The sequence below is a fragment of the Mastigoproctus giganteus genome, chromosome 9 (genome assembly GCF_048544385.1).
Source record: "Mastigoproctus giganteus isolate SK-2022 chromosome 9, ASM4854438v1, whole genome shotgun sequence".
Classification (NCBI taxonomy): Eukaryota; Metazoa; Arthropoda; class Arachnida; order Uropygi; family Thelyphonidae; genus Mastigoproctus; species Mastigoproctus giganteus.
The window spans coordinates 83,625,909-84,640,801 of NC_143583.1; the positions used below are offsets into that span (position 1 = coordinate 83,625,909).

General features: G+C 37.4%; 4 protein-coding genes and 1 long non-coding RNA gene across 7 annotated transcripts; 2 read left to right on the top strand and 3 right to left on the bottom strand.

Moving 5' to 3' along the window:
* Positions 1-911: 911 nt before the first annotated feature.
* LOC150080505 (ataxin-7-like protein 3) lies at positions 912-126,914 on the bottom strand. Its single transcript, XM_090380716.1, has 11 exons — positions 126,808-126,914; positions 103,279-103,292; positions 88,287-88,455; positions 79,304-79,386; positions 58,106-58,168; positions 48,770-48,841; positions 33,841-33,866; positions 24,802-24,917; positions 16,793-16,929; positions 7,193-7,343; positions 912-1,059 (listed from the first exon to the last, which is right to left on the bottom strand). Exons 1-11 carry the CDS (start codon positions 126,912-126,914, stop codon positions 912-914), a joined length of 1,086 nt encoding a protein of 361 aa, XP_090236842.1.
* A 57,558-nt stretch (positions 126,915-184,472) lies between these two features.
* LOC150080506 (uncharacterized) lies at positions 184,473-240,066 on the bottom strand. The gene is made up of 3 exons (XR_016547425.1): positions 239,852-240,066; positions 197,660-197,744; positions 184,473-184,700 (listed from the first exon to the last, which is right to left on the bottom strand). It is a non-coding gene; the product is annotated as an uncharacterized LOC150080506 (long non-coding RNA).
* Positions 240,067-240,504: 438 nt separating this feature from the next.
* zfh1 (Zn finger homeodomain 1) lies at positions 240,505-757,233 on the top strand. The gene is made up of 9 exons (XM_090381889.1): positions 240,505-240,537; positions 379,597-379,659; positions 563,522-563,558; positions 636,534-637,025; positions 727,579-727,808; positions 738,151-738,417; positions 743,059-745,242; positions 750,306-750,492; positions 756,871-757,233. The coding sequence occupies exons 4-9, from the start codon at positions 636,548-636,550 to the stop codon at positions 757,062-757,064; spliced, it is 3,540 nt and encodes a 1,179-aa protein (XP_090238015.1). The 5' UTR covers positions 240,505-240,537; positions 379,597-379,659; positions 563,522-563,558; positions 636,534-636,547; the 3' UTR covers positions 757,065-757,233.
* An 83,207-nt stretch (positions 757,234-840,440) lies between these two features.
* Positions 840,441-918,539, bottom strand: LOC150080508 (acyl-CoA-binding domain-containing protein 5-like). Of its 3 annotated transcripts, none has more exons than XM_090381530.1 (8): positions 918,516-918,539; positions 898,762-898,882; positions 885,347-885,419; positions 884,956-885,121; positions 880,150-880,253; positions 860,393-860,810; positions 851,166-851,383; positions 840,441-840,606 (listed from the first exon to the last, which is right to left on the bottom strand). In XM_090381530.1, the coding sequence occupies exons 2-8, from the start codon at positions 898,854-898,856 to the stop codon at positions 840,478-840,480; spliced, it is 1,203 nt and encodes a 400-aa protein (XP_090237656.1). In that variant the 5' UTR covers positions 898,857-898,882; positions 918,516-918,539; the 3' UTR covers positions 840,441-840,477. The 3 variants fall into 3 exon arrangements, with proteins under 3 accessions (XP_090237656.1, XP_090237655.1, XP_090237654.1); XM_090381529.1 differs by lacking the exon at positions 918,516-918,539 and adding an exon at positions 918,031-918,146 and having other exon boundaries at positions 880,150-880,232; XM_090381528.1 differs by lacking the exon at positions 918,516-918,539 and adding an exon at positions 918,031-918,146.
* Positions 918,540-979,990: 61,451 nt separating this feature from the next.
* Noc3 (Nucleolar complex protein 3) lies at positions 979,991-982,363 on the top strand. Its single transcript, XM_090380718.1, has one exon. The coding sequence runs from the start codon at positions 979,991-979,993 to the stop codon at positions 982,361-982,363; it is 2,373 nt and encodes a 790-aa protein (XP_090236844.1).
* Positions 982,364-1,014,893: the final 32,530 nt, after the last annotated feature.

A 1,014,893-nucleotide genomic window follows, 5' to 3' on the forward strand; every position in this document is an offset into this window, starting at 1 on the left:
AAATTCTAGCACCTCAGCAAAATTCGGCGAAGGTAAAGAAAGTCCACACGAAAAGCATGCAAAAGTTCGATAAATTTACCAGTAAAAGTACTTTGCCGTAATGGCATTTGTATTGTTGCTTGCTCAGTAAACATACAGTGGGTGTTATCGGTCAGGAGTAGAAATTGAATCCCATGGGAGATTGAAACCCTTCTGAAATGGAGGGGGTAACCTGACCTTTTTTCTTTAGCATCACTGGTAGATTTGTGGATAAATTGTTTATTAAGAAAAAAAAAAAGGAAATAAAGGAAGCCCACATGAGAAGCACGGCAAACTTTGAAAAAGTTTACCGGTGAAACTACATTACGAACATTTTTTACAACACCAGAACTTCCAATATGACTCTGTTCGTGATTCAATTAGTTAATTCAATTAGTGATTCTAAAGAAAAAAGGTCAGGTTACCCCCTCCACTTTGGGAAGGTTTCAAACTCCAGTGGGATTCAACTTCTACTACAGGCTGATAACACCCACCGTCTGTTTACCGAGTGAGCAACAATGCAAATGCCATTACAGCAGAGTACTTTTACTGGTAAATTTCATTGAACTTTTGCATTGCATGCTTCTTGTGTGGGCTTTCTTTACCTTAGCCCAAACATCTTTCAGTTGGCATCCAAACATGGACAAGTCTTAATTTCAACAAGAGCTATTATATCCTAATATTTAAATATTGAAAGATTCAAAATAAAAACCTCTAATTTTTTTCTAACATTTGTATATTAAAATAATTTTTTTGAAGTTAAATAATGATTAATAGCAGATATCTATACAGGAGGCCCTTTCTTAACAGTTTTAATATTAATAAGGCTAAATGATACAAGGAAACAAATTTATTTTGCCTCAGCCAAAAAACAAAAAGAAAAGTCCCTTGATTCACAATTTGCCCACAGCTAAAAAATAACTATCCATATCCACCATGAACTTTGTCAAACTCCGTTCCTCAACTACATTGGAAAGCAACTTATTCCAATGATCAATAATCCAATGATCAATACTGAATGAAGGTAAAACTTCATGAGATCTATAGCAATACAAAAAAGATTTTATAATGTATCATATAGTACATAACATAACTTAAAATTGTGTAGTATGTACTGCCATTGCATAACTTGGAAATAGTGTAGTGTTATTATACTCATATCTCATAGTTTTGTGTGGTACGTTTAAATTAGGCCAAAATCATGCCTCAGACTAGTGCAGTGAATCAAATATCTCAAAGTACCAAGAATGCTTTAGTTCAGGGAAGAACTGCCAAAGCCAGTTTTCTTATGAATTGGCACTTTATGTGCACTACTTGTTGCCTCTTTGCAAACCACTTGTAGTGAAACATGATACAGCCAAAGGGGATGCTTTTGGCTGTATCATGTTTCACTACACAGGGATGCCAAAGGGTGTGTGTTTGTTGCAAAGAATGTGAGGAGATTAAGTGAAAATTCAGCATTCTAGTGGACGAATATGAGAGCTTAAAGATCTCAATGACAGAGAGTGCCGGTCCCACTAGAGGTAGCTATTTTCAGAGGTAACTACTGCTGGTGTCAGCTATTTTCAGAGGTAACTACTGCTGGTGTCAGAAATATATTGTGTAAAAAGGATAGTTGGAATAGAACCAGAATATGTCTGATAAGGGAAAAATTTAATGATGTAAAACAGCTATCTTTTAAAGGTATAAAAGGTGATATTATTATATAAGTTGGTACTAATGATATTAAGAATAAGAGATCTGAGGATTTACTTAAAAGGTATAAGCTAATTCTGAGAAAAAAAAAGTCAAGAGTTAGGATTACATTTTAAAATTTGTCTTCAATTCAGCCTAGACACGATAGGAGGGAATACATGATGACAGTCTTGTCAATTAATTTGACCCTGGAGAGACTGTACAAGGCTCATAGGGTAGATTTTTTCACAGCATGGTTTGTGCTTGTTAACGAGAGAGTTTTTATAAGGAATGGTATATGCCTAAATAGATGGATGCAAGAATATTGGCTGATGCTATCAAAAGGTGTGTTGGAAAACTGATAGGTTGGAGGGGTGAGGGTGAAAAGACTAACTAATAGGTTAAAAGCATGCTGCAAGCAGGAATGAAAGTGATTCTTGAATCACTTCTATCTGGATATGCAGCAACCTGGAATGCAAGGTGTTGGAGATTACAAGGCCTGCCTGAAGTCCTCATGGGAAAAGCAAATACACAGGCTGTGTTAGGTTTACAAAGGGAACAAACAGGCACATTTACATTTGCTTGTACATTAATGTTAGTAGCATAGTGAACAAATTTCATGAATTTGAAGTACTGATTGTCATCAAATGCAGACACTTCAGGGATTTAAGAAACATGGTACCACTCAGAGATACTGGGTACAATGAATACAGAAAGGACAGGAGGAGGAGGGGAAAAAGTTATGCTTTTGGTTAAGAAGCCCACAGAATCTAAGGTTGAACACCCAGTCCAAATTGACTCATCATTGTGGCCAGTTTGATGTGACATAAGCACTGGGAAAATAAAAATGAGAACAAAAGTTAGAATATAATGAACAAATATACAGACAAAGAGAGTGGGCCAGCAAAGGGCCAACAGGAATAGGCTGCCTTATAATGGAGGATTTAAACTTTTCAGATATCGACTGGAATTTCTAAGTTGGTCACTCCCACAGTAGTAGAAATTGTCTGGATTTACCAGATACTGTTTTCTATAGGAGTATGTTAGAGAGGCAACAAGACAAAGTAATACTTTTGATCTGACATCAGCAATAACTCTTCATGCATTAAGAATCTTCGCTTAAAGGAACTATGAAGTGGCAGTGACCATAGTGTATAGAGGTGAAGTGAAGATTCACATAAGGACATAATTACTGCCAAGGGTAAAGGGAAGGGATTTTGCTTGTATAAATGCAACTAAAATGGTCTTAAACAATTCTTAAATTCTTTTTAGTGTGATCAACTGATGATGTTATCAAGTGCAAATTCTAAATAGGAAGCATTTAGGGAAGTAATTGTTCAAGCTCCTAAGAGACACTGTTCAAGGTTTAGACCTAAATGGATGTCAGATGACCCGATATGACTAGGGCTGAGAAGAAAAAATGTATGGGATAATTATAAATTATCAGGAAACAGAGAAATGTACAGTAAGTACAAATTAGTCTGCAATTAAATTGTTAAGGAGGTCAGGCAGGCTAAGACAGATTACGAGAAGTGTTTGGTTAAGAATACAAAGAAAAGTAGCAAAGAATTCTTTGCTTATATTAACAGTAGAAGGTAAGGGATGAACTGCATTGGCTCACTGAATATGAATGGCATAATTATTGTTAATACTGCTCAGATTGCTAACAAAGTGAATAAATACTTGCATCTGCATTCGTGCATGAAGAAGTTTTGCATTTTAGAACACCAAAAGCATACCAAGTTATAACTGGGAGCTAAATGGGTCTTTGATAATTGAAAAGAAAGAAGAGAAATTGTTCAAACTAAAAGTAAACAAGGCACCTGGGGCTAATGGAATCTATCCAATCATATTAAACGAAGCAACAAAAAGGTACACAAATCTTTGGTCATAATTATGCGAACAACCATGGATTCAGGGAAGGCCCCTACAGCTCCAATCTATAGGGCTCTTCTGTGATTTTGAGGAAGATACTTAAAGATCAGAGATGCACAAATGTATTTCCTATTCACAAAGGGAGATAGATGGGTAAAATGAATAATTACAGAACTGTAAGCCTACCTTCTGTTCTAGGGAAAATAATGGAGTCAGTGTTTAAAGAGATAAACAGGATCATCTTGACAGGAATGCAGCTATAGGGCAAACAACATGGATTTTTAAAATGGAGGTCATGCTATGGAGGTGAGCAATCTGATTGACCACTGTGAGAGAGTGACAAAGGAACTGGATGCAAAAAAATTATTTTGATATCATGTACTTAGATTTCAGCAAAACTTTTGACACTATTTCACATGAGAGACTGCTGTACAAACTAGAGATTAGTGGCAAGTTAATGCTATGGATAAAAGGATGGATGGGTGGCAGAAGACAGAGGGTGGCTATACATGGACACTGCTCTTCTTGGGTTAATGTTATTACTAAAGTCCTTCAGGGTTCAATGCCACACCCCTTACTTTTTTCAATATTTATTAACGATATTGATGAACGTATATCAGGCTTAACGTCTAAGTTTGCAAATGATGCAAAGGTTATCTGGGTGGTTAATGACAGAAATAAAGGCACACTGCTGCAAAAAAACCTAGAAAAATTAGGCATATGGATTGAGAAATGGAAATTGAAGTTTAACTTCGATAAATACAAGGTATTGGCATATGGATAGTAGTAATCCCAGAATAACATTTGGGTGGTATCACACTGAAGATGATGGGAATGAAAGAGACCTTGGGGTAATTGTACAGTCCAACATTGAAGTTCTCTGAGAAGTATAGACAGGCTGCTAGACAGCTTGTGAGGTTCTGTCATTGATATACAGAAATTTTGCTGACAGGCACAAGGTGGTGATTATCCCCTTTTATAAGGTTAGGCTAGGCCACATCCTTTGTACTGCATAAAAATCTAGAAGGCTCATTTTAAGAAGCATATGGATCACTTTGAACAGACTTAGAGAAAATCAACCAGATTATTCAAGGGCAGTAGAGGATACTCTTTCTATTAACAACTTCAGTTGTGCAAACTGCAGTGCTTAGAAACTAGGAACTTGAGAATTGACCTCCTCGATGTATTTAAGGCTTTAAATGGAATGAGTAAATTAAATGTTGATGGCATCCTTACCCTTTCTCAGACAACACACATAAGAGGGGGGAGGGCATAAATTAAAATTGAAAAAGAATGGCTACACAGGATAGATGTGCAGAAATTTGCCTTCAGCCAGAGAGCAATTGATTGCTGGAACAAACTTCCATCTAGTGTTGTTGAAGTGGATGGTTTGAACAAATTTAAGGAAACATTAGACAAATTATTAGATGGAATGGACAGATGAGGTGGGTAATTTTTCCCTTTTTTTGGCTGATGCTCTATAAGCTTGCTTTCTTGCATCATTTGTCACTACTACTGATGCTTTGCAAAATTTTATATTTATGCCCTCTTGTTATAGTTTTACCTGTCAACAGGAATATACCTCACTCATTCATTTGTAATGCTGAAGTTTCATTTCTAAAAGTTGCAACAGGTTAACTGAAACATTACCTAAAGTTAAACTTGGGGAAAAATAGGACAAAATTCCAATACATCTGAGGATACTTCCCCCTTATCGAAGATCATCTATTTTCACTTACATTTCTTTTTTTTTTCTTTTTCTTTTTTTTTTTATGAAAACCCCAAGCACAAGAGGTATTAGACCCTATAGTACTTAGTAGCGCGCATGGGCTGGAGGTTAGAGATCTTGCTAATGAACTTCTATAAATACAAAAGTAATATTTAGCACTTGATTATTCATTTTTTTTTTTTTTTTTGGTATAGTATAATAATTTAAAATGCTTTTATTATACCAAAACAGCATGCCTACATTAACTGTTAGCAACACTTATACATCATTAGGTGAGAACCATCTATAGCAGTTATTGTCAAGTGGTCAGTATTGCCATTATAATAGGGACATCCCTATTTAAATATGGCCAAGAGCACTGTTACCTGCCCATAGCACGTCTTGCTAATGTTTCTCATATTTACAAGTAGAAAGGTGTTTTATACATAAATAACCTTTAATTTAATAAAGGTATGCTCAGCAATACTTCAGCTGACAAATATTTCACACTTCCTGTTTTTTTTTTTATATATTTGGATTTATTTTTTTTTAGTTAAAACCACACAATCTGATATTTTTTGGTCAACAACTTCAAAATGAAACGCTGTTGAATGAGACAAAATTAAGTGAGAACCATCTATAAAAGATATGTGCATAACAATGTCATTTATCCTGTGGCTAATACATAACCTTATCTCACTACAGTTACTTAAATAAAAATTACGTGTATATAGCCATTTATATTATAGTTCAGCTAATGAAAAAAAAAAGAGAAACAAAAATTTTTAAATTTATGGTGATCATAAATTGTGAATTACAATGGTTATAATCTTATTACAACAAACTTAAAATTTACATAGCTTTTATTAACCATAATAAAAAAGCTTTAACAATTAGTTTAACAAGAATCTGAAATGTAGTCTATTAAATAAATTTTTAAGTGAAATATCTTTGTACTGCACAAACAATATATCACTTGAAACAACTGTATACAACTGTATATAGTTCTACTATATAACTTAACAATGAAATTTGATATTAAAACTAATTATTTAACAAAGCCACAGAAAAAGTTCTGATTTGATAACTGAAAATATTTTCAAAGACATAAATCATTAAAAAGCATACTTAATTAAAAATTATTTTATACTCATATTCCTAAATATTGCATAAAAAAATGAAAAAAAAAAAAAAACACCTATAAATGGCTGCCAAAAACTAACCACTGTACAAACATTACTTATTTCAAATTAGAAACTTTTATATACTAATGTATTGAAGGCCAGCCATTTGTAAATTATTCGTTTTAAAAACATAATGCACTCATAACTAAGACTGAATATACTTGAAATATATTTAAATTTCCAAACCTAAAATTCTCATTAAAATTTTAATTTTTGATTTCAAAATTCAAGAACAGTGATGCTTAATCAATAAGATAAGCTATATATTTGCATGTGCATCATATAAACATTTTTATATGCTACAAACTATATATATATATTTCACAAGAATATATATATATTTCACAAGAATAACAAACAACCACAGAAATATAGCCCACCTGATATACATTAATAAAATACTTGGTAAAAGATACGTAAAAAAAGTAATAGCAAGTATATACATAAAACCATGCATTTCCATGAGATCATCTTTTGCTTATTCTATGCATGTCTGAAATTTTCAACAAAAAATTATATACAAATAATGACAAAATAAGTTGCTAATATTAGCAAAGAGTAATGAAAATGCTATGTTATTGCTTTTAAAAGTATTTCTGTATGCTTTAATTTATAATCTTTAAAAGTTTAAATACCAGTATTTTTTTTAGTCTTAAATGCTTGCAGTTGCACTAACAATATATATAAAACAACAACAACAAAAAAAAAAAAAAATTAATCCCAATTAATTTACACAATTTCTAGGCTTGCCTGACCAGCTGAACTCTGGCTTGAACTGCTGCCTGTACTACCTTGAGAAATACGTGATTTGTTTTTTTTTTGGCCTCCACTGTGAGTAGGACGAACAGAATGGGTTTTTTTTTCTTTTTTCTTTGAAGGAGCACCTACAAAAATGATTTTCATAATTTATTGAATCATAAATTACATCAATTGGGGCTAGCATATGTCTGTCATAAAAAAAGTTTAATTAAAGTTATTGCATTCAAGTGTTAGTTCCTTTTATTATGAGATATGCCTAAAAAATAATAAAATTAATTTTTTACAAGTTAGTGCAAATGCATCAGATCTGCTCACAGCTAACTACTAAATAGTTATAAGATTGGCATCATTATGTACATCTCATATTGTGAATAGCTTCACAATGAGTTGCCATGATATTGCACTACCTTGAATAAGTAACTCTTCACCATAGGAGAAGATTATTGTTACTTATTCTCAGCAGATGCCACGACCCAGACAGCACCATTTGGAGCTGATTGGCTCCTCTTCAGTGGGTGGGCAGGCACCCTGGTGTTGCAATGATGGCAAGGCAATTGCAAAGTATAACTCCACGATATGAGAGATTCCTGATGGTGTGTAGTAATTTGAAAATAAGTAACAATAGTCTTCTCCTATGGTGAAGAGTCACTTATTCGATTCGAGGTAGTGCAATATCATGGCAACACGTTGTGAAGGTATTCACAATATGAGATATAATGATGCCAATCTTATAACTTAATGATGCCAATCTTATAACTATTTAGTAGTTAGCTGTGAGCAGATCTGATGCATTTGAACTAACTTGTAAGTATGTTAACTCACTATGTAAATTGAGGCTTTTTCCCTAAAATGAGATGTAACTGAAATTAATTTTATAATAAACATAAGAGGTGACACCAAAATGTTACAAAAATGGTCATGTAACACTAATGATAATAGTATAACTTTTTTCCAGCTAGGTAGTGATAGAGTATACTTTAGGGATAGCTTTTCTTGATATATGCCATTCTATGTCATCTAAATTATATATATACAGGGTCCAGTCACATTATTATAACCACCTAACTAGTATCCAGAATATGCGCCTTTCACAGCATGCACACCAATAAGTCCATGGAAGGTTGCTACGGGTATCTGTGACCGTGCAGACTGCAGTGCACCCCGGAGTTCCTGTAGGTTCCTTGGTGGAGGATCCATCCATCTGATGTGTCGATCGAGGTGGTCCCATAGATTTTCAATTGGATTAAGATTTGAGGAATTCGGTGGCCAAGGGAGTAGCTTAAAGTTGTCGTGCTCCTCAAACTACTCACGGACAATTCTGATGACATGGCATGGTGTATTGTCTTGTTGATAGATACCATCATCCCCAGGGAACATGGTCAACATGTACGAGTGTACCCGATCGGCAACAATCGATAGGTAACCATTTGCGTTCAGGGTGCCCTCCAGAGGTATCAGCGGACCCAAGCCATTACATTAAAAACATTCCCCAGACCATAACGCCACCCCCACCAGCCTGCATTCTGCCAACAATCGTGTCTGGGTGACTGTTCTTGGAGGTTTCATGCCTAATATGCCATCGTCCATCCACTCGGTGGAGCAGAAACCGTGACTCATTGGAGGAGGCTACCCGTTGCCACTTGGCCAGGGTCCAGTGTTGGTATTGCTATGCAAACTGATGCTGCTGTTTGCAATGAATGGCCGTCAGCATGGGTGCTGTCACCAAACGTCTGTTCCAGAGCCCAATGCACAACAAGGTTCGCTGCACTGTTGTGTTGGAGACCTTTCTGGTGGCCATACGGTTCATTTGGATGGCCAGTTGAGCAACAGTAGCACGCCGATCAGTCCTGACCAACCACTTCAGCCAACGTTTGACGGATCAATGGCGCATGGGCCACAATTGGCAAATAGGGTTGTCAAAACTATCCCATTCATCCAGTCTTGGTACACTTTCACCACATGAGCAAATGTCAGAGCCCAATTGGAAATACTAGCTAATCAGGCCCTGCAGATACTCCAATAGTGGGCCAAGAAGAATTTCTTAACAATGTCACCGACAAAGACATCGTCGGCACTGCTTAAAAGAACCCTGCAACTGAGATGACCACCCCAGATTAAGATTGATGGGACAACTATCAAGTTGGCCAGTCAACTAAAATACCTGGGTGTCATACTAGACAATAACTTATCCTTCCAACCACATCTCAAATTCCTAAGACAAAAGATCAGAAACTACTCTACCATAGTAGCTAGGATCATAAGGTGAGACTGGGGTCTCAAAAAGCATACCCTAGCCTTATACTACAAGACAACCACAATAATTACATATGCTTCAGCAATCTGGTACGACAAAACTGCCTTGGTCGTAAATAAGAGAACCCTGGATGCAATTCAACACACCATCCAGCTCACTACCACCTGTGCCTGCAGAACGGTGAGTAACCCAGCGCTGCAGTACTTCCACTTGATCTTGAAATCGCAAGAACAGGACTCCTCTACTACTTGTCTAAGGGAATAACCACCACTTTCCTGGAATTTACAATAGCCCCAACAAACAACCATAAGGTAGAAAATATCCGGCTTCGGTCTCACCTGCTGCAGGTGTGGCAGGACAGGTGGGGAGAAACAACCAAAGGAGCAATCACCCACAAGTCTTTGCCACTTGAAAAAATCTATCCAAAATCGCCTACTTGGTTCTTTCTGGGGTTGCAAGCAACATACTTGCTAACTGCACATGGCCCCTTTAATGCAAAGTTAATGGGCTTCGCCCTTGTGGAGGATCCATGCTGTACATGTGGAGAGAGTGCGAAACCTGGGAACACCTCATGTACGACTGTCCGCAATACGAGGATCTCAGGTGCATTCTAATCACGAGTATACGATACCTCCCCAGAGGGCAAGAGTTTCACCTACTGGATTCAGAGGAGGAATACAGAGCCCTGACCAACTTCGCTCAAGAACTCTTCTCAAGAAGGAGAATACTAAATGCAATACACCAGGAGTGAAAGACGACCAGCCAGATAACAAATCAAAACATCCTTTCAGACACACCTCGGAATGATAATTATATGGAAGATACTAGCTGTCTTGCCTAGGAATAGTGACGGTGCACTTCCTACAATGATACGAACAAACACTGGAACCAAGAAACCCTGCCTATGTACCAACAAATATGAGACCTAAGTGAAACTGACAAATGTACTAACTGAAGATAGAGAACCAAAAACAAAGACATTCAACTTGGACGGGACACTGTCCCACGAGTGACTCTACTACTGGACCTGATCTTATGACTAAACTACGACTGCTGCAGCCTCACTGCCATGTAGCCAAATGGCGATCTGTACTAGTTCCCTTGCCTGGTACCTTTTTCCTCTCCCTGGCAGGGGGAGGAGGAGATGGTCTTCCTGTCTCCTCCCTCCCCTGCCACCCCATATACTTTGCCTGGTGAGGCATGGGCATGCCTTACTGACCACCTGGGGTTGCCTTCATACTTCATTGACCCCATACTTCTGTCTTTCCCCCCAGTCTTCATTCTCTTCCCCCTACTCTCACTAATACACCAGCGTAAACCCCACATAACTAATCAAAATTAACGATTTCTAAATTGATACCTGAACCACATTAACCCCTCCTGGCTTTTCCTAAACTTAAGTGTCTCCGGTTTTTTTTTTTTTTTTTTTTTAGGTCCTAGCCACTGAAATCTCTGAAAATTAGGTGGCAGGATCTGCCAGAGTATATATAAGCTACTGGATTCCTGGTCTGCCTCCACGGGGCATAAGTGGGGCAACTTTGGGTCCCAACTGGGGTTCAGCGGCTAAACGACCAGAAGAACAACAGTACACAACACTAAATGATCCAAGACCCATACACTTTTAAATCTCTGGCATTTACAGCATACTGTAACACACCACAATGTAAAATATGCAGAGATGGGGGAAACCCCTGGTGCCGCTTGACCCTAAACACACTTACACTTACCCGTGTGCATTTCACAAAATCCACTGTTTCAGAAATGCTGGCACCCCTGGCCAGATAGCTGATGATCATGTCTTTTTCCAGGTCTGATAGGTCGCGTGCCTTGCCCATGACAGAGGCTGTTACTGTGTTCACGGATGCCTAACATCAAACCTTATATGCTTGCAGTATGTGAACTTGACACATGCACTGTATGATTCACTAGGTGTGTGTGATGTCTGCATTGGGGGGTGGTCATAATATTGTGACTGGACTCTGTGTATGTATATATATAAAGCTGTTTAAAAATATATATAATGTTCTCTATGATTTTTTTTTTTGAAATACTCATAAAAACAAAATAAAACAGTTTTTATTAAGTTTTGTTTCAAATTTGGTGAAAAACACGTATTCCAGTAGTCTTAGGAGAAAATACTTTATCAAAAGTCCAAACATTCAGATACTTTTAAAGATTTCTTCTACTTTGCTTTGAACCAAATACCTGTGGTTGGTTCAATTACAATGGGCAGAATGCCCAGGGCCTACAAAAATGTTTCAGGCTGAGTATAAAAAAAAAAAAAAAAATCAGATGACTCAAAAATAAGGGGGGAAAAAAAATGCTAAATTAAACTTCATTTGTTTTTACTTCAATGAAAATTATTAATGGGGGAGGGCATAATACAAAATTAGGTAACTGAAATATAATTTTGGTAGTTCTTCACACAGATACTGGTATATATTAATTAACTTTGCCATCTGAAAAGTATTTCCCTTTAGAACTATTACATCACAGTAACTATTTTCCAATTCACTAATTTCCAATTCACTTAGGAAACAGAAAAGAAGCATCAAGGAGTCCAAACCTGGTATTCATAGGCATGTGCACAGGAAAGCTGGGGGGGGGAGCATGGTCCCACCCCCTGAAATCTTGAAGGGGGCCCTCGTAGCCTCATGTGTCAAACATTTTAAAAAATTTTGTTAAATCATAAAAAAAAACTGTTAAATTTTAAAAATAAAGAATTAAAATAAATAAATATTTAAATAATAAAATAGATATTTTTTATTTTATTCATGTTCTTTAAGTGTAAAACATATTCCGATATTTGAATTTCCACGCTCATTTCACTTGACACAGCCGTCCGCGTTGCTGTGCGACGGTAGCCTCCCCTCGCTAAATGGATAAACAACGCTTTTCACATATATCCCTCATCATCATCAGCCATTTTCAATCCACTGCAGGATGAAGGCCTCTCCAGCAACTTTCCAGTTCCTTCTATTTTGTGCAATGGCCATCTATTTACTACCCACAAACTCAGAACACATATATCCCTACTTTACGCTTAATCTCCTATTGTTTTTGGTGATTCACGGAATTTGCAAAAGGTCTTCTTGGTGATCTTGAAACATAGGGGTTCAACAAATGAGTTTATAATAATGAATAAGCCAAAAAGTGGAGCTCAGAAAAGAATGAAAATGAATATCAAGGCATACTTCAGTAAAAAAAAAGTCGAATGTAGTGAATCTGAAAATGAAACGTAAGTAAAATAAATTCATTTTTTATATAAATCCTGTCCAATCAAAGCAGTTAAATCCTATTCCACTGGAACACGATTTACCAATTGCAGTCACTGCAGAAGAAGTAATTGATGAACTCATCGCCTTTGTTCCTTTTGAACGTAGAATATTATTATAATAAATAAATGAATAGACCTAAAAAAATTGTAAACCTAAAAAGGTTGAATATTTATCAGTTATGAACTATTATAATGTATTTTAATGTGTATGTTTTTTAAATAAATTATTTTTTTAAATAAATAAAAGTTTTAATATATAAATAAAATTGTATTTATAAAAATATATTTATTTAAAAATAAAAGATTTTATTTTTTCTAGGGGGCCCAAATTGTGGTTGGCCCACCTTTTTGTTTTTAGCATTAGCAAGGCACATGATACAAGAAAGCAAGCTTATATAGCATCAGCCAAAAAAACACAGGCCCTTCTCATTTCACCCATCCACTCGCTCTAAATGTTTGTCTAGTTCTGCCTTGAATCTGTTTAAGCTATCAATTTCTACAATCAATTTCTACAACGACAGATGGAAGTTTGTACCAGAAATCAACCACCCGCTGGCTAAAGGCAAACTTCTGCACATCTATCCTGCAACTGCCTTTCCTCAATTTGAATTTATGCCATCTCAGGCGATTATTCTGAGCAAGAGGAAGAATCCCATCAGCATTGAGCATGCTAAAACCATTCAAAGCTTTATACACCTCAATCAGATCACCTTGCAGGTGCCTAGTCTCCAGACACTGTAATTTGCAAAACTTAAGCCTTTCTTCGTAAGAGCAACCCTTTGTTCCATTCACTAATCTTGTTGCCCTTCTCTGTACTCGTTCCAACAGCTCTACATACTTCTTAAAATGAGACCTACAGACCTGTATACAGTACTCAAGGTGTGGTCTGATCATTGCCTTATACAAGGAGATAATCACCTCCTTATCCCTGCTAGAAAAATTCCTGAATATTATTGACAACACAACATGAGATACTCTTGCAGAACATCTGCACTGCTCCGAAAACTTCAAATCTGCCTGCACAATTACCCCCAAGTCCTTTTCACTCTCTACCACTGTCAGTGTAGTGACAGTGGTAGAGAGTGAAACTCTGGGGTTACTGCTTCCCATATGCAGTATTTTACATTTGTCAATATTAAACTTCAGTTGCCACCTCTGAGCTCATCTGCTCAACTTTTCTAGATCCTGTTGCAGCAGATTACTGTCATTAGTGTCATTAACAACCCTGCTGACCTTTATATTATCTGCAAACTTGGACATTAAGCCTGATATACCATCATCAATATCATTGATGAATACAGAAGACAACAATGGACCCAACACTGAATTCTGAGGGACTCCACTAATAACATTAGTCCATGAAGAGCAGTGTCCATTGATTACCATCCTCTGTCTTCTCCCACTCAACCATCCCTTTATCCATATCAGCAATTTGCCTCCAATGCCACACTGCTCTAATTTGTGCAGCAGTCTTCCATGTGGAACAGTATCAAAAGCCTTTCCAAGATCCAAATATATGATATCAAAATTATTCTTTGCTTCCAGTTTCTTTGTGACTACATTATAGTATCCAATCAAATTGGTCAGACAAGACTTCCCCATAACAAACCCATGCTGGGTCTGAGCTATAACTGAAGTCTTGTCTAGATGATCCTGCAATGCATCTTTAACCAGTGCCTCCATTAATTTCCATGGAACAGAAGTTAAACTAACAGGTCTGTAATTACTACAGATCTGTAATTTGTCTCCCCTCGATCCTCCTTTGTGGATTATGGTCACATTTGCACATCTCCAGTCCATGGGTACCTCCCCTGAGTCCAAGGAAGCTCTCATAATTATGGCTAAGGGTTTGCTTTCTTCCTTTGCTGCCTCCTTTAATATAACTGGATAGATTCCATCCACCCCCCAGGTGCCTTTCTTATGTTTATCTTCAACAATTTCTCCTCCACTTTACTCTTAGTTATTTCAAGATTATCTAGCTTACTGCAGAGTTTAATACACCTCTGGCATTCCCATCCTTGAATAACTCCTCATGTGTGAATGTAGATGCAAAATATTCATTCAGTTTGTTAGCTATATGAGTAGGATCATCAACAGTTGAACTATCGATATCAAGTGGACCAATCTAATTCATCTCCTTTCTTCTAGAGTTTACATAAGTAAAGAACTCTTTGCATCCTTTACCAAAGATTTCTCGTAATCTGCCTTTGCCTGCCTAACCTCCTTTAGGCTGCACATGCCTATGCTGGTGTTAATATGGAGGGTGACGAAACCATGTGATCTATGCAAAAAAAAAACCTTCTTACAGAATGTCCAACATCACAGTGAAGAATCCATTCAAGTGAAAGGTCTTTCCTTTTGCCTGAACAGAATCACACTTTTACTCACTGATATAAATAATTTATTAAACACACTCAAACCTCTGCTAGTATCAGTTACTTGAGTAACTGTACTTATATTGTCATATTCATAACCCATCGAACTCTTAGGGCATTAAAAAAGATTAGAAAGTTGGTGAAAAACGTGCACATGTTGTGTTAACTCTAAACATAAACTGGATATTTGTAAGACTAGAAAAATGGTCAAAATCACATTGTACTTATGAAGGAATATGATCTTCGCCTGCGTAGCTGAGTGGTCAGAAGAAGGGTAAGTTTGTTATTTGGTTTTTAGGAGCATTAGCAACTAAGGCCATATGACTTATGCAAAAAAATGCTCAGTAATTTGCTTGAGTACTTGGAGAAAAGGTCAGAGTGATTTAAACTTTTTATTTACATTATGTATATCCATAAGCAAATTCTGAATAGTAAAAAGAATGCTCTTGCATTATATTATGTAATCATATTCTACCACACACAACTGTCAACTATATATATAAAGGGTCTGCCTAAAGAAACGTAATTTTTATAATTCAAGTATTAAAAAAAAAACTTTTTCCTAATTAAAGACTCAGAGGGTAGAATTTTCATTATGTAAAGGTGGACAGTTCAAAAGGCATTTATTGTTGAACTTTTCTTCAACAACAAGAACTCCACAATTGTAAATCAAACAGCATTAATATAAAATAAACCATAATCTGGAAGAACACAAGGAAATATGGAGCACACGTAGAAGTTTATAAAAATTGACCATGAGACATTCAATGGAACTTGAAATTGCTGAATCCTCTTTAAGAAGCATTTTGAAAAAAAGGGTTGGGATACTATCCATACAGAATACACCTGTGTAAGAAACCGTTCCAAATAATTGTGAACTTGCATGTTGTTTTCAAGAAACTGTTGTACTTTGTCACCGAGGATGAAGGTCCAATTTTTTGCTTAAGTAATAAGTGACGAAGTTCACTGTCATTTGAATGGCTTTATTAATGAGCATATCTGAGCACACACTAAACTGCAGGAATAAATCAAAAGGAATAGCAGCTTCAACAAGATGCAAAATGAAGCTAACTGTCATATAGCAAGAGTAACAATGGCAATGTTGCATGAATGTTCTCAAACCTGATTAATTTCTCATAACTGAGGCTCAAAATCACCTCCACAATCCTCAAATTTCTTAGCAGCAGGTTTTTTTTTTTTTTAATTAGAGAACATTACAGGATTTTAACATCCTGTATTGTTAATTTAATCTCTTTTTAATGTTCTCCTTTATAACAGAAAGCGATATTCTTAGAATGCGGCAGTGTATAACATTACGTGGTTCATACTTTCCAGAAATTATCTTCCGTACCTAATTGACCACAATATATATTTTTAAACGTACATATTTACTATGTTTTCATAGTAAATGGAATAATTTTTTCATTAATACTTGAGTAAACATAACAATATGAAATCCTTATGCTTTTTACAGTGGATCTTGAATTTGCAATGTCTGCATTGTATCCTTCACTTGTTGGCAAGAAAGAAAATTAGCCTCACTGACTGAACTTGGTGAAACCGGGCTAGTTAAAAACATTTACTTTCCAAGTAATATGCGAGTAAACTTCTGTTAAATCTAGTTGATATTTAATAAATAAAAAAAATAAAAAATAAAAATAAACTAACCATTAGTAGTGGAAGAAGAATCAGCAGGAGAAGGATTAGCTGAATTTCCAGATTCCCATAAGCGAAGAACATGGCTATCCTCTTCAAAGGAATCAACATCAACATGAACTTCATCTGATGTTTCTGGAAGAATGCTTCTATAATTAAAAAAATTAAAAATATTTAAGTTATCCCCAGAAACATTTAATTTATTCTACATGTCAAAGTTACAATTAAACTACTTAAAGCATTATTACTAAATCCCTAGACAAGATCTCTATGACTGGATTTACACTGAGTGGACAGAAATCATGGGATACCTACCTAGTAATTGGTAAGTAGGCCCACCTTTTGCCTGGATAAGGGGTCAAATGGTGAGGCATTGAGTCCACGAAAGCGTTCCACAGGTATTTCCATCCATGCTTGCTGTACCACTGTCCATAATTCTGCTTTACCACTGTCCACGGTGGTAAAATCTGTGGAATGCTCTTCATCAAACCACACCGTAGTCACCACAGCTCTATGAGGAAGCACATTGTCCTGCCAAAAGAGTCCATTTCCCTGTGGGTGCACTATGACCATGAAGGGATACAGATGGTCTACAAGGATAGACATGTAACCTGGACCGTTCAGAGATGCGTCTAGATGTACCAGAAGTCCCAACATGTGCCAGTTGAACATCCTGCAGACCATTACCGACCATCCACCTGCCTGAACAGTTCCTTATTGACATAAAGGGTGCATAGCTTCATGCAGTTTCCACCAGATACACACCCTCCCATCTGCTCGAAATAACCGGAAATGGGACTCATTGGGCCAGGAGACCCATCTCCAATCATCCAAGGTCCAGCGCCAATGTTCTTTGGCCCAGTTGAGGCGTAGAGTTCTCTGTCGTGGTGTTAGCAATGGGACTCTGGTGGGTTGGTGGCTCCCATAACTTACTGCGGCTAATAATCGCCTGATGGTCTTGGTGGAGACTTTTCTGGCACTTCCCTCATTGAAGTCAGCAGTGATTTGTGCCACTGTTGCTCTCCAGTTGGCTGAAACAATGTGAGACAGATGTTGATGGCCATGTTCATCCATTACCTTTCTCCGCCCACAGCGCTGTCCACGATGACATGTTATTCCGGAAATAGCATATTCCCGATACACTCTTGATACTATCAAATGGGGATGGTGCAATTTCTGTACCACCTCCGCGATGGAGTGATCCATGCATTGGGCACCCACTATCATCCCTCTTTCAAAGTCGGTTAACTCATGACATTTATCCACACTGACATCAAATTACTGCCTATGTGAATGCAGTGATGCAGCGTACCTATATACCTGGCAAGCGGTGGGTTTGTCCACTAACGAGAGGGGTGACAGCATTGTGTTGCCCAGGAACCCCACGAATTCTGTCCTTTCAGTGTAATATACTACACACGTAGTAGTTGCAGTTATTTGGTTTTTTAGGAGCATTAGCAACTAAGGCCATATTGCTCCATGGATATGCGGTGGTCATTCCCTGACCTTTCCGTATTTGGTGGTCACGGGCTCGAACCCCGGTCTAATCAAGAAGCGTGTGCTACGCACTGCTGCTCCTGCCTACCTGGCTACGGAGGCACCTTATACTACACACCGAGTCAAATTTCACTGTAGTAGACTCAATTATCCAGGGACAGACAAATCAAGGGTATCTACAGTCCATAGAAGTCTAAGTCAGACAACAAAGAGAAATACAGGAAATCCATTAAAGTTTTGTTTACATTTTGTGATATTCCTGTAAACAAGACCAGTAAATTTCTCAAAAATCTCATCCCCACCTTTGTTTTTGTCTACTAGCTCACTCTAGTCATATTTCAGTGATACTTCAGTTTTATTACTGTAAAGCTAATTTTAACATTCTTTTTGAGTTTTTATTTTTATTATTTTTTTTAAAATTTGCATCTATGTGCATCCGTCAAGTGAAAACTGAAAATAGTTGTATTTTTCTCAGCTGTTCATTGTAATTTGATAGTATAAACTAGAGCTATGTGTTTAATACATTCTACGTTGATATCAATATTTGTAGAAGAATAAGAGAAATTTACCTCTATATGATAAATAGAACACTTCCGTATGCTACTCTCCAGAATTAAAATGAATATAACATTAATGCAAAATTAGTACAGTAAAAAAAAAAAAAAAAAAAAATTGAAAACAATAAAAAATCAATTGAACACAATTAAAAGTTAATTAAAAAAAATTATGTAAATTTTTAAAAACGATTTTTTGGCGAAGGTAAAAGCACGAGAAGCACGCAAAATTTCGATGAAATTTACTGGTAAAAGTACTTTGCCGTAACGGCATTTGTATTGTTGCTCGCTCAGTAAACATACAGTGGGTGTTATCGGTCAGGAGTAGAAATTGAATCCCACGGAAGATTGAAACCCTCCCGAAATGGACGGGGTAACCTGACCTTTTTTCTTTGGAATCACTGGTGGACTAGTGGATAAATTGTTTATTAAGAAAAAAAAGGCAAAGGTAAAGGAAGCCCACACGAGAAGCATGGCAAACTTTGAAAAAGTTTACCAGTGAAACTATGTTACGAACATTTTTTAAGACACCAGAACTTCCAATATGACTGTTCTGTTCATGATTCAATTAGTTAATTCAATTAGTGATTCTAAAGAAAAAAGGTCAGGTTACCCCCTCCACTTCAGGAGGGTTTCAAGCTCCCGTGGGATTCAACTTCTACTCCAGATCGATAACATCCACTGTCTGGTTACCGAGCGAGCAACAATACAAATGTTGTGGCAAAGTTACGGCAAAGTACTTTTACAGGTAAATTTCATCGAACTTTTGCATGCTTCTTGTGCAGGCTTTCTTTACCTTAGCCAATTTTTTTAAATAATAAAAATGATTATAGTAAAAAAATCGTTTTTTAAAAACGATTTTTTTTACTGTAATCATTTTTGCATTAACGTTATATTCGTTTTAATTTCTGGAGATTAGCATATGGAAGTGTTCTATGTATCATATTGAGGTAAATTTCTCTTATTCTTCTACAAATATTGTTCATTGTAAGTATTAAACAAATACTTGGACATATCAACAAACAAGAAAAGGTTCTAAAGTGTCAACTTTGATAAGATTCTACTTGACTAGAGGGAACAGCAGCAGACAATGCTTTTTCTGTCAATATGCTTCAAAATTTATTAATACCCTTTGCAGGAAGGCCAATAAAAGGAAAAAGCAAACTTCAAGCAGGAAGGCCAATAAAAGGAAAAAGCAAACTTTAGTGTTTTCCTTTTTCAAAAAATATGTGGATATAAACTGAAATTTATCATGACTATGGCCAGTGTTTCTTCAGAGAAGCACTCCACAGCAGCAGTGATTTCACCTTTCAATTCTTCAATGGCATGTGGAGTATACCTGTAAATACTGTCCTTTAAGAATCCTCAAAGGAAATAATCATAGGGATTCAGATCTGTTGAGCATAGTGGCCAAGACTACCAGTCCCACATCATCCATAATACTGATTAAATATGATCCTGTCATTAAAATGTTGACTCAGAAACTACAGTAGATGTGCAGACCTTCTCCATAAGTGCGGTAAAATTCCTTCCCCGATGTGCGACTGCAGAGCCGATAGACAGACCATCTAACACATAATAAGGGATTGTGCCTTGCAAGCCTACGAAGGAAACCCTGGAGACTTCCTGATGCCGACCAATGCGGCAATTGACTATTTAAATTAGTTAAATATTCATCTGTGATTTCTGTTTTATTCAATTTTATATCTATCACTCTTGAGTTGTGATTTGATTCCATGTGTACTGTACAAGCCATACAGTAAATAAATAAATAAATAATTGCCTCAGAAAATGAAGAACCATACTCAATGTATGTGGCCTTGTCACAACTTGGTAAAATACTTCTCTGCTCCATTCCCATTATCTTGAAGAGCTAGAACAGAGTAGTGATTTCGTGGATGATATAGACAATGTGGTAACTTTCCACATCATCTATGTCATCCACGAAGATTGGTCACAATTGATTAGAGCTGCTGAAATTGAGCTACTGTTCATTTTTCAGGATGAAAAGACATCTTCAAGAGTGCATAGGAGTTCTCATTGCCTCATATACACACATTCTGCTTAATGACAGAGCCACTAAGGTGGAAGTGCACTTCGTCAGTGAACCACATATGAACAACTTTTGCACTATTTGCAAAATATTTAAAATCATAAACAGTGAACTGCCTTTTCTTACAATGTCAGCCAGGGATTGTTGCATCTGCATTTTGTAATAAATAAAAAGTTTTAAGTCTTCTCAAACAATGCTTAAAGTGGATGCTCATTTTAAAATAAGCTGTTGCAATCATCATTTCCTGTACATATGCAATACTTCCAAGCACCTTATGCACTTCTTTCTGCCAATAACATGCTTTTAATTACAGAATTAGACTATTCAGACTTCTTTACTAATCTCAAAACTATTGATCTGTGGTGTATGAGGCAGTATGCCTAAATGTTTTCTACAACTAAATCTCATGTAACAAAAGTTCCAATTTGATTAAAAAAAAAACTTTTCACATAAAAAATAGTGTACTCCATTTTGCTTACAGAATTTTTCTCCTAGAGTTCTAACTAACTATAAAAAAATTCCATGTCTTATGTGTTTAATGACACCAAACTCATCAGTTCCAGCCAATACATCAAAAAATAAAGGAATTGAAACTGTTCTTCATGACTATGTATAAGGTAGAAAAAAAGGTCCGGCACTGAATTTATTAAAAATAAATAACAATTTAATTTTAAATTTTTTTAAATTTTACAATCTAGAATGTTCAAATGTTTCTTACAAGTTTGTGGTATTTTGCATGTACTTTTGCAAAAGTTTATTTTTGTCTGTTGTTATGGTAAGTAATTCTGAATCATTTTTAGAATAAACTATAGATAGGTAGAGATTGTGTGTGTGTGTGTGTGTGTGTGTGTGTGTGTGTGTGTGTGTGTGTGTGTGTGTGTGTGTGTGTGTGTGTGTGTGTGTGTGTGTGTGTGTGTGTGTGTGTGTGTGTGGGTGTGTGTGGGTGTGTGTGGGTGTGTGTGTGCGCGAGTGAGTGAGTGAGTGAGTGAGTGAGTGGGTGACATACCACCTTGTTTGACTTTTTCAAGCTTTAATATGTCTATTTTTAGAACAACAGAGATCTACAAAATTTTGCTTTTTTTGAAAAAATTAGCCTCAGAGACTGTACAAATGATTGATGAACAAACAGTGAAAAAGCTGTATCACGAAGTAGGGGGGGGCTCACATCTGGTGAGTATGGGCTTGGCACACCCAGGGTCCTGAGCTGGATATCATCATTCTTCTCTTTCTTGGTGATTCCCTTCTACTTTTGACTCTCTCTCTCTGTCTCTCTCTCTCAGGGTAACTCGGGAACTTTTTTTTTTCCTGGTGCAGCATAAGCCTCAGGCTTCCTTGCATCATATGGCTATTAATAATAATAATAATAATAATAATAATAATAATATAGGAATGGTACAAATACATCAAAGATGGATGCAATATCATTGAGGCTGATTTAAGGTATAGAAGACCTTGTACATCAACAAACAATGAACATTAGAAGCATTATTCAGGTTGATCATCAAATAAGAACTGAAGGCATAGCCTCTGAAGTTATCACATGGTAGTTACCAAGCCATCGTATTTGATATTTTAAACACAAAAAGATGATACAATTTATTTTGTTTCCCTAAAATCTTCAGAAGATTTGAGGGAAACAAGACTCAAGCTTACAGAATTAGTTGAAACTCATGATCATGATCCAGGATTTCTAAAATCAGAAGTAACAGAAGATGTCACTCCTCTAAATTGTTTTGGCTATAAAGGCATTATTTATTATGAATTTATACCAGAAAGTCATACTGTTAATAAGAATACATATTTAGAAATTATTATATACTTGAAAGATGCAATTAAAAGGAATAGATCTGATCCATAGGCAAGAAAAAACTGGAAATTACGCCATGGTAGTACCTCGCTCATCATGTGACAATAATTTCTGAATCCCTTTCCAAACACTCTTTAACTTACAATATCTTCATTATTCACCTAATGTTGCACAACGGGATTTTTATTTTTTTTCCAGAACAAAATAATTCATTAAAGAATCGATGGATTTTCAGTAAAGCAGAAGTTAGGGCAGCTATGACAAAATAATCAAGGAACTTTCAAAAAGAAGATTCTGAAGAAGCAATAATATAACTAATGGGGAAAAAAATGTGAAAATAGCCAAGATCTCTGTTTTGAAAAATCTGATGGATAATTATCTATAAATTTTATATTTGTTAAATAAAAATGAAGTCTCAAAACTTTCTAATCCTATCTTATATGACTATGAAATTTGAATGGCAAACTTCTATACATAAAATAAATAAAAAACTGATTAAAATTAGTTTATTTTGTTAGCTACTGTTAAGAATTTTATTTTTATATTTTTCAGCATTGTTCAGGAAAATTAAAACTGTTTTAATAGTCAAATAAAAATAAACACACCCATAAAAATATGAAGTGAAAGCAATGAAAGTATACATATGAATATGTTGCCCATGAATGCTCCAAAAAGTATAAACACCAGAAAAGGAGGGGGGGGTAGCGAGAGAGAGAGAGAGAGAGAGGAGTAAAAACAAGGGGTGTCAGTTGTGCTCTGAGGAAAAAGCACAAAAGGACAGAGCACAATTAGTCTCACAGATGTTCTGTGCCAATGTCAATGAGCTATGGGCAGCCACAAGCCACAAACAAATGTAGTAATTATGGATACTTTTGACTATTTCAACTTTACCAGGATTGGGTTGACCAGGCTGCTCATACCAATAGTGCTCTGTGAGTGCAGAGGAAAGCTAATTGGTCAAATAGCTCCCTCAAAGGAAGGATAGATTCGAGAGGAAGGAAGGGCTATGTTTTGTGTATATTTATTGATTTTATATGCATTGATTTATGTGCAATTTTATTTATTTCTATACATTTTTAATTTATATGTGTATTGTTACTACTTTAATTTTTTATTTTTATGGATTATTTATTTTTATGTTATTTTACTATTAAAATCAGTTTTTATGTATATCTTAGTGCACTTGCATCATTTATACACAGCCAATTATAGATTAGCAAATTTGCAATAGCAGCATCACTTAAGTTACATCTCATATTGTGAATACCTTCACGATGAGTTGCCATTACATTGCACTACTTCGAATAAGTAACGCTTCACCCGAAGGAGAAGACTGTTGTTACTTATTCTCAGTGGATACCACCACCCAGACGGCACCGTTTCAGGGCTATTTGGCCCTTCTTTGTAACTTAAACGATGCCGCTATTGCAAATTTGCTAATCTATAATTGGCTGTGTATAAATGATGCAAGTGCACTAAGATATACATAGTCTAATTCTTTCGCAGCTTGAGGCACAAGCCCGTAATGCATTAGAATCAGTTTTTATTTATTCTGATTACATGGTAACAAGAATTTCATTACTATATTATGATTCCTGATGTTAAAAGTCTTTTTGACAATACTGAAAAAATTTTGATTAACTGTTATTATAACAGAGGTTGCTTACCTCTGTTATAATAATCATAAAAAAGTGACGCCTTGGTAGACACCAAGGCATCACATTTTTATAGACATGGATGAACAACAATTATTTATTAGTTATACACTACCACCATGTGAAACTGTAGAAAAAATTTATATTGATACCAAGTTAAAAGATTTGCTGAGAACAATATTGCTTTCTTGCAACATTATTTACATCTAATGTGAAAATAAACAAGTGGAATAAAGGGTTTTGACAAAAATCGAATTAACTCTTTCTATGGAAGTTTAATTAAAGTCTCAGTAACTACATTTAAAGCTTAAAAATTTTTAAAGGTATAAAATAATTACAAGCCTCATTAATTACAAGAAGGTATAATTTATTTTATATAGTTTAATATATATATAGAGAGAGAGAGTTGTAAATTGTTTGCTATAAAATAAAACAAAGACTGCTACATGGATTACCCATGTCTTCCTAATAGAGAAATACGAACAGCTCGACGCTGGTCATCTGTATGTTGGGGACATCTGTGTGATCTTGTGCACATTTTCTTGGTGTGTTCTGAAATTACTCCACACATCTAAATGGCATTAAGAAATCAAATAAATTACAATAATAGAGATCACCTCACAATATTCAATTTAGAATCAATTAATTTAACATTTGCGATTTACAACTAAAAATCAATTAAATGATTTGGTAAGGCTTCTTTCTCTTTAACTTACTTCTATATTATCTGCTACGTTTAAGCAAAATTACATGGGAAAGGAATGAAATAAAAAAATAATAAAGATGAAACATTATCTATTACGAAGTGCACCCTGTTCAAGGATCGTCAAATAAAAACACAGGAATTTGGATAAGGTCAGGCGTGAGAAATTAAGTAAAAAGAGAATGCCCATTCTGAGACACTAGCATATGCTAATAACATTTCAAATTAAGCTGCCTTCAATAAATTTGGTCCTTGAGGTTGTCACAGACATTCTCTCAGATATGTCAGACAAGTTATACTTGCTACCTGGGAATCTAAAACGCTGATGGAACTGATATTCCGGTGACACTCAAGTCAAGTGGACCCAATTTCATCAAAGTCCAGATGGTCTGCGACAGCCAAATCCTCTGCTTGCACCTTCACGATGGTGGGACTGTTAGTAATTCTGGGTATAACCTCCATGCACAAGCACACGGTGGGTGACCACCCAGGTGTAAACCAACGTAAGCAGGGGTCAAGGTGTGGCGCCCACACCACATGGAGGAATGCTGCCCCTCTGTTACCAGGCAATACTAGATGGTACATGACTCTCATCAATCGGTGCAATACCACCACTTTGCTTATTGGAAACTTGAAGTAGCGGAACCCACGTTTAATCTCCAGAGCAAAGTCCCAGTCAACTCTTCCCCATCTCTTCCATCATGCAGTATGACTGATGACTTTTGAGGTTATGATGAACATCATGGCGTGATCCAATCTTCCTTACATTTCAAGGGTACAGCTCTAAAACAGTGTTCGCAGGCCGGCCGCTAGTTAGTACACCGGACCAAACCTGTTGGTAACTCTTTAGGAGGTTTCTGGATCAGCTAGTGTATAATCTTGCTACCTCGACTCTGCCAGATAGTGACTGGAGGAAGACTGAGTAGTGTGTGTATGCGGGGGGCATTGTTGAGGCCACGTTATGTCAAGGATCTGGATATATTCTTACCATGTGTAAGCCATATCCAAAAATTTCATTACTTTATACAGCATGGCCCCCCACTTTTTCTTACTATTGAATACACCATGAATTGTCAAATAATAGAGTAAGCTTAGCTGGGAAAAGATTTAAACCTCCCAAACACTTCCTAGTTAATTTCACAAATATACGTGGTCTCAATTCTAATCTCAATGATGTCCATTTCCACTTGCAGTCTGCCAAATCCCATGTACTTTTTCTGACAGAATCTCAGTTATCAGTTGATTCAACTATTGCTCATCTCAGTTGCTCAAATTATTCGCTGTATGATTCCTTTCGCCTCAAAGGTGGTACTTGTGCATATGTCCATTCCAATATTCCCCGTCAAAGACTTGGTAATTTGGAATCTCCTCTTTTTGATCTTCTCTGGGTTAAAATCTCTCTACCTCATTGTGTCAAATTCATCTGTTGTCTCTACCGTTCTCCCAACTCCACTAATCACTTGGAGCTCTTTGACTTCCTCTATTTGCAACTTGACTTTCTTCGGTCCAACTTTCCTAACAGTGAGATAATTTTCCTTGGTGATTTTAATGTTCACAACTCCAGCTGGTAGAGATGCTGAGGCTTTTTCAATTACTAATGATTTCACACAGATTGTTCATTTACTTACCAGAATACCAGACAATCCTAACCATATAGCCAATACGCTTGATCTTTTTCTCACAAACAAGTTGTTGTTTGTGAGAAAAAGATCAAGTGTACACGGTGAAAGTGAGTGGTCCTTTAGGCACCTCAGATCACAACTTGTTGATTGTTCTTCTCCAATGGAACCTTTATCTCATGGCTATTCCCAATCTCATGTTGTTTGGCATTACAAGAATGCAAAACGGAATGACCTGCAAGATTTCTTTTCTTGTTTTCCTTGGTTGGATTACTGTTTCAAAACTTCTGATTTCAACGTTTTCTCAGATCGTGTCAGTGAAATCATTCTTGTAGGAATGGAATCCTTTAATCCACACTCCACTTTAAAATCTTGTCCTTTATCTAAACCTTGGTTTTCAAATAAATGTGCTAAGGCTGTTCAAGAGAAGAATGTTGCATATCATAATCAGCTTGTTTCAAATTCTTCAGTTTCATTTTCTGCCTACACCAAAGCTCGCAACAATTGTAAAGCTGTTATTAATCAGTCCAAACTAGAATTTGAACAGCTAAGAGTAGAAAACTTGCTTCATGCCCTAATGGTAACCGAGCATTCTGGTCTCTTGCCAAAGTTATTGGCTGCAACTTTTGCCTATCTCTGCTCCAACCTCTGTCAAAACCAGATGGTTCTCTTGCCACTTCAGCCAACGATAAAGCTGATCTGCTAGCATCCCATTTTTCTTCCAACTAATGTATTAATGATCTTGGTAAAACAAAGAAAACCTACCATGCCCAGCAAACCCCATTCAATGCCTCCTGTGATCTTCTGTCAAAAGGATGTCAGAAGGGTTTTGACGAATCTTGATGCTAAGAAAGCTCCAGGTCCTGATGGTATTTCTCGACTTGTTCTCAAAACCTGTGCTCCTGAACTTACTCCTGTTCTTTGCCTCTTTTTTCACTTTCTTATTCCAAAGGTGTTTTTCCTTCTGTGTGGAAATTTGCTCATATCCAGCCAGTTCTTGAAATGGGCGACAGTCCCTCCCATCCAATTATTGTCCCATTGCAATTACTTCTACCTTTTCTAAAGTAATGGAGAAATCAATTAACCGCCAACTCTTAAACTACCTAGAAACCTTCCGTCTGATCAACGATCGCCAGTATTAGTTCTGTCAGTGTCGATCCATTGGTGATATTCTGGCTTATGTTACTCATTTATAGAAAAATTTAATGGAAAAGTTCGGTGAAACACAAGCAGTTGCTCTTGACATCTCAAAGGCTTCGATCGTGTTTGGCATAAAGGTCTTCTAAACAAGCTTACATCTTATGGTTTGGCAACTGTTTTTTGTAATTGGTTATCCAGTTTTCTCTCTGACCGCGCACTGAGGGTGATGGTAGACAGCTCTCTGGTAGATGGCACAAGCACATTACAAATATTGCTTCCTCTGCATTTAAAAAATTTGGTTTTCTCTTTTCATCTAGGCTTTACTTTTCTTCCGAACAGCTGTTCACTCTGTACAAATCGCAAATCCACCCTACAATGGAATATTGTTCCCACATCTGGGGCGGTGCTCCCAAAATCTCTCTCTCAGGCTTCTAGATTCCATTCAGAAGAGGGCAGTTAGGTTAATTAATTACTCATCTCTAACAGAGTCTCTCCACTCTCTGTCTCATAGACATACTGTTTCTGCTGCATGCCTTTTCTACAGATACTTCCATGAGCACTGTTCTTCTGAATTGGATTCTATAATTCAAGCTCTCTCTTTCAAAACAGTCTGAATATGTGCTGCCACCAGCCAATACCCATTTACTGTCCAACTTCAAACTCACAGAACCAACTTTTCATCTTCCTCATTTATTAATTCAACTACTGTTTTCTGGAACAACCTTCCTTCATTCATATTTCCTGAAATTTACAGTCTACAGAAGTTCAAGTCTAATGACAACAAATATATTCTTTTGTCTTCTCAACCTCCAACCCAAGAATGGTACTAGGTACTGTAGTAGGCTCTAATACCTCTCATGTTTGGGGTTTTCATAAAAAAAAAAAGTACTGCTCTGGTTGAAGGTGATGTGGCTTTATTGGAAGGCACTATTATCAGGGAAATGGGTAACATTTTTTGAAATAAAGATAAGTGGACAAGAACCAGGGTGTGTTTGCCAGGAGAAATAATTGATAATGTTACCAACACATTTTAATGTCACATTTTAAGGAGGGGGGGTAAAGAGAGAATTATTATTCATGTGGGGACTAATGATATTAAAAAAACATGTCCCAACCATTTGTTGGGTAAATATAGGACCAGGTTGAAAAACTGCCGAGAGTTAGGTCAGAATGTGTTTGTGTCTGCAATTCTGCTGAGACATAATAGGAGGAATCACATGCTGAAAGCCTTGTGGATTAAATCGAGACTTGAGGAAATTTACATGACATAACATAGGGAAATGTTTATCAGAGTGGCCTGCTGTAGGTAGAAGGAATCTGTTCTGTAGATATGGTATTCATTTGAACAAAGGTGGTGCAAAGATTTTGCCAGTTCAAGGAACCTGCTAGTTGGGGGGGGGGAAGGATAATATAGATGTGCTTTATCTGATGATTTGGGTCAAAATAATGCTTGCACTGATCACCAGAATTCTTGTTTGTTGCCACAACAGCTGATATTCATAAGATGTTCTGAGGTAACAACATTTCAAATGAGGAGGAAAACAAAGCTTATGATACAAACCTAAATAACTTCAAGAAATCTGCCTGCACAATTACCTACAGGTCCTTTTCATTCTCTACCACTGTCAGTGTGGTACCACAGAGTTGATACGTTACTCTGGGATTACTGCTTCCCATATGCAGCACTTTATATTTGTCAATGTTAAACTTCATTTGCCACCTCTCAGCCCATCTACTCAACTTTTCTAGATCCTGTTGTAGCAGTGTACTATCATTAATGTCATTAACAACACTGCCAACCTTCGTATCATCTGTAAACTTGGACATTGAGCCTGATATACCATCATCAATATCATTTATAAACACAGAAAACAACAATGGACCCAACACTGAAACCTGAGGCACTCCACTAATAACATTAGCCCACGAAGAGCAGTGTCCATTGATTACCACTCTCTGTCTTCTCCCACTCAACCATCCCTTTATCCATAGCAGCAATTTGCCTCCAATGCCACACTGCTCCAATTTATGCAGCAGTCTTCCATGTGGAGCAGTATCAAAGGCCTTTCTAAGATCCAAATATATGATATCAAAGTTATTCTTTGCATCCAGTTCCTTTGTTACATCGTAGTATCCAATCAAATTAGACGGACGAGACTTCCCCTTTACAAACCCATGCTGTGTCCAAGCTATAACTGAAGTCTTGTCTAGATCGTGCAATGCTTCTTTAACCAGTGCCTCCATTAATTTCCCTGGAACAGAAGTTAAACTAACAGGTCTATAATTACCTGTGTCTCCCTTTGATCCTCCTTTCTGGATTGGGGTCACATTTGCACATCTCCAGTCCATGGGTACCTCTCCCGAGACCAGTGAAGCTCTCATAATTATGGCTAAGGGTTTGCTTACTTCCTTTGCTGCCTCCTTTAATATAACTGGAGAGATTCCATCTACCCTAGGTGCCTTTCTTATGTTTATCTTCAACAATTTCTCCTCCACTTTACTCTCAGTTATTACAAGATTATCTAGCTTACTGCCAGAGTTGAATACACCTCTGGCATTCCCCTCCCTGAATAACTCCTCATGTGTGAATGTAGATGCAAAATATTCATTTTGTTTGTTAGCTACCTGACCAGGATCATCAACAGTTGAACCATCGATATCAAGTGGACCAATCTGATTCATCCCCTTCCTTCTAGAGTTTACATAAGTAAAGAACTCTTTGCATCCTTTGCCAAAGATTTCTCGTAATCTGCCTTCGCCTGCCTAACTTCCTTTGTAACTTGGTTACAGACCGGTTTATATCTATCATAGGCTTCTGTGTCACATGTTAATTTGTATGTATCCCATGCATTTTTCTTCTCTGTCTCATGTCTAATTAGTTCATCTGACATCCATTTAGGCGTAAATCTTGAACAATATTTCTTAGTTGGTATGAAAAGCCTAGTAGCTTCCAAGATTAATTCTTTGAATGCTTCCCATTTTTAATTTGCTGTTCGGAACATTATCAGTTGGTCCCACCATATAAAATTTAAATACTGTCTCAGACCACCGTAGTCACCTTTATGAAAGCAAAAACCCTTCCCTTTACCCATGATGGTAATTACCTCTTTGAGTAAATCCCATTCATGACACTGTGATCACTGCCACCTAGTGGTTCCCTTATCTGCAGATTCTTGATGCATGAAGAATCACTACTGATAATCAGATCAAGAGTATTACTCCCTCTAGTTGCCTCCCAAACATGCTGCTGAAGAAAACAATCATTCAATAAATCCACAAAAGCCTTGCTAGTGTGTGAGTGACCAACCCACAAATTCCAATCAATCTCTGGGAAATTAAAATCCCCCATTATAAGACATTCTGATTTACTGGCCCACTCTATTTCTCTGCACAATTTTTCATTATACTCATCAGATTCATTTGGCCTATAACACACACCTAATCTCATTTTTCCTTTCCCAGTTGTCCACCAACATCAATTAGATGCACTTCCTTAGATTTTAAAAGTTTCTTAACTAACAGCATAACCCCTCCTCCCTTTCTGTCCTGTCTGTACACATTGTACTCCCCAAATTCCAGTTCTGCACTGCTTATGTCATCAATCATGTCAAGTGCTGAAAAGAAAGTGACAGTATCTGGATGAATATCTAGCTTATGATTTTTTTGAAAACCAATTTGACTCAAGACAGCCTATGTGTCTTATGTGTAATAGTTCTTTTTCAAATGAGCCTATGAAACCATCAAGACTTTTAGATCACTTAAAAAGGAAACATCCTGATAAACATCGAATATTTTAAAAATTTAAAACAGAATTTTGAACAACGTTACAGTGTTACTTATTTTTTTAAGAACATGCAAACAAATGCCAATGGAATGACTGCATATTATAAAATTGCACAAATAATTGCAAAAACTGATAGTGCTCATATAGTTGCTGAGACTGTTATACGACCCGCATTAGAAACTGTAATTTCAACACGCATCAAAATCCTTCCAGTATTTTAAAAGCATTGCCACTGGGCAACGATTCAATGAGATGTCAGTTAACATTGAAGAGCAGCTAATTGACAAATTGAAAATGAGAAATTTTCTATTCAGATTGATCAATCCACACTAACTGACAATAAGGCCCTTCTAATGGCATACGTTCATTATTTTGATGATGATTATAAATTGCAAGAAGAGATGTTGTTTGTAAATCTAGAGAAACTAACTGTATTGGAGTATCCATTTTTACTGCTCTAAAAACATGGTTTGATGGAAAAACAAGTACCAATGAAAATTTGGTATCCTGTGCCACTGATGGTACTACCTCCATGGTTGGAAGACAAAGGTTTTATAGCCCACCTAAAGGAAGTGTCTCGAAGTTCTTGCAATACACTGCATTGTGCAGTGACATAATATGGTTGCAAAAAATATTAGTCCAGCTCTTTATCAATCTCTCAGTATAGTTATTAAAACCATCAATAAAATAAAATCGCAAAGCAAATATGATCACCTTTTCAGAAAATTTTGTGTTGACAACGAAGAACAGTATGTGATGCTTCTTTTATATACAGAAGTCAGATGGCTTTCTAAAGGAAACTGTAACAACATTTGTAAAACTTTTTGATACAATAATTAGTTTTTTAGAAAGCAAAGGAGAGACAGATTTAGCAAAGGAGATCAGCAAACACAAAAACAACTTATACTATATGGCTTGGATTTTTCAAAAACTTAATGAAGTATCACTTCAACTTCAAGGGAAATTAATTACGGTGACAGACTGCAATGCATATTAAAAGCCTTCACTGAAAAACTGGAAATATCTGAAAGCAATTTAATGAGAAAACAATTTCATAGTATGCAAGAGTTAGCTGAAATCAATGAATCTCTCACCAAGAATGATCTTAAGAATCATTCAGATCATTTATGTTCTTTAAAAGGTGAAATGAAAAATGTGGTCTGAAATAGCCAAAGTACTTCTTTGTTTTCCAATGTCTTATATGGTTGAAAGTGGTTTTAGTTCAGTAAATAAAATATTAACAAAGGAAAGAAACAGAATTGATATATATTCAAGAGGAGACATTAGAATTAAACTTACTAACATCACACCAAACATTGAACTTTTAACTAAGAAGCATCAGGCTCAGGGATCCCACTGAATAAAAAGGGCAAGTATGAAGTATTTTCTTTTTTAAAATTTCATGGGCAGTGATTAGGAAAAAAAATTGTCTAAAATAGCCCTTTAGGGGGCAATAATTAAAAAAAGGTTGAGAAACACCTTGGGGAAGAAAAGTCAGATTTGAAGCCAAACAGAGGATCAAAGTTCAAAACTCACATTAAGACAAATTATAAAAAAAAAATGGGAATCTGTATTTAGAATTTGTTGACCTTGAAAAAAATTGTACAATAAAGTACCTAGAAATCTGCTTTTACAAAATTGAGAAAAATAAGCCATTAAAGATAATTCTTTCAAAGAGAATGAAAAGCTTTCAAATAAAAAAAAATGGGAAATTTCAGTGAGTGAAGTACAATACAATACATTGCAACACATTTATGATTAAACATGGAGTGAAGCACGACTGCACCTCATCAATTTACAATTTACTTCTTTTTACAATTTTCATGGAACATTTCACAAAAGCATATGTTATTGACAGAGTATAGTGTTTCTATGTTTGTTTTACAGATGGCTACAGTGATTAAGGATTAAACATGCAGTTCTACACAGCAGTTCTAAAAAATATAATTCTAAATATATTTATGCAGGTCTAAAATGTTTTTATTTGAGATACATATGTATATATTATTCTAGTGCAGGTGCAGATCAATTACAGATTTCTGTTAAGTTTAAAGTCTTTAAATATTTCAAAAACTGTTCAAGACTCACTTTGAATATATGGAAAACATGCATCTCAAGAGATATCTGTACATTTAATTATACAAATAAACTATAACATTCCACATTGAATCTTGTTGTTAAACAAAAAAAATTAATTTCATCCTAACTAACACACTATCGTTTATTGTAAAATGAAACTTCAACTTACCTGTGTAAGTAAAGCTTTCCTTTCTTCTGAAATAATTAAAAATAAATATACATTAGAATATCAAACCAACCTTCCAACTTTCCTCAATTTTAAAAAACTACTATTGTAATTTTAATATGCATGTCATATAAAAACCTGTTATACAGAAATGTGATAGGATGGATGCACGCGCACGTGCGCACGCACACACACAACCAAAAATATTCAGATCTATCTGGAAAAGCAGAAGTTTAATGAACAAATTAATAAGATCCTTGGCCAAAATTTGGCCTGAATGACAGCAATAACACATTCACTGCTTCCTCACACAAATATGCAGCTTCAGGTTTTTAATCCACTTGGAGGGAAAACTACCCTACTTTTAGAACTTTTTCTTTTAATTTGACAAAAGAAATTATCTTTTCAAGCAGCCTTCACCAAAAGCTGATTAACTGAGAAATAGTGAGAAGAAAGCCTCAAAATGTCTTTACAATCCAGAATGACTCAATCCTGGGTCAAAAAGGTCATTGGAAAGGTTAGCAGTGAAAGTGTTAATCCGATGGAACACTTTTGATCACTTCTTTGTTGCAGGCAGCAGGAATCTGTATCCATTACTCCAGTGCAATCACAAGTTCAGCTGTCGAAGAAGGACACAGCAGCCATACCATGATCAAGCATTACAGTTCATCTTAAAAGTGCCTGATCATATTCTGGTCTGGACTCCAGGTTCAACCTTAATCTGATTAAGATTCAGATCTGCACTGGCCTAGAGTCAAGATCTGAATCTGATCAAAATTCAGATCTACAGTGAATCTTGTGAGGCAACTTGTTGGACACCATTTTCTTCAAATCACATTTTTACACCACTCACCGTAGGGGATGGAGCATTATTACAGTAGAACATGGAGGAGACCATTTTGATGGAGCTTGCTAAAATGTAGGCCCCATGGAATTGTCCAAGAATTCAATGTACAACTCAACAGTGATATTTGTCACTAAAACCAGCAGTTTGAGTCCAAACCATGAGAAGTGATCCCATACTGTGATCTCACTTGGATTACAAAGGAAATTATAGAAATTTTAACCTCCATAAAAAAAAAAAAAAAAAATACCTCTCTGTTATAGAGCTTCTTACAATCTTTTCTTATTACAAGACAATAAATCTTTTTATTTATGTATGCTAAGTGGAGCTAAATCTAGATAACATTGCCCCTAATTTTTTATAGGTCTGCACAAACTGAAACTGGCAATCAGTTCAGCAAAGATTAGAAAAGAGATTACAAAAAATATTAGCAACCTACCTCCCATTATAGGCTAGCATTTTTCAACCTTGAGTAACAGAACACTTTCAAATAGATAAGAAATTGGTGAAACATCAATATATAAACTGTTTCATTGTTCAGTAAAAAAAAAAAAAACCCCTTTGTTTTCATGACTAGAAACAAAATAATTCAAATTAATTACAATCACAAGAATTTGTTTTTAGTACAGATATACAGAGCATATTTTCTTTTTATTTTAAAGTGCATCAAAATAAAGAAACCTAGATAATGTTGCCATAACCTTGAAATTGCTATTCTGATACACTTAATTTTAAAGTTGCCCAAAATTTTAAAATTAAATGTATCAGAATAGTAATTTCAAGGTAATAGCAACCTCAGCTTCCCATCATCTGCCAACAACCATCCGCTCAAGGCCAGCATTGGGTATGTGCAACTGGTATAGGTGTTCCAGACTTCCCAGAATGAAATTTACACTTTGTATGAATTTATATTTTGCATATATTATATTTATATGTGAGATAGTTGAATGCAAAGGTGTAATGAGAGTGGGAGTAATCTACAGGCTAGGTGATTGTGAAGATTATGATGAGAGCTTCTACATGCAAATGGAATGGCAAGTAAGCATCAATGTCTTATTATGGGTGATTTTAATTTGCCTCTAATTGACTGGAGCAAATGTGAAACAAACTCGACATGGGGGCAAAATTTTTAAATCAACTGGATGATTGCTGTTTGCATCAACATGTCAGGGAAATACTAGGGAAAAGAATATGCTAGACCTCATCATCACCCATGAACCAGATGACATAATAGGGCTGACAGTACAGGAACTAATAGCAGAAGTGATCACAGAGTTCTATGTTGGACGATGATGAGAGAGGTATCAGTAGTTAAAGGCAAAGGAATGGGTTAGAATTTCAGGAAAGAAAATTACAATGGCTTAAGGTGTTACATAGCCTCTATTAACTGGGTAGATATCACACAGAGAGCAAATACAATTGAATTATGGTGTACCTTTAAAACATTAAGCAGAAGCCTTGAATGCTTATATACCATTAAAAAAATACTCCAAGAAGAAGATTCCAAGTTGGATGAAAAAGGAAGTTGGCAGATGCAGAAAAAGATTTTTTGGTTTTGGTTTTTTTTTTAGGAGCATTAGCAACTAAGGCCATATTGCTCCTGGATATGCGGTGGTCATTCCCTGACCTTTCCGCATCCTCCGTATTTGGTGGTGACGGGCTCGAACCCCGGTCTAATCAAGAAGCGTATGCTACGCACTGCTGCTCCTTCCCACCTGGCTACGGAGGCGCCTGCAGAAAAAGACAGCATGGAAAAGTTACAGAGCAATAAAAAGTACTGAAGCCTATAACAGCTACAAATGGATCTGTAACAGTGCCACAGAAAAGGTTAGGCTGGCAAAGGCAGATTATGAGAAATTGCTGGCAAAGAGTGGGGATAAGGAATTCTTCACATATATAAATGCAAAGAAGAGAAGGATTGTTATTGTTATTGTTTGTTATTTTTGGTTTTTAGGAGCATTAGCAACTAAGGCCATATTGCTCTGGGGTATGCGGTGGTCATTCCCTGACCTTTCTGCATCCTCCGTATTTGGTGGTCACGGGCTCGAACCCCGGTCTAATCAAGAAGCGTGTGCTGCTCCTGCCCACCTGGCTACGGAGGTGCCGAAGAGAAGGACAAACCAGATCGGACCCTTATGTAATGGACGTGGAATAGTATTAAATACCCCCAGCTGAAGTTGCAGATGAACTCAACAGTTACTTTGCTTCGACATTTACAGAAGAAAAACCCTTTGTGTCAATGAGAAATAATGGAAGTGAAGTTGAAAAAAAATCTAATTAATGACATTGAAATTTCACATGTTTATTTAATGAAAAAACTTTCAAGTCTACAGGCCAGTAAGGCCCCTGATATATATCCTATATGTCTGGATAATCATAAAGGAGGCAGCAAGTGAGTGCATTGAACCACTTGGGCTAATTATAAGAGCATCACTGGACTTGGGAGTGATTCCGTTCGATTGGGAAAGTGCCAATGTATCTCCAATACATAAGGGCAGTTTCTAAGAGTGAAGTGGGAAATTACTGGCCGATCAGTCTAACTTCAGTAGCAGGGAAAATCATGGAGACTACAATCAAGGATGGAATTCAGGATCATTTAGATAGAAATGGAATTCTGAAGGATACTCAGCATGGTTTTGTAAAGGGAAAATCAGGTTTAACTAATCTGGTTAGCTATTCTGACAGGGTCACCCAAGAGCTGTACTTAGGGAATAATTTTGACACCGTTTACTTGGATTTCAGCAAAGCATTTGACTCAGTCACACATGAGCAGTTACTTTATAAGCTTAAATAATCACAGGGAAAATCCTTAGATGGATAGCTGGATGGCTTCAGTGCAGATGGCAGAGTATTGTGATAAATGGTTATTCCTCAGATTGGTTTGATGTAAGAAGTGGGGTCCAGCAAGGATGAGTATTAGAACCACTGTTGTTTTTGATTTTCATAAATAACATTGATGAAGGGATAGAGGATGTGATGTCTAAATTTGCAGATGATGTAAAGATTGGTAGAGTAGTTAATGATCACTGCCAAGCAGAGCTTCTTCAGAGTGACCTAGATAGACTTCAGGGATGGGCAGAAAAATGGCAGCTATGCTTTAATCCAGCAAAGTGTAAGGTATTACACCTGGGGAACAGTAACCAAAATAACTTATACACTTGGTGGACGTGAACTAAAGCCGGTAGTGGAGGAAAGGGACTTGAGTTTTATGATACGGTCAGACACAAAGTTCTCTGAGCATTGTAGACAGGGTGCAAGCAAGGCCCACGGTGTCCTTTGACGATTTATCGAACAATTTCTAGTAGACATAAGGATGTCATAATCCCGTTATATAAGGTTATTGTTAGACCACACTTGGAATACTGTGTTCAAGTATGGAGACCACACCTAAAGAAAGACATGCTTCTTGAAAGGGTTCAAAGATGGATAACTCACCTGGTGAGATCGGCAAAAGGGCATCCATATGAGAAAAGATTTTGAATATGTGGGTTGCACAGTTTGGAAACTAGACACCTTAAAGGAGGATTGATTGAGGTGTTTAAAGCTCTGAGAGGCATAAGTAAAATCAATGAGGATGAAATTTTCACGCTTATAAATGATTCTAGAACTAGGACCACATAACTTCAAGTTACAGGGGAAGATGTTTAGACTGGATTGCAGGAAGGCCTCTGTAGCCGAGTGGTCAGGAGCGGGAGTGCAGTAGCACATGCTCTTTGAGTAGACAGGGGTTCAAGCCCCTGACTGCTGAATACGATTGATCTACCAACCCGCACTGGAACCAGCGTGGCAGTTTATGGTCCATTTTTCCTCAGCATGAATTGTTGAGGAGGCTTCCATCCTGCAGTGGGTTGATAATGGCTGCCCTTTACCTTTTTTGCAGGAAGTTTATTTTAGCCAACGAGTTATAAATTACTGGAATAAGTTACCTACATGGGTGGTAGAGGCTGACAGTTTATGGAAATTCAAAGGCCAGTTTGATAATTACCTACAGGAGAAGGGAAACGCATAAGTTGTTTATTTCCTTTTCTCTTATTAATTATTTATTTATTTAAAATTTTCTTCTTATTATTATTATTTTATTTTTATTATTTTTATTTTTTATTTATTTTTTATTTTTATTTTTTTGGCTGGTGCAGCATAAGCCATAGGCTTCCTTGCACCATGTGGCTATTGTTAATACTAAAACTAATATTTTTTTAGTTCTTGTCTTTAGACATCATGTTACAGCAAAAGTTCAAAATATTTCATTCATTAATTGGTCAGAAAATGAGATCAAATGAGTGAGAACTTCTTTTGATCTCGTTTTCTCTTAAAAATATCTACACTGGCCCTTGAAGGGCATCATGCCAGCATGGTGTCATTCTAAATCTTTCAAATACCTATGCTAAATTCTACAGAAAGAGAAACCTTAATCATAAGAGTTCAGTATCATTAATTAAAAATAAATGGTGCTTTTACAGCTACCCCCCACCCCTCCCAATTTCCACATTCCAGAACCTAAAATCATATTCACAAGTCATATGCAGATTCAGCTTGTTAAATTACATTGGAATTCAGGACACCACATTTCATTTTGTAAACAAATGTTCCTGCAAATGTTTATTCTGAAAAAAGAGTTGGCTATCTTGAATCACTGTTTTGTCTTCAATAAATAAAATAACTAAAATTTTATGTCACTAAATCGTATAATCTATCAATAAAAAAGAATTTTATTACTTACTACAGCATATAATTTGTAACTGATGGCAATAATGCAGGAAAATTCCATTTAATTGGATATTGACATATTAAATTCACAGCCAAACCTGGCTATGTAAACATGTCAAGCTTTCTGAGATGTAGTCATTTGAGATGAATTACCTAGACTGCCCATATAACAGACTACAATATTCTGTTGGTTTGGCAGCACATTACTAATAAGCTCAGAGAGTTACCACTATAAATATGTCCTCAAAATCACCAATTTCATCTTTCCTATGACAGTACCCCAGACAGGATTATATACATTTATCAGAATCATCTTTCTGAATTGCACAAAACAAAAACATATGCAGAACTGCCACTTTACATAGGCACCTCCGTAGCCAGGTGGGCAGGAGCAGTAGTGCTTAGCACATGCTTCTTGATTAGACCGGGGTTCGAGCCTGTGACCTCCAAATATGGAGGATGCAGAAAGGTCAGGGAATGACCACCGCATATCCCCAGAGCAATATGACTTTAGTTGCTAATGCTCCTAAAAACCAAATAACAACATAACAAACAACCACTTTACAATTTTAATTTTAAGAATGCTCAACTGATGTGCAGTCCTTGAGATTTCAGATTCAATCTTGCTTACTTCTCAGTACACTATTTATTGACATCTTTAATTTATTGTTTTAGGAAATTCTTGACATACTTTTAAACTCACATCTGTCTTTATTAATGCCAACAGTTCTGTGCTCTATGATAGGTGAATTATTGTCAGATGCATTGGCATCTAATTCATTTCTCATTTATTTTTTTCTAAAAGAATCTCAACTACTGGTTTCCTTTACCATAATCCATTTCATCTGCCCTGATATTCCTTACAGACTTCACAATCTGGAATCTCTTCTTTTTTGTCTCTATTAACTCCAAATCTCATTACCTCATTCAATAAAATCCATTTGCTGTCTCTCTCTCAACTTGACAAATCACTAAGACCTTTCGGACGTTCTTCAGTCTAACTTTCCTAACGGTGAAATAATTTTCTAAGGTGATTTTACTCTTCATAATTCTAGCTGATTTAAATTTTTGTATGGACCCTGATTGTAGAGCTTCTGAAGTTCTTGCCTTTAATAACTAATGAAGTTATACAGAAAGAGAAACTTGTTCATTTAGTTACTAGAACAGCAGACAACCATAATGATACACTTAACACTCAATTTATATCTTTTTTAAATTAAATCAGAATATTAAGTTCAGACCCTTGGTTTAATATCAGTATAATGTGTGGTTAATATTTTGATGGATGCTAATTACATATCTTTTTGTAGTAAAGTTGTTAGGAAAATATATGGATTACCAATGGGATTAAACATAAATGCCTTAACAGCAGAGTTACATCTTGCTGAAATGGAAAGATTTATTTATTTCTAATCATGAGAAATGTTATTTTTTGGCCATTATATTTACAATATTTTTCCTGTCACTACAGAAGGAACTATCCACGGGGTTCTTTATTCATTTAATAACATCCATCCTGATCTTAAATATGTGTTAGAAGTTGAAATGCAAGGAACCTTAAACTTCCTTAATCTTGCTATCAAAGTGAACTGAACATTAAAATATTTCACAAGAAGACAAATGTAGAGTTACACTTACAATTTGAGTTTTCATCTCATTACAAATAAGAAGTCTGTATTGTATAAACAATTTGTAAAACCAGTAGAATTTAACACATCACCAGAAGATTAGGAATAAGGAAATAAATAACCTTATACAAAAATTTTTAATTCATGGTTAATCCTTCCTTTAATAAACTATATTAAAAATAATTTTATAAAAAAATATCTAGAAGCTCCTATTGAAGGTAGACCACCTATACAAAAGAAATATTTTATTTTCTTACCACATATACTGTTATGGTTTAATAAGCCCTTACTTTATAATGCTGAAATAGCTGTCAACAGCAATGATTTAAAGAACAAACTTACTGATGTAATTCAAGTTTGCAGATGATACAAAGGTTGGCAGGGTCCTTAACAACAGTAAAGACAGTATGGTACTGCAACTGAATCTGGATAAGTTGGGAAAATGGGCTGAGAAGTGGCAACTGAAGTTTAACATTGACAAATGCAAAGTACTGCATATGGGTAGCAATAATCGAAGAGAAACGTACCAACTGTGTGGTACTACACTCAGGGAAGTGGAAAATTAAAAAGACCTGGGGGTAATTGTGCAGTCAAATATGAAGTTCGCCGAGCAGTACAGATGGGCTGCCAGAGCAGGTCATGGAGTCTTGTCAATGATATATAGGAATTTTGCTAGCAGGGACAGGGATGTGATTATCTCATTATACAAGGCAATGGTCAGGCCACACCTAGAGTACTGTGTACATGTCTGGAGGCCTCATTTTAGGAAGGATGTAGAGTTGCTAGAACAAGTACAAAGAGGGGCAACAAGATTGGTGAGGGGAACAAAGGGGTGCTCTTATGAAGAAAGGCTTAAGTTTTGCAAATTACAGCGCCCGGAGAGTAGGCACCTGCGAGGTGATCTGATTGAGGTGTATAAGGCCTTGAATGGGTTGAGCAAGCTGAATGCTGATGGGATTCTTCATTTGCTCAGATTAAGAATCTGAGGGGGTACAGATTCAAGTTGAGGAAAGACAGTTGCAGAATAGATGTGTGGAAATTTGCCTTTACCCAGCGGATAGTTGATTGGTGTAAAAGACTTCCATTTTTTGTTGTGGAAGTTGATAGCTTAAATAAATTTAAGGCTGAGCTGGGACAGGCATTTGGAACAAAAGGGGGGGTGAAATGGGAGGTTTTTTTTTTTTTTTTTTTTGGCTGATGCTGCATAAGCTTGCTTTCTTGCATCATATGCCTCTATTAATGCTAATGCTAAGTTATTCATGTTAACTTTTCAAATATCTGATCTGATTTCAATATTATTTTTTAAATGTTGAAATCAAAGTTTCTTATAGATAGTTCAATAAACATGATGTTATGATGAAATATACTTCATTACAATTAGAAATAACTTTTAAAACTGACTTTAGGATCTTTCTAACTAATAACCTCCAAGTACAAGCACACTGTGGGTGACTTCCCAGGTGTGAACCAATGTAAGCAGGGTCGATTCCACCACATGGAGGAATGCTGCCCCTCTGTGTTATCAGGCAATACTGTGGTAGATGACTCTCATCGACCAGTACAATACCACCACTTTGCTTATTGGAGGCTTGAAGTGGTGGAACCCATGTTTAGTCTCCAGAGCTAAGTTCCGGTCATCCCTTCCCCACCGCTTCCATCATGCAGTATGATTGATAACTTTTGAGGTTATGATAAACATCATGGCAAGATCCAATCTTCCTTACATTTCGAGAGTACAGCTCTAAAACAGTGTTTGCAGGCCGGCCGCTAGTTATTACACCAGACCAAACCTATTGGTAACTCTTTAGGAGGCTTCCGGATCAGCTAGTGTATAATCTTGCTACCTCTACTCTGCCAGATAGTGACCGGAGGGAGTCCAATTAGTGTGTATGCAGGGGGGGGGCATTGTCGAGGCCATATTAAGTCAAGGATCTCAGTATATTCTTACCATGTGTACACCATATCCAAAAATTTCATTACTTCATATAGCACTTTTACCCTAACTTTTTCTTACTATTTGGGAGGTTTAGATCTTATCTGCCAAAAGATCTAAACACTTGCTAGTTAATTTCACAAATATACATGGTCTCAATTCTAATCTCAACGACGTCCATTTCCACTTGCTGTCTGCCAAACCCCATGTACTTTTTCTGACAGAATCTCAGGTATCGGTTGATTCAATTACTGCTCATCTCAGTTGCCAAAATTATTCACAATATGATTCCTTTCGCCCCAAAAGTGGTACTTGTGCATATGTCCATTCCGATATTCCCTGTCAGAGACTTGGTAATTTGGAATCTCCTCTTTTCGATCTTCTCTGGCTTAAAATCTCTCTACCTCATTGTGTAAAATTCATCTGTTGTCTCTACCGTTCTCCCAACTCCACTAATCACTTGGAGCTCTTTGACTTCCTCTGTTTGCAACTTGACTTGATCCAGTCCAACTCTCCTAACAGCGAGGTAATTTTCCTTGGTGATTTTAATGTTCACAACTCCAGCTGGCTTCCGTTTTCTAGTCACACTGACCCAGCTGGTGGTAGCAGTAGTAGTAGTAGTAGTAGCAGTGGCATTTGATGCAAGAAAGCAAGTGTATGAGCTTATACAGCATCAGCCAAAAAAAAAAAAAAAAATCACACCATTCCCTCCAAATGCCTGTCCAGTTCCTCCTTAAATTTATTCAACCTATCAACTTCCACAATGACAGATGGAAGTTTGTTCCAGCAATTAACCACCTGCTGGCTAAAGGCAAATTTCCGCACATCTAATCTACATCTGTCTTTTCTTAATTTGAATTTATGCCCCCTTAGGTTCGTAATCTGAACAAGTGGAAGGATCCCATCAGAATTCAGCGTGCTGAACCCATTCAAGGTGGTCGAGATGCTGAGGCTTTTGCAATTACTAATGACCTTGCACAGACTGTTCACATTTACCTAAAAGGATACCAGACTATCCTAACCATACAGCCAACACACTTGATCTTTTTCTCACAAATAAACCTTCTAAGTACATGGTCGAAGTGAGTGGTCCTTTAGGCACCTCAGATCACAACTTGGTGATTGTCTCTTCTCCAATGGAGCCTTTATCTCATGGCTATTCCCAACCTCATACTGTTTGTCATTACAAGAATGCAAAATGGGATGACCCGTGAGATTTATTTTCTTCTTTTCCTTGGTTGGATTACTGTTTCAAAACTTCTGATGTCAACGTTTGCTCAGATCGTGTCAGTGAAATTATTCTTCTAGGAATGAAATTTTTTTTATTCCACACTCCACTTTAAAATCTCGTCATTCATCTAAACCTTGATTTTCCAATAAATGTGCTAAAGCTGTTGTTCAAGAGAAGAACGTTGCATATTGTAATTGGCTCATTTCCAATTTTTCAGTTTCATTTTCTGCCTACACCAAAGCTCGCAACAACTGTAAAGCAGTTATTAATCAGTCCCAACTAGATTTTGAACAGACTAAGAGTAGAAAACTGCTTCTTGCCCGAATAGTAGCCGAGTATTCTGGTCTCTTGCCAAAGCTATTGGCCGCAACTTTTGCCCATCTCTGCTCCCAACACTGTCAAAACCAGATGGTTCTGTTGTCACTTCAGCCAAGGATAAACCTGGCCTGCTAGCATCCCATTTTTCTTCCAACTCATGTATTAATGATCTTGGTGAAACACCTCCCACCATTCCCAACACACTTCATTCAATGCCTCTTGTGGTCTTCCATCAAAAGGATGTCAGAAGGATTTTGACGAATCCTGATGCTAAGAAAGCCTTTTGAGCTAAGAAAGGATTTTGATGAATCTTGATGCTGAGAACAAGTGAAGAAATACCTGACGGTATTTTTCCACTTGTTCTCAAAACCTGTGCTCCTAAATTTACTCCTGTTCTTTGCTGCCTTTTTTCACTTTCTTATTCCAAAGGTGTTTTTCCTTTTGCATGGAAATTTGCTCATATCCAGCCAGTTCCTAAAAAGGATGACAAATCCTTCCCATCCAATTATCGTCCTGTTGCAATTACTTCTACTCTTTCTAAAGTGATGGAGAAATCAATTAACCGCCAACTCTTAAACTACCTAGAAACGTTCCCTCTGATCAACGATCACCAGTATGGATTCCATCAGTGTCGATCCAATGGTGATATTCTGGCTTATGTTACTCATTTATGGACAAATTCAACAGAAAAGTTTGTTGAAACACAAGCAGTTGCTCTTGACATCTCAAAGGCTTTTGATTGTGTTTGGCATAAAGATCTTCTAAACAAGCTTCCATCTTATGGCTTGCCAACTATTTTTGTAATTGGTTATCCAGTTTTATCTCTGATCGCTCACTGAGGGTGATGGTAGATGGCTCTCTGTCTTCTAACTTCTCCACTAATGCCAGTGTCCCCCAAAGTTCAGTTTTTCCCCCACTCTTTTCCTCTTGTATATTAATGACCTTATTCCATTGACTGGAAATCTTATCCATAGTTTTGACGATGATAGCACATTGCATTCCACTTTCCAGTTTGAGAACCTTGCCCTGCTCAATCAGCTTCAACTTCTCGGATATCTGCTACCAATTCCTTAAATGCCAATCTCCAGGTAATTCTCCAGTGGGGCAAAGACAACTTAGTTGATTTCAATCTTACTAAAACTCAGTCTTGTCTTATATCTCCCAGAAAGGATTCTTCTGCTCCTATGCTTATCTTTGGTGACACTCCAATTTCTAGGAAAAATGATATATCTCTTTTGGGGATTACCCTGACTTCTAATCTCTCTTGGCACAAGCACATTACAAATATTGCTTCCTCTGCATCTAAAAAACTTGGTTTTCTCTTTAATTCTTTTCTTCCAAACATCTGTTCACTCTGTACAAATTTAAAATCTGCCCTTCCATGGAATATTGTTTCCACATCTGGGGCAGTGCACCCAAAACCTCTTTCAGGCTTCTAGATTCCATTCAGAAGAGGGAGTTAGGTTAATTAATGCCTCCTCTCTAACAGAGTCTCTCCACTCGCTGTCTAATAGACGTACTGTTTATGCTGCATGCCTTTTCTACAGATACTTCCATGGGCACTGTTCTTCTGAATTGGCTTCTGTAATTCCCACTCTCTCTTTCAAAACAGTTCGAATATGTGCCACCTCCAGTCAACATCCATTTACTGTCCAACTTCAAACTCATAGAACCAACTTTTCATCTTTCTCGTTTATTCATTCAACTGCCTGCCGTTTTCTGGAACAACCTTCCTTCATACGTATTTCCTGAAAATTACAGTCTACATAAGTTCAAGTCTAATGTCAACAAATATCTTCTTTCATCTTCTCAACCTCCAACCCAAGCACGGTACTAAGTACTATAGGTTCTAATACCTCTCGTGTTTGGGGTTTTCATTTAAAAAAAAAAAAAAAAAAAAAATCATTCGTCCAAGAGATATACAAGAAGACAAACGTTGGACCTGTCTTTAACAAACTTCCATATACCGAATTTTTTTATTTAGTGAATTTTTTTTTTTATTTCCCCATGGTCATTACATTCAAAATAGTTTCCGTATAACATATAGTTTCCACATAATGAACTGATATCAAAATAGTTTCCATATAACAAACTGATTTCAAGACACATGGCTACTCATTTTTCACACCTCTGGTCTTTAGTCAACAGAGCTGATGCTGTAGAAAGCATGGATTAAGAGCAAAAAGGATTAAGAATTAATCCCTTTAGATTTTTAGAGCTAAAACATTCCACAATTTAGTGATGCTCATAAAATCTATTGACAAAGATTAAGGCATATTCCCAAAGCAGACATTGGCTCTGGTCAATCTGTTTTCTACTGTAAGCACACTAATAGAGAATTAGAAGAAATTGATTTTCCTTTATCCCAGAAATACAGCTGTTGTTTGGCAGAAAAGAGTAATCCACACTTTCACTAAATTTCACCTGTCTCTGTTTACATGGCAGGTACAAATGGTCCCTAAATCAGTTTTGTTTTAGCTGCTGTGCAAGTGATCTTACAAAGTCTAAGAGGAAATCTTTGAATGTAGTGGGAAAAAGTGAAGTGTTTAATAGTGTAGATCGGAGTGTTAAAAAAAAATAATAAAAGAAAAAGAAATTGCTTTAAAATTTGGCATCCCTGCCAGTAGTGTGTCAACCATTCTGAAAAACCATGTTTCAATTCTCAAATTGTTTGTGGAAACGGGACCCAGTTGGAAGAGTGCGAAATTATGCCTGTATGAAAATGCATATGAAGACGATTTTAAGTGGGTGAAGTTGATTCGAGACCAAAGCATGCTAATATCAGGGCCATTAATAAAAGAAAAGGCTATGGAGTATACATCTTTTCTGGTCATAAAACATTCCAAGCCAATTCTGGTTGGCTGGACAAATTTAAAAAGTGCCATGGCTTACTCGAAAAAGTTATTTCTGATGAAAGTGGAGTTGTAATCGAAGAAGACTATACCCATTGAAAAAAACAGTTTTGAAAAAAATTATCGAAGACTGCGAGACCAAAGGTATAATCAAAATTGATGAAACAGATCTATTTTTTTTAATGTTTGCCGAACAAGACACTGACTTTTAAAAGTAATATATGTTTAGGTGGTAAAAATAGTAAGAAGAGAATTACAGTCTTGGTTTGTGTAAATATGGCTAGTAATGAAAAACTGAAGCCTTTGGTAATAGGCAAAAGTAAACAACCCAATGTTTCAAAGGAGTAAAGTCGTTAGAGTTGAACTACAACAAAAAATCTTGGACGATAAATGAAATTTTTGAACAGTGGATGTTAAATTTTGATAGAAAGCTTATTTTCTTCCCATCGAATACCTTGTCTAAACTGCAGCCAATGGACCATTATCAAGAATTTGAAAATGCACTACCGAAGGCTTTGGTCTCGAATACTGAGAATAGAAACAAACCAACCTATAGATTCTGTTATAGATTTGCTGATGTGCATATCATAGTTTGCAAAGGTGTGGAGTCAAGATGCGACAGAAACAATGGTTAAGAATTGTTTTGCAAAAGCAGGTTTGCTAAAACGCCAATAAACAGTGATGAGAGGAACTATTACAAGACATTGAGCAATCTTGGGAAGAACTCCAAGCAAGAGGTTTGATCAGTGGATAAATCCACTTGACGAATTTTTAGGAGTTGATAATGATGTCACAGTAGCTGAATATCTGAGTGACTCTGAATTTTGGAGGTATTCAAAGAACCAGTGAAAATGTCAACAATGAATTGGATGAAATTAAGGGAAATATTAAACCTTCCAAACATGAAATGTTAGCAACATTTGAAACTTTTCATCGAGGCCTTCAGTGTGAAGAAAATGTGCCAGAAAATATATTTGAGTGTATAAACAAATGCGAATATATGAATGATATACAATAAAATCCAGTTACAACAAAAAATTTCACAAAATAATTCTTAAAAGTGTGCTAATATATTGTGCACACCATGTAAGTAGTCATTTCTTAATATGTATGTATTAATAAATTAACTGTTTTAAAATGTTAAAAAATTTATTCCTTCCCACTTATTTCTGATTTATTTCCCATCTTTTACTATATTTCTGAATGTATAATTACAGTATTTTTCATTGTTGAAAAGGTCATATTTCCGTATAACGAAATTTCTGTTTAATGAATTTTTTCAAGCGAACAATCAATTTTGTTATATAGAAGTCTGACTGTATTTTAAGAGGTTGGTTACATTTTTGCTTTCCCAAACATATCTTTACATTTTACTATTTGTAAAAAAAAAGCAGCTGAAAATATAAAATATTCATTTACCGATTGACACTGTCTCATAGTTTGCTAGTATACTACTTCCTTCTGTAGAAGATCCTCCAACTGTAGAGTCTCCTAAAAAAATGGTGACCAGACATCAATCACTATGGATTTATTGGTGTTATGAACATTAAAATCAACAAGAAAATTACATTAATACATCTTAAAATGTACATAAATTTTATGTTTAATTTTGTATTTCTATTCTGATATCTCTTTTTTACTCTTAACTGACATTGGGTAATTTGAACCTGGAAATGACAGTAATAAAAATCTTTAAAAATCTGCTGTCATTTTTATGTTACTAGCAGTACTGAACTGAGAAATTTGGTACTCTTCTCCTCCTTCCCAGTAACCTATTATATGAAGGCAGGTTCGTTAGAACTTTGGGTGTGAGCAGCTGTATCGCGTGACAACAGGTCTCATGAACGCAATAGTATACAGAATGTAACTTTATTTACCAAATTGTCCATTTTTTTTTTATTATTATTTTAACTGCTAAATAAGGCATTAAACAATACAACATTGTATATATTTTAAATTAAAACTTGAGGCATTTCTGATGCAAAAAACATTTCTGAAATTAGGGATTTTAGTTAATATATTAACATTAACTTGCCGTTTTTAGGTACATTAGCATATATGTATAATGCCTATTGTCTTCACCATGTCTGTCCATCCATCTGCATTGACTTCACTCAGAAAATTTTATATTTGGGCCTTTTAGAAAGATTTGTTAAGCCATCCCAAATTTCATTAAAACTGGACCAACAGAAATCTGGTAATTATTTTTTTTTCCCATACATATCACATAGGCCATCCATATACTGTAGCTGAACCACTGGATATGCTTGTTGCTATGTATTAGTCAGAACAACGAATGGGAAATGTGGCAATGCACAGGAATGAAATTATTTCGATTTTGACATAAAAGTTGTTGCTTTTTGCACTTTTTTTTTTTTTTTTTTGCTATAAATCATGAATTATCACTAATGCACCTGAAATGTAATGCAATGTATACGTTAAGTAACTTGTGAAATCGAATTTCTTGGGAGAAAGACATGTGGGAATTGACTAATTCTAATAAGAGATTAAACTGCACTTCATGCAAATTTTAAAGGACAGAACTTATTGAAACAAGTTGGAAAGAAAACTTTATAGAAAACGTTCCAATAATCCCAATGGATATCATTTTCAAAAATAAGGTGATTGCAAGAACTGGTTATATAAAATGTGTTTTTTTAAACTTGAAGAAATTGTGTGAATTATGAAGAAAAATTAAAATTAAAATTTATGAATTAAAGAAATTAAATGAATCATGAAAGAACACCATGTGCATTTAAATGCTGATTACAGATGCCATCAACAGCATTTAGTTCACTCAATCCATTTAAAGCACTAAACACTTCAATCAGGTCCCATAAAGGTGGAGACCTGATTGAAGTGTTTAGGACATAGTTTCCAGATGCTGCAATTTGCAGAGTGGAAGTTCTTCTTGGTAAGAGTACCGACCGCTTCTCTGCACCCGTTCCAAAAGATCTCATTCTTCCTAAAACAAGGCCACCAAAGCCATATACAATATTTAAGATGTAGCCCTTCCATTGCCTTATACAATGAGATAGCCATTTCCTCATTCCTGTTGGCAAAATTCCAATATATCATTGACAGAACCCCATAGCTGTCTTAGCAGCCTGTCTGCACTGCTCAGAGAACTTCATGTTGGAATGTACAATTACTCCAAGGTCTTTTTCAATTCCAACCACTTCAGTGTGATATTGCTCAAATAGTATGTTATTCTGGGATTACAGCTACCCATATGGGTATTTATCACCTTGCATTTATCAATGTTAATACACCTTGCATTTATCAACGTTAAACCTCAATTTCTGTTTCTCAGCCAATCTACCTAATTTTTCTAGATCTTGTTGCAGTAGTGGTACACCTTGACTCCTGTCATTAACTGCCCTGCTAACCTCTCTATCAACTGAAAACTTAGACAAAAACTTTGTATGCCTTCATCAATAACATTAATAAGTACTAAAAACAATAAGGGCCTTACACCAAACCCTGAGAAACTTCAACAATAACATTAATCTAAGAAGAGTGGTGCCTATTTATAACCACCCTCTGTCTTCTCCTGCTCAATCAGTCCTTTATTCACAGCAGTAAATTGCCCCTAATACCACATTGCTCTAATTTTTACAGCAGTCTTTTGTGTAGAACAGTATCAAAACTTTACTGAAATCTAACTACAGTAAAACCTTGATATAATGTGCCTCTTCTTACCATGGTTTTGGATATACCATGGCTATAATCATGGCTCCCAAAAACAAATTATGAAAAAATGTAGTGTGTTCAAAGAATTTGAAATTTTATACTACTGGAAACTGGAAAAAATGAATACTGTATATACTCATATCTACAGTACATCCTGCTACCATATTTCCATGAGGGTAAATTAGCTAAAAATTGGCTGTATATTTGCTTTGATATAGTCAGTATTCGGTAGCAGAGTAATTTTTGTAAATAACAGACTCATCAGAGACTAATTACTATAGACAGCCAGTTTCTCCTCTTCTCACCTAGAAATGCAATAAAATAGTACATCAGTGAAATGCTAATTACAAACAGCTGCCTGCCTCTGGAGGAAAATACAGCTACCATTCATAAAGTGCATTACATTAGTTACAAAGTAAATTTTTGCAAACAACAGTATACATCCTTTCTTTGACTAGAAGTCACACTTATGATAGCAAAAACTGCAAAGGGCTAAACTAGACAAAAATATACATTAACTGACAAGTGATTTATGGAGAAATCATGTGATTTCACTTTGGCACTATGATAGACCAGACAGACAGTTTGGTTTGATTTAGTTTTCCCAAAACATGGTAAATTCTGGGGTTTTCTCAAAACACAGTAAATTCATCAGAAATAAATACATGGCAAAATTAGTAAATCAGTAGGACTGAAATAATGGCCAACAAAATAAAAAAAAAATTACAGCTGAAGAAAAGTTCAAGATTATCAAAAAAGTGAAGAGTGACAACACAAAATGCAGTATATTTTGTGAGTATACGCAGTATATTTTGCCTCAACTACCTATGATGGCAACCTTTTCCAGTGATCAATGACTTGCTGGCTAAAAGAAACCTTCTTACAATCTAGTCTAACCCTCTTCCTCTGTAATTGGAATTTATGCCCGTGAGTTCTGGAATTCTCTAACAACAATGAAAATTTTGTCTTAATTTATTTTGCTTATCTCTCTCAGCTTATAAACCTCAATCAGGTCACCTCTGATGTGCCTGGTTGTCAAGCTCTATAGCCCACATATTCGGAGTCTTTCCTCATATGGGCATCCATTTGCAGATCTCATCGTGTGAGAGATCCTGTGTCATTTTCTGCCGTGAAGGGAATTTGTCATGTACCAGTGTATCATTATATTTACATTTGGTAGGACAAATAAAGATTTATAAAGAGTTGCCCATTTTTGGACCCTTTCAAGAAACTCAATGTATTTTTTCAGATAAGGTCTCAATACCTGAACACAGTATTTAAAATATGGTTTTATAATTGCCTTATACAGTGGGACTATGACCTCCATATCTATACAGGATAATGTTCAATAAATCATCAATAGAAAACCATGCATTTTCCTGGCAGCCTGTTTACACTGGTCAGAAAACTTCATATCTATCCTTATTATAACTCCCAGATCCCTTTCTTTCTTTACAGTTTTAAATTCAACCCCATCAATGTGTAATTTATTTTGAGGTTGCTATTCCCTGAGTGTAAGACCTTGATTTTGCTGCATTAAAACATAGCTGTCACTTTTTTGACCATTCTTGTAGCCTGTTCAAGTCATCCTGAAGGAGTGCTGCTTGGTATTAATCATTAACTACTCTACCAATCTTTACATCGTCTGCAAATTTTGACATCAAGCCTTCTATTAGTATCCTATCATAGTGCACATTATGTATCAACACCAGAAAACAAACTATTGCTTATGAACACTAGCTGGATGATAAAAAAAAAAAAATTAAAAAAAATACCTTTTATGTTAGGGCCACCCAAGAATTACTTCATCTATCCATGTGTATTATGTGTAAAAATTGCATGTGTTCGCTGGTCAATTTGTTTGTTCTTCTGAACAAAAAACCTTATCCTTCCCTGAGATTGACTAACTCAGTAAAAAGCCTACAAGTTCCTCGCACATCACTGATGGAAGTCATTCAAACTTTGGCCTTTTCCACCCAGTATGGAGAGGATGGATAATGATTGTAACCCTATACTACCGACAAAGACTTAGCACTGATGTACTTTGCAAATTTATATAATCTTATGTATATATTCCTTACTTCATTATTCATGATGACTCCTTCAGGCTGGCTTCCTTCTTGTTTATTCATTATAACTTCATTGGGTAGGCACCCAAAAAAGCCTTGACAGGCCCATGGTGCATGAAGGTACTGTGTTGGGAACCAGTCACATACCAGGCTACCAGGCTTAGAAACTTCATTTTAAGAAGGACACAGATCTGTTGGAAATGGTGTGGATAAGAATTAGTTGTCACTCTTATCAACACCATTTTCAAAGGTACATTCTTACTGAGCAAGATGGGTTCTGTAAACTGCAGTATCTGGAAACTAGGCATCTGTGTGGTGACCTAATTGAAATGTATAAGGCTTTTACAAGATTAAGTAAACTAAATGTTGATGGCACCTTTACTCTTTCTCAGATGACACAAATGAGAGGGCATAATTTAAACTGAAAAAGAATTGTTTCGAATAAATGTATGAACATTTGCATTTAGTAGGAAAGTAACTGATTGTTGGAGCAGCATCCCACCTAGTGTTGAAAAAGTGAGCAGTTAGAATAAATTTAAAGGTGTGAACAAATTATTAATACAATAGCCATTCAATCAGTTACAAACACTATCGGCGCCTCCATAGCCAGATGGGCAGGAGCAGCAGTGCATAGCACACGCTTCTTGATTAGACCGGGGTTCGAGCCTCTGCTCACCAAATATTGAGGATGCGGTAAGGTCAGAGAATGACCACCGCATATCCCCGGTTATTCCCTGCATCCAGTTCTTTTGTGACTGCATAATAGTATCCAATAAAATTGGGAAGTCTTGCCTGACCAATTTGATTGGATACTTTGATGCAGGGAATAACGTTGATATTATATACTTGGATCTTAGAAAGTCTTTTGATACTGTTGCACATGGAAGACTACTGCACAAATTGGAGCAGTGTAGCATTGGAGGCAAATTGCTGCTATGGATAAAGGGGTGGTTGAGGGGGAGAAGACAGAGAGTAGTAATCAATGGACACTGCTCATCGTGGACTAATGTTATTAGTGGAGTCCCTCAGGGTTCAGTGTTGGGTCCATTATTGTTTTCTGTATTTATAAATGATATTGATGATGGTATATCAAGCTTAATGTCCAAGTTTGCAGATGATACAAAGGTTGGCAGGGTTGTCAAGGACACTACTGACACTATGCTGCTGCTGCAACAAGATCTGGTCTGGAAAGGTTGAGCAGATGGGCTGAGAGGTGGCAAATGAAGTTTAACACTGACAAATGTAAAGTACTACATATGGGAAACAACAACCCCAGAGCAACGTATCAACTCTGTGGTACTACACTGACAGTGGTAGAGAATGAAAGGGACCTGGGGGTGGTTGTGTAGGCAGATACTCTTGCAGCCTGTCTGCACTGCTCAGAGAGCAGTGCAGATGGGCTGCAAGAGTAGCTCATGGTGTATTGTCAATGATATATAGGAATTTTTCTAGCAGGGATAAGGAGGTGATTATTCCCTTATATAAGGCAATGGTCAGGACACACCTAGAGTACTGTATACAGGTCTGGAGGCCTCATTTCAAGAAGGATGTAGAGCTGCTGGAACGAGTACAGAGAAGGGCAACAAGATTAGTGAATGGAACAAAGGGGTGCTCTTATGAAGAAAGGCTTAAGTTTTGCAAATTACAGTGTCTGGAGATTAGGAACCTGCGCCGTGATCTGACAGAGGTGTATAAAGCCTTGAATGGTTTGAGCATGCTCAATGCTGATGAGATTCTTCCTCTTGCTCAGAATAATCACCTGAGAGGGCATAAATTCAAATTGAGGAAAGACAGATGTAGAATAGATGTGCGGAAATTTGCCTTTAGCCAGCGGGTGGTTGGTTGGTGAAACAGACTTCCATCCCTTGTCGTGGAAGTTGACAGCCTAAATAAGTTTAAGGCTCAGCTGGACAGGTATTTCGAACGAACAGAGGGGTGAAGTGGAAGTGGTTTTTTTTTTTTTTTGGCTGATGCTGCATACTGTTGTTGGGTTTTTAGGAGCATTAGCAACTAAGGCCATATTGCTCCGTGGATATGTGGTGGTCATTCTCTGACCTTTCCGCATTCTCCGTATTTGGTGGTCACGGGCTCGAACCCTGGTCTAATCAAGAAGCGTGTGCTACGCACTGCTGCTTCTGCCCACCTGGCTACGGAGGCGTCAATGATGCTGCATAAGCTTGCTTTCTTGCATCAAATGCCTCTACTAATGCTAATGCTCCTAAAAACCAAATAACAAAGAAACAAACACTATCTGGTAACTAAATTTTTCATATTTACAGATCACTGAACCTTTGCTGATAGAATTATTTGAATTCTCTGTAGAAGTTTTAAGAAGTAAGTCTTTTTTTTTTTTTTTTTTTTTTCTTATGTGAACCCCAAACACGTCTAAAGTTGATGTTGCTAATTTAAATTAATGAGAATATTTTCTACTGGAATTTCTGTATTAAAGACATGCAAATTGTCATTTAAGAATGGAAAGCTGATCAGTAAGAATGTTTTCTTGACTAATATAGGGAAAGACTATTGGTATGCATGGGTTATAAATGGGTTGATTCAGAAAGTGTTTTGTCAGTATAAAAACTAATGTGTTGTTATTTATTCTTTATTTAGGTATAACTGGTTTATTCGTTTCAGGAGACTTTATAAGTCAAAGTTCAGAAAACAGTCTGTTCTAGTTTTCACAATCCTAGACAAGAGAGACTATGTGCATAGTCAAAGGTTCAATCCAAGACTCTATTCAGTGTTTCTCAGAGAAGTGCCCTGAGAAGAACCCTGTCTTGAAGATTACCTAGATGATGTTGACTGATTTGAATTGTTCTAATTATTGTCATTTTCTTAAGCTTGTTATCTCAGTCTTGTTTCAGAACAATAAAGTTCTGAATTCATAAAAAAATTATTTATCTTTGCAGTGAACTTAAAATGCATCTATTTGGTGGTCAGATGGATTCTTTCCAACAGAAACACTTTCTGTCTTACATGTATGTCTTTGAATATTTCAGTGTAGTTCTTTGATCCTATAATTTAATAATGCAATATCCGTGAATTTGGTAATTCATGGATATTGTATTATTATTTGTAGCCAGTGCACTGTAAGAATCATGTGGTTCATTTAAAGATATGCCCACTGTAGAGGATCGCCAAGGTCTGGTAAAAATATATGGGAGTAAATCCGTTTTTAATGCAATGTCTGCATCTTATAGCATTCAATTAACACCTATCAGACAAAATCTATAACAAAAATAAAATAAAATGAATTTGCCTTAAATGGATAATAAGTTTTGAACAGATTTTTAATTTTGAGAGGAAAGAGTCATATATATCTTTTTTTGTTGGCTAAAAGGCAAAGAATATATAATATAACCTGCGAAAATCATTTTTGTTGAGCAATAATCAAGTTCTACGGTAATTTCTGCTCAACAAGTAGTAACTGAATTCACTTTTTAACATGATTGAATATATGTGAAGTCATTTTGTGCAACTTATGTAGCACACCAAGAAAATTGATATGTAGCTCAAATTTAAAAAAAATAAAAATAAATAGAGATTTGAAACTTTATGATATACAGAATTTATTAGTGACTCTCAACCGGATTTACATACTTTATGCAAAGTGTGGCAGTAAAGTTCCTGGACTGGTACTGTTGTGGTCATATTCAATTAGGTGATAATAAAGAGAAGTGGTATGTTGTAATTCAAACTTCCTCCAACAGATGATGGTACAGAGATTGTCAAGTAGGCTGAGGGTTGCAAATAACAACCAGTTTCATTAGAAACATTTATGTTCCATGTCATGATTTTACAATGGAGCAATAAACAAATATCAAATTTTGCTTTAAACTGGAAAAATGTGCAACAGAAATGTATGAAACATTAAGTGGTACCAGTGTGTTTGAATGGTATAAGCAAATTCAGTTCATGATGACCCAAGAAGTGGGTATCTGTCAACCTCTCGAAATGAGGACAGAGTTGCAAAAGTTCAGGAAACTGTGCCAAGAAATTGTCGTTTGACCCTCAGAATGGCTGACAAGCTGGATTCATCAAATTCTGCATGAAGATTTAGGTAAAAAGGAAAGTCTGTGCAAAATTTCTGCCACACAGCCTCACTGATGAGCAGAAGCAAGAAAGAGTGTCATCATACAAAGGCTTCATCCGAACTTGTGAAGACAGTCCTAATTTCCTTGACTCTATTGTCACTAGAGATGAGGGTTGGGTTTTTCAGTATGATCCACAGATGAAGCATCAGAGCACATGGTGGACTTCAAAATCATCACCAAGGCCCAAACATTTCATTCACAGAAGTCCAGGATCAAGAAGCTGATCATGTTTTTTGACAAACAATGTGATTCACAAGGAATTTGTATCAAAAGGAGGTGGGGGGAGAGAGAGAGAGAGAGAGAGAGAGAGAGAGAGAGAGCTAACGTTGTGTTCTATGTACAGGTGCTTCAAAGCACTTGTGAAGACTACTGAAGTGCATTTCCTGGTTAAGCCACAATTTCAAGAGAAAGGCAGCTGGTTCTTGTTTCACAACGATGCCACCACCCATTTTGCCCTTGTTGTGAAGACGTTTCTAACAGAACATGACATTGTACAGATCAGTCATCCACTCTACTCTCCTGATCTAGCACTAGCAGAATTCTTCCTCTTTCCCAAGGTGAAACTGCCTTCAAAGGAAATATATTTTAGGATGTTGAAAACAAAAAGAAAAACATAACCACTGAAATGAACATAACTTCTTTGAGCACCTTTGTTGACCCTTCAAAAACTTTTAGAACGGTGTAATAAGTGCATTCAATCAAGTGGTGATTACTTTGAATAAAAATAAACATTTTTTAAACAAGAAATAAACACTTTTGAAAAAAGAATAAGCATTTTTGAACTCCTTCACTTTGTGTTCTTTTTATTTTTCCTGTCTGAGAACTTCATTACCACACCTAATATTTGATTTTTTTTTTTTATCTGCAATACTATTGCTTAATATTTTTTTAATAATTACCATTTTTCCCTCTTGCTTTTGTAATTCTTCTTGGTGAATTTTTCTCTCTCTTCTTCTTAGAAGCTATCAAAATATCAATTTTAAAAAAGTCATAATAAAACCATCACCTATAAGTATAGAAGAAAAAATATTCATTCTGAAAGCTATTTAAATTATATAAAGTTTGTCAATTCACATATTTCATTTTTTAAAGGATAAATTTGCAGAGTTGCCGAACCTTACCTTCATCATGTACAGCTTTTTTATGTAGAAAAAAAAAGTGATGTAACTGAGCTTATAAGATCTTTCATTTTGTTTGCTCAATCCATTCAAGTCTTTATACACCTCAATCAGATCACCTCACATGTATGTAGCCTCCAGCTGCTGAAATTTGCAGTACTTAAGTCTCTCTTGGTGAGAGGATCCCTTCATTCCCCTCACCAATCCTATTGCTCTTTTCTGTACACGCTCAAGCAAATCTACATCCTTCCTAAAATGAGGCCTCCAGACCTGTATGCAGTACTTAAGAGGTGGCCTGACCATTGCCTTATACAGATGGACAATCACTTCCTTTTCCCTGCTAGCAAAATTCCTGTATATCATTGACAAAACCCCATGACCTGCTCTCGCAGCCTGTCTGCATTGCTCAGAAAACTTCATATCTGACTGCACATGTCATCTTCATTTTCTACCACCCTAAGTGTAATACCACACAATTGGTACATTCCTCTGGGGTTACTTCTACCCATATGCAGTACTTTGCATTTGTCAATGTTAAACTTCAGTTGCCACTTCTCAGCCTATCTTCCCAACTTTTCTAGATCCTGTTGCAGTAGCACACTGCCATTACTGTCATTAACAACCTGCCACCCTTTGTATCATCTGCAAACTTCGACACTAAGCCTGATATACCTTCATCAATATCATTGATAAATATACAAAACAACTGTGGACCCAACACCGAACCTTGTGGGACTCCACTAATAACATTAGTACACGAATAGCAGCACCCATTGATTACCACCCTCTCTCTCTTCTTCCACTCAACCATCCTTTTATCCATTGTAGCAACTTATTCTTAATACCATTCTGCTCCAATTTGTACAGTAGTCCTCCATGCGCAACAGAATCAAAAGCTTTCCTGAAATCAAAGTATATGACAGTGGTCTCTGACAGTTTTTAAATTCTGTACAATGGGATCAACTAACGATGTTACCAACAGTAAATTCTAAGTGGGAAGCATTCAAGGAATTAATCTTGGATGCTACTAAAAGTTTCATACCTATTAAGAAATATTGTTCAACGTTTAGGCCTAAATGGTTATCTAATGAACTAATGAGACTCGTAAGAGGGAAGAAATCCTCTCCTCCTAATGGATAAACATTAGGAGGAGGCTGACTCGCTTTAGAAAATACAGTTGCGAGTTACAGGCTCTGAAAAACACGATAAGTTTTTGCTTATTATTTACATAATTGTTATTTTATATTGTACTTAATACGTTGTCTTATAGTTCTAATTACGCTGGTTATTTTTATTTTAATTTGTATAAACAGTTTTTGTAGATATACGTAATACTTTATAAAACCGTTATTTCATTCGAATATTGCAGGCATTGTTTTTGTATATAGTGATAGGGAATTCAAATTTTTAATTGAGGTAGTTAGGTACCTCTAACGTATAATTATAGAAACAGTAATACGCTTCACTGTTTCTATTAGATAGCGTAGTATTGACATTTAATTTAATTTAATTTATTGATCTTATTAATTTAAAATATCATGCCTCAAACTAGAGCAGCAAAGCAACAGGCTCAAAGTGGCAGGAGTGCTGTGACTCGGGGGAGAACTGAGGGGAGCGATTCTCCAACGCATCACAGCCTTAAAAAATGTGCAACTTGTGAAATGTTTGCCGAACTATCTGGAACGGAACATGATATTGCCATGGGGAATGTCTTTGTGTGTGCGGGATGTAAGGAGTGTAAGGAAATCAGGCGACAACTCAGCTTTGTTATGGGCCTATATGAGAGTTTGAAGGACAGGGTGGATGCCCTCAAAAGATCTAAATTGAGGGGCCCATCAGGCTCTCAGCTGCCCACATCAACACCAGAGCTTGCACTTGGTCATCACGCAACACAGCAGCAACCCCCAAGGCAGATTGCGCTGGTCCCAAAGGAACTAGTAGTTGTTGGTGACTCTATTGTCAGGGAAACGGGAAACATCCTTTGTAGAAAGGATAGATGGAACAGGACCAGGGTATGTCTGCCAGGGGCAAAGGTTGATGATGTTGTAGAGCAGATATCATCTTTTAAGGGCACAAAAGGTGATATAGTTGTACACGTTGGCACTAATGATATTAAGAGTAGGAGACCGGCAGAATTACTTAACAAGTACAGGTCACTGATGAAAAAAAGCCGTGAATTAGGGTTAAATTTGAAAGTGTCTGCAATTCTGCCCAGACACGATAGGAGGGAGTATATGATGAGAGCCTTGTCGATCAATTCGGCCCAGGAAAGATTGTGCAAGGCTCAAGGGGTAGAATTTTTTTCAGCCTGGACTGTACTTGTTAACAGGAGAGATTGCTTCTACAGGGATGAGATACACTTAAATAGAAAGGGTGCAAGAATATTTGCTGATGCTATCGAGGCAGTGTTAGGTGGGTCGGAAAACTGATAGCTTGGGGGGGATACAAGGACTAATAGTTTAACAGTAGCTGTAGGCAGAGGTGAAGGTGATTCTTGCACAACTTCTATTAGAATAAGTAGCGACCTGGAGTGAGGGGTGTTGGGGGTTTCAGGGACGGATGTCAGTCATCGTGAAACAGGTGGGTATATGGGATGTGTTAGAGTGGCTGGGAATAGGAATAGGTGCATGTATACCAATGCTAGAAGTATAGTAAATAAATTTGATGAATTTGAAGTGTTGGTCAAGACATCAAAGGCGGATATTGTTGGGATATCAGAGACGTGGTGTCACACAGATATAAGGAATGCCGAACTGGAATTTGGGGAGTACAATGTGTACAGAAAGGATAGACAGGATAAGAAGGGAGGAGGTGTTATGCTGTTAATAAAGAAAAACATAAAATCAAAAGAAGTGCATCCAGTTGATATAGATGAACAGTGCACTGTTGAGTCAGTTTGGTGTGACATAAGCACTGCGAAAGCAAAAATTAGAGTAGGAGTGTGTTATAGGCCTAATGACTCGAATGAGTACAATGAACAATTGTACAGAGAAATAGAGTGGGCTAGTAAATCAGAATGTCTTATAATGGGGGATTTTAACTTCCCAGATATTGACTGGAACTTATGGGTTGGGCACTCACACACTAGTCAGACTTTTGTGGATTTATTGGATGATTGTTTTCTGCAGCAGCATGTTCGAGAGGCAACCAGAGAAAGTAATACTCTTGATCTGGTTATCAGCAGTGATCATTCATGTATTAGGAATTTGCAGATAAAAGAACCACTAGGTGGCAGTGATCACAATGTACTGACGTGGGATTTACTTAAAGATTTAATTACCATCAGGGGTAAAGGAAAGGGTTTTTGCTTCCGTAAAGGCGAGTACACTGGTCTTCGACAGTTTTTAAATTCTGTACAGTGGGATCAACTGATGATGTTACCAACAGTAAATTCTAAGTGGGAAGCATTCAAGGAATTAATCGTGGAAGCTACTAAAAGTTTCATACCTATTAAGAAATATTGTTCAAGGTTTAGGCCTAAATGGTTGTCAAATGAACTAATGAGACTCGTAACAGAGAAGAAAAATGCATGGGATGCATATAAATTATCAAGCGACTCAGAAGCCTATGGCAGATATAAGTTAATCTGTAATCAGGTCACAAAGGAGGTTCGGCAGGCGAAGGCAGATTACGAGAAATCCTTGGCAAAAGATGCTAAGAAAAACAGCAAAGATTTCTTTACTTATATAAACTCTAAAAGGAAGGGGATGAATCTGATTGGTCCACTTGACATCGATGGTTCGACTATTGATGATCCTTCTCAGATAGCAAACAAACTGAATGACTATTTTGCATCTACATTCACGCATGAGGAGTTATTAAGGTTTGAAAATGGCAGAAGGTTATCAAATTGTAGCAGGGTGCTTAATGATCTTGTAATAACTGAGAGCAAAGTAGAAGAGAAATTGTTGAAGTTAAACGTAAGAAAAGCACCTGGGGTGGATGGGATCTATCCAGTTATATTAAAGGGGGCGGCAAAGCAACTAAGCAAACCCTTAGCCATAATTATGAGAGCATCCTTGGACTCAGGGGAGGTTCCCACGGACTGGAGATGTGCAAATGTATCCCCAATTCACAAAGGGGGATCGAAGGGTGACACGAGTAATTACAGACCAGTTAGTTTAACTTCTGTTCCGGGTAAAATAATGGAGTCGCTGGTTAAAGATGCATTGCAGGATCATCTAGACAAGACTGCAGCAATAATTCAGACACAGCATGGGTTTGTTAAGGGAAAGTCTTGTCTGACAAATTTTATAAGATATTATGATGTGGTTACAAAGGAACTGGATGCAAAAAATAATTTTGATATCATATATTTGGATTTCAGGAAAGCTTTTGACACTGTTGCACATGGAAGACTATTGTACAAATTTGAGCAGAATGGTATTAAGGGTAAGTTGCTACAATGGATAAAAGGATGGTTAAGTGGGAGAAGACAGAGGGTGGTAATCAATGGGTGCTGCTCTTCTTGGACTAATGTTATTAGTGGAGTCCCACAGGGTTCGGTGTTAGGTCCACTGTTGTTTTCTATATTTATCAATGATATTGATGAAGGTATATCAGGCTTAATGTCAAAGTTTGCAAATGATACAAAGGTTGGCAGGGTTGTTAGTGACAGTAATGGCAGTGTGCTACTGCAACAGGATCTAGATAATTTAGGCAGATGGGCTAAGAAGTGGCAACTGAAGTTAGCATTAGCATTAGTAGAGGCATATGATGCAAGAAAGCAAGCTTATTCAGCATCAGCCAAAAAAAAAAAAAAAAAAACAACCACTACTCCCATTTCACCCCTCAATTCGTTCGAAATACCTGTCCAGCTGAGCCTTAAATTTGTTTAGGCTATCAACTTCAACAACAAGCGATGGAAGTCTATTCCACAAACCAACTGCCCGCTGGCTAAAGGCGAATTTCCGCACATCTATCCGACATCCGTCCTTCCTCAATTTGAATTTATGCCCTCTCAGGTGATTATTCTGAGCAAGAGGAAGAATCCCATCGGCATTGAGCATGCTCAAGCCATTCAAAGCCTTATACACCTCTATCAGATCACCTCGCCGATGCCTAGTCTCCAGGCTCTGTAATTTGCAAAACCTTAAGCCTTTCTTTGGAAGAGCAACCCTTTGTTCCATTCACTAATCTTGTTGCCCTTCTCTGTACTCGTTCCAGCAGCTCTACATCCTTCTTGAAATGAGGCCTCCAGACCTGTATACAGTACTCAAGGTGTGGCCTGACCAATGCCTTATACAAGGGAATAATCACATCCCTGTCCCTGCTAGAAAAATTCCTGTATATCATTGACAAGACACCATGAGCTACCCTTGCAGCTCGTCTGCACTGCTCAGAGAACTTCATATCTGCCTGCACAATTACCCCCAGGTCCTTTTCATTCTCTACCACTGTCAGCGTAGTACCACAGAGTTGATACGTTGATCTGGGGTTACTGTTTCCCATATGTAGTACTTTACATTTGTCAATGTTAAACTTCATTTGCCACCTCTCAGCCCATCTGCTCAACCTTTCCAGATCCTGTTGCAGCAGCATAGTATCAGTAGTGTCCTTAACAACCCTGCCAACCTTTGTATCGTCTGCAAACTTGGACATTAAGCCTGATACACCATCATCAATATCATTTATAAATACAGAAAACAACAATGGACCCAACACTGAACCCTGAGGAACTCCACTAATAACATTAGTCCACGTTGAGCAGTGTCCATTGATTACCACTCTCTGTCTTCTGCCACTCAACCATCCCTTTATCCATAGCAGCAATTTGCCTCGAATGCCACACTTCTCCAATTTGTGCAGCAGTCTTCCATGCGCAACAGTATAAAAAGCCTTTCTAAGATCCAAATATATAATATCAAAGTTATTCCCTGCATCCAGTTCTTTTGTGACTACATCATAGTATCCAATCAAATTGGTCAGACAAGACCTGCCCTTAACAAACCCATGCTGTGTCTGAGCTATAACTGAATTCTTGTCCAGATGATCCTGCAGTGCTTCTTAAACCAGTGCCTCCATTAATTTTCCTGGAACCGAAGTTAAACTAACAGGTCTATAATTACTTGTGTTAGCCTTTGATCCTCCTTTGTGAATTGGGGTTACATTTGCACATCTCCAGTCCATGGGTACCTCCCCTGAGTCCAAAGAAGCTCTCATAATTATGGCTAGGGGTTTGCTTACTTCCTTTGCTGCCTCCTTTAATATAACTGGATAGATCCCATCCACCCCGGGTGCCTTTTTTATGTTTATCCTCAACAATTTCTCCTCCACTTTCCTCTCAGTTATTAGAAAATCATCTAGCTCACTGCCAATGTTTATTTCACCTATGACATTCCCCTTCCTGAATAACTCCTCATGTGTGAATGTAGATGCAAAATACTCGTTTAGATTGTTAGCCACCTGAGCTGGATCCTCAACTGTTGAACCATCAACATCCAGTGGACCAATCTGATTCATCCCTTTCCTTCTTGAGTTTAAATAGGTAAAGAACTCTTTTCTGTTTTTCTTTGCATCCTTTGCCAAGGATTTCTCATAATCTGCCTTTGCCTGCCTAATCTCCTTTGTGACTTGGTTACAGACCAACTTATATCTATCATAGGCTTCCACGTCACCCATTAATTTGTATGTATCCCATGCATTTTTCTTCTTTGCCATATGTCTCATTAGTTCATCTGACAACCATTTAGGCCTGAACCTTGAACAATATTTCTTGGTTGGTATGTAAAGCCTGGTAGCTTCCAAGATTAGTTCGTTGAATGCTTCACATTTTGATTTTGCTGTTGGTAACATCATCAGTTGGTCCCACTGTATAGAATTTAAATACTGTCTCAGACCATCATAGTTGCCTTTACGAAAGCAAAAACCCTTCCCTTTACCTCTGATGGTAGTTACCTCCTTGAGTAAATCCCACTTCAGCACACTGTGATCACTGCCACCCAGTGGTTCATTTATCTGCAGATTCCTAATGCATGAAGAATCACTACTGATAATCAGATCAAGAGTATTGCTCCCTCTTGTTGCCTCACGAACATGCTGGTGTAGAAAACAATCATCCAATAAATCCACAAAAGCCTTGCTAGTGTGTGAGTGACCAACCCACAAATTCCAGTCAATATCTGGGAAATTAATATCCCCCATTATAAGACTCTCTGATTTACTGGCCCATTCTATTTCCCTGTACAGTGTCTTATTATACTCATCAGAGTCATTAGGCCTATAGCACACTCCTACTCTCAATTTTGATTTACCTATGCTTATGTCACACCAAACTGACTCAACACTGCACTGTCCAGCGATGTCAACTGGCTTCACTTCCTTGGATTTTATGTGTTTTTTAACTAATAGCATAACCCCTCCTCCCTTCCTATCCTGTCTATCCTTTCTGTAGACGTTGTACTCCCCAAATTCCAGTTCTGCATTCCTTATATCTGTGTGACACCACGTCTCTGATATCCCAACAATATCTGTCTTTGATGTTTTGAGTAATACCTCAAATTCATCAAATTTATTTACTAAACTCCTAGCATTAGTGTACACGCAAGTATACATGCACCTGTTTCTATTCTTAGCTACCCTAACACAACCCATGTGTTTACTTGTACCGCAATGACTTCCAGCAGTCTCTGAAATATCCTGCATCTTGTTTTTCAGGCTTCTGCTCATTCCAATAGAAGCAGTGCAAGAATCTCTTTCACCTCTGCCAGTGGCTACTGTTAATCCATTAGTCTTTGTCTCCCCCCAAGCTAGCAGTTTTCCGACCCACCTAACACTGCCTCGATAGCATCAGCAAATATTCTTGCACCCTTTCTATTTAAGTGTATCCCATCCCTGTAGAAGCAATCTCTCCTGTTAACAAGTACAGTCCAGGCTGAAAAAAATTCTACCCCTAACGCTTTTGACACTGATGCGCATGGAAGACTATTGTACAAATTGGAGCAGAATGGTATTAAGGGTAAGTTGCTACAATGGATAAAACGATGGTTAAGTGGGAGAAGACAGAGGGTGGTAATCAATGGGTGCTGCTCTTCGTGGACTAATGTTATTAGTGGAGTCCCACAGGGTTCGGTGTTAGGTCCACTGTTGTTTTTTATATTTATCAATGATATTGATGAAGGTATATCAGGCTTAATGTCGAAGTTTGCAGATGATACAAAGGTTGGCAGGGTTGTTAATGACAGTAATGGCAGTATTCTACTGCAACAGGATCTAGATAATTTGGGCAGATGGGCTAAGAAGTGGCAACTGAAGTTTAACCTTGACAAATGCAAAGTACTGCATATGGGTAGAAATAACCTCAGAGAAACGTACAAACTGTGTGGTACTACACTTAAGGTGGTAGAAAATGAAAAAGACCTGGGGGTAATTGTGCAGTCAGATATGAAGTTTTCTGAGCAATGCAGACAGGCTGCCAGGGCAGGTCATGGGGTTTTGTCAATGATATATAGGAATTTTGCTAGCAGGGAAAAGGAGGTGATTATCCCTTTGTATAAGGCAATGGTCAGGCCACGCCTTGAGTACTGCGTACAGGTCTGGAGGCCTCATTTTAGGAAGGATGTAGATTTACTTGAGCGTGTACAGAGAAGAGCAACAAGAATTGTGAGGGGAATGAAGGGATCCTCTTACCAAGAGAGGCTTAAGTTCTGCAAATTGCAGTGGCTGGAGACTAGGCACCTGCGCGGTGATCTGATTGAGGTATATAAGGCCTTGAATGGGTTGAGCATGCTGAATTTTGATGGGATCCTTCCACTTGTTCAGATTATGAACCTAAGGGGACATAAATTCAAATTAAAAAAGAGAGATGTAGAATAGATGTGCGGAAATTTGCCTTTAGCCAGTGGGTGGTTAATGGCTGGAACAAACTTCCATCTGTCTTTGTGGAAGTTGATAGGTTGAATAAATTTAAGGAGGAACTGGGCAGGCATTTGGAGGAAATGGTGTGATTTTTTTTTTTTTTTTTGGCTGATGCTGCATAAGCTCATACACTTGCTTTCTTGCATCACATGCCACTACTACTACATCCGATTTTACTAAAAATGGTTGCATATGAGTGCATCATCCGATTGAAGATGTTAATGAGATCATCACTAACATCCTGAATGGGATGTAAATGACAATATCATTAGACTCCAGGGTGATCCAAATGGATTAGAGTAGTGCTAATAGCTCCCAATTCACAAAGGAGATGCAAACAATGTGATGGGCAACTATATGCCCGAGAGTTTGACTTCAGTGCTAGGTAAGTGATGAAGTCTCAGATTAAGAATACAATACTTGATCATTTTGATATGAATGGTATCTTTAATGGATCACAGCATAAGTTTGTGTGAAGGGAAAATCTTGCTTGACAGTTGCGTACAAGAAACAACCTTGACTTCAGCAAAGCTTTTCATATGGTTTTTTAATGAAAAGCTTTTATATACATAGGCAAATACATGGCCTGTACCAGGGTTACTAAGAGTGAAAACAGGTGCATATATACTCGCTTGTACACTAATGCTAGGAGCATAGTAAATAAATTTGAAGTACTGGCTAAGTCAACAAATGTGGATATTTTAGAGATATCGGAGACATGAGGACTCCTCAGACATAAGGGATGCAGAATTTGAATATGGGGAATATGGAATTATTGGAGATTAGAAATATTTGATAGCCTATCACTGGCTATCAAATATTTCTAAAACGTTCACTCTAATATTATTCTTTCTCAGTGTCTAAAAATTGCTTACTATATGTAGCGATTTTAATATTGCGATTAATAACATTAAAAAATTCTATCTTAAACTGATTTAACTTATTTCCCTTATCTTACCTACAATATCATTTTCATAAGGCACTCAATATTATCAATCTCAAAAAACTATTTCATGATCAGATTTGTCTTAATTAAATTCTCAATTAGCTTGCATCTTATTATTTCCAGTTACTGTATATTTGGCCTCTACACATTCTTGAATAAAATAATTTTTATATTCCTTAATTGGCTATTTTTTTTTCCAGTTAATTCCTTTCCCCTATCTCCTTTTTTTGAGTGTGTATATTTTGTACATAACACACCTAGTTTCTACTGTATTTTACGGTGGAAAACACATACTTATGAATGCAATTTGCAGAACATTTGTACGTAAATACTGAACACTGTAACTTTATCCACTGGATTTCTTCTTATTAATTTTCATTTTTTATTCTTTTTTTTTTTTGTGGTAGGATTACAGCATCATATTGGTGATATTTCATATATTTTGGCCATGGTGTTTGGCTCAGGCACTGGTCTAAATTATCTCTCCTTTTGGCATTACTTTTATTTTATTCAAATATTATTTAGATATGTTTTCCTCCCATGCACATTTTTGATTGCTTGAGATCACTACTATATCAACATAGCTGTGACGATTATCATTATATGTGCTCTTGTTAAATGCATTTATAAATATGGTTTTAAGCTGTTTATTTTAAATTCTTTTGTGAAACTCGGATATAGTGCGATAAAGTTCATCAGGTTTGTCTATCTATAATCAAGGAAAGGTAATATTTATGCTAAATTTACGATAAGTGTGTTTTGGCAGTTAGAGCATTCTTTGTTCTAACTGTCAATTCCAGTTGCCTATGCTTTAGCATAGCGCTGGTATTTGAAAGTTTTAAGAGCTTCTATTTAAATTCTGCAAGTTATGGTTGCAGGGGACTTTAATTACGTGGAGGGGTTTGTTACACTGATTAGTTATATCCAATTTTGGGACAAAATATCACCTTAAAGGAGTTTATTATCCCTTTGTATAAGGCAATGGCCAGATCACACCTTGAGTACTGCGTACAGATCTGGAGGCCTCATTTTAGGAAGGATGTAGATTTGCATGAGAGTGTACAGAGAAGGGCAAGATTGGTGAGGGGAATGAAGGGATCCTCTTACCAAGAGAGGCTTAAGTTCTGTAAATTGCAGCGGCTGGAGACTAGGCACCTGCCAGGTGATCTGACTGAGGTGTATAAGGCCTTGAATGGGTTTCTGATGGGATTCTTCCACTTGCTCAGATTACGAACCTAAGGGGGCATAAATTCAGTGAGGAGAGACAGTTGCAGAATAGATGTATGGAAATTTGCCTTTAGCCAGTGGGTGGTTAATTGCTGGAACAAAGTTCCATCTGTTGTTGTGGAAGTTGATAGCTTAAATAAATTCAAGGAGGGACTGGACAAACTTTTAAAGGGCATGGATGTGTGAAATTGGTTTATTATTTTTATTTTTTGGCTGATGCTACAAAAAGTTCATAAACAAAAACTAAGTTCATACACTTGCTTTCTTGCATCACATGCCTCCATTACTATTACTACTATTATCGAAAAAGATGTAGATTTTTAAAGACTTTGAGATTAATTAGTAAAGGCATATACAACCATTGTTATATATTTAAAAAAAAAAAAAAACTGTCAAATGGAATCAGATTCACACAGGGGTGGTCTCACATATGATGAAATTTGTGGTGTGGAACTGGAGGATATTGCTGATTTTATGGATTTAAAAAAAAAGGAGTCTAATGTCAGTAGAGAGACCACTAAGTCGGCAAATTTCACATGTAAATTGAGGAAGAATTGGAATTCTACGTGTAAGCTAGAATTTCAGGATCAAATTATATTACAAGGAAAATTGTCAAAGGGTGTAAGCAGAGAATCTTCTGAGGCTTCAGTCTCTGGAGGTATGGGTGAGAAAATTATGGAATGGGAGGAGGTTCTCTAGGGTAACACTGTCATGTTGACAGAATTGGATAGCAAGAATGATAGGGATGATGATGGTACTACACTTTTGACATCATGCAGATCGTCTGAAGATGATCCCATCAAAACATGCCATCAAAGGTGGAAATTCTATAGTGGGAAAGAAAGTTCAGTTGGATCAGTGTGTTCATTGTGCAGTAGGTCTTCTGCTTTAAAAAGAAGCAATAGGAGAAAAGTTAAGATCAATACTCCTGAGAATGATTCAGATGAGGAATTAAGTAAAGTTAAGAAAATTGTTCGGAGTGATATGGAGTTGGCTGAGGGAAATAAAATTACTTCAGTAAAAATTAAGATAGGAAATGACACTGAAGTGAGCATTTTGTTGTGTGCACAGGGAAAACACTATGCAGGAGCGAAAACACTATGCAGCATAGTAGAAGGCAGCACTTCAGTGACAGCCATGTGTATTTCAGCCAGCTGGATAGACGAAGCCATGCTGAAGCTGTTAACAACCAAGGAGAGGGTACCAAGTTGGAAAGAGAAACATGGTTGCAAAGCAAACCAAAAGATACCCAAAGCAACCCAGACCTTCAAGTAGAGGCAAGTTATGAAATAAAGAAGACAACAGAGCCAATGGGAAATACTGACCCAACCCTCCTGGATGGCCCAGTGCTTCAACAAGTCATGACCCTTCGGATCCAACTAGAAAACATAAGTCCAGCAGCCAAATCACCACTGCGCTGTGTGGAGAGATAGTAGGCCTCTGGACTAAACTGGAGACAGTCTTATTGAATGTACACCTTGAGGCAGAGAAAAATGCAGCAAGATTAGAAGCATATCTTGATGGTAAGGGAAGCCAAATGCTACAGGTAACCCCTACCTATGCTGATGCACTGAGGAATCCAGCAGAAAACTCCACATCCACCTCAAAACAACCACTGCAGAAGACAAAGGTGCTCCTTCCAAAATCCAACCTTGTGGTCCTGAAGCCTGCCACAGAGGATGCTACAAAGATGAGTGAAGAAATTAAGACTGCAGTTAAAATCAACTTCAGTGGAGACCATAAAACAACCAAAATCAAATCAATTAGGAAAACCAGAAATACTGTTGTAATAATCGAAACAGATCCCAAGGAGGACGCAGCCCACACACTGACTAATACAAGAATCAAATCACTAGGAATAGTAGCTGAGACACCCAGAAAGAGAGGACCCTCAATCTTCATTTATGATGTCGATAGAAAACTCACACCAGACAAATTCAAGGAAGAGCTTTTCTACAGGAATTTGCAGAACCATTTCCCAAACCGTGAAGCAGAAACACTAGTCTTTCCAAAACATAAGACGAAAACTACAAGTGGAAATGCCATAAATTGGATTGTAGAGCTTGGCCCCTCAGCATGCCTCATAATTAGCAATGAAAATAGGATATACAAACAGTGGGGAAGCCACCGCTTCAGAGAGAATGTGGCAGTCACCAAATGTTTTAAGTGTTGCCATTTTGGCCACACTATGCACACATGCGCTCAGGCCATTTCTACTTGTGGCCATTGTGCCGAACAAGGGCACAACTTCAACTCCTGCCTGAATAAGTCTGCAGTGCCTATCTGCACCAACTGAAATTTAAGAGTATACACCAAACCAGAACTGATTATGGGGACACTGCCTAAAAAGTTCGACAACAAAGAGTTAAAATTTTTCCAAGTAAATGCGCAGAGGGCTCAAGCTGTCATGGAACAGTTAAGAATAAAAGTGGACGAGGAGAATTGTGACGTGATAATATTGCAAGAACCCTATACCCATAACAATAAGGTAAGGGGATACCCCCTTGCATATAAAATAATACAAAAAGGTGACCCCCCCCAGGCTGCCATTGTAGTGTGAAACTCGAACGTCACTGTTATGAGGAAGATCACCTCTGAGCTCTATGCCATTTCACTTTACTGCAGACCAGGAGACGACATTACGCCAGCGACTAGATACCGCCAAACAGCCCAGCTGGAACTCCTAAACCAGAAGATTGTAATTTGTGCTGACCTAAACTGCTGCTCACAGTTATGGCACAGCGACACAGATGATCGTTGTGGGACTCATAACGGCCGATATACGGAGAAATTTTTGGCCAACTCAAACCATACCGTCATCAATTTGCCAAATAACCCTGCAACTTTCTCAAGGTGGGAGGCCACCACTGATGTTACAATTGACACTAGATTCCTAGTGGCCGACCGGGCTAGCCGAGTGGGTAAAGTACCTGCCCGGCAACCCAAAGGTCGCGGGTTCGATTCCCGCTTCGGGCTTGGATCAAAGTACTGCAAAAACCTTGGGAGGTGCAATATGGCTACAGAAGCCGATGCGCCAACAACTACCAAATCAAAAAAAAAAAAAAAAAAAAAAAAGATTCCTAGCTGGCTACCTATTTGATTGGAAAGTTTGAGAGGTGTCCACAATCTCTGACCACAGTGCGATTACCTTTAAGACGAGACTTTCCATTTTGCACACTCCAATTCAAAGATAGCTCGTGCATGGATATGCTATTAATAAAGTAGACTGGATGCTATTCCATGAAGCACTGGTGGCCCATGCAAGCAGACTTCAACTGGAAGACCCAAGTCAGATAGGACATGATCAGCATCAATGCGAAATCTCAAACCTGATTAAAGCTGAATGTAATGCAGCAATTAGGAAGAAGAACCCTATGCCGGGCGCTGTCCCTTGGTGGTGCCCGAAGTTGCAGACGCTTAGATGTGACTCTATTTTCAAGCAGATGGCCACCCCAACCACCCAGCTCCAAGTTCAGATCTGCCATGAAGCATACTCAACTCAACAGACCGAATCTCCCTTCACTCCGGAAGAACTGGTTCTTGTAGCTGCCGAGATTACGAACTGCAAGACGCTTGGGCTGGACTTATTAGAGCCGGAAATAATAAAGAAAGTGGTTGAATACATCCCAGATCACATACTCGTCATCATCATCATCATCAGCCATTTTCAATCCACTGCAGGATGAAGGCCTCTCCAGCAACTTTACAGTTCCTTCTGTTTTGTGCAATGGCCATCCATTTACTACCCACAAGCTCATGAATTTCATCTGTCCATCTCCATTGTTGTCTTCCAGGTTTTCTTCTAGCACCACTTGGGTATAATTCTGTTATTCTCTTAGTCCATCTGTCATCATGTCTTCGAGCTATGTGTCCTGCCCAAAACCATTTTAGTTCTTTAGTTTTGATAAGAATGTCCTTTACTTGAGTTTTCTGCCTAATCCATGTGTTTCTCTTCTTCTTATCTAACAGTCTGATTCCTAATATAATTCGTTCCATTCTTCACTGTGTAGTTGTCAGCTTTTTTTCCATTCTTTTGGTGAGTGCCCAGGTTTCACTTCCATAAGTCATGGTGGGGAGCATACATTGGTTCATTATTTTATGTTTCAGACAAATTGGGATATTTCTCCTCAGTATGTGACTATATTTCCTGAATGCTATCCATCCAAAATTTATTCTTCTCTTGACTTCCAGCCATTTATCATTATTACAGCTAATGACTTGTCCCAGATAGGTATATGACTCCACCTTTTCAATTACTGCTCCTTCAATCATTATATCTTTTTCTGTGGCATACTTGTTCATCATTACTTTTGTTTTAGCCATATTCATCTTTAGTCCAAAATCCTTACTAACTCTGCATAACTGATTAAGATTAATGGCCACTAGTTCTGGAATTCTTTAAAGCAATGAAAATACCCCTTCATTCATTTTTACTAATCCCTCTCAGAGCTTTATAAACCTCAATCATATCCCTTCTACAGTGCCTGGTTGCCAAGCTCTGCAGCCCACATAATCGAAATATTTCCTCATACTGTCATTGTTTTGCCAAATTCACCATGTGGGTTGCCCATCTATGGACTCTTTTGGGAAGCTCAATGTTTTTTTTTAGATGAGGTCTCCATACCTGGACACAGTATTCCAAGGCAAGTCTTGCCTTATATTATGACCTCCTTATCTCAACAGGCTATTGTTTGATAAATTGACAGCACACCATGGGCTTTTGTGGCCACCTGTTTACCTTGCTCAGAGAACTTTATATTCATCTATATCATAACTTCCAGATTCTTTTCTTCCTCTACTATTCTTTTTAAATTCCACTCCACCAACTGTATAAGTTATTTTGGGGTTGCTATTCCTCAAGTGTCAGACCTTGCATTTTGCAGCATTAAAACATAGCATCCACTTTTCTGACCATTCTTGACACCTGTTCAAGTCATCCTGAAGGAATGCTGCTTGGCACTGATCATTAATGACTCTCCTAATCTTTACATCATCTTCAAATTTTGACATTATGTCCTCTATACCTTCATAAATTGTGTTTATGAAAATTAGAAACAGTGGTCCAAGAATTGATCCTTAGGGGACCACACTGATGCAATTTAATGGAACAGATCCTTCTGTTTTTCAACTGGCCAATATTCTTGATCATAAAATTAAATGTGATTGCTTAGTTTGTAGAAAAAAATGTGACACAGATGTGCCAGCTCACTAAAAGTTCTGATCCAGTGCTAATAAAACCACTGGTTTATTGGCACTGGATTAGGACAAAATTGCTTCCTACATCAAACTCACAAGTAATTGTGTTAAAATAGCTTATTGATTAGTTAAACATGATGTTCCCTTAACAAAACCATGTTGTGCATCCTTCAGAATAGCATTTCTATCTAAACGTCCCTAGACTGCACTCTTCACCACGAAGACTCTTTCATCAGTAAAGATCAATGCAAAGTACTTATTCAATTCATCAGCAACATTATCTGTGTTATATAAGACTTTCCCACACTCTGTACACAAATATCCAATCTGATTCATTTTCTTCTTCTTCTTCTTCGTACTCACATCATCATCATCAGCCATTTTCAATCCACTGCAGGATGAAGGCCTCTCCAGCAACTTTACAGTTCCTTCTGTTTTGTGCAATGGCCATCCATTTACTACCCACAAACTCATGAATTTCATCTGTCAATCTCCATTGTTGTCTTCCAGGTTTTCTTCTAGCTCCTCTTGGGTATCATTCTGTTATTCTCTTAGTCCATCTGTCATCATGTCTTCGAGCTATGTGTCCTGCCCAAAACCATTTTAGTTCTTTAGTTTTGATAAGAATGTCCTTTACTTGAGTTTGCTGCCTAATCCATGTGTTTCTCTTTTCTCATCTAACAGTTTGATTCCTAATATAATTCGTTCCGTTCTTCGCTGTGTAGTTCTCAGCTTTTTTTCCATTCTTTTGGTGAGTGTCCAAGTTTCACTTTCATAAGTCATGGTGGGGAGTATACATTGGTTCATTATTTTACGTTTCAGACAAATTGGGATATTCAAAATTTATTCTTCTCTTGACCTCCAGCCATTTATCATTACCACAGCTAATGACTTGTCCCAGATAAGTAAAGTGTAAAGTGTCTTAGTTGTCTGGTGGCACCAGGGGTTCCCTATCTCCACATTGTATACTTTGTACGCGTGACACAGAACTCTGCAGAGACCAAAGATTTAAAAAGTGTGTGGAGAGTGGTTTGTTGTGTAGTAGTATTATGTTCTGTTGTTTCTCTGACCATTTAGCCATTGGGCCCCTATTGGGACCCACTGTTGCCCACACGAGGAGGCAGATCAGGCACCCAGTAGATTATTTAAGTACTCTGGCTGGCCTGGCCACCTAATTTCCGAGGATTTCAGTGTTTTTTATATATATATATATATATATATATATATATATATATAAAAAAAGCGGGGCTGAACACTAGAATTTGGAAAGGAAGAAAGAGATTCACGAGAAAGTGGTAGAATTTAGATGTTGATTAGAATTTGGCAGCGTTGTTAGGGGATCTCGGTCGGTTTAGTTAGAGTTGAGAGGGGAGAGAGAATGAAGACGGGGGGGGAAACAGGTAGAAGGATGGGGATGATAGAGTAGGCATCCCCAAAGAGGTCAGTGGGGACAAGCCCCACCAGGCAAAGTATGGGGGACGTAGGGATGGCAGGAGACAGAAACCCATCTCCTCCGTTCTCTGCCCAGGGTTGGGGTTTTAAAGGGAACCGGGTTTGAGCATCCAGTTCAGATTGCAAATGCCGTGTTGAGTCGATCCCAGTAGGATGGTCAAACTGACTATCCTGTTCCTGGGGTAGGATATGTTAACTGACAGTGGGGGGAGGTGGGAGAGACACATTTACTTCATTCATAATCAGCATTCTCACTCTGCTTGCATTCTATTTTAATACTTTTTTTTTTTATATTTTATAATATATATATATTTTTCCTGTTGGGATATTTATATGTATATTATTATTTTTTCCCCCCACTCATTCATCTTTTTTGCACAAACTGGGGGGATACAATGGTGTGTAATGTAAATTTAAACACTAATGCATAATAGTTAAGCTAAATAAGCAAGAAGATAAGTCCCAGATAAGTATATGAATTCACCTTTTCAATTACTGCTCCTTCAATGATTATATCCCTTTCTGTGGCATACTTGCTCATCATTACTTTTGTTTTAGCCATATTCATCTTTAGGTCGAAATCCTTACTAACTTTGCATAACTGATTAAGATTTTCCTCTAACTCTTTGGATCGTTGCTTATGATCACAATGTCATCTGCAAATCGTAAATGGTTTAGGTACTCTCCATTCACATTGACTCCTTTCTGCAACCAGTCTAATCTTCTGAAAGCTTCCTCAAGGGCAGCAGTAAATAACTTCAGTGAGATATTCTTCTTCACCATTCACTACATACAAACATGTCTAGTTCCAATTCCCATGTATGCCTCGATGATCTGGTCCTCTGCTTCGCTCACTAACATCAAAAAATTCATGGGTATCGAGTACTGGATTTTAAGGTCGCTGAACCGTGTTAATGGCCACCCTTTCACCATCTCAAGATCGATCATGTATGTTAACCTTAGTTGCACCCCTTGGAATCAGTTGCTCATTGCAGGAAATCTACACAACCTCTGCCAACTCCTCACTGATCGTCTTGAAGCCCAAAATGTCCACAATCTTGTTGTAGGCTTTCCTGCATCCTTTGATGCATGGATTCCCCTAAGAAGCTTATTACAGAATTTAACTGCGCTTAGAAGATTTTTTCCGTCTAACATCCTTCAAATGTACAACATCCTGAAGATTGATCCCCAAAAAGTCTGTGATGATAAAGTGTACAGATCTGAGAAGATACAGGACATGTACCACCACATACAACTGTAGAAGTTTCCTGATTATTTCCTTCAGGATGGAATCTCCATTGAACTCTACTTTTCTGAAGAATTAATTTGTTTTAAATTATTATTTTTTGTATGTATGTGTTAGTGGTATATATTACAATATGTATGCATTTATATGTCTCTACCTTTATCTTGTGTCACTGTATATATATGTATGTGCTTTATTTGTTTGTATTGGATGTTATTTGTAATATTATTGTATAGAAACTAATGTTTATATATGTGTAATTTGTGTACAACTTCTGTGTCTGCTATCGAAGTTATAATGTACAAATGTATATAGGCACCCTCTTAGCTGAAGGCTGTTCAGGGGTGAATCATATGCAATAAATTGAATAATAATAATAATATTGTGTCTCCTTGTCGAACTCCTTTCTCAATTTTAAATTTGCTACTCTCTTTGTGTAGTCTAATAAAGAAGGTAGCGTTCTCATATATTTTCTTCAAAATCATAATATATGGGATATCTATGCCTTGTCTTTCCAGTTGTTGTTTGTTATTTGGTTTTTAGGAGCATTAGCAACTAAGGCCATATTGCTCCAGGATATGCAGTGGTCATTCCCTGACCTTTCCGCATCCTTCGTATTTGGTGGTGACTTTCCAGTGCTCGAAATATTGCCTTATGCTGTATGGAGTCAAATGCCTTTTTATAATCCACAAATGCCAGGCATAATGGTGTTTTATATTTATTTGCTTTCTCCATTAGCTGTGATATTACGTGAAGGTGATCCGTACTTGAGAATCCTGTCCTAAAGCCAGCTTGCTCTTTTGGTTGATTCTCATCAAGTATTCTTTCTACTCTGTTAGTAATGACTCTTGTGAACAACTTGTAGATGTGGGATAACAAGCTAATTGGTCTATAATTTCCAATTTCTGATTTATCTCCTTTCTTATGCAGCAAAACTATCATTGCATTATTCCACTCCTTAGGCGTCAACCTTTTCTAATGCATTTTGTGAAGAGTCTTGCCAGTTTCTGTGTCATGTCTCTTCCTCCCAATTTTAACAACTCTACAGTAACTTCATCTTCCCCGGGGCTTTCTGATTCTTCATTTTCTTCAATGCATGTTCTACCTCATCAGGAAGGATATCGAGTATGTTGTAGTGTTACTAATTTGTGATCCATCTTCCCCACTGCTGGCATCATTCCCTCGCTCCTTGTATAATTCTCTATAGTAGTTTTCTGCTATTTGAATTATGCCTTCTCTGCTATTTATAAATACACCATCACTATTCTTCAGTTTCAGTATCATTTGTCTTTCTGTATTACTGCTCATGACTGCTGATTTAAGTCCTTTGTTTTCCCTTAATGCTTGTTCTACTTTTCTTGTGTTAAATCTTTTTATGTCCTCTCTGAGTCTCTTTCTAATGGCTGTTTAATATTCACATACATGAAAAATGACTTTGTTCTCTCTTAGCCAGAGCTTTTTCATACTCAGAATTGGCCTCTCTAACCTTTTTTGATAAAGTACGTTTCACAAAAAAGAGCACAATTCAAAAAAGATTGTGCTCTTTTTTGTGCGAAAAATACTTTATTCTCTAGTGAAGTTAAAATTAAGCTACCAAAGTTACTTAATGTAACTTTTAGAATGTAACTTGGCAGAAATACTTTATAAATGTTAAGAATTAAATTTACTAATATTGTAGAAATTTAATTCACAAAATTACCGAAATAAAATTTACAAAATTACAAAGATAAGATTTAAAAATTTAAAAAAATAAATTTAGACAAATTTTTGTCTGGCAGACAAAACTAATATAAATACTAACAGACTGGTAAACAAGTATTTTAATTCCATTATTTAAAATAAAGGAGATAAAAGGAAGTAGAAAATTACTGAAGGAATAAATTTGTTGAATACCAAACTTGTAACTAGAATAATCAATGAAGTAACAGTGAGAAACATAATCCCATAATAATCAAAATATATAACAAGAATTTGCTACAACTAATAGATAAAGTAAAAACATTTAATAATAATTCAAAATAAACTGAATCCAATATCTGTAGTAGGAAAAACTTACACTTTCTGTCAGAGTTGTAATTCCAATCACTGTCATTATCATAATCATCAACATCACTGTCTGCTTTACCACTGTTAGCTATCCTGAACAGTAAAGAAAAAATATATAATAAATAAATAATTCATTGCTAATGACCACTTTTAATGTTTCCTACTATAAGTGGTAAACATACAAGGCCAAAAAAATTATATGTATTTTGCTTAGCTCATCTGATCTTGCAAATAGTTAAACAAAGAATCATGCAATTAAGACGAGTGCTTCAGAGAAAGGCAATGCTGTGTTTTGCATGCTTCTCTCTTTCTGTCTTACTGATGAGTAAATATATATAGTAGTGATGTAATGATCACAGTAGTGAAGAATCACAGTAGTGATTCTTCATGCATTAAGAATCTGCAGGTAAATGAACCACTAGGTGGCAGTGATGCCAGAAGTTTATCAAACTCTAACAGGGAGCTAAGTGATTCTGTAATAACAAAGAGCAAAGTAGAGGAGAAATTGTTGAAGTTAAAGATAAAAAAGGCACCTGGGGCAGATGGAATCTATCCAGTTATATTGAAGGAAGCAGCAAGGGAAGTAAGCAAACCCTTAGCCATAATTATATCCTTAGAGTCAGGGGAGGTTCCCATGGAATGGAGATGTGCAAATGTATCCCCAATTCACAAAGGGAGTGCAAAGGGGGACACAAATAATTATAGACCTTAGTTTAAATTCTGTTCTGGGGAAAATAATGCAATCACTGGTTAAAGAATTTATACAGGATCACCTAGACAAGATTGCAGTAATAGTTCAGACAGCTTGTTTGTTCATTTGGAGCATTAGCAACTAAGGCCATATTGCTCCTGGATATGCGGTGGTCATTCCCTGACCTTTCTGCATCCTCGTATTTGGTGGTGATAGGCTCGAACCCCGGTCTAATCAAGAAGCATGTGCTACGCACTGCTGCTCCTTCCCACCTGGCTACGGAGGTGCCCATTCAGACAGCATGGGTTTGTTAAGGGGGAGTTTTGACTGACCAATTTCATTGGATACTACAATGTGGTCAGAATGGAACTGAATGCAAAAAATAATTTTGATATCATATACTTGAATTTCAGGAAAGCTTTTGATACTGTTGGAGACGGAAGACTGCTGTACAAATTGGAGCGGTATAGCATTAAGGGCAAGTTGCTGTTGGATAAAGGGATAATTGAGTGGGAGATGGCAGAGTGGTAATAAATTGACACTGCTCTACGTCGACTAATATTATTAGTGGAGTCGCCCAGGGTTCAGTGCTGGGCCCATTGTTGTTTTGTGTATTTATCAATATTGATGAAGGTATATCAGGCATAATGTGTAAGTTTGCAGATGATACAAAGGATGGCAGAGTTGTTAATGACAGTAAAGACAATATGCTACAGCAACAGGATCTAGAAAAGTTAGGCAGATGAGCTGAGAAGTGGCAACTGAAGTTTAACATTGACAAATGCAAAGTACTGCATATGGGTAGCAGCAACCTAAGAGAAACGTACCAACTGTGTGGTACTACACTCAGGGAAGTGGAGAATGAAAAAGACCTGGGGATAACTGTGCAGTCAGATATGAAGTTTCCTGAGCAGTGCAGGTGGGCTGCCAGAGCAGGCTATGCAGTTTTGTCAATGATATATAGGAATTTTGCTAGCAGAGACAAGGAAGTGATTATCCCTTTGTATAAGGCAATGGTCAGGCCACACCTTGAGTACTGCGTAAAGGTCTGGAGGCTTCATTTTAGGAAAGATGTAGAGTTGCTAGAACATTGCAGAGAGAAGGGCAACAAGATTGGTTGGCGAGAGGAACAAAGGGGTGCACTTACAAAGAAAAGCTTAAGTTCTGTAGGTTGCAGCATCTGGAGACTAGGTACCTGTGAGGTGATCGGATTGAGGTGTATAAGGCCTTGAATGGTTTGAGCAGGTTCAAGGCTGACAGGATACTTCCGCTTGCTCAGATTAAGAACCTGAGGGAGCATAGGTTCAAATTGAGGATTTTTTTTTTTTTTTTTTTTGCTAGTTGTTGGCGCATTGGGTTCTGTGGCCATAATGCACCTCCCAAAGTTTGTGCACTACTCTGATCCAAGCCTGAGGCGGGATTCGAAACCGCGATCTTTGGGTTGCCAGGCAGGTACTTTACCCACCCATCTAGCCCATTCGGCTCAAATTGAGGAAAGACAATTGTAGAACAGATGTGCGGAAGTTTGCCTTTAGCCAGCAGGTAGTTGATTGCTGGAACAGACTGCCATCTGTTGTAACAACAGATGCTATGCCTAATGTACGAGAATGAAGAATTTGTGATAACTATTTCACTTTTGTATTGTGTAGTGCTTCCATAATTGATGCTGCCAACTCTGACCAATTATAACTTTAAACATAGATAAAATTAAATTACAAATAAAATAAAATACATAAAATCGTCTGTAAAATATAATATAATATAAAATACAATAAATCATATGAATATATTAAAATAATAAAAATATTATACATTAAAAGCGTTAAACCCGTACTACAGGGAAATAGAGTGGGCCAGTAAATCAGAGTCTTATAATGGGGAATTTTAATTTCCCAGATATTGAGTGGAATTTAGGGGCTGGTCACTCGCACACTAGAAAGGCTTTTGTGGATTTATTGGACGATTGTTTTCTACATCAGCATGTTCATGAGGAAACTAGAGGGAGTAATACTCTTGATTTGATTATCAGTAGTGATTCTTCATGCATTAGGAATCTGCAAATAAATGAACCACTAAGTGGCAGTGATCACAGTGTGCTGAAGTGGGATTTACTCAAAGAGTAACTACCATTAGGGGAAAAAGGGAAGGGTTATTGCTTTCGTAAAGGCGACTACGATGGACTGAGACAGTATTTAAATTCTATACAGTGGGACCAACTGATGATGTTACCAACAGCAAATTCAAAATGGGAAGCATTCAAAGAACGTATCTTGGAAGCTACTAGGCTTTTCATACCAACTAAGAAATATTGTTCAAGGTTTGGGCCTAAATGGATGTCAGATGAACTAATGAGACATATGGCAGAGAAGAAAAATGCATGGGATACATACAAATTAACATGTGACAGAAGCCTATGATAGATACAAGTTGATCTGTAACCAAGTTACAAAGGAGGTTAGGCAGGCGAAGGCAGATCACGTGAAATCTTTGGCAAGGGATGCAAAGAAAAACAGCAAAGAGTTCTTTATTTATGTAAACTCTAGAAGGAAGAGGATGAATCAGATTGGTCCACTTGATATCGATGGGTCAAGTGTTGATGATCCTGCTCAGGTAGCTAACAAACTAAATGAATATTTTGCATCGACATTCACACATGAGGAGTTATTCAGCGAGGGGAATGCCAGAGGTGTATTCAACTCTGGCAGTAAGCTAGAGAATCTTGTAATAACTGAGAGTAAAGTGGAGAAGAAATTGTTGAAGATAAACACAAGAAAGGCACTTGGGGTGGATGGGATCTATCCAGTTATATTAAAGGAGGCAGCAAAGGAAGTAAGCAAACCCTTAGCCATAATTATGAGAGCTTCCTTGGACTCAGGGGAGGTACCCATGGACTGGAGATGTGCAAATGTGACCTCAATTCACAAAGGAGAATCAAAGGCTGACACAAGTAATTATAGACCTGTGAGTTTAACTTCTATTCCAGGAAAATTAATGGAGGCACTGGTTAAAGAAGCACTGCAGGATCATCTAGACAAGCCTTCAGTTATAGCACGGACACAGCATGGTTTTGTTAAGGGGAAGTCTTGCTTGACCAATTTGATTGGATACTATGATGCAGTCACAAAAGAACTGGATGCAGGGAATAACTTTGATATTATATACTTGGATCTTAGAAAGGCTTTTGATACTGTTGCACATGGAAGCCTGCTGCACAAATTGAAGCAGTGTGGCATTGGAGGCAAATTGCTGCTATGGATAAAGGGGTGGTTGAGGGGGAGAAGACAGAGAGTGGTAATCAATGGACACTACTCATCGTGGACTAATGTTATTAGTGGAGTCCCTCAGGGTTCAGTATTGGGTCCATTATTGTTTTCTGTATTTATACATGATATTGATTATGGTATATCAAGCTTAATGTCCAAGTTTGCAGACGATAAGAAGGTTGGCAGGGTTGTCAAGGACACTACTGACACTATGCTACTGCAACAGGATCTGGAAAGGTTGAGCAGATGGGCTGAGAGGTGGCAAATGAAGTTTAACATTGACAAATGTAAAGTACTACATATGGGAAACAGCAATCCCAGCGCAACGTATGAACTCTGTGGTACTACACTGACAGTGGTAGAGAATGAAAGGGACCTGGGGGTGGTTGTGCAGGCAGATATGAAGTTCTCTGAGCAGTGCAGATGGGCTGCAAGAGTAGCTCATGGTGTATTGTCAATGATATATAGGAATTTTTCTAGCAGGGATAACGAGGTGATTATTCCCTTGTATAAGGCAATGGTCAGGCCACACCTAGAGTACTGTATATAGGCCTGAAGGCCTCATTTCAAGAAGGATGTAGAGCTGCAGGAACGAGTACAGAGAAGGGCAACAAGATTAGTGAATGGAACAAAGGGGTGCTCTTACGAAGAAAGGCTTAATTTTTGCAAATTACAGTATCTGGAGACTAGGCACCAGCGAAGTGATCTGATAGAGGTGTATAAAGCCTTGAATGGTTTGAGATTGCTCAATGCTGAAGGGATTCTTCCTCTTGCTCAGAATAATCACCTGAGAGGGCATAAATTCAAATTGAGGAAAGACAGATGTAGGATAGACGTGCGGAAATTTGTCTTTAGCCAGCGGGTGGTTGGTTGGTGGAACAGACTTCCATCCCTTGTCGTGGAAGTTGATAGCCTAAATAAGTTTAAGGCTCAGCTGGACAGGTATTTTGAACGAACAGAGGGGTGAAGTGGAAGTGGTTATTTTTTATTTATTTATTTAATAATTTTTTTTTGGTTGATGCTGCATAAGCTTGCTTTCTTGCATAAAATGCCTCTATTAATGCTAAATGCTAATGCTAATACTCTAAAACTGAATCTTTCAGCAGCATCTTGCCTTTCTCAACATAAGTAGTGCTGCATCAACAATTCATTATAAAGTAGTAAGCCTTCCCAGCAGACCCAGGGTGTACTATGGTACTTGCGCATGCTCCGTTTCCTGTATGTCAGCACCAGAAGTGGCTCGGGACTGTACGACCTTAAAACGCCCTATCCAGGATAACGTTCTCAAACATTACATTAATCCTACAACTCTTATCCCTATTCAGGCTATGATCACCCAAGAAAAAAATCCTTAGGCGTTCCAGCCACTTCTGGTTCCAGAAACCCTCTACCTTATCTGTAATTACAGCTCCTTCGGCTGTTATCCCATGCCCGGTTTCCCAGGCATGTTCCATCATGGCCGATCCCAAGACATTAGCCAATCTAAGCGTATAGCAGGGCGCTTAGATTGGCTTGTGTTGTGCTTGTCACTATTTTTTATTTGATATTAAAAGTTAATTTGCTTAAGAAAGCTAAATATCAGTTATATTATTTCCATTATCTAGAATTGTCAGTAATGTAAGGATAACACAAGTACTAACAATGCAGAAAGGGCAGTTTGATGCTCTGTTGCAAATTCATGCAAAAAGTCTAGCATGATATGCTGAACATTTTGCATGGTATAACATTATGGATGATATGGAGGTTCCCCTGCTTTAAGTAAGAATGACTAATGTTAGCATGACTAATCCTTAATTTAGCTAAAATTATTTCTTCTTGGCTATTCGAATGTAGCTGGTTTTCACTGGAAAACTAGCGACAGTTGAAGAGGCATATTCAGTTGAATAGTTCCTGTTTAATTTTCAGTTGTCTGTTACTGGTCTGATCTGCTAACATTGTTTCATACTGCTGGTTATGATAACTGTTCTGAAGCTTGTGTGTGGGACTCAGAAGGATGTGCTGCTTGAATCAGTGGTTGTTTTGGCTATTTGATGTGCCTGTTCATTACCAGTTATCCATGCACATCCCAGGACCTAGCAAAGTGGTAGTTTTAGTTTTGTCCATGTAGTCTATTAGTAGATCTTGAATTTTCCATGGGATCAGATAGGTAATGTTCATGGTATTATGTAAAACTCATAAGAGGCTGAGAAGGTCTATGATATGTATTAAATATGATTTAGTGTAATACTGCTATCTTAGTTCTTCTGTAAAAACACTGCATTCTACTCAAAGTTGTTAGGATAACATAGTGTCAGGAAACAGTGCTGCTGCTGCTGCTACTTTGGTGTGATCTTTAAGCCACCAAAGTCAGAGCAACAACAATTACATGCAGTCAACAAAGTAGGCTGCACGTATTTGTTGCTAATTCTGTCTGGACAACATCAACAGATTTCTCCAATTCTGACTGGCTAGATTGCAGCAATATGAGTTCTGGAACATTTGTAATTTTGTCAAGACTTGTGCCTGAACTTGAAACATTTGCTGTCATTAAAAGTTCTGAATGAACAATGGAAGATGCTTATTTTAACCCACAGTCATGCAAATTTCAGAGTATTCCATACTGCCATACTATATCACAAGCCTTCTCTATAATAAAAAAAATTATTCCTTAGTGTTCTTCTGTGATTAGCATTCAACAAAGAGGAATATATACAGGCAGCTCCTGCTTTACGAGTTTTTGCTTTATGAGTTCCCGGGTTTAGGAGGTTTTTTTTTCAAGTATCAAGTATCAACAAAATCGAATATATGAACATTAATTGCAAAAAATGAATGCTAAAATTCATAAATACAACATTTCAAATTACGTGCATAGCTATACAACACAGTGTACCCCGCTTTATGATATTAATATGTTCCAGAGACACCATCGCATCGTGAAAATATTGTAATGTGAACCCAATAACACATTGTTTTTGGTAATTCATTCTATGACCTCGGAAGTTGAAAATTTCACTATATAACTCTCTAAAAGGTCATTTTTATAGTGTAAATTGTATTAGTTATCAATTCAAAATCATTAAAATGCACTACACTTTCATTGTTATCATATGTTCTGTTATAAGAACTTATTTTGAATGGCTTTGTGATATTTTTCTAAAGCACGTTTCTGGAGATTACTACCATAAAACAATAAAAACAATTTGCACTTTCTGGTTTATTGGACTTTTCTGTTACTGCAAGCAATTATAAATGGATAGTAAACTCAATGTTATTGCATTTGCAATAATACCGATAACTGAAATTCTGTGGGTTCTTACGTTATTAGGGTGAAATGTGTTTCCCCTTTACTGAAATCTTCAATTGTATGAAAAACAAATAAATTTTCAGAATCTTCTCTTCATTCCTTTTTTATTTAAAGCTTCATAAACTTGTTACTCCTTGCAAATCGTGTTAGTTGCAATTTGTGCGGTCCGTTAAAAAATGCTTATGCATGCTATTGAAATTTATGAAGAAAAGAGAAGATTATCTTGGAAATAAACGCCTCTTGAAGCATTTCTGAAGAAGACGACTCCTTGTGCAACGAACCAATGAGTGCTGAGCCAATAATGAGCAATCAACGAGTGTGCATTTAGTCAATGATGATGAAGAATAAACATTCTTTAACATTTATAAGTCATAAATAATAAATAAAATAAATAAATTTCTTTATTATTGTAATTTGCTTGATTTTACAGGCTACATTTTTATTTCTTTGGATAAATTAATCATTGTTTAAACATAAACTAATTTCATTGTTGAGAATGTAACCCCTATTTTTAACATTATGTCTATGAATAAATTCCCACTTTACGAGTTTTCGCGTTACGAGCGCACTCTAGAAACGAATTAACTCGTAAAGTCAGTAACTACCTGTACTATTTTCCTTCCTTAGTGGTAAGTCTAAGGTTGACTATTTCTTTTAAATCCACAGTTGTGTTAGAAATAGCAAACTGTTTCTTTCCAGGTACCATAATTAGCCTTGCATAACCATTTTTCATATGAACTTTTATAAGTAACTTGTTAGTGCTATGGAATAATAATAGCTTGACGGTTTGTGAGATCCTTGTTTGATTTTGAGAAAGTGAGTATTATGGCATGGTGCCATTTATCTGAAAACTCTTCTAAATATATTCTACTGTACAAGGCAAGTAAACATGCTAGTAAAATCTCTTCCAGTTGCTTTATCACCATGTAATGAATTCCATCCCAACCAACTGCATTATGCCTGTGCTGGAACAAGGTTCTTGGCAGTTTAAGTACTGTAATTCAAAGGGTGAATTATATTGTTCAAAGTATTTTTTTATTTTTTATTATTAATATATATTGTTTTGAGAAGTTCAGGTTATACTTCTATACTATTGCTTTATATTTTATAAAGGATAGATCATAAGGTGATGCTGCCAATATTCTGGTGAAGGTCTCACCCAGTTTATTCACTATTTCCCCATATGGATCTGCAATGGTCTACCCTTTAGGTTACGGACTGGTGATGGGTTATTCTGATATCTGCCATTCATCTTCTTTATTTTCTAGACATTCTAACTTGTCATTGTTGTGTTTATACTTGGCATAAACTGGATACTCTTCTGCTTGCTCATCTAATGTACTTAACTTTAACTTGTGCTTTCTTATACTGGATAAAGTTAACTGTCATGAGAATGCCACAGAAAATATTCCATGCTCTGTTTCATTCTTCTTTAGCTGAAGAACAGTCTGCACTCCACTATATTTTCAGATGCATTAAATAATATGGTAAAATCATTTTGTACGGCAACAATAATCTTTTCAGAACCTAAGATGCATCCAAACAAGACAGCAATACTTGGCTATTACAGGTATAATAGGTCAATATTCCCTGCAATTTTTTTTTTTTTTAATTTAACAGAAAATTTAAATATTTTTGCCTAAAATTAACAAGTACTAAAAACATTCACATAATGTAAATCATTCTAAATGATGTATAAAAGTTTTCCCACTTTGTCATTGCCTTAATTTACTTTACTTTCGAAAAGGAAACTTACCTTTTGCTGGCAAGTCGTGAACTGTTTCTTCCCATTCCCATACACTTCTCTAAGTGTGGAGCAAAGCGGGATGCAGCTAAATTTCTCTGGCAGTTAGGACAAATGCACTCAAATTGTTTTTTGAGAGGTACTTGGCCAAAGACATCTAAACCAACTTCGTCTACAATTTCTGTAATATTAATTAATAATGATGTAAAAACATATCATATAAAGTTACATTTTTATTATACATAAATGGAAAGAGGTGGTATATAAAGCAACAAATAAAAATACACAATACTCAAATTTTTATAAATTACAATGCGTTAACAATTTTTTAAAATATTTTGTTTTTAATTTCTTGTTTCTTTGATTCTAAAAGTACTGATTATGAACGCAATTTATGTTTTTCATTACATTCCTAGTTTTTTTCCAGAAATTAATAAAATCAAATTTGCATACAGATATACTACATTCATGTTCAATATATCAAGCTTTAGTATTAGTATTAATAAAGTTAAATCGATACCAGGAAGTCAGGCTAATTCAGCAACAGCCTTAAAAAAAGGAAAATAAAAATAAATAATAGTAATAAAATAAAGTCACCTGATTCCATCCAGGCATGTGTCCAACACTTTCTTATACAGTAAATGGCTTAATGTGGCAACCTCAGAGACTGAAAGGTGCCGGATTTTAAAAATTTCCAGATTTTGGAGAGGTATACCTAGTGGTTGAGTAGTTTCAGAGGAGCACATTTCAATAAATATTAAGCATAAACAACCGAACTTATTTATCTGTAAACACTGATAATGAATATCGTCTTTCATTTGTTTTGGTGGGCAATAGAATTTATACTGCATCAGTCTTAATTCCCACAGCCCTGGTAACAATTTGCCCTGGTATTGCACTACTGCAATTCTGCCCAGACACGACAGGAGGGAGTATATGATGTCAATCAATTCGGCCCTGAACAGATTGCGCAAGGCTCATGGGGTAGAATTTTTTTCAATGTGGTCTGTGCTTGTTGACAGGAGAAACTACTTCTACAGGGATGAGGTACACTTAAATAGAAACGGTGTAAGAATATTTGTTGATGCTATCGAGGCAGCATCAGCAAATATTCTTAGGTGCATTGGAAAACTTGGAGGGATACACAGACTAAAAGGTTAACAGTAGCTGCAGGCAGAGGCAAAAGTGATTCTTGCACTGCTTCTATTAGAATGAGCAGCAGCCTAGAAAGCAAGGTGCTGGAGATTTCCAGGATTGCTGGGAGTCATAGTGGAACAAGTAAATACATGGGCTGTGTTAGATTAACTAAGAGTAAAAACAGGTACATGTATACTTGCATGTAGATCAATGCTAGGAGTACAGTTAATAAATTTGATGAGTTTGAAGTGCTGGTCAAGACATCAAAGGCGGATACTGTTGGGTTATCAGAGACGTGGTGTCACACAGACATAAGCAGTGCAGAATTGGAATTTGGGGAGTACAATGTGTACAGAAAGGATAGACAGGACAGGAAGGGAAGAGGGGTTATGCTGTTAGTTAAGAAACATAAAATCTAAGGAAGTGGATCCAATTGACATTGGTGGACTATGCAATGTTGAGTCAGTTTGGTGTGACATAAGCACTGAGAAAGGGAATAGTTATTTGTTATTTGGTTTTTTAGGAGCATTAGCAACTAAGGGCATATTGCTCCGGGATATGCAGTGGTCATTCCCTGACCTTTCCGCATCCTCCGTATTTGGTGGTGAGGGGCTCGAACCCTGGTCTAATCAAGAAGCGTGTGCTATGCACTGCTCCTCCTTCCCACCTGGCTACGGAGGCGGCCGGGGAAAGGGAATATGAGAGGAGTGTGTTATAGGTGTTATAGGTCTGTTATAGGTCTGTTATAGGTCTAATGACTCTGATGAGTAAATCATCAGAGTCATTAGACCTATAACAGTTGTGCAGAGAAATACAGTGGGCCAGTAAATCAGAATGTCTTATAATGGGGGATTTTAACCTTCCAGATATTGACTGGAACTTGTGGGTTGGTCACTCGCAGACTAGCAAGACTTTTTTGGATTTATTGGATGACTGTGTTCTACAGCAACATGTTCGAGAGACAACCAGAGAGAGTAATTCTCTTTATCTGATAATCAGTAGTGATTATTCATGCATTAAGAATTTGCAGATAAAGGAACCACTGGGTGACAGTGATCACAATGTACTGATGTGGGATTTACTTAAAGATGTCACTACTATAAATGGTAAAGGGAAGGGCTTTTGCTTTCATTAAGGTGAATAAAGGGGTCTCAGACAGATTTTAAATTCTATACAGTGGGATCAACTGATAATGTTACCAACGATGAATTCTAAATGGGAAGCCTTCAGGGACTTAATCTTGGAGGCTACTAGGCTTTTCGTACCAACTAAGAAATGCTGTTCAAGGTTCAGGCCTAAATGGATGTCAGTATGAATTATGAGGCTCATGGCAGAGAAGAAAAATGTATGTGATGCATATAAATTATCAGTCATCACAGAAGCCTATGGCACATATAAAGTAGTTTGCAATCAAGTCACAAAGGAGGTTAGGCAGGCGAAGGCAGATTACAAGAAATCTTGGGCAAAGGATGGAAAGAAAAACAGCAAAGAGTTCTTTAGTTATGTGAACTCTAGAAGGAAAGGGATGAATCAGATTGGACCACCTAACATAGATGGGATGACTATTGATGATCATGCTCAATTAGCTGATAAACTATTCAGTTTATGAGTATTTTGCATCTACATTCACACATGAGGAGTTATTCACAGAGTGGAATGCCAGAAGTTTATCAAACTCTAACAGGGAGCTAGGTGATTTTGTAATAACTGAGACCAAAGTGGAGGAGAAATTGCTGAAGTTAAACATAAGGAAGGCACCTGGGGTGGATGGGATCTATCCAGTTATAGTAAAGGAGGCAGCAAAGGAAGTAAGCAAACCCTTAGCCGTAATTATGAGAGCTTCCTTGCACTCAGGGGAGGACCCCATGGAGTGGAGGTGTACAAATGTATCACCAATTCACAAAGGGGGTTCAAAAGGTGACACAACTAACTATAGACCTGTTAGTTTAACTTGTGTTCTGGGAAAAATAATGGAGTCACTGGTTGAAGAAGCATTGCAGGATCACCTAGAAAAGACTGCAGTAATAGTTAAGACACAGCATGGGTTTGTTAAAGGGAGGTCTTGTCTGACCAATTTGATTGGATACTATGATGTGGTCACAAAGGAACTGGATGCAAAAAATAATTTTGATATCATATACTTGGATTTCAGAAAAACTTTTGATACTGTTGCACACGGAAGACTGCTGTACAAATTTGAGCAGTATGGCATTAAGGGTAAGTTGCTACAATGGATAAAGGGATGGTTGAGTGGGAGATGACAGAGAGTGGTAATCAATGGACACTGCTCTTCGTGGATAAATGTTATTAGTGGAGTTCCCCAGAGTTTGGTGCTGGGCCCATTGATGAAGGTATATCAGGCGTAATGTCAAAGTTTGCAGATGATACTAAGGTTGGCAGGGTTGTTAAGGACAGTACACTGCTGCAACAGGATCTAGAAAGGTTGAGCAGATGGGCTGAGAGGTGGAAACTGAATTTTAACATTTACAAATGCAAAGTACTGCATATGGGTAGCAATAACCCAAGAGAATCATACCAACTGTGTGGTACTTCACTCAGGGAAGTGGAAAGTGAAAAAGACCTAGGGGTAATTGTGTAGTCAGATATGAAGTTCACTCAGCAGTGCAGACAAAGCTCCATGACATGTCATGGTAGGTCATGAAGCCTTGTCTATGATATATAGGAATTTTGCTAGCAGGGACAGCGAGGTGATTATCCCATTGTACAAGGCAATGGTCAGGCCACACCTTGAGTACTGTGTACAGATCTGGAGGCCTCATTTTAGGAAGGATATAGAGTTGCTAGAAAGAGTACAAAGAAGGGCAACAAGATTGGTGAGGGGAACAAATTGGCCCTCTTACCAAGAAAGGCTTAAGTTCTGCAAATTACAGCATCTGGAGAGTATGCACATGCAATGTGATCTTATTGAGGTGTATAAGGCATTGAATGGGTTGAGCAAGCTGAATGCTGATGGGATTCTTCCTCTTGCTCAGATTAAGAACCTGAGGTGGCATAGGTTCAAATTGAAGAAAGACAGTTGTAGAATAGATGTGCGGAAATTTGCGTCTAGCCAGCGAGTAGGTGATTGGTGGAATAGATTTCCATCTCTTGTTGTGGAAGTTGATAGCCTAAATCAATTTAAGGTTGAGCTGGAGAAGCATTTAGAATGAATGGATTGGCAAAATGAGAGGTCTTTTTATTTTTTAATTTTTTTTTGGCAGATGCTGCATAAGCTTGCTTTCTTGCATCGTATGCCTCTACTAATGTTAATGCTAATACTCTCAACAGATAGTTTTAGCTGTGTTACAACTTTAAAAACTGATTTCACATACAGGTGAAACATGGAACAATTTTATAACTACTTTTTCTGCATGTTGTCACTAGAAACCAGAGAGAGAGACCAGTTAGTCCTGAAACAGGCTGTGACACCAGCATCTCATCTTTTAAACAAATGGCCAGTTAACCTTTTGGTAATGCCACTGTTTGGAAGTAGTGAAATACCAAGGCAATTGCTGCAAAGGAAAGTTTGTTCTGCTGAGAGAATTATGATCATTGCACTATCGGTTTAAAATTCTGATAGTCAAAAAAACAGATTAGAGAACAAAATAATTCTACAACCATCTTATAAAGAAAGAAATGTCACTCTTTTTTTTCATGGATTCTTAAAGAAAAAGAAATCACTGATACAAGTGTCAAATTGTATTCTTAATACTTCCATTTTGTAAAATATATATATATTTTTTGGAAAATAATTTTTTTTTTTTTTTTGTAATGTGCCAGATTTTACTGAGTTTATTGTATTTATAAAAGCTCTTTAGTTCTACAAGGTTATGTGATAATTTATTCCAACAATTAACAAACCTCTGGCTAAATGAGAAGTTTCTTATATCCCGTCCACTTTCTGCAGACTGGATATAAGAATGTGCAAATCCTCTGGTTTGTGCTACTTACATAAGGAAAAAGGCCTCTTCAATCTGGATAGCAGTTAGGCAATCTTAAGGGAGAGTAAGAGCCCCAACAAGTTATGCCACATTTCTCATCCCACATAACGTAAAATCTTATTTAAATACAAAATGTTATTTTGTGCTTATTAAATGCTACCAAGAAAAATAAACTAGGACAATTTAGTCAGAAAAAAATAACATTTTAATACCCTTTTTTCTTTTGTGAATACCTTAAATCAACTTCCAGATGTAGCTGCTCATTACGGCTATACTTCATCTTAACTGACTGCAATTGACCTAAGTAGCTATCACACTAAAAACATTTATAACAACAATAACAAAAACTGATACCACTTTTCCACTGCTTGAATGTCCCTGATGGAAATGTTTCTTATAATGGTCAATCGTATCACCCAAATTTTGTATGAAAAATTCAAGTGTGAGTTTCGTGCAGCTTTAGGGACATCAATGGACTCAGGAGAGATTGACTTGGATAAGTGTCAAGGTATCACTAATACATAAAGGCGGTTCCAGAAGTTAAGAGGATGATTACCAACTGATCAGTGTGACTCCAGTCATAGAGAAAATCATGAAAGCAATGATCAAGAGTGCAATACAGGATCATTCAGACAGAAATGGAATTCTGAGAGAAACACAGCATGGTTTTTAAAGGACCTGGTTAGCTACTGGGACAAAGTCACTCATGAGCTAGATGAAGAAATAATTTTGACATTGTTTATTTGGATTTCTGCAAACCATTTGACTCAGTCCTTCATGAAAAGTTAGTCTATAAGCTGGAAAATGTTAGAATCATAGAGAAAACTGTTAGACTGATCACAAGATGGCTGAAGAGCAGGAAGCAGAGGGCTGTGATTGATGGTTATTCTCCAGACTTGGTTAATGTAAGAAGTGGGGTTCCCAAGGATCAGTGTTGTTTTTGGGACCCCTGTTGTTTTTGACTTTCTTAAATGACATCAGTAAAGGGATAGAAGGCATGATGTAAAGTTTGGTAGAATAGTTAATGATCAGCACCAAGCAGAACTTCTTCAGAATGACTTAGATAACTTCAGAGGTGGCAAGAAAAGTAGCCGCTATGTTTTAATGCAGAAAAATGCAAGGACTTGTACTTGGGGAAGAACAACCCCAAAACTAACTTATACACTTTGTGGGGTTGAATTAATAACAGTAAAGAGAATGCATCTATTCACTGCACAGAGAAATTAATAGACTGGGGAAACAAGAATATTATTGTAACCACTGATGCTAATGCCAAATCTCTACTCTGGAATAGTCAGATGCAAGATCACACAGGCATTTTACTCAAGGAATAAACTCAAGGCTCATAAATTTATATTTCTCAACCTGCCAAATAAGTGCTTCACTTTTATCAACAAATGGAGTGAGTCAAACATTGACATTACATTCTGCTCTGAAAATATAGCAATTCAAAGACTGGGACATTATAAACCATGAATAAACAAAATTTCCACCAAGAACATCAAATGGAGTAAATCCGCTACATGCACCTCCATAGCCAGGTGGGAAGGAGCAGCAGTGGGTAGCACACGCTTCTTGATTAGACCAGGGTTCGAGCCTGTCACCACCAAATACGGAGGATGTGGAAAGGTCAGGGAATGACCACCGCATATCCCGGAGCAATATGGCCTTAGTTGCTAATGCTCAAAAAAAACAAAAAAAAAAACAAATCCGCTACATTCATTAAAGACTACCCCCCCCCATACACCCCAAATGTCCCACTAACCTGGAATCTCAGCCTCTGACTTTTCCAATGTAATACAAGATAGCCTTATAAATGCAACATATAGATCAACCAGAAGCAAACTTACCTTCAGAAACAACCTCTGGTGGATGCACAAGTTAACTGTTGCAAGGCAAGAGGTACATCACACCAGGCGCCTCCGTAGCCAGGTGGGAAGGAGCAGCAGTGCATAGCACACACTTCTTGATTAGATCGGGGGTTCGAGCCCGTCACCACCAAATACGGAGGATGCAGAAAGGTCAAGGAATGACCACCGCATATCCCAGAGCAATATGGCCTTAGTTGCTAATGCTCCTAAAAACCAAATAACAAACAAACGTCACACGAGGAGGATCTTTTAAAGAAAAAGAACATAGCTACTGCCATGAAGTAGAGTTTCTCAAGAAAAGATACAAAGTACTCTAAAGCAATAATTAAGCAAAAAATTAGAGCATGGCAGAACACAACTGGAAACAGCAGCAGAAACAGCATAATATTATACAAATTTGTGAGACACAAAACACATCTGCTAAAATCTATAAGACTGTCTATGACAATAACTTGGAAACAGATACAGGGGCTGAAACTGTTAACTTTGCACTAAACAGACTGATTCATACTAATGATTCTGCCCTGGATCTTCTCATTTAAGGTAATATCAGGAACCAATATTAACCAATGAAATCCCCACCCTTCACTATGGAAGAGCTTTCCACCACTATCAATAAAACCAACTCTGAGAAATTCCCAGAACTTGATTTAATAGAAAACATCTTTATTAAGAAATTGTTCAAAATATAACCCAACATTCTATTTCCTTTATTCAATAAATGCCTTGATGATAAAATTTTCCCAAACTGCTGGAAAACAGATCTGATAAAAATCATCCTAAATCCAGATAAGAAGTCCGCAGACACAAAGGCCTACTGTCCCACTGCCTTACTTGCCAACCTAGGCAAGATTCTGGAATCTCATTGCAGGCAGAATTAAAATGTTCCTTTCCACCAGTGTCTCTCTCTCTCTCTCATAGAATTTAGCTTTTGTCCTAGCTGACACTGCGAGGATGCTATCGTCAACAATTAAATTTGTCAACTCCTCCAATTCCAAGTATGTGCTTACCATTTTCATTGATTTTGAGGGTGCTTTCGACCCTCTTTCTGGTGGGAAGGCATCCTCAACAGCTTGCACACTCCAAACAGCTCTACTTAACATGCAGCCACATCTCTAACAATCATTAAGGCCAAGCATCACTACAGAATCGCCACTAGAGGCCACCCTACAGGATCCATTCTGGGTCCTGTAGGGATAATCCTCTCTTCTGGATTATCATCCTGGATGGATTGCTGCAGAAACAATTCAACAATACATACAAAATAACATAGGCAGACACTATCAACCTTTTTCAAGGCAATGCAAGGGCCCACTTGGAAATCATGTCTAATTCTATCTTGAATGAACTATCCTCTTGGTCCATGGAAAACAAACTCATCACCACTCTCTCCCCATGTTTTAAGATGGTTCTCTCAAAGTGCAGGCTTCACTCTGGCAGACCTACCATTAAAATGAATGGAAAATCTCTTCCAATAGTCCCCAAAGCCAAGTACCAAGGTGTCACCCTTGCCAAAAAAAAACCATCCTCCCCACAGATAGCCAGGGAAATCAAGGTCTAAAAGCAAAAACAGTAGAGGAAGAAAGAGATCTGGGAATTATGATATGGTCAGACATGAAGTTCTCCAAACAGTGTAAACAGGTGACAAAGAGGGCCCAAGTGTCCTATTGATGATTTATCAAAATTTCATTTGTAGAGACAGGAGGTCATAATCTCTCTGTATAAGGCAATTTTAAGACTGCACTTGGAATGTTGTGTTGAAGTATGGAGAATGCACCTAAAAAATAAGTACAGGCAATTCCTGCTTTACGAGTTCCCGGGTTTACGAGATTTTTTTTTTTTTCAAGTATCAAATATCAACAAAATCAAAAAAATGAACATTAACTGCAAAAAATGTGTTAAATATTCGTAAATATTGAATTTCAAACCACGCTCGTAGCTATACAATACAGTGTACCCCACTTGACAATATTAATCCGTTCCAGAGACACCATCGTATCGTGAAAATATCATAATGTGAACCCAATAACACATTGTTTTTGGTAATTCGTTCCACAACCTCTGAAGTTGAAATTTTCACTATATAACTCTCTAAAAGGTCGTTTTTACAGTGTAAATTGTATTAGTTACCAATTCAAATCATTAAAATGCACTATACTTTCATCGTTATCATATGTTCTGTTATAAGAACCAATTTTGAACGGCTTTGTGATATTTTTCTAAAGCACATTTCTGGAGGTCACGACCATAAAACAATAAAAACAATTTGCACTTTCCGGTTTATTGGGCTTTTCTGTTAGTGCAATCAATTATAAATGGGTTGTAAACTCGATGTTATTGCATTTGTGAAAATACCAATAGCCAGAATTGTGTGGTTTTTTACGTTATTAGGGTGAAATGTGTTTCCCCTTTACTGAAATCTTCAATCGTATAAAAAACATAAATAAATTTTCAGAATCTTCTCTTCATTCCTTATTTTTTTTAAGCTTTGTAAACTTGTTACTCTGAGCAAATCGGAGTAGCAATTGTTAGTTCCAATTGGTGCGTTCTGTTAAAAAATGCTTATGCATGAAATTGAAATTTATAAAGGCCTTGGAAACAAACGCCTCTTAAAGCATTTCCAAAGAAGATGACTGCTTGTGCAACAAACTGAGTGCCGAGCCAATAATGAGTGATCAACGAGTGTGCATTTAGTCGATGATGATGATGATGATGAAAAATAAACATTCTTTAACATTTGTAAGTCCTAAATAATTTCTTTATTATTATAATTTGCTTAATTTTATAGGCTACATTTTCATTTCTTTGGATAAATCAATCAATGTTTAAACATAAACTAATCAGATAACTAATTTCATTGTTGAGAATGTGACCCCTATTTTTAACATTAAGTCTATGGGAAATAAATTCCCGATTTACGAGCGTATGCTAGGAACGAATTAACTCGTAAAGTTGGGAACTATCTGTATTCTGCTGCATGAAAGGGTCCAAAGAAGGGCAATGAGTCTTATGAGATCAACAAAAGGGCACCTACATGAAGAAAGACTTCAAATATATGGGCTATACAGCTTGGTAACTAGGTAACCTTAGAGGAGATCTAACTGAGGTGTATAAGGTTCTGAGAAAAAAAAATAAAATGAATGAGGGTAAAATTTTCACTGTTATAAACTGTTCCAGAACTACAGGCCATAAATTCCAAATTAGAGGCAGAAGGTTTAGACTACATTTCAGGAATTTTTCTTTTGGCCAGAGTACTTACTGGAATAAGATACCTTCATGGGTGGTTGAGGCTGACAGCTTGAGAAAATTCAAAGGTCAGCTGGTTAGGTATCTACATGAGAAGGGAGTGAGTGAAATATGTAGTTTATTTTATTTTATTATTTATTTAATCTTTTTATTATTAATTAATTAATTTTTTGACTTTGAAGCCTTGTCATAAGGCTAATACTAATACATACTGCAACCCAGCCTTCCATACTATTCAATAAATTTTTAACCAGTTTTTTGTAATTTCAACTCATTGTTATCCAGAAAATTCATGCTATAACCATAAATGCCTACCAGCCAGTCTTTTCAATGGCAGTCATTATGTAATTTAAAATCTTCAGAGTCAGTACCTGTTTATCTGTAATCTAATAAATATGCCACCTTTCACTTTTATTTGGACAATTTTGGGAACATTAAGACATATGCTGGATGGTACCCCTTTAAGTTTCCAAAGCTTAGAGAAGTTGCTTCAGCAGCCCTGACTGAATGTAAACCATTGATGTCAAAACACTGTCAAAGCACTATTAACTACACTGTTTATCAGGCTTTAATTCCTGTCTGACAGGCTATTCTCTTCTAATATAGTTGTTACCTATTGTTCTACTATCCTAGGGACAAAGGCAGCAAGTATCCTTGCTGCCTTTGTCCCTAGGATAAAATAAGATTTTAATTTTAATAAAATAAGAAAATACTTCTAGTTCCCAACTGACTTAAATTCCTTATTATTAGTGATTTGTCAGTCTCATTTGGATAAAACAGTTTTAATGAAAAATTCAGCATAACAAACAAATTATTTGCAAGTCTACATCTAAAATGTATTGGTTTAGAACAAAGGAAATGTACAAATGTACTTAACGAATAGTACACTGTTCATATTGTAAATACAGCTATGTGAGCATTCAAAGAAAGAACTTGGACATCACACCCCTACTATATTTTACACATTTTTAAATGATCATGCTCTCTCTCTCTCTCTCTCTCTCTCTCTCAAGCAATGGTAGGGTAAAAAAAAAAAAAAAAAGATGATGTGTGACGATGATTTTGGGTATTGGCAGGTAGTTTTTTCTTTTCTTTTTTTTTTTTTTTTGTAAAAAATTTTTTTTCAAAATTTCAGATCAAAGAAAATATTCAAAAGGCAGATAAGGGACTGCAACAAAAAGGGGCTTGAGTTTCCGTGATTTCAAAGTCTTTTCCCTCTAGAAATATTACTGTAGGGGCTCATTCCCTTCACAGAAAGAGTGTCAGAATTAGAACTGAATTCTACTTAATGCAATTTGTACCACACACATTTTTCCATTGCACTAAAGTTGAATTTTTGTATTAATGCAAGGAAAACGTTTAAACATTAAAAACAAAATTTACAAACAATAAATAAAATAACTGAATAAATATATTTAGTCATTTTTATTATTTGTGTCAATACAGAGTGCCAATGGTTGGCATGATGTTAGTACCTTTGTGAAGACGAATATAATGTTTCTGTTTTTTGTCTCTTGTATGTAATATCAGTGTATGTGATCAAGGAATCAACAACAGTTCCACAGCAAAACGTTAAAAATAAACCAGTTTTATCACTTTGATGTAATTGTGTGGATAATTCACTTTCTCTTGATTGAAACACTCTTTGAATTTTGACAAAAAAATATTAAAATTTAAACCCTTTGCAATAAATTACTATTTTTCACATGAGGATTCCCTCCTCTGGTAAGTATATAAAGTTACATTTTTAAGTTTGTGTAAAAATGTACACAAACTTAAATACAATTTGCTAAACCAAATTAAAAAAAATAAAATGAAAATAAATGAGAGAAACTAATAACAATAATAATAATAATAATAAAGAAAGATTATCGTATTGTATTTTTTGAAATTTTCAGGTTGCTGATCACCAAATTGAAACCTAAATGCATCTGTTATTTAGGTTTCAATTGGCATCTGACCAACACAAAATCAAAGCTCTACAGCAAGATTAGACAGTGATTACTGGCATCTCAGACAGTTTTTAAATTCTGTACAGTGGGATCAACTGACAATGTTACTAACAGTAAATTCTAAGTGGGAAGCATTCAAGGAATTAATCGTGGATGCTACTAAAAGTTTCATACCTATTAAGAAATGTTGTTCAAGGTTTAGGCCTAAATGGTTATCTAATGAACTAATGAGACCCATAATAGAGAAGAAAAATGCATGGGATGCATATAAATTATCAAGCGACACAGAAGCCTATGGCAGATATAAGAGCTAGTCTGTAATCAGGTCACAAAGGAGGTTAGGCAGGCGAAGGCAGATTACTAGAAATCCTTGGCAAAAGATGCTAAGAAAAACAGCAAGGATTTTTTTACTTATATAAACTCTAAAAGGAAGGGGATGAATCTGATTGGTCCACTTGACATCGATGGTTCGACTGTTGATGATCCTGCTCAGATAGCAAACAAACTGAATGAGTATTTTGCATCCACATTCACACATGAGGAATTATTAAGGTTCGAAAATGGCAGAAGGTTATCAAATTGTAGTAGGATACTTAATGATTTTGTAATAACTGAAAGCAAAGTGGAGGAGAAATTGTTGAAGTTAAACATAAGAAAAGCACCCAGGGTGGATGGGATCTATCCAGTTATATTAAAGGAGGTGGCAAAACAACTAAGCAAACCCTTAGCCATAATTATGAGAGCATCTTTGGACTCAGGGGAGGTTCCCACGGACTGGAGATGTGCAAATGTATCCCCAATTCACAAAGGGGGATCGAAGGGTGACACGAGTAATTACAGACCAGTTAATCTTCTGTTCCGGGTAAAATAATGGAGTCAGTGGTTAAAGATGCATTGCAGGATCATCTAGACAAGACTGCAGCAATAATTCGGACACAGCATGGGTTTGTTAAGGGAAACTCTTGTCTGACAAATTTGATAGGATATTATGATGTGGTTACAAAGGAACTGGATGCAAAAAATAATTTTGATATCATATATTTGGATTTCAGGAAAGCTTTTGACACTGTTGCACATGGAAGACTATTGTACAAATTGGAGCAGAATGGTATTAAGGGTAAATTGCTACAATGGATAAAAGGATGGAGAAGACAGAGGGTGGTAATCAATGGGTGCTGCTCTTCGTGGACTAATGTTATTAGTGGAGTCCCACAGGGTTCGGTGTTAGGTCCACTGTTGTTTTGTATATTTATCAATGATATTGATGAAGGTATATCAGGCTTAATGTCGAAGTTTGCAGATAATACAAAGGTTGGCAGGGTTGTTAATGACAGTAATGGCAGTGTGCTACTGCAACAGGATCTAGATAATTTGGGCAGATGGGCTAAGAAGTGGCAACTGAAGTTTAACCTTGACAAATGCAAAGTACTGTATATGGGTAGAAATAACTCCAGAGAAACGTACCAACTGTGTGGTACTACACTTAAGGTGGTAGAAAATGAAAAAGGCCTGGGAGTAATTGTGCAGTCAGATATGAAGTTTTCTGAGCAATGCAGACAGGCTGCCAGGGCAGGTCATGGGGTTTTGTCAATGATATATAGGAATTTTGCTAGCAGGGAGAAGGAGGTGATTGTCCCTCTGTATAAGGCAATGGTCAGGCCACGCCTTGAGTACTGCGTACAGGTCTGGAGGCCTCATTTTAGGAAGGATGTAGATTTACTTGAGCGTGTACAGAGAAGGGCAACAAGATTGGTGAGGGGAATGAAGGGATCCTCTTACCAAGAGAGAGGCTTAAGTTCTGAAAATTGCAGTGGCTGGAGACTAGACACTTGCGCGGTGATCTGATTGAGGTGTATAAGGCCTTGAATGGATTGAGCACGTTGAATTCTGATGGGATCCTTCCATTTGTTCAGATTAGAAACCTAAGGGGGCATAAATTCAAATTAAGAAAAGACAGATGTAGAATAGATGTGCGGAAATTTGCCTTTAGCCAGCGGGTGGTTAATTGCTGGAACAAATTTCCATCTGTCGTTGTGGAAGTTGGCAGGTTAAATAAATTTAAGGAAGAACTGGACAGGCATTTGGAGGGAATGGTGTGATTTTTTTTTTTTTTTTTTTGGCTGATGCTGCATAAGCTCATACACTTGCTTTCTTGCATCACATGCCACTACTACTACTACTACTATCTCACAGACCACATGGGAAAGGGAGTTGGTTAAAGGCAGATGTTTTTGTTCACTTGGCATCTGTTAAATGCCAAACAAAAAGTAATGTCTTGTAATTCATAGCATATTGGAAGGAAAACAGAAAATACTGTATAAACAGAGAATATTGGTAGGCAAAGGTACATGGGAGGATTTGATTTCATTTGTAAAAAAAAAAAAAAAAAAAGCAGAAAAATTTTTAAAAAGTAGCACCTGTCATACACCATGTTAGCAATGGCAGGTTAAAGAGAAGGGAAGAAGACAAACCAAAACTAAAAGGTTATGAAAATTAAAGCAGAGTAGTAAATTTTTGCTGAAAAGACATTATTTAAAAGCTGAGAAACTATACAGAAAGTTATACAGAACATTAGAGTTAAAAAGAAAATATGAGGGACATGTATAAGTATAAAAAAACAGTGGACTTGGAAATAGCTATTGAAAAGGCAAGTGGCAGAAACTGAATAAGAGGGATAATCCTTCCCCTCTTTACCCACTGAAAAAGAATGTGAAAATATGCAGTCTTTTTCAAGAGAACTGAAAACATTTCTTTTCATAAAATAAGAAGTAAGAATTTATAATTAAATATTTTTATAAAAACAATACAAATCCACTTTCAATATAAAACATTAAGTATAAGAAAAATTAATACTTACCATATTTCTTTTCACTAAAAAAGGTAAATAAATATCACAATATTAGTGTACTGTTTCATGTACAATAAACTTTTTAACTCACTACACAAGAATGAATTCAAAGAAAAAAAGTCTGAACTTAATATAATTACTGTAATATGGAAAGACATACAATGAAATGCAGATATCTATACTAAAAAGAATAATGACAATTTCAAAAGCAAAAAAGCAATGTGTAAAAAATAGTAATAAACCATTCTAACTGAAATTATAGTCATATACATTGTGTAGATAGTAGTATATTAGGTAAGCATGTCATTTTTGATAAATTTATAGTTGGCTAAGCACAGAATGAATTCTAATTTTATTTAATCCTGTAATATTCTTCAAATAATAATACAAGGTTTATCTCTACAAAATTTTGAAAGAATGGGGAAAATCAGTTTCCTGGAGGTAAAAAATAAAAAAAAGTTAGCAAAAGCATCATAAAAAAATTACATTTTGCATGGCTTTTGCTAACTTTTTTTTTTTCATTTTTTAAAATTACTATCACCCCTTCTAATAATTTGTTTAGCCCTTCCTCAAAGTTATTCAAACTAGATGAAAGAATGTTCCAACAAGCAAATGGCCACTGGCAGTTGATTGCTGGAACAACCCCATTGGAAGAAACATCACAATCAGATCTCCTCGCAGGTTCTTAGTCTCCAGGCACTACAATTTGGCAGAACTGAAGCCTTTCTTGTTAAGCGCATTAACAGCATCCTTTTATTCCTCTCATTAATCTTGTTGCTCTTCTCTGCACCCATTCCAACAGATCCATATCCTTCCACAAACGAGGTTTCCTGACCTGCATCAAGATGTGGCCCAACCATTGCCTTATACAACAGGATAACCACTTCCTTATCCCCTATATACAGGCCTCCAGACCTGTATACAGTACAAAATTCCTGTATATAATTGACAAAACCCAATGAGCTGTCTTGGCAGCCTGTCTACACTGCTCAAAAAACTTCATATCTAACAGCACAATTATCCCCTGTTCTTTTTCATACTCCATTATCCTGAGTGTAGTACCACACAGTTGGTATGTTAATCTGGGATTACTGCTCCAAATATGAAGTAACTTGCACTTCAAACTTTAGTTGCCACTTCTCAGCCCATCTGCCTAATTTTTTTAGATCTCACTGCAGTAGCATATCTTCATTACTGTCATTAACTACCTTGCCAACCTTCATATCACCTGAAAACTTAGATATTAAGGACATGTGTGTTTAGCATTAGCAGAGGAAAAAGATGCAAGAAAGCAAACTTATGCGGCATCAGCCAAAAAAAAAAAAAAAAAAAAACACTTCCACTTCACCCCTCTGTTCATTCGAAATACCTGTCCAGCTGAGCCTTAAACTTATTTAGGCTATCAACTTCCACGACAAGGGATGGAAGTCTGTTCCACCAACCAACCACCCATTGGCTAAAGGCAAATTTCCACACATCTATTCTACAACTGTCTTTCCTCAATTTGAATCTATACCCTCTCAGGTTTTTAATCTGAGCAAGAAGAAGAATCTCATCACCATTCAGCTTGCTCAACCCATTCAAGGCCTTATACACCTCAATCAGATCACCTTGCAGGTGCCTACTCTCCAGGCACTGCAATTTGCAGAACTTAAGCCTTTCTTTGTAAGAGCACCCCTTTGTTCACCTTGCCAATCTTGTTTCCTTTCTTTTTACTCGTTCTAGCAACTCTACATCCTTTTTAAAATGAGGCCTCCAGATCTGTATGCAGTACTTCAGGTATAGCCTGACCATCCCTTGTAGTAGTGGGGTCACTTTGAACCAAACTGACTGGGGGGGTCCTACCCCCTGCTCCCGGCCGCTAGAGGGCACACCAAACTGACCTGGGGCCTACCCCCACCCGCTAGAGGGTGTGCCAAACTGACCTGGGGTCTACCCCCGCCCACTAGAGGATGCACCAAACTGACCTGGGGACCTACCCCCACCCACTGAGGGCGTGTCAAACTGACCTGGGGGGGCGGGCTACCCCCGCCCACTAGAGGGCGCAACAAACTGACCGGGGGTCTGTCAAGCCTCCCTCTCCCCACCCCACCAACCCTCCCCACCTCGCCGCCAGGTGGCGCTGCCATCGAAAAACTTTGAACAAAACTGACCAGGGGTTGTATTCCACCCCTCCCTCTTCTTTTTTTTTTTTTTTTTTTTTTGATTTGGTAGTTGTTGGCGCATCGGCTTCTGTGGCCATATTGCACCTCCCAAGGTTTTTGCAATACTTTGATCCAAGCCCGAGACGGGAATCGAACCCGCGACCTTTGGGTTGCCGGGCAGGTACTTTACCCACTCGGCTAGCCCAGTCGGCCCCTCCCTCTTCTAACCCCCCGCCGCACAATGTTAAAACATTCATGGTGTAACATGTCTTATGACGTCATAATCCTTTGTAGTAATTCTTGGAATTCAAAGAGAGGGTTTTGTTCCCCCATGAATATGAAGGTATTTTTTTTATTTTACTGCTGGTTGGTATATTTTTAAAAGAATTTTAAATGAGAAGACTATTTTAAACATGTTATTTTTAGGCAATAAATTAATTAGTGCTATTCGTGAACAAATCAGTGGTATCATTTGAACGTAATTAAAGTATTCATGTACAAATCAATGGTATTATTTGAACGTAATTAAAGTATTCATGATCAATATTTTTAACCAATGGTATTTTTTAAAGTACAATGGGATAAGCCTTGTACAACGGGATAATCACCTCCCTGTCCCTGCTAGCAAAATTCCTAAATATCATTGACCTCCATGGCCTGCCCTGGCAGCCCGTCTGCACTGATAAGCAAACTTCATATTTGACTGCACAATTACCCCCAGGTCTTTTTCACTTTCCACTTCCCTGAGTGAAGTACACACAGTTGGTACATTTCTCTTGGGTTATTGCTGCCTATATGCAATACTTTGCATTTGTCAATGTTAAACTTCAGTTGTCACTTCTCAGTCCATTTGCCCAACTTATTTAGATCCAGTTGGAGTAGCATACTATCTTTACAACTCTGCCAACCTCGGTAATCGCAAGTATCAGTAAGGGTATCCAATCCACATGTTTTACAATTTTGTAGCTCCGGCAAACACAAAGTTTTTAGCTATATTTAGCTGCTTTATTGACTTAATTGTTATATTAAATTATTTTCTATAAGTAGCTTATAGACCTAGTCAAGATCCTTGTTTATTCTGAATTTAGATAGTGAGATTTTGGAAGTTAATTAATACTTAGTGTCCATAGATTTACCGCTCGTAACTTGCCGCCATTGTTATACGATACGTTATATCCCGTACTAGATAGCAATTAGCTTAGTACAGTATAGTATATAATATTATCAATTAATCAGTAAAATTTATTAATCTTGTTAAACTACATTGTCAATTTAATTGTACTTTTTTAATTGAATACATATAACGACTTAGATTTTACAAACGTAACATTATTAATTAATACATAACTTGATAAGGAAGTTATATAATGAAACTTGGTGATAATACTTGATACTGGAAAAAAAATATATAGAAATATAGTGTTATAACTGCATTGGGATATAAGTTTAGGGTTTTAATTTTGTACTGAAACTGAGTCGAAATTATGACTCAGACCAGAGCAGCAAAGCAAAAGGCTCAAGCTAATGGGAGTGCTGTGGCTCAGGGGAAAACTGAGGGGGGGGGGAGCAGTTGCCCTATGAATCCAGCCTTTTAAAATGCACTGCTTGTTTGATGTTTGTGGAGCAATCAGGTATGGGACATGATACTGCCAAGGGGAATGTCTTTGTTTGTTTGTTTGTTTGTTATTTTTGTTTTTAGGAGCATTAACAACTAAGGCCATATTGCTCTGGGGATATGCGGTGGTCATTCATTGACCTTTCCGCATCCTCTGTATTTGGTGGTCACGGGCTCAAATCCCGGTCTAATCAAGAAGAGTGTGCTATGCAATTCTGCTCCTGCTCACCTAGCTACAGAGGAGCCAATTTCTTTGTGTGTGCGTGATGTAAGGAGTGAGAGGAAATCAGGCGACAACTCAGCATCGTTATGGGTCTATATGAGAGCTTGAAGAACAGGGTGGATGCCCTCGAAGGATCTAAATTGAGGGGCACATCAAGCTCTCAGCTGACCACATCAATGCCAGAGCTTGCACTTGATCATCATGCAACACAGCGGCAACCCCCAAGGCAGAATGCCCTGGTCCACAGAAACTAGTAGTTCTCGGTGACTCTATTGTCAGGGAAACGGAGAACCTAGTGTATAAAAACGATAGGTGGAACGGGACCAGGGTATGTCTGCCAGGGGCTAAGGATGATGACATTGTAGAGCAGATATCATCTTTTAAGAGCACAAAAGGTGATATTGTTGTACACGTTGGAACTAATGACATTAAGAGTAAGAGATTTGCAGGTTTGCTCAACAAGTATAGGTCAATGTTGAAAAAAAGTCGCAAGTTAGGGTTGAACGTGAAAGTGTCTGCAATTCTGCTCAGACACGACAGGAGGGAGTATATGATGAGAGCCTTGTTGATCAATTCGGCCCTGGAAAGATTGTGCAGGGCTCAAGGGATAGAATTTTTTTCAGCCTGGTCTGTGCTTGTTAACAGGAGAGACTGCTTCTACAGGGATGGGATACACTTAAATAGAAAGGGTGCAAGAATATTAGCTGATGCTATCGTGGCAGTGTTAGATGGGTCGGAAAACTGCTAGCTTGAGGGGATACATAGACTAATAGATTAACAGCAGCCACTGCCAGAAGTGAAAGTGATTCTTGCACTACTTCTATTGGAATGAGCAGCAGCCTGCAAAACAAGATGCAGGATATTTCAGAGACTGCTGGTAGTCATTGCGGTACAAGTAAACACATGTGTTGTGTTAGGGTTGTTGTTGTTATTTGATTTTTAGGAGCATTAGCAACTAAGGCCATATTGCTCCAGGGATATGTAGTGATCATTCCCTGACCTTTCCGCATCCTCCGTATTTGGTGGTCACGGGCTCGAACCCCGGTCTAATCAAGAAGCGTGTGCTACGCACTGCTGCAACTGGCTACAGAGGTGCCTTTGTGTTAGGGTAGCTAAGAATAGGAACAAGAGCATGTATACTTGCTTACACCAATGCTAGGAGTTTGGTAAATAAATTTGATGAATTTGAGGTGTTGGTCAAAACATCAAAGGCAGATCTTGTTGGGATATCAGAGATGTGGTGTCACACAGATATAAGGAATGCAGAACTGGAATTTGGGGAGTACAATGTGTACAGGAAGGATAGACAGGATAGGAAGGGAGGAGGGGTTATGCTATTAGTTAAGAAACAAATAAAATCCAAGGAAGTGCAGCCAGTCGACATTGATACTGTGGGAGAGTAGGTGTGTGTTATAGGCCTAGCGACTTTGATGAGTATAATAAAAAACTGTACAGGGAAATAGAGTGGGCCAGTAAATCAGAGAGTCTTATAATGAGGAATTTTAATTTCCCAGATACTGACTGGAATTTGTAGGTTCGTCACTCACACACTAGCAAGGTTTTTGTGGATTTACTGGATGATTGTTTTCTAAATCAGCATGTTCGGGAGGCAACTAGAGTGATTAATACTCTTGATCTGATTATCAGTAGTGATGCTTCATGCATTAAGAATCTGCAGATAAAGGAACCACTAGGTGACAGTGATCACACTGTGCTGAAGTGGGATTTACTCAAAGAGGTAACTACCATCAGGGATAAATGGAAGGGTTTTTGCTTTCATAAAGGTGACTACGGTGGTCTGAGACAGTATTTAAATTCTATACGGTGGGACCAACTGATGATGTGACCAACAGCAAATTCAAAATGAGAGGCATTCAAAGAATTAATCTTAGAAGCTACTAGGCTTTACATACCAACTAAGGAATATTGTTCAAAGTTTAGACCTAAATGGATGTCAGATGAACTACTATAATGAGATATGTGGCAGAGAAGAAAATGCAAGGGATACATATAAATTAATGGGTGACATGAAAGCCTATGATAGATATAAGCTGGTCTGTATCCAAGTCACAAAGGAGATTAGGCAGACAAAGGCAGATTATGAGAAATCTTTGGCAAAGGATGCAAAGAAAAACAGCAAAGAGTTCTTTACCTATGTAAACACTAGAAGGAAAGGGATGAATCAGATTGGTCCACTGGATATTGATGGTTCAACTCTTGATGATCCTGCTCAGGTGGCTAACAAACTAAATGAGTATTTTGCTATTACGTTCACACATGAGCGGTTATTCAGGGAGGGGAATGCCAGAAGTGAATTAAACTCTGGCAGTGAGCTAGATGAGTTTGTAATAACTGAGAGGAAAGTGGATGAGAAACTGTTGAAGATAAAAATAAAAAAAGGCAACTGGGGTGGATGGGACCTATCCAGTTATATTAAAGGAGGCAGCAAAGGAAGTAGCAAACCCTTAGCCATAATTATGAGAGCTTTCTTGGACTCAGGGGAGGTACCCATGGACAGGAGATGTAAATTTTACCCCAATTCACAAAGGAGGATCACAGGGCGACACAAGTAATTACACACCTGTTAGTTTAACTTCTGTTCCAGGGAAATTGATGGAGACTCTGGTTAAAAATAGCACTGCAGGATCATCTAGACAAGACTTCAGTTACAGCTCGGACACAGCATGGTTCTGTTAAGGGGAAGTTTGTCTGACCAATTTGATTGGATACTGTGATGTGGTCACTAAGGAACTGGGTGCAGGGAATAACTTTGATATCATATATTTCGACCTTAGAAAGGCTTTTGATACCGTTGCACATGGAAGACTGCTGCACAAATTGGAGCAGTGTGGCATTGGAGGTAAATTGCCGCTATGGATAAAGGACTGGTTGAGGGGAAGAAGACAGAGAGTGGTAATCAATGGTCACTGCTCTTCGTGGACTAATGTTATTAGTGGAGTGCCTCAGGGTTCAGTGTTGGGTGCATTGTTATTTTCTGTATTTATAAATGATATTGATGATGGTATATCAGGCTTAATGTCCAAGTTTGCAGATGACACTAAGGTTGGCAGGGTTGTTAAGGACACTAATGACAGTACGCTGCTGCAACAGGATCTAGTAAGGTTGAGCAGATGGGTTTAGAGGTGGCAAATAAAGTTTAACATTGACAAATGCAAACTACTACATATGGCAAGCAGTAACCCCAGAGTAATGTATTAACTCTGTGGTACTACACTGACAGTGGTAAAGAATGAAAAGACCTGGGGGTAATTGTGCAGGCAGATGTGAAGTTTTCTGAGCAGTGCGAGTGGTCTGCAAGGGTGGCTCATGGTGTCTTTTCAATGATATACAGGAATTTTTCTAGCAGGGATAAGAAGGTGATTATCCCCTTGTATAAGGCAATGATCAGGCCACACTTTGAGTACTGTATACAGGTCTGGAGGCCTCATCTTAAGACGTATGTAGAGCTGTTGGAACAAGTACAGAGAAGGGCAACAAGACTAGTGAATGAAATGAATGGTTGCTCTTATGAAGAAAGGCTTAAGTTTTGCAGATTACAGTGTCTGGAGACTAGGCACCTGTGAGGTGATCTGATTAAGGTGTATAAAGTCTTGAATGGTTTGAGCATTTTCAATGCTGATGGGATTCTTTCTCTTGCTCAGAATAATCACCTGAGAGGGCATAAATTCAAATTGAGTAAAGACAGTTGTAGGATAGATGTGTGGAAGTTTGTCTTTAGCCAGCGGGTAAAGACAACCATGGAAACAGACTTCCATCTTTTGTTGTGGAAGTTGAAGTTGGTGGAACAGACTTCCATCCTTTGTTGTGGAAGTTGATAGCCTAAGTAAATTTAAGGCTGAGCTGGACAGGTATTTGGAACGAACGAAAGGGTGAAATGGGGGCATTTTTTTTTTTTTTTTTTGGCTCATGTTGCATAAGCTTGCTTTCTTGCATCATATGCCTCTACTAATGTTAATGTTAAACCTTTCTATGATCTGCAAACTTGGTCATTAATCCTGATATATCTTGATCAATATCATTGATGAATACTCAAAACAACAATGGACCCAGCACCAAACCCTGGAGAACTCCACTAATAACATTTGTCCACGAAGAGCAGTGTCCACTGATTACCACTCTCTGTCATCTCCCACTCAACCATCCCTTAATTAATTGTAGCACTTACCCTTAATGCCATACCTCTCCAATTTGTACAGCAGTCTTCCATGTGCAAAAGTATCAAACTTTCCTGAAATCCAAGTATATGATATCAAATTTATTTTTGGCATTCAGTTAGTTTGTGACCACATGATAGTATCCAATCAAATTGGTCAGACAAGAAAACCTCCCTTTAACAAACCCGTACTGTCTTAACTATTACTGCAGTCTTGACTAGATGATCCGGCAATGCTTCTTTACCCAGTGACTCCATTATTTTCTCCAGAACACAAGTTAAACTAACAGGTCTATAGTTACTTGTGACACCTTTTGAACCCCCTTTGTGAATTGGCGATACATTTCCACACCTCTGGTCCATGGGGCCCTCCCCTGAGTCCAAGGAAGCTCTCATAATTATGGCTAAGGTTTTGCTTACTTCCTTTGCTGCCTCCTTTAATATAACTGGATAGATCCTGTCCACCCTGGGTGCCTTCCTTATGTTTAACTTCAACAATTTCTCCTCTACTTTGCTCTCAGCTATTACAAAATCTCTTAGCTCCCTGTTAGAGTTTGATAAACTTCTGGCATTCCCCTGACTGAATAACTGACTGAAAATGTGTGAATGTAGATGCAAAATACTCATTCATTTTATCAGCTACCTGAGCATGATCATCAATAGTCAACCCATCTATGTTGTGGTCCAATCTGATTCATCCCTTTCCTTATAGAATTTACATAAGTAAAGAACTCTTTGCTGTTTTTCTTTGCATCCTTTGCCAAAGATTTCTCGTAATCTGCTTTCGCCTGCCTAACCTCTTTTGTGACTTGATTACAGACAAGCTTATATCTGCCATAGGCTTCTGTGTCACCTGTTAATCTATATGCATCCCATAAATTTTTCTTCTATGCCATGAGCTTCATTAATTCATCTGACATCCATTTAGGCCTGAACCTTGAACAGTATTTCTTAGATAGAATAAAAAGCCTAGTAGCCTGCAAGATTAAGTCCATGAAGGCTTCCCATTTAGAATTCAATATTTGTAACAGCATCAGTTGATCCCACTGTACAGAATTTAAAAACTCTGAGACCCCTGTAGTCACCTTTCCGAAAGCAAAAGCCCTTCCCTTTACCATTTATGGTAGTTACATCTTTAAGTAATTCTCATATCAGTACATTGTGGTCACTGTCACCCAATCCTTTATCTGTAAATTCTTAATGCATGAATAATCACTGCTGATAATAAGGTCAAGAGTATTACTCTCTCTGGTTGCCTCTTGAGCATGCTGCAATAGAAAACAGTCATCTAATAAATCCATAAAAGTCTTACTAGTATGTGAGTGACTAACCAAAAAGTTCCAGTCTATATCTGGGAAATTAAAATCTCCCATTATAAGATACTGATTTACTGGCCCACTCTATTTCCCTGCACAATTTCTCATTATACTCATTAGATTCATTAGGCCTATAACACACACCTATTCTCATTTTTCCTTTCTCAGTGCATATGTCATCACACCAAAGGACTCAACACTGCATTGTCCATCAACATCAATTGGATGCGCTTCCTTAGATTTTATGTATTTCTTAACTAACAGCATAACCCCTCCTCCCTTCCTGTCCTGTCCTGTCTATCCTTTCTGTAAACATTGTACTCCCCAAATTCCAATTCTGCACTGCTTATATCTGTGTGACACCACATCTCTTATATCCCAACAATATCTGCCTTACTGCAATAATTACACTCAAACACCAGCCAATTGGCTGGTGTTTGAGTGTAATTATTGCAGTATGGAATTTCCCAGTCCCATAGGCCTGTTTGAAGATAATATCTGCCTTTGATGTCTTGACTAGCACTTCAAGTTCATCAAATTTATTAACTATACTCCTAGCATTGGTGTACATGCAAGTATACATGCACCTGTTTCTATTCTTAGTTACCCTAACACGGCCCATGTATTTATTTGTTCCACTATGACTTACAACAGTCCTGAAAATCTCCATTATTTTGCTTTCCATGTTGTTGCTCATTCTAATAGAAGCAGTGCAAGAATCACTTTTGCCTCTGCCTATGGCCACTATTAACCTTTTAGTTTGTGTATCCCCACCCAAATCCCCCTGGTACTACACTCAGAGAAGTGGAAAGTGAAAAAGACCTGGGGGTAACTATGCAGCCCAATATGAAGGTCTCTGAGCAGTGCAGACAGGCTGCCAGGGCAGGTCATGGAGTCTTGTCAATGATATATAGAAATTTTGCTAGCAGGGCCAGGGAGGTGATAATCCCGTTATACAAAGCAATGGTCAGGTCACACTAGAGTACTGTGTACAGGTCTGGAGGCCACATTTTAGGAAGGATGTAGAGTTGCTAGAACGAGTACAAAGACGGGCAACAAAACTGATGAGGGGAACAGAGGGGGTGCTCTTACCAAAAAATGCTTAAGTTCTGCAAATTGCAGCACCTGGAGAGTAGGCACATTCAAGGTGATCTGATTGAGGTGTATAAGGCCTTGAATGGGTTGAGCAATCTAAATGCTAATGGGATTCTTCGTCTTGCTCAGACTAAGAACCTGAGGGATCACAGTTTCAAATTTATCAAAGATAGTTGTAGAATAGATGTGCAGAAATTTGCCTTTAGCCAGCGGCTAGTTGATTGGTGGAACAGGCTTCCATCTTTTGTTGTGGAAGCTAATAGCCTAAATAAATTTAAGGCTGAGCTGGACAGGCATTTGGAATGAATGGAGGAATGAAATGGGAGGGTTTTTTCATTTTTATTTTTGGCTGATGCTGCATAAGCTTGCTTTCTTGCATCGTATGCCTCTATTAATGCTAATGCTAACTAGCAGTTTTCCGACCCATCTAACACTGCCTCAATTACATCAGCAAATATTCTTTTGCTCCCTTTCTATTTAAGTGTACCCCATCCCTGTAGAAGCAGTCTCTCCTGTCAACAAGCACAGACCAGGCTGAAAACAATTCTACCCCTTGAGCTTTGCATAATCTTTCCATGGCCGAATTGATTGACAAGGCTCTCATCATATACTCCCTACTATAGTGTCTGGGCAAAATTGCAGACACTTTCACATTCAACCCTAACTTGCGACTTTTTTTCAACATTGACCTATACTTGTTGAGCAAATCTCTTACTCTTAATGTCATTAGTTCCAACGTGTACAACAATATCACCTTTTGTTCCCTTACAAGATGAAAATTGATTGACATTGTCTTCATCAATATCATTTAATAAATATTGAAAACAACAATAACAGTCCCAACACTGAACCCTGAATAACGTTTGTCTAAAAGGATCAGTGCCCAATGAAAACCACTCTCTGTGTTCTCCCACTCAACCACACCTTTATACAAATCAGTAACTTGCCCTTAATGCCACAGTGATCCAATTTATATAGCAGTCTTTTATATGCAACAGGATAACATATGTTTTGTTTGTCTTCTAAAAAATTCATCTGAGTAAAAATGAATGAATCCCAGCATATAACACTGAACTGAAAGTGCTGTGTGTGTGTGTGTGTGTGTGTGTGTGTGTGTGTGTGTGTGTGTGTGTGTGTGTGTGTGTGTGTGTGTGTGTGTGTGTGTGTGTGTGTGCACGAGAGAGGGAGGCTGCAGTTGTTAAAGGCAAAGGCCGCGGGGCTCCCATCTGGTGAGTATGGGCTTGGCAAACCCAGGGTCCTGAGCTGGATATCATCATTCTTCTCTTTCTTGGTGATGCCTTTCTACTTCTCTCTCTCACACACACACACACACACAGAGGGGGGGGGGGTAACTCGGGAATTTTTTCTTTTTGGCTGGTGCAGCATAAGCCTCAGACTTCCTTGTACAATATGGCTAATAATAATAATAATAATAAGACCTATTTTAATTTCAGGAAAGTAAATTATGAGAGTTTAACATGTTTCCCTGTGATGACCACTTATACATCTTAAAGTGATATGCAGTCATTCTTAAGTAGTCAATAAATGAGACAAGTAAAAGTAGATGCATGGAATTAACAAATGCTTGATACTGGCACAGTGAATGAACTCCAACCTATTTGCAACAATGCTGCTTCTTCTTTTATCCTCAACCATGGCTGTAAAAGTGTACACAGTTTTATTTGTTTTTTGCTTATGTTGAGGTTAGGTCAGGTCGGGTCAAGGGTCGACAACCTTTTTGAGTGAAGAGCCATTTTTGATCAATTAAAAAAAAAAAAAAAAAAATCCGAAGAGCCGCACTTCAGATCAAGCTGGGGGGGGGAGTTTTTTAAGAAATGGAATAGAGTGGGAAGTTGTTTTATTAAAAAAATATATATTTTGAAATATTATTTATTAATAATGCTTCTTATTAATGTGACTTTTGCGGCTGAACTTCTTGAGCGAGTCTCTCAACATCACGAAAGTATGCCATAATTTTGATCTTTAACATGCTGAGAGCCTCACATTGTTCAGACGGTTTCTTGATATATTTTTAATATAGTTCAGGTTTGAAAATATTTGCCCGCAGAAATTCTTCGAACCAAAAACTGAGAAGTCCAAACGCAAATATTTTCAAATTTATATACGTGTCCAGTACACCATGCACTGAACACAATTTGGTCTTGCTTTTTCAACTCATCTATTGGCATCCATTTATGTAGAATTGCAAGGGCAGCCTTTTGCCTCTCCAAATCCTCACTCCACATGTCCTTGATTTTTAAGTCCTCTAACTCCATTTCAAACTTTTCTTCATGTGGGCTAAAAGTTAAAGGGTCACAGTTACATGCTGAAAGAGCTGCATGCAGCTCGCGAGCCCCAAGTTGCCGACCCCTGGGTTAGGTTATGTACATGGAATAAACATTTAATAAAAATTTGATAAAAATCTAGGAAGTGTCGGTGAAGAACAGGGTGAGAAGTTTCTCTAGGACATTAAAGACATGGAGATCAGGTACCGTGGGAGATGGAATGTCAACATGATGGCTGACTATTGCTGGATGCTGAAGAGGGATTGTAAAGTAGAAGGATCTGCAAGAATATCAAAGAAACAAAAATCTGACCCATCATAGATCAGTTTTTAAAATGAGAGGTGAGTGTTTTGTGGACTTTTTACCATATTGCCCTTTTTAATAGTGTTTCACCATGTAGTAAATACAAAAGTCTGGTAAAAGTAGCATTTTGTTATCATTTCAGTGCACAAATTCTGTTAAAATTAATAAAAATTTGTGAAAATCAAATTTTCTTTTGTGATTTTTGAAGAAACCTAATGTGATAGAAACAAATGGAAATCATTTTTGAAATCAACATTAAAAATGATTCAAAAACACCCCTTTCAGAGAAACCATCAGTGAATTTTTTTTCAAAATGCAGAGTAGTGTAATCTGTTAATATCAAACCCTCAGAATTCCAGAAGATTGATGCCATTACCTTGCTAATTGGATTAATAGACTTGATTTTATTTGCAGCTGAGATGAAGTGTTTCCATTGCTCTTTCCCTTTCTGGTGGAAAGAGTTGACATAAGTCTCATCCATCACCAGAAATGAAATTTAACATTGAAAGCCTTTGTACCTGCCTTAAAATGCTGAAGTGCTCAATGAAGAGTCCGTGTTGCAAATGTTTTGATCAGGCATCAAAGGTTTTAGAACAACCCAAACATAAAGAAACATTCTTCATTCCTGAGACACAATTCAGACACCTGTAAAACCTTAAAGGTATTGGTTACATTACAGTGCTAAATCTTTCAACTTTCATTATTGTGTCAGGATTGCATTATAGGTGGTAGATGAATTTCATCAACCGATGAAATACCACCACTTTGCTTATTGGAGGCTTGAAGTGGTGAAACCCATGTTTAGTCTCAAGAACAAAGTTTCCGGCATCCCCCTCCCCCCATACTTCTCCTTCAACCCATGCACGGTACTAAGTACTATAGGTTTCGATACCTTTCATGTTGGGGGTTTTCATAAAAAAAAAAAATTGACAATTTTGGTTGTGGTGACAGGTCTTGAGGACCTTGCATCACCTTACCATTAGCAAGGCACATGATGCAAGAAAGCAAGCTTATATAGTATCAGTCTAAAAACATTCCACAACGACAGATGGAAGTTTGTTCCAAGAATCAACCACCCGCTGGCAAAAGGCAAACTTCCGCACATCTATCCTACAATCTTCTTTCCTCAATTTGAATTTATGCCCTCTCAGGCAATTATTCTGAGCAAGAGGAAGAATCCAATCAGCATTGAGCATGCTCCAACCATTCAAGGCTTTATACACCTCAATCAGATCACCTCGCAGGTGTCTAGGACACTGCAATTTGCAAAACTTAAGCCTTTCTTCGTAAGAGCACCCCTTTGTTCCATTCACTAATCTTGTTGCCCTTCTCTGTACTCATTCCAACAGCTCTACATCCTTCTTAAAATGATGCCTCCAGACCTGTATACAGTACTCAAGGTGTGGCCTGACCATTGCCTTATACAAGGGGATAATCATCTCCTTATCCCTGCTAGAAAAATTCCTGTATTTCATTGACAAGACAACATGAGCTACTCTTGCAGACCATCTGCACTGCTCAGAAAACTTCATATCTGCCTACACAATTATCCCCAGGTCCTTTCACTCTCTACCACTGTCAGTGTAGTACCACACAGTTGATACGTTACTCTGGGGTTGCTGCTTCCCATATGCAGTACCTTACATTTGTCAATGTTAAACTTCAGTTGCCACCTCTCAGCCCATCTGCTCAACTTTTCTAGATCCTGTTGCAGCAGCGTACTGTCATTAGTGCCATTAACAACCCTGCCGACCTTTGTATCATCTGCAAACTTGGACATTAAGCATGATATACCATCATCAATATCATTGATGAATACAGAAAACAACAATGGACCCAACACTGAACCCTGGGGGACTCCACTAATAACATTAGTCCACGAAGAGCAGTGTCCCATTGATTACCACTCTCTGTCTTCTCCCACTCAACCATCCCTTTATCCATAGCAGCAATTTGCCTCCAATGCCACACTGCTCCAATTTGTGCAGCAGTCTTCCATGTGCAACAGTATCAAAAGCCTTTCTAAGATACAAGTATATAATATCAAAGTTATTCCCTGCATTCAGTTCTTTTGTGACTGCATCATAGTATTCAATCAAATTGATCAGGCAAGACTTACCCTTAACAAAACCATGCTGTGTCCGAGCTATAACTGAAGTCTTGTCTAGATGATCCTGCAGCGCTTCTTTAATCAGTGCCTCCATTAATTTCCCTGGAACAGAAGTTAAACTAACAGGTCTGTAATTACCTTCAAGAATATCCATGGCATAATATTATTTCGAGACCTATCTTTATTGTTGAATAATAGGAGCATCTTCACCTAATGTATTCACTCTATACTAATACATGTACCTGAGTGTCAGCCCTCTTATGAAGATACTCAATGACTGCACAGTCCTGAATTTTAAAAAAAATTTTAACATTTTCCACTGACTTTCACCACTTTCAGCATTTGTAAAAAAAAAAAAAAAAAAAAATATACATATATTACTGTACAACCACCATATGTTTAACACTTTTGCTACCACCCAAATGTAAGAGAACTCATTCAACGTGCTGTAATTTTTGGAGTGCTGAAAAAAATCAACATTCCAATATCTCCAGCATTCTGGAAATTCATACATAATGGTTGAAAATTAAAAGTTTGGAATTCATTGCTAAAAGCAAGCACTTACTTTTGTGTTGAGCTGTCAATCTGAACAAATCTTTTATAAAATTTTATAAAATGCTTAATTCATGTACATAAACTAACATCAACACAAGCAAAAATCAAATAAAACTGTGTGCCAAGTCGATAAACAAACACCAAGCATTACTGCAAAGTATTCAATCAGTGTGACAGTGTGACAATACTGAGTACTTATTCCATATCTCCAGCACTCTGGAAATTTATACACAATGGTTGAAAATTAAAAGTAAGGAATTCATTGCTAAAAGCGAACACTTACTTTTGTGTTGAGCTGTCCATCAGAACAAATCTTTTAAAAAATTTTATAAAATGCTTAATTCATGTACATAAACTAACATCAACACAAGGTCCTTGAGGTTGTCACAGACATTCTCTCAGATATGCTAGACAAGCTGTACTTAACTACCTAGGAGTCTAAAATGCTGATGGAACTGATATTCGGGTGACATTCAAGTCAAGTGGACCCAATTTCGGTGAAGTCTGGATGGTCTGTGGCAGCCAAATCCTCTGCTCGCACCTTCACGATGGTGGGACTGTTAGTAATCCTAGGTATAACCTCCATGCACAAACACACTGTGGGTGAACACCCAGGTGTGAACCAACATAAGTAGGGGTCTAGGTGTGGCACCCACACCTTGACCCTACTTATGTTGGAATACACGGAGTCACATGGAGGAATGCCGCCCCTCTGTGTTACCAGGCAATATTAGATGGTAGATGACTCTCATCAATCGGTGCAATACCACTTTGCTTATGTACTTTGCTTCTAATCTCAACGATGTCCATTTCCACTTGCAGTATGCCAAACCCCATGGAGGCTTGAAGTGGTGCAACCCATGTTTAGTCTCCACAGCTATGTTCCAGTCAACGCTTCCCCATCTCTTCCATCATGCAGTATGACTGATAACTTTTGTGGTTATGATGAACATCAGGTGAGATCCAATCTTCCTTACATTTTAAGGGTACAGCTCTAAAATGGTGTTCGCAGGCCGGCCACTAGTTAGTACACCTGACCGAACCTATTGGTAACTCTTTAGGAGACTTCCTGAATCAGCTAGTGTATAATCTTGCTAACTTTACTCTGCCAGATAGTGCGGGGGGACATTGTCGAGGCCACGTTATGTCAAGCATCTGGGTATATTCTTACCATGTGTACGCCATATCCAAAAATTTCATTACTTCATACAGCATGCCCCCCCCCCCCCACTTTTTCTTACTATTGAATACACCATGAATTGTCAAATAACAGAGTATGTTTATCTGCGAAAAGATCTAAACCTCCCAAACACTTCCCAGTTAATTTCACAAATATACGTGGTCTCAATTCTAATCTCAACGATGTCCATTTCCACTTGCAGTCTGCCAAACCCCATGTACTTTTTCTGACAGAATCTCAGTTATCAGTTGATTCAACTATTGCTCATCTCAGTTGCCAAAATTATTCGCTGTATGATTCCTTTTGCCTCAAAGGTGGTACTTTGCATATGTCCATTCCAATATTCCCTGTCAGAGACTTGGTAATTTGGAATCTCCTCTGGCTTAAAATCTCTCTACCTCATTGTGTCAAATTCATCTGTTGTCTCTACCGTTCTCCCAACTCCACTAATCACGTGGAGCTCTTTGACTTCCTCTCTTTGCAACTTGACTTTCTTCAGTCCAACTTTACTAACAGTGAGGTAATTTTCCTTGGTGATTTTAATGTTCACAACTCCAGCTGGCTTCCGTTTTCTAGTCACACTGACCCAGCTGGTCGAGATGCTGAGGCTTTTGCAACTACTAATGACCTTGCACAGATTGTTCATTTACCTACAAGAATACCGGACAATTCTAACCATACAGTCAACACGCTTGATCTTTTTCTCACAAACAACCGTTCTAAGTACACCGTCGTAGTGAGTGGCCCTTTAGGCACCTCAGATCACAATTTGGTGATTGTCTCTTCTCCAATGGAGCCTTTATCTCATGGCTATTCCCAACCTCATATTGTTTGGCATTACAAGAATGCAAAATGGGATGACTTGCGAGATTTCTTTTCTTCTTTTCCAGGTTTTTAATGACAGTAATGATGGTACGCTACTGAAACAGAATCTAGAAAAGTTAAGCAGGTGGGCTGAGAGGTGGCAACTGAAGTTTAGCATTGACAAATGTAAAGTACTGCATATGGGTAGCAGTAACTTCAGAGTAATGTACCAACTGTGTGGTACTACACTCGGGGCAGTGGAGAATGAAAAGGACCTAGGGGTAATTGTGCAGTCAGATTTGAAATTTTCTGATCAGGGCTGCAAGAGTAGCTTATGGTGTCTTGTCAATGATATACAAGAATTTTGCTAGCAGGGATAAGGAGGTGATTGTTCCCTTGTATAAGGCAATGGTCAGGCCACACATTGAGTACTGCTTTCAGGTCTGGAGGCCTCATTTTAGGAGGGATGTAGAGTTGCTAGAACAAGTATGGAGAAGGGGCAACAAGCTCAGTGGTAATGGGATTCTTCCTCTTGCTCAGATTACTCACATATGGGAGGACATAAATTCAAATTGAGGAAAGACAATTGTAGAATAGATGTCTGGAAATTTGTCTTTAGCCAGCAGGTGGTTGATAGTTGGAAGAAATTTCCATCTGTCATAGTGGAGGTCGACAACTTAAATAAGTTCAAGCAGAACTAGACAAGCATTTGGTGTGAATGGATGGGTGAAATGGGAAGGTTTTTTTTTTTTTTTTTGGCTGATGCTATATAAGCTTGCTTTCTTGTATCATATGTCTCTTCTAATGCTAATGCTAAACATACCTGACCCAACCTTAGGTTGGAACATGGAACAGTGAGGAAGATAATGATGGTTAAACATATAAAATATCAATGTATACAACATTCAGGTATTTTAGCCTCCCCTGATTTGTTTATGTAGCGCAAAATTTTTCAGTAACTTCTCATAAGATATTCATAATAATTTAAATTATGATAAATACTTAAAAAGATCTGTATATAGTTGAACCTCAATATTTCTCAAAGGGTAGTCAACTGTGCAAAGGCTGAGGAAAAACAGGCTGGCTGGACTTAAAAAAAAAAAAAAAAAAAGCACTGATGATACTAAATTTATGCATTATGTTCCATTAATAATTTCCAAACACCAATTTTTTCTGTTTTACATATTTCTTAGACTGTAGGAAATATGTAATACAGAAAGAAACTGGTGCTGCCTGTACACAACTTGACGATCATTTCCTTCTATGAAGGGGTCACTGTCACATTGCCATTCTCAGCCTCATGACATCGTTATTATGTATTTGCAATGTATAAAATTATTAATTTTGCAAGACATTCAATATTAGTTTACTGTACAGTACTTAATAATAAAGAAGTATGTATTTAATTTTTAAGGAACTCAATTGTTGAAATCATATTGCACTATTTACTGGTTGTCCAATTGAGAAATTTTAAATTTGAGAAAAATGAGAAATTTTGCTCCTTATATGGGTAATTTGGAAGTGTTTTCTCCCACCCCACAAGGCGCCTCCGTAGCCAGGTGGGAAGGAGCAGCAGTGCATAGCACACGCTTCTTGATTAGACCAGGGTTCGAGCCGGTCACCACCAAATACGGAGGATGCGGAAAGGTCTGGGAATGACCACCGCATATTCCCGGAGCAATATGGCCTTAGTTGCTAATGCTCCTAAAAACCAAATAACAACAACAACCCACCCCACAGAAACACAATATGATGATGGTCACAACAATGGATTTAACAGATTTACAGCCATAATTCATGAAAGGAAACTGATTTTCACAATCAAAATGATCACCACATAAATCTTAATACCCAACATTTGGGAGGCTCTCCATGCTGGAGGATTCTTCAATCAGCTTTCTTCTCCAATCTGAAGAGTGTTTACTTTACTTACATGGCTGCATTTATCAGATCATTTCTTTCTCTACCAAAAGTTCCAACCCTTGAATGCAGACCTGTGCAAATTCATAGAAACCAAAAAGTGTAGATATCACATCCTTGTCCGCAAATACACCTACCTCCACAACTCTTAACTGATTAGATGTCTTACCAGTTTGGGGGTGAATACATATAAGAATTTGTTATAGGAAATCCTAATTTAAGAAAGCTGTGATACTTTATTTTATATTATAACAATCTTTATCTGTTATACTGGTGTAATTCTTCTAGGAAGTGCTACCTCTACCACTTCTTTAATCTTGGTTTAATTTTGCTGTGAAGGGATTTGTATAACCATGCAGCATGTACCTTTGTACTTTACAATAAAAATCCCCTTTAATTCAGAAGTAACACACATTACGAGACTCTTTACAGTCCAAACCTTGATTAACGAATATCATTTTTATTTACTTTTTTATGGTAATCTCAAACAAGTAAGGTATTAAAAATCTACAGTTCTTTAGTAACATGTATAGGTGGAGAAGACAGTGCACTTGTTGTACCTGGACTTTAATTTCTGTAGATTACAATTTTAAGGAAATATATATAAAGGAACACTGTTCCAAAGAATAGTAGTAGAAGAGATAAATGAGGATATAAGAAAAAGTAAGGTCTTCAGGCCTGACATTAAACAGTGAAAGGATGTTGACTACTTGAGGCATGTGTTTGGAATTGCTTGGGAAGGATTGTTTGTTTGTTTGTTATTTGGAGCATTAGCAACTAAGGCCATGTTGCTCCGGGGATAGGCGGTGGTCATTCCCTGACCTTTCCGCATCCTCTGTATTTGGTAGTCACGGGCTCGAACCCGTCTAATCAAGAAGCGTGCGCTACGCACTGCTGCTCCTGCCCACCTGGCTACGGAGGCGCCGCTTGGGAAGGATCGAGTGGGGTGTAAAATTATAGATGTCAATTCAGAAAAGCAATACCCATGGAAATAACTGTAGAAAAGCCATGCAGCTGAAACTAAATGTCTATGTGATAGAGCGGAGAGGGTTTGTAAGAGACAGATCATTAATAAGCCTGACTGCTCTCTTCTCTATGGCATATTGAAAGGGGTCTGTCTACCTTCTTTTGCTCTAAAGAGGCATGAAGCACCAGCACAAAATGCATGAGTTTATGAAATGGCGTAAGGCTGAGTGCAAGCTTCTTTTTTTTTTTTTTCAGCAACTAGCTGCATAGCATACTGCCGGTGAGATGGAAAGGAAATCAAATTCAACAAAATGGCCTCTACATATTCTAAGTATAAAATAATATCCATAATATCCGTCATTTTTTTTGTTTTTTTTTTTTTTTGGGAGCAAAATAAATCTGTAGGGAAAAAACTGGTTAAAGAACAGTGAAAACAAGTGCTCCTTGTTTTTACTGCGCACCTCCTCTCACCTCTTGTAGGAAATACCACACACACCGTCAAAAATAGCAGCGAATTCATCCACCTCATTAAAGACTTTTCAATTCCTGACAGCTCCGTCATGGCATCATTTGATGTGGTCTCATTATTCACTTAAATTCCCATCCAACAGGCCGTACTCTGTGCCAGGAGGCTCCTCGAGAAAGACTTAAGCCTTCCAACCAGAACATCACTATCCACTGATGACATCTGCACCGCCCTCAACTATATGCTTATCAAGCAGCATCTTCACCTTTGAGGATTCAGTCTACCAACAAGTGCATGGCACTGCCATGAGTGCACCTGTGAGCTCCGTAGTAGCCAACATCGCCATGGAAGATTTAGAAGAGCAGATGCACCTGAACCCACCTGTACCTATTACAACATGGTGCAGATACGTTGAAGATATTTTCACTGTAATACCACGTGGCTCTGAAACAGCATTACTAGAATACCTAGAATTACTAGAATTCCCTGTCTAATTTCATACAGTTTACTCTAGAGTTAGAAATCAACGAGGCGCTTCCGTTCCTGGATGTCTTAGTGCAATGCATAGTCCCACGTCTAGAGACTTCGGTATACCGTAAACCTATGTGGTGCAGACAATTTACAAACTACAGATACGGCCATGCACCCAGTCATCTCAACAGCACTGGCCACACCCTATTCTCCAGGGCTTGGAGCCACTCCAGCACTGATGCAATCAGATGCAACGAGATTTCCCGTGTGAGGATAGACCTGACCAAATGTGGATATCCATCCCATGTGCTAGACAGATGCCTATTACAAGCACAAGAACTCGCATCCCACCCAAGACCCCCGAACCAAGACAGTATACAATCCGCCTACATTCCCTACTATCCAGGCGTGTCAGGTTGGATCTCAAAAATCCTCAGAAATTACAACGTCAAATGCATACAGTTACCCTGCAGAAACCTACGTTCGCTTGTCTCCAGTGTGAAGACCCCTGTCACACCTCTTTCACGCAGCAATGTAATATACCGCATCACCTGCAGAGACTGTGACAGCTGCTACATAGGTGAGACATCAAGACGTCTTCAAGATCGCCTTACAGAGCATGACAGAGCAATCCGGCTTGCCAAAACTGATCAGTCTGCAGTCGCGGAACATTTTTGGGCCATCAACCACAATCTCGATCCTAAACATGACTTCGAAATAGTGGACCACTCATGACACTTTCGCCACCGTGCATGGCTAGAGTCACTTAATATATTGAACAATCCAAAGGCCATAAACCGCTGCAAAGGCATGAGAATGCACCCCATCCCAGAGACAACCAATCTACACCTCGACAAACGCTGGAGTAAAACAGCGCATGTCTGTGCGGCAACAATAGGAAACCAGCTTGAATAACGTGACTTCACTCTCAGCACGCATAACTATATCAGTTGTATTCAAATTTCAATCTATTAGTTGATAAAGAGACTCATCAGCCTCAAAATCTTCTGCTGTATACTTGTGTTATTAAATACATTCACTGGGTTATACTGTATTTCTTTCTTAACTATGGACCCCAGTAAACAAGGCCCTTTCGTGATAAAAACAAGTGCACAAACTTTAGTATAGAACTATTAAAATATTTGGGGAAGGGGGCTTCAATAAATGTGAGGAATACAGATAAATAATGAAATCTATCTCAGAATCCAAATGACACAACATGTATGCCTTCTTTATTTTGTTGCCATGCACCCTGCAAATGCTCATGAACAAAATTATAAATAAACAATCAGAAGCTTCAGAAGCTAATTCTATTAATTTAATGTTAATGAAATGCTAATCAAATAGAAATAAAAATTCATTAAACAAAATGAATAAATAAAGCATATTGGATACACATTCTTGTGCAATTTCGAATTTATAATTACTTGTTCTCTTTATAATCTGATTTAAAAAAGAGAAAATTGAGCATCTGCCATTGTAAATAAACTTTATTACTGTTTTTAAGTGCTAAAAGAGAATAAAAATCTTCCATTATAATGACCTACTGATAACAGTTAGCAATATTTAAAATATTCACTTGAAACAGTCTGTTTCTTTTTTTATATTCACAAGCTAATTGCTATTAAATATCCAAAAGTATATTTTGATGATTCATGAAAGGAATCTTACATGCAAAAAATATTTCCTGATAACAATTAAGAAAAGAACATTTTGGTGATACAGGAGATATTAAGTCAAATATCATAATGTAATAATAATAAAATATATAAACAGTTTAACTCTACAAAAATAAACTTTAAAATTTTTAAAATTTTTCTTTTTTATAATTTTAATTTACTTTCAGATTAAATGATTCAAATGTTAAAAAAAAAAGAGAAGTGATGAATAATCAAAACCCAGGATACTTACTCTTCTTTAGGCTCATCCAGAAAGAAGATGCCTATTTTTACAGCTCGATGAACTTCAAAACAGAGACCAAGAATCACTTCTTCTGTAATTTCTTCAAGGACTTTCATACTCAAAGGCTATATATAGACACATACAAATATATACATGTGTACACACACACACCACACACATACATACATACATACAAGGGCATTCTACTGAACTCGGCAATTTAAGACTTAGTTGTAGAGATAATATAACAGTAGAAAGTTTTATGATCTCACTTTGGACATGATCATATAAACTGCAAAAAAAGTATAAGTTTTTTTACAATAAATTTTGACAATTCTGGTAAAAAATTTAACATGAAGGTGCTAATAAATAAATACAAATAATTAAGTTTTAATAAAAACAACAAAAAATTTTTTACCAAAACAAATTACAAATGTTCCCCTATCATGACTAATGAAAGTGCTTTAGAGAGAGCACAACTCACATTACTTGAGGCAGAGAGCATGCCATATGCCTGTGAAAAATAGGAACACATGCTGGATGTTTTATGTTTATTTTAATCTTATTATACCCTGAGAGAGAGAGAGAGAGAGAGAGTAGAAGGGAATCACCAAGAAAGAGAATGATGATATCCAGCTCGGGACCCTGGGTGTGCCAAGCCTCTACTCACCAGATGTGAGCCCCTGGGGTTAAGGCAGTGGTTTTCAACGAGGGTGCCACATAATTTGGGTTTAAGTTACTTAAACTTATTATTTTTTAAAATTTATATGTTTAATTCATTATAAAACAGTGTACAGTATGGTAGGGGTGGCACAAAATAAAATAAATTACTTAGGGGTGCCATTATTAAAAAAAGGTTGAAAACCACTGGGTTAAGGAATGCAATGTTTAAAAGAAATAAAATGGAACTCCAAAAAAGATTACGGTTAGGTTTAGTACTTTCAAGTACACAGACTTTCATTTTTTTTATATGGCTGTGTGCAAGAAATGCAGCAAGATGGAGAATACTGGAATGCTAATCAAATAGAAATAATTTCCAATTCAAAGGCATCTATGCTGATTTGTGCTTACCAACGTATGGAGAAATATTAGAAAATATGGGACATTCCTACAACACAGTATTACTGGTGACTATAACTACAGTGCCTTTGAAGAAGAATATGAAGGCTGAACTAATAAGAGTTCTAGGGTTTTATTTATTACAAAAGAAGTGATTGAGGTAGAGGGTCAATATGATAAATAAGTTGAGGAGAGGGCTATATTACTGATTCAAGAAACTTCCCACTCCACCAAACCAGTAATGAGCAGTGTGTGCATGTGTGTATATATTTGCGCATTGAAGTTCAGATTTATCTTAGGCTTCTGTCACAGTTGTAATGGATACAAAAATGGCACAAAGCATGAGCATCACATTTTGTGTGAAGAATGGAAAAAACTGTGGAAATCATCCAAATGTGAAGAACTGCATTTGGTGGTAATAGTTTAAGTAAGGCTGTCACTTATCAGTGGATGAAAGGGCAACCTTCAACTTCAAATAGAGACAAAATGGTTTCTAAAGCATGTGAAAAAATATATCTGAGCATAAATTAACCATCTGAGAGAAACTGCTGATGAGCTGAAATCTCCTTTAGGTCATGCCAAGCAATTTTGACATAAAATACTCTATACTATTTTTAATTTTTGCTAAAATGTTAGTAAAATTTGTTAAAAGACTACTGCTGTATAACTGGAATAAACTTTGTGTTTTCACTCAGAGGAAGAACAGAACATTTAGTGGTTTAAGTAACTTCCCATTCCACTAAACCAGTAATGAGCAGCATATGCATGTATGTGCTAAAGTTCAGATGTGTCTTAGGCTTCAGTCTCAATGTTGCTTGTTTGGATAAGGACCAAAATGGTTCACTATGAGCAAATGTGTGAGGACCTAAAAAGAACAGTGGAAATAGATCCTAATATAGTCAGTCCTCGTATAACATGGTAGTTGTGTTCCTAGAAACCCTCATGCAATGCAAAATTGTGAAATATAAATAACAGGTCTTATGCAAAAAATAGGGTTAGGTGCCGACCACCCAAGGTTGAACACATTTGTAACCAAAACATTATGAAACGCAAAAAGAGATCAGGAATAAGTTTGCTTATGTATGTTATTACAATTTTTACATAATAAAATATTGCTAATAATTTTGCTTTTATCGTAAGCAAACTTGTTCCTGATCTCTTCTTTGTTTGATCTTCTAACTAAACAGATAACTGACATTAGCATTAGTAAAGACATGTGATGCAAGAAAGCAAGCTTATGCAGCATCAGGCAAAAAAAAAAAAAAAAAAAAAAACCACTCTCATTTCTGCCCCTCCGTTTGTTCGAAATACCTGTCCAGCTGAGCCTTAAATTTATTTAGGCTATCAACTTCCACAACAAGGGATGGAAGTCTGTTCCACCAACCAACTGCCAGTGGCTAAGGGCAAATTTCCACACATCTATCCTACATCTGTCTTTCCTCAATTTGAATTTATGCCATCTCAGGAAATTATTCTGAGCAAGAGGAAGAATCCCATCGGCATTGAGCATACTTAAACATTCAAGGCTTTATACACCTCTATCAGATCACCTTGGTGGTGCCTAATCTCCAGACACTGTAATTTGCAAAACTTAAGCCTTTCTTCATAAGAGCAACCCTTTGTCCCATTCATTAATCTTGTTGCCCTTCTCTGTACTCGTTCCAGCAGCTCTACATCCTTCTTGAAATGAGGCCTCCAGACCTGTATACAATACTCAAGGTGTGGCCTGACCATTGCCTTATACAAATGAATAATCATCTCCTTATGCCAACTAGAAAAATTCTTGTATATCATTGATAAGACACCATGAGCTACTCTTGCAGTCTGTCTGCACTGCTCAGAGAACTTCATATCTGCCTGCACAATTACCCCCAGGTCCTTTTCATTCTCTCCACTGTCAGTGTAGTACTACAGAGTTGATACATTGCTCTGGGGGTTGCTGTTTCCCATATGTAGTACTTTATATTTGTCAATGTTAAACTTCATTTGCCACCTCTCAGCCCATCTGCTCAACCTTTCCAAATCCTGTTGCAGCAGCATAGTGTCAGTAGTGTCCTTAACAACCCTGCCAACCTTTGTATCGTCTGCAAACTTGGACATTAAGCCCGATATACCATCATCAATATCATTTATAAATACAGAAAACAATAATGGACCCAACACTGAGCCCTGAGGGACTCCACTAATAACATCAGTCCACGATGAGCAGTGTCCATTGATTACCACTCTCTGTCTTCTCCCCCTCAACCACCCCTTTATCCATAGCAGCAATTTGCCTCCAATGTCACACTGCTCCAATTTGTGTAGCAGTCTTCCATGTGCAACAGTATCAAAAGCCTTTCTAAGATCCAAGTATATAATATCAAAGTTATTCCCTGCATCCAGTTCTTTTGTGACTGCATCATAGTATCCAATCAAGTTGGTCAGGAAAGACTTCCCCTTAACAAAACCATGCTGTGTCTGAGCTATAACTGAAGTCTTGTCTAGATGATCCTGAAGTGCTTCTTTAACCAGTGCCTCCATTAATTTTCCTGGAACAGAAGTTAAACTCACAGGTCTATAATTACTTGTGTCAGCCTTTGATCCTCCTTTGTGAATTGGGGTCACATTTGCACATCTCCAGTCTATGGATACCTCCCCTGAGTCCAAGGAAGCTCTCATAATTATGGCTAAGGGTTTGCTTACTTCCTTTGCTGCCTCCTTTAATATAACTGGATAGATCCCATCCACCCCAGGTGCGTTTCTTGTGTTTATCTTCAACAATTTCTCCTCCACTTTACTCTCAGTTATTACAAGATTATCTAGCTTACTGCCAGAGTTTAATACACCTCTGGCATTCCCCTCACTGAATAACTCCTCGTGTGTGAATGTCGATGCAAAATATTCATTTTGTTTGTTAGCTACCTGAGCAGGATCATCAACAGTTGAACCATCAATATCAAGTGGACCAATATGATTATTCCCCTTCCTTCTAGAGTTTACATAAGTAAAGAACTCTTTGCTGTTTTTCTTTGCATCCTTTGCCAAATATTTCTCGTAATCTGCCTTCGCCTGCCTAACCTCCTTTGTAACTTGGTTACAAATCAACTTATATCTATCATAGGCTTCTGTGTCACGTGTTAATTTATATGTATCCCATGCATTTTTCTTCTCTGCCATATTCCATCTCTTTCCAATTGTTTGTGTCTTGATCTAATTGTCTTCTGTTACAATTTGAGTTGTTCCTGCTATAAAAGTTGTTTTTATTTTCTCTGCATTCTTTCTAATTGTTCTCAGCAGTTAGGTTATGTTATTTCTAACTTAACCTTTAAGGTTAGGTTATAAAAGAACATAACCTAACCACTAAGAACAATTAGAATGTTATATGTTATTTCCTAACTTAACCTTAAAGGTTAAGTTAAGAACTTCATCCGTCATGCCAACATGTCAATCAATATTTGTATCATCAATCAATCAATTCTTGACTTCTACTGCCACTATTAATAACATGCACTATCTGTTTACCGAGAATGCAGGGAGAAACTGCAGTAGCTGCAATCCAGTTTGTCTGGCAAGTTACCCGTAGTTTGCCGTGGTTCTCGTGTTGGCTTTCTTTACCTTAGCCACTTTCCTTTTTCTCTCTGAACCTTCAGTATCTTCGCCAGCATGTTTCCTTTTCACATTGTTTTCGAGTATTTCACTCATTTTTAGGGAATAAAACACAATTACAGTATAAAAAGAACAAAAGTGAGGAGGCATGTTTGATACACACAAACAAAGCTGCGCACATGTAGCAACTGAGTAAACAACGCAGTAAGTGTTGCGTTCAGCTGTTGTAATTCCACTGCATTCGACTGCCATTTCTTGTAAACGCAAAGTCAAATCGTGCATAAGTGAATTCGGTTTGTGTTATACATGAAACCATTCCCCTATTTATAAATTCTGAATGATCAAATTTGTGTAGTGTAAATGCGTGTTATACGAGGACTGACTGTATCATCAATAACATTGCTATGGGTGATGAAATGTGGGTATGTGGCTGACTCCGAAACAAAATTCTAGTCATCCCTTTAGAAGTTCCCAAACTTCTAATGGGATGACTACAGAGGATACTGAGTACAGAAAAGGGTGAGATTGGTGAGGGGAACAAAGGGTTGCTCTTACCAAGAAAGGCTTAAGTTCTGCAAATTGTAGCATCTGGAGAGTAAGCACATGCGAGGTGATCTGAATGAGGTGTATAATGGGTTGAACAAGCTGAATGCTGATGGGATTCTTCCTCTTGTTCAGATTAAGAACCTGAGGGGGCATAGATTCAAATTGAGGTAAGACAGTTGTAGAATAGATATGAGGAAATTTGCCTTTAGCCAGCGGGTGGTTGATCGATGCAACAAACTTCCATCTGTCATGGAAGGTGACAGCTTAAATAAATTCAAGGCAGAACTAGACAAACTTTTGGAGTGAATGGCAGGGTGAAATGGAAAGACTTTTTTTTTTTTTTTTTTCATATGCCTCTACTAATGCTAAATGTTCCCATACAAAAAAGAAAAAAGAAAGAAAGAATAATGGGTTTGATCAAAAAAAAAAAAAAAAATTCTACTTTTTTTCTTTTTTTTTTTTGATATTTAAAATCATTTAATATTAATTTGTTCAAAACAGTCAGATTCAAACACTTCCTAATTCATTTCACAAATATACGAGGTCTCAATTCTAATCTCAATGATGTCCATTTCCACTTACAGTCTGCCAAACCCCATGTACTTTTTCTGACAGAATCTCAGTTATCAGTTGATTCAACTACTGCTCATCTCAGTTGCCAAAATTATTCGCTCTATGATTCCTTTCGCCTTAAAGGTGGTACTTGTGCATATCCTTTACGATATACCCTGTCAGAGACTTGGTAATTTGAAATCTCCTCTTTTCGATCTCCTCTGGCTTAAAATCTCTCTACCTCATTGTGTCAAATTCATCTGTTGTCTCTACCGTTCTCCCAATTCCACTAATCACTTGGAGTGCTTTGACTTCCTCTCTTTGCAACTTGACTTTCTCCAGTCCAACTTTCCTAACAGTGAGGTAATTTTCCTTGGTGATTTTAATGTTCACAACTCCAGCTGGCTTTCGTTTTCTAGTCACACTGACCCAGCTGGTCGAGATGCTGAGGCTTTTGCAATTACTAATGACCTTGCACAGATTGTTCATTTACCTACAAGAATACCGGACAATCCTAACCATACAGCCAACACGCTTGATCATTTTCTCACAAACAACCCTTCTAATTACGTGGTTGAAGTGAGAGGTCCTTTAGGCACCTCAGATCACAACTTGGTGGTTGTCTCTTCTCCAATGGAGCCTTTATCTCATGGCTATTCCCAACCTCGTATTGTTTGGCATTACAAGAATTCAAAATGGGATGACCTGCGAGATTTCTTTTCTTCTTTTCCTTGGTTGGATTACTGTTTCAAAACTTCTGATATCAATGTTTTCTCAAATCGTGTCAGTGAAATTATTCTTGCAGGAATGGATTCCTTTATCCCACACTCCACTTTAAAATCTCGTCCTTTAACTAAACCTTGGTTTTCCAATAAATGTGCTAAGGCTGTTCAAGAGAAGAACGTTGCATACCATAATTTGCTTGTTTCTAATTTTCCAGTTTCATTTTCTGCCTACACCAAAGCTCGCAACAATTGTAAAGCAGTTATTAATCAGTCCAAACTAGAGTTTGAACAGGCTAAGAGTAGAAAACTTGCTTCTTGCCCTAATGGCAGCTGAGCATTCTAGTCTCTTGCCAAAGCTATTGGCCGCAACTTTTGCCCATCTCTGCTCCCACATCTGTCCAAACCAGATGGTTCTGTTGTCACTTCGGCCAAGGATAAAGCTGACCTGCTAGAATCCCAATTTTCTTCCAACTCACGTATTAATGAGCTTGGTAAAACACCTCCCAGCATTCCCAACACTCTCCATTCAATGATTCCTGTGGTCTTCCGCAAATGGATGTCAGAAGGATTTTGACGAATCTTGATGCTAAGAAAGCTCCAGGTCCTTATGGTATTTCTCCAATTGTTCTCAAAACCTGTGCTCTGGAAGTTACTCCTGTTCTTTGCCGGCTTTTTTCACTTTCTTATTCCAAAGGTGTTTTTCCTTCTGCTTGGAAATTTGCTCATATCCAGCCAGTTCCTAAAAAGGGTGACAAATCCCTCCCATCCAATTATCGTCCCATTGCAATTATTTCTACTCTTTCTAAAGTAATGGAGAAATCAATTAACCACCAACTCTTAAACTACCTAGAAACCTTCCGTCTGATCAACGATCAGCAGTATGGATTCCATAAGTGTCGATCCACTGGTGATATTCTGGCTTATGTTACCCATTTAGGGACTAATTCAATGGAAAAGTTCGGTGAAACACAAGCAGTTGCTCTTGACATTTCAAAGGCTTTCGATCGTGCTTGGCACATAAAGGTCTTCTAAACAAGCTTCCATCTTATGGTTTGCCAACTGTTTTTTGCAATTGGTTATCCAGTTTTCTCTCTGATCGCCCACTGAGAGTGATGGTACATGGCTCTTGGTCTTCTAACTTCTCCACTAATGCAGGTGTCCCCAAAGGTTCAGTTCTTTCCCCCACTCTTTTCCTCTTCTATATTAATGACCTTTTTCCACTGACTGGAAATCCTATCCATAGTTTTGCCGATGATAGCACATTGCATTTTAAGAAACCTTGTTCTGCTCAATCAGCTTCAACTTCTCGAAAATCTGCTACCAATTCCTTAAATGCCAATCTCCAGATAATTCTCCAGTGGGGCAAAGACAACTTAGTTGATTTCAACACTTCTAAAACTCAGTCTTGTCTTATATCTCGCAAAAAGAATTCTTCTGCTCCTATGCTTATCTTTGGTGACACTCCGATTTCTAGGCAAAATGATATATCTCTTTTGGGGATTATCCTGACTTCTAATCTCTCTTGGCACAAGCACATTACAAATATTGCTTCCTCTGCATCTAAAAAACTTGGTTTTCTCTTTCGCTCTCAGCATTACTTTTCTTCCAAACAGCTGTTCACTCTGTACAAATCGCAAATCCGCCCTACCATGGAATATTGTTCCCACATCTGGGGTGGTACCCCCAAAACCTCTCTCAGGCTTCTTGATTCTGTTCAGAAGAGGGCAGTTAGGTTAATTAATGATTCATCTCTAACAGAGTCTCTCCACTCACTGTCTCATAAACGTAGTGTTTCTGCTACATGCCTCTTCTTCAGATACTTCCATAGGCACTGTTCTTCTGAATTGGCTTCTATAATTCCCGCTCTCTCTTTCAATACAGTCCAAAGACGTGTCACCACCAGCGAACATCCATTTACTGTCCAACTTCAAACTCACAGGACCAACTTTCCATCTTCCTCATTTATTCATTCAACTGCTGTTTTCTGGAACAACCTTCCTTCGTACGTATTTCCTGAAAATTACAATCTACAGAAGTTCAAGTCTAATGTCAACAAATATCTCCTTTCGTCTTCTCAACCTCCAACTCAAGCAAGGTACTAAGTACCATAGGTTTCAATACCTCTCGTGTTTGGGGTTTACATAAAAAAAAAAAAGATAAAAAAAAGATAATAAACCAAGTATATTATAACAAGGTTCTGATTCAACTGCGGGAAAAAAGTTAGTAAAAAAGGTCAAAGCTGTTTGAAAATGGTGGATGGTTTCTCCATAATCACGATGCTCCTACACACACTGCATTCTCTAATCAAGAGTTTTTTCAAAAACATTCCTGTAGTAACTCAGCTTCTGTATTTACCTTGTCTCATATGCTTTTTCTTCTTCCACAAATTCAAAGTGAAGCAGAAAGGATAAAAATCTTTCGAGAGCATGAATGTTACTTTCTCAATTATATTGTTACATTATGCAGTATAATTTTCCTACTTTTAACATACCTTTCTTTTAATGTTTGGTGTGATGTCCTTGGGAAAAATATTATTGATTCTCATTTTTGATTCTTGTCAAAGCTTTCAGTAATGGCATACCAACATTTCTGTGGAAACTGTTGGAAGACATATCCCTTGAAAATCAGCAGAGGATGTGGTTTATAACATGATGTTACAACAGCCCACTTTTCCCATGATGTTTCTGAATTTTTAAATATAATATGAGCACAATAACTAATGGATTAGTTTGAAAAGTTTATTTCAGCTTTATGTTTTGTAATTTATGATTAAAATTTAATATATCAGAATTAGAGATTTTTGAGACATATTTGTAGGAACTTTTCTTCTTTGTTTTATTTTTAGCTATTGAATACACACAGATGCAAATACGGAGGATGCAGAAAGGTCAGGGAATGACCACCGCATATCCCCGGAGCAATATGGCCTTAGTTGCTAATGCTCCTAAAAACCAAATAACAAACCTCTCAGTTATCACAAAATCGGTTAGCGCCGTTAAGTTTGATAAACTTCTGGCATCCACCTCCCTAAAGAATTCCTCATGTATGAATGTAGATGCAAAATATCTATTGAGCCTGTCTGCAAGCTGAGCAGGATCATCAACTGTTAAACAACTGACATAAAGTGGACCATAGTATACAGTGTAATTTGACTAGCGGCACTGGGGATTTCTCCCAACTCCTCAATTGGTACTCTATGATGTGTACTATCTGGCCTCTGTAGAGGCCAGATGGTGTGAGTTAGTGAGCGTTTGTGAAGTGTTAGTGTAGGGCCCAGCCACTTAGCCTAGGGATTTTTGGAAGCCACAAACCTCTAGTAACTGTCCTACACCACGGGAAGGCAGGCCAGGTCAGTGGAAAGAAATACTGGCCTGCCTCCTATATTTGTTCTGTACAATTTTTAAACATCTTGTACAAGCAGGGTGGTCTGTTGATCTGTTACATAACTGGAGGAGGTGAGTTGGAAAGTAGTTTTGAAGTGGATTTTTTTCCCCCTTCCCCTTAAAGCTTATTTTTGAAAAAAATAGCACTTAAGTTTTTTGTGAGTCACTTTCTGTTCATTTCGAGATACATAATTTGTAAAAAAGTATAAGAATTTTTGAAAAATTCTGGTAACAAATTTAACATGACAATGATAATGGAAATAAATAAAAAAATTTAAAAAATGCTGTATTAAATTTTTTACTCAATGCTTTGATACTATAGGTATTAAAATTAGCATTAATTTTTCTTTTAACAAAGTTGGGATCTTTTTATGTTTGTAATAAATAAAATACATATATCATATTGTTTGTTATTTGGTTTTTAGGAGCATTAGCAACTAAGGCCATATTGCTCCGGGAATATGCGGTGGTCATTCCCTGACCTTTCCGCATCCTCCGTATTTGGTGGTGATGGGCTCGAACCCCGGTCTAATCAAGAAGCGTGTGCTATGCACTGCTGCTCCTTCCCACCTGGCTACGGAGGCGCCATATATCATATCTTATGCTAATGTGTTTGTGAAAAAAAATAATAAATTACTCGCCAATTATCATTTATTGAATTAATTGTATAGTTTTTATTTTGATCTTATGCTTTTTATGGTATGCAGTGTTTAGATGAAGCTTGGATATTGATCCATGTTGTGAAAAATAGATATGTCAATATGATAGAAAAACTAAATTCTGGTTTGAACCTGTTTAATTAGCAAACCAGCACAGAAGAGAGCACAGAGACAAAACAGCACAGAAAGGGGAACTATAGTAAATTTTGGAATTGGTGAAAGAAATTAGAGGTGAAAGACTTGTGGAATTTGCAGAATCTAGAGGAATGTCAGTAATGAACACTTTAATGAAAAGGGTGAATAGAAAGTGGACATGGAAGAACCCAAATGGATTAACAACTAATGAAATTGACTTCATCCTCACTAACAGAAGATATATCGTGAACGATGTTACTGTCCTGAACAAGGTAAATGTTGAAAGTGATCACAGAATGATAAGATGCACACTTGATATAGATGTAAGAAAAGAAAGAAAAAAACTGACTCAAGTAAATAATACAAAGGTCTTTGAGATAACAGAAGAGGAGAAAAAGCAGTACGTACTGGAACTTAAGAACAAGTTTGAGCTTCTGCAGACTGTTCAGGACAAAGATATTGACGAGGAATATTACAACTTTCTGAAAGTGATAAAGCCCAAGGAACCTATAGGTAAAAAGAAATCCAAAGAAGAAAAAATCAGTCAAGAAACACTTGTCATGATGAACTGAAGACGACAAATGAAGAACAAGAAAAACACTGACAGGGAGAAAATTGAGTATACTGAGTTATGCAAAGCCATTAGAAAGAGACTCAGAGAGGACATAAGAAAATTGAACACAAGAAAAGTAGAACAAGCATTAAGGGAAAACAAAGGATTTGAATCAGCAGTCATGAGCAGTAATACAAAAACACAAATGATACTGAAACTGAAGAACAGCAATGGTGTACTTATGAATAGCAGAGAAGGCATAATTCAAATAGCAGAAGACTACTATAAAGAATTATACAAAGAGCAGGGGAATGATGCCAGCAGTGGGGAAGATGGATTGCAAATTAGTAACACATACAACATACCTGATATCCTTCCTGATGAGGTAGAACATGCATTGAAGAAAATGAAGATTCAGAAAGTTCCGGAGGAAGATGAAGTTCCTGTAGAGTTGTTAAAACTGGGAGGAAGAGACATGACACAAAAGCTGGCAAGACCCTTCACAAAATGCATTAGAAAAGGTGTGGTGCCTAAGGAGTGGAATAATGCAATGATAGTTTTACTGCATAAGAAAAGAGATAAATCAGAAATTAAACTACAATTAGCTTGTTATCCCACATCTACAAGTTGTTCACAAGGGTCATTACTAACAGATTAGAAAGAATACTTGATGAGAATCAAACGAAAGAGCAAGCTGGCTTTAGGACAAGATTCTCAACTATGGATCACCTTCACGTAATGTCACGGCTAATGGAGAAAGAAAATGAATATAAAACACCATTATGCCTGGAATTCGTGGATTATGAAAAGGCATTTGACTCCATACAGCATAAAGCAATGTTTCGGGCACTGGAAAGACAAGGCATAGATACCCCATATATTATGATTTTGAAGAAAATATATGAGAATGCTAGCTCCTTTATTAGACTAGACAAAGACAGTAATAAATTTAAAATTCAGAAAGGAATTCGACAAGGAGATACAATATCTCCGAAGTTGTTTACTGCTGCCATTGAGGAAGCTTTCAGAAGATTAGACTGGTCGCAGAAAAGATTCGTTCTTCGTTGTTTGGTTTTTAGGAGCATTAGCAACTAAGGCCATATTGCTCCGGGAATATGCAGTGGTCATTCCCTGACCTTTCCGCATCCTCCGTATTTGGTGGTGATGGGCTCGAACCCCGGTCTAATCAAGAAGCATGTGCTATGCACTGCTGCTCCTTCCCATCTGGCTATGGAGGCGCCTCGCAGAAAAGAGTCAATGTGAATAGAGAGTACCTAAACCATTCACGATATGCATTAGCATAGGCATTTGATGCAAGAAAGCAAGCTTATGCAGCATCAGCCGAAAAAAAAAATAAAATAAATAAATAAAAAATTACCACTTCCACTTCACCCCTCTGTTCGTTCGAAATACCTGTCCAGCTGAGCCTTAAACTTATTTAGGCTATCAACTTCCACGACAAGGGATGGAAGTCTGTTCCACCAACCAACCAACCACCTGCTGGCTAAAGGCAAATTTCCGCACGTCTATCCTACATCTGTCTTTCCTCAATTTGAATTTATGCCCTCTCAGGTGATTATTCTGAGCAAGAGGAAGAATCCCATCAGCATTGAGCATGCTCAAACCATTCAAGGCTTTATACACCTTAATCAGATCACCTCGCAGGTGCCTAGTCTCCAGACACTGCAATTTGCAAAACTTAAGCCTTTCTTCATAAGAGCACCCCTTTGTTCCATTCACTAATCTTGTTGCCCTTGTCTTTCCAGCAGCTCTACATTCTTCTTGAAATGAGGCCTCCAGGCCTGTATACAGTACTCTAGGTGTGGCCTGACCATTGCCTTATACAAGGAAATAATCACCTCTTTATCCCTGCTAGAAAAATTCCTATATATCATTGACAATACACCATGAGCTACTCTTGCAGCCCTTCTGCATTGCTCAGGGAACTTCATATCTGCCTGCACAACCACCCCCAGGTCCCTTTCATTCTCTACCACTGTCAGTGTAGTACTACAGAGTTGATACGTTGCTTTGGGATTGCTGTTTCCCATATGTAGTACTTTACATTTGTCAATGTTAAACTTCATTTGCCACCTCTCAGCCCATCTGCTCAACCTTTCCAGATCCTGTTGCACAGCATAGTGTCAGTAGTGTCCTTGACAACCCTGCCAACCTTCGTATCATCTGCAAACTTGGACATTAAGCTTGATATACCATCATCAATATCATTTATAAATACAGAAAACAATAATGGACCCAACACTGAACCCTGAGGAACTCCACTAATAACATTAGTCCACGATGAACAGTTTCCATTGATTACCACTGTGTCTTCTCCCCCTCAACCACCCCTTTATCCATAGCAGCAATTTGCCTGCAATGCCACACTGCTCCAATTTGTGCAGCAGTCTTCCATGTGCAACAGTATCAAAAGCCTTTCTAAGATCCAAGTATATAATATCAAAGTTATTCCCTGCATCCAGTTCTTTTGTGACTGCATCATAGTATCCAATCAAATTGGTCAGGCAAGACTTCCCCTTAACAAAACCGTGCTGTGTCCGAGCTATAACTGAAGTCTTGTCTAGATGATCCTGCAGTGCTTCTTTAACCAGTGCCTCCATTAATTTTCTGGGAACAGAAGTTAAACTCACAGGTCTATAATTACTTGTGTCAGCCTTTGATCTTCCTTTGTGAATTGGGGTCACATTTGCACATCTCCAGTCCATGGGTACCACCCCTTAGTCCAAGGAAGCTCACATAATTATGGCCTAGGGTTTGCTTGCTTCCTTTGCTGCCTCCTTTAATATAACTGGATAGATCCCATCCACCCGAGGTGCCTTTCTTGTGTTTATCTTCAACAATTTCTCCTCCACTTTACTCTCAGTTATTACAAGATTCTCTAGCTTACTGCCAGAGTTGAATACACCTCTGACATTCCCCTCGCTGAATAACTCCTCATGTGTGAATGTCGATGCAAAATATTCATTTAGTTTGTTAGCTACCTGAGCAGGATCATCAACAGTTGACCCATCGATATCAAGTGGACCAATCTGATTCATCCCCTTCCTTCTAGAGTTTACATAAGTAAAGAACTCTTTGCTGTTTTTCTTTGCATCCCTTGCCAAAGATTGCTCGTAATCTTCCTTCGCCTGCCTAACCTCCTTTGTAACTTGGTTACAGATCAACTTGTATCTATCATAGGCTTCTGTGTCACGTGTTAATTTGTATGTATCCCATGCATTTTTCTTCTCTGCCATATGTCTCATTAGTTCATCTGACATCCATTTAGGCCTAAACCTTGAACAATATTTCTTAGTTGGTATGTAAAGCCTAGTAGCTTCCAAGATAAGTTCTTTGAATGCTTCCCATTTTGAATTTGCTGTTGGTAACATCATCAGTTGGTCCCACTGTATAGAATTTAAATACTGCCTCAGTCCATCGTAGTCGCCTTTACGAAAGCAATAACCCATCCCTTTACCCCTAATAGTAGTTACCTCTTTGAGTAAATCCCACTTCAGCACACTGTGATCACTGCCACCTAGTGATTCATTTATCTGCAGATTCTTAATGCATGAAGAATCACTACTGTTAATCCAATCAAGAGTATTACTCCCTCTAGTTGCCTCCAGAACATGCTGATGTAGAAAACAATCATCCAATAAATCCACAAAAGCCTTGCTAGTGTGTGAGTGACCAGCTCCCAAATTCCAGTCAATATCTGGGAAATTAAAATCCCCCATTATAAGACTCTCTGATTTACTGGCCCACTCTATTTCCCTGTACAGTTTCTTATTATACTCATCAGAGTCATTAGGCCAATAGCACACTCCTACTCTCGATTGTGATCTCCCAATGCTTATGTCACACCAAACTGACTCGACACTGCACTGTCCAGCGATGTCGACTGGCTTCACTTCCTTGGATTTTATGTATTTCTTAACTAATAGCATAACCCCTCCTCCCTTCCTATCCTGTCTATCCTTTCTGTAGACATTGTACTCCCCAAATTCCAGTTCTGCATTCCTTATATCTGTGTGACACCACGTCTCTGAAATCAAACAATATCTGCCTTTGATGTTTTGAGCAATACCTCAAATTCATCAAATTTATTTACTAAACTCCTAACATTGGTGTACACGCAAGTATACATGCACCTGTTCTTTTTCTTAGCTACCCTAACACAACCCATGTGTTTACTTGTACCCCAATGATTCCCAGCAGTCTCTGAAATATCCTGCATCTTATTTTCCAGGCTGCTGTTCATTCCAATAGAAGCAGTGCAAGAATCACTTTCATCTCTGCCAGTGGCTACTGTTAATCTATTAGTCCTTGTATCCCCCCAATCTAGCAGTTTTCCGACCCACCTAACACTGCCTCGATAGCATCAGCAAACATTCTTGCACCCTATCTACTTAAGTGTATCCCATCCCTGTAGAAGCAGTCTCTCCTGCTAACAAGTACAGACCAGGCTGAAAAAAATTCTACCCCTTGAGCCTTGCACAATCTTTCCAGGGCCGAATTGATCGACAGGGCCCTCATCATATACTCCCTCCTATCGTGTCTGGGCAGAATTGCAGACACTTTCAAATTCAACCCTAATTCACGGCTTTTTTTCAAGTGACCTGTACTTGTTAAGTAATTCTGCCGGTCTCCTACTTTTAATATCATTAGTGCCAGTGTGTACAACTATATCACCTTTTGTGCCCTTAAAAGATGATATCCGCTCTACAACGTCATCAACCTTTGCCCCTGGCAGACATACCCTGGTCCTGTTCCACCTATCCTTTTTACAAAGCATGTTTCCCGTTTCCCTGACAATAGAGTCACCAACAACTACTAGTTCCTTTGGGACCAGCGCATTCTGCTTTGGGGGCTGCCGCTGTGTTGCATGATGACCAAGTGCAAGCTCATGCAGATGACATTGTGGTCATAAGCCACGATCCCAAAGAATTAGAGGAAAATCTTAATCAGTTATGCAGAGTTAGTAAGGATTTTGGACTAAAGATGAATATGGCTAAAACAAAAGTAATGATGAACAAGTATGCCACAGAAAGGGATATAATGATTGAAGGAGCAGTAATTGAAAAGGTGGAGTCATATACTTATCTGGGACAAGACATTAGCTGTAATAATGATAAATGGACGGAAGTCAAGGGAAGAATAAATTTTGGATGGATAGCATTCAGGAAATATAGTCACATACTGAGGAGAAATATCCCAATTTGTCTGAAACATAAAATAATGGACCAATGTATACTCCCCACCATGACTTATGGAAGTGAAACTTGGGCACTCACCAAAAGAATGGAAGAGAAGCTGAGAACTACACAGCGAAGAATGGAACAAATTATATTGGGAATCAGACTGTTAGATAAGAAGAGAAACACGTGGATTAGGCAGAAAACTCAAGTAAAGGACATTCTTATCAAAACTAAAGAACTAAAATGGTCTTGGGCAGGACACATAGCTTGAAGACATGATGACAGATGGACTAAGAAAGTAATAGAATGGTACCCAAGAGGAGCTAAGAGAAAACCTGGAAGACAACAACGGAGATGGACAGATGAAATTCATGAGTTTTTTGATAGTAAATGGATGGCCATTGCACAAAACAGAAGGAACTGGAAAGTTGCTGGAGAGGCCTTCATCCTCCAATGGATTGAAAATGGCTGATGATGATGAATTAGCAAACCAGTTGTTTTCAATTTATTTACCCTTGTACTTGTGTGTATACAGGGTGTTTCAAAATTTCACAGCTAAAAATTAGGCAAAAAAGTCTCTATGAATATATGTCTCAAAAGTAATTATTTCCAGGATATTAAAGATTAATGATAAATTACAAGCCCTGTAAAATGAAAAAACAATTTTATGTTCAAATTTGTCATAAAAATATGACTGTAGAAAATGGGCTTTAATCAGTAAAAAACATATATATCAACACAGATATGAATGGTGTTGTTCTACAACATGAATCATACCATTTACTTAGTTGTGAATAACCAGTGTCACATTGTCTGTGTTACTTGAGATTCAGATTCCACAATGACTGGATTTACAAAATGGCATTTGTTAAACTGATATTACGGGAGACACTACAAATCTGTTTATTTTTTGAGTTAACTGGTATGATTTTAATTTATGGGTCATAAGAATTCCATAGCTGCTGTTTGCCGATATTCCAAAAAATTTTAAACTGGATAAGTACCAAATCATAGAACATTTTCTGCTGTGAAAATATGACTTAAAGAAACAAATACAATGAAAGCACTATGGATAAATGATGGTAGAGGAAGATTTACTTGAGTGCTACAAAAACATGGGCTGTCGAATGTCATTAAAAATTCATTTTCTTCATTCCCATCTCGAATTTTTCCCTGAAAATCTGGGAGATGTGAGCGATGAACAAGGGGTGCAGTTTCATCAAGATATTTCCACGATGGAAAAACAGTACCAAGGTCACTGGGATCCTGTAATGATGGGAAATTACTGATGGTTCCTTGTGAGGGATAGCAAGCAGGAATACAAGAGAAAATCTCTTAGTAGCAAACATTTTTAAGGAAAATTACAGGGATGCTGATTATATATTATTGAAATTTAACTATTTCACTGTGATTTATGATATTGTTTCAGAAGGTTACATGAGTTATAGAGAACGTATAATATTTTTTTACACATGTATTACAAACTTGAATTATATGTATATATCCCTCTATTTTAATATTAAATGTTGGTACATCTTTGATGTAGATGTGATAGAGACTTTTTATGGTAATTTTTGGAATAAGCACATTTATTTCCTCCAGAATCACACATTCAACATATTCAAAACCTATTCAACAAAAGTGCTTTCTTTGATTTCTCCACTGAAAATTCTAAAAACCTCCGTTAGTTATTGTGAACAGGATAAATTCAGGATCAAGTTATGCTTATTCTTGATAATTACATGCACATGCTAAAAAACAAGAATTTAAAATTAGCAAAATCTCTTTGTAATTATTGAAATGTGCTGACTTTACATTTTACGGCAGCACATTCAATTGTTACACTCTCCTGTGTCATGGAAGTCTGGTTGGTACCCAACTGATGAGGCATGTGGGTTTTTGGATTGACATTTTACTCACTGTCAGTCAAGATAACCCCAAGGGCTCACATCTGATGAGTATGGGCTTGGCACACCCAGGGTCTTGAGCTGGATATCATCATTCTTCTCTTTCTTGGTGATTCCCTTCTACTTCTCTCTCAGGATAATTCAGAATTTTTTTTTTTTTTGGCTGGTGCAGCATAAGCCTCAGGCTTCCTTGCACCATATAGCTAATAATAATAATAATAATAATAATATGGGAAATGATAAAAAAACACATTTAAAATACTACATATTTATAATTATTATTAAAAAATAACTGAAAATTGCAGATTCTTTGTAGATTATTATTGATTTGAATTATTATTAAAAATACATTTTAATATAAAAATGGAATTTTCAGTTGTGTTCATAACAGATTGAAAATGAAGGTTGCAATAAAAAGTTAAAAATTTTGAATTATTTCTTGCTGAATTTTAAGGTTATAAATGGGCTACTTTTTTTGTCATGTGTGATCCTCAAAAAACACTAGTACCCAGTTAAGAGTTCTAAAACCCAGAATCAGTCATGCAGGGTTAATTCAACCCTTTATAACTAACAGCAGTTTGTGCTCCATCTATTCTGTCCACACAGCTGAAACTCATAATACTTGTTGAAAATGATTTCTTTGAATTGTTCACAGAAAATTCTAAAAATTGCTATTAATTAACGCAAAATTAGTAAAAATTCATGATTAAATTAAGCCTAATTATATGCACGTGATGGCTGATACATGTCATGAATAAATACTGATAGTAATTTCACTTTACTGCTGAGAGCTATCCTCCAATTGGTAATGCTCTGTGGCTTTGTGACACTGATGCATCATCTGGAATCAAACTGTTTACATGTGCACTTACAGTTCATTCACAGAGCACTGCTGTTAGTAAAGCATTCTCCTTGAACCAAAGCATAAGATGAAGGGGCAGGGTTTTAAATTTGTATTCACTTTCCGACAGGTCTGAAGTGAGTTTTTAATTTTCAAATAATTAATTAAAAATATGTTTTTAAAAAAGAACATGGATTTTTCAGAGTTGTGTTTATAAAAGGTTGAAATTATAGATGGCATCAATAAATGAACAATCTTGTATTATTTTTTGCTTATTTTTCAAATTTTCATGGGTATAGAGGAATTTTACATTTTCCTACAACTAATACAGGTTTAAATTGTATCCAAAAGGTAAATTAACACTAACCTTAAATTTTGAAATAAATGGCCACATCATGTCACCCAGTTTAATAATGAAACTCCAAAAATGGTCATACTCTAGTAAGCGTGATACATACATATTCACAAAGATGAAATTAAGGAAATTATTAACTTACTATCAAAGGATACTATAACAGGAATAGACACCATTCCATTCGTCTTTTGAGCAAAAACTACTTTTACAAAGATTTCTTAAATCATTTCATTAATAGTGTTCAACTTTCCATACAAATGAATGGCTGAATTATAAATTTTTTCCAACACACAAATACAAGAATCAAAAAATCTTAGGAGACACCAGAACGATTCCTATTTCTCCTGCATTCCTAAGTCTTGGAATTCTGTTGCATGGCAATGCTGATTTACCAGTTATTCTGCAACCAAAATCCATACCATTACAGAACACAACACAGAACAACCATCACCAATCTGCTACAAAACCAGCTTCTGTAACAACAACACTGAAGAATACTGTCAAATCAACATTATTTATACCAATATAAATATATATATAAATATAAGCAGTGGTCTCCATTGCCTCTTCATTTTCACTAATCAAGTCTTTTTTTCATGATTTCAAGTGGCAATTTGAACTATCTGAAAAATTTACTTAGTACATCATTATAAAATACCCTACCAAAATATGAAACAATGTATCTAATAGCAAGTAGATCCACCTTTAGCAGCAATGGCAGTGACAATCTCGTGTGACATTAGATTCAACTAGATTACACAAGTGTCCCCTGGAGATGCTATTTCATACCTATTCAAGAATTGCCTGTAGATTTGTAATTGTATTGTTGATGGCAAATTTTGATCATCAATTTCATCTTCAACAATACTGAAGAAACTTTATAGATTACACTACACAGATTGTATAACCATTGTATTTAAGTGTTCTTTTCTACAGCTTTTTGTAGAAAACTTTATACAAACTAATCTATTTAATTCAAACTGTATATACCATCGGTTTGCTAGTATATGTTTTGGTTAATTGTCATCCACTTTCCTGCATGCATGTATATACACTGTGCTGCCACTTTATTAGGTACACCCCTGCCATGCTCATGAATGGTTTGTCCCACAACGTTGCAAGTCACATAACCACAGTTGTGAATATAAAATACAGCAGATCAACCTTTCTAGTATCAGTTAAGCGTACAAACCGTAACAAGAATGGGGAAAAGGAGTGATCTAACGGACTTCGAACGTGGCATGGTAGTAGGTGCAAGACATGCTGGACAAAGCATCTCCGAAACGGCAATTCTCCTGAACTCTTCACACAGCACAGTTTTAAGGGTGTATCAAGAATGGTGCAATGAACAGAAAACATTCTCTCAATGGCACTCCTGTGGAAGAAAATCGCTTGTTGATGAGAGAGGTCAGAGGAGGAGGGCTAGAATTGTGCAAGCAAACTGACAGGCCACAATGTTGCACATCACATCAGAATACAACCTTGGTATGCAGAACAAAATATCGCAACAGACCACTAGTCGCACTTTGTCGCAAATGGGCTACAACAGCTGATGGCCACATCGCATACCTTTGTTATCAATGAAGAACAAGAGAGTATGCCTCCTGTGGGCACAGCAACACCAGCACTGGACTATCGAGGATTAGAAAACAGTTGCTTGGTCTGACAAGTCAAAGTTCCTGGTGCATCATGTTGATGGAAGGCTCAGAATTTGGCGAATAACATGAATCCATGGACCCGTCATGTCTGATGACTACTGTGCAAGGTGGTGGGGGCAGTGTTATGGTGTGGGGAATGTTTTCTTGGCACACGTTAGGTACATTGATACTCACAGATTTACATCTGAGTGCCACATCGTACCTAAACATCGTTTCTGACCAAGTGCATCCGTTTATGTTGACGGTTTATCCTCAGTCAGATGGTTACTTCCAGCAGGATAATGCGCCAGTGCACAGAGCCTGAATCACTATGGAATGGTTCAGGAACATGACAAGGACTTTTCGTTGCTGCAGTGGCCCGCTCAGTCCGCAGATCTCAATCTTATTGAAAACCCACCCCAGGGGCTCACATCTGGTGAGTATGGGCTTGGCACACCCAGGGTTCTCAGCTGGAACATGAATCCATGGACCCGTCATGTCTGATGACTACTGTGCAAGGTGGTGGGGGCAGTGTTATGGTGTGGGGAATGTTTTCTTGGCACAAGTTAGGTTCATTGATACCCATAGATTTACATCTGAAGGCCACATCGTTCCTGACCAAGTGCATCCGTTCATGTTGACAGTTTATCCTCAGTCAGATAGTTACTTCCAGCAGGATAATGCGCCGGTGCACAAAGCCCGAATCACTATGGAATGGTTCAGGAACACGACAAGGACTTTTCTTTGCTGCAGTGGCCTGCTCAGTCCGCAGATCTCAATCCTATTGAACATCCACCCCAGGGGCTCACATCTGGTGAGTATGGGCTTGGCACACCCAGGGTCCTCAGCTGGATATCATCATTCTTCTCTTTCTTGGTGATACCCCTCTGCTTCTCTCTGTCTCTCTCGGGGTAATTCACAAATTTTTTTTTTTTTTTTTTTTTGGCTGGTGCAGCATAAGCCACAGGCTTCCTTGCACCATATGGCTAATAATAATAATAATAAAAATAATAATAATCTTTGGGATGAGCTGGAAAGGGCTCTTCGCTGCAGGCCTACACCTCCGTCGAATCTCGAGGAACTGCGTGACATACTCATGTCTGCATGGTACTCCATTCCTGCACAACGTTTTCAGCATCTTGTTCAATCCGTGCCTAGACGAATTCAGGCTGTTTTGAAGGCTAAAGGCAGCTCAACACACTACTAGGTAGGTGTACCTAATAAAGTGGCAGCACAGTGTATGTCTTATATACTTGGGTGCTTTTTTTGTGGGTACCCTTGGTTCGTGCCATGAGGGTACAGAATTTGCTGGCACCCACTGGCTTTGCACTCCTTCCAGTGGGTATGAGATTTTTTTTTCTTTTTTAAATGATCCCAAAAACTTACTTGGGTCCACTCAGTAAGAGATATTGAGGTTTGCCACAGTTCTTGCTTAGTTATGGCCCACCTCTTCGTGGTGTAGACTAGCACTGGGCAGGCTTTCCAGGTGATCACCTTCCTGGTGGCAAAGTGGCCAGAAACAATGCACACTGCACAAACATAACGTTACACATATTTCTGATCTTTCACAGAGTTCTGTATTCATCACAGTGTACCAAGGCAGAGACTTTTTGATTAAGAACTTTTTTTGCAAAAAATTCTTAATCGAACTTTTAAGAATCGTTCGCTGTCAGGATCTGTCTTCTCAAACCTCGCCATTGCCGATGCAATTTCATGAAATGCCATTGCCATCTCTCTGGTGATGAAGCGTCTCAGCTCCTCATTTGGTTCATCTTGAGCTTCGTCAGCATTTTCTTCTTTCACTATCACTGCCTGAAAGTCAATAAGTTCTTTGTTAGATAATTCCTTCTCTTCTTCCTCTGTTAATTCATCCACGTATTTAGCATCACTCTCCAACTGAAGTAACTCTGCAACCTTTACAATCTTATCTGTAAACTCTTCCTATGATTCGAAGCATTTTACGTGCCATGGGCATATTTTCTTTCATGCAACATTTAAACAACTTTTAGCAATTTCCACTCAGGCCTTATTAATGTTTAAGATGGCGTGGTAAGTATTGTAAGATTTCCAAGTCTCTTAACGTAAACTTTTTTTCATCGTCTACTGCAGACAATGCCTGAGCAAATATTGCACGTAAATAGTATGCTTTTAAATTCGAAATAACACCCTGATCCATAAGTTGGATGAGTGAAGTCGTGCTGTGGCTGTAGAAATATGACTGTCACGTTCAAATTGAAACCATCTAGTTGTGTAGGATGTCCAGGAGCATTATCTATTAGAAGCAAAATCTTGAAAGGAACGTCGTTGTCTTTACAATATTTTTCAAGCTCGGGAATGAAGCAGCATTTAAACCAATTCTCAAAGAGAGATACAGCAATACCCCGACTTACGCGGTTCTTGATTTTTTCGTTTGGCAACACTGCCGCCCACTATTTTCAAGGTTGTTTTTCATATGCTATCGATATATGGTGCGACGTGGAGAGTGAGAGCGAAAGAAGAACAAAATTCAACTTTGCTGCCGCATGAGCTGCACACATATACAAGAATTTGCATTCCAACTGTCATATTTATATGTGTGTGTTCGAATTCGTGCTCAACTTTTGTCAGAAATTACACTGTTTTCATGAATAAAAAAAACTTTCCAGGCTTTAAGGTTTCCAAAGACCGATTGACAATGATGGTCGGCGGGAATGCAGCTGGTGACTGCAAGTTAAAACCTCTCTTAATTTATCGCTCCGAAAACCCAAGAGTTTTAAAAAATATATCTAAAATTTGCTTACCAGTGATTTGGAAGTCAAATCATAAAGCTTGGGTGACAGCTTCCATTTTTTGAGGACTGGTTTGGTCACCACTTCATACCCGAAGTCGAACGCTATTGCAAGTCTAAACAGATTCCATTTAAATTGATCCTTCTTATTAACAATGCACTCGGTCACCCTCCTGCCACCCTAATTAATTTCGACCGACGTGTGAAAGTTGTGTTTTTGCTTCCAAACACAACCAGCTTGCTTCAACCGATGGACCAGGGAGTCATCAAAACATTCAAGGCCTACTACACGAGGCGTTCGTTTGCACGTCTGAATGAAGCTATGAGACAAAATAGTGAATTGTTTCCAAAAGACTTTTGGAAACAATTCAATGTTTTAGATGCCGTAAGAATCACTGAAGAATCTTGGGATGAAATTCACAAAAAAAAACATTGAATGGTGTCTGGAACTTTGTCCATTTTTTTTCAAAAACAAGACGAAAACAACGCCAGAAACTGATCATGTCGCTCATATGATAGAAGTTGTTAATCTTGCCAAGCAATTAGATTTGGAAGTCAATGGTGATGATGTCAATGAGCTGTTCGATTCACATAGTGAGGAGCTGACAATGAATGAGCTCATAGAGATGCGTGAGCAAAACGTCACTGAATTATCCGACACTTCAGACCCAGTTCCACCAGAAAAGCACATGACAATTGCAAGCTTGACAGAAGGTCTCAGCTCAATTGAAAAGGGCTTAAAAATTTTAGAAAACATAGACTCCAACGAAGAATGTGTTATAGCTACAAAGCAAGGAATAAAAAATTATTAGCTTGCTACGAAGAAATTCTGCGTGAAAAAAAGAAGGCAGTGTGTCGTCAAACGAATTTCTTAGATTTTATGAAGCCATCGACATAACTTTTTTACGTAACTCATTTATTTTTTTATTCTTTACTGCCATTCAGCTTTGATTTTAGCAGACTCCTCAGTTTCAAATAGTATTTCCCAATCAGGTGGGCCTTGATCTTCTTGTGTTCTAACTGGTGAGCCTGCACCACCGCAGATATTTGTAGGTGTCTCCACCAGTCTTCAGCTGGTAGTTACAGCCAACTGGATTTCCCTAATGCACTCCATGAGTCTTGCATTTGTCCAGGACAAATTGCATCCTGATATCAGTGCTGAACTCTTCAATGATCTGGAGTAGCTTGTTATTGTTATTTGGTTTTTAGAAGCATTAGCAACTAAGGCCATATTGCTCCGGGGATATGCGGTGGTCATTCCCTGACCTTTCTGCATCCTCCATATTTGGTGGTCATGGGCTCGAACCCCAATCTAATCAAGAAGCGTGTGCTACGCACTGCTACTCCTGCCCACCTGGCTACGGAGGCGCCTCTGGAGTAGCTGTTGGAGTTGATTCTCAGTTGCAGCATAGAGTCTGATGTTATCTATGTGCATCAGGTGAGAGAGGCGGTACAAGTTCTTCCTCTTTTATTTTAGAGTATATCCATACTTGCTGTTATTGGGCAGGGTAGACAATGGGCTGAGCACGATACAGAACCATAATGGGCTCAGGGCATCTCCCTGGAATTCCTCTTCTGATGAGGACTGGTCTGGTCATGATGTTCTCAACCTTGATGGTGGTTCTCTATTTCACCATGGTTGCTTCTAGGAAGTGTATCAGTGTCAAGTTGACTTTGTAGAGCTTTCATTTTTATTTTGTAGATTTTTATTATTATTATTATTATTCATTTTCAGACTGTTTATTCTTATAGTATTTCAGCCAGTTTTACTGCTCTGCAGGCCTTCTCTCGATGGTAGTTATCTAGGTGAAACTCTAGGATAAGTTCTATGGTATTTCCAGGGCACATTTTAAACAACTGAGGTTGTCTAGTCTATACTGCAGTAGTAACCTAGGGTCTGACTGATTTCTTCCAGCAGTCTGGGTTTCTAAATGACTTCAATTATGCTGGGTGATGAGCCTGGAAAAAGTATGTTGCCAACTACTATCTGCTATGCTCTCATGAAGTTATTTCTCAATTTGTGCCAATTATTGCTCTTGAAATAAAGAATTCATTATATTGAGCTATTTCAGGAGCCAATATTTCTAGGCTCAGTAATTTGTTAAAATCTGTTTTTGGGGCAGATCACCGTATGGTGGATACATAAAACAGTTTTGGGGATACAGACACAGAAGAACATATTTTATGATTAGATGTATGACCTGCATAACAATCATCTCTTGCCATATAGACCACATTACAGAGAGGGTTTTTATTCTGATATTGATGAGATGCTGACTAAAGGCTAAACCTTCATTTTACATCAGGCCTAAATCTATCTGAATGAGATGTAACCTTTCTAATAGTTGGGCCATTTATGTTCAAATTGATGCAGATCAAGTGTAAATTATCTAACCTCAACTGGATGTTATATAGTAGTAGTAGTAGTGGCACATGATGCAAGAAAGCAAGTGTAGGAGCTTATGCAGCATCAGGCAAAAAAAAAAAAAAAAATCACACCATTCCCTCCAAATGCCTGTCCAGTTCCTCCTTAAATTTATTTAACCTATCAACTTCCACAACGACAGATGGAAGTTTGTTCCAGCAATTAACCACCCGCTGGCTAAAGGCAAATTTCCACACATCTATTCTACATCTGTCCTTTCTTAATTTGAACTTATGTCCCCGTAGGTTGGTAATCTGAACAAGTGGAAGGATCCCATCAGAATTCAGCGTGCTCAACCCATTCAAGGCCTTATAGACCTCAATCAGATCACTGCGCAGGTGCCTAGTCTCCAGCCACTGCAATTTGCAGAACTTAAGCCTCTCTTGGTAAGAGAATCCCTTCATTCCCCTCACCAATCGTGTTGCTCTTCTCTGTACACGCTCAAGCAAATCTACATCCTTCCTAAAATGAGGCCTCCAGACCTGTACGCAGTACTCAAGGCGTGGCCTGACCATTGCCTTATACAGAGGGACAATCACCTCCTTTTCCCTGATAGCAAAATTCCTATATATCATTGACAAAACCCCATGACCCGCCCTAGCAGCCTGTCTGCACTGCTCAGAAAACTTCATATCTGACTGCACAATTACTCCCAGGTCTTTTTCATTTTCTACCACCTTAAGTGTAGTACCACACAGTTGGTACGTTTCTCTGGGGTTACTTCTACCCATATGCAGTACTTTGCATTTGTCAAGGTTGAACTTCAGTTGCCACTTCTTAGCCCATCTGCCCAAATTATCTAGATCCTGTTGCAGTAGCACACTGCCATTACTGTCATTAACAACCCTGCCAACCTTTGTGTCATCTGCAAACTTCGACATTAAGCCTGATATAACTTCATCAATATCATTGATAAATACACAAAACAACAGTGGACCCAACACCGAACCCTGTGGGACTCCACTAATAACATTAGTCCAAGAAGAGCAGCACCCATTGATTACCACCCTCTGTCTTCTCCCACTTAACCATCCTTTTATCCATTGTAGCAACTTACCCTTAATACCATTCTGCTCCAATTTGTACAGTAGTCTTCAATGCGCAACAGTGTCAAAAGCTTTCCTGAAATCCAAGTATATGATATCAAAATTATTTTTTGCATCCAGTTCCTTTGGGACCACATCATAATAACCAATCATATTTGTCAGACAAGACTTTCCCTTAACAAACCCATGCTGCGTTTGAATTATTGCTGCAGTCTTGTCTAGATGATCCTGCAATGCATCTTTAACCAGCGACTCCATTATTTTACCCGGAACAGAAGTTAAAGTAACTGGTCTGTAATTACTCGTGTCACCCTTCGATCCACCTTTGTAAATTGGGGATACATTTGCACATCTCCAGTCCATGGGAACCTCCCCTGAGTCCAAGGATGCTCTCATAATTATGGCTAAGGATTTGCTTAGTTGCTTTGCCGCCTCCTTAAAAATAACTGGATAGATCCCATCCACCCCAGGTGCCTTTCTTATGTTTAACTTCAACAATTTCTCCTCCACTTTGCTCTCAGTTATTACAAAATCATTAAGCACACTTTTACAATTTGATAACCTTCTTCCATTTTCAAATTGTAATAATTCCTCACGTGTGAATGTAGATGCAAAATACTCATTCAGTTTGTTTGCTATCTGAGCAGGATCATCAACAGTCGAACCATCGATGTCAAGTGGACCAATCATATTCATCCCCTTCCTTTTAGAGTTTATATAAGTAAAGAAATCCTTGCTGTTTTTCTTAGCATCTTTTGCCAAAGATTTCTCGTAATCCGCCTTCGCCTGCCGAACCTCCTTTGTGACCTGATTACAGATAGGTAATAGGTCAATCATTGTTGGGTTATCTGTATATAGCCAGTTGCATAACATATGCAACTGGAGCAGTGTGGCATTGGAGGCAAATTGCTGCTATGGATAAAGGGATGGTTAAGTCGGAGAAGACAGGGAGTGGTAATTAATGGACATTGCACTTCATAGACTAATGTTATTAGTGGAGTCCCTCAGGGTTCAGTGTTGGGTCCATTGTTGTTTTCTGTATTTATTAATGATATTGATGATGGTATACCAGGCTTAATATTAGTAGTAGTAATAGTGGCATGTGATGCAAGAAAGCAAGCGTATGAGCTTATGCAGCATCAGCCAAATAAAAAAAAAATTCACACAACATTCCCTCTAAATGTTTGACCAGTTTCTTTTTAAATTTATTTAACCTATCAACTTCCACAACAACAGATGTAAGTTTGTTCCAGCAATTAACCACCCACTGGCTAAAGGAAAATTTCTGCACATTTATTCTACATCTGTCTTTCCTCGATTTGAATTTATGCCCCCTTAGGTTCGTAATCTGAACAAGTGGAAGAATCCCATCAGAATTCAGCGTGCTCAACCCATTCAAGGCCTTATACACCTCAATCAGATCACCTTGCAGGTGCCTAGTCTCCAGCCACTGCAATTTGCAGAACTTAAGCCTCTCTTGGTAAGAGGATCACTTCATTTCCCTCACCAATCTTGTTGCCCTTCTCTGTACACGCTCAAGCAAATCTACATCCTTCCTAAAATGAGGCCTCCAGACCTGTATGCAGTACTCAAGGCTTGGCCTGACTACTGCCTTATACAGAGGAACAATCACCTCCTTTTCCCTGCTAGCAAAATTCCTGTATATCATTGACAAAACCCCATGACCTGCCCTGGCAGCCTGTCTGCACTGCTCAGAAAATTTCATATGTGACTGCACAATTACTCCCAGGTCTTTTTCATTTTCTACCACCTTAAGTGTAGTACCACACTTAATGTCCAAGTTTGCAGATGATACGAAGGTTGGCAGGGTTGTTAAGGACACTAATGACAGTACACTGCTGCAACAGGATCTAGAAAAGTTGAACAGATAGGCTGAGAGGTGGTAAATGAAGTTTAACATTGACAAATGTAAAGTACTATATATGGGAAGCAGTAACCCCAGAGTAATGTATCAACTCTGTGGTACTTCACTGACAGTGGTAGAGAACGAAAAGGACCTGGGGGTAATTTCAGGCAGATATGAAGTTTTCTGAGCAGTGCAGACGGTCTGCAAGAGTAGCTCATGGTGTCTTGTCAATGATATACAGGAATTTTTCTGGCAGGGATAAGAAGGTGATTATCCCCTTGTATAAGGAAATGGTCAGGCCACACCTTAAGTACTATACAGGTCTGGAGGTATAATTTTAAGAACAATGTAGAGCTGTTGGAACAAGTACAGATAAGGGCAACAAGATTAGTGAATGGAACAAAGGGTTGCTCTTACGAAGAAAGGCTTAAGTTTTGCAAATTACAGTGTCTGGAGACTAGGCACCTGCGAGGTGATCTGATTAAGGTGTATAAAGACTTGAATGGTTTGAGCATGCTCAATGCTGATGGGATTCTTCCTCTTGCTCAGAATAATCACCTGAGAGGGCATAAATTTAAATTGAGGAAAGACAGATGTAGGATAGATGTGTGGAAGTTTGCCTTTAGCCAGTGTGTGGTTGATTGCTGGAACACACTTCCATCTGTCATTGTAGGAGTTCATAGCTTAAACAGATTCAAGGCAGAACTAGAAAAACATTTGGAGCAAGTGGATGGGTGAAATTAACAGATTTTTTTTTTTTTTTTTTTTTTTTTTGGCTGATGCTATATAAGCTTGCTTTCTTGCATCATGTGCCTTTAGTAATGCTAATTAACAAATCCATGCTGTCACTATAGTATAATTGTATTCCTGTTCAGACAGTCGATAGCTTATATAGATTCAAGGCAGAGCTAGACAAACATTTGGAGCAAGTGGATGGATGAAATTAGCAGATTTGTTTTTTTTGGCTGATGCTATATAAGCTTGCTTTCTTGCATCATGGGCCATTCTAATTAACAAATCCATGCTGTCACTACAGTATAATTGCATTCCTGTTCAGACAGTTCTGAATTACTCTTTTAACCACAAAGTACATTATTTTCTGCAGAACAGAAGTTAAGCTAACAGGTCTGTAATTACATGTCACCTTTTGATCCTGCTCTGTGAATTGGGATACATTTCCATATCACCAGTCCATCAGGATTTCCCATGAATCCAAAGATGCTCTCATAATTATGGTTAAGGGTTTGCTTACCTCCTTTGCTGCCTTCACTAATATAATTGGATAGTTCTTATCCACCCCAGGGGTCCTTTTTTTATGTTAAGCTTCAACAATTTCTCTTTCATTTTCTCTCAGTTATCACAAAATCATTTAGCTCACTGTTAGATTTTAATGAACTTCTGGCATTCACCTCCTTAAAGATCTCCTCACATGTGAACATAGATGCAAAATACCTGTTGAGTTTGCCAGCAACCTGAGCAGGATCATGAACAGTTAAACCATCAATGTAAAGTGGACAAATGTGATTAAAATCCTCCTTTCAACTGTTAATATAAGTGAAAAGTCTTTGCTGCTTTTCTTTGCCAGAGACTTCTCATGATCTGCCTGAACTTGCCTGACTTCCTTTGTGGCTTGATTACAGACTAGTTCATATCTTTCATGGACTTCAGTATCACCCGATAATTTATACGCATCTCATATATTTTTCTTCTCTGCCACAAGACTCATCAGTTCATCTGACATACATTTAGGTCTAAGACTGGAACAATCTTAGACCTATTTCTTAGCTGGTACGAAAAGTCTAGTAGCTTCTACAATTACTACTGTGATTGATTCTCATTTAGAATTTGCTGTTAGTAAAATCATCAATGGCCCCATTATATAGAGTTTAAAAACTATCTAAGACCACTGTAGTCACCCTTATGAAAGCAAAAGTCCTTCCCTTTACCCTTGACAGTCTTGAATAAATCCCACTTCAGCACTCTATGATCACTGCCACCCAGAGCATCTTTTACCTACAGATTCTTAAAGCATGAGAATCCGTGCTGATAATCAGAGCAGGACTACTGCTTCAGCTTCTTGTTTCCTCTCTAACATGCTGCTGTAGAAAATGGTCATCTGATAAATCCACAAAATCTTGCTAGTGTGCATGTGACCAACCCATAAGTTCCAGTCACTATCTGGAAAGTTAAAATCCCCCATTACAAGACATTCGTAGTTACTGGCCCACTCCATTTCTCTATCTAAATGTTTGTTATACTCGTCACAGTCATTAGGCCTATAACACATTCCCACTCTCATTCTTGTTTTCCCAGTGCTTATGCCACACAAAACTGACTTAACATTGCACTGGCCACCCATTTAAATTCGATACACTGCTTTACATTTAATATGCTTCTTAACTAAGAACATGATCCCCCCCCCCAATCCTGTTCTGTAAGTTCACATTGTATTCATATTCAAATTCTGCATCCTTTAGTCTGAGTGACATTGTGTCTCCAATATCCAATGTCTGCATCTGTTAACTTAATCAGTACTTCAAATTCATCAAATTTATTTATTATGCTCTTAGCTTTGGTGTACATGTAAGTGTATTTGCATGTACACCACTGTTCTTACTCTTAGTTACTAACACAGCCCACGTATTTATTTGATTCCATGATAACCCACAGCAGGGATTGAAATCCCTGACACCTTGGTTTCAAAGCTGCTGCATGTTGCAATGGAAGCAGTGCAAGAATCACTTTCACCTCTGCCTGTGACTCTAGTTAATCTATTAGTCTGTGTATACCCCAAGTTATCAGTTTTACGACCCATGTAACACTGCCTCAATAGCATCAGCAAATATTCTTGCACCCCTTTTATTTAAGTGTATCCAATCCCTGTAATCTTTGAGGATTAAGTGTGTCAGCTTCAGGATTGACTGGATTATTTATAGGGCACTCCTCATAATGCTAAAATAATTCTGGGGTATGTGAAATAGAGCTAAAATATCAATTCTAACATATTGCAGCCTTTATATATTAAAAAAAGAGAAAAAAAAACACCGTGTGGAGTTTAGATCTATATATATAGTCTTCTGGATCCGCATGAGAGTGTCCATTAGGTTAGTGTGTGGATTTTCCTTTATTGACAGTGTAAAGATACAGTGGCCTATGACTGAAAGAGTGTTCTGTTAATGCAGGTTGAATCACCTTTTAAAAAATCTTAAGAAAACCACAGCTGATAGTAAATGGTGTGAAATCACTTGGCTCTCTGAGATTCTTGCATTTGGGTACTGGATGCACAGAGTAGGTGCTCCAGATTTCTGGCAGCTTTCCACCTATTAGAATTTGGTTGAAAATGTATATCAAGATGTCTATGATGTATTTACTGCAGAGCTTGACTGTAAACAGGAGAAATTTGTCTAATGCAAAATGTAAGACATGGATGAGGGAAGAGAAGTGCATACTTGAGAGGAGGGGGGGAGTGAGGGAAGGGTATTAAACTACTAGTACCACCCCAAAACATAATTCTATTTCACTTTTCTTATGAAATTAACTGCAGACATCGCATCCACAAATCAAATACAGAAAGGATGTATACGTGTGTGCGTGTGCAGAAGGGGTGATGATAGAATACTGGCTTGACATTTTGAGCAGTAGTGGCTAATGGCCAGGTTGCAGTCAATCGACATTGTTGTTGCTATTATTCATATAGGGCATCAGCATCTACCATCACATTATACTGTGCCAGCAACTAACATGGAGACATATGTTCAATGGTATTTGCATGTGTGTGTGTGATCCCAGGTAACATCACAAAGATATAGTTTGGTGTGGTTATATAAACATTTTCAATGCAATTCAATGGCTTGGAGAATGCTTTGTTAGATATGTTGCATTTTTTTGGTATCTTTGCATAGATAAGAGAAGTGCAGAATATGAATATAATTGTTTTAAATTTAAAAAATTACATATAATAGCAATTATAGGTAATGATTTCTGAAACTAGTGTTTCAATAATCAAAATGCACATTACTACCACTGATTTTGAGCACTATAAAAGATTCCCATTGTGCATCGTGGGCTTTTATGTTGCAAAAACAGAAAATATGGCCTCTTTTTGTTTCTTCACTGTTACTAAATTTGAATAATTATTTGTGGACACCTCTTATACCTGTGGCTGTTTAAATGGCTTCAACTCATTTATAATAGTTCAGGCACTTAGGCATTAAAAAGAGCTAAATAATGCTGACCTGCTTACTTAAATGTGATGTATCAAACTGCTATATAATTGAGATCTTTTCTAAATTTATTTAATATTGTAACACACATATTTAGCATTATGCATAAAATGAACTTATATTTCTATACAGATACTTTGGTAAACCAAATCATACCCCTAATTCGTCTTCATTCATTAACTGGAAAACAGTGGATGGTGATCCATCAACAGCTGGCTGCTGCATTTTTTTTTAACTTATGATGCCTTTTCTCAACTGCAAATTAAAAGGAAAGAGCTTCATTAATGGCTAAATTCAATCAAATTATTTTAAATTGATTATGTCTATTTCATTGACGTAAATATGGTGCTTCATTGCGGTTAATAAAAAACACACTATCAAAAAGTATAAAAGCAAAAAGCGCGAATATATGCATATCCTCATTCTTGCAAACGCTTTGCGTTTCTGCCTCTAAGCGGAAAACACGTGTGATGTTTTTTTGTTGTTGCTTTCATGTTGGCAGAGATTTTACTGTTTCCTCCTCCTCCCTATCTCACTCAGCGTTAAATAAAAATACTGTCTGGAAAAAAATAAATAAAATAACAAAAAGGCAAGTAAAAGTTTAGTTGCTTCTAGCTTACCTGTTAAAATAATATTTTTACTCTTTCCTTAATTACAACAACGTATTGCATCGTGAGAATGTGTTAATGTATTCTAACTAACAAACTTAAACGAAACCTTTCCAAATGTGGCTACAGTTTTTGTCACGTTGTATTTTCATACTAGGAATAATGTACTGTACTATTATCACATCCGAATGAAAACGTCTCCTAACTAATGTTGTCATGTGCGGCATGATGCTGCATGAGTCTGCATAAGTCTAACCCCAATTTTATTTCAGTGGAAATGACAGCACTATATTTCAATGCTACAATCTTCATGCATTATAGTGTTGGAGAAAAAAAATCACCCTCTTTTAAGATCATTGCATTTAAACGCGAAATAACCGCAAAATCCTAATCATAACTTTTATTTCTTCTCCACTACATGGACGTAACTGATTACAGCGACATCTGTCATTGACATGATGAACAGTGCCAAGTTCATCGTCTGCACTAAGATTTTCGTTTGATGAACGGAACGAATTAGTTTCTTTTTCTTTCATCTTACGGTACTAAATTACCATATTAAATAATAGAAAAATTTAATACACGAATACAGTGAGAGTATATAAGTGTATGCAGCCTTCTTATAGCTTAGTTCACATTTTCATCAGTCACATATTGTATAAACACGCAGGCAGCGACTTCTGATTTTAGCGGAGGGCGGGAAATATTGGGTGGAAACAAAATCGTTCCTCAATTAGTAAACCATGCGTCGCTTTCCCTCCTGCACGTAGTTGTCGCCAATGTTCTTATAGAACCGTTTTTGTTTCAGATTGAAGAGAATAAAGTAAAGGTAATACAGTTAATCTATATTTGGGACTCGAAATGGAAATAAGTGCAGAAGCCAGTTACATTACATTACCATATTGGCGAAACTACCATACTCACAATTGTCCATCACGGAGGGTGAGAGTGATGGACTGTTAGTTTGGTATGGTAGTTAAATAGCACAGGGAAGCCTGTTCGTGAATCTAGTGGAGAGCGAGACAGAATTTGAGAGTTCCATTACTGAATAACCGATTCTTTTTACTACCCGGAATGGGGCTATGGCATCTATTCAGAGCTCTACCTATATTACATACAACTAAGCGCATATCCAATCATGAACTTGACTCGGCCTTGTAATTGCATAAAAGTATCGGTAAGGGTATCAAATCCATGTGTTACAAGTTACAACTCCGCTGAACGAGAAGTTTTTTTAGCCAAATTTAGCCGCTTATTGAATATCTTTTACATCAAATTATTTTTTGGAAGTAGCTTATAGACCTAGTAAGGATCGTTGGTTTATTCTGAATTGGGACAGCGAGATTTGAAAGTAAATTAATACTTAAGTGTCCATAGATTACCGTTCGTAACTTCCGCCTTTGTCTTTGTCATACGATCGTGATATATCGAATCTAGATAGCGTTAGTATAGTATACGTTATAATATTTTCAGCGATCGGTAAAATCTATTAAACTTGTTCAACTTCGTTGGCATTTAAATTGCACTTTTAACTAAATACATATACCGACTTAGATTACAAACGTAATCTAATAAATACGTATAATTAATTAATACATAACTGATACGGAAGTTATATAAAGGGAACTCGGAGATAATTAATACTTGACTGATTGATTAATACTTGACGCTAAAAATATATATCCCGTTATAGCTGTGTTGGGAGATAAGTTAGGGTTATAAACTGAAATTGAAATTTTATTTAAATTAAAAGTAATCATGACTCAGACCAGAGCAGCAAAACAAAAGGCTCAAGCTAATGGAAGTGCTGTGGCTCAGAGGAGAACTGAGGAAGGCAGTTGCCTTCTGAGTCACGGCCTTCTAAAATGCACAGCTTGCATGATGTTTGTGGAGCATTCAGGTACGGGACATGATATTGCCATGGGGGATGTCTTTGTGTGTGCACGATGCAAGGAGTGTATCGAAATCAGGCAACAACTCAGCGTTCTTATGGGCCTATATGAGAGCTTGAAGGACAGGGTGGATACCCTCGAAGGAACTAAATTGAGGGGCCCATCAAGCTCTCAGCTGCCCACATCAACGCCAGAGCTTGCACTTGGTCATCGTGAAACACAGCGGCAACCCCCAAGGCAGAATGCGCTGGTCCCAAAGGAACTAGTAGTTGTTGGTGACCCTATTGTCAGGGAAACGGGGAACATGCTTTGTAAAAAGGATAGGTGGAACAGGACCAGGGTATATCTGCCAGGGGAAAAGGTTGATGACGTTGTAGAGCAGATATCATCTTTTAAGGGCACAAAAGGTGATATAGTTGTACACGTGGGCACTAACGATATCAAGAGTAGGAGACCGGCAGAATTGCTTAACAAGTACAGGTCACTGTTGAAAAAAAGCCGTGAAATAGGGTTGAATTTGAAAGGGTCTGCAATTCTGGCCAGACACGATAGGAGGGAGTATATGATGAGAGCCTTGTCGATCAATTCGGCCCTGGAAAGATTGTGCAAGGCTCAAGGGGTAGAATTTTTTTCAGCCTGGACTATACTTGTTAACAGGAGGGATTGCTTCTACAGGGAGGGAATACACTTAAATAGAAAGGGTGCAAGAATATTTGCTGATGCTATCGAGGCAGTGTTAGGTGTGTCGGAAAACTGCTAGCTTGGGGGGATACAAAGACAAATAGATTAACAGTAGCCACTGGCAGAGGTGAAAGAGATTCTTGCACTGCTTCTATTGGAATGAGCAGCAGCCTGAAAAACAAGATTCAGGATATTTCAGAGACTGCTGGGAGTCATTGCGGTACAAGTAAACACATGGGGTGTGTTAGGGTAGCTAAGAATAGAAATAGGTGCATGTATACTTGCGTGTACACCAATGCTAGGAGTTTAGTAAATAAATTTGATGAATTTGAGGTATTGCTCAAAACATCAAAGACAGATATTGTTGGGATATCAGAGACGTGGTGTCACACAGAAATAAGGGATGCAGAACTGGAATTTGGGGAGTACAACGTCTACAGAAAAGATAGACTGGATAGGAAGGGAGGAGGGGTTATGCTATTAGTTAAGAAATACATAAAATCCAAGGAAGTGAAGCCAGTGGACATCGCTGGACAGTGCAGTGTCGAGTCAGTTTGGTGTGACATAAGCATTGGGAGATCAAAATTGAGAGTAGGAGTGTGCTATAGGCCTAATGACTCTGATGAGTATAATAAGAAACTGTACAGGGAAATAGAGTGGGCCAGTAAATCAGAGAGTCTTATAATGGGAGATTTTAATTTCCCAGATATTGACTGGAATTTGTGGGCTGGTCACTCACACACTAGCAAGGCTTTTGTGGATTTATTGGATGATTGTTTTCTACATCAGCATGTTCGGGAGGCAACTAGAGGGAGGAATACTCTTGATTTGATTATCAGCAGTGATCCTTCATGCATTAAGAATCTGCAGATAAATGAACCACTAGGTGGCAGTGATCACAGTGTGCTGAAGTGGGATTTACTCAAAGAGGTAACTACCATTAGGGGTAAAGGGAACGGTTATTGCTTTCGTAAAGGCGCCTACGATGGACTGAGACAGTATTTAAATTCTATACAGTGGGACCAACTGATGATGTTACCAACAGTAAATGCAAAATGGGAAGCATTCAAAGAACTTATCTTGGAAGCTACTAGACTTTACATACCAACTAAGAAATATTGTTCAAGGTTTAGGCCTAAATGGATGTCAGATGAACTGATGAGGCATATGGCAGAGAAGAAACATGCATGGGATACATACAAATTAACACATGACACAGAAGCCTATGATAGATACAAGTTGATCTGTAACCAAGTTACAAAGGAGGTTAGGCAGGCGAAGGCAGATTACGAGAAATCTTTGGCAAGGGATGCAAAGAAAAACAGCAAAGAGTTCTTTACTTATGTAAACTCTAGAAGGAAGGGGATGAATCAGATTGGTCCACTTGATATCGATGGGTCAACTGTTGATGATCCTGCTCAGGTAGCTAACAAACTAAATGAATATTTTGCATCGACATTCACACATGAGGAGTTATTTAGCGAGGGGAAAGCCAGAGGTGTATTCAACTCTAGCAGTAAGCTAGAGAATCTTGTAATAACTGAGAGTGAAGTGGAGGAGAAATTGTTGAAGATAAACACAAGAAAGGCACCTGGGGTGGATGGGATCTATCCAGTTATATTAAAGGAGGCAGGAAAGGAAGTAAGCAAACCCTTAGCCATAATTATGAGAGCTTCCTTGTACTCAGGGGAGGTACCCATAGACTGGAGATGTGCAAATGTGACCCCAATTCACAAAGGAGGATCAAAAGCTGACACAAGCAATTATAGACCTGTGAGTTTAACTTCTGTTCCAGGAAAATTAATGGAGGCACCGGTTAAAGAAGCACTGCAGGATCATTTAGACAAGACTTCAGTTATAGCTCGGACACAGCATGGTTTTGTTAAGGGGAAGTCTTGCCTGACCAATTTGATTGGATACTATGATGCAGTCACAAAGGAACTGGATGCAGGGAATAACTTTGATATTATATACTTGGATCTTAGAAAGGCTTTTGATATTGTTGCACATGGAAGACTGCTGCACAAATTGGAGCAGTGTAACATTGGAGGCAAATTGCTGCTGTGGGTAAGGGGGTGGCTGAGGGGGAGAAGACAGAGAGTGGTAATCAATGGACACTGCTCGTCGTGGACTAATGTTATTAGTGGAGTCCCTCAGGGCTCAGTGTTGGGTCCATTATTGTTTTCTGTATTCATAAATGATATTGATGATGGTATATCAAGCTTAATGTCGAAGTTTGCAGACGATACAGAGGTATGCAGGGTTGTCAAGGACACTACTGACACAATGCTGCTGCAACAGGATCTGGAAAGGTTGAGCCGATGGGCTGAGAGGTGGCAAATGAAGTTTAACATTGACAAATGTAAAGTACTACACATGGGAAACAGCAACCCCAGAGCAATGTATCAACTCTGTGGTATTACACTGACAGTGGTAGAGAATGAAAGGGACCTGGGGGTGGTTGTGCAGGCAGATATGAAGTTCTCTGAGCAGTGCAGACGGGCTGCAAGAGTAGCTCATGGTGTATTGTCAATGATATATAGGAATTTTTCTAGCAGGGATAAGGAGGTGATTATTCCCTTGTATAAGGCAATGGTCAGGCCACACCTAGAGTACTGTATACAGGCCTGGAGGCCTCATTTCAAGAAGAATGTAGAGCTGCTGGAACGAGTACAGAGAAGGGCAACAATATTAGTGAATGGAACAAAGGGGTACTCTTACGAAGAAAGGCTTAAGATTTGCAAATTACAGTGTCTGGAGACTAGGCACCAGCGAGGTGATCTGATAGAGGTGTACAAAGCCTTGAATGGTTTGAGCATGCTCAATGCTGGTGGGAGTCTTCCTCTTGCTCAGAATAATCACCTGAGAGGGCATAAATTCAAATTGAGGAAAGACAGATGTAGGATAGACGTGCGGAAATTTGCCTTTAGCCAGCGAGTGGTTGGTTGGTGGAACAGACTTCCATCCCTTGTCGTGGAAGTTGATAGCCTAAATAAGTTTAAGGCTCAGCTGGACAGGTATTTTGAACGAACAGAGGGGTGAAGTGGGAGTGGTTTTTTTTTTTTTTTTTTTTGGCTGATGCTGCATAAGCTTGCTTTCTTGCATCAAATGCCTCTACTAATGCTAATGCTAATGAATTGTAGGCGAAAATATTGTAAATGATAAAAAGAAAAAAATAATAATAAATTACCATGAGTCAAATTGCAGTTGAATTCGGTTAAAAAATTAAAATAAGATCGAATTAAATACATCTCTCTCTCTCATAACACAGAAAGTTCTCTACTATGAACGGGTTGCATTTTTCTAAGCAATGCAGACAAGCTGCCCGTACAGCTCATAAGGTTTTGTTAGTGATATACTTTGACATGAATTTTTCTAGCAGAAATGTACAGGAATGGAATTTTGCTAGCAGGAATTTGTCAATGATATAAAGGAATTTTGCTAAATGAGATGACTGTCCTTGTTGAAATCCTTGCTGTTTTTCTTAGCATCTTTTGCCAAGGATATCTCGTAATCTGCCATCGCCTGCCTAACCTCCTTTGTGATTTGATTACAGACTAGCTTATATCTGCCATAGGCTTCTGAGTCGCGTGATAATTTATATGCATCCCACGCATTTTTCTTTCCTGTTACGAGTCTCATTACTTCATTAGATAACCATTAAGGCTTAAATCTTGAACAATATTTCTTAATAGGTATGAAACTTTTAGTAGCATCCACGATTAATTCCTTGAATGCTTCCCACTTAGAATTTACTGTTCGTAACATCATCAGTTGATCCCACTGTACAGAATTTAAGAACTTTCTGAGACCACTGCTCACCTTTACGGAAGCAAAAACCCTTTCCTTTACCAATTGTAATTAAATCTTTAAGTAAATCCCACATCCGTACACTGTGATCACTGCCACCTAGTGGTTCCTTTATCTGCAAATTCATAATACACGAATGATCACTGCTGATAACCAGATCAAGAGTATTGCTCTCTCTGGTTGCCTCTCGAACATGCTACTGCACAAACGTCTGACTAGTTTGTGAGTGACCAACCCACAAGTTCCAGTCAATATCTGGGAAGTTAAAATCCCCCATTATAAGACAATTTGATTTACTAGCCCACTATTTCTCTGTACAATTGTTCATTGTACTCATTCAAGTCATTAGGCCTATAACACACTCCTACTCTAATTTTTGCTTTCGCAGTGCTTATGTCACACCAAACTGACTCAACAGTGCACTGTTCATCTATATCAACTGGATGCACTTCTTTTGATTTTATGTTTTTCTTAATTAACAGCATAACACCTCCTCCCTTTCTAGCCTGTCTATCCTTTCTGTACACATTGTACTCCCAAAATTCCAGTTCAGCATTCCTTATATCTGTGTGACACCACGTCTCTGCTATCCCAACAATATCTGCCTTTGATGTCTTGACCAACACTTCAAATTCATCAAATTTCTTTACTATACTTCTAGCATTGGTATACATGCTCCTATTCCTAGTTACCCTAACACTTCCCATATACCCACCTATTTCAGGATGACTGCCATCCGTACCTGAAACTCCAACACCCCTCGCTCCAGGTCGCTACTTATTCTAATAGAAGTTGCGCAAGAATCACCTTCACCTCTGTCTGCGGCTACTGTTAAACTATTAGTCCTTGTATTCCCCAAGCTATCAGTTTTCCGACCCACCTAACACTGCCTCGATAATATCAGCAAATATTCTTGCACCATTTCTATTTAAGTGTATCCCATCCCTGTAGAAGCAGTCTCTCCTTTTAACAAGTACAGACCAGGCTGAAAAAAATTCTATCCCTTGAGCCTTGCACAATCTTTCCAGGGCCGAATTGATCGACAAGGCTCGCATCATATACTCCCTCCTATCGTGTCTGGGCAGATTTGCAGACACTTTCATATTCAACCCTATTTCACGGCTTTTTTTCAACAGTGACCTGTACTTGTTAAGCAATTCTGCCGGTCTCCCACTCTTGATATCATTAGTGCCAACGGGTACAACTATATCACCTTTTGTGCCCTTAAAAGATGATATCTGCTCTACAAAGTCATCAACCTTTGCCCCTGGCAGACATACCCTGGTCCTGTTCTACCTATCCTTTTTACACAGCATGTTCCCCGTTTCCCTCACAATAGAGTCACCAACAGCTACTAGTTCGTGTGGGACAGCGCATTCTGCCTTGGGGGTTGCCGCTGTGTTGCGTGATGCTCTGGCGTTGATGTGGGCAGCTGAGAGCTTGATGGGCCCCTCAATTTAGATCCTTCGAGGGCATCTACCCTGTCCTTTAAACCCTCATATAGGCCAATAACAACGCTGAGTTGTCGCCTGATTTCCTTACACGCCTTACATCGCGCACACACAAAGACATTCCCCAGTAAGTAGTTAAGGTCAAAGGTAAGCTGATGCATTATTAAAACATTATTTGTAACTTGTCGTTCTTTGGATTCTTTTAGCCATATAGTGTATATACACCTCCAATCCAAAAATTCAGAAGATTCCTAAAAATATTTGAAATCCATGTTTCAACAGCATATCCTTACGTAAAAGACTGGAAAGATTTAAATATTCAAATATTCTTCACGAGTTTCTCAAACAAGATGCAAATCATGATAAATAAATGGCGGTTGATTCTCAAGATGAGAGGGGAAGCTGAGTTTTCAAAATCACTGTGACTATTCCTATTGAATTTTAAGGCCAGGCGGTTTTCATTTTCTCAGTTTACAACTAGCAGTGCATTTTTGTTAGCATGAGGGAGAACCTCTTTGCGACGTGCACGCTAACTAGAATTTAAGAAAAAGCTGTTCTATAAATTGAGACGTTCAAAATCTTTCAGAAATTTACAATTTCTGAAATTTCTACAATTTCTAATTTTTATTGAATTTGTTTGTTAAATACTATTTATATACTATTACTATTTATATACTATTTACATACTATGTTAAATACTATTTAACAAACTACTGAATTTGTTTGTTAAATAATGTATCAATATTAAAATAAAAATGACTCTTACAGTTTGGTAAGAAAAGCAAAAAAAACCCATCTTTATTAGGGTCACCCGGAAAGTTACTTCATCTACCCCTGTGTATTGTCTGTAAATTGGGTGTTCTCTGGTTGATTTGCCTAATTTACTGGAAAAAAAAAAAAAAACTTGCTATCTACGCCTTATATAGACTACTTCAGATACGGAGTGAAAAAAGCCCATAAAAGTTCCTCGCGTCATCGACAGGATTCGAACCTGGTCTCTTTGAACCCATGTGGGGAGGACAGTGACTTTTCCCATTTACTGTCCTACCATTTACTATCTGGTAGGATAGTAAATGGGAAAAGTGAAGGTGGTCTCGAAATTGCCAAGAACAAGTATTTGCAGGTTCAGTATAAAGAAACAATTACCCAGCCTCATCAAGTTGTTGAAATCAGAAAGAAATAGAAGATAGCTGCTATGCAATGATTTCAGCTGCGAAGAAAGTTTTCTCTTGGAACTCCAGGAATGCATGCAGCTCTGCAATAACATCATTGTTGGTGGGGAAATGGATGCCAGCCAGGTACTTTTTAATAAAAAATAGGTGAAAGTCTGATAGCGTTAGAACTGGCGAATATGTGGGACAATCCAAGGTTTCAAATTTGCACTCATGCAGTGCAGCCACGGGGATGACAGACTAGAAAGCAGCTACGTTTTCCTGGTTGAACAAGACTTCTTTGCTGAGTTTTCCTTAGCGTTTTTTACAGATGTTTTCACGCAAACGCTTCACAAGGCCAGTGTAATATGCCATTGTGACTGTCTGGCCTTTCTGAAAGTAATCCAATAGAAACACTCCACCAGCATTGCCCCCTCCCCCCCCCGAAAAAAAAGAAAAAAACGTATGCCATCACCTTTCCAGCCGAAGGAATCGTCATGGCTTTCTTTATATGGGGTTGTTGTTGTTTTTGTAGCAGGATTTTAGGAGCATAAGCGACTAATGCCGTATTGCTCCGTGTGTAATGTCTGTAAATCACGTGTATTCTGTGGTCGATTTTCTGTTATGCTGGATGAAAAATCCGAGTTTCAGGGAGCAAAACCATTCTACCCTCGCCTGAAACCTACGAACTCGTTGTGAAAAAAGCCCATAAAAACTCCTCCCGTCATTGAGGAGCCTCGAACTCAGGTCTTTTCCACCCGATGTGGGGAGGACTGCTTTTACGGGGAAAAGAGCTGCTGTTGTTGTTATTTGGTTTTTAGGAGCATTAGCAACTAAGGCCATATTGCTCTGGGATATGCGGTGGTCATTCCACGACCTTTCCGCATCCTCCGTATTTGGTGGTGACGGGCTCGAACCCCGGTCTAATCAAGAAGCGTGTGCTACGCACTGCTGCTCCTTCCCACCTGGCTACCGAGGCGTGCGAAAAGAGCTGCGTTTACACTGTACGGACTACACCTTTGTCTCTGGTTGAAAGTAATGGAATCACGTCTCATACAAGGCCACAAACCTGCAAGGAAATTAGCTGGATCTGCTTGAAAACGATGCTAATATTTATTTGACTTGAAAACTCTGTGCGGTTTTCATCTACTGTTAACAACATTTGGACCATCGTGCCAACATCTTTTTCATAGCGAGAATATCTGTTATCCTGTAGTAGACACGTTGGCACTATGCAAACTATCACTATTTGTTCGCTCATCATCAGATCATGCACATTATCAACAACTTGTGGAGTGATGGACGTTTCAAGTATTCCACAGAGTGGGTTATCAAAGAGGCTGTCCCTCGGATAACTTTTGTTTTTCACTTCTTAACCATGAATTGCGAAGGGAACACCCTCTTGCACTGTTGTAACTATATCCACATGAAGTGCCTTTGGTATAGTCCCTTTTTTCCCAAATAATGGCTGGCTTCACAGTGACTGATATTGTCCATCTTTAATCATTCACAAAACTTTGTTTTAATTACAAATGCAAACCTCTAATTAAAAAGAGACTTTAATATAACTGCATGACTTGGTGTGACAGTTTTGAAGTGTTATACATTAAGTACAGAAATTTCTAGCACTGTCCCCTTTCATGCTAAGGCCAAGAATTTTTAAACTTTCCTTGGTAAAATTCTGATTCTCTTCTCAAATATTCCTGTAGTAGCAAAGTTTTACAGACTATTGGCGAGATTCCAGAAGCAATTTGGCAAAAAGAGCCTGTTTGATGTGAAAACAACTATAGCGGCACCTAACAATGGAATATAACGGAAATGCAAATGTTGTGGTCAAATATTTTTATTGTTGCAATCATACTAAGGAAGTATGATTTTGACGTCACAAACATACTTCCTTAGTTCTTCCATACTTTCACAATTATGACATCGGTGTGCCAATGTAGTCTCGATGTCACAATCATACTTCCTGCAGTTACTACTGCAGAATTATGATTGTAAAGTCATATTATTCTACAAATGGATTTCGCAAACCTCTTTTCAAGCCAAGGATGTTGTCACATAAAACATATTTCGTGCGTTCAGAGTACGCACGCTTTATTTTTATTTATTTATTTTTTTTTAACTTTTTTTTTTTTTTTTTTTTTTTGGTAGTTGGCGGCGCATCGGCTTCTGTGGCCATAATGCACCTCCCAAGGTTTTTGCAGTACTTTAATCCAAGCCTGAGGCGGGATTACAACTCGCGACCTTTGGGTTGCCAGGCAGGCACTTTACTCACCCGGCTAGCCCGGTCCGCTTTTTAACTTTCAAGAAAGTTCCTCAAGAGCACTGAGATAAACACAGAGTTTCAGTTTTTATGAACAGCATATTTCAAAAAATAAATAATAGTTTGTAGATCACCCAAGAATATTATGGATAACTTTTTTGTTATTAATCTCTTTATTAAACTGTTATTAGTAATGGTAAAGGTAATAGTAATGGCAAATGATGCAAGAAATCAAGCTTATAATAGCATTAACCAAAAAAAAAAAAAAAAAAAAAAAAAAAAAATTCCAGTTCACCCAAAGGTACCCTGCAAGAATTTGTCTAGTTCTCCATTGAATTTATTCAATCCATCCATTTTCATAACAACAGATGGAAGCGTATTCCAACAATCAACTACCCGCTGGCTGAAGTCAAATTTGCGCACATTAATCCTGCAACCAAACTTGAATTTATGCAGTGTTGTAGTCGTAAAATTAGCAGCAGGTATACTCTATGAATGTTACGAAGAGCAGAGAGTATACTGTGCATATCAGGCTTATTAATCGAATTCCAGAGGATATACGGCTTATACCCTCTGTCAGTGGCGGACTGGGTATAAAAATATTGGTTGCCTGGAGACAAAGGGGGGGGGGGGCTCGCCCACAACTATTATATTTTCAAGTTACTAAAAGGTCATTAACATTTTTAATAATACTGTCTAAGGTTATAGCAAAGGGCCCACTTACCATCGGGCAAACCGACACCCTGACCAGTCTGCCACTGCCCTCTGTAAATATTTACTGAACATTTAATTTTCAGTAAATATTTTAATCATATTTGTTTTTCCAAGTCTTTCATAAACGAGAAGGTATACGGTTATTCACCAAAAAAATCGAGAGGGTATACAACGTATACCCTCCACTACAGCTCTGCTCATGTGGGCAGTCTCAGCAAAAGGCAAGAATACCATTAACATTCAGCTTACTTAGTCCAATCAAGGCTTTAAACACCTCAATCAGATCTCCCCGCAGGTGCCTGGTCTCAAGACGCTGTGATTTTCAGAACTATTATTATGAATTATTAAATAATACAATTAACATTAAATGATATATCACATATTTTTATTAAAGATTTTTATTAATATTAATGACTTCCTTCCGCTTGCCCTAGAGGTAGCAAAGTTGGAAAAATCGGCGTCCCCCACACTGGGTGGAAAAAATTTATGTTCCAATTTTGAAGAATGATGCAAGGGATTTTTAAGGGCCTTTTTTACAACTTGGCTGAGTTAGTCAGTCTAAGACTAGGGTAGCATGTTTTTATTTTAATCCTGGAACCTCCAGTTTTTAATCCGCATATAGCAAATCGACCACAAAATACAAGCAATTTACACACATTATGTATATGGCGCAATATGGTAATGACTCTTTAATGCACCTGAAACCCTACAACCACCATCAAATCCGCTTGGGTATAAAACCACATCTCCCCCACTTTTAGAACTTGTGATAACACCAAAGTTCCACATAGAGGCGAGAGGAGGCTTTCTGGAGTGTGGAACTAATCCCGTAGGCGTGACAAGTCCTAAAAGACCGGACAAGGGTCTACACAGAATGAGGAAGCTATCGTTTTCGAGAGCGGGTGGCAGTACCGAAATGCTTTAGATGCTGTAAGTTCGGCCACTCCAGCCACGTCTGTTCCCAGACGGTCCCAACATGCGGACATTGCACTGAAAAGGGCCACGAATAAAAAGAATGCCCACACAAAGACAAGGAAGCCACATGCGCAAATTGTAAAACAATGAAACTCGAATATACACACTCAATCAGGGATCCTAACTGCCCAATCTATATAAAAGCCAAGAACACCTACCAAAACAGTATCGATTAGGGGTACAAAAATTAAGAAATATAACACAACCATGATCAAAATAATACAAACAAATGCCCAGCGAGCAAAAGCGGTGGCTGACCAGATTCCGGTCAAGGCTAATGAAGAGAACATAGACGTTATTATATTACAGGAGCCGTATGTCCATGCAAGGCGGGCGGCGGGCTACTCACTACAATATCTGGGGAGATTCCCTTGGATTGGAAAAGTGCAAATGTATCTCCCATACATAAGGGTGGCTCTAAAAGTGAAGTGGGAAATTATCGACCTGTCAGTCTGACTTCAGTAGTAGGGAAAATCATGGAGGCATTGATCAAGGGTGGAATTCAGGATCATTTGGATAGAATTGAAATTCTCAAGGATACTCAGCATGGTTTTGTAAAGGGAAAATCATGTTTAACAAATCTGGTTCGCTATTTCGAAAGGGTCACTCACGAGCTGGATTTAGGGAATAATTTCGACATTGTTTATTTAGATTTCAGCAAAGCTTTTGACTCAGTCCCACATGAGCGGTTGCTTTATAAGCTGGAACAGGTTGGAATCACTGGGAAAATCCTTAGATGGATAGAAGGATGGCTTCAGGGCAGGAGGCAGAGGGTTGTGATAAATGGCTATTCCTCAGATTGGGTTGATGTAAGAAGTGGGGTTCCCCAAGGATCAGTATTAGGACCACTGTTGTTTTTAATTTTCATAAACGACGTTGATGAAGGGATAGAGGGCGTGATGTCTAAATTTGCAGATGATGTTAAAATTGGTAGAGTAGTTAATGATCACTGTCAAGCTGAGCTTCTTCAGAGAGACCTAGATAGACGTCAAGAATGGTCAGAAAAATGGCAGCTGTGCTTTAATCCAACAAAGTGTAAGGTATTACACCTGGGAAACAGTAATCCCAAAATAACTTATTCACTTGGTGGAGTTCAACTAAACCCAGTACTGGAGGAAAGGGACTTGGGTGTTACGATACGGTCAGACATGAAATTCTCTGAGCATTGTAAACAGGTTGCAAGGAAGGCCCATGGTGTCCTATCGATGATCTATCGAACTTTTGCAAGTAGAGATAGGGACGTGATAATCCCATTATATAAGGCCTATGTTAGACCACACTTGGAATACTGTGTTCAAGTATGGAGACCGCACCTAAAGAAAGACATCGAGCTTCTTGAAAGGGTGCAAAGAAGGGTAACTCGCCTGGTGAGATCGGCAAAAGGGCGTCCTTATGAAGAAAGACTTCGAATATGTGGGTTGCAGAGTTTGGAAACTAGACACCTTAGAGGAGATTTGATTGAGGTGTTTAAGGCTCTGAGAGGCATCAGTAAGCTGAATGAGGACAAAATTTTCAAGATTATAAATGATGCTAGAACTAGGGGACATAAATTCAAGTTACGCGGGGAAATGTTTAGATTGGACTGCAGGAAGTTTTATTTTAGCCAGCGAGTTATAAATTACTGGAATAAGTTGCCTTCATGGGTGGTAGAGGCCGACAGTTTGGGGAAATTCAAAGGTCATCTGGATAGTACTTTCGGGTAAGGGAAGCGCATAGGATGATAGGATTAATTTCCTTTTTATTTAATTTTTAATTTCATTTTATTATTTTTATTTCTTTATTAATTATTATTATTTATTTATTTAATTTTTGTTTTTATCATTGTTTTGTTCGGATTTTTATTTTTTTTTTATTTTTTTTATTTTATTTTTTTTTTTTGGCTGGTGCAGCATAAGCCATAGGCTTTCTTGCACCATACGGCCGTTACTAATACTAATACTATATAAAGCGATCCACACAGAGGAAGACACCCCGTGGGCGGCGGTATTGGTCAGAAAAAAGAATATTACCGCAACAAGAATAACGCAACTATGCATGGCTTGGGCAGCCTGGGCCCAACTCATCACAGCACTGGGTTCCCTCTACGTGGTGGCTCTATACACTAGACCGGGACAAGAAATAGAGATCGCCATCAACTACCTACGCTACCTACACTACCTACAGAACACCCTGCCAAACGAAAGAATCATAATAGGCGCGGATGTAAACTGCCGCTCCCCGCTATGGTATAGTGCTACAGATGATATCAAAGGGACAGCAAACGGACAGCAGCTTGAGAATTACCTGACAGGATCACAGTTAGCGGTCCTAAACCATCCACACCAGTTACCGACATTCTGTAACACCCTCTGGGAGGCCACAATCGACATATCCTTAGCCACTAGGAACCTAGCTAACCACATGGCCGACTGGAGGAAGCCTGGACCACCGAGTTATAACTTGCACAATAACAAGGACAATGACATGAGTGACAACAATCAACCAACGATGCCATAGATATGCAGTTGCCAAAGCGAACTGGCCGCTATTCAAAGAACTACTGACCACAGCGATCAACAGTAACCCACTAACCCTGAACCCATTGAACAACCCGGACGACTTGCAGAAAGGTACTACGAAACTGATGAAAACTATCAGTAACCAAGCAATAAGGAAAAAACACCCCCAACTGGGGGCAGTACCCTGGTGGACTCGAGAAATTTCCACGCTCCGGTGGCAAACGATAAAAGCAAGGACTTTCAGAGGGCCCGCAGATCATGGCCTGCAAACGAAGTCGAAGCCCTGAGACGGCAATATAGGGAGACAAGAAACCGCTATATTGATGCCATTAAGAAGAGCAAAAGACGCTCTTGGGAGCTCTTAGTATCCACAGAAGGAAACACTCACCCCTGGGGCTTAGTCTACAAGGTAACCACCAACAAAATGCCTAGAGGGGAGGTGAACGCCACCACCAGGACCCGGCAGGAAACCTTACCACGGCCTGGGAGCAGTCGATGGACAACATACTGGACACAATCTACCAGAAACCAGCGATGCCGATACTACCAGCACAGAGCGAAATATGCGAGAGCAATGCCAGTTACATCAATCAAGCAATGGAGCCCCCCTTTACCAATGACGAGCTCAGCGTGGCAGATAGTCGAGTAAGAAGCAACAAATGTCCAGGTCTCGACATGATTGAGCCTGAAATTTTAAAGAAAACTGTTGAATACGCACCATACCTATTGTCACCCTATACAACAGATGCCTGGAAGCCGGCCACTTTCCAAAGGCATGGAAAACGGCCAACTTAAAACTAATTCCAAAAAACCCAACAAAAAACCCAGATGCATATCGACCCATCGCACTGCTCTCGGTGGTAAGTAAAGTATTTGAAAGACTACTTCACAGAAGAATAATTGCCCACTACGGAAAAGCTGGACTCCATGCCGCAAATCAGTATGGCTTCAAGCCAGGGACCTCGACAGTGGACGCACTGGGAAACCTATTCAAGACTGTGCAAGAATGTAGAAAAAAGTACCTGCTTCTTATCTCGGTTGACTTTTCTGGGGCGTTTGACTCACTTTGGTGGCCAAGTGTCCTGGCGAGGTTGAGGGAGGCAGGGGTGCTAACAAACCTATTCAAGGCCATGAAAAACTATTTATCACATAGAAGAGTGGAGATCAATGGAGAATACAAAAAGGTCACAAGAGAATTGCACAGAGGCCATCTGCAGGGGTCGGTGCTGTGACCACTCCTGTAGAATATGGTGTTAGATGAGTTCTTGGTGATGGATCTGGGACCCGTCAGGACACAAGCATTCACTGATGACCTGATATTGATCGTGGGAGCGAATTCCCGGGCCCAGTTGAAAATCCAAGCAAACCAGGCGCTGCAGAAACTACAGCAATAGGCCGCAAAACACCAGCTCAAAATTTCACCCATAAAGCCCTCTTCAATCCTGCTTAAAGGAACCCTGCAATTGGACGATCGCTGCAAATAAAAATTGACAATGCCACTATTAAGTTCGTAAACCGACTTAATGGTGACATTGAGTACATAGGTACTCAATGTCACTATTGAGTATCTGACAATTAAGTACCTAGGCATGGTCCTGGACAACAACCTCTTGTTCCAGCCGCACCTAAATTACATAAGAAAAAAAAATCAGGAGCTATTCTGCACTGGTAGCCAGAGTTACTACGAAAGATTGGGGACTCAAAAAAGAGAACCCTGACGCTATATTACAAGACGTTTCTCCCAGCAATTACTTATGCCTCAGCAATTTGGTTCCAAAAACTGCATTGGCAGTGAATACAATTCTGGACATGATCCAAAGGACCATACTCTTAACTACGACGCGTGCGTGTAGTACAGTGAGTACCCCAGCACTGCAGGTACTCGCTGGAGTGCTTCCTTTGGACCTGAAGGTCATTCGCACAGGTCTGCTATACTTGCTATCCAGGGGAGTGGCGGCCACACATCTGGACTACACAACTGACCCAGCAAACAACCTAAAAACAGAAAAAACTAGACTACAGACCCACCTGCTAAAATTATGGCAGAGAAGATGGATGGAGACTACCAAGGGCGAGATATCTTCTGGTTATCTACCAGACCTCCAGAAAATCGACCCAAAACAGCCGACCTGGTACTTCCCAGGGTACATTTGACCTCTCTAATAACAGGACACGGACCCTACAATGAGAAGCTGCATGGATTCGGACTCACTGAGGACCCCAACCGTACATGCGGGGAGACAGAAAGCTGGGATCACATAGTGTACAAGTGCCCACAATATGAAGACCTCAGAGGGGTACTTATAACAAAAATAAGATACCTACCAAAAGGATTGGAATCCCATTTCATAGATACTGAGGATGAATATAGAGCATTATCCCAGTTTGCACAAGACCTCTTCATCAGGCAAAGGACATTAATCACCATCTACAATGACTGACATCAAGTACCACTATTGAGACACCGGCCAGGACAATGTAAGGGCTGAAACTAAAGATGAGGGACACAAGCACAAGGACTTCATATGGTGATCTGAAGAGGGTACTCTAGTCCCCTCCTCTCCACCCTATATCTTCTACTCTGGTGGGGCAGGGGCATTCCCCACCGAAAACTGGGGCTACCTACTCTAGCGAAAGCCCTACACACCAAAAACTTAACATGTCTAAATTACCTTACGCCCATAACTTGGCCTAGCAAAACTGAGCAATTCTACCCCTACGTTGACACGTTTCTTTCTTCTCTTTCTTTTTTTTTTTTTAAAGTCCTAGCCGCCGAAATCTCAGGAAATTAAGCAGCAGGACCTGCCAGAGTGAAACTGGGTTCTTGGTGTCTCCATGGGGCGTAAGTTATTGTTATTGTTATTTTGGTTTTTAGGAGCATTAGCAACTAAGGCTATATTGCTCTGGGATATGTGGTGGTCATTCCCTGACCTTTCCGCATCCTCCATATTTGGTGGTGATGGGCTCGAACCCCGGTCTAATCAAGAAGCGTGTGCTACGCACTGCTGTTCCTTCCCACCTGGCTGCGGAGGCGCCGGGGCGTAAGTGGGGCAACGTTGGGCCTCAGTAGGGGCCCAGCGGCTAAATGACCAGATGAACGATGGTACCAGGCATCACACATATACAGAGTCCATACACGTTTAAATCTCTGGCTTTTCCAGTCAACTGGTTCACCCACAATGTAAACTACGCAGAGATGGGGGGAACCCCTGGTGCCGTTTGAACACACTTTACACTTTTAGAACTTGTTCTTCCAAATTGATGGAAGAAAAACAGGAAATGTTTGTAAAGCAGTACTCACCAGAGGCTGATTAATTCAGTCATAGTGAGAAGAAAGCCAAAAAAAGTTCTTTGCCCGTTTCAATCTATATCGAGCCAATCCCGTCCTTTTCAATCTTGGGAATCGGAAAACTCAGTAGCCAATTAATTGTTTAAGAAAATTGTAATTGTTTTGATCTTAACTACCTCTTACTACACTAGATTAAAAATTAAAGAACCAGAATAAGTTAAAAAAACTGTTTTGTTAATTTATGAAACAGTATTAATGACACATTTAATGTCTATAAATATGTAAATTAACAATACAAGTATTATCTACGACTAGGACTGTGTTAATCCATTTTAGCACCTGAGGCAAGAATGAAAAATTGCGCTCTACTGTTAACAATGGCAACATTGGCAATTATTTAATCTTTGTTTTGGCGCCCCTTTCAGCTTTGAGTGAGGCAAGAGCCTCGTTCGCCTCACCCTTGGCACGGCTCTGTCTCTGACTCCAACTTCCAAGTGATTGTTAAATTAGTGACACAGAATGAATTATCATTCTTGGATAACGGCTGATGTAAGGCCAGAGGTTCCTAATGGGGCCTGCTATTTGCAATCCCACCTGGAGCATGTCAGCGGTGTTCTGTTGACCTGGATCTTGCTGGCTGGCTGCACTCTCCAACCGTTTGCATTAGTACAGTAGTTATATTCACTGGCTCCCACACAAGGTGGAAAAGACCCAGGTTCGAATCCCATCAATGATGAGACGAACTTTTATGGGCTTTTTTTCACTCTGTAGCTAAGTTATTCTGTTTTAGGCATGAACAGCAAGGTTTCTTTTTCTGGAAACTCGGGCATATCGATTGACCCAAGATCACACGCAATTTTTTTTTAACATATTACACGAGATGAGTTTCTGGGTGGCCTTATATGATGGTCTTTGCACTTTCAAACAGAAGATAGTGGTTCAATAAGCAAGCTCTGTGAGGACATGAATGATCATCCATTAAAAGAACATTTGATGAATTTCTCTCGAAGAGCAATTCATCAAATGTTCGAATGCATATGAAAAAAGAATCTCATCTCATTACATTGCAGACATGAGAAGTACTCCTGGGATTGAATGTCTTCAGCAGTGACTCTGCCCCATTCTATCAAACCAAAACCATCACATGAATAAAATGTTTTTTTTTTTTTTTCCCACGTTGAAAATTAGTTCTCCATTTCTCTAAGATGAGCACGTAGAGGAGCCTACTGAAGTGACAAAAACCTATCGCTCCCGAGTCCAGCCGACTTGATGTTAGCACAAATGGCCTTTTGTGCAGGAGTAAAGGAAAACCACACAGCTGGTTGACGTGAATAAACACCCTTCTAAGGACGCACTTGTTGTTGGGTTTTTTGGAGCATTCACAACTAAAGCCATGTTGCTCCGTGTATATTTTCTGGAAATTGTGTGTGTTCTGAGGTCGATTTTCTGTTTGCTGGACGAAAAACTTGAGTTTCCGGAAGAAAAACCCATGCTATCCTCGCCTGAGATTGACTAACTCAGCCAAGTTGTGAAAAGGCCCATAAAAATTCCTTCCGTCATCGATGGTATCCGAACTCAGGTCTTTTCCACCTGGTGTGGGGAGGATGGCGATCCTACCAACTATGCTACCCACGAGGGCTCGGGAAGCACTCTGTTGTCTCTATGATGCTTAGTGGTAATGCTAGACAAGCTGTCTTGCTTGGACTTGACATATACTGATAATGACTCTCTCGAAATTCTGTTGACATTATCAACAGAATTTCGAGAGAGACAGAGTTGTATATATTGTAACAGATTTCGGTCAACTTATAACAATAGAAATCATGTACAGCCACTTCAACTTGACTTCTTCCTGCCTCCATTTTCTGGTATCTCTTAAATTTTAAAGATGATGGCACACTTATATATGGAAAATTTCCTATTGTTTTGTAAACTTATTCATGCAAATTCAAACAAAACTTCCATTTCAAGACCTGATACTTTGTATACGAACGAACACATTCAACAACGAACCTAAATTCATACAGATAAAAGATTGGTTGCTTGTTAAAGACTTTTAGTTGCTTCAGTAACTTAGGCCATATTGCTCCGTATAAATATCTGTCAATTGGGTGTATTTTGTAATAGAACCAATATCCAATTGGGGGTGGGGTGGGGGGGATCAATTGGATAGAACTGGACGAAAAGCTGAAGTTTCCGGAAAAAAAATCATGTTACCATCGCCTGAGACCAACTCAGCCATGTAGTGAACAAAAAAAATAAAATAAAATAAATAAAAAAAATAAAAAATACTCACTTCACTGACAAATTCGAAGTCGGGTCTTTTACATCTGGTGTAGGTTAAGGAGGTGATTATTCTTTTGTACAATGCAATAGTTAAGTCGCATCTCGAGTACTGCACACAGTTCTGCAGGTTTCAATTTGGGATGTAGACCTACTGGAACAGTTGCAGAGAAGGGCAACAAGATTGGTGGTGAAACAAAAGGGTGATTTTACCAAGAAAGGCTTCATTTCTGTAAATTGCAGCATTTGAAGACTAGGCACCTGCAAGGTGATCTGATTGACATGTTTAATGGATTGAGCAAGCTCAATGCTGAGCTTGTTCAATTAGGGTTACCATCTTCTGCACTCATAAAAAGAGGACATTTACATGTTTTGGGGCAAATAAAAGAGGACAAAAAGTTCATCTTGGATTAAAAAAAGAGGACAGAAAAGAGGGGACAAATATATTATGCAAATAATAAAATAAAGACAATGTAAACCACATTTACTGATGTTTAGGATTAGTACATTCATATGTCTTGAGAAATTATTTCTTTCAATAGCTCTGAATTGCCTCTCAAATGTGTAAAAATCAACGCATGACATATGATTGAAATTGTACTGCAAAAACAAAATACCTTTTACAGAATTGACATTTAACCTATTCCTTTCTTTCGTCCATTGACTTTGCATTAGAGAGAATACTCTCTCTACATTTGCATTGTCAGGAGGAATTGCAAATAAAAACTGGGCATTTTCAACAATTCTGAATGGAATTCAATATTTTTTGAATAACTACAATATTTGGCCCACTTTTCATGTATAAGCATGTTTTTAAAGTCTTTATTATTCATTTGACCCTCAAAAACTTTCTTCAAATTGTTAAATTGATCAAAACACTTAACATCATCAATTGTTACCCCTTTGTCAATCAAGTAGGAAATAGAACATTCTACATCGTTCCAGCTTGGTACTGCATCCATTTTCATCCAAATAAAACAGGAAATGGATTACATATGGTGAAGCCACTTATCTAAATATTCTATGCAATTTCTATACAGATTTTTTGTATCACTAGAAAATTTTCCACATCCAAGTACAAGTCCTTCATCATGTTTTTTGTATAGCATTCCTTTACTCTTAATGGCATGAAGTTGTGATCCATCCGTTCCGAGATAATTTCTTTCACTGAGACTAAGACATCTCGCACTTCTGCAGCTGAGTTACTTTCCCTTTCAATTCGCTGTATGTGCGTATGGAATACACTCATAAGTGATTGCATGAACCAGAGATGAATCTCACTAAATCCATTTTCAAAGAACCTTTTAATCACAATGGGAGGTTTTTCTTGGCACAGAAAATAAGCCTGTAAAGCTGGAAACATATCTATGAGCCTTGTGATGGTTGGAAATAATGAAAGCCATCTCGTCTTGCTGTGAGAAAGGAGCTGTCTATATTCAATCTCAACAAACTCACAGTATTCCTTAAGCTCTTCAGTCCGGACTGTATAATTATGAAAATACTGGTAAATTTTAAAAACAATGTTCTCTACATCAACTTCCCAAAGTTCTGCGGCATTCTGAAGACAATTGTTCAAAATATGTGCAGGGCAGCCCACTCCAATCAAAGTCTTGTTATGCAACAATTTCTTTAATTTTGCAAAGACATTCCCTTCTTCATTTCGTCTCAGTCCTCGAAACACTGTATTGCAATTGTCCCCAGTGAATGCAATACATTTTTCACACAAACCATTTTTTTTTTCAAGAGTTTCTTTAACATACGTAGAAATGGTATCTGCAGTCTCGTTAGGCATCTTCTGTAATTGAATTAATTTTGTTTGTAATCCTCCTTTACTTACGTCAAAATACTAAATAATTAATGGGAAAATTTTTTCAGAACCATAATTACTTCCATCAGTTGAAACCCCACAGTATGCAATTTTATTTTCTTTTAAAGTTTTTACAGTAACATTAAGAGAATGATCTGCAACTACAAAGTTTACAATGGCTTCTGTCTTGGTTCTAGTACAGGAAAATCTTTTTGCTATCTCAGAATCAAAAAATACATTTTATAACATGACAGTTGTGCAATCCATTGATTTGTAACTACTATGATGTTTAACAGTGTGAAAAGCAAAGGTACCCTGTGCAGCAGCCAGATCATATTCTATTTTACCGATAACTGACAAAACAATCTGTAAACTTTCCCAAAGAGGCCTCACACTGAACTGCTTTCTTGTGCTTCTCAGTTTCAATGATGCTTCAAATCACCAACCCCTTTATTGGCTACTGAAACATATGTCCCCATTCTGCAAACTTTACATTCAGCTTCCCGATCCTCTCGGCCAGATACAAAACATGGAAATTTGTTTTTCATCTCTTCTGTAAACATGAACTTCCTTTTAGGCATTTTAGGGGAAGTATAATATTAATTTTTATAATTGAAATAATAATAAATATTTTTTATTGTAAGTAGTGAAGCATAAATTTTATTAAGGTTAGGTTATGTTTTACATTCACAACTAAACTAATCTGATTGCAGAAAGTACCTACAGGTAGTGAAAAACAGTATTTTAAAAAAAGGTAAACTTTGATATTAAATAAACTAGTGTCTGCCTCTTGATTGGATCGTTGATAAGTATACCAAATTTAGTGGACAGTACGCAACTTTCGATCAATTTGGTGTGCACACAGCTCAAATCCACATTTTCATATGCTGCAATCAATTTCTAGAGAAAACAGTCCCTCTAACTGTCAATATTTATTTGACATGCTGGAATTACTGATTTAGAAAACGTCTTTTTTTTTGTTGTCTGCAATTTCTTTTGAGACCAAGCCTACAAAACAGAAGATGAAATAAAAGAATTAATAATATAAATTTAGAGAACTGAAAGCTTGACAGCCTAAATATGAGTGCAAGAATTTAATTATTTAAATTAAATTATGTCTGCTTTTCTTTTTCTATATGTACTAAAGCCACTTCATACCAACAAATGCAAAAAAAAAAAAAAAAAAAATAATAAAAAAATATATATAAGTATGACATAATGTAGTAGCTTCAAAAAACAAATTAAGTAGCTATTATAGCTATTATTGCAAATTAGCACTTACTGGGGGGGGAAAAAATCACAGCATCTGTTGCATAAATTATGCAGAGAAAAATGAAAAGAAATTAAAATTACACTAAATTGAAAAGAATCTTTGAATAAAACCAAGAGTTTTATAGGTTTTTTTATCTTTAAAATACATACTATCAAAAGTACTTACTTTAAAGATTATATTTCTGAACAATACCTTTAAATTTTTTTTTTTAATGGGCAAAAAACACGTGAAGAAACTGGACTGTGTATAGGGCATTTGAGTCTACCAGTATATTTTTTGAAGTAAGGCTTAAATTAGCATGACAATGCATGTCATCTTGAAGCAGGACGATTCCTTTCACCAGTTCTCCTAGTCACTCACATTTGATGCTGAGACACTGTTGTTATTTGATTTTTAGGAGCATTAGCAACTAAGGCCATATTGCTCAGGGAATATGAGGTGGTTGTTCCCTGACCTTTACGCATCCTCTGTATTTGGTGGTCATGGGCTCGAACCCCGGTCCAATCAAGAAGCGAGTGCTATGCACTGCTGCTCCTGCCCACCTGGCTATGGAGGTGCCGCTGAGACACTGGTGGTTCACAGGGTACCATACTGCTCTCTGTAATATTGGTATCAGATTCTTTAACATGGTGCCCATGGATGCCATAGCACCCTAAGTAAGTTCAGACCCATAAACTGGCAAGCACCTTTTCTGAGAAAGGATGTTTGGAGGAAATTCTAGGAATCAAGCATCAGCAATTTCAAGCTACTTAAAAAAAAAAAAAAAACACTATCTAAATAGAGCCAAATGGGTTCATTTCTTCACAGTGTAATATTTTCATGGAAAATTGCACATATTTTGCTTGGCTAATTACTATATATCAGATTACATGCACTAAAAAGCAGGTCAAATATGCACTGCAAATTTTACATTTATTACTTCTTTATAACAATTAATTAAACCACAATTTATTTGTATTCAACATGTTAAAGTAATAAAACTGTTTATGAAAAACTTTCCTTTCAAACTCACACCTGGAATAATATTTGTTACAATACACAATAATATATTTCTCAAAGTGGTCCATTGCAAATTTATGGCATTTATTGTCCAAGAACATTTTTTATATGCAGACAATAACCTTTCTACTTCTACATAAATGACTGGGTTATATTTAAAAATGTGAGCTGTTGAAGCTTCTACTTGAAATAGAAGTTCATTTACTTTCCCATTTATAAATTCATCTATTTTTTCTTAAAGTGTGAATCCCAAGTTCTTTTCTAAAACATTGTATTTTCCTATTTTTTCTCCTATGCTTCCAGGAACAATTGAAATTTTCAATTCAACTTTTTCCATCCCTCCAATTGTGCTGCTCAAAGAAAGTCCCCACATTTCATGTTCGATTATACAGCTAAGAAACCAGTTGAAATGGATCTCGATGAACAATAAATGTTTTCTACCCAAAGAATCAGAAAGCACTGTCTCAGCAATACTAATAGCTGCTGAATGCATATTATTCAAGGAATCAACAAATTCTTTTACAGAATAAATTTTTAGCATAAAATGATGCCCCTTGTAACCATGTTCCCCATCTTGTGAGAACATGTTTAGATGGGAGAGGAAGAGTAACTGGCATAGTTCTGTAAATTGATAATCTCGAAGGCACTTTTGACAAAATCTTTTTTATACTAGAAATAAGTTTGTTAATTTCACCAAAATTCTCCTGAATTGCCTTTGTCAACCTATGTAAGCCATGGGCTGAGTAAGTAACATGGATTAGATTAGGACAGAAAACTAGTAAAGCAGTAGTGGCTTTTACCATATACAAAACAGTCACTAACAAAAATGCACTCTTTTGCTATGGGCCGATTCTGGCCATATCTGCAGAGAAAAATCTTGCCATTGTAGAGTAATTGACTTTTTTGAGGGCTTTACAAGTAAGTAATTATGGACACAATGTATGAGTGTCTAATTTTCCACTTATAAAATGGGCAATATAGAGGCCACAAATGTCTGTAATTTTCGTCAACAGACATCCCAAATGTAGTTTTCTCTAATACCTTGATGAATTTCATGAATAATGTCATCATAAATAGTATTAAGGTAATTCTTTAAGGTAGATTCATCTGGACAATTTTAACTTATACAATATTTTTCAACAATTGCTTGACTAGATTGTTTAACTTATCGAAAGGGATATTGCTGCTTACCAGGGCCTTTGAAAAATCACTTTTCTCTTCTTTTGAATACATGGGTTCGTTTAACATGACTGATTTGGAAATTTTTCCTTTCTTTTCCTTTGCTTGGCCATAATATGAAATGCTATTTTTCACATGTTGATCGATCTCAAATTTTTTCCTTGCATGAAACGTTCTTTTTGCAAACAACACAGAACACAATAATGACATATATAGTAAAATATTTTCCTGATTGGCAATCACAATTCCATACAGTTTTTTGACAGATTTAATTTTTGGCATTTCATCCAATGTAGCCAATAGCATGAGAATGAATACTAAAATGAAGTTAATTATTTTGCAATATTGCTTGTAATATTTGTGTTATATGCACTAATGACTACAATGGTCACAATATACATTTGCATATAATCCAAAGTCCACCAATTACAAATGATTATACAAGAGAGAGGAGTTTTTTTTTTTTTTTTTGCCTAATTAGAGCACTTTGTGGCAGAACTAGGAAAAAAAATTAATACATATATAAATAAAATACAGCCACTCCCCAGCTTACTTAATACTTGATTCACGGAAATTCTACTTTACGTAAGTTTTGGCTGGCCAGTGTAAACTTAAAAAAAAATCGTGGAAACGTATTTTGCATCCCGTAGGAATAAATGGAGGTATCATGAACATATCATAATGTGAACCCAATAACACATTGTTTTTTTTTTTTTTTTTTGGTAATTTGTTCCAGACCTTGGAAGTTGAAATTTTCGTTATATAACTAAGCTTTTTATCTCTCTAAAAGGTTATTTTTATAATGGAAATCGCACTACACTTTCATCGTTATTATATGTTCTGTTATAAGAATCAATTTTGAATGCCTCTGTGATATTTTACTAAAACACAAAAGGTGACACAAGTAACTACAGACCTGTTAGTTTTACTTGTGTTCTGGGCAAAATAATGGAATCACTGGTTAAAGAAGCATTGCGGGATCATCTAGACAAGACTGCAGTAATAGTTAAGACACAGCATGGGTTTGTTAAAGGGAGGTCTTGTCTGGCCAATTTGATTGGATACTATGATGTGGTCACAAAGGAACTGAATGCCAAAAATAATTTTGATATCATATACTTGGATTTCAGGAAAGCTTTTGATACTGTTGCATATGGAAGACTGGAATACAAATTGGAGAGGTATGGCATTAAGGGTAAGTTGCTATAATGGATAAAGGGATGGTTGAGTGGGAGATGACAGAGAGTGGTATTCAATGGACACTGCTCTTCGTGGACAAATGTTATTAGTGGAGTTCCCCAGGGTTCAGTGTTGGGCCGATTGTTGTTTCCAGTATTTATCAATGATATCGATGAAGGTATATCAGGTTTAGTGTCCAAGTTTGCAGATGATACAAAGGTTGGCAGGGTTGTTAACGACAGTATGCTACTCCAACTGGATATAGATAAGTTGGGAAAATGGGCTGAGAAGTGGCAACTGAAGTTTAACATTGACAAATGCAAAGTACTGCATACGGGTAGCAATAACCAAAGAGAAACATACCAACTGTGTGGTACTACACTCAGGGAAGCGAAAAAGACCTGGGGGTAATTGTGCAGTCAAATATGAAGTTCACTGAGCAGTGCAGACAGGCTGCCAGGGCAGGTCATGGAGTGTTGTCAATGATATATAGGAATTTTGCTAGCAGGGATAGTGAGGTGATTATCCAGTTATACTAGGCAATGGTCAGGCCACACCTAGAGTACTGTGTACAGGTCTGGAGGCCTCATTTTAGGAAGGATGTAGGGTTGCTAGAATGTGTACAAAGAAGGGTAACAAGATTGGTGAGGGGAACAAAGGGGTGCCCTTACCAAGAAAGGCTTAAGTTCTGCAAATTGCAGCGCCTGGAGAGTAGGTATCTGCGAGGTGATCTGACTGAGGTGTATAAGGCCTTCAATGGGTTTAGCAAGCTGAACGCTGATGGGATTCTTCCTCTTGCTCACACTAAGAACCTAAGGGGGCACAGTTTCAAATTGAGGAAACATAGTTGTAGAACAGATGTGCAGAAATTTCCCTTTAGCCAGCAGGTAGTTGATTGGTGGAATAAACTTCCATCTTTTGTTGTGGAAGATGATAGCCTAAATAAATTTAAGGCTGAGCTGGACAGGCATTTGGAATGGATGGAGGGGTGAAATGGGAGGGGTATTTTTTGGCTGATGCTGCATCAGCTTCATTTCTTGCATCGTATGCCTCTACTAATGCTAATTTCTGGAGGTCACGACCATAAAACAATAAAAACAATTTGCATTTCTGGTTTATTGGAATTTTTTTGTTAGTGCGATCTATTATAAATGGGTAGTAAATTCAATCTTATTGCATTTGTGATAATACTGATAACTGGAATTCTGTGGGTTTTTACGTTACAGTATTATAGTGAAATGAGTTCCCCTTCACTGAAATCTTCAATTATATCAAAGACAAATAAACTTTCAGAACCTTCTCTTCATTCCTATATACTTATTACAATGGTGAAAGGAAAAGGACCAAAGGAAAGTGCTAGTGCTGGCAGTGCTAGGAAACGAAACAAAACTGATTTAGAAATGAAGATGATTAATTAAGAAGTACGAAGCAGGACAAAGTTTGTCATCTATTGCACAGAATTAGGTCTCGCTTCTTCAACAGTGAATACTATTTTAAGGGACAGTGCATGTATAAAAGAACATGTTAAAGGATCAAAGCATTTAAGATCAACAGTGATCACAAAACAGCGTTCAGATGCTATATCAAAGATGGAAAAGCTATTAATAATATGGATCGAAAATCAGATTCAGAAGCAAGTGCCCGAGTATAATGGCCATTCAAGCAAAAGCAACAAGTATTTATGAAGATATTAAAGATAAGTACGGCAAACCCCAACCCAAGTTCATGGCAAGCAACAGGTGGTTTAATAGGTTCAAGCAGGTTTGGTTTCCAAAACATTAAAATATGCAGTGAAGTTGCCAGTGCCGATTCTGCAGCTGCAGAGAAATTTTGTGATGAGTTGGAAAAAACCCCTTCTAAGCTCCACAGCCCTTAGCTTCCGCAGCGGCGTGCTTATCAGCTGGAGAGTTAATTCTGGCAATGATGCTCGAAAGGTAAAACTTGCTCACATTATGCCAGTCTCCTCTTTCTTTTTGTAATTTTTCCTGTGCATGAGATAAAAAAAATTGAATAAATAATTCTATTTACATGTTCATTGAACATTTCTTTTTTTGCTTCAATCAAATTTGTGAGTGCTGCATAAGCATTTAGGGAAATTCCAACTTATGCAAAGTTCCACGGAACGCAACCCTTACTTAAGTCGGGGAGTGGCTGTATATATATAAAAATATATAAAGAGGATAGACTATAACAGCAAACATCTTCAGCAGAATACAATCATGAAAGTTTATCCAGGACATAGTGTTTTGTATATATCAACTAATGGAATGTACAGTATTTAACAGGTAAGGAATGTAAAGCATTTAATAAGAAAAATAAAACTTCTTGGCACAATTTATTATTTTTTACTGTAATCATTTTGCGTTAATATTATATTCATTTTAATTTCTGGAGAGTAGCATACGGAAGTGTTCTGTGTATCATACTGAGGTAAATTTCTCTTATTCTTCTACAAATATTGAAATCAACGTAGAACATGTTGTGCATCATAGCTCTGGTTCATATTATCAAAGTGTTTTGGTATATATTTGTGATCTTGCCTTGGAGCAGGAGCACTCCTCAGGATATGAACTGTGTAAATAATGTGCTTTAACTTCTAGTTTGAAGACTGAAGGTACCTGCTGGAGATGAAATCTTTACTCTCCTACTTTTTCTCTGCTATTTTCTTGCTGTTGACTGTTTTTAATGCTTCCCTTTCCTGTTGGATCCCCCCTTCCGTATGCTACTCTCCAGAAATTAAAATATTCATTTTAATTTCTGGAGAGTAGCATACGGAAGTGTTCTGTGTATCATACTGAGGTAAATTTCTCTTATTCTTCTACAAATATTGAAATCAACGTAGAACATGTTGTGCATCATAGCTCTGGTTCATACTATCAAAGTGTTTTGGTATATATTTGTGATCTTGCCTTGGAGCAGGAGCACTCCTCAGGATATGAACTGTGTAAATAATGTGCTTTAACTTCTAGTTTGAAGACTGAAGGTACCTGCTGGAGATGAAATCTTTACTCTCCTACTACTATTCCAATCCTACCCAGTTCCCATACTTCTCCTATCTCATGTATTTCTTCCGTTCCTTCTCTTTTGGCATCTGTCTACAACTTGTCCTAGGTAGATGTAAAAAGATGATAGTAGATCTTGGCTGCCCCCACGTAGCGGGGATGGGATGCGGTGACCAGGTATTGCTGCTTCTCACCTGCTAAGAGCCAGGTGCTGGCAGACAACACAACAGAGCATGTCATTACACTTACACTACAAATGGCTGGCTTTGGCACAAGCTTCTTCACAAGATGTACAACAGCAACTAATGGGGGGGTCTGCCACAATAACACATTATCATTATTATTAGTTATATGGTGCAAGGAAGCCTGAGGCTTTTGCTGCACCAGACAAAAAAAAAAAAAAAAAAATTCTGAGTTACCCTGAGAGAGAGAGAGAGAGAGAGAGAGAGAGAGAGAGAGAGAGAGAGAGAGAGAGAGAGAGAGAAGGAAATCATCAAGAAAGAGAAGAATGATGATATCCAGCTCAGGACCCTGGGGTTGACATGAATATCCCTATTCCATGTCCCCTTTTCATTTAAATCATTTTCGGAATTAAATATACATGCTTAAAATTTTGTTAATTTAACACAGCTATTAACATCATAATAAATAGCACATGTACATTTTATGTCAATATTGTAGAAGTTCAAGGGAAACTGTAACAAAGCATTAGTACTAACTGTATGAACTACATGTTAAACTTAATGTACTTGTTACTTGTTAATATTAACATTAACTCTGTGTTGTATTGTTTCATACCAAGAATAATTAATGATGGTAAGCAGGAGTAAAAATAATTACCAAAAAAAAACTAAATATTCTCTTTTCTCTCCATTTAGTTAAAATGCTATGCATGAATACTTTTATAAGATAAAATATTCAAACGAATGGAGATTTATAAAAAAAACCCGATTGCCTTAATGATAAAGATGAACGTCTAGTATGCATGACATCTTTAAGTACTGGACATGGTTGTGTTGACACAAAAGCTCGCTTAAAATAATAAAAAAAATGCCAACTAAATGGAATAATCCCAGTAAAACTACAGTTGTGTTGCTCCTGGCAGCCACTAGATGTGGTGGCTTTCAGGTTTCCAGGTTAACATTGATTTGTCTGAGATTTTTCAAAATCGATAGATTATTTTTTATTGAACTGTATTCCAATGAAAAATTAAAGGACTGCCAAGTTAAGTCTATATTATAATATGATAAAACTTCACCATTATTTTCGATGTGCATGCTCTATTAATAATTAGTAAATGTTTGGTATGCTGGCTCAAAAATCATCCCACGTAATTCCAGCCCAAATAATTGAAATCATTTCTGCTGTCTCATTTGGAAAAACACCTACTCTTAACAGTTTAGATTATATTCCCTTGCTTATAGGAAAATATTAAACAAGAAGTAAACACATGTAATTAATACTATTATTGCACCATATTGTTGATAAAGTTATAAGAAAAACTGAAAGGAAAAAAAAAAAAATTTTTTTTTTTTTCTGTGGGGGAATGGAAATTACAACAGATGCAACAATCACAAATAAAAAAAAAAATATATGTTCACTTCTTGTTTAATATTTTCCTATAAGCAAAGGAATATAATCTAAACTGTTAAGAGTAGGTGTTTTTCCAAATGAGACAGCAGATATGATTTCAAGTGAATATAAACAGTGAATGAATTTTAATTAAAAATATATATATATTTGTGCTGCACAGCTTCATGTGGTGATAACATGAATTCTGGTAGAATAGGGAAAAAAGGAAAAGCATAATGTTTATTATAAGATAAATAATATAGTACATGAAAATATGGAAGGCATTGGATTTCCAGCACATAGGTTGTCTTGTAATATGGCATAAAAAGCCATTTTAGTAAAAATTTTCACATATTTTTCTATTAAAAAAAGTCCACTTTACATTCCATCACAATCACAATGGTCAGAGGAATTTATAACTAATCATTAACTGTATTAACCAGTCACATGGGCTGAAACATTGTGGCTTTTGCATTCCTGCATTGACCACTCTGCTGTGTTACCACTATTTATGTACCATCAGAGCAGAAAGACAAATTTTTCATTAAGACTAAAATAGTTTTGCAAATTTATAGGAGTTCAATATTCAAACTATATTGTTTCATTCAAAAACGTTTTTTAATGCAACAATATAGTTTGCATATTGGCTTTCACTGTTTTGGCAATTTTAAGAAAAATTATAAATTATTTGTGCAGTGGTCTTTGAAACTGGTAGCAGAATAAGGTACCAACTCAGCAGTACAGGAACTCTGAGACATGGAAATTCGACTTTATGTAAGTTTTTCCCGGCCCATGCAAACTTAAAAAATTGTGGAAACGTATTTTGCATCCCGTAGGAATAAAATAAATACTGTGAAAATATCGTAATGTGAACCCAATAACACATTTTTTTTTTTTTTTTTTGTAATTCGTTCCAAGTCCTTGAAAGTTTCGCTTATTACTAAGCTATTTATCTCTTTAAAAGGTCATATTTATAATGGAAATTGCACTACCCTTTCATCATTATCATATGTTTCCATTATAAGAGTCCATTTTGAACGCCTTTGTGATATTTTTCTGAAGCACATTTCAGGAGTTCATGACCAAAAAACAAAAACAATTTGCACTTTCCGGTTTATTGGGATTTTCTGTTAGTGAATCTAATTATAAATGGGTAGTAAACTCTATCTTATTACATTTGCAATAATACCAATAACTGCAATTGTGTGGGTTCTTATACTATTATGGTGAAATGTGTTCCCCTTCACTGAAATCTTCAATCATATAAAATACAAATTTTCAGAAACTTCTCTTCATTCCTATTTACATATTATAATGATGAAGGGAAAACAACCAATGAGAAGTGCAAGTGCTGGCAGTGCCAGGAAATGAAATAAAATTGATTTAGAAATGAAGATGAAAATGATTAAGAAGTATAAAGCAGGACAAAGTTTGTCATCTATTGCAAGGGAATTAGGTCTCACTGCTTCGACAGTGAATACTATTTTAAAGGATAGTGCACATATAAAGGAAATGTCAAAGGATCAATGCACTTAAGACTGACAGTGATCACAAAACAGCGTTCACATGCCATATCAAAGATGGAACAGCTGTTAATAATATGGATCGAAAATCAGATTCAGAAGCGAGTGCCCCTGAGTCTAATAACCATTCAAGCAAAAGCAACAAGTATTTATAAAGATATCAAGGATAAATAGCGAACCCCAACCAAAGTTCTTGGCAAGCAACGGGTGGTTTAATTGGTTCAAGCATTGCGCTGGTTTCCACATTAAAGTATGTGGTGAAGTTGCCAGTGCCGATTCTGCAGCTGCAGAGAAATTTTGCGATGTATTGGAAAAAATTATTGATGAAGGCTGCTATTCAACGCAGCAAATTTTTAACATCGACGAGACTGCTCTGTATTATAAAAAAATGCCGGATCGAACATACATTGCCAAAGAGGAAAATACAATGCCAGGTTTCAAGGTGTCAAAAGATAGGGCCACGCTCTTGCTTGGGGCTAATGCACGGGATATTACAGATTAAAACCCCTGCTTGTTTACCATTCTGGAAATCCTCGTGCATTTAATGGCATCGATAAAGCCACCCTACCCATGAATTTCCGATCAAAATAGAGAGCATGGATAATAATATCTCTCTTTGAGGATTGGTTTAAATGCTGCTTCATTCCCAATCTTGAAAAATATTGTAAAGACAACAACGTTCCTTTTGAGATTTTGCTTCTAATAAACAATGCTCCTTCTAATAAACAAACATCCTATCCATCTAAATGATTTCAATTCGAACGTGAGAGTCATATTTCTACTGCCAAACATGACTTTGGGTGTTATTTTGAATTTAAAAGCATACTATTTACACACAATATTTGCTCAGGCATTGTCTGCAGTAGATGGTGAGAAAAATTTTACGTTAAGAGACTTTTGGAAATCTTACAATATTTACCATGCCATCTTAAACATTAATAAGGCCTGGGCAGAAATTACTAAAAGTTGTTTAAATGTCACATGGAAGAAAAAAATATGCCTACAGCACGTAAAAGGCTTCAAAGGATTTGAAAAGATGAATCATATGAAGAGGTTACGGATAAGATTGTAAAGGTTGCAGAGCTACTTTCAGTTGGAGGTTGATGCTAAAGACATGGAAGAGTTAGAGGAAGAAGAGAAGGAATTATCTAACGAAGAACTTATTGACTTTCAGGCAACGATAGTGAAAGAAGAAAATGCTGACAAAGCTCAAGATGAACCAAATGAGGAGCCGATGTAAGTTGGTATGATCACAGTAGAGAGAAGAGTAGAATAGCAATCAGGAATCAAGGAATTCAGCTAAATTAATAAGTTGTGTGTATAAGAATACTGTTTGTGATTGATGTTCTTATATATGCTTTATTCTTGTGTATACCGGGTGTCTCAAAAATATTGGTACAAACATTTAGGGGAGATAGATAACATCTATAGGAATGCGAATCACATAGGAACCCATAACTGGAAACATCACCGTAAGTCAGTAGACGGTGCTGTTCATCAGTTTGCGAGAGGGAAAATTTCTGGTTTACTCATTCAAGCAGTAGTTGCTGCACGAAGAGCATGCATCAATATATGAACTGTGAGCTGGCAGACATGCACCTAGTGTATGGATAAAGCAGAGGGCAATGGATGAGCCGCTCAACCCATTTATGGAGAACGCTTCCCAGAAGATGTACCGGACCACCGTTTGTGTGCACCAAAATATGTGCGATTATGGATCATTTAGAGGTAACAGGAATAGTGCAGGCAGACCACGTTCGACGCGAATTCCCGGCATGGAAGAAAGTGTGTTGAATGCCATCCAGAATAATCCTACTACCAGCACAGTGCCATTGCCTCTGCCTTAGGAGTGTCTCGTTGCAGTGTACAGCGTATCTGGCACGATTCCTTACACCCCTTTCATCTCCAAAAGGTTCAGTTACTGCTCCCCCAAGATCATCCTGCACGTGTGGCTTTTGCGCAGTGGTTTCTCCAAGAAAGTGTTCAAGTCTTGAATTTTCCAGCCTATGTTTTGGTCACGGATGAAGCTTATTTCACTCGGGAAGGCTTATTCAATCAGCACAATGCTCATGTGTGGGCTCACGACAACCCACACGGCGTGCGTCCCCATGTGGCACAACATCGCTTCGCAATAAATGTGTGGGCAGGTATGGTCGGTGACTGCTTAGTCGGCCCATACCTGTTACCATCCCACATGAACTCCGCTAAATATTGGATCTTTCTTGGACAAGTTCTACCAGGGTTACTTGACGATGTTCCAGCAAATGTGAGATGCAACATTTGGTTTCAACATGATGGGGCGCCTGCCCATTATGAAAGGTGTGATCGTGACCATTTGAACAGGCGTTTTTTGGGCGTCGATGGATTGGCCGTGGTGGACCCATTGCCTGGCCCCCACGCTCACCTGATTTATCGAGGCTTGATTTCTTTCTGTGGGGGGGAGGCACTCAAATCTATCGTGTATGAATCACCTCTGGAGACGGAAATGGATCTCGTGGTGAGACTCGTCTGCGCTGTTGCTACTGTCAAAGAAACTCCAGGTGTGTTCGACCGTGTCCACCAATCCATGCTGCATCGGTGTCACGCATGCATCGCGTCTCATGGTGGAACCTTCGAGCATCTGTTGTAACATCATGAAATGCATCCATCTCGTACTCCATTGTTAATATTATGTCAAATAAATGTTTGCCACTAATTACTGTCTTGTGTCATTTTTGCTTCTTGTGCCTCTGCTACTACTTTCCCATGGCATTTCCTGTTATGGGTTCCTATGCGATTCACATTCCTTTAGATGTTACCTACCTCCCCTAAACATTTGTACCAGTATTTTTGAGACACCCTGTATATGTGTGAAAAATAGAACCTGTTAATTGAGAAAAGAACTGTGGGTCTGCTGGAGGTTTACATGAAGGAAATAAATTAGTGTTTTTTATACAGTGCATCAGCATCTTAGGCTATATTGTACCAGTGTACTGTGTGTGTACACAAGCTGATGTGCATTGTGTGGTCTGAAAAAAAAAAAATATATATATATCACAGAATAACTTGAGAAATATTATTCAGGATTTCAACCCAGTTATCTCTGAATGAGTGAAAAGTGGCAAAACGATGACTATATTGTAATGGCATACTGTAACAGAATGTGGGCTTAGTGAAGAAATTTCTGAGTGAGAAGGGCAACGGTATGAGATATTATGGTGAAATAGATAACATGAATAAATTTGCCAAATATAATTTTACCTGCAGAATGTGGGAAGATAAAAAGACCATAGCTCAAGACACCATCTTCTAGAAACACCACTGACCAGAAAACATCCTAAGGAAGCTGCAAGAAAAAACTGATTATTGGGTGAAAGAACATGGGGTATAACTGATTAACACTAATCAATTCATAAAATATTTTATACAGTAAGATGTAAACCAAATGTAATACATATAATAAATAAATAATTAATGCCAACTACAAAAATAAGGTTGCAAAATCATGCTCATCAAATTAGTATAAAATGATTCTTATATGAAGAATTTAAAAACAACAGGAGTTTTCTGCACCCATTCAAAAACTTCAATTATTTTGCGCATTTATATGTATCTGGATATATTTCTATGTGGGCACATCTAGAATAGCATCTGTGGCTAGAAGATATTATTTATAAATAGTGACCAGATTTTATGCAATAGTGCAAGGAAGCCACAAGCTTTTGCTGCACTGACTGAAAAAAAAAAAAAAAGAGCAAATTATTTGCTCTTTCCTCCTCCCACATAGGTAACTATCCAGTTGACCTTTGAATCTATTCAAACTGTCAGCCTCAACTACCTGTGACGGCAACCTGTTCCAGCAATCAATGACTTGTTGGCTAAAAGAAAACTTCGTTTATACCCCCCTCCACCAAGTTCTGGAATTCTCTATAACAATAAAAATTCCACCTTCATTAATTTTACTAATCTCTCTCAGGCCCTTATAAATCTAAATCAAGTTCCCTCTAAGATAACTAGTTACCAAGCTCTGTAGTCAATCAGTCTTTCCTTGTACAGTCATCCTTTTGCCATTCTCACTATGGGATTTGTCCATCTTTGGATCCTTTCAAGAAGCTCAGTCTTTTTTTAGATGAGGTCTCCACACTTGGACACACCATTCTGAATGCAGTCTTACAATTTCTTTATAGAGTGGGATTATGACATCCCTATTTGAATAGGATATTGTTTGATAAATCATCGAAAGGACACCATGGACTTTCCTGCCCACCTGTTCACACTGCTCAGAGAACTTCACGTCTGCCCATACCAAAACTCCCAGATCTCATTCTTCTCCTTTGTCCTTTCTTTCCAGTAATCCCAACTTCACTGTGTTTTTTTAATTCAAACTTAGCAAGTTGGAAAGTTATTTTGAGATGCTATTCCCCAAGTGTAAGACCATGCATCTTGCAGTATTAAAATATAGCAGCCAATTCTTTGACAATTCTTGAAACCTGTTCAAGTCATCCTGAAGAAGTGCTGCTTGGCAGTGATCATTAACAACTCTCCCAATCTTTACATCATTTGCAAATTTTATATCATGCCAGCTATCCCTTCATCAATATCGTTTATGTATATTAGAAACAAGTGGTCTAAGAACTGATCTTTTGGGAACTCCACTCCTGCATTACACCAATCTAAAGAATATCCATTAATCACAAACCAACCCTCTGCCTCTCTGCAATTCATCTTAGAAAACTTTCTAGTAATCCCAACATGTTCCAGCTTACAAAGTACACTATCTCATGAGGGGCTGTGCCAAATGCCTTTCTAAAATCCAAATAAACTGTCAAAATTGCTTCCACATCCAACTAATGAGTAACTATGTCAAAAAAAAAAAAAAGCTCAGCAGGTTAGTTAAACATGATTTTTAACATGAATTTAACCATTAAAACCAGTCTGTAGTTACCAACTTCGATCTCAGAATTGTATTTATTAGCAATACATTAACACTTCTCCAATCCAAAGGAATCTCTCCCTTGTCCAGTCATGCCCTCATAATTAGCCTCAATGGTTCAATATTCTCTCTGGCCACCTCCTTCAAAATTATTGTGTATATGTCATCAACTCCAGAGGAGCCTTACTTATCTTCAGGCTTGAAAGTTTTTCTAATACACAGTCATAAGTAATTCTGATATCACTAATTTCATGTCTCAGCCTAACTCATACAGCCTCAAGCATGAAGAGTCTTTTGTCAGTAAAGATTGATGCGAAGAATCTATTCAATTCATCAGCAACATCAGCTGGGTTATCTAAGACTTTCCCCCACACCTAATGCACAAGGGTCTGATCTGATTTGCTTCTTCCTCTTTGTACTGGCATACACAAAAAACTCCTTTCCATTCTTTACTCTCTTAGCCAATGCTTTCTCATACTTAGCCTTGGACTCCATAACCTTTTCTCTGATAAAAGGTAAAGTGCAGCCATTATCAACCCACTGCAGGATGGAAGCCTCCTCAACAATTCATGCTGAGGGAAATGGACCATAATCTGCCACGCTGGTCCAGTACGGGTTGGCAGATCGACCGTATTCAGCAGTCAGGGGCTTGAACCCCAGTCTACTCAAAGAGCGTGTGCTACCGCACTCCCGCTCCTGACCACTCAGCTACGGCTACTGAGGGAAATGGACCATAATCTGCCACGCTGGTCCAGTATGGGTTGGCAGATCGACCGTATTCAGCAGTCAGGGGCTTGAACCCCAGTCTACTCAGAGAGCGTGTGCTACCGCACTCCCGCTCCTGACCACTCAGCTACGGAGGCCTTTTACAAATCAATTTGGAGCTGTTGCAAGCTTCAGTACTTTTCATTGTTCAGTAAATGCTACCCTTTTAGATTGGCCAGCTCCAAATTCATGCATCACGGCATCCACTCGTACATTATTTTCTTAATGATATATAGGGCGGCCATAATTTAAGTATCCCTATTCAGAGCTCTCCGTAGCTCTAAGTAATAAGTGGAATGCCACCAAAATTAGTAAGTAAACTATTCAAGGCATGGGGAGAAGTATCCACCGAAAAAAAAAAAAAAAAGTTCAAAAATCTGCCAATAGGGGGATAAATGGCGCTGTACAAGAGGAAAGGTGACAAAGCATTAGCATTAGTAGAGACATATGATGCAAGAAAGCAAGCTTATGCAGCATCAGCCAAAAAAAAAAAAAAAAAAAAAAACCCACTTCCATTTCACCATGTCCAGCTGAACTTTAAATTTATTTAGGCTATCAACTTCCACAACGGATGGAAGTCTGTTCCACCAGCCAACTACCCGCTGGCCAAAGGCAAATTTATGCACATCTATCCTACATGTGTCTTTCCTCAATCTGAATTTATGCCCTCTCAGGTGATTATTCTGAGCAAGAGGAAGAATCCCATCGGCATTGAGCATGCTCAAACCATTCAAGGCTTTATACACCTCTATCAGATCACCTCGCTGGTGCGCCTCCGTAGCCAGGTGGGAAGGAGCAGCAGTGCGTAGCACACGCTTCTTGATTAGACCGGGGTTCGAGCCCGTCACCACCAAATACAGAAGATGCGGAAAAGTCAGGGAATGACCACCGCATTCCCGGAGCAATATGGCCTTAGTTGCTAATGCTCCTAAAAACCAAATAACAAATAACAATAACCTCGCTGGTGCCTAATCTCCAGACACTGTAATTTGCAAAACTTAAGCCTTTCTTCGTAAGAGCAACCCTTTGTTCCATTCACTAATCTTGCCCTTCTCTGTACTCATTCCAGCAGCTCTACATCCTTCTTGAAATGAGGCCTCCAGACCTGTATACAGTACTCAAGGTGTGGCCTGACCATTGCCTTATACAAGAGAATAATCACCTCCTTATCCCTGCTAGAAAAATTCCTGTATATCATTGACAAGACACCGTGAGCTACTCTTGCAGCCGGTCTGCACTGCTCAGAGAACTTCATATCTGCCTGCAATTGTGCAGGCAATTACCCTCAGATCCTTTTCATTCTCTACCACTGTCAAGTACCAATAAATAACTAAGAGAAACCTTAATGAAATTACAAATTTTTATTTGTGCTCTTTGCAAAAAAACAGAAAGAAACTGAATTGAAACTAAATCCAAACTAAAAAATAAGACACCTAAGAGAGCAGAAAATTTACATAAATCTGTAATTTAATTTTCCCAGCAGCAGCAGAGAGCTATAAAGGCACAATGCGAACATCACAAGCATATTTTGTAAGTTTATTGTTAACATTATTCCTCAACTTCAGCAAAGAGGATGCCTGGACGAGAATTTTATGCAGGATGGGGCTCTTCCTCATATCACATGACCAGTACAGAAGCTTCTTCGGCATCACTTTACTGCAGAAAGAGTCATTTGTTTCCCACTGCATGGCCACCACGTTCTCCTGACCGTACACCATGTTATTTTTGACTGTGGGGGTCACATCAAGGCTAACGACTATCAAGGAAGTGTCTCTAACCTGGCTGTCTTAAAGTTAAAAGGACAACATAAAGCAACATGTGCAGAATATTACTCCAGAGATGTTGCATTCAGCAGTGGAGCACACTGTGCATCGAATGCAATTTCTGGTCCAGAACAATGGTAATCACATCAAAAACCAACTCCACCATCAGTGACATCATCAATCATTGGGAGTAAACTGTGAGTGAGTTTGGAGCGGTGAAACCATTTTCTCTGGAAGTTCAGCTGTTTCTTTGCTTTTTTGGCAAAGAGCACAAATAAAAATTTGTAATTTCATTAAGTCTTAGTTATTTATTTGTTGGTACTTTGTCATGTCTTTCCTCTTGTACAGTGCCATATTATTCCTATTAGCAGATTTTGGAACTATATATATATATTTTTTCAGGGGCTCCTTCTTCTCATGCCTTGAATAGTTTACTTACTAATTTTGGTGGCATTCCACTTATTACTTAGAGCTACAGAGAGCTCTGAATAGGGATACTTAAATTATGGCCACCCTGTATATGCATACCTTTATGGCTTCTCTGCTTATAGCTTTAAGGGTATTCCATAATTCTAATATATTCACCTCTCTCTCTTGCTCTGCAATTAGCCCTATTAATAAATGCCATGTAGCATCTGAAACTGTCATAATTCGCTTTTCTGAAATTAAAACCCATGCCTTTACTTAACTACTGCAACATCTTTCTTCATCTTCCAACTAATGACTGCATGATCATTACCTGCCAATAGTTCCTATACTGAAAGCCCTGTGATGCCATCTGATTTGCAAGTAATAATGAGGTTTATAATATTCTTATCCCTAGTATTTTCTCTAACATGTTACAAATGATAATCATCTAGTTTATTTAAATTTTTTTCCCTGTGGTGAGTTTCCCTTCCACTTATTCCAATCAATTACGGGCAGATTAAAGTCACCCATAATAAAACATTCACATTAGCTTGCTCATTCCATCTGCATGTAGAGACTCTTGTGCATATACAACTCCCACTCTCGTTATACCTTTGTTTCCAATTAAATCACACCACACAAATTCTATGGTGGTAGGCATAACTTCTGCCTTTGCAAAAGCTCTTTTTTCTTTTCACTCGGGCTGCTTTTGATAAGAAGCATGACTCCACCACCCCTTCTATCTTCCCTAAATACATTATACATACTATAAGGGATCTCTTTGTCCCCAATTTTTAGGTGGCAACAACATTTCTGTTATTCCTATTATGCCAGCATTAGTTGTTCTGACTAGGAGTTTGAATTCATCCATTTCATTGACAACACTCCTAACATTACCATACACACCATTCAGATTAAGTATTCTTCTATAGTTTACTACCTTGACACACCATTTTAAGTTATTTCGGCTTGTTTCCCTAAATTAATCTTCCTTCTCATTTGAAATACTGCCCCCCCCCAGAGCCGGAAAAGGTACGTGAGGACCCGGATGCAAAAGGGGCCTCAATTATTTATATCAAGACTTTGATGGCTATCTTCATCGGGCACCTAGATCTGCACCAGGACCCAGTGCATCCAATGCACCCCCCCCCCTCAGAACATCAGCTGTTGCAGCAACAAAGGAGAATAACTAAAAAGGTTTTAGGGCTGAAAGCCCCAGATTACAGAAAATTCACTAACTAAACAAGTCAGTGCATAGCATCATTTTAATTTGCAGTAAATCACCGAAATGGGTGAAATGGCATCGTTTTTGCTATATCTCATTGTGAATGCCTTCCCAATGAGTTGTCCTGATATTGTACTACTGTACAAACAAGAATTATTGAGATGTGTGCAAGTATTACTTTAACCCAGATCATCAAAAAAAAGTATTCATATTACACTTCTTCCACTGGTTTCCCTGAAACCTTATGGTATCCTCAATATAGTGGCATAAACCCTTGCACCACCTTTGTTCAAATGAAGTGTCACTACAAAATAGATTCCTTCTTCCTACAAGTGCAGGCCATGCTGATACAAATCTGTCCCCCCCCCTTCCAAGCCTTGCAGATTCCTTCAAATCAAGAGTTAATCCACAAGGCTTTCAGCATATAATCTCTCCTATCAAGTCTGGGCAGAATTGTAGATACATACACATTATAACTTAACTTGTGGCATTTTTCAGCATGGTCCCATAATTTATCCAACAAATCATCAGGTCATGTTTGTTTAATATCGTTACTTTCCACATGAATAATAATGTTCGCTTTACCATTAAAATCTGACAATAGATTACATCATCAATTACTGCTCCCAGCAAACATACCTTGATTGGTGTCCACCTATCTTTATCACAAAAAATAGTTACCCATTTTCTAGATAAGAGTCTTCCAATAAAACTAAATGTCCTTCAACCAGAGCAGTATGCATTTAACTATTCTGTTCTATTTACTTATGCCTTTGTTGATTCTGTTGTCAAAGTCTGCAAGGGAATAATTCTTATATTAGTATTAGCAATGACAATATGATGGAAGGAAGCAAAGCAAAGCAGCACCACCCAAAAAAAACCACACACACACTTCATTTCCCCATTCCTTATAATAATTTGTCCAAGCTTTCCTTAAATTTATTCAAACTGTCAACCACCACAATATTACATAGAAGTTTATTCTAACAAGTGATTACTCTTTGGCTGAATGCAAATTTCCACACATCTAAGGCAACTGTAGCCAAGTGCAAGAGTACAGAAGTACACGTTTTTGAGCAAACATGGTTCAAGTCTGCATGACTACTAAATACAGCAGTTTTCATATATCTCTCTATCTTGTGAACTTCCTTTCACCTTATATGGTCATCCCAGAGTATAAACAGAAAATTTATTTTATTATTTTTTTTAACTCTGCAACTATCCTTTTCTAATCTAAATTTATGCCCCCTTGTTTGTTTCATATCAGAAATTTAAAGATGACATCAACATTTAGTTTATTTAACCCACTTAAAGCTTTACACACTGTAGTCAGGACATCACACATGTGCCTAATTTCTAAAGGCTGCAATATCTTCAGCACTCTGACATTTCTACAATTTCAGTCTGCTACCCTCTGGCTGATACATACATGAATAAACTAATATGAATGTAGAAGCTCATACCATGCTTACAAAGGTCGTCTTTTATCATACATTCTTTGAAGTTATCCAAAATGCGAGTTTGTTGGGTAGCTAAAATGCATTCTGTTGATGTAGAGGGATTCTGTATCCTTACTAATTTCTGGCTTGTTATTGTTGCTATTTGGTTTTTAGGAGCATTAGCAACTAAGGCCATATTGCTCTGGGGATATGCGGTGGTCAATCCCTGACCTTTCCGCATCTTCCGTATTTGGTGGTCATGGGCTCGAACCCCAAATTTCTGGCTTGTCTTGTAATTGAGCCATGTTAGATTATCAATGAGTGCTCCTTTATGGTTGATTTCTCTAGTGAGGATTTTTTTTTTTTTTTTTTAATTTAGACAGCTTGGAAATCTCAACAGTTGATTATGCAAATTACATGCAGAGAATATAATCAACTGATATATAATCAATCATCAACTGGTGAAATACCACCACTTTGCTTATTGGAGGCTTGAAATGGTGGAACAAATGTTCAGTCTCCAGAGCAAAGCTAGGATTCTTATGCTCCTATGCTTATCTTCGATGATGCTCCGATTTCAAGGCAAGATCTTGGGGATTACCCTGACTTCTAATCTCTCTTGGCATAAAGCACATTACAAATATTGCTTCCTCTGTATCTAAAAAACTGGGTTTTCTCTTTTGCTCTAGACGTTACTTTTCTTCCAAACAGTTGTTCACTCTGTACAAATCACAAATTTGCTCTACCATGGAATATTGTTCCCACATCTGGGAGAGTGCCCCCAAAACCTCTCTCAAGGCTTCAAGATTCCATTGAAAAGAGCACAGTTAGGTTAATTAATGATTCATCTCTAACAGTCTCTCCACTCTGTCTCACAGATGTTCTGTTTCTGCTGCATTTCTTTACTATAGATACTTCCGTGGGCACTGATCCTCTGAATTGGCCTTTATAATTCCCCCTCCCTCTTTTAAAGCAGTCCGAACAGATGTCACAACCAGTCAACATTCTTTTACTGTCCAACTTCAAACTCACAGAACCAATTTTCTTCTTCCTCATTTATTCATTCAACTTCCATTTTCTGTAACAGTCTTCCTTCATATGTATTTCCTGAAAATTAAAATCTACAAAAATTGAAGTCTAAAGTAAACAAGTATCTTCTTTCATCTTCTCAACCTTCAACTCATGCATGGTACTAAGTACTATGTATTCTAATATCTTTCGTGTTTGATGTTTCAAAAAATATATATATATATTTATAAGCAGACTCCTGGTGAACAGATGTGTCACTAAAAATGAGAGATGAACTGGAATCAGTTAAGATAATCCCTTTTTTAATGCCCCATTCTACTGATGCTTCATGATAATTAAGGCTATGAGACATCAGTGTTATGCCTATAAACTGAGTGATATTAATTTTTTTCTTCTAGGAATACCAGATTATCCAGTTATTGTGAAATCATTATTAACAGTGTATACTGAGGTAATCATGGCAACTAAGAGCACACAATGTTATTGGATATGGAGTATTCTTAGAAAGCTGGCAGAAGGCAGCTTCATTGTGATAACAGCAGTATTCCAAAAATAATACAGCATTTGTTAATGCGATACATAATATGGGCTTTTCCCAAGAAGAACTTGTATTCATTTTAGAATATCCCTGACCTTTCCGCATCTTCTGTATTTGGTGGTCACGGGCTCGAACCCCTAGCATCCAAGTTACTTTTGCAATACCAAGAGACATTCAGTGATAAATATCCAAACATATATATACCAAACAAGGCAGAAAAAAACTGAGAAATGCATTTGTGCCATTGATGAACATATTCTTCACAAATTTTTCTGTTACTCTTAGTGTATTCTGTCAAATACACTAAGAGTGAACGTGTGTCTCTAGAAACATGGTAGACTTCCAGCACATTCCATAAAATTTTTAATTAAAATTCTGTAATGTGCATCATCATGAGCTTGGACCCTAGTGCAACGTAATTTATTTTTAATCCAACTTTCTCATTTTTCAAGTGGTTACATAAAAGCTTCAAAAATCTCACACTATGTAGCAAATCAAAATGAATTTTCTCACTCTTAACACATTTGAGTAAGTAGCACTATCCCATAAAGAGCAATGTATTGATATTTATTCTTACCAAGTACCATTACACAAATGGTCTGTTTCACGGATTATTTTTACAGAAATCCTCAGTGTAAAAGCTGACAACCCAGGTGTGACAATTTTGCACAATACAGGAGTTGCCAAAGAGTGTAAATGATTTTAATCCATATGTTTAAAGCTATAAAGAATTATTATATACTTTCCTTGCCTTGAAGCTTTATAAATGTAAACTTATATGGATTAAAATTCTGAACTAGTTTTTAATAAAACTTTGTATTGTAAACTGGATGAATTTTAATTGGATTATTACAAAATGGGTTGTGTTTAACTAGATAACTCTAATTCCAATTAAAATGATTTTTACAGTAAAGAAAGACATATGGTAAAGAAAGAGTTATATCTCCACACAGTGCAGTATTGTCAATGTCAATACATTGACAAAACTGTATACACTATGTGGAGATATAGTTTTGTAAGTGTCAATTCACCATCAATGATAAACTTGCCAAGTTCATTACTGACAATGAATTTGGATAGCAAGTAATTTTATAATAATGTTATAAAATGACTTTCAAAACTGCTAAAAAATCACAAAAAAATTGTATATCATATCATCCTCAAGTTGTGATTCAGATCATTTGGTAGGCCAAAAAGGTAGTAATAATGGTTCATCTCCTGGCTGTGCTAACAGATTATTATCAGTAAAGCCATGTTATCACGAAGGAGAAGCATTGCATTCACATTTCAGTAAGGATAAAATCTTTCAATGCAGCATTAATGTCTCTAGTTGAGTTAACTACAGTACATTTTTCTATAAAATTCACAAGGAAGACTGTCCAAAATAAAGACTTTATCTGCAAGTAAAGTAATGAGCTTCTTTGCTGGAAAAGTATCATGGTACCACTAGGCAAACTGTTGCTTAGTTACATAGCCATAACAGATAGCCAATGTCTCATCACCTGCAATAAATGCATGGCAGAAAATTATCGTCAGTTCAGTAATACTCAAAGCATTCCATTCAGTGAACTTCCAGGATACTCTGTGATTTTCCATCAGAACACCTGGTATCTGAGGTGCAAAAATCTTTGAGTATCTAAGATTATAACTACTGTTTTCAATACCCATTGCCTTGTAAAACTGTGTTGTAATGCTGAAATCACATTTAACAAGCAGATCAATCTAGATCCTGTTTTCTGGCATCACTACCACTGTCACTTTGAAACTGGTCATTGGTTTTAGCTTCTCCACTTCTTAAATATCTGGTCCGACATCTAACAATACTCATCAACCATATTATTAATCCAACCATCATATCAGTTGCTATATATATACAGGGTGTCTCAAAAATATTGGTACAAACGTTTAGGGGAGGTAGGTAACATCTAAAGGAATGTGAATCGCATAGGAACCCATAACCAGAAACGTCACCGTAAGTCGGTACACGGAGCTGTTCATCAGTTCGCGAGAGGGAAAATTTCTGGTTTACTCATTCAAGCAGTAGTTGCCGCACAAAGAGCATGCATCAATATACAAACTGTGAGCTGGCAGACATGCACCTAGTGTATGGATTAGCAGAGGGCAATGGATAAGTCGCTCAATGAATTTATGAAGAACGCTTCCCAGACAGACATGTACCAGACCACCATTTGTTTGCGCGTGTGCATTAAAATTTGTGCAATTATGGGTCATTTATAGGTTACAGGAGCAGTGTGGGCAGACCACGTTCGACGCGAACTCCCGCCATGGAAGAAAGTGTGTTGAATGCCGTCCAGAATAATCCTACTACCAACACACGTGCCATTGCCTCTACCTTAGGAGTGTTTCGTTGTAGTGTACCGCATGTCTGGCACCACGATTCCTTACACCCCCTTTCATCTCCAAAGGGTTTAGTTACTGCTCCCCAAGATCATCCTGCACGTGTGACTTTTGCGCAGTGGTTTCTCCAAGAAAGTGTTCAAGACTTGAATTTTCCAGCCTATGTTTTGGTCATGGATGAGGCTTATTTCACTTGGGAAGGCTTATTCAATCAGCACAATGCTCATGTGTGGGCAGGTATGGTCGGTGACTGCTTAGTTGGCCCATACCTGTTACCATCCCGCATGAACTTCGCTAAACATCATATCTTTCTTGAACAAGTTCTACCAGGGTTACTTGACGATGTTCCAGCAAATGTGAGACGCAACAATTGGTTTCAACAATGGGGTGCCTACCCATTACGGAAGGTATGTTCGTGACCATTTGAACAGGCGTTTTGGGCGTCGATGTACCCGTTTCCTGGCCACCCACGCTTATCTGATTTATCGAGCCTTGATTTCTTTCTGTGGGGGGGACCTCAAATCTATTGTGTATGAATCGCCTGTGGAGACAGAAATGGATCTCGTGGTGAAACTCATCTGCGTTGTTGCTACTCTCAAAGAAACTCCAGGTGTGTTAGACTGTGTCCACCAATCCATGCTGCATCGGTGTCACACATGCATCGTGTCTCACGGTGGAACTTTCAAGCATCTGTTGTAACATCATGAAATGCATCCATCTCGTACTCCATTGTTAATATTACGTCAAATAAATGTTTGCCACTAATTATTGTCTTGTCATTTCTGCTTCTTTTGGCTCTGCAACTACTTTCTCGTGAAGTTTCTGGTTATGGGTTCCTATGCGATTCACATTCCTTTAGATGTTATCTACCTCCTCTAAACGTTTGTACCAATATTTTTGAGGCACCCTGTATATTTTTAAAAGTATACTGATATACATTTAGAAAATCTATTGCTTTCTAGTGCTACATACCTGTGTTGGGTGGGGGACTATACTTATTACCAATGCCAAATTTAGGTAGTCTGGAGTCTTGGTGCACATATTTTTTTGACAACCTGAAACAGGTCATGGGGGATTCTGGACCAACTGCAACCACACCGATGCTGAGTCCCTCACACTGCCATTGGGCAGAACAACTGTATCATGGTGGCACCTCCATAGCCTAGTGGGCAGGAACAGCAGTGCGTAGCACACACTTCTTGATTAGACCATGGTTCGAGCCTGTGACCACCAAATACGGAGGATGCGGAAAGGTCAGGGAATGACCACCACACATCCCCGGAGCAACATGGCCTTAGTTGCTAATGCTCCTAAAAACCAAATAACATCGTGGTAAATCCAGCTTTGCTTATTACAAATATAATGTAACTAACAGAATGTTCCTAGATACTTTTTTCATTGGTGTCTTTTAATCTTTAAGAATTTGGTGGGAGGTGGAGGTGGTTCTGGGTCTAAATCCTGTCGAAGACTGGGGAATTCTTAAAGGGCTCTTCAACTGAAGATGTAATTTGTCAATCTAATTTGTCAATTCCAGGTTTTTTCAGCATGCACAACATGAAACTCAACCTATAAACACGCATTTGTACAAATATAATACAAGATTAAAAAAAAAAAAAATCATATCTAGTAATATATGAAGCATAAATTGACTAAAGCAGTTAATGCACAAAAGAATGTCCAAAACAGTCAACCAATCAATCCCAAGTTAGCATTTTTCATTTTTTTAAAAGCTATACCTATTATTCAAATGTATCACTAAAATATAAACGAAGGCATAATTACTTACCCCAATGTCTAACACAATCTCTAGTTTATGGCTAAGTATAACTTGAAGTATGTTGCATCAATGCCAATTAAAAGTCAAGAAAAATTGGTGTTAAGCCTTTATTTCTCATTCTACAATAAAATTTTGACTGTCCATAGCTCACATGGTCTGAGAGTTCATAATATTTTCTAAGACTGTCCACATTTAGAGAGAGTCCTGCACTGTTTCTAAATGTGGGAACAGGACGGACCATATCTTTCCACAATGTTCCTCATAAATGATCTTTGATGTCCCTAAGCATTAATACCTATAAATGTGAGCAGCTGTTTCCCAAAATGAAATGTGAAAAATCAAGACTGACAGACCATAGCTTCCAAAATACAGTAGAACTCAGATAAGAAATTTTCCAAGGGATTGGAGGTTTAGAACTTCTTACGCAGGAAAACGTCTTAGAAGGGAAAGTGACCTAAGGGTATGAAATATTAACTACCCAAATAAAAATGAAAAGATACATATACATAAGTTAAAGATCATTTTTAAGTACTATTTTAGAATTTATAAATATTTTACTCTGCTTATGGGAAACATTTTTAAACTGGATTTCTAATTGCTTAACATTCTGCTATTGGTAAACTCATTGCCAAATTGGAAGAATGAGCTCCTTTGGAGTTTCAATATACCTTAAAAGATCACAATTATAGTAAGACAGAGCAACAATCCATTAAGTAATTCAAAACTCTTCACAACTATCAAACTTAATGCTTAATGTGGTCTACGTATCCAATTATGGATATGGATGAAAACAATTGCAATATTAACATTAATGTTCTTGTTTATACTCCGGCATGACAACCGGGTCAGTGGAGTTTATAATAAATCAATCAATACAAGCGTTAATCACATTTGGCAGTCATGGGCTCGAAGTTCGAGCCCATGACTCGAAGCTCCTGACCACTCAGTTACTGCACTTCCATTACATCAAAAATGTTTATACTAAAAAGGTTTTAGAGCTGAAAGCCTCAGACTATGGAAAATTCACTAATTGAACAAGTTAGTGCTTAGCATCATTTTAGTTTGTAGTAAACCACCGAAGTAGATGAAATGGCATCGTTTCTGTTATATCTCATATTGTGAATGCCTTCGCAACGAGTTGCCCTGATATCGAATTACCTCGAATAAGCAACACTTCGCCAATGGATTCTCGGCAGATACTACCACCCCACCAACCCTGGGTAGTGGTATCAGCCAAGAATAAGTAGCATTAGTCTTCTCCATTGGAGAAGAATTGCTTATTGAATGAACAGCAATACCTCGCTTAGCACGGCTTCAAAAAACATGGGTTTCGCTATAACACGGTTTTCAATTAAGTTTAAGCTGAAAATTAACTGTACATATTAAAACTCATTCAATAGCTTAGACACGTATTCTACATATATGCTGCGGTGCCAACTCTATTATCTACCATGCACATGTGACAACAGTTCCCTTCAGGCAGTCAGCTGCAATGTGCAACAGTGTTCAGTATTCTTAATACCATCCTGATGAGACAAAATTATAGTTTTTAAAATTTTTCATTTCAAAATTTATTTGTTACCCCTTTAAAAACGATTAAAAATATATCTGCATCTTGGCTAGAAATCACTGCTAACAACATGCGTTCTGTTTGGCCCCATTTGGTAAATGATTTCACTGGTTTTGAATTGTAAGTTCAGATAATTTCCGAAGATACTGTGAAGGTCAGAAAAGACTTGGGATTCGAAACTTTGGATACTGCCAATGTCCGTAACTGCATTGACTCACGTGCGACTTAGATGACGATGCAACTCTCCTGAAACTGACGAGCAAACTGCATATGCAGAAGAGGAAAACAATTCTGATGTGGATAACACTGAAGTGCCACCAAAATAATTTTCAACAGAAGAACTGGAGAGAGTTTTTTGGTGGGGTTGAAATGGCCTGCGATGCGATTACGAATGGAGATCCGAATGTTGAGCGCAGCATCAAGATACGGCAAATTTTACAAGATGGGATTCGATGCTACAAAGACTTTTACACGCCAAGAAAAAGAAGAGACGGCTTCACCAGACTTCATTATTGAAATATCTAAATAAACAACCACTTTTTTAAAGATTTTTTCTCATCTCTCATGATGTTACCTTTTCATTAATAAAATTTTTGCAATATTTTTTTTAAAATTTCAAATCCTTTTAATTGGTTACCAAGTACAAATTGTTTAGAGATTTATTATAATTTGTTTATAGACTGTTTCTCTGGTATGCATTCAATTAAAATCCATTATAATTATACCTAAATCAGCACGGTTTCACATAACACGGAATAGTTTTGGTACCAATTATCAGTGCTATGCGGGGTATTGCTGTAGTGCAATATCAGGGCAACTCGTTGTGAAGGCATTCGCAATACGAGATACAGTAATACCCCAAAGTTACGCGATAGGTGGGTCTGACGAAAATCGCTTAAGTCGAATTCGCGTAAGTCGGGGTACAACTTTGCATATAAATACATAAATTTTGTTTAATTGGGACCAAGGACTAACAAAAACACTAGTTTAGAAGAAAAATATTAATAAAATTGCAGTTCTTTATACATATTAATACAAAATATGTATTAAAAAAATAAATGACTTACGTAAAAAAGTTATTTCGATGTCGATGGCTTCATAAAATCTAACAAATTCGTCTGACGACACAGACTTCTTTTTTTCCACGCAGAATTTCTTCGTAGCAAGCTAATAATTTTTTTATTCCTTGCTTTGTAGCTATAACGCGTTCTTCGTCGTAGTCTATGTTTTCTAAAATTTTTAAGCCCCTTTCAATTGAGCTGAGACCTTCAGTCAAGTTTGCAATTGTTATGTGCTTTTCGCCGTTGCCTCATTTAGGCCTGTAGCACGTGCAATATCACATGGTCTTTCATTTCGCTCAAAGCGTTTCACAATTTCATATTTTTTCTCTGTTGACAGAGGCCGACTGGTCATAAGCCTTACCAGGGAAACCCAGGTGGGCCTGTGTGATTTTGGCCATAAACCATAGTATGAGGCCACTATAAATTTTTGACCCAGTCCGCCTCTGTTTATCGATAATTGCTTTTCTTTTTCTCTCTGAATCGGCAGTGTCTTCACCAGTATGCTTCCTTTTCACACCTTTTAAGTATTTTACTCATTTTTAGGGAATAAAGCACAATTACAAAATGAGGAGGCACGTTTGATACGCATAAACAAAGCTGCATGCATGTAGCAACTGAATAAACAACACCATAAAGGCAGAGATACACTATTAACACCTCACATTTCTAGGGGTTACTACCATAAAACAATAAAAATCTAGTTGCGTTTCTGCTAGTGGAATCTGTTATAAACTGGTAGTAAACTCGATCTAATTGCATACCAATAGCTGGAATTGTGTTGGTTTTTACATTATTATGGTGAAATGTGTTTCCCCTAAAACAAATACATTTTCAGAATCTTCTCTTCATTCCTATGGTGTTGCGTTCGGTTGGGGCGATTCTGCGTTTGACTGCCATTTCTTGTAAACACAAAGGCGAATCATGCATAAGCCAATTCGGTTCGTGTTATATTATAAGATATCATTACCGTATTTATAAATAGTGTATGATCGAATTTGTGTAGTGTAAACACGTGTTATACGAGGACTGACTGTATACGGCTCGACCGACGCGATCCATTTCTCTCGTGAAAACGATGTAATTTCCGACAAATGTTGAGCACGAATTCGAATGTACACATATAAATATGACAGTTGGAATACAAATTCTTGTATATGTGTGCAGCTCATGCGCAGTAAAGTTGAATTTTGTTCATCTTTCGCTCTCACTCTCCGCCATCGCACCGTATATCGATAACATATGAAAAACGATCTTGAAGATAGTGGGCGGCAGTGTTGCCAAACGAAAAAAATCAAGAACCACGTAACTCCGAGTTCACGTAAGTCGGGGTATTACTGTATAACAAAAATGATGTCATTTCACCTACTTCGGTGGTTTACTGTGAACTAAAATGATGCTTGGCACTAACTTGTTCAATTAGCAAATGTTTATATTTGGTTTAATATTAAAAATAAATAATTTCTATATTTAAAAAACATTAAGTTGGAAAACATCATTATAATAATACACTGTGTATTCTTTATCACAAAATGTTTTATGCGGAAAACCTTTTACCCTGGAAAATCTTCTTACGTGGGACCATCATGTCATCATTGCATCACTAGAGTGCCTACCCACCCACCCACCCACCGAAGAAGGGCCAAATAGCCCTGAAATGGTGCCGTCTGGGTGGTGGTATCCGCTGAGAATAAGTAACAACAGTCTTCTCCTTTGGTAAAGCATTACTTATTCAAAGTAGTGCAATATCATGTATGCAATATTATGTCTGAGTACCTAATATGATATAAAGGCAACTCGTTGTGAAGGTATTCACAATATGAGATATAACTTAAACGATGCCACCTTTGCATATTTTTGCTAATTTAGAGTTTAGCTGCGTACTAATATGATGCGTTTGAACTAACTTGTACGTTGTCCAAATCTCTCGCAGCCTAAGGCTAAAGCCCTTAATGTATTTCAGTATTAATATGGTATTTAATTTTTTTCATTTTTTGTGTGTTATGTAATAATTTCACATCATGATTTGTTACACATCTTTCATTTGTGCAACATACAAGGATGAATCAAATGAAAATTGTTGGCTAAACAGAAATTTTCAGTTTAAATAATTATACTTTGAATTTAAGTTATACACTGCTACAAGTGCAAATTTATGGACTGGTATTAATGCTTCTGCTGAATAATAGAGCATATTGGCTGTCCTGCATCTTGGAAAGTGATGCACATCAGCAGGTTAGCACACTAGTGCAATGCATTGTTACTGAGTTTCTTATAGTGGAGGGAGTCTTGCCAGAAGAGTCACTGATATATGGAAAGGTGGTATATTCACAATAGTACATCACACCCACAAATGTGTGAATTTGCAAAAATATTGTTACTGTGAAGGAATGAAAAACCCTGACAACAACCCTTACTTCACATAGTCACAGAAGAAAGTGTTGCCCTGGCAGACAACATCATTAAGACAGATCGGTATGATTCAGTTCTATATGGCCCAAGAAACAACATGTTACAATCTGCCTACATCATAATTTGGCAGACTGCAGTATAAGAACATTTATGCAAAGTGGATTTTTGAGTGTTTCAATGACGAACAGAAGCATTAATAAATGGAATTACGTCTGAGTACCTAATATGATATAAAGGCAATGAAATGACTTTTTGGATCACATAGTGACTATGAAGATGATTTCTGGCAATTAAGAGAACTAAAGAGCAAGTGACACAGCATTTAAAGGAAATATCAGTCAACACTACAGTCAAAGAAATTAAAGACCTTTGAATGCACTGGTAAAGTTTTTATTTGACTCACAAGGGCTGCTGCTGCACCATATGTGTAAAGGCAAAACAATCAACTCACAAAATTTCCCATAAAAACAAGAGACCCAAACATTTGATTGACAATGTTATTTTGTTACATAACAGTGTATGACCACTCAACTCAACAATGGCAACCAACCAGAAACTGCACAGGAAAGTGTCTGGGCATTGTCCACACAGCCTGGATATGTCACCTTGCAATTGTTTTGTTTTTCGAAGACTAAAAAATGATATGGCAGAATGCCAATTTTTCAAGGTACATATCTTAGTAAGAAGCCATAATATGACTATGGTTTATGGAAGCATGAAGTATTTCGATTAGCCAGTTTCATGCAAGTTTGGCAAAATTTCTTACAAAATTATTTTAATTTAAATTTGGTAACATTTTCTATTTTAAATTTTGTATGTCTAAACTGAATGGTAGTGACTTTGATGCTTTGTAAATGATGTGGAAGAAAGAAACTGTTATTATAACTGCATTGAAATACTAAAATGTACTTATGGTATTCAAATGATCCATGTGCAGGCAGGGAAGGAGACAGTACTGTACTGAAACTAACTTTTCATCCTCCTGAACCCATAAATTCTAAAAATTCTTACACTACTACAACAGTAATGTCTGTATACACACACCTCTCTTGATTGAAGTGAGTGTAGTAAAAATTACTCCAATTAACAGAATCTTATTCCACATGTCCTAGATAAATAAAAATACATATATAAAAAAAAAATATATATATATAAAAAAAGAATAGTCAAAATAACAGAGGGTCAAATTAGTGAGGTTTTCCTGTCTTTTGTATGCTTAAAAAGCTTTTACTATATTGGCAAAAAATAAATAAAAAAATTCTTCCAATGGGATATTACAGCATTGCCACTCATTCAGAATTTATCTGGAATTCTTCAAAATATCCAGCTTTCAAAAATACTCATTTGTAATTCTTCTCAATTTCTGCAATACTGAACATAAAAAGTGCAAGCATTATTCTCATATTTTGTTACTTTAATACTAGAATCTAATTTATCATTATTAAGTACAATATTTATCAAAAGCCATTAAAATATGGCTTTTTGCCTTAAAATAGTTATTTATTCAAAAATCTTATAGTAAGTGAAGGTAACATTAATATTTTCATTGTGTGATGTTCAAGTGAGGTCTCACTTGATAGGAATTTTGAGCAAAGAAAACCAAAATTTTGAGCAAAGAAAACCACCCTATAACAAATATAATTCGTTATAAAACATGACCTATGTATGTTTAATACAAACTATAATACATTTTCACATTCTAAAAAACTAAACTAAACTTTGTCTAATCACAATATTGATATCAATAGCAGATATCACAATATTAATAGTGATATCTATTCAATTCAGGATTTAAGGTTCCTGGCTCACATAAATATGGAAAGCTAAAAGCCTTTACTCTCTACAATAATTGCTTTAGTTGGGGGAGGGTGGGTGGGTGCCTTCACCCAGGTAAATCTGACCTTCTATTTGTTTCAAAGAAGGATAAAGTGATATGGAACACATATATTCCTTAATATCTGCTAATAAAATGAAATTGGTCAGTTATCAAGGAAATGCTAATCATGTCTAGGGTTTTCTCATCAGAGGAGGACCACAGCAGATTCCCCAAAAATCCCCAAGCAATCAATTTCTTTGGTAGTGGTGGGGCATTGGCAACGAGCATTGCAGAAGTCCTATTTGTGGGTTTGTCTAAGTATGAACTAGGATCACTTCTTCATGGTGTATGAAATTACCAATACTGCATCCAATGGTGACATTCTGAACAATTCCGCCTGTGCTACTTGTTTTAATTTTAAGGAAGCAGGCCTTAAACATTCTAATACAGTGCCTCATTCCACGAGGTCTGTGAACACTTGATTTGAACAGAATAATATCAGAACACTGTAGTATCTAACACAACACAGTTCCCCATCCAAGTGAACACCTTCAGGATGAATCCAAACAGAATTATTGCACGATATCCCACTTCATTACTGGAACTCACAAATGCTTTAAAAGGTGAAGTGGTCAACAGTACTACTAAGTTTCTACCAGATATTAACAGAAAAGCCTTCTACAACCTACTGAAGCAGTAATTATGGCCAAAGGTGAGCCAATGTTAAAATTAACTTTTTTGAATAACTGCAAGTGGTCTGAAACTTTTGTAGGACAGTGCAAATAATAATCACAGCACCTGGTATGTTTTTTTTTTCTTTACCTAAAAGATGTGATTGAGTTAAGAACAACAAGCCATTAGATACACATGCAGCCCCCATATCCTTATGAAAGTGGAAGGTGTTATTTTGTAGCATTAAATCTAGAGAACACAAAATGCAAATAAATTATTACATTATAGCAAGACATTCATTTTAGCATGTCTTAATCATAAACAAATTTGATCTAATATTAGTTATGCAAACAGAATTCCTAAGCAGTCAAAAATCTGGAAACATACTCTAAGGTGCTGTTTGTTGTTATTTGGTTTTTAGGAGCATTAGCAACTAAGGCCATATTGCTCCGGGATATGTGGTGGTCATTCCCTGACCTTTCCACATCCTCTGTATTTGGTGGTGATGGGCTCTGGTCTAATCGAGAAGCGTGTGCTACGCACTGCCGCTCCTTCCCACCTGGCTACGGAGGTGCCACTCTAAGGTGCACCCACTATGGATTGTAATACAGGAGAAACACTTGACTCCTTGTGCCATGAATAATCAACCTTAAAATAGTGGTAGAGGTATCAATTCCCAATCTTGCATAAAGCCTGACAGCAAATCAATGAGATTCAGGGAAGGAGGGGTAATGCCTGTGGCTGGCAACTATTCTGCTTAGAGCATCCCAGCCATGCTCTGGCTATCCATTCCACATGGGCTATATGAATGTGTATCTTCAGAGGAACCTCTGAAGATACTGGCTTGCTGCTAGAGTTCTGTGAGAACATTCAATATCATCCATTAAAAGAAATCCTGAATAATAAAAGGGCGATCATAAGGATCTCGTTATTTGTTAGTTATTTGGTTTTTAGGAGCATTAGCAACTAAGGCCATATTGCTCCGGGAATATGCGGTGGTCATTCCCTGGCCTTTCCGCATCTTCCGTATTTGGTAGTGATGGGCTCGAACCCCAGTCTAATCAAGAAGCGTGTGCTAAGCACTGCTTCTCCTTCCCACCTGGCTACGGAGGCGCCCTCATAAGGATCTCATCTCATCTTGGTATCTGAGAGGTAACTTGATTTTCCAAAGTTGTTAAAGGTCTAAGTAAGCTAAATTGTACTGAAATTTTTTCTCAAAACACTCCCAAGGGATAGCAGAAAGCACAATAAAGACTGTTACCCTAGCTACTACATCTATTATATGATTTTAAATTGTCATTTTTTTTTTAATCACCCATAAATCCTTAATTATAAATATTCTTAATTAATGAATAGCAAAGTTCAGGAGATGGCAAACTTCCAAAAATTGAGGGTCACTGCTAGTTATAAATATTTTAAACCAAAGATTTTATATATATAATTTGTATTAATATTAAATTAAATAAGTATAAACTGGGGACTACCTTGTCCATACTGTATTAGAAAGTGCTAATTTCATTTCATTCGTTTTTGGCTTTACACTTTTCTATGCTACTATGGACAAGTATAGAAATGCAGTTCCTGATACATGGTCAGGTGTAGTCCCCTATGAAATACCTGATCATGTATCAATATTTATTTTTGCTGACATCAGATCAAGCATTTTTTGCATTACCTATATTAGACCTTTTACTAAAACTATTTCCCCACCATATCTGATGACAGCTATACCATTCTATAATACATTTTCATTTTATTTTGTTGTACTAATTTTACTTTACAGTTCCCCCACTTTATATTGGCATGGCAATTCAGCCCATAATTTACTTAATTCATCATATGTCATATGAACTATTAAGACAAGTGGCAGAGAAGAAAAGTGCATGGGAGAAATTATTATTTATTATTATTAGCTATATGGTGCAAGGAAGCCTGAGACTTATGCTGCACCAGCCAAAAAAAAAAAATTCTGAATTACCCTGAGAGAGAGAGAGTCAGAAGTAGAAGGGAATCACCAAGAAAGAGAAGAATGATGATATACAGCTGAGGACCCTGGGTGTGCCAGGTGATACAGAAGCCTATGGAAGACAAATTAGTTTATAATCAAGTTACAAAGGAAGTTAGGCAAGCTAAGGCAAATTATAAGAAGTCTCTGGCAAAAAAAAAAGCAATGAAGACTTCTATGCTTATATTAACAATAGATGAAAGAGACTGAATCACATTGGGCCACTTGATGTCAATGGGTTAACTGTTGATGACCCTGCTCAGGCAGCTGATATATTGATTAGGTACTTTGCATCTAAATTTACACATTCTCAAGGGAGGGGATGCCAGAAGTTTATCAAACTTTAATGCGGAGCTAAATAATTTTGTGATAACTGAAAGGAAAGTGAAGTTGAACATAAAAAAAAGGTGCCCAGGGTAGATGGAATCTATACAATTATATTAAGAGAGGCAACAAAGGAGGTAAGCAAACCCTTAGTCATACTTATGTGAGCATCCTTGGATTCAGAGGAGGTCCCTGTGGACTGAAGATGTGCAAATGTATCCCTAATTCATAATGTTGGATCAAAGGTTACGTGAGTAATTACAGACCTGTTAGATTAACATTTGCTCCAGGGAAAATAATGGAGTCACTGGTTAAAGAAGTAATACGGTACCATCTGGACAGGAATACAATTATACTAGTCACAGCATGGATTTGTTAAGGAGCGGTCTTGTCTAACCAATCTGATAGTTACTATGATGCAGTGACCAAGTAATAGAATGCAAGAAATAATTTTGATATCATATACTTGGATTTAAGCAAGGCTTTTGGTGCGGGGAATATTGCTGTTTTCAATATTTATTAATGATACTAATGAAGGTATATCAGGTTTAATGTCAAAGTTTGCAGAGGATACAAAGTTTGGCAGGGTGACTAACAACAGTATGCTACTGCAATAAGATCTAGAAAAATTAGGTCAATGGGCTGAGAAATGGCAGTTAAAGTTTAACGTTGACAAATGCAAGGTAATGCATATGGGTAGCAGTAATTCCATAGTAACTTAACTCTGTGGTACTACACTCAGAGTAGTTGTTGTTTGATTTTTAGGAGCATTAGCAACTAAGGCCGTATTGTTCCGGGGATATTAGGTGGTCATTCCCTGACCTTTCCGCATCCTCCGTATTTGGTGGTCACAAGCTCGAACCCCGGTCTAATCAAGAAGCATGTGCTATGCACTGCTGCCCACCTGGCTACAGAGGCACCACTCAGAGTAGTGGAGAATGAAAGACCTGGGGGTAACTGTGCAGTCAGACATGAAATTCTCTAAGCAGTGCAGAAATACTGCCAGAACAGCTCACAGAGTTTTGTCAATGACGTATAGAAACTTTGCTAGCAGGGATAAGGAGGTGATTATCCCTTTGCATAAGGCTATGGTTAGGCCCAATCTTAGGTACTAGGTCTGGAGCCCCCCACCCTTTAGGAAGGTGTAGATCTGCTGCATCTCTGCACCCATTGTGCATCTCTAGGTAAGAGCAACAAAACTGTGCTCTTACCTAGAAAGGGCTTCAGTTCTGCTAATTACAGTCTCGAAACTAGGCACCTGCGGGGAGATCTAATTGAGGTGGTTAAAGCTTTGAATGGATTCAGTAAACTGAATGTTAATAGCAGTCTTCCACTTGCTCAGACTACACACATGAAGAGGCATAAGTTCAAGTTGAGGAAGGATGGTTGTAGGACACGTGCGAAAGTTTGCCTTCATTCAACGAGTATTTGATTGTTGGAAAGGGATTCCATGTGCTGTTGTGGAAGTTGGTAGATTGAATAAATTCAAGGAAGAGCTAGACAAATTCTTGGAGGGTATGGAAGGGTGAAATGTGTGGATTTTTTTTTTTTTTTGTGCTATGTAAGCTTGCTTTCTTGCATAATTTTCACTACTACTACATATTCAGAAATCCTGAAGATACACGTGCACTTTGGTGAAGCAAGCATTCTGAAACAGAATTATCTTTGCGACAATTTAATATAATTCATGTTTCTAAATGGAAGACTAATGAATATACTGACTGCTATTGCTGGTGACTGATGTAGAGAATGCTATAATTTTAAGTGTTTTTCACCAATCGTATGTTGAAATACCAAAATAAAACAAAACGCTTTCGTTTTATTTTGGTATTTCAACATATGGTTGGTGAAAAACACTTAAAATTATAGCATGAATATACCCAACCCCACAGGCCTATTTGAAGAGATGTAGAGAATATTCTCCAGAAATATTATCCTTCATATTTCTTGCACTAAGCAATTTCTCTCAGTTTACTAAACTAGGCAAAAAATTTTGGATGTTCCCTCTTACAGAAATTCTGATTCATACTACTTCCTAAAATGTTTATATAGCAAATAACCTAAACCTTCGGTATTTCAATGTTTAGTGCATATTATAAAGTACTAAACCCAGTGTCCTATTTTTGATTATCTCGACACAGCAAACAGGTGTGGAAAACTGATATGAAATTTACTTTGTTACAGGGGCAAAGTAAAGCCTTATATGGGACTATCTACAAGTGGTCTTGCAATTAGCACTTGCATTAGTAGTGGCATATGATGCAATAAAGCAGGCTTATGCAGCATCAGCCAAAAAAAACCCACTTCTCATTTCACCTATCTCTTCCTGCCAAAAGTTTTTCTAGTTCTTTGAACTTATTTAAAGTATCAACTTTCACAATGACAGATGGAAGTCTGTTCTGGCAATCAACTACTTGCAAGCTAAAGGCAAATTTCTGCATATCTATTCCGCAACTGTCTTTCCTCGATTTGAATTTATGCTCCCTCAAGGGCATAATCAGAGCAAGAGGAAGAATCCCATCAGCACTGAACCTGCTCAACCCATTCAAAACCTTATACACCTCAATCAGATCACCTTGTAGGTGCCTAGTCTTCAGATGCTGCAATTTGCAGAACTTAAGCCTTTCTTGGTAAGAGTAGCTTTTGTTCCCCTCGCCAATCTTGTTGACCTTCTCTGTACTCGTTTCGGCACCTCTACATTCTTAAAATGAGGATTCCAGACATGTATATAGTACTCAAGGTATGGCCTGACTATTTCCTTATACAGAGATAATCACCTCCTTATCACTGCTAGCAAAAATCCTGTACATCATTGAAAAAACCCCATGAGAAGCTGTCTGCACTGCTTAGAAAACTTCATATCTGACTGCATAATTAACCCCACAGCTTTTTCATTCTCCACTACCCTGAGTTTAGTATTACATAGTTGATATGTTACTTTGGGGTTAATGCTACCTATATGCAGTAATTTTCATTTCTCAATGATAAACTTCAGTTGCCACTTCTCAGCCCATCTGCCTAACTTTTCTAGATCCTGTTGCTGTAGCATACTGTCATTAACAACCCTACTAACCTTTGTATCATCTGCAAACTTGGACATTAAGCCTGATATACATTCATCAATACCATTGATAAATATACAAAACAGCAATGGACCCAACACTGAACTCTGGGGGACTCCACTAATAACAGTCCATGAAGGGCACTGTCCATTGATTACTACTGTCTTCTACAACTCAACCATCCCTTTAGTTATAGCAGCAGCCAATTTGTAAAGCAGTTTTCCATGTGCAACAGTATCAAAAGCTTTCCTGAAATCCAAGTATATGATATCAAAATTATTTTTTGCATCCAGTTTCTTTGTGACCACATCATAATATCCAATCATATTGGATATTATGATGTGAACTGTAACTGCAGTCTTATCTAGATGATCCTGCATTAACCAGTGACCATTATTTTCTCTGAAGAAGTTAAACTAACAGGTCTGTAATAAATTGTGGGGGATACATTCACACATTTCCAATCTGTGGGGACCTTCCCTGAATCTAAGGATGCTCTCATAATTATGGCTAAGGGTTTGCTTACTTCTTTTGCAGATTTCCTTAATATAAATATCATCATTCTTCTCTTCCTTGGTGATTCCTTTCTACTTCTCTCTCTCAGGGTAACTCAGGAATGTTTTTTTTGGCTGGTGCAGCATAAGTTTCAGGCTTCCTTTTACCACATGGCTGATAGTAATAATAATAATTAGATAAATCCCAACCACTCCAGATGCCTTTATGTTTAACTTCAAAAAGTTCTCTTCCACTTTTCTCTAAGTTATGTGACTTGATAACAGACTAGCTTATATCTACCATAGGCTTCTGTGTCACCTGATAATTTATAAGCATCCCATGTATGCATTTTTATGCTCTGCCACGTGTCTCATTAGTTCATCTGACATCCATATAGGCCTAAACCCTGAACAGTATTTCTTAGTTGGTATGAAAAGCCTAGTAGCTTCCAAGATGCATTCCTTGAATGCTTCCCATTTAAAGTTTGCTGTTGGTAGCATCACCAGTTGGTCCAAATTTACAGAATTTAGAAATTGTCTGAGACTACTGTAGTCACCTTTACAAAAGCAAAAACCTTCTCTTTACCATTGATGGTAGTTACATCTTTAAGTAAATCCCACATCAATACAGCATGATCACTGCCACCTAGTGGTTCCTTTATCTGCAGATTCTGAATGCATGAATAATCACTGCTGACAATTAGATCAAGGGTATTACTCCCTCTGGTTGTTTCTCGAACATGCTGCTGTAGAAAACAGTCATTCAATAAATCCACAAAAGTCATGCTAGTGACCAATCCATAAGTTCCAGTAAATACCTGGAAAGTTGAAATCCTCCATTATAAGACATTCTGACTTACTGGCCCACTATTTCTTTGTACATTTTCGTTGTGTAATTCTGCTCCTGCCCAGATTTCAACATAACCACGATAGCCTTCGCGATTTGATTGTTTCCTGACTTGAATTATTTTTCATATCTTTTAGGATGCTTCAAATTAATCCCACAAAGAAAGTCTTTATATCTTGAATACACTCTCTCCATGGCAGCTTAGTTATTTGACAGGAAACACTGCCAGCTGTCACTCACTTGGAGAGCTCTGCTTTTGATTCTTGTTGTCCGTCAGATGACCTGAAATATTCAATTGTTGCACTGATTGGCTGACAACCCTCCCCCATGATTTTTTTAAACCCACACAACAATGCAAATCAACACATACATCTACAGACAAAATATACAATGTAGATGCAAGTGATAAGCTCTGGTGTCATAAAGATAATATCCTGAATAAACTAGATGTTAAATGAATGGCAACTTTTCTATCCATCTTTAAAAAAAACTCTCCAATCTGTGTTGTTTGTCACTGGTCATTACTTTCAATCTAGGAAAATTTCAGATGATTTATTTTTATTATTAACATTAGCCATAATAGTGCAAGGAAGCCACAGGCTTTTGCTGCATCAGCAAAAAAAAAAGTAACTAGGAAAATACAAATAATATACTTCCCTCCTCACATAGGTAACCATCCAGTTGACCTCTGAATTCCTTAAAACATCAAACCTCAAATGCTTGCAGAGATAACTTTTTCTAGTAACCAACAACTTGCTGGTTAAAACAAAACTTCCTACAATATAGTCTAAAACCACTTGTCCTGTAATTTGAATTTATGGCCCCTAGGTCTGGAATGATTTATATCAGGAAAAATTCTGTTTTCATTCATTTTACTAAAACCTCTCAGAAACTTATAAACCATAATCATGTCCCCTCTGAGGTTCTTGGTTTACCAAGCTTTAGAGACCACATAATCAATGTCTTTCCTTATACAGTTTCCCTTTTGCCAACGTAACCATGCTAGTTGCTTGTCTTTGGACTCTTTCAAGAAGTCCAATGTCTTTTTCAGATGAGGTCTCCATATTTGGACACACTATTACTAATGTAGTCTTAACTATGTATAAATACAGTGCAAGCACATCAGAAATACATAGCTATATCTGAATAAATCAGAATATTAGTAAAAAGGCATCGTTTTAAGTTATATCTCATATTGTGAATACCTTCACAACGTTTGCCATGATATTGCACTATTTCGAATAAGTAATGCTTCACCTAAGGAGAAGACTAATGTTACTTATTATAAATACAGCTGTATTTATACATAGTCCAGACTCCTCCATAGCTTGAGGCTTATGCCCGAAACGATTTAGAGTCTAAATACATGATACACCATCAGGCATCTCTCATATTGTGGAGTTATACTTCATAACTGTTTTGCCATTGTTGCATCACTCGGGTACCTACCCATCCACCGAAGAAGGGCCAAATAGTCCTGAAACGGTGCCGTCTGGGTAGTGGGTATCCATCTGAGAATAAGTAACATTAGTCTTCTCCTTAGGTGAAGCGTTACTTATTCAGAGTAGTGCAATATCATGGCAACTCGTTGTGAAGGTATTCACAATATGAGATATAACTTAAAACGATGCTGTTTTACTAATATTCTGATTTATTCAGATATAGCTATGTATTTCTGATGCACTTGCACTGTATTTATACATAGTCCAGACTCCTCCACAGCTTGAGGCTTATGCCCTAAACACTTTAGTCTAATGTAGTCTTACTATTGCCTTATACAGTGGGATAATGACCTCCCTACCTGAACAGGATATTGTTTGATAATTATCGATAGGACACTATGGGCTTTCCTGGCTACCTCAGAGAACTTCACATCTGCCACACTGTAACTCCCAGATCCCTTTATTCCTCTACTGTTTGTGATTCAACCCCATGAAGTGCAAGACCACGCATTATGCTACATTAAAACATAGCTGCCACTTTCCTGAAGCCTGTTGAAGTTGTTCTGAAGGGGCACTGATCATTAATGATTCTCCCCATCTTTGCATTGTCTGCAAATTTTGACACCACATCCTCTATCCATTCGTTGATGTTGTTTATGAAAATGAGAAACAGTGGTCCAAGAACTGATCCTTGGAGAACCCCATTCCCAACATTTCACCAATCTGAAAAATATCCATTAATCATAACTCTCTACCTCCAGCTCTGCAATCCATCTTGGAATCTTTCTAGTATTCAACCTGTTTCAACTTATATGGTAACTTCTTATGAGGGTCTGAGTCAAATGCCTTGCTAAAATCCAAGTAAACAATGTCAAAATTGCTCCCTACATCCAGTTCCAGGGGCAGACCCCCCCCCTAGCTACGCCACTATAACAGATCAACCTGTAGCTATTCCACACTTTGGCACTTTTCATTGCACTGTAACTTCCCCTACCTAATATGATGTTGGTCCTCCATGTGTAGCCAAAACAGCTCGTACCCAGCAAGGCATGGATGCTACAAGATTTCTAAATGTGTCTTGTGGTATCTGGTATCAACATGTAGCCAGCAGATCCTTTAACTCCTGTAAGGTCCGTGGTTGAGATGCTGCAGATTGGAGTTGCTGTTCCAACACAAACCACAGATGCTTGATGTCTGAGAAATTTGGATGCCAGGACAATACCTGGAAGTCTTCCTCAGGTTCTGCGAACCAGTCTCGAACAATCTGGGCAGTGTGCCATGGCGCATTATCCTGCTGAAAGACTGCATCACCAGAGGGGAAGATTGTTGTCATGGAAGGGTGTACCTAGTCAGCAATGACGTTTAGGTAGGCGTCAGAGTGCCCAGCACATGGATGACTGGACCCAGGGTATCCCAGCAGAACATTGCCCAAAGCACGACACCACCAGCTTGTTTTCGTCCCACAGTGCATCCAGGTGCCATCACTTCCCAGGTAAACAACATACACATACCTGGCTATCCACATGGTGTAACAGGAAATGTGATTCATCAGACTAGACGACCTTCTTCCAATCACTCAAGGTCCTGTTTTGATGCTCGCGTGCCCATTGTAGATGCTGTCGCCGGTGAACCATGGTCATCATGGGCACTCTGAGTGGCCTGCAGTTACGCAGCCCCATTTTCAGCAGGGTTCGATGTACTGTGCATTGTGACACATTATTCCAGTCACCAGCATTCCAATTACCAGCGAGTTGTGCCACAGTTGCCCTTCTTTTCCATGTACCATCCAGGAGAGCCTTCGCTCACCTCGGACATCGATGAGCAATGGTCATCCAACACCTCACGGGGGGGGGGTTTCCTTCCTCTGACCACTTTTGGTAGGTACTAACCACGGCTGGCCGTGAGCACCCCACGAGGCGTGCCGTTTCGGATATGCTCTGACCCAGTTGTTTGGCCATTACAATTTGGCCTTTGTCAACCTCTCTTAAGTTTGCTGCCTTTCCCATCTGAAGAACAAGAGTAACACTGATTAACGGAGCTCACTATCAGGTGTTTTTATACCGTGTCCCCACCCTTGCCGTAGTTCACCTGCAGTTGCTTTGATTTGCATAACGACTCGCTGGTCATAATGTTTTTGCTCATTGGTGTATAACTCCCACAATTATGATACCTTTGCTCCCAACTAAATCACAGCACACAGATTCTATGCTGGTAGGTGTAATATTTGACTCTGCAAAAGTTACCTTTTTATGTTCAAGCTGCTTTTGATAAGAAGAATGACCCCTCCCTTTTATCTTCCCTAAATACATTATATATACCATTTGGAACCTGTCATCCCCAATTTCCAGGTTGCACCACGTTTCTGTAAGCTCTATTACGTCAGCATTAGTTGTTATAAGCAGGAGTTTGAATTCACCCATTTTATTGGGAACTCTTGACATTAAGACACAGTTAAGACTAATTTTATTCTATAGTTTACATCCTTTGAAGTTATTTAGGCTTGTTTCTCTACCTTTACTTCCTGCTCATTTAAAATGTTGTTCCCCCCCTCAGAACTTCTTGACAACATTAGCTGTTGCAGTAACAATCAAGAATTCTTGAGATGCAAGCAAACATTAATTTGACCCACATATCAATTTGACCACACATAAAAAAAAACAAAACATGTTTATATTACCCTTCTCCTCCCTTATAGGCAGTTTTCCTGAACTTTTCAGACATCCTCAATGATACAGGCAAAATTCTTGCACCACCTTTGTTCAAATGAATACCGTCCCTATGCACTTGTGGGTAGATTTCTTCTACCTACAAGTGTGGGCCACAATGATAAAAATTTGAGACTCCTTGAAGAGTCCCTCAAGTTTTTAGTTATTCCACAAGGCTTTCAGCATATAATCCTCCCCTATTGTGTCTAGAAAGACACATACACATTCTGACCTAACTTGCAGCATTTTTTTCTGCATGGCCATATTTGTTTAATATTGCTAGTTCTCATACGAATAATAAGGCTCTCTTTAATCCACCTTAAAATCTGAATATTGGTAATATCAACAACTGTTCCTCCCAGCAAACACATCCTGGTTCTGGTCCAACTATCTTTATTACAAAAGAAAAGTTACTGATTTCCTTGACAACAGAATCTCAATAATACTAAATCTTCTTCAACCAGAGCAGTATGCACTTGACCATTCTGTTCTGAGACCCAAACCAGGGGTGCATCACTTGGCAGGTTAAGAGATACTTGAATCCCTGGAAAGCTGCCAGTTACATTTGTTTCTAGGGCAAGTACCCATTTCTTTAGTGATTCAAATTCTTCTCGTAATACACGAAGTTTTAATCTAAGATCAATTCATTCCTTACATCAAGTGCAGAGAAAAGAATTGCCAGTTGAGCTTGGTTTGTCTGCTATACCAACCTCAGACTGCCACAGGCTATACAAGTGATGAACTCCTCACTCACAACTGAAATGTGTCTGCAGGAATTTGTCTCAGTCTTGATGTCCTTTGATGACATACTGAAAGTGGATGATCTCATAACCATTATTTAGGTAAAATTTGAACTTAAGAAAGATTAAAAAATTTAAATTTACAATATATTACAGAAATTAAACTGTTACCAAAACTTTATAGTAATAGTATTCCTCATATGGTGCAAGAAGTCACTGGCTTTTGCTGCAATGGCAAAAAAACAGAGTAGTTTAGAAAATACATATTATACACTACCATCCTCATAGAGGTAACTATCCAGTTGACCTTTGAAGTTATTCAAATTGTCAGCCTCAACTACCTGCAAAGACAACTTGTTCCAGCAATCAACGACTCATTGGCTAAAAGAAAGCTTTCTACAATCTAATCTAAATCCATGTAATTTGAATTTATGACCCTTAGTTCTGGAATTCTTTATAACAGTGAGAATTCCACCTTCATTAATCGCTCTCAGAGCCTTATAAACCTCAATCAGGTTGCTTCTGAGGTGCCTGGTTGCCAATCTCTGTAGCCCATCAGTCTTTCCTCATACGGCCATCCTTCTGCTAATCTCACCATTTGAGTTGCCCATCTTTGGATCCTTTCAAGATGCATCGCTGAAAAAGATGATCTTTTTCAGATGAGGTTTCTATACTTAAACACAATATTCTAAATTTAGTCTTACAATTGCTTTATACAGTGGGATTATAACTTCCCTATCTCAATAGGATAACATTTCATAAATCATTGATAAGACACCACGCTTTCCTGGCTGCCTGTTTACACTGTTCAGAAAACTTCACGTTTGCTTGTATAATTCATTTCAGAGTCGCTATTCCCCAAGTGCAAGACCCTGCATTTAGCAGCATTAAAACCCAACTCGAAGGCGTCCAGATCGAGCAAGTGCAGGACTTTAAATACCTTGGGTCGCTGGTCCAGGAGAAGAAAGTTGCATCCACCATGGAAATCCACAGCAGAATTGAACAGGCGGCCACTGCGTTCGCCTCGCTCAAATGGTGTCTGTGGAAGAGGACCAACATTTCCACAAAGACTAAAATCCGACTCTTCCGGACTTTGATCCTGCCCATTCTTCTTTACGGATCGGAAACATGGATTTGTCTCAAGTTAGATTTGAACAAACTTGAGGTATTCCAAATGCGATGCCTGCGGCAGATCTTGGGCATCTCTCTTCGCGACCGCATCACTAATGATACCATCCGTGCCAGATGCCAACAGCAACCAACCATTGCCGACCAAATCCAGAAGCGAAGGCTCAGATGGTTTGGCCACGTATGTAGAATGGGCACGAACAGAATACCATCCACACTCCTTTGGAGACAACGACCCACCCAATGGAGCATCCAACGGACCGCGCCTAGGAAAACGTGGGCCAAGCAAGTGGAAGATGACTTGAAGAGCTGACGTCTCGACCTTAACCAGGCCAGGACTGAAGCCATGGATCGTAAGGTATGGAAGAACATCACAGAGCAAGTCCGAAACCCTGCGGCACCTACAGCAGCATACTGGTTGCGTGGCCAACCGCCTCCCCCAGCTGCCCGCTAAGGACCAAAGAAGAAGAAGAAAAAAACCCAACTGCCACTTCTCTTAAGTCTGTTCGAGTCATCCTGAAGGAGTGCTGCTTACCACTGATCATTAACAATTCTACCAATCTTTACGTTATCTGCAAATTTTGACATCCCGCCTTCTATCCCTTCGTCAATGTCATTTATGAAAATGAGAAACAAGGGGTTCAAGCAGCGATCCTTGAGGGACCCCACTCGTGACGTTACACCAATCTGAAGAATGTCATAATCACAACCCTCTGCCTTCTGCTCTTCAGCCACCCAGCTTAGAATCTTACCAGTAATGACAACCTGTTCAAGCTTAACCACTTTGCTAAAATCCAAATAAACTAAATCGAAAAAAGTAAACTGCAGCCATTATCAACGCCATATCTATCTAAATGTTCCTGAATTGCTCTCAATCATTGCCTCTAAAATTTTTCCTACAACTGAAATCAGACTAATCAGCCTGCAGTTGCAAACTTTGCTCTTATGTATTTGCAATATGTTTGCACTTCTCCAATCCAAAGAAATCTCTCCTGAGTTCAAAGATGCACTCATAATTAATCTCAATGGTTCAATATATTCCCTGGAACTCTCCCTCAAAACTACAAGATATATGCCATCAACTCTAGGAGCCTTAATTGCCTTTATTATTATTATTAACTGTATGGTGCAAGGAAGCCTGAGGCTTATGCTGTACCAGCCAAAAAAAATTCCAGAGTTAACCTGAGAGAGAGAGAGAGAGAGAGAGAGAGTCAAAAGTAGAAGGGAATCACCAAGAAAGAGAAGAATGATGATATCCAGCTCAGGACCCTGAGTGTGCCAAGTCCATACTCACCAGATGTGAGCCCCTGGGTGAATATGCTCCAAAGTTTTTCTAATAAACAATCATTTGTAAATATGACATCACTAATTTCATATGGCTCAACTGCACTCGCACAGCCACATAAAGGGTCATTCATAAGTAAAGACCGATGTGCAAAGTACCTATTCAATTCATCCACAACATCAGCTGGGTTATCTAAGACTTTTCCACACACAGTGCACAAGGGTCCAATCTGATTAGCATTCTTCTTCGCTGTATTCATATAAAAGAAAAATTCCTGTATGTGAATATGTGCCCATTCTTTGTTCTCTTAGCCAATGCTTTCTCATATGCATCCTTGGCCACTCTAACCTTATTTGTGGTACTATTACAAATCAACTTTTATCTGTTGTAGGCTTTAGTACTTATCATCGCTATGTAACTATCCCATGCTGCTCAATTTGACTGGCCAGCACCACAGTCATCCATTTCGGGATCCTCCTCCTGCAATATATTCTTAAAGGTATGTATGCATTTGTGGCTTCTGTGATTCTTGCTTTAAAAGTAATCCATAATTGAAATGTATTTGCTGTCCCTTGGCAATTTGCAGATTCATAAAGTGCAAACTGTCAAAGTCCCTCTTCTGAAGTTAAAACCCATACCTTTATCTTTAATTACTGCAACGTCTTTCTTCATCTTCCAGCTGACGATTGCATGATCACTTCCCGACAATGGTTCCTGTAATTTAGGTCCTGTGATGTCATTGATTCATTAGAAATGATGAGGGTAAGAATATTCTCACCTCTGGTACTTTCTCCAACATTCTGATACAAATAATAATCATCTAGTTTACTTTAAAAAAAATTTTTCCCCATGGCGAGTTTCTCTCCTCTTATTCCAATCTATCTGGGGTAGATTTAAAATTTGCACACAATAAGACATTCATGCTTGCTTGCGTGCCCATTCTATCTGCACGTAGAGACTCTCATACTCTTTGCAATCTTCTTGTCTATAGATTACTCCCACTCGTTATTCCTTTGCTTCCAACTAACTCACACTACACAGATTCTCTGCTGTCAGATGTAACTTCAGACTCAGCAAAATCCCTTTTTGCACTGAGGCTGCTTTTGATAAGCAGCATGACCCCTCCACCCTTTCTATTTTCTCTATCTTTCCTAAATTCATAATACAGACTGTAATAGAACTCATCTCCAATTTCCAGGTGGCACCACATTTCTGTTAGCTCTATTATATCAACATCAGTTGTCCTAACCAGGAGTTCAAATTCAGCCATTTTATTGACAACAATCCTAACACTGGTGTAGGCACAGTTGAGATTAAGCAATCTTCTATAGTTTACTACACTGACACATCCCTTGAAGTTATTTAGGTTTGTATCACAAGCTTTGTTTTCCTCCTTATTTGAAAAGTTGCTACCTCAGAACACCTTATGAATATCGGTTGTTGTTGCAACAAACAAGAATTCATGAGTGAAGTTAAAATTAAGCTACTGAAGTTACTAGAAAGAATTTAACTTAGTAGAAATACTTTAGAAAGTTAAGAATAACTTTTAAAATATTATAGAAATTAATTTCACTGAATTACAGAAATAAAATTTGAATATTGCAGAAATTAAATTTAAACAAAAATTTGTCTACTACACACCTGATCTTAATTCCCTTCAGTCAATCTGCCAAAGCCAACTAAAAACACACTTTGATGTGACATACAACATCATATTTTAGGTATCATTCGTATACAAAAGTATAGATGTATAAACAGTACAAGCATCTTTCTGAGTGAGGAAAAAAAAATTTTTTTTCGGCTGAACTCCAGATTTTGGGTACAATTTGTCACTGCATTGTGGGCATGGCCAAATTCAGGATGGATTCAAGCAAAATAAGTGTGGATTTTTTTTTAATAGACTTTCATTTTTGGCTAGTGAAAAAAAGGTTAGGTTAGTTTAAGTAGTAATTCGGTACGTATTCAAACAAAAGAAGCCACTTCCTTCAGAGGTGTACTCAATCTGTAGTACAACCAAAACTTCATATGTTATTCATGAATCTAAATAAAATTTATTTTTTTTTATTTTTATGAGAACCCCAAACACGAGAGGTATTATAACCTATAGTACTTAGTACCGTGCTTGGGTTGGAGGTTGAGAAGACGAAAGAAGATATTTGTTGATATTGGACTTGAACTTCTGTAGATTGTAATTTTCAGGAAATACGTATGAAGGAAGGTTGTTCCAGAAAACGGCAGTTGAATGAATAAACGAGGAAGATGAAAAGTTGGTTCTGTGGGTTTGAAGTTGGACAGTAAATGGATGTTGGCTGGTGGCAGCACGTGTTCAGACTGTTTTGAAAGAGAGAGCGGGAATTATAGAAGCCAATTCAGAAGAACAGTGCCCATGGAAGTATCTGTAGAAGAGGCATGCAGCAGAAACAGTGCGTCTATGAGAAAGCGAGTGGAGAGACTCTGTTAGAGATGAATCATTAATTAACCTAACTGCCCTCTTCTGAATGGAATCAAGAAGCCTGAGAGAGGTTTTGGGGGCACCACCCCAGATGTGGGAACAATATTCCATGGCAGGACAGATTTGCGATTTATACAGAGTGAGCAGCTGTTTGGGAGAAAAGTAACGCCGAGAGCGAAAGAGAAAACCAAGTTTTTTAGATGCAGAGGAAGCAATATTTGTAATGTGCTCGTGCCAAGAGAGATTAGAAGTCAGGGTAATCCCCAAAAGAGATATATCATTTTGCCTAGAAATCGGAGTGTCACTAAAGATAAGCATAGGAGCAGAAGAATCCTTTTTGCGAGATATAAGACAAGATTGAGTTTTAGAAGGGTTGAAATCAACTAAGTTGTCTTTGCTCCACTGGAGAATTACCTGAAGATCGGCATTTAAGGAATTGGCAGCAGATTTTCGAGAACTTGAAGCTGATTGAGCTGGACAAGGTTTCTCAAAATGGAAAGTGGAATGCAATGTGCTATCATCGGCAAAACTATGGATAGGATTTCCAGTCAATGGAAGAAGGTCATTGATATACAAGAGGAAAAGAGTGGGGGAAAGAACTGAACCTTGGGGGACACCGGCATTAGTGGAGAAGTTAGAAGACAGAGAGCCATCTACCATCACCCTCAGTGAGCGATCAGAGAGAAAACTGGATAACCAATTACTAAAAACAGTTGGCAAACCATAAGATGGAAGCTTGTTTAGAAGACCTTTATGCCAAACACGATCAAAAGCCTTTGAGATGTCAAGAGCAACTACTTGTGTTTCACCGAACCTTTCCATTGAATTAGTCCATAAATGGGTAACATAAGCCAGAATATCACCAGTGGATCGACACTGACGGAATCCATACTGGCGATCGTTGATCAGACGGAAGGTTTCTAGGTAGTTTAAGAGTTGGCGGTTAATTGATTTCTCCATTACTTTAGAAAGAGTAGAAGTAATTGCAATGGGACGATAATTGGATGGGAGGGATTTGTCACCCTTTTTTAGGAACTGGCTGGATATGAGCAAATTTCCAAGCAGAAGGAAAAACACCTTTGGAATAAGAAAGTGAAAAAAGGCGGCAAAGAATAGGAGTAAGTTCAGGAGCACAGGTTTTGAGAACAAGTGGAGAAATACCATCAGGACCTGGAGCTTTCTTAGCATCAAGATTCATCAAAATCCTTCTGATATCCTTTTGACAGAAGACCACAGGAGGCATTGAATGGAGCGTGTTAGGAATGGTGGGAGGTGTTTTACCAAGATCATTAATACATGAGCTGGAAGAAAAATGGGATGCTAGCAGGTCAGCTTTATCCTTGGCTGAAGTGACAACAGAACCATCTGGTTTGGACAGAGGTGGGAGCAGAGATGGGCAAAAGTTGCGGCCAATAGCTTTGGCAAGAGACCAGAATGCTCGGCTACCATTAGGGCAAGAAGCAAGTTTTCTACTCTTAGCCTGTTCAAACTCTAGTTTGGACTGATTAATAACTGCTTTACAATTGTTGTGAGCTTTGGTGTAGGCAGAAAATGAAACTGAAGAATTAGAAACAAGCCAATTACGATATGCAACGTTCTTTTCTTGGACAGCCTTAGCACATTTATTGGAAAACCAAGGTTTAGATAAAGGACGAGATTTTAAAGTAGAGTGTGGGATAAAGGATTCCATTCCTGCAAGAATAATTTCACTGACACGATCTGAGCAAAAGTTGACATCAGAAGTTTTGAAACAGTAATCAGACCAAGGAAAAGAAGAAAAGAAGTCTCGCAGGTCATCCCATTTTGCATTCTTGTAATGCCAAACAATACGAGGTTGGGAATAGCCATGAGATAAAGGTTCCATTGGAGAAGAGACAATCACCAAGTTGTGATCTGAAGTGCCTAAAGGACCTCTCACTTCAACCTTGTACTTAGAAGGGTTGTTTGTGAGAAAAAGATCAAGCGTATTGGCTGTATGATTAGGATTGTCCGGTATTCTTGTAGGTAAATGAACAATCTGTGCTAGGTCATTAGTAATTGCAAAAGCCTCAGCATCTCGACCTGCTGGGTCGGTGTGACTAGAAAACGGAAGCCAGCTGGAGTTGTGAACGTTAAAATCACCAAGGAAAATTACCTCACTGTTAGGAAAGTTGGACTGGAGAAAGTCAAGTTGCAAAGAGAGGAAGTCAAAGAGCTCCAATTGATTAGTGGAGTTGGGAGAACGGTAGAGACAACAGATGAATTTTACACAATGAGGTAGAGAGATTTTAAGCCAGAGAAGATCAAAGAGAGGAGATTCCAAATTGCCAAGTCTCTGACAGGGAATATCAGAACGGACATATGCACAAGTACCACCTTTGAGGCGAAAGGAATCATACAGCAAATAATTTGGACATCTGAGATGAGCAGTAGTTGAATCAACTGATAACTGAGATTCAGTCAGAAAAAGTACATGGGGTTTGGAAGACTGCAAGTGGAAATGGACATCGTTGAGATTAGAATTGAGACCACGTATATTTGTGAAATGAATTAGGAAGTCCTTGGGAGGTTTAGATCTTTTCGCAGATAAGCTTGCTCTATTATTTTGACAATTCATGGTGTATTCAATAGTAAGATATACTAGAGGGCTTTGCCCCCTGCTCACTTCTTTTGATAAAATAAAGTACATACAGAAGCCTTCGACTCTGTGTGTGTGTGTCTCTTCCTCAGCTATGAATACATAAATACATTGCTATATCTATATAATATTGGTGTAGATACCATAGACAACTCTTAAAGAAAAACTACGATCGTAGTGTGAAAGGCATCATTTCATCTGTATCATATTGTGCTCATTCTTCCCAACGAGTTACCATGTATTTCATTATGTCGAATAAGTAACGCTTCACTAACAGAGAAGGCTATTGTCACTTATTCTGGGTGGGCACCATCACCCAGACGGCACAGTTTCAAAGCTAGTTGGCTTTTTATCGGTGGGTGCCTTTCACACTACGATTGTAGTTTTTCTTTAAGAGTTGTCTATGGTGTATCTACACCGATATTATATAGATATAGAATCAAACTCTTAATGTTATGCCTTGTTGCATTTAGTTTATTTAAATACATACGTTACATATGGAAATCAAGAATTGTACAGTGTGATTGTGTTAGATAAACATAGCACATGACCATGCTTAAAGAGAAGCTTGTTACCACAGAAAAACAAGCTTCTGTTATGTATTGTTGTATTTGTTACATATTACACGTAACCCGCATCCCTCTTCTCCCATTGGCTGAATAAATATCATTTGGAGGAAAATTAATTTTAATTATATAGAAAGGTATATACAGTACATATACGGGTGTATATAAAATAATCTAATATAATTGTATAAATTCCAAGGCCAATTTTATTTGAGAATTACAAATAAATAAATGCCTATATCTGATGAAAGTATAAAACATACTTCAAATTCTTTCACTGTTATCTATTTTGATAATTACAGAATATTTATGCACACTTTATGGAACATTATGCACTACTTATATTACTTGTTTTTACGGTTAAAATTTGCATTTTTTAATACATAATTAGCGACTGACCCAAGCTTTAATGTTATCATAATGGTCTTGCAAACACTGAAACTTGGGATGTCTTTATAACACAAATATACACAGATATGAAGTAGAATATCATATGAGCTTGGGCAGAGTCAGCACAATAATCATTGTTTGCCACTCCTTTGAAGAGCCACGTTCAATTCCTATAGAAAACTGGAAGAATAGTCCTCTTCAATCAGGGCTTTAGTTAACCAATTGCAGATGGAGAAAGACAGTCCCCCCCCCATTCTGGTTTTTTCAGCCTGTACAACATGCAAAGCACTCTGTGAACACACTTGTATACACAAACATTTTACAGATACACATTTACACAGCTACAGTGCCATTAAAATAGTAATATATGAATTCAGGGACCTAGTATAAAAGTCTCCTAATATAATTTTTTTTTCTGTGGTAGGGGAAACTCAGAAAATAACAGGTTACTCTTTGGTGAAACAGATTTTTAATGCTAGAACATTTTATTTGTGTATTTTAATGTGTACTTCTGATTATTTACTATCAGTTCAATAAAGCAGCTTTATATTAATTATCTTCCACCGTTAACTACTTTCTTGTTGCTGTAAAAGTATGCTTATTTTGAAAATCAGCTGAATAATCCCTATTTAAAGGAGGCAATTTCTTTTTTTCCCAAAGAGCCTTTCCATTGTAAGTTTATTGTATGCCATATAAAAATTAATAATGCAAACGCAGAGTAACACTATCACCAGGGCTGCTACAGTGGAGGTGTGTGTGATTGATACACTATAAATGTTAAACCATCTGGGGGAAAGGGATTCTAAAATTGGAGGGGTTAATATTTGAAGTTATGCTACTGTACAAACAAGTGTCCGAAAGCTTATCCAGAAATTTCGGGAAAATGTTCAGCCCAGCAAACAGACAAACGAAATTTTGCAATGCAAAAATAACCTCTTAATGATGTATAACCTATTATAATAGGCTGCTACCATGTAATTATTACTGAAGTTCTTAATGGCATTTTGTAAATAACTATTAATAATTTTAAAGCACCTAATCATAATTTGACATTTTTTTTTCAAGTGATCAAAAGCATTGGCTAGCAACTGGGATACTCAACTCCTTTAACTCTAATTTTTAAAAAGGAAATACGCTATATGCTAAGGTATTACACCAATGTCACCTGACTCCGAAATTGGCACTAGGTACTATAATATTATATTCCCGATAGGTGGCGCCAGCATGCACATCACTATATTCTGAACCAGATAACGTTGTCCATCTCGGTGTAATTTTGACACTGTAAAACTAACTTGTCAACAAGTAAATACGTATAAACACAGACATGAGTATATTTAAATATACATTTTAAAACGTTTGTAACTATATAAGTACAACTATAATATATTTAAGTATATGTAGTATAAATAATTATTCATGTATATGAAATTCGAGTAGACGCCAAGTAACTGATACTCAAGTACAAACTAAGATATAAATGAATTTTCTAAAAGGCAATCTGCATATTATAGCACACCTAACATACGCCACATATAATTATACAAAAATGCCACTAAATGACATGTTTGGTTGTCGATATACTGTTATCACAATTCCTTAAAAAATGGATTGCCTGCTTGTTTCTTCTTACCGTTGCTCTTGTTCAATGAAAGGTAGGCCTAACAGAAGAAGGGTTTCTAAACAATCACCTTAGTATTCCAGGTATCAAATTGATCGTCCTGACGTTTTAGAAAACTTTTGATAATATCTCTTCTTCTGTTAACCGAACTAAGTACTTGCAAGCAGAGGGATGCGGTTTTACCTTTAAAGCATTACTCTCGGCGCTTTCAAGAATCGAGTTGTTATGCTGTGTGGCTTACGGATTGTTTCGTGACTCACAAGGCGGAGCAACCTGATAGGTGCAAAGTCATCCACCAATCAGAGAACACTGGTACCCAACCAATGGCAATGTTTCGCCTGCAGAAATCATTGATTAGATCACTTCCCTGTCACTTTAGTCCTATGGGTGTGGGGCATCGTCGACGCATCAGCTTTCAGGTTTCACCTTCATAAGAGGATCACTCTGGCACACCTTTAAACGAACTTTTTATGAGCAACACGGAGACTGAAAGGCGGTCCACCGAAGAATACTCATATAGTTATCGTATTCATTTTATAAAGTTGTCAACGCGTGAGGAAACGCAATTGAGGTACGCATGTGTACATCAACGAGTATGTTTTGGACTGGTGCCGGGAGTCATTGAAAGAATGAAATCATGGCAGAGCAGGGTCTCAGGTGTACAAGAAGGAAACAAGCCAACCCCCGGAGAAAAAACGGTAGGGTGTCGCTTTGTTACCATGGAAATAAGTGTATACAATCGTATGAAGTGAAAGAATATCATCCTTTAATATTAGTGAGTCATTGTATGGTTTGATTGATTAGCACGTGTAGTAAGCTGAACATTTGTATAACTAGATTGTGCATGTATTATTTGTAGAATGTAAGGTAAGAAAGCAGTAGACTGGTGGTGACAGATATATTTCTACGTGTCAGGTTAAATTATGTGTAACATATAGACTTCTCTATTAAATATCTTGACACCTATAACTTTTATAAATATTTTCAAAGAAGAAGATGCATGTCAGTTTGTTGTTGCTCTGCGGCTTTACTATAGTCTGCTTCTGAAAAAAATCTTTAAATATGCCTATTAATTCATCAGAATATTTAAGATAAGAATGTAGCATTGTTAGAACTGACATTCACTAAAAGAAAAAGTGTTAGGTTTTTAGGCTCGATTATTAATATTTATATAAACAAGTTATTGATGCTAGAGGAATACCCACCTTTGTTTATAACGCCTAGGCGAAAAAAGCTGACAGACAGGTTGTATAGACTTCATAATAAATGAATGGAGAGAACGTAATCCTTTAAATTTTCTGTTGATGGAATTGCATTTCTATTTATCGAAATATTCCGATTTTTATTCGGAATTGAATTTATATTTTGACAACGTTGAATGATACAGAATTCGAAGTATAAGTTTATATTACTTCTTGCGTATCCAGCGAGAAGTGGGTGTCGTAGAAAATAACACGTGAGACAACTCTGCACCATGTGCATTAGCGCAGGCGCATTGCTCAAATGGTGATTATTTGTTACGTTAACTCCTCCAACGTTTTTTTTTCTTCTTTTTTTTTTGTTTTATTTTATTTGGTGGTTGGTTGGTTGCTAATCTAACTATATATATTTCAGCATTGATAATATACTGACAGGCAGTCACGTTTTATACAGGTGGAAATTTAGAATGCAATATTATCAATCTGTAGTTACAAGGAAGGATGAAAAGGTATACTATGTAAAGAATGAAAGTGTTGTACAGTATGAGCACAATTATTGAACATATATGTTTTTATTTACTTACATTTTCTTTATATTCGAAAACTGATGTTAATTCTCTCCCCATTAACCGATTCTTAAGAATCTTCTCAGTAATTAAAAATACAGGATACGTATTATCTCCACAAATAACTTCATAAACACCTGAGTTCTGGCGCTTTATTTAGTGTATAATCATATGGAAATATTCAGGCTGTTATTCTATATCTTTTTGAAGAATCGCTCTTAGAGTGCACGTGGGTTGCCATGGAGATCCACCATAGCTGTAGCCCCAAATTTCATATCCACACACATAATCCCGAAATATATTTCGCATAATTGAAGTTGACTGTGACAAAGTCATCACAATATGAAATAAGTGAGAATGTTAGCTAAATTCAGGTTAATATGCTTGAGACATATTATGTAGTTAACAATTCTGTATGATTTTCATTTGTTTTACGAAAACTTTACGCTTTTTTTTTTTTTTTTTTGCAACATATCTACCATATTTAGGAAGACAAGAATGACAGTAAATATCATTATTTAATGATCCTGAAATGTTTTTCATCCTGCTCTCCTCGCTAGTAATATTCATGAATCTTGAGGTATAATATGCAGGTCAGGTGGGATTGTCCGAAACCCTTACTAACAAATTGGCAGCACACCCCTGAATATGTAGCATCAACAAAAATATTTCAACTTTATAATAATAAAGTTGAAATAAATCAAAATATTATATAATGTATTCAATGTAATATATTTTATAAAAACCAGGATATTTTTAAAAATCTGAGCATCAGATAATCTTAGCCGAGTTAACAACCCATGCCCATCACACGAATTTTTATTTCCTGCCATTGGGTTATTAATTTGCTTGTGTCCCTCTGTCCTTGACTCTCTTTGAACTTGAATTACTCAAAGGCTAACCAAGTTTTTAACCTGATTCCTTTTTCAGTCGGTTTTATTTAGCAGTAAAATTGCAATAATAATAATAATAAATTTTCAAATTCCGAGAATTGATTTAGTTCCAAGTGAAACTAACTTGAGATTTTCTTTGAAGAGAAGACAATTTCTTAGCTTTTGTCATCACAATCAAAAAATCTCGGGGTCAGACTTTCAAACGAAGTTGGCATTTTGCTCATGGTAATATTCATACGTAGCAGTTTCCTGATAATTTTTGTGCAATGATTGTAATTTTTTTTAAGGATAGTTGTAAAAGATTATCAAATTGCATTTTTAGACATTTTATTAACCGAGTTCGCCCCACTGGCAGCGAAGGGAGAGGTTACTTTGATATTAATCTTTACTTCTTCTCAGAAACAGTTTTGGCGAAATATTCTCTATGGGTATTCTAGTATTTTAATAATTTGTAAGCATATGAAGAAGATTCAAATGATTCACAACTTCTTGTACTGGATATGTCGGAAATTAGATTTCGCCTGTAGTATTTCCCAGTTAAGTGATGGGAATTGTCAACATAACCTTGGATGACAAGTGTAGAGTCCGCATAACTACATCTTAAAAAAATAAACATATGCTATTTTTATAATAAAACTTGATAATTAAAATTTTCGTTTGCGTTTCTGTTTTTGCAAAGGGATATCTGTATTTTCAAACCTTGTTATCGTCATTGACTATAATTATATTAAATTTGATATAGTGCTTGCAGAAAAGTTCATTGTCGTACCGAATACAAGAAATCAAAGATAATCAGAGTTACATATAGAGTGAAGCAAATTTGTATCTTACTGATGTGAAAACTCAAGAAGCAAGAATTTATACTGAAATTTAATATCAGCAGGGACGAATTTATCTTAGAGAAGTTAGATAATTGTCTAGCGGGCTCCATAGCAAGTCCTGGCCCTGGTACTATTGCATTTTGTTTTGATATTAGGCATGTGCTTTAAAGCACCATAATTCTATAGCTATTATTTTGTTGTTGTTTTAATCAACAATAGCATTAAATTAGTGTTTCCAGCATCATTACCTGACGATTTTTCCTGTAGGTGCCCATAAGTGGATATTTTGTCTCTATAAACATGCCCCTAAATACAAGGATGGATCTAGGATAGATATTTGGAATAATCTCTCAGAGATTATGCCAAAAACATATTCTTGAACATTGTATGTTTACATTATCTGTAAAAAGAACATTTTTTTTTATTCTTTTACCAAATAATGCAGAAGTTTTAATGTTCAAGAATGTCTTACTTGTAAAAAGAACAACTCTGCAAAAAAGTATGAAGGTTAGACCGCCCTGTTCGAATATCGGTGATCTTAGTGTCACTATATACAATTTTACCACCCCCACAACTTTTTATTGTTTATATGCCACAGTATACAGGGCTGAGACAAGTTATTTTTAGTGTTTGACTATACCCTGCAGGCCTGGGCAACCTGCTGCCCATTTCGAAATTTTCAACTACAGTAGTTTAGTTTTCCAAACAGCAGTGACTCTTTTTTCTTTCAAATACAGTACTTTCGTTTTGTTTGTACTCTCTTCATATATGCCTTTGAATGGACAAGTTTAAAATAGTCGACCAAACAACTAGTTTTTGGGTGAGGCTATCCCGAAAAAGATGGAAAGAGTTACATTTTTTTTAAAACAGTACCATTTTATTTAGAAGTCACATGAAATTTTTATGCTTACATGTATTTCTTAAGTGGTAAACTGCAGCCATTATCAACTCACTGCAGGATGGAAGCCTCCTAAACAATTCATGTTGAGGGAAATGGACCATAATCTGCCACTCTGGTCCAGTGTGGGCTGGCAGACCGACCGTATTTACAGTCAGGAGCTTGAACCGCGGTGTACTCAAAGAGCGTGTGCTACTGCACTCACGCTCCTGACCACTCGGCTACAGAGGCCTCTTCTTAAGTGGTACTATTTTCAGTTTAATTAAATGTTTGTCAAGTTGACTGTACAGAGGGAATAATCATTAACACTGTTGGGACTAAAGTACTTATAATCTCTTAAATCTGGGACATTCAGTTTTAAAAATATGATGTATTATACGATAACATTCCAGGTTAAGTAATAGTATTCGCCATATAGTACAGTACAAGGAAGCCACAGGCTTTTGCTGCACTGGCAAAAAAAAAAAAAAAAAACAATTTCACACATCCATTCCCTCTAAAATTTTGTTGTCCAGTTCCTCCTTGAATTTATTTAAGTTATCAACTTCCACAACAACAGATGGAAGTTTGTTCCAGCAATCAACTACTCGCTGGCTAAATGCACATTTCCGCACATCTATTCTACAACCGTCTTTCCTCAATCTGAATTTATGCCCACTCAGGTTCGTAATCTGGCAAGCAGAAGAATCGCGTCAGAATTCACCGCGCTCAACCCAATCAAGGCCTTATACACTTCGATCAGATCACCTCGCAGGTGCCTCGTCTCCAGTTTGCAATTTGCAGAACTTAAGTCTTTCTTGGTAAGAGAACACTTCATTCCTCTCACCAATCTTGTTGCCCTTCTCTGTACATGCTCAAGCACTCTGCATCCTTCCTAAAATGAGGCCTCCATACCTGTACGCAGTACTCAAGGCGTGGTCTGACCATTGCCTTATACAAAGGGATAATCACCTCCTTTTCTCTACTAGCAAAATTCCTGTATATCATTGACAATACCCCATGACCATCTCTGGTAGCCTGTCGGCACTGCCCAGAAAACTGAGCAATGAGAATCTTTTTCATATTCACGTGGTAGTAGTAGTAGTAGTAGTAGTAGTGTGGCACGTGATGCAAGAAAGCAAGTGTATGAGCTTATGCAGCATCAGCCAAAAAAAAAATCACACCATTCCCTCCAAATGCCTGTCCAGTTCCTCCTTAAATTTATTTAACCTATCAACTTCCACAACGACAGATGGAAGTTTGTTCCAGCAATTAACCACCCGCTGGCTAAAGGCAAATTTCCGCACATCTATTCTACATCTATCCTTTCTTAATTTGAACTTATGTCCCCGTAGGTTCGTAATCTGAACAAGTGGAAGGATCCCATCAGAATTCAGCGTGCTCAACCCATTCAAGGCCTTATAGACCTCAATCAGATCACCGCGCAGGTGCCTAGTCTCCAGCCACTGCAATTTGCAGTGGCTGGAGACTAGGCTCTACATCCTTCCTAAAATGAGGCCTCCAGACCTGTACGCAGTACTCAAGGCGTGGCCTGACCATTGCCTTATACAGAGGGACAATCACCTCCTTTTCCCTGCTAGCAAAATATCTATATATCATTGACAAAACCCCATGACCTGCCCTAGCAGCCTGTCTGCATTGCTCAGAAAACTTCATATCTGACTGCACAATTACTCCCAGATCTTTTTCATTTTGTACCACCTTAAGTGTAGTACCACACAGTTGGTACGTTTCTCTGGGGTTACTTCTACCCATATGCAGTACTTTGCATTTGTCAAGGTTAAACTTCAGTTGCCACTTCTTAGCCCATCTGCCCAAATTATCTAGATCCTGTTGCAGTAGCACACTGTCATTAACAACCCTGCCAACCTTTGTGTCATCTGCAAACTTCGACATTAAGCCTGATATACCTTCATCAATATCATTGATAAATACACAAAACAACAGTGGACCCAACACCGAACCCTGTGGGACTCCACTAATAACATTAGTCCACGAAGAGCAGCACCCATTGATTACCACCCTCTGTCTTCTCCCACTTAACCATCCTTTTATCCATTGTAGCAACTTACCCTTAATACCATTCTGCTCCAATTTGTACAGTAGTCTTCCATGCGCAACAGTGTCAAAAGCTTTCCTGAAATCCAAGTATATGATATCAAAATTATTTTTTGCATCCAGTTCCTTTGTGACCACATCATAATAACCAATCAAATTTGTCAGACAAGACTTTCCCTTAACAAACCCATGCTGTGTCTGAATTATTGCTGCAGTCTTGTCTAGATGATCCTGCAATGCATCTTTAACCAGTGACTCCATTATTTTACCCGGAACAGAAGTTAAACTAACTGGTCTGTAATTACTCGTGTCACCCTTCGATCCACCTTTGTGAATTGGGGATACATTTGCACATCTCCAGTCCGTGGGAACCTCCCCTGAGTCCAAGGATGCTCTCATAATTATGGCTAAGGGTTTGCTTAGTTGCTTTGGTAGAGAGATAGAAATGAACAGCGAGACCTTTTCATGTTTGGAGAGGTCTCTGAGCAGCGTAGAAATGACAGAACCCCCATGAGCGGCTAGGACAACTCAACGATATACAGGAATTTTTGCCAGTAGGGGTAAGAAGGTGTTAAGGCAACGGTTAGGCGACATCTTGAGTACTGCATACAGGTGTGGAAGCCTCATATGCGAAAGGATGTAGATCTGTGGGAACGAGTTCTTTTACCAGGAAAGAAGGTTTCAGTTCTGAAAATTGCAGCGCCTGGAGACAAGACAAGACAACGCGAGATCTGATTGAGGTGTTTAAGGATTTGAATGGATTGAGTAGGCTTAGTGCCGATGAAAACCTTCCTCTTCCTCAGACTACACATGAAAAGGAAGGTTTTCATTGGTCTTCCTCACACATGAAGAGCCATAAATTCTAATTAAAAAAGGATGGATGCAAGATGTGCGAAAATTTTCTTTCAACCAGAGAGTGATTGATTGTTGGAACAAACATCCACTTGGTGTTTTGGAAGTAGGTATGAATAGTTTAAATAAATTTAAGGAAGAATCGACAAATTGTTAGAGGGTATGGATAGGTGAGGTGGGTTATTATTTTTTTATGGCTGTTGCTGCATAAGTTTGTTTCCTTGCATCATTTTCCTCTACTAATACTAATTAATATATTTTTTAATTAAGTAATTATTATTTTTTTTATCTTGTTTTATTTATTTTTATTTTTGGTTGGTTGTTTACGGTAGAGCCGTCTGTTCTGTCGAAGGCTCTACCTTTACATCCGAAACGTTACGGCATGTACTAGTTTTTTTTTTTTTTTTGTATAGCACATTACTTATTTTATGAGTTAAAACCTTTTAAATATTGTAATTACGCAGATAAATTAAAATAGTTCATTTAATACTGACTAACATAGTGGTCGGTATTTCTTCTTGAATTCGTACCTGCGTGATTGATGTCTTCCAATTCCAAGAAATAATACAGTTAAATTATAATAAATTGATGGATATTATTAAACTTTAAGATGGAATCCCATTAAATTATAACAAATTGCTTTATGAGACGCGTATTAAACGACCCATTTGTTTTTGACATGATATCATTTTTGTTCTGCTGTCGTTGATGTAATGTATTACAGAGAATGAATGAATTCAGTATTTTTATAATTTACAGGTCGTCGTTTTCCTCAGTATATATATTGAACGATTCTTCGGAGTTCTGAAGTCTTTCTAATTAGATGACATCAAATTTTGTTCTTTAATGTCTACCAGTAATTATTCACCGGAACCATTTTCTCGAAAGTTCTGTCTTCAACAACTAACTATATTATTCAAACTTACCCCATGAAATCCCTATTGGCCTTGTTCCGGGGTAGATGCTTCAATCGCATCTCTCTTGTCCCCGATCTGCATCACTTCGAAATCTGGTCAATAAATGCATTCTCCTCTCTTCTATGACTTTCCAATTGCATAGAAGAAACCTCAGCTCTATGCTTTCTTATTAAATGTCAACATCTTCGGAGCCTGCCTTGCACTCACTTTTTAGAAGGTTAAGTTCTCGGTCTCTACACTGCCGAAATTGACGTCCGCTTCTTGTAAGACTTCACGCAAAAAATGCGACGGATGTTTAGAATAAGATTTTCGGCCTTGCTAATGTTCACGAGATTGACCACTATTTGCAGAGGTGTAGCATAGGAGAGATTGCTCACAGCTGTCGTTGAAAACAATGCACCATAATACACTCATTTTCGACAGTGCATCATGAAGAAAACACATTATGCGAATATCGGCCTGTTTTAAGCCCTCTTTCACAAAAACATTAATTAAATATCACTGCACTTCCTGCGGTATGTTAAAGAGATGTGTGAAATGACTCTCGAAAAATGGAACCGATCCCCATCTTTGTTTACGAGAAATAATGAAAAATTATGAACCCCTCTCCCTTTTGTATAATGTGTATGAAAAACTTACAGCCAGAGACGGACTCTCTGAAAACATAATGAAATTTTAAAACGTTTTCTGCCGCTTCATTGGTCTGCACACCTGGCTGAATCTGGAGCAGTGCCTGGACGAGAATATAGTGAACGAAGGATTTCCTTGGCTGTAAAGTTGGAAGGGGCACAGGAGTTAAGCAATTTAATGGTGTAAAATCATGTGGTATACACTGATTGTCCAAGCGAAAGTTATGGAACATCCCTGTGATGCAAAAAATTGTGTGCAACTACGAAATGTGCAAATATTTTTCCCTATAAAAGTAATTAGCGATTAGGTTGGAACTATTTCAAAGTATAAGCTGAACGATGAGCATATGAAAACAAACAGCTAACAGAATTTCAGAGAGGTATGATGTCATATTGGGGGGGGGGGGGTTCTATTGCCTAGGAATTAAACATTTCCAAGACGACAATTGGTAACCTGAAAAAATCGAACCATGTGGCACCGAATTCAAGAAATATCCACGTAGGGGTAAAATACCGACTGACATGGACCAAAGTCCTGAGACTGATATTTAAATCTACCCATCAATCCCTAGAAAATCTGAGTTTGGAGAGCGACCTGCCAAAGGAAATCTGTAAATATTTCCAATGCCTTTGGTAATGTTCACTAGGTTGACCGCTATTTGCAGCGGTGTAGCATAAACAAAAACAAATTCTTACTGTCATCTGGTATAAGGCACGTGAACCTGGACTGTAGATCAAAGGAATCGGTTCTGTGAAGCGACGAGTCAAACTACATGCTCTTTCAGTCTAACGGAGATGCTGGATATGAAGGCTGCTCGGAAAACGCTTACCACTGAATATGTTGTCCGAACTGTGAAGTTGGATGGAGGTATTATGGGTTGGGGATTTCTCGTGGTAGTCTACGTCCACTGGTCACAATGCATATGGTACCACGAATACTGTGTCATACATTGATCTTCTGGACAATTCTCTGTAGCCTACTTTGCGACTATTTTTTTATGGAAGCGACCACCTTCCAACACGACAGTGCTCGATGCAACAAAGCAATGACTGTACGCGTGGTTTGAGGATAATAATAAAGCGGAACATTGCCAACACAGATTTAAACTCAGTTAAACATTTTTAGGATGAATTGAAATGCAGAATTAGGGCAAGACAGAATTAGTGGAACTCACAAATGCTTCAAAGGAATATTCCACCAGCCTTATACTAGAAATGAATAGAAAGTCTTCCACAGCATACTTAATAGTGTTGGTCCAGCCAAAAGCGGACCAAAACTATCAATTTCTTTTGACTAAATACATGTTTCGTTCATAATTACAACTGTCCAACAGTTGATATTTAAATTTAATGACCTAAAATCTGAAATAAAAAAACAGTAAGCCAACTAATTATATAACACTTTCATTAAATATATAGATCACTAAATACCGATATAGTACTGGTATTATAAAGGCTAAATGATGTAGGAAAACGAACTTATTTTTCTGCCTGTGAAAAATTTTTATCTGCCCACTGTGGCAGGCATATATTCCAATGATCTTACAACACACTGTCCGAAAGTAAACTTTAGCATTAGCATTAGTAGAGGCACATGATGCAAGCTTTTGCAGCATCAGCCAAAATAAAAAAAACAAAAACTCTCCCATTTCACCCCTCCGCTCATTCCAAATACCTGTCCAGCCCAGCCTTAAATTTATTTAGGCTAGGCTATCAACTTCCACAACAAAGGATGGAAGTCTGTTCCACCAACCAACTACCCGCTGGCTAAAGGCAAACTTCCGCACATCTATCCTACATCTGTCTTTCCTCAATTTGAATTTATGCCCTCTCAGGTGATTATTCTGAGCAAGAGGAAGAATCCCATCAGCATTGAGCATGCTCAAACCCAAAGCTTTATACACCTCGCAGGTGCCTAGTCTCCAGACACTGTAATTTGCAAAACTTAAGCCTTTCTTCGTAAGAGCAACCCTTTGTTCCATTCTCTAATCTTGTTGCCTTCTCTGTACTCGTTCCAACAGCTCCACATCCTTCTTAAAATGAGTTCTCCAGACCTGTATACAGTACTCAAGGTGTGGCCTGACCATTGCCTTATACAAGGGGATAATCACCTCCTTATCCCTGCTAGAAAAATTCCTGTATATCAAGTATACAAAATTCCTGTATATTGACAAGATACCATGAGCTACTCTTGCAGACCGTCTGCACTGCTCAGAAACTTTATATCTACCTGCACAATTACCCCCAGGTCCTTTTCGTTCTCTGCCACTGTCAGTGTAGTACCACAGAGTTTATAGGTTACTCTGGGGTTACTGCTTCCCATATGTAGTACTTTACATGAGATCTCATACTGTATCAGATCTAGCCTTCTGTTGCACCCCAAAATTTTATGTTTTTGTCCCCTGGTTCTTGTTTTACTATATAGTTGAATACAGAAAGAGAAAGGATTGGAAAAAGAATAAATCATTTATAATGGAAGAAATCATCACAACAATATGTTGTTCAATGGATCTAATTGATACTCGGGACCCTACAGGATATTTCACGAATCCTTACTCAGAGAAATTTGTTTATATATTGACATGACTTACTGAAGATAACTGAATTTCTCCTTTAACACAGATGACCATTCGGGACTGAATTCAGACATCCGTCCATACTTCTCCCAACTAACTATATTATATTAACCAACACCATTAAACCCGTTAGCTCTTGTTGTTCCAACCCTGACGTCTAAGGCAGATGCTTTGGTCGCTTTACCCTCGTCCTGATAATGCTAATGTAACTGGTAGAATTCAGCGTAGGATGCACTGAAGTTACTCCGGACACCTCTGCAATGTTCAGCAATCTCCAAAATAGAATTCTCATGTGCAAACACGGATATTTATTACATGTAAAGGCAATAACACAATTTCCCTAAGAGTTTGAACTTTTGAAACGCCATGCATAGTGCGAATTGAAAGCCGGACAACTTAAAAAATATAATAATTAAAACATTTGAAAAATTTATGTTATGTGATGTACAGATATATAAGGAACAAAAACCGAACTGGTTATTATGGCAGAGGTTTTCAAATCGTGGGTCGCAACCCCAGCACTTCCGGATCGGAAATTTCTTTTAAATGTTAAGAGGTTTTAAATTTGATTGGTGGATCAACTTCATAAAATTTTATTGTATGAAGTTACAACATTGGTTTATTTGATATTATTATTGTATTAGGGTCATTCATTACATAAACCCGTATTTGTGTCTGTGAATAGCGTGTGTTCTCTGGTCGATTTGCCTGTTTTGATAGACGAAAAAACCGAATTTTCTATTTTCTTGAGGAGAGGGGGGACCTTGCTATCTACGCCTGAGACCAACTAACCCAGCCACGGAGTGGAAAAAGCCCATTAAAGTTCCTCGCGTTAATGACGGGATTCGAACCCGGGCCTTTTCCACCAGGTGTGGGTAAGAAGGTGACGGTGACACTGTGCTACACGCGCAGACTAGGTTTATTTGATATATAGATTAAAATTTAATTATTAAAAGTAAGTAATATATTTATTTCTTGCTCAGCTTCAACCCAAATGAAATCATTAGTTTTATTTGCGGGGAGGTCTCACCAATTCAAAAAAATCGTTTGAACATGACCTTGACCAACATTGGTTGGTCAAGGTTTGTCTTTGCTTGTCTTTACTTTTGGATCGTATTGTACATTAATACTATGTTAATGTAATTAATTGCATTCTGCATCTCAAGAGCATTAAGTGCCTCAGAACTGTTATATATTGTTCACTAAAAACAATAGTTAATTGCAATTAAGGAGAAGGATCCCAATAGGCCACTCTGTAAGTGGGCCGTTGTACTTCTCGCGAACGTCTTGAGCATGCGAATTTCAAGTATTCTCGAGTGAGTTTGAAAAATGAAAAATAAAGGTTACCCGACAAAGCATTTATGAATAGAGGAATTTGATAAAGCTTCTACATACGTGAAACTTATCTCCAAGCATGAGGATCAATATGTCGAAAAGATGAAAATAAAATGAAACTAAAATCATGAAAATTAAAAGGAACTTAGAAAACACTTAAAACTCCGAATACTCTGAAAAAAAAGTTCACTTTTCTATGAAAAATTCCCCATTATTAAAAATTAAAGATCGTAAGACGTGAAGGAACTCAGAGTCCTAACACTCGGCTTTCGTGAGCGTCATCAGTTGGTCCAAATGTTAAATGTGAAGATGGCTCCATTTAAGAGAGGTTTTAAGTCTCGCGATTCACTTGTATAATGCGCAGACGTGAAGAATTAATACAGTTCTGTTGCCATGTCTGCAGGCAACTTGACATTAATGTCAGGTTGCCTGCAGATTTTTATTTATGAATTTCGCAAAATCATTCAATGGGAAAAGTTTCATATGTTAGTAAACTTGTAACCAGGTTTTAATTTTACTAGCATTTGGGCTGTATACTAAAGACGAATTTACATTTTGCACTTTAGATGTACATTCCGGATGATTCGTCTAAAGTGAAAAAGTATAAATTGAATTTCATCTAAATGTCCAAAAGTAAACAGTGAATGAAGTAAATTGAATTCCTATTTTTGATGAATCGAGTGATTGATTCATCCACAGTGAAAAGAGAGTGACACGTATAAACATGTATTTTTCTTGCAATCACAGTTTGTTTTCAAACTGTGATTGCAGCTGTCAGATATTTGCATAATAATCTATAATAATGGCATTTAATTGGAAGGATGAGCTTATGCATATATTTTTGGAAGTCTCCAAAAATTGTGAGTGCCTGAACTATAAGTATCGGGATCATCCATGGCAAAATTCTGTTAATAGTTTTGTTGATGCTCCGCCGTTTGATCCACGGCCTTATCCACCAACGACGTGTTTTTTTTTTTTTTTTTTTTTTTGAATTTAGTACATTCTTCTGCAAGGGCTACATATTAAACAACGTTTTGGAAACTTCTGAAATGAAACTGCATTGTTAAAAATATTGAATTGTATAAATTGTGTCAGCTTTCAACTCTGTTTCACTGTGGATGAATCATCTGGGATGTAGATCCATAATACAAAATGTAAATTCGCCTTAAGGGGAGGCGAATGTACATTTCGACTGAGCTCTGTCCTGGAGTAATGAATAAACTTTTTTGATTGGTAGTAGTAGCAGGCTCTAACGTTATATATCGTTGTAGAATATTTCACAGTAGCACTACTTGAATATTATAACTGAAAGTAGAATCCTTGTAATTGTTAAACTCCGAACCTAGTTTATTGTAAGAAGAAAACATTAGGTCAAGTTGGCGTTTGCGCTATAGAAAATATGTTTAAGATGACGGCTAATTGTCTATGGTGTGGCAGAATAATATATTTATTTATTTATTGAGATTTAAACCCTGTACAGAGTTTGCCCTAGGAGGGTTACGGATTTCATACCAGTTTTGACTAGTTAATAGGGCTACATTAATATAATGTATGGGATTATGAATATAAGTAGTACAACACTTTATATTAGATAAAATTGCACTATAGTTAACCATCAGAAATAATATAATATAGAATTATACTTAGTTGCAGAGACTTTACGTTTATTTTAAGGTTAATAACTGGAAGTTGTTTTCAGTTAGGACACCTGGTGAAATAATCAGCAGACTAGAAGAACACTTGTAAATGGCAGGCCTTCATTAGAACTGGATAAGTAGAAATGTTTATAACAAGGCTTGAGCTCTGCGTTTCTTACTGTTGTTGTTGTCATCTAGGCAGAGAGGAACTATATTACCTGGAAAGAAGTGTTCGAGACAGTCAAGGTTATTAAGCTTAGAGCGTCATTGGGTGTTACAGGCACAATATTTCCCTCCTTGAGGGTCTGGCACAGCTCTGGAGATATCAGGGGTGTTAATTTTCTTCATTATGAGTTGAGACAAGGTAGTAAGGTTCCTAGCAGCAACAAGAAGTTTCCAACGGATGACTTACAGGTTGGCAAGCATCACCGACTTCGAGATGGTTGGTGGGTTCCGAGTAATTTTATTTGGTCATCGGAGGATCCAGTATTCAATGTTGAGGAATTCGACAGATCACTAGATGAGACAGAAAACCAAATTACAGATGCATACATTAAAACTGGAGTAAAGCGTCGTTCAGTATATTTGATAATCACTTTGTTTTGATTTTTATTTCTTTAAAGTGTTGGAGAAATGTAAAGTTCTCAGATGAGATGAGAACTTTACATTTCTCCAACATTTCTTCAGTGCCATTGATATAGATTGTTATGTAATTCTTCAGTTTTTTTTTTCGTAAATATCATTTAGGCTGATTTTCTGTGGTTCATGTCAAGGCCAATTGAGTTTAAGTAGATTTGACGTTCGATTAACGGTTGAGTAGCCTGCCCAGTTTTTGTGGAAACTTGTTTTGGGTCATCAATAGTGATAAAGAGCTTCAGTTCATCCACATATGATAGAATAACGGGACTATTTCAGAGGAATGGCTTAAGTGTGAGAGCAAACAATAGGTTGGAGAGAACTCCATCATATCAGAATCCTCTTGAAATAGTCTATTCATGAAGAAACTTTTGTAGGTGATTGAAAGGTGCCTCTCCTGAAGAATAGCTGCCAAGGTTAGAAGAATATTTCCACGAATGTTGAAATTTTGTAAAATATTAAGAATAGCTGAAACAGTGATCTGTCAAAGGCAGACTTGATGTCAAAGAAGATAAACTTCAATTTGAGATTTGTTGTTGAGAACTTCCTGAATTATTGACTAGCGTCAATCATTTTCACAAGAGTGCTTCGGTGATTGCAATTAAGCCAGTTTGTAGTGACGGCTTCAAACTCCAAAAAAAATTTCTCAGTACTTAAAGCCTTCACTACAAACTAGCTTAATTGCAATCAGGTTTTTTTGTTTTAAATCAAATGAAGTTAGTATATAATTATGTTATTTTATTATTGTGGTACATTACTATAAAGCAGTATATTTGCTTCTACATCACCGTTGTTGGTGTTGGTGATTGTAGTCAGCTGTTCATCAATCATGGAGGTACTTGTTCAATGATATACCCATGCACGCGGGGTAATCCAAGAGTACGACATCATCAGAACCACATAGCGCATTTGGATTCAAGAACATCTGGAACTCAATAGCTCAGTGAATGCATTGTGAGACATATTGTGTTTCCTTGTGTCTTCGCATATTCGAAACAAGTGTAGATTTATATGATTGTAGCAGCTTTATGAATAAAGCTCAGTTTTAAATTTGAAAACGATATAATTGCAATTATAACACGAGCTGCCACCGATGAAAAGTATCTTTCAACTTCAGCAAGCTACGGGAATTGAAGCTAACCGTTTTTACTCCTTGGGGAAGACCAGAGGGCGGTAACTATTGTACTAGCCAAGACGGCATTTTATAATAACGTACACATCAATACAAGTTTCATTAATCGTGCATCATGTCATCCATTTTCTAACTGTTGTGAAGTCGAAAAATTTTATTTGTAATAAGAAACAATATACTTGTGTACTCTCTTTCCCGCTGTCTTATTCACTGCATTTTTTTACTCACCTCTAACTTTCATTATGATAAATTTTCCCTGTAGTTAAATAGTTCTAGATTTTCTCTGTATAAAGGACATATTGTTACAGAACTAGTCGTCACCATCAATCACTACAGATGAAGAGAGAGAGAGAGAGAGCCTGTGTGTGTGTATGTATTTTGAAGAAAAACGCTCTTTTTGATTGTCGAACATACGGCGATTCATTTTTCATCATGCACCACACTACTGTAATCTTACAGCATGCAAAGTTCAGATTGACTAGTGATACCTTATTCACTCTGAGCTATAGATTAGTCTGCGTGGTTAGCACAGTGGTATCGTCACCGTCCTCCCCACACCGGGTGGAAAAGGCCCGGGTTCGAATACCGTCGATGACGCGAGGAACTTTAGTGGGCGTTTTTTACTCTGTGGCTGAGTTAGTCGGTCTCAAGCGTAGATAGCAAGGTTTTTTCGTCCAGCAAACAGGCAAATCGACCAGAGAACACACGCAATTTACAGACAAAATAAATATGGGTAGATGTAATCATTTACAGGGGACTCTAATATCATAATTTTTTTGAGCTATAGATTAGTCTGCGTGTGTAGCACAGTGGTATAGTCACCATTTTTCCCACACCGAATGGAAAAGGCCCTGGTTTGAATCCCTTTGATGACGCGAAGAATTTTAATAGACTTTTTTCACATTGTGGCTAAGTTAGTCGGTTTCAGGCGTAGATAGCAAGGTTTCCCCCGCAGAAACTGTGGTTTTTCGTCCAGCAAAACAGACAAATCGACTATAGAACACGCAATTAACACACATAAGACACACAACACGGCATATGAATTTAATTATTCGGGTGGTCTAATATAATAGTTTTTGAGCTACTGTAATACAGATTATATATTCTTTAACTCTTTTGGTACTGATATCGGAACTGTGCGATTCTAAGCACGCAATATTTTCTCGAACTATCTATAAGTTAATATCACATTGTGCCTTCGTATTATTGATGTGTTGGTATTAGTATGATTTACTAACACTTCTTATACTACAGCCGAGTGGGTAAAGTACCTGCCCGGCAACCCAAAGGTCGCGGGTTCGATTCCCGCCTCGGGCTTGGATCAAAGTACTGCAAAAACCTTGGGAGGTGCAATATGGCCACAGAAGCCAATGCGCCAACTACCAAATCAAAAAAATCAGCTTATACTACTACTACTGATCTACTTTAAGATTTGTTCATTGGCCTCTGAAACACTGCTATCTTATTAATAGGCGAAAATAGTTTTGGAATGTTTTGTTTTATAGCTTAAGTGCTAAACCATTTTCTGTGGAAATTTTCAGTACAATAGCTGAATAATTAATAAATAAATAAATCTTTACTGCACAATAATTATAAATACCCTTCAGACCAAAGGTCAAGAATTTTCAACTTCAAGATACTAACGTTTCTTCTTACAATATTAAATTAAATATTAAATACTTATTAATAGGCGAAAATAGTTTTGGAATGTTTTGTTTTATAGCTTAAGTGCTAAACCATTTTCTGTGGAAATTTTCAGTACAATAGCTGAATAATTAATAAATAAATAAATCTTTACTGCACAATAATTATAAATACCCTTCAGCCCAAAGGTCAAGAATTTTCAACTTCAAGATACTAACATTCTTCTTACAATATTAAAATTTAATTAAAAATCATTCGAAAATTACTTAACATTTAAAAAATTAAATAGAATACGTTGTATCCGAGTGATCAAGTAGAAGTACAAAGTTACGCTTGCTACGTTTAATTTAATTTGAATTTTAATTAAAGCTAATTAATAATAACTAGAAAACAACTTAACAATTAAAATGTAATACGACTATAACATATAAACAGAAAAATTATTTATTTAATAGAAGTTGTTGTAGTAGGGTTTTAGGAGCATCAACGACGAAGGTCATATTACTCCTTATATACTGTCTGTAAATTGCGTATGTTCTGTGGTCGATTTTATGTTTTCTGGACGAAAAACCCGAGTTTCCTGCAGAAAAAAACCACCACGCTACCTACTCTTGAGACCGACTAACTCAACCACCTTGCTAAAATGGCCCATAAAAATTCCTCACATCATCGCTGGGACTTCAACTCAGCTCTTTCCACCTTGTGTGGGAGAACGGCGATTCTACCAACTGTACTACCCACGAAGGCGTTAATAGAAGTATTTTAGTGTTAGAATGGCCAAGTAACACAACGAAATCTTTTATGCATCTGCAGGAAAACAAAATTCTGAATCACTTATACTTTTCCTAATATCAAAAAGTGACCATCCAATTCCACTTTGAACTGTACCTCATGCGCCTTGCAATGTAGATTGTAACTTATTCCAGTGATCTGTAATTCTGCTCAAATAGTGTTTGGCGTAAAATCTTCTAAACAAGCTATCATCTTATGGCCTGCCGACTATTTTTTGCAATTGGACATCCAGTTTTCTCTCTGGGTGCACTGCAGATGATGACAGCTCTTTTTCTTCTAATGCTAATGTTCCTCAAGGTTCGTTTTTTTTCACCTACTCTTTTCCTCTTGTACATTAATGATCTTCCACTGACTGTAAATCCTATCTATAGTTTTTCTGATAATGGCATACACTACATTCCATCCTCCAGTTTGAGAAACCTTTTAAAACTTATTGCAGTCCTGTCTTATTTCTCGCAAAAAAAAGTCTTCTTCTTGTATGCTCATCTTTGATGACGGATTTCTTAGATTTCTGGACAAGGTCACATATCTTTATTAGAAATTACCCAGACTTCTAATCTTTTTTAGCATAAGCATATCACAAATACACATACACATATTCATAATTTTTTTTTTTATATATTTTCCTTCACCCGCTCTCGGAGGTACTTTTCTTCTAAACAACTATGCACTGCACAATTCTCAAATCCATCCTACCGTGGAATATTGTTCTAACATCTGGGGTGGCCTAAAACTTCTATCAAGCTTCTTGATTTCATCCAAAAGAGGGCTGTCAGGTTAATTAAATACCCATATTTTACAAAGTCTCTCTCTCTCTCTCTCTCTCTCTCTCTCTCTCTCTCTCTCTCTCTCTCTCTCTCTCTCTCTCTCTCTCTCATCATCATCATAATTGTCAATTTCCGCTGCATGCTTTTCTATAAATACTTCCATGGGCATTGTTCTTCTGAATTGGAATCTGTAATTTTCCCACTCTCTTCCAAAACAATTCGAACACGTACGTACCTCAACCAGTCAGCACCCATTCACTGTCCAGCTCAAAACTCACAGAACCAACTTTTCGCCTTTCTCATTTATCTCTTCTAATTCTGTTCTCTTTAACAACCTTCTTTCACATGTACAAGTATTTTCCCAAAAATTGCAATAAATTAGAAATTCAGTTATAATGTCAATAGGTATCTTTTGTCTTCTTAGCCCTTACCCGTGCACGGTACTAAGTACTGTAGTTTCTAAAAAAAATTGCCTTAACAATGACGGTGTGAGCTAGCACGTTGTTGTGATGCAACAACACTTGTCCAGCCAGAACCTCTGCCATCTCTGTGAAAAATGCTTTAGACATCAGTCAGTTGTTCTTGGAAACGTATTCTGAGTGGATAATAAAAGAAAATGATGAGCATGATCTTGAATTTTGAGTTTTTTTGTTTTTTTTTTAGACCTTGGAGAACTTAGTGTTTTATACATTTCGCTTTGTTTTCTTCTTCGAATCATAAATCACACAAAATATCATATTTCGTCTCTTATGATGATGTTATCCAGAAAGTTTGGTTCTGTTTGAATTTTGTCCAAAATGTTGATGCAAATCTATCCTCAACACATTGGTACTGAGGTCGACATGTAGACATGTATAGTATCTTATATATAGCGGCTCCGGAACGCTAGTTTGACTCCGCCTTGGTACACTGTGATGATATAGTACTCCTTAAAACGGTCAGAAATGTGTGTAATGCTAAGTTTGTGGAATGGCACTGAGGTTGATCAAATTTTTATCATCTTAGTACAAACCATCTTCATTTCGAGACTGACGGTTGCAATTTGACAAACACTCTCTATATCCAGTCTTCATTTGAAAATTTTGCATTTGGTAGTGGATGACTATCAGAATGTTTATCATTTTGATAGTCATCTTTTGACTGGCTGAACAATTTTCCACACGTTTTCAAATTTTAATCGGTTTTCGCTGTTGTTGAACGATAGGATCGAACATCATGGATGTTTGTTCTTCCATCAGGAAATTCCACTGGAAAATTCTCTCCTTCGACATTTCTAATCCCCCCCCCCCATAACTTCTTATAACAATTTGTAACTTTCAGTGGGGATTTTCATTTAGTTTAACCAGAAATTTCAGCTTCACACTTCGTTCCATAAAATTTTCAAATATTTAAATATTTTTCTGAAGTAAAAAAAGAGCTTTTTTTTTTTTATAAAGAAGTCTTTCAGTATTGTATTGCTCCAACTTTTCAACTGTGTATGTATGTACCTCATTCAAAATAATCGTGTCGTAATTGAATTATCTCTATATAATTGTAATTTATTTTGGGTTTACTGTAATTACGGTTTTGTAGATCCTCAGTAGTTCTGAAAATACGGTCCGCCGTGGACTGTACCAAAATGCAAAAAACAGATGCGCAGCTGGATTACTTTTTTTTTTTTTTTTTCCCCTTTTCTTTTCTTTTCTTTTCCGGTGGCGTGCGAATGAGGATATATATGGTCTGTTGTTCACATGTCGAAAATGTTTTGAAAATATTGTTTTATACCTCTTCCTTGATTTGTTGGAGCATGCGCAAAAAAAAAAAAAATAAATAAATAAAATAAAAATTAAGGATACTAACATTATAAAACGTTTGTTAATATCCAAATTTCGCTATTTCCAAATTTCCCGAAATTTTTCTATTAGTATTTCATCACTGATAGTCATCATCCAGTAACTCCCATGCATTTTATTTTTTGTCCTGGAGTAAAGATGATAATTCTACCTCATATATTCCAGAACAAACAGAAATGCAATGGACTGGTTAAATGATGAATGTTAGCGATGACGGTTCTCTGTTTCCTATTATTCTTAATTTCTGTAGTGCACTCGTGTGATCTTTAATTGAAAAGTAGTTCGCTATGTCATTTAAATTGCGAACTTGTATAAGTGCTTGATTGAGCATTCTTATTCTACTTACAGTTTTGCAGTTTATCTGACGTTTATACTGTATACTAGCTACCCGTGTGCCTTTGCATCATATCTGTTGTGTTTATTAGACATTTAACTCCATATTTCATGCTCGAATAGTAGTCTGTTTTGTATAACAGAATCATCATCATTTCTGTGCATTTGTCCAGGCTTTGAAAAGAATTGAACCCTCAAACTTTATTGTATGAAACACTGTTGTCCCAGAAACCAAGATAATTAATTACACAATGAACGTATCATCATAATTACAATAAGGACAAATTCTCAAAATTCCAGTAGGCAACAAATTAACAGTCAGTTAATTAATCAAGTTAGAATCAAAGGATAAACCACTAGCTCGTTTCAATGGATAACGATTTGTCAAGGGCAGATCCATTGTCGGGGTAACGGGGACAGTTACATCCCCCTCCAAAAATAATTCCAGAATTGTACAGTTCTTACATGTTTTTTTCTGCGTTATCTGTAACCTATTCTGTTATCCCATGTTCTCTCCATAAAAAATTCATGAAGGCTGGATTCGCCCTTGCGATTCGATTACACGTGTGACATTTTATCAGGCTCGGAATGGATTCCGCAACTTAGTACTGGTTTGTCATATGCATTAGTAATGTCATGTATACGCTTTAACTGCTTTATAACGTATTATCCTGATGTTTCATAAAATTTTCCATTTTCAGCCCAGTAAGTTTTTACCATAGAAAATATTAAATTCAATTTTTTTTTTTTTTTTTTGCATTTGCTATGTATCTGACTGTATACACAGTAGTTTTGAAGACCAAATTAATAATTCTACTCCCAGGACTCTCATATACTTTAAATTTCATTAGTATCTGCATCTAATCACTAGCTGTCATCTACAATTTGAGTTGCCATCATCTATTTATAAATGGCAGATTGAATAAAATTATACCTGCTATAATACCTTAGTGTCCCATCACGTGTTCTGCAAGCATGGTTTGAATTGAGCTCTAAACACAGATGTTACTACGGAAAAGAGATCTTGCCAAAACAGTGATCACATAAGTCCTCTTTCTTCTAAGAAAGAAGACTAAAATTGCTTTACCGCATTGCAATCAGACCGTAATGCCTGCACACATGCTTCAGATTTCAAAGAGAAACTAAATTTCTGAATTCAGCTAAATGGGAAATTTTTGAGTAGCGTGGATTCCCAGTTATAGCACGTTTCGACTATAATTGAGCCTAATCACAGAGTATGTAAATGATCTCTACCATCCGAAGTTTTGTAAAATTGAAATTCTTGTTTACATTATGGGGTATTTTATTCGTATTTATTTATTATTTATTTTATCTGCTGAAATTATCTACCCATGGCATGCTGCAAGTCTTATGAGGCGGATGAGAAAGGTCCCCTGCGCGTCTCTGACGAGCAGAAACCGTCATAAGATAACCCATGTTACGTAAAAATTGAAAGTTTCCCCTTTTTTGAAGAGGGATTTTGGATTGTTTAAAATTTGCACCGGGACAACTAAGGCCACGAGGCGCAAGAAATTTAAGGACTAAAAACTATTGGGCTGTCATCCGAATAACTGGTACACGATGAGAAAAAAAAAAAGCCCATAAAAGCTTCTACTGCCCGACGAGAAGCATTTCTCAAGTTTGAGCAAGACAAGTATCAAACGGAGGCCTTTTCCACATGGTGTAAGATCCCAGCGACTCCAGCCACCTCGCTACCTAAAGGGGTCTTTAAAAAAAAAAAAAGTGAGCTATTAGCATCTATCTCTGTACTGTGTTGACTTTTCTGTATGGTGGAAAATAATAGTTCAAGTCAAACATTTGTATATTCTATTATCGCTAAAATAAAACGTAGGGATTTTTGTCCAACTTTAATATTAACAATGTTGATATTTTAATAAAAAAATTTCTGACTGATAAACTTAATATTCTCTAATGTATGCTAATAGTTTAAATTGAATTCGAAGTATTTTAAAATTTTAAATAAATAAAAAATAACTATAATATAAATATATCTTATTAAGAATGAAATTTAGAAACTAAAAATACTTTATTTAAATTTCCGTTTTATGGGTAATATGCGTATAAATATATATTGAATGAAAACTTATAACTTGATTATATCAACTATCTTAAATTAAGATCGGTTACAACGATGATCAAATTATATCTCAAGTCACCTCTATTATTGCTTTACAGATTTCACATAGTGGACATCTTATTATGCGGCCAAGGTACTAAATTTTTTTTAATAGCACTGAATGACTTTCTAGTTGTCATTTATATGACTGTGCATAATATACAGTAGTTAATTATTTCGTATTTTTCTTTCATTTACTTCATTAGTCACCATCCTTCGATTTCAGAATTTTTGAAACTGTTCAGTAGAACATTTATATAATTGCGATTTATCCATCTGGTTATAAAAATGAATTCCATTCATGTACTCTTATGAGACAATTGTACAGGATTCTACGAGGAGAAATATTCCGAAGTTAAATAATTTCTTTTGAGGAACTGAAGAGTGACCAAATTAACTTCTTAAGAACCTGAAGCGGTAGTCATCATATGACGTTGACAGGGAAATTAAAACTAATTGAAAGTGTAATAATTGGAAAGTACAAAGGACTGAGATTTTAAGAAGGACAAAATGGCGAAAGAGTTAACTGATATTAGCTCAGGGATGACAGCAGCCCCAATACAAAATATGAATTATGCCACATAATGATCATATTTAAATATTACTGACCAGATTCATACAATCCTTAGCGAAGCATAATAAAGGTTCTTTTTGGCTAAATATTTCAATAATTAAAAGCTAAATTAGCATTACAATTAATTAAAGAAGATTTAGATAGAGTCTAGGTAAATGTGTTTCAAAAAACAGCTGAAAAAAATATAATTACATCTGTAGGAAGGGACGGGCGACAGAAATTAACAGGGATCAGCATTCTGTAACAATAAAGCTTGTTTTGGAAGAAAGGGGGAAGTCTGCGGTTGTGGTAGAGTTTCAGGCGCATCAGTGACATCAGCTATATTGCGCGGTACATATGTTATGTCTGTAAATTGCGTGTATTCTGGATGAAAAATCTGAGTTTCCCGGGGAGAAAAAACCATCCGACTAATTCAGCCACAAAAATTTCTTGGGTCATTGATGGAATTCGAACTCGAGTCTTTTCCACCCGGTATTGGGGTCGGGGGAGAGACACTCTCTGATAAGTTCTTTGATGTGACCAAAGAACTTATCACGCATACATTGTGAGAAAATGAATGGACCTATAAGATCCATTAAACGTCGAGTGTATAAAAACGCATAGATAAACGAAAATATACACCCATTCTATTTAATAGATGTCAGAGCTGTTTCAGGGAAGTAACAAAATTCTTTTAATTTCTTAATGTCTCAGAGGATTCTTAAAATGTTTTTTATGTTTTAACATTTGTTTTTAAAGTGTTTAAAGAATGGGCTCATTGTTTAAATTGGTTTCAAAGCATTTAAATTGTTTTTAAAGTATGGACTTATTGTCTTCTCTCACTCAAAGATTTGGGTTGGTGATTTGATGTATTTTGGGGTCCGCAGGTCTCCGATTCCGTGGTGCACTGGATCATTGATTTTGTCTGTCAGTGTGAGGAATTCATGTAAATTAATTGCATAGCTAATTTAACAACGGAGAGTATCAGCACAGAAGTGTTCTACAAGACATCATAGAGGTAATTCCTCCTTTTTTTTAAAAATTAAATAATCATTCTATATGCATTGGAGTACAATTTATTAAGTGTACATTGGGTGACACTCCTGTGACCAAAAACAGTTTGTTCATGTGAGAAACCGAAAAAGGGTCAATAGAATCGTGTAGTCTAATAGTCTACTGTCGCTCTGCTTAGATGATCACATACAATAGTATCTAGAGTGTACTGAGATTGGCCCAACAACCAGAAAACATCTAGCCAACGGCACTTCTGTGGCCTTTTTTTTAAAAATTAAATAATCATTCTATATGCATTGGAGTACAATTTATTAAGTGTACATTGGGTGACACTCCTGTGACCAAAAACAGTTTGTTCATGTGAGAAACCGAAAAAGGGTCAATAGAATCGTGTAGTCTAATAGTCTACTGTCACTCTGCTTAGATGATCACATACAATAGTATCTAGAGTGTACTGAGATTGGCCCAACAACCAGAAAACATCTAGCCAACGGCACTTCTGTGGTCAGAAACAATTTGTTCATGTGAAAGATCGAAAGATGGTGAACAGAATCGTATAGTCTAACAAATGCGCTACAATCAGTCAAATGGCAACACACTGATGTGCAAAGGGGTATTCGGAACGCACAATTCATCGATCCCTATTACGGATGGTGTATGGCAACAAAAGATCTTACTGAGCCCTACTGTTGTCAGCTAAAAAGAAGCAATCACAGGTATAACGGGCACTGGGAACACCAATACTGGACATTTGAGGTCTGCAAAAAGGTCATGTGGTCCGACGAATCCTAGTTCTGGTTGCTCCAGGCTGACGGGAGGATCAGGGTGTATGGTGACAGCAGCATCAATCAGTGAGCTCATCATGGAGGGTGTCAGCACTACAGATTGATGGTGGAATTATTAGCGTGGGAAATGTTTTCGTTGTATACATTAAGTCCCCTGATGCCGGTAGATCAAATTTGAATGTCATAACCAGGTGCACTCTTGCTTACTCACAGTTTATCCGTATGGTAACAGTTACGTCTATCAGGATAATATGCCATGTCACAAGGCACGGATCGTTGGGGAGTGGTTCCAGGAGCATAGGGATGGCTTTACCATGCTTCACTGGCCTCTCTGTCACTGTATCTTAACCAGATTAAGCATTGTGGGATGAGATGGAACAAACGGTTCGTAATGTGGTTCGCCACCATCCAATCCGAAGTAGCTACGGGATGCGATCGAGCCATCAACAGTGAAAATTTCTATAGAATTATTTTGATACTTTGGAGTCCATGCTTCGACTACTTGAGTCTGCTTTGAGAGCTTAAGTAGATTATACTGGCTTTATCGTCGGTGTATCTAATAAACTGGCCACTGATAAACATATCAAAATTAAAAAAAAGTCGATCTGCTTATATCATATGAAAGTGAAATAATTATAACCATATACATCGTGGTAAGGAGAGTGGACTTCAAAGACAAGGCACTAAACCGAAAATCAAATAAAGAGTACAAAAAAAAAAAAAATAAATAATAATTAATTAAGAAGTAGCCGAGTGGTCAAACGAAGGTACGAAGTTACTCTGGCCAAGTATTCTAATCCACGTGATACCACAAATATTAGTATTTAAAACACTAATATTAAAATAATTGTAGTAGTAGTATCTGTCTCATGAGCTCCTCTAACCATGTACGGCAGTCCCAGAGTAAAAACAGAATATGTAACTTGAAAGAGTCAATTGTAGAGTTAATCGAAAAGCGTTATATCTCTATGTTAAAGTCAAAGAAAGAACCAAGTCTCTAGTTTGGAACTTATTTCTCAGTTTGGAGCTGCTATCTTTTTTTTTTTTTTTTAAATCATTCTCAGGGCTGCCATTTTTTTAAACATCATAAAGTAATATGAATATAAGCACGACATCAATTTTTTTTAATCGTCTTTGCATGAAAAAAGGGAACACAATGTATCTTTTAGGACAGAAATAATAGTAGGCTAATATGGGATTATAATATAAAAATAATAGCATCACTATTGGAAGTCTACAACTGATACAGTTCTTTATCCCGCCCTGCACAAATAACAGCGCAGCTCTGAACAATCGTTGGAGATCCTTAATGAAAGTTATCTGCCAGAATCAGTTTTGGTCTACTATTGGATTATTTGGACTACTACTGCTTTTAGTTTACAATTCGATTCTTGTGTCTCTTATATTAAATACAGGCTTATGCTAGTCTACGTTGGACGTTGTTGCTTAAATTCGACAATGAACATATGATTTATTGGGCTACGCTCAAGTTCAAAGTTGAGAGTCTGTATGTTCGACACCTCTGTGAGCACATCTTGCCATTTTTGCAAAATCATAAAAGTCATAACTATACAATTGTTATCAATATTTGCATTTTGTCTGCGTTATCTAAATCTTCATTGGCGTTATGAATTTATTGTCCTTTATTATCATAAATGTTGTCAGAGCAGACTGAAATGTTTTATATAAATAAATAAATTTGTATAACTTACCAGTGCAGTTTGAAGCTGTTGTTTTAGCATGCGTATATGAAAAGCACACCTTTAGTGATACGTAGTGTACTTTTACATTTTTGTTTTTTTCGAGGTTTCCATTTTTCTAGATAGCATATTTCTCTTGGAATTTTTTTCAGTAAGATCAAGACATGTGGTGTATATTACACTAACCTTTTAAAATATTTAGACACGGGTAATGTTGAAAAAAAAAAAAAAGAAGAAAAAAAAGAGTTTTCATTAAAGAAAGAATAAGGTATCAAGTCCATCTTTGATTTTAATAACATTATTCTTTCGTGGAAGACTTTTGACCAGTTCTCTATAGTAGGTATTCGGAATTTGGCTCCATTGTTCTTTCCATAAAATGCCCATCGCAACAGCAAATTTCAGATATACTGGTCTTGTCCTGATCGGACAGTTGAAAAGTTTTGTTCTCTTCAAATCAGATGCACACAGGTTTGGCTTTAGGGCTATGCTGAAACATAAAGGTTCATCCCATAAAATTGGCCGTACTGAAGTCTACCACGAAGTTGTTCAAAATGCCAGTATCCAACATTTCATTGAGAACTTTTTACACTACGCATTAATGATCCTTGTCCGAACCACAAGAAGAACTCAACCTCAACCTTGAGACCATCAGGTCTGAAGGTTGAGGTGAACATTGTTACACAATGTTCACATTGTGACATTGTGTAGCACGATTCCTCCATGTATAGGATACTTTTACATATCCAGGGCGGAAAGATATCCTACACCACTCCAAATGTTTGTTGGTGTTATGTGTGGCTTGTGAGCTGCAGTTCTCTGATGAAACTACTCCCATGTAACTGCCTGTTGACAATGCACGCACTTATGGGTATTCCTGTTGTTTGTGCATTTGGAGTCCGATATCAGATTTTATAGGTACGTCTTTAGAAACGATGTAGCCTTATCCTGTCTTACCGCATTTAGATTGGAAACGAGGCTAGTGCTATCTTAGTTCGCACTTTTATAGCCGCCCGATTTGCGACCTTCAGAGTTTAAAATCATATGTCACATTTGCAAAGTGCAGATGCAGTGTAATATAGATGCTGGTTACGTATTGACAGGACGATTGGCACGTTACACATGCGGAAAAATTTAGAATAACTCACGGGAAAATTTTCTACTTTATCTTCTTCCTTGGCTACAGTCGCGATTGAAGATGCTTTTAGAAATTCCTGCATCCTATGACGATACTCGGATCCAGGAAGATTCAAACGAGTGGCAAGTGGCGAAAATTCCTATACCGTCAGGGAGGCAACTGTTTTTAAAGATATTGTGATTCTGCGAAAAGTTTGAATTTGGAAATTTTGCTTTGGCTGATTGAAACAAGTTAGTTAATGTATGCAGTGCGTTACATTTTGCGCGCATCAGCAAATAGTAATAATTCTTGATTTATTAAAAAAAAAACAAACTGAACAAAAAGCAGCGGCTTATGTACGAACCGAGAAAATTTCGTTTCTGCGCGTCCGCCATATTGCCTATTCATCCCTGCAAGCAGCGCATGGCAACAAACATAATATCCAGTGCTTCATCTGCAAAATATGGTATATGGCCTATGTGATATTCATATATGATATAAAATATATGAATATCACATAGGCCTATGTGATATAAAATATGGCCTATGTGATATTCACGAAAAAAATAAAAAAAAGGAATAATAGCTGCCAGAATTCTAGTATTCCAAGTTAAATTAAATTTGGGAAAGCTTGGATAAAATAGCCAAATGTAAAATTTTATAAAAATCCGTTCACTGGGAGTTGAGTTATTACGTGCAAACGGACGGACAATGATATGATAATTGTTGGATTTCTATTGGTCAAATTTATTTGAAATGGCTCTGCAAATCCATCTAAAAGAGCCAAATATAAAATTTTATGAAAATCCATCCACTAGGAGCCGAGTTAGTACATGCGAACGGAAGGACTGACAGACGGACATAGTGAAGACAATAGGTGCGTTAGCGCCTATTGTCTTCAATACTCTAGTGCCGAGGGTTGTGTTTTCCCTAAGTGGTTCCTAAATGTCGCCCATACACGTCTGCGCCCATGGGGTTCGTCGCCTCCTAATGCGGGTCCTGGGCTGCGTTAGCGTCCAAACACAAGGGTACGAGAGCTCCTTTTTATATCCTTGCATCCCCATCACTTCACTGCAAACGTTTCAGTACGGGAAGTCGGCACATATTGCAGTTGCTGAACTGACAATTTCCAACTCTTTCTCTTTCTGTGTGCATGAACTGTGAATCTTACAGCAGTATTCAGCGTTACAATGAACATATTTCAGTCCTTTAAGCATGTAAATATAGCGAAAGCATTTAAATAATAAAATAATAGTTATTTTTGTTGTCGTATAAATGTCATTTTGTTATTACAATGATATCAGGATTTGTAGAACGACTTTCATTAAATTTTTTTGAATTTATACAAATTCATAAATTACTGAAGTTAAATAAGTTTATAGGATGACCAATTCCAAACTTGAATTTAGTCCAAAGTGTCAGAGGATGTGAAGATAACTTGTAGAGACAAAAAATCAGTACGGAAACATAGTCCAACAATTTGTGGATCTGTAGCTGCAAACTGAGAAATTTTATTTTTTTAATTCTTTCCCTGCTATTCAGTTTTGATTAATGTTTGGTTCAGTTTGGAGAAAACGATTCTGAACATTTCAGTGAATACAAAAGAAAGTAAATATTTGAAGATAAGAACTCTTTATTGTATACAGAATGCACATCGTTGTACACAATACCCTTCACGGCTACAAGCCAGGGGTTTACATCTAAAGCAAAAAGGAAGTGTTTTAATATAACAAGACACTTAAGCCGCGTAATATCAGTAGTCTGTACAAAATGACCAGCATGTCGAAAAACAACTAATACACTGTATAAAATTTTGCTTGACAGTTGAATTGATTTTATGATACTGAGACATTTGGAACTTCCGGAACATTCTTAAGTATCATGTACTTCTTAAGCGATGCAAAAATGTTGCAAAAGGATGTATTGAAAGAAAAACAATATTTAAGGATATTCCGAAAACAATTCAATACGAATTATTGGATTACATAGTTGAATCTAACTTGTTTATAACTGATGCCTGGCGAAACAACAGATATTTTAGAGGAACTGCATGTTGCTTTTCTACAATTAAAGAAGACAGAATCTGGCGAAAGGTCTGATGATTTTTCAGTCCCGTCTGATAGAATGCATAAGAGATTTCACGGTGCATCTTGAGGAGTAGAAAAGGGTTTTTCAACGATCAGTCAAGTGAAATGATGTTCAGTTGCTTGATGGAGCCGTCGTGATGAGTGGATCAATAGGCAGAGTCGAAGAAAGAATTAAAAGGACATTTTCTATTGGTTCGATACGTCCATTGTTTTGCTCACCAACTAACTGTATTGAACGAGCTACTTCTCAGAACCAATCCTATAGTGTTTTTATGTAATCTACAACGTTTCCATTCCCCTTCCCAACCTCAACATCACCTCAGCGACTGTCACTTTTGTAAGAGTGAACGACAGGCACTTTAAAGGGAGACACTGAGCTCAAGAATTCTTTCCGGAGTTGCAGTCCTGTAGAACTATTCAGAGCACACAGTTTCATCATAATTTAGAAGACAATGAATTTATGTAGTGGCTGTCGATTTTCCATAAAATAATGGCATATTTGATTCATTTCAGTCATTTTCAAACCAGATAAACGAAGTTGGAGATTTTATGAAACCATAGAAAGGGTTGACATTGAAATCATGCCAACAGAAGTGGAGGAAAGCAAGTTATTGATATATCACTTGTGTTTGTCCCGGTTAGTTTTTTGGAAGTCTTCTAGTCTAGGGGGGCCTGACTCGCAGATTATCTTTAAACAGTTGTATGATCTAGACATTGTAACTTTTACAAGTTCATATAGCGTTATCTTTGCAAAAAATGGTGTATGAAGTACTTAAAGAGGATACAATATATCTCATAAAAGTTTAGAAATTATGCGATTCCTCATAAGTATTGCTAGAGATACAATCATACGTTCTTGTCCAGTGGTCAGTATACACTAAAATATTTGGTATATTTGTTCAAGTAATGCCACATTTGCAATGCACACCGATGCTGTCGCAAACTCGTCTGAGTTTGCTATCTCCAATCCGGTCGATGTGGCCACAACTACGTTGTACTGCTTCGTGCGTAATGTTTGTCGTGCTGACCTTGAAACGATAGTTCCATTGCTTCCGACGCCTCCAGGAGAAGACGGGAGAGGTGAGGAAGGGAGGGAGGGATTTTTTCGCTTACTGGTCGCCGAGATGAAGAACGAATGGTTAGAGTCCAGGCATGCAGTTTAATATAATCATTATGATTAATTCATGACTTTAAAGGAAATACCGGTAACCGTTACAGAACAGGAGATCATTAAATCAACTCGAGTTACCGCTATTCCAGTCACAGCGTCACCTACTGCTAATATTATTATAATAATGATATATATATTTTTTATCATTGTGCAGTTTTTCTATTGAAAATAATTACACAGTATTTTGGAGTATATCATTATTTTTCCTTACCCTTATAACTGAAATTCAAGTAAATCATCTGGACAGTAATGTAACTATAAGATGACACATAAGAGCCATAATGTGGCTCTTATGTGTCCTTTAATTACGAGATCATGTCAAAATAATTTAATAGCTACTATGAAGTTGTCACTAAAGAATAGAATGCAAAAAATAATTTTGTCACCATTTACTTAGATTTCACTGAAGCTTTTGAACATCTCATGTTAAGGATTATTGTATAAATTGGAGCAATATGGCATTAGGAACAAGTTGCTACTATGAATAAATGGATGATTGAGTGGCAAGACAGAGTGTAGTTATAAATAGACTGTTCACTAATATTATGAGTGGGAACCCACACGGTTCGGTGTTGGGTCCCCTTATTCTTTTTTTTAATGTTGGGACGCTTACCTTTTTTTTTAATATTTATTGTTAAGTTCATTTTAAGTTGGCTGATGATGCAAATGTAGAGAGGGTAGTTATTGAAAGTACAGAGTTACTCACTTCACGTATTCAAATTTTCTGATAACACGAAATATGGTAATATTTTTGTCTCTGACTTGTAAACGCTTGACTCTGACTTGACCTTATTTGACCCTGTCCTACTATAAATAGAAATTTTATTTGTCTATTTATCAGGGTTTGCTATTTCAATAAAACTTGCTGCTTAAACAGGACGATAAATTATTTGAATAGGCTAAGAAGTAGCAACTGAGGTTTAACGCTAAAATACAAGCTGTTTAATCTGGTTTGCAACAATCTGGTTAACGTACTACTTTGGTAACGCCCAACTCATGACATGATAATGGAAAGGACTTGAGAATAACTGTACAAAAAAAAAAAAAAAAAAAACCTGTCGTTTTAGGAGAATTGCCTCATCTACCCATATGTATTATATCTGTAAATTTCGTGTCCTCTGGTTGGTTTTCTGGTTTGCTGAACAAAAAACCCGAGTTTCCGTGGAGTGGAGGGGGAGCGTTACTGTCCTCGCTTGAGACCGACTAACTGAGCCACGGAGTGAAAGAGTCCATAATAGTTCCTCACGTCATTGATGGGATTCGAACCCGAGCCTTTTCCACCTGGTGTGGGGAAAGCGGTGATTATAACCACTGTGCTATCGCGCAGACCGAGAAAATAATTATACAGTCTGATATGATGAGTTCTCTGAACAATGTAGACAGGATGTTAGGACAGATCATGGGGGGTTTACTGATGATACATAGGAACTTTGCTAGTAGAGACAAAGAGGTGATCATTCCATTGTATTCCACATCTTGAATATTGCGTACGGGATTGATCCATTTCAGAAAAGATGTGGACCTGCTGGCGAGAATGTTCTCTTTGGTAGAACAATTGCTATAATCACCGTGCTATCATACCGGGTGGAAAAGATTTGAGGTCGAATCCTATCAATGACAAGAGGAATTTTTATGGATGTTTTTCACAACGTGACTGAGTTAATCGGTCTTAGGCTGCTTGCTGGACGGTTTTCCGTCTAGCAAGCAGCTCTGGCTGGAGACTACTTCGAATAAGATTCATCGAATAGTTGGTAAGCTTCATCATTTCCCAAATTACTAGCCAAAGAAATATAACCGTCCGGAACGACTCAAATTGTATTTGAAAGAAAAGTGGGAATTTCTCTAATCTGCAATAAAAATAAATGGTGCGTTATACACGGGGTTTGATATCTACGTACGCTTTTTTTGCACTGATTGAATCGCTACGTTCTATTTTTCACTAGGAAATACTCAATGTCGAGCAATAAAATAATTGTTCCTCCACTCATGTCATCAATGACCATGCTTCATAAGAGATGGAATTCTGAACCTTCATAATTCTCACATCTGTCAAGAAAACTTGTTACATTTATAACTTATAATTACAACAAACATCACAAAGAAAACCTGTCATAGTGGATGAGAGAAACCGGGATACAAATTCTGAATTGATTCTCATTCGACTCAAGCTTTGCTGACTACTTTAATCTGCGATCAATGCACTATCAATTAATAATTATTAATATTCGTTCATCATGTTCTTTACAAAGTTATCTTAATCCCAATTACTGAGATATTTTTACTAATACATGTTTTTTTCTATCAGATTAACATATCAAAAATCATAACCCAAGTCATAGACCTCTTTAATAGAGATTGTAAAGCGTTTCCATAATCAATAGACCAGTTTCACTCAGTGAATCGTCACTGAGCGTGTAGCATTGGTTTCGATTTTTGCATGGTACTGTCGACCAACTTGAACGGTTCGATCACACAGCTTCCATGCTCTCTATCTTTCCTTTTTCGCGGAATTTTTAAATTGCATCAAAACAACAATTGCATCATCATTCCGGTGCACTTCATAGAACGGTTACCTCCAGCTACCTGCAAGGCACTTAAGATTTTGGCATGCCAAAATCTTAAGTGCCTTTCCCACCATTTATTTGTTTATTTATATGTTTTTTGTCTTTATTACCTTTGCACAAATACTAAACACCACACACATACTTTGTCACAAGGAAGGGCACCGAAGGTCAAACCAGCCTCACAGGCATATTGCAAAAATTTGTTTCGTTGTATTTGATAATGGTTATAAGGTTTTAAATATCTGGCAATAATTTTTCTGTTTTCGTTGTATTTTTTGCATTTGTATAAGTTGCTAAAATTAAATTAGCGTGAATGTTTAAAGTGCCCGGTATAACGGAGTACTAAAAACGGGGTCCAGAAAAGTTTTCCTGGAGTATCATTAGAATGTTTCAGTGTTTTCGGCGTCAATATACATCGGGCTAGCATTGCTTTGAGTATGTCCTTCATAGCCCTTTCATCCTTTCAATTTTATTCCACTGCTAAAGGAAACCTCTCATATAATTCAGCTTAAAGCTATTTTCGGTTGCTTCTGCAGTCGAAAAGTCTTATGTGAATTAGTTAACAACTAATTCACATAAGAATTTCAGTAACAACAGCAACAAAAAAGTTTTTCTGGAGTACCATTAGTTATAATTATTTTAAAAAAGGTAAAAAAGAGAGGGAAGGATGGAGTCAGTGCCTCCTTAACCATTGTACTATTTGTTCTATAGTTCGAGGAACCTTGATTCTTTGGAGAACCCAAATAATAAATGAGCTTTAAGTTAGTTTATTATGAACAGAATTATGAAACTTAAGTACGATCGAAATTATTTATGTCACGCATTTTAACACATGTGTTTTGGATGAACTGGGTTAACTGTAATTTGAGTACTTGTAAAGTTCGTAAAAATTAAGAAAGAAAGTCTAAGAAAGTCGGCTCTTGTATTATCTGCAGGGCGATAAAAAAACAGTTACCGCAAAAAAAAAAAAAAAAATCAGAAAAAAGAAAAACATACTATAGGCGATAAAAAATGTCGAAATGTTGTGAATCCGTATAGCCTGAAGAGACGATACCATAAAAAAAGCTTCCTGCAACAATCCTAACAAGAGCACAGTAGAGCAAAGTACCTGACCTCTAACACCCATCCCCCCCTACCTCCCCTCTTCCCTTACGGGGAATTATTTATGACCAGGTTGAGAGATGGGGTTGTCTTTCGTCAGGAGTAAGAGACCACAAATGGAAACAGCAGAGGACGAAGTTTAGGTTCAAACTCTCTCACGTGTTACTTACGGGGCTAGCTCAAGGTAAAGGATGACGCAGTTATTTATTCGAAAGCGATAAAAACGGATATGACACGATAGGTGAACGGCTTTTTACCTTACACACATATCGCATGTGGCAATACGTCTGCTCCTCTGAACTGCATCCTGTGTATTTTACATGGAAAAAAGGCATTCAGCAAAGTAATACCACGTTCGATAATGTTCTTATGTAAACATCGTATCATATTCAATTTGGACACTCTAATTTAGAAAGTAAACCAGTTGAAATATATATATTAAAAGCATTATCCAGTATATACACACTGCGGAGTGTTTGTGAGATAAACATGGAAATTGCGCAATAATAGGCTCAAAGGGATTCCTCTTATATTTTCAAAGCAGTACTCTGACTGAAGGTTGTCGATATCTGTAGATAACTGAAGAGTAAACTTTAAACGAAATTTTAAATGCTTTTATGATAACAGAAAGATAGTGTTTCAGGTAAAAGGATGATAATTCCAATTACAACTTTGCTGCTCTTTTAATCCATTATCGGAAACGTAGTTCCCAGTAAGCGATCTTTTATCAGTTCACATTGCCTAAGGAAGTGGCATTCGCATCACTGAAATGTTTTCCCGTGTTTTAGTACAGTCCTTATTGAAATCAGAGCCCATACCGAAATTTAGATTATTTTAAATAAGTATTTTGGTCAGATTATACTTAACAATCGTACAGATGAAGGAATCTATATATAATCATACGTATGATAAAGGAATGACTTACCGTATATTTCAACGAATAAGTTGACTTCCTTCAAAATTGTTGCTTAATCATATATTCGCCGTATAAGTCGATCTTTTTTTATAATCATCTTTCGCATCTGATGTAGTAGCGTATTATACAAAAGTCTGTATTAAGAACACTTGTATCCTTATTAATTCAACTATTTCTACTGTTTCTTTTTAAAGTTTACCTTGCGATATTTTATTACACAGCACAGTAAACTGCAAAGTAAGCAGTAAGGTATACCGTACTCCCTTAGTAGAAGTTCAGGAAACCAAAACTTACTGGCCCAGGTGACAACCTGACATTGCTCTTATTGATGCTATATGTGCACATAGTACTAAACAGACTTTAGCCATTTTTTTGCCTGCTTAGTTTCTATATAAAGATGCCTCAATATGGCAGAGCCTTTGCCATAAGAAATTTTCATTCCAACCTTACTACGTTTTGCTCGTAAAACTGTTTTTATTCTATTGTATCCTTCCTACCTCTTATCATACTATTGCTATTAACTTCTACCTCCATAAATGTCCATCTTTTACGGTTATCCACTTGGCCCAGCGACCAACAGTGCTGCGTTTGTCAGCATCGTTCTCATAAGCCTTCGATAGCCTCTTATGGATGTTTCCATAGTATCGTTTGAACACATCACGATTTCAATAATAGCACGATGATTCTGATAGACCTACCATAGAGGCAGGCATGTTAGACAGCTGCTGGTGCAACACCATCTGTGGGAAGACGATATGATTAGCATAATAAGGAGCAGGAAGGATTTACATACACAATGTTCAAGTAACGATACTGCACAATAAATATAGCGTTGTAAAAAAATATGGAGCATTACTTTTGGAATAATCCTCGTATTTAAATGTCTACTGCTAGGATTTTATCCATAGTAAAATTGGATCATGAGGATAGAGAGAAATATTTCTGGGGGGGGGGTTCTTAGCCTCCTGTGGAACCTTGTTGAAACTCTTTGTCCACTTAGCGAAGTCTTATTATTTCATTTCCTCAGGAACAGGAAATGAAATAATATTTTTGTTTGCAGTCAGACTGATTTTGTCATTTTCGTACTTAATTTCACATGTGGTTTGCCATTCGTCTGTGGACTGGTATGGTTTGCCATGGCCATCTTAATTGATGACATTGAAATTGGCTAAAAATTATTTATAACCTGGACTGTTTTTGCTATGTATCTACTTTTGTGCTGCCTTAATGTATCTGTTGTTGTGTCGTCTTAGAGTCTTTCCCACTCTGTAATTGGACAAAAACAGGGGAGGGATTATATTACAATTATGTAAATTACCTGTATATTACACAGCGGTGTTATCAAACTCCTGACCGCCTTAATACAATAAATAATACTGTCACGCAGGAAATTATAACACAATAATATTGTAAGTACTTTCTCAGACCTGTTTGAAGATAGTTTTTTATCTCCATTTTCCATGTTATTACTTGGTTTCAGACCACTTGAGATTGAAATTTACCCATAGCTTCAGTGTAGTTTCTTTCTTTTTCTTTTTCTTTTTCTTTTTCCTATAGAACATTGACAGTTTTTAATTCTTACACATTCGCTAATATATAAAAAAACTATTTTTCCCCTTCCATATCAGTAATTAGCTAAATTTATTCTGAAGTGAAAAATTAAGTTTATTGCACTTCATTTAACTAAAAAAAAACATTGTCTTGGATAGCAGATAATGTTCTTTAAGTTACATGAACATTATGTTAGCATTTGATCTTGCCTTCCCTTAAATATAATCTTTCTTCGCCATCGTATAGTTTAAGACTAATTAATATTTCTGATATTAATCTAGAAAGCATGCTGCTAATGGTCGCATCCAATCCAATGAAACTTTTATTAGCCATTTTTGTAAACAATCATTAAAAGTACTTTGGAGAAGACTTTTTATTTCTATACAAAATTTACTCAAATTGTAATAAAAGTTTTGGCACGCAGCTGCATATCACATATTACCTGTGAAGTTATTCCCACGTTATAACTGCTGTTTTCTGTTTTTTTGTTAAAGTTTTATTATTTTTTTTAATGCATATTGTCCCAGTTGTCTACCTGGTGTCCAAATACCTGGATACCAGGTAGCCAATGCTGTAGTTTGTTCTGTTGTGAGATAGGTTTAGCTATTTTATAACTTTGATGCACTGTTTTCGTGTACTGCCTAGTAGCTCATCTTTACAACTTTCCCTGAATATTGTCACTAGAAACCACTAGTATTTCATCAAGGACCTGTTAATCTGAAACAGCTGTCAAAACTGTTTCAAATTTTAAACAAATGGCCAATTAACCTATTTGCTGTGTTATCTGTACAGTTTAAATCATTCTGGCTTCAAAAACACGAAAGGATAGCATAGTCCTGTACACATCTTATAAAGAGAGAAATGTCACCTTTTTGCATGGATCCTTAAATAAATGTGATTGTTTGTACGAGTGTTGGATTGTTTCTTAAAAGTTATCCCAACTTTAAAATGTTGATGTTTTTTTTGTAAAATGTGAGAGATTTTAAACAATTCCGTTTAGGTTTTGATGGGTTATATCTCTTGCAGTTTCTTTCAATCAAAAGAAAAAAAAAGTTCACAGGCATCGGACAGATACATTACGGATTTAATATGAATAGGGAATAGGCGTACGTGTGTGCGCGCGAGCCTTCGCGGTTGCTGGCTACTTCATTTAAATAATTGATTTTAGATCCAAATACTAGATTTGCTTGGCTTTCGAACTACGATGGTGTGTGTGTGTGTGTTCACTGAAAGTTTAAGTAACACTGCAAAATGACATTTTTCCTTACAACCTTGCTTATCTCATTTACAGAATCGTATCGGTACATTAAATACCAATGTATGTATGTACTATCGCGCCCTCTACTGTCCCCTTTCACTCGAACCCAGCTGGGTTGGTATACATAGCATTTGGTAGTAGACTCATTTCCCACCATGACGGAGGACCGAAATGTTGGTGTCGATGGTTCCTTACCGTTATAACCGTAGTGTGCAACGGCGGGAAATGGCCTGTGGCGACAGCCTGGCTGTTGCCTGATCTCACCCAAACTTCTGATGGCCTCTCCGATAAGGAGGCCTTACGCAAGCCGTGGCAATTGACTGGGCTTTCTTTTCACGCACCATGAACCCTTGGAAGTAGTGGCTTTAGTAAATAAGATGGAATTTTATGAAGCTATTTATGAAGACACAGCTGCAGTAAAAGATCGATTGTGCGGATCCCATTTATAGACATTTATTCGATACTAGCCGGACGGTAAACCTTATGCAGTAATTCTATGTTCAGACTTAAGGAAAATCTAGAGGGGTCCGTGTTTTCTGGTTCACTATAGTAAGAATGCCTTCATGACATTAATGATATTTACTGTATTTTTTTTTTTTTTAATGAATGAATACAAATTAAGAGGGATTTCGTTTATGGCATTTATTATAAAGTGAAGTACCTATTTTCTATATTTAAGTACGATTCATTGCAGTCTTTTTATTATTATTATTAATTACGAGAATACTCTAATAAAGCATTGCTGATCAACATAGATATAATAAATTGATTTTATTTTGTAATAAAATATGATTTTAGATCTTATTAGTTTTATTTTAACTGTTAAAATGATTGGATTCCAAATCATTTTAATATTTCAATAATAATTATTTTAATTTAAAATTTTAATATGTGAATGCTATAATGTTATTAGTAGTCACAAAAAGTAAAATTGAAAAAATTTTCTTAAAACTAATACTTGTAAAGAATATTGTATTATTATAAAACTCAAACACAACAATAATAATGAAATTATATACAAAACAAAGAAAATAAAATCTTGATGAATGGATGCCCCATTGAACAAATCAAGAAATTCGATTATTTAAGCGCAATTTTCACTGAAAATCACGCATAAAATTCCTAAATTTTAAAGCAGCGTACAGTTAAACTATACACTGAGTAGCCAGTTTATTAGGTACACTGTCATCGTCCAATGAATCGACGGCTCCGTTATCTGTCCCTATTACAGAGAGAGAGAGAGAGAGAGAGAGAGAGAGAGAGAGAGAGAGAGTGTGTGTTTTGGCGCCACTGTTCCGTGAACATACTTTGCTGGAGTGTTCACAGAATAGTGTCCAAAGCAGGAATGTCCAACTAGCGGCCCTCAAACGTTTGATGTGCGCGCCCCCTTCCAAGAGTTATTAACATTTGCAGGTTAATAGTGTTAAATCTATATGAAAATAATGATAAATGGAAATACTTAATGGAAATACACTAACATGATATATATGAACTTTCACAAATGTTGCTGATGATGAGATCGCATATTTTTGTCCAAGGGGAAAACGTGAAAATATTTAATAGTTTTTTTCAGTAATGCTGCAGCGATGTACTGTTTGCTCACGAGTCCCTGAAAAACCATTGGTGGAGACCGCAAGCACTTCAGAATTTGACACCCTGGTCTAGATTGCACTGAGAATGGTCCACAACCAGAAAACATCCAGTCAACTACAGTCCTGTGACCAGAGATTGCTTGTTGATGTGAAAGACCGGAGAGTGAGAGGAATAATGCAAGTCTAACATACGAGTCACAATCGGTCAAATAACAGCTCAGTAAACAGTGGTGTGTGCAAAGGAATACATATATCGGAATGTACAATGCGTCGGACCTTGTCACGTAGGGTATAGCAGCAGATGACCTTACTGGGTTCCACTCTTGTCGGCTAAAAACACGCAACTATGGGTACAATAGGCACTGCAGCAATACCTTTGTTAGGCGCAATATGGCCAAAGCAGCCCTTGCGCCTGAAACTCCCATAACAACAACAACAACAACAGCACTACAGCACACCTACACCGGATAGTTGAAGAGCGGAAAAATATCACCCAGTCGGAGAAATCCCAGTCGCAGTTATTCCGTGCCTACGGCGGGACCAGAGCATGGCAGTAGCAGCATGACTCAATGGATCCATCTTGCTTTGTGTTAATGATGGGCTGCTGGTAGAAACGTGGTGGAGTGAGAAGTGGTTTCGTGGCACATATCAGGTCCCTGTGATATCAGAGGATGAATATCTGAATATCATAGCCTGCATGAATATTACTACCCGTTAATTGCATCTTTTCATTTTCGCATTTTATATTATTTTTCATAGATATAATAATAGAGAGCTATTAAGTGCTCGATAATTCCTATATTCTATTATATTATGAAACAACAGGGATTACCTTTATTTTAGATATAGGAAGCTTCTTTTCCAACCAACTCTCCTAGTCCAACGCGCTAATAATTCTTTGGGAAGGCGATATCAATTTTATAAAACATGTGGGACATCTTCCCCACTGTCAGAACCGTAGTGTTCAGACCCCTCGGTCTCAACATTGAGCGCTCAAGACTTCTGTCTTCAAACACCATACCTCTGGCAGCAAGGAAACCATTACGTGGATTGACGTTAAAATTAAATTTTGAAGGTCAAAACCGCTTAATAAATATGGACCGTTTATTTTCTTCGGTCCTGTAGCTTGACATTAGAGTTAAATTTAGAGGTCTAAAAAATTTAATGGATATGGGAGGATTATTCTCTACATTCCTTAAGTCGGACAAGAACTTTTCGGGGCGTCATGTTCACAGGAATAGAGCAACTCACAATTGTGAGTAATTGAATTCACAATAAAAATGAACTCTGGAAAATTGAATAAAAATGAACTCTGGAAGAAACTATCATTTCTTTCTTTCTGAGAAGTTGACCTTATTGAATTAGACGTCTGAATCGAATTACAATTAGACGTACATGAAATTCAGGGAGTATAGTGAGGGTACTGATGAGTTTAGTTTAATTTACTGACAGTGTGTGTGTGTGTTATGGAGGTTTAATGGCGCATAAGCTGCTGAGGCTATAGTGCTCCTCACTGACAATGAAAATACCGAAAATCACAATGCAGACTATTAAAAACACAGCCAGATTTAACATGCCGACAGAATCAAAACGTCAATGTGGTTAAAGCACTGACGATTCAAAACGCTGACTGTTCAAAACGTCATCTAATGGAAACGCCAAATGATGAGAACGCCGACAGATTATATACATTGAGTAGACAGAAATTATGGAATACCTACCTAGTCCACCTTTCGCCCGGATAAGGGCAGTCACACAGCGAGGCATTGAGTCCACTAGTTTACGAAAGCGCTCCACAGGTATTTCCGTTCATGCTTGTTGCACCGCTGTCCATAATTCCATCGCATTCCTGGGTAGAGGATCCAAAGCTCGAACAGACCTTTCCACAACATCCCAAAGATGCTCCACAGGGTTCATGTCCGCTGAACGGGAAGGCCATTCCATGGTGGTAAAATCTGCGGAATGCGCTTCGAACCATGTTCTAGTCACCACGGCTCTGTGGGGATGTGCATTTTCTTGCTGGAAGAGTCCATTGCCCTGTGGGTGCACGATGACCATGAAGGGATGCAGCGGAGCAATATGGCCTTAGTTGCTAATGCTCCTAAAAACCAAATAACAAACAAAACAAACAAACAAACAACGAAGGGATGCAGATGGTCTGCAAGGATGGTCACGTAACCTGGACCATTCAGAGATGCGTCTAGACGTACCAGAGGTCCCAACGCGTGCAAGTTGAACACGTCCCAGCCCATTACCGACCGTCCACCTGCTTGAACAGTTTCTTGTTGACATGACGGGTGCATACCTTTGTGCGGTTTCTGCCAGACACGCACCCTCCAGTACCGCTCGAAATAACTGGAAACGGGACTCATCTGACCAGGAAACCCGTCTCCAGTCATTCAAGGTCCAGTCGCGATGTTCTTTGGCCCAGTTAACTCGTAGAGTTCTGTGTCGTGGCGCTAGCAATGGGACTCTGGTGGGTAGGAAGCTCCCATAACCTATTGTAACTAATGGTTGCCTGATGGTTTTGGTGGAGACGTTTCTGGCACCTCTGTCTTTGAAGTCGGCGGTGATTTGCACTACTGTCGCTCTCCGATTGGCTGAAACAATGCGAGACAGACGTCGAAGTCTACGTTCATCCACCACCTTTCTACGCCCACAGCGCTGTCAACGATGAGATGTTATTCCGGAAATGGCGTATTCCCGATACACTTTTGATACTGTCGAATGGGGATAGTGAAATTTCTGTACCACCTTCGGGATAGAGTGACCCATGCATCGGACACCCGCTATCATCCCTCTTTCAAACTCACGACGTTTATTCATACTGACATCGAATTACTGTCTACGTGAATGCAGTGATGCAGTGTACCCATATATCTGCCAAGCGGTGAGTTCATCCACTAGCGAGAGGGGTGACAGCGTCGCGTTGCCCGGGGACCAGATATCCTATAAATTCTGTCCTTTCAGCGTGTATATATATATAGTTTTCACTTTGACTTTTGAAAATATCTCTTTTTAGAAATACAGTATTCGATTTTGCTTCATTGCTTTCTTACGATATTTTATGTACCTTTCTCAATATTGAAAAATATTACAATCATGTAATGGAAATGTTATTAATGTCATGTAATAACAGTGTTGGATTTTTATATTTATTTCTTAAATGTAAAAAATTTAACTGCAAATATAGTTGTCAACAGAAATTAAATCCTGTTTTGAAAACTGCATAATTAGTAGTAAAGAACTGTTATTGTGGCGCGCATAACCCGCAGTCCGCACGATCATTACGGCCCTCGAACTTCAGCATTTACCTAGTTTGGCTCCTACCAAACTAGGTAGGAGGGACTACATCAGGGACTTATTTTGTCCCTGATATAGACGACAGCTCTTTTTTATTTCTTTATTTATGTAAAATTAAGGTCGCTTGTGGTCAGATGAAGTTATGTTTTTTATATACATTCTTTTATATAGTAGAGAGAATTTCCGTAGGCGAGTTGAGGTCATTCACTAGCTATTTCGCGAAGAATTCACGTTAGAATTCAAACTTTTCTGATCAATAAGCTGTTGATCTGAAAAATGCACGACTGACGTAAGCAGTCGGTACCACATATTACGTGGGTTAAAAGGTATATGGAATGAGAGAGAGAGAGAGAGTGGAAGGACGCTAGTGAGTGAGTTTGAACCGCCTGTAGAATTTCTCCACACTGTAGTAGAGCTGCAACATTATCAGGAGGATTTGTGGTACCGGCTACTTACGGGCCGAATATTTTTGTGGCATCGTGCAAATTCGAACGTGCAACGCGCATGACTACGAACACGCATGCCACCACACTACCGCTACATAGCCATGGGAGGCCTATAATGGACTGGAACTACTACTAACTGAGGATAAGATGTAAGAGAAATAAACATCAGGTATACGGAATTCATCAATCTTCAGGAGTTGGCTAGCTAAACAAATCCGCAGTTTCGATTATCCAGGAATGGTTTTCTTATTTTGCAGAGAAATATTTTGATTAAAATATTGTCAAGATTGCACCTGCATGCTCCTTTCATGCTTCCACCGGACAAAGGAAGAAATGCTATTCTGGTGAAAGGTTTTGTTCTGTTGTATTGCTTGCTTCTAAACTGGTAGAAAAAAAGGGTTTTGTTGGCGACAATAAACTTACCATTCTTTAGTTAAATTATAGCCTTGGCCTGTGTATTGAGTGATATTTATCCACTGTTACCATCGTACATGGAAATAAAAAAATTGTAGTGATAACAGTTGTTCGAAAAGAACCAACAGAAGCATATTCGAGCAATAGTTTCGTTTGAAAGGGGGAAAAAATAAGCAACTTTTATGTTGAGAACTTGGCTACAAAATTTTCAGTATTTGTTGTAGAAAGTTAGAAGCATGGTTTTTTTTAAAAAAAAATCTTCCTCGTCTTCTTTTTTTTTTAAATTGATTATAGTCCTCTTTGAAATAAATTAAATCTGACGTTGTAAGAATTCAAGGGAAAAAAGAGAGAGAAAGAAAGAGACTGTTGTATTGTTAAACTTCTTCGTGCTTCCAGTTTTGTTTTTTATCCTCTCCAGTTAGAACCGAAAAATACTCTAAACTTTGCTTTTATCATCAGTTAGGGAAAATTACGCTTTTGCCGTTTGAAGTATCGTTTTTGTAAAGTGTGTGGGGGTTAAATTTATTTAAAGTTCTCAGTGAAATTAGTTATTGAAATTTAATGTCATTGGTTATCCTGTTTCTCTTAAGAAGTCTTTCTTTAACTGTAGATTGAATGTGAATCCATCATTTCTACAAGTGTTAACGTTAAATATAGATATGATGAAAAATACACTAAGAATCATTTTAAAAGTAATTGTTTTCAAAGATTAAAATTATTGGAATTATTAAATTAATCCTAAATTGCAAAATGTCTGATATTCGTAGGCAGTGCTAGTTAATCAATGCCATTATTCCATGATGTACTGGAAGTCTTTCTTGGATATTTCTAAAGTCGTCTCACTGTTCTTTGATATCTACTTCTCTGGTCTCGAAGCAGTGCCCACGGAACTTCCTCTTCATTGTTGAAAGTAGGGAGAAGTCATATGGGGCAAGGTCAGGGCTGTATGGCGGATGCGGCACACATCAGTGCCATAGTAAGGGCTGCTTTTGGTGCCCAGGCTAAGACAAAATGGGTAAAAGGCCATTGAGTTTGTTAGGAGCAAGGCGGTAGGAGGGGAATATTCGATCTTCAGAAAATCTACTAGTTCGGCTCTGAAACCCGTGATTTTATTCTGTTTTCTATATACATATATGGCACTGTCATTATAAAAAAATCTAGCTGCCTCGAAGTTCACTTACGGTTACTTTCAGTACATTACTCAGTTGTTTAACAGCCTTTACACAATAGTGGCTGCTGTGGTTATCATTTACTCCATTAGGAGTAAATGATAACTACATAATATAATTGATTTTTACAATTCATATCTCCATTTTTCCTAAAAGAGACTGTGTGAACTTTCATCCCAATTTGTTCTTATTTATTCTGCGGCACGTCCACCAGAGGAGTTTACAATAAATCATGAATACAATCATTAATCGTATTTAGTAGTCACGCTGGCTTGAACCACGGTCCACTCAAAGAGCGTGTGCTCCTACACTTACACTCCTGACCATTCAGCTACTTCAGGCCTTCAGTTACATGCGAAACTTCGGAATTAAACGTCATTCTGTTTCCAAGTCGCCTTCATTCGCTATTCTATACCGGAAGAGAGCTTGAAATGAAAAGTGATTCACATTTGTGCAGCTCATGCTCAATCGCAGAAGAGACTGATGATTTGGTTCAGTGAATCATGGCCAACGTCGTAAACAAATAATAATAAGAGCTTTTAAATGTAACTACTGTTTCATTAAAAAAAATTCTAAGTGTTTTTTTTTTGAAAATCCCAGCTGAATCAGTTAATTAGCACCTGCTCATTTACAGGTGTATCTGTATAGCTAATGCAGATATTTGGCCTGTTATTTACAATAATGACAGTTTCAGTACGAAACGAGAATTTCAAAACGGATGGATATTTGGGAATTGCCTAACTAATTTTGTAGCAGCTCTATTAACTAGAAATGGCAAAAGATTAAGCAATGAAAACAAAAGAGCAGTAACAACAAAACTGGGGGAAATGAAACACTGATATCGATTCAGAAGTTCCAGCAAGAAACAAATCACATCTCGAGTTCCTCCCTTCTTGTGCATTCTCAAGGACGAAAACAATTTTTCAACATCTTCACCCAGACATCAGTAGTCACCAATGTGGTTTCTTACCCAAGAGAGCTATGGCCACAACCGGTTAGTATTTATTCACTTTAACCTAAATGATGAACTCTAAATAAGGATTATTAAATTGACTCTAGATATAGTCAAAGCGTTCCGTAAGCCGTACGGTACTGTACTTTCACAAAAACAATACTCATTCCGTGTTTACCACCTCCATCGTGGCTCATCAATCAAATTAATCGCCTACAGTTGTAGATGGAGTCATCTTTCTCATTCATCGGTGTCCCACAAGTTTCACCTCTCGGCTTATTATTATTCATAGTGTGCCTAAATATCTTGCTCATATTAAAATGATTACTTAGTATCGAGTAGTAATCATACTCAGAGTCCTCATGGGTAGCACAGTTTGTAGGATCGCCGTCCTCTCTACACCGAGTAGAAAAGACCCGAGTTCGAATGACGTGAGGAATTTTTATGGGCCTTTTTCACAACTTGGCCGAGTTAGTCGGTCTCAGGCGAGGGTAGCATGATTTTTCTCCCTGAAATTCAGTTTTTCTTGCAGCAAACAGAAAATTGACTTCAGAACACACTCAATTTACGGACAGTATACATGAGCAATATGGCCTTAGTCGCTGATGCTCCTAAAAACCTTACCACAACAACATACGCAGATGACTTTAAGATCCAGGAGTCATCTGTACCACCATCTGACTACGCACTCTTTCAGTCGAGTTTATATTTTATCACTACGAAGATGCATATCAACGACATATTCGTATAAATGAATTAATTGCTCTTTCTGTCATTTTTTCTCTTTAATCATCCTAATATTGCCTCAACACATTCCCCCCGTCCTTCATTGAAGTCACTAATCATATCAATGGGTATTTCTTTATAACACTGTTTTACATGCATGCAAGAGTTTGGGTTTCATCAAGACCACAGTATCTACGTTAAAGAGTAATTCGGCGATTGTATCTTGATACACCGATGTAATTTTGCCATTCTTAAATTATTGTTAAATTAAGCGACCCATAAAAAGCGGTAAGCAAAAAAAAAAAAAATATATATATATATATATATGTGTGTGTAGTTAAAAAAGGAAACCTGAAAACTGCATATTAACTGAAAACGAACTTAACATATCTGGAGGCCTGACGCAACTGCAAACTCTCTTGATGATAGATAGGATTATATTAAGTTTAGGTTGCTTGATTCATTAATATCAGACAAAACCGCCAAAATTGGAAACATATCGTATAAATAAACATTACAATCGAAGTCTTTCCTGCTAAGCTTTTATTTCCCTCACTAATCTTGTTACTGTTCTCTGCGCCTGTTCCAACAGATCCACATCCTTCTTAAAATGAGGCCTCCAGACCTGTATGCAGTTTTCAAGATGTGGCCTAACCATTGCCTTATACAACGGGATAGTCACCTCCTTATCCCTGCTGTCAATATTCCTGTATATCATTGACAAAACCCTCATGAGTTGTCCCTAGCAGCATGAAGTTCTCTGAGCAGTGCAGAAGGCTGCACTGCTCAGAGAACTGAGCAGTGCAGAATTCTTTATTACCCTGAGTGTAATGTATTTTACTAGAGTTTGGGATACTGGAACAAGCTGCGCTCTGACACTGGTATTGCCCAATGAAAACGGTACACATGGTCATTTTGTTTTGACGTCGAAATGTCTCTAGTTGCTTGGTTCTCCGTGCAAGTTTGTAATAGAATAAATACAGTAGAGAATTATTTACAAAAAACTAATAAACATATTTTTTTATCAGAGTGCCACCTTAGTAAACGCAATTCTCTCCATTATGAAAATGATCTGATGCTTAAAATGTAAGCAAAAGACTTTTTAAGACATCGGTATAAACTTCGGTAATGAATCATTTGTTCCATTAATCTTGGACCTATTTAAGTTTTTTTTTTTATGGTAGGGGGAGTGAAATTCTGTTTACACGAATCTTATAATATTATCGTTATGCTAAATGAACTAATGAATAAACTGATATTTGCTGTTATTATTATACAGTGTCTTGGAACAACAAATATTGAGTAATTGAAAAGCTTTTGTTGTTGCTTCAGGAAAGAATGTACTTCTGTAATAATTTCTATTTAAGATGGTGGTTTGTGTACTTGCTTTTCAGTGGATTAGTGTCTTTAATTCCTTACTTTCTTTGGATTGGTATCTTTAATTCCTTAGTTTCTTTGGATTAGTGTCTGTAAGTGTGTTCGAGGCTGATCTCGGGATAAAAAAATTGTAAAGAAAATACTCGCTGAAACCTATAGGAGTTTATTGAGGCCTGAAAAGATTCCATTAAATTTCTCACTTCATCAATGAATATTCGAATCCATACCTTTCAAGATCACTAGCAAATCACTATAATTTTCTATATACTGTTATTCATCACTTGTTACTAAGGCTGTATTTACAGAAGTGAGGTGGCGCCAGTTGCTCCAGGGTCCCAAGGTCTGGCAAACCCAGGAACAATTCTTGGTCCATGTTATTTATTACCCTTATTTTTATTTTTTTCTAAAATACGATACTCGTATATGGGGTTCCCGGATTACCCAAATTCAGTACTGCCTTTTCTCAAAATTTCTTAAACGAACCAGAAAATTTTGCAGGAACTTGCTTAATCTCATCATTTAACGTATCCATTCTTCTTCAAGATTTTCTCTACTGTATTTCTTGGATAACGGAAGTAAATAAAAAGGAAGAAGACACTGCGATTTAGTTGAGTGATTTTTAGCTACTGGAAGAATACTACTGCTTGCTGCGGAGAAATACAGAAAGGTGAAGAAAGAAAAGGAGGGATGCGCGATACTTTCATAATATTGTTAAAATGCAGGTCTGCCTTTCCTTTCCTCTCCTGTGTATATAACTTCTCAAATCCCGTTAACGACGCGAGGAACTTTTGTGGTATTTTTACACCGTGGCTGAGTTAGTCGGTCTCAGGCAAGGACAGCAAGGTCCTCCCCCCTCGGAAACTCGGGTTTTGCATTCAGCAAAGCAGGCAAACCGACCAGAGAACACATGCATTTACGGATATAATACACACGAATAGATGAGATAATTCTCGGGTGGTCATTTTCTTCCTTTCTTTTTTTTTTTTTTTTTTTTTATTTGTACTTAACTTCTCTGTATCTACTTCTTTCTATTCTTGAGTGCCTTCATTGCTGTGTTTGTGTGTGTGCATTTTTTCGGGGGAGGAGAGAAAGGACACAAAATACGTTTCTTAAATTATTTTAGGGGACAGGTGCCAAGACAGATATTGAATTTTTCGGTTATTCATTATTGCTGTTATGGTTATTCAATTCTTTTATTATTTTTTATTATTTTTCTTGGGTTTCATATACACGATATCCAAGTCTGAATGGCTTCACACTGTTGTTGATTATCACATTACGAAGGAGTGCTTTTCTTGGATAATACGTAGCTCAACATCACCAAGGGGATTTGAGCTTAATACCTCTACGACCTTCCCCTACGATATCAACCGTGACACATCGCAGAACTTTTGCACCAAGGTTAGAGTCAAGTCACCTGCGAGTGGACTACCGTCGTTCGAGTTTCTCATTTAGTGCCCAGTCGGCGATGTACTTGATCTCTAGCACTGTATTATGACTCTGTGTATTGCTTGCTTTGATGACTTTGCTGTTCGGTAACTTTTCTTGGAAATTTGTCAGAGATTGTTAAGCGAACTAGTAAGATCTGTTTCTCCTAATCTAGAGTCATGCATTGTCTTTTACTGAGGTCGCATTCGGTCCTAAATTTTCATTTGAGATATTGTGTATTTAATTACTTTGGCCATGCTATTACTATGAAAAATTTTGATTCTATTTAGATAATATATATTTCTTAAATGGCAAAAATGCTGACCAGCTGTAATGTTTTATGTTAATAATGACGGTCCACGTGCTTTCAAAAATTCAAAGGTTTATTGGAATATCATATTATTAAATTATTGTAGAAGTTCTGATGGGATGGAAGTTCTGCAGCGTTAAATAGAAAGTCTGACTAAACAAGGTCTTCTTGAATTCACTTTTTTTTTTCTTCTTTTTTTTTTTTTTTCGGGTGGGGAAGCTCTTTTGCACGTCAGTTACTTTGGTCTTAATGCTCCAGTTCATGAGGTGTGCTCGTTCATCTGCTCTGGTGGGTAGCACAGTCAGTATAATCGCCGTCCTCCCCACACCGGGTGGAAAAGACCTGAGTTCGAATCCCGTCAATGACGCGATGAATTCTTATGGGCTTTTTTTACAACGTGGCTGAGTTAGTTTGTCTCAGTCGAGGACAGGATGGTGTTTTCCTCCCGGAAGTCAAGTTTTTCCCAAGAAAACGGAAAATCGACCGCAGATCACACGCAGTTTACAGGCATAATATATAGGGTGCAATATGGCCTAAGTCACTGACGCGTCTGAAACCCTACAACAACTCGTTCATCTGAACGTATCGCATGAACGTTTTTTGTTGTGTCTTACTGTCCTGTGAACACACACTTGTGATTTCATGGGCCAATCTTAATGATGTGCTGAAAAATTCTGAGCACCTCATTCAGAAAATCCTATTCGCTCCTTCTGAGATTGCCTCATTACGGTGTCAGCCGAAGAGACCTTTAAGAATTCCTCCAGTTTCTGCAGGGGATTCAAACCAGTCCCTCTCCAACGGAGTGACTAGTGACAAGCATGCTGTATTTCCATGGAGGATTTTTACCATACGCAGACTGTTGTTGTTCTGTACGCGTACAGAGAAAGTGCATCTCTGTACGCGTACAATTTCACTATTGAAGTCATTAACCGCACTATATAGCACGTGGAATGTGGAAATTTTAGCGTGTATCAACCTATTAACCACAGTCATTCTCTTTATCTCAACGTTTTTAAACGTTGTTAAACGAGCGTCCTCTGTGACTACTGTAACAGTAAAGTTGATACCATTTCTCTTGTCGTATGACTCTCTCGGGATATAAACAGAAACTTTTTTTAATTAAAAAAATTCTTTTACTTGCTTACATATTTGTCTTCTTGTCTGTTTAATTGTTTGTATACACAAGAAATAGTTCATCTTATTTGGGTAGCAAAGTACAAATACGTGACGAAGGTCTGTATTTATTCCCGATATTGGGTGATGTATTCATTCTCGATAACCTGGCAGAACACTGGATGTACAAGTCAAACATTTTGTACAATTTTTACAAAAATCATTATTTTATTGTTTCAAAAATACTTTTGCACACTTTCTTGTCGATTTATACAACATATTGCCAAAAAGTAACCGAACACCTACATGTTTCACAGAATATTTTATTGATACAATATTTAATAACATATTGACCCACCTTTGGCCTTAATAACACACTATCCTCGTCTGTAGACTCCGAACTAATTTTTGATAGCAAGGAAGGCATTTTGGTCCATTCCTCCTTCAATACAAAGGTCCATTTTATTGAGAGAGTTTTGATCTTGTGCAAAGCCCACGTTCAGTTCATCCCAAAGGTGTTCAGTGGGATTAAAGTCAGAGCGCTGGACAGACCAGTGAAGCTTTTTGCACGTCCATCTTCAAACAAAGACATTTCAGGTTGTGCAGTATGACATGGCGCATTGTCCTGCTGAAACAGAAAAGGACTTTCCCCATACTGCTACCACAGTGTAAGAAACACAAAATTGTCCAGAATGTGAATGTACCGCATGGAATTCATTGTTCTAGAAACGATAACTAATGGTCTAAATTTAGACCACAGAAAATAATCCCAGACAGTGGCAGTACCTTCGCCAAACTTCAGAGCTGGGACGACCCACTCTGGTAGATCACATTTTCTAACATCTACTCATGCAACCACAGCACCAGGTCAGAAAATCGTGTATCAGATTTTTCACTCCATAACAGCTTTCCAACGTTCTAGCGATCAATTACGATGGGTAGTTCACCATCGACGCTGTGCATTGCTTGATTTGATTACTGGTTTATGTGCTGCAGCTCGTCCGTAAAATCTGATACTATTCAACTCCCTACGTATTGTCCTTGTACCATTCTGTGGCCTCCCTGAACTCGTGGCTGACAGTATCGATGAGGATTAATGTGATCAACATGCCACTCTTCAGATCGCCCTCTGATCTCTTTCAATCAATTTCTGCAATCTACCTGAATGTTTCCCGGCTGCAATAGCATCATGAAGTTTCCATTTGGTGACCACGTGAGACACGTTGATCAGACACATTCTCACTCTAACGTAACATAATTAAGATTACGTTAGCTAAATGTGTTGCAGTTTTGCTGCAATGACAAGGACTGGTTAATTGCTAATATGGCATTCTTTGAAGATTCCTTGTTGGAAATCACTAAGCTCGTCGTGTTGATCCGTCTATTGTATTATGATCTGCTTACTTCTAGCGTGAACGCAGGATGCATTTTTCCGCAAATCCCAGGGGTGTCCGAATACTTTGGAAATGTAATGTATATAGGAATATAAGTACTTAATAGTTCTCAGAGTGAACACTGCATATATTTAAAGAAAAATGAAGTGTTGTTGTGAGAAATGATTGTATAATTAGAGCTTATTTCTTATAGCAGTGGCGTAAAGTTAAGGAACAATAACAAATAGAATAAAAGTAAATTATTTAAAATATCTATAATAATTATTATCGTCTACATTAAAATTCTTATTAATAAACTTAAATTAGATAACCATTTTACAAAGAGTAAAGTATATCTGCTATGCAAACGCCACACAGAAAACTTAATAAAGCGAAAACCTGACCCAATTCTCAAAGAATAGCCCGACATTCTTGCAGGTGTCTGAATCCTCTTAAACAAGAGCTGGTACAGGAAGGAACAAATTAATCTTAAAGAACGAAAGGGAGCTTAAGACCGCATTTACTGAAGAGAAAGCGCGCAAAGCTCGTAATCGTGTAACTTGATAGCTGAGGTTAATTTTAAAAGGCTTTTAACCTCTTATACTTCTGTTCCTGCTGCATGTGTAGATCTACCAATTGCGATGGGTGAAGTGAATCGTCCAATATTAAAGTGTTGAATAAATCTCGAATCTGGCGCAGTTTCTTTCCTTCCCTCCCCTTTCTTTACTGTATTAACAAGCTAAATTTGATATTAAAACAAAGTAAAAAGACTACAAAAAATTTTAAGTTGTTCATTTATTATTTCCGTTAAGGTCTTTGAAATTTTCTCAGTAAATTAATTTAAGGATTATATCATTCTCAGTGTACTTTTAAACTTTTGCTGTCTCGGTTTCCTTCTTGTACTTGAAAATGCTTTACAACGCTATTCATACAAAAAAATATAATACACAAATCCTTCTGTCTGTCTTGATATTGTTTATAATATATTTTTAATTTCACAAAATAATGTAACTTTATAACTACTTTAAGACTTTAGCTTGTGACGTCTCTGTTAAGAACTTATTGAAGTCTTTTCAAGCGATGCTTAATTATTCGGTCTGAAGCGGGGGTGCGGGGTTTTGTTTGCCCTTTCCAGTTATTATTACAATTTTCATCCCGTAAATAGAAAGATCAATCAAAAACATCTGCAGTTTACAGACATGACATAATTAACTTTTCATATCTGCAGCCTTAGACTGTAATTCAAATTTATCTCCAAAATCTCCTGTTTGGAAGATTAGTCAAAATACGGAACTTTTTCAAATATCCGCTCCAAATTCGGAAGTCACCATTGACTTTTGACAATATAACTAGTTATTTTCTTCCTTGTTTTTTTTTTTTTTTTTTAATGGGAGTATAGCTTTTAATGGCTGTTGTTCAAAGGACGTTGCCTTAGTTCAAACTTTATGGGATTTTCATTTCGTAAAGTTTGAACTAAGGCAACGTCCTTTGAAAAAATCCTAATTTAATTTACCGAATTAGTAGCAATGATATCTTACAAACGCCTCTGTGTACTTAAATATTTGTAGGCTTAGAATGTTAATTTTAGAAGAATGTGTCTTTTCTTTTCTTTTTTTGCGCTTTTTCACTATCGATTCAAAAGTACTAGATGCCTGTGCACTTTAAATACAAGGGAAAGTATTATCTACATTAGAGGTTTTCAATCTATGGGGAATTTTCAATCTTCGGGGGAACCCCACGGTTGAAAACCCTGGGGTTCCCCCGAAGAGGTCTCAGGTGTTCAGCAAATGTTTTGTTGTTTGTTTTTTATTTAATTCATAAACATATATATTACTGTTCTTAAATATATTGGAATTTCACAAAAAAATTGCACTTGCAAAACATTCCACGGTCCAAAAATGGCTCAAAAGCACTAATCTTTACATCTGGATGATACTGTCTTATAATTTATTATCCCTGCAAAAGTATTGAGATGATAAACTTATGTATGCTGCTACGCTAATTTACAAATGATGTTTCTTGTTATTGTTTTCTGGTATACCTCTAAGGTTTTAAAGAAATGTGTTGTTATAATTTAAAACTTTAGATGTGTGTATGCTAAACGCTAAAGCAACTAAGTCTATGGAGTGACGGCATATTATGTTTGTAAATTGAGTGTATTCTGTGGTCGATTTGCTTGTTTGCTGGACAAAAAAAAAAACAAAAAAAAAAAACCCAGAATTTCTAGGAGTAAAACACCGTGCAACCTTCGTCTCTGGGACCGACTAACTTAGCCCTGTTCTAAAAAAGCCCATAAAAATTCCTTGAGTCATTATCGAGATTTGAACCTGGTCATTTTCCTCTCGGTGTGGGGAGAAGGGTGATTATATCCACTGTGCTACCTGGAAGAACAAATAGAAATACAGTAATCACTTAATTACCATACTGCTCAATCTGATCATACGAAATAAATGAACTCTAAGCAAAACATTAACATTTTGCTAATGAGACTTTCCTTTTTTTCCTCTCTCTTTCTCTTTCTCTGTAAACACTCCGCAGGTGTTTCAGCGAATTGTTCGTATGAGCAAATTCTGCTTGTGACATTTTTCTCCACTTAATGCAGTTTTGCTGGACGAGAATCCTTTGCCTTTTACCGAACCGAAGGCAAATACGAAGAAGAAAAGGGGGGGGGGGGGGAAAGTTAAACTGGGAAGTTTGAAGTTAAAAGATAAATGGATGCTGACTGGTTTCTGCACTTGTTCTAACTGGTTTAGAAAAGAAAAGTGGCTGAATTAAAGAACAGTGTCCATATAAATAACTGTAGAAAAAGCAAGCAGAAAGTACGTCTCTGTGTGATAGGGGGTGAAGTGAGTCTGGGAAAGCGGAATCATTGATTAACCTGATTGCTCTGTTTTTGATGGAACGGAGGATGTTTAGAGATGCTCAGAGATAGTTTTCCAGATACGAGAAGAGTATTTTGTGATAAAACACATTTGGGATTTGCAAAGGATTAATATTTGTTCCAAAGCTAGATGACGGGTGTGAAAATATAGTTTGTTTTTTGGAGGCAGAAAAAGTGATATGTTTGAGCCTTGAAAATTTAGAGGTTAAAGTTCTTTCATGCAGAGAAATATATTTTGTTATGTATAAATCTTGGCATTATGGAATATGAGTGGAGGTAAAGCAGATTCATTTTTGTAAGAGATAGGGGTAGAAATGAGTTTGAAAAGGATAGAATCTAATGAAATCTAGAGAATAAATTTTGGGTCGTTTGTACATTGAGTCGCCATTTTATTAGGTACACCTCCCGGATAGTGAGTAGGTGATCATTTTTAGCCCTCAGAACAGTCTAGATTCTGGTGTGGACTCAATGAGGTGTGGGAATTATGTCACAGGAATGCTGATCCAGGTCGACTCAATTGCTTCCCATATTTGTTGCAAATTGGATGGTTGCAAATTTCTACTCAGAAGAGCTCACTCCACTTGATTTTACCAGTGTTAAATTGAATTGACATGCATGACAATTCCCGTCACAATTCCAGATTTCCCTAATAAGTGAATTGCAATTGCTTACCATCTTTTAAATAAATAAGCTACTCATCAAAGAGAAATTATACTGTCGAGGAAGACTAGCCCACCCTGGACAGCATATGGCCGAAAGGCTTACATAGAAATTAATATTACAAAAATAAAAAACACACTAAAAAACAAGTATTCCATTACTATAATTTCAAAATTTTACAATTTGCAGATTACATATAAGTACGAATAATTGATGGATCTTAATTTAAGTTTATGTGCCATACAGAGAGTAGGCAACCAACAAAAACAGAAAAATTATTTACAGTTGAGCCTGTACAGCTTATTGTTGAAGAATCTTGGCAACAGCTCTAAATTAGAATAATTTAGTTCGTCACTATTAAAAAATTAAAATTCTTTAATTTTAACTCTCTTATAGCGACGAACCTTCAGCAAAAGTGAACACTCTTCTAAACGATTCAAAAGTTTATTTTAATTTTTTCAACTTTATTTTAAATTTCATTTTTCAAAAACTGTACATCAAACTTTGCTATTAAAGGAGATAAGTATCTTTAAATGATGTAAAAAAAGCAATTGCAAATTCTCTTATTAGACTTAAAGCCTTAGCTCTCAACATGCATAATTGTATTCGAAATTTCATAAGGAATTTGATTCTTTAAATTTGGAATTAAGATATGCAGTGTTTAATTTGGTATGGAGAATTTTATTTCTGTGAGAATAAGTTTGATGATGAGATGGAGACATTTGTTAGATTCGGAAATCTAGCACTTGTTGCGAGATTTAACCAAGTTCAGCCAATAAAAGGTAAAATAGAAATCGTACACATCCAATTTGTGCTTGCGATATTATAATGAAAAGTTTCAACGGAAGAAGAGATCAACACTACGTTATAGGCCTGACGTAGCCGAGTGGTCAGGGGCGAAAGTGCAGTAGTAGACGTTCCTTGACCTGGTGGTCGTGCCGGAGTATAAACAAGAACATTTTTGTCGTTTTTTTATAGTCTGAGGAACTCAGAGGGAAAATGAAAAATTTCAATGGAAGAAGAGAGATCTACGTTATAGTCCGAAGATTCAGAGGACAACTGTTAATTTTGAAGGCTCGTTGATGGGGAAAAGACCAACAGTGTTAAATAAGAGTAGTCAGAATTATGTAATGTTCTTGTAGCTAAGTGAGCAGTTTTTGTTTTGTGTGTGTATGCGAGAGAGGTCATTAGTGATAGCAAAGCGTTAGCATCTGTATTATCTGGGTCAGTACAACTGACGTTAAAAAAGGAGGCCAGTTGGAGGTATGCTAATTGAGATCACCAAAGAAAATGACCTTACTGTTAGGAGAGTTAGATTATCGACAGCTAATGGTTAAATCGCTTCTCGGCCTTATGACTTAGATTGTAGTGTGGCTAATGGTTAAAGATAGAAAATTTTAAGGTGTTCAGAATGATTTTCAGAATTAGAAGAGATCAAGGCAGAAAATGTATTGAAGATAGTATAGAGATTAGGAGCGTAAATAAACAAAAAATTAAATGATTTTAGATTAGAAAGTTGTTGAGGTGAAGTATCTTAAAAAAATTTTCTGAACAAATTTTCTGTTAAAAATAATTCTAACAAGGAATATCGGAAGGACGCATGCAAAGATTCTACCTTTAAAACAGAAGAAATTGTAGGGTGAGTGATCGGAGCAAATGAGTTGGATGGCTGAGTTTCACTGAATAAGAAGAGATTATGAAGAATAAGAAGAATCACAAAGAATTGTAAATAATATGAAGAGATTTTTGCGTAAAAGGAGATCAAAGAGGAGATTCTAAGGTAGGAAGTTTCTAAGATGGAATGTCAAAATTAACATTGTTAAAACGTAATAGTTATAAAATACTTATTTGGCAATGGAATGTGTACACACACACACACACACACGGCGCGTGCGCGCATGTGCTTATTACGTTTACAAGGTGGGACGGAGACAGACCGACTGGGTTCTACTGCATTGGTGAAATGTGATACTTTATGCAATGACCAGTGAAGGACTCGACTCGGATTCTCATAGAAATTAAACAGAATAAGTGCTTTTATGGTATTTCTCATTCATTAGGGTCATATTTAGTTTCCAGTGACCATCACTATGAAAAATTAAAGACATTACCATTCCTTCTTAAACTTTAGTGGCATCGTTTTCTATAGATCTGTTACACACGTTCTCTTATACTACGTGAAATCACAAGAGAATAGAGAATTCAGAAGTCAGTGTAGCGATTTATAAGAAAATCGCCTGTAGAATATATTAACGGATTAATAGGCACCTTTAATACTCCTGGAAACATCTTCCAAAGAAATAATATATTGCGGTAGTGATTAAACTGCGTTAAGGTTTTCTGGATTCATCTCTCTGGCTGAGTTTAAACAAGAAGGATAGCAATGCAGTAAATGGGCGTAGTTCAGATTAACAGGATGTTAAATTGGTACATATTTCACCTGTCCATTGTGGGTTAGGTGGTAGCATTAATTTAGGCCACTGATTACTGAGAAAGCTAACGAAAGGTAATCTAAAAGTTTCCGTGCCTAGAGGAACAATAGTTCAAGGTGTATAATGGGAGTTTTATTTACCATCTTAAATTAACTTGTTAATTCTGTATCATGTCTGTAATAAGTCTTTCCTTCCCGCTTGCGATTTGTTCATTTACCTTTTTTTTTTTATTCACCCTTTTTTTTTTTTTTTCTTTCCCTTCCTCTCCCATTTCATTTCGTTCATTGGCTTTCAGGCTTATGTTGTTCGTATTACTATTTTATTTTTACTTTACACCTTCTCGAGGTCTCCCGGATTCTTCCGAACAAGTCGCTTGCTAATTTTTTTTTCTTCTTCATTTGTCTCTTTTTTGCTTTATTTTCCCTACTGTGACAGAATCCACTTATTTCCCTTCTGCTTTGTCCATTTTTGACTCCTTCGATCGTGCACTGCCTGGAAAACATAATGAATTGATAGGCGACGAAAGTTAATTAGGAGAATGTGTCAGATTTGCGATGCATGAATACTCTTAATTGTTTCTGAAAGCAAGATTTGATTTTAAAAATTCTTAGTGATTTATTATGAACTAGAACACAGAAGACCTTAATTATCGGTTATTCAGATATATGCAAGGTGGATATATGCACATTCATAACCAGTGAACAGTTTATTTGCAACGCTACTCTAACGTTGTATAGAACTTCAATTCGCCTCGACACAGACTTTTATGGTATCTTAACGTTCTTTCCATACATTTATTCGTGTAGAATGGATAGTCCTTCAGTTACTGGATGATGGATTGAAGCGAGTCCATATGCTTGACGTTCCGTTTGACCTCATCCCAAATGCTTTATTGTATTGGACCCACGACTTGGACAACCAGTAAAGTAGGAAGATAACACGTCACTACCATGTTTCTGAAAATACAGTATCTCTGCTTAGTGCGGTTCGATGACATAGCGCGCTATCCTGTTGAAAGTGGTCATCATTGTGGGTTGTAGAGGGGGGGGGCTTGTTTTCTCGCAGTAAAATGTACCTCACATCATAACGCTACCTCCGTAAGCTAGCAGTATCTTTACCAAGTATAATGGATTGGTTGATTGCATGGGCGCCCGAAGAATATTTTGCAAAGTGGTGCATGTGGGAATAAATTTTTTGTTCACCAAATTTTGGAATACATGCAATATCGTAATTAATTCAAGTTTGACTGATTTACGTGTACAGCCGAGCCAACGTTTCGCGATTGGTATAATGTTTCAATAAATTAATGAAAATATTAAAAATTGTGTAGTACTTCGAAATCCAAAGGCAGCATGGCGCCGGCAGCATGGTTTATTGGTTTGGAGGGTTTCTGGCACGTGCAACCATGGTCAAATTATGCATATTGATGCATAATTTGACCATGAAATTATGTGGATTTAATCTTTAGCTCTGTACAAGAAATATTAGAAAATATATATTAGAAATGATCATAGAACGGAACCTATTTCAGTCATTGAAAAAGTCACTATGGTTAGTTGTGTTCCCTAGAAGATGACTCAGTTCCAATGAGTTTTACCGAGCTGAAAGGAGGCATAATTAGCTCTCCAATGACCTTTGAACAACTGCGGGTTAGTGTAGCCTATTTGTGCAGCCTCATAACTTTCACCAATCGCCGGTTCTCTTTAGCTTCCACTCCTTGTTTCTATCAAAAAGTTTTATTTCGACTGCTAATTTTCCCGAGAGTAAGCAATTTTTGATATATACTTCGTACTTCTGTATTCGAAAACTTCACTCTGTCCACTGTTGCTATCATATTAACGCCTTACACCGTCCTACTATCATTGTATGTGAAAAAATCTGCTTCGGTCACATCATCTTTCCCGTTTTACCGTCGCTTATTTAGTGGTACATTCGATTTATCTGTGGGAAAGTGCTGTTCCTAATAAAGTTTCCCAAGTGTGAGTGTACATATAATATAATATGTACATAAGTGTAGCCAAACCGTGACTGCACATTTATATTGAGCCTCTCTGAGATGCGACGAGTGTACATATGTTAGTTTAATGGACGTCCCAAATAAAATTATAATGAAACACCGCAGTTTACTTCATTAGTGATGATGTATTCTCTCTGAACTAAAATAGACACAGCCTGCTTATATCTTAAATATGTATTCACTAATCGAAATGATTTCGAAGAGAAAATTTTTATAAAGGATGAGGAGGGGCGATGTACTAAAACTCTTTAGTATAATCTCTTATATTCTATATATATATATATATATATATATATATAGAATATAAGAGATTATACTAAAGAGTAAAACCAGATAAAACAGCGGAAAGTTAAATAAACTGCATCTATGCAGTTAAATAAATAAATATATATATATATATATAAAGCCAAACAGCTTCGTACCCTAGCGCAGTGGTAATTTGCACCTGACAGTGAAAGTCAAAGTGATAAAGTAGCAGTCATAGGAAGTATTAAAGATATCTCGGAGTTTCAAAAGGGCATGATTGTGGGAGCATGTGCTTCCATATCGGAAATGGCACGCCGTGTCGGTTGCTCACGGCTCACTGTGGTTAAGGTGTACAAAGAATGGTGTCGAACCCGTCAAACCACCTCCCGCAGAACTGTAAATAATTACGCCAGGTGGATCGCAATCCTAGTTCGTGGTGAGCGAAGGGTGCAGCCTGTTGTAGGGGACTCAAAGGCAGAGATGACATCGCAACACAATATGGGGAATGCAAGAACAATATCCCAAATGACAATGCACTGCACACTCAGACTTATGGAAGTCCACAGCCGACGACCCAAGAGACACCGTCTCCTAATTGCTGATCATCGTCGATGGCGAATGCTGTGGTGTCAACAACACGCTGGTTGAACATTGGAGGACTGAAAACGAGAGTGCTAGTCGGTTGAGTCTAAATACCTAGTGCAACACGCCGACGGACGCCTTCGTGTGTGACGCAAGCAACGCGAATCCATTGATCCATCGTGCATGGTGCTCATTATCCGGGCAGTTGATGGATGCTTAATATGGAGGATGTTTTGCTGGCAAGAACTAGGATCCCTGGTGCGTATAGACAAACATGTCACTGACGAAGTCTACGGGCTACTCATAGGAGACCATGTGCGCCTTTCCACGTTGCATTTTTTCCCGAACAACAGAAACGGGATCTTTCAAGACAATAATACGCAGTATAATCGAACCCTCACTCACTGTGGAAAGCATCTCAGGTAACATGGTTGCAGATCCCTACGGACGTCTTCAGACATCTAGTGGAGTCAATTCCTAGGCAAATAATGGCTGTTATCTGTATGAACGGTGGCCCAACACGGTATTAGGTAGGTAGTCATAATTCACTGATCATTCAGTGCGTATGTATATGAGTTAAGCGACAAAGCAACTAAAGCTATGAGGCGTCAGTATATTGTGTGGTCGATTTGCCTGTTTGCTGTACGAAAACCCGCGTTTTCGCGAGGAAAAAACTACGCAACCTCGCCTGAGAACAACTCATCAAAGTTATGAAAAAAACCAAAAATTACGTAAAAATTCCTAGCATCATTGACGTACTTTTTCCACCGGGTGTGGAGAGGGCGGTGATAATGCCAACCGTGATACTCGCGAGGGCACAGAATATAAACAGAAAGTTTATTTATTAAGTTGTTTGTAATAAATAAAAATAAATAAATTTGCTGTTTATACCTTGGGACGGTAATGTGGGGATTAGAGGAGCTTACAAGAAAGAGAATACAAGGAAAATTACCTTATTTAGCGGTCACGCGAACTAGAACCACGGTTAACTCAAACGCATGTAATAATACAGTTTGTTTTTAGATGCAAGTATGTAGTAAAATCTTGTTTTAACGGACTATATGGGTTGAAGCCTGGTTCAGTGGACTCTATCAGCGAGGATTTGCTGTGGTGCGATAAAAGAAATATACTTCACTAATTTATTTTATGCCCACTAACAAAAAAGTCAAGCTATTTGCTTACTCAAATATAATTTAATTTTTAATTTTTATTTTTCTGTAACTTTCATAATAACAAGATAGAGATTCAGATGACTCTCTATCTTCGTACTAATTTATATTTCATCATTCTTTGTATCTGTGCCCCTCTCTCTCTGTTCTCCACGAATAAGACAAAAATCTGAATGGAAAATAAGTGTTCTGTTGTGAAATTTGCGATGCTCATTTCAAAAGTATCTAACACTTTGCTAAGTGTGCGATGAATGTCTCATCAAAGTATCCTTACGTTTGAAACAACTTTACTATTCTTTCTATAATATTCTTAATATGCGAACTTAATACGAAGCGAATCTTATCCCAGTTTCTAAACCCGCAGTTTCTTAGTCTTAATTTATAATAACTTCTTCTCTCTTTTCTCTGTTTAATACGAAATGAATTCCGCTCTCTTCCATTGATGAGACCCCGGTAATGAGATTTCTATTCACAACCCAAACGCTGCAAGTGTGTGGCTGCTGCTGAAGATTAGAAGGGTGCTTATTGAACAAGTAAGACAGTAATTGTTTACAAGTAACATAGTAACATTAAAGAATCACTATATTCATGTGTCAGTGTGTAATTGAATGTCTTCTTGGCCCAAATCTACTTCCCTTTTGACGTAAAGTAATTTGTTGCTCACAAACCGGGAGTGGCTACATTCTTAAATTAATTCTCCATCCGGTTGTCGTGACTAAAATATTCCCCAAGAAGGCTTAGAAGCAAGTTAATAATGTCTACTAGATTATCCTCATAACTTTATTTTCTCTCTTGTTTACTGACTACCATTGTGCTATTGACATAACTGGTCGTTAAGTGACAGAGACAAACGTAGAAGTGCCGAGTGCTATAGCATGATAGAGTTCGATCCCCCTTTCCTCCTCCTCTTTCTTCTTCTTCTTCTCCTTTGCGAAGCAGGTCTCACTTTTTTTGTGTGCTTTCATTTCTCTTGCCCTTATCTTCAGCGGCCAATCTGCGCACCCCCCGGTCCCATTAGCTGTACACAGGATATCCTGTTTCGTGGGCACCGAGTTCGGAGGTGGGCGCCGGTGAATGTTCGTCCACCACTCGTGCATTCCATGACTTCTACTATATATATATATATTTTTTTCGCGTTCTCATATATGTATTTTCATATTAGGAAATTTATTTTTCGTTTTTGGATTTCTTTTGCATTCCATGCTCAGCAATTAAACGATTAGAAGCATTTAACACAATCGTTTAAGTTGGCAGTGGCACCTTACAGTTAGAATAGAATAATGTACTGCCATATTTTACATGGACATTTGAGGCATGTGGACAGGAAAACGGGTATCGATTTAAGTGAGATATGACCTGAACCCTAGCTTTGAAAATGTCGAATGTAAGAAGTGTTTCTTGTGAAGTTAATTTGCAAAGTTCGTGATATTTGGGTCCAACTTTTGATCCAACTTTTGTGTTCCAGGGGGTAATGATCCAACTTTTGTGTTCCAGAGGGAAATGGATATTTAATTCTTTAACGACCAATATGCAAAACTCGTTAAAATCTTGAAACCTGTAGCGTACTCACAAAGTGTGTTAGAGGTGTCAAATAATAATTTAATACAGGAAGTAATGACTATATGGTGATAATTGTTCTAAAAACTGTCATCTTTTTTTATAATATTATAGAACTATTAATTTTAATCTCTATATTTTTATTCACTACAAAAATATATTTAATTAAAATAGATGCGATTATGGTTGATTATTACTGATTGTACTGTCGATCGTTAAACACATCAAAGGATAAATTAAGCACACACATGTTAATCTATTTACAACTAACTACAATTTAAGGAGGGTAAAAAAACATGCTAGAAATAATAAAACATTTCTGGTATACTCAAGAAAGGCGAAGTTAAGATCATTTTTCATTGGACTAATTTCGGTAGTATCTAGATCAGAATTTCTCAACCTGTTAGTCGCTCTAAATTTTATATTAAGTAAAAAAAAAAAGTAATGATTTAAAACATTATATAATAAAAAAATAAATTTTGATGTACTATGTTTAAAAAATTCCCGAGAACAGGTTACGTGTGTCTGTGGTCTGCTTGATCCAACTTTTGTGTGCGCGAAGGAAAACTGATCATGACTGCGCATGCTTGTAATTACTTCATTTATAAATAAGTGAAGTTTAATGGGTTCCCTATATTAATTAGTTAATTCTAGATGTTGGCATTTTTGTAATTTTATAGGAATCATATTGGGTGGTAAAACTTAATAGATTATGAACGGATCCCAACCCGGAATGGATTGGAGCTGCTGATTTGACTGTAGTGTTATTTATTTGATTTTGTTTCTTTAATAATAGTAAAAATGCCAATGCAAAATCCTGTGACATTCAAAATGTTGTAACATTTTAAATTCATGTTGAATTACATCCTTTTATAGAATTTTGTACCGAAGATTGTCACGCTTGTCCGCACAAAATGTGCCATTCAGCAGAATGATATCTGTTGCTGTGGTTCATGAACGATGTCACAGAAAGTTTTCCAGTTATTGAGCTGAGATAAGATTGGATCTCAATCCAATTTCTTGATTGCGCTGAAATCTGAAGGAATGTACCAAATAGATCAATAATCTCTTCTGCAGTTGTTAGTTTTCTGAATAGAAATGGTACTGCGATTCAGTCTGATTTGTAACGGATAGGCTGACATATCTTGCGAACTCAGACGAGACTGTGATGAAGAGGAATGGTCAGGCGATAAAGGATGGTCCGGAATAAACAACTGAACGACGAAGATATTAAGCTAGCCATTCCTAATCTGCGAGTCGCAACTCCGTGTGAGGTTTGAAAAACAGAAAACGAGATCCGAAAGTTGCTCGACGAGGCGATTTTTTATTATTGTGCTGTGGAAAAAAATAGTTACGAAAAGAAAGTCGTTTTAATTTCAGTTTCATCGAAGTGTTGCTGGTTATTTCTAGCGTTCTCGCTAAATATTTTTTGCGCTCAGTACGAAGATTCGTACATTACACTCCCAATAGGCATATGAAAATGTGCGAGGGCTGTTCAATAAAGAATGATCATAATTTTTCATGAACAATCGTACTGCTTGCTCTTTCTAGCCGAACTGCAGAATTTAAGACCAAACCAAGCTGCAATACATAGCAATTGCGCATGTTATGACTTTGGCTATGTCAGATTTATGACTGTTCAGTTTCGCCTACGTAACAATGAACGTGATACGCTAGGAACAGTATGCTGCTCTCAAATTTTGTTTCTGCCTCAAGATAACGTCAGCTGAAGCTTATGAAATGTTAAAAGAGGCTTATCGTGAATCTACGCTTCCATATAGCACAGCTCGCAAGTGGTTTAGAATGTTTAAAGATGGGTGATTCAATGACAAAATTCGGCGGTCCTGGAGCTCCAGCCACAGCTGTCACCACAGAAACCATAAATACTGCTTATGTAATCGTTAGAGAAGATCGTCGTATAACAGTAAGGCAACTGACAGAAATATTGAGAATATCAGTAGGAAGCACGCACGGTATTATGGTCATATCCATGACATTTGGGTGGTCCGATGCCTACAGGTGGTACATAAATAGAAATATTTGCATGTGACACGTGTTTGTGCACACTGGGTTCCAAAACTACTCACATCTAATCAACAGCAAGTTCGCACGGAGGTTTATCATAAGCTGCAACGGATGGTTACTGAAGACGGTGAGGTTCTGCCCAAGGATAACGGGGGATCAGACATGGCTTCATTATTTCGACCCAGAGAGTAAGCAACAAAGTTCTTTTTGGAAGTCTACATTACCAACACCGAAATGGTTTACCAGCACGTTGTGCCACGTTATACGACTGTTACCGGACCGTACTACGGAACTGTACTGCAAACTTTGCGAGACTTCAAAAGGCTCATACTGTCATCGAGTACTTAGCCAGCATTAATGTCAAATATGTTCCTCATCCGCCCTACAGCCCTGACCTTGCACCCTGCGAATTTTTTTTATTTTTAAATGAAAGAAGGAGCTGCGAGAAAACGTTTCCAGTCGTCAGAAGAAGTTGTAAAGACATCGGAGGCGATTCTCAAACCCATGTCAAAAAATGGTTTTCACCATGTTTTTGAAGAATGGCAGAAACAGTTCATTTCATCAAATGGAGACTATGTACTTTGAAAAGGACCATCAAAATATGGATGATTAATAAAGGTATACTGCGAAAAAAATTATGACCATTCTTTACTAACAACCCTCGTAGTTCATATTCTCTTTCTCTCTCTCTCTCTCTGAATCCAATGCTTAGGTATCAGTCGTACCGGCTTTGGTACCATTCTGTCCATCTGGATTACTGAAGAAAAGTTTAAGGACCACTGCATTAAGCATTCCTTTCGCCTTCCCTCGTTCCACACAGTTTTTTTGTACTCATATAGATTTAGGGAAGTAATCCTGTGTGATATAAAACACTCTCAAACCGTTACGCTGTCCTATATTTGGTAATATAACTTTTAAGCATTTTCCATAATCCATCTTAAAAAGAAGTATGACATAAAACAGAACTTGCACAACCTTTATAAAAGCTCACTTCGTCATTAAATAATTCATGGGGGTTTGTGTCCTTAAAAATTAAGTTGCATTATGAGCAATGGTGTGTAAATTAATTAACTTTGCTACCGGTAGTTTCTGTTTCAATCTCGTGGTACGCGTCATTCATTCTGAGGAGCAAATTCCACTTTCCGTCCACCACAGTTTGACCTCTTATTACCTCCAAGCTATATACTGAAAGAACCAGCGTTTGCATCCATTACTTAACCCCCCCCACCTTACCATTCTCTTATAAAAGCAGTGCAGTCAAGTGCTGCTGTCGCTTTTATTGATGCGAGAATTTTACCTTTACGACACATAAACTTTCATATGATTATTTATATCGCTTTATATATGTTAATATGGCGTTTGGAGGTATCCAAACTGCCAAAAATCGTAAAGGCGCAATTTTTGCTTTGTTTATCCCCACCATGAAAAAAAAAAAAGTTTTGAAGGATTTCAAATAAATTTTTATAGCGCGGAGTAATCCCTCCTTCCCATTAAGTCTTTTGTTGAGATAGTCAGAAGTTTGCTGATGAAGAAAGCTTTCTGATCTGTAACCCCACACGTTTATCAGCCAGCATTCACAAGCAACATGTGTGTGTGTGTGTGTGTGTGTGTGTGTGTGTAACGAAATGAAGAAGCATAACCTGAGGACTGATTAGATAAGAGGTATTGCTTGAATTCTGGCACGATGTACTGGCTAATATCTGTTTATTATTCCAACGCAACAGCAGACTGCTGGTATCTTATAAACTGACAGCACTTCAAGTTAATACTATACATGTATACAAATAAGGAACTTTATCAAACGAGGTACTCAAGTTATAAACTATCCGCGAGTAACTTTTTGTTACCTAACATGTTTTGTTAATATGATAAGTAATAATTAATAATTAAAGGAAGGTACCATTGATGCAGACAGGGAAGTCAGTTCAAGTTCCTGTCTCTGAAATTCCTTGAACCTTTCTTTAAACAACCTCCTAAACACTTAGTGTGGAGGGGGGAACAGTGCTCTCTTCCGACCGGACCTCTTCACTTCCCTGACGTAATTCGTCGCTGCGTTACTGGTAATATCACAGTGGTTATCAACAGTATTCATCGCAATATAGGATGGTCAAGTTAAAGTCTATAGTTACTAATTTAACGGTAGGCGTTTTAATACGTCTTCGCGATAGCACGGTGGTTATAATCACCGTCTTCCCCATGTCAGGCGGAAGAGGCCTGGGTTTGAATCCTCTCAATAACGCGAGGAACTTTTGTGGGTTTTTTTTTTTTTTTTTTTCACTGCGTGGAAATAAGTGGATAATCGGAGGACAGCAAGATTTTTTTTTCTTCTGGAAACTCGTACCCCCTTTTTTTTTTATCGTTATCCTTCTATTATTTTGGAATCTAATGCGAGTATAATGAGAGAGAGAGAGAGAGAGAGAGAGAGAGAGAGCGCTTGATTCTTGATTTAAAATATGTGTAGAAACTTTCATCTGGTGTTTAATAATATATATATATATATATATATATATATATATATATATCACTCTCCCCCTCCACGTGGGCATTTGTACAAGTGATTCTGCTGGCCTTTCAGATTAGCATCAATATCCCACTTTTGGCTCCAGCTTTGACTAGACGAGCGATCCTGGACCGTTCCGACAGGAATCAGTCGATGGGTAGCTCTTACTGGTAGGGTCAACTGTATTTCAACAAGTCTCCTTCTCTTTAGGCCTGGGTCAAGTCATGGAAAATACGGGTATGAAGCTCCAATTAAACTTCCCGTTCACTTGCGCAGTACCTGGTAGCCCGCGCGTGAGTGAGGTACCTGAGACATACCCACCCGCCACTCTTAAGTTATATCGATATTTTATCTATATAAAATACAGACATAAATTAAGAGTTCAATCTATTCAAAAGCTATTTTTAATCCTTAGTGAAACCTAGAGGAAGCATAAGTTTAATCTGGGCTCCTATTCCTTTGCCTCTTCTCGTCCTTTCCAGAGTCTTTATGGACTCGGTAAGTGAAGTGGCATACTCGATGAGTGATAATGAGCAGTCCTAATAATTTGTGAGATGCCAAGATTTTATAAGACGTGCGTATATCAAGAAATAAAAACTTTTTTCAATTGTTCGGATCAAGAAATAAAAACTTTTTTCAATTGTTCGGATACATCTGTTGTTTTAAGAGTATTAAGAGTGACACTAAGAACTCCATTTATTTTTCTTCTTATTATTATTTATTTTTTATTTATCTTTTTTGTAGTGTGCTTCATACTCTAAGGGCAAATTAAGCACGAACTTTTCTACGAATTGTATACAGATTCTAGCTGAGATTAACCTAGTCGGAGCTTTAGTTGACTAAACTGTTAGCACCTTTGCATTTTTAGTGAGTTCCAGGGGCGTATTCAAGGGTGGGCAGAGGGGGAATATGCCCCCTTAACCAAAATTTTGAAATTAAAGAAAAAGAACGCAAAGGCGTTCTAAAAAATAAAAAAAACCTCAAAAGTCTGGTCTTACGATGATATCTGGATACCCCACTGGTGAGTTCTGAGTTAGTTGATTGCAAGTCTGTTGTCTTTGTCTTTAGTTTTCTTTCGAGCTACTTCTTTTCCCTCTCACTGAAAACTAACCAATTCTTATGACCAACTTATATTCAGTAAATTGTACATTAGCACGTGTCTGGTCTTTGCCATAGACATTGATAATCTATTCTCTGTGAAATTTTATTTAATGATTTAAAAGATTTTGTTAAAAAATTGTCAAATGTGATTTAAAAAAAAAAAAAAAACATAATCACACGTGTTTTATTGTAAGAAAATTGGTGGAAATATTTTGCATTTGTTTGGTGCTCAAAATAGTTTCCTAAAGGGAAAATGAGGGTTAGCGTTAGCTTGCTTTTCAAGTACGGGAACTGTCTGCTTTGATTAATGGAATTCTTAAAAGCTGATGATTACTTAATATCGACTGGTGTCACTTCATATAATCAGTGCATTTTCTATGAAGACTTCATTTTGTACCCTGTCATCATAGAGTCAAGTTGGTGTGTTTATATACGCATTTTGTATTGTTCCATTAATTTTAGTTCACATTATACGGTGATTTCATATTAAGTGAGAAATGGTTCGTATTCTATGTAAATATTGAAAAAAAATTTCAAAAAGTTGTAGCTGAAGAAGACTGTCGTCCTTATTTAGGCAGGCAAACAAAATACTTTTAAATCAAAATAATTATTAATGTATTTCTGTGGGATAATCGATCTTAGTTCACGCGAATCTTCGCTTACACCACCTTCCAGGAATGCAACCAACGTGTAAATCACGGCCTCCCTGTATTAAGAATTTCTTTATGCTTTATCATATTTTGATTGATAAAAATCTTTACACATTAAATTTATGTTAAATTTGTATAACTTAATTGCATTAACGGCTTTACATCCAGACAGTTTCTTCCACCTGGCCAATTAACATTAAAAGAACGAGATGGCATACTATATTCCAGGAAAATAAGTAGTTTTTAATGTGATTGAAGGTAGATTGTAAAATGTAAAATATTTTAAATGAGTTATAGATTTTAAAATTTGAGAAGTAATTAACTATTAACTGACTATAATCTGAGAACTCGATGCTAATATGGCGGAGTTGAGGTGGGACAAATTATAATAGTTTTGAATAATGATTCATGAATCTCGGAAAATATTCTTTCATGGCAAATGGCAAAAAAAAAAAAAAAAAAAGGCCAATAATTTTTCAAATTCCGAGGTCTGCTCTTGAAATACAAACTTCGGAAACAAACGATAACCACTGACCGTAACAATATATCTTAATCCATCAACATTCCTCTCTTTCAACTCTTATAAAATGGAATTTTTAAGCAAAGAAAATAAGTTTGCATCAGATTCCATTTTAAAATTCCGTATCAAGATTTTTACACATATTTGTACTTCGTCCCAGATTTGGTGTACTTTTTACAAGCATCCATTCAATTAATTTGAATTTATTGAATTTTAATTTGAGTTTATCCACCTTTAGCCCACAGGAGAAATCATTAATTTGAAAATTTCAGAACATTTCGGGATATTTATGCATTCCAAAAAGAAGCTTTGACTTGCAAAAAACATAGAAAACTGAGATGTCAAGATATTAGAATTATTGCTTTGTCAATTGTTATGCTAGAGATAGCTGATATACATACTCTTTTGTGATATTATTTATATATATATATATATATATATATATATATATATACACGTTTCTCACACACAGGGCACACAGACCCAAAATAAAGGTGAGAACGCTAGGAGTTACAGAAAATACAAAACAGTAATAATCAATACAAAACTAGAATTAAATTATATACAAAATTTACATTAAGAAAACAGAGTAAAATATATACAAAATTTACATTAAGAAAACAGAGTAAGGAGCAAATTCTTATAGATAGATGGATTAAGAGTAAAATCAGTATTGTAGTTATTTATTACCTGAAGGAAACGAAACAGAGGACTACCAAGTAAGTGATGAGTACGAGGCAGTGAGAAATTAATTTTATAATAAGAATTCAAACGGGGTTGTCTACAATATTATAAACGGTTTGTAATATTATGGACAAAAAGAGACCCATGGAGTTGTCGTCTAGAGTGAAGAGGAACGATTCTAAAGCGACCACAAAGAGCTCCATAATTTCGACGTGAAAGGCAATGTGATTTCGAAAGCATAAGAATTTAATGAATTTAATTTGAATTCTCTCAAGTCTGTGAGAAAGATATTCCTGTTGTGGGGACCAGATAATATCACAATAATCAAAATGGGAAGTATAAGCTGCATGTAGAAAAGAATTATAACTTTGTCACTCTTGAAAACAGAGGAAGAACGCTTGATTAATCCAAGAAGTTTAGAAGTGTGAGATATTACGTGATCGACGTGGGAAGAGGGATGAAGGTCAGATCGAAATAGGACACCTAAATCTTTGAACGTATCAGTACTTGCAATTAAAGAGTTTCCAATATAATAATCAGTAAGGACGGAGGGTCTAACTACAGGATTCGAGCGAAAGCGACATAATTTGCATTTTAACAGGTTTAGAAACAAGTTATTGAGCCAGAGTGAGAAGGAATCAAGACTGGATTGGAGTTCATCACTGTCAGTTGGAGAACAAATAACTTTGTGAAGTTTAATATCATATGCATAGAGTTGCCACTCAACATTAACGGACTGAAATAAGGTTGACAGATCATTAGTATAAACAATAAAGAAGAGCGGACCCTATGGTGAGCTTTGAGAACACCTTGCGAAACAGTAAACGGAGTTGATGCAGTACCATCAATTATTACAGATAGTTTACGATTTCTAAGCAGTGAATCAAGCAAATCTAGTAAAGGGGATCGTAGACCATAAGATGACAGCTTGAACAGCAGAAGATCGATGTGGACAGAGTCAAATGCATGTGAAATATCAAGGAAAAGCGAATCGATTTGATTTCCTTTGTCCAAATTACTTTGTAATTTGGACAAAAAGAAGCAAATCACAAATACTTGCGAAGCATTTAGTAGTAATAGCATGTATCAGTTCCCATCTTTTGAAGATCAGTACTTTAAATTGACTGAAGAACTTTCGCTGTAATAAACCTTTCACTAATATTAATTAATATCATTATTAATTAATAATTGACTGTCACACAAACATGTTCGTTATTTTCAAAGCAGTAATTATCAGGTTTTGACATTTCTTTTCCAAAACTTTAATTTATTGATTAGAGACTGATGTTGGGACTTTCGGCGCAACAGTGACTTAAACCATTTTGTGCCATTGTGTATTATATCTGTATAAGTGTGTGATCACAGGTCGAATTGCATGTTGTGCGAGATGAAAATCCCGAAATAATACACTGGGAAAACCTGTGCCCTCCGCCTGAGATAGGCTGTAGGTCGAAATTAGTCCAGTCTACCACGAGACTCGAGCCCGGACCTCTATATTTCATGAGATATTTCATTTTTTAAAATGCCCTGAGCAAAACAGAAATCATCATACCTATTGATAATTTTTCATGTACGTAATAGGAATATATTATATTGCTCCGGAATTCAAATATAGTTTCCATTCAAAATAATTTTCTCTATAAATTTGTATCTCAGTTCCCCACTTTAATTTCTTCAAATTTAATTAACCAGGACAAGCATATCGTTAGCGTTTTATTTGATTTTCTACGAACATTTCAGCCCATTGATTTACTATACTAGTAAATTTTCTTCTTCTATATCTTAACAGATATACACCTAGTTTCTTTTGTTTGTTAAACACACCTAATCCCACATCTTTGCATCTCAGAACAAATAAAGTTCATCCATTAACGAACTCTGTTTGTTCTACTACAGACTTAATCAACAGTCTTATGTCTTTTTGTTATTTTTGTTAAATAACGCTTGTCCATTGAATCGAGTTCTTAAACGTTATGTTGAATTACAAAAGAAATCTATTCTTTCTGTGGATTTTTTGTAATAGCAACTTTCTGGTATAGCTATTTTGTTGGTATTCCCTTTCAAGTAGTTATAGAGAAGTAGTTCAAACATGGGTGTTGCAATTTCCATTTATTGGTTTTTATATAGAGAACCAAGGTGTGGGAAGTGAGTCTATTGAGAAAGCCGAATTTGCATGTCACGCTCGTCTCATTCTTAGTTATAAAGGATGCTTGCCCCTAGTTTTAGGGAAACTGAGAACGGGTATTTAACCCCCTCCTATTTCCATCCTCTTAGAGAGATCCTGGTTGTTATCTTTTTTATTCACATGGCAACATAATGGCATGGCATAATTTTTACGTGAACACCACGGTATAATGATAGCAGCGATGTTGATAGTGGTTGCAAACATTTCACTCCTTCCTTCTGCTCCAGCTGGTTTCGATTTAACGGAAAGCGTCCTTGGCTTCGCGTCTATTCAGACTGCAATTAGAAAAGGGGTCGGTCTACTCTACCGTCTTGTCACCTAGAAAAATAAAGAGACATACGAGGGGAAATGCGAACTATAATACTGTGTTTTGACGCATGTTACTTTTGAAGGTTAGACGCGCGGAACTGACTAGGAATAATTATTTAAATTAGATGAGATAGTAAGGAAAAGGAATTTGAGTGTGTCCATTTATTTAACTGTTTGTAAATCATAACTAGGCTAGTGACTTCCAAAGTTTTGTCTCTGGACAGTGTACGGATGCTGGAGGGGGGAAAGGGAAGCTATTCAAAAGTCAAAAGGCTCGATTTGGTGAGCATTCTAACGGTGTAATTGGGTATATACTTTTATTGGTATTTAAATGAGTTCATCGATCCATTCTTCCTTTCTCTTCTCGATGACTCACGATTATAACTTTAATTTGTTGCTTTTTTAAGAGACGTGACTGCAGTTGATATTTAAATAATTTAATTCGTGAGAGGAATGAAGGAAGGACTCACTGAAAAGTGTCCGTGAGAACTTCAGTGATTAACGTATTGTAGATTCGAATAAATATAACCTCAGCGTTTGTTTTATGACGTTGATGACGTTGACGGTAATGGAGTAATTGTAAAAGTGCATTCATTAATCGCATATTCTTAAACCCATTAACTGCATTTTCTCACTTTTCAAAGATTGGAGGAATCCGCAGTGTCACATGACTAATGATCTTTTACATATCTCTGCAATTAAGAGAATATGCTTAAAGTGATTTGGGAGGTCAAATGGGGAGAACAAATGTCCAACGTCATTGGTGCCTGCGTATGTACAGAAATCTGTGCAGTTGGATTAAGGATTGCGTTATCGTTACTACTGAAGAAGGCTGAATTATGTGATGGAAAAGAGTGAGTTCTCAGTCGCTATCTCTCTCTTCATGCCTGAGCTGTCTCCGTCTCAAACTTATATCCGTTCACAGTGTGTCCTTTTTATTATCACTGTACTGCGGCATGGCTTTTCTACATAAAGTAATTGTGGAAATTTCTGTAGTTTATTTATTTTTTTCTTTTCTGCTCGAATGAATCAAAGTAGACAACGAGAAATAAAAATGTATTTGCTTTAACTGAGTACCAGCGAAACCTTTTTAACTTGATTGGACCTTCATGTATGTAAATAACAGAGGATATTAAAAGTGCTAACATTAGTCATATACTGTATATATTTGCTTGCTTTTTTAGTTATTTATTTATATTCTCATATATATATGTTTTAAAAAAATTTCTTTTAAACTTTTTCCTTTTAACGTTGGTGTTCAACTAGTTTTGGAGAAAAACGTTTTCAGAGAACATTTTTCTGCGAAAATTTTTTCTTATTTGTTTTTTATGGAATTTGATTGCAGCTTCTCGATAATTTTTATAACCAAAACAAAAGAACTGTGGAAACCAACGGAGATTACGAAGAGGTCATGTCATATCCTCACTGTAATCTCTTTCCTTTTCCTTTCTGTTCTTGTAAACTTATGCCATTACAAATGTTTGAGGTTCTGTCGGTTCTAATTCTACTATACCTGAACTTTACCGATAATCGCTAGCCGTTCCTGTAAAAGTTTCTTAATATACGAATTGGTTACGATTCTTTTCATTACCAAGAAAGTAGCTGAAGGGAAATATTTTCTTTTATACTGCACAACTGGATTCGTTTCTAAGTTCAATGCGTTTTATTGCGTCTTACTTCTGTCTGTATATATTAAATGATATATCTATACTTGTTTATTATTATTTATTGACTTTCTTGTTATTTTTAATGTCCTTCCACCACAACTTGCTATTTGGCCCATGAACCATGGCAAGAGATAGTGGTATTCTGTTGAGTCCTTTATGCTCTTTTTTTTTTTTTTTTTGATACAAGCCATCCATCAAAAGAATGCAGTCTTATCGATAATGTAAACTAAAGAACTTTGACCGGTTCACCTATAGGTCGAATTTACTTGGGCAATGGGTTACAGTGTAGAAATACATTCCATACTTTTAAACTTGTAGAGGTGCCCCAAACCTTGGATAGTAAAAAACACCGTTTCAGAATAATAGTGGGTTTTACTCTGTACTCTGAAGTAATTTCGTTTAAATGCTATTTTTAATCGATATTTATCTTGTTTTATCTTTTTTGTGGTACAAATAATTATCAAATTGTGAAAAATCATTTGGAGATGTAAGCTATGGGTTTGGGAGAGAGGGCCACAGTCCTATACTCTTCGCTTTTTTATTTGTATAATTTATTCCTTTCATAAAAATATCTTTCCGTTGGTTTGTGGTGGATTAAAAAAACTCATTTTGTTTAGTATCATCTAGAAATGAAATAGAAACCCATTTTCTTATGACTGTCAAAGAACAAAACCGTTTCATCCCACCTCTTAATTGTGCCAATACCCAAACTGCAGGTTACTAATGAGCTGTGCTCCCACGCAGGATGCAGTGGGACGCCATTGAATTAAATTTGATGAAGGGAGAGGCGACGAAAGAAGAAAGAAAATGTTTAAATTACAGGTAACCGTAGAAATTCGTGCTCATTAAACTTACAACGCCACTCTTACACCATTCCAATCAATGAAATATAATCCAGTCCGCAGTTCGGATTATATTTCGTTTCTTTTAGAAATGTAATATAATCCGATACACCCCACCCACTTCTCAAGCGAATATTCAACGCATTTCAACGAAAATAATCGCTTGACGTGGGAGGCCTAGCTGCGAAGCTTAAACAGGTGGCTCTTCACAGCTATTTATGAGTCTCCTCGTATACTGCAATACATACATTCTTGACGAAACACTTCGCTTAATATTTTCCTCTCTTAAGCAACAGGTACGGTTCTTTAACTATAACCATACCGACCTACTCATCGTAAACTTCATTTTATGTGGTAACATTACCTTGGTACCATTACGCTTTATAGCAATTTATCTTACAATATTTTCCTTACTGCAGCTAAACGCATGGAGGCCAAATGTAAAAGATAAAAAGACTTGACGTGGGAGGTTATGCCTCTTTTGTTTGTTTTCGTAGGGGCAGTCTGGAATGAAGACTCGACAATTAGACTTTTAACCAAAAAGCATTATTAATTGCTGTGTTGTTGCCTTACAAAGACTACTGGTGGCCAACAATGTCATATATTATTATAAGCGAATCCATGTTGAGTTCATTGTAAAGTAGTCCTTGGAGATGGTTCGCTGTATTTAAATAATCTGGAATAAATAACAAGCTGAACGTAACAGTTGTGTGCGCTCTCTCTCTCTCTCTCTCTCTCTCTCTCTCTGGTATATGAACATTCTGGAGCAAACAGGAATGAAGACTCAACAATTAGACTTTAACCAAAAAGCATTATTAGTTGCTGCGTGGTTGTCTTACAAAGATTACTGGTGGCCGACAATATCATAATATATTATTATAAGCGAATCCATGTTGAGTTCATTGAAAAGTAGTCCTTGGAGATAGTTCGCTGTATTTAAATAATCTCGAATAAATAATAAGCTGAACGTAACAGTTGTGTACGCTCTCTCTCTCTCTCTGGTATATGAACATCTTGTTCACTTAACCGAACAAAGGCGTATATTAAGTGTGTGTGTTTTAAAGGCGTCACGACCTGACTCTAGGTCATTCCACCGCCACTACTTTTCTCAGCCGCCAGTGTGAACCGGCTGTAGCGTCTCTACTGTAGCACAGCATCGCCGACAACAGTGAAAGTAATGGGAGCCATGTGTGACCCGGTGTGACAGCTGCCCGCTGCCGTACCTACCATTACCGGGATCCGGGCACGTGGAGTCGCACGGTTATCATCTTCACGAATCTCCCTCCCTCCCTCCCATTCTAGAAGCGAATGAGGTATGCTGCAATGGGCCACAATGGCAGCATTTCTGCCAGTGCTCCAGATAACGGAGCCGTTCAATCAAAGGCCGGAAGGGGTGATCGACGGACGAGCTAGTCGCCAGAGACAGGTAAATTGGCGGATTGAACAGTCGAGTCACCGGCAGGGTTCTTGATCTTCCACAGCTTCTAGCGCAAATGTATTGTGCGTGAACTATTAGAGCGAAGTAGCAGTTTTAGTTCGTATCGCCATCATTGGAATGTGCAGGCGCGAATTTGGAGAACCGCGCGCAGAGATAAATCCCAAGACTGACCTAGAGGTTTTATAGCATGCAGTTTCGTACCAACCCTTTTCCTCCATTTGATTGCCTTCTTTTCGTTCGTTGAGGTGTAAGATAGGCTATAAAATCTGTAGTGGTGTGTAACGAAAATTTGCCACATAAGTGTCAGATGTCGGTATTTTTTTAGAAAATTACAAAAACACCGGAACACGTACAAAAGTCTTTTGTTATTGAAAAGCAGGCACTTTTCAGAGAGAATGTTTTACAACAACCTTGTCTTTAGTTAAACAAAGCTAAAATCAAAGTGCTTCCAAATCCTCAGTCAAATTATATTGGCCTCTTCGCGATGTTGTTTCGCTCTTATGCAGCTTATCAGCGATGATTTAGAAATAACTTAAAAAGCTCAGTCATATTCGATTCGATTATAATACTTTATTGTTCCCATCTACTTTGCTGCATAATTTAATTACATTGTCATTTCCGAAGCCCATTAGTCCTGACAGACTAGATTATTCTCAACCTACAACTAGTAACCTTAGATCACTGATTAGTCAAGTGAGCATAGATCAGGAAGTAGTTAACTAATATCTGCGACTTAATTCTGTCATTATGAATAGTGCACTATGAACAAATATAATGATGGCGTTACCATAAGAATTTTTATGGTTGCTCCAAACAAGAAAGATTGTTGGAACCTTGAGTACTGTGGAAGGTTGGACAAACCAGAGGAAACTTGGTGACGTTGCATTTGGATTATGAAATTTTAGGAACTGCTTGCTATTTGGCTTGCTCTATATTTAATTTAATTAATTGGTTTTTAATAGTTTCGTAGTTGTATAAGTCTGTAACAGTCTTTCGAGATCTGTTTCTTTTTTTTTTTTTTTAGCTCGTATCGCCATCATAGGAATGGAAGGACGAATTCGGAGAATCACGCATGGAAATAAATTGTCATCGACCTAGAGGTTTATAGTATGATGGCGATACAAACAAAAAAATAGAAGAAAAAAAGAAACAGATTTTGGTGAGATGTAAGATAGATAAATAAATACAATGACAGCATTAGAGTAACATTTTTTTTTTACGATACCATTGGATTTGTTTTTGGGTCCACAGATAAGGAAATTGACTTCAAATTAACAATTCGAAAGAACAGTTGACGATTGTTGAAAAAAAGGTACGCCAATGCCTTTAAGGACGTTATTAATACATTTTTAGTAAATATCGTGGAGCCAAATTACCACCATATTGTCAACAACATGCTCCATGAATAAATTCCATGTTCTCGCATGTTGAGCATATAATCACCGTCCTCCCCTCACCGGGTAGAAAAGACCTGCGTTCGAATTCTGTCAATGATGCGAGGAACTTTTATGGGCTTTTTTTTTTTCTTTTCTTTTTTTTTACAGTGGATGAGTAAGATTTTTCTCCCAGAAACCCGGGTTTTTGGCTAGTAAAACTGTTAAACCGACCAGACACACAGTTTATGAATATTATACACATAGGTTGAATCTTGGACAACCCTAATATAACAATATTATTATTATTATTTATTCAAGTAAAGGAAAAGAAAAGGTTACATCCATCCCTAGACAGCAAAAAATTGCTAGGAGGTAGACATAACTATAATAGATTAACAATATATATATATATATATATATATATATATATATTAATATAACGGATACAGATCAAATAAATTACGCCAGCTAAGACAATATTCGAGATAAATGTTCTAAATAAATTTCGCATCCCTCGAAGCAATGTGCGGGAGAGCCGGAAAGTTGTAGAAAGCTGTCCGGAACTGAAGGGTGAGCGTAGTTTGTCCTCACAGAAGCCTACAGAGAGCGAAGGAGACCTGAAACATCTAAAATTCTAACATTGAGTAGGTGTCCGCAAGTACTTTGGATCTGTAGACCTTGTCCACGCAAATCGCCTCGGAGTTAATATTTAGGTCGTTAAGGAGACCAATCGTGTTTGCTGGAAATATATGACTGAGCGAGCTGATTTGGTTGAGGGCTGGTCGGATCATAAACGTTTGGTGATTATTTGTTCTGTTATCTTTGGGTAGAATGATGAGCCTATCGATGATGGGGGCATCTAGTCTACCCGAAATAAGCTTGGAGAGAGTAATTATATTGCGAGTAGCGATTATTTGTTTCCAAGTGGTCATTACATGCAGCGAATGCAGTATAGCCCTAGAGATAGAAAGGGGATGTCTGAAGACCTATTCAGGGATCGCAGCAGCCAATACTCAAGCCCCAAGAACTGCTGCAGGTAGGTTGGAGGAGTGGAGCGCTAGATTTCCGACGGGTACAACCCAAGTTTGGACAAATCTAGATATTAGTTTCTTATTGCTGCAACCAACCAGCTCCTGTCGAGCAGACCAAAGGGCTGCGTAGAATTTGTTCCTTGCTTCCTTGAGGTGCTTCAGAAAAGACAGGTTCGAATCCCACACCAAACCGAGGTACGCGGAGATGGGAGAAATCCCAGGTGCCGTCTGACACGAACATACCAAACCCAGGTCCCTGTGGGAGTTGACATGCTTTATTTGATGTCCATTTGCTTTATTTGATGTCCATTTATAGAGACGTGCATTGGGATTATTCTTTTCCTCTTTATGAAGGTCATCCGGGCAGATTTTTCGGCATTTAGCTCGAGTCCAATGTAATGCAGAAAGGTGTTTATCTCATTTATTTGTTTTATTGCAGCTCTTTGGACTGAAAGTGCTTGTTCTGGCTGATCCGAATGAATGAAGAGCTTCAAATCATCGGCGTAAGAGATCATGTTTTTGAAATTTGCCAGAAGAGGTTCCAAAGCAGCTGCAAATAGTGCTGCTAACAAAACGCCACCTTGTGGAACCCCTCTGCAGGTAAAATATAGCCTTATAATATAATGCCAAAGTTTTGTGCTATATTATAAGGCTATATTTTTGCCAATTGTAGTATATGTGGCTGCCATATGGTTTCCTAGGGTTATTCACGTCAGCGTGAAGGCCAAACTTTTAGCATTGCAGAGAAAGATGATATTGGCAACACACAGATGCTGAAGAACAACATCAACCAATGCATTACAAGTGATCTCAGGTTGCATTCCGATTGACCTTTATGTGGCATACCAAGGCATGATTTCTAATTTAAAGAAACGTTTGGCAACTCAAATCCTCGACATTGCAAGTAATCCGGCCACGGACATTCGGCAGGAGAAAATTAATCTTTGGACAAAATTCACTGAGAAGTGGAAATACAGATGGCAATCCAGTGAAACAGGACTCACTACCAGGGAGTTCATTTGGACTTGAACCTGACCCTTTGTGTTTTTGTGGAGCAGTAGAAGATTGGAGGCATGTTCTACTTTATTGCCCGGCTTATGACGACTTCAGACAAGAACTATTTAACAGCACTCAACCTATTAGGACTGATAACCTCGATATTTTGATTCAAGATGCCAAGAACTTTGCAGCATTCCAATCTTTTTCTCATAAGGTGTTTAAAAGAAGACGCACCTTGTTTACTAATTCTAGAAGTGGACAGTAGACTGATGTATTCATGAACTTATATTTCTACCTTACTAGGTCAAACAGCTGTTAACTTAGAAAATAAATGTTGTGTTCTTAAATTAGTAATAATATAGAATGTATATAATGGTATTAACTATACTTAGAATTTTTTTTTTCTTTTATTCATTATTATTTTTCCCCCCTCGGGTTGGGCAGCCTGAGGGCTCCTGTGCAATACCAAATTCCTTTGGTATTGCACTCCTTCCACTGGACGACAAATTGGTGCAGTAGCACTAGATAATAGAACCAGGCACAACTCCTCATGCTTAGAAATGGGCAGTGATTGAGCGGGTGTTGATCGCTGTAGAGTGTAGACACAGTTACTCTCTCTCAACATAGATTTTCCGAGCTGAAGTTCGACTAAATTTCTAGGTGCCACCCAAAACAAGTACACGTGCATACGCATACCCCTCTGCAGACAGTAAAGGAACGGGAGAGACGACCATTGTGCTCTACAAGGAGCCATCTTTCCGGCAAAATTTTATTGAGTACGGTGAGGAGGTTATCTGAGATCCTGAAGTAGTTCTTCAGGATGTGATAGAAATCCTGTCATATGCAGATTTAACGTCCAGAAAAATTATGTCGAGCTGAGTTTGAGAATTCAAAGCTTCCTGTATGTGAAAGAGAGTTTGAAGGAGATTGGTGGTAGTAGATCTTCCAGGGACAACAGTGTGCAGGTGGTGAGGTCTGTGATGGAAACAGTGCTCCATAAGTTGAGTAAGGATTGCCTTCTCAAAAACTTTAAGGAGCGAAGAGCCCACTGAGATAGGACGAAAATCCTTTGCAGTTTTTAGCCTCGAATTCTTCGGAATGGGTTTGATGCAGTAGTGTATCCAAATCTGGGGCACTGTCAAGGTTCGTAAAATTTCATAAAATTTCATATCATAATTTCGAACAGGATATCACACAATGAAAACACAGGATATTTTAACGATAAACAAGGGAAATCCATCAGGTCCGACAGTAGCTTTGTTCGGTAACTCGTTTATTACTTTCATCAGATTCTCCTTCGTGATGTTAAGTGTAGACAGGGAGTCAAATCACGTAATGGGATGGAGATGGAAGGATTCGATTCTTTCTTTACATGGCTCTCACCAAACGTATTATCGGCCCACTCAACGAAAAGGCTTTCATCCATCTTAATATCTTTGCAATACTTTGGAAATGGCCGCTTTGAGCAACTGATGCGCTATAATCTTAGTTGCTTTGGTGTTTAACTCCCACCATCACTACTACCTACACTGTGCTGCCACTTTATTAGGTACATCCCTGCTGGGCACACAAATGGTTTGCCCCACAACGTTGCAAGTCACATGACGACAGTTGTGGATATAAATGCAGCAGAACAACCTTTCTAGTATCAGTTAAGCGTACAAACCGTAGCAAGAATGGGGAAAAGGAATGATCGAACGGACTTCGAACGTAGCATGTTAGCAAGTGCAAGACATGCTGGACAAAACATCTCTGAAACGGCAGTTCTCCTGAACTTTTCACCACAGTTTCAAGGGTGTATCGAGAATGGTGCAACGAACAGAAAACATCCTCTCAACGGCACTCCTGTGAAAGAAAATCGCTTGTTGATAAGAGAGGTCAGAGGAGGATGGTTAGAATTGTGCAAGTAAACAGACGGGCCACAATGTCGCACATCACGTCAGAATACAACCTTGGTGCGCAGAACAAAATATAGCAACGGACCATAGTCGCACTTTGTCGCGAATGGGCTACAACAGCCGACGGCCACATCGCGTACCTTTGTTATCAATGAAGGACAAGAGAGCACGCCTCCTGTGGACACAGCAATACCAGCACTGGACTATCGAGGATTGGAAAACAGTTGCTTGGTCTGAGGAGTCGAAGTTCTTGGTGCATCATGTTGATGGAAGGCTCAGAATTTGGCGAAAACAACATGAAACCATGGACCCGTCATGTCTGACGACTAGGTGCAAGGTGGTGTGGGGGAATGTTTTCTTAGCACACGTTGAGTCCATTGATACCCATAGATTCATGTTTGAATGCCACATCGTACCTAAACATCGTTGCTGACCAAGTGCATCCGTTCATGTTGACAGTTTATTCTCAGTCAGATGGTTACTTCCAGCAGGATAATGCGCAAGCGCACAAAGTCCGATCACTGTGGAATGGTTCCGGGAACATGACAATGACTTTTCTTTGCTGCAGTGGCCCGCTCAGTTCGCAGATCTCAATTCTTTTGATCATTTTTGGGATGAGCTGGAAAGGGGTGTTCGCTGCAGGTCTACACCCCGTCGAATCTCAAAGAACTGCGTGACACACTCATGTTTGCATGGTACAGCATTCCTGCACAACGTTTTCAGCATCTTGTTCAATCCATGCCTAGACGAATTCAGGCTGTTTTGAAGGCTAAAGGAGGCTCAACACGCTACTAGGTAGGTGTACCTAATAAAGTGGCAGCACAGTGTATGTTCATTTAGTCTATATAACATCACCTATTAAAAGATTTACAATGGACGGCCACGACCCAAGAATTGACTTGTAAATATTGTATTTTAAATAATTTGTTATATTTTAGAAATATTTTAAATAATTTGTTATGTATTGAAACATTTAAACTTATCAACAAGCCATATTGCAAATATGGCTTGTTGATAAGTTTTTAAATGTTTCATTTAATCAGCTTGTATAATTAATTTAGTAACCCCACGACTCGTATATCTTGATGTGAGTTTCTTCGTGGAAAGTTTTTCTCCCTTTTGCGTAAAACCCTTTGCTGTCATAACTGTGAAGGGTGCACTACACATACAATTTTGTTTGTATAATAAAAATCTTATATTTCAACCTAATTTTATGAACCACGATCATTTTAGTGTAAATGACGTAATCTAGATTTCTGTAGATGTTCGATGTAATTTACTTCAGTTGTTGTTGTTATGGGTAGGGGGGGTTTAAGAGCATCAGAGACTCAGCTCATATGCTCCGTGTATATTTTCTGTAAATTGTGTGTGTTCTGAAGTCGATTTTCTGGACGAAAAACTGAGTTTTCGGGAGCAAAAACTGAGTTAGTCGGTCTCAAGTGAGGATACAGTCCTCGCCTGAGATCCACTAACTCAGTCACATTGTGAAAACGTTCCATGAAAAGTTGTCCTGTCATCGATGGGACTCGAACTCAGATCTTTTCCACCCGGTGCGGGGGAGGATGGCGATCCCCCCAATTGTGCAACCGCGAGAGCTTTAATTCAGTCTTCCTAACTTGCCTCAGAACAACCATCTGGTGTTCTACTGAAAGATGATCCTGTAAATAAATAAATACATTCATTTATTGTAATTAAAGAAAGGTATTTTTTCTGATTAGGAATATCAACGGAAATATTTAAACTAATAATGGTAGGACTTTTTTGTCTCCCACATATTACCTTAAGTTCATGCTCTCGGTATGCAAGTGAGGAACATGTTTAAAGTACTTAATGCTGAATTGCATAATTGCCGAACAAGGGGGGTTGTATAAACGACAGTTGTACTTTTTGTTCACCTTTTCAGCATCAGCTAGTTCCTTTGATAGTGGCAGTGGTTGTCATTAAGCAATAATGAGGAAGTGCAACAACCAGTTAGGGCTAATGGCATAGTCCTACTTGTCCACACTGCATCTGTTGAAGTGCAGACGGTGAGAAGTTACATGTATACAGCCTTCTTAAACGGAAAGAATAATTATACGATGGTTTTAGAGTTAATTGGTGGCTCAACACTTGACCTCTGCAGAAAACAACAAACAGATCCAAAGAAAGACACTCAAATACATGTGATGGAAGGGCTACTTATTTTTTATACATAAAAAGAACAAATTCAGCATGCTGTTTTATTTGCCACTATTTATTCACACGTGGCTTTCTACTTTTATCAGAAGGATCTGTCAGTACTCTAAAAAATTTTTGATGTATGCTTGTGTTAAAAATGACTATGTATGTTGATAAGAAAACTTACAGAAACTCACATTAACCGAGAAAGACGAGCAAAAAGTTAATGTTTGAGGAAGTTTAGCCAAGTCCTGGACTTATTTTTGTATTTACTCACTTCTCGATTGCATGTACAGCAAAATCAAGACTGAAAATTTCTGAATTATAGGAACACTTGAACTAAAAGTCATCTCGAGACCCTGTAAATAATAATTTATGTGAAAATAATTTGATATTAAATTCGAAAATCTGTGACTTTATTTATCAGTTCATGAAGATTCATTTGCATTTCTTCGAGGTCAGCGCATTGATTACTGTTTACCTCTGTTATATTACGCTAAAAAGCTTGGATTTGATTCCAGATTAGCTAGCATTTTTCAGATTCGACTAAAAAGTTGGATACGGGAACTAGATATTGTCTAGAATATACGAATTGCTATTATTATTTAGTAATTTAAAAATACGGTTTTTTTTTTCAACTTTTTTTTTCCGTAATCTGATTTTTAGGCCAAGGCAACTAAGGCTGTGAGGTGATAGTATATTGTATCTGTAAATTGCACACATTCTGTGGTGGAATTGCCTGTTTGCTGGACGAAAGATCCAACTTTCCAGAATCAAAAAAATCATGTAACCCTCGCCCGAGACGGACTAACGCAGTCACATTATGAAAAAACACCTATAAAAGAATCTTTTCATTGCCCAAACAGTGTCTGGGAGGGGAGGGAGGAACGATAATTATGCCCACCTGCTACCCCCAAGGGCTGATTTTTAGTGATTTATTCATTGTTTCCATTTATATGATATATTACTGGCGATGTATTGTCATTGGAACACTCCACTACATGTCTGCCTTCGACAAAATAAAGTAAATCGAGCTAATCGTTGGTTGGTGACGGTTGCAAGTTTTTATCCTTGAGAAAACTTGGGCTTTTCACCGCCCAGTTACAGAGCACACGTAGTTTTCAGAAAAAACATAATAATATTCACAAGCAGTACAACAGACCTAGTTATAGAAAGTGGTCTGATTACAGTGTCCGCCCCTTAAGTCTAAACAGTGGGCAAGAATCGCCAGAACAGGACACTGGTGGACTATGTGGTATCCGCATTACCTGAGTGGTGTTGTTTGGTGTAGTTTACAATGAATCATTGTTCCATTTATATCATCTGAATTTCAAGAACGAGATATGGGGAGAAAAAGTTAGAACCATATTCGGCTGGTCTGTCTCTGGCTGTGTATTAACCAATCTCATAATCAACGTCTTTTGTAAAGAACCGACACCCGCACCTTTCAGAACATGCGCATTCCACCATGGTAACTTTCTATCTCCCAACTCCCAGTGATGGCCGCTTCCAGTAGATTATGTGACATGCTATCGGGTTGCATTGCTCTGAAGCAATTTTAAGAGCATTGAGATTCTCTCTCTCTCTCTCTCTCTCTCTCCATGCTTTCCTCATAAACACAGTTGCTGAATCTCAATCAATATGATATTTTTATGGTGATTTAAACATGAAAAGTGGTTGAAACCCAATTCCCTACTATCGTGAATATTTTGAGGATTGTGAGGCCAAAAGTATTGTTAATATTAGTCTTGAATTTTATAGGTTTTAATTCTCATGAAATGCCTATTAAAGAATGTTTAACTCTCCTAGAGAACGAAATAGTAAGGAATTAGATTCAAGTTTAAAAAAAAAAAAAAAAGCAGTCCATGGAACTGTTTGTATCATTTATAACAGAATAGTGGTTTCGCTACTTGTCATTCAGAAGGTCTGAGTAAAGACCTTTTTAATTTAGATGTAGTTAGCCTATTTGAAGCAGAAGGAGCAAAGTTCACTAGGAGATTTTTTTTTTTTTTTTTTCAGTTCGCACAATATTTAAATCGGCTGCCCTTGAACACACATTTATGCAGACGTAAAACGATAAAACTGTGAACTAAAGTACAATGAGAACTAACACGCTATGTCCTGAGTAACCGATGCACCAAAAAAAAAAAAAAAAAAATAATAATAATAATAAATAAATAAATATAAAAATAATAATCCAAAAGACGAGGACAAAGGACACTAGCTTTAGAAATGGTTTTAAACAGCAACTGAATTTCTCAATGACAGGGAGTGGAATAACTTTTTTAGGGGTGGAGGTGGTGTGATGCATGGCTGGATTATACCTGAATTCAATAAATAAACTTTCATCTCGTGCTGTCCACATCGAGAAGAATTGTTGCTGTTCATGAGGCGAATAACAATACTAAGCAAGTATATTTTTGTTTTTCATAAACTGCCCACTTAGTACTGTATATAAACATTTCGAAAGGGCATAAGAATAATTTGTTGCACGGTCATGGATATGCAAGATTACTACTATATTTCTTTTATACTCTTTGTATGTGTTAAGAGAGAGAGAGTGTGGTGTACTCAGTGTGAAGATAATCGTTTGATGCACTGAGATCTGATGACTGATAACGAAAACTGAGATGATGGAAGGCTCCATCGTCTCTTTAAACTGGTCATCAACGAAAGTGTTGACCGTTGTATATTTTGATAAACGCAGTTAAAATGTTGATGGCTTGTGCCCACACGTTAATTGTAGAGTACTTATATTATACAGAACATCTTAATTGGACGTCCATCAAAATTGCCGATAAAGAAAATTCTCTCTTTTGTTAGTCTCTATCAGTCTTATATTCTTTGATGTTTTTATAACCTGTTCCTGAAGCCGTGTTTTTAAAATATACCCCGTTTCTAATTATGCAGCGGGGCAATATTATTGCATGTTCAGGGTCACAAGAACTGTCTTACTTTAAAGATTTCTTTCCAGCATTACCCATCAGCTGTGCTTGTACAATGTAGAGAAGATATATTTTTTCATGCAGATGTCTCTGATCGGAGCATTTATTATTGTAGTGCTATCCACACGCATGTAGGTTGGATAATATTTCTCCATCTGAAGAGAGAGAGAGAGAAAGAGAGAGAGAGAGAAGGATATGTTTAACCAGAAAAGTAATTTCAAAAGAATATACAGTACTTAATAAAATCAATTATCCATTGATTTTATTGATCCAAAAAATGAGCTAGACTGATGAGGCGAATAACTGTATTTTTAAATGCAAATGATTTATACGAGGTAGCACTCTTTTGTAAATATCCAGTAAAAATGTTCGAAAAGTCCCTAAATGTGTTGATTAGTTTCATGGTTTGTATTCATATTTATAAAATGTAATTTTTTTAAAGAACTGAAATTATTTTCTACAACTGAAACTTTCTGCTTTCAGTTTAGAGCAACATGGGTTGTCGATGGCCGGAAATATAGGCTTGCATTTTTTGTTGTTGTTGATTTTCTTAGGAACGAGAAAACTTATCCTTCAACATCATTGTGCGTTCAAAAAAAAAATGTTTGCCTACTTATTACACGAAAGCCCAATTGACCATTTCTAATATTGTGTTGGCGCATCCATTTACAACACAACTACAATTTTCAGTTGTGTGAGATAGATTTTTGGTGGACTTTGCGTGTATTTGAACATTAGTCGTGTCTCTTTGTAGCAGGATAGCAGATGGGCATTGGATCGACTGGCGAGGAGAAGAAGTTCCTTCTTGTGCACACAAATCACTTTTGTCAGGGAGGATGTAGGAGAGATTATGCTCTCAATTCTGCCGCTTGTACGCTTCTAGTACGGGCTGCCCTGATTTATGTACAAAGCGCCGCACAGACGTACCAGAATGGCCTGGGCTTAGGTAGCGCTTTGTTGTTCCTCGGCCTATCTTGAATAAACAGCCGTAAAAGACTTGGCGCAATAGAGAGATGGCGGCGGTTCGCTACCGAGGGGAGCTATACCTCTTGAAGTGAGCACGTGGAACACCTTTGACGGCCGGCACGTGCCAGGTGGTAAGACACAATAGCCCTGGGACCGTACACGGGACCGCCCGGTAGCGTCGATAGTACAGTAACGAACCACCCCCGGGCTTCAGACCTGTTTCATTCGTAGTCACGTCTGGCTACCTCGCTACAATACCGGTTGAAAGAGGCTCTTTGGCCGTGATGAGTTGCAAAGGTTGAGCTGTCGGAGCATTTATTCAATCTTCCAGTGGACCAGACGCGAACACGGTACGCCAGAATATAGCTCGTGCTTACACGCTGAGAACTGTGGCAGTTGATTTCGAACAGATGTATCACCTCAGTGCTCTTAACCAGGTGTCGTTGTCCTCGCTGTGTGTATGAGCTAAGAAGATCTACCATTGTGGATGTGACCGGTTTAATATGTAATGTATTCGTGTATTAATGATAAAGGCACCCCTTTATCCCTCAATATCATCGGTACGATCAGAATCGGTAAATGAGACACGTTGCCGCCATGACAGCGTACTGATCAATAATGTAATGAGCTAGAAAAAATTGTAGATAATAAATGTCCTGTTCCCTCGCCTAGAACCCCATTCCCTGGGCCATAGTTCTTTCTATAGTTCATTTGAAATATTATAATGTGCAATGAGGTAGCTAATGTGGATAGAGAAATTGATATAATATTTGCAATACAACACAATTATAATGTAATAATAATAAAACGAATAGTTCATATTGATCTTGTCTTGTGCTTATTTTAGCTAGAGGAACATATAGCATCACACCCACACATTCTACATTTTTCCTCTTTGAAATGTTAGTGAAGATTACTAGAACTTTTTTTTTTTTAATTCTTGCCTTATTTTATTTCCCTATAAGGAATTTAAATATATTCACACTAAAGCAGTTGATCCAGATTTCGTTCTTTTTGTAGAGCACAAATATCGATAATTTCTTTTACTTCCTTCCCGGTTCGCGAATGACTTAATCCTGGTTAGAGTGGCAGAAAAATCATTGCATTAAAACTGAACAGTGATTAATAGGGAAACGTTTCACGTTTCCCTATTAACAGTGATTGATAACAGTGATTAATAGGGAAACGTTCCCCTAAAACCTTATCTTTGGGTTCAAATACCACTATTGCAATCTCGATAACTATTTTTTGGGGACTGTGATTTCTTTGTTGAAACGAAAACAAAATTACAGTCAGTCCTCGTATAACACGTGTTTACACTACACGAATTCGATCATACACGATTTATAAATAGGGAAACGATATCTTATATAACACGAACCGAATTCGCTTATGCACGATTCGCCTTTGTGTTTACAAGAAATGGCAGTCAAACGCGGAATCGCCCCAACCGAACGCAACACGATAGGAATGAAGAGAAGATCCTGAAAATTTATTTATGTGTTTTATATCAGTGAAGGGGAAACACATTTCACCATAATAACGTAAAAACCAATACAATTCCAGCTATCAGTATAATCGCAAATGCAATTAGATCGAGTTTACTCATCATCATCATCATCATCAGCCATTTTCAATCCACTGCAGGATGAAGACCTCTCCAGCAACTGGTAGTAAACATCGAGTTTATAACAGATTCCACTAGCAGAAACGCAACTGGAAATTGTTTTTATTGTTTTATGGTAGTAAAATTTGAAGTGTTAATAGTGTATTTCTGCCTTTACGGTGTTGTTTATTCAGTTGCTACCCGCGTGCAGCTTTGTTTATGTGTGTCAAGCGTGCCTCCTCGTTTTGTAATTATGCTTTGTTCCCTAAAAATGGGTATAATACTTAAAAGGTGTGAAAAGGAAGCGTCCTGGTGAAGACACTGCAGATTCAGAGAGAAAAAGAAAAGCAATATCAATAAACAGAGGCGGACTGGGTCAAAAATTCTTACCCGGGAAAATTTTGTAGTGGCCTCATACTAGCGTTTATGGCCAAAATCACACCAGCCTCCGGCCCACCGGGGTTTCCCCGGTAATGCTTATGGCCAGTCCGCCTCTGTCGATAGAGAAAAAATATGAAATTGTGAAACGCTTTGAGCGAAATGAAAGACCATGTGATATTGCACGTGCTACAGACCTAAATGAGGCAACCCCGAGAATTACAAAGAATGCAGAGAAAATAAAAACAACTTTTATAGCAGGAACAACCCAAAGTGTAATTTAATTCATTAGATTAAGACACAAAGGATTGGAAGAGATGGAACGGCTGTCATCTGTTTGGATAGAAAATCAAACAAAAAACAAGTTTGCTTACGATAGAAGCAAAAGCATTAGCAATATTTTATTACGTAATAGTGGTAATAAAATACGTATTTTATTACGATTATTTATTGTGTTTTGTTATGTTTTGGTTACAAATGGGTGTTCAATCTTGGGTAGCCGGCACCTAACCCTATTTTTCCCTTAGGGCCTGTTGTTTATATTGCACGATTTTGCATTGCACGAGGGTTTCTAGGAACACAACTATCGTGCTATACAAGGACTGACTGTATTTGTCTTATTAATTTGTCAAATTATGTATAAAACTGGCTTTTGTGTGAACAGTGGATAAACATAGCATCAATATCATAATAATATGCAGCACTAATACTAACATGTAAACACTGAATGTAGTTTTGTAGTGTTTTATTAGTATATATGTAGTGTATGCAAAATACATAGCAAACATAGTGGAAATATCTCTGTGCAGATGGTTTTACCAACCCCTAACACTCCAGCAAGGACTTTTCCCCTGAAATGCTGGTTTTTGGTTCAGCAAAGGAGGAAAATCGACCAGAGAACACACGGTATATAGCTGGGTGACCAAGTGCTCTGTAATGGCTCATCATAATTCTTACCACAATATTGCATTGAGAGCATATAGAACATTGCCCATACAAGTTTATGCTTAGAGCATCAGAATGAATCTCGTTACCTCCGTAGACAAAGATTACTAATAAACTAAGCTGCAAAAATCCAAAACAGCCATCAAAATCATCCAGTCTGGTAATATCTTTTCTGTCCGCAGTAAGATTGTCTGTACAAAAACAAACTCAGGATAAACAAAACCACTCAAGCTCTTCTCCCCTGAAAGTGGGTGCTATACTGCTGAACTCTCTGCCATGTTGATTACGTTAAAACATATAGGTCAGTGGTTTTCAATCTTTTTTTAATAAAGACACCCCTAAGTAATTTATTTTATTTTGCGGCACCCCTACTCAATTTTCTGCCTGTTAGATCCGATTCTCTCTCTGTATATATATATATATGTTATATGATATTTATTATAATAATATAATTATAAAAAGTACATTTCATAATACAAATTATATATATATATACAGTATATAATTTTTTCTTTATATAGAGGTACTAAGTAAACATCAATTATAAATCACCACAAAATTAAAAAGATACTGTATACCTTTTTATAATGAAATAAATATATAAATTAAAAAATAATAATAAGTTTAAGTAACTTAAACCCAAATTACGTGGCACCCCTGGAATGTTGTTGCGGCACCCCGGTTAAAAACCATTGATATAAGTAAACTCGTTCTCTCTCCCAAAATTCCTCACATACACAGATTTATTAAGCGAAATACAAACTGTACAGCATAAATGCAGTGTTATTCATCTATTCCTAGATGAATTCAAACCTGATTGATACACTACGGAGAGAGAGAGAGAGAGATAATGGTTTGTTCGATTCCTGGGTGTACATGCAACGAAAGTATTTGATCGGGCGGCGAGAAACTCAATAAATATGAATACCTCATCCTATCAAGTCCCATATATTGACTACTATAAATTTGTCATAAAACGGCCATGTAAACTGCTCTGGTTACACACTTGGTAAACACAGCTGAATAACAAATTGTTCCAAATAAAACCCGATCTACAGCTATGGAAGTCTAGTAACAATGAACAGATATGAAGAAGCTGTCCTTACCAGAATACGCATTGGGCACACTGTTAGCTCATCTGCATACACTCATAAATGTTTGGCTGTTTGATAAAAGGAACATTCTTCCTTTTATCAAACGGCCTCGGGCGAACGGTCTTTAATCTCAACAGGAATACGCAGGACTCCTTGAACTTTGGTTGTTTTGATGTAGGGTTTTAGGTTCACTAGGGACTTAAGCCATATTACTCAGTATGGAAAGTTGCTGGAGAGGCCTTCATCCTGCAGTGGATTTAAAATGGCTGATGATGATGACTCAGTATGCATTATGTCTGTAAATTGCACGTGGTCTGTGGTCGATTTTGTGTTTGCTGAGCAAAATTCCATGCTAACCTCGCTGTTTTTGTTGTAGGGGTTTAGGAGCATCAGCGACTAAGGCGATATTGCTTCATGTATATTGTCTGTAAATTGCGTGTGTTCTGTGGTCAATTTTCTGTTTGCTTGACGAAAAACCCGAATTTTCTGGAGAAAACCACCCTCACATGAGACCGACTAACTCAACTACATTATGAAAAAGGCCCATAAAAGTTCCTCTCGTCATCGAGGGGCTAAGATCTTTTCCAGTCGTTGTTTTCGTACAACAACAACAACATTTCCAGTCGGTGTCGAGAGGACGGCGTCCTACCAACTGTGACTACCCTCGCCTGAAACCGACTAACCCAGACACGTTATTAAAAAAATCTATAAAAATTCTTCGCGTCATTAGGGGGATTAAATTCTAGTCTTTTCCGCCCGATGTTGTGGGGGGGGCAGTGATTACACCAACTGTGCTGCCCAAAGGGTCCCTTGACACGTCTAATAGAAGATGCAACTCATATCATTCATGTTTCTAAAAATAATAGGTCTGTTCAATAGAATATAGTCATTTTTAACACTTAATGAAATTATGGTATCTTCGATGTCATTTGTCGTCCCAGTGGGTGCACCCAGTTGGTATAATCGCTATCCTTCCCATACAGGGTGGAAAAGACCTGAGTTTGAATCCCATCGATGACGCGAGGAATTTTTAAAAGTCTTTTTCACAACATGGCCGAGTTAGGCGGTCTCAGGTGAGGGTAACGTGGTTTATTCTCCTCGAAACTTGAGTTTTTCGTCCAGTAAACAAAAAATCGGCAACAGAACACCCAATTTTTGGTGAAAATTTGCACACCAAAGTTGCTGATGTGCCGAAAATCGTACAACAACAACAACATATCATTTGTCAGGCGCAATAGTGCCTAAAGTTTTCGCTGCTCCAAGAAGTCTAAACAACAACAATTTCAATATACAAAATTTTGCGAATTTTGTTAAAAATTTTAAAATTAAGATTTTTAACATTAGTTAAAATAGTTCATAGCTAAAATAGTTAAAAAATTAAAAATAATAAATACGTAAATAGTTAAAATAAAAAAAAATTTAATAGTTAAAATTTTGTTACCTGGAATGCAAGAAATACTTCGCGTTTAACAACGCCCTGGTATTTACGATCAATCAGTGCATAAAAAAAATAATAAAAATAAAAAGGTACCGGTATATTTTTGCAAACACATCAAAAACTGGAACGGTATATTTTACGGGCGCATGCACATGATTCTTAAAAAAATAGAAAAAAAAAAGCGCGCATTCGAACATGATGATATTTTCTAGCAACACAAAGAAAAACAAATCCAGAAAAACTAGACATTAAGGATTATTTACGCAGGTAGAACAAAAACATTAATTGCATCAGTAGAGAAAAAGAAGAGTAAAAACGCTCTCGGTGGCTGTTAATGCTTAAGAAAATAGGACTGGAGTTGCGATGATAATGATAGAGAATTTTCGAAGTACCTTCCTATTGGAATACTAAACAGGTAGATTACTTTGCAGGCCGATTTATATGCGAATTGGTGAGGAAAAGTCTTATCCAAAGAAGCTAATCACCTAGTAATTGATCACGTGTTTTGCTTCTCTAAAAAACCTTGGGTATAATATCTACTTTAGGATTTTTCCTTGGTTGTAACTATCCATTAGCTTAATAATTATGGTAGTATCCCTGTCCTTAAGAAATTTAGAGCGTTTTGCTTTAATTTTATATTTTCTTAATGAAAAGAAATATAGTATCTTAATTTCAAAGAACATAATCTTCAATGCTACTGTTTTTATTATATGATGATTTTTATCAAAAAACTTAAGGATCCTTTTAGTTAATTGTAAGTAATAAAATTGAAGTTTATTTTCGCCATTTTAATAACTACTTTTTTTTTATCTTAGTTGGTGTTTCTAGATGACAATTTTAAGATTCATCAGTATGTGGTAGGAATTGTACAGTAGCATTTTATTTTTTTTCTGGGGGAGGGAAATATCCCTGAGAACTAGCTAGATCTTGAAATTTTGAAATAGTGGTTCAGAACTACCGCTCAAAATTTATCACAACCTGGGGGGATTGGGAGATTCTTCGAGGGGGATAATGGAGTCGGAAGTGGATCTTAACTCTCCCCAGGGGTCCAACAGATATGTGCTGAAAATTTGGTGTTGGCCTAGATTTTCCTTCTCTGGGGAGTAGAAGAAAGAACGGGGAAATGGAATCACAATTGGTTCCTGGGGACCAACGTAACATGCTAAATCTTTGGTCTGATCCGTATTTTCCTTCTCGAATAATGCTCGAACTTCGGAAACTAATATACATTTCTGTGTCGGGGGGGGAGACTGAAGGGGGATATTGAATTGATCATAAAATCTTTTGGGCAACTAAAAGAACAATTTGCTAAAAGTTTGGTATTTTTAGTTATTTTATTTTTATCCCAAATATTTTTAGAGTTCATTTTATATAGTAACGCCCAAACATCTGAAACATGATTCCATTTATGTATGTAGGTATAACTCGAAATTTTATCAAAAAAACAAAAGGAGGTTAATTTATATTATTCCGACTTTAGCGACATATAGGTTGGCTCGATAAATATAAGAGACCCAAATATAAAATTTCTTGAAAATTTGTCTACTGAGAGTCCAGTTGTTACATGCGGATGGACGACCGGACGTGATGAAGACAATAGCCGCTTTACGTTTATGCAAACTCACGCGAAATTGAAAATTAGAACGAAATTAAATTAATATTCAAAATTAGTGCATCTTTCACACACACACCCCATTCTCCACCATTCTGTTTCGTTTTTCTCCTTCGTGTAACCAGTATTAAAAAAAAAAAAGCTATGGGCTTATTATTATTATTATTATTTTTTTTTTTTTTTTTTTTTTAGTTTGCCCTTATTTTATGCAACTGGAAGTAAATCAGGACAATCAAGAACACTTCAATTTCATTAGATAAGTAATACGTGCCTTCTCAATAACTGCCAAAGTGAGGCGCCCAACGCATCACTGACTTCACATTTTCTCACAACGTGATGATTATGTCATTAAACTTGGTATATTGAAAATTAATAAATGTTTGCCCTTCTGCTACTATTATTCTGACTTTAGCGACATTTAGGATGTCTAGATAAATACAAGAGACCCAATATAAAATTTCTTGAAAATTCGTCCACTGAGAGTCCAGTTGTTACATGCGGATGGACGGACGGACGAACGTGATGAAGACAATAGTCGCAAAAGACAATATACATCACAGTCATTACAACTGATGTGTTTTCATTGACTACACCATTTGCATGTTTTTGCACTTGTTTATTATCTATTACTATATACGGCACGGTATGTCATATTTTAATTACACTGTTTCGTGTCTTTCATGGTTGTTAAAGTTTTAACTAAATAAGTGAATTAAAATTGAATCGGGAGTAATACTATAAATTATAAAAATAAATATTATAAAAGAAATACAGTAATAAATAAAATTGTCACAGAAATAAAATAAATTAATAATTTTTATTTAAATAATTAAATGTACTTTTAGATAATTAACTACCTAATTTAAATATTGTATTACTTTAAATTCGGTTATAAAATTTTAGAATTTGAGATACGTATTCAGCTTTGTCATTACTGTCGTAATAAAATAATGGTGATGAAACTCTATAGATAATTAATACAGAAAAGAAGAAAACAGAAGAATAGATTTCTAAAAATAAAATGTTTTAGAAATCGAATGCATATTCTGTGATTTCCTAACAGTTCCTTGCCTACTAATCTTCAGGTCATTTTCTAGTGGGGTGAAGGAGCAAGATTTGTTGGTGTTGGGAGTTCCGAATCTGATCATAATATGCCATATTCTTGTTCTTGATTTTTTTTTTTTTTTTTTTTAGGACTAAGGCAGTATTACTCCATGTATATTGTCTGTAAATTGCGTGTGTTCTGATTTTCGATTTTCTGTTTGCCGGATGAAAAACCATGCTGTCTTCACGTGAGACCGACTAATTCAGCCCCGTTGTGAAAAAGGCCCATAAAAATTCCTCCTATTATCGATGGGATTCGAACTGAGGTTTTTTCCACCCGTGTGAGGAGGATGGTGATCCTACCAACTGTGCTACCATGAGAGCATGCTATTCATATGGTACTACATGTTTTTTATATATATGGAAGTCTGTTCTGTTCTATTGTTAGTACTGTATTTAGTCGTATCAGTGACAGACCATATTGCGCCATTGTGTGTTATGTCTGTACAAGTGTGTGTTCACTGGCCGATTTGCATGTCGTGCGCGCTGAAAAATACGGTAAAATCTTACCGGAATATATTCTACTACCTTCGCCTGAGATCGGCTAAACTACAGCCCTGATTTAAGAGACTTTTAAGAATCCTCCCTTTGATGAGATTAGAATTAGTGACGTACCGCTACTGCGAAGGGGAATGGAGCAGTCTGAGTGGCTTGCAGGTCCATATGGTTGTTAACAAGCAGTTGACCAGTGTGTGAAAATAATAAAAAAAAATGATAATAATGAGAAAATTTGAGAAAGTCGCTTCATCGGACTTGCCTCACCAAGGTCGAAGTGACGGTTGAGGCAGATAGTGGAGCCATCTGATGTCGCTCCCAAGAACTAGCGCCCACCACTGGATGCAAGCCAAAGCTAAAGAGGGCCCCCTCCATAGATGGATGGAGATGTCGAAGAGAAGTAATGAACATATTGTATCGAGTGTGGCGCAGGATGAAGTTACTCACTTTCAGGCTTTAGGCAGAGTAGTCAGTTAGAAAATTCGGTTCCGCTATTCTGGGGGAGACAGTGGAGCAAGCGGCGCTGTCCCCGTATGGCTATCACAAGGAAAGAGCAAACCATACAGCCCAACTAAATGGAAGTGCTTCCAGCATAACTGCACTAGTGACTAGCCAGGAAGGGAAAAAACAATCTCCCACGAAATGGAGCATCGAAATAAATACGTTCATCATGCAAACATACTATGAACTAACCAAGCTAGGGACCAATATTACGATATACGGAACGAAACTAGATACGAAGTGATTGGAACGAATCCAGATTGTTCAGGTCATAGAACAGTAAATAGCAGACCAAAGAAGAACCATCGTCACGAACGACCAACCTGATAGTCGCGCAACCTTGAAAAAAAAAAAAAAAAATCAAACAGGATATGAGCAACCAACTACAAAGAACACGGAATATGGACGACATCAAACCAGAGGAGCAAGAAGAATTGCACCACAGAGCAGCTGAAGTGTAAATAGACGAGGTAATGATAGTTATAACCAGAATACAAAACGAGTGGAAGAAAGCTCTCACAGAATTCGAAGGATTGGACCCACAAAGACCCATGCCGTATCAAAGCAGAGACCGAATAGAATCCCGTGGCAAGTCACAGAGTTAATACTAAATTACCTCAAAAAAAAAAAAAAAAATGAAGCGATGCTGGAGGACATAAATACAACCAACCACGTAAAGTACTGCTGTAGTAACCACTACAATCAATGGAAGAGAAGCAAGAAACCAACAGCAGAAGAAACGAAAAAGCATGGAATCATCAGCATGGGAAAGAAGGTAGAAGGTTGAAGAACTGAGTCATGATTGGCCAATTGACCTAGTATCAATGGGATAACAGGAGCAAGAACTTCACATTGGAAAAGTGAAGAGCATCCTCAAGAAAGACATCATCTAGAGCAAACACCAGATCAGAGGATGGTTAGACACTGTCAAGCAGAGGCTTCTCGCACTCAGCAAGAGACTACGCCTTCGACAGAAGTATCGGACAAAAGGAGAAATAAGATAATGGACCACCTGAACAGCAGACAGTCGAGGAGTTCTGGAGCAAAATATGCAACAGTGAAGTAAGACTAACAGCCAGGCCCCTAGAATGAAAGAAAACCAAGGACATACAAGAGATGACAGAATGGGAGATACAGGAGGAAGAAGTACAATAGGCGATTAAATAATAAGTCACCCAGAGATAGTCCCAGAGTTTCTTACTTAAGGAATCACCTACACGAAGGCTAAGGACCAAGATACAAGAAACCCGGCAAAATACAGGCTGATCATCTGTCTCCCAACAATGTGGAAGATTCTGACCACTGCATGATCAAGAGGATATCAGACCACTTGGAGAGCCAGAGCATTATGACCGAGCAGTAGAAGGGATGTAATCAGATGAACAAAGGATGCAAGGAGCAATTGGCTGTTGACGCGGCAGGTAAGGAGCAAGTCTACAAGAAGCACCGCATCTAGGCGTACACGGCCTACATCGACTGCCGCAAGTTCTTCGACCGCGTGCCTCGTAGCTGGCTAACAGAGACGCTGAGGATCGACAAGGTTAATCCGACAGTAACAAACTTTTTAGAAGCAACCATGGCGAAATGGAGTACCACCATTAAGATCGAAAATGTCATAACAAACCGTTACTCATCAGGAGAGGAATCTTTTAAGGAGATGCCCTGAACTCACTATGGTTCTATCTAACACTCAACCCATTCTCCACCGTGCTCATCCACTGGAAGGACGTATATACACTCAATGAAGGAACATCCTGTACACCCTCTCCCACCAAATGTATATGAATGACACCAAGCTCTATGCGGCAACCTAGAAGCAATTCACCTGCTACTCTGGATCGTGGAAGAATTCAGCATTGATATCAGGCTGGAAATTGGACTAGATAAATGCAAGACCCATGGATTGCATCACGGAACCAGTGCCGAAACGAACAGCTGCAGGCTGGTAAAGAGACTGAAGCCATGAATACAAATATTATTCTCTGATTCTACCAACTGTGCCAGCCACTTACCTACCTCTTTGATTGCAAAGTTGGTGGAATTGCCATCCTCTACACACCGGCTGTAAACCATCTGAGTTCGAGTCCCGTCTTGAGGCTTGATGACTTGAGGAGTTTTTATGGGCATTTTCCACAACGTGGCTGAGTTAGTCAGTCTCAGGCGAGAGTAGCATGGTTTTTCTCCCGGAAACTCGAGTTTTTCTTCCAGAAAACAGAAATATGGCCTTAGTTGCTGATTCTCCTAAACCCAAAACAACAACAACCTACAAATACCTGGGATGATGCAGGCTAAGCAGTTAGAACACAAGGAGATCATGACCTGCCTATCCGAAAAATACCATCAGAGACTCAGTAGCCTGCTCAAAGCACAGCTGAACGGAGGGAACACAGTTAAAGTCATAAACACCTATATAGTTCCAGCAGTAACATACTCTCTCAGGATCATAGAATGGACTAAAACCGAGCTAGATGAGCTCATGATAAAGAAAAGAACAATGATGACCAAGAGCCACCAACACCACCCAAACTGTACCTGCAGAGATTGATCATAGCCCAGAAAGAAGGAGAGGCTTGACAGATTTCACGGAACAAGAGAAGGTGAAGATTGAGAACATGAAGGATTACTTCCAAAAAAACAGTGCCAGACTGCCAGCCATAAGGAGGACAAACAAGCGGCATACCTAACTCAACCTATGCGCAGAGACCCCTCCTACCCAGAGAAAGAAATGAAAGAAAGATGGGCAAAGAAGGCAAGGCACTCCATGGCAGAGACTATAATGACATCCATCAAGACCACAGAGGTTCAATTGCTGCCAGCGCATGGCTTACGGGCCGGACACTCTTCCCTAAGACCGAAGGATTCATGCTTGCCCATCCAAGACCAGGTAATGAACACCAAGAACTACAGAAAATTCATCGCCAAGTAATGCAGAGTGACAGATGTCACACGTCGACAATGCCACCTTTCCTCAGAAACTATCCTTCAGCATATCACCTCGCACTGCAGGGTAATTACCCAGACGGAGTACACGCATACACAGGACCAAGTCGCAGGATAAAAGCGAACAAGGAAATACCAGAGTGACATAGCGCCACCGGGGTTCTCCCACCCAAACTCCGCGTAGTATCTGTGTGTTGCATACAGTTCACTGTAAAGGCCAGTTTATGTAAGTGTTGGGTGTGTTTTGTTATGTTTATCTGATCTCTTAGCCACAGGGTGTTTGGAAACCAAGTTAACCCCTCACCATTGCTCGTCACTACCTCGGGGAGGTGGGCCAGAGCAGTAAGTATGTAGACGTGCGAGTGCTCTGGCGGGGGCGAACCCGAGACGTGTGAGCTTGCCCAGAAGGAAATGGAAGAGAGGGAGGGGTAAAAGCGGAAGAGAACAAAAAAAAAAAAAAAAATCTGAAAGGGAACACAGGGGTGATAGTTTGAGTTTGAGAAAAGGGGAAGTCACAGGAGGTGGATGATAAGAACACTTCCACCTGGAAACAGGAAGAACGAGAAGATAGAGGGGCACCCCTTAAGAGACAACTCATCTTCTGCTAAAGGGGGGAACTGTTAAAAGGCAGACACAGAACTAGGGTGGTACGTACCATGCGACTAAATACCAGTTGATCAAAGAAAGCGTACCATATTACAAGCACGAACACCAGGCTGTAGTAGAGACTCCAACCCACAAGCTGTAATGGGACCGCGCCATAATAACGGACAAGACGATTCTACACAACAGACCGGACAGAACCCTCGTCGACAAGAAAGAAATGGCTACCTACCAGTGCCCAACACTAGGAACTTCCAGAAAACCTGCGAGTTAAATATCAGAAAGGATACAGACCTAAAAGAGGAAGTCAAAGAGATGTGGCAATAGAACAAGTGACAACCATCCCCATCACCCTGTCAACCACAGGCAAAATCCCACACAAGAACCTAGCAGCAATAGGCTTCCCAGAGAACACCTACAAGGAATCCCGAAAGGTCGCAATCCTGAATATTTATAGGATAGTCAGAGATTTCATCGACCAATAACGATAGTAGTCGGATATAACAACCACTCCGTGCACTTGGTACCAGTACCAATCACGGTAAGGAGAGGAAAAAAAAGCATCAGGAGAAATAATAATAACTTAGTGTTCACTTTATTTGTGTGCAGAAATAATAACAATTCCAATAGGTAAATTAAAAATTAAAAATGTAAATTTGTAATTAAAAAGGCAAGCAAATGAGTAAAAAAAGGAATTTCGTTGGAAAAAAAAATTATAAACATGGAATTTTAGGTTCCCTTCTTGAACGGCCTCCCCTTCATTGCGAGGGTCGTGAAGGGGTAATTATACCACCGACTTCTGCTTTAGTTTTTCACCGACCCTTTTCGCTTTTTTTTTCCTTTCTTTCTTTTTTTATAGTTCTAATCAATAGCATTCCCATTGATGAGATTCAGATCGATCTTGTGGTAACTAACTACCCGTAGCTGTTTTGAATATCAGAGTAGTCTTATATTAGAGTACTCTCTCTCTCTCTCTCTGGTTCATATGGTTTTTTCCCCCATTTAATGAACGCACGCACGCGCACACGGACGTTTCTTATTTCTTAGGGGTCGCTTTTCGAGAAACTGGTTTAATTTTACTTGTATTCCAGCAGGTATCGTGGGTAGAGGTCACTTGTGTTTTCTTCTTGTCTTTTACAGGCCTTTGTCTCTCTATCTCCGCCCTCGCTTGCCGTTATTCGCATCAACCTTTCCCCAGGGGAGGGCAGGGCGACGGAGTTAACGGGGGGAGGGGGAAGAATGACCTCCTCTGTGACCTTTAGTCACAGCTGGTCCTCATTAGGCTGTTGCCGATTCATGGTGGGGAGGTAAGAAGGGTGGGAGAGATGGAGGTGGAGCAGAACGACAGTCAGAGCGATGTCGGGATTGGTTAGTTTCGGCGAAGTTGTGTAGGCGACACGGGACCTCACAAAACGTTGACCCTATTTTCAACTGTGCTCTCTTCACGTGACTTATGTGGGTAAATGAACCGGAGATGCGTTCTCATTACTTAGTCCGAATTATGACCTCATTTGACCTAAACGTGAAAAACGGTGTCGACACTTTATGTAATTACAATCACAGAGTGTCAAGTGCTAACTTTCTAGATGACGAGGAACCCATATCGAATTGTTTCTTCTCAAAAGTTCTACATTAAGGGGTTATTGTAGTGATCGGGACACCTGCTAGCAAGTCGTTATAATAAGAGTGTAATAACGCACACCAAACATATTTGGGTGGTTTTTTTTTATTTTTATTTTATTTTATTCATTTCACTTTACCTGTGTCTTAGTTACACGTCTACGTTATTTGATTTAGCGGGTTGTTCAAATAATAAATAAGCTGCCAATTGGAAGTTTCAGTGGTCTGAATGGAGCCCCCTTTCCTGGTTTAGAGGAAAGGGGACTCATCGTACAATAAAACGAACATTTATCTCTCAAATGTTGAATCACTGCAATAACTTAGACTTTTAGTGAAATGCTATCTCACACTTATACATACAGTACTTTTTTTCTTTCTTTTTTTTTTTTTTTTTGGAGTTTCTTGACATTGACCGAATCTTCTTTGGCGCAGACCTTCCCGTTGATATGTGATATTAAGTTTCTTTTGGGCTCGGTAACATCTGTTTTGTTGGAGTTTAATGGCTGAAGGTATATTGGCTTTAAAATATCCATTTATTAAATGCCATCTCTTTAAAAACATTTTGCAATCCCTGTTACGGTTCAATGGAAGATTCTGATGGCAGATAAACAAATTGTAAATCGCACTCATCGTAGTTACCAATTCATTTGATATGTCCGTTTGTCCAGCCAGAAAAATCCATTTCGATTTATCTTTACCGTCTTAGTCTGAAAACCGCAAAATGAGGGGGAACAACTTTCATTTAGTGAAATGTTTTGTAGAGTGAAAGAGAGAGCGAGAACTTCATGAAAATTGCTTAAACCCAAAAGAACACTTCTTGACAATTTATGAACAGCAGGACTACGTCATTAATAATTGTACGTGGTAAATGACCTTCTAACACGTGTTTCAGTTACAGGGGCGAACACCGTACAAATGTATGGTTGTTGTAATAGGGTTTTAGGAGCATCGGCAACTAAGGCCATATTGTTCCTTGTATAGTGTCGTTAAATTGTGTGTGTTCTGTGGTCGATTTTCTGTTTGCTGGATGAAAAACAAAACTCGAGTTTATGGGAGAAAAAACCATGCTACCCTCGCCTGCGACTGACTAACTCAGCCACGTTGTGAAAAAGGCCCATGAAAATTCCTCACGTCATTGACGGGACTCGAACTTAGGTCTTTTCCACGCGGTGTGGGGAGGAGGGCGATTCTACCAACTGTGCTACCCCAGTAGCGTACTTAGGGGGGGGTGTATGGGAGCATTCGCTCCCCTGCAACATTTTTGCCTTAAATGGCTGCTATGGAAGGGTGCACAATTTCTTGACAGGGAAATAACTATCTAACAAACTTAGAAGCAATTCAACCGCTACTCCGGATCATGGAAGAATTCAGCATTGTTATCAGGCTGGAAATTGGACTAGATAAATGCAAGACCTATGGACTACATCACGGAACCAGTGCCGAAACGACCGGCTGCTTTTTTTTTTTTTTTTTGTAGTTGTTGGCGCATCGGCTTCTGTGGCCATAATGCACCTCCCAAGGTTTTTGCAGTACTTTGATCCAAGCCCGAGGCGGGATTCGAACCCGCGACCTTTGGGTTGCCAGGCAAGCACTTTACCCACCTGGCTAGCCCGGTCGGCGCCGAAACGACCAGCTGCAGACTGGTAAAGAGATTGAAGCCATGAATACAAATATTCTTCTCTAATTCTACCAAGTGTGCCACCCTCCTTCCTACGTCTTTGATTGCACAGTTGGTGGAATTGCCATCCTCTACACACCGGCTGGAAAACATCTGAGTTCAAGTCCCGTCTTGAGGCTTGATCACTTGAGGAGTTTTTATGGACCTTTTCCACAACGTGACTGAGTTAGTCGGTCTCAGCCAAGGAAAAACTGGGCTACCCACGAGGGCAAAAATATATGGAGATATATTTTCTATTTTCAAAAACGCAGTTTACAGATAAACGTGTTACATTCAAGTTAAGATGATTTTGATTTATTTTTTTATATAAAAAAAATACTGATGAACATTACTGATAAATTTTATTTATTATCTGAAGCTGAGTTTTCTCCACGACCCACTATTTCTAGGAATCAGGACAATTTTAGAAAAATCCATTTATAGTAGATTCTGTTCTCAGATCCATTGGCGCAACTATCGTGTATCAGCAGGGCTGGATTTACACATAAGCTAACAAGCTACAGCTTAGGGCCTCGCATTACAAGGGGCCACGCTCCATTAATGATACCTAAAAGGGATGCAGGTAATCAGAAATTTGAAAAGCTTACTTCAAAACAAACAGACGCCTTTAATGATATCACTCATGGAGAGTCATCTGAACGTTCGTAAAACTGCTTAGTTCAACCTTCAATAATCTTTATGGCCTCACTTTCTGAATCCCTCTTTAACGATGCTTCCAGAATTGCGTTTTCAATTAAAGATGTCATTATTTGTGACATCACAGTACATCCTCAATTAGCCATGAAATCCAGCTATGAAGTGCATTTTATTTCAAATTTTGAGATTAAATTATCGACAGTTGTTAATGTATTGAAGTATCTATTAATTTATAAAAGAATAAATTATTTTATGCCAAATCTCTTTATTTGCACCACTTTTCTGGAAGATGGAGGGGCATAAATTTTATAATTTTAAAGGGGGCGTAAGGTATAAGAGTTTGGGAACCTTTGGTTTAACTGAATTTATTGGGGGTTGATTTATTGGTGCAGAGCCGACAGTTGTTATCGGCATGTTTTCAAAATACTAAAAGGTACAGCATGGTCGAATGCGTGAATATTTTGTTGTTTGAGGATGGGAATTCTAGGATGAATTTCAATGGATAGTTGAGGGTGGCAGTGGTGAATAAGCATTTTTTGTAAATTTAAAAATAAATAAGTTTTAGGCTTCAGTAAAGAGAGACCTAAGTCGTTAATATTAATAAAGTTGTTGTCTTACTTATGGCGCCTTAATATTTTCTTTTCATGAATTTTGAAACTTACCAATTCAGCACATTCACAACTCCGATAAATGAGATAAATTCTTAAATAAGTGAATATTCAGTATATTAAAAATGTTCTTTTATACACTGAGTGGTCGTTTTATTTGGTATACCAACTCTTTTCAATGAACTAGATCACTTCTTCAGTAATAGTCATGTGTTCATACCATGGATGTAAAGCTAGTAGCGTAACTAGGGTTGTGGCGCCCAGGGCAAATAAAAAAAAACGGCGGCCCTTGAAAACTTATTTTGGAAATTTTTGCATTTTTTAACCATAAAAAGGCGTCCCCACAAATTGGACGCCCAGGGCACGTTCCCTCCCCCCTCCTCACCCTTTTTACGCCACTATGTAAAGCCGATGGGCAGTTACGTAGCGGAGCTGTATGTGCGAATGAGAAAGGCGAAAGATTTAAGTGACTTTGAACGTGGCATGGTAGTCGGCGCAGGATGCTAGAATGGTTTTTGCATTCGTCTATATACAGCGGTATATGTATATATATATGGAGTGTATCGAGATTGGTCCAATAATCAAATAACACCCACCCAATGGCTATCTTGTGGTCTGAAGTGGTAATCAATGAGGAATTTCAGAACGCAAATCTCATTGCACCTTGTCACGGATGGAGTATCGCAGTCGACGACCGAACTGGGCTCGACTCGTGAGAGCAAAAAACAAAAAAGTTGCAGTTATAATGAATTTACGAATACCATTATTAGACGATGGAGGATTGCAAAATCGTTGACTAGTCTAACGAACCCCGGTTCCTGCTATATTCACGCTGTTGGGAGGACCAGAATATAGTGCAGATAGCATGAGTCGATGAATCCATTATGGCAGGTGTCAACACTTCAGACTTCTGGCAGTGGCGGTGTAACGGTTGGAGGGAGAAAAGTGTTTTCGTGATACACATTGAACCAATCTTTATACTAATGTAACAATATTTGGCTGCTAAAATTTCCAGGATATCTAGAAATTGTTTTCGACCCGGTGCATTACACTGAGCGGACAGAAATAAATTTTCTGTTTATACTCCGGGAAGGACACAAGGACACACGTCAGAGGAGTTCACAAGATAGACAGAATACAAGAAACAGCACCGTATTTAGTAGTCACGGGCTTGAACCCCGGTCACTCAAGGCACATGTACTTATGCACCCGCGCGCTTGACCACTCGGCTTCGGCGGCCTTATGGGATACCTACCTAGTAACGGGTAGGCCCACCTTTCGTCCGGATAAGGGCAGTCACACGGTGAGGCATTGAGTCCACGAAAGCATTCCACAAATATTTCCATCCATGCTTGCTGCACTGCTGTCCATAATTCTCTCGCATTCCCGGGTGGAGGATCCAAAGCTCGAACGGACCTTTCCACAACATTCCAAAGATGCTCGACAGGGTTCATGTCTAGTGAACGGGGAGGCCATTCCATGGTAGTAAAATGTGCGGAATGCTCTTCGAACCATGTTCTAGTCACCACGGATCTGTGGGGAGGAGCATTGTCTTTCAAGAAGGGTCCATTGCCCTGTGGGTGCATGATGACCATGAAGGGATGTAGATGGTTTGCAAGGATGGACACGTAACCTGGTCCGTTCAGAGATACGTCTAGACCTACCAGAGGTCCCAACGTGTGCCAGTTGAACACGCCCCAGAACATTCCCGACCGTCCACCTGCCTGAACAGTTCCTTGTTGACATGACGGGTGCATAGCTTCGTGCAGTTTCCGCCAGATATGCACTCTCCCTTTCGTTTGAAATAACTGGAAACGGAGCTCATCAGACCAGGATACCCGTTGACACGACCATCATCCAAGGTTTAGTGCCGACGTTCTTTCGCCCAATTGAGGTGTAGAGTCCTGTATCGTGGTGCTAGCAATGGGACTCTGGTGGGTCGGGAGCTACCATAACCTATTGTGGCTAATGGTCGCCTGATGGTTTTGGTGGAGACGTTTCTGGCACCTCTGTCTTTGAAGTCGGCGGTGATTTGCACCACTGTCGCTCTCCGGTTGGCTGAAACAATGCGAGACAGACGTCGAAGGCCACGTTCATCCACCACCTTTCTCCGCCCACAGCGCTGTCCACGATGAGATGTTATTCCGGAAATGGCGTATTCCCAATAACTCTTGATACTGTTGAACGGGACAGTGCAATTTTTGTACCACCTCCGCGATGAGTGACTAATGCATTGGGCACCCATTATCATCCCTCTTTCAAAGTTGGTTAACTCACGACGTTTATCCATACTGACATCGAATTACTGTCTACGTGAATGTATTGTACCTATATACCTGCCAAGCGGTGGGTTCGTCCACTAGCGAAAGGGGTGACAACGTCGCGTTGCCCAGGAATCCGATACCCATGAATTCTGTCATTTCAGTGCACGTTCCTTGATGAATGCAGTGTGAATGGTTTCGTTCATACTACAATGAATCCAGGCTGTTCTGGAAGCTAAAGGGGGGGGGGGGATCTACTTGCTATTAGATAGCTGTACTTAATAAAGTACAGCTATCTACATGAAATATTAGTTATATATATTTGGATACAAAAATAAAAATAATTAAATAAATATATATATATATATTAAAAATAAGTACGTTTAACAACAAAAATAATGAAGATTTCATTACGAAATGCATTATTTATTTCGCTTATAGAATATAGTTTACGTTCGCTTTTATCCCTAAAATATTAATGGTGATTTATTTTTTTTTATTGATTGTGATTTTTGTTTGAAAAAGTTGGATCTTTATCATATTTTTTATTTAAATATGGCCATCATAAATAGTTTTTGTCTAGGGGCACATATATCAGTGATCCTAAATGCCAGGATTTACAAAAAAAAGGAAAAGAAAAAAAAAATCGAAGGAATACCTTGTTACGGCCGCGTTATAAATTACTAAATGTTGTTGCCATCAATCCTATACAGCCAAGTAACTCAACAAAGAAGAGTTATGTTGGGTTACACTGAAAGCGATTTTGTATTTATTTTGTTTAATTCATTTTCAATCAAATTCACACTTACAAAAAAATATAAAGAATTGTTTTGTGTCATATTTCTTCTGAAAAAGAATAATCCTACAAATTTAAATTTTAAAGCCATATTGAGAAGGTGGATGACTACAAAATAAAAGATATGTTGGTGAAAGTTTTCATTTTCACTTTGACACTTTAAATTGTTAAATGGCTCGATGTTCTTATTTTCTCTTTCTAAATGTAGAAAAATTTTACAGAGATAGTAAAAGTTCGCACAGATACATTCTAAAACTTTCTCTCCATTCTGTCTTAGTTGTTAAGATGGGGGCGGGTGTGTGGTGAATAGTGTGGAGTTGGGTTCATTGGCGCGCGCGCTACTTTGGTCACAGTGTACCGGTTCATATGGCACTAGATAAGATCTCTTTAGTCGTGTATTAAGTTACAAGCATTGACCAAGTGTTCATGGGCCGATTTGCATGTTCGCTGGCTCAAAAACCTGGAATATTGACAAGAATTAGCCAGTTCAGAAAACTCAATCAAAGAAATAAAAAAATAATAATAAAAATCAAGGCAGAAAAAAAAAAAACAATAGCCAACTAGTTAACCTCCTCCAATAACCTTTCTGGAGGAGGTTAACTAGTTGGCTACACTGTTGTCTACTCAAGGTGTTGATGCTAGCAGTAGATCCGATTTGTAACAGGGAAAGGTAGTTATGGTTAGGATAAAGATCTGAAAAATCCCATATATAGAAATTTTCTGGGGGTAAATTCAGACCGATACCAGCTGATCATATCATCCGACCCCCGCTTCCTCGTGGTAGTTGTTGCTATTCTCCCAAAGAAATGGTTGCCCATCAAAGGTGCATTTCCCTACCGAAAGTAGGGTTTCTCTTTCAAGAGTCTGAAAAGTGTGATAGACATTTAAAAACAATTCTCTTCTATAGTCTGTTGATCTCCAGGGTTTTGTTATGGAAGTTCCCACTTCTAATTACCATTAATTACCCTCAGCAATGTCGCTCGTCATGCTCACTGCGATATGTTGGGTATGAACTAGTCTGAGATGTTTAAGGAATGTGACTCAGAAGTTTCCATGTATTTGAACTGGGACATGAATTCAATTCATCTGGGGGAAGGGGTGATTCTAATATTTGGTTAAATAGTGTATGTTTTTTAAGAGACAGCCATGTATACAATATAGTTTATTTTCTTTCACTTTTATGTTCCACTTATGCTTATATTGTATTTTAATTATATAGGACAAAAAAAAATTCCTTATTTTTAACTAGCTGATATCAAATGACGTTATGCATTGAAAATAATCAGTCAACCTGGATTCTCCATCCACCATGCCAGTTTCAATCTTTATTGGTGCCTCTTCAGGGTGCGCTTAAGTGTTGGGGGTGACAGAAAAACTCAGGTGGCCAAAAGCTTTCTTTTGAGAGGAAGGAAACATAATTACTCGCAATGTGGAAGTTAAAACTCTTCTTTCAAAAACATCTTTTGATGTTTAGCTGATGCTAAAAACAGCTTTTTGTCTTACATAATATTGTAGTCATCCATTGTGTGGGTTTAGTTAGACGCGACACTTCAATAAGTGTTGTACATGTGTAGTTACTTGGGAAACTGAAGGCTGCAGATAAATGGACAGTTTTCTGTTTTTACGTGAACACGCAAAATCGGCTAGACAAAACTTCAGGACACAAGTTCTGTGTTTTGTTTTTATGCGATATCACAAATAGTACTCGATATTTCACCCATGTCGTTCTATATTTCGTTACCTGTTTCACAACATATTCTTTAAATGTATAAAAATCTTCCTAGAAGTGTCGTACTATAAACAAACAGCGTTTGCATGGAGAGAGATTTTCAAGATTCTTATGGTATGTGATAGCTTGAACTATAATCTCGTTGTTGTTCGAACGTCATCATTCTTCCTTCTTACCATTCCAACCACGGTGCTTCTTTAACTGTCTCCTAGTCGTCAGTACTCAGGTTGGTGGGATTTGAACCATCTGGAGAAGTCGGCAGACTCTGTAGCTAGCACAAGTCGTGGCAGTTATAATTAACAGGAAATGAAAGGAAACCAAATCCGCACAGGGCAGGAAATTGCTGGCTCCTGTTCAGGTGATGTGGTAATGAGGCTTTCCTTCCCTCCCTCCCTCTTTAAGGGAACAGAAAGGGGCAGGCAGAGGTGGATAGGAAACACGTGACTCCAGAAAGGCGTACATGCTTCACTTATCGCTTTAGCAAATAATTTCTATATCACTGCGCCGTGTTCGATGTAGACAAAGTACTACGTCTTTTCCTGTGCAACCGTTGAGAGCCGCCCTCAGATCGTAGTTCAATATCCTGACTGACATGAATACTCATTCTGTGTATTCTTAAAAGTCAGGTGGATGTTTTGGGGGAGGGGAGGGAAGAGAACGGTATTTAAGATGTAAGGACAGTAGAAATGACCTCGTCGTTTAGACTGTTGGAATACCGATAGATTCCATATCTCTTGAGCTATATAAGCAGAGGCAAAGCTACAGGTAAAGCACACCTGTAGATAAAACGAATTAGAAAACGAAAAGAAATAGAATTTCGAATTTATTTTTTACTGGTAATATCACCGCATTTCGATGGAAAGTGAACATTGCACTGAACTAATTTGAATCATATAATTCCTTGTGTATGAGGTAAAAATTTAAGATAAAAGAGAGATCGAGAGATTTCTATTTACTGTCGTTCTATGAAAATGGATAAATTTTATTTGTTTAAATTAGTCTTATAATTTTTGTTTTCAAACTGTAACCTATGCGATCTATGAATTCCATTGTGTGAGATTCACGGTCATATCAAATGGTAGTAGTTAATGCTATAGAGAAATCCAACTTAGGTGGCGTTACTGTCGTAAGTACAGTATACATCTGTGCAAAATCTTATTTTGTAGTGTCAATTCTTTGAAAAGTTCCTTGGGAAGTGGGACGAGGGTCATTTGTATTTATCGTAAGATGTTTCTTGTCTAGGAGATGGTCAATTTATCTTTTCAAGGTTGTTAAAAGTTTTCAGATGTTCAAGTTTGGTCATTTATCCTTTGCATACGATCAAAGAGAGTCATGTACCATGCAAAAAGACATAGATTTTATTTATTTCATATTCAGCCCCGTGATCTTATCCCCGAACGATGCTATAGGATGCACAGTAAAGTTTATAAATACACTCTTGTATACATGTATACATACATACAAACACTTGTGAAAACTTTCCTTGTGTTTGTTAAAGTTCGTAACAATGGTCACTGGAAGATTAACTGCAAGCCATCTTGTAGTTAATGATCTTATGAACGCCTCTGAGATTTGGAAGTCTTGTAGAAAAAGGCTTTCCTAATAATGCATCATTAAAATCATAAAAAAAATATATAATGGTTGAAAGTTTCATTTTTCTACTATTGGCTTCATTTATTTCTAGTAGTCCTGTTCAGCTAGAGATCACCTCCAAAGGATATCTCGTCGATTTTCTAGGTTTGTTGTCCAAAGTAGTGTAAAAACTATATTAGTAAATGTGGTTTTTCAAGGATATTAGTCCTCTAACTTTTACCATGTTAGAAATTAAAAATTTATGGTTCCTTGGTTCTCCAATTCGAATTTAAATATCTCGGGTTTAGAATTATGTGTTTTTCTTCTCTCGGGATTAAATGAAATAATGGAGCACACTTTTGGGACACCATGCTTGTTTGTCAACACCCTATTTAATGTAATTATATTCCCACAGATTTCAAGAGTTGTTGAAGATTTAGAAAAGGTGGAAGATAAAGGGGAAGGGGAAAGAATTTCAGCATTATTCAGGAGAAAATCGCGCCAGAATAAAGTCATATTCGATGTGAAGAGTTTCACCCTTGAAAACCGAAAAGCATTTCATTCTATTCTTGCCTTTCTTTCACTCTAATAAAACTATTTCGAATTATTAGTAAATAAACAGTGGCAGAACATATTTAACGATACCATGTGAAAGACTGGAATATTTTTTGATTGGAATAAGTTAATCACGTACATTTTGCGTGGACCACAGTGGCGCCATCTATACTTCCGCCCACTATTTCTGTTATTATTTGTATTAAAAATGCCTCAAGTGATCAGAAACTACAGTCATTAGTCTGCCCAGTCATCTGCAGTAGAGTGCTACTGCCATAATTGGCTTCGTGCTGCTAGTACCTAGTTTTCCTGTTTTTTCTTTTTTTTCTTTTTTATTTGAAAGCGCTTTAAGAAAAAAAAAATACAGAAAACAAGCTCTACGAACAAAACCGTGTATCGTACGGTGCTATCGGTCCCTTTTCTTTAAAGGTAGAGGTGCACGTAAAGGTCGATAAAGACCTATCACAAGCGACTGTCTGTAGTGTCACATCAACCGACACTTATCCTGCTTTCTCAGCAAAACCAGCGACGAAGTGGTCGGCTAGAACTCCGCCGTTGTCTCTGACAGCGTAATGCCGTCCCCGTCTCCCGTGGCGGCTATTGGTGTCATTACCTGAACCGAGCCCGCGGCCCCCAGCGACGACCAGAAATCAAATACATGTCTCCGACATGCGTTTCTGCTGGAACTGAAAAATTAATGTGGATGTTTTAGTGCAACCACAAAACGATCCCAGCAGAGAACCATCATCAGGATGATCTCGCAGTTGTCTGTAAAACATCGTGTTTCCCTAAAAGCTTCTCATTTATCTTTTACTTTCTTCGTCTATCACTCACCCTATAGGCTGTGTGGGCGAACTCTACCACAGAGAGTAGAACACAGTCTCTGCTGTGGGCAGGTACTTACTGTTACGCTTTTCTCCAACTTGGATCTTCAGAATAACGAATAAAGAAAGATTCTCTTACTGACCGATGTTTCCAGTTTAGCTTGTTGGACATGGAAGTACATCGCAGCTTGAACAACAATGGCTGGTGTCTTCTTCACGCAGTAAACTTTGATTTTGTTTTATTTATTTATAAACGGTCTTTCTTACCTTAGAACAGTACAATAGTTTTTTTTTTTAATAAATAGTGGTAAAAAGAAAAAATAATAAAATACGATGGTTATGCTCAGCTATTATGCTATTTTTATTAAAATATTATTAACAAAATCATAAACGTATTATTATTTTATTTTATTTTTATTATTATTATAAAAATAATAAACATAAACAAAATAAAGTAATAATAAATAACACAAATTAATAAACATTATTAACAAAATTTACTAAAAATTATTATCAATTATAGCACACAAATATAATTTATTACATAAATCATATTTATGTAATATTATTACACGAATATAAATAATAACTGCTTGATGTATTTTTTCCAATTTTCACGTAGAATTTACATTAAAATTCATTATGTTTTACTGGGTGTATATTTTATAAATAATTTATTAATAATTAGCTAATATTAATAACTATTAATAGATTTACGTATATCATTTTTAATTATGCAAATTATATGTTTATCTATTTTTTAAGACTAAGAATTCGGGAAACGTTTAACCATTATATTATTTCTTACTACTATTTTAAACGTCTTATTAACAGCCTGCTTTCATCTCTAGTTCGGTGATCTATGAAGATTGCATAATTCTATTTCGCAGCCTCTAGTCTGCCACTAGAATCAACCCTCTGACCTTTTCCAACCTGATGAAAAGTGACGAGATAAATAACCGTCACGAAGGATACTATTCAAGTCATATGATGGAGCATGGGTTTGAGAAATGCCAGGAGAACGCTACTTATTGTAGGGTTTCTAACTTACCAGCTTGCATTAGTTGTCCCGACAATGAGGTTGGAAGGTCGTAGTGTCTACGACCTTCCAAAGGTTCTCTAACGGAACCATTTTGAAATATTCGCTGCAATGATTTTAGAAGAATCAAAGGATCTCTTGGTCCTGCTCCTGATGTGGCGTTCCCATTGCACTTTCAAATTTGCTTCTAATTTACATATGGCTCGTAGGACGTACTTCACTGGTGTTGAAAGAGTTTGTGAATCCACTGAGGCAACTCGTTGCTATAACCATATGAGAGATCAGTTCCGTTTGAAATGACCTTTGTCTCTTTGTTCTTAAATTTTAGCCTATTTTATATTTTAAAAAAATAATGATTAATTTCACAGACGAATAGGGAATCATATTTTTCTGTTAAATTAGTTATTTTGACTATGTATATAAAGTGCTTAGCATCATAATACACAGCCATTTCTGAATAAACAGAAAATTTTTAAGGTGGCATCGTTTCTGTTTATTCAGAAATGGCTGTGTATTATGATGCTAAGCACTTTATATACATAGTCTAAATTTGTTCGCAGCTTGAGGCTCTAGCCCTAAATGCGCCTTAGTCTAAATACATCATACACCATCAGGCATCTCTCATATTGTGGAGTTATACTTCATAACTGTTTTTGCCATCATTGCATCACTTGGGTACCTACCCACTCACTGACGAAGGGCCAAATAGCCCTGAAACAGTGCTGTCTGGGTGGTGGTACCTATCTGAGAATAAGTAACACTAGTCTTCTCCTTAGGTGAAGCGTTACTTATTCGAAGTAGTGCAATATCATGGCAACTCGTTGTGAAGGCATTCACAATATGAGATATAACCTAAAACGATGCCACCTTAAAAATTTTCTGTTTATTCAGAAATGGCTGTGTATTATGATGCTAAGCACTTTATATACATAGTCTAAATTTGTTCGCAGCTTGAGGCTCTAGCCCTAAATGCGCCTTAGTCCATTAGTTATTTTGTTAACCTACACTAATTTTTGTCATGTCTCTCTCTCTCTTGTAGTCAGTTAATTTGTCGTTGAGTTGCTATATTGATGAGATGTTTGGTCTTCCATCGATAAGAAGGCGGTTACTACCTAAACGTCTGTGTACCATATGTTGGTAGCAGGAAAGCATACAAAATCAGGAAAGCTGAATGAACCGTTTATGCAGAACTGTGAAGATAAAAGAATGAAAAAAAAAAGAAAAAAAGAACGAAATCGTTCATACAATGACATTGTATTATCGACTACGAAAAAATCTATTTAATTGTAGTGTAACGCTGAGGCAACTCAGAATAATCTGTCATTGTTCGTTACAATAGCTTCCAACGCATTTAGTGACATGCAGTATTAACATAATTAAGTGAAACTTCTAAAATAAGTAAAAAGTAATATTTCCTACAGAAAAAGGCCGCTTCCCTGAATAATTTAGCCATTTTAATACTAATATTAAATACTGTATAATTTTATTTTACATTTCTTAAGTTTACACTTTAATTTTAAATTAACTAAACTGGATTAATTTAATTTCAATACATTTAAAAATGTTCTGTTTACGTGATCGGTAATTTTAATTATTATTTTTATTAAATATACTTAAAACTTTATTTATTTAATTTTTAACAAATTAAAAGATTTTTAAAAATAAAAAATATCAAAATTTATTTAAAAATTATTAATTTTTAATCATTAATTTTACCACGATCATTAATTTGAATATTTATTTTATAAAATATAAAATAAAGACGTATTATCGATTTATATTAAATTCAGTTAAAACAGATGAAAATTCCTTAATGATTATAATTGTGATTAGATTGTAATTAAAATTATTAATAATGGGTACTTTTTAAATCCCACTGTTTAATTGTAGACTAAACAGGCTGGCTTATATAATATAAAACTCTGAGGCTCCTAAAGCGACAAAACGTCAGTATTTGTGTTGCTGATTTGATTTTGATTTTGTGCCAAGGCAGCTAAGGCCATGAGAAGGCAGTTTATTGTATCTATAAATTGCACGTATTTGTGCTTTATTTATCAGATTTTTTTTTTTTAATCATAATTTGAAAATTGTTTGATGAAAATTCCTTGTGTCGAGTCAGGTTTCGAATCTGTGCTTTTCCAAAACATGTAGATCGCCATACGTCGATCATAACCACTGTCTAGCAAAAGGGCCAGTGTTAACTGGCACTCGATAGTGCGAAACGCCCACGTATTTGGGCGCCATTTAGAACCAAATAAGGGCACCACTGAGCGTTATTCAAAGACCTTCTCTCCTGGGGTATGATTGTGCTAGCTCCCACCCTGGCTAAATAATTCGTGTCCGTAAGTGGCGTTCAGTTTTAGCCTCAAGTGTAAATAATTTTTACTAAGAATTCCTGTGTTCTGCGATGGGGATCGAATCTGAAACCCATTTCAAGTGGATGATAGATAACATGTCATTGCAATGGCAAGAATTAGGGCCATCTTTTGGCATTCGTAGGCCCTATCCTTCTCTCCGAAGTCTCATACCATTATATCAAACATATTAAAATGCCCTTGCGTTAAATCTCATTTTTTTTAAAGATAAATAATATTCATCAAATTATCATTTATCAGTTTATTTTTAGTGGGTGTCAGCATTAAGCTGAACTGTAATAAGTTAATAATAATTATTATTATTATTGAAAATTTTCTCTTTATAGCCTGGGACGACCACAGTAGAGTCAGAGGAATTTAAAAGATAGCAAATACACGATTACCGTATTTAGTGATCACATGAGTTCGAACCGTGGTCAACTCAAACATGTGTACTACTACTACTATCTCTCTGCCTGACCACGTCTCTGTTATTATTAATTCAGTTTACTCATCCCTGATACTCAGAACAACCAGCAGGCTAGCAGAGTTTCTATCGTATTATATGGCACTCCATTCATTACATTATAGTTATAAATATTTTTATCGCAAAGTTTTGTTCCATGAATGTCATTAAACAGTTATATCAAATTAGATTGTTATTGCTTATAAGTATTATTAGCCACTTACATCTTAGTCGCTAAATTTCATATATAGAGCTCTAATTTGCTCAATTCTGTACTTCAGAGGGTTCTTTGTCAGCATTGTCCTAGAAACACCAGCACTAGTGTACAGTACTGTTGTTTCTAACGAATTGCAAGTTGTTCTGCAGTAATTTTCTTGTTAAAAGAGTTGAGGATGCGTGCATTTTCAGTTGAGTAAAAAGGCTTTTTTTTTTATCACATTTTTGCAGAAATTGTACATTTATGCTTCCGTTTCCGTTTTATATACATCCTGTCTTCGCACAACTACTAAGGTCAATTTTCAGCCTTTTGTAAATATCTACTTTATTCAATGGGAAAAAACATGCATTAGTTTGACCCTAACATGACGTTTGCTTATCGCTTCCAGTTTTGCTTAATGCTAACACCCTAAAAAATGAACTATCGACCAAATTCGCACGCGATTTCGGATCTGCGTTGGTCATCATTTAAGTTGACGATCTATATATCATTGGTGCTCAGAATTTTTTTCTGTGACCCCAAATTAACAGCATATTTGTAGCGACCTTCAAATCAGCTGGCACAGTTATCGAAACCTGCTACTTCACATGTTACACCTGTTACATGTCACTTATTCAGTTACTTCGCGAAACAGATTTTTCACCTTTCTTCACAGTAAGGTTTAGCCATCATGCTGTTCTTTTGATAGCTCTTCGGTGGTGGATATTTTCCTTCGGTGAGTTTAAACTGAGTCTTTTTTTTTTTTACCTTTAATTTGAAAACAGGGCAAACTATCATATACCATACTATACTTTTTTTCCACGAAGATCGACATTGTTTCCAATCTTGTTAAGAAGTACACATCAAATTATTGTTTTAATAGCCCTGGAGCTGTTTGGTGGATTTAAATGATTTGCTGGCTGAAAAACCCGGAATAACTCGGAGGAGGAGGGGAATCCTACACCCTCTGCCCAAGATCTGCCGACTGCTACCTCAATTGAAGAGCACTTCAGAAATTGGTAGCAAGGGGTAAAGTTTATGCCACGAAGATTAGATGTATGGTATATTTAGCACCAATGGATTTCCGGCTTTGTATAGCAAACAGGAAGCTCACTGGATTCAGCATTTCTAAAAGAAGTACATAAAACAGCATCAGTTATGATAAATTGTTGTATGTGAATTGTGAGCGTGCCTGTGTACAAATCTTACATTAATGAATGAAAGTGACAGAAATGCTGAGCTTCAGCGATGCTTGTCAATGAATATATTATTTCCGTTCGATGCATCCCGTATACACTTGTCACTATTTCCTTTAGCTGTCTAGGTCATCGACTTCTCTGGGCCTCTAATACAGTTGTGTTCGGATTGCTTAAGGGTTTCTAAATGGCCTATAATAATCCAAATGAATTCTACGGATTAAAATAGTTTGTGTGATGTTTCAAGAGGAACTAAATTTTGTCTACCTCTTACCTATAAAAAACTGTGAATCTTATATCTAAAGGTGTTATTAAGTTGCAATAATAACAACATATTACTACGCAATATAATGAAGCGTCTAAAGTTTATTTTAAGTTGGTTATGCTTGATAATGGACTTTAAGTGAAGCATTCTAAAAACTAATAATAATAATAATAATAATAATAAAACTATAATCCACGTTAAATAAATTTTTAGTTCATTAATAACTACTTGCAAGGTACGTGAACCCCTGCCTAGTATTCTCACCACTAAAATGTTTAGCCTATGTTTTGAGTCCTTTGTAAGACTCTTTTTCAGGTCAGGTTTAAATTAAGAGAAATAAACGTAGTTCTATAAATTATACGCTATAACAAACTCAAATAATTGTAATGCAGTATACACTGTATATATCTGTCATCCGTTTTAAGATAAAAAAAAAAAAAAAACGGCGTGTGACTAAGTCACAGTCAAATTGTAGTCATTTGTAAAGAAGTTCACAGGTAATAACTACTCCTCATACTGCAACTGGGAGTCGTGAAAATTTATAGGAGAATAAGCACGTGTTATACTAATATTCCATTTAATTGATTAAGTCAATGTTTTTACTACGAATTAGATAAACAACTTTAATGGACAGGTATAATTATATTTTCGTTTGCCCATCTCAGAGCTTCTTTTTATTTTCCTTTTATATTCCGAGACAGCCATATAAGGCTAGAGGAATATGGATTTTGGTATTTGCAGCAGAAGTTGATTACACTTTCTTGCGCTGCGTATTTATTACAGCCGATAGGTTCGAATACAGGACTTGTGGAATCCTCTCCCTGCACGCTAACCACTGATACACGGCTGGTGTTTTGATAATACCTTTCATATGAATTTAAATTTATAGAGAGCTATTTAATTATTTAAATATAACTAAATAAATAAATAACGATTTATTTCGCTTTTTAAATAAATAAAGCAATGTCGTAGAACTTTACAACTTACAATTGGTTAGGCTGAAATGAGATTTATAATCTGCTTGCTTATTTAACCAATTTTCTCATACACATTAAGGAAATAAGTGTGATATCGATATTACAGTTTCCTGTTGCACATCTTCCAGTTTCAGCTTTCACGTGTGTTAAGAGCAGTTATTCGGTAACCGAAGAGAAACCATTGTGGTCTAAAATGGCGTTATCGGTGCTCGTTTTATGATACATTTGCGTTCTGCTCCAGTTCTAATATACGCAATATTAAATAAAGCAATATAGTTTGAAAATAGAAACTCTCTTATCTGTAGGCATATAAAGCTCGATGAGTCTTTAAGAATGACAGCTTTTAAAAGCGCAACGAATTTTTAGGAAATTAAGATCTCTCTAAGTTAAACAGAATGCTTCACCAATGTTATAAATTTTTGTTTTTGCGCAGTTGCTCCATTCTGCCAGTACTTGTTTATTTTATAACTGTTAATTAGGCAGATGGGATGTCTTGTAGCCCGCCTTTGTCAAAAGCGAAAAGGAAACGTTAAAACACATGGGCCTTGTCACTTGCTGCGTCTGCAGGTGAGTGCTGAGAAGTGTCAGATACCTTGCAGGACCTGATGGCACCACAACTATATTTAGAGCTGACAAGAACTGCTTGCTGACCCAGCACCAGCGCGCACCATTCCCACATCCGCAGGTCGTTGAAACAACCTCTTGTTGCAATGACGGCCTGGGCAGAGTGGTGTGGGTGGGAGACTAGCTGGCTCCAGCGTCTTGTCACTTGTCACAGACGCTGCGGCCGGCCTCTATAGGGAGGCATTTCCTTCCCTGGAGACAGACGTGAATTTAGGAGTCCGTTTTGGCACTTTAAGAGATAACCTATAATACAAGCGCGGCTGAGTTTTATAATAGAAATTGTTCGTGTTTGTATTTATCTATTTACTTTACAAAAAAGGAATGTGTTTTAAAGTAATGCACATAAAAAAAAAAAACTTATTTTGATGAAAAACACGCATTTTATAGATTTATTTATATTTAGTATCTGTTGGGTTCAAATATGATTACTTATTACTAGTAGGTAATCTGTTAATAATAATTGGAGAATAAAATAAAAATATCCCCTAGTAAGAAAAATTATTCGAAATAGAAGATATATTTCTTCTACTTTGAATAAGTGCGTGCGTGCGTGCGTGTGTTATAGTTGATCAATTTACGTGGATGAAGTTTGATAACTTTTTCTGTTACATTATGTGTTCATAAAATAATTTTATTCTATTTAATTTTCGTTATCCAAAATAAATCTTTCTACAGCGGATAAAAGTGCAAACTTCATTAATATATATGAATTAAATAAATTTCGAAAATTGCTGCATCTTATCTTTGGTTTTATCCATTAAGAGAGAGGTAGCTGACAACCTCATCAAAGTATTTAGACTCCAAAAAATGTTAAATTTAAAGTAATATGTAATTAATTAATTAATTAATTAATTATTCATATTGAGCGCATTTTGTGATCACGTTACTTCTTTACAAGAAGAAAAACTTAGTACCCGGAGAACAGCCTAAATTGATTTCAAGAGATCTGATTTGAAATGTTGCAGAATGTTTTTACGCTACTCGCAACCAAATTGATTTTTAGTTTCAGAATTTTATGTCTTGAAATAGTCGTATATCTCGAAATAATCAAGTAAGTACTAGAGAATAAAAGGGGAGGAATAAACTCTGGATTTACCAATTTATTTTTCGCTGATATATATTTAAAGTCAGTCTACAGGGTGTTTCAAAAGTCTGAAATCATAAGGTATATAGTTTGTTTACATAGTTGGTTTTTTTTTTTTTTTTTGCAGTTGTTAGGTTACATATGTGTTAAGCGCCAAGGCAACTAAAGCTATGAAGCGTCAGTGAATGTGTTTAAAGACGAACTTTTGGATACGTGTGCAACTTTCGCATATTTTGTATGTGTAAGTTGCTGGTGATATTCAAGGAGAAGGGATCAGTGTTGCATAAAGATTGTGGTGTACCCTCACAAAGAGTTTCTGATGAAACAACAATGACAGCAGTAGCGATACTTGATAGGTTTGCACTCAATTCGAATAAATGTCTGCACTGCACGTCTACTGAAATTGATGCTCCAAGTGTTCACAGCAATTTGAAGAATTGGCATTTTTATAAACTGTGAATTGTTCTGTGAATGGAAGTTGCATTTGAAGCAGAAAATCGTGGATTTAAAATAACTGTTTTTCAGTGATGAGACTAATTCTTATGTGGAGTGAGATTAATTGGAAAAACACTTTTCGACCAATTATTGGTCAAAAGGTAACCCTGCTGGATTAGCTCCTCTACAGAGAAAGTGGTAGCCATATTATGGCATGACGCGATGTAGTCTTTGGAAAGACCAATATAATTGGTATTAGTAAAATAATAGTAATAGCCATATAGTGCAAGGAAGCCAGAGACTTTTGCTGCACTGGCCGAAAAAAAAAAAAAAAAAAAATAGATAAGAAAATACAAATTATTTACTTCCCTCCTCACATAGGTAACTATCCTGTTGACCTTTGAATTTCTTCAAACCTCAACTTCTTCAAGCCTTCAAGCCTCAACTACCTGCTAGGGCAACTTGTTCCAGCAATCAGCGACTCCCTGGCTAAAAGAAAACTTCCTACAATCTGGTCTAAACCTCTTCCCCTGTAATTTGAATTTATGCTCACGAGCCATGGAATTCTCTGTAACAATGAAAATTCCGCCTTCCTTCATTCTTCATTTTACTAACCTCTCTCAGACCCTTATAAACTTCAATCAGGTCACCACTTAGGTGCCTGGTTGCCAAGCTCGCAGAGCCTACATAATCGGAGTCTTTCCTGATATAGTCGCCCATTTTCCGATCTCACCTTGCGATTTGCCCGTCTTTGGACCCTTTCAAGAAACTCAATGTCTTTTTTCAGATGAGATTTCCATATTTGAACGCAGTATTCTAAATGCGGTCTTACAAGTGCCTTATACAGTGGGACTGTGACTTCCATATCTCTACAGGATAACGTTCGATAAATCATCGATAGAACACCATGGGCTTTCCTGGCTCCCTGTTTACACTGTTCAGAAAACTTCATAACCGTCCGTATTATAACTCCCAGATTCCTTTCTTCTTCTACTGTTTTTAATTCACCAAGTGTATAATTTATTTTGAGGGTTGCTGTTGCCCATTTTGCTGCATTAAAACATAGCTGCCACTTTTCTGACCATTCTTGCAGTCTGTTCAAGTCATCCTGAAGGAGCGCTACTTGGCCTGTTCTTCTTCCTGAACAGGAGCAGATGGATGTTTTGATGTTTATGACACAGCGACATCCAAGCTCTTATTGCGCCAAGTCCAAACAGGAGCGGTATATCGTGATATGTTGCAGACAAGCTTTTCCAAGAATTGTCAATGAGCAGGGCGAATATATGATGCCCTGTATATCCATCATAACTGTTTCCTCCTTTGAAGTATTCTCTTTTAACGTTTCGAAAATATAAATAAAATTTTTAAAACTTTTATTTACATCTGAGTAATATAAGTACATATTTACAATTGCGAAAAGTACAAGTAACTGGTATTATTGAATTTACAACTATTCATATATGTACAGTATGTGCATATTAGACCTTATAAAGAAGAAAGCTCAAAACACGAAATTTTTATAAATTGATTTAACTTTGGATGTCGTTTCGAATTAACACTAATGGTCCACTCTATTTATATGCATCTTTAAGTGTAATTTTTTTATTCGCTCGCTCTCTGCACTATGTAACAAAAGTCCCTATCTCTCGTAAAGAAATATCACAGGCGTCCAACGTTAAAGTAGCACTAATTGTAAAACGGACAGGTTTAACGTTTCTGAGAATAAGCAGAGATAGGCGTAATGCGCTAAGGTAAGAATGAAGATTTATGACTTTATCTGATTCCATTCCTTTGTGTTCTATGCTAAAGAAAATTGTAAATTTACACTCTTTTAAGGAAACTTAATTAATTAATTCCTAATTATGAATAATATAATTATGTAATTAATTTTTTTCCCACTTCGTTCCTTGCAGTTTAAGTGAGCAACAGAAATGCAGTGAGCATCTTCGTAATGACTCATTTCGAAATTGTATCTTATTGCGGTGGAAAAAAAACGGCGTCTAATTGCTCCAAATTAAATATTAAATATCATTATTAATTTCTATTAAATAATGTTGCATTTAGATAACACTTGGAGGGAAATATACCTGTACTGGCTCATCTCTTTCTCCCTCTCTCTTTCTCTTCTTTTCCATAATTATACCAGGCCACTTCCTACTGCATTATTTGTTAATTTGCTCGCTAATAAGAGAGGTGTAGAGGAAGGCAGTGGTGTATATACGTTTATCGCTCACTCTATCCTGTTGCCATAATCAGGATATATGGGTTAACTTCCCTTCCCCGCGTGCCAGATCTCATCTTTCTGCAATTAGCACTGTGCATTTTATCTACGGTTTCTGTTTCGGATTTTTTGTGTAATTCCTTTCGGATTAATGACATAAATCATTCATCCCTAGATTAGATTAGCTGTACAAAAACGGAAGTTAATGATGCTGATGGGTGAGGAGATTTCTGACCTCCTCGATATGTTTATGAGTTTTTTTTTTTTTTTTTTTTTCACTTGCCTCTCCAAAGTGGCTCAGTTCAGGTTTCCATATTTTGCCATATATCCCAGCTGTAGTGAAAGAAAATGAAGGAAAGAGCGCATTACTGCTTTGTTTCATTAATGAATGATGAAGTGTGCTACCCGTAGCGGTGCGTCATTATGTACAACACAAAACACTGCGTCGGCCAAGAAGAAGAAAAAAAAAATGTATCGTTAAGGGAAAAAAAATCTACAAAATGCAAAATAATTTTGTTAATTTTTGTTAAAATCGTATATTTTATTTGCCGTTTATTTTGTTGGCTATCTCTAAGTGATTAAAAAGTTAATCGCTCTCTTGACGATTGCAAGGATGGAAGAGAAGGGGGGGGGGATTGGAGAGACAGGGCGGTAATGTTCTTTGAAACATTGTTTGTACCCGGAACAGTTGAGTTTTCCTTTTTCGTTGATGCTGTTTCTCCATATGCTTTTTTTAAAGTAAAAAAAATTATCCTATAACTGTGAGATTAATAAATAATCGTACGAAACTCAAGAGTTTTAATAACTAAGTGGCTTTAATGACTAGGTAGAGCTGAAACCTGTACTGCTGTCATTCATTATTTATTATTTAACTGCGGCTCTCTCTTTCTCTCTCTCTCTCTTTCTAAAAGTAAGTGAGGTAATTACATTTGCATTCTTCATATAAGTAATCTAAGAATGGAAAAGAAATTAGAAATGCCGTATAAACTGCATTTACCATTATGAAACTTGGGCAAATCGACTCAGTTTAGTGGATTCCTAAAAAGAAGTGTCACCATAATTTGAATTCTAGACAATAATAACTGTTTCGACTTTCGTTTTGTCCATATTTGACTCCATGTTGATAAATGGAGTCGAATATATACCTGAGAGACCATTAGATGGGATGTTGTAGTTATTTTTGGATTATTGTCATTGCAATTCAGGCCAAAAGGCGTTATCGGGTTACGTTTGTAAAATGTGTGTATTCCAAAGCCAGTTTGTCCGTTTGTGTGATGAAAAAAAAAAAAAAAAAAAAAAAAAGAAAAAGAAAATAAAAACAGGGGAAAATCATATTTCTTCTTTCATGCTTGGTATATGAAGGTATTTTTCTGTCTGGTGAATACTGAACTGATAAATGAAAATTAATGTTCGGTGAATAAATAACTGACTCAACAGCAGCACTGGTGGGTGAAGGAACTCAATGGAGACAATAGCATGCCATATCTATAAACTGTGTGTATTTCGTAGTCAATTTTCTGTTTGCAAAATGAAAAGCCCTTCTGAGATCGACTAACTTGGCCATCGTATGAAAAGAACTATATTAAAGATTCCTACCATCCAGACTGGAAGTAGTCTAATATTCTTCTATTTGGCGACAGGTTGAATCCATATCTTTCCATATGATTGATATTTGACGTAGCTTTTCAGTCGTCTGTGGATAAAACATAGGAAAAGACAAAGATGATGTTGATAGAAGTCGCAACGGACTTAGTTTAAAAGTTGAAGAATAATGTTAATTGCTTTGTTATGTTTATGTTTTTAAAATGCTTGTATATCTCTTTACTACGATGGTTACAGAGATAGATAGCCATATTACTGCGATCTTGTTCCTTATTGGTGATCAGTACAATTTGTACTGTGTGGTTTGTTCCTGCAATTTAGTAAAGAAAAGCCATTGTTGACTCTTAAATAAAAAAAAAAATAATAAAAAAAAAAATGAGTGCAGGTTCCACCTTAATGGCTATAACTTATGGACAGATAGAATATGCAAGCATAGGGTGTTCAGATGGTATGTAATTCAAAATGATATTAGCAAATTAGCCGTGAAAAACAGCCAAGTCTTGTGCCCGGAACTCGACCTCAGTCTTCAGAAGGAGTAGAATTATCCCATGATCGAAAACCGAAAGCAGTAAAGTATGACGTAGCCGAGTGGTCAGGAGCGAGGGTGCTGTAGCACAGCTCTTTGAAAGAATGGACCGTGGTTTAAGCCCATGACCGCTAAATTAACGATTGTATCCATGATTTTTTGAAAATTCCTCCGACCTGGTGGTCGTTCCCAGTATAAAGAAGAACATTACTGCTCTCTAATGGCCCTCTCAGGTAGCACAGTGGATACAACCACCGTCCTCCCACACAGGGTGAAAAGGTCTGAATTCGAATCCGTCAGTGACACGAGGAACTTTTATGGACTTTTTTCACGCCCTGGCTGAGTTTGTCAGTCCCAAAGGGTTGCATGATATTTTCTCCCACAAACTCGGATTTTTCATTCACTAAGGCTTTAGTTGCTTTAGCTTAATTGCTTTAATACACACCTGGCGTAACCTAATTGCTTTCTAATATCATTATACAGTCCCATAGCATTATCTAAATAAAATGAAATAAAAAAAATTAACAAAATTTCTTTTAAATCTCAAGTGGTTGGTATTAGTATAAAAAAACAAAAATAATAATAATTTTTGTCACAGAGAGATAAAAAAAATAATGGGACGAAGTGAATGGGGTTAAATCTGGCGAATGAACCAGCCAAAACAATGGACCCCTCTACGCAAGCATGAGGCAATTCCCCATTTAGGAATAACTTCATTTGGAAAATGTGAACGCATACTATTGGGCTGAAACAACGCATCTAGTTTTTCTTGTAGCAGTCGGAAAATCAGCTACAGCTCTAGTAAATTGCTACATAATAGCCCTAACATTAAGGGCTATCCCGAAGTGCTCGATGTAGGTATGTGGATTTTCATTTATCTGTATTACAAATGTCAAGCGTGTTAAATTTCCCATTTAGACGAAACATTGCCTTATCACTGAAACGATATTTTGACAGATAGATAGATATCATCAACGTCGTTCTGACAGCAAAATTCATACTGTTTCACTTTGTCGTTCCATATTATATGCAACACTAGTGGTTCGTGAAAGTGAAAGGCAAGATGCTTTCGCTGGCGCATCATGGCATTAGTCCCTTGCGCCATAAAAGCTAAAATCAAATCAAGATGCTTTTGCAGAACTTCCTTGGAAAAAAATTTAAAGAAATTGCGAAATCGTTGTTCTCCACTAGTAGCAGGCCGTCCTGCTAGTTACCAGTGCAGTTTTGTCCTTCAGAGATGAATCCGGCATCAGTAAATTCTCAATACCACTGACGATTGGAGTGATCACTTCGCGATATTTTTCGTACTGCTTAAATCAGTGGTTTTCAACCGGGGTGCCGCGGCATCTTAGGGTGCCGCAACAACATTCCAGGTGTGCCACGTAATTTGGGTTTAAGTTACTTAAACTTATTATTTTTTAAAATTTATATGTTTATTTCATTATAAAAAGGTGTACAGTATCTTTTTAATTTTGTGGTGATCTATAATTGATGTTTACTTAGTACCTCTATATAAAGAATAAAATTATTATATACTGTATATATATAATTTGTATTACGAAATGTAATTTTTATAATTATATTATTGTAATAACTCATATAACATATATATTTTTAATAATTTATATATATAAAATATATTAAAAAAAGGTTGAAAACCACTGGCTTAAATGGTTGTTGCTTGGTGTAGGATTTTAGTAGGAGCATCAGCAACTTTGGCCGTATTGCGCAGTATAATATGTCTGTAAATTTCGTGTGTTCTGTGGTCGATTTGCTGTTTGTTGAAAGAAAAAAACCCGAGTTTCCTGGATAAAAACCATGCTACCCTCACCTGAGATCGATTCGTTGTGAAAAAAAAAAAAAAAAAGGGAAACACATAACGAATTGTTTGCCTTATTAAAGGATTCGAACTCGGGTCTTTTCTATCTCAAAGTGGGAGGATGGTGATTACATCAACTATGCTACACCAAGACAGTATTTCTGAAATAATTCTTTTATAAGTAATCACGATTTGATACGAATTTTTTCAGCTCCATTTGTATTCTGACTTAGAAGTAATAGTAGGAGGATTTTTTTTTTAGGAGCATCAGCGACTACGGCCATATTGCTCCGTGTTTATTGGCTGTAAAGTGCGTGTGTTCTGAGGTCGATTTTGTGTTTTTCTGGATGAAAATTCAGAGTTTCCGGGAGAAAACCATGCAACCCTCCCCAGAGAGAGAGAGAGAGAGAGTAACTCAGCCACGTTGTGAAAACGGACCATGAAAATTTCTCATGTCATCGACTTCTAACTCAGACCGCTGCCTAAATTTTTTCCACAAAATTTCTTCGCCTTCCACAAGGTAACGTAAATTTGCAAACACCTTTATGCAACAAGGATGTAGCTCACAGTTAATGCAATGCGAATCCACTGTGATGATTCTGTGATCGCAGTCTGAAAACATTAAGAATACAAGGATATTTACGGTGATGTATGGACTGTACAAATCACCAGAAAAGGATTAGATTTGAAGAGCCTCTCTAATGGGACCTTCGAGTTGGAGATAGGTATAGATACATGCCTAAGTGGTTTCATTTTTAAAATAAAAAGAAGTTTCTTGAAGAAAACGATACATTATAAAACTTTGTGAAAAAAAAACTATTTTCTTGAATATCCTTTAAATATAATGAAGAGTTTTTATCCTGGAAAGCCCTTAATCATCATACAAGTTAATGCTATGGAGATGGACAGGAAACGCTTTTAAGTAATAAGCTATTGCACATGCCCTTATTTAGAATTATTATTTCTTTTTAAAATCAAAGTTTTCAATGTATTCTTAATTTCAGCGCATAATAAAAAAAAAATAAAAAGCAATCGGTTGTTTGGGTTCATGCCTATCTAATCGAAATTTTTCTCTTCAAATAAAATTAATTTTGTTAATTACAAAATTCATTATTTCTTTGGCTTCAAAATTTCATGAGGTGGTTATCTATAAGCACACAACGAAAGGGGTTTTCGTGTCCCCTATCTCTTTGTATTTTGCTTCTCTCAACAAGTCGGCTAATGGGACCTGCTAACATTCTGCGAAGGGGTTCAAAATAAGGGACGAGTGTCAGTGGTTCGCACTGATGACGTACTTAAAAGGACGTTGCACTCATTCTGTTATCTTTCGTGGTTCGCCAGGCTAAGCTTTTATTATTGTAGTACCGTATGCTACTCTTCCTTAGTAAATCATCACACTACAGAGCACTTTAGTTACCTGATGTGTTGATCATTTTTCATCCCTTGCACTTGGATAATCTTTTGTTTCACAATATATGTTTTCTTGTTATTTACTAGTCTCTTTTTGGAAAGTACGGGATATCTGAAAGCAAACTGAAAAATACCTGCTATCGCAGCTATTATATACTCACATCTCATGGCCTTAATTGCTTTGGTGTAACTAATGTTCTTCAACACAAAATTTTCAAGCATTCCAAGTGCTGCCCAATATTAATTGTCTTGTAGCAAGTATAGATCAAGAAACTGCATTGCTGTCAATCGTAATTTGTGTTAAAATTGTATTTCTGTCTTCAGCTGCCATATCGGTGACCTGGTTTGCTAAGCAATGAGAATTGTGGGATTAACACATCTGAACAAGGAAACCCCCTCATCCGACTCGCATGGAGGGGCAGCGGTAATTTTCGGCAATAACAAATCGCTGTCTTCCCCACACCGGGTGAAAAAGACCTGAGTTCGAGGTCACGTCAATGAGAGGAGGAATTTTTATGTGCCTTTTCCACAACGTGGTTGAGTTAGTCGGTCTCGGGCGAGGGTAGCGTGGTTTTTTCTCCCGGAAACTCGGATTTTTCGTCCAGCAAACAGAAAATTGACTAGAGAACACAGCAATTTACAGACAGTATATACGGAGCAATATCGCCTTAGTCGCTGATGCTCCTAAAACCCCACTGCTACAAAAACATACATGCACTCCTTTGACCAATACCATGCATTGGGATCAGGAAGCAACAGTAACCTCTTCCATCTATTGACTAGAAATCGAAATTCCTTCCACAACTTTAGTCTTTAATAGTATATCGTTCTTTATCATTTGTACATTGTAATGATTATTATTTTTCATTAGTCCAGCGTCATTTTACCATCAACTTGAGAAGCTGTAGTCAAATACAATGAATTTCATGGGTTACCTCGATATGCTCCATTTAGGAACTGTTGCTGAAATTTTGAAAATCAGTGCAGTATTAGTACTTATTGGTTAATTAATAAGTACTAATTAACCAATTAATTAATACGTACTAATTTTAGCGTTCCGACGAACGTATTCACATCGGTGTACTACAGGTCTTTTCCATATGATGTGGAAGAGTTGTGGCAAGAATAATTTGTAGTTGCCAGATGGTTAACTAATATATGAATAATTATCATTGCTAGTTCATGAAAGTATACCAAAAGTTGTTGTTTTGTGTTTATCCTTTTTAAAACTGAACTTCTTTTTCTTTGCCGTTATATTTAACTCATAATACAATTATTACATATGTTCTACAAAATTTAAATGAGATGAGAATTAAGTTTAGTACTTTAAATTTAATGCTTAAGCACGTAGTGTTGTCGTCTTGCTGTCGGCAACATGAGACATTTAGTGTTTTACCTTATTTCTCTCCACATCTTCACAAAAGAGTGCTTCAAATCGGTTCTTCTTAGCGGTGGGCTAACTTCAGTGATTGTCAAGAGGCAGCACATGAAGTGACTCCTACCATTAGTAGTCGATACTGAGAGAACAAGTTACAGACACTCAAGTGAATTATTATTATTATTTTTTTTTACTTTCTATTGAAGACACCCTAAAATTATAAATTCGATTGCCTCGGTAGAATTTCACAGTGTGTCATCATAATGAAATGATCTGTACTGGAATCGGTTACTTACTTTAAATTGTTATTGAATTTTTCAGGAGCATTGGCGACTAGGGCCATATTGCCCAGTGTATATTATCTGTTGATGGCGTGTGTTCTGAGGTCGATTTTCTGTTTTCTGGACGAAAAACCGTTTCAGGGAGAAAAAACCATGATACCCTCGGCTGAGACTGACTAACTCAGCCACGTTGTGAAAAAGGCCTATAAAAATTCCTTCTACCATTGACGGGCCTCGAACTCAGGTATTTTCCACCCAGTGTGAGAGGACTGGGATCCTACCAACTATGCTACCCACGAGGGCCGCTCTTTAATGGATGTATTTCAAACACTACCTTCTTTAGCAAATCCATACCACACCACAAAATTTATGACAACTTGGTGTACGTGTAACTCAACGTGACAAAATACAAAACACTCATTTATGACAAAAGGCCATTCGTGACAGAATCATTCATGACAAAATTCTTGGTGTTCATCTTAACTAATTCATTGTTGATGACACATACAAGAAATTCAAATGCACACCCTAAGAAATGTCTCAACAGTTTTCTTAGCCAATATGAAACTGCCATCAGCCCTAACCTTCTGCTCTGTAGTAAACCTTTCAGAAATATTGTGCAGCATAGGCTATAGGGGTACGAATACTAAGACTTTTGATGGGCGCTAAACCCGCTCACCAGCATCACTGGTAAATTAAGTTCAAGTTTGGGGGCTACTTTAACGCGGATGTTTTATACCATGCTCAAACTTGTTGCTAACCAGGGATTAGAAACCTTGCAGATGCGAAGTGCCGAGTAGCCTCCAGTGGGATGCCAAGAGTTCCTTCAGGTTCGTGTTGTATTTCGTTAATCTTAATACTTAATGTATACCTACAAGAGTATAACGTAGGTGTGCTCCTTGATTTTTTTCATTTATATATGAATGGGACAGATTTGTTCAAAATAACATTTATTGATTTTCAATGTAATTCTGCCTAAATGTTTTCTGAATTTTATTTTTCAATTTACATGACTTGCAGACCAGGATATGCTTGAGGAAAAGTGTTGTGAGTCAGATTACTTGAATTAGCGTCAATGCAGCTCAGCCATTGAGGAGTCTGTGTACCATGTTTGTAACTTATCCTTTTGTCGGCTTGCTGGAGGAGGAAACCAAGGGGAAATACCTTGGTTCCTTTCTTTCGTCATAGGCAGGATTCGAACTCGGACCTTTCGAAACCGGTGGCGAGTGACAAATCCACTTAGCCCACAGTGTTTGAGAACCCTCCATTATCAGTTTACATCAACGTTTTCCTTTGATATACTGATGTATAATGTTTATAAACCATCGTGATGATGGTTTTGTGAGCCATAAATTCCACAAGACTTCCTTCTTTGTCTTCAAATATATTTTTTATGGCGGATGTTTGAACTTTGAGTTTTTTGAAAAAAAAATCACGCCTCCACCTGTTCTCTTCCAAAAACGTTTTTCATCAAAAAGTTTTTTTCATTACGTAGTAGAAGTTAGAAGTGTGACTCTCATTACATTAGCATGTCCCACGTTTTATCCTAAAAAGCTGTGAGCAAAATTTGTTCTGCTGTGTATTAATTCTTTCTTTTTTTTTTTTTCTCTCGGATTTCTTATTGTCCAAATTCGGAACGCCCTAGGTGAACTAGACTACGTCATAACAAGTTTTTCGCTTAAAATAAGCGGGACACTTAAGTTCTGTTTTCCATGTGAATGAATATTTTTTTCTGGCTGGTGTGGACAATTTCTTTCTTTTGTCATGTGACCAACTGCTTCGTTTTGTTAAAAATATCGGCAGTTATTGATGCGCAAGTCATCCAGATCAAGGGTCATTCCTGGTTAATATTCTTCCTTATTTGAATTGATAACTCAAAAGATTAACCGTAAATATGAAAGAGAAAAATCACCATGCTGTATAAAAAAAGAACTTAAAGTGGATAAAAGAATGGAATTTAATTAAATTTATTAGAACTGAATTTAATCTAATAAACTTTTTAATTAATAATCTAAATTATTATTAAAACAAAATTTTAATAAAGAGTGAAACTCCTCATTTTCTGCATACGTAATAAATAAATTTTCTGCTTATACTCTGGGATGAACACTAGCCAGAGGAATTCATATACTGAGAATAGAGGGCAGCATCGTATTTGGTAGTCACGTGAGCTTGAACCATGGACGTGCACGAAAGTACCCTGCCTGTTGACCACTCGGCTACGGAGGCCTTTTTGCTTGTAATAAACTTTTTGTTTATACTCCTTGGCAGCAATATAAGAGGAATTTATAATATTTTATGACGCCATATGAATTCTGTCGTGCCCTGTGCGAAACTCTTTACTGGCAAACAGATCCCTTGACAACGGTCGCTGTGTACGTTTAAATCGAAAATACTGTAGATGAAAGAAGACGGATCTAAATTGTAAAAAGCCGAAAGGAGCCTTAGCCACACTAGACACCAGTTGCATTAGTTTTTGCATTCATAAGCGGTGTCCTATCCACCTGCCTCTAGTTTAGGATGAACTGATATGTCTTAATCCTAACTATGGCGCTTATAATTATCTATAGATTCTGGAATTACTCAGATGAAACTTCCGTATGTGATTGGCAAAAATATCTCCACAACTTAAGCGGTTCCAACTTATTAAAAGCCTTAACATCATACTTTTAAAATATTAAAAAATCTCTCTGTATTCAGCTCAGTACAGCGTAAAGAGAAAATTTCAAGAAAATTGCGAGGGTCTGTAAACAGTTTCTTAAAATACATTGGACGCACAGTGTACCGCACATTTCACTTGGAATCTGAAAGTTCCTCCTAACTTTCTGCCAAATGCTTCATTTAAAAAGTATCTGAAACGTTTTCAGAGTGTTATAGCTACTAATAGTACATCTTTGGATATCAAGAGAGGTCTGGAAAATATAGGTACTTCACTAATGGGTCATTAGCTGTCACTTCTCGGTAACGAGGTCATCAAGGCTTTTCGATTTCATTTCTTGGAAGTGCTTCCTGCTAAGTTGTAGCTAAAAGGTCGAGTACCTAGTCGATAAGCAATGCTCTGGTTATTGGAACACCACTGTACAACACTGCGCAATATTATCAAAACCCCCTTTTTTCCTCTTCATTCTATATTACAGTTCACTCGCCTTTGTTCAATAGAAAAAAAAAGCTCAATTTTTAACACATACCGAGAGAGCTTTACAACTCTCCATCCGACTGTATTACAGTTAGCATACTTGTTCTTAATTTCTCTAATCCGTTCGTTTCCTCTATTGTGGCAGGAGATATTCCGATTAAACTTTTAAGACTGCATTAATTTTTTAAAGGAATGACTTCAATTTTGAAAATAAAAACAAATGTGTAAATAGCATGATTGACTAAAAACACTTTTTTTTTTTCTTGCAGAGTAATAGGTTTAGATTGAACATGTAGTGCATTGGTACACAATTCTAGGGGCCCAAATGGGAGCCATTTTCTTTTCAGGGAACCTAAAACTAACGTGCAGTAGTTATATTCTTTCCTCCACACCGTTAGTTGAAAAAGGTGTGTCTTATCTCTGCATCTGCCCGTATACTTCCGACGGGTGGGGTGCGACTTTTAATAGAAAGCATGCTTGCGTGTGTCTGCATCTTTCGAAAAAAAGAAAGAGAAAAAGAGTATAGCTTTTTTGGGGGATTTAGTCACAGCAGCTATTGACTCGACAGAACGTGTACTTTCTTAAAATTAGCGATATCACTGTCAGTAATAACTTCTTCCAGTTATATAAGTATAGATTTATATAAGGCTGGTAAAGAACAAATTACATAATTAAAGGTCATGTAATTCTTAATTAATTTTGACATCTTTTCAGTATTCTGGGAACTATGTGTGTGTTTCACCATCTGAATAAGTTCAAAACCACTTTAATCCACTTTGATCTGGTGGACCAATCAATGTACTGTAGATCAAAATGGTTTTAAACTCATTCAGATGGTGACACACGCATAGTTCCCAGAATACTCCATTTGGGTTTAAATACTAGAGGTTGTAGATTAATACAATAATAAAAATTGAACAACTGAGACCAATGTTGTTTTTGATTTTCTTAAAGCGACTAAGAGATAGAGGGCATGATGCAAAAATTTGCAGATGATATCAAGACTGGTAAAGTATTTAATGATCAGCACCAAGCAGAGCTCTTTCAGGACGACTTTGACTTCAGGGATGGTCAGAAAACTGGTAGCTATGTTTTAATGTAGCAAAATTCAAGGTCTTACACGTGGAGAATAGCAATCCCAAAATAAATTACGCACTTGGTGGATTTAACTGAAAACAGTGGAGGAAGAAAGAGATTTGGGAGTTATGACACTGTTGGGCATGAAGTTCTCTGAGCACATCCATATGAGTTAAGACTTCAAAATGTGGGCTACAGAGCTTCAAAACTAGACACTTTGCAGGAGATTGTATTGAAGTGTGTAACGTTCTGAGAAGCGAAAATAAAATGAACGAAAGTGAAATTTTCACTCTTATAAATGATTACAGAGCTAGGGGCAATAAATTCAAATTACGAGGGGGAGAGGTTTAGCCAGCTAGTTGTTAATCATTGGAATAAGTTGCCTCCATGGGCGGTTGAAGCTGCCAACTTGGGGAAATGAAATTCAGAGAGCAGCTGGATAGATACCTTTTCTTGAGGAGAGGATCAAATAGGTAGTTTATTTTATTTTAATTAATTTTTAATTAATTAATTACTTCCTTTAGTTGGTGGGGCAAAAGCCTAGGGCTTTCTGATGTCCAGTCGGAAATTTCTTATAAATATTTAAAAACGGAAAGAATTTACAACATAGAAACAATTTTGCTACTTGCTTCAAAACTTCACAGTAAACTACCAAAAAGAGTCTCTACTACTTTAGATACATATAAATGGGATGCATTACGGACGTTATGCCAGATGTTCAATATGTCAGCCACCAAGACGCATACTTGAACATTTCTCAACAGCCCAACATAAGGCGGAGCACATGTCAGCTGTAATTCTGCCTGCTTCCTGTTGTATCATCGCCCTCAAATCCTGCAATGTTTGTGGCTTATGAGTGTACACTTTATCTTTTAGATATCCCTATGCAAAAAAGTCTAGGGAAATGATGTTTTGAGACCTTAGGGTGGGATATTCAAAATCATTCCCCTGCGACCTATCCATCGTTAGGGAATTTCATTATTCAGGTGCGCATGGGACATCCATGTGAAAAGGTGGAGTACACCATTCTGTTGAAAATACACCAAGGCATCCGGAAATACGTTTCTTATCGAACTCCGTCACATAACAACAGTCCAAGTAACTGAATCTGTAAGATCCGATTAGCCGACGAGAGGAGAGTCCCATCCACACATCGATCCCTAGCAGGTTAACATCTTTCCGTAGAAAGCGTTAATGATCATTTATTTTTTAAATTATTAAATTAATTTAATAATTAGAGTAAAAATTAAATTTAAATTACATTCATTTTAATCTTCAACATAATGAAAACATTTAGTTTTTATTTAAAATTCCTATTTGTTTATTTCAGGTATAAAATAAACAACTATTTCTATTCAAATTGTAAAAATGTAGCTCTTTTAAAGATTTATACATAATTCTGACTCACTCTGTATATATAAATCGAATTCGGCCATTTCATTATGGAATCTTTTAAAAAATTTATAGCTCTGTTTCCAATAGATAGTTCTGATCTTTCCCTTTTTTGACTTTCATCTATTCGGACCAAAAAAAAAATCTGGCAGGGAACCGATTCGGTGATAACGATGAAGTTAAACAGTGTGTTGAAACCTGATTGAATGGAAACGACCTTGAATTTTAGGACAGCAGTGTCGACTACACTTGGCGGGATGTGCTTGAGATGAGGTGACTATTTCGAAGAGTGGACTAATTTGCCTTCATTTCAATGTCGTTTCATTCCTTCGTGATTATCTCTCTTTTCACAAAAACATCTGCCACCTTACTTTTCAAACAGCCCTTTGTGTTCATATATAACTGTTACTATATCAAATAGAACCCTTCATGATTCCGAATTAAAATAAGAAAAACAGAACTGATTTTAATTTTTATTAATGAAATGGCCATGCTTTTATTTAATTTCACTGAAATGAAGTTTATTTATCGATTGTTCATTTGCACTTGGAGTCGAGATTAAAAAAAGAAAAACTAGCTTATATAATTCTCAGTTCCCTACTATTTATCTCTATTCTCACTTTGTTTCCTGTTTGTTCCTTTATCATTCATTTTCTATTGGGATAAATTTCTGAGATTGATAAAAACACTAAAATAATGAATCGGCTTTATATATTGCTTGTGTGCGAAAGAGTTTTTTTTTAACTACTTTTTTTTTCTTTTCCTCTTTCTTGTAGGTGCTCAGACGATTGATCCTCGAGCTCCTTGTGAGAAGCAAGATCACAATAGTTCCTGTTCAGGTAAATAAGTACTAAGATTTATTATTTCACGATCAACGCCGACAACGTACGGGATTATTAAAGGCGCACTTTCTTTTAGCCGTAGCGATCACAAGAATCGATTTATGGTAATTTAATTAAGTAAAAAACAAACAGAGATTTCCAAATGTAGTAGTTAGTGAGTGGGAAGGCAAGCAAGCCGCGTGGAATGCTACAGTTTCCATAGGCAACGATAGTCAAATTCCATCTGGGCAGAAACAGCTTTACCTTCGACGAGTCTTGTTTTTTAATCCATTGAAGAGCTGTCATTCACTGCGCGAATCATTTGAATTGGGAAGTGAACTAGTCGAATTAACGGTTTATATAGCTAGGAGGAAAAGTGGGGGACAGGAAGAGTTTGCAGGGCTTGTGGGAACCAAGCAGGTGGGAGTCGGGTTCACGACTTCCTGTTAAAACGGAAAGTGACACCTCTGTTCTCCACTTCCTTATTATCGATTGTTCTCGAGTGTTTGATTAATGTGCCAAATAGAAAGGCCGCCAGAGACAGCAAGCCAATGCACTTAACTCCCCGAGAGGGCTAGGTGTGTGATTGATTGCCGCACTCCGTGTACCTGGAGCGCTGTCATATCAGCCGAGAGCTCCCTCTCACCTCCACAAGCAGGAAGGAATCCGTTTTCAGTTCCATACCGAAGCATTAATCCTCTTCACAGGAGATAGTTGATTTATCTGGGACAGTAGTCTGTTCCACCTGACGGCCATCCATAAGGGATGAATATGGGGAGCACCGAGAGGAACGCTCTTTTGTACCTCGTGACGCTAATAGACGGTTCCTGTGCAGCTACCTTGGTTGAGGCCGCACAACTGCGAGAGCTGATCGACCGTACTCAGAGCACGATAATTCCGATAATTTATGTGCTCGCAATTTTCTCCTTTATTTTGTCAAAACTGGATTTTTTTTTCCTAGTGTTTCGTTTTATCAGCAGAACAGATGACTAAAACTCTTCTTAAGTGCGTGCTGGAGAAAGGTTATATAACGGCGTAGCGATAAGAATGACGGGAAGAGGAAAAAAAATTGCTTGTGCGCACATTCATGTCTACGTTGTATGCTTATGTCTAGAATTGTGTTAATGCGTGTGGGTTCAGTTTTTTCTTTTTTTTTTCGCCCTTTGCCTTTTTTGTAGCACAATGCGCTTTTCTGTAAGCATTTGATTAGGTTATGATCGAGTTGATTTTCCACTACACGGCTTTCGCACTAAAGTGGCTTCTCTTCGGTTTACTAAATCGAACCCGGTTTATCGTGTGACAATGCGAAGAACATATAAGAACTGCAAAAAAAATAAAAAAAAAAAGAAAGAAAAGAAAAAAATCGAGCTTTGAGAAAGCATCCAATTCGACATCTCTTTTGGATACGTTTTAGTCCATTTGGATAACACGAATAATTAGTAACAGCTGCCTTCACCCAATTCGGATACCGATTAAATCGCATCACATGCTTGTTATGGTACCTTTAATGGTCTCCGTGTGTAATAATATAAGAGGTGCTATGATAGACTTCGTGAGCTCATTACGAACGACGATATAGAGCGATACTCGTGCGATTAATGTTGTCAGCACAGTCGGAATTGTTAAAGCAATGCAAAAGTCACCAAGATGGCTGAGCCTTTATTGAGCGAGAGATGTCACGAAAATTAATATTCAGCATATTGAGCGGTGTTAAAGAGTGGAATATTAAAGAACACGACCGGAGGCATACTTCCATTCCATTACCGTAATGTAAATATTCATCTTCTGTAATATCATCTCCGAGCTTAGGCTGATGTTCCAACATGAAAGAAAACAGATCCTTTCTAATTTCCAATACTAGTCATTGTGTGTTTGTGTGCTGCATCTTGTTGTTTACAATCGAAATAAACAGCAAGTTTTAGTGGTCAAACTCTACTCGAAAAAGGAAATTGTAGTATTGCCATTTAAGGAACGAGAAATTAACATTTACATAGTGCTATTGTAAAACGAACCAATATTTTGAGTTGAACTTTGCTAATTGCAGATATGTTAAGCAAGTTGTAAGGCGTTTTGACGAGAAGCAGTAAGACGTAATGCATGTGTGTTTAAAGATCAGAATTTAATCCCGATGTCTGTGATATAGTTTCATCCTTGAAATGACTTGAATAAACCAGAATCAATTGCAAAATTCCAAGTAGACTAGCCATCTTATGAATAAAGAGATCGCATTGTTTGCCAAAATCACGTTTGTGTGGGGAAAATTCTCTGTTACAAGGAGATAGAGAGGTCATAGTCTCACTGTTTAAGGCAATTGTAAGACCGCATTTGGAGTACTGTATATAGGTGCAGAGACCTCATCTGAAAGAAGACATCAAGCTTCTTGAAAGGGGTCAAAGACGGGCAATTCGCATGGTGAGATCGGCAAAAGGGCAACCGTATGAGGAAAGACTTCGATTATGTGGGCTACAGAGCTTGGCAATCAGGCACCTCAGAGGGGACCTGATCGAGGTTTATACTCTTGCCACCTCGGAGGGGGGGATTAGCAAAATGAAGCCAGCGAGTGCAGCAGAGGTTGCTTCCTTACACTATATGGCTAATACTAATAATTAGTTTTTTTACCAGATCTGACAAATTAGAGATTTTCTGTTCTAGAATGGAGCGACAAGTACATATCAGTTGAGTAGAACGAACGTTAAATAAAATCAAACCGAATATTAAATACCATGGACCCAGAGCCCATGGCAGTTTTCCACCAATACTACCCATCATTATGCCACTATATTATACCGAATCACAAAATGATTCTCTCGTATGCCCTACAATGTTGGAACGGACATTAAGAATGGCAAATGATTTCTCTCATGTAATAATAAATGTCATAAATTCAAAGAACCAAACTGATCAGATCTAGATTTAGTCTCTGGAGACAGGTGATCGAATTTTATCCTGTCAGAATTATCCCAAGGATTTTAAAAACTCATTTATAAATTCTTATCTGTCTAGACTAGAGGCCGCTAATCAGTTGATCGCGATCAACTATTCGATCCCAAAGTATAGTTTGGTCGGTCGCTGTGCACAGACATAAAAATACACCAAGAACACAGCCCAAACAATTTCACCAAATAGTAACATTAAATTTCATGTAAGTATTACTAAAATTGTTTGAAAATTACTATTAAATATTATACACAATGTTGACGGTGTTGATAGTGGCGCTGGGTTGTCACCATTTGATATGACTGGACAGAAAGTGAAGTAGTAGAATGTTAAATACTTTCTACTACTTTTTCTCTTAAAAGGTTTACAACTAAATATTTCACTGCCAGAAATTATTAATGACTTGCCTGATTTAGTTTTTAAGTTTATTTCAAATTTTATGAACTTGTCTAATGTATTTTTATAATAAAAATTATTATAATTCTATAATCAGAGTATTTTATTTCAGATAGAGATACCTCGCAAAACTTTGCGACCACGGGTTCCTGTTTAATTTTTAAAGTATCTGATATGGTGGAAAAGGTTACTGCTGTAGACTATTTAAAATATGATTTCTATTATCCAAACATATATAATCTTTATTGTAGTAAGAGAATTTGTATGAACGAAAATCAGTAATGAGATGATCAATGAGAATCATTGCGTTGATGTCACTTAATAAATATAAAAGGACCATCTAGAACATCTTTAAAATTGCCTCAGCGTTTTTGACTGTTTTCTCTCTGGTTTCGAATTGGTGTCAAAGGCGCGCCATTTTTGTTGTTAGAGATAGGAAGAAGTCACATGGGGAAAGAACGGGGCTCTCTGTCTATGATTTTTTAAGATTTCATCTTGTGAGCAACTATAGATCCAACTTTTAATTAAATTAAAATTAGTTTTTGTAACATGGTTAAAATAAAAGTACTGGTGCATACAGGAAACTTCTGAAGTACTCTTTGCCTTTCTCCACGTTTCGTCATTACCACTGACTAATCGCCAGTTTACGATTAGTCAGTAGTAATGAATAGATCTGTCCGTTAACATTTCTTTAAATTGGGTTGATTATTCAGCTTCTGTTTTAGAGGGAAATAATCATGATTACAAGATTCATGGATAAGTTCACTAGCATTTTTCCTACAGTTTTTAAAATTATTATTATCTTCTTTTTTCTTCTTGGTTTATTTTTATTTATTTTTTTATTTTTTCCATCCCGTGACGGGTACTGGTACTAGGCGCATAGGGTGGTTGTTATTTCCGGCTATTTATTGGTCAAGGAACTCTCGGACTACCCTACAGGTGTTCTGGATCGCGGTTTTCTGGAGTTCCTTGTAGGTGTTCTCTGGGAGGCCTATTGCTACTGGGTTCTTATATAGGCTCTTTGGCACAATGCCTGCGGTTGACATGGTGATCGGGATGGTCGTTACTTGTGCCGTATGTGGCATCTCTTTGACTTCCTGTGTACTTCCTGATCTTTTTCTCATAGGGTTTCTGGCGGTTGCTGGTGTTGGGCACGGCTATGTCGATCAGGTAGATAGTTCTTTTCCTTCTTGTCAATGAGGGTTATGTCCAGTCTGTTGTGCTAGATCATCTTGTCCATTCTTATGGCGTGAGTCAATAAAGCTTGTAGATAGGGGTATATAGTACGTCCTGAGGTTCGTACTTGTAATACGGTATACTTTCTCTGATCAATTGGTTTTTGTTTGCTAGCTTCTGATGTGTTATCCTGGCAATCTGGTTGTGCCTGTGAATGTACTCCGTCTGGGTGATCACCCTGCATCCTGCGATGATGTGCTAGCTTGTTTCTGGGCCAAGGTATCATCGTTGACATGTGTTGTCTGTCACTTTAGAGTTCTTGGTGATGTATTTATTATTATTATTATTATTATTATTATTATTATTATTAGTAGTAGTAGTAGTAGTAGTAGTACTAATAGTAATTTAATTAATATTAAATTAAAATTAAAAACGATTATTTTTTTATAATATTCTGGCTAGCTGAATTTTCATTTTAGAAATAAGAAAAATTTGAAGCAATCTGAAACGAAAGAATTCAAAGATTATACTGCTGACGTTTTATTAGCTATTCCACTGATTCTCTCTAAATGTACGTCAGTGCTCCCCTTGCATAAACTTATCCAGAATTCTGTCTTTTGAATCACTGAAGATAGTTTATTCAGTTCCACTGGCCTATTAAAACTGGTCTATTAGTTGCTTTCAGTTAATGAATTTTTTTGATTATAAGAGTTTAATCATAACCTGAAGTTAGTAGATGAAATTAGTGATACCCACAGATGAAATAATATCCATATATTATTTCCATTTTATGGTAATAATATCCAATAGATGAAATCCGTATTACCTTAATGAGCAATTCTGTGTGATTTTTGTTTTACGTTATGCATAACATATAACAGTTTGTTTGAAATGATAATAATCATACCTAGGAATGAAACAATTTCTTTCCTCTCCTCTACCAGATGTTCTTCTTCACATCTGCCATAACTCATATTTACGTACTGAATGTAGAGATACAATATTCACCTTGTTTGCAGTATTCACTTGGCATGAAGGCGTTATTAAGTCTACCTCTGGTAATTACAAGCTGTGGGTAGAAGAATCCCAGTGGCATTCTTCTGAGTGATACAGATGTGACTTCACCCTCTCTCACTGCACGAATATGTTTATGTTCTTCAAGGCGTATGAGATCTCGGAACAGATAGTTTATTAAGCTAACACCGAAAAGTCTTCAACACCTGACCTTATTTAAATAATATCCATCTTCATAAATAGGGGCTACAAATATAACGTCTTTCGGAAAGCGGAGAGAAGGAAAAAAGCAGGAAAAATAAAACCAGAAAAGGAATAGAGCAACAAGAAAAATGACGTTGCATTTAAATCTTTAAAATAAATTCGAAAGGCAAGCCTATACTTACTGCAATTTTTTATCGTAAAAAGTTCGACAAAGGCGAGAAAAAAATTTGTTAAGACGCAAATAAGTTTTGCTATTCATTTTTTAGTCAGGCGCAAATAAGACAATGAAAAATTTGTAAACTACCCTGTGCACCACCTTATGGGAGAAAATCAACAACAAAAAAAGTTTCTTGTACGTCTTAAATTTCGATGTTATACTCATCATCTTATAATGGGCAGTATAGTACCTCTGAAGATATTAGAATGCGACTTGGGATTGGGTTTTTTGGAGGTATTTTTGCCTTAAAACGTATGCTCGTAGTGTAGTTTATTTACGAGTTATTTATCTCTACGTACTATATCTCAGAAGTTATTCTTATTATCATCTGAAAAGTTATCTCTCAGGAGATACGAGTAATCCTCAAACTTTTGTGACAGTGACCAATGTCCAATTTCTGATACCAAAATATCAGGCATCACTGATATTTTGGTATCATGTAGATGTCCTCTTAGATGCCAAATAATAATAATAAGCCTGTTAGACAGCTTTAAAACAGTTTTTCTCTGTGTATATTATGACGTGTATTTTATGTTGGTACACCAGCTATTATGACAAAAGTTTCTTTAATACGTTAATAATACGTTAAAAAATTACAAAAAATGCTACATGATCAAGCTGCTGTTGTAGTTGTAGTAGAGTTTTAGGAGCATCAGCGACTAAGGCCATATTGCTCAGTGTATACTGTTTGTAAATTGCGTGTGTCCTGTGGTCGATTTTCCGTTTGATGGACGAAAAACCGAGTTTCCGGTAGAAAAAAACCATGCTACCCTCACCTGAGACCAACTAACTCAACCAGGTTGTGAAAAAGGCTCATAAAAATTCCCCTGATAAAGCAAGATACCTTTATTTGCGATACTTGACAATTAATGCCTTATTGTAGAATTTACATCTAACGCTAGGGTAAAAATAGGGATTAAGAGAAATAGAGTTTAAGATAAATGAAATGCAGATTCTCATTAATTTGAAAATAATACTGAGCCGAATTGAAAAGATAAAGATACCATAAAAGTTTAACACCGGTACTGCCATAAATGGCAATGAAGAAACAACATTAATCGTTTAGAATAAATATTGATAAGAGTCACCTTAATAGTCGTGTTGGAAAGTGGAGAACCAATCGCATATTTGAATGTATTTATCGCAAGAGCTAGACCTCATTATCGTATTCTCTAACCCACTGAAACATCTCTGGATGTGTTTGCTCCTTTTCACTCTGATGATAACCGTTAGACGTATTTTTGGGACCTTTCCAACAAATGGAGCTGGTGCCGTGAGAACGTTAACTCGTATACAACGAGTAACAAGTATTACTTTTATTTATCTATTTTATTATTTTTATTTACTTTTTTTTCCCTATTTTTTTTTTATTTTGACCGCAAGTACAAAATAAACTGTACAAATAAAAATCGGAATTTCTGCATGCAGTACTACTTTCGCTACTGGCAAGTATCCAAAAAAAAAAAAAAAAAAAAAAAAAGAGGTAAGTAAAATAGATAAATTTTTTTTTAGGTCCATAATTGACAAGACAAAAAAAAAAATCGATTTGAAGTACAGAAATCGCCAATCCAGGTATAATCTATAAATCTAGGTTTTAGACCTGGTTTTCATACTTTCTCATAAGGGTTCTTTCATGAAAGTCGAGTTCTGTACCTCGTAGAACTTTTCTGCTCTGTCATATCCGTGTTCTTTAAGGCTGACGTAAATAAAGGGTTGAAAGGAGAATGGAGATGAATGTAGCAATACGTAACATATTATAAAGTTGCTGTAGAGTGTTATGGTTGAAACAGGAAAAGTATTAGGTAAGTCACTATAGTGCGATGTAAGTAATGCTAAAATACAACCCAGACTTGTACTGAAATGTTGAGTTAGGCTGTTTAAGATGATGCCTTCTGACCTGAGCTGCCTTGGCAGCTCAGGTCAGAAGGCATCAGTATATCGTGGCTCTAAATTGCATGTATTCTAGACTGATGTATTTCGTGGTAGGAAAATCTGAAGTTTCTGAAAGAAGAAAAAAGTAATAAAATAAATAATCTTTGTTGCACACACAAAAATCTACACTCCTGCCTAAGATTACCTAACTACAACCCAAAATTGCTTTATAAAGAATTCTTCTGATCTGCTGCAGAACTAAACTTAAATCCTTTTCCGAACAGGTCACAAGATGACTATCCACTATGAAACAACTCAAGTTATGATAGTAAATCGCAGTAAACTACATTAAGTAATGTAGTAATGTAGTGTTGATTCTTCTTTAGGGGAACTGGCCCTGCTTATTCAAAGAGTTCGTTCAGAATTCTTAAGGGCTGAGGAGAGAGAGAGTTCTTTACTTGCTGTTTAAAAAAAAATCATCGAGTTTGGTATTTCTTTCTCTCCAAGAAGAATGTAAACTTTAGTATTTACAGGAATTGATACGAATGAAGCTACACCAGGGATGAGCTTACATGCTTGAAAAGTAGCCAGATAAAATGAGCTGTCGAATGCGAAAACCTATTTATAAGTCCCTTAAAGCAAAAATATCAGTTGTAAACGAGTTCTTGGAAGCGTAAAAATTAGAATAACAACAAATAAACGATCAGTTTACCCACTTAGAAATGTAGTGAGAGTATCAAGTTCGTACAACAACAGACCCAATGGAGAGTTTTCCACCTTGTTTTATGTCGAAATCAGAACAAATATACTTTTGGGTGTTTTCACAGGATAGCTGTTCCAGATGCATGGTTATAGGCGTTGTTCTTCCTTCCAACACTGAAATTTAATTACTGAGCAGTTTCTTAAGTAAACTTCTGGTTAAGTTATGGGTTAAAATTAGAATTTTAGAGATGCCACCTAACACCGGTGGAAATGAAACAGAGAAAATAACCCAGCGCTAATATTTCTAAAGTTTTACAGTTAATATTTTTGAAGTAATATTTCTGTCACATCTGCTCTCATAAATATAACTGATTTTCGTTTTTTTTTATTTAAAAATTTTGAAATTATTCTGCAATATTTTTAATATTACCTATCCAAGGTTTCAAAGTTACAGATAGGGTCCGATTGAAAAAAGAAAAAAAATATATTAGAAACTTTAGGTATTCCTCTTACAACTGGGTGTTTAATAAACTTTTCTTCATGGAGGAGTTTACTAGAAGTCCCCAAAGTGTAGAACCACTAGCTTACATTTATCTTTTCTATTTGTGTTTAGATTAAAATTCTCATTTGATTTAAATTAGATTAAAAAGGAAATGGTTTTATCTCATTCAGTACTATTTTATGTTACTGCTTAAAATAAAATACCGTTTTATAAGATGTCAGTTACAGATTGTAGTTATATTAATGAAGAAGGTGCAAGGTGTATTAAGGTCCCTCAGTAGAGCCCCCTGACATCCCCTTAACATCTCTAGAGCAATCCTACACTCGCTGCATGGAATGACCCCCTGGAAACAAATTATCACCACCCGAGATGTAATTACTAAACTTATATCGGGTAAAGCAGATGCTCCAGCTGCCCTCCATCAATAACCTGAATGAAATCAGGCAGGAAAAGAAAAAATTGCCATCCTACTACTTCAGACCTGGCAGGACAGATGGACTGCTACCGAAAAGGGCTACCGAATGAAATCAGGCAGGAAAAGAAAAAAATTGCCATCCTACTACTTCAGACCTGGCAGGACAGATGGACTGCTACCGAAAAGGGCCCAATCACCAATAAATTTATACCGTATGTGAATGCCGTATTTCCTAAATCTCCAACTTGGTTTTCTCCTGGTCTTTATACCACCTACCTCATTACTGGATACGGATTAATAAACCATAAATTAACATCCATGGGAATCATTGACAACCCCTACTGTGCATGTGGTGAAATAGAAGACTGGAACCATCTAGTATATACCTGTCAACACTATGAGGACCTCCGCAGCACCCTGTTTACTCGTATACAAGATAACCCTCAAGGAAATGAACACTTATTCATCACAGAAGAAAACTACTACTATGAGTTTACCAAGTTTGCACAAGCCCTCTTCACAAGACGGAGCACCCTATTGCCAACATAAAATAGGAACAACCCAAACATCTGATCCTAACCTAACTGGCCAACCGATCTTAACCTGGATAGGATCAACTGGCGTATGGACCACCTCATTCCTCAGTGGCAACTTGCACACGGCTCTCTTGCTGTCTTATTTATCGTCCTTCCCGGGTTCCCCTTTCAACTGATGGCGCTTATTGCTCCATTGATAACCTGGAGGATACCTTCGCCTACATCCTCCATATTTCTAGCTATACCCTCCTTTCTTGCATACACTCTGTACTTCCCCGACTCTACCTTTTTTTTTTTTTTTTTTGTCTCCGTCCAGGAAGCTCTGGCGACCCTGGCGGAGACAAGCCAGAGAATAATGGGCAGACTGGCTACCTCCTAGTGGTGTGTGCGGGCAACGTGGAGTCCCACCAGGGGCCCTGCGGCCAAATGCCAGGATACACAACAGAACCTAACGCAATATGTCATATACAACACACAACACTTTTCTGGCATTTACAGTAGTACTGTATTCCTTCACAGCGAACATATGGCGCAGATGTGGGAAACCACAGGTGGCGCCTGACCCTAATACTATGCACACTATGAAATGCCCATGGATTCATCATCTTATCCAAGAATAGAAGGATTACTAACTAACAAATATCAATGGTTCGACCTGCTCCTATCCAAATTACCTGCCTCGGTTATTTCCAGTAAACACTTGAATTTTTCGATGAGCTAAACATCGACCCTTAGATGATTTGTTGAGGGCAGTCTACATATCAAAAGATTTTTGCCAACACTTATGCCATATTACAATTTTAAACTTTCCAACTCGCCTTCACCTCCCATGAGACCTCTGTACCAGGGAAACCTAGTTGGCGCCTTTCTATGTTTTGGACAGGATTGATTACCTCTCTGGTACCTTATTACACTCTTTAAAAAATGGTATCTCTATTTAAAACACTTATATTGTAAAATATCGATCATGGCCTATTGTAATTATTTTTTTCCTGTACATTTTATATTATCTGATGTACATGTAATGTGTGATGAATATTGATAGCCTGCTTCCTCTTCCCACCCCCTCAGCTTTTATCCCATATGGTGCTGGAATTAGCTGTTTTTTTTTTTTTTTTTTTTATTTATCTTCCAGTTTTTCTGACTACTATCTTTTCTTCTTTCACAACATCTATCCATTTCTTCTTTGGTTTTCCTCTCTCTTTCCTTTCTCACTAATTTCCATTTCTAGAATTGGGTTTCCAATGTCAGCTTTGTCTCATCTTTGTATGTTTCCATTCCACCTAATTTATTCAGAACGAGTATTGTTATTTTAGAGTTTTAGGAGCATCAGTGACTTAGACTATATCTCTCTTTGTGTGTTATGTCTATACAAGTGTGTGTGTGTGTGTGTGGTCATGTACAGTTTTTGCATGTTGTGAGGGCTGAAAAACTCGGAATAATTCACGGGGGTAACCCCACTCCCTCCGCCTAAGATCGACTAACTATAGCCTCAGTTGAAGAGGACTCCAGAAATTTCTCCAGTGATAGCCGGGAATGGAACCCAGACCTCTCCAAACGTGTGAAAAAGAGTGGCAAAACCACTATACCGTCATTGAGGATAGAATGGGCATGGGCGCCGGTAGCATGGTGCAAGTGGACCAGCTTTAGATTTCGAATAATACACAAATTTTAATATTTTCCTTAATTTATTGAAACATTAAAACAATAAAAATTCTACAAAAAAATTCTACACGAAACGTTGGCTCGGCTCTATATATAAATCAGTCAAACTTGACTTAATTAAGATATTGCATGTATTCGAAAATTTTGGTCGCAAAAAATTATTCCCACATGCACCACCTTGCAAAATATCCTGCCAGCGCCCATGAGAACGGGTACTATTTTCAAGCTTCCCCTCACATGTTCATATCTAATCCTATCTTTGCTGGTTGCCCCACACATCTATCTCAGCATTCTTGTTTCTTGTAGTATGAGTTTTCTGAATACGGTGCTTTAACAAATGCCAGTCCTCATTTCCATACATCATCTCGCTAGCATCTTATCACATAACACGTCGTTCTCTGTTTCTCCTTCGCTCTCTCTGAATCTAAGTATTTAACCTGTTTTACTTTTTTGATTTCCCCCCGCCTACCTACATTAATTCACTTTGTCCCTCCTGCTTGTTCAGTTTTCCTTCGTCCTTCTGCACTCCCCCTCTCTGAAACATTCCATGTACTCTGCCCCGGCCACATCTACCTTAAGGCTCCTCTTTTCTATGCTCTTTCTCCATTCGTTTATTTTTTCACCCTATTTCAGATGCTTACTATACACTATAAATGTATTTGCGAGATTTTAAACAAATTAGACTACAAATGTATTTTAATATTATTTTATTATGAAATATCTGCTATGTTTTGGGCAACAGAGCGATTCAAGAAAGATTAATTACAATATTCAGTGCCGGTCCTAGATTTTAGGGGTCCAGGCTCAAGAATTAATATTGGGCTACTAGGTCCAATCGAGGGGCTCGAGTGCATTGCACCCACTAATCCCCCTCCCACAACATTATTTCCATGAAGGTCGAAAGCAAAATATTCCAAATAAAATCACGCTAACTAATTTTATTTGTTGTCGCATATCCTTCTATAATATCCTTCAGTAGACCACCCAACGACTTTTTCCAAGGAGGAAAAATATAAATGCGTCGCGTTTCTTTCATTGATTGTCTCGTTGAGAGCTGCAGGAAAAATCAGTTGGAGTAGGGGGCCGCATCAGGGATGCTTGGTGAATACCACAGCCTTAGAACTACGTTAACTAAAGATGGAAGACAACATATTTGTTGACTGACAGAAAGTTTACTTAATTCTGCTTTCCTTATTTCTTTAGGAATGTCTGAAGAGCATTTAGGAGGGGAGGGGGAATGCATTTCCAATTTGGCGTTTGTGTAATCAGTACTTTGTTCCCTCGGTAAAGTTTCCAGAGATATTTTGGACTTAAGAGAATACGAATATACAAAACTCTATTTGGAACAACGCAGAAGTAATGTGCTAAAGTAGTCTCACGAGGAATATTTATTATAGAGACAGGTAGACAAGTCCGCTTAACTGTATTATTACGGTTTTCGCTCTACAACTTGCACATAAACGAATTACATGTGGCTGCAAGTAGGAGGAACTAAGACATTCGGTTAAGCTAATTCCGTCACCGTCATTACCTCACCAATTAAATAATGCAGGAATGCCTGGAATGTCAAATATCCCATTTCTCTATTAGCATATCAAAGAAGCACACTTCAAGGTACAAGGGAGATGCTTTACATGCCACGAGACAATCTAGGCTCCGAGTACGTTCAAGTAAGACGGGGACAATAACTGAATTCCGTGCATGATTTTCCTCAATCTTGCAAAACAAGTAAGTCATTAAAAAGGACACAATTTCATTTTCCTACCTGCACTGTAAAGGCGAGCTATTTTCTTTTTAGCAGCATTGCAGAGATACTGTTCAGTCGCTGTAAGCACTAATCTGAATAACTCTTACAAACAAACAGTATTAAAACTACTTACAAGTAGGAAATGGATGATAATAAACGGAATAGGAGAGGTGAGAGGAATTGCTGAGGGAAGTTTTACTCGCGTTGGAAAGTTTGTAACAGAGAAAATGCGGACCAAATACCGAGTGTATTCGAAATGGAGTGTTCTGTGGTTTTTTGTTGAAATCAGCGATGGAATTATTCATTGGTATGACAAAGGGTGGACTTCACTGATTATCGAAGTGACATTGTCAAAATAGATTAAGTAATTATATTTATATTTTTTGCAACTGCCCACTTCTTGGTTGTGGTGGAAGATTTTTTGTGTCATTTTTTTAATCTACCAATCTGGGAAAAGTTTGATATCTTCCATGACCATCTTTTAGTTCTTTCTCTGTGTTTTGTACATTACGTAAAATTTTTAAAATTCAATATCGTGATGTGGCTAGCTAAACACCAGTCTACACATAATCGGGAAATGTATGGGACTGTGCTTAGTGCTGTGTGTAAACGGATTCTTGGATTTTGAACGATTTTTAGATCATCTTACATCCAGACAAACTGCGATTTTTTTTTTTTTTTGTGTGCTTTGGACACACTGCAGTAAACATTATTAATACTGTTTACTGTAGCCCTCTTTCTTATAAAGAAATAAGTAAAATGATTGATATCAATGCAGTGTTGCTTGAACTTTGTTTTTGTTGTTGTTTTGATGATCAGGCGACCCTGCTCACGTCCAGATTTTTTGTTGGAGGATTTTTCTTTGACGATGTATAACTTATCTCTTTTCCTTCTTCCTTCATGGATAAAAAAAATCGTGTGATTACCAAAAAGAGTAATTATTTGCATAAAATTTTAATACTAAAATATGAATATTAAAGACTTTTAATATGAATATTAAAAAAATGATCGTTTTTATTTTAAAAAAATTAAACGTTTTAAAGGTTAAAAAATGAAACCTTTTTAAACTTAAAAATGAAAAAAAATTAAATATGTATTTTTTTAAATTTTTATTTGTGGGTACATAGCAGATAACGCCTCCTCAGTATCACTTGCAGTTTTCAGCATATAATTAGTTGTCACATGTGCTAGAACTATGATCTTCAAACGCGTGAACTACTACACCACTTATCTACAGCGACTTACACTAGCGCGTTACTGATCGATTGAAAAAAAAAATGTACTTTTTTTTTTGGGTAGGAACCAAAGGGAATAAGGATTTTTAACTGTTTTAATTCTTCATTACTTCATCCCATTCGGTCCTTATCTCCTCTTTTTTTGATTTATTGCGGACAATAGTTTTTTCTTTTCACATTTCTTAAGACATCAGTAGAAAGCATCGCTCACTTACCACATGAATTAGTTTGCTGTATGATCATCTCTGAAGTACTGTCACAATGAGTATGAAGTCCAGCATTTTACTTCCAGTAATCAACACTCCTCTGCGTCCTTCAACACAATGAGCACTGTGTATTCGCCATTAACAGAGAGTCTCTAATTGCACCTAGATCACTAGCGACGCTTTTTTTTTCCTGCCCTTTTTCTCTTTCATTGCAGTTCAATTTTAATGCACCAAAACTTATTGAATTTAAACTTAATGCAGAGTGATAACTTTTATTTCACTGTCACTTGATCTGTACAATAGGATTTTCGCAAAGGTTGTTAAGATGGTATTCACATCCAGTAATGACGGTGATAAGGGAAATTACCTTCTGTTTTTCATTGTTCTTTAGTTTTTCCACAACCTCAGACGTTGCTCTTGTCAGTTATTCTAGTGGATAAATGTCTGTCACTAGTGTCTTTTGCATCGTGATAAGAAATGAAAAATTACTGTTCCACCAGGGCACAGTCTGTCGCTCTGGTTTCCTAGTGTGATAACGGTATTCGCTGCTCAGATGATTCTTCTTTCAGAAGAGAGAGAGAGAGAGAGAGAGAGAGAGAAAGAGAGGATATGGGTTAAATGGGCTACGTAAGGTGGATATATATTTCCTTAACATATTTTAGAGATATTGTACGTTTTCTTCCACACATTAAGAGGGGGAAAAACTTTCGGGTTATTTAATTATATAAACTAGCCAAGTAATTTGGAGTAAAGTGTATTCGTAAAAAGAATTGAACATTACTGTATATCTAAATATCCTTATTAAAGAATTAAAAGCTATTGTAGCTTGCATTCGATCGATAGAAAAATCGGTAAACGGTCGGAGGGAAGATTTTACTTTTCCTTTGTGATATTTCATTAAATTGCTGTGATTTTTATATCAACAAAATAAAGACTGGTTTTTTTTGCGATTAGAAGTTTATGTATTTATGTAGTGTTTCGTGTAATAAAAAGCTGTATAATTTTAATATCGTTATCTTGTAAACATGTATAATAATGATTTGACTTTCACAGCTAAAATTTCTAGACTAGGATGAGATATGAACCCATGCAGAGAAACCCCAATGGGTTAGCAGAGCCTTAACCACCACGTCGCTTTCTAGAATTTCCTGTAGACTATTATATTTTCTTACTTTTTAATAATTCGATTGATTTTCTGTGTTGTTGGGCTTCGAAAAGTTCGTGGTCTGTGTATAAAGGGTTTATTTGAGGAGTCTGGGAACACGTTACTTTTTAATGTAGTCTCCTTTGGGGTTAATACACTTTTACCACTCATGCTGCAATGCATTTATTCTAGTTGCAAAAAAAAATTTTTCTCTTGGGCCTCCAGGAATGTCTTCACTGGAGCAAATGACGTCTCTGTCGGTGGGAAGATGGATTCCAGCCATGTATTTTTTCAAATTAAGAAATAGGTAAATGTCCAATGGTGCTATATCTGGTAATATGGAGGACGATCCAAGATTTCAAAGCCGCACTCATGCAGTGCAGCCACGACAATGATAGACTTGTGAGCAGATGCATTGCCCTGGTGGAACATTCTCCTTTGCTGAGTATTCCTCGGCATTTGTATTTGATGTTTTCACGCAAACGCCTCAAAAGGTCTGCGTAATATGCTCCTGTGACTGTCCGGCCTTTGTGAAGGTAATCCCCTAACAACACCTCATCATCATTCCAAAAAACCGATGCCATCATCTTGCCAGCAGAAGGAATCGACTTAGCTTTCTTTGGAGAGGAGAGCTGTGTTTCCGTTGTTTGGACTGCTCCTTTGTCTCTGGCTGAAAAGGATGGACCACGTCTCATCCATGATAACAAACCTTACAAGAAAATCTGCTGGGCCTACTTGAAAATTATGCAAATGTTCACTTGACAACTCTTGTACGTTTTTGATTTACTGTTAACAACTTTCGAACCCATCGTGCTGACATATTTTTAATTGCGAGATTCACGTTCAGATGAATATTGGATGACTGCACAGTGACAGATTTTATGCATTCATTCACACAACCTTTTTGACTTCAGGACCCGTACTTAAAAAAGACGTTATTGAAACTGCATTAAACTTGGTGGATTACATTTCCGGTGTATGTTTCGTTGGTCCTTGTAAAGTTTTAAGTTCAATCATGGTCTCCCCTGCACCCACTCCCGACCACAGAAATCTATTCATATAAATAAAATGTATACTTCGCGTATTACTCTAGAACGAAAAGTCGGATCGAGGCCAAATTTTCAACCTGTATTCTGTTGGGTCATTCGGGACCAGTTACAATTTCACAGCCGTCGTCCTCTCCCCCTCTAAAACAGTCAACATAAGTGAAAGTATGTTTTCGCATTAATCGACAAGAAAATGCGGATTTCTACCAAATTTTTGACATATATTTTGTTGGCCCCTGGGCTGATTCTAAGTTCAGTTCCGATTTCATAAAATTCCCTCCCCAGTTTCTTCTATAAAAATATTACTCTAAATTTGGAACAGGAGCTCTGATCCATTTGAAAATTTCAATGCTTGCTTAAGATATTTTAGGAATCTTTGTAACAAATTTTCATGTCGATGGACTGTATTATATTGTCATAAATCATGAAATATTACTCTCTGCTAACGCTCTGCAATGTAACGCACTGTGTACATTAACTAAGTTTATTCCCGAAAACAAACTAGCCTTAGAACAAATGCAATTTACAGATACGACAACCTACGTCTAATGACCAGAATTACATTGAATTTAAGATATATTCAAGTTCAGGTTGCACTTTATACTTAAAACGTGGTAAATTATTTGTACACTGCTTTAAATAAAGAAATAGGTGAAATAGAAATATGAACATAGGTCAAACAGAAATTGTTAAAAGGAATTAAATAATTTCTTTTGTTTATCATGGAAATGCATTTTTAATATTCATACCAGTTGTTAATACGAGAACGTATTAACAATTGTCTACATTGCTAGAATGTATTTTACGTTTCAGCACCATTCAGCCTTGCTAAAATAACATCCATTTTCTGCTAAATTACTTGTTAAAAATAGCACTTTGAAGGGGAGATACAGCAGTGAAGAAAAATGATTAAAATCCAAATAGGTGTACGAATACGTTTCTGATAATAGTGCCCCTCGTAGGTAACTTAGCGAGAGGTGGGCTAAAGCAGTAGGCTAAGTCTGCTCACACCTAAGTTATTATAACCAGTGCCACAGATGGATAGAGTGTCCTTCAAGCAAGGAGGGCAGTTATTCCTGGAGGAGTTCGCAAAAGAGATCACTGGCGCGGACCTCATCTGTTCGGTAATATTTTATAGCGGTAGACATTCTCTGAGAAGATATTACCGGGCGTCCCAGAGTGAGTTCCTGTTTGAAACGAGGTGCAAAGTTCAGTGTGGATAGCCATCTCTGTTTGGAGCTGCGACAATCCTTTGGGTTATTCATATAGTAAAAGAATAGACGTGAATAATGGGATTTATGTACGTATGTATTGTATTTGTTTGGGTCTGGTGTCTTTATTTAATACTTTATGCAACTCTTCGTTCGGCATGCTTTTAAAGCATGAAACATTTTGAAGATAATTAAGCAATGCTCATTTCAAGTGAAAACCTGAGGAGGAAATAAGTAACTGGTTTACAGATAACTGGCTTCTTCGCGAAAAATTTCAATTCCCTGTTGATATAGCGAGATCTGAATAATTAAGTTTGAAACTGCTAATTGGTTAATTAGATTAATTTGCACAAACGCAGATTTTTATATTGTAACGTACATTTGTATATTTTTTTGTGTGTCCAAATAACATTTCTTAGCCGCATAAATCGATTTTGCATCTGCAATTCATTTGGTATTTACGTGTAGCTCATAAAGTTTCTTTTCTTTTCTTTATTGTGAGGTCTTGAATTTGGTAAAAGATGCACAACGTTGTATCATTGGAAAAGCAATTTTATATATAATTTGCGATTACATTTTTGTTCGTAATAAGTTTGTACAGTTTTATGTTAAAATTTAAAAATTTACTCTTCCGTTTATCTTAGCTCGGTACAGGTAAAAGGTACACATCCAGCTAATATCCACGTCAACTTGAGTGGTGATAAGCCATGGTTTATCACTGACTTCTTACCGCTAACAATAACAGAGTAGTTTGTTTGGCCAGCTTGTCTCATAACAGTCTAATTACAGCTCAAACAATCTTTTATCTCTACTGTTTATTTTAATATCGTTGATAGAAGAATTTCGAGTCAGCCCACTCCGAGTTGTCCCACAATATAAGAATTCATTTTAATTTTACTTCGGAGGAGGGAGAGAAATAGAATAATATCGCAAACAAATTAATTTCGCAGAAAATTTTTATTATAATAAAAAAGAAGTCGGTTAAAGAACAGCTATAGTTCCTGTCTTTTGAATTACATTTCAAAAGTGCTATAGATAAAGGTTTAGGTTAGTTAGAATAAGCGCCGAGGCAGCTAAGGCCATGAGATGTCAGTGTATCATGATTGTAAATTGGTTATATTCTATGGCTGGTTTGTTTGTTTAGCTGGATAAATAACTTTATTTTTCCTGTGGTTTCAATGCAACACTCACTTTAGTTGTAGTAGGGTTTTAGGAGCATCGGCAACTAAGGCCATATTGCTCCGTGTATACCGTCTGTAAATTGCGCGTGTTTTATGGTCGATTTTCTGTTTGCTGGACGAAAAACCCGAGTTTCCCGGAGGAAAAACCATGCTACTCTCGCCTGAGACCGACTAACTCAACCACGTTGTGAAAAAAGGCCCATAAAATTTCCTCACATCATCCACGGGACTCGAATTCAGGTCCTTTCTAGCCAATGTGGGGGAAGACGGTGAGTCTACCAACCGTGCTACCCACGAGGGTCCCTCACTTAAGATCGACTAACCAGGCCATGCTTAGTCAATCTAACTTGATTTTTCTTCACCACCTACTTATCTAAAAATTATGGTATTGACAACTCTACACCTAAGTAACTCAAGAATTTTCTTGTTAATGGGTTCTGTGTTTATTTTTGGAACGGTGGGTTCTCGTCGTCATCATCATCATTTTTCCCGCTGAGAGTTACCACAGCGTTTCTCATCAGGATCCTTGTTTTTTTTTTAGCTGCTCAGTTCATTGAATTTTGAGTATCACTCCTGATTTATGCTAACACTATCAAGGTCTTTAAGACCAGCATTCCTCAAACGCTGGTCTGAACTTAATACAGAAATGAAAAAAAAAAAAAAAAAAAAGTTATTGACGCCCCTCAAGCTTGCGCTCATAACCATAACTATGTTCACTGGCTGACTTGCATGTTATTAGGACCGAAAAACCCAAAATAACTCACGTGGGAAAATCCTACACCCTGAGATCGGCTAGCAACGGCATCAAATGAAGAGGACTTCAGAAATTCAAACCAAACACAGATCTGTCTGAACGAATGGTAGATGCAGATGTAAAAAGGAATCTTAATGTGGCCCTTGAAGGTGGACATCCTTACGAAAAGTCCTCGTGTGTAATTCGACAATTGCCAAAAAAGCAAAAAAAGAAAAGCTTGCTCTATCCTTATAAAGCATAAAAGGGGCCATTAATCTACCATAGGGGAGATTGCTGTTTGTATTCGACAATACTTAATTCTAACTCTTCTCTCCCATCGATGGCAGCATATTTTAATAATCTTTGGCAGATATAATAATTAATATTATTAATAATATTTTAATAATCTCTTCCTCCTCCCACCATACGCAGACAGCGTTCTAATTGGCTCTTTTGATTTTTCACCATTCTGCTTCTGATGGCATTAAATCTACTTTGTTTGTTCAACTCTTTTGTGTGATCTTTTTACATTCTTATTCCATTAACATTTTTTTCAGTATCACGGAAATTTGTCCATGTCCGGTCCAAAAAAGGACGAAAAATCTTTGTTCTTTCGTTTCTTACTAATGATATCGAGTACCTAGCTCTCTCGTGCTTTTTATCAACAGTTAATCTTAATAAATGCAAACTCACCTATAACAGAAAAGGTGCAGTGTGAAGATAGAGAGATAACGAAGTTTAAATAGAACGCTAGTGAGTCTGCGTAATAGAACTCGGCCACAAACAGAGATTATGTGAATTTAGCAAACGTGGAGTTTCGCTATTTCTTGCTGGAGATTATAAACAATACAAGCTCACCTCTATGATAAAGTTAGTTTGTACGCAGTAAGTCACATTTCAGGAGCGTTCCATTTTTTTCGTTTAAATTTATTTATTTTTAAAAATTTTCTTTAATTAAGTTAAGTTAAAAGTAAATATAGTCATCTTCTTATCAAATAATTACTTCACAGACAATATCATGTTCACGAGCCCTCTGTTTTATATATGACTTTATTATTCAAAACGATTGGTGAAAGACTAACTTAATTAGCATCTCTCTCTCTCTCTCTCTCTCTCTCTCTCTCTCTCTCTCTCTCTCTCAATCAAACTGCAAATAGCTTCGGGAAAACAAAGATAAAGCACGGATAGAAGCGACATAGGTGGATGGCTAGACACTGACGGGTTTTAACGCAAAACATATATAAAATGCATGCAGCACACTAATAAATTAATACTTGCACGTTTCGGATCGCTGTGAAAATTAAACCTTAAATAAATAAATTTTCCGTTTGAAATATTGATTGATAATGACATCTAATGTGTGGGCCTTCCTTACTCCCTGTAACTCTATCAAAGAAAGAACGTGCACGCCTTTAAGTTCAACAAGCTTTTTGCTCCTTAACCCTCATCCCACCCACGATGCTAAAATACTGTAGGTCGTTTTAGTATCGTGGGCTGTAGGTTGTTTTAGTTTTAGTATAGTATAGTATTTTAAAAAAAATTGTAGTTGCTCTTATGCACAACTTTTTATCACAGAGAGAGAGAGAGAGAGAGAGAGAGAGATTTTAAATGAGACTCTATCGTCCACTAAAAGCTAAGTGTGGTGAGTAATATTCTTCAAACACTACGCTAATAGCATAAGGAAATATTCTCTGGTAATAATACTGACCATCTCTGATGAAGTATAAAGTGCAAGAGAAACAAATGGCCATTTTAATGATTGTTTTATAGGATAATTGGAAAATAATGACGATTTTTTCCCCTTTGTAAACAATATTGTTTTATTCGTTATGACGAGTATCTGCTTGAGCATCACAGAGGTAGTCAGAAAATATGCATTTTGTGTAAACAACATCTCAGCAAGTAGATAATAGTTCAAGGATCTACAGTCGATGTAAACATAACCCTTCGGATGGCACTTTTTGTATCACATCAATGCGCGCATCAGCAGCTACTTGATTTGTATCTCTTCTCAAAAAATAAAAACGTTTAAATTCATTTGCTTCCTTTTAATAAATGAGAATGTCTGTTCAGAAGCAAGCATAGAGTAATTGTGAAAGTGTCTTTCTTCTTTTCGGGAGTAAAAGGAACGATATAAGAAAGGCGCTATTGGGATAAGTCTCATAACTTGTAAGTTAATAGTTTGGAAATGCAAGAGGCGCAGTGGCTGTATTGAAATAAACACAGCGATAAATTTTAAGCACCGAAGGATGCTCATGGGAAGTAAGGACATCGTTAAAAAAGAAAGGGTAAAACATGAACCAAAATATGAACGTCAGTGTACTTTTATTGTCGAAGCTGATTTCAGCTTTGAGTATTTTTACGACAGGGAAGACTGTCTTGTTAATCATAATCGCAGCTCCCTAGTTGCAAGCCATTATTAATTGCTGACAATTCAAATATGGACGAAACAAATGAAATTTCTCTGTACATATAGCAATAAAAAGAATTAAAGAAAACAAAATCGAATTAATGATGCTTATTGAAGTTATATGAAGAATTTCCCAAAGCATTATCTGGAACCATAAATAAAGACCATATATACCAACTTATCTTAGGCTGGAGCTGCTCGGGGTGAGCTCCAAGGCGACTTAGGCCACAAAACACCGGTTCCTGATGTTTATCAACCTTGCCACCTGGTAATTCAGGACATGAAAAAGGAAGAATAGACTTGATGGAGAAGATGACTGTTCTTGAATACATGTTTGTTCACGATATTGGCCTCGAGTTTTGAACCCACGAAGATAAATCATATACCATTCGAAAAGTCTCAACCAGGAATCCAGTTTATGATATTAATCAGAATTTAATGAGCTAATTTCTAAATATGAAATTAAGTAATCAATGCGTCTGCGCAAATGAATAATTGACATTGTAATTTAGGGATATTTATCAGCTGAAACTATCAGTGTAGTGGATAAAAGAGTTATGTTTTTATTACTTCGGGTATACGTGATCAAATCCAGATGGCTTTTTTTCTTTAACCACGTATTCTTTGATTCTTTTGACAGAAGAATTGAACTAAATGATATAAATAAAAAGGCGTGTCACTGGGAAGGGAATTTACTGATTAAATAAATTAACCACTGAATGTTAAACTGGAGCCTTATTTTTGACCATTATGACCAACTTCTATCATATTATGGTAGAAGTTGGTTAAAAATTAATAATTTAATTTTTAGATTTACGTCAATAAATCTAAGATCGAATTAAGAATACAGTCTAATTCATAATAATCTAGATTTAATTCTATAGAGAATTCCTTGAGGGGAGGACAATAACTGAAGAAGTGATATTCATAAGTATCTCCCTCTCAGAGTAAAAAGAGAAATATAGAATGTATTAACTTTTGTACAGTATACAAGGAATGTTAAAATCAAATCAGGAGAATTTAATTTCGTAAGTACCAAGAAAGTGCAACACAATAATTTTTATAAAAGGTGAAGCAAAAAAAAAAAAAAAATAATTGTTCATCTCATCGCTTGCACCTAGTTTATACGAAACACGCCTTCTTGGATTTTGCCAGTTTATATTGCTTGTTTAGATCATATTTTGCTTTTTACTCCACAAGTTGTTCCAAAATCATAGTGATATTATTACTGCTAATAGCGCTGCTACAATTATTTCTCATTTGCTTGACCCGGAGTTCAAAAAAAAAAAAAAACAAAAAAAGCAGGAAGATGAAAGAGTTATAGCAAGAAGATGGAAGATGAGAGATACAGCAGAAAGATGAGAGATACAGCAAGAAGATGGAAGATGAGAGAGATATAGCAAGAAGATGGAAGATGAGAGAGATATAGCACAAAGATGGAAGATAGAGCAGGGAGCTGAAAGATCATGGAAAGAGTAGAAAGAAGCAAAATGAGAGACAGAGCAGGAAGTTTAGAGGTAGAACAGGAAGATAGATATATGGCCGGAAGATGGAAGATCAGGGATAGAGCAAGAAGCTGGAAGACGAGAGATCAGGGATATGAAAGACGAGGGATCAGGGAGATGAAAGGTTAGGGAAATGGAAGACGAGGGATCAGGGAGATGGAAGGTAAGAAATGGAGTAGAAAGATGAAAAATTAGAGATAGGGCAGGAAGATGGAAGATGAGAGAGTAGGAAGATGGAAGATGAAAGATGAGAGCTAGAAGAAGATGGAAAATGAGAGCTAAAAGAAGATGAGAGATAGGGCAGGAAGATGGAAGATAAAGGGTCAGGGAAATGGAAGATGAGAGAAAGAACAGGAAAACTGATTTAGTTGGAAACATTAAAATGAAATCCTGTTGGTCACTACACAGAACTAATATATAAAACGAATTTCATATTTCTTTGAAATATTTTAATCATTTAAGTTAAATCTTCAAATTCCTTTTTGTTTATTTATATCCTTTTTTTTTTTTTTTTTTTTCTATGCATATCCGTCTGACTACATTCAGAGAAGGCAGATGTCGCTTATTCTGTGTACTCTTTCTCCTGCTCTCTCCTCATACCACATCATTAATTAAATCATCTTACCTGATATTCAGCGGTTATTTTCTTCAGCTGTGGCTGTCTCTAGAAATCACTAACTCCAAACGTGTAAAGAACACGAAATTTCCCTCCATCAGCCTTTACTTTAGCATCACTCTTTGTTTAATAATACAAGAACATTTAGAGAATTAGATCTTCTAAACCTCTAGTTGCTAACTTAATTTGTCGACCGCGCTAAGCATTTTAGTGCTCAGCTTAACCCAAAGTAATAAGATATACTACATTCCACCACAAAGCTTCTTTAAGCATCTTTTAAGGCCACTGACTAGCTGGGATATAGAACTGCCTTAATGCTCCAATGTTCGAGAGAAAGAGAGAGCCGCCAAAGAAGACTGACAGACAGATATATAGATCGAGAGAGAGAAAGAGAGAGAGAGGAGTCAGAATTAAATGAAGTGATTATGATGATAAGTATAAGGCAATATATCTCTCAAGCGTCGATGATAAAAAAAGAAGAAAACTTTCTCGGCATTCCTCAAACTTGTAGCTTGGCTAAACCAAACATGTCAGAAAAATACCGACTGCTGTTAATCTCCCTTTCTGTCGGTTTGGAATTATATGCATAAACGACTATGACATGCTCCAAAGCAGTCTCTCTGGCTGCTAAAATAATCTCTTTTCTCCCTAAGCAATAGTACTACTTGGCGTGTGTTTCTAAACTTTATATGAAAAGGAGTGCATAACAATAACTGCGTTTTAATCTTTAATCGTGTTATTGCAAACTCAATGGATTCGTAAGGGTGCATAACAGAAACATTAATTAATATAAACGGCTGGTTAATATTTCTGTAATAAACTTCTCTTTCGATGTTTTTCATTTTTTAGTTTTTTTTTCACTTTAGTTTTCTTTCAGTCCGAGAAAATTAATTATCCTTTTATTTTGGATACGATAGTACATACATAAAAAAATCATTAATGGGATACTTTTCAGAAATGCAAAGTGAACTTATGAGATTAGAATGTCTGTATCCCTCTCTCTTCCCTTTCCAATAACTTTTCTATTTATGGTGCAATCTAAATCACATTTATAGGACATAGAGGAATACTAGAGTACCTTGAAAGGGGTGATCCTCCAACCTTCTTCCGTTTATCGTCCATATTGAAGCAAAATAAAAGGGGACACAATTAGACGTGGGTCATTTTATTTTAACATTATTTTAATTGTCTCTATATTCCTTTTGGTACTCATTTGGAGGGATCTGAGATCAATTCCCTTAGGCGACCAGAGGAATTTCTAAAGTTCTCTTCAAATGAGGCTATAGTTAGTTGATATCAGGTGGAGGGTAATTGTTGTTTTTAGGTGAGTTTGTAGGTGGATCAGCGACTCGGACCATATTGCGCCGTGTAGATTGTGTGTGTTCTGTGGTTGATTTGTCTGTTTGCTCATCGAAAAACCCGAATTCTCGGGAGGGAAACTATGCAACCCTTGCCTAATACCGACTAACTCGGCCACTTTGCAAAAAAAACCCATAAAAGTTCCTGGTCCTTTTCCACTCGGTATGGATGCCCAACTGTGCTATACAATGCTTACGTTTAATTAAAATTTAATTTAATTAGTGTGTTAATTTTCTTAATTATTATCGTATATTCCGGCGTATAAGCCAACCTTTGATACATAAAAATCGTCTGAAATTTTAAGATCGACTTCTACGCCGGATCCACACCCAAAGTTTAGGTTAAAAGCACGTGTTGACGTTAGAGCTGTGAATTAATACCAATTTACAATTTATTACGAATATATTTATATATATTTTTTTCTTTTTAAAAAATTTATTAACATAATTTTATTCTTTACAGTTTGAAATTTTATTATAGAAAATTAGAGGCCGACTTATACGAAGGAATATCCTAAATCACTTTCTTGCATAATTCAGTTCCTTTTGAGGACCGGACGGTGTGGTAGTTTTGCCATTGAGTTTTATACTCTTCACTCGTTTACAATTTATACTGTGGCTACGCTACTGGTAAGATGCGAACACCAGGTTTTGAGTTATTTAGAGCCTAAAGGGCTTACACTTAACGCGTCACCTCTAACCAGAATGATTTAGTGTGCACTGACGGAAGAAACACCCCCCCTCCCTTCCTCCACGTCCTCTGATGAGCTGATACATATACACGAAACAGCTGTACGGACGATGGTAACAGCTTTTAGGAAGAAAGGTAAAAACTTTCTATTTTTGGGAGGTGGCTGATTTTCATAGTGACAAAATAGCCCAACTTGGAAAAGAAGGAAGTCACAGTTTGGGTAAATTTACGCTTTTCTATGATAAAGATGTTTTTATCTTGTTTTCCGGCCCTGGTATTGTTTTGGATCAAGTTACAGATGCATCATCATTGTGAGTTATGAAAATACTGGATTTGATTATTTAAAAAGAACATAGAACTTCTCTGATGGTGTAGTCGTCCCGGAGTACAAACAGAAAATAATTTTTTTAGGTAGCAGCTGTTCATTCCGGCGTTCTTTAAAACTATCAAATGAAAAACTGCCCTGAAGGATGTTTCAAGGATTCGTGTGAGTACAGTTTTAATGTAATTTACGGTGGTAAAGTCACAATGGTATTTGCATATCATTCAGTTAGAGTAATTTTTAAGTGGTAACTCCTTGAATTTGCACTATCCAGCACTACCAGCACGCTATCATGTTGCCCGGGTCAAGGATTTTGCCCGGCTCTAATCTCCTCTACTATCTTAAAATATATTTTTCTTTCACCTTTTTAAGAAGTACCTTGTGTACATTATGAGGCGACTGCATTATTTGTTCTTTTCTTCTTGCAGTTCAACTCACAACTGTGTGACAAATCCCCTGCACCCGTGAGCCATTAGCGGCATATGCCCCCAGTGGATGGTGAAAAACGATGGGTTCTGCCTAAGTTCCCACACGTGTTATATGTCCGTCTGCCGTCAGAGGTATTTTTTAGCCATTCTCTTGCGTTCGACAAGGACAGCCCACAGTTGCGCATAACTAATGGCGCCATTAAGGTGTGCAGGTTGGCAGCCCGTGCCGACAACACATGAAGTGAACGTCATCGTGTCACGGCTGCGGCGAATGCCTATTGGCCAACCCACTTTCGAGCTAACTGACCTGGAGGTCTCACAATCCCACCATAGCCTCTCAGGTTTCGGGCGTGATGTTCCCCATGATGTTGACCTCGGCCTCGCCGCTCGTGGTCCTCCTGTAGAGAACTTCCTTTCTCTGTTTATGCCATTGCTGCCTGCCAGATATATATATATATATATATATATATATATATATATATACGTATATGTTGTGTGCGTATATATATATATATATTTCTTTTGCCCGTCCATTCTTCCTTCCTCTCCACGTGTCTAGCAATGGGAAGGTGGTGTTGAAAACGGGTTGTTTATTCTTGGCAACTTTCCAGGTGCAAAGGAAATCGAAGTTGTTTTCATTTATAGAATTAGAAGATCCGACCTTCTGGGGAAAAGAGTACTTTGTGTTTTCTGTGTTGCCCTGCTGAAGGGCATAATTAATAATTCGCTTCGAGGACACGTGTTTTTTTTTTGTTTTTTTGTGTACTTTGATTTATTGCTAAAGATAGGCAATTTGTAAAGATAACAGGGGAATAAAACTTCTAGCTAGTTTTAGTACGAAATATTCTTAAAATTAAGTGCGGTTTAATTTCGCCATATAAAAAGAGATAAATTGTAGGACATAAAGGATCTCAATTTGACTTCTTTTCTCTCTCTCTCTCTCTCTCTCTTTCTTTCCCCAACGCAATCATAATATTCTTTTAGTTAAAATGCCAATGTTGCACACTTTTTTTTTTGTCTCCAGTTACATCGGTTAATGGAGAATTTATGGCGCACTGTTGCTTTTAGATTAATTAATTAATTTTAAATAATTAATAGATGTCCAGATACACTAACTTTCCAAATATTTATAAACATTTTAATATACTTTGGAATATAGGATTACTTTGTCAACCTTAATCAGGCGCGAGGGTACATAAATACACGTGCTTTGAGTGGCTGGGGTTGAAGCTAATGACTGCTAAATACGGTGCTGTTTCTTGTATACTTTCGATCTTCTGAACTCCTCTGATTGTGTGGTCGTTCTGGAGTATAGACAAAAAATTTATTATTCAAAAGAGCAAAAAAAAAAAAAACGCATCCTTTATTAGTTAAATAGCAGAACTCACTAAAGAAAGAATTGTTATGAAAATCGCCTTTATACAAGTTCTTGTATTCACCATGTCGGTCCGTTCGTCCGTCCGCACGTAATAATTCGACTCCCAGTGGATGGATTTTTGTGAAATTCTATATTAAATTCTTTTACAAAGAGGTGTTGAGCCTTCCCAAATTTCATTAAAATCATACCAGTACAAATTCGGCAATCATTATTATTATTTTTTTTTCACTCATGCATGTAGGCTATCCATATACCGTATATTGTAGCAGAAGCACTGGATATTGTTTGTTGTGTGTGCACTGATTAGAGGAATGAACGGGCAATATATGACAGATGCCCAGAAACGAAATGATCTTGGTTTGCGCATAAAGTTAATGTTTTTTTTTTTAGGATCTCTTTTTTTTGTTATCAGTTTACTAAATATATAAACCATAAATTACTCTTTACTTAATTTATTAATTACAGCAAAAACGTGAATCGAGCGTTATATTTCAATTGCTATCAAAATCCAGGAAGAAATAAGTAAAGCGTATTACGAAGATGTTGTTATTATACCACTTTCTGAGGTACGTGTTGCATTTCAGTTTTTATTAAATTCCAGAAGGAAATAAGTACATTGCAAAAAGTTGAGTGAATATTCAATTCAGGTACATGCAATGAAGTGAGAACAATTACTTATATTTATTATTAGTTAATTAATTAGTAGTTAACTAGCAACAAGTTAATCAATTATTTACTTTTCACTTCTGTTACTCAAAGAAAATGAAAAGTGAATTTTAAAAAAATCGGCCTCCACAGCTTCCCAGACTAAGCGTACCAGGAAAAAAAAAAAAAAAAATAATTATAATATATAATACAGCAATAATATAATAATAATAATGGATCAAAAATTCAAAAACTAATAATACATTATTTTTTATAAAGTATACATTACCTGCGCATGCGCACTATCTGCAGTAGTCTCGCTATACGTATTTAGCATAGCTCAAAGATGCTTATAGTCATTTTCTCCTACGTCATAATGATTAACATATGTGTACGGTGCCCTTATTTCCAAGTTGTTTTTTTTTTTATGACACCAATTCTGAATGAAAAAGTGACCACATGTTTGTCACTGATTGGATCTAGAGATCTAGTTTTTGATTTGTGAAATAATAATAACAAAAAAGAACATAAATTAGAGTATAAATACGACGCTATTATACGCATAACATTTCAGGTCAAAAGTATTTAAAGAAAACAATCATAATAAAATAATTTTACCGATTATCACCAATTCCCAACAGCCACAAGTTTTTAATAGAGTCATCTGTGATAGATACTATACGTTTCTAAAATAACTTACTCGAAGTCACGTATCCACAATTCGCATGCGCACTGCGCAGTATCGCATCCCTCCATTGCCTAGTTCTGTAGGCGTGTCCCTTTAATTTTTAAAATCTGTTACCCTATATAACAGGATATGTGCTCTTTCCCTTCCCTCAAAAATAAAATAAATAAAAATAATTTTTCTATATTTTCTATAATAATAATCATAATCATTCCATTATACGCGTGGAAGATTTAAAAAAAAAATCACGTTGTCGTTCCTCTCAGAGTGATGTTAATTCAACTGTATAAGAACGTTAGAAATACGCACGTTGAGCTCGGTGACCTATTTACTATTTGCTCCTTCACTTGGACCCCGAGTTACACCTTTGTCTATCACTATATGGAAGCGCGTATTTTTGCTGGCACCACTGTTGCTATTTCTGTTTCACCTGCGCAAACGGTTTTCCTAGCAAGAGGAAGTCTAAACTGTGTTTTCATGTTTATTCACAGTATCGCTTTGTAGCCAACTGCCATGCTTGTTACTATAATGAGTAAGCTCAGCTCTGGACTTTGCTTCCATGGAAAAAGATCCGTATCTAGAATCCCTGTCGGCAGGTTTTAATCTTGAAGAGAAACATTTGTTCGCTGGAGTTGTAAGCCCGCAGTTACATTTGGCAATGTGACACCTAGTGTTATATGCGTCTGACGTCATGCCTTAATAAACATCATAACTCCGACCACGTGATGAAACGCAGAAACAACAAAGATCCGGATGCTTTCCTCACACTTTCCAAACACCAGGTAGACATTAAATTAACGAACGCACATATATATACACTAATTAGAAAGAATATTAGGTGCCATTAGAAGAAACAATTAAGTTTAGATTATTGAAATATAATAACACTCTTCTAAATAGTTTGAGTACAATCCAATTTATTCCTAGTATGTATTATTGTAGTATAATACATACTATCCGAGAATGTAGGTGTATACCATCGAATGAAATTACTTATCGTGAAGTAAAAGGATACCGAACGGCTTGTGTGAAAGCCAACACTCCATCATTTGGCGTGTTAATAGTTTTTTTTTTTTTTTTTTTTGCTGCCAGGATAGCAGGCATCGCAAAGAACCTCAAGCCGACTGAGTGGTGCCTGCTGCTAAGAGGAAGACGATGGCTCTGTGATAATGAAAAACACGTTCTATTGACATGGTCTGGTACTCGGATCCTTACAGAGGTAGATGGCGATGCGTATTTAAACATCTTGGATTACCTGTTATTTCTCTCTTTATTTAAGTAATACGGAAAGGAGTTTATTTGTCTGGGTGATCTCGGAGATATATGAGGTGTATAATTGCACACCTTATAGAAGGAAAGGACAGTTTTCCAAGGAGAGACAGACAAGTTGTTATGATTATATTTGAAAATTAATTAATTAAGAAAGAAAATATCGGCATAATAGACTTCAGGTAGAATGGATGTGATTATCTTCTAGAAATATGTGTGGTTTTTATTGTCCTTTATTCACGTAAAGTGAAATAGAAAGGAAACTTACTTTGCTGAAAAATCTCTTTCATTTTACTATTTTAAATTGCAGGTTTTAGACAGATTTTGGCATTCCTTCAGGTCCTGCTGGTGTTAAATTTCATTTAAAGTGTCGTATTTTGCTTATTCCAATCTCATTATACCATTCAGGACCAGATGCAGCGGGGGCAATGCACCCAGGCTCCGGAAACTAGCCAAAAATCATTAATTCAGCGGTTCCCAATTTTTTTCTTTTGCCACTCTTCACTCCCTTAAAAATCTCTATTAATTTCATACTAAAGTATAACTGTGTTCTTTATTTCAATAAATAATTTCTCTTATAAGAAAACGTGAGAAAAAATATAATAAATATTACACGTACCTTAGTGAGAGGGTTGCATTTGCTTGTCTTCACACAGCTGCTTGCTGTTTGGCTGAAACAGACACAATCGCAAATCCTTGCCAAATACAAAGCGATTCCTCTCTTTTTCTTTTCATTGCTGGCATTGTAGAAAAGCCGGCTTCTTAAAGGTATGCAGATACAAATGGGATGATTAATCTCACTGCTTCGCTGCGTATTTTAGAATGCCCATTCCATCAGAACTGAGGGACCATATGCTATGGTTTGTTGGTGGGAGTAGGGGAAAGATATCACTTATAAATGACGGAAGATTTAAAATATAAGCAGAAAAGCTTAATAATGCATTTGATGTACAGAACTTGAATCTCTGGTCTTAATTAGCAGTCCAGGACTGTAAATGAAAGATAGCGCTTAGGATAGCCTACAAAATACTACTTGGTACCTTCGGACTAATGAGGAAAGCTTCGTGAAAACGTACTATACCAGAATGGGCAAGCTTAAAGCTGATGAAATGTTAGATTTTATTTGGGCTTGTTCTTCTAAGATCGTTAACCAGCTAATAATTATCTCCTTCGATGGGAATGTATAATAATGTACACTTTATAGTTAGGCCAGGAGCATTTCCCAACTACCCCGCTTTCGCTTTAGTGACTATTCGGTGCACTTGCAGTAATGTGTACTCTAGAATCCAATTGGCTCATCTTAGAATGCTGGAGGTTCATTCCAATATTATGCTTTCAACGTAAACTGTTTGGTCCACAGTTAGCAGAGCTGATAGCGTCACACATATCTGTACATTAGGAACAGGGTCACTTTAGTTATACAAGTATATAAGGGCATCTGTAAATATTTGATAGTCCATTTTCCATGTTCATTTTAGAGCAAGTTCTAAGTTGGTTGAACTAAGAAGTAACTATAAAATATCCCTAAAAAAGCTGGGTTCATATCGTTATTAACATAGGAAGGTTAGGAATCGAAACGAAAAGAAGGCTTTCAATTAAGTACCTGACTGGTAAGTTTTTTATCTTTATTTAAGAGCGGTCTCTGCTTTGTTTTCATGGAAATGGGAAATTGATAAAGCGGATAAGAAAATAACAGAATTTTCAGAAGACATGATGGCAAGAAATTAGGTCTCGGATTGATTTGTATACATATTCCTTGAGATCTGAGAAAGCGCTAAGAATAGAGACCCAGTTTCTCTTTAGTTATGCCATATATCCTGTTTGTGTCACAACAAGCGGATGCCAGGGTCACTTCGTGTCATACTACCTCCCGGGTGGGTGCAGATTCTGTGTTATTATTATTATACTCTATTAAGCATGGCCTCGTTTGCTTTAGGTGCATTGCATCCATTGCACCTTGGAACGAAACTGCCCTTGCATTAAGTCCGTTGTTTCTATTTTAACTTCCACTATTTTAATGCGTAAGATCATCTACTCTTTATATGGTTATCAGGCCACGATGGGCTATTTGTTTAAAAAACATTTTTTAACACGTTTAATTAGCCTGTAAGACTTTAAATATAAGGCTCAAGTAGATAGTATTGAAACTGCAAAACCATGCGGGGCAATTTATAAATAGAATATTATTCATTTTAAGGGAATTATTAATTTTTCGATTACCATTGGCCCAAACATGATTTAGAGATCAACCTTATCTACGCTCCTTCCCCTTTCTTTATTACAAGTGGAGAAGATTTTTTTTTTTTTTTGTGCTTTTTTGTCTGCGTGTGTGTGTTTCGAATATGTATTACTCAAGAAAATGCTTCATTTGTGAATATTAATGATTTATTTGGACATCAACCAAAATCTAGTATTTTGCGGAAATTCACGATTTTCATGAATTCATAATTATGAAAGTCTCTTTATATTTTTTTAATTTAAAAAAAGCGTGTTTTCAGATAATCGCTTTTATTTTTTTCATCGTTGCCATAAATTGTGAGCGATAACAGGTGTAATGGGATGGATTCTTTGAAGGAAATAAATTATGAGGTTTTTATTTACCTGTTGGAAGAAAATGTTGGAAAATTCGAAATTTCAACTACATAAAACTTGGCTATTTCGGTTTTTTTTTTCCAAAATGCTGTAGATTTTATATTTTATAAACTTTTAATGGTGTTCTTGTTTGCCTTACAAATATGGCGTTAGATATAAACAAAAAACCGAAATCAAAATCAATTTGAAAATTTTGTTTCTTCATTGTTAAGGCTTGTTCAATTTTGTTTGTTCAGTTTTGTTTGTTTATTGTTCAGGTTTGTTCAATTTTGTTTGTTCAGTGTCTGTTTGTTCAACGTTTGTTCTGTTTTGGCATTACTAGTGCCAAAAGGTCAACGACCTTTTGGCACTAGTAATCCGCTAGAAGGCAAAAATCAAATTCGGCCCGCATTCGATTTCTACATTTAAAAACAATTTCTCCATATATTCAACATATTTCAAAATAAACACATTAATGACATCATATCTTAAAACGAAATGTTTATGTGAGATATAACCTATGCATGGTATAATGGTTTCGTTATTTTCGATTAGTACAAGCAGTCAGAAAAATTGTGATTAAATATAAGCCAGAAAATAAACACATTAAGAAATTCGAATGCATTGTTTTAAATTATTTAATTGTGAATTCTATGATCACCTCGTTGGTCACTTCAAATAATAAAAGAGCGAATAAATGTGTTCTCTCTCTCTGTGTTCTGTTGTCTGTAAAGATCTAAAAATGGCGTTAAAACTTCGAACGAAGTGACACTTCACAGACACCTACACGGCAATTAGCCTCAATGAAGACACAAACACACTACAGCTATTAGAGGTGGCATCCTTATTTGAAGGTTGGGTATTACTCACTTCCTGTTAGAGCTTGTAGAAAGGGCAAAGCCCAAGCGTACAAGGAGAAAATTGCTCTGCCTTCTCGCTGACTAGGTACTTAACTGCTCTCATATATTACTGACTTAGTTTAGAAATGACCTTCGTATTACCCTGGAATTATAATCTCTCAAGTTAACATTAAGAAATTACGGTTGGAAATGCAAAACACTGGAACACTCTGCTAACCAGTAAGAAATATATACGCCATGATGTACACTAAATAAACTAATCGACTGTCTACTGTAAAAACTGGAAATTTTCATTTGTTATTTTCCATCTATCGACGCTGCTCCTTCTAAATTTCTAGATTGGGACTCTTATTAAGGCAAGGTAATAATAAAAATTTTAATAGCAGCACGCTGGAAGAAGAATATGAAAGCTGGTGGTCGTCGTTGCAGGCAGGCAAATGATCTCCCAAGAACAAAAATGTATTTTCTTCATTAACTAAAGGAGGAAGAGTGTGGAATTTAAGTAATGCCGAGCCAACTACTTGAGAGGTGTAAAACTCCAGGGAGTTTTAGTGTAATTTAACCTCCGTACTTCATTTGCGGAGCATCTGAAAGGTAGCAAGCGTGTGTTGTGCAGCTATGTTCTGAACGCTACAACCCACTGATGCACGTGGCTATTTATTGCGCGTCACCTTTTGTCGTTTTGTCTGTGCACCATACATGTAATAGACCGAGGATTCTTCCAAAATTAAACTGCTCGTGTTAGCTGACCAAAAAATGCATTTTAAACTGAAGTTCCGTTATTGTTTTGGGATATATCTGACACTACAGGCGTGTTAAGTATTAACTACTATCAAATTTTTATCGCACACATCTCCTTACTTGTATTTTTAGGGAAACCCTTAATTTGCCTGCAACTCGAGCTTCGGGTTGGTGTTGCAAAGTCACGAAGACTGACTGCACCACCCAGAAAGGTTGTAATAACCCTCCGAACAAAAAATTCGGTACGCCCTCTACTAATGACTTTCTCTCCTAAGCAATTATTATTTGTTTGTGATGACAAATGTCGACTGCCATAAAGGGGACATGGTATCATTACTTGTTGACAAGTTTCTCCATTCTCCAGGCTCTCACATTCCATCGGATCATTGCCTGACTCATCAGCGAGAAATAGTGTTTAGTATAAACAGATGGAGAAGGCACTTGTTGCATAAAAAGATTTGCGCATTTGTTTGTGGACTATCTAAAACATTTGTTTGTGATTTACTAAATATAACACAAGTTTCCTTTGACTTGATCATGACACAGTATTCAAAGCACGCACTTACCCCGTTTGGAAAATTTGGTGTTTGATTTCGTCACACGCCGGATACTTTTCTAACGGCTGTTTTCACCTATTCAGTTAGTCCATCTTTCTCCTGGGTTTTGTTATCGTGGACTCAAGCAATAAAACCCTTGAAGCACTTTACAGACACTTACATATGTAATGAAGACAGTAGGAAACCACTCTACGATTCTTCTTCTCTGAATCCATTGGATGCATTGGTTTTCTGGTCCACAAATCCTCTGTACAAATAAATCGACTAGATGGATGATTAATAGCCAATCTGAAGCAGTTCGTTTTGATTTCTTTCGTGATTCGGGATGAAACTAATGAAAGAAGAGGATTTTTTTTTTTTTTCAGCGCTGCAACCTACCTAACCTTTAAATGTTTAAGACATATCGATCTTTTAAGTTTTTTGAGCAAATATTATTAACAGAGGTGAGTGGTTATTATTGACCTTTGCACATGTTAGTGTATTCCGCAAGCAGTGGACAAGTGTAGATGAATTTAAATCTTACTGTGGCTCTTCAGTATTGGTATTCGCTGTCCTCAACGAAGGATCCTGTTTAAGACAACTCTTTTGAGAGGTCTGTCTTTCCGAATGTTGTTACGAGTGCTTCTGTTCTGAGTGTTGGATTATGGCCCAGCTTTTTTCCACCAGAAACATATAAATCGACTTTCAGCACGGTTAATAGAGTTAAAAAAAATTCAATATCCCTATAACAGTTGAGTTAGGTTGCTTGGATTAGGGCAGATATGACCATGATTTTGTCTGTTTTTCTCGGTGAAAAAAATAAAATAAACGGAATTTTTGAAAAAAAAAAAAACGCTATCCCCGCATAATCCTGTAGACCCGGATTCCTTCTGCAAAGAGCAGCTCGGAAAGTGTTACTGGCTAGCTGCCCTTCTTTTGTCAGTAGTTCCAAAAAAACAGCAAAACTGACCCTCTGAGATTTACTACCTGATATTTTAGCGGATTGAGCAACTTAAAGCTCTTCAAGTGTCGCAATCGAACAAAGGCTCTTGTATCTTAATTTTTGCGATGTTCCCCACCCCTATCTCATGGCTAGCCGAAGGATGTGTGTTAATAGATTTGAATAAAGGGCGTTTGTTTGATATATATGTATTATGGAAATTCTTAGTCAACCTAAGAATAGATTTTAATAACTAAAATATATGTATTATAGTGTATTTTTTCTGCTGTTTGTGTTAGTTAAAAATAGTTTAACACGCGGTTGATAGTTTCATGATCGATTTTTTTAAAAAATCGTATACATTACTAACAAAATGTATTTCACAATTGGTGGCGTATCCAGATTATTTTAATCATGATTTTAACAATAAAAATTCTCACTAAAGGTTTCTGAGCTAATTCTTTGTTTAAAATACCGTCTACGGTAGCTTATTTACATTTTTAGTATCTTGAACGAGCCAATCACGAAGAAGAGTCAATATATACCCGAAGGTTTATTTGTTAGTTCGGAAGTGGACTTTATGCCAATCACTGTGATATCGCCTTTTGAATCAAGCGGTTACGCTGGAAAGTCATAAACCATGCTAAGAAACGATGATGATGTACTGCTGTTGGAGAAAGAGGTTTAATGCTATAGGAGTCCCCATTCGCTCGGTCCATGTCACCTTGACCAAGCTGCGAACGTGCACAAACACTCTGATAAGGCTGAGTAGCTTGCTCTGATACCGTTACAACCCTAGTGGGTAAGCTGAGGGCCTCTGGGAGGCGCTATTACTCCACAGCCCTTGTTGGCCGGCCAAGTTTAATGAACCTGTTGTTTACTTAGCGGAGGTAGAACAGTTCTTCCCACCCTGCGGCGGCGATAGAAAGGGGGAGGAAAAACTGAAGCATGGAGACCCATGTCAGTGGCCAACTATGGAATCTTGTGTTTACTTCCATACTGACAGATGCGGTGCTCTTCCCTTTCACGTGTGCAAGCGCACGAGCTGCAAAGGCTGGGGGGAGAGAGGGGAGGTGACTACAGGGGTTGAATTTACCCTAAACACCACCCCTTGCTACGAACGACAAAGATGTTTGTTGCATCCTAGTATTTCAGCATTCTGGAAATACAATGTGGTACTCTATTGCTGGGCATCACAAACCAGGTTTTGCCATATCTGTAGTAGGTTAAATTTATTTGCATATATTTAATCAAAATTTAATTTGCAATGTTGTACTACAATATTTAATCTACACAATTGTGGCCTTTAGGTGCAATGTCATAATCTTTCCTCTTCTCGTGTGTACGAGAGTATAATAAACTTTAGATGCGTTCATAACTTTGTTCAAGGTTACCAAGGATTTTATACGGTCTTATTATGGGTGCTTGACTCATCACCTGTGCATTAAAAAAGTACAAAAATATCTTTGAGGACCGAAAGGGTTAAAAGCTTTGGCACAAAGAAAAAAGCATATATGAATCTGAAACCAGATGTCACTTCATATCTTGTCAGTCAATGAAAAAAAAAAGTTCTCGAGTATAATCCATCAACATACTTCTGAACTAGTGTTTCAAGAAGAGTGTGTCAGAAGCAATCTAGAAGTGCGTCTTCAAAAAAGTGGCAATTTTCTCTCTTTAATGCATAAAGCATAAAGAAAACAATTATTTAAAAAAGAGTCATTAAACAATTTTGGTCTTATCACGTACTGCCTGTTTTCTTTTGGAATATCTAGGGAGGACAAAATAAATTCGAAGATATTCATGTATCCACCGCATGAATGGTAAAAATGCATCGTGTTTTTGTATTAGGAGATTTATAGGGAAGTTTTCCAATAAATCGAAATTTTGCTGACTGCATGCTAATTAAAAAAAATTCCGTTATGTTGTTAGCGCAGTAAAATTAATTTATGAAAAACAAATTGCAATCACAATGTATATTTGTAATGATTGCAGTGAATTTATTACCTATAATTAGTGTTTCATAATTTTAATATTGTTATATTACAAACGAAAATAAACGCCCTGATTGTTTTATTTATAATGATTTATTTACGACAGGATGGATTACTATTTTCTTCACCTTTTTAAATCGTGCACTCCCATATTGAAGCTACTATCATTAGTTATTCTCATCCCTCTATCAGAGTTAACATTCACTGCCTCTTCTGAATTTCTCTAAATCGCTAAATTTGAGATTTATTCTAACTACTACTACAGTAATAATGTATTTATCTTTAAGGCGATAAAAATATAGACACATAACAGCCACCATCAGAATAACAGAACAGTAGTTCTTGTTCTTAGTGTTTGAAATATTGACTGAACTGAGGTGCTAAAAGTTCGTCAAAATAAATCTTCCGCAATAAGTAGTGCAGGCAGTGCCCCGACTGACGGGATCGGTTCGCTCGAGTGTTACTGAACACCTGGGAATGCAGAAGATCTGTGTTTGGAGCATGCTGGCTCACCACCCCTCGACAACGCCCCAAGCACAGGTCTCAGGTTGCCTGAAGCTGCTTTGCAAGGATGTAAGGTCCAAAAGGCACAGATCTTTTTACGAGCTCCCCTTTACATTGCATTATATATGTTCAAACAGCTGAGAGAGAGAGAGAGAGAGAGAGAGAGAGAGAGAGAGAGAGAGAGTTTTTTTAGTACACATACCTTTATGGGTTGGCACGAGAGTAGTTGTCCAGAAACAATTTATATTCAACGTAATTCTACTGAACTCATGCACCTCCGGTTAAGGTATTATTAATAAATCTGAAAGAACGCTACTGCTAAAATGCTAATTCACATAATTTTAGATGACTGATTGCAAGTCTGTATGACAAACGAGTTGTATTCCTGGAAGAGATTAACTTGGAGGTTTGTACTTTGTAATACGATTAAATAAACATTACTGTTGAACTCGTATTTCATTGTATCATCATCTTCTCACGTTTTATAGAAATAAGTAGTTTTACGAGCAAACACGACAATTTTTCTTTGATTTTAATTATAGTCTATCATGGACATGTTTAAGAATAAACCCACGTTTATCCTATAAGGTTTTATACATAACCTTTTGTACTCAAAAGGTTATGTATAAAAATATCAGACATACCTGTAAATTATTAGTGTTCATTATATCTAGGTTTACGTAGCATTTAGTGTAAATTCACAGAGGATTCATAACCCCGAGTAAGGTCAATGAGGATGCATCCTGCTGAGAAGTTTACCGCTGATTTGGGAGTCCACCGGAAGAAATTAGTTTCCCGCAGTGGTGGCCACATATTCTATTCAAACTCGCCGCAACGAAGATATTCACAATTTGGTGACATCCGAATTGTGAATATCTGAGAAACAGTGTATCCATCACGTTGCCAACAAATAGACTAATAAAATTCAGCGATTTGAGGTCTTGTAACAATACATATCGGGGTTAAATGATGTTAGAAATTGCTAACTTGTCCACGGAGAATTTCATGATGTATTTTGAAAGCATTGCTTGATGATCTGCCGAAAATCTTTCATAGACGAAACAGTTTTTGCCAAGTCTCTTTGGCAAAAACTGTTTCGTCCTAGGATAATGCAATTCCAGCAGTGTAATTGCGTTATAGGTAAAATTAAGAATAAAGGAACCGTGAAAAATGTGTTCACGGTTCCTTAATTGCAAAGTTACCTTTTTGAGTCGACTTCACTCTTTAGCTGTTAGATTGGAGAAAAAGAAGTTTAAAGGCAAGAAAGCGAAAAAGGTTTGAAGTGATTTGTAAAGTTATTAAGGCGATTTTTTTTAGATTAATTAAATTTTATCGGCAGAAAGAGTGTACATAGATTTACGAATGTATTGAGTTTGATATTTGTTTCTTTCGAATTAATGGCATGGGTGTATAAGATTTGAATAACGGTGAAAGAAAAAAATTGCATTGTAGTGAATATCTCTCAAAGGACTGGACCACCTTCCTACGTGCTGCTTTTTATGCATATTATAGTACAATAAATCGCTAAACAATTTATGAATAGTATTGAGGCAAGGGTATTCGATGTTTTAGGCAAGCTCTTAGATGTGTCATCCTAGAAGTTTTGATAAGCTCACGTAGAAGCGAAATTTTGTTATTCCTCAGCATTTGTCACTCTTCCTCAGCATTTTAACTGTCACCAATCCTAGCCATTCTTTCCTTCATTAAGTTATATTTTCGTATTCATTTAGATTAATAATTTTATCTAAGTGTCTTCAGAAATGTGGTGCTCTGGGCAATCGCCTAGTTTATCTAGTGGATAGAGTAGGTCCTCTGTATCAATATTCTTCATATAGGCAGAAAGTGTTATCTACGTTGTCTTTCATTAGCATAATTACCAACAAATTCTATTCATCAACTGATCGAGAAACTCGCATTTTCATCCCATACGTAATATGCGGTATTTCACTAGCTTTATATGGTTGTTGAATTACTCACAGAGACATAATGTTGAACTTATGCCACAAGTTGAAAAATATAATTACTTTGGTAAACTAATTACAGTACATTGTTGATGAGAGGAAATTGCGGGATTAAAATTTATTCATACTTCATTTCTTAATCTGTATACTTAGTACTATATAATCAGCTTCGTTTTTTAATTAGTATTTCTGATGAAATTTCTTTTAGCTCTTCAGTTTCATTAAATTTAAAAATGCCTCTAGTTGCACTGCAGGCGAATGTGCCCATTTCCCTCCCTTTATTCTTAGCTTCGTGTGTTATCCCTTCTTTCTTAAACAATATTTTATTTATTATATTTTCACATTTTTATCAGAACAGTAATGATCCACCTCGTTGTGACGTAACAGCAGCATTCATCAGTTATATTCGTGTCTTTCTCGATTAATAGATAACGGATAGACGAGATTCATATGTTTAATGGTTCCCGATCTTGTACCAACTTTGGAGACGCTGTACCAACTTTGGAGAGAGGTCACTGTCGTGACCTTAAGGAATCGGAGTGGAGAGGGAGGCACATTAATGGATTAATAATTGGAAAGTATTTTCTTCCTTCATTAAAGAATTTCGCGACACTTTCAAAACCTCATGGGGAACATCGGTATTCTGTGTCGGGTCATCAGGGTGCCTGTCAACGATCCGTTATTTAGCAACATTGAGTCGCAGCATTTCTACCAACTGGATGAGTACATAGTTTAATATTGTTATTTTCATACTCTGGTCCTGTGATCTGCTTCTGGAACCGGGATCCGTCAGACCAGATAACCTATTTGTAGTCTTCTAGCCTTGAGTCCGGTGGACCGTGTGCCACTTCATATATATCTTTCAGTTAGGTGCAGATAATAGAACTCAGATAATCGTCTACTAATGTAACCTAGACTGGTCAATGTCCAACACATCGAGCGGTGAGCTAGCCGTCGTCTTCGGGGTTAATATTAGGGTAAAGCGACTCAGGTGACTGCCTGGGGCACTGAAGTTGAAACAAAATAAGATTAACGATTGTATTCATGATTTATTGTAAACTCTTCTGACCTGGTGGTCATTCCGGACTATAAACAGGAAACTTTTTTTTTCTTTTTTTTTTTTTACTGGTGATGATATGCTATTTGAGCTAGCTAATCCATTTTTACATCACCCGAACAAATCTCACAAGTCTGTGATTTCTGCTGCCTTCCACCACTCTTTTTTCGGCCACACGGTACTTTCTTGATGCTCGTGTGTGAACACCATACAATGGCCACTGATACAATAATATTCGCATTTATCCTCCGTATTCCTATTATCAGTCGATGCGCAGAATTTCCAGCTCTTTGGAACTAACAGCAACCTTTGTGCTTAGTTTGCATCTGAAATGAAATTTAAACGTAATTTATATCCTGTATTGACGCATCACACCACAATCAAAAAACCATATGAATGTCACCGAATTCTTATATATTTTTTTTCAAATATGAAATTCCTATCTTCTATTTTTTATTAAACCACACTAATTTACAATTGCGTTATATCCTATACAAACTTCGAAGTTTAAAAAAAGTTCCCAGTTTATGCTAGTGTATCCTATTGTGATGGGGCGTTTAACTGCACTTTAAAGAAGTTACTTTCCACTCTCATAGGATTTCCCAAAGATCTGCAGTATCCTGAGACTTCCATCATTACCCTCTTGTAGTAAATTCCACGTTCCCTGGATACTTGAACAAGTGTCCCTTCAGAGTTGTTTCATTTGGGGAAACAAAAAAGTAAATCGTCATGGACTATTAAAAACAAGGGCTGTTAAAACAACTCACTTCTATTTACACAAACTGACCGAGCGCGCCTTAAAACCAATTATTGGAGATGTGCATATCCATACATGTCCTCCGCGCATATGCATACATAAATATGCATCCTGAAGACCTTCAGGGGGTTTTCCAAAAATTCTGAAAAAAATTTTGACCTTATTCTCCCACTTTCCTGTTGCCATGCTGACGGGAACTTCTTCCTCATAATGATAGCACTTTTTAATTTTCTTTGCATAATAAACAAAATTCATTTGACTGTCACATCTTATAGGAACTGAAATGGATCGAACACGCTGACCAATAAGTGTATATATCCGCAGAATCGCATTGCTTCTATTAAGCAACTAAGTGTACACATATATATACATATAAACACACCACTTCCATTAGGAGTTGCGTTACAGCAACTTCTGCACTGAAGGCTGGGTGGGTAATTAGGACAGTGACCACAGGAATACCATTAAAGTCCTTGCAGTTAACAATTGCTATAACAATAGACGCTATTGTTACGCTACCGAACGCCGCAAGTTTAGCAATTCAAGCAATGATTACAACCAATGAGTCACGTCCATCAAAAACAGTTGAACGTTTCAGTTGGAAGCGGTTACAGCAACGAGGAGAAGCAGTAAGAAGTTGATCATAAACCCTCCTAAACAGCTAGGAAAAGAAGAGCAAATGTATTGTTATGTCCATGATAGAGATTGACGATCGAATTCACTCGCAAGATTAATAAAATGATAAAAAAAATTTAAATATATAATTTCTATATATAGTTGCTTAATGTCCTTTCTTCTGTTACTCTCTTACATCCCATTTTTCATGATGATGATGATGTCGATTGTTGGTCTAGTTTTTACTGTTTCACCCAATAAGTTCTTGTTGGTTCCGTGTTTATCTTGTACTCGCAATGGTTGTTTACTTATGTAAATCGTGCGATGCATGATGGGACCATAACTGTAAATCAGTCGGTGTTTCAAATTTAAAAGACTTTCTAGAATTATGCCTAAATTGTAAATTTATATATTTCGTAGTGGGAAATTAACTTTTACACATCTTTTATACATAAGCGGTAAGTTGAATGTGATTTCTAGAAACCGTTACACGTTACCAATACACCAAAGGGATTAAATGAAAAGCCCTGAAAGAGCAGACAATTAAAAAACAAAAATGCCAGGTCTGACACCTCCACTTCTCTGCTAGCTGAACAACAGTCGGTGTTTGACTACAGCTGTTGATAATGGGTAGAAAGAGGACCTCTCCCGTTGTAAGCTGAAATGGCTTTCCTCTGCATGAAGGTTTATTTTAGCTTACATTCCCAGAAGAGAAACCGATTCAGAGGCCTTGTTTTATGGCCCACATCCGCTTTGGATTTTTTTGCTTTGATCGCCTGCTTGCTACGGTTTGAGGGTTGTCGGGAGCTGTATTCATGGATCTCCCGTACACCTTATCTTGCCGCCGAGTGTCTTAGCTGATGGGGTGTAACCACAGATTATATACTAACAGATAGATTAAAAAAAAAAAAAAGAATCTCTTTAACTTCGCTATATGTCCGATAGAGGCGTATTTTTCAGTTCAACTTACAACTGAAAATTTCCGAGACTGCAATCTTCTTTGATCTTTTCATCTGTTTTATCGGGATTATCTCAAGATCAGCGTTTTAAAACTTTGTTGAACAATAACAGTGTTTTACGTTTTGTTACTACAAAACGAGTTGTTTTACTTTTATTTCATTAACTTTTAATCGATTGGAAACCGTTTGGAACTAAAGGATAATCAATCCATAACAAAAATATATTTCCCATAAACAAAAACAAAAAAAAAAAAACTACTAGTTCCCAAAAGTTAAATTACATCTATATTTAAAAAAAAAAATTTTTTTAAATGCGAGTGCTTTTATTTTAAAATGAAATTGCTTTCTTGGTTTTGTTTAATACAACATCAAGATGTCAAAAGTTCTAACAGATAACACAGACGCAAAACATGCAAAAGCATGCTTTTAGAATAATCTTATAGAGGTAATTCAGTAAAAAAATCAGTTTCAGTCTTGAAAAACTGAAACTGAAACCATTATACTCTTCCGCATAAGTTCAACTGAGCAACGAAATTTTTCAGCGTGAGGATATTCTTCGAATGGAGTAACTAGCCAGACCTATGAACTTGAATTGGACTGAGTTTGTTTGGAATGCTTTAGGGTGGCGAATTGGGGAATATCGAATCCTTCCATGTGCTGAAAACCTCTCTTTTAGAGGAGTGGGATTTATTATCACAAGGCCTTATCACCAACCTTGAAAACAAGAACTCGTGAGATTGTATGGCTATGAGGGAGTGAATGATTGGCTCTTCAATTTTGGATAGGTACGATCTCATAATTATGATTCGTGAAAATACAGGCGCATTTCTTTTTACTCAAATATAACGGAGTTTTATAATAATGATACCCTTGTGCACAAGATTTGATAGAATTTAATCAAGTAAAAAGTAAAGTGCAGCCATTATCAACCCGCTGCAGGATGGAAGCCTCCTCGACAATTCATGCTGAGGGAAATGGACCATAATCTGCCACGCTGGTCCAGTGCGGGTTTTCAGATCGACCATATTCAGCAGTCAGGGCCTTGAACCCCGGTCTACTCAAAGAACGTGTGCTACTGCACTCCCGCTCCTGACCACTCGGCTACGGAGGCCTCAAGTATGTGGTTGTAATTTAGTAGCGAAACTATAATTTGTGGGCCTCCACGAATGGAGCCCTACTCTCTGGTTATTAAAAAAAAACAACATATGATACTATTCTTGGGTCCCCCTTAGCTTTTCGGGCTCCCGTGGACTTGGCGATGTGGTATTTTCGCCACTCGTGGACATGCTCGTGTATGCACAGAAATGTTACATGATTAGACCTAGACTCCTTACATATCTGGACTTGAAAATATTTAAGAATGGTTATTAGTTTTAATTTGCGTTTGCTATCCATCTTTTGTGTACACGTTAAAGTCCATGCCCGGCACACCATATATTAAATTTCGTTTTTCTCAAAATAGTTTTTGGTTTTCTTAGTGTTTCAGTATGTGTTAGAGGGTAAGGTATGTTATATTATGTTATGTCAGGGGCGTATTCAGGGGTGGGCAGAAGGGGAATATGTCCCCCCTCTAACAAAAATTTTGAAATTAAAGGAAAAGAACGCAGGAGGCGTTCTAAAAAAAACAAACTCAAAAGCATGGTCGCCATACCCCCTTACGATATTACCTGGGCTTGATCGCCCTTACGATGATACCTGGATACGCCACTGTGTGGTGTATCCAGGTATCATCGTAAGGGTGAGATCGAAATAAATAACATTTATTTCGATCTCACCCTTTTTATGTATATATTCCGCATCACTCAGAAGGTCCCGTTTTGATTATCGTAGAACATTTATTCTGAAAAGATCATCAAATGCGATACTTAACCTGCAGTCTCTACCACTGTAAAAATACGAATGTTCGATTTTTCATGACGTCATGAATTGTTGGGAACAGTTATCGTGAGTTTTTTTCCCCTTCACTGTATGCATTATTTCCTTGTGCTGTAATGGGAAAATGGTAGATGGAATATGAAACTGACTTCTTCAAATGTAACATGAAACGCAGTAAGTATTGAAAACATGTTTCATTTTAATTAGATGGACAACATGGCTTGATTGAATTCAAAAGATGTGGTTAATGCTCTTGTTGTTTCGCATATGTTTCAGGTTGTTGACTTAACATCAGGATAAATAAACTGAGTAAGTTTTTTTCGATGATCTCTTGGGAAATGGAAAAGGCTATCTTAGTGGCTGTTTCAACTACAACTGTTGTTCGGAAATTGCTTGTTTCCTTTTAATTACTTCTTCCAAACCAGCTGCTCATTTAGAAATAACATCCTCCACTCAGATGCCTACTAAATAAAAAAATAATAAAAAGAGAGGAAAAAAGTATCATTAGTTGAATTCATAGCTTTTTGTATCTAATAGCATGCCACGATTCTTAAAAATTCTAAGAATCTTCAATCGGTAATAAAACATACTGGTGTGTTCAGAATATGCGCATTATTTTCTGTTCGAATATCCATAAGACTTTTCTCCAGGGATCGCCCGAATTTGTGGTCCTTCAAACGGCTCGAAAATATGTGGTTAAAATATGCGACATCACACTGAACTCTATTGCCAATATGAGGTTATTTGATCTCACATTGAACAGGTGTTTTAACCAGCCAGCTGGCCACTAGATTAAACAATCATTTCTAATTAACTACTGCAGAATGATGTGGTGGCAAGTGCTTTGCGAGTATCACCTGAGAAGCATTTCATTCTTACTACATTATTAAATTAAGATATCACAGTTGAGCCACCACTTCGACGTAATTTTACACGATATACATAGTGCTATTGTACTCTGTACAGACTGCGTGCTTTCAGTAAGTCTGCGTTTAATTTTGATGTAATAAACAGACCTGCGGCTAGTATTCATTCAGCTTTGGCCTAAAGAAGGTATATTTATGAGAGTTATAATATTAAAACATAAATATATGGATTTTAATGAGCGAAATACTTAAAGTTTTTCGTGCCTGTAAATTGTGTTTATTCTATGGTTCCCTTGTATGTTTTGCTGGATGAAATATCTGATTTTTTGGGACAAAAAACATAACCTAAATCACCACTGAGAAAAATTCCTCCCGGTGGAAGGGAAATTTTTTCACTTTGACTGGAATCGAACCCACACTTTTTTTCGTAAGAGAGCAGCCACACTGTCTACTTCCAACAAGGGCATTGAGTGGGAGTACGTCATCACAGCGAAAAGCTAATTTTGATCAATCATCGAAGTGAATGTTGCATGTCAAGATGGATTTAACGAAATTGTAATATCGATCAATGCCCACATTTTTGGTGAAAGAAGGAACTATATACTATATCCCAAGGAGAAATATTTTGGATGCGTTTGCATTATAGTTTCAACTAAACGTTTTGGTAATGCAACTCAAAAAAGGAGGAGAGGATTTGGACTGACATTGGATGAGGACCGCCTTTATCACGTTGGAGTGCCGTTATCTCCCTCTGTGTTTATAATTAATATTTGTAACGTCATTTGTAAAGGGTTTTGTATTATGTTAACATCCATCTGTTTTTTAAATTTCCAAATAAATCATTATTAATATTATTTGGAAATTTAAAACAAAACTTATTTATGAGACAGAAAAAAAAAATGTAGTAAACTCCAGTTTACTACATTAAGGGTTGCGTAACCCTTTATTTTCAAGGGTTTAAATTTCCATTTTACTAAATAAATACGGTGCTAAGCATCCCCACGTGATTATTAAAGAGGTGTTATCGAAGTTAGATTTCTGTTACAAAACTAGTTTGTTGACCTCTGAACTTAAATTCTGGCTAACAAAGTATTTCTTTAAAATAAATGTTCTGTTTATACGCCGGGATGACCACACGGTCATTTAGCAGTCAGGGGCTTGAACCCCGGTCACTCAAGGCACATGTACTTATGCACCGTCGCACCTGACCACTCGGATATGATATTTTGATTCTTAATAATGTTTAACATTCCTCTTTATTTTAGGGAAATGTTTAATACGTTTGTTTCTTTTACTCACCCCTCCCTCTGCCAATTTTTCTGGTTGGGAAAGTTATTTGATGGTCACTAATAGATTTGTATTACTTTGTTTTTCTAATTAATAACATACAAAAAGTAGCGGTCCCAGGTAGGGGCCAAAGAGGCTACAGGTTCACTTATGATCAAAATAATGTGGACTTTATTGCTACAAAGCAATTAAATCTTAATGATTTTCCGAACGTTGTTTTAGTTCCCCCCCTTAGGAAATCCTGGGCCTCTATTGTGTATATTGAGTGTTCATAAATTATCTGAGCGATTTCATTCAGGGAGAGAACCAAGGGATTCACTCTCCCAAAACCATTTAGAGTATTACTTTTCTATGGTAATAGTAGTGCCATCTATTTCCTCAGAAAATAAAACTTCTATTTACCTTCCGACACGACCGCATGAGTCAGAGAAGTTTTTAACTAGTCATTTTAAGAAGGATATTATCATTAACTTTTTTGGGCGCGAACCACGATCATTTATTATCGTATTCTCGCTTGACCACTCAGCTACGTGTTGGTCATCTCCCCTTTCATTCCGAAAACAAATTCTTGGGGTTACTATTGATTTGTACAATTACAAATTTTTGGATGCACTATGCACCTTCAAAATGTTCAACTAGATGTGATATAAAGAAACGGTTTTAAAGGATAAATTATGAATCATGATTTTTTCCTCCAAAATTTTATTTAAATCGACCCACAAAACAACTACCACCTGCGGACGGTGTCCCTAGACTAGGTAGTCTGCTTAGCTGTCAATTACACTATTTGCAATATCTTTAGGCATCCTACAATGAGTAGGGTCGTGAGCACGTGCGGAAAGACGGCGACCCTATGGATCGAACTCTATAGGCCCATGCGGAAAGACGATAACCCTGTGGATTCAACAATTATATTACATTTTTGCGAAATGTGAATGGATAGTTGATGATGAATAAGGGAATGATAAAGGTTACACACGTCTGGAATAAGGCTGGTTTGTCTTGGGTTCTTTATATATTGGCATCATCTCAAATTAAAGGGACACTTGAAATTTCGCTGGAAAATATAAACATATTTGAAGCAATTTGTAATCCTAGACCATAGTCCTTCTTCACATCCCCAAGAAATATCCAGAAATAATCTGCTAGAAAGTTCTGTATAGACCAATCCAGTAGCCCTAAATATTTATTAATAATAGTTACTGGATGGATTCCTTTGTCATATGACAAGATGGGTTTCCCTCCTACGACAAAATTATAAACGGGAATCCTCTTCCCATCATAATGTCTGATTTATTGGCAACTAGCAATGTTTCCGCTTAAAGTGAACATTTTTTCTCTTTATTTCTTTCATGCACGCTCTTAGCAACACTTCACTGCCTTTTCAGTTCACCCCTCTTCTAATTGACATATTATGCGACTTACATATTACTGGAATAATTATAAAATGATAACAGTAATCTAAATCTACTAATTGGATTGCTATTTTTTTTTTTTTTTAATAATTGCTACTCTCTTATAGGTAATGAATATGAAAAAGTTCCATTAGAAGTGCCCGGAGGGCGATACAGATTACTGCATATTTCGTCAACGTCCTTACTGCTATTATTTACCCCATTAAATAGTGTGCTCAGGATCACAAAAACCATAACCATTAGCTCCTATGGTGTGAGCAGTCATGTAGGTCACTGTTGTTTCTTTAATGATCTCCGCAAAGATGCTTTATCTGTAAAACCACTTGGCCTGGCGAAGTGATTAAGAACCAGAAGAGAACATATTCTACATGTAGCCACCGGTTAGGTGGTGGGAGGTCGTGTGTATGAAATGAATTTCTGATAGAATCGATATGCCTGTTACTAGGTTGCGCTGCCGCAAGAGGAGACACCATTCACTCTAATAGCAAAAAACCCTGTTATCAGACCGGAAGCCATTGTTATTATGAACCACAAAGAAGGACAACTTTAATACTCTGTTATCTTTAAAATTAGTGAACCAGCCTTTAAATAGCTAGTGCGGTAAACAATTTTTATTTTCCGATGGTGGTATTATTGGGAAATGTAAGGGCGGGGAAGTGCCTCGCTTATTGTATTCCGGCTAATAAATGATGAATAAGGAAGAACACATTAATATAATCTTTCACCATCGGTGTAAGGCAATGAATACCTGAGTAGAACAATGATGGGTGCTTGTACGTTTGTAATTGGAATTTCATGGTCTTTTGGATGTTCTTTGTTTCTTTATTTTCGTAGCTTGGTGTACGTGCTTATCCAGCTTGAATTCGCCAAAGGTTTTTTAAAGACGTTTTCATTAAGACTGAACCTGCAGAAACTAAATGCAGAGCCCTAGCAAAATACAGGTTTTTACAGAAAATGGTCATTGATTACTGACCCTTTACATATGCATTTTTTGTCCATTAGCAGTGTTTCTCATCCCTTTATCCCTTTTGAGAGAACCAAAATCCATAGACCGTAACCAGCAATCATACCTCTCGTGAACTCATTGATGTTACCTACTTTTCCCTTAGGATATACAAAACACCAAGGCCATTCAACTCATACAACAGCCTTTCAAGATAGCTCATATTTTGCCAACTAACAGTCTGTGGTATTTAGATTCGACAGGAATGATACATTTTGTAATATTTTGGCAGGTCAGTGTAATTAAAACTAAAATTTGTTAATTGTAACTCGCTGTAATTAGCTTTGTAATTGAAATTAATCTGATAAGGTAGATGCAGTCCAGCTTTGCTTTAATTGATATATTCAAAGACGCAACCCCAATCCTGTATTATAATTAGATCTCGGTGTAATCCATAACAAAATAAAAAGAATTCAGTGTTCATATTACAGATTAGTAGTCACCTGAACGGTTCACAGCGCTTGCCATAACAGAGAAAGAGCAGAAAAGAGAGAACCATTACCATCCAGCATCTAATATATCTAAACATATCGATCGTCGATGGCAGAACGGTCTGTAGTTAAAACGTTTGAGAGTTTTATGACGCTAAATAAAACCTTTGGAATCTGGTTCACCTTAGGCGCTGAACGTTTTTCTGGACAATAATTATCCCTCATGTCATAGCCAAAGTTAGATCCGCCCATTTGAGGCAACCTATTGGTATTTGAAATAGATTCACTATATCTTGTGTTTGATACCGATCGTGACTGTGTTGGAACTAAATAACTGTTAATATCTGTTATCTGTAGGAATGGTAAATACCATTCATACTGGAAAAATAGAATAATTGAGCAATTCGGATTGCGTAATTGCCCTAAAGAGCTGCGCGTTGCGAGTTGTAGGTTTTTACCATCTGCGTAATTACTCATGTTAACAATGTTTAAAAAAATTCTTACACGATGTGACTCGGTGTACTCGGGGACTTGATCATTAATATATATAATCAAGCGAAAAATGCTAATGAATGCCAAAGTTTTGTAAATAAAAATTCTCCGGTTTTTCCCCCCTTTCATTTTCTAATAAGAATAACAGAAAAGAAAGATTTAAGAAATTAATAGGTGTCTCAAACAGATATTAATCACCAAATTAACTTTATGACTTATTCTAATTTTCTGCTCTGTCCAATTTAACATAGGCAAAGTTTGTTCTTTCAACACCGATCCTCTTGAGTCGAGGTTATAGCCGATCTCGGGTGGAAGGAGTAGGTTTCTTCCCCCCCCCCACTAACGAGTTATCTTTGATTTTTCATCCTGCAAAATGTGCAAATCTGCCCGTGAATATACAGACAAAACATGCACGCAGATCCAAGCACACAGTTAAGTCGTTAAAATGAAAGTCTTTAAAGTCGTTTAAAATAATAATTTATTTATTCATTTAAATAATAAATAATTTATTTATATATGAATAATGCCCATTGCTGACTGTGACGCTAGTGACTGCCAAAACTCAGATTACAATGAATATAAAAACTCCTCTAGCCTCCTTGGAGTTGTACTGTAGTAAAAATAACTTTTTATTATGCTTATCAATAGTTAATTTTAACTTTTGTTTTATTTGTACTTATTGAATGAATCAGTTAATTAGGAAGACAACTTTCTGTAGGTTGTGTAGTTTAAAAATATATTAAATAGATTAAAATATTAATTATGTATATTATAGTGTAAAATAAAACAATTTCTAGTATACAAAAAAAAAAAAAGCATATTTTTTTCAAAGCGCATTTATATTGGATTGTAATAAAACTCTTCTCAGCGAGGACGGTGAGGTAGAAGTCCAGTTGCCAGCTCAACCACGAATTATCAAATGTCTGGCCCCAAGAGGTGAAGTAATGGAACATTTTTTTCGCGAAAAATCAAAATTACCTCTTCAGGATCATCTTCTAAATGATCCTGAAACAGGACATGATGATTTCATACTGTATTAGGATCATTTAAAATATTTAGGATCCTAAGGATCGTGTACACGATACTTAGGGTCTTGAGGATTCTAAATCATGACCCTAAATCTTTTAAATAGTGTACCTCCTAAGGATCGTGTACATGATCCTTAGGAGGTACACGATCGTCGGCTAAATGGAAATAATGATCTGAAATAAAGAAGAATAAAAAAGGCTCGCCACTCTAAAGACAGTAGGCAAAGTTATAGCGACTTATCTTTACGCTCTGCGGTTATCAAATATTCCATCTTGATGTTTCTTTAAGTATCAAAAGTTCTTCACCTAACTTACTGGTACCCGATGCTTGTACGCAAAACCGAGCCACATGAAGTGTTCTATCAGTAGAAAATTAAATATCGCTGTTCGCGCTCTTACTCTTTCGTTTCTTCTTTGTTTTCTTCGTCTTCTTTTTTTTTTTCTTTTATTCTTCTTTTTTTTTTTTTTGTTAAAGTAGAAGGAAATTCGTATTGATTTACCTTCGTTTACTTACCCACGTTGCTCGGTAAAGCACTGTGCGATTCTCTCTCACACGCTTGAATGGAACTTTCTGGGCATTCGTTCCACGACAGCAGGTTTTACGGCTTAGTGTTTACCGTATATGTTCGGAAAGTGAATTAAAACAGTGCCATTCAGAGGTTTCATTTAAAATAAATCGATGGTGAGCGAAAACACTTTAGTCAGAAGCACAGATGGTGGAGTACTCAGCCGTGTAGAGACTCTTTGTTTTCAATATAGAAAATGCTCGCAAACTTTTCTAACGAAACTTTTAGCAGAAATATTTAAAATACCTCGGATCTGTAGTGTGTGTGTCGGTATATATTTATTAATTTAGAAAGTGTTCATTTCTTCTGCTGATTCCGGATTAATGAGCATGCCGCATCTTGTAGCAGCTTGTGCAAGATCCCAACTTTTATGATATTCTCATTTCTAATTCGGCAGGTACTCTTTGGCGAAGCGGATTTCTCAACTTCTTTCTCTGTTACACAAAATTGGACTTTTTTGTCTATCCTTTAAAGCACAGATTTATTTATATGTGAAGTAACCTTTTTAATTCAGATGGAACCAGAGAGGTGGAACCAGCGGCGTATTAATCATAAATACAGTGGACGGGCTGTAACCTCATCATTACTTTGTCCACTCTGTCCACTGGATTTTTCCTCGATGTATACAGAGGGCACTTGCTTTTGTTTAATGAGTGCATAGCAATCAGACAGTCTTAGAAACCACTATCTGATTACTGAAATGAATCCATTGCAGTGGATGGCTAGAAATCTCCAGATTTTTCCCTTTACATCCCATAAATGAGCCGTGACAAGAGAGAGACGCCAAGATATTTTTTGTTGCGTGTAATTTAGTTTACCAAATTTCAGCGATTATGTAAATAGAAAAGTAACCGAAGCTGTTTTTATGCTAAGTTGGCGAATTAGGAGAAATGAATTATTTCTCTACCCAAACTATGATTTAAGATGACGTCTGGAAGAACTTCCGAAAGATATTCTGATTTCATGAGCGCTGCTCTATTAACATAATGAAAGTATTCGGTTTTAATGTTAAATGAAAACCCCGCATTCGGCACGTTTTACTCCCAACTCGTATTACTCACGAACAACCCACTTTCGTATATTTGTGTTACAATTTGCCCGCTTTGTTCTGGGCAAAGCTAATTTTACGTTAACTCTGTAATCAAGAACAGTAGTCAGTTAAATCTCCTCATTTCCGCACAGAGATGCAATCATTTTGTGCCATCCTTTATCAGTTAGTGTAGTGCGGTCCTCTCCACCGAAATATCAATCTCCCGTTGTTTAACTTACCCCCAAAACTGCTTATAATTCGGCGCTGTAACGCCTAACTTAAGCATAAAAGTGATCTGTAGCAAATCGAATTGGACACAGAAGCTTTATCTTGGATATTACAACGGTACCGCTGGTCTCTGTGCGTGCGTGTGTGTCTTGCTCGCTCGCTATGGGTGCGTGCATGTGTACGTACATGCTACTTCACCTTAACATTAAATCAGCCTAAGTTATGCACGTTCGGTAAAGACGATATCTAGGAAAATGGCCGTGTTCGTCATTTATGAGACGATGCGACTAAGATAAAAATTGTGCGTCATCCTTTGTCTACCATCGTATATAAATGCAAATGAAGAGCTCTGTATTATCAGAGATGTTCTGTAATATGCCGCATCCATATGCATGAGCTGCCGATTCCAGTTTTTGTCCCTGCTACTGCCACATCGTATTTTCCGTAACGAACGAGGGGGGGATCCCTCGTGTTCTGGAAGTTGTCCAAGAAGTAACACCTCTTGCGGACATCTCAGCTGCTGTTACTTGACAGATTGGTTTAAAGCTCTCTCGCGAGACGCTTGTGTGCACGGACCGGCGACAGAAGTCGACAGCACTTTCCCGCTGTGCCAAAACCGTCTCGGCTGAAATCTGCCCTAATTGTTATACCCAGCGGCAAACAGGTAGAGTGGCGCCACCACCTGACTACTCCGGAGATATATTGTTTTTGGGGGGGTATTACCTACATTGTTTCTTTAAAGCATTCCTTCCCCGCGGAGAGACACTGAACACCGCACCGTTCATCAGTTTTTGGTGCGTTGTAACCAGAATTCACCGTAAAAATAGTTTTTCTGTACGGGCATTACCAGAGGAAGAGGGTGGCCTAATTCCTCTCTAGGAATAAATAACAGCAGTAGATGGATAATCCGGGATAGAAAAATTCTTGGCAAAGGAACCGAGTATGTTTAGACAAAAGTAACAGAAAAGTTACAAGAAAACTGTCAAACATGAAAGATTTACAGGTTTACAAATTAGTCCGTTGTGTGTATGTATGTCCAGTTGTTCCAGAACATTGGCCATCAGTAAAAAGCAGTGGAGGTGTTGTTTGTGTGTCTCTGTTTTTTTTTTTTTTTTTTTTTTTTCAGTTAACCATTCTTAATGGTCTCTTCTTTCCGTAAGAGAACACCGACTCTTTAACAATGATCTTTAAGCCTTTTTTTTTCTGTTGGGATCAGTTCCATTTGGAATTCTTTTTCGTTTTCAGATCCCCAAATGTTTGCCGCGGTTTCAATTTGAATTGTTTATATGTTTGAAAAGGACCAGGCCTTACCTGAGAAGAATGGAATGAAATTGTATATTCATTTACATTATTCAGTCGGGCCTCAGCAGGGGTCTGGCGGCTAAATGGCCAGAAGAACAACGGTACACGACATCACACACCTCAAGATCCATATACTTCTAAATCTCTGGCCTTTACAGTGAACTGTATCACACCACAATGTAAACTACGCGGAGATGGGGGAACCTCCTGGTGCCGTTTGATCCTAAACACACTTTATTCAGTTGCACAATTACTCTGAAAGATCATCATACAAAGGTAATCATAATGATCTTTAAAACCAAGTAGAAATTATGGTAAAGAATCTTTACGATGAAATATATATAAATAAAGGCTTAAATGAGGACTGCGGGATTCATTCGAAAACTTTTTAATTTCATTAAATGGTCGAATACGCAAAGAGGAAACCCAAAGATCAATCTTGAACAGTGGGCCTGCTAGCGCATATATACTATGGAACTTAATGCCCATTAAAATTTATTTTCTGATTTTTTTGTCGATAACCAAATCTATTGGAGAATCTGATGCATCTATTTATGTCTCATTTCCAAATTCGTTCACGAAGAGATTTTGGCACTAAATATGAGAAAAAGAATATTGAATGGTTGGAATGTTCGGATTAGCCAAGGCAACTCAGGTCATGAATTGCTAGTATATCGTGTTGGTTACTTGTTTGCATTCTTCAACTAGTTTGTTTGCTTTTGAAGAAGCAATTTGTTTCCTGTGGCAGGAAATCACAGGGCCGGTGTCTACGAACTGACATCGGCTCATTAAAAGTTAAGCGATATATTTTACTTATTTTACTAAATGTAGCGTAATTTAATCTCCATTTAAAGAAAATTTGTTGATATTTAATATTTTTTTCAATAAAAAATGAATAAAAAAACCGCAACAGTACACGGTCTGGCAGTCATTGCAAACAAAGCGATTTTCCGCTATCCACTTCCCCTCTGTGTGGCACGTGTACATCACCTGTCTGTTGAATTTCCTCCCCACTCGCCTGAGGCCTTGGGTGGCACAGGTAACATATAATCACGCGGTGTGACCACAAGTGGGTGTGAAATGAGCAGGTAAAGGATGTTAATCGCATGTCACTAACTGCTTAAAGTGATAGTCATTTTACGGTTGGCTACCTTGGAACAGGTAGCAATATACTCTTCTCCCACCCTCCCGAGGGGAGAGTTTAGTTCCCACACGTCACTTACCTGTCTATTGTACTCGCCAGTGCAGTGGAAAGCATCACTGCCGGCGTACCAGGAAGCGAAAGCTAGTTATTTGATTACAGGTTTTAATTTTGTCTCCATATGATATAAATTATTAAGGGAGGAAACCAAATAAAAAAAAAAGGAAGTCAATTGTGGCTGTGTTAAAGGTAATTTTAATGAAAATATTACTTTGCCACGTATTTTCCCCATGGCTTAATAATCTTTACTGTGATTTAATGAAAGTGGATGAGAAAAAAAGGGTAATTATCTAACCCGAGTTGTTTGGGCAAGGCTGGGATATTCAATTTAAGAACCCTAGATTTATTATATATATATGTATACGTCGCAGTATTTATGGAGAGATTTTATGCGTAATTATCCCCCACCCTTCCCAATGCGAATTTCTATTTTTATTCAAATGAATTAAAAGTTGCATCCAAAGTATTACGTGGGTATTAACTAAACCACGAATGCATCAATTTTCTACTTCTGTATCCCTATGTGGTCGCCTCGAAGTATAAACAAAAAATTTAGTTCACTGGAGTTGTTAAACGAAACAAGAACTCTACTATAGTTTCAGTTATTGAAGTTAGTTTTGTTTTGACCTTCACTTTGAACTGTACGGATCTAATGGAAGAAATAATTGGGAAACAGAGCGATTGAATTAGTGCCAGTACTAAACTGACTTCCTCTATGATTTAGGAACGTTTCGTTTCCATTTGGAACAGCTGATAAATTGTTATGCTCATTTTTATTTGAATTTCGCAAGATTTGCATATAAATTTGTGGTCATCCACAAATAAATATTAAGTTTGCAAATACTGTAGTCTTCTTGTAGGATTCAATGCACACTGTAATGAAATAAAAGTTTATAACATTCATTTGGTAACCTTGAATATTTTGTATTTATTTATTTTTCTTCAGAACGAAGCCTTGATTTTGTAGGTAACATTAAATTATCAGAACCCTGCTTTGCATACCCTTTTTTTTGGATGACTGTATTGCATCATCATGATTCATAAAAGTGACTGGATGGTCCCGCATGTACTTGGTGGGTGCCCATTAATTTTAATAGACTGGTTGTGCTGTCATATAGGTATAATTAGTACGCAGAGTTTGGTGTGTATAGAGACTATATTGTAATTGTAAATTTACTATATTGTAGATTGTTCAAATTTACAGAGCAATAGTCGAGTAATATATATAACGGGGGGATATAATGATGTTATTGAAATAATAACTACCGTTGAAATCTTGTTTTGTTCAACAACAGTGCTTTCACATTGTAAGGCTATCAGACCTTTCATAATAGTATCGAAACACCTCTTGGCAATGACTCCATAACGCTTCCCTTTTTTTGGAAAGTGGGTAGTGTTAGAGTTCTGAATCTGTGAAGAACTTAGAATAATAAGTTCCGTGTTTTGTGATTCTCAAATTCTATTTAAATCTAGAGGATTTCACAGTAGATGTCTGGCTATACTTTTCTAGGTAGGTGGATATGTTTGAAGTCATAAATACTCTTATAATATACTACTATTGACGCAATAGCGCTACGCTGTACTGAGTGAAGTGTGCGGGGTTCGAGACCCGCTGTCGGTAGTCGTGGATTTCCTCCTCAGTATCTTCAGTTAATCAGTCTCAAGGTCGGGTGCTATTAGCAAGCCAAATCCAAGGATATGTAGAAACTCAAACATAATACGTACTACTACTGAGAACTTCAGGAGAAATCCTTCTATCTGTTTTTTATGTCCTCACAACAGAATGGGTCACTTTCTCGACAGTGGCCACTCTCCATAATTGTGCAACCTGTTGCAATATTATGCAGAGCTTATTGGCTGATTTCATTAAAGCTCTCAAGGTTAATCAAATACATTTTGTGGAGTGAGGGATCTAATTCGAAAATGGCATTACGAGGTAATTATCCATTGATTAACTTTTTAAATTATAGACACTCTTATACCACGTGAATAATACAAAGTTAGTTTATTAATTACGTGCTTTGACCTAACTCCTAAACTATTACAACAGTGACGTTTCAGAATCCTTGCCAGGTTGTTAACAGCTCCTCATTCTGACATATGAAGAGCTGTCTTACTTTCGATATACTGTATTAAAAATTATTATTATTACTATCAGTTTATTAGTTTATTAATCTCATAGGATTCACCTCTGGACAGCAACAACTAGGTGGGTAAAAATATGTAGAAACAGTGCTTATACTCACAAATCATGGATTTATGAGTATAAGCACTGTTTCTACATATTTTTACCCACTTAGTGATCATTTCAATACATACGATACAGTATTAATAACAAGCTCCATTTTAAATGTTATTTGAATTCAGATAAGTTATCTGACGATTTTTTTTGAATATGGCATCACGCCAGCGAATACTGCGCAGGTATAGCCAAATTTCGAATTATGTGGCCACCTTTAATATATAGTACGTCATTTTAATTTATTTCAGTGTACTGTATTCTACGATTATTATTTTTTTAATGTTAATTGTCGATAACTATAAATACATACATTGGTTGATGTATTTTAACTTTTTGTGATTTGGTTTGATAAATACAGTACTGCACTGGGCTGTACTTATAATCAGTTTAGTAAAAACTGATTATAAGTACAGCGGATATAATCAGTTTAGTAAAAATTTCTGGGTTATTTAGGTGAAAATGACCAGGATATTGGACTATAGGGTAGTCCAATATTGGACAATAACATATGGAGAAATGGGTACCGTTGCCTGATTATTTGCTGTACGGTTTATGCAGGAAGGTACTGCGTCGGATAATCAAGGACCGCTTGTCTTAGCAACCAAAACTCAATTTCCAAAAATAATGCGTGCATGCACTGTGTTTTTAAATTCAGTCCTTCATATTATAACCTTTACGAGAATGCCATACTAATAGTCGTGTTGTGCCTGCCTGGCAACCCAAAGGTCGCGGGTTCGAATCCCTCGGGCTTGGATCAGAGTACTGCAAAAACCTTGGGAGGTGCATTATGGCCATAGGAGCCGATACGCCAACAACTAACAAACACAAAAAAAAAAAAAAAAAAAATAGTCGTGTTATATGGCATCTTAATGAAAGGGGACTCCCGTCCCTTTCTTCCACACTTCCCCAGAAGCAGACGTGGCATTCTTGTGCAGTACTAGGACGGTAGTGTACCCTTAGAATTACCTTTTTGCAGGATGGTGTAAAATAACAAGCTCCATACCACCCCGCATTTTTATGGTACCCCATGCAATGCACCACACCTGTTTCTCATGCTGTCACCTCTTTTGAGCACATCTGGCATATACACCGAATCGACGAATACAGTCCGCGCCCACTACTGCAAAGCTAGGAAGAATGGCGCCACGAAACACTGAGGAACATTGAGCCGCTTGTACTCCTGCTCGCGATGTCAAGCAATCATCCGTGCCGCCCAAGTACCGTTAGTGGCCATTTCTCAGAGTGTTACATCTATTTCACTAACAGTGGGAGCGGGTTCGTTTAATAGGCTGGTAGAATGTTGTATTCTGTTGGGATTATCATATGAGGGCGATGCCTATGCACGAGAGTGTAAATTTAGAAAAAATAGATTTTGATTTGCATTTATTTGAATGCAGTTGCGTAAGTTGGAAAAAATTTGTTTTTGGAAAGTAATGTCACCACATTTCGTTCCTCAAACTTTATTTGCAATTACTCCTAACCCCTCATTGACGAAGGAATGAAGGGATTTAATATATCCGTTTTTTTTTTTTTTTTTTTTCTGTGTGTGTGATGTTATCTATCTCTGGGAACATTTTTCACCTGCAGGAATTGATCACTTTTTTCCCTCCTTATATCTCCCATATGGAATTACTTATCTTCCTGCAAACTCGGGAATAAAAGTAAGGTGTAAAAATAAAATTTAAGCAGTAAGTGCAGTTTATCGGTTACAGTACTTAGTATAATTTATTTCTTTTAAAATTAGACTTAGTTAGGAATCTTATACTTGTAATACTATGTAATTTTTAGTCTTGAATTATATTATTTTTTGATAATAATAATTACAATTATGCACTCTAAAAATACTCTCGGATTATGTTATATATACGTATATATATCTCACACTGACACAAAATTTGTTCGAGTTGTTGTCGGTTTTATGAGCATCAGCGACTTAGACAGTATTGCTCTGTTGTGTATTATGCTGTACAAGTGTGTGTATTCTTTTGATATGCTTTTTCATGTGGTCTTTATTGCATATTATGTCTGTACGTGTGTGTCTTTCACACACAGGCCGTTTTCATGTTTTTCGGACTGAAAATCGGTGGAACTGGGATAACTTCCTCCATATGACGTTCAGTCCTCATATTTTCATTATTATAATTTCATTTTTACATGTTTAATTTGTGTAACTAATAATTTCCATGTAATGGTAAAAAATGTTTTGCCAATTAATCTCAATATTATAATGTAAAACTCCTGGCCATGTCGCCGTGATGAGTATTATTGTCTCTAGTACATGTTCTGTACTTATCAGCAATAAAGAATTTATTTATTTATTTATTTATTTAACCCCACGAGATCGGCTAACTGCAGTCCCAATCTAAGAGGATTTTAAAAACTCCTCAAGTTTCATTAAAAAAATTGAACCTAGAGCTCTCCAAACGAGGGACAAGTGGCGAACCACTGCGCTGTTATGGAGGATTAATTTTAAAAGAAAGCTTGTGTTTCTGGCTTTGACCCAATAATTCTGTGCAGATCAAGGCCATCCGTATTTCATTTTCTATAGACAGCATTGCTAAACCTGATAATCTATTCCGAGACATTTTTGATCGAAAATGATTTTTTACTAATATTAATTTGGAAAAAAAATGTTGTCCAGCCAGAGGATGAGTTAAAATAAATCGTTGTTAAAATAAATTGTCGCGTTAAAATTAACGTTAATTAATAATTAGTTGAATTAAATAAGGTGTAATTATTGAAGTAACTCAGTTTATTTCTTCTTTTTCTGTAATTGCCGATTTTGAAAGCTTGGTGGATTCCTTTTAATGATCCAGTTGATATCTCTAAATGTTGATATCGCTAATTAATAAGATTTTTTGATAGATAATAGACATGAGCAAATAATTAAAACAGCTTTTGTAATTTAAAAATTAGACAATACTTAACGAAGCTTGGATGGCCATCTCAGTAAAGAAGATCCATTCATCATAGAATTATTTTATTCTCGCCAAATAGTCTCATGTTCGGCCTTGCTGTGGCTTCTAGCAAATTTGCAAATGCTCCAATAGCAATTGTCGACATTGCACCAATAAAACAGCATCCCAGTAAACTCATTACAAGGAACCACGTAAGAGACACTGACTTTTCTCACACATTGAAAAATAACAAAACTGTTAGTTTTGGTTCTTATCTCTTTTCATTTGTGTAAACAATACTGTGATTGTCAATGAATCTTTGCTTCAAATTGCAATTCCACAGTACATATAATCGGCCACGCGGTCCTGTCCTGTCCAATCAAAGAGCATCCTGTCCATAGTATGTCTGACCTGTCCTTGTGTATGATTGTGCGGTTGGGACAGACAAGATCTTACAGTTGTCTATTCATTCTCTGACTTTACTAATGGGATTACCAGTAATAATACATTAAATGTAATTATTTTAATAGTTAATGAGAAAATTAATAATAATGTTGTAAAAATGAAAGAATAATACATTATAATCTTATAAATAACTTCATTTGCGCCCTCTTGTCATTCAGGCCCTGTGTCATGGAAGCGGGATATGAAGGTCACGGTATTGGTTCGCCGCCCTGCCACTTGAACTAACAATAGAATGAATAGGAGAATTAGAAAGTGATAAATTCAATGCATTTGATCTGCAAGGTAGTTTCAGCTCAAAGGTGTTCCTAACTGCATCCTATGCCTGCGGCTATTACAAATAAAAATAAATAAATAAAATAAACAAAAATATTAATCCTACAATCAGATTTAAAATTCATCGAGAATTATTCCGTTAATTAAAATTTCATGATACAGTGTACGTGAATGATTAAAACATTACCGAAAAGGGCATATGACTGATGTAGAATGAAGAAACTCTGAATGAACGAAGTAGACAATTAGCAGAAATAATCATGAATGAAAATGAACCAGGAAAAAATGCAGACAGAACTATGCACGATTCATTAAACCTGGTTTAAATAAAGAGGTTCTGGAGAAGAAGAAAAAATGTAGGACTTTAACAGACTTAGGACAACGTTAGTGAAAAGGGTAATTCAAGGAAAGAAAAATATATAAAATTAAAAACCTTATATTCCATTAAGTCAGACTCGTATGTTATATTTCCCTATTTTCTTTTCTGAAATTACTGAAAAAAAAAAAAAAAAAAAAAAACAATACTAAATAGGCGTACATTCACCTCCGTGATTTTTGTCCTGTCAGGAAGAGAAGCAGAATATTCCATCCTACTGGATACTATTAAAATATTTTATCTTCCTTTTCTTCCCCTTTCCAGGAAGTTGGGTGAAAAGCACCTACTGCTTCCTCCGCATGTTGACGGGTATCGACCTGTATTGGGGTGGATTGCCGCTGTCCTTTGCTATCATGCGTGTGACTTAATGTGTTATGTTTGAATGTTGATGACGACTGGAGTATCTAGTGGAAAAGATCTGTTGACAATAGAACTGAAACTCGACGAAATACGGAGAAATGGTAGAAAGGCAAGTACCGTGTCGTATCTGAAATGATGACACTTTCCGTTTTGCTAAGTCCGATATAATAACGTCGTGGTTATCACTTAAATGATAGCCACATTCCATAAGTGATCAGAAGGCTCCAACTATGGCATTACTCTTGATCAACGTGCATAGCCGCAAATCGTAATCAGCTATTCCCCTTAATTTCAACTTCTGAGACAGTTCAATTGAATTTACTGCGTTTACATGTGTTCATTGCACACTTGATTCCCATGGAATTAATTCCCCTTTAATTCCAACACCTGGTCTTCACTTCGTCCAGTTCGATTGGGCAATAAGAATAAAGACGTAAACCTGCTATCCTTCGGTGCTTCCAGAAATACCCTTTTAACGCACCTGCGATGATCGAATTTAGGACTGATAGAAATTGGAGCAGTTTTGTTTGTAACCTTGTGGTAACGTGCATGTTCCAATCCTCAAGACGTGAAGTGTTAATTGAGTGCTGCATGTGGCTGCCATAATGTCGAAGTTCGTACTTCTCTTTCTGTATCTCTCTCCCGGAGTATAGTAAACTCTTCTTTTGTTGTTTTTTTGCATTGCAACGAAATGATGTTTCTTCTGTTCGTAAGAAGCTCTTTTAAGCAATGGAATACTGCAGAATTCTCGAATTTCTTTTTCTAGAATATACATTCGTTCGATGATTTTGTTTTCGTCAACGTTAAAATAGCTAATGTTGAGTCACAGGTCCTGAAATTCCTCTTATAACAACACATCAGCAAAGTTTTTAAGTAAAATGACAATTGGAATACAAAATACGGAATTATAACATTTAGAAGTCCCTTGAAATAAATATTTTTTATATTGTATTAAGCCTTTGGAAGATCATTTGCATATTCATACAGATTTTGCGTCGTGTGGTAAATCCAAAATTCTACGTAATACTCATCCCCCAAAAAAAGGAGTCATAATTTTAGTTGTTTGCAAATATTGCTAATATTACGAATTGTCTTAAATTCCAAATTCAAACCAGAACTAACACCTTTTAACGTGCAATTTTTAATATTTCAAATGAAGTCATCAGTACCTATTAATATTCCATTAAAAAAAAGAAGTTAAAATTCTTTTAAAGAATTAACGTAGACATTCCTAACGGTTGCATTTCGACTACATTTTCCAGAATCAAAAAAGAAAGAAAAAAAATGCAATAATGAAATAGCAGAGAAGAGGAAGATATATAAAAGTTAAATCCATGACAGTCTAATATCCGTCAGGTCGTTAAAAGGTCAGTGCTACTCCGCAGTCTGGCTAAAGTTAAATTTTTAGAAACAAACCTTTTCGCTCATTTGAATTGTAAATAGAAACCTGTTTGTTTCGGAGGTTATTGATGAGAATATCTTCTCTGTACATTTATACATGGTTCAAGGAGAACCTTACAAGCAGTTAGTTAACCATTCGCTCTTTTCCGTCACGTGCCGTATCGACTCTCCACTTCCCCCCACGGTTTTGGCGCGCGGACGTATGACGTTTTCAGTCTTAACTGCCCAACAGCTGCGGGTTACGAGCTGTTTGTGTACGCTGGGAAGTTGCCTATCAATTCGCCAGAAACAATAAAAGAAGTCAGATCGGTGGCTGTTAGTTCCCGAACGCTGCCTGCTAGGCGGCTTGGCGCAGTTAGGAACCCACAACGCGCCCGGCCCAAGCCGAAGCCTGTTTGGAATGCCGATGCCATTGATTGCGCCTGTTGTCATCAGCTCACAAGAGCGGAGCATGTGGCCGCACATGTTTCTTCCTCGGCCTCACTCGCTGATGCTGCTGCTGCTAGTGGTGCTGGCCCGATAAACAGGACTCGGTAGCGTGGGTTTTTACTCTGGCGCCAGCTCTCTTTTAGGACTACTTGACACTGTGGTTTTGTGGCATTCTGCCCCTTTGCCCAGCGCAATGGACATAGGCTTTCAACTCGCTAGAAAAAAAGAGAAAAAGAGACAAAAAACCAAAACGAAGATAGATCGGGCTTAAAATATCAAATGGCATCTGCTCCAGATTTGAGCAGATTCTGTTGCTAGTGATCATCTTTCGGCTACTACATCGCGTATTTAAAGACAGCTAAAGGATTATCAAGGCGCCATTCACCACTTTTCAGTAAGTACATTGGAAGAAGAAAAGTGCCACGAATATCTCGAAGTTAGAGGTATGTGAAAAACAGATTGTGCGCTGCGTGAAAGACCACCGAGGACACTGCCGAGAATTCAGACAGCTTTCCCCAATCTCGTCCCCTCTTCCTCCGCACTAGCCCACCACCTAGTGTCACGTGTACCGAAAGTCTCCAGACTGGGTTCTTTGTTTATCAGCTCCGTATTTACGTTCGAGTGGGAGTGGACACCTGGAAAGGAAGTGTTATTGGCGCAGAATAGTGAGGGTAGCGGATGTTCCAGGCCCTGGGAAACCAATGACTAGGCAGGTTAGCTCCTGGAGATGAAATTACAGGAGATGGCGTGTTGCTGTGAGAAGTAGAGAAGGTGGGAGGTCTAATTAGTTGCCCTTATAGTGACCTTCTTTTGACGGCATTTACAAAGAAACAGCTGTTTGGAACAATGTGGCCTTCCTTATGTTCCATGGGATCATTAGCCTGGAGTTCAGCTTGGGGTATGTAGACCTTGCGTCTCTTTCTGTCTTTCTAAGGTACTACTTTAGCTGTTAAAAATAAACACGTGTGCTAGTTATAGGGGCTGTGTGCTTGTATCACCTAACCGGAGATTAAAACAGTCTCTTTACTAGATCAGATATCCCCATTATTTCGTAGCCAGGTTAAGGCAAAGTGAGTCGGTTTGTCGATTCACCGTAAGCCCATCTTTACCTGGTGGATTTTTAAATGGCAGGTAAGACAAGATTATTAAAAGTATAAGTTAAAAGCGTGGGGTGTAACCTTGATGTATATTCTGTAACATACAATTAAGTATTATTCAATATTTACATATACCGAATGAAACAGTGTATCGCATGGAAAAAAAAAAAAAAAAAAAACATGCATTTTCTTTAGATGTGGTCATAGTTCATATGTTTATTAGAAACATTAGTTCAGTAAGGTACTCTATTTTAATTAACGTTGTCTAAACTTTTGGTATGTAATATAATGAAATACATTCCGTATTAGTTCATAGATTTATCAGAAATATTAGTTCAGTGAGAATCTAATCTTTTGGTATTATTTAATATACAGTAATGGAATAGAATCTATCTTTAGATAAATAAATAAATAAAATAAATTTTCTGTTTATACTCCGGGGCGACCAAACGGTCAGAGGAGTTAACAAGATAGACAGAATACAAGAAACAGCACCGTATTCAGTAGTCACGGGCTTGAACCCCGGTCACTCAAGGCACGTGTACTTATGCACCCGCGCGCCTGACCACTAGGCCGTAGCCTAGTGGTCCGTATTAGTTCATAAGATTCCGTATTAGTTCATATATTTATTAGAAATATTAGTTCAGTGAGAATCTAATCTTTTGGTTCCGTATTAGTTCATAAATATATGAACTAATACGGAATCTATCTTTATATTCTGTATTAGTTCATATTTTTATTAGAAATATTAGTTCAGTGAGGATCTAATCTTTTGGTATTACGTATAATTATGTCCAATGTCTAATCCTTTGGCGTTATTCAATATAAAATCAATTTGTTTTTGTTATTTGTGTTGTATATATCTTGCAAATGCATGTTGAGGCTTCGATAAATGTATCTTTGCTTTTTCATATTTGCAATTTCCGTCAATTTTAATGATTCCATTACAAGCAGAACTGTTAAAACTCTTAACTGGCTTAGAAATAAAACGATAATTAGCCATAGGAATCGTTGAATTCAAGTTTGTTAAGATAATTTGCTTCATTAAAGGACAGGAAGCTCTTGAATGACGAAGGTTATAATTAAACCCTTAATAAATTACGTTGAAGTAAATATTGATGCTACGTTCTTTCAATTTTGCGAAACCAAATATCAAGTTCCTTCCCTTTCATTTTTTTTTTTTGGTCTCTCAAATATGCGTTTAGTTTATTCTTGGGATAGTATTTAGCGTTAGTATTTTTTTTTTTTCTTCTTTTTTCTTGTTAATCGTTTTTTAAATATCAATCATGCTGCAAACTTAGCGACAAATTGATGATATATTTTTGTACATAAGACAAACAGGTGCTCATGGAAGAACCATTTAAGCAACAGAACACACTTTAAAGTTAATAATCAAGACGAAGTTTTCTTGATCGAATTAGCTTCGCATTAGATGCAGCACGAATTGTATATTTTTTATTTGCCAATATAATTCATAATTTTAATTATTTGGTATTTGAAAAAAAAAAAAATGCGCGAAAGTTCTATTTCGGTAATATTGCGCAATGAAAAAAGAAATGCTTCTAATAAAATTTACTTCAAAAGAAAAATAATATTTAATTACATCTTTCATCGCTCATAGGAAAGAATTGTCTTAATAAAAAATACACACATTGAACATCCAAGAAAATAAATAAGGAATTTGACTATTTTATTGATTGGTTATTTTGCATTTTTTTTTTTTTTTTTTTTTTTTAGATTTTCGATTGCGAAGCTACTCAACTTCGGTACTCACCGTCATGTTTCCTCGCCCAAAGGCTGCAAATATAAAAGCAATTTTAATTATAATTCAGCTCACGATGTTCATTGTATGAAGCCCACCACAACCAGCTCCCTTTTTTCTTTTCTTTTTTTTTTAATGATTCGAGGTACTTGGATTATTTTAATCATTATTCGTAAACATAAATTCATTAATGATCCATGACCAGTAAGTAAAGCGAATATATTTATGCGATAACAACCAAACATAAATGAAAAATATGGCGACCATCAGAACAAATTAATTTAATATTTGGATGATCAATGAGACCAACCTTTTCGTGCAGCATTTTTTGTCTGGAATAATTATTGCATGCTGTGAATTCTCATGCAAGAAATCGTTTACAAATAATAAGAAAACCATTGCTGAAAAAAAGAGAAAGATCAGGGATGAAACCCTTATCTTTTAGATGAAGTGTAGGCGCCGAAAAATAGATTTTAATTCGTACAAATATAGGCTTAAATAAACTCAAGTAGAAATGGTTAAATAAACCCACTTATAGTGCATATACTGAGCAAACATAAATCCAACATGTAATAAACAGTCTGTTGGTAATGAGTAGTTAATATCGCTATAGGCTTGAATTGCTTTTTCAAAATTATAAAAATTACACGGTCTTCCTCGCCTTTTCTTGTTTTTGTGTCCGGCAAGGTTTAAACTGCTTAGTAAATGCAATGACCTTTGCATTTTAATAACAAGCTCCGTGTCACTACGAGTTGCCGTGGTACTGCACTACTTTTCTTCTTTATTATTCTACATCATTCTTCTTTTAACAACGGTAGAGCCAGCCTTCATCTCTGGAGATAAATAACAGCAAAGAAAGTCTGTATCCTATCCCCATTACCCCTTTCTGAACCGCCATTGGTTTTTAGTACTATTTGGGTAAGAAAACAATAACTCTCATAGTTGGTAGCGGTTTTTAATCAACTTTAACAAAAAAATTACCCACCGTTAATATTTGATAACGTCTTCACTGACAATTACCTTCGTGTATTCTGTGTCTTGTGAACTCCTCTTGTGTCTGTGTGGCCGTCCAGGAGTATAAACAATTTATTTAGTTATTAATTTTCACTGAGAAGATATCGAGATATGTGACTTATCATTACTTCTAGTTATTCTTTTGTTATTCTGCCAGCATGTTTGGTGTTTTACACCCTACAGGCGTGTTAATACTGTTTATAACTATAACATCTTCTGGCGTGGTTTTAAAATATTTGAATTCGTTTTATGCGAGATTTGCCAGTACTCACCGAAGCGTCATCGTTCTTATTGTTTTCTTGGCTTGCGTGGCAAACGGATGGGATGCCCTAAAGAACGGAAGCTTTGGCAACCTGTTCTTCTTAGATAATAACTGTATCAAGGAAGGCAGTAGTTTCCTCGAAGGAAAGAGAGAGGGGAAGTTTTTTTATATAAAATATCACGGTGACCCTAGTTACACTATTTCATTTTCGGTGAAAAGTAGCTGTTGCCACCTACGGGTTTGATTGCATCTACGCCTTGGCTAAGAAGACTTTGCTCTGCTATTATTATAATATGAATAAGACCTTAATTTCTTACTATGCTGAGTCATAAATTTGATCCTGCATGCGCTAGCCTTAAACCAAAACCACCTTCGAGTTCCGCTTTTCAAGGTGTCCTCTTTTCCCCAGCGGATGCTTTCAATTACTGATAATAAAAGTGGAGGAAATGACCCTTTCTCCTACCTTTTAAGGGCACACCGCCCTCTTACTGCATTTGGACTAATAGCCTTTTCTTTCTTTTTTTTTCTTTTTTTTTTTTTTTTTTTTTTTGCTCTTAATAAAAAAAAAAAAAAGAGAGAGAAAGAGAATTTGACTTGTTTTGAAGGTATCGAAGATTGCAAATCGGATTTATATATAGCAAGAGTTAATATTTTATTTATTTAATAAAATTGTGAACTTTAAGGTTGTGATAAATGTTCTTTTTATTTTTAACTGCTGACATACCTCTTTCAGTCAAATGGTCGGTAAAGTTCGTGAGTCTTGAAAGTCTCATTCTTTCTGATCGCTGGTTAGCACTTTTGGCTTTTTTTAATCTGTCATTGGCCGTTTTATTAAGATTATGCCAGAGGTTTATATAAGATCTCTTATTTTCCTGTTCGTGAAGTTTAAAAATAAACCCGATGGATAAAATTAATTTCGTGGTAGTAAAAAAATAAGAGAAAGGCAACAGGATTTATCTATGGTATTTTTACAAGAAAACGTAAAACTGTAGTGATAGTTTCGATCGGATCTCTGCTGAAGATATATCCATAGTGTATAGAATATCCACTTTACACTTTATTATATTCCGCTTAGATAAGATTACATCTGTTTAGGTCAAAACCACTCTTTTTACAAAAATATATTTAAAAAAAGAAGAAAATTGTTCTTACATTTAGGCAGTGTCTGTTGGTATTGAAGTTGAATATCTTAGAAAGTATCGAAAAGTACTTAGTGGTTGCTGACATCTTTGAATAGACTGCAAAATTTTGGTTATTCGGTTAAAATCGGCGTTCTTTTCTGTTTAAACTGCCCCATCCCGGGGTCTTTGGGAGAGCTTTCTGACTATGTCGCTTTTTTTTATTTATCTTTCTCTTATATACGCTCCTTTTCAGGAAAGATATCCATCTTAACCATTAGCATCCAGCGAAGTCTTAAGCCTTCCGGATTTTAAAGATCTGCAAAGAATTTTATCTCATACATTTTAACATGATGCATAACTGTATTCATTTATATTTTCTAAACTACACTTACAAACTTAGTAAATCCAGAAAACTTTACGACCACAACTATAATCAGTATTTTGAATGTTCAGCAGAACGCCGATTTCCAGCATTAATATATAATATGAATACGTAAAATAGTTTTAATATGATAAACATTTCACTTGAAGAAAACCAACGCAGTGTTTTCCTTTCAGTTGAAAGAAGAGGTCCCTCTCGATCAGATCAGATCATTCATCTAAAAATCGTAGCAAAGAAGAACATGACTGCAATTTCTTTAGGTTGAAGGAGAAAGTAATGTGGTCATTTTCAAGGTCGGTGTAGTTAATGTCCATTAACAAACTGTTCCTTGGGATTGTAGAGCCGCACTAGACGATTTGTCCACAAAGTGTAATTGGTCAGTGAAATTCTATTATCATCGAACGAAATCGCTGTTGCTTTGAGAAAGAATGTTTCTTTGTGAAAGCATTCTTATCTTTTTGAAAGGGATAAAACCTTTAATGGTGATAGGATTATATACTTTGATGAATTTCAGAATGCGATTGGCGAAGACGAACTAATCGGATCTTATGATATGTAATTAGGTTTGCAAATCAAATCATCATACGTGACTTGAACAGCTAATTCAATGAGCGGATTTTATCAATATTTACACATTTTGCTGATGAATATGGCCAAACTTTGGTAAATATGATTAAAACTGCTGTCGTTATGCATGAGTTGTTAAACGATAAAGCACAAAAAACTTAGTCTATATCCATTTATACAATGAAATCAATTTTATTTTATTTTGATTTAGTTTTTGGGAATATTAAATTGAAGATGCCGGTTTATAATATTTATAATAATTTCGAATATTTTTGTGGCTATTTCTTTTCCAGACGCCCGTTTATTACGAAATCAGTTGTTTTAACAGAGCTTTATTAAATTTTGATCAGGTTTGATTTACTTTCACAAAAGAGTCAAAATGGCCTTGCAACACGGTATGCTTAATAGAAATTTTATGCTATTAGAAGTAAGATTCTTACCTGAGTTAAAAGTTAATGGAAGTGTAAATCAGTCCTCTTAAATGACTGCTGCGGATGATGGAATGTTGTGCAATGCCAGCTTTAACGTTGATTTTTATATCTCGGGTGGCCAGTGGATTTTGCAACTTGATTTGTAACTGTTTTAAGTAGCTTATATACACTATTTGCGTCATGATTGACGGTGGGCCATGCTTTTTTTGCTTTTTCTTTATTGTAGCGTGCGGAATCTATTGTACCAATATGCATGCCACTGTTCACATATTAAATTAAAATTAAATTTTCTGTTTATTCTCCGGGACGTATTCAGCAGTCACGGGCTTGAACCCCGGTCACTCAAGGCACGTGTACTTATGCACTCGCGCGTCTGACCACTAGGTTACGGCGACCTTTATATGCTGTCCCAAGACCACAGCTAGCCCTTAGAAATCTGCTTCTATATTCATGTCATGCAAATACGTTATATCAGAGTACATTAAGCGATGTTTATAAATTTAAATGTGGCGTAAATTTGTTTCTTATGGCTTTTATTTCTTGAAATATTATTTTACAGCCAGTTCTTGCATCTTTCATTATAGGATACGATGTTACCACTTTTACAAATATTAATGTGCATTTGTAAAAGTTCTAAAAACAATACTGCTCCTCATTTAGATCGTGGGGCTGCTTTCCATTTGTTTTCTCTCTGTAATTGACATATGTAATCAGAGGCATCACAACTCTGCATCAAGGCTATTGGGGTATTTTGATTTTTACCAAGGCATAAATTGAAAATACTTTCTTGCACATATGTAGTTGAAAAGACGATGAGATATTTAACTGTTTTTTCACAAAGCAGGTGGATATTCTTGAATTAGTCTTGAATAATTTCATCCCACAATCAGCTGAAATATCAGTCTGTTTTTCTTTTAAAATATTTTAATAAATTAAAGGGGCAACTAAAATAATGGTAAGAGCTATAGAAACATAAGAGAGTAAAAGACGCCATTAGTAAAGTTTTCTCGTGAAACCCTTGAAGAATCCCTAAAGATTTTCAAACTACCAATTAGAAATTCTGCTCTTGACGTATTTCTTTCAGAAAATTTCTGCATCCTAATGTGTTCCAATACTCCAGTATTCCGGACTCAATGAATTTTTTAAGTAGATATTACTTAAAAAAAGTAATTCGGTTGTAAAATAACAATAAAATATATTTAATATGCATATTGCTTGACCATTACATTTATCACACATGCATTAAATTAATTATTTTATATCAATAAGAAAAAGTATTAAATTTCTCTAAGTACTCTGCAGCCTTTCGAAAAGTTAGATACCAGATATTTTTGGAGGAGAAATCGTGCCTTCCTCAATAGGGAAACGCCGCATGAATAGAGGCGCCTATTCGTATGTGACGCATTTTTCCTTCTTGTTACAGGACGCTGCTCACCTTTGTTGACATTAGGCGACCGAATCAAAATGGCTGCCCTACTTGAAAGTGTTGGGTTGCACCAGCCAGTTTTGTAGTTTAAACAGATTTATGGGTAGATCCACACATTATTTTTTATGTGTTTTCGAATGATTTACAAGTTACAGATTTCTAAGCGCGATGGTTATATGTAGGTTGTTGATGTAAAAAAGAAAAAGCCCAACTACAACAAAAGCGAAAGTAGATAAAATACACTTTGCAACATCGCAATATTATCGTGCGGCCATTCGTGCTTTAGCTCTCCAGAAATGAATCGAGTATCGAAATTGTTATGAATCAAAGATTTTTGTTCTCAGTTCAGTCCGGTTAATAATCCGCTGTATCCAGTGCCCTCTATATCGAAAACTGAGATGTCTTAATGTTCAAAATATATCACAACCTGCATCCTACTGATTTCAGGAGTCATAATAAGAAAAATAACTTAGTATATATAATTTTAATATACCAAGAAGTAATAATAACGTTTTATAATGTTTAGTTTTTAAACCAGGCTTAAAGATTCCAATGGGTGATTGTTGATGATCAGATCACTAATAAGTCACAAATAGATTAAATCATCAATAGGCCACAAAAGGTCACAAATAAGTCACCTGTTTTCATCCAAGTATCTGTCCAATTTTTAACTTGAATTTAAATCTTATTTACATCTATTTTTCTTCAAGATTAGGCTTGTTCCAACAATTGGTGGATCTTTTCGATAAGATTCTCGTTTTCTTAAAACTTTTTCATTCAAAACAGTAATAGAGTAAATTTGATTTTCCGAAAACTTGAGGTCAAAAAATTTGTTATACCAACTAGATTCTGATGAACGCTAAGCAGCAAGATAATCGATTCTGTGCTATTGTGTCCATTTTCTACTGATTTTTAAGGACGATTCTACAGGTATTTTAAGATAATTATATTCTAAAGTGCATCTGTTTTCACTGTTCCATGGTTCAAGAAAGATGAGGAAGGCACCACTGCAAATGACGTCTGGCGTTCGTTGATATGTGTGTGTGGTTTGTGAGCAGCAACTGCCTACGGATAGACACATTACGGACACTCCAGTGGACATCTGGAACTCCAACATAATGTTTTCCAAGGACGTCCTCTGCTCGATATCATCACTTTCTTTAGGGATCGGTCATTCATATCCGTCAGATTTTTTTGATCTACCTTACCATTTGTGCAAGACGTACATCACCCTCTTTCGTCCATCTTTTCTCTACATCGGTAACGGTCGACTTCTTAGGTTCAAGCATGTGGTTATCACACACAGTGTTAAACTACTGATATGGTTAACTTTCCTTATTCGGTTGGCTTGTCGTGGAGTACGTCACTCTCAGTACACATGTGTGTGAGATTGTACTCGTACGATCCGGTTGGTACAACAAAATATACAATTAACTTATGGAGCTGATATATGTTTCCATGAAGTTGTAAACTCTTCTGGTAGTACCGAATATAAATGGACATTTATGTTATTTATCAGCTAAAAAATAATAATAAACTCCTATCTTCACAATCAATGAGGTCGGGACACAAAAAGAGACTGGGCACTTACACCAGGGATTTCAAACTCAGAAGAACTCACAACTTGCGTCAGCACCTCTTGGGGATGTTAATGTGAGGTGACTTGTGATAAATCGTATTGGTTATGAAATTTATTTAAATGTTATAAAATTAGGTATCCATATTTAAATTCCACCACGGCCATTTTTGTATACACCGTCCTCCGACGTGTATTGTAACATCTCGCCCATGGGAAATATTGGTTAATTCCAGAGGTTGCATGACAGGTAGATGGTAGTATCAGTTAAACGTAGGACAGAAAAATTCATCGACACTCTATGGTAGAAAGACGAAACAGAATGGGACGAGAAAACGACCTAAATTTCTTCACATGAGGTGCAATAGTAGATTGTCTTAAAGTGGGAATTTCTCCAGATAGCAAAAGAGTCCAAAATCAACAATTCGTACATCATTGCAAAAGAGAAGGTAACGATAGCATTCATTCCAAGTCAGGTAGACCACCATTAATGACCATCAGAGCATATCGACAGTTTGAAACGGAGAGTGAAATGAAATCGCAAAGACACCTTAATGAGATGACCTGACAGATCTCGGATACGTGTAAGATCAACAACCATCATACAAACACATCATACAATGCTGCTATGGTCACACAGCTGCTGGTAAGCTGAAGCTGTCTTCCAGCCTTTCGCGTCATATCCTGATGCAGAAAACAAACATTGGATAGCTCAGCAAGGGCAAAATGTGATGTGGATGCTAATGGCATATGCTTAAGGAGCTAGATTAGGTGTGCGTTAAGTGCCAAAACAATTAAGACTATGAGGCGTCAGTGTATTGCGTCTGCAACCGCGTGTATTCTTTGGTGGGTTTGCTGTTTACTAGAAGAAGAAACGAATTTTCGGGAGTAAAAAACCATGCACATTACTCCTGAGATCGACTAACTCATCCATGTTGTGAAAAAAGCCCATAAAAATTGAGGGCTAATCAAGATTTCTAATTGATGTGTATAAGGCACTAAAGGGGTTGGTTAAAATGAGTGAGGAAGGTCTGTTCCCTCTCGTGGGTGAGACATGAACCAGAGGACACAAATATAAAATATCTGGGAGTAACACAATCTATAAAAATAATATAAAATCTCAGGGAATAACAGCAAATGGATCTCATGAAGTTCACATATGGGCACCAAGATTCTCGAATACTGGAATAAGTTGCTCCAACGTTGCAGAGGCAGTGAATCTCGCTGGGTTCAAAGTAGCCATCCAATTCTGGGTTCAGAATTGGATGGCTACTTTCTAGGAATTGGACAAATATGAGTATACTGTTTTATTTATTTATTACTTTTTTTTACGAAACCCCTAAGCACGAAAGGTATTAGAACCTATAGTACTTAGTACCGTGTAAGGGTTGAAGGTTAGAAGATGAAAGAAGATATTTGTTGACGTTAGACTTGAATTTCTATAGTTGTAATTTTCAGGAAATAGATACAGAAAACGGAAGTTAAAGGAATAAATGAGGAATAAAAAAAAATTGTTTCTGTGTGCGTGAAGTTTGACGGTAAAAGGGGGCTGGCTGGTTGTGGCACGTATTCGGACTGGTTTGGAAGAGGAGGGGAGAATTATAGAAGCCGTTTCAGAAGTACGCTGCCATGGAGGTATCTATAGAAAAGGCATGCAGCAGAAACAGGTCTATGAGACAGTGGAGAGGCTTTGTAAGAGATGGGTCATTAATTAATATGACTGCCCCCTTTTGATTGTTGGAAAATTTGAATATTTTATTATTTTATTTTATTTTTTGGCGGATGCTAAAGAACTGTGTTTCCTTGAATCATTTGGCCTTGCTAGTACTGTATATTTAGGTAGTTTTTTTTTCACCAGGTGGGTAGAGCCACCTGGTGAAAATGAAAATTCCGCGTTGAAGACGAAGGTCATACTTGGAAAAGAGTAGTATCTCTTCTCCTCTGGTGATAGAACATACTTTTGTCTCTATGTATGCCACTTTCATTGGCTCATTGGAGTTATCAAGCAACTCAACTGAGCAATTGCCAAAAATAATGAAGAGTCCAATGGAATATGCAAATTACCTTTTTGCTTTCCCTGGTTAAACAAATTAAGATTCGGAATATATCACTATAATTAATGTTTAGAAATCCAGAGCCTTTCGGCTATTCAATATATTTATTGATTCTTCCATGTGTTTTTATTAATATGAGCACTGAAAGTCGTGAAGTTAACACTTCCATTAATGCATAATTGTGTCGGTACGTATACATCATGCGCTCATAAATCTCATTGGTGAAACTCGCTTTATAGTTCGGAATTTATCAATTTCATTCTAACACAGGTAACAACAACCGCCATTTTGAAAACGTGGTACGGTACTTCCTTTCGAACTTCCTTTTTAATAAGAAGTTGAACTTCCTCAGAAGTTGAAGGTTATGTAAAGGTAGCGTCTGAAGAGATTTTATTTAAATCAATTCCAAGCTATAATGGTCCTCTCTGAAATGGCAGAATGAGGACGTTCATGTGCTGATTATGAAGAGTAAATACGCAGGTATCAGATTCCTGAAACACGTGTGTTGCTTTCAGAACTGTGCGCGGTATAGGTAATGAGATGTGTTCTACATAAACCACGAAAAAATTCCACAATGTGAAGTATGCGAGAAAACATCCCCCGGATACCATCAGACATCAGTTCATATGGAAGTGACCTATCCAGGAAGTGACCGTTAAGCAGGGTCATTGAATGGAGACTGCATTAAGTTTTATAGGGGTGTTCCTTATTATGTTTGCTTTTTAAAATTTAGACTAATTTTTTATTATTACCATTGTATACACACGCGCTCACTTTTATAGCTTGGGACCATTATAGCTTGGGGGAAATATATACTTCTGTAAAATTAGATCTGAAACTGTATATATTTCTTAAATCTGTTAAATAATTAAAAATGATTAAAGAAGTATCTTCTCAGGCTGTTTGGAAAGTATTCACGATTCAGCAACTGGATCGTGAAAACTAAAAATCTATTTTTAGTTTTACGACTGGATACAGAGGCGCAGTTACCGGGGAGTCAGAAGGTGTGGCCGTACCCTGGTTAAAGCACAGCAAGAGCCCAACAGAGTTTTTACCCCATAATTCACCTCAAGAGGTTTCATTGTTCCCAACGCACCGGGGTTTCATTCGTTTCTGGTTACGCTGCTGATTAGATGTTCTTGTCACTAGAATCGGCTTCATTTTTTGAGTTTTTTCTAGCTCTGATGTTGTTCTTACCATCGTTGTTGTTACATGGGGTGTTGTATAGCAGAGAGAAAAAACAAGCGGCTTGAGGTCGCCCACTTTGGCTTCCCACTCCGTACTAAAGCCATAGAAAAGAAGGCCTATAGAGTGACCTTGAACCGGCCACTTTTCCCCTACTATGATAGACACCTTCGATATTAATTAATTTTAATTAGATAAGTGATGAGTAAGTGAGCATAATTTCCATAATGGTGAATGATGAACCTATTTCAGTCTTAATTTAAGGCCGTCGACCGAAATTAAAGCGCATTATAAATAGGGGCGGTCCCAGGATTTGTCGAGTGGGGTTGGGGGATGAAGCACTGTTTCTAGAACACCATTAAGCTTTAATCATCATGTAGCAGTAAACAAATCCACATTATTTTGCTTCATTTTGAAGTTAAATCGGAACACAGGTGCAATAGCGTTTTGGGCACATTTTCGTGGCAATGCCTTTTCAAACGAAATAACCTTCTTGCGTTATTCGGAGAAGCCTCTGGAACTAGTGCTGTAGATTGCCGACCCTTGTTAAAATATGATTAAAGGAAATATGCGAAGACTACACATCGTAAATCGACTGGAAAAATCAGTCTACGAGAAGAATTTTCGTTTCAGTAATGCAAGCGTTACGAGTTATTAGGCACGTTATCTGATATCTGTAAAGCTTCTATTTGTCTTCGCCATGTCCATCCGTATGTCTGTCTGCCCGTCCGCATGTAATAACTCGACTCCTACTACACGGATTTTCACGCGATTGTACTTTTTGCTCATTTAAGAACAATTTATGGAGCCTTCCGAAATTTCATTAAAATTGGACCGATAGAAACCCAAACAAATAGAAATTGGATCAATAATCAACGCGCGCTATTGATTATGAAGTATTACAGAACGTGGAGTGAGTGTTACGTTGGTAGCTATGCGCAGAAATTGAAAACAAGTACTTTTATACACATCACTTAATGAATTGGTAACAAGATAATCAAAGTCCATCTAACTTCAGACTTTCTGGAAGTTGCTAATAACCGTATTATCGCGTCAGCGTGGCATTGTATCCATCCGCCTAGTGTTTCCCATATTCAAAAACTGTAAGCTATTACAAAAATTTTGCGGTACTTTCCTGTGTATTTAAAATTACATAAAGATAATTTAATAACAATTTTTTGGTTCCTTTCTCTTTATTTAAAATGAAAATATTTTTATTAAAATGACATGTTTAATATATCATTTTAATTAATTTTTTACTGTTTGAGGACGAGGCTTACTCAATCGCACTTTTGATATTATTATGTATATTTTTCACTCTTTCGTTTGATCTGCCAATTTTAAAAAAAAATTCTACGTATTTTCTTTCCCTTCCCACCCTTATTTTAGGGTCTGCTTGCCCTGTACATAAGAAATAAAAGTATTATTATGGTCGTATTGAACAATTTTTTGTGTATCTATAAGAGTGGTGGATCTTAATAGAGAAATGGTTACTTTCAAGAAGTATTGGGATATGAATCCCGATGAAACTGTCGAATGATCCTCTGCGAATTAATAATCTTCTTTTTTTTCGTATTTGTGGACACGAAAGTAAGGGAGGGGAGAGAGAGAGTGTGTTATTAAGAAATCAGGAACATTATGATGGTGACAGTTCCAAAATAGGCTTTTATCTAAGACGCGAAAATGTAAAAGTTTGGAAAACACTAATGGAGTCGCGAGTGAGCACTTAAGCAAGACGTTAAGACAAGAGTTTAATAATCTGTAAGAAATTGTACATTCCGTCGACATTGTTGAGCAAATTAAGGAAGGCAAAGCAGTTCACGCTTGCTTTGTCTTCAAACTGATACTTATTACAACTTTTCCCTTTCTTAGCGTGTGCAAGTGGCAGTGAGTGTGTGTGTGCGTGTGTATTGGATGGTGTGGTTTCTTGCTCGGTAGCTGGAAGTTGCTTGCCCTGAATGTCAATGAGTGTGTCTAGCGCCGAAGTAACTCCACCCATGTGAGATGGTTGTCGGTAAAATCTTCGATGACTTTTAGAGTATTGCTTACCACATTGCACAACAATTTTTAATTCTCTTTAAGAAATTCACGAAGAAGAAAATTGAAATTAGTTTTGAAAAGTAGTTTGATTTTTCTTTAATTTCTTTCATTTTCATAAAACAATGGCGGAATTCTGCATCTTGCAAATTAATCGTTTTTATTCCTGTATGGTTTCCGAACCTGAAAGCTATTGCTCCGAAATGGGTTGCCACTTTCAAATTTATTTGAAAACTTGGTTGCAGTGATCTTATGCATCTCGTCGGTTCTACAATTAACCTGTTTTAATTTGCTTTTAACGAGCTGAGGCAGGAAATTTGCTCGCTAAGTTCCACGTAATAACATGGACGCCCACCCACGTTGTGATTAAGGTTGTGTTTAGACTTGCGCGTCCACAGGGGAAAGTAAAAACCAGGGCTTCTTCTATAGCCTATTACAACGATGGCTAAACTTTAGTAACCTAAGGACCCATTTTTCATTTAAATTTTTGTCGTTGACCCCTCCACCTCAAATTATACACTACCTTACCAAAAATTATTTGGACATCATAAATCAATAACAACATCGATTCGTTTGTGGAACATTTTCGAGCATTTCCATATATCACTTAGAAGGAATATGTGATCATTCTTCTTCCAATACATTTGCCAATTCAGCTGTTAGACGAGGGGAGTATTGGCCGCGTCCTCATCTGGCATTCTAGTTCATCACAAAGGTGCTCAATTGAATTCAGATTAGAACTCTGGGTCCTGCTAGGAGATTTAGTATTAGTATTGTTTCAAGAAGTATGTCCAATCTGACTTAAGAGATTTTCATCAATTATTTAGATCCACAGAATGAATTCAAGCACGTTGAATTAGTTGCTATTTTTATTTTACATTTTTTATTATTTGTACACTGATATTATAATAAAGAAGTATGTATCCTCTAATTATCTAATACAACACTCACTTATTGGATTTATGATGTTAATAGAACCATTAATTAAAAAGTAACCATTGTATATAAACAGTTTTCAAACAATAGAAACAGTGGATTGAAGCCGCTTCATTGGTATTTCTATAATTGGAGTGGATAAGGGTACCCAAGCATAAAAAGATAATTTAAATCCGTTATAGAGGGGGGTTCAAAACCATTGGAAGTTGAACTAATCTGCAGGGAAACCAATCTTCAGGGAGGTTCAAAACCAATGGAAATTGGTATACGTGATATTTGTAATTGCTCTATGAACTAAGTTTCCTTTTTTCCAATGATTGCATGCAGCAGATTTAAGCAAACATAATTTATTTTCAAAGAACGCGCAGTCATTTTTTAAACTTATAATTTGCTTGAAAATAACTGGGAGAAATTCATTGATCGAATATACTTTTTAAATAAAATTCTCTTCTTGGAAAAAAAGAAGAATCAAATGAACGAGTGCCAAATTCTTGAATGCAAAGGTTTTCGGAAAATCGCATGCTCTGCTAAATGTACTTCACTCTGAACCGTTTACTTTTTGTACTGTGGCTATTTACTCTTGTAACATCACTATTGATGCTCCATTTCTTTTGAGAAAGACTATCCCCTTGGATATATGACTATCTCTGCTTGGTTTTACCCAAATGCAGTACAAATGGGTCGTATAACTGTCACTAAGTTAATCATATAAAGTGAAGGGGTTTAGTTATAAATATATCGGTGTTTCTGCTAAGTATGGCGATATTTTATCAAACGCAATATATACGAAACGGGTGCATTATCATGGATGACAAATGGAAGTGGTATTTCTGCCTTTTGTAGATGAAGTAAGACAAAGTATATTTAGCTGTAGCCTACCCTAGTAATTCCTTTACCACAATTGGTTTAACCGTACAGCGGTTAATAAAGTGGAACTTACGTTGGGTGAATCATCGTGTTTTTCCCTCTGGGAGAGGACTATCTCGTCTGCTAAACCAGGACAGGAGTTATTGGGACATTGAAATCCCATTTCTAATAATGTGAATAATGATAAGTGTATGCATGCTAAATCTTCAAGGTTATACGCATTATTTGACACAATTTTTGCTTATCATAGTTTTAGGTCTTTCAGTGTAGCAGTTTACACTTGTTTCAAACTTATTTTGGTCGCAGAACCCCTTTTGGAAAACTGAATCTTCTCCGGAAACCTGATATCTTTTAAAACAGAATAATTAATAATAAATTAAAAACGGGTGTACAAATCAAAGAAGTTGGTTATGCATGCAGTGCGTTGCATTTCAGGTGCTTTAGAAAATAGTAATAATTCATAATTTATAACAAAAAAAATGCAAAAAATCAATGACGTTTCTGCGCGAACAGAGAAAATTTAGTTTCTGCGCATCTGTCATATTGCACATTCCTTCAATCAGTGCATGGCAGCAAACATAATATCCAGTACTTCAGCTACAATATACAATACAGTACATGGATAACCTATGTGATATGTATGAAAAAAATTAATAATAATCAACAGATTTTTGTTGGTCCTATTTTAGTGAAATTTGAGACCCGTCGACCAACCGTTCTAACTGAGCGAAATATAAATTTTCATGAAAATCTACTCACTGTAAGTGGAGTTATTACATGCGGACGGATGGACAACGAAATGATAACTGTTGCATTTCTATTAGTCCGATTTTAATTAAATTTGCAGAGAAATGAAATTTTTCATAGAAATCTGTCCATCGGGAGTCTAGTGAAGACGGAAAATATAAATAATAATTGCCAGATACCTATTAGTCCACTTTCAATGAAAGTTGGAATGCTTTGGCAAATCTTTTTAAAGGGCACAAATATAATTTTGTACGAAAATCCGCCCACTGTGAGTCGAATTGTTACATGCGGACGGACATACAGAAAAACGAATGGACATGGTGAAGACAATAAGTGCACTATGCATATATGATAACTTGCCTAATAAAAATCAATGATAAAAAACTAACGGAAGTTTTCAATTTGGGTTTCTGCTGTGTTTGGACAATGTGCTTGGTTACACCTGTCCATGACAGTATAGTTCTTTGCAATTTGTCATTCGCTTGGAGATGTACGGGTGTTTGGAATCACACTCTTCGTAGATAAAGGTATTCTTAAAGCGCTCTCCAATCGGGCTGTTGTTAGCCGATCTCAAGGTGAAGGCTTTCCTAGTGATTTATTTCGGGTTTTTTCGGCCCGCACAACATGCAAATCGAATGCCAATGCATTATATAAATAATAATAACAATAAAACATTTGGCGACACTCTTGCGTCCAGGTAATTACAACCCAAGGCCCAATTAACAAAATTCGACACTGCTATTTGCCCACAAATAAATACGAAAATGTGAATTGGTATATTTAATAAATTAGTAGCATTTTCGTGGAAGTTCGATGGTGCCATTTCTAAAATTTCATGGCAGGTTATTTTGCTTTTTATGCTGATCCGCGATGGGCGAAGTAAAAAAAAAAAAACGAAGGAAACCTTTCTTGAAATAATGAAATCAGCGAACGACAAACCCATTATCGACGAGATCCAAATGCATGTGCATGTGGGGAGGAGAGAGAGAGAGAGAGAGAGAGAGAGAGAGAGTACATCTTAACGCCTGTCGAGTTAGTTAAAACTCCCTTCTTTTTATCATCATTTTGTTTATGTCTTTGTAGCTGATCAAGAAAAATCCGCTTAGCTCATATTTCCGTGGCCAACAGAAGATATTTTGTGCAGTCATTTCAAGTGGTAGCTTCAAATACACTAGTTTTATGTTCTTTACGCTCTGTATCAGAGGTGGGGAAACGAAATGGAGAGGCAGCACACCGAAACACATCCGTGCATATTGGAAACTATAAAGTTCTCAGAGCACTGGGTTTGACAGCGGCCTGTGGCATCAATGATTCATTCAGGTTGAAGCTGTATTAAATGAGATTACTCCGATGCATTCATCGCTGTAGCCCCCCTCTTGTAATATTCATTGCCAGATATATGAATTGTCAACAAAACAGGATTTCTCCATGCACCGTCGCTTGCGGTATTGACGGAGATATGACACGTTGATGAAGATAGATTGGGGCTGTTCGAAGAGCGAAGAATATAAAACATACTTGATACATTGACTTCGATATCTGGGGTGAATTACCAGCTTCAGTTGAGCCACCGCCAGGGCTGCCGTTTGGTGAGTGCGCTGCCCAATGGACGGTGCAAAATGCTGACCTTAGTGAAGTTGTTCCGACAGTCGTTGATCCAGTTTTTTTTTTCTTATGTCTGACGCATTTCATTTCGTATGTTTATCGAACTGTCGGTCACCCTTTCCCCCTGTTATACATGGCACGAAGCCAGCAAAAGAAGACTTATCTCTGATTTATTGCTATTAATTTGCATACACTCGCCATTATAATATTGTAATAGCGACGAATGAAGCATTATCTGCTTTAGCGAAATGTATTTATTCTACTTTTTTTTGCATCATAGATGTACAGTGGAAATCCTTCGTACACGCTTTTTTTTTTTTTTTTAACTGCTAAGACCAGTTTGTATATTTAAAAATTATGATCCCATACATTGATTTACACTTCTCCAGGTGAGTTTGTCTGAATATTACTATAATTTTTTGCTCCCTCGTTGGGTATTTGTAATCATTTGAGATTAGGACTTTGAATTTTAGCAGTAGAAACGTACCACATTGAGAGAATAAAACTTCAAAATTTTACCTTCACTTAATGGTACAGGTACCTCTCCAGTTCCTGGTCAATTTCGCTTATAGCCAAGATGCATATCCCAAAATTTTTCCAATAAATAGAGAAATATCTGTAATGATATCAGTGTGTGGAATTGAATGCATTAGTATGATATACTGTGAGATGTTTAAAGATATTTGTTACTCATTAAATAAATGAGAATGGCAGCAGCTTTATCTGTTATAATTCAACGAACTTCCCCTTTCGGTGTTTATAATATGGATCATGTGCGTCTGTTCCAAGGAAGTTATGTGCTTTGTATGACGGATATAAATACAGGAACTGGAGATTGTGAAGCTCATAACATCCGTTTTTACTGATATTTCGAAAAGCAACGATATTGAACGTCAAGAGGTCTTCAATTTCCCCCCACCTTTGGAAATCATTGCGACCAGGGGCTTGGCAGCGCTTTCAGAAGTTTTTAACAAAACTTCCTTGGAACAGAATATCAGGAACCTTAATAAAGAGGCAATACGATTGTACTTTTCTTCATTTCCTTTCTTTTCTTTTAAGGGTAAAAATATATCTGAATGAATATGCACCAGTTATCTTAACTATGCCATTGAATATTTAAAAAAAATGAGAGAGAGTTTAAAAAAAAAAATACTTTTGGCACATAACCATCATGGGCTGGATACCAACCAAATTGAATTTTTCAAACTTTGCTGTTATTCATTTACTGTATTAAAAAAAAAAAAAAATACCTATTAAAGGCATTACGATGCCCTATTCAAAACTCTGCTATGTTGTAAAGAAAGTAAGAAAAGTACAAGTTTTTTTTTTTTATTTAAGTAACTGCGCGTACCGTTTTCCAGATCCCTTTATTTCAAGTATCCTATGTGTCACTGAATACTGGAGATATTTTTAAAGGTGATATTTGAATACAGTAAACTCTTTAAATTAGGCATTCTCGGGTATTCAGAGGTGTCGGATTTTAGAGAGTTATACTTAGTAGTCGAGCAGTTTTAGAGGAGAACATTTCAGAAAATATTAAGCACAAACAACTAACTTATTCACATCTGTAAACATTTTAATGATTATTTTGTCCATTCATCTGTTTTTGCAAGCAGCAGGATTTAATCTGCACGGATAATGCATCTTATGATCTTAATTTTCACAGCAAAACAAACTCCTTTCTAACGTGTTGCCCTGGTATTGCACTAATTTAAAAGAGAGCTTTTAGCTGTATTGCAACTTTTAAAGCTGATTTCGTGTACAGCATAGCAGCTTACATCGAACGATGCCTTTACATCTGTTTTGTCTACGTGTTGTCACCAGAGACCACCTGCTATCTAATGAGAGACCAGTTAGTTCTGAAACAGGCTGTTATAGAAGTCTCATCTTATAAACAAAGGTCTTTTGGAGAGGCAGCTGTTTGAAAGTATTGCAATACCTGAGTAACTCGTTGCAAAGGCAAGTTTGTTCTGCTGTGATAATTAAGACCACTGCATTATATATACAATTTAAATCCTGCTGGCTGCAAAAAACAGATGAAAGGAGAAGATATGTTAAATAGCAGATAAATTTGCATATACTGTACAATATGCAACTTAATTTTTCTGTGTCTGCCGCGAAAAGAAAAGAAAATCATTAATTTGGCTAATGGATAGGCATTGGAAAAACCTTTTGCTGATAGACCTCTGGGGAACTATTTAGTTACATATAACCGGCAATTTTGCATTTATAATTGCACATGCAATGTTAGCTGTTAAACTTAAAGTACAATGGCACAAATAAAACAATTAATTTTAAAATACGTACAGTTTATTATGAACCTGGCTACAAAACCAGGGTCGGATTGGAAAATCACCTGGTAACCACCAGGTGATTTTCCAATGACCGCTTCTGCTGGTTCTCAAGCCGCAAGACCTATCGATTGAACAAACTTTATCTTACATTATTCTTAAATTTATGAAAAAATTATAGTAAAAAGATAAATTTACTACGGCTGTGATTGTTTTGGGATTTTTACGTCATCTGACTGTTTTCTTATAGGCTAGTTGACACCGGTTATCGTGTAATATGTCTGGAAAATTGCGTGTTCAGAAACCGATTTGCATGTTTTGCACATTGAAAAACCCGAAGCTGTTGTATTGCCTTAAAAAGAACTCTAAAAAATATTATATATAAAAAGAATATAAATATGAAATTATATATTTCTTTTTTTATATAAAAAGAAAGATAACCAACTATCGATCTCACAATTCGTTAGCCGAGTTCTACTCCTACTGTGCTTTTTTTCCCCCTGTACTTTTATCAATAAATCCCTCATATATGATATTTTTTATATTACCAGTAAAGTTATATATGTATTTATGAGTATGTATATATACATTCATAAGCCAAAACATTATGGCCATCTACCTAATAGGTGTTAGGCCGTCTTTTGCCGGGAGACCGTGGCTGCTAAATACGGTACTGTTTCTCGTATTTTCTGTATCTTGTGAAAACTTTTCTGACCCTGTGGTCGTTCCGGAGTATAAACAGAAAATTTATTTTATTTATAATCGCCCCTTGCCCGGCGTGGCATCGACTTCGCGACACCGCGGAGGTGTCCTGAGTTATCTTACACCAGTTGGACAGAAGGACTTCCCGAGTTCGTGAGGCATTTGCTTGAACTGGCAAGTGCTGCTTTCCATCGTATCCCACAAATGTTCAATGGGACTTTAATGTCGAGGGGAATTTAGTAGCCACAGAAGCACACGAAATGCTTGGACATGATCGCTGAACTATTTCTGCACAATGTAGACCTAGTAGCCGCCGTAGCCTAGTGGTCAGGCGCGCGGGTGCATAAGTACATGTGCCTTGAGTGACCGGGGTTCAAGCCCGTGACCACTGAATACGGTGCTGTTTCTTGTATTCTATCTATCTTGTGAACTCCTCTGACCGTTTGGTCGTCCCGGAGTATAAACAGAAATTTATTTATTATAGTAACTCGGGGCGTTGTCTTGTTGAAAGAGCCAGTGCCATCTGGATACACGGTCACCATCTAGGACAAAACTTGTCCGAAACAATTGCGAGGTTTTTTTATTTTTTATTTTTCATTTTTTATTTTATTTTATTTTTTTAAATTAGGGCAGTCTCAAGCCAGACTATGGCAAACCCGACACGTGTTTATATACATTACTGTACCCATCAAGGCCGTTTCATGTTATGTTACACATCTATATTTCTATTTTTGCATCTATCATTCTGATCAATAACAGAGTAGTATAATATATAAAGTCATCACACATAAGTTGATTCCAGTCCATACTCAGTATAGGACTCAGTAATCAATGAATACAACTCAATTAATTAGGATTGTAGCATTTTATCCACAATGGTGCAGCACTAGGAGCTGCATCATAAACTAGTATTATATCCTCCAAATTGCAGTGCAAGGAACTGTGTAAACCGATTATCACACCTTCTGTTTTTTTTTTTTTTTTTTTTGATTTGGTAGTTGTTGGCGCATCGGCTTCTGTGGCCATATTGCACCTCCCAAGGTTTTTGCAGTACTTTGATCCAAGCCCGAGGCGGGAATCGAACCCGCGACCTTTGGGTTGCCGGGCAGGTACTTTACCCACTCGGCTAGCCCGGTCGGCAACCCCTTCTGTATTGAAGCACAAGGAACTGCAGAGCACAGCATAAGAAACTGCATCGTAACACCGATTACCACATGTTATCAATATGCATAGCATAAAGAACTGTTCATCCTATGACAACTGTTCATTCCACAGACACAGGACCATGAGCTGCATCCATATCTAGCGGTGAGAGTGGATTCAATAGGGATGAGAAGACCCATCAATGTCTACGAAAACATCCCCTAAACCATGATACCTCTGCCGTCGGCCTGTTTTCGTCCAACCATGCAGTCTGGTTGCAGCTGTCACCTGCTCGCGGTCGAACACACACCCGTCCATCGGCATGTTGGAGCTGGAACATTGATCCTTCAGACCATACGATGCTTTTCCAATCATCCAATGTCCACGAATGGTGTTCCTGTGCACACTGCAGGCGAAGGTGTCGATGACAGTCGGTTAACATTTGCACATAAGCAGGTCGCCTGCTCTGTAGGCATATCTGCAAGAGCATTTGCTGGATAGTTTGTTCTGAATGCCCTGGTTTTAGTCTGCCTGAGGTCTGAGGAATACCTGTCTATTGCCCTGGACAGTTCATGCCAATCCCCATTCACCTCGACTGTCGGTTAGTGATGGTCTCTCCCCCTCTTCGGACCATTCCCACCGGCGGCTTCACTACAGCGGCCCTCGAACAGTCGACAATGCCTGATGTTGCTGAAATGCTGGCACCTGAGCATCTCAGCAACCGTAGGCATTTTACAGGTATTGGTTTTGTACTGACGAACTGTCAGGCACTACCGTCTCGTCATTATATATGTTCTGTTGGTTACTGACGTCCTTCCTAGTTGCTGTGGGATGCGTCCGCTCGTGGAGACAGAGATGATTATAGCGTTTTGGCTCACGAGTGTAATTTACGTTTCTATTTTTTTCTTCTATTTCTAGTGCTTAAATATTGCGTTCTGTATTTTCCAAATCGCCTGGAAAGGTAAACCCCCTTCTCTATTCCAATTCATGCTTCCATAAAAGTAACCCCTTCCTTACCCTTCGGTAAAACTGACAAAACAAATATTTTACACAATATGGCTGAGTTAGTCAGTCTCAGGCGAGGGTAGCGTGGTTTTTTCTCTCGGAAACTCGGGTTTTTCGTCGGCAAATGGAAAATCGATATTATAAAATCGATATATGTAATTTACAAACAATATACCCGAGCAATATGGCCTTAGTCGCTGATGCTCCTTAAACCCTACTATACCAACTACTAATGTTAGCAGTTGCAGATTCATGCCCAGTTGAAAGAAAACTCTGTTCTCGTGAAGGGGTTCTGCCTTCTTCGCCACCCCTCCCTTTATGTCCAACTGTATTTGAGGAATGAGGAAGATGCAGAAGGAGTGACGGCGGGGTTCGAACCCGATTTTAACGGTATTCCTTTAACAAGTGTGGCTTGTAAACTCCACTTACAATAAAAGGGTTTTCGGTGATTATGGTTCTTTAACCAGGGCTTGCATTTTCCTCTCTGTTGTTTCACAAAATAAATACTTGAGAACGATTTATATTTTATGCAGTATGAAATAATATGTAGTAGCTTACAAATGTTTTTATTGAATTCATTGATTATTCACTTTTATTACCGTATACGTGCCATTTTTCTTGAAGTAATTTAAAATTTTTAAATTTTTATTCCTGTGAAATATTGGCGATGGATTAAAATGGATTATAACCATTTAAATGGTTATAATCCATTATATCCATTTTATCTTGACTCCCAAGAGTATCTGTAAATATGCAGACATTATTTAATTATTCTCCCTGGCTTCCTGGAAGTTGAGGTTGGATGGCGGAATTCAATACCGTGAGATGTAATTTCTTTGTTTAAAATATGTAGTTGTAAAAGATTGCGTAGTGTGGTTTGGTTTGTCTATTTTGTGTGGGGAAAATGGGAGTAAAAAAATTAATTTTCTATTTGTTTACCGGAGCAACCATACATAGATTCAAAGTATACACGATGGAGAGTAAAAGAATATTATCATATTTTGTGTTATTACTACTTTCTACTTTTTTTGACCACTCGTAGTAGTACCAAGAGACAGACTTCGACCTCACCTTTTGTTTAATCTACTGTGTACATATCTAAAATATCAAGGTAACCTTTTTTCTTGAACTATGCTTACTGTATTTTTTAATGAATCTTCGTTCCCTCGACAGGCGGCATCAGAGATTCAGGCAATACTACGAAAAACTCCTTTCCTGCTGGAAACTGGTTTAACTTTGGCAATTATCCATGAAAACTTGGAATAATCCATTCTTAGTGTCTGAAACCAGCAGATCCTGCAGTAATATGCTCGATACAAAAACCAAATATCCCTTGGAGATGTCATTGAAACTGTTCTGTTCTTTTTTCTTCTTACCTTTTTAGCAGTCGGTGGAGTATCTAGAAGTTACTACTATTAATGGTTTATAAGATAAGAAAGCGGTTATCTCCAAGTAGAAAGGACTCCCTTTAAAGTGGAACCGCCCTCCCCCACTTTCTGCTTGAATGTCACATTTCTTTTAAAGTTCGTTGACCAATCCTTAAGGTAATGATAGTAAAAACATTACGAGGCGCACAATCGGTGTGTTTGTTTAGAACTATACATAATGCAAGAAAGTTGACATTGTACTTATTGAGATCAAGGAATTGGCAGGTGTATTGTTTCAGTGCTGTCATTTAAATTACTAATTTTCCCACACCTTGCGTAGATAATCGTACTTGTAATTTTCTTGTATTAGAATCATTCATTGATGAAAATCAACCAAGTACTTCGAGACATAGCTGTTGAAACTGTGCCAGGATTCTATAAACATAGACGTTAGGGCTAGTTGTAATGCGTCCGGCATATTACCTCTGCAATCACATGATCATCATCTCGTAGGTATGGCGCGCTTTTGCCTCCGCATTTACTTCTTAGACCCCATCTAGTAAAGCGGTCTGACCGAGCATTGCATGTCATTCGCTTTCTCGGAATGGGAAGAGTATAAGGAGTCGTCGGAAAATAATTGGTTTGATAAGAGGACCAAAACAAGTAAAGTTGTTGGAACTTACAGTATTCTAGTACCAATCAGCAAAATTCTGAAAAAAAAATCCTGTTTTATAAAAATGTGGAATTGAAGACGCGATCAGTTTTATAAGCAAATGACAACAAATTCAAAAAATGCTCAGGCGCTGATCAATACAAAATTTTTATTTTGGAAACCATCCTACTTCGAAAAGAATTGGTTCATCTAGAACCAATATTTTCTTGTATTACAAATTATAGTGGTAGTATTGTGGCTATCATTTTTAAAATATTATTCGTACATTTATGTACTGCATCCAAGCTTATTTCAATATTACAAGAATTTGTATATATATATTTTTTCTTTCAAACATTCTTTAATCATTCTCGGGTGAGGACAGTTATTTGAATGTTTAAAAATCCGTGACATTTCCGTTATAGCGCAGGTGTTTACAGAGAGGACTGTTAAAGCTTTTACCGCTGACTCCTTTAGAATGCCTCTTTTCTAAATCGTGCAGTGGAACGGTGAATGTGACTCTGTTCAACCAAAGATTTTTGTGGTTCGCAGAAAGGGTCACTGACGCAATAGAGTGTGATGTAAGGCTGTCAACGAAGCCATTTCCAAATTCTTGACGTTCTTGTCCTGCGGTCAGTCAATGCAGCATTTTCCATGACTCAGAAACCACGCTTATTTTATCACAACAGGGTCGAAACAGCCCTTCAATCTCTTTGACCCCCCTCTTCACTAGAGCAGGGGGAAGAAGGGGGAAAGGAAGAGAGTACACCTTTTTTGTCCTGCCGTGACATACGAGTTGCTGAATCTTAAAGCTTCCGTAACTCTGTGATGGGGGGGGGGGTGCCGTCTGGCATACAAGCTCCCACGGTAGTTCCCATTTTCTCCCTTCCTGGTGTCGGTCCCTTCTGTTCAGTTTCACCTTGGGCTTACCTTTCGTCAATGGCTTGCCCTATGTACAGCACGCGCAGGCAGCAGGAGTGCATTGTTTCCTGTGAGTCACAGGGAGACAGACGACGGTTATCCGGCCCATTGAAAATCAGCACGAGCCTGGCACGTGTCGCTTTCACCTTTGCTTTTTCTGTCACCTTCCTCCTGTTTAGCGACAGACAGCTGGAATGGATGATAGAGAATCAAGCCTATTCAGAATTTCAGGTCCGACCAGGAGATGTCGGTCGATGCTCAGGGCGTGTCCAACCGTTCAAAGTTCTTCATAAACAACACGGTTCTCAGGGGGAAAATCTCTCTCTCCCCCCACCCTTTTTTTTTTGTACCGTAACTCTTTCGTTGGCTTATTTTATGCATATTTATGGACATGCAATGGAATAATATTTACGAAATTCAAAGCATTTCAGGACATTCTGTTATAAATATTCACTGTTGAAATTGAGGAATGGAAGCAATTGTACTGACTCGGTTTTATAGATTTTAAACTTGTGTTTCTGAATTAGTATTTCAATTTTAAATTTACTGACGTATTGGCTCATTACATCAGCAATCATAGAACGATTTTTGTTTCCAGTTAAACTCTTAAATTTCACGTAGTAAGACTAAATTACAGATCTGTATTCGGATTGTTTCATCACAATCGAAAGTGTATTATTTTTAATTTTCATTCAGGTTTTGCCAATATATTAAAAGGTTCCATATCTTGATACCTTCTCTTCTCTCACTGACGTTGAAATACCTGCAAAATTTCAACAGAAACCCACCAACGACACTCGCGTCATCTTAACTATAATAGTCAAACGTCACCTGAGCGATTACATGTGGCAACTGCGAAATTGCGTCTTAGTTGGCAATGCAGATCCTGATTCTTTGTAGAGCTGTTCTGTAACGGTACATAGAAGTATAGTGGTTATACTAACTGGAAGTTATATGATTAGATGATGCTGCCATCTAGCGGTCGTTCTTTTTCAGTCTGTGTAAAAGTTCTGCTAAATATTACACCATTTCAGTTAAACAGTGATTCTAGGAGCACCCAGCGAGAGGTTACTTTATTTTTCGTAGGTAGGGAAAAATCTGTGATAGCGCCTAATTTCTACGAGTAAATGCTTTTGTTAAGGAACGGTGTTTCTTTTAAAAAGAATACCTTGTTTGACAGAAGACTAAAATCCAAAGGTGAGTGGATTATTGTTTCCTGATAACAGAAAGTATACCACTTCAACATCCATCCAAAAAGTGAATATGGATATCATATCTTCCGACTGAAATTAAAAGCAACATTAGATCCACTCTGTAGTTATTTAACTTTAAAACAGCATCATAACTATTTAGACATTTGGAAGCGAAATTCAAAGATATATCCATTATGTTGTCAACATAATGACCATTATGTTGTCACAGTGGACAACATAATGGACAATATAAGGCCTGCGCTATAATTAGTGAAATAGTTTTATACCTTATAACTTAGTTATTTTAAAATTAAATGTTATTCAAACATGGTATTTTCAATGAACGAACAGACGACCTACATTTAGGAATTATTTATGGAATTTCAAATGGTACTTTCGTTTCTTTCTTCCAATACATCTTCGCACATGTGAAAAAATGATTTCCCTCCCTTTATTCATACCATAGTCAAGTTAATTTCAGACGAGGACTACACGGTTACTCCCCCTACTCCTGAAACTGGAGTTTTCCATCCAGGGAAGAAGGTAAACCAACCAAAGGAAACCCACAGTTTATAGACAAAATACACAGACGCCTCGTAGCCTTAGTAGCTTTGGCGCAAAAACAACACAGCAGGTGATTAGTTAAAATAACTTTAACAGTACTTTAGATGTGGAGAGTTCCTTCAATGTCGTATTTTCCAATAAATTTTTTAATAAGGAATTCGGATGTAAAATACACATTTTATACAATTAAAATAATTAAAATATTTATTTTAATTATTTAAAATCGCAAATTCATAACTGTATATTTACCGTACAAGTACAATAAGTATAAAAAGTCTACTTGACTTTCCGAAACATAATTCCTTCTTCAGCACAGTACTACGCTAAATTTTAATAGCGGGATTTGGATGTTGGACACGTACATCATTAATTTACGATGAACAACTAATAAAACATTCGTATCTGATGTCCTTCTTTTCGCAGAGGTACGGTTCCTTGTGCGCTCCACATAAACCAATAATTCGTTACTTGAAGTCTCTGAGGCATTTTGTTGTTCGACGGCCAGATGATACAATCAGAAATGGTCACAGTGGACGAAACCCATGGTCAGAAATAATTCGGTGAGTTCCTTTACCATATCACGTATCGGATGACAGTTTTCATTTGCCTGTGACAGATTGAGTCTCTGGACTACTGCCATCATTCATGTATGCAGTGAAGTCCCTGTGCCCTACTAGACCGAACTGCAATTTTTGTCTTCTTGATAAAAGCATTCTTCTATGTGGCAGATGCTGCTTGTTTATAGGCTTTTTTCCTTCCCTTATATTACCATTTAAAGAAGATCTTAGAATGAAAAGGAAAGAGCAGACATGTATAGATATGATATCCATTTAATTTATTATAATTGTATTGAGTTTTTTGGAGAGAAGCATACACACAAAATTTGCATATAAATGATTTGTTGTAAACTAATTGCCTTACGTATCCAGTTCTTCGTGAAGGTATAATGGCTACGCCGCTTTTACCATACTGTTTAATTTCTCGGTTCAATTTCCGTCATTAATCAGAGGAACTTCTAATGGCATTTTCGCATGGAGTTGATTTGGGCAGGGTTCAGGTCGGAATTCATTTATCACACTGTTCCTTCTATATGTTGAAATACGTGGTCAGCTTGATCTGCTGCGTATTTTTTCGGTGTATAATACAAAGATCACATTTTACAATAGCACCTAGTTTGTCCTTATGGAAAACAATATTAGTGTTTCAGTTTTAGAAAGATTTTATTGCTCGCATAGGAAGTTCATGGCATATACCCAGTATTTTTTTAGGGAGGCTGCAAGAGCATGCATTGAACCATTCAGATTAATTACGAGGGCAACATGTGAGGAAGGGATTCTTTTGGACTAGAGAGGTGGTAATGTACTGCCAGTACATAAAGGCGGTTCTAAGAGGGAAGTGGATAACTATTGACCTGGTAGTTTGATTTCAGTGGTAGGGAAAATCATGGAAGCAGTGATCAAGGGTACAGTACAGGGTCATCTAAATAGAAATGGAATTCTGAAGGAAATACAGCATGGTTGTGTAAAAACGTGAATAGGAAATAATTTCGATATTGGTTATTTGATGGAGTTGAATTGCAAAAAAAAAAAAAAAAAAAAGAAGAAGAAAATTTGGAGTATGGGGAAGGAATATGGGCGGTCATAAAGTTCTCCGTGCAGTACAAACAGATGGCAAGGATAGCTTTTCCTATCGATGATTTATCGAGCATGTGTTTGTTTGTAGAGCCACTGTAGATAAGTCATAATCCCACTGGCTAATGCAATTGTAAGGTTCGTAGGTAGTTTATTTATTTATTATTATTATTATTTTAATTTTTGGCTGGTGCAACAGTAGCCTTGGTCTTCCTTGTACAAAGTGGCCACTGATAATATTTAGTACTGATAAATGTCATGCTCTTTAAGGGAGGCATCCCAAAAGAATATTTCCGACAGTTAAAATTCATTCCACATTATCCTACTGTGAAACATATCGAAGGGTGGAACCCGATAGCAAGGGGCAACACGTGTGAATAAGCAATCCGGTTTGCAGCCGATGACAACTTTTCAACTAAAGATTTTAAATTGGTTTGACGTAGCCGAGTGGTGTACGTATGGTAATGCGCTTTTGAGTTCACCGTGTTTCAAGCCCACGTGATCGCTAAATATGATAATTCTCTGGTATTTCTTTGTCTTGTAAACTCTTCTGATCCTGTCTGGTCAATTTAAACAAAATTACTTTTCTGTTTATACTCCGGACAGTCACACAAGATCGGAGAAATTTACAAGATATAGAAGTACAAGAACATTACTATATTTAGCAATCACTAGGGCTTGAACTACGTGTATCCTCCTACTCATTATTCCTCTTCAAAACGGAATAAAAAGAATAAAGAAGTAAAAATCCAAATAAAGCAAGAGGTTTCTCTCTATTCACTCTGCCAGAGTGTATCTTGTTATATCCATTACCTTCAGTTTCGATTCAAGATGTCTCACAGCGGTAATGAAATAAAACATCGGGTACTGTGTTGACAACAGATTTAAGTGCCAGTTTTGGTATTTGTCTGCTTCTGAAAGCGAAAACATCATGTTTATTCACTACACTAATTTCAGATTTCCCATTGGATACTTCTGCCCTATCGGCACATAAAATAAATAAGAAAAACAAAATATAAATGTAATTCAAGATTAAATATGACGAATTCCTTCAAAAATTTAAAATTTCAAATTTCAAAGAATTTCTTCAGCAAAAAAAATCAAATTTAAAATTTTTATTTATTTATTTTTATTGGGAGGTTAGAAAAACATTAGGTGTTCCCATTTGTAATCAAATAACTATAAGTTCTTATTTGTAGCTAAATAATTATAAGTTCCTATTTATAACTAAATAAATAACTATATAAAAATAGAGCTGTTAATCCAGACTCTATGAAGCTGTCACACCGAATATTATTTTCCTCAGTTATATTCATTTCCTTCTTAGTATAAATAAGAACATATAAATGATACAACATGGGTAGGTGATTTCGGTCTCTGTATTGCTTTGAGTTTGACCTCCCCCATTTCCACGACGCCAATATAGTTGCACAAAATTTCCAGAGAAAAAGTATTGGCAATATTCCACTTCACCCCTTCGAACCTCTCTTTCCCTCCCAGAAATCTTTCTTTAAGCATTCTTTGCCAACTGCAAGTGCGAAATATATAGTCCTACGGAGCTTCCACTATTCGCATATCTTAGTGAACTACAGCATCATCCCCAGTCAATATCAACTTATACAAAACACTGAATACGCTAAATGTGACCTTAAAATTTATAAAAGTAAGTGGTTTCTAAGAAGATCCAGATGAATATCTTCTATGGTCAGCGCTCCAGAATATTCGTTACTCAGTGCAACTTTGATAATATCTTAAAACCCTCGCTGAGAAAGGAAACTTTACAGATATCTTTCGAATTAAGAAACTTTTCTAAATTAAAACATGAATGCGAAACTGAAGCCGCAAATGCCACTGCTACCTTTGTCAAATGAACTGAATCTATGCTACCTGATTACATTATACTGTATGGACAATATGTATTTTCTATCCCAGGGGATTATCTTTAAAATCATTCATCGCTAGTGAAATGTATTCGGGAGTTCTCTAAACTTTTGCCGTAAAACAATCTTATTTAAACGAAAAAAAAGTTTGAGAAACTACAGCGTTTGTGGATTTGGAGTTGATAGTCTCTGCTCTACTGTCTCTACGCTCAAGAGCCATTACTCACAGAGATAAATGGCACCTAAAATGTGAGGATACTGAACAGACAAACTGATCAGTGACATGCCTGTGTACCGGTAGGTCACTGGGAGGTAAGTGGTGGATCCCAGTGGCGTAATAGATAGTGCTTACGTTTCCAGAATTTACTGTAGCGACCTGTGGTTCTATCCGACCTCAGCTTTAGGATGCTTTATTGCTTTTCGAACCAGTTAACCGGTATCCAAAAGCTGCCATAAAATTTTCTGCGAGTGCTCTAGAAGAGTTTATTAGCCATGCTATAAATGAAGGAATAAGATAAAAGTATCAGTAACATCAAAGTTTCACGTAGCCGAAATCAGGAAAACTGCTTTTATGGAACTGCTGCATTCAATGCCCAAGCCACAAATCACCACAGGCCACAATAGCAATCGTGGGACATGTACCGATAATAATAGTATGCGCTACGCTTCACATTAGGTCCAAGCCAATTCACGCGATACCGGAGGGCGCAGAAGTTCGAATAAAACTTGCTGTTAGAACGGAGTTTAATATTAATTTGTTTAGTTCATGCGCAGTTGTAAAAAAAAAATTCTGTTTATACTTCGTGGATTCGAGCCACGGTTAATTCAAGCGCCCTAACCAGATGGTTATATTAGGCCTAACAGTAGTTGGAACTATCAAAATGAAATTCTGATCTCTCCGTTGATTGAGTTTTATTTAGATGGGATAGGCAATATCTTATAGCACACACCATTCCATTCGTCATTAAATACTTTCATTATTATTACTACCAGCAAATACCTTTGAAATCAAGTGGAAAATTGAAATATCAGTAATACTATTAACATAAATCAGGAACACCTCAATTTCTTTTATCTCAATTGCCCAATCTACAGAATCCTTCCACCCAGTTTGTCTCTCCTCGTTAAAAGAACTCGCTGACCAGTTCAGACTTGTTCATTTATACATGCGGATTACTGCGCATGGAAATTTTGATGTGAAGATTACCACAGAACTTAATTGTAAATTTCTAAAGAAATAAATATCAACCCATTTTGTTATTTTCTGCTCCTAGTCACAAGGTCACTGAGCAGTTAGTAGACCATATTCATTATGATAGCATTTACTTCTTAAATGGAGCTTATAATTAATTGGATATTTTCTGAGTTTACTGTACACTTTCTTTTTAACTTATTTTTTTAATTACGATGAAATTTGCCATTTCTGTTTCCACTTACTCTATGCTTCAGGCTAATCGCGGACAAACAATCAACTTGGAAAGATATTTCAAACTTTCTATCCCAAAATGATTCTAGTTATGTTGATCCTAGAAAAATTATGATTCTAGTTATCTTGTAAAAAAATAAAAGTTTATTCACAGTTTTTCCCCCTTATAATGACATCGCGTAGCCCTCATTTGGAGCTGTTAACAAATTAATTCCTGTGAATTTCATATTCCCTGCTATCATCAGTTAACTTCAAATTTTTCAGATGCGTTCGAAGACGGGATTAAAGAATACGCGACGATTTTATTCTTTCTTGATTAGACATTAGCTATTAACCATCCTAGACAGCGTAATGAGTCGGCCAGCCAACTTATCGTGCAGTAAATACGATCGCAATCTGAAATATTTGCTGCCTTACGCTATAAAAATACCACAGCAAACAAAGGAAAATGGCCAGCTATGTAGTGAAATTGAGTCTCCCTGCCGGTTGTCTCTGTTACTAAGCAACGATACACCACCTTTCTCATATGCGTACCATCATAATGAGGTTTTCTTATCCACATCTTTGTTTTACCTGTCTGACAACGGACAGAAATGTCATTTCCTTCCGCATTCGCCCCTAGCTACTAGACGAAAGCCGAACATTTTCCATGCCTTATCCCTTCACTTTGGTGATACCTTAGTAACTGGAGGCTGTTTGTACAGGAGCACTGCGTCCACTCTTGTACGTCACAATAGACCGCCAATAGCTTGCCTTAAGCCACATACATATGCAGCGACATTTTATGTAAATATTTGCAGAAGGTTACGAGGCCTTATATTATAAAAGCTCAGCATCTGAAATTCACGGAACTCACCACACTTCTCCCGTACCTGTGTGTGTTTATCTTATTCGACTGGAAAAATCACTCGAACTGGATTTGGTAAGCAGTATGGTATATTAATACCAACTGATGGATGAAAGTATTCCTCGCTGCGATCGTCTAAAGATGATTGGAGTGTCCAATACTTTCTTCTGACGGTCCATAAACAGAAATTATTATTAAGGGAATTTTACCTTTTGATTAAATTCTTCCTCGGAGAAGAAGCATTCGCTGTTGAGAGTTGAAGATTTAAAAATTCATATCTCTTGCGCTTATTAATGTTTCCTCTTGGATTCAATAACAAATACTGCGACGAATATTATTTCTCCTGTGTTTATTTGTTTGTTACAAAATACATACACACAGAAGAAGAAGAAACCATTTGAATTTGTTTCTTAAATAAGAATCAAAAATAAAGAAAAATATTAAATTTAAAAAACTACTAGAAAAGCCCTGTGTACCAAGTTCGGTTATCTTAGTAATAATACGATGAACTACTTGTTTTACCAACACAACTTAAATTGTGAATAAATCTGCAATAGTCCTTATCCCACATGAAAACTGGAAATATAGATATTTTTACAGATCCAGAAGATAAAATAAAAATGTATTCAATACCACACGTATTGTATTCATGTATTCAATACAATATCACACATTGTATTCATGTATGAATGTATTTAATAAAAACAGAGGGCGCAGGGATGTTATATAGAGATATATATTAAATTAAAAATTGGATTAATAGTAAATAGCTCTTCATATTTGTAGTAGTTAGGTGGGGTTTAAAGATTTTTTTTTTCTTTCGCAATCGAAAAAAAAACCCATTCTGAAGAACAACTTGTAGGCCTATTCTTCGCGATTCCTATAAAATCGGGATCAAGAGTGACTGTCAGAATGTGCTGCGGTTAGATGAATTTTGATTTGCCTTGTTTAAATGATGAACGAGTTTTATGTCTGGAGAGTTGCCAGAAGCCTTCATTCCTATGTACTGTGCCGTATCTACTGTAAAGACAATGGGGGTTTTGTAGATGTCATGGACAAGCACTCTTTCACCAGAAGCGGACGCTGAACTTTAAGCGACTCTCTCGTTGTCCGAATCCACATGATGCTAAAAAGTTCTTAGCAAAGTGACTTAATGGAAAGCTTTTGAAAAAATATATATTTTTTATTGGTAAAATTAGATTTTTACAGTTCCCTTCAGTTTTATAAGATCAGATTGAAGATTTTGAGAGGTATCTCTCATGACTAGTGCCACACCCCTATTTGAGTTACATTTCATTTGTTCCCATCGTGATAATGAAGATTATAGTTCATGACAACTCTTGGATAATTTATCTATTCGCTGTTCTCCAAACTGTTTTAAGGTATGTTAACTTCTATAAATAACTGATCACTTCATACACACACATACTGTCAAAAAAAAAAAAAAAAAAAATGCGAACCTTTGTATTAAGACAACCACAGACAGAAAAAATGCAAATATATGCAAAGAAAACTTTGGCATGGGGTGATGACGTGTTGCCTCGTTGAGTATAAAGACTGCACAGGCTGTTTGACTGCAGTAATCTGAAGCCAGAATAGAGAAAACACATTATGTATCAGACTTTGAAAAAGATCTAATCGTGGGCGCACGTTAAGCAGGATCCACTATTCAAGAAACAAAAGACAACTGGTTTCCCAAAAGCATCCGTCTCAAAAGTTTTTAATGACTGGAAAGCAAGCGCTTCTTCTACATCTCAAAAGCGTATTTTTTTATTTATTTCGTATGATGTGATCAATACACGAAGGAACCAGTTTTTTCTTGCTTCCTTCGTGTATCGTGGCCGGGATATCCAACCAACCGGTTGGTTTGGCACCATCGTGATATCCAGCCAGAGGCGGGAATCGAACCCGCGACCTTAGGGTTGCCAGGCAGGCACTTTACCTACCCGGCTGGCCCGGTCGGCCTCAAAAGCGTAAATGTGGCAGTAAAACAATACCTAAAGAGAGAAGCCGCCGTACTCTAAGGAGGACTGTGCGGAAAAACAGGACATCCAGTGTGGAATTCACACTTGGAATTCAACCAAGCCCAGAACTGCCATATTTCAACCTGTACCCTGTGCAAGAAATTGAAGAAATTGGATACTGGCAGTCGTCTGCCTATTCGGAAGCCACTTGTTTCAGAGAAAAACAGAAAAATCCGCTAGCTGAGAACGTCGTGATTGGACAGTGGAATAATGGAAGTAAGTCAGACAAATCACGATACACTTTGTTTTAACATTGATGGTAGCTTGACCTTGACCTTGTTTGCCTTGTTAAGACAACCCAAGCATTTAAAAATGGTATCATGGTAGGGGAAGCTCTTGTTTGCACGGACTGGGTCCGTTGATACCGGTGGAAGGTCAAATGTCATCCATGGAGTATCTGAATTTTGTATCAGATCTATTGCACCCTGCAATGTTATACTGTTATCCCGAAGGTGATGGCCACTTTACCGATGACACTGCAACAGCGCATCGTGCCAGAATCGTGGAAGAATGGTTCAGAGAACATGACACGGATTTCCAACGTCTTTCCTGGCCCCCACATTCACCTTTCAGTCTTATTGAGATAAGTGTAGGATATGCTGAAGTGCTAGCTATCCGACAACGAAGTCCTCTTCGTTCAACTTTGTCGCAGCTACACGATATTTTTCTGGAAGAATGGTTACAATTAAACCAAAACACACTAAAACACATTATAGAATCCTTTGATGAAATAGTTTGTGAAAGCTTTACCTCAGGAAGATCCTTGATTCAACTGCCTTTGTATTAAATTTCCATCGATCACTCAAGAGAAGCTAAAATATGGTATTTTTGTTGGACTTCAAATTCGCAAAGTGATGAGGGGACCGAGATTTTTAGGCAACTATGAATAAAAGAGAAAAACAGGCATGGATTAAATTCAGGTCTGTTGTTGAGAACTTCTTAGGGAACAACAAGGATCCAGACTACAAGAAAGAATATAGTTGAAAATACGTTGGCAAACTTCAAGAAGCTGGGCTGCAACGTGTGCCAAGGTTCATTTTTTATGACTTGTTAGTGAAGTGTTAATGAAGAACAGGGTATCTTTAATGGTACCTCATCTCCATGTCCATTTACCAGGGAAGGAGGAATATTAATATGATGGTTAACTATTGCTGGATGCTGAAGAGGCACTGTAGAGTAGAAGGATTTGCAAGAAAATGAAAGGAACGAAAATTTGACCCATCGTAGAGCATTTTTTGAAATGAGAAGTGAGTATTTAGTGGACTTTTTACCACACTGCCTTTTCAACGCGTATTTCAACATAAAAGTCTAGTAAAAGTAGTATTTTGTTATAATTTCAGTGCACAAATTCTTCCAAAATTAATAAAAATCAAATTTTCTTTCTTGATTTTTAAAGAAACCTGACGCGATGGAAACAAACAGAAGTCATTTTTGAATTCAGAATTAGAAAATGAGTCAAAAACACCCTTTTCTGAGAAAACAGTGAATTTTTTGCAAAATCATAGTAATATAATTGATAGTAAGTCCCTATATCACATCTTAGTATTTTAATATTTGCTATTTACTGTATCCGGTTTCACCAAGTAGCTATCATTATTAAACGATAGTCTAGTGAACATATTTTCAATTGAATGTATATCAGCAACAAAATGTGAAATTTGCCATCAGGGAGTCTGGATGCTTCTGTATTGTACTCTCACAGTCACATGTTTCGGATAAGCCTTAAATAACTTTCTTCACTCTTATTTTCGGCTTATTTCTATTTAGTGTTTCATTAATGCATATGTCATTAATGAAACACTAAATAGAAATAAGCCGAAATAAACCATATGTCATACTAATATTAATTGTGAGATAAATGAGTCTTTCAGTAAATTTGGGATAGTCTTTCTGAGTCCATGGTCTATTGCGCCATTGTGTACTATGTCTGTAGAGATGTGTGGCCGATTTGCACAATTATCCGGATGAAAAACCAGGAATAACATAGAGAGAAACTTCTACTTCTTCCTCCTAAGATCGGCTAACTGTGGTCCTAATTGAAGTAGTTTTTAGAAATTCCTCCAGTCTCCCACCGGACTCGAACCCACACCTTTTCAAATGAGTAACAAGTGGCGAAATCACTATACTATCTCGGAGGGCTTTCTGTTACCTTCAGATCCACTGTTCAGGTGATCTTGTTTGTAAATCTCTCCATAAACCTGAATGCATTCTCAGCAAAAGGTTTAAATGTATTTTAATGTGAGTGCAAAATAAAAACTGCAGTAGAACGTGCTGGAAGTTTTTTTTTTTTAATGAAAACCATAAACACGAAAGGTATTAGAACCTATGGTACTCTAGATTGTTGACATTAGACTTGGAAGTATCTACTTTGCTCTGTAGTCGTGCATTAACTGTTAGTTCCTATCTGAAATGCATATTTATGCAACACGTCGGGTTATAAAATATAATTGCTCTAGACAAATCAGCGAAATTAATGTGACATGTCTGTAGCCACTTACGATATTAATGATTTTTTTCTTTCTTATTACCAAGAAAATTACGTACCAAGTTGGTAATTCACAAGTTTAGTACCACTATAACTCTCGAAATGCCTGATGGCATTCTCTATTGAAATATTACATTGCTCTAAACATATGATGTAAATTTGTTGCCTTTTCAATGTGTCAGCAGGCTAATTGCATATGTAATCATTTAACGAAAGTGGGGCAAATCCATTAAAAACAAACAAATAAACTATGAAAAGAAAGAAGGAAGGACACTGATAGATGTATTTCGCTTTAATTATAAATAAGGAATTAGAATTTTAAAAATAAACCTTGGAGATCGTTGCTTTCATTGACGTTGAAAAATGTTGCTAGTGTGAAAGGGAAAAATTCAAAAGAGTTCTCAAAGTTGGAGTATTCATTCTGAGTAATGTTGTGCCCTATTTTTCAATTTTAGAATACCCAAAAATGGTTATATTGTTAGAGTAATACAAAAAAATTATCATATTAGGACTATCCGAGAACAACGTCATCCATCCGTGCGTATTATTTCCACAAATTGCGTGTTTTTTTGGTCGGTTTGACTATTTTTAAAAAATCTTGCTGTTCTTGCCTCATTGATGGGATTCAAACCAAAGTTTTTTACACCCGGTGTGGGAAAGACAGTGATTATATCCACTCTGCTAGCTACGAGGACTGTTAGAGTATTACAGATAGCCCCCCCCCACCTTTCGTTTTCATTACACGATAATGAATATTGTAATGAATTTTTAAAAAAAATCAGGATCCACGATGGACGTAGTTTGTTTAAACTTTATTTTATTGTAGTAATACTGAAATGAGGTAGAAAACATTGAACTTTTCATCATTTCTATTCTATAAAATTTGGAAGTAAAAATGCTAGTGTATCTCAGACGTACCTCGGTGACGTATAATAGTTTCATCACTTGTCACTCATTTGGACAGATCAGGATTTGAATCTTGTCATAGAGCGGAGGAATTTCTGAAGGTCCACTTCAATAGAGGGCTGAGTTACTTCAGGGCTGTGTTGTTGTTGTTGTTTTCACCCTACAAACAAACCGGTATGTGAACTTACAGGAATACAGAAAATAAACGCCGACCCAGAAGGCATAGGGAAATCAACGCATCAAGCCTTTATTAGGCTTGATGCGTTGGCAGTCTCTTAGGCAATCTGGACGTTTTGTATTCTGATGAAAATTTAATTTCATGTTAATGAACCTCAACTGGGGTGTTCCAAAAATTAAAAAAAATAATAATGATGAATAAATAAAAAATCAGCCATCAACCAATGAGGATATCAACAAAAATTTTACTCTTTTTTTAGTGCGATTTGAATGTGCATCATCAACTCTTTACAGGTCCGAAAATTGTATAGCTTAACTCTCTCTCTCTCTCTCTCTCTCTCTCTCTCTCTCTCTCTCTTAGTGTGTGTCTTGTCGACACGGTTATTTGTTGCAGGACTGATTTTATTGGTTGCTGTGGAAACCGCCGAGCAGGTTGGCAGGTGTGGCTATGAATAATCTGGAAACACCTGCTCTTCACATAACCAACCACCTTACGTGCACTGTAGTCACCGAATCGGGAGTCGACAGATAGACCAACTATAGTGTCCTAGTAGGAATAGTCCTTCTGTGCTAAATTTTATTGGCCGCTGATATATCATCTGTAAACCGCAGGTGTCTTGGAGTTATGGCTGTTTTTTTGTATACTGTTGAGAGTTTACTTTGTATGCGGTGTGGTGACTGTTGGTCTTACCCTTAAATCCGTGTATTCCTTTTTTTCGTTTGAACAAACTCGCAAGTTGTAAACTTATTTTGCTTATGAAGTTCAGTTTTTTATACCATTTCTGTTAACATATTGTATTTGTATGAATATATTTTGTGGCTTAATCTTGTATATGATAATGATGGCAAAGACTTTTGGCAAAGATTTGTAATATTTCTTACAAATTTAAGAGTAATTTATTTCGTTGATTAAAAACAATTAATTAATAAATAAATATTGATTATTTTAAAATTTACTCTACCCGTAGCTTCCCACAAGAGTTCAAAGATGACAGAGATTATCTCTCTCTCTGACTGTTCCCTTATAACCATCCCCTTTATTGAAACTATATATTGGATGATGACTTAGTGATTTCTTCCTTGTTTTGTAATTCATCAAGAGATGAATGCAAATTTTCTTATGAAATTTATCTTCGGGAATGATGTTGTGAAATGTTGGAACAAGCTGTCTTCAAGGACGACGTGGCAGAAAGTTTGGAAAAATTCAAGATGGAGTTGGACATGCATTGTAGAGTTCTTTTTAGACGCGTTATCATATATACGTAAAGTGCTTATTATCGTTATCCTATATGATCATTTTATGAAAATCCATCCAATAGATTTTCATAAAATTTATCTCTTTTAGAAATATTTGTCGAACCATCCCAAATTTCATTAAAATCGGATCAGTATAAATCTGGCAGTTATGATTTCTTTATCTGTCCGTCCGTCCATCCGCATGTAATAACGAAACGCTCTCGATTCACTCATAAAAGTTGTCGATTTGTTTTTTTTTTTTTGTTATAAATAAAAAAAATATATAAGTTAATAAGATCTAGGGCTATTGAAAGCCTGAAACTTTCAGTAGTTCATCAATTTCTCCTTCCTCCATAAATTTTTGTTATATAGCAATTTAACTTAAAACAGAAAAATAATTTTGTGTTGAGGTAAAAACTGAAACTTTTATTTTATTTTATTTACTTATTTTTTTGGGAATGGTAGATAGCGAAATAACGTTGTCTCTGGATAACGTAAAGATTCCATGGTTTTCTCTAGCAATAAACTTAAAACAGAAAAAGGGGAAAAAAATACGTTTCGAAATAATTCATGATCGCGCTGCACTTGAAAAATGTCTAATTTTAAAATTACACATTAATACAAACTTTTATTTGAAATATTTTAATTTAATCTGTGGGCAGAATAGAGACTTCAGCTATCAGAGAACGTTTATTCGTCTCAGACCAACATTATTGGATGAAGCGACTACATTTTCGGAGTCTAGAATTAGTGGAACTACATGGTGTAACAATAGTGTTTAATATTTGCTCTCTCTCCTTCCCTTTCTCTTCCTCCCTTTTCCCCTCTCCATATCCGTTGTATAATCATCACCATTTGTTCTCCCCACTTCCTTGGTGATTTTTATCCTATCCTCATTTTGACCTAGGAAGCTACTCTCCAGTTCCTCCTATTGTCATGTCATTTGTTTCTTGTTGCCAGGCGTTTACACTTCGCCTATAGAACAAAGGGCATCCATTCAAGTCTGATCCATGCAGCGATGGGGGTTCATGATAAAACACAAAGATTTCATAATAGATCCTTGTATATGTTTCCTCTTGGTTATTAGAATCATCCCAGGTAGGCTGTAAACCAACTGTTATAAAGATTACTGTTCCTTCGCAGTAAACAGGTCAAATGAAAGTTTACGGGGGTCATTCAAGTTGCTTTATTAGCAAGGTGGGTGGGAAAAGTTTAGCTAGAATTCTCTTCTGTTAGCATTATCAGCTACTATTTCCTATTTATAAACTCAGTGGTTGTAGGATATTAGGAGCATCGGTGACTAAGGCCATACTGCTCTATGTATATTGTCTATAAATTGCGGGTGTTCTGTGGTCGATTTTGTGTTTGCTGGACGAAAAACTCGAGTTTCAAGAGGAAAAAACCATGCTACCCTCGCCTGAGACCGACTAACTCAGCCACCTGGTGAAAAAGGCCAGCAAATATTCCTCACGTCATCGACGGGACTCGAACTCGGGTCTTCCACCCGGTGTGGGAAGGACAGTGATTCTACCAATTGGGCTACCCACGAAGGCGTTTAAAAAGGCCTATACTTCCCTAAAATAATGAATTGTTTTAATTCTTTAAATCGTTCTTCAACTACAAAAACTTCTAGGCAATACACCATTTATTATTTTCTAGCCGATCGCAGATGAATGACTTACTTGCATAAAAATAAAAGTTAGAAATTTTATTATTTCCAAAATTATTGCTGAAAAAGCTTGATAAGTAGGAAATGAATTGCTGGCTTGTAGAATGATGGGTCAGTCGGTTGGGTTTTCTATTTTGCGGTCAAATTAACGCCCCCACTTCTTGATATATAGTGCAGTTAATTTTATTACTGCTAAATGGGACTTTCTACAGGCGTTTATGGATATTTACTAGCAGTGAATCGAAAATCAATGGACAACTGGATCTTTGGAATGGAAATTTTATGTGAACTTGAACAAAGTAGATAGACACTAAATATTCTCAGAGAAACTGAAGAAAACATGATTTTTTCTTGGAAAATATTAATCGAGTTAATATGTGGGATATTAACATAGTTCTTAGTACTTAAGAGTGATACGTCATCACTTTAGGAATTGGCAGTTGTGGAATAGCACAGCCTCCACCAAATTTCATTGAATTTTTCCTATTGAGGTAAATTTCTCTTATTCTTCTACAAATATTGAATTTTTCCGTTCATCCACCGAGGTATTTTACTAAGAATAAAAAAGGCAATAATTTAAAAATTGTGTTAGAATACATTTGATTAAATCCTCCACGCAGCTACTGTTTTTAAAGATTACCTACTAAGAAGCCGATGTACCCGGATGTTCTTCGAGACCATGTTTTCATCCCACCCATCTCTTTCCCCTTCACAGAAGAAATATTATCGACTTCAAGTGACAGAAAATCTTGCTTTAACAAGTACTAATGCACTAGATAAATTGATGTATAAGAATTGCTTGTAGCTCAGCTAACGGTATCGTGTTTCAGGCGCAGGCACTTTATTTATTGCACACCTGCTACTAACAGTACATCGTCTAGTATGGGGGGGGGGAGGAGGAGGCTTAAGTGAGTACCTGGGTGATCGTTTTAAGGCTGCCACTTACACTTAACTACGAGATCTACTTGACGTTAACGTTGTATCTATCAATTACTAAGGATAATCATGTTTATAATTTATCCCCATTTTCTTCCATTCTCTATGACTTACGACACTGAGCAGCAATTATGATGGCAACGGATGCAGCGATGACATGGCCTGACTGGCTAGACCATGACACGTGGGGTAGGAGGTGCCGCACTGAGTACCTTGTTAGACGTCTGCCCATTTGGTCAAGGATGGGAAGGTTTAGCTACACCGGCAACTGCGAGGAGAGCGAAAGAGAGAGAGAGAGAGGCCGCCACAGTTGGAGGATGTATGATAATTGCATGATGTGATGAAATGATGGAGCAATTGTTCGGTCAGAATAGCCCCAATTACGCCGGAAATTGGCGCAGATAATGGGCTTCATTTGTTCTCCCCTTGCTGGCAGATACGATCGTATTCACCCCCTAAAATTATAGGTTGATGAAAGCATCCTGAGCTGTGAATAGCAACTGCTACCTGGGCTGTGACTGCCACGTGCAAGAGCGCGGGGGACCGCTGACATCAGCTACTAGCTGGTGGTCCCGCGCGAAGAACCATGGGTAGGTGGGTGAATGTCTCCTAAATGAACCATTCATTTGATGCCACTTTATGGTTGATTCATAAGTGTGTGCTTGCGCTTGCTACACTTTTTTTTTTCTTTTTTCTTTTTTTTTATCCTTGATTTTTAATAATAGGTTGAATATGTTACTACCAGCGCCGCTGAACTGGACGGCAGGCTCTGAACACCCGTGATTAAAGGCTGAATAGTCTATCTATTGTAGTGTAATTATAATAACAAGGTTACGGTATTGTCATACGTCCCCTAAGACCATCAATTACTCCACTGATTATATTAATCATCCATGTCGATACGCGCGATAAACTATGTTAATCGACTGAAGTTCTCTCGAGTTGTTCATGCTAAAGTTTTCGCAAACGGTATTTTCAAGATTTAGAAAAATACTGGACACTTTGCTAACAGATGCATATAACCGGAAGGAAGGAATACAAACAACGAGTTAGTGATTGATTTACTCTCTCTCTCTCTTCCTTGTACCAGTAATATGTTGTAGCAAAACTCATTACTCGCTTCGACTGCTCACATTTCTGAAGATGATTCAAGATGGTAACGCAGTTAAGCGGTTGTTTGTTTACTCTGTACATATTTATAGATAAATATTAATTTATCGCTACGCATCCATACTTTAATATACCTTCGTAGACAAATTCTAAAGCAATGTGTTTGACTAAGGAAAAGAATTTCTTTTCTCGCAGGTGTCCATTGGGCATCTCTCCAATCACACTTCCGACGAGTGTAGCTTTTTCCTGTTTATTCACATCTGATAACACGGCGTCCGGATATTGCAAGAATTGTCGCAATGATTGGATATTGGGAAAGTATCTTTGTACTGTCTTGTGAAAGGTTAGCTCGTGTAAAGGGATTTTTAGATTTGAAAGATGAATTTGAATCCCTTTATGTCTAGTGAATCTTTTAATCTTGTGAACCAACTTATATACAGATTTTCATTGTAGATGAATCTTTAAGCATCTCTTCTCGATTGCTCACTACTTTTAACATGTTCTAATTGCAGACACCATTACTGCCTCTAATAATCACCGCTTTTTACCAAGTTAATTTCGATTTTCAGTTACCAGTATTCTCTGAAAATCGCGAAGCTAAAAACCTGTAAACTATGACAGCTTCTGCTCTCTGTCTGTAGTCAGAAATCCTCATTATGGCCGACTGTTTATTTCGGTAACGTGTTAAGTCACTCACCGCCAGACTGGCTCCCGCGTTTCTCCTCCAGAGGCAGAAAAACACTCTCCCCCCCTTCTCCTTTCTGCTGAATACGATCAACCACATTCTGTGGATCAACCACTTTGTGATATGACTTCTTTTTTCCCCCCACTTTCTCTTTTTGCTTCTTCTGATCTCTTCCTTTCACTTGCTGTTGGTAGTGGTTTTGGTATTATAGCTGCTTGAGGTTGTAGATGATATACTAAATTATATTCACTACTCCCAGAAGAATAACAAACACGAATTGCTTCGTGTTAGAGTTATGGTACGACGACATCTCAAGATTTCAATCGCTAGGGTTGGAAAATAAGTTGTAAATTTCTTTAAACCTTGTTTTGAGGAAATAAAACAGGATCATGAACGAAATCCTTGCGATTTAGAGATTAAAATTAACAATTATTTTACCTTTTTTCTAAATCACTTTCCGATGTTAAATTTCTATAGACACTTGGCTATTTGCAGTGACTAAGAGCACTGTTTTTCAATGTAGTTTAGGAACACTGGATTTTTCTTCGTTGATATTTAATATTAATAGTCTTCGACAGGTTCGATGTCCCATTTCATCTAGAAGTAGAATGAAAATTATATAGGTCTACAAGATTACGACGTGTTTATCCAGTGGATTAGTTGAAAAGAAATACTTTTGTTATTTATGTTTTAAGCACAAACATATTAAGTTTATTGATAGGTATAACTTGAGTTTGGAGTACTATCAGAAACTTTTTGTATAATTTTTATTTTATGGACATTTTGGAGAGGGACAGTCGAATGGTTCCCCCTTGTTGCTCTTTCTGGATGCCTATGATTTTTATTCACAGTAATATCCAAATTTATAAATCAGTCTATCAATTTCTAATATCTTTCTCTATCAATTTCTAAATTTATTTATGTATAAATGTTTATTTAATTATAAATGTTTAAATAATAATATACTGGCCTTGACAAATTTGTATAAGATCTAGTCGCTGCTGTCAAAAGCTAGTGGCCAGCTGCGGAGGAGTTGGCATACAACAACAGCAACAGCGAAAGTCTTCTGGAACAACCATTACGCAGTAAACTCGAGTCACATGATGAAGTGAAAAGATTGGTATTTACTTTGCTTGTTAGCGTTAAATTCATATAATATGAACTTCCCAAAACAATCAATAAAAATCAACCTCACGCTATGATATTTGGTCCGTTTATAATTAAACTCTATGAAAATTAAAAGCTTTTAAATTCTTTATGTGATTAACTTTTGTATATGTGTTAAAATTCATTAAAAATGATATAGTAACTATTGCCAACAAAGTTACTACAGAAGCAACACAAATCGAAAAAGTGCAAGAGATGTTAAATTACTGGTTCACTCTTCGAGTTACAAACATCCCACTTACAATAATTTATAATTTCTCGCGGTTTCCTTTTTGGTGTCCCATGTCCTTTTCCACGACTTTGCCTATGATCTCTTAGGCCGTCCTTTCTCTGGCTTACCCTCCATCAACTATATACTGTTTCATCCTGAGCCTTTTTCTTTACATGTCCGAACTGTCTTCCCTCTTTCGTTTTATCCACAGTTGGTGGAACTCCTAGGTTCTTCTAACATATTCATTCCCCACTTTTTCCCTTCTGTAGTTCCACTCATCCATCATAACATTCGCATTTCTGCCACATGCAACTTTTGTTCTTGTCTCTTTTTAATGCCCAGCACTTTGAACCATATAATATAGCTGGCCTCACCACTGATATATAAAACTTATCTTTCAGCGTAATTAGAATTCGTTAGTCACAAGTCACACCATACCCTGTTTGCCTTTCTACACTTCAACCATCTGCTCCAAATTCAGTTGGTCACATCCTCATCAATATACCCAACCTGTTACATTACTGAACCCAGATATTTAAATGAATTCTCCTATTTACCGCTTTACTTCCTATCCCGTTATCCTTACTATTATATTTTCCTCTCTATTTCCGTCTCCAAAATTGAATTTCAGGTATTCTGTTATTTGCCTTGTTAATCTTCAATCCATTTCTTTCCTATATTTCCTTTATCCTCTATTCTTCCCCCTCTTGATTAATCAATCAGTACCACTCCATCACTAAACATCATACACCATGACGTATTCCCTGAATGTTTCCTATAAACTCTATCTAAAATCACTGCAAAGAGAAAAGGACTCAGAGCAGAACCCTATAAACCTGCCTTCACTAGAAACTCATCATTCTCTCCACATACACTCCTTACTCTAATAACTGTGTCCTCATACATATCTTAAATAATTTTTGTAGCCACAAGATGCTAACTTCTTTTGTAATACAGTACTTCCTATACAAATTTGTAACATTTCTCTTCGAACTCTATTGTAAGCCTTTTCCAGGTCGATGAAAATCAAGTGCTAGTGCTTTCTGTTCTATCTTTGCTTTTCCATCACTTGTCTCACACGCTACATTGGTTCCATGGTTGATCTACCCAGCTTAAAGCCACACGAGTTCCTCCAGATATTTATCTCATCCCTTAACCTAGGTTCAACGATCCCCATCCTATGGCAAATCAATTTAATTACTTAACCGGTAATTTGCACAGTTTTGTTTATTGCCCTTAAATGTGAGCTCTTTTGGGATTTTCTCATTTAATAAATCGTCCAAATACCTTCTCCATCGCTCTCTAATATCCTCCTCCCTTGTCAGAACGTGGTATTTCATCCTCAATACACCTTATAGATCCTACACCTCTTGTTTTACGCTCTCTTGTCTTTTCCCGTCTCGGTAGATATCTTTTCTCCTTCTCAGGTATCCAACCTACCTTACTCACAGTCCTTTTGGCCTTCTTCCTAACACTCTAAACACTTCCCGATCTGCCTCTTCTCTAGTTCATTGCCATCTCTTAACAGTCACCTTCTCCAAAATTACTTCCCGCTTTTTTTTTTTTTTGTTCCTTTCTCCACCATACCTCCTTTGGGTGATAAAAATTCTGCTCCGTTTCTCCTACCACTTTTTTAGCATATTGCCTTGTTACGCCAATCATCCGTTTTCGTACCGAATTTAAGATTACCAGTTTACCATCCTACTTAATTTTTTATATTTAAAATATCATCTGAAAAATAAATACTGTACTGACTTTATCGTATTTGGTTCTGTAATTAAAAATTCAATATTTTTACAAGTCCTAGAATTTTTCTTCTCAAAGTGATTTGAGTAAACACTTTAATTATTATCCTCATTAATTAACAGAAATATAAGCGAAGATAAATCTAAATTTCGTAATAAAATGTTTTAAATGATTTTATCGGAGGTTGTGCACACCTTTAGCTTGGCTTTAGCTTAATTCCTTTATGTTCATGCAAGGTAGCCTTGTGCGTATGAAGATTATTATGTACGAATTGGGGATAGTGAGCAACTGAATGGGTTTCGTTGCAGTCATTGGACTCGGCAGTCGAAAACAAATTTATCTTGTAGCAACTTACGTACAGATCAAAGATCCCGACGGACTTTATACCCAACGGGGTTGGGTTTCATTTGGAGTTTGTTCCATGTTACGTGTCGATGAATGAAACGAGGAAAACCTTACTGAAAGGCAAGCAGAGATATGTGAATCTGCTAATGAAATTATACACTTGCATAATGTAATTAAAATAGTTAAATTTTAATTCGAGGATTATGGCAAATTATCATTCCATTCGTTTCAGTATTCTGAAGACGTGAGCAGCCGTTACCATTTTATTAAGGGCAATTGAGATTGTGGATTTTAACACACGCAGAGAGAGAGAGAGAGAGAGAGAGAGAGAGAGAGAGAGAGAGAAACGTGTGTTTAAACGTATTGCGTTTAGCGAACTACCGAAAATGACGTTCAGCTAAGCTAAGCTATAGCGAAGAAGCTTTGAGCAACTTTGAATGTTAGCCATTTTTTATAAGAAAGAATCATCTTTTACAACATACAATATTTAAAAAAAATACCAATTCCTTTTGCACACTGCACTGGATTATCATACGAACAGTGTGAACATTTTTTGTACAGTGCTGTATGCATATATCGGAACTGTGAGCTAAAAAGGAAGAAAGTAAAACCAAAAGCGAAAGCTGGTTGAATTAGAGAAGCATAATCACAAAAAAACAGCGTGTTTTTCTGTATTGTAATCTGGGCAATGTAATTCTTGCAATTTTCTTAGTGGCAAGTTCGAAAAGCTCATGTGGCAAATAAAGAGAGCTATCAAATCAAAGATGCTGCAAAGAGTAAGAAGATTCTTCCTATTATGGAACCTGATGTTGAAGCCTTGAAGGCAGTGGTTCTATGGAGTTAAAAGTCAAAACGTAAGAATTGGTCCACTTACCAACCAATTCTTTAAACAAAATCTTGTGATCTTTGGTTAGCCTTAAGATATGAAACCTCCGAACCAAGAACTAGCTGGTTGGAGTGATTCAAAGCTCGATTCATTATGCACTGTACAGGTGCAATCAGGTGGAAACTGATGCAACCGCTCCTAACTGAACGAATTTCAAACATAAATGATTAATTTATTAATTTTTTTATATAATTTTCGCTATATCTCTTCTGTTTTGTTGAAGTTTCTTTTATAATGAAGTAACGAATAGAAAGTAGTTTCCATCAACCCTATTTGAGTTCTTATAAACGAGTTCGATTATATATGCATACATATATAATATAGTACAGTAATACGTACAGTAATACGGCACACGCAGTGTATGGTATGTGTATTGATATGCAGTACACTGAACAATACACAATTGTTAATCTAACCTAAAGATTGAGAAAGATTTCACTGTCTTTTAATTAAACTTGTTTCATAATGAACTTTATATATTTAATTTTTAATTATTTAGCCATCCCTTTAGCTAACCATCCGATAAATTGATTTTCATTTGAGGCTAGTTGATATATGACAGTTAATTTTAAAGAGTTTGTTTTCCGTTTATCGATGAAACTGAAGAAATATTCAGAGATAAGAACCGTATCAGTCTTTGCCAGGTGAAAACTTAACTTCTGATGGCCAAAGGACTTCAGCTTTCTTTCTGTTTACTGGCTGAGCAGTAACTTCCAGACCACCCCGGAAGACATGATTACTACTGTACGGCTATCAGCTTAACCAATGCCATTCTAGAATGCTTATCAAGGTTTACTTCTTATCAATCGCCACTTCACTTTTCTGTTTATCATTAGGTGATTGTTCTAATAACTCCTTGCGTTGGCAATTCAGTCTTTGCAAAATAATGTAGGAATATTGAACAGCATCTTGTTTCATGTTTATTTTAATGATGGGCTTCCTCACGCATTTTGTACTAAGTTGTAATAAAATATAAGAGATTAATAGTGTTATTTAAAATGCAACGAATATTGAACAACATTCCTCATTCCCGAACAAATATGAAAGTTCGAAGTGCTTTTTTTTTTTTGCTTTTTTTAAATAGCCATTTTATGTCAGCAGAAAATTAAAAAGAAATGAATGCAATAAAACGAAAACCTAATTTATGAAAATCAAAAATAAATGTATTAATATGGGGCCTCACATGAGCCAGAGGAGTTTCATCGTCATGTTTCTATTTATTATTATTATTATTATTTTATTTTATTTTATTATTTATTTATTTATTATTTTTTTTTTTTTGCATCAGGTATGTCCACAAGACTTACGTTCAGTCTTTTATTACCTTATTTCCCAAACATAGTGTTGTAAATTCAAACCGAAATTTGGCAATTCAGTTCCCCACAAAACATTACTTGAATTGATATTAGTAATGGTAAATGATGCAAGAAAGTAAGCTTATAAAGCATCAGCCAAAAAAAAAAAAAAAAACATCATCATCTCCCACATCACCTGCTCATCCCTTCCAATAATTTTCCTAGTTCTTCCTCTCTGAATTTATTCAACCTACCCACTTCCACAACAATAGATGGACGTTTGTTCCAACAATCAACCACAAGCTGGTTGAAGGCAGACTTCCGCACATCTATCCTGCAACCATCCTTCCTCGATTTGAATCTATGCCGCCTCATGTATGTAATCTGAGCAAGAGGAAGAATGTCATAAGCATTGACCAATCTATTCAAAGATTGGTCATATACTCAATCTATTCAAAGCCTTAAATATCTCAGTCAGATCTCCTTGCAGGTGCCAAATCTCGAGACGTTTCAATTTGAAGAACTGAAGGCTTTCTAGGTAAGAGCACCCTTTTGTTCTCTTCATTAATCTCGTCGGCCTTCTCAGCACCCGTTTCAGCAGATTTATATCCTTCCTAAACTGAGGCTTCCAAAACTGTATGCAATACTCAAGAGGTAGCCTAACCGCTGCCTTTTACAATAGGATAATCACCACCCCGCTAGCAAAGTTCGTGTATATCATTGACAAAATCCGATGAGCTCTCCTGGCAGCCTGTCTCCACTTCTCAGAGAACTTCATATCTGACTGCACAATTACTCCCAGGTATTTTTCATTTTTCACTACCCTGAGTGCAGTACCACGCAGCTGGTAAAGTTAATCTTGGATCACTGCTACCCATATGCAGTACCTTGCATTTGTCTATGTTAAACTTCAACTGCCAGTTCTCAACCCTTCTGCCTAATATTTCTAGACCTTGTTGCAGTAGCTTACCTTGATTACTGTCATTAACCACCCTGCCCACATTTGTATCATCTGCAAAGTTAGACATTAAGCCTGATGTACCTTCATCAATATTATTAATAAATATAGAAAACAACAGTGGGCCCAGCACTAAATCCTGGGAGACTGCACTAATAACATTAGTCTCCGAAGAGCAGTGTCCATTAATAACCGCTATCTGTCTTCTCTCACTCAACCATCCCTTTATCCATAGCAGTAACTTTCCCTTAATGCCACCTCCTCCAATTTGCAGACCTGGTGGCATTCATTTATGTGCAACAGTATCAAAATCTTTCCTGAAATGCATGTGGTGAGAATCAGAAAATATCAACCGTAGTTAGGTTGCTAAACTCTTTAAATGTTAATCTTAATTTTTTATTCTAATTTTTAAGTGTGACTTGAGTTGTCCACAATTTAGATTTACATCCGTTACAGATTATTTTAAGCCCTCTTGGGCAGCACAGTTCGTATAATTGCCACAAGCCTTTTCCTCCCTACACCGGGTGGAAAAGACCTGAGTTCGAATCCCCTCAATGATGTGAGGAAATTTTATGGATAAATCGACCACAGAACACATGCAATTTAAGTATGCACGGAGCAATATGGCTTAAGTCGCTGATGCGTCTAAAACCCTACAACAACCATCTAGATTATTTTAACCAGGATGGCAGCAACGTTTTGCTAATGATGAGCACAGTTGTCATAGAGCGAACATATGGTAGGCGAAGCAATAACTGATAGCTGATTCAAAGGCAATGCATCTCGCAGTGAAAATCAACTGTCATCGAACAGTTGACTTTGCAGACCAGGTGGCCTTCCTATTAGTATTTCTAATTGCCAAAAGTGAAACCTATTTTGAGTTTCACCCATTTGAACTGGTTAAATTGTTTTCTTCATCAGTCATTAAATAAAAATAAAATAAAACAGAATATTCATACTATTCTCACTCCCACAAGGTAACCATTCAATTCTACTTTGAACTTCAGCCTCTGCTACGTCAGGAGTCAACTTATTCAGTGTTCAACAACCTGCTGCCCATAGCTGAACCTCGTGAGATCTGTTATTCCCCGAATTTTATATTTGTAAGCCCTGGTTCGTTTCTCACCCAGGAGAGAGAAAAGACCTTCCTCATTAATTTTTCTCAATCCCTTCAGTACCATATACACGTTAATTAGATCTCCCTTTAAATGTGTAGTTGTCAAACTTTGTCCACACTTTCTAAGTCGTTCGTTATATATGCATCGCTTTGCCTCATTACTAATCTGGTTGCCTTTCTTTGAAACCGTTTCCGAAAGTTCTACTAGAGGTCTTTTTTTAGGTGTGGTATCCAGACTGAACACAATTTCTAAATGGAGTCTAACTACTCTCTTGTACGCAGGGAAAATGACGTTGTTCTTCTTGCTAACAAAGTACTATAAAAACTATACGGCTAGGAAAGCTGCTAACAAAGTACTTTGTTAGCAGCTTTCCTAGCCGCTGTTTACACTGCACAGAAAATTTCATGTCACATTGAATCATAACACCATGTCTTTATCTGGAATCCATTTTAAGAAACAAAAAAAAAATTAAAATTATTATGTTAGGGTCACCTGTAATTTATAAACCCGTATTTTGTGTCTGTAGATGGCGTGTGTCCTCTGGTCGATTTGCCTGTTTTGCTGGACGAAAAAACCTTGCTATCTATGCATGAGACCGACTAATTCAGCCATGGAGTTAAAAAAAGTCCATTAAAGTTCCTCGTGTCATCGACGGGATTCGAACTCTGGCCTTTTCCACCCGGTGTGGGAAGGACGGTGACGATACCACTATGCTACCGCTCAGATCATTTTAAGAAACAGTAAATTCGTCTCGGATTTCTGGTTTCATGTAAGAAATCAAGCTGCCAGAGTCAGATCTTTACCAATAGGAAGAATTTCGTTTCGCGTCTGGCTTGTATGGAGTCACAGTTTGCCAATTCGTGGTATACAGCGATTTTCATTTATAGAGGAAGCAATATCGCAATATAAAACTACTTCACATTGGATATCGCACTCACGCACGCCCTCTTGGATAGCACAGTTGGTAGGATCGCCGTCCTTCCCACACCGGGTGGAAAAGACCTGAGTTCGAACCTTGTCCATGACGCAAGGAATTTTTTATGGGCCTGTTCTGGCTGAGTTAGACGGTCTCAGGCGAGGGTAGCATGGTTTTTCTCCCGGAAACTCGGGTTTTTCGTCCAGCAAAAAGAAAATAGACCACAGAACACGCGATTTACAATGTACACCGACCAATATGACATTAGTCGCTGCTGATGCTTCTCAAACCCAACAACAATCAAATATATTTTCCTATCTTTCGATTCTATTGTAACTCTATTTAAAGTTAAATACCCATACACTAGGCGGCGCTTAGGCAGACATTCGCTTTTGGAGCATAATTTTGAAGTTAATCCTTGCGCAACTTTACTATTCTCTCTAATTTCCGTTTTGTTTGTGCCACGATTTTCATCAGCGTGACCGATTGCAAGTGAAATAGAAATATTTACATCATCGTCGGGTAAAACCAATGATTTTAGTAATCAAAATACAGCAAGAAAAATCAATCCCACGCCGAACCACATAGGCAAAACTCGAAGCGAAAATTGTTTTAAACGAACCTTATTTTAAAGAAATCCAATCCAATCCTCGCGATCTAATCTTTTTAAATATAAGATTGCAAGTGTTACTTCTTCACTTATCCAGAACAATTCTGTAAAAAGGAGTGTAAACCGAAAGTAGGATCGTGAGCTGCACTGTCGGTAAGGTTGACGAGACATTTGCTTGCTTGGTTAGCTGAGTAGCGAACAGGAAACCTTGGTTAATCAGATATAATAATCATCTTAGTCACCAGCGAAGAATTTCTCTAACACAGGATGTGTGGACGGCAGAAAATAACGTTAATGATAAGCCTACTTATTACGCCTTCCGCACAACTAGTAATAAGAAGCATTTGGCACGCTCTATGGCATCAGAGCAGGTTAACGTGCATTTGTTGAATGGTGGATGGGAGTGTGTGGGTCTCCATTTACGCGTTTCTTTTTTTTTTTTTTGTCTGTGTGTATGTGTGTGCTGTGTACTGCTGTTGTTATAAAATACACTACTTGGTGTTATGTTTCAGTCGGATGCTGGAAAACGTGCAAGGGCTCCAAAGACTGAATTTCTATCAGTTGCTTGTAATGAACTCCATCAGTCTCTTGGTTACATTTAGTTCTTGCTGTAAGAGTTCGTGTCGCTGCGTTGGACTTTGGCTGGACTTTGTTCCGCGAGCACTCGAGTATCAGCTGGAGAGGGTGTCGTTTCAGGTGTAGATTTACATAACTTATTTAGTGGACTTACAAAGTATCAATGGTGGAGAGAAGAACATAAAGAGAGATATTTGAGAATTGCCGGTTATGAAGGGATGTTTTCGAAATTAGGCTGAATTCGTTTCATTAAATAAAGAAAGAAATGCGAAAGTGGTTCAAAACGTTTGTAGATGTATCATTTGGAAAATCCTGGAAGAACATGGAGGAACTAATCAGAATGGAGAAATCGAGACTTCTGAGTTAGAAGAGCATGTCTGCAACAGAGGGCCATGCTGATATATTAGTAATAATAATACATGGCTCCAACGACACCACTTCAGTGTTCCACGGTTGTTAAATGGTATGCAAATTTTACCGGTGAAAGAGAGAGTCTTGTAAAGGTTTGGATGGCCTGGTGAAAAAAAAAAACGATAAAAGATCCTCGAATGAATACTAAACATGTTACTGAGAACAGTGCAATTGTTCGATTATTTTAAGCTAAGAAAGGTGTCATGAATGTTAACCAATGAGCAGAAAGTCTGCCTCCTGAAGACATCACAAAGTTCGAAATTCTAGATCGCCATCTAATTCATCAGATCTGACTCCTATTGACTTCTCTTTCCAAAACTGAAGAAGCACCTTCGTGTACAAAGATTTCACTCGAGTGAGGCGATGTATGTGTGAGAGACTTATTACAGAGAAAAGAGATTTTTTTTTGTTTTGTTTTGTTTTGTTCTGTGTATGAGAATTTGGGAACCACTGGAAAAATACATTGTGGCTAAGGACTATGTCGAATGTGGATATGAGAACCTTTACAAAGGATGAATTTTTCATAGTTATTCTTCTTTTTTTGTTTTTTTATAGCTAGGCGAAAATTCTGTAGAGAAGACTAGGGGTAGAGAAGTTTAATTGTAACATTTCAGATTTCCCACCTGTCTTAGTTGCTATAGCGACTAAGACAGGCGACTAGGGCTAGGTCTTATGTATCGATACATAAATTTTTCTTAAAAAGGTCTGGCCCAAAAGCAGTAGAATCTTTTAGTGAGATATGAGTAAATTTATGCTGACATGATTCAACTTCAACAGTTGCAAACTCCTTTGAAGAAGAAAATACTTCTGCTTGCCCAACCTCTATGGTACATTAACTTTCTCATCAATTTATATCTGTTACAATCGATCCTCGTGAGCTTTGCAATTACCCACATGTGTGGAAGATGGTAACAATTGGTTTTTGTAAAAATACAACTGTGAGTTAACAGTCAGTTTTTGTTAAGTTTTTTTTTTTTTTTTTTTCATTCATTGACGAGGGAGGGAGCAGAGACCTGGAGGAAGGGGAAAAAGAGGCAAATGGGATAATCACTATAGATCTATTTCAATATAATACTCACTTTTGAATAGTGAGGCAGCAATAATCATAGGAATCCAGCTCAGGGAAAGACCGATAGAAGACTTGCTTATCATAAAAAAACAGTCACCATAAGTTACCGACAGATGGCAGTAGCAAGCGACATGAAACGTGTAACTTATCAAGTTACTGTTTGGAAAGTAATGAATAACAAATTTAATTATGGATTAAAATTTAAACCGCGTTAGCTTAAATGCTGTAGAAGAATCAGCAAAGGGTTCAGAGAAGCAGGGAAGCACCATCAACATCTCAAGTGAATCATTTTACTTGAAATATTCACTTCAGCTGTGACTATTACCGAAATTGGTTTCGTACAATTCACTTTTTCCACTTTTCGTTTTGTTTTTCTGAAGTTTTTTTTTTTAAGGAAATTCCGAGAAGGCGAGAAACAAATCATGTATTTGAACAGACAATAGCTTTGTAGACATTTGTGTGTTGAGGTTACAAACCTTGGATAAAGGAACCATTTTGACTGGTGTAAATAATGCAAAAAGCATTCCGATCATGAGAGAACAGTGTTTGATATGTAAAGTGTCACGCTCAAGGATGTGACACGGTATCACACGGTGTTAACACAGTGCACTCTCCCATCAACATGATACACAGACGGGTGGACATTCCATTTCCCCTCCTCTTGCGTAGCGTACAGACAAAAACGTGGCGCCAGCGAGCTGAGTTCTTCCTCTGTTACACGTGTCAACGAAGTTGGAGGAAAGACTTTTTTTTTTCTCCTTTCTTTCTTTTTGTACGTAAGACAACCTACGACCACTTGGACTTACAACAGGCTTCGAGCTCTATAAACTAGGTACTTGTTTTTGACCCACCTTTTTTAATTATGTTGAGCAGACGACCTTTACTCATGTTGCGATCCACGGTCTTGATAACAGAAACCTTGAAGAAACTGTATACGGTGCTTGGAATTTTCCCGTCAAGGCAAATTATTAGAACTGTTAGAAGCAAAAACTATAAAAGCAGCAGTCAACAGTACACCGAAACAACCCTTCGCTTTATCTTCTGTCACTGTACCTCGAGATTACAACGAAAGTCACCGGCCCTCGTGGGTAGCACATTGGTATAATTCGCCGTCCTCCCCACACCGGGTGGAAACGACCTGAGTTCGATTCCTATCAATGACGTGAGGTATTTTTATATGCCTTTTTCAAAACGTGGCCGAGTTAGTCGGTCTTAGACGAGGGTAGCATGGTTTTTTCTCCTGGAAACTGAGCACAGACAATTTAGAAATAAATACAAGTCATATTTTGTTTTGAAAAGTTTTCGTACCATATTTAACTCATTCATACTGGGTAGCATGAAGAGGACTAATTTAAAATACTAAAAAAATATATATTGCATATCTTGAAAGCACGTGAAGAATTAGAAACAAACCTATAAATGAACTGGTCCAGTTTTTTTAACCTACTTTCAAGAATGCATGCACAGAAGGGCATTAGAAGAATCGGGCCATGTTCTCTATAATATTTGTATTTTTGCTATTAGTTCTTGTAGACATATATATTTTTCCCCCTTTTTTTATGAGAATAATGGAATTAACGTAATGGCGATTTTTGGACGTTTTCCTCAGGTGATTAAAATGTCACAATTGGTCCTGATCCATAAAATGATTAATACAAAAAAAAAAAAAAAAACCATAACAGTAGATTAGGTTACAGTGTATTTCACAAATCTTGTTTGATATTTCTGATTCCACACAACGTAATGCAGTTGATGTAGCTTGGAAACTTTGTTACCGAGCGGTCGTCCACCTTGATGAAGCTGACTGGGTGTCGTATAATGGCTGACAGAATCTGTTGTTGACGAAGACAAGAAAACTCAATTTCCACTGCTCAAGAACTATCCGTTGCGTTTGATGCCTCCATGAAATATCTGAAATTGCTCAACTGACCGTGAGGAGAATGTTTCGGCAGTTTCATAACCAGAAGAAAGGCCATCATTTTTCCACCATAGGGTCTTGAAATGAATTATATACATAAATATATATACTGGGTATTGTTTCTCTATTGATTTAACAAATAGTGGCGGTCTCGTATCTGAGAAGAACCACATCGTATTTATTATCTCTTAATTATTAAAAGTTCAAAACTTTTTTGTGGACAGTATACCATACAAATTATTATATGATAGACATAATTAGAGCCATTTATAATGGCAGATTTAAGTGTAGGACTCGGCATTTATGGGTTTTTAATTGATATGAATTATTATATTTGGGGCATTGTAAATGTATCAAGGATGTTTGTTGATTAAAAAAAAAACGTTTTAAAAAGTTTTTTTTTTTCTTTCGTAAAATTAAAAATATTTTATTTATTTAATACAAATTAGGGCAACTTCCTACAATAGTTCCCCAAATATGAACGCAATACGAAACTTACCTTTATAACTTTCAAAATTTTCTTTAATGCAACTCAGTACATTCTTCCTCACTTTCGAACATTGAATCCACTCTTCAAACATTTGAGTTGAAGGCAGTTTTGAAGATCCTTTCGAGAATACCAATCACTATGATTATAACGGGACCTTTGGATTTTCTAAATTTAAATAACGCGCAACCATATGTGTAAATTAAGGGATTGTCACTAATGTTTATTCCGAACAATAGGTCATGTTTACTGTCCTGTGTGCTCTGGGAGCGATGGGTGGTAGCAGAGACAATATGGTGCTCACAATGACGAGCGCGTCCAAGCTAACGCAACCCAGTGCTGTTCAGTATCTTATGATGAAAGGCGTCTCTCCAGTAGAAATTCACTGGTGTATAGAAAAGGGGTACGTTGAAAACTGCACATCACGTCTGTGAGTGTGAAGGAAGAAAAATTCTGGATGATGACCCTCGCGCAGGACAAGCTCAGGACAGTTGTCACAGAATAAAATATTCTGGCAGACAACATCATCTGGTGGAATGATGTACAACATGTCGTTGATGATATGGCTAGATTGCTGGATGTTAGTCGGTTGGTTGTTGTAGGTTTGAGGCGCATCAGCAACTTGGACTATATTTCGCCGTATTTTGTGTGTGTGTTCTGTATTTTTCGTTCTGGATTAAAAAAAAAAAAACAAAAAAACTTGAGTTTCAGGGAGAAGAGACCATGTTCCCCTCATCTGATATTGACTAACTCAGCCACATTGTGAAAAAGCCCTTAAAAATTCCTCGCTTCATTGAAGGAATTCGAACTCAGTTTTTTTCTACCCGGTGTGGGGAAAACGGTGATTCTACCAACAGTACTACCTACAATGGCGGATGTTAGTCATGGGTCTGCCTAAACCATCATAACATACAGTAATGCTTACCCGAAGTGGGTTCCAGAATGACTCAGCGATGAACGGAAATGTTTGTGAATGGGGTATGAAGAGAGAGGAAATACTTCTTGGATCGCATAAGGATTATTGATGAGACATGATGCAGGCACATTGAACTAGAGAGCAAGCGACACAGCATGCAATGATCACGTCTGTTATCACCACTCTCGAAGAAATCCAAGTTCTTTGGAAAGAAAGGAGAAGAGGTCATGTTCACGCTGTTCTCCTACTCACTCGGACAACTACTGTGCCAATTCATGTCTAAAGATGAAACAAGTTGTTCTGTGAGTGGAAACAGTGAAAGCGTGAAGCTGACGGTGTAATAAGAACAGCAATTCAGTCACTGAAGAAGTGGTATAGGAAGTATTACTTCCATAGTCGTTTGAGAAATTAGAAACAGATTACACTCTACAAAGGTTGAAGAACTTAACTTTGGACATTGAGATTGATTCGGACTTGTCGCCTAACAAGTTTCATGTTTGTGGAAGGCCGAAAAATGATCTAGCAGGGCGTTGAAGTAAAACTCCGCCAGCTATAACAAAAAGACATTTTTGAGCAAGACAAAAAAATCCGCTGAACAGATGAGATGTGCTTAAACTGTGGTGGAGAATTTTCGACAAAAAAAAAAAAAAAAAAAAAAACATCAATTGTTAGTTAAAATGAAAAGAAACTTCATTTTCATTTGGTTCATCCTCGTATATCAAGGTCAGCAACTTATGCAAATTGCATTCAAACAGTGAATACAAATTTTTGATATCAAGAAACAGAAATAACTCGGATATGGTGAATAGGATGGGTTCTTTCTCTATTACACCTGTCAACGAATTTGGAGGAATGGCTTTTTTCCCTTCTTCTTTCGTTCTTTTTGTATGGACAACCTACGACCACTTGGACACTTTTACTTACAAGTAAAAGACTGATATCATTTCAGTGCTCATTCCTTCAAAACAGCCTGGACATTCTGCGAAAAAAGATTATGACTCAGTAACTCAGTCTGAGTTAATAATCTGCTAAGCTATTCCAGCCCATAATAAAAATCTTTTTTTCTATGGGCTGAGTTCCCCTCAACCCGTGAAAAAAAAAAAAAAAAAGATGAAGAAGCCCCATAGAAAAGCTTTTTATTTATTTATTTTTTTTTATGGGGCTTGTTCTCCTTATTCAAGCACGATTAGGTGCCAATAGTGGCCTCAGTCAAGTACTTTTAGAACATAGAACTGGGGTTCTGGGGCTGTCATTCAGGCTTATACTAGTCAGAGTCAAACTGGTTTTGGATGATGGCATAATCTCGAAATGGAATTCCGTATGGAATTCAGACGCTTGGCCTCATCTTTAATTTGGACGTTGGGATTGATTAGGACAGTGTTTATGAATAATATAAACATTTTCTTACCATAACGCCAATTGAAACAATTTTCTTGCTAACATATCCACATAATATCCTCCTAACTCAATCAAGATCGGATTGTTCTGATTATAGCAATGAAAGTTGAATTAATTTATCGTTTTTCATAAATGACCGCAGCATTAGTGAATCAAAATTAAGCAATTAGAAGTCACTTGAATGAACCAAGCTGCATGTTTTAAAGGAATGTCAGGTTGTACTTCCTCAAACGGAAGCTCAACCTGTCCGTGTACTACTAGTGTATGTGACTGCCACCTTGGGATATTTGATTGATTAAGGACTTTAACCACTTTGTTAGTGAAGATAATACCGTGGCAACACCAGGCCTTTTGTTCTGTTTCTGTTAAGTGAAGCGAACACACAAGAGAAAAAGTAAATGAGTTTTACAGAAATAAATCTATCTTTGACGTAATTGGAAGTTGCCGATGAGAGAGAGTATTGTCACAGTTGGGTGAGGCTTAGAAATTACCGGTTTTCTAGACTATGGCAACATCATCACGAATATTTTTTATGGCGATGATCCAGTTTGCAGATGATTTCATCTGAATGTTGCATATGAAGTACGGGAAATATGTTGTTTTACATGGGAATAGCTTGAAAAATTTCCAGCTTTACGTAATTAAAAAAAAAAAAAAAAAATCAGAAGAGGAAATGGTGGGCAAATGGAAAATATTGCATAAGATAATAAAAATGGTAAACAATGAATAAAATAAAGAGATAAACAAAAAGGGTTAAAGGGAAAATCTGAAAATCACTTGCTGAGAAAGTAATACGAGTTAAAAAGGATGAAAAGACAAAATAAAATTAGGCTTAAATATTAACACAGTTAATGATATCATATTAAATCCCCGCCCCCCCACAAGGTGGTTTGTGGCTGAGTTAGTGGGGGTCAGGCAATGATCATGTGGTTTTCTCTCCCGGCAACTCGGGTTTTTCATCCGGCAAGCAGCAAACCGACCGAAGAATACATGCAGTTATAGGCAGATATATTGACGCCTCATAACCTTAACTGCTTTAGTGCTTAACACACCCGATTAATATCGTAGACATTTTCAGTCTATAAATCAAGTTCTCACTTCAAGAGCTCCTTCCAAGATTTGTTTGAGATTCTATCACAACTGCTTAAATATGTAGACAACGAAAACCATCTGGTATATATCCGTCTTCATCCTAACCCTGTGGTATTAGTCCCCAAAGAAAACCAGCAAATTCTTAAAAGTAGAAATTAGTTAATAAAGAATCTCTATACACATAGTACACGTCCTCCTTAGATTCGATTCCTTATTGGAATCTAACTGAAAAAGGTGATTTTACTGATGAAAACTAGCTTTCTCTGTGAAAGAATACAATCAAAAACTCCAAAACACAAATGATAATAGCAATAACCTTTGTAACTTCGACCAGTTAACATAATTCGTTGAGTTTCTATCTATCGCGTGAACTTCACGAGCCACGTGCTACCGGCCTGAAGAAAACATTTCAATAATCGCCATTATACAAGTTTGTCCATTTTCATGTGAGCTGTGCAATGTAGTAGTCGTGCTTTTTGTTTCTGAGTTCTCTTAATTTCTAATCAGTGTTAATCAGAAGCTAGTTATTTTAAAAGTGTAGTCCTCAAGTGGGGTTAAGTAAGGGCCCAAGACGGGGACCGCCATATTTTCGAACGTTATGAATTTCTAGTGATTAAAAGTATGTATAATAATTACTTTCTTTTTCTGACATTAAACAGAATAATTTTTTTTATTAATAAGTTGTTCCTAAATACCTATTGGATTTAAAGTGCTTAGAAAATATATACCCTTTTTCACTTTCTATTCCTAATTATTAAAACAAACAAACAAAAAAATCATGTCTAATTAACACCATAATTAATATTAATCAATTAATTTCCACCACTTAATTAATGGAAATCGTGTCTAATTAATAAATTTGATTAGTGAGTATAAAGATTATCATAAAAGAACTGATGAAAAGAATAATTTAGGAAAAGTTTATTTATTTAAGCAATGTTTAAATCTCTGAACTGATCTTTTATTGCTTCTGGTATTCGTTAATGTCGGCTGATGTTAATATTAAAAGTTTGGTATCATAGTTTTTTTACTATGCAGAGGTTGGTACCTTATCTAAGATCTTATACCCTGGTTATCGATGTTAATCGATAACCAGGGTATGTTAATCGATAACCACGGTATAAGATCTTAGATAAGGCGTTCTTACGTAGCTGGAAATATGACAAGCTGATGAAGGATTAGTAAATTGTGTTTTGCATTGGGGTGTCAAGTTAGCGTATTACCCAGGAAGCAAAAGCAGCAATCTTACGTAGTGTTCTAATTAAGGGGAGTTTGTTCTGCAGATTGACATCCATGGCCTGTTGTTTACCCGATCTTCCACAAGCATTCCACAGGATAGAATCATCTTTCGGCTGCTGTTTTCAGCAATTTACTTTTCCATGTCCGAAGCAGCAATCAATTGATATGTTATGCTGATGATTTAAAAATAATGGCCCACATAGAATCTACAGATTGTAAGCAAACCTTTACTGCTCGTCTCAATGACATCCTGGACTTTGCTGAATATTTCGGACAGTTTGGCCTCAAGATAAATCCGGACAAATCAGCACAGATAATCTTCTCTTTGAAGTAGACACCACAACAGATTGTTCCAATGGAGGAAAACGGATTCCAGTAGTAAACAAGCATATAGATTTGGGAATAATCTTTGACAACAAACCTCATTTTCAACATCACATTGAAGCAATGTGACCGTAAGTGCTTATAATGCGTTGGATAATGAAGCAACACCTTCCACATGTCCGAGACCAGACAATCACCAGGAAGTATATTCACTGGATGTTCCGCTCAGCTATTCTTCTGTACGGTGCAGAAATTTGGACCTCAGCAGTTTGTATGATATATAGCAGGGGGTGGCCAACGAGTCGATCGCGGATTTAATTTCGGTCGATCACGACGAATTTTAAATATACAGTCATCCCTCGATTTGTGCACCTTGTGCAATGAAATTTTTGAGATGGTAGATCGCGGCACATTTTGAAGGGAAAAAGTAGATCGCATCACAAATTAAGTTGGCCACTCCTGATATATTACGTTTAATATTTTATAATTAACAATAATTAAATTGAACAATACTTTAGAAAAGAAATATGGTAACCTTGGGCCTAGTATCTTAGTGTTAATCTAATGTAATTTTGCACCAAGGTATTCAAACAATCCCCCATATTTGTGTGTGTGTATCGATAGGTTACACCTGGAGAGAAAGGAAGTTAAGGAAGTCCAGGATCATCTGTAATTGTAGCTGGCCATTACAAGTGGTAGAAATTAAGATGTAAACACATGTTCTGCACCTATACTTTAAGCAGTATTGATTCCGTTATGGATTTTTGTATAATAATAATAATAATAATAATAATAATAATAAACCGACAAATGGGTTGGGACTGGGAACACTTGTACTTCATTTACATATAGCAGTCATAAATCTTTTTTCTTCATTTTTTGTAATAGCAGTGCGTGGGCGCACAGACCTAACTGGTATGCAAGAAGAAATCAAAGCAGAAGGAACGTGTAAGTGTGGGCGAAAGTGAAAATGAAGAAGACAAGTGGCATTCTGTAGGAAAATGAAGCATTGTGAAGGACTTAGAAGAGAAGGTGATGATGTTGAATGCAGCACACTTATTTGGCTTCCATAAGAATGTCCAGAGCCTTTTGTTACCTGAGTCAGAAGGCGAATTTCATACGGAAGTAACGAAAGCCCGAACTTTCATATTCACCGCGTTCTCTGGGGGATAGTCTGGTCACGTCGCACTGTGAAATAGAGAGTATGAAAGGTTACAGCAACGTCATTTCTTGTTTACACGATTACGCCAAGGAAACGTGTTCTTCTGAATGCTAAAGCACTAGTGACAAGTGGGCAACTCGAGCAACAGCTATATATGGACGTTTCTAACACTCCACAGCAATAATCCGAATACAAGAATAGGTTCTCTTGCATTTCTGAAATCTTCTTAACATATTCGTAGGTGCGACAATTCAGCTTTAGTCGTGCAGCGAATTTTAAAAATATGTAAAGTAATAATCTGGGCATTTATAAACGTGTGTTTATATGAGGGATTCATTGTGTAGTGTCTGCCATTTTAATACTCTCATTACTCGTTGCTTGTGTAAATGTGGCCCTGAACCCTTTGCTAAGTTACTGTGAAGGATATTATTCTGTTCTTGTATCTCGAGTTCAAACAGTCTTTGCCTAATAAATCAGTGAACCCTGATTCAATAAAAGTTCTGTGTTTTCTCCAAATGAATAGCATATTGCCGTTTTATCAATCCCAGTAAATTATTCATTTGGTAAATTTTATATTCTAATAGCTGTTTTGAACCACAATATTAAACGAAAATCAGATTGGATAAATATCACTTTGATCCACTATAATTTTAAAGTCGAAAGCTGGTATTAAACCTTATGTAACAGAATGGTCAGCAGCTTTTCTTATCACTGGCTAGTTAGTTGGTTGTTGTAAGATTTTACGGACATCAGCGACTTAACCCATATTGCACCGTATATATTATGTTTGTAAATTGCGCTTTCTGTGGTCATTTGATGTTCTCTGGACGAAAAACCCAAGTTTCCAGGGGGGGGAGGAAAAACCTTGTTGTCCTCGCCTGAGACCAACCAACTGAGCCACATTGTGAAAAAGACTCGTAAAATTCCTCGCGTTATTAACGTGATTCAAACTTAGATCTTTTCCACCCAGTGTGGGAGGATAGTGATTATACCAACTGTGATACACACGAGGGCATCATAGTCTGGTATGATCTCTGAAAGTTGTGATGACCCAATAAAAAAACGGAGCTATTTATAAAAAAAATATATTTTTTCTATAACAATATCTGTATTAGGCTTTTATTTTCTGAACGTAAAGTGTTCTAGATATTGCAAAGATTTTAATGGCTTCTTGGTGCTTATATTGGCAAGAATATTTCATGAAGATTTTCAGTGGAACACATGGGTGTTGTGAGTTTGTTGCTGTAAACTATTTTTTGTGGTAGACTGAATATAATATAAATTTGATTGCAAAACTGTTTACTGATATGAAAATCTGGAAGTAAATACAATTTTAATACAGGCAAAGTTTAGTGAAATGCGATCTAATAAGAAGAGATAAACATCTGTAGTTTCAGATAATGTGATAACGATAGTAATCTCTGAATTGTAAACCGTTCAATTGTACACTATTATTGCTTGACTTTGAAACATATTTTTATTGTTATGTACAAAGTGATTCAAAATAGCCCTCACGGGTAACACAGTGGATACAATCACCGTCCATCCCATCCCATCCCAAGCGGAAAATGCCTAGATTACAAGTACTATTTGAAAACATATCAATTCTTACTGTAGAAAAAAGCGAAACCACAGTATTTTTATCAATTGCATGTTGTCTGCCCGTTTTCATGTCAATTATGCTTGTGTTAAAAAACTCTATTATGCATATATGATCTCTTGGGATAACTCTTAGTTCCAATCTTCTGATCTTGTTTAATTATTCGTGATTTGTTTCTCTAATGTGCCGATAAGGAACATCACTCCAAACCCTTTATATAACTTGCACGTATATTGGTTTAAAGCACACACACAACAGAGATTCTATTTATACCAATACTTTCCTTTAGACTTCCTGTCACTATCTGGTCAGCTTACAGCCCGAAGAAGCAGTCTCTGGAAAAACAAAACAAGTGTTTTCGTTTGAGCTGGCTGTTCAGCCGTTGACGAAGATAAAGTGAGGTATTGTGAGATAATTAATTGACACACCTGAAGACGAAAAACAGTGAGTTCCCGAAACGTAGCCATAATTGTTAAAGTGTTTGGCATTGAGATGTGTTTCGATGGTTCAAACTGTAGCATTTCAATAATAAATCATTAAATCTACCACTTGATATAAGTAGTGCAGTTTCAATTCATTAATTATCTCGCAATGATGAACAATCACTTAGATTCCCTCTTCCAATTAATTAAAAGTGAGGTATTTTCCAGTAGTCGATCTTTCATCGATATGGAAAATTCTCCCGGTTTCGAGGAAGTAAATTCACTTCGACTTTCCCGACAAGACGATGCGATGGCGATTCAACACTCTTAATTCCTAATCCCCAAGAGGCAGGAACCACGATCGTAATCCACGAAATCGTAGCTCACTACCCTTGTAAATAAGCAATTCGTGGAATATGATACGTGAAGGTGGCTTCAACGAAACCCCTCACAGCTGGCTCGTGCTGTATCAAAATATTTTCAGTTGTGGAGTGTCTTTCTAGGCGTAAGCCTATAGTTTGAAATTTAAATTTCCGGGAGAGCAGCAGTCCTGTTATTAGCGTTATATACGCCTTCGTGTAAATTTAATAATGTTCCTTTTTGAAATAATAAATGAAAAACAAAACTTGAAATTTTTATAATTTCAAAATTACTTGAAATATCGAAAGTTTTTAATGATTTGAACTCTTCAAAATGTTCTTTGCGTTTATATCACTTTCACTGGAAGTTAATTTTGTATGCGGATACTACAGTCTGATTAATACCTGAAATAAGCTGACACTGTCATCTTATTTCAAACACAGGATATATGCCTTCGCGTAGCACAGTGGATATAATCACCATTCCCCCAACCCCTGGTGGCAAATGGTTCGCATCCAGTCAGTAACGCGAGGAATTTTTATGGGTTTTTTACTCCGTGGCTGAGTTAGTCGGTCTCATGTGAGGAAAACAGGCAAACCGACTAGAGAAAACACGCAATTTATGGACATAAGACACGGGTAGATGAGATCTCGTTTTGCCCTAATATCGCAGTTTTTTTTTTTTTTTTTTTCATGTAAATGCAATCTAGTTTATCGATGAAAGATCTCAAAAACCAAAATTGGTCATGAAAAAAAAATTGTCCCGCTGTGGTACAGTAGCGATAGTATAAGTGATATGAACTTCTCCGTATTACTTTTGATAAAAAGTGGAATAATTAGCATCCGCATGAATTAATATTCGCATTTTATATTTATGATATTGCGAATTTAATAATCAGAGTAGTTATTAATAATACGATGCATTCATTTTTCTGTAGTTTATAACAAGCACACTTGTAACAGTAATTGTGAACAATGCTGTTCACAATTACTGTTACAAGTGTGCTTGTAACAGTAATTGTGAACAATGCTGATTTGTGCTTAGGATTATCAACTGTTCCTAGAAGCAAGTATTAGATTTTTAAAGTGTGTAACAATTCCAAAGTTATATTTTGCTATCTCAACATGCTCTATTTGTCTGCTTTCATTCCCTCTCTGTCTCTCCCTGTCTCTCTCGAGCTAACGAAAGTCCTTGCTTTACTTTGCATCTTCCATTTTTGATCCTTCAAATTGAGTACTTGACATTCTGGAAATTCATAACGACGAATGTTTTACTTTCACGTGATCGCTCGGCTAAGTGTCATCGGCTGTGTCATTTTACGCTAGGCACTCAATCTTATTTATTTGTATTTTCATCATTATTTCCATCCACAAGAACTCGGAGATGTTTCGTAACTTAAGAGAATTCTTGAGTCCTCTAGAGGTCATGCCTGTTTATTGTAATTCTTTGGGGAGAGCCGGAAAGTCTCTGGCTGCAAGCACGGGTTCGCTGCACACCGCTACGGTAACAGATGACCACTGTTTACCAGCAGTCCCCGAGGATGGCCTTCCCGGAACATCGGGTTCCGGTAGGAAAAGGAGTGGGGACTGGCAAATATCTAAGTTGTTGTTGGGCTAGGAAAGGAAGTACTTGTGTGTGTAGACAGAGTTTGTAGTCTTCTGGGAAGTGATCTGCTAGATGATGTTACTGCTTTCGACAGGCTGTACTATTGTCTGCTGCATCACATCGATTTTTATAAAACATTTCCTTACTATCTCTCTCTCTTTTAAACTATATGCGTCCCATATAGTTACTTCGCAGTGGTTTTGCAATGGAGATAACGCACAGTGATAGGCTAAGAAACAATTATGGTACCTTGGAATTATGATTTCTCCCCGTATTGGCCGATCACTTATAGAATAATGCTTATATTTTGATTTTTCTTAAAAAATGCCTCACTCGGTTCAAAATAACGTTTTAACAAAATAAGTTGGTTTTTATTTCTTCTACTATTCGTGACACAGTTTGTATCGACCAGTATAACTCTTTGACAAAGCAAATTTCGATAGTGCTTAAATCATTATTCTAAGTGCACAGATATAACAGCCGTTGATTGTTTCCTTTTTCCTTTTGAAAAACCGACCATGATAATTTTTCCCGTGTTTTGGAACAAAAAACCAAAAGAATCCAGTTTGCATGATGTAAAAGAAAGACCCATGAAAGTTGCTGCTTGTTTCAATGAGAGGCATTTGTAAACTTTGACCAATGATAGAATCAAATGCGCAAAAGGGACGTGTGGGAAAGAGAGCAGCGACGCTCGCTAGCGCAGCAATCGAGATGGGAACAGGTATGGAATTCGACTACATTTTAATGTCTGAATGAAACCATCTTCTTGGAGAATGAATCCAGTGTTATTGCCTTTCAGCAAAGAATATTTCGCGAAGTTCTAGAAACGTCTTGCAATGACCTTTCCTGTCCTGTCTTTGGAAATCTCTAGTTTTACCATGCATGACCCATATGCCTAAATAGAGAGAGAGAGAGAGAGAGAGAGAGAGAGAGAGAGACTGTGCATAAGATAGTGATTCTTTAGGTTCTCTTGATGCGTTTTCGGTCCTGACAGCAATCATCCTGTTCCCTTCAAGTTTCTTCAATACGCAATATTGATTTTTTACTCCGTGTACGGTCAGGAGGACATGTATACCTGAATACGCTCCTCCTCCTCCTCCCGATGACTGCTAACACAAAAGATGAGATGAATCCTTACTTTTTTTTTAACAAGGTTCTTGCTCGGTCTGATTAATAACACAGGTGTATCTTCTGCCATTGAGAAGTTTGGCGGTATTTCCAGTGGATCCTCCACTTCTCTGAGATTAGGCGAGTGAAAGGAAGGGTGGGAAACGAAGTTATCATTTATCTATTTCAACTTAGATCCATAATTTGATTGATATGGGAAATTTTCTTTCTTTCTACTTCTTCATACCGCTTAATTTTTCCATCTTTTGAATAAACCCCTCCTTGTCTTATACTCAAAAACAACAGACGCATACATTTGTCTTTTGTTTTAAATATTCTTAGAGATCTTCGTACCAGATTTAAATTCGATAGATTATCCCATTTTCTCTATGCACTCACTCCCTCCCACCCCTCTTAAAAAAACTTATGTGTGTTAACAAATAAACAAATATATACACTGGTGCGTGTTAATTGGCAAAGCAACTAAGGCTGTTAGGCGTCACTGTGTTTTGCTTACAATAACGTGTATTCACATTCAGAATTCTGCAGTATCTCTTATATGACTTAATAATACTATACATGATTACATATTTAAATACTGTATACCCATTTCTTAAGTTATAGTGTTAATGTCAAAGAGTGCGTATGTGTGTGGAAATTCTCCCTATTTCTACATTACTGCTATCTTTCCATCTCTTCCATCTACAATTTATGCATGTGTTGTACTTCCCATGATTTTGAATCTTCAACATGACTCCCTCATGGTAGCACAGTTGGTTTAATCACCGTCCTCCTCCCACCGGGTGGAAAAGACCCTAGTTCGAATCCCATCGATGACGCGAAGAATTTTTATGGTCCTTTGTGGCTGAGTTAGTCGGCCTCAGTCGAGGGGTAACATGGTTTTTTCTCCTGGAAACTCGGGTTTTCGTCTAGCAGACAGCAAATGGACCACACACAACACACGCAATTTATAGACAATCATATGCGGCTCAGTATGACCTAAGTTGCTGATGCGCCTACAACAACCAAACAACCAGCAAGATTACAGTTGAATTTTCCAACATGTGATTATGCTTGGCTGACATTTGTAATAATCGGTTGTCAGATGATCCACTAGATACATCGCGTTCTCAGCGTAACCGTGAAACTCATACTCGAGAAACAAATATGCAAAAATTCTAGGAGAAAATATATTTTGGAAAAGTTCGGCAGTGTGTCTAATTATAACAAATTTGGTAAATAGTTGCACAATGTGCTTATACAGCGATAATATTTCAGGTTCTGTAATGATAATTATTGTTATTAGCACCGGAGAACTCAAAGAATGGGTATAATTATGAACATCTTCGGTAGATGACAGTTTGCCTTACATTTTGATAATATTCCGTAATCAGTAATATAATTATTGTTATTAGCAAAATAGAGTAGGGACACTGAAGTAATATATATCTACGTAAGCGTAGGGTGTCACAGCAGGTGATGATTGTTATTATGGCTCTTGCTGGTTGTGAGTGTGTTTTTAATAAAGTTGAATTGCAACGTTATGCTACCTGCTACCAATTACATCCAAAGAAACTCCTGTTTTAACCGGTTTATTCCATTTTTATGATATACTTGGACATACAAAAAATAGTTTAGTAGTATCAATAGCATTTAACGTTATATCAGTTTGGATCTATATTGTTCTGTGATCATAATGTTTACTATACCACTCTTTCCATCTTTAAGAAGTATGAAGAACTGGCAAAAACATTAGATATCTTGAATATTAATTGACACCACTCTCTTGATTGATGTTTTTCACTTTGCACTTGGAATAGAGTGTAGTACGTTTAAACATGGACAACAGTTCATGTCACATCCACCGCCAACATCCCGGTCTGAAAAAGAAAAGCCGTTGAAGCCAGTTTCACTCGAAATGTCCTGATGAGGACTCAGCTTTTTGAAATTAACCAGAATTAAATAAATTAATTTGTTTACGGGAATTACGTAATTTTATAATCGCATTTTTTCGTGAAGGTGTGCAAATCGGTCCTTTCACTATTGTAGCGTGGCAATAGATCTCAATAATGGTAAGGTAAGTAGTTTAGCAACGAGTAGACATCGTTGCTCATTCGCCATATGTGGTCTTGTCCCATCTTTGTTTTAAAACCAGCTCTTGTGACAATTGTTTCACAGATTTCCTTGGGCTACGAATAATCCTTCCTGTATACGCATAATATTTTTAGGAGGATTTATTTATTTATGTCAACAACACACTTCTTATTGTGTGTCCTAGAACCACAACCGTTCAGACTTCTTTACCAGCCGTTTCACTTTAAACTCACCCTGCACTGTAACAAAATTACCAGTCTTACGAAACATTTTCACACAAAAAACATGTTTCCCAATGTGAGTTTAATTCTTTGCTTACAGAATGTTCCTGCTCGGGTACGTCACTAACCGGTAATTATAATAAAAACCTACCTTTGTCAGTGCTAGTGCAGTACACCAAGAGGTTCATATCTGTTGCATCTTGATGATTCTGCAAATGAGAAGGTTGATTACCGAGAATAGAGGTTTAAGAATTAAATAAAGTATTAAAATATAACCTTTATTTTTGACCTTTATAATCAAGGAGCACTTAGAGAAGTATTTTCAATGAAGTGACATCACACATAACGCATTTATCGTCATATGCTATATACGTCACACGTGACGTACGTATAGAATGCTGTGAGATATGTTGGAATGATATATCACAACGGTACTTCAACAGGTTATGTCGAAGTAGGGCTACGATATACAATATTGAAATATGATAGGTTGTGATGATGAAAACCCGAATTTAACGTAATTTTTAGTCATTTGGTTCCAGATTTTTGTGTAATTTAAATATAATTTCATATGAACAGATCGTTCATCGCCATGTTGCACGTGTTTTTAAGCGAAGAACCAGGACATGTTTAAAAATATAGAAAAGCTTTATTTGTAGAGGTAATTATTTTTATTTTTTGATTCGATCACCGAATGTGGGACTTTTATTGTAATTTTTACCAACTATCTGGGACAGCCTATCGAATCTAAGGCTGTCCGGCCAAACCGAGACGTAAAATGACCTTCTTATAACCAACTTTCACTACAAAATGCGGAAAATGCTGCGATCTACTGATAACATATAACAGGATAACTGAATCCTCCATTTGATCTTTGTTTTCTGAATGCTCATTCACTCAATTGAATATTGCTGTGCTACGTCAAGCCATTTAGGCTTGTGTATACCAGTTGTCGCGGTTTTGAAACATCAAACACATTTCATTTTTAGAGAAGAGAAAAGGAATCTTTACTCAGAATCTGCTCTCGATAATTACGAAGCCCGTGTCACGCTCTGCCAAGAGGGAGTTCCAAAAATTACTTCTCTGTAGGAGAGATTCATCCTTCTGTCTTGAGTTAAAAGTTCCTCCTTTTACGTACCCTACATTAACCCAGTACGCAGTGGGTGGTTTATTAAACTCCCTGTACTTCTCGTCTAAAAGTCATCAGTTTCAGAGACGTTGGCCTACCGCTAAGTATCCCAGTAACGACCAATAGAGTTATACATACACACTCACTCACAGAGCACGCACACACCTTTTCAACGTAGATAAAAAAATTAAATGTTAATGCTTTCTGTAGTCCGCTAACTTCCAGTGTCAGTGCAATAGAGTCAGAAACCTGACGAAAGGTTTTGACTCTATTGCAAATGGAACTTTCTTCTTATATCTACTGCACGTTTATTTATCACTTTACCCACCCCAAAGGATATTTTGCCTTACTTTGAATTATCCGAATACAGTAGATCCTCTATACGTTAGAGTAATAGAATATGATTGAATCGCCTGTTAGAATTTGATTCGCCCACTGAAAAGCTTATAGATTAGGTGGTAAGGCGATTGCTTCTCTTTTTGGAGTGGTGAAAAAGTTCTTCAATTTTTAAGTTGATAGGTTTATTGTACAATTCTTGAAAAGGAATTACTTTAGTGTGAGTTAATTGTGTTTTAATTTCTACATTTATTAATGTAATACAATTATCTGGGTAAAACATTAAAGGATTTTATCTCAATTTGATATAACTTCGTAATAGTAATTGGGAGGGTAGTTTCTATAGAAAAGAATATCATTGTTTGAGGTGAGAAAGAACATCTGACATTAAAAAGTTAGATTCCACTGATAACAGAAGGCATCAAGCAGCCTGAAAAAAATGGTTAAAAAAGTGTAATTTTCAAGTTTGGATTAATTTTCAGTGGTATGATCCCTAGAAAATGTCCCTTTAAAAGAATAAAAGATTTTTATAGATTATCTTATCGATTTATAAATGTATTTAAATAAATAATTAAATTAATAGATTTATTTATCTAGCAGTTAAGGTTTTCCTTCATAAACAGATTCATTAATCACTTACGCTAAAGTGAGAGAGATATATAATATTAAACCTGTTTTTCGGATTACAAAAAAAGTACAGGATAGTGATTGCAGTATCAAGTGTACAGGAAATCTTTCGGCATTCTAATTGAGCATCGACATCGGTTTGAAGGTCATACAGATGGGAGTTAGAATTCTAGCATCTTGTCTCCAGGGCCTATAACCATATTTTCCACTTAGAGGAGTATCTGCAAAAGCTACATTCATATTTCGCAATTAAACATAATTAATAATCATACAGCATGGTGATAATTCAAAGATATTAATTAAAAGCTAAAGGACAGTGTGTCAGACTTCTTGCATATGTTTGTAGGGAGCAGGATATCAGCATGTGAGAATGCCTTCAGAGTTCAAGGACATCTTCATGTGGTTCGTCTTCCGGGATTTCTTGGTGTCTCCTTTTCATAGCCCCTGTTATATGATGCTACTAGGATCGCTCGTTAGTCTAGGGCAAGTTCTGACATTCATAAGTTCCTTCAAATCACTCCGCCTAGTTAGTGTAACTTCTTGATCCTTGGAGCAGATGCTGTTTTTTGTACAGCTTCAATTGGGAATGACGTATACTCTCGAGTAATTGTGCGCTTATATCTTCACCTGTTTGTGAAAGTCCTGTTTCATGGGTTATCTAGTATTAACAGCCATCAGGCGTCGCAAGCACTTAACAGACTTGTTATTTTGATTTCGATGTTGTTTATAGTGAAATCGGATTAAATAGCGCCTAGGGAGCATCCTGTCCGTAAGTAAGAGAAGTACTTGAATATAAATTACGTATTTACTCAATATATAGGGTATTTTTCTTATATTTCAAAAAGGTAGTATATAATCTACAGTTTTATTACAATAACCTTCTTACCTGTTCATTAGAAAAGATGCCAATAACAAAGATGTTTGCTCTAATAATATCCCAAATTTAAACCCCAATCCATAAACTTATTTATTACATTAAACTTGGTCAGAAGTCTAAACAGCTGTCTTGCGTCAAAAGATGAATACAAAAATGCCATGCTTAATTAAAACTTAAGTTTTAATTAAGCTCCTTCTACACTGTAGTATTTTTCGTATCGTATCTTAGCGGGTTAAGCTGTCGACGATATTTTGACTGCCTTACGAAAAAGATAGCGAATAGAAAAGCTTGCGCTATTATTATTTCCTCGCGACTATTTTATTTCTTGCAGTTTAGATACCTTTGAGAGTGGTGCACGTCTTTCAGTATTGCTATCCATTATTCAAAACAATCTTGCTGCGACACTGTGAGGAATCAATAGAGGAGGTCTCTTTTGTATAAAATTATTCCGAGTAAGAATCGGAACAAAGTGTGCGAGTTGAAAACATCTGTAGTGAACAACGCTTGGAGACTATATGTGTACCGCACGATAATCCCTGTCTTCTTTTGATATCTGTCCGGAAGGCGGTAGCAGGTGCAAACCACAATATTTCCCGAGCCAAAGCCAACAAATACAGTCGATGTTTTGCCTGCCTATCGTCAGCAACTCACTTTAGGAACTGAGTCGACTTCACGGGAGGCTAAACCTGCGAGTAGATCAAGTCGTTTCATTCTCTGTATCCGTGGTCAAAGTACATTTAGCCTCTGTGTTGTATCAATAACTTCTTGTTGTTGGTTCGGCTGTAAACCGTCACGAGATGTTCCTTAACAGAGTCTGAACGAGGCCGTGGAATTTAAAAAGATCAAAAAAATTGTTGAATGGGTCTAGAGTACAAATAGAAGTTTAAACTCGCTGGATTTGGTATTAAAAAAAAAAAAAGGATCCAATTGATAGCAATATCCGAGTAGTTTCAGAAGAAATTTCACTTTCTTCACTAGCAATAAAAGTTAGGCCGTAGTTAAATTTTTGCTTGTATAAATTTCGCTGAGAAAATTTACTATAAATTATTCGTTCTGACCAGAAGTATTATAAGAAGTATTTCTTACAATACTTCTGGTCAGAAAGAATCTTTCTGTGCAGGTTAGCCAACCCACAGTGACTAACGAGTCATTTCGTAGATGCATTGTATTCTCTATTATCATATTTATTATACTCAAATACACCTAAAAAACATTAAGTTACCTATTAAACTATTATTACTTTCTGTTTTTCACACATATTTGCACAAAACATAATGGCAGTATTTTTTGATGAATTTGTTGGGTTCAGCAGCAAAGAAATATGGGACAGCTATCACTCTTTGCAAAATACATTGCAGTATATAATACTCGTAAATTTGTAGTTCAAGACTGAGACCGCTCGTGGCGATTTGCTTTCATATTATGCAGCAGTACTATGTGTATGTGAATTTATCGACTTTAAAATATGTTGCCAGCAAATATTAGTATCAAGACAATATAATTGCTAAAATATGCTTATTTATTATTATTATTATTATTATTATTATTATTATTATTATTATTATTTTTTGGTAAATAGATTTCCCAGAATATACAAATATAAGTCTACATACTAAGGTATAGACGCTAAGATATTTCTAAGGCCCTTGCGTAGCATATGCATCTTAGTATGTATAACTATATCCTAACTTGATGGCCACTTTCTTCGTTCTATGAAATTTTTCTGAAAAATATTTATATTAATTAATATAAGAATCGCAAATGTTATAAACATTAAAATTTATTAATTAGTTTAAGCCAGAAGCAGAAATGTAGATCTTAGTAATTCAACCAGCAGTGTGCTCTACTTTGGAGATGACACAAAGTATTTTGCCCTTTCACCCAATCATTGTACGCATGCGTGCTGCTGCTGTGTGTGTTGGTGAGAGAGAGAGATTGTAAATATGATAACTAATTAACTTTTATTATTAAATCCTAATCATTAGCCCTGTTTAGTGGATTTGATAATTGCTGTATCAGTTCTGTATGTTAACTCATTCCACCTGTTTACATGGATATGAAGGTGGAGGGGGGAAGGGAAATAATTCACTTCTTCCATGACAGAGATAATTATCACTGGATGGCCAGCCTTGACACACTTCTCGGGCCATCGACTAACCAATGAGCACTAGTGGGAATAGCCAACAGCCTGTGCAAAGGAATATTTGCCTTTTATTGAGAAGGAAAAGTTATTTACTTGAGAGAAAGAAGAAAGAAACACCAGACCGACGAGTATCAGATGAAAGATAATCAATTTCTTTCTTGTATCAGTAAATTTGCCATTGGGTCTTCAATGTTTTAGCAACACTTTTATGGCATAAACCCATCGAAAGTGTGGTATTTTGGTGTAATTCATAGTAATAATCCATATCGACTGATCGGCTGAACTGTGTTTAATTAGAGAGCGTCACTTCCGTAATAAATGACACGTAGTGACGCTCGTGAACTATTTTTTAAACTTCGGCCCGAGAAAGGTATAGTTGAACGCGTTTCGTACAGCGTGAGTGACGACAGGAACTCGCTCGTGCGAAGATTTATGTTGTTTTAAAGTGACATGTGATGGAGATTTTTCCGTTTCTTTTGCAGTGTGGGCCCTGTATGTTAGAAGAGCTGTGCATCTTAAGATGAAGGATCTTGCCAGCTGACTCCCGGATGTTTGTGGGATTGGAGGCTGTTGCTACTGGGGTGGATAAATAACGAGGATGTAAAGAGGCACAGTAAATGGGTAGGAACAGGTGTTAGTTCTGGGTGGGACGGACTAAAGATGGACAGCCTTCCTTAACTCCAACATGCGTTGCCTCTCAAGATGGGTGACGGTACCTTCCTGCACTTTCACGTTTTCTTGACACTGGTATTAGCTTATCATAATAAGGCTATGTCAGATGTTATTTACTTTTAAAATAATACGCTTCAAATACTTCACAAAATGATCGTTTCAGTTTTTCTCATTTTTCTGTTTAACATGCGCCTGAATGTTTATGTTTTGCTCATTGCGTTTTTCTAGCATTTTATCAAAGTTGATAAAATTGGTTCCAGTTCCAGTGTATGCAGTTTAAACGAAATCCTTGGAAATAATTTGGAGGATTTTCTTTTATTTTTTTAGACTTGTTAAGTCTAATTAATCACTATAGTATAATTACAAGAATTATCACGTTGATAAAATCAAAACTAAAAAAAAAAAGCCTATCTTAATGCTACCATTACATCTGGACACAGGTATCAGAACTTGTACTGGAACTTGTATCAGCACCTGTTTCAGCAACCAAGCAAACTTAGATGATATTAGGACACAAATATAATGAGAATAAAATTTTATGAAAATGTTCATATTCAAAACAAAATTTAATTCAGAATTGAAATAGTTCAAATCAAATAGAAGTCACGAATAATGTGATGTTTTAAACAATAAACTTTAAAATTAATAAACAGTTAATTATAGCTAAACTTTCTTTAATATGTGAAAATTTCCGATTTACTTTTTGAAAAAAATCGAAAATTTTCGATTAAGTAAAGGTTCTGTATTATAATGTATTGCCATTTCGTTTTTCATGTCTTAATTTTCATTTGAATTTAATATTTCCCTTTGACTTTGGAATCGTAATCGTTCGGAATTGTACAATAATATTTTCGTTAGGGAAAAATCTTCATTTTGCATAAATAAAATAGAGTTCGAATTATAGGGAATCTGAATTGGGAAAGTAGGATTTTATAACGGGTTTATTTTAATAGTAATTAACAGGTTTTAATAATGATTCATTCATTGGTGTTACGTGGTCATATAATTGTAACTTTAATTGCTTAAATGGAAAATGTAGAAGGATGAAAACTATGCAGGGTGGCTAGAATTTAAAGTTTCATGAATTACTGAGCAGTCTAACAGTATTTTAAGAATGATATTCAGGATGGGATGTTAGTAGGAAAGAGGATTGGCTATGAAAAAAAAAATCAGAATGAGTCCTTACCACACCATAAAAAAAAATCTTCATCGGAGACATTTAAAAATTACCACCATTTAATTGTATTGTAGTGCTATAATTCTTTTGCTAAATGACGCTGCTACCAAAACGTTCAAGGGACAACCAAAATGCCCAATGCTTAGATTTAAGTAAGCGTTAAACCGCTTTTACCAGAGTAACGATACATCGTGTTATGTGACTATCGATGAATAGTCTGAGATCTCCTTTGACCATTAACCGTAGTTCCTTAGCGAAGTGGTGTGGAGACAAGAAAATTAAAGAAAACGTTGTATTCAGCAATCTATATAGAAATTACATCCAGATTTATTGACGATGGAACTATTGTTCCGTTCAATCCCTAACACACAACTGGGCAGCACGTGCTATGGCAAAACAAACAAAATAATAGCCATGAGGCATAATCATCACATTATGAAGATTATGCCTCATGGCTATTGTTTTATTTGTCAGATGGTAGATGACGATAATTGAGAAGGAACATCTTATGGTCTAATTAGATCCTTTCACCTAAGTGGTACAGTCACCTTGCATGACTAACTGATATAAGTAAATAAAATCCTCACTAGTTCTTGGAGCTGCCTCATCAAGGCTGGCCGTTTAATACAGCTGCACGGCAAACTTTATTTCCCCCTCCTCCCCTCATACTCTTTTCTTTATGAAGAGCGTGGACCGAATGAGCTCAAACTATGTTCTGCAAGCACTAAACTTGTAATCTGATCACACATTACGTTATCTTGAATCTGGAAATAAAGGGATAATTTTGAATGCATCATTTTATGTCTAAAGTTTGTTAGAAGATCTGTTAAGGTGGTCCTCCGAGAGATTTAACAGAAGAGAGAAAGGTAAGGCAATGATTTACACTAAAGGATTTTGATCATTTGGTATCACACCATAGGATTTTTGGCTCCCGAGGGTGAGGATTCTGAAAGTTCTAGCCCTAGTTAGCCAACATTGTGAACTCATTAACTGTATTAAAGACCATGCCACCTGTCGGTGGAATGTAGAACCATACTGTATATGATCTGGAGTAACTTTAATTCAGGTTGCCCTCTATTTCGAATTAAAAAAAAAAAAAACTTACTTGTGCCCATCGGACTAATTCCCAATGAGCCTAAACAAATTTATCAACTTCTGTCTTCGTACCATATTTTACTATCAGGTAATCTTCCAACAGAACTCTTTAATGAATCAAATAATTAATAACGAAGGCGAATAGCGAGCTTCTTGCGGTTGAGCAATAAGGTGAAATAAAACTACGGAGGTGAATTTTATTCCTGCGCATCCTAAAAGAAACACAAAAAGAAAGCCATACGTTGAAGTACTAATCTAGACTTAGTGTTGCTCTTATCGGCAGGTTGTCCGCCTGAATGGAAAGCAGATTTCGAGTTTCGGAAATAATATGCGAACCTCTGATCTCGAAGCGGACACGATTGCCGTTTTCTCTCTGGCGCCTCTAAATGAAGAGTAAAATATCTCATTTATTATCCGTATCGTGTGCCTGTCTCGTGTGTCTAGCGTACGTATTAATGCCGCTTTTGCACGGTTTAGAGTAAAGTGCAACGACAACGGTTATAGAGAGGCAAAAAAAAAACCTCAAGGTCTTACATCAGGTATTCCTCCTTCCCTCCGTTTTCTCCCTAGGAGAGGAGAAGAAAAGGATAGCCTCATTATTTAGCCACGGCCAGTATAGGCAGATTTAGAAGGCTCGTGTCCTGCAGTTTTTAAGCTATTATCCCATTAAGGTGGCACCGAGACGGCGGATATGACTCTATAAGGGTCCGTATCCTAGGCGACATGATCCGTCAACGCATCTGCGGCTAAGATGATGAAAAATGCAGAGACATTAGCCTCTTAATTTCGCCTTCGCCGCGACCAGCTCGCGTGCAAGTCTACGGTAGGGAAGTGTTATTTAAATGCTGAGGTATTACAGAAAATCCCCTAATCATTGTTCCCCAGAGCGGCGGCCGCGTTGCCATGACAGACCATGATTTTTAATTACCTGCCTTGTTATTGGCTGCCGCAATGTCCTGCAGGAATGCAACCTACCCACCGTAGCCACATGCAGCCAAGGAGTAATTAAGTCTAAGCCCTTTTCCCTTGTTAAATAGCGTTCGTTGATGCGCAGGGCTGCAGGGAATGAATGCTGGGAAATGACATCAAATTTTCGTGGCTGCATGATGCCCGGCCTATTGTTGAAGGACCCAGCAAATTACGCGTAGCTATCAATCACCACTCTACTTGGTCCACACATCTCGTGGCTACTCCCCGCTTCAACCTGAAGTCGAGAAAGCGTTCTCTAATACCCATGGCCGCCGCTATTCTAGTTTTTAACTCCCCCACATCCATATTCATGGGGACACCTCTGACGAACAGGGTGGTACAAGGCAGATTTGCATTCCGAGTGTTCATTCTCTGGGCTTCCTATTGATTACTGTAGCCACAGGGGAAGAGAAGACGTTTAGTAGGTCTGCAGACCTTGTTCAGGCATTACTGCGTCTTTCTTCTTCCACTCGGTATTTACCTTGGTTGTGAGGCTGGCTGCCGTTTTGTTTAGCCGAGACAAGTGTCGCATTAGGAGTGGAGGTAAAGTAACAGCCGAGCCTTCACATCAACTTCAGCTGCGGAAAATCGCCGGATTTTATTTGAGCGTTATTTAGATTAGTTTAAGGTAGTTAGTCACGAATTTAGAATGTTGTTAACGTCGTGCTAGCCTTAAAGAGAAACTCCTCGCTATTTATGCATATCCTTGTTATCTCTTCTATTTTGTATACATTTTCAACTCTCCTATTAATACATTGATCTTTCTTTCGATTTTTTCCTTACTATTTGAAATGGTGTTTTTTCTAATGAAACTTTTATGCTAAATCGTCCCCCTTTAAAATTACATTATAGACATTTGTCAATAATTTTTTATTTATTGCTTATTTTCTTCAATACCATCACCGATGGTATTGAAGAACAATCATTTTTTCTAAAAAAGAAATTATTGTGGTTTACTAAATTTGATTTGTTTCTGTTTCCTTCCCTAAATTTTCCAATACGAATATTATTTTTGAATAATAATAGATAATTTTTCTACTTTTAATTATAGCTAAGTCTACCATTTACAGTTTATTTATTATATAATAAATCATTAAATTTTATTAATCAATAGTAATAACAATCAGAATGTAATTTTTAATTTTATTTTTACCAACGTAAAATCATATGATAAAAATTGTTTTACTGCGATTACTATAATTTTGTATTGTATGATATATAGTTATTGTTTTGTTGAATTTTCTCTCCTGTGTTTTCTCTAAATAAATTGTAGTAATACTAATTTGAAACGTATGATAAAAAGGCAAACATGCTAATTTATTTAAATGTTAAGTGGCTCTATATTTGCTCAACAAATTCAAGTTAAAAAGTTTGAGTATGGGAGGTGAAGCAAGAAAACTGAAAGCAAAGTACACTCAGTGTCGGTAAAAATGCTGAAAGAGGCGTACGTCGGTAGGAGCTTCTTTCTTTTCTCCTCTTTTCGAGATTCAAACCTTTATATTACTTGGCATTCAGTCAAAGAAAAAATTATCTTTATTCCCTTGAGGAATATCCTTCCATTCCTGAGTTAACTGTCCCCTTAAAACCACTCTAGTTCGGGCCATTTCAGACATGGTTGTTAACTTACTGTCCCATCATATCTCAGACATGTTCGAACTACAAATCAGGGGATCTAGCTGGCCTGGAGAACAGATTGGCATTGCAGAGAAACTCACTGCATCAGGAATACTAGGCCAAGCATTGTCCTCCTGGAATACTGGAGAAGTACAGGTCTGAGTACAGTTTCAACGTACCGTCGACCTTAAACAAAACCAAGTGATGAACTTCTAAGAGATGGCACCCTATAGAATGATTCCTGCTCTTCGATTTGTATGCTCTTATTAAAGAGAGACAGGAACATCTCTTTCGGGGTGTTGCCATATATGAATTATGTCATCACTCCCTGCACAGAACCTTGATTCACCATTAAAGACATTCCAGGCCATTCTTCGTTTCCGCTGCTTCTGTTTCTATACTGCAGAAGTTGAGGTGGGTTATACGATGAGATATGGCGAGTGAGAGTCTATGTAGTGCATAACAAAAGGCAATCCTGCCCCTATCGGTGATCGACTGGTGGTGTTTCTTGATAGTGGATGTTCCTAATATGAATTAAGATCATCTCTAATTCTACTCAGAAAGGCAAATTTCTTAGTCGAATCCTATCGGAGAATTATCTGCTCTGCACACTCTGATGTCTGTCTGGGTTCTCCAGAAGATGGACAACTGCTGTGAGGTCTGTTGTACACTGGTTCAACTTTGCACTAATCTTTTCCAACATGAACACTAATTTTCTGAGCGGACCATCCAGCCTCACGCAGCCTAACTGTGTGATCTCTTTCAATTGGGTTACCGTAAACGCTGCTCGTAGAGGATTCAGGAATCTTAAAAGGCTTTCCGGCAGTTTACAAACTGAAACCAATTTTTTGAAACCAATAATGTTGTGGCATGTGTCATACTGACCACTCCAATTACTGTAATCAAGCTTATAGACTATAGCCTTTTCAATCAGTTTCATATATTATCGCAATGTATTTCAAGAAGTTCCGTCAACTCTTTTGCTGTGTGGAAATTTTTTTGACACTGACTTTATAACAACCTTAACTGCCCTTGTCTGTTGAAGCTAGTAATAGGGCAAGTAAGACACCTGAAGTCGATGCCATATATCCAGTAATTTTTAAGGAAGCTGAAAGAGTATGCATTGAATAATTAGGATTAATTATGAGGACATCATTGGACTCGGGAGAGATTCCTCTGGATTGGAGAAGTGCCAAAGTATCATAAAGGCGGTTCTAAAAGTGAGGTGGGTAACTAAAGACTGGTCAGTCTGTTCTCATTGGTAGGAAAAATCATGGAGTCAGTGATAAAGAGACATTTAGATAGAAATGGACTTATAAAGGAATACACAACATTTTTTAAGGGGAAACCATGTTTAACTGATTTGGTTAGCTATTTTGACACAGTTACTCATCAGCTGGATGTATAAAATAAGTTCAAAATCGTTTATTTGTATTTTAGTTAAGCATTTGACTCAATCCTTCACTAGAGGGGGACTGAGTCAAATTCTGTATAAGCTGGAACGCGCGTTGAGATTACGGGAAAGATTATAAGATGTATCATAGGGTGGCTATAGGGCAGAAGGCAGAGCGTTTTGATTAATGGTTACTCCTCAGATTGGCCTAACCTTAATAGTGGGGACCTCCTAAGGATTGGTTCTAGTACCACCGTTTGTGATTTTCGTAAATGACTAACGAAGGGACAGAGGGGGGTGGCGCCAAAATTTCCAGATGATGTGAAACTGGGAGAGTTAATGATCAGCGCCAAACAGTGCCCCAGGGTTTATCAGGAAGTGGCAGCTTTGTTTTAATGCAGAAAAATGCAAGGTCTTACACTTGGGGAATAACAACCCCAAAATAACTTATACATTTGGTGGGTTTGAATTAGATAACACCACTGTACAAGACAACTGTAAGAGACTATACTTCGAATACTGCGTTCAAGTATGGAGTCCGCACTTAATAATTGACATCGAGTTTTTTGAATGGTTCCAAAGACGAGCAATCCGTTTGGTGAGATCTACAAAAGGGCATCGTATAAGGAAAGGCTTCGAATATGTGGACTATAAAGCTTGGTAACCACACATCTTAGGGGAAACTTGATCGAGATCAATAAGGCTCTGAAAGGGGGATAGTAAAATGAATGGAGGCGAAATTTTCACTGTTAAAAATGATTCCGGAACTAGAGACCTTAAATTCAAATTAAAGGTAAAAACATTTTAGACTTGTTGTGGGAAATTTTCTTTTGAAAACTCTTTCCCTGTAATTTAACCTGCGAGTTGATAATTGCTAAATAAGTTACGTCCTTGGGTAGTTGAGGGTGACAACTTGGGGAAATTCGAAAGTTAAATGGATAGTTGCCTACTTGAAGAGGGAAGCGTATAGGTTTTTTAATCTTCTTTTTTTATTTCTATTTTTATTATTTATTTTTGTATATATATTTTTTTATTTTTATTTAGTTATTTTTTTTGGCTGGCACCGCGAAAGCCAGTGGCTTCCTTGCATTATGTCTAATACTAAGTCTAATATCGTTAAATACTAATGGTTAGTTGATAATACCACTTAAGTACGTTATAATCTACCATTGCTCGGATGTAGTACATCAACGGTTGTAAAAAATTGAATTCCGAGATTGTTATGTTACATCCTGATAACTTCTGAAATCCTTTTTCAGAATTTTTGTTTTTTCCCCTCCTCCTCTTCTAGTTCACAGCTCTCCCCCAAAGAACATATTCACATCAAGATGCGTTTCTTTAAACTATGCGCTATAGAATGACTCATGGGATCTTTCTGCAAGGAAAAAAAAAATGAGCTCCAAGGGAAGAAATAAATGCCACCTCTAAAAGACCAACTGATTTATGCACCCCTCGAAGAGAAGGGATGCTAATAAAAAAATCAGACGTTATAATGGAATTTTAGTTAACGCACTTAGAGCTTTTAAGGGTAGGCGCAAACATATTAACCAGGGTCATGCGTCACAACGCTATCGAAGTATTTTTATTAATAGTTATAAATTTTGAGCAGTAAAAAGTTATTTAACTTTTTTAAGAATTAAATATCGCATTTTCAAGCTTGAATATAATGGATCGACTTAAAAATGACAATTTTTATCATATTCTTTGCTATTTGAACTGATCTTTCCAACGGTTATCTGATATCTCCTCAGAATATAGACATAAATAAAATTTAAAAAAACATCTAACTAAACTAATCTCTTATATTAGATGAAATAAGTGTAAAAAAAGTAAAGAAATTATTTTTTATCGTGTGTTACTCTTCTCAAATAAATATGTAATGCAGAGATCGTTATGTATTACCATTGTAAACTAAAGCCCTTAAAAGTTAAATAAAAAAATGCAAGATGGCAGTTCTTTATAACTTTTTAATAGTAGCAGTGCAAGTCATTAATGGAGGTGTTACGATACTTTGCCTTAAATTCTTTGGCCTCTCTCTCTCTCTGATAAATATGTCACTATTCCATAAAGAAGCTTTTACTTTACGGTATCTTAAATTGCTCTTGAAAAGTATTTTACATCAGAACTCCTTTCAAAACCGTGTGAAAGATATTAACACTGGCTGTGCTTCTGTTTATCTGATTCAGGTTTTGTGCGTTAGAGCGAAGCGGCTCTTTGCATTAAGGTGGAAAAAAAAATTAACAAATCCCTCAGTTCGAATTAAGAAAGACTTAAGCTCTTAATTGTCATAGTGCCAAGAGAGGAGAGAGAGAGGTAGCGTTTTCCAGGTCGTTGCTCATCTTTACCGCCTGTCTCTGACTGCTGTTGTAAGCAGAGGATACAGAAGATTCCTTTCACTGATAGATGTTTGCACCGCTGTTACGACGTAAAAATCGAAAAATGCTCGCAGAGAAAACCACACGAGCTTGGAGGTGAGGGAGATGGTTAAGTTTCTTCAACTACCATGTGACATACGGCTATTGAACAAAAAATAAGGACATCAGCCTGACACCCGACCGAGGTTTATAAAGTGAGGAGAAACGGGTCAGTCGGTCCTCTGGCATTTGGCCAAGCTTCCGCATGTTGCCTGCGAAAGATTCTGCGAAGATAATAGGAGAGATAGAATAGGATAATTACGTATATACTATTCGCACTCACACACAAAAAACTCCGTTCCTATTTCGGACATACAGGTAGATATAAATCAACATTTCTCCTTCATCACTCTTTTTTGAAGGCTAGAATTACTTGTCTTTATTTAGATGCCTGCAATAAGTGTTTTCACAGCTTAAGTGGCGTTGAAGGATTGGAGAGAGAGAGAGAGAGAGAGAGAGAGAGAGTTCTAGACGTTACGTGCTAGTTTTGTGGGCCCTGTTATTGGAGTTACAACTCTCGGTAGTGGTAGATTGGCCTAAAATCTTGGGAGTTGCTAACTGCTAACCTGTGCTGATCCACTGATGCTCACGATAACACACTTAACAAATTCCGTCTAATTCTTGTCTAATTTATCATTTAAATTCACCACATACTTGTACATTATCCACTAGGCTGACACCATTAAAGAGTGCTGTGGGTAGCCAACGCTTAAATAGAATAAAAGGAGATCGGTATCGGTAATCTAATAGCAGCAATTTTGTTTATTGATTCGCTTTTGGGATGAAATGCTGATATTTGAGAAAGGGAGAAATTGGAATACCCGTTGAAATCTCGTTGGCTAAGGCTTGAACCTGATAAACTTGGTATCTACTCGAATGAAAAATAGGTCATCTAGCTGGTTGGAATTTTTCATCCTGTTTTGGCTATTGCGAAGTCTAGATACGTATGTATATACTGCTTTTTTTTTTTTTGTGGTGACTCCAAATATGAAAGGTGTTAGAACCTATAGTACTTTAGTACCGTTGTATGGGTTGAAGGTTTTGAAGACAGATGATATTTGTTGACATTGGACTTCCTATCATTTTAATTTTCAGGAAATAGTTGTAAAGGAAGGTTGTTCCAAAGAATATAAGTTGAAGGGGATAAATGAGGAAGAGAAAAAGTTGGTTCTGTCAGCTTGGAGTTGGACAATTAGAATAACAGTAGTAAATCGTGTTTATTGGTATAAAATTCTAAACTCTGTGGACCATCAGTTGGTAACGGATACGTATTTGCGTTCTGATACATGCACAATAGGGAAAAAAAAAATTGAAAATAAGACATGCAATGAGAAATTACAATGAAATTTACGATCCCCAAGTTGGCTTTGATGGAGATGATAGTGAGCACTGTGAGGCAGATGGATCTGTGGACTTTTGCAGGGTTAGAGTTAGCTTCATTATTGAATATGGGACCTATGTCGGTAGGTCTCTCGTGTCTTGCTTCCATCGGCCTTATCGTTGAAAACGTTGTGTCGGTAGATCTGAAGGTCATTCTGTATTGGAGTGCGTTGATGGGAAGAAGCCTAATTAGACTATTCTTGTTTAGTGCACTTAGTGATATGATATGATTGGTTCATTGTCCATTAAACTTTTAATAAACAAGGGATATTTTAGGGCAGTAACGAGCAACCTGTTTTGCTGATCTTTAGAGAACTGGGGGGGGGTAGATATTTTTACGTATTGTGAAAAAAAAAAAGAATAATAATAATAAGACCAAATTTTCTATTTTCACTTCCACTTCCCCTTCCCAAAAAAAAACAACAAAAAACAGGCCAAATTTTCCGTTTCGGATTAGATTGTTTCATATGTTTAAACAATTTATTTAAATTGTTTTTAACAACAGTTAAAAATTCTTTATTTTAAATGTAATATTAATTTTCACTGTTTTGTATTTACAGCCAAGTCTTAGTGAATTTCATTTAAATTATAAATACTTTTAGTTTCCTTTTGAATTGAATTATATTTTAATACCCTACTACTGTAGCTATTTTTATATCTGATTCGCATACGAGTACACCGGGTGAGAAAGACCTGAGTTCGAATCCCTCAGTGATGCGAGGAATTTTTATGGGCCTTTTTCTTGAAGTGGTGGAGTTAGTCGGTCTCAGGGGGAGGGTAGCACGGTTTTTTCTCCTCAAAACTCGGGTTTTTCGTCCAGAAAACGGCAATTCGACCACAGAACACAAAACCCCTATAACAGTACAGTATATCTGATTAATTACTATTTATTTAGTTATATTTTTCATTTAATAGGACAGTAATTGCAGTTTTATTTTTCGAAAATTCGTTCTTATACAGGTATAACAAGCTTATATCATTTATTTCATTCACTACTTCTCACTGACCCAATTTGGTTGGCCCACTTTTTATTATTATTATTTTTTTTTATAAATGGCATTTATGTAATAAACACTGTACAGGGTCTCTCCCAGAAGTGCGGACTGATAAAAATAGATCTTTAGCCTTTTTTTTTTTTTTTTTTGATGATTTTTTCTTTAGATTTAGTTACGAGATTTATATTCTTATGAAACCACACTTATGGATATTCAATATGCAGGGTTATTCATTTATCGCAAACCGTTATGTGTCCCTAAGTAACTGTGGCAACAGAGCACATTGGATATGAAGTAAATATTTTTAGACAGGTTGTTGTTGTTGTTGGGTTTCAGGAGCATCAGCGACTAAGGCCGTATTGTCCCATAAATACTGTCTCTAAATTGCGTATGTTCTGAAGTTGATTTTCTGTTTGCTGGACGAAAAACCCGAGTTTCCAGGAAAAAAACCATGCTACCCTCTCCTGAGACCAACTAACTCATCCACATTGTGAAAGAGGCCCATAAAAATTCCTCCCGTCATCGACGGCACTCGAACTCAGGTCTTTTCCACCCAGTATGGGGAGGACAGCGATCCTACCAAGTGTGATACCCAAGAGGGCTTTTTCCCAAGTTGAAATGAAACAATTTATTCTAACGCAAACCTACAGAAAATCGTGAAGGTTTCGGCTTGGATATTGCACAAAACTTTCTTCGGCGTTAAAAAATTTAAATGAAATACATGACATCTGAATTGACGATTAATATTTGATAATCTTTCTAGAAAGTGTTAGATATGACTCTAGATTACCCTAATCAGGAAGTTTTTGAATGTTCTGAAAGAAGGACACTGCTTTTAGACTATAATTTATCAGAGCATCATAGTCTGTGAACAGAATGCACTGAGTAAAACTTGGAGATAATTCTTCCAGATGAAATTCGTTATTGAAAATCGACTGGGTGACAGGTGTGTTAGGGCTTCATTACTAAAAACAGCTTGAAAAGACCAATTCAGCCATCCTTCAGAAAGTTTGGAAGGAACGTATGAAGCTTCTAAGTAGCAGAAACCCTGAATATTAAATAGCGTTTGGCTATTTGAATATGGCCGCATTCTCTTTGTTGTCTTGTCTAAAACACCACTTTAAAAATTATCTATTTTTATAATTTTCACGATGAAGGCTGTTGGCTACCGGCCAGAGGGTAGTGAGCTGGAATGTCATGTCCTATTTTTAGAACAAATGGTCTATCCCAGCTTTAATGGGTATCTCGCCCATGCACTGGGAGCTAAAGGTGTCAGCACTACCAGGTCGTAGTGGCTCCGCATGTGCGTTTTAAGGACCCAGTTCCATGCACTGTCACGAACGACTTCCTGTTAGAAAGTTTAATAAATGGCAAATTGTTAAAAATGTTATAAGGTGGTTTCATTCGTAATAGTTTCATTTTGGATTTGTTCAATGTCTTAACAAAGTCAGTGGAATAATCTTTGTTTCGTTTCTTTCAATAAGACCGTGTTTTAATCTTGAAAACATCAGCGAGGCTTAACTTCTGTAACTCACCGCCTCCTGTTTTGACCACCGTAATTAGAGGAATGCGGTGCGCGTGCTGTGTCAAGAGGATACATACAAACGTGCGCACATAAACAAGGACAAGTTTAGCAGCTCCTTCACTAAAGAAGTACTTAAAAGAGTTTTTAAATCCGCAGCCTTCCAGTTGGCAAAGTAAACTGTTTGGTACTACAAAAGGTGGTACTACGCGAAGATCGGATGTGGGCTTAATCACTAGAAGTTGCTGACTGTGACTGTACAGAGCGTCAAAGCGACATGCACTCGTACTTTGTTGTTAGGACATTAGTTTTGTGTATAATTCTTTATCTGGATCCCTTCCAGATTCTGTTTCGAGTTATTTTAAGTCCAAGCGTGTCTTTTTTCTTTTTTCGGGCGAAGAGTTATAGCTAACAATATTCGCAGTTAATTACATGCAATGTGAAATTACATAACTTGCAATGTGAAATTGCATAACACAAATTGCTACACAGGATTATTTTCTGTCTTAAAGTGAGTTATTTACTTCTTGTTTCGAAAAATGCGTAGACTGCTATGAATGTAATTTTTAAAAATTGGATGCTCCAATATCAGTCATACCTTTTGCCACTCTTATGGTATACTTTCCAATATGATTGTTCGAAGTCTGTAAAACTTTCCACTTGCCTGGAGGTAATAATGGGTGAGTAAGTTGCAATATTGTGTGGTGGTTTTTATATTATTATTATTATTATTATCAATTTATTTCTCCATTGAGGAGACACCCCTGGGACAGCCATTGGCTTGAAGGGTGTGGGTTACATTCTAAGGTGTGAAGCGGATCCCATGAGAGCAAAAGGTTACAAAGTCCATGGGACTTCACCCTGAAAGGGTGAATACCTTTTCTGTTTTCCTCTTTTGTTCCCTTTTTTTCTGTTTTCTTTTATATTTCCTCTTTTATTCTCTCTTTATTGTTTTCTTTTATATTTCCTCTTTTATTCTCTCTTTATTGTTTTCTTCTCGCTCCTTCTCTTCTCTTTTCTTTTCTTTCTTTCTTTCTCAATTCTCTTTTATTTCTCTCTCTTTTTTTTTTTTTTTTTTTTTCTGTTTTCCTCTCTCTCTCTCTAAATCTAAATCTAAACATTTACCATTTCTGGTTTTAGTGCGTTTAGCGCAATATATTGGATTGTTAAAATTTTATGTTGTTGTAAGTTGTAGCATTTGATTTATTTGTAGCCTTGCTCCTCGAAGGGAAGTGGGAATGTCACCACGAATATTATAACTTCACAATTTGGAATTGTGCCCATCGATAGGGAATATTTCTCCCCATAAAATAATGTACCTCTTATCTGTACATTATCTTGTGATACATTATATATAATTTAGTACATAAGGTACTAATTTATAGATAATGAATCATATGCAACCACATTGAAACTTAAAATGCGCAATCCGAATCTCTTTTACTATTTCTAAAGAAGCTCCTGCCATCTGTCGGTGTCAAGTAGAGTGGCACAAATTTGCGCATCTTTTCACCCCCTTCCTCCCCTCCCCTCAACTCTTCTATTCATTTCTTTTTCCCTTTTTTTGCATTTGAATTCCGATGTTGGAAAGCTGCATGCTTACAGAGAGGTAAACCACGTGACCTAAAACAGGAGATGATCCTTTCAAGATGATTGTGTAACTTTGCTGTTCCCCTTGTTTCCGCATGTGGATGAACGTAATAGCGTTGGCAGCGCTCCAAAGTTGTCAGTGCTGGAAGAACATCCTCTACTCGTTCCAGCAGATGTTGGCTTGGGATTCCACCGACATGCCACACAAGTCTAACAGCAAGTCGAAACCTGTTAAAGCTCTGCCACTTCATTAAAAAGCTACGGAATATTTAAGAACGGACGTTTATACAAACAGAAACCGGTCTTTAATGGAAAGAAAGTTATGCCGTAAACATTGCTTATTTAAAATACACCGTATCGCTCATAAAACAAAAATGTGAAGTAGTTTAGCCAGAAGGCATTCTTCTTATGCCACAATCTGAATTAAGATGTTGGGAATGTAGCCGCTGATTAAGCCCCAACACGTTGCAGTATAACTGACTGTCTTGAATGCAGAGGGTAAGGAGGTGAAATTTTCGGCCATTCTTCGGATTCCATCGAGAAATGTCGCGCTTTGTTTGTGGTTGAAAAACCACACATATGCGGATCAGTGAAGGCACTTAGTGCGAAGACTCATTAAGGGTAATCGCCAAGACTCTGCCACAGTTGTTAACAAAGTAACGGACTGGTACACCCTTCTTTATTTGCGATAGTAAGCCAAGAAATCTGCCCGGATGTAGAAATGTCATTCATATTAAAGATACAGTGAGAGTACAAAGAGAAATCTTCTATTTGGAAGTTGCAGAGAAAAATCTGCCCCGTCTAAGATCGAAGGATAAAACTGACAGAAAAATTTGTGTGATTGGTAGCAAAACACGACTGGAAATGTTTTTAACAGAATTATTTTCGGAGAATATATTTACAAAACCGCCCACCGAGTAAAATCCATTCATATTATTAAGTTTGATCGCCCAGTAAATCCTAAATGACTTTGTATTTATATTGAGCTCCCAGTTGGATAAATTCCATTGCGAACTGCATGAAAAGCCCAACTGCTGCTTAAATGCCATAAACTAACAATATAATAGATTTCCCCGAAGGAATATGAAACGTTTGTTCCTACAACAACGATGGAAAGAAAGAAGAGAGAAGTATGTGCTTGCAACGCTGATAGTTTTAGCAGTTGTATCTTTACCATATCCCCCATTCTCCATTAAACGGGTGATTTAGCTGGCTTTTAAGTGCGGTGTCAAGTAACATGGGGGAGCCGTAATGTGGTCTCTCGGAAGTACATGACTTCACCTTTGACAGCCGTTGTTATTAATAGTGTTTCGCTTCAGTCAGTCACGCTTCCATGATTGAGTGTCGCCTCAATGCGCGTGCACCACCCATGAACTGTTTCAGGTAACGGGGGGGGGGGGCGCTAGAGGGAAGCGCTCTCTGGTTTAACCTGGTCGGCGTGCCATAGTAAGCCACATGACTCGCACCTTCTGTTCTAACATCGGAATTTGCAATTATCGCTCTGCACTGCTGACTATGCTTGGCAATGGGCAGCGGTTACCGTAGTAACGCCAGGTCTGGAACCCATCACTCACGCTTTGGAATAATGGAGGATGGATGTTGTTCATCCTGTTTGGATGTCAGTACTGCATGCCAACACTCTCGGTATGATATCGTCCCCTGGCAGCTTGTTGCCAAGGCAACCAGGGGCAGGTGCGCCTGTTAGAAAGTGATGTCATCAGTCCCTTTCAGTAGAATGCCCTTTGGCTTTGTACACTTAATACGCACTACTTTACTCCAATAATGGCCAGCATGTGACTGGCACGCCTCCACCTAGAACGGCGCTAGTTCGTGACCAAGAAAGGTAGATATCTGCTGCTGCTGCTGCTGTTGCTGCTAGTGTGTGTGTGTGTGTGTGTGTGTGCGTGTGTGCCCGCTCCACGGAAATGGCAACCTCGTTACAAGGTGCGTTACTGGCTCGGCCACATGTAAACCTCAGATGTGCTCCGCGTATCGCTGGCGGCAGGTAGGCGAACCTCCCTGCTGCTGCTGCGGATATGTGGATGAAATTCTTCGTCGCTTGTACGTTAAGATGTTTGCTCGGAGAAAAAGAGAAACTCCAGACGTACCTCGGCAGTTTATTTGAGGATAATGAATAATCGATCGAAGGTGAGTTGTTTGAAAACTGGCATTCTACTGTTGGACAGTCGGCAGCAACACACACGAAGCCGTCCGGGGGGTTCCGAATAGCCGGGGATGAAAGCAGGTAAATATCAGCAAACAAAAGCAAGCGAACGCTTCCGATAAAGTAACTTTGGTTGATGATAAAATATTGCTTTGTTTATTTAATAGACTTTATTGTGTACTTTGTAAACAGGTATTTTATTATTCCAAACTTTAACCAGTAGAAACGAGTGAAATCCTTTGTTCCCCCTGTAAAGGCGTTTCTACCACAGACCTTCCATTGGACATATGCTCAAGCAACTATGCAATCTTGCCACAAATGAATTCTTCTTGTAACGGATTTGAGTTTATTTATGTATATTTGTGATAAGTGATTGTTTCCAGTAATTTTCAATATTGTTCTTCAAACTTCTGCAAAGCTTTGAATCTCAAGTTATGACTGTTCTTAATTGTAATTTACAATTGGATTCTTTAGTGGAAATACCTGAAATGCTTCATCAGTAGCGTTGTAATACTGTTTATATATTTTTTTACTCATTTTAAAATTGCTAATCTTCACCCTTCCAAATTGCGTCCTTTGCTTGCTGGTGGTTCCTTGCGTGCTTGTTGATAATTCGCCAGGTTCTCATCCATCATTTCTCCATTCGTTCATTTACTCAATTACGGAATTCCTTATTTAAACGTCTATTAATGAACTTTTTTAAATTTTAAAACACGCGCAAAAGAATAAAACATCTTTGGACTTGAAATAATCTAACGAGCCGATAGAGTAATGTCACACTTTGTTGAGAAGTCTTCATCCATAATGGAGTTGTGTAGAAGTCGCGGTCCAAGCCGAACCTCTTGAATCTTACGTTAAGATCTTTACATCGACTGATAAGATGTATGGTATGCGAAGTGTTAATTAGAAAATACCGTACGTCCGTTATCGCAATTTCAATATTTGTACTACGAATTTAATTATTTCACGAGGAACTTAATGCATGGCTTTTGGTGTGAAAAGAGATTGTGTTTTCTTAACGTGAAAACAGAGAGAAGTATGTACTTTCCTTTCTTCAGATGCTCCATCAAATAAATATAGAAAATTAGTAATTTTAGAATAATAAATAGAAAATAGCCTTTCAGTTCATTTGTGTCACCAGAACCGTAACCAATTTTAAACTTTTATTTAGAGGGAGGGTTGCAGTTATACAAGGGATATTAGTTTTGCGAAGGCTAAATTTTAAGATCGGGTTCTGGTCTTTCTACAATGATAAAATTTGCTATTTTATGTCTGTTGGCTGCACTGGTGGTTTTTCTTTGTTTATAGAGAAGATCATTCGCCTTTAAAGACGATTCAGTTCCTTCTCTGGAGTAGTGGCCTTTCTCAACACCCATACTTCTGTAGAGTCTTCCCACAGACCACGAGCGGTAATCTGGCCAGCCTGCGATCTGTGACTTAATTTTTGCAAAAGTTTGGATAAATATTAGCACTGATCGATTTCAAAACAGAGTTTAGTCACTCTTCGCATACTTATCTCAGAAACTTTCATTCGAATTTTACCTATCTCTGAAAGATTAAGAGCCGAAAGTCCTAGAGATCTGAATGTTCTTCGGAAAAACAGAAATATTAGAGAAATTATCCCCCATAGCATCATGACAATTAGATCGATAGTATTGATTTTATTATATAATATATTAGTAATAATCTAAAACTGTTCTTGTATATATGTTTGTTCTCGATATTGGCCTCGAGGTTTGCATCTATGAAGGTAAATTATGTATCATTCGAAAAGCTTCAACCAGGAATCAAGTTTATGATGTTAACCAGATTTTAATTAGTTCATTTTTAAATACGAAACTAAACAATTGGTGTTTGCGCAAATGACTGATATTATCATCATAAATTAGGATGTTTGATAAGCACTACTCTGACAGATGAACAGTGTAACCAATAAAAGAGTTGATTATGGTTTGAACGACTTCATTTTTGGAAGATGGAAAATACTATTGTTAGATAACTTAGAGGACATGTGCTAGATTTTCTGATTATCACCGGAGTATCCAAAGAAAACATTGAACATTTAAGACCGTTCATTGATACCTCAGTATTAATACGAAGTCGTAATTGAATTTGTTTCCAGTCGAGATCAACCTCCTCAACATCACTTGAACAACATCACTTGCTATTAATGTAAGATTGCAACTTTTTATTTGATAATTTTTCCACCCAAGACATGCATTCGACATTCCCTCGCATGTATTTAACAATGCATGTCTTCGATATTGGGGTTCGTTTTTTTTTTTAATTCGGAAATCCAGCTTCTCAAAATGAACAACTAAAAGTGGTAACAGCTATTGCCAAAAGAATTATTTTTATATGTTTCGTTCTTATCTTTTGATGTCACATTATCAGTAGAAATAAGTGAACGAATCGCATAATGTATTAAAGAAGCTCAATTGTCATTGTAGTTGGTTCGGCAACAAGAATAAAAGCTGGAGGAGGAGGAAGAAGACACAAATCACTGAAAATAACATCTGATGACATAAAGTACCATTACAGATATACGACAAATCTGTAGAAATATATGTCGGAAAGATTTACAGGAAGCGCAGTACGGATCTACAAGAGCATCAAAAGTAGAGTTATCTTCCGTATTTTTGTGGCATAAAGAGAAAAAGAGAGATAGATAGAAAGAGAGAGGGAGCGAGAGAGAAAGACAGAGAGAGGTGAGCCAGCACATTATCAAGGTAGATGTGTGCGCGCGTGTGTACCTACTCCTTGATAGCATAGCCCGCTGAGAATACTTTCCCTCTGCGGTTCCACAGAGTCACGGTGAAACATTGGCTGTCATTTCGGATGGGAGGGTGGTATTTGTTCTCCGACACTTGTTTCCGAGCGGCGGTCTCAGGTGTGCTGTAATTGCCGTCAACGTGATGAACCTGCCAGGAAACCCACCGAGAGCTAGGAGCAGTGGAACTGAGAGGATGGAAGTTAAGACCGCCATGATCTAAAGAGAGGGGGGAAAAGGGGAATAGTTAAGGGGTGAACGGGAAAGGTGTTCAATATTTTTGACTCAATCGGCGTGCACCTTGTGAAAGATGATAGCGCGGCGTGCGAATTCGACCTTTCTTTTTAAGAAACGATGCGTCTAACTACACGAGCAGTGTTACGATCCCGTCTAACATTTTCTTTTTTGTTTTCACAGAAAGGCGACCTCCAGGAATATTATTGTTGCTTTCTTCAATGTAGGACCGGCGTAGAGATTCTGACGAAGCTGTTTTTAATTCTTTAGTGGAGCAAAAATGACCATTTTATGGAAAAACAGCTTTTAATAAAAAAATATTCTATTTGTATTTGATGGAGCTTCCTGAGAAGTAGGTTTGACTCTTATTCTGTGGAATTATGGCTCTAAAGATCTAGAGTATATCTGTAATTATACAGTATGTTTGTGATTGCTTAACTAGATGATTTTATTTATACAGTAAGTTATAAAAACACTCTTCCAGGGATGTCATTCGAGGAATTTCTTGCCTTCTCATCCGGTTCACACCTCGATCGGTTATATTTAATATTACCAACTCTAACCCCCAGCCCCCTAGCAGTGACGTGAGGAAGTTAAACTTATTGAATCCTTTTTTAAGATGGGCTGTGTGGTAGAAGTTAAAAACACTCCCTTTCCGCTTGTCTTCTTAAAAAAAAAAGGGAAAAAAAATTTGATCTTGTTAAATAGTGGGACGTAGGATGCGTGTTCTTCCTTAATATCACCCATCTTAATTAGCATTTTATCAGCTCATTGCGTTGTCTCTAATTCTGGCCAATTAGCGCAGTGAGCAGAAGTTGGTGTATGATCAAAAATGATCTCTTGACTGTTTTAACACAAAATTGTGATTTTACCTTTCTTCAGAGTAGGTCAATAATCTCGTAGGATTTCATCAGGTTATTTCTTTTATAGTGATCTCAAGCAAAAAAAAAAAAAAAAAAAAGTAACCATGAAATTCGTGTTGCTTCCGTAACAGGATTGGATTGAGAGTTGGGAAGTCAAAAGAAATTTGACGTTTCGTACTTGGCAGTTTTCAGAATGAACACGAAGATACATTAAGAAGAGGATGGTTGTTCTAAAGATCGAAGTAAAATAGAAATAAGCAAAGAATTTGCCTATGAGTTAGTAGCTGAATGTGTCTGATTGCTTTCAGAAGAGCATAGAAGTAGCTGTGTAGAAAAAAATGTGCATAGAAAGTGGAGTGAAGAGTGAAGATTTGATTTCTCCGTTGTGATAGAATTGAGAGTTTTTAGAGAGATTTTTTGTGTCATCCGGGTATTGGATGGATATTTTATGGTGTGGTGTATTTGGGATTTGTTCAAGATTAATAACTGCTTAGAAGGCTAACTGGGAGCTAAATAAAACCCAAATTTTATTATTTTTTATTTATTATTATTATTTGCTATGTTTATGCCAAGAAAGATTGGAAATTAAAATGAATCTAAGTGGAAGAATATGATCCCGCCAGAAGTATGAGTACTATTGATGATAAGCATAGATAAAGCAAATTATTTATAGCTGGAGATAAGGTAGGATTAGTTTTTGGTAGTTAATCAAGTTAACCTTCATATATTAGGAAATCGTCTAAAGAATGCCCTTTAATTTGTGGATATTCGGGTAGTTGTGCAGTGCAGCGTTTGTCAAATAGAAAAAGGAAAGTGTGGTGTACAAACATTTGCGAAACTACAGATAGAAATTCCAGTCCATAGAAAACAACCATTGATATATACGAAAAGAAAAGAGTTGGTGTGGGGAACAAAACTTTGTGGTACCCCAGCATCGGTTGAGGAATTATAAGACATAAAACCACTGATCATCACAAGAAATGGCGCCTCCGTAGCCAGGTGGGCAGGAGCAGCAGTGCATAGCATACGCTTCTTGATTAGACCGGGGTTCGAGCCCGTGCCCACCAAATATGGAGGATGCGGAAAGGTCAGGCAATGACCACCGCATATCTCCCGAGCAATATGGCCTTAGTTGCTAATGCTCCAAACAACAACATAACAAGAATGACAATCAGAGAGCAAAATGACCACTTATTTTAAATTGCAGAAGATAGACACATGATGAAAAGTTTGATAGATATAGTGAAAATATATTTTTCCAGTATTTTGCAAAGGGACGGATCAAAAGAAATAGGATGATAATTGGAAGACAAATTTCTCTTCCTTCTTAAGAATTGGTTGAATGTGTGCAAATTCCATGCAGAAAAATATTAGTGAAAAACATCACAAAACTTAAATTAAATCTTGAGTACAGGTTTTGAGAAATCCTTGAGAACAAAGGGAGAAGATGTAGAGACTTGCTGATATAGAAACTATTCAAAATGTTTATGATTTTTTTCTGATGAAAATCCAAAAGAGGCATTGGATGGTTAATATGGTAAAAGAGGATTTATCTAAATTCCCAGTGCAAGGGTTAGAGGGAAAGTAAAAGTAGAATGTTGGTAGATCATGTTTAGGTTGGATGTTATCTTGGCTGAAATCACAAACTTTATCATTTCAGATAATAAATTCAGTTAATTTGCATGCTATGCTGGATTACATTTATTGTTGTGGCTGTTTGCTGATTTAAGAATTATCCGGGTACTCCGATATATTTATAGGATAAGTGGAATAGTTAAAATGAAAGGGGTAGGAAATGTTTATAAAGGAATTTACTCGAAAAAAAAATTAACTTTGCTGCTATAAAGCACGATATACTTTTAATTCCAGTGCATACCTTATTAACTATTTTATTTATTATTATTTTTTTTTTATTATTTCTGCTAAAATACGCCCATGGGGAACCTGAGCTTTTTCGCTGAACTCCAATAGACAATATTCGATAAATTTACAGTTTTCGAAGCTCTATATTTTTAATACCAGATATTTAAATGATTACGCAATAAAAATTGCGGTTGTGGGATCTGTTTCAAGAATAGACTTGTTTTGTGAAGCCATCCTCCCATCTTTCGCCACCTCTTTCTTAATTATACGCTCTGTAAAATAGAGTACTTTTAACTAGAATGTCAGGTAATTTTGCGTGCGACACTCTGCATGCATCATGATCTCTTAGGTGAACGGCGGCCAGTGTTTTTCGTCAGGGAGTGTGTGAAGCAGGAGGATTTACGCTATGACTCACCAACAGATCTCGCGCCTTGGTAGATGGGATGGGAGACTGCCCGGGGTGGTGTGATGCAGGCTGAATAAGAGTAGCCACGTGTTCGCGCACACAATAGTCATGATGTCATCATCGATTGTCGTATACCTGTGCCGTGACCCTATATGGCAAACCTTTCCGACATTCATGACTTGTGTCACCCGTAGAATTTCGAAACGTATTTATGCCGGCAAGAAGAACAAGAGCGCCATCTCGTGGCCCTCTCGTTCTTCCCTCCGACCGGAAGGCAAATTATAGTTAGTAATAAGGGGTATATAAATGTGATTACAGCAGAGGAATTTATATGGGCCGGAGCCACTGACTCTGTGATGTGGCATTCATTATGTTGCCAAAGTATATTTCTACTACTGGTGTCTGATTATTATTTGGTTTTGTGCAGATTCAACAACTGAACAAAATTTAATTTAATTTATCTTTACACGAGTAGATGATTATTTTCATCAATGAAACATTTTCTTGTTAAATATGTAAAATACTGAATAGTTTACTGTGTCAGTTGGTTTTAAATAGCGATTATTTTAAATGTAACATCACGTAATAGGAAAGGAGCAATTTCCTGTATATATCTAGACACGTATTTCAAATAATCATCTTAAAAAGAATTTGGGAAAAAATAAAATAAAAAGATTGACTACGAGAAACTGTAATCCGAGCAAAGGTCATTCACACCGATATCCTTATTCTGTTCTAAGAAACTTTTTTCAAATAGTATTCTGGAAGTTTCTTGTTTTCTTTGTTAACAATGGTTTCTTGGAGTGAGATTTAGACGGTAGGTGGTAACTTACTTTCTAAAACAAAACCCACAATAAGTTATCTTTTTAAGTTGGAGTTATGCAGTGCATGTTGTTCTTTTCTGACATACAGCAAGTAAATTTTCTGTTTATGCTTCAGAATGACCCAAACAGAATGAGAGGGGTTATAAGAACATTGTTATATTTTTGGGATGAGGTGGATTCAAATATCTGCGTGTGTAACTCTGTACTTTTTATTGACAGTTCAGCTACGGTCGTGCCTGTGCTCATTTCTTTCTTCCTAACTTGTGGGATAAAAACAAGTATATTTTTTCAGTAAGATATACTTTGAGCGGGCACTTTATTAGGCATACCTAGCTAATAGCGAATGGGTCCCCTTTTTGCCTTCAGAACAGCCTGGATTCGTCTTAGTGTGGAATCAACGAGATGAAAGTGTGCCATAAGAATGCTTGTACAGTTGGCCCAATTGCTTCCCACAGTTGCTCACCTGGACTGAGATGGGGACTCTACCTCAATTACCTGGATGTTCTCATGCTCCTGGAACCAGTTCTATATATTTATGAATCGGATAATATGTCATGTCTTGTGACATGGCGCATTATTCCGTAGAAAGACCCACTCACAGTTGGTTATACAATGGCCATGAAGGGATGTGCCTAGTTTGAAACAATTTACTGATAACCTGTGACCACCCATCCTGTAGTGACACCTGGCAGAATGGGTTCATTGACTTATGTTGTTTTCGTCATGTTCTCTCCTCCCATCAGTGTGAAACAAGAAAAATCAGGATTCGTCAGCCAGGCAACGTTTTTCCAGTCCTCCAGCGTTAGTGTTCCTGGGTCCATTGTGAATGCACCTTCATGGCTTCCGCTGTGAGGAGTGGAGTCCGGTGTAGCTCGGCAGAGATATCCTATCCGTGACAAGATTCGACGAGGTGTACATTTTGAAATGCGTCTTTGGTTACCACTGTTGTGCGTGTTTTTTTTTTTTTTTTTTTTTTTGACTGACTGTAACCTTTCTGTTACCCTGCATGCGTCTTATCAGCCTCTGTTGTCCTCTCGCATTAATGAACTGTTTCCAACCACATGATCGCCGTTGGTTGGATGTTACTTGGTTATGGGACCAACCTCGACACATCCGAGTTATAGTCTTACGTGAAAGCCTCATCAGGGTTGCAGTTTTCGAGATACCCATGTCGGCTCACCTAGCGCCGACTGTCATTCCGTGTTCAAAGTCACTTAACTCTTCCGTCTTGCCCTGGAATGCATACATACAGCATCCCTACATATCTACTCACTTGTTTTATATCGCATAGTACAAACACGTGATGTGCTATTACTGAAGGAGTGCTCCGTTTCATGAAAAGGATAGGTGTACCTAATAGTGTCCATTTGCAAATTCCAAAAAAAAAAAAAATCGTGATTCTCTGTGGGTTGCGTTTTTAATTTTATTTCCTCTACTTTATTTAGACCGTTTCTTTGTCACATATTTATATTTTATCGAATGAATTTGTCTTAAAAACTATTGAAAATAAAACTTAAAACCGTGAAAAGATCTATAACTCTGCAAATAAAACAAGTGGAACCTTTCCGTTATAATGTCAGCCAGAAACACATTCATCATGATGTGTGCATACCATCTGTTCTTGCTTACGGATTCAAATAAGACGTTTGCACTTTAATTTTTTGCTAAAATATTCTAAAATTTAAATATTCACAAATATTATCGGTGGTCAGTAGATTCAAAAAAAAAAAAAAGAAGTTTCCCTTTAGCTCACACTATTTACCAGACACTTATATTTCAAATAATCAATACCTCAAGTCACTCCGATTTTTATTTTACCTCGAGGGATCACTTCTCAGTTTTCAGTCTAAAGAAAAAGACCAGTTTCCGAATTAACATCGAATGCCCTTTTCATTTTTCCATCGCTCCCCGACATCCTATCAAAATGCGACAGGAACTAGTAATATTTACAGGACCTGAGGTCTGGCTCCTTGTATTCCTTCCCCCATGGCTGAGTGGCCTCTATTCCCACAGTGACAAGACCTGCTTCACATCAACCTACTGGCTCCGACGATGAGGTGTGACAGGCTGGACGGTCCACTCCCTGGGGACCTGGCCACCGATTATGTTACGAAGAGAAACCGCTACGTGTGCTGAGAGAACTTACTTAGTGGAAGGTTGGACTGCTGTCCTCTATTCTAGGTTCGTTATCTACAGCAGTGATGAGGTCCGAAGTGATTATGGCGTCGACGTTGTAAGAATAGGTTCAATATATATAGACCTATAGGCGGGCATCCGCACTTCTGCTCTTAATAACGATATGATTTGTTTTATCTATCATTCTATTTAAGTTTATTTATAATATGATTTTGGTGTAAAAGTATAAGTTGCTTAGTGGTAAGGATTTTGTTAATTCTGTGTGATTTTTATTCTGGAACTTAGTTTGTTATTGGAACTTCATTTGATGAAAATATCTCATATAAAATGACACCATTTGCAAATCAGATAGAGTGGTTTTGGGAAATTATCAGTTTCATTTTTACAGAATTTTTCTAAGAAAAAATAAATAATGCTTCAACAGCTGGAGGGAAAATCGTTGTTCTTGCGTTTTTAGGTACATTACGACTTACACCATATTGCGCCTTATATGTCTATAAATTGCATATGTTCTGGCTATTTGCTGGACTTAAAATCCGCAATTCCGGGAAGAAAAACCATGCTACCCTCGCCTGAGACCGACTAACTCAGCCACGTTGTGAAAAATGTCCATAAAAGTTCCTCGCATCATTGACGGGATTCGAACTGAAGTCTTTTCTACCCTGTTGGTGGAGGAGAGTGATTATATCAACTGTGATGACCAGGAAGGCAGAGGGAAGATCATATTTACTTTTGAAGTGGCGTTAAATATTAAAGTTAAATGAAAAATAAATGAAGAACCAGTAAGTAGGTAATTTTTTTTTTTTTTTTTTTGTTTTTCAGTACAGTCCCTCCCATCTCAATCATGTGCAAGTTATGGTATTCTGTTTTAGGGGCGATATCATACTGTTTGATCATAATGCATGCAATGCAAGAATTACTCTTTAACAAATAGTTATTTAAATTATCTCTCTTTCTCGTTCATGTTTGCTTTTTTAGAACTTTGAAAGGAAAAGTACATAATACTGTAGAGAGAGAGAGAGAGAGAGAGAGAGAGAGAGAGAAACCTTACGACCAAGACCAACTAATTCTGAGAGAGAGAGGCTGAGCCCTCCAAAGAGAATCGGATTCCTTCGTTCAGTAAGCAAACAAAAAGATGCACTACCTATGGCATCCTCACCACTATTTTGGTCAGTCTTTCTGGCACTCATCAAATCAGAATACTGACAGTGCAAATATGAAGAGAATGTTCTTTGTGTGTATTATAATGAATTAATGCACAGATTTTCTGTGTATATATATATTATTTATTTGTTTAACCTTCAAGCTCTTAAAGTGTTAGTCATTTGCGCTTTTATTGAGCCATATATTACAGGACGATTCATTCTCAGAACTCACAGAATCTTTATTATTCTCTGAATGTTCCAAGTACAAACATATCCTTTGTTGGCTGCTATACAAACCGTATTGGAGCACATATACAAAGCCATCTCTGTTCTGCCTTTCTTTCTTTCAACAGACGCAGTCCCCATGACTGATCGAGTCTAACGATTCTATTTACTCCTGTTCCCCTGTAGGTGTGGTACCTTAGCCAGCCTAATTCTGATCCTCCCCGTCCTCAGTCAGTGGTCCCAACTCCGTACAGAACACCCTGTTCTGTAGAAGCCGTTATCCCTTACTCACCTTTGGCCTCTTCGACTGTCTCCTAGCCCACACATGGTCACCACATGGACTTGCCCGTCATTGTCACACCTCCTCGTGCCATCTGGCACATTCTCACGTGCGACGCTGTCCTCATGAGGCAGCCGTTATTACAGGCCGCATCTGATCTTGCCATTCATCTTGTCCGGTCACTCCTCTTTGTCTTAGCTCCCGTGAGCGTGTCGGTTGCCACACTGTGATACTGTCATATCGATCCCTTTGATGCTGTCTACGATGGCCACTGGTGATTCACGTTGACTTTAAATGTCGCACCTTTCTTTACGCTATTTATAAAGTTTAAGCTGTCCTGAAAGATAGTGACATGTAGGAGACACTGAAATCCTACTAAATGATAGTGATAGGAGATACCGGACGATAGGAGAACTTTTTTTTTTTTTGATAAGACCACTGTTTTTTCAACTGAACAACAAAATAAATGTTCACAGAGTTTTAAGAACACAAAAACAGCATTATCACTGTATCTACAAAAACGTGCAGAAAATAACTGTGCGCGTGATAATTGTGAGTACTATTCAGGGATATACACCATTTAAACCACCTTTGCAAAGAAGTTTAGTAGAATTTAGTAGTCATCTTTAGTTTGTATCTTCAGATTCATCTTTGACTATTTTTGAAATCCAAATTTTAGTTTCAGTCCAGAACAAAAGTTGTTGTTTACACCAAGTCAAAATCAATATAGGACTTGTTTGGATCTAGGTTGCTGAGATTTTGGGCCAAAAAAAAAAAAAAAAAAAAAAAGAACAGTGCTAGTGTCACAGTGAGAAGTATATTCTACCCGACCAAAAGTATATGGACACCCCTCTCAAAGTAGGGAATAGTACGAAAAGGTATTCAAAGTGGAATAGGTTTAGAAGTATGCAGACAGTAGCAGCGACATCACAGACAAACTGAATGAGTTGTGGCAAGGAACTTATGGATTTTCAAAGTGGTTTAATTATCAGATACCATATTAATAATGCATGGGATAGCCACACGTTTGAAACTCGCAAAGTCAGCCGTAACCGATGTAGTGAAATGATGAAAGAATTGGAGCGGTACAGATATGCAATAACGATCAGGTACAATAGAACTTGGACAGATAGGATCGCCCATCTTCGTAGAAAGTAGTGAAATTGAACTGAGCGACATCTTTCCGAAACGTAACGTTACTTTAGAGCTCCAGTTGTCCACAGAAGTGTCCATAAGTGCATTCATAGTCCTCAAGGAGTTGCACAGTATGAGTTTTGGATCTGAACAGCCGGTTGTAGCGCCAAAACCATCAATACCGAGTTCGTTCACTGACATCTTGGACGATTGCGTGATTCTTAAACTCTGGAAGTTCTACGGAAATGTTCCCCTCCTTGTTCGAGTACGATAATGCTCCATCTCATACAGTGAGCAGTGTGAAAATGTGGTTTGAAAAAAATGAAATCCATCAGTTCGCCTGGGCGAATTAGCATCCGGACTTAAATACAATTGAACATCTTGTTGTAGAGTTTTAGCCGCATCAGCGACTTTAGCCATATTTGCAATGTGTATGGTGTATAAATTGCATGCGTTCTGTGGTCGATTTGCTGTTTTCTGAACGAAAAATCCGAGTTTTTGGGAGGAAAAACCATATTGTACTGTCCTGAGACTGACTAACTGAGCCACATTGTGAAAAAGGACCATAAAAATTCCTCGCGTCATTGACTGGATTCGAACTCAGGTCTTTTCCACCCCACATGGGAAGGACAGTGATTATATCAACTATGTTACACATGAGGGCAATTGAACATCTCTGACATAAATTAGAACGCCGAATCACAGTGTGGCCAGTAGTGTTACTCTGCTATAGCTAAACTGGTGGTTGCACTGAAGGAGTAGATACAGATTCCTGCTGCAAGGAACTTGTCGAAAATGTATGGTGTTTTATCAAATGAGATGGTGACTGAATACGTTTGATAGCAAGTCCACACTTTACCTCGACGTTCTGTACTAAGTATCGGCAGCCTTTCAGGGATTGTGAGTTAGGTTCCCTTTTGTGGTATTTTCTGATCTGTAGTAAAAGTAAAGTGCAGCCATTATCAACCCACTGCAGGGTGGAAGCCTCCTCAACAATTCATGCTGAGGGAAATGGACCATAATCTGCCACGCTGGTCCAGTGCGTGTTGGCAGATCGACCGTATTCAGCAGTCAGGGGCTTGAACCCCGGTCTACTCAAAGAGCGTGTACTACTGCACTCCCGCTCCTGCCCACTCGGCTACGGTATCCGTTGCTAAAAACGAATATTTGAAATCCGTGGTGTATGTGTAAATTACTTGCTGTTATTTTACAAAAAAGGGATGCACACACATAGGGTGAGTGGGGGATTTTTGAAATATATTTGGGAAGCTTTACTTTAAATTGGAATGTCGTCTGCTTGTCTGTATTTGTTTCGACTTCCGTAGCAATATCTTTCTTAGGATGATTAAATGAAAAAGTCTTGTGGTGCCATTTAAAGAAATCTCTGATCTCGATTTTGGAACTAGTGCTGTACTAGTAGATTGCTGAGCACTACTCTACACAAAACTGAACTTGCTCTCTGCAAAGTGCAAAAATAGAAAACTGATTTCATGAACTGTGGATCCGATTGGGTATAATGAAAGTATAGTACCCTGTTCGAATCCACTCGATAGTACAAAATACGGTAATATTCTTGTATTTTATATCCTGTAAACTCGTTTAAGACATTCTTCCAGTGATGATGAAAGGTTTTAGGTGCATCAGCAACTTAGGCCATATTTCGCTGTATATAATACTACGTCTGTAAATTATGTGTGTTCTGTGGTCGATTTGCTGGACAAAAATCGAAGTTTACAGGAGAAAATTAACGCTACTCTCTCCTGAGATCGACTAACTCAGCCACTTGAGGAAACGGGCCTATAAAAATTCCTCGCATCATTGATGCGATTCGAACTCAAGTCGTTTATCACTCCGTGTGGAGAGGATGGTGACTATACCAACTGTGCTACCCACGATGGCACCTGCTAGGCGCCAAAGAAACAGACTGTAATAAATTTTCTGTTTATACTCCTGGGTGGTCACGTAGGGTCAGAAGAGTTTACAAAATAGAGTGAATACGAGAACATCACCGCATTTAGCTGTTAGGCGGGCCAGAACCACGGTTAATTGAAATGCATGTAGAAATTTCCACTCGCGTTTGATCAGTAGGCTACCTGCTATATGCATTATTAGACTCTGTGGAGGAATTCACAGCGTAAAAATGCTAATCAATTGGTGAACAACCCACTCTACCCGCTTAAACTGCAACGCCTTAAAAACAGATCATGATAAACCATGCAACCTTTTGGTCGTTGTTGTTGTTGTTATTTGGTTTTTTAGGAGCATTAGCAACTAAGGCCATATTGCTCCGGTGCGGTGGTCATTCCCTGACCTTTCCGCATGTTCCGTATTTGGTGGTGACGGGCTCGAACCCCGGTCTAATCAAGAAGGGTGTGCTACGCACTGCTGCTCCTTCCCACCTGGCTACGGAGGCGCCTTACCTTTTGGTCAAAGGCAAGGCTGTATTAGTACAGCCGAGTTCACCATGGTTATACTCTAAAAAAAGGAGTATGACAATCTCAGGACCTTGAAGGCGTAATAATTTGAATAAGTAATAATTAATTTCTAAAATTGCTTTATCATTTTAGAAAGTATTTTTGACGAGCACTTTGGATGGAAACGTAACTTCATTCTTCCCTTGGGTGAAAGGTGGAAGCGTACCACTGTTTGGTTGCACAGTCCCATGTAATGGTCCGATTTCATAAAAGAAAAATACTGCAATTGTGGTATACGATTATCGCTTAGAACGACTTTGCGATACCAACAAAATCATGTTTATGACAAGATAACACGCAATATTTCAAAGGTAGTTATTTCTTAATATGCTTATTATTTTACTACGTGAAACACAAATTGTGTGGTAACAGTTTCGATTATTATTCTTCTTCTAACATAAAATTAGAGAATTTCTCTGTTCCTACAAACAGAGGATTAAAACAAAACCCATTGGTCGACCCGTTAAGTAGACTGTAATGTCACTCGACCCACATTGCAGTCAACTCACCTGCCCTGATAACTCCTGCCACTCTAATTGGTTTCTTTGTGTTTGGAGGGGTTGCAACCATCCCGAATCTACCTGCTGGTTGTTACAACCCACCTGTAGTTAGCTTGTCTGTCGTTGGTTGCTTCACCTTCCAGTTAATTACGTGGCCATCCGCGCAGAAAAAAATCATTTCTTTTATGCTGTCAAGGGACTTATATAATCATCGTGCTGTTTGGGTGAAAACCAGAACAAGTCATAGTACAGTTTTGAAAGAAAATGAGCTAACTAGTATTTGGTCTTTCAACCTGATGCGTAGCCTGCGGCAGTCCGGACCCGTTCTTCAAGTCTCGGTTCACAAATGGCTAATCAGTTACGCCCTTGTAGTACGTCTCTATCATTTTCTGATCAACGCTCGCTGATTGGTCCACATGAATAGAGTGTATTAATGATATTCCTTTTAGACCAATATTAGCTTATAACCAATCGGAGAGCTTCAAACACAGCATGACTTTTGTTACTGATTTTATTTGTATTTTCCAGGTGATTTTCCAATAATATCTACAGAAAAAATAATGTGTTTATAGAAGATATACCCGTTCATCTGTAATAATCTACATTAGCTAACTTTTATTTGAAGAGCTTTATCTTGATCTTAAATTTAAAGAACTTTATCTTAATCATAAATTTAATCTTTCCTAATTTTGACAATACTAAACGTAAATTTATTATGAAACATTTTTGTTTAATTTTTTGTGTCGACGTTTCTAACGTATAACGGCAAGCAGTGCGATAGTTAACTTAGGTTCGTCAGTTTTGCTACAGGATAGCCGTATGTGATGTTAATTAAGTACATGGCAATTATACGGAAATTACACAATTCCATGTTTTACATTGAATTTCGCTAATCTAATATTTTGCCTTAATTTTTGGCCTATCCAGGAGTTCTATCACATAAATTTAGGTACGGATTATTACTATCATTATTCATGCTGCAACAGTGATATCTCTTTCCCGTTTCAATGCTTTTTAATTAAATTTTGGCCGCTGAATGTAAATCATATATCCAAGATAATTTATAATTAATTATATAATGCAACTTTTATGTTTCATTAGCCAGTAAATAAGCCTTTATCTCGGCAGTGTTTCATTCTCGAAAAGTATTTGTATTTGCGGCTTGTTACCAATTGTAATAAGCAGAAATGAGAAACAGTAACTTACAGCCATTTGCTAAAGTATTATTAAAATGGCATTAAATTTGGATCTTTGTGTAAGATTTTCATCCCAAATTTATTAAAAATTCGGTGAATGTGTTAGAGCATGTTTTGTTGGTTCAAATTCCGGCGTCAATGATTTTTTTTTCATTTATACAAATGGAAAAAAATCATTGATGTACACATTTCAGATTTTTGTACGTTTCGTTAGAAGGTGGGTTCCAATTCCACCTAGGATTTTCTTTTTTTAACGACTTTTATTTTTAGTTAATAGGACATTCATTGAATCAGTCATCAATTGTGGTCTACTTTCGAAGTTTTGTATTTCTCCAACAGTCAGTAAGCATTTTTTCCCCTTACAGTACTACTTCAGCAAGTTTGTAATGAAAATCATTGCGATTGGCTGCCATCTTACATCCAAATTCACATTATCTGTTTTATTTGAAAGAAAAATAAAACAATAAGATAAAAATAAAAGCATTGCCGGAATCCTGGCGAGAACATAAGAATGATTGAAAAAAAAAATCGTTCATTGCTTAAATGAACATTGTGTAATTTTTTCAAACAAAAGAGTGAAAAACTTTTACATATTTTCTACAAGACCAACAAACAAACACCATCATACGACAAATCGAGAGAGAGACATGTCTTAAGTGCTTTAGATTTTCCAATCACATGGTCGTTATTGTCATTATGTGATGACAGAAAAAAAAAGCTACTGCCATATAAAACAAAGCTGAACTTTTACCATTTTCTAGTAACGCGTCAACTGTGGCAGTGGCAAAGGGGATAGTTTTAAGGGAGATTTTTAAGTTTTTATGCGATGTCGTTGACGCAGACCTTAATTTGAATGCTCGTATGAGAGCGTCTTCCAGTCGCCGAGACAGAATGTCTCATGACTAGAGGGCTTGGCACAAATCTTAATCTTTCAAATGTAAGGTATCCGTTGGGGGTAATGGATATTTGATAACTCGGGTACCGTTGAGCTGTGCGATTTTGGATAGCTGTCTGTCATCAGTTCTGAGACATGCTCTCTCTTGCGGCAGGCTGTTAACAGAATTGGTCTGATGCATGGGATCGGTGTCGAACAAAGACATCAGTGGGTTTGTCATTTTCATCTAGCGTCTGATCGGTCGGATGAAATCGTGCAATTTAGGCGCACTTAACTGCGTTATATATTTTGCATTTTTTCCTTTTTTTTTTTATTATTTTACAAGTTTTGCGCAGAAAAGGTGCGAAATTTTCGCGTTCTCTGCTTTAAAGAAGCCACTGATTCGATAAAATTTAATTAAATAGGAAAAAAAGAGAGAAAAGGGTGAAGATTTTTGATCGAATGTCATTCTTGAACAAAGATTTTTTATATTTGTTTTATAATATTTAATATCCAAAGTCGTTTTGACAGAATACCTTTCTTGTATGGATTTTTATAAAATATATTAAATGATGTAAGATTGTAATATATTGATACTAGGGCACTGTTTTTTCTCACGTATTCTTGCACAACTTTTGTTTACCAGTTCTTAGAATAAAGCGGAGAATACTAATGCGCCAGAATTAAAAACGCCTGCAGCTTTTGGAAACTAAAAGCTTCTTGACTTGTTTTTAATTCAAAATTAATTCAGAACTTATCAAACACGCAATACAATTGTAGTAGTAGTAGTGGAGGCATGTGATGCAAGAAAGCAAACTTATGTAGCATCAGCCAAAAAATAATAAAAACATTTCACACATCCATTCCTTCTAAACGTTTGTACAGTTCCTCCTTGAATTTATTTAAGCTATCAACTTCCAAAACGACAGATGAAAGTTTGTTCCAGCAATCAACTACTCGCTGGCTAAAGGCAAATTTCCGCACAATCTATCCTATAACTGTCTTTCCTCAATTTGAATTTATGCCCCTTCAGGTTCGTAATCTGAGCAAGAGGAAGAATCCCATCAGAATTGAGCCTGCTCAACCCATTCAAGACCTTATACACCTCAATCAGATCACCTCGCAGGTGCCTAGTCTCCAGACGCTGCCTTCATCCCCTCACCACTTCAATAATCCACTTCAGTTGCACATATGCTTCCACTCATGGAACAGGGGGAATATAGATGACAGTAGGATTGCATGTTTGATCTATTTTGAAGTATGAAATTGCATATTGTGTACACATCGGCAGAAGCTGTATGTCTGATTGAAGCTAATCTAACTCACACTATGACTTTTATTCGCCCTTGGTTTTAGGAATTAGAAAGAATATTGTACATTTTTGATTGACCACAATGAAAATGCACTAATTGATAAAAATGCACTAATTGTTAAGAAGGTAACTATATTTACTTTTGACTTCAGTTAATCAGAGAAAAAGAAGAAAAATTTCATTTAATTGAAGAAAAAATGAGCACACATTTGAAAAGAAATGCGTTTCTGAGCTGTCCACCGGAGAAAGATAGCTTTTAAGGACCATTTAAGATAACATTGACTTGGAATTAACTAGAGCTTCATCTTTTAAGAAAAAGACCAAATAATTTTCAGAGTAACTACGTTGTGCATCTCATAATATCTACTCTAATACCGTTTCTTTTTTTTTTTTTTTTTTTGTTTAATCATTATATAATAAAAATATATTCCGGCATTTGTTATGTATAATAATTATCGATAGAAAAAAAAAAAAAAAAACCCCCACATTTTGAATGCCTTTTAAAATAGTCTGTGCGATTACATGAGTATGTAAAGGATTTAACAAAATAGCTCGACTTTTATGTGATGGGAAGTATTTCTTGTAAACAAGAATGTTCCGAGGAGAATTTACTTCGTTTATCGTCATTATTTTACAGCCTACTCCCTGACACTTGCCATTGGCAAGACGCAGGCAATGTTGAAATGCAGATGTGATTACAGAGAGTGTTACATTGAAATATGATTCATTTTAAAACCCACGTTTGTTGGTTACACTCACATATAAATATATATATACATTATCTTTTTCTGGCTCCCACTGCCAAAAAATGCCATGACCCATTTTTATGGTATATAAAAAGTATAATAAATTTGGCTCTTCTTCTCGTGACATTTTTGACACGATGAGTTAGCAGGGGCACAAAAGAAAAAAAAAAAGAAATTGCCTCCAACGTGGGTTAAAAATCGACAAATTGCAGTCCACTGCTGATTGTGACCCGCTTCATATTGCATAATTCTTTTCTCCTTTCTCTTTGCGTGCGCGCGCACACGGTTCGGATGGTTTTATTGAAAGGTGATCTCATCTAGTACGTTTATAAGGTTGCTAATTTATTGCTTGTATTAATGCCAACCCGATCAGCTGCGACCTATTAAGATAAACTGCAGATCATAAAAGACTTACTTTTCCCAAGATGCTGTTGTGCAGTGAAGCAGAACTAAGCGTAATACTCAGATCTACCGGCTTAAACTGGGATCGGTGTTGGCGAAGAAGCGGCGCGATAGTGACAATGAAAGCACCCCCCACCTTCCCCGGCAACGGTGGACCGACAGCTCAACACCTCGAGCATCTGAATCACCTCTCCCTAGCTCTCTCAATCTAATGAGATCCAGCACCGTCCCTATCATAAACAGCCTGTCTCCCTAGATACTGCCTGTCTGGTACAGCAAGGGGGGACTGGTTCGCCTCCCCCCTGTGGCTCACCTTGCCCAAAGTTAATTAATCCTGGCCTTCCTCATCAACCCGCCCTTGATGATTGCCGCACTAATTACCTCTCAGAGGCCAGCCCTAGAATGATAAAGAGGAGGTAGCTGCCGGTATACGTGAGGTGATGCCCAATGGGCACTACCCTGCAGCCGTACTCTTGCCCGTAACGAGCCAGATTTGTGCGAACGTGAACTTTTATGACGACGGCCAAGTGCCGTTTAGAAATGATAGCTGGAAAGAGGGATGAACACAATGATAATACTCAGATAATGCACCGTTTCTAAGCCTCGTGTGATCCATGAGGAGTTCGCATTGTTTGAAATGCTAAAATATATATGTATGGACAAAGGGAGTTTGCCGGTGAGACCAATATTCAAAATTCGGGCTGCTTCAGCTGTATTGCTTATAATTGTTACTTTATACATTCGTACGTTTTCTTAAATTGTGAGTCAGGCGTAGGAACAGTTTCATTGTATTGTTCTGTCGTGTTTCTCGATCAGTTCTGTCTTGAAAGCATATGTGGCAAGCATTATATCTTACTCTGATCCTAATCTAAAATTCGGCTCAGTGCTTTTAGCTGTTAATTGAAAACTATTAATTTTAGCTATTAATTCATTACGGTTAACAGAATTTCAATACTATACCTTCTGTTTGGAGAAAATACGTTACATGTACACGTTATGTACCCAACGTATACATCGTGTTTTCAGGCTTTAAGCAAACATTAAGAAAATTGCACTTTTACTGCAAACAGCCTTTTCATTCCCGTGGTCATTCTTGTATTCTTGACCCCCATTAAAATTAAATGGTCTGTTAACTCAACTATTGAACTCAACTATTGAACTCCACTGTTGAACTCAACTATTAACTCCACTATTGAACTCATCTACTGAACTCAACTATAAACTTCACTATTTCTCAAAAATAAAGAATTAATCAGACACTGTTTAATCCGTTGTGAAATAAAATTCTTAAATATTAATGATATTAATAAGAAAATGCAAAATAGTTAAAATTATAGCTTTAAGTGGGGGAGCTAAATATTCTTTTTTAAATCATTGTAAAATTTCTGATGTACTTAATTTGCAATTTTAAACGTCCGAATCGCTGAGATTAAGAGCTTTTAGCAGGTATTGTTTGTAAATGTCCAGCTCTCTAAAAACATGAGCTATACTTGTAACTCAGAGAAGTCCAACAAACTTTAGAATCAAAATAAAATAAAAAAAAAATCATTTCAATTATGATTACAATAAATCAGTCCCAGAGAAATGTTCATGATCAGTACCTATTTCTCTGAGTACTGAAGGTAGACCTGTATCGTAGGTTTATAAATAGTTTGTATATATTTGGCTTCACCTAAAACAAAATTTTCATCTGGGGAACATATCTAAAATTTAAAATTTTTACAAATTTCAATAAAGTGCCTCAATATGGAAGTGGGTCTGCTATAAGCAATTGATAATCTCGACAGTTGAGAAGTCGACAATCTCTTTTGAGAAGTCGAAAAGTAAACCGGAAAACAACCCCCAGACGAATATTCCATGAATAGTTTTCATCCATTGAATAAGATAAACAAATTCTTGAGTTTTAAAAGGTGAGCAACAGTATATATTTGCCTGAAAACATATATACAATAAATTTTAAATATATTGATATTAATTCACGCCCTTCTTACTCAAAGAATGTGTCTTTAATTCAAGTTTAGAATTTTATGTTCAGCGTATAAGTTGAACTTAAAATTTTAGTCAGTTTTTGAGTGCCTAAGAGGTCGACTTATACGTGGAATGTACGCTACAATTTATTTTTGTACTTATAAATCAAACCCCCAGCTCCTCCCCCAGAACAACCTTCGAATGTTCCCCGCTCCTGTCAGGAGTTCTTGACCCTTCGGTTAAGAACTACTGATCGAAAACTGCTGTCATTTAAATTTAACCCAATTTCAATATAACTAACCCACTGGAATGCGCACTGTTTCTTTCTTTCTATTTTTCCCCAGCTGGAAAGTCTTATTTTTTTATAGCGATCTTATGTTCTAACAATATCCCTATATTCTATATACACCCTCGTGGTAGCGAAGTGGATATAATCACTGTCCTTCGCACATCAGATGGAAAATGCCCGTGTTCGAATCTCGCCAACGACGCGAGGAATTTTTATGCTTTTTTCATATGGTGACTGAGTTAGTCAGTCTCAGATGAGGGTTGCACAACAGGGTTGTCCAGCAAACAGGCAAACTAACCACAGAATACACGCAGTTTACAGACACAATACACCGCTGCCTCATAGCCCTTAGTTGCCACTTACACACAAACAAAGTTATTAGTATGTTATATATAATACACGTTATACTGTGGTTATCATTCATGTTAGTTCTTTGTGATAAACTTGAGGAACGATCCCGACAAAATTGAAGCAATAATTTGCAATACAAGAATTCTTTTTAATACAAGAATTTACAATAAATTCTTTTCAATACAAGAGTTCTTTACAATGCAATAATTTGTAACTGTCAGCTAAAACCGATAAAAAATTGCTGAATGAATATGAATAGTAATTGCGATGACTTTGTTCAAAAATACACTGGCTTGTATACTTTCACAACCGAGGTGTAGCAGATGTAATGCCTTTTTGATGACTTATCGTTAGATCGCTCTCCCTCGCTGCAGCTGAAACGGTTGAGCCTGCTTTCAGGCTGAACCGTTATCTAAAATCCTATAATAAATTAATATTTGATACACTGAAACATTTCTAATTTGTACTGAACTGCGAATACTTTTCGCTAATTTATTTTGTTTTTCTCTTTCAGGTAAGTCACTTTTGCCCTTCCATAGTTTCATTTGTTGGTGAGTACGAGCCCGTTTTCGTTCTTCGAGAAAACCTTTTGACTTGTTCGTTGTTGGAATGAGTAAGGAATTCAGCAAGCAAATCATAGCCCATTGTCACATACCGCTGTCACATTCTTCATCGTGATTGTTTCTCCTGTGTGGTCTCTGGCCAACTTCCTCAATCATGCCGGGATAACTCTCCCTGATTACTTGCTGGGTATTCCTTCGGCAAACGTCATCTCTTGCCATCGTCCACACATATTGATGTTGTTCCTGTCACTTATTGCACGAGGTGAGCCTTAGAGCACGACATAGGCGGTATTGCCTCTGACATCGGTAACCCCTTTGACCTCCACAACGTCAATAGCCAGATAGATGCAGTGATATACTGGCTTTGATTTTGCTCCATGTCTCCTGCAAGCTTTCTCTCTTTTGGGTAGAAAGTGTAAAGGGGTTGGAGGTGGGGAGGAGCTGAGGGTTGATATTTCAGTACCCTTCAGCTGACCCCCTATATGACCAATATTTAATTTTATAGTTTACCTGGGAAGTCGATGTCTGAATTCCCACTTAAAAGCCGGACAACTGAATATTTATTAATGTTGATTGTTGTTTCCTTGCTCATGAAACGAAATTATCAGAGAATTATTGATTTTCAATATAATTTTGGATTTTTTTGTCTGTTGCTAAATGTATTCATTTATTTATGTATGGCAGCGTAGGAAATTGTGTGTAGTGTACACACAATTATAGTATATATATATATACAATTAGTACACAAAAGTTTATTGTAGCATGTACAAATTACATACTTGTAGTAATGTACACATAAGCAGAATACGCGCACGAGTATAATACCTGTAATACATATATATTTAATAATTTGCATATATTATAACAGCATTGAGCACTTTTCTATACGTTGATTGAAAAAACTACCATGTTTTAATCATTGTCACAGTTATATTTTATAAATGTTTTTGTTTCCACTTCTTGAGTCAGTTGTAACAACCGTGAATAAAATGCACGTATATAAAAATACGCGAAAAGCGACAGGTTTCGTTATGTGTATCAATAAGCAATACATGTAAGAAGATTTTGGAAGAATGTGCTCCTTTATCAACTTAATAAGAGTGGTACCGTATTCAGTCATAATGTAACACGAGATACCCAATCTAAGAACACGTGACAGAGATACGTATCAAGGACAAGGACAATTGTTGAGACCTTCGGCCGTATATTGCAATGTTGACATCTTACATCTCACACAATTTTCACCATCGGTCTTGGTTAGAGGCACTCTATGTATGTGTGGTGTGTCCCGATATTAATCGTAATAGAGGGATCGCATACACCCTATTATAGAAGTAGTTATTTTACAATATTATGAACGGTTGCCGTAACCGAGTGGTCAGGCACTAGGGTACACGTGCTTTGAGTGACCGGGATTCAAGCCCGCGACTGCTAAATATGGTGCTGGTTCTTGTATTCTTTCGATCTTGTGAATTCCTATGACCGTGTGGTTGTCCCGCAGTATAAACAGAAAATTTATTTATTTATTTTATTAAAGTGGTGAATCCCTTATAATTAGCTAATATGTGTCGCCTTCTTTCTCCCGAGTCTGTTGGTTGTTTTTGTTTTCTGCTTCTTTTTTTTTTTTTTTTTTTTAATTCTGCCTTCCCCAGCCCCCGTTTTTTCCACAGACTTTGTGTTCAATTATCACTTTTTGCATACCCCATTGCTTTTCGTTTCTTATTCACCGTTGATTATCCGTTATGGTTGATCTTTGTCACCTGTCTTAAGTTGGTAAAGGAGCACATCGCTCCAAAAGTGATTATAATGTGTACGCTTTTATCGCCGTCTATAAAAGTTTTATTCCACCGTATCATTGGTTTTTGCAATAATTTTATGTTTTGATTGTTATGTTGTTATTTATGTTATGTTTATCATTAGTAATAGCAGTGAAAAAAGATGCAAGGACGCAAGTTTATACAGCATCAGCTCAAAAAAATAATAATAATAAATAAATAAACATCTTCGTACATCGCCTGTCCATCCCTCTCATAATCTAAAATTATTCAAACTGCTCACTTCCACAACGACAGATGGAATTTTTCCAACAATCAACCACCTACTGGCTGAAGGTAAGCCTCCGCACATCTATCCTACAACCATCCTCCCTCAATTTAAATTTAGCTTCCTCGTGTGTTGTCTGATCAAGAAGAAGGATTCCAATTAGCATTACACTTAACTCAATCCATTCAAACCCTTAAACACCTACATCAGATCTCCTTGAAGGTGCCTAGTCTCCAGACGCTGCAATTTGTAGAACTGTAGCTCTTTCCTGGTAAGAGAAACCCCTTTTATCCCCTCACCAATCTCGAGATTCTCTTCTCTTCTCTGTACACGTTCCAGCAACTCTACGTCCTTTATGCTACGACCTGTATGCAGTACTCACAATGTGGCCTGATCTTGCCTTATGCAATGGAATAATCACCTCCTTATCCCTGCAGCAAAATTCCTGTGTATCATTGAAAAAAACCCCATGAACTGTCTTGACAGCTTTTCTGCACTGTTTAGAGAACCTCATATCTGACTGCACAATTACCCCCAGGTCTTTCATTCTCCGGTTCCCCTTAATGTCCTAACACACAACTGGCCCGTTAATCTGAGATTACTGCTACCCATGCACAGTACCTTGCATTTTTGTCAACGTTAAATTTCAATTGCCATTTCACAGCTCGTCTGCCTAATTTGTGTAGCCCTTGTTGCAGTAGCACACCGTGATTACTGTGATTAACCACCTTGCCAACCTTTTAATCATCTGGAAACTTAGACCTTAAGCCCGATATGCCTTCATCAAAATTAGTAATAAATATCTAAAAGAACAATGAATATTGTTGAAATATTGAAAACAATCATGCACTGTGGTAAAAATGATCTTTGGCTCTATAAAAGCTCATCCAATTTTCTCCATATATGAAAACTATAATGCTGACATTAACGGAACACCCTTAGATAGTACTGCGTATAACTCCAAAAAGGGAGGAAAAAGAAATGAATGAGTAGTACATGTCTAAACTGTTCATTTAAAGCAGATCGATACCAATACCAGTTACAATAATGATAAAATAATCTAATCACAACAGAATATTTAAAATATCACATCATTTCATATTCTGTACTCTTTTAAGGCATCAGATTTGCCTTCTAAAGCACCATTGTTCTATAAACAAAGACAATATAGAAACCAATAACTTTCGCAATACAACTGCGCTAAAAATTTCATTTGGACATTCAATTATTTCAAATTAATTCTCTTTTAATTAATTTTCAAGTAAAAATTTTTCAGTGAAGAATATTAGAAGATAATTAAAGAACAGGAAGCCCCTCGAGATACAAAAAAAAAAAAAACGTTTCCTTGGATTGTTTCCATATCTCATTAATTTGATAAAAGAGATTTAGCCGATCTAATGAATAGGTTTGTCTCCCATAGCTGCGCACAGTGCATCCATCACCATCTGTCCGCCCTCCTTCAGTAGTGTTAACTATTTAATCTGCAAACTTATAGACGAAAGTCTAAAATTCCTATAAAATGCCGAAACTGTTTGTGTATTAAAATTTCTGGCAGAAACACATACATTATTACGCTTCAAAGCGTGTTAATTTATATTTTCCAACCAGCAGTCGAGACTGCGTTTATTAACTTCCTGCCACGTCATATACACATGAAACTCATAACCAACCTGTTATTAAATTCTCTTTCTTCCCTGGCCATCGGATACAACGTTGGTGTTGATTTTTTTTTCTCTCCACCAAATTTTACACGTGCTTTCCAAGCCACCTGTACTTAACGGCAGCCATAAATCACATACTGTCAAGTGCACTCATCTTACTGCCTAGTTAATGCTCATATTTTAGTCCATTTTTATAACCAAACTGATTGATGACTTGAGCGGTACGGGAACATCACAACTGTGTCCCTTCCTTGGTTTGTACACAGGAAAAAAATCAGGGGGGGTGTCAGAAATGCAGTTGGGGGACAGAGAGAGAGAGAGAGAGATGCAATTTATGTCATAAATATATTAGGCATCTTGGAATTTCTCTCTAAGTAAGATGTGTCCTCTTGCAGATGGGGATATATCCGCTAAGTTTTGAAATCGATTCTCCTGGCAACCGTAGATTTGGTAGACATAAAAATTCCGCTTCCGGCAAATTAACACATGCTCATCAAGATGAATGACACATTAAGATATATTATGTTCAACGATGTTCTTGTTTTTTTTTTTGTTTTCTTACTATCAGACTATAAAACATAGTCCATTCTTTAGATGAATGCAGCGATTTATGATATGAAGGCTTCAATAATCATTATTAAAATTGAAGAAATATTTTTATTAACAGTCCGTAATTATCATTAACATATAAAGTTAAATACCCTTTTGGTGTCTTACAACGTTTCGAGGTAACTGAATGGATATCGGAGTATCTAAGTGACTTGCGACATTTACTTTGGGATGATTTTTTTTCTCCTTGAATTTTATTGGCTTTCGCGGTTGGGTGATTTTTTTTTTCACTTGTTAATCGCCTGGAAAATTCTGAGTTCGAATCCTTCGATGATGTGCTGAAATTATTAAGGTGTTGAAGTAGTTTTGAATTAGTGGGCTCAGACCAAGGCGTAGAGTTTCCTTGAGAATTTGTTTTATCCCACAAACAGAAAGCACTTGGTACTGTTTGTAGACAAGGTATACCGATGTCGTCTGGTTGGAATTACCTTAATTCCAAAGAACCCAATGGAATCCTATTTTGATTAAGATTGGAAGTTACTGAAAAAGATAAGTTTAATGGCGACCTATGATGAATTGTCTTAACTCTAGACTTTGAGCTATTTTTAATTTCGTTTAAATGTATTTTTCTTAAAATAGATGACAGATTTTTTAACACTTTATTGGACTATGCTGAGTACTTTACTGGACATCCACAAGTTGTGAATAATGTCTCATTTTAAGCCAGTGAAATGCGTCTATGAGGCCAACTTATCTTTTCTAACTTGTTAAATACAGGAAGGAACACATGTGAGTTGGTTTTTTTGGTGCGTCAGCTTTTTACGCTATACTGTCCCTATACTTTACACATTGCGCAGAAAAACCCGGAACAACTTGGAGGAGGGGGAGGCCCTTCTCCCTCCGCTTGAGATCGTCTAACCACATCCCATTTAGGAGGACTTTACAAATTTCTCCAAGTTGTTCGTAGATCTGAAATTAACTGCAAGATTTAAATTTTACGATTTATTTCAAGTTAAACGGACACATGGCCCACTCAGTATTGAGACATTCACTCACAACTGTACAGATATTTGTTATAGGACAAATCTGCATTAGATACATGTGCAAGTCACACTTAGTCCAATCAAGTACCTTTCGTGAAATATTTATACTGGTAAACTGCCAAATTATTTCCGGTTAAATACAGGAAAGACCACATATTACGTCACAAAGCACTTGTTCCTTTTTCAGTTGATGATTTGGATTTCCTAAGTGGTTGGTCAGTTTGGATGCAAATGAATGGCCATTCTAAACACTTAAGTTCGTGTTCTGTCAGCAATTTTTGGAGAATTTAACAATAGTTTATATACAAAACATGTTTGCCGGCCAGGTACTCTCCTATTAAAGAAAAGTCCTACTCGATAAGTTGCACAGATATATTTAAAAGAATTACCCGTCACAGCAGGCGAAACTCTAAATACCTCGTATAAGTGGTGAGGTTATATATGCACTAAGAGAGAAGATCAAACGGTTGCCTGTTATGTATAGTACAGTGCGCGTCATAATTACATCACCACTTCCAGCCCTGATGTGTCTCACAAAGCCGTTGATTTACTGCATCCGCTTGTTTCATTGTGTCCATTTATTACGTAGAGGGTGATGTGGTCTTTGTTCGGACTGGCGTAGCTTTTGTTTGTCGCCCTTTGTCAAGTTAAGCCAGCTGACAGGCTTTTGTCATTTTCCGTGTGGGTTCACTTTCTGACTACATTTATCTGGGTGTAGTTTACGTCTTTAAACACATTACACTGTGCTCCTTGAAGTTTACGTACACAAATAAATTGTGCAAATAAATTTAAGGCCAGATATTTTATCACTTAATGTACTAGGGGCAAAATGTCCGCCTCAGAATGTTTACGGCAGTTTTACCTTTACTTCCTTGGCCTTCCGGCCTTAAGTAAGACATGTCGTCCGTGTATATTAAGAGTGATAACATTCGCTTGTATCATTCGCTTTGCCGAAGACGAAGAACGGACAGTTCTTCCTTGGTTTACGGTTTCCGTTAGTGTTGCGTTGTGGGAAATCAAGACTGATTTTGTCAAGTGGCTGACTATTGCGCGGGCAATATAAGATCTCTAAACTTTAGAAGCGTAGTGTTAGCACGTTGTCAGAACACCCATAAATGAGCTAATTTTCCTTTAAATCGATGAAGATAAAGACTGCTGATTTGATCAAGACTGTCAATTTTAAGTTGTTGTGTTTAAGTGCATATATTATGTCTGTGTAAATTGTCTGTGGTCGATTTGCCTGTTTGCTGGATGAAAAACCTCAGTTTCTGGGAGAAAAATCGCGCTACCCTTACCTTAGACCGACTAACTTAACCACATTGTGGAAAAAATATTTTTATTTAATATTTTCCCTGAAGTAGCATCACATTGATTAATTCAATTAGGCTCGTTTCGACAGAAAATTTATATTTTAGTATTCTGCAATCATCTATGGTAGTCATCCAGTGCATCGCATTCTTCTCTGAAAAAGCTCTATGGCAGAAGCGATCTATGTGACTCATGTATTACAATTAACGGAAATCTCTCCTTCGACGGGAAAGCATCCTTTACAGGAAAAGATTTTTGGCACCACAAGCTGCTGTACATCTTAAGATTACCACAAAGGTCAGCAAGTCAGAATTCAAAGATAGTAACCATCCTGCTAAATGGTTGGTTAAGTTAATTCCGCTGTTACTGATCAGTAACTTTGTGCATCAGAACCAATGGTTCTTCAGTACGCAAATATAAAGCTGTTTAGGAAACTAAACTTCTTGGATTGATTAATAACTTTATTTCTAACCTGCAACTATTGATAATTGAGTTCGATCTTTGTTCCAGATATTAATAGTTTTGCTTTAGCTCACCAGGTTTAAGTGCAGGATAAGTTTGTACGTAAACCTGGCTTTTTAAGCCAGTGAAATGCATCTATGAGGCCAACTTACCTTTCCTAACTTATTAAATACAGGAAGGACCACATGTGAGTTGGTAGACCTGTAAAGGGGGTAATGCAAAATTTCTTTGGAGGCTGAGTTGACGCATGTTTCTAAATACTTTGTTCTCTGGATAAAAGTGATAACTCTGATGACCAGAGCTTTTCTGGATCGAATTGTAAACTGGATATGCCATTCATTGTTTTCAGTGTCCATTTTCTGGGTTTCTCTTGACACTTTAAACAAATGCCTATAAAAAATAAATATAATAAGAAATTCATGAAACTTTCTACAAAATTCTAAAATCTTAGGATTCATTTTAATTGCATGGTGGTCAAAATGCGAAGTCATAAAATTGCTTATTACAATAAATGTTGTATTTTTTGGTAGTGATACTAAAGTTATGCGCAAAAGGTTTGGAAATCCTGGAATATAATATAGCATATTAATTATATTACCAGTGAGTGGTTGCTCAGCTGCGCTAAAGATTCTTCCACTGAATGAGTCCTCAAATAACAGATGCATTTTATTTTCCCCTTCGACTTCTTGAAATTTAATTTTAACCAAACACTCTTGCATTTCCAATATCCAAATTAGTTTTCACACACTAATTCTTCGCTATCCGACTTTTATGTGGTTTATAAAAAATAAATAAATAAAAACTGCCGTCGTCTAGTCCGTTAGGAACACAGACTCCCGTACAATTAAGGCGGTTGGAGCCATGTAACAATCCCATTTGTAGTAGCCATTTTGCTGATTGACCACCCGAACTTCTCAAATCACTTAACCTACTCTTTTGCGTGGATCGCTTGTCCAACTATTCTTTGAGAATAAATCCGTTTAAGTTTATTAATTGAATGAGAAACGATGCATGCAACCATCCAGACTCTTCATTTCATTATTGACAATTCCGTGTTTTTGAAATCACTATATCCCTAAGCGATGTGTTCTCTTTTTTTATTTCTACAGTTGTTTGGTTCTTTAAAAAGAAACGGATTTTGATATTCACTTTAAGATAATGAAGGAATAGTAAAAGCACGATCGGAAATCATAAAATAAAAATAGGGAGCCGCCATGAAAATATATGTGGTCATCCTGTTAATAAACAACTATAATTCATTTCGATTCTACTGCTGATCACATGGTCTTGTTGTCTAATACGTTGAACAGTCGACTCTTGATATGATGATTGCATCCAGATCTTGAACTAAGTGTGCGTAAGATGGATTTTAAATTAGAAATTTATGGTGATCTTACTCTTACAATCAATTCACATGAACGAGAATCGATTTAATTTTGACCATGACCTTGGTTAGCCGTGCAGTTGGTCATGAATATTATAATGAAAGTGCTAACAGCAGTCAGGGAATACGAAATATCTGAGCCCAATGCCAGTTTCAGGTGCAAAGCCAGTTCACATTGGGTACCCTGAATGCAAACACCATCTCACAAGAAAAACATACTCAACATTTCTATCAGGTGTTAGCGTGTGTACAGAAAACGTGAGAATTTTCGCCCGTAAAAAATTTAAACTTCAACAACCGTTCTTGGAAAAATAATACGCATCCGATTTTTAGAATATCAAGGCGTACAGTTACATTCGATCTTTCCCTGAAGCCACCATGAAACGGTCAAGGGAAAACAGATGGACGCAGTTCTTCTCTATCTCCATGGCAACGCTCCTGTGCACAAGTACTACAAAGTTCAACTGCAGTTTCGAAATATAACTTAAAATGAATTTATCCATCTGCCTTCTAGTCCTAACATAATCACTAATTTTTGATATTTGCAATATTTTTTTCTACGTGGTGAAATTAATTCGGAATTTTAATTGATAGAGTTAATAATCATAAATTCAAAGTAAAATAATTAAATCAAGTGATAGAATTCCATCCCAGTCATATTCATGTAAACCAGGATCCTCTGATCCCTATTCCCGGCAGGAAAACATAAAATGTATTTACAGTAAACTCTGTAAAATCCGGTACTTTAAAATCTATAATCCTTTAAAATCCGGCACAATTTACAATCCTAAAATATTAAGAAAGCAATCCGGCACTCGTATCCATGCAAAAAGTGACATTTCTTTCTTTATAAGATGCTTGTAAAATTATCTTTCCTTTAATCTCTTTCTGCTGCCAGCAGGATTTAAGCAGCGTAGATAAAGCAATGGTCTTAATTCTCACAGCAGAACAAACTTGCCTTTGCAACGAGTTGTCCTGATGTTGCACTACTCTCAAACAGATGGCATCTCCAATATAGCTAAAGCTATCTGTTGAAAGTGGTGCGATACTCTTTCCAAAACAGGTCCAAATGAGTTTGTGCTTAATAGTATAATGAATAATCTTGACTATATAAATAGTTGCAGGTTAATTTACAAAGGTACCATTCCTCAAAGAAAGTCTTGAACCAATCAGTGGATATTATGTATAAGTCCTTTTATTTCTATAAGGCTTAGCATATATGCAACTCGATGTGTATATACAGAGCTGCGTATATATGCGCGTCACCTCTTTGCTAAGCCAGGATGTCCACCATCCTTGTTGTGCTTATTCTGCACAAATCCTTGACGTATAGGTAGGAGAAAAAAGAGAAAAAAAAAAAAAAAAAAATGAACACCATCGTTGATCTGAACAATGGCTTTAAAAATGTAGCCAACGTTTCTTCGCGAGTCACGCCGAAAGAAGAATGGGAAGGGGAGGAAGTGGGGGTTAAAGAGTAGAACTGAAGGAGCGGAACACACTCGCTGGAGCATACCTGACCGCGTTACCAAGTGTTGGCTGTGAGAAGTCATGCATGCACCACGATAGACCACACACCAACGGCACCTAGTGTATTGCCATCCGACCTCAAGCCAATCAGACCTAGAAATCCCTCAGTGAGCCGTGCCTGGCACGCGCCTGTCAAAAGTCTTCACGTGCCCACTCTGCGCAGGGCATTCTCAGGTGAGGAATGGATGATGAATTGACCAGGTGCGTGACCTCCGTACAACCAAACCGCTGCGCAGCAGGTTTATTTTACGGCTGAGTGTGTTTTGTCGTATTGATAGATATTGCTGCCGACTAGCTTGGTTTTGGGAGCGTGAGCTGCGTTGGATAGCTGGTAATTTGGAATCTGTCAGTCCCCTATGTGCGGTTCACGAACACAGGTAAAGTGCACCAAGTCGACTGGAGAAAGCCTTAGTGTGTGTGGCGATTTCTAAATGGGGAGGGAACAGAGATGATAGATAGATGATGAGAGAGAGGGGGGAGAACAGAAGAAAGATGGAAAAAATGGAGAAAGACGCAAGAAATAAAAAACCAGCCGAAACAGCCATCGAAAAAAGAAAATAAGAGAGAGAGAGAGAGACTGGTGTTTAAAGCGAAATACTTTTCATAATTATTCTGAGATCATCCAGCCTTATGTGATTTACAACCGTTCATAAAAATAGTTATTTGTCTCATAGTTATTTGGGGAATGATTAAACAAAAAGAAAAAAAAAATAAGTACATTCCAATGGCTGCGTCCGCCCCTAAAGAACTAGTAGGATAACCATTAAAAACGTACTCTAAGATAACCTGTTTTATTGATGAAACTACTTCTCTGTTGTCAAAATACTCTAAAGTATGTAATTTGGCAGACTTGGGTAAATCGACATAGATTTCTGTTGCATAAATTTTGTGGAGGTGGGATAGACTTCGACTACTTATGACTACTTTTGGTCATTTATGGTAAAAAAATAAAAAGATTGTTTAAGCATAAGTAGCAATTGCTCTATACTTTAATGATGTATGCATTATGATCATATCGAGCATGTATATAATGCTTACATTTTGTGAATCTCATCAATCATTGCAACTAGATATGTTCTTGTTGAAAATCGAACCACAAAGGTTCAATTTGATTTTGACTTACATTAAACGTCTCATTAATGTGTGCCGTTATTTATATCGATAGTGGTTAATATGGAACTCTTTTGCGTATTCTTCATTCTTCAATATGTGCAATTGATTGTCCAATCGGATTCATATCAGGGTTTTGTATTATCTACGAAAGAAACTGAAGATGGGTATTAATTTTTTAATTCGTTTCTGATTATAAAGCATCCTCATGGGTGCAACAGGACAGAAATATTCCACGGAAAAACCAAGCAAATGGTCCAGCAGTTGAACTTCTTTCCGTCATACCATGCTTCCGTTATGTACTGCTTAATGTAGGGGAAAGACGCTCGCGATGATATTCATGACGTTTGACAAATCCACACATCTGCTGCAAGCGAACTACAGAAAACCATGTCGATAACTGTCCTCCACAATCTTCAGACCTACATGGATATATAGGCTAATACCTTCCTGCTTTTCCATTGGTCGTCGACTAATGCTGGTTTTCTGTTCTGCCTCCCACTGTTTTCCCTCTTGTGTATTAACTACCTTTTCCACTGATTGGAAAACTTATCCACAGTTCTGCTGATGACAGCACTGCATTCCACCTTCCAGTTTGAGAAACCTTTCTGTGCACAAAGGGCCTCGATTTCTCGAATATCCATCACCATTTCCTCAAATGCCGCTCTTCGGTAATTCTCCAATGGGTTATGACGTCACAAAATGAGTTTATGTTAGTCTTAATAGAGCCCTTTAGAAATCTCTTATATGGTATATTGGGACCAAGAGAACTTTTTTTTTTTTTTTTAAGTAAAAATTATACGTTTGATTAGAGTGAGAAAAGAAATGGCAAAATCAAAGGTCTGTAATGTTGATGCCTTTTGCCTTCAAAACCGAAAATTCTGTTGCAGTACGGCGTACTGTTAAACTGAGAGAAAGAAAAGAACATACGAATATGAATAAAATGAGACAGTCACAAGATAGGGCAAATGGAACCGAAGGTAAGTAATACAGGATTTCCTGTAAGACCAGTAGACCACTGTCTGTCTGTGTGTAAAAACAAATATGAACGAGAAGAAAGATCGCTGCGAGTAAGACCAGTCTTGTGATCAATCAAGATGCTGGAACGAAGATACTGCTTATACGAAGATACCAAAACACGAGATGCGGAAAGAGACAAGCTCTCTTCGCCAATTGAAATGACAGCTAGTAACTTTCACAAGAAAGAAGATAATTTGGCTAAGATATTAACCGATCTCTGTACACCAGGATAACAGATATTGAGGTTCAAAGATTGAAATCGGAAGAACAGCAACCACTAATTTTTTTATATTCCTTAAAGGTCATTTTGATGTAAATAATTAAACTTAGGAGGACATTTTCATTACGCAAAATAAATAAATAGCAAGAAGTAATATTTTGCTACTGAAGTTTCTGAATTGCATGCTGCATCCTTTAGAGTGGAGCTTGGTATTAACATTGTAGATGATAATGAAATGAAACTACTACTTGTCTTTCTTCTCCGAAATAGTCTTGCTAGTAGTCTGTATTTCTTTCATTCATTCATTTTACAAAATGCAAACACCCAGCTCCCCTCTGAAAAAGGATTAATAGTGTTATCCGAAACGTTAATGGTAAAATATTACCTATTACTCCTTTAGATAAGTAATGACTCTATTTTGACATAGGAAAAGTGTTCGTTTTTTACGTCAGAAAGTTATTTTCCTTTGCCTGTAAAGGAAAATAACTAATACCATAACTGCTGTCTCCAATCTATACTATACTATGAGGCAGTGGAATAATCATACCATTGAAAGAGTTTCTACTGTTCCTTTTTTTATTCCTTTTCTTTTCTAAACTGGCTGATATCGTGAAAAACTGTTTAAAGAGGATCGATGAGAGGATAAACACAAGGGCACATCTGCCGATGGAAACTATACCCCAGTGTCTGTCCGCCCTTAACTGTACGCATCACCATAACAAAGCTCTTGGTGATCACTGAATAGTCCCTTAGGACAAATTGTCCCCGACCTTTTACTCCGAAGTCACGCTCTATGTTACTGTACTTATGCCCGCTCGTGCGCGCGAATTAAGTTACAAGGAGTTTCTGATCCGTTAATTTTGAAATAGTTTTTGAAATACATGAATGGGTTCGTTAAATCCTGAAATCTTAAGTCAGCTAATTGTTTGGATTCGTATGATATGTGCAATTAATATAGCATCCTAACTGAGTAGTCCATTGTGTCCAATTTACACAAGATAACTTTATAGAAAAAAATAAACAAATAAATACATTTAGAACAGTGTTGAATATTTTCGTTTTTTCAATTCTTATTGGATTTAGTAAGTATAACCTCATCTAAAGATGAGGTGCTGAGATAAGAGAGTCAGAACGAATCCTAATTTATTTCTGTACTATTAGATGAATACATTTAGACTTGTCGGGAATTTGTCTCTGGATTTCTGGGTGTAATAACGCACACACGAATGCGCGCGCACACAAAACGAAGCTTGTTTATTTTTTTAAAGGGGTAACAGGTTAACGTTGGCATGCCCGCATCCCTTCCTTGCTGGCGTCTTTCTTGTTGCATTAATCTTAGATTTTATAAAATCGGGACGCACGTTGTTTAAATTTACTGTTTTCTTCTCGTGTTTCGTGACATTTTAAAGAAATATTATCCACACCAGGATATCACCCTTCTCCGCACCTTACATTCCACGTAGGCACACAGCAGCCCTGAGACAGCTATTGAGGCATTATTTATAAAAGAAACATTCCAGACAATATTAGCTGCGAACGTTCGTTGTTTCTGCAACACCAAGAGTTGGTGGCCAAGAAGAATAGCCCCACGTGCCGGGCGTCTGCCCCATGACAGCCAGCTATTTAATGTTCGTCAATGGCCGAGACACGGACGATATTAAAGACTAGGGTTGTCAAGTGCGCGAGGCGAGCGATGACAAGTAGGCTGTGTCCGAGTGGACTCGATCAGTCGGCTCTTTGTTCTTCTGTTTGGTGTAGCGAGATTGCTGCGATGAGACCGTAATATATCGGAAGATCGAAATCTGTCGAGAAACGCATGCATGTTATGCAGGGCGACGGTAAGTTTGTTTGACAGACTAGGTTTCCAGCGTGCCTGACAAGGTTGGCTCTTGTTATGATGTCTTTTGTTGGGAGGGTTTCTTCTTACCGTACGATGTAATTGGCCGATGTTATGTGTGGAATGCTGTTGTTGACGGGTGATTGCCGTAATTACAATTGCCTTCGAAACTGCTGCAATAAGGTTTGTACTAAAAGATCAAAACATGAGCAAACAGTGGGCGGGTATTAGTTGGGTGGGTAGGGGGATCAATGTCTCCTAAGTCACGAATCAAAAGACGTCATAGCAGTAACAGAACTCAAAACCCTCGCACACCATCCACATATTTCTTCATATAGGTGCATATATCCAAAGAAACCTGTTTGAAGTAGAGGATGGCTCTCTCTAGAACCTCACTGGACATCCACTAATAATTCGAGTGTGTCAGGATCTACTGAAAATTCATCAGCTTTCCGTAAATAGTTTTTGTATCTTATGGAGTCTTTACATATCAACTATTTTTTTTACCAGTCACACAAATATCCAATGTCGTTAGAAGTATAAATTAAAATGTGTATAATAATAAGTCAAACTTTGTATGAGGCTCCAAGGTGTGGCTACAAAAAATCGTGAACAGAGAGCTATAATCATGAAGCTTTTGGGAAAATTTTTGCTACTCCTGCTTCAGACGCACGTTGAAGAAGAAATACCAAAGCTTCGTGATTTGTAGGGTTTTTTTTTTTTTTTTTTTATTTGTATAATTATAGATTGTAGCTACCTCTGAGTTGCCAATCTTATACACCGTGGCTTCCTACCGTAGGTGGTCTCCTTCCGAATTAAGAGTTCAATTCGTAATATCTTAGTTCTACAGATTGTTAAACCAAGACTTAAATTTATAAAACGTTAATTCCATGATTCAGTCTGCGTGCTTTTGAAATAACAAACAGTGCAGATTGCAAAACATTCCGATAAGCTATCCAACTTGGCTGTTGTAAAATGTGTTCCGATCCCTTTTCTCTTTTATTATATTATTTTCTCTTATTTTGACCCTCATTCCCAGTTTGGTGGGTTTCTTACAACTCAGCGACAGGGCACTTTGTAAGTCTTGGCTATAGCCGAGTGGTAAAGTACAAGTATGGATCCCAGGTTCTGTTTCAAATTTCAAGAATAACGGTATCTTGTCTCTTATCTTGTAAACTCTTCTGACACTCTGTGGTCATCCCGGAGTATGAATGGAAAATTTATTTATTTATAAAGCAACACTGGCGTAAGTAGATGGTCTCGTCTATCTAATTCATATAAATAAATCCCTTTGAACGTTTTGAAAACTTTCTAAATGAATTTGGAATTAAATTCAATTATTTGTCATACACAAGATTGTTCAAAATTAAGTAAACAAACGTTCGAAATAACATAAAGCATTTAATAAAGAAAATAATTTTATTAACGTATCAAATGTTGACTGTTCCATGTGTTTTTCTTCATACATCTTCAGTTATAATCTTCAGGGAAATAGAATGATTAACATTAGCTCCATAACGTTCTAAAATTTCTTCAGCTCAGAACGTTTTTTTAGGGATGTTTGCATACGCCTTGACCTTAATCGTTTCTTATAAAATATGCTGATTCCGAAGGCCATTCATTGAGGCCATGTCAACCAATTCAATGTTGGAAATGGCAATCCTAAAACTTTCTCAAGAAAATATTCGGAACATTATGAGGAAAGCACTCATACTGCATAAAGAAGTTGAACTTATCTTGGGGACATCACAGCTGAAATTATATTGTTTTTAACATCATTAGATAACATTTAGCAGTAACTCTTACCAAAAAAAATGTTTCAGTGATGCTGCAGGATAAAAGATAATTTTCACAATTTACGCGTTAATTCAAAGCTATCAGTAGCTTTCATTTGACGACTTTCTTACAAAAATTGCGATTATGATCTGAAGCAGCTTAGGACGATAATCTACCATTCCGACTTTCATATTCTTTTATCAAGGATCAACATGCTTTTCTTGTTGGAACGTTTCGTCCATAATTCCGCTTATGTTGATGAACCACCTCCTATGCCTTTTCAAGTTTTGCATGCCATTTGGCAATCCTGATTCTTTAAATTCCACAAAAATGTGTAAATATATTTACACATTTTAATTGCAAACAAAAGATATAACCAATCTGTTGTATAAACATTTGCTATGCAAATGTTTATACAACAGATTGGTTATATCTTTTGTCTGGATAAACCTCCAAGAGGTTTATTCAGTTAAGGGTTCTCTGAGTAGAATCACCTTCCTTCTCACACCAGGCGGGAAAGACCTGAATTCGAATTCTGTCAAAGACGCTAGGAATTTTTTGTGGGTCTTTTTCATAACGTGGCTGAGTTAGCTGGTCTCAGGCTAGGGCAGCATGGTTTTTCTCCCAGAAACTCTGTTTTTTGTCCAGTAAACAGAAAATGGACCACAGTACACACACAATTTATGGGCATAATACGTACCGCGCAATATCGTCTAAGTCGCTGATGCGCTTAAAGCCCTACAACAACATAATTCAGATAAAAATAACAAGGATTCAAGTAGCAGTGAAATGACATTTGTGATGTTAAAAACGCAAGGCAATAAAGAAACTGTGTAAAAAAAATTCTGCGGGAAGTGTTGCGAAATCATACAAGTTACGATGAAAAACACCAAAGATGGCAGAGAGGATTATTAATGATTCTCATTACACAGAGAGAAAGCTAACTAAGCAGATAATGGCGGCATACAAAAGGAAAAAAAGGCTAAGTTGATGAGGTTAGTAAGCCATTGGATGATGGGATTTGCGAATTTTTAAGTCGCTCGCTACGCGAGTCAAACAACCTAAAATTACTCGAAAGGAACTGTTAATATAAGGACTGTAGAGATGTTCTTCAGACTTAAAAGTTATTTTTCTTCTTTCTTTTTCGTAGATTTTGTAGATTTCGACATAAGTCAGACGTCTTATTAATATTGTCTTACGTTTCAACAAGCCTTCATTTGATTCAACCTCTTATAAAGTTTATAGGCGTTCCACGATGCTCAATTATCTCCAGACAATCTGAATTTCTCCTTTTACTATAAGGAAAGATGCTATTTGCAATTTATGAAATATCTGAAACTGAGAACAATATTTTGCACCCAGAATATATTCCCATATATTTCATTATTTGATATTTCAATGTAGTTTTAAATTATAATCTGAAAAAATTGTATTTATTACCGTCTTTGCAAACAATATCGTGGCTTGTTTTGATTCCATGATTTTGCTATTACAAAACTCAAAACCTGTGACGATATGCTGAAGCGGTTGATAGTGTGGTACTTTATTCTCTCTAGCGATGGCTATCTCCTTACTGAAAATAAACAGTGTTTATATTCGCATAAAATGATTGAGAAAAGCAGATTGAGGATACTAGGACATGAGGGCAGATGAAATAGCCGCTTGTGACTTATTGAAAGACAGCTCACTTATATTTTTTCTTTCGAAATGGCGTAAGGTAAGCAGAGAATTAATGAATAATTCAACTATTGTACGTAATGTAATAAAGTAGCGTGTTTTTAAATATCTGGGAGCAGCAAAACTTGGTTAGGAAAGTTAAAGCTAAGAATTACGTCTTATTTTCGCGATGGTTTTTGCCGTGGGAAGGCAGTAGCAGAAGGAAAGACTGGCAGACATTATCGCAGTGTTGTTCCTCCGTTTCTTACGAAGTTCAATATTTAGAAGTCAAAGATAAGGCGCATCGCCCCAGTAGGAGAGACCTGTGATCTGAGCGTGCGACTGATGGTACCCTACTTTCCCTGCTCGCGAAGTCAGAGGTCAGCCCATTTCGGTAGCTGGTAATTGATTTGGCTCCAGTTGTCTGTAAGTTTTTTTCTCGTCTTTGCCTTGCGTTTTCGTGAACGGTAAGCGATACCTCGCAATGGTCACGTGACCTGCCCTTCGCTCCGGTGGAACTTCAAAAGGTTTATTGTCAGAAGGAAGGATTAAATATCTTTCTTTTCCCCAGTGTCGTTACAGATCTGTCTCCTTACTACTTTCGTAGACCGCCTTTTTATATTTTTTTCTTTTGTAATAGGAGGTAAGAAGCAACGTAAATTAGCAGTGTTTTTTAAAACTTCCAGTTAAAAAATGCTGGGCACAATAGAACTCTGAGTTTCATCCAACTTTCTTCTTGCTTTGTCAGTCTAACTGGCTGCAGATATATATTTCAGATTGGGTCACAATGAATGGCTTGTTTGATACCAATTTCATAGAGAGCAACTTGATACACTACAGTAGGGATTGCCTTCACCCTTTTATTAGTTTTTTTCCCCTCTTCTCTCTAAGATTTTCAACTTTAATTCTGAAAAAAATATATAAAAAGGAAAAGCTTATAAACAGTTTTAATATTTTACAGTTATGAATTTAAAAGGAAAAAATTGCATAATGTATTTAAAAATAACAGTATATCATTAATACTATTATTATTAACAACCCAATTTATGACAATTATGAACAATCAAAATATTTATTTTGATTGAACCATCATGTAAGCAAATTATAAAAATAAAATTAATCTAAAAATTGTTAATAATTTTTCTTTAAGTTATAAATATTTTTCCTCCCAACAACGTAACTTGGAGGATGTGTTCCAAATCCTTCCCTCCTGGCTTTTCTTGTATTCAACACGGACACCATATTACTGAAATACATTCGGTTTTATAATAATTTACAAACCAGTATTACATCATTGTGTAAGTCATCTTTATAAGTTAAGAATCAGAGTCCCTCTTACGAAGTTCAATACTTAGAAGTCAAAAAATATAAGGCACATCACCTCAGGGAGTTAGCGATAAATAACAAATGTTGTGCAAACGTTAACTACCTGTTAACCAACTTACTCAAATATATAAAGTCACATCTGCAAAATCTTTGAGCATATTCTTCAATTATATATCCTAATATTTCCAGCGTTGGCACAGATATATTTCGTATTCCATATGTTTATTAAATGGAAATAAATTTTTAAATTTACGAGTTATCAAATAAAAAAAATCCTATGTCTGTCAGCAGAATGTTAACTGGTTATTGATTATTTAAGGCAGTAATCTGTTAACTCGTTGAATATTTAGGGCAATAGACTTTTAAGTTATTGTTGAATATTTAAGGCAGTAATCTGTTAACTCGTTGTGAATATTTACGGCAATAGACTTTTAAGTTATTGTTGAATATTTAAGGCAGTAATCAGTTAACTCATTGTTGGATATTTAGGACAATAGACTTTTCACTAATTGTTGAATATTTAAGGCAGTAATCTGTTAACTCGTTGTTGAATATTTAAGGCAGTAGCCATTATTTAACAGTTGATTAACTCTGCGAATCTTAGGCTAATGAATGTTTACGATAAAACAATTAAAAATAAATTCCAAATAGTTAGCAATTAATTGTAAACTAAGAAATATTTAACTCTCAATTATAAATCAGTTTGTCAGGGTTGGGCTATAAATAGCAATAAATTTACCGAAAAGATCACGTCTTTAAAAGAAAAGCGTAATAAATCCCATGCACAGTTGCTTCTAGATGTGATGTAAAGCTTTTCTTACACCTCTAAAGATCTTGTGACGAGTGTTAGGGTCCGTTTTAGTGACATTTATTTCAGGTTGCTGCGTTATTGTTTGTAACAGATAGACAAATGAACCGCCAGTCTTAATCAGCCTCGTGTTAGATCAGCTACGAAAAATTGCCGAGTATCTTGTAATTCCTTAAAGAGCCCTTCATTTCGGGAAGTTCCACAGGAAAGGATCTCTTCGCGAAACTTCTCCTTCTTACTTGCTTTTACCGCTGACAGTAGCTGCTAGTCTTCAAGTGTTCCCGTAGCCCTCGACAGTTTGTCTTTGCCGACTTGATGCTTCTCCGCAAACATCCGCCCCATCGCCATTTACTCGGAACTCGTTCGATCTTATTCTCCTAGAACTTTTATCATCGTTGTCTCTAATCTTGAATTTCTTTTCAAGTACTTCCGGTCTTAGTATAAGGTGTTCACTTCCGATTATGTGCTGCATTTGCATGGCCACAGGGGCCGTGTGGCATGTTGTATAATAACAAAGGTGCTGGCTGTGTATGAGTTGAGGTCTGGAAGATTAGAAGGGATAATGACCGAAGAATAAAGTTGCATTAAAGATATGATATCATAATCCGTAGCAGTCACTAGTAATGCTCGAACAATGATGTTTTTATGCGTCCTCTTTATGAACAAAGACTTTTCTCTTTGCTGAGTTAACTGACGTTAGGATCTCTAAATTATTGGGCTGTTTCGTCTTTTATTCGTCTTTCTATGAATATTTTAGAAGACATCAGTGCAAAATTGACTTCCTGATAACTTAGAGGTTCATCTACTAGCAAGGACCCAATAGTTTCAGGCTTTCAAAATTAACATTTTTCATTAACAAGACCAAACAATTCCAATATGTACTCCTCAGAATAGTTTGAACGGGCAGATATTAACTCTTTTTTTTCCCTCCTAAATGACTGTTGGATTTTTAAATATTCAACATCGACTGTTAATTTACTTTAATGTAATACAAACCTACAACTTTTTATACGATATTACCTAGCAAATGCGTAAAAACTTTTTATGGGAAAAGTAAATTGTTGTAATAAAAGCTTAAACTAAAATAATTTACTAAGTTAAAAGTTTGAAAGAGTAATTCCTCGAGAAAATGTACAAGCACTTTCCTTCGGAATTACTATTATTTGTTATATTTTTATTTTCTTTTTCTTTTTTTCAACGTTCTGTTAACAAAAATATAATAGCATATTGGAAGATTATGACAGAAGATGAGTCTTGGTGCATCATTTCGAACCGCAATCTAAGCTTTCCAGCATGTTTGGAAGTATCCTCATTTGCCAAGATTGAGGATACTTCCAATTTTCCCGTATGTCTACAGGAAAAGTTATGGTAACAGTTTTCTTCAGTCACCGTTGTGTTTTGCCGTTAGACTTTGATGAACTGATGCACATTAATTCTAATTTTAAAGATTACAGTACGACGAAATCTTTAATACCTCAGCATCAAAGACAAGCGACTGGAACAACTGATAGAAGGATTCATCATGCCTCCTGATAACGCACACTCACACGTTGTCAACTCTATTTAGGTCTTTCTGCAAATGGTACACTGAGAGGCACTTAACCACTCTACGTACAGATTCCATATCATGATACTTTCATGTGTTTGTTCCTTTGAGAAAAGCGTTAAAAGGACGTTATTTCAATTGGGCCACCGAATTCAAAACAGCCGTTAAAGAATGGTTCCATCAACCAGCTAACTAAATAAATAGATTAATTTATTATGGAACGCGTGTCTAAATTCTAAAGGTGTTTTTTTTTTTTTTTTTTTTTAATACAATTTTAAAAAGCCTTTAACGTGAATCGAATAACCTTCATGTTAATTTGTTGATAACTGATTACCGATTGCTGGATATTCAAAAGTCCAATACCTATATTATGAACATTTAAATTCAAATTATTATTTATTCGCACCGAAGCTTGTCACTGATATCCGTATTTTATATTTATCTGGGGTAGTATGTGTTCCGAAGCCGATTTGCATGTTGCATGGGCTGAAAAACCCCGAAATAACTCATGGGGGAATGAATATCTATCCCTTCTGCCTATGATGGGCAAACCACGTCCCCGATTGAAGAGACCTCTAAAAATTCCTCTAGTCATCGGCGGAATCAAACATGATTTAGACATCTCTGCTTCCTTTAGTCATTAGAACTATGTTATTGCAGAGCTGTTTTTATGGTTAAGAAAATCATAAAGGTTTCATACATTAATACAAAACAATAGTGAATTGCTCTTATTTACAATTATCTTGAATTATTTTATTTTGCATGGCTATTTTGTAGCGAATAATTCGCGTATTTTTAAAGCGCCTTACACTAATATTTATGCAGATTCCTGCCACGCTAGTGAAGTGTTAAGCTGCCATCTTGTTTACATTAGCCAGTGGAATTTCGCTTCGGTACTGTCCGGGGGTGGGGAGAGGTTTCCTTTACACCTGTGACTAAATTTGCAAGAACTTTACCACACTTCTAGCAGCACTCCTGCAATCTCTTTCTCAGATGTCTAGGCGTGGGAAGGCCGAGCCTTCCGTAGTTGGACTCGACTTCCCCCCTTACTTCCCCCGTTCTACCACGCCTTCTACTACTCGGCTCTGGTTACGTGGGACTCGTGAGAATGGCTCACGTGGAAGGACACGTAGAATGAGGATCTGTACTGCTCGCTTACCGTAGACAAAGGAACACTTGTACAACGTGGAACGTGCGTATGGCTTCCCCTCTCAGAAAAATAGGGTGGCCTGCCCAGCAATGAAAGCAGTTCTTGAAAATCACTACTCTGGAAAAAATAGGCGGGTTGTTTGTTTGGTGAACTCTGACCTCGAAGTAGGAGAAAGATAGCAGCAGGTGATGGCGATCGAGCTTGCGGAAAGCGGTGTTGTAAACAGCAGAACGAAGAGGAATTTGATGTACATCTACAGACGCAGTCTGGAGATAAGGTAGACCGATAGTTGGCTGCAGCTCAAGCTACTTATGATGCCTGGAACAGTGATAAGAAACGAAAACTGTAGCAGCTGGTGGTTCCATCTGAGAATTCTCTCTACCCACTGACACTTTGGAATACCTGTTTTATAAGAAGAAAAGGTAGAGAAACTTAATTGATTCGCTATTCCAAGTAGGCGAAGAACACTACCACCATTTTTGAAGACAAATATAATCTCCTAGGCTATCAGTAACTATAGGCCTACCTTAAAATCTGACGGTGCAGGAGAAGCACTCCTGCATCGTCAGATGTTATGATGGATCCCACTTTTAAACAAAGCGTTTTTGTGAGGTGGCTGCTGTGCTTTTGTTCGTAACAAATATTTATTAGTATATGCCACAACGTTTACCAAATATTGTGACAAAATTAAAATCGTCAGAAATGTTGTTCATAAACGAGTAGTATTCCATTGTTCGTTCTTTCTTTCTTTAGTTATTGCCATTCTGTGGCCGAATAAAACATTTTTAATATGGGCTGTTTATTTGTCTATCGATGTGATAGTGCATAGAGAAACTATTCAAATCGATTTATTTATGAGGAACTTGAATGCATAGTAGTTTTCGATTAATAAAATGGAAGATGTCTGTAGACACCAAAGTCGATTCTCCTAAAATGCTGAATTTCGCTTTAGGCATGATTGTTGCTGACAGTTTATGTTATTCGCATATTCAATCGAGGATATCACAAGCGCCCCCTGACGAAATCAATGAGCTTAAGCGCCCATTCAGTTATCCATTGAATCCATAGTCTGACTTGGTAAATGACTATAAATATGACGATTGTATATGAGAACTTGAAGCCACTAAAAACGCAAATTAATCTATAGTCACCGTATTCACACTACAGTCGGTGGGAAGTTTATTAGGAACATCACTCTGCTTTATGTGCTGGTGTCACTTTACTCTTGCATATACCGAAAGCAGATATTCCCATCTGCCGTTCAGAGTGCATTTGTGACGGTAAAATTTGTTAGCGACGAGACCTAACTGATTTAAACATTGAGTGATAGTAGGAGTCGGAAGTGTGAAAAGTTGCAAAGATCATAACGGTTGTTTCAGACAAAAACATTATCAAGGGAGCGCCAGGAATTGCTCATAAAACAAAACGGGTACTCAAACCTAAGCGAGTATCCAGAATGAGTGGTCAGTACCTCAATGATAAGCATCAAAGGCTGGTCAGGATATAGTGGCTCACACACTGGTCATAATTATTCACGTTGCATTTGAATATAAATTGGACTATGGTTAGCAATCTCAGCCTACAAAACACGTGTCGTTGTATAGGCTAAGCTACATATTTCAATACTTACATCAGTATTTCTCAAATTTTAGTGACATGAAGACGCCATTATAACTTAAAAAAAATTTCCACGGGCCCCCAAGCTCAGTTAAACTATTTCCATTCTTTCAGTTTTAAATACAGTACTTATAAGAATTTTTGGAGGTTATTCACGGACCACAGTTTGAGAAGCGTTGCTTTACTCGAAGACCATGTATGAGTCGTATGTTTGAGATGTTAACTTTAAATTACAGGGTTCTCTGTGCAGTGTAGGTATAAAATACGATTGATGACAATGTTTGATTGAAGCTAGTTGTAAACACCGATCTAACCGATCGTGCCAGGTATAAGCAGATATTTTTTTAAAAATTTAAATGTAATTAAGTCATTTATTACTAGTGTAAATTGATATTAATAATTTTCCTGTAAGTATATTTCCTCATAGCCTCTTGAGATGTACTGGACTAAACCAGTTGAAATAAATAAATAAATAAGCAAAAGACTTCATTACCCTCACTGTAACCACGTACAAAAAGAAATGCATACTCTAACAACGGGCATCATAACTGGATTCGAAGATTAGGAAAGAGTTTTCAGGTCTGATAAATGCCGGTCCTAGTTGAAGGGAAGTATGGCAAGGGTATAGAGAAAGCACCTTGAAACTAGGGCCATGGTCCGCCATGCTAAGTGAAGACATTTCAGTTTTCACAAGGGAATGAGGGTTACTACTAATCCTCTCATATCCCTTGGCTGAATCTGCCCCGAATCTCAATCCAATAAAGCATTTCTGGAATGAAGTAGAAAGGACCATTAGGCTTAGGAACCGTCCGCCATTAAAGAACCGAGAGAATCTGCCCAGTCTTATTGAGGTCCAACTCTATTCTACACGCAAATGTAGAATCTTGCACAATTTCTAATAAATTGTCCACTGAGTATATTTCAGTGGACAAATTAAATTTCAGCCAAGCAGAAGTTGTGAATGCAGTTCTTGTTAACCCTTGCTTATTGAAATGAGCGACAAAAGCAGTCTTATTGGTACGATAAAAATTTACTTGTTGGTTATATCCTGGATGTTTTATGTTGAATGATGGTTTTAATTAATCACATCCTCATTAACTCCAGCTACATAAAGTGGCTATCAGTCTCTTTGAGCCCTTTTGGCACATTTATGGGAATTTGATCAGGAACATTATAATGTCAGTTATCTTAATCTCTATCCAAGATATAGTCACTAAACTTAGGATAAGATTTGATTCCAAATAACGCTTGGATAATGAGAGTTTACAAGCTGATTGCTATTGGCAGTTTATGAAATAATTTACACCAGGAGTCGGTGGTAACACGTCCATTCCCATAATTGGCTGAGAAAGCTTATTCTTTTTCTCGTTCCTTTTCAGTCTTCATTTTTCATTTTTGTTCTTCCTTTGACTTGCTGTACGAGGTAAAATTTCTTTATGTTCCTCTCAGCACTTCTGTCAGCAGGAGGTTACGTTTTCAGCTGGCGACTTGTAACCTGAGCACTTAAAGTCCCACTTGTCTGCTGATACGTACTCTTTGACAAGGCCATGAAAAAAAAAAGGAGGGGGGGGGGGGTTGGAAGTGAAATATTGATTCAATAGACATAGTGAACACGTGTACTTCACTTAGCAGGTGTGTCCAATGACTAATTTGTTAATTCATGCTCCCATTTCCTGACACATTATTTACTACACTCAGAAACAGAAACCTATCTCAAATCTTGAGATAGCTAAACGTAATGAAAGGAACTTCCGTTGTTTGTAATTCAAGATAAAAACATATGAGTCCCATAGGTGTTACTTCAATAGATGATCGCTGTTTCTTGATAATCACGTGAAGAATCTTTCATTTCATGAAAGATTCTTCACAGCCTTTCTTCCCTGACAAAGCAGAACCTCAAAGAATATTTTTCTAAAATATGCAGTGTTAATTTTCACTTAATCTACCATGGAACCTTCATTAGACTTAGATAGTGTTTGTTGTTCATCTATTGTCAAGGTAACAGCTCCATGACAACATTTTAAAGCTAAAAAAGTGGGAGGTACCTAATTTAAAACTACACGGATTAAATAAGACGGTGAACGAAAAAGACCAACCCACAGTAATTAAAAAATTAATTAATGAGGTAGCAGAGCTAAAAAAAAAAAGCGGTATTATAGATATTAAAAATACTAAATAGGAGTTGAATTACTGAAAATACCAATGAAATAATTAAATACCAATGAAACCAAGAAAATTCAGTAAGCATAGTTTCCAGCGTTTCGTGGATATGTAAAATGCGAATAATAAAATCTGAGGCATACTGTGCATGTACAGTTTCCATATTTTTGTAATATTACTCCAAAGAAGATGGAATTTCTCCAACAATTTTATGCGCTGTGCATGGGTCTCTGAAACACGAATGTATTGAATATATATGTGTATATATTTCACGATAGTGTTTTATGGACTGCGTATTTCAACCAGGTGTCACTGATTTTTTTTCTTTTATATTTATTGTCCTTGGCCACAGATCTCGTAGCTCATATTAGTATGTCACGAAGCACCTAATGTCAACTCTTTTTGTGTGCGTTCGTATTTTCTGCATATAATTTTCCAAGTCTCCATTCTTTCCTTGTAACATTAAACCTAGATTGTGGTGCCCCCCTGCAGTATTTTAACTGGGCAGACTCATTCGTTTGTTTTTATTTTCAACGGACCATTTTCAATATTTTTTTTCTACTGAACGGGATGTCAGTTTATTACAAATGGTTAGCAAAATATTTAGATTGGTACAGGATGGTTTTAATTATTAATAATAGTTAAATGTAGAGTGCTATAGTAGCTGTATAAAAATAAAAGAATTAACGCATGTTTCCCCTCGTGCGCTATTGGGGCATCTAAGTAACAGAAGTTTTTATTGCATATTATTTTCGGTACTTGGAGGAAGCAGAGAACATATAGAGGATAAAAATCGATAAACTTTGAACTTGTTTTGGTGCGTTTCACCTTCTCGTAAACATTTCTATGCGTAGTTCGTTGTCACCTGCTGTTTCTCCCGACTGTACGCCCACCGCTGTGTCTTGGAATTTGCGCAACCCTATGGTGGAGATCCTTGACAAGAAAATGTTTACATAAAAGCTGGGTGCTTAAAAATGTACAGGAGGAGGAAAAAAGTGCGTGTGTGCTTGCGCGCGCGCGTCTTGACAGACCGATAACCTGACTTATCACTCTTCTAAATCCTTAGCCTGCGCTGACACACACACACATTCTTGGGTGCACATGAACCTTTGATATTCAACAAGATTCCATACTGATGTAGCTCTTACCAGAAGCTGTAAGAGAATTTTATTTAACGAAAGATCGAAGGCGTGGTAGAGCTTCTGAAATTTTCTCGGATGATAAAATATCGAACGATTAATGCCAGATTTTACGTTCCGGTTTATCGTTTCCACCTTAGTTTAGTAGTCTTGGGGACTTCAGTTTCCGACTACGTTGACGAGTGTGCTAAGAGAATCAGTAAATTCAATCTTTACTAAGCCCAGAAGAGAACTCAAATTGCTTCTGTACGTGCTGTATTTTTAAAGATTGTGCGTGTGTGTTCCATATTTTATTCTGTTTTGGTTACGCTTTATAGCGAAGCAATATGAAAACTGCGCAGGCTTTGCTGAAACTAAAGAATAAACCTAGGTACCTGTTTTATTATTATTTCTAATAATATTTACCGTTAATTATGATAATAATATAAATATTGAGGATATAATATCGTTACTCCGAACTTTAATGTCTGTTTAATATATTATTATTTATACTTTTGTCATTTAATAAAATTCTGTGGTTAATTTTTACTTACAAATTAGTACTATAGGTGTAAAAAAATTTCCAGTGCAGTTTGAGTTTTGAAAAAGATAACGGACTAAAACAAGCAATAAAACAATTTCATCGTCTTTGACAAACATAGATGGAAAGCGACTTAAGACAGAAAAACACCCTGACATCCATGGAAAAAAAAATTGGCTCAGTTTCTAGCCAGTGTTAGGGGAGTAAGTTGGGAAAGTTATTATACAAAATTCTGGAGAGAAAGTGGGAGAGAAAAGTTGGTGAATGTCCACTCTCAGTAGTCACACAATAAAATTCCATCCTTGATGAATGTAAAATTTGAATTCTTTGGAATTATTCATCATTCAGGTAAACGGAATTCAGAGTCAATGATGAACAGTGCTTAGCAATATGAAGATTGTAATTTTATAATCATTTAATGTCAGAGCGAGTCGAAAATCGATGAGTCCAGATGCTACGCCATCTAAGGGTGGGGGTGAATCGATGTAGGGTTTTTAAAGGAGTACTTTCTTGCAATCTACTGGCATTTTACGAGAGTTTGGCACGCAATTAGTCCCTTCATCTCTTTGTGCATTACTGCCTCCAGATAATGGTTCTTACCAGATACTGATCTCTCGAACTGTGAAGGGTTCTTCATTATTAAAACCTTCCTTTAGTAAGAAAACGACTTGCAGTGTTAGAACTTTGTTCGTAGCTTAGATTAAAACCGCTCGCTACCTTTACACGTGTAATTGTAGTGCCGGACACAAACGCGATCCAGCCCCTTGCCTGTTCTGTATAATTTCCCATTCTAATACTGTTATAGTACATTACAGTACGTCACCCCTCCCCTTTGTGGGATATCTTAATCGAACGACCATTAACCCTTTCACAGAGCAAAAACACACACACAAACAACCCTTCCGCTAACTGAAGTGAGCCGTGATAAGGTAATTGAGTCTTTTCTGATGTAATAGTGCCTGCAAACACCATCGGAATAAGCGTTTGGCTTCACTTGGTAAATGCCTTTCCCATTTGCCACAAAAAAGGGACTACGTATCTAATGTAATTCTTGAGAAAATTTGGCCAGCATTAAGAGAGGTTAAGGGCCATTGCAACTCTTTAATGGCTGCAAGTATAAGTCCCAACCTTTCCTGCAAGCCCCGCCCTGCAACTGATAGCTCCGTGAACCGTTGACCCGTCTGGCTTCATCGCAGCGTTTTTGCTGCCGTCACCTTGGCAACGGAGCCAGTTGCCCGGCTGAGGAAGGTGCGCCTGGCGCCGTGGCGGAGGCGGCTTGGAAAGAGATTACTGCGGCTGTCGACTTGCGGCACGTGCGACGCCCTGGCACCAGCCTGGACCCAGCGCAATTTCCACGAGGTTGTTTATTTGCAGCTTACCGTTCCCCAGTAGATGGGAGAGTCCCTGGACGGTAGTCGGCTTTAATTAAGACAGCTCCGCAAGGGGGCCAGCCGCTGCAGACGATCAGGGTTATATAACGACCGCTTCTGAGTGTTAGGCTCTTCACACCGCTCGGATCCCCCCCCTTCTTATAATAGTCGTCTTTACAACGCTATGAAGGTTTCTGCGTGAAAACGGCAGAGTTTGCACTAATTACCTGTCACTGATCTATGATCAAGTTACCGGAAGGAGTTGAGCGTGGGGGGCCACCGTTGCCACTTCTTTTTTCCTTTGTCACAAATCTTCGAAGCTGACAAGGAACTCATTATTCTCCAACAAACCCTCCCAAAGTTTGACCCTCTCACCTGGTTTTTTTACGTCCCAAAAAATAAGGCCGTTGGAGTGTCAGTTTCCAGCATCAAACATTCCGAAAGAGGTCATTGGTGCTGTGTATCGTGACGTACTATCTGCTTGTATGTGCGGTTGAATAAGAACATCCCCCCCCCCTTCTTTTGCCAAGACATTGCGCAAGGTATTGAATTGCACATTCGACTTTCCTTACACTGTTTAAGTGGAAATTATTGATCGTTCAAGTGAAAAGGGCGACTGTACTTTTTAATGTTCCTTGAAATGTGAATGTCTCACAGGACAAGGAACTTAATGATCGACTTAAAAGTTATGATAGCTGAAGAAACGGAAACCAGAATACAAAGACAATACCACTCTATGTTGAAATGTGTTTCCACGAAGCACCTTTTTTTCTTTCCCTTCTTTCTCTCCATCCTTATTTTCTTGTTAGCACCTGTAGCTGTGATCCAAACGACAATCAATTTGTACGAGTCTTTAATTCGTATATGATTAGCAATCACAGCTAACTTGCCTTCCATCTTCTTTGAAACAATATCCGAGAGCTGTAGAAGCGGTTATTAAGAATCCTTCAATAGCAATAGCCATCTATAAAAGATGGTCATCTATAATAGCCACTCTTTAAAAGAATTTCAAGTGATGTCGGCTTAATGAAACGACGTCATCCAATCGCAAATTTCGCATTTTTATTTCAATGGCTAATTTTAGTAGCTTGCCATTTTAGTCAGTGTCAGCTTTATCTTGACTCTATATCATATATTTATGTCATAAAAAATTGGAATATAAACTTGTTGTTTATAAAACGTGTCTTTTTTTTTTTTCTTCTTTTATGCGAGCCCACAGACTTTTATTATTCAAGTGATGATATTATATTTCGAATAAGTATAAGTCGTATTCGTAGGAGAACCATGAAAAATCCACATATCACTGTCCAATACGTATTACCATTTATCGCAAGATGCTTCCGGTTTCACTTAAGGAAATTTAAACGGATGGGGACTAACAGAATACTAATGATGCAATGGGTATAAAACCTATTGGATACTTCAAAACAAAAAAAAAACTTTATCCACTGTAATAGAAATCTGTTGTTTTGAGTCTGTCCACTTGTAGTAAGTGAAAATTATATACAGCATATTGATCAAATTTATATATAGGTGTGGCAGAATGGGGATTTTTTACCCTGTCTGTTCATCTCTCTCTCTCTCTCTCTGTCTTCTTGAAAACCCATGTGCAGCTGTTCATCAACATCAATGCCTGTTTTACCATAAAGCTTGACACATAATGTTATTTGGCATTTTATCACCTAATGTATGGCTTCGTGGTTACTGGCAATTTGGGGAACTTTTGGCGACAGAGCCGACACTGACAACAGGAAAGGTTGAGTCGGCAGCCGGCCTTCACAAGAAGCCTTATTTATGAGGCGATGTGTCGGTATTAGCGTATGATGCATGTTACGAAAGTTTTTCGGAAGTGGCTGCCGCGACCAATCCTGCCGGACCTCTTGCAGTGGTAAAAGTGGAGACACATTTTATGGAGCGAAGTGGGTTCATGTGGGGACTTGGTAATTTAATAGAGCTCAGGAATCAGATTTATGGCCAAGTATCAGCAGCTTACTCACGAGCCCTCGTGACTCGAACGGTGTGTCAAATACCATTACGTTGGAGAAAACATTAAGTACTCTTTGTAATTTTCAGCGAATATTTTTTTTCTTATAATCTCCAAATACATTATATTATTATAGAAGATAGAAAGTCCCTTCCTTTTAAGGAATTGCTCATCGGGAGATTACAAAATGGACTGCTCATTTGTTTGGTCATCCTTCAAATATTGGATAACGCTACTGTAGATATATCAGAACTAAAATAAATATTGTCATATGCTTAACTAAATTTTAAGAAATTATACAATAACGTGTAGTTAATTAATTAGGAGAATGAATTATCTTCTAGGTTCTCAAACTTGATTCCACAGTTCAAACTCCCACGTGTCAATGTCTCCAGCGTGATATTCAGCCGTACGCGGGTGGTCATTCAACATGTCAAATTTAAGGTGACCCTTGTCGGGGTGAAAATGTTTGGAGATTTTATTTATGGCGCGTTTGGTCGACCTGTTGTCCATGGAAAACTGCAACTGGCTTTGCACCTTATGGGTGGTACACCATCCTGCTAAATAAATAAAATAAAATAATTTTTCTGTTTATACTACATGATGACCACATAAAATCGGAGGAGTTCACAAGATAGAGATCTGCTAAGTTTGCTTTGGATTTAAGCCATTAACAGAATTGAAACAGTTGATCGCAAGTCTGTGCAGAATGTATTTTATAGTTGAAATTTCTAACTGTGCTATTAGGACGAATCAACATCTTAGGTCGTATTGTGTGAGTGCATTATGTCTGTATAAATGTGTATGCTCGCGGGCCGATTTACAAGCTATGCTGGGTGACAAACGCCACAGTAACTCAATGCGGACCTTCTCTCTCTCTCCCTCTGCTAATTACCCCCCGATTGAAGAGATCTTTAAAAATTCTTCTGCTGTCCGACGGGGATTGGAACCCATACCTCTCAAACGGCGAAACCACTGTACCATCATTGAGGACTCTGACTTTACATTATCCGATGTACTTGTCTTCGTAAGTCCAGTTTCATATTCAGTTTATCTCTTTGATCGTTGTAGAATTTTCGATATTTATTTGATTTGAAAGTACATCAATACCGCTTTCGGCATCAGTTGAAGTTCCCAGGTAGCGTTTTTGAAATTAATTTAATTTTTAAAACATTGTCAGTTTCCTTGAATCTTAACAACCAGTTATTATCCACCCATTATTCAAAGATTTATATTCAGAATCTGTTGTTTACAAATGGATACTGAACGAATGAAACCAGATTTATTATTTCATCGTTAAAAGATTGCTATATCTATATTCCACTCAATTTTGACAATGGATACTTTAATAACTGTTGACTTGTCTTATCCTGGAAGGGTGGAAGGCAAAAATAACTTTACCTGATATTTACAGAGCGTAGTGAATGTTGCGTTGTGTATATTATTATATATATATATATATATATATATATATTTGTTTTATTTCTAGAAGTAAACAGAATCTATTCAGAGAAGAAAGTAATTGAAGTTGCTTCAATGAGTTATTCTTTCTTTTCGTATCCGTATGGGATACATTGAAATAGTGAATGGAAGTGATTAGGGGTCTCTCGATTTGTGAATGTCGTTGATACAGAGCATAAGGTCAACAGCCTTGCCTACTATTGCGTAGGTCGATGTTGACAGTGGCTAATCGTTGCTTCGCAATTGTACAATAAGTGTAGGCCCGGATAGTCACAAGAAATAGTTTATAATTATTTTCTTCCATGAAAATATCACAATAAAAACACAATCTCTTTCAAATCTACTACATTTTTTTGCAGTTTAGAAGCTTCTCTTTTCACCAACTTTTCCCTTTTTCTCTCCCTTTTCTACTCCCCTTTTTTTTTTCTTTTAGTTGAACTTCTTTCAACGTATTTGTAAAATTAAAATAAGGACATTATTGAGATCCGTTATTGGTATGGAAATTCCTTCCAGCATTGCTTTGCATTAGCCATTGTTAGGTTGATACGAAAGTAAATGGGGAATTATCGAGGATCTTATTACCATCTTAAAGAGGATTTTAGTAAGGCATTTCTTAAGCCGACTTAAGAGCTACGACAGTTCTGTTTTTTTTTTTTTTTTTTTTTTTCCCCGAAGCTTGAGATAAAAAGCAAAAGGCCGAAGCCAACGGTGTTCTAAACAATTGTTCACAGTTTGCCAACGAATTTCATATTTGAACCAAGGACACAATAAGGTCAAGTCGGGTCTGTGGCAACGTTTAATTTTACTCAAAAATAATATAAAATACATATAATAATAGGGAAAATTTAGGTGGCTACCTCTCAGTTACAACTTCGGGCTTTGGGGAGAAGGATGTCGCAGTATTTTCGTCTAAACATCTCAGCTGCCTAACGACACCTTGAAGTAGGGTGGGGTAGTTGAGCTATTTTAGCTCACGTTGCCTCGGTGTTGGATATTTCCTTTGGGTGGTGTGCCTTATAAATAGCAACAATAACGGTAAGTCGCTGAAAATTAGGTTTATTGTTGAGCGAACCCCCTCCCCCCCCTTTTTTTTTTTTTTTCTTGTGGTTTCTGCTATAGGAACAGTGTAGATCGTACTCTTTTATTAGGGACTTCGGGATAATGTGTTTGGGATGCATAGCACTTTGAAATATTGGTATCATTTTTTTTTATTTTTTATTTATTTACACTTACAATTTTATATACATGCTCAATATTTATATAGATTCTCATATATGTTTATCCTAGGGGTATACATGTGTGTGTGTGTGTGTGTGTGTGTGTGTGTGTGTGTGTGTGTGTGTGTGTGTGTGTGTGTGTGTGTGTGTGTGTGTGTGTGTTAGGGTGGCTCCTAGGCAAATGCCCATATCCACCTTTATCCTCTAGTACAGAAACTCTGTGTAGTGGGCCTGAGCAAGTGTTAGTGTTTGGTTGTTATGAGTAGTGTGTGCTCTGTTATTTATGTCGGGTCACTTCGCCACCAGGGAGCAGCCAACACCTGAGCAGCTGCTTCCTGGTGCCCGTCTCCAGGCACGAGGAGTCGGGCCGGGTCTACTATCATCTTCATGTGGTTGGTTTTTTTTTTTAATCTGCACAGATCGCGCACCCACCGGAGGTAGTGCAATACTGGTGGGTGCCACTTGAATTGAGGTCATCCGCACTTGTCAAATTTGTCTAATAATAATTATGCTAATATAATAATTAGTATAATCATAATAATTAGAATAAAACAGAATGTTCATACTATTACCATTCCCACAGGATAAGCATCCAATCTGGTTTAAAGTTGGTCATATTCATTGCCTCCGCCTCGTTGGAAGGAAACATTCCAGTGTTCGACCACACACTGTCCATAGGTGAACTTCCTGAGGTCCAATCCGCTGTCATTCCATGAGATTTTATATTTGTATCCTCTGGTTCGTGTTTCACACACAAGGGACAGCAGACCTTCCTCATTCATATTTCTCAGTTCCTTCACTGCCTTATACATCTCAGTTAGATCCCCCGTTATATATCTAGTTGTCAAACTTTGCAGGCCACACTTTCTAAGCCGTTCTTCATATGCGCATCCCTTCGCACTCGTGACCAACCTGCTCACCCTACTCTGAACTCTCTCCAGAAGTTGTCTTTTCTTGTGTGCATCCTCCAGCCCTGAATACAATATTCGAAATGCAATCTAACCATTGCCTTGTAAAGAGGTTTGTATAATGACGCCCTTCCTCCCTACTAGCAAAAGTCCTATAAATCATAGACAGGACACCATGTGCCTTCCTAGTCGCCTAGTTACACCTCATGAAAAATTTCATGTCAGATTGAATCATAACACCTAAATCGTTTTCGTCTTGAACCACTTTTAGCTCCTCTCCCCCTAGCTTAGACGTAACTCCACGATTTCTATTCCCAATTGCATAACCTTACATTTAGAACCATGAAACTTTAATTGCCAGTTTTCGGATTATTTATTAAGTATTGCATTGGTGTTGGGGAGAAGTCAGATGGTTTCAAAGATCCACTTTATTATCAGAATCTGTAGCAGTAACCGACATAGTAAGGAGATATTTCGTCGTAATAGAACACTTCAACAGCATACTGCATTTAATGATGTAGTTGCCTTTTGTTAAATGTGAAAAGTCTAATAAAGATCTTTGCTTGTCTCATTGCTGTTAAAATTACCGAGGGTGGGAAAAAAGAAGAAAAAAAAGGAGCAGCAGAAGAGAAACCATATAAAAGCAAATTAACTTTCAACAGTGTTTAATTACACTTTGCTAACCGTGCGTTATCCAAACTAGACGCAGGAAGGGGAGAAAAAAAAAAGAGCTCCCCCATCGTTCCATAAAAAGGGGGAAAAAAGTAGCGAGAAAAAGAAGGTGGCCTGTTAATTTTTCCAAACTTTCAAAGTCCCGAGGCATTTGTCATGTTAATCTGTTCGCAGTTGGATGACTCCAGTCACGTGACGCGGCTAGAAAAGACTCGCGCACAAAGGAAAAGATCTGATTAGGATAAATTAGAGGTGTTTATTTTCCCCGGCAGTTGAAGCATAGATTAGGAAAGCTGCAACCACAGGCGCCACTCCCTACCTTATTTGAAGGAGATTCATTACTGTAGATGAAGCTTCTGTTTACCTAATGAAGCTTAAAATTAAACAGGCTGTTGCTGGCTGTCATTCGAGTTTTTCCAGATCAGAGCTACGCTCCATTTGTTGGCTCCCCCGGAGTCTTAATCAACCAGAGAGTGCATTTTCGCTTAATTGGTTTGTAAGCACACAATATCTGTCATATAAAAATAAGTGCGCACTTTGGTGGCACACGCGCAATTTTAATTGTGCTGCCAAAGAGGGTGGGTAGGCGATTAAGAAGACCAAAATTCAGAGTCACTAAAGGATGAACGGCTAACTGCGTTCTCTCATTATCGTTTTCTGGCCTACTTGATATGCTGACCATGAAATGTTCGAGGCGTTTCGTCCGTGTATTTAACAGTTACGATTGGAGGAGGAGGAGGAAGATGGCCACTGCCAACAGATAACCCTATTTCATAAGTAACTCTCACGCTCCGGTCCGACTGTTAAGTCATTTTAGCGTATCCAACGTCCATCGATAAGTCCGGCCCTTCGTGGAATTAGCGAGGTTTAATACACACCTCACTTTATATTATTAGCGATATGTTAATGGTGTTTTACATCCAGGCTTAGCTTTCCCAGTTGAGCCTTCCTTACCATAACTACGCCGGACAAATCACAATTTGCAAGCGTATTCGAACTGGAAAATGGGTTTATTTTTATGTTTCCGTTAATGTTTTGGTGTAAAGAGAGAACCGACTGGATTTGTAGAGTTAATCACTGAGCGTTGAACTTTACGGGCTCGAATTATTCTTTAGATGGCGTCTCTGTACTCGTATTTATCCCTTTAAATGTGGCTTGTATATTTTACTGTAGTAGTTGCAGTGTTTCTATTCGAGCAACTCTCGAAAGGAGATAGATTTAAATAAAATAAAAACTATTTTGAATGCTTTTATGTAGGCTTAATTTTGTCAAATTCGAAATCACTCAACGTGGATTTATTTAGCGCTTCGTATCCACTTATATACACGCCATCCTGCTATAATAGAGAATGCAGTTAATTGCGAGTTGGTACACCTATAGAAATCCTCCTTGCAATTAATTCTAGGGGTTCGCAGGTATCTGTGGTAATGGCAGCCCATTACTATTCTTGAGATTTTCCCATTCTTCAAATTCCTAATAGGTTCTCGATTGAATTCAAATTCGGGAATTTTTGGAATCAGTGAAGACGGTTTATATATTAGGTGAATCCCTTCAAACAATTCTTGCATAATCCTTGTCCTGAGCGTAGTGTCATTGTCGTTTGATATAAACCAACAACAAGAAGCACCCGGTCCGAAACAGGGTTCAGGTCCTCTTGATATATGTAAGTATCGTACCTCAGGACCGCAAGAATTATGATAGGACTAATATGTTGTCACACAAATATTGCCCATAAATATTGGTCGCAAGAGGCTATGGATAAAAATCGTGGTGTATTCTCCTACTTCGTGGACTTCATCCACACCGTATGCGTCCTTCGGTGGTAAACAGTCTAAAACAGGATTCGTGGGCGGCGGCAGTGGTCAATTGACCACTGCCGCCGCCCACGAAACCACAAACTGATATACCTTTTCCTGAGGGACACAAGAAGGTAGTATGGCTATGTAGATCCTTTGCCCTTAGCTTCTGGTTGATTGATATGGTTATATCGCAGCTTAACATCGGAACTATCCATGGTTTGTGTTGAAATTTTTGCTTTTATTACTGGAAAGCAATTACTAGTCCCGATTTTGGAATGTTTTCTTCCCAGCCTGCTTGCTGCGGATTTTTCCTGATGATATCCGCTGATTGTAACGTTGACACAACATGCACTGATACACCAGTCACTTCTCTCTTTCTCCATGGCTAAATGGCTTCTCTCTTTCCCCTGGTTATTCTAATTAGATTCGGCAGGAGGTGCCAACATGTTGAGTGGGTCTTCTTCTAATATTTTGGAAGGACAGTGTGTATATATATTCTTTAAATTGTTACTGGTGAACAAATGTACCTAGATCTAGTCTCAGTTATAGTAATGAAGTGCATATTCAAGTACAGTATATGGGGTAATGTTTCTTGTATACTGGATGGCCTGGTCATATTCTAACGAATCACGTTGCATTATTTTAAGTGACAATTTAAGAAATTTTGTTTTCGAAGTTTCGTTAAAGGAGAGAAACATGTTTTCCTCATTATTTATAAATGGAGTTAAATCAATATGAAGGCACTCGTTTATATTTCAATTTAAGTTCTAAAAGAAACCTGCTGCAACTTTAAAAATTGACAAAAAAGAACGCATGGATCGTAACAAACCTTCTTAGTTTGGAAGTTTGTAAAAGGCGTGACGAATGTTGTTACCTCTCACGCGTTGCTTAGGAAAGAGAATCGAATGTTCCTTTTACGATTAAGAAATCGAAACATTTAATTTTAAGAAAGTCCAGTTTCATATACTGACATTGTTGCTATTTCTGTGAACTCCTGACAGCCAACTTAGTCAAATCCGAAACACCGAATGTGATCTCACACACACACACACACACACACACACACACACACACACACACACACACACACACACACACACACACACAACAGCACCACTGTTGTTGGGCGATACATCGAACAAAAAAGTGAGCGGTTACTATCATTTGAAACAAACAGCAGACATTTGAATGGGGGTAAGTGGCGCCTATGGACTCCTTGAGACAGTTCAATTCTAATGCAGGGTTACGTGCCCTTGGAATGTCTCAAGCTTTCTCAGCAGATTGCACGATGTAGAAATGCTGCCTCACCATTATATGGTTCATCGTCCACGTAGAAGAGCTACCACACATTTCAATTCTCATCCTTTGTTCGAAGAAATTGTCTTGCCACTGCAGAAAAGCGATGTCAGCACGCTCATCAGTGCAAAGTGGAGTTGCTGTTTCTGTGCAAACTCTCTAAACTTTGGGCTGTCTGTATCTATTGTAGGCGTGACATCCAAGTTAGTCCAAGACTGCATAGTTTCAAATCGCTGAGACTAGTGTCATAAGTGTGCTAAATTGAAGGGTGCAGAAATACTGTATTTTTTTCACGTATGTACGTGTTCCAGTTGCTCGCTATGATCCATTAGATTGATAATGAATCCACTGCCTTTGACAGCCAATAGTCTCCTCGGTGCACTAGAAAATTGCATATAAAAGATTCGCATTTTTAGCTTCCAAACTCGCTAATTCATCATCGCTAAGGATGATGAATTGATGATGATGATGATGGTGACTGATTCACTCTAATTATGAATTCGAATTCAAAAGACTTTTATTCAATTTTAAAAACAAATCTTTATGCTTTGCATAAACATTTCTCTAAAGCTGAATTTATGCATGTTCAGTATTTATATAAAAAGGCATTTCAAGTTCCAAACTCTTCAAGAACTACTTTATTTTATAATATTGTGACAGCCACTTCTATTCCTGTTGTGGAACAAAACTATTTCGACGAATTGTAGTTTTGGCGAAACCACCGAAAACAAATTTCACAGTCACCTTTTTATTTGATTAAAATTCTTCAAAAACTAAAATTTAGATCACGTGAATGATAGCTCACGGCTGGAGCTCAACTCTGATCTTTAGGAGGGACATATATCTAGAAATTTGATGAGGGAGGAGGAGAATTAAGCTATTTAAAAATATATTTTCGAATTTTTGGTGGGAATTTATTCTTTAACTACACACATCCTCTCTGTGTATGCCCGGCAACCTTTTCCACCATATGAGTTACTTTAAAAATAAACAAGGTCGAGATCGACCTATAATCTTAAATAAAATACGCTGGTTGTAGAATTATTACACATTTTTATTATAAAAAGCACATTAGGTAGATATATAAAATTTTGAAATGAGAATTTTAGAATTGGTGTTCTCCAGGAAAAATTATATTATATTTTTATTCCTACTGTTTTTATACCAAACTATACTTTGCGATTGAATTTGCCATCCCCTGATGCAAAGCCTAATGGATAGGGGAGTAAGAAAAGGGGAAAGGACAACACGGAAATAAATTCCAACCTACTGATTATGTTATTTGAACTTTGATCCACGTCACAAAGAATAACTGCGCCATATGACGTTTGAACTTCTGAAGAGGTAAATCTGGTTTCCTCGGTCTAGTGTGGCCGGTAACTTACTATATAGTTGGGTTTTTTTTTTTTTTTTTTTACTCGAGAATTACCTGAGCAGTTTACTTGGCTGTACTGAATTTTCTTTTCTCATGTAGTTCTGATTGATATAGTTTTGACTTTCAGTGCCTTGTATTTACAAGACGATTATGCATATCCTTGTCTACTCGTGGATTCGATGTCATAATCTACTCCAATGTTTTATTGTATTATAATTAACAGAAAACTGGCTTCTTTGTTGTTGTTCTGATTCATTTCTTCCATCTCTTTCTTTCCAAGCAATCATTTAAACGTGTTTCCTTTTACCATTTTAATCATCCAAGGTTTTAACAAGTAAGCAAAGATACATTGAAATGGCTTCATGTTCTAATAGACTCACGGTGGCTTCTTCTATTATCTTACCTTTGGAAACAAATTTTTTAAGCAGTTTAGAATACTTCCTGCTTCAAACTTTGTTTGCTCCATTGATTATCAGGAGATGAGATCATTGTTGTTGTGAAGAAATAAGGAATATAATAACACAAGTTGACCCAACTCTTAATGCCGGGTAAAAGTTAAAGTATATGTAGATTTAAAAAAAAGAAAAAGAAAAAAAAAATTAGGTTAAAACTATAGTACTAACCCCTAACGTTTACCGGCACACTTTCTCAAATATCTTTCAATTAAGTTAAACTTTTTAAAAAATATTTAATTACCAAATTAAAGATCTGAGTAGTAAGGTAAAGGTCAAAAATAAGGTTCCAGTTTGAAGTGGAGTGGTTAGTTCATTTAAGAGTAAATTCCCTTCCGAGTTACACGTTTTTAATTTATATTTCTCATTTATATCACTTTGTTCAATATTCTTTTGTCAAAAGAATCAAGTCAGAGGAAACCTAATATCTTAAACTCCATCCTTGGTTGACACTTTTCGATTTATCTTTGTAGATGCAACAGTCAAAGCCAAAATCGTGAAGAAACATATTCGAGAATAGTTTTGATAATTAGAAAGCGATTAGATTTAATATCTATTTTTTGTCATGTTTGTAATCATAAGCTATTTTCTGTGTTAAAGATGGAGCAGAAATTATTCTACAATATTCTACAATAATTTTTTTCTTTGTTTTCATTTTTCTGTAAACATTTGCTTATTATCAGACAGAATAAAAACGCAAGTTCTACTACATAAAGTTATTGAATAGAATAAAAACTCTCCTCAGAACTCGAATAAAGTGTAACTGTAATCTTTATTGCAAGGTGCCGTTGCAACATCCTTCAGTACAGCCCACAGATTAGTTATTAAAATGTCCTGGCATTTACCGAATACACATTTTCCAAAAGCAAATTTTGTCAAAATCTTCAAAATAAATTTACTTCGTGCAGAGAGAAAGCAAACTCAATTCGAAAAATTTGTTACCAAGGAAATGTTTCTGGGGAAAAAAAAAAAAAAAGAAAAGAAAAATATATAGACACCTTTTGAAGTTTGTGGGTGGATGTCACGTATCGATGTCATGCCCTGTTGAGAAATAAACAGGAGTTTGATATGAAGGGAGGGAGGGTGTAATGGCGTTCCTGTTACCCAACAGAAGGCTTACATTTTTTTACACGAATTCTGCTGTGGTTTATCTCTGTCGGTTTCTTTCCTTTTTGTGAAGACTGTGGCTTGGTGCAAGGGGGGAAAGCGTCACCTTGGCAGTGTTATTGATGTCCAGGGAGTGCTTTCTACCCAACATTCTGCGGTCCGAAGATTCTTAGCCACGGCCGAAAGACAGGCATCCAGCCATGCGGAGGTTCACAGTGTTATGACTGTAGTGATATGTTTTTGAGAGGGAGAAAAATCTACGTGATTTTCCTTAAGGATGGTAGCATCTTGAATGAGGACAATATATTTAGTTAACAACAACCTTTTAAAGATCTGAATAGCAAAAACGGAGTCTAGATTTATTGTCAATGCTGCTATTGTATTACCATAAAATACGTTAGTCTATTTCTGAAAACATTTTTGGATTAGATTTGATAAATGATTATCCAACTTGGTTTACTTGTAATTTTTTATCGAATTTCATAGCTTTTTATTCAAACATACAAACATTGAGAGAATGTTTTGCTACCTATTTTTCAGTTATCGATCGCCCCAGATATTTTCTTGACATAACGTTTATACATTAAGTACTTCTAAAATCTGGTTTTATGTGCAATGTATTTTGTACGTGCGTGTGTATGTGTGTTTAGAGATGTGGATGAAGCCAACGCTTATTCCCTGGTTGATTTGTTTAGGTTGTCTCTCAATCTTAATAGGATTTGTCACCAGCTATCATTTTGTGCAGGAATCCATATTCTTTTGTGGCCAAAGGTCCTTAAGATCTCGACACACCATCACTGAAGGCACGAAGAAAAGAGCCGGAATTCACCATGCGAAAACGTCTGCATGTTCAATAAGTCAATAATAATAGTGTAGGCACATCCTACTGACAGCTGAAGGGCAAGCTCCCGGACAGTGATGCAGCGGTCATTAGTCACCACGTCAGGCGATGTTGAAGTTGATGGTATGTCTCGGCAAGAATGAACATTGTCCACCGATTTCCGCCCAACCCCAAATTGTTTGTATCATCTCATCCTATTAGATAAGAGAAGCAGTTTCTCGTGAAGTCTCTCGCTGTTCCATGGGTTTTATTCTAAGATAGAAAAGCGTTTCTGTGGTTTCGATTTACTTAGGCGTTTTTCTTACATGAGTTGAAAGATTCAACATTGGGAATCTTAGTGTGCGAGATTATTTTAACCAACTGATTTCGACTATTCATTCGCTTGTTTATGATGGGGCCGTGTTAACAATGGATAGTTTGCGGTTGTAGAAGGCATCCACATATTTCTATAGTTATCTGTGTGGTATGCGAGTTCTAAAGCTTAATATCTGTGTTAGGTGGAAAAACCAAGATATCAGATGGAGAGATGTCCTGAGAATGAACAAGAAAATATCATATTACGTGTACTATTTGAAGTATAATCAAGTTATTGCTTTCTTAAGTTTAAATAACTTTAGTATGGTTTTAAGCTAGAATACGTAATTCATCCGTTCCGTAATTTTTAATTATTTATAGTGCCTTTTTTATAATGATCAGTTAGGTGTATAAATGGCATCTTTTAATGAGGGACACTTCGCCTTAGGGCTCTCTCTCTCTCTCTCTCTCTCTCTCTCTCTTATTTATTTACACGCGCAAAGGCTGTGCAAATAAATAAATAATATTATTTATTCCAGTCGTATCCATTTTTAGAAAGACAAAATAAATTTAAATAGGAAAAAACTTTCCAAGTTTCATTTTTAGAACCATGGAGGAATTTTATTCCGTTAGATACATAACATTACTGTACATCATTGTTTTTCTCTTGTGATCACACCCTTTTACCCTTTCTATGTTGATCCTTTTTTTTTCCAGCAACATTTCAAATTACCCAAGTGAATAGTTGTGAAATGTTCTCTTTACTTTCATTCGTTTTCAGATGATTCATTTCCAGTCAGTGATTATATAAATTCTGCTTTTGTTGATGTGGCAAACGCCTGAAGCATGGAAATGAGTTTCAAACCTGCTGTTGATTGCATCTTGATTTCTAAAAGCATACAGAAACAACTTCAGACCACAAATCCTCATATAAGATGGTGCGCTATGCTTTTCAATATATATTTTCCAAAAAAATATTTTTTTTTGCAGCGATTTAATGCTGTAGTATGTGTGAAAAATAGAAAAGACGAATCATTTCATAAACTTAAATTCTGCCGTAAATTTAATGGTAAATTTCTATTTAATACAATAACTACACAGTTTTAAGAAAGAATTATTTGCTAAAATCTAACGTTGGTTCTAAGGCAGGTTTCATCATTAAATTACCAAAAGCGAATATTTTTAAATGTAAGAAAATCAAGCTTCATTTTTCGTTCAGTGTTTTCGTATCTTATAATTTTGGGATTACTTTCGATCATTATGATAAACTGAACTCCTTTCTACTTATTCTAAATAGTCAGTGTTTTCAATGAGACGTACATCAAAATTTATATCGGCGATTTGCTCTTCTCCTTTAAAAGTAATAACCATATTTACAGGAATGACGTTTAATACACATCCTGTGGGCAAAGGGAGGGAGATGCTGAACGCCCGATGTCGAACCGAATCTTTGTCCCTGTGTGTTATGGTCCAGTACTGACCGATCGATATCAAAGTGCTATTTGCAAGCCCTTTCTGTATGCCGTGCTTAAACATGCACCGCGTATTTATCATCCTTTTTAAACCCCCTATTTCCATGGCAAAAACATGTTACTGGGTCACGACAAGCTAGTGGTGGCGACTAGATGGGTCCTGACGATATATAAAAAAAAAAGTTTTGGGAACCCTGCCGTAAAATAGCAGTCGGACCGAAGCTGCACTGAGCCAGTTGCAACGTATATGACATTAGTGTATCAGAGCGACTCTTTAGTTTTCAATTGTCTTGTTTTTTATTCGCAGCCTGTTTGAAATGCACAGCCAAGTTCGGCATACTTGGGCATCAAGCGAAAACTGGGTAACGTCTCTCGTTTATTTGTATTAAAACCCACGCGACAGCGAGGAATTTTGTCTTCCTTATTCATTTCGTAGATTAGACTATTCATCACTATGTCCGGATCAGTACCTGATTCTTGCAATAATGTAAGTGGTCTACATTTGTTTCTTGCGCTGATTTCTTTAATGGTCGCAGCTAATAAGTTATGAGAAGTCACGATGTTCTTCGCTGACTCGGTTGGTGAAGGGGAGAGAAAGGGATGGCTGGGAGTGGAGGGGAAGGAATTGGTTTCAAGACTCTTCTGTTTTTTCCCCCTAGATTTTGTTAATGAAAACCATATATTTCCCTATGTATTGGTGACTGCAGCAAAAGTTTCTCTGGCATAAAGAACTTTGTTTTTTGTTTTTTTTCACTGAGATTTTAGTTAATAACGGAAGTTTTCATTATTTATTATGTTCTTGGAGATTTTATCTCAAAAATTGCTCTCCGAATTACAAGGTGTATTGATCTGCTTTTCATCTGATCAACAACAGCATATTCTTGACGACTTTGCCAAGAATATCTTTACAGAATCCAGTTCCTTCCAACTTAGCCTGTAGACATTCTTCGTTACAGACTGGAATATATATAGTATTTGTTGCCTACAGTAATGTTAGTAATTTATTATGTTGGATGGAGTGGCTCTGAATTATGCTAGGTCAAAGATCAAGTCTACCCTTTATCAGAATTTCTTCCCATTTTCTTACTTTGAACAATTAAGAATTGCTTCATCAAATTGGCGTACCTCCGTTTCAGACACAAATCCTTTTTCTTTGAGCCCCTTCTCACACTTAATTTTCATGAACTAGCAGGAGCTAGCCCATTATGTTGGAATAATGGCGTAAGTACGAGCAGACGTGGCTTTAATAAAATTAACCATCAGAAGTATTTTCTTTTATTACAACTCTTAATTCGAACATTTTATATGGAGATTAGTTCAATGAAAACAACACACTGAAGTGACAAAAAAAAGTCTATATATGGGGTTACGTTTGATATAGTGGTTAACACCATTGCAGTGGCATCTATCCATCATAATTGAGTGCATCTGTCTGGAAAAAGGTTTCTAGAGAAGTGTTTTGGCTCAGTTCGGAATTAGTTAGCCCCAGTTCTTGAGGATTTATTTATTCTTCCCACATATTGAAAAACCAGACACCTACACTTGGCACTCATATTGGACCGAACGCTGTTTGCACACTCGTAATGTTCTCCTACTAAAATCGCTGGAAACTAAAATAATTTAGTCCACAAATTTTTGTGCAAGGTGTGTATTTAAGTATAAGGCTTGTAAGCGGCTGCTTAGAGCCTTAGAATTTAAGGCCACTAAATTATTATATCTAAGACACAATTGCATTCATTAGCAGTGTACAGTATTTTAAAATTAATTCAATGAAAAAAAAGTCGTTTTTTTAATAATTTTACATAATTACATTTTATAAACGTACTTATGCTTTGCATAAGTACGTTTATAAAATGTAACTCGTAATTAAAATTTAAATTCGGTGTACTAGTTTAATTTTTCTAGTGACTTCAATCATATATGGTAATCTTGATAATTAGAAATAAACGAGACAAGGATTATTGAAATATTGCAAATTATTAGCACTATAGCAAATTAGACGCAATTAAAAAATCAATTCAATTTTTTCGATCACTATTTATACAATTTTAATGAAAAACGGGAAAAAAATTATATATTTTTGTTTTAATACCTATATGTATCCATGAGTTATACTATGGTATTTCTTCCTTATTTTATAGGACTGACTTCGGATTAAGCGGAATTCAGATTAACGAGATTTATAATATCGAATTCGAGATTCTATTTATGCATCAAACGAGCCTCAAAAGGTGTTCCTCCTCAAGGCTCGAGAGTGCAGTTGAGATTGATAATCCTTGTACGCTTTCAATCCTTTTTTAAGGTTGGAAAAAAGACTTGCCTTAGGACATGTTTTGTTCATTAAACCTGGGTTTTTACAAATAGACATCAAATTAATTGCATACCGAATTCATTTCTATTAATCCACTATGAAGTATCCACTCATTCTGAATTTAAAAATTTCTCACGGGCATGAATTTTTACATCTGTAATTTAATCAATTCATTTGCAAATATCCACTTATCAGATCATCTGTAAATATTGCATACTATCACCTACAGATAAATAAAAAAAAAGAAAGAAAAAGAATTTTGTAAGCTCCGATGGAGCCACTTCTTTGAAGTCGCCATCTTCTGAGAAGTTCGTTCAACCCTTAAACATCAGAAAATTCTTGGTACATTGATTCTCTGAAACATACGACAACCTCCTAGAGACTCTTGTAGCAGTGAACTATTTTTGACACTTGGAAAGCAATAATGGATTGTATTGGCTGAAAGCTTCGACTGGTCGTAAGAGCTAATTACTGCTACAGATCAGCGCACTAAGATAGTACTGTACAGTTTTAGCATGCTGGTTATTTGTCAGGGCAGGATGACTGACAACTATTTGTTAACAGCTCTCTCTTGATGCAATTGCTTTCTTATTAACAAGTAGCAGGAACTATTAATTACTCAGAAATCATGCTGCGAAAGATGTATCTCCCGAAATCATACTAAACAAATATCCATTATCAACGTATCAGGTATCATTGATGTGGTTATGGATTGCTACTCTCTGTCTTCTGATACTGTGTGGAATATATTAATATAATGATTGTTGAATTATTAACATAAATCAACAGTTAATATCTTAAGTACTATCCGTAATTATTTATAATAAATCAAAAATTACTGATTGCAAATTGTATGGTCATCAATCAGCAATCTCAGTGACTGAAAGATTTAACATTTTTATTTTTTTTTAGCGGTTTTATTTTTATATTCTCAATGGTATCATTTTCCTAACTAAAAACATAATTTATAGTTGATTCAGAATGTCACAAAGATGTCTATTGTGATCAAGTATTCTTCACCATGAGAGAGATTTTTTCTTTCTTTCTTTCTCTCCCACTTATGCATATTTTGGCTTGACATGGGAATTTAAATGAATAAACTTGCGAGTGATTACGCAGATTTCCTGAGGGTAGCAGCAAACAAGCCACGGACAAATTTAATTTTGGATATTTTATATTAAAAGTAAACAGTGAAGCCAAATCCAATACATACACACATGCGCACACACACACACACGCACACACGATCGTAGCAGGCAGTGGCTGACATCGCCGATAAACAGCGAAAGGGATTGTACCTTAGTGCACGCTGATTCACTTATTAGACTCGAGGCGAGATTAGATCAGGTGCAAAGAAAGGTAAACAGTGCGGTTCTGCTGGTACCATTGCTCGCTACTGCGGCTGCTCCAAGGTTTGAGCTCAACATAAAATCCAAACAGACGGTTAGGATTAGCAGGTGTCTGTTTCTTCACCTGTCACCACCACATGTTTAATCCTGGTCTGGAGATCGGGAGTAGAAGCAAGCTAATAACTAGTCATTTGGGTACAGCCGTAATGTTGCGATGGAGATGTGCACGTGGGGCGAAGTGTTCTATATTAAAAATATTATTTTATACATCGGCTAATTGCCTTCGCGTTATAATGGTCATGGGATTGACATTTGCCGAACCGCGAGGAACAGAATGGCGAGTTCGCCTCCTCATTAATGAAAGAAGTTTTGCCACAGGGAACGGAGGTAGCGAAGGAGATACCATTAGCGAAAGGATAAAGTAGATAGAGAGGTGGAAATCCGGTCAAATACATAACGGAAACTAAAGCAACTGTTGGAAGCCACTTTGCTTGATAATGTAACAGGAAAAATCAAGTTTAGAAGATACAAAAGTAGTTAAAAGGAACTTGTAGACTTCGGTTATTTCAAAATTACGCGCTTTAATTTAAATCTGTGCACTGTTTACTTGGCCAACTTTTAATTATATAAGAGGTCAGCAGTCCATCGACTACGCCTACCATGTAACCCATTTTTTAGTGACCTTTGGCCTCTCCATCACGGCTGTTGCCGCATCAGGTCGTACATACCGCTGACGCCAGCGACCACACATTAAATATCATTTAGTATTGACCGGCCAATCAATACCCTGCTCAAAGTTTCCCTACCTTCTTTCAGGGAAATCCGATGACGATCGTGAACACTCTTTGACAGCTTCCTGGGTTGCGATCTTTCAAACTTTAGATTGTGTGTGTAAAGTCTATCTAGGTTAGGCTTCGTAGGGTTTATGCGATTAAGCCTAATGGTAGTTCTGGAGTTACGTTAGTCTGTATTTATGTGCATAGTGAATAGTGGATATTTGAACAGGATTCTTTGGGACCCTTGAAGAATAGGTATTAGGATGTGTGCATGGATGTCAGTTAATCTCTAAGGAATGTTTTCTTAAAAATTAACTTATCTAAAGACTAATTTAAGAGACCAATTTTATTTGAAATTCATTTTGAAGCAGTCTTCTTCAAAATAAATTTCTTATAAAATACTTCATTCCGCTCCTTAAAGTGAAAGTAACATTTAATTATTTCCAATGCTAAAAAAAAAAAAAACAACGATGTAATTTCTCCAGAAAAATAATATTCGTTTTGTGTCTCATGAGATGCAAGAAGTAGCATTGATACGCCACAGGTGCAGGATCGTGGACTGTTAGAAATGCAGATTGGATTTTATAAAATAACTACTTTGACACCAGTTGTACCCTCGTCTTCAACCACTTCTGCCGTTACTCTTGATACTCCTGCTTATTATTGCGTTTGGTATGGAAACTTGGCACGCCAAAGTCTTGCAGTGACGTCAAGAATCTCTTTTGCTCCCTTCGGGGAACATGTAGAGAAAGATGATTACTCAGCAGCAACGCTGGCTGAAGGAAGTTTGAAGAGCCATTTCTGGTTGTCTCTTCTGTGTACAGTAGTCTGCTTTCGGTGGTGAAATATTAGAGCAAGTTTAGCATTCAAAGTGGCACCCATAAATATAGAAGCTTGGCTGAAGTTTCGCCTGTGTCAAGGAATGGATCGTGTTTCCTAGCGTGGGGACAGTCGTTGACCCACAGGGGACGGACACTGGTTCATTTTCAGCTTATTCTGGCTAGTAATATGCTGACGTTGCTATCGGTAGTCTAACCCGGTGGTAAAACCTAACACTGAATTTCAGGCCACTGTTCATTCTTAGAGAAATAAAAGAAAACCATCCCTGATTCAAGTTGCAAAAACTCTTCTCTTATTGTCGCCTTGGAGAATTATTTATTCTTGACTACCGAGGAATTTTTTTCGATTCACTCGTACATATCAAAAGCTTTCTTTATTGCTATAAACAACAAAAAGAAATACAAGAACTTCCTACCTCAGCGATCTGTTGAAGCACTAGACGTCAAACTTCGATTTCTTTTACACCGACTTCACTCATGGGAACACTGGAAAGGGGCTTTTTCTTCGCGGTTTTTTGACCATTAAATAACATAACTCGATAGCGATGGGGATTCATCTTCACTGGGTACTTCACACCTCGAATCCTATGCAGTAAGAAGAGGACCAGTTTGCCGCTAATGGAGGAAAATAAATAAAAGGACCAGCGAAAACCGGACTATTTCTAGATGCTACAGTTATAATCATCCTATTACTCTGTTGCTCTTTAGCTAAAATACAAAACATTAAAGCGAACGCTAATTATTTAAGTGTAACATTGCCATTTAATACTTAATTTAAAAAAGAAAATAGCCCTCGCAGCTAGTTACAATCTCTGTTTTTCTAAACTTGTTGGAAATTCTGGTTTTTCATCCAGAAGAATAGGAAAACTGAGGATACACACAATTCATAGATACGCTACACTGTGACACTTGACCTTAGCTGCCTTGACACTTAACAACTCAACCTTTAAAAAAAAAAAGACCTACATAACTAAAAAAATTCTATTTCTTATATACGTAGATGCTCGTTTTATTCTGCCTAGTACGGAACATTAATATGAAATATAAATTTTATCATATTTTACGTAACTCAGAGTTAAATGGGATTCACCGTTAAGAATTTAAACTTCGATGGAACTCAGAGTCTTCGATGGGATTCACGGTTAATAATGGGTAGTGAAATCCTTGTGGTGGCACGCAAACGTGTTTCACCTTCGGTTCCATCTCACAATCAATCGAATCATTGTTCTAACCAAGGCATAACACAATGGAAGGTACAGTCCACTCTTCGATATCAATTCCACAATATGAACAAACCTTCCCACTCAGCCTTCTGACTGATAAACTTCTTCAGAATTAACTCCTTGAATCCATTACTATCAAAACCAACAGAAATCCTCAGCAAGCAGCAAAATATGGCATTCGAATTTAAAATCGTAAAAAAAAAAGACACCTTTAATGTTATCGTCCTTCCGATCCTGCTTCTCAACAATCATTGTATCTAATATCTTACAAATTTTTGCTTCCACGAGACTACCGCAGACAATTTTTGGGATTGCTTGAACTTAATGGTAGTAAAGTGACTGCTTATAAGCAGTTTTTATAGTCACTTATTTTAATAAGTGACTATAAAAATGAATATAATTCATTGCATATCTTACCTTCTCCCATATAAATCACAGTATTTTGATCCATATTTTATAATTTTTTTAAACGTTGCGCCCTTTTTATATTCGTTAAAATCCACAGCACTTAAATTCGGCTGATTGAGCTGCGTTTGGTAAAAACAAAAGAAACTTTTTAACATTGGGTTTCACTTTCTGTAGGTTGTGTTTTTCGAGAATATTTCTGATGGAAGGCTGTTTCAAAGAAGGACGAATTTAATCGAGGAAGAAAAGTTAGTTTGGTGAGTGTGTAGTTCACTACGAATGAATTTTAATTAGGAAGAATAATATCCATGGAAATGAAACCTCTCTAAGAATACTCGAACAAAATCCATAGGGTGATTTTGAAGCTGCCTTCCGAGGTGCCCTCGTGAGTAGCATAATTGGTAGAATTACCGTCCTCTCCACACCAGGTGGGAAAGACATGAGTTTGAATTCCCTCGATGAGGTGAAGAATTTTTATGGGCCTTTTTCACAACATGGCTGAGTTAGTCGGTCTCAGGCGAGGGTAGCATGGTTTTTCTCCTGGAAACTGTGGGTTTTTCATCCAGAAAACAGAAAATCGACCACAGAACACACAATTTACAAGGGTATACTCGGAGCAATATGGTCTTAGTCGCTGATGCTTCTAAAACCCTACTACAACAACAACTGAGTGTAGGAAGAGTATTCAATCGTACGGAAAATTTGGTCAGTCCGCTATTCATAGGAAAACAACGCTTAGAATGAAAATGAATTCCTTTTATTATACATGGCTTTTCTTAAAACATGGGTGCTCTTTTAGAATCGATTCAGGAGCTGAAAACACCGAAAAAATTTGCATATAAACATGTGTCCGTTTCTGAACAGTTACGAGCTGTGACTTTGAATTATAAAAAATGGCTATGGAGTTTACAGCAGTAAAAAATAAAAATAAATACGAATAAGCAGGCATGTACCCAGTGTGAGTAAACATTTTAGTAGGTGTTGTCTACTTATTCTTATTTATTATTTCATTATTTTTGATTTTTTTGCTATTGAAACAATAGCTATTTTTAAAATTCACAGTCAGAGCTCGTAACGGTTCAGAATCCGATAGATTTATATGAACTTTTTAAAAGTGATTCCAGGTTCTTAAAACAATTTTTAATTGATGTGACATGGTGTAATAAGAAAGGTTAGTGAAAATTGGTTCATTCGAAGTGGAGAATTCTCTAGAAATCTGTTGGTTATTGAATTACAGGTGTCTGTGTTTTTTTTTTTTTGTTTTTTTTAAGAAGAAATGCGACAAGGATAGGTTTTAATTAGTGTTTTGAAACTAATTGAGATATCCTCTTCCCATTGCAAAATAGTCCAAAGAAGTATGTTCTCTGGCTGTTTTTCTTGGACGAAAAACCCCTAGTTTCCGGGAGGAAGAAACCTTGCTATCCTCGCGTGAGATCAGCTAATTCAGCTGGAAAAAAAGCCCATAAAAGTTCCTCGCATCATTGAAAGGATTCGAACCAAAGCCTTTTTTACCCTGTGTGGGGAGGATGGCGATTATATCCACTGTGCTACATGCAAGAACCAGGAAATGGATTAAAAAAGACTGCCATATCAGGACCACCCGAGAATAATTTCATCTACTCAAGTGTATTTATATCCAAAAGTGCGTGTGTTATCTGATTGGTTTGCCTGTTTTTGCTGGAAGAAAAACTCGAGATTCTGGGAGAGGGGAGGGAACCTTGCTATGATCCTCTGAGACCTACTAACTCGGTAACGGTGTGGGGGGAGAGCCCATAAAAGTTTCGCGTTATGGACGGGATTCAAATCTAGGCCGTTTTCACCTGGTGTTGGGAGGAAGGTGATACTGTACTACCGCATGGACAGTCAACTTACTGCAATCAGAAAAGAATGGATAGCTCCACTTAGTGGTTTTATCAATTCTGACACGCGTCTGGAAAGCGTTTGAATCCATCCGGGGACTGGAAGAATTCTTCAGGATCTCTTTAATCGTGGCTGCCGATGTCAAGAGATTTTCCCGGTCGTTGTTCATAGTTTTTCAGCTTGTATGGCATTAAAAGACCTCGCGGGTAGCGAGTGGCTCTGATCGCTATCCTTCCGCACTGTGTGGTAAATGCCTTGGTTCGAACGAGGTTTGAATCCTGTTTCGACGGGAGAAATATTTATGAGTTTTTTACTCCTTTCACGCACCGTAGCCGAATGGGAGTGCATGGTTCGCGTACTCAGATTTTTCATCCAGCAATACAACTAAACCAACCATGTAATAAACTCAATTTTCGAAGGGAAAAAAAAATCAAACAGTAAAACAAGGAACGTCTATTGATATCGAATTGGTAAAAATAAAAAGAAAATAAACCTTTCTTTTAGATTTCTTTAATCACTGCAGATTACTTTTTCACTTTACTTTTTCTAGTTTTTCATAATGTATTTTTGCAAACCGAAGATCATTTGTACTCATCCTGTATAATTTATACAGGATAGTGTGTTTTCGAAAAAGAACTTGGAATTTAGTTAATATTTTTGAAAGCTAGAATTAAATTAAAACTATACGAGGCTCAGCCAGACATCGAGTACTCTTCTGACATGGTAATAAGCTACCATCACCGAACGTCAACCAGAAGGAGGTGTATTGGAGGGAGGGGGAATTGCCGCGTTACGTTGTATTAAACAATCTGCAGTATATGTCTTAGCAGTGGAGCAGAATACATCGCTACTGTCAACTCCATCACTCTCCATCTACCCTTACACGCAATTTACACATGCATACTGAAAATAATCATAAAATTGAGATGTTTTGTTTATGGGAAACCAGCCAAATGTTTGTACTTTAAACGCTGCCGAGATGATTTGATAACTTCACGAGATCGAGTCTCCAATCCGAGTCGGGCGAGCCACACTCTGATGAGTTTTATGTAAGCCTGACTTGTATTGCTGCGGTCAGCCAGCGTGGCGTGAAACCGTGTTTACGAGACTTGGACACTCGCGGGGCAGCGAAGCTTGTGGTGTGGGCGACTTAACAGCCGGACCTTTACCGACAGCCGTAGGGTCGCCACAAAGGGGGCACTCAGCGGAAAACTCCTGTCGACTCCCGAGTTGACACACGACAACCCGGGGGAGGATCGGAGCGATGGCTGCGACTTCCTGTGCAGCCTCTAACAGCATTACTACACTCAAGACGAACGTCTAATTATAAAGGTGAATCAGCGCACGGTGTAAGTCTCCCTGCACTTGTTAATCATTTTACTTGGAACACAAACGGAGCTGCAGAAGCATACATTTCATCCCCGATTGGCTCGGCCGAGCGTGTGTGTGTGTCGGGCAGTTACGACGGACGGACGGGGGAAGTTTATGAGCCAGAAGTAATGGTAGGGGAAGCTGAAATGGAAACACGCTCGACAGTTTATGGAAACAACGCCGCACGAGCAGGAAGTAGCCATATATTCATAAGGCAACATCCGGGCAGTCGTTCTAAAGAACGCTCAGTCCCGGCGAACTGTCGTATGTATGCATGCATGCAGGCGACCGAGTTGGTATCGCTGAGCAGACGTCAAGTGGACTGTCAAGCCCGCTGTATAAATTGTCTGTCTTCCTCCTAGTCCTGTAAAACAGTTTGCTAAGAATGCATCGAGAACCACCTGGTGTTATGAGAACACACTATTTTCATTTTCTCCACTAGAACTACTCGGTTGGAAAATGTTCGCGGCCCTTTGTGAACGCACAAAACCAGCGAGCCGCTTAAAATTAATACGAATACATTTTAATTGCTGTGGGAACGAGGATCAGGTAGATGCCAACATTTGAGCAGAATGTCGAGAGAACGTATTTGCTTCTTGTAGACATTCTTTCTCGAAATTATCCACATATGAACAGCTGCTCTTTGTTTAGGATTGCCATTCCATTTCTTACCTGTGGAGATGACTTCAATTTTTTCCCAGTACGTCCTTGAGAAACGTGATTCCTTATAATTTTTGAATTAACATCTTCTGTAGGGGTTAGCATGATTTGGAAGAAACGGAGATTCAGTTAATGATAGTCTCAGAACACTTTGTCTTACAGTCCCCTTCCCATACCGACTAACTGGGCCACGATGTGAGAACGCTCTTCCAGCCGTCTTGACTGGATTCGAACCTAGGTCTTTTCCACAAGGACAGCGATCGTAACCACCGTGTATCCTCAAGGACCCTCAAAGCCTGGTTGTTCACACTTTTAGAAGAATCAAAAAAAAAAATATCCTTTCGAATTAATCGTACATATCCGCACATTAATGCCAAATGAATAACTTTCATCTGTGTATTAATTCTGTGCTTCTGTTATTTTTCGCAGAGTTCCTTGAAAGAATAAGAAAAGCAATGCGTCCTTTAAGTCTTAATTAATTATGATTATGAGGAAATTTTTATTGAGGGCTGCTGGAAGCTTTGTGATGCTGCGAGCTATAATATTCTCCCTTCAGATAGTAAATGTTTTCATTTTAGTATGGCAACCCCTTTGGAAAAATTAAAATTCACTTTTTAAGATAAAGTTAATGATCATTGCATAATCGTTAATCAAACCACATTCCAAATCACAGCTTCATTTCGATTTCCCATTTGTTCTTTTTTATGAAAAATGGGGCATTAGAATAGCATATTTTCTTGTTCAGTTGATAATTATCAGTCAAGAATTTATATATAATTCGTTTGTGTTCCCTTGTCTGTGGCGCTCTTTGAATTTGAATAACCCAAAGGCTAAACAAACCTTGACCGATTCCTTTTCAATTAGGTTTTATTTAGCAGTAAAATTGAAAATGTCCGACCGATTTTCAAATCCAGAGAATTGATTTAGTTGGAAACTAACTTGCCATTTTCTTTTAAGAGAAGAGAATTTCTTAGCTTTTGTCATCACAATCAACAAATCTTATGGTCAGACTTTCAAACGAAGTTGGCGTTTTTGTTCATGGATAATTTTACGTAGAAGTTTCCAGGTCCTGATAATTTTTGTGTAATAATTAATTTTTTTTTAAAGGACGATATAGTTATAGATGTAAAAAAAATTGTTAAATTGTATTTTTAGTAATTTTATTAACCGAATCCCTCTTATTGACACCTTAGCTAGCAGCAAAGGGAACCGAGGGAGAGGTTACTTCGATATTAATCTTTACTTCTTCTCAGAAACAGTTTTGGCGAAATATCGCCGCGGGTATTATATATCGTTTTTAATAATAGTCAGGAGGGCCTGTTCTAGACTTCAATGACCCTGGATGCAAGAATTAATGTTTAAGGGAAAGGACAGCAAAGAGTAATTCTTCTTCTTGCGTGGATTTAGGTACTTTCCCTTTGTTTCAGAGTCCTTTTTGTGATTCAGAGTCGTTTTCAGTCCACAGCTCAGTACATTGCATCTTCTGCGCATTTCCCTGGTGCCGGCCCTGGTAATAGTTAAAAAGAACAAAGAATGATTGTTGCTTTGGAATTATTATTATAAGATGCTGTGGTTACTCAATAAAGGTACCTATGATACTGTTATTAAAATGTTTTAAAGACTCGATGATCTATTATTTAAAAAAGATAGTTGACATATGCATCCTAAATGACGTTTTCATTGAGTTATACAATACAAAAGAATATAGTGTATGTCGAAAATTTTTTTCCCACTGAGTACATGTAATGTTTATTCTATCCACTTTCAATTTTTTTTTTAAATTCTTTGAATTACTTATCCAACTAAATCTTTCTCCAGCATTAGGTAAAAAAATGCAATTGCGTTTATGGAAATATCTTTAGCCGTCTATTCAACCGCTTGTTTTAAAGAGAACCAGTTCTTCCTTTAAGTAATTCACCAAAGAAATAGTTAAAAGAGATTCTTTGATCAAAACAGCTAAGATGAGATTATTTCTTTACTACTAAATATATATAAATATAAAACACAGTGTCTGGTGATGGCAGATTTTAAAAATTGATTCAGCTAGAAAATTAAAACAGAATGGAGATCAAGCAATTTCGAATCAGAAGTTGGTTTAAGCAAGAACAAACGAACGAAAAAAAAAAGGGTTTACTTCTCTTTTTTTTTTTTAATTTGTTCTTGAACCATAATTTTTATAGAAAATGGTTTTGAAAAAGTATCATAATGTTACTTCGGAATAAGGAGATCAGAATTACATACATACATACATTTTCCGTTTATACTCCGGGACGACCAAACAGTCAGAGGAGTTAACAAGATAGACAGAATACAAGAAACAGCACCGTATTCAGCAGTCACGGGCTTGAACCCCGGTCACTCAAGGCACGTGTACTTATGCACCCGCGCGCCTGACCACTAGGCTACGGCGGCCTTCTCCAACTTGTACCTGGCCATATTATAGGGATTCGTTGTAAAATAGATTTAATATAACTCTACGGCTCTCTCTCTCTTTTCTCTTTATTTCTCTCTTCTTCTTTCTGTCTTTTCCTGTTCCTGTTTTCTCCACTTTTTTTTTTCTTTTCTCTCTGTCTCGCACTAATTCTTTCTCTCTTTCGTCTTTTCCCTTTCCTTTCTCTATGTTCCTTCTTTTTTTTTTTATTTTTCTGAAACCATTTTTTTCCTTTCCCCTATCTCTCTCTCTTTGTTTTTCTTATTTATTTCTTTCTCTTTTCGCCTTTTCTCACATTTTTATCTTTCTCCTTTAACCTTTTTTTCTCTCCTTCACCCAGTTCTTCTTTCACTTCTATATCCATTTCAGTTCTCTCTCCCTCTTCTTTCTCTTTCCATTCGTATTTTCTCCTTCCTTTTTTTCTTTCACTGTCTCTTTTTCTCTGTCTGTCTCTCTCTCTCTCTCTCTCTCTCTCTCTCTCTGCTTTATCTCTTTCGTTTTTCGCCTTTTCTAACGCTTTTATCTTTCTCCTCTAATCTTATTTTCTCTGTCTTTCACTCTATTGTTCTTCTCTCATCTCTATATCTGTTTCAGCTCTCTCTCTCTCTCTCTCTCTCTCTCTCTCTCTCTCTCTCTCTCTCTCTCTCTCTCTCTCTCCTGATGATATGGAAACTTAAGACGGGCCTGTTTCGAACCATTCGTTCATCTTTAAAGCGAACTCGCTCATGCAACGAAAGTAGCAGAGATAAAGAATGAAAATACAGATGTGTCTAAAAGAGAGTCGGTTTTAATATGTATCTTATTACAGCTTGGGTAGTTCTCTTTAAAAGCTGTTAGCTTTTATGCTATCTTGCGAACCGTTTTTCTCACCCAGCTACAAAGATACCTCCGCGGTCATTATGGTGAAAGCACGACAATTATTCCAGTGCCATGGCCACCCGAGATAGAACGAGGTCACGCATCTGACCGAAAACGAAAGACCCCAGGATGAACAATGCACTTGCATCGCGAATTCCTCCCCCACTTCCCTATCCTTGCCCCCCCATTCCCGTCCTCGTTGTGTTCGTAGCTGTTTATGCTGCGCAGTGTCCATGTTTTAGAATTTTACAGAGCATGACTATGGAAACGGGGAACAAAACTGGCCTACATTTCTTGCAGTGTATATTGCAGTGCTGTTATTCTAAATTCATTCGACCAAGACAGAAGCATGTAGGAAAAAATAAAATAAAAAACGATAATTCTTCCGACCAAATGGTAAAGGCAGTTATGGGATGATATAATGTCCTGATGATCGCGCGCCTAGTGTTGTTTCTGACTCCTGTGGCTCTAGCGGCCTCCCGCCTCCCACACTTTGGTGATCTTGTGGTGTGGGCCATGTCAGCCGTTCATTTGAAAAGCACGACTTTTCAACTAACTGAATTTTAAGTACCGCCCATGTGTGCAGTCGGAACACTCGGAGCGGACCAAATGCAGGACACATCTTTCTTGAGCAGCACTTTTTGACACTTCCTTTACTCCGGCGCACGTCTCTGTGAACGAATACACACAGGGTGATTGTGAATGCATGATCGCACGCGCTGTAAGGACAGAACCGACGCCGCCTCCATTGTGGGATGAGGACTGGGCATTAATTCTCGGGACTCTGGCAACTTTCTGGCGTCTCTGGATGACAGTGGAGCGGGGAGTGTCACCAGCCGACTCCAAGGCTGTAGGATTTAGACTCCAGGCTTTTGACACGCAAGCCAGGGGGACTTCTCTATTGTGTTTTGTCAGAAACTGACTTTAAGACATGTAGGGCCGCTGAGGGGCAAATTTTTACTGTGACTGATTACTAGTGTGTTTACAGCCCTCCTCCTTTGATGGGCGACGATTCGTCTGATGCTCTAACTGCATTTTTAACACGTTCATGAGCTCCCTCAGCCTTCCCCCTGTTCGTTCTCTAGGTTGACTGCATAATTATTATTACTGTACCTGATAGATGGTTGTTATGTCGCGATACTTTTACTCTCAAAACCATGAAAAATTCAGGCTGACCTGTTGGATACAAAAGTCAGACATTGCTTATTGATAGCCTTTGTTGTTATATACCTGGTCCTTGTCTCACCACATATTCGTTTAATGACTATTTCAAATAAAATAATTTGAACTTTTGCAAAAGATGTTTGTTTTCTCAAACTGCAAGATATTAGTTAATAGAACAGTAATTTGTGTAATTTGTATATAATATAAATTTAGAAATATTTTATTTTAGATAGAATCCTAATTTCAGGTATAATAATAGGACTTTGGACGCATTTTAGGATATTTCCGTTTAATTCTGTTTGATCTACAGGTATAACATTCATGGAAAAAATCCATAAAGTTTATCCTAAGACATCGACACTATGCCATCCACATATATAAAGACCCGAGTTTCCGAGGGGGGAACCATGCTACTCTCGCCCGAAACCGACTAATTAGGCCACGTTGTGAAAAAAAGCCCATAAAAATTCCTCTGGTCATTGACGGGATTCGAACCCTGACCTTTTCCATCCGGTGTGAGGATGACGATGATTATACCAAGGGGGGAAGGAATATTTTGTGGGAACCACAAACGAAATGTAAAAGTATCACCTACTACCAGAGCCATCTATTGGATATAATCGGAATCTGCAGAACGCCCCTTGAATTACACTTGCTGGAGTAACATCTAAGTGCGATATGGTCGCATTTCGTTTTTACTTAAAAAATAATAAATAAAAGAATAATTTTTTTAAAAAAGTTAAAATATGAATCCCCTGGAAAAAGAAAAAGATATACCCATTGTTTCTTTACGTGAACTACAAGCATGAAACTATGAAGACCCCTAGATGAACCAATAATCCGAATTTCTGGCTTTCGATAAAAAAAAATCGGTTGGTTCAATGTTTTTAACTTATTTTACTTATGAATTTACTTAGAAACTGCAAACAGCTCAAATAAAAGTTCTTTTCTCTCTTCAGGTAGGAAAACAGTTTACAGTGAGCAATTAGAGTGTACCCCCAATAAACGTTTAGAGTTTAGCCCACTGATAAATGCATCTTGCTTATCTAAGTGATAATGCAAAGTAATTTGTTATATTTGGAAATACAGTAGTGTGTGTGTGTGTGTGTTCTATCCGGTTAATTTTCAACAGCAACAAAACCAAATTTAGTTCATGTACTATAAGCAAGAAAAATGGTATTTTTGTTCAAATGATTATAAGGGAACCGGAACATTCTAATTAGAATTGAAATGGGAACGCTTTATCTAGAGCAACGTTGGCACTCTGCCAGCAGGATGCTTTTCGTAATAAATACCCAACCAATTATCCTTTAACTATTCTGTGAAACGTGCCAATGATTTTAAAATCATTACTTTCGACAATTTGATTTACATAAGTTTTGTATTACTCATACACATCTCTGAAAGAAACCCAAAAGCAAAGGATTTCGGATGCAGTCATTAGGTTTTTAATAACAATAGAGAAGAGTTCTTTTCAGAGATTATGGCCATAGTTTTTGTTTGGATATGGTTTTTAATCGAACAAGAATAAAATAATAGAAGCTTTATTGGTTAAGTTACGTTACGACTTCATGCTTGTATATTTAATTAACGCTCTTGTAATATAATGATGAATGTTATCAGAAAAAATGCCAATATTAATCATTCTCTTGGGTTCGTGATTCACTAGGCTTGTTTGGCATTACGATAAGTATCGTGCCCTAATACTGTCACGTGACCTCGTTGATGATATTATTAATCATACGGTAACCATGCTTTAACGCCAAGGACACAGAATGGTTGTATCCTATTTCTGTTTTTTTTATTGTGTATTACTAATTGCTTTAGCAAGAGTACGCATTATTTTATAATGGATGATTTTGATCAGTTGACATCTGTTGTTAAGAGAGCGTAAAAAATGCTATTTAAGATCACAGATAAAGATGGTTGTTATAATTCGATTTTTTATTAATCGACCTCGGTATTTTAATTGCAGGGCTAATAAATGTATTGACTGCCCAATTGTGATCTTTACAAAATGCTAATATAGTTCCTTTATCAGTGGCTCTATGTTTAATTATTGTATAAGACCCATATATCTACATTTTCAGAAGCAATAGATAGTAATCCCTTTTTACTGATGACTTTCTGAAAGATGTTACAGCATCTCTCTCTCTCTCTCTCTCTCTCTACAAATGAGTCTAAACGTTATTAGCTGTGCTGAGAAATCATCCATTTTAGATAGATCACTTTAGGCTTTCTTAAGTTAGCTATTGTATTTGTTTTATATAACTGTTGTTATTGTCAATCGTGATAAATATACGTCGATTCGTTCCAGTAGTTATATCGATCAAATCAGATAACTGGCTTCATTTCTTGGAAGTCGTGGTTTCTGTAATTTGATGACTCACTGATTAGAGAGAGAGAGATAGAGATGACAGTGAGTCTCCTCCCCGTCCTCTTCTCTCTCTCTGTCTTTCGGATACATTGCACTAGGTTTATGTCTATAAACAAATAAGTTGTCTCATTTTGGGATATAATGTTTGAAATATCTGACGAAATCCATATATTTATTCTAGTCAGAAAAGGGAAACGCGTCTTTCCTTGTACACTATAAAGACAGTTTTCTTATTAATTTTAAAAACTTGGTCTTTGCGGATGTTGACAAATTCATCGTGATGAGTACAGTTCATAAATAATTTTATAAAATTCCCCCTTTCCTTTGAAGTAGCAGTTAAACTATTTTTTTTTAATTCTAAAAGCTATGACTGTATTTTTATGATTACAGATAGAAAGTGTAATACTTAAAATATTTCAGTTATCTTTCAAATACAAATAGTTTTTGTATCTAATATATAATTTATTCTCCTTCCACACACCATGCATCAGCTCCCGATTTAAATCCGGTGGTTTGGAAGCAATCACTGAAGCTGTTACGAATAACTTGCTGTATCAAAAGAAGTAGATATTTCCCACCACTTTCTCATCATGTAAATATGGATTCAAAGTCTGTTCTTCAAATGAGTAACTACTGTGCGCTGTTTAGTTTAAGGCTGAACTAAATCGAATGAATAGTAAGTTCTAAAAGGCTAACTTCATCAGCGTATTCCAGCGATTTCACGTATTCCAATTTTATAAAATAACTATAACATAACATGTTATGATTAAATAACGTTATTTTATAGTATATTTAGAACGTATTAATGTTAAAGGAATGCTTTGATAAAAATAAAAATGAGATCTTTATCGAAAATCGAACAAATCAGCAAAAGTCATCATCGGGATGAAACGAGAAAGCCAACGGATGTTCATCGAAATCCAGAGAGCCACCTAACTGGATTGGAGGGTAGAGATTAATAGAGATCCCCGTCTAAAGCACACCTTGGTGTAAACACCGAGGGGAAGGGTTGAAGTTATTTACGTTATAGGTGGAATGAATCATTCCCCTTTCCCGGAAACTTCAAGATCCCTTTCCATGTGTATTGGAATGTGCAGTGACTCATGGTCTTTCAGCGTTAAGTAAATAAAGGGAAAGGAGTCGGCGTAGGTGGGGGGAGGGAAATCCATTGCTAATGGTTTTCTCACTAACTGCTTTAACGTTGTCCTCTGCAGATTGATCCTTCGTTCAAGTCCTCCGACCGTCGGAGGGGGTCACGTATCTTTACGCTGGTCCCTCTCGCGATACGCGTAGCAACCAAGGGATGGTGATGATAATCACCCAAATTTATGGTTTTTGGGCTCGCGCTGACAGCCGCTTGTCGGATGCTGTACTTGATTCCCGTCCACTTTCGCCGTAAATGCATTATTTACCCATGGCCAGTGACGGGGGAGTTTGCTTCATATAGTTATGGGGTCTCACGAGAAACCTTTCATCCCCCCCCCCAACTCTCCCCGTTCTTGCATTGCTGCGTGCATCTCTGTGGTGGAGGAAGGTTTAAGTCGCACGTGTTTTATAGTGACATGTGTAGATGAGCTCTTGAGATGACACTATTTCTTTGCCCGCTGTTAGGTTAACAACGCTGCTCCACTGAAAGCGTCGCCCGTAAGTGTAGGACCACGGAATCTACAATTTCATAATGCACGCTGTGCATGTGGCCGCGTTAATGTTAAGTGAAGTAGCCAGGCGTTTCTTTGAGGCAATCACTTAATTGACCGACAGCGTTAACGTAAATCATACATTACGACTTCGTATTAAAGGCCCGGACGAATAGAGAGGAGGCTCTGAGATGAGCACCATCTAGGGGATAAAAATAATTGTAAATCTTATGGAATATATCTGTGTGGTGGCCCTTTTTCTTGAGCTTACCGGAAATGCCGAAGCTCGGTCATGCTCGAAATTCTTGCGCATTTTTGTGGACTTTTCCATCGCTCATATAAAAGCTTTCTTCACGGTACAGCTCTCAACAAACTGAGAAAAGTGGGCCAAGTGAGGGAGTTCCGACAGTGGACGCTGGACACGCCGTCAGGTATTGTTGGCTCTTGTCCAATGAGGCAGTGATAAGGAGTGAGACTTGGTGGCATTGAGGCGCCCTCTTCCTTGGAAATCTTATTTAGGTAATTTTATATGATGTTGATCTTTAAAGCATTTAGGTGAAGAAACTGTGATAAAATCGTTGGCTTTTCTCCAACTTCTGAAGTTGTAATTTCACAGGCGGTCTTTCTATAAACGATTTAAGGTTTACCGCGTTTCTTGTGATCAGACAGAACTAGCTGTAAACCGCCCCGAAGACTTCCCTCTATGGAGTTATCTTTCAGAGACTGAAATAGTAAACCAGTTTGCATTTTTTGTTCTTGCAACATCTTTAATAATCGCCCTCTTCTTTGTGCTGTAAAAAAAGCCACGTAATTATCACATATTTTGAGCTGACCACACCAGCATCCCCAATTCGAGACCAGTAAATAAGAAGGGTTCTAATTCTAAAATCAGCGCTGTCATCTAAAACCCATATGCTGTTCTAGAATTGGAAAGAGTTGGTTCTGGATATCCTTTTTTTCTTCTTATTGTTGTGTTAATTACAGATTTTCTTTGATATTGCTGTCTTTTAAAAATGAATTAGTATTTTACGTATATAAAAATTTCATTTAGGCATAAACAGTAACTCGAATTTCTGTAATAAGTTTTTATTAACCACGTTGGCGAAGCCGCTAGTTATTCCTCCCTCCATGCTGTTTAGCAATCATGTCAATCCAACCATCCGCCAGCTCCCTCTGCTGGCAGACCTGGTAGTATAGTAGTTTTGCCCCTGCATTTTTATATATCTTCTTGCTGTTATTAATTCTGATTGTAACTGATCTGTCTTACATCGGTGGCATCACCATCATTCCACAGAACTTCTAATTGCGGGAATCCCTTGTATTTGGTAAAAATAAATGAAATCTTTATCGAAAATCGAAAAAATCAGCAAATATGAAATATCACTAGGATTAAAATGAATGAAATACTAAAGGTGAACTAACGGATATGCATCGAAATCAGAGAACCAGTTAAGTTTATTGGGGTCGTAAAATATTACAGTTCAAAATTCTTAAGGGAGATCTTTTTAGATATTTGATGGAGTTAAAATCAAAGTTACGCCTTTATCTTAATATATTTCAAATATGAAAGTCTTACAGTTTAACTGACTAAAATTCTATTGGAATATCATTCGTTTTCTGATATTCCTTTGAGAACTTTCTGCCTTGCAAATGCCACGGGCATCTACAAAGTCTTTGACAATATTGTGAATAAAACGTAACCAACGATTAAGGTAGTGTCATCTTGGACATTCAATAGGTTTTTTGTCAATAAATGTCTTATGTTAATTCATAATTGAACTGAAGTTACATGTGAATCAGTTTACAATACAGTTAAAGCGAGAGTTAAGTTTTGAAAAATTATACATAATGCTGCTCACCCTAGTCTGTCCTGCGTCCTTTTTTTTCTTTCCTTATTTCCTTAAATTTCTTTCCTTATATGCCATGGAAAAGATATTCCATTAAGGTGTCAATAAAAGAATAACTTAAAGATCTGTGCCTCTAGTTTGTAATCAGTTAAAATGTATACAACTACTTCGAAAAGGTTCATTATTTGTTTCCTTTTGTAATGCATATATCATAAAAGCTTTTAAGGAATCAATAATATAAAACTGTTTTTGAAAACACCTTCTTGGGTTAAATTACCTCTATTCATTTTGATTTATTCGCTTAACATTAATAGAGTAGCAAATTTTCAAGAAGCTTTAGCTCAGCAAAAAGGTATTTTCGGATTCTTCTTCTTCCAGTCACATAGCTCCCTGAGGAGCTGTTGTGGCCACCAACAAATTCCTCCAACTGCATCGATCGTGTGCTGATCCCATCCCTCCACCTAGTTGCAGGTCTTCCTCTGAACCTCTTCCCCTCGGTTTTTCCTTCCATTATATTCTTCAACAGAAAAATTTCCCTTCTTACTATATGACCAAAAAACGTGACCTTTCTTTTGCTGATGCTATGAAGAATTTTAGGCCTGCCAATTTTATTCAATACCCACTCATTTGTTCTTCGATCCAAGTACGAAATACACAATATTATCCTGAAACACCACATTTTAAATGCCTCAATTTTTTTTCCTGTCAACTCTTTTCAGATTCCATCCTTCACATCCATAAGTGGCAACTAGAAAAATTAACGAATCAATGATTCTCAGTTTCGTCTTTAAGGGCAGATTCTCTCCATAATTTTATCAGATCAGTGACCAACGTTTTAGCAATTGCCTGTCGTCACTAAAAATCATTTGAGCAGTCCCAATTTTTAGTTATTCTTGACCCTAAGTAATCAAATTCATCAACGATATCTTGCCCATTAACCGTCAGGAGATTTCTAAAAATCATCCTGCAGATGTATTATGTATATAAAGTATTTTCCCTTATACACATATCTTCAGATCCAGTCTATTCGTCCAAGACCCGATAATACACTCCTAATAGTCAATGTCTATGCAGCTAATGGATGAAACGTTATTTCCATCTAGATAACTTTTTTTTTTTTTGATAATGATAAGCCAACCTTTTTTTTTTTTGATAATGGTAAGCGAACTTTTTTTTGATAATTGCTTAAGCAACTTCTATGTAGTCCCCAAATACAACAAATTAGTTATGGAAGCAGTCATCTGTTTAAGATAAACAAAGATTTCTAGACAGTTCTTAATGAGAAAGTTTCCATAACTAAACTCGCATCTAAACTCAAAGGACATTCTAATTAAACATCGTGCCCGGAAGAGAGTATTTGGGAAAACAAAAATGAAAAACGAACTGGAAACATGCATTGATTTCTATACAGCCTCTCCTTGCAATCTTTTACGGGTAGAAGCATCAAGTAATGCGCCTTAGTTTCATAATAGATAGACGGAGTAAGAGCGTGAATTAATAGTGAAACTGCTCACCGGACATCTCATCTGTAGTTTGCGCAAAGTAACTAATGGTCCAATGTCTTAGTATACACAGTGTCTACACACGGAAAGAAAAATTGCAACAGATCCCGACTTTCGATCAATTGCATTGTCCACATACACAGATTTTGTTCTCAAGCTTAGCTTTACAAATGTTGCTTGGCACTTTGCCACAGAGTATGTCTCAGTACGTAATAATAATGAAAGGGAGCGAATAGGCAAAGTTGTCTCCAAAAGCAGAACTACAGTGCGAAAGATTAGCATTTATCAAAACCGTACGAAGCTTTAGTGGTGTATATTAAATTATTTAGCTATCTATTGTACTTATCGCTAATCATCAGGAAACAATTCTTTTAAAATGGGAGCAATTCTTTATTTTTCCTCGGCATGTGCTGCATTCTGGGGGCTTTCATAATAACACAATACAAACTCAGTTTGTCATTGGCTTTCACAGCGGAGTCAAGGAACTACAATAACTCATCACGCTCTTGTATTCAGCACAGTTTTAACCTATGGGCTGAAAGCGTTCCAAACAAACTATCACAAAAGAATATAATCTGGAATCTTTAATTAATTAAGAGACTGCAAAGTAAGTTGAATTTAGCGTAAAGGAAGAAGGGGTTGGTGGATGAGTGAGGGGGAAAGAAAAAAGAAGAAACACCATCATTTCAAATGCACCATAAAAGATTTAAATGGACGGCCGTATTGAATTTCGAAAAAGGGTACACCTAATATCATATTCATTCTTTGAGCCTTTTAAAACGGGACATTTAAAAGTAGAGAAACCTCGGCATTACCCTCCTGGCCGATATTAAAATATAGACAAAGACCTCCCGCAAACAAAAGCCATTAAGTCCAGCCCGTGTTCTTGACACAGAGGCGGGCAATTCGATGCAGGCCATGATTTATGAAACCCAGTATAAAAGTGGCTACCTGCTGGCTAAGAGAAAGGTTGCCAGGTCCGGCCCAGAATTCCCACACTAGCAAGCTACGTGCCGGGCTCCTTAATTTAATAAAAAGCCTTTCACCGTAAATGCGTTCCTCTGCCTGCTCGCAATTAATTGTTCGTAATTCGATTGGAGGGCCGCTTACTGCGCGTGGTCGTTTCATATCGGCTGTATGAAATATGGACACCCATTTCCCCTGGTGGCCTTTGCCCCTGTTTTACCAGCCAACCCCCCCCCTCTCTCTCGCTCGTTCTTCCCCTCATCGTTCGCCTACTCGTGGTGAGAGACAATCTCTGCATGGATGTGTTTCCTTTAGTAACTAGATTACACGTTAGTTCGGGACATTTGCGACCACCTCCTCTGTGCGTTACGTGCTACTCCGATCGGGTAGCCAAGGTTTTGGTGGCTTTCTAACTCTGTGACTGATCACTGCATTGTACTTCCAAGTCATGTGACGGCTAAATTGCTGCTCGCGCCGCTAGTCCAACGAACGTGTCGCTATAGTATCGCCCAAGTGGAAAATGAAATGTGCTTCGAGTAATAGACAGCCATCATAAAGTTTTTTTTTTGTTTCTTTCGGTCCCTTAATTTGGAAAGTGTTCTATGGCTTGTGGATCTGTTTCGGTGTCTTTGTTTATCAGTTTGCAAGATCGGTAGCATTTCGCCGGGACCACTTACACAATAGGACAGACGTTTTATGAAAAACTTGCCTTGAATTGGTGTCTGTTGTGGTTTGTATTCTACTGGGATTTTATTTTATGACTATGAAGTATCAAATAACGGAAAGGCTTTCTCTGTTGAGCCTTTGAAGAACCGTACATCCACCCTATTTGTTTCTGCACACGCACAAAAAGGAGAATATATCTATCGTATATGAAACAAGTTACTGTCGTGTTCCCATATATCATAACTGGTTGAAACAAATTGCCTAACTTTCTGCTGTTTTCTTCCATCATGCAGTTCGCAGGCCAATTTAGTAAAAAATAAACTGCATATCATAAACATAAACTTAAAAATGCTGATAAAATACAGATTAGAAGGAAGATGAAAACTCTATAGATCTTAAGAGGATTTCACGTTTGAATGCTGCCAAAATAGTGGTAGACAAAGCAAACTTTTTTTTTCAGTTGAATTGTACTGCAATCAGTCGCTATTGTCAACATAAAAGAATAGAAGGAGCTAATAGTTAACTTTTTAAACAGATTTCTTAGAACCAGGACTTGAAATGGAAAATTTTACGCAACAAACCCACGTCCGGGCAATAGACAGAAGCGTATGCAATAACTACCGATGCTTATGACGAATGATATCCTTACTAAGCATGTCATCCTAATTATCATTTTTCTGATTGTATTTATTTCCCCTTTCTTTGCTGACTAAATAAAAAAAATCCCTTAACTGTTCAACAAAGAATAGGCAATTGAGGCAACACAATTAGTGAGACTGATTACACACGAATTGAAGTAGGGTTCATGTATCTAAACGATTTTACCAACTTCGCACGCGAACTATAGCCTGCCGCAATAAAAAGCTTGTAATTGGGCCATCATCATCCGCGATGAATTAATATCTTTAGTACTTTAGAATTAGAATGAAAATGTGTATTTTTATGACCTCCATAGACATCAACATAATACATCTTTCCATCTAATTGTGAATATAGAACTTCATCAAAGGTTCCAAACTTAAAATGCATCTTATTCTCCAACAATTTTTTGAGCAAGTCCTAATACACATTGTGACTAAAATGAACTATACCTGATTGATATACCTAAGGGTACACTTACCATATTCGGTAACAATAGTGCTTACTCTAATCATATGGTATTTTAAATCTTTGATTTATTTGGACAGACTCTTACAAGATGAAGCTCGCAGTCATTTATGGCTAAATCTAAAAAGGAATTTTAAGCATTAGGATTATGATCCATTCATTCTGTGCGAAGAATAATTAGTAATAATAAATATGTAACATAATAAAGCTAGGTAATACAATAAATAAGAGATAATAATAGATAATTTCGAAATATTTATTTTTCGATCAGTTGTTTAAAGAACTGTATTAAAGATTGCAACCAAATTCACGGTGTAGACACCTATTTGTCTTTGTTATATGCATCAGAAGTTTATGAGATATCATTAACATGATCAGCAGTGTAATCAGTGAGTAATAATATAATTCAACGCAATAATGAATTGTAGAAAAGCCCATTAATACAGTATAATTGTTCATTGATAAAAATATTCATATTAGGCCCACCGGAGATTTACCTCATCTACACATGAGGTAAATCATCTACTATTATATCTGTAAATTGTGTGGTTCTGTGATTGTTTTCCTGTTCTGCTGGACGAAAAACTCGAGTTTGCGGGTGAAAAACCTTGCTATCCTCTCCAAAGATTACTAACTTAGCCACTAAAAAAAGTCCATAAAAGTACCTCGCTTCATTGACGGAATTCGAACTCGATCCTTTCCATCTGGTAATTGTAGCCACTGTGCTGGCCGCGAAGACAATTGTTCATTGATAATCTCGAGTATTTCCAGTATTGAACTGTTCTGAATAATGATTCTTAACCTTTGAGTGAGAGAACTGATGTTTTGTTGGCTAGCCGTCAGAGGCCAGAGTTGGACGAGTGACTTTTGAGAGTTTTCTAGACGCGTTTTTATAATAAAAATAAATACGCAGTCCATTTTCTATGGGGCCAGTCCACGGGGTAGGACGAACAAAGTTACAGCGTTTTCTAGGTGTGTGAAAAAGTAGTCTCAGTTCATTTTTTTTAAAATCTGAATAAATTATGGGACATTGAATGCAATTAACTTGTTTTAAAAATGGAAATACGTGAAACTCAATAAAAGATATGCATAAAAGTTTCATATCTTTTATAAGAACTTTAATTTTAGGGAAAGATAATGAAAACAACTAATATTGAATGAAAAATTCAAGTTTCTTTTTACAGCATGACCAACTGACTTGGTGACGCTGTGAAAAGAAACCCATAATCATCCCCCCCTCAACTTTTTTTTTTATCTTCTGTTTTTCTTTTCATTAATAAATAATTATCAAACATTAATAATAAATGAAGTTATCACTGAATTTTCAATGATAGTCTATTAAGAATGATCATCAATGATTAATAATAAATGTTCGAAAACCCAAAATGTTTATTTAATATTTTCATTCAAAATTTCATCTTTTTCTTTTGGATACTGTAGATCGGAAGAGGATGTGGCTTGAGATACCAAAAAAAAAAAAAAAAAAAAAAAAAACGTAAAGAAGGTGAAAGGTTTTCGTTCTTAAATATTACCTAACAAAGGTGACATTTCAAAGTGAAAAGCACGCCCGATGTCAAATACACCTCTGAACACGCGATAAAAATTCCTTACAATGTTTCACGTATTCATTTACCTTTGCACCGCCAACAACTTTTGCAAAACACACAAAAAAGGAAAAAAAAAGAAAAAAGAAATAGAAGTAGCTCTGTACTTTCCGCTCTCGCCGACTTACTTGTATTTCCACGGACAAACTACTTGTAGGTAACACAAGCGATGCGCTGTTAAACCAACAGCTGGTGTCGGCGTCAATTCCTGTCGGAATCATCTTTTGCCAGAGAGACTCCAGCCTTTCTTGTGCAGCTGCTCTTTACGCACTGTCTGGTCCAACCAGCATAGCCACAACTGTACTGCCTGGATTTGGTTTGGAAATTTAGCGCCGTTATTGTTTTTCCGCCTGTTCCGTTCAAGCATCATTTAGCACCAATATGGTAGGTTTGCTGTCCTGGGACCGTTACCTGCTCATCCCATCAGGTGCTACTAGCGCATCGCCCGCTCATCTCTCTCTTTCTCTCTTCCCACTCTCCTTTCTGGATGACTTATCAGCTCCATAAATGCATCTTCTGCAGCATATGCTTGCCGGGCTGTTTTTAATTTCCCTGATTTCTGTTCAGATAGCCCGGATGAAATTACAAATCTTCCGCTGCTGTGCATAGGCAGTCGCCAGTCAACCGTCGCACCAAGTTTCACATAGATGTTAAGCGGAGTTGATTAACTCCGTGTGCAAAAGTGTTTCTAGACACATCCTTCGATTCGCGCCCGGTTACTGAATGATAAAAGTTCCCTCAGAGTAAAATGAAGATATCCAGGTGGCGTGTTGTGAATAAGTCGGTGAGCACTATTTCTTATATTTTCCAGGAGATTAATACCATTAGGCCTACACCGCCATTTTTTAATGCAGTTTCTAACGTACTGTATTTTATAATAATGGTACATTGTCACCTAATTAAGCACATCATTTTTTATTTATTTTTGAATGGACTGCAAAATAAGTAATCTGGGAGAGATCAATGTGAGACCTACGTTGCATCTCTTGCTAAGGAGCAAAATATATTCTAGGGGTCAAAAAATATTCTGCGTAGGTCGTCCCGGAGTATAAACAGAAAATTTATTTATTTATATACTTGCACAGACATGATTGCACAGAAAGTGAAAGATATTTCCCAACCTTAGTGATATTTGTTGAGGAAAGTTTAGATGATACATAGCAGTATTTGGTTTCATAAAGGCATTCTTGACATGCAAATATTGCGAACTTCGCGGTATAACTTCGATATTGAGTTCTCTTGAGCAACTTCTATCTTGCCGTTTTACCTTTACAAAAAGAGAAAAACCACTTACAATGTTTTTTTCTTTAAAAATAAATGTTAAATATATGTATAGAACAATAAGTTATCAAACGAGGGGGAAATTTTACGCACACATTTAGAACATTCTTGTTTAAGTCAATTAAATCCAGTGTAACTGAATTTAATTGACTGAAATCATGACAAATATTTGCTGTTTAATTAAGCATTAGCTACAATTAATATTAATTATTTTCATTTTTTTTTTTTAAATTCCTTCTTTCATGAGCTTATTTAAATAACTGAAAAGAAATAAAGTGTTTTCAAACCCTTGCTCATAAGAATTTTTCTTAAATACTGATTTTCCAACACGCCTCCTAGATTTAACAGGGGTTTTGAATCAACCCGCATCTCAATGGCACATTAAAGTGCTCTTTAAATGTAAATTCTATAATGAAAATATAACTCATTTATTGTAATGGTGTTAACAACCCTCTTTAATAAAAAATGCAAAATAAAAGTATTTCAAAAAATCATAAGTTCCTTTCTTATTCTATTTATTGTATACCCAGAAATGGAAACTTGATTAAGGTTTCGCCATGCTTATTAATTAATCGCAAACCTTCATAGTTTACCCATCTTTTTGTCCTTTAATTTTCAGTTAAACTGGAGAATATGCCAGAAGATACTGATTTGGATCCCTTGGGACCTGCAGATTCTTCTAGTCCTTCCCCTTCCACTTTCTCACGGCATAACTTGAAGGATACTCCTGAAAATACCGGACCGGAAGAGTCTACTAGCGAAATGGACAGACTTCCGGTAAGTGTCAAGAGAGAAATGCCCTCCCCTCCTGTATACAGTCCAACCGACGGCGGATCACAAAAGATAGGCCGAAGGGACCTTTTAGAAAACCAAGTGCCCCCAACTCTAGTTAATGGCCATGCCAGTTGTGCTCAGCGTGGAGATAAGAAAAACGAAATTCCCCGGCAGATTCCGAATGGACTTATTGTTAGCCAGGAGGAAGAACAATCCAAGAGCGAAGAGGAAAAGATTCGCGAGTACCTCGAAAGGAGTGACACCGCGGTCATCTTTCCCGAGCCTGTAGATGGAGAGTCCGAGGAAAAATCAAGAAAATCTCCGGGAACTGGTAATGGTGAGCACTATTTTCCTTATTTTTTAAATTTTTTTCTTCTTCCCTTATTGAATAACCACATTCTCTTTTGTCTCGCCAACTGGCTTTCCTTAATCAGCATTTATTAGATTGTTTCATAGTTGTTACCCAGTGTCAATGCTAGCGGACCTGAATAATGCCTGGGGAAAGAGGTGACTCTAAATGGTATTACGGCTGAGAGGAAGCTCTAAATAGCGCCCTGCACTTCAATACCTCCGCTAATCGCCCTTTACGCCCTCACCGGCCCTATTGTTAACCATAAGCCTGCTTCAAATGATGTTAACAAATAAGACTGCTTCATGCTGTATCGTACTAACAGTAACTACAAAAATACTGTATTTAAAATATACGAATTTTTCTTCATGTAACAATAAAACCACCACTTCATACGTTATTTAGAAAAATTGATTTTGAAAGTTTTCAAAAATTTGTGTGCTAAACGTTAGTGACACACTATCAAATTATAAAATAAACTGCTTTGAAAATATATGAAAAAATGGATTTTTCATTTTTTGCATGTTAAATAGTTTTATATAACCTATATACGGTATATCAATAAGAGAGAGAGAGAGGGGGGGGGCATTAAAGTACAAGATCAAAAATAGAAAACTAAGTATTCAACTGGTCAACTGTTTTAATCATATGCCCAACAAAAGAGAGAGACGATTTCTTGTATTCCTCCGTTATATCAATGTTCAAGCTTCTGAAAAAAGTCGAAGTAGTCTTGAGGTTTAATATTTTTAAGTTTTCAATATTCACTGAATTATATATTTATAAGCGACCTTGAATTGTGCTCCTGAACATTGATAATTTTCTATTGTTTATTGATAATAGACAGAAATAAAAAAATTCATTTTCTTTCACCTTCTTCTGTCCTCTTCTACCATTTGTCTTTTCTGCGCTACGTTTCCAAACCACTATAATACACTAGCTAAGCAAATCAACTCCATTCTTAAACGAAGGTATTTAACTGACCGTAGTGTACAGATTGGCTAGAAGAAAGAAGCAGACAATCCAGAGTTCGTAAGGATGAGAGGCGCTCGTATCAGTCAATGGTGTATGCTTTTTATGTACCTCCTAGTAGCTAACAACTCCTTTGTCTATCTGAGAAAGCCGTGACGCTTCTGGTCACCAGTCTCTGCACGCTGTTCCCGCCATTATCGGTTGGCAGGTCAGAGATGTCCTGCTGAAGCATTTGAAGATGAATCATGGTTCCCTGTCCGACGAAGCAGTGGCGCGTGGTTTGGAACATGGCTTCCTATCGGAAGATTCGTTCGCTCCAGCGCTCCTAACGCCGAGTACAAAGTTGAAGGTAGTAGTCTCCCTCCGGGAGATGGCCTACTTGGAAAGCTGAATGGACAAGCCATCTATGCATTGTTGACGTAATCGCGCGTGCATTGAAGCACAAGTGAAACTCCTGCGGTTTTTACTTACTTAAAATCTACAGCGACTTGACCTAAATATTCACAAAGTTAAAAATCTTTAACTCAGTAATTGCTGTCTGGAAGCATTTTGCCGCTTTTTACATAAGTATTTTTTCGCAGGAGTTTATCTAAACACCATATAATGGCGGAATTTCTTAAGATAATGCAGCTCCTTGACTAATGAATCTACCCAAAGTAGTTTATGGTGATGTTGAAGAAGCGTGCAAGTGCAATAGGCAGCTAATATATTTTTTAGATGTTTTTGGTGTTCATTATCATCTTTCTGGTGAATGTACAAAAGAAATTCTTAATTTCTTGACTTGTGATCTTAACATATCTGCAATGCTTCTCAATAAGTATGTACCTGAAATTCAAAATAATTACATTTAGCTTTTATTAAGAACTTGGACGCATCCGAAAGCAATCGATATTTTCTTGGAAATAATGGCTAGAAAGAGAGATAATTCCAGCATCCTTATTCTGCGAAGTGATAAGCCTTTCTAGTGGACTGATCGATACCACCGTACATGTCAACATGTAAATAGTAGCAAATCTTGGTATTCTGCAGAAAGAGAACCATAATTATGGTCGTCTTATTTCTTTTCACTTGACATCCGTTAAGCTTTGAGTTTCCCGATAATCTTCCCCATCCACCACAGACTTGATCAGTTGGATTGTACTGGATTCTTCTTATTAGGAAAATTCCCCTAAAACAATTCGAACTACCCTCAATTAATTAATTCTTAATCTTGTTTTTTTTTTTAAAGGGAACTTCCACTTGACAAAACTGTGCCATCAAGAGTTTAAGACATCTTTCAAGTTGTATAAATTATAAGTAATGCATTGAATATCTTGAATAAGTTTTATAGGAATGAAAAAAAAACAGAAACAAGTTTTAAAAATAATAGTATTCAAAATTATAGGTCTGAAGGTCAAACAAGGTGGAGAAACACCTATCAAAGAGTGTTCTGCGAAATGGTAGCCAAACTTGAGGTTTGGTTACCATTTCGTAGTATACCCTGCACTGTTTAAGCAATTAGTCTGCTCTTTACCAAACTGAAAATGTTCACACCAAGAAATCTTCTTTATAAGGAAAGATGATGAATTTTATGATTGTCTACGTTTTGGCTAAATCAGTGTTCGTTCAAAAGTTTCATTAAACGTAGTAATTAACTGTCACGTGCATGTCTTCTATAACGACGTAATATTTAAATCACAGTTGTCAGGTATCATTTTCTTCAAGAATTTATGTTCTTTGGATGATCTAATAGGAAATGTATGCCGTAGCGTTTCAAGTGACGTATTGTTTTCTTGTCTTAAAGTATCCATAACAGTAAGGTCCCGCAAAATAATGTTTGTTGATAAATATTCGAGAAATAGTCAATTTTCCTGGTAAAGTTCAGTAATGAGACGCCCAGATAATTTAAGATAGCACTTGGTGGATCATTATAAAGCGCCAATAATTTATACTCAGGTATCTCTGGCTCTTGAGATCTCAGAGCAGCAGCAGCACCAGCCACCGATAGCAGTAGCATCAAAAGATAATGAGGACGAAAGTGGCCGCTTGTAATTGAAACTGCATTATTTATTAAATGATACCCTAGAGGCTCTCCCCCGTATCACATAGGAAAGAGATCTCGGGAGTAAGTAGTACAATAAAAATATGTCTCCGACTTTGCGTTGTTTGTATGTTTGGGTTCATTGAATATTGTAATCATTTGCAGTGCGCACCATTTCTCTGATATGCATATCTTAAAATAAGAAATTTTTGTGGAGACGAATTTCATCGTAAAATTAAATTATCGGCCATTTACAATACTTTATTCACTTACCACTTATATTAATGAAATCGTTTAGCATTTTTACTATATTATATTATTTATTCAGAGGTTTAGATCGTAAATATTTCAAGTCAGTTTTAAAGTATGGACCGAAAGCTCACAAGTGTGACCATGATGGTTTCTTCAACACAAAATAATAATATCGTACCACATAGGGAAGATTTTGTATTCTATAATGTTTACAAATGAAGAATGTATAGCTCAATACTATTTCAACAGTTATTTACACGATGAATGTGGTTTACAGACAAAAAAAGGGAAAAAAAGATATTGTTCGCAGCCTATTCTGCCAGATATAGTTTTTCCCTATAGGAGGGTATAAATAAAAAGATATATTCGTTTAGATTTAAAAAATCCAAAACAGTTTTGTAAGGTTTATTCGATGGTAGCTTCGACAACTTCATTCTCAACTAAATAATTCCATGAAAAGGATTTATTTCCGCATTAAAGTATTCTTAAGAACGAATCTTTTTAAAGCGACATTGTTTTTTCTTGAAGACTTATTCCATATGGATACTGTATCCACACTGTTTACAGTGTGGATACAGTATCCAAGTCAGCTTTTCTTTACACTGCAAAGAAAAGCTGACTAGTTGAACGGAACTCTTTGATAAGTGTATAGAATTCCTTGTTTCTGTGATTTCTCTGAATCGGTGTTTAATTGCTTTTGATTCATAAATTTTTCAACATTCGCTGTCTTAAATTTCGACATTTAGAAGAGTAATTTTTAAATTCATTACATGTTTTGTAAATACAGTCTTTCAACTTAATATACATGTACTTACACAAGAGGTAAAATCGTATTATAATAATATTCATGTTCTTTAAAGTGGACAGGGGTGTCCCTTGATCTGTGATGTCTTAGTCGGATATCTATTTAGAAAAATCAGAATTAGTTACCTCAAGGAGAAGTCATCTGCGTAAAGGACTCTGCTTTCCACTGATGTTGGTGTGCTTTAATAACAAAGTTCGAATCCCGTCGATAAAGTTAGAAATTTATTAAGATATGGCACTGGTTTAGCCTGCCTCAGAGATAAGGGTTTATCCTGTTCTATATTCCTTTTATTTTGATACGTTACTGACTCATTCACGGTGTCTTTTACTCTATATCTCTAAATCTATTTATCTTTCTCTATCTATCTGCATATTTACTTATTTACACGTCAAAATAAAAAGAAACATGAATGAATTTTTTGACTTTAGTCTGTATAGATGATTATGCAGCCTCCTTATCGTGTGTTTTACTTATTTTAAAACCCGAAGCTACTTTTTTTCATTATTTGGTGTATAAGTTTATCATTCTTTACACCAAGAGTTATCTCCAGTTAAAGGAAAAAACCTATTTGGGGGACATTTTTCGATGCTTAAAAGTATGTCGATCTGTTAGAGAAACCTATGCGATAAGCAGGATACTACTGACACGGTAGTAACAGTGTTTTTATACGGAACAGTTTCATTTCTGCTCGAGCTTCATCAATTCACGTCACCCAGCCACTGAGACAATTATGGAAATGTCTCTCCGCTTCCCTCGGGAGAAGACATTTGCGCTGTACTGATTGATTCTCTTTCTGCAGCTCTTTCCAGGGTAGGACCGGTCCTGTAATGGACAGGTCTCTCTTTGGGTCCGATTTCTTACAGCACCGAGCTGCCTTTCCCCGTCAGATATTTCCCTTTCGTCGGTTGGAGCGGACAAAATGGGCCTACAAAGGACTTCTTTTGTGTTATCTTGTTTGACTACATGGAAACAGTTAGGTTTAGTCGCTGGAGGAGCTGAAGCAACCCTCCGAGTGAGGCAGAGGTATCATAGCAGGGCTTTTCATTCTCGGGCAAATGGCCTTACATTCCATTGAACAAATGACTTAATCCTACCGTCGTGCCGTTGCCAGCCGACAGGCGCCATCCCAACAGACTTCTCTGTGCGTAGCGGTAAGCAGCACAGCGGAGTTTGGAGGGAGAGAGAGAAAGAGAGAGAGAGAGAGAGGTGGCCGGAGGATAATGGCATTGCCGTACAACGTTTAAATATGTGTGCACCGCAGTGCACAAGATTTGTTTTATTTCTTAATCCAGACATCTTTCGTAAGTCAGTTTTAGCGATGACTGTTATGCTGCTCATGGGATACGTATCGGGAAGTTCATTCCAGCCCACCAAACGGATCTAGCATAGTGGATTTTACTGTTTGCCGTTTACTTGTAAGCTACCAAGACATAAAGTCTGCGCTACTTCCAATGATCCCGATTCTCGAAAGCAGTGCACCATAGCCGTCTATGGTTCATTAGCTGGAAAGACAGACTAAAATAATGCGCCTTTCTTTAGAATCCGATGAATTTTTGTTATATCTTACGATAACATATCGCTACTATAGCAAAGATTAGACTCTTGCTTTGCGACAGGAATGAGCAAAGTGTGAACGTTGGAAATAGCCACCTCCTTTTAAACCAGGTTCAGAATTTACATTTAAAATCAAAGAGAAACAAATGGAATTTTTTCTTGTTGTTGTTTGAGTAATTGAATACCAGTAGGTATTTACTCATCACAGTGCTTTTCCATTGAAAAATGTTATGAGACTGGGACGTGCCCGATTTTGAATACTCTGGATAGATCTAAGTCCAAATCTTGGGAATTGGGTCTTTCAGAATCTTCAGCCTTTTAAAAGTTTTCTGAGGGACAAAACTTCCATAAGAGGTAAATTTTCTCGAATGTTTTGAAAACTATTTTGAGAGTTCGAGCCCCGCTTGCCCTACCACCACGTTCAGGTTTCGAAAAGTTAACGTTAAGTAGATCGTGGTGGGAAACTTTGAATAATAGGAACACCCCCCCCCTCCCTACCCCGCAAACAAGGACGAATCACCGTTGTTCACTTCGTATCCTGGAAAAGCCCGAGGTCTACTGAATCACACCACTCATAACGCTAACTTTCATCCAGAAAGAGGGTTTGGTCATTTCCATGCCCCAATCAATCGCTCCATCCTCCGTCAGAGGAAGCTTCTACGTCATCGGAAAGCTCGCCGTAAACTTGTGGCTGTCATCTTCCTGTTGGGACGACATTAACTCGCAGAACAGCGCCCGGGAATTTTTCACGGCCCAGCGGCGGCAGACAAAGTGTATCCTGTGCCTGATTAAAGACATCCATTTCTCTCCCCTGCCTCCAAGGGAGACGATTCTAATGGTCAAACAATGAATGACAATAAATTTCCTGTCCTCTTTCGGCGGTGATGGCGACTTGACGACCGTCATTCCATTAGCCCGCCGCTGCCGGTCCGAACCTCGAACAAAACGTTCTCTACCAATCACTGGCCAGCGCTGTCAACGCTTCTTTTTCCGAATAGAGGCACTTAGTGTTCCGAATGCGCGATGGTTGGTCAGACTCGGCTACATTTTGTGTCTGTGTCATCGGGACAAGTAGAAAACGACCTCCTGTGGAGCTCTTTCATTCCCCCACCCCCTTTATTTTCTACCTTTTCCGTCCGTACGGTTCCCCACTTTTCCAATGACTCCCATTTGCCTTCACGCTAATATTTTAACAATAGTTTTGTCTCCTACCGAGTGCTCTTTTTGTATTGATGCTGGGACGCACATTTTGCAGCCTTCTCTTCACTGCAATGTTCGTTAACCATGCAGGAAAGCCAGCTATAGAGGGGCTCCTCACTACTTGCGCTTTCTCCTTAGCGTGCGACGCTCTTTGCACTTCCTTAGTATTAGTCATCAAACTGTTGACTCAAAATAGCTGCGAATTTTAGCTTGACGCCCAGGAGGGGTGAACATCACGCGCATCGGTGTCTAACTATCGCCTCACCTTTTTTTTTTTATCTTTACTGTAAAACACGACATCCAAAGCCGCAGTTGATGGGCAGCCTGCGGGAAAGGGAAGCTGGATTACGAACTGCTGTTTCAGTCGACGTTCGTTGACACCTCAGGCGACATTCCAGATCTCGAGTTCAAGTACGAGGTCAAGAAAAGGGTCGTCGTGATGGTGGTGATATTTGTAATGAGAACTTGTCAACCGCTAATGGGCATCCTGTCACGCTTCACAAGGGTTTCATTAGCTTTCCTACGACTGTATTTTTATGACATTTCTTAATAACTGGTGCGGAAGATAGGCACTTATTCGAGTGTTAATGCCCTAGTATATACCTGTAAGCTATGATAAAAAGAACTACTTAGTGTGCAAATGCGATAGGTTTATGCTGAAAACAGAGCTCAGCCCTTGTGAATAGACTACTTGTTCAGTTAGGTGGATTCTCTTTCTTTGAATAATGTGTTAAAAAGCTTAATAAGCGCATTCCTAATAGATGCTCTCTGTGACTGAATCTGATTGATGTTTTGCAGTGTAGTATAACGAGCTGGAATTTTAAATATAGGAAAGGAAATATTAGCGCAATTATTCGTTGAAAAGTATATCATCGTTTAAGCACATTTAAAGAATAATTAATTGCTGAATAGTACTTAAATGGAAGAGTGAGTTAATAAACTACTCAAAAGGGATTGTGTGCTTTTCTGACTTATATGCTTTTTTTATATCCGTTTATATCTGTATCTGTTTGTTTGTTGTAGTTATATTTTGAATTTTTCTGCTTTTGGATCTTTCTTTTGCCTTCGAGATCTTCGGTTATATTATTAACATCATTAACTTTGGAACAAACCCTTAAAGATTGTCGATATAATGTATTTCCTATTTATCATACATTACCAGAAGAGATTTCTAACTTTATAATTCCCTAGCTTCTGAATTATTATTTTCTCATTTCTCTTTTAAATTTCGTAGATTTTGAACTTTATTCTTTAGTGGAAGATGAGCATTTGTTCTAAGCCAAAAACCAGTGTCATTCATACGAGTATCAAAAATTCAGTGAATGTTCCTTATTACAAGTACGATTTGTAATGAGAATTATTGATGTGCCATTAGTAATGTTCAGTTAGTGTGAAAGTATCATTTATGTACTTAACTATGATGGCAAACTAAAGTTTGTACATAAAAGGATCATACATCTTATATTAGGATGAAAATCATAACGAGATACCTCACTCTTTCCCTCAAATAAATAACAATTCCCCCTGAAGAGAAGTATGCTGCTGTTTATGTCCATTGATTGTCATTACTCAGACGGTGTTTCGGGGATTATTTCCCCTCCATCGTAGGTAACTACGCGTCCTTATTAAAATATGTGTAAATATGAAACTTTTCACTATACTGAGTGCTTGAATCTGTGACAATAGTGTAAACTCTCGTTTAATTTTAACTATTATTGATGCAAACTTGGCACACCCCATCACTCTTCAGAGTTTGGAAACATAACTCTTCTAACAAAGGAATTACATTTTTCTCCTTTAAATTGGACAGGATATTGTCGTAAATTATTATGATTTTCAATATGAAATACAAGGCCTATTATTCTGTAATTTTATAAGATTATTTCATAGAAAACAAAAGTTTATAAAAGCAGATGGAACCTTTTCTTTAATTCGTTCAGTAACATGGAACTTTTTTTAATGGTTAAAGCTGAATATCGTACTAGAAATTTAACTCCATATTCTTAATCTTTAAGACAAAGAATAACTATTTTTTTAAACGAAGGCGATATATCTTTAAAATATAATTAAATCTGTTTCTCTATTTACTTTACAGATTATTGCGCACAAAATACTAACTAGAAAACAATCAGGCAGCTACTTTTTTTATGCCACTCTGAGATCTTTAAAATAATCACCCATTCCGGAACTGTAGTAAATAAAACCTTGGCTATCTAAAGAAGTTGACATGTACGTCTGTTGAGATAAACTTTTTATAAATAGCATAATCTGCTAAACCATTATCCCTATAAAACATTGATTTTAATGCATCTACTCTTCAGCTAAAACTAATGAATTTTTTTGGTCTCTCTCTCTCTCTCTCTTCCTCACACACACACACACACTTCACACACGCACACACACACAAACGCACGCGCACTATTAATGGAAGCGAAGAAGAGTAGCAGCACTGTACCGGTTGGCAGCAAAGGGATGCGATAAATCTGTTCTCCCCTCATCACGAAGTTATTTAGTCGGTTGAGACTAATATATAACGTGGAAAGAACAATAGAGCTTCCCTTCAGGAATAAAAGTAATTAAGCCGGATGAATCATTAGTAGAAATTAAAACCATTGACGGAGATGTAACTGATACTTGAGCCTGATAACAGAGCAGTTTGGGCCTTTGATAACAAAACAATATTGGAGTTATCTTCACATGAAGAATAGAATGTCCGTTAATGGCTTCCTCCGTAATTGAAAAGCAATACTCGGCTTTATTCATTCCTCCTGCAAGAGGGTAGGTGTCACCGCTCGGAGCACGGGCAGCCATTGAAGCCTCGGAGCTCCCCACTTAGCGGCAGAGCGGAGAAGTGAACGGTGGTGAACCGTTGTTTACATAGATGAAGCTAATTAAGAAATACACGCCACGCTGCCTTTAGCGGGAGTGAGGAGAGTAAAGATGCACAGAGCTGAATCACTTGTTTGTACATGTTAATGATCAGCCCATTAGTGTCATTTCTTTAACGTCTTAAACTTGCAGATATGCGGTTTTTGAGCGATAACAGACGGCAGTGCACTGATGAGTTGCGTGAAATTGTACACATGAGTATTGTTGTCGGTTCTCTGTTTGCCTTTGGCTCGTAATGGCATTAGTCCACAATGAAGGCCATTTTCTGCATTGATTAACATGCATTTACACTACAGTCCTTGCTGAGAAGCTCGTTTAGTAAACTTGATTTTATTCATTTTGCGTGATGCAGCGTGATTCATCAAGTACATAGTTTTAGCGGAGCAAGAAGAGACTGAAAAACAAACACTGTTGGATATTCCGTAATGTTCTTTTGCTGCGTTGAAATTCGGCCAATATTAGATGAGCTTAAATACGAAGTAAATGACTGTGTCTCAGTTTAGACTACTGCGAAAGAACAAATAATAGAAATCGGACCGAGGAAAAAAAAACTATTGTTTTTGATTTTATAGAAAAAAAGATTCGGTTGACGTTTCAATCAACTTACTCCAGTTTAAACTTCCCATTTTTTTTTTTTTTTTTTTTTTTTGAAAAGCGAAAAAGAGTAATCCCTTATGTAGGTTAGAAGAATCCCAGTGAGCTGTAGTTTGAATTATTTTTTTATAAAAATAGCATTAAATGTATGAATAAACTGAAAAAGTAACTAATAATAATCTTTAATTGAAATTATCGATTTCGATACCGATATATTTGGAGTTCTCGATATTTAAAAATAGTCCTCAGAACCTAATTGTAGTAATTGTTTGTTGTAGGGTATTTTAGTAGCATCGCAACTAAGGCTATGTTGCTCCGTGTATATTGTCTGTAAATTACGTGTGCTCTGTGGTCAATTTTCTGTTTGCTGGATGAAAAACCCGAGTTTCCGGGGGGGGGGGACTTTGCTACCTCGCGTGAGACCGCCTAGCTCAGCCACGTTATGAAAAAGACCCATATATATATATTCCTCCCGTAATCTATGGGATTCGGACTCAGATTTTTACCACCCAGTATGGGGAGGACGGTGATTCTACCAACTGTGCTACCCTCGAGAGCAATTGTGGTAATGTCCACGCAATAATTATCAGGTTTTTCAGATTCAGAACCTATAAACATCAGATCAAATGAAAAGTGAGCTGCAAAGTTTCACTTATGCAACCTTAGTTAAACGACACCTTTAAAAATGAAGTGTGGAAAAGAACTCTTTTTTTTTTTTTTTTAGAATTGGACTTCCAGGACTCCATTAACTTAACAAAATGATAAAAACATGAAAAGAAGTTAAATAATGCCAAGCTAGACTGGTGAGAATTTAGAATACGCATTAAAAATCAAAAAGATAAATGAAGTAAAAAAAAGACGTTGTGTACTATCTTTGAGATGTGTTGGATTTGAGTGCTAGGGAGGATCCCCTTCCCCCACGGATTCCTACACCCAGTCCACAGTTGAGTCAATTTTGTAGCTTCTCCCTCGAAATGTATTTTCGTCAGTTGCCTACTTTCGAATGAAGAACCCAATTTTCTGGAAAATAAAACCATGCAACCCCCTCCTGAGACTGAGTCCAACTTCCGAAAATGACAGGAATTGAACCCAGATTGCAGTTTCCTCAAACATCTTCAGAGACCTTACTTACAACGTGCAAGTCATTCACAGGACGACGTGCATGTTGTGAGGGCCGAAAAACCCAGAATAACTCAAGGAGTAGGAAGAAATCTACTCCTTGAGTTATTTGTGTCTCAACTTGTCTGCGCGGATATCACAGTGGTATCATCACCTTCCTCCCCACACCGAGTGGAAAAGGCCCGGGTTCGAATCCTGTCAATGACGCGAAGAACTTTTGTGGGCTTTTTTCACTCAGTGGCTGAATTAGTCAGTCTCAGGCGTAGAAAACAAGTTTTTCCCCCATTAAAAACTGGGGTTTTTCGTACAGCAAAGCAGGCAAATCGACCAGAGAACGCACGCAATTTACAGAAACAATACACATGAGTGATTGAAATTAAATTTCCAGGTGACCCTAATAAAAAAGTTTTGTGTCTCAACTTATAAATGGTAGATTAACCTTTGGCGATACCATTTGTTTAAAAAGTATTCAATACCAAGTATTCAAACACAAAAATTTAAATTGCAAAATTCTGATTAATTTCTATGGTTGGAGATAGTTACCGTTGAAATAAATATAAAATTTTAATAATGAATTTCTAAAAACAAATTTTCTGGACCTTTTCTGATTTTTGTGGTTCATGAAACATATTTACGATTCTTTAAATACTGTATAAAAATACTGGTTTCTTTACGTTTACTTACTGTTTCCTTTAGTTTCTTATTTATTCAAGTAATTCGGTATCAGCGTGCATTTCAACAGTAATTAAAGTTTCGAAATTTCCATCTGGAACAAATATTTATCAGAATCCGATGAGGATCGAAGATCTGTAATTGAATGATTAATACTGTCTACCTCCATGGATATTTTTGATTCTTTTAAACATAATCTTGCAGAATTAAAACATTAAATCACCATTGCGTGTCAGTGAAATAAAATTAATAGAAAACCAACGCCTCCTTGCATTCATCTACAAAAATAGATAACTTCAAGAAGATGAAAAGCGGGTCATATTGATTATCACGCTTCCTTTTCTAGATTAAATTATTCTATCAATTTAATCAACCTGGTGTTATCTAGATGATATTTTCTGCACTGTGACATAAAATTACCTGTTAAATTAACAACTTCTACGAAAGGCTTCTGTTAAATGAAGATTTACCAGAAAAACAATTTTCTTAGTATTTAGTTTTCCCGAGAAAATATTTTAGTGATTCGTGAGAGTTTTTTTTTTCTCTTAACCAAGAAATTAATGACCGTGTGGCTTCAGCAAAAAGAAAAATGCAGCTAATCTCAAACACATCAAGTGATCTTTCGATCCACCGTTTAGCACGAACTTGGTAGTGAGTCACTAATTCTTGCGTACGACCTCTTTCTAAGAAGCGACGGCATTAGGTGCTTTGAGGTGACTCACAATAAACTTTCCCTGTCGAATCAGACGTATCAAGGTCTAAGAAATTCCAGTACTTCAGTGCATTGTTCTTTTATTTTCTGTCTGCTGACTTCAGAAACAGGTACCATTATTCATCCTAATTATGATTAAATATAAAAGAACATAAGAAACTTGTCTTTCTTAGCATTCAGCTATTTTTATTCTGGAAGCCTTACAATAAAACGAGCCCTAGTGGGTAACACAGTTGGTAGAATTACCATCCTCCCCAGGTGGAAAAGTCCGAATCCCGTCAATGAAGAGAGGAATTTTCGTGGGTCTTTTCCACAACATGGCTGAGTTAGTCGGTCTCAGGTGAAGGTAGCATTGTTTTTCTCCAGCAAACTGCAAATCCACCACAGAACACACGCAATTTACTGAGATATTATACACGGCGCAATATAGCGTAAGTTGCTGATGTGCCTTAAAACTCTACAGCATTTATAAAAAGATTCTGAATTTGAGAATCCCATATAGAAATATTCAAAATTAACTGTTTTATGATTGTGAACTGAACAGTTGTTTAGAATATAACTAATATGGGGTTTTAGGGTTTTATTTCCATTATGAGAAAAACTGCAAACACGGGCCTTTTGGTCTAGATTTAAATGGATTGGGGGCCCAGTTTTGTTCATTCTACTTCCTTTTTTGATAAGGAATAGACAGAATTCTGTGGTAGGTTATTTGTACATATTGGGTTGTTTAAAATTAGTTCCAAGGCGTATTCTATGATGGCTATTCGCCATCAGTATATTGTTCTTGTAAATTGTGTTCAGTAAGTAGGCTTGCAGAATACACAATTGATGAAAAAGTTTTTGTTCTTTCAACGGAAAGAATAAAAACGTGCTAAGGCGTGTTAAGGTTTCCTTACCTGTCCGAGTGCCAGCCGCTAGAGCTCATATTAGACATAGAAGTTTTTATGAAGGGTATAGAAGTTTTTTTGAAGAAAGTTAGGTTGTTATTCGACTTGTAGATTAAATTAAAGTTTGTATGTTTTTAACAGTTTTTCCAAAGAACAGCGAATCTTTTTAACACAGAAAACTAATGGCATAATAAAATGTTTTATTTCATAAGAAAAGAATTGTTGTTTTACTATCGTGGTATTTATTTTGTTACTTTTTAACAAGAAAAAATTTGGCGACTACAATACTCTGTCGTCTAATCTCTATCAAAGGAAAATTTGAATATATGATTAAAACATGGAGAAATCCTAAGAGAATTCCATCGCAAGTAACCACCTTACGATTTGATAGGCATGGTCCCACAGAAGCATATGTCGTATTCAGCATATTCAACTGTTAAGCGGTGTGTTAAGGTTTCCTCATCTGTCCGAGTTCCTGTCAGCACCTCTTCTCGAGGAAAATAACTGAGAGAGTGCGTGATCTTGTCGTGAAAGAACGTCGTTTGATTGCCAGATGCGTTTCTGAATCTGCTGGTATTTCATATGGTAGTGCATCCTGAATATTATGCTACTATTTGATGCTGCGAAACATGTTTTCAAGGTGTACGCCGTGCATGTTAACCGATTAAAAAGTGGAAAGGGAAATGCACAGATTCAGAACCTTTCCAGCTAAGCCTGGCTGATTTTTTTATCCTGCTTTATTATCGTGGATCAAACGTGGAATTGCCATTTAGATTCTGAGAATAAAGTACAAAAATATTCTTTGAAAACACTCGTGTCCGAAACTAAGAAATTTTCTAGTCGCTTCGAGAAATTACGATGCGTCAAAACGACTTGTCCGTCCACAAGTTCTCAGTTGCAATGATTGATGACAGTCATTGTAACTGAGAACTTGCAGGATTCCAATTGCTCGAATACTCAACTGTTCGTTAGATCTGTTTCCCGAGCGATTTCTAAAATTTTCCAAAATGTAAGTAGCACCTTCTGAAAATTTCGTTTGACTATGACACAATATCTGCCTGAAAGATCAAAAATTAAGAAGAATGGTTTTTCCTCAAATGGGACTCGACGTGTTCTTTTTCCCCAAATGGGACTTGACTTAAGAAATAGAATTCGTTAGTTTAAACGGGAACATACTTTCATGCTCAAATTTCAAACTATTTGATCAAACATCATGTTGTGTATTTACATCATAAATGCTCATCACTTTATCACACTGAATTCTTTTATCTGTTGCTTCTTTTGAAATTGGGGGAAAATATGATTCTAAATCGAAAACCTGAGCAACATCATTCACGTGATCTGTAACAATTCCGCGTAACGTGGCATGCGACATTTGTTGACTTGATGGATCGAAGCGTTCTCATACCAGTGCATCACCAAACTTCGAGCAATCCACAACGAGTTAAACGATACTCACGTTGCATTCTTAGTGATGTAATAAGAATCACGCACTGGGCGAATGTTATGCGGATTCAAGTGTGTCAAAGTGATGTACCATACTGTGTGCTTTTTTGTTGAGTTTCGTATATAGTTATTTTATTCAGTAAGTGCTGTCAGCATGTACGTGTCTCTTTCGCCATTTACAAATAATCATCAGATAATCCCTCGTTATGATTGCGAAAAGTTTGGAAGACGAAAAATCTAACCACAGTTCTATATTACAATCAACTAATTCTATCAACAATCAACTAATAATTGCTAAAGTTATACTTCATTGGAAGTAGAACTTTGAATTCTTCTCTTAGGATAGAGTTCAGCTGATGCATTGCGCATTCATTGACGCGTCACTATACATCTTCCGATTTTCATTCCTTAAGGGGAGTTTTTATTTTCGAGAATAAGAAAAAATAGCAGACTGCCAGCTGTAGCGAATAAGGATGTGAAGTACCACTGGAATATTTGTCTCAGTCAAACGAGAGGGCTGCATGAAGTATGTGAGAGGTAACGTCAATGTACTAAAACCATTAGCCTATGTGGCTTGATGAAGATAAGGTATTGCAGCAAGGTCTTATATTAATTACGTCATAAATGAGAACGTAGGTAAAGCTGGAGTCTAAGGATAAAAATTTCCTTCTTTTTTTTCTTAGCTTAGGTTAAGAATCTTACCAGGATCGTTCACTGAAAACACGTCTAGGGCTTTACATTTCTGACGTAGGCGAGTGGTCAGGAGCACGAGTGCGGTAGCATATGCTCTTTGAGTCCACCGGGTTTCGAGTCCGTGACTACTAAATACAATTAGCAATTTGTATTGATTGATTTATTGTAAACTCTACTGACCTGGTAGTTGTGCCGGAGTATAAACGTTTTTTTTTTTTTTTCTTTGAATCATGAGAAACAAATCACTTTTGGCACTTATATAATTCCCATTGCTTCGCCAATTTGTTGATGAAACCATTCTCTGACTTCAGCATTGAAATTAAAATAATGTCCTTGTAAAGTTTGTTTTTCCAACGGAACAAAAACATGATAGTTGATAGTTAATAGGATCACAAGACTTGGATTCAGTCCTTGATGTTGTTGCACAGGCGGTTCAAAGGTTCAACATATTGTTCCGAGTTGATATTGGTTCTTTAAAATCCAACAACAAAAGACCAAGATGGTTAACGGAAACCATCAATTTATCATAGCATGCATATCATTTTCATAATGTTTACCATAAATTTCCCTGCAAAAATCTGGGATCGACATATATTTCTCTTTGGAGACTGAGGATGATTCGACTGCATTCTACTGTTTACTTGACCACTTATACATAATCAACGTACTGTTATGAATTTCTTGTGCTTCTCGCTCTTCAGCATTTAAAAGTTGAATCACCGCGGTACTGATCCGTTTTGTACGCACGGTCTATTTGCAATTCAATACAAAAAATTACATATTTACAACCAGAACAAACGAAATGAAGCAGGTTTTTTTATGAACTAGTATCGCTGTCTTTGTTTTAATTGGAAGACAGTACATAACCATATAATTAATACCGCATAAATTGAAATGAAGATGAAATCATGTTAATATAAATTTCTCTTATCATAATGGAAAACAATGCATAATGTTTTTCCATTACAGAACACACACAGTATGTGACCATTAAGCAACAAATTCTCGAGCGAAATGCCTTCGTGAGTGGCACAAGTGGTAGAATCGCCATCCTCCCCACACCAGGTGGAAAAGACCTCAGTTCGATTCCTTTTGATGATGTGAGGAATTTTTATGGGCTTTATCCACAACGTGGCTGAGTTAGTCGATCTCAGGCGAGGGTAGCATGGTTTTTTTCCCTCTCCCGGAAACTCTGGTTTTTCGTCCAAGAAACAGAAAATCGACCTCAATTTAAAGCTAGTATATACGTAACGATATGGTCTTAATCGCTGATGTTCCTAAAACCCTACAACAACTCATGCGAAACATTGATTTAAAAATTTTGTTAAAAATTTGGTTCGTTTAAACATGGATACTCTACTATTCCGTTTAGTAGAAGCGAAAATAAAGTTGCAGTCGTTCACTATAGCAATAGGGTGCTGGTAGTTCTAATTACCCGCGCTACTTTCTGCGTTGACCTAAATGTGACTAATACAAAACCCCTGCTCATTCAGTATTAAAATAAGTCGCCTGTAATTGCTAATTACAGCAATTCCGGTGGTAGGGGTCTACACATTTCCCTCCAGCGTGTGACATAACTGACAGCCTAATGAATCGTGAGCGCTGCATATATATTTATTATTAGTGTTAGTATTGCCGAAATCAAGAATGCAGAGACAAATCGAACATTCTCAAACCCGAACAAAGTAAATGCGTGTTGAAAGCTCCTAGAACATAAATCATGCACACACCATTTCTAAAATACCGGACTGTCAGAGGTTAAGTTCTCACCGATAATTACAGTGGTTGAAGACAAAATTTATTCGGACTTGTGCACGACACATCTTTCAAATGTCAAGCATATGCAAAGCTCCCATTGGAGAGAGTTGAATATATTTAAACTCAAAGTTTCTCTCTTTAATAAGTTACATCTGAAAGACAAATTGATGCCATTTGTATGAAGAGCCTAAAATACAATAAATGAAATTGATGCTGACATCGGCGGTTGTGATGTTATAAGTCGTCCGCAACTCACTTTCCCATTGATCTAATGCGCTTCTAAATGTACGATGATGTAAAGTTTGAATTGCGCCACTCAGCGGAGAAAAAAACAAACAGCTGGAGTATTGCTAAATATCGTCTGCGTATTAAAACAAATTTTAGGCTTAGGATGAATATTTTAATTTTCCAGCAATTAAAAAATAATGATAAAATGATTTATTAGTGAAAAAAAAATGAGTTCTTTTAGCACCCAGAAAATTTATTAAACGTAATAAATGGCAATGCACGCACGCGGTAGTTAATTTTTCCAAATTAAAAACGAATCTTGACGGATGGAAAGATGAAGTGAAAACTCGATGTATTAATGTCTGGTTAGATATTTTGCGCTATAAATAACATTACATCATTGTGCAAGGCAAGAAAAAAAGTAATGTTTCTTAGGATCGTCTCATTTGAAGTAGAAAGTCCCTGACGTGGATAAAAAGGGTATATTCTTTAAAATATAAGAATAGCAAACTGACCACGGATTTCTCTTGCTACACATGTATATAGTTTTTCTTACAACCGGAACGGTTCTTTGTTTCGTCCATTGTGGAACACAGCTTTCTTGTTCTTTGTAACGAAGAATTAGCACTAATGGAGATTTTATTGCCTTCAACTCCCAGTTAAATAATCAGCTGTGTGAATGCTGCTGTGGGAAAAAGTCGCAACGAACTAACGGAGCATGACCAGCTTGTACTCTTGGCCTTTCTTTGTGTTTATGGTGTAGCACCAGTAAATTAAGAGAAAAAATTAGTTAAGTGGTAAAAAGAAGTCACAGTAATTCCAGTACGATGAAGTGCTGTGAAAAATGTTTCGTGAGTCAGCGTGCTTACGCTACCTTATCAAAATATTAGCAGTAAAATGTGCTTCCATTGTAATGCGGTTTTTTTTTTAATATACTGTGTTGTACTGGTGTTTTTAAAAGTAGATGCATTCCATAGTTAAGATTTATTGAATTAGGATAGAATAAAAAGTAACCTACATGTCGAGCATAATTTCTTTCCATACATAATTTTGAGCAAACTAGATTTGCTACCTTACTTCATTGATCCCATATTGCGAAGGCAGTTTGCTATGAGTTACCATGGTGCTGCACTATTCTAAATAAAAAGCACTTCTGACGTTTATTTAAAGTGTATTGCCCCACCTCTACAATGACTTTTTATAGCTTCCATAACTTGAGGCTTTTGCTCTAGACTTAACCATTTGAATTGAATATAAACAATGTTCTATGATATCATTTGAATATTCGCACAATAGAAATGCACTTCCTTTTATTCTTAATTATTTTGGTTTACGCGTGTACAGTGTGACACTTGCGAATAGCACGGTAGTGATGATAGCCAGGGTTCAAACCCCTTCAAGGCGGAAGGACGTTTTATTCATAGCGTGTCCCAATTAGTCAATTCGGTTTTTCATCCAGCAAAATAGGTAAATCGACCATGGAATACACACAATTCACATTCACAATAAACTGGTGCCTCACAGTCTTAGATTCCTTACGTGAAAAAAAAAAAAAAAAAAAAAAGCGATAGCTTGTACTCTGAATCTTTCTTTATATTCTTATCTAATGATGGTTTTATAAAACCTTTATAAATTACTATTAGCTCCAAAGTTACATTATGCAGATGTTAGGATGTACACGTTATTAATCTCGTATTAACAAAATCGAATTTCGAATGAATTTGAAAGATCCGTGTATGTAATGTAATTCGTTAAAGAATTGACGAACTAAAATTAATTTATTTTAATGAAGTGGTTTTTAAAAATGCATGGCAGAGTTAAAATCAATAAATTATCTATTTCATTTATATAGTTTTTAACTTAGTGATAGACTACAATAATCCATTACAATTATTTTATTTTTTAATTGTTTATTTAATAGTTCGAGATCCACGCCTCACCTCACCTCAAAGACACACAAAGAGAGTAAGATTACTTAAATTACCTCAGTTCTTCAGCAATGATAATACATAATGTATAACAATAAATATAAATGTACAGTATTACGTATGCGTAAACAGATGAAAACAATAATTATAATTTAAAAAATAAAATGTACTCGTACACGTTTGCTTAATAGGTAGCACCTCTATTGTGCTCATTTTCAATCTGCTAGGTGCTGGACTGTATACATCCGATGCTCTTATCTCAGACTGGTAAGCTTTTTTCTTTGCAAAACCGGCAACAGTATATGTTGGAATGTTCTACCAGGGTGAAGAACATTCCAACAGAATGGGAGCATCCTATCAAGGTTCTTTATCCAGTTCTTGAATAATACAATGGGCTTTGCTTATGATGATGGGATCTGCTAGTAGTTGGGTGGCAGAGGACAACCTCAACGATACTTGGAATTTTATCCTTTCCGTGATTACCTTTGACAGGATGAATTCCTTCAGTTTGATTATATTATGGTTTGTTGCCAGGAGATCCAGTTCACCTTGGTGTAAATAAAACTTCTAGAGCTGGTGAACAACCATCTGAAGTCATCTGAATTCCTCTCTGTGGAATACTGAATTCTACAGAGAGGAAAGCCAAAAAAAAAAAACTACCATTTAGACTAAATATATTCACTTAGACACCATGTAACGGAGGCCCATACAGGAGAGGCATATAGGACGATTTGTGATACATATCTCACTACATAGTGCGTTACGAGGTTAGAACACCGTATCCCAGTTAGCTGTTGTCCAATGCCCGGACGATTTTCTTTTTGCATTTGAAGAGTGAGGGGCAGAGGTGAGTTTGTCGTCCCATACCGTACCATACCTAGATACTTGTGTTGTTCCTTCTGAACTGGATGCCCATTACGGTGCCACTAATATCTTTCATACTCAAAGACATTTGCACAGTCTTGTTCGGGTAAGGGTGAGACCAATGTTGTTGAGATACGAGGCTGTCTGAAGGAATTTAGAAATCAGTTGGAGGTTTAGATTGTCACCAGAGGGGATGAACATCCTAAGGTCGTCTGCATACGAAAGGAAAGTAGTGTGCAACGAATTTCCTTTCGTATGCAGAACAGAAAGAGGTTTATGGCAACGGCGAAAAGAAAAGTAGAGAAGACTACAACCTAAGGGACTCCTCTATTCAGGATGCTGCGTAGAAGTGTCTTTCCCCGAGATACTTGTGTTTTCTTTAGTTGTGGTAAGGATGGAGGGGTTACTGATCAGATGCTAGCTATGCAATATTTCAAAAAGGCTTTCACAGAGAATCTGTCAAAGGTGGATGCAATCCCCTCCACTTCATTTCCACTGTTCAGTGAGCGTTATGTTCTGCCAAAAACTATTTATAATTATTTTCACATTTTCTTTTGTGACTGGTCAGTTGCTGGCTGTACTGTGATGTTCATTTAATACGACGATATAATTCAATATATTAATAATAATTTTGGCTATATGTACTTTATTGATATACTTATTTTCCTAAATATTATGTAAAATAATTGCTGTCGTTTTTAGCACTACGTAAATATAATACCTAAGAATTTGGTAAAAACTTTCTATTTTATCACACTCGCTTTTAGCAAGATTTTATGAAATTGGTAGATGTTTGATCGCATATTGCGACAACTACTAGACACGTTAATAATACTTAATGATGCGTATAAATTTATGCTGTAATTTGTTATGATTAGACAATTTTTAATTGGACAAATTTTACTCTGTAACATTGGGCAATTTTTACTCTGTAACACATGGTCTATATAAATAAATAAATAAATAAATAAAGACAATATGAAAGGATTTCGTCAGCGTTATTATTGCGTTGGTGTAGCTGTCATGCTTAAAGAACGTAAAAAGCTGATTTCTCAGGTTGTCACGCATCAACAAAATAAGATAACAAAGAGCGAATTTTATGGTGTCATATTTGGTCACGTCAACATTCTTAATTTTATCCTGTTTCTGTTTGATGGTTTTCGTCATTCTACATTTCTCTCTATTATCTCTACTCTCCTTTCTGTTCCCCGCAGTCACATCAAAGAGGAGGGGAGACAAATTGTCGTAATGTACACAGAGTAATACGTCAACAGCATGAGAGAGAGAGAGAGAGCGAGTCATGAGCTGCGACGTAGTTAGGTTGTGGTGTCACCTGGGGCCAGGAAATGGCAAGTACACACTATGATACACCTTGACAGTGTCTCCGGGCGGTTACAAATCAATAGCGACATCACATAGCCAGGTGGGACGTCGATCTTAACGATGCTCTCTTCTCCCCAGAGCATCCCCGTACCCACCTGGCATCCCAAATCACCTTCGACCTTGCTTCGTTGTCGAAGCACAACGCTCCTTTCCCCCCAGCCAGAGGAGGCGCAAGATTTTCCTGTAATCCGATTTCCATCCTCCGTCTCCCTGTGTGCAGGTCTCCGGCCACCATTACGGATTCTGCTCAATGCCGGGAGATTATTTGAAGCCAGTATCCACATTACCTTGTTTTGAAAACTGACGGCCTTTGGCTGCACTATCAAAGAAGGCATTATTGGCTCTGTGCGTCGCAACGCGGCCCCAGAGACGCCCGAAGCTTGGGCCATGAGCGCGCTCAATCAAACACGGGCGCGAGAACTTGATTGCGGTCTCAGGGGAGGCGATTCCTCCCTAACACCTGAGACTGTGACAGGAATGCAGATACCTGGGTTCAACGGCACTACTTGCGGCCCAGATAAGCCGGCTCTTTCCGTGCCCATGGGGACCCTGAGCAGCACGTGCGGAAGGTAAGATATAGCCATTTCGAAGGGGCGTCTGGCACTGCAAACTGTTCACGTTCGCACGTGAAAACACTGTAATAGCGAAGAAAGCCCATTGTTGTACGTGCCAGGGATTATTCCCACAAACGGAATGAAGTCTGAGAGAATAAAATCGTTCCTGTTAAAGACCGTCACATTTATTTATTTTTTGTTTTGTTTCCAGAATTCCTTCTCTTCGTAGGGGCGTAACACAGCTTCCTGATGAGGATGGCCACAGTTCTGCAAGTAAAACAGTTTGCATATAAAAAGAAATGTAGAAGATTTAAAATTTTCAAATACGTCTTGCTTATTGTAGGCTTCAATATTTCGAGTTTAAGACTGCAGTTCATAGCGGTTTTGAAAGCGTTTATTAGAGCAATCCTAAGGAGATTCTTGTCCCTGCTTTATTCGCAATTAATGATGAAAAATGTATATATAATAAGTAATATTAGGCAAATATCAAGAAGAATCATTGGGATTAAATGGGAAGTGTATTAAATGCATCTGTACGAGCGGCTGTCACCGATTTGAAGATAGCCAAGCTATCTTCAGATCGGTAATAAGTATCTCTAATAAACTAATTTTTAAAAGTACCTTTGTTTTAGAATCCGTATAGGTACGTGCTGATAATTAACATCGTGATGTTTATTTAATTAAATATAGTTGGTTAATGAACTTAAAATTCTGATTCAATCTATTCTTCGTGTTTGTTATTAAATACAGCTCGGCGTAAATTATCCGATTGTCAATTATCGATTAATATGATTTCGGGGTAGGGGTAGCATCGTCATTGCATTATCCGAAAATCGATTATCTGAAACTGGTTGCGGAGTTGGAAGTGGGGGGGGGGCTTCTGCCGCCTGACAAGAGACATTATCTGAAACTGGTGGCTCTCTGTGACAGCGTATTCGGCACGATACATTGCTGTCTTTCACTCGGCTTGGTGACCCTTGGGTTCGATTCTGCTGCCGACTGGAGGAATTTATAAAGTCCTCTTCATTCGAGGCTGTAGTTAGACGATCTCAGGTGGACGCTGTAGGGTTTTCCTCGTGAGTTATTCCGCGGTTTTCAGCCTGCACAACATACAAATCGGCCGGTGAATATAATTACAATTACTAGGGGTTCCTTAAAACCAGTTTAAAAACTTTGAAATTGGTTAATCCAAAATTAGTTCCGATAATAAGCGAATATTAATATTGCAATCATATTGTAGAGACCATTGCTTTAAAGCTCTATTGAGATAGGCAGTCTGTGTGCTTTATTCAGTGCATTTATCAAAATATTCTTCCTCATTGCGATTCACCATCCAGAATTTCTCGAAATTATTTAATTGCAGAGATCAACTTAAATAATAAAGGCTTTTTCCAGTGTCCAAAGGTTTAAAAAGCATGCAAGGCTTGGCGAAAAATTATTATACAACAATGATATAACTTTCCAAAGATGCTTGAAATATATTTTAAACGTGGATTGAATGAGCTATTGAAAGATTTTGGTTGCTGTAGGGTTTTAGGCTCATCAGCAACTTAGGCCATATTGCGCTGTATATAATATTGTTAATTGCGTGTGTTCTGTGGTCGATTTTTTGCTTTCTTGACGAAACGAAGAATTAGAGTTTCCGAGGGAAAAAACCCATTTTACTTAAGTCCTGACTGACTTTTAATTTTTATGGCAATATATTTAATCTAATATACTCAAACACCTTGAGTAATTTAGTGTGATTCTTTAGATTAGTGTAGATTGCACAAACTTGATGTAAAAGTCTTTGGAGCGGGTTATATAAAGTTTACGCGGAACGATTATTCAATACATGTATAATGCAAGGTGGACATGTTAGTATTAGAAAAACTGTTAAGTGGGAAACTATGAGGGTATAAATTTCAGATTTCAAAAATTGAAATGATGCCCGGATGCGAAATTGATGGATGAAGATGGGTGTTGAATGACAGAAGACCTAGAAATAATGGTAACGACTGGAGTTAAAAAAAAGTAAAAAAGAAAGAAAGAAAGGAAACGATGAAATATCCTCAAACAAGAAAGACGATATTGTTCGCGATATAAATCAGTACGTTGTAGAAACTAAAGAGGAAACCAACTGAATATTTTATATCATATTCGGTGATTAACTTATTTCTTTCAAAGAGTCCAATAAAACAGTGACCAATGAAAATTTAGACTTCCCCTACAAATGCCATTCTGAGACGAAATAAATTTCCTCAAATCACAGCTCGGATCCTTTCAATGGAAAGAGGGGGAAATTTGTAGATTTTTCCTCAAAAAGAAACGAATCTCTCCTTTTTTTTAAATCCCATTTCATTGCATCTTCAAAAAATACCATCATAAAATATCGCTTTAAAGATTGTGGTCACGCCGAATAACTAAACCTAAAAAGAAATAGGTGAATGATATTCCTCCCCCCAACGAAACAAAGCGAATTGCCATCGGTAGAAAACACACGCCTTCTCTTTCTGATTATTATTACTATTGAAGGGAGAACAGTCGCAGCTTGACATGCGGGGAGCTACTCCATGTGTAATAAAGTTGTTTATCTGTCTGTCTTTTAGGCTAACGATATGACCGATGACACATCAACAATGTGTAATGTATTTTAAATAACACACTGGAAGCGCTCAACGGCGACCTTGTTGCATTCGGAGCCACCAGGAAGGAACCAGCACTTTTAAACGTCGTTAGGTTTACAGTTTCCGGTTGTGTGCCTAGATGAGCTATGGTTTCTGAAGCCCGGTGCGACAAACATGGAACGGAAGCCAGGGAATGTGTAGAAAAGAAACGCCGAGCTTAGTGACGAACATTTATATCTAGTGGTATTTCCTATAGCGTTCCGGGAGGAACAGGAATGGCCTCTTCATCAGAAACCATAAATCAACTAGAGGGACTAAAGACGACGGTAAAAAGTTGACATCTCGATCATCCTCCGGCTGTGTTCGGCTGTATTATTGATCTTTTCGCTTCCTTTGCTCCGCGCGCACTTTTACTCACCACCAACTGCTGTGTTCATTCGCTACCGCAGAAGAACGGAGCTCCTCACAAAACGTGATAGGTGGTCGTGCGGTCTTACTGCTGTCTACTCGCTTTAAACAGTGCACTTTTCTGTCAACATTTCTTTGCTTTTTGCACGTGGTACACACACACACACACAAACGCACCACACCACATCGCCAAGAGCAAAAATATTCGTCATTGACTTTAAAAGGCGATGTGGAGTTTCATTTCTTCGCTTTTGTACTCCTAGTTCGTCAAGTACGTAAGGTAACAATAAATGGCATTGAAGATAATCCACAGTTGGGTGTTAACTCAATGGAATCTGACAGAGTGTGTTTATTACTAGCTTCATGCAGACATCAAACTTTTCTAAGTTATCTTTTAGAGATGATTACTCAGTCAAATAAATAAATATCATCGAATCTTTGTGTGAAAAGATTCTGAGTTCACAATAACTCAACAGCTCCCTAATTTCATTAAAATATCGATGTTTACTGACACATGTAAGCGTCCGATTTTGTCTGATTCATTGAGCGTTTACCAAGATTGATTTTTCTGTTAGGCAAAAAAATTGGAACTCCGGGCACAAAACTTTACAACCATCTAACTCCGAATTAACAGAAATACAGTTTTATAATTATTATATCTTTTATTGTGCTTAGTTAAACTGTTTAATATATATATTTTAATTTTTTGTATAACTCGACAATGTCCAGTGTTAAAAATTGTATTTCATACCTTTTCACTGGTTTTTGAGAGCAGATTGTGATCCCTTTCTTTTCTGAAACGAATTTAAAGATACTACAAAAATATATTTTCCGTTATTCTTTTTCTTTCTGGATGGACTTTTATTATTTTAAAAAATTTTCAGCCCACATTGCTTGTCTAGTTCGTGTCCACAAGAATATTTGCCGTACAAGAATCTTGTTGAATTATGTTTGTTTTGTATCCTTTCACCACTGATATAGAACAAGTGGAACCGACTTTATTTCGAAATAAAATTCATGAAATGATTTATTGGGGTTGGTGAGCAAGAGAGATTATGATTTTTTATGCTCACAGATCCATAACTATTGTGTAACATTGGCTTTCTGAAAATTGTATACCTTTCTTGGTCACACCATATTGTACAATTCATTAGATCTTAGAGAGGAAAAAAATGAAACGTAATAAGGACAGTCTATTTTTTTTTTCTTTTTTATGTATTCTGCAATGTACCTTAGCTACTCTCCTCGTGTTAGTGCTCTATCACCGACCGAATCTCTTAACAGATGAGAGTGTGTCTTCAATAAGAACGTCTTACCCATTCAGGCCCGAATGGAGAATCACCGCGTTCCAGTGGCACATCCGCCCGTAGCCGAGATGGTGTCATCACCGGCGGCCGAGTTCAGCCGAACAGCTTCCCTAATGATGCCATAATCTTCTCCATTCCCTCCCAGATAAATCCCATTAGCACAGCGCCGTCAATTGTTGGCCATGTCAGGGCGGCTGAATGTTTTTCAATAACTCCCATTTTGAGAAGATGGCTATCAGAGAAATGGCAGCACTGTAGTACATTAATGAGTCACCCGCTTGTGTATGGAGCCCTCTAGATCTGTTAGATGCCTTCTTTTTAGCGTACCTACTCACTCTCCACATGTCGTAGCGCTCCAAGTGATATTTCCGAAGTTTGGCAGCGACTCCAAGCAGAAAGTGGAAAAACCATGTGAGTGTTTCACATATTAGATAATACAATGCGGAAACTTCCACTATGAATCTGTTAAGTTCACTCCGCTCCCTGTGCACTGACAGCCCCTGCATAAAAAGGAAAGTAACAAAAAAAAAGTAGGTTTTTTCTCGGGTACGGGCATTAATCATAGTGAGTCATGAATTCGCATCAGGAAACAATAAAATTATTATAGCACAGGAACACGGCTAAATAAGTTTTGTGCTGCTGCTGAAGATTAAAGAATTGCGGAACAGGTTAACTGTATCACTAGAAGTTCCGATATAATGCCATTGCTTGGCGACACGACGGCGACAGCTGGGAAACCTAGTAATAGTCGCTTAAATTTAATTATAAAACCTTTCGGAGAAATCGAATTTCACTCCGGGATCTTAATATTAAAACTTATCATTACGTAGTCATCTTAAGTTAAGCAATAACATTATAGTTATTGGTACAGGAGGAGGAGGAGCATGTAGCGGCAAAACTTAGCACGCGGCACCGAATGGTAGAAGAGTTGAATGGGGAGGAAGGCAGGGATGGAGGGAGAAAAGAGCATTAGTGGGTTTCTTAATGACGTAAGGAAGTTTGGATGGTGAAAGTTAGTTAGAGAGGAAATGTGTAAGTTTTGCTGTAAGCCTTTATGCTTTCCTGCTGTTGTTTGTACCTTCGCGTATCATTAAAAGTGATTGCTCTGTCTGGGTTAGTTCTATTTTTGATAGATCTAATGTTTTCGTTTTTTTCTCCCCTTCTGAATGAAGGAAGTTTGTTATCAAAGAAGACAATCATTTCCCCTCGTCTCTCTCAAGGTAGAATAAAAGTTATTTGGTCATGATGAATCTTTTAACTTATACTTACTGTTTGTATATCATCTGTAAATAACGATGCCTAAATGGCTGCTGGCCCCTCCAAATCATAAATCTCTCTCTATATCACTCACATACATCAATACCGACTTATATTATAAATTTGAAAATCCACTTTTCTACGAGATAAGTTTTAAATTAGATTTTTTAATAAGCCAGGCTAAATTTTTACAAATTTTTGACCCAATCAATTTCAATATCTGATGATCCAAAATATTTAAAACTTTTACCCCGACTTACCAATTTATCTGATTTAAAACTTATATGGAAAAATGTACCTTATTAAAAACTAAATTTGATTTCATTTGGCTGAAGAAATGCAATTTCAAGACCCAAACAGGTTGTTGAAATATTGACTAATTGCAGCTTAGTTCTTTTGGTAATAAGCGAATTCATCTGCAGAAGAGTTTAATGGATTTAAAAAGAATTTCTCAATCACGGCAGTCTCGGATCAGTTAGTGGAAAGCCTCATGTTGACCAAGTAGAAGTGAACATACCCTTCGGAAAGATAGTATTCAAATCCATAATCTGAAAGCATGGCACCTTGAAGTCGCCCCTGTTCATAGTTTCAAAGAATTCGTTGAAATTAAAATAATAAATAAATAAATAAAATTACTGTGTACTGGACGGTTGTGGTCAAAGGAGTTGACTACAACGATTATCCTTAACCATAGAACAAGTATTTAGGGGGCAGTATAAACCTGAACACCATTTTGTTACTGAGATTAACTACATCTCGTGCTCTATGACAGCTCCAGCCCACTCCGAATGGCAAATAGAAATTTTAAGCAAATGATATAACTATACGCAACATCATAGCTTTTATAGGACCCATAAGTGATGGACACTATAATCACATCATTTGAGGCACTTTTTCTAAGAGTTATCATTTTAGCGGTCCTCAACTTCAATACGACTGACTAAACAAAGTATATTTAACATATGAAACAGTTTACCAATCGAAATCTCTCAAAACCTATAACGAATTATTTGTTTGTCAATTTGCTTAACTTTTCACGCATCTCCTACCTCTGTCTCCTGTTGTTCTTTCTTTGATGTTAAGTCAGATTCTGTATGCAGAATAGCACACTCTATATGTCATTCCGCTGAAAATCAAAGGACAAATCATCTACCTAGAAACTAAAAATAGTTCGCTTATATATGTAAAAAGAACACGGAAGATGTAATATGCATATAAGAGTAGGTAATAATGAGCCGACATGAAGTGCCTTTCACGAATCTTGATGACACCACGAAGCGGATAAAATCTTTCACTAAACATTCCAAAGGAGAGTTCCTTAATTTCATTTGCATGTTTCCTTATCCTCCGCTAATGCAGCAACCTATTTCGGAAGGTAAATTTATGCAAATTAAAGTTGGGAATTAAATTAAAGTATTTCAAAGTATTGATTCGTTATTCATCAATTGAAAACTTCTTATTTCTTACCTCATTTGGAATGCCGGTAGCCACAGGATTGATCAATAACTCAGGTAGTGGCAGCGAGGCAAAAAACGTTACCATTTGGTACACCTACACCTCATTTTCACTTCTATTTCCTTCATATTTGGGCAGCACATCTCATTCGCTGAATAGCCTCTTCCAGGATCTAATGAGGTTAGCTTCCCACGCACGCTGTATATAATTAAGTGCGCGCAGTGTACACAGGGTACTTTTCACCTGTCAGTAATGACTTCTAGTGTGACCCCCCCCTCTTTTCCTGCTCCCTAGAACTGCACCTTCAGCAATGACTGTCTGTGGCAGTGACATGATGGCAAATGATGTTATTTGGGCATCACCTTAACGATCAGACTGCACGTTCATCTGAGTCCTCTCCTCTGTAATCTACTCATTGATGGTGTTACCTGGATGCGGTGTAGAGTTTCAGATGAGACCTGAGCAGGTTTCCATAGCAACTAACTGGCAGGCAATTACTAGCAGAGACGTCTGTGACGCCTTACTTCAGATGTGATAAACAACCCATTACTGGTCACAAAGACAGGTAATTGAGAGGGAGAGGTGAGGTGTGGGTTATGTAGCTTCTGTCAGCTACTGTACACTGAACACTGAAGGCAAGAATGAACCATTCGCCACCCTACTCTCTCTCGTCTTTCTGTCCCCCCTCCCCCAATCTCTTTCTCTGGCATTCGGATGCAAATATTTTTCAGTGTGAATTAATGCCTTTTGCTGGCTTCATTCCAACTGACAGCCAGTGAAATTAAATTTCGGATGACTGTTTTTATCAAAGTACACTTTAATGCAATGAAGAATTAAAAGCTCCGAGACGATGCCTAGCTGCAGAGATAGAGATTATAGATGACCTTTCGCTTTGCGTTAGCAGGCAACGCTGCGCTAGCTCAAACTTGCGAATCTCATAAAACTTTAGCAAAACTGCGCTCTTTAATTAGACTTCGGATGGTCGGAGTGTTTTGTTAAATAGTGTTAACCCAGCAGAGAGCGTGTTCAAAACCCGAAAGGAATCCCTTCTGGAAGATGTGGAACAATGTTTATGTATTATTTACAGGCTCCGATCTTTAACCTTTTAAAAGAAAAACGCTCCATGAAAAGTTGAAATGTGCATTAATAAAGCGACTCTTTCGCATCTTTTTTCAACAACTTGATGTTTATTGCAGTAGAGATTTCTGCACTGGAATATATATTCTTTCGCAAGCACAGAAATTTATCTGTGTCAAAGGTTCATTTATTTGTCTATCCTTTTACAACTTCCTTCCTTCCTTTTACCCAACGCTCTTATACAGTTCCTACTGCAAGAAAAGGAGTCTAGTTATGTGGTCTTTCTTCCACTAACGGAAATTTAAGACCATTCTATTACAAAGTAAAAGTTTTTCTTTTGTTTTCTTGGGAATCTTTCATTCGAGGTTTTATGCTACGTTGTCATTTAAGGAAAAATATAACTTTTATTAGAATTCGGTCTCTTTCAATAGGGAGAAATAATTATGGACCCACCATAGTAGGATCGTGTAAAATGTTTTTCTTTTTTGCTGGAACTTTTTTTTTTGAATAGACATCATCTTCATTCTCCTCCCTTTTAACTGAATGTACTTGGTCCAGCGATGATTCAAGTTTAGATTATTAAAAATATTCATAATAATCACAGAAATGAATCACAGTGGTAAGACCTAGAAATGGTGAGTGTTCAACTCGTTCATCTCTGATGGTAGCCAGTATTATGAACTAGTTTCAGAATTTTCATCATTTCAGATCCTTTAAACATAAGAAAGGCACACTGACAAAATTATGAATTTGGTATCGCGAGAATAGAAATCTTAATTACATTTAATTTTTGAAGTCAGTATTTTAATTCCTGTACTACTGAAATGCGAATTTTTTAAACTACCCTTGTGTTTATTGCAAAATAGCCACCTTAGTATACGAAGATTTAGATGTGAGTATATTCATATGAATTACCGCAATAGTGTACTCAGTTGCTGATAAAGCAGTGGGCCTCACCTCGATCCCTTATCGTATGCGTCTATATTAGTTACAAATATTCTAAGTTGCATGAGTCTAATTAGCTAATTACGGAACTGGACAAGCCTAGAAATTTTATTCTACTATCGTTTGATCACCCGTTGGATTCACATAAGGAATATTCGCTTTTCAGTAGACCTGGAGATTTGTTCATCTCGTGGTCTACAAACAGTTTTGGAATAGTCCCTCCTCAAAGGTATAGGTTTCATCTCATCTCAACCCTCATAGGTAGCCAATGGATACAGTCTCTGTTCTTTTACCGCTTGGAAAAGGCCTGGGTTCCAATCTCGTCAGAACGGGGAAAATTATTTTTCATGCCATGGCCGAGTTATTCCATCTCGGGCAATGTTTTTTTTTTTTTCTTTTTCCCTCTTGGAAACGTTTTTCCAATTATCCAATTATTTTTTCCAATTATCATCTTCCGTTTTTCCAATTATCATCTTCCTTTTTCTCAGAAACAAATTCCTTAAAATTCATAAATTGGTGAAATAATCTACTATCATCGATATTCAATTAACCAAATGATGATGAGACAGTCCATTTGTCTAATTTTGGAATAATAAAAAGGTAAAATTTTGGGATAATACAGTCCAATTAATGCAACAAGCGCATTGTTTTTATTTATTATGTTGTATTGACCGAAGGTGCAACGCACAGAATATATTTAATGAAATTTAATTTTTTGATGAAATGATTTTTTAAATTACAAAAAAAACTAGGACGCAAGTGTAAAATCCGCAAGGACGTCCGAGGACGCCCTAAAAACTAGGACATGTCCTCGTAAACGAGGACGTCTGGTAACCCTACAATTGGTAAAGGCTACAGGAAATATTTTCAGTGCAGAAAACCACAAAAGTAATATAAATATCAGCATTCGAGTCTGAATTACATTTCGAAAAATGTTTTGTCATAAATGGTACCCTGGAAAACGCCCCACATCGACTTTCGCGGGCACAGTAGAACGTTATCTAAAAGCAGGGCAAATCAGATACACGGAAAAATATGACATTCGAAATCAATAACGACAGCCATTTTATTTAAACAAATATATTTTTAAAAAGTACAATCCAGTGCTACTGCGAAAATTTCCATTTTTAGTAATGGTACACTGATTCTTTCTTTATGTAATTATGCCATGGGCGCTCTGTTAAGGATAGACAACATATAATGTATGCTTGTGGTATACAATAATCCTTTAAGTAATCAAATATTCGTGGGTGTCCAGAGGGGTTATTTTAACTTTTAGTTTAATACCCTTTGTTTTATATTTCCTTTCACTTATGCTGTTAATCCCTGGCCTTGTGGCAGTGAAGGGCAATATTGCGATGTTATATACCTATTTATTTATTATCTATTTCGATAAAGATGATTTATTATTATTATTACTGCTGTGAGGCGCCATCTTTGCTATCCATGTAGCTCTACGTCAAAATAAAGCATGATGAGCATTAACCAACTTAAAGCAAAATTGAATATAAAATTAATTAAATCTCAGCACGAATCTGCTTCATACAAAATTCATGAATTGCATCGCGCACTACGATTTCTCCATGGACATCCTATGGTTCGGTTTGAGCTCACTTTCACCTGCAGGGCTGGATTTGTGCATATCTACTCAAGGCAGCTAGCTACCTAGGGCTCTAAATTCTAAAGGTGATAAATAAATCCATACTTTCCATGAATTATTGACTACAACTGTATTCATATGAAAAACAAAAAGCTTTTCCAGGAGGTGGCGATATCAGCCTATATTTTTTTTTATTAGATAATCATCGTTCATTAACATTCATTATCCATATGCTGAATAACAGTGAATAACAGGGCCATCTTTTCTTGTTCGTAGGCCCTAAGTGCTCTTCATTCCTAGGCCTTACTACGTTATACCACTATACCAACCATATTAAAATGCCTTTCCATTAAATCTAATGTTTTGTTTTTAAAGAAATTCAAATTTAAAATTTAAAAAGCCGAAGAAAGAATTTATCCTAGAAACCTTTGTTTAAAAAACTTGTAGAATTTTATTATTTTTGAATAAAATCGCTTAATTATTTTAATTATATTTTTTGGATCCCTGATTTTTCGTAGGCCCTAGCACAATAAGTGCCTAATGGAAAAGTCAGCCCTGCTGAATTTTCCATTTCTCATATACCTCTAATAAGATCTTACAAGTATATAAGAATTAAAACGCTGCGCATACACAAAATTAAGGGGAATATGAACAGAAAGTGAAAATATTATTTCATCTATCTATTAGTACATGTAGCTGATATTATAAATGTTATTATGGCTGTTTCTACACCATTAATTGCATCGCTGCTTCAGTGATAACGTGGTTGATGGTCACTCTGTCTTCATATATTTGGAAGATCGTCCAGTGGACACAGAGAAAGAAACTTTGATTAACTCTGTGTCAAAATGGAGCATACGTTGGCAGTGGATCCTTGTGGCACGATCGCACGGTCCCCTTAGACTTGTAATTGGTATGACAAGGCGCAACCACTGCAACCATTATCGTAATTAACTGTTGCAGCGTAGCCGATCTGTCCAATTTAGTCCAGAGCAGATGCGCGACTAATCATTGCAGTCAGAGGTGAGGTAACTATCATAGCAAGTAATTCTATACATAACTAATGTAAATATGATCTATATTTATTTTAGAAAATGAGGATAGTGTCGTGAGATTTTTAACCGAAGACAACGTTTGTTGATTTTTCAATTTTTCGTTTGTAATCCACCTTGATATAAAAAAACTTTATATTCGTAATTTCTCCACTTTATTGACTTTTAACTTTTTATTTTGGTATCTACCTTGATCTAAAAACAAATCTTTACCTTTCAGTTTCTCTGCTACGTAATTACAGTTTACATATACATGGTGTCATTTGGAAACTCATTATTAAGAGCAGAGGAGGCATTAAAACTGGAACGAGTGCCGATGAAAAAAATAGTGCTCACTAAAAGCTTCCTAATGTGACGAGATTCTTCGATCAAAAACTTGCCTTAATACTTTTTCCTGCTAAGCAAATAAGGTAACCATACTGATGCAAAATTCCCTGGAGTATGCTCACGTTTTTCAAACTTTAAAACTAAGAAAAACTTCTCCAGATTGCGTAAAAAATATCCACACGTTACTCAGTAATATATTGGCCAGTTGGAGAGTGTAATTTGCCAGAAATTACAAACTTCATAAATCGAAAGCCGCAATAAATCAACCTGTTTTTATCAGACAAGCCGAGGTGCCCGTAATAAATTATATTCGCTCGTTATATAGGCCCAGCGTTGTTGCGCGAAGCTGCCTTTATGGCTACTGTTTTTTCACTGTGAAAAATGGCTTTCATTTTCTCTTGCGCTATTGAACAGTGCAAGGTGGTCTGACAGGTGCCAGCGGAAGTATGCTGACAGCCGGTGTTGTATTACCGTCAAATTGTTGTGCAGCTCACGTGTGCCGCTATTAAAAGCAAAAAGAAAAAAAAAAAAAAAAAAGGAAAAAAAGAAAGAACCATAGCTGAGAGCAAAGTTGTTCATCCGTTGTTCTCTGTCACTTTAATTTCCACGGCAAGTTCAGGAGCACCACATGCTTTCCCCTCGCACGGCTGGTTTTGTGAAGGGCAAAGAAGCAGAAAGCGGCAGAAGCCTCCCGTCCGTTTACCTCCCCCCCCTTTGCCCGCAAAAGGAGTCTCACATTCTACAGACTTTCTGTGACTCCGACCCCTAAAAGATAGCAACCGCCATCTTGGCGACCTTTACCTCCCTGCACGCGCCACTGACGAGGACAGCGGGCAGTCTTTGTTCGCTGATCGCTAAGATCCAAACCGTAGGCTGCTGCGGAGCTCACCATTGATTGGACATCCCCACTGAGACACTAAGTCTTCGATGCTGTCTTCTGTTTGTGCATTCTCTCCCTCCTTCTTCCCTCCCCCTTTTTTGTAAATGAGGCGAAGGTAATGCAATTGGCCCTGTATAAAGGGCGTTGGGGCCCCCGATACCTAGGGTCCCCGCCGTCCATTTCCTATGGCCCAGACGGAATAGCTCGTTTGCCTTTCCTGGTGTTCCGTCCGTTCACTTAGACATGGCACGGCCTTAATTGAGGTAACCACCGTCACTGAGTGATGCTTGCTCTCGTAGTGGATGACAGCGCACCGACTAGGAGCGGAATACAGTAGCAATTAGGTACTGTCGCCAGGGCACCCCTAAATGGGCCTAGCGACATGGGGGAAAGAACGTAGTTAGACAGGCCGTATTCCGTACAAAGACATAAGGAGTTTCATCAGGATGCAGATACATTCATCTCTGTCGCAGCTTCTAACGTCAACTAGTGTATCCGCTGCTCGGGATGGGGTAACAGGGCAATTAAAAGGCTTCGCTTGCATCAGTTGGGCTCAAATTAAGAAATTAACCGAGGCTGATTTTTAGCTGGTGTTTCCAAGTTAAGAGCTTTATTCTGTGTCTGAAGTATCGTGTGTTCGCTAGGAGCAGAAGGTGAAAAGTTAATGCGCCTGTGTTATGTTCGAAACCATTTTATTTTTTGTTCTCTCTCTCTCTCTCTCTCTCTCTCTCTCTCTCTCTCTCTCTCTCTCTCTCTCTCTTTAATGAAAGAAATAAAGGTGCCTGTCATCTTTAAAAAAGAAAGTGGGGGTTTTGCTAAGAAAGTAACCTGATAATTGAAGGCTCTTTTAAAGTATATACGCTAAATTTAAAGGAATTGTTTTAGTAAATGGAGAGAAAAGCGGTTAGTATTTTTTTAAAGACACTTACAAAGTAGTAAGTTACAAGTTATCCACTCTGAAGAGGTCCAATCATTTTATAATGAGTTGATAATGAAATAAAAGGGGGAAAAAAAATATATATATAACTCCCGATCTTTTTCAGAAATTTACGAGTTTGGAAATGACAGCTAAGCTCAAAGTTCCTACAAATCCCCATCTTTTAAAGTAGGCGTTGTTAAGGGTTTCCAATTAAAGGAATGCTTTCTTTGGTTTTTATTTATTTATTTATTGTTACTTTTATTTTGTTGTCGAAGGAAGTAGAATGTTATGTGGCACAAATTCGTACCACGTCCAATCAATTGTTTATTTATTTGTTTTTGAAGCTGGTAATTAGTACCTCCATTAAAATGTCTGACCTTAGATGTCAGGAGATTGTGATGAAGTCGATTATCTTCCATTTAGCTAGAAGTCAGCGAGAGACATGTCAAAGCATGCAACAGTAAGCAGTCAGTCATGTAACTTCAATTTACAAATGAATGAGACCAATTTTTTTTTTTTTATTCTTTTCGGTTGCTGAATACACTTTCCATTTAGCCTTTACTTCCATTTTTGCCTTCTCATAGACAGGCTTTACCTTAGCTTTCCTTTCATAATTTCCAACCATTTCCATAAAAAGGCAACATATAATAAGTACACTTGCCCCTACATACTTGCTATCGACTCCATTACAGCGTATGTTTGTTCAGTTGGTTACTGATAAGGCTTCAGATCCAATTCCGATTCCATACCTCCTCCTCCTAGTTTTTATCTTAGAAAAGCAGCGCCATGACTTTGGACAAGCAGCTATGATCTCTTTCAAAATTTCAGAACTCGTTTAAAATATTCTTAGGAACCTGCGTATCTAAAAATAATAGTTAATAATTACTGCAGCCATACTTTATGCTCAATTAAAACCATTAATAATGTGGTATATTATGAAATCGGAGCCTGTCTATAGTAAAATATGCACTCAGGTTCCAGTACACTGAAAGAGGAACTGTAGTAAACCCTCGCAGGCCTAGGTTCGAATTTCAAGAAATTTTTATAAGCTTTTTTTTTCGCGCCCTGGCCCAATTAGTCAGTAGGGGGCGACGGCTGCATGGTTTCTTTCCCCCTTCGTCTCACCCCAAGGAAACTTTGGATTTTTATTTTGCAAGACAGGAAACCCTTAGAAATTCCCATCTGCACACACACACACACACACAATAGTAGTTATAATGTCATCGATGGAAGGTTCTTGCCCATCTGCGACATAGTCCTCACCTTGTCCCTTCTGCATTTCATCACTTCGGGCCTTTGAGAAAAAAAAATATCTGCTAGGAAACCAATTAGTGGAGATGAAATTAAACGGTGGTTAAAACCTCGTTAAATTATCCTGAATTTTATTACAGACTGCATTGGTAACATGGTGATGGGTGTTCATGTTGAAAAGTAAACATTAATGTATATTTATTTCTGTAGTTTCATTGTTCTGTTATAAAAATGTTTTTCTCGAAAACATTTGCCACCTTACTTTTCAAACAGCCGTCGTAGTTAAAAAAAAAAAAAACATGTAAAGCTAAGGAAAATGCTGGAAAATGAAAACCGACTGGGATTTCTTTATTTGTAGAAAAGCTTATTATCATATTGCACTTGTAATTGCAATGCAAACAGTGAGAGGTTCATTAGTGTTAACGATCCGAACGTTGCCTGTGAAACTGATGTTTGAATTTCTACAAATTCAAACATCATAATACTGGAACAGAATTAGATTTTATTTGTGGATAATTTATTACAGTTAATAGACTTATTTACAGATTTATCACTATTTTACTTGTGATTATGACTTTCTTATAATCATTCAGTCTTCTTAATAACACCATACCAGAACACCACAGAGTTCTGGTATGGTGTTACTTGTTTTAATGGGAAAATGTTTGCACTTCCGCGTTTAAATAGCCCCCCTTCCACACACACATTTCTACCAGTAGAAATACCACTGTGAGAACCATTCTTGTAGGTCTTTCCCTGTGACCTTTCGAAATGTCTCGTTGTAGCACACGCTATCTCCTCTGAAGACAAACCTGCATCCCTTGAGCAGCAGCTTAATTCTGGGAAACAGGAAGTAGTAGGATCTAGATATGGAGAGTATGGCGGTTGTGGACGAACAGGGATGCCATATTTCATCAGAAACTTACTGGCATATATAGTACAGACACAACTCTGATGAAGAGATATAAAAATGAGGCCCAGGCACTACGTCCTCTGGCGGTAATAAAAGCATTAAAATTTTAAAGGTAGCTGCTACCTAATATTAGTCGACTTCTGTTGATATATTCAATTTACCAGACGTGAGAGAGGAATATTTTACAAGGTCATCTTAGAATTTTGATTTAAACTTACAAATGTTTAATCTTGGGCTAATTATAAACTTAAAGCCTCTCACAGAGCGATAAATCATCTATTGTGCGATTTTTATTTCTCAAGTACAAATATTTAACCACTAGCGAAGACTTCAAATTACACCAGCATAATTCACAGATGCAGTGAGTGATCAAAAAGTTTAATCGCTACTTTGTCATCAAAGAATTCTTTGTTATTTCTTTTCAAGAAACCAAGCAGTTATTAGCTTTTAAATGAATGCGTCATTAGTTTATTAAACGAGCAATTTTCTTTAAGGATTGCCGAACATTTGTCGTTCTGAACATTGAGTACTTTTTAAGTTATCGCTAATTTAGCGGGATATCACAGTTTAGACAAAAATTACAATTTCAACTTCACCTCTATGTTAACCCATCGGAATTAATCCTACAAAATGCTGTTCAATGCAATCGGTGTGTGTGTTACTTAGCCTCGCTTGGCTGTTTATTTTTAAGTCACGGTGTCGCCGGCAGGATAGACGGATACGAAAGGAAAAAGAAAAACGGAACTCGCGATTAAAATCACTACAGATGGTTATCCCACTGAATTGACCAACTGGTAATGTATTTCGCACTCTATTCAGCGTTTTCCACCTCTTTTTAGTTTACTCTGCAATGGGATTGCTGTTTAACTGAAGCCCGCAGAGTTGCGGTCATCTTTTGGAACTGTGTTATGAGTATTACATGGCTGTTTTTCCCCATTTCTCGTTCCCCCTGCCCACTACCTAAACCACGCCACAACAGCTCTATTGCTTTGATAGGAACGTTTAATTTTCTTAGGGTGCCGATTAGGCGCATGCCGCGAACCTCGATGGGATTAAAGCAATTGTGAGCCTGTCACGGTGAATCAGGGCTGTCATACTAAACTATTCTCCAGGGCCTGGTATAGGGCACCAGGGAACGGCGGGTAGTGGGGATGTTGCGGCCTCATCACTTGTGGGAAGGAGATGGGCAGCACAACGACATGGGAATTTATTATCAGTAGATCGCTATAAAACGGGGGAAACAACTTTTCTCCGAGTTTTGGCTGTTTTCGTAGAGAATCCGATGTCAGTGTGTCTGACTGCACGTCTCACAGTGCCAGGCTACTCAGAAAGCAGTTCTGTTTGCCAGACCTGCATCCTCTCTTTTCGAAACCACTGACACAACGGACTTGGCTATACTTTATTTCAAAACCCAAGCACAAAAAAGATCTAATACTTACGCTCTCCCCATCCTTGAGTCTTAATATCTGCCTTATACAGTGATTCTGCCATCATTAGAAACATATCTAAAGTTTTTTTCTTAATACTGTCAAGTGTCTCCTCCGATTTTCGCTCAATTTCGATGAGATCGTTAAATTCTTTCCTTTGACCTCCAAAATCCATCTTTGGAGACAAAAATTCGCAAGAAGCTAGATTCACAAAGTAAATAAACAGGGTGGAGAACCACATACATTTCATTATTGTTCAGAAACTGTGAGTCCAAAGGGCAGTGTGGGCGCCTTTGTATCTTAAAACTATCTGAACGTTGTACTTTTAGCAAAGTATCTTTTCCACAGGCATTTTTTTAATTTCCATTAAAAAAATCTTTAATAAGATTTTTTTTTTAATTACAAACTTTATTTTTAAATTGCAGAGCACATTGTACAAGTCTTCGCGTAACATCCTCACATACACGTTATTATAGAATGGTGAACAACTAGAAAAACCACCGCAAAAATTAACACTATCAGATCAGCCCTTTGTTGGAAAATTTCGTATTATTCGCTTTATTCTCAAAATATTATGAGTTTATAGATTTAAGATAATTTTTATACGGTATTCACTAAATATGTTCACTTTCAAAGACAAAACGTTTATAAATTCTTAAGTATTTTATTATCTTTCTTTCGACTTCCATAGTATGAAAAGTAAGATATTGATAGAACCAGTATTGAACAGCAATAATGTCATGGACTCAACAACTGCTTGTATAACTCCAGTGGAGCTTGTCCGGTTAGTTCTTGAGTCCATTCAGGTTTCTGGTATATAACTGGAAATCTTCATGGAATCGGATTAAACTAAGAACTCTCTAAAATGCATAGACCAAGTTTTGTTTAATAAAATGAAATAAAATAAATTTTCTGTTTATATTCCGGACGTACCACAGAGGTCAGAGAAAAATCTAACCACAGTGATTTGAAGACCGTAGTCAATGGTCAGCATGCTGACCATTTATTTGGCTACGGTCTTCAGAAGGTGATTTTGAAGGTTTTGAGGTTGCAGATTACAAAAGAGAAAAAGAGTTGATCCAGGTTACCAAATTATAATGGAAGAAGAAATAAGGGAAAATGCTAGTGGTGGTACTTTAATCGAAGTTTTTAGTTTGTACCGAAAATGCGGCTTCATAAAAAAATAAACTGTATCATGTTTAGTTTTTCCCTGGACCTTACAGATTTTCTCGTAAACTGGACCCTTCTCTTAAACAGACCAGAAAATCGGGTTGCCATTGAACTCAGTGAAGTTTTTCCTAATCTCGCGGCACATTTGAAAATGGTCTCGGCACACCTTGGCGCATCTGAGAACCACTGGTTTAAAGTATTATGGAGGGTGAAACTTCAGTTTTCTAGCTTTTGAATAAATCCACATGTTGGATTAATATTTTTCTTTCTTTTACTGTATTATTACACCTTTATTTATTCCTTTTCATGCGCAAACTTTTAATATATTCTTATAAACGATTCTATATTAAAAAAAAAAAAAGGTAATGAATAAAATCCGCGTACATTTTCCCCTACATACTTATCTGAAAATGAGTATTTGAAAGAAAATAGCTGTTATTCATAACGGCGTGCATGTGTGTGTGTGTTCTTATAACATTAGTGTTGTTGTTGTCGAGCCTTTTAATTAATTTTATAACAGCACTTTTAACTACTTGATACTCCACCCCTAAGACTTCATGCAGTATCGGCTGTCTTTGTGTGTTCCTTATCAATAAACAACTCAGCAAGTATGTGTTTTTGTTAATTACTGCTATAATTCGTTTAATGTACTTCCTGTCTAGTTTTAATTATTCACCGACCTGCTGCTGAGAAGGGACTTTTTCAGCCCCTATTAAGCCCAATGGTTCAATGGCTGAATAACAGAAGCCTGAAGGCTATCTCAGATTCCATGCAAGCGCAAATCTCTGCATATTAACGCCGACAACAGCGACACGTCCTGTAGGATAATAGCGGCAAGAGTAAGGCCAATTACCGTCAGGTGGCTCAGATAATTAATTGTTGTTATGAGAAGTAGAGTATAAATGGTGATATTTTAGTAGAGCTCTCACCAGAACCGACGGCTTCATTTATCGAGCAAGCCATGCTGGTGCAACACGGAGAGATGTTGCGCATCGAATAGTTTTCTTTTCTCAATAAAGGAAATAAATAAATACGCCGTGAAGAAATGTGAGTGCCGATGTTAGCGTGCGGTTCCTATATTGGGAAACATTGCGAAAATTAATTGCAATCCATTTGAATTGGTGGGTTTATAACCTGAGAACTAAAAAACTGTAAAATAGTGGCCAAAGTAGCTCTGGTTGGAGTTAGAAGAGTAGATGTTACATATCGCGCGATAACTCTCAAAAGGAGGAACTTAAAAAAAAAAAGTGGTGAACCGCACTTGGAGTATTGGATTCAAGTCTGGATGTTTCATCCACTGAAAGAGACGTAGCGCTTTTAGAGGAGGATTCAAAGAAGAGCTACCAAATTGGCGAAGGACGCTAATCGAGGTCCTCACGAAAAACGGCTCAAAGGAGGCGGACTGCAAACTGGGCATCTTATGATGGATCTTAAAGTGTACAAGACCTTGGAAGGGTCAATAAAATGAACAAAGAATGTATATTTTCTTTAGTAGAGGAAACAAGAATCGGGGCACAAATCTTGCAGTTTAGTTTTGGGCTAGCATAGTGTAAATCTTCCAGTTTAGCTTTGGGCTAGCATAGTATAGATCTTTGGAATAAATTACCTGTTAGTGGCTGAGGCAGAGAGATTAGTAGTCACTTTCTTTTCAATGGGAAAAGTATGAACGATTGCATTTTATTTTTGCTAGGTGCAGAAAAATTTCCCTTCCTTGTATCATTTAGCCAGGCTAATATTAATGCTAATACGTATTGTAGGCTTTTTCACACTATGGTCGATTTAGTTGGCCTCTGTCGATGGTGCAGGGAACAAGCTCTAGTTTCTCAATCAGCAAAACAGAACGGGGGGGGGGATATAAAACAAAGTGACAACAGAATACACACAATTGATTGACGCACATGGTCTTAGTTGCCTTAGCGAAATTCAAAACATTCCATCCCAACTTTTTAAACTGTCTTTCTCTTTCTTCTTTTGAATTTTATTGCTTCTTTTTCTCTCTCTCTTCCCTTATACTTCTCCCTCTCACATTCTTTTTTCTTTTGTCTCTCTTTCTTTATTTGTCTTTTTCTTTCTCTCTTTATTTTTTATTTTATTTTTTTTCTTTCTTCTTTCTCTCTTTCATGTTTTCTCTTTTTTTCCCTTTCTCGCCTCTCACTTTCTATCACCACACACACACATAATAATAATGTTGTTTTTCGTTTCACGTATGTTCAGAAAGAATAGTATTGACCACTGTGTGGTTACGTTATTCAATATCTGGAAACAAACTTATGCTGAGGAGTATGTAATTTTTCAAAGGTACACACACACTACTTAATCCACACCCACCCGGTCTCTTGCGTGTATCTAATGATTGCACTACAATGTTCTTTTTTTCTGTTTCTCTCTCTCTTTTTCTTTTTTTTTTTTTTTTGTTTTCGCTTTCTCCCTTCTGCCACCTCTGCCAAAATCAGCCGAAGATACTGTGACCTCCGTATACACAGAGACAACCTAAATCCCTCCGACAGCGCGCACTGCACAGCACAGCAGAATTTCAGCAGCGAGACTCAGCCACGTGAGACCCGTGAGATTTAGATCTTTAAAGTCCGGCGAAGTCTTCCTCCGGCTGAGTGAACAGCCACCTGGGCCGCCAGCCAGACGGAACATCCCGATTGACAGCCTTGACAGTCGGCCAGGCGCCATGCACGTGCGACAAAGGAATGCAGTGATGCCGAGGTGCACCAGGCTGTTTGCTGATGCAGCAGCATCAGCTCGCGTGTGTCCTAAAGTCGTGTCACTGGCTTTCCTTTAGGGTGACGGCCTGATTGTCTTGTGCACCTTTGTTGTGATTGCCAACAGTCACCTCATCAGTGACTCCGGCGTCCCCTTAACCCTCGACTTGATCCGGCGTTGGTAGAGGGAAAAGAGGAAAAAAATACAAAAAAAGCAGAACCGAATTGGTTCTTTTAATTTAATTCTTTCTCTTAATGTACTATCCATGCTTTATCCCATCTGTGATTTTGCCAAGGCACAGAGCTGATTAGTGAGGAAATAGCTAATAGAATCTCCCAAAAACATCTGCATACTGTTACCAAAATTACTTTTCCAATACTCCGTCCTCGAAGAACTCCTTCACGATTTCTGTTTTTTTAATCTCTCTGAACTTACCATAATCTGTCCTTACCTCGTGACGCAAGCTTTCAACCTTTTAAAATAAACCTCCCAGAAACTTTACCTGCATTCGGAATTGCTAATCTAATTCATCGTTAAACGGTAATTAAAATTGACCTCTGAAATCATTCGATAATTTCCGAAGTTTGCCGAATGCCTTTTCACTGAATCTACCACATTATTTTAGGGGATATCAAGCGTCAAATTAGCTTTGTTTAAAGACAGCTTTTATAATGTCTACTCAACTTTCTAATGCAATCAGAATAATCTCGAAAACGTATGTTTTGAAGCGATACTTTTTTAAAAAAAAGTGGTGGGGGAGGAGGAGGAACAGAGCCCGCCATTCTCTGTGCATTTGTCCCAAGTCTCATTTCCTTTTAAGCAACAGGCGGGTACTCAGTTGAATAGATGCTTGCATTATGAGAAATACAATGCCGAATATTTCCGTGTCTGTTGCCCCAGAAATAGGTTTTCGATTTTTCCATCAAGGCTCTAGTGTTGAGCAGGGAAAGCAAATTTACAGTCCACTGAAAGTATTTATTTGATATCGGCTCTTGTTGAACGAAGTCGATGATCGTGTTTCTGAAATAGTTGATAGTAGCGAATAACTAGAAATTACGTCGCTATGGATGGTTAAAAAGAAGGTTAACTAGAATCACAGAATTATTTCTCTAATGTACTTTTTAGTATTCACTTTGTCACTATTGGATTCTCTGGTTGTTTGAATGCGTAGTGTCGCTGAAGGAAAATTGCTTTCAAATGTTCTTTGCCATTTCATTACTGTACTCCCTTTTTTTTTTTTGTGCAGGATGGTTGTTGTTATCTGAAAGTATAGGAAAGTCTAAGAACAAATGCTTGCAAGGAATGACACTGCTGGAGACAGTTGGATGTTATTTTGCTCAAGGGCGCAGCTATCTTGTCAACGATCTTGTATTGTGTGCAAGTAGGTTTGAGCGCATGAGTTAGAGAGGTTTTAGTGAAAAATGTAGCGCATGGTATACTTTGTCATATCCATCTTGTGAAGTAGGTCACACTTACGTCACGTCTATAGAAACTGTAGGCGAACTAAAATCTTACAATTTGTGTGTGTGTGTATATTTGCCCGTTCTTGCGTGCGTATAGAAAGGAGACTCCACGTTCTCTGACCTTGAACTTTGCGAACAAAGTGACTATTACCGTCAATTTTTTTTTGCAAAAAACGAGCCTTCAGTTGGTCATTAGTCAACTTTTTCCTACGTATTTGGAAATATCAGTTGCATATATCATGTTTGGCTATAATTTTTCGATATTCCTGACACAATTTGCAACAGTATTCAAAGTGACAGTTCGAAAAACCTTGATTCTCAACAATAAAAATATTTATTTCTTTTTTTCCTCCAAATTCAGTGTCATCAAAATCCAAAACTTATTTTTAAAGTAGGAGACTTTAATATGTATTTTAAAAAATACGCACGCAGTCCAGATTAAATCAATTTAAGTAAAATCAAGATTTCGTTGATTAAAAATAATTTAAAGCAGTTATGAATTAGTTTACTCTCTCGGACAACAAATCCGACATTGAATCCCCCAAGATTATTGCTATTTTTTTTAATTTCAGATATGAAATGTATCCCCTTCCCCCTCCCACCATAAAAAAAAGAATCTGTATGTCCGTTGTTTAATGTTTTCTCCCTCTGTTTTCTTGAAATATGTTGATAACCAGAATGAAACCAAAAAATGTGGTTTCCACCATAGACAGCGTTTTTCTCTCAGTCTGTGAGGTTTCTTAAGTCCAATAAAGGAACTCTGAAACTAACCTCTGCTCGAGGTCCAAGATATCCTCTAATTTGCCAGAAATTTAAGGAATTATTTTTTACACTGGCAATGCGAATTAGAACCCATGTGCCGAGTCCAATAATCGATACCTAAAATAACTTTGCAGAGAATTTTTGCTTACTTAAAAAACAATTTATTTCCTACACGATCTATAAATGAGAAATAAATTGTCTTTGATACAGGAGAAATGCATGACTTAGTTGAAGCAGTTCGGGTTGACCTCTCAGTGTAACGATATTAATACATATGGAAGTTAATTAGCGGGAACAAGCACAGCAGTGCGCTGTATTCAAAGTGAGGCTTCTAGGCATCCATTCTGGTCCTTTCACAAACTTGAAGATATGAAAAATCTGGTATTTATTTTTTTATCTATTTTTTTATTAAGACATCATAGATCCAGACCAGCAAAAAGCCAAGCTGTGAGCTGTGCTCAGAATAATTTTTAATTGCAGTCATTTCGTTTTATTTATTTATTTAAATAAAAGATTTCTTATTTAAAAGATTATATTTTATCGCGATGTTCGCGTTATAAACCTTACAAGATAAATCATTAAAAAATCCGATTCGTGTAATAATTATGCAGTTGGTTGTTTTATTTTATTAAATAATATTTTATTAAAACAGTAAACCTGTCGCTAGTCATGATTCATCCCATGTAACAAGTTATGCTTTCTTAAATGAGGTAACTTTAAATTTTTCTTAAAGTTGCTTAAAGTTGTTATAAACTACATACCACAGACCTAAAATTAGATATCAAAATTGTAGTTTATATTAGTACAGGTAGAACGAGTGTAGCACTCTTTTAAAATAGCTGCCCACCCTCATCTTTTAATGCTTTTATTCGTATTTTATTTTAGGCGATCCAAAAGGCAGGAAAATTGAACTTTTAAATTTATTTGATTTCAATTCTTCTAAAACTCAGTCCTGTCTTATATCTTTCAAAAAGGTTTCTTCTCTCCTATGCTTATCTTTGATGACATTCAGATTTCAAATCAAAATCACATACTCTCTTAGGGATTTCCCTGACTTTTAATCTTTCTTGGCATAAGCACATCACAAACACTGCTTCCTGCATCTAAAAAACTGGGTTTTCTTTTTCGCTCTCGGCGTTACTTTTCTTCCAAACAGCTGTTCACTCTGTACAAATCGCAAATCCGCCCTACCATGGAATACTGTTCCAAAATCTGGGAAGGTGCCCTTAAAACCTCTCTCAGGCTTCTAGATTCCATTCAAAGGAGGGTCAATCTCGTTCTGTTTCTGCTGCATGGCTTTTCTATAGATACTTCCATGGGCACTGTTCTTCTGAATTGACTTTTATAATTCCTGCTCTTTCTTCCAAACCAGTCCGAACACGTGCCGCAACCAGTCAGCATCCTTTTGTTGTCCAACTTCAAACTCATAGAACACTTTTATTCTTCCTTGTTTATTCCTTCAACTTCTGTTTTCAAGTCTAATGTCAACAAGTATCTTCTTTCATCTAATTAACTTTCAACTAATGCACAGTAATAAGTGATATAGGTTCTAATGCTTCTCGTCTTCATAAAAAAACCCTACCTTCCGTGCTGAAGGATATAAGTCACAGTCGGTGATTTATATCCTTCACCCATATTCTGCGGCATATCTTAACACGATGTACAAAGGCCTACCAGAAATACGTTCAGTAAAGTTGGCAATATTTACTTTCAGTTCATCAAGAAAATGTGGATTGCTTTCAAAGGTACGTTCATATAATTAAGTTCTTCAGAAATATCCTGGCGGGCTCACAAAACGATCACAGAGGCCACGAATCTTGTGCAATAACACCATCTCCAACCGTTGTGGGAATATCAGCCATTAAAATACGGAGGTGTGGTACGTTGTACCATCTTATTCGAATTAATCTTCCGACATTCTGTATCATCTAATTGATCAAACAGGCCTCAAATATCAAATATGTCGATAACTTTTTTAAAATTTAGATTGTGTATTCAAAGGGAATTGATCTAATCACTTGTGATCGAGATACCGCATACCCAACAATCTAAAACAAATATATACAGGCACCTCATGAAAGCATGTGGATTCTCTCTGCTCGAGATTCTTAGCTTTTAGCTGCTAATGTTACCTGAAAGGTGAACCACTCTTCAAGCGATCTAATGTGTCCAAGTCGCAACCTCCTCTTGCGATGCGATGTTTGAGCCTTAGTATATAACATTTGTTTGGTGTTTTAAACAAGAGGACAGTACCGCCTTGGTTAAGATGAAATTTGTTTTTTGTGCAGTGCTCTATGGTAAAGCCCGTGCGACAATCCAGTGATTGATTTCCTATGTACTTTGCAACAGCCGATTATTGACATCTTACATAATTCCTGAAGTCAAAGCGGCTGGCATTGCATTTCAATTGCATTTCAAAGTTTAACAACTAGACATCTAAGGGGAGATCTAATTGAGATGTATAAGGGACTGGAAGGATTGAGTAGAATGAACGAGGAAGGTCTTTTCTCCCAAGGTGGGACACAAGCCAGGGGACACAAACGTTCCCTGAGAGTTTATTTCAGGGAATAACAGAAGATTGGATCTCTTGACGTTCAGTGGTGGAGCCAGTGAATCTGACCAAGTATAAAGAAAAATTGGACGATTACCTAATGGGAATGGGAATAGTATGAATATTCTGACTTTTTTATTCTTTTGGCTGATGCAGAAAAGTTCACGTCCTTGCACCATTCGGCCTTACTAATACTACATGCAAAATTTCAAGGTTTATTATGGACAACATACTTCATATAGTAGACTTTCATGGACACAAGTCTTGTGTTCAAATTTTTGTCTAAATTTTTGTCTACGTGCCGTTATTTATTTTCCATATAATCCGGTCTGAAAAAAAAAAAGTGACCTTAACGAGAAAACAATGCTGCTGCAAAGTGATCACTATTTTGAATTACTGTTCGTTGTTTATATTCACCCAGATAGGCACATTGCGCCATCTGTTAAGTAACTTTTAAACTACATCATTTTTCATTTTCACAAAAAGTTCTACTGTTTCTTGTGCAATATGTAATAAATAAAACTTACATTTTCCTGATTTTTGGATCATCCTGTACAAATGTGCTTGGTAGCTAACTAGAATATTTCATGGTAGAACTATTTATGATTGGTGCGCGGCATTATAATGATCGTTCCAAAAATGTTGATTGGAATCTTTTTAAATTGTATATACGATACTTTGTTCTTCCCGACTCCAACCTTTTATTTTGATCTTAAATCTCTTTATCTTACTTTTAAATTTTTCAATATTTTAGTAATTTAATATGAAAATACTAAAATATACTTTAATATCAAAATGAAACTGTAAAGCGGACAAGATAACATATTGGCCACTAGACTGTATGAATGTCAGAGTTTATCAATGCACGAATTAAAACTACATTTCTGAAGGTATCTTGATCCATCTATTATTTCTTTATCAACTGCACATAGAGGATTTATGCAGATGATATACTTGTATAGTAAAAAAAAATTAATTTTCTATTATTTTTATATAAATGTTCGTTGTAAACAACAAATATATTTATAATAAGTAGCTAATACGCTAATCAGAAAGAAGGCATTGTCATAACTTATAATATTATCAGTAATAATAATAAAAACATAAATTCATTTTATTGTTTTTCAAAAAAAAAAAAAAATCTCCTCTGCAAATTTGCGTAATCCAGAAAGGTCAAGCGATTACTCCAATAATACAATTGGCCTAATAAAGATCTTTAATCCTTAAATATCTGTCTCAGTATATAAAAGCTGATTATAACAGGCAGAAAGGCGTAGAAAAGGAAACTATAAAGCGGACAAGATAACAGAGTGGCCACCAGGTGAAAAGGAACAGTGTGAGTGCCAGGGTTTATCAATGTATTGATCAAAGCGGTGAAAGCGTTATTCCTTGCTTTATCTCTTATTGGTGGCTATGGGTTATTTCTCTTCGATTTTTATGGGAAACGAAGAGAAAAACACAGACTGAATCAGTCATCTCGGGGTTTATTGATGTCTTTCTGACGCCGCCAGTATTTTACTTTCTTCCTGCGTCTCCTTCCGGTCACCTTTATCCCACTTCACCGTCAAGTTGACCAGGCAGCCGGAAGGGAGAAAGACAGTATTTCTTGTTTTTGTGCTCATCAGTAAAGAATGGACTTGAAACCACCAACAAAGCAGCATGCATCCAGAGAATGCATCAAAAGTAGGGCCAAGAAAAAAAGGTCAGTCTATAAGGTTAAATAAAAAAGGCCAAATTTATAAGGCTCCACCTTATTATTTCAATGATTTGATTGAAAAATCCTTGTATAACAATCTGTGGCCAACTAGGAACGAATGAATGTCCCGCGGTCTCCGTTTAGATATTATCCAATTGCTGTTATTGAAATATTGTTCTCTGTATCGCGTTTGGATATTATCCTCAAGATTTTCAGCTTAGAGTCTACTTGTTATTGCCTCTTAACGGCATTAGTCTTTGTATATTCAAACGTTTCCTATTACCAAGAATTATATTGATAAATAATGCGCATATTTTTAGAGCACTTAATATTCCATATGTTTCATTCAAGAAGTTTGTTGGGTTCGCATTAACAGCGTTTACTTTTAAATCGCTTTACGCTTATCAAGTTTCTTTTCGTAACTTTAATACGTCCTAAAGTAAGTTTCGTATTACTAAATAATGACTCCTAAAAAATGGTTTCATTATAAGATTCATGAACGTCTTTTTCATTTTCTTTTTAAATATATTTTTACTTTATAGCTATTGAAAGGTTGTTAAATGCTAAGAAACTCGGAGATATTAAAACCAAATTAAATTTCGTAATTTTAGACTCGAAAAATTCATGTTTTTATTAATTTTTTTAGTTCTTAAAATTCAACGTCGCCAGTTGATGAGAGCACCTGGAGAATAAACATTTTTTTTTTTTTTATCATTTATTTATCGGCATATGCAGATTAACCAAAGGGCTTTTCTAGCTAAAAAGCCTTCAGGGATCATTCTGCACGTAGGACTTCAATGGACTACCTGCCATCTTCAATGGCAGGTAGTCCATTGAAGTTCAGTGAAATAGAATGGCAAGTGGTCCATCAGTAGTTCATTGAAGTACACTGGTGTGCAAACCTTAAGGATAAGTCAAATTTTCACCCGTAGCTTCTCATAGGAGTGGCCTGGATATGGGAAAAGCATACCAAATGAACTTCGTAATGTACAGAAATTATGAAGGAAACAACACCGACACAACAACGGAAACAAAACGGTACAGAGGGACTTGATTCAAAAATGGCAACATAGCAATGGCTGCCATGATACAGATGCATCACTGCCAAAGATGGAACAAAGGGAAGAGTTAATCCTCAGTAGGAGATATGACCACCCCTAATGTCGATGAAGACTTTGCATCGCCTGTCCATGCTTAGAACAATGTTGTTGATAGGTTCTTGAGGTAACATCGTCCATTCCTCTGTCAGCGCCGTCTTCAACTGGTGAACATTTTCTGGTTGGTGTGGACGTGCCGCTAGGCGTCTCCCCAGAGCGTCCCATATGTGTTCGATGGGATTTAGATCAACGGAACGGGCAGGCCAATCCACACGAACAATGTCCCCACTTTCCAAAAGCATATCAACAGCTGCAGTGCCATGGGGTGTGGCGTTATCATCCATAAACACGAACTCGGGGCCAATGGCACCTCGGAACAGACGCACATGGGGAAGGATTACCTCAGCACAGTAGCATGCACCGGTTACAGTACCGCCTTCCAGTGTCTGGAGTTGTGTACGTCCATCCAAGATAACGCCTCCCCAGACGAGAACACCTCAACCGCCATATCGATCCCTTTCAGTGATGTTTGCGGGGTGATACCGTGTGCCAACTTCTCGCCAGATTAGCTGACGTCCAGAATCGCTGCTGAGACTGAATCTACTCTCATCAATAAAGAGTACCTTACCCCACTGCGCTGCTGTCCAGTCCTTGTGTTCGATGCACCACTGTAAACGGTGTCTCCGATGGGCAGGTGTTAAAGGGACACAGCGTACTGGCCGTCGGGCAAACAGTCCACCTTTGTGGTGTCGCCTGGCCACAGTAAACCGCGATATCCTGCGTCCTGTGCAGCTGGTTTGCAATGGATCCCGCTGTCTAGTGTCGGTCCTCTTGGCCTGTAGAAGTATATGGTGGTCATCATTTGGCGTTGTTTTTCGTGGACGACCACCACTGGTTCTTCGAATAGCTGTAGCTGTCGTTCTGAAGGCCGAACACGCACGTGAGACGATGCTATGGGCGATACCAAACTCTGCAGCCACACTCTTCACACTTCGACCTTCCTCGAGCTTCCCAATTATTCGACTCCGGGTAAAGTCATCCATATGTTGTCTATTGGCCATTTCGTTGTCTGTAGCACTGTATGAAACCAATCGAGCGTCTGTAACAATCGTGCTCACCATTCGGTAATTTGCACATAACTGCTGCTTTTATCTGTTTATGTGAGTCCTCTCATCACGATTCAAATTTTTGCATGTACACCAGCTTTCTACTGAACGGCCACTGTTATGCAAATCACCACAGGCTGTTTCGTTTGATTTTGTGGTTGTAACCTTTAGAAATAGTGTTGGTCCTTAAGTTTTGCACACCAGTGTAGGATCGAAATTATAAGCCAATAACAAGGATTCATCATTCATGTTCGACTTCTGACAATTTCTTTTTTGTTTCGATGGGCAATTTCATGGTTTATATCTTCTGTACTACTGAAGGAATCGTGCTTGTTGATAACTTGATGTCTGGTTACCTTGGCAAGCGATTGCCATCCACAATTTATAAGATAACTGCTTAAAACCACGGACGAAATACACAGAGACTGTAAAGTGTAGCTTCTTCAAGGTCTTTGGCTTGCACTAGTTGCAATCAGAGATGGGGAATTTAAACTCTATATAATCCAGAGATTGTGACACATGCACGAATGTCGGGGTAGAGAATCAGATTTTTATTGTTATTATTATATATATATTTTTTTTCGAGTTCTGAATTTTGGGGTTCTGGTGGACCAAGCGCATTTCAGTTGAAGGGAAATCAGAGGGAATTGGGAAGAATAATTTTACACACTGTCTTGTGCTAACATTCTTTTTTCATCAACCCTCGTAATTCATTTCTCATTATTTGAAGAGGGGCACAATATTCTAAACATGTGTCTGAATACGATTTATTGATGACGTATAGAGCAAAAGAAAGCGACTAAAAGAGAAGTATCAAGGTTTTGTTACGACGTATACCCCCAGACTTTGTAATCACGAAACAGTGGAAAAGGCGAATGTTCCATACATGCTTTAATGTCTGCGAGAATGGATTTTTCTCCCTTCTTTCCTTCTTTCTTTTTTTTTTTTTTTAAGCAATATAGTTTAATCGGATTGACGGTGGCGTTATAGCAACCCCGGAAAGGTAGAGCTTAACAAAGAACCGTAAACGTGCTCAGAATGTTAAAGGTAAGGGGAAGAAGTGTGCTCTCTATTGATTACCTCTAGCAGTTTCGTTGATCCCAGCCGTAGAATGTGTGCAGCTACGGCCTGTGTCCAAATGATCGCCTTTCTACACCTCTGCGTGCAATGCCTTCGTTGCCTCTAAGCTCACTAAGATCGTTGAGGTAGCACACACACACCAAAGTTTACATGGGAAGACGTTCACATCTGAGTCATCTGTCCTTAGCCGTTATACTCTTCGATGGTACGTGCTCTTTAAACACCTGCCACCGTGTCTTGCCCCTCCCTCTTCGCTCCCCCTCAGCCACAGTTGGCTGCAGCAGTCACTGCAAGGCGAATGCCACTTATTGACATCTTTTTTTCTTCTTTTTTTCCATCCTGCCTTCGCTCGCTTTCTTAGCATGTCTGAGGGCTGATCCGCCTGACTTCGCCTTAGAATGACCTTTGGAGACGATGACGAACAAAATCATAGTACACCTTAGCCCGTAGCAGTAATATTTGTGTGACATCCGCTGCTAGTCGATACGGAGGTCGACGCAAGTAATCGAAATCACTCGCACCTTCGGACTATTGTTTTTCGCCAGTCAATTCGATACAGCTGCTAGAAGGCTATAGTTCTTGCCTTATCGCTGCCAGCAGGGCCGATGGCCGCTCGCGCGAGCTCCGGCTAATATAAGTAGCGTGCTGTTATTGCTACGATAGTTGTCTCGAAACCGGTCGGGGAAAACTACAAGAGGTCGATTACGTCTCTAGCTGGCCAGGCTTTGAACGACGCCTGTCAATATTCGATACCTTTGGCGTTTGCGATTGTAACGGAGAAAACAAAACATTACTGAAAGCACGTTGGTGGTCATATTGTGTCACCAGAGGGCGGGCAGGTCATTCCTGATGGGGTACGATTAGGTACAATATATGAGTCAGCTTCTTGCACGATACCGTATCACCCTCCATCCATTTCTTTTTGTTTTCGCTCGCGTACACCTCGTTTCGGCGCTAAATAAAGCTATAAAAAGAACGAATGAAAAGCGTCATTAAATCGAAACTGGCGTCGAAGTACCAGTTATCTAAAAATATTTCGATAATTAACGTAACAAAGTATGATACTTTGTAATTATTTTCAAAAGTTTGTTTGGAAGCAGCCAGTTGGGAATTTGATTATTAATTCTTGTTTTCGCTTGGCAAATACGAAACTTAACATTTAGCACACAATGAATACGTTGCAAGAGATAGAAAATTGTTTACTGTATGTGCTCTCGTTATTCACAATGACAAGCGTGCATGGGGCCATACAGATGGAGAATACAATGGAGGAAAGCGAGCGATAATGACTATAATAATCAACGGCTCGATGCTACTGGATTTCCGGACTGTGTTTGTTAATGTAGCCAACTTCACAACATCTGTTTCTTTTTCGTCTTCTTTCCAAATCGGCCTTCGCAAAGATTTATTTTTTTTTTCTTTTATGTGGTTTATTTTCCTCTTTTCCATCCGTTTCCGTAGTACAAAAAAGTGGCAGAACTTCATTCCATAAAAGTACGTTTATCATTAATTTTTATTGACTTAAAATTTGGCTTGATGGCATGACAAGATATTTGGCCTGTGAGAGGAGGAAGCTTAACAGAAATGATACAGCTCATGTATGATATACACAGCTCGTCTATTTGTCGTTGTACTACGACTACCCACAGAAATACATTTCCTGAAGTATCCACTGCACGGTCCTTTGGATTTAGGTGAACCAACACCGTTAGTGATCAATTGTAGACAAATAAATAGCAGCTTTTGGTGCTGTCAGGACTCAATTACGGATGTTGGACAAATCTGTAACAGTAAGAGTAGCTGCACTCTAGAGAACAACTTCTTCAATGACGGGGTCGTTTTTCTAGCAGCTGTCCATGGGTGGGGAATTTAGCGTAAACTTCGACTTTTGAATTTATCTTCTAGAAATATCTAGAAATGGCTTCCATCTTATTTTGATAATCAGCCCAAAATGTTTGTTAAGTCCACATTTGCACAGAGATGATGATAACGCCAAACTTACTGAAAAAGAGTAATTTTAAAATAGTGCCTCTAAATAAAAATCGAAGTGATTCCACTAAAAATATATAAGCCCATTTAAATGTACATATATATAGTGTCTACAGATGTTTGTAAATCTATTTATTCAACCGATTATTTCATAGATTAAGTGGAGTAAAAGAAAGGGCCGGCTGTGGTCCGGGAGCAGGATTACAACGAAGTTGTAAACTTCCTTTGCCATTGGATGAAGGTAAAAAAAGATAAACTGCAGCCATTATCAACCCACTGCGGGATGGAAGCCTCCTCAACAATTCATGTTGAGGGAAATGGACCAGAACCTGCCATGCTGGTCCAGTGTGGGTTGGCAGGTCGACCGTATTTAGCAGTCAGGGGCTTTAAGGCTTGAATCCCGGTCTACTCAAAGAGCGTGTGCTGCTGCACTCCTGCTCCTAACCGCTCGGCTATAGAGGCTTCTTGTTATTTTTATCATTATTACAAGAAGCAGAAAACTGATTTGTGACCTTAAATGCCTCTGCTATTCACACCATCCTGCACTGCTTACTTAGATCAATTTACAACTTGAAAAGCATTCCATTTATCCCATAAGTAATGTTGTTAGTGATACCAAGCTATCTATTCACGGTCACGGATCGATCTGTGTGTGCCGAAGGAGAGGAGTATCCGGACACAAACCTCACAATCGCATCTCGATGCCGACTAATCGTCTGTAATGATAAACGAAGGCAAAGCATAGTGTTACCAGACATGTAGAACAATAAATATTAAATCATTTTATTATATCTGTTTTCTGCGACTATCAGCTTTTAAAAAAAGTAATAACCATTTTTAATCATTTGTACACTGCTCAACAAAATTAACAGAAAAAAATGTTTTTTACGAATATTTTATTTTGAACAGTGCGCCGAAGGCGAATATTTGATTTAATAGACATTCTGGCATGCAAATTCCGAGTATCCAAACAAATCGATCTACCACCTTACAGAGCCGCATTATGTAAATTATTCATGCCTATAAAAAAGCGGGTTGCGACCACACACTTCATTTCCATTTTTTGGCTTGCTCAGGAGGACAGCCACATTCTCCACAATCTCCAGTACTCAGGATGGCAAGTCATCATCATCTAGATGATTCTTTGAGAGGGCGGACTGTTGGACGATTTGAAGCCGGGCAGTCGCAGGCAGAGCTAGCACGTTAGCGTAATGTGTCACGCAGTGTCGTCTTGGTACTATGGAAGGAGTTTCGGGAGACAGGAACCATTACAAGAAGAGCTGGCCAGGATCGCCCGAGAACTACGTCAACCAGAACAGACCGCTATCTGGCTCTAACAGCAAGATGGAACCCTACAATGTCCTGTGCTCCATGTCTCTTGAGGTTTCTGCGACTACAGTTGAAGGCACAATTCAAGTGGACTCTACACAAGTAGGTCAGTGGTTTGTATCCCATTAACCCCAAAGCTATTAATCCCATTAACCACCGCAGGGCTCGTCGAAACTGGTGCCATGAATATATGACTTGGAGCCCTGACAAATGGAGTATAGTTCTGTTCTCTGATAAGTCCCGTTTTAGCATACAATCAGATTCTAGACGCTATTTCATTTGGAGACAACGAGGAATGCGGTACCATCCCTCCAATATCAGAGAAAGGGGCACTTACGGTGGAGGCCGTGTTCTTGTGGGGTGGAATAATGATTAACTGCCGCACTCCTCTTCATGTTTTTGATAGGGGTACCGTAACTGCCGAGCGGTACTGAGAACAGATCCTCGAATCCTATCTGCGACTTTTTAGGGGTGCTGTTGGCCCAGATTTTCTTTTCATGCATGAACGCTACTGCACATAGAGCAGATTAGTATTAGTATTACTAATACTGATACTAATTCGCCGTACTGATGTCATGTGACCATATTTTCGAGCATCCTGTATCGACTTCTGTAATGTGACCTCTTTTTTTTGTAATTCTTATACAAGTCCTATAAATTTCCCTTATACCTGTCCGAAGTTTCTCGCTGTCTTCTCATTTTATCGTTATTTTAGGCTATTTTATCTACATTTGACTCTACTATTCGTGTCACGAGGTTTTTATTCACTCAGAAAGTATATTGCTTTTTACAATAAAATTCATTTTAATAGGAATTATCCTTCCACGTTCACTGGTCATTAGAGTCACACTAGTCATTACAGAAAACTTTCCCAGTAATGAATGAATAAGAAAAACTCGATTATGTCAAATCCTGAGTTCCATAGGATGTTTTGCAATGTTATTATCTTTAGTTCTGTCATGTTTTCAGTTCTTTAGTATTAGGCATATTAGCATATTCGAAATTTAGCAAGTCATAAAGTACATATTACAAAACAAAAGATCTGTTTGTTTGTGAAAGGGGGGGAAAAATCCGGAATACCCGGAGATAAAAAATGAAGTTCTGTGAAAAATTGCTTTTCACGAATACCATAAATAGCATTACATAAAAAGCTCTTACTCTGAAAACGTATAAAAACTCCTCTTGTAGATAAAATAAAAAATAAGGCAATCATCCATCTTTGTGAGGGCGACTGGACTGTCATATTGAATCCTACTGAACATATGAGTATTGTTTCATGTATGAGGTTGAAAAGCTCCATTAGGCTAAACTTTAGAGGATTAAAAATAGTTTAGCTTTAAGTAGCTGAAAATTTTCTTATTCCTCTACGAAACGCTTCAAAAAGTTGATCTTAAAATTTTGTAGAATTTATAACAGTGGTTTTCAATGCAAGCGCCACCGCCTCCTTGAGGACGCTTAGCGAATCTTGGAGACTGGATAGAAAGAAACATTAAAGGGAAATAAGTAGCTTCCTTAGTAAAAAGGTACTCTGAAAGCTCCGATAGGGCTTTGATTTATGCAATCGTGATTGAATGAATTTTATTTTATATTTTCTTTTATTAATATTTGATTTTCATCTTTATTTCGACTGTTGCTCAACAGTGTTGAATTTGTGAAATATTTTTAATCCACAAATTTCCTAACCACGTATAAAAAGAGACAAAATGATTAATGCGTTTCAACACCATATTTGATTTAAAAACAAGAAAAAGAGATTCCAATGGGGCAATGCAAGTTACAATTTCGTTTTGATATACGCAGTGGAGTCCAAAAAGTTGGGAAATCTTTGAAAGAACCGCAAAAGAATGTAGTGTCTGTGAACACCTTCATGTCTGCATGCACCTAGTTAATCGCTGGTTCCAGTATACAAATATTGGAAGAGCCCTTTGTGGGCTCTTCCAATATTTGTAGTTCTTTCTTTTCCGTATATGAGATAAGAAATACTTGAGCCTATCCAAAACATTTCCTAACCTCATTATAAACTTAGCTTTGTTCACCAGTCGGAATACAGATTAAAATGAAATAATTTTAAGTTTTAATAAAAATAAGATAAATTTATATAAAACTAAAAGCAGTAAACATAAACTGGTTAAAAGGCACAATATAAGTTAAACCAAAGCTTTCAGTACCAGCGAGCACTTTTATACTGAGGAAAGAGCCTCGTTTTTCGTTGTCTGTCCTTTTATGTTCACATCCCTCCGTGATTCTTGAAACGCCTCCCGAGGGACACTCGCGCCCACTTTGAAGACCACTGAATTAGATGAAGTTGCAACAGGACCTCAATAGAATGAACCTCAAATTGTCTGGAGAAACCTGAACAATCACGTAGGCCAGACGTTTTCGAAGTTGATTAACATCCCTAACCCCTTTATAATTTTTCCAGGTCGTAACATTAATAATTATGCGATATATAATAAATTATATGGCACGTGCTTCCTATAATAAAAAAAACCCAACAACATACACTTATTTAGATAAAATTAAATACAATAGTTAATTAATAATCAGCTACTTACATTTTTAAGTTGGGACTTTGCTTGACATTTTCTGTTATAAATGATTATACTTTTTACTTTTTAATTAATTTTTTTTATAATTTTGTTGTATATCTCGTGCTCTTCTCTTATGCATTTACTAGGTTATAATAATAATTTTATTGATAGAAATACAGAGGAACCATCATGGTCTACTGGTTAAATTAAATTATCGGCATTTGAAGGATATACTAGGCAATTAGGGGCCGAGTTGCAGAATATTATCTCCTTCCCCCCCCTTCCCCAAGTCATCCATCAATATTCTAGACAAATAAGAAGTAGAACTATAACGATATAAAATAGGCTGAAGTGAGGCCGCCACCTCCAGTACAAATCCACTGAGCACAACTACCATTTAGACTGAGGCAGATCTTCCAGTTTTAACAAATTAATTTATTCAGTGTGAAGAAGGGGAGGGCGCAATGAAATCGTTGCTTAGCTAATGGATAGGGCATCACATAAATTTCGGAAACCACTGAGTTAAAGGAGGAGAGTTTATGGCGAACGAAATAAAGGATTTCATTCTGTAGGAATGATTTCACTAATCCGAGCAAGTACTGTATAATGATCGGGTGATTTAAAATAAAATGAAATCAAAAAGGAATAGAGAGGAAATAGATTTTTTTTTCCATTCGGCATTGTTGTAATTTCAAATGGAAGAGACAAAGAATTGCCAGATTCGGACTCCAGTGGAGATCATTGCCAAGTTGTGATCTGAGGGACATTATCGGACGGTTGGTATCAACGGGGTACTTTGAAAGTTGTACAACACAGGTTTATAAGTAAAGAAAGGTGATCTGTTAGGATTATTAGATATTCTAGTAGGCAAGGGAAATTGTGTAAGGTCATCTATGGGAGCGAAAGCTTCAATATCCCCGAATCATAGGCAAGGAAGGGACATTCGTAGTGTATGGTACAGAGATGTGGTAAATCCAGTTTGGCACTATTGACAGTATTAGAATTAGTGAGGTCCAATGATGCAAGAAAGCGAAATTTTTCTGCAACAACAAAAAAAAAAAAAAAAAAAAAAACAGAATATTTATGCTATTCCCATTCTCACAAATTAGAATATTTTATATTTGTGTCCCCTGGTTCGTGTCACACCCACGAGGAAGAATAGTGTTCTTCCTCACTCATTTTACTCAATGCCTTCAGTGCCTTGTACACCTCAATTAGATCTGTCAGTTTAAATCCGTAATTCCTAAGTCTTGTTCGTTTTGGAGCACGTTTAGCTCCTCCCCCCTAACTTATACGTGACTCCATAATTTCTGTTCCACAAAAATTTTACAAAGTTTTTCCAAGAAATCCAGATATAATTTTGTAGTTTGTAAGCGGGACAATACACACATTTTAAGGAATTTCTGGCAGGATTTCTATGAAATGTAGCTACTGCTGACAAATATAAATTATATAAGCGTGCTTCTATTTTTAATAAGAATTTTGAACTTGCGTTGCTCTACCTTTCTCTTATCCCACCTCCCACCATCTAATGTTGTCAAAGAATGGAGAGTTTTATTATTATTTTTTTTTTCGATTTGTGCAATTGTCTTCATTTTTTTTCTTCCAAGTTTTGGAATAATAATATTAGTACCTTAAATATCTGCACTTGGAAGATGTCAGAAGAAGAAGTTATGTGTTCGCGAGCTCATTCGCTGGGAGAACATGTGTTAATGACGCTGCTGCTTCTCCTGTCTCTTCTTGCCTCCGATACGAGCACTTTGCTGTTGGAAAATGATTGTGGGTGTCACCCTTAAAGGTTTCCAAACGACGTGCTGATACCCTGGAGTGCCTGGTTCCCTCGCATTGCTGTGATGCTCTGTGGCCGCACTGCCGGAGACAGCGAACTCCACCCCTATTTCACCTGTGACAAATGACAGCTCGCGCCGCATATGAAGCTGACTGTTTTGATACTCGGAGTGAACACTGCGGACAAAGAGCGACACTTCACTCACAAAGCGGCGGCATCAAAAGATGCTGTTCTCTAGGATGCTCTTGGGGAACGAGATTTATTTGTAGAGCAAGGCCACCTACCGGAAAAATTATGATGCGTATAGGACTTCATTGTATCAAGTTGGTGATGCTTAAGGACTCAACTGGTAGACTTGCCGCTCTACGTCAACGAACAAGCAAGAGTGATTTCACACCAGGGCTTTGTTTTATGTAGAAACAGTCAGGGAAAACAACGCTTTGTTTTGGAACTTCCTCTTTGTCTGGAACTAATTTATTTCTCGGTGATGCCAAAAAAGATTTTGCCGGCTTGATTTAATGAGCCTTTTCAGTTTGAGAAAAGCGAAAGAAAGTGAAGCACAAGTGACTACAAAGTATGTATAAAATCTGGTAATTAAACCGTTCTAGCCAAATGATTAATTTGATGAAGGAGCGGTGGTCTGGCAGCCCAACCTTTCTGCTAGTTATCCATTTGAAACAGTGGTCAAAGTTCTTTTCAGTATGATACACGATAAGATGGATTTCTTGGTTTTATTTATAGTAGTGCAGCTTTTCTTTTTACAATTACAAAAGGAACATTTAAGACGAAGAAAATGGTGTAGAATTTGATGTCACTCTCAAACGATCCACCTCTGTTGATGAGTGGCTGATTTTAAAGAAATCCTTCATAAGAAATATCCAGAAATATTTTATTTTTCCGATTAAATTATGATGACACTATTGTACCAATAAAATTAAAGTTAAGATCATTACTTTAATTAATGCATTCATCGAAAGATGGCGATGCCGATTCTCAGTGAAAATTATTGTTGTAATCTTTTAAAAAAAGTTTAAATAAATTCAACTCGGTTCATGTAAATAAACAGAATTTATTTTTTTAAACAATTCAAAAATAAATTGAAATTCATTTTATAAATTAAAATAATTTCAATATACATTTAATTTCAAAATTGAAATAAAATACACTTCATCTGGATTAGGGGGATGGTGGGATGGTTTGTCATTTTTTTGTTAAAAAAGTCTTCAAAAAAAAAAAAAAAAAAACAACATGCCTCCAAAAAACAAGTGTGCCTCCACGGAACTGCTCCAAACTTTGGTGACCTCTTCTATTATTCGTTGTGCTTCCATATTTCCTTATATTGTGACAAGACAACACTCTTACTTAAAATTGTAGAATATCCACTTATTGATATCTACAGCTGCACTAGATGAATACAAATCGTTTACCACAAGCAATTTTTTGCTGCCTTGCTTTACATTTGAATCTGTTTTCAAGAAGTGTGGCATTAGTCGGATGCCATAGCCACTCCCTGTTTCTTGAAAATATTTGATTTAAAAGATATTTCTGAGAAATCATATCGTACTCATTGAAATATAGAACCAGTCTTCACTTGACGTTTTTAAATCTACCATTATTCCAGTCCCATTCGTTATTTTGTTTCAAAACAGACTGACATTAAATACACACGTCCATACCTATTTTCCCCATCTATCCTATTCTTATAATGTTTGTTAGTGTCATCTTAAGCGCTTGTTTATCCATTATCCATCTATCCAAGGAAATCCTCCGGACTCTTTTTGTTGTTTATCCAATAATGTATTGTCTGTGTAAAAAGAGATTTTTGAATTTAATATATTTAATATATCGTATTTATAAATAAACCGATTATAAATTGTTTATAATCCATTCTATCTTTCCTATCATTTCTAATTTCAATTTAAATCTTCCATTTTAAAACTTCAGTGACTTATTTCGTATTAAAAGAGTAACTACTCATAAACTAATCGATATTTTTAAAAAAAGGAGGGTTGGATTACTCCTCGAGAATACACTTTTTAGATATTCCAAGTTACAGGGACCAGATTAAATCTATTTTAACATTTCATATAAGTACATAAACACTATTAAAACCTTGTGTGTTCTCTTCTTCACAATAGAACGAAAACAACTTCCTAACTTTATTTTTTTTTTAATAAAAAAAATGGCTGTTCAGAAATTTCAGAAAGCAATTTCTTAATCCAAGCTTGCGCGTTTTTGTATCTTTTGTGTACCAAAACAATGAGACTCTGTACTAATGATTTGTATCCTTTACCATATTAGACGTCATGTCTGCACAAAACAAAGCCCCATATTATTTATTGCCATACTTCTATGAGTCGGGTCGATTGTGTACCATTTTTTTCCCTCTTTTCTCTTTTTTTATTCTGCCGTTTCAAATGAGCAAGATTTATTTGCCTTGCAAAATAATAGTTAATAATGCGGTTGCTGTTGCACAAACCTAATAACAGCGACGTATAGAGGACGCTCTAATCAGATTAGGGTCTTTAAGGAAAGAAGTATTTATCGGGCCAAGTAGACAGTGATATTGACTAAGTGTAACATTGTGTTCTGCTTCATTGTGTTTCCTTTCTATAGACAGCGCAGTTGTAAAAAGTCGCCGAAACTTGGAGAGAAAAGGCCCACTGGCTCGAGAGTATTATCTAGCTTGGTGACGCGTAGCGGAAGAGTCCTGTTTTTACGTAAGCTCCGAAAAGACATTAAAATGTGACCGAACCGCTACTTAGTGACGCCAGCCAATGGAAACGTATTCATTCCAACACGAAGTGCTTCAAATGGGGTGTGTAGGGAAGCACGCGGAGCCACCGGGCGACACAGCAAACTGCTGTGCTCTTGAGTACCACTTACGTCGTTGAAGCGTAAGCAAAATGACTGCCCGTAACAGCCATTTGATCGGAGGGCTTTTCATAAATATCTCATTCATCAAGCAAAAATTGGGGAATACAATAGAAAGATGAGAAATTAGCATCGATTTGCAGGAGCAAATCATAATTTCGTGAAAACGGACAAAGTCCCTTTCATAGGCATGAAATCATACAGTGGAGTTATCATAGTGAACGCTTATCGGGGATTGATAATAGCGCGCGCGTTTCGCGCTTGTTTTTTTGTATGTGTGTGTCTGTGTGGCCAAAAAGAATGGAAGTTACAAGTAAGCGGACTGTCGGGCCTTATCTCTCGTGCTTCGGTGAATAAAGAGCAGAAAAGGAGAAATTGTTCGCGCATCGGGCGGGTGGGGGAGAATATCAAATCGCCTTGCCCTCTCCCAGGTGTTCGCAAAACGAAATCACTTTCCGATTTGGAATAAAGGAACCACCACCAAAGTCGTACTCCAGAACTAAACCACATTACTTTAGATTCCTTTCGGTCGAACAGGATTCTTTCCTTTTGGTGATGCTGTTCTATGCTAATCTATTCTGTTACGTTCTATTCTATTCTGTGTTGAAGTGTGAATGGAAGGATCTTAAAATGGAACTGTATATTGACCGTGTTTTTTTTAAAAAAGTAATCGCTTTACGTTAGTAATAATAGTGGAATGATACGTAAAAAGAGGGAAAATGTTACTTAAACGCAATAGATATCAGTGACATCGTGAGACGCATTCAAATAGCGTGCCGAGGTGCTAAATAAGATGTTTCAAAGCAATGAAGTTTTAGCAAATAGGAGAAATATTTGACCCAAAGGCCTCTGAAATTTTGACGAGTAACAGCTTAATACTGTAACTGCAAAATGTGAAGCTACAGATCGCCGCCTGCTTCCTCTGTGCTTAAAGCCAGTTTGTTAAACACCATATTGCCAAAATTATAAAAAAAGACAAAAAATGCTTCATATCAAAGAATGGTGAATTCATAGATTCACTGTGCCAAAGAATGGCATAGTGAATCTATGAGCACTGTACTTTAATAATCACTCGCGGTTTTCTATATTTATACTACTCATTTCAATATGTTATTTGTTTTATTTTTTTTAAATTATTATTTGTTTATGATAGTCTTCATGTTGTTTACGAGACTCGCTTCAAAAAGTTCCTAGAACAGGATATATAAAATGTATTAATAATTTATAGAATAGATTATTTTGATGGCTTAATGTCTTATTAAATAACATGAAAAAAATTGTTTGTTAATTTCTTACGCAGTTTCTAAAATTTAATTTTTTATGTTGGGAGGCTGAATGAGAATGAAAATTCAGCAAATCGAACATCGTTCAATAATCAATTTTTTAACCAAAGAGGGCGGAAGTACTAAAGAAATCCATGAAAAAATGACTAGAGAAGTACTGTATCGCCAAATTATGCTATTGTTTCAATATAGGACGGGAGTCAGTTGAGGATGATTCGAAGTCTGGTTGGCCATCTGAAACAATTGCCATCGCTGAAAAAAAATTTTAGAAAAAAGAAGAAAAGAATTAAAGTGTCTGAACTTGAAAAAGTACTAACATTTCCCATGGAAGCATTTTAACAATAATACGTGAGCATTTGGAAATTGTCCAAAGTTTGTGCAAGATGGTTTCCCAGAAACTTTTCCATTCATGACAAACATCAGAGTTTGGAGTCATCAAAAAAAGAATTTGAAATCAGTTCTTGCCCATCCATATAGAATTTTATCCCGTTTGGTAACTGATGATGAAATATGGCTACATTTTTATGATCCTGAATCCAAGTTAGAAAGCACGCAGTGGAAGCACAAGGGATCTCCAACGAAAACGTTTCGAGCTGAACCATCAGCTGGAAGAGCGTCGGCCTCAGTTTTCCGGGACAAAAGGATTGTTGGTAATTGATTACCTTGAATCTAAAACTACAATAACAAGGGAATATTATTTCAACCTTATGCCAAAATTAAAAGATGCAAATTGGGAAAAAATACGAGGAAAGTTGGGCCATCGGATTTGCTTCATCGTGACAATGTATCCATGCACAAAGCCCTGGTTGAAGAGGCTAAAATTCGTGTATATGGATTTTAATAATTAAACCACTCCCCGTGCAGCTAGATATGGTCCCGAGTGAATATTATTTGTTCAGAAACCTCAAGTTTTCATCTTCGTAGAACTCATTTTAAAGATGATGAAAAACTAAAAGCAGCTCTGAAAAGCCAGGTTTGGTGCCCAACCTGAAGAATTTCTTTTTGAAGGATTGAACTCCTTTCAGATTAAATACAATAAGTGTATTGAACTCCGGAGTAAATATATTGAAAAATAAATAAATAAAAACAACTTTGTACTTAACCTCTTTTATACTCCGTTCTCAGAACTTTTTTACCACCCCTCGTAGGTCTTCTCCATCCACTAGAATAGAGTCTAAATTGTATGGAGTAACCAAAGCGTCATTTCCCCCTCTTTTCAGTTGAGAGCAATGTGTTTTATGATCATGAGTAGAAACACCAAAAGCTGGATTTTCAAACATTTCACTAAAACTACGATACGTAATAAATTGTCGGTAAAGATTTCACACTTGTTGTTTCTTCTTTCACCGGTTATTTTTAACATTATTATCACTGTCCATTGTATTCAAATCTTATTTCCTTAGCCATTATTTCCAAGTCTCACATATCAGTACGCATTCAATATACCGTTCAATCCAGCTCATTCAAGAACTAAAGAGAAGGTTATTGGATTGAACTACCATTTGTATCTTCATTGGTACCATCGGTAACCTCAGATATGAAAGCAACTTCGTCAGGTACAGAAGTTAGTGGATTCCGTGCTGAAGTTATTGGAGGTAACTCCCTCTGTATAACCTTTGAAAATATTCTCTTCTTGAACTCGGTTGCTACTGCTGCCCCATTGTTCCTTGAGAAAAAGGAAAGAGAATGTTACTGATATGCCCGATTCAGTAACGCTTATCTTAGAATTTATCGTTAACCGTATTTTTCCGCTATATAGGTTGTTGTCGTTAAGCACTAACACCACACTGCCCTTCTAGTATCCAAAGAATCGCCTTGGCGAACGTCCATTAGGGCATATCCAATACAAATAAATGCGCTGACGACAGTAACTTTTTACCATAGTTCAAAAAGGAGTCCTCTAATTAACATGAAGTTTATGAGCATGGAGGGAGACTGAGTGATCAAATCTATAAGAGGGTAGTTAATTCGTACTCCTTTCCTTATTTGTCCAAGGAAGGGACATATGTGAACTTCATGTTTTCCAGAAGCATTAATTCTGCTGCTGTCTGCAACGTATTTTTTTGTTTGTTTTCATCCAGCTGCGTAATATTTCTAGTAGAAAAAGAACGAATTAGTTTTTGTTTTATTTTATTTTTTGAATGAGCGACTTTAAACTTTTGGGATAAAGAAATAAAAAAAGAAACTTCACATAGCTCTTTTCTTTCTCCTTTTGTATAACTCTGTTGAACTCGCTTGCTTTCAGCAAGTGTCTTTTTAAAGGGGGGGGGAGAAGGACAAAGAGCATAGGGGATACTTTAGAAAATCTTACAAAAGTAAAAAGGACAAGAAAAGAAATAGTAAAACAATTTATTTTCGATTTGAGAGCAAACGATTCATTTTTGCCGGTTGTAATAAAATTGTAAAGGGAAAAAATACACCATGGTGTCATCTCAACCGTTAAGGAAGACTTTCTCCATTTCTTCTAGCCGACTGAATGTGCTTGTCTCTGTGTTGATCTCTTCCCCCTCCTCCCCAGTTCTGTAGAAAAGAACTGTTGCCATAACGTCGCAGCTTTGATTCCTTTACGTAAATCATAACTACTACTGCAATCTATCACACGCGCGCGCACACACACAACACCATGCCATAGAAACTATGGCACCGCTCATTTGCCATATGTTATGCTAAATATCAACACGTTTTAACATTCGTTTTAACTCTTACAATCTGTGCTTCAATAACTGGCGTGCAAAGAATTTCTGATAACGTTAATGAAATTATGTTATCCGGTTGCTGTTCAATTTCCTGTTTCCGTTAATAGCAGAAGGTTCCAGACATATAAGTTAGTGCAAATGAATCTTTAGAATGTCCTTAAATTGGATAAAAAGTTCATTTAGATTTTCTAGACATTAAATTGAAGATTATTCCTTTAAACCAGGAAAAGTTTAAAGCTTAAACAGGGGTTGTATTGAGATAAAGAAAACGGAACAGCAGCTTAAGTCCCCATCCCTAAGGGAGAAAAACAGCTCAAGTCTCCATTCCCTAAGGGACAAAATTTTTCCCTAAGGCAAAAATTTCCCTCTGGTCCCCTAAGGGACAAATTTTGCCCCTTAGAGGATGGAGACTTTGCCGAAAGACAGTGGCATATCATCACGAAATTTGTGGAAAGACAGTGGCATATCATCACGAGCTTGACTGCAAGTTGATTAGACTTATGTAACTTTTTCAGTTTCCTTTTTGTGCTCTTGTGAGCTTAGGGCATCATTGATGCAGCTGCACTATATGCGCCATAAGATGAAACTCTATTGACCAAAGAAGCGTAGTGAAGCGCCATCTGTACTCCCTTAAAGTGCTAATAGTAATCGCGATTATATAATTTATAATGGAAAACTAGTAATTTCCCACTAAGAATCTAGTAAAATACAAAAGAAGTTCTTCACTGATGTGGAGAGGCTTGGACATTCTTTTATCCAGCACACGGTGCCGATCTCTGTCCTTCCGCACTATGAAAAACCTGGGTTCTAGTCCCGTCTAGAGAGGAGGAAATTTTATGGGCTTCTTTCTTTCACAGAAGTGATGTGTGGTACTGTACTGACACTGAAAATAAATTGCTGAGTCGAAGACAGAAATTAAATCTCCAGTGTTTGTGTATATAGGTACAAAATATAAATACTGTAATGCGATATAGAAAAGCGAGATAATCAGAAGAGAAGAAATTAGAGTGTGTAGGGAGACGAAGTCATCAAGAGTGAAAATCACAAAAAATAATCATGTAAGTACGAGGCGTCTTCAAAAAGTACGGGGACTGAACTAATGTTTGGGAAACGATGAAGCTTATTCTGATGAATCTCCTTCGAAATAGTCTCACGGACTATTTATATATAGCGTCATACATCACCTATCCATCCCTTTCAATAGTTTGGGTAGTTTTTTCCTTGAATTTATTCAAACTATCCACTTTTTCAATGACAGATGGAAGTTTGTTTCAGCAATCGACCACCTGCTGGTTGAAGGCAAATTCCTGCACATCGATACTGCAACCATCCTTCTTCAGTTTTAATATGTGACCCCCGCGTGAGTAGTCTGAAGAAGTGGAAAGGCTCTGAGGGGGAAGATGTGCTAATATAAGGAACTGCTAATAGTTCCTGTGTCGCACTGTGAATAGTCATCGTAAATCTATGGTCCTTCAAAGAGGCTTTTGGCTTGGAAGATAAAAAAAAAAAAAAAAACAGGGAGCTGAAGCCGGTGAGTAAGTAGGTGGGCTCAACCCCGTGATGGAGTAGACGTGTATATTATCCCATGGGCGGCGTCTTCAGAACGTTAATTCAACTCCGGCGATTTTACTCTGTGAAGATACAAAATTCTGTAGAATAACTAGAATTGTGTGCGCGCGTGCGTGTGTGTAGTATTATGTTTGTGCAGTGCGTTGTATTATTTAGTTGTTTCTGGCCACTTTGCCACCGAACAACGAGCACCTTGTAGGCAGCTCCGACACCAGCCAACGAGGAGGCAGGTAAGTTCTACTCATAGCAGTGGCGAAAAACCACAGGAATCCCGCAGCCACTGGAGGTAGCGCAATACCAGTGAATGCCAACAATATCCTGTACCACTGGAAGCCCAGCCTAACCCAGTGATGGAGTACTTCCTAAGAAAATCTTGAATGAAAACGGCGAGTGTGCAGAGGCGTTGGCCTGAAGCAAACAATAATTCCCTATACAACAAGGCGCAATCGCTGTAGAAGTGTTTTGTAGTATTCCTGTTTCACCGTTTGACTATGACAGGCCACTGTTCAAAAAACACGATGAGAACGATCTTCAAATATTTGACCGACTTGCTTTTTTGGCCTTGGAGAAGACAGAGTCTTCTACTGAGAGGACTGGCCCTTTGTTTTGGGGGGATAGCCATATATTCACGATTCATCACCGGTAATTATGGTAGAAACAAAGCACGTTGTCGAGACTTTCGTCAACAGCAGCAGGTTCACGAGGATCCCAACACACGAGAATTCGCCGCTCTCTGTGACTATGAGTGAAGATACGAGGCACAAACTTGGCTGAAACGCGTCGCATTCCCAAATCTTGTGATTGACATGTCCCATAAAAAATATCAAGTTCACTACCAATTTAAAAAAATAAACGTTAGTTAAATGTCGATCTCTCCTGATCAGATCACAAATACGAGCAATGGAATCATTGGTTTTTGAAGTTGAAAATGGCCAGAACGAGGATCACCTTCGACGTACAAATGGCCCACTTTAAACTTTGCGAATCACTGGCAAGTCTTTGAACGATACATAGCATCATCTCTGAAAATTGTGGATAACATTTCGTGGATTTCTGTTGAACTTTCCCTTAATTTGAAGCAAAATGTGGTACAAATTCGCTGCTCAGTAAAATCACTCATCTTAAAATGTTACGAAACACATAAAACAACTATTCGAAGTGTGCTAATTCAGACTGATGCACATAAACATGTGAATCATGCGTTACTCTGCTGGATGAATCACCGAACATGTTGCTACAAGTCACATCTCGTTAGGACGCTGCAATTTACAGATACCAAATCAGTCCCCGAACTTTTTGATCACATCTCGTATATTAACAAGATGGGTTAATGTACGAAAAATTCTATTTCACCAAGTTTATTTGACTCAAGCATAAGGAACCCAATCAAAAATAAGTGTATATGCCTTAAAAAATATGCCTTATAACAAACATATAAAATTGTTGTATGTGAGATGTGAGGACTGTCTTCTTCCTCATTCTAAGTATTACTTATTCCTCATTCTAAGTATTACTTTAAAGTATTACTTAGAATGAGGAAGAGCGATCCATTCCCATCTTTGCAAAGGCTTCCGACATTTGATGATGTGTGCAGCCTGGCGTTGGCGTATTGCGGTAACACTTCCTGCATGTCCCTCTGCGTATACTGGTGTTAAGTTTTTTTAGAGGCGCTCATTTATCCTTCTAAGTTGATTATTGACTCTTTAGGAAGAAGATCACTCTGCGCATTGTCTGCAAAACAAAAATCTGGTGATTATGTCTTTAACCTTTTCGGATGTGAGGATTAAAAGCGAAAAAGTACGCCAGCGGTGAAGAGAAATATAAAAGATTCAATTGCCTGAAAAATTAAATATTAACCCATATTCCACAGAGTAAAGAAGGAGATCATTACTTTTGGGATTGATCCTCGTAATTTGACTTCTAACGGCTAGCAAAAACTAAGTGGTTGTGGTTAAGTGGTTAATTAGAATAAACACGGGTTACTAAGACCATGAGTTGCCAATATATCACTACTTCTCACCAAGCACTGAATTTAACAGTTGTAGGAGGAGTGGACAAGCTACTGTATAATTTTGAACATCTCTTATCCATTTTGCTTTTACTTTTCCTACTGGAAATTACCCCTGTAAATATTTTTTTGTTTATTGTTGTTTTATTTAACCACCACAGATTGCTAATTTCTGAACAGAATCTTTACGTTCTTCTTACTTCTTACGTACTTTGTATTCTCCTCTTCGTGTAGGTAATTGCAATCTTGCTTCTGTTTACGGAGTGAATATTTTCACTTTGCCTGCAGCATTATATTATTTCGGTACTTAGAGTTTCATTCCGCTTAGGTGAACTGTAAAACATTTTGAAGCGCCAAGCGTTTTTTATGGCATCCAGCCAATAGTTGTGCAAGCAGAATTTGAAGTCTTTCTTCTAGGATTCATATTTCAATGGAATTTTGGGCGTTAAATCTTATGTGATAGACTTAAGATAACCGAAGAACAAAGTAATCCACTTTCTGGAGTATTCCCTTCCCCTTCTACAGTAAATATATTGAATCGAACGGCACTACAAAACAATTCAGCGAGAACATCGTTCTTGTGGTGAAAACCGATAGACGCAAAGAAAAATAAACGTAATAGTCTTCTCAGATGTCGGGTTGAAGATCCAACAAGCCTATAAAATATGATGGAAGAGGATACAAGTTAGCTTGTCGTAGACATGCGTCATGGATTAGGACCAACAGAGCATAAATTATCAGCTGTCGTAGGGAACCTGGTTAAAGAACAGTCCAAGGAATCTAGCTACAATACCGATCTCTCTCTCTCTTGTGTGCGTGCATGCGTGCGGGTTCGGGGCTCTTTCGCAGGTAAACAAGAAAGTTTGGAAGTGGTTCAAGAAAACAGCTAATCACTTTGTCACAGGCAAAAATCGTGGATTTGGAGTGTGTCCAAAAACGCATACCCAAAGCACAACTTAAGATGAACACCATCCAACAACCTCGTCTATAGCCCTGTCACAAGTGCGTACCAAACAACTTAATTACACAAGATCATCTTCGAGAAGATAAATTCATTACGCTGTGTATTTCAGACGTACTTGTAATGGACGCCATTTGTAAAATCTATCCTCAAACCAGTTAATTGTGGCGAGCAAATAAACAGAGTCGCTAAATATTGTGTTAACGGGAAACAGTTTTAGTTCGGGCGAAAAACTTTTCGGACAGGCAACGCTGCGAAATGTCATTTCCCCTTGGCTTTTAGTTAATAAGTGTCATGTAACCGAGTATTTTTCACCTTCGTGACTTACTTAAAAAACTGTATATTCCTTATTAAGTGGGAATGATTAATGTATATTGACAGTATCGAACAACAATCCTTTACTTAGCATGCATCCAACCAAACAAAAATTAATGTTTAATTACTTCTCAAAAGTGATTGATTGACGACCTGCAAAACGATTTTTTTCCATGTTCGAACTGAGTTGTTCAAGCAGCTTCGTAAGTCCATATCAACTACCGCCCTTATTGTTCATTTTTTCTCTTTTTCAAAATTTTTCTGCACTCCCAATGGCGTTCTTTAGCGCCTGTGTTATACTTGGCTAAAGAGGTCCCAAAGTTGCCTTGTAATTACTGCCATTGCGGATAATAGTTCATTGGACTAATGAAGAATCTGAAATATTAGAATGGCATTTAATCTTTATACATCATCTATGGTCGATGCTGGAAGTCCAGAAACCTCTGTATTGGAAATTTCTTCCATTTTTATAACTTTTACACTTATCTTTCCGCTTTGCTGGACGTCGATGTGTGCCAGTCTGCTTTTTACTCTTGCAGGTAGAGATGTATACGATGTCCCAAAAATTTTATACTTTAACAGATCGAACGTATGGTCAATAATTAAAAAAAAGGTGACATTTGGTACGAGAAGCAGATGATGATGACATGGTTTACTATAGCAGAATTTTGACATCCAGACGCCTTTTACAGCCTTTTACAGCAATCAACCACTGAATATAGGTTTCTCTACTGCGATAGAAGCTCAGGCCTCCTCACTTTTACAGTAAGGAGTCCCGTGCCGTTTTCTGAGTTCTTGAAGCCCATTCGTTACCTAGTTTTTTCGGTAACGAGTTCCACAGGTAGAAAGCTGCTGGTGTTGCCCTCGTGGGTAGCGCACCGTCCTCCCCACATTGGGTGGAAAAGGCCAGAGTTCGAATTCCTGCGTGAGGAATTTTTATGGACCTTTTCCACAACGTGGCTGAGTTAGTCCGTCTCAGGCGAGGGTAGCATGGTTTTTTTATCTCCCGGAAACTTGGGTTTTTCGTCCAGAAAACAGAAGATCGACCACAGAACACATGCAATTTACAGACATTGTACACAGAATAATATGGCCCTAGTTGCTGATGCTCCTAAGACCTTATAACAACAACAACTGCTTGTCTTAAATCAGCAGGAATCTGCATACTCTTTTCGGTTCCATTCATTTTCTGCAAAAGGTATCATAAAGTAGGCCTAACGCTTCAACAGAATTGTGCTGATGAATACAAACAATAGATGATTCCAAGATGTTCACATATCAGTGCCAGTAATCCGTGAATGTAAAGAAGAACAGGCAGTGTCCATACTGTTCGCATGAACGTGGGATTTTGGTAACCAACATAAGCTGTTATGTCGGTTCATTATTCTCTTATTTTCGGTTCTCTAAACTGTAAATTAAAATTTTTATTTGGCAGCTTGATTTTTAATACAGTATTTCCTTGAATGAAGGTGGTAATTGAAATCTCTTCAAAGTTACATGTAATTTGCAGCACCTCTTTTAACGTGGTATTATTTGTTTAATTTTGTAAATAATTATAACAATTATAATTATATACATGTATTTCCGCTTGAGCCCACGGCTACTTCAGCCGTGGAGACTTTGAAACAGATATATTAGAGGGAGACCGGATTCAATAGAAATTTTGCATTTATGTCTATAATGAAGTTATTTTATGCGTATAATGATAACAAAATGCATATGCAATTGAGATTGCTCTTTTATAATTGTAAATATACCTTTAAAAGAGCTGTAAAATTTATCTTACAGTATTTCATCATCATCAGTCATTTTCAATCCACTGCATGATGAAGGTCTCACCAGCAACTTTCCAGTTCCTTCTCTTTTGTGCAATGGCCATCCATTTGCTACCCGCGAACTCGCGAATTTCATCTGTCCATCTCCGTTGTTGTCTTCCAGGTTTCTTCTAGCTCCTCTTGGGTACCATTCTGTTATTTTCTTAGTCCATCTGTCATCAACATGTCTTCGAGCTATGTGTCCTGCCCAAGACCCTCTCAGTTCTTTAGTTTTGATAAGAATGTCCTTTACTTGATTCATGTGTTGCCTAATTCATGTGTTTTCCCTTCTTATCTAACAGTGTTTACAGTATTTATACTTGCACAACAACGCATTGTCAATTTAACCCACGTGTGGTCAATTGTAACACATAGATAGATAGATTTATTCTTCAAAAAATCATACAGTTGTTGGGGCAGTATCATGGAAAAACAGAATTTTACTTTGTTGTGGAAAGAACGCCATGACATTTCTTGGCCTGGTCGCTAAAGCAGAACAATAGTAGGCGGTAAATTTAAATCATTACAACTGACCACAGACTCCCCCGCTTACTTTTGAGAATCCAGTATACATTTTCTCTGCTGCTCTTAATTCTATTCATATAAATGCTACCTTAGTGATTTTCTTGACGATCGTGCAAATGTTTGCATTATCCTCACCTGTTAATCTGTGAAATCTCCGACCCTATGATTATTCATGTTTGGAATTCTAACGTCAGTCTCAGCCCTTTCAAGAAATCTCGAAATCATTAATCTTGTTAGTGGCTCACTTGCGAATTCCCTTCTCCACCTTCTTTACATCGGCAACCTTCCGGTGGGTGGGTTGAAAAATATTAATAATTAGCTGAACTGCCCAGAATTTTCCAGAAAAATTCAATATTTCCTGCTCGGGACGCATATCGCTTTATAAATCGTTTTGAATAATTTCTAAGTTATGTTGAAGTTCAAAGGTCTTCTTTATAACATATTTTTATCGTTTTGAAACATTTATTAAGTATTCGCCCCCATGACTAGTACAAACGTTGTGATTGCCTTCGAGATGTGAAGAGGTTTTTAGGGTGAACGTGCATGTTTTTCTTTCTTTCCCGAAAACGTAGGTTTTTCATCCTGGAAAGAGATAACCTTGTCATAGAATGCACGCGATTTACAGACAGGATCAAAAACAGTTAACCGAAAAATATTAGTGTTCTAGAGGGGAAAAAAAAAGAAGGGCAATTTTTTTCTATCAAATTTGAAATGTAAATATGAAAAAATGAAAATACTTTTCTAATATACAATTTAAATTGTATTTGCTGGTCAGTAAATATTTATATACGTGGAACTATTAACACACATTTCTTGAGATTGCAAGCTGCCATTGATGCGATGAGCTGTAAAATAGTTTCTCGTACAAATAGATCGCAATAGGACGTGTTGTCTGTAGGTCACAGATGTTGCAGAACACTTTCCTAGTAATCCGAGTCCATTATTAGTGCCCGAAAGCCTGGTGGTCTTTTAATGTTAACGTGGCTGACATTTAGGCCTACCAGATACAAGATTCTCAGGTCCAAATGCAGGAACTGGTAGGTGGTTGTCAATAGGATCTTCACGCGTTTTCACTTTATTGTTTGGCCGTTATATTCAGCTGCATTTTAACGAAAGTGAGGGGAGAAAATGCATATCGGATTAATCATCCGTTCCGACTGCTTGCGCATCTTCTAATTAAGGCATTCTCTATTTAATATTAACATCAAAGGACATTAATTATTACCGTTCAGGTGTGCCAAAGTGTTGAATAATTCTTTGTTGCACGAAGTGGTACGGACAATAATTAACTGTAAGTAAATTAGAACCACTTGTACTCTCCCAACGGCATATTGTAGTGAATTATCTACAAGGTCTTGCCTCTAACTTTGTTTGTTGTGACTGAAATCCGAATTCAAAGACTCCAGCACACTCAGAATAAAGTGTCGTGGAAAACTCGCAGTTAGAATATACAGCAAATGTATGTAAATTTTACTTATTTCGTTTTAATTAATCTTTTCATTTTTGATGTAATCGTGATTAATAGAAGACCTTGTGTGGTGTAACGTTTAGTGTGTGAGATCGATGATCCGGAGATCGCTGGTTCGAACCTGCACTACCCAACAAAATTGAGAACCGCGTTTTCAGCTGGTGGGTGCATTATAAAGAGTAACTGGCCAGCTAATCCTGCTCGGACTACGAGTAGCAGCAGGAGTTTTCAGGGACTCTTAGAATAGAATGTTTATATTGCAGCATGATCTACTTGCTAACTCAGTACTGAGCTACAGACTCATCAAACATAATTCCAACTTTGTCTATCGGTAAAAGCTACCTTACATATAGCCTACCTTTAAATGCGGTTATATACAGAAAATTGCTTCTACAAAAATTATATGAAATAATGTCCAGTTAGTGCCACAAGATGGTAGTAAGTGAGCTATCTCACGTAGAGGATGATAACAGTGCCGATTTTAATTGAAGTCTTTTCAAAAAACCACCAATTCACGGATTCGAAATCAGTGAATTGGTGGTCATCCGATTCAGTGTGCTTTTAACTATATGTATATTCGTAGCATACAATCGAATAACTGAAAATATTAATTATAAAATATTTATTGTATGATGACAGTCCGACCAGATGAAGTCCTTTGATGTCGATTCGTAATCTATTTCTATCATTATTTTTATCAGAAATATGATCCGTCTTCGAATATCTTTTCTTCCAGAACAAATTCTACATCTTGGACAAAGGTTCCATATGATTTACCCCACTACTCTTTGACTGTTCTGTCTGTATCCATGCTTTTATATTGATTTTATGAACAAATATTTCTTTTCTAAGAAAATAGCGCTTGCATGTGACAGCAGCGTTATGTGGATTGACTTTTCTGATGGGTCGTCCAATCGTCATAACAGAGTGTGTAGGAGCAAAAACTTGCATCTGTGACGAAGCGTCAGATGAATTCTCTTTCATGTGTGAGGTGGCCTATTGGGTGGCAGCTTAATCGGACATTTCCTTCCGCTGATCTAGCGTCACATATTTGTGCATGTTTCAAATTTCATTGTCATTTAAATGTGGACCATAACTTCTTTTAATTGGCTATTTCATGATGGCAACTTCTTAAATTACAATCTGTTAGAAAAGCCCTCTTCTTTGAGAAATTCTCCTGAATATGTAACTGTCGAAATTCTGATGAAATTATACAATAATATAAACACTTAAAATTTCATGCACTTACTGTACATTTTGAATGGGTGTAGATACAATCATTAGTGTTATGAAATTGCCCATGAAACCGGTAAATTAATTTTGACAAATGGGGGCATCAATGTGGTATGGTACAAATTGCGTGTGTTTTGTGATTAATTTGTCTGTTATGCTGGATGAAAAACCCGAATTTACGTACAGCTCTCGTCCGAGACTGACTAAGTACTTCGAGAAGGACGCAGCTGTAATCTCTTGATAGAGAATTCATGTCATGTCGCTAAATACCAACAACAGGAATCCAAATTGTCTGGTTATGCAGCGTTAGTGAAGTTTAACCGCTTTTAAACTTTGTGAGTATCACTATTAATCTCTAAATCGTTTATTCTATTCGAATTTTTTTGTGGAAATATAAACGCACTACTTTTACACTAAAATTTAAGTTTATTGAACGCCATCTCCTTGGCCCAGTGCACGCAACTCCCTTAAGAACATTGACTGACATCAAAAGATGTTCTACTTTTGACAGTACCGTGATCAGACTGTAAACTAGCCAGGTGGTTTTAATGGACTTTTCTTTCTGCATAATAAATGTTACCTTAACTCCTAGCTTCAGATTTTAATCCGTTATAAATTGTAGCACATTACATTTTACTACCTTCAAACTTAAGGTTTGCTTTAGCAGATGACGTAATTCAACTTCTTTCAAAAATATAAAATCTTTCGACATTGGCTAAAGACAGAGAGAGAAAATGTATCAGTTTGTCAAACCTCCTTTCATCTTTGAAACCTAAAACTGATGACCTCGTTAGAGTACCACGATAGCTGTGATTTCTGGTAACCAACTAATGGTGTCTCCAGTTAAGTCTTATGGAGGAGATGTTTTTTTTATTTGTTTATTTATTTATGTTTTATATGAAAAGTTTAAGGTGTGATCAGCACTCACATCCTCCGAGACATGCCCACCTTCTGGCCAACACGAACAACTCGATCAACAGCTTATCATACTAAAAGCATCACCACAGACCATCCCAATCGATTGTATCAGATTTGTCCGGGTGCCAAACAGCCTGTTGTGCGTTTCTTTTCCATCATGAATATTGCATAACGACCAAGGAAATGGAACAATACGTGCACTACTGGAAAACAAGCGAGATCATATCATGCGTGTGTTCTTCGTTTCATTTTTTCTTTGTCGGATGGACTCATAATGCTGGCGAAATCATACTTTGCCATAGTTGAACAACTTTTATTTATGAATCAATCAATTAATAATCAGTTTATTACAAATTGCTTCACGACGACAGCTGTCAATTAGAGGCTGCCATTTATACTATACAAAAAACTACACTGGCTTCCAACATGCATCTGAACACCTCCACATCCACCGGAAGTGATGGTTAATTGCAGAGGTAGGGGGCAGCACTAGTTAAAAGTACGATATATAAAAGGCTTGCACACCCAAAAACAAGAAGACGGAACAAAACGGGACCTATATTCTCTTCACCCTAACATTAATCCTTACATAAGCATTGCTCAGTTGCCGAAGTACCACTGTATTGTTTAGCAACTGACCAATAACAGCTTTCCTCAGTTACGTACATTTGTTTATGGGGATTAAAGGAGATAATAGAGTATAGATCCCTTCACAGGAGGTGTCCTGCCAGATAGCAAGAAGAATTGGACCACATACAAAATACACTGTTGAAAACATCGCACGCCAATGGAAGACAGAAGGAAATCCGACCATTTATTCATACCATATTGACATCCCCACCCCAAGACTATGTCGACAGTTAAAACGGATAGTAAGAGGATCTTACAAATATATCCTTTATGAATTGACTCGAGATACAGTTCATTTATTTGGTAATAAAGAGGTTGCTGGCCTTCGAATATAGAGTTCTCAGATGGCTCACCACGTGGTCCACTGCCCTTTCTTAGTTCCCCGAACATCCATCTCTGCTAATCTGTGGTCCACCATGAGAAAATGTATTTGCAAGCAAGATAATTGCTCCAAATATTAACCCATTTCTATCAATCTCAGGATATTGACATAACTCCCTTTCATTATATCAAATTTATATTCCCACTCAACAAAATATATCAGAGACACCTACAAGTTTCTCTATTGAGTAGTCGCAATCACAAAAGAAAAATACACGGAAACACCACATCCAGCAATTGACCCAATAGTGGAATCCAAGGACTATTGACATTTTGAAGAGATCCTAATTTTTGTTGAAGGTTAATACTATAAATAAAGGTATCAAATTCAGATACTACATGTCCTAGTGGTAATAAAGGATCGAAAGGATTATTATTTTTTTCAAAAGAAGAGTTTCTACGTTTATATTAAACAACATCTGTAGAATGAATCAGTATTTTCACTTCCAAATTTAAAAAACAAGTAAACGACGTATCAGCTCAATATCCACCTGTTTTTCAATTGTACTATTAACTTTAAAAAACTGCATGTATTTGCCCCATCAAGCGTACGATATTATTATATTTCTTCATGAGGACAAAAGTGGAAGCTTTCAAAAAATCTACGTTGTATTGCCTCATCCAACAAAAAAATCAGAAAAAAGTCAATGAACCACGATCACCCTTTCTGAGTAAGTAAGCGCAATCTACTTCAGCTATTTTTGTTTATCTCATTAAGACTCGTGTTCAGCTTGCATTTATACCAACTTGTTTACTTTTCTGCCTCGAAGAGAAAACAAAAATCTCTGAAACAGTCGTCGGAGTCTTTTCGTTTCGAGAGTATTTGGTTTACGCCCAATGTCATTAGGTAAAGAAGAGTAATAAGAGACGAGCAGCTTCCCCAAGTTTGGAAAGGGGGAATGGGGAGAGTAAAAGGCACTTAAGTGGTTTCCATTTCACAGAGCAGGATTCCATATGCTATGTATGCTGTATATCAGAACACAGGTATGCCGCTACTTCCCCCTGCTGCTCATTACGGAGCCTCGTGTCTCTAACCCAGAGCTGATCTTAACATTAACCGTGATATCCACAGGAAACTCATCAGGAAGGCATTTAAATGATAGTGAAGCTTCTCAGCAAATAATTTTATGGCTAATTTAATCGAGTAAGGAAATAACAAGTGATGCATCCAAGGTTCCATTAATTTCTTATTGATCTTCTCACCATTATCCTCTGCTTGATCATAGTCGGTATTGGGAGTGGGACAAAGCAGTTTTTAATGAACCCCAACGTTCTTTTAAAGAAGTGTACACTTTTAATCATTTACCTGTGTAGAAAAGTAAAGAGAGAGAGAGAGAAAGAAAAAATCGCTTGGGATAAGTCTTAAAGTCACTCTGGTTAATTGATTTAAACATTTCATTCATCCCACCCCTTCACTCCCAAGTCTTGGGTAATGGTTAAGAGAAAGAATGGAAAAAAAAAAAAAATAAAATAAAAACATAGCCCAAAAGAGAGAGAGAAAGAGAGAAATTATCTGAGTGGCTTAATCGGATACCCTCTAACTGCCCGTTTGTGTATCTGAAGCCGTGTAGATAGTTTGGTGCGTTCGGCAGGCCAAATCTGGGCCCATGTGTACAAACACGGGACATGATATATCTAAAATACCGGGGCTGTCTGAGTATTACTCCTTATATCCTGACTCCGAGAAGAAAACCTTATACCATGGTTTAACAGGAGATTTTTCTAAATCCTCTACGGAGTTGTCAGGCTCCTCTTGTCCTCCGAGCAGCCTAGCAGGGAGTCGCCAGCAACTATATTGATCACTTCTAGTAACCCTCTCCTTTTATTCTTTTCCCTCCCCTCTTTCTAGGTGGATTTCGCACAAATGTTCGAGGCTAAAGACTTCTTGGCCTGTTGGCTGAAGTTTTTACCTTTAAGTGTTGTGTAAGAAAAGGACAATTTTTCTGGAATGGTTCTACCTTTATATCATTTGACCATTTGCATCTAGTGTGTAAAACCTGTGAAAGCGTATAAAGAAAATAAATTTAGATTGGATAGATAGATCGATAAAGACGGAACGAAGGAGTACGCCAATATGTTGCTAATCAAGATTGTTTGAGTGGAAAGAGATATCTTGTATAAGAAAATGTTCTTCTAGGTCCTCATATAGACTGTACACTTTCGAAAAGTTACAAAACTCGTTTATAGCGAATATAATGAAGGCTTACCAATCATTTGTTTTGTCTGAATTTAAGGAAATGGGAAAATAAATTTATGCAACGCGTACTTTCTTGCTGTCACCAAATCTCATATTGATCACCCCTTCCTTATGTACCAATCCCTTATTGATCACTACTTTGAGATGAATACCAAGGCTAGGCTTTATTTGAAATACATTTGAAGACCAATTTAAAGATCTAAAGCAAAACTTACACAGTAAAGTAAAGCAAGTAAAAAAAGTTAATTTAAACTCCAAGAAATTGTCTGCTCAACATTTAGAAATACTGAATCCTATACATCTGTTTTAAAGTACCGCATGTACATTATTCAAAGCCCGTCTATTTATGCAAATTATTCTATTATTTACAAGTGTTAATCGAATTATTATTGACTATCTTTCATAAATCTGTTACGAATTACAGATTTATGACGTTCGCAGTCATTATAAGTAAATCAAATAACGGTTTGTAGTAGTACAGGCAACTGTCGCTAGGGGGAGCGCAGAAACATTTCGAAAATTAGTCGTTGAAATTAATGGCTTTGGCTAAATGAAAACTGAGAAGAAGAACAAAATATAAATAAATAAAATAAGCTAAATGTAAGCTGTACGTTGAGTTGACTGAATAATCAGACCATCTAGGAAAAATGTATACACTGTTTAAAAAGAAATGCGTATCGTCCAAAGAGAGCATAAGGTATATGCAAAGCATTCTTTCTGTATAGTATGCCAAATGTATTAAGATGAGTTGCTTTCCGGTGTATACGTTGTAATAAACGATTGAGAAGGAAGAGAAATTTTCTTCCCTCTTCTATATATCACCAACATTCCTAGAATGATGCATTCTGCAATTTAAAAAACATAGCTTAGCAGCGTCTCGATTGCTTAACCAGTTTGTTGTGGTAGACTAATGACAAACTACAATTACTGATGTCGGTGCTTTCTTCTTTCCTTTACTCTCTCATACCTAAACGCAAAGAATAAATCAGTAACAGTGTTGTCGACTTTTAATGGGAGCAAAGACATTGTGCAGATTCAGACGGGAATCAATGTGTGTTGTCTGCGCCAGTGGTACAGATGAGCAAGATATGCCATCGCCACTGTATTGGTTAGACAAATGGAACGGGTCGGGTTTCCTAGAGAAGGAGGGGGGTGGGGGTATTGGGCACAAGGTGAGGCGGAATCGATGTCAGGGAGCTGATGGCCACGGCTGTTGGCAGCCCTCACGTGCCGCCACCGAGTCACCGAGTTCCAGCGGCCGGCATTGACAGGTGGATGATTTATCACAGTGCGCAGGCAGGCAGCCTCAATTTGTATTGGGCTACGACTGCTGCATTCAGATGGAGATGAATGGAGGGGCTGACTCGCATCTGGAAACTGAAATACAGTCATTAGTCGGCCCTCAGTGGAGGCTGAAACCTAAGGAAAAAAAAAAAAAAAAAAAAGCCATCGCAGCGTGGGAGGCATGTATATGTATTACACGTGCACAAAAGGGCAAACGAGGAATTTAAAAACGGCGTTCCATGCCCCGGCATGTCAAAGAGTAGCCCGTTATTAAATTCAGCTCTGGATGCCACATCCGGGCATTTCAGATTTGATATGCTGCATCAGTCAACACCCTGGTTAGTCGTTTCGACTGCCGCTTCGTATTTTTGGACTCTTCATTGTCCGACTCTCCCGGAGATTGTACGGCGTGTTCGAGTCGTGGTTCGGTGTGTACAGTCGGCGTTGAAAAGTTCATAATGTCCTCACCTCCGAAACTCTGGGAGGAAACTTCGCAAAATGCCATCACCGAACGTTTTCCACCCCTCCTCCTTTTACTCCCCCGTAACCCACCCACCCACCCCCACCCCGCCCAGCATTCTGAAAGTTGTCCTTTGTCGTGTGTGATTTTCTTGAGAAGCCCGTTTGCAAAGAGGCGAAGACGGAAGCACTACGACAATAGCGAGCGATATGGAGAGCCAAGAATGGCATGGAGTCAAGCCGCCGTTAGCGGCGGGCGTTCGCGAGATGAGCCGCATACGATGGCGCGATATTACCATATGGAGAATAGGTGTCTGGATGGGGGTCGTAACGGCCTGCCTCGACTGTGACTGGGACGGCTGGCACGGACATAAAAGCTCTCGAGCTGCGGGAGCAAACGGTCTTATCGCGCAGCTGGCGAGACACAGGTGATGCCTGTTAGTATGTAAATCACATGGCACGGCGGTATTGTGAGTCGAACGACGACGCCGAACCACCTCTACCTGGCTCTAAAGCAGTCCGCTATCGCCAGCCTGATCAGAAGCCTCCCGTTTCGGAGGAGTAAGTGGAATACAGGCGGGCGCATTAAGGGTGAAGTTAATAAGTCGGGGTAGGCGGACCACCGCGTGCTGAACATCTCCTCTGACCTGTGTGGAAGGCCACAGAGGACCAAAAGCGGTGCGTTTTATCGTTCCGGCAAGCGGTTTTTATTGTGAACTCTGTAATCATACGAGCTGCTTCCAGCAGGCGATATGCAGTTGGGAAGGATATGAAGAGACCCAAATGAGTAATTTATTTTTGTAGCGGACGGCTTACGCATGTGTACGGACCAGAAATAACAAGCTTCCGCCAGTATCCCTAACCTCTGCCAACGAACTTCCCTTTTATATTGGCTCTAAGATAAGATTACTACTTTAAATATGAATATTATTACAAAGCCAGAATGGCTGTGTATGAAATCCCTTGATAAACCAGGCAACGGGCACACCAAAAGGTAATAACTTTCCAAATGCCATCTTGGTTACCGAGAAATTGAGAAAATGTTGGATTTATAGTGTGGTGAATGTCTTCGCAATTTGGTCACTTAAATTGGGGTGCCAGCTTTCTTAAAAAAACAGTCCCAAACTTGTAAAAACAAGTCCTTGCTAAAATATGGACATCAAATGCGTTTAAACTCTATGGAGATTCAAAAATGGTTCTCGTCCCCAAATGGTTATCGTTTTATCAATCGAATTCTCAATGACACACAGCAGTTAATGAATTTCTTCCGGGGCCCACAAATAAATTGTCCCTTCCCGGGGATTTCCTGTTTTCGGCTGCCTTACCTGTTTAAAGAGCAGCGGTTACAAAGTACAATTTTCTCATTAGATTAACAATCTTATCGACCAACGCCAGTCGACTTTTGTCAGAGAGATAAACGACGGATGACCTGGAAAATGTCTCACGCTGGCATTACAGTAAAAGCGTTCCCCCTAGACCCTGCCTGTAAACTCAGACAGGGAGGGAGGAGGCTGTGATATCCACTGCTACCCTACCGCGCTGAGTGAGTATATGTGTGTGCGCGCATATCGGTAAAAACCGCCACTTTGCCAGAGCCATACACCCATCGTTCGTCGGTGTCTGAGCGCGACCTTGAAGCAGAAGTTGTCGGCGACTGTAGCGCCACCTGGTACCTTATGTGGTAAACGCAATATCCGATGTGGTAAACGCGCATAAAGAAAGTAGTGATAAGAAAGTTTGGATAAAATTTCTATTTATACTATTTATATATATATTTGTATTTTTTAAACTGTTTTCTTGCTTACAGTGGGAAGAGGGGTGGGGGAAATACGAATAAAACACCGAGTATTATTCGTTTTACTTCGCGCAATATTTTATCTAAAACGCCTTATTTTAAAAGCTGCTTTTTAGTTGGTAATAAATGAACCTGCGCTATGAAATCGCAAGAGGTTGGAATCTTTCATCAGAGCCATCTGCCGGTGGGCGGTAACATCTGTCCACAGCAGAAGGTCATCCCGTCGTTCATGAAACGGTCAGGAATTCGTGTTCAGCGAACCACAACAGTAGAAGGTCTAAGGGAGGAGCAGCGGACAAAATGCCACCCTCCCACTTGTTCCTGTTCCAGTCCAGTGGGCCGTAGATGAAGACGCTATCAGATGTCGGAGACGGCCTGACTCAGGACAACGACTAATTCCCCCTAGACTGGCTGTGCTGTTAGCAGCCAGTGCAGGAATGGGGAATGCCAAGCGATACTGTACAAAACTGACGTTTCTTTTAAGCCCGGCTTTATCAGTGCCCTCTGTAGTTAACGTTCCAACACTTGTTTCTTATTGTACCCTCGCTTATAAACTGGGGGTGTGTGTAGTTTGTTATACCACCCATTCGGTAGTAAAAGGGAAGGGTGGGGAATGCCAAACGTAGTTCGAGGTTTGGTTACTCCGTGGCGCTGATAGGATCTTAATTGTGTCCAGTGTACTGCATGCCCTAGCGGTCAATCTCTTTGATCAGCAGTCCATAGTGTCTTGCTCTGACCAGTCTTGTTTGGCTGGATGGTTGCGATGCTGCACACAGAAATGTTAATGATCCGGGGATATACAGGAACTTATAGCCTGGCGTATTAGTGAGAGTTGGTGAGATGGATCCCTAGAAATTGTCGTCTACTGCTCTGTAATGGGGGAATGAGTTTTGCGTACTTCTTGAGAAAAACTGCACGTTGGTAAGACTTTTTTTTTTTTAATGTGTATAATAGTGGGATTTGTATTGTTTGCTAGTGTTTTTCTTTTAGTAATACGTTTAAATTTGAATAACAAAATTTAGAAATTCTGTGACACCTTTTGGAGTTATTTCAGATGAACTGGATGGGTGTGGTGAAGAATTCTTTGAAGTTTTCTAGAGCTCTATGTACTACACTTTGATGAAATAGGTTCACGTTATTTGCTGCAGCTGCGACGGACAATGTCTACGAAGATAGGAGTTCCAAATGTGGCCAGCAAGAATTCCTCTCCTGACGAATGACCCACGTGTTGAAAGCATGGGGTCAAAGTTGGCATTCTGCCCAGTCAGCGTGAAAATTGTGATGTCAGTCATACGTTCAGGGACAAATAAAAGGGACATGGAGCGTTCTGTAAATTACGCCAACATATCTGTTGTGATTAATGGAAGCCAAAACGGATGGCATGTGCTTCACCAACTATACATATAAGAAATTGAAAATTTAGCACTCTACTCTGCGCGCCTTTTATTTATTTTTTCTTTTCTTTTTTCCGTTTCCTCAATGGTTCCGTTATATTTCGAAGCGCTTGTTTTAGTATTGTCTCACTAATGTTCCTTACGTTTGAGTTCCTCATCAAATTTTGTTTTTACTCCAAATGGGATTTTCTGTTTTTCAACTCGTTTAGCAATAAAAAAATAAAGAAAGAAAGAAAAGAAATTTTTGTAGAAAAGGATTTTTAAAGGCTTAATAGGTTATATCAATAGTGTTCACGGATTTCTTACTTATTTTTCTTCATTTAGAAGGGAAGATTAAATTAAGTAACTTTTCTTGGATGTAGAAACATTATTCACGTTTGAACGTTTTATTTTTGTTTTATATTTATTTTTATCTGTCTCTCTTAAAAGTCTAGAACTTCTACAGCTTCTATCATCCTCTGTACTCTGTAATAATGAAGGAAATGAATTATGGGAAACACAACTGACCTGAGCTATTACGCTACCACAATCGCATTGCTAAACCTTTTTAAAGCCTAACGAGGCTTTGAAATAATTTCTATTATTATTATTATCTTTTTTTCCCGGTTACAGCCATTGAATAGAGAGTGTAGATACATATTCTATTATGAAACAGAAAATTATATTGTATCCAATTTTACATTATAAGTAACACTTGTTATCATAATTAATTGAAAAGTGACTAAAAATTCTCATATTTCCTCTTTACTCATCTCCCCAACCAAAAAATCCCATTTTTTATAAGGTTTCACTATCTTTACAGCTGTTTCGATATGCATTATTAGCTCTTCAGAAAGCGAGTAAATTTCGCAATGAATACAAAGTCAAGAATCCAGTTTGAACCTTGAACAGTTATCATCTTAGAACAAAAAAATTTATTATTTTGATTTTTGTGTTCATTGCCTTCCTCGAGTAAAGGACAACTACTTAGAGATGGTGTGTTCCTTCAAACAGGTAGTTCTAAGGTAAAATCTGCAACCTGCACAATCAGATTTAGGTCATGTGCTGGGTAGATTGGATCTTGTATTCATATTGATAGTTTCTTGTATAAATCGCGTTTGGTTTAGAGTGCATAATTGGTTGTTGTGTTTTGCAGTTTAATGCCGGTCTGACATTGGAAGTCATAGTCCCAGTTCATACAGTCTTTATTGTGTATTAAGTATTTGTGGGCAGATTTTCTTGTTCACCTCCCCCAAAAAAGGGAATAACTCACGGGGTGAGTCCTTAGTATTTCTGTCTAAGATCGACTAACTATAGTTCCAATTAAAAAGGCCTTTAAGGATTCCTTCAGTGTTTGAAGTGATCCGAACCCAAACTTTTCCAAACGAGTGACACACCTGCTTACTGCAACACGAGATTTTTACAGCAGAATGTGGAAACATCTTGTCCGCTTTGAAATTTATTTATTTATTCTGATATTAGAAGAATCACCAGCTGAATGACAGATTGGCTCGTTGAGCATCATCATCATCCTTGTTTCTTTGATACCAATTCAATCTTTTGGAAGATTCTCTACACGGTTGATTGAAGGTATTGACTGCTCTATTCTCTCAGATATTAAACTTTTTATTATTTTTTTTTAAAGAATGCTTTTGAAGGATTCCTTTAAAATTTGTCGTTGATTCCAAAGACTGTTTCTGTCTTTAAAGCTGTTACTCAGCTGGACACGATTTGGTTGAATATTTGGCATAGAATAATATTATAAGAAATTAAAGAAAATATTATAACAGTTGTATATCGCAAATAAAATTTCTGTTATTATATTTAAGAGTGTTGGCGAGCCAATTTTCATTCTGCTGCTTGCCAATGAAGGAGAAAATAATGCGGCCCTTTCAATATTACAGGTCGTTGTTCACTCGTATAGAAAGCGATTATCTGTATGCGGATACGAAAGATTAACAAACATTGATTAACCAAAGTTGTAAATTAGTATTTTATTTTCGAAATTATTTTTAACGATATTAAATGGATTATTTGATATTTTAAGTTCATTTGATTACAAAAAATATAGCTTTTATTTTATATAAATCAGTTTGAAACATCTTAAGAAAGTGAACACATCCCAAACTGAAATAATAACTTTGACTTGTAGTTTAGATGTTTAAACTTATTATTATTATTTTTTAAAGCTAGTCATCTGCACTAATTCAATAAAATACTCCATATTTAAACTGGTAACAAATGTAAGGTGGGAAAAAATTGTTTTTAAATACCAGCTTATCAATATAACATAATGACAAACCCTGAAATGATAAAAAGAACTTTGGTATCCACTTGATCATTTCCAGTATGTGTCTTTCACCACAAAAACACTGAAAGTTTGAAGTTTCTGCGCTGTACAATGCAAACCAAGCTAAGTTCTGTTTGTATCTGTGTGAACGTTGTAGAGGACATGGATGTATACAGTATGTATGAAGGTAGCTGCAAAGCTCGTGCCCTTCTGCTGTCGGTTGTGAATAATACATACTTCGATTCGGAATTTCTGAATTGTCCAGTCAGCGACAGAAATGCATACAAATATACTTGGAGTTAATGTATAGTTGATATGACGGTTCTGTGCCTTCTTCCTTCTTTCCAAGCTTTTTCCGTGGCGTGTTTTATTTCTTTGTTTTCTTACTTTTTCCTGTTGATCTATGTCGCTACTTTTCAACGATAGTTGCGGCAATATCGATTTTTCTTTATCACCTGTGAATATTTCGCAGGAGAGACAAATGGTGCATATAACAGTACATGTCATTTACGTATACTGTTGCTTCATAAAATTGGAAGTCGCTGCATTCCCAAGTTGCACGATATAAATCATTTCAGGTGCTGCGTACCTGAATCTGTAAATTTGCAATAAAAATGAATCTATGGATTTACAATAAAAATTGAATAAATTTGCTTTAGGATATCTTGATAAAGTGAAGATGCAGACAGTAAATATACTGAACACAGTGCACTAAAATTATGTATTTTACTACTTGCTTATACAATATAGTCATGATTTTTGGAGCATGCTTAGTCCTTATATTTTTGATTTCAGTCCCAACAATTTGTTTTGGTATCAAGACAACCAGCTTAAGGCAATTAGCTCAATATCTAGCGTACCCTAAACTATTGCTAGAGTAATACTGTTATTGTCAAGATCGTGTCAAGACTATTAAGCACCCGGATGCAAAGAAGGAAGTGCTGCCTGTTACAACTACATGAGATCCCAGTACTAGAGAGAGAATAGGATGTGCTCCGACTACTTCCAAAATGGGGGGTGGATCAGGGAAAAACATTCTAAAGTTTCACCGCTATACTAAAAGAACAGCTGTGAGCCTAAATACGTTCTTATACGTTGTTTTAAGTAGAAGACGAAAGAGACATCGCTGTCTAATACGCACCCATCCTCGTAGTATTCATTCACTCGTTTTTCATTGTATGAAACTCCGTTTGATGTAAGAAACGCGTCTTTTCTTATCGACATTCATCTTTGTCTTTGCAGATGGCGCTAAGATGCTGAACGATTGCCTAAAGTGTCCCCACTGTGACAGCGTGTTCAAGGGAAGCCAGGCTCTCCAAGTGCTACGAGATCATCTTAACACGGTGCACACAGGTGGCAGCACTGAGCAGAAGGCAGAAGTCAATACATTCAGTTGTACAAAATGCAGTGCCACGTTTTCCCAAAAGGAACAACTAGAAAAACACGAGATTCTTCACTCTTCTTCTGTTCAGGTAAATAAAGTTTCTTAAAAAAGTATAAGAACATAAACATATGAGGCTGTAGTAAAACTTTTCGCTATCTAACTTACTTTCAAGTCCGATCATTGCACCTGTAGACTGCTAGATTATCGATATGTAATGTGTTCCTAAATCAAGTTTTCTTCCATAAATAACATTCAAAAAGAACTGATGTTATTAACACGCACATTTAATTGGAAATGCTTAATCAACTTGTTCGTCTTACAAAGCGTAAAACCACTCTGTTCTCAAATGTCACTGAGTGTTCCTCATCTCAATTTAAATTGTAGATTACTGGTAGTTTGATTCTAGACGGATGTCCCAATGATAACTATCAGATATATTAGAACTGAGATGAGTAGCATTGAAAATGTCATGAACTCAGTGTCCCTACTGTCAGACTGAACTAATAGTTAAGCAAATTCTTATTGGCCGTTTCCCATTCTTCCAGTATCCGTAAAACGACTTTCATTTCGCTGTCTAACTTACAGGAACCATTAAATCTATCACGTGTTCTTGGAAATAATGCTAATTTTGATGAGCTGTTTCAATATTTAAAGTACGTCCATTTATATGACCATGTTTTAAGCTAAAGCCATTAAATAAATCATGAGCAGGCACATTTGGCACAAGAGGAGGCCTTGTGCCATTAAACTCCAACCAACAACAACCATACCACGTGTTCGAACCACGTGATCCCATAAAATATAGTAATATTCCTATAGTGTTTACTTTGTGAATTTTTCTGAACCAATGTACCATTGTGGGGTATAAAGCAGATTTTTATTTCAATACGAAAGAAATTTGGGCAACTTAGATAAATCGAAGTTTTTGACGCTCAAAAACATTCCTCACATTTTCTGATAATAGAAATATTTGGTTGCATATGCGGGGGTCAAAGATAGCGAACTTGTTGCTATGATCAGTTATAGTAATCGGGAAACATCCAGGGGAAAAAAAATTGAAAAGCGAATATTGTGTGGAATTCTAAAACTATGCTCTGTTATTAAAATAATTCGTCTCAGGTGTGATTTGAGGACTGAATTTCTTCTTTCTATCTAATAAAAATAAAACTTAATAATTACTGAAATGTTATTAGAAATAATTTCAAATCCTATTATGAATCTTTCATTTTTCTCAGCTCTCTTTAAAACTTAGAAACCACTTTATCTGAAAATGCACACCACAGCTCTGCTTGGGGTATAAGCTCTTGCATGCGAGTGCCATACTGGACTGAACTGTGAACAAAAATACACGGATATAAGTAAAAATGACGTGCTGATTAACAAACTAATCTTCTGATTTTGTTGTGTTTGTTTTATCATGTGTATCTTGGCTCACTGAAAACCAGATATTTAGGAAAATAAAAGATTCTTCTTCTGAAAAATTGAAAAATTAAAGCTCTGTTTGTTTCGAATGAAAAAGGCTTTGCTTTATAAAGATTTCGATTATAAAGGTATGACTTTATAAGGTGTTAGATCATTTGAATATAGACTATCTGCATACGGATAATATTCTCCTATCGATGCAGAGCTTGATGTAAGCAATGTCTCTTTGGTTTTTCTACAAAAACCGATTACAAGAGTAAAAATAATTTGAATTTGAATAATAGCAAATGCGCAGGTTCTGATAGCATTTCTTAAAACCTATCTGCAGATTTGCTAATTTTTCGTTCTCCACTAGTGTGTAAAACTTAAGGACCAGCCAGGTTTTCACCTGTAGCTTCTCATAGGAGTGGCCTGGGTATGGGAAAAGCATACCAAAGGAACCTCGTGAAGTACAGAAATGATGAAGGAAACAACACCGACACAACAACGGAAACAAAACGGTACAGGGGGACTTTATTTAAAAATGGCAACATAGCACTGGCTGCCATGATACAGATGCATCACTGCCAAAGATGGAACAAAGGGAAGAGGTGGTCCTCAGTAGGAAATATGGCCACCCCTAATGTCGATGCAGGCTTTGCATCGCCTGTCCATACTTAGAACAATGTTGTCGATAAGTTCTTGCGGTAACATCGTCCATTCCTCTGTCAGCGCCATCTTCAGCTGGTGAACATTTTCTGGTGGGTGTGGACGTGCCGTTCCACTAGGCGTTTCCCCAGAATGGGATTTAGATCGACGGAACGGGCAGGCCAATCCACACGAACAATGTCCCCACTTTCCAAAAGCATATCAACAGCTGCAGTGCGATGGGGTGTGGCGTTATCATCCATAAACACGAACTCGGGGCCAATGGCACCTCGGAACAGACGCACATGGAGAAGGATTACCTCAGTACAGTAGCGTGCACCGGTTAAACTACCGCCTTCCAGTATCTGGAGTTGTGTACGTCCATTCAAGATAATGCTTCCCCAGACGAGAACACCTCGACCGCCATATCGATCCCTTTCAGTAATGTTTTCGGGGTGATACCGTGTGCCAACCTCTCGCCAGATTAGCTGACGTCCAGAATCGCTGCTGAGACTGAATTTACTCTCATCAGTAAAGAGTACCTTACCCCACTGCGCTGCTTTCCAGTCCTTGTGTTCGATATACCACTGTAAACGGTGTCTCCGATGGGCAGGTGTTAAAGGGACACAGCGTACTGGCCGTCGGGCAAACAGTCCACCTTTGTGGAGTCGCCTGGCCACAGTAAACCGCGATATCCTGCGTCCTGTGCAGCTGGTTTGCAATGGATCTCTGTCTGGTATCGGTCCCGCTTGGCCTGTAGGAGTATATAGCGGTCATCATTTGATGTTGTTTTTGGTGGACGACACCAGTGGTCCTTCGAACAGCTGTACGTGTCGTTCTGAAGGCCGACCACGCACGCAAGACGATACTATGGGCGATACCGAACTCTGCAGCCACACTCCTCGCACTTCGACTTTCCTGGAGCTTCCCAATTATTCGACTCCGGGTAAAGTCATCCAGATGTTGTTTACTGGCCATTTCGTTGTCTGTAGCACTATATGAAACCAATCGAACATCTGTAACAATCGTGCTCACCATTCGGTAATTTGCACATAACTGCTGCTTTTATCTGTTTATGTGAGCCCCCTCATCACGATTCAAATTTTTGCATGTGCACCAGCTTTCTACTGAACAGCCACAGTTATGCAAATCGGCACAGGCTGTTTCGTTTGATTTTGTATTGTAACCTTTAGAAATAGTGTTGATCTTTAAGTTTTGCGCACCAGTGTTCCTTCTGCATTAATGTGCTTCACCTCCGTAAGGCTGTGTCTGGGGAAATCTCTATCATCTAATTATCGCCCTTTCTTGAAACCCTTTTCACTCTTTGGGCAAATTCTATGGAATGTTTGAAAAACTCAGCTGCTGCTTCTGTAGCTAGTTCAAAGGCATTTGACCATGCATGGCATAATGGCCTCCTAAGCAACCCTCAGCCTATGGCATGGCCATAGGCTGAGAGTTGGCATGTCTGAAGGCATGTCTTCAGGATTTTGCAATTGGTTGAATAATTTCCTCACTGGCTATCCACTACTTATAGCGATAGCGAGTCCGCTGCGTTTGAATTTCAACCAATGCTAAAATACCTTAAAGATTGGTTCACTTATTCATTTTCTCTTATATATTAATGATCTTTCATTGACTGTAAATCCTGTACAGGGTTTAACAGATGTTAGTATACACTGAATTCCACTCGACATTATCACAAAGCTTGCCTTGCACATTTTTATGAAACTGGTGGTGCATATTCGAGTATGCACCACCAGTTTCTTAAATGCTGTTATGCACATCGTCCAGTCGAGAGGAGGGAAACTTAACTCTAAAGCCCTCCTAAAACCTAATCCTCTGTTATTCATAAAAGAGTCTGCTGCTCCCATACTCTTCATCAATAACGCTCAGATTTCTAGAAAGAGCACATTTATTTACTCTTGTCCATTTACTTGAGTTAACTTTTAACTTTTCAACCTGTCTTAGCGTTAGCATATCAGAAATATTGCTTCCTCTACATCTCGGATACTAAGCTTTTTCTTTCATCAATGTTAACTCTGTACCAATCAAAATCACTTCCTTACTTGGGTAATGTCTCCAAAGCCTTTTTAAAAACTCTTCGACTTTATCTGTAAGGCAGCTGTCAGGTTAATTAACGATTAACTGTAAACCACCTATAATCCATCGGAAAGCGAAACCCGCTGGTCCTTTATTCATCTGGTGGGCTCTTAATCAAACATATTATATTTATATGTATACAATGTGTTTCATAACATGTGGATCGTACTTTCAGGTTCGATCTGGGACCTGAAAAAATGAAGAAAAAGTTTTCATAAAACATATGTTCTATTCTGGACAGTTATGGTGCTATGACTATTTCAATAATTAAAAAATAAATAAAAAATATGGCAATCGACTTTTCGATGATAAAAAAATAATAATTAATTAATTAATAATAATCATTTTGGTGGAAAATTTTAAAGCCAAATCACAATGCGGGATTTATTTTTAACTGCAATTACAATGAGCTTGAGATGTGCATGCTTCTGATAAATAGGTTTTTAATACAAACTGTTTGTAATTTGGTACTGTTTAAATAAAAATTTACATTTTTCTTTATCTCCATATTATTGTAAAATTAATTCTAATTATAAATATTAATTATAAAAACAAATGTTATGGAATATTAGAATGCTTCTAGGAGTCTGTCAGTTCAAAATGGATTCCATAAACCATACATACATAATGAATTCCTTCAGCAGTTCGTATACTTTTTCGTCCTCGAAATGCGTGGGAGGGACAGGGAACAGCGCAAAAAGTCAATCGTACCGTAGATACTTTATTAGAAAAAACTGAACTATACTGGTGCTGAAAATTTGAGGAACAAACACAAGAACGGGAATAATTTTTAAATAAACAAGAAGTTAGAATAAAATATTCCTCATTTCTATAAAGAAATGTCTATCTTATTGTAATTAATGTGTAAATTGTTAGGCATTGTAACAGGCTGTTACAATGTGGCTTAACTAGATAAAACCAACCTGTTTTTGGAACCTTTATATCGCTTCAGAGTTTCAGAGTTAAAAAAAAAACTGTAGTAGGTTTATCCGAAAACGTCCTCATCCACCCAAATGTGTTATGTCCATAAATTTGGTGTCCTCTGGGCAATTTGACTGTTACTGGATAAAAAACCTGAGTTTACAGGAGTAAAATTTTTGCTATCCACACCTGAGACCGACTAACTCATCGATGGAGTGAAAAAAGTCCATAAAAGTTCCTCAAGTCATTGACGAGATTCGAACCTGGGCTTTTCTAACCGGTGTTGAGAGGACGATGATTATAACTACTGTAATGCGAATGCTCGATTTCAAGTTAACCGTTTGGGAAAATGTCACAAAGACACCGTTTGGTTGATTCCTTCAGATCGTCATATTATCTGCATACAAGATGACCTTAACTGCGAGATTTCATAGAACAGCAAGTTTAAAGATTGCTTGATGTATAGGAGGGTTTGTATCATATAGAAGACTTCGTGAATTTCTGCAGACAGCATGCCGACTGAATCGATGAGCCATAGGCCATGGCGCTCTTACTGATGAGTCTGGATAATACAGTCTTCAGTCAGATCCTTGCCGTACTTTTACCTAGAGGGAACGAGGAACCAGATTCCATCCTGTTATCGCTGTAAGAGATCCACGGAGGTGCCTTGATGTGGACTGGAATCTGGAATCATTTTCTGTGGTCATAACAGATCTCCATGTATTACTCTGAGGAATTCTCGTGGCTGTACGTATCGAGAAGAAATCATTAATAATGTTCGTCCTTTTTTCGGAAGCATTTGGTCAATACTTTCTTGTAAGAATGATAATGCGTGTTCTCACAAACTATCCTGGTGACCAATACCTTCGGAGGAAGAGTAGAGCTTAAAATAGATTAGCCAGATTCCCACACGTCAATCTATTAGAGCCTGCCGGTGATTCACCAGGCAGTAGGGTTACGTCACAGGTTAAGTGAGGTTTCTGAGGCATATTTGCCTCAGAAACTTCACTGAGCTTGCGTCAACTTACTCAAGAATGAAAATTGGCACCTCCAGTACTAATTAACAGTCTAGTTTTCAGTATGATGAGTGAATGCGACACCTGTATTATTACCCTCAGAGACTGCACTTATTAGAATATGTTTCCATTTTTGGCTGTTCATGACCTTATTTACATAACTGTAATTTCGGATCAAAATTTGTCTAATCTTTGTACATTATCAAGGCATTAAAATAAATGCCTCATTGTCATAATCTGTTAAGAGGTTTTTGATTTATTTATGTTTGTTCCTTAGGTTTTTAAGACCAATGCGTTTTAGCTGCTAGGGGGAAAATAAAAATGAACCTGTTCGCAATTTTATTACCCTTTTCTAACAGTATCAGTTTATGTACTGTGCGCAACCTAAATAAACTACGTTTCACGTGAAAGAACAGATCCACATCTGCATAATAACTGCTGAGAAATAGAATTAGAGCTAAGCAACTGATCATGGCACGATTATTAAACAATCATTACCAGCGTTATTTTTTAAACTCCTTTGAGCAGTTAACGAGAAAATGAGGCATTAGTATACCGAATAGAAAATGAGAAATGAGACATATATCGTATCTTTAAATGCATGTGTTCTAAGGCTGATTTGTCCGTTTTCGGACAGAATGATTTATTTCTTGGGGGATCCTACAACTGGAATCTTTTATCTTAATAAGCTCTTCCCGTCAACTGTGGGATTTGGTCATGATCTTTCCAAGATGGCAAGTAACAGATCCACTTAGTTACACGAGTTCCCTTCCACAATAATTTAAGTTTCGCTCGGTGCAGAGATTTGTACACTAAGAATTACCCTTATGTACCATTGAGCGATATTATCTTTACAAAAGGGAATAATACGTTATCATGATAATCAGAATCTCTTATGATTATTTATGTAAACAAATTTTATAAATTATTAATCTGTTTTAACCATTATTCTTCATGGATTTATGCAATTTAAGTTGTAAAACTAATTAAATTCCATTCCTTTGTGTGTTCTTTCTGTCAAGTGTGAGGTCGGAAAATCTTTAAAAGTTGCTGTTTTTAATGGGATAGAATCCTATTAAAAATTACAGCCTGAAAATGTCTAAAAGGTATGTAGAAAGTTACAAAAACCTTCCGTATTGTATTATTTCAAGAAAAGAAATTGGTCCTGGATACACATTTTGAATTTAAAAAATTTTAAAAATGATGACACTGCAAATTTAAAATTTGGTAAATAATACTAGAAATCAAATAAACATTATATCGTAAACATTACAATATATCCAGAATGACAATGTTATAGATTAATATCGGACTAAACCTCATCTGAGATGGACTTTATGTATTAAAAACCCTCGCCAAAGGTTATAAGACCCTACTGAAATAATCCAAATTTCTTAATATTAGTTGGTAGATCACTGAGAAGTATTTAAATTTCTAAAGTCTTTTATTTTACAAATATTCGTGAAAAATGGTTGGATTACAGGGAAGATTATAGGGCACTGGGATAATTTAATATGTGAAATAAAAATTAAATAAATTATTTGTTGCTTTTATATAAAATGTATGGTTGGTTTATGACTCCATAAAACTGATAAAATTGTCATAATGTTGTTATACTTAATTTGTGATCAAGCAAAGCTTAATGATTCGCCTTTAGTAGAAGCACTTGTAAGGTATATGGAATTCAAAATATGATATGCAGTAAGTCCTCAATTTACTCTAAAAGCACGTATTTATGATTTGATAATCGACCACAAATAATAATAGTAAATAATTAATTAAGTGTTATTTGTTTTAGTATTTTCATCAAGACCATCAGTGGTCATTGTATTGCGCTTGTAAATTGTGTGTATTCTGTGGCTGGTTTGCCTCTTTGATAGAAGAAATCGCGCAACTCTCAGCCGTGGCTGACTACTGAAAAAAACAGTCCATAAAACTTCCTCCCATCTCAATGGGATGCGAACTCAGGCCTAGCCTTTGTCCATTGGAAGAACAATAATCAACTGCCCCAGCTGTAAATGCAATCGAGCTATTTGTTATTATACTTAATTACAAACTATTTGTGCTGGCTTAACTGTTCTGCACACAACGTGCTATTTCGCCAGATGTCACATGACTCTGTTTTGATACATCATTTTGTTTTGCTTTGATACAGCATCGAAACAAAATCAAAATCACCCCACCATTATTTAAACTTCAATTATAGGTGCCTCCCAGAAGACCTCTTAAATGAAAAGTTTGGTGTAGCTATAGAAAAATGGTGACAAAATACCTGTCTGATTTGTTTTCTCTTTTCATTACGCCGAGGAAATTGTGATAGAGATTGACCCTAATATGAAATGTATAATATAATCCCTAATATTTAATAGGGATTAGGAAAAATACACTCACTGCTTCAAGGAGTCCTGTCAACTTTCGGAGGCTTCTCTTATTCGGAAAAAAGTGGCCTGATGCTGATCCTGTGTATTAAAATAAAAAGTGAAACTAGTTTTTATTAGTGAATTTACTTATTAAGATACAAAATTTCAGTTTAGTATTAACTGTGTGTCAGTATTGTAAACGTTTTCTAAAAAATCACTGAAAATTACACCTCTTTATGATACATTAACTCTGTAGAAAAACAGGATTCGATTTATATGATTTTCATATAATGATGGTTTGCAACCACACGTCTACGATGTAAATCGAGGACTACCTGTAATGAAAATTCAACTCGATAGCAATATCATCTCTCTCTTTATAACACGTGGTATCGTCCTTCCTGACAGGACACAAATTTTAACTTTAATATTTGAAAAAAGTATTCGGTTTTTTGAATTATGCTTGGAGTGTACCAATGCTTAACCTTTTACAAGTAGATTACAGCTTATTAATTCTATATCTTTGTTTTTTTTAATAATGATCGAAAATTTCGTGATTTTTGGCCACTCAAAATAAACACTCGGTAGTTGAACACAACGAAGCCAATATTTATCAGTAAAACTTTGAAATTAGAAAAAAAAGTAATAAATTGCTATTAATTCTGTCTATATATGTAACGCATATTTATAAACAAGAAATAATAACAAAATTATTCATATCTTTTGTTGTCTTTTTCCTAAAAGTTTCTTGTGGCATTTACTACGTGAAAATTCTGGACGATTCAAACCCATGGCCTTTTTTTGGCAGTGTAGGATACTATGGTGACAACCACCTAGAATGCAAATATGGTTAGTTGATTTACTGACCAAAAACTGCATTGGAATTTTCGTTTATTTTACCTGGTGGTATCCACATAGGCGAGATGGTGATCATTGAGAAGTTCTTTGATAGTGGAAATTTTACCATTGTGAGGAAAAACATAAAAACCTGAAATTTTGATCAGGGAGAGGAAGGAGAGAGGAAGTCTGAAACTTGATCAGACTTCCTCAGTTTACACAAGTGAAGAACAATATAAACAAGGTTAAAAACAGGAACCACTAATTCTAAATCACTAATCAGCGATTCACTAACAAGTAGCCTGACTTATCCGAGTGGTCAAGGGCATGAATGCAGTATTACGCACTCACTCATTGGTTCAAGCCTGTGACAGTTAAATACGATTAACAATTGTATTCGTGATTTATTGTAAACCCTTCTGACCTAGTGGTCGTATAAACAAGAACTTTTAAATATTTTTCTGCAGTACCTGTCAGGCTACTCAATACCATCGAGTTAAGATTGATCAAGTCCTATTCAAAAACATTTCTCTCAGCTTTGCTTGGTTTACAACTTAAGTATAATGCTGAGGTTTTAGTAATTACTGAGTGTTTGTATATGTGCGTGTGTGTATGTGGTACGTAAACTCTATCCTCTCTTTCCATAACACTAGAGGTAGCACCACACTTGCATGTGACCTCTTGCCCTGTGTGTATTGGCACTGTCTCACTAGTGAATAGTTGGTAGTATATAAGAAAAGGTATATGTCTGTCCAGAAGAGCTCGGAAGTTCATGTGAAGCAAAACTAGCTTTTGTCGATCTTATAAAAAAAGTATAACCCCCCCTAATTGTTGTATTAATAAAATATCCACCATTTTCTCACCTATTAAAAGGTTTGTGTTCAAAAATTTAAATTTAAGTTTAATTTACCCTTCAAATTTCGTAGTAGTGTGAGTGATTAATATTAAAGCAACAGCATCCTCTCCCGTGCTCTTCACCTTTGATACACCATAGCACTTTTGACCTATGACCTCACCTTTGACTCCTAAGAAACTTTGTTAACTCACTACTTCCTATTCGATTAACCTACTAGAACTTCCTTAATAGAGCCGATAGGCACTTGCATGTCCCTAGCTCGACTTTTCCCTCCCCTGCATTTCCCTTTAGTCCTGCAAGGTGTGCAATAAGAGCTTTGCCAACGTGTACCGTCTACAGCGGCACATGATCAGCCATGATGAAAGTACGGTGCTCCGGAAGTTCAAGTGTCCTGAGTGTGGGAAGGCGTTCAAATTCAAGCACCACCTGAAGGAGCATATCCGGATCCACAGCGGAGAGAAGCCGTTCGTCTGCCCCAACTGCGGCAAGAGGTTTTCCCACTCCGGTTCTTATTCTTCCCACATGACCAGCAAGAAGTGCCTTGTTATGAACCTCAAGGTAAGTTCATTGTTTTGGCATAAAAAATCAATAAATAAAAATATAACTGAATACAGTAGAATGTCCATTATCCGGAAGTCATTATCCGAAACGTCAATTAACCAAAAAGATCTGGTAATTTTTTTTATATGTATTATGTAGGAAAAAAAAAAAAAAGACTTCCGAAAATTAATATTCACAGACACAAATTTCACCCTACTCAATCTTGGCGCAAGCTGTAGCCCCAAAGTACTTATACAAGAACAAAACTTTAAATAAAATCACCTGGTTACACTAACATTAATTATAGATATTCTTGGTACGGTTGCTTCGTGTGAATTGTAATATGGATGACATTGATGGTTGGCTAATTGAATTTCTCATGATGTCTAAGGTTCGGGTTATCAAGTTCCGATTAAAGATAAAATTTTAATGGACATCACCGAAGGGGAAGAGGAATCAGATGAAGAAAGTATCCTTGTGTAGGATACTTTTAGAGGCTGCTTGGGATTCTGCGCCGAGGTGAGTAAGGCGATAAGGGGTCAAGACAAACAAGAAATCGACCATTGTTAGATCGATTTGCATATTTTGCGGAATGAAAATCTCAGTTTACTTGGCGGAGAAGGACCATTCAGCCCTCACCAGAGACACTAACCTGGCTAGTGTGTAATAATTATTCCTGTAAACTTACTCCTCTCGATGGGATTCGAACACAGTCCTTTTCACAAGAAGATGACAAATCATCGGTCGTAACCAATGTGCTAACCTCGAGGACCTTTTATTAAAAAGCCTTAGGCATTTAGCTGTTAAGAAAACTTTAGGTAGATTCAAGCACAAAAAATTCATCACTGTTTTATGCAACAGAAAAATTATGAATTTTAATTTGTTAAACATTTCTTTCTTCATAAGTAAAATTTGTAAATTTAAGGAGATTTTATAGGAATAATTAATGGACATACTACATACTAGTACTCCGCGTCAATACTGTAAAGTATATGTATATGAATCGCAAATATGTCTGAAATTATAAATGCAAATTACCATATATACATGTGACATTCTTTGTCGATGCTAACCAAACCGGAAATAAAGCTTGAAAATTTATGGTAATCAAGATGGGTTTTTTTCTCTCTATGTCGATTTAAAGTTTGACACCAATAATACAATCAAATTTTAATGATAGCAAATAAAGTCCGTGTATATATATTATTATTATTACTAGAATACCCTTGGCGAATATCACACCTACTTTCAGACCCGAATAAATGGCATTTATAGTTTATATAACATATAAATGAATTTGTGTTTACATATATGTGCACATTTTATATAAATACGTGCCTTGTAAACACGTCATAACTAAATAAAAAATTGATAATACAGTCCATCTTTTAAATTCATCGTTCCATTAATCAGGAAGTCATTTGTCCGGATAATCAACATCTGCTGTGTATTTTGAATCTTTTGAATTGTGTATATTGGTTGTTTCCATAGCCATGATAATAGCTCGTCCTTTTATTTTAAATTTAAATTTATATATCTTATTGATATGGTTTTAGTTGCCTTGTATATTTAGATAAGCGAATTGCTTTTACGCGTAGTAGCAATGCCTTATTCAATAAGAAACATCAGTTTTCTATCGAAGAAGGCATATTGACTTTATATCAGTGTACGTATTATTCAGTGTTCGTTCCATTACCATATTACTCAACCGATGATTGCAACTTCCCACGGTCATCAACAATCGCAGGCATGATGACCCCCTTGGCAGAAAAGTTCCGAAACATTTTAGTGGTCATAGCTCCTTGCGATTGGGTGGAAAGGTCCCCGGGCTTAAAACCCAACTCCGGTCATTATTGGGAGATCCCGAATACGTTTGAAGTACTCGTATAGTGTATATTTGATCCTCCTTTCAGCCTTTGGTAATTTCTTCAGTTTGACTCACCACTAATCGTCACCCCTGCCCTTCTTCTCACCTATCGGTCGCCTTTTCCTAGGTCATGCTGTGTGAGTCATTATCAAGGGAAAGTACAGATAAGTGAGAAAGAAAACAACAAAGAGCAAAATCTTTGAAAATTTACCTCTCGTTTAGGAAATACAGTGATTTCGAAGTAAAGTGGTTTCTAATTAAAAAATACAACTTCGCAGTTGACAATTGCGTATGGTACAGTAATCTATTCTAAGGTCCTTGCTAGCTTAGTTCTTATAAACTGTTTTTGTTTGTTTCTTTGTATTTAAATTGGGTCATATAAACTGAATCAAATTGGAAAATCCGAATTGGACTCAGTTTATTTATTACTACCAATACATAAACATCATAAATTAGTGCCAAAAAAAAAAAAAAAAGAAAGAAAGAAAGAAAAATTGGCAATGTCTCTTAGTAATGAGGACTATTTCGCCAACGATTACGTTTTTCCATCTTTCTAAACTCCTGCGACCTTATGTAGCCTTCCAGGAAGATAAACATAAAATTTATGTATTAGCAAGGGATCGAAAGCTTATTGTCCTAGGCAAATCCATATAAAGCTCGGATTTAGTCAAATTTTTGTTCCCAAAAGGTTAAATGCCAAAAATATAACGTCATAAAGCTACAATTTTCCTTCTAGTAATTAATTCTGGAGAAAGATATAAAGTGCACCAGGAAAAGTTGGCAACTATACAGATCAATCCCCCTCGCCATTCCCAATAGGGATTGTTATTGGTATTGCCATTATCTTTACAACCATAAGATAACCTCCACAGCTGTGGTCAACTGCTCGTTGACGATCTGAAACGGAATTGAAAGTCTGTCTCCATTGGTATATCACTTAATGAGACTATTGTCAGCAGTCCTGCTTGTCTTCAAGAAACAGTGAGGCTCCCTTGATGGTTCATTGCGATACATTTCTAACAAGGGTGTATGGAGCGTCTTCATTTTCTTCTAGACACAGTCAATGTAGATAAAAATATCCACGTTTTGAACTATGTTTGATTCCTGTTATTGGGAGAATAGTTACCCAACAAGCAGATAACTGTTGTTATTATTGGAGTAGGGTTTTAGGAGCATCAGCGCTAAGGCCATATTGCTCCGTGCCGTGTATACTGTCTGTAAATTGCGTGTGTTCTGAGGTCGATTTTCTGTTTGCTGAACGAAAAACTCGAGTTTCCGGGCGCAAATACCATGCTACCCTCGCTTGAGACTGACTAACTCAGCCACGTTGTGAAACAGATAAGTGTATTTCCCAGAATGGCTCTTCACTATGTCTTCGTACAAAAATGGTAGGATTTTTACATTTATTCCTGAAATAAATGCTATATTGCCATTTTATAGCAATATCATGCAAACGATTTCTCTTAAAAAATCTCAAAAATCTATTGGGTAGAATAAGATGATTGTACAGAAATATTCTAGGACAGAAAGGGGGGAAAAGACTTCAAAGACTTGTTGTCTCAATATTTTGCCACACGAATTACCAACATTTATTTTTAATTTCAAATAGACCAATGCATTATTTTGTGTGTTTGTGTAATCGCCAAATTTCTATTTGCTTTTGATTTTAATGCTTTGTTTTATTAATTTATTTATTCTTGATAAGTGCGGATGAGGATTATCAACTGAATCAATAGTTTAGATTAAAAATAAATGACACTAACTTAGAAACGTATATGCATGTTAAATATGGTTTCTCAATACGTGTATAATGCATATTTGTTTTGGCAGTATTTGCTTAATTAGGTTTGTATATACTAGTATATACTAGTATTGTATGTACTAGTATGTACTTTGCCGCACTGGTTTACATTTATCTACATTTATTTCATGAAATAAATGTAGATAAATGTAAAAGATAAAAAAAAAAAAAAAAAAAAACATCCTTTCTATAGCTGTACATGACTGAGTGATTCAGAACTCTCCTGCAAGATGGGAATATAACACGTAAAATATGTGGTACACAGAGCTTATTTATCGATTCGATTCAAGGTGAATTACTTCAAGTATTCAATATGCTTCTAAAGAGATATGCTGTGCCCCTGCAGGAAATTTCACCATCTGTGAGATAGGTTCGTATTGCCACCGTGTATCCAGACTTTCTGATAAGTACGTTTTTTGTGCTTAAAAATAAAATAAATAAATGACTGAGCGTTTATTATTTGACCAGGAAAATTTTAAGACGGTTAAACCCAGAAATAATCCATTTTTGGACACGTGTTCTTTAAAACCTATTTCTTCATGATTAATCATCATCCAACGCTGCTGAACTTTCGTGCTGTTTTGGGATTTTTTTTTTTTTTTTTGGCATACCGACGATTTTAACCACCTCACGCCAGTTGTTATGGTATTATTTATTTTCTTTTTGTTGACTGTTATGTCTGCACAGCTGTGCACGTTCACAAGTCGATTCGAGTGTTGTGCACTGTGCAAATCCCTGAATAATTCACGGAGATAAACAGTGCTTCTTTCACCTCAAGTCAATTGGCTACAAACATTATTGAAGACATTTTAAAAATATTCCTCAGTCTCCAACACGATATCAACCCACTATAAGGTCACTCAGGGCTCGAAGTTTGTCAGGAAAGTTCTGAAACAACCCATATATATTTATATAAATAATATATATATATTGCTATGAAGCGATTTGTTTAACAACGTGCTACAGATAATTTTCTTTCGTTTTATTCCAGGTGCGAAAGATAGACGCAAAGTCTCCCCGTGGCCGTGGAAACAGCCATAACAACGTGTTCCGCCCAATCATTCCAAAGTACGGTGCTGGCGGGGAGAGTGTCCGGCCTGCCAGCTATATGCCTACCTCAGAGCGCCTCCCAAACTTTGACTATCCCCCGCCACGACAGCAGCCTTCTGTGGTCCAGCCGTTCCTGCCAGCACCTTACGCGTCTCTTTCATTCCACCCCCTCCTGGCCAGTCCCTTCCAGAGCTCCAGCCTTCCTCCTCCTCCCTATGTGTCTTTGGCCGGATTCCACGAGGTTTCACATCTTCTGTATACTACTTCGCATCAAGGGTCGGCCCAGCGGCCTGAATCCATTGATCCTCCTGTGAGCCAGGACGACGTAGCAACTTCGACATCATCAGCTTGTAACACTCTCTCCTCGCTCGTGAGGACGACAGCGGGACCGTCCACTTACCCACTGACGGAAAGCCTTTCGACAGCCGAACTCAGCAGTATGGTTCCAGTTTCTCTTGCCTCCCTAGCAGAAAACCGAGACCTGAATGCAGTGAAGAAGATCCTGGAAATAGTTGACGCCACAGTCTCAAAACAGCAACAAGAAATCGTCACTCCAAAGGCGAGGAATGGTCTGCTGCCAGAGCTTCTGAGCGCCACCCCGGCAACCCGACAGTCCGTCATTGCCATGTGTCTTGAACATACCTCGAACAACTTAGACGAGTCCGTGCTAGAATCCATCAGGGGAGAGTCGTGTTGTCGTCACTGCCACGAGATGTTCGACAACAAAATAAGCCTGCATCATCACGAAAGGTACTTGTGCAGGGTCATCAGAGATATGGAAGAGCTTCCTCCAGAAGAGAAGACAGAACTGGGGCTTGACAACGCCGACCTGAAAGACGACAGGCCGCCGATGGAGGGGAAACAAAATATTTTGCTATACGACGGCCAAAAAGGCAGCTCCGATGACGGTGAACAACATCCGTACACAGAGAGTGATGAAGAACCCTCCAGCAGGGATGGTGGGGAAGAGCTGGTCTTGCACGATAGGAAATCTAATCTGAAGTCTGCAATCAGCGAAGAGCACTTACACATCCTCAAGGCTTACTACGAGAACCACCCCAGGCTAAAGAAGTGCGAAATCATGAAGCTGACTAAAGAACTTGACTGCCATCCCCGCATGGTTCAACTGTGGTTCCAACGTGCCAGAGCTCAGGATCGCCGATTTCAGCATCCGTTCCATGAGACAGCCATTCCACCATCACTGGAGGACAAGATGGGACCCTCTAATCGGTCAGCCGCATGCTCTCCATTAACTACACCTGCACACATCCCACTACCAAAGTATAAGTACTCAGCCCTCAGCCCTTCTTCCTTCTCTCCCTCATTGACCCACTATAATGGCAGCATTCCATCTCATCGTCAACCTGCTGTGTCCGCCCATAAAGGGTCACCCCCAACTATAGCTCCTTACGGGATGACCCCAGTTCAGATTCAGTGCCTCACCCCTGTTAGGGGCTATGGACGACCGGACATACTCCATCCGTATATGATAGACTGCGAACAGCCCCTTGATTTGTCCATCAAAAGCAAACACAAATTCTCAGGATCATCGAATTTCTCTCCCTTATCCATAGATGTGGAGCCAGAAGTGCTGAATCTCAGCCAGAAGTCTTCTCGGACCTCCACTCCGTTAAAGGACACTAGCGCTGCTGCTGCTGGAGGTAGCAACGACATTAGTGTGGCCCATCCACGGCATCCAGATCCACTCGGGGGTGACCTGAAAACGGAAGGGTCTGTCCTCTATAAATATATGCAACCGGATGAGCTGCTGTTGGCTGGCCAGCACCCTTCCTACTCTTCGTCCCCCGTGCACGAAAACCATTCCGGCTCTCTAGTGATCGAGGAGGCAGACGATGATAAGGAGGATCATCTTAGCGACTACAGGTCACGGGGCCTCATGAGTCACGCGCCGTCGGCAGCAGAGGTCTCGCCTTACAGCGTAGAAGGGTTACGTCCTCCGTCTTCATCGGATGCAGCGAGCCACGAGGATTTCGACAGTCCTGCAGATGTCAGTGGCGGGATGGATAGTAAAGGCTCTCCTTCCTTGCAAGAGGAAGATGGCAATTTCGACAGGGATCCAGAAAGCTTAGAGATGAAACCGTTAAGCACAAATCCCTGGAAACAGGTGGGTTCTTCTGCTTTTAAGTTTTGTTCCTTGTAATCGAGAATTAAGTTAAACTCTTTAAGCATGTATCATTTTTATTATAAAATAAAATAAATCTTTATTAGAATTGGTTGTTTGGGTGCCTCAGGGTCTCGCCAACTCCATACTCCGCATTCAGGTGATCAAAGACTAGCATAATTTCAATAGAAACTGAATATCTCTGATTTTTATATTGATTTGGCTGTTCTTTATGTATGGTAAACTGAGAGAATGGTTGTTCAAATTTGTCCCGTAAGCCATTCTCGTCTCTTGAAGTTCTGTCAACTTTCCTTATTCGTCTGACATTGTTTCCATGAAGACCCATACATGTGAAGGATTCCTATTTCGAATTTGTTTTTTAAATAAAAAATAAATATAATTAAGTATGAAGGACGTTTATGTTCAAGAAAACGATAAAGGTTTGCTTCTTGGTGCAAATAGATCAAACACAACAAAAGTAGGTAAAAAGAGATATCTCGCCAAATTATAAAGAAGATCTAAGGAAAAGGCTTTGAAATGAAAGCCTTTCCTAAAGTTTTCAAATGATAGAAGCAATCACGAACGATAAGATATATGAGATCCATTCTGTGCTGATTTTAACATAAAGTGCTGGAAACGGAAAATCCTCAGAGGATTATCGAATTGGACAGCATAAGGTACATTATTTTTTGTAGAATTCAGAGTTGCCAATGCTACTATCCGGATATGCTGGAAAGCTTGCTGATCTTGAGATATACCTCCTTGAGCTGGTTTCAACAGCGTGGTGTCCCTTCATCCGTCACCCAAGCACCGCCACAAGAACGTTTCAAGGATCATCAGATCTTATAGTTTTATGGTGCCAGATTTATATTTGTGGAGTAATGTTTATATTAATCGCTTACATAACTAGACATACTATTAAAGCTTCATATCGCATTCTTGCTTTTTCATTTTGGTTTTTTTATAGGAATATTTTGTTTATATTCTTTAACAGAGTTAGTAAACGTTGTACTGCACCACAATTACATTTCTACTTTAGTTTTTTTGCCAAATTTTAATTTGCATTTATTCTGACAAACCGCTTTGTAAAGAATACACAGATAGAAATAAAGCATTCAGCACACTAAAAATAGCTGAGGATTGTACAGTTGACATTATACCGAATCTTCATGCAAAAGTAAAACACTTCACCGTCTTTCTCGAATTCAAAATCAGTCAGGAATGGTTGGAGGTAGTTTGTCCTATGCAAAGACAGTATTCTTTGTTAAATGGGCATGGATCATGGTAACGTCTAATCAGCTCTTGTAAGGCAGTTCAAAGACTTTTTAACCGGGCCTGATAAAATTCCTTTCTGCATTAGAAAAACTTCTCAAATCATTCTGCACATATTTTGCTGTTTCTAGACATCGGTAGCTAAAGTTATCCATTCATCATTGACAGTTAACATGGCTGTCAATGATGAATGGATCATGACACATTAATTCGCAAAGGGAAAATCAGTATGTTTTGTTTTTGTTTCCTACGAGCACTTTTCCCGGATAATATTTCTATATGGTTGACAACTTCAACTTTTCGACTGAATTACCAATAGTGGTTATTGGTAATGATGTCATTAATAACAATGTGGCCGGGATAAAAAATGTATTATAAGATTGCCGATTTCTGCTTTAAAATTGTGGCTTTCTAGGAACATATCACAAATACGAAGTTTCTTAAGGCCCAAATGGGGTTTTCAAGTCCCTGTAAATTTGATTGGGTTCTTCTGCCCACGAGGATCTTAACTAGAACCGGTTTCTTCTCAGTTTTTAATGATCTGGAAGCATCAGCATTTAAAAATTCGAAATTTTCAAATGATGTAAAACTCGTCTGAGCGTTAAAGGTAACTCCGAACGAGTTATTTATGCTTTCCATAAAGCAATTGAATTCGATTGTTACATGGACAATGGGATCGAAGTTAATCCTGTTAAAGGTGTTGCTCACATTTGGTCGAAATTATTAGTGCATTCGATTCAAGTAGTACAAGAAAAAATAGATTTTATAGGAAAGCCTAGATAAACCAAACTTTTCTGTCAAAAAAAAAATAGAACGAGCTTCCGGGGTTGAGGAAGAGAACCTTGCTATCCACACCTGAAACCGACTAACTCAGCGTAGATTGAAAAAAAAAAAAATCCATAAAAGTTTTTTATGGGTATTTCCCACCCGGTGTGGTGTGAGAGAAAACAGGTGATTAATACCAATTTACTACCCGCGCGGAATAATTCTTTATCAAAGATAATTTGTGGTGTTCAAGATAAAACTTGTGATCAATTATTAGTATTTTGCAAACAGCTTTGTAACATTCGCTCTCAATATAATGCTGTTTTTGGAAATTATGCTAGCGTTTTCGCAACTTAAGTGAAGCATTCATTTCATACATATTAAACTACAAACAGATGAGTATTTAAATATATATTAATTATTCGCTCAATTCATTTTTAATGGTTTTCCATGGCATCCAGAAAAATTCTCTCTGTCCCTACACGAAGTTAACTTTCAACTTCGTATCGAGAGAATCGAATTCTGGTTCTTTTATGGAAGTGGTAGCTGCAGTTTTGATCGCTAGTTAATTGAGTACCAGTACACTTATATCAGTAGAACTGTACAATAGTCACACTATAATACATGATAAATCTATTTGGAAAATGTTGAACAACGTCAGAATTTTCGCTAAACAAATGTTGAGGGAAAATTCTCGAAATTAAAACCATTAATGAATTGTGTAAGAGACGCTACACTTAAGGGAAGGAAAATCGAAAAATTGAAGGCATGTGTCTTTTAAAAAGCTTTGAGAATGTTGCATGTTTAATGCAGATTCGTGACAGCATTTGACTTTCAAAATATCAAAAAATATATGAGATTTAAATATTGTTCTCTGTCCATCACTCCTAACAACATGGGAGAGATGACGGATATTGTGAAGAGGTGTTCTATCCACTTTTTATTCTTTCTATCTATTTTCTTTTTCCCCCTTACTCAAAAATCGCCTTTAGTATCATACATTGTACAGTTTTCATTTATACATTTCTGCATTTCAGACGTATCCAATAAGATTTTTCTTAGTAACATGATAGTTTTCCAGGCACTGAAAAAAAATATATAGAGATTTTCTGTTTATATTCTGAGAGGACCACATAAAGTCAGATGAGTTCACAACGCAGAGAGAATACAAGAACATTGGACACGACAATTTCTGTTGACAAAATCCAGAGGTGCTAATTAGTACAGATTGTGCTTTCTTAGAGGCAACATTTATTAATAAACCTGCCTGAAGTCTAGTGATTTTCTGTGTACTTTTGCTGCAGCACCCAACGATGATCCTCTTTCCTGAGATAAAAAAAATTTTAAATGACGTTTGAATGCCATTCAAAGTTTTAAACACCTCAATCAGATCATCTCGCAGGTACCTAGTCTCCAGACGCTGCAATTTCAGAAATGAAGCCTTTCTTGATAAGAGCACTCCTTTTTGTCCCCCTTACCAATCTTTGCTCTTCTCTATACCCATTCCAGCAGCTCTACATTCTTCCTAAAATGAGACCTCTAGACCTGTACACAGTGCTCAAGATGTGGCTCGACCATTGCTATACACAATGGGGTAATCACCTCCTTATCCCTCTAGCAAAATTCGTGCATATCATTGACAAAACCCCATGAGCAGCCCGGACAACCTGTCTGCGCTGCCCAGAGAACTTCATATCAGACTGCACAATTACCCCCAAGTCCTTTTGATTTAACACTACCCCGAGTGTAGTTACACACAGTTGATACTTTATTCTGGGATTACTGCTTCCCATATGCAGTACCTTGCATTTGTCAATGCTAAACTTCTATTGCCAATATTGCCATCAGCATACCTTCATTACTGTCGTTAACTACCCTGCCAACCTTTGTACCTTTGCTTAATGTCTGCAAACTTAGACATTAAGCTTGACAATTTTATTCTATATACAACGATGCAAAATTATTCTCACTTCGAAAACATTGTTCCAAATGTCGAGGGTCACAAAAAGCTCCTAAGATGGACAATGCACATAGTGACACTGACATTTATTCTATTTCAAGAGGAACATTGAATATAAGGGGAGGGTTTCAGAATTTGGTAACTAGATTCCTTCGAGGGCGTCTGATTGAAGTTAAAAAGGATAGTAAAAATAAATGATGATATTTTCACGGTATTAAATGGTGCTTTAACCCGAAGGTATAAATTTCAAATGGTGGGGGGAGATTGATTGTAGGAAGTAGCCAGCAAGTTGTTTTTTTTTTTTTTTTTTTTTTTTGATTTGGTAGTTGTTGGCGCATCGGCTTCTGTGGCCATATTGCACCTCCCAAGGTTTTTGCAGTACTTTGATCCAAGCCCGAGGCGGGAATCGAACCCGCGACCTTTGGGTTGCCGGGCAGGTACTTTACCCACTCGGCTAGCCCGGTCGGCCTCAGCAAGTTGTTATTTATTCTTTTCACAGTCTAAACAATGTTAATAGATGTACAGTTATTAACCATGGCGAAGCTAATGGTCGAAAAATTGATGCACCAGAAGTAAATGAACTAATCAGATCCTTCAGAGATTACCAGAAATGCAACAGAACAATATACATTCCAAGAAAAATATGCTTACAGCAAACACATTATTTCAACGTTCTAAAAATCTGTTCCTATTTATCTATTCTATTTAGATGCTGAGCCATCTATTTAGAAGCGGCTAGTAAGAAACACAGAAAAGAAAATAATAAATACAACAAAACGCAACAAAATGCAGCCAGTTAAAAAACAACAACAAAGACCTTGAAAGCTACGTATCTAATAAAAATGCTTAAATTAGAGAATTTAATGCAGAAAGAGAAAAAAAGAACACAGTTCTCTGATGCTGTGACCCTACAAATAGTCAAGTGAGCTTGTTTTTTTTATCTCCATTTATAGCAAATTTAATCTTAGTTTTTTAATTTTGTTTTTAAATTACCATAGTTTTTTTTAGTAGACAGTCTTAATAATCCAGTTTACATTAAAATTAGGATATTTTCCTATATATATATTAGATGGAGGCAGACGAGAGCCACAGTACAATAGAAAATAGTCCGGGGCCAGAGGACGACCCAACGAAGCGGAAAAAGCAGTGGAAAAGGCAAAAGGTAGAAAATGAAGAGGGCAGTTATGCTTGTGACCAGTGTGAGAAGACCTTCAGCAAACAGAGCTCGCTAGCTAGACACAAATACGAACATTCAGGTAAGATTGTAGATTTTTACTGCTATTCGACAGAATTATCCTATCATTAGTTAATTATTTCGCTTATATTTGCTTCTTCATCCCAGTTTGAGCCCACTACTTTTCACGGAGAAGTGGTTAATGAACTACTGTACATTTATTATATTAGGATTACCCGGTAATTTCTTACATATATGTATTATGTCTGTAAATTGTGTGTGTCCTCTGGTCGATTTGTCTGTTTTTCTGGACGAAAAAAACTCCAGTTTCTGGGGTGAAAACCTTGCTATCTACGCCTGAGACCGACTAATTCAGCCACTGAGTGAAAAATGCCCATTTAAGTTCCTCGCGATGGGATTCGAACCCGGACCTTTTCCACCCGGTGTAGGGAGGACGGTGATGATACCACTGTGCTCCCCGCGCAGATAATGAACTATATTTAGTCTATTAATTAATAGATTATCGCTTGCAATACTCTTTTTAATTGTATTTGTATGATCGGGTATCGTCTTCCCACAAAAAACCTCGCCAAACTATTAGAGATAGAACGGATCCATTTTCTTAGTTAGCTGTGCTTTCCAAATTTTGACACACTTGATTTGCAGATAACCATTTGCACCCCATTTTTACACGGTTTATTGCAGGTCTAACTACATATATTTGTGCAAGAAATTCTTCCATTTATATGGTGACGGCTTCTTTAACAGTATTTGCTTCACTATTAAATTAATTGATGGTAAGTCCAGACCAACTCGATGTCTGTATCCTCCAGCCATTAGTTATAGGCTATTTGTGCAGAGCACCCAACTTATCCCCCTCCCCCTAAATCATATGAGCAGCACCACTAATTTACCATGTCGTTTGTCACAATCTTCGTACAGTTCGGAAAAGAGCAAGGGTTATCGAAAACAGAACAGTGTCATCAAGTAGCAAGGATCCAACAAATTTATCACCAGCCACCCACACCACCGTCAATTCATACATCACCAAAGAATAAATTAAGCTGCTGTTCTCTAAATTCAGGATGCTACGTGAACCAGCTAAAATCAAAATGAATCACCAATCATATGCTTCATTCAAGGTTACTATCTAACATCATTCAACAATAGCCCTTTTGGGTAGCACAGTTGGTAAAATCGTCCTTCCAACACCGGGTAGAAAAGGCCTGAGTTCGATGACGTGAGGAATTTTTATGGGCCTCTGTCACAATGTGGCTGAGTTAGTCACTCTCAGGCGAGGGCAGCATGGTTTTTTACTCAGGGAAACTAGGGTTTCCCTGAGGAAAGAACCTCAGTGTTCTTTTTTTTTTTTTTGTCCAGCAAACAGAACGCACGCAATTTACAGACAGAATATGCGGAGAAATATAGCTTAGTTGCTAATGCACCTAAAACCCTGCTATAACAACATTGAACAATACCTAAACTCCAACATTTGGTCCACTGTCACGTTGGTAATGTCGTGCTTCTTAATAAAACAATCTTGCAATTACTCTACCAACAGTTAAGAATTCCAATCAGAGATCAGTAGTTCTCCTCAAAACAACAACCCCTATGATGAATATGTTTCACTGCGGAAGAATATCTGTGCAACACCTTATGGTAGTAATGTGCAAATTCTAGTGTGGATTTCGATTCTTGTTCCCCACCAATCTTATAGCAGGTGTTTCACACAAATTAGATCAGTGTTTTATTAAACAGCATATCCACAGTGTCATAAGCAAACTACGCGATATACATGACCTGATTTCTATATCCAAATGCAACTGGGCAATTCTGCAAGAAACCTGGCATCGACAAAAGAGTTGGTGGAATGGCAATGTGCCACCTCAGCTCCATCCCACCTGATGTGTACCGGATCCGATTCGAAGCAGTTCAGGTGCCGTCCATGTCTTATTACTCATTACAGTTAGCGTACGTCCTTCTCACCTGGCTGTCGTGGGTAGCACAGTTAGTAGAATCACTGTCCTACCCACATCGGGTGGAAAAAGACATGAGTTCGGTTCCCGTAAATTATTGGAAGAATTTTTATGAGTCTGTTTCACAACGTGGCTGAGTTAGTTAGTGGGCCTCAAGCGAGAATAGCATGTATTTTATTTTATTTTTCTCCCGGAAACTCGGTTTTTTGTCCAGCAAACAGCAAATCGACCATATACTATACGTGTATACGGCACAATATAGCTTAAGCTGCTTACATGAGTACAACAACCAGCCAACCTTCATAACAGTTTCGGATGATGAAGCTGTGCCCAATTTGGTTGCATAGATTACTTACACCATGTGACAAAACCACAACATGGTACATCTAGGGGGATGTGGATGAAGTTTTGTCCTCATATTTATTGCGAGATGGAAGTGAGATACAATTTCACCCTTGACTTCTACTTAGAATGACTCTCACAAGTTATCATGCCTGCTTCGTGGTCCTAGAAAGTGTCCTCGACCTCTTCAACAAATTAAGGATTGATCTCGAAAAATAAAGTGAAAGCAAACATTACAGTGAAGGGTCTATGTCATGCTTAGAGTGTGAAATGCCGGTTTCCTGAAAGATCCAACTGTATGTCCGATAGAATGTTAATTAGATACAATGCCTGTATTAGATGCAATATACTTTATAACATATTTTTCGCATTTACAGTAGAAGTAAGCTTTCAAAGATTACAGATTATTATTAATTTTAATAATAAAATTAACATTTTATTTTTTCTAACGAGGTTTAGGTAATGATCATTGGTTAACCCTGTTTGTTTTTTCCATACGTCTTGAAACCTCTTCGAGCAAATGTTCACCGAGAATTGTTGATTCCGGTGATTGCATTGCAAGAAATTCTCCAACAAATATAAAATCAAACATTTTTGCCCAGCTTGTAAAAGTAAAAGTTTGTAAAACTCCATCACCAAACATTGTTTTATAAGAATAACAGTCTAACCTCTCTTAGCCAGTTTATACAACTACAAAATTTACTTCTGTAATCTTTGAAACCACTGATTGCTGTTTATTTACTTTATTCTTTAGCTAGACGCTAGGTATCTTCATTTTGCTTTTCATTTTCGAAAAATTAGAATATTTCTAAGCATTTTTGATTTGACAATGATTTGGAATTGTAATCTTTATAAGGCTTTACTCGATGGCAGTGAAAAAGTATTGTGATGTCCACCGTGTTTTAAAGTCTCTGTTCTTTAACTGAGTCCTCATTTTTTATAAACTCATGACCAATTGGTTTTGTACTGTTTTGAGGTTTCTTCGAGTGTCGAAAAAACAAAAAAATTGCAAAATAATGTACAACGCAGTTTTGCAGCACTCGTGTGATGCAGTCTTTAAATTTAACACTTAATAATAAGTGTATGAACTAACTAACTACGATGAACTAAGCGCTTAGTGGCAACTGTTGGAACCATACAGATAAACAGTCCTCACTTCTTATCTCGTCATTTATATGTGGTGAAGAAGAAAATTGTGTATAATTATTAATTGTGTATAACAATTATCAGTTAAATCTTTCATGATCTTTCAGTTTCTCAGGTGAGCCACACGTGATTTCCCAGCCCAAGTTTATAGACCGAAAAACATCTTAACATCGGCTTAATCATATAAATTATAATTAACAGCACAGAAGTGCGATTTCATGACTATTAGTGTATTACATCCATAGAAGTCTATGTTCAGGGAGCAATTTGCATGTTATGAGGGCTGAAAAATCCAGAATAATTCACTGTGAAAACCTTTTTCCCTCTTCCTGAGATCGGCTAAGTATAGTCTGGAATGAATAGGACGTTGGAAATTCCTCCAATCATTGAAAGATGTAAACTCCAGTAAAAAAAAACCGACACCTCTGAGATGACCTTGGCGCTCACAGTTCCTTCATTAGTCACATGTAGGTTTCAGAGTTGGTAAAATCGCCGTCCTCCCCACACACCGGGTGGAAAAGACCTGAGTTGAAGTCCGGTAGATCACGGTCTCAGGCGTGGATAGCATGGTATTTGCTCCCGGAAACTCGAGTTTTTCGTCCAGCTAACAGAAAATCGACCACAGAACACACGAGCAATATGGTTTTAGTTTCTAATGCTCCTAAACCCAACAAGAACAATTTTTAATATTTATTGCATTATCTATTATAATTATATTTATAATAATAATTTAAATAAAGCTTATTGTAACTCCTTATGATTTTATATGTACCCTAGATGACGCTTATTTTGATCACGATTGATAATAATAATAGCCAATGAAAGAATACCGAGCTGTTCAGTGTTTATTGAGGAAGGCGGAAATGTGTACATAAATGGGTGGAAGTGGAGAGAAAGAAAACATTAAAATCATGTAATATAAAATACTTTAATTTTACTGTCCACGAGAAAGTAATCAGTAAAAATGACACTGTCATATGTTTTTGGAAATCCAGAAATATCGTTTAAAACAAATAAAATATTAAAATCAAGAATTAGAAGAGTTAATACTCTACTGCAGTGGTCTCCAAAGTGAGGTGCGCGAGATAATCCGCAATAAATCAATATTTATTAATTATGAAAACTTTAGTTTTTCGAAACGTAATTGAAAATAAAAATTATAAATAAATGTTTTTTTTTTAATACTTCAATACGCGGATTTATTTGATTGCTCGGCGTTATTTGATTATGCCATCGATCATGCACGTTCAAGTACATGCATTTTGTACTTGAACTTCAATTTAAATGTGATTTTAGATATAATGCCTTCCATGTAGATGATATATATATATATATATATATATATATACATATATATATATAATCTTGTCGTCGGTGGCATCCAGGCTTACGTCTGTCTCCACCTGTGTTCACTATATACAAAAACACAAAAAAAATTCTCAGCCGTATTGGCCATCAGGGAACAGCCATCAAATAGACAAACGCAACCCGGCTCCTTCCCTGGCACAAGGAACCGGGCCTGGGTTCGCTATCTCATTCTGTGCAGTTAAACACAATTATGCTGCACCCACCAGTGAAGTGCAAGACTGTTGGGTGCCAGCACTCCCGCTCCCAGGCTGCCCAAACCCGGGAGCCCTCAAACGAAAAAAAAAAAAAAAAAAAAAAACATACAAACATAACAAAAAAAAAGTTAATTATTTATAAATTAAAAAAAAATATATATATTAAACTTATACATATATTTATTTTTTTTATTCCGGGGTGCGTGCTAGTCCTTTTAAGTAAAATAAGGGTGAGCAACCAAAAACGTTTGGAGACCACTGCTCTACTGTAACACTGCAATTAGCAGGAGAATAGATATAGTACTTTCTTTCACGGATTAACGACCAAATCGGCATGCTACATAATCCCTTCCACTGCACATGCGTAAACAGCGATAAGGCAAAAAAGAGATAACAAAAACCGAAGTGCTGATTACAATAAACGTTGTTTTCTCTATGCTTCTGATCGGGACCTCATAAAACTGATAACATTTTCTGTGATCGCAATAAGTGGTGTGAACTGTAATTGGAATGAAACTGAAAATATACTGTGGTGGTGCAGGTATTTTGATTCACACGGAACTTCCATTAACTGAGCTTTTTCTGATCTGTGGATTAAGACTGGATAATTCGCACTATAAATAAACGTAACACTTGCGAAGTCGTATAATATGACATCTGTACAATGCTATTAGTACCTACAGACCGAAGTTGAAAATATGGTGTGCGATATTCACTACCATCTTATGTATGTGGCTAGGCAGTTTTGAGTTTCACGGTTGTGTTTTTAACTTTGGTTTGCTTTTGTATAGTATGTACCAGCAAAATGCTGTGCTGATGCATACTTAATACACGAGCCATAGCAATTGGGTTAGGTGTGTGTTAAGCACCAAAACAGCTAAGCTTATGAGTCGTCAGTGTATTATGTCTGTAATTACGTGTATTCTTCGGCGGCCGGTTTTGCCTGTTTTCTGAATGATAAAACCAAGTTTCCAAGAAATAAAATCATGTAGACTTCGCCTGAGACCGACTTACTCGGCCATTGTGAAAAAAAGTCCATAAATGTTCTTCGCGTTTATTGACTGGATTCGAACTGTTCCACCTTCTCATTATAACCATTATGCTACCGCGAGGGCATAGCCATTAGTGCAGTAATCAATAACACTTGTCTGTGCTATTAAGCTTATTTATAAGATAGTTCTGGGTAATAGGAACATTATTGTTGTTGTTGTTTATTCTGTGTACTGCGCTTTCAAACCAGATCTCATTTTAAATTTGGTCTTATGTTTAAACTTCCAAACGGACCAGGGTGGTTCATAAAGTTATTTGAATCTGGTCCGGTTGTAAGTCTAGATACTTTAAAATGGATTGGTGTAAGTTAGCTGAAAACTAGAATTACTTTTATATTATTGGTTTGTTTGCCAACGCTCATTTCACCGTATTCTTTAATTCTAGGTCAGCGTCCCCATAAGTGTGATGTGTGCATCAAAGCCTTCAAACACAAGCACCACCTGACGGAACACAAAAGGTTGCACAGCGGAGAGAAACCGTTCCAATGTAACAAGTGTCTAAAGAGGTTCTCTCACTCGGGCTCCTACAGCCAGCACATGAATCACCGGTACAGTTACTGCAAACCTTACCGCCAGTGAACCACTTGGTATGGAAAGAAAGGATTTTGAAGAACTACGCAAAAGAGATTCGAGGATGATGCTGCAAAGAAAGGGAGAAAGAGAAAGGAAAAGAAAGAATTAAAAAGCAAACAGGACGACAACGATGTGACCAGTGTATTTTTGTTTATGTGTTTTTTTTTTTTTTTTATCAAACTACTTTCAGAGTGGCAGCAGGACTCAAAAAAAAAAAAAGAAAAGAAAAGAAAGAGTGTTCTTGAGACGAAGGGCATGGAAAGTTCCAATTGTCGTCTTGATATTCGCCTTTAGAAGCACGCATCAAATGTTCATAAGATGGGATCAAAATCTCGTCCTGGTGAAGTACCTGCCAGATATTCGCAGAGTTTCACCTTTTATTATTATTATGTTTTTTTTTAAAGTTTTAACTGACAGCTAATATTAATTCATTATTTGCAAACGGACACTAAAGGTGTCACTTGAGGGCGCCATTGTAATTGATGCGATTTTGCTGACGTCACAAGCGCGTGTTGAAGAGGTAAAATGGGCGTGAATTGTTCGGCTGCAACTAGTATAACATTAAAGTACTGATTCATTTTATTTCATTTTAACTCTAAGTTATACTCATTTTATTTCTTCAGTATTTTAATAGTCAAAAGTGAACGCTCCGATCAATTTTGGTGCTTTGAGAAAGCTAAAAAAAATTTTATTTTGTGATGGTAGTGGTTGGGGAGGGAGGGGGGGAGGTTTTGATGTTCCATTTCGTCACATCATTCAAATTCAGCGAGTGAAAAATGGAAGAAGCAAAGTAAACGATAAAACTATAAAGAAAAATGTTTATGGCGGCTTTTGTACAGTGTGATATATTACTGACCAGGTGAAGCCGTGAATAAAATAACGAAAAAAAAACAAAAAAAAAAAAATTAAGTTGCTAATATTTTAATTGCGTTAAAGCGTGGATTATACCTAAAGTTTCTTCGAACCTGTAAATACTCACTAATAATAGACAAAAAAAGAAAAAAGAAGCGCACTCCAACATTTATTACTGGAATCTCTGCCTTTTTACCGATTCTTCAAGGTCATCTTTGGGCCTGACAATGAATACGAAATCTCTTGTATACTCTTCTGTGATATTTCATCTACATTTTCCATCTCAATCACGCTAGTCCTCTTCTTCACAGATTGTGACAAGAACGCAATGAGTAAAAGATAATACAAAGAGAATATTCTATTGTGCTTACTATACAAGACCCTGTATATATGTAATACAGGTTTCAAACAGTTTTTTATTCATTTTAGCTTGCAGCTTTGTCGCGAGAACAAATCACAGAGCTAATCATTACCGTTTGCTCATGTCCAAGCTAGTCAGATAACCAAAGATGATATAAGAAGTTTACTGTTTATATCAATTGAACCTAAGGTCACCTGAACTTTTTTTGTTAACTTTAAAAATTTTATAAGCATCTTTATGAAAAGAATAATTATCAAAGAGAGAGAGAGAGAGAGAGAATACACGTGTAATTGTTAGTAAGCTCAAAAGAGCTAAAAGAAAAAAAAAATAATAATTAGTTGTTAAAGCTAAATAAACACTTTTTTAGAGTGCCAAATTGTTCCAATTTCAAGAGCTCATTGTGTACGCTTTAAAAAATGTATTTCACAGCCGTGTACCTGTGAGATATTTTGTATCATTGTAAAGTAATGCGTTTGATGTGAAATTTTAAAGTTTATGCTCACTCAGGCGTTCGATATAAAGAAAACATAGCTGTATTTCTAATACTACACCAAAGCATATACTAGTCCATCTGTTGCTACAGCTAATTCCGATCCAGGAATGCTCTTGTGAAGCCCTTGAGAGTACCTTTTTATGTAAATTATCGCATGCAAGCAGCCAAGCCATATTTTGCTGTTGTGTCTGATACTCAAGTGCCACAAATTTTTACAATGTTTTACTCCATCTAATTACTCTGGGATACACCAATGCTCACCATCATTTAAGGTTTTCTGTTTGGAGAATCAATCTCATTGATAAAAACGTGCTAAATCTCTCTGTTCACCAAGTCATAAGGAGTGCTCTTATCATTTTATTTGATTTTTTTGTACAAGTCACGGACGAATGCAATGTTGTAAATAATATGCTGTTAAGAGACTGTTTTTATTTTGTGTTGTGCTGTATTTACCTATACCAAAGGAAAGAAAGAAAAAGAAAAAAAAACATTTTCTGTATATCATAAGCCGTATTCCCTTTTTACTCAATTCTTTATTTTCATCTTCCAACTGTGGTCTTTTTGTTCATTTACTGTGTAAGAAATATTTTTCATCTACAATGAAATTTTAATATTTTCACACTAGTTTTTTCCTATTTTTAATGACGTGTATGCCTCTTTCGCAAGCTTCATTTGTACTTTTTTTTTTTTTGTTTCTAATGTAAGGAAAAGAACTAACGAAGAGCCTGGATTGTGGGTCCAAAATAGTGGCAGTTTTCGGCAGTGAGGTATAAAAATAAAGTGTGATTGTCTTCTTCAGAAATTACTTATTCCGCTAGAGCGAAGAGTGAAAGAACTGTACTGGTGGGAAAGTACGAGCGACCTGATCCAGTCTAAAAGAATCAATGTCTTCTATACAAGGTATGCCCAGGTCCCGCGGATAATCTCGTCATTGGCCCAGCCAAAAAGGCGTAAATCCTTTTCTCCCAAGATTTCCTTCCCTTTGTCGTGTTTGTTGCTTCCAACTATTTTTGAGGTCCCAGATAACTACCCTTCTATTTCTGTGTGATTGTAATGTCCTCTTGAGCTCTATTTTCGAACATTGCCAACCGTATTAGCACTTGTTATATGTCTTCTCAATGACCAATGTCTTCTTTCCTTCCCTCCTTGCCAAACCTCTTGGTGTTCTATAACGTGCCTCGGGAATCTTCCACGTTCCCGAACTGCCGTCTTCCTGTACAAGGATGTACAACCGCCACTAGAGGGCGCACACTGTACAATTATAAATTGCATTTATCCGGGTCATTTAGGTCAGGCCCTTGTGTATCTTTCTTCATAAATCCCAACGAATTTTTCTTCATATTTCCATAAACGTGTGGGCAAATTTAGTCATAGCAAAGTGTTTATGGTAAAACTATGTGAAGGCCACTCTCGTCTTACATCGAAAAATAAAAGAAAAAAAAAAACCTGCATTTTTTCAGTGCTTTTTTGAAAATCTTCGTTTGGCTAGTGAAAGTAGATTCTATTTACTAAAACATGTTGAAGCCTTTATAGTTGTGTTACCTCGGAATAAAGTTCATAAGATGTTACCAACTTCGTCAATTAATGAATGCTTATATGAATGTGACAAAGTTTAAGATATACTCTATTCTTTATACGTTTATTGTAGGTCTACGACACAGTGATGAATTTTTATCATGTGTTCTTCTGTAGATAAAGTTCTTTAACTGAAAATTTTATTAATTCTTAGAACTAAAAAAAAAATAATGATGCCTTTATTTTTTCAAGGCTGCGCATCTTTTTCTTTGATATATATAAATCGAAAATACCATTCCGCTGTATTTGTGGTTGATATTTTTTTTCCTCCTTTGTTTTTTATGTTTTCTATGGAAAGGCCAGCAAAATGAAGTAAAGATAATGATGGCTTCGATTCTAGAAATCGGTAATTAATAATTATATTCAGCAAGGGAATCCCTTTGGGTTTTATACCAAATACCTGTATGTGCAATAATTACATTGTATAATACTTCTGTATTTAGTCACCAATTTTGGCAAATCTTGTCACTTTTGTACGTTATCTATTTTGTATTCAATTACCTAGCCGTGTAGTGCAGTCTTCTAAAACAAATAGTTCCTTCAGTGCAACTTTCCAGTATACTATGAACGTTAGTGCCAAAGATACAGTGCCAAAGGCCTGGAGAAAAATGAAGGTATAGAAACGATGCAAGATTTCTCTCCATTGTTACTGTATGTTAGCCAAGTCTGACAGCACCGCCCTCTCTCGGAACTTTTGGCTGTTATATCAACAGCCTGGCCTCAGTCAGACATCTATGCTTTATAGCATTTCGTTGAAATATATTTATGCAACTATTTATTTCCATGTATTTTTTCAAATGATAAATAAAGTCCTTCCAAACTTTCTGCATTGATTTTTAATTTTTAATACTCATACAGATTTTATTATTATTTTTTTTTTTTTTTCAGATTTATTTGATCACCTTCACAAGAACACTGGTAATTATACGCAGTACTCTTGTCACTGGCAGGCAATGAGGGAGTCCACTTGAGGGGATAGCCCCAGTGGGAGGGAAAGTGTTCTGTTTATGTTCCGGTCCAGCCATACAATCGGAGAAATTTAATCATTCTGACAATTAATATAATCATTAACTGTATTTAGCAGTCAGGTGGACTCAAACCACACTCACGGACAGATGCGAGTTCTATTTGACCCATAAAATGAGACATTGATAGCTTTGCTAATTCATTGTGTGTAAAAATACACACAATTAATTAGCCTTTTAGTAGTAAACCCAATTTTGCTGTATGGGTTTAATGATTTCCAATACATTTTCTTCTAGAACGTAACTTCAAAGTTGCAGGGGTTGACAAGACACAAATGCCATCTAGAGTATTTGTTGCCAACTGAAATTACAATCGGAATGGTCCCTGGATGGCATGAACCATGGAGATTGGTGTTTCTCCAAGAACTATTTTACGTTCAAAAATCTTGTAATCTTCTATAATCACGCTTATCGCTTTTTATGGTAATTCAAAAGAATTAAAAGAGGTTTTTTAAACTTTGCTCCGGTACCAGGGATTGGTTAAAGATTGGGAGAAGAAATGAAACTTCGCTAACACAGCAATCGAATTTCTATAGGTTGGCGTTTTCAGGAAATGCATTTAAATGAAGAATATTACAAACAATGTAGTAGACGGAATGAATGAAGAGCGAAGTTAAACTGTGAATGAATGCAGACATCAGTGGTACCATGGCATCAGATTTGCTGATGCCAGTAGAGAAAAACAATAATTATAGCAATATCTTAACCAAAAATAATTTCATGCTGTAGAAAATGAACATCTATGCAATGAGCTTTTTGAATCAGTGAGGAAGGTGCTGTTGATTAATCTAATCCATGGGTATTTTTAACCTATTTTGAATAACATTTGAAGATTTTTATACCAACCAATATCCCAAAACACATACTGACAAAGGAGTTCTTGGTAACGTTTAAACTGACAGTGAATTTCAATTGTAAATAATTAATATCGTAAGTAGATAACTTAATAATAAGTCATACTCGTATGAAAACATCACGATTTACTATATGGTAAAAACCAATCTTGATATTGGTCAATTTAAGGGTACAGTATTTCGAAAGAATTAATGAATGATTCTATTTCTGGCTGAACACGGTGCATGATGCAAACGGTCTGTATGTACAGTATATTTTGTGCTTAATTACGGGTAGGGTAAAATGAGCCAAGGTTCCCCACTTTTTTTAACATTGGTCCTGCCGAATTTCTAATCAACAAAATTGATTCAACTGTTAACCGTGTATTCTGTGGTATTCTTTCTCTAACGCTTGATCCAGAGCTTAAAAGTATTTTGTAATATTACAGGGTACATAAAAAGGATGGATTATAATGCCATTTTAGCTGCAAAATACTGCATCTCCCATTCATTTGTGTGGAATACATGGCCATCAAGAATTAAAAGAACTTTTTCCAGGGTGTTTTACGCGAATAAATTGTTTTTTTAACTATTTTACGAATAAGTTTGAATTTTTGTTGACATGACCATAAAAATACACACAAAAAGCTAACAAAATTCTCCTGAATTGCAGCAAGCAATGGCTAAAAGTTTCCTCCTTTTCTCCCGATGTCAACCTATAAACTTCTTTCCGTTAGCCCGTTGAATTACTATTTTATTTATCAAATTGACCATTTTCAGTTGTTGATTTAAAAAGTAGTGCAAAATACTTGGCGACATTTAATTCTTGTTTGAAGAATTAAATGTCGTTCTGGATATCTTAAAAGAAAAGAAATGGCACAGAAGTCATACCTAGCTTTATTTTTAGTTAAACTAAATTCGTACATTGAATTAAACGAAAAAATAAGAAAATACAGTAACTAATTAATTTAATCAATCTTACTAGGGGGCTTCGCTCGCCAACCCCCGCTAATGTAGACGCGAACAAGAAAACGTTCGAGTCTGCATTACTAAATCGCAATATGATACTTCAGTGGTTTCTTCGTTATTAGGATCTTGTGGAGATCTTACGTTACATCTGAGTCTTTTAACGGTTTGCTGAGTTTCGGCCTGTTTTTCGTCCATATTAGCTACCCACTTCCTGTAGCCTTGATTTTCCACTTGCTCCGTCGTCACTGAACTTATTCTATGATTAGTTCGTAACCTTTCGGCATGTTTCTCCCTATATTTCCGTGAAGACTCATGACGGCGTCGTTTTCTCTCGAAATCCGTGATTGCCAATCTAGGTCGCAGTATTGTGTTAATTACTACGTTAGTACGTATAATTCTCTGAGCATTGTAAACAGGTTGCAAGGAAGGCCCATGGTGTCCTATCGATGATCTATCGAACTTTTGCAAGTAGAGATAGGGACGTGATAATCCCATTATATAAGGCTTTTGTTAGACCACACTTGGAATACTGTGTTCAAGTATGGAGACCGCACCTAAAGAAAGACATCGAGCTTCTTGAAAGGGTACAAAGAAGGGTAACTCGCCTGGTGAGATCGGCAAAAGGGCGTCCTTATGAAGAAAGACTTCGAATATGTGGGTTGCAGAGTTTGGAAACTAGACACCTTAGAGGAGATTTGACTGAGGTGTTTAAGGCTCTGAGAGGCATCAGTAAAATGAATGAGGACGAAATTTTCAAGATTATAAATGATGCTAGAACTAGGGGTCATAAATTCAAGTTACCGGGGGAAATGTTTAGATTGGACTGCAGGAAGTTTTACTTTAGCCAGCGAGTTATAAATTACTGGAATAAGTTGCCTACACGGGTGGTAGAGGTTGACAGTCTGGGGAAATTCAATGGTCATCTGGATAGTACCTTCGGGTGAGGGGAAACGCATAGGATGATAGGTTTAATTTCCTTTTCTTTTATTAATTATTAGTTTTTTTATCATTGTTTTATTCGGGTTTTTTTTTTTTTTTTTTTGGCTGGTGCAGCATAAGCCATAGACTTTCTTGCACCATGCGGCCATCACTAATAATAATACCAATTAGCAAATCAAACGTCACGAATTCCAGACACCTGTCGAAACGCAGTGATCGATATGTAATCAGGAAATGACCTATGTAATGCATGGGTAATAATAATATAACAAATATTTAAAATATTTACAAATATACAAACTATTGGGTTCCTTCATCAACTAACATTACAATGGAACATCAAATGATGCTGGGCGTGGTCATGTATTAGATAGTGAACCACATACACGAGGTTGGTGAACGTTATGGAGACAGTTATGGCTTAAGTGACGTAATTTCCCCGACCGACCTCTTCTCCCATTGGCTAGAATAAATATCACTAGGAGGAAAACTTTTTTAATGTATAGAAGAGATATGTATTTAATGCATTATACATGTATATTGATTTATGTTCAGAAATTCCTGTTTTAGCCATTGTAGTGGCATAAGAATTTTTAGAATTTATGGGTTCAGGACGGTTGAAAAGTTACGGTTTCAGTACAGTGAGAAGACACCAATGCACCTGCCTCAGTGTAAAGAACCATGGGATGAGGTGATAAAGCACTAGGAGGGATTTTTACGAAATTGGGAAAACAAATTATCAAGAAGCCACAACGTGACCATGATTTATGGAAGCACAAAATATTTCAATTAGTCAGACAGCTTGGTGCAATTTCGGCAAATATGCCCATGGTGGTCATGTGATTTTGTACTAATTTCTTCAACTCCGAATAAGCCACACATTAACTTATAAAGTCTACTTTCTATTTATGATAAAATAGAAAACATCGGGTTTAAAACATTACGGGAAAAGTTGTATCATCAGCGACACAGGCTGGGATTAGTACACAGTAGAAGATTACCATTGATATACAAAAGGAGATAAAAGGACAGGATTTTAATGTATTCCACTATCTGCTCACATGGCACGGGCCATTTAATGCAAAACTATCTAGCTTCCGAATCACTGAGGATCCCTGTTGCCTCTGTGGCCACGAGAAGACATGGCAACATCTCATGTATGACTGTGACCACTATGAGGACCTGCGATGCATGCTCACCACTGCTATCACCTACTTCCCACAGAGCATGGAACAGCATCTTCTCGACTCGGAACATGAATACAAAGCCCTTACCATCTTTGCTAGGAAGCGAGCACTTATATCAAACCACCATGCACAGCACCCGGAAGCTGATGATGAATCTCAAAACAAGGACTGTTAAAAACCGGAATACACAAGAAAACTGTACCAAATAACCCACAACCACGAACATGACCATCATTTAGCCTTGTTCACGAGGGAACTGAAACCAGGAAGACCTACGTCTGAACCAGAGACAAACTGACAACAGTACTTGACATGAACTGGATACAAATTATTCGCACTGGACCAGTAGCTGGATGACTAAACCAAATGACCAACGCACGAACTAAGAAAATGATATCACCAGGAGCCAAGGCTGCATCCTCATAACATGCACAATAGGCGACTTACATGACCAACCATAGGACGAGACTGCTCATGTATGACCTTGCGACTGGGATTTGACTCCTACATTGAAAAAGATCACCAAAGAAGATCCGGTTCAGATCGCTTGGACTCTCACGTTCTCTCAACTGTCAATGCCTGATGGCGATCTGTACCAGGCTCCCTTGCCTGGTACCTTTACTCCCTTTTCCCTGGTGGGGAGGAGGAGACAGTCTTGTCTCCTCTCCTCCCCTGCCAACCCTTATTCTTCTCCTAGTGGGGCACGGGCCTGCCTCACTGAAAATCCTGGGGTCGCATTCTCTATCGTCGACATACGTCTTTTCCCCCAGCCTTCAGTCTCCCCCCTACTGTTCCTAATACGCCAGCGTATAACCCCACACAAACTGCAAAAACTTAACTTTGTCCAAATTAAACCGCATAAACCTCAATTGGCTTTTCTAATTTTTTTTTTTTTTTTAGGCCCTAGTCACTGAAATCTCAGACAATTAGGTGGCAGAGTCTGCCAGAGTAAAATTTCATTCTGTGTACCTGGTCTGCCTTTTCGAGGCCAGGTGTGGGCAACATTGGGCCTCAGTAGGGGTCCAGCGGCTAAACGGCCAGATGAACAACGATACACAACACTACACATATACAAAATCCACACACTTTTAAATCTCTGGCCTTCCCAGTGAACTGATACACCTACAATGAAAGCAACGCGGAGATGGAGGAAACCCCTGGTGCCGTTAGACATCAATACACTTTACACTTTACACTTATTAGATGACAAATAAAGAAAGCTGGCCCACCAAGATGCAAAACATGGAAGAGATCTTGCTTAGAAGAGCTAATTATAATGAACAACCAGGCAGCTAAGGGCATGAAGCATCAATGAACTGCGACACTCTGTGGTCTGCCTGCAGGATAAAAAGTCCGACTTTCTGGAGAGGGAAAAATTGAACTTTTTCACGAGACCAATAGCTGAATATGGTGTTAAGATACCCATAAACATTCTTTCCTTGTAAAGGAAATCAAGCCAGCTTACTTCTATGTGATGTGAAAAAGCAATGGACGTAGCCTTTTCTTAGAAAACCGTGACGTTTAACTCGTTTCAATGCCTTTGAAATGTCACGAACATTGCTTGTATTTCTTCACTTTTCAGTGGCATTTAACCGTTGGTGGGTAATACGTTTGGAATTCGCTCTGCCTTTACAATGAGAGATTGTATATTGGAAGCTGTTCATTGGACAAACTCAAACTATTATATTAGGGCCACCCATTATTTCTAATATATACCCATATATGTATTTTGTCTGTAAATTGCGTGTGTTCTCTGGTCGATTTGCCTGTTTTTCTGGACGGAAAAAACCCCAGTTTCTGGGGAAAAAACCTTGCTATCTATGCCTGAGACCGACTAACTCAGCCACGGAGTGAAAAAAGCCCATTAAAGTTGCTCGCGTCATCGACGGGATTCGAACCCGGGCCTTTTCCACCCGGTGTGGGGAGGACTGTGACGATACCACTGTGTACGCGCTGACTGTTCATCGGGCAGGAGAATACAAGTAAAATTTTATTGTTGATAGAATTTTCCATTACTCTGGAACCATTTCCAGAACAAGAAAATGATAACTGTCTGTCCAAGTTTTTGCTCTTTTTTCAGGGAATAGCCTGAATATCGTCGATTTTCCATATACAGAAGGAGGGGAAAGCTCCCATTTATTGACACAAAATAATTACTTCAATACAAGTTTAAGAACTAGAAAAATCCATTCAGTGGATCAGACTCCCTAATATCAAGATTCTTGTCTTTTTATGGCAAAAATCGATTTTATGAGAGCATTTTGTGCCAACTGGTACGAGAGAAAATCATTAAAATTCGTTTTTTACCAAAAGACAAATTTAAATGATTAAAAAGGTCGCTGTTGTTATAGTAGGATTTTTAGGAGCATCAGCGAGTAGGGCCATATTGCTCCATGTATATTGTCTGTAAATTGCGTGTGTTCTGTGGTCGATTTTCTTTGCTGGAAGAAAAACCCATGCTACCCTCGCCTGCAACCGACTAACTCAAGCCACGTTGTGAAAAGACCCATAAAAATTCCTCTCATCATCGATGGGATCGAACTCAGATTTTCCACCTGGGTGTGGGGAGGACAGCGAGTCTACCAACTGTTTTCCACCGGTTCACTTCGATCCAGGGGATTGATGGTCCAAGCACCGTTGTAAATGACTTGTCATTTGCAGCGGTGCCTGGACCATCGATGTGGAGCGTGGGAAAGCTCTGTCGTGAAAATGCATGCCAATAAACTTCATATGCATTGTGAAAGAGGTTATAGAGCCCCAACACGATGTTTTTTAAGGAAGTTGCTCAGTTTTTCTTTCATCAATTTCTTCAGGGATCAGTGATTCCTACCTTAAACTTTTTTTTATTGTTTTTCCTACCTGACGTACGCACACCTACGTCGCACTCGTTTTTCTACACTATATTTTATTTAACTACATTGGCTACGGTTGCCCTTGGGAGGGTCAAATGTATGAAACGTCGAACGCAACAGAAAATTGTTGATATGGTATCTGTCGATTTAATTTCTGAAACTTCTTGAGTGCCTTTCCCATTCTTAACTCATTCCGCTTATCTCTGACATCTGTGTCATTGCAGGATCACTTGAAATCCTGTTTTAAAGTAGTCCTGCAATGACTATATTGGGAGGGGTGCCAGAATACTTTTGGTAGACCAGCGTATATGTATTTAGCGATGGTTTTGTGGTCCTCTGGTAAGTATAATGAATTTGCCAAAAATTCGTTTAATGTACGTTGCTTATCAAATCAACATAATGTTCAAATTATATTTGTTCGTTTGTGGAGAGACCACTTGCTACTAGCGTGTTCTCGCTGGTAGCAAGTGGTCATAATCACCGTCCTCCTCACGCTTAATAGTTAAGGCCAGGGTTTGAATCCCATCAATGACGCAACGAACTTTTATGGGCATATTTCGCTCCATTGCTGAGTTAGTTGGTCTTACTCAAAGAAAGCAAGTTATTTATTTATTATTTATTTTTTTTTTTTTTTTTGTTCTCAAAACTCGGGTTTTTCATCCAGTAAAAAAACATACAAACGAACCGTCGAACACACGTAGTTTATGGATATAAGCATACATGTGGATGAGGTTGTTCTCAAGTAACCCTAATACGATTTTTTTAGATGGAAAAACATAGTTTTTTTTTTTTTTATCTAAAAACGGTAGTCTTTAGATTTCCACCGGTTCCAGTGAACCGGTGGAAATCTAATTTAATTTTCCACCAGTTTCGGAAATTTAATTAATTTTCCACCGAAAAAACTCCGGAAAGCTGTTGGTTTCGACCGAGACCAACAGCATAAGAAAAGTTTCTCTCTCTCTCTCTCTCTCTCTCTCTCTCATTTCTTATAGGGTTGTTATGGTTCCTTAGCACGTTTTCAACTTTCTCGTCATTTTGTTTTCAAAATTTAAGCAAATGAAGGCCATTAGATTCATCCCCAAGAGAATAAAAAAAACTGTAGATGGAACTTTCCCCATTTCACTAGTAATAGTAAACTAGACTGGACTTATCCAATATCCCATGCCTCAATATGAAAAGAAAGCTGTAGGTCTGACGAGTTAGATGCTGATCTGCAAGAGTGGAGGGAATTTCAAGGTTGAATGTGCTTGATGGAATCTCTTTACCTGCTGATGGTAGATGTTTCTGGTAGCAGCTATCACATATCCTTACATGACATATAATATCTATTTTTAAAGTAGCCTATAGGAAGCACTAAAGTTCAATGTGTAGTTCGGTGTGGATAGCTTTTTTCTGGGCGACGTTCAAGTAGAGATACCAGAGACCTCATTAACTTTTATTTCTGACTTGAAACAGATGTGCAAATGAAGATTGCTGATAAGCATGAAAAGTTGTTGTCCATCCGTGAGACTAGATGGTGCACTATAGCCACAGTTTCTGATGAGCTCAAAAACCCAAAGAAAAACCCAGAGTAACCTTAGGAAAGGTATGGTGAGAAGGGATCTTCGGAATGAGTTCCTCTTGAAAATATAGTTCACTCGAAGGATAACTGACGAACGGAGTAAATAGGAGCAAATACTGTGCGTTTCATGATATTAAGTTGTTATACGGTAACTATTCTTGTTGTTCAGGCTTTATTCGAGCTTCAATTTCAATCACTTTTAATCATACACTGAGTGATCACTGAATTATGACCACCCCTATGAAAACTGAATGCGACCCGTTGACCACGTGAGGTACGAGAGTGCGCAGTTAGTCGACCTACGTAGCATAGATAAGGTGTCAGTTGTTCAGTAGGCAGTAAAATTCCGAGCGTAATGGGTAAAAGGAAGGATTTATCGGACTTTGATAAAGGACAGATTATGGGTGCTTGACGAGCTGGTGCCTCGATTTCCCAAACACCGGAACTGGTGGGATGTTCGAGAGCCGCCGTAGTTAAAGTGTACCAGGACTGGCGTCAAAATGGTCAAACAACGACTCGACGGCAAAACTGCAAAGGTCAGCGAAATGTTGCTGTTAGAGGTGAGTGCCGGGTCCGACAACTCGTACAGTACAGGCGAACAGGCGCAGCACTGTTGAAGAGTTGACTACCCAATACAACATGGGTCAATCCGGAACAATATCTGCCATGACCGTGCATCGCACGCTCTCACGTATGGGCTATACCAGCAGACGACCCCTACGGCATCCTCTCCTAACCAAGGTTCATCAGCGTAAAAGACTACCTGGTGCAAAGAGCATGCAAGTTGGACGTTAGAAGACTGGAAGAAGGTGTGCTGGTCGAACGAGTCACGTTATTTACTCCACACCGTAAATGGTCGTGTACGGATTTGGCGTCAACAACATGAGGCTCTTCATCCATCATGGATGGTATTAAAAGTGCAGGCCGGTGGAGGCAGTTATATGGTGTGGGGCATGTTTCTCTGGCAGGAACTTGGACTTATGGTGCATGTGGAACAACGTATCAGTGGTCTCCGCTTGCGTCAACCGCTTGCTGACTGTGTACACCCCGCCATGTTACACTTTTTCCCGAATGGCGATGGTGTCTTCCACGAGGACAATGCACCGAGCCATCGGACACTTGTTGTGCAGGAATGGTTTGAGGAACACAGTTCTGACTTCCAGCATATCCTCCGAAGATTAGCCTCCGAACTCCTTCCCGATATCAATCCCATAGAGCACTTGTGGGACACTATGGAAAGGCATATCAGGCGTCTGGATAAACCAACCACCTCCATACTGACCGCATTACACACAGCTTGGTTGGCCAAACCTCCCGGAACGCTTCCGACATCTTGTTGAATGAATGCCACATCAGATAGCTGCTGTACTGAGGGCAAAAGGAGGACCTACGAAGTATTAGGTAGGTGGCCATAATTCAGTGATCACTCAGTGTATATCATCACCTATATTGTCTAGTCCTCTGAAATACAATTCAAAGCTCCCGTGGCTCGTTTGAGAGGAAATTAACCATAGAGATTCAATGAGTATGTGAAATGTAAAATATAAATGGATTGTGCTGACGTTACAAATTAAACTACCGTGTATGTTTTCATGGAAGGTTTTGGGAGCTTAAGATTTATTTTTCCATAAGTTCCGTTAGTTTATATTCTGTAGTTTATGATTCTTTTAAAGTTGAGAGAGGATATGAAACAGTGATTGATGAAACATTGTAGTGTATGTTGTGTACATAAAGTACTGTGTATGCAACTCCTCATAGAGTGAGGAGTTGCATACACAATATACCGATATACCATTAATGAGGCTGCCTCTCGGCGAGCACGATCTGATGGAACACTGTCCAGCCGAGTAATCTGCTTAATCGTTCTTACTATACACCCTGTGCCCCTAACTTTAAATTTTGAAGTGGAATATGATGTTGAATCCACAGTGAGAGAATAGTAACTCTGAGGTAATCACTGGCTGAGATGAAGTCACCTAAATTTATTATTATCATTAGAATTAGTCGATATGAATTTTAAACCTGTAGTCTCGAAACAGAAACACTGTTGACCTTCATCGATTGCAATCGTAGTACTTATCCTTAAAACACTTCGCTCTTGTTGCATCGTAGATGGAACCCGAAGAAATGCATTGGCAGTTCATTGTTCTTGGTATAATCGGGCAGTTTTGTACCACCAGAAAACAAGGAAACAGTATTACATCGGACAACAAAAATCGATTTCCTATTATGGACTTATACTGAAAGAGACTCAGTGACTGGAAAATAACTTGGACGCGATGCAATTCAATAAACTTTAGTTTCCCCACGGGATTCGAATCCAGTCAGTTTCCAATGGTGTAGAAGCCAGTGGCAGTTATATCTGTGCTAACAGTGAGAGTGAGGATCGTTGCCACACATATCAATGTAGCTCTGAAAACACTTTGTGTTTATCCTTTCCTAAAATGCCCATTGTCTGCGTGATAGCAGTGATATCGTCACCGTCCTCCCCACACCGGGTGGAAAAGGCCCGGGTTCGAATCCCGTCTATGACGCGAGGAACTTTAATGGGCTTTTTTCACTCCGTGGCTGAGTTAGTCAGTCTCAGGCGTAGATAGCAAGGATTCTTTCCCAAGAAACTGGGGTTTCTTCGTCAGCAAAACAGGCAAATCGACCAGCGAAGACAAACAATTTACAGACACAATACACATGGCTATATGTAAGAAATTATCGGGTGACCCTAATATAATAGCTTTTTTTTTTAATGCTCATTTCAAAAACGTCCTGTATTAATTTCATCTTAACTTTACAAAGTCAATTTCAGTAACGTAAACACAATTCCAGAACACGCAAATAAGAGGTCAATGCAAGGGAATACGCATTTGCGGTGGTCGTGGTTCGAACCCACGTGACTCCTGAATACAGTAATATCTTTGTAGTCTCTATCTTGTGAATTCCTCTGACCGAATGTGGCATTTCCGGAGTATAACCAGAAATTCTTTTATATTTGGAGAGGTCAAGGCAGAGCCCTGCATCGAGTCGGGCTACCCGTGAAATTAACTGACTTTGTCCACCCCCTTGTTCCAAAGCTGATATAAACGGTGATTGTAGTTCCGACCAATTTGCTTAAATTATCCTATACATTTAATTAAATGATTACCCCAACCCATACATTTATTTTGTCTGTAAATTGCGTGTTCTCTGGTCGATTTTCCTGTTTACTGGACTAAAAAAACCCAGTTTCTGGGGGGAAAGACTTTGCTATCTACTCCTGAGACGGACTAACTCAACCACGGAGTGAAAAAAGCCCATTAAAGTTCCTCGCGTCATCGACGGGATTCGAACCCGGGCCTTTTCCACCCAGTGTGGGGAGGATGCATAACAGGTGACATTCAGGATATGCCGTTTCTTCCGTGAAATTCATTCCTTCTCTCGGTGGGGGAACAGAAAGGATCAACTACCTGCGGAGGCAACTTGTTCCAGTAATCAACAACGCGCTGGCTAAAAGAAAACTTTCTACAATCTAGTCTAAACTCCCAGATAACTTCCCCTGTAACTTGAATTTATGGCCTCTAGTTCTGGAATTCTTTATAACAGTAAAAATTCAGTCTTCATTCATTTTATAATCCCTTTCAGGGCTTTATAAACCTCAATAAAGTCTCCTCTAAGGTTGCCAAGCTCTGTAGAATACATAATCGAAATCTTTCCTCGTACAGTTACCCTTTTACCGATCTCACTGTGCGAGATGCCCATTTTTGGACTCTTTCAAGCAGTGCAATGTCTTTTTTCAGATGAGGTCTCCATACTTGAACACTATTTCAACAATAGTATTCAAGCCGTTTATGAAAATGCGGTTTTACAATTTCTTATACAAAGGGACTATGGCCTCCCTATCTCTGCAGGTTGATGTTCGATAAATCATCGATGACACCATGGGCTTTCCTGCTAGCTTGTTTGCGTAAAGTTCTCAGAAAATTTCATTTCTGCCCGTATCTAACTCCCAGATAACTTCCTTCCTTCACCGTTTTTAATTCGACCCACGATGTGTATAATTTATTTTGGGGTTGCTGTTCCCCAAGTGCATTTGACTGCATTAAAACATAGCTGTCACTTCTGGCCATTTTTGAGGCATGTTCAAATCATTCATCACACCCTTTATTCCTTCGTCGATGTCGTTTATGAAAACACCAATCCTTTGAGGACCACGTCTGACGTCACACAAATCTGAAGAATATCCATTCATCACAACTCTTTGCTTCCTGCCTTGCAGCCACCCTGCAATCCATATTAGAATCTTTCCAGTAATCCCAAGCTAAAATCCAAATAAACTATGTCGAAATTGTTTCCTACATCCAGCTCATGAGTAATTGTATCAAAATGGCTTACTAGGTTAAATAAACATGATTTTCCCAACAAACCCACGTTGTATGTTCTTCAAAATGCCATTTCTTTCTATATGTCCTGAACTGCGCTCTTAATTATTGCTTGGAAGTTGTTCCCTACCACTGAATTAAGAATAACCGGTCTGTAGTTACCGGCTTCACTCTTAGAACCACTTATATGTATCGACGATATGTTGGCACCTCTCCGATCCAAAGGAATCTCTCCCATGTCCAAATATGCCCTCATAATTAACCTGAATACAGTTTCTGATTCAATACACTCTCCGGCTGCTCCCTTCAAAATTACTGGGTATATCAACTCCTTTAGGCTCGAAAGTTTTTCTAACAAACAGTCATCTGTAATTTCGAAATCACTAATTTCATGTGGCTCAGCCTAAAGGGTCTTTCGTTAGTAAAGACATGCGAAGTACCGATACAATTCATCAGCAACATTAGCTGGGTTATCTAAGACTTTCCCACACCCAGTACATAAGGGTCCGATCTGTAGCATAGCTAGTAGAATCGCCGTCCTCCCCACACCTGGTGGAAAAGACCTGAGTTCGAGTCTCATCGATGACGTGGGGAATTTTTATGGGGCTTTTTCACAATGTGGCTGAGTTAGTCGGTCTCATGACAGCATGGTTTTTTCCCTCCCGGAAACTCCCGTTTGCTGGACGAAAAACCTTTCTCCCGGAAAGGTTTTTCGTCCTCGTGCAATATTTTCTTAATGATATATACGCGTTCATGGCTTCTGTGCATATTGCTTTAGAGGTATTCCATAATTCTAATGTATTCACCCTCCATCTGCAATAAGCTCAATTAATAGATGCTATGCAGTGCCTCAAACTGTCACAGTTTAAAGCACTGCATAGCATCTATTAACTACCGCGACATCTTTCTTCATCTTCCAACTAACCACTGCATGATCATTACCTGCCAATGGTTCCTGTGCTTTAAGCCCTCTGATGTCATCTGGTTGGTGAGTGAGGATGAGGTTAAGAATATTCTCACTTCTAGTATTTTCTCTAACATTGGTATAAATAATGATCGTCTGGCTTATTTAAAAAAAAATGTTCCCCATGGTGATTTTCCCTCCCACTTATTCCAATCAACTGACGGAGACTGAAGTTATCCATAATAACACTCACGCTTGCTTGCCCATCCATCTGTAGAGACTCGTCATACTCTTCACAATTTTCTGGTCTGTAGATTACTGCCACTCTCATTATACCTTTGCTTCCAACTAACTCACACCACATAGATTCTGTGCTGCTGAAATAACTTCTGAATCAGTAAAAGTTCTTTTCGCGCTCAGGCTGCTTTTGATAAGAACTTGATCCCACCACCATTTCTAACATCCTTGTCTTTCCTAAATACATTATACATACCATAGTGGAACTCGTCATCCCCAATTTCTGGGTGGCACCACGTTTCTGTTAGCCCGATTATGTCTGCATTAGTTATCCAACCAGGGAGTTCGAATTCGGCCATTTTATTGACAACACTCCTGATATTACTGTCTACACAGTTAAGACTAAATATTCTTCCACAGTTTACTACCCTGACGCACCTCTAGCTTTACCTTCTGGCAACAAACAAGAATTCGTGAGGCGAGTGCAAACATTATTTTGATAAACGCGGACCTCTATTGCCCTTCTTCCTCTTAATTAGCAGTTTCCCTAAACCCTTAAGGTATTCTCAATGATACTGGTAAAAATTCTTGCACTGCCTTTGTTCAAATGAATACCGTCTCTACAAAACAGTTTCCTTCTACCCGCAAGTGCGGGCCACGCTGCAAGGCTCTAGAGTGGTAAAATCTGCAAGGAACCGGGGGGGGGGGATATTTTTTTTCCTAGCCCTTTACCCTTACAGATTCCCTTCAAGTCTTGAGTTAATCCACAAGGCTTTTAGTACGTAATCCTTTCTATCATGTCTGAGCAGAATTGTAAACACATGCACATTCTGATCTAATTCGCACCATTTTTTCAGCATGGTCCTATATTTATCCAACAAATGATCAGGTCGTATTCGCTCCACATGAATAATAATACTTTCTTTAACCTCCTCCATTAAAAGCTGACAATCTAATTAATAACATCATTAACTGTTGCACCCGGCAAACACACCCGGGTTTAATACTATCTTTAATACAATAAATGTTACCCACTTCCTCAACGACAGAGTCTCCCAATAAAACTAAATCGCCTTCAACCAGAGCAGCATGCATCTGACTATTCTTATCTAGAACCCGAATCGGGGTCCTAGAGAAGAATGCCATCACTTAGAAGTTCACGAGATACTTGAGTCCCTGACGAGATTCCAGTTACACGTTTCTAGGGCAAGCGCCAGTTTCTTCAGTGACTCAAATTTTTCTCGTAATGCACTTAAGCACTGTGTGGATACAAACAAGGTGGGTTGGATTCGAGTATAATACGACGGACCGACGGTCTAGGTTCGAAATTCCGTTGAACAGTGGAGGAATTATTACAGGTCTCTTCCAGTGGCGCTTTATAACTTAATGGGGCCCAAGAAAAAATTGAATTTGGGGTCCCTATCAATATCTGCGCGGTAGCACAGTGGTATCGTCACCGTCTTCTCCCATCAGGTGGAAAAGGCTCGGATTTAAATCCCATCGATGACGCGAGGAACTTGAGTGAACTTTTTTTCACTCTGTGGCTGAGTTAGTCGGTCTCAGGCGTAGATAGCAAGGTTTTTTCCCCAGAAACTGGGTTTTTTTTTTCCGTCCAGCAAACAGGCAAATCGACCAGAGAACACACGCAATTTACAGACAAATATATGGGTAGATGTAATCATTACGGGGGACTCTAATATCATAATTTGGTTTGAGGACCCCATCTAAAGAAAAAACTAATAAAGAACATTTTCTATTTCACTTTATTGTGACAACGAAACAAACAAATTATATGACATAAGAACTACATATAAAATTTCATCAAAATCGGTAAAACCATTTTTGAAAAAAACCTAATTTTCAAATTAAGTTTCAAGTTCATTGATCTTGGCAGTTAGAAATTTCAGTCTCCAATAAAAATCACTTAAAAATATTAGTAAAAAAACAGCAATAACTTTTCGACACAGTGATTTTGGGGCCCCCTCTGATCTGAGTCCTAGGCAGATGCCACTGGTCTCTTCAATCGGGACTGCAGTTTACGAATCTCAGGCTGAAGGAGTTGGGTTCCCCCACGAGTCATTCCGGGTATTGCAGTCTATACAACGTGCAAATAGGCCCGTGCTTACGATTCTCTTGATACATTTATTCTTAACCTTTTCTTAAGACGTATTCATTTCTTAAGACGAGAACATTCGTCCTGTTTTTCAGTGAAGTGTTCCGTTTTCCTATCAAACAGTACCATTTTATTTAGAACTTAGATGATTACACGCGAATGTCATAACTGGACTGTTTTTTTTTCATCTGTGATAGACTGTATCCATCTAAGGATCTTGCTCCTGATCCCAGTATTTTCCAACTTATATCGCGATCTCTGATCCAGGACCGAGTCTAATGCTTCGCTGAAGTGCAAATAAAAATGCCAAAGTTATTTCCTGCATCCAACTCACAGTGACACTGTCATAATAGCACACACTACACGAAGTGTCTGTAGTCAGTCACTTCGTTCTTGGATGATTTTTTTTTTTATTGAGATCGGTTTATCTTTAACAATCCTTCTGAAATGCCAACACAATGGCACTTATAAAATCCAATAATACCCCTGAGTTCAATGAAGCCCTCGTAATCAACTGGTTTGATGCAATCCCTTGCCGCTTTACTCAAAATAACTAGCAATGCATCATCTACTTACCATACTTACCTTCAACCTCAAAATACATTTCAGTAAGCAATCCTCTGATTTCGACATCTTTGACTTCACAGTAATCTCAAATCTTTATAGAGTCAATCGCAAAATAAATGCCCAAAAACTTATTACATTTAATTAATTGAAGAACTGAGATCATTCGCCAATCTGATAATGAAAAGATTTGAAGTACTTGGTTGGCAATAAACAGTAGATTAAGAATATTACAGAAAATCTAGGTTAATCAGCCCGGAATTTAATTAATTGTTAATTCCAGCCGCAGAAATGCAACAGCTGGATGTACAAACAGAGTATCGGTGGTGTGTGTTGGAATAAAAGCAATTTCCCATTTATAATCGGTAACAGAAGGGCTAATGAAGTAAAAATATACTTTTTTATTCCTTTCTCCTTGTAGGAATGGAGGCAGTAATAAGATTTTGAAACTGAGCAGAGGTCTATCTTTCCTCCTGGCATGATAATAAGAACCTTGGGTAATCCCCACGTGTCGAAATACAAGGTATTAATTATCCTTTAGTCTTCGCACCATACTTATCCCATTCTCCATGGCGACAGACTTCCTTCCTGGCTAGCCGTTGACGACTACAGACCATCCCAGGTCAACGGTAAACTGCTAACGTGAATGTCAGCGACCTGACGAAAGAGGAAGGCAAAGAAATTAACCCTTCGAGACCAAAGCTCTAAACAGAGAGGAAGATCCTCCGGGGTAAAGTTAATTAGGGTACAGCACTCCACTTCCTCCATCCCTCCCTGCTGCACCCCCCTTTACGTTGAGTACACCTACGCATGTCCTTTAACATCCCCTCGTTGCGAATGTCTGCAAGATCATTTAACATCAGAAAGCAGTGCAGAGTAAGCTGGAAAGTGACTGATGTTGACGGACATCCACAATTGTGTTATTAACGAAGGAGAGTGGTATAAGAAGGCAGTGAAACCTCGATAAGAAAACAATTCGATCCAAAGGCAGTTCCTGTCATAGGAGATGGTGTAATGATTTTTCCAATAGAGTGTAGTTTACTGAATTCCTGACCACCTGTTCTCAAGATGCTTTTAAGTAAATTTAAGAGGTGTTCTTCTCTTACCATACGTGACGAGATGGATGATGGGAAACAGACCTCAATTTTAAGTTCGCGTTTGTGGCTGGTGATGAGTACTGTCCTGTTAAGAAGGTTAAAATACTTATGGCCTGTCGGCGTGTTGGTGAGCAGTTTATTGTTATGTGTACAATGTTGAAAGAATAATGAAGATTATTTATTTATTTAAAAGTGGCGCTTATCAAACTATAATCCTCATGTTCTGCTGACTCATATGGAGTTATTCTCCTCCCAACAAAAACAGTTAGTTTCAGACTGTTCGGAGAAATATTCCTTATGCAGGTCACTTGAGTAAGACATTCTTACTTTTTGTCTTCACAAAGGGGCGGATAAATTTTTAAACTGTTTCTATTTTCTTCTCTCTTGTTTTGTGCTCGAAAAGATAAGGAACGCGATTCTGTACACAAAGGCTTCAGTTCATTGGTATATAAACTACACTGGAAATAACATTTATGATTGTTGGAAGATGATAAACGTATCCTTTATTTGGACGGTTCTTGCAGAATCAAAACTTGTAAATAAATAAATTTTCTATTTATACTCCTGGACGAGTACAATTAAGGCCAGAAGAGTTCACAAGATAGAGAGAGAATACAAGAACCGTATTTAGTAGTCATGTTTAAACCGCAGTAACTCAAAAGGCGTGAACTTTTGTACCTTTGAACTGGACCACTCGGCTACGGTAGCCTGATCGAACACCAGTTATTGTTATTTAACTTATGTTATTCTGCGCGATAGCACAGTGGTATCGTCACCGTCTTCCCCATACCGGGTGGAAAAGGCCCGGGTTCGAATCCCGTCGATGATGCGAAGAACTTTAATGGGCTTTTTTCACTACATGGCTGAGTTAGTCGGTCTCAGGCATAGATAGCAAGGTTTTAATACAGGTATATGTGAGAAATTACCGGGTGATTCTAATATAATAATAATAATAACTCATGTTAGATAATTTGGTTTTAATTTTATTTCGATCAGCTTGTGATTTTTCAAATTGATGTTTTACATGTGATTCTTAAATAGTATTGGCTCAGTGCAATTGTTAAAAATATATGCGCAAAGTCACTCTTGGTCATGACGCGGATGAATATTTTAAAGTGAAACAAAGCGCACACAATTCTTATCAGTGTTTCTGATTATTTTTTGAAAGAATCCAATTGCCAAATAATTGAAAGAATCCAATTGCCAAATAATTGAAAGAATCCAATTGACAAATATGTAATTGGATTTTCCCATTGTAGAAGCTTGGATGCTTCCAAAAAGCCTAGAAACTGTTTGACGCTGACTTGTAGTAGTTTAGTCAGTGACAAAAAAAAATAATAATAAATAAAATATAAGAAAGAAAGAAAAGGTAATTACAAGCGCTAAATCCTCGCTGTTTAATCTGTAAAGCTCACTCCAGACAACCAATCTCATCCCCCACCCTAGTCTTCATCTTCCAATCTTCCACGTGATAAATTAACCAGTAAAATCGGTATCGACATAAAGTTCAACTCATGGAATATCAAACAAACAACTAAAAACCCATCAGGGATAAAACTATCATTGGCCAGCTCGACACGGGTCAAAAAGGAACGATAAGAATGAGCTTGCACCCGCAACCCATTTCATCAGAATTTCTCTCCCGTAAAATCTACCCACAGTTAGTGGATCGCCGTATCTTCCCCACAGCGGGTGAAAAAGACCTGAATTCGAGTCTCATCGACAACGTGAGGAATTTTTACGGGCCTTTTTCACAACGTGGCTGAGTTAGTCGGTTTCGGACGAGGGTAGTATGGTTTTTCCCCCTGAAACTCAAGTTTTTTTGTCCAACAAAAAGAAAATTAACCTCAGAACACACGCGATTTACAGAAAATATAGACGGAACAAAATTGCCTTAGTCGCTGATGCTCCTAAAACCCTATTGTAACAACAACAAACATAAAATCCGCCCTCCCTCGTGGGTAGCACAGTTGGTATGATCACCGTCCTTCTCATATTGGGTGGAAAAGACCTGCGTTAGAATCTCGTCAACGAAGAGCAATTTTTATAGGGCTTTTTCACAACGTAGCTGAGTTAGCCGGTCTGGGCCGAAGGTTTTATCATGGTTTCATCTTCCGAAAACGCGGGTTTTTCATCCAGCAAAAAGAAAATCGACCACAGAACACACGCAATTTACAGACAGTATATTATATACGGCACAATACGGTTTAACTTGCTGATGCGCCTAAAATCCTACAACAACCAACCCATAAAACTTTCATGATAGTAGAGTACAATGCTCTCTAGGATCATGACTATGAAACATTGAACATTTGCACTCGAGGATCATAAATATGAAATTATGTTGCATACCAGAGAATAAAAACTTATCTCCATTGTTTGTTTTAAATACAAACGCACTTCGGCGCGTCTCTAATAGAAGAGACGGATTCTAGAGCAAGGAAGGTTGTCCATCTGTGCAGAAGCGAAATTATAAATTTTGCGTTCGGGGGAGGGCAAAATTTATACTTTCAGCCATTTTTGAACAACTCCCACGTGTTCTTCAATAACTGTACTAAACCAGTCGCTAGACCCCGGCTCCTCACAGTCCCCCGACGATATGGTAGTTTCGCCATTGCGTCTGTGCCAAGTATATTCTACTATGGTTTAATTGTTGTTGGACAACGTTCGAGTTGGAACCAGTGGTTCAAGAGTTCAAGTCACACGAACTAGAACCAGTTACCAACTTATAAATCATAAATATACGAGGTGTGGCAATAAAGTTTCCGGATTGATGCTATTGCGGTCATGTCGATGAGTTTGGAATATTGTCATGTGTCGATGATTTTGGAATCCATAAGTGGAAGTGGTATGTTGTAATTCAAATAGTACAGATTTATACTCAAATTTTGTTTGGTAGGCTGACAGATTACAAGTAACAACCAGTTTCGTTAGTAGCGTTAACGTTCCATGTTACGATCTGAGGCCTGACGTAGCCGAGTGGTCAGAAGCGCGAGTACAATAGTACACGCTCTTTGAGTGGACCGGGGTTCAAGCCCGTGACTCCTAAATACAATTAACGTTTGTATTGATTGATTTACTGTAAACTCCACTGACGTGGTGGACGTGCCAGAGTATAAACAAGAACATTTTACAATGGAGCAACGAATAAATATCGAATTTTGCTTTAAACTGAAAAAATCTGCAAACAGAAATGTATAAAATGTTAATAACTGTTTATGGTGATGAAACGTTAAGTTGTACTAATGTGTTCGAATGATATAAGCGGTTGAACCGCTTATATCATTCGAATGTTCGTTCGTTCATTCCGATTATATGAGGATGTTCGGAATGAACGAACGAAGTCAGCTTCTCAATATTAGGAAAGAGTTGCAAAATTTCGAGAAATTGTGGCAAGAGATCGTCGTTTGATGCTCAAAATGATGGCTAAGAATAAGGAGGCGATTCATCAAATTCTCCATGAAGGTTTAAGAAAGAGGAAAGTCTGTGCAAAATTTGGGCTGCACAGCCTCACGGACGAGCAGAAGCAATGTCATCATGTGAAGATTTCATCCATCTTCACATGATGATCTTCAGTAACAATACAGTCGAGGAAACCCTAATTTCCTGGACCGTATTGTTACTGGAGATGAGTGTTGGCTATTTCAGTGCGACCCAGAGATGAATCGTCCGATCATGAAGTGGACTTCAAAATCATTACCAAGGTCCAAAAAGTTCCATTTGGACTTTTCGGGGCTTGGTGATGATTTCGAATATGATGCTGATCGTGTTCAAATTCTGAACTTCAGATGCTAGCCATCTTCAAATGCTGATGTCCTGATACTGATCATGTTCAAAATGCTGATTTTGAACACGATGCTTTTTTTTTTTATGAAAAACCCCAAACACGAAAGGTATCAAAACCTATAGTACTTAGTACCGTGCATGGGTTGAAGGAGAAGTATGGGGGGAGGGGGATGCCGGAAACTTTGCTCTAGAGACTAAACATGGGTTTCACCGCTTCAAGCCTCCAATAAGCAAAGTGGTGGTATTTCACCGGTTGATGAAAGTCATCTACCACCTATTCTGATTACGTTTTTCGAGAAACAGGGTGTGAATCACAAGGAATTTATTCCTGAATATATTTATACCTTTATACCTGTGATTCACAAGGAATTTATACCTAAAGGGGGAGAAATTCAATGCTGCATTCTACGTACAGGTGCTTCAAAGACTATTGATGCACTTTTCCTGGGTGAGGCCCCAATTCCGAGAGAAAGGCAACTGGTTCCTGTAGCACCACAATGTCCCGTCCATTCCGCATTTATTGTGAAAACATTTCTGACGAAATATGGCATTGTACAGATCAACCATCCACCCTACTCTTCCGATCTGGCACCAGCGGACTTCTTCCTCTTTCCCAAGGCGGAAACTGCCTTCAAAGGAAAGAGATTTCAAGGTGTTGAGGACATAAATAAAAATATAAGTCAAACTGAACATAATTTGTTTGGACGCCTTCGATAACTGTTTCTGAAAATTTTAGAAAGGTGTAATAAGTGCATTCAATCAGGTGATGATTACTTTAAATAAAAATAAAATTATTTTTGAGCTCCTTCACTTTGTATTCTCTTTATTTTACGCCTCGTATACATATTATCTACGGTATATACTAAAAATTATCTAAGGCTCGTGGCAACTATCAGCCAGAATTCTCTTGAATTAGATTATCTTTAGAAATAAATGCATGTAAGCGGTTGCTTCAGACAGGGTTGATCACTAAGTAGTCAGCAATGCAATGATTCCGGGCTCTGGACTGAAAAGTCCCAAAATCCTCATAAAGGGGGAGAGTCCCTCAATCCAGGAAAGGCGAGCTCTTCCTTTCTATATTTTTTCTCAACATTAATCTTGCACCACGTCTCCTATAGGACTTTAGATCACAATCTACAATCATTATGGCATTTTTATTAAATAAAAAAGTTATTAGCGCTTCGAGTATCATTATTCGAAAAGTTTTCCAGCCTCCACTTTACAGGGGCCCGTGTTCAGATACATATAGTCCACGACTCAACAATTTATAAATTGCTCATAGTTAAAAAGCTGAGCCGGCAAAATCCACTTGAATACACTGGAGGCGAAAAGTCAAAGCCCGACTGTCTGATAGCTAATCTGGGACATTCTGTGATTGAACAAACTTTTATAAAATAAAAATTACAATTAATGTTAAATTAAAATTTAGATTTACAAATATTCGACGCATTTGTATATCGAAAAGAAAAATTAAAATTAATTTAAAATTAAAATTTCCATACACAAACGACGTGTTGCAGGTGTTTCTAGTTGAAGCCCACGAAATCTCCAAACAGTTCAAATTCGAATGGACCTAAGTTAGACCAAACATAATATGAAAGCTGTCCGGGGGAAAGTCATCGGCCTTGGCCCACCCTGGACTTTGTTCTTTAGGTCAGTAAACCGCACCTCATTTTTCCACTGTGACTCTCGTAAACATTACACATCGTCGCGGCAAATGCATACATTACGAAAGCGAAGTATTGCGAGCTTTTAATAGGATGTCGCTACAGAGGTGTAGAGAAGGTGAGATAGTGAATCACGAGAGCTATTTAAGATACAAGAAATTCGAGCAAGAGCAAACAGCTGCGCAGATATACTTCAGAACTACAAATAGGTGTATGCTCAATCAATAACAGATAGCGCAGCCTGTCTTATAAAGGGTATTGTGGAACTAACGATGAAGGGTCAAACCTCATAAAGGTTAAACTTTGTTCACTTTGTTTATCTCACGTCCGCAGTGAGTTACTTGGCTGGCAACCAACAAAATGGAAAATTTCCATAAATAAATAAAATAATAGAACTTGGTCTTTATGAGAATTATTACATAAGGAAATACTTATTAAGAAGTTAGGTTATAAAAACACAATGAATTCGTGACTTTAAAAATATATATGGATAAAATTCTGACAAATAAACATCTTTGTTATATCCTAAATTTCTGGAGGATTTTGTGAATAATAATTTGGGATAAAAAATTAATCATTCCGCTTTCAAAACTTAATAAAAATATTTAAAACGTAATGAGGAATGTCTTTCATCATGCCTATTAAGTAACCTGTGATGATAAAACCGTTAAATATTCTTGTCGAACACCGACCAGATAAGGAAATGTAGCTGAAGAATTGGGAATAACTTTTTAAATTTCTTCTGAAAATTATCTCAAATATACTTACCAAAACCAAAATACTATACTGTAACATTTAATAATTTATTTGTAATATTCAAAGTAATATTAGATTCTTCCTGTCCAATTTAATAATCTTTTACTGTATATTTAATATAATTTAATATTTATATAGCTCGAATCAAGAAACGCAAAGTTTCTTGTGCTAAAATAAACTCAGAACCAAAATATTCCTTTGAAATGAAATCGTTTTAACATTCTATGGTTTTATTACTGCAGTTCTGAGGTCATATCACCTATATCCCTTCTATCTCATATATATCTCCTACCAGTTATATAAAGCACAATATCACCAACCACATACGAACCTGGAAGCATCCTTTGGGATCAGAGCCGCCGATTTGATCTAGAGATTTTTTGTTGTTGTTGTTGTTGTTTGTCCATTTTGATCGAGTCTCTATGGACGGGCTGAAGCCCAGCATAACAGTGATCAAAGTGGAAATTGGTGAAATAATGAACACTTAAAGCGTTGTAAGTGTTTATTATTTCACTATATGCTCATTATTTAAGCATTTTAAAGAAGCACACGTGGTACTACCTGTACCACTTCGTCAGAGAACTCTTATAATGCTATAAGCCCCACGTACCAAAATTGAAATTAAAGGCAGATTACACTCCAAGCTAGTTTAAGTGCTCATTATTTCACCAATTTCCAGTTCTTGATATACCTGAGCACCATGTCACTAAAAGAATATTTAAAATCATCAGACAGTCAATGGCTTGTCTAAACACGAATCCAAGAATCGCACATGGATCAGGTCAGTGGTATCCATCCTTTTATTACTCTAAGCAGCATGCAATATTTTTAGAACACTAACCTTCTCCATCTGTTCCTTCTTTTCGGTGATGCTTTTTCATATCTTTTTATGAAGACATGGTTTTTAGAAACCCGATTATAAAACAAGCGTTTACAACGGAATTCGTGTCTTATGTGCAATTTTTAAAAAATAAAATTTTTTGATTGGCAAATTTCGCAGAACCCTTGAAAGGCGTTCACCCAATGCCAGTTGGAGACCACCGAGGTAGATGGAATACGTGCCTTGTCTCATCTGGACTAAACAGGACTGCATTCTTCAACTGACCTATTTAAGCATTAAAAACTCCTAATATTAGCTTCGTTTTCTTCGAAATGTACGTGTCAGTTGCTTTTGTGTGTCTTATATGATCCGTGATTCCCACTTCCTCCCAATTACCATGGATAATGGAGAGTCTACTACATACATAAAACCAGGTGAAGAGGTCATCTCCACATCCGAGGATTTCCAGCAATCCCTTTCGAGTTGCTTCACCAGATACTTCCTTTGGCTAAAAATAAACAGCATGAGAAAGCGGTTCCAGCAGAGACAAGAAATGTCAGTAACGCTGACAGATTGGCACTGTTTTACAACTTGACGTTACGTGAAAGGTGTGTGTGTATTGCTCTGTAAACAACCATGGCCTGGCTGATGGTAGTAATAGTAACACCGGTATCAGCAGTATCGCAGTCTCCTTGGTAGGCTCAACTTTCACTTTCCCAGCTCCAACTTTTATCACGATGACAACTCAGTAGTTTTTAAGCTTTTTCCAAGAAAACAAACATGACTAGAAACATGACCTGTTGGCTGCTTAACTCACGCACATAAAAGTGCTTACTTGTAACCAAAGAGCCCTACACGCAATGTAGGCACATCACGTACTCAAAATCTTTCTTTTTCAAAAGAGAAAGAATACTGAATAGATTTTATCAACTTTGCTCTCAGATTTCAGTGTAAATAATTGGTTATTTAATGCAGTTTAGTTTTCTGAAGAGTTATTAATCTCTAAACCAAAAATCCAATATGGTTAATTTAATCATAGCTTTTTCTTTTTTTAAAAACGTAAACAGGACGTTAACTCCAGGATTATGAAGACAATATTTTTCATGAAAATCTTTTTAGATGAGTCGAATTTTAGTTTACAAGAAAATCTACACACTGTTGTTTTAATTCATTTAAACAATTTTTCAACTCCGTTGAGGCTCTTAAAATATAAAGACAATTTCTTACCTCTTTTTTAAGTATTCTGAAGATGAATAAAGTAATCCAAATATTTTTTTTACAGTTCCGAAGACTGAAAAATATTAAAAAAATGTAATATAATGGAAATTGTATGCAACCATGTTCTATTTTGAATTATCAGCTGAAAATCAGGCTGGTTCAGTGCAGAAACCACCTAGCATGAGCAATTTTTCTCTTTCTTTCTTTCTTTGCTGTTGTTGTTTATCAATTTGCGCTAAGCAAATTTAAGGCTATGGGACGCCAGTGTGTTGTTCTGTAAATTTCCTGTATTCTATGATCGCATATGAATTTACTGGATGAAAAACCCTAGATACATTTCTATATATAAAATGTTAAACATGCAGCATTTAACATTGCAATAATACAGGATGTTTCTAAATTACACGGTCAAAATTATAGGGGTAGTTCCATGTGGCAAACCGTTCTTACATGTAATTCAAGAATAGTTTTCTTAATAGACGCCTCCAAAATAATTCTTCCTGAAAATCTTCGGTTTCGGTCCACAGCAAAAACTACACGAAAAAAATTTCCATGTCCAATGGTTATCTTATTGTCCTCCGTGACAGAATAGTAGCTTCGCCACTTGTCATTCGTTTGGAGAGATTGGGTTGGGATCTCGTCGATGACTGAAGGAATTTCGTAAGGCCTCTTTCATCGAGACTGTAGTTAGGCAATCACAATCAGTTCCTTTAGTGAGTTATTCCTGGTTTTTCAGCCTGCACAACATTGCAAATCATCTTGGGAACACGTACAACGGCACAACGTGGTCAAAGCGGCTGATGCGCCTAAATCCAACAACGTTATCACATTTTTCCTTAAGATCTACCAGAAAACTGTCTTTTTACTTAAATAAAACTCTTAAGAAAGTTTGTAGCTTTTATTCTGAAGAAAATAGCTTTCCGTTCCTTTCCTTTCCTTGTCTCAGCAAAGAATAAAAATTTGATATATTTATACATTTTCTCGGAGTTCGATGCAACCTGTCGTGTTAACGTTAAGTTTCTTCGAGAATATCCTTCAATCAGGTATATATAGAGAGTGATTAAAAAATAGCTTTAGGAGTTCGACGCCTTATATTTTTTTATTGGAAAGAGTTCAAAATTTGAAATATTCCAACCTTAGGCATGTTCTCAGGATGTGATATAAAAGTAGGTGAAGAGGTTGATACCTTTCGAATAGCCGCTACAAACCTTTATATTTCATTAGACTGATCAATTACCGCTGAAGCAGCTGATGAAAGCATTTCGCTTTCATCAGCTGTACCATGAACCAGTGTGCTTCCTTTGCTGTTGCCGAGACCCCTGTTAGAAACTACAGACTTTAGATATCTGAAATATTCAGAAATCTGCAGGTGTTAAGTCTGGCAACTTGGAGGCACGTGCATGGGAAGTAACGGAAATTACTCCGCTTTGTTCGTTAACGATCTCCTTGACTTTATTTCCTGCCAGTGTGTTACAGAGATCTTGCATGACGATAACCTTTCCCATTACCTGCCGCTCTTGCATACTGGGTATGATTTCTGGGTTGTGCAAATACTGTAAACGTGGTACTGCAAATTATCTAATTTCATTAGATAATTTGCAGTACCACGCTGTCGTAATGGTCTGGACCTTGGGCTGCCAGTTCCTCAAAAAAAAAAAAAAAAAAAAAAAAAAGACAAACAAATGATACACACTTTGGCATGTTCGTATTCCCTTCCCGGACAGAATGAAGTGTGCTTCTTCGGTCTCTACAGGATATTGTTGGACCATTCCTCATGCTGTTCCAACTTGGAAAGAAATCGCAATGCAAAGTCAAGACGCAGGCCGCAATCATTTATTTGAATAGTTTAAATCTGGGCGATCTGAAACAGAAGTACGCGAAGTGATTTTGGAACAGCTTTCCATACTGTGGGTGCACGCACCACCAAATGATAAGAAACAGCACGTGCACTAGCAGTACCCTTTAAAAATAATAAAGTAATAAATTTCTGCTCTTCTCCTTCAGAATTCATAATGGATTCCTGTATTGGTGAAAAGCTGCCCGTTACTTGATCTACTGCAGGTGTTACTTATATCAAAAAATTTCTTTATAAAATACTTAGCTTTACCGGAATGTAGACTAGGAGAGAGATTATGCACACGCCAATATTCGTGTAGTGCAGTTTTAGCATGGCTTTCTTCCATGTACCAATACTTCAACTCACCACGCTGCATTGATGTCAGCATCATTGTGCACAGACGATTTTTACTCTTGCAAACATTAATAAACAGACAAATAAAGATACATAATAAAGGAATAATCCAAAATTTTAGTTCTTCAAACAAGTACTTTTAGATATGGCTTCAAATACCGACACCTATTTTATAAATACTCTGCACTTCACATGCTTTCCCATTCAAAAGATCGAAGTCAAAAGACTCGGAGGGACAGAAGGAACTTTACTGGGCTATTAAATAAAATGTTCTTGTTTATACTGTACTCCGGCACAACCACCAGGTCAGTGGAGTTTACAATAAATCATTAATACAAACGTTAATCGTATTTAGCAGCCACGGGCTTGAACCCTGGTCCACTCAAAGAGAGCGTGTTACTGCATTCACGCACCTGACCATTCAACTACTTCAGGTACGATGGCCTGATCCAATTAATGTCTGGGACGGAGATTGCATGCACTTTTTTTTCTTAGAATATTGATTCTAAAATCAATATTCTAAGCAGAATACTGACTATGCATGGCAAAGAGAAAAATACATTTTTTGGGGATTGCAGAATGAGCCCAATCGTTGTCACCTCAATGTAGGTGTTCTGCTCTTCCCTTAATTACCATTTAATCTTGCTCCGTACAATTTTGGTAGACCTCGAACAAGCAGATACGTCTGTGTCCCCCCATTTCTGCCATTCAAGAAAAATTTCTTGTGATGCTCATACCAGTGGTATTGAGAAGGGGAACACAAAGAGATACAGCAGCCCCGTACTTCATGCGGAATCGACCTTTAATTAAAGTTAAAAGGAGAGCAAGAGTTAAGGAATGTAATGGTGCAAGTTTAGCATAGACCAAAAAGTATTTGCAATTAAATTATATTTTTCTTTCAAAATCGTGTTGGGTCTTTACTCCAGATGGTCCAAAAATACCATAACTCATCGTATAGTGAACCAGATTAAGTTCACGTTGTACTTGCCTCTGTATGTATGTTTGGGGGGGGGGGGATCTTTAGTCCATATGGTCCAGAAATACTGTAAGTGAATATAAGTCGTACAATAAGTGAACCAGATTAGGTCTACGTTGTGTCTGACAATCTATGTATGGCTTTTTTTTTTTTTTTTGTTATCAGATTAGAAAATCAACGGTTAAAGTTTAATCAATGGATAACCACTGCAGAAGCCAAAATCAAAAAGGAAAAAAAAAGTCGAGTAGGCCTTATTAAATTCATATTTTCCAAATAAGACTTATGTTTGAAACTTAACAAAAAAAGAGGTGAAAGGCGATATTGTCGGGTTTTAGGAGCATCGGCGAGTAAAGCCATGCTGCTCCGTGTGCGTATATTGCGTGTGTTCTCAGGTCGATTTTCTGCTTGCTGGACGAAAAACCCGAGTTTCCTGGAGAAAAAATCACGTTTACCTCGCATGAGACCGACTAACTCAGCCACGTTGAGAAAAAGACCCATAAAAATTCCCCCCGTCATCGACAGGATTTGAAGTCAGGTTTTTTCCACCCGGTGTTGGGAGGACAGCGATCCTACTGTGCAACCCACGAGGGCAGGTGAGTAAAATCATATAAGTAAAGTTAAACCAACACATTCTCGTGTATGGGTTGGTGGCAGCACGTATAGACACTCGTCTACTTCTGTCTGTAAAGTTTGTGAACACTATATCTTCAAAAACTTTGTAGAATAATGCCCAGAAAACGGTATTAAATTCTTGGCTGTTGTAATTTATCGATTGAGGAATACAGTCACTTCCTTTTAGGAACCATAAAAATCTATTAAAAAAAAAAAAAAACATTTTTATTTACTACCTACTGGAACGTATAATTGCTCCTTGCGAAACAGTAAATGTGAAAGCACCCATTAGTTTTTTTCAATATGTCTGTTCGTCCGTCCGCAAGCAGACACTGAACTCTCATGAGTGGATTTTCATAAAATTTTATATTTGTCTCTGCTAGAAGCATTTGTACAGCCATTATAAATTTCATTAAAATCACACAAACAGAAAAACTTGAAAATTTATTAAGCATATCATTTAATTTCTTAAAAACACATCGGTTATTCATTTATTTTTTCAAAACATATTTTGAGTTTATTCAACAAATTTTCATCAAATATCATAACGCTTATATTTATAACGATACTTAAAAATAATTACACGATGAATGTAATTACAAAAAATTACTAATTTAATCAAAAAATGGAACGCGTCTGAAATGTAAAAGCGCATTTTACTTAACTTCGTTTTTTTTTTTTTTTTTTTTTTTTGTTAAAGTATATTCACAGGCATATTTTTAAAATCGCTTTATAGTGCCATTGTAGACATAACAGAGCTCCACACCCAAATCTAGAACATCACTGATTTCCCAAATTTAACCAATGCTTATCGTACATAAAATTTTCAACCTCGTGCTGAACAGATACTGCTTGCCGAAAAAACATGGCACTAGCACTGTTCATTAGGAACAATAGAGGGTATTGACACTGCTGTCCTTTTTTTGGCTACACTTCAAACGTTCTATGCCAGAGTCTATGGGCTTTGTTTGGCTCATCCATGTGGCAAGAGTTAGATAAAAATGATAAAAGTCAATAGTTCGCAAAATAATCGATACAAACCAATGAAATTTGATGTTAGGTTATCATCATATTAATGGAAACGAATATTGTAAGTGAACTAAGTGCGTAAATTCTTAAATATGAAAATTAGCTCATACATATCTAAAAATGAGTACCCAGAAGACATCACATACATACTTGATGGGATTTAGGTCCGGAGACTGTGGTGACACTTCATTCGGGAAATGTCTTCATTCTGAAAAATGTTATTCACCATTTCCATTTAATGGAAATGGAATGGCATGTTCCCATAATGGAACATACCGTTTAATGGAAATGGTTGACAACGCGTTCGCCCTTGTAAAAGCCACTAATGTAGAACGTATGAGCTCGACCATCAGGCCGCCTATTTCGCAGGAGGCCACCTTTCCTGATATTTATGGGTCACTTTCGGGTCCTCACTCCAGAAGAAGATACATCGAGAATCGGACTGTTGATTCAGCAATGTGCTGATGTTGTTACTTTGTACAGCTATTCATGACTCTTTTCCACAATCGGAATATCACATTTGGGTGGACATTCAGGATCTTTGTCACCTGCGTTGTGATTGGCTGCTTCCATCCTGCCGACCGCTCTCCACCACAACGAGTTACTCATACAATTTAAGTTCGATTTATAAAAGATAAGTGTGCAAACTAGATAGTACTTGAATTCACGTCTACCAGTATACTGTTACAGAATTGCTGACTACAAGTTTTTCAAATGACAGAATAATTAATATAGGTCTACTGATAGGAATGAGTAAGTTACGGCCAGTTCTCAGGGAGTAGAGTAGGTGCAGTTCATACATATCTAAAAATGAGTACCCAGAAGACATACCAGAGTCTTCTGGGTACTCATTTCATCAGAGTCCCAAATTGAAAAAGCCTCCTCCGCCTAATCAACACAAGGAGAATTCCTCTTTGCTCTCCTTTTCCCTATAGTTAATTCTGGCACCTGGATGGCCTGAAGTCTAGGACCAGCCCTGGAGTAGGGTCATCCTGCAAGTGTCCTCCTTCTTTTACCCGAGACCTTGTAACTTCTGAATATGTAATTAGATATTTCGATATTTCGAATTGAGATATTTGAGATATTTCGAATTGTTATTATTGATAACACAGTTCAGTAACCATGGTACCATGGTTATTGAACTGAATAATATAATTGTAAAGATTCTTTTTCATTTGGATTATCCTGTGTGTATATTAAAATGTGATAATCGTACTTTTACTGAGCATTGCATACATAAATAAAATAAAATCATAATTATTATGTAAGTCAATTAATAGTCCCCATAAAAATTTTAAAAATACTTCCTTTCTAGTTTATTCTAATTTTTATTATTTTTATCTATTCTAAAGAGTGCATTGTTCATAAGCATTCAGAGCTGGCACAAGAGTTGCAAACCTACAAATCTTCTTCCATATTTGTGGCCTGCAGAAGTCACAGGATTTTTATAGGGTTGAGGAGGAACATTTTTTTTGTCTCGGAAACTGTGTTTTTCATCCCAATAAACAGCCAACCCAGACAATAATTGCTTATGAAAAGCATAGCTTTCTTCTTAGCAGCACAACCTGTGATCAAAGAAATCAGTGAATATAAATACAACAGTGGCTTTCTCCTTACCATATAAAGAAAGGGAAATTGTCTCTCTCTTCCGATTTCTTTGTGATTTTTCTGTTTTTAATTGAAGTCAACTAAAATTCCCAATAGTCTGAAAATTCTTATCATTAAAACACTGCCTCAAGTTTCAAAGTACTGTACCGGTGTGCATTCTTTACAAATTTCAGGAAGGCGAAGAAGATAACGTTAAAAAAAAGAAAGGGGAACAACCTTACCTGAAGTCCAAGTAAGGTAATGAATGTATTCTATCGTTTCTATCAGCCAGCGAATATTTCACTCATAATTATTAAGGAATTTTGTTTCTGCAGCAACCTTCAGGGATTGGCTGACATCTAGGAAGATCTCTCGTCGAAGCCGTAAGACAAATATATCTTATAATTAACCTAAATAAAGCATCCTAGGTAAAGGAATCCAATGCGGGGTAAAACCAAAAGTCCCCTTTGTGTGAAGAGAAATGCTTTGGGGCATATTTAAGATGAGTAAGACATTCACAAATGCAAGGTCGTGTTAACAAGAACTAAGTCTTTTCATTAACGCTGTCCTTCGGGCCAAACAAATACAGGCGTTCAAAATAATAAGAATGGCATATTTTGAGTACGCACGCAAGGCAGGTGAGGATTTCAGTGACCTCTTGTCGTCGACCAATTACTCTGAGGTAACGTATGTTAAAATCCATTTAATTCAAAGTTGAAAATACAGGAAACTAAATGTCAATGCTCCTCCCCTTTTATATTGAGTGATGGGCTAAATGCAGTCAGTAGCCAGTTTCTTCGCATTTGTCGATTGCTGTACCAAAAGAACCATCCAATAGTGAAGATTTTTTCCTATATACAAATAAATATTCATCAAAAAACCGATATATAGCTGATCAGTAATTCAAAAATTTAGTCCTCTGACGATACTGAACATTTTTATTCAGCTATTGGCCATTTTCACTTTGTATGCTGCAGCATCATTTTCCCTTCAAAATGTAAAATGTAAATAATTTAATGCTGATCGTAAATTACAATATGGCTGAAAGAAGGCAGAGCTTACAGAATGGACAAATATTTGCCATTTGCAGATCTCTGAAAGCAAGTTCATAGGTCATCATCATAAGTTATGAGGTATAACTAAAAATCACATTAAAGTAAATGAATACAGTGGAATATCGATTATCCTAACCAATTAACCCCAGGGGCTCACATCTGGTGAGTATGGGCTTGGCACACCCAGGGTCCTGAACTGGATATCATCATTCTTCTTTTTCTTGGTGATTCCCTTTTACTTCTCTCTCTCTCTCTCTCTCTCTCTCAGGGTAATTCAGAAAAAAATTTTTTTGGCTGGTGCAGCATAAGCCCCAGGCTTCTTTGCATCATATGGCTAATAATAAAAGAACTGACATACAGCGCCACCCACCTAAGTGTGCTCTGAATATATATCAGTTAAAATCTTTAATGAAATTTTATTTTACTGCTAACGAAATGGTTAAGACCTCCCTCTCGCAGGTAGAATAGTAGTTACGATCTTTGTTCCTGTTTATACTGCAGCACGACCACGAGGTCAGTGGAGTTTATAATAAATCAATCAATACAAATGTTAATCGTATTTAGCAGTCAGGGACTTGAACCCCCATACACTCAAAGAGCGTGTGCTACTGCACGCGCGCCCCTAACCACTCGGCTACGTCAGGCCTTCTCTTTCCATACAGAACAGAAAAGGACCAGGTTCTAATCCTGTTCTGACGGAAGGAATTTTTATGGTCATTTTTCATATTGTGATCAGTCTTAGGCCCTCGTGGGTAACACAATTGGCATAACTGCCTTCCTTCCTTCCCGCCCACTGGGTGAAAAAGACCTGAGTTCAAATACCGTCAATGACGTGAGGAATTTTATTGGCCATTTTCACAATATGCCTGAGTTAGTCAGTCTCATGTCAGGGTAGATAATTTTTTCTCTCGGAACTCATTTTTTCGTCCATTAAACAAAAAATCGACCAATAACACGCAATTTACAGACGTTTTGTATATTGGTGCAACATGACCTAAGTTGCTGATGTGCCTAAAGCTCTACTACAACAACCAATCAACCAGTCACTCTCAGGCTGGATGCTATTTTGCTAAATCCAGAGTTTTTCATGCAGAGTTTGAATACAGAGTTTACAGTTTAGAGAATTTACATTCGGCAAAACAGACAAACAGGCCACAGAATATGCACAAATAACAGATAGACTGACGCCTCGTGGCTTTAGTTGCTTTGGCGCAAAAACAAAACAACAACCAGTCGCTGCTTTTTAAAAAAAAAAAAAAAGTGCCGTTTATACTGTACTGGTACAGTATAAATCAGAGGGGTTTGAAACTAAATATAGCTAACGATAATATTCGTTTCACTTTGAAACGAATATTATCATTAGCTATATTTAGCTGTCACACCTGAAATGAGTGTATTTTGCTGTACTTGTGTTTGTTGATGTTTGGAATTCTGCTTCCTTGAGGCTAATGAATTTTTAAATTTTTTCTGTCAATGGAATTTCGCTTAGATAATTCAATATTGTGATTCCGTTGCCTTTTTTTTTTTTTTTTTTTGTTCCCAAAATATTTAGAATTACTATATACTGTTGTTGTTGAGTTTTAGGTGCATTATTAACTTAGACCATATTGTGCCACATACACTCAGCGATCATTGAATAATGACCACTCCATCCGTAATGGACTATGCCGCATATCACGCAGCATTAAAAGCCGAATCTTTCGTCCCATAACTGCTACTTGCACGACACGTCTGGTCGTGCAAGTAGCAGTTATGGGACGAAAGATATCACGAAATTTCAAAAGGGCATGAATGTAAGAGCACGTGCATCGGGTGCTTCCATATCGGAAACAGCATGTCTTGCCGGTTGATCACGGCCCACGGTGGTTAATGTGTACAAAGAATGGTGTGGAACGGGTCAAATCACCTCCCACCGACAGAACTGTAAAGGATTACGCAAGGTGGATGTTCGTAGTGAACGAAGGGTGCAGCACGTTGTACGGACTAAAAGATCGGTAACTGTGCGAAGTAGACATCACAATACAATATGGGGAATGCAAGAATCATATTCCGAATGACGATGCGCTGCACACTCAGAGTATGGGTTCCATAGCAGATGATCCAAGAGACATTCTCTCTTCACCGCTGATCATCGTCGACTGAGAATGATGTGGTGTCAACAACACGCTGGTTGGACACTAGAGGAGTGGAAACGAGTGTGCTGGTCGGATTAGTCCAAATACCTTGTACAACATGCCGACTGGCGCCTTCGTGCGTAGCGCAAGCAACACGAGTCCATGGACTCATCGTGATGATGCCCACTGTTCAGGCAGGTGGCAGTGGTTGCTTAATATTAACATGGGGCATGTTTTGCTCGCATGAACTGGGATCCTTGGTGCGTATGGAGCAACATTTCATTGGCTGGTGAGGTCTACCGACAGCTCTTATGAAACCATGCGTACCCTGCCATGTTGCATTTTTCCTGGACAAAAATCGGATCTTCCATGTCGATAATGCGCCATGTCATCAGGCCGCACTGTGCACAAGTGGTTCGAGGAACACACTGAAGCTATCACCCATCTTGATTGGCTTCCAAATTCGCCTGACCTCAATCCAATTGAACACCTGTGAAATATTTTGGAACGGGAAATGAGGCGTATGAAATGCAACTGTCATAGGCCGCCGTAGCCTAGTGGTCAGGCGCGCGGATGCATAAGTACACGTGCCTTGAGTGACCGGGGTTCAAGCCCGTGACTTCTGAATACGGTGATGTTTCTTGTATTCTGTATATCTTGTGAACTCCTCTGACCGTTTGGTCGTCCCGGAGTATAAACAGAAAATTTATTTATCTTTTCCCACACCGTGGAAAGGATTTCAGGCAGCATGTTTGCAGATCTCTACGGACATCTAGTGGTGTCAATGCCTAGATGAATATCGGCTGTTATTCTCGCGAACGGTAGCCCAACGTAGCATTAGATAGGTCGTCATAACATGCTACCTGCGCCTGAGACTAGCTAACTCAGCAACGTTGTGAAAAAGGCCCTTAAGACCCGAGCCTTTTCCACCTGAGTGGGGAGGATGGTGCTTATATTCACTGTGCCTGCAAAAGCATATATATTAAGTGAAGAGAAGTAAAGTGAATCCTTCCTGTACTCATTTAAACTTATGTCGGGATGAATTTTATTGGTATTGTTCACCGCGTTTCTAAAAAGTCCAAGAAATGCAAACGTGTACCAGTACTCTCCAAGGGTGACCAAATTTGATAATATTGAAAAACTGAACAAAGCAAAAGGGTTCAGATTTCGTATCCAAAGTTTCAAAAGGCATAATTTCAGTACGATTATTTAGCTTAATAGAACACCTTTAAATTAAAGAGCTTTCAGATCTTTGCCCGCTTTCAAAATATTCGTGAGGGGACTTTTCTCTATATGACTTTTACATTACGTCTAGTAACCTCCCCCTCCCCAGTATTTATTCTGCGCATGCGCAATCCTACTGTCCACACAAAACGGTTAATTAGCTTTAAGAGAATACTATTGCCATAGATGAAATTCTAGTAAAGAGTTAGTAAGCAGCCAAATTCACTAACTGTGCCAATTATGGCGCCGACAGAACTGGATGTTGTGCCAAGTGTTACTGCTGCCAGGGGAAAGGCATAAGCAGGATGGTGTAAACAAAATGCCTTGCCAAAGAAAAACGATAAACACAAAGCGGAAAAGGCTCGCTTAAAGACAGGTAAAAGTGGCTACTCCAGATGCGCTCACCTAAATAACAAAAGTTCTTTTCTAATTTAAGGTTGGTGGATGAGAACATTAACGTAAGTCATAAGAAGTAAAAATAAACTCATTCGGTGTCTTTGTCACTTGACAAAGGCATCTAATGAGTTTGACATTACGAACAGACACAGCTTTTTTGAAGGAGGGGAAAAAAAAGAAAAAAAGTGATAGCGGCACCTCTGATATTCCGTACCGGTGATAACATATACCCTTAACGACGCTACGGAAGTTAAGGTGGAACCATTTCTCCTCTCTCTGGTACAGTGGATGAACAGAGCATGCATTGCGTAGATTCTAAGGGGCAAAAAAGAAATAATGAAGGAATTAATTAGGAATAACAGTAATCAAACCACATAATTTGTTTAAGTAAATTTTATTTGTGTAAAATGTACTACATAAAATTAAATTCTCACACAACTTGGCAACATTTCTGAATTCTTTATTGAATCTGTCATCGGGCCTAATCAGGAAAGGTTTGGCTACGGTCTCCAGCTTTACAGAGCAGATTGTCTTCTACCTTGTAAATTTAGGAACAACCGCTCGATAAATCAGCGAACATTCTAGTAGGTAGGATAGGAATTGCTTTTGTGACCAACGTTCCACTGGATGAAGCGAAATGGAGACATCTAATTGATAGCATGATCTCCAGAAATTTGTAGCAATTGTCCGGCAATCCTGTAGTAGTTTCTGAATAACTGTAGTAAGGGTTGGAGTTGGAGTGAGTAAAGGCAAAAGTAAGATCGAGAAAGATGACATGCATGCAGTGTTCTGAGTTGCAACTATATAGAAATTTCTGAATGAGTTCCTTAAGTCAGGTAACTAAGATGGACTAAGTGGACTAACTGTTCAGCAGCCTTTTAAGGCACAATATATGGCTCGAGGTCTGTCACAGTGGATCTCGGCAACCAGTCTGCCGTGAAGGCATTTTTTTATGTATTTGAGAAGATGGGAAGATATGGCAATAGATCTGAAGTCGGTGGGAGATGCCACTTTGGATACAAAAATTATCTTAAAACTGATCCATATTTCAGGAATTGGAAATTGGCTGAAAGTTCTGTTGAACACTGAAGTTAATGTGCCCCTAATGAAAAAGCTTGCTACATTAAGAGAAAGGGAAGGATTATATCTCCTATTGAGGCCTTGTCTGCAATTCTCAGAAAGTGAGATGTCAGAAATTAAGGCTGCAAAGTGCATGTCCTTCCAGTGAACACTCTAATCGAATTGTTGGAGGTAGAGATTATTTATTTTTTCTCGATAATCATTGTCAGAAAGAATCCCATTATTCATGGACTAGCAAATAAATCTGTTAATGAATTGGTCTGGGGTTTTCCAGTTCTTCATTTCAAAAATTAGTTATGCTTTCATTGTTGATGTCTTGTAATATATACCTTTGACAAGATCTCCATACCTCAGGTAGACACAGAAACAGAGGACTTGGGGTGAATGATATGGATCAATTTGAAGTGCTAAAATTGACCTGTATTACAGTTCACCCTAGTCCCTTATTCAGTCCACCACCATATTTGTGAACTATCGCATAGATGGGTTTTATTTCCAGTTACGAGTTGTTTGTGCTGCAAGCAGGTGCTTTTTCCTCGGAAATTTAAAGTTCTAAAGTAGTTTTTCTCAGAAATAAAAATTTATTCTTATTTTAACAGCTGGCGATTTAAACTGATTTAATTTTGTAGTTTTAACTTAACAAAGTATTGTGTCATTAACATTTCAGAGTTTTGACGTTGCAAAGTATTTTATTATTAGCAATAATAATAAGGGGAGGTCCCTGCGGGCTGGACATGCGAGAATCTATCCCGCAATTCACAAAGGGGGGGGAGGAATCAAAGGATGACACTAGTAATTACAGACCTGTTAGTTTAACTTCTGTTGCAGAAAATAATGGACTCACTGGTAAGAAGTAATGCAGGATGATCTAGACAAGGCAACAATTATATTTGGGACACAGCATGGGTTTGTTAAGGGGAAATCTTGACTGACAAAATTGATTAGATACTACGATGTGATCACAAAGGATGCAAAAAATAATTTTCATATCATATACAGTACTTGGATTTTAGGAAAGCTTATGATACTGTTGCATATAAAAGACTGATGTATAAATTGGAGCAGTGTTACGTTAAGGACAATTTGCTTCCTAGGAGAAAATTGCCCTTAACGTAAAAAGGATAGTCGAGAGGGAGAAGACAGAGAGTGGTAATCAATGGACACAGTTCTTCGTGTTTGGCCCATTGCTCTTTTCTATATTTATCAATGATATTGATGAAGGCATATTTGGCTTAATGTCTAAGTTTCAAATGGTACAAAGGTTGCCAGGGTGGTTAATGGCAATAATGAAAATATGTGCTGCAACGAGATTTAGCAAAATTAGGCAGATGAGCTGAGAAATGACAATTGAAATTTAACATTACCAAATGCAAGGTACTGCATGTGGGTAGCAATAACTTCAGAGTAACGTACCAACTGTGTAGAGTACATTCAGAATAGTGGAAAATGAAAAATGGGACGCAGTCCGACATGAAGTACTCTGAGCAGTGCAGACAGGCAGCCAGGACAGGTCATGGAGATTTTGCGAATGATATACAGGAATTTTTCCAACAGGGATTAGGAGGTGATTATCCCATTGTATAAGGAAATGGTCAAGCCAAACTTTTGAGTACTGCATACAGGTCTGGAGGCCTCAGTTTAGGAAAAATGTAGAACTGCTGGATGTAGAGCTAATGTTGTTAGTGGAGTCCCCCAGGGCTCCTTTACTATGCCTTCATTAATATCATTTATCAATGATATTAATGAATGCATATCAGGCGAGTACAGAGAAGGGCAACAAAATTGGTTAGTGAAACAAAGGAGTACTCTTACCAAGAAAAGCTTCAGTTCTGAAAATTGCAGTGTCTGGAGACTAGGCACGAGTGAGGGGGCACAAATTCAAATTCAGGAAGGACGGTTGCAGAATAGATGTACGGAAGTTTGCCTTTATCCAGCGGATGGGCGACTGCTGGAACAAATTTCCATCTGTTGTTGTGGAAGTTGATAGCTTAAATAAATTCAAGGAATAACTATACAAACTATTGGAAATAATGCTTAAGTAAAAGATTTTTTAAAAATTTTATTTTGGCTGATGTTGTATAAGCTTTCTTTCCTGAATCATTTGCCACTACTAATGCTAATAGCGTAATGGGAACATTAAAATTTCAAATGCATTTGTAACGAGTTACAGTTGACCCCAACAACAACAACATTTATATTGTATAAGCCTATGAGCTGTTATAGATTTTTATCATAATTTCATCATAAGGATCAGAAACATGTTCTTGTTGAACGAGAAAGGAAAGAGAAGAGATCTCAGAGTTAAGATTCTGTGTCCTCATACCACTCGCAAACAGTTGCTACTCAGTGTTGACAGGCTGGAACACGAAAATGATAAATCGCTTAGATACAGTACAAACAGATTAATGTCTAAAGAGGAACCTTTTGGGATGCCATGCGATCCAGTAAAAATAACTGAAGCCTCACTTTGTTATCTGCTGAGATAAATGTTGGTTAACAACTGTTCAAGCAGATTCATTAGAAGAAAGTTTAAAGAGGTTTACATCAAGATTAACAGATTACCAAAAGTAAGAAGACCCCCATAATTATAGGAAATTGCGTGACTACCAAATATTTTGAACGAAAAAAAAAATTGATTAGCGGTTAGTCAAGATGCATCCTGAAACGATGAGCACACGGAAAGAGCTAACAGTTTCAGCGGGAAATTATAATGTTGTGCAGAAAATGCTAATGCACACACAGGAATTAAAAATTGCCAGCATGCAGAAGGAAGGAAGTCCACCGCTGACAATGAGCCCAAGAAACGGTTAAGTAGTTGTAAACTACTGTTATTTCAGGAACCGAGAGTTCTGGAGATGATTGGTTACCTGATCGTGCCATTAGATTCTGAAGAATTTGAATCTGCCATAGGCAGCCTGTAAGTGTTCCACGAACGGTAGCTACATGTCATGAAATTTTTCACGAAACAGCTGCATCCCACAAGCTTTTGATTAAAAAAAAAAAAAAAAACTTGGACTGTGGATGAATGGAAATCAGTTCTGTACAGCGATGAATCACGATACACACTTTTCTACGTGTTTTCGTATGGTGAATACTTGGAGAACGCCTACCACGTAAGTGTGCTGTTCCGAACTGTGCATTTGGGAAGGGTTTCTTGGAGCACAGACTATATTCACTGGTTTCAAGCACGGAACAGTGAATTTCGCCCTACGGTGGATTTTCCTGTGATTGCTCCATCATAACTAACATGGTTGACGCTATGCACATCCTTCAGGCATTTGAGCAGGAAACAGAATCGGTTAGCTCCTATTTAGATATCCACGGAGTCTTTGATGCTTTGAATATCCCGGCTTTGTTTTTTTTTTGTTTTTTTTTTTATGCTGATGCATTATTTCCATATCAGGGGTGATATTATCTAGTTCCTCGATGCCTTCCTCCGAGAGAGGATGTTAGTTTTCAAAACTAATGAACATGTCCTCTATTGTAGTTGTAAGATTTTCTTTAGGAGCATCAGTGAATAAGGCCATGTGTATACTGTCTGTAAATCGCATGTGTTCTGAGGTCGATTTTCTGTTTGTTGGACGAAAATCCCGAGTTTCAGGGAGAAAAAAAAACCATGATACTCTCGCCTGAGATCGATTAAATTCCATCTTAGGCGAGGAATTTTAATGTTAATGCCTTTTTCACGTTGTGAAAAGGCCCATTAAAATTCCTAGCGTCATCGACGGGACTCGAACTCAGGTCTTTTCCACCCGGTGTGAGGAGGACGCGTTTCTACCAACTGTGCTACCCACGAGGGCTTTTCTCTTGTAAGGTGATATGAAGTGGTGTATTGTCACGGGTTCTGTTCGCTGCAGTAATTTTTATCACTGCAAGGTAATTTTTATATCATATTTTTTTCTCTTTTTATTTTTCTTTTTTGATTTTTTGAAGCAATTCGCATCTGCGGGTTGGTGCGTAAGTACACGTAATTATGTCAGCATTTTTATGTTTTCGTAATTACAGTATTATTATTTTTATTTTATTTTTTTCTTATGGTTTTTTTTTTTTTTTCTTTTTTGCGTCTGACACAATTAGGCGTATCACGGGTTGGGAATCTATGACCAAATCTATATATCCTAGAAATAAATAGCATAACTGATAATGTCTGAATTTATTTTTCGCATTACCTCAAGTACGAAACCTACTAATAAAGGAGCACCAAATCAATAGAACCGTTGAGAGATGTCCATTTTCCAACTATGGAATATTTTTACCACCCACCAGATGGACTTTTGAATACTTATTAATACTTCCTCGGTGGAAAACTGAATATGAAAAATGGAATTTACAATGTAACTTCCTTATTTTTTCTGTACTGGGGAACACTATTTGATTCTGAGTGAACTGAGTATGCTGATGCAGTAGGTATCGAGGCGCAGTGAAGAATAATCATGAAAATACTAATTATTCCTATAGTACCATTACGTTGTTTTACTTCGCAAACTGTCCCTGCTATTTTATCCCACTTGGTGTTTCGTGCGCCGAGGTTTTCCCCAACTTAGCCCATCATACATGTTCTTATTCGTGGATCAACATTACTCGTATTAACCAGTGTATAATCCTCGCCGATTCTGTGTTGCCTTCTCTGAGATGTCTCAATGAAAAGGATCGTTTATTTTGGCAGCTTCAAGCTAACTTGATTCTAAATAAAGCTTTAAAAGGTGCCAGTGTACCAACTAAAAGCTTCCATTCATACAAAGGAGCTAGCTTCTTTTTTCTTACTTGCTTTTTCCCCCCTTCTTTTAATCTTTCCAGAGATTATCTCAAACAAACTGTTTCTCGCTGTTTTCCGAAAGTCATCATTCACTTCACACGTGCCTGCCCGCGATATTAGTTCGACCTGAAGTGTGAAGTTGTTATCAATAGTCGGTGGGGGGGAATTCCGTTTTGTCCCGTATCTTCGGATACGAGCCGAAATAGCTGCGGCTTTAAACTTTACAGTTAATCGGAAGAAACGCGCTCCACTGGTTTTCTATTAGGCTCTTTGCTTTTTCTTCTGGTCCCTTCTTTCTTTCTCTCTCTGTCTGTCTTTCCGAACTTCAAATTTGGAGTGAAGTCGTTAGAGAGAGAGAGAGAGAGAGAGAGAGAGAGAGAGAGAGAGAGAGAGAGAGAGAGAGAGAGACGTTTAAAATGTGGATTAAAAATCGACTGAAAAGAAGCGTCAAAATCCAGTATCTTAATCACAGCTTCTTTTCATCCAATGAGCTTTAAACTAAAGATTAAAGCAGGATGTAAGCCTAACATAAAACTGTGCAGAATCAGCAGCTTTCTCCACAGTTTGCACTATTTCAAAATTCCGTTTATTTACGATCATAAAGTTTTAGTATTCATTTTTAAGAAATTAGAGATTTATGTCCATAAATAGCTTTATTTTATAATATCTTTTAGGGGTTGAAATTTGCAATGTAAAGGAATATCAGTTCCAGAATAAAATGTGGTCAATGAACACTGAACTTATGAATATTCTTATGGAGTATTAAAGGACTAAATCCTTTTCTTGTTGCCTGCCAACCATCTAAGCAAAGCGCACTAGGCGTGGCAAAATCAAGGGAAGAGTTACTTTGGTTATCCCCAGGCAGACAACCACACGGTAAGATGTTTAATTAATTTGCCGCTACGTAGCGGTGGGACACGCTGCTGCTGCACAGCCGGACTATGACCTGTGGATATTTGCTTACAACACACACGAAGGAAATGACGAATCTGCAGTTAACGATGAACACCGGAACTAAATGAGAGCCAGCGAGAGTGCAGCAGTACATGCCCAAGTGAATTTGGGATATTTGGGAAATTACACACCTGATAATAGCAATCGCATGGACAGAAAAAAAAAAAAATAATAATATTAAAATAAAAAATAAAATAATAATAATAAATAGGCTTAAAATTACAGCAAATGCGTCATTTCTGTTTTAATAATTACAACTCAAATAATAGGTGACTTGCTACTTTCAAGCTTAGCTGAAACAATCTTTATGGGAAAAGTAACTACTGTACAGTATAAACAATTTTCAGAGTCGTATTTAAATTATTTATTTATATCTAAATTATAAATTATTTATTAACCTCTAAAAGTTTTCAAAGCAATTGCATTTATTAGCTTCAATGAATTTTTGAACAAATCAAAATGTTACCTAAATATACTTGTGGAATCCTCTTCTCCCTAAATGACGTCATATGCGTGGCAACCAGACGACATCTAAATACCATTTGTAATCAGCGACACCTTTTTTCTTATTTGACTAATATGGACGTATTCTGAACATTGTTTTTGTAGGCATACCATGGCTATTAGTTCATGCCTGTTTATTCAGTTTTTTTTCAATTGCTCGTGACAAGCAAACGGAGGAGGGGATCGAAGTTTGTTGCCCTTCATTGTACTCGTTCATATAGAATTATAACGATGATTATACAGGAATTTTGCTATTAGGGACAAGGAGATGAGGTATAGGTGATGGGTGAGTAGCATCTTGAGCTTGCATACATGTCTAAAAGCCTCATTAAAAGGTGCAGAGAAGATCAATCAGATTAGGCATGAACACAAAGGGGTATTCTAACCACAAAAGACTTCTATTCCAAGAGTGCCTAGTTTCCAAAACCTGATTGAAGTGTTCAAGGGTTTGAAGGGACTGAGTAAACTTGATGATGGTATTCTTATTCTTTCTCGGACAATGCACACAAAGAGATATAAAACTTAAATTGAAAGAGGATGAATGCAAGGTAGAAGTGGAAAAATTTGCTTTCAGCCAGGTAATAATTGCTTTTTGGAATAAACTTCAATCTGGTTTTTTGGAAGGGACCTCAAATCCCAACAAGGAGGAATGCTCAAACCAGACAAGGAGAACCCCTCCGTGGTCTCCTTTTATTCTCAACGTTATCATACTCGGGTCTCCGGAACACTAGGACTGCCCCTGAGCAGTACATCCATAAATCTGCTTGCTAGTCGGTATTGTTCCTGTCCTCGCCCTAGCTTCCACTTCCCTTCAAATAAATTAATATCAAACCTCCTAGTCTTCAATTTCTAGCGTACCAGGTATCGCGTTAAAATTATGAGAAAAATACTTTTTTTACTTTTGAATTTCAAAAAACTTCAAGAATTTTTTAGAAATATTATTCTAACTTCGAAACCAGATTTCATTACATTTGACATAGTACAAACTACAAATGGGTTCTGTCTCAAAAGCTTGTTCGTTACGTCACACCGATTGCGTGGAGTGCATTTTCCCACAGAAATAATGTTACCAATAGTGGTTATAGCTGTAAGAAATTCTTTAGCCGTTTAGGTACTCACTAGCTTCCCTCATCCATCTCTCTCTCTCTCTCTCTCTCTCTCTCTCTCTCTCTCTCTCTCTCTCTCTCTCTCTCTCATTCTGTATACCTTTCACCCATATAATTCGTGGTACCGACTTCACGTAAGCAGTACGTTTCTTAGATCAGTTTGTTGATTAGAAAGGGTGGAAATGTAGCTTGAACGCATCATAGACTAGCCAGTAGCTGGTATGGCCTTGAACCAGAAATTCTGTCTACTATAATTCTTCAGAGTATCCCACAAAAGCCTATTCAATTCATATAGTTAAAAATTAGGGCTCATTTAAGCATTTTCTGGATCCCATGGTTGGGCACAATGTTGGGCCCGTTCCTAGATTTCCCGAATATGTATGTAATCGTAATAAAGTTGGAAATCCCTATTGGTCCTCGGGCTGCGCTCTCCTATTAAGTTGGCTCTGCATAAAAGACTATAAGTCTGCAATGGAACAGAGTAGAAATCAATACTATTACAATTAATATAACGAAAAGCTATAAAAAGTGAAAGAGAAATGCATGCACTGTTTATGTACACAATGTCTTAATCTACTTGAATGTGTTAGGGGAACAGACATTTCATCTCAGAGGCACAAAAATTCTATCCGTGCCGCTCCAAATTTTGAAATCATTATAATTATTTTATAACATTAGGGAGTTTAGCAGGTCATTATGATTGTGTATTGCTCTCCTGGAACAAAACAAGGTTAACGATCCATTGATAAACAGACTTTTCAGACTTCTGTGTGTGCACAGGTGGAACAGTTAAACCCGTTATTAAAATTAAATGAACATTAAATATATTTAATTCATAATCAGTATAAATTAAATTAATATTAAATGAAAATATACTTGGCATAGACAGAGATCCTTTCTTGACCTATCAATTGTTGTTTCGCCCCTCTGATTCAATCGCAACAGGTGATGAGTTAGTAGTATTTCGAATATGATCTAAACAAAGATGATTGAAGAACCCTGTGAGGTCGGGGTTCTTCAATTCCTGTGATGCATAATCTAAACAAAGATAAATTAAAAACTGAGCTATTATGCTCAATGAGTTCGTCGTGGTCAATCACAAGGAATTTTTGTTTCATCAGATAAAACAATAATTAGTGTTATGCAAGCGTTAGGCCATATTGAACCAGTGTATTATATCTGTAGAAGTGTGTGTACAAGGATTGATTTGTATTTTGTGCAGCTGAAAATCTCAGATAATTCACGGATGAAAATCCCTACATATCCCCCCCTACCCCTGAGATCGCTGATTACAGTCTAGATTCAGGAGACTTGTAGGAGTTCCCCGGATCTTCAAATCGAGACATCTTAATTTAATAATAATAATAATAATAATAATAATAAAAGGTTAAAAATAGGAATAAAATAAAACTCCCAATAATATCATTAAAAATGCACTTATGACTAAATGCAGGCTGGTTTTAGGGCAAGGCGAGTTATGCCGAGCTCTGAGAGCCCATATAAAAAAAAATAATAATAAATATATACTGTATATATATTTATTTATTTAATTATTGATTCCACTAGATGAGATGTCTGAAGACGTTTATAGGGATCTGCAGCCATGTTGCCTGCAAGTTTTTCCAAAGTGTCGGAATAGATGACGGTTGTGTGTCCATATGCCTCACTTCCCGTTCCAAAACATCCCACAGGTGTTTAATTGGATAGAGGTGAGGCGAATTTGGTGCCCAATCAAAATGGGTAATATTTTCACTGTGTTCCTCGAATCACTCGTACACAGTGCGAGTTCAATAACACGACACATTATCGTCTTCGAAGATCCCGTTTCTGTCTGGGAACAATGCAACGTGGCAGGGTGCACATAGTATCCTAATAGCTGCCGGTATATAACTGTATATAGGAGCACCGTCTGCTAGACAGTGAGGATGAATATTTGGCCTTCTCTCGCTTTCCATAAGCCCTCTTTGCGAGGCGAAGAACCTACTTCCCTCTGTCTTCCCTCCTGCACCTGCAACAACTAGCGGATTTGACAAATTCCCGAAATGGACAACCATCGGACATAGTCTCCGCGCACAGTGGTATTGTCACCGTCCTCCCCACACCGTATGGAAAAGGCTCGGGTTCGAATTCCGTCGATGACGCGAAGAACTTTATGGGCTTTTTTCACTCCTTGGCTGAATGAGTCGGTCTCAGGAGTAGATAGCAAGGTTTTTTTTTCGTCCAGCAAAACAGACAAATCGACCTGAGAAAATAAGCAATTTACAGACACAAATACGGGTTTATGAATTGAATTATAGGTAACCCTAATATAATAATAAGTTGAAATAATTTGAATTAAACCATTGGACATGACCTGCACAAATCAGACCAACTAAAACCACACTGAACTGAACATTACAGCAGAGCCATCCACCGCCACAACTCCTGGCGATCTCGTTGAGCTTCCTTGCCTGGCGTACTATTCCCCCCCCACCCCCTCGCCTGGTGGAACCCGAACTCGTTCGACACTATTCTTTGTACACCTTAACCAGAGTAGGCTGTGAGCAGCTGACTAGACGCGCCGTTTCCAATATGGAAGCACTCGACGCACGAGCTAGCTTCCACAATCATGCCCTTCTGAAACCCAATGATATCTCTGTTATGTTCCATAACTGCTACTTTATCGCTTTGACTTGCACGACCAGATGCAAATTATCACTGTTCTAGCTTACGAAGCTGTTCGGCTTTTTATGAGCTGTGCGGCATAATCCATTATGAATAGAGTGGTGAGAATTCGTTGATCACTGGGTGTATATATACACTCCCGTCTAAAAGATTGGAATCGCATATATATATATATATATATATATATATATATAAATAAAGAATTATTATTATTAGTGTAAAATATAGTAGGTAGATATTTATGCTTAGAATTAGACTAATGAAAATATAAATATCTACCGACTATATTTTACATTAATAATAATAATTCTTTATATATACATTATGGTTGTAGGGTATTTTTGCGTTAGCAGTGACCCTTATCCATATTTCACGTTATTGTAATACTTCTTATCTAATCTTATCTAAATCTTAATTCCCCCCCCCCGCATATACCAATAGCTTCTCCATTCTATTATTCTATAAGATTATATATATATATATATATATATATATTTTTTTTTTTTTTTTAATTTTCAAAGTTTATATTAAAGTAGGATCAACTTGTTTACCAATTTTTATTTAAATATTTTCTAATTGTGCATAAAAACCAAAAAACTAATAATATTTAAGAAACATGTGAGAAATATTATTATTATTATTATTATTATTATTAGCCATATGGTGCAAGGAAGCCTGAGGCATATGCTGCACCAGCTAAAAAAAAATAATAATAAATAAAAAATATATATATCTAGAATATTCGCGTATATTCCAGAAGGAGTACAAGATTCCTAAATGTGGAAGAGCATTGTAGAAGATTTCTGAATGTAGTACAACGTTGTGGCTGATTCTAGAATATTCTAGAAAATGGGAGTATTGTTGCAATATTATAGATAATTGTAAATGATTCTCACGAGTTTTTTCTGGTGGCCGCAAAAATGGCCACGAGATTTAGCTGGAAACTGCATAATTCCTTTTTTTTAAGCCAGTTTACTGATAATAATGATATCAGATAACAATGATAACAGTGATTTGCTAGCAGGGACAGGGAGGTGATTATGCCATTGTACAAGGCAACTGTGTACTGTGTACAGGTCTGGAGGCCTCATTTTAGGAAGGATGTAGAGTTTCTAGAACGAGTACAAATAAGGGTAACAAGATTGGTGAGGGGAACAAAGGGGTGCTCTTACCAAGAAAGGCTTAAGTTCTGCAAATTGCAGTGGCTGGAGAGTAGGCACCTGCGAGGTGATCTGATTGAGGTGTATAAGGCCTTGAATGGGTTGAGCAAGCTGAATACTGATGGGACTCTTCCTCTTGCTCAGATTAAGAACCTGAGGGGGACATAGATTCAAATTGAAGAAAGACAGTTGTAGAATAGATGTGTGGAAGTTTGCCTTTAGCCAGTGGGTGGTTGATTGGTGGAACAGACTTCCACCTTTTGTTGTGGAAGTTGATAGCCTAAGTAAATTGAAGGCTGAGCTGGACAGGCATTTGGAACGAATGGAGGAGTGAAATGGGAGGTTTTTTTTTTTTTTTTTTTTGGCTGATGCTGCATAAGTTTGCTTTCTTGCATTGTATGCGTCTACTAATGCTAATGCTAAATGACAGTTAGATGGAATTTATATACATATAACATAGAAATAATAATAAAATTCCTTAAGTGATTGTAAAATCTGTAATGTAATTTAAGATTCTATTCTGAAGTTAGTTGCGAAACGTATATATTTTTGAATTTTGTAGAATATCACATAAAATTGTTCTACATTTAAAAAAAAATCAACATTAAAATATATATTTTTTTTAATTTTGAAATTTAATAAAAAAAATTGATATTTATGAAAATTGTCTGGTGGCTGCACAGAAATGTCTTGGTGGTCACATTTGGCGACAGTGACCGCACTTAAGAACCATTGTTCTAGAGAGTTTTGCAATATTATAAATCGAGGAGTAAGAGATGTAATTTATAAATCGACTACCGTCATTCAGAAAGAGTGTTTGATCCAAGTTTTGTTTGTTTCTTGATAACCATGGCAAGAAATAAGGAACCGAGTGTTAAAAAAAGAAGGGAAGATTATAACTCTACAAATAAAATTATTCCATGAAAAATATTGGCAAAAAACTAGGTGTTTCATTTAAAGGAGTACAAACTACCATTCGATGATTCAAGGAGACAGGCAGTTTAAAGGACAAAGCTCGATCAGGACAGTCAATAGTAACAACTGAAGAAGCACAAGATAAGAGCATAACACTAATTTCGATACGTAATTGATGACTTACTGCACCTGAAATTTGAGATGAGTTTAATAGGAACAGAGAAACCCCCGTGTCTACATCCACTGTAAAACTTCGTCTTGAACAAGCAGGACTTCATGTTCGTGTAACGGTCTGAAAACCTTTATTAAAACTTGAAAATCTAAAGAAACGGTTGCCTTTGGCTAAGAGCCATCAAAATTGGACAAATGAAGAGTAGAAAAACGTACTATGAAGGGATGAATCCAAATTTGAAATTTTTGGATCCGAGCGAATAGTTTCTATCAGACAATCTACTGAAGAAAATCTGGTGTCAGATTGTTTGGTGCAGACAGTCAAGCAGTGATGGTACCACAATGATCTGGGGTCGCTTCTGTTTTTCAGAAGTGGATGTTTACTAGTTTTTGGAGTTTGCAGATCATCAGAACTGAAGAAATTTTAAGAAGAGAAGGATATAAAACATTCTTGAACATAATGCAATATCTCTAGACTTCGACTTTGTGGAAGAAATTTTATATTACAACAAGAGTTGGTTATTTGTTTTTTTTTTTTTTTTTTTTTTTAGGAGCATTAGCAACTAAGGCCATATTGCTCCGGGATATGCGGTGGTCATTCCCTGACCTTTCCACATCCTCCGTATTTGGTGGTGACAGGCTCGAACTCCGGTCTAATCAAGAAGCATGTGCTATGCACTGCTGCTCCTTCCCACCTGGCTACGGAGGCGCCTACAGCAAGAGAACGACCTGAAGCACACAGCTCTACCCTCTACAGGGACTTTCTAGCAACTAAACAATAGGTGGTATTGCAAATTATGGTGTGGCCATCTGAATCGCCTAAATTAAACCCAATAGAGCTTTTATGGGATCATCTAGATTCTAGACCGTCAATTTAATAAAGTCTGTCCAACTTCACAAAATTTATGGGAAACCTTGCAGATCGCTTAGAATAATGTTAGCCAAGACATAAAATTAATCATCAGAATACCATGCCTGTGTATTAGCATTAGCAATAGTAGAGGCATGCGCATACGAAGCAAGAAAGCAAGCTTATGCAGCATCAGCCAAAAAAGAAATAAAAAAAAAAAAATCCATTTCACCCCTCCATTCGTTCCAAATGCCTGTCCAGCTCAGCCATAAATTTATTTAGGCTTTGAACTTCCACAATAAACATAAAAGTCTGTTCCACCAATCAACTACCCGCTGGCTGAAGGCAAATTTCCGCATATCTATTCTACAACTGTCTTTCCTCAATTTGAATCTGTATCCCCTCAGGATCTTAATCTGAGAAAGAGGAAGAATCCCATCAGCATTCAGCTTGCTCAAACCATTCAAGGCATTATACACCTAAATCAGATCACCTCACAGGTGCCTACGCTGCAGGTGCTGCAATTTGCAGAACTTAAGCCTTTCTTGGTAAGAGTACCCCTTTGTTACCCTCACAATCTTGTTGCCCTTCTTTGTACTCGTTCTAGAAACTCTACATCTTTCCTAAAATGAGGCCTCCAGACCTGTACACAGTATTCTAGGTGTGGCATGACCATTGTCTTGTATAACGGGATAATCACCTCCCTGTGTCTGCTAACAAAATTCCTACATATCATTGACAAGACTCCACGACCTGCCCTGGCAGCCCGTCTGCACTGCTCAGCGAACTTCATATTCGACTGCACAATTAAGGCAATGATAAAATCTTGTGGAGTATATTTTGATCAAAAATCAGTATAGTTATTAATATTAGGATTAGAACTGTCTGCGTGAGTAGCACAGTGGTATCGTCTCCATCCTCCACACACCGGATGGAAAAGGCCCGGGTTCGAATCCCATCGATGACGCGAGGAACCTTAGTGGGTTTTTTCTCTCCGTGGCAGAGTTACTGGGTTTCACGCGTAGACAGGAAGGTTTTTCCCATAAACTGGGCTTTTTTTGTCCAGAAAAGAGGCAAATCGACCAGAAAACACACTCATTTAACAGACAAAATAAATATGGGTAGATGTAATCATTTACAAGGGACCCTGATATCATAATTTGGGGGTTTTTTTGCATTAGTAGAGGCATACAATGCAAGAAAGCAAGCTTATCCAGCAACAGCCAAAAAAAAAAAAAAAAAACCTCCTATTTCAACTCTCCATTTGTTCCAAATGCCTGTCCAGCTCAGCCTTAAATTTATTTAGGCTATCAACTTCCACAACAAAAGATGGAAGTCTGTTCCACCAATCAACTACCCACTGGCTAAAAGTAAATTTAGCACATCTATTCTAAAACTGTCTTTCCTCAATTTGAATCTGTGCCCCACTCAGGTTCTTAATCTGAGCAAGGGGAAGAATCTCCTCAGCATTCTCCTTGCTCAACCTATTCAAGGCCTTATACACCTCAATCAGATCACCTCGCAGGTGCCTACTCTCCAGGCGCTGCAATTTACAGAACTTAAGCTTTTTTTTGTAAGAGCACCCCTTTGTTCCCTTCACCAATCTTGTTGCCCTTATTTGTACTCGTTTTAGCAACTCACATCCTTCTAAAATGAGGCCTCCAGATCTGCACACAGTATTCTAGGTGTGTCCTGATCATTGCCTTGTATAACGGGATAATCACCTTTCTGTCCTTGCATGCAAAATTCCTATATATCATTGACAAGACTCCATGACCCGTCCTGGCAGCCCGTCTAAACTGCTCAGCGAACTTCATATTTGACTGCACAATTACCCCAGGTCTTTTTGACTTTCCAATTCACTGAGTGTGGTACCACACAGTTGGTACGTTTCTCTTTGGTTATTGCTACCCATATGCACAGTACTTTGCATTTCTCAATGTTAAACTTCAGTTGCCACTTCTCAGGCCATTTGCCCAACTTATCTAGTTCCAGTTGAAGTAACATACTGTCTTTACTGTCGCTAACAACCCTGTCGACCTTTGTATCATCTGAAAACTTGGACATTAAACCTGATATACCTTCATAAATATCATTGCTAAATATACAAAACAAGAATGGGTCCAAAGCCGAACCCTGGGGAACTTCACTAATAACATTTGTCCACGAAGAGCAGAGTCCGTTGGTTACCGCTCTCTGTCGCTTCCCCTCAACATTCCCTTTATCCATTGTAGCAACTTGCCCTTAATGCCATACCTTTCCAATTTGTACAGCAGTCTTCCATGTGCAACAGTATCAAAAGCTTTTCTGAAATCCAAGCATATGATATCAAAATTATTTTTTGCATTCAGTTCCTTTGTGAACACATCATAGTATCCAATCGAATTGGTCAGACAAGGGTTTGTTAAAGGGTCCTCCCTTTAAAAAACATAAGCTGTGTTTTAACTATTACTGCAGTCTTGACTAGATGATCCTGCAATGCTTCTTTAACCAGTGATTCCATTATTTTCCAGGGAACAGAAGTTAAACTTACAGGTCTATACTTGTGACTCTTTTTGAACCACGTGTGTGAATTGGTGATACATTTTCACACCTCATGTCCATGGGGACCTCCCCTGAGTTCAAGGAAGCTCTCATAATTATGACTATGGGTTTGCTTACTTCCTTTGCTCCCTCCTTTTATATAACTGGACAGATCCCGTGCACCCCAGGTGCCTTTTTTATGTTTAACTTCAACAATATCTCCTCCACATTGCTCTCAGTTATAACAAAATCACTTAGCTCCCTCTTAGAGTTCGATAAACTTCTGGCACTCCCCTCAATGAATAACTCGTCATGTGTGAGGGTAGATGCAAAATACTCATTCAGTTTATCAGCTACCTGAGCGTGATCATCAATAGTCAACCCATCTATTTTAAGTGGTCCAATCTGATTCATCCCTTTCCTTCTAGAGTTTACATAAGTAAAGAACTTTTTGCTATTTTTTTCGCGTCCTTTGTCAAAGATTTCTAGTAATCTGCCTTCCCTCATTTGTGACTTTATTACAGACTAGTTTATATCTGCCATAGGCTTCTGTGTCACCTGATCATTTATATGCATCCCATACATTTTTCCTCTCTGCCACAAGCTTCATTAATTCACATAACAACCATTTAGGCCTAGACCCTGAACAGTATTTCTTAGTTGGAATGAAAAGCCTAGTAGCCTCCAAAATTAAATCCCCGAAGGCTTCCCATTTCGAATTCAACGTTAGTAACATCATCAGTTGATCCCACTGTACAGAATTTATAAACTGTCTGAGACCCCAGTAGTCACCTTTACGAAAGCAAAAGCCCTTCCCTTTAGCCTTGATGGTAGTTTTATCTTTAAGTAATTCCCACATCAGTACATTGTGATCACTGTCACCCAGTGGTTCCTTTATCTGGAAATCCTTAATGCATGAATAATCATTGCTGATAATCAGATCAAGAGTATTATTCCCGCTGGTTGCCTCTCGAACATGTTGCTTAGAAAACAGTCATCCAATAAATCCACAAATGTCTTGCTAGTGTGCGAGTGACCAAACCACAAGTTCCAGTCAATAACTGGAAAGTGAAAATCTCCCATTAGAAGACATTGATTTACTGGCCCACTCTATTTCTCTGCACAATTGCTCATTATACTCAACAGATTCATTAGGCCTATAACACACACCTACTCTCATTTTTCCTTTCCCAGTGCTTATGTCACACCAAACAGACTCAACATTCCATTGTCCACCAACATCAATTGGATGCACTTTCTTAGATTTTGTTTCTTAACTAACAGCATAACCCCTCCTCCCTTCCTGTCCTGACTATCCTTTCTGTACACGTTGTACTCCTCAAATTCCAATTGTGCATTGCTTATATCTGTGTGACACCACATCTTTGATATCCCAACAATATCTGCCTTGACTAGCACTTCAAGGTCATCAAATTTATTAACTGTACTCCTAGCATTGGTGTACATGCACCTGTTTCTACTCTTAGTTACCCAAACACAGCCCATGTATTTACTTGTTCCACTAAGACTCCCAGCAGTCCTGGAAATCTCCATTGCTTTGCTTTCCAGGCTGCTGCTCATTTTAATAGCAGTGCAAGAATCACTTTTGACACTGCCTGCGGCCATTGTTAACCTTTTAGTCTGTGCAATCCCCAAGCTAGCAGTTTTCCGACGCACTTAAGACTGCCTCGATAGTACCACAAATATTCTTGCACCCTTTATATTTAAGCGTACCCCATCCCTGTAGAAGCAGTCTCTCCTGTCAACAAGCACAGATCAGGCTGAAAAAAATTCTATCCCTCGGGCCTTGCACAGTTTCTCCAGGGCCGAATTGATTGACGAGGCTCTAATCATATATTCCCTCCTATCGTGTCTGGGCAGAATTGCAGACACTTTCACATTCAACCATAACTCGCGCTTTTTTCAACGTTGACCTGTACTTGAGTAAATCTGCAGATTTTTTACTCCTGATGCCATTAGTTCCGTGTACAATATCACCTTTTGTGCCCTTAAAAGATATCTGATGTACATTATCAAATTTTTCCCCTGGCAGAAATACCCTGGTCCTGTTCCATCTATCCTTCTTGCATAGCATATTCCCCGTCTCCCTGACAATAGTCACCAACCATAACTAGTTCCTTTGGGACCAGCGCATTCTGTCTTGGAGAATGCCTCTGTGTTGCCTAACATTTCAATTTTAATCATTTCAATATTTTTGCTGTAAATTTTTCAAACTTTACAGCTTAATAAAAAACCTTAAAAAATACTTTGTGTCTTGTTTTTTTTATACTAAACCTTACTTACATTGTCATAATTAATTTCAAATAAATTAACGAAACTTATATGCTGTGATTCCAAACTTTTAGGCGGGAGTGTAATATACTGTACAGGGTGATTTACGAAGATTTGGAATAACTTCAGGAGCTGATTTCTAAGGAAATTTTGAGTTGAAAAGTGCATATAAACATGGGTCCAATTCCGAACAATTACAGAGCAGTGGCAATTTGAATGTTAGAAAAAACCAAATCAATTATGAGCGATATAAAATAAAAACAAGAAACATAAACATAATTGATTAAGTGTTGATTTATAGTTATTTAGGAAAGTTACAGCTAGTGTTTAGAAACATTTACGCGCGTATAGTTAGGGTAGATTCTCAAAAACACCACCTTTGAATCATGTGTGTATGAGCTGACCATGATGGCTCTCTTATGCAGGCCCAGCTGCAGATTTCAACGTGAAATCTGTATGCAATGCATCGGGTTTGCATTTTTGTGCGGTACGCAAGATCTTTCATCCAGACCTCAGGCAAAAATCTAAAGGCTTCAAATCCAATGACTTAGGTGGCCAATTTCGTTACTTACGATGGAGGAAAGTAACTACTGCACTGAAACGACTTGCTCTGTCATGTTAACAGTACATTCGACTTTGTGTAACCAAAGATACACCTCCAATAGTTGTGGCAATTCGATTTTCAGAAATTGTAGATATGCCTATCCAGCATGACCCTCAAAAATAAATGGACATCTACTGATCCAGGTTAGGATCAGTAGACGTCAGAAACCACACATTAGTAGAGGCATATGATGCAAGAAAGCAAACTCATACAGCAGCAAAAAAAAAAAAAAAAAATCATTCAACCCATGCACTCCCTCAAAGTTTGTAATTCATTATTTATTTACACTATCAACTTCCACAACAAATGGAAGTTTGTTCCACCAATCAACCACCCACTGGCTAAAGGCAAATTTCTGTACATCCATTCTACAATTGTCTTTCCTCAATTTGAATTGGTCTCAACTAAGTAACCTCAGCAAGAGAAAGATTCCCTTCAGCATTGAGCTTGTTCAAACCATTCAAGGCCTTATATACCTCAATCAGATCACTTCCCAGGTGTCATCTCCAGATGGTGCAATTTGCAGAACTCGAGTCTTTCTTGGTAAGAGCAACACTTTGTTCATTCACCAATCTTGTTGCCGTTGTAAAGCAGTGGCCCGGCTACACAAAAGTGTAGCCCGGCCACTGCTTTATACAAAGAGACAATAGCCTCCTGATCCCTGCTAGCAGAATTTCTGTACATCATTGACAAGACCCCATTGGCTGCTCTGGAAACTTGTCTGCACTGCTCAGAAAACTTCATGTGACTGCACAATTACTCTTTTTCATTTTCCACTGCCCTGAGTGTAATACCACACAGCCTAATTTGTTTAGATCTTGCAGAAGCTTACCCTGATTACTGTCATTAACCATCCTGCCAACCAACCTTTGTACAACTGCAAATGCAGACATCAGGCTTGATATAGCTGAACGTTAATATAGAAAACAATGGGACCAGCACTGAATCCCCACAGTACCCAGCTAAGAACATGTCTATGAAGAGCATTATCTATGAATAACCACTGTCTTCTCCCACCCAACCATCCCTTTATCCAGAGCTGTAACTTAGAATCTTATGCCATATCACTCCAATTTGTCCAGCAGTCTTTTATGTGCAACAGTATGAAGCACATTCCTGAAATCCAAGTATACGATATGAAAATTATTTTTTGTATTCAGCTCTTTTGTTACTGCAAAATATATATCCAACCAGCAGTGGCGTAACTAGAGTAAATTAGCCCCAATGCAAACACAGGTCACGAGCCCTTTTCGCTACCCTGTTAACCCAATTCCAAAAAGTGAAAAGAGAAAAAAAAAATCTCTCTTCCAAATTTCACGGGCCCCAATGCAGCTGCATTGGCATAGTTATGCTATTTTCCACCAGATTAGTCAGACAAGATTGCCATTTAACAAATCCAAGCTGTGACTGCAGTATAAATTAATTCATCTAGATGATCCTCCATTACTTCTTTAACCAGACTCCATTATTTTTCCCAAAACAAAGTTAGGTCAATAGGTCTGAAATTACTCGTAGCCTTTGATCTGTGAATTTGGGACACATTAACACATCTCCAGTCCTCGGGGACTTCTCCTGAATCTAAAGATACTCTCATAATTACAGCTAAGCATTTTCTTGCCTCCTTTGCTGCCTCCCTTAATATAATAGGACACATCCCATCCACCCCAAGGCACCTTATGCTGAGCTTCAATTCCTCTTCCTCTCAATTATCACAAAATCATTTAGCTACATTCGATTCTGAACTGGAATTCCCCTCAATAAAGAACTAGTACGTGAATGTACACAAAGCACCTATTCAGTTTGTCAGCAACTTGGGCAGGATCAACAGTTTAAACTGATGTCGTCAAGTAGTGGGTCGATGTGAATCAACTACTTCCTTCTACTGTTAATATAAGTAGTCTTTTGCTAGTTCTTACCATTTTTTGCCAGACTTCTTGTAATCTACCTAACCTCCTTTGTAGCTTGATTACAGACTATTTATATCTACCACAGGCTTCTGTGTCACCACATAATTTATATGCATCCCATGCATTTTTCTTCTCGGCCGCATATTTGATCAGTTCATCTGACATGCATTTAGGTCTAAGCCTGCAATGGCATTTCCTTGTAATTTCTACGATTACTTCCCCAAATATTCCCATTAATCATTTGCTGCTGGCAACATCAGATGGTCCCATTGTATAGAATTTAAAAACTATCTGAGACGACTGTAGTCACCTTTGTGGGAGCAAAAGCCCTTCCTCTTACCCTCGACAGTAGTTATGTCTTTAAATAAGTCCCACATCAGCACACTGTGACCCCTTTCACCCAGAGGGTCTTTTACCTGCAGGTTAATGCATGGAGAGTTGCTGCTAATAATCAGATCAAGTTTTGCTTCCCTAACATGCTTTTGTAGAAACCAGTCAACCAATAAATCCATAATCTTGCTAGTGTGTGTGTGTGAGCAACCTACAAGTTCCAGTCAATATCTGAAAAGTTAAAATCTATTATAAGACATTCTGATTTAGTGGCCCAATCAATTTCTTTGTATAGCTGTTTGTTATACTCATCAGGCCTATAACATCACCAAACTGACTCAACATTGCATTGGCCACCCATGTCCACTGGATGCTCTGCCTTAGATTTAATATCCTTCTTAACTAAGAGCATGACCCACCCCCTTCTGTCCTTTCTGTGTTCATTGTACTCCCCATATTCAAATTCTGCATCCCTTATATCTGAGTAACACTACATCTCTGATATCCCCACAATGTCTTCATTAGATGACAATCAGTACTTCAAAATTCATCAAATTTATTTACTATGTTCCTAGCGTTAGTGTACAATGCTAACATGCACATGTTCTTACTCTCAGTTACTCTTAACATGATTCATGTAATTACTTGTTCCATAATGTCCCACAACAGAGCTCAAAATCCCTCACGCCTTGCTTTCCAGGCTGCTGCATGCCAAATCGAAGCAGTGCAAGAATCACTTTCTAGTTAATGTAATAGTCTGTGTACCTCCTCACCCTCAAGCTATCAGCTTTACAACCCACCTAGCACTGCCTTACAGGCATCAACACGATAGCACAAATATGCAACAAAATGCTTTTGTGGGTTATCCCCTTTTCCTTCTCTCCAGTGCTTCTATTCGTGCAATAAACCTTTTGAAACTAAAACAAAAAATTACATGCACTAAACAAAGCTTAAGAACCAGTTATCAGCTTGGCTAATTTGTTGATGGGGAATTGGAGAATGAAATTATAGTTGATTTTTCATTCAATAAAGCTTGAAGGATTTTTTATAAGCTATTATCTTAGAATGCTAACTACGCAGATATACTTAACAATTTTAAGCTCATTATACTTCACAGGTTTGAGGTTTCAAATTATTTTTTTTAGAATTTGCAATCATTTAGTCATGGCCCTTTTCTGCTTCCAATGGCAAAACTAGAAATTATGATCTCTCCTCCAGTTCTTTAGCAGTGCCAATTCTAGTCTAAGCCTCCTCCCCTATTGTGCTGGTGGTACAGTATTTTCTCTGCTTGTTACTCCTAAATTCTACTCATTTTAAACAAAAGTTTTAGTTAAATATGGACAAAATCTTCCTCCACCACCAGCAATAATGCAAGGTTAGAATCAGCCTGGCTTTAATTAAACCACTAAATTCACAGGCGACTCCACAAACCGTAAGGCTGATTACGACTGCATTCCTCAAGTATCAAACTTGAAGCATATAACAAAATTAGTGTTTTTGATCTTTAAAGAGTAAATATTCTACTCAAGTTTTCCTTTATAAGTAAGAATGTCATATCCTTATGATTGGAGGTTAGTGCATCATACCTTAAAATCTACAATGCAATGCACATAAAAATAATCATGTTGCACAGCAGATAGTTCACTCAAATACAGAGGGACAAGATGTGAAAGAGTGCAACAAATGAATATCTTATTCAACAAATGTCAGTGTATACTGCACTATGCATGCAATTAAACGCCCCAAGTCTAAACGCTGAGAACATGTTGCAAAAATGGAAGGCTAAAGATGAATCTGATATGAAGAAACGACCAAGTAGGCTTAATATTCTTATTGCAGTCAACATCACCACACCATTTATCTTTAGAGATGGTCACTTTGGAGGCGCAAGGAGCTAAATAAACAGATAATTTTACACTCACTGACCAAAAAATTAGAAACATTTTGCAATTTGTGTCAACAGATATTAAAATATAAGGTATGCAAATGCAAGCCTGTCACAAGTTGCACAGTATTAGATAAATATTATAAGCTTTCCTGGGACTAATTTGATCTAGTCATAGAGAAGAGAGGTGATCTTTCCAATTTTCAGAAAAGTGTAATTGTTAGGGCATGTCCAGCAAAAGCCACAATTGAGGAAATTACTAGCATGTTGCAAGTAACAACTCAAAAGAATGAGTGGAGGACAAAAGGAGAATACAGTTCTCAAAGGAAGAAATGCAGCAGGATTGGTATTCCAATGACTGCATAAATTTAAGGAGAACTGTGCATCAGAATAGAAAGTACAGTATGCAGAAAATGATTGAAAAATTTAATTTAAGCAAGGAAAGACCCATTTTCAACTGAACTATGCAGTGGAAGTTTAAAGATGGGATTTGGTAGTCATGTGCCTATAACTGTAAAGAATGAGACTCAATTGGAATTGTGCCTGCCAATGCAAAGACTGGATGGTAGAAATGTAAAAAGGTCATGTGGTCTGACAAGTCTCAATTTACACTTTTTTTCACCAATGGTAGGATGAAAGTATGGTAATCTCATGCAGCTATGCATTCAAACTGTCTTGTGTCCATCACTCAAGTGGCTGGAGGTGGTATCATGGTATGGAGGTATGTTCTGTTGATATGGCTGGGTTCTCTCATATCATTAGTTCATGTTAGCTCCAACAAATATCTCTATCATACAGGACCAACTTCACCCTGCAATGATTCGTTTTTACCTGGATTTTAATGGATTCTTTTAAGACCCCAATGCAACATATCTCGTGTTACAAAATGTAACAATGCTATTGCCAGGTTTAAAGCGGAAGTTATTTTTAAATCTAGCTGATGCACAGTTCTCCTTAAATTTATGCAGTCATTCTTGGAATTACACAGATTTCCCTAGGCTACAAACAATCACTTCATACACACATAACCAGAGCATTCAAACTCTTTTTTTTTTTTTTTTTTTTTTTTTATCAACCTCAAAACTTTCAGTCTTCCTAGAAATTTCCTGCAATAAAATCTCATTTTAAACTCCTGTTATACTATAACAAAAGTGATAAAACCTTTTCACACTGTTCATGTTCCATCCTGCTTACAGAACTTTCACTGCTGGGGTGCATCACTAACCTTTGAAAAACCCATTTTATGTGTTCAAACACCAAGCCCAATACATCAAAAATTACAAGCATTCAAAGCTGTTGTCTTTTCTGTTCACGACAAGATTTGGTTGTTTATTGGAGGTTCCTTGATACTTTTGGTAATAGTGTTCCAGTTCATATGGTATTAGACATGATCATTATAGTATATTCTCTGTTAGCTGTGTCCATGGTTCAATCTGCAAGTTGTGGGCTGAAAATATTGGGGAGGGGGGAACTTGACCCCATCTACCAGATATTGACTCAACTATAATCATAGTTGAAGAAGCCTTTAAGAATTACTCGTTTCTGAAAGCATTAGCAGAGGCATATGATGCAAGAAAGCAAGCTTATACAGCATCAGCCAAAAAAAAGAAATCCTTCCCATTTCACTCATCCAGTCAATTCATACTTTCACAGCCATGTATTGCAATGGGCAATAACAGGACATGAATTTTGAGTGCACATGCCTATAATAGTTGAAATTCATGGACTGCACTGCACTATGAACTCTTTAGCATGTGTGTCACAAAACATTCCATGAGTAGGTGATGGGAGACCTGGACCCCATGTTTTAAATGCTTATAAATCATTTTGAATATTCTTCAGTAATTATTAGTAACCATTCTGCCCAGAAGTTTTCCAAAACTTTCCAAAATTTCTGAACCAGTATAACTAGCTTTAGCTTATCCTTGTGTGAAAATAAATAGCTGATTTGCCCATATCACCACCAATACCGAATTGAACATTGTCTCACTGCGTAAAATATAGTATACTCATCTTATAACTGGGACTGAAACTCATCCTGGGTATAACAATGAATAAGTGTGATTTAAGGAAGAAAGGTCTGGTAATTCAAAATGCCTCTTGCTTGCATACCAAAAAATCACTTAAACAGCACTTCCTCAATACAATGCTTGGCATGCCCCTTTTTTCCATTTCAATATTAACAGAAGTTTTGTCATCTGACCCCCTCCTCAACCATCAAGTCAAATTATTTCATAAAAACTGAATATTGTGCTTTTCCTGCCATTAAAAACAAGCTGTATTTAAATTTAGAAATCTATATGTTTTTATGGATGAAAGACTAGCATTTTTAAAATGCATTTTAATACAAACATACATAACTACCCACACCAATAAACATTCTTCCATATGGTTTATAAGTTTTTCAATATTCACTTCAGATTTCTTAATCAAGTTGCAGAATGTGAGTTATTTATTCATAATTTAATGGACTGAAACATGGAACTTAGCATACACATACATTTCACAACTTTTATTAACACAGACTAATATTTACATGAACTTCTTATAAAACAATAACAAAATTCTGGAGTAGAAATAGCTAACCATATACAAATAACACTGAAAATTATATCTTAGTAAGTACAATGCCTTATATATGGTTGAGATAATTGCATAAGGAACAAGATAGCATAAATCATCAAAGCTTTTAAAGACATTAATATTTTTTATAAACAGGAATATATAAAGGGAATGTATGTCCAACTTTTCCTTGTTTTAAATCAAAAACAATTTGTAAAGAATAACAATTCTGAACCATAGCTTGGAAAGACCAAAGGAGTATGTGCATGTGCAGCAGGAAGGTAGATGGAAGGTGATTAGGTTAATAAGCCCAACTGCTCACTCAATAAACTTTTACAGTAAAACTCTGGGAACTTTTTGAAAGTACCTCATTGCCTCTTTAAGAAATGATTATGAAGTTTGGCAAATAGATGGAGGATAAGGTTACAACAGATTAACTCCATTAGATATTTTATCAGAGAATAATCAGTTGGTAAGATAACAAATGCAGTATAGGGGCCCAAAGTACTGTTTGCAAGGATAACAGCAGCCCAATCAAAGTTATAAAACTACACTATTTTTAAAATACTCTTTAAAAACAATTGCAGAGTATTTTAAATAAAAGAAGGGAGGCCATAAAAAACTACCATAATCATATAAATTATGGCACCTTCTAGATTTGTTTCAAGTTGTGTACTCGACACATAATTCAGAGATACAAATTTCCATATTTCAAAATAAATCAATGTTCCTTCCCTAGAGATAGCCCGTTTTATAATGCTGTTACAATCCTAACAGGGAATGCAAAAGTAAAACAAAATCTACAAAGAGGAAGAATACAAAAGTAAAGAAAATCTAACAAAAAGAAACAATGGTAAAATATGAATTGTCATCTAAAAAAAAGTATTTAAGCACTCTTAAACTTGGTATACTAAAACTCTGTATTCATATGAAGGGAATTTTAAACTACCACAGTTGCTGGTGCCATACAACAGAGGAAGGGGAGCTAGCCATATTTTGAAACAGTGTCTTCATTGTGGATGGCTCTGTTTCTGGTAAGATAGAAACTTTCTATTCTGGATGCCATTTTAAATGATAGCATTTAGTAGTATGATTTTCTGAGATAAACAATATTACCTAATCCATTTAGCTGCTCATAATTAAAAATATAATTCTAAAAAAAAAGTTATCTACAAATTTACTTTTATTATAAAACCGTTGAATATAAAGAAAAAGTACAAAATGGACAAACCTAACCCAAAATTTGGTGGTATCTATTTGAAAAAGATTTAACTCAAACTTGCTTAATTCAACAATAAAATATGTAAAAATTTTCACATTTACTATATATCAATTTTAAAGTGTATTTCCTGTTATACTATGCAAGCACTGCTTTGAAACAGTAGTACCCTGAAGTGTCAGTTCTGAGAGCAACATCTAATTTACATTTTAACCCTGGAAAGTCAATTTTAATTTTAAAATTTCTGTAAATTCTATTTATTTTTATTTATTTTTTACAGATACAATGTTTGACTGTGAAGAGGTTTAAAGTTAAAAAAAAAAAAAAGGAAGATATGATTTTTTTATCCACTAACAGAAGAATATGAGTTTATAAAACAAAACAATATATAATCAATCACCCAGAAAAATATGCCAAAGAATAAAAAAAACAACAAAAAAATAAATAATTTAGTAGCTGCAGTTTCATATCATTTTTAATACACTGAAAGTTAAAAAAAAAAAATTAAAATAACCCAATTAGGCAAAAATATTGTTCCAGATAAAATTATTAAAACGAGTTGAGAAGTGGAGAAAAACATATATAGTATCTATATGTTTTATGTTATGAATTTATTCTGCATGCACTGTTTCAATGTGTTTGCTATTTTTTTTTTTTTTTGATACCTACATTATTATACCTTTCATATACATTCATAAACAGTTTTAAATGAACTTTCTAAGGCTTCAGTATTACATGAATTTACAGAAAAAACAAAGCTTTGATTTTAGGGCAGCATGATGCTTAAAAGGAAAAACCTAATTTTAAATAAAACATGTATATTCAGGATACAAAACAGAAGAGGTTATGGTTAAGAATCACATCAACCAAATACTATAAACTATAATTCAGAAGATTGTGAGACAAAGCTTTCATGTTTTTCTTTTTATTATCGTACATCTGATTGCATTACTGTGGGCACAGTGCATTTGAGCGGACCTGTGGTTCAAACTTGAATGAATGCCAGATATAGTTAACAACTGTATTCATTGTCAAAATGATTAATTGTAAACTCCTTTGGCCAGGTAGTCAAGCTGGAGCACAACCAGAACATTAATTGTAGCCTGCTGTCAGAATGCTTGGTTAACTGCACAGAATAGATTTGCTTGTTTTGGAACAAAAATATTTTTTACAGAATTATCTGTCATAGAGTTGCACTGAAAACTGATCTTAGTGACTATCATTGCATTTGAATGATACTGAATAAACAGTTGCAAGGATAAGGTAAAGGTATTAGTGTGATGTTTGATTTTATAAATGCTTCTCAAACATGTCCCAAAATTGAAAACAATTCTTAACTGAGTTGAATATACATAAAAAAAAAGTGAATTTAAATTTTAAATGTATTACTTTCAAAACTGGTGCAGATTTTGGCAATTTAGAATATTTAAAATGGACCCCTAGAAATTCTGCATAGTTCTATACAGAAACAAAAATTTATTAATTTAACAAAGCTGAAACTAAAAGGAAATTATCATGAATTGTATAATATTTAAATCTAATAATGGTTTGATAAAAGAGATCGACCAAAAATAAATGTTATAATGATTTAATATTTTGTATTTATTATATACTTTTTTTTGGTTCAGTCAGAAAGAAAATTATCAATACATGAATTGAATTATAAACCAGTATATAAAAACTAAACATTGTCATCAACAAAAATTTTAGTATTATTTTCATATAGTTTGGAGAGAGAGAGGGGGAGAAAATGACTATAAAAAAAAAAAAAATCAATGCATACTCTCACTGCTGGTGAACAAAGTCTACATGCCTGCCAATTTTTTTATGCACTTGGTTTATGCTTTGGAAAAATTAATATTAGCATTATAAAAATAATAGGTGAATGTTGTAAAAATTAATTTTATTCAAAGATAAATGTTTACATTGTTAATATTCTTAAATATAATCTTCTGCAACCATCCATTTTTTGTCATCATACCTGCCACTGATCAAAAGATTTTTGGAAGTTTTTTTTGTGAATGCTTTTAAACAAACATCTATCATGTTTGATTGAATTTCTTGAATTAACTCAAAATGTTTTCTTCTCATGTCCTGTTTTAATATTGGAAAGAGCCAAAAATTGCATGCAAATCAGAAAAATAAAGAGGGTGCAGTACAATGGAAATGTTTTTGTCCACCATGCATTTCTTTAAATTTCATCATTTTCAGTACATAGGACAAAATGAGAAAAACGAGTGTTCTGTCAAAGCAGCTTTCTGCCACACTGGCATGTAACAAGTTAAAACTTGTATGTGTGCTCAAAAGAAGTTGTTTGCCTTGCTCACAATCTTTTAGCTACTGCTATGCATTCAATAATTACAAGTTCCCTCAATGAACTTTTTGAAGTACAAGTAAATAATAACATTGCTTAATGCACAACCACCATTGAAAAAATATATTCTAAATTGTGCAAAAGGTGAAACACGTGCCTGCCAGTATAAAATTTTAGCAACTGCATATAGTGAAGGCGCCTCCGTAGCCAGGTGGGAAGGAGCAGCAGTGCGTAGCACACGCTTCTTGATTAGACTGGGGTTCGAGCCCGTCACCACCAAATACGGAGGATGCGGAAAGGTCAAGGGAATGACCACCGCATATTCCCGGAGCAATATGGCCTTAGTTGCTAATGCTCCTAAAACCAAAACAACAACAACAACAACAAGCATATAGTGATTTACAATTCTGAATCCAGGGAGGAAACAAGTTCTGAAGATGATTACTCTAGCTGAGAAGGTCACAGTAGTAATATTCTGAACTAAATATAAAAATAGCAAAATGCTCAAAGTGCGGTACTCACCTTGAATATAATCTGCAATAGTTTTATGAAAAGACTGATGGCTAAATATAAGGTGGAATGGTTAAGTTAATGCATTAAGGTGGGATGAGATTTAATTTAACGGAATTTTAAAATAAGCGCAAGGAAGCAGAAGTGCACTACTCTGTCCCTGGTTGTCATAAAGTAGAAAATAGTTAATCTGGAACATAAAGAATTGATATTGCCAATAGTCATGACGACAGACTTTCGTTAAGTTATAACGTCTTCAGTTGGCGGTGTTAAATGAGAAGTAACGCGTGCTGTATTTTTAAGGAATTTTCTATACTCTCATGATGCTCTTTGGGACACGTGGAAATCTCAGATGTGAGAGATTCCAAGCCGAGGAAGGGTGAAAGGGAAGTTTTGCATTTAGAATGTTGAGATTAGTGTTGTGTCAAAACCATTCGATAACCCACGTGTCCCAAACAGCATCACGAGAGTATAGAAAATTCCTTAAAAATACAGCACGCATTACTTCTCATTTAACACCGCCAACTGAAGACGTTATAACTTAATGAAAGTCTGTCGTCATGACTATTGGTAATATCAATTCTTTTATGTTCCAGATTAACTATTTTCTACTTTATGACAACCAGGGACGGAGTAGTGCACTTCTGCTTCCTTGCGCTTATTTTAAAATTCTGTTAAATTAAATCTCATCCCACCTTAATGCATTAACTTAACCATTCCACCTTATATTTAGCCATCAGTCTTTTCATAAAACTATTGCAGATTATATTCAAGGTGAGTACTGCACTTTAAGCATTTTGCTATTTTTATATTTAGTCTATTATCACGGTACTATAAGAATTCTATAACTTTATACTTGTTAATCTTCTGAACTTATTTCAGAATTATTTAGCAGAAACTTATTTTAATGCAAGGAATACAATATGTATGGAGGGATGCTTATGTCTCTAAAACTAAAAATGTTAAAAAACTATCCAGGATAAAAGCTTATGCAAGAGGGATAAACAATGAAGTTTTCATTAAGCTGGAACTTTTATGGGATTACTATATCAACAAGAAATTTTTTCCTGACACTGACTAAACATTTAAGCAGAAATTTTAGCAGAATGTGAAAATAATAAAATACTGAATATGATAATAGCCCAAATAGAAAACAGTAAAATTATAAAACTATATACAAATAAAATTGGGTATAACTAAGCTGGCCATGGTTCAGTGGTTATCATGCACAGATACAAGTAAGGAGATTGTAAGTTTGAGCACATATGTTGCCAAGGCCAACTGTGTAGCCCACTGTGCTCCACCACCAGAAAATCCTGGTTGCCCTTAATTCCATTATGTATATATTATACTCACAATGAATAGGTAAACTCTTCTGGCATTGGCAGACAAGAATAAAGATATTTTTACATATTAAAAATATATTTTATGGTAATATATAATTTCCATGACATAACGCAGGTAAAAAATACTTTAATTATTAAGAAAAACACCAAACACTGTACAGAAAATTTTTTAAATGTATTATGTTTATCTTGTGCAGTTAAATACAAATTAACAGACTAAGTTAACTTCTGTTAAAATAAGTAAAGCACAGCCCAGAAAACTGATGTGAACATATTCTCTGGTTAGTCAAAGACTGACAGAAGAGCCAAAATGTAACAGTAAATATACCCTTTTTCTGGAGTGTGCTTTGCTTATTTTAACAGGGGTTAACTTAATTTGTAAATTTTTATCCAGCTGTGCAAGAAAGAATAAAAATAGTACAGTCAAAAAAAATTACCAACACATGAATATAAAAGAAAACAAAATAAATACTGCTTCCTCAGTCAAAACTCTAAAACTGCTACCAAGGAAATGGTTACACACCCTTGGTAGTAGTTTTAATTTTTGACAGAGGTGGGAGAGAATCATGAAAATTTCTAGAAATGCAATGCCAAATGAAAACATGTAAAAGTATAATTCTCAGTACTGGCTCTATGGGATTGCACAATCAGAAGCCAAAGTTAAACAAATAGAATGAGTTATTCATTGTGAACAATGACTTCCCCACTTCCTCCACTGGCAGTTAGCATGGATTGTGAATAGTTTCCAACCACTGATAACGTTGGGTACTGGAAGTACTGTCTACAATCTGGTATACTCGGAGGTCAATGTCTTCTTCTCAGAAGTGATTTACATGTCTGCAAATTAACTCTTCTTGCAGAAACACAAGATGCAATCTCTTGGCCAATGCAGTTCCCCCTTTACATGATTCCCTGGCATCTATTGCTGTAAACAGAATTTATCTCTTACCAATGTATTACATTTATCTATTTATGGTAGGATAAATAAAGTTTCATGCTAAAATTTCATGGCAGTCTGCCATTTGTATAATCATACTGCTTATTTACCCTGTTTAGGCTTATCATACGGTCTCTCCAAGATCCTGTGAACATACACATCCATTGCATACAGCTTCTTGGATGTAAGCCTAGCAGCATTTATCCCACTCTCAAAACCTATATGGGAATAATATTTTAATTTATCTTGAAGATAGATTAAAAGATCATGAAGAGTGACTTGAAATACCAAAATTTCAGACCTGATAGTTAAGGAGTACCTCTAGAAATGCAGCCAAAAAATTTGCCTCTTAGTATACCAGTAAGGAGAAAGTGTTTCTACATTCTGCATACCAAGGAGTTAACTTTGCAGCTGTCTTTCCAGAGGTAATCTACAACTACAAAGTCTGAAAATTTGGCATCACAAATTACTTTTCATGACCTTTTAATCTGCTCATTATTGAGACTATTATATAATTCATGACAACCACAAGCAGTAAGATTAAATAACAAAAAAAATTGACACAAATAAATTAAATCGACACAGGCATATTCAGTAAAAGTAACCTCGTTTTATAAACTTAAAATCAGCAAGAAATTGAAAATTTTTCACTTTTTTGGTACTGCCTTTATTTTCAATATTTTCTGAACAAAACAGTGAAAACTAACAGCCGGTATTGCTCAATAATTGGAAGCTGCAAGTGCTGCTAATTTAAAATTCTTGTTTTGAAAATTGGATAATTATATGCAAGAACAGGCTTAACAAAGTGTAAAAAAATTGTTTTCTTTCATTTTTATTATGGCCAAACTTCTTCAATAAGAAAAACTAAAATTAATATTGATACCACTTTAATAGATATTATAATTTTTAAATTTAAGCCATTTTGGTGGACATTTTACCACTAGCACGTCCAATAGATGGCTACTGGTGAGTAAACTGTTTTGTCTATTTCATCTTATCTTTGATTTTGGCTGAAATATCATGGAGAGGAAGGTGGAAATTATACTTTTACAAATTTTTGGTTGGCATTGTATTTCTGGGAATACCCACAATCTCTTACACTTGTAGTTATGTACCCACCATGCTGATTTTCAAGGTTTTGGCTAAAGGAAGCACATTCCACCGAGAGAATCTTGTGTATTTTATTATTTTAAACACACATTTTATTTGTGCACAGTTTTAAAATTTTACCATTTCTATTTATGCTTTTATCACATTCAGTATTTCACTATTATTACTTTTAGATTATATTAAAATTTCTTCAACTATTTAGTTAAATGTCAGAAAAAATTTCATGAGATTGTATTCTCTACAATAATATTCTTGCGTTGTAAACTACTGATGGAATGGGAATTGAATTCCTCACATCTTGTAGAGTTACAAAAGATTTTTATTCCTTTTGTGTTTTATGCAATTTGACAAGTATAAAAACAATTAAAAAAGAATATGGATGATTAACAGCAATATGATCACTGATGAAGTCCCCTCTAGCCAACTGCTATATGCTAAGAGTTTTTGTCAGTGAATTTTCATGAATTTCTGAGTATGTTACAATTCATGAAAAACCAGAATTGTTTAGTTTAGAGTTAACAGACATGTATCATGGACCAGTGGATTTTCTAAATTTTCAACCATGAGCAAGTAAAAGGATTATACAAAGTATTAAATTCAATTGTAAATGATGTAAACAGGTTACTCAAGTCATATGGAGAGTACCAGCAAAATTTGACCATGGGTAACTGGTACACTTAACTTGGCAGTGGGCATGCAGCACCTGATAGGTGCCTTTGTTTTTTTTTTTTTCATTTCTTGAAAAAGTTGGATTTAAAAAAAAAAAAATTGGTTGAATTAATGGATCGCAATACTTATTAAATGCAATTTTTAATTTTTTTAAAATTTTTTTAAAATAAAAAAAAATTTTAAATATTTTATGCTTTTTTTAAAAAACAACTTTTAACAAAACAATTTTATTAGTTCTAGCAAAAAAATAAAAAAAAAATATATATGTATATATATAAACATTAGACACAGTCACTTCCATTTTCCAAGTACAGAAAAACCATTATGAGTGTGAAATTTCACACTTATCCATTTGCACATATTAATATATTTTGTCAAATAAATAAAGGAATAAATAATAATCAAAACAACAAACCATTTTATATCAATAATAATCAAGAAAAAAAAACTCTGCAAAAAAATTAAACATATATTATTTCTGTAGCAGACATGTCAGCCATACGTAATTTTCAGCAATGTATTGTTTACATTATGCTCAAACTGAAACTAGTAAGTTGAAGCAGAAGGCAAAAATAGTAAATAGCCATGCAGGATCTGAAAGGTCCTTTTCACTATTAATTCCAAATAAATAATAATTGTTCCTTTCCAAAACTGCTCAAATAAAAGTCTGACTATATTTAGGAAGGCACCAAAAGTTTCATTAGCATTGAATCAACAATTAATACACAAGTTATATTAAAGAGGGGCCTGACAAGTCCCACATGGACACTGTGGGGTTAACTATTCTCTGGAGCAGTGTTTCCCAAACTTTTTTGCTCGTGGATCCCTTTTGGCTTCGAAAAATAACCATGGATCTGCACATCCTAGCTCACCTAAATATGGGGTGTCTGGGCGATAGGTATCCAAAATTAAAAATTTATATCTCAGAACTGATTTATTATGTTTACAATCTACCTTTTTCAGATTGACACATAACTGAATAATAAACTGTCACTGAGTCAATCAATCATAACTCATAGGCTATTAGTGTGAAGAATGGTGTTTTTTTGTCTCACAAAGTCCTTTAAAGTTGGGAGTGATTGTAGACAACTGAATTCTCATGTCAGGTACGACATCTAGCTTCTAACAATATTTAGATTTTGTTTAAAAAAATAAACCAAATGCGAAACTTTTTCTATCATTCCAAAAACGCTGAATGGTGCAAAAAACTGCACCATACCTGCTAATGTAACTTTTTAGCATGCCTACTTGAGGATTATTTTATGTTGAATATAGTGTGTGAAAGGCATTATGTGGGATGAATACACAAAACTTATTAAAGATTAGACCCTTGATTCTACATTATGCAATTTTATATGGTTTATCGAGGAAAACTGAAGGAGACTTGTTATCTACTTAACTTTTTCTTAATAAGAGTTACCCAAAGTTGGATTTGAAACACTGACAAGAATGCAATATTATTTAGTATATTGGATGTGCCTTTTGATAGGAAACAGGTTTAAGTCTTTTGTCCATTTCGACTTCGAAGACTCCAAAAAAACATTTAAAATTCCACATATGACTTGGAGTAAAGTGTCTGATTTTATGTAGAACATACCAATATTATTAAGTACAGAAGCAATTAATATATACTGAGTGACAACTTTATTAGGTACACTTACCCATTTCTCACAAAATGAAGCATTCCTTTATTTTTTGAGAGATAAGTAGGGATACTGTATGTGTGTGTGCAATTCAGTGTGTGGACAAGACAAAAGATTTAAGTGACTTTGAATGCAGTATAGTATTCGGCATCATACATGTCAATACGAGTATCTCCAAAACTGCAACCCTGCTGTTAACTCCATGGAACTTTTATGGTATATCAAGATTGGTCCAATAACCAAATAACATCCAGCCAGTGGTGATTCTGCAACCTGAAACAGATTGTTGTTGTGAGAGGACCACAGAGGCTGGCACAACTTATGTTGTGCCAGCCTCTGTGGTCTTCTGTTATGTATGGTAACAGAAAGGCCATAGTCAAGCCAAATAACAACCATTAAAACAGTGATAACCAAAGATACATTTTGTCATGCTGCCTTGTTACAGACAGAGTAACCACAGATAAATTGAGTTCCACTCCTTTCATCACAAAAACCAAAAAAGGTATGGTTACAATCAGTTCAGAAACACCTACACATAGATAGTAGACGACTAGAAAGTGCTGGTCTGACAAGGAAAAGAATATGGTGAAAACAGCATGTCAACGGATCCATTCTACCAGATGCCTACAATGCAGGCTGGTGATGACAGAGTGTTTTTGTGGTGCATATTGGGTCCCTTGATACCAATAGAACATTTGGATGCCACAGGTTGTCAGCCAAATGTTTCTGACCAGGCACATCCCTTTGTGGATGCAATGTATCCATCTGTGACCAGGTTCTTCCAACAGAATAATGAACCATGTCACTAGGAGAGAACTGTACAGAACTGGCTCAAGGAACATGAGAATGAATTCAGCTTATTGAAGTGGCTTCCCCAGATACCAGGGCTCAATCCATTGAGCACTTGTTGGATGAGGGGGGAAACAGTTCTTCAGAGTGGTGATCCACAACCATCCAATTTGAAATGACTGTGGGAAGCAGCTGAATCTACAAGGACTAGTATCCCTGTGACAAACTTCAATGTCTCGTTGAACATTGATAAATATAGAATATTCTGAGGGCTAAAAGAGGACCCAATTGCTATTAAATAGGTATACCTAATAAAGTGGCTATTCAGTGTTAATGGAAGACATGCATGACACTATATAACATATATAACATACTCTGGAATGACAACTGAAATCTATTTGCTATTTCTGAGATGAAATGATCAAACTCAGCTAGTTGTCAGTTACTTGCAATTTGTCAAAAGTAATCGAAAATACACCTTTTTATCCCACATCCACTCTAAATAAAAAAACTGGTTCTAACGATCCTGAACTATGGACCACCAATGTGATGGGAATTTGAAATCTGCAGACCTTTACGAGTTACAAAAGACTTATTTTTTCAATGTCTGCTGTAAATTATGGAATGACTAGAAAACAAGAAATTGCAGGGAAAAACACAAATAATTTTGAGAAATACACTAAATAGCTGGTGTCATTTGTAGTTATCTAAAGGTTCCTCCGTAGCCAGGTGGGCAGCAGCAGCAGTGTGTAGCACACGCTTCTTGATTAGAATGGGGTTCGAGCCTGTGACCACCAAATACGGAGGATGCGGAAAGGTCAGGGAATGACCACTGCATATCCCCAGAGCAATATGGCCTTAGTTGCTAATGCTCCTAAAAATAACAAACAGTTATCTAGAAAAATTGCTATACACTATGTAAATCTTCACAACAAGAAGCAAATAAAAAGTCATAACAAAAGCTGAATTTGTCATAACTGATGAAAAACTACAACTGTTTACGACAACACTGTCAATCTAAAATATATTGCAGACTAGTTAATTTTCTACTGTGGGTATATAAAAGATGGCCATTGTAGAAAATATGGGCACATTTATTATTATTAATACAGTTATATTATAATAACTGTATTAATGATAAAAGTTCCATGGACTAGCAAAACGTTTTTAGCACACACCTGACTACAGTTCATTGTGACAGCATTCGGACCCAGAACTCTCCAAAAAGTGAAAAGAGGTGAATCACTTTTCAGTTTTTTGAAGAGGTTTAGGTACAAATCCCATCAAAGATGTAAGGATTTTTAAAGACCTCTGCAATCAGGGCTGTAGTTAGCCAATCTCAGGCAAAAGAAGTAGGGGTTCCCCCCCCCTATTCTTTCTGGATTTTTTACTCTAGACAACATACAAATCAGCCCATGAACATATGCTTGTACATGAGAAAATGTATAAAATGAAATACCATAAGAACTGGGACATTATAACCTAAGCAGTTGAGTAGTAGGCTGCAGTACTTTGGTTATCATGTTAACCTTCCCTTTTGGTCTTATGGTACTAATCATATCAGAAGCTGTCACACCTGCTAAAAAAAAAAAAAAAACCCAGTTTGGAGGATACTATCATTTCATCTGATGGACCAGCAAAACACAGAAAGAAAATCTTAGCGATGCATAAATCAAATTTTGATTTATGTGATGCCAAGACATTTTTCCAAATTTAGAAGTATGTTGTGAAAAACAAGTGGAAGGACAGAACAAAATATCAAATTTATTGGAATATGACAAACAGGTTAGTTATACAGAAGGCATCATCATAACTGAGGTATCTAGGTGGTCAGTGTGGAATTGCAATAACACACACATTACTGGTCTGAGCACACATTATTGTTAAATATGATTAATAATTATATCACTATTAAAATGATTACATGTGATCATGCCAGAGTACAAACAGAACATTTAAATCTGAACATGGATAAATGATATACCAACCATTCTCTAACAATATTTCTGCTCAAATGAAACCATGAGGAAAAAATAAATACCAAATCACCACTGAATTTTTGTCATTATTCTAAATATACTGAGTTATGCAGAAAATGCATCACAATCTGCTTGAGAATTAAATTTATGCAGAATGAATAATAAATCCATAGTGTTAAGTACTGAATGAATAACAATACATAATGGTAAAGTCATTAATATAAATACAGGGCATGTCTGAAACTATCCTAACAGACATTTTAAGTATTTTGGCATGTTAACCAAAAATTATTTGTTACTCCCAATTTAAGTAGTTAAACCCATATAGTGGTTTCTTAGGTGCAATTTGTCAGAAGTAACCTAAACTTTGTTTTTTTGCACTCCCACTTTCTGAAGGTACACACTGAAACAAAAAAAAAAAAAGATTTACAGTTAAGTCATATAATTGAAATTACTAATAAATCCACTGAAGGACATATGTGAAAAAGGCATTCTTATAGTGCTGATGCCCTCAAAGCTATCTTTCAAAGTGCTTTTCTGGATTAACTGAAAGAAAAGAAATAAAATAAAATAAGCTAAATTATGACATGGAAATGCTTGCAAAGGTCACAATGCATAAAATCATACACACCATTCAAGCACTATCAAACTGAAAGTAAAACCTTAACTATGGAGTATTACTCAGATCTTCCTTTATTGGGTGAAGTGTTATGCTTTGGCAAGAAGCTAGGCAACTGTTGCACAGTTGCAAACTCCTTCTATAAAGTGATTCTTGTTGACCACTTGGTTGCTGTGATGGAGATTTCTTACTATATCTGAATATTTTAAAGTGTTGCATATAACACATACTTTCTTTCATCTATGTGTAGATTTGAAAAATGATAGCAAATTTTAAAACTTGAAAAACTATTAATGCACAAGTGATTGATATTTAGACTTTCTGCTTGTTATTGGACACTGATTGGTTTATTACTAATTTATGATACTTTATTTTTAAAAATGCCGACCCATGAGTAACTGATATTTAGGCTTTTCTGTCTATTTAATAGTCTGTCTATTTAATTTTGATCAAGCAGTGACTGGATTAATTTAATTCTAATATAATTTTTTTATAATAATTTTTAAAATATTTAACTTTAATCCACTAAACAGCTGATTATAATTTTAGCAGACAGAAAGAGAAAGCTCAGCTAAATATTAATCACTGATGGGTCAATGTTACTGGAAATTAAATTTTAAAAGTTGCGAACTTTTTTGACATTCAATTCCACACTTGGATGAAAACAATAGTTCAGTGATGTAAACTTTTTTCAAGCTGCATTTGAAAAATAGGCAGAAACAAAAATATAATTTTCACATGCCAAGAAGAGAGGGAACTGGCTAAAATTATAAACAGTTTTTACTAATATAAAAAAGCAACAATACTTTGAGGTTTCTAAAGGGAACTCTGTTGCTACCTAATTTTACATACATAAATAGCTTTTGCTGCTAAATGTGGATAGGCCATAAAATAAATGTCTTCAAATAAAAATTACCTATTTTATATAATATAAAATATTTATGAACAGCTGCATGCTAGCATATTTTCCTATGTGTCCCTTTGTAGTATGCATGCCATTCGTTAACCATTGCTGAACTAATTATTTGTTTCTGTAACATCCACTCCTCTAAAATTTCTTGATATAACAAGTAGAGCATCATATTTCCACTAACCTCTGGAACCAACATCAATATGTTTCCATTAACACAGATGCCAAGTTCTATGCATGAGCAGAATGGTTCTCGCAAACAAAAGGAGAGCTCTGAGTAATGCTCCGGTCTAAAACGTTTTCCTCTCGGTTTTATAATACTCCACCAGCATATGTGGTTTAACAAATTGTAAATTTTGTGAGGTCTAACATAATTTTATTTTATCCACTTCTTTTCTTCCTATTTATTGCAGAAGAAGAATCATAGAAGAGCATTTTGAGATGTGTGGCTGTCAAGTTAAATCCGTAAACTGTCAGAAGATATCAATGCTAGATTAAAATAACATTCTATCCACGTGAAGCAAGTATTAATTGCCTTACAACAATAATAATGCTAGTGATATCAATCTAAAACTATTAAGACCAGAAACATTAAGAACAGGTTTAGCAAACTGGTAAATTTCATAAATGGATGTTAACATGCCAAGCTGCAATTGTCTGTTTTATCAAGTTTCAGTTTTAATTAACAATGAGTACTTAAACTATAAGTCAAATATCTGAATATCTATACAACTTAAATCCAACAAATATACAAGAACATATCCAAAATTCCAAGGGCATTTCCATCTTTGGTCAGTTATATAAAAACGTTAAATTACTAAATTCATATTTAATATTTATTTCAAAAGACTAACCATTGGCATTTATCTGCACAATAGATTTTTGAATGCTAAATCAACTTTTATTGTTTAATTTCAATATATTTATGAACTTTTCACAAATATCATTCAATGTCACAAAAAAAAAAAAAAAAAAAATCCATCCACCAGATCCCACATTTCAACAGGCTAATTTAATTAAATGAAAAGAAATATTAATTTTAATTTATTAAAAATCATACATTTTAATTCACCAATAGAGTATTATTAAAAAAATAATAATAATAACAAAGTGATAATTTCTTTTCATATAAAATGGTAACTTAATTCTGAAATATAATCTCTGGTATATATCATAAATTATACTTAGTATTATTGGAAATTATACTGAACTATTCAAATATACTAATTCAGAAATAAAATCTGTAAATTACAGCAAATAGAGTTTACACTTATCAAAAAGTCATCAGTTATCCTTGAAACAACAGCAAACGGTTTACAAGTCACAATAGATGTGCCTAATTGAATTCTTGTAAAAATATCTATCCTCAAATAGATTTCAAGTTTCTTAAAAAAATTTCGAATACACATTCTTCTAAATTAGATATTTACAATTTCATATCAGTATTTGCTGATATAATTTTTGGTACACTTTATACAGGTTGCTTTCACTTTTCCCACAGCTTATACTTCATTCTCAAAGAAAATGTTAAAGCAGACCTTTATTAGCTAGTATATATTTACAATATGAAACAGGATAACTACAAGATATATAAAGGTATCCCAGTTATCCTAAGAAAACAAACACAGTACTATGAAAAGTAATATGCTAAGTGCTTATGCAGTTTTTGAGGGTGTGTGTGTGTGTGTGTGTGTGTGTGTGTGTGTGTGTGTGTGTGTGTGTGTGTGTGTGTGTTGAAATATCCTCAATGTATAATTATTCAATCCTTATCTCTTTCTTTTATGATTTCTGACAATATAAATAATCCAGTATGCAATGAATGGCCAAGTAAACACTAACGATGCTGCTAGAGGTGACAGATCAATGAAGGGCAACTTGTAAGGCTTCCCATGATCCTAAATATTGATATGCAGAAAAAAAAATAATAATAAAATAGAAATAAATATATAAAATAAAATAACAATAATTAAAAAGATCAAGTAAAAATTATTTTATATAAGTCAAAAGTAACAAGTCATTTTGTTAAAGTCACTTATAAGCAAAAACTGCCGTACAGTATAATACTGTATAACCATAAACCTAACAAAAGTTATTTCGCTGGAATCATGTAGTATGGATTACACATCATATCTATATACATGCATGCATGCATACATGTGTGTACAGAAAAATTTGGTGAAGGACAATTACAAAAGGCATAAATGTTTCAGTGAATGGAAGGAATATCAAGGATGGAGCACATAGAGAGATAAGGTTATCATTAAAAGATAAACCAAATCGCATCATCAGTCACCAGCATCTGAAACTAGGAACCTGATTGAAGTGTTTAAAGCTTTAAACAGATTGAGTAAACTAGATGCTGATGGCATCCTTACTCCTTCTCAAACAACATGGATGGACAGACAGACGAAACAGACAGACAGACAGACAGAGAGAGAGAGAGAGAGAGAGAGAGAGAGAGAGAGAGAGAGACAGAAAATTTAAGCTGGAAAAGGATAGTCGAAGGTTATAACACTCTTCTAGTTTAACTATTCCACCTTATATGAAATAAGCTATGGTTTACAAATATCAAAGGTATCTGACATCTTTTCTCAAAATAATAAAGTTCAAACCAAGAAAATTGTCCATCAAATCGAAAATGTGTTTGGTGTATAACTGGTTCACTAAGAAAAAAGATAACGAAAGAAACCAAAATAATAAACAGGTTCAAGGTTGCACATTTCCCTTGCCAAACTGGAATTCTCAGCAGACAGTATCTGTAAGTAAACAAATGATTCATTTTTTCTTAGTGTGGGTTTCCCATGCTTAAACACAGGTAAAAAAAAAACTTTCATTTTTTTCATATATTGACTCTGACTTATAGTAATAGCCATATAGTACAAAGAAGCCATAGGCTTTTGTTGCACCGGCCAGCAAACCCCCCCCGAGTAGATAAGAAAATACAAATTATTTGCTTCTCTCCTCACATGGGTAACTATCCAGTTACCTATGTGAGGAGGGTAACTACCTGTTCCAGCAATCAGCACTGGCTAAAAGAAAACTTTCTACAATTCAGTCTAAACCTCTTCCTTGTAATTTGAATTTATTCCCGAGTTCTGGAATTCTCTATAACTGAAAATTCTGCCTTCATTCATTTTACTAACCCCTCTCAGAGCCTTATAAACCTCAATCAGGTCGCATCTGAGGTGACTGGTTGGCAAGCTCTGTAGCCCACATATGAAGAGTCTTTGCTCATATAGTCGCCCTTTTGCTGATCTCTCAATGAGAGTTGTCCATCTTTGGACCTTTCAAGAAGCACAATGTCTTTTTCCAGATGAGGTCTCCACACTTGAACACAGTATTCCAAATGTGGTCTTACAATTGCCTTATATGGACTATGACCTCAACATCTCTAAAGGATAATGTTCGATCAATCACTGACAGGACACCACTGGCTTTCCTGGCTGCCTGTTTATGCTGCTTAGAAAACTTCATATCTGCCCATATTATAATTCCCAGGTCTCTTTCTTTCCCCAACGTTTCTAATTCAACCCCACCATGTGTTTAATTAATTTTGGGGTTGTTATTCCCAAAGAGTAAGACTTCTACTATAAACTCACAAGCATGTAAGAAAAAACACTCAAAACCATTTGTAATAAAAATATGGGTTATATTCAATAAATTTCAAAATTGTCATAAAATAACAATCCACATAATTTCTTTTCTAAAGAGCAAACAGATACACGAGTCTGGCAGAATTCCATAAAGTTAAAATGTTTAAATTAAAGTGGCCGCTGAGGACCAACTTTAATACTAATTCAAAACCAAAGTTACCATTTTTAATACACTTAAATGTAGCCTCATTAAAGTAAATATTTAATCATTATGACAAAGGGTTAGGAATCGCAGCATGAGAACTATCCCTTTAAATGTGGCACACAATGGATCTCTTTAATAAAAAAAAATTCTTCTTCTACTTTAAAAAAAAATAATAAAAAAATTTGCATAAAGTTTAATACATTTGTACTGGTGAAGAATGATTACGAAGTTCCTTTCCTACTTGCTTTTATCAAAAGGGGAAATCTACCTCAATTTTTCTTGATTCAGGCTACTAGAGATACACCGATGAGCCAAAAAATTATGACCACCTACATAATATAATTTGGTCCTCCACGTGAAGCCAAAACAGCTCGTAGCCGGCAAGGCATAGACACTACAAGATTTCTAAATGTGCCTTGTGATATATCTGCTACCAACACGTAACCAGCAGATCCTTTAACCACAGATGCTCAATGGGATTGATGTCTGCAGAATTTGGAGGCAAAGGCAATACCTAGAAGTCTTCCTCATGTTCCACAAACCAGTCTCGAACAATCTGGGCAGTGTGGCATGGCGCATTATACTGCTGAAAGATGGCACCGCCAGATGGGAAGACCGTTGCCATGAAAGGGTGTACCTGGTCAGCAATGATGTTTAGGTAGGTGGTAGATGTCAGTGCCTGGCACATGGATGGCTGGACCCAGGGTATCCCAGCAGAACATCGCCCAAAGCATGACACTGCTGCCACTGGCTTGTTTTTGTCCCATGGTGCATCCATGCGCCATCACTTCCCCAGGTAAACGACACATATGTACCCGACCATCCACATGGTGCAGCAGGAAACATGATTCATTGGACCAGACAACCTTCTTCCAATCACTCAAGGTCCAGTTTTGATGCTCACATGCCCATTGTAGGTGCTGTCGCAGGTAAACCGTGGTTAGCATGGGCACTCAGAGCAGCCTGTGGCTACACAGCCCCATTTTCAGCAGAGTTCGATATACTGTGTTGTGACACATTACTCCTGTCACCAGCATTCCAATTACTGGCGAGTTGCACCACAGTCGCCCTTCTGTTGCCACATACCACCCGGAAGAGCCTTCCCTCACCATTGATGAGCCATGGTCATCCAACACCTCTCCAGCAGTTCTTGGGTTTTCCCTCCTCGGACCACTTTTGATAGGTACTAACCACGGCTGATCGTAAGCACCCCACCAGCCATGCCATTTCGGATATACTCTGACCCAGTCATCTGGCCATTACAATTTGGCCTTTGTCAAACTCACTTAAGTCCACTGCCTTTCCCATCTGAAGAACAAGAGTAACACTAATTACTCTTGTTCTAATTAACAGAGCTCAGTATCTGTTATTATACCGTGTCCCGATCTATGCTGTAGTTCAACTGTTGTTACTTCGATTTGCATAATGATTCACTGTTCATAATGTTTTGGCTCATAGGTGTATAACTGAGGAAAATTTTTTTATCATAATCCAATTCTTCCTTGAATTTATTTAACCTTCAACTATTTATTTAACCTATCAACTTCCATAATGACAGATGGAAGTTTGTTCCAGCAATTAACCACCTGCTGGCTAAAGGGAAATTTCTGCACATCAATTCTACAACCGTCTTTTCTCAATTTGAATTTATGCCCTCTTAGGTTCGTAATTTGAGCAAGTGAAAGAATCTCATCAGAATTCAGCGTGCTCAACCCATTGAAGGCCTTATACACCTCAATCAGATCACCTAGTCTCCAGCTGCTGCAATTTGCAGAACTTAAGCCACTCTTGGTAAGAGAATCCCTCATTCTCCTCCCCAATCTTGTTACCCTTCTCTGTACACGCTCAAGCAAATCTACATCCTTCCTAAAATCAGGCCTTCAGACCTGAATACAGTACTCAAGGCATGGCTTGACCATTGCCATATGGGATTGCCATTGCCACAAAGGGACAATCACCTCCTTTTCCCTGCTAGCAAAATTCCTGTATATCATTGACAAAACCCCATGACCTGCTCTTGCAGCCTGTCTGCATTGCTCAGAAAACTTCATATCTGACTGCACAATTACTCCTAGGTCTTTTTCATTTTCTACCACCCTAAGTATCATACCACAGAGTTGGTACGTTTCACTGGGGTTACTTTTCTACCCATATACAGCACTTTGTCAATGTTAAACTTCAGTTGCCACTTCTCAGCCCATCTGCCCAAATTTTCTAGATCCTGTTGCAGTAGCACACTGCCATTACTGTCATTAACAAACCTGCCAACCTTTGTATCATCTGCAAACTTCGACACTAAGCCTGATATACCTTCATCAATATCATTGATAAATATACAAAACAACAGTGGACCCAACACCAAACCTTGTGAGATATCACTAATAACACTAGTTCACGAAGAACAGCACCCATTGATTACCACCATCTGTCTTCTCCCACTCAACCATCCTTTTATCCATTGTAGCAAATTACCCTTAATGCCATTCTGCTCCAATTTGTAAAGTAGTCTTCCATGCACAACAGCGTAAAAAGTTTCCCTGAAATCCAAGTATATATTAAAATTATTTTTTGCATCCAGTTCCTTTGTAACCACACCATAATATCCAATCAAATTTGTCAGACAAGACTTTCCCTTAACAAACGCATGCTGTGTCTGAATTATTGCTGTAGTCTTGTCTAGATGATCCTGCAATGCATCTTTAACCAGTGACTCCATTATTTTACCCGGAACAGAAGTTAAACTAACTGGTCTGTAATTACCCCTGTCACCTTTCGATCCCCCTTTGTGAATTGGGGATACATTTGCACATCTCCAGTCCGTGGGTACCTCCCCTGAGTCCAAGGATGCTCTCATAATTATGGCTAAGGGTTTGCTTAGTTCCTTTGCCGCCTCTTTAATATGACTGGATAGATCCCATCCACCCCAGGTGTCTTTCTTATGTTTAACGTCAACAATTTCTCTTCCACTTTGCTCTCAGTTATTACAAAATCATTAAGCACCCTGTTACAATTTAATAACCTTCTGGCATTTAACAGTTGATTTTGTCTTTTGAAGTTCTTCCATTTTTTAATGAAATAATACTTGCAATCTCACAATATATTATCTTATTAACAAGCATTTATGTTTTTCCCCAGAAAACTCATTATATATTAAATTTCTTACTTAGGAGAATCATATTTCCTGTCCATGCTTAGTAAAATTGAAATAATCAGAAAAAAAAAAAAAAAAAAAAAAACTCTGATTTGAAACTCACATGCAAAGTATTTTGCATTCTCTGTTCTCTCCTTAACTTCTTTTTCATTTACAGTGCTCACAAAAAACATGGTGGCACAATATACTGTCTCACACAGTATCTTGTACTAGATGTTGATGAAGAAAACAGCAAAAAAAATGTAAATAAAGGATATTATAAATTACAAATTTTTATCTACAAAATGATTACTTGTAAAGGTAAGTATAATAATTATTTTAATTAAAAATGAGAGTTTAACAATATATATGTACAAGCAATCTTCATCATAAGCATTGCAGAGATTAAAAATTCTCTTACTCTTTGACAATGTTTGCTGTGGTCTCAAAAAAAAAAAAGTTTTCCCCAATACTGAATTTTATTGTATAATAAAAATTAAAAATTTGTTGTTCATGAGTAGGTACAGTATAACAAGAATATTATGTGGGAAAATTTGCTTTCAACTAGGGAGTAACTGATTTTGGAACAAACTTCCACTTGGTGTTGTGTAAGTGACCAGTTTAAATAAATTGATTGGTTAGTTGGTAAGTTGCTATAGGGTTCATGTGCATCAGCAACTTACACCATATTGCACCATATATATTATTTTTGAAAATTATGAGTTCTGTAGATAATATTTTGTTTTCTGGATGAAAAACCAAAGATTCTGGGAGAAAATCATGCTACCCTCTTAAATAAATTTAAGGATTAGACATATTATTGGAAGGGTTGGTAGATGGAATAGGTAGTCTTTTTTTTTTTTTTTTTTGACTAATGTTGTGCATAAAATGATCTTTTTTTTTAAAAGAAAAGATTATTAAATATCTTTTCTTTTAACAATTTGATCTACTATTTCTTACACTTGTCTTTTTCTTAAAATAGGTGTTTTGTTGTAAGGATGAATGAAAGAAAACTGGTTAAAGTAGAGATTTTCCCTAAAAGGTTGATTGATTGGCTTGGATTTTAATGGCACAAAAACAACTATGGTTATAATGTGCCAGGAAATCCCTAAAAGCTAAATGTTTTTGATGCTGAAAGCTTAATAACTTATATAGCAATAAAAATTACATTGCAATTTACACAAATTGCAGGAGATTATGAAGAGAATTTTTTTCTGTCCCAGCACCAGTAGAATAAAAGTTACATTATTAATGAAGTCACTGAATGCCATCATAACAAATGCAGATAGGCAAATGCATTGTGAGTATGAGGCAATTCTCACACTTACAATTAGTTCCTGAAAATCGAATCTGAAGTCGAAGCACATTTTCCCATACAAGCAGGGTTAATCATTTTAACTATATTAGTGTTCCAGTGGCCAGATAAGTTATTTTATAAAATGACCAATAATATTAAAATTAGAAAAAAGGGTATGGGAGTGCATGATAGCCTGAGGCTTAACCAACCAAGACACTTTGAACTACACTGTATGGTGGGAAAAAATTCCTACCAAAAAAATAACTTGTAGGCTGAGGAAACCCATTGTAAATGGAAACACTCCTCTTGAAGAAGAATAAAAAATAAATATAAATTTAACTTATTAAAGAGTAGACGAATCTTTCCACTCTAATAGGATACAAAAATGAGGAAAAAACCATCAAAAAGTAGAAAGTAAAAAAAAAAAAAAATACTAAAAGAATAAAGTATTTATGGAATTAGAACTCTTCCACACTGTCCTTGTTTAAGATGAGCATAAAGATTTCTAGCCTTTTCTAGAATTATTGCCAAACTCAATGGGACACATAGCACTGAGTTTATTCTTGAATCCAAATGGTATGAAGTTTTCCAACTCAGCAGTAAGCCCTACTCATTACTTGGTTATCACTGTTGCTTGCATCGGAACAGAGTCCTTAACATGAACCATAATTCTTATCTTGTTTTATATGGTTATCACTACACCAACATCTGAAGTTCACCTAAGTTTATGTTTGTCTGCACATCTCTCCCTTTTCTGAGTGCTTAATTATGTAAATCTTTGCATCCATTGCTATGGTTCTGTTTCTGGTTCTTTCTTAGAATGAGAAAGATCTTCCCAATGTGATTTTCTCTTATCAGCCATTTCAATAGGGTAGAGGTATTGAAAAAAAAAATATAATAATAATTCAAACAACATGCAATTTTTCACAATTACACTAGTGTCAATAATATAGACTAAATGATTTGTAAGTTAAGAACTGCTAATAATAAAAAAAAAAAAAAAAAAATATATATATATATATATATATATATATATATATGTAATTGTTTAGTAAGGTCTGCTGTAGCTGTGCAGTTCGCATGGGTGTGCAACAGCACTTGCATTTGAGTAGGTCATGAAACTGCTAAATGACATTTATTTTAGCATTAGTAAAGGCATATGATGGAAGAAAGCAAGCTTATACAGCATCAGCCAAAAAAAAAAAAAAAAAAAACCCCTCATTTCACCCATCCACTCGCTCCAAATGTTTGTCTAGTTCTGCCTAGAATTTATTTAAGCTATAAACTTCTACAACGACAGATGAAAGTTTGCTCCAGCAATCAACCATCCGCTGGCTAAAAGCAACTTCTGCACATCTATCCTACAACTGTCTTTCCTCAATTTGAATTTATGCCCTCTCAGGTGATTATTCTGAGCAAGAGGAAGAAGCCCATCAGCATTGAACATGCGCAAACCATTCAAGGTCTTATACACCTCAAATTTGTTGTTATAATGATTAGTTGTGATCTTCTCTGGCTGTATAGTTTGTGCTGGAGCATAAATTTTAATTTTCCCTGGATTTAACGCTACAGCTGTGGAAATCTGAATTAAGCACAGCAGCTAACTTTGATCAGGTAATTGTAAGCAGGGGGAAAAACAGGAGATTTTTGGAACAAAACAAATAAAAAAAAAGAGATTTTTCCAGACAAAAGCAGAAGGTTTTTAAAAGTTCACACTACACTAAAAATTAAATTTCACTGCCAAACAGTATGCTTTCAAACATTAGCTTAACTATGATTTTTTTCTCTCTATGGATTTCTGTATAGATTTTTTGTTAGACATCAACTGATTTGATTGCTTCAAGAAACACAGTTGCAGACTTTGTTCTCTTCAGATACGTTGAGCCAAAGTTTTATTCATAACTATGACCCTACTGTCTAGATGTAACCATCAAGAGCATTTCCAAAGTTTACCACAAAGAGGATCTGAACTCAGTTTTTGCTTTCTCACCTGGATGAATATTCTCTCACACTCAGCAATGCAATGAGAAATTGTTAAAATGCCAAGCACAACTTTAACTTAGAATAATTTACTATATTTCAAAATTCCTTCTGCACTTGCTAGTTCACCAACCAAGATACATTTGCACATAAATTCTTTCTTCTTTCATAATAAAACTGGCTTAACATTAGCACACAAAACTGACAGAATTGATGCTGAAAAACATCTACTGCCTCATCTATTTTTTTATTTTTAATGATGCTAAGAAGTACTGGTGCACAAAAACTTGTCCACAAAAAATTTAAATTGTGAAGATTATGCACTGCCAATTGATGAAAGTTGTGCTGCCTTAATTGTAAGAATAAGTACATTGTTCTTTAATCGTAATTTGTGCACTATGTAGCTACATGCAGCAATAAATTATTTCCTCACTGAATGAAAGAGCATAATCGCTTGTTTTAGACTCTCAAATATTGGAATAACATTTAAAAGAAACAAAAAAAACTGCTTCATTCAAGTCAGAAGAAAAGAATATGAACAGACTTTTGGCATGAGTGAGGATAATGTGCACAGAATTATGAGTTTTTTTGGCCTCTCTAGCATTGCTTTCACCAGAAGTAAATTTCCATTGAATATGTACTTTCACAGGAAGGCAGACAGCCCCCTTTTAAGCACACAAATTAATAAGATGACAAGCACAGCCTAATACCATCAAGAGTTCCATCTTTTCTTTTAATACCTTTGCTACTTTGCTGGTTGTTAGGCCTACCATAAAAGAGACATTATCAAGGCAGTTTTAGGAACCCTATATGTTTTCAGGTTGTTCAGAAGATGCTCAGTGATGTAGCCTGTAGAGTCACCTACCAATGCTGACAGTAAGAGCAAGCTGCTTTCAACTTGACAACTTTTTAAAATTTTATTAGGAAAGATCATCACAACAGAATATAGCTTGAAATTACTTTAATTACTGCCATCTGTAACAATTAAAAATGGCATATTTTTTAGAACACAACATCACTATCACTTCTTTTCTTCTTAGTGAAAAGTCATTAACAATGTCTGTAGCCTCAAGGGATGCCAAGGATTCAGTTTTTGATATTCCTCAATGATGAATCAAACAATCCCAAAGTAAACAGAGCCCCAAAAAAAAAAAAAAACTTTAATGAGGTTAATACTATAAACCGTTTAAGGGCAAAGGCCTCATGCTACGAGGTATAATGACTAACATATAGGTTAGTGCAAAAGCATCATTTTAACGTAGCCGCCTACAAAAGTAGTTAAATTAATTAATTAAATTGGCATCGTTTTGGTTATATCTCATATTGTGAGTGCCTTCACGAGTTGCCATGGTATTGTACTACTTCAAATAAGTAACACTTCACCAATGGAGAATATTCACAATATGAGATAAAAGTAACAGTAGTCTTCTCCACTGGTGAAGTGTTACTTATTCGAGATAGTACAATACCATGGCAACTTGTTGTGAAGGCATTCACAATATGAGATATAACCAAAACGATGCCAATTTAATTAATTAATTTAACTACTTTGGTAGATGGCTACGTTAAAATGATGCTTTTGCACTAACCTATATTTTAGTCATTCTACCTGGTTGCACGAGGCCTTTGCCCTTAAATATATAATAGTCTATATCACTGTGCGCCATCATCAGGCATCTCTCATATTGTGAAGTTATACTTCATAACTGGGCGGTCACTATTGCAACACCAGGGTACCTGCTCACCCACCAAGGAGAAGTCAACAAGCTTTGAAATGGTGCAATCTGGGTGGTGGTATCTGCTGAGAATAAGTAACAGTAGTCGTCTCCACTGGTGAAATGTTACTTATTCGAGGTAGTACAATACCATGGAAACGCATTGTGAAGGCATTCACAATATGAGATATAACCAAAACGATGCCAGTTTAATTAAACTAACTACTTTGGTAGATGGTTACGTTAAAATGATGCTTTTGCACTAATATACATGTGAAGTTAATACTTGGTTAACATGGAATGTTCTGCTTTTATCTTCATTTCTGATTGCAACCAAAATTGAAAATTATTTAAAAGAATGGAGTATACAAAGTTACTTAAAAACTACACCCATTACAAAAATAATGTCTTTCTTAGGCTGAGTGATATTTTTCTATATCTGAGAATTACAATGAATAATATGGAACCTTTGATAATCACAAATGTACTACATGATAATCTAAAGCGCATCTAAAATATGTAACCATAACATACCTCACCACTGTCAAACTGCTGCTGTAGTAACACCTCTAAGGAATTCAAGCGACTAACTACTTCATCTACTGTATGCTGTAGTCTTATTACTGCTAGTGCTAACTGTTCATTCACATCTGATGAAGTTCTGGGAATTACACCACCTCCTTGTCCATGTCCACCACCACCTGATGCACCACCTCTTACATAAGAAGGCTGCACAGTTGCATTAACATTACCTATAAATAAATAAATACACAATTCTTAAATCAAGTAGATTCCTTTGAGGAATGACCTTGGAGGAACAGATACGAGTCAAAACATCTAATTATTATTAGCATTAGTAGAGGCATATAATGCAAGAAAGCAAGCTTATGCAGCATCAGCCAAAAAAAAAAAAAAAAAAAAAAAACCACTTCATTTCACCCCTCCATTCATTCAAAATACCTGTCCAGCTGAGCCTTAAATTTATTTAGGCTATCAACTTCCACAACAAGGGATGAAAGTCTGTTCCACCAACCAACTACCCGCTGGCTAAAGGCAAATTTCTGAACATCTATCCTACATCTGTCTGTCTTCAATCTGAATTTATGCCCTCTCACGTGATTATTCTGAGCAAGAGGAAGAATCCCATCGGCATTGAGCATGCTCAAACCATTCAAAGCTTTATACACCTCTATCAGATCACCTCGCTGGTGCCTAGTCTCCAGACACTGTAATTTGCAAAACTTAAGCCTTTCTTTGTAAGAGCAACCCTTTGTTCCATTCACTAACCTTGTTGCGCTTCTCTGTACTCGTTCCAGCAGCTCTACATCCTTCTTGAAATGAGGCCTCCAGATCTGCATACAGTACTCAAGGTGTGGCCTGACCATTGCTTTATACAAGGGAATAATCACCTCCTTATCCCTGCTAGAAAATTTCCTGTATATCATTGACAAGACACCATGAGCTACTCTTGCAGCCTGTCTGCACTGTCAGAGAACTTCATATCTGCCTGCACAATTATCCCCAGGTCCTTTTCATTCTCTACCACTGTCAGTGTAGTACTACAGAGTTGATACGTTGCTTTAGGATTGCTGTTTCCCATATGTAGTACTTTACATTTGTCAATGTTAAACTTCATTTGCCACCTCTCAGCCCATCTGCTCAACCTTTCCAGATCCTGTTGCAGCAGCAGCATAGCATCAGTAGTGTCCTTAACAACTCTACCAACCTTTGTATCATCTGCAAACTTGGACATTAAGCTTGATATACCATCATCAATATCATTTATAAATGCAGAAAACAATAATGGACCCAACACTGAACTCTGAGGGACTCCACTAATAACATTAGTCCACGATGAGCAGTGTCCATTGATTACCACTCTGTCTTCTCCCCCTCAATCATCCCTTTATCATTGCAGCAATTTGCCTCCAATGCCACACTGCTCCAATTTGTGCAGCAGTCTTCCATGTGCAACAGTATCAAAAGCCTTTCTAAGATCCAAATATATAATATCAAAGTTATTCCCTGCATCCAGTTCTTTTGTGACTGTATTATAGTATCCAATCAAGTTGGTCAGGCAAGACTTTCCCTTAACAAAACCATGCTGTGTCCGAGCTATAACTGAAGTCTTGTCTAGATGATTCTGCAGTGCTTCTTTAATCAGTGCCTCCATTAATTTTCCTGGAACAGAAGTTAAACTCACAGGTCTATAATTACTTGTGTCAGCCTTTGATCCTCCTTTGTGAACTGGGGTCACATTTGCACATCTCCAGTCTATGGGTACCTCCCCTGAGTCCAAGGAAGCTCTCATAATTATGGCTAAGGGTTTGCTTACTTCCTTTGCTGCCTCCTTTAATATAACTGGATAGATCCCATCCATTAAAATGGACCATTAGCAACAGTACATTATGTAACTGTACTAACTACTAGTAAGTAGGAGAGGAAGGGTAAAAAAAGTTGTTGCTAAAGATTATTTGTTTTTTTTTTTTTTTTTTTTTTATGAAAACCCCAAACAAGAAAGGTATCAAAGCCTATAGTACTTAGTACCGTGCATGGGTTGAAGGAGAAGTATGGGGGGGGGATGCCGGAAACTTTGCTCTAGAGACTAAACATGGGTTTCACCACTTCAAGCCTCCAATAAGCAAAGTGGTGGTATTTCACCGGTTCCAGTTTATCATTGACACTACTCCATGTGCTGTCCAGGAAGCTTTATTGCAAACAAACATTATAAAAAATTTTCTGAATGTGCAGTTACCAAAGCATGACCAGTATAATCAAATAATGTTACTGAGATTTGTGTTGTACACCCCTTCCAGTGTAAGCATGTACAACACAAATGGCTCCGTCTAAAAATATTATGGCACCAGACTTAAAACAGCAGGCAGAAGACTGCCACTTTTATTTTTTTAAACCAGCATCAATAATACAGCCCTTCCCCATCTTTCCTTAGGTGCCACTTCCTGAAGAAACAATCAAAAAGTAATGTTAAGCAAAACAGTCCATTTCTTCAAAGACATACATCCTTGTGTATTTAATGTGACAGTCTTATAAGTCTAGTTTTACAAGTTATAATGTTCATGGGTTCTGATGCCCAGTGAACATGGTTTTCCTAAACACAGGTAGAATATAATGATGCATTCTGAAATTTAAAAATACTTAATTATTCCTTGCTATTATTATTATTATTACAAGGAAACTACATCTTACAAATATGACCTTGTCGGCCAAAATTTAACAAAATAAAATTTTAAGTTTTGATAACACAAACATAACAGGAAACCTTCAGTTATAATCCTTGCAAATTGAAAAATCAGAAAAATTATTGCAGAATATTTTATCATTTAATATGGTCATTGCAAGGCATTATTATTAGCCATATGATGCAAGGAAGCCTGAGGCTTATGCTGTACCAGCCAAAAGAAATTCCCAAGTTACCCTGAGTGAGTGAGAGTGAGAGAGAGCATGATAAAGTAGGCAGTAATAATCATTTCGCTATAACACTTCCCTACAAACATTCTTTGCAAAGAAACTCAAATGAGAGCTTACTAATATTAATAAGCAATACAAACGTGTATGTTCCAGCTCTTGTCTTGGAACTGAATCTTCTTCAGTGGTGTTAATATAAAAAATTGAACTGTAAGTCACAGAGTGGAGCAAAAAACTGAAAATTGAAATATAGTAAAATGAATAAAGTAACAGCAAAGAATGTCTTGAACTAGACTGTACCCTGAGTAGCAAATGGCATGAAGAGTGGTCACATCCCTTGTGTGTGCCTTCCTACTGTTGGCTTGTTTCATTTGTGAAGCTCTTCTGAAACCTTCTGACCATTGTGCCCAATTCCCTAATGATCACTGGTTAGAGGGCTTTGCTCATATGAACAATACTACTTGAGGCAATCAGGGCTACTGTGGAAGGAGAATGGAAAGAAGCAGAATAAGGAGAAGAACAAAAATTCCTTCTGGCAGAATAAGAAAACATGGTGGTGAAGGGGGGATGGTTACTTTTCCTTTGTGTTGGCTTATACTATTGGATGCTGTTGTTTTCCATATGCAGCAATATATCAAGGGGAATGGACAGGGGTCTGCATCCTTTCTCTACTTCTCCCTTGCCTGCTGGCATAGCTTTGACTGTCTCCCTTACTGTTTAAATAACACTTGCCAACCAGAGGTAATTCAGAAATCAGTCCTGATCAGAAAGACACAGAGACAAATCATGACAATGAAGTCACTCAATAGCAGGAAGGAGTACCCAGGACTCATGATCATCCTTTGTCTGTTCCAGTGAACTACTTGGATGCAATCCAGTTTGGGGCACTCTTTGCTGTTGCTTTATCCATTTACTAAGTTGAGTGTTTAGCTCCAATATGTAATTTATAATTTCTTTTTTTGTATTAACACCACTGAAGAAAACGAAACAGGAAGTGGAATATATGGTTCAGTATTGTCTACTGAGAACAGTCAGATATGATTAAATTTATTTCCAATGAATGCTTGTGGAGAAATAACTTTCTTTATAATTACATCATTTGAATGGCTGAGAAAGAATTATTTCCTTATTAGGAACTCATTTCCTAATAAGTACTATTTCCTAAATTTATTTCTTATATTATAATTATGAACTTTTCTTATTAGGAACATCTGGTTTTATCCGTATGGTTATGGCATTTTAATGTGATACACTGTGTTGATCGCTATTCTATAATAGATAAACAAACAAACAAAACAAGATAGTTAATGTACACAGTGCATTACATTTCAGGCATATTAGATTTTTATTTCTTAAACTGAATTTTTCTATTTGTCATTAATAAAAGAGAAATGTACTAATTACTTATTACCTACTGTAATTATTAATAATCTAATAATTTTATTACCAATTAATTAGTAATTGATTAATAATAATAAATAAAAGTAACTTGAGGGTCCTTGAGGTTGTCACAGACATTCTCTCAGATATGCCAGACAAGCTGCACTTGCTACTTGGGAGTCTAAAACGCTGATGGAACTGATATTCGGGTGACACTCAAGTCAAGTGGACCCAATTTCGGAGAAGTCCGGACGGTCTGTGACAGCCAAATCCTCTGCTTGCACCTTCACGATGGTGGGACTGTTAGTATTTCCTGGGTATAACCTCCATGCACAAGCGCATGGTGGGTGACCACCCAGGTGTGAACCAACGTAAGTAGGAGTCGAGGTGTCGTGCCCACACCACATGGAGGAATGCCACCCCCCCTCTGTGTTACCAGACAGTACTAGGTAGTAGATGACTCTCATCAACTGGTGCAATACCACCACTTTGCTTATTGGAAGCTTGAAGTGGTGGAACCCATGTTTAGTTTCCAGAGTTAAGTTCCGGTCAACCCTTCCCCATCTCTTTCAACCATGCAGTATGATTGATGACTTTTGAAGTTATGATGAACATCGTGGCAAGATCCAATCTTCATTACATTTCGAGGATACAGCTCTGAAACAGTATTTGCAGGCCAGCCGCTAGTTAGTACACCGGACCGAACCTATTGGTAACTCTCTAGGAGGCTTCCGGATGAACTAGTGTATAATCTTGCTACCTCTACTCTGCCAGATAGTGACTGGAGGGAGTCTGAGTAGTGTGTATGCAGGGGGCATTGTCGAGGCCATGTTACGTCAAGGATCTGGGTATATTCTTACCATGTGTACGCCATATCCAAAAATTTCATTACTTCATACAGCATGTCCCACCCTCTTTTTCTTACTATTGAATACACCACGAATTGTCAAACTAATAGATAAAGATCTAAACCTCCCAAACAGTTCATAATTCATTTCACAAATATACGTGGTCTCAATTCTAATCTCAATGATGTCCATTTCCACTTGCAGTCTGCCAAACCCCATGTACCTTTTCTGACAGAATCTCAGTTATTAGTTGATTCAACTACTGCTCATCTCATTTGCCCAAATTATTCATTGTATGATTCCTTTCGCCTCAAAGGTGGTACTTGTGCATATGTCCATTCCGATATTCCCTGTCGGAGACTTGGTAATTTGGAATCTCCTCTTTTCGATCTTCTCTGGCTTAAAATCTCTCTACCTCACTGTGTCAAATTCATCTATTGTCTCTACCCTTCTCCCAACTCCATTAATCACTTGGAGCTCTTTGACTTCCTCGCTTTGCAACTTGACTTTCTCCAGTCCAAATTTCCTAACAGTGAGGTAATATTCCTTGGTGATTTTAATGTTCACAACTCAAGCTGGCTTCCATTTTCTAGTCACACCAACCCAGCTGGTAGAGATGCTGAGGCTTTTGCAATTACTAATGACCTTGAACAGATTATTCATTTACCTACAAGAATACCGGACAATCCTAATCATACAGCCAATACGCTTGATCTTTTCTCACAAACAACCCTTTTAAGTACACAGTTGAAGTGAGAGGTCCTTTAGTCACCTCAGATCACAACTTGGTGACTGTCTCTTCTCCAATGAAGCCTTTATCTCATGGCTATTCCCAACCTCGTATTGTTTAGCATTACAAGAATGCAAAATGGGATGACCTGCGAGATTTCTTTTCTTCTTTTCCTTGGTCGGATTACTGTTTCGAAACTTCTGATTTTAACATTTGCTCAGATCGTGTCAGTGAAATTATTCTTGCAGGAATGGAATCCTTTATCCCACACTCCACTTTAAAATCTCGTCCTTTATCTAAACCTTGGTTTTCCAATAAATGTGCTAAGGCTGTTCAAGAGAAGAACGTTGCATATCATAATTGGCTTGTTTGTAATCCTTCAGTTTCATTTTCTGCCTACACCAAAGCTCGCAACAATTGTAACAGTTATTAATCAGTCCAACTAGAGCTTGAACAGGTTAAGAGGAGAAAACTTGCTTCTTGCCTAATGGTAGCCGAGCATTCTGGTCTCTTGCCAAAGCTACTGACCACAACTTTTGCCCATCTCTGCTCCTACCTCTGTCCAAACCAGATGGTTCTGTTGTCACTTCAGCCAAGGATAAAGCTGACCTGCTAGCATCCCATTTTTCTTCCAACTCATGTATTAATGATCTTGGTAAAACACCTCCCACCATTCCCAATACACTCCATTCAATGCCTCCTGTGGTCAAAAGGATCTCAGAAGGATTTTGACGAACCTTGATGTTAAGAAAGCTCCAGGTCCTGATGGTATTTCTCCATTTGTTCTCAAAACCTGTGCCCCTGAACTTACTCCTGTTCTTTGCCACCTTTTTCACTTTCTTATTCCAAAGTTATTTTTCCTTCTGCTTGGAAATTTGCTCATATCTAGCCAGTTCCTGAAAAGGGTGACAAATCCCTCCCATCCAATTATCGTCCCATTGCAATTACTTCTATTCTTTCTAAAGTAATGGAGAAATCAATTAACTGCCAACTCTTAAACTATCTAGAAACCTTCCGTCTCAACAATGATCGCCAGTATGGATTCCTTCAGTGTCGATCCACTGGTGATATTCTGGCTTATGTTACCCATTTATGGACTAATTCAATGGAAAAGTTTGGTGAAACACAACCAGTTACTGTTGACATCTCCAAGGCTTTCGATAGTGTTTGGCATAAAGGTCTTCTAAACAAGTTTCCATCTTATGGTTTGCCAACCGTTTTTTGTAATTGGTTATCCAGTTTTCTCTCTGATCACTCACTGAGGGTGATGGTAGATGGCTCTCTGTCTTCTAACTTCTCCACTAATGCCGGTGTCCCCCAAGGTTCAGTTCCCTCTTGTATATTAATGATCTTCCATTGACTGGAATTCCTATTCATAGTTTTGCCGATGATAGCACATTGTATTCCACTTTCCATTTTGAGAAACCCTGTTCCTGCTCAATCAGCTTCAACTTCTCGAAAATCTGCTACCAATTCCTTAAATGCCAATTTTTATAGGTAATTCTCCAGTGGGGCAAAGACAACTTAGTTGATTTCAATCCTTCTAAAACAAAACTCAGTCTTGTCTTATATCACACAAAAAGGATTCTTCTGCTCCTATGCTTATCTTTGGTGACACTCCGATTTCTAGGCAAAATGATATATCTCTTTTGGGGATTAACCTGACTTCTAATCTTTCTAATCTTTGGCACAAGTAAATTACAAATATTGCTTCCTCTGCATCTAAAAAACTTGGTTTCCTCTTTCACTCTTGACGTTACTTTTCTTCCAAACAGCTGTTCACTCTTTACAAATTGCGAATCCGCCCTACCATGGAATATTGTTCCCACATCTGGGGTGGTGCCCCAAAAACCTCTCTCAGGCTTCTTGGTTCAGTTAGGTTAATTAATGATTCATCTCTAACAGAGTCTCTCCACTCACTGTCTCTGACGTACTGTTTCTGCTGCATGCCTTTTCTACAGATATTTCCATGGGTACTGTTCTTCTGAATTGGCTTCTATAATTCCCGCTCTCTCTTTCAAAATAGTCCGAACACGTGCCGCTACCAGCCAACATCCATTTACTGTCCAACTTCACACTCACACAACCAACTTTTCATCTTCCTCGTTTATTCATTCAACTGCTGTTTTCTGGAACAACCTTCCTTCATATGTATTTCCTGAAAATTACAGTCTACGGAAGTTCAAGTCCAATGTCAACAATTATCTTCTTTCATCTTCTCAACCTCCAACCCAAGCATGGTACTAAGTACTACAGGTTCTAATACCTCTCGTGTTTGGGGTTTACATAAAAAAAAAAAAAAAAGAAAAGAAAAAACTGTTTTCACTTCACTGCACATACCTCCAATGCAATAGGACGACAGCAATTGTAACTGCAGTGTTACCCACCAGGGTGAACTACTGGAGGTAAGATACCCTGTAGCTACAGAGATCAATCGTAAGCTTTATTCACTCCATGTTTCATAATATAATACTTTATAATCAATATCATGCAAAATGCAACTCATGCTTCATGCTCTGTGATTTAATAAATTAAATAATTGTAATATATTGTAAGCACTTTTGTAATGCATGTTACTTATTTCTTCCTAGATTTCAATAACAATGAAACACAGATATATTTAATGTTTCTATTGTGATTAACACAGTAGAAACATGTGATAACTTAAAAAAAAAAAAAAAAAAAAAAGGGAAAAAAGGAGTAACTTATGTGTGAACCAAGGACACCTTGTTTCTTCGCATCTATCATATTTCCCATTTATTTTACCAATCAGCATATGGCAACTAACATAATAACCACTTCTTTCTGTACAATACATGGCATATGGATTGTGTATCCATGTGATATGTATGAAAAAAATAAATAAATAACTGCCCGATTTCAACTCTTTCAATTTTAATGTAGTTTGAGATGGCTTAACAAATCTTTCTAAACAAGCCTAATTATAAAATATCACAAAAATCCAATTAGTGGGAGATGAGTTGGTGAAGACAAACAGGCATTTATGCATAAATGCTTAAAAAAGTGTCTACACACAAACTGCCCTCAATACAGCCAGCAGTTCTATACAGCAAAATGTGTGTACTGATGAGGAAAAGTGCATGCAACCACTGTTTTTTATGCCTTTTGTTTCAAATAAAATTGGTTTATATTCATTTGAAAAATGTAACAATTACATTTTTAGGTTAAATCAAGACAGGTAACTTTTACACTGAGGGAAAAAAGCAATTAATTATATAAAACTTTAAAATCGTAAAATTCCAAAATTTCAATCCAAATACAAAAAAGAAAAGGTCCAGATGACAAACCTAACAATAAGCAGGGTAGACCCTGGTGCCTTTTAATCGAAACACCACTTTTCAAATTTAAACACTAACCTCTTTCTTGCTGAGGTCGCACAGAATGATCATCACTGTCAATGGGCACAGGATTTCCTCTTGGAACGGGATTATGATCTCCTCCACCTCTTGCCTGTATACTAACATCTTCTTTCTTAGCTACTACTTCTTTTACATTATCGTTAAAATCATATGGAGAAATATCATCATTATATGCAGTATTTTCATGTGAACTGCACCTTCCACTATCCCCACCATCTTGTGCAAGATCATGGTTTTCAATAAATCCATTGGATGAAGCAGACATACGAAAATAAGATGGAACACAAGTTGACGTATCAGAAAGTCCGTTAATGGGATCCTGCACTACACCTTTTGCTTCCAATAAGACTTTACACAGCATATTATCAAGGTCATCATCATGTGGGCTTTTTTTACCAACCCTCACTGAAATTTCCTGAAATAAAGTTGAGAAAAAACTAATTTTTTTTTTACGAATTTAGGAAATAAGAATTAATTTACAATTTATTTATTACACTAAAAATGAAATGAATTCCAGTACTAAAAAAATATCGGTGCAAAAACTGTTTCTAAGAAGGCATTTACTTACTAAAAGAGCATATGAAGTTTACGTTCTGTTTGGATGTGCAATAAATAAATAGGCACTGTACCATATATGAGACAATAAATGCTTGTGATGATGTGGGATATTCAATTACGTTAAAAAAATGAATGAATTAATAATAATGGAACGAATGAGTACCATTGGTGTTTTGGTGGGGTGTTCTTTCTGATAAATGTATACAGTGTTGTGTATAAACAGGTGATATTTTAGGTAAACAAGTGTGCTACAGAATCACTTTACTCTTATCTGTAAATGAAATCACTCACTTTCCTGCAACAACATAATTAGATAGATATTTTGGTGTATGTACATGTGGTAATTTCCACTTTATTTGATTTTACTAAATATCAACTTTAATAATAAATAAATAAAATTATGAAATAAGTATACTATGAGGGGGGGGGGGGTGCAAAAAAGATTTTTATTCAGCCAGAAGTAGTTGTGCTAGACAGATGAAATGTTTTGTTCAATATGTTGAAATCTCTATGCCAACCACACATTTTGGTTTCAATCTGAATTTTTTTTTTCTTTGCAGCACTGAATGAAGTGAAGTGTTACAATGAATAAAGTGGAATACAGAGCAGTGATTCTGCAAGGGAAAACACCCAAACCAATCCACAAAGAAATGGTCAATGTATATGGAGAAGGCTGTCCAGGTTACAGTGTAATTGGTATAAACAATTCAAATGTGGAAAGAACTCAGTGTATGATGAAGAAACCCCAGGACACCCAGCAACTGCTGTTACAGAAGTTTTACAAAAATTGATGCATTAATCTTGAAAGATCACTGCATTAGTATTAAAGAACTGGCTAGAGCTCCAAATTAGTGTAGGGTCTTTGGAGAATGCCACCCATCAACAGTTGCATATGAGTAAAGTGTCTGCTAGATGGGTTCTCAGACTTCTGACCCTTTACCAGAAGAAGGAAAGGGCACAATGTGCAGATGAAAATGTCTGTATGCCAGGAAAAGCAAGAGTTTTTTCCACATGAATGAAAGTCTCCATGAATGAAACTTAGCTCCATCGCTATAACTGTAAAACTAAGCAAATGTCAAAACAATGGAAGCATGCAGAATCACCCCTCCCCCGAAAGGCAAAGGTGCAACCAAGTGCTGGCAAGATGATGCTGTCAGTTTTTTGGGATCAGCACAGCGTAATACTAACAGATTACCTTCAAAAGGGCTGTAATGTGATGGTGCAGAAACCTCATACACATGCTGCTATGAAAGAAAAAAAAATGGGAAAGCTGTCAAAATATAGGAAAGCTGTCAAAAGGTGTGCACCTGCTTCACAATAATGTCCCTGTGCATTCCTCAGATGCTATACCCTCTCCGACCAAGACACACCTATTAATACCATGCATGCTTCGTTCCCAAGTGACATTGGGTATATCTGAGATAAAAACAAAAATCAGACTGATCCAATAAGTCAGCTAATTACCAAGCTGCTATGGCAATTTGATGATTATCTGCCTTATTATTTTAATAAATCTGATATATGACTCAGCATTACTCTCTGGTAGGTGCACAGTTTTGAAATAGTAGTAGTAGCAAATGATGCAAAAAAGCAAGCTTATATAGCAGGGGTGGCCAACGAGTCGATTGCGGCTTTAATTTCGGTTGATCACGACTAATTTTAATTATACAGTCATCCCTCAATTTGCGCGGTCAGGTATACTACCAAAATTTTATATTGTGTAGCGGGTTTCGCTACCTGCATGTTATTTTTAAAAAAAAAATTCTTTTTTTACGAAGCTTCAAAAATAGGAATGAAGATCAGATTTTGTTTTTTTTGCATGATTGAAGATTTCATTGAAGGAGAAACACATTTCACCATAATAAAGTAAAATCCCACAGAATTCCAGCAGTCGGTATTATTTCAAATGTAATAAGATTCAGTTTACTTCCCATTTATAATTAGATTGCACTAACAGAAAAGCCCAATAAACCGGAAAGTGCAAATTGTTTCTATTGTTTTATGGTCGTGACCTCCAGAAATAGATTTAGAGAAATATCACAAAGGCGTTCAAAACTGATTCTTATAATGATATAATCAAACAGAGCAATAAATGGTGGTGTGTTTGTCCGGTTATTTTGAAAACAACTTCCTCATTCGGGAATCCTCTTCATCAATTATCCTACGTTAGCAGTTCAGAGAGAATATTTTTCCGGTTTGCGCAACTTAAAGTGTTTTAATCAGTAAGCATTGCTTTTGCTGATTTAATAACTGGACAGTACTTATATGTTAATTTAATACCTTTTGATTTAAAATGAATACTACGAAAAAGAGTAAAACGTATCATTTTCATCAAGAGTGGGAACTAGAATACTTTTTTGTAATGGTGAAAGAAAAATGCTGCTGTTTGATTTGCAATGCTTCTGTGGCTATACCCAAAAAAGGAAATTTAGAAAGGCACTTCAACACACTCCATGGTAAATACCAATTGGATTTTCCTCTGAATAGTGACCTTAGAAAAAATAAATTAGAAGAACTTAAATCCAGATTATTTGCACAACAAAATTTACAATTTAAAGCAGTAACTGTAGCATCATTTAAAGTGAGTCATCTTCTTGCAAAAAAATGCAAATCATCATCTTCTGACGGTCAATTCATCAAAGATGCATTTTTAGAAATAACAGATTCTCTTTTTGAAAATTTTAAGAACAAAAATGAAATTAAAAGTGCCTTTCATGATGTGCAATTATCTCGAAATACTGTGCTGCGATGCATCAAAAAATTGAGTAAAAATGTGAGCGAACAATTGTGTGCTGATATTGCTAATTGTGTGTCCTTTTCTTTATAATTGGATGAATCTATAGATGTCAGTGATACAGCTCAGTTGCTCGTTTTTATTCGCATGGGTTTCGATGATTCTGCCACTAGAGAAGAACTGCTGGGTATGGTTTCGTTAAAAGGAAGAACTAGAGGTCTTGATATTTTTAACTCTTTCAAACATTTTATTGTCAAAATTAAATTACCACTATTTAAGCTTGTATCAGTAACAGCAGATGGAGCTAAAGCAATGACTGGGCATCTTAACGGATTCATCACATTGTGCCAAAAGGATGACGAATTCCCAGAATTTTTGAGTTATCACTGTATCATCCACCAACAAGTGTTAGCCAGCAAAAGATTAAATACTAAAAGTGTTATGGACATCGCTTTCAAAATCGTGAATTCCATCAGAGGACGATCTCTTCAAAGGAGACTTTTCAAAATGCAACTCGACGAAAAAGAACCAGATCTGATATTACACACAGATGTGAGGTGGCTGAGTCGGAGTAAGTTTCTACAGAGTTTTCGAAATTTGCTGAATGAAATTAAAAAATTTGTTGATCAAAGGGGAGATGATTATCAGCAGCTACAAGATATGGAGTGGTGGTGTGATCTGGCTTTTTTGGCAAATTTTACCAGTAAATTAAGTGATCTGAATTTGGAATTACAAGGAAAAAATAAAAATGTGGGTGACGTGATTAGTAGTATTTCTGCATATAAATATCAATTTTTGGCAATGGCTAAGGATCTCAAAGAAAAAAATATTCAACAATTTTGCAAATATGCAAGATCATTTGCAAAAATATCCTGTTTTTGAATTTAATAGTGAGAAATATGTTTCTGAAATTGAGAATGCGGTGGATGATTTTGAAACCAGATTCAGTGATTTTAAAATAATTGAAGACATTGTTCAATATATTTCTTATTCATTTAATGTCGACTTAGATACAAAACAAATTGCAGGAAAAAAAAAAAAAAAACCGCTGAGATTTTTCACATGGAGAAAATTACTTGAAAATGAAATTATTACATTGCGAAACGATATCTTCCTAAAAGCCAGATCATCAGAAAAAGAGTTTTAGAAATATGTTTGCTGAGAAAAGTACTCAAATGTAAAAAAATTAAGTGAACTTTTAAATTCCTGTTTTGGTTCCACATATTTATGTGAATCGGCCTTTTCGTATTTGAAACAACAAAAGACGAAGAATCACTCTACTCTTAAGAACTTGCATACAGAAGATTCTTTATGGTTGGCCTTATCACAGTATATCCCCGATTTTGAAAGCTTGGCAGATGACACGAAGACACAAACTTAAACATAAATTAAAAATTTAAATACGTATGAATTTAAAATAAGAATTCTGAATTGTATTGAATTTTAAAATTTATAAACAGCATATTTCAATATGTGTTGATTAACTTTTTTAACCTTGTGCAATGAAATTTTTGAGATGGTAGATCGCGGTACATTTTTAAGGAAAAAAGTAGATCGCATCACAAATTAAGTTGGCCACCCCTGTTATACATCGGCAAAAAAAAAAAACACTACACAGTTCTCCCATCCATACCCTCCAAGAATTTGTCTAATTTTACCTTGAATTTATTCAAACCATTCAATTTCACAACAACAGATGGAAGCCTGTTCCAACAATCAACCACCCATCAGCCAAAGGCAAACCTCCACACATCTATCCTTCCTCAACTTAAATTTATGCCCCTCGTGTGTGTAGACTCAGCAAGAGGAAGAATGCCATTCACATTGAGCTTACTCTATCCATTCAAGGCCTTAAACACCTTAATCAGATCACCCTGCAGGTGCCTAGTTTCTAGAAGCTGCCATTTGCAAAACTGAAGCCTTTCTAGGTAAGAGCACCCTTTTGTTTCCTTTGTCAGTTGCCCTTCTCTGCACCCATTCCAGCAGATCTACATCCTAAAGTAAGGCCTACAGACCTTACTTTAGGTCTGTAGGCCTTACTTTACTCAACATACAATACTCAACATGCAACCTAACCATGGCCTTGTACAAAGGGATAATCACCTCCCTATCCCTGCTAGCAAAGCTTCGGTATATTATTGACAAAACCCATGAGCTGTTCTGACAGCATGTCTGAACTGCTCAGAGAATTTCATATCTGATTGCACAATTATCCCAACTTTTTTTTTCATTTGTCACTACCCTGAGTGTAATACCATACAGTTGATAAGTTACTCTAGCAAAACTCATCCTTGGGTGGATGGGGGAATGGAATTACCACTACCCATATGCAGTACCTTGCATTTGTCAATGTTAAACTTCAACTGCCATTATTTCTCAGTCCATTGACCGAATTTTCTGAGATCTTGTTGCAGTATCTCACCCTGATTACTGTTGTTAACTATCCTGCCAACCTAGCTTTCTGCAAACATTTTTGACATTAAGCCTGATATACAGTCAGTCCTCGTATAGCACGATAGTTGTGTTCCTAGAAACCCTCGTGCAATGCAAAATTGTGCAATATAAACAACAGGCCCTATGGGAAAAATAGGGTTAGGTGCCGACCACACAAGATTGAACACACATTTGTAACCAAAACATTACCAAACACAATAAATAATCGTAATAAAATACTTACATATTTTATTACGACTATTATGTAATAAAATATTGCTAATGCTTTTGCTTCTATCGTAAGCAAACTTGTTTTTTGTTTGATTTTCTATCCAAACAGATGACAGCCATTCCATCTCTTCCAATTCTTTGTGTCTTAATCTAATGAATTTTAATTACACTTTGAGTTGTTCCTGCTATGAAAGCTGTTTTTATTTTCTCTGCATTCTTTGTAATTCTCGGCGTTGCCTCATTTAGGTCTGTAGCACGTGCTCTTTCATTTCACATGGTCTTTCATTTCGCTCAAAGCATTTCACAATTTCATATTTTTTTCTCTATCGACAGAGGCGGACTGGCCATAAGCCTTACCGGGTGAAACCCCAGTGGGCCGGAGGCTGGTGTGATTTTGGCCATAAACCATAGTATGAGACCACTATAAATTTTCCCGGGTAAGAATTTTTGACCCAATCCGCCTCTGTTTATCGATATTGCTTTTCTTTTTCTCTCTGAATCTGCAGTGTCGTCACCAGGACGCTTCCTTTTCACACCTTTTAAGTATTTTACTCATTTTTAGGGAATAAAGCACAATTAAAAAACGAGGAGGCACGCTTGATACACATAAACAAAGCTGCGCGCTTGTAGCAACTGAATAAACAGCACCGTAAAGGCAGAGATACACTATTAACACCTCACATTTTACTAAAGCACATTTCTAGGGGTTACTACCATAAAACAGTAAAAACAATTTCCAGTTGCGTTTCTGCTAGTGGAATCTGTTATAAACTGGTAGTAAACTCAATCTAATTGCATTTGTGATTATACCGATAACTGGAATTGTGTTAGTTTTTACATTATTATGGTGAAATGTGTTTCCCCTTCACTGATATAAAAAACAAATACATTTTCAGAATCTTCTCTTCATTCCTATCGTGTTGCGTTCGGTTGGGGTCATTCTGCGTTCGACTGCCATTTCTTGTAAACACAAAGGCGAATCGTGCATAAGCGAATTCGGTTCGTGTTATATAAGATATTGTTCCCCTATTTATAAATCGTGTATGATCGAATTTGTGTAGTGTAAACACGTGTTATATGAGGATTGACTGTACCTTCTTCAATATCATTATCGAAAACAACAATGGGCCCAGCACTGAACCTTAGGTAACTCCACCGATAACATTAGTCTACGAATAGCAGTGCTCATAACGAATAGCTTGTCCTTAATGCCACAGTGCTCCAATTTGTACAGAGATCTTTTGCGTGCAACAGTATCAAGCACTTTTCTGAAATCCAAGTATATCAAAATTATTTTTTGCATCCAGTTCCTTTGTTGTTGCATTATAATATCCAATCAAATTGGTTAGACAATATCACCCTTTAACAAATCCATGCTGTGACTGCAGTATAATTGCATTCCTGTCCAGATGGTCCTGCATTACTTCTTTGACCAGTGACTCCATTATTTTCCCTGGAACAGATATTAAGGTAACAAGTCTGTAATTACTCATAACACCTGTTTAAACCCCCTTTATGAATTGGGGACCCCCTGAATTCGGGAATCTCCCCTGAAAACAAGAGGACGTCCCTCTAGACCAGGGTTCCTCAACAGGGCCGAAAATTAGTTTTTGGCGGATGAAAAAAATCATGGGTATTACAATGGCTTGTTGCCCTCCAAGGTTCATCCCTACCCGATGACATCTTATTGCTTAATATTTAATTTTTCTCATTGGGCTTTTTCCCCCTGAGACAACTGATTTTTAACATATAAGTATATTCTATTAGGAAGTGAGAAATTTTGATAAAAGGAAGACAGTGGGTATGATTTAATTCAACCACCTTTGCTTTTCATAGGCATTAAATGCCTAAGTGCTTTCAGAGTAATGTCTCCACAATCTTTGGTGTTTGCGCCTTTCCAACAGCTGCAATCTTTGCGGCGGCGTAGTGGATGCGGTTTATTTATTTTATAAAGTCATTTATTTTCAACCAGCATTATTCTTTGGCTGCTAATTGCTGGTTTACCAATTGTTGAGAAGACACAGACTAATATATTGTTGAAAAGGCATATTAAATAGAAACTGAAAGACAACTAATCAAATAAGCACTAATAAGGCGGTTATATGAAAGTCAGTATGTATTCTATTCTGAATATAGAAAGAATAAAATGCTAATCTGCACTGATGTTTTGCATGTACAATTCTAAATTTCTTCCTCAGAGTTGGAACTGCTACTCCAGCCAACTTCGACAAAACTATGACAAGGAACGATCAGTTCACAAAAGATAAGTTAGCTAAGAATAATTCACAAAATCTGGGTTTCTTTGGTATCTTGTGAAAAAACTATCCACAAGGTAACAGAAGAGGTCAGCTCTTGTTAACTAACCGTTCGGTTGTTGTAGTTTTGTAAAATTGAATTATGAGAAATTGAAGCACTTTATCTACTGTAGAGTCAAAATCTCTCTTTGTTTCTTGTTAGAAATAATTACAGATACTATTCAGACATTTTGAGGTACTTTTTGTACCACTCCATCAGTTACTAAGATGTTATCTCTACAACAACATCAACTCACACACACACATCAGTTTGATGGGCGATAGACTGGATTAACGTTGTGGCTGCTATTTAATCATTTTGAAATGACAGAAAAAATTGGAAAAAATGTCATTCTTATAATTTCTTATTATAAAAATAGTTATTCTGTCCTGAAATGTCTTGAATCTTAAAGAAGAAAAGAAAAGATAATGAAGAATTCTGATCCATGGTCCACTAAAGCTCCCAAACACTTCTGCCTATGCAAAAAAAAAAAAAAAAAAAAGCCAAAGAATATCCTGAACTGTTCAAAAACAAAAATTGCTTTAATGTGACATTTTGGCAATTCCAATGACAGCGATGTTGCTTGATGTGCAGATATTCCACAAAAAATATTGTTTTAAGAATAATGAAGCAAATGTTAATGCTAAATCAATTCTAGATCAAATATATAGGTCATCTGCTAACACCTGTTTAGCAATATTACATAAAAATACACTAACATGTTCTGGACAGATACGGCTCATTTCAATCTTCATGGTTGAAACCTTCACTGCATGTCAAGGGATTTTTTTTTTTTTTTTTGGCTGATGCTGTATAAGCTTGTTTTCTTGCATGTCATTTGCTAATACTAATATATTTTCTCCTTTATTATCACTATCATTCTTATTTTTCTTCAATTATTATCCTACTAATCTGATGCTCTTCCACCAAGAGATATAGCTGTGAAGCTGTCCTGGTGATACTGATGATGCTATGTGAAATCTTAATTGTATATCTAACTCATTTATGTATGTGCATATTGTATCTTTACCATAAAGAGATACTGATGCAGTCCAACTTAAATTTTTTATTAAGTGTGTAACCATAATGTAACCCATGATTTCTTAAAAATACATTGTGGCTAATCCATATGCATGATTATACATGAATTAGTCACCATGACTCAGGATGACCAAAATAAATAACTAAATAAATTTATTAAAATGAAACATACAATTTGAAGAGATGTTATGCTTTTAACAATGATCCAGAGCATTAATATAATTCTCTTCCTTGATTGGCCTTAAGAAGTGAAAAAGAAGGTGGCCACATCAAACCACTGGAATAAGGCTAATGGGCATAGGCCTCAAACAGATTTTGTAATAGTTTTGTGTTCACTTGAGGTAATGAACAAATATCAATTTAAGTTCTTCATAGGAAATTATTTTATGTTCAACCTTACATTTGAAGTTAAACATAAAAAAGGCACCCAGGGCAGATAGAATCTATCCAGTTATATTGAAGGAGGCAGCAAGGGAAGTAAGCAAACCCTTAGCCATAATTATAAACTATCCTTAGACATAGGGGAGGTCCCTGTGGACTGAAAATGTGCAAGTGTATCACCAATTCACAAAGGGGGTTCACAAAAGGTGACACGTAACTATAGACCTGTTAGTTTTACTTGTGTTCCGGGGAAAATAATGGAGTCACTGGTTAAAGAAGCATTGCAGGATCATCTAAACAAGACTGCAGTAATAGTTAAGACACAGCATGAGTTTGTTAAGGGGAAGTGTTGTCTGACCAATTTGATTGGATACTACGATGTGGTCACAAAGGAACTGGATGAAAAAAATAATTTTGATATCACATACTTCGATTTCAGGAAAGCTTTTGATACTGTTGCACATGGAAGACTGCTGTACAAATTGGAGTGGTATGGGATTAAGGGCAAGTTGCTGCAATGGATAAAGGGATGGTTGAGTGGGAGACGACACAGAGTGGTAATAAATGGACACTGCTCTATGTGGACTAATGTTATTAGTGGAGTTCCCCAGGGTTCAGTACTGGGCCCATAGTTGTTTTGTGTATTTATCAATGAAGGTATATCAGGCTTAATGTCCAAGTTTGCAAATGATACAAAGGTTGGCAGGGTTGTTAATGACAGTAAAAACAGTATGCTACTGAAACAGGATATAGAAAAGTTAGGCAGATGGGCTGAGAAGTGGCAACTAAAATTTAACATTGACAAATGCAAAGTACTGCATATAGGTAGCAGTAACCCAAGAGAAATGTACCAACTGTGTGGTACTACACTTAGGGAGGTGGAGAATGAAAAAGACCTGGGGGTAATTGTGCAGTCAGCTATGAAGTTCTCTGAGCAGCGCAGATGGGATGCCAGAGCAGGTCATGGAGTTTTGTCAATGATATATAGGAATTTTGTTAGCAGAGACAAGGAGGTGATTATCCACCTGTATAAGGCAATGGCCAGGCCACACCTTAAGTACTGCATACATGTCTGGAGGCCTCATTTTAGGAAGGATGTGGAGTTGCTAGAAAGAGTAAAGAGAAGGGCAACAAGATTGGTGAGAGGAACAAAGGAGAGGCTTACCAAGAGAGGCTTAAGTTCTGCAAGTTGCAGCATCTGGAGACTAGGTACCTGTGAGGTGATCTGATTGAGGTGTACAAGGTCTTGAATATTGGGATACTTCCACTATTGGGATGCTGATGGGATACTTCCACTTGCTCAGATTAAGAACCTGAGGGGACATAGATTCAAATTGAGGAAAGACAGTTGTTGAATAGATGTGCAGAAGTTTGCCTTTAGCCGGCAGGTAGTTGATTGCTGGAACAGACTTCCATCTGTTGTTGTGGAAGTTGATAGCTTAAATAAATTTAAGGCTGAACTAGACAAACATTTGGAGAGACTGGATGGATGAAATGGGAAGGGGTTTTTTTTTTTTTTTTTTTTTAGCTGATGCTATATAAGCTTGCTTTCTTGCATCATATGCCTCAACTAATGCTAACATGAGATTTGATTGAAATGTTCAGGGACGAACTCAGTGTCTCGAAATTGCAGTGAGTTGCAACTATCTAGCCAGTAACACAGAACTACCAGTTTATCTACGTTGTTGCGTTGTTGTTATTGGGAGCATTAGCAACTAAGGTCATATTGCTCTGGGGATATGCAGTGGTCATTCCTTGACCTTTCCGCATCCTCCGTATTTAGTGGTCACGGGCTTGAACCCCGGTCTGATCAAGAAGCGTGTGCTACGCACTGCTGCTCCTGCCCACCTGGCTACGGAGGTGCCCCAGTTTATCTACAGTCAGTCTGAATTAACATATAATGAACAGGTGTTTTTTTTATGTTTCAATGCTTTTTAAGACGAGAAATTTTAATCAGCAGAGAAATTGATTCAACTTTTGTTTAAAATTTACAACATTAAAAACAGTTCACTTTCCATTTGAGAATTTCTTGATAAATACTCCATCGCTGTAGTTTGCCATCTGCGCTATACTCAACAGATTTAGCTCCCCATGATTTTTTTTGTTTCCCAAGCCTAAGGAATCCTTGAAAGATCACATATTTGCAACAACTAAGGAAATCAATTAGAATGCAACAGAGGAACTATTGGCGTTTATAAAAAAAGCCTATCACAACACCAATTCTAACACTTTCACAACTTCTGGAAACATTCCCAAAGTTGCAGAAGTGTTGCAATCAGTGTATACAATGTCAAGGAGATTCATCCAAATATTAGTTCCATTCCCAAATGCTTTGATCACATGTCATATATTAGTTAAAATCATTACTGCCTGATCAATCTATGGATTAGATTTCAAACTATATTGAAAAAAGACTTTATATATTTATTTATTATATATAATATATATAATAAATAAATTATTTTTATAACAGGTTTGATCTGTTTTGAAGATGAAACCTTTTAATAATTGATACTTCTAGTTTTTGATGACTGTAAATATGCAAGATGATTAAGGTTTTATATAATACTATTGCAAATAATAAAAAAAAATTAATTTAATTAATGTACCAAAGTACACTGAGTGGACAGAAATCAAGGGAGATTTACCTAGTATTGGGTAAGTCCGCCTTTCACCAGGATACTTAACAAGTACAGGTCACTGTTGAACAAAAGCCGAGAATTAGGGTTGAATTTGAAAGTGTCTGCTATTCTGCCCAGACACGATAGGAGGGAGTATATGATGAGAGCCTTGTCGATCAATTCGGCCCTGGAAAGATTGTGCAAGGCTGAAGGGGTAGAATTTTTTTCAGCCTGGACTGTACTTGTTAACAGGAGAGATTGCTTCTACAGGGATGGGATACACTTAAATAGAAAGGGTGCAAGAATATTTGCTGATGCTATCGAGGCAGTGTTAGGTGGGTCGGAAAACTGCTAGCTTGGGGGGAGACAAAGACCAATAGATTGACAGTAGCCACTGGCAGAGGTGAAAGAGATTCTTGCACTGCTTCTATTAGAATGAGCAGAAGCCTGGAAAACAAGATGTATGGTATTTCAGAGACTGCTGGGAGCCATTGCGGTACAAGTAAACACATGGGTTGTGTTAGGGTAGCTAAGAATAGAAACAGGTGCAGGTATACTTGCGTGTACACCAATGCTAGGAGTTTAGTAAATAAATTTGATGAATTTGAGGTATTGCTCAAAACATCAAAGGCAGATATTGTTGGGATATCAGAGACGTGGTGTCACACAGATATAAGGGATGCAGAACTGCAATTTGGGGAGTACAACGTCTACAGAAAGGATAGACAGAATAGGAAGGGGGGAGGGGTTATGCTATTAGTTAAGAAACACATAAAAACCAAGGAAGTGAAGCCAGTCGACATCGCCGGACAGTGCAGTGTTGAGTCAGTTTGGTGTGACATAAGCATTGGGAGATCAAAATTGAGAGTAGGAGTGTGCTATAGGCCTAATGACTCTGATGAGTATAATAAGGAATTGTACAGGGAAATAGAGTGGGCCAGTAAATCAGAGAGTCTTATAATGGGAGATTTTAATTTCCCAGATATTGACTGGAATTTGGGGGCTGGTTACTCACACACTAGCAGGGCTTTTGTGGATTTATTGGATGATTGTTTTCTACATCAGCATGTTCGGGAGGCAACTAGAGGGAGTAATACTCTTGATTTGATTATCAGCAGTGATTCTTCATGCATTAAGAATCTGCAGATAAACGAACCACTAGGTGGCAGTAATCACAGTGTGCTGAAGTGGGATTTACTCAAAGAGGTAACTACCATTAGGGGTAAAGGGAAGGGTTATTGCTTCCGTAAAGGCGACTACGATGGACTGAGACAGTATTTAAATTCTATACAGTGGGACCAACTGATGATGTTACCAACAGCAAATTCAAAATGGGAAGCATTCAAAGAACTTATCTTGGAAGCTACTAGGCTTTACATACCAACTAAGAAATATTGTTCAAGGTTTAGGCCAAAATGGATGTCAGATGAACTAATGAGGCATATGTCAGAGAAGAAAAATGCATGGGATACTTACAAATTAACACATGACACAGAAGCCTATGATAGATACAAGTTGATATGCAACCAAGTTACAAAGGAGGTTAGGCAGGCAAAGGCAGATTACGAGAAATCCTTGGCAAGGGATGCAAAGAAAAACAGCAAAGAGTTCTTTACTTATGTTAACTCTAGAAGGAAGGGGATGAATCAGATTGGTCCACTTGATATTGATGGGTCAAGTGTTGATGATCCTGCTCAGGTAGCTAACAAACTAAATGAATATTTTGCATCGACATTCACACATGAGGAGTTATTCAGCAAGGGGAATGCCAGAGGTGTATTCAACTCTAGCAGTAAGCTACAGAATCTTGAAATAACTGGGAGTAAAGTGGAGGAGAAACTGTTGAAGATAAACACAAGAAAGGCACCCGGGGTGGATGGGATCTATCCAGTTATATTAAAGGAGGCAGCAAAGGAAGTAAGCAAACCCTTAGCCATAATTATGAGAGCTTCCTTGGACTCAGGGGAGGTACCCATAGACTGGAAATGTGCAAATGTGACCCCAATTCACAAAGGAGGATCAAAGGCTGACACAAGTAATTATAGACCTGTGAGCTTAACTTCTGTTCCAGGAAAATTAATGGAGGCACTGGTTAAAGAAGCACTGCAGGATCATTTAGACAAGACTTCAGTTATAGCTCAGACACAGCATGGTTTTGTTAAGGGGAAGTCTTGCCTGACCAACTTGATTGGATATTATGATGCAGTCACAAAAGAACTGGATGCAGGGAATAACTTTGATATTATATACTTGGATCTTAGAAAGGCTTTTGATACTGTTGCACATGGAAGACTGCTACACAAATTGGAGCAGTGTGACATTGGAGGCAAATTGCTGCTATGGATAAAGTAATTATAGACCTGTGAGCTTAACTTCTGTTCCAGGAAAATTAATGGAGGCACTGGTTAAAGAAGCAATGCTTGAAAGGGGTGGTTGAGGGGGAGAAGACAGAGAGTGGTAATCAATGGACACTGCTCATCGTGGACTAATGTTATTAGTGGAGTCCCTCAGGGCTCAGTGTTGGGTCCATTATTGTTTTCTGTATTTATAAATGATATTGATGATGGTATATCAAGCTTAATGTCCAAGTTTGCAGATGATACAAAGGTTGGCAGGGTTGTCAAGGACACTACTGACACTATGCTGCTGCAACAGGTCTGGAAAGGTTGAGCAGATGGGCTGAGAGGTGGCAAATGAAGTTTAACATTGACAAATGTAAAGTACTACACATGGGAATCAGCAACCCCAGAGCAACGTATCAACTCTGTGGTACTACACTGACAGTGGTAGAGAATGAAAGGGACTTGGGGGTGGTTGTGCAGGCAGATATGAAGTTCTCTGAGCAGTGCAGACGGGCTGCAAGAGTAGCTCATGGAGTATTGTCAATGATATACAGGAATTTTTCCAGCAGGGATAAGGAGGTGATTATTCCATTGTATAAGGCAATGGTCAGGCCACACCTAGAGTACTGTATACAGGTCTGGAGGCCTCATTTCAAGAAGGATGTAGAGCTGCTGGAACGAATACAGAGAAGGGCAACAAGATTAGTGAATGGAACAAAGGGGTGCTCTTACAAAGAAAGGCTTAAGTTTTGCAAATTACAGTGTCTGGAGACTAGGCACCAGCGAGGTGATCTGATAGAGGTGTATAAAGCCTTGAATGGTTTAAGCATGCTCAATGCTGATGGGATTCTTCCTCTAGCTCAGAAAAATCACCTGAGAGGGCATAAATTCAAATTGAGGAAAGACAGATGTAGGAAAGACGTGAGGAAATATGCCTTTAGCCAGCGGGTGGTTGGTTGATGGAATAGACTTCCATCCCTTGTGGTGGAGGTTGATAGCCTAAATAAGTTTAAGGCTCAGCTGGACAGGTATTTTGAACGAAAAGAGGGGTGAAGTGGAAGTGGGGTTTTTTTTTTTTTTTTTGGCTGATGCTGCATAAGCTTGCTTTCTTGCATCAAATGCCTCTACTAATGCTAATGCTAATGCTAATAATGGTAGTCACACACATCGAAGCATTGATTCCACTAGTTCACGGAAGTGCTCTACAGATATTTCCATCCATGCTTGCTGCACCACTGTCCATAATTCTGTCACATTCCTGGGTAGAGGATCCAAAGCTCGAATGGACCATTCCCCAGCATCCCAAAGATGCTGCACAGTGTTCATGTCCGGTGAATGGGGAAACCATTCCATGGTTGTAAAATCTATAGAATGCTCTTCGAACTATGTTCTAGTCACCACGGCTCTGTGGGGAGGTGCACTGTCCTGCTGGAAGAGTTGATTGTCCTGTGGGTGCACGAAGACCATGAAGGGATGCAGATGGTCTGCAAGGATGGACACGTAATCTGGACTATTCTGAGATGCGTCTAGACATACCAGAGGTCCCAACGCATGCCAGCTGAACATGCCTCAGACCATTACCTACTGTCCACCTGCCTGAACAGTTCCTTGTTGACATGATGGGTGCATAGCCAGATACACACCCTCCCATCTGCTCGAAATAACTAAAAATGGGACTCATCAGACCAGGAAGACCGATCGCCAATCATCCAAGGTCCAGTGCTGATGTCCTTTTGCCAGTTCCTTGAACAGTTCCTTGTTGACATGACGGGTGCATAGCCAGATAAACACCCTCCCATCTGCTCGAAATAACTAAAAATGGGACTCATCAGACCAGGAAGACCGATCGCCAATCATCCAAGGTCCAGTGCTGATGTCCTTTTGCCCAGTTGAGGCGTAGAGTCCTGTGTTGTGGTGTTAGCAATGGGACTCTGGTGGGTCGGTGGCTCCCATAACCTAATGCGGCTAATGATCGCGTGATGGTCTTGGTGGAGTTTCTTGCACCTCTCTCGTTGAAGCTGGTGGTGATTTGTGCCACTGTTGCTCTCCAGTTGGCTGAAACAATGCAAGACAGACGTCGACGGCCACGTTCATCCACAACCTTTCTCCACCCACAGCACTGTCCACAATGAGATGTTATTGTGGAAATGCAGTATTCCTGATGCACTCTTGATACTGCCCAAAGGAGACAGTGCAATTTCTGTACCACCTCTGCGATAGAGTGACCCGTGCATCGGGCACCAACGATCATCCCTCTTTCAAAGTCAGTTAACTCATGACATTTATCCATACTGACATCAAATTACCATCTATGTGAATGCAGTGATGCAGTGTACCTATATACCTGCCAAACAGTGGGTTCGTCCACTTGCAAGAGGGGTGGCAGCATTGTTTTCCCAGGAACCAGGTATCCCATGAATTCTGTCCTTTCAGTGTAAACCAAGTCTATGGAGTAAATCATTAACCACAGAAACAAAATACAGTGAACTCTGTAAAATTCAGTACAATTTATAAAAAAAATTCAATATTTTAATTTTCATTATTTTAAAATATTAAGAAATCCAGGACTTGTATCATCAACAATTGAATTCATCTTTAAGAATCTATGCAAAAAAAGTATGATGCTTACAAGACTATCTTGTCCTTTAAATAATATTTGTCACGAGCAAGATTTCAACTGCATAGACAATTCAAAGGTCATATTCTCACAATAGAACAAACTTGTCTTTGCAAACAGGTGTCCTGGTATTACACTATTTTCAAACAGATGGCCTTGTCAAAAGGTTAACTGGCCATTTGTTGAAAACATGAAATGCTATGGGAGCCTGTTTCAGAATTAATTGGTCACTGATCCGACAGAAGATAATCTAATGACAACATGCAGTAAAACAGTTGTAAAGAAGTTCAATATTGTGTGGTATAGAAAATCTCACAGTTTTCAAAGTTGTAATACAGCTAATGTTTTTTTTTTTCTGTTGTTGCTAGAGACTATCTGCTATCTGATGAGGGACCAGTTATTCTTAAAACAGACTGTCATAGTAATCTCACCTTTTAAAGAAATGGCCAATTGCCAGATGGTAGGGCCATCTGTTTGAAACATGTGCAATAACACGGCAACTCATTACAAAAGTAAGTTTGATTCTGCTGTAGGAATTAAAACCATTGCATTATCAATACAGCTTAAGCCCTGCAAACATCTTATAACTTCTCTGAGGCCAAGTAGCTTTAGCTATATTATTAGCTGTAATATAAAAGAGACTGAAAATAGCCAGTGTGGGTACAGTGGAAAAAATGTATGCTTATTAAATCTGTTTAATTTCTTCCATAAACAGCAAATTACTGAGAGTCACAAACAATGGATTTAATTCCACACGACCAAGATTTTTTTTGCCTCCTTTATAACTAGTCATACAGCTTGTGACGTGTATGATAAAGTAGAGAGGAAAAACAACATGCAGTTCAAGGGTTACTCACTCGTCTTCTCACTATGTACTAATGCTTTTGAAGAGAATGCTCAATCGCCTTCAGTTTTCCTCTCTGCTATGGTCATAATGGAAGCAAAAATGAAACTTAGTGATCTTTGTTATTATGTGAGAAATTGAATGAAATTCTCCACAATACATTATTAAAAGTAAAATGTCATATAAACTGATAAAGTAAAAAAAAAAAGAAGTAAACTGCAGCCATTATCAACCCACGGCAGGATGGAAGCCTCCTCAGCATGAATGCGCTGGTACAGTGCAGATTGGCAGATCGACCGTATTTAGCAGTCAGGGGCTTGAACCCCGGTCTATTCAAAGAGCATGTGCTACTGCACTCCTGACAACTCAGCTACGGAGGCTATTTTCTTATTATAATAAATGTTCCCTAAGAAGAATAATTATTTTTATTCTCTATTATGAAACTATGTTTTCTCTGAATCACATCCATTGATATTCTGACATTTGTTGTGATTATCATTGTTACTGTCATTTTTTCACATTTATCAAAATGAACTGTTATTTGCATTTTAACCACTAGCACTGCCTTTTAGTCAATTATAAATGACTATATATGTTTAACTGTTAGCATTAATATTTGCTGAAATGCACTTCTTCAAAACTGCTCCATTACTTGGTATACATCTCAATTCCCAGGGGTGCAAGAGTTTAAAGTTACTGTGCTTGGAAAAAATTAACAAAACAATTAATTGAATGAATTGCTTAAGAATTACTGTAAAAGCAAATTTTTGGTGAAATTTCATTAAGAGATTAACTTATTTTTCACCTGAAATTTATAAATTGATAGCAAAGTGCAAAAGTATGCAAAATACAACTTAAAGCACTTCACTAAAGTGTGCTCTTTCTTGATGAACAATGTCTTGACTGCTAGATCTGAAGCAAGAGAATCATAAGACGTCTAAGTTGGATATAATTAACAGAAGGCTGCTAAAACCATTGTTGGAGAAACTATGCTGGTGGCATAGGAGCAAGCAGTGAATAATGCAAATGATAACTGTGAGTGTTGCACACCCAAAACAATGGTATGAAGACAAAAGAGGAAAATTTTAGGGTAATGTCTAATGTTCATTCAAGAAGCTAAGGTATTTTGAAAAGCTGGCCAATATATCACATTAAAGTATCTCTTTTACATTGGAAATTTTTGTGAACACATTTCAATACATTCATTTCTATCTTTCAACAGTTATGCACAGTGAAACAACAACAAAAAAAAAAAAAAACCATCCAGATATACACAACCTTATAATTAAATCAGAATCATATTTTGAAACACTACAAAAAATTTTCTCATTAAAATAAAAAATACCAAAATAAACTGCTATAGTTTCAACTTAAAACATTCTTAATGGAAAACAATTTGGTAAGCTCTTCACAAAAATCATATTCTTATTAAATAAAAAGGACAGATTATGAAAATTTCTGAAAAAAAAAAAAAAAAAAAAACACATCAAAGAATCAATATTTGTTGATAGTTTTGAAGATAATTTGATTTAAATTTGACTATCCAACAATGTGTCAGCCAGCAGTATAGCAAAGAATTATTAAAAATGGAACTAATATTCCTCACTTACAAATTATCACAAAAATGCATTTAAAACAACTTTCAAATATTTCTTACCTCCATATTATCCAGAGTATCTGAAAATTCTTCATTCTCATCATCGTCGTCTTCACCATTACAATGAAGTCCATTTACTTCAGCTATACAAGAATTTGATAAACCTAAGCAAAATTAGAATGCAGGTAACCATTTTTATTTTTTTTTCATTAACTGGACCACTTCTTTCAAAGGAAAGAAATGGTCCAGTTATTATGAAAATCCAATTATGAATTTTTTTTTTAAATTATACAAAGGTGCAAATATTTTAATTTACAACATAATGATTCCTGTCTCCATCAGATACATGTAATATTTTTATTAAATAAAGATAAAATAAAGACATGCGAAAACACTAATCTGTATAAAATTTCTAGAGACATCTTCAGTCCACTGGACCTTCCTAGATAAAAAAAAAAGTGACTCATTACAGTATATAAGGATAAGGAATATGAGCAGTATGAGTTAGCTATTCTCATCACAGCATGTAGACCTGAGTCGACTGATTTTGGGAGGGAGTGTTATTGACAAATATCACATTGTTGGCATATCAAATTTGTGCAATTGCTGATGACTTACACCATCCAAAGTTGACTGTCAGTAACGTTATTATGAAATGGAAGCATGATGTTGCCATCATGCTCCCATTTCAGCAATGCACAGGAAGACCACGGAAGCTCATCCATGTGAATGAAAGGTACTCAGAAGGTAGTACAACAATCTTGTCTAACATCCCTGCAAAATATCAGCCAGGAGTTTAAGGAATTGGCAGGGGTTGAAGTCAGCATAGTTTAATAGACTTGGTTTTCATTGGAGAGCGGTGATGTATAAGCCAATCATCGCTAACTGCAATCAGCGGTCTTGTCTTGTCTTGCATGGTGCAACAAACACTGTAATAGAGAAATGGAAATCAGTTCTAATAAACTGTTGTCCATTTATCTATTACAATGATGAACCTTGCTACACCTTATTCTAATGAGATGGGCAGTTTGGATGTGGGGATGCCTACAGAATGTCTGTGCTTGGAGTATGTTGTGCCAGCAGTGAAGTTCAAGGAAGGCAGGTTTATGGTGTGCAAGTTTTCTCATCATATAACCAAGGACCTTTGTGGGTAACCACAAATACTAACACCTGTTTTAACATTTTGGACAATTCCATGATGTGGCAGTTCTTTAGTTTAGACTCATGTCTGTTTCAAAAGGATAATGCCCCAGCCATTTAAAATAGTTCATAAACATACATTTTTGTTGGAATTATTGACACAGAGTCCTAATGTGAACCCTATGGAACACCTATGGGATGAACTGAAATGTTGGGTAAGGACTCTATCAACACGTTCCACTTCAGTAACTCAACTGGTTACCATTCTGGAGGAATGGAGGGCAATACATGCTTGCTGCAGTATATTGTTCACTGATGGAAATCTTAAGCAGGTGGGTGAAGTTTGTCAATAGCAGCCAAAGTGGGACAGATGGGCCACTGAAATGGCAGTGATGTCAATGTGAAAACTGATACATGTCCAGTTAATTTTTGAAGGGTAGTGTATCTTATATAGGTATATGAATGGGAAACAATATGCAAAAGTAATTAAAATTATCTTCCATATTTGTATCAAGTTATTTAAAGATGTTAAAATAGATCTAGATAACAACAGAAACCAAAAGGACAATTTCTATTTTATGAGCTTTACTCATTTGAAACACAGTGAAAGAGATTTCACTGTGTTTCACTGTGTTCACAAAAAAAATTTCTACTTATTTTATTTACTACAGTGCTTCCATAAATAAATGATATTGAAAAAAATTCCACAAAACATTTTGCTACAAGAATTTAAATTCTATAATTCCATCTCAACAGTAGAGAGCTGTTTACTCTTGGGAAAAAAAAAATCTGGGTCATTTTTTAGGCTATCATTTAATATGTATTTTTTTTTTTAAATATTGATCATCAAGATGAATTAATAGTTGACTTTTCTATGGAAAGAGCATGACCAGCTTACAAGTCAAATCTGTCTGTAAAATTCCCGATATGATCCTTACCTCAAGGATCTGATGTTGAAGGTAAATGAGAAGGCAGTCAAAGCCATGATGCATTAGAATGTAAGGTCTGTAAATTGTACTCATTCTAGGCTGGCTTACAAGAGAATGGAAGGGGAAAAACCCAAATTCCTGGGTTTTCCCCTTCCATTCTCTTTTTCTATAGCAGTTAAGGAGTACTTAACTGCTATAGAAAAAGGGAGTGATAATGTAGGTATACATTATAAAGAAAACTAACCATTGTCTCTATGGGAAAAATTTATTTTCATCACACATACTGATTTTATTTAAATTCTTCTCCGGCACTCTTGTTCAGTAGATACTGATAATTAAAATATATGGTTACATTAACTTAATGTGAAAATGGAAAAATCAATATTTCCAAAAAAGTGGAGAACTGCCAATTGCTCAAACCATTTTTGAGTTGTTCTGTCAAGATTGGTTTAATAATTTTCCATTCTTTAATAAATAGTATGAACCAGAGCTGTAATGCTCAATATGTTCTACATTGATATCAATATTTGTAAAATAATAAGAGAAGTTTACCTCAATATAGTACGTAGAACACTTCCGTATGATACTCTCCAGAAATTAAAACGGAAAAAATCGCAAAACTTACACTAGAGTAACAAATAATTTAAAAAATAATTGAAAATCAATTTAACTCAATTTAACACAATTAAAAATCAATTTAACACAATTAAAAATAAGAAAATTAATTAAAAGAATTTAACAAAAAAAATTGTTATTTTACAAATTCTTTAATAAAAGAAAAATCCTCAAAATTACTCATGAATTATAAATAGCCAATTTTAAGGAATACAATCATTGACAACATTTTGCATTGTAATGAAACTGGATTATTTTTCACAGTATTGTTCAAAGCAGCATGGGTCAAATGTAAAACTTGTAGTGATGAAAAATAGCTAAAGAAAAATGAATAAATATGACTGGACAATTTTAACTCCTATTGGTAATTCATAAAAGCTTCAGGCTGAAGAAGAGCTTACTGTCATAAGTTACTGAAATAGCATCATTACAACAACATCTCATATTGTGAATTCCTTCACAATGAGTTGCCTATCTCATTATACCTCGAATAAGTGATGATTCCACAGTAAGACTATTGTTACTTATTCTCAGTGGATCAGGCCATTTCACGACTATTTGGTCCACTCATTGGTGAGTGAACAGATACACCAGTGGTAGAAAAGCTGACAACCCAGTTGTGAATTAATTTCACGATATGAGAAAATTAATTTACAACTAGGTTGTCAGCTTTTATAACAGTGGAATATCTACTCACTCACTGATGAGGGACCAAATAGCCCTGAAACAGCCATCTAGATGGTGGTATCCACTGAGAATAAGTAACAATAGGCTTCTCTACTGGGAAAGCATTACTTAGAGGTATTAATGAGATAGGCAACTCATTGTGAAGGAATTCACAATATAAGATTTATGTAATGATGACACTGCACAACTTCGGTTGGCTTACTGTATATAAGAATGGCACTATTGCACTAACTTATATAACTCCTTTTGGCAATTAACAAGGAGAAAAAGAAAACCATGTTGTTTTATAGGTATTGACATTATCCAAATTGGTATGGAATGGAGATAATAAAAAGGTTTGGATTACTTGAGATTTAATGGTTAAATAGTTAAATTTTGATCAGAAAATACTTTTGGACAATGCAGCTTCCTGTCCTAACAACATATAGCACAACTTCGAAATTATATATTTCTGCCCTGACATCATACTGAAATTTTCAAAAATGCATTTCTTCCTCAACATCATACTGAACGATATCAAACTTATTTCTGCTTTTAAAAACAATAGTGATATTCCAGCCACTGGACCAAGGGATCATTAAAAATTTTATATATATATATATATATTTTTTGGCAGCACATATAGCCAACAAACAATTAGTGTCCCAGATGCTCTGCTTTAAGTTTAATCCTCTATAAAATCAAAAATGTCCAAAGGAACTATTTTTGAATAGCAAAAATGTCCAAAGGAACTATTTTTGAACAGCATAGAACAGTGATACCTTTCAACTCCTACTGGCACTCCCAACCAACTCTGTAAACACTGTTGAGAAATTTGAAGCAGGACGGCAAGGAGTACTGAACTGCTAAATATCTTCAAGGTGATTGATTACTTAATGGATACTGGAGAAATAATCTACCCAATTCCAATGATGAATGAAGTGGTCAATGAGGAAAACAAGAGAACGAAGAGGATGATAGCAACATAGCACTTCCACAAGTGATGTGTGCTGACACTATCACTTCAATAAAAAAAAATTAAATAGATAAAGTTTTTTCTCTCCTGGCATAGCAACCTTGTTGGCTTAAAACTAGCTTTGTAAATTCAAAGGCATTTAGAAGTAAAAGTTGGGGAAAAAAAAACAAAATGATTTCAAACCAAAATTTCAGATTTTTCATTAATTTTTTTTTTTTTTTTTTACATGAATATTATACTCATAATGGACACAATTTATTGTTTTATAATGTTGTACTACTATTTGATATTTTGTAATATGCATATATATTTGCTAAAAATAAATGTAATTTTTTTTAATTTAATTTTTTTACACCTGACAGAAGACACTTTGTGAAAATGGACAGCATAGCCATAGCATGCACTGGAGTATTCTTTATTAAGGGTTGCAATTTACATTTAAAAGATGATTATTAGCCTTGATTTTAAAATGAAATAAATTAATGAAGTCTTGACTGACAGTCACACTATTCTAAAGAAATCAGTTTTTTTTTTACACACCTTTAATGCAATTGTCTACTATTTCATAGTCCTTTGATTCACCATTATTATCTCCATTATGCTTGCTAAAAGAGCCCACTTCCTCTGAAGACACAATCTCATAGAAGGGTCCCAAGAGACCCATGAATTTTGCCACACTGGATGTGTAAGACAGTGTTTCAACTATCTAATAAAATAAAAAAAATTATCCATAAATTGCTCTAGTGTTATAAAACAAATAAAACACATGTAAACAAATTTTGGCTAGGCAACAGAATATAATAATACAAAATACATTTAATCTTATGTGGATACTATGTCCACATAAGATTAAAGATCATAATATGAAGTTGATTCTTTAATTGCTCTCAGTTAACTTTCCTGATAAGATCTTATCTAAGAATATACTCACTGCTTTTAATTCATCAATATATTTCTCCATTGCTTCATCTTTAGGCATATCTCCTAAATTCTTCCATGAATCCCTTTTGAAAAAATAATAAAATTCACATTGACAAAACACTTTCTTTTAAAAATTCAGAATTACATATTCAAAATAATAATAATAATTACAAAAATGAAATATAATGGTTGCTAAACAGAAAACAAACACACAAAAATACAAGTTTCATATGTGAGTGAAATAAAAATAAACCCAGACATTTTAAAAATTTTCATTCAAATTATAAACAAATAATTTAGCTGATTTATAGAGCTTCTTAATGTACCATTATGTAATCGACTTAATAATAATAATAGCAATAAGAGCTTAATTGACAGTACTCACCTCAATTGATCTGCTTAGTTACATGGTATTGAAGTTTCAAATAAGTTAAAATAAATAAAGACGGAATTGTTAAAAACCTGTAAATAATATTTTATAAATGACAACCAGGGACGAGGTAGTGCACTTGTTCCTTGAGCAAATTTTAATTACGGGTTTTTAACAATTCCGTCTTTATTTATTTTAACTTATTTTAAATTTCATTTCCACTTCAATACCACGTAACTAAGCATATCAATTGAGGTGAGTACATCAATTAAGCTTATTGCTATTATTATTATTATTAAAAAATAATAATTAAACGAGACCTAGGTTTAGTCCATCTACGAATGTAGTAATAATGATCACTAAAAGGAAGTTCTGCAAGGATGTAAAATTGTTTTTATCATGTAGGGTCTGAATAAATTATAGAGTAAGCTAGTATATATTTTAAAGCATGTATAACGTTACAAATCACAGCATTGATTTTGTTTGTTTGCCCACCTAGTTTCCGCAAAAATGCTTAATTAGTAGTTGAAAAAAACTGAATTTTTTTTTTTATTCTATGTTCCAATAATTTTCCTGATAAAAATGTTTTATAATAGAACATTTCTAAAAAATAAATTTAAATTTTAAAATAAATGACTACACAGTTTCTCACTCTTACTTATTAGTGCACTTGTGTTTTTGTGTGTTTAAAGCAAGAGATCAAATTTTATTTTCCTTCTAGTACTACTAGTGCATTTGAGCAATTTAAATTCACTTTATTATATCAACTAGTTAAAAAACATATATTGTACAAAACAAAACCCCAAACACTATTTTTTTTTATGTATTTCTACTACAATATCTAAAAATTTTCAGTTCAAATGCAGATAAAAATCTATGCTAATGATGGAAGTCTAAAAATATTTTAAAAACTGGAGATGAGAAAAAGGTTTGTAAATAGCAGCAAGCAATTACATTTGTGTATATAATAGCTCAATAAAGCAATAACTCTGTAACAACAATAACAACAACAAAAAACAATGAAAATATTTGTAGGCAGCAGAGCAAACAGCATCCAAGCACTTTAAAGTATGCCAAACAAAAAATCACTGGAAAAACTGTTATATTCAGAAAATTTTAAGTGAAACTTTCAACAATTTTCATCTGCTAAAAGGATAAAATTTACTGAAATGTGAAACAGATACATAATTGTTAATTTATTAACACACATTTATTATCTGGTGAAATGTCAGTTGCTTAACACATTTACTGCCTCAATGCATATGCATAAAATAGCACTCTGAGTTTTGTATCACAACACATAAATGTATTCAAAATGAACACAAATGGCATGTCGAAAAACATGTGAGCAGTCAACCAACAAGTGCTATAAAGGCATGTGAAATTAACAACTACTCACTACTGGCACACCGACTGAATGCTTGCTGTTTGTTTATAGATGTGGCACAGTTTTATTTGTTTCTTTTTACTTGTGTTGATGTTAGTTTATGTACATGAATAAACTTTTTATAAAATTTTATGATTTGTACTGATTGACAGTTCAGCACAAAAGTGTTCGCTTTTAGCAATGAATTCCAAAATCAGAATTCTGATTTTTTTTTTTTTTTTTTTTTCAACATTCTGAAAATTATTATTAGCCACATGGTGCAAGGAAGTCTGAGGCTTATGCTGCACCAGCCAAAAAAAACCCCCGAGTTACCTTGTGAGATAGAGTCAGAAAGAGAAGAGAATCACCAAGAAAGAGAATAATGATGATATCCAGCTCAGGACCCTGGATGTGCCAAGCCCATACTCACAAGATGTGATCCTCTGGGGTTAATTATGGCACGGTGAACAAGTTCTCTCAAATTTCGGTTTTTTGGTATGAAAGAAATTGTATGTATATTTATTACTTTATTTCCATTTGTATTATAAAAATTTTTATCTTGATGTAAGCCTCTCTGGCCATGTGTTGTTTCTTTTTTTTTCTTTTTTGTTAGTTGTTGGCGCATCGGCTTCTGTGGCCATAATGCACCTCCCAAAGTTTTTGCATTTTACTCTGATCCAAGCCTGAGGCGGGATTCGAACCCGCGACCTTTGAGTTGCCAGGCAGGCATTTTACCCACCTGGCCACGGTTGGCATGTGTTGTTTCATGGTGGAAATGACCAATAAAATGATTTATTTCACAAATGATTAAAATTTTTAAAATATAAAAAAAGAAAAGAAGAAAAGGCACTCAAATTTCAGTTTAACACTAGATGAATAAACATACAAAAAAACATTACATTCAACATAAATTTATATTATTCAGATGGCAATTACTAAAATCTTACAGGAGTAGCCCATTATCAAATATAATGCACAAAGATTTACGTTGCTGTAACCAAGAAGTGCAAAACAACAATAATTCAGTTTAGCACCGATGAGCCAATACATTATGACCAGCGAGTCTTTATGCAAATCGAAGCAACTGCAAGTGAACTATGGCACGTGCACGCGTCGGGACATGGTAAAAAAAACACCTGATACTTAGCTCTGTTAATCGGTGTTAGTCTTGTTCTATGGACTTAAGTGAGTTTGACAAAGGCTAGGCGATTGGGTCAGAGCATATTCGAAATGGCACGGCTGGTGGGATGCTCACAGTCAGCCGTGGTTAGTACCTACCAAAAGTGGTCTGAGGAGGGAAAACCCACGAACTACTGGTGAGGTATTGGACAACCACGGCTCATTGATGCTCGAGGTGGGCAAAGGCTCTCCCAGATGGTAGGTGGCAACAGAAGGGCGAGTGTGGCACAATTCACCAGTAATTGGAATGCTGGTGATGGGAACACACAGTACATTGAACCCTGCTGAAAATGGGGATGTGTAGCTGAAGGTTGCCCATGCTAACCACGGTTCACCAGCAACAGCGCCTACAATGGGCACACAAGACAAGCATCGAAACTGGACCTTCAGTGATAGGAAGAAGGTCTTCTGGTCCGATGAATCACGTTTCCTGTTGCACCATGTGGACGGCTCGGTTCGTGTGCATCGTTTACCTGGGGAAGTGATGGCACCTGGATGCACCGTGGGACGAACACAAGCCGGTGACGGCGGTGTTATGCTTTGGGCAATGTTCTGCTGAGATACCCTGGGTCCAGTCATCCATGGACATCTAGACATCTACCACCTACCTAAACATCATCGCTGACCAGGTACACTCTTTCATAGCAACGGTCTTCCCCTCCAGCAGTGCTATCTTTCAGCAGGATAATGCGCTGTGCCACACCATTCGGATTGTTCGAGACTGGTTTGCAGAACATGAGGAAGACTTCCAAGTATTGCCCTGGACTCCAAATTCCTCAAATATCATTCCCATCGAGTATCTGTGGTTTGTGTTGGGATAGCAACTCCAATCTATGGTGTCTCAACCACAGACCTAACAGGAGTTAAAGGATCTGCTGGCAATGTGTTGGTATCAGATACCACAAGACACATTTAGAAATCTTGTAGCGTCCACACCTTGCCGGGTACGAGCTGTTTTGGCTGCACGTGGAGGACCAACATCATATTAGTTAGGTAGTCATAATGTTTTGGCTCATCGGTGTGTGTGTGTGTATATATATATATATATATATATATATATATAGTTATTTTGGCAAAAGTATCTGATTTGGGAAAAATTAACAATACCCACCAAACACATGCCAAGAATAGATATAAAAGGCAACTGCATTCATGCTATAAATAAGTAGAGAGTAGGCAGATGATACTACAGTATTAGTAGGCAAATGATGGAAGAAGGCAAGATTATACAACATCAGCAAAAAAAAAAAATAAAAATAAAAAATAAAATAATAAAAAAGAATTTTAAAAAAATCTACCCCCTTATCCATCCACCCATCTCCTTTTAATAATTTGTCTGTTTCCTTAAATTTATTCAAACTATCCACTTCTGTAACACCATATTCCAATAATTACTTCCTCACTGAAAACAAATTTTCACACATCTATCCCGAAGCCATCCTTTTACAATTTATGTTCCCTTATGTGCTTTGTCTAAGAAAGAGCAAGGATGTCACCAGCATTTAATTTACTAAATCAATTTAAAGCCTTAAGCACTTCAACCAGGTCTCTTCACAGGTGTCTGATTTCTGAGAGCTGCAATTTGAATAACTGAAGTCTTTCCGGGCAGGAATATCCTTTTGTATCCTTGACTAATATAGTTCCTCTTCTCTGCACCTGTTCCAAGAAATCCATATTTTTGTTAAAATGAGACTTCCAGACTTGTATGTAGAACTTAAGATGTGATAAACTTAAGATACAATGGCTTAACACCTCACCTCGTCCCTGCTGGCCAAATTCCAGTATCGTTGACAGAACCACATGAGCTGTCCTAGTAGTCTGTCTGTACTGCTCAAAAAATTTCGTATCCAACTGTACATTTACCTCTAGGTCATTTTTGTTCTCCACCACCTTAAGTGTGATAACCACCCAATGTTATTCTGGATCTACTGCTCACATACAATACAATCCATTACCATACAGTACCATCAATGTTAAAGTATAATTGCCATTTTTCAGCCCACCTGCCTAATTTTTACAAGTCTTGTTGCAGTAACAACCCTAAATGCTGTTATTAACCACCCTGTCAACCTTTGTATCAACTGCAAACTTAGCCATTAAACCTGTTGCGGCTTCAATAATATTATTAATAAATATCGAAAACAGTAAGAGGCCCAGCAATGAACACTGAGAAACACCACATAATAAAACAAGTCTCTTGCAATGAAATCAAGATATATATTTAGCATTAGTGGCAAAATTATGTAAAGAAGCAAGCTTTATATACTACAAATCAAAAAAAAAAAAAAAACACCTCATTTGCCCTTTCAGCCTAATAAAATTATGTAAAAAAAAGCATTATTTACATTAATCATTTCTTATATGTACAGGTAGTTCTCAACTTTACGAGTTAATTCGTTCCTAGTGCACGCTCGTAAAGCGAAAACTTGTAAAGCGGGAATTTATTTCTCATAGACACAAGGTTAAAAATAGGGGTTACGTTCTCAACAATGAAATTAGTTAACTAATTAGTTTATGTTTAAACAATGATTAATTTATCCAAAGAAATGAAAAAGTAGCCTGTAAAATCAAGCAAGTTATAATAATAGAGAAATTATTTACAGCTTACAAATGTTAAAGAATGTTTATTCTTTGTCATCATCGACTAAATCCACACTTGTTGAGCACTCATTATTGGCTCGGCACTTGTTGGTTTGTTGCACAAGGAGTCGCCTTCTTCAGAAATGTTTCAAGAGGCATTTGTTTCCAAAGATAATCTTCTCTTTTAATTATAAATTTCGCAATTGCATGCATTTATCCCCAATGGGCTTGGCACACCTAGGGTCCTGAGCTGGATATCATCATTCTTCTCTTTCTTGGTGATTCCTTTCTACTTCTCTCTCTCTCTCTCTCAGGGTAACTCGGGAATTTCTTTTTGGCTGGTGCAGCATAAGCCTCGGCTTCCTTTGCACCATATGGCTAATAATAATAATAATTTTTTAACAGCACAAATTGCAACTAACACAATTCGCATGGAAGTTTACGAAAAAAAAAAAAAAAAAAAGGAATGAAGAGAAGATTCTGAAAATTTATTTATGTTTTTTATACGATTGAAGATTTCAGTAAAGGGGAAGCACATTTCACAAAATAATGCAAAAAATCACAAAATTCCAGCTATCGGTATTTTTGCAAATGCAAGAAGATCGAGTTACTACCTGTTTATAACTGCTTGCAGTAATAACAGAAAAGTCCAATAAACCAAAAAGTGCGGCGCCTCCATAGCCAGATGGGCAGGAGCAGCAGTGTGTAGCACACACTTCTTGATTAGACAGGGGTTTGAGTCCGTGACCACCACCAAATACAGATGATGCGGAAAGGTCAGGGGATGACCACCGCATATTCCCAGAGCAATATTGCCTTGGTTGCTAATGCTCCTAAAAACCAAACGACAACAATCTGAAAGTGCAAATTGTTTTTGTTTTATGGTCGTGTGTCCTCCAGAAATGTACTTTAGAAAAATATCACAAAGGCGGTTAAAATTGATTCTTATAACGGAACATATGATAACGATGCATTTTAATGATTTGAATTGGTAACTAATACAATTTACAAACAACACTCACAACCTTTTATATGGCCCTAAGGTCACGAGCGTGACCTTAAAAACATTTTAGAGAGATAAATAGCTTAGTTATATATTGAAAATTTCAACTTCCAAGCTCTTAAAACGAATTACCAAAACACAATGTGTTATTCGGTTCACATTATGATATTTTAATGATACAATAGTGTCTCTGGAACTGATTAATATAGTAAAGCGGGGTACACTGTATTGTATAGCTATGCACGTGGTTTGGAATGCGGTATTTATGAATGTTTAACATTCATTTTTTGCAATTAATGTTCATATTTTCGATTTTGTTGATACTCAATACTTGGGGAAAAAAAAAAAAAACTCGTAAACCCGGGAACTCATAAAGCGAGAACTGCCTGTATTTCATGTGCTGAATCCAAAACAATCACTTGTTTTTGTCTAGTAATAATAGTTTGGCAGCAATTGTCACATTTTTATGTATTACATAAGTATGTAGGTACCAATACTGTTATATGTAGGCACCATGCGAGTACTATATAAGAGTCTATAGTACTTGCATGGCGCTTCCATAGCCAGGTGGGCAGGAGCAGCAGTGTGTAGCACACGCTTCTTGATTAGACCGGGGTTCAAGTCCGTGACCACCAAATACAGAGGATGCGGAAAGGTCAGGGAATGACCACCGCATATCCCCGGAGCAATATCGCCATAGTTGCTAATGCTCCTAAAAACCAAATAACAACAACAACAACAGTCCTCATATAATCATGGTTTTTTTTTTTTTTCCTCCCAGTTTGCTACATCTACCAAAAGTAGTGCAAATTAGCTGCTACCAAATCTTCTGTTAAAATCGAGTGTGTCCCATAAGAAATACCAATTTCACTCAGCAACTTTGTGAATGGTTAAATGTCAACCACTTGTGATCAGACAAGCACAAATAAATCACAGGTTTTTGAAGTTGAAGAGTAAAGACCATATCTAACAGACAAACTGCCCTCTTAAATTTTACAAACCATTGAAAAGTCTTCAAAAGATACACAGCATTTTCTCTGAGTGATTTTTTAATATTGTGGGTTTCTGATACAGGTTTTCCTAATTTGAAACAAATTTTGATGCAAATGCACCGCTCACTAAAATCAGTCATCTTAAAATGTGATTAAACACATAAAACACCTATTCAGTACACATTACTTTAGATTGGCTGCAGATAAATGGGTGATTCATGCATTACTATGTCTAGATGAGCCACCAAACATGTTGCAGCAAGTCACAATTTGCTCTGACACTGCAATTTCAAGATTAGCGAGTTCTCTGTATATGCGAGTTCTGTTTACACAAGTTGAAACTTACACAACCCAATATTTAGATATTTTCATTTTATTTGCACTTCAAACTCAAAATTATGTGACCCAGTATTCAGATATTTTCATTTTATTTGGATATCTAACTTGCAGTCATGTCAAGCGGGAGCAAGCTGAGATTACTCAGATTACTCATCTGCCATGCGATACACGCACAGGTACTGTATTCTCCAATTTAAAAATCTTAATGTTGTTAGTCATGCTGAATAGACATAAAACAGAGCACTTTGTTTTTTGTTTATTTTGACTTTAATTTGATATTGCAAGTTTAATAAATTAATAATGGCTTCTAAGTGTGCAGCAGGTGATAATGCTACTGGCAGCACAGAAAGACGTGCCAGAAAGTCCATAACACTGGATCAAAAACTGGATGTGATAAAGCACTACAAAAGCAGTCAGTCAACTGCCATGATAAGGAATGCATGAAATATAAGCAAAAGCACCTTATGCACCATTAGAGACAACAAGGAAAAATTCAAGGAAAGCATTAAATCAGGTATATTGTTGTGTGCTGCTACTTCCACTCACACGTGGAGTAACATAAGGGAAAAGTTGCTGGCAATATGGCTACATCACTAGAACAGACAAAATATACTGTTCAGCCTCAGCCTGGTGGCAGCAAAGGCCAAAAGTTTCTATGAAAATTTAAGAATAGAAGGTAAAGTAAAATAATTTACTGCGAGTTTCTGGATAATCATTTGGCAAGGTTCAGGGTTCAATAAAGGCTTCAAAATATGAAGCTTTAAAGAGAGGTTGCATCTGCAGACAAAGAAACTACAAATAAATATCAAGAACTAAAAGCAATAACTGAAGAAGACAGTTACACAGCCAAACAAATCTTCAATCTGGAAGAAAATGATCTCTTCTGGAAATGAATGCCAAACTGCACTTACATTGCATGAAAGGAAATGAGCGTACCAGGTTTCAGACTCTAAAGATCACCCAACTCTGTTTTGAGTGGCAATGCAAAGAGTGACTGCAAATTGAAGCATTTGCTGATCTACCAAAGCTAAAATCCATCAGGCACTCAAAGGCTACAACAAAAGTTCCCTGCCAGTCTACTGCTATACCAATAAAAAAGGGTGATGACAAGTGGCATCTTCAGCAATTACTTTAGTAAATAGCTGCATCCAGAATTGAAGTCCAACTGCATGCAGGATGAAATTTCTTTCAAAATTCTCATTATCCTGGATAAGGCTCCACAGACCATCCACATGAGTCACAACATCAAAGTTGTTTTTCTGCCACCTAATATGACTTCACTCCTGCAACCAATGGTCCAAGGTGTAATTAAAACATTCAAATCTATTAGTGAACTCTACAATGGCTCTGCTTTGTACTAACTTTGTAGAATTTTGTACAAAATTAACCCCCCAAATGTTTTCACGGTACCTCATAATCCCAAATATGGAGGGAACCCACAAACCATCATGACGACTGCTACTTTTGAGTGGTGGATATATCAAAGTTTAAAAAGAGTTGTTTTTAAATGTTTGCAGGTCAAGCAGCTGTAGTATATACATCATACCATCCTATATTTCCACAAAATGAATGCCTGCCAATTCCCAATCCCCTTCAAGAGAAGAGTCTTCAGAATTGGATGATGAATCCTGCGAACAGGATAACTGGGATTTTACCTCAGGTGCCTATTCAAATAAAGCACCATTTCCCTAATCAGCAAGCACTGGATGACTTAGTGAGACACTTGGGCCTAATCAAATCCAGTGAAGAGTTCCTGACATATCATTTAAAAAGGCAAAATTACTAGATCTCTTATGCAAGGTTTCCACATTCCGTTCAGAAAAAGATGTCACTTTTTTTTTCTGTATAGAAAAAGACATTTACTTTTCTTTCATTTTTGGAAAAATAATTGATGCTATGCAATTAATAAGGTAACATTCAGAATCAGTGCACCTAAATTCATGAAGAAACACCAAGAAATAAAAATAAACAGAACTTTTTTGAAAATTTGTTTGTAGTGTAATCTGTCTTATGCTTCATTAAATTTATTCAAATAGCCTCTTCTACAATACCAGATGGAAGTTTGTTCCAAGAATCAATTACTCTCTAGTTGAAAGCAAATTTTTGCACATCTATTCTGCACCATCTTTTCCAATTTAAATTTTATGTCCCTTGTGTGTGCACCCTCTGGATCCCTGAGTAATTTTGATCTTCTCTGCATCTATTATTACAGCAGATCCACATCTTCTTAAAATGAAGCTTCCAGACCTGTATGCATTACTCAAGATGGGTAACCACACAAGTTGCCTTATACAAGAGGATAATCACATCCTTGTCCCTGGGAAAATTCCTCTACTGTATGTCAGTGAAAGAACACCATGTGCTATTCTAGCAGCCTGTCTACACTACTCGGAGAACTTCATGTCAGACTTTACAATAACCTCCAGGTTATTTTTTTCTCCACTACCTTGAGGGTAGTACCACCCAACTGGTATGCTATTCTGGGATTACTAATATCCAAATGCAGTACTTTACATGCATTTATTTAATGAAATATAATAAAAATACACTATACTCTATGCAGATACATGCAGTTTTAATAATTTTACAAAAATTAAGTTAATTCAATAAATAAAGCAATCTTTTTAAATTACAGAGAAAAACTACCATGAGTTATAACACCAACTAATGAATCTGATGAGTATAATGAGCAATTGTGCAGAGAAACAGAGTGGGCCAGTACATCAGAATGTCTTATAATGGGGGATTTTAACTTTCCAGACATTGATTGGAACTTGTGGGTTGGTCACTCAAACACTAGCAAGACTTTTGTTGATTTACTGGATGACTTTTCTACAACAACATGTTTGAGAGGCAACCAGAGGGAGTAATACTTTTGTCTGATTATCAGCAGTGATTATTCATGCACTGGGTGACAGTGATCACAATGTACTGATGTGGGAATTACGTAAAGATGTAACTACCATCAGAAATACTTAAAGATGTAACTACCATCAAGGCTAAAGGGAAGGACTTTTGCTTTCGTAAAAGTGACTACAGGGGTCTCACACAGTTTTAAATTCTGTACAGTGGGATCAACTGATGATGTTACCAACGTTGAATTCTAAATGGGAAGCCTTCAGGGACTTAATTTTGGAGGCTACTAGGCTTTTCATTCCAACTAAGAAATACTATTCAAGCTTTAGGCCTAAATGGATGTCAGATGAATTAATGAGGCTCGTTGCAGAGAAGAAAAATGTATGGAATGCATATAAAGTATCAGGTGACACAGAAGCCTATGGCAGATATAAACTAGTCTGTAATCAAGTCACAAAGGAGGCTAGGAAAGCAAAAGCAGATTACCAGAAATCTTTGGCAAAAGATGCAAAGAAAAAGAGCAAAGAGTCCTTTACTTATATAAACTCTAGAAGGAAAAGGATAAATCAGATTGGACCATTTAACATAGATGAGTTGACAATTGATGATCATGCTCAGGTAGTTGATATAGTTGATAAACTGAATGAGTGTTTTTTTTTTGCATCTACATTCACATATGAGGAGTTATTCAATGAGGGGAATGCCAGAGGTTTATCAAACTCTAACAAGAAGCTAAGTGATTTTGTAATAACTGAGAGCAAAGCGGAGGACAAATTGTTGAAGTTAAACATAAAAAAGACACCTGGGATCTATCCAGTTATATTAAAGGAGGCAACAAAGGAAGTAAGCAAACCCTTAGCCATAATTATGAGAGCTTCCTTGGACTCAGGGGAGGTCCCCCATGGACTGGAGTTGTGCAAATGTATCATCAATTCTCAAAGGGGGGTTCCAAAAGGTGACACAAGAAACTATAGACATGTTAGTTTAACTTATGTTCTGAGGAAAATAATGGAATCACTGATTAAAGAAGCATTACAGGATCATCTAGACAAGACTACAGTAATAATTAAGACACAGCATGGGTTTGTAAAAGGGAGGTCTTGTCTGACAATTTGATTGGATACTATGATGTGGTCACATTGGAACTGAATGCCAAAAATAATTTTGATATTCATATACTTTGATTTCAGGAAAGCTTTTGATACTGTTGCACATGGAAGACTGCTGTACAAATTGGAGAGGTATGGCATTAAGGGTAAGTTGCTACAATGGATAAAGGGATGGTTGAGTGGGAGACAACAGAGAGTGGCAATCAATGGACATCGCTCTTTGTGGACAAATGTTATTAGTGGAGTTCCCCAGGGTTCAGTGTTGAGCCCATTGTTGTTTTGTATATTTATCAGTAATATTGATGAAGGTATATCAGGTTTAATGTCCAAGTTTGCAGATGATACAAAGGTTGGCAGGGTTGTTAACGTGAGTAAAGACAGTATGCTACTCCAACTGGATCTAGATAAGTTGGGCAAATGGGCTGAGAAGTGGCAATTGAAGTTTAATATTAACAAATGCAAAGTATTGCATATGGGTAGCAATAACCAAAGAGAAACGTACCAACTGTGTGGTACTACACTCAGGGAAGTGGAAAGTGAGAAAGACCTGGGAGTAATTGTGTAGTCAAATATGAAGGTCGCTGACCAGTGCAGACGGGCTGCCAGGGCAGGTCATGGAATATTGTCAATGATATATAGGAATTTTGCTAGCAGGGACAGGTAGGTGATTATCCCGTCATACAAGGCAATGGTCAGGCCACACCTGGAGTACTATGTACAGGTCTGGAGATCTCATTTTAGGAAGGATGTAGAGTTGCTAGAGTACAAAGAAGGGCAATAAGATTGGTGAGAGGAACATATAGGTGCTCTTACCAAGAAAGGATTAAGTTCTGCAAATTGCAGCACCTGGAGAGTAGACACCTGCAAGGTGATCTGATTGAGGTGTATAAGACCCTGAATGGGTTGAGCAAGCTGAATGCTGATGGGATTCTTCCTCTTGCTCAGATTAAGATCCTGAGGGGGCACAGTTTCAAATTGAGGAAAGACAGTTGCAGAATAGATGTGCGGAAATTTGCCTTTACCCAGCAGGTAGTTGATTGGTGGGACAGACCTCCATCTTTTGTTGTGGAAGTTGATAGCCAAAATAAATTTAAGGCTGAGCTGTACAGGCATTTGGAATGAATGGAGGGTTTTTTTTTGGCTGATGCTGTATAAGCTTGCTTTTTTGCATTGTATGCCTCTACTAATGCTAACTGCACACAACTAAATCAATTGAAAAACTAATTTAAAATATTATAATGCAGTACTGATGTTTCTGAAGGATAATTCAACTTGTTCTCAATCAAATGAACAGTCATTTTAAAATGTCAAAGGCTTGCTGATGTTTGTCATACAAGCAGACTCATAAGCTGGGCCAATGTTAGCCAACTAATATGATCCTTGTGTGTTTACCGTCATTTCAAATAATCATAATTTCACTGAAATCATCATCTGAATTTTCTATGGTATCAGTAATAGCACACAGAAGAATACTTGCAAAAAAATTATTCTTTCTGTAAACTAGGCAAAAAAATAAATAAATAAAATATATATAAATATATAAATAAATAAATTTTGGATATTATATATATATATAATATCCAAAATTTAGAGCATATTAAAACATTAATTTTAATTAAACAATAAAGTACCATTTGACTCTCTTGACAACAGACCAAATGCCTGGCCTTGGTATATTACAAGGTCCTTCAGTAGCCTGTTTGTAGTATGAGTAAAATCTTAACATTAGTGCTGGTGAGGGCTGAAATGTTCCTAGAAAAAATATTAAAAAAAAAAAAAAAAAATATATATATATATATATATATATATATCTAAACAGATTAGTAATAAATATTATAAATAAGTATTATATAACCTCAGTCTGATGGTATTTATCATCAATTAAAAAATTTTCACACTAAAGCAGAGTACCAGAGAGCCAGGATTTTTCTCACTATAACCTTTCATCAGCCTGCCAAGCACATCAGACACGAGTGTGTAATGGTAATGGGCATTGAGTGTCCAGCACCATCACACGATGACAAAATTTCAAGTTCTTCCACTTCACACAATTAAGTGCAGTAAAATACAGTATTACAACATTTAACATTTTTTATTTCATAATACAGCACTTAATAACATTCAAGTGACTAGCAACTGTATAGCTAGATAACATACAGTTGAATTTAGTGGACAGGCTTTACTCCCATATAGTCTGTTAAATCAAGATTTTATTGTCTTATAATGTATAATACAGAAATAACCAAACATGAAAAACTGCCAAAATCTATACTCTAATATAGCATTCCATAACTGGTATTCTGTGAAATAATGGGGGAGGGAACACATTCCAGTTATAAAAATGGAATGACACCAAAGGTATAGTTGAACCAGGGTGCCACCCCAAGTAGTTTAAACAACCAGAACATGCCCTACCTCTAAATTTTTAAAAACAAGGTAGACATTTCATCCATTATTAAATATCCTGGTTGAATTGCTTAAATCTGTCACAATGGAAGTCTAAAATACTGAGGGCATGATATTCGTGTCCCACTCATGAATCAAGTCAGCTAAATTTCAAAGTCTAGTTATTCTATGACAACAAAATTCTCTGCTTGTACCATCACACTTGTGGGAATATTAGTTACCCTGAGTATACCCCCATGTGCAAGATCTACAAACACTATGCTGGAGGTGAACACTCAGGTGTGAACCCACACATGCAAGGATTAAGCTGTGGTAGCCAGATCATACTAAGGTACTGGAAGGCCTCTGTGACAATAAGCAATAGTACAGGTAGATTCAATAGTCTTGTTTTGATGTGTTAACTAATCACATGACTGGTATAAGACAGACTGCAATAGAAGAGAACATACTGTAGGATCTATTACTTAAACACTTATCACTTTAATGCTAAGTGAAGGTTATGGGATGGTTATAGCTATGGTTAAGGGTGATGGTTATGGGTTAAGGTTATGGGATCCAGCTGGCTACCAGTCTTTCAATACAAAGTAAACTGCACCTAAAAATTACTCACTTCACCCCTTTTCCAGCAAATGGACAATTAAACTCATTCTGATTGGACAGTCACAGCACTTTTTCCAGTACCAAGACTGTTGAAATACCTATCTGCAGTCACCTACCTAGAGGCAGCAGAAGACTCCATCGTCCAGTACAATACTACCACTCTGCTTAATGAAGGCTTGAAGTGGAAAAATCCATGTTGGTCTACAGAGCAAAACTCTGGCATCTCCTCAGTCATGCAGTGTGTTTTTTATATCTTTTTAAAAAGACGATCCACACTGCATGACTGAGGACATCATAATGAAATCCAATATTGCTTACATTTCTAAGCTAAAGCTGGTTTCCATACACTAACAATTAGAGTCCAACGACGAACTAAGAGTAATTCTTTAGCACAGGGCCAGCAAATTGTCAATCATGACTGGCTGATAAATTGCAATACATATTTAGTTGATTGCAGTACCAAATAATAAAATTAAAATATAAAGCAATTTTCTGGAGAATATCATATCAGAAACCTCATTAATTACTTTCTAATTTATTTCAATTTTTATGGACCTACCTAATAAGTTTTTATAATAAATCATAATTCTACAAGCAGCATATTGAAATGAGATAAAGTTGCAAAAAATTGTGATAGGTCACTCTCAGGACCTTTGTTTCTTTCAAAGTAACTCAAATGGTGGAAAAGGTTTCCAACACCACCTTTAGGAAGTACCCAGATCAGTTAGTGTACAGTCTTTCTACCTCTACACTGCCAACTGTAACTAGAGTCTAAGTGGATGAAGTGAGTAACTACAGACCTGTAAGTTTAACCTCTGTGCCAGGGAAAATAATGGAATTGATATCTAAAGAAGTAATGCAAGATCATCTTGACTGGAGTGGAGTCACAAGGCATCACAGCATGGGGTTTAACAACCCCATGCTGTGATGCCTCATCTCACCACTCAGATTAACTATTATGAGGTTGCCACAAATGAACTGGATGCAAAGAATAATTTTGACATCATATACTTAGATTTCAGTAAAGTTTTTGATACTGTACTACACACACAAACACAACATACAGTATAAGATTTGCCTCCTTGCATTATGTTGCCAAAGCTAATACCAAGTTGTATATGAAGTTCTGTTAATGTTATGCATTAACATTGCCATCAGGGCCAAAGTTAATTTGCTAATTTGGACATTTTTGCTAATACTGTATTTCCTTGCATCATGCTGCCAAAGCTAATACTAAGTAGTATATGATAGGGTGGGGTGGGACAAGGGAGGTTCTGCCAAGGCCACATGTTAAGCTGACTACATCTGTATAAGTTTTTAGTGGCGCCTCCGTAACCAGGTGGGCAGGAGCAGCAGTGCGTAGCACACGCTTCTTGATTAGACCGGGGTTCGAGCCCATGACCACCAAATACGGAGGATGCGGAAAGGTCAGGGAATGACCACTGCATATCCCGGGAGCAATATGGCCTTAGTTGCTAATGCTCCTAAAAACCAAATAACAAACAAACATAAGTTTTTGCAAATACTACTTGATATTATAATGAATGAATTTATTAATTTTCAAAAAAATATACAGATTAAAATAAATTTCAACATACAGACATAAAACTGCTTAAAATAAACTAGTTTAAAATATAGTAAAAAAACAAACTACAGTAGCTATCGGCTACTATATTACTATTGTATACGAAACCTTTCTCTACTATGAAAAATACTGAATAAGCTGGGCTACATACAAGATGTGGCTATTAAATAACAAGCCTGTTGAAATAAAATAAATATAAAGAAATATTTTGTACCTTACAAGTTCTTAAAAGCACACAAACATTTCTGGAATTCATCTTCTGTAAGCCTTTTTAAATTTAACACTTTCGTCGTTTTTTTTCTAAATGTCTTCAATGGACTGAAAATAAATGATTCCCTTAAGTATTTTCAGTTTAGGGAAGAGAAAAAAAGTCAAAAGGGGCTAGGTCTGGTGGGTAGTGTCCCCCCCCCCACACACACAGGGATTTGTTTTTTGGCTAGAAACCAGTGAACAGAGAGCACATTATGTGCTGGAGCATTTTAATGGAGTATCCAACCATTCTTGATATCTAAATGACCATCAAAATATGTTTGATTAATAAAAGCATATTGTGCAAAAAAATTTTATGATCATTTTTAACTGAACAGCGCTCATATAATTTTATAATAAACATCACATACCTTAATTACTAGTGGTGACTTGTTCACGTAAATGAGCAGTAGCCTTAGTATAGGGTTATCAGATGTCACCAGAATTGACTTTCCAGTCCCAGAAAATTATTTGCCCTTGGAATGTCCTACCACTTTAGAATGTGTCCCCCAGTTTCAGTGACTCACAAGAACTGCAAATTATTATACACTTGAGACTACTCCTTCTAGGTCAATATTCCGCATGTTAAATCATAAGCTCTATTGAAATGGCCACCAGAGGCATATTTACTAACCAGTGCCATTACTGTGAATATCAGTAGTGTAACTACAAACCCCAACCACTGAAAGTCTACTACTTTGTTTGCTGCTGCTGCTGTTACCAGATCAGGTTGCTTTACAGGAGATGTATGTGCCATGTAGTCCTTCCTTGTCTAAAAAAATCCCAAAATTTACTATTGAAGGCCATAACATAAAGTACTCTCTGCTGCACTTACTTTCTTTACTTTTTATTTCAGGGCTAGTTTTAAATTGCCTATCTACATTTGTATTTAGTGCTACATCTCATTCTTTTAGGTTAAGGAGGATCCTGCCATTCAATAAATTTTGCTTTAAATTCACACTGAGCAGCATTCTTTCTTTCTTTCATACTTTCCAAATCATGTTACCTGCATGTGGAAGATTACCTTTCAACTGCCATATCATGTCATTCGAGTGTTCAATATAACAGTCTCCTCTGGTCCGAACTGCAATACACTTTTTCCAATGGTGCTCAAGTCCTTTTAAACTGGAAAATAAAAACAGTCGTCTGCAAAGCTGTCTTTCCAGCATGCAATACCTCTTCATTTGAATGAAATCTTTGTCCACTAAAGTGTTCCTTAAGTTTTGGGAAGAGGAAGAAGTTAGTGGGAGCCAATTCTGGGAAAGTGAGGAGGGGGATATCAAACCTTTTGATGCCTTTGTGTAGTAGACTTTCTGGTCACTGATTAACATTTGTGGAATCCAATGCATAGAAAGCTTTCTCTGCTTCAAGTGAACATATATCGATGGGCAACTCCAACAACACTCATTTTCAGAAAACTACTAACTTCCATGGGTAAAATTTGCATACCACAAGGCAAAACAGAGGAATACACTGGAGCAATCTGTCATCTGTTATTGACATACTAACAGCATGTCAATACAGACCTCCCTTACACCAATGGCGAAACTATGATACTGCCAGGTCTGCCACCATGGGGGGATATCAAAGGGCCCAACATGGTATACTTGTTGAAAGATCATATGAACTGTTCAGAAATCAAGAGGGTGTACAGAATTTATAGTTTTACCTAAGCCTTGAACATAGATGCTTGATAACAGAATGTTTGTTGTTTGTTTGTTGTTATTTGGTTTTTAGGAGCATTAGCAACTAAGGCCATATTGCTCCAAGACTGCATTCCCTAACCTTTACGCATCCTCCGTATTTGGTGGTGACGGGCTCGAACCCCAGTCTAATCAAGAAGCGTGTGCTATGCACTGCTGCTCCTTCCCAACTGGCTACAGAGGTGCCGATAACAGAATGAAGTTTTGATATAAATTTCATACCTTCAACAGCCATGGCTTGCAAAGGTTTTAAAAAAAAAAAATTTTTTTTTTTTAATTAAAAAAAAAATAAAAAAATACCGTTAACATAGTGATATAACGATGCATCTACTAAATGATAGTGCTTCACAAAATTTTTAAATTGCTCAATTGTCTACAAACTTTCCTTGAACCACCCTTATAGCAGAGAATAATACAGCGTGGCTGCTAAATAGATTCATGAACGAACATATTGAACTAAATCATTAGAAAATATTAATGTAAGGTTCAAGGATGATCCAATTGCAAACCTCTGAAAAGGATGCCTCAGAGGTAGCAAATCCTTCCTGCTGGATCAATCAAAAAGCCATGAATTGGATTACCTGCAGTTAAAAAATATAGGAAGAAGCTGAAGGACATGATTATAGTCTCACTCACTCACACATATATACAAAAGAACAGCATATTCAATATTGCACAAACATGTGAAAATGGCCTTGAAGCATCCATATTGAGTTCATTATATTCAAAGGTTCAGTCAATTATACTAATTCAGATAAAAAAATACCTGTGAAGAACTGTAGGGATACATATAAATTATCAGGAGACACAGAAGCCTATAGCAGATATAAGTTAGTCTGTAATCAAGTCACAAAGGAGGTTAGGCAAGCGAAGGCAGTTTAGAAGAAATCATTGGCAGGGGATGCAAAGAAAAACAGCAAAGACTTTTTTACTTATGTAAACTCTAGAAGGAAAGGGATATATCAGATTGGACCACTTAATATAGATGGGTTAACTATTGATGATCATGCTCAGGTAGCTGATAAACTGAATGAGTATTTTGCACCTACATTCACATATGAGGAGATATTCAATGAGGGGAATGCCAGAAGTTTATCAAACTACAACAGGGAGCTAAGTGATTTTGTAATAATTGTGAGCAAACTGGAGGAGAAATTGTTGAAGTTAAACATAAGGAAGGCACCTGGGGTGAATGGAATCTTCCCAGTTATATTAAAGGAGGCAGCAAAGGAAGTAAGCAAACCCTTAGCCATAATTATGACAGCTTCCTAAACTCAGGGGAGATCCCCATGGACTGGAGGTGTACAAATGTATCACCAATTCACAAAAGGGATTCAAAAGGTGACACAAGTTTTTATTATTATTATTAGCCATATGGTTGCAAGGAAGCCTGAGGCTTATGCTGCACCAGCCAAAAAAAAAATTCCCCAAGTTACTCTGAGAGAGAGAGGGGGGGGGAGTATGTTGTTGTTATTTGGTTTTTAGGAGCATTAGGGGATATACGGTGGTCATTCACTGACCTTTCCCCATCCTGCATATTTAGTGGTCACGGGCTCGAACCCCGGTCTAATCAAGAAGCGTGTGTTACGCACTGCTGCTCCTGCCCATCTGGCTATGGAGGCGCTGAGAGAGAAGTAGAAAGGAATCACCAAGAAAGAGAAGAATGATGATATCCAGCTCAGGACCCTGGGTTTTTTTTTTTTTTTTGGTAGTTGTTGTCGCATCGGCTTCTGTGGCCATAGTGCACCTCCCAAGGTTTTTGCAGTACTTTGATCCAAGCCCGAGGCGGGATTCGAACCCGCAACCTTTGGGTTGCCAGGCAGGCACTTTACCCACCCAGCTAGCCCGGTCGGCCCCTGGTTTTGCCAAACCCATACTCACCAGATGTGAGTATGGGCTTGGCAAATTGCAGGATCATCTAGACAAGACTGCAGTAATAATTAAGACACAGCATGGGTTTGTTAAAGGTGCGTCTTATCTGACCAATTTGATTGGATACTATGATGTGGTCAAAAAGGAACTGGATGCCAAAAATAATTTTGATATCATATACTTGGATTTCAGGAAAGCCTTTGATACCATTGAACATGGAAAATTGCTGTACAAATTGGAGAGGTATGGCATTAAGTGTAAGTTGCTACAATGGATAAAGGGATGGTTGAGTGGAAGATTACAGAGAATGGTAATCAATGGACACTGTTCTTCGTGGACAAATGTTATTAGTGGAGTTTCCCATGGTTTGGTGCTGGGCCCATTGTTCTTTTGTGTATTCATCAATAATATTGATGAAGGTATAACAGGATTAATTTTCAAGTTTGCAGATGATACAAAGGTTGGCACAGTTGTTAACGACATTAAAGACAGTATACTACTCCGAATGGATCTAGATAGGTTGGGTAAATGGACTGAGAAGTAGTAATTGAAGTTTAACATTGATAAATGCAAAGTACTGCATATGGGTAGCAATAACCCAAGAGAAACGTACCAACTGTTTGGTACTGAACTCAGGGAAGTGGAAAGTGAAAAAGACCTGGGGTTAATTGTGCAATTAAATATAAAGTTCGCTGAGCAGTGCAGATGGGCTGCCAGGGCAGGTCATGGAGTCTTGTCAATGATATATAGGAATTTTGCTAGCAGGGACAGGGAGGTGATTATCCCATTGTACAAGGCAATGGTCAGGTCACACCCAGAGTACTGTGTACAGGTCTGGAGGTCTCATTTTAGGAAGGATGTAGAGTAGCTAGTATGAGTACAAAGAAGGGCAACAAAGGGATGCTCTTATGAAGAAAGGCTTATGTTCTGCAAATTGCAGTGCCTGGAGAGTAGGCACCTGCAAGGTGATCTGATTGAAGTGCATAAGGCCTTGAATGGGTTGAGCAAGCTGAATGCTGATTGGATTTTTCCCCGTGTTCAGATTAAGAACCTGCGGAGGCATGGATTCAAATTATGCAAAGTCAGTTGTAGAATAGATGTGAAGAAATTTGTCTTTACCCAGCAGGTAGTTGATTGGTGGAACAGACTTCCATCTTTTGTTGTGGAAGTTGATAGCCTAAATAAATTGAAGGCTGAGCTGGACAGGCATTTGGAACAAATGGAGGGGTGAAATAGGAGGTGGTTTTTTTTTTTGGGCTGATGCTGCATAAGCTTGCTTTCTTGAATTGTATACCTCTAATAATGCTAATTGCTTCCAATTTTTGACACAATACCAAAATGTGGTAAGGTCATATTCAGTTGATGTGCATGCCATCTATTGGAGTCCTCATTCATACAGTATTATTTTTTAGTCAAAATAAAATCTCACTTTCAGGGAGACATTTCTAATTTAATTTCTAAAGGCACATGATGCAAGAAAGCAAGATTATATAGCATCAGCAAAAAAAAAAAAAAAAAAAACCTCATTTCACAAATCCACTTGCTCCAGATGTTTGCCTAATTTTTAATTCCTCAGCATGCATTAGCATTTTCAGCACAACATTATAATTTCCCACTGAAACTGTTAGCTCTCTCCAGGCACTCATCGTTTTAGGATACATTAGCAGAGGCACATGATGCAAGAAAGCAAGCTTATATAGCATCAGCCAAAAAAAAAAAAAAACCTTATTTCGCCCATTCACTCCCTCCAAATGTTTGTCTAGTTCTGCCTTCAATCTATTTAAGCTATGAACTTCTACAATGACAGATGGAAGTTAGTTCCAGCAATCAACCACCCGCTGGCTAAAGGTAAACTTCCGCACATCTATCATACTGTCTTTCCTCAATTTGAATTTATGCCCTCTCAGGCGATTATTCTGAGCAAGAGGAAGAATCCCATCAGCATTGAGCATGCTCAACAATTCAAGGCTATATGCACCTCAATCAGATCACCTCGCAGGTGCCTAGTGTCCAGACACTGTAATTTGCAAAACTTAAGTTTTTCTTCGTAAGAGTAACCCTTTGTTCCATTCACTAATCTTGTCGTCCTTCTTTGTACTCATTCCAGCAGCACTAAATCCTTCTTAAAATGAGGCCTCCAGACCTCTATACAGTACTCAAGGTGTGGCCAGACCATTGCCTTATACAATGGGATAATCACCTGCTTATCCCTGCTAGAAAAATTCCTGTATATCATTGACAAGACACCATGACCTGTTCTGGCAGTCTGTCTGCACAATTACCACCAGGTCATTTTCATTCCCTACCACTGTCAGTGTAGTACCACACAGTTGATACGTTACTCTGGGGTTGGGGTTACTGCTACCCAAATGCAGTACTTTACATTTGTCAATGTTAAACCTTATTTGGCACCTCTCGGCCCATCTGCTCATCTTTTCTAGCTCCTGTTGCAGCGGCATACATGACTTTTTCCGTTTCTTCTCAGTTCAACCCCAATGGAGTGAGTCAGTGCGAGAATGTTGTAGCGCTGATATTGTCTGCAAACTTGGACAATAAGCTTGATATACCATCATCAATATCATTAATCAATACAGAAAACAACAATGGACCCAACACTGAACCCTGGGGGACTCCACTAATAACGTTAGCCATGAAGAGCAGTGTCCATTGATTACCACACTCTGTCTTCTCCCACTCAACCATCCCTTTATCCAAAGCAGCAATTTGCCTCCAATACCACACTGCTCTAATTTGTGCAACAGTATCAAAAGTCATTCTAAGGTCCAAATGTATGATATCAAAATTATTCCCTGCATCCAGTTCCTTTGTGACCACATCATAGTATCCAATCAAATTGGTCAGGCAAGATTTCCCCTTAACAAACCCATGCTGTGTCTGAGCGATAACCGAAGTCTTGTCTAGATGATTCTGCAGTGCTTCTTTAACCAGTGCCTCAATTAATTACCCTGCAACAGAAGTTAAACTAACAGGTCTGTAATTACTTATGTTCCCCTTTGATCCTCCTTTTTGAATTGTGGTTGCATTTGCACATTTCCAGTCCATGGGTACCTCCCTTGAATCCAAGGAAGCTCTCATAATTATAGCTAAGGGTTTGCTTACTTCCTTTGCTGCCTCCTTTACTATAACTGGATAGATCCCATCCACCCCAGGTGCCTTTGTTATGTTTATCTTTAACAATTTCTCCTACATTTTGCTCTCAGTTATTACAAAATCATCTAGCTCACTGCCAGAGTTTAATTCACCTCTGGCATTCCCCTCCCCGAACAACTCCTCATGTGTGAATGTAGATGCAAAACACTCATTTAGTTTGTTAGTTACCTGAGCAGGATCATCAACAGTTGACCCAACAATATCAAGTGGACTATTCTGATTCATCCCCTTCCTTCTAGAGTTTACATAAGTAAAGAACCCTTTGCTGTTTTTCTTTGCATCCTTTGCCAAAGATTTCTCGTAATCTGCCTTTGCCTGCCTAACTTCCTTTGTGACTTAGTTACAAACCAGTTAAGCCTATTAGCCTCCAAAATTAATGCTTTGAATGCTTCCCATTTTGAATTTGCTGTTGGTAACGTCATCAGTTGGTTACACCGTGTAGAATTTAAATACTGTCTCAGACCTCTGTAGTCACCTTTATGAAAGCAAAAGCTCTTCTCTTTACTTCTGATGATAGTTACCTCTTTGAGTAAATCCCACTTCAGCACACTATGATCACTGCCACCTCGTGGATACTTTTTCTGCAGATTCTTAATGCATGAAGAATCACTACTGATAATCAGATCAAGAGTATTACTACCTCTAGTTGCCTCCCGAATATGCTTCTTTAGAAAACAATCATCCAATAAATCCACAAAAGTCTTGCTAGTGTTTGATGACCAACCCACAAATTCCAGTCGATACCTGAGAAATTAAAATTCTCCATTATAAGACACACTGATTTACTGGCCCACTCTATTTACCCGTACAGTTGTTTATTATACTCATCAGAGTCATTAGGCCTATAACCTACTCCTCTCAGTTTTGCTTTCCCAGTGCTTATGCCACACCAAACTGACTCGACATTGCCTTGTCCAGCCATGTCGACCGGCTGTACTTCCTTGGATTTTGTGTGTTTCTTAACTAATAGCATAACCCCTCCTTCCTCCCTATCCTGTCTAACCTTCCTTACACATTGTACTCCCCAAACTCCCTTTCTGCATTCCTTATATCTGTGTGACACCATGTCTCTGATATCCCAATATCTGCCTTTGATGTTTTGACCAACACCTCAAATTCATCAAATGTATTTACCAAACTCCTAGCACTGGTGTACACACGAGTATACATGCACCTGTTCTTATTCTTAGCTACCCTAACACAGGCCATGTATTTACTTTTTCCGAAATGACTCCCAGCAGTCTCTGAAATCTCCTGCATCTTGTTTTCCAGGCTGCTGCTTATTCCATTTGAAGCAGAGCAAGAATTGCTTTTACCTCTGCCAGTGGCTACTGTTAATCTATTAGTCCATGTATCACCCAAAGCGGCGCCACCGTAGCCAGGTGGGCAGGAGCAGCAGTGCGTAGCACACGCTTCTTGATTAGACCGGGGTTCGAGCCTGTGACCACCAAATACGGAGGATGTGGAAATGTCATGGAATGACTACCGCATATCCCCGGAGCAATATGGCCTTAGTTGCTAATGCTCCTAAAAACCAAATAACAAACAAAAAAAAAAAATCCCCCAAAGCTAGAAGTTTTTGTACCCACCTAACACTGTCTTAATAGCATCAGCAAATATTCTTGCATCCTTTCTATTTAAGTGTATCCCATCTCTGCAGAGCAGTCTCTCCTGTTAACAAGCATAGACCAGGCTGAGAAAAATTCTACCCCTTGAGCCTTGCACAATCTCTCCAGGGCTGAATTGATCGACAAGGTTCTCATCATATACTCCCTCCTATCATGTCTGGGCAGAATAGCAGACACTTTAAATATAAAAAAAAAAGTGCAGCCATTATCAACCCACTGCACAATGGAAGCCTCCTCAACAATTCATGCCGAGGGAAATGGACCATAATCTGCCACGCTGGTCCAGTGCGGGTTGGCAGGTCGACCGTATTCAGCAGTCAGGGGCTTGAACCCCAGTCTACTCAAGGAGCGTGTGCTACTGCACTCCCGCTTCTGACCACTCGGCTACGGAGGCTGTTCGACACTTTAAAATTCAACCCTAACTCCTGGCTTTTTTTTAACATTGACCTGTACTTGTTTATGATATGGTTTGAATAGCAAACATTCCTTTGACTTTTATTTTTATGGTCTCATTAATTAAAATACTTATCTGGAGACATTGCAAATATGGCAAGTTGTCCCAAAAATGAGGAATCTCTGCATAGCAGATTACATCTGTTTCTAACATGACTGTGTTACTAAAATATCTTAACAGTGTTTGAATGAAACCTTTCCAAATTGTTGAACAGGGTGAGAATCAGATGTGTTGTCTGCACCATTAAATAGCCTCCAAGGAGTCTTGATTTCAATACCAAAATATGATTTTGCACTAATGATAAATTTAGAGTTTGTAAACAACGCATTTGAACTTTTAAACTCTCATATGCTCAGAAAACACCCTGTTTTGGGTGCACCCTTCAGACTTTCGATGATACGGCAGTGATTGATCCTTTTCTTTCCCAAGACACGTGACATGGTCATGGTGGGTTATGAACTTTGCTGTTCGGACTGTCACATGGTGTTCATTTTTCTTTGTATTTGCGTCTCTTTGTTTGTTCAGATGTTTACATCTGATTGGCCTATTAGGAATGCACAATAAAAAAAAGTGTTAAGTTTTGCTTACTTGAGGCTGAATGTGTGTGGGGGACAGGAGCCCCCACAAAAGTGGGATTCTTGGGGCAGCAGCCCCAAAAAAAAAAAAAATAATAATAAAATAAAATAATTAACCCTTTGTTGGATGCACCAGAAAAATTTTCATAGTTGGCCACAATGGATCTCTCAGATACATACTAGGTTTCATATAAAAAAATTAAAGACTATGTTTAAAATCACTCTAGTTTATTCATAAATAACATATACAACAGTTTCAAATGTTCATACATTAAGAAATTTTCATTTTTACATAAACTTTTTTATATAAAAAATTATTTTTCATCCTCTCGTTCATGGAACATTGCTTTTTGAAAGAAAGATGCAAAAATCATTTCTGTGTGCTCTAAGCAGAAGTATTGTTTATAATTTATGTAAGATCACAATTAGTGCACTGCTTGAGGATGCTCCCCCATTCTGCGCTTGTAGAAGGCTCAGTACTCGGTAACCTTAATCGGAGGGAAGAGACTTGAGAAACTTTAATGACTTGTGAGACTTTAATTCTCCAATGAAGTTCCTCAGTCATTAATTACGCAGAAAGTTGCTTGAGGAAGAGTCTGCAGCTCTTTACTTCTTTTTCATTTCCCAGGTAGATCACTTGTGCATTGATTCCGCTAATGTTTAGCATGGTGTAGAATATCACCATTGGCCAATGACAACAAGCTCGTGCCACATCGTAAGTCGCACACATCTGATCCACGGTATCTGCTCCAGACTTGGTTACAATATAAAATGTTACAATTTCTGGTTTCAGCTGATCACCTGTTTCACAGTCAATGGAATTATTAAAATGAAAGGAGGAAATCAAGATGACCTTCTTTGATATGTAAGAAATAATTGTTGCTTCCCTGAAGCCAAACAAATTCGATTTTTCAGATAAGCTCTTGGCTGACACAAATTCAACTGGGTGTTGGGTTTGGTTTTTTTTTTTTTTTATCGTTTCGTCAACATAAGAAAGTTTCCTTTTTCTGAGTTTCAAAACCAAACTGACATCTGTAAACCAATTATTTGCTGTAATGTTCCAGGGTTAAGAAATGTCACCCGATGAGCTATATAATTGGCTGATTACGAATGCGCAATTTCCTACATTCGCTTGTGATTCAGTTTTGGTTTGCCTTCATTGGGTGTGGATGTCCTCATGCTGCTGCTACAGTTTTCTCCATCTTACCATGATTTTTTCCGTTTCTTCTCAGTTCAATCCCAATGGTGTGAATCAGTGCGAGAATGTTGTATTGTTTGATATCAGAGATATACAAGTGGCAACTGAGGACAGTGATTGATTGAGGACATTGCACTGGTTAAGCAAGTGTTTTTCTACAACTAGTAAAGTAGGGGCACAAAAGCAGCGGTTTAGGGGCAGAACCGCTAATAAAAAAAAATAATAATAAAAAAAAAGGCATTTCTGTAATGTCGCAAAATCATCTAGTAATGTTCAGAAAAGAGAAATCAGTGGTTGCATATGGTGCGAATTTTTTTCTTGGTTTTCTTTTTTTTCTTTGTCTTTTTTGTGAAATCATCTAGTAATGTACAGCCACAAAAGTGGGGATTTACGGGCAGCAGCCCCCAACAAAGAAACAAAAAAAAAAAAAAGCATTTCTGTTGTTGACATGCATTGGCAATTCTCGTTGTTAATGCTCGCAAAGTCATCTAGTAATGTTTGGAGAAGAAGAATCAGTGGTTGCACGTTGTATGAATTTTTGTTACTTGTTTTTAAAAGATTGCCGTTTTGACATTTCTTTTTCATCATTTGAGCTCTAATATATTGTGATGTCACGTGAAGTTCTACAACATGCAGTTGAGGAGAAGAGGGGGAAAGCAATGAGTGGGCAGTCTTCACTTGTCAATCATTACTTTCCACCTCTTCTCCTTGCCACCAGTTTGGAGGGTGCACCCATAACTGAATCATTATCCATTTTTAAAATATAAACTAAATTTATAGATTAATCCAAGTTTGCAGATGTTACAAAAGTTAGTACATGACATCACAATATATGCCTCTACTAATGACAATATACTACTGTCATTACAAGGTGATTTACCCATTTGCATAAGGCAAATGGGAAAATCAGGCAGCATTAGCATTAGTAGAGGCATTTGATGCAAGAAAGCAAGCTTATGCAGCATCAGCCCAAAAAAAAAAAAAAAAAAACCCACTTCCACTTCACCCCACTATTCGTTCAAAATACCTGTCCAGCTGAGCCTTAAACTTATTTAGGCTATCAACCTCCACCACAAGGGATGGAAGTCTGTTCCACCAACCAACCACCCGCTGGCTAAAGGCAAATTTCCGCACGTCTATCCTACATCTGTCTTTCCTCAATTTGAATTTATGCCCTCTCAGGTGATTTTCCTGAGCTAGAGGAAGAATTCCATCAGCATTGAGCATGCTTAAACCATTCAAGGCTTTATACACCTCTATCAGATCACCTCGCTGGTGCCTAGTCTCCAGACACTGTAATTTGCAAAACTTAAGCCTTTCTTCGTAAGAGCACCCCTTTGTTCCATTCACTAATCTTGTTGCCCTTCTCTGTACTCGTTCCAGCAGCTCTACATCCTTCTTGAAATGAGGCCTCCAGACCTGTATACAGTACTCTAGGTGTGGCCTGACCATCGCCTTATACAATGGAATAATCACCTCCTTATCCCTGCTGGAAAAATTCCTGTATATTATTGACAATACTCCATGAGCTACTCTTGCAGCCCGTCTGCACTGCTCAGAGAACTTCATATCTGCCTGCACAACCACCCCCAAGTCCCTTTCATTCTCTACCACTGTCAGTGTAGTACCACAGAGTTGATACGTTGCTCTGGGGTTGCTGTTTCCCATGTGTAGTACTTTACATTTGTCAATGTTAAACTTCATTTGCCACCTCTCAGCCCATCTGCTCAACCTTTCCAGATCCTGTTGCAGCAGCATAGTGTCAGTAGTGTCCTTGACAACCCTGCCAACCTTTGTATCGTCTGCAAACTTGGACATTAAGCCCGATATACCATCATCAATATCATTTATAAATACAGAAAACAATAATGGACCCAACACTGAGCCCTGAGGGACTCCACTAATAACATCAGTCCACAATGAGCAGTGTCCATTGATTACCACTCTCTGTCTTTCTCCCCCTCAACCACCCCTTTATCCCTAGCAGCAATTTGCCTCCAATGTCACACTGCTCCAATTTGTGTAGCAGTCTTCCATGTGCAACAGTATCAAAAGCCTTTCTAAGATCCAAGTATATAATATCAAAGTTATTCCCTGCATCCAGTTCTTTTGTGACTGCATCATAGTATCCAATCAAGTTGGTCAGGCAAGACTTCCCCTTAACAAAACCATGCTGTGTCTGAGCTATAACTGAAGTCTTGTCTAAATGATCCTGCAGTGCTTCTTTAACCAGTGCCTCCATTAATTTTCCTGGAACAGAAGTTAAGCTCACAGGTCTATAATTACTTGTGTCAGCCTTTGATCCTCCTTTGTGAATTGGGGTCACATTTGCACATTTCCAGTCTATGGGTACCTCCCCTGAGTCCAAGGAAGCTCTCATAATTATGGCTAAGGGTTTGCTTACTTCCTTTGCTGCCTCCTTTAATATAACTGGATAGATCCCATCCACCCCGGGTGCCTTTCTTGTGTTTATCTTCAACAGTTTCTCCTCCACTTTACTCCCAGTTATTTCAAGATTCTGTAGCTTACTGCTAGAGTTGAATACACCTCTGGCATTCCCCTCGCTGAATAACTCCTCATGTGTGAATGTCGATGCAAAATATTCATTTAGTTTGTTAGCTACCTGAGCAGGATCATCAACACTTGACCCATCAATATCAAGTGGACCAATCTGATTCATCCCCTTCCTTCTAGAGTTTACATAAGTAAAGAACTCTTTGCTGTTTTTCTTTGCATCCCTTGCCAAGGATTTCTCGTAATCTGCCTTCGCCTGCCTAACCTCCTTTGTAACTTGGTTGCATATCAACTTGTATCTATCATAGGCTTCTGTGTCATGTGTTAATTTGTATGTATACCATGCATTTTTCTTCTCTGCCATATGCCTCATTAGTTCATCTGACATCCATTTCGGCCTAAACCTTGAACAATATTTCTTAGTTGGTATGTAAAGCCTAGTAGCTTCCAAGATAAGTTCTTTGAATGCTTCCCATTTTGAATTTGCTGTTGGTAACATCATCAGTTGGTCCCACTGTATAGAATTTAAATACTGTCTCAGTCCATCGTAGTCGCCTTTACGGAAGCAATAACCCTTCCCTTTACCCCTAATGGTAGTTACCTGTTTGAGTAAATCCCACTTCAGCACACTGTGATCACTGCCACCTAGTGGTTCATTTATCTGCAGATTCTTAATGCATGAAGAATCACTGCTGATAATCAAATCAAGAGTATTACTCCCTCTAGTTGCCTTCCGAACATGCTGATGTAGAAAACAATCATCCAATAAATCCACAAAAGTCCTGCTAGTGTGTGAGTAACCAGTCCCCAAATTCCAGTCAATATCTGGGAAATTAAAATCTCCCATTATAAGACACTCTGATTTACTGGCCCACTCTATTTCCCTGTACAGTTCCTTATTATACTCATCAGAGTCATTAGGCCTATAGCACACTCCTACTCTCAATTTTGATCTCCCAATGTTTATGTCACACCAAACTGACTCCACACTGCACTGTCCAGCGATGTCGACTGGCTTCACTTCCTTGGTTTTTATGTGTTTCTTAACTAATAGCATAACCCCTCCTCCCTTCCTATCCTGTCTATCCTTTCTGTAGACGTTGTACTCCCCAAATTGCAGTTCTGCATCCCTTATATCTGTGTGACACCACGTCTCTGATATCCCAACAATATCTGCCTTCGATGTTTTGAGCAATACCTCAAATTCATCAAATTTATTTACTAAACTCCTAGCATTGGTGTACACGCAAGTATACCTGCACCTGTTTCTATTCTTAGCTACCCTAACATCTTGAGATGTTGCCTGATTTTCCAGACCTGTACGCAGTACTCAAGATGTTGCCTGATCAGGCAACATCTTGAGTACTGCGTACAGGTCTGGAAGCCTCATTTTAGGAAGGATGTAGAGTTCATAGAATGAGTACAGAGAAGAGCACAAAACGACTGGCGAGAGGAAAAAGGGTCAACTTCTGCAAATTGCAGCATCTGGAGACTAGGCACCTGCTAGGTTATCTGACTGAGGTGTATAAGACTTGAATGGTTTGAGCAAGCTCAATGCTGATGGGATTCTTCCTTTTGCTCAGATTACGCAGCTGAGGGAACATAAATTGAAACTGAGGAAAGACAGTTGCAGAACAGATATGTGTAAATTTGCCTTTACCCAGCGAGTGGTTGATTGCTGGAATAAACTTCCATCTGTTGTTATGGAAGTTAACAGCTTAAATAAATTCCAGGAAGAACTGGACAAACTTTTGGAATGAATCAATGGGTGAAATGGGAAGCTTTTTTTTTTTTTTTTTGGCTGATGCTGTATAAGCTTGCTTTCTTGCGTCATATGCTGTTACTAATGCTAAAATACAGCTCTTTCAGTATATGCAGGAACATGTTTTCTATAAACAAGATTCAAGTGCAACTATAGCCAACAAAAAAATGCTTAATGGACAAGGCTCCTCTGGTATGTTTTATATTTAAGACAAAAAAAAATTGGCCTGTTTATGCCTTCATTACAAATACTTGGCCAGTACACTGCATGAGTACAGCATGCCTCAACATATACCTAGAACTAGCCCTGTAGAAAATGATTCTTCATAAAGAGTATAATAGTAGTAGTAGTGGCATGTGATGCAAGAAAGCAAGTGTATGAGCTGAATGCAGCATCAGCCAAAAAAAAAAAAAAAAAAAAAAAAATTTTTCACACAACCATTCCCTCTAAATGTTTGTCCAGTTCCTCCTTAAATTTATTTAACCTATCAATTTCCACAGTGACAGATGGAAGTTTCTTCCAGCAATTAACCACCCGCTGGCTAAAGGTAAATTTCTGCACATCTATTCTACATCTGTCTTTCCTCAATTTGAATTTATGTCCCCTTAGGTTCGTAATCTGAACAAGTGGAAGAATCCCATCAGAATTCAGTGTGCTCAACCCATTCAAGGCCTTATACACCTCAATCAGGTCACCGTGCAGGTGCCTAGTCTCCAGCCATTGCAATTTGCAGAACTTAAGCCTCTCTTGGTAAGAGGATCCCTTCATTCCCCTCACCAATCTGGTTACCCTTCTCATAGTGTGCAAATGGAAATGCTCGAGTGATAATGACATGCAACAGAGGCTATTATCCAGCGGCAGTGAGTACCACTGCACTAGAACTCTAGGCTAATGAGCTATATTACTTCATTCATATTCAGATATTAACTAGAAAATGATGTTTCTGAAAATGTCATTTCTGTATTCCTGAAATTTAATACTTTATGGGAGTGCAGAAACAAAAACTGAGTAATAAGAAGAGAAAAATGTTATTATTACAGAGGGCTAACTTTATTGAACTTTTAAATAAATATTTTTGATCACAAAAGTTGACACTCTTGGCAAAAATCACAGAAATGTCATACGGTTGAGCAAATCCGTGGTATTTATACGATTAGTAAAAATTGTTTTCTAGAATACTCACCGTTTTCTGATAAACTTCGAACTACATCAACTGCTGCCCAGAAACGTTCTTCGGTTGACATGTTATTAAAACAAGTGTTTTCCACACTTACACTTCAAACAACTCATCAAATCGGTTCCCACATCCTATTTGAGTCACTGAATGTAACACTGTACAGAAATACTATATATTGAAAGGAATGCTTCCAGCTTTCCTCTTTATTGTATTCCAAAAATATATATAATAATAAATAAATCGTTTACATTAATTTTAGTGATGAGATTCCTAATGCACTATTATATGCAACAAGCGCAATACGAATGAGAACAAATACGTGTTCCAATATGAAGTTTTCGAATAGGAAATTCGATAAATGAACTTTACGTCAAAGAACACACTAACGGACGGTTTTTAGTAGCTTAAACTTCAAATCGGCGTACAATTTCATAAATAAGATCTGTAATCCAAATATAAAGCAATTTTCCTAACTCTCTCTTCCTACTTACAGTACAGGGAAAATGTTATTGAAGATCACAGCCCTATATGATGTTCAGTGCTGCCAACTCTATAAAATCAGTACGTTATTAATTAATGTAAACGATTAAACAAGGCCCCAAGTCAGCTCAAATAGTTCACTTGTTCAAAAGTCATATAAACAAATAAAAATAAATAATTAGAAGACGGTAGAAGGCTTAATGAGAAAAGAAGAAATGACGAAATAATTATATTTTATGTGCCTTCATGACCTTGCCATAGCATAGTGGCTACGACACCTGTTTTTCCACACCATGTGGAAATGGCGTTGGGTTAAATCCTTCTGGACTGGAAGATTGACAGATAGATAAATTCGGAAGGCGGGTGAAGCATCCCTACACCTAAGCTGCAATTGAGCCCACCGTGTAATCCCTGAAGAGCATTTTTTGATACCTCGCATGTATTTTACGTTGGTCCATCTGTCGCTAGACGGATAGGAGGTAACGTCAGGAGGTAACCCTATGCATTGAGTAACGCTGTGGATAGTGTTACTGCGCCCCAGTACCATGCAGGAAAAGCCTGGATTAATACCCATTGGGTATTAATCCAGGAAAATTTTAGAACTTCTTCCTAAAGAGATTGGGATGCCTTTATCGGATTTTTAATCATATGATAGGGTAATTAGAGGCAGAAGAGGATTGCATGGTTTTATATCTGGCAGTTCAGACTTCATCAGCTGAGTACGCACACTTACCTACAGGATACATTCAATTTGTAGACAATAAACTGAAGCTCATGGCTCATAGTCTTAGTTACCTTGATGTAAATTGCACTGAAAGGAAGAAAAGGGTGCATCGAAATGGGTCTGGTGTCCGTGTGCGTATAGCTTGGCATGAAGTTCACAAGATGCTTGACACATTTGGAGATATGAATTGCAATACTATGGATTTGCAATACAATGTTCAGCGTCCCATAACACTCCCAAATTGAAGGGTAGAGGATTTAAAAGTTTGACAAGCTGTTAGACTTTTTCCTGCCAATGCGTGACGGAGTTCAAGTAAGTTGAATTGAGCCACTAGAGAAAGAGTGCCGCTTTCAGTCTTTCAGTTCACCTTCAGTCAGGGCCGTGCAAAGGATATTTACATCTTCCCAGTGCAAAAGATGTAAACTTTTGGTATCACTGTGCTACCCGTGCACAGTGATACCACTGTTCATGGGTAGCACAGTGGTATCATCACCATCCACCCCACACCGGGCGAAAAAGGCCCGGGTTCGAATCCCATCGATGACACGAGGAACTTGAATGGGCTTTTTTCACTCCGTGGCTGAGTTAGTCAGTTTCAGGCGTAGATAGCAAGGTTTCCCCCCAGAAACTGGGGTTTTTTTCGTCCAGCAAAACAGACAAATCGACCATAGAACACACGCAATTAACAGATATAAGACACACAGCACAGCAGATGAATTTAATTATTCGGGTGGCCTAAAAAAAATAATACTTTAGTGATGTGGTGCATTATCCTGCTGGAAGGCTTCATCACTGTCGAAGGACGTCGACCTGTGTACATGGCTAATGCGAGGTATATAAAACTACCATATTAGGGCCACCCAAAGACGATCCATCTACACATGTATATTATGTTCATAAATTGCACGTATTCTATGGTATATTTTCCAGTTTTGCTAGACGAAAACCCCGATTTTAGGGGGAGCGGGGTTTAACCTTACTGTTCACGTCTGAAACCGAAACTCAACCATTGTTTGAAAAAAAGCCCATTAAAAGTTCTTCGCGGGATTGATGGTATTCGAACCAGTCTTTTCCACCCGGTGTAAGCAGTAGCGTAGGAATGCCTTGGCATTGGAGCAAGTGCCAAGGGTGCCAGAATCAGAAGGGTGCCACTGATAGCTGACATTAGTTCATGCCAAGCGATTTCGAGGCTAGCTCGTGATAGCTCATGTCGAAATAGCTGATGAAATGGCGCTCCTAAATGATGTCCCATCAGGATGAGAGCAGGGGTGTGAAAATAAATTTTTGCCAAATGGCACATTTTCAGAGGGCGATTCAAGCCTGCATGCATCCTTAAATCTGAGTACATACTGCACAGCAGCATAGACCTATTTGCCGTCCAGAACGTAACTTTGAAGGGACCAATTAGGCGACCATTTCATCAGCGCATGCTCGAATGCATCTTCTTCTTCAGGTTCCGTATTCAATTTGACCTTGTAGACCAACATTTTCCAGTCAATTCTGTCTCTTTATTTGTGAAATAGTTCTTCTGTCGTAAGACCCCCTGTCCATTCTCTGATGCTATAAAGCCACCTTTTTCTTTGTCTTCCTTTTGCTCTTTTGCCTTTAATCTTCCCTTGTCTCTGCAGGTCATATTGTGGGCCTCTTATAATATGCCCGATGTAGGCAGTCTTTGTCTTTGCAGTTCTAGTTAGTAGGGTCCTTGTGGTTCTTGCCCTCTTGAGGATCCGCTCATTGGTGACGCGATCTATCCACGGAATTTTGAGCATTCTTCAAGTGTCCACATCTTGAAGGATTACAGTTTCCTGATTTCCGCATGACCCAGGTCTCACATCCATATAGGAGAGTGCCCGCTCCACGTGTAGCATTTGGCCATTCGATATCTTTTCTGGAAATCCGCTTTCGTGTCACAGAGAAAGTTCTTAAGATTCTTAAATACCTGTTTGGCCATACCAATTCTGCTTCTAATTTCTGTGCCTTGGTCATTATTATTTGTAAAGATCTTCCTCAGATATTTAAAGCTACTCACTTGTTCGATGGGGGAGTTGCCACAGCGTATTTTGATTCCAGGCAAGGTGTTTGCTTATGACCATAGTTTTGATCTTTGGCATTAGTTGTTAAGCCTATCTGCTCACTGGCTGTTACCACTTTGTTGAGGAGTGTTTGTAGCTTTTATTCTCAAGTTGCAATGAGAACAGTATCGTCTGCATATTGCAGGTTACTGATAACCGAACCATTAACGGTAATTCCTTCTTTAGAATCTTGTATCAAATCTATAATGGTTTCAGCATAGAGGTCATATAGCATAATCAAAGGCACTTTCATGGAGTGAGGCTTATCTTTTTTGGTATGGGAATAAAGATGGATTTCAGAAATTCAAGGGGTAGTTTCCCTCCATTTAGGATATTATTTTTTTTATTATTTTTTTTTTTTTATTTATTACTCCAAAACAGCCGAAGCTTTACAGAGGAGGAATTTGACAGTAGAAATATAGTAATCCTTCTATTTACAATCTTTACACAATGTCAGGTATCAATATACAATTTCAAATATACAAGGTCAATTTACAACATATACAATGCATATCATGCGTTACAAGCGATTTGCATTTTAGCAAAGCTGTGGTAACAGAGAAATTAGTATTTCTAAGCATTTTGTTGTTTTATTTTCTTGATAGTTCACATTAAGTAGTTGCATTAATTGCTTTGTGTTATTATTCTTATTGTTATCCAAATTTTTTTTTTCTAATTGTTATTTCTTATCTTAGTTCATTGAAGAAAAAAAAATTTTTTTTTTTTTTTGTTAAAGCTAAGTATTATTATTATTATTATTGTTGTTATTATTAAATTAGTCATTTATTTTCATTCTCTATTAGTTTGATTGAAAAACCTTTGTAGCTCTTTTTTGATATTAATGTTTTCATTTAGGATATCAATGTTGGATTCATTCAGCAATTTTGCAGTTCTGTTGAAGTAATGGAATTTGAGTTGATCAGTTCTGAATGGCTCTTGTGCCAGCATATTTTGTCTTCTCAAGACTCTTGGAGGACAGCTGAAGTTGATGAGGTAGAGCAGCTCGGGGGCATCGAGCTTGCAGCCACGAGATGCATTAGGAATTTGCAGTCTGCCGCAGCTCTTCTTTGGTAGAGTGGTACAATCCCGAAGTGAATGCACCATTCATTGTAGGATTTTGTGTTCAATTCCAACCTAGATTTGTACACCAGGAATCTGACTATGGATTTCTGAATACGTTCCAGTTGTTTTATAAGAATTTTGGTGTGAGGATTCCAGATTTGTGAGGCATATTCTAGAATTGGGTTGATGATCATTATGCAAGCTGTTTTTATGAGCTGTACATTGGTGAAATCGAAGCAGATTCTTTTAACCAGTCCAAGGGATTTGGAGGCCTTAGCTATAGTTTTATTTACATATGTGTTGAAGTTTCCCTTCTCAGAAAACCATACTCCCAAATCTGAAACCTCATGTATTCTCAATAGCTCATGATTATTAGCTTTATAGGAATAATTAATTTTGTGTTTTTTGTGATAGTCTGTGACAGACATGGTGCAGCATTTGTTTAAGTTTAGTGTTAGACCATTGTTTGTGATCCATCGGGTGATGGTGTCTAGTCCATTTTCCAGTGATTCACAGTCTTGTGTTGTTTTGATGGTTTTGTATATTTTCAAGTCATCTGCATATGAGAGCACTTTGATGTCAACATGTCATACAATCTTGTATGTCGTTAATATATACAGCAAAGAGTAGTGGCCCCAGAGGAGAACCCTGTGGGACTCCCCTTTGTATATGGAAAGTGGAGGAGTATCTTCCTTTAAATTGAACTCTGCTTTTCTGTTTTCAAGAAAGTTAGACATAAGTGATAAGGCATTACTTGATAGACCTATGTTCTTTAATTTGAGGCAAAGCAACTTATGTGGTACTGAGTCAAAGGCTTTCTGTAGGTCAAGGTATATAATGTCTATCTGATTGTTATTGTCAAGGCTAAGTTTTGTCATGTTCAATGGAGAGTAGGTTAGTCACAGTTGATCTGCCCATTAGGAAGCCATGATGAATGTGGCTGAATTTATTTTTCATGAAGGAGCAGAGTTGAGAGTAAAGTAGATTCTCAATGATCTTGCTTAGGGGATTAGATTTGTGTATGGGTCGAAATGAGGAAGGTGTGTCTTTAGCCCCCTTTTTAAAAAGACGGGTGATAGTGGTTTCCTTTAATATTCCGAGGAGTGACCTCTTATTGAAAATGGCCGTGATCAGATGTATAAGTGTTGTTGCAATACAACAAAGCAGTGTTTCCAGAGTGCCATGGGGAAACTGCCGGTGTTTGTGTCATAACTTAATTTAAATTTGTTGAGGGTATTCAATTAAATCTCTGCATTGACTTCAAATTGTGTCAGGGTATCACTGAAATATGAGGAGGGAAAGGTGTTTATCGAATTATCGAAAATATTGTTTTCCTCTTGCTCCGAAGCATTTGAGCATTTCGGCTGGGATGTTATCAATTCCAGTTGCTTTGTTATTTTTCATTAATTTAACCGCTTGCTCCACTTCTTCCATCAGAAAGTCTTGGTGTTCGCCTTCTGTTTGGGTGTTGTCGTTTCCTAGTTGTCTGTCATCCTCGCAGTATAGTACCCTCAGATATTCTTGCCATCTATCCTTTTTCTGTTGTTTGTCCACAATATCCCTGTTGTTTTCATCCAGAATGTGATCTCTTGCACGGCCTTTCCTGATGTTGCATAGTTCCCTCGCTTCTTTGTGGACTAGATGTTCCTTATGCTCATTTTGCAGTTATTCAATCCTTTTACATCTTTCCTCCATCCATGTCTGTTTAGTCTTCCTTATTTGCGTTTTAATCAAACTGTCATATATTTTATATTTATCTACATCTTTGTTCTTAAAGCTTTTCCTGCGCTCCAGGATATCTAGTATCTCTTGGTTTTCTTTTCGGCCCGTCCATTTTAAATGTAATTACCAAGAGGATTCAAAAATTTCGCTAAGTAGAAAAATTCGCTATAAAGATCGTTAAACAAAAAAAAAATTACGATATTAGGGTCCCCTGTAAATGATAACATCTACCTATATATTTATTTTGTCTGTAAATTGCATGTGTTCTCTGGTTGATTTGCCTGTTTGCTGGACGGAAAAACTCCAGTTTCTGAAGGAAAAGACCTTGCTATCTATGTCTGAGACCGACAAACTCAGCCACGGAGTGAAAAGAGCCCAATAAAGTTCTTTCCGTCATCGACGGGATTCGAACCAAGCCTTTCCACCCAGAGTGGGGAGGTCGGTGACAATACCAATGTACTACACGCACAGACAAGATCGTTAAACAGTGGTCGGACTGTATTTAATATTATTTATTACGATTTTACCAATTATCGAAAAAATGGCGCGTAGCCACAAATTTTCCAAGGGCACCAAAAACCCAGCTACGCCTCTGGGTGTAAGGAGGATAGCGATTAAAACCGCTGCGCTATCTGCAAAAGGAAATACCAGACAAAAAAACACACGAAGTAATAACCACAAAGTTTCAAATAAAGGTGAGAGGAGGAATAAACAACAACTGGAGTGTGGAGCTTATACCGGAAGCATGGCAAGTCTTAAAGGACAGAACAAGGGTATATATTGAGTGGGGCAGCTACCGATTCCGGGAGCGAGTGGTGGTTCCGAAATGCTTTAGATGCTGCAAGTTCGGACACACTACGCATGTCTGCACCCAGACAGTTCCAACTTGTGGACACTGCACAGAGAAGGGACACGCCTTTAAAGACTGTCCACACAAAGACAAGGAAGCCACCTGCGCAAACTGTAAGGCAATGAAAATAGAACACGCGCATTCAATCAAGGACCCGAAGTGCCCAGTCTACCTTAAAGCCAAAAGCATATACCAAGAATATAGAATATAGAAGCATATAGAATCGATTATGGGGACAAGAAATAAAAAGTATAATATAGCAATGATTAAGATAATCCAGACTAACGCGCAACGAGCCAAAACAGTGGCAGACCAAATCCGGGTCAGGGCCGATGAGGAAGACACCGACATAATCATATTGCAGGAGCCATACGTTCACGCAAAGCGGGTGGTGGGGTATCCACTGTAATATAAGGCCGTCCACACGGAGGAGGACACCCCATGGGCAGCGGTCCTAGTCAGGAACACCAAAATCACTGCAACAAAAGTAACTCAACTGTGCACGACCTGGGCTGCCTGTGCCCAGCTCATTACAGCACTAGGCTCCCTATATGTAGTGGCCCTTTACAGCAGGCCAGGACAGGAAATTGAGACCACAATCAACTACCTGCGCCGTTTCCAAAACACTCTGCCGAATGAAAAAATAATTATAGGAGCGGATGTAAACTGTCGCTCTCCACTATGGCACAGCGTTACTGCCGACAGAAGAGGAACAACAAATGGACAGCAACTCGAAAACTATCTGATAGGATCACAATTTGTTGTACTGAACCAACCGCACCATCTGCCAACATTCTGCAACACCCTCTGGGAGGCCACCATCGATATCACCCTAGCAACTAGGAACCTGGCGAACCACGTGACCGACTGGAGGGTGGAAGACGCTTGGACCACCTCGGACCATCGAGTCATCACCTGCAAAGTAACAAGAACGCTGCCAAGAACAACAGCAAATATACAAACACCCCACAGATACGCAGTTGCCAAGGCAGATTGGCCCCAATACAAAGAGCTACTAACTACAGCGGTTAACAACAAACCTCCGTCCCTAGATCCACAGAATAATCCGAACGAACTGCAGAAGGCAATTACTAAATTGGTGATAGATATCAGCAACCAAACTATCAGGAAGAAACACCCCCGACTGGGCGCAGTCCCCTGGTGGACCCCGGACATTGCCATGCTCCGGCGACAAATGAATAAGAGTAGGAAGGACTTCCAGAGGGCCCGAAGAACATGGCCAGCAAATGAGGTTGAAGCCCTGAGGCAAATATATAGACAAATAAGAAACCGGTACACTGACGCCATAAAGACAAGTAAAAGACGCTCTTGGGAGTCCTTGGTCTCCACAGCAGGGAACAATGACCCCTGGGGCATTGTCTACAAAGTAACAACCAATAGACTGCCTAGGGGGGAGGTGATTTCTACCACTAGGACTCGGCAGGGAGATCTCACCACAACCTGGGAGCAGTCGATGAATAACATACTCGACAGAATATATCAAAAACCAAATATGTTACCTATGCCAGGTCAGAAACAGACATGCGACAGAAACGATAACTACAGAAACCAGGCGATTGAGCCTCCCTTCACCCTGGATGAACTCAGCGTGGCCGCTAGTAGGGTCAGAAATAGAAAATGCCCGGGCCTCGATCTTATTGAGCCTGAAATACTCAAGGAAACCGTGGAATACAATCCGCACCTACTCCTAACACTATACAATAGATGCTTGGAAACAGGACATTTCCCAACTGCATGGAAAACAGCAAATTTAAAACTAATACTGAAAAATCCTACCAAAAATCCAGAATTTCCGGATTCATATCGACCCATCGCACTGCTCCCAGTGGCAAGCAAATTGTTTGAAAGATTACTCCATGTGAGAGTTATAAAACACTATGAAGCGGCAGGCCTACATGCCAGAAATCAGTATGGCTTCAGACCAGGATCCTCAACCGTGGACGCACTGGGAAACTTGCTAAGGATTTTCCAGGATTGTAGACGAAAGTATCTGCTGCTCATCTCTGTTGACTTTGCTGGGGCGTTTGATTCACTTTGGTGGCCAAGCGTCCTGGCAAGGTTGAGGGAGGCTGAGGTGCCTCTTAACCTCTACAAAGTAATCGAAAGCTATTTAACACAAAGAAGAGTGGAAATCAATGTACACTATCAAAAAATAACAAGAGAGGTGCACAGAGGATGTCCGCAGGGGTCGGTGCTTGGGCCGCTTCTGTGGACAATGGTCCTCGATGAATTCCTGACTACGGACCTGGGTTCTGTGGCAGTACACGCCTTCGCGGACGACTTGACATTGACTGTGGAGGCGGACTCCAAGGACCAATTGGAGACGCTGGCAAATCAGGCACTGCAGCGGCTGCAGCAATGGGCATCAAAGAACCAGCTGAAAATATCGTCAGACAAGACCTCATCGATCCTGCTAAAGGGGACTCTGCAACTACGACGACCCCCGCAAATTAAAATCAACAATGTAACAATCAAATTTGTGAGCCAACTGAAGTATCTGGGCGTTATCCTAGATAAAAACTTGACGTTCCAGCCGCATCTGAAATACATCAGAAGAAAAATCAGAGGATACTCTGGACTGGTAACCAGAATCACAAGGAAAGATTGGGGACTCAAGAAAAAAGCACTGATGCTTTACTATAAAACAACCTTCCTGCCTGCAATCACCTATGCTGCAGCGGTATGGTATCCAAAAACGACACTGTTAGTCAACAAAAGAACACTAGAAATGACCCAAAGGACCATAGTCTATGATTGTCAACACTATGAAGACCTCAGAGGGCTACTAATAACAAGGTTAAGATACTTCCCAAAAGGACTGGAGCACCACTTCCTGGACACTGAGGATGAATATAGGGCACTCTCCCAATATGCGCAAGACTTATTCACCAGGAGAAAAACACTAATAGCTATCTACAGCAACGTACACAGAGATTGACAAAAATCGGCGCCAAATGTGACAAAAAAAACTGAAACCCTGCAGAGGACCAGTACTTGGACAAGAAGAGTGCTGATCACACGGAAGAGAAAAGCAAGGACGGGGGAATGCAGCACAGACAGTAGAGAACAGACTAAACGCAGCACAGTTGCAAACAGCTTGATGGCGATCAGAAGAGGACACCCTCGCCCTCTTCACCTATTATTCCCACTTCCTTGGGGGGAGGGGACATTTTTTGTTCCTTCTCCTCCACCTCCAAACTTCTACTCTGGTGGGGCATGGGCATGCCCCACTGAAAACTGGGGCTATCTACTCTATTGGCCCCATATTTCTGTCTTTTCCCCCCAATCTTCGGTCTCCCTTCCCTCTCTACCTTCATCATAGCGAAAGCCCCACACGTCAAAAACTTAATATGATAAAATTACCTTACGCCCAAAACTCGGCCTAGCAAACCAAAGCGACATTACCCCAGCGCAGATTTTTTATTTACTTATATATATTTTTTTTTATTTGTTTTTTATTATTATTATTTTTTTTTTTTATTTTATTTTATTTTATTTATTTATTTATTTATTTTTTTTTTTTTTAAGGTCCTAGCCGCCGAAATCCCAGGAAATTAAGCGGCAGGACCTGCCAGAGTGAATCTACAGCTACTGGGTTCTTGGTCTGCCTCCACGGGGCGTAAGTGGGACAACGTTGGGCCTCAATAGGGGTCCAACGGCTAAATGACCAGATGAACAACGGTACAGAACACAACACATGAACAATTCCCACACACTTTTAAATCTCTGGCATTTCCCAGTGAACTGGTTCACCACAATGAAAGCAACGCGGAGATGGGGGAAACCCCTGGTGCCGTAAGACAACAACACACACTTATACTTACACTTACCGTGCAGTGGCTTATGAATGTCCACAATATGAATGTCCACAATATGAGGACTCAGAGGGATTCTCATAACAAGAATCAGATACCTTCCGAAGGGACTGGAGTCCCACTTCCTGGACTCAGAGGAAGAATACAGGGCGCTCTCCCTCTTCGCACAGCATCTATTCGCTAGGAGGAAAATGCTAATTGCAATCTACAGCAATCAACACAGAGACTGACAAGAAACGCTACCAGATGAAACAGAAAATCGAAATTCGCTTTTCCTGTCCTAACGTCGCTTCCGAAAATCGGAAGAGACGTTAGGACAGGGATTACCCCATGAATGACATTGAAAACAGAGAAGAGACAAAAAGCAGCATGACTGCCAACAGACTGACGGCGACCTGAAGAGGGCGCTCTAGCCCCCTTCACCTTTTATTCCCAAATCCTTGGGGAGGGGACGACTTTCGCTCCCTCCCCTTCTCACCACCCTACATCTTCTACTCTGGTGGGGCATGGGCATGTCTCACTGAAAACTGGGGCTACCAACACTATTTGTCCCATATTTCTATCTCTCATCCCCCAGTCTTCTGTCTCCCCCCACTTCTATCTTTATGCTAACGAAAGCCCCACACAACAAAAATTAAGGTGCCAAAAATTGTTTGAACCCAAATTCGGCATAACAACCTTAGCGATCAGACCCCCACGCCAACGCATATGTGTATGTAATTGTACATGTGTATATATATGTGTGTGCATCGTCACTAACCTAATGGATTTTTTTTTTTTATAGGTCCTAGCCGCTGAAATCTCAGGAAAGTAAGCAGCAGGACCTGCCAGAGTAAAACTGAGTCTACTGGGTTCCTGGTCTGCCTCCACGGGGCGTAAGTGGGGCAACGTTGGGCCTCAGCTGGGATCTAGCGGCTAAATGACCAGATGAACAACGGTGCACGATACTACACATGAACAAGGGTCTCACACTTTTAAATCTCTGGCATTTCCCAGCGAACTGGTACACATACAATGAAAGCAACGCGGAGATGGGGGAAACCCCTGTTGCCGTATGACAATAACAAACTTTACACTTTACTGCACAGTGGTTAATCATATAACAAAAAGCATCAGGAAAAAATAACTGAGAGATAGGTGAAATGGGGAGGTTTTTTTTTTTTTTCTTTCTTTGTTTTTTGCTGATGCTGTATAAACTCACTTTCTTGCATCATATGCCACTACTAATGTAATGCTAATAACAGTGATAACTAAGGTAGTAATTGATGCAGGTGACACATGATGTTGGAGTCTACATTCACATATACTGAGTGATCACTAAATTATGACCACCTACTTAATATCTTGTTGGTCCACCATTCGCATGGATACCTGCAGCTATTCACCTAGACATTGACTCCAAAGATATCTAAAGACGTTCGTAGGTATCTGCAGCCATGCTTCCTGCATGACTTCCATAGTGTCGGAATAGATGATGATTGCGTGTTTGTACACCTCACTTCCCGTTAACAAACATCCCAAAGTGTTCAATTGGACTGAGGTCAAGCTAATTTGCAGACCAGTCAAGATGGGTAAAAACTTCGCAGTGTTTCTCGAACCACTCGTGCATAGTGCGGGCTCGACGGATTGGTGGAGAACAGTTTTATTCTTTTTTTTTTTTCAAATGAGCCTGTGCGGACGTACATTTTTGCCGCTCCTGGAACAGAGAAGTTTTTTCTGATTTATTTTCTGTTTTATTAGCTTAAATTGGCATATTAACTTATTTTCTAGACTAGCTTTATATTCCTATTTACGATACTTAGTTTAAAGTAACTTAGAGATTTTGTAGGTATTATTATTATTATTATTATTATTATTAATATCCATATGATGCAAGGAAGCCTGAGGCTTATGCTGCACCAGGAAAAAAAAAAAAAAGTTCCCGAGTAACCCTGAGAGAGAGAGAGAGAGAGAGAGTCAAAAGTAGAAGGGAATCACCAAGAAAGAGAAGAATGATGATATCTATCTCAGGACCCTGGGTGTGCCAAGCCCATACTCACCAGATGTGAGCCCCCGGGGATATTACTTAGTATCGGAAAGGTATCAAATCCACGTGTTTACCATTCGTAAAGAGCCGCCATTGTTACGCGATAACGGATAGCATAAGCTTAATATAGTATAGTATAGTACATAATATTTTCAATTAATCAGATAATTAATCTTGTTGAACTTCATTGTCAATTAAATTGTACTTTAAACTATACATATAAAGACTTGGGTTACGTAACATAAATAATTAGTAAAAATAAATAATTAATACTTAACTTGATACGGAAGTTATATAAAGGGATTTCGTAGATAACACTCGATACTGAAACATAAATATAGCGTTATAACTGTGTTGGGATATAAGTTTAGGGTTTTAATTTTGCACTGAAATTGAAATTTTATTGAAATTAAATCGAAATCATGACTCAGACCAGAGCAGCAAAGGAAAAGGCTCAAGCTAATGGGAGTGCTGTGGCTCAGGGGAGAACTGAGGGGGGCAGTTGCCCTCTGAATCACAGCCTATTAAAATGCACTACTTGCTTGATGTTTGTGGAGCAGTCGGGTACGGGACATGATACTACCATGGGGGATGTCTTTGTGTGTGCGCGATGCAAGGAGTGTAAGGAAATCAGTAGACAACTCAGCATTGTTATGGGCCTATATGAGAGCTTGAAGGACAGGGTGGATGCCCTCGAAGGATTAAAAGTGAAGGGCCCATCAAGCTCTCAGCTGCCCACACCAATGCCAGAGCTTGCACTTGGTCATCACGCAACACAGCGGCATCCCCAAGGCAGAATGCGCTGGTCTCAAAGGAACTAGTAGTTGTTGGTGACTCTATTGTCAGGGAAACGGGAAACATGCTTTGTAAAAAGGATAGGTGGAACAGGACCAGGGTATGTCTGCCAGGGGAAAAGGTTGATGACGTTGTAGAGCGGATATCACCTTTTAAGGGCACAAAAGGTGATATAGTTGTACACTTTGGCACTAATGATATTAAGAGTAGGAGACCGGCGGAATTACTTAACAAGTACAGGTCACTGTTGAAAAAAAGCTGTGAATTAGGGTTGAATTTGAAAGTGTCTGCAATTCTGCCCAGACACGATAGGAGGGAGTATATGATGACAGCCATGTCGAACAATTCGGCCCTGGAAAGATTGTGCAAGGCTCAAGTGGTAGAATTTTTTTCAGCCTGGTCGGTACTTGTTAACAGGAGAGACTGCTTCTACAGGGATGGGATACACTTAAATAGAAAGGGTGCAAGAATGTTTGCTGATGCTATCGAGGCAATGTTAGGTCGGTCGGAAAACTGCTAGATTGGGGGGATACAAAGACTAATAGATTAACAGTAGCCACTGGCAGAGGTGAAAGTGATTCTCGCACTGCTTCTATTGGAATGAGCCGCAGCATGGAAAATACGATGCAGGATATTTCAGAGACTGCGGGGAATAATTGGGGTACAAGTAAACACATGGGTCGTGTTAGGGTAGCTAAGAAAAAGAACAGGTACATGTATACTTGAGTGTACACCAATGCTAGGAGTTTAGTAAATAAATTTGATGAATTTGAGGTATTGCTCAAAACATCGAAGGTAGATATTGTGGGGATTTCAGAGACGTGGTGTCACACAGATATAAGGAATGCAGAACTGGAATTTGGGGAGTACAATGTCTACAGAAGGGATAGACAGGATAGGAAGGGAGGGGGGGGGGTTATGCTATTAGTTAAGAAATACATAAAATCCAAGGAAGTGAAGCCAGTCGACATTGCTGGACAGTGCAGTGTCGAGTCAGTTTGGTGTGACATAAACATTGGGAGATCAAAATTGAGAGTAGGAGTGTGCTATAGGCCTAATGACTCTGATGAGTATAATAAGAAAATTTACAGGAAAATAGAGTGGGCCAGTAAATCAGAGAGTCTTATAATGGGGGATTTTAATTTCCCAGATATTGACTGGAATTTGGGGGCTGGTTACTCACACACTAGCAAGGCTTTTGTGGATTTATTGGATGATTGTTTTCTACATCAGCATGTTCGGGAGGCAACTAGAGGGAGTAATACTCTTGATTTGATTATCAGTAGTGATTCTTCATGCATTAAGAATCTGCAGGTAAATGAACCACTAGGTGGCAGTGATCACAGTGTGCTGAAGTGGGATTTACTCAAAGAGGTAACTACCATTAGGGGTAAAGGGAAGGGTTCTTGCTTTCGAAAGGCGACTACGATGGACTGAGACAGTATTTAAATTCTATACAATGGGACCAACTGATGATGTTGCCAACAGCAAATTCAAAATGGGAAGCATTCAAAGAACTTATCTTGGAAGCTACTAGGCTTTACATACCAACTAAGAAATATTGTTCAAGGTTTAGGCCTAAATGGATGTCAGATGAACTAATGAGGCATATGGCAGAGAAGAAAAATGCATGGGATACATACAAATTAACACGTGACACAGAAGCCTATGATAGGTACAAGTTGATCTGTATCCAAGTTACAAAGGAGGTTAGGCAGGCGAAGGCAGATTACGACAAATCTTTGGCAAGGGATGCAAAGAAAAACAGCAAAGAGTTCTTTACTTGTGTAAACTCTAGAAGGAAGGGGGTGAATCAGATTGGTACACTTGATATCGATGGGTCAACTGTTGATGATCCTGCTCAGGTAGGTAACAAACTGAATGAATATTTTGCATCGACATTCACACATGAGGAGTTATTCAGCGAGGGGAATGCCAGAGGTGTATTCAACTCTGGCAGTAAGCTAGAGAATCTTGTAATAACTGCGAGTAAAGTGGAGGAGAAATTGTTGAAGATAAATACAAGAAAGGCACCTGGGGTGGATGGGATCTATCCAGTTATATTAAAGGAGGCAGCAAAGGAAGTAAGCAAATCCTTAGCCATAATTATGAGAGCTTCCTTGGACTCAGGGGAAGTAACCATGGACTGGAGATGTGGAAATGTGATCCAAATTCACAAAGGAGGATCAAAAGGCTACACAGGTAATTATAGACCTGTTAGTAACTTCTGTTCCCGGAAAATTAATGGAGGCACTGGTTAAAGGAGCACTGCAGGATCATCTAGACAAGACTTCAGTTATAGCTCAGACACAGCATGGTTTTGTTAAGGGGAAGTCTTGCCTGACCAATTTTATTGGATACTATGATGCAGTCACAAAAGAACTGGATGCAGGGAATAACTTTGATATTATATACTTGTATCTTAGAAAGGCTTTTGATACTGTTGCCCATGGAAGACTGCTGCTCAAATTGGAGCAGTGTGGCATTGGAGGCAAATTGCTGCTATGGATAAAGGGGTGGTTGAGGGGGAGAAACAGAGAGTGGTAATCAATGGACACTGCTCATCGTGGACTAATGTTATTAGTGGAGTCACTCAGGGTTCAGTATTGGGTCAATTTTTATTTTCTGTATTTATAAATAATATTGATGATGGTATATCAAGCTTAATGTCCAAGTTTGCAGACGATACGAAGGTTGGCAGGGTTGTCAAGGACACTACTGACACTATGCTACTGCAACAGGATCTGGAAAGGTTGATCAGATGGGCTGAGAGATGGCAAATGAATTTTAACATTGACAAATGTAAAGTACTACATATGGGAAACAGCAACCCCAGAACAACGTATCAACTCTGTGGCACTACGCTGACAGTGGGTGAGAATGAAAGGGACCTGGGTGTGGTTGTGCAGGCAGATATGAAGTTTTCTGAGCAGTGCAGACGGGCTGCAAGAGTAGCTCATGGTGTATTGTCGATGATATATAGGAATTTTTCTAGCACGGATAAGGAGGTGATTATTCCCTTGTATAAGGCAATGGTCAGGCCACATCTAGAGTACTGTATACAGGTCTGGAGGCCTCATTTCAAGAAGGATGTAGGGATGCTGGAACGAGTACAGAGAAGGGCAACAAGATTGGTGAATGGAACAAAGGGGTGCTCTTACGAAGAAAGGCTTAAGTTTTGCAAATTACAGTGTCTGGAGCTAGGCACCAGCGAGGTGATCTGATTGAGATGTATAAAGCCTTGAATGGTTTGAGCATGCTCAATGCTGATGGGATTCTTCCTCTTGCTCAGAAAAATCATCTGAGAGGGCATAAATTCAAATTGAGGAAAGACAGATGTAGGATAGACGTGCGGAAATTTGCCTTTAGCCAGCGGGTGGTTGGTTGGTGGAACAGACTTCCGTCCCTTGTCGTAGAAGTTGATAGCCTAAATAAGTTTAAGGCTCAGCTGGACAGGTATTTCGAACGAACAGAGGGGTGAAGTGGAAGTGGTTATTGTTTATTTATTAATTTTTATTTTATTTTATTTATTTATTTTTTTTTTGGCTAATGCTGCATAAGCTTGCTTTCTTACATCAAATGCCTCTACTAATGCTAATGCTAATGCTAAAATTGAGCCCTCGAATACTCCCCCCTGCTGTTCAATAAATGTCTTACTGAAGGCGTTTTTCCAAGCGTCTGGAAAGCTGCCTTGCTTCTACTCATTAAGAAACATGGGAACCTCCATGGAATCATATAGGGCCATAGCTTTATTTGCAAATTTAGGAAAATTCTTGAAAGATTTATTGGTTTGCGAACTTTTGATCAATTTCAGTCTAAAAATCCATTTTCGCTTTATCAGTTGGATTTTCTCCAGGTTGCTTATGCGACGATATCTAGTTCAACTGTGTCCTGCACATTGAATATTCTATTGCCATCCTTGTCTACTTCGAAGGCGCCTTTTACTCCCTTTGGTGGGACAATGCCTTTAGAAATAACTTTGACAAAGAGTATAAAGTTATTTTTCGGACTGATTTATTATTTTAAAATTTAAATATCTTTCTGTTACAAGATAAATCTTCCCGGTTGTCGTCTATGTTCACTACTAGAGCCTTTGATTTGGGTTTTTTTTTTTGGCAGGACTAGCTTTTAATTACTATTATTATTAGCTACATGATGCAAGGAAGCCTGAGGCTTATGCTACACCACACAACAAAAAAATTCCCAAATTAACCTGAGAGAGAGAGAGAGAGAGAGAGAGAGAGAGAATTACAAAGAAAGAGAAGAATGATAATGTCCAGCTCAGGACTCTGGGTGTGCCAAACCCATACTGACCAGATGTGAACCCCTGGGAAAAATTTTGTCGTAGTTTTGCTGATTCTAAAATAGTTGCATTTGCTAATGACCAGACCATCATCATTTCAGGCAGATCTCGCTCTCTTATCGAAGATAAGGCTAACCGTGTGTTATCGGACCTCTTTTGGTCATATGCTAATAAATTTTCCATTGGTACAACTAAAACCAAAATGATGCTGTTCAAGTCCAAGTCAGATCTCAGGGGAACACCACAAGTTCGATTAAATTGTATGCGAATACCTATTGTTACTGAGATTAAATATCCAGAAATGTTGATTGGCCATAAGTTGAGATTCCCCCCCTCCCCATCTTGTTCACCTTACTTCCAAGGTTAAATGCTTTTCTAGTTCGATCGTTCGAATTTTCCCTCTGAATGGGCCTTTCTCGTGAAAAGCTTTACTTTTACTATCATGCAATTTATCTTCCCATTGTTTTCTATGTGGCAGAAGCATGGTTTCACAGGGCAGTCAACCCAAATTTTCAGTCTAAACTTATTTCTATTCAAAGGACTATGCTGCTTTCCATTGACTTTTTTTTGCAGAACTGTTTCAAATGTGGCCGTTCAGGTTATGACAAGAACAATTTGAGAAAGCTCTGGAAGGTAGCATTAAAAGTGAATTTCCTAACATCATATCAAGGTTTACCTGAGGACAACCTCATTCATCCATCTGTGTTATGTCTATTAAATGCGTGTGATTTCATCGATTTCTGCCCCACTTATTATGGTCTCAGGCTAGCACTTTCGACTTACTTGGCTTTCCTTCTCCTGGTTTCGAAACCGTGTTTCTTAAATCCAGAAACATTTATCCTATTGCTTCGCTGTCCAATTCTTCTCAATGACAAAAAAGATTGCATACTCTACCTATAGTTCCTGTTCCATTTCCTGCTCCTACCAAAGCAGGAACTAGGGCAATGCTGCATTGTTGACACTTGGTACGGTGGATCCATAGATTCATGCTGTTTTTGCCATATTCTGCTGTTCCCATCTGTGTGAAACAACAACTAGGACAGTCAGAACAGGTAACATGTTTCCAATTCTCCACTGTCCATTGTTAGTGTTCTTCAGTCCATTCTAAGCCTACCGTATTTTTTTTGCTGAGAGTGCAGAACCAGGTCAACTATCAGCTGGGATATTCAAATCCGTGACAAGATATGACGAGTTGTGCGTTCAGAAATGCCTCTTTGATTAGCATTGTGAAATTGAGTTATTATTTGATTGACCGTAGCCTTTCTATTGATATTCTTTATTGTCTTCAAACTGTGTTGTTTGAAGACAATCAAGCACTCAAGCCTACGTTGGTATAATTATGTTTATTTCCTATTTGGAAATATGTACATAACGAGTCAAACGTTTTGTGGTATTTTCTTACTACTTCTTCAGTGACAGCTGTCTTTGCAATACAGTATTACCGTCACAAAAAGGTTACTTTGGTCACTTGTTGTGAACAAGTTCTTGTGGGTTAAATGACTTGCAAATTGTTCTTGTGATATTGCAAAGACACTATCATAGTACATAGTGTTAGGGTCGGGCGCCACCCGTGGTTTCCCACATCTGTGCCATATGTACACTGTCAGAAATACAGAACGCTGTAAATGCCAGAAGAAGTGTAGTGTGTTGAATGTGTAGTATTGTGTTGGGTTCTGTTGTGTGTCCTGGCATTTGGCTGCGGGATCCCTGATGGGATCCCACGTTGGCCGCACACACCACTAGGAGGTAGCCAGGCTGCCCATTATTCTCTGGCAGATCTCCGTCAGTGTCGCCTGAGCTTCCTGAACGGAGACCAATTTAAAAAATAAATAAATAATAATAATAATAATAATAATATAATGAAATAAATAAAAATTAAAATAAATTAAATAATAAAAATTAAAATAAAGATATATTAAATAATAATAAAAAATAAAGATATATTAAATAATAATAAAAATAATAATAAAAAAATAAAATAAAGAACAATAATAAAAATAAAAAAATAATAATAAAAAAATAAATAATAAATAAGGTAGAGTGCAGCAGTACAGGGTGTACGGAAGAAGGTGGGGGATGAAAGTATGAATAAGGGGATGTAGGTGAGGGCATCCCCTAAATTGACAGTGGAGCGTATGCCCCACCAGGAGAAAAGGGAGGAGGGGATAACTCCAGAAGGGTAGAAAAGCCACTCAGCGAGAGTGCTGAGTGTGACATATTTTGCGGTGGAGTGGTCAAGACTATTGGAGCCTACCCAACCATGTGGAAAGTTAGCAGGTGATCCTACCCTGGATGTTCCAGGGTTAGCAAGCCGATGCTGGTAAAACGGTCAAGTACAGATTGTTTTATTTCAAGTTTGAGCAAGTCCCTTACAGGTTTATATCCGTAGCTTGAGTTGGTTGTAGAGTCCTGCGCCTAGAAAAGAGGTTCTGTGCATACTCCGTTAATAATTTGTAGTATTGTTCATCAGAAATTAACAGGTGCTCCTGTCCTTGAGGTATGTGTTGGAGTCTGGTGTACAGTGTTCCTCGAAGATCGTCATAAATTGGGCAGTTATAGAGAAGATGGTCTCAACTATCACTGTACCCTTTCTGTTGAGCTGCACAAATCATGTCAGCCTTCGCTGGCCTCTCGCATTAACGAGCTATTTCCGACCACAGAATCGCCATTGGATGAATATTATTTGGTCATTGGACCAACTTCGATATACCCGAGACATCGTTGTACATGAAAATCCCAGAAGGGTTGCAGTCTCCGAGCAACTCATACCGGCGTGTTTGGTGTCGAGTTCCATGCCCAAGAGGCTGACATCTGGTGAGTATGGGCTTGGCACACCTAGGGTTCTGAGCTGGATATCATCATTCTTCTCCTTCTTGGTGATTCTTTTCTACCTCTCTGTCTCTCTGTCTGTCTCGCTCTCTGTCTCTCTCTCTCTCTCTCTCTCTCTCTCTCTCTTTCTATGGGTAATTTAGAAATTTTTTTGGCTGGTGCATCATAAGCCTCAGGCTTCCTTGCATTACATGGCTAATAATAATAATAAAATTAAAAGTCGCTTACATCTTTCGTCCCGCCCATTCTCGCACTGAATTGCATACAACATCCCTATGTATGTATTCATCTGCTTTACACTGCATCGTGCGAGCAGGTGATGTGCTACTGAAGGAGCATTCCACTTCATATAAAGGGTAGATGCACCTAATAAAGTACCCACTTAGTGCAGTCAGCTTCCAAGCTCTTTCCGAAAAAAGTTTCGAAAGAATTTGCTAGTAGATAAAAAAATTGTACAGTATATACTACTCAAGGGAGAAGTGCTCCGATTTCTTCAGTTAAATTCCAATTTTCCTGTTCATCTAAGAACAACTAAGATCACACATGCTGTAATTCGAAACCCCTTCAAACAAGAGATTACTTGATCACTATCACTTTCTGGCACCAACACATATTGTTTTCCCATTGAAAACGTTGCTACGCGAGATACTCTCCACTGATAGCACAATTCCTTGTTATTTTCCAATAGTTTTTTATCTTACTCAACATAGCTCAATCCATGGGCTTTCTTTGGTCATCGTATTTAGCACAAGGATTACGTTCGCTGCGCTTCCATTCCGTGTGGAAAAGGGAGTTCGATGCCCGTCTTGACTGAAGGAATTTTTATGAGTTTCATACCTTGGATGAGTTAGTCTCGGGCGAGGGGATACGCGGTTTTTCTCCCAGAACCTTCAGCTTTTAATACGCAAAACATGCAAACCAGTCATAGAATACACACAATTTATGAACACAATATACTAGCCTCTAAGAGCCTTTGTTGCCTTTGATCAAAATCAAACACAAAAAATTTGCTACATCCAACTCTAACAGGTTTGTATTTACTATCTCACCAGGTCAAAATCAATTTTCATAAGTTAATTGTAAGGATTTAGGTATGAACAATGTGAAAGTCTTCCTAAGTGGTCTATTGCCCTTACAAAGATCCTTGCAATGAAATATGTCTGTAATGTCGGTAGTCTTATAGTGTTGACGATATTTTCGTATTTTATTTCTGACACACATTTATTGCAATATTACTTGATTACAGTTTCATGTATTATACATTACTTAATCATTTACTATAAGCTAAAATGACACACATAAATTAATTTTAATGTTTTATAACAATATGCTTAAAAACTTTATAACGTTAAAAATAAAAATTTTAATTTAATTCCTTCAGGTAAACAAAAATCTGTTGTCCTTAGCGTGGTCGAGCAAAATCAAACTTAAATGTGACGTTTGCATATTCTTTGAGTCTTCGTTTGACTGAATTCAATTTAATACGTAGTTCAGTGTGGTATTTTTGATACGAGTACACATGCAACACTAGTTCCTTATATGCTGCAAAAAAGGAAAAAATAATGATATAATCATGAAATTTTATCAAAAATTTCAGCTGATAATGTTCATTAAAGCATAAAAATAGGATAATCAAAAGAAAAAAAAAAAAAAAAAAAGAAGTCAAATAATCAGTCCCTGAGACATGAATACCGTAAAGGGAATTTCAAAATTCATTAAATAATTTAAATGACATATCTGATGATAAACAGTTTAGCTGACATTTAATGCTAAGCAGTTTATAGTTGCATATTTGATTAATATAACTGAATATACTTAAAAGTATCCCCAACCAAGACTTGGCATGCAGAGAAAGAGAGAACCACTATACTATACACACACACACACACACACACACACACACACACACACACACACACACACACACACACACACACACACACACACACACACACACACACACACACATTGTGCAAGACAATCGGGCTTTCTCCTACAGTAAAATAAAACCTCCATTCACCCATGAAGAAAAACACAAAACCCTTGACAGAACAAGAATAAATAAATCTCTCTCTCTCTCTCTCTCTCCAGTCAGCATCCTTCTATTGTTCTCTTTCTTCTTCCTCACCAACCTTGTTCTTATTCTATTGTTCTCTTTCTTATTCCTCACCAACCAACCTTTCTTCTTCCTCATTTATTCCCTCAGCTTCGTTTTCTGGAACAACCTCCTTTAATACGTATTTCCCGAAAATTGCAACCTAATATCAACAAGTATCTTTTTTCATCGTCTCAGCCTTCAATCTACGTACAATACTAGTACTATGGGTCTAATACTTCTCGTGTTGGGATTTTCATAAAAAAACAACAAAAAACCAATTGATAAGTGGCGAAACACTTCTTATCAATCGTATAGATTCATAAGTGGTTCCACATGACAAAGACAGCCCTCGTGGTTAGCACAGTTCGTAGAATAGCCATCCTCCCCACACTGGGTAGAAAAGACCCAAGTTCGAGTCCCGTCGATGAAGTGAGGAATTCTCACCAATGTGAGTTAGTCGGTCTCAGGCAAGGGTACCATTGGTTACTTCTCCCGGAAACTCGGATTTTTCGTCCAGCCAACAGAAAATCGACTACAGAACACACACAATTTCAAGACAATATACATGAAGCAATATGGCCTTAGTCGCTGATGGTCAAAAACCATACAACAACAACAATACAAAGGTGAAGTGTAAAAATAACTATATTTTAACTTTACAATTCCATCTTAAAAGTCAATGTTGTAAACGAGTACTTTAAAAGCTTTTGAGAGAATAGAGCAAAAATCTTACCACTTACGTTACTTTCAGAACCACTGATTCCTAACCTGAGTTTTAGTATTAATAAAAAAGAATACATAAAAAATGCATATCACTGATATTTACTTGTAATGCGAGCTATTCGGATTGTGCACAACTCGAGTACGGTTCGCAAGGGAATATTTCCAGTAATTTCCAAATATATCAAATTCTGAGAAGCCCGAAGTAGAGTATAAAGAGAATTTTCTGGAAAATGCCTTCGATCTTCTATCTTCATGGAAATCGACTCTGTATGAGACCATATCAAAATTAAAATTATTTACATCAATTCATACATTTGCTGCATAATCACCAATAAACACATTTGCAAATTATTGTGAAAATAATTTCATGAATTATATAAATTAAAAAGAATAATGAAGTATAAGGGTTTTTAAATTATAATAAAACGAAAGTGTATGTCACTATGTTGTTTTTATAAATCTAGTAAATTGTATGTAATCAAGTCACAAAGGAGGTTAGACAGGCGAAGGCAGACTGCGAGATATCCTTAGCAAAATATGGAAAGAAAAACAGCAAAGAATCCTTTTCTTATGCAAACTATAGAAGGAAGGGGATGAACCAGATTGGTCCACTTGATATTGATGGTTCGACTGTTGATGATCCTGCTTAGTAGCTGAAAAACTGAATGAGTATTGTGCATCTATATTCCTTATGAACAGATATTCAGGGAGGATAATGCAAGAAATTCATTGAACTCTGGCAGGGAGCTAAATGATTTTGTAATAACTGAGAGCAAAGTGGAGTAGAAATTGTTAAAGTTAAACATAAGACAAGCAACTAGGGTGAATAGAATTATACCGGTTATATAAAACGGCGCAACAAACGAAGTAAGCATACGCAAACCCTTAACCATAATTAGGACAGCTTTCTTCGACTCAGGGGAGGTCCCAAAGGACTGCAGATGTGCAAATGTATCCCCAATTCACAAAGGGGGATCAAAGGGTTACACGACTAATTACACACCTGTTAGTTTAACTTCTGTTTCAGGGAAATTAATGGAGGCACTGGTTAAAGAAGTATTGCAGGATCATCTAGACAAGACTGCAGTCATAGTTCAGACACAGCATAGATTTATTAAGGGGAAGTCTTGTCTGACCAATTTGATTGGATACTATGATGTGGTCACAAAGAAACTGGATGCAAAAAATAATTTAGATATCATATACTTGGATTTTAGAAAAACTTTTGATACTGTTGCATGGAAGACTACAGTACAAATTTGAGCAGTATGGCATTCAGGGAAAATTGCTCCTATGGATAAAGGGGTAGTTGAGTGGGAGAAGACAGAGAGTGGTAATCAATGGACAATGTTCTTCGTGACTAATGTTATTAGTGGAGTTCCCCAGGGTTCAGTTGGGCCCATTGTTGTTTTTTGTATTTATTAATGATATTGATGAAGCTATATCAGACTTAATGTCCAAGTTTGCAGAAAATGCGAAGGTTTGTGGGGTTGTTAATGACATTAATTACAGTACGTTACTGCAACTGGATCTAGAGAAATTGAGCAGATGGGCTGAGAGATGGCACGTGAAGTTTAACATTGACAAATGTAAAGTACATGTGGGTAGCAGTAACCCCAGAGTAACATATCATCTGTGTGACTACACTCAGCATAGTGGAGAATGAAAAAATCCTGAAGTAATTGTGCAGTCAGATATGAAGTTTTCTGAGCAGTGCAACCAGTCTGCAAGGGCAGCTCATGATGTATTGTTAATGATATACAGGAATGTTTTTAGCAGGTGATTATTCCCCTGTATAAGGCAATGGTCAGGCCACACCTTCAGTACTGTATACAGGTCTGGAGGCCTCATTCTATGAAGGATGTAGAGCTGCTGGAACGAGTGCAAAGAAGTGCAACGAGGTTGGTGAGGGGAACAAATGGTTTCTCTTAAGAAGAAAGGCTTAAGTTCTGCAAATTGTAGCGTCTGGAGACTAGGCACTTGCGAGGTGATATAATTGAGGTATATAAGGCCTTGAATGATTTGAGCATGCTCAATGCTGATGATAGATTCTTCCTCTTGCCCAGATTAATCTCCTGAGGGGACATAAATTCAAATTGAGGAAAGACAGTTGTAGAACAGATGTGAGGAAGTTTGCCTTTAGCCAGCGGGCGGTTGATTGCTGAGACACTTCCATTTGTCCTTGTGGAAGTTGACAACTTAAATAAATCTAGGCAGAACTAAATAAACATTTGGAGTGAATGGATGAGTGGAATGGGAACTTTTTTTTTTTTTTTTTTTTTTTGGCTGATGCTATATAAGCTTGCTTTCTTGCATCACATGCCTCCACTAATGCTAATGCTAATGTTCGGGTTCTATTCTGTGACATGAAGATTCCGAGTTTATAGTTGGTCTTAGTATGATAGTAGGAAAAGTAAAAGTAGTATAGAACTTAAACCCATGATAATTCCTCACTCTTCCACAGCATTCAGATTTAGTTCATGTAAGTAATTATAGTAATCTATGATATTTTGGAATATTATCTTTCAGGGTAATTAAAGTTTTATTGTAAAATTAATAAAATTGTCTCTTTAAAAGTCTTTAACTAAATTCGGAGTACCCCATATTGACAATCCATACACAGATAAATCGCATAAGATGCATTTTAGGCACCTTAGCATATATACATAATATGCCTATTATCTCCACCGTGTCTGTCCGTCCGTCGGCATGTAACAACGTAGTTCCTAGTGGATCGATTTTCATGAAATTTTAAATTTTTTTATTTTTGAAAAAGATTTTTCGAACTTTCTCAAATTTTATTAAAATCAGACTAATAGAAATTTGACAATTATTATTATTATTATTTATTATTATTTTTTTTTTCGTTCGCATGTAACAACTCAACTCCCAGTGGATGCATTTTCATAAAATTTTATATTTGAACCTTTTGGAACGATTTGTCGAGCATTCCCAAATTTCATTAAAATTGGACCAATAAAAATTTCGGCAGTTATTATTTATTTTTTCATACGTATCACATAGGCTATTCATATACTGTATATTGTACCTGACGTATTGAACATCATGTTTTTTGGTTGGAGGAATGAAGGATGCGCAGAAACTAAATGCTCTCGTGCATAAAAGTCGTATTTTGCATTTTGTTTTTAGAGCTTTTTAAACAGTCTGTACTTTTGCAGATAGTCGGTTAAAAAAAAAAAAAAAAACCTAAACTAGACATGGGAAAAGAGGTCAGAAGCATAATAATTGTGTCGATTATCAGATAAAATTGTCTTGCTATGCCGACTGAACAGAAATCAATATAAAATGCATACAAAAGTTTAAACAAAAAAGTCATTTACATATTAAAAAATGTTCTGGTTGAAGTTCTGTTCGACAACATCCAGAGTTTACAAATAACTATCTAAGAGAAATGTTATCATAAGCTTATTTTAGAAGTCATATGGATTCGAAGCTTAGCGTGTTGCAGTTTCAGTCTGAAAGATTAGCATGGACGCTAAGCTATAACCAAAGTTTTTAATTTTATTTTAAGTTTAAATCTACACTAATCATAAGATGAAAGACAAGTACAATGTTTGAATATACCGGTATTTTATTCGTTGGTAAAACTAGTTATCTTTATATTTTTTTCTTTTATCTTCTGAATCAAATTCTGAATTGCATTATCTTCTGAATTGCAAATTGCAGCGTCTGTAGACTAGGCACCTGCGAGGTGATCTGATAAGGCCTTGAATGGTTGGAGCAAGCTCAATTCTGATGGGATTCTTCTTCTTGCTCAGATTACGAAATTGAGGGGGCATAAATTCAAATTGAGGAAAGACAGTTGTAGAAAAAATGTGCGGAAATTTGCCTTTGGCCAGTGGGTGGTTGATTGCTGGAACTGAACAAACGTTTAGAGGGAATGGATGTGTGAAATGTTTTTTTTTTTTTTTGCCTGGTGTTACATAAGCTTGCTTTCTTGCATCATATGCCTCTACTAATGCTAATCTCTTCAAATACATATTTGTTTTGTCACTTTAAGGAAATTTGCCGAATTTATTCCAATTTACGAGTTATGGCGTTGATGAAATAGGTAGTTTTTCTTACCAGAAAACCGAACTTGCTACTGTAGCAGGAGATTGGGTTTTTTTCGTTGAACAAATGTCTTTTTGCATATCTGCTCAGTGGAATATATCTTGTTCGGTCTGTCCAATTAAATTGTTTTTACGTAATTTCATTCCTCAAGTATGGTGTTGCGAATTCTTCCATCACCACGGCCCTTCGATAATATGCTCATGTTGTTCAACTGGTTGGGTTACCAGGGCTATGCGAGTCGGGGGAGGTACACCTGATGCGATTCATCCGAGTCTGACCCAGAGGAGGGACCATAAATGCTTCTTAAACGAGGATAATATAGCTTAACAAAAGAAAGGGGCTAATTGCAGTAGCACCTCGACAAACAGGATAAACGGAACCAGAGTCAATTTGGTTTAATGAAAACTCGGATTATACGGAATTATAAAATAAAAGGATCTATTTTATAATTTTATTATTTTCTTTTTTATAGAGATGATCTTCGATTAAGCGAAATTCGGATTAATGAAACTTAGATTATTAAGATCCTACCCCCTTTCTTTAACACTCTGGAGGAAGGCAGGGGGGAATTAACGCCATTTGGTGGATGTACTTACCTAAACAATGAAAAAAGTTATCTCGAAGATAGATCAAAAATTCATGTGGTGCATCAACTGTGCGGCCGGTCGTGTAGTAAAGCTGACGAAGTGGAATAGAAGGTGGTAAGATGCTGGTTAAAGTATCCGTACGAAATGAGGTAACTGAAAATGAAAAGATTTTAAGTATAACAAGTTTTCTCCTCAACTATAACAAAAAATAACCCTTTTTTTTGTATTCCTTATGATTACAGTGAAGATTTGTATAACGGGTGACCATAAAGTGAAGTATCCCTATTTAGAGTAGTCTGGGCATGATCTAATATGAAAAAAATGAAACAAAATTTGGCAGATATGTTCATCGAAGAACACAAAATAGAATCATGTGTAAAACAAAATTAGTTCCAAAAATCTCCAAATGGGGAAAGGTTTTGCTGTGAACGATTAAACTAAGCCGTTACTTGATGTGAATGGATGTGCGTACACGAATAAAGAACACGCTGCTATTACCAATAGTTAAGGTAACAGTCCCACTTTATTGCTTTTTATTTGCTCATACCAGCGTTATTGGCAACATAAAACACATGGCAAGACTGTTTTCAAGCAAATTACCTCACCGTTAACTGTACGATATCTACTATTCTGAGTAGCAATATTGCATTCGTCAATTATTATCCGATATGTGAGATCACTGTTCTCTACTATGGTCTAGCAGAATTTCACATCGAGTAGTAGCATGGTCATTCCTGGGCCCTTGTGGGATAAACAAATGCTAGTATCCCTGAGTGGGATGATAGGCGGCCACCTGTTAAGTGGGTAACTTGCACCCCTGCTAATCCCATTTGGAGGAGGATATCTACTTGCTGGATTGGCATGCCAGGCAGATTGAAATACCAATGATGGAACCCCCGATGTGAGATCTTTTTTCTACAGGGTGACCCAATACATGACTTTACAGTTGAATTTGCTGGTCTAGTGACGCCCCAGGCAGAATACTAACCTCCACTACCTTCTGTCACATATGAATTTCTGAGACATGCTCTTGAAAGAAACATCGCAAACCACGTTCCTTTGGCGGAAGGGACAACGTGTCAGTGACAAGGGCCATGCTCTCCGATATGTTGCTACCTCAGAAGAACTCTTTCGAAGCTATCGAGTTCTCACGCTTTGGCACTCTTACTCTTTCACCCCTACCCAACCTTTCTAGAGAGCACCTCACCTACTATAGGTTTTTCTAGCTCCTACTTGCCTCGGGGACATCTCTCTTTGCGTCCCCCTTTTTCCTTCACTTTGATTCCCCTTCTTCCACTGGCTCCATTCTTCTCCTCATTTGGACCTTACCACTGGCTTTGCCAAGGGTAAGCTCCTTCAGATGCCTATATCTACTCCTGTCTTAGCTCCTCCGTGGACGGATGCTGGCAGGTGTCTTCCTTGGTGATCGTGGCTCCCAGTAACTAAGTGGTCAGATGAAGAACACAAACAACACACCAACACATTACTCATGGTACCCAACCTTACTCACGCTCAGCTAGCTTTGCAGAATCAGCATCTTCACAGTGCCACTAAGAGCGGTTTTGTGGAAACCTTTGGCACCGCTTAACATACATACATGTATTATGGTAACCAGAATGTAACACATCGGGGGTGATATTTTTGAAGTGCCGTATGATGTTGTCCTTCAGGGCTGCTAGATTAAGATAAAATTTTTTCAAATTATTATGTTAGGGCCACTCGTAATTTCTTACATCTACCCATATATTTATTTGTCTGTAAATTGCGTGTGTTCTCTGATCGATTTGCCTGTTTGCTGGACGAAAAAAAACTTCCTATCTACGCCTGAGACCGACTAACTCAGCCACGGAGTGAAAAAAATCCATTAAAGTTCCTCGCGTCATCGACGGGATTCGAACACGGGCCTTTTCCACCCGGTCTGGGAATGACGGCGACGATACCACTGTGCTGCTGCGCAGATTAAGGTCATTGCCATGATACATACTGTCTTTCAAGAAGCCCTAGACAGTGGCGTCGAAAGCCAACACGGATACTGTGGTAAGCAGCTTCACCGGCCGGGTCAGCCATTCCCTGTGGGCAGTGCAGACACAACTTCCTAGTTAGTTGAGTAGCATGCTCCTCCCCCGTTGCTTCTCACCCTTATGACTTTTGGCTCTGGAGCCAAAAGTTATAAGGAGTGTCAAACGAGAAGGCCAAACTGGGGGAAATGAGCAGCTGATTACCCTTTCAGTGGTAAAATGCCATTATAGCAATTCTTTTACAGATCTCCAATCTGAAAATGTGGTCTCTCCATGCATCCTTGCTTGTAATGCAAGGGGTGGCTCCATGACCGAAATCTTTCAGTTTTGTATTCACAGTCCATTCAAGCGGAATTAGGCTTTATCGCCCTAAAGGATGTTCCTTGAACCATTTGGTGTCTTTTCCATTTCTGCCAAGAAGCTGAAAGCGATTTCAGTTGAACTTTGGCATCATCCATTTGCTACTTTTCCTCATAGCAGAATTTTTATGGATAGAACGGCAAAACCTTACTCAATACTTTCCACACCGTGATATATAGGACATCCAGCGATCATACTGCCCCACAGCCGCTGGTTCTGCCCTCTGAAACTGATACTGGTACATCACTGTTCATGCACCTTTCTACGACTGCAGAGGCAATGTCCTCAACCGGTCTTGGTTGAAGATATTGCTACTGAATACAGTCCTTCCTGGATTCGTTAACAGATTTCCTGTTTCCTCGAACAATGCAATAATTTTTCCCACACTACATCAATCATCAACACTCTTCGCTGGTATTTAATACCTGTAATTCTGAATCGCTGCTTCTGCACTGCTTCAATTCTGGTAGTAGAGCTTCACAAAGAACGCCCTGGTAAGGTGGGAAGCACTGTGCACCTAATGCTATGGTATTCTGATCTATACTTTCTTATACCCTGTTGAGCAGAGAAAATTAAAATCGTTCACATCTGATTTTTTAATGTAATTTTGCTTTTCGTGTAATTTCCTTCTGAATCTTCTGAAGAGTATTCCTGTCAAATTTGATTGCATTTCCTCCATTTGATCGTGCCCCTTACAGCTGCAAACAGGAAACTTTAATTGTGCTACCCAGATGTTTGCAATCAATGGTTTTTACAATGGTAAATGAATTGTACTTACATATTTTAAAATCAACCGTAAGCTGAGGGCGCGCAGTTCTTAGCCGTGCCCATATTTCATCCTTAACGACGTGCTGCTGAAATTCCACTGCCCGACATGTGATGCTCATGTTTTTCAAATGTGGAGACACCTGGGTCAAGATGGACACTACCTCATTACTCAGACAGTTGTAATTGAGGGTCAGAGATCTTAAGTTGATGAATTTCGAGAGAACTTCCTTGAATACCTTCGATCTGCAAAGATTATACCGATAATGAGCAATTCTAACACAAAATAATAAATTAATTTCAGTAAATGCTTGTCTCAATTGCTTCTGTTATAAGCTTCGATTGATCACGAACTGATTTCTGTGTCTTACTCTTTTAACCATTAATTTGTTGTTTATTTTAGGTTTATTCGAGATCACATGAATTTGACATTAACGTGTGCAATGTTTCAGTAAATAACAGATGAATTTTTAAAGGGTTTTAAATATGAGCTCTAGTTAGTCAATCTCAGGCAGAGGGAGTAGAGTTTTCTCCTTTCACGCAAGATAAAAAACGGCCCTATTCCTATCAAGAAGGGACGGCATTTTATTGGCTTTTTTATAGAGTGGTAAAATTAGTCGATGTCAGGTTTTTTCATTCTCAATAAGTCATTTCCACTCAGCAGAAGAGACAAGAACTTATGTCAAGTTTTTCATCCTACCATGCATACAGCTTGGTCCACGAGTGCACACTTGTATGGACACTGTCATTGTTAGGCACTTCCTGTAGTTTCCCACAAATCCGCGTTAAATTCTCTGTGATTCTGCACAACTTCGACTGGTCATTTAGTTACCGGAAGGCACAATCACTGGGAAGAGACCTCCCAACATCGCCCAGAACACGAAGAGACAAACCAGGTATGATAAATAGGAACACTTAATGAGTCAACAATGCTCTGGCCAGAACAAAAGCAAGGCGGTCCGGGAACGGAGTCAATAGTGTAAAATAGTTAACAGTAGCGAACACAAGGAGGAGGATGGAAGAGAGAGGGGTACCCCCACAAGATGAGTGAAGAGCAGGAACCTGAAGGAAGTGAGGATCCTATAGAAGGGTATGTAAGGTAGGGTGGCCCTCAGAGGGCCAAAGAAATAGATAAAGATGAGAAAGTGAGGGTTAGAATTAGTTGCGCTCCTCCCACAGAGAATGATCTCCCGCTGGCAGGAATATATCCTTGAAATCCCAGAAGTCACACTCCTGAGCACGGAGGCGTCAGTAAAAGCATCCCATGGTTAGGAGAAGCGCCACATCCTACGTACAGTCACCAGCTCCTAAGCTAGAGAAGCAGTAGTGTCTGAATAGCTGCTACAAGATGTTGAATCCCACGATTTAAAGACAGCGAGGCGTTGTTAGCATATCTCACCCAAGCGAAGAACGCACTCAGGTAAGTAAGAGGAGCATAGCTTCCTGGATAAGTAAATCCCATGACGAGGAGGGCGGGGGGTCGCAGATCCCACTCCGATGCAAGCAGCATGCAGGTCAACAAGAGCAGGACAAACAAGCGAGAGGCGATGCCTGACCAAATCATCCTATGACGATGTCCACCTGGATATTTTCCTGCCCAGATTTCACCTGAGCAGGAGAATACCCAGGTCAACTGAGTTCACAGTCTGCAGTTCCCAGTTATAATGGTCATGAGTTGTGCCGGAAAAAAGAATTGGTAACAGAATTGATGAGTGCCATCTAGAATACATAGAGTCTCACTTAGCTAGGCCCAAGTCATTGGGTACTGCAGCACAATAAGTGGGAGAGGGTAACCTGTGGCATATTGGCTAGGTTGGGGAAACCAAGTTGTGCAAAAAACCAAATTATGATATTAGAGTCCCCTGTAAATGATTACATACTACCCATATATTTATTTGTATGTAAATTGCGGCGTTCTCTGGTCGATTTGTCTATTTTGCTGGATGAAAAAACCCCAGTTTCTAGGGGAAAAAACCTTGCTATCTACGCCTGAGGCCAAATAACTCAGCCACGGAATTAAAAAAAATCTATTATTCGCATCATCGACGGGATTCGAACCCAGGCCTTTTCCATCCGGCGTGAGGAGGACCGTGAAGATACCACTGTGCTACCCGCGCAGACAAACCAAGTTGTACAGTTGGAAATGAAACACGCCAGAGGCAATAGGAGGCTGGTGCCAACTCTCTTCCTTGCTACAATTACAGAATGTATCCACCTATATGCCGACGTCCCGCAATTTTCCATTGGAAGTGCCACGACCAGTGAGGCAGATGGTTACCTGATAATTTGGAGCGAACCCAGTAGCAGTGTGCTTGTCAAGAAATGATACTGTGGGAACAAATTTCGCCTTTAATTCGCCTTTTTGGTAAGCCGTCCACCGCTCTATCCGTCGATATGTAAGAATGTTCCAGATCCTGTTATATCGTTATCTCCTGGTGGAACATCGGTGTCAATCCCCGTGCAGATTCCAAAGTGGTCAGCGAGTTGATTTTGAAAAATTTATTTAGACTAAGAAGCCGGTCTAAACTATTATTTTTAGGCCACCCGAATAATTAAATTCATCTGCTGTGCATTGTGTATTATGTCCGTAAATTGCGTGTGCTCTATGGTCGATTTCCTGTTTTGCTGGAAGAAAAAGGTACCGGGGGAACCTTGCTATCTAAGCCTGAGACCTACTAACTCAGCCACGGAGTAAGAAGCCTGTCTGCAGACAGTGTGGCTAGGAAGGATACATGTTTAAAGATTGCGAGGACAGAGCTCTACACCCATAATGTAAGAAACTGCAAGTTCGTCAAGAAACCTTCGAGGATGTTTGCCCCATTTATGCAGAGCAATTGAAAATATCAGAAATGCCGCGAATTATGAATAACAGGCCTTCTATAACCTCTAACAGCACTTCTATTACCACTAACAGCCTCTCGCAGCTACAGTAAATGCACAAAAAGCTCTTTCAGTGGCAAATCAACTTCATAAAAACCATCGAAGAATAGAACATTGATACTCTTTTCCTTCAAGAACTCTACTGCTCCAGCGGTAGCGTTATTGGCTACTCTAATTCCTATCGTAAAAATAAAAGTTTCTGCTGGGTGTTGCTTCGCTGGCATCGCCATCTGGAACTGGACACTGTGGTTGTCTGCGCGGGTAGCACAGTGGTCTCGTTACCTTCCACCCCACACCGGATGGAAAAGGCCCAGGTTCGAATCCCATCGATGACGCGAGGAACTTTTATAGCCCAAAACTCCATGGCTAAGTTAGTCAGCCTTAGGTGTAGATAGCAAGGTTTTCCCCCTTCAGAAATAGAGGTTTTCGTCTAGCAAATCAGGCAAATCTACCACAGAACACAAACAATTTACGTACAGTACACATGGGTAAAAAAAATACCATTTATTAGCATCACCCAGAATTTTAATTCAACTTATTCCCAAAGAACCAACCAATCTTACTTCTTGGATCATGGCTTACTTACCTATTTACTCCTGACCATCTTGGGGAAAGTGCTGGAAAGACTCCTTTTCTCCAGGATCCAGGCTAATTATCATGACAAACGGCTGTCTGCTGCAGTCAGTATGGCTTCAAACCTGGTTGCTCCCTCATGGATGCGCTACTCCAATTTTTCAGGGTGAGGGAAGAATCCAACTCAAAGTATGTCTTAGCCATCTTTATTGATTTTAAGGTGGCATTCAGTTCTCTGTGATGTGCTGGTGTTGTAAATAGTCCTTTCCGTGCCAAACTGGAGACGCTGACTAACTTTATCCTGGCTGCACTTACTGAGTGGCCCGAGATCCACAAACGGATCGTCTCTTCATCGAAAACCAAAATGCTAATGATTAAAGACTCTTCCTAGGAGTCTTCTTCTACAACAACAATACTTTTTGTCTCATGTTGAATACATTAAATGCAAAGCCAAAAGACACACAGCGTTACATGCTTGGGTGACATGGACTTATCGGGGGGCTCAAAGATACCCCCCCAAGTTACTGTATTCTACTGTTTTTCTTCCCATTGTCTCTTATGGTGGCCTGTTGGCTCCACCGGGTCAACATCAGCACTTTCACCAACAAACGTTACCAGATTCAATGCCTTTTCCTTCTCCACTCAACGAGAGCATGTAGAACAACCTCAACACCCACATTTCAAGTTATCTCAGGAAATCTTTCTTTACCTCTGTACATTGCTTCCCGTGGATTCCTTCATAGCACCGGAACCAATACACCCACCAACTTTCTTGGAATCTCGACCTTTGCTGATGGGAACCTTGCCTCAAAAAATAATAAGTTGTGGATGGAAGCCTCCAAACTCTGGCAGGCCCACTGGTTCATCGACATCAAAGGCAACGCCATTAGGAAATTCATCCCAGATACAGCCTTCCTCACCAAACATACCCTGACTTGGCTCAACGCCAACCTGAAGACCACCTTTATGCTCAGAGGGCTGTGTGGGTAGCATAGTGGTATTGTCACCGTCCTCCTCACTTTGGGTGGAAAAGGTCCGGATTCAAATCGCGTCAATAACCTGAGGAATTTTTATGGGCTTCTTTCACTCCTTGGCTGAATTAGTCGGTCTCAGGCACCAGATAGCAGAGTTTTTCGTTCCAGCAAAGCAGGCAAATCGACTAGAGAGGACATGCAATTTGCAGACACAATACACATGGAGTAGTTGAAAGTGATTTTCCAGGTGACCCTAATATAATAGTTTAGTTTATTTATTTATTTGGTTATTTTTATTTTCATTATTTTTTTTTTATGCTCACATGTTATGGATTTATCAATGCTCGAGTTAAACAATACGGCAGCGCAGAAGGCGGCACTTATATTTGTGGGAATATGGAAGATTGGAGTCAGCTTATTCTCGACCGTGTCGCATACCTCGATACTTTTTCTGAAGTGCAACCTCTCAGCTCTACAGCTTTTTACTCCGTGATCAAAACCAAGGTGGCTTTCGATGCCTTCTTACCTTTCTGCACTGCTGTTTTCAAGCTGAAAAAATGCCTACAGGTTACCGTCGCTACACGTGCTATTCAACCTGCTCCTGTCTAAAACGTACTATGGTATGACTCTCTGGACTTTCTTCTCTCAGACATGTGTCTTTAGGGCAATTTTCTGCTAGTCCCTCTGGGACAGGATATCAATGTTTTGCTAGCACCTTTCTTTTGTGCGGGATTCTACCACCAGAGCCTCATGACATGCATGTCTCTGCGAACCCTTTGGAGTAGGATCACTGCTCACAACTTCCTTAACATGGGACAACCTGGCACAGCCCCTCCTGTTATCTGCTTCTACTCGTGGGAAGGGAGTGTTCTGCCTATTGACTTCTTGGTGGTCTTCTTCTCTGTCTCCTGCTTGACAGACTTTGCATTGTCCTCCTGCTCGTCTTCGGTACCCTCTCCCTTTTATGGTTCCGGCTTTCTCTTCCACTGTTTCACCACTTCCCTTCTTGAGTCTTCTTCCTCCTTGCTCTGCTGAAGCGGGAACTCCCACTGGTGTCCATCTTCTGACTTGGCCCTGGTTCTCGTACTATGGATGGATGCTGAAATACCAACTCCTGGTTATTGGGCTTTCCAGTAATTAAGTGGCCAGATGAATAACATGAAAAACTCATCAACACAATACTCACAATACCTACACTATTCATACCCTATCTGGCCATAGCAGACTTTGCTTCTCCACAGAATCATTTTTCGAGGATTTTTTGTGGAGGGGGGAGAGACCACTAGCACCCTTTACAGACACACAATTTCCACTATGTTAAGCTCAGCATCTGATCCAAAGCGACTTCTTAATTTTTTGGATTTTTTTTATCCTCGAAAGAAGGAAAAGAAATTTCTTGTTTTCAACGTTTTGCTAGGAGATATATCAGTTGGTAAAAGACACCTGAGTTCCAATCCCATCAATGACGCCACTTATTTTTCCGGGTATTTTTCACAACGTGGCTGAGTTAGTCGGTCTCAGGCGTGTGTATTGAGCGCGCATAGCGGAAGTTGGGCGAAAGTTCTTTAGAACCTTTTGAAATGATTATTATTTCAATGTTAATTAAAAATGGCCTGCCAAATTGTGAGAGATGTGTGCATGTGTTTAAATTGGTTTCAGTTGGTTTGGTTAAGCTAGTAGAAAGCCAACTGGAATCACCAGGTAAGTAATGTAAGCATATAGCATCTATAAATTTGTTTTGCTGATATGCAAAACAATGAATTGCAGAATAAAGAAAGTAATTTGGATCAAGAAGGAAGACCTCATTTGGAATATGAGCGAGACCGGACAAATGCCCCACCCAGCGATGGTAAGGGAAAAGCCATGAGCTCACAAACGGAGCCTGACACCGCTATTATAAACAAATCGTGTTGTTATATCTGTCCTGACAACTGCCAAAATGCCGGTCGAACCTGCTCCGTACACGCAGATCCCCGTGATGCAGAGAGTGAACAGACACACACCTCACATCTCAGCAACCTGAATAGCCTTAGCAGCGTAATAGCGGAAGCATTTACGCAATTTGTTTACCCTGCTGCTATGCAGGCTGAAGAGCACATGCACAATTTAGAGGAGAAATTTCCAAAAATTTATGAATGTTTATCCACTCTACTCAGTATAAACCAGAAGCTTCGCGCACAGAACGAGGAAATTAGAAAGGAAATGAGCGCATTGAAAAACGAGATGATAGATCTGAAGAGTAACGTTATGCTTTCTGACAGATCCGCATTGAGATCATTTCTGCGGGTTCCTCAGACCTCAAAACCAGCTAGCAGAGATATTGACACTGTATCTCCTCAAATGGGAAAAGATTATGTTGAAAGTGTATCCTTCCCGACAACTAGCTCTGGCGTTGAAGCGGAAAACCGACCAAAAGGCGCAGTCGCTAACACGCCGCCTATTACTGTCTATGAGCGTAATAGAGGAACAAGATATTGCAGTGAACACCCTTCTGAGAAAGCTAAATCATATTCAAATGTGCTCAAGCTAAACCTGCCCAAGGAAACAAACGGTGTTCATGTGCCACCCGACAAAGTAAGTCCTGATCAGTACAGAAACCAAAATTCCACATCACACGCCCTTGAACTGCACGCAGGAATTCACTCGTCACTTAGTCCTAAACAAACCCGAACCACTACCAGGTCTGCCACCAACTTGGTTTTCGGTGCCAAACCAGAAATTGCCCAGACTACCAATCAAAACAGTTCGAATAGGAAGAAAAACACTTGGACGGGAACTGCACTAATTTCGAAGCTTCAGCCTTTCAAACCGGTTGGCTCATCACCCCGACTCTCCCCAAGCAGTTTATTTGTGTCGCGTTTGGCCCCTAACACGTCAGCAGAACTCGTCACTGATGTACTGTTTGAGGAACTCCAGTTGGATTTAAAGATTCAGAAATTGAACACTCGTAGCACATCTTATGCTTCTTTTCGCATCTATTGTGACAGAAGCCAGTTTGAAAGGATTGGAACGTGCACCAAATGGCCCCTCGGCACCATCATCAGACCATTTTATGAAACACGAAGCAGAAATGAAGCGATACCCTCAAGTACCCCTGAGAGGCGTCCAAAACAGTCCAGACTCTGACTAGACGATGTATTTCTATTCCCAACTAACAACCGAGCTGCTCTATATGGGATTGGCCATAGCAAAAAGGTAATTCCATATTTCGCCCTTAACACACCTACGGAAAAGAGACTCTCAACGGTGATAGAAAACTACTCAAAATCTCCGTCATCTCTACCTCTGAATTTTACGATCCCTGTCATGGTTTCAACACATCGAAAACCAGCAAGGCGTCACAGACGGACCAGACAGTGTACATCCCTCGTCAAGGTCATTAGAACAGCTTCATTCCAACTCCTATTTCAAAATGTGCGATCCATGAGGAACAAACTGAATGAAGTTGAGGAGCTCTTGCTGTCCAGTTCAATGGATGTAGTTTGCTTTGCAGAAACATGGCTTGATCCCAGTGAAGAAACACTTTCTTCTACTTGGCCTGCAGGATATCAGATGGTGTGTACGTCTAGAGAAAACCGCAGGGGAGGAGGAGTAGCAATTTTGTTCAATGAGCAGGTATTTTCTATCCTCCACTCAGTATCGAGCCAGTCCGATTCTTTCGAGGCAGTTCTAGTCACACTAAAACCTAAAAACAACAACAGCCAGAACGTTTCTCTCGACACTGCTGCAGTGTATATCCCACCAGTTCCAGACGCACAAGTAGTTGATGAACTCCTCAATTGGCTGATTAACCATCTCCATTCATCACTGAAGCATATCGTGTGTGGGGATTTCAATCTCCCAAATACCCTGGGGAGCCTCAAGAGAAGACTCAGTCAGCATTTAGACATATTAGGTCTTAAACTGATGAGCACACCACCCACGAGGGGTGAAACCACATTGGACCTCGCATTCGCGTCAGCAAATTGTGTGGCTAATCAAAACCCGACAAGCAACCTACAGTCTGATCATAACCCCATCATTCTCTCTGTGCAAACAGAAATACCCATCACTTCTGGCAGGAGGAAAGTCACAGCCCAAACTATTACAGCGCCCAAATACCTTGATCCTGAAAGGTGTGTTTATGCAGCCCAGGCAATTCCATGGGGTGTCCTTGAGGAATGCGACCCTGAATTCGGAATTGACCTAATGACAAGATGGATAGCCACTGTCTCTCTCTATGCTGCAACAAAGAAGCTAACCATTACAGAGCATTCAAGGGCCTGGTGGAGTCGAAAAGTCTCTGAAAGCTTCCACGTCAAACAGAACATGCACAAGCGGTGGAAAAACTTCGGCTCACCCTCGGGCAGAACTGCATTCTCCCGAGCCAGGGCTCTTTTCATTAGGAATAAGAGGGAGGCAATAAAACTTCACCTAGAGGCTACCATAAATAAAGGGAAGCCCTTCCATAGAAGCAAATCAGAGGACGCCATTCACTCACTCAATCTGAGCAGTTGGCTCGACCACATAACTAGGTTTGCGGCTCAGCCAGAATCCATCACACCAATGGAATTACCAATCAATCCGATTTCAACCGACCTCTTAAATTCAGTTCAACTTACCAAATATCAACTGATTGATGCAATAAACAGTTTAGCACCTACGGCCGCATCCGGCGCAGACGGGATTCCTCAGTTTATGTTGAAATGCCTGAGTACATTTATTGTTGATCCCATTCTGTCATTATTCAACAAAATCCTTCATCAAAAATTCTTCCCTCCTATGTGGCATGTCTATCTAGTAAGACCGCTGCCAAAAATACGCTCTGCTTCTCAGCCCAGTCACTTCCGTCCTATTTCTTCTGCATCAAGCCTATTAAAGCTATTTGAGAAATCTCTTCTGAAAACGTTAACCACACAAATAATGCCACATCAGCCACCGCAGATCCACTATGCCACCCGGTCAAGATCCACCGCTACAAATCTAGTCAGTACCACTACCAAGATCCTCGAAGCATTTGAGCACGGTTCGGAAATCACCGTTACTTATATCGACGTCCAGGCAGCATTTGATTCCGTATCCGTTCACGCGTTGATAAGGCTATTACGTGAGTATTACTTCATTGGCGGAGACGTGCTCTGGTTCATTCAGAAATATTACAACTGGAGTCCCACAAGGTGGGGTCCTCTCTGGTATTTTGTTCTCAGCCGTTCTTCTGCCTTTCGTGACGGGCCGAACTGATATTATCACCTTCGCGGATGATATAAAGCTGTTCACTGTTATCAACCCCGGAGACACTGCTGACTACACAAATGTCGTAATCGAACATAAAATCCAGAACCTCGAGGCCTTCCTCTCCGGTTTCGGCCTTCACATCAATCCTGAGAAGTCGAAACAGCTCACTTTCTCGCTCAAACGGAACCCAACGATGGTGCAACCCAATATAAGAGGATCCGCGATTTCTGCTGTGCAGCAACACACCGACCTGGGCGTTATGTTTGACCAGAAGCTCTCCTTTATACCACACATAGACCACCTGCAAAAAAAATTCTGTCGACTCCGGTGGATGCTTAAGCAACAACTTATGCATGTCCATGACCAGGCCGTTGGGTGCAGGTATATTAAGACGTGTGTCTATCCGGTCATTCTTTATGGAGCAGAAGTCTGGACCTCAACTGCCGCAACGCATCTAAGACGGATTTTTGCGGGCGAATTTTGGCTATTGAAGTGGGCCATATGGAAATTCCGGCTTCCCCCTGCACGAAGGACCACCCAGATGGCTGCAGCTCTCAACATCAGACATCTTCCTGCCATTATTCATGAGAGAAGACTCGTCTTTTCTGTAAAAATGATGGTTGGCATTATTTCGCACCCAGACTTCTGGGCCAACTGCGGTTGGAGGATCCCGGTCCCAAGCCTTCGGGCCAATCCAGTCCTCCAGGCCACCCCAAACCGGTTAAAGTTATCCGATCGCTTCATACCCGTGCAAATGCTGCAGTACGTATACTCCTTGGATGGCGACCTCTACAAGTTCGCATTGGATAAAAAATACAGGCAGAACTTACTCCATCGACTTCCTTCTCAGGACCATGTCACAGAGCATTAGAACCTGCTCCCAAGGACCTGTCCATCACTCCCATGGATCCCTCACTACATTGCTCCAACTTTCTGTGCCTGCTCAGATGACTCCAACACTGTAAGAGGACTGCTCCCTGGAGGATAAATTAGCATGATAACATGCTGTTGTGTATATACGTTCATATGTAAATTTTCCATTTGCTTTCATTTCATTACACTTGTATAATTAGTAATAAGATTATTTTTTCTCCCATCTCATCCTTATTTATTGCAGTGTATTAGCTTTTGTAACCTTTATATTAGACTTTTACCTTGTATTAACCTTTACTGTAAACCCCTGGCTTGTAGCCGTGAAGGGTATTGTGTACAGCATATGCATTTTGTATGCAATAAAGATTTCTTCTTCTTCTTCTTCTTCTTCTTCTTCTTCTTCTAAATTGCATGTGGGAGGAAAATACCGTATCCTTTGGCAAGCAACAGGAATCCAATCACTGATAGTTTCTCATGTAAAAGCTATTTGTTTTAAGAAATAAACAAACTTACAATCACCAGCAGAAACTGCTATGACTGGTGAACAAAACTTATTGTGACTGACTTCTTTCTATGAATTTATACAATATCATTACCTCATTATTAATTACAGTAAAGCACTCAAATTGGAAGATAAATACAGAAACGAAACTTACCTGAAGATTTTTTCTTGTTGACGGAAAAATCCATTTAGTGAAAGAGTGCGCAGTGAGCGGCTGTTTCGAAGGGAGATGGCGGACAACAGAGACAAACCATCATTTTCTTTGAGGTTGGCCATGGGTAAGTTGACAGTCTTCAAATACTTCTGTGTTCTTAAGAAGCCCAGAAGAGTCAGAAAAAAGTCGGTAGCTTGAACACGAATGGTATGCCTCTTGGGAATCCCTAAGTTTTTGATACAGAGACACCGCAAGGGTGAGTTTCTGATAAATGCGAATAATGTGTTAATGTGTTGGTGAATTCGAATATGCCTGTAGCTACCTCGATGAGAAAAGGTTATTTCGACTTCTCGCAGAGCTATTGCATATCTGTGAAAAGATCATTTTAGCTAGTTAAACAACCATCACATTATTTTCTAAACATTACATTTGAGTTTTTCGAAATATGTATGTCACTCACCAGAAATAACACCCTGAAATAAGAGGTGTCATTAAAAATAATGAGATTGGTTACATAAAAACATGGATGAGAAGATGTTGTTGTTGTAATTGGGTTTGGGAGCATCAAAGACTAAGGTCATATTGCTCCGTGTATATTGTCTGTAAATTGAGTGTGGTCGATTTTCTGTTTTTCTCAACTGAAAACCAGAGTTTTCGGGAGAAAAACCATTCTGCCTTTGCCTGAGACCTACTAACTCAGTCACATTGTAAAAAAGCCCATAAAATTGCTTACGTAATCGACGGGACTCTAACCCTGGTCTTTTCCACCCGGTGTGAGGAGGACGGCAATCCTACGCCCATGGGGTGCTACCCACACCAGGTCGGATCAGAGGATAGATAATTTCAAATTATGATCCGCCTTTATGAATTGGGATACATTCGCCCTTCTCCAGTCCATAGGAACATTCCCTGAATCCAACGGTACTCTCATAATTATGGCTAAGGGTTTGCTTACCTCCACTGCTGACTCTCGTAATGTGATTGAACAGATTACATAGACCCCAGGTGCTTTTGTTATGTTCAACTTCATGAGTTCCTCTTCCATTTTCCTCTCAATTATCACAAAGTCATTTATTTCCTCATGGAAGTTTGATAAACTTCTGCCATCTTCCCCCCTAAAGAATTCCTTACGTGTGAATGTAGATGCGAAATACCTATTCAATTCAATTCAATATAAGCATAGAGGTCTCTGCTGTTTTTCTTTGCATCCCTTGCCAGAGACTTCTCATAATCTGCCTTAGCGTGCCTAAATTTCTTTGTAACGTGATTACAGAGAAATTTATATCTACATAGGCTTCTGAATTATCTGATAATTTATGTGCATCCGATGCACTTTTCTTCTCTGCTATTTAAATAAATTTTCTGTTTATACTCCGGCACGACAACCAAGTCAGTAGAGTTTACAATAAATCGTCAATACAAATATTTATCGTATTTAGTACTCACGGGCTTGAACCCCGGTCCACTCAAGGAACGCGTGCTATGCACTCTCGCTCCTGACCACTGGGCTACGTCAGGCCTTGTTTGTCTCAATAGTTCATTTGACATCTATTCGTGTCTAAGCGACAGAATTTTTTCGTTGTGTAAAAAGTACGGTTACTTCCCTGAATGCGTCCCATTTAGAATTTGCAGTTAATAACATCATCAATTGGCCCCATTTCATAGAATTTAAAAACTGTTTGAGACCACTGTAGCCATCTTTAAGGAAGTAAAAGCCTTCCGCTTTACCGTTGACAGGTTATGTCTTCTGTTAAATTCCACATAGTTCACTGTGATCGCTGCCACTCAGTTGGTCTTTCACTGGCAGATTCTTAAAGTACGTAGAATCACTGCTGATGACCAGATCAAGGGTACTGCTTCCTCTTGTTGCCTCTCTAACATGCTGCTGTACAAAACAGTCATTCAATAAATCTACACAAGTTGCTAGTGTGTGAGAAGCCACCCCACAAATTCCAAAACATCTGAAAAATTAAAATCTTCATTATAAGACATTATATATTACTGGTCCACTCTATTTCTTTGTATAGTTTTTCGGTATTACTCATCATAGTTACTTAATTCTTACGCCACTGAAGTATATATTCAATCTCTCCTTTCAATCTGACATATTCCCTTCTCAGTTCAGAAAAGCAATAATCGTCCCTGTTCCAAAGGGAAACCGTTTTAACTCTATCAACAACTTTCGCCCAATAGCTCTACTCTCAGTTTTTGCAAAATTCTTCGAAAAAATTCTTCATAGGTTTTCTTGAAGTAAATCATCCATCAACAACAGTATGCTTATTGCTCTAAAAGATCCACTGATCTTGCAATTGTTGACTTCTGCTCAAGGATTATTGATAATCTTGAAAGGGGTCTCCATACTCTAGCACTGTTTCTTGACTTATCTAAATCTTTTGATTGCATAAACCATATTATTCTACTTAACAAACTCAATAATCTTGGCTTGAAAGGGAAAATTAACCTTCTCCTTGAAAACTACATTACTGGTCGGCCGTTTGTCTTAAGAACAAATCAATCATACTCCGACATCTGTTATTTCTCCAGGGGAGTACCTCAAGGCTCACTTCTCGGAACTAACCTATTTGTTCTTTACACCGATAAATTTCTCTCTCTTTATACATCTTTTCACCTAATAGCGTATGCCGACGATATTTCCATCCTGATCACAGATAAACACCCTAATCAGCTTCAACTCAAAATCTCTGCCCTGTTTTCTGTGATACATAATTGGCTTCAAAAGAATTAGCTTATACTGAATCGAAATCATGGTGTTTAGAACGAAAATCAAACCATTAAATATTGATTCAGAGTTGAAATCCTGTCGATGATGTGAGGATTACAGATTTCAAATGATGACGTGAGGAATTTTTATGGAGCTCTTTTACAACGTCCTTGAGCTAGTCGGTCTCAGTCTAGGTTAGAACCGTTTTTTTTTTTTTTTTCTTTTTTCAATTTTCGTGCAGGATACAGCAATTCAATCACAGAACACACGCAATTTACACACATAAATGTACTTGTATACAGACCAATATGGTCTAAGTCGCTAATGCGCCTAACAACCAATAATAAATAAGCAACCATAACGTTCCCATAAAGTTGAGTTTACATTTGAATTTCAGTATTTCCTCAGCTATATCCTAAAAAAGTTTATGTTAATTATAATTCACTTACCGCTTTACAAACGTTAAGGCTTTTCTGATGTTTGCGTTTAACGGAAATCCATTACACTCGAAACGCAATGTTCTCCATAATGTGGGCGCTCTGAAAGCATGGAACCAAGTCCTGCAAACTAATGAAGCTCTATAACGGTCCCTATTATTTAAAAATGAAAACACTTTGACCAACGCTGGCGCTGGAAGTGCGTCCCAACCTACTCCGTCACCTATCCGTATGTACGTATCCATATCGTCGGCCACAGAAATGTTCTTTGTATGGCCAGTGCTGTGGTATGTTGGGATAAATTTATTGAGTTGTCCGTTAATAATGCTAACTGTCAGTAATCACAACACTGTATTGTGACGAAATTCAACAATATTTCATTACAGATTTCAAATGCTGAAGGCATAAACAAGAGTACACATGCTTAACCTTACTCCACCGTTGTGACTTTTTTAAAAGAATGACTGAATTATGAGAACTTGACGAAGATGATGTGCATCCTACTCATTGAAAAATAAACAACTGCACTAGTGGACAAAACAAGTTTAAAGACATGAGCAAGTTCGCAAAACAACCAATAGAAATCGAAGATACGAGGACCTGATGCGAAAGTACATTGTTATGACACAACAGTATGAGAGGTGGTATTGTGTAAAGAGTGTCATTTTTGAAATATGCAAATTAGCTCATTTATGTATCTGAAAATTATTATCTAAGGAGAGGTTGTGAACATTGAGGGATCATAATAGCCATGATGGCTACTCGACATTCACAATAGGTTCTTATGCTGTTACTGAGCCCTCAAAGATAGCACTGTGTTTACGATCACCATTTTTTCACACATTATTGGTAAAGGTTTTGGATCGAATTCCATTTCGATGAAAGAAACTTTAAGAGTTTGTCGATCTTGGGTGGTGATTATATAGTTTATCAATAGTAAACTAGTTTCCAGGCAACTTAACAGGAAAACGCCGAACAATACACACTATTGAGGTGATTGTCCCTCTGTATAAGGCAATGGTCAGGCCATGCCTTGAGTACTGCGTACAGGTCTGGAGGCCTCATTTTAGGAAGGATGTCTATTTGCTTGAGCGTGTACAGAGAAGGGCAACAAGATTGGTGAGGGGAATGAAGGGATACACTTACCAAGAGAGGCTTAAGAGCCTTGAATGGGTTGAGCACGCTAAATTCTGACGGGATCCTTCCACTTGTTCAGATTACGAACCTAAGGAGGCATAAATTCAAATTAAGAAAGGACAGATGTAGAACAGATGTGCGGAAATTTGCCTTTAGCCAGCGGGTGGTTAATTGCTGGAACAAACTTCCATCTGTCGTTGTAGAAGTTGATAGGTTAAATAAATTTAAGGGAGAACTGGACAAACATTTAGAGGGAATGGCTGTGTGAATTTTTTTTTTTTTGGCTGATGCTACATAACCCATACGCTTGCTTTCTTGCATCACATGCCACGATTACTATTACTATTACTATTGCAGACGCAACATACTGACAGTTGCTTTCTTGCATCACATGCCACTACTACTACTACAACTACTTGATAGCCAGAGTTTCAACACACTCCAACAAGCTATTAAATAGTGCATTCAATTGACCTGCAGGTGTTGTCCAATCTACTAGGAGTCCAGTTCATAACTAATATAAGGTTTGCCAGTGACAAAAGCATATGTAGATAAGATGTCATCTTTTATGGCACTAAAGGTAATGTTGTACATGTTCGCAATAATGATCTTAAGGGGAGGAGATCTGAGGACTTACTTAATAAGTACAGGATAATGTTGTGAAAAAGGTTCAATTTAGAATTAAATTTGAAAGTGTCTAACAATTCTGCCCAAACGTGATAGGAAGGAGTACACATTGCGTGCCTTGTCAATAAGTTTGGCCCTCGAGAGAATGCAAGGATCATAGAGTATAATTTTCCTCAGGGTGGTCTGTGCTTGTTAAGATGAGAGACTGTTTTTTCAGGGATGGGACTCACTTAAATAGAACGAGTGCACGAATATTCATTGGTGCCATCGAGACAGGGTTAGGAGGGTCGGACAAACCATTATCTTAGAGGTACAGAGACTAATAGATTAATTAGAGCCCCAGGCAGAGGTGAAAGTGATTCTTGCACTGTTTCTGTTGGAACATGCAGCAGCAAGGTGTCGGGGATTTTAAGCCCTGCTGTGGTCATCATGGAACAAGTAAATGCATGGGCTGTGTTAGAGTAACTAAGAATAAAAACAGGTACATGTATACTTGCATGTACAAATGTTAGGCGAATAGTAAATACATTTGTTGAATTTGAAGTACTGATTAAGTCATCAAATGCAGACATTGTAGCAATATTTGAGACATGGTATCACTCAGTCATAAGGGATGCAGGGTTTGAATATAGGGAGTACAAGTTGTACAGAAAGGACAGTGTATAGTGTTTCTTGTCAAGCGGCTCCAAGGTCTTCCTCAATTCTGCATTTGTAAAGATTGTGATGCAATATAAACTCTGTAATAGCAAGAGACTATGTGTTTATTATATACAGAGAAAGGATAAAGCGCATAGGGTTGAGAGTAAGGTGGCACCGGCGGTCTCTCACAACTCCACCATCGGTACCCTTGTGGAGAAACAGAACTCTGCAAAAGCCAGAAGAGTACTGTATGTATTATGCAGTGCTGTGTGAGGCTATGTTATGTTTTTCCTCTGGCTTACTTGGCTGCTTGGCCCCTAGTGGGACCCCATGTTGCCCGTCCTTCACCACATGGAGGTGAGGCAGGTAGTAGGGAAGGTATTCTCTTGACAGTCTTTGCTTGGGTACCCTGAGCTTCCAGATGGAGATATGGAGAAAGTGGGTTTGGGAAGGTGCTCAGAGCAAGTATTGACACAGAAAGAACTTTTTTTTTTTTTTTTTAACTAGATGGTCACAGCCAGCTTTTCTGTAAACCCTGCCACCTATTTACAATACTGTACCGATAATTTCAAACATATACTGCCATTATTTAGTCACCATCCCTGGAGGGAGATGATGCGAGGAACTTTTATGGGCTCTTTTCACTCCGTGGCTGAGTTAGTCGGTCTCAGGCGTAGATTGTCTCCCCCCCCACCTCCACGAAAACTCGGATTTTTCGTCCAGCAAACAGGCAATTTACAGACAATATACATGAAGCAAAATATAAGAACAACATAGTGACAGTGTTTTTTGACAAGCGGCAACAGAGCCGCTTGTCAAAAAAGGGAGTTGTTGCTTTCGCACAACTCCGTTTGGATCTCTTGTGAGGTAAGACAGTATTGTCAAGGCCAGATAGCACATGTTAGTGTATGTTCATGTTTGCTTAGTGTGGGTTATGTTGTTCGTCTGGCCGCTTAGCCTAGAGTCCGTGAAGCACCATAGACCGCTACTTACTGGCAGGGCGCTGGGAGCCGCACCAGTAAGTAGAAAGAAAACTCTTGCTGGCCAACCCCGGAGTAAGTCTGAGATTCCCAGGGAGGGCCCAAAAAAATTGAAATAAGAGAAGGGGTGAGAGACTGAGGAGAAAGAAAGTAAGCAGAAGAGAGAGTGCGAGGTAGGGTGGGCTCTTCCTAAAGGGTTGGTGGGAGCCCACCCAACCTCAGGAAAAGGAGAAAAGATTGAGAGGTCAGGTGACCCACAAAGTCAGATTGCCTAATGGCATGACCCTGCATTTGATAAGCCAAATGCAGTCCCACTCCCGGAGGAGTATTTATGTGAGTTCCTGCTCTAATGGGAAAGGCAGATATTGTACTACACCTCGAAGAGAAGAGGTGCTAGCACGTGAGTGGATCCTACCCTGGGCAAGGGCTCAGCGTCAGCATTTAAATCTTCCTCGGCCAAGGGTAACTTGAAGGCATTGAGCAGTGTCCCTCGCTGGGCAGGGGACATGGGTCATCTTCTCACGTTAGGGGATGGGTGGAGACACAGAGACACTCGAAGCTCAAGGATTGCTTGGAATTATTGTATCTAATGTAGAGAAGTCCTTTTGGGTTGGTGGGTTTGTAAGAGAATTTCCTTTGTGAGCGTCGAGATATTCCTGTTATGTCAGGATAAAGATCAGCATCTTGTTTGCGTTTTCTTTCATTCCATTCAGACGATGTTCTGTGAATTGAGTTTTGGGTCCATTATAAGATGGGGGTGCGCTGAACAGTTTGCTGTAGATGGATTTGACGCATTTCAAATACAGTCTGGGCAAAAGTAGTGAGGGCTTTGTAGTTGGTTTCGTCAATTATGTAGAGATGTTTCTGCCCATGGGGTATATATCCAGTTCTGGTAATTAGGAGACTTCTGGGTAAATCATAAAGAGGGCAATTATACATGAGGTAAATCCAATCTTTACTGTCGCCTCAAGGACAGAGAGGAGAATCGGTGAGACCAGAGCATGCAGCTTGGCCTGGAACGATCCATGACCAATGAGGAAGAATGAGACGTTAAGGTCTGGTGAGTACCACGGCGGAGGTTTCGGTGCAGTAATCATAACTTGTAGAAGAAATCTTTTAGTTATTTCACTTTTGGCTCTTTGCTCCCAAGATCGTTGCCAATGCTGGAAGAGCTTGGAGGAAATCTGTTTCATTTCGTTTTTTGGATCATTAGCTAGATCGAGTGTTATGTCCAGAATGGTGGTGGGAAATGTTCTCTTTATGCGGTATGCAAGGCCACGACGAATAACCTCCAGGTTCAGAGGAAGAGTACTTGCTAAGACCTGGAGGGCAGGATTACTGACTGTGCAGCAAGCTCTGGTCACAGTGAGTAGGATATTGTGTTGAATTGTATGTAGCTCTGCTTTATAATGTGCAATGATGGCACGAGGGAACCATATCCCTGCACCATTGCACAAAGCTGGTAAGAAGATGGTTTTGTAAAGTAACATGAAAGTCCTCCTCTTCAAGCCACAGTCTGCCCTGCTAATTCTTACAATCACGGCGGTATAACGACGTATTTTGTTTGAGAGGTAATTAAGATGAGGTAAGAATGTTAACCGGGAGTCAAAGGTTACTCCTAGATATTGGAGTTCCGTTTTGAGTTGCAATATCTCCCCAGAGATTTTAATTTGCGGCGGTCTTGTTATGTCCAATGATCCTTTGAGGAGGATAGTCTTCGTTTTTTCTCCAGAAAGGACTAACTTGCGGTTGTTTACCCAATTTTGGAGGATCGTTAAGGCAGGGAAGGCATTTGGCTCAAGCTGAGTTCTAGAATCAGTTTTGTTTTGGAGGATGAGGCCATCTGCATAGGCCATGCAGTCCACAGAGAACAGTAACAGGGTTCAATTCTGGGTCCATTGTTGTTTTCATTAATGAATTTGATGACTAGTGGGGTTTCAAACCGGGGTTGAAAGGGGAGTGCAGCACACCCCGATAAAAACCGGTGGGGGGATTATTAATTATTATTATATTAGGGTTACCCGTATTTGTGTCTGTAAGTTGCGTGTATTCTCTTTTGGCGATTTGCCTGTTTTGTGGGACGAAAAAAAATTCCATTTTTTGGGGGAAAACCTTTCTATCTCCGCCTGAGACCGACTAACTCAGCCACGGAGTGAAAAAAGTCCAGTTAAGTTCCACGCGTCATCGACGGAATTCGAACCCGGGCCTTTTCCAACCGGCGTGGAGAGGTCGGTGACGATACCACTGTAGTAGTACAGTTAGGGGATGGGTGGACAACGGAAGGGGAGAACAAAAAGTTAAAATTTACCTTTTTTTTTTTAAATTGGTGTAATTAGTACATGGGCAGCAAACTTTTACTGGTCCCATGGCGCCAAATACTCTTGAAACGTCCCTGTTTATGAAGCTGTCAGTCTTAGTGTCACAGATAATGTAAAGGTTGGCGGAGTAGTTTATGACAGTAATCAAGTAAGCTAGTGCAACATTATCTACAAAAATTCGGCAGGTGGCTTAAGAAATGGCATTTAAAATTTGACGTTGATAAATGTTAGGTACTGCATATGGGTAACACTAATCTCAGATTATTGTATCAATTGTGTTAAACTCCACCCTGTGTAGTGGAAAATGAAGAAGATCTGGAGGTAGTTTTGCAGTCAGACAAACAGTTTCTTGAGAAGGTCAGACATGTTTTCAGGAGAGATAATGGGGTTTTGTCAGTTATATTCAGGAATTTTGCGACCAGCGATAAAGAGGTAATCATCCCATTGTATAAGGCAATGATTAATCCTCATCTTGAGTACTGCATGAAGGTCTGGAGGCCTCATTTGAGAAAGTATTTGGACCTTTTTGAACGGGTACAGATAAAGCCAATGATACTGGTGAAGGGAACCAAAAAGTGTCTTACCAACAGAGATGCCAGCTCTGCAAATTTCAGTAGACACTGAAAGACACTATACAAGGTGATATGATTGAAGTTTTTAAGGCTTTGAATGGAATTGGGCAAGCTCAATGCCATGGCATTCTTCCTCTTGCTCAGGCTACACACGAGACGGGACATAAATTCCAATTGAGGTGGGATGTTGTTTTTATTGGGTTTTTGGAGCATCGGTTACTTAGGCCATGTTGCTCCGTGTATATTGTCTGCGAATTTCGTATATTCTGAGGTCGAGTTTTCCGGATAAAAAAATCATGCTACCCCCGCCTGAGACCGAGTAACTCAGCCACGTTGTGAGAAAGACCCATAAAAATTCCTCATGTCATCAACGGGATTCGAACTCAGATCTTTTCTATGGGATATGGGGAGGATAGCGATCATTGATGTGGGATGGTTGCAGGAGGATAGATGTGGGGTCCATGCGCCACTAAACCTCAATACAAACAAACAAATAGGTTTGCTTTCAATCAGTAGGTGGTCGATTTTTTCGGAGATACTTCGATCTGTAGGCCTGGAGCTAGGAATTTTGAATAAATTCAAGGAAGAACTAGATAAATTATTGTAAGGGATGGATAGGTGAAGTAGGAAAGTTTTTTAGCTCATGCTTTATAAGCTTGCTTATAAGGCGTCAGCAAAAAAAAATTCCTCGCGGCATTGACGGGATGCAAACTCAGATCTTATCCACCCCAGTTGGGAGGCTTTTGTTGTTGTAGTGAGCATCAGCAACTAAGCCTGTATTTTTCCATATATACTGTCTATAATGTGTGTGTGTGTGTGTGTGTGTGTGTGTGTGTGTGTGTGTGTGTGTGTGTGTGTGTGTGTGTGTGTGTGTGTGTGTGTGTGTGTGTGTGTGTGTGTGTGCGTGCGCACGGTCTGTTGTCGATTTTCTGGGTTTTTCGTCCAGCAAACCAAGAAAAACCCAACATGCTACTCTCACCTGTGACCGATTAACTCAGCCACGTTGTGAAAACGGTCCGTAAAAATTCCTCACGTTATCGTCGGGATTCGAACACAGGTCTTTTCCACCCAGTGTGGAGAGCACAGTGATTCTACTAACTGTGCTACCCACAAGGCCCGGTGCGGAGAACAGTGATTATATCTACTGTGCTACCTTAAAATGCCATATCACTGATTGCATTTGGGTAGAAATAACGCCAGAGAAACGGTTTTCTGAGCAATGCAGACAAGCTGCCAGGGCAGGTCATGGGGTTTTGTCAATGATATATAGCATTAGCATTAGCATTAGCATTAGTAGAGGCATATGATGCAAGAAAGCAAGCTTATTCAGCATCAGCCAAAAAAAAAAAAAAAAAAACCCCACTCCCATTTCACCCCTCTGTTCGTTCGAAATACCTGTCCAGTTGAGCTTTAAATTTGTTTAGGCTATCAACTTCTACAACAAGTGATGGAAGTCGGTTCCACCAACCAACCACCCGCTGGCGAAAGGCAAATTTCCGCACATCTATCCGACATCCGTCCTTCCTCAATTTGAATTTATGCCCTCTGAGGTGATTATTCTGAGCAAGATGAAGAATCCCATTAGCATTGAGCATGCTCAAACCATTCAAAGCCTTATACACCTCTATCAGATCACCTCGCCGGTGCCTAGTCTCCAGACTCTGTAATTTGCAAAACTTAAGCCTTTCTTCGTAAGAGCAACCCTTTGTTCCATTCACTAATCTTGTTGCCCTTCTCTGTACCCGTTCCAGCAGTTCTACATCCTTCTTGAAATGAGGCCTCCAGACCTGTATACAGTACTCAAGATGTGGCCTAACCATTGCCTTATACAAGGGAATAATCAACTCCTTATCCCTGCTAGAAAAATTCCTGTATATCATTGACAAGACACCATGAGCTACTCTTGCAGCTCGTCTGCACTGCTCAGAGAACTTGATATATAGGAATTTTGCTAGCAGGGAGAAGGAGGTGATTGTCCCTCTGTATAAGGCAATGGTCAGGCCACGCCTTGAGTACTGCGTACAGGTCTGGTGGCCTCATTTTAGGAAGGATGTAGATTTGCTTGAGCGTGTATAGAGAAGGGCAACAAGATTGGTGAGGGGAATGAAGGGATCCTCTTACCAAGAAACTAGGTACCTGCGCGGTGATCTGATTGAGGTGTATAAGGCCTTGAATAGGTTGAGTACGCTGAATTCTGCGGGATCCTTCCATTTGTTCAGATTACAAACCTAAGGGGGCATAAATTCAAATTAAGAAAAGACAGATGTAGAATAGATGTGCGGAAATTTGCCTTTAGCCAGCTGGTGGTTAATTGCTGGAACAAACTTCAATCTGTCGTTGTGGAAGTTGATAGGTTGAATAAATTTAAGAAGGAACTGGACAGGCATTTGGAGGGAATGGCGTGATTTTTTTTTTTTTTTTTCTTTTTTGGTTGATGCTGCATAAGCTCATACACTTGCTCTCTTGCATCACATGCCACTACTACTACTACCACCGCATTATAGCCTTAGTTGCTAATGCGCCAATAAAACCTAATCTAACTACTACCACCTACGAAAGTACACTAGGTATATGATGGTGCCTAGTTCCGGATTTGTTCATTCTTCCAACAGAGTATTTGTCAGCTGCTTTATTGTGTTCGTTTGATAATGGCGATGCTGAACGAAATTGCTTATTCCAACATATCTCAGAATTCCCAATTGGATTCAAACTTAGAGAATTAGGCAGTCAGGGTAGATGTTGGATATCACCCGAATGTTCCTCAAACCATTCAGACGCAATTTTTTCATGGTGGATGCTTACGTTGTCATCTTGAAAAATCCATCTCAAGCCACGTAAAAAGCATTAAAAGGTGGAATTGATCCAATAATGCAGAAAGATATCCAGTGGAACTAAAACGATCTTCTAGCCCTAGTGAGTTGCAGAGTTGGTAGGATCACCGTATTCCCCACACAGGGCGGAAAAGAATTGAGTTAGGGTCCTGTCGATGACGTGAAGAATTTTTACGGGGTCTTTTTTACAACTTGGTTGTGTTAGTCGGCCTCATGGTTTTCCTCCCGGAAACTCGGGGTTTTCGCCCAGCAAACAGTAAATCTACCACAGAACACGCATAACTTAGTCAGTATACACGGAGAAATATGGCATTAGTCGCTGATGCACCTAAAATCCTACTTCAACAACGACAACAATAACCTTCTAATGGTATAAATGGACCCATCATTATCACCAGAGCATAATCTATACCATAATACCACCTACAGCTGCTTGAGTGGACACAAGGCAATCTGGGTGCATGGTTGCACTAGTTTTCTTTTGCCATTAGTGTGAGAAAATGTATAAATCGAGACTAATCAGACCACATATTTTTCCACTGTTGTCACTGTTGTACAGCCCAGTCTTTCAATTTTTTCCAGAAAGAAGTGACTTTCGTATGGACACACGACTACCAAATTCTGGATTTCTCTACCCCTGGCGCACAGTTCGGTTAATTATGACTCTTTATTTTCCTAAATTGAATTGTTCAGTTCTTTTCTGCAAACTAGATCTTATATTCTGAGGCACAATTCGATTTAAATTCATGCAGTCTCGTTCTTGCAGTACCAACTTTTTGGGGCATGTATTTTTTCTTTTCGCGTTGCGTTCTCCTTTCGTTTTCCATTCATTTTATACGTTTTATATGTTCGCTTTCAACATATCCTTTCTTTTCTCAATTGCGTGAGTCTGCGCGGTATCACAGTGATATTGTCACTGTCCTTTCCACACCTTGTGGTAAAGGTCCGGGTTCGAATTCCGTCAATGACGCGAGAAATTTTTTGGGATTTTTTCCCCCAGGAATTGGGAGTTTTCGTCCTGCAAACGGGCAACTCGACTAGAGAACACATGCAGTTCACGAACAGTATACACTTGGGTAGATGAAGGTATATTTCGGGTTGCCCTAGTGTGACTTTTTTTTTCTTCTTTTTTTTGTTTTTCCACTTGTGATTCCTGCTAACGTACTCCAATAATAACAACTTTCTGGAAATTAGAAAGATCATCTGTCTTCTGCATGATTAGATCGTCTAAGAAGCATCACGAAAGCGTCCAATATTTATATGGTACCAAGGAACATTTGATCATATCAGTGACAACTTACATTTGCATACAATGCGTTTAATTATCTATTGATATGAATTGCAAAAATATTTTAATTTTTTGGACAGTGAGTGTGCATGTATATATATAATTCTTTGCACTCCTTATTTTGATGCGTTCCTGGTCAGTGCTCTGTCCTAGTTATGTCTCTGTGTGTGTCCATCACGTTACCACTCCTCTCGTGATATGAGCGAACAGTGCTATCCAAACTGCGATAGTAATCGAACCCATCTCATTCTAAAAGAATAACAAAACTGGAACACAGTTGGACGAGTACACAAAAAATCTCATTCTGGCGCTCCTCCAGAGCGCCAGAATGATATATTTTTGGTTTACAGAATGAGATATAAAAGATATACAGGAACAAAATGGTGGCATGCAACCACCATTTTTGCCCTATAAACAATTTCCTATCTCAGTTACAATGCTGGTAGAGTTGTGTTCATTGAAGTTAAGCCTTAATGGTTAGCTTACTGGTTATATTCAGCTTCTTACCACAATAAGCGAAAAAGACCTGCGTTCGAATTCCGTCAATAAAGCAAACAGTTTTTATGTTTTTTTTTTGTGGTTGTTTTTTTCACTACGTGGCAGAATTCGTCGTTCTTATGCGAAGGCTATATAGCTTGTCTCCCGCATAACTCGGATTTTCGTAGAGCAAGCAGCAAATCCATCAAAGAATAAATCCATTACAGACACAATATCTGATGCCGCATAGCCATAGTTGCTTTGCAAGTTAACACCAGTACCCTAACCGTTACAAGTAAAGCGAAAATTTTTAAATTTTTTTTGAAGTTTGGTTTACTTGAAAAGGCAAAAGCAATATGATCTAAGAAATAAATTTATAAATTGCGTACTGACTGGTCTTTCGATGTATTTCTGTATATATTATCATCCTTTTATATCTTGTCTTATAACGTATTTTGCGGAAAGCAGGAGAAGATATAAAAGGATACTATGCACAGAGAAAGCCGGTATGGACTAATATGCAACAATATACAACTAATATGTCTAGCAACTCGACACACTCCCTTAAATGAGGAGCCCAGACCTGTATATTGGAACTGAAGATGTCGCCTGACCATTGTCCTATACAAGGGGATCATCACCTACTTGTCACTTCTAGCAAAATTCCGATATATCATTGACAAAACTCCATGACCTGCTCTGGCAGCCCGTCTGCACTGTGCTCAGAGAACTACATATCTGACTGCAAATTATCCACAGGTCTTTTACATTCTCCACCTCCCTGAGTGTAGTACCACAGAGTTGGTAAGTTTCTCTTGGGTTACTACTACCCATATGCAGTACTTTGCATTTGTAAATTTTAAATTTCAGTTACCACTTCTCAGCCCATCTGCCTAACTTTATTAGATCCTGTTGATGTAGCATACTGACTTAATGTTATTAACAACCCTGCCAACCCTTTGTATCGTCCGCAAACTTCAACATTAAGCCTGATATACCTTCATCAATATCATTGATAAATACACAAAACAACAATGGTCCCAGCACCGAACCGTGGGGGACTCCGCTAATAACATTAGTCCGCGTAGAGCAGTGTCCATTTATTGCCACTCTCTGTTGTCTCCCACTCAACCATCTCTTTATCCATCGCGGTAACTTGCCCTTAATGCCATGCCTCTCCAATTTGTACAGCAGTATTCCATGAAAAATAGTATCAAAAGATTTCCTGAAATCCAAGTACATGATTCAAAATTATTTTTAGCATCCAGTTCCTTTGTGACCACATCGTGGTATCCAATCAAATTGGTCAGACAAGACTTCCCCTTAACAAACCCATGCTGTGTCTCAACTATTGCTGCTGTCTTGTCTAGGTGATCCTGTATCAACTCTTTAACGAGTGACTTCCATTATTTTCCCTGGAACAGAAGTTAAACTAACAGGTATATAATTATTTGTGTCACCCTTTGAACCCCTTTAGTGAATTGGGGCTACATTTGTACATCTCCAGCCCATAAGGACTTCCCCTAACCCTAACAATGCTGCTCTCATAATTATGCTTAAGGGTTTGCTTACTTCCCTTGCTGCCTCCTTCATTATAACTGGATAGCTTTCATCTGCCCAGGTGTCATTTATATGTTTAACTTCGACAATTTCTCCTCCACTTTTTTCTCAGTTATCACAAAATCCCTTAGCTGCCTGTTAGAGTTTGATTAATGTCTGACATTCCCCTCCTTGAATAACCCCTCGTGTGAATTTAGATGCAAATACTCATTCAGTTTATCAGCTACCTGAGCATGATCATTAATAGTCAACCCATCTGTGTTAAGTGGTCCAATCTGATTCATCCGCTTCCTTCTAGAGTTTACATAAGTAAAGAATTCTTTTGCTGTTTTTCTTTCTTCCTTTGCCAAAGATTTCTCATAATCTGCCTTCGTCTGCCTAACCTCGTTTGTGACCTGATTACAGACTAGCTTATACCTGTCGTATGCTTCTGTGTTGCTTGATTATTTACATGCATCCCATCCATTTTTCTTCTCTGCCACGAGCCTCATTAATTCATTCGACAACCCTTTAAGCCTGAATCTTGAACAGTATTTCTTAGTTGGTATGAAAAACCTAGTAGCCTCCAAGATAAAGTCCCCGAAGGTTTCCCATTTAGACTTCACCGTTGGTAACATCATCAATTGATCTCACTCTATACAATATAAAATCTGTCTGAGACCTCTATAGTCACCTTTACGAAAACAAAAACCCTTTCCTTTACCTTTGATTGTAGTTACATCTTTAAGAAAATCGGACATCAGTACACTGTGATCACTGTCATCTAGTGGTTCCTTTACCTGCAAATTCCTAATGAATGCGTCATCACTATTGATAATCAGATCAAAGGTATTGCTCCCTCTGGTTGCTCCTCGAACATGTTGCTCTAGAAAACAATCCTCCAATTAATCCACAAAAGTCTTGCAAGCGTGCGAGTGACCAACCCTCAAGTTCCCTGTCAATATCTGGAAAGTTAAAATCCCCCATTAGAAGACATTCTGATGTACTGGCCCACTCTGTTTCTGTGCACAACTGTTCATTGTACTGATCAGTGTCATTAGGCCTATAACATACACCTACTCTCATTTTCCCTTTCTCAGTGTTTGTCACACCAAACAGATTCAACATTACATTGTTCACCAACATCAATTGGATGCACTTCCTTAAATTTTGTTTCTTAACTAACAGCATAACCCCTCTTTCCTTCCTACCCTGTGTGTCCTTTCTGTACACATTGTACTCCGCAAATTCCATTTCTGCACTGCATATATCTGTGTGACACCATGTTTCTTATATCCCAACAATATCTGCCTTTGATATCTTGATCCGCACTTCAAATTCATCAATTTTATTTATTATACTTTTAGCATTAGTGTAAATGCAAGTATACATGCACTTGTTCTTACTGTTAGTTACCCCAACACAGCCCATGTATTTACTTGTTCCATGATCATTCCCAGCAGCTCTTGAAATCCCAAGAAACTTGTTTTCTAGGCTGTTGCTCATTACAACAGAAGCAGTGCAAGAATCATTTTTGCTTCTGCCTGTGGCTACCGTAAATCTTTTAGTCTGTGAATCCCTTCCCCCCAAACTAGCAGTTTTCCGACTCACCTAATACTGCCTCGATAGCATCAGCAAATATTCTTGCACCCTTTCTATTTAAGTGTATCCCATCCCTGTAGAAGCAGTCACTCCTGTTAGTAAGCACAGACCACGCTGAAAAAAATTCTACCCCGTGAGCCTTGCACAATCTATGCAGGGTTGAATTGATTGACAAGGCTCTCATCATATACTCCCATCTATCGTGTCTGTATAGAATTGCAGACACTTTCAAATTTAACCCTAACTCGCGGCTTTTTTTTTAACATTGACCTGTACTTATTATTATTATTATTATTATAATTAGCCATATGGTGGAACGAAGCCTAACGCTTTTGCTGCACCAGCCAAAAAAAATACTTGTTAAGCAAATCTGAGGATCTCTTACTCTTAAGGTCATTAGTGCCAACGTGTACAACAATATCACTTTTTGTGCCCTTAAAAGATGATATCTGATCTATAACATCATCAACTTTTGCCCCTTTCAGACATACCCTGGGCCTGTTACATCTATCCTTTTTTGCATAATATATTCTCCATCTCTCTGACAGTAGAGTCACCGACAATAACCAGTTCCTGCGGGACCAGCGCATTCTGCCTTGGAGATTGCGGCTGTGTTGCCTGAAGCGCAGGAGTGAGCTCTGGCGTTGAGTTGGGCAGCAGAGAGCTTGTTGGGCCCCTCATATTAATTTCTTTGAGAGCATTTACCCTACACTTGACATTCTCATAGACGCCCATCAGAACGTTGAGTTGATGCCTAATTTCTTCACAGTCTCTGCACCTACTAGCACACACAAAGACAACCTCCTTGGCTTGATCATGTCCTGTTCTAGACAGGTCTGCAAACATTTCACACTTGGCGCATTGTTTTAGGCTGTGAGGCGTGGGAGAATCGTCCCCTTCGGTTTTCCCTCGAGCCACAGCACTCTGGCTATTCTGTGAACGCTGTTTTGCTGTTCTAGTCTGGGTCATGATTCCCTTTAAGTATAATTTAATTAATAATGAAATTTAATAAGATTAATAAATTTTATTGATTGCTATACTATACTTATTGAATAAATAGTTATTGAATACTATACTAATCTTACAGATTTCTAATACAGTGCTCCGTATTTCGCTATCTAGTTTACGGTATTCCGTATCATATAACAATGGCGGCAAGTTACGAACGTAAAATCTACGGACACTTAGTATTAACTTTCAAAATCGCTATCTAAATTCAAAATAAATCATGGAGCTTGTCTAGAACTATGAAGCTACTTATAGAAAATAATTTAGTACAAAGATTAAGTCAATAAAACGAATAAATATAAAGGAAAACTTAGCGTTCTCCGGAGCTGCAAAAATCTTGACCAACGTCGTAATAACCTCGTATCCCTTCAATTAAAAAATTACAAATTTAAACTGAAAAAAGTGTTTCATTTGTCACTGACTATGTTAAACCGCTGCTCTTTCATGTTCTACTGCAGCCTGTATGGTTATGGAACATAAGTCTGGATTTAGAGATGCTCCTAAAATCACTGTAATAGGATTTTAGGAGCATCTGTGACTGAGGCTATATTGCTCCATGTATTTTAAACTCAAGTCTTTTTCACCCGGTGTGGGGGAGAACGGCGATTCTATCAACTGTGCTATACACGAGGGCTTTGGGGACCCATTTTTGTTGTTCCAGGGTCCATACTGTCATGGGAGCCCCTGAACCAAAGCAATTAATTTAAGGCAAGGATTCTCAAATATTTCAGTTAATTATTACCCGGCCAAGGTAATAGGTAAAAGGTCATGGTGTCTTGACTTTTACGGAAGCAGAATGTTTTGACTTTTGCGTTGAACTATTCCCCGCAATCGTATATTTTAATAATTGCAGCATAATAGCAATTGCTGTTCCTCTCTACCACTTGTGGTCTCCTTTGGGTCTCTCGTGAAGTATGTGCTCAAGGGACTACTTTGCTTTACCGACTAAGTTTCACAAATGATTCTACAGCTCAAGATTACTTCTCTTGCGCTTCTTATTTCTTTTAAATCTTAACTGCTCCTCTTACCGATTCTGGTCTATTTTTTGTTCAATTCTTCATGGAATGATTATTATTATTATTATTTTTTTTTTTTTTGTAGAATCTTGTAATCATATAGAGATAACCACCGATTAATAGTCACAGGGAAATTGTCAGAAGTTCCGGCCACTTGATTGATTGATAATTTCAACAAGCCAATTTTTTTTTAGGATTCGTAAAATTTTATTAAGAATCTCGTTACAAGAATCTTTGTTTGGAGCTCTGGTGGCTTTATCTTAAACTTCAAAAATAAGCATGGCGAAGTGTAAGGCACGTGTATCTGCTGTTAAAAGCGGGAGAAGGTTAAAATCTTCATTGGTGAAACGTGAAAATAAGCGTCGGACTAAACTACTGAAAAGAGGAAAAATTAAGCCCGGACGAGGGTTGGATTTCGGGTATGGCAAGCGTAAATGCTTGAATAATGTGCAAGACGCGAATGCTGATGACACTCAGTCAGGTAATCAAAAAGGTGAGTCTGATTCCGTCGATGTGGAATTGCTAGAACCTATTGATAAAGTTGATTTAGACTATATCAAGAGATCTCAAGTGGAGCTAAAATTTTTCAACACTGCTGAAATCTCTGATACATCTTTAAAACTTAACCATACAGATGTTGAATCGGCTGATGAGAGTGAGGAAGAATATGAAAAGAAACCTCGGAATACATCCCGGGATGTTAAAAACGTGAGAATGCTTTTACCATTGAAAAATAGAGGCAAGATAATACCACAGATAAGAGAGGTTGTCGATACTAGAGAGGAAGCTGGCCGTTTACAACCTGTTAAGCAGAATATTGATAATAAAGAAAATAGTTTTTGTACATCGAGCTTTGTAGAACGATGTGCGCTTAAACAAGAAGGATTAAATTCAAAAAAGAAAAAAATGGCACTCCTTGCTTGTTCTGTCATTGAAAACCCAGAAGACAAAATAAGCTCATTAAAAGAATTAGTGCACATTTTGGGTGAAAAAGATCCTGCATGTGTTATAATTAAGAAACTGGCTGCATTGTCTCTATTGAATGTTTTTAATGATATCTTACCTGGTTACAGGATAAGGCTTCCAACAGAAAAAGAAAAGCATCAGAGAGTTAAAAAAGATGTTAAGAAACTTAGAGAATATGAGGAAACGTTATTAAGACATTATAAACATTATTTAAGTTGCCTTGAAGTGATGCTTAAAGGTATCAGAAAGAAATCTGTAAATAGTATTCTACCAACAAAACAGAATGCGTTATTTGGTCTTGGTTTAATTGCAGTTAAATGCTTTTGTAATCTTCTTGTACACCATCCTACTTTTAACTATACTAAAAATATAATCCAGCTTATTATTCCTCTTACAGCTCATAAAGATAAGGAAATCTCAAACATGTGTTGCTGTGCTATTAAAATGTTGTATAAAGAAGACAAATTAGGTGAGGTGTCATTTGAAGCTGTAAAAGCAACAAGTAGGCTTCTGAAATCACGAAATTATGTTGTGCCTCCTGGTGTGTTAAAAACGTTTTTGCATTTAAATATCAGAGAGAGTGATCTTATAAAGGAAGAGAAACAAAAAACTAATATAAAAGAAATTAGAGAACATGTAAAAATGATGTCCAGGAAAGAGAAAAGAAGAAGCAAGAAAATGAGAAACTTAGAAACACAACTTTTAGAAGCCGAGGCTGAAGAAAGCAGAAATAAAAAATCAAAACTTCATACTGAAATTTTGAAAAATATTTTTTTGACATATTTTTATGTCTTGAAAAATTTAAGTGAGTCGGCTCTTCTTACTCCTGTTCTTGAAGGATTGGCTAAATATGCACACTTAATTAATATAGATTTTTTTGATGATTTAATTTCTGTGTTATATAAATTAATGGATTCAGGGAATTTAAAAGATTATGAAATTTTACTCTGTTTAAATAGTGCCTTTTCTATAATTTCTGGACAAGGAGAAGCTTTGAATATTGATCCTCAGCGATTTTATGTATATTTATATACGATGCTCATGAATTTTAATGTTTGTAGTACACACGACATTCCTCTTCTTTTAACTTGCTTGGATAATATGATCATAAAGAGAAAGAAAATGATTACAATTCAGAGGGTTTTAGCATTTATTAAGAGACTGTGTACAGTTGCTTTACAGGTGTCTCATGGTAGTGTAGTTTCTTTCATTGCCTTTGTTCGATTGATGATGTTAACTTTTAAACAGAGTGATATCCTTTTAGATAGCGAATGCACATTAGGTAGTGGAATATATCTTCCTGAACTGGAAGAACCAGAACACTGTAATGCTAATGCATCAGTTCTCTGGGAGTTGCACTCTCTGTGTCATCATTATCATCCTCTTGTTTGTAAATTTGCTGCACATCTTTTGAAGGGATGCCCTTTACAGGGATCAGGACAGATTTCAATGGAATTAGCAAAGAAATCTCCTACTGAAATATTTACAGAACTCACAGACTCTCCTCTGAAATTCAGTCCAGAACTTGTTTCACTTCAAGACTTAAACGTGAAATCTAACATAAAGAAAAACTTGCATAGCATGGTTTTCAGCATGGAAGGTGTTGTATCACAGGCAGAAGATATTCTTCCTTTGTTGAACAATAATATATCCATAAACTTTGCTTCTCATATATCAAAATGTTAAAAACTTGTATTTGCCTCTAAAGAATAATATATTGGATAATTATGATGATATGGTGTAATTTTATTTGTAATGTAAATTTCAGATTACTTTGTTTGCTGCTGCTCCTTAATAAATATATATTAATATTTATAAGTGTATGGATGACCTATAAGATAAGAAACTCTTGAATAATTGCTGATGTAAATATAAGTTATTTGAAAAATAGTTTATAATCTTTTATTTCTTTATTGTTTTAGAATAATTTGAATATCAGAAAAAGTATCACAAGCCTTATAATGTAGAAGGGGATTGAAATTGCAACGTGGCATTCAAAATATGAAAGTGCTGCAGAAGTTGCACCCCAGTTCATGAAGTTTTTTTAGACATAAGCCACCCATAATGAAGACCATAAAGCAAATTGTGAATAGGATTGATAAAGTGGGAGCAGTGCACAATCCACCAAAGCCTTGTATCTCAAAGACTTTGAGATACGATACAGAGTGGCTTGTAAGAGAGCAGATGTCGAAATAAGTCTGAAAAAAATCTCAAAGAAAGCAAAGTTTGGAACTTAAATTACTTAAAATAAGCTTAAATAGAATCATAAGTGTGGTAGATTGCTGCAACAAACTTCTGTCTGTTGTTGTGGAAGTTGATAGCTTAAATAAATTCGAGGAAGAACTGGACAAACATTTTGAAGCAAATGGATAGGTGAATAGGAACTGGTTTTTTCTTTTTTTTTTTGGATGATGCTGTATAAGCTTGCTTTCTTGCATCATTTTCCACTACTAATGCTAATAAAGTAACTTAAATACTAGATTTATCATCCCATGTTGCTACAAAGTTTGAATGACAATGACCCAGATAGAAGATTGGAATTTTCCAAACAGTTTTTTGGCAATTCCACGAGTGTTACAAACCCAGATATCATTGACAATGTTTTGTCGATCAATGAAGCCACATGTAAACTAAATGGCACTGTTAATCGTCATCACTGTATTATGCTCTTAACAATTCCCATATTTTCTTTAATAAGGATTTAAATGGTCCTGGCAGAACAATCTGGCCTGAAATTTGGACAGAGGTGTACTTGGACCTGTTTGGTGGGGGGAACAATCACAAGAAAAAGCTAACTGAGACTACTAAAAGACAGCACCATTCCATTAGTGCAGCACAAAATCAGTTTTCAGCATTGTTTCTTTATGCAGAATGGAGCTCCAGCTCATCTCACAAAAATTGTGTGCAAATTCTTAGATGAAAAGTTCCCAGGTCAATAAATGAAAAATTTTTATTTATTTATTTTATTTTATTTTATTTTTTTGCTTTGAAGTTTATATGTGCCCTTTATATTGTGCTAGCATTACTTAAAATATATTTTTAAAACTTGTTATTTACAGTCAAGAATGTTTCCTTACTTATAGACTATCCTGCAATCTATGTGATGTTATTAAGGGTGGAAGCCCAGTTTCATTCTGGAGTCATTGAATATATACTGTCACATATAAATATTTATGCATAAAAAATAATGATTAATATCATGAGGAAATTTTTAAGTACAGGGGTCCTCGTTATCCGAGGATAATTGGTTCCAGAAAATTCCATTTAAAATGGGCACAAAATTTTCGTAATGTGTATTTGTACATATTAAAAAATGGATTGAAGGAACTGAAAAATGAGACCATTACTTTTAGACATTTTTATTATAATACGTTGAACAATGTAAGGTTAAGTAAAGTTTATTGAAGTTACACTATTTTTCAGTTTTATGAATAAAGAATGAACCCAGAGTTGTTGTCCTCCCCCCCCCCCTGTATTTTTTGAGATAAAATGGTATCATAGTATTTAGTTATGTTTTTAACTTCATGCCTAACTTTTGCTGCATGATCGTGAATAGGGTTGTTTTTACAAAAATATTCAAATGCTTGGTCAGTTTTCCCAAGGCCTTTTTTTTTTTAATTTTCAAATCCTTGTAACTGTGGAGAATTCGGATAATGAATACTCGGATATCAGGGACCACCTGTATATATAGGCGCCTCCGTAGCCAGGTGGGAAGAAGCAGCAGTGCGTAACACACGCTTCTTGATTAGACTGGGGGTTCGAGCCCGTCACCACCAAATATGGAAAGGTCAGGGAATGACCACCGCATATTCCCGGAGCAATATGGCCTTAGTTGCTAATGCTCCTAAAAAAACCAAATAACAAACAAACAAACAAACATAACACCTGTATATAAATATACTTAAGCAACTGGTATGTCAGGATCATTCTGATCCTCTTCAACAGCAAGTTAGATTTTTTAATAGAGAAACCAAGAAAAACTTAAAGTTATTGAGTTACATTTCGGGTGAAAAAGAACTTTAAGAGAGAGGGGGGGGGGGCATTAAAATGACATCTTCTGCCTGCCAAATAGGGTAAGTATAAATATTGTCACATAGAAAGAATGGTACAAAATAACCAGTGCTGAAAATAATCATTGATCAAATAATTTTTTTTAACGATGGATTTTAGGAACTGTTATACCCATAAGAGCTGATGACCCAGTTGCAACTCAAACTATGAAAAATTCAAGCAATAACATTAGTGCAGTTGCATCATTACTACGTAGTTTAATTTTTACAACAAACCAAATTTTTCTGCATCAGACATCATTATTATAACATCTCATATGACATTAGTGCAGTTGCATCATTACTACATAGTAGAATATTTAAGACAAACCAAAGTTTACGCATCAGAGATTGTTATTATAACACCTCATATTGTGAAACCCTTCATGAGCTGCCTTTTATGCTTCAAATAATCATAATTTGAGGTTTTCTTCCCTAAAATTTTATTAGTCTTGTGGCAAAGATTAAAAACAGCTTTTTTTACAGAAGTTAAAACATTATTAATAAATCTTATATAGTACTGCTACATATTTACTTCTCTCATTTCTGGGCAATTCATTGATGCTGTGGAAAAAACACTCTTGTTCACATTTAACTAAGGTCATATTCAGAATCAGTACACCCAAATCCATAAAGAAACAAATAGAACCTTTTTTGAAAATTTGTTACATAGGGTTATTATTCTTATTATATGTGTGGATATAGCTTCAATCATTCTATGTAGTAACAAGCAAACAAGGTTTGGTACGTAGTAAATCAATCTCATAATGTGGAGGTACTTTACTCACCACTTTGCCGTGGTGTTACTTTAGCTGATATGGTAATACCAGGGTAATTCTTGGTAAAATGCCTTCAAAATATGACATCAGTGCACTAAAAGTAGCAAACCAAATTTGCTCATTACTACATAGAGAATGAAGCAATTACCTACGTATACAATGTTTTATATTTCTCATAGCAGAGCTGTTTGCCTTAAATCTACTAATATCTATTATTATTATAAACTTTTTGTCCTTTATGGGATTTTTCTGCCGCGTAATGGGTACTGGTACCAAGTGCATGGGGTGATTGGGTGTAGTAAAAGAGGCATGTGATGCAACAAAGCAAGCTTATATAGCATCAGCCATAAAAAAAAAAAAGAAAAAAACCATATCACACATCCATTCCCTCTAAATGTTTGTCCAGTTCTTCCGTTAATTTATTTAAGCTATCAACTTCCACAATGACAGATGGAAGTTTGTTCCAGCAATCAACTACTCGCTGACTAAAGGCAAATTTCCACACATCTATTCCACAACTGCCTTTCCTCAATTTGAATTTATGCTCCCTCAGGTTCGTAATCTGAGCAAGAGGAAGAATCCCATTTCAGCCTGCTCAAGCCATTCAAGGCCTTTTACACCTCAGTTATCACCTCACAGGTGCCTAGTCTCCAGACTTGCAATTTACAGAATTTAATCTTTCTTGTTAAGAGGACCCCTTCGTTCCCCTCACAAATCTTGTAGCCCCCTCTCTGTACTTGCTCAAGCAACTCTACATCCATCCTAAAATAAAGCATCCAGACCTGTATGTAGTACTCAAGGCGTGGCTTGACCATTGTATTTTTCAAAGGGATAATCATCTCCTTTTCCCTACTAGCAAAATTCCTGTATATCATTGACAAAGCCCCATGACCTGCCATGGCAGCCTGTCTGCACTGCTCAGAAAACTTCATATCTGACTGCACAATTACTCCCAGGTCTTTTTCACTTTCTACCACCCTAAGTGTAGTACCACACAGTTGGTACATTTCCATGGGGTTACTTCTATTCATATGCAGTACTTTGCATTTGCCAATGTTAAACTTCAGTTGCCACTTATCAACCCATCTGTTCAACTTTTCTAGATCCTGTTGCAGTAGCACACTGCCATTAACAATCCTGCCAACCTTAGTATCATCTGAAAAATTGGATGTTAAGCCTGATATACCTTCATCAATATCATAAATATACAAAACAACAGTGGGCCCACCATCGATCCCCCCTGGGGGAGTCCACGAAGAGTAGCATCCAGTGATTACCACTTGTCTTCCCCCACCCAATCACCCTTTAATTCATTGTAGCAACTTACCCTTAATACCATACTGCTGTAATTTGTACAGTAGCCTTCCATGCGCAACAGTATCAAAAACCTTCCTGAAATCCAAATATATGATAACAAAATTATTATTTGCATCTGGTTATAACCACATCATAGTATCCAATAAAATTTGTCAGAGAAGACTGAGAAGTATATGATATTTCCCTTAACAAACCCATGCTGTGTCTGAATTATTACTGCAGGCTTGTCTAGATGATCCTGCAATGCTTCTTTAACTAGTGACTCCATTATTTTCCCCAGAACAGAAGTTAAACTAACAGGTCTGTAAGTATTCGTGTCACCCTTTGACGATCCCCCTTTGTGAATTTGGGATACTCCAGTCTGTGGGGACTTCCCCTGAGTCCAAGGATGCTCTCATAATTATGGCTAAGGGTTTGCTTACTTCGTTTACTACCTCCTTTAATATAACTGGATAGATTCCATCCTAGGTTCCTTTCTTATGTTTAATTTCAACAATTTCTCCTCCACTTTGCTCTTAGTTATTACAAAATTAAGCTCCCTGTTAGAGTTTAATAAGCTTCTGTCCTCCATTTCCCTACAGAATTCCTCGTGTGAACATAGATGCAAAATACCCATTGTTTGTCAGCTATCTGAGCAGGATCATCAAGGGTCGAACCATCGATATCAAGTGGACCAATGTGATTCATCCTCTTCCTTGTAGAGTTTATATAAGTAAAGAAGTCCTTGTTTTTCTTAGCATCCTTTGCCAAAAATTTCTTATAATGTGCCTTCGCTTGCCTAACCTCTGTGACTTAATTACAGACTAGCTTATATCTACCATAGGCCTCTGTGTCACCTGATAATTTATATGCATCCCATGCATTTTCCTCCTGTCACAGTTCTCATTAGGTGCCTCCGTAGCCAGGTGGGAAGGAGCAGCAGTGCGTAGCACACGCTTCTTGATTAGACCGGGGTTCGAGCCCGTCACCACCAAATATGGAGGTTGCGGAAAGGTCAGGGAATGACCACCACATATCCCAGAGCAATATGGCCTTAGTTGCTAATGCTCCTAAAAACCAAAATAACAATTCTCATTAGTTCATTTGACATCTATTTAGGCCTAAACCTTGAACAGTATTTCTTAATCGGTATGAAAAAGCTTTGTGTCCGGTTACTATTATTATTATTTTGTTCAAGGAATTTTCTTACTATCCTACAAGTGTTCAGGATTGTCGTTTTCTGGAGTTCCATGTAAGTGTTCTCTGAGAGGCCTATTGTTGCTAGGTTCTTATGGAGGCTCTTTAGCATTATGCCTCTGGTTGACACAGTGAGCAGTATGGTCATTACTGGTTTGATATGTCACATTTCTTTGATTTCCTGCCTAAGGTCTGTGTACCTCCCGATCTTTTCTTCATAGGTTTTTCTGGAGGTTGATAGTGTTTGGCACCATTATGTCGATCTGGTAGGTAGCCCTTTATTTCTTGTCAGTGAGCGTTATGTCTGGTCTGTTGTGCAGTCGTCTTGTCCTTTTATGGCATAGTCCCAGTATAGTTTGTGAGTAGGGGGTCTCTAGTATGAACTGGGGTTCATACTTGGTATGTGGTACACTTCTTTTATCAACTGGTATTTTTGTGCTAGCTTCTGAAGTATTATCCTGGTCAACTCTGTGCACGTACTCCATCCAGGTATAACACTGCATCCCATGGTGATGTGCTGGATTGTTTCTGGGGCCAGGTGGTATCTTCGACATGTGTCATCTGTTATTCTGGGGTCCTCGGCAATGTAGTTTCTGGTATTGATTGTATGGTCTTGGATGATGAGCATGAATCCTTCAGTCTCGAAGAGCCTCCTGCTCACGAGCCATGCACTGGAAGTCATCTTATCTATGTAGTCATGATGCAGGTCATTGTAGTGTCTGCCATGGAGCACCTTCTTTGCCCATCTTTCTGTGTTTGTTTCTTCTCTCTGAGTGGGATCTCCTTAGTAAGATTAAGCAGTGTGTGCTGTTTGCCTTATGGCTTGGTAGATTGGTACTGTGTTTTCCTGGAATAATTCTACAGGTTCTTAATCACCTGCTTTTCTTGTTCAGTGAGGTCAGTGAAACCCCTCCCTCCTTTCCAGGCTATGGTCGGTATCTCGATAGCTGACTTTGGATGCTTAGTGGCTCTTGGTCATCATTATCCTAGTCAATCTCTTATTCTCTACAGCTCAGTATTGGTCCAGTCTGTGATCTCAAAGAAATATGTTAATACTAGAACTGCATAGGTGTTTATGGCTGTGGTCATGTTTCTGCCATTCAGCTTTGACTTTGGCAGTCTGTGATGGTATTTCTCAGTCAGGTGGGCCTTGATCTCTTTGTGTTGAGCCTGCATCATCCCTAGATATTTGTAGTTATCTTCCTCTGTCTTGACTTCAATCTCTTTACCAGTCTTCAGCTGACTTTGTTTCCTTGATTCAATCCATAGATCTTGCATTTGGCTATGCCAGATGTCAGCTGAACTCTTCGGTGATTTGGAATAGAGTTTGATGTCATCCATGTACATCAGGTGAGAGAGGGTGTACAGGTTCCTCTTCCCTTCTTTTAGGGCAGGTGTTCTCAACGGGTGTGATATAGCCCCAAGGGGGCAAAAATTGTTTTTTGGGGGACGAAAAAATCATAGGTATTACAATAGTTTGTGGCCCTCCAAAGTTCAGCCCTACCCAACGAAATCCTATTCCTTAATATTTAATTTCTCTCATTGGGTTTTCTTTTCCCCTGAGACAACTGATTTTTAACATATAGGTATATTATATTAGGAGTGAGTGAGTGAGAAATTTTGATAAAAGGAGGATAGTGGGTGTGATTTAATTCAACCACCTTTGCATAGGCATTGAATACCTAAGTGCTTTCTCCATAGCCAGGTGGGCAGGAGCAGCAGTGCGTAGCACACGCTTCTTGATTAGACCGGGGTTCAAGCCCGTGACCACCAAATACGGAGGATGCGGAAAGGTCAGGGAATGACCACCGCATATCCCCGGAGCAATATGGCCTTAGTTGATAATGCTCCTAAAAACCAAATAATAACAACCAAAGTATTATCAGAGGTAAGGTCTCCATAATCCTGGCGTTTGTGCCTTTCAGACAGCTGCGACCACTGGGGTTGCCCCCAGGGCTTGGTTCTGGGGCCCCTGGTTTGGAATATGGTATTGCAAAGTTGGCAGCAACACCTTTGAAAAAACCAAAATCATCGCATTCGCTGACAATCTTACTATCGTCATCGCTGGACACTCCAGAGCAGCACTTGAAACAAGAGCACAGTGTGTTAGTTGTTGTTTTTTTTTTTTTTTTTTTTTATGTAAACCCCAAACACGAGAGGTATTAGAACCTATAGTACTTAGTACTGTGTTTGGGTTGAGGTTGAGAAGATGAAAGAAGATATTTGTTGACTTGAACTTCTGTAGACTGTAATTTTCGGGAAATACGTATGAAGGAAGGTTGAATGAATAAACGAAGAAGATGAAAAGTTGGTTCTGCGAGTTTGAAATTGGACAGTAAATGGATGTTGGCTGGTGGCAGCATGTATTCGGACTGTTTTGAAAGAGAACGGGAATTATAGAAACCAATTCAGAAGAGCAGTGCCCATGGAAATATCTGTAGAAGAGGCATGCAGCAGAAACAGTACGCCTTTGAGACAGCGAGTGGAGAGACTGTTAGAGACGAATCATTAATTAACCCAACTGCCCTCTTCTGAGCGGAATCAAGAAGGCTGAGAGAGATTTTGGAGGCACCACCCAGATGTGGGAACAATATTCCATGGTTGGGCGGATTTGCGATTTGTACAGAGTGAACAGCTGTTTGGAAGAAAAGTAATGCCGAGAGTGAAAGAAAAAAAAACAAGTTTTTTAGATGCAGAGGAAGCAATATTTGTAATGTGCTTGTGCCAAGAGAAAGATTAGAAGTCAGGGTAATCCCCAAAAGAGATATCTCATTTTGCCTAGAAATCAGAGTGTCACCAAAGATAAGCATAGCAGCAGAAGAATCCTTTTTGCAAGATATAAGACAAGACTGAGTTTTACAAGGATAGAAATCAACTAAATTGTCTTTGCCCCACTGGAGAATTACCTGAAGATCAGCATTTAAGGAATTGGCAGCAGATTGAGCAGGGTAAGGTTTCTCAAAATGGAAAGTGGAATGCAATGTGCTATCATTGGCAAAACTATGGATAGGATTTCCAGTCAATGGAAGAAGGTCATTAATATACAAGAGGAACAGAGTGGGGGAAAGAATTGAACCTTGGGGGACAGCAGCATTAGTGGAGAAGTTAGAAGACAGAGAGCCATCTACCATCACCCTCAGTGAGCAATCGGAGAGAAAACTGAATAACCAATTACAAAAAACAGTTGGCAAACCATAAGATGGAAGCTTGTTTAGAAGACCTGTATGCCAAACACAATCGAAAACCTTTGAGATGTCAAGAACAACTGCTTGTGTTTCACCGACCTTTTCCATTGAATTAGTCCATAAATGGGTAACATAAGCCAGAATATTACCAGTGGATCGACACTGATGGAATCCATACTGGCGATTGTTGATCAGATGGAAGGTTTCTAGGTAGTTTAAGAGTTGGCAGTTAATTGATTTCTCCATTACTTTAGAAAGAGTAGAAGTAATTGCAATGGGACGGTAATTGGATGGGAGGGATTTGTCACCCTTTTTAGGAACTGGCTGGATATGAGCAAATTTCGAAGCAGAAGAAAAAACACCTTTGGAATAAGAAAGTGAAAAAAGGTGGCAAAGAACAGGAGTAAGTTCAGGAGCACAGGTTTTGAGAACAAGTGGAGAAATACCATCGGGACCTGGAGCTTTCTTAGCATCAAGATTCGTCAAAATCCTTCTGACAGCCTTTTGACGGAAGACCACAGGAGGCATTGAATGGAGTGTGTTGGGAATGGTGGGAGGTGTTTTACAAAGATCATTAATACATGAGTTGGAAAAAAATGGGATGCTAGCAGGTTAGCTTTATCCTTGGCTGAAGTGACAACAGAACCATCTGGTTTGGACATAGGTGGGAGCAGAGATGGGCAAAAGTTGTGGCCATTAGCTTTGGCAAGAGACCAGAAAGCTCGGCTACCATTAGGGAAAGAGGCAAGTTTTCTACTCTCAGCCTGTTCAAACTCTAGTTTGGACTGATTAATAACTGCTTTACAATTGTCGCAAGCTCTAGTGTATTCAGAAAATGAAACTGAAGAATTAGAAACAAGCGAATTACGATATGCAATGTTCTCTTGAACAGCCTTAGCACATTTATTGGAAAACCAAGGTTTAGATAAAGGACGAGATTTTAAAGTGGAGTGTGGGATAAAGGATTCCATTCCTGCAAGAATAATTTCACTGACACGATCTGAGCAAATGTTAACATCAGAATTTTTGAAACAGTAATCCGACCAAGGAAAAGAAAAGAAATTTCGCAGGTCATCCCATTTTGCATTCTTGTAATGCCAAACAATACGAAGTAGCCATGAGATAAAGGCTCCATTGGGAAAGAGACAGTCACCAAGTTGTGATCTGAGGTGCCTAATGGACCTCTCACTTTGACCGTGTACTTAGAGGGGTTCTTTGTGAGAAAAAGATAAGGCGTGTTGGCTGTATGGTTAGGATTGTCCGGTATTCTTATAGGTAAATGAAAATTTACCTATAAGAATACCGTGCAAGGTCATTTAGTATCTGTGCAAAGTCATTAGTAATTGCCAAAGCCTCAGCATCTCGACCAGCTGGGTTGGTGTGACTAGAAAATGGAAGCCAGCTGGAGTTGTGAACATTAAAATCACCAAGGAAAATTACCTCACTGTTAGGAAATTTGGACTGGAGGAAGTCAAGTTGCAAAGAGAGGAAGTCAAAGAGCTCCAAGTGATTGGTGGAGTTGGGAGAATGGTAGAGACAACAGATGGATTTGACACAATGAGGTAGAGAGATTTTAAGCCAGAGAAGATTGAAAAGAAGAGATTCCAAATTACCAAGTCACTGATAGGGAATAATGGAATGGACATATGCACAAGTACCACATTTGAGGCGAAAGGAATCACAGCGAATAATTTGGGCAACTGAGATGAGCAGTAGTTGAATCAACTGATAACTGAGATTGTTAGAAGAAATACATGGGGTTTGGCAGACTGCAAGTGGAAATGGACATCGTTAAGATTAGAATTGAGACCACATATATTTGTGAAATGAATTAGGAAGTGTTTGCGAGGTTTAGATCTTTTCACAGATAAGCTTACTCTATTAGTTTGACAATTCATGGTGTATTCAATAGTAAGAAAAAGTGGGTGGGACATGCTGTATGAAGTAATGAAATTTTTGGATATGGCATACACATGGTAAGAATATACCCAGATCCTTGACATAACCTGGCCTCGACAATGCCCCCTCCCCCGCATACACACTACTCGGACTCCCTCTAGTCACTATCTGGCAGAGTAGAGGTAGCAAGATTATACACTAGTTGATCTGGAAGCCTCCTAGAGGGTTACCAATGGGTTCGGTCCGGTGTACTAACTAGCGGCCGGCCTGAGAACACCGTTTTAGAGCTGCACCTCGAAATGTAAGGAAGGTTGGATCTTGCCACAATGTTCATCATAACCTCAAAAGTCATCAATCATACTGCATGATGGAAGAGATGGGGAAGGGTTGACCGGAACTTAACTCTGGAGATTAAACATGGGTTCCACCACCTCAAGCCTTCAATAAGCAAAGTGGTGGTATTGCACCGGTTGATGAGTCATCTATCACCTAGTACTGCCTGGTAACACAGATGAGTGGCATTCCTCCATGTGGTGTGGGGCCACACCTCGATCCCTGCTTACGTTGGTTCACACCTGGGTGGTCACCCACCATGTGCTTGTGCATGGAGGTCTGATGGTATCAGGGGTTTCCCCTTTGAAACCCCTAATACCATCAGACATCAGGGGAAACTCTGCATCGCTGCAAATCAACAGCACAGCGGGTCCTCAATAATCTCACCTCCTGGATAGTGCTTAACAAACTTCAGATAAATCCTACCAAATCCAAAATGATGGTTTTTAAAATCGGGCTTGATCTGCAAAGGCCCCCTCAGGTCAAAATCAACAGAATCCAAATACCTTTTTTTGAACAAACCAAAGTCCTTGGAGTGGTAATCGACCACCTTTCATCATTCCTCCCACATCTTCAGCATCAGATTTTTTCCCCTCTTCCCTTTTTTTTCTTTTTTTTTATGCACAAAAACTTTTTTTTTTTTTTTTTTTATGCACAAAAACTTTTTTTTTTTTTATTATAAATACACCATGACAGGAACTTTTATTTTTTTATTTATTTTCTCCTCTGGAGTGGGCCCCATTAGAAACCTGGCCCACCTTTTGGCAACATCAGGTGGGTCAGAGTCTCAAAATGAGACATTGAGTACAACTGGGACTGGCTATCCTTCCCAGGGTGTGGATGAGTACCCAAAATCATCTCTCCAGGCGATTGGTGCTTCTGGGTAGGGTGCCTCCGTAGCCAGGTGGGAAGGAGTAGTAGTGCGTATCACATGCTTCTTGATTAGACCGGGGTTCGAGCCCGTCGCCACCAAATATGGAAGATGCGGAAAGGTCAGGGAATGACCACTGCATATCCTGGAACAATATGGCCTTAGTTGCTAATGCTCCTAAAAACCAAAACAACAACAACAGCTTCTGGGTAGCCAAGTGGCCAGACCCAACAGAACACACACACAATATGCACAAACCTACGTCACACACATAACTGGTCCATTTGTAATTATATTGTTCTTCGTAGAGATACAGGCGGAGTTCAACTGATGTTCTAGGAGTCGCCCTTTACAAAACATGTCTGTATGAGGCATGGATGGGATGAGGAAATGTTTCAGTCCATTGTTTCTACTTCCTTAGCGACAATTAATATTGATTTATTGTTTCCTTGTTGTTTATTTTTGATCCACAGTGCTTTTGTGAGTGACATGGGCTATGAGAGTTAAATAAAAAGTTTATATTTTATTATTTAATTCTTTGTAGTTATTCAACCCATCATCAATCATGTCAAGTTGTTTTCTGCAGTCTTCCATGTGCAACATGGAAGACTGCTGAACAAATTGAAGCAGTGTGGCATTGGAGGCAAATTGCTGCTATGGATAAAGAGATGGTTGAGTGGGAGAAGACAGAGAGTGGTAATCAATGGACAGACACTGCTCATCGTGGACTAATGTTATTAGTGGAGTCCCTCAGGGTTCAGTGTTGGGTCCATTGTTGTTTTCTTTATTTATAAATGATATTCATGATGTTATATCAAGCTTAATGTCCAAGTTTGCAGACGATACGAAGATTGGCAGGGTGTTAAGGACACTAATGACAGTAGGGTGCTGCAACAGGATCTAGAAAAGTTGAGGAGATGGGCTGAGAGATGGCAAATGAAGTTTAACATTGACAAATGTAAAGTACTACATATGGGAAGCAGTAATCCCAGAGTAACGTATCAACTCTGTGGTACTACACTGACAGTGGTAGAGAACGAACAGGACCTGGGGGTAATTGTGCAGGAAGATATGACGTTTTCTGAGCAGTGCAGATGGTCTGCAAGAGAAGCTCATGGTGTCTTGTCAATGATATACAGAAATTTTTCTAGCAAGGATAAGGAGGTGATTATCCCCTTGTATAAGGCAATGGTCAGGCCACACCTTGAGTACTGTATACTGGTCTGGAGCCCTCCTTTGAAGAAGGATGTAGAGCTGTTGGAACGAGTACAGAGAAGGGCAACAAGATTAGTGAATGGAACAAAGGGTTGCTCTTACGAAGAAAGGCTTAAGTTTTGCAAATTACAGAGTCTGGAGACTAGGCACCTGCAAGATGATATGATTGAGGTGTATAAAGCCTTGAATGGTTTGAGCATGCCGAATGCTGATGGGATTCTTCCTCTTGTTCAGAATAATAACCTGAGAGAGCATGTGCAGATGTGCACTTCTGCACATGCTCTCTCAAAGGCAAACTTCTGCACATAGATGTGCAGAAGTTTGCCTTTGGCCAGTGGGTAGTTGGTTGGTGGAACAGATTTCCATCATTTGTTGATAGTTGTTGGAAGTTGATAGCCTAAATAAATTTAAGGCTGAGCTGGACAGATATTTGGAATTAACAGAGGGGTGAAATGGAAGCATTTTTTTTTGGCTGATGCTGCATAAGTTTGCTTTCCTGCATCACATGCCTCTGCTAATGCTAAAGTGCCAAAAATGAAAAGTGTCGACAGTATCTGGATGAATATCTAACTTATGGTTTTATTGAAATCCCATTCGACTCAAGACAGCCCATGTGTCTTATGTGTAATACTGTAATTTTTTTTCTAATGAGGCATTGAAACAATCAAGACTTGTAAATCACTTAAAAAGAAAACATCCTGATAAAGTTGGTAAACATATCGAATATTTAAAAAATTTAAAACAGAATTTTGAGCAATGCAACATTGTTATTTCCTTATTTAAGAAGAACACACAAACAAATGACGATGGAATGATTGTGTGTTATAAAATTGCAGAAATCATTGCAAAAACTGTAAACAGCAACTGTATGTAGTGCTCGTACAATTGCCAAGACTGTTATACTACCCACATTAGAGACTAATTTCAACAGTGATGCATCAAAATCCTTCCAGCATTTTAAAATCATTGCCATTGGGCCATGATATGATTAAATTCAAAGACAAACTGATGAGATGTCAGTTAACATTGAAGAGCAGCTAACTGACACTAAAAATGAGAAATTTTTCTAATCAGATTGTGAATCCACAGTTACTAACAATAAGACCCTTCTAAGAGCATACAATCATTATTTCAATGACAATTGTAAATTGCAAGAACAGATGTTGTTTGTATATAAACTGACTGTGCTGGAGCATCCATTTTTGCTCCTGCAAAAACATGGTTTAATGAAAAACGAGTACCATTGGAAAATTTGGTATCCTGTGCACTGATTGTGCTACCTCCATGGTTGGAATACAGGTTTTATAGCCCACCTGAAGGAAGTATGTCTTGAAGTTCTTGCAATACATTGCATTGTGCACTATCATCTAGTTATAAAAAAATATTAGTCCAGTTCTTTATCAGTCTCTCATTATAGTTATTAAAACCATCAATAAAATAGTCACATACCAATTATGATCGCCGTTTCAGAAAATTGTGTTGATAATGAAGAACAGTGTGTGTGAGACGCTTCTTTTACATATAGAAGTCAAATGGCTTTCTAAATTAATTGTTTAGCAAGACTTGTAAACCTTTTTGATACAATAATTAGTATTTTAGAAAACAAAGGAGACAGATTTAGCACAGGTAATCAGCAAACACAGAAACATATACTATATGGCGTGAAAACTTAATGGGGTATAACTTTAAGGGAAATTAATTATCGTGATAGACTGCAAATGCAGATTAAAAGCCTTCACTGAAATACTTGAAATTCGAAAAAGGCGGAATGGCTGAGTTGTAGGGATCAAAAACAACTAAGCCTCTTTATCCAACAATGTGGTCTGAAATGGCCAAAGTACTTCTCTGTTTTCCATCTTATACGGTTGAAAGTGGTTTAATTCAGTAAATAAAATATTAACAAAAGAAACAGAATTATATGTTCAAGTGGAGATATTAGAATTAAACTTATTAACATCAAACTGAACATTGAAATTTTAGCTAAGAACCATCAGGCTCATTGAATAAAAACAGTAAGTATAAAGTATTTTCTAGTTTGTTTTTTTTTATTTTGTGGGGGGGGGATGATTAGGGAAAAAATTGTCTAAAAAAGCCCTTGGGGGGGTGATAATTAAAAAAAAAGGTTGAGAAAATGTTTTAAGGTATACCCATACTTGTTGAGTGATAGACAGAACCATACTGGGCTCAGGGCATCTCCCTGGAAGATTCCTCTTCTGATGGGGTTCAGTCTGGTCTTGATGTTATTGACCCTGATAGCGGTCCTCCACTTCACCGTGGTTGCTTCTATGAAGTATTTCAGTGTCAGGGTGACTTTATTGTCTTCAATCTCTATCAGCCAACCATGGAGCACGGAGTTAAAGGCTTTATGGTAGTCAATGTAGGCTGGGTACAGGTTGCAGTGCTTCTTGTAGACTTGCTCCATAACTGCCATGTCAAATTCAATTACTCCTCACATCCTTTGCTCATCTTACATCCTTTCTGCTGCTCGGCCATGATGTTCTGGATCTCCAAGTGGTCTGATATCTTAGTTATGCAGATGATCAGGATCTTGCTGTTGGAAGACAGGTGATCATCTATACCTTCACTGCATTTGTGGTGTTTGTCCTTAGCCTTCAGAAAGGTGTTTCCTTGAGTAAGAGACTCGGGGAGTGTGTCGGGATGCCTTATCACCAGGCTTAATTGCTCCACTATCTGCCTATGTGTGCAGCTGAACTTATTGTACCAGTAGTTGTGGAGGCTTAGAGGGGAACAGGCATTCTGTGTGTTATCAGACACTCAGTCTAAGACACTGATGGATCCAATATCTTTCTATTTCAGAAGATTTAGGAGAAGTCTGGTTGGCCTGCCTCCCTAAAATCCACTCACGCACACCTTCTCGATGGTAAGACTTGTTACGTGACTTAGGTGGCAACGAATGTGTAAAGTGGTTCTCTTCAAGACGCCTGGTCAGCGTGAAGAGGAGAAGACCAAACCCGACAGCATGACGAAACAAATGGCCCTTAGTCCCCAGCAGCTTTCACTCCCCCTCTTACAACAGCGAGAGGATCAGAGTGGAAGCAGAGGGTGCTAAGAATCTCTGGGTACGACCAGGCTGCCATGCACAGAAACTAAACTTGGCCTGTTACAACATAAGATCGCTCATCGGTGAAGACAGGATATTAGAGCTGTAAAAGGAATTAGAAAATGTGAATTGGAATATCATCGGTTTGGCTGAAACAAGAAGAAGAAATGAATCACTTATAAGTTTATCAAGTGGAAATCTTCTGTACACCAATGGAAACAGTGAAAGGAGCGAAGGTGGAGTTGGCTTTCTGGTCCATAAAGATATAAAAAAACAACATCACCAAGGGGCGTCAATCTCACATACTCAGGATTTCTAAGAGGTACAAGCTAAAGGTTATAAAGATTTAGGCACCAACATCAAGCCATGGCGATGAAGAGGTTGAAGAAATGTACACAGAAATTGAGTCTTCTAGATGAGAAAACTCACTACTCTATCATTATGGGAGACTTCAATGCTAAGGTTGGAAAGAGACAAAATAGCACAAAAAGGGGAACTATAGGAAATTTTGGAATTAGTGAAATAAATGAAAGAGGTGAAAAGGCTTGAGGAATTTGCAAAATCTCGGATTGTCAGTAATAAACACTTTTTTTCAAGAAAAGGGTGAACAGAAAATGGACATGGAAGAGCCCAAATGGTTTAAGAACTAATGAAATCGACTTCATCCTCACTAACAGAAGATATATATTGTGAATGATGTTACCATCCTGAACAAGGTGAATGTTGGAAGTGATCACAGAATGGTAAGATGCACACTTGATATAGATAAAAGGAAAAAACTGACTCGAGTAAATAATACAAAGGTCTTTGAGATAACAGAAGAGGAGAAAAAGCAGTATGTACTGGAACTTAACAAGTTTGAGCTTCTGCAGAATGCTCAGGACCAAGATATCGACAAGGAATATTACAACTTTCTGAAAGTGATAAAGCCCAAGAAACCTATAGGGAAAAAGAAATCCAAAGAAGAAAAAATCAGTCAAGAAACACTTATGATGTACCGAAGGCGAAAAATGAAGAGCAAGATAAATACTGACAAGGAAAAAATTGAGTATACTGAGTGATGCAAAGCCATTAGGAAGAGACTCAGAGAGGATATAAGAAGATTTAACACAAGAAAAGTAGAACAAGCATTAAGAGAAAACAAAGGATTTAAATCAGCAGCCATGAACAGTAATACAGAAAGACAAATGATACTGAAGCTGAAGAATAGTGATGGTGTACTTATAAACAGCAGAGAAGGCATAATTCAAATAGCAAAAGACTACTATAGAGAAATATACAAGGAGCGAGGGAATGATGCCAACAGTGGAGAACATGGATCGCAAATTAGTAACACATATGATATACCCGATGAGGTAGAACATGTGTTGAAGAATCAGAAAGCCCTGGGAAAAGATGAAGTTACTGTAGAGTTGTTAAAATTGGGAGGAAGAGACATAACACAAAAACTGTCAAGATTCTTCACAAAATGCATTAGAAAAGGTGTGATGCCTAAGGAGTGGAATGATGCAATCATAGTTTTGTTGCATAAGAAAGGAGATAAATTGGAAATTATAGACCAATTAGCTTGTCATCTCACATCTACAAGTTATTCACAAGGGTCATTACTGTTATACAGGGGGGTTTTATACTTCTTACTTATTATTATTTTTGTTCGGACTTCTCTGGACAACACATCTGTATGGCAGGACGTTTTTCTTCCTTAATCATTTGTTCTCTCATAACCCCAGTATACTCATGTGACTGTCTAGTGGTTTTTTATATTAGGACAATGGTCTCGGCCCTCGGTAACCCTACCCAGTGGAAGGGAATAGGAACTGCAGCTTCGACCTGGGCGCTGTGTTAATACTCAAACCCTTTCCAGTTTTAGTCAGGAATTTTGAGCACCGCAATAAAAAGTTCTTGTATATATAATTCTTTACTCACTCATTCGTGTGAATGGAGAATAGGCCTGAGGCATATGTTTAAAACAAAAATATAGTTTAATGCAATCTACTATAGAATCAATACATGTATAGTAACTACTGCCCTAGTGGCAATGACAAGCAAATCCTAAATCATTTGGTTACAATAGTATAAACTGATTTTATGGAAGTATTTAAAAGCTCCTAGCATTATTGATACTTTGGAAATTAATGGGCTCTTCACATAGGTGTTCTTCGTGTGGATACTTCATCTCAGGCAAGAACTGGCATGTGACATAATAGTTATACAAACGTGATGGGTGTCAATACTAAAAATACCGCACTATTTAGGATAGCATGCTTAAGATACATCATTTACCTATTGTTAATTTGTGAAACTGACAATCTAAGTGATGCGCTATTTAAGATAGCAGTATTAAGACATTTTACAATTTATCAATGCTAACATAATTAATTATATTATTGAGGAGTAAGGTTTATGCATAGCTGTGGGATAACTTACCTAAGTAAGGATGACTCATTCTACGGGGGCGGAACTCGGCGAGGGGATTCTGTGCTTTCGCAGTCTTCCTTCGGGTTCTGCTATCTTCGCTCGCTCATTCTGTATCTTCTTGCGCTGTTCTTCAAGCTTCTCTCTGTACAGTCATTCTGTAACGTAATTCCCGTTTCCAAAAACTTACTGTATTTTCTCACTCTCTCTCATACAGACTAACTAACCGACTGCTTCTACCAAAAACCACCACAAAACCACTGTCGTCTCTCCCGCTCTGTCGTCCACCGGGTATATCCTTCCTTATCGCGTGAACTTTCACCTCCTCCTCCTCAGAGCTTGGTCAAGGGTGGGACACTTTACTCACGTGGTTGACAACGGACAGCTGAACAGTGTTTGTCAGAGAGCGAAAGTTCTTATTTTCCTGGACTTGTGAACTTACTTCTGCGTGTAGCGACCGTTATCTTGAGCTAAGAAAAATAATGGCAAGGGGAATTTGTAACTGTGGAAGCAACTGGGTCGGATAAGAGTCTCACTAGCGAATTTTAACCATCCTATATTTGTCAGGAAACTGATAGTGGTTAGTCATGCTAGACTAGTATTTATATTTTCTGCCGAAACAGCCAAAATAACTCTTTAGCAAGAAGGGGCACAGCAAAGGGGGAAATTCATGGGAAATATCTGTAAATTAATAAGAAAAATGTGGGCATTTTACATTACTAACATTAGAAAGAATACTTGATGAGAATCAACCAAAAGAGCAAGCTGGCTTTAGGACAGGATTCTCAATTAAGGATCACCTTCACATAATATCACAGCTAATGGAGAAAGCAAATGAATATAAAACACCATTATGCCTGGCATTTGTGGATTATGAAAAGGCATTTGACTCCATATAGCATAAGGCAATGTTTCGGACACTGGAAAGACAAGGCATAGATACCCCATATATTATGATTTTGAAGAAAATATATGAGAACACTACCTCCTTTATTGGACTAGACAAAGACAGTAGGAAATTTAAAATTGAGAATGGAGTTTGACAAGGAGACACAATATCACCGAAGCTGTTTACTGCTGCCCTTGAGGAAGCTTTCAGAAGATTAGACTGGTCGCAGAAAGGAGTCAATGTGAATGGAGAGTACATAAACCATTTATGATTTGCAGATGACATTGTGGTCATAAGCCACGATCCCAAAGACTTAGAGGAAAATCTTAGTTAGTTTGCAGAATTAGTAAGGATTTTGGACTAAAGCTGAATATGACTAAAACAAAAGTAATGATGAAAAAGTATGCCACAGAAAGGGATATAAAAAGGAGCAATAATTGAAAAGGTGGAGTCATACTTATATGAGACAAGTCATTGGCTGTGATAATAATAAATGGCTGGAAGTCAAAAGAAGAATAAATTTTGGATGGATAGCATTCAGGAAATATAGTCACATACTGAAGAACAATATCCCAATTTGTCTGAAATGTAAAATAATGAATCCCAACCATGACGTGGAAGTGAAACTTGGGCACTCACCAAAAGAATGGATGGAAGAGAAGCTGAGAAAGACACAGCGAAGGTTGTTATGTTGTTATTTGGTTTTTTAGGAACATTAGCAACTAAGGCCGTATTGCTCCAGAGATATGCGGTGGTCATTCCCTGACCTTTCTGCATCCATCCGTATTTGGTGGTCACGGGCTCGAACCCCGGTCTAATCAAGAAGCGTGTGCTACGCACTGCTGCTCCTGCCCACCTGGCTACGGAGGCGCCTACACAGCGAAGGATGGAACGAATTATATTGGGAATCAGACTGTTAGATAAGAAGAGAAACACATGGGTTAGGCAGCAAACTCGAGTAAAGGACATTCTTATAAAAACTAAAGAACTAAAATGGTCTTGGGCAGGACACATAGCTCGAAAACATGATGACAGATGGACTAAGAAAATAACAGATTGGTACACAACAGGAGTTAGAAGAAAACCTGGAAGACAATGACAAAGATGGACAGATGAAATTCATGAGTTTGTGGGTAGTAAATGGATGGCCATTGCACAAAACAGAAGGAACTGGAAAGTTGGTGGAGAGGCCTTCGTCCTGCAGTGGATTCAAAATGGCTGATGATGATTTGTGGATGTTATCTATTCCTGGGGGGCCACCAGTTGTGGTCTTCCTGATGGACTGTGTACTTCTTCCTCCCAAATCTTTCATCTCTTGTAAGTCCTTGGTTTTCTTTTGTTCTAAGTCTCTCCAGGGTGCGTGGCCATTATGGCTAATTTTGCTACTTCATAGGTTATCACAGAACTCCTCTAGTGCCTTCTGGTCAGGAGGTCCATTGCCCTACTCTCTTGTTGAAGGCTTTCTGATTTTCACCAAATATCTGGTGGTCTGTTTTCCTTTGTCACTCTCCCTATATTGCCGAAGTCTTACTAAGTGCAAGAAGGTTTTCTGCTTGAGGATGTCCAGGCACTATTCGGTCCTTTGATTATAGGTCTTGTGTTTCTGTGGATGTCTTTCTTGAGGATGGTCTTCACTTTCCTGATCAGCTTCTTACTTCTGTTATCCCATTGGTTTTGGGTCAGTTGGCCTATCTTCACTCTTAGCTGTTCTGTCTTCTGCTGTAGCCTTCTCTCCCACACTGGTGGTGGTGCCCAGTCTTTGCATTTTGTTTTCTGTTGGTCTTTGGTTTCTCTTCTGTTGATCCTGGTGCCCGCTACAGTGACACATTAAGTGGCTGTGTGAATGGTATCTAGTGTTACTTCTTCATTGTTCAGGTAATCCAGTATTATTTGCCGACTGAGGTGGTGTGTGATTTGCCACTGGATTCTGCCAGTCTCTGCTTCAGTATGTTGGGGGTTTTTGTGGGGTCCATTCACTCAAATTCTGCTAGGGGCTTTTTCCATTCTTCTATTCTGGTTATCTTAACCTCGTCTATTTCTACTTCAGCTCCTCTGGGTTGTAGTTCTTGTATTGCTGTTCCTCTTCCTCAAGTCTGATTTGGTTGTGCCTGTATTCTTTGTATTTGGTTGCCCACATCCTGCTTGATATTTTCCAAGATTGCAAGGGTTATCAGGTTCTTTGTAATGATGGTCTGTCCCTGGGCTGCTATATGCTGTTATATGACCTGAAAAGTCAGGAACTGTTCCAACCACTTGGTGTGTAGTTTTGTCCTGTATGTTGTCATAGTCTCTAGCTTCGTTACTTTATAGCTTAACCAGTAAAATACATTACTGTACATGATCTTCTGAATGTTGTGCCAGAGATGTTTGGTGTAAAACTTTTACATCAACCACTATGACACATTACAAATAATCACAATTAAGATTACATTTTTAAGTTTGGAATATATAATTAATTCTTAAAACAAATGTATTCAATTTAGTTAGCATAATAGAATGTGCACTATCCTCCAACATGGATTGGGAGACCAGCAGCATAGCTAGAATTTTTGTGCCTTTATGCAAAGACCACTGATAGGAAATTTTCTGAGCAGTGCAGACAGGTTCCAGAGCAGGCCATGAGGTATTGTCAATGAAATATAGGAATTTTGCTGGTAGGGAAAAGGTGGTGATTATTTCTTTGTATAAGGCAATGGCCAGGCCATGCCTTGAGTACTGAGTACAGGTCTGGAGGCCTCATTTTAGGAAGGATGTAGAGTTATTTGAGCGAGTACAGAGAAGGGGAATGAAGGGGTGATCTTACCAAGAAAGGCCTAAGTTCTGCAAATTGCAGTGTCTGGTGACCTCAATCAGATCACCTCACAGCACCTGTGAGGTGATCAGATTGAGGTGTATAAGGCCTTGAATGGGTTAAGCAGGCTAAATTCTGATGGGATTCTTCCCTTTGCTCAGATTACGAACCTGAGGGGGCATAAATTCAAATTGAGGAAAGACAGTTGCAGAATAGATGAGTGGAAATTTGCCTTTAGCCAATGGGCAGTTGATTGCTAGAACAAACTTCCATCTGTCGTGGAAGTTGATAGCTTAAATAAATTCAAGGAGGGAATGGATGTGTGAAATGTTTTTTTTTTTTTTTTTTTTTTTTGGCTGATGCTACATAAGCTTGCTTTCTTGCATCACATGCCTCTACTACTACTACTGAAAGGCCTCTCCTCTATTTTATTAACACAAATGACTGTTATTTAAAATGCATTCATGAAAATATTATTTTACGAATACATTTTAAATAATAGTATTAGTAGTGGTGAATGATGCAAGCTTATACAGCATCAGCCAAAATAAAAAAATCATCCCATTTCACCTATCCATCCCCTCTAATAGTTTGTCTAGTTCTTTGAATTTATTCAGACTATTCACTTCCACAACAGTGGATGAAGTTTGTTCCAGCAATCAACCATCTGTTGGCTGAGGCAGACTATTGCACATCCCTTCTGCAACCATACTTCCTCAATTTGAATTTATATCCTTATATGCATAGTCTGAACAAGAGGAAGAATTCCATCAGCATTCAATGTGCTCAAGCCACTGAAAGCCAAAAACACTTCAGTCAGATCTCCAGATTACATCTGGAGCCAGGTGTCTGGTCTCCAGATGTAATTTGCAGAACCAGTCTTTCTTGGTAAGAGCACCCCTTTATTCCCCTTGCCAGTCTCTTTGCCCTTCTCTCTTCCTGGAGCTCTGCATCCTTCCTAAAATGAGGCTTCCAGACCTGTACGCAGTACTCAAGATAAGGCCTGACCATTGCTGTATACAATGGGATAATTGCCTCCTTATCCCTGCTTCTAAAATTACTGTATGTCATTGACAAAACCCCATGAGCTGTCCCGACAGCCTGTATACTGTTCAGACACTTCATATCTGACTGCACAATTACTCCCAGATCTTTTTCATTTTCCACTATCCTGAGTATAGTATCTCACAGTTGGTACATTACTCTGGGATTACTGCTACTCATATTCAGTACCTTGCATTTGGTAATGTTAAATTTCAACTGCCATTTCTCAGCTAATCTGCCTAATTTTTCTAGATCTTGTTGCAGCAGCATGCCTTCATTATTGTCATTAACCAGTGTGGTTAATGACAGTAATGTACTAATGGCAACCTTTGACCTATCTGAAAACTTAAGCCTGGTATACTTTCATCAGAAGCATTAATAAATACAGAAAATAACAATGGACCCAGCACCTAACTGTGTGGACTAAAAAACAACATTTGTCCATGAAGAGCAGTGCCCATTGTTAACACTTTCCATCTTCTCTCACTCAACCATCCCTTTATCCATAGTAGTAACTTGCCGTTAATGCCACACTGTTCCAATTTGTACAGCAGTCTTTTATGTGCAACAGTATCAAAAGATTTCCTGAAATCCAAGTACGGTCAGTTCTGCTATAACACGGTACACGTGTTCTGTGTGGTATGGTATTTTGTGCATTAAAAACGGCTTATTGGGAAAAATAAGGATAGAGGCAGAGCACTCAAAAAAAAAATGTTCAGTCTGGTAAGAAAAACACTAAAAAAATTAGAAACCCAATAAAATTGCTAACACAGGTTTAAAAATCTTAAATTTCTTATAAATAAATAAATATTACAGTAAATACAGCACTTTACCTTGACAAGATATGAAGTTTGATTGATATTTCTGTTCACTGATATTTTCTTTTTTTTGGGATTGTAAAATTTGAAACAGTAAAAAAGGTAAGCAATCAATAACGACGAACACAGGATGAACAAATTGCACAAGCGAGACAACTGTATACGAAGCTTAAAAAATAGGAATGAAGAGAAGATTCTGAAATTTTTTTTATATGATTGAAGATTTCATGGAAGGGGAAACACATTTCACCATATTATAAAACCCGTAGAATTCCAGTTATCGGTATTACTGTTATCGCAAATGCAGTAAGATTGAGTTTACTACCTGTTTATAATTAGATTGAAATAACTGAAAAGCCCAATAACATCTAAGCTTCGTAAACTTGTATGTATTGCTGTGCAGGTTGCTACATTCAGCTTGGTGCCAGATGTTGTGTTCACCTGGTGTTATTTGCAGACAAAATTGCACATGAGCCAACATGAAAATCGCATTATACTTGCATTGTTCCCTAATATATCAGTCATGTTTGAGCAAATATGCATTGCAAAAATCCGCGTTATAGCAGAACTGACTGTATATGATATCAGAATTATTGTTTGTATCTAGTTCTTTTGTCACTGCATCAGTGTCCAATCAAATTGGTCAGACAAGATTTCCCCTTAACAACCTATGCTGTGTCTGAAGTATAACTGTACTCCTGTATAAATGGTCCTGCATCACTTTAACCAGTGACTCCATTATTTTCCCTGGAATAGAAGTTAAGCTAACACGTCTGCAATTACTCATGTCACTCGATCCTCTTTTTGTGAATTGTGTATACACTTGCACTTCTCGATTCTGTAAACTCCCCTGAATACAAAGATGGTTTGTTAATTTTGTTTAAGGGTTTGCTTACCTCTTTCGCTGTCTCCCTTAATATAATTGGATAGATCACATCCACCCCAGGTGCCTCTTTTATGTTCAACTTCAACAATTTCTCTTCCACTTTCCTTTCAAATATAAACTATAAAAAACTCTTAGAAAGCAGACACATCAAAATAAGCAATTTAATAATCCGTGTGAATGTGATATAATTAGGTTAATTTATAAATTTGATTCTTATTTAAAAATTCATCTTCCTTTCCTTTGCAAAATCACTAATTAGATCTAGGTCCATTTTGGTGACTTTTTATTATTATTAGCCATATGGTGCAAGGAAGCCGGAGGCTTATGCTGCACCGCACTGGCGAAAAAAAAAAAAAAATTCCGAGTTACTCTGAGAGAGGGAGAGAGAAGTAAAAAGGAATTGCCAAGAAACAGAAGAATGATGATATCCAGCTCAGGACCCTGGGTATGCCAAGACCATACCAGATGTGAGCCCCTGGGATTATGTTTCATTATTAATCTGGTTTACCCTATAGAATTTCTTTTGTAGTCTTATTATTTCTTAATATACTAAATGACCCTTCAACACTAGCCACCATTACCAGAAACAATAAATAACATATCGTGGCTCTCTGCTATTATATGATAATCATATTATTACTAGATTTAGTTTCTATAATATAATATAAAAAATTTTTTTTTCTGGACAAACAAATGCCTTCCATCTTCATCGGTCCCCTCACACTTTGCTAATTCTTGAACCATGGTAGCTATGCCTCTGATTGCAACTCGACAAGAGATGTATTTTTAAATCAAATGAAAACCAAGATCAAAAAACTTTTAACACTGAATATCATTTCCTATGTGTTTAATGAATGGATCATTAGTACCCCCCACCCCCCCTAAAATTTTCTACAAATTTTTGTTATGTGCAGACTGTCATCTTCCTAAACCTACATTCACACATGAGGAGTTATTCAGGGAGGGGAATGCCAGAGGTGTATTCAACTCTGGCAATGAGCTAGATGATTTTGTAATAACTGAGAGCAAAAATTGTTGAAGATAAACAAAAGAAAGGCACCTGGGATGGATGGGATCTATCCAGTTATATTACAGGAGGCAGCAAAGTAATTATGCAAACCCTTAGCCATAATTATGAGAGCTTCCTTGGACTCAGGTGAGGTACCCATGGACTGTAGACTTGCAAATGTGACCCCAGTTCAGAAAGGAGGATCAAAGGGCAACACAAGTAATTATAGACCTGTTAATTGAGGCACTGGTTAAAGAAGCACTGCAGGATCATCTAGACAAGACTTCAGTTAAAGCTTGGACACAGCATGGGTTTGTTAATGGGGAAGTCTTGTCTGACCAATTTGATTGGATACTATGATGTGGTCACAAAGGAACTGGATGCAAAAAATAATTTTGATATCATATATTTGGATCTTAGAAAGGCTTTTGATACTGTTGCACATGGAAGACTGCTGCACAAATTGGAGCAGTGTGGCATTGGAGGCAAATTGCTGCTATGGATAAAGGGGTGGTTGAGTGGGAGAAAACAGAGAGTGGTAATAAATGGACACTGCTCTTCGTGGACTAATGTTATTAGTGGAGTCTCCAAGGGTTCATTGTTGGATCCATTGTTGTTTTTTGTATTTATTAATGATATTGATGATGGTATATCAGGCTTAATATCCAAGTTACAAGATGATACAAGGTTGGCAGGGTTGTTAATGACAGTAAAGTGCTGCAACAAGATCTAGAAAAGTTGAACATATGGGCTGAGAGGTGGCAACTGAAGTTTAACATTGACAAATGTAAAGTACTGCATATGGGAAGCAGTAACCCCAGAGTAACGTATCAACTGTGTGCTACTATGCTGACAGTGGTAGAGAATTAAAAGGACATGGAGGAAATTGTGCTGGCAGATATGAAGTTTTCTGAGCAGTGCAGATGGTCTGAAAGAGTAGCATGTGGTGTCTTGTCAATGATATACAGGAATTTTTCTAGCAGCGATAAGGTGATTATCCCCGTATATAAGGCAATGGTCAGGCCACACCTTGAGTACTGTATACAGGTCTGGAGGCCTCATTTTAAGAAGGTTGTAGAGCTGTTGGAATGAGTACAGAGAAGGACAACAAGATTAGTGAATGGAACAAGGGGTTGCTCTTACTAAGAAAGGCTTACGTTTTGCAAATTACAGTGTCTGGAGACTAGGCACCTGCGAGGTGATCTGATTGGGGCGTATAAAGCCTTGAATGGTTTGGGCATACTCAATGATTATGGGATTCTTCTTCTTGCTCAGAATAATCGCCTGAGAGGGTATAAATTGAAATTGAGGAAGACAGTTGTAGGATAGATGTGTGGAAGTTTGCCTTTAGCCAGCAGGTGGTTGATTACTGGAAAAAATCCCATCTGTTGTTGTAGAAGTTGATAGCTTAAATAGATTCAAGGTAGAACTAGACAAACATTTGGAGCGAGTGGATGGGTGAAATGAGAAGGGTTTTTTATTGGCTGATGCTATATAACAGGGGTGACCAACTTAATTTGTGATGTGATCTACTTTTTTTCTTCAAAATGTGCCACGATCTACCATCTCAAGAATTTCATTGCACATGGTTAAAAAAAGTTAATCAACACATACTGAAAAATGTTGTTTATAAATTTTAAAATTAAATACAATTCACAATTCTTATTTTAAATTCACACATATTTAAATTTTTAATTTATGTGAAGTTTGTGTCTTCATGTCATCTGCCAAGTTTTCAAAATTGGGGATATGCTATGATAAGAATCTTCTGTATGCAAGTCCGTAAGAGTAGAGCGATTCTTCGTTTTTGTTTGTTTCAAATACAAAAAGGCTGATTCGCATAGAGATGTGGAACCAAAACAGAAATTTAAAAGTTCATTTTTTTTTTTACATTTGGGTACTTTTCTTGGCAAACATATTTCCAAAAGTCTTTTTCTGATGATCTGGCTTTTAAAAAGATATTGTTTAGCAATGTAATAATTTCATTTTCAATATTTTCTGCAATTTAAAAAATCTGATTTTTTCTGCAATTTGTTTTGTATCTAAGTCGACATTAAATGGATAAGAAATATACTGAACAATTTCTTCAATTGTTTTAAAATCACTGAATCTGGTTTTAAAATCATCAACAACTTTCTCAATTGCAGAAACACATTTCTCACTATTAAATTCAAAAACAGGATATTTTTGCAAATGATCTTAATATTTGCAAAATGATCGAATTTTTTTCCTTTGAGATCTTTAGCCATTTCGAAAATTGATATTTATATGCAGACATACTACTAATCATGTCACCCATATTTTTATTTTTTTCCTTGTAATTCCAATTTCAGATCACTTAATTTACTGGTGAAATCTGCCAAAAAACCAGATCACACAACCACTCCGTATTTTTTGCTCCTGATAATCATCTCCCCTATGATCAACAGATTTTTTAATTTCATTCAGCAAATTTTGAAATCTCTGTAGAAACTTTCTCCAACTCTGCCACCTCACATCTGTGTGTAATATCAGATCTGGTTCATTTTCATCAAGTTGCATTTTGAAAAGTCTCCTTTGAAGAGATTGTGTCCTCTGATGGAATTCACAGTATTTAACGCAATATCGATAACACTTTTAGTATTTAATCTTTTGCTGGTTAACACTTGAGGGTGGATGATATAGTGGTAACTCAAAAAATCTGAGAATTCATTTGGCACAATACAATGAATCCATTAAGATGCCCCCATCATTGTTTTAGCTTCATCTGTTGTTATTGATATGAGCTTAAATAGTGGCAGTTTAAGTTGCTCAATAAAATTTTTGAATGCATTAAATATATCAAGACCTCCGGTTCTTTCTTTTAACAAAACCATACCCAGCAGTTTTTTTCTAGTGGCAGAATTATCAAACACCATACAAATAAAAACGAGCAACTGAGCTGTCACTGACGTTTGTAGATTCATCCAGTTGTAAAGAAAAGGACACACAATTAGCAATATGAGTACACAATTGTTCCCCCACATTTTTACTAATTTTTTTGATGCATCACATAACAATATTTCGAGATAATTGCCGATCTTGAAGAGCACTTTTAATTTCATTTTTGTTCTTGAAATTTTCAAAAAGAGAATCTGTTATTTCTAAAAATGCATCTTTGATGAATTGACCATCAGAAAATGGTTTGCATTTTTTTGCAAGACGGCTCACTTCAAATGATGCTGCAGTTACTGCTTTAGATTGTAAATGAAAAAATTTTGTTGTGCGAATAATCTGGATTTAAATTCTTTTAATTTATTTTTTCTAAGGTCACTATTAGGCAGATAATCCGATTGGTATTTATCATGAAGTGCATTGAAGTGTCTTTCTAAATTTCCTTTTTTGGGTATAGCCATGGAAGCATTGCAAATCAAATGACAACATTACAAAAAGTATTCTAGTTCCCACTCTTGATGAAAATGATACGTTTTACTCTATTTCATAGTATTCATTTTAAATCAAAGGGTAATAAATTAACATATAAGTACTGTCCAGTTATTAATATTAAGTTAAATAAGAATTCAACGCATACATGATGCTCTCCACAATGTAACTGCGTGAATTTTCACTACACAAGCCTAGAGGCTGCGTGGCGACAAGAGTAGTCACGTGGTTCAGTGGATTTATAATAAGCTTAAGCAGTAGGGCACATAATAATAATAATATTTAGATTTTGGCCGATCAATTTTTTATATATATTTAAAATTCGTCATGATCGACCGAAATTAAAGCCATGATCGACTTGTTGGCCACTCCTGCTATATAAGCTTGCTTTCTTGCATCATGTGCCTTTGCTAATGCTAATTTTCTCCTGTAAGGACATCTTGTTCTAGCTCTCAGTTTCTGTTTCCAACATTCTAAAGATGTTCAATTGGATTCATATCTGAGCTCTGGATTGGAAATCCACAGTTTGCCACATTATTCTCAGGCTACCAAACATATATACATACATAAATTTGTATGTATATATGTTGATAGAAATATGGCTTCGCTCCAAAGAAATGTCACAATGCAAATAAGACAGAATTGTTCAGAATGTTACTATTGACAGTTGCATTCAATGGTTTCATCAGTAACAACCAGTGGAGTCCTAATCACATAAAACATTGTCATGCTTTCAATACAAACACTGAACTTTCTTAGTGCAATCCAACCTGGACACACCGCCGACCGGGCTAGCCGAGTGGGTAAAGTATCTGCCCGGCAACCCAAAGGTCGCGGGTTCGATTCCCGCCTCGGGCTTGGATCAAAGTACTGCAAAAACCTTGGGAGGTGCAATATGGCCACAGAAGCCGATGCGCCAACAACTACCAAATCAAAAAAAAAAAAAAAACCTGGACACACCACATTCAAGTGTGTCCATTTGATACCTGGACTATGTGGCATGATTCTTCACTGTCACTGCTGTAATGTCCAGTATTTATTCCATTCTTTGTAGCAGCAGGACAGGTGACGTGCATTTCTGGTAGACAGCTTTCGTTTTTAAGCAGCTATACAACCATGGTAGCCCTCAATAGTCCATTTTATGCTTTTCTGATGGCCGTTGATTGATCACTTATCCCAGGTCTGTCATCTGGAATTTGGAGTCAGCTCATTAAGGGTGCCTTTTAAATTAACTATCAGTGTGTGCTGTGGTGATCATTAATGGAAAGCCAGCTTAGGAAAAATGGTTCGTGTTGCTTTTCTTCCAAGGTATATGTGTTTCCAGGAATTGATGTTGGGCATCCTGTGGTCTGGTGAATGGGTTGTCCCATTCTTAATGAAGGTTGATAATGTGCCTATTGGAGGTATTGGATATGCCTCTGAGGTCAGGTACCCCGGCTTTGTGCTTGATGACAGGCTGTGTTTCTTGCCACACACGGAGTATTTAAGGAGTAAAATGAAAGTTATATATACTAAGATAAAAAGGCTGATAAGGACACAATATGGATTTGGGGTAAATCTTTGGATTTACTATATAAAAAAACCATTTTTGTGCCTAATGTGACTTATGTGGTGCTGGGTTCAGCTGTCTAAAACTTCATTGTTAGAAAGAAGTTAACTTCAGCACCAGAGATTTGTACTTTTAGGACTTATCAGTGCATGACAATCTTCAATGATGCACTGCAAGTTATTGCAGGAAGGGAGCCTATTGATCTTACCATACTGGTTAGACATTTGTTGTATGTGACAAGAAGGAATTATTGTAGAGAAATATATGGGATAAGGTCATGTCTTGTATTAGAGAAAGCAGATCTTAGAAGGAAAAGAAGGGTTTTAATAATGAGGTGATGAATATATGACAAGGTTGACAAGATCGTTGGATAGAATTTCAGATTTTATATGGGATAGGTGATATACAGGTTGATGCCTGTATACCACCTATCCCATATAAAAGCAAGAAAGTGGCCAAATTGGACATGTTTCAGACTCTGACTGCCACTGATCGTGAACTTAGGGTTCAGCTGCAGCAGTTTAAATTGGTGGATGATAAAAGATGTGAATGTGGAGAGCCTGAAGACAGTTTATATATACTTTTAGATTGTCTGTTATAGTGATTTAAGAGAGGTTATTTGAGGTTACTGTGGTTCTCTCCTCAGATGAGCTGCTGATGTTATTTGTAAAGCTTGGGTATTATAAAGCATTTATGGTATTTGAAAGAAGATTAAGATGACTTTACAAGAGATTTATATATATATGTTGATTTTATTTATACAAGATTGTAAATATGTATATAGCCTTATATATAGTTATTATAAATTTTTTATAGTCTTTTGTAAGATGTGAAATGGGCTGATGTTATAATTGGGCTTTAGACAAAGATTACATTTTTTAATAAGTTTGGCTAAAGATAGCAGAAACCCACCTCCCTGCTGACTGGGGTGGTAACTCTATCACTAAGCCTGACTGGTTCAGGCAGTGGCAGGGGCCACGTGGTTTTAAAGTAAATGCATTCAAAATTTTAATGTGAGTTTTTAAGTGATAATGAGCTTATGGCTCTGGAATCACTTTAAGTTAAATGTGATAGTGATGACCATGTCTGGTGAATGGGCATTGTAACTATGACAACCTGCCATTACACTGCTTGTGAAAGGAACCAGGTCATTTTCTTGTTTCTTGCTGTTCCATCTGCTTGCATTTTAGTGTACATACCCTGTTTATATCCTGCTTTTAACTGATACTGTTATTTACTTGTCATGTGACTTATGGAATTAACCACTAATTTCCAAGGTATCTTAATAAGTCAGAGAGGGTATATATAATATGTGTACCTTCATGGTGGCCTGTAGGTTGATGACACAAATTGACAAAGGGACCACTGTGTAATTCCTTTCTGGTTTCAAGTTGGGAGGAATTAATATGTCTAAAGATGTGAGGAAGCCAGGATTTCGCTGTATCAGCAAATAAAAAATAGTTTATACAACCTATATTGACTCGTTATATATACACTAGCCAAAAAAAATGAACCTTTATTCATTATT

Coding starts and splice junctions, on each gene's coding strand:
- Noc3 (XM_090380718.1), top strand. CDS start 979,991: ATGGCGAAGTGTAAGGCACGTGTATCTGCTGTTAAAAGCGGGAGAAGG.
- LOC150080505 (XM_090380716.1), bottom strand. CDS start 126,914: ATGAAAGTCCTTGAAGAAATTACAGAAGAAGTGATTCTTGGTCTCTGT. Junction 24,918..33,840: donor GGAAAGCTTTACTTACACAG/GTAAGTTGAAGT, acceptor AATGCCATTTAG/ATGTGTGGAGTAATTTCAGA. Junction 16,930..24,801: donor TCTCTATTAGGAAGACATGG/GTAATCCATGTA, acceptor TTTTAATTATAG/AAGCATTCTTCCAGAAACAT.
- zfh1 (XM_090381889.1), top strand. CDS start 636,548: ATGCCAGAAGATACTGATTTGGATCCCTTGGGACCTGCAGATTCTTCT. Junction 738,418..743,058: donor GCCTTGTTATGAACCTCAAG/GTAAGTTCATTG, acceptor GTTTTATTCCAG/GTGCGAAAGATAGACGCAAA. Junction 745,243..750,305: donor GCACAAATCCCTGGAAACAG/GTGGGTTCTTCT, acceptor TATATATATTAG/ATGGAGGCAGACGAGAGCCA.
- LOC150080508 (XM_090381528.1), bottom strand. CDS start 918,091: ATGTCAACCGAAGAACGTTTCTGGGCAGCAGTTGATGTAGTTCGAAGT. Junction 880,254..884,955: donor AGTAGACAATTGCATTAAAG/GTGTGTAAAAAA, acceptor AATTTTGCTTAG/GTTTATCAAATTCTTGTATA. Junction 860,811..880,149: donor ATACTCTGGATAATATGGAG/GTAAGAAATATT, acceptor ACTTTATTTCAG/GAAATTTCAGTGAGGGTTGG.